At 45.4% G+C, this 1,153,433-nt stretch overlaps 1 protein-coding gene across 1 annotated transcript; it reads left to right on the forward strand.

Annotated features, from left to right (window-relative positions):
- The first annotated feature begins 152,167 nt into the window (after positions 1 to 152,167).
- Positions 152,168 to 761,951, forward strand: HSD17B2 (hydroxysteroid 17-beta dehydrogenase 2). Its single transcript, XM_069638513.1, has 5 exons — positions 152,168 to 152,670; positions 329,024 to 329,236; positions 496,188 to 496,373; positions 629,232 to 629,369; positions 740,826 to 761,951. Exons 1-5 carry the CDS (start codon positions 152,397 to 152,399, stop codon positions 741,191 to 741,193), a joined length of 1,179 nt encoding a protein of 392 aa, XP_069494614.1. The 5' UTR covers positions 152,168 to 152,396; the 3' UTR covers positions 741,194 to 761,951.
- The last annotated feature ends 391,482 nt before the right edge of the window (positions 761,952 to 1,153,433 follow it).

The following is a 1,153,433-nucleotide window of genomic DNA, read 5'->3' on the forward strand; positions in this document are numbered from 1 at the left end:
AGCCCACACCCAATTTACTTGCACTTTCTCGTGGGCCTTAAAAGATTGGGGCCCACAGTAGTATAATCAGACTTATCTGGTTCTACCCCTAATTATTTGTTCCTGTCTTCGTATAGTTCTGCTGTTAGCTGTCCTATTTACATGGGTTCTTCTAAGTTGTTTATGTGACAAAACCTAGCAATGTACCCCTTTGCTCCACATGCGAAGCATAGTGGGGTCGTAGAGAAGGGGAGTTTTCACTTTCCCTATTTCTTCTCTAGCTGATAGGTGAGTCTTCATTATTGGGACTGGAGAACTTCTTTTACGGGCCTCTTCCTTACTTGGATTTTCTCAGGGTGGGATTCTTTCAGCTTTTATCTACTTTTCGAGTGAGACAAATTTGGGGTTTAATTTCACCTCTATCCTCCCTTCTACAGGTTTCCTCCTGTATGTCGGTATTTATTTGCTTCTGAGCATGCTTGAGCTACCTGAATGGCAGCCTCCAGCAAGGGTTTATGTTGTAGAAAAAGGCTTCGATGTAAAGACGGAGGGAGACCATGAATACATTGTTCTAAGGCTAGTGCCTCAAGGACCGCGAGGCTAGGGAGGCGAGACCGCTCTACAATATCCTCCCTAGGGGTGGAGGCAAATGGGGCAAAACCGAATAGATTCCCTCTTAGGGGACAAGGCTAGTAGAACAGCATAGCTTTTTTGTATGGTCCAAGCAAATTTTGAGCTTTCTGCATTGCTGACATCGAGGCATGCAGATTCCTTTTGTCTCTGGATTCAGGAAAAATAACAGAATGCATATTTTCTGATTAATGAAGAAGTCTGATACCACCTTTGAAGTAATAATGTGGTAAGCGTAAAGTAGCACTTTATCCCTGCCAAAAGTAAAAAATGGTTACTCTGACCATAGAAGATGCATCGATCTCACCAACTCTAGAGGATAGGATGACTGCCCCTAAGAATGCTGTTTTTCAGGTGACAAATTTAAGTCTGCACATGCTACTGCCACGAAAGGTATAGGTAAGCAAGTTGCAGTGGGCACACTGGAGGGTGCAGCCTTGATAAGCCACTGTAATGCCTCCTGATCATATGGGTAGATAAGCAAAATGTGGTTGCATAAGAGATTAAGGAGGTCCCTGTTGACCAAAGGTAGGTCCTGTAGGAATCCGTTTTAATGCCAGAACTAGCAAGGCCTGCTACATAGGAGAGATCATTTTCTAGTGTGCTATTTATTGTGTTAATGTCTTCTGCTGCAGCCAGAGACATAATGTAGTCCTATTGCGTGTGTGCTGGAGCCGAGCTGATTGCTTGTTTGTGGTTTTAAAAACATTCATTCATTGTCCTCAGCTGTCATAAGTGAATTTCCAAGCAACCAGCCTGCTCAGGACACAAATTGTAGCTTCAATGTTTAATTTATCACCCATTCTGAGAGATTTTATGAGACAATGGGAAGAAGACTGCGCAGATGGGAAATCTCAAAGCACAGGGTGGAGCAATCAAAATGAAATGACAACATGGGGCAGAACTATGGGGCCATGCATCATGCTGTAAAATACAGATCTCAGAGAATAAATACCTGAAACACCTAACAGGCTCACCCTGCAGAGCATCTTCTGCTCCTCTATCCCTAGATCCAGGCTTAACCGAGATGAAGTATGAAATTTTGCTGAAGCAGTTATTGTTCTGGTTATGAATATGGAACTCAAATGCCCTGATGCCTTTTAGAGGAAAGTCACTTCCCTGGTTTAAATTTGTTAAGCAAATGCTTCTGACTTCAGGCCATGAAGTTGTGTGCAATGAACCTACTAAATTTGGCGTATTATCTAAAAATATTTTAAAGAATTCTTTCAAAGACTGGGTTTTGAAAGATAAGTTTGTCAAGAGGCAGATGAATACGTCATTAATCGCATCTGCCCACCACTGCTCCCATACCGTAGAAACGAGAGGAGTACGTCATTCATGGCGTCAGCCCCCTCCCCGCCTAAATATTGAAAGCACAAGAGACACTACTCACTAAAACAACCCTACCAACCTTATCCTGGAACCACATTGAAGAGATGAATTTGCAAGCTTTAACATGCTGTAACTGAAGATGACGAAAGCAAGTGACCTCGTTGCTAGGCTGACACATGTATATGCATGAGACACGAAGTAAATATGCATTCACCATGAAGACACACAGACACTAGGTCAAACTCGCATTTAGACATGAAGAATGTTATCCGCATTCAATAGACACTAGCAACATAATTAATGTATACACTGAAACACAAGATGCCTAAGAATACATATAAAAGCTTGCTTAACGCCGAGGTTCAATAGTAACAAGTAGCCATTTTGGAGAAAATGGAAGGCACAGCCACTTTGGAGTGAATGGAGAATCCAGAGACGCTTCGAAGCTACAGGGAGATCTGATGTGCTGAATTAGCTGAAACATAGACCGGTGAAGGCCATACTACATGGCCCCTTTCCAAGGTTATTGCAGAAAAGGGGAGGTTTGGTAAACTATAAAGTAGAACAGAAGATAATGATTCCCAAGCGCAAGACATATTTCTCTTAGATTAAGTGAAAGTACAAGAAATCTTGAATTGAATTTAGGTTGCATTGAAGCAAGGATTGAATTTAGGTTGCTTACTATTATGTATAAGTCCCTCAACAGATCCTTCCCCACTTACATTTCAAACAGGTTGAAGTACAATCAGGTGGTGCGCACCCTTCGCTCTAATTGTGAAAAAAATCTACACATTCCAAAAACTTCAATAGAATTGGTTAGAATGGGCGTTTTCTGGGCAGCTGCCCCAGCGAGATGGAATGCTCTACCTTTAGGCCTTAGAAATTGCCAGACACTCGAGCTCTTCAAGAATAAACTTAAGACACACTTATTTCAATAAGGGGTCCATTTGACTCCTACTATCTGACTGCTTGAGATTGACTGTCTTTGGCACCCCGTATGCCTTCGGGCCACTTTGGTTGCGCCTAACAAATAACTAGCTAAATTCATGGTAATAGCTGAGCAGAATAATTAAAACGTGGTCTCCTCACATGTAACCCGTTGTTCTCAGTGGCCATTCATTAATGCCAGATATAGATATGCACCTGCCTCAACTCCCTAAAAATTATCAGAACGAAGATGCCGGACAAGGTCAAGTTCAAAGTTAGAAGCCCTGGCTTGTGGCCGAGGGAATCAGGGATGGTGTAAATGTCCAAGGTTGGAGAATCCAGTACCAACCAATCATTGCTCTCCAATAATGCTGTCTTGCAACTGTGGCAGGAGTCAACAAAAATCTTTTTTTTAAAATGTGTTTATTATAATTTTTTTACACAAACAACCAACCAACAACAACAACAAAACATTACACCGCAACTGGTTCTACTTGTTGATTCTGCACTTCTTCTTCTTCCCTCTCAGCACACTGACTTGGCCTTCGCCTTGTCTGTCCATTGTGTTCCACCTCACATTGATCGTGACCCCCGGGTAAGGGCCCCTCCACTCCACCCTCAGTCCTCAGTCTCGGATTTCTCCCCTCAGGGGATCCTTCTTCCCGGAGTGGTAGGCGCTCATTCTGCCTCCGACCCCCAAGGATCTGCGGTCTGATGCCCTACCGTGCCTTCAAATATATATCCATTACCAAGGAATTCCACACCAGTAGCCTGGCCCCACTTTCTCCCCCACTGCATTGCTCTAGTCCATACTGACGTCTCTGCTATAGTCCATTTCTGCAAATCCGCCAGCACAGTTCCACCGCCGGTCCCGTACTTGTGTTCCATGCCATTGCGATGCAGCGCTTTGCCAGTATGCACGTTAAGTCTTTAATTTTTGCAGTGTGGGTTCTCTGCTTGCCGCCCCGCGGGGAACAGCCCCAACAGGTAGGATTCCGGGGACCAGCCCTGCATTTGCATCCCCCTTTTCTCCGCTTTGTCCTTGACTGTATCCCAGAAGTTGGTTATCCCCGGGCAAGTCCAGAACATGTTAAGCATATCTGCCTTCTCTGCTGTGCAGGGTGGGCAGCTTCGGGCTTGCCTGCTTCCCATCTGAGACAATTTCTTGGGCATGAGATATGCTCTGTGTGTGAGGCAGAGCTGGATTTGCCTGAATCTGGCATTCCTAGAAACCTTTTTTATGTACTTGCGTTTCCTCCCCCATTCCTTGTCCGTGAACTTTTTGTGAGGTTATTCTTTCCATCTGACTCTCGCCTGCAGGTCCCTCTCGTTGTTGTTGTGCAGGAGCTGTTCATAGAGTCTGGGTACCATGTGCCCCCCCTCTGACATATCATCCCATGCGTCCATTCCTCCCTCACTCTCCTCCTCCTCATGCAGCTTCTTCCACCTCCTGTTGATCTTCTGAACCATGCTGTTGTGTGATGGGAATTGTGTATATTCTGCTCATCCATCAGGGTGTGGAAATCCACCCATTGGCCGTCCCTCCGTAGGTCCCCAATATGAGTCACTCCCTTGTCCTCCCATTGTGCACAATATGGCGCCAGGGACTCCGTATGGGTGTCCACTAGTCCCGCAAGGGGGATCTGCCTGGAGCAGGGGTCGGGGGTCCCCTGGATTTTCCACGCTCTCTTCCATAAGGTCAGGCCCAATGGAACCATTTTGGGGAGCGATTTGGTTGCTGCATCATCCAACCATAAGGGTTCCCTCAGGTAGTATTGACGGATTGCCGGTTGAAAAAGCAATGTGTCTATGGATGTGTCATCCCCCAGCCACCGTAACACGAATTGGAGTTGGCTTGCCAGATGGCAACGCTCAAAGTCCGGAAGCCTGATCCCCTCCGCCATCATAGTCCCTTTGTAAGGTGTTCAGTGCTATCTTGTTTCTTCCCCCATCCCACAGGAATTCCCTTGCCAATGTATGAAGACGTTTGAAAAAGGACCCAGGTATGTTGTGTGGGATGTTCGTGAGGTAATATAGCAGGCGGGGAAATACTGTCATCTTTAGTGGGGACGCTCTCCCAATCATCCCCAGTGGGAGCATCTTCCAGAACATCATCGTCTTCTGTACTTTGTCCAAGGCCACATATGTATTTGCTGCGTGTGTCACCTCTGTGTCTTGGTGCATGTTCACTACTAGGTAGTGTAAGGTTACTGGTGTCCAGGAGAGGGGGGGCCCTCCTCAATTCTGCTAAGGGGAATAGTGACGATTTCTCTTTATTAATCGTGATGCCTGACAATCTGGCTTTATTTCTCTCTCCATCTCCACCAGCTCAGCCAAGATTCCCCCCTCGGAGGCCACCCATCTTCCCTATCGCAACCCCCCTAACTACCACTTTAAACGCTTCACAGGCCGTTCCTGTGCTGTCGACGCTCCCCGCATTGTGGTCAAAATAGTAATATATTGTTTCTTTCATGTGCTCTTGGAAGTCCCCGTCCACCAATGCCTCTGCCCTCAGTCGCCATGTAGGTATGGAGGCCCCTCTGTATGTATGTACTCATGTTGCTGTCAATGGGGCGTGGTCTGATAGCGTTCGTGCCTTAATATGTATACCCGTGAACTCCCCCAGGATCTCTCTACCCATGAATAAGTAGTGTATGTAGGTGTGTAATGCCGTGTGGAGCACTATACTGTGTGTATCCCCTTACGCCGACGTGTACCTTCCTCCAGACGTCTTCCAGTTTCAGCTGGTCAAGTGTTTGCTGCAGGGCTCTGGCTGGTGGTGCTGGTGTCCTCCACTTGGCGTCCAACCTGTCGATTTGCGTGTTCAGTGTGCAATTGAAGTCGCCTGCCCAAATGAGTGACGCCCCCTGTATGGGGCCAACCGGGGTGCTGTCGACCTGAAGAATACTGTTCCATCGTGATTGGAGGCATACGTGCTTATCAAGCAGACCTTGCTTTCCAGCATTCCGTGCACTAAGATAATCCTACCCTCTGGGTCTGGTGTCATCAGCGTAGCGTCCCCAGGCTCTCCACCTCTCCTTCCCCCCCGGCATGCTATCCAGGCACCGGGCCCTGCCAACGTGGTGTGCACCCTTCAACTTCCAGGCCTTGGCCCCCCTGTTGTCTTGGTCTTGTCTTCCGCCGCTGGGCCCCCGCTCTGTGGTAACTAGGCTCTTTGTATAGCCCCCGTAGCAGTCCGCGCCCCAGTTTGCGCTCACCGCCTTTCCCATCTGCTCTGCTGGTTTCCACGCTGAGTCGTGCTGTACTCTCACCCACAAGGTCCTTGATGCATCAGGCCCTGGGCTGTGCCCTTCCCTTTTCGTGCCTCTCTTGCGCTGCTTGTCTGGCCTGCTCTGGTCTGGTCCTCTCTCCTGAGATGGCCCTGGGTGGTGCTTCTGCCATCCTTCCGCATCCACGTGTGTCTACTCTCCAGGAGGTTTTGTTGTGCTGTGCTGTCCTTCTGGGTCCACTTCAGCTTCTCTCCCTTGCCTGGCACCGTCTTGCGAGCTGTGAGGTTCTGCCTGCAGGTTGAGCTCCCAGTGGTGGATGCTTGTGCTCTTAGGCTTGCCAGGCGTCATCCTTTCGCCCGCGGCTGCACTGTGTGCCTGCTCCTGCCTGTGGCTGGGTCTGCCGTGTTGCAACAGTGTTGTGGCGTCACCCACTCTGTCACTGTCCACCTTGCCCTTAGCGCCCGCTGCTGTACTTGTGGGGCTCACCCGTAACAGGGGATTAAGTATCGATATTGGTAGCCCAGAACAATGGACTGTGTCCTCCCCCGTATGCCGTACCAGTCTTTCCTTGTGCTCAATATCCTGTGTGGTCCAAGGTCTTGGTGCGGCCACCGGTTCCACTCGGCCCACGCTCCGGGATGTTGCTCTTTGTCCCCATGGCACATTGTCTTGCCGTCCGCTGCTCCCCGCGGCGAGAGAGGTTCCGGCTCTGCTCTCCTCACGGGCGTTCCGGCAGGCCCATTGCCCTATGTAGCGGTCGTCTCCAGGCGCTCTCCTGCTTCAGTACTTGCCGCCTGCTGCCCCCATAGGAGCGCATGGCGTCCTCGCTCGGCATTAGGTTCCTCTCTTCGTCTGCTTCTTTCTGCCTGCATCAGGTCCCAAGTGTCGCTGGGCCACTCGAACACCAACCGGAGGGGTCTCCCGTTCCTCTCTCCTCCTCCGGCGATGTGTGTCTCGATTCTAACGCCTTCCCTGCGTCTCTCCTTATCTTCCTGTTCTCACAGGGTTCCTCTGCCAAGCGGTTTGGTTGCATCCGCCATTTTGTATGATGGTGCCGTGGGCGCTGCAGTCTTCGTTCCGGCCGCTTCCAGGATGGATTCTCGTCAGACTTCTTTGCCAGCTGGGCTCCAGCCCTTCATGCACCTTTCTGTTGCTTCCCTGCAACTTTCAGTGGGTTTACCCACCAGTTTTCCAGATCTGTCGTCGGATCGTGCAGGAGCTTCCGAAGTCAGCTCCTTAGCTGATGGGCGCTAAGTCACGCCCCAGGAGTCAATTAATTATTATCATGATGATGTATTTCTTACCTTATCACTTTAGGAATGGTCCAAGGTGGGACAAATGAAAACACTGACCAGTATATATTCCATATTTAGACAAATCCCTTAACCAATCAAACCTTCCTGCAGGTTTTTGTAAATGCAACGTCAATTATGACATTTTTTTAAAATACAAGTTGTTGTTTTACATGAAAATCGTTGAGCGTGTGGAGACGTTTGATGTTTACTGGTGTCCCTGTTTTATCCTGAGTGTTAATAAAACAGGCCTTTGCCAATTACCTCGACTCTTCCGTTACTGGGCCTGAGATTTCCTGGCCTGTCTCTTCTGCTTAGGATCAGGAATTTCCAGCCCAACCATTACAAGTTAGACACATCTTATTCACGCCAATTGTCATCAAAATATGTTTCAGTAAAAACGCAACTAGGCATGGAACCTCATCTCAACTTCCCTTCCCCTAGGCGAACGAAATCTTTATATATGTAAATCCGACAAGGTATCCTTCCACTTGCTATGTTTATAGCTCACTGGGGTACGGGTACTATAACTAAATGCCCCTCATTTAAAACACGTTTAGACAACATTTATTTTGTATTTATCTGTCTCCTGCATGAAGTCACCAGACGCAAGTGGCTTAAGCCGATTCTTAATTTGTACTGCATTAGAAGCAGAAGCCGTTAAACTAATGGAATCTAACACTGCCCTTAGAGTGTTCTTTGAAGTAACGTTATTTCTAACCAGCGCTTTTCTTATGAGGAAGAAACTTGAGATCAAATGACTGTTGTTTGAGTGTCTTTTAGTCCTTTCCTTAGGAACTTCTGTATGAAATGTGTCCTGCATTAAAACAAGAAGTGTAGCCGTTGTACTACTGAAATCTTCCACAGCCCTTTATTTGTAGAATTACTACTTTTATCAAATGTCTTTCTTAGGAGGAAGAAACTTGACAGCAAATAAATGCTGTGTAACTCTGTTATTTTTATTTCTCCATTTGGAGTCTTTATTTTTAATTGTGTGACTAGTGATAACTTCGTTTTTATCCTTGTGAAATGCTTTTATGGTGGAAACCAAAATAAAGCCTGACTTGACAGCATGGAAAGAGGGCTGTCACCTGCTACTAATACCTGTATTCCTAGCCAGCTGATTGGCTAAAGCCTCTCCCACTAATCCAATATTGCCAAATATACCTACTGCTACACATATTCCATTTGTTGTCGCACCATTTCACACCTACTTCAGAACACTGTTCTTGGAAGAAATTAATTCCGTGTCAGGATAACAGAAATACAGCTGTTGGTTGCTGAAGGATTAAGGAGGCCTTAGTAGAGACGTTGATGTAAATCAATGCCTAATTACAAGAGCATCTACTGACCCCAGTAAACGTAAAGGAATATGTGGATGCCCTTTTTATTATCAACTGGCACAAATATAATTATATCAAAGAACATGACATTATTTCTTTTGATAGTCTCACCATTTTAGGATTAGAGGAGGACTAATGCTCTATATGAACCTTTGGTAAACAAAATTAAAAAAACGTTAGGATATTGCTTTATTCACATTTGACCAAAAAAAAAGAATACTGCATATTTATTGTAAAGAGTGACCAGAAAAAACATAAAAAATAACATAGTCCAACTTCTTCTACTGTGTAGGTTTTAGTATCCAGCATCTAGTTGCTGGCTCTAGCTATTACCGTATTTGGTCACTGATTTTGCACTATTCTGGAAATCCTTTCAGCATATGGGAAAATTGAATTCCGCCAAGTTGGCATTGAAATGTTCAGCTACCTTTCAGTTTTCACAACATAGTTCGGGCAATATAGGAGCAGTTATAGTAGGTGCAGATCTTCGCGGCAACACTTACCATCCTATCTAGTGGCGTGTACAGACCTATGAAGTGGGTCACTATAAGATGGGGGAGATGGGCAAAGCAAAGCACATGCATGGTTTCACATATTCACGGGCAGCTACAATAGATTGTCAGCTACCAGAAGGACCACTTGTAGACTATGAGCAGTGAGCGTAGGTGCCACAATCTCCTTAACTTTCTCCCAGAGATCAACTCCCATGTGTCACGGAATTCCCCCTTTCTCACCTGGGAGCGATCCTTGTAGGATTTCTTGGGTGGTGTCTTCTTACGCACGGACCTGGTCTTGTATAAGCCTGCGCGAGCCTCTTCTGGCTCCAGCGTGCGTTCAGAGCTCCAGGATTCAGACACTCCGGGATCCAGGAACCAAGAGGGTAAGCACACAGCACACAGTCCGGGAAACAAGGAGGAAGGAAGAGGGAAATGGGAATGGAATTAGGAGGTCCAGGAACAAGGACAACAGTGTAGCGAACTACGGAGCACACGTCTAGTCGCTGCTTGCAGCAGCATTGAAACGCGCTGCCCCGCAGGGGTGCGGCCTATTTGTAAATACGCTACATCTGATGTAAGGACAAGGAAGATGTTGCATGTTAGATGGCCATATTGGGAGTATCAAGGAGTGCAAGCCCCGTTGTGACATGGACCATGAGGTCCAAAAGGTGCGTGTGCTGCGGATCATGACAGCATGCCCCCTCCGAAGACTCGTTACACCGGGTTTTCCCCGGGTGTATGAGATGGTATCTTCTGTGCAATCGAGGGGTATTCAGGTTAGAAGCTGATTCCCAGGTTCTTTCACTTGGAGGATATCCTTTCCATTCAACCAGGTATTGAAGCTGACCCCGTTTATACCTGGAATCACATATTCGGGACACTTCATATTCCACTTGGTCGTTCACCACCACCAGAGGGGGTCTGCAAGATTTCCAGGAAGATCGGATGTAGGGTTTTAATAAAGAAGTGTAAAAAACTGGGTGAATCTTCTTCCAGGAGTCGGATAGCTTGAGTCGGTATGGGACAGGATTTATGATTTCCTTGACGGGAAATGGACCATAGTACCGGGGGGACAGTTTGTTTGGCCGTAAGTGTCGGGGTAGTAGCTTTGAGGACAACCAGACTTGATCACCAACTGCATATGAAGGCCCTGGTCTTCTTTTAGAATCAGCATTTTGTTTAGTTTGTAGTCTTGCCTTCTCTAAGTGTTCCTTGGCTTCATTGTGTACATTGATGAGTGTTTCCATCCAGGAGTCAACGGTAGGAACAGGTGTGCGATGTGGAAGAACAGAGGGTAACACTGATGGATGGAATCCTTGACTGCAATAAAAGGGGCTGGTGTTGATTGCCGAATGATCGGAATTGTTGTACGCAAACTCAGCCACTGGTATTAGGAGCAACTAGTCGTCCTGAACCTTAGTGGCGAAACAGCAAAGGTATTGTTCCAGGTTCTGCTTTACACGTTCCGTAGCTCCATTGGTTTGTGGATGATAACCTGATGAGAGAGCGCGTTGGATTCCTAGAATGCGACAGACATGTTTCCAGAATTGTGAGACGTATTGAGCTCCTCGGTCTGATATGATCTTGGAAGGAAGTCCATGTAGGCGGAAAATGTGTTCCAGGAAGATTCCAGCTAGCTCTGATGAGGACGGTAGTTTATGCAGGGGTGCAAAGTGAGCCATGTGAGTGAACAAGTCAATGGTAACCATGATAGTCGTGTATCCCCTGGAAGGTGGCAATTCCACAATGAAGTCTGTAGCGATGAATTCCCATGGCCTTGTTGGTAGAGTAGGTTGTAGTAGGAGACCTGCTGGTCTCTTGTTATCATGTTTGTTCTGACTACAAATAGAACAGGCTTGGATGTACAGTTGTAAGTCTGTCTTCATTCTAGGCCACCAAAATTGTCTTTGTATAAGACGGAGGGTGTTGGTGATGCCACGATGTCCAGAATGAAGGGTATCGTGGCAGACGTTGATTATCCTTCCTTGATTCTTAGATTCCATTGATTCTTCCTTGAAATATCCTTCCAGAGTTCAGAGCATTGGGTTTGTATCCGAATTTCTTCGAGGAGACTGACTGCTTGGGCTACAAAAATCGTGTGGGGAAAAATCTTGGGATAGGTCCGGTCTTCAATTGTTTCGTAGTCAGGACGTCGGGATAATGCATCAGCAATTATGTTCTGTGATCCCCGGGGACATGGTGGATGTGGAACTGGTACTGGGCAAAGAAGAAGGACCAACTGCCCTGACGACTGTTCCTACACTCCAAGGATTGTAGAACTTGAAGATTCCGATGGTCCGTGCAGACCTGGACTGGATGTCTCCCTCCCAGGAGTAGGTGTCGCCATTCGGTGAAGGCTTTACGGATGGCTAACAGTTCCTTTTTCAGGACAGAGTAATGTGTCTCACTGGGAGTCAGAGTTCTTGAAAGATAAGCAATGGGGTGTTCCATCTTGTCCACAAACTCTTGCTTCAGCACTGCTCCTATGGCGTAGTTAGAGGCATCCGTCTCCACTATGAATGGTCGATTTATGTTGGGTAGTGCTAGGATGGGGGCTTGAGTAAACTCTATCTTTAAACGTTGGAATGCCTTGTCTTGAGGTGTAGACCAGAGAAAGGGAGTGTCTTTCTTCAAGAGTGCAATGATCGGCTGAACAATCTCATAAAAGGTCTGTATGAACTTCCGGTAGAAATTGGCTAGCCCCAGGAAGCATTGAACTTGTTTAACAGAAGTGGGAGCCGGCCAGGATAATATGGCTTTTACCTTTGACTGATCCATACCAATACCTTCTGGACTAAGGACAAATCCTAGGTAATGAACAGAGGTCACATTAAACAGGCATTTCTCGGGTTTGGCTAGGAGTCTAGGTTCACGTAGTCATTGTAAGACAGCCTCAACATGTTCTTCATGCCTTAGAAGGTCCTTGGAATAGATCAGGATATCGTCCAGGTAGGCGATGACGAAGATGAACAGCATATCGGAGAACACACTATCCATGAAACGTTGAAAGACGGCAGGGGCATTAGCAAGTCCAAAGGGCATTACCAGATATTCAAAGTGTCCAAAGGGTGTTCGAAAGGCTGTTTTCGATTTGTCTCCTTCCCTGATACGGATCAGATGATAGGCACCCCTCAGACCCAGTTTCGTGAAGATTACAGCTCCTCTCTCCGCTTCCAGGATATCCGACATCAAGGGTAAAGGGTAGCGGTCCTTGAGGGTGCATTGATTTAATCCACGATAATCGAGGCAAGGTCTAAGTTCCTTGGTGTCCTTCTTGGGAACAAAAAACAGTGAGGCTTCAGTTGGGGATTTCGATGGTCTTATGGTGCCATTTTCAAGGTTGGTATCCAAGTATTCTCGTAGGGCTCCCTTTTCAGGTTCGTATAGGAGGAACATTCTCCCAAAGGGAATCACTGCTGAGGGTTCTGTGTTTATGGTGCAGTCTTCAGGTCTGTGATGGGGTAGAGCCTGGACTATGGCAGTTGAGAACACATCAGCATAACTCTGATAGGCCTTTGGAACCAATATGATATTAGAAACCATGAGTGGAACTTGCTGATCTATTGATGGTTCTTTGGAAGGTGTCACGGATGATTCCAGGAATAGACAGTGAGACATACAAAACTCAGATCCAAGAAATAAGGATCCTGCTGCCCAGTTGATATTAGGATTATGCTTCTGTAACTAGGGCATACCCAGGACCATGGGATAATGAGCAGACTTAATGATGTCAAATCTGATCAGCTCTTGGTGATGGTTTATTGAAAGTTGGATCTCTTTAGTCTGCAGGTTTATGGGCCCTGAAGTGAGGGGTCTTCCATCGATCGCTTCCACCGGTTGCATGGTACTTCGTGTCTCGTATGGAATGTGGTGACACGTAACCCTATCTTGAACAATGAATACTCCCATAGCTCCGCAGTCAACCAAGGCCAAAATGGAGTAGGTCTTATTCTTGGATGGCGATAGAAGGGCCTGTACAATCACTAGGCTGTTTTGTCCAGGAGAGTTCAAGGATGGAATAGACGTGGAGCAAACATCTCTCTCCCGAAGGCTTGCTCCACCTAGGACCGGGAGCTGGCGTTTCCCGAATGCCGAAGAGGTTCTAGAGGGCATTCTCAAACCAGTTGTTTATCCGAGGCACAGTACATGCATAGCCCCGTATGAATCCTTCTCATCCTTTCTTGCGGGGATGTGGGTCCACGGAAGGCTCCTATCTGCATAGGTTCTGGTTCAGTAGCTGACCCTGGATTTGTGTCAGTCTTGGAGGTAATCTCGAAGGATGCCTTCAGGGGGGTTACTTTGGATTTCCTTTTTTCTGCCTTTCTTTCCTGGATACGAAAATCTATTTGCATGGCAAGGTCCAAAAGGGCCTGTAACGAGCTTGGGCGAGCCACTCTGGCTAATTCATCTTTGATCTCCTCATTCAGTCCCCTTCTGAAAAGTGTAAAACTTGCTTCAGGAGCCCAGTCAGCTTCCTTGGTCAATTGCTTGAATCGGGTTACATACGTAAGCATATCCTGGGATCCTTCATGAAAGTCTAGCAGGCGCTCCTGGGCACTATAGACCTGCTCAGGGCGGTCAAACATGTTTTTAAGGGCTTGTATGAAACCGTTGTAATCATCCAGGAGATCATCACCAGAATTGACTAAGGCGTAGCCCAAGTTAGAGCATTTCCGGAAAGGTATGAAGCCAACCTTAGCCCTAGGGGTTGAAAAGTAGTAGGGCTTAAAAGTAAAGTGAACCAAACAAGAATCAAGGAATCCACGAAGGGTTTTTGCCGACCCATCATATTTGTCAACAATGCCGCCCAGCAATACGCTTTCCTTTGTGGCAGAATCACGGTATAGAACTAATTGTTTGAGAGCTGCGTTTTCCGCCTTTAAATTTTGTACCTCGGTCGTTAGTTCTTGCATGCCACGCATGAGATCCTGAACAGCCGCTTCCATGTCGGCTTCGACGTCGGTCGTTTGGCGTCTCAAACTGTCACGGAATTCCCCCTTTCTCACCTGGGAGCGATCCTTGTAGGATTTCTTGGGCAGTGTGTTCTTACGCACGGACCTGGTCTTGTATAAGCCCGCGTGAGCCTCTTCTAGCTCCAGCATGCGTTCAGAGTTCCAGGATTCAGACACTCGGGATCCAGGAACCAAGAGGGTAAGCACACAGCACATGAGTCCGGGAAACAAGGAGGAAGGAAGAGGGTAATGGAAATGGAATTAGGAGGTCCAGGAACAAGGACAACAGTGTAGCGAACTACGGAGCACACGTTTAGTCGCTGCTTGCAGCAGCATTGAAAAGCGCAGGCCCGCGGGCCGCGGCCTATTTGTAAATACGCTACGTCTGACGTAAGGACAAGGAAGATGTTGCACGTTAGACGGCCATATTGGGAGTATCAAGGAGTGCAAGCCCCGTTGTGACAAGGACCATGAGGTCCAAAAGGGGCATGTTCTGCGGATCATGACACCATGTGGGACCTACTGCGAAACCCTTCCATATCTAAGGTGGCCTGCTGGCAAAGGTGCTGCTGTCCTGGGCTTTGCGCATGAGAAGTATGGGATAAGTGACCCAATGTCCAATCATGGCCATGAAATCTGTGCCTTGAGCACTGGCCCATATGTCCATAGTTAGGTGGAGTGTCTCAATATCACAGGTGTCCCGTGATATTACCACTGTTTCCACAACATGATCAGAGTGGCGTGATACTGAGGTTCTTGGGATGTACTGCCAACTCAGAATTTCCCAGTGGAGTTCGACAAGGCCATCTGAATGCATCTGAATACATGCTTTTCTGTGAAAGAATAGGGCAGTAAATATATTGCGAACTTTAGACCAAGGCTGTTATTGTTGTCTGCGTGCTGTGGGATCTGCTGGAAAAGATGGTGTTCCGACATGGCTTATGAAAACCTGTGCATCAGCAATAATGGTTGGTGTAGCGGTGCAGGATGGTGGCACAAATGTGCCTACTGCCAATAGCTGATGGGTGGAATCTGTTTCATGTGGGCGAACAGGCAAGAGCTGAACAAAAGGGTACCCAGATTCTCTCATGACACTTTTCTTGCATATATGGAAGGTGGCAGGATGAGTTGGAGGCATTTACTCAATACAATAACTACATACTCCTGATTATTTGGAAAGGTTGAGATAGGCATTTACCTCCCCTTCTGGGGTCTGCTTGGTGTACTTTGCAGTGGATGGTGTGGATGGTGTGGATGCTGTTGACTGAGTAAACTGTGCTGATGATATGGCTTACTGCAAAGTTGTACTAACATTAGCATGTGTTTCGGACCACTTTTGGAAAATACTTTAGACTGGTGCCCAGGGAATGGCTGAAGCTGGCTTCCTATTTACACTGCTGAAATTGACAGTTGCATGGGTTTGTCAATGCCAGAACCCTCTTCTTCTGTCTCTTCATCTCTCTCTCACTATCTGTGGTATCATCAACATAGAGGTGTTTGATCTTTAATCAGAGGATGGATCATAATCACTGTCATGTTCTTCATTGACATCTTTTTCCAAGGAAGTCAGAGGTGGGGAATTTTCCGGAACCATCTCTTTTTCTTCCTCGACTGTGAAGTTTTTTCTTTTTTGCTGAGCTGATGTCATATCATTACCATCTGGCGCCTCGGTCAGTAGGGCCTCAACTTAGCCTGAACTCCATCCTCTAGCACCTTATGTACATGCAATGGTGTTTCATGCACAATTACATTTCTTTTTGATGCACTGTATCATTTTGTGATAGAGACCCGTGTACTTTACAGATGAAGGTTTATGTGGCTACCGATTGACCAACGTAGCTAGCTCAGATACTTACCTGGGCTTCTCAGCACACACAGCTGCTGTTGTAGCAGGTGATAAACACTCAACAGATACATTCCTCTGCAGCCCTCACCCCATCCTCTACCATGCTTGGGGGTCCTGAAGTCAGACATGTTCATTTAATTCACCATTTCCCTTCACCAAATGGACGTGGGGTTCTCAGTGTTTTGGCCTTTCCTTACGCCCCCTAAGCGCATACAGGGTTTTTAGTGCTTTGGCCTTCTTACAAAAGTGCACTTACCTGACACCTAATAATGCATGTCGGGTTCTCAGTGCTTTGGGCTTCTGTGCCTAGTCTCTTCTGCCTACAAAATACACATGGTGTTCTCAGTGCTTTGGCCTTCTTCTATGACTAGAAATTGGACATGAGATTTTCAGCGCTTTAACCTTCTCCTACGTCTACGAATTGCAAATGGGGTTCTCAGTGCCTTTGCTTGCTCTGCCTACTAAATACACGCAGGGTTGTCAGGGCTCTGCCTTCTCCTCGGGCTACAAAATGCACCTGGGGTTCTCAGTGCTTTGACCTACTATGCCTAGTAAATGCACATAGGGTTCTCAGTTTTTCAGCCTTGTTCTCCACCTATTAAAAACACATGAGGTTCTTAGTGGCCTAGTAAATGCAGTTGGGATTGACAATGGTTATCTTCTATGCCTACAAAAATCACATGGGTTTCTTAGTGCATGGCCTTTCCCAATGACTAGAACATGAATGTGGGGTTCACAGTACTTTGACCTTTTACCATTTCTAGTAAATGTACATGGGGTTCTCATTGCTTTGCCCTTCTCCTATTCCTAGTAAATGCAAATGGGGTCCTCAGTGTTTTGGCCTTTTCTTATGCCTATTGAATGCACAATGGGTTCTCAGTGCGTTGGTCTTCTCCTGTGCCTACAAGGTGCACTAGTGATTCTTAGTGCTTTGGGATTCTCCTCTGCCTACAAAATGCACATGGGTTGAACTAACTCCCCACCCACATATCACCCTACTCACCCACCCAAAAATCATGTGTCCTCCCCAAAGTTTCCTTCCCACAAATTCCATCCTAATTTGTTTATTTGGCCTAGGCTTGAACTACCCCTACCTCTTAAATGTCCAACCATTGCCACTCCTGAGTTTCAACTTGTCAATCTTTTCATAGACCTAAGGTTGAACTGAGTAGAACCTCATATCCCATACCCTGGGGAAAAACCACTAAGTTCAACTTGGCCGGACCCCTGGAAATTCTGTATGTTCAAGTTTTATATGAACCCTCCCACCCATTACTATTTGGAAGGTGAAACAGACATTGCAGATCCTTGTAACACCTGGCAGATAGTGAATTCGATATCAGATCAAAAGATGGTGAATTATACCGGGTGGGCGCCATTTTTCAGGAAGGAAAAGAGCCATGAGGTTGCATTAAAAAATATGTAATTTGACAAATCTTTAATGTTGCTTAATTGGCCAAAATAAGCTGCCATGCTGAAATGTAAATCCTTTGCCTAGAAACCTTGTACATGATAAAATGTAAATGGTGATGGAGAAACCTATGGTGGAGGGTATTGCAGAACACAAAAGGTTTGAGGGGTATGATGATTCAGACCTGGCTAATGTCCTGGAGCTTAGTTTCATTCATTTGTGCGGCTAGAATCTGCAAATCAAATCAATAGAGAGGCCATTGTCTTTCAGATACCATGGGCATTGGTTTGTCATAGCCATTTCTAGGACCTTTGCTCCACATGGAAGACCCAACTTTGATCTGCAGTTGGATAGTGCCATATAGTCTCTGTTGCAGGAGGGGTGCTAAAAACAGGCTTGGGACACTAAACCCCTCAGGAGTGTGAAGACCTTTTGCATATGGCAATTGCCATTAGCACCATAGGGAGGAATCTGAGAAGCTTTGCCAAATTAAGAACAATTAGTTGCTCCACTGGTAACATCACATTGTAAATGCAGAAAATCACAAAGCACGAGATGGAATACTGAATGTGGTAAAAGTTCTGGGCCCCCTCCCCTCAGCCTCCTGTGAGGCAAAAACCTTGGTGTCATCCTCAACTCCTCTCTCTCCTTCTCTCCTCACATCACAGACTTTGCCAAGAAGGCCAAATTTCAGCTGCACCTCCTCAGAGGCATTCTCCCTTACCTCACCTTTCCCTAGAACTGAATGGACCTCATTACAACCCAGGCGGTAGAGGGTTAATGCCGCAGATAGAGCTGCCGGTGCCGTTAACCCTCTACCGCCTCATTACGAGGTCTGCTCACGGGTCTTGCTAAGGACATCTGGTAAAACCAGGCGTCCTTAGCGAGACCCGCTAGCATCCTCCCCATTCCCATTGAGCCCTATGAGGGCTTAAATGCGAATGGGGATATACCGGCTTCGGGTCCCGGGAAAGGGAATTACCGGGCCCTCCAAAGTCGGAATGGCCCGGTAATTCCCCATTCCAGGAACCCGGACCCGGTACTCGGTATGGGGGTAGCGATGCCGCTAAAAGCAGCATGGCTACCTCCAAACTCGTAATGAGGCCCATTGAGCCTCATTGCGACCCAGGCGGCCATGGAATGAATGGGGCCGGTAAGGAACCGGCCCTGTTCATAAGGAACCGGCCCTGTTCATTCCGGGCTGCCCTATTACGAGGTCTGCAGTGGGACCCGCTAAGGAACGCCTGGTCAGACCAGGCGTCCTTAGCGGGACCCGCTAGCAGACCAGGATGCTAAAAATTGGCCCGTCATTAACGGGCCCGTTGTTAGCATCCGCCCCATTCCCATTGAGCCCCATAGGGCTCAAAGGGGAATGGGGATACATTTTTACCGGAGCCCAGGAAAGGGCAATAACAGGGTCCGCCAAGGTCGGCATGACCCGGTTATTGCCCTTTTCTGGGCTCCGGTAAAAAATCATTACCGGAGGCAGCCGTGCCCTAATGAGGCCCAATGTCTCCAGAGCTCTGGTCCTCTCCCGGCTGTACCACTGCAACAGCCTCTTCCTCAATCTGCCTACCTCCTCCCTTCGCCCCCTTCAAATAATCCAGAATAGGAGTGCAAGAATTATCCTTGGCCTCAAGCCCAGGGACTGCATCTCTCCAGTCTTAAAATCTCTCCACTGGCTCCCAGTTGCTGCGAGGATCAAGATCCAGAACCTCTGCATCCTCCACAAGGCATTATAGGCTCCAGAGCCCCGCTACATCCAACTCTCTCTCCCTAAATACCTCCCTGCTGGAGCCCTGTGGTCTTCTAGCTCCAACTCTCTGCAGATGAGAGGCTCAGATCAGAGGCTTTTCCAAGCAGAGAGTGCAGGTTAGATCTCTCTTCTCTTCTGGGGCCTCCCTCTGGAATGGACTTCCTGTCCCTCTCAGACGTGAGCCAGATCTCCTTAACTTCTGGAAGCTTCTCAAGACTCTCCTTTTCTCTTCCAACTTCCCTCTCCCCTTGCCCTGCTAATGCCCCCCTTTGTCTCTTTTTGACTGTCTGCCTGGTTCCTCCAGATTCTTACAGGGCACCAGGCCCTCCTCGACCAGTCTACCCCTGCACTTGGTCTCCCCTGACCCCACTCCTAATCTGCACTTGCCCTTCTGTGCTCCCTCCCCCTGCACTAGTCTAGCTGGGCCTGCACCCCTTGAGCCCTTCCAGCCCGTCCCTCGCACTTTGCATGTGGACCTTCTTCCCCTGTGCATTCCCAGGCACTTGTCCATCTGGCATCCCCTTGGCACTCGCATACCCACTGGCCCTTTCCGCCCTGACTGGCACTTTCCCTCTCCCCCGCACTTCTTGTTACTGCACTTGCCCAATCCGAATGCCTAGAGGGCGTTCTTTGTTTTTCTTCATCCCTGTTCCCCCAGACCCCCTCTTTTGTCTTGTTGCGCCTTGAAACACCTTTTGCTGTATAGGTCCATTATAAATATCCAATAAATTAAATGTGTGCAAACAAGCATTGAAACAGCAAATAGTTTGGGCTGTTCTATGGTGAAAGCCTTCTTTGAGTTCATGTAATCAGACACACTTAGACAGATGGGCGATGTGTCGAGGGAAAAGCAGACCATCTAGAGAGGTGGTGCAATATGAGTGAATTAATATGAATATGAATGTGAGGATTTAATAAATGAATGAGTTTGAGGGGATATGTGTATTTGAATGATCATGAAGATAGATGAATGAGTAAGGGTAAGTTCTGCAGGGATGAATGTGTGAGGATGAATGGACGGATACATGCATAAGTGTGTTATTGATTAATTAATTATTGAAAAGGCTTGTAGGGATGGATACACGAGTGTGAGGATCAATGAATCAATTAGAATAGGATGATGTGAGAAAGAGTGAGTGTGAGGACAGCAGTGTGAAGGCCACAGCATGGCTGCATCACGTGACCCCACACTGTTTACCAATTAGCAGCCATTAGGTTACAGCATGTACAACACTTTGTGCAAGGGTTGCATGAGTCACAGCACAAGTGCTAACTTAAAAAAAGTTCCTAATGTGTCAAGAGAATATCCAGGAGCAACCCACTGTCCTGTTTCCAGTTCGAATTTATGGGGAGATTGATGGCTGCCCTTCAGCTTCTCATTCTGCCAGGTCCTCTAGCAGGATGTATGCAGTTGACACTATTATGTCCTACCCACAGAGGGGAGGAGACAGCTTCTGCTGCCAGAATGGGGGGGGGGGGTGGGGGGTTCAGAGGTGCCTCCTGAGGTTTGGGGACGCTTGTGGTCTCGTGCTGAAGGGATGTGACCAAGCAGTTCGGACTGGACTGCCCCTTTTGGGGTGGGACCAAGTCTGATTTGCATATGGTCTTTCCCCTTGTGTAAGGGTTTAGCAGGTGAAGATTAGATTAATTCCAAACCTTCCAGTCATCACCTCTTTTGTTTTCCTGGGGGGGGGCACTGGCATTCTAAATGATTCATTGCCTGTGTTGGCTGATGTACATTTTCAGTAATGGGGCATTCATATTTCCTCCAAATTAGCATGAGCAGCCAAGCATAGTGAGCAACATCTAAGTTATGCAGTGACCATTTTTTTAAATATGGTTTGAAATGATGCATTTTACATCACAATTTCTGTGAAAAATGGGAAAAAAGCCATATAATGCAGAATCCGATAACTGGGCTAACAAATGAAAAATTCAAACGCTGCCAAGTCCCCCTAAGTACACAGGAGCATTTTATACCATTTGCATGATGCTCGTGCCCAGACTTTATTGCAGCATTGCCACTGAAAAACACTTTCATGATTGTGTACCTTTCATGATGCAGTCCCTACAATGTATTCTGCAATATATTCCAGAATTCCCACTGTAAACCTCTTTTATAATTTTGCACCCACAATATATGCCAGCATTCCCACTGTAAACCACTTTCATGTTGCAGGCTCACAGTGTATGCCAGCATTATCAATCTAAACCCTTTTCATGATGTTGCACCTACAATATATGCATGCATTCCCACTGTAAACCATTTCTCAAATGAGGCATATATGCTAGCATTCCCATTCGTAGCTTTCATGAGGTCATACTCACAAAATATGCCAGGATTCACAATGTAAACCACATTTCATTATACTGTATTCACAACATATGCAGAAATGTCCAATGATAATAATAAATAATAATTTGGCATTTATATAGCGCTACGAACCCTCAGGTATCTGCTTATTATTACCCACGGTGTGTGGTGCTCATTTATCAACCTCGAAAGGCTGAGTTTGGCCCAGCCGGGATTCGAACCTTCTTTAGCAGGCTCTCTACTCGCTTTGCCACTTGACCAGCCGCACCACAATGATGCTCAGTTTCATGTGGTGTGGCCTACCTGTCCCACTAAAAACCATTCCAGAGACACACACACAAACACACACACATACAATGAAATAAATAAAAGTATCATGACAAAACCTGCATGTCCGTGTATTTATTGGGGGCAAATATAACAGACAAATATAACAGACAAAGGCCCTCATTACGACCCTGGCGGTAAGGGGTTTGCGCCAGCGTTAGCTGCGCCGACCCCTTACCGCCAACTACGAGTTCCCAAAGCGCCATGGTCATTTTTCCGCCCGCTTTTTGCGGGCGGAGAAATCCATGGCGCTATGGGACCTTGGTGTTAATTACGCCACCGTAATTTACGGTGGCGTAATTAACTCCTTCCCCACTCCCATTATACCCTATGGGGCCGAAATGGGAATGGGGAAGGGTAAATGGGTCAATGGGGACTTACCGCCCCGCCGACCTCGGAATGGGGCGGTAAGTCCACCATCCGCCATGGCGTAAACGGACTTTACGCCATGGCCGGAAAGTCCGTCGATGGCGGAAAAAATCCGCCAGGGTCGTAATGAGGGCCAAACTAATAAACTGTTTATCATCATTGCCTCTTTTACTATACAACACAATTGCTCAGTATAAAGTGCAATTCTTGTTTCAATAAGTGGCTCGGAGGGGACAGAGGAACCAGAGGTTTTTATCAATAGAATGACAGGAGTATTCATCTATTTATGGTGAGCTTGGCACTGATTGGTTAAATGTGTTGCAGTGAGGAAACACCAAAGATAACTATTGCTGTTACACTAATCCGAAAGCCCACACTTCACAGGAATAATTTCACAGTTGGCTTTGCCAAGTTTCAGAGAAATCTAAAAAGGAACCCATTAAAATAGCAATACATTGAAGTCTATAATTCCAACTTCACAGAAATATGCAGTGAATCAATTAGTCATTAGAAAGCGAATGGTCTTTTAGAAGAGAGCAGGAACCAATGAAAGAAGTAGTAGTTTGAACCAAGAGGAACGTGAATGTCAAAGAATGGGGAGAAGAAGAGTAAAGGAATATAAATGGCAGGAAGCATAGGAGGGGTGAGGAGAAATTGAGGGCAGGAGCGGAGGGGGCAGATGTATGTGGAAGGAATCAGCTGCAAAGAAACGGTGGAGGGAGCCATGCCCTGAAAGGATTTGATCATGATAAGAAGTGGAAATTAGCAGGAAAACAGAGCCAGTAAAGAGAAGGGAGGTAATGAGAGATGTGAGCAGTAGCCTGGAGATGAAAGAAAACATGGATAGAATCATTGTACGTTATCTTTTATAGCGCCTGTCTGCCAATTATTGCAGCCTTGCTGGGCGTGTATCTCTAAGAAAAGGGATGGGTCACTAGTTGGACAGAGGGAGAGTCAGATGTAAAACCTGTAGTGTTGATGGGTACTGGTCTAAAGTACCTGGTTCATGTGTGCCAATCTGCTTTTTGGGGATTGGTGGTAAAACATAGGAGAATGCTATCCATTGGGAAAAGCCCAGGACCTTACAAACTGCACTGCATTGAAGGACAATTAAAGAGGTTCCCAGATATGGGCAGAGTGTCCAAAGACGGGAGAAGAGCAATAGTTAAGATGGGAAAAATTAAAGTAAAAATAGTCTTATCTCCACCTCTGTCAGTGTTCATGTAGTACAAAAGTTTGATATCAGGGTGAAAATCAAAATCAAAGATGTTATGAAGGGTCAATGCCACCTGAAACTACCTGGCAACAGGATTCAATGGTATGTAAATAATATAGAAAGATATGTAGCTTTGTTGATGTTTTGTTACAAAATAAATCCTGTAGGGATAAAATAGATTTAAAAGATTTTGAAGAAATCACTGGCTATTCCAAACAATATATACAAAATCAATCAAAAAGCTATTTTACCAAAAGGATGGAGAAGATTAAGACCTTTGACATAGTGATAGATAAGGAGAAATGTAAACTCTATAAAGAAATACAAATTGCGATGGGTAATATTAATGGTGATGAAAGGTTGAGGAAAATCACATGTTTAAAAACAAGATACAAGAATTTTATCAGCAGACATAAATCTTCTGAACACTCTAAGAAATTGATTTTCTTACAAAATATGTTTAATACATATTTATGCACAAAGATTTTGGAAAATGTCTACCTCTTTTAATATGAATACTGATGGCGAGAGGAAAGAAATGAATGGTATAAGAGAGGAGGATTTGAAAGATTATATTGGGCAAATATATTATAGTGATGCTCAAACTACTAAAACCTGTATTAAATTTAGTGGCATAAATAAAAGGGTCTGTCCTGAGTCCAATGCTGAAAATATTTGAGAAATAATTATCAGAACCAAATCTTCCTGGGCCCCTAGCCCCGATGGAATTCCTAATCTGATACATAAAAGTAATCCTCAGATAACGATTCTCTGTTATATCACAGGTCAAAGGACTCAAATTAATTGTCCTGATTTCAGTGGACTGACGGTATTCCATGTGTTATTTACAAGTACAAGTAGTTAGGTAGAAAGGGTAGATAACATCAACCCCTAATTTAATTTATAAGCTCAGTTAATATTAAAAGGGGATACGTGTTAAGAATTTTTCTGAAATCAAAAATAATATTTCTTGAGAGTGTCCATTAGAGGTGGGGAACAGTGGCGTGGGATCCAGATCCCTAAGTAAACAATAGGGCCAAAGACTGAGAGCAATGTTTTCACATGAATGCAATTTGATATGGACAAATGCGATGGGCTACTGCTTTAGGAATCTTAGAACGAAATGTGTTAAGACACATCTCTGGTAGATGTCTCTCTTAACCACTCACTTCCATCTCTCTCTCTCTCTCTCTCTCTCTCTCTCTCTCTCTCTCTTTCCGTTCCAGAATATATTTAATATAAGTTCATGAATGAGTAGGACATACTATTGAGAAATTATGAAGGGGATGGTACAAATAATATTGCTGAGAACTGTACTGGAACTGACTATGAATTAGTGTTACAGAATTAATGTTAAAGAACTTTGCCTGGACAAAGCCCAAAAAATGGGCAAAACAGCACGTTCTCGCTAATCAGTGAATGTTGATTTTTGTGACGTTTTTGTAAATACGGTTCAATATTTGGAGAAATGTATATGTCTTATCAGCTAATATGAGGGTCATTGTTACAAGTGATATATTTTTGATGGAACCTATGTGATTTTAGTAAATATCTGTCTTTGTTACCATTGATTAATTTTTGATATAATTATTGCAAATATATAGCGGTGGTCAGCAAATGAACTAGCTGCAACATGAATTAATCTAACTGCAAGAATAAATTCAGCTGTGCAACAATCAAGCTGGCTGTTCATAAAACGAATCTAGTTGTAACAATCAATCTAGATGAGCATAAATCAATATAGTTGTCGAAGTGTAGTTGCAAAACTCATTAATCAAGCTACCAAATAAATTAATATAGCATCAGAATGAAATCATTTAGATGCAAACGAATTAGTCCAGCTGCAAAAACGGATTCAACGGTACATCAATCTCTGTGTATACAATTAATCTAGCTGTGTTTAGAAAACATTTAGCTGCAATAATCAAAGAGGCCATACCTAGATCAATCTAAATGTGCAAAAAGAAAATTAATCTAGCTGTAACAATCACTCTAGCTAGCCCTAGATCAATCTAGACTATGCTTGAATCAATCTAGCTGGTAACGGAAATGAATCTAACTGTAGCAATCAGTAAAAAAGTGCTTGAAATCTATCTAGTTGTGCACCAAATAAACTGTTTATCAAATGCATGCAACTGTGCATAAATTAATCAAGCTGTGGATACAAATTATTTAGCAGCAAATATAATTTTCACTAGCTGTCAAATTAAATTAATCTACCTCTAAAAGTACTCAATCTATCAGCAAAATGAATAAATCTGGTTTTAATAATTCCCTCAGATGTGCATCAAACAGTCTAGCTGCAAAATAAATCGATTGGGCTGCAAGCTAAAATGAATGTAGCTGAAAGAGGAATTTATAAAGCTACAAAGTGAATTTATCTGGCTGTTCAACACATTAATCTAGCTATGCATAGTGCAAAAAATGCAAGAGTCAGTCTAACAGTGGGTATAAAATGAATCTAATTTGAAAATTAATTAGCCTAGCTTCAAAATATATTAATCTAGCCTACACAATCAATTCAGCTAAAATGGATACCCAGCTGGATTCCGGAATGCTGGCTGAGCAGGCAGCAGGCTGAATCAAGAGCTCCTGCCCCCTGCTATGGATAACTCATTGATAATGAATTCAAAAAAAAAAATGGACTCTTTGGAAACTCCAGTCTCCAAGAAAACTAAAGCATATATGGAAGATAACCCCAGCGTCCAGGATTTTTACAAATTATTGTTGAAGGTCTCCCAGGATGTGGGGGATGTGAATACCTCCTTTGCTGATCTTTCTGGCCAGGTGACTAATCTGGATGGTAGAGTGGAACAGCTGGAAAAGGACTCAGCTGGGTTCGCCTCTGAGATTTCTGGAAGTTACAGAGCTTACAATGATTTGAAGAAAGAAATGGAAAATCTTAAGGTTAAAAATCAGATGTTGAATTTGAAATCACAACCTCGGACTAGTGGGAATTCCAGAAGATCTAACTACTGAAGTTCTGCTGTTTATCAGTGTGACTAAGATCGTTTCTGAAATTTATGGTCAAAATATTATCCTCCCCAGAGATTTGTACTTTGCCTATAGGGTGGGAAAGTTGGAAAAAACAAAGCTAATACAGATTTTGATGGTGTTTAATACTTTTTCTGCAAAGGAGAGAGTGCTTAAAGCAGCCAGGGAAAAAGGGGAAGTAACCTACAACAAATCTAAATTAGCAGTGTTCCCTGACTTCCCAAAGGATCTAGTAGAGAAAAGAACGCTTTTCTTGGAGGTGAAAAAACTGGCAAAGGAAAAAGAGATTAAAGCAATTCTGGTCACCCCAACCCTTTTTAAAATGTTCTTCCCAAGTGGTTTTAGGTCGACTGAAGATCCAGAAGAGGCTAGGAGTTAGATCCTTAATTATAAACTATAAATGCAGCCTAGGTACACTAAATTTGAATTTAGGTATGCATGTTGTAGAGGGTATGGTTGATTAGATTTTAAGATGTTGTTTTCCATTTTTAATTCGATTCTGTACGTTTTTGTTTTTATAATTGAATTGACTTTAATGTACACAAAATGGTGGTCTATAACGTCTGCCTTTGAATGCGAGTTGTTTGAATTTATTGTTCTGAGCGTGCTTTCATTCATTCAAGGCTCGTTAGGTGTCTTTTTCTAATATTGCAGTAGCCTCATCTAGGGTGACGTCTTCCAGGGCGTGCGTCGGAAGTAGCCGTAATGGTGGAGTGGGGGCATGGTGTTTGTGCCAGGATGAGTGTCGGTATGGTAGGCCCAGATGCATCGGATGTGGTGGGGTGGGTGGTTATGGAATCTAGCCACTGCGCTACAGTCCCTTTATTACGCTTCGTTGGGCTCCCGAAAGGACAGAAAAGCTACATACGGAGAGGTTGGGAGATTACACATTATGAGGTAATGAAAGGGGGCAAGGATGAATGTGCATGGAGTGTAATGCATTCATTTTGGTCATCGTATTACAGTGAGAATTTGAGGCACTTGCACCTTGAAATGCTGATTCATGCTTCTGGATGCTGTGGGCTTTATGAGTTTTTCTGCCCACTATGTACACGCCCAGTTAATGAGATAGGAAGGTGCACTTGTGGCTCACTTGTATAAACACATATGTTGAATTTGGACAAATGCTCAGTGTTGGCAGAAATGGGGTACTACGTTATGGTCTGTTTGGCAAAGGTATTAGCAGATGTTTGTTTTGGTGTGCCATTTGCTGCGATTCGTCATTCTCTATGCTAACAGGGACATAACTACAAATGGGTACTGGGAAGTGGAGCCTACATTTTTGAATAATAAATAGGATTTATTGGGCTGTCAATCTGACGACAATATTATTGCAACACGAACATAGCTGGGGTCGACAATGTTACTAGTTTTAGTTAATTTGCAATGTGATAGTGTATCCTGCAGGCACTGCCCGTATTGCACTGATATAGAGGGTTCATTTGGGACTTGCAGCATGTGCATATCCAAGGTGATGGAGCCTTATCCTTTGTTGGCACTCAACTCAGCCACAGCACAGAGCATGGTACTCTTTCATGGACCCAACCATAATTATGTTTGAACATGCAGATTTATCAGGTTGGTTGGGAAGGGTGGCGTACCTATCTGGAAATCGCCTAAATATTGGTTAGTTGGTGTGTAGATTTGGATGGACCTGTCTTTACATTAAACCAGACTGTGTACAAGATGTTTTGAACATTAATCGCTACTTTATTCATTTCAATTTATACGGGGTTTGTAAATAATATTGGGCAAAGTTCTTTAAAAAGAATTTAGTCAGGGGTGTTGGGCAAATAGGTAATTAAAGAGCTATTGGTTTTAGTTCCACAACTTCGGATATATATTATATAATCGAGTTAAGGACACTGGGAACTTGGAGGGGGGTTTCCTTTTTTGAGAAGTTAATTGGATACATTGAGTAGATATATGGGAGGCAAGCTAGGTCAGGGGTAGGTCAGTAAGGTTCTATTTCTTTCTACCTCTCAGTGCGGCTCCGTGTGGTGTTATGGTTTGTTTTGGGGTTTCTTTTTTGAATAATTATTTTTTTAGATTTTTCTAGATTACTTGTTGTTTTTGTAATATCATTTTGTTTGTTTTTTAGAGAAGTTATTGTGGATGGAGAATTGGCCAAGGATTTTGCAATGGATAGATTGAACTAGAGTAGTCCTGTTAGAGATTCTCTGCGAGTGGTCTCGTGGAATGTAAATGGGTTGAAGGACAACATTAAGAGGAAGGAAAAAAGTTATGACACATCTAAAACATTACAAGGCTGATGTTATTTTCTTACAGGAGACTCATTTTACAGAGATTGAGGCAGTTGCATTTGAGAAAAGTTGAGCGGGTTTCATTACATTCCTCATACACATCAAGCTCTAGAGGGGTCTCTATTCTGTTTAAGAAACATTTTCAAGGGAGCGTATTTGATTGCAAGGCAGACAAGCTGGGGCGGAGGTTATTGGTTAAGGTTCAGATACAGGAACAGGAGATGACTTTGTGTAGTATCTATGCACCAAACGTCAATGGGGATGCTTTCTTTAATGATTTAGGATGACAACTTTTGGATTTAGGAAATGGGAACATATTGTTGGGTGGAGATTTAAACCTGGCGGTGGACCCCTATCTGGATAGGAATAGACAGATTGTCAGAGATGGTAGGAAAAAGGATCTAGAAGCTTTGAGATTGTTGAATAATGATTTTGTGCAGTCTGACGTATGGAGGTTGGAGAACCCCACAGGGAGAGAGTACACATTTTATTCAAATGCACACAATATATACTCTTGAATTGACTATGTTTTAACATCTGGGTTGATCACGAGAAGTATTGAGAGTTGTGAAATAGGGAGTTTAATTATTTCTGACCCTGCTCCACTAAGTATAATAGTTTCATTGGAATATTTGTCAGAAAAGGCCAAAGTATGGAAGTTTAACACAGGAATTTTGAATGATGATGAGTCGAAGAAAAAGTTAGTTGATGAACATCAGAGTATTTGATAACCAACTTAAATTGAGAAGTTGAGGTGGAGACCAGCTGGGAAGCGTTCAAGTGTGTGATGCGTGGAGTGGCTATGAAAGTGTCAGGGATCAAGAAAAAGAAAAGAGATGCAGAGCTTAAAGAATTGGGTTCCATAGTGACAGCTTTAGAAAAAGAGCTCATGAGACATTTTGATAATGAGAAACATTTTGAATTAATGAAAATTAAGTATAAGATTAATAAGATCCTTAGTGAGAAGGCAGAATTTACATTATTTAGATTGAAATGCAAGTACTATGAGGTGGGGAAAAATGTGGTAGACTGCTAGCCCATAGATTAAGAAAGAGGGAATCTAATACGGCAATAGGAGCGATAAGGAAAAACGGTGGGGTGACCAGAAATCCAGTTGAAATAAACAAACGGTTTAAAAACTTTTACAAGGAGCTATACAGTGAGAAGCACACATTGGATGTAGAAAAGCCTTCAGAATTCTTTGAGAGAATTATTTTAAAGAAAGTGAATGACGAAGAAAAATTGTTTCTGGATGCAGATATCTCACTTGAGGAAGTTGAGAAAGTTGTATGGTCTCTGAATATTAGGAAATGTCCTAGCCAGACTGGTTACCATCGTAAATTTATCGTGTAATGCCTGATGGGGTCCTGGAGTTAGTGAGGGATATGTTCCTTGGAAACAAAGCAAAAGGTATACTGCCTCCCACTCTACGCCATGCATCGATTTCATTATTGCTCAAACCTGACCATCCAGAGTTGGACCCAGGGAGTTACAGACCCATCAGCCTGATGAATACAGATAGGAAAGTCTTGTCTAAATTTCTGGCAGCCCGACTCCAGAAAATCCTCCCTAAACTGATCCATCTGGACCAAGTCGGCTTTGTTAAAGGGAGAGTGTCAGCTACGAACATGAGGAGGTTGTTGCTGACCATTGAGGAATGTCAAAAGTCACAAATTGAGTCAGTTGCTATCTCCCTTGATGCCGAAAAGCTTTTGACAGGTTGAGCTGGATGTTTTTGCAGTATACAATGGAGAGAATTAATTTTGGTATGGAGTTTTTGAGCTGGGTGAAAGTTTAATATAATAGCCCATCAGCAGTGATCAACACCAACGGCAGGCTATCTAGAGATTTTTAAATAACAGCGGGGGACTCGTCAAGGATGTCCGCTGTCTCCATTGTTGTTTGTGATTTCGATTGAACCCTTGGCAGAGGCAATCAGATCCGCTCCAAGAATCAAAGGGGTTTGCTATGGTAAAACTTGCCAAAAGCTCTGGTTGTATGCAGATGATTTATTAGCGGTGGTGCAAGATCAATCTAACTCAATTGCAGAGGTGATGAGGGTCTTGGATGATTTTGGCACAATTTCAAACGTTAATATCAATTGGCAGAAATCAGAGCCTTTATCATGCTCAAACAACACAACTTGTGAGGTGATCAAATGTTTTGGGTTTAGATGGTGTGCTAATAAAATGAAATATCTAGGTATCAGAATAACTAAGGATTTAAGTGGGTTTATGAAAACTAACATGGATTTATGTATGCAGAAGATAAAGCAGGAGATTGATTGCTGGCCTGCACTTCAGCTGTCCTTACAGGCCAGGGTCAATGCAATAGAAATGACTTTAGCGCGTTACCTACATTTTAGGAATGGTCCCAATGCAAGTACGAAAATCGGATTGGAAAAAATAGACTGTATTCTTCAGACATTTGTTTGAAATGGGAAAATTCTGAGGATAAAACTCTGGAAACTATAGCTCAAAAAAGAGAAAGGGGGCTTGAACATTCTGAATTCTGAGAGATACCACCAGGCATTCACCTTGAGGCACATCCTTCCGTTCCTGACATCAGATGATGAGTGTGTTCCTGCAGAGGTGAAGTGTCGTAACTTGACTCGTTGTGAAGAATATATGGGCCTCTGTCCCCAAGTTCCACACGGAGAGAAGAAAAAATCACTCCCCGTGCGAGCCTTGAGGCCACAGGTGGTTGTTGTTGTTTCGCAGGAACAGACGCCGCCGAGGACCCCAGAGCCAAGGGTTATATTCTAACTGCCAGTAACTCTGAGGCTGTGGTGCAGGGAACCGTCGGTAATCCTTCAAAGCCAAAGCGCCAGAAACTCAGCGCTGGCTACCACCTAATGATTCTTGGAAGTATTCTTAAAACTGTGATAACGTAGCAGTTCGAGGAACTCTGGAGAGCGTAGAATACTAGATAAAGCAGATAAGGATAATCCAATCAATCCATGAAACGTGAGCGAAAGTCAAAAGGCCCGTAAATCCAAGCAGAAACCAAACGCCAAATCCAAAGAATAAGAAAATCCAGTCCGTAATCCATAAGCTTGAGATCTGTAACCAAATGAATCCAACATGAATCGAAAACGCCAAACAGTTTCGCGGAACAGCTGTGAAGCGACGAGTGATTCAAGTGCGTCGCTTTTATACCTGCCGAGTCCTGATCACGTGAGCAGAGCTCAGGGCACGTGACCGAGAGTTCTGCCCGGAACCAGGAAGTAGTTGTTGTCGATTACTCTTGCTCCAGCCCTCTCGCAGTCTCCATGGCAGTTGCCAGCGGAAACGAGGGAACAAATAGTATCGCCCTCTGACAGAGCCTGGAAGTTGGTGACGCTTCCCTCGCACCACAGGTAGCGTGATCATGTGAAGGGCTGACTGTGACTTGGAGATTCTCGCTGTATTATGTGTCAGAGAATCACTGCGGGTATGAGTGTTCTGTAAGGCGGTGTGCCTGACCTTCCTACTGCGCATGACACAGAGAGGGCAGGTCCGTTGGATGTGTGGGCCATTCCATCAACCACCAATTACAAGAGTGTCCACAGCTCAGCTTTGACAGATTTCTTGAGGACAACTTGGCGGACCTATGAACAAGCGGACGGAATAGACTCTGGTACAAATGCAGATTCATCGATATGGCTGAATCCCAAAATTAAAATTGGAAAAAAGTGATTTTCTGGAGAAATTGGTTCACAGCAGGGGTTAAGAAAATTAGACACTTGTTCAAGGGTCAGAGCTGGAAAACATTCAGGGAGCTGAAAGCAGAATACAACGTTGCGGACAATTTATATGGTGATTACAGGAAATTAAGGAGAACGGTGAGTATGCCCTCTGCAAAGGACTTTCAATTGATTTCTAGTATTAAGAGTTTCTCCGGGAAGGCACACTTAGCCTCTAAAATGTATACTATGTTAAGTGACTTCTCAGAGCCAGACCACGGAATCCTGTTGAAATGGTCAACAATTCTGAAAGCGGAAATGACTTAGTTTCCCTTTTCCCTCAGCATTGGGGATCAAGATTGCCAAGTGAAGATAATCAACAGACCATTCTGGACTCCTGTCCGTCTTTTCAAACAGGGTCTACTGAACTCAGACACTTGCTGGCTTTGTGCTCTGGGACAAGGTACTTTAGAGCATTTGTTATGGGATTGTATTAAATTGAAGGATTTCTGGAACAGGATCGTGGAGGTAATGAATGCTGTCCTGGGTGAAGAGATGGAATATAACTTTGCAACACTCATCCTAGGTGAAACGGTCCTGTTGGAAGGCTTGAATAATAACCAATTCACCTGGATTATAAGTGGAGCAGCAGTGGCAAAGAGATTGATTTTAAGTACATGGAAGTCAGCTAACTATCTGAACTGGCACAAATGGCTAGAAGAAATGTACCAAGTTTGCAATATTGAACGAGCAAATGATATGCTGCATAAGAAGTTTTACGTTTCCTGAAGATCTGGGGGACATTTTTGGATTTAAATCTGTCATAGAGGGTGTTTGATTTGCGGGCTGCAAGACAGATACGTACATTTTACAATTACCTTATGTGTTTGGGATGATGTGTAAAAAGACCCTTTTTTTTCTCCTACACTTTTCTTCTTCACATTCCAGTTTGGTAACTATTTATATTCACTGTAGTCATGTTTTTTGGAGGAGCTTGTAGGTGGGGTGAGGGTGGGGGAGTTGGGTTAATATTATGTTTTGTTCATAAATTGTGATGTCATTAATATGCAGGATCCATTGTTTTGGATGCATTGTATCTTATTTTAAGGAAACAGTACATTTGTTAAAAAAATAATTAAAAAAAACAATTAATTCAGCTGTGTCTCGAACAATTTCATCTTGAATTCAATGTACATAGCTGTACATTAATCAATCTAGCTTTGCCTAAATCAATAAAGGTATGGATAAACATGAATCTAGCTGCACATTGAATTAATGTAGCTGAACAATAAATTAATCTAGTTGCAACATTCAATTCAGCTGCACACCAAAAACCTTGCTCTGCATAATATTTCTCTTGCTGCAACAGTCACCATGAATGAGCAAAAACGCAAGTGAACATGGTCAATCCTACCTATTCAAACACCCCAATAGTCTACTTCATATAGTACAAAGGACAAACCTTCATAGTTACTATAAATGTTGATAATCAAAGGTGGAGACCTAATAGTCTAATTACACACAAATTCTCCTATATCCCCATGCGTGAAGTATCCTTTATTTCTCCTGAACTTCAAACGCAGAAGGTGCAAATATCTTGGTCTCTCCTTTTGTTCTATGGAGAGATCAAACTATAGTCTGGCACAGGGTTTTCAATTTTAGTCAATTTTCTGCACAGACACAGTATAAAGATGAGCCGATTGGTTTCAGTGGTATCCGGGCATTTACACCACTTTCAGCGGGGTTAAAACAGTTGATATTGAGTGGTCTGCTGTTTTTGAGATTTTAAATGCAGCTTAATCTGGCTGTTTGTTTTGAGGACCCACCCTCAACAAGTGGTATTCTCCCTTTTCAAGGCGGTCCTTCTCTCAGACTGAGTATCTTCAGTATTCCTGCAGGAGCTGTAGATGTGATCCCCATCTACAGCTCCTGGGCACATTACCGCTTGGTTTACAACTGACCTCCAGGTCTTACGAGCTCAAAAACAGCTAGCAGAAGCCGCTTGGAAAAAGGCACCTACATACACCCCAAAAAGTACTTTCAACAAGATTGTGAGAGAATATAAACTCGCCATCATTCCAGCGAAATTGACTGTCTTCAATACTAGAATGACAAATGCTACCTCCAATGCCCAGGACATTTTCTGTATTCTCAAAGAATTGGAAACCCCTGCTGCCCCCCTTACAACCCTCATGAAAGATGAGTTATGATGCTTGAATATTTAGTCCATGATGAGAACAAAAATTCTATCCCTGCAGGAGAACATATCCCTGAAACAAACCTTATCAAATCTAAAATCCCAACCCCACTAGAGCACACCCCCATTAGCCCACTCGCTGTGTCCTTCCACTTTAGAGAGGTCTCAGAGAAAGAACAGGTTCAGAGACGAAGTAAAGACAGCTCTCCTCCTCCTTGACCGCTTGGCCGCCTTTGACTTGGTTGACCATAAAGGCTTCTGCCACCACTTAACAGTCGCAGCCAGTTTTTCACAAGAAGCTAGGGCCTGGGTAGCCTTGTCCCTAGAAGACAGATCTATGAGAATCTTCTCAGAAGTTGCCAGCGCCCCCAACCCCGCAGCTCCCATCACTTGTGGAGTCCCACAAGGTTCTTTCATGTCCCCGTCCCTTTATAACATATTTACTAAACCCCTCTTTGACATCCTGTATGGCCTCGGCAAAGCCTACACCAACTATGGCGATGACACCCAAATCCTACTTGCTTCAATAGAAAACTATGAAGAGGACACACAAGCGATCAACAGAATCTACCTGACAATCCAGGCTTGGATGGTCATGATTCACCTCTGCTTGAACGATAACAAGACTGAGATCCTCATAGTGGGTTCGCCAGCTATGTGAAAGAAACTATCCTCCCATTACTCCTACTTCATGATTGATGGCCTAATGATCCCGGTTTTGGCGTCTGTGAAAACACTTGGGCTACACTTAAATGCCACACTCTCCCTCACCAAGCAAGTAAACTCAATAGCCTCATCAGCCGCCTACACAGCAAAACTCCTGAATGCCGCCAGACAATTTCTCATACCTGACTATTGAAATGCCCTCTTTGCCGGCACCTCGAAAAAGAACAACAATAAAATGCAGTTAATCCAAAACAATTCTCTGCGCATGGATCTCAAAATCCCTAACAGGGACCACATCTCAGCAGCAATAAAGGAGGCGCATTGGCTGCCAATCCAAAAAGGGATCATCTTTAATATTCTAACCATCACTCACAAGTGACTAACATGTAAAGCACCTGAGTATCTGTCGCAAAGAATCATCAGACCTAACACCTGTAGACCAGCAGGACCAGCCCGCACCCATCGTATTGCAATTCCTAAGTTAAAAAGAGTCAGAGGGGCGGGCTCTAAGCTTCCCATCTGTAGCGACTGCCCACAGGAACTTCCTTCCGCCAAGACTAAGAGCAGAAGAATCCCATATTGCCTTCACAAAAGTGTTAAAAACGTGGCTCTTCATCTAAATACTTTGCCCCCCGGCTCACAAACATTGGCTTTTGTATTGTTACACAACAACGTTTCTTCTGCTGTGAACGTTTTTTTAAAGTAATTGGTTCACAACACTGCCTTGATGCCCCTGTGTTTGGGCGCTTTACAAATGTTAAAAATAAAAGTAAATACATACAAATGTTCAAATCCTTTTTCAGATGCTTCAATATCAACCTCAATTTTCAAAGATAAAAGAAAAGTATCTCAAGGCTTCTTTTCTACCTCTTTTGAAGCTCCAGACTGTAGAGCCTTATCCTAAACCTGTTCTTATCAGTAACTATTTACTACCACTAGCAGAGACAGCCTCTTAGTGACTTCTGCCCATCCTCTGGTTACTAACAGTAGCTCAGATCCTCTTCTGAAACTCTGGTCAGAACGCTTTACCACAGAGGAAACCTTTTCTCCAGAGAGCCCCTGACAGTCGCTGATTTTCATCCAGCCAGCCAACTTGTCTCCATGTAGTACACCAGTCCCTCAGAAGCTTCTCCAAAGTCTTTTGTTAGGATTATCTCTTTTAGAGCCTGGTTTTCAACCTCTACTTCTGTGTTGCAATGTTGTTTATAGAGCCTTTACTCCAGAGGTTTGAAACCTTTGGCTCTCCAGATGGTTTGGACTGCAACTACCATAAATCCAGCCAGCATAGTAAATGGGGAATCATAGTCCAAAACATATGATGAGCTGTAGGTTGCAGGCCCCTGCTTTACTCCTTCTCATCGGTTACAGTCTCATAGAAAATGTTAATCTTGTCCATAGCAAAGAGAATTCTCATCACCCTCTGCTACACCATCCACTGGTCACCTTAAGCACACGAATACCCGTGCAGCCACTAAGCCCTCCATCTCAGGTCCTGATCTGCCTTCCCCTTCTAACCTCATGTCCTCACTCCCTCAAGCAGCACAGCAGCGGCTATACAACAAGAACACATGAGGGCATCCAACGTGCTACGGTCATAATCACCCATTGCAACGTTGGCAGCTACCCTGGCATCTTGGAGACAGTCTACGGAGACGCCGGCCTTTTTCTTTGCTTCATCACGCCCCCAGGAAGACCCGGCAGCGTTTTTCAAAACTTGGGTCATGTGACAAGGAAACGTGCTACATCATCAGTCACGTGATGGGGTCATGTGACACTCTAGGTCCCTTCAAAACCGGAGAGGGAACACTCATTCAGTGCTTCACAGCTGACCCAATCAGGCACTGTTCGGCATCTTCCTGTCTCCACATCTCGATTCTGGACTACAGACTGTTCTTCTTGGATTCCCCTGTCAAGCCCTCGGATACTGTTTTGCTCTGCTGTTTCATGACCTTTTGAACTGTGTCTTGGATTCCTTTGGATTACCCCTGGTTTGGACGAACTTGGCTGGCTTTTGACCTTGGAACTCTTAACAGACTGTTTTCGGATTTCCTCTTCTGTTACCTTTGGAGTACCCTCTCCATACAGGTTTTGCAGTGCCAAATTCTACAGCAATCTTCCAGTACTACGCCTACCCGCTGCCGCTTGCTACACTCTGCAGCCACACGGAACACCTCCATTTCATCTGTGCTCTTCCCGTCCCCAGACTCCACCTTGGTAAGCCCCTTGATATTTGTTACCTCGCTATTCAGTGTATTGTTTGCCATTGTACTGACCCATTGCTTGTTTTACAGCGGTCGAGGGGTCACCGATGTTCCTGGGTCCTGGCGTTCTAATCTTCACGACCATCAAGTCATAACACCCTCAAAACTGGTTGCTTTGCAAAAGAGGAAACATTTTCTTCATAGATCATGTGACATTCTCAGGTTTCTTTCCAGCTGTTCAACTTGCCTCATCTGTAGTACAACAATCTTTCAGAGTCTTCTCTGAGAAGCATACATTCATTCTTAGAGCCTTTTCTTCTCTTTCTGAATCAAAACCAGCTTGTTCTTTAGCCTCTGCCAGGATACATTACCCAGAGGGAAGTCTTTTTCTTTTCAGAGAGTCAGGCCTCACTTGCAGCTGCTGCACTTTAATTTAATTTCATTTCTCTAGCTACTTCTTCTCACAGACCTTTTTAACTTTCTTCCTCATGATGACTGACAGGATCTCTCTGTGTCCCAGGCCTTTGGCAGTCTGTTTTATCAGAACACTTATCATATTGACATGCCTCTGCCTTTTTGCTTCATAGGGAAAGAATACATTTTCAGAGGCTACCCTTGACCCTCTACCGTGCCATAGATCAGCACTAACCCAAGGTTGACCTCAGCGTCAGGCAGCAACACCTCCTCAAAACCATGTCTCAACTCCTTGACTTCCCAGACAGGAGAACTTATGAAAGGTTTGTCTCAGCTCTTGGCCTTATCACATGTAAATATCTTTTTAGTCTAACTCAACATGCTGACTTTCACACAGAGTAATCTTTATTCACAGCTATGTTCATCATCTTGGCTTTATCACAAACAATCTCTTCCCAAAGTCTGTTGCAAGCATGCAAGCCTCTTTTAGAGGCAGTCACTGTTCACCTGGACTTGGCATAATTGGAGCTTCTCTTAAAGTCTCTCTGCAACCTCTTGGCCTTTGGAATGTGCAAAGAGGTCCTCAAAGTCTCTCCGCAACCTCTCCGTGTAGCAGAAAAAAACTTAAAATGGTTGCAGCGTTTTTTTTCTGACAGTCTCTACTCTTAATTGCATCCTTTCACCCTTTATCCTACTGGCTTGGGTCTCTCATTGGTCAGGGTGCTTCCTTCCTTTTCCCAGAGCAACTATTGGTTCTCTAGTTCTGAAACAGTGACTCTGTGGGGCTATATTAGGACCATGGGTCTTGTGATGGGGCTAACCAATCTTATAAAACCTGAACAGAATTTTGAATCTCGCATGGCAGTCCTTTCTCTGCCTTAATGTCTGCACCTAATGTCTCTCTGCAAATCCTGGCCTTTCACATATCCCTCAGTGTTAGCAGATCACATCCTGCTGCCTCCTGACATCTCCTCCGTCCCCTTGCTTCAGTATCTCTTTGTACGGAGAACCTGGTTAGTTTGGAAGGGGAGAGATTGCTAACCTTATTGTAGATATAACTGAGCCAGCAGGTTGGCCGCTGCCTCTCCTACATGTCACCACCTCAATGTTCCTCCTCTAGGATGCCTAGTATGTGGTTTGGATTCACAAAGCATGGGAAGGGTGCTGTGCATAAGTGTTGCCATGATACTGGAGCCTAGGCATTCATAAATCAGTTTGTGAGTTGCTGGAACCTAGTGGTAATTCATCACAAAGAGAATGAGGATGGGAGCGTTAGGGCGCAATGCTCAGGATGGAGCCAAAAGTTCTCCTAAGGAGAGGTGACATCATGGAAATCCTATAGTAGGACAGAAGTCGTTTTCAGATGCATTGCAATGGAGTGGCAAGTTAAATTGTATTTATGGAAGGTTCAGAGTTTGGCATTCTGATAATTATCCCAGGGTCTGTCCTGTCAGACCAAATCCTTGTCCATGGTTGTGTGGCTGCCATAAGAGTGGGAGGATCCACCAAAACTGATTATCTGGCATTACTAATCGGCATCATGAACCGTCGTCTATTCAAAAAGGCGGATGAAGGTCTTTTCTGAATATCTACTTGCTATTTTATGTTTTTGTGCAGACACTAACTTGCATGCATTTTCAGCTTTTAAAAGTTATTAGTGAGTCAATTGTAGGGACTTTACAGGATAACACCAATGTGACCATTGCCATGATATAATACCCTGCACTTCGGCGAACCACTCACCACACATTTTTTTTTTCCATCGCTGGTACAACTACAATCAATCTAATTGCACCTCTCCTCCTGTGCAGCTAGCAAAATCAAATTGCCAAAATGTAAGGTTTAGCCATACCCGCCATGTTGCATTATCTACTGTCTTGCAGGTATAAACCTTCAATTTCTTCATCAGCATATAGTGATTTAGGTTCTATGTGATATTTCCGAATATTTATTGAATGCTGCATGTAAAAAGACAGATTTTTTTCAACCAATCGGGTGCAGCCTTCCATATTCACAATTATCCCTTTTTCGGTGGAGTTTCATCACCCCCCCCCCTCCAAACTGCCCTGGAAACTGATCCCCCTCTCTCCCTCACCCTTTAAATCAGGGGGTTTCACCTTCAGTCCCCCTGTGCTCCACTGCCACCTCCCCAGCATTCCTACCCAACCGCCCCTCCCCTCACAAACACACAAATAGAAACGGAAACTCACACACTTACTCGCCAACCCGCCCCCCACCTTCCATGCAAAAAACACTCCTCTTTGACGCTCACACAAATGCACGTACAAAGATGGTTTCATGTGTCACACAGAGACTCGTGCGTTTGCATAAGCAGAGCCTCCTAAACGCAGGGGTTAATACGATCCTGGGTGCAAAGATTCAAAGCAGGTGTGTGTGTTTGCACATGTACAGGTGCACCAGCAGTGCTGAACAATTTGAGAAGATGCAGCCACAAGGCAGTGTCATGTAATTAGGGGTATGACCTGTCGTCGTTTAAAGGAGTAACTGGGAGATCTAAAAGTGTACAAGACACAGGATGCAAGGCGTATGTCTGATAAAGTTTCAAAAATACATTCATTCTATGATGTCAGAGCATAAACACAGTAGAGGTACCTAAATCCGCCTTGATTTACAGGAAGTGCAGGTGGTTCTGGGTGTTACAACCACATGTAACCTCCAGTACTCTCAATATCTTAGAAAGTTGTATTGAGTGGGAAGTTGCTTCCGCACTATATGTCAGTGCTGACATCAAGTCAGGTGTGCCCAAAGAAAATTATGAGTCTTCTCCAAATAGGTTACACCAGCATTGACACTGTAAAATATTGTCCTACTGCTGGCAGACTTAGATTCACAAAGAGGGTTGAACGATAAAGTGAGAGTGAGTTACAGAGACTGAGTGATGTAAAGTGATAGGTGAGTGGTTGGGGTTCAAATCTCTACCAGTGGCCTACTTTAAAAAATTAATGTTTGGTAAGGTGGACAGTGTAACAATAAACTTGTTATATATGTATGTAAGGTGGTTCTCCCAAGGGAAAAAGCGGAATGGCGAGAGTAGCTACCTGTAGGAGTCCTGAGAGAGGGATACTACACCTTACCACACACATGTGCGAATGCGAACCCGCAGAGGGGGGGTCTAATACTTGCTTTATGGGCTGTCCAGTCCCACTGGGCACTGCCCTATGTTTTGTACCAGGTCAAATAAACAGAACCTGGTCAAATTTGGATGGAGTTCAACTCCTTCTTTATATAACCATCTCAAAGAACAATAAACACAATTCAGGGTTCACAGATTATATAGTGGATATTTTACACAGTATTAAAATGGAGGAACAGTATTATATATTTTTTTTTATTTACATTCTTAATTTGGTCTTCTATTTCAGATTTATACCAGCATGACACTGGAGGATGCAATACCCTTCACAATAGGATAACTAATGACTTAACTACAGTTTCATTTGTATTAAACTCATAATGGGCTCCCTTCAGATGGGAGAACCCCAGCACATTCTGTAGCACATTTGGTCAGTGACCATCTGCTTTGCAACCAATAACAACTTTGGCTAGAACTTAATCGTACACATGCCAGGACCCTAACACTTTACATTACTGGTAGCCTGTTTGGCGAGAGCATACTATGTCAATTCTAATAACCTCAACACTCATTCACATCTGTGTTGCAATGATAACAGGGATCGCTCTAATAAGGTACCTGGCCAACCCCGTTTTACTACTTGTGCGGTACTTGCTGGAAAGACTTGCCACTCAAATAACCCTTCTTTACTTCTTGTACCAGGTCAAATAAACAGTCAGAGCCTGGTCAAATTTGGATGGAGTTCAACTCCTTCTTTAAATAACCATCTCAAAGAACAATAAACACAATTCAGGGTTCACAGATTATATAGTGGATATTTTACACAGTATTACAATGGAGGAACAGTCTTATATTTTTTTACTTACATTCTTAATTTGGTCTTCTATTTCAGATTTATACCAGCATGACACTGGAGGATGCAATACCCTTCACAATAGGATAACTAATGACTTACCTACAGTTTCATTTTGTATTAAACTCATAATGAGCTCCCTTCAGATGGGAGAACCCCAGCACATTCTGTAGCACATTTGGTCAGTGACCATCTGCTTTGCAACCAATAACAACTTGGGCTAGAACTTAATCGTACACATGCCAGGACCCTACACTTTACATTACTGGTAGCCTGCTTGGCGAGAGCATAATATGTCAATGCTAATAACCTCAACACTCTTTCACATCTGTGTTGCAATGATAATAGGGATCACTCTAATAGGTTACCTGGCCAACCCCTTTTTACTACTTGTGCAGTACTTGCTGGAAAGACTTGCCACTCAAATAACCCTTCTTTACTTCTTGGGGAACATGGGTGAGCGTGGTATTACATAATACACCGTTTAGCCCTATTTCACTTCATGGGGTGCTTTGGCACACCTTGGGCCCACCTGTGAGCGTGCCTTGGTCGCAGTTGTTAAATAAACACTTGTTATTTCATAAGTGGGATATGTGGGCGTGATTTGGTCACCTTTGCTAAATAAACACCTTTTTACTTCAGGAGCGGCACCTGCGAGCGTAAATTGGTCACATCTATTAAATAAGTACTTTTTACTTCATGAATGGCATATGCAAGCGTAATTTGGTCACATTTGCTAGATAAACACTTTCTACATCATGAGCGGCACCTGAGGGCATACTTTGGTTTCATTTTAAAAAAAAACACTTGTGACATCACGAATGGCATATGCAAGCGTGATTTGGTCACATTTGCTAGATACACACTTTTTACGTCGTGAGCGGCACCTGTGAGCGTACCTTGGTCACATTTGTTAATAAGCACTTTTACTTCATGAATGGCATATGCGAGCGTGATTAGGTCACATTTGCTAGATAAACTCTTTTTACATCAAGACACCTCCCCTCAAATGCCGGCGAATATCTAGGCCCCTTCCTGAGGTGCCAAGACAGGCGGGATGCCTGGGGCACGCTCTTAGATGACAAGAGCTACCTGTCTAATCTCTCTTTCACTGAACCACAGTAAGACCAAGAGGGCCAACACCTGCGACTCTAGCCCCACCAGTCTATTTTCTAATTTAACCCCCACTCTCTAACTCTGTCTAACCGGGAGCCTGTTGGGACTGAAGTCTGCAAAATACCCTGATATCCTCTATACCCATTACACTCTCTGACGTTTCTCTTCAGTTATGAAGTAAACTAGAAATGTACATAATCCACCAACGCGGCTGCAAGAGCCGGGAGACACACAAGGCTTTTATAGTTCCAGCGGGTGGCTACTAAGCAGCCGGCTCAGTATACTTTTCCTCTCTTACCTCCAGTCACTGCAAGGGGACGGGAACACTACCGTCAGCTACGACAGACCCATAGACTGCACAAACCCACGGGCGCTACCAGCCGGGCTGGCCTGCACACAGCACTCTGGTGCACACTGCCTCGACCCTGATGGAGGGGAGAGCGTGGCCCAGCACGGTGCTGCCCTCTGTGGACCTTGTAGGCACGGAGGTCCTGGATGCTCAGCCTGCTTCTCAGGATGCCTCAGGATGCTTCTTTCTCCCTCCAAACTGCGCTGGGCTGCTGTTTTGTACAACTATGGTCCTGTCCACCTGTTCCCCAGAGCGGAGAGACAGTGACAGAATTTTTGCCAGGATCTCATCATCTACGCTCACAATACCCCTGCGAGCGGCTCATACTAAGTCCTCCTACTAAGGCCAAGGAAGAGTAAGGCAGCAGACATAAAAGCTGGACTGACCTTTCACTTATGAATCCCCTTCTTTCTATATAAAAAAACTCCCACGCTGAAATGGGTGGGGTTTTACATGTATATTAATTGATGAGAGCACTGGTGAATCAAACACTGTTAGAAATGTAATTTGATAATTGTGTACTGTTTTACATTAAGATAAACATGTTTAGGCTGCCGTTAACTGTTAGGGTAAACATGTTATGCAGGTGCAGCTTTTCAAGTGTGCACTTGTTTATCCTGTTGCTATTCATTTGGCCAGTATCAGATCAGCTTGTGGTTGGGTTACCTGGGAAACATGAAACCACCTAGGGTTCCAAGGCAGAGTGTAGATACTGCTTTGTGATGGTTCAGGCTGTGAGATGCAGTCTGAACAGGAGGGCCTCTTTATGTAAATAAATACCTATTATTTCAAGCTTACCTGGACTCCTGTGGATCCTTCATTACTTCAAAACTATTGTAAAGGTGTTTCAAATATCAAATATGTATCCAGGGCTCACATCTACAGCTGGGTTCAAACGTCTCCTTCTCTTCCATAAATATACACTGCTATGATCTAAACTAGCCTGAAGTACTGTAGGATGACATAGAATCAGGACAGGACTCTATGAAACTCAACTACATCATTGCTTCATGTTGCCTGGCATGCCATCAACTTTGCAGGCAAGATTGTGTATAGCACTCTTGGCCTATCGGTGTGACTTACATAGTGACATGGCTTCAGAAGCCAATCCATCAACAATGAACCCCAATAACTGGTCAAATGAATTACACAGGATGGAACAAGCATATGAATTTACCACCACACGTAGACAGGGAGGGCTTCATGACTGAGGGCTTCATGACTGCACGTTACCAAGACTTCACATTTCTGGTCCTGGGACTTCACATCAATACAATCTGGGAATTTTAGGGAGTTTTGGCTTTTGTGAACTGAATGCATTTAACTAAAGCAACTAATACCAATGATTTAAGGAGACAAAGATCAGATTTGGGAATGTGATGTTGAGTTTTTGGAGATATTTGGACAACAAAGCCCAGAAAGGCTCATGGGTTGGCATTAGGAAATACTTGCCCATTTGCAATACAACAACTGCTTAAAAACATGTCGCCAAACATACATACACTAATTATAAGACCCTGGGTCGCCCAGCACACATGGAAATGCTGTGCTATGTTTAACATTTAAATTGCTTGTATGTGCTTCACAGCCAGATCATTGTTAGTGCAGAGGATCTGATACTCAAAAAGAGAAGAGCCTTGAGAACTCAGTTCGAGCCACTATATCAGTGAACTGCTTCTTTTTTTATTGTTCATTTATTTTTTTGTTGGGGGGCAGCATAAAAAAGGACTTTTGTATATAGTTTTCATGAATCAAATGTTTCTCTGGTGGTCACAGTGATTCTGAGGCTGGGTTATCAGGGCTCAACTTTATTTGTTTCTTTATAGGGCCCATGTCATGTGGGACTGGTCATGTGTGATGTGTTGTCTCTACGGCGGGTAACCTCGCATTAATAGCTTTATCACTGGCTATTGTGTTTCATATTGCAGCACAGAGTGGGTCACCATGCTGATATGGAAACGCGAGTTAACCTCCTGCAAAGTGCAAAGTACAGCACCGATGTTGACACAATAGTGCGCCTTGCAGGGTGGGACCACACCTTCCAGATTTAATGTCAGATTACTGGTCAGCTTGTGCAAAGTGCCATTGATTGCAGTGGGTAGTAGCCTAACAGCCGGGCTCAATGAGTGGCAGTGCCTATGATGTGAAGGTGGTTAGGGTCAGTGGTGCTGGAACAATTTTGAGAGTGGGGGTGCTGGCTGGTGTCACCTTACCAAAATCATAGGTGTTGTAAACAATCCTGGTGCTGTTCAACTAGCAAGGATGCCAAGTGAAGTTAACTCCTTCAGTAAAAAACAAGGTTGGGCGTAGGTTCAACTTAAGTCATTTCTAAAACATGGTATCAGGTGAATAATTTCAAAGTAATTATTTCCACCTGTATGAATGAAGGTTGATAGGATAGGGTATTTTTAGAGAGTAACTTCTGTACCATAACTGCCTTATAGTGCTGAGAGATCAAGACAAGCACAGAGTAAGAGTCAACACAGAATGTTACTTTTGGAGAGCCACACTGTAACCACTATTGACTTTGACTCCCCAAAAACAACTGCCCCATTAATAACCCCCAATACCTCGCCAGAACTGTGGAATTCTTTATCCCTACGCATGTGCAACAACACATCAACACAAACAACCGCCTCAAACCATTCCTATATGGGTTTCAACCTGAGAATGCTACACTTCACATCCTCGATGACCTTCACAACATCACTTCTCATACTCCTCAACCACAGCATTGTACTAGACATCATATCCCACAGGTTGAAACTTTCAGTCATCATCCTAGACTGGTTCACTTCCTTCCTCACTGACCCGAGACAGTTTTTCTCTATGCCCCCTTATCAATCACACCCCAATCCAGTCACATATGGAGTCCCACAAAGCTCTTCCCTGTCCCCACTTTTCTTCAACCTATATGTAGGATCCGTTGGAAAGACCCTTCGCAAACACATTGTCAATTTCCAACAAAGTGCAAATGACACACACATATACTCCATATCTCATCCCCTTCACAACTCCACTCACTCAAAAGCGGTCCCTCCACCATTACAACTTGGAAGGCCACCCACTACCTCATGCTTAACCCTTCCAAAGTGGAATTCCTCCTCATCTGCCCCCCACCCCCTGGCACATATCTAAACCTCCCCACCCTGGATTAAAGATCTTATCACAGACAACCGACATTCCTCTCCAGATGTCAAATCTCTTGGCTTCACCATCAACCCTCATCTTTCTTTCACACACCAGATAGCTGCTGTCACCAACACAGGCAATATACAACTACACCTCCTATGAACTATCACACACACTTCCTTTCCCCTGACGACTTCTGCAAGTATTGATCCTTCACCTACCCAAACATTCACACATTTCACCAGCTCTCGCCGAGCTCCACTGGCTCCCCATACCACAAACAATTGCCTTCAATGAACTCTACATTGTATTCAAAGTCATCCATTTTAAAACCCTGCCTTACTTTCACAACATTCTCAAACCCATCATCCACACAAACACGAGACAAGCAAGCCAGTATCTTCTACACATCCAACTCTTTGGACACCCAGAGCATGGAACACGCTACAGCTTCACATATGCACTGCACTCTCCATAACCACTTTCAGAAAGAGCCTGGAGACATACCTTTTTCCTTGCACATAAACCTACTCCTCCCCACCTACCACTTGTGTATCCTAATCTTCCTATCCTATCCTGAAAACATTTTGTAATTTCTGTTTCACCTCTCATTTATTCAAACTTTAACCCTTCATAGGGGCTATGGGACCCCTCTTTATAGAACCAGTGCTGAACAAAACTCCAAATAAACTAAAATATCTGATGAAGTAAAGAAGTTTGTATCATAGAAATGATGACATAAATAACAACAAGTCATCCTTATTAGCCGAAAGGAGTTATACTAGTGTATACACAGACAACTTCCGAGTAGATCTACCAACACACAAAAGTCACAGAGAGCTCTGCTCATGATGACACCCAGCAAGGCATAAATTAGTTTCCAAAAATTTATTAGCAGAGTTTGCTAATTAACATTTTATTGATTAGCAAACAGACCCAATTGATAAGACATTAGTTTGAGGATTCAGGTTGTGCAAATTCTTTAAAATTCAGCTAGACCTGCAGGTGTCCCTATTCAACCTAAGAGAAATGCACTCGACCCATAGCCATTGAGTCCAACAAATTTAAATTTGGATACAATGGAGCATGTCACTACAAACCCGCCTTGTTTGACACACTGCTGCCACCCAGAGGCTGGCCATGCACAGTGAAACTTTTGTTTGATGTTTACTGCACACAAAGTAAATGTTACATAAAAGTTTCAAACATCTCTTCCAAATGCTACTCGCCCTTCATAAAATGTACTCGACTATGCGAGTGGGGAAAAGGCTTTGCGAGCCACAGCTGAGTGTCTATAAAATGTAAAAGATTAGCTGCATGAATGGACACAAATAGATATGATAAAAAGCATCTGAAAACAGTTTGGCCACCTGCAGGTAGTAATATATAATGCAATATGTATCATAAAGCAAAGCCAGCTAACAACAGTGTTTGGTATTGCAATAGATCTGTAGATTTACAGATTGGATGGAATTATTGATCACCATTTTGTGCAAGCATCTAGTTTACTTAGTGTTTTCATTATGTAAGTAGAAAGAAAGACTAAGCAGAGTGGATTGCCTAGCAGGCAGAGAACTGGGTAAACTAGATGGAATATTGTATTTTGTGGTCATCCCAATTGCAGGTACCTGGTATAAATCAACTGGGTAATAATACAGAATGTCAAGGAGTATGGGTTCGCTTATGGGCTGAGCACCAGTTGCAAGATGTATGCAACCTGCAAGTTACAGAACTAGGTTTGCCATCAAAAGCATTTGACATCAAATACTTTTTCAAAAGTGCTCCCCTGTCAATATGATGCATTTTCCTCAACAAAATGAAATATAGTTGACACAATGAAACTTAGGTACACTAACCTAAACTTTACTGTAAAGCATAGCAATGATGCAGTGTTTTACAGTATCAATACTCTAATTGTACATTATGTAACAACCTACATTTTAGAAATGGAATTGCATGACTGTCTTTTTTTAATTTTTATACTGGTCTTTGCCAGACAAGATCTAGAAAGCTTAATAAAAGTAGCATCCCGATTATTTCTGGTTTGCAATTATTTGAAAAAAAAAAAAAATCTTGCCTAGCACTCCCACATATGCCTTTGGCACTTAAGAGTGGAGGAGAGGACTACTGCTGCACTTTCTCTCTATTAGGGTTTAAAGTTAACAGAGAAAAGAGGGGGAAGAGAGCACAGAGGGCAAGAGAGGAATGCAGGCGAGCTGTGCTTTCATTGAAGATGACAACTTAAATAGCTATCTTTGCTACATAACTGTCCATTTGATTAGCAGACTGACAGAATTGCATAGCAAATTGCTATGTGACAACGCTTATTTTATGCCTTGCCCAGATTTGTGAACTCGGTGTTCTAATCCTATTAATAGACCCATTCAAAGCTCTGCTCCTTGTAATACCCAAATTCACTAAGACTTATGCTGTTCATAACTTAAAAAGATGGCATAGTTTGCAGGTATGGCTGAATCATGCTTTATCAGTCTGAGGAAGAGCTACTAGAGTTAGCACAGATGGATATGGGTTAATTTTGGTCCATGAAAGGAATAACACACCACTGATAATGTTAGCAGCAAATGTCATTGGAATTTAATCTTTGCCCTTCAGTTAATTAGTGCTGGTCAGTTGTATGGAATGTCTGTGGGAGGCATATTCCTGGCAGATGGAACCATACATCACTCTGTCTCTGTGCTCTAAGAGTATGGATATGGCATACAAAAGGAGCATCAGATTGTAGAGATTATCCAACATTTCTGGGGAACCATATAGCTCTCCTTCTGTGCACAGATACATGAGATCATAAAGAAAACATCTGCCTTGTGATTTTACACACAAACATTTTTTGAAATACTGGTGATGAAGTGGCAATGTCAGGTAAATATCAAACAGGAGGACACAACATTGTTAAATGTGATGTTTGTGCCCCATAGGTGTGTGCATAATACCATTTTATGAGCTTAAGTGAAATTAAATTCCATGCAGATTCAATTTTTGGTCTCTCTTCTGAGAATAATAAAAAATCGTTAACACGTTGGTACTGAATATACCACTCGCCCTATTAATACGTCCTGGTACATTCAAATGTAAAGTATAACTACAATACTGCAACTGCCAGTACTGTCCATCATACGGAGAGCATACGGATAGCAACAATGTTGATAGGTTTTATGGCCTCATGTGAAGCATATTAGTAGGTACTGTGCAGTCCTATTAAAACAGAATCCTTGTAGAAGTGCAATACTTTGTTATTACATCTATATTAGTCCCACTGAGAAGTGAATTCAATGTAATACAATATGCAATTATGCGAATTAATTAAGTAATGTTTTATAACACGCTTAATACCAGTGACCAGTCTCAAAGCCCAACACCAGAACTCACACCCTTTTTGCTTTGTGTTGTTTTGCTTCCAAGACAAATGTGTTACCCTTGAGCTATCCACCCGGCCCTAGAGTGCAGGTGTTAAAATGAATTGCATTTTCAGCACTCTAGTGCGACATGCTGATGAATCTATAATCAATAAATGCAAGGTTTATTCACATATAAAAGATTGCAGCCCTTCTGAAAGGGATAGCCACATTAAACAATGTACCGTGTTGAGATGATCAGAAGTGCAAGCATAAATCATTGAGGCTGGAATTTTAAATTGATCTATAAAAGGAGTGAAAGAGAAGATGCGTACACATAGGTACACTCAGTGCCAAAGATTAATCCTCCCCCTCCTCCTCCATTAGATACTGTGGTAAGGCTGAGTATTGACACACATAGCACATTTGAATCGAGTTGGTTTTATTCAGTGTTCTGAAAGGGTAGAGGTCTGGATCAAACACCTACAGGAACTAGTGGACTAGCTCTAACAAATAAGGATGTTCCTAGAAAAACAATGTTAAGGATGAGACAACACCAACTAGGGCTTTTCTCCAGGTGTTCCACACCTCCAACAATGAATGACTAAGAAATAAAGTTCTAAACTTAACATCAATAGTCCTTATTCCATAGTGTAGACCCTAGACAACAAAGTAATGTTCAAAAGGTTAGTGAAATGTAAATTCAAAATCCTAATTTTAACAAGTCCTTAGCCTCCCGGCTGTTACAAGAAATGGCCAACAGTGGAGTTGACATATCCTGTTCTCAAATGTCCACCCTAATCTTACACAACAAAACAGAAACGTTCTCCTGGGCAATCTCTTCCAGGAGTTACTCATATTTATTTTTATTTATAAAGCGCCATGAACCCGCAGGGATCTGGGTGCACATGGACACATTGGACATACATACAAAACAGGACTCAGACAACGTTCAATTTTAGGTGAAAATAATCATGTCGGATATCAATAGCTTATCTGAATAGGGTGGTCTTCAACGCACTTCGGAAAAGTTTTGTTGTTCTTCTCCAGTTGTAAACGTAGGATCTAGACACTTCTTCCATCTCCCTGCTCTCACAAAGACTCACAAGATCTCTCCCAGGTGTCTACTTTGCTCTTTCCATTCAATTCGAGTCTCCTGCAGATCTTGGGTCTCACAGCATTCAATTCAGGACTCTCCAACACCTTGCAATTGTTTTGGTTTGTGTGACACACTGCCTGACCAGCCCTGACTGAAACTGAAGTGAATGCAGTGTAGTGTTCAGAAAGGCTGGGTGCTTACTCCAATCCACATTCTGTGCTATGGGTGTCTGGTTTAGGTGAATGGCCTGGATGCCTGTGAGCCTGCACTAGTCTATGGTTTTGTGACCTGAGCCTGGCTCAGCCTGAGTGAATGGGGAACAAGTGTGTGTAACTACGGACATCTCACTCACCAATTTGTTCAGAAGATAAGTTCAGAAGCTGAAGCAAGAAGAAGCTGTTCTCAGGAGCCCAGCTGGAGGAAGACGTCTGTTGGTGAATTTCTTCAAGTAACGTGGAAGATGCTGGGTTCTTCCAAGGACTGATCCAAGAAAGGACCTGTAGGTAACCTCTTCCCGAGCTACGAGGGACCATCATGCACCTGCTACTCTTCATCAGAAGTACACTGATAGCCAGTCCTGTGTGCCTGCCGTCCGGGGAAAAGGTCTTCGTGAGTCCAGAAGAGAAGTGCATGGAAATCTTGATCCAAAGAAGGCCAGTTGGGTCACTCAGGGTCCGGAGGTGTGTTTGGGACCAATGGAAGCAGATTGCTACATATCGCACAGAGGAGGGGGTAAAAGCATAGTGCTGCTTGACACCCAGAGCTGTGAAAGTTCCACCTGATCAAACAATCTTTCAAGGGACATCCCTAACATGACATCTGACCACTTTTTCTCATTGAATAGATCCCAGTTTGCTGTGTGCAGAAGAAAGTCTGCTGGTGGGTTTCCCACCACCAAAGACCAAAGAAAATGTCCTGAGGGTCCAGTCATAGTGAGAGTCCGTAGTCCAGTCCAGTGGTCGAGTCCAGGTTGCCAGAAGCCATCCAGAGGTCTGTGCTGCGGCTGCAGCACCGAAGAACCAAATGTCAGTAAACCGCAAAATCCTGAAACCCGGCACCTACTTCTGCCACTGCACGTGTCACCACCAAAAGGCATTCAAGGTCCCCAACAGTCTTATCCTCTTCAGTCAGGCCATTTCGGGGTCCACATAAAGTTTCACCTTTGTGAGACATCCACAACCATAGTAACTAACTGCTAATGGAGACAACCACGATAACCGACACTGCCTGGTTTCTCTTGTTCTCTTGGCCTCAACATCCCAGTGACTCATTCTTGCAAAGGGGTCCATCCTCAAGGCGTCTCGTCGAGTGAAGCCAAGGCACCAAAGGTACTGTGGCGATGAAGAGCATCTTCCAGCCTCAGGAATCATCCAGGGGTCCCAAATTTGTCTTGGATCCTGTTCTTGTGCGGCCTTTCAGGTACTTTGGGGGTGGTGAACTTGTAGAAGTAAAACAGAACATTATTGAACATTTATGGACTGGCTGTAATAGACAAAATAAGGTTAACCTTACCTTTTCCCTTACAGGTTGCCCAGGTGGGGCGATCCTCACACAGTAACACTATTTAAGTCTAAAGAATGTATACTGCTTATTTTCTGAAACTATTCGGCCTTTCTTCTTTGATCATATGCAGTTACACCTTGCCTATGATAGCTATGCTTTTCCAACTGCCAGCTATGGGTGCATTTTAAATTGAATTTATTTGAAGTATTCTGTGGTACCACACAGTGTGTATATATGTTTGCCATTATTAGAATAGTATTGCCAAAGTACAAAGTGTTATTATTAATGTGTATATATTTTACTGAACCTTATTTTATATAAAGAAGCTGTGTTATTGCCGAACATAGTATGTGGACCTTCCTCTGTGGGCACTCACTTTACTTAAGAACCAGCCCACATCACCGCCTGAGAGCTTAAGTCGTGGTTACTCGTCCATTGCTACCATTAAGAGAACCTTGGCTGCGGTGTTCTGTGCCTCTATCCCAACCATATAAAAGGGCATAAGTACAGATGCCAACATCCAGTCTTCACAGTATGCTTTATAAATATAGTAACTCGCTATTTTGAAAAGTGCACTGCAGTGCTCGTTAGTCAACAATGAGTGCATGTAAAACCAAAAAAACTAATAAAACACTTCAAATGAAAGTAGCTCTGCTGAGCAATTGTGCTGTACCCCTGCACGTAGAGCCACCTGTATGAGAAGAAGGCTAAATTAGCACAGCTGGGATTAATCAGTGATCTTGAGGTTAAATCAGTTTTTTCAGCATGCACAAAGCTCCACCAAGCTATAGTTCCAGTATTGGAACATAGATGACTACACCAGGTACATTATCCAACTGGGCTATATTTCCTAAGTGGCAGTGTCAGTGACATATAGGGTGCACCTGATGCAGGGCTGGCTTTGTCCTAAATGGAAGTAACATAGCTCCAAACAGGCCAATGTATTTGCATATGAAAGGCCGATAAGGCTCAAACAGCAATAGGATAGTGAATAAGGCCAGGAGAGGTGCCTGCTTGGGAGCACTATAACTTGAAGTCTCCAAGAGCAGTAACAGCTTGCTGACATCTATTATGATATGTGTCATACTTCTTCAAGCGTGTACGAAGAGAAATCAAACACTATTCCCATACATTGCTTGGCCTCACTGCTGAGACTGCCTATAAGTGGTGGGAGCCATTCAGTCAGCTCTGTTAAGTGCATGTACTGTTTCTTTGAGAGGTACAGCAATCCAGCTAGGAATTGCTGAGAAATGTTGACACCCAAAACAAATGCAGATATTGTGAACAGGTCTGGCACTGCTCACCTTATTTAGTGTTTAACTCGTTGCAGAGAGAATAGCCCTATTAAGAATTATAGAAGGCTTTTGGCAAATGTGGGTATTGTGCCACACACATTTTACGAGCTTTTACCATACATTTTTTGCCATACATGGCAGGTGTTATCATATAAAATGCAATGTTTCCTTTCTAAGTAGAGATGGTAGACTCACACTGCCATAAAGAAATGCAAGTATAGATTGCATGCTCAGTCAGTCCTTGCCCTCTCGGCTGAGACTCGGAAAGAGTATATTTACCTTTTAAGGCAAGTAACATTTTAAAACTATAGAGAGAGTAAATGTTCATATTAAGAAAAAAAAGGTGTTCAATATAAAAACAGATAGCTGTTTTTGTCAGTGGTTGTACCAGGCAGCATGCATTAAGAACCCGTTGATACAGACTCTAGAGTGCCATAGAATCAAGCTCCCAAATGCCCTAATTTTGCTTCTAAACTATAGAGTGAGCTGAAAGATAAAAACAAAGTGACAGCAATTTGTCAGAAGATTCTGTTCATTAATTCTTGTTACAGTCACTTTGCAGTTCACGGTCCTTAAACAAACAAACGAAATGCGTTTCAAAGGGAGCATTATATTCTACCACAATGTTACCTTTCTCCATCAATCCAGGAGGTTCTGCAGCACCCACAGCGCCCCTAGTTCCAGAGCACCTGGATGGGGTACTAGCTGACTGCTACAGAGGTTGCTGTAAGGCAAACATTGAAAAAACAGGAGGGCATTGATGGGTGCAAAAAGCAGCGCCAAGTGGCAGCGATTATTCAAGATGCCCTTTAAATTGGAAATCTGCTTGGGGGGGTCTGCACCCCAGCAGATAAGTAACAAGTGTTTAATGGATGCCCCACAAACTAAAAGCTGACTTTCACAAAAGTAATGATAAAATGAAAGAACATTGGCCATTATAAATTGTATTTGGTCATTTACAACGCACTTAATACTTAATAATAAGAGGTTTCTAAGCGCGGACCCGGGGATCGAACCTGTGTTGCTCTGTGCCCTCTTGCTTCCAAGGCGAGCATATTTCCCCTGAGCTATCCAAGAACAGAGCTTGGATTTATTGGACACTTGAACATCTTGTGATAACTCCACCAGGCTACCAAAACCATCACCACCACCTCACATTTTACAAACCTCGATTTACGGTGTGGCTCCAACATCTATAGGAAAGAACGAAGACCACCCAAGGAGACTAAGTTTTAAAATCTGCAAACCAAATTTAGCAAAGCAGCTTAAGGGCGTCTCAAATGTAGAATTAATAATGGTCAGAGGAAACATTCTGTTCTGATATTAGTGGCACTGCGAATGTGGGTAGGTTTCAAACAAGCTATTGGGGCTGCTCACTCATTTGACTTTAGATCATAGCCCTCCTTAAAGACTGCAACTAAAGAATATCATGACTTATGCCAGCACCCCCTTTAAAAAATGCACTATGTGTATAGACTATAGCGACGAGACATTGTGAGTCAGTATTGTGATTTCGTACATACTTGTAATTACCACATTTATTATTTTCGTTGATAGGGGACCAATGGTTGTCATTTATGTTGACATTCTGAACGTTAATGAATTGGGAGTGAATACACATGGTTCTGGCACATCTCTGGTACTGGTACAGTTCAGTAATTATCATTTGGTCCCCGCACCTAGGATTCTGAGGAGTGGAGAAGTGCAATCTCTATTGAATTATTGGTCTTTGAATTTGATACGCTCCGTTCCATAATACCATGATACATTTTCAGTACTCTGAGTCAACTTTAATTGCGAGAATACTGGGGTCTGTACCTATAAGGTAGCCCAACTTGACAGGAAACAAAAGACCAATCTCTACCGTGTAAATCTCTTAAAAGAGTGGAAGGAAATTCCTTCTGCCTCCACTGCCACGATACTATCTTGTTTGGTACAAGAAGAAATAGATAACCTTGAATTAATTCCCCAAGAGCTATATAGTCAACAACAAGAAGGCTTAAAAGATTTAGTCACAACATTCCCCAATATATTCGGTGAGAAACCAGAGAGTGCAAGGCACTTATCATTATATCTGAACGCCAAAGGGAAAAGTGGTCCATTTCAAACCGTATAGACTGTGGGAAGCCCATAGACAGATAGCGCCTCATTACGAGTCGGGCGGTAGGGGATATCGGGCACCGGTAAGGAGACAGGTGCTGGTAATCCCCTACCACCTGATTCTGAGGTCCCCTAACGGGAACTGCAAAGGCCGTGTGGTCGGACCACACGTCCCTTACGGGTCCTGCTAAGGGACCAGGGCGCAAATAACGGCCTTGCCATTCGCGAGCCCGTTATTTGCGCCCTCACCATTCCCATTGAGCCCTATCGGGGCTAAAATGGGAATGGGGAATGGTTTGTGCAATGGGGACTTACCGGTCCCGCCAGGGTCGGACTAGACCGGTAAATCCCCATTGCACAACACCGGACACGGTCACGGTACGGGAGGCAGCCCTAGAGCTAATTGCTCCATGGCTGCCGCCATCCTCGTAATGACCCCCATAGTGTTTGAGGAAGGGAACAAAATGCTAAGGGCAAATATTATCAAACCTTCTTCAAGCCCACGGTCCCCCCATATAGTATTGGTCACAAAACCTGACCATTACTGGAGGTTTTGCATTGACAATAGCAAAACAAAAAAGTTGCTGGCTGGAAGGTTTAGAATAAATCTTAACCTCTGGCATTGCTCTGGGCAACCCTCCAGACCATCGTTCTTCGCCTGCCAAGCCATTACAAAAGGGGAAAGACCTTATGCAAATCAGGCTTGGTCCCACCCCCAAAGGGGTAGTCCAGCCCAAACTGCTAGGTCACATCCTTTCTGTACGAGACCACAAGCATCCCCAGACATGTTTCAGCCTTGTTGGGCGTCATATTTCTCCTCTGTGAAAGATAGCGAGCTAAAGACTCTGGGTAAGGCTCTTGTAACCAGGACTCATGTCTGGCAGAGAGTCTCCCAGGACCCCCTTGTTATTTGCATATTTCAAGTAACTTTGGGTCTCACCCTAAATTACTAGGGGAATCCAGACGTGGACCCCTTGCTCACTATTCTTAGAGAGGCACAGCTACAACCTACTGATGAGGTTCAACCAGACCAAAACACGTGTCTGGGGTTGTTGTTGGTACGCTTGTTCAGAGGAGAATTGCCTAGCATTTCGGTGCTGGACTGCCCCAGGGCAGGTCAAAGACTGATATGTTTAGGATATTTCTCCTCTGTGAAAGATAGTGAGCTAAAGACTCTGGGTAAGGATCTTGTAACCAGGACTCATGTCTGGCAGAGAGTCTCCCAGGACCCCCCTTATTATTTGGTTTTGCATTGACTTCTGACAGGTCAACGCCATCTCCGACTTCAATGCCTATCCCATGCCACGCATCGACGAATTGATTGAAAAACCCGGAAATTACACCTTCCTATCAACCCTAGACTTAACAAAGGGGTACTGGCATGTCCCAGTACATGGACCTGATAAGGAAAAGACAGCTTTCTCGATGCCCCTGGGACTATTACAGTTCAGAATCCTCTCTTTCGGCATATATAGGGCTCCACCACTTTCCAACGGCTTATGGTCAGGATATTACAGCCCTACTCCGATTTCTGTGTGGCCTATATTGAAGATATAGTCATTTATATTAAGACTTAGGAATACCATCTTTTCCATCTCTTTACTATTCTGAGAGCCCTCGGAGAAGCTGGCTTAACTGCCAATTCATCCAAATGTAAGCTGGCCCAATCAGCCTTGAAATATCTTGGCTTCTTTATAGGGAATGGCAGTATCCAACCTCAACGAGAAAAAGTGAAAACCGTCCTAGATACCCCCACGCCTAAAACAAAGAGAGACCTCAAAGCATTCTTAGGGTTAATTGGTTATGACCGTAGGTTTATCCCTAATTTCTTAGACAGAACAGCTAGGTTGACAGTTAAATTAAAGAACGCCGAACCCCAGAAGATTTATTGGACTGACGAGAACGAGGTGTGTTACAACAGCTTAAAACAAACCCTGTGCCAGAACTCGATCCTAAAAGTAGTAGAGTTTTCAAGAGTTTTTATTACAAATGGACACCTCCCTTACAGGGTTAGTAGCAGTTTTGTGACAAGTGTCTGATGGATTAGAACACCCTTTCCTATTCACTAATCGAAAACTCTTCCTGCGTGACAAAATGACTCTGTATTAGAATTAGAGGCCCTTACCATCAAATGGGCCATCACCCATCTAAGATACTACCTCCTAGGAAGAAAGTTCAATCTCATAACAGATCACTCTCCATTACTATGGATAAACCAACAAAAGGACTGTGATCCTCGAGTCATGCGATTGTTCCTAGACCTGCAACCCTACGGTTTCACTGTGGAGCACCTAAAAAGTAAAGACTGGGGGAACGTTGATTTCTTTTCAGGATTTCCTGTGAAACAGATGCAGCTACATCGCATAGGGGAAGGGCATGTGTGAAACCAGAAGGTGTCTCACCCACTAGTCCCCGGGGATATGTCATCCAGGTGACCAGGACACGGCAGTGCGGGAGGATCACCCAGGTGAGGTGTCTTTGGGGAGTGGGAAACCGGATGATGAGACACAGTATCCCTTCCCTGTAACACCTTTACCCAATCCTACCATGTAGGATATTTAGGAACTCAACCCTTCCCCTTTTACAACACAAACACTTTCTCCCAGACAGTCTTCTATGAGAGAAAATGGACTAACACCCTAGCCATATACCTGACGTGTCCCAATACAATGGCCAGGCAAGGTCAGGCAATTATTGACCATCACACACCCCTGACTTCCATTGCAGTTCCCCACTCTGATAAAAGACGGAGCACGAGAGCACACTTTGAGCAAGGCAAAGCACATGAGGAAACAGCAGTTCCAAGATGGCAGTTTAACAAGAGGAGAAAGACGGCGAAACAGAAGCGGATCACAAGGAGGGAAGTTCCCTTGACCTTTTCGGCAAGGAACCATAACTTTCACAAAGCCTCGAGAATAGAAAACATAAGACCAGGAAACCAGGCAGATGAATCCTGCATTGTGTGTCGGAGTTACCGGGGCCCTCCCGCGTCGATAATCAAGGCAGATATAATTGTCAGCTGCAATGGTACTGACCTTGGCTCCACCAACAAACCAACGTCAGTGAAATCAAAACAGCCGGCGAGTTGGCAGCAACATTGTATGGTGAGCACTGGAACGAACATTGTATGAAACGCGTGTGATAACCAACAAAAGTAAAGTTGAACTGCAAATGCCTCCATAGAAAGGTTTACAGTTTTCAATTTCTGACTATACATCCTAAATGAGCTGTGGTGGTGGTAATACAATGATTTGCAGCACAATCAGGGATCCACACCAATGGTGAATTTGTTGTAAGGAGAGGGATGCATCCTAAAGTGGAAAGCTATCAAGGTAGCTAAGTAGGTTGGGGCTCCCTTACCAAGGTAGTGTATGCTTCAAGTTGCTTGTAAATCCTATGATATTTTGCAATATCTTCTAAAATGTACTGCTCGACCAGAGGAGGGTTAGGGATGGTTGCTTACTCGTATTCAGAGTGGAGATGAGGGAATTTCTGGCCCCATAATGAAAATCAAACATTGGCACCCATGAAACTACAGCTCAGTCTCCTAATAACAGTTATCAGCACAATAGAAACATTTAATTTCAATTGAGCAGTGTGATGATACAATACCCTGGGATAAAATACTCAAGGGAAGGGGCACACGAATGGCACTGTTTTTGTGGGAGAATGGCCACAAAAAGTAAGCATATATTAAAGAAATTAATTGGTTTCTTGAAGTTTAGGTAAAGTGTTCCACTATGGAAATGTCTTTTTTATTGTTTCACATTAAATTGTATGTAGAGCATTTAGCTAACAACTGTGCGCCCAGTGTGTGGAAATTCTGTTTTAACAGAGACGGCCCCCGCCCCAATGATATTCATGGCCCATCTATTCCCATGGGGCAAACGCGGAAGACGTGACCTGTCTGACCACAGTAAAGACATACATTGTTAGTCATTCGTTCCTCCCTTTTTTCCTGGGTCAAAGGGCCACGGGTAGCCCCTATCTGCAGAGGCCCTGGTTCTCCTGAAGTAGAGGGTGATGTAGTCCCAGCTTTTCCTGAACGAATTTTAGGGGTTCTGCGTTCACCACATCTTTACACGAGACCGGCATCCACCTGCAAAACCAAATATAAGAGACCCGGGAAGCTAGGTGGAAGTGACGGGACCACTGACAGAGCATCTTTGATTTCATTGGAAAGGCTGCGATAGAACACAACAGCCTTTTTCTGTTCCAGCCATGTTGTTTCTGCTGCCAGTTGATTGAAGCGGGCTAGATACAATAGCAAGTGCTGTTTTCCTTGGGTCAAAGCCAGACATTCTAGATCAGAAGCATGAGCTTTATATCTGGCATCAAATTCCAGATTTGTGGCTGTCAAAAGTGTATCAAAATCATAACATGCAGGCTCATCTGCTTTGAAAAGATTATACGCCCAAGCGGCTGCTGTTCCCCCCAAATGTGAGAGCACAAAACCTGCGATAGTAGTTGCATCAGGGAACGCGAGTATGCGACAAAGAAAATATAGCTTACATTGATTGATAAATGTTCTATAGGTTTTTGGATCACCCATAAAACGTTCAGGTGGAGCCAAAAGGAAAGGACCATGTTCAGTTGGTGCGGGGGCAGCAGCGCCATCCCCAAATTCATCATCTGTAGCTAGAGGATGTACAAAACTCTGCACTACATCCATGCATTGATGTAATGATGCCAGGGCAGCCACCACATCCGGGGGAAGAGCAATAATGCAGCCATGTGATCAGCTCGTGGATCCATCACAATATGGCACAAAGGTGGGCTCCTTAATCGTTCAAGGATACGTCTGGATTCAGATAACCACAGCCTCCAAATTACAGTGACTGGGGTCTCCTTTCACAGGGGCACATTTCCCCCAAGAGCACAGCCTGCAGAGAAAATAATAAACTGACAAGCTAGGGGCTCAGTCTAAAAGGCAGGAGCAACCAACAGTGCTAGAGGGAAAAAATAAACATAAGCAATATCAATACTATATGTGCATGATAGTTGACAAAAAAGCACCACCACCCTTCTCCCTTGTACCCAACTCCTAACTGGTTTTCGATGAACACTGCGTGTAATGCTAAGAAGATGCTAAATAATCCTACCAATGATGTTGTAATACTTCAGGCAACTTTGCCACAGGATAGTAGAGCCAGGATGCTAATGTTCCTGAAGGGTATACCTGCCCAGTATGGCAAGAGGGGTGCAATCTAATGGGATACACACGTCAGATAATTCATATCCAGTTCCTGAAGGAGAACACAATATCCAAGATCATTAAGTTCAATCCAGAACAATCCAATAATAATCCAATGTCCGGCAAAGAAACCACAACAAATGAACAATTCCCCAAAGTTCCTTAGATGTCACAAGTCAATGGTTTAAACAGGAAATCCAAGGGCACACACGTTCCAAGAATAGTGGCTGAGTAGAAAACAAAGATAAGAAGTAAAAAACAAAGAAAAGGCAGAAACTTTCCAACCTACATAGCAGGAATGGGCAAAACAAAGGAATCCAAAAGTTATCGAATGTCCAGGTGTCACAGCAGTTAAGGAGAAGCTACGCAATCCGGAATACACAGGAAAAGGTTACAAATGCCAATAATTCAGTCCAAGACCAAGACGAAGCGTCCCAGCAGACAAAGAGTGAGGACGAGCAATCCAGGAAACAGAACGGTTCAGAAAGGCAAAATCGAAGCACCAACACGGACGTATAGAAACAATGCTCGCTTCACCAAAATATGAATATTTGCGGAGTAGAGAGCGTTGGGATGCAGGAACGTAGCTACGTTACGTGCCGTAGCTCCCGAAAACATGGAAATTATAGTCCCGCAGCCTGCCGTGTGCCTTATCTTTCATTGCACAACCCGCTGTGCTCTTTGTTTGAGACGCCATGGTATGCGCCATTGCTGTAGGCGTGCATGATGGTGGTATGTGGATCAGAGCCTTGCTGAAGCATAGCTCTCAACCATTTGTGCTGCGAAGGCGGGTGAAATCACCCGATTTTGTTTTTGGCGGGTGAGACGCCCATTGGAATGAATGGGTGTGCAGGAGGCTTGGTGGGTGATTCAGCCCTTTACAAGGCGGGTGACACCTGCCAAAGGCGTGTGAGTTGAGAGCTATGTTGAAGGTTGTTAAGTCATGACAGATTGTATCTTTGGAAGAGAACGTTTCCTTTTGTCAATATGATCTTTGACTTTTGGAACTTTCCTTTGATGAAGGAGTTTCATGATTACCTTTTAAGAAGAGAATATCCTTGCACTTTAGATTTATGTCATTAGTGCTGGGTCTGAATTAGGGTTTTTGGACACAACTGTGACTAACATTTCATTTGACATCCTGACAGTGTCGCTCGTTTTCTTTGAGGCATGGAAAATCCTCTTACCACTAGGGAAAGGGAGGCATTTTTCCAACCTCTCAATTTACTTTAATAAATGCCTTTGACAACTTGCAAATATCACATGCCATAAGAAAACTTATAGTACTGAAGCTTTCAGCAGAACGGTAACTGCTCAGTTGGTGTAATATATCACATTTGCATGTAGTGCCCCGTGCCAAGTTCCTCATGCTTCTAAGCGCTGTAATATTAGGAGTTACTTTACGTCTGTGGACATACTGAAAGTTTGCATAAGGAATCCTGGTTGCACAGGCTCCACACTAAAGATAAATTGGGCACCTTGCAGCAGTGTGTGGGACTTTTTTTCTCTTGCTGCTGCCTGTGTGGTTCACCAAGTGTTGTGTACCAGCCGCTCTTGCCACAAACCTCCTGGGCGGCAAATCCTTTATTTAATTGTTCATACTTTCTTTGTTTCTAGGGATGCACCTAAAATGATCAACACTTTAATATATGTGATGCACAAGTGGTGTGCACATAATACATACGCAAGATGATGCAGGCTTTTGTCTAACTGTACAAGAAGATCAGTTTATCAACCTAAATATGTCAGGTAGCCACATTCTGCTTTTAGCCTTTCTGTGTCAGGTAGCCATATTCTGCTTTTAGCCTAAATGTGCCAGGCAGCCGTATTCTTTTTAGTGTAACTGTGCCAGGTGGCTGTACTCTGCTGTTATCCCTACCATGTCACATAGCCATGCTCTGCTAAAGCCTTTCTCTGTCTGCTAGCCATATTCTATTCTAAGCCTAATCATGTCAGGTGGCCATGTACAGCGTTGCCCAATAGTCACTGGGTCCGAACACCCAGCCTGCAACCAATGCTCTGCTTCACCCTCAGTCACCAAGTGCTGAACTGTGCTACTCCCCATATCCAGCCCTAGGCCCCTCTACCCCAGTTAGCCTTAGTTAACAGGTGCTGAACTGTCCCACAGCCCAAAGCCAGCCACCAAGGCTGCACCACCCTAGTAAGCCTGAGTTGTAGGGTACAGAGTACCATCAGCTAGCCCCTGAGCAGAACTGTGCTGCACCCTACAATGATTACAGCACTACACACCCAGACCACCCCAATCTCTAAAGGACACCAAGACCGCGTGGCGCCACAAAGAACAATTGTGAAACAACAGAACCACAAGAGCGCACGGCCCTGGTTCCACAACTCACAATTAATCAACTACAAGTGACAACTAACAACAAACTTGCACCCCGACCACAAACCAAACAACAAAAATTGAAGAACCGCTTCCAGAGACCAGGAAGCAACTGAACTAAGAGAACTGCAACTACAAGAAATTTCAACCCACATTACTAAAAACATGACACCATGCCTAGCCACAAGAAAGAAAAGGAACAAGAATGGAAAATAGAAACAGGAAGGAAACCTCATCCCTACAGGAAGGAGTCCATCAACAAGAATTCACAGCACCTAAAAACTCTGTGAAGACAACACCCAACAGACAAAGGATACAGACCAGGAAAATAGCTAACACGGATTAGATCTCTCACTACATCTCCACATATGACTCTTTGGTAAGAGATAGTAGATTATCAGAAACAAACCCAAATGCAAGAAACGAAATAAACGTTGACTCCATCAAGACGCTAAACCCATCACTCCAAAAAACAAGCCATCCCAACCAAAAGAGCTCTCTCGACAAGAATACACCAACAAGAATCGAGGACAAACTTGAGTCCATTACCTTCAACACAACCTACATTAACACAGACTGGAACAAAGGACCAACACCCAAAAAACTCACCAATCATCATGAACCAAAACCATGCAACCCTGCCATCAACCTAATCAGACTACTTGACGAAGATATGGACCACCCAAGAACAAGTTCTCCCAGCAAGCACAACCAGGGGAGAACCACCAACAACAGAAATCTGACCAACAACACACCAACTCAGACCGACACAAGAGCAAACGACAACCCACAAGGGTAAATAGACAAATGACACTGAGCCCTGCTCAACATTAGATCCATTGCAAAACACTCAACATGACTTCAAATCCTCCTAAGCGAGGGAGGCACAGACACACTTTTCCTCACAGAAACATGGATATCTGACAACTACAAAACCATTGCGCACAAAGCCACACCAGACAACTTCAAATTAATACACGCCACCAGAGAACATCAAAGAGGAGGTGGAATTGCAATGGTACATCGCGCCACTCCCCTCACCCGACATCGTACATCGTAAACTGCGATTGCTTCCTTATCAATATTGAACTCAACGACCAAGCCAACATAGTGTTCCTCCTGATTTACAGATCGCCATCTACAACCCAAATTTCACAAAACAAAACTAGCAGACGCCATTGCCATATTATAACCCTACCATGACAACCTAGTCATACTGGGTGATTTCAACATTTGGTTTCAAAACGAAAATGAGCCCTCAGCAAATTCACTCTGTGCACTCCTGAAAACTCTCCACTTCAAGCAAATAGTAAACAGATCCACCCACATGCCGTACATACTCTGGGTGCAATCTTATGCAGAGAAGGATTTTGCGCATCCGCCCCACCAATACCAATGGTATGGAGCGACCACTACCTGATACCATTGTACATTAAACCTGCATACCGAAAGGAAAGGCAATACTAGATGCCACAAGGAAAAGAAAATGGAAATGTCTAGGCCTGGAGTCCTTAACTGATCTTCTAGAATCTACACAACCAAACACCACGCAGCTAAACAAAATGACTGCAGACTCAGCGGAAAACATCCTCAGCACCTGGATCACTGAGGCCATAAATGGTCTAGCACCAGCAAAACCTTTCAAAGTCACACCAAATAAACTTGCTGCGAGATGGTTCACAAAAGAGCTGGGAGAACTAAAGAAAACCAACTGCAAAATGGAAAACATATGGAGAGAACACTACAACAAACCAGACAAAATAAAAAACCAGAGACAACTCAAATCAACAATACTCAAAGCTACAAAACAAATACTACGCTACAAGAATTGAATCAGCAACCAACCCACAAACTCTCAGAATCATGCAAGAGATAAAAAAAAACCTACATCCCGAAACACAGACATCATCCCAACACAAGCACAATGTGAAAACATCACCAACCATCTGAGAGCATCAAAAATAGAAACAATCCAACAGATCACCAACACAAACTGTGCTTATACTAATACAGCCACTGAAACACAGAAAACGGGCGAAACACTGACTAGAGCAAGTCTCACCTGTTTTGAAGCAATAACCGAAGAAACCTCCGCACTTATAAAGGACACCAACCTCACATGATCTCCATGTGACCCATGCCCCTGGACATCTACAAAGAGATCCTCGATCACAAAACCACATCTTCACTTTTCCGACACCTAGTGAACCTTTCACTAATCACAGGAATAGTAGCAAACTCCTTCAAATCAGCGTACATCAAACCACTGATAAAAAAGGAAACAGGAAGTGCAGAAGATCCAAACAACTACTGACCCATATCCAACTTGTCCTACCCCACGAAGATCCTGGAGAACCATGCATATAAAATCCTACTTAAATACGTGAAAACAAACAGAATAGTCGCAAGTTGTCTTCAGACCAATGACAGAAACAGAATCAGCACTCCTATCCATATGGGATGAATTTCAAATAAATGCAGACAAGGGCAGCCAGTCCGCCCTCATAATATTGGACTATCTGTGACATTCAACACAATTAGTCATGCAACACTAATTACGAGACTGTTGGCATAAAAGAATCCGCCCTAGGGTGGCTTACCTCCGTCCTCACAAATCAAACTGAAAGAACCTATCTACCTCCTTTCACCTCAAACACCAAAAACATCTCCTGTGGAATTCCACAAGGATCCAGCCTCTTCCTGCTGCTCTTCAACATCTACATGTACCTCTTGATGAAAATCATGATGAAAATCATTCTAAGCCAAGGACTGACCGCCTACAACTAGGCAGACGATGCACAACTGGAAATCCTGCCATATTATAGAGTCCTTACACAGTCTTTACACAGACAAAGAGCATGTGCTCTAGCACCCTGAAGTATCTTGTGTGCTAGATGGAATTACCAATAGTGATCTCAGACCCAAATAACCAGACAGACTCAAAGAATATGGCAAAATACTGCTTTATTATTAGCATAACATAAAGTAGGGCAATCTGGCGAACAACAAACTGTAGTCCGCACACTCACACTCAAATTTAATTATGCACAGGGTTTATACCTCGATATACTTTTTTTTTTTTTTTTTTTTTTTTTTATTATTTTGGTTGGCTGAAAGCATTCAACCTTTCAAAAATTTCTTCATTACAAAATACATTAATTTTTTCCAATTTTACAAATTTACATGTGTCATTTTTACAAAATTTATATCACTTTACCAATTTTTACGCTTGTTCATACTTTCCATAGCCTATATACATGTTTGATTGATTTGATAAGTTTTACAAATTTGTTTCAGAAATAGTAAACAGTGTTCAATTCACAGGGATAATTGGCAAATAATGTTAAAAGTTGAGACTCAAATAAAAACATAAAAATCACATATATCCTAAAATTTAGAATACATTTGTCAATTGGCTATGGGCGATAAATTGCGTGGTAATATCGTTTTTATAAATTGCGTTAGAGCGATGTTAATAGCAATGCGATTGCTTGTCATTAATATAATCCATATTTCATATGTTGAGCGATCACAGTATAGTTGTAATACATTACAAAAGTAATGTTTTCGTATGTCACTCAGAGCAGGGCAATCCACTACTAGGTGAGCTAAGCACTCTAATTGCATAGCGTTTTTGCAAAAACGGCAAAATGCTTCAGTTTTTGGAATTGCACCTCTTCGCGCTAAAATTTGGTTTGTGGCCTGTAAGTTCAAACGCAATCTTAACATTTCAGAGCGAACATGATGTGATGGAGATTTTAAAAGATAATAGGCCATTTGTTTAAGCTTCTTGTGAGGGAATAAGTTTTGATCGAAATCTGCATATTTTTTACATAGCTCTTGGCTTACATTCCAATCATGCCAATACAATCTTTTTTTTGCTAGCACAGGATTTTTAAGTAACAAGTCAATTGAAACATTTGCACTGGCTAGAGCATTAATGATTTCTCTTGTCCACTTTTTGGGGAATACATCATTGGATTCACAAATATACATTGCAATTGCACCCAACATATTGTTAGTTTGTATACCCAAAAGACATTTTCGATAAAGATTGCAAAATTTCCAAAGAATTAGACCAAACAAGGAAATACTACCAAGTTCATACCTTAACATACACAAGGGAGTACACGCTGGCAAGCACAGAACTGTTTTCCAAAATTTCCCTTCAAGTCGGTCCCAGTAAGTTCTAGATTGAGGTAACAGAGTTTCTGCTCCGTAGGATAAAATCGGAACAGCTTTTTGATTGAAAAAGGTTGCCACATGCATTATAGTGAATTTACCGTACTTGTATAGGATTATTTTGGCTTGTGAAATCAAGGTCATGACTTTGGCTTTTACATAGTCATCATAAATTTGATTTGACATAAGGCCAGAGAAAGGTAATCCTAAGTATTTATAGCTTGGTACCATCTGTAAGGGAACTTCACGCAAAAACCACTGGCTTCTCACCATTTGTGTGTGCCTTTTTCTTTGGCAAATCACTATCTGAGTTTTATCCACATTGATAGTTAGATTATTGGTATGAGTGTAAGTGTCCAATTTATTCAAAAGGTTCTGTAATCCGCTTGGCGTTTGCGAAATTAGGACAAGATCGTCAGCATACAAGAGCCATATGATTTTTTGGGCGCCTAATTTGGGACAATCTGACAAAACTTCTTCAAAGGATGTCCCGATGTCTAGAATGAAAAGGTTGAAAAGGGTGGACGCCAAAATGCACCCCTGTTTCAATCCTCTCATGGTAATAATGTTTGCAGACAACAGCCCATCAAGCAATAGTCTAACTTGCATTGTCGTATTCGAGTGCAATTTCTTGATTATAGTTAGCAATGACGATGGACAGCCATAGTTCTGTAATTTCTGGAATAACAATGATCTATCGACTGAGTCAAACGCTACCCGAAAATCGATAAATGCCATATACAGGGGTTGATTAAGTTCTGCATATTTAGATTTAAGCATATTTAATGTGATTAGATTTACTGAGGTGCCTAGCCCTGCAACAAAACCAGTCTGGAAAGGGTCTCTTTTAAGCTCATTTAGGGTCCAGTTATTCAATTCTTGCAGAATAATGCGACTGTAAAGTTTGCCTGGTGCATCTAATAAGGCGATGGGTCTATAGTTCTGTGGGAGAGACCGATCACCTTTTTTATGAATTGGTACAATCAAAGAGTGAGTCCATGATGCCGGAAGCTCTTGGGATACATTAATATGCTCATATATATGATATAGAATATTTGACCATATTACTGGATGTTCTTTGAAAATTTTGTTTGATAGTCCGTCCGGGCCGGGCGCCCTAGACTGACTTATTTTATTGATAAAATGTAAGATGTCAGTTTTATCAATCTTAATATGAAACCGTTTAAGAGGAGTAGAACTTACAGGAGGTTTACCGTCAGACGGATTGGCATAGATTTTAGAGAAATAACTAATCCATCTTGCTTCTGGAACACTCTGTGTTTGGAACTTTGTTTGCGTCGGAGAGACAGCGCTGGTCAAGGCTTTCCAGATTTGGGCTGTATTGCTATCACGAATATTTCGTAACATCATTTCACCATCTTGTTGAAATAATTTACTTCGATGATTCCTCCGCCAATTCCTATATGATGTTTTGATTTGAGTCAATATTGTAAACCTAATACACAATGGAAGTTTCATGGCTTCTCTTTTTTTAAGGCGAAAATCAGTTTTCTTGCTTTGGATCTCCAGGTCAAATACATGTGATCTTTTAAAGTTGTAGTTTTTCCGTACCCTGTTTTCTGAGAAATGATGTATTATATCATAATAGGGAACTGGGGTAAGCGGTGTATTATTCCGTGAGTAACGGAAGGCAGCTTGCAGCGTAGTGTTGAGGTCATTTAGTTTGTTTTCAGTCCAAATAATACGATTCAGCTGATTAGAGACTGTTAATTGACCCGAATTCACCATTGTACTACGTTTGGTTTTTGTCACTTTTGAAGCCCACTGTAACGTGAGCAATCGATGATCACTATTTGGATTTGTTATAATATTGAAAGAATGAATTTGTGAGAAAAGTCTGTCATCCACATAAATGTAATCAATTGTGGCTTTTGCGTTGCCCTGTTGCCACGTATGAGTCAACTCACTATTGTCAAATTTACTCTCATTCACCATACAAAATCCTCTCCTCAGCATAAGTTGTTCCCACAGTTTACAATTTGAGTCTCCTGATATGCCCATCGAGGGGAGGCAATGGATATTTAAATCACCAGCAACAACTGTATGCTGAATTTCTGGGACAAGCATGATGAAATCCAACAAGGAAGCAACATCACCCAAAAACCTCCAATTATCAATGCTTTTGTGGTTCCAGTAGAGATTAACTATAGCGTACAAGGTTGAGTCGATTGACATAATAGTCAATTGCGTGTAAGAGTTAGGAGTATAGGAGAATATTAAACTGATGTTAGCGCTTAATTTAGTTACTGTGATAAGGCCAGCCATCGGACGGCCTCTATTTCCTTGGAGAGCTGGCAAAAAATGAATTTCGTGGTTGTTCCATAAGGGAACAGTGGTTAGCCATGTCTCTTGTAAGAGAATCACATCGTGATTATTTAAGATGTTTTGTGTATTATTAACCAAATGATTAAAACCACGAGTGTTCCATGAGACCAACGAGACATATCTTTCCTTCTCCACCTTGTGCGCGAGTTAACTCCTGGGATCGCAATTACAGCAGCATTTGGAGGGAGCCTCCGTAGTTACATCGCTATCAATATAAACAGTACCCTTATTAAGTTCCCTTATGGCAGAATCAGTCCACGCTTCAGCACTAAGAGAACCATTAGATGAATTCGTGGGACCCAGAAGTAGTATGAATCCCAGTGACAAAAGTTGGTTTTTAGCTTCCCAGATGAGATTTCTGACGACTCTTGACGTCAACCATAGGCATGCCGTACTTACTGAGTTGTCATTAAAAAACTCCACCTGTGCTATGTCTGCAGAACCAATATCCTGCAGTAGCGGAATATCGGAGAACACCTGTAATATACTTTGTCGATTTAGCACATATTGCGGGTATGGGGCTGGCCGGCATCCCAGTACTAATGCAATATTATTATCCTTTGCTATTTTGGATTTCAAAATTGATTTACTTGGTAGTTTATTAGGAGTATTTTGCGCAACTGTAGGTTTTGGTTTAACTACAGACGAGCGTAAAGTTTTTAACATAGTAACAATTTCATCATTGTGGGTAGCTAAAGGAGGAGGCGACTCTATTACTTCTGTGTTTTTATCAAGTTTAAATGAAACTGAGGGTTTCAATGATGAATAGTGCGTTTGAAAATTGTCAGCTTTCTGTGGTTCAAGTGAGGGGGCTTTGAGTATCGGTGCTGCAGTAATTCTGCTCATGTAAGCATCAACTTCCTTTCTGATTTCAGCGCGACAGCTAATAAGCATGTCTTGTCCATATTCATCTTCATTTACTGAAGATGATTGAGAGGCGCGTGCTACAGTTGTTTTAGTTTTCTTATTACATGGAAGTTTGGCTCTTTTGGCAGAAGATAAATTCGCATTGGGTTCTGACATTGTCAGTGGGTGATGTATTTTCAGGCCAGCTTGTTCTTGTTCATGGTTGTTAACTGCTTTAATCAAATTATCTAAGGGCTCATAGGGCGTTGCAGATGGTTGCTCTTTAATTGCAGAGCCCAATTTATTTTTACGAATTTGGTTCAATTGAGAGTACTTTTTCGTGATAGCACAGGCCGTTTGTTGACTATGTTTGTTTGGAATGGTCAGCCTGTTAAAGAATTGTTTTGAACTTGTTGGCGCCTGAACTTCATTTTTTTTAACATTTTTTGTTTTTTTGACAGTCTCCAGAGTTTTCCTTTTTTGCTGTATTGTTTTCCCAGATGAGTTGGACTTCAAAGTAGGTAGAGTCACTTTTTTGCAAAATATTGTATAGGGCTCTGGCGTTGGTGTGCTGGTAGAGTCACGCTCTATCTCCTTTTCATTAACAACAACAACCTCTCTAATCACCTGTCCTATATACGGCAAAGAACACAATATGCCGGAGTTGTCTATGGTAATAGGAGACAGTTGATTCTCCAATTGAGCAAATGAATTTGGTACTACTGGAGTACTTTCCGATTCATTAGCAGAAATGGTAATTGGAGCTATAGCTGATGTCATAGTGGCAACAGTAACCAATTTAGTTGGCATTAAGGGCACTTCTATCGGACTGTTCGACGGGTGATAAGGCACTTTACTTGTCGAGTGTGCAGGCGCTCGCCATGTATCTTGCTTAGCCTGCCAAGCTGAAAGAGCTAATAACTGGGCACCTTGTACATCCAATTTCGTGTTCAGTGTGTTGAACAGAGTAGTAATAGTTTGTAACGTTAGATTCATTGCTCCTAAGGTTAGTTCAATTATGTTTGGTGCATTTGATGTCGATTGAACCTTTTGCGTAGGTGAGCGCAGCCGCGGTGTGGGAAAAAGAAAGGAGGAGGTAAGATTTGATTTCGTATAGCCTCCGTTTGAGAACAACTTGGGGGAGAAGGAAAGATTCGCAAGTGACTCTTGTATTGTGAAATCCGAACCGGGAGAGGGTAAGTCAATCACTGCTGCATCCCCCAGCGTTTTGGCTGGGGCCGGACTAGACTTTGTATCAGAAAGTTGCGCCAATGATTCTCCTCTTAAAACTGTACTGTCCGATAAAGAGACATGCAGAGTGGTGCCACAGCCCTGGTTGTGGTTTGCTATCTTTGGGTCCTTAGAGTTTTTTAAGGATGCACTCTGCGTGATACAGTCAGGGTAGAATAAGCGTATATCTGTAGTACTTGGATTTTGTTTTCGAGCATTAGCGACCGAAGTCACAGCGCGCTTTTTTACTTTGGAGTTCTTTGGCATTTCTGTTTTACCTGTACAAGGAGTTGATACACATGGCACTGCCCCAGTAGATTTATCAATGCCGTTTAGGGACAGCCCTTGGATTGGAGGCATGCCCGTGCGAAGTGTATACAAATTTCGTTTCATAATGGTAATAATAGGTGATTACCCGTACCTATCAAGGTCTTTGAAGAGAAGATTCCGACAGTTTGTGCTTCCAGCAATTTGGGGATACGCGGACTTTCTCTCTCTAGATTAACAGCAATCACTGTTACTGGCGATAGACCCCCGGGCCTCGCTTTGCTCGCGACGCCGCGGCGAAGCGGCAAAGCGGGACTTCCTCGGGACTTCGCCGGTTTCCCCTTAAATAGGCACGCCCACACAAGGGGTAGCAAAGCCTAAATATAAAGAACACAGTGTAAAAATAAATATATAAATCAAGTTATATTAAGTTAACAACTTAACAACTTAATCACAAAACTCTGCTGATCCTGAAGTCTTCACCTTATGGGAACTGTAGTTGTTGTCTATAGTAGTTGTTCACGGAGGTGGCAGGAAAGTAGCAGAGAGCAGCGGCAAAGCGGGACTTTCTCGGGACTTCGCCGGTGCTATGATGTCATCCTACGTAACAAACTGTAAAACCTATTGAAGGGAGGGATTGGTTAAGGGAGCATATGCACCCATATATCATATAAGTATTAGTAATACTATTGGATGCCCCTTATCTGGTAGGCACTCCTTGAACCACCTCTAAATATGTATAATACAGATTATAGCAGAATAACAGCAGCGGGTTGGCCTGTGCAACACTGAATAGCACGTTGCTACATAGGCCCTCTAATTGGTTGACATTCTCTCCCAACCTTGGACTTTCTGCTCGAAAGCAGCTCGTAAGCAAAATTAAACTTAGGTGCAGAGAGCCACGTCAGACTACTACCCACTTGCCCAATTAGTACATCATCTCTCATCGGTCAGGCCCCAAGCCAGGGGTTCTTCTTCATAGTTGTCTTTGGAGCCTGTTCTGGGATTTTTAAGGGAGTGTAGGTACAGAATTATCTTCGTCTGAAGCTTTAAAGAATAGCCCTTGTTTTTTACTTCTGAATCACGTGTGAGGAGACCACAATTTTTTGTACATTTTCACCTTTTATTTACTGCTATTTTATTTAATTAAGCTAGGTGCCATTACTTCTCTTCACCTCTGGAAACGTGCTCACTCCACCTTGCATTGCTTCGCGCACATTTAACTGTCCAATACCTGGTACTTGCAGATGTTTTCTTCTTAGCTTAATCTAAGAGGCAAATGTCTTACGTACATGTCTTATCCTCTTGACTCCCTTTGTGCTTTGCAATTATTCCTTGATATGGCATCCTTGATCCCAGGCCAATAGACTACTCTTTGTTCTTCAAACAAAATTGTTTATACAGCATCTCCTGATTCTGCAGCCCTGGTCCGTTTCTGAGGTAGTTTGATTGGTTTCAACACAAGTCTGACGTCTGTCTTTTCATCATGGCCACTTTAGCCACATTATGTTTTCTTTTGCAGCAAGCTTCTATATGTCTCAACTACCTTTTGTTTCTGCGCATATACACTCACATCTCTACTCACTTATGTCTTTGATGCATAAGATTTCTTCGTATTCAATTACATGTTTCTCTTAGTACTCCAATGACACTTTTATTCTTTAAGTATTTGCATATCGTTTCAGTGCGTCTTCGTGTCTTTCCTTCATGGTGTTACTCTGCTCTTGTCTGATTTTACTTATAGCTCCATGGTGTCCAATGGTCGTGCAGACATCCTTCCACCCTCTAAGTGTGAGGGTACATTCAATACTGTTGTCTAAGTGCATATCCTCTCTCATACACTCAATGTGGTATTCGGATGATACATGATGTCCCACATAGGGCCCTTCTCCTGCTGTTCCAGTATGACAGAGGTGAGGAGGCAGGAGCTATGGCAGACATATCCACCTGCTTCTCTACATTCTTCCTTCTGGTCAAATCAACACCCACCTTCTCCTCTTCAATCTTCTTCATCTTCTCTTCATACTGTGGTTTCTTTGGGATCCATATCTTTGTCACCCCCCTCAAGTTACCTGCATTCTTTATATGTTCATCCACACTCCAGGTAATATGGCAGCAATCCCCACATGGTGGACAAAATATCCAACGTTCCACATAGTTATTGTGATCCTTGGATGTCTTCTGGCATTGTCTGAAAATGATTCTTATAAGTGAAAATCCTAGTATTAGCAACACCAGTAGTGCTCCAAGTAGCTTGAAAGCATTTGCCAGCCAAGTTGGAATCCACATACACAGAGACGAAATCCAGTCATCTCCTGCTGTCTCATCAACTTCATCCCCCATCTTCGAATGCAGGGTTGTCAGCATAGTTATTGCTTCTGTAGGGGTTCCATTTTCTCCATCATGAGAAGGTATGTATGTACAGCAATCAAGGCCCGACCTTGCTGCACACGCATCATTTCATTACAGTAATTAACTCCAAAACATACCTGTTCTGGAGGGTCATAATCTGATGGCCCTCAGTTCTTCTTTGATTGCATTAAATCCTTTTGTGGTTGCATTAACTGTTTGCAGCAGCTCCCATCTGGTAATTTGTATCCATTTGGCATTCACTTCAGTCTGGAGTCCTGGCATTCATATAGATATCATTATCATTGCCATCTTGCTGAATAATTGATGGTATATCGTTATAGACTTCTATTGATTTTGATGAGAAATAGTTCTGCCTCTTCAGCCTACAGAGGTTGAGCAACCTCTTCATCCTCTGATGTTCATATATTTTTGGGAACTCATCAATATCAATGTCACTTTGAGGAATCACTTATGCAGGAACACATATGATCACAATAGAACATATTCCTCCCCAATTCTTGACTAGCTGCATATAATAAACTCTGGATGCACAGGCCCAATATCGTTCCATCAGCACAACAGTTCCTCCTTTCATTCCTGTTACTTCGATTATGTCCTTACATCCTTTGTTTTCTCCAACCAGAACCAGGCCTTTGTTCCTGAAGCATGTTGTTGCATTATTTAATGGATCTATGGACACTTGTCCTGCTACATTGTCAACCCATGTCAGTAGTTTAGAATACTTGGCCCTTGACTTTAGGCATTTGTAATTTACTATTTGCACTATGCTTACTTATTCCTTCTTCAATAAGTGTGTGGTGCAAGGTAACATTCCTTCTTCCCATCTTTTACTGGTGGCAACTCAACCATATACCAATAACTGAGGTCTCTCCCAGCATCCTGGTACCCCTTCTCTTTCCACTATGTCCGAAAATTCCATGCTCTTCATTTAAACAATCTTTACTTTTTCTCCAGCCATGGATGAATACACAAGCATTTTGCTTGTGCAGCCTATTCCTGTTTCCATCTTTTGTGTTTTCACAAAAGCATCTTGATATGGAAACGCTCTTCTTGATTCAAGGGTTGCCCATTTTCCATCGAATTGCCCTCCGGTTCGGCATGCTGCTAGATGGCTGAGGCACTTCCCATTATGTGCAGGCATTTCTCTTCCAATTAATGTTCTGGCTGCATTCATGACATAGGAGAAGAGAGAACATCCATAGCAGCTTCCATCTGATGTTCTCTCCCACCTCCTTCATCTGCTGGTACCACATGTTATTCTTTAAATGGGGCAAATTATCTAGATGTATATTTATATTTTCATTATCTAATACAGCCTCTCTTTTAAGTCGAACATTTTTTTTTGTAAAATCATGAAAGATTCTGCTTGTGCTTTTGTTGGGGATCATAACAAATGTTTAATTGTCACCCACTGTATCTGTATGTTTAATCATTATGTGTCTAAATGCCATAATAATAAGGAACAACAGCAAATTATAATGCATTATGAAATTAAAATTACTATTACTGAAGAACTAATCGATTTCCTTGATGGTAGTGCATCTCTTATATTTTGGAACCTTCCCATCTTGTTTTAATTCAATATCTAATTTTGTTATTTTTTGTAAATCACACTTTTATATAAAAAAAACTGTGCGATAATTGCAACAATGATTCTGAAAATAATATGATTGTTTTAAGGATTGCCAAGAAATGTTAATCTTGGATATCCTCTCTTTAAATATTCTGATTAAAGGTTCATAAATCCCATTCTCCTGTTGGTGATAGGCAGAAGAGAATTTGAGTTTTATCCATGATAAAAGAGTGACCTATTCAAATAGTTCATTTACAAAATGTGGTCCATTGTCAGACCGTGCAGGACCTCGCAAGCACCCCATCTTGGAAACACCTCACGCAGGTGGACCTTGGCACTTCATGTGGCATCAGGGTGTGTATTGGACCTGCCTCAATCCATATAGAAAAGGGCATACCATGACCTGCATATACCTATAGCCATTCCATGTCTGCAGCATGTCTACATAATATCTATGTAGGTGCTGAAATGGGCCATTGAGTCCAGGGATTGCTCCTCTCACTGTTCGTAAAATGTACCATGCAGTACATTTCTGGCACACGATGCAATTTACAATAAACTGTGCCACATGTTCTAATAAATTTGGTGAAAACCAATCTTCTGCAATTGTAGCAGCAAGGCTCTCTCTCTCAGGTCATATGCGCGGGATAGTGAAGCTGCTACAGCATCACCCTCAATAAGGATAGAGGCATAACTGGCTTTCCAGTGCTATCCTGCCTCCAGATTGCCTCAGTGGGGGATTAAGAACACCCCTGTTTTCTCCATAAGTCTTGCTCCTCCTGTGAGGCTCGAACTTGTATCTCAATTAACTGAACACTAGATAGCATGTTAAAATCCTCCTTTACCAACATACACCGTCCTGTCATCTATTTACCACTCCTCATTTCAAAATCTAAAATATTTGGGAATTATGCTGCACTTTTAGCTTCTAAGTCTGAAGCTTTGTTCCTGTGAGAAATCATGTCTGTTCTTTAGAATGTGCTGCACATTTTACAACTGCAATAGTCAATGGGAGGCTTATTGCCTCTATGTGATTATCCAATAGAGCCTCATGTTGCACTGGTGTGCCGTCTGCACGGAGGAAGCACCTCCTTTTCCAGCGTGACAAACCTTTGTGTACAGTTGACATCACATAGGCAGAGTCAGAGAGCACGGTCACTTCCTAATCCTCGTATCTTTGTAGCACGTTGATAAGCACCACTAATTCTGCAGCCTCTGCTAAGCAATGCAAGGGCAATCTTGTGCTTGTCACTACTTCAAATTCACCCTCTCGGTTCATCAGCTTTACTACTGCTGATCCAGTGTGCCTTTCATCCGTAGTTTAGTCAATTTTCGTAGAACCGTCAATAAAGACTATTCCCCCCTCTGAGAGCATTTTCTCTAACACAGGGAATAGCATCATAGATTTTAGTATACATTGTGCAATCAGGTACATAATCATCCTCCCCTACTGGTTCTGCTATGAATGTTGCTGCGTTCACTATTCTGCATCTAACAATTTTGATCACAGGATTCGAAATAATTATGCTCTCTGTGTAGTCAGTGTACTTTTAAAATAGCAAATAATTTGTGCTAAAAAAATAATGTTATTGAACGCCCTATTGTAATACTTGAAGCCTTTTCGATTGCAAATGCAGAAGCAGCTAAAGCTTGTTTGCAAGAGTAACGTCCTTTCATAACTTGATCTTAAATCCCAATGTAATACGGCAATGGTATGTGTCCATGTCCTAATGACATTTTCTGTGTGAGGACTGCTGTCATGACTTCTCCAATTGAATGGCAAAATAGGTAAAATTCCTCGTGGAATTCCTAACACAGGGGCTATACTGATTGCCTTTTTAATTCCTCAAATCCTTCAGTCATTTCATCCATCCATGTTATCTTACTCTTGTCCACCTATACTTCTCTGGTTGAATATAAGTACTGTAATTGAAATCCCAGGGCCTGAAATAGTTACATAGGCCTCAAAACTGTTGCATTTCCCTCACTGTTTTAGGTTCTGAAGTCTTCATTATTGCTTCTGCTCTTTCAGGTGTCACTTTTCTCCCTTCTTGGGAGATTAACTGTCCTATATAACGGACCTCTTCCTGACAATATTGTAGCTTCTCTTTGCCCACTTTGTATCCTTTCTCTGCTAGTATGGTCATAAGTCAGACAGCATCTTCTCTGCATTTTTCGTCTGTCTTACTGCATACTAAAATCTCATCTACGTACTGAATTATTGCACTATCAAGCTGTACATTACCCAAATCCATCTGAAGGACCAAGTTAAAGATCAAGGAGGACTCACAGTAACCCAGGGGCAAACAAGTATCTTTCAGGTAGGTATTTCTATGTGAAAATGAGGACAAATCTTTTGAGTCGCACAAATGGGAGTTGAGAAGAACACATTTTAAAATCTATAACTGTAAAATATTGTACCTTAGATGGGATATTACATAATATTGTAGAAGGATTTGGAATTGAAGGAAATTCTGCTTCAACAATATTGTTTAGGGGCCAGAGATCCTGAATAAATCTCCACAACCACCCAATTGATTTCTTTACTGGGTACACAGGCCTGTTACATGGGGACTCGGATGGCACCAATATTCCATGATTCAATAAAGTGGAAATAGTCTCAAATATACCTTCATCTGCTTATCTGTACTTAGGATATTGCTTTGATCGGGGCAAAATTGCTCCTGGTTTAAGCTTAATCTTAACTGCTCCTACTCCTTTCAATAGACCCACGTCATATGGACTGGTAGTCCATAAAATATTTGGCACTTTTTAAAAAATCTCTGGGAAAAATAACCGTTTCTTTTTTACCATTGTCATTCTCTGAAGTATATCGCTATTCTCAACTTTAATCCAATAAGTGAGACTTATGAAAAATACAAATTCATCTGAATAGTCATCCCTAAAAAGCTCTTCTTCTGTTAAGTCTGTCAACCTATATCCTTACCTGATGGCTATCACTGCTCTACATCTTCATCCCTCATCATCTGACCAATGGACAACCACCCTTCCTTCTCTGACCACTGCTGCTTCTAATTTTAAGGGGATGACCTGTCTGTCTTCCTCATCCATTCGTATTTCTGGTCTGAAAAAAAAATCTTCAGGTATTCTCAGTATTGTACCTACCAACTTGGGTAACCACGATAATAAAACAGTCACTCCATACAAAAATACTTCTGGATCTAAAGGGAGTCCTCGTAATGCCTGTAAAGGCTAATATAAACTCACATTCATGTAATGTATCCCTGGAGTGCAACACATTATTTCTTCGTCAGTAAAAGATATAGTCATATTAAGTTTTGCCATCAAGTCACGCCCTAATATGTTAACTGCTGTCTGCCTAGAATAATAATGGTATAGACAGAGGTTGGTAATTAATCTGTAAAAGGAACTGAACTCATCGCCCCAGAGAATCCCTGCACATTCATGGCAATGCCTGTCATTGGGTATTGTCCCTCATAGACACCGGAACAAGTTGCTCCAGTGTCTACAGAAACGAAAATGACTTGTCACTGAACACATCAGGTCACTCTGTTGGGCTGTCCTATTGTGGATATAAATTCATCCCTGTAGCTATGAAAGGATTTCATCCTACCACAGTCACACTCCCTATTCTAGGTGCATGTGTTTGCAATACAGTGTTTGGATTCCATTGTGGTACCATGGCCTGTTGTGTCTGAGCTTGCTGATTTTGTATCTGTTGTGTTTGCATAGGCACTTGCTGGGGCTGCCCTTGTAGTAATTGCATTTGTAATGGAGCTTGCTGTGTTTGCTGTGATTGCGGCGCACATATCTGATTCTGTGTGTGATCTTGGACATAATACTCCTGTGGTTCTGTATTATATTGTGGAACAAAGTCCATCCCCCCTCTTGGAGTTTGCTGCATATCTCTTCTACTTCTACATGTTCTGGCTATGTGTCCTATCCTTCCACAATTCCAACATTGTTGTCGCTGTATGCCATTAAATCCTCTTCCTCCCTGATGATTCTGGAATCCACCTCGTACTCCTCCCATAGGTCCATTCCCATTCTCTATTGGAGAAAAATTGTACCACTGTGATCCATAGGGTATACTGCATTGCTTTACGGCGCTGCTCGCATCTCTTGTGTCGCCACACCTTCACCACTTGTCAATACCGTTCCCTCTATGGCTAGCTTTGACAGTTGTTTCTGAACTAACTTGGCTTCCTCCTGCTTTCTATTGTCAGCTTTCTTCTTATTCTTCTCCTGTAACAATCGGCAATGGTGCACTATAGTTAATTGTATTAGCTTCCATCCCTGCCTGTTTCTTCATCTGCCATTGCACTGGCTTGGGCAGTCCCTGACATAAAATGTGTTAAAATATTGCTACCGTTTTATCCCACAGTTCTCTTGTCCCACAGACGCCATTGCTCTTGAATATCTTGAATAGAGGCAACAGAATCCTCATCCTCACCCATTGTCCTAGTCATAATCGCACCCATGTCTCATGTATCAGATTATTGTACTCTGATTGCACACCATACATCTTCTCTGCAATTGTTGAATAGCACTACACTGTGTGTCATGTTTTGTGCAGTTACACCCGCATACCCTGCTCGTTTCCAAATGTCATCAGCAGTCTCTCCTAGAATGGGTGCCAAGAGGCCTTCTATGTCGCCTATTGCTAACATCATTCCTGATGTCATTCTCTTGAGCTCATAAATCCATTTTCCTGCACTTGAAGTTAAACTAGGTAATTTACATTTCAAATTATCCTGATCCATTTCTGGCCACAGAATGTAGTGTGGTCATCCTCCCCCTTTCTCTAATAATGGGAATTGTGAAATCCCTGATCCATAATCATACCCACCTATGCTTTTTGTTTTCCAGGTGGGGCTATTTTTGCCCGTTTGTCTCCTTCCTGGTACTGACCTTAATCTGACCTTAATCTGCTTACATAAAGCAGAGACTAATCCCCTGCAATGCGCAATTGTGCTACTTGTGGTCACTCAGTGTATGGTGTCTGTTCTGGTGTTCTTTGTTTCGGGTCCTCTAGGTCTGACTATTTCACTCCTTTTCTACACTTGAGTCTTTCAAAAAACTGCCTGTGTCCTCTCCTCGTGCTTTCTCGTTTTCTTCCCTTTCTTCATCTAACATCATTATGCCCCAGCTTGTTTGGCTTTTGTCCCTCTCCACATCATAGTGTTCTAGTCTACTTAAAGACAGCATTCTATGCTTGTCTGTTATGAAGTCATCTGACCTACCTCCTGTTTCCAATGATAGAGAACCCTCGACATTCTCTTTCATTGTACACCCTTCTTTATCCCTCATCAGCCTATATAAAGCCCTAATCCATTCCCCTATATTTTCTGATTCATGTTCGTCAGCCCATGTTTGTATTCTCGGTATCCTTTGCAGCTCCCTGCAGGGCTGTTGTGACCCTCTCTCTTCCTCAGCTTGTTCTTCTTGTGGTTCAACAGCACTATACTTCTATTAAACAGATGATCTATCTTGTCATCCTTTAGTCGCCTACTTCTGTTAATTTCCTCTTGCTTTCTCATCTCTTTTTCCTCTTGCCTTCTTTGCAACCAACGTACTTTCAATCTTTGCATTTCCATTTCATCTTTTTTCTTGCCTTCTAGTATCTGCTTTTCTTTCCTTGCCTCGTACCTTCTTCATTTTGCTTCCTCACTTTTTATTTTTTTCTTGAATGCTCTTATGTGCTCTCTTTCTTATCTTGCTCTTCTCTTCCTTCTCTTTCTCAAACCCCATCAATGCCTGTATTACCTAGCTTGAGTAACATCTGTCCTCCCATCCATTTATTCTATACTATCGTTATTCCCTTATCCATGTCTTTCACTTCCCTTTGTCGCCTTGCATTTTCCTATATCTTTGTCTATCCTGCCTGTCCTTTGTCTCATCACCCTGTTTACTTTCATCGTGTATTGACATACATTTGTGTTCCCTACTTTTGCTTTATTCCGCATTATACTCCCTGTTATATGCGGGGTGCTCATTTGTCGGATTAACATACCCCGTTGCTGCTTTCAATTCCTTTAAAGGATAAAATACTTGCTTCTCAGTATCTTCGCTCTTGTTTTCAGAAAGGGAAAGAGGAGCCGAAGGCGCTACATACTCACCTTTATGTTGATTAAACATCCACTCCTTCTCAGCTGGATCTTCTTTCTCACTGTGGTATATTTTCCACACCGTGTTTTATTAGTCATGCCTCTGACCCAATTCGTGTGATACTGCTTTATCTCGGGTGTGTATCTCAGCACTGCCCTGTATTGATGTAAAAGAGGAGTGTCCCCCATGATGACAAGTTGATCTCGAATGTCAATACTTATCAGATCTTTTATTCTTGTATTTATTTTATGAAATATATCACACTGATTAGTTTGAGCAGACACCATCAATCGTCGCTCATTAACAAAAAAACAAGTTTTAACCTCTTTAAAAATCTATGCAATGGTGTTCTTTTTAGTGCTTCGCTTACACTTTCTATCAATTTTTACTATCTCCTTGTTTATTATCAATATTTTAAGAATCTCTATTTATTTATTATTATTCTTTGATTTTTATCCTCCTGATTGACGTCAATCTCCTAATTAAAAATCTGATAATTACCTTTATTTGTTTTATATCTCCTAATTTAGACACAATAAATGTTTTATATTGACATATTTATAACCCCATACACATGTGCGCTTTTTAATTTTCTGCGTTCGCCTTACTTTACTATCTTTAGTAAATGTATCTCGTCTCACTTTTAACCCTATCTTGGAGTATGATACACACTCTTCTTTTTGGTCTTGCCTCAAGAATCCTAAATACCCCTATTTGGAGATTTTATTGCATGCTCTTCCGCCCCTTTTGGAACCAGGAATCAAGGTTTGTTTGTTTAATCATTTGTAACGCGCTCCAGACCCAAGGGTATCAGGGCGCAAAGGGTTACAGGTAGGTTCTCAGCTTGGTTACACAATAGATTAATTAACAATACTGAAACATAAATGCACAGAATAGTCACAGGTTACAGGTATGTTCTCAGCTTAGTACACAATAGATAAATTAACAACACAGATACATGTATGCACAGAATAGTCGCAGGATAGCAGGAGACAATAAAGTTATACATTGCGTTACTGTCCACTAGATGGTGTATTACACCTAGTGGACACACAGCTGGGGTTAGATATCGGAAGATTTGAGCCAGATGGTACATTTGGATCTGAAGTTCTGATATGGCTGATCTTCTCAGATTGCAGGAGGCATGGAGTTCCAAAGCTGGGCCGCTTTTGTAGGGAAGCTATTACCACCTACCTTAGAAAGTTTGAAACTAGGGACAAGGAGGGAGTTGCTATGGGCTAGTCCAGAAGGTCTGATGGAGGTCCTTTTGTTGAATCTCTCAGCGAGATAGCTGGGGGCAGCGTTGTTCAAGGATTTATGGGTGAATGATGCAGTTTTCAGTTTGATTTTGTTGTTTGTAGAGAACCAGTTGTTTTTCTGCCTAATCTTTGAGATATGGTCTCTCCTGGCCACTCCAAAGGCTGCTCTAAGGGCATTGTTTTGGGGTGTTTGGATTTTCCTGACTATTGCTTTGTTAGAGCCAATATAGAGGGCGTTGCAATAATCAAGTCTGGACAGAATGACGGCTCTGGCCAGGATGATACAGGTATTGTTTGAGCGGAAGGATTTACCGGTTCTGATGAGTTTACACGTGTAGCCGGTAGTAGAAGCCAACGTGTTAACTTGTTTGGTGAAGGAGAGGGTTGAATCGAGATATAAGGCGAGAGTTTTCACCTCGCTGGTCACTTTGATGAGGTTGCCATCGATTATAAAAGAGGGGTATTCAGTCCCTAGATTATTGAGGTTGGTTGAGGTGCCTAGGATGATGAGCTCTGTTTTGTCATCACTCAGGCATAGACCATGATTAGCCATCCATGCCTGGATGATGAGATGATACACCCTATTCACCAAAGCCAAATCGTTAGCATAATCCCCTGAAAGTGGGAGGAGAATCTGTGTATCATCTGCATAGTTAGTGTAGGTGATACCAAGACTGTCCAGATCATCGAAAAGGGGCTTAGTGAATATGCTGTATAGCGTGGGAGGACACAAGATTTCTCGGGGACGCAGCAGGCGATAGGGATAGGGTCTGCAGCTGCTGAGGGTGAAAATACCTGCATGGTCCTTTCACTTAGGAAAGACTTGATCTAAACTATGGCCTATCTAGAGAAGTGAGCAGCTGAGTCTAGGTGGCTGCATAGGACTTTGTGATCAACAAGGTTGAATGCAGCCGAGAGGTCAAGGAGGAGGAGGAGGGCAGTTTTCCCTTTGTCCCTTAATTCATCGACTTGGGTCTTTAGGTCCATGAGGGCCGTCTCTGTGCCGTGGTGTGGAAGGAAACCAGATTGGCGTGCTCCTAAGAGGTTGTGCAGTTCCAGGTATTTCTGAATTTGTGTGGAGGCAACATTGTTAAGAATTTTTTATAGAAAGGGCACGGTTGTGATAGGTCTGCAGTTAGTGGGTATTGAAGGGTTAAGTGTTTGTTTTTTTAGTAAGGGGAGCACCCATGATTCTTTAAGGTTAGCGGGGATGGTGCCGGATGCGAATGATGCATTAATGAGCTTGGAAACAAAATGGGCTAGGTCTCTTGCTGCATCCTTAATAAGCTGGGCTGGGCAGGGGTCGCCAAGGCAGTTGGAGCGTTTGAGTAAAAGTATGATTTTTTCGACTTCAAGGATTGATATTTTAGAAAATTCAAAGCTACTAGGGAGTGAGCTGGGTGTGGTGGGTGTCTTAAGTGTGTGTGACAGTGGTAGGAGGGAGGTTGCGTGGCGGTGAGTTGGTGGGCGTGTTCAAGAATTTATTTTTGGGGTTACTTTAGTTTGGAGAGTAGTTATTTTATTGGAGAGCGCATGTTGATTACTGGAGCACCAACCTTTGTCTTTGGTGCAAGTGTCTGGCGTGGAGATAGGGGTTTCTATCTCTTTGAGGATTGTGAATAGCTCCTTCATGCTGGAGTTAGCTTGTGAGATCCGGGTGTTATATGATTCTTTTTTGGCAAGGCAGATTTCTTTTTTGTAGAGGGTGGAGATCTTGGCGAGATTAATTTTGTTGACCTCCGATGGGAGTAGTGGCCAGGCGGCCTCACAAGTTCTTTTTTTTCATCTTAGATCTTTGAGGTACGGGGTGAACCATTTGTTCAGGTGAGTTTTGGGTTTGCTGGGTCTAAGTTTGAGCATTGCAATTATATCTAGTGAAGTTGCCATGATTTTGTTGTATTTGTCGACCAGTGTACCTGGATCGGTACTGTCTGGCAGGGAGTTGATAGTGGGAAGGATGAGTGGGATGAGCCTATCGGCGGTGATGTTTTTTTTGCTTCTGGTTAGGTTGGGGGGTGGTGGGGATCGTGATGGGGAGAGGTCTGGTTGTGGTGAGTGCAAAGGACACGATGGAGTGGTCTGTCCAAGTTAAAGGGAGGAAAAAGGTGATGTTAGCATGACAATTATAGTCAGCTACCCAGTATAATATTCTTCCTTTATTGTGAGTGGATGAGGAGACTTTTTGGAGTAGGCCGAGTTCAGTCAGGATGGTGGCAATGTTCAAGGCAGGTTTATCAAGGGGATCATTGAATCCCAGGTTGAAGTCGCCAAGGAGTAGAACTTGTGAGGAGGTTTTGAGGTTATTGGAGAGTATGGAGGAGATGTCCTCTCGAATGATCCAATGGGTCCTGGTGGTCGGTAGATCAGATGTATAGTTAAGGTTTGGGAATTGGCCAATGGTAGTTTGACTGTAAGCGTTTGACAGGATTGGAGATTTTGAGGAGGGGCAAGTCTCATGGTGAGGCTGGATTTGAAAATGATGGCGATACCTCCTCTTCGGGACTCGTGTCTACCTTGTCTCAGAAAAGTGCACCCATCAGGCACAGCTAACATGAGGATAGGTCTTGCTGCAGCATGCAGCCATGTCTCAGGTAAGTCGAGAAAGTCGAGGTTATTAGTTAAGATCAGATCTGCAATTTCAGTGACATGTGCTACTGTTAGGCCATAAAGACTGCATATGGAAACTAAGGCACAATAACCATATACTATAATGACAGGTCAGACGTCTAAAGCGGACAACTCATGCTCTGAAGGAGGTGGAGTGAATGATGTCACAGGCACAGAGGGAGAGGGAATGCTTACTGCAGGTGCGGATGGAATCACGGGAATAGGAGGCACATAAGTAGGAGGTGCAACTGGGTCAGTACTTTGATGTTCATTTCTTCACTCATATAATATTTTGTTTATTAGTTCATCTGATGTATGCAAATCTTGTGAAGGATATATTTTCTTTATATCTAATTGGAAGGCCCTATCCATGTTCCTAATGGCTTCTGTCTGCTGGTGCTGATCATGCTCTAGTGCTTTTCACTGTATTTGTTTTATGTCTACGTGCATGTTTCTCCCTACTTTTCAAACAGAGATTAGCTTCCTTTCTCCAGTCTCTTACAACGTCGAACGCTGCAGGTCAGGCCTTTTTGCGTAGCAATACTGATTCTAAGTGTTCTATACGTGCTAATTCAAAGCTTCCATTATTAGGCCACTTAAGGTCTGAAACACATCTGGCCTGCCTATGAAGACAATTTCCCAGGCATCATTAAATCTTACCCTTTTCTTACCCTGGGCATTTGAACTTGCAAGAGCAACACTCAACCAATATCAGGACGTTTAAGAATCGTGGCACGACTCACCTGATCAACCAATTCAGTACGCAATTCGCCCGTATACAGGCACAACCAAGAATCGTTGCGACTCCATGTCTGGCTCAATTTGCCTAGTTTCCAGGGCCTTCACCTCGATGCTCTCTGGGCGCAGCTCATCAATCAGGTATCGGCTGTGTACAGCTCTGCAGAGGAGTCTTTCATCACTTCTGCAGGGGTTCCCCAAACACCTTTTGATCCCTGTCCGACGGCTTCGTCCTCCACTAGTTTTTGCCTTCCTTCAACTTCAACGTATGCGATGGAGCACTAATGGGAGGGTCCCTATTTGGGCGCCATATTTGTTATGCCATAAAGACCGCATATGGAAACTAAGGCACAATAGCCATATACTATAATGACACGTCAGACGCGAGGTTCGTTTTCCAAACAAGTCTGGGTTTATTCAGAGTTTCTCAGTCGGCCGACTGGGTCTCAACGCCTCACGACGTGTGTTCCCAGAACCCGTTAGATGCGAGAGAGTGAACATTGCTCAAGCAGCAGTATATATACATAATACATCATCATCTGTTAGAAGCTATTCAATCCGCCCTTATACATGTCATACACGCTAGGGTTCAGTGATTGACAATTTTGACACATTATGACTAATCTTAATTCAGTCTAAACATTAGTTATTCTAGCAAAGGCAGCAGAGACAGTTTTCTGTTATGAGGAACATGGAGCTCTGGCTCGGTAAGGATATCTTGTTCTAAGCAGAGAAACATTCCATACTACGTTATCTGTTTGCTACGGCTCATGAGCTAAGGGTAAGACAGTTCCGAAGCAGAAAATACCATCCTCCGTGAAGGAGCACTGGTAGGAGCATATAATTCATGTTTAACTGCCTTTTACAACAATGCTAGCAAGACAGACCGGCACCTGGACTACTGATTAGGCGCAGCTTCTGCTCGGCTTCAAGGATGTTGAGCAGGGAAACAATGTATTTTTGTACAGCCCTGCATTTTTGTCTGTGTTAGCATTTCAGAGTTCAAGCCATGGCCTCACACCGGGTGCGGATCTAAAGCAAAGAATACGTTTGCAAAGCGTTACATACAAAAAGAAAATGGCCGACGTTACACAAAATGTACTCCCTTTGGTTACATTCAGGTTTCTCGGATTGCGATGTTTGTCACATGATGCGATTGGCTTCTGGCCAACATATCATATGTATCATTCGGCTATGGGGTTATTTTTCATTATAACACTACCAGAGACCTAGTGTTTAATAGGGCTCCCTTGAGCGGTGGTATATGGGAGTCTTTACTTGCAGTCTTGTGTGTGGGTTTAGAGGTCTTGGGATGAGGAGCCGTGCACTGCTCAGCGCTGGCCTTAATAGGGTGGCAGTTATTGTGAAGTTTGTAGTTAGTTGCATTATGGTTCGAGGAGTGGTTAATAATTGCGTTAGAACTGGGTGAGAGTCTGGTCGGGAGTTCAAAAAGTTTGTCCAGTCTTGATCTAAGTCTGGAATTCCTGATATGTGTGTTACAGGTAGAAGAGGTGGCTTGGGTCTGTGTTGAGATGCTGGGCTGGGTTGCGAGCCTGGTGACAGATGTAGACATTATGAGGCAGGTCGGGCTCAGAGGGGGATGAATGTGTGGAGTGGTAAGGCCCAGTAACGTATTGATAATGACTAATGTACCTAGAATGATAAGGTAGACTGAGGAAGGCATGCTAGGGTAATGTTCTAAGTACCAGAGGAGATGCAAGTCGTGGTACGGGCAAGGTAGGTGGAACTAGTGAGGTGTTGGCAAAGGTGGGCTAGGCTAAATAGCAAATCAGAATAGGCTGATTTGAGTTATCGCAGGGCAAAAGCTCAGAGGAGAAGGCTAAATCAAATTATCAAGGGGCTGGATAAGGTAATAGACTGGGCTAGTTCAATTTATCACGAGACTAGTTAACACAGTGGAAAAGGTTTGTTCTGTTTGTCACAGGGCTAGTTAGCACAGTGGTATAGGCTAGTTCAAAATAAGCACATGGCTAGTCAACACGGTGGAATGGGCTAGTTCAGAATAAGCACATGCCTAGTCAACACAGTGGAATCGGCTAGTTCAAAATAAGCACATGGCTAGTCAATACAGTGGAACAGGCTAGATCAGAATAAGGACAGGTCTAGACAATAGAGTGGAATAGGCTAATTCAAAATAAGCACAAGGCTAGTCAATACAGTGGAATAGGCTAGTTCAGAATAAGCACAGGCCTAGTGAATACCCTGGAATAGGCTAGTTCAAAAGTCTGGCGATTAACAGGGGGTCACTGGATAGCCGGTGCTGTACTTGTGGCTCACAGGTGCACAACGGCGAACAGGGGCAAACAGGGCCTTAGATGGCCTTCGATGTGGCCGGCTCTTCTGCCTGCCGGCGGACGTGAGGCTCTATAAACAACGGTTGCTTAGCAACCAAGAGGACGCCCAGCCTCGTTATGGCGCTGCATTGCGCCCGACATTTTGTTTGGATGAAATGTCAGTGCTGATGCAGGCGTAAGGACCCTGGCTGCCAAGGGTGAAATTAGCAGCTGATGTGGGTGATTTCATAAGAAATTGTGGGGCTTTACTGCATGGGCATCAACAGCAGAAGGATTGGGCATCGGCCATAGAGGATCGTCGTTCGGCGTAGCTCGCAGCGCAGATCTGGTCCTTTGGTGTTGTAGGGTAGGTGCGGGCACCTGCCCTCGCGCCAGGCTGGCGAATCTGCAGAGTATCTATGTCTCTTCTTTCTAATCCCCAAAAATCCTGTTACTTCTATACATATATTTACAATACAGTCCCTCCCTCTATATTTACCACTTTCGATGCTCTACTTACATCCGTGGCTCAGCTCGAGTCCCTCTGCATCAACTCTTCCCCAAACAACCAGTTTGCCTTCAGTCCACGGTGCACCTGTAGGGACCGGACAGGAATTTCGTTAAAGGGGTACCTGCCAAACCAAGAAGGGACCTACAATCAAGCAACGACCTACAAATAGAGACAAAACAATATGAAGAAAGGAAATTCAGAGGAACTGCATTCTCACGCTTAATCGCTAGCCTACGGAATAAAATGGCCAAGGAATTAAGAACCACAGAAGACCACCCACCTTCAGGAAACAACTACAAACATGGTTATTTAACAGCCAATGAACAGCACAAATGGATAACAGCAGCAAAAGCATAGAGGACGCCTGTCATGATCCACAGCTAGAGATTTCGGTGAAGAATGGCCTGCCTCACATCAGATCGATTCAGGGAAAGGTAAAAGCCACACCCGTGCACCATTTATGCACCAAGGAAAGACAAGCCATGTATTGCATAACCTTGCAGCATTAGACCAACCATGTGCCAGTTAGATAATTAGGGTATCTCAGTCACGCATCACTTCATCGAAATGCATAGAAATGAAACATGCATCTATTTAGCAGCCAATCTCGTAACGAACCAAAGCAAAATGACTCTGAATAATCCCACCTGAGTAGCTAGAAACATACTAGGTGCAACCAATCCATTGCACTCGGAGGAACCAGTCGGGGAATTTACACTCTATGCCTAGAGAGGCAGTGGGGCCAGCCAACAGACCGCAACCAGGAGGGATTGAGGGTACCAATGAGACAAACCTCTGAGGCACTGTTGAGATTAACCAATGTACTAACCAATCCTCCCCTCTCCTGCTCCTCCAGCAGAACTCACACCAATGCACACTACTGTTAGCTAGCCGCACTACACATAGCATTAATTAACTCCTGCGCTCTACAAACTTTGAGAGAGTCTGGTCATAACTTTAGACGGAACACATCAGGGCACATAATCCATAAATCCAACCATTCCACACACAAATGTACTCCATCACAATTCCTTCAAAATCTTAACATACTACCGCAACACTGTACCCCTTACAGATACAATCTAACCAGTGTGCACAATTGTACTTCACCCTAACTACATGTGACCCACACACACAACATAAACATTATTACACATCCGAGGCACAGAGTGTTAGCCTTATTTTCACAACAAACCAGGCCGCAGAACCAACCCCCAAGCAAGACAACACACACAGACGCCAGTTCCTCCTGGTTCTGAACCTATCCAATCCTCCTATGCCACTAATACACCTCACCCTCTTTTCTTGCAGAGCCACGTGAGCGCCTGGAGACTGCCCCTGGGTGGTAGCAGTGTACGGTATAAATCAACATAACATAAAATAACATCATGTCACCACTGTGTCAGATCTCTTCTTCTGCACCGTTACACTCTTCGGTGTGATGAGCTTTCACTGCTTTTTCCATATGACATGCACATATGGTAGAAGGTTAATGAGCTCTTCTTTTCTAGGATTCGTTGTTACAAGATGTCGTCTTTCCATATGTTTTGCCTCCTCAGCTGATAAGTGTAGCCGTGTTGAATTATTTGTGCCCTTACTTCATCTTCCTCGTCTGCCAGGAATGTCTGGTAACTGCCTAAACCGAGTGTGAAATGTGTCTAGGGATTTGGATGGCCCTTGGCAGGCTTGACACGGTTTGAAACATTTATAATCTTTATCATAGGGCTGAAGTATGCAAGGCGTTCTTGATAGCCCAGTGTAATCCATAATGTCCCAAGAGCGTCTTGAATATCTTGTGAACCTCTGTACCTACATAGAACAAGAGCATTGACTGTCTCGCTGTATTATCCGTCACCTATGAGCCCATGCATCTCCAAACTTTCTATCAATAGGGTCAAGATGGGTCCTTATGTTGCTGGTGATCCAGGGATGTCAAATTCCAGTATCGGACACCTCTGGAACTCATGACGGGGGAGGGAGGTAATCCTTGTGGTTAATGACACCTCCACATCTTATTCTTTGTAATCTTATGTTATGTTATGTTACATTACAGGGTATTTCTAGAGCACTCTATCACCCAAGGGTATCCTGGCGCTGTGGTTTTGGAGCAGGAGAGAAACTGTAAGAAGACCTCAATGCAAAGAAAAAATAACTAAACAACAACAGAAATAGCAGCAAGCCAGAAAAAAACCATTCATCTCCAATTCTCATCAGACAGGAAAAAGGAATGATTTAAGAGCGTTGCTAAACTTAGCATTATCTTCCAACCACCTCGGACCAAGAGGTAAAGTATTCCAGAGGGTAGGGGCTACTACTGAAAAGGCTCCACTGCCCACTGTAACCTTTCAGAAACCCGGGACAAATAAGAGATGAAGATTAGATGACAGTTGGTTTCTACTGGGTCTATAAAGTGTAATAATTTCTTGGAGATACACTGTCCCCTGGCCGTGTAAGGCACAGTGAGTAATACAGAGCGCCTTAAACTTGATTCTGCTCTCAGCCAGTGGAGTCTAGCAAGCACCGGAGAGTCATGGGTATACCTAGGTAGGCCTGCCACCAACCGAGCTGAAGAATTATTCAAGATTTGAAACATATTTAAATTATATTTCAACTGGGCTAGCAAGGTGGCATTGAAATAGTCAGTAATCCCAAGTATTGATGAGGGAACTACAGGTCCTCAGAGAGTATGTGGAATATAGGGAATCATCTTTTTCAACATTATTAGTTTGAAATATCCTGCCTTACACCCAAGCACTGACTTGGAAGTCGAGAGCAAGAGACGCAGAAGTCTTCACTATGCGATTTTTCACAGAGTCCACAGGGATAGGTAGTATACCTAGGGAAGAGAGACAAAACTCGGCCAACCAAAGTGAGCAGGCTATAGGCGATCCCACCACCAAATCTTGTGTTTTGTCTCCGTTTAATTTCCGCCAGTATTCATTCATCCACTTTCCATTGTAAGTCAAATGTAAGGCGTCCGCTGTATGGCCTTGGTTGATTCAGAGAATCAACCGGGTGTCGTCTGCGTAAGAATAAAAACGGCACCCAGGGGAGTGAAAGAGCTTAGTAAAGGGGCGGACATAAATGTTAAAGAGTAAGAGCAAAGCTGATATTGTCAAGCCCTGATAATCACTCATGATGGGACAAGGTGTAATGGGATAAGTCACATGACTGACAGATCTGCATTCTCAGTTATCTTTTAATAAGAGGGAGGGGTGCTGAGTCAGGCAGTGGCCGCATGAGCACCTTGTTTTCTTTGTAGGCCTGGCCAAAGCTGTAATGCCTCCAGACGTGTGGATGAGGGGTTCATCCTCTGGAGACTGGCATGTAATGATGGCACTGGCACTCCCACTTACCTTTTCACCAATTGCTGCAGGATTCATGGAGGGGACCCCATGGTGTAGAAGTATCAGAGTGGGTACTTTTTTTCTGAATCAACAGTCAGACAGGGTAGTGTTGTAGAAAAGACAGGCACATGTCTGTGTGGGTCCATTTATTTCTTCCATCGCATGGCATTGCACCACCATGACGGGGACGTCTCTCAACACTGGAGCCTCCTCTATCACAGCAGGACCCTATGCTGCCATGTGTGCTGCTACAAATGCATAGCAAGTAGTCCCAGACAACCTCACTCAGATCAACCAGCTTGCACTAATTGCCACATACGGTCTATATACTAGAGTCCTCAGCTAGAAGCCATTAGAAACAGCACACACAGAGAGATTAACAGTTGCCACAAAGAGGCACAGATCTGGAGTGATTATTCTTAAGGGACTGGAGATGTGCGAGGACGTGCCTTTTGAGTAATCTGGTGATTGATCAATACTGATGCTCTACCACTGGAAGTCTCACTTTGATATAAAAAGCCATGTACTCCCTTAGAGGGGAGGGAAAGACTCCCCATCCCCCATGAAGCAGGACTGCGAATTTACTACCCAGAGGAGTGCTTTCTCTTCACTGGAACACCTTTTCAGCCGTCATCTTTCAGTTTTTCTAGGGCCTGGGTACTTGGTAAGTGCCTTTACGCCAAAAGCCAGAATGTGCCTTTAGAATGGGGATGGAGCAGATGCTCTTGCAGTAGGCATGGACACGCCCCTGTATCCACTCTCAGATTGTTAAACATTCCAGGCCTGGCACATTCAAATCGGCCTACCTGTTGCTGGGGAAAATGTATCATTTTATGAGCTGAAAAGCAGGAAGCCCTGTTGAACACAAGCTGCATCTCTAATTTCCACATATAAGTGGACCCTTTTTTCTGTTCCATTGCATGCAAGTATACTGAAAGTTACTTCTCTAGTACCATGTTCTACCATACATACTAGTAACTCAATAATAGCAGGTTACACATTCCCTGTGTAACAAATGCCCAACAAGGTCAAATGTGCTCCCAGAAGTTACCTGGGTGCTAGGAACCTACGATGCATTGGAACCTAATTATTTGACTCGATTTGATTTATTTATACCGTGCACCTGACAAACCTAATCGTATTTGGGCCCGATGGAACATCAAATGGCCATCAAAAGAACTGGAGAACAAAAATACAAATACACGGATCCAGAGATGTCGAAGACCACCAACTCATAACAAGATTCATTTAAATAAGTGGGTCTTTTACGCTTTTTTTTGTTAATGATGTTACTGGAGTCTCTAATAGCAACTCTTCTTTCTTCTTTTCTGGCATCGTCACTTCTATTTGACCCCTTTCAGTCAGGGTTTCGTCCAGTTCGGGGCACCGAGTGTGTCCTCGTGTCTGTGGTCGTTGATTTCACCATGCTGGTTAACCAGGGCGGAGTGGGATCCCTGATTTTATTCGACTCGTCAGCGCCATTCGACACGGTTGACCACACCATCCTGTTATCTCGCCTGCAGTCTGCTGGCCTCTCGGGCCCGTCCTGGACTGGTTTGCATCTTTCCTCGCTGATAGGAGCCAATCACTATCTTTGCCTCCTTTTCTTTCTTCTATTCTTTATTTTGTGGTGTCCCTCAGGGATTGGCGTTGTCCCCTATGCATTTTAACATCTATATTTAGCTGCTAATTTGCCTCATCCGTTCTTACGGCTTTCGCTGTTATTCCTATGTCGACGACACTCAGATCCTGGTCCATCTTGATTGGGATCAGGGGAGTGTGACTCTTGAACTACGGGAGTGTCTGTCGGCAGCGGGAAACTGGATGAGTGAGAATTGGCTGAAGCTGATCGGGGAAAAGACCGAAATCTTGGTAGTGGGCTCTTCTCCGGTTTCTGTTGAATGGTCTTACTCTTTTTGGCCTCCGACTCTGAGTGAGTTCCCTATCCCGGTAAAGGTGGTTAAGAATTTAGGGGTCCTTTTGTCATCTGACCTATCAATGGCATCTCCAGTCAGCGCTGGCTGCAAGACTGGTCATTTCTTTCTTTAGAGTGCTGCGCAAAGTTCTGCTTTTTCTGCCTGAACGTTTGCAGCCACTGGTGGTGTCCTTTCTGATAACCAGTAGGATCGACTATTGTAATGCACTCTACTTGGCGGCTCAACCTCTTGGACTGATACATCGTTTGCAATTGTTGCAAAGTTTAGCAGCTAGGGTGGCTACTGCCTGCCCTTATGGAGCCCACATAAGACCTGTGCTTCCGTCACTACACTGGCTACCGGTGCCACAGAGGATTAAGTTGAAAGCCCTATGTTTGGTACACCATACCTTTTTTAGGCAGGGCCTGGAATATTTGCAGGACAAATTTTCCCCCTATGTTCCGGGCAGGCCGCTGCGCTTCGCTGATGCCAATTTAGTTGTTATTCCGAATATCCGCCTAGCCCGTATGGGTGGTCAGGTCTTCTTGTATGCGGCCAATAGATTATGGAATGGGCTTCCACCTAGCCTCAGAGGCCTGGCAAACCATTTTCAATTCAGAAGGGCATTGAAAACGTACTTATTCTAGGGACACTGCTGGGGCTGGTTTTCCTTCTTTTCCTCGTGCCAAGAGGCCTCCGAGTGAAAGTGCACGTTAGAAGTACTCTTAACATAACATAACATAACATATTGCCAGATGCAGCCCAGATTTCTTATCTTGGCAGCATAGGGCAGGTCCGTTCCCAGTAACTGGGGGCAATTGCCAGATTCAAGAAGGTGTTTAGGGCCAACCAACGCCACCTCAGTTTTATTGGCATTGAGCTGCAACCAATTAGAAGGTCAACCTACACTGACAGTAAAGCAGTCTCAGTGCCAAATCTCGGATGAAAACCTGATTGTAAAGGATCTAACACCCACTCCTTTCCCACGTACTACTGTAGTTGTGATGTAACTACTTTCTTGAGAACTTTGCCAGGCCATGGAAGTCCTGCTACTGGCCGGTAATTTAGAAAGTTTTCCAGATCCAGTTAGGATTTCCTCATGAGCGGTGTGACTATAGATTTTTTCAACTCTAGAGGTACTGACCCAGAGAGTCATGATTTATTAACAAACTGCATCACGAAAGGAGCAATCTCAGCAGGTAAGCATTTTGCCACCCGCGCTGGTAGGGGAAAAAGGGGAAAAAAAGAGTATCATTAGTCAGCTTCAACCCTCCCAAAATAGACTGGTCTCCTAAGATACTGGTGAGAATTCTAATTGAGGGCATGATCAGAGTTACTAATTTCCCCTAAATAAGGGTTGTCATGAATGCTCTTCACGTCACTAGGTATCAGTTATCGATTAGCACCAATGTGTTCCTGAATGACTTCTCATTTTAAAGAATAAATTGAAAGTGTTGGCCTGCGCTAAAGACGCCTCGAAGGGAGGAGAGGCACAAGCTGGACGACAAAAGTTAGAAATAATATGGAATAATTCTCTTGGCTGGTTACTTGCACCTAGGATATTTTAATGTCAAAAATCTGCTTTAGCTCTGAACATTGCCACTTTATAGTCTTTCAGGGTGGATCAGACCTTAGCAGTCATGGAAGGAGAACAATGTTTCATCCATTTCTGTTCAAGGGCTCGCGATTGTTTTCGTACGGAAATTAAGCACTTAGAGTACCAGGTTTTAGATGGTTTAGTGAGCCTGCTTGATTTGAAGGGGGCCACACTACAACTAATATTTCCCTTAGCCTCCACTCCCTTCACAAAGAGAGTGTCGCAGTTCGCTGATGAGTAAAAAAGGTCTAGTGCGCTTTTTAGATCAGCTCTGATAGTTTTTCTAGCTCTTTAGTGCTACGATAAGTAAGTAATTAATAATACATTATTATTATTTTGCTCAGGCATGCAAGGCTCTGGCTAGCTCATCATTTGTGCTGGTGTGCGGACATGTAACTTTTGTGAATATGGCAATCTCTGCATGTCTCTAAATCATTCAAGGGAACAAAGATCTCTTGTATTTGTGTAACCTGTGTGCTTTATTCACTTGACTGTTTGGGAATTGTGCCCAAAATATGAACTCTTTGCTAAAGTTCACAAGACAACACTTCAGAGCAATCCCACCTCCTCCTAAGGCTGAGTTCTTCCCGCCACCCGATTGTTTGGAGAGTGCTCTTCCATCCAGCAATCGCAATGCTTATTTAGAGGCGGCTGTATGGGGCACCAGACAGCTCAGAGAATAAAGATCACACAATAAACACAGGTTGAAAGTTCACATCTTAATCCCTGCTCATTCAAACCTGTTGGGTCACATATCTGACAACTCCTTGAGCTTCTTGCTAAATAGTTAGGTTGCTTAGTTCAGAGGAATCCACTAGTGTATAATGGAGTGGTTTGCCTTTGGGACATTATACATTCTTTTATGGAGAACAACACAGAAGCAGGTGTTTTAAACCATGTAGTTTGATAAACTTCATGTTCACTTTTGAGAATTAACCCCTTTTTGCTTACTACAAATTGTATATTTTATATTTTTTTACATTAAACGCAGCACACCATGCCTATGCAGCAGGATCGGCCAATAGTGGGACTAATGCGCAAACTGTTAAGAACAAAATCATACAAGGTGAAAGCACTACAGGAGTTTTCTCTGGCTTGTACAGAATTTCATACCGAAATTGATTTGGAATTTTCAAGAAGGGTCTCCTGGTCTCAAATCCAGGCCTGCTCTTCGCCGACACCTATGTCAACCAACGCTTCTTCCAGGCAGACTGTCACCAACAGCCTCTTTGTTGTTCCCTCTTCAGACCTTTGGATTCTCCATATTGTCTCAGTGTCAGTGCTCTCCCCTTTCTCTTCCTCTCCCATTAATGGTGGCACCCGTTGAGAAGTGCTCTTAGCATACTTCCTTTCCTTAAGGGCATCATTAATGTCTACCTAAATGGCATTGCCATGGTCCAGGGCTCCTAGTCATACCTCCTCCATCTTGATAGGCATCTTCTGTCTCTCATCAACTTCCTCCTTTCTCCTGCCAGTCCTCCTTTTACCACCCCTGTGGCCCCTCTGCCTCCACTGACAGGTGTACCACATTTCGGTACCCCTCCTCAGAAGAACTTCAAAAGTGGCAACCAGCTCCACATAGCTAGCCTCAACTCTCGCTCTGCCGTCAAACACGCCTCTGACATCTGCCACCTCCTTGAAGACCTGGAATTCGATGTCCTCTTTCTCACCGAGGCGCGGGTCACGCCCAACTCTGTCACAAGTTTTGACACTCTCCTCCTGGAGGGTTTACAAGATCCTCTATAATCCCATGCCTAACCGGTCCCTGGGCGGAGTGGCCCTGATATTCCCTGAATGGGACCTTGCTACTATCATACCCACTCAGTCCTACTCCTCCTTCGAATGCCCTGTCTGCAGGCTTGTTGTCTCTCCTATCCTCTCGCTAACTCTGGTCACCATCTGCAGGCCCCTTTGCCCAGTCTCCCTCTTCCTCTCAGGGTGGTCTGGCCTCACCTCTTCTCTCCTGACCTCCCCTACCAATGTTCTGCTCCTCAGAGACTTCAATGTTCACTCCTACTCCCCTGATTCAGCCTCTGGACTCTTCCACAATGTCTGTGACTCTCCCGCTCCATTCTACCCTCCAGTCCAATGCACTCAACCGGACACACCTTGGATGCTCTTATCTCTGCAGACATCCCCATCTCCAACCCTCTCACCACCCCTCTCTCCTGGTCTGATCATGCTCACCTGTCCTCTGACCTGGACATCCTGGGTCCTGCAGATAAGCCCCCTGTCTACAATGCCAGTCTTCTTCTCTGTCATTTGATATTTGAAGCTGGTGTCAGTTGCTGCCTTTGCCGGCATCTTCATTCCCCCTCCAACTCCTGCCACTGACACAGCCCTTACTAACCTTCAACTCTCCATCTCCAACACTCTGGACATCCTTGCCCCTGTCATGAGGATTCGCATGAAGCCTGCCTACAAGCGCAACACCTGGTATGACTCTGACCTGGCCTCTCTGAAACGCAATTGCAGAGCTTCTGAGCGGAAGTGTCAGGCTTCGAGCAAATCCCCTGACAAACTTGCCTGCCACCTGCTCCAAAGGCAATATAGACTTTCCATCTGCTCGAAGAAGAGGGCCTATTTCCAACCCTGCATTTCTGGAGCCACTAACAATACGGCTGACCTTTTCAAAATCTGCAAGTAACTCACCAATCCTACAGCAGTCTCCATTTCTCCTTTGCCTTCTCTGGCACTCTGCACTGGCCTCTCACTTCATTAATAAAATTTAGGACATCCTGTCCTCACTCTCCTCTACAGTACTCCCTTCTACACCACCCACTCTGAGGCCTCCCTCTGCCCTCCTCCTCCCTTAGGTCGTACTCTCCTCTTTCTCTTCTATATCATCTAATGAGGTTTATAGACAAGTCCACTCTATGAAAGCTTCATCCAAACAGGTGCTTCTCTGCTCATACAGAACTATCAAGGACAACATTGTCTCCCTTGCTCCAGCCTTGGACTAGTTCTGCAATCACTCATTTGCCACTGGATCCTTCCCTTTACTCCTCAAGCGCTCCTGTGTGCACCCTTTTCGCAAAAAGCCTTCTGCCAACAAATCATGTCTGGCTAACTACCGCCCTATCTCCATTACCCCCTTCCTGAGCAAACCTTTTGAGAAGCTGGCCATCTCCAAACGTATCCACCACACTGAATCTGTTGGTTGTCTCAACGATCACCAGTCTGGCTACAGAGCTGCCAGAGGCACGGAAACTGCAGTCCTGAACACCCATGAAGACTTACTCTCTAATCTCTATTCCAACTCTACTTCCATTCTCATCCTTCTAGACCTTTCCTCTGCCTTTGATATGGTCAATTATGCCACCCTTATAAATCAGCTCTGTGATACCCTTGACATCACGTACCTGGCTCTGGACTGGTTGACCTCCTTCCTCTCTGATCGACTTTCCCCAGTTCAACTGGGCCCTTTTGTCTCCTCCATCTTACTCTCCACCTGTGGTGTCCCTCAGACATCTATCTACTCGCCTTGCCTTTTCCACATCTACCTTGCCCCTCTAGCCCATTTGATCTCTGCCTTCTCTCGTAACTTTCAGTGTTATGCAGACGATATGCAGCTCTCCTTCAAGATTCCCTCCTCTGACTGTTCCTCTTCCTCTCTCATTCCTGACTGCCTGTCTGCTATATAAGCATGGTGCATTGCTAACAATCCCTGCCTTAATGCCAGTAAGAGTGAGATCTCATTAGGACCCCAGCTCCCTCCTAACCTCCTACACCCTGGCCGCCCTGTATGGTCACCCCGCCCTCTCCTTCCAGTGGGGCAAAAAACCTTGGTGTCATCTTCAACTCCTCTCACTCCTTCTCTCCTCACATCACGGAGCTTGACAAGAAGGTCCACTTTAAGCTTCACCTCCTCAGAGGCATTCTCCCTTTCCTCACCTTCCCCCAGAAACTCAATGTCTCCCGAGCTGTGGTCCTCTCCACGCTGGACTACTGCAAATGCCTCTTCCTTAATCTGCCTAACTCCACCCTTTGCCCCCTTAACTAATCCAGAAAAGGACTGCAAGACTTAGCCTTGACCTCAAGCGCAGGGACCGCATCGCCCCAGCCCTAAAATCTCTCCACTGGCTCCCGGTTGATGGGAGGATCAAGTTCGAGACCCTCTTCATCATCCACAAGGGGCTTGTGACCCTGCTACATCCAACTCTCTCCCTCTAAACACCTCCCTGCTAGAGCCCTTCGGTCTTCTATCTCCACTCACTGCAGATCAGATGTTTTTCCAAGCAGAAAGGAGGCACCTCCTTCTCACGTGCCTCCCTCTGGAATAGCCTCCTTGCCCCTCTCAGATTTGAGCAGGATCTCCTTAAGTTCCGGAAGCTTCTGAAGACCCTCCTTTTCTCTTACTTCTTCCCTCTCCTCTGCTAATGTCCCCATCTGCCTCTTGACTGGGTGCCTGGTTCCTTCAGATTATTACAGGGCACCAGACCCTTCTCTACCAGTCTCCATCTGCACTGTGTCTCCCCTGACACCTCCCCCCGAACCTTCACTTGCCCTTCCAGGCTCCCTCCGCCTGAAATAGCCTGCCTGGGCCTGCACCCTTGAGCCCTTCCAGCCCCATTCCTTGCACTTAGCATGTGGACCGTCCTTCCCCTGCACTGTCTGCATCCCCTGGCACTGTCCTCCAGGACTACCCTGGCACCCGCTTAACCCACGAACCATCCCACCCTGACCGGCACTTCCGCCCTCCCATTTCCCCCGCACTTGTTACTGCACTTGCACGACCCCAATGTCACAAGACCTAGTAGGACCGTTTTGTTTTGTCCCTCCCTTCTTGTCTTGTTGCGCCTTGAAACACATCGTGTATAGACGCATTATAAATATCCAATAAAAAAATAAAATGTGCTTGTCTCTAAAAAAGGAAAGCCTTTTTGTGGGATAGAACTTAAAATATAGCCCACTTAGCAAATAAAACCACTTTGGCTGCAAATGCTGCACAGCGCTTTGAATGTTTAAAACCTCTGAAATATTTAATCACAACATCCCATTAGAAATTGCATAGGTTTATTCTGCAGTTACGCCTGAACTTGTTGCCATCTTTAATGATAATGGGTCCTAGACTTGGAATATCTCGTTCTCAGCGTTTCTGTAGGTTCTGCAAATCAAGAGAGCGTTTGGAGTCCACATCATCAAAGGATCTTACGTCAGACACCCACGATCAGGGGCCAAGAAGAAACGGAGGGACTTCGCAACATGTGCCTCAAGCTCGGTAATCTATGGACTCAGTTGTCCTTGTGGTATTTACTACGTGTGGCAAACCTCACATAAAGCTAAAGAACAATGGAATGAACACAAGAGCAGCATACGCACCAGGACTGCTAAATCACCAGTAGTAAGACACTTTACCACATTAGGACAAACCATCAAACAACTTTAAACTCATTGGGCCTCATTACGAATGTGGCGGAAAGGCAAAAACGGCCCCAGTAGTGCTACCAGTGCCGTTGTTACCATACCACCACAGTACGAGTTCTGCCGGACTGCACGTGTGGTCTGACCAGGCGTGCAGACCGGCACCCGCGAGCAGAACTCGTGATTGAACCGGCACCATTATTAATGGTGCTGGTGCAACCATGCTCCCGACGACCATTCTGCCCTATGGTACAGAATGGGGATCGGGAGGCCGGCCATACCAGCACCCGCGAATGGGCAATTACCGGCCCATTCAACTCGTGATGGGCCGGTAATGGCCCATTCGCGGGTGCCAGGGCCGGTAGCGAGTTTGGCGGTAGCCGTGCCCTTAATTAATAAGGGCACGGCTACCGCCAAACTCGTAATGAGGCCCATTGTCCTGGAGACAGTGAACAGACCACAAAGGGGAGGCAATCTAGGTAAATGGTTGGACCAGATGGAATTATAATGGATTGAGAAATTAGATAGCCTTACCCCCAATGGAATGAACAAGGACTTCCATCTAGGAGCATTCCTATATGTGCTAATTATAAAAGCACAAACTGAGTGGAACTAAATGATGCTGTTACTTGCTTATTTAATTTTAAACCTTCTTTATAAAGAAGGTGAAGACAGGGAGTATGATTGGTATTCTAATCATTCATCTGGAGAGACTGCCTTTGATGTATTGTTATATTTTATATTTTTCATTACAAGATGATTGTCCACCCTAATAAGGGTTCTTCTTTTTGAACCCATACTGTAAGGAAGTATTTCCCTTAGTCATTTCATGGGAGGGATGCCCATGTCTCTTCTTAGAGATATTAAACCATATATCATTGCATTCCATGTTAGAATTATGACTTCCTCGAATGTAGGGTGGTTTGGAATTATTGCAGTAACCTGATGTCATCTTTTCGGGGCATGCACGTTACAAACAAATTGAAGGAATTAGCAACTTTGTACCTTCACTATTAATTCTCAATAGATTTACAAGCTTCACTGTTTTTTTGGTAGACACAGTATGTTACAGTATGGCTGTATGCTTAGTATCCTTTTGAGCATATAATTAGATCTAGTGTTATTGGCATTGATGCCGGACCTCAACACGCGCTCACCACCTAGCGCATGCATTTTGTAAACAAATACTGTAACAGGGTTTAACATGCCTCTTTCTGGCAATATCATTTATACTATATAGGGTGAACAGATTTTCAAAACAAAAAACCGGGACGGCCAACAACATAAAAGGGGGACTACCCCATCGCAGCCCACCAATTACCGCCCCTCCCCCAACACGCCCCCACAACCACCCCCCAAACATATGTTCAGAACTTTTCCTTTCTATAAACTGTATATAATCTCATTTGTACAGTTTTGTCTTTGAATCGTGGCATGTTAATTCAAAACGAGTGTTAGCTCTAATTGATATTACATGGCTTGCTGTACAATAATTTCCAAACCAGTCTCTGTGGCACAGTCAGTAAGTGTTCTGACTTGTACCTGAGAGGTTGGGGGTTCAGCCAAACCTCCAACTTCAAAATTCTGATAGTGTTGTGAAAAATAATTACGGTTTAATTACCATAACCCCCCTCAACAATTAAAAAAAATCCCGGGACCCCAGGACGTAGGGTGATTTCCCGGACTGTCCCGGGAAAACCGGACGTCTGGTCACCCTAATACTATACCTCAGAGGTCTGAGCGCTAACGCTTGTTCTCAGTAAATTAGGATCCACATGCTTGGTATTAATATTCGCACGTGCGTGCCACAAAACTTTCTGGCGTTGATAGTAATGCAGGGACTGTAACTCACACGTGATGACATCATTACGTTGTGCATGCTTACAGTAGAATAAGATTGTGACTGTGTTTTCCGTGCCGTTTAGGATATACAATGTCCTTTGCAAATCATTGAGGCAAAAGTTATTAAAGGATTGAACACTACGTTCCCCCACAGGGTGATGAGAGGTTTGGCTACACACAGGCATTATTTTAGATTCACTCGGTTGAACCCCAAGCACTGAGGTCATAAGGGCGAGGCTGGACCCTGGTGTCACTTGAATTAGGATGTACCAACTGGTCACCATCTCATGGAAGTCCAGGAAGTTGGAGTCAAAGTGGCTGAGCTCTACAGGTGATCTAGTGTGGTGTTTTTAACGGACCAGATGCATACATAGGGACTCCAGATTGCCTTGAACCCATTTTAAGGAGCTGCCTAATTTGGAATACAATTTTCTTTCTTAGAGTACGTCCACTGGAAAAATACAGGACAATGATTTTGAACACAAGTGCACCTTCCTTAGCACAAGGCTTCTAAACTTAAGGCTGTTGATGTAGGAACTCTGGAGCAGGCTTGAGATAAGTCTGACCAGGGTAGGATGACCTAACGTTCTATTCCAGATAGACTGCTAGACCTGTTTTACAGATTCCACTAATATGGATGCATATTTTTTTGACTGGACTGGCCCTGTGATGCCCCCAAGTGTATCCTTTATCTGAGAAGTTGCTTACCTTTAATTAATTGGACTGTCCGGTTACAGATCTTCACCAGGTGAGTGATTATAGAATTAACCATGAGAGATTGAAAATGAGTATTAACATAACGTGTCACAAAATTGTATACTGAATAACTACACTGTACTAAATCGAATCTCTATTTTCAGATTGTAGATTGCTTGATTGAAGACTAGAAATAGAAGGCAAACTCAAGATTAACTGCTCCTGAGGAAGGGAATTATCCCAAAACGCGCAGAGCTCGCTAAAAATATCTTGTCATACTTATGCAAAAGTAAAACATTTGTTCTTCTGCACTGTGTTGTCAGACATTCAAAAAGAAAGCAGAAATATATATTTCTTTCTTTTTTCTAATCTAAAGTGGCGTGGAAGCATTTTTGGCAAAATACCTTTGAAAACTGACTAAAACAAAACTATTGTTTCGAGTAAAGGACCTTACTTGTAAAATTGCCTGAAAACAAAAGATACATGACTGGTGCCCACTAGCAAAAGTTGTGCGGGAGATGTGAGTGTTCCACAGATTGTGGTCACTTTATGTCTGTCCTAGTTACACTCAAACCATTGCCAGGGTTGTAATTCTCTTTCGCACCCTCCAATGACCTAAGTAACGCTTATGTATTTTCTTAAATGCAAGTGTGCTCCTCGCCATTCATCCACATTTCACTGCCACCAGCCTTTCCTAAGCTCATCACAAAGTCACAGAAAATGTTGCCAGACTAAAGGGAGAAGGAACAAAGAGTATCACTGTAATACTACACGTCAGTGGTGTGTGTGTCACAAAATTAAAACACAGGAAAACATCAATGGGAGAAACGGTCTTGGCGGCCTTAAGAAATGACCAGTGCTCCCCAAATAAATGAATTCAGCAGGCAAGTGAATCTAAAAAGACTTTACTCACCTAAAAAGTCAGCCAGTACTCAAGGCCATAGAAAACAATGCTGGGGTCCCATTCAATACAATGGTGGGAAAACTGCAAAATGAAAACTTTCACTAACCGGAGAACTGTTAGACCCAACATCTCTATGGGGAAAGGGAGCTAAGGTCGTCACTGTGCGTGCATGGCACTAAACAACGCCTACTCAGGGGTACCCTTGTTAACAGATAGCCAGTGAGCTGAAACAGACACAAAAGACAAGAGAACATGGATGGAAAAGATTAATTAAGCAAGGGGAGGCTGAAAGGGATTTTATGAGCGAGAGAGAGAGAGAGAATGAGATAGGGAAAAGCTGGGCTGGATCTTGGAGGCAGTGATCTGGGCAAATGAACCCTAATCAGGGGATGCAAATACACGGCGGAAGAAGTCAGTCATGAATTGGAAAGAACAGCATAAGCAGGAAACATGTTTAGGCAGTGGAGCTGTCTCTCAGTCTGGAACTAACATTAATGAAATTGGAGCCATACTTTAGTGATTACCCAGGTACAGGAAATGACATTGAGCAGCTGACTGCAATTTATCATGGAGCAGGGGTATTCGTAACCCCCACAGAATCCTATCACAGTACCCAGACACTGGGGCTTTTCTTAATAGCCACATGGAACAGAATGCGGTCACAATACCTACAAACAGATACATGAAAGATGTGCTGCATGCAAGAATGGGAAACACAGAGGGATAAGCACTTACCCAAGAAATCTGCCAGCAAAAGGTTTCAAGCTTGGGACAAGGAACTTGCAAGTCAGGCGACTGGAGCGCTTGCAAACAAAGCGTAAAACTGGACAATGGGCGACTGCCAATCAAGCTGGAACGGAGTGCAGCTGGTTCGCCTTATCAGGAAGAAAGTGAAACAAGCAAACCAACAGCTAAAGCGTCAGAATGTAGCTGAGAGTGACAAAGATCTGGGATAGATACCAGGTGCTAGAACCAGGGGAGTTGCTAGGTCTGGAAAAGACCCGGGGCTACGCTGATGTCGGAACTTTTGGGACTGGGGGCTAGCTAGTCTTTTGGCTGTAGCTCCTGAGATTCTATCCGGGGCTACAACCAAAAGATCAGGGGCTATAGCCCCCTTAGCCCCCCCCTAGCAACGCCCCTGGCTAGAACACTGAGCTAAACAATCAGAAGGATTTAAAGGCAAGCTCACACGGGGAAGCAACTGGCTGCTGACCCAGGTGCAACCACGTACGTCTCCACCGCCTGATAATGGCCTTTACATGGTTAGAGGGATCCCTGCGAACCTGGTGTCCTGCTGGAATATGCTTTGCATAACAAAGTTACCTGATTAAGGATTCTTGGATTGCACAAACAAATGAACATTAAGATACATCCGAAGGCACTGGACCAAAAGAGATTTATATTTTGGCTAAAACCAAGCAAAGAAATAGAAGCCTGAAATAATCCCTGAAGATGGTCATTATGACCGAAATGCATTGGAGGTACATTTCAACAGGACTTTTCGTTAACTTTTTCTTAAGAATAAAAACCTTTTTGGAACTCTTCAAAACAACCTTTGAATCATAATTTCATTTTTTCAATATTTGTAAAAAATATTACAATACATGGGGGCATTATACCCAGACAAACACTTGGCAAATAGAGGGAAGGCAAGGCTGCAAAAACGGAAAAAAATTATGGTCTGGAGTTTGGCTCCGTAGTTTATCATGAGGCATGCAGAGAAGGGCCCAGAATCCTGCACTGTTATGTTATGTTATTGGGCATTTGTATAGCGCCTTTTACCACTGGTATGATTCCAGACCGCTGTCAGTGGAACGTCCTTAGGGACCGTAGTCCAGGTCAGTGGAGAGATCAGTGTAGCAAATAGTGCTTAGGTGCCCTGAATATGTGTGCAGCCAGGGCAGATTAAGTGGCGTGTAGCTGCATGCTAGTGCTTAGCATGGTGCAGTGGTTGGGTGAGACCAGTAGAATGTGTGCAGCAAGACCAATTGGACTTGGTAAACTGTATTCTGGCTTTGGTGGAGTTTGTGAATGGGATTATGTGTGCAGTTCAGTCAATTTTTGTGGGCTATAGCTGCATTCTAAAGACTGTAGAGGTGATCACGGAGGTGTATATGTATGTGTGCAGCTAGGTCGAATTAATTGAGGGGTATAGCTGCATTCTATTGTTTGTTGGAGACAGCTAGCATTTTGGTGTGTTTGAGTGTCTGTGAAGATTGGAGGGAGGCCCTGTTCCTGAAGACATTCCAGTGCCTGTTGAGCTGACAGTGTATCCCTTAGGGTTGGGGCTTTTAGGCTATGGTCTTCACTGTGTCTCGTTGGGTCTTCAATTGCATATTGGAGTACCGCTGTATCCAGTCCATTTCTATCAGTTCTAGCACTACATCCTAGAGATTGTGGTTGGTGCTTGTGCGCCAGGTCCAGCATCAGCATGTATGGTCATCCCTGTGTCTTGCTGAATTGCTTGTTGGTGGCACCTTCTCAGTGTGCAGTTGCATCAGGTTCTGTACTAACGGGTGTACGAGTACATCCTAGATATGGTTGCTGGTATTCAGTGAGCCCGGAGGTCCAGCGTTTTGCCAGGCCTTGTTATTTGTGCCGTGTCTGACTAACACAGTTACGTACAGCACATTAATGTCCCCTGCAGGCACTTGCCTTTCCAGTTTCATTGCTTGATTTCTGGAGCATATTCCCTTGAAGGTGGTACTAAAGTTAGTGCATAAGTGTTATAGCATCCAAGCAATCCCACCTCCTCCTAAGGCTGAGTTCTTCCCGCCACCCGATTGTTTGGAGAGTGCTCTTCCATCCAGCAATCGCAATGCTTATTTAGAGGCGGCTGTATGGGGCACCAGACAGCTCAGAGAATAAAGATCACACAATAAACACAGGCTGAAAGTTCACATCTTAATCCCTGCTCATTCAAACCTGTTGGGTCACATATCTGACAACTCCTTGAGCTTCTTGCTAAATAGTTAGGTTGCTTAGTTCAGAGGAATCCACTAGTGTATAATGGAGTGGTTTGCCTTTGGGACATTATATATTCTTTTATGGAGAACAACACAGAAGCAGGTGTTTTAAACCATGTAGTTTGATAAACTTCCTGTTCACTTTTGAGAATTAACCCCTTTTTGCTTACTACAAATTGTATATTTTATATTTTTTTACATTAAACGCAGCACACCATGCCTATGCAGCAGGATCGGCCAATAGTGGGACTAATGGGCGAACTGTTAAGAACAAAATCATACAAGGTGAAAGCACTACAGGAGTTTTCTCTGGCTTGTACAGAATTTCATACCGAAATTGATTTGGAATTTTCAAGAAGGGTCTCCTGGTCTCAAATTCAGGCCTGCTCTTCGCCGACACCTATGTCAACCAACGCTTCTTCCAGGCAGACTGTCACCAACAGCCTCTTTGTTGTTCCCTCTTCAGACCTTTGGATTCTCCATATTGTCTCAGTGTCAGTGCTCTCCCCTTTCTCTTCCTCTCCCATTAATGGTGGCACCCGTTGAGAAGTGCTCTTAGCATACTTCCTTTCCTTAAGGGCATCATTAATGTCTACCTAAATGGCATTGCCATGGTTCAGGGCTCCTAGTCATACCTCCTCCATCTTGATAGACATCTTCTGTCTCTCATCAACTTCCTCCTTTCTCCTGCCAGTCCTCCTTTTACCACCCCTGTGGCCCCTCTGCCTCCACCGACAGGTGTACCACATTTCGGTACCCCTCCTCAGAAGAACTTCAAAAGTGGCAACCAGCTCCACATAGCTAGCCTCAACTCTCGCTCTGCCGTCAAACACGCCTCTGACATCTGCCACCTCCTTGAAGACCTGGAATTCGATGTCCTCTTTCTCACCGAGGCGCGGGTCACGGCCAACTCTGTCACAAGTTTTGACACTCTCCTCCTGGAGGGTTTACAAGATCCTCTATTATCCCATGCCTAACCGGTCCCTGGGTGGAGTGGCCCTGATATTCCCTGAATGGGACCTTGCTACTATCATACCCACTCAGTCCTACTCCTCCTTCGAATGCCCTGTCTGCAGGCTTGTTGTCTCTCCTATCCTCTCGCTAACTCTGGTCACCATCTGCAGGCCCCTTTGCCCAGTCTCCCTCTTCCTCTCAGGGTGGTCTGGCCTCACCTCTTCTCTCCTGACCTCCACTTCCAATGTTCTGCTCCTCAGAGACTTCAATGTTCACCCCTAATCCCCTGATTCAGCCTCTGGACTCTTCCACAACGTCTGTGACTTTCCCTCTCCATTCTACCCTCCCGTCCAACGCACTCAACCGGACACACCTTGGATGCTCTTATCTCTGCAGACATCCCCATCTCCAACCCTCTCACCACCCCTCTCTCCTGGTCTGATCATGCTCACCTGTCCTCTGACCTGGACATCCTGGGTCCTGCAGATAAGCCCCCTGTCTACAATGCCAGTCTCCTTCTCTGTCATTTGATATTTGAAGCTGGTGTCAGTTGCTGCCTTTGCCGGCATCTTCATTCCCCCTCCAACTCCTGCCACTGACACAGCCCTTACTAACCTTCAACTCTCCATCTCCAACACTCTGGACATCCTTGCCCCTGTCATGAGGATTCGCATGAAGCCTGCCTACAAGCGCAACACCTGGTATGACTCTTACCTGGCCTCTCTGAAACGCAATTGCAGAGCTTCTGAGCGGAAGTGTCAGGCTTCGAGCAAATCCCCTGACAAACTTGCCTGCCACCTGCTCCAAAGGCAATATAGACTTTCCATCTGCTCGAAGAAGAGGGCCTATTTCCAACCCTGCATTTCTGGGGCCACTAACAATACGGCTGACCTTTTCAAAATCTGCAAGTAACTCACCAATCCTACAGCAGTCTCCATTTCTCCTTTGCCTTCTCTGGCACTCTGCACTGGCCTCTCACTTCATTAATAAAATTTAGGACATCCTGTCCTCACTCTCCTCTACAGTACTCCCTTCTACCTCACCCACTCTGAGGCCTCCCTCTGCCCTCCTCCTCCCTTACGTCGTACTCTCCTCTTTCTCTTCTATATCATCTAATGAGGTTTATAGACAAGTCCACTCTATGGAAGCTTCATCCAAACAGGTGCTTCTCAGCTCATACAGAGCTATCAAGGACAACATTGTCTCCCTTGCTCCAGCCTTGGAATAGTTCTGCAATCACTCATTTGCCACTGGATCCTTCCCTTTACTCCTCAAGCGCTCCTGTGTGCACCCTTTTCGCAAAAAGCCTTCTGCCAACAAATCATGTCTGGCTAACTACCGCCCTATCTCCATTACCCCCTTCCTGAGCAAACCTTTTGAGAAGCTGGCCATCTCCAAACGTATCCACCACACTGAATCTGTTGGTTGTCTCAACGATCACCAGTCTGGCTACAGAGCTGCCAGAGGCATGGAAACTGCAGTCCTGAACACCCATGAAGACTTACTCTCTAATCTCTATTCCAACTCTACTTCCATTCTCATCCTTCTAGACCTTTCCTCTGCCTTTGATATGGTCAATTATGCCACCCTTATAAATCAGCTCTGTGATACCCTTGACATCACGTACCTGGCTCTGGACTGGTTGACCTCCTTCCTCTCTGATCGACTTTCCCCAGTTCAACTGGGCCCTTTTGTCTCCTCCATCTTACTCTCCACCTGTGGTGTCCCTCAGGCATCTATCTACTCGCCTTGCTTTTCCACATCTACCTTGCCCCTCTAGCCCATTTGATCTCTGCCTTCTCTCGTAACTTTCAGTGTTATGCAGACGATATGCAGCTCTCCTTCAAGATTCCCTCCTCTGACTGTTCCTCTTCCTCTCTCATTCCTGACTGCCTGTCTGCTATATAAGCATGGTGCATTGCTAACAATCCCTGCCTTAATGCCAGTAAGAGTGAGATCTCATTAGGACCCCAGCTCCCTCCTAACCTCCTACACCCTGGCCGCCCTGTATGGTCGCCCTGCCCTCTCCTTCCAGTGGGGCAAAAAACCTTGGTGTCATCTTCAACTCCTCTCGCTCCTTCTCTCCTCACATCACGGAGCTTGACAAGAACGTCCACTTTAAGCTTCACTCCTCAGAGGCATTCTCCCTTTCCTCAACTTCCCCCAGAAACTCAATGTCTCCCGAGCTGTGGTCCTCTCCAGGCTGGACTACTGCAAATGCCTCTTCCTTAATCTGCATAACTCCACCCTTCGCCCCCTTAACTAATCCAGAAAAGGACTGCAAGACTTATCCTTGACCTCAAGTGCAGGGACCGCATCGCCCCAGCCCTAAAATCTCTCCACTGGCTCCCGGTTGATGGGAGGATCAAGTTCGAAACCCTCTTCATCATCCACAAGGGGCTTGTGACCCTGCTACATCCAACTCTCTCCCTCTAAACACCTCCCTGCTAGAGCCCTTCGGTCTTCTATCTCCACTCACTGCAGATCAGATGTTTTTCCAAGCAGAAAGGAGGCACCTCCTTCGCAGGTACCTCCTTCTGGAATAGCCTCCTTGCCCCTCTCAGATTTGAGCAGGATCTCCTTAAGTTCCGGAAGCTTCTCAAGACCCTCCTTTTCTCTTACTTCTTCCCTCTCCCCTGCTAATGTCCCCATCTGCCTCTTGACTGGGTGCCTGGTTCCTTCAGATTATTACAGGGCACCAGACCCTTCTCTACCAGTCTCCATCTGCACTGTGTCTCCCCTGACACCTCCCCCCGAACCTTCACTTGCCCTTCCAGGCTCCCTCCGCCTGAAATAGCCTGCCTGGGCCTGCACCCTTGAGCCCTTCCAGCCCCATTCCTTGCACTTAGCATGTGGACCGTCCTTCCCCTGCACTGTCTGCATCCCCTGGCACTGTCCTCCAGGCCTACCCTGGCACCCGCTTAACCCACGAACCATCCCACCCTGACCGGCACTTCCGCCCTCCCATTTCCCCCGCACTTGTTACTGCACTTGCACGACCCCAATGTCACAAGGCCTAGTAGGACCGTTTTGTTTTGTCCCTCCCTTCTTGTCTTGTTGCGCCTTGAAACACATTGTGTATAGACGCATTATAATTATCCAATAAAAAAATAAAATGTGCTTGTCTCTAAAAAAGGAAAGCCTTTTTGTGGGATAGAACTTAAAATATAGCCCACTTAGCAAATAAAACCACTTTGGCTGCAAATGCTGCACAGCGCTTTGAATGTTTAAAACCTCTGAAATATTTAATCACAACATCCCATTAGAAATTGCATAGGTTTATTCTGCATTTGCGCCTGAACTTGTTGCCATCTTTAATGATAATAGGTTCTAGACTTGGAATATCTCGTTCTCAGCGTTTCTGTAGGTTCTGCAAATCAAGAGAGCGTTTGGAGTCCATATCATCAAAGGATCTTACGTCAGACACCCACGATCAGGGGCCAAGAAGAAACGGAGGGACTTCGCAACATGTGCCTCAAGCTCGGTAATCTATGGACTCAGTTGTCCTTGTGGTATTTACTACGTGTGGCAAACCTCACGTAAAGCTAAAGAACAATGGAATGAACACAAGAGCAGCATACGCACCAGGACTGCTAAGTCACCAGTAGTAAGACACTTTACCACATTAGGACAATCCATCAAACAACTTTAAACTCATTGGGCCTCATTACGAATGTGGCGGAAAGGCAAAAACGGCCCCGGTAGTGCTACCAGTGCCGTTGTTACCATACCACCACAGTACGAGTTCTGCCGGACTGCACGTGTGGTCTGACCAGGCATGCAGAACGGCACCAGCGAGCAGAACTCGTGATTGAACCGGCACCATTATTAATGGTGCTGGTGCAACCATGCTCCTGACGACCATTCTGCCCTATGGTGCAGAATGGGGATCGGGAGGCCGGCCATACCAGCACCCGCGAATGGGCAATTACCGGCCCATTCAACTCGTGATGGGCCGGTAATGGCCCATTCGCGGGTGCCAGGGCCGGTAGCGAGTTTGGCGGTAGCCGTGCCCTTAATTAATAAGGGCACGGCTACCGCCAAACTCGTAATGAGGCCCATTGTCCTGGAGACAGTGAACAGACCACAAAGGGGAGGCAATCTAGGTAAATGGTTGGACCAGATGGAATTATAATGGATTGAGAAATTAGATAGCCTTACCCCCAATGGAATGAACAAGGACTTCCATCTAGGAGCATTCCTATATGTGCTAATTATAAAAGCACAAACTGAGTGGAACTAAATGATGCTGTTACTTGCTTATTTAATTTTAAACCTTCTTTTTAAAGAAGGTGAAGACAGGGAGTATGATTGGTATTCTAATCATTCATCTGGAGAGACTGCCTTTGATGTATTGTTATATTTTATATTTTTCATTACAAGATGATTGTCCACCCTAATAAGGGTTCTTCTTTTTGAACCCATACTGTAAGGAAGTATTTCCCTTAGTCATTTCATGGGAGGGATGCCCATGTCTCTTCTTAGAGATATTAAACCATATATCATTGCATTCCATGTTAGAATTATGACTTCCTCGAATGTAGGGTGGTTTGGAATGATTGCAGTAACCTGATGTCATCTTTTCGGGGCATGCACGTTACAAACAAATTGAAGGAATTAGCAACTTTGTACCTTCACTATTAATTCTCAATAGATTTACAAGCTTCACTGTTTTTTTGGTAGACACAGTATGTTACAGTATGGCTGTATGCTTAGTATCCTTTTGAGCATATAATTAGATCTAGTGTTATTGGCATTGATGCCGGACCTCAACACGCGCTCACCACCTAGCGCATGCATTTTGTAAACAAATACTGTAACAGGGTTTAACATGCCTCTTTCTGGCAATATCATTTATACTATATAGGGTGAACAGATTTTCAAAACAAAAAACCGGGACGGCCAACAACATAAAAGGGGGACTACCCCATCGCAGCCCACCAATTACCGCCCCTCCCCCAACACGCCCCCACAACCACCCCCCAACCATATGTTCAGAACTTTTCCTTTCTATAAACTGTATATAATCTCATGTGTACAGTTTTGTCTTTGAATCGTGGCATGTTAATTCAAAACGAGTGTTAGCTCTAATTGATATTACATGGCTTGCTGTACAATAATTTCCAAACCAGTCTCTGTGGCACAGTCAGTAAGTGTTCTGACTTGTACCTGAGAGGTTGGGGGTTCAGCCAAACCTCCAACTTCAAAATTCTGATAGTGTTGTGAAAAATAATTACGGTTTAATTACCATAACCCCCCTCAACAATTAAAAAAAATCCCGGGACCCCAGGACGTAGGGTGATTTCCCGGACTGTCCCGGGAAAACCGGACGTCTGGTCACCCTAATACTATACCTCAGAGGTCTGAGCGCTAACGCTTGTTCTCAGTAAATTAGGATCCACATGCTTGGAATTAATATTCGCACGTGCGTGCCACAAAACTTTCTGGCGTTGATAGTAATGCAGGGACTGTAACTCACACGTGATGACATCATTACGTTGTGCATGCTTACAGTAGAATAAGATTGTGACTGTGTTTTCCGTGCCGTTTAGGATATACAATGTCCTTTGCAAATCATTGAGGCAAAAGTTATTAAAGGATTGAACACTACGTTCCCCCACAGGGTGATGAGAGGTTTGGCTACACACAGGCATTATTTTAGATACACTCGGTTGAACCCCAAGCACTGAGGTCATAAGGGCGCGGCTGGACCCTGGTGTCACTTGAATTAGGATGTACCAACTGGTCACCATCTCATGGAAGTCCAGGAAGTTGGAGTCAAAGTGGCTGAGCTCTACAGGTGATCTAGTGTGGTGTTTTTAACGGACCAGATGCATACATAGGGACTCCAGATTGCCTTGAACCCATTTTAAGGAGCTGCCTAATTTGGAATACAATTTTCTTTCTTAGAGTACGTCCACTGGAAAAATACAGGACAATGATTTTGAACACAAGTGCACCTTCCTTAGCACAAGGCTTCTAAACTTAAGGCTGTTGATGTAGGAACTCTGGAGCAGGCTTGAGATAAGTCTGACCAGGGTAGAATGACCTAACGTTCTATTCCAGATAGACTGTTAGACCTGTTTTACAGATTCCACTAATATGGATGCATATTTTTTTGACTGGACTGTCCCTGTGATGCCCCCAAGTGTATCCTTTATCTGAGAAGTTGCTTACCTTTAATTAATTGGACTGTCCGGTTACAGATCTTCACCAGGTGAGTGATTATAGAATTAACCATGAGAGATTGAAAATGAGTATTAACATAACGTGTCACAAAATTGTATACTGAATAACTACACTGTACTAAATCGAATCTCTATGTTCAGATTGTAGATTGCTTGATTGAAGACTAGAAATAGAAGGCAAACTCAAGATTAACTGCTCCTGAGGAAGGGAATTATCCCAAAACGTGCAGAGCTCGCTAAAAATATCTTGTCATACTTATGCAAAAGTAAAACATTTGTTCTTCTGCACTGTGTTGTCAGACATTCAAAAAGAAAGCAGAAATATATATTTCTTTCTTTTTTCTAATCTAAAGTGGCGTGGAAGCATTTTTGGCAAAATACCTTTGAAAACTGACTAAAACAAAACTATTGTTTCGAGTAAAGGACCTTACTTGTAAAATTGCCTGAAAATAAAAGATACATGACTGGTGCCCACTAGCAAAAGGTGTGCGGGAGATGTGAGTGTTCCACAGATTGTGGTCACTTTATGTCTGTCCTAGTTACACTCAAACCATTGCCAGGGTTGTAATTCTCTTTCGCACCCTCCAATGACCTAAGTAACGCTTATGTATTTTCTTAAATGCAAGTGTGCTCCTCGCCATTCATCCACATTTCACTGCCACCAGCCTGTCCTAAGCTCATCACAAACTCACAGAAAATGTTGCCAGACAAAAGGGAGAAGGAACAAAGAGTATAACTGTAATACTACACGTCAGTGGTGTGTGTGTCACAAAATTAAAACACAGGAAAACATCAATGGGAGAAACGGTCTTGGCGGCCTTAAGAAATGACCAGTGCTCCCCAAATAAATGAATTCAGCAGGCAAGTGAATCTAAAAAGACTTTACTCACCTAAAAAGTCAGCCAGTACTCAAGGCCATAGAAAACAATGCTGGGGTCCCATTCAATACAATGGTGGGAAAACTGCAAAATGAAAACTTTCACTAACCGGAGAACTGCTAGACCCAACATCTCTATGGGGAAAGGGAGCTAAGGTCGTCACTGTGCGTGCATGGCACTACACAACGCCTACTCAGGGGTACCCTTGTTAACAGATAGCCAGTGAGCTGAAACAGACACAAAAGACAAGAGAACATGGATGGAAAAGATTAATTAAGCAAGGGGAGGCTGAAAGGGATTTTATGAGCGAGAGAGAGAGAGAGAGATAGGGAAAAGCTGGGCTGGATCTTGGAGGCAGTGATCTGGGCAAATGAACCCTAATCAGGGGATGCAAATACACGGCGGAAGAAGTCAGTCATGAATTGGAAAGAACAGCATAAGCAGGAAACATGTTTAGGCAGTGGAGCTGTCTCTCAGCCTGGAACTAACATTAATGAAATTGGAGCCATACTTTAGTGATTACCCAGGTACAGGAAATGACATTGAGCAGCTGACTGCAATTTATCATGGAGCAGGGGTATTCGTAAACCCCACAGAATCCTATCACAGTACCCAGACACTGGGGCTTTTCTTAATAGCCACATGGAACAGAATGCGGTCACAATACCTACAAACTGATACATGAAAGATGTGCTGCATGCAAGAATGGGAAACACAGAGGGATAAGCACTTACCCAAGAAATCTGCCAGAAAAAGGTTTCAACCTTGGGACAAGGAACTTGCAAGTCAGGCGACTGGAGCGCTTGCAAACAAAGCGTAAAACTGGACAATGGGCGACTGCCAATCAAGCTGGAACGGAGTGCAGCTGGTTCGCCTTATCAGGAAGAAAGTGAAACAAGCAAACCAACAGCTAAAGCGTCAGAATGTAGCTGAGAGTGACAAAGATCTGGGATAGATACCAGGTGCTAGAACACTGAGCTAAACAATCAGAAGGATTTAAAGGCAAGCTCACACGGGGAAGCAACTGGCTGCTGACCCAGGTGCAACCACGTACGTCTCCACCGCCTGATAATGGCCTTTACATGGTTAGAGGGATCCCTGCGAACCTGGTGTCCTGCTGGAATATGCTTTGCATAACAAAGTTACCTGATTAAGGATTCTTGGATTGCACAAACAAATGAACATTAAGATACATCCGAAGGCACCGGACCAAAAGAGATTTACAAGAGATTAAAGATTTTCTTTAACTTTTTCTTAAGAATAAAAACCTTTTTGGAACTCTTCAAAACAACCTTTGAATCATAATTTCATTTTTTCAATATTTGTAAAAAATATTACAATACATGGGGGCATTATACCCAGACAAACACTTGGCAAATAGAGGGAAGGCAAGGCTGCAAAAACGGAAAAAAATTATGGTCTGGAGTTTGGCTCTGTAGTTTATCATGAGGCATGCAGAGAAGGGCCCAGAATCCTGCACTGTTATGTTATGTTATTGGGCATTTGTATAGCGCCTTTTACCACTGGTATGATTCCAGACCGCTGTCAGTTGAACGTCCTTAGGGACCGTAGTCCAGGTCAGTGGAGAGATCAGTGTAGCAAATAGTGCTTAGGTGCCCTGAATATGTGTGCAGCCAGGGCAGATTAAGTGGCGTGTAGCTGCATGCTAGTGCTTAGCATGGTGCAGTGGTTGGGTGAGACCAGTAGAATGTGTGCAGCAAGACCAATTGGACTTGGTTAGCTGTATTCTGGCTTTGGTGGAGTTTGTGAATGGGATTATGTGTGCAGTTCAGTCAATTTTTGTGGGCTATAGCTGCATTCTAAAGACTGTAGAGGTGATCACGGAGGTGTATAAGTATGTGTGCAGCTAGGTCGAATTAATTGAGGGGTATAGCTGCATTCTATTTTTTGTTGGAGACAGCTAGCATTTTGGTTTGTTCGAGTGTTTGTGAAGATTGGAGGGAGGCCCTGTTCCTGAAGACATTCCAGTGCCTGTAAGCTGACAGTGTATCCCTTAGGGTTGGGGCTTTTAGGCTATGGTCTTCACTGTGTCTCGTTGGGTCTTCAATTGCATATTGGAGTACCGCTGTATCCAGTCCATTTCTATCAGTTCTAGCACTAAATCCTAGAGATTGTGGTTGGTGCTTGTGCGCCAGGTCCAGCATCAGCATGTATGGTCATCCCTGTGTCTTGCTGAATTGCTTGTTGGTGGCACCTTCTCAGTGTGCAGTTGCATCAGGTTCTGTACTAACGGGTGTACGAGTACATCCTAGATGTGGTCGCTGGTATTCAGTGAGCCCGGAGGTCCAGCGTTTTGCCAGGCCTTGTTATTTGTGCCGTGTCTGACTAACACAGTTACGTACAGCACATTAATGTCCCCTGCAGGTACTTGCCTTTCCAGTTTCATTGCTTGATTTCTGGAGCATATTCCCTTGAAGGTGGTACTAAAGTTAGTGCATAAGTGTTATAGCATCCAAGCAATCCCACCTCCTCCTAAGGCTGGGTTCTTCCCGCCACCCGATTGTTTGGAGAGTGCTCTTCCATCCAGCAATCGCAATGCTTATTTAGAGGCGGCTATATGGGGCACCAGACAGCTCAGAGAATAAAGATCACACAATAAACACAGGCTGAAAGTTCACATCTTAATCCCTGCTCATTCAAACCTGTTGGGTCACATATCTGACAACTCCTTGAGCTTCTTGCTAAATAGTTAGTTTGCTTAGTTCAGAGGAATCCACTAGTGTATAATGGAGTGGTTTGCCTTTGGGACATTATATATTCTTTTATGGAGAACAACACAGAAGAGGGTGTTTTAAACCATGTAGTTTGATAAACTTCCTGTTCACTTTTGAGAATTAACCCCTTTTTGCTTACTACAAATTGTATATTTTATATTTTTTTACATTAAACGCAGCACACCATGCCTATGCAGCAGGATCGGCCAATAGTGGGACTAATGGGCGAACTGTTAAGAACAAAATCATACAAGGTGAAAGCACTACAGGAGTTTTCTCTGGCTTATACAGAATTTCATACCGAAATTGATTTGGAATTTTCAAGAAGGGTCTCCTGGTCTCAAATTCAGGCCTGCTCTTCGCCGACACCTATGTCAACCAACGCTTCTTCCAGGCAGACTGTCACCAACAGCCTCTTTGTTGTTCCCTCTTCAGACCTTTGGATTCTCCATATTGTCTCAGTGTCAGTGCTCTCCCCTTTCTCTTCCTCTCCCATTAATGGTGGCACCCGTTGAGAAGTGCTCTTAGCATACTTCCTTTCCTTAAGGGCATCATTAATGTCTACCTAAATGGCATTGCCATGGTTCAGGGCTCCTAGTCATACCTCCTCCATCTTGATAGACATCTTCTGTCTCTCATCAACTTCCTCCTTTCTCCTGCCAGTCCTCCTTTTACCACCCCTGTGGCCCCTCTGCCTCCACCGACAGGTGTACCACATTTCGGTACCCCTCCTCAGAAGAACTTCAAAAGTGGCAACCAGCTCCACATAGCTAGCCTCAACTCTCGCTCTGCCGTCAAACACGCCTCTGACATCTGCCACCTCCTTGAAGACCTGGAATTCGATGTCCTCTTTCTCACCGAGGCGCGGGTCACGCCCAACTCTGTCACAAGTTTTGACACTCTCCTCCTGGAGGGTTTACAAGATCCTCTATTATCCCATGCCTAACCGGTCCCTGGGCGGAGTGGCCCTGATATTCCCTGAATGGGACCTTGCTACTATCATACCCACTCAGTCCTACTCCTCCTTCGAATGCCCTGTCTGCAGGCTTGTCTCTCCTATCCTCTCGCTAACTCTGGTCACCATCTGCAGGCCCCTTTGCCCAGTCTCCCTCTTCCTCTCAGGGTGGTCTGGCCTCACCTCTTCTCTCCTGACCTCCACTTCCAATGTTCTGCTCCTCAGAGACTTCAATGTTCACCCCTACTCCCCTGATTCAGCCTCTGGACTCTTCCACAACGTCTGTGACTCTCCCTCTCCATTCTACCCTCCAGTCCAACGCACTCAACCGGACACACCTTGGATGCTCTTATCTCTGCAGACATCCCCATCTCCAACCCTCTCACCACCCTCTCTCTCCTGGTCTGATCATGCTCACCTGTCCTCTGACCTGGACATCCTGGGTCCTGCAGATAGGCCCCCTGTCTACAATGCCAGTCTCCTTCTCTGTCATTTGATATTTGAAGCTGGTGTCAGTTGCTGCCTTTGCCGGCATCTTCATTCCCCCTCCAACTCCTGCCACTGACACAGCCCTTACTAACCTTCAACTCTCCATCTCCAACTCCATCATTACAAGATGATTGTCCACCCTAATAAGGGTTCTTCTTTTTGAACCCATACTGTAAGGAAGTATTTCCCTTAGTCATTTCATGGGAGGGATGCCCATGTCTCTTCTTAGAGATATTAAACCATATATCATTGCATTCCATGTTAGAATTATGACTTCCTCGAATGTAGGGTGGTTTGGAATGATTGCAGTAACCTGATGTCATCTTTTCGGGGCATGCACGTTACAAACAAATTGAAGGAATTAGCAACTTTGTACCTTCACTATTAATTCTCAATAGATTTACAAGCTTCACTGTTTTTTTGGTAGACACAGTATGTTACAGTATGGCTGTATGCTTAGTATCCTTTTGAGCATATAATTAGATCTAGTGTTATTGGCATTGATGCCGGACCTCAACACGCGCTCACCACCTAGCGCATGCATTTTGTAAACAAATACTGTAACAGGGTTTAACATGCCTCTTTCTGGCAATATCATTTATACTATATAGGGTGAACAGATTTTCAAAACAAAAAACCGGGACGGCCAACAACATAAAAGGGGGACTACCCCATCGCAGCCCACCAATTACCGCCCCTCCCCCAACACGCCCCCACAACCACCCCCCAACCATATGTTCAGAACTTTTCCTTTCTATAAACTGTATATAATCTCATGTGTACAGTTTTGTCTTTGAATCGTGGCATGTTAATTCAAAACGAGTGTTAGCTCTAATTGATATTACATGGCTTGCTGTACAATAATTTCCAAACCAGTCTCTGTGGCACAGTCAGTAAGTGTTCTGACTTGTACCTGAGAGGTTGGGGGTTCAGCCAAACCTCCAACTTCAAAATTCTGATAGTGTTGTGAAAAATAATTACGGTTTAATTACCATAACCCCCCTCAACAATTAAAAAAAATCCCGGGACCCCAGGACGTAGGGTGATTTCCCGGACTGTCCCGGGAAAACCGGACGTCTGGTCACCCTAATACTATACCTCAGAGGTCTGAGCGCTAACGCTTGTTCTCAGTAAATTAGGATCCACATGCTTGGAATTAATATTCGCACGTGCGTGCCACAAAACTTTCTGGCGTTGATAGTAATGCAGGGACTGTAACTCACACGTGATGACATCATTACGTTGTGCATGCTTACAGTAGAATAAGATTGTGACTGTGTTTTCCGTGCCGTTTAGGATATACAATGTCCTTTGCAAATCATTGAGGCAAAAGTTATTAAAGGATTGAACTCTACGTTCCCCCACAGGGTGATGAGAGGTTTGGCTACACACAGGCATTATTTTAGATACACTCGGTTGAACCCCAAGCACTGAGGACATAAGGGCGCGGCTGGACCCTGGTGTCACTTGAATTAGGATGTACCAACTGGTCACCATCTCATGGAAGTCCAGGAAGTTGGAGTCAAAGTGGCTGAGCTCTACAGGTGATCTAGTGTGGTGTTTTTAACGGACCAGATGCATACATAGGGACTCCAGATTGCCTTGAACCCATTTTAAGGAGCTGCCTAATTTGGAATACAATTTTCTTTCTTAGAGTACGTCCACTGGAAAAATACAGGACAATGATTTTGAACACAAGTGCACCTTCCTTAGCACAAGGCTTCTAAACTTAAGGCTGTTGATGTAGGAACTCTGGAGCAGGCTTGAGATAAGTCTGACCAGGGTAGAATGACCTAACGTTCTATTCCAGATAGACTGTTAGACCTGTTTTACAGATTCCACTAATATGGATGCATATTTTTTTGACTGGACTGTCCCTGTGATGCCCCCAAGTGTATCCTTTATCTGAGAAGTTGCTTACCTTTAATTAATTGGACTGTCCGGTTACAGATCTTCACCAGGTGAGTGATTATAGAATTAACCATGAGAGATTGAAAATGAGTATTAACATAACGTGTCACAAAATTGTATACTGAATAACTACACTGTACTAAATCGATTCTCTATGTTCAGATTGTAGATTGCTTGATTGAAGACTGGAAATAGAAGGCAAACTCAAGATTAACTGCTCCTGAGGAAGGGAATTATCCCAAAACGTGCAGAGCTCGCTAAAAATATCTTGTCATACTTATGCAAAAGTAAAACATTTGTTCTTCTGCACTGTGTTGTCAGACATTCAAAAAGAAAGCAGAAATATATATTTCTTTCTTTTTTCTAATCTAAAGTGGCGTGGAAGCATTTTTGGCAAAATACCTTTGAAAACTGACTAAAACAAAACTATTGTTTCGAGTAAAGGACCTTACTTGTAAAATTGCCTGAAAACAAAAGATACATGACTGGTGCCCACTAGCAAAAGGTGTGCGGGAGATGTGAGTGTTCCACAGATTGTGGTCACTTTATGTCTGTCCTAGTTACACTCAAACCATTGCCAGGGTTGTAATTCTCTTTCGCACCCTCCAATGACCTAAGTAACGCTTATGTATTTTCTTAAATGCAAGTGTGCTCCTCGCCATTCATCCACATTTCACTGCCACCAGCCTGTCCTAAGCTCATCACAAAGTCACAGAAAATGTTGCCAGACAAAAGGGAGAAGGAACAAAGAGTATCACTGTAATACTACACGTCAGTGGTGTGTGTGTCACAAAATTAAAACACAGGAAAACATCAATGGGAGAAACGGTCTTGGCGGCCTTAAGAAATGACCAGTGCTCCCCAAATAAATGAATTCAGCAGGCAAGTGAATCTAAAAAGACTTTACTCACCTAAAAAGTCAGCCAGTACTCAAGGCCATAGAAAACAATGCTGGGGTCCCATTCAATACAATGGTGGGAAAACTGCAAAATGAAAACTTTCACTAACCGGAGAACTGTTAGACCCAACATCTCTATGGGGAAAGGGAGCTAAGGTCGTCACTGTGCGTGCATGGCACTACACAACGCCTACTCAGGGGTACCCTTGTTAACAGATAGCCAGTGAGCTGAAACAGACACAAAAGACAAGAGAACATGGATGGAAAAGATTAATTAAGCAAGGGGAGGCTGAAAGGGATTTTATGAGCGAGAGAGAGAGAGAGAGAGAGAGAGAGATAGGGAAAAGCTGGGCTGGATCTTGGAGGCAGTGATCTGGGCAAATGAACCCTAATCAGGGGATGCAAATACACGGCGGAAGAAGTCAGTCATGAATTGGAAAGAACAGCATAAGCAGGAAACATGTTTAGGCAGTGGAGCTGTCTCTCAGTCTGGAACTAACATTAATGAAATTGGAGCCATACCTTAGTGATTACCCAGGTACAGGAAATGACATTGAGCAGCTGACTGCAATTTATCATGGAGCAGGGGTATTCGTAAACCCCACAGAATCCTATCACAGTACCCAGACACTGGGGCTTTTCTTAATAGCCACATGGAACAGAATGCGGTCACAATACCTACAAACTGATACATGAAAGATGTGCTGCATGCAAGAATGGGAAACACAGAGGGATAAGCACTTACCCAAGAAATCTGCCAGAAAAAGGTTTCAACCTTGGGACAAGGAACTTGCAAGTCAGGCGACTGGAGCGCTTGCAAACAAAGCATAAAACTGGACAATGGGCGACTGCCAATCAAGCTGGAACGGAGTGCAGCTGGTTCGCCTTATCAGGAAGAAAGTGAAACAAGCAAACCAACAGCTAAAGCGTCAGAATGTAGCTGAGAGTGACAAAGATCTGGGATAGATACCAGGTGCTAGAACACTGAGCTAAACAATCAGAAGGATTTAAAGGCAAGCTCACACGGGGAAGCAACTGGCTGCTGACCCAGGTGCAACCACGTACGTCTCCACCGCCTGATAATGGCCTTTACATGGTTAGAGGGATCCCTGCGAACCTGGTGTCCTGCTGGAATATGCTTTGCATAACAAAGTTACCTGATTAAGGATTCTTGGATTGCACAAACAAATGAACATTAAGATACATCCGAAGGCACCGGACCAAAAGAGATTTATATTTTGGCTAAAACCAAGCAAAGAAATAGAAGCCTGAAATAATCCCTGAAGATGGTCATTATGACCGAAATGCATTGGAGGTACATTTCAACAGGACTTTTCTTTAACTTTTTCTTAAGAATAAAAACCTTTTTGGAACTCTTAAAAACAACCTTTGAATCATAATTTCATTTTTTCAATATTTGTAAAAAATATTACAATACATGGGGGCATTATACCCAGAGAAACACTTGGCAAATAGAGGGAAGGCAAGGCTGCAAAAACGGAAAAAAATTATGGTCTGGAGTTTGGCTCTGTAGTTTATCATGAGGCATGCAGAGAAGGGCCCAGAATCCTGCACTGTTATGTTATGTTATTGGGCATTTGTATAGCGCCTTTTACCACTGGTATGATTCCAGACCGCTGTCAGTTGAACGTCCTTAGGGACCGTAGTCCAGGTCAGTGGAGAGATCAGTGTAGCAAATAGTGCTTAGGTGCCCTGAATATGTGTGCAGCCAGGGCAGATTAAGTGGCGTGTAGCTGCATGCTAGTGCTTAGCATGGTGCAGTGGTTGGGTGAGACCAGTAGAATGTGTGCAGCAAGACCAATTGGACTTGGTTAGCTGTATTCTGGCTTTGGTGGAGTTTGTGAATGGGATTATGTGTGCAGTTCAGTCAATTTTTGTGGGCTATAGCTGCATTCTAAAGACTGTAGAGGTGATCACGGAGGTGTATAAGTATGTGTGCAGCTAGGTCGAATTAATTGAGGGGTATAGCTGCATTCTATTTTTTGTTGGAGACAGCTAGCATTTTGGTTTGTTCGAGTGTTTGTGAAGATTGGAGGGAGGCCCTGTTCCTGAAGACATTCCAGTGCCTGTTGAGCTGACAGTGTATCCCTTAGGGTTGGGGCTTTTAGGCTATGGTCTTCACTGTGTCTCGTTGGGTCTTCAATTGCATATTGGAGTACCGCTGTATCCAGTCCATTTCTATCAGTTCTAGCACTACATCCTAGAGATTGTGGTTGGTGCTTGTGCGCCAGGTCCAGCATCAGCATGTATGGTCATCCCTGTGTCTTGCTGAATTGCTTGTTGGTGGCACCTTCTCAGTGTGCAGTTGCATCAGGTTCTGTACTAACGGGTGTACGAGTACATCCTAGATATGGTCGCTGGTATTCAGTGAGCCCGGAGGTCCAGAGTTTTGCCAGGCCTTGTTATTTGTGCCGTGTCTGACTAACACAGTTACGTACAGCACATTAATGTCCCCTGCAGGTACTTGCCTTTCCAGTTTCATTGCTTGATTTCTGGAGCATATTCCCTTGAAGGTGGTACTAAAGTTAGTGCATAAGTGTTATAGCATCCAAGCAATCCCACCTCCTCCTAAGGCTGAGTTCTTCCCGCCACCCGATTGTTTGGAGAGTGCTCTTCCATCCAGCAATCGCAATGCTTATTTAGAGGCGGCTATATGGGGCACCAGACAGCTCAGAGAATAAAGATCACACAATAAACACAGGCTGAAAGTTCACATCTTAATCCCTGCTCATTCAAACCTGTTGGGTCACATATCTGACAACTCCTTGAGCTTCTTGCTAAATAGTTAGGTTGCTTAGTTCAGAGGAATCCACTAGTGTATAATGGAGTGGTTTGCCTTTGGGACATTATATATTCTTTTATGGAGAACAACACAGAAGCAGGTGTTTTAAACCATGTAGTTTGATAAACTTCCTGTTCACTTTTGAGAATTAACCCCTTTTTGCTTACTACAAATTGTATATTTTATATTTTTTTACATTAAACGCAGCACACCATGCCTATGCAGCAGGATCGGCCAATAGTGGGACTAATGGGCGAACTGTTAAGAACAAAATCATACAAGGTGAAAGCACTACAGGAGTTTTCTCTGGCTTGTACAGAATTTCATACCGAAATTGATTTGGAATTTTCAAGAAGGGTCTCCTGGTCTCAAATTCAGGCCTGCTCTTCGCCGACACCTATGTCAACCAACGCTTCTTCCAGGCAGACTGTCACCAACAGCCTCTTTGTTGTTCCCTCTTCAGACCTTTGGATTCTCCATATTGTCTCAGTGTCAGTGCTCTCCCCTTTCTCTTCCTCTCCCATTAATGGTGGCACCCGTTGAGAAGTGCTCTTAGCATACTTCCTTTCCTTAAGGGCATCATTAATGTCTACCTAAATGGCATTGCCATGGTTCAGGGCTCCTAGTCATACCTCCTCCATCTTGATAGACATCTTCTGTCTCTCATCAACTTCCTCCTTTCTCCTGCCAGTCCTCCTTTTACCACCCCTGTGGCCCCTCTGCCTCCACCGACAGGTGTACCACATTTCGGTACCCCTCCTCAGAAGAACTTCAAAAGTGGCAACCAGCTCCACATAGCTAGCCTCAACTCTCGCTCTGCCGTCAAACACGCCTCTGACATCTGCCACCTCCTTGAAGACCTGGAATTCGATGTCCTCTTTCTCACCGAGGCGCGGGTCACGCCCAACTCTGTCACAAGTTTTGACACTCTCCTCCTGGAGGGTTTACAAGATCCTCTATAATCCCATGCCTAACCGGTCCCTGGGCGGAGTGGCCCTGATATTCCCTGAATGGGACCTTGCTACTATCATACCCACTCAGTCCTACTCCTCCTTCAAATGCCCTGTCTGCAGGCTTGTTGTCTCTCCTATCCTCTCGCTAACTCTGGTCACCATCTGCAGGCCCCTTTGCCCAGTCTCCCTCTTCCTCTCAGGGTGGTCTGGCCTCACCTCTTCTCTCCTGACCTCCACTTCCAATGTTCTGCTCCTCAGAGACTTCAATGTTCACCCCTACTCCCCTGATTCAGCCTCTGGACTCTTCCACAACGTCTGTGACTCTCCCTCTCCATTCTACCCTCCAGTCCAACGCACTCAACCGGACACACCTTGGATGCTCTTATCTCTGCAGACATCCCCATCTCCAACCCTCTCACCACCCCTCTCTCCTGGTCTGATCATGCTCACCTGTCCTCTGACCTGGACATCCTGGGTCCTGCAGATAGGCCCCCTGTCTACAATGCCAGTCTCCTTCTCTGTCATTTGATATTTGAAGCTGGTGTCAGTTGCTGCCTTTGCCGGCATCTTCATTCCCCCTCCAACTCCTGCCACTGACACAGCCCTTACTAACCTTCAACTCTCCATCTCCAACCCTCTGGACATCCTTGCCCCTGTCATGAGGATTCGCATGAAGCCTGCCTACAAGCGCAACACCTGGTATGACTCTGACCTGGCCTCTCTGAAACGCAATTGCAGAGCTTCTGAGCGGAAGTGTCAGGCTTCGAGCAAATCCCCTGACAAACTTGCCTGCCACCTGCTCCAAAGGCAATATAGACTTTCCATCTGCTCGAAGAAGAGGGCCTATTTCCAACCCTGCATTTCTGGGGCCACTAACAATACGGCTGACCTTTTCAAAATCTGCAAGTAACTCACCAATCCTACAGCAGTCTCCATTTCTCCTTTGCCTTCTCTGGCACTCTGCACTGGCCTCTCACTTCATTAATAAAATTTAGGACATCCTGTCCTCACTCTCCTCTACAGTACTCCCTTCTACCTCACCCACTCTGAGGCCTCCCTCTGCCCTCCTCCTCCCTTACGTCGTACTCTCCTCTTTCTCTTCTATATCATCTAATGAGGTTTATAGACAAGTCCACTCTATGAAAGCTTCATCCAAACAGGTGCTTCTCAGCTCATACAGAACTATCAAGGACAACATTGTCTCCCTTGCTCCAGCCTTGGACTAGTTCTGCAATCACTCATTTGCCACTGGATCCTTCCCTTTACTCCTCAAGCGCTCCTGTGTGCACCCTTTTCGCAAAAAGCCTTCTGCCAACAAATCATGTCTGGCTAACTACCGCCCTATCTCCATTACCCCCTTCCTGAGCAAACCTTTTGAGAAGCTGGCCATCTCCAAACGTATCCACCACACTGAATCTGTTGGTTGTCTCAACGATCACCAGTCTGGCTACAGAGCTGCCAGAGGCACGGAAACTGCAGTCCTGAACACCCATGAAGACTTACTCTCTAATCTCTATTCCAACTCTACTTCCATTCTCATCCTTCTAGACCTTTCCTCTGCCTTTGATATGGTCAATTATGCCACCCTTATAAATCAGCTCTGTGATACCCTTGACATCACGTACCTGGCTCTGGACTGGTTGACCTCCTTCCTCTCTGATCGACTTTCCCCAGTTCAACTGGGCCCTTTTGTCTCCTCCATCTTATTCTCCACCTGTGGTGTCCCTCAGGCATCTATCTACTCGCCTTGCCTTTTCCACATCTACCTTGCCCCTCTAGCCCATTTGATCTCTGCCTTTTCTCGTAACTTTCAGTGTTATGCAGACGATATGCAGCTCTCCTTCAAGATTCCCTCCTCTGACTGTTCCTCTTCCTCTCTGATTCCTGACTGCCTGTCTGCTATATAAGCATGGTGCATTGCTAACAATCCCTGCCTTAATGCCAGTAAGAGTGAGATCTCATTAGGACCCCAGCTCCCTCCTAACCTCCTACACCCTGGCCGCCCTGTATGGTCGCCCTGCCCTCTCCTTCCAGTGGGGCAAAAAACCTTGGTGTCATCTTCAACTCCTCTCGCTCCTTCTCTCCTCACATCACGGAGCTTGACAAGAAGGTCCACTTTAAGCTTCACCTCCTCAGAGGCATTCTCCCTTTCCTCAACTTCCCCCAGAAACTCAATGTCTCCCGAGCTGTGGTCCTCTCCAGGCTGGACTACTGCAAATGCCTCTTCCTTAATCTGCATAACTCCACCCTTCGCCCCCTTAACTAATCCAGAAAAGGACTGCAAGACTTATCCTTGACCTCAAGTGCAGGGACCGCATCGCCCCAGCCCTAAAATCTCTCCACTGGCTCCCGGTTGATGGGAGGATCAAGTTCGAGACCCTCTTCATCATCCACAAGGGGCTTGTGACCCTGCTACATCCAACTCTCTCCCTCTAAACACCTCCCTGCTAGAGCCCTTCGGTCTTCTATCTCCACTCACTGCAGATCAGATGTTTTTCCAAGCAGAAAGGAGGCACCTCCTTCGCAGGTACCTCCTTCTGGAATAGCCTCCTTGCCCCTCTCAGATTTGAGCAGGATCTCCTTAAGTTCCGGAAGCTTCTCAAGACCCTCCTTTTCTCTTACTTCTTCCCTCTCCCCTGCTAATGTCCCCATCTGCCTCTTGACTGGGTGCCTGGTTCCTTCAGATTATTACAGGGCACCAGACCCTTCTCTACCAGTCTCCATCTGCACTGTGTCTCCCCTGACACCTCCCCCCGAACCTTCACTTGCCCTTCCAGGCTCCCTCCGCCTGAAATAGCCTGCCTGGGCCTGAACCCTTGAGCCCTTCCAGCCCCATTCCTTGCACTTAGCATGTGGACCGTCCTTCCCCTGCACTGTCTGCATCCCCTGGCACTGTCCTCCAGGCCTACCCTGGCACCCGCTTAACCCACGAACCATCCCACCCTGACCGGCACTTCCGCCCTCCCATTTCCCCCGCACTTGTTACTGCACTTGCACGACCCCAATGTCACAAGGCCTACTAGGACCGTTTTGTTTTGTCCCTCCCTTCTTGTCTTGTTGTGCCTTGAAACACATCGTGTATAGACGCATTATAATTATCCAATAAAAAAATAAAATGTGCTTGTCTCTAAAAAAGGAAAGCCTTTTTGTGGGATAGAACTTAAAATATAGTCCACTTAGCAAATAAAACCACTTTGGCTGCAAATGCTGCACAGCGCTTTGAATGTTTAAAACCTCTGAAATATTTAATCACAACATCCCATTAGAAATTGCATAGGTTTATTCTGCAGTTGCGCCTGAACTTGTTGCCATCTTTAATGATAATAGATCCTAGACTTGGAATATCTCGTTCTCAGCGTTTCTGTAGGTTCTGCAAATCAAGAGAGCGTTTGGAGTCCATATCATCAAAGGATCTTACGTCAGACACCCACGATCAGGGGCCAAGAAGAAACGGAGGGACTTCGCAACATGTGCCTCAAGCTCGGTAATCTATGGACTCAGTTGTCCTTGTGGGATTTACTACGTGTGGCAAACCTCACGTAAAGCTAAAGAACAATGGAATGAACACAAGAGCAGCATACGCACCAGGACTGCTAAGTCACCAGTAGTAAGACACTTTACCACATTAGGACAAACCATCAAACAACTTTAAACTCATTGGGCCTCATTACGAATGTGGCGGAAAGGCAAAAACGGCCCCGGTAGTGCTACCAGTGCCGTTGTTACCATACCACCACAGTACGAGTTCTGCCGGACTGCACGTGTGGTCTGACCAGGCGTGCAGACCGGCACCCGCGAGCAGAACTCGTGATTGAACCGGCACCATTATTAATGGTGCTGGTGCAACCATGCTCCCGACCCCCATTCTGCCCTATGGTGCAGAATGGGGATCGGGAGGCCGGCCATACCGGCACCCGCGAATGGGCAATTACCGGCCCATTCAACTCGTGATGGGCCGGTAATGGCCCATTCGCGGGTTCCAGGGCCGGTAGCGAGTTTGGCGGTAGCCGTGCCCTTAATTAATAAGGGAACGGCTACCGCCAAACTCGTAATGAGGCCCATTGTCCTGGAGACAGTGAACAGACCACAAGGGGGAGGCAATCTAGGTAAATGGTTGGACCAGATGGAATTATAATGGATTGAGAAATTAGATAGCCTTACCCCCAATGGAATGAACAAGGACTTCCATCTAGGAGCATTCCTATATGTGCTAATTATAAAAGCACAAACTGAGTGGAACTAAATGATGCTGTTACTTGCTTATTTAATTTTAAACCTTCTGTATAAAGAAGATGAAGACAGGGAGTATGATTGGTATTCTAATCATTCATCTGGAGAGACTGCCTTTGATGTATTGTTATATTTTATATTTTACATTACAAGGTGATTGTCCACCCTAATAAGGGTTCTTCTTTTTGAACCCATACTGTAAGGAAGCATTTCCCTTAGTCATTTCATGGGAGGGATGCCCATGTCTCTTCTTAGAGATATTAAACCATATATCATTGCATTCCATGTTAGAATTATGACTTCCTCGAATGTAGGGTGGTTTGGAATGATTGCAGTAACCTGATGTCATCTTTTCGGGGCATGCACGTTACAAACAAATTGAAGGAATTAGCAACTTTGTACCTTCACTATTAATTCTCAATAGATTTACAAGCTTCACTGTTTTTTTGGTAGACACAGTATGTTACAGTATGGCTGTATGCTTAGTATCCTTTTGAGCATATAATTAGATCTAGTGTTATTGGTATTGATGCCGGACCTCAACACGCGCTCACCACCTAGCGCATGCATTTTGTAAACAAATACTGTAACAGGGTTTAACATGCCTCTTTCTGGCAATATCATTTATACTATATAGGGTGAACAGATTTTCAAAACAAAAAACCGGGACGGCCAACAACATAAAAGAGGGACTACCCCATCGCAGCCCACCAATTACCGCCCCTCCCCCAACACGCCCCCATAACTACCCCCCAACCATATGTTCAGAACTTTTCCTTTCTATAAACTGTACATAATCTCATTTGTGCAGTTTTGTCTTTGAATCGTGGCATGTTAATTCAAAACGAGTGTTAGCTCTAATTGATATTACATGGCTTGCTGTACAATAATTTCCAAACCAGTCTCTGTGGCACAGTCAGTAAGTGTTCTGACTTGTACCTGAGAGATTGGGGGTTCAGCCAAACCTCCAACTTCAAAATTCTGAAAGTGATGTGAAAAATAATTACGGTTTAATTACCATAACCCAACTCAACAATTAAAAAAAATCCCGGGACCCCAGCACGTAGGGTGATTTCCCGGACTGTCCCGGGAAAACCGGACATCTGGTTACCCTAATACTATACCTCAGAGGTTTGAGCGCTAACGCTTGTTCTCAGTAAATTAGGATCCACATGCTTGGAATTAATATTCGCACGTGCGTGCCACAAAACTTTCTGGCGTTGATAGTAATGCAGGGACTGTAACTCACACGTGATGACATCATCACGTTGTGCATGCTTACAGTAGAATAAGATTGTGACTGTGTTTTCCGTGCCGTTTAGGATATACAATGTCCTTTGCAAATCATTGAGGCAAAAGTTATTAAAGGATTGAACACTGCGTTCCCCCACAGGGTGATGAGAGGTTTGGCTACACACAAGCATTATTTTAGATTCACTCGGTTGAACCCCAAGCACTGAGGTCATAAGGGCGCGGCTGGACCCTGGTGTCACTTGAATTAGGATGTACCAACTGGTCACCATCTCATGGAAGTCCAGGAAGTTGGAGTCAAAGTGGCTGAGCTCTACAGGTGATCTAGTGTGGTGTTTTTAACGGACCAGATGCATACATAGGGACTCCAGATTGCCTTGAACCCATTTTAAGGAGCTGCCTAATTTGGAATACAATTTTCTTTCTTAGAGTGCGTCCACTGGAAAAATACAGGACAATGATTTTGAACACAAGTGCACCTTCCTTAGCACAAGGCTTCTAAACTTAAGGCTGTTGATGTAGGAACTCTGGAGCAGGCTTGATATAAGTCTGACCAGGGTAGGATGACCTAACATTCTATTCCAGATAGACTGTTAGACCTGTTTTACAGATTCCACTAATATGGATGCATATTTTTTTGACTGGACTCGCCCTGTGATGCCCCCAAGTGTATCCTTTATCTGAGAAGTTGCTTACCTTTAATTAATTGGACTGTCCGGTTACAGATCTTCACCAGGTGAGTGATTATAGAATTAACCATGAGAGATTGAAAATGAGTATTAACATAACGTGTCACAAAATTGTATACTGAATAACTACACTGTACTAAATCGAATCTCTATGTTCAGATTGTAGATTGCTTGATTGAAGACTAGAAATAGAAGGCAAACTCAAGATTAACTGCTCCTGAGGAAGGGAATTATCCCAAAACGCGCAGAGCTCGCTAAAAATATCTTGTCATACTTATGCAAAAGTAAAACATTTGTTCTTCTGCACTGTGTTGTCAGACATTCAAAAAGAAAGCAGAAATATATATTTCTTTCTTTTTTCTAATCTAAAGTGGCGTGGAAGCATTTTTGGCAAAATACCTTTGAAAACTGACTAAAACAAAACTATTGTTTCGAGTAAAGGACCTTACTTGTAAAATTGCCTGAAAACAAAAGATACATGACTGGTGCCCACTAGCAAAAGGTGTGCGGGAGATGTGAGTGTTCCACAGATTGTGGTCACTTTATGTCTGTCCTAGTTACACTCAAACCATTGCCAGGGTTGTAATTCTCTTTCGCACCCTCCAATGACCTAAGTAACGCTTATGTATTTTCTTAAATGCAAGTGTGCTCCTCGCCATTCATCCACATTTCACTGCCACCAGCCTGTCCTAAGCTCATCACAAAGTCACAGAAAATGTTGCCAGACAAAAGGGAGAAGGAACAAAGAGTATCACTGTAATACTACACGTCAGTGGTGTGTGTGTCACAAAATTAAAACACAGGAAAACATCAATGGGAGAAACGGTCTTGGCGGCCTTAAGAAATGACCAGTGCTCCCCAAATAAATGAATTCAGCAGGCAAGTGAATCTAAAAAGACTTTACTCACCTAAAAAGTCAGCCAGTACTCAAGGCCATAGAAAACAATGCTGGGGTCCCATTCAATACAATGGTGGGAAAACTGCAAAATGAAAACTTTCACTAACCGGAGAACTGTTAGACCCAACATCTCTATGGGGAAAGGGAGCTAAGGTCGTCACTGTGCGTGCATGGCACTACACAACGCCTACTCAGGGGTACCCTTGTTAACAGATAGCCAGTGAGCTGAAACAGACACAAAAGACAAGAGAACATGGATGGAAAAGATTAATTAAGCAAGTGGAGGCTGAAAGGGATTTTATGAGCGAGAGAGAGAGAGAGAGAGAGAGAGATAGGGAAAAGCTGGGCTGGATCTTGGAGGCAGTGATCTGGGCAAATGAACCCTAATCAGGGGATGCAAATACACGGCGGAAGAAGTCAGTCATGAATTGGAAAGAACAGCATAAGCAGGAAACATGTTTAGGCAGTGGAGCTGTCTCTCAGTCTGGAACTAACATTAATGAAATTGGAGCCATACTTTAGTGATTACCCAGGTACAGGAAATGACATTGAGCAGCTGACTGCAATTTATCATGGAGCAGGGGTATTCGTAACCCCCACAGAATCCTATCACAGTACCCAGACACTGGGGCTTTTCTTAATAGCCACATGGAACAGAATGCGGTCACAATACCTACAAACTGATACATGAAAGATGTGCTGCATGCAAGAATGGGAAACACAGAGGGATAAGCACTTACCCAAGAAATCTGCCAGCAAAAGGTTTCAAGCTTGGGACAAGGAACTTGCAAGTCAGGCGACTGGAGCGCTTGCAAACAAAGCGTAAAACTGGACAATGGGCGACTGCCAATCAAGCTGGAACGGAGTGCAGCTGGTTCGCCTTATCAGGAAGAAAGTGAAACAAGCAAACCAACAGCTAAAGCGTCAGAATGTAGCTGAGAGTGACAAAGATCTGGGATAGATACCAGGTGCTAGAACACTGAGCTAAACAATCAGAAGGATTTAAAGGCAAGCTCACACGGGGAAGCAACTGGCTGCTGACCCAGGTGCAACCACGTACGTCTCCACCGCCTGATAATGGCCTTTACATGGTTAGAGGGATCCCTGCGAACCTGGTGTCCTGCTGGAATATGCTTTGCATAACAAAGTTACCTGATTAAGGATTCTTGGATTGCACAAACAAATGAACATTAAGATACATCCGAAGGCACCGGACCAAAAGAGATTTACAAGAGATTAAAGATTTTCTTTAACTTTTTCTTAAGAATAAAAACCTTTTTGGAACTCTTCAAAACAACCTTTGAATCATAATTTCATTTTTTCAATATTTGTAAAAAATATTACAATACATGGGGGCATTATACCCAGACAAACACTTGGCAAATAGAGGGAAGGCAAGGCTGCAAAAACGGAAAAAAATTATGGTCTGGAGTTTGGCTCTGTAGTTTATCATGAGGCATGCAGAGAAGGGCCCAGAATCCTGCACTGTTATGTTATGTTATTGGGCATTTGTATAGCGCCTTTTACCACTGGTATGATTCCAGACCGCTGTCAGTTGAACGTCCTTAGGGACCGTAGTCCAGGTCAGTGGAGAGATCAGTGTAGCAAATAGTGCTTAGGTGCCCTGAATATGTGTGCAGCCAGGGCAGATTAAGTGGCGTGTAGCTGCATGCTAGTGCTTAGCATGGTGCAGTGGTTGGGTGAGACCAGTAGAATGTGTGCAGCAAGACCAATTGGACTTGGTTAGCTGTATTCTGGCTTTGGTGGAGTTTGTGAATGGGATTATGTGTGCAGTTCAGTCAATTTTTGTGGGCTATAGCTGCATTCTAAAGACTGTAGAGGTGATCACGGAGGTGTATAAGTATGTGTGCAGCTAGGTCGAATTAATTGAGGGGTATAGCTGCATTCTATTGTTTGTTGGAGACAGCTAGCATTTTGTTGTGTTTGAGTGTCTGTGAAGATTGGAGGGAGGCCCTGTTCCTGAAGACATTCCAGTGCCTGTTGAGCTGACAGTGTATCCCTTAGGGTTGGGGCTTTTAGGCTATGGTCTTCACTGTGTCTCGTTGGGTCTTCAATTGCATATTGGAGTACCGCTGTATCCAGTCCATTTCTATCAGTTCTAGCACTACATCCTAGAGATTGTGGTTGGTGCTTGTGCGCCAGGTCCAGCATCAGCATGTATGGTCATCCCTGTGTCTTGCTGAGTCTGCAATTGTTTGTTGGTGGCACCTTCTCAGTGTGCAGTTGCATCAGGTTCTGTACTAACGGGTGTACGAGTACATCCTAGATATGGTCGCTGGTATTCAGTGAGCCCGGAGGTCCAGCGTCTTGCCAGGCCTTGTTATTTGTGCTGTGTCTGACCTACACAGTTACGTACAGCACATTAATGTCCCCTGCAGGTACTTGCCTTTCCAGTTTCATTGCTTGATTTCTGGAGCATATTCCCTTGAAGGTGGTACTAAAGTTAGTGCATAAGTGTTATAGCATCCAAGTTTTTCCGGTCCCGAGTAATTGTCTGGGTGTTCCCGTTCGAGTTTATCGTTAGAATTTGTGAAATTACACTGCTTCAAAGTCCCTTGTGAGAGCTGGGTGTGCTAGAGCGCTCAAGTGCTTACCTGATAGGAGAGTGTAGTGAATAATAGCAAGAGAAAGAAAGCAAGCCCAATAGACATCAGAATACAGGTGTTACTGCACCCCAAGTGAAAGCAGTTCGGGGATCAATTCCCAGACCGATCAGATTAAGCATCACATAATACGTGGATATTCAAGTCTGTTGGAAGATGTCAACCTGATCTGGCCCAAATCATAATGTTTCAAATTGGTGCTAGAAGGCCCTCGGTAGGTAGTTCTGCTAAATACATTCCCATATAGTAAGATTAGCAGAGATATACATGCTAGTGGGTCCTTGGTATGTAGTTCTGCTCAAAATATTTCCAGATAAGTGTGATTAGCAAGGATAGACATCTCCTGGACAGATAACCTAGTGCATATCTGGAGGAGGCAATGATCAAGATCAGTCATGGCATTGGGCCATATCCCAGTTGTTCTTGTCTGTCCATATTGAAGGGGTTACCAAGTCCTTTCTGGGACAAGCTGGTCGGTCGAGTGGTCAGAGCGGTCTCTTAACTTTTTTTAGGGGATTGAGCCAGGTTTTGAGTGCCTTCCGGAAAGCCATGTAGTCTTGGCTGTCTCTAATGTGGGGAGGAAGTGAGTTCCACAAAGTTGCCGCCAGGGTTGAGTAGGTGGACCCTCCGACCCTGGTCAAATTGGAGACAGGGACCACTAGGAGGAGGGACGTGCTTGAACTTAGGGTGCGTGTTGGTGGGTAAGGCATCTTTTTTTCTAGGTATTTGGGGCTCGCTCTGTACACCGTTTGGTGCGGAATACATAGAATATTGAATGTGCCCTACGTCCAATTGGGAGCCAGTGTAGTGTGAAGAGATCGGGTGAGATATGATCCCTTCTTCCCAGTGAGAGAAGCAGTCGAGTTTTGGACTCTTTGGAGTTTGTTTTGTTGGTAGGCCGGGGTACCCAGGTAGAGGGTGAACAAGTCTGGACATGACAATGGACATAATTGCAGCCAGTCTATTGGAGTAGGTGAGGTAAGGAAAGATGCGCTTCAGAAGCCTACGGTGGAAATGACAGGATTTGGATGCATTATTGATGTGGTGAGACAGAGTTAGGTCATAGTCCATTATGCAGCTGAGGTTTTTGACAGTGGTGGCGTTCAGGAGGAGGGCTGAGTGAGGATTACCAGGGAGTCAGTTGGGGAGATGTTTTGCTGCATACCATGATCTCTGTTTTCCCTGGGTTGAGAAGGCGATTGTCAGTCATCATCCAGCGGTAATGTCAGTGAGACATGCTGCAAGGTCAAGGCAAGGGTCGGAGGTCGATTAAGGAATTCTCTAGATGATTTGTATGTCGTCAGCATGTTTATAGCAGGTGAGGGTGTGTGAGTGGATGATCCCACACAGAGTGGTCATATAATGGTTGAAGAGAAGGGGTGAGAGACAGGCGCCTTGGGGTACACCATTATTCACTGGGCATGCAGTGGAAAGGAAAGGGGGAGATGGGTGATTTGCTGTCTGTTAGTGAGGAATGAAGCGATTCAGTTTGTAAGAGGATTCAATTCAACACTACAGCTAAGTCAATGCCTAGTCTGGGATACTGAATGGAAACCCTTATTGATATATCTTTATGTCCAGTTCATGAGTTCTGGATGACTACCCCTATATAACACCCCTCTCTTAGAATTCCCCTGACCCCACTGAGCCAAGAAGTAGTTCTGTTTTGCAAGTTTAAAAGGTTTATTTGAGAAATATAACGGTATATCTATCACACTCTTATAATAAATTAATATTTAATATCACACTTAAGAATATGAGCAGTAATCAACAATGAATAATGTTCTACTAGTAAACTGATTTGGTTACGCAGGAGTAGTATAGAGGATGAGGTAGCACACTTGTGAATAGGAACAGAAGAATAAAGGGGTAGAGAATGCTTTATACGGTTCAAGGAAATGCAAGGTGGAATAAAGGCAGTACAGAAATAACTTGATATGACTTCAACAAAACAAGCAACCACTTTTCTTTGACAATTCACCCCCCCTTTATGCAATGTAAGGAGATGAAGAGGGGAGCACACAGTTCTTAGAAATGCAATCAAATATAATTCAGTTCAATTCCCCCCCCAGCAATTTAGAGAAATCAGGTATGAGTTTTAAAACACCGGCCCAAGTGCTTTGAATGTCGTGGCAAGGAAGTGAAAAATATGCAGAAAATGGTTTTAATTCCCTTTAGGAAGTTCAGGGTGAGTGAGAGATACTTGGGATGAGGTCGGGCTCACTTTAGCAATGATTCAGAGATGGTGATTAAGAGGCAAACAAATTTTTAGCAAGGAAAGAAATGACTGCTGATGGTTACACGTGGCTGGATTTTTAACCAAATCGCAAATCGCAGTAAAATTTGCGAGTGCGTGAATCGTGATTGCGGAAAAAGTATAAGGAAAGTTAAACCAAGTTCGTAGCCCAAACGGTTCCAGAGATATGAACGATTTTGTAAAGGTTGTTTTTCAGATTTAAAGTAAAATCAAAATGACAGGTGACAACTTTGCAGCTGCAGAATTGACAAGTGACAGTGGTGCAGCTTTACAAAATGACAAGTGACAACTTCTAGGAGGCAGTTCTGGTTAGATTAAAATAGTTTGGATTAGATTATTTTAAACTAAGAGCTTATTTCTGTCACAATCTGACCTAAGTACTCACAATATATTTTGGAAGGACTGGACCTCGTCACGGATCTGATCAATCAGGCTAGCGGCACTTCACAGCGATCTGGTCTCTGGTTCTGCGGTTCTGCACGGTCTGGTCTGGTCTGGTCTGGCACTGGTCTGGTCTGTCCGGATACAGCGGTCTCTGCACGGCTCCTGGATCTCTGCACTGGTCCTGGCAAAAGTTCTTGGCAAGGGATTCAAGCAGCTCGCCCAGCTGTGAGTAGCTTGCAATGATTTGAGGCCTGCTGCAGAGAACTCAGCTTGTGGTTTTAGGCCTCTGATTTAGGTTCTAAAGTATAAGTTCTAGGTTCTGGAGTATGTAGCTGGAGTCAGTCTGGAACTGGTATCTTCTGGATGTTGTGTGGTCCGGCAAAACGCTCTGCAGCAACTGGATTTCAATGTCTCTACCTGTCCCAGCAATCTCTTTTTATGTGTTTTGAAAATGGGTGTGTGCCTGGGCCTAGCTAAGCCTGCCCCTCTCTACTTGTCATTGGTCAAGCTTTTCTCTCTTCCTTGATAGGGGAAAGGAAATGTGAGTCATGGTGATGCTGTTTTATGGCCTGCAGAAAGGACACTCCCCTGTCAAATTCCACACAAATCTATATTTGACCCAAATACATATTGCACAGATACACAGTTGTTTAACATTACATGCACCCATCACATATCACATGAGGTATACTCTGTTCAAACTCTGCTCTTTCTGGGGGCTTGCATTCAGAAATGGCAACATTTTGCGCTTTTTAGTAGCTTTCCCCATATCAGATTTTTCTCCAAATTTATACAATTGTGTGCAAGGCATGTGGGCATTTAGATAAGGAAGTGTCCGATTTTTAACCTGCATACATTTAGAGTAACAACCTCTTTTCCGCTCATAAACCCCCAGATCATACCACCGGGTCCTAAAACCTCTTAAAATGTGGGCAGAAAAATCACAAGAATTATGGTATCATTTAGATAATTTTGACAAGTCCGCACCATGAGTTATACATCTTTCTTAAAATCATATTCTGGCCAACAGGGGTGTGTCTTCCCAGGTCACATGGTTGAAAAACCAGTTTGCCCACTTTCTTTAAGCTCAGCCTGTTCTCAGAGGTGGCTGCCCCTCCCCGTTTCTGCCAAGAGGAAGCCACTTTACAACCTCCCCTATAAACCATCTGCCTGAGTCAAGGAAGGGCTTTGTTCAAAAGGAAGCCATATACGACCCCCCCAAATAAACCATCTGCCTGGGCCCTTTGTTTAGTTTCTTGCAGTCCCCTGGTAATTCAATCAGAGAGTGGGTGACCTCCTTTTGGCAGGGGCAACAGAATGCAGCCAGGCCTGGGAACCTGGCAGGCAGAATTGGAATCTCTTTAAGCCAGTTTTTAGCTACATGTCATTTTTTGTTCCCCAGTTTAAGTCAATACAATTTTTACATATGCAGCTAGAATGCTGATTCTAAGTTCAAAACTATGACATTTAACAGTTACAAACTATGTGACACTCAAAAGTAGGACACTCAGTTAATTTAACATTTCGACTTTGGTGGTTTTAATCCAGTTTCAGTTAGGCTGCTGACATGCATAGCTCAGCCAGTTTTGTTATGAACATTGTTTTGGGCTCTTCATCTTCCCAGATTTTGTATGCACACATACTTCATTCTGCCAGATGTCCACTGGTGTTCAGTGAGATTTTTGGTTGTGTTGCAGTGTTTGAAAATAGGCATTTTGAGCTGGCATTCAGAGAAAACAAAGGTAATTTTAAAGCGTTTTTGAGCTAACAGGCACTGCTGTTTTACCTTTGGCACCCATTCCACTCATGGCACCCTGGCCCATCATGCTCGCACTGGTGGGTGGCAAGTTAGGCATCCATTTTGGTGTGCGCACAAACTGCGTGGTTCTCCTGGATTCTGGCGCACATGTGGGCTTTTTGGCCATATTGGATTTTCTAAGCCCACAGCACCAAATGTTGCAGCATGATAGCTCAAACGTGGGTCGGGACACCCAACAAGGTGAGCGCTGAATCTCATTTTCCAAGGGAGTGCAGTCCATCAAGGAGGATCATGTGGTTAATGGTGTCAAATGTTGCTGAGAGGTCAAGACGAACAAGTGCTGCTCACCCCCAATTGTACTGTTAAAATTGCAGAATTGTTGTCAGGAATATTTGCTATATCCCATACTGTTAAATGTATGTTATGCACTTACTCTGCCTGTACACACTATTATCATCTCAGAATTTCAAGGGCTCTGAGCGACTGTTGTTTTTCTTTCCCGTGTTCCCACACTCCTTGAGTGCTTTGAAACACTTGTCTGTGTTTAGGCGCTATATAAATAAACGATACAATACAATACTATACAATACTTCTTTGCAGTGACTATGAGATCATCCCAGATTAATATCAATGTGGTTTCTCTTCTGTGGAGAGGATGGAACCCAGATTGCACAGGGTCAAGGAGATTGTTCGATTCCAAAATATCGTTGAGCTGTGAGTACTCAGTGCGGTCAATGATTTTTCTTAAGAATAGGGTGTTGGAAATGGGGCTCTAGATAATTGGTAGGAGAGGGTTGAGGGATGCTTTTTAAATAAGAGGTTTGACATGCATGGTTTTGAAGGGTTCTGGGACGTTGCTGGAGGTGAGGGAGTCATTAAGGGTGGACTTTGCCGGTTCTCCTGCACAAGTGGAGGTGAAGATTTCTTTGAGGAGAGAGGCGGGACAAGGGTCAAGAGGAGAGCTGAAGTGTCGGCTGTCAGATAGTAGTTTGACAAACTCCTTGCTCGAGATAGGGTTGAAAGAGCAAAATTAAGGGTTCACGGAGGGCAGGAGTGCTGATTCTTGTAGAGCGGTAGTTGGGCGGGCAGACATGTTGGAGAGGTTGGTATTGAGGGTGTCCGACCTGTCTAGGGCTGTTTTGTGGAAACATTCAGAGAGGTAGTTGCATAGCATTTGCGAGGAGACAGTCAGGGCTGCGGTGTAGGAAGAGTTGAGGAATTCTGTGATGATCCTGTGGAGCTCTTTTCTGCCAATACGTCAGCTCAGGATTCTTTTATTGTATTAGTAGTAGGCTTTTTTGGCCTTTCAGATCTCTGATTTGTAATTTCGATGATGGTGGGCGAACACAGATTTGCTTTGCAGGGTTCTGGAAGCTCGCCATTTGTGCTTGAAGGGCAGTTATGGTTTTTAGAGTCTTCGGGTGGGGGGGACAATTTGGGATAGGTCCTTTGCAGGAGGCAGCATACTTGGAGGGGGTTAGAGGAAGGAGTGAGTCATTGAGCCAGGAGGTGAAGAGTGCTAAGGGTACGGGTCTATCTGTGGCCGGGATTGAGGGAAGGGCGCATAGCAGCACTTTGGCCGGATTAGGTAGTACTTTCACCTTATTCTGGCACTTGAACTGAGATGTATGGATAGAGGAAACCTTGGGAGGTGGCAGCGGTGTGAGGAGAGAGAAAGGTATAAGACAGTGGTCTGTCAAGATTTGGGGTTTTGGGGTGAATGTGGAAATGAGGTTTAAGGAGATGAAAATGGCATTGAGGGTGTGGCCAGCAGTGTGTGTGGGTCCTGTGATGTACAGGGTAATGTTGAATGCCTCTAGGCTGTCGACCAGAGGTAGAGTCAAGGAGTTGTTGGACACGTCGAACCAGATATTGAAGTCCCCCAGTAGGGTGAGTGCAGAGTGGTAAACCAATTTAGCCGCTAGTGAGTCTCATAGGCCATTGGTGAAATGTCTGTCATATCCAGGGGGCCTGTAGATAAGTAGGAAGCTGTGCAAGAGAGTGGGCTGGAGAGAGAGATTGACTAGAAGGGATTCACAGTTAGCTGTGCAGGGTTGTGTTTTGGTGGAGGTGATAGAGATCTGTGGTTTGTGGACAATGGCTAAACCGCCTCCTTTAGAGGGTCTGGTGTGAGTGATGAATGAGTAGTTGGGTGCGAATGCTTTGTGTGCGATTGGTTTGAGGTCGTGCGAGAACCAAGTTTTCATGATGAAGATGAGATTGGGATTGTCAGAGGTTAGGAGATCAAAGATGCTGTGTCTGTTTTTGGCCACAGAGCGTGCATTGAAAAGGAGGCAGGTGACTTTGTGGGAAGCTGTGGTGGCGTTGCTTTTCTGGGTGTCTGGGGTTGGCAGGGATGGGATGGTCCGTGTGGCCGGTGAGATTGTGTTGGTGGAGGCAGGGAAAGGGTGGATTGGGTTAGACAGTGTATCTGACAGACAGAGTTCGTCAGGGGGAGGAATACTGTTGGTGGGTACGTAGAAGGCAGCGGGTTGTTACAGAACGGGAAGAGAGGGCAGGTGGTCACAGGTCTTCGGGAGAGGATTGGCATGGGATGGATGGTTCGGTTGGTAGTTATTGGCTCAGAGGTTTAAGAGGGTTGTGGAAGGAGCTGGGCCATTCGGAGGTGTCTGGCTTGGTGCTGTTACGGATTAGTGCTCGGGGGATAGGTGAGGAGGAGATCATGTGGGTTGAAGGAGAAAGAAGGGGGAAAGGCTGTGCTCAAGGAGGGAAGTGGGAGGCATGGGAGACAGAAGGGGAATGACAGAGGAGCTGGGAAAGGTAGGGCGGGTGGAGCGATGCAGGGCTGGCAAGGCATGTAGAGCTGAGGGCAAGGGGTGGTCTCTAGGGTAAGACTGTGGCTGGGGGTGGTCTTCTTGTATTGGTTGTAGTGTTGGAGAGGATGGGAGGTCAGGAGCCATGTTTGTTGAGGGAGGTATGAAGAGGACAGGGGAGATGGATGTATCACGAGAGGTGGAGAGGTGATGGTGGGGGCATGCATGAGGAGGGGTGGGATTGGCCGTTGGCTGTCCCAGCACTGCCAGGATTTCTCAGAGGTTAGGTTGAAGAGGCTGTGGGATGGGTTGTAAATGTATGTGAGGGAGGGTGTGAGGTTGGAGGCGGCGGGAGGAGAGTTGGGGCACTTGGGCTGAGGGGGGGTTCTGCCAGTATGACAGATATATGGAGTGAGATGTGACGCGGTCCCTAGCTGTGGGGGATAGAGACAGGAGCGGTGCAAAAGAAGTAGAGTGTGTGTTCCCAAAGGTAGGTGCAAGGATTGTGCTGGCGGTGGGGCTATGGTTCTTGAAACACCAGAGGACCCCTCGGGTCTGAGAGTTGGATGATGGATGGTGAGAAGCTGTGGGTGGGAGAAGGTCTTCCACCTGGGAAGGCAAATGGGAAGGTGGGAGATTGAGAGGAGGTGGGTAGGGGTTTTTGAGAGAGCTCCAGGGTTCAGTTGCTTCTGTGTGTGCCAGAGGGCTCCTCTGGTCTGAGATTTGGAGGGTGGTTGCTGAGATCTTGTGGGAGGCTGTGAGTTCTCTGGAAAGGTGCGGGGGAAAGAAGGAGTGGGAATTAGAAGGGGCTGGCTGAGGTAGTTAAGTAGGGGGCAGGAAGTGGGCGGGTCTTGGTGGGCCAGAGAACTCCTCTGGTCTGAGAGTTGGAGGGTGTGTTGTGTGCGGTGGTGGTTTTGGGTCGGAACTTGTGTAGGGTTTGAATGGAAGAGTTGGAGATTAAAGGGTTTTTCAGCTCCTCTTGTATGTGGGTAGGGGAGTGAGTAGTGAGTGGCAGTGTGTGCGTGAGTGTGTCTGGTTGAGTGTGGTTCTGATGGACGGGAAAAGGGTGCGGGTCGTGGTGATTTTGGTTGTCGGTGTGTCCGGCTCGAGTGTGCTTTGATCGCCACGGTCATGTTAAGGTCTTGCTCAGAGGTGGGTGGGATGGGTAGGGCTAGAGCATCTGCAGTGGAGATACTACAATAGCTAGAACACAGCTAGATGTGACAGTACCTCATTAGTTGGTGAAGACGCTCACATTTGAGATAACAACGGAAAGTATACACAGCTAGATTGGACACAACAGCAGTAAGTATAAAGTGTTTGAGTCGGGATACCTGGCTATGGGAAATCTGAGACAGCTTCAGTAAGTATAAACAGCTAAATTGGACACAATGGCAGTGAGTAAAAACTGTTTGAGTCGGGATACCTGGCTATTGAGAAGGTGTGCAAATTTGAGACAGCAGCAGTAAGTATAAACAGCTACATTGGACAGCAGCAGCTAGTATAAACAGCTCATTTAGACACAACAGGAGTAAGTCTAGATTGCTAGATTTGAGATATCTGTCTATTGGGAAAGTGCCTAAATGTGAGACAACAGCAGCAAGTATAAACAAATCGATTTAAGATATTTAGCCACAGGGAAATGCCCAAATATGAATTGGCAGTAGTAAGTATAAACACCAGGTTTTCAGGTAACAGGCTACTGGCAAGAAATGCCCAGATCTGAGACAAAAGCAGCACGTATAAATGGCTGGAATTGGGATACCTAGCTATTGGGAGAGAACGCCCAAATCTGAGATGCTAGCAGCAAGAATGAACAACTAAAATTGGACAACAACAGCAGGAAGTATAAACTGTTTGAGTTGAGATACCTGGCTATTGTGAAAGTGCTGAGGTTTGAGACAGCAGTAGCAAGTATAAACAGCCAGATCTGGAACGCCTGACTACTGGAAGAGAATGCCCAAATCTGAGACGATAGTGGCAAGTATGAACAGCTAAATTGGACAACAGACGCTAGTATAAACAGCTAACTTAGACACAACAGCAATAGGTATGAATTACTAGATCTGAGATATCTGTCTATTGGGAAAACGCCCAAGCCTAAGACAACGGCAGAAAATATTAACAGCCAGACTTGAGACACCTGGGTATAGGGAAAATGCCTAAATAGGAGCCAACAGCAGCACGTATGAACAGCTAGACTGGAATTACTCAGCAATTGCAAAGAAAATGTCCAGATCTGAGACAACAGAAGCAAGTACAAACAGCCAAATCTGGGATACCTGGCTATTGGGAGAGAGGGCTCAAATTTGAGACAACAGCAGTGAGTATAAACAGTACAGTTAGTTACTCCAAAGGTACTCAGATAGAAGACAGCGCCAAGTCAAAGTTTCAATAGCAAGTATTTGTTTTATTTTGATAGCATAGCCCTTGGTGATGACACGTGTTTCGGCTAAACTTACAGCTTTTATCAAATCAGAGCCTTATTACTATATATTATGCAATCTTAAATTGCATGTCTCCATTCAATTATTTAGATGATGCTCGCCAATAGCTGGGTACAATCCCTTCAGTGTTCAGTGATACCATTTTCTGCTGCGTGTCTTGATATATAGCAATATGGCCCTGATTTGATAAAGGCTGTAAGTTTAGCCAAAACATGTGTCATCACCAAGGGCAACTCTATCAAAATAAAAAAAATACTTGCTATTGAAACTTTCACTTGGCGCTGTCTTCTATCTGAGTACCTTTGGAGTAACTAATTTTGTTAGTGGTTTACTTGGCTTTTTCAACCACAACACAGTAAGACGCGACATACAGTTTACTATGTTGAAAGCTTAATAATTCTTGCTGCTCAGCCTATTGCTATCGCCTTGATGGACCAGACCACCAAAGCCAAAAACTTTGTGTAAACAGTACAGTTAGATTGTTGTGTAGGGTAACAAAAGTGGCACGGTTTTAACAGAATTAAGACTGCAGGAAGAAAGGCCTAAAACGGCAACACAACAGGAAATGTAGAAACACCTAGGTTTGGGATACCTGGATAGAAGGAGAAAAGCTAAAATGGGACCTAACAGTAAAGGTAGACACGCCTAGGTTTGTTACACCTGGACAGAGGGAGAAACTCCTCAAATCGGGACACAACAGTAAATGCAGACACACCCAGGTTGGGGATGGCTGGAAAGAGGGAGAAATGAATAAAATGGGGACACAATGGTAAATGTAGACACACCTAGGTTTAGCATACACGGAAAGAGGGAGAAATGCCTAAAATGTGGATGCAACAGTAAATGTAGATACACCTAGGTTTGGAACACCTGGACAGAGGGAGAAACGCCTAAAATGGGACACACTAATAAATGGAGACACGCCTAGGTTTGGGATACCTGAATAGATGGATAAAGGTCTACAACTGGTGATAAAACAGTGCATGCAATGAGATTTAATAGATTGATGTACAGCCGTGATGAGACTGCTGCTTACTAGCTGAATTGCCTTGGTGTGCTAGGTTATGTAGGTGTAGGTGTGAAGAGTGGCAAGGCTTTTGGAATACAGTAATTGCTGCAACTCCCCACCCAGAGCACACTTACCTTGTTAGTCGTTGCTGGTTGACGGTTGCAGGCTTCCCAGGCGAACACGGTCAAACATGTTTTTTTTTCTTTCAAATACAACAGATATAATAGCCAAAATGACTCAAAGCGCTAAGGAGGGTCCGGGCACTCACCAGCTCACAGGGCGGCGGCTCTGAATGCTGCGACGAGCTAAAGGAAGGTGATTACACCTTCTCCGTGTTTCAATGTGGCTGCAGGCCCAGTCAATGGATGGGGGCGGAGAATCGGGGAGGGAAAGCAGGAATAGCTCTGCGCAGAAGCAGTAGCATGATTTACAGAAACCAGAACCAAGTCCAGCCTTTTTATATGTAGATGTTGCACGATTTCACATAGGCAAGCACCACAATGTGGAATTATGGCTCTGCAAGTTCTGGAACTGGACTACAGAATGGAGATGATTCCAGAATGTATACCGCAGATTTATGGATTGGTGTCAAGGCACTTGAAAAGTTTAGGAGCATAACCAACTGATGACTGGACCCCATTCTAGTACATGCCCAGCAGACAAGATAGCGTGCCACTGTAATGTCCTCTCTTCCTCTCCACATCTGACTTCCCAGTCATGAAAACCTTGATGTGGAGCACCTGCGCTCTCCCAGCACATGCTCTCACCCTCCAGTTCGCCCCACATGCAGCTAACCCCCACAATCAATTTGGTCTAGCTGCACACATACATTATATACCACCTTGCGCACCGCAACGACCTTTAGAATGCAGCTATCCCCGAGGATAAATTCGGCCTAGCTGCACACATAATCTCCCATACTAGCACCACCTCCACTAGAATGCAGCTACCCCCACAACAAGTTGGCCTAGATGCACACATACTAGCTTTCTCACATACCCAGCACACTGCTTGCAGCATTAGAATGCAGCTATCCACCACGACAAATCTGGCCTTGCTTCACTCATACAGATTGCACACACGCACTATTTACAGCTCCATTGACCTGGACTCCGGTCCCCGAGGGCCTTCAACCTACAGCGCGTTGAGACCATACCAATGGCGAAAGGCACTATACAAATGCTCATTAACAGAACATGACATGTTGCAGAGTGGCAGAAAGCCCATGGCTGCTTCTCTCCTCTGCAGCAGAATTCCTGGCCCTTTACCTTAATTAAGAAGGTGGCCATACCACACTCTGCACAGTCCAGATAAAACATAGGAGGGCCCTTCTCCCAAATCATTTCCAAGGTCCCACAAAGAGCCATCCCATTGCTTACAAGGGAAGCCCCACTTTTGGTTCCTGGGACAAGATACACACCAAAAGGGGGGCTAGGAGTCAATGTTACCAGACAAGCACCCAAGACTTTAGGTTCCATTTTGCCCTGAGACCAAATCAAAATAGATGTGTTCCAGGGTATGACTGTGATAATGCCTACTTTCCTCACACCTCAAACCTAGGGCTGAGCGAAGATTTTCCAAACCAGACCAAGAGAAGCAAAAGATACGGGGAAAGCCTAAAACGTATGTGGGGTCGGGGGTGTCCCTTTCCTCATAGAGGATGTACAGGAAAGGGACTCGCGACAATCTCTCTCACCCCACAGCAGCACGTGCAGTGAGTTACACACTCTTTCCCTGTGTAGTCAGCCATACAAGTGCAATGGGAACACCCACTCTTCATCCAGCGCTAGGGCTTGTCCCTGAAAACCATTAATTTCCCCTTCAAATCACATTCGAAATTCCCCAGGGAAAATAAATTGCAGGCCCACGCACTTCAAAAGGTCCCACGTTTAAAACATGTTATCTGTAGATAAGGCAGCATACTGCGGAGCTGAGCCTTCTTTCTCCCCAAACGTGCCCAGGCTGTGTGGCAGGCATTCACAATTACCAGCAGCTTTTGTTTAAAGCCATCTCCCCTTCCCCTGAGTTTTGAGCTGGAAAGCCCCACCCCCAATCAGATTGCAACAGGAAAACACCTGACCGCACAAGCCAATCAGGGAGACGGCACTTGGTCTAAGCAGTATAAGAGAGGCTCTGCTTACTCAGTCTGGGTGAGGGGAAACTTGATTTTGAACGTGTCTTGTAGAGCTGGGCTAGCGTAAAACAGAAGGGAAAGAAGTCTTTACAGGCGGGGTAGGTGGTGGATAACTTAAAGAACATGGATGCGTTGGAGAAAGAAAGGATTGCAAGGGATACCTTGGTTCTGGAGGACGGAAAGATCGAGCAGGAGGGGGAAGGAATGAGTACAAGGGTAATGTTGAGGTTGGTGGAAGGAGAAAGGAAAGCCAGCGAGAGAGATGGACAGACAGGGAAAGAAAAGAGTGAAAGCGGGAGAGGGTGAAATACACGAAGCAGAGAAGTGGACTTGTGAGACAGAGCTTGGTGTTGAGTGAGGGGCACAGGGGGAGCAAGGTGAGTTGAAACAGGAGGAGGTTGGAGGACAAAAGGTAAGAGGGGATGGAGGAGGACAACTGAGGCAGAGAGAGGTTGTAGAAGATGGCAGTTCTGAGAGGATGGCATGGACAGGGAGGTCCAAAGGGGGGAAAACAAGCATGTGTGGATATGTGAGGGCCAAAGGACAGATCAGGTACAAAGAAGCCTGGCATGAGCTGGGATGCAGCCAATAAGCAAGCTCTAGAGAAGTGGAGAGCCTGGGCAACTCAGGTCTAGAGATTGGTAGGGCCAAAGAGAGGAAAAGAGAAGGAGGGAACCATGGGTGTAATTTTAGGGGGGGCAGTGGTGTTTGTCCCCCCAACTTTCACAGCACACCATTTTGTCCCCATTCATTTGGCTGGGGCACCTTTTCTTGAGATGCCATGGCCCCCAGCCCCAACATTTTCAGCAAAGTTACTCCATTGGAGGGAACGTAAAGAGGGGGAGCTGGGAGACGCAGTTTCAACTTTTGCAGGACTGGCAAGACTACCAAATAAAGGAAATAACACTTGCTTGCTGAGAATCTGTGCCGGGAAGGCTCATTTAGAATCCAGGCCAGGAAGGCTCCCTGAGAACCTGAGCTTGGAAGGCTCAGTGAGAAGCCAACCAATAGGGTTCACAGAGAATCTGAGGCAGGGCCAACATTGTATTTGTATTCTGTTTATTTATATAGCACGCCGTGCCCAGGGGCATCTGCGCGCATTCGTCAATGCCAAAAGACCACAGCCCAGACCTCAACACAGGTGTGCCGCAGTTCACCATTCGGCTCTGAAATCTCTGCACTGAAAGCTCTGAAATCTCTCCATTGGCTCCCATTAGATGCAAGGATTAAATTCAAAACCCTCTGCATTGTCCACAAGGCTTTCTGGGCCTGGGTCCAAAATACCTTCAGCTATCCCTCCGGCCTTCAGCTATCCCTCCGCAGATACCTCCCCTCACGAGCTCTTCGCTCCTCTACCTCCAACTCCCTCAGGGTCAGTCGTTTTACAAACAAACGCGCTGGGGGTAGATCTCTGTCTTTGGCCTCCCTCTGGAATAGCCTCCCTGCCACTCTAAAACTTGAGGAGAACCATCTCCGGTTCCGGAAGCACCTCAAGACCTTCCTCTTTTCTTCTGCCTTCGTTCCCCCTCTCCCCGGCTGATCTTTTCTCTATTGGCACTGTGCACCTGGCCACCCTCTGTCCTTCTGGCCCAGGTACCTGCTTACCCTGCCACCCTCCCGCATTGCCTCCGGACCACCCCTTGCACTGGGGTCTGTATCTGTACCCATGCAGCCCCCCCCCGTTTCTTCCTGCACTTATCAGACCTACCCTGTCTGCTGCCTTAAACCTAGCACTTGCAAATTGCTGGCTGCACTTCCACTGTTTGTTGCCTTTATTATTGTTATTTATCTGTTTCTCCTCTGCTCCGCACTTTCCACTTCTCCCTCCTTCTATGCACTTTTCACCTCCCCCTCTCCCATGCACTTGCGCGTTCTCAATGTCACTGGGCCTAGTAAGATCGCTGTTTTGTTCTCCCCTGTTCCCCTCCCTTGCCTTGTCGCGCTCTGAAACACTTGTGTACGAGCGCGATAGAAATAAAATATCAATCAAAAATCAATCAAAAACCATTGGCAACAGAACATAGCTCAGGATGGCTGACCTTTACCGGAACACGAGCGAAGGAAACCCTGAGCGACACTGTGTAAACCACTCGGGAATTGTGAATTACATACAGCACCTTACGCAAGAGCATTCTTTCAATACCCCTCTCACTCAACTGTTTTTTTCCTCGGTTTTTTGCATGGCCTTATGTGTGTTATTGTAGAGTCCTCTGTTTAGGCCTACTCACAACCCTCTCTTGTATACAAATAAAAACATGACTTTCAGTGTCTGTCTGCGTTTCTGTGCATCCACCTGGCCTGTGACAGCCAGCAGTATCTCCCATGCAGTCTTCATTGTGCCTGCATAACACTGCAGCAATATGACAACAGTATTACTGCCTCGCTACAGCAGGACACTCCATCTACTGTTTGGGAGCTCACAGCTGGTAGGGTTGTCCCAGCCTTACATTAAGGCGCTTGGTGTTTATTATAAGTATTTTTTTTTTGCTCTTACGCTAGGATTATAGTGCACTGTATCAGGCAAGCTGGCCTGCAGCAATACAGTTTATGGCGCGAGAGGTCTGCACAGTTTCCTGTCCTACGTGACTCAGTGTCAACATGAAGTAAACACGCTGTTGAACTTCGCTCATAGTGGCATTAAGGCAAGGTGTATATGGAAAACTATAAACACTTCCGTGCGAGAGGTTAATCAGTCTAATCCTAGCATGGCCTGTCAGTCGCCCTCAGCCCGGAGATATCTCTGAAGGGTGGAGCTGTTCCTCACAAGGAGGGGGGAGGGGGCTGTGGTATTTATAGCAGGAGCTTCTAACATCACCCATACTGAACTTTGGGGACATTACTCTGTACCTGGACGCTTACAGTGGAGGATCCCTGTAGCTGTGGCCGTGTGTTTTTTGTGGCACCCAGCCCCGCAGCACCTGCTGTGCGCACTCCTGGCCTGTCTGTATTGAACCCAGCCCCCACCTGACGGTGGGATGCTTCTGGTCTGGGAGAAGCCGAGCCTGGGGCTGCTCTGTGTGGGCTTCAGCGCAGCCTGTGGAGCATGGGCGCTGTACAGGCTCAGGGGGAGGCAGGTGCACGTCGAGTGGAAGGTTGCCGGCGTCCTGCTGCTGCTGACAGCGCTCTGTTCCTGCTACCTGCCGGCTTCTGCGGGGCTCCCTCTCTTCTGCGGGATATGCCTCCTCTCAGCCCTGTGCGTGCCCCTGCAGGACATGTTACCCGTGCACGGGAAGGCAGTGCTTATCACAGGTAAGGGCTGCGCTTTACATGCAAAGTCTGTGTGTGTCTTAATGCGCAACTAGACCTCCAAAACCAACTGACAAAGCCCATATGAATGTCTCCACTTGTCCTTACTGGAAATGTTTTTTTACATGTGTTGGTGCTGGGAAAACGTTTTGCTGACACGGCACTTTTCCTTCCCACGAGCAGGTTCGCCCGGTCATTCCTGCTTCGCTCGCACCCTTTAGGGAAGCGCGCGCGTCCCTTCCACGCAGGCGGCGGCTACTCGTGCGCACATGAACGCAGCGGCTCGCGTAATTCCAAAAGCAAGTTTCTTTCGTCGAATCCATGCTGCAAACTTACGGCTGCTGGGCGCGCGCTGTGAAATGTCCCCAGAATACTGGGGTCGCAATGTCCGCAAGATACAGTGCGTCATTCCGCGGCAGGCTCCCCTCCGATCAAAACCGGAGCACTCTTATTTGAAGTGTGAACAATGTTGTCTGCCGTTGCGCCTTGTTTCCATTCCATTCCTGGAATTATGGCGCAGGGCTTAATTGGTGTGAACTGTGAATGCCAGGAGCTGGTTTTATTAAAACCAATAGGTGGGGAGTTTCTGGAATATCGTAGACCATAATTAAAATTGGATTGCCGGGTTTTGAAAGACGTTTTGAGTAACAAGCTCACCTGTGTTCCAATTAATTTTGATTGAGAGGTTGAAGTTAGGTCGACTCCCTTCATTGGCACATGTGTAGCAGAAAACAGACGCTCTTTTGTGAGCGTGAGGGCTTCAGTGTGTCTGCATAAGAGTCTAGAGAAGTGGGAGAGATACGTGTGGTGTTTCTTTTTCTTTTACAGAGAATTAACTTTATTTCACCTTCAAAGAATATTGTATTCTTATTAGGCGAACTCGTATTTTGCATTTTTTAACGGTTGCACACATCCATTAGGCGTCCCCACACACAGCCTGAATCTATAATCACTTCTTACTGCCACGATGGCTGCTCAAATGATGTTCGAGGCCACGTGCTGCAACGTGAGTCCATTTGCACATGTAGGGACATGAAATGGGAAGTGCCACTCCGGGCCTGCCTTAGGGGCAGCAGCGCCCTGGACGAATTGACGCCCCCCCTAGCCCGCGCGCCCCGGGTGCATGGCCACGAAGTGTAAGTTTTTATTTATTTATTTATTTTTTTAAACCCGATTGACATTGAATGCGCCCGTCTGCTGCGCCTTCTCCCGCTACGCCAGCTTGGGGAGCCCTTGAAAGACTCCCTTGAGCTGGCATGGCGGGGGCTGATGGCGCCCTGGGGGCGCGGTGCACCGGACGGTCGCCGGTCTCGCACCCCCCCAAGGCCAGGCCTGGTGCCACTACAGAATGGGTAACTTAGCAGGAGGCCTGGGTAAAAGGATTGGAAATATATGGCAAGGTACCAGTGCATTGAAAGATTAAATAGTGTCGCATTCACAGCAACTGCTTAAAAACTAAGCGTGCAGACACAGTATATGCTTTGTGTGGCTACTGTCCTGCATGTTCACCCAAATGTGGTGATGGTATACATATGTGTACAACATGTGCCATTCCTTTTGGGAGGTGAAAGTTCAGTCCTGGTATTTACTCTGCATTTTGAAACTTCTAGTCCTCAGTTGCCCTCTTTCTAAATCCAGGACTCAAAAATCCAGAGTGCAAAGGGACGAACCAACCCTAGGTATCAGGTAGCGCTATCCCCACCAATAATATCGCCATATATATGGTCGTCAGGTACGACCATAGGTGATATTATTAGTGGGGATGATTTTTGAGGTAAAGGGGAGCGGCGGTTGCAGGGGTGTCCCCCGCTCACTTTAAAATAATATGGGGGTTGTGGCAGTGTCCCCCGCAGCTTTAATGGGTTAATATCGCTGCACAAATTTGGCGCCATTCTAGTTTGGCAATATTTTTGTGGTGATATTAACACATGGAACCCCCTAGAATAACATTTTCTTAATTCGATGGGGCATTTTGACGTTCATGGTTTTTGAGCATCAGAAGGCTAATTGGAAGATCTCAGTAGGCTTAGCTGAGACCAGCAGGTAACTGGTTAATCCTGGCAGCCTGTCATCCACCGTTGACTAATAGGGCAGTGACTATTAATAAGGAGCTAGAGGCAATTCTGCTTGAGGTGTGCACTGAAAAGGGTGCACCCAGTGAATAATGTCCTTGATTTTTCTCCCCACGTGCATACATACCTTCTGGGTACTGGGCCACATTGCTTAGTGGCAGGGGGCCTCCAGCGTTCACACACTGTATAGCCCATCCACTTAGCACCTGGAAGGTGCGTCTAGGCAATCCGATTCTCGGGAAGTTCATCCTTAACTGTTGGTAAATCCCGCTGATTTGAAACATTGTTTGTTTGAGGGCAACTTCAACTGAGACGGGCACTTTGACGGCAGTTAACACCATATAAGGAATAACCCATTAAAAGATAACCACATTGAAACATTACAGATCTTACCGCTGTAGGAAATGTTCTTCCCATACGAAATTCTTACACATGACACTGAAAGCATGGCAGCCTGTTGTCACCAGTGGGTGTCAGTGAAAACATGGCGGCCGTCAGCACCACGTGAGAAATAACTACTGCTCTGCAGTAGTGCAGGGATGAGTGACGTCTAAAACGTGGACTAAACCAGCGATACATCCCATTCATAAAGTTGGCTGGGGCACTGCCCATCAGGTATACCTCCTTTTGCGGCTTTAGGAAATGAGTCGCCGAGGGCAGACCCGAATGCTCAGGCGAGTTATGAGCGGATGCAACTTTAATAGCAGGCGGCACCAACAGGAAAGAAGGCCCAACCAAGGTTCTATAAGAATAGTAACTTTAAGAAAACCTAACCGTGCACAGAACTAATTAAAACCACTAAATACCCACTCATGTAAAGGAATACAGGGAAGGCAGGCTTTAAGAATAAAGGGCACTATGCAGGAGAGTTGCTAGGTCTGGAAAAGACCCGGGGCTAAGCTGATATTGGAACTGTCAGGACTGGGGGCTAGCTAGTCTTTTGGCTGTAGCTCCTGAGATTCTATCCGGGGCTACAACCAAAAGATCAGGGCCTATAGCCCCCTTAGCCCCCCCCTAGCAACGCCCCTGGCACTATGGCTTAAAGGGGGTGCCGAGGCCAAGTTCCTTAGCAGCGAAGTCAGTGTTCAGAGAAATGTCTTTAAAAGGCAAAAAAGGGGGCGTAAATGTCTTTAAGGTTGTTTAACGTGGGACAGGGCCTCTGTAAATACGTTTTGGTTTCTTGTCTTTGGGGCTCAACACTCAGTATCGAGCTAGGCATTGCAATTGTGCAGTGTTCAAGACCATCTTTCCCAATGGCGAGTTGGTTCAATGGGTGGGCTCCCGGTGGATGGGGTTGGTGCACTGTGTCAGATCAGCATCTGAATGGCTCGAAGAGCTTGTAAGTGGTTAGAAGATCGAGGGCCAAAAGCAGTAAATTGAGCCATCTTAAAGAGATTGTGATGTGATAAACCATGTTCTAAGCTGCATCTGGACTTCTGAGTTGCAGGGAGGCCCAATTCATTGTCTCCAGGGAAGCGATGTGCGACGAGTGCCGTTTCAATTTTGCAGTTTGCTCTACAGATTTTGGTTTCCTGAGGGACAGTGGATTACAGTCTTTCCTTACTGTCATCTACCCAAAGGTGTGGGTTGTAGCGGTTTCAGGCACACAAAAACCCTCACAATGCGCAGTATTGTGCAACATATGCAATTGCAGTTTCGTTGGAGTGGCACTGTTGGACTGAGGACACTGGTTGCATTGGATTCTCGTGGGAGTATAAAGTAAGTTGAGAGCATGTCGGCTGCTCTGAATAATTGTGCTTACTATAACTTGCTCTTGTATGTACAGCCTATGAAATGGGGTTAAGTCCACCATGCAGCCGGGGGTGCCCTTGAAAGCCATGCAGCCATGCTACCACTTTCCCCTGGTGAAAGCTTTTTCGGCTTACTGAACATACTCCAGGCTGCCCCTCGGCTGACTGTGGATCCTACACCACGTGAGAAAGTCAAATACTCGCACACAGGAAATAACCACATTCTTTGATTCTGCCACACCAGCAAAGACAGCAAGGTTTCCAATTAGAACATGTAACATTGTTACACAGCTTTTGCCCACTACTCCAATTCCAACTCATGGTTTACTGTTCAGTATACCTGACTATCAAGACGTTTTGTGGGAGCAGGACTCTATTAACAATACACCTGATTTGATGAATGCTTCAACGTATTATTCAGAGTCTTCAATTCCATCATATGTTTCCACTCCAGCTCCAGTACCCCCACAGCGTCTGTCCACGCTGCTTAAATGTGTTGACAAACAAATCAATGAGAATGTTGGTGAGGATCAAGCGGGCTTACTATAGGTGATGAATCAAGTCTTGTGTGCTTTGGTTTCATTGTATGAGGATCTGGAAACAGAATCTCGTATCCATGCTACATTATTGGAATCCCTCTCGTTTAAATTCGTACACATTGTCGTTCAAAGTAAATTGAAGGAATTTCTTGAGGGGGGAAACACCTTGGTGTTGATGATAACATCCTCAATTCTTAAATAGGTAATGCACGTGAGATTTGAAACAAGACTACTCCACCTTCTTCTAGGTCTCCTACTTCCATTATAGCTAATCACACCCAGCCAGTGCAGGTGGTTGATGTCTCTGTTGCAGCAATTGAAAATGCAGTGATTGAGGATTATCAAGGTATGAGCAATGACGACAATGACACAGTTGGTGAAGAGCCTTTGTCCACCAAAGACTATGTGGTGCCACCGCAAAATTCGAGAGCAGTGGTGTGTTCTAATGCTCCTGCAGAGTATACATCGAAAAATACACATAAGACGAAGTTAAAGGTCTTTAACCAGTCATCACGTACATTTGTGCATGCTTTGACAAATTAACCATCAGTAGCCACTACTTTGAAGAATCTGCCCTGGAGAAAAAAAAATGAGCACTGACCGGTGTGGGCAGAATGTGAGCACTGATAATTTTATTTCTTTTGCAAACAAAAACACTGCTGCCTCTAAGCCTACAGACTCACAAGCAATTCAGACAGATGCCTGTTAGCTGACTGAAACCACAGAGCCAATGCCTGAGGTAGTGGTGTCTTCGATCCAAGCTCATTGTATAACCCAGGATCAGTTCTTTCCTCTTAAAGAACTTTCTTGAGTTGCGTATTCCAATTTATTGCCAGTAGCAGAGAACGCTATCACTGAAGTCAGTGGTGAAGTGCCTGTTCAGTCTCAATGTATTACGGGTTTACATCCTGCTGCATGTCCTATGCAATATGTTGGAAAGGTATTTAACCCCTCCTTTCCCAGTTATGAATCTTTTCAACCACTTCATTTTAATCCCCCCTTCCCTGAATAGATCACAAATATCATGGACCAACACGTTCCCCGCGGGCCTTCAAAAACATATGAAGGGTTTAGATCAAGTACTTCACTGAGTTTCTTGAAATTCTCTAAGGGTCCTGATTAGATACATGGATGGGAAGAATCTAGTCTTATGCCAAAACCTAACCAACAACATTTTACTTGCAAGGACTGGAATGTCGAGAATCTGTTTCTAAGGGGCTCATTTAAAATTCTTGTTGAAAGCTTATTGCCAGAAAATCGAGATATTTTGCTTAACAGATCGAACATTATGCAACTCTTGAACGAGGTTCCTAACCTTCGTGCATTCACCTCACACGACATTGAGAGGGTCGATTTTATTGACCTACACCGAACTGACCAAGCACTTAAGTTTATTAGTTCAAAAATTGTTGTCAATATCATTTTGCATGAAATTCATCTTGTGAGGCAATTAGGCTTTGATTTGTCACTGTATTCTGAGATGGACTTTAGACCTATTGTTAGTATTACAAAGCCTGTGCCTTTGCCAAGTGAGATTTTAGTCTCGAATGATTTTAGAGGGAATGCAGGGTGGGCGTTCTCCATTGCGAGGGATACCCCCATATGCACGGGTACCAATACTGACTGGTCCTGGTTGAATGGTGCTTTTTTTATCGGGAAAGTGTAACAACTCGTAACTATAGTAGCAATTAATTACTAAATGAACCTCTTTCATTGGTATCTTGGAAATCCAGAGGTCACAGTAATTTGTTCAAATAATCCTGTTCTGGGGGAATTTGTTAAAATCAAGTCAATTAATCTTCCTGCAAGACGTGTTGATTGAAAAACCAGTGTTGGATCGGTATGTAGCTCATTTCCAAGTGGCCTGGAAGGGTGTCAGTGGTCGACCCTCAGGGGGCTTATTAACGCTAATTAAATCAGATGAGAGAATTGGCGTGTTAAGCTCTTCCGGGGTGTGTTGAGGTATTTTGGCTTCTCATGTTAGTCCAGTTGACTGTGAAAAGACAAGTGATTTTCTGTTAATAAATGTCGATTGGCACAAAGGGATTTTTGACCTTTCGATTGCGTTGGAAAAACATACTGCTTTTGCAAACAGCAGTTGAGACAAGGTGCGACGAGGTGAGAGATGGTCACCCTGCGGCACTGGGAGATCTCAAGTCCAAACACTGGCCAGGGAAATGGGCTAAAATGGAGGAAAGCTTTAAGTGGGTTGGGCTTGAAAATGTTTAATGGCGTGGTCTCCGGTGATATTCCTCCAAAGGACACTTGGAGCATAGCTCCACTATTGATTATATTTTCTCCTGGAACTTGGTTTTTAATCAATGTATTTCCTTAAACATTTGCCCAGCGACAGTGAGTGATCACAGAATGCTGCTCATGGAGTTTGAACTAGGGGTCGTTCGAGGAGGCCTGAATGGCCTGCGTGACCTATCGGTGAACTCAGTAGAATTTCCTGGGATCTGCATAATATTAACCTGCTTAATATTATGCAGATTCCAGGAAATGATGCTGTTTCCCACTGTTTGGAAGTAACCCCCTTAACATGGACATTGAATACTTTTTCGATTGACTCATTTGAGCCTTTTTTAAAAGACTTTCTTGATCCGACTCGTGGCCTTTCTGCCCGTCATGGTAAGATAAAACTCAAACATATTAATTCCTACGATGTTCATGTGGCGAATAAGAAACGTCTCATGAGAGCGCATATCAAAACTTTAAAATGCCAAACTGATTTGAGTTTGACAGTAAGAACAAGCAACATTAAGAAGGTAAGATCCTATTATAAGGAATGGCTGTGGAATCATCAAGCTTTGCTGCTCCAGAAAATATGTTGGAAAGATTGAAAAGCAAAAACTCATCAGAAATTTTGGAAAATCATTAATGATGATGTAATTAGACAAGCCAATGGGCCTCATTCCGACTGTGCCGGTCTGGAAACACTGGTGCTGGTAAAGCTATAGGCAAAGGTGTTTCCTGAGTGGCACAGTACGACTCTGTGGGCGGATGCTATCCCGCCTGCTAGGGTCATACCTGGCGGCGGGAACGACACGCGCCCGCAGAGTTTCTCTTCCGTGTTCCCCATTGAGTCCTATGGGAATGAGGAATTACAAAATTACCGGCGCCTGACTTCCTGGCTACCAAACTCAGAATAGCCCTGTGGCACCGGGAAGTCAGGCGCCGGTAATTCACTACGGGTCAGATGGCAAACTGCTGGTTATACTGGCATGGTTTCCGCCAGACCCGTAAGAGGCCAATCTCTAATTAAACCCAGTTTCGGAAGAAGGCTGGCTATCTCATTTCACAGGTGTTTTTGGTGAGGAAAATCCCGGGGAACATATTACTCTCAAGGGTGAATGCTCATGGAGCTTGTTGGTGAATCAAGAATCTGTTGAAGGAATTTTAGGCAGGATACAGAACCTCGATAGCCCCGGGTCCAAATAAACTGTCCAATATTCTGTTTAAAAATGCTGAAAGGGACTGGTCAATTATTTTGACTTTTCTATATGCCGGGAGTGATGCAGGAAATTATCGACCGATATCCATAATTGATGCAGACTGTAAAGTTTTCGGGACCATGCTGCTTGAACATCTCTAGGTGTGGGCGGCAGAAACTAGCCGTCTTCAAAGGTGACGGACAGGTTTTCATAAACAGATGAGTACATCATTAAATGGCATAGTGATGAATTGTGTCCAATCGTTGGCTTGCACAAAGAAATAACAATTCTCTTTGTATTTCTACTATGGATCTGTCTGCCGTCTTTGATGCGGTAAACAGAAATTTGTTGTGGATAAAATTGAAGAGCTGGGGGCTGCACGAGGGCTTATTACGTCTTATCATTGGTTTACATCAACAAACTGCGATGCAGGTAGATACAATTCAGACGGGGGGTTATCTTCTGAAATTCCTGCACCTAGGGGCGTTAGACAGGGGGTGTACTTGACCCCTGTCTTTTTAATCTGTACATGTCAGACATTGGGGGATTTTTTAACACCAGCTGCACTTGTATTGCCTAAGCTCGGTAATTTGAAAATTACGTGGCTGAGCTACGCAGATGATTTTCTTAAATATTTGACAGCACTGAGATTCGTTTCCAATTCATTTTAAATGCTTTTAATACTTTTGCAATTGACCATTTTTTTAAAGAGTAATATAAAAAAACAAAGTTATGCAGTGTACCCTAAAGAAGCAGCCAAGCTCTTTCAATTGGTCTGTTCAAAATGAAGCTCTGGAAAGAGTAGAAAGCTTTCTATGTGTAGGCTTTCCAATTGTGTTCAAACCACACACATTATTGGCTGGTTCCAAACCCATGCCTCTGCTTTAGCCAACCAGATGATGCAGGTAGCTACCCTTTTGGCAAATATTCATTAATTCCTATTTTAAAATTCTACAAAGGAAGGTCCTCCCTAGGATTCTGTATGGGATCGAGGTACACTACTTTTGGGTACTTGAATCTCTTGCCACACTGGAGGGTAAATATTGACATTTTGCTCTAGCACCTTGAAGTGTCTTCTGTGTGCTGGATGGAATTATCAGTAATTCTCTCAGACCAAATAACTGGACAGACCAAAGCAAGATGTTAAAATACTGCTTTCATCTGAATAAAGAAAGCAGGGCAATATGGGCGATATGACAGCTATCAAAGTAAATGCTCAATGCTCACACAATTTTTCTTGTACAAAGTTTATATACGTTCACGTACGTCATTTATGATGTCATCCTACGTGGCATTCCATAAAACCTATCACTGGGAGCGATTGGATTAGGGGAACATATCTACTTCTCGAATTTTATACAATTTAATATCTCATTGGCTGCCCCTTGTCTGTAGGACATGCCCTGAGCTACTTCTACGTACGTCACATACTGATCATAGCAGAGAATATGGCAGCAGACAAATAACTGCAACATTGTGTATGAAAGTGCATGGAAGGCCTTTTGATTGGTTGGCAACCCTATCCAACCTTGGACTTTCGGCTCCTTCGCAGCACATAAGAAGAACAAAACCTAAGTGTTCAAGCTGCGTCAACTTGTGCTCTTGCTTTCCCAATTAGTCCATTACATTTCATTGACCTGATCCTTAGCCAAGGTCTATGGTTTGCAGTTGACCTCGTGTCTGCTCACTGTTCTAGGACATTCAATGTAAAGTGAGCACACCACTATCTTAACTCTGGCTCTAGTGAATAGTCTTTGTTTTGAGTTCTTCATCACGTGTCGGGAGACCACGATTTTGCCCATTTTACCCTCTCTATTACTGCTATTTAATTTTATTAAACAGGGTGTCATTTCTCCTTCTAGCCTTTAGAGACTTGCTCACTCCACCTCACATAGGCTTTTGCCTTTATATTTGTCCGACACTTGGCACCTGCAAACGTCCTTGTCTCTCTTAATCTTAGCAGAAATATATGTGATGCACATGGTCTGTTTATTCGACTTCCTTTGCTCCTTGCACCCTTCTCTCAAAATAGCCTGCTTGACTTCAGGCCAACGTACTCCCCTATCCTGCACACAAACACAGCTTCTACATTAATTCTTCAATTTGCAGTGCTAGGCTCGTGTTTTGAGGTAGGTGGGTTGATTCTTTTTTTTTAACACTGGAGGCCGTCCATTCTCTTCCAATGGTTGTCCTAAACTTTGTGTAAATACCTCTTTTTAGCAAGCTTCTATATGCTTGTTCTACCTTGCGTTACAGTGTATTTAGTTATTGGTCAGCAAGTTACGTCCTCTTCTTATTTGCACAATTACTTCATTTTTAGGTACGTGTTTCTCTTTGTGCTTCTGTTACATCATCAGTATTTATTTTCACATCTTTTCAACATAGCTTTATATATCTTCTTCATGACATCATTCTGTTGTCATCAAACCTTTACTTAGCATTCATCCATAATTCCCATAACCACATTCTGGCACTTTGGCAGTGGGCATCCTTCTTGGTAACGTCTTTCCACTGTCTCAACGTGAGGGTATCTTCTGAACGGCTGTCTGATTGCATATCGTCTTTCATACAATCAACACTGTATGGACATGCTGCATAAACTCATGCATGGGTTTCCAATTGTAGCTCTTCGACAGCTACTCCAATAAGACAGTGGTGAGGGGGCGGGACAAGAGAAGAGGCATCTACCTGCTCCTAAACAGCGTAGTTTCCTTAACATGCAGCAATTAAGTATGAAATTGGTATCCATTCCTTGTTAGGTAGAGCTAAGTGTAAACTCTTAACCTTATTCAGGAATTTTACTTGTTCGGCTCCTGAGTTACTATATTGTGACTTGCAGGACCTGACTAAGTTAGGAAAACTAGAAAATATGAGTGAAATAGTTACTCTTTGCGCAGGCTTGCTAAATGATTTGGAACTGTTAACAGATGATTTGGTTGGGAATCCAGCGAAAGTAAAATCAACATTATATACTTATGGGTGGGTTGTCATTATGGGGAAAATGCATACGTGCAAATCATTGAATTATCTTGCCTTTGACCACACAAATCGTGGAATTTTAGCTCCTTATTTGTCCATCTACCCAAATCGCTCTGTCAGGAGATCCTTTTTAAAATTCTGTTGGAATCTGGACTACACCAAACAGATAATGCTTAGGTATGCAGATTGTGTGACTGTGGCCCCTGAAGACTTAAAGCATTTGGTGACTGCCTGTCCTGTATTAGCAGGGAAGTGCTCAGTCTACGTTTGTAAATGTGCTAATATGCAGTATTTAGATGGTAGTAAATGTGTGTGGAAGGATTGTTTGGCTGAAAGAACAGCATCAATGGTGCTAGCTGTGACTGGTTTTATTAAAAGTTTGTAGCTAAGTGATTGTGCTGTTGTATGAAATATGAATGTGATCTATAAACCCTGATGTGTTCTGGAATTGAATTGATGGTTGATTAAATTATTTTAGGAATTTTATTAACCATTGGTGAATTGTTAAAAATGATTTTAGTGTAAGGTGTTTTGAGTTATGATGTAATAATGTTCATTGATTTTTGTTTAGATTTTCTTGTTAAAGGCTGACCTTCCAAAGAACAATAAACATACATTTAAAAAATAGTCGTTTGTTCCACACCTCCACCACAGAAAGAATTTCTGGCACCTTCATGGGGTCCTTCACCTCCAGTGAGCAGGATCCTTGTTCCAGTGCACAGGCAGCAGAGTGCTTGGTCCGCAGCAGTGTCTCCTCCAATGATCCATCGGGATGGTTAGAGAGCAGAGATTTCCTCTGTTTTGAAGCTCTCTTTCTTCATCTGTTTGTCAGAGGATTTTGGACTAGACTTACTTTAACAGAGTTACAGTAAATTCTTCATCTTTTGAGATTCCAAAGATCAATCAACTAAGGGATGGATTTCCTACCCTTATAAAGATGAAGGGCTATAGTGGATTGATCCAACTCAAGTCCGATGCCAGGGTGTCATACTCTGAGTGCTTTGTCTGCAGGAGCCCTAGCAAAATCCCAAATGGTAGAACCACTCACTTGGCCTAAACGTGTACTCTGGATAGTCTAACTCCGCATCTTCTTACTTCAACAGGACTCTGGTGATCAGCACCCTGGTGGGAGAGGCTTTAGGACAGGATTGTCTCAGGGGCACCAGTTCTTCGGGGCACCATTCCCTAGGGGACCGTGTGGGGAGGGTTCCTGTGCTGTGATGGAACGAGCGATCAAAGAAGCAACTTCCTCGGCCGGGGTCCCACATAGTTGTTGTGAGATACCCAGGCCAGACAGATGATACACACCAGCCCTGTAATGACATATTCAGGCATGGTTTATATTTGCAGTTCATGCCACAGGAGTGACTAGAGTACACAATATTGTTTTTGAATCTAAGGTGCAGATTATTAAAAAGCCACCTATGTCTGCTGGAACTTTATGTTCCAGGAGCTATGCACAGGTGACATTTGAACCTGCCCTGCTTCCACTGCAGGGAAGTTGCTGGAGATGTCAGTAGTCAGACATTTGAGTGCATTCTGATTTTGACATGAGGCATTATCAAAGAGGGGATCTGATTAGGAGACCTACCTTTCAGAAACACAGTTGCCCACTATCACTGACGGCGTTACAAATTCCACAAACTTAGGAAAAAACAGTTTAAGGGTTTCTGAAGGTTTTTGTTATGGTTGGAAGACTGTTGATTAATCTGACTAAGTTATTTCCCTGACTGATCCTGTGTGTTCCCTCCACCCTAGCTCAGGCTTCCTGACATGGGGGTATAATACAATTCATGACCAGTAATGCCTACTGTCCAAGCTATCCTGATCTGGTGGTGAGGGCCTTAAATTTTCCAGGAATTTCTGAGGGACTCCTTTATGTATACACACAATCTGATCAATGATGTTCAAGATAGTGCCTGTCCCCTCCCTCACCCTCTCTCGCTCCTTTCCCTGATCTTGTCACTCAGTGCTCTCGCCCTTTATCTCCTCCTACCCTCTCTCCTTCTTCTCACCACTCTGTCTTTTCCAACCATTGGTCTTCTTGGGATTGTTGTCTGTCTGACCCTTTTATCCTACCTCCAAACTCGGATACTCTTTCCTTTGTCTCTCTAGTGTTCTCACACTCCTCCTCTCCCTCTACAGTGCGCCTCCTCCTACTACTCCCTTCTCTCTCCTCTGCACATGTTGTGACGAATTGACGTCTGCCCCACAGGAGTAGAAGGTTGAGTAGAGGCAAACAGCCCACTCAGCTGCCATCCTTCTACAACCCATGAGCCAACACAATCCTAAAGGTTAAAACGGCGCAGTTAAGAGATATACCTCGTTCGCCTTTAGTGGAAATGTGGGCCAAGGGAAGGCTACACCCCAAAGCGGGGTGTGAATGTGGTTCAGTAGCAACCCAACCAGCAAAATATAACAGTCCAAAATAATGGAATGTCCAAGGTTCTATCCAAATACATACTTTAATCAAACACAGCATGTACAATAATAACTAACTAGAAAACACTGTAAAAACACATCCCTAATAAAGGAACACAGGATAGGCAAAAATATAAAACATGCAGCACTTTGAGTAACGAGACCGGGAGAAAAGGTATTAAAAGACCACCATGTTCAAAAAGGATATTTCTTGAGGTTGCAAAAAAGAATTTAAATGACCTATCTGTTGAAAAAGGATATTTCTTGAGGTTGCAAAAAGGATTAAAATGACCTATCCAGTTTCTAGGGCCCAAAGATGGACCAGAGGTGCAGATATCGCCCAGTAATATCTTTGCAAATGTCTTGGTGTTTCAACAAGTCAATCAGGCATCTTTGTGTTGTTTGTAGGTTCTATTCAGTTCGAGGATGCAGCAGCTGTGATGGTCTAATGGCAAGCTGGCGTCGAGCCAAGGGTTGAATGGAAGATAGCTTCAGTCTAATGGGCATCTACTCGAGCTGTGCAGATTGGATTGTCACCGATTTGGTTGGCAGTTGAGGTTCTACGGTGGTTGAGAGGGTACCAAAATACACAGGCGAGTCAATTTGATGTAGAGGCTCAGATGTCGTTGTTCTGGGGACTCGAGGGTCGGCACGATCGACTTACAGGAGAAATGATGAAGAAGCTGATGCTCTGCACTGTGACTGTTGTAATACAAGGCAACAATACTTTGTTGGTTCGAGCTGAGGCAGCCACAGAGTTGAACAGCAATTGGTGATTCAGAGAGCAATGAATGCTGAAGCCAGCTTCGAAGAGGCCTGGAGATTCGCACAGCGTAGAACATTCTCGACATCACGGCTTGCAGTGGGTCAACTTCGAAAACACATGGACCTTGGCTGTTCAGGGTTTCAGGAGCTGTGAGTCCCATTCTAGGCTCTCAAGGGCCACGCTTAGTCCTTTTCTGTGGCTGGGGCACACCTTTACGGATCTTGCAACACAGTGAGGTCCTAGGCAAGTTGGTGGCTGGCAGAGATGCAGGTCTTGGTCCAGCAGAAGAGTTCACCCCAAATTGTCCCCAGGGATGGCTAGGGGAAAGAGCACACCGCTGCCTAGGAGCACCTGCCTTTACCTCACAATGGAGGAATTTAAAAAAGACTGCTCTCTCAGCAGGGTCCAGCAAAATCTTCTTCCAGGGTTGGATTCCAGAGAGGATTCAAAGAAGTGGTGTGAGACCACTTCTTTTAAAGGTAAAAGTCGACAAGTCATAGGGATCCACTCCGTGCTCTTGGAAGGTATGGACCTTGCCCTTCTGACATCACACCCAAAGAGGAATTGGGGGGGGGGGACAGGAAGGAGAGCGAGGCAGAGCGAAAAATGAATATTTATCATTATTTATTTATTTATTTATATAGCACCAGTCGCACACCAGCATCAGGGCGCTAATATATAGACAGTTGGTAAAAAACACATATTCACGGGACAATTTGCCCAAGTATGTGGTTGCGGTTTTTGTCTCGTACGTAGTGGTTTATTTGAAGAGTGGGTCTTGAGTTTTTTCCGAAAGCTTGTGTAATTCTTCTTCTTCCACTGTACAGATGCCCCCCCGGGTGACACTAACCCCGCCCCTTCCATTCTCAAAACAATCAAAAGCAGTTAGAAATGCAGCTCGTTGGTGTGAGGCGTAGCCCTTTGTGAATGGGTGTGCCATTTTATTCCTGTTCCCAGGCCAGCTTCCTGTGGAGTTGCTGTCCCTAGGAAAGGGTGTTACCTGCTGTTACAAAGGAACAAAGAGAGGCCAAGCTTATAATTCTGCCTATGGAAAGGGGGAGCCTTGTGTGGAGCACATATAACCCTTCCACAGCTGAACTAGGCCCATAGGGCTGGCATGTGTGATATTAATTTAACGTGGCAGGGATAACTGAGAGAGATGCTGATCACCATACCCTAACTCAGGTGTGGATTATATTTACAGTTTAACGTGTCACCAGAATTCTCAATTATGCAATTTCTGGTATAGAATTGGCTGTCATTGTAGCTGCCAAATAGGCACATGTGCCCTCTGAACGTCCTTTGTGCCGCTGGTAGAACAGGAGCTGCAACTCAGGATATTGATGCAGCAGGGCACAGACACACAGGATGCATTTGGCATGGAGCTTATGAAAGGGGAATATGATCAGCTGATTACCCTTTGAGAGATGGAAGTACCTGCATACTTTCATTTTTCTAATGCAAATTAAAAAGGCCAGGGCTTTCAAACCCTTGCCAGATATTAATTCATCACACATGCCTTCTCTCCCTTTCACTCTCACTTCCACTCTCTCTCTTATACTCTTACAATCTCACTGTTAAATCTGTCTTCACCCTCTACTCTGACTCTCCTATCCCTTCCAACCCTCCTTTCTATTACCCACTCTGTCATATGCTCTCACAACCACAGCTTCAAACTTTCACTCCTGATACCACTCTCTTTCACCTCCAATACCTTACCTGAACTCCTATACAAGAGGTTCATAGACTTCTTAACACTCTCCTCCACCTTCTGCCTCACAACTGGTTTCTCGGTCCACCACCACACCTCCTGACCGCACCTGAACACCTTTATAAATTCAGGCCATTTATACCTGTGACGTTCTGGTTCCTACCGCTTGCCAGTGGTTCTCTGCTTCACCCGACCCTTCAGCACAATCTAATCCTAACACTTTTCCCCAGGGCTGGATTATCAGGGTATGGTTTCAAAAACCCTCCTTCGCCCTAATCCTTTTGGTTTGTGGGTGTTCGTTCATTCTTGGTGGTACGGGCACGTTGGCATTCTGTGGCATATCACCTTTCAACCACCTTGGGAGGCTGAAGTTCATGCCGGCAAGCATTTAGTTGATATGAATGGGAGCTTCCTGGTCACATCTTTCCCCATCTGCTTGTTGTGTTTCTTTAATGCTGTGTTGGATTCTCTATCTTGCGGTCCTGTAAAGGGCAAAAGAAAACTGTGCCCAGAAAAGAGGCTGGAAGGTACTGTGTGAGTGCTACACACTCGGGGGCTGACCCAAATCCCTCATCCCACATCTGGGGTAGGATTGGCTCTTGACCCTGTCGCACTGCATCATTTTATTTTAAAAAATCAAAATGTTCCTGCTATCCCCCCTCCCTAGAAGGCACTCTGTCACACCATCCCTATGAGGATTCCAATTAGTAATCTGGAACATGGCGGCAGCCATGCGTTCACCTTTTTTCTAGTTAAAAGGCCTAGAGTGTAGTCTTGTACACGGTGATGGCCTGTGAAATTGTGCTAAAGGTTCCTGTTTCGCCCAGGCCTTTGACTTAGTCTCCGAACCGTAAGTGCCCAGGAAAGCCCACATTATTGGCCATTAAACCTTTAATTTAGTGTCTGTTAAGCCCAAATCAGTAGATGTAGTCCCACATCTTTCATCTATCCAAGAATGGAGAACAAGGAAAACTAGAGGTCGACTCATTAAGGCAGACTCTGAAGAGAAGTGAATGTGTTTAATTGAATTCAAAAGCATACGTTCTTCTAAAACAAAGATGCCACAGTGATGTTGTTTGCTACAATTTTCAGTCACATAGCCACTATGATTTTCAAGCGGTGTTGCAAAGAGTGAGCCAAGTGACTTTGCAGTATTTAATATAAGAATGGCAATGTAAGATGTACTGTATATTGTGAAACACTAATCTTCCATGAGAGACACTTTTTTAATTGATGCGCACTGTGAACTGAAGGACTTCTAGAACTCCCACATTTGTTAGCAAAGGAAGGGTGAAAATCCATCAACTTTCCCAGGATCAAACACTTTTAAGATCTGCGCCCAGTCTGCATTTAGACACTTGACCACATTTGTTCTCATCCCAGCTCTAATTGTACAATGTTAATTGTAAATTTGACTTTCAGAGGCTCAAGGAAATGCCCTGTTTTATATACATGCAAATTATACAAATCATGTGATAAATCAAAGTGATTTATTCTCAAAAGGGCAATAGCCTAAAAGAGAAATACCTAACAAATGTTTCTAAGGCAGTTTTGAAAACCGTTGTTCATCTGCCTTGTTCCCCATACTATAATGTAAGTAAAACAAGCCACTGTATTTATGAACTAGAGGATTCCTGCGTACAAAGGAATACAACTCTTATGAGAAGGTTCAGAGGGCAAAGTGTGACCCAATAGAATACAATGGACTGGGTATATGGGAAGGGATCAATATGTGGACTGTCAGTGTTTAACATCACTACCTACCAGAGCTTATGGTCTTATCTGACCTGGAAGGGGGAAATTCCATGCTCCATGGCCTACCCACCACCACTCTAGCACCTACGAGAAGGGGGCTCCATGGTGACACCCGCTTCCTGAAAGGTCTGCACAAATATGCATCGACCGCCGGCGCTTATGCATCGACCGCCGGCGCTACTGGCTTCTCTTCGGAGCACGAATCCTCTTTAAAGCCAACTGCATACAGTTCAAAGCTGCCGTGTTCTGTCTCGGTTACAGTGGTAGAAAAGCAAAAAAGTACAGAACCGGGAAACCTGCATTCTTGATCTCTGTTCCCAGATGGTGGAACCGCACTCAGCCCCACCCTCGTGCCATCTAGATCAGCAATCCAGAGCCTCCCTTCAAAGCAGCTCTTTCTTCACACGTCATGAGCAACCCTCTGAACCCACACATGCCATATCCCTCCAGGCAACCCACCTGTTCCACCCTCTCTGCATTGTTGCATAACCCACTATCTGTTAATGATTCCATGCTACCAATAAATGCTATGCCAGTAATAAATGCTGTAATGACTGGCAAACACCCCTCCCCCACCATCCCATCTCAACCAATCAAAAAGCAGATGAGCAAGTGCCACAGCATCCTCAATAACGGCGTCCTCAAAGAGGCGTATCACACATGGGTATATGCCAAAGATCTGGTGTCAGACAACAGAGTACACGTTGTGTTCCATGAGATGCCCTACCTCTGTAAACCTGTCAAGCCTGGGATGATAAACCAGAGCTGTCAAACAATCGTTAATGAAATTGGCAATTCTTGGTCCACAGGAAATTATTCTTCGTTTAATGACGTTGAGAGCAAGGATATCGAAAGTTCCAGGGATACATCCTATCAGATGCTTCTGAATGCAGTGAATCTGCTTCATCTGGAAAATAAATCTGTAAAGGCATATATTCCCTGACATTGAGATTACTTATGCCTTCTAAAACTTGAGTGTGCTCATTGCCTGTTTTAGAGGGTGAACTAGTCTGGGAATTTCTTTTAAACTGGGTATGTCTAGAAATGTGCGTATTGGTAAAACGCATATGCCTCCGATCATTGATAAAACCTTAAGACGGACCTATCACGAACCAACACAACTTTATTATCACTAAAGTTGAGACTGCAGCTGGGCAGGAACCTATGGAAGCCCTTAGAAACAAGGTACTGGCCTTTCTCCGTCAGAAGACTGGACATGGGGTCATAAGAACTGCAGACCTTAAGTTCTTTCTGCGGATAAAAAATGACCACTGGTGCACCCAGGACAGCAGAGACTGTATACTTGTGAGATGTGGCAGTAGTAGCCTCACACTGTTTTATCAATCTGTAATGATTTTCCTAAAACTTCATCTGATGTGAATTTGGTAGTGAATGGCTTGTAAGCCCTTATTTAGTATGAATACTGAATTAGAAGTTTTCTTAATTTGCTGATTTGTTTTTCTTTTGGTGTTTCTTTGCTTCGTTGTTGTGTTTGTGTATTGCTTGTACTGTTTGTTTATGTTGTGCTCTAGGGCTTTGGGGCTTGTGGCACATTATACAAATGAATATAAATAAATTACCAGTACTTTTCATGGACCGGCAAAGTTATAATGACCAACAAAGTGTTTTTCTTGTCTGGATAACTTTAGAAATTAATTAAAAAGGCAACTATTCAGCTCCATATTCGTCTCTTGCTGAATACTTGTCCAACTACTCGGTCCTCAACCGAATACTTAACGCTACTATTCGCCACACCACTACTCTATCAGCACCTGTACAAAAGGAGGCCAACACCTCCTGACTGTCTGTTTATTAGGATGGAGTTCCATAGAGACTAGTGACGGAGAAATAGTATTAGCAAGTGAACGGCTGTGATGGTAAAGCCAAGAAGTCCAACTAGAAACCAGGAGGGAGTGTAGGAGGGGCCTGTCGAAGATAAACCAAAACGTAAGAGAGCCCATGTTCGGTCAGGCTGGATTTGGAGGCATGCGGAAAATTTGGGGCCAGAGGCTTGTAGAATCCATGTCTTAAAGAGAAGCATAGCAGGAGAGCCATCTGGAGGCTGTAGTCAAGATTGACATCAATGTGTAACCCATTGAGATCCCACGTATGAGGGATGACGAAAGCCTACCTTTTATGTACCTTGCAGAGAGTGTCCTCATCCTGTAAAGTCAAGAGAACCCCCTATTGAAAGAGGGATATGCTAGAGGCATTTCTCAGGTAAAACAGGGACATGTCAGAAAATATCGAAAATAAATGATCGAATGGTTTTTTTAATCGAATTTCACCTGTACTAAAATTACGTGTCAGCTTAAATGCTGAGTAAACTTCGTCTTAAATAATGCGAATATGTTGTCATTTCTGCATGTTTTTAAAAATGGCATAGCTCTTTTATTAAGTTCCCGCAGAGGAATACCGTCTCCTCCCCCGTCGTGGGGCAAATTAGGATCGGATGATATGTCCATGAAGATCACACACGTGTGGTGATGTGATGTGTGTTTCACACAGACTCCTGTGCATCACAGGGAAATGATTGAAGCCTGGTTGCTAGTGGCTACAATCTAACAGGATTTTGAAGGCGGAACACAACGCTCTTCCAGCAGTGCCCACTACGGGTTTGTCTAATCCATTTGTTCGCCTTCAGCACTGTGTGTGCATGTTTGTATACAATGCGCGAGCACACTAGTTTTGATTTTTGCGCGTTTATGCAGTAAACTATTGCAAAGCATATGCGAACACGCCTAATACAAAGTTAGTGGTTTAGTTCTGATGCAAACTTAACATTCTCTTCATAACTAAAACATCTTTTTTTTATTTTCGCGCGCTCGATTACTTGCACGAATGTTAATATATTAAGTTAGCCCGTCCTTTACAATTGCTAAGGAAATTTACCATGATCACAATAGTTTGTCGTTTTAATATGTTATTTTTAACTTAATCTTATATTTTAATGTTGCATTCAAAATTTTCGGCGGCACGAAGAATTTTACTTCGTACATTTCCGCCGCGTGATTTTATCACTCTAACTTTTCACATAGATCTGTAAACAGCTGTAAAAGAAACAGTGCTCTATGGGTAGTGTTGGGGGTGGGTCAGAACCCCCAGCATTGCCTGTAAGTCCCCAGCACACAAAGGACTCACTCGCCACGCGTCCTTCTGGCTCGGGCTTCCCGGTCGCTCTGACACGGCCGGTAATGCCCCGTTTATTTATGCTGCACGCGGCAGCGTGCAACGTCACGCCGCCGCGTGCACGTCTCGTCATCGGGCAGCACCACACTCCTCCTTTTTCTGGAGGACAACAACAAATGACTTAATGCTACACACTGCAAACCAAATAACACTACTAATACAAACATCTAATAACAGATCCCAACACTCCCCTTTATTAGCATCCACCCGGGTGCCGTTACTTAGCAGTCCCCGGCCTCATGCAGATCAGACAAGTGTCCCAATACGAAGTCACTGAGGTGAGCGGGTTTCCCTCGCCCAGGTGACCATGGTGGGCAAGGGTGATGACGTCCTTCACCTTGGATTGAGGCACGACAATGCGGTCGCCTTGGAGTAGTAGGCCGGATGCTGAGAACGACAGCTCCTCCCTGACCTTCCACAGCTGCTCCAGTCCGGTCCTGGCATCCTGAGTGCAGCCAGTCAGGGCCTCCAGCACCGACTTCCAGGAGCCCTGCTGCATGGAGTGCATCAGGATTTTGAAGCACTCAACTCCCGCTGTGGCTGCCTCGAGCACCTCCAGGGGCATCGCATTTGGCGTGGCCGCCTCTACCACCACGCGGATATGTTCATCGGCCTCTTCAGTACATGTATCGAGGTCTTCCCCTCCAGGAGCACCCGGGTGTCGAGAGAGATAATCAGCCGCATTGTTCGCCCCCGGCCGATAGAACAGGGTGACCCCATACTCCAGGAGATCGAGCATCCACTGCTCAATCCTCACCAGGGGCTTGGATGACGACCCAGCTAGGATGGGAATCAACGGCTTGTGGTCTGTCACGACTGTCACCGGGCACCCCAGGACATATAGCCTGAAGTGTCGGCAACCCCAGAGCACCGCCAGAGCCTCGCGCTCAATTTGCGAATATCGCTGTTCGGTTTCCGACAGTGCTTTGCTGGCGTAGGCCACAGGGTGGATTCCCCCAGCATGATCAATCTGGGTCAGCACGGCGCCCAGGCCAAACGGGCTGGCATCCACAATGATCTCCGATTGTAACGCCGGGTCAAAAAATGCCATGGTGTCTTCCGCTGCCAGCGCACCTTTAATGTCCTCAAACGCCACCTGCTCAAGCGGGCCCCAGTGCCAGGTGGTGTCTTTCTTCGTCAGTGTCCTGAGCGGTTCTGAACTAGAGGCAAGATTCTGAATAAACCGTCCAAAGTACGTGACCATGCCAAGGAAGCTCCTCACATCGGACACTGATTCCGGCGGCTGTGCCTTTTTAATGTCCTGGACTTTCTTGGGGTCTGGTGACACCCCTCCCTCTTTGAACACAAAGCCAAAGAATTTGATCGATGGTCGCAGGAACTCGCACTTTTCCTTGTGGAGGGTGAGGCCCAGTGATTGCAGCCTCTCAAACGTTTTCCCCAGCCTCCGCAGGTGGTCCACCTCCGTCCTGGCGAACACCAGGATATCATCACTGATATTCAAGACGCCTTCTAGATCTGCGAGGGCGCCTCGGATGATATTTTGAAAGACTTCCACCGCCGAGGACACTCCAAAACTCAGTCTTTTGTAGCGGTACAACCCTCGGTGGGTGGTGAACGTGGTGATGTACCTCTGACGATGCCGAGGGCCTCCGCCGCTGAACAGCTTAGCAAGGTGTTCGTGCTTATCGGCGTGACGTAGAAGCGTGCCCTGATCTGCGAGCCATCGTGCTCCACCTTTGCCACAAAAGCACCGTCCAGTGGGATGGGTTCCAGACCCCCAAAGACAAAGATGCGGGCCTTACGCGCAGCCAGTTTGGGAGGCGTGTCCATAGCGTCGTAATGCCCACGGGCCATCACGTTGACTGACGCACCCGTGTCCACCAGGACTGGGACAGGCGATCGATTGACCTCCACCACACACCTCGGCTGTCTCCTATTCTTGCCTTTTAGGAGCCCCACACTGGAGATGAAAAAAATGTTCTCTTCCTCCTCTTCGTCTGCCTCCTCCACCTGGGCGTCTTCTTCACCCTGTTCCACCTGGGCAACATTCGGCTGGCGACCCTGGCGGAGGAACCCGAACCGGGCCGGGCCTCTAGGCACCATTACAGACATGGCCACCTTACACACCCTCGAGAAGTGATCGGGCAGCCCACACCTTCCACATGTCTTTCCAGCCACTGGGCATTCCGTCGGGTGGGGTAGGTCGTATCCACACTTTTGGCAGGACTCTCCCGATCTTCCGGCTCTATCCCGGGGCCCAACACCAGATCTTCTGACGCCTCTGCCACCCCGCCACAAGGCACACACTTCCTCGGTCTTGACGGAGCGCGATCCAGCCTCCATTCTGGTGGCCCACGCCTCGGACACCTCATGGCACCACCCCAGTTCTAGGATGCGCTGGAGCGTGATGCCGGGCTCCCGTAGGACCTGTCTTCTGAGCTTGCCCGAGGAGCACGCCTGGATGAGCATAGTTCTAATCATGTTGTGCGCATCGCCCCATGCACAGGCCAGTGACAGGTGCCTTAGGCGTCCGTAGAAGGTGTCCAAAGTCTCGTCCTCTTTTTGTTTTGCACACAACATCACGAAGCGTTCGTAGTCCGCGTTGGCAAGGGGCAAAAAGTGTGCCTGAATTGCGGTCTTCGCCTGATCATAGGAGCCATCCCCTGGTGGAAGCGACTCAAAGATTTCCTGGACCGAAGGCCCTGCCGAGTACAACATGGTTGCCAGCCTGCTGTCATCATCTGTCACTTGTGCGGCCCGAAAGTACATATCCAGGCAGTTAACCCACCTCTTCCATCTGGGCCCCAGGCTGGAAGGCGGGCCCGATACATCGAACTCCGGGATGGGCTGCAGGGCCGCATGCGCACATGCCTGTGCTATGGCAGGAATTCCTAGCTGAGCAATCGGTACCACCACCGGCTGCACTGGAGGCAATGGGGCCTGGGCCCCTGCTTGAGCCAGAGGAGGTTGTTGCACCACTGCTGGTTGGCCGCCGTCCTGATCCTCAGAGTCACTCATGAGCTTGAGTGCACAGGCACCCCCAGCGTGAAGTTTGGGGGCCGCAACTCAAACCTCCACCACCACACAGTCCCGCCACGTCCAGGCAAAACGAAAATGTCCAACCTGGGATGAGCGATGGTGATGACACGGTGTCCCCCTTCACAGGCAATCACATGCAGCACAGTCACAGCCACAAGATCTGGTGACTGCCAGGATGCCGGGGATGAAGAAGTATAGCTGCAGCACTCCTCCCTGATGATGAGGAGGACGAAGAACAGCAGGGTCAGCAGCCTGATGATGAAGAGAATGAAGAACAGTAGGGTCAGCAGCCTGATGATGAAGAGGATGAAGAAGACTCCAGTTTTCAGCTGTTCCAAAAATTGAGTGAAGAAGGACCTGTGGGCTATGCAGGCTCAGCCATTGTAGCCCTCCTCCTCGCTTGCACTCGACGTAGAAGACCCAAGATTTGAAAAAAAATCTAAAATTGGTCATTGGCATGCAGGTGTAACTGCCTGCTAGCAGCATATCCAAAAATTAGGCCTGGATGCCGTTCACTGCCCAAATCAGAGCTCAGTGAAGTACCATGGCCTGAAATGTAAAATGGCCGCCAGCCGCGTGGGTGATGCACGGCCTACGCTTCGAAACAAAATTTCAGCATGATTCCGTTTCAGGGATAAAATTGCAGATATATTCACCGCCGGGCCCAGACATCATCTCCCCACTCGTCGCCACTGTTGGGGGTGGGTCAGAACCCCCAGCGTTGCCCGTAAGCCCCCAGCACACAAAGGACTCACTCACCACACGTCCTTCTGGCTCGGGCTTCCCGGTCACTCTGACGCGGCCAGGAACGCCCCGTTTATTTATGCTGCACGCAGCGGCGTGCAACGTCACGCCTCCGTGTGTGCGTCCCGTCATCGGGCAGCACCACAGCTAGGATCGGGGCTTTGTCGGGTAGCAGAGTTAAAAGCTCCGCCCCGCACTTTGTCCAGGAAGTGCTGCAATGCAAGGACAAAAGTAAGACCTCAAAGGAGGCCCATATCAAGAATTTGACAAAGACCAGGTGTACTCTGGCACTATAAACCACTCTAAGGTTAAGTTAAGGATATTGCCCAGGGTATAGATGCCTTGGAGGTTTGACTTATTAACCAGGGACCTGATTGGGGTTCAGCATATTAGATCATCTAAACTAGGGCTACATTGGACTACTTTATATCCCATCCTGACAATTTTTGCTAGAGAAACTCTAATTTTTGTTGTAACTCTGTGTTGTTTAGTAGCACTTCCAGTAAGCCAGGGTTGTCCAACTTCAGGCCAGGAACATGCCATATTAAACTGATTCTAACTGTATGCAAATTGAACTCCTGAATATTAATTAAGGTTAACCTGAAAACCCATCAGGTTTGCAGCCCTCAAGGCCTGGAGTTGGCCACCCCTGCAGTAAGCATTCACCTCAACCGGCCCTTATCCTGAGGTTCCTGAAAAGGAGGTGCAGGTTTCATGAACACTAAACCCACTGAAGCGCAATGGGAACAGAGGTCCTACAGGGAGGGAGAGGGCATGACCTTAATTTTGAACATGTGGTTCCTGATGCTAGACCTCTGGAGTGTGTAGCTATGGTGAACCTTTGATATTAACCTGTTAAGAAGGCCTTCTGTTTTGTTGATCTTCATTATCATCACCCCTTATTTTTGTTCTAAATAAAACTTGAAACAACCGTACACCTGAGTTCGAGCGGTCCATACCTCCCTACACATGACAGTGGATCATAACTAGTCCAGGATTGACTTTCTCCCAGTCTTGCATTGTCGTGTCACTAGCAAAATATCTGCCAAAGTGGGTTTCATTCTACAATCTGATATTGCCTCACAAAGGGTGTATCTGGAATTAAAAAATACACAGGCAGTTCAATAGGAAGCTGATGGCCTCCCATGAAAAGATCATACATTATCTGAATAAATGAGGCATTACATTGAAGCATTTAACAGAGGGTGAAGACTGTTGCCCGCTTGGCTGCCTCAAAGCTTTTCTAAGGGGCAATTTCTTGCATCTGGCCGTAGTGAGAAGAAAAACTTCAAGTAATAAAAAAATGTAATGGAAGACCCAAAGTTTAGCTTTGTAAATAACAGAAAGAAATGTTGACCGGAAGCATACACTTGGGAAGGTCACATATGATTTAGACAAGTTTCACACCATGAGAGCAAAATGTGCTCCCTTTCAGATCAAGAAAAAGTATTGGGGCTGTGATGATAAATGTCAGAAAAACATTGGCATCCAAGATGGTGCACTCTCTACTAAACTAATGGTGGCTTGCTGACATCTGTATAATATACTGGTGAAGGATGCATAATTTGTCCGTGTTGTGCTACAAATTAATTGACCTGACGCTTCTGAATCTTCTTAATTCCTCAAATGGGTTATACCTTTTATAAAATAACCAAAATAAGTAAACTGAAGAGATTGATGAAGATAGGTTTCTAGAATGGGTAAAAAAAAATCCAATGCAATGTTCAGGTACTCGATGGATACCTTGTTCAGTACTATGTGGCTTCTATGCATTCTTCTTTTTTTTGAAGGTTGTATCATAATATCAATACAGGGTTTCTCATGAAAAATGAAACTGTATGATCAGTGGAATCAACAAAAAAAGTTAAAGACCCAAAATAATGAATAAACTACCAACCAATTTCCTTAACTTTGAACTGGGAGTCCGCCAAGCCCTTTAAAGCGAGGTAGCAATACCCCGGAGATGGATGGAGATGCAGAAGTTACTCAATCAATAATTGAAATGACTTAGGTAGTTGGCAAAAAGGTCAACTGTTTTAATATCAATTATCTAAAACAGGGAGTTCAAAGGACACCAAACGGACGTCTCAGCGCATGGTTTCTCAATGCATCATACAAAAAAGCTTTCTTTTATAACAAAAACTCGTCATGGATGACGTCAGCCTACATATCTACTAACGTCATCCTACGTGGCAAACTATAAAAACCTAGTGGCAATTGCGTTAGGGTCGAAGGGAACATCTAAGTATATGTTCAATACTTGTCTAAGAGAGTGATAGGCTTCTTAACATCAGGTGGGGCAACTAAGCCCTCCCCTAAAACAGGTCAACCTGAACATCACTAAATACACAACGTCCGATTGGTTACACAAACTATAAGACCCTTAATCACGTGGCCCCCTACAACTGGTTGGCACTCTAACCTCTGTCAGTACTTTTCCACCTACGTTGGCAGCATGCAGGCTGGGCTTCCAGGTACTGGTGGGCTGGTCATAACCATATCCTACCACCAATTAGCATATCATCTATAATCACCTCAGTGGTCTGCTGTCAATGAAGGCTTTGAACATGTCCTTGGGAGTGTTCTTTGTTCTGTAGAATTTAGGGGAGTGAAGGCAGGCTCTGCATTCATGCGTAGGTGTGGTCATCATGTTTGCCCAACTTCATCCTTCCACATGACTGAAGACCACAAAATTGAGATTCTGGTGCATGTAAAATACTACCTGATGTCTTCCTTGTTTTGTCCATGCCTTCTGAACAGAAGTTTCGTTCTTTCACATGATTTGTATCCAATGTCTGTTCATCCCAGTCTGATGCGACCTTGGCTTCTTGAGGCTCATCCAGCCTTGCCTTTCTGAGTTTCACTCTTGTTAATCCAATTTCTTTTATAACTGCGACACACTGGTAAGGCCTTCCTTTCTTGTCCAGCACTGCTATAATAGGTAGTGGAAACATCAATTTCTTACTCACTACTATATATGTATACGTTGGTGCATGCTGCGATCTATTCACTATAAGCTAGCCTCAAGAGTACTTTATCTGCTTCCGTTTCTTTGCATTTTTACACGTGTAAAATAACTTGATATCCTCATTGTTTCTGTAGCATAAGTTTCTTCATCTTGAGCCCAAGATGTAATTAATCTTTGATACTTTCTTGATGCCTTATAGAATACCTGCCTTCCCTTGTCTCTGCATCTCTTCCATGTAAGCAGCCTTGTTTCAAGTGTGATGTCACCATTCTTCTCTTCCATTCATCTGGCCTGTTTCCTCCTGGATCTCATTCAAATGGCCATCATACTGTCTCATATGCAAGTATGGCTTCCTCAATGGGAACCTTGTGTTAGGCAGAATTATATGCAGTACCCTTTGGGAACACCACGCACAATTAAGACTACCAGTGACAGTACAATTTCACCTTTGGTACAAGCCTGTACTACACAGTTAGAGTGGTAGCAGTAGCGGAGCAGCCAGACTTATCTCAAGAGTAAGTGAGCAGTATCAAATAGTCACACAAAGGACAGCAATTACTATGATTCAAGCAAACACTGACTCACGGTTTTCAAGTACAAGAATATACATTTATTTCGCTCTTCAGTTGTATAACGTTACACTATTACAAGCAGTCTAAAAATCACACTCTTAATACACCACACCACTTCCCTTAAATTCCAGACAAGTTAAGCTCACAAAATGAAGTGGGAGCAAAATGGCACTCCAGCAATTTAAAAGGGAGGGAAAGACAGAAGTTAACAGAAATGAATTCACACCAACAGGTAAGTAATCGGGGCAAGCGAACAAGAGAGACTACAATGATAAAATCAGATAGAAAAGGCTTAGGGTCAAAGTCAATGGTTCAAAAATCATTTGCTCAAGATAATACAGTTCAGTGTAGTTAGTGGCATGGTTTCTGGACGAGGTTGGTTGGTAGAAAAGTTATTTCAAAGAGAAGAGAAGGACAAGCCCTCGGATTGGAGAAAGATTTCAAACAATTTCACCGTGGTTGAACGAAATGAACAACCGGATTTGCCCAGTACCTTAAAACGTAGAGGGAGCTGTAGCTGAGGCAGACGTTCCTGATAGTTCTTGCAGGCTCACGGTTCCTGAAGCGACTGTCAGACTGATCAGAAGTAGGAAGACTGGAGGGTCCTGCACTACCCAGAGAAGAAACCAGCAGCAGAGCAAAGCAACAAATAAAAGGTGCACTCCTTAAAACCCAAGCAGGGTCTGACCTTCCTGGCTATCCGGCCCACTGTAGCTCTGTACAACGAATTCGACCAGAGGAGGTGTCCTGGCTTGCAGTTTGGGTGAACTGATTGGTCCCACCAGCTCAAGGGAAGAAGTTTCCTGGAGGATCTTCTGTCGTCGGATTCTGAAGATTCAGACCTGCAGCAGGGCTTCACCGGGTGGTTCAGTCGTTGTAGGGGTCCTCTTCCGTCAGTTCCTCATAGGTTCTTTCATTCCAGTGGCGACTCTGCTCTTCCAGTCTCATAGACCTGCTTTTTATGCAGTTTTCCCCCATTCATACAGCCTGGCTGTCAATCACACAGCAGAGTGGCTGTCCTGGCAAGGACAGTCACCCAGCCAATCAAACAGGAGTGCGACTTGGGTTACCAAGGGAAACCCGTGGAAGGGGTCCTAACACCCCTGCCTCACATCCTGCCTACCCAGACTCTCAGGCGCCTAAAGGAGGGCTTCTGTATGAAAGCCTGCGAAAAAGAAATGGCGAATAAACCCATCCGGAACCGTAATAAAATATATATGGTCAAGCAGGTTTATGTTTGGCCCTAATATAATAGCCTAAAACAATATCATGTTTATTTAAGATAACCGCGGTATAAAAAAATAGGGTAGATACCACTGCCACCAGCCAAGTCTTAGTGTAAAGGGAGCGAAACAATGCTACAAGAGACACAGACAAAAAGGGATCAGAATGAACCCTTTCCAATAATCCATGGAAGATGGGGTGTACTGGGTCTGTGGTAAAAGTGACTAAATAAAGTTAATGGCAACTTTATCTTTTCTGGGGGACAGTAGTTAGCCCCAGAAAATGTAGTCAGTGGGAAGTCTAAAAGACAACCCTGTGTCACTGCACTGAAGGTGTTGTGTAAAAACACATGGAAGAATATGGTGCCATGGAGTAGGTGAGGCTGCAGAGCCCAAGATCACACAAAAAGTAGAAATACACATAGCAAAACACATGTAAGAGTGGGAAAAAAGGCTCACACTCTTAGCAGGTGAAAAAAAAATCCTAGAAATCCAGCAAAGCTGCTGAGGGACTCAGTAGGTAAAGGAAATCAACCATTTATGAGAATTCTCTCTAACACTCGCCCCCCCAGACTAAGCGACAGGAGGATTGAATCCACTCCTGGATGAATCTCTACCTCTAGTTGGTTAAAAACATCCTCGAGAGACCATCAGCATTTTGGTGGTGACATCCTGCTCTGTTCTCAATGGTAAAATCAAACCCTTGCAGGCAGATTGACCATCTTAGAAGTTCTGGGTTTTCCCCTTTCATTTGCATTAACCATTTCAAGTGTTGGTGGTCAGTTTGAATCACAAAAGTAGATCCATACAAGTATGGTGTAAACTTCTTCAAACTCCACACAATGGCAAAGCATTCACACTCTATGGTTGCCCACCTTGTCTCTGGTTCCTTCAGTTTCCTACTGATGAATCAAATGGGGTGTTCCCTACCTTTCTCATTCAGTTGACTAAGGACTGCACCTATACCTATATTGGAGGCATATGTCTGCACAATGAAGGGTTGGTGGTAATCAGGAGCTCTTAGGACTGGAGCTTGACAAAGGGCTTTCTTCAGGGTTTCAAAGGCTTGAGTGCATGCCTCATTCCATCTAACCTTTTTAGGGAATTTTGGAGAGGAGACTACATTCAAGGGAGAAGCTAAGGTCCCATAGTTCTCTATGAAATTCCTTTAGTACCCAGTGAGACCTAGGAAGGCTCTCACTTGGGTTTGAGTAGTAGGGGTGGCCCAGATTTGCACAGCTTGTACTTTGCTGGGCAACGGCCTTATCTCACCTCCTCCTACCTCATGACCAAGGTAGACCACTTTACTCTGACCAATTTGACATTTGCTTGCCTTTATGGTTAGATGGGCCCGCTCAAGAGCCTGAAAAACATATCCCAGGTGGTCAATATGTTCTTTCCATGTAGGGCTGAACACTGCAATGTCATCCAAGTATGCCATGCAGAAGTCCTCCATCCCATTCAGAACTTTATAAACCATCCTTTGAAATATAGCAGGTGCATTTCCTAGTCCAAAAGACATAACCTTAAACTGATAGAGGCCTGCTGGGGTGGAAAATGCAGTTTTCTCCTTGGCATGGTCTGTCAGGGCTATTTGCCAATAGCCTGAAGTTAGGTCAAATGTACTGAGGTACTTGGCTGAACCAAGTCTATCTACCAGTTCATCTGTCCTTGGCAAAGGATGGGCATCAGTCTTAGTGACTGCATTTAGAGCTCTATAGTCCACACCGAATCTCAACTCCTTGGATCCCGCCTTTGGTACTAGAACAACTGGACTAGAGCATGGACTTGTAGAGGGCTCTATAACCCCGAGCTCAAGCATCTTGTTGACCTCTCCTTTGATGTGGGATCTCACATGTTCATAACAGTTTTATAGGTATGGCTTCTGGGTATCTTGTAGCATGGTCTAATACAACCAGGATAAACCTGTTCCCTGAAGATGTGGGAGGGTCAAGGGGACCGACAATGTCAATGCCCACCCTCTCAAAAGGAACTCCCACCACTGGGAGAGGCACCATGTGTGCCACATTCTTGGCTCCACTCTTGCCAGAGGTTTGGCAAGTGTGACAGCTCATACAGAATGTGTCAACTTCTGAACCCATTTTAGGCCAGTAGAAGTAGAGAGAGAGAGCCTTTCCTTGGTCTTCTTGAAACTCAAGTGACCAACCAAAGGTATCTCGTGGGCTAATTGCAGGAATTGGAGTCTGTTGGCAAAGGGCACTACAAGTCTTTTGCAGTCCGTCCCCAGGGGTAGACTCAGTTGGTTCACTGTAGAAGTGGCGATCTTCCCAGCTGAACCCGTGCTTCCCAACTTCTTGCCCAATAAGTTGGTTAGCAGCCTGTTGTCGAAGACCTTCAAGAGTAGGACACTCTCTCTGTCCTTTACTGAAGTCTGCCGTGTTGGGTCCACCTTCTGCCAGTAAAGACTTAAAGACTGCACCTCAGGATGGTAAACAGGGTCAAGATCCCCAACCAAGACAGTGTCTTCTTCCAGATCTGACTCTTCAGAAACTGGCTCAACCACACAAGGTTGCACCTCACACTCTGCCTCAGCAGTTGGAGGGATCACAGGCGTGATCTTGGACAATCTCGGTGATGTCCCTTGCAGACCTAGTGAGCTCCTGTCTCCTCTTACTGGGAGGCCTGGGGGTGCTTGACACAACTCCAAGAATTTTCAGGTCATTACCCAACAGGACTCTCCCAGGTATTTCACTGTGCACAATAACAGGTATTTTGACAATCCTATCATTACACTGGATGAGAGCTGGTAACTGGGGAAGCATTTGCACAGGGCCTCCAGCTAACTTGGTGAGGTGTTTGGGTGCCTTAGCAACATCCTCCAACTTGAAAAATTATTCATCCACCACAGTTATGTTGGCTCCAGTGTCTGATGGCAGGGGTTTCCTGACCATTCACAAGAACACTATATTTATAATATTCTTTAGTAGTATCTGGGTTGGAATTATAGCCATCTAAATTCTGTTGTTCCCACAAGCCAAGGGACACTAGAGAAACACTAGCTGAGACTCTCATGGGTTCATCAGCCAGTAGGTGAAAGTTTCCACTTGCCATAGGGACTTCTTCCTCTGGGGTGAAGGCTAAGGAGACAGTGTGGACCCCTGAAGGTTTACCCTTGCATGTGGGATCCCCTTTCACGGTATCAGGTAATAAAATCGCAGCAAAAATGTTGCGGTAAAAAAAAATTGCGGCAAAAATGCCGTGGTTTGACTGGTAAAGGTATGCCCCATTATACCATTTAAAGGGAGCGGGGGCTGTGGGGGTGTGCCCCGCTCCCTCTAAATGGTATAATGGGTCCAGGGGTTGCGGGGGTGTCCCCTGCATCCTTTACATGGATTGCGGCGCAAAAACCATGGCATTTTTGCCGCAATATTTTGTAATCACAGCAAATTTTGCCGTGATTTCATCACATGGAACCCCTTTCACATGGTCAGTTGACCCACAAACATAACATTTCACAAATGTCTTAATGAATGGGGGTTTGTTCTGACCTCCATCTGGTTTGGGTCCAGATGGTGCACTAGCCTGATCTGGTTCCCCTTGTGGTTTACCCTTATGTTGTTGTTTGTGGCCCTCTTTTGGATTGGAGGTATTAGAATTCTCTTTGCTGTCTTTCTTTGAATGTTTCCCCTGATCCTTTTTCTGAGTAGCCCCAGAATCTTTGTGAGTAGCCCTGTTGGCAACCCACAAGTCAGCAGCCTTAGCTTGTTTCTTCGGATCCATCTCCTTAGAATCAGCCACGTGCTGTCTGACCTCAGGAGAGCAGACATCAAAAATAGACTCCAACATAACAAGATTTCTCATTCCTTCATAAGTGTTTTCTCTGTCATCCTTAATCCACCCATCTACGTTTTTCAAACAGTCACATGTCCAGGTAGCCTAAGGGGTACCATTATGCTTTTTGAGGGTCCTAAACTTCTTAAGGTACTGGGAAGGGGTCTTCCCAAATCTAGCAATTAAAGCTAGCTTCACACACTCATAATCCATCCTATCCACCTCCCCCAACTCCATCACAACATCAGATGAAACAGTGGATAGCCTAGAGAAGAGCCAGGGAAGCAACTGATTCCCTGAAAGACCTTGAATACTATTGTTATATTCAAACATTGCCAACCAATCTAAAATATCAAGCTTAACCTCATACATACCCACAATTTCTTTAGGCATACAGGGTCTCTTAGGACTGGAAGACCTAGAGGACTCTGGGAGAGAAGCATTTTCAAGAGACAATCTTTACATTTCTAGTTCATGATTCAACTCCATTTCTCTGAGTTTCAGTTCTTGATGTTTTTGTTCAGTTTGAGCATTTAAACGTTTGAATTCCAGTTCAAGCCTCATTTTCTCTAGAGCAATGAATTCAGGACTGAGTTTAGGACCTGTGGGGGTCCCAGTGGACAAGGGTTAAGGTTGCTGAGCAGGTAAGGGAGCAGAGAGACCTACATTACGAGATACATCTACTTCCTCGAATTCATCAGTAATAGATATATTATCATCCTCAATACTTTCCACATTTGCTACGGAGTCAGGCATTTCAGACCCACTCCCTAGACTTGGACTCTTTAACAATGTTTCAATCAATTCAGACTTTTGCCTTTGGCAGAGAGTTTCCTTTCTTTACACATGATTCTTAAATAATCAGCAGTGTAACTCAGGAGGGAATCCTGACTGTGGCTTTCCATATCAGACATGATTAATATTGCTTTTTAGTGATGTTAGCCTTATGGTTAGTTGATCCAAGGTAATAGAAGCACTCTAACTTTGATCCTCACTGCTGTACACATGTCTTAGGCAGAATTATATGCAGTACCCTTTGGGAACACCACGCACAATTAAGACTACACGTGACAGTACAATTTCACCTTTGGTTCAAACCTGTACTACACAGTTAGAGTGGTAGCAGTAGCGGAGCAGCCAGACTTATCTTAAGAGTAAGTGAGCAGTATCAAATAGTTACACAAAGGACAGCAATCACTATGATTCAGGCAAACACTGACTCAAGGTTTTCATGTAAAAGAATATACATTTATTTTACTCTTCAGTTGTATAACGTTACACTATTATAAGCAGTCTAAAAATCACACTCTTAATACACCACACCACTTCTCTTAAATTCCAGACAAGTTAAGCTCACAAAATGAAGGGGGAGCAAAATGGCACTCCAGCAATTTAAAAGGGAGGGAAAGACAGAAGTTAACAGAAATGAATTCACACCAACAGGTAAGTACTCAGGCCAAGCGAACAAGAGCGAGTACAATGATAAAATCAGATAGAAAAGGCTTAGGGCCAAAGTCAATGGTTCAAAAGTCTTTTGCTCAAGATAATACAGTTCAGTGTAGTTCACGGTAAAGTTTGTGGCACGGTTTCCGGACGAGTTTGGTTGGTAGAAAAGTTAGTTCAAAGAGAAGAGAAGGACACGCCCTCGGATCAGAGAAAGATTTCAAACACTTTCACCGCGGTTGAACAAAACGGATAACCAGATTTGCACAGTACCTTAAGACGGAGAGGGAGGTGTAGCTGAGGCAGACGTTCCTGGCAGGGCTCACGGTTCCTGAAGCGACTGTCGGACTGATCAGAAGTAGGAAGATTGGAGGGTCCTGCATTACCCAGGGGAGAAACCAGCAGCATAGCAAATCAACGAATAAAAGGTGCGCTCCTTAAAACATAAGCAGGGTACAACCTTCCTGGCTGTCCAGCCCACTGTAGCTCTGTACAGCGAATTTGACCAGAGGAGGTGTCCTGGCTTTGTGTTTGGGTGAACTGGTTGGTCCCACCAGCTCAAGGGAAGAAGTTTCGTGGAGGATCTTCTCTGTCGTCCGATTCTGAAGATTCGGACCTGCAGCAGGGCTTCACCGGGTGGTTCAGTCATTGTAGGGGTCCTCTTCTGTCAGTTCCTTGTAGGTTCTTTCGTTCCAGTGGCGACTCTGCTCTTCCAGTCCCAGATTCATACAGCCTGGCTGTCAATCACACAGCAGGGCGGCTGTCCTGGTAAGGACAGTCACCCAGCCAATCAAACAGGAGTGCAACTTGGGTTACCAAGGTAACCCATGGCAGGGGTCCTGAAATCCCTCCCTCACATCCTGCCTACCCAGACTCTCAGGCGCCTAAAGGAGGGCTTCTGTGTGGAAGCCTGCGAAAAGGCGATGAACAAAGGGACCAAACCTGGTTTGGCCTGCAGAGTAAAACACAAGAAAGACATTTACAAAAAGAAATTACGAATAAACCCAGCCGGAACTGTAATGAAATATATATGGTCAAGCGGGTTTATGTTTGAGGCTAATATAATAGCCTAAAACAATACCATGGTTATTTAAGATAACCGCGGTATAAAAAATAGGGTAGATACCACTGCCACCAGCCAATTCTTAGTATAAATGGAGCGAATCAATGCTCCAAGAGACAGACAAAAAGGGATAAGAATTAACCCTTTCCAATACTCCATGAAAGATGGGGTGTACTGGGTCTGTGGTAAAAGTGACTAAATAAAGTTAATGGCAACTTTATCTTTTCTGGGGGACAGTAGTCAGCCCCAGAAAATGGAGTCGGTGGGAAGTCTAAAAGACAAGCCTGTGTCACTGCACTAAAGGTGCTGTTTAACACACATGGAAGAATATGGTGCCATGCAGTAGGTGAGGCTCCAGTGCCCAAGATCACACAAAAAGTAGAAATACACATAGCAAAACACATGTAAGAGTGGGAAAAAAGGCTCACACTCTTACCAGGTGAATAAAATAAATCCTAGAAATCCAGCAAAGCTGCTGAGGGACTCAGTAGGCAAGGGGAATCAACCATTTATGAGATTCTCCCTAACACCTTGCTTCCAAGATTCTCCTTGGTATCTGTAGTTTCAATGGTGGTGCACATGTCTCAGACTCTAGTTCCCAACATATAAGCAATATGGGTGAAGTGGTTGAGGTGGGGGTACTTGGCTCCTTCTCTGCACCCCCCACCCGCCCCTGGGCGATTCATCGACCACTCTCCCATCATCCTTCCTATCTAGACATCCTCTTCTGAAGAAATGCTTCTTTGGGATCCATATCTTTATGACTCCTTTCAGGCATCCAGCTGATTTTACATGCGTGTCCTTGTTCCAAGTCATGGGCATACATTGTCCAGTTGGGCTGCAATAGATCCACTTTCCCACAAACATCTTATGGTTCTTTGGATACAGGAACTTCGTTTACTCAGGTGCATGAATACTGGCCTTCACAAAGTCTCTGATTTCTACATCTGTCAAATCTCTTGTCTTACATGCTGATTCAACATCGATCCATTTTTCATCCCTATGGATTTCTTTGCTGTCTTCTTGCACTGTGAGATTATTGATTTGATTACACAGAATCCAAGCAATACCATAATGATCAGGGATCCAAGGAACTTGAATATGTCTGCCATCCACTGTGGAACCCAAGAAAAGAGCGATCCAAACCAGCTGTCATCAGCAATATCTTCTACTTCATCTACCATCTAGACGTGTAGCTTTGTTAGCATCTCTATGGCCTCTGACAAGGTGCCATTCTCGTCGTCATGAGAAGGTATGAACGTGCACCATTATTCTCCGATTTTTGCACAAACACCTCCATCCATAGCTGTAATCATGTCCAGGACATATCTATTCTGAAGAGTTATCAGTTGTATGGCTCTCAGCTCTTCTCTCATAGCATTGAATCCCTTTATGGTAGTGTTGATTGTTTGCAGCAATTCCCATCTGGTAATCTGCAGCCATTTGGTATTTGCTCCAATCTGGATACTCGGTATGAAGATCAACGTGAATATCAACGAAGTCTGGATGAACAATCTGTGCTCATATGGTATGGCATCAAAAGCTTCTATTGACTTGGCAAAAAAATAGTTCTCCCTCTTCACTTGTTTTATCAGCTCCACAGATCTCTTCTTTCTTAGGTGAGCATCTTCTTTCAGGAAACCCGTCAAGGTTTAAGTCACTTTTAGGAATCGCCAGTGGTGGAACATGGACATTCACTAGTGAGCATCATCCCCCCCAGTCTTTGGGTAGCTTCATATAGGCTCTGGATGCACAAGCCCAGTAGTGATCTATGATTACTGCTGTTCTAATGTTCATTCAATGTGCCTCAAAGATTCGACCACAGTTCTGATTCTCTCCAACTTTTCTTGTGGCATTGTTTCTGAAGCACAGCTTTGCACTATCTGCAAGGGTCCTCCTCTATCTTCAGCCCAGGTCAGTAGTTTAGGGAGTTTCGACCACAAAGGCTTTCATAGCATTTGTGCATTCTCAATAGTTGGCTGGTAGTGACCCATTATTACCCAGTCTTTGCGGATCCCCAGACTTTCCCAACCATCTGGTGATAACACAGACCCCAAATCTGAATCTGACCTCTGTTCTTCCATCTACAAATGTCTTCTGCAGATTTTCTTGAACTCTCAAGTCTTCTGTTTACTTCCATCTGATTTCAGCTCCTTTCACTCCAGGCGTTTCATATCTGATCACATGATTCTTGGTGTGCGCCCTTAGCCTTGTCTTTGTATCTTGGACATAGTTGTCTTCATCTGGATCCGTCCATTCAGTTGCCCATTTGAGATAAACTGTTCGACCCATGAACTGGCCTTGTGTGCGACAGAATGCTAGGTGTGATACGCAATGCGGAATCAGGACATCTGTTTCAATAGTTATGAAGTTCTTAGAATTCCCCATACAGGAGTGCACATACAAAAAATTCCTCCTCTGAGGGTCTCCTTCCCACTTCCTTCATATGCTGATACCATATGTTATTCCTCAAGTGTGCTGTACTGTCCAGGTAATTATTCAACTCATGATCATCCTCCCTAGCACTTCACTTAGGTCTCATTCTTTTCTTATGGGTTTCTATAATAATTTCATGAAGGATGTCGGCATAATTCCTTCTTACTGGACCAATCATAGAAACATTTGTCTTTTTCTTTGTCTCTCCTTTTGAGCCTGTTTCTGGTGCTCAAGAACAATCTCAATAACACATTTTTGTAAGGAAAAATGTCTAGTGACATTCGTCATAGGCCCAGGAATTTTTACACCACCTACTGGAATAGGGATGAGTATATAGGGTCTCGGTTGCTTAGTAGTTTCCACATCAGTACCCTCTTTCTGCATTGGAGGATACACAGGAATCTTGGCTCTATTCGGCTCCAAATAGTATGCAGTGTGTACTGTAAGTGAAAGCAGTATCACTATGAATAAAATGCATGTATAAATTAGGTACAAGTACGCCCACTTTTTTACAGCAATTGCTTATTGCACATCGTGGACGTCTCTCTTTTTCTGCCATGATGATGTTGCTATTGATGCTGCCCATTCTTACCCTTTTTTTAAGGAAGGAAAAATAAATTTTAATTGGGCAACACCATGCAATACTCTGGAAGCTGCTGAGTCTGCTCCATGCATTTTTCGATCAGTTTCAGCTGGCTGACTATATGATGATGAACAAAAGTTCCCAAAGAAGCCAATGAATCGTCCTTTCACCCAACAACATGCAAATTCTCCTCCAGCAAAAACAAAGTACTTTAATCAGTAGATTTCTGGATCTCTTCCCTCGAAAATCTCATTGAGTTCTCAGTGTTCTCTCAGAATACAGATTGACTTGTGTTATTATGTCTTGAAGCATCTCATTAAGTGCCGCATTATTTCTTGGGTCTCTCAAAAAGGTGCAGACATCAGTTTGTCTTCCGACAAGATGCAGGCATTCCTCAATCAGGTAATAGAATACCAAGCCGACCAGTCTATGCGCATTATCATCTGATAGGGGTATTTTTGGTTTCCCCACTGTACTCAGGAATCTGAAGAACTTGCACTATGATAGCTGCAAGAACGATTCATGAAATGTTGTCATTAGGCACCACCATGGGCACCTCGAAAAAAAAATTCAGTGAGAAAGGAATCATGGAACTGTTCCCTCTTCCAGTCGATGAAAAGGAACTCCAAATCTGGTATGCTTTTCTTCTTGTTCAAGACTTAAATATGTCTCAGTCCAATGTCAACAAACTCCTGTGGCTCAAGGAGAAAGAGCTTCCCTTAACTCCTTTTTTAGTAGCTGAAAAGAGTGTTTCAAAAACAAGTCACAGTCCAATATACTCTTTATCTGTTTATTCGACAGCTTCTGCGTCCTTCTTCCTCATCATAGAACTAGTCTGCACGTGCTGGGGTTCTTCCCCGATGCTTACTTCCGATGGGGGTGGGGGTGAAAGGCGTTCTCCAGCATAGATCTTCACGTCTCTGCGAAATATCCAAGCGTGTCTGTCTTGCACTTTGACTGCAGACTGTGTCACATCTTCCATGATGAATGGCCCGTTAAAACGTGGTTCATGCCATCTCCTTGTGAAGTTGCGGATCAAGATCGAATCACCGAGGAAAAGTTTGGGAAGACGTAGTTCTTCAATTCGTTTGTTACTTGATACTTGAAGACATGCATGTTAAGTAATCATGTAACTCCCTTCCTTACAGTACTGCTGTTGTCTGGGCATCACTTCTAGTTCTAGACGGATGTGTGAGAGGTGTCCTCATTTTCCTTTCTGTCACTATTTCATGTGGGCTAAGATGGTGGTCGGAACCTGGTTTATTTCTCAATGCATACAATGCCAGTGGTAGGCAATGCAATCATCCTTTCTTCAAGGTAAGCTTCAGTTTCGCTATTCTCTCTGTAAGCAGGCCGTTGAGTCTCTCACAGATCCCATTCGCTTGCGTGTGATAGGCCGATGAAAACTTGTGCTTTGTACTAAGCAACAGGTTTATCCGTTCAAAGACTTCATTAACAAAATGAGGGCCATTATCTGATCTTAATGCCTCACATATTCCCTATCTAGGAAATTCTTCTCATACTAAAAATGTTGCTGCAGAGGTGGAATCTTGGCGTGTACATGGACCAACCTCAATCCACCTTGAAAAGGGACATACCACTACCATCATGTATCTGTATCCATTGCATACTTGCAGCATGTCGACATAGTCGATGTGCAAATGCTGAAAGGGACCATTAGGTCTCAGAATGACTGCCCGAACTGTGCACAGTGTGTTCCCAGCGGTAAACTTTTGACATATGATGCAGTTTACTACATAAAATGCACTTGTTCTACCAAATTTGGAACAAACCAATCCTCCCCAATAGTTGCGGCAAGGCTCTCTCTAGTAACATGCACAGGATAGTGTAGCTGTTATAACACCACCCTTAATAAGGCTACAGGCATTGTTAGGGAGAATTCTCATAAATGTGCTAATTCCCTTCACCTTAGAGACCCCCAGCAACTTTGCTGAATTTGTGAGGACTTGATTTTCTTACCTGGAAAGAGTGTATGCCTTTTTTCCCACTCTTTCATGTATTTTGATGTGTGTTTTATATGTCTGTTCTTTGATTATGGAGTTTTAGATAACTCCATTGATTGATTTATTTATTGAGCGCCTTACACCAAGGCGCTGTACAATGGAACAACAAACACAGAGAAATAATAACAATTAACATTGGCATCATCTTTTCATGTGTTTCACACAGCACCCTCAGTGCAGGTACCCAGGGATGTCTTTTAGACTTCCAACAGGTTTAAATACCTTCTCTGGGGTAAACTGAGAATGTAAAGTGAAATTGACTTTACTAGTCGGCCCAAATTTCTAGAACCAGCACACGCCATTTTACAATGGAGTGCTGGAGGGGTTACATAGTATCCCCTGTGTCTAAATACTCATGTAGCAGTCAAACGCTACCCTTTCATATTGAAAAGGCTGGAGGCAGTGGTTTTACAATGAACCACCATGATTTTTCCCAACCGCGAATACCAGTAGCAGAAAATCACAGGAGCCATGTTTTACAAGATGGCACCTTAAGCCCCTTTGTTTAAACAGGTTGCGGTCTTCTTTTTTCACTGTTTCTTTTTGGAAAGTTCCTTCTAGTGTTTGTCTCTGCGCCAAACCAGGTTTGGTGCCTTTGTTCGTGTGCCTTTGAAGACTGCCTCTGGCGTCTAAGTGTCTGGGGTGGGCAGGAAGTGAGGGAGGTGCCCGAAATTCCCTGTGCTTAGTCTTCTAGGAGACCCAAATGCACTCTGGCATGAATGGCTGGATGACTGTCCGGCAAAGACAGCCAACCTGCTGGGTGAGTGACAGCTAGGCTGGAATGAAAGAGAGAACACTGTTTAAAAGGTGAGTCTCCAGGACTGGAAAGCAGAGTCGACCACTGGAACGAAAGAACCGAGGAGGAGCTGGAAGAGGACGGCTGCTGCAACTCCTGGACCACTGGTTTGCCCAGTGAAGCCCTGCTGCAGGTCTGAATTGGCAAACTCCATTCGACAGCAAAGCTCCTTCAAGGACGGCTTCTTCCTTTGAGTTGGTGGGACCAATCAACTCATAAGGCACCTGGATACCATTTTCAAGGCTGGTTAGGGTTAACCAGGGAGAATGATCCCAGTTTGTGTTCTTGAATCTACAGCTACTGGAACCGAAGTGACTCCATCTTGTTTGCATTCTTCAACGATCCCGTTCAGTGCAGGAGTCCCCCGACGTCCTCCCTCTTGTCCCCACGACTGAGCCTCAGGAACAGCGAGATCTGCAGGACCTGCCAGGAACCACGACTTCAGCAGCATTTGTTTCTTCATACAAAGGTACTGTGCCAACCCGATTGAGAGAACGCCACTCTTGCGCTGAAAGTTGGTGAAACTTTCCCAATTTGCAGGCCTAATCAGCTTGTGACCCGACATATGATTCTTCTAAGAACTTTCGCAAAGACTTTACCGTTTGATAGCAGAACTGCTCTTTCGTATCCAGAACACTAGCCCATTGACTTTGGCTGGGCCTATTGACTTGAATTGAACTCTTCTGGTGAACTGAAGCTATTTGCACTGTCTAAAAAGTATATATGATCTATTTTACTTACCTTGTGCCTTTTGCTCCTTTCTAAGCAACTGAACTGCCATTTGGCTCCTATTTCAGGGGAGCTCAAACTGTCTCAAAACCTTCGAATTTTGTATTGAAGCGTATTGGTTTCTAATATTAAGTTGCCTTCTTCTAGTGAAATGTTTTCTAAATGATTGTGTAATAAATCACTAAGTGTTTTTACCAAGAAACCTTGAGTATAAGTGTTTACTGGAACCACTGTGATTGAAAGTCCTCTGTGTAACTACTTGTACTGGCCACATTCACTCTTGAGATAAGCCTGGCTTCTCAGCATGCTACCAAAAACTGTGTGGGACAGACTTATACCAAAGGTTAGTTTGGCTAACACCTTTAGTCCTAATTGTGTGTAGTGGTCCCAGAGGGTACTGCCTGCAATTTTGCCTAACAGGCATTACCGGTTTACCGGTGCTGTCTTGTCGCCACAATGCTTTGGAAGAGTTCAAAGACCATCCCCTCTGTGTCCACATGTCTTTCTCATCCTGAGGAGTTTCCCCTTGAATCTCTACTAATTGAGTCTTAGACAAATTACTATAACAATCAGACACACTCATCACTACCACCATGATTTCATTCAAATTAGGTGTCTCAAATGTCATAATGTTTTCTGAACATGCAACACATTTTGCTTCCTCATCTGCTTGATTCCCATGTGAGATCAAATCTGTCCTTTTAGTGTGAGCTGCGCATTTAACGACTGCGATGGGTACTGGGAGTTGTAGTGCTTTAATGAATCTAACCAATAAGGCTGCATGCTATACTGGAGTGCTGTCTGCTCTGAGGTAGCCCCTCCTTTTCCAACGTGCTAGTCCTGCGTGCACTGTTGACGTCACACAGGCGAAGTCACTGTACACTATTACTTCCTCGTCTGCATGATTCTCGAGCATGACAATCAGTGCCACTAATTCTGCAGCCTGTGCTGAAAAGTGAGACGGTAGTCGCGCACTTATCAATACTTCAAATTCTCCGTTGGCCATGTGCTTCAGCACAGCAGCACATGTATATCTTTGTCCATCATTTTGATCAATTCAAGAAGAATCTGTCTCAATGAAAATACTCTGTGTGCTTTTTCTCTTTCTTTTGCGTTCACTGTAATTATTCCTATTATGCCTTTCCTTGTGTAACTATATCTTATAATCATCATGCAAGATTGACTGTATGCTTGTGTGACGTCCTATGCAAATGCACCTGTAACTACACCGTGATACCCCAGGATCTGGGCGTGTAGCAAATGTAATAAATAAAATAAAGAAAAATAAAGAACCGTCAAGAAATAGTCTCCCAGCTGCCAACGCATTTTCCTTCACCCCCGAGAGTTCATCATAGAATTTCTCATAATTCGAGCAATCATGTTCATGCTCATCCTCTGGCAGTGGTTCTGCTACAAACATGGCAGGATTCACAATTTTGCATTTGACAATCTCAATCGCTGGATTCAATATGACCACCTCCTAGGCAGAAGCCCTTTGAGATGTCAACGTGCCTTTAGGTTTTTCCAAAATGGCAAATAATGCATGTTCAACAAATAGCGTCATGGAACACTATGCTGGCAGCCTTCTCAATGGCTTATACCCAAAGGTGGTTCCCTGCATGAGCACAGCTGTAATAACAGTGCCATTTGTGTGTGAAAACAAAAATGATTCCTAAATATAATTGGTAATCCCTAAAACTGGAGCTGTGCAAATTGCCTTTTTTAATTCTTCAAACCCTTCTTCCATTTCTTCAGTCCAGACAATGTTTTCATGAGTTGCCTGTGCTTTTTTCAGAGCTTGGAACAAGGCCCTTATGTATGAACTGCAATCAAAGACCCATACTCTCACATAATTACATAGTCCCAAAAATCTCTGCATGTGCTTAATCGTGTGGCTTTGCTGTTTTTTAAATAGCCTCAGCCCTCTCAGAAGTAACCTTTTCTCCTTCATGTGAAATTAGCCTGCCTATATACAGTTCTTCTTCTTGACAATACTGCAATTTGTGTTTGTATACTTTATATCCTTTTTCTGCAAGAATAATCATTAGCTGAACTGAATCATGTCTGCACTCTTCCTCTGAGGTGCTACAGATCATCCACGTATTGCAACACAACACTCTCCAAATCAATATTGCTTAAGTCCATCTGCAGGACTCTTTTAAAAATCGACGGAGACTCACAGTACCCTTGGGGTAGGCGAGTAGTTTTCAGACGAGTTTGTCTGAACGTAAATTACGTCAGTATCTTGTGAGTCTTTATGCAATGGGATTGAGAAAAACGCATTTTTCAAGTCAATCACAGTGAAATATCGTTCCTCAACAGGGATACTACATAAGATTGTCGCAGGATTAGGAACTAGAGGGAACTAAGCGTCTAAAATCTGATTAATTGGCCTCATATCTTGAATTAGATGGCACAACCCCCCCCTTTACCTTTTTTCATAGGATAAATCACAGTATTAAACAGTAACTCTGACGTCATGTAGATACCCTGTTCCATCATGGTCGCTTTTGTCTTAAAAATACCTTCATCTGCCTCTCGAGACATGGGATACTGTTATACTCGAGGTAAAATTGCTCCTGGTTTCAATTTAATATTTACTTCTCCAAACTGGCACTTTTACCATATCTTCATCAAAATACTCAGTGTGCTTCTGTGCTTACACCATTTTCTGTGGTACCTCACGTTTAATTGCTTGTACCCAATAAGTAATACTCATCTCAAATATCACTTTGTCATCTGATGGATGGTCTCTAAACATATCCTCATCAGTGACGTCAGTCAATCTGAAACCGTCCCGAATGGAAATCACTGTGCTCCATTGTCTGCCTTCATTATCATTCCCATCAAGCAAAGTCATTTCTCCTCGGACAATGGCTGCTTGCAATTCTAAAGGAAATATGTGTCCTTCCTCTTCAGCCATAAGTATATTTTGCCTAAATAAAAATTAATTAGGTATTCTCATAGTTCTGCCCACGAAACCTGGCAACCATGTTAACTAAATGTGTACCCCATAGTCAAAAACGTACTCCTCGTGAGGCCACTTGTCCTGAAAATGCCATAATAAATTCACTCCCATTTAAATAATGCATTCCTGGTATTGAACACACTATGCCTTCATCAGTGAATGAAATTTTCATGTTCAACTTAGTCATTAGATCTCGATCTAGTATATTGACAGGTGTCTGCTGTGAATATAATAATGACACAGACATGCGACACTCTCCTATAGAGACTGGTAATTCATCAGTAAAAGAAACTCTACTTGTAGCTCCAGACATCATAAATTTCCCCTCTCATATATCTGAGAGTGTTGCACCTATGTCTACTAAAAAAGAAAAAGGTTATCCTCCTTTATTGACATCAACCCTCGGTTTCCTCTTTAGGATTAGGTGTCACAGATGGTATCGCACACATCAAGTCTCCCAGTGAGCTGTCCTATTCTGGATACATTCTAATCCCTGTACCTAGAAAAAGGCTTTCCCTCCATCGACAGTGACACCCCTTAGGAGTCATTAACTGTCCCGAGCTTGTGCCTTCCTGTATTTGCATGGGTGACTGCTGTGACTGTCCCTGCGGTGGATTCATTGTTACCTGCTGTGTTTGTAAATCTTGCTGTATTCTCGGCGCTTGTGTTTTCTGCACTGCTTGATTTTGAGTAAACCCATTTCCATTCTGTTGCGAATATGCAGGAGGGTTTGTAGTCCCCCCTTTAATTGCCCATTTTGCACAAATCCTTGATTTCTACATGTGCAAGCATAATGCCCTGACATACCACATGTCCAACATATAGGAGGTCTCCTAATCTATCCCTCCTGCATGCCTTGACTATCATTCTTCTTGCATGCCTTGACTATCATTCTGTGTGTTTTGAAACCCACTTTGATTGTTCTGGAAGTTCCCCAGATTATTCTTTAAGCCTCTACCTTGAAAGCCTTCCATTCCCTGTGATACAAATCCATTATTACCTTGATCGAACTGTCTTTGGTTATTCACCTGCAGCATGTTTGCTGTTTACTGTGAACCCGGTCCTTCTCTGCTAGTCAACATTGCCTATTCAATGGCGTACTTTGATAACTTTTTCTGTACTAACTTTGCCTCTTCACCTTTCCTAGTATCGTCTTTCTTTTGATTCTTCTCTTGCAGTAATCTGCAATAATGCGTGATGTCAGCTGCATTTCTGACCATGCCTTTGCTTCTATGCCCACCAATTTCTTGGGCTGCTTTTGTGCCAATTCTGGCATTCCTTGGCACAATATAGGCTAGAATACAGGTATTGAGTTCCCCCAATCCTCGCGTTTATCCAATACCACTGCTTTTGGAAATGTTTAATGTAAACAAGAGGATCATCCCCTTCCTGCATCTTTTTTTTCGCCATTATAGCTCCCATATCTGACGTGTCCGGATACAGTACTCTAAGTGCTTTCCAGACTGCCGCTCTACAATTATTAAATGGTGCTCCATCATGAGCAGTGTTCTACTTAGTAACACGTGAATATCCTGCTTTTGACCAAACGTCATCGGCACTTTCCCCAAGAATAGCAATTAGGAGACCTTTAATGTCCCCTATTATCGCTAATGTGTTTCCCCGGTCATTTTCTATAACTCATGTATCCATTTCCCAGTGTAGGGAGTTTACACCTTGAATTATCCTTATCCATCTGTTGCCAAGGTATATACGGTGGCTTGGCTCCTCCTTTCTCTAACAAGGGAAACTGTGAAACCCCAACTCACACTCATCCCCCATCGTCTGTCTGTTCAAAACCGGGACAATGGCTCTGCACCGTCTTCTTCCTGGCAGTGATCTTAACCTGCTCACATAAATTGGCGAGTCCCCCCTCTCACCATTGGGATCGCCCTTTAGGTGGGTCTAGCTGTGTCAGGGATTATGACAGCCAAGATTTGGGTAGGTCTAGATCCGACCATCTCACTTCCTTGTCCATTGAAGAACACCCTTCAGGGCCACATGCGTCCACTCCCTCCTCCCCATGGAAGGTTTCTCTGTCCTCGGCTGACATATCCTGTCCCCAACTTGTGTGACTCCTCTTCGTCTTTATTCAGAGTTAGTCTATCTAAAGATAGCTCTTTAAGCTCATAACTAAATGAGGCTCCCTCTTTTTTGTATAACTGCATACTCTCAAGTAGGTGATTTCCTTTTCCTGTAGTACTTTCTTAGTCCTCATATCATGATAGACATTATCAATTGCATCCCCAATGCTCCTAGAGTCAAACTCATCCTCTAGATTTGCTCCAGACAGACCTGCTATTGGCTCATGTGCTGGGAAGAATTCTTCTATGTCCTCCCATGCCACTACTGGATTGGGATCCATTAATTCCCTTTCCACATGTTCAACACCACGTGCTCTCTGTCTCCTCTTTTGTTCTACTTCATCATCAAACTCTCTCCTCTTCCTTTCTTCCTCTCGTTCCCTTTCTTCCTCCTTTCTTTTCATCTCTTTTTCCCTTCGTATCTCTTCATTCTTTGCCTTTGCATTCTTTTATGTCTTAATTCCTCCTCTTCCACTCTTTCTAGTCTTTCTCGCTCTTTGATTGCCCTCTGTCTGTTATCATGCTTTCTTTGAGCCTCTGCTCTTTCCTGCATTTTCAGTTGTTTCTCCTGATACAACTCTTCCCATCTTTGTCTATCCTTTCTTTTTTCCCCATCTTCTTTCAATCGTTCCTCTCTTTCTCTATTCTTTTTGTCCTGTCTGTCTCGGTCTTTGCCTCACGTCCTCAATGCTCTTACCATCGAGTTTCAGCAAAATCTGACCACCCATCCCTTCATTCTGTATTTAGTGCTAACTCATCAGCCTTATCTTTTTCTCCTTTATATCTCTTTATTTCTTGTCCTATATGTAAGGATGTCCTTGGTCGATCACTTCTCTCCTTGTCACATCTCTCCTTGTCCCCCGGGACCTTAGAGATTACATCTTTCTCAGGTATTTTCTCTGCACCCTCATTGCACAGGCGACTCATATGTCAGATTGCTGTACCCTTCGCTGCTTTAAATTCTCTTAATGGGTACAACCCGTCATCTTTCTTACTATCGCCATCTGCTTCAGGCACGGTGGGGGGAGCAGAAGGCTCCTCACCTTCCTCTTTGCATATATTCAATATCCAGTCTTCAGGAGGTGGCTCTTCTTTCCTCCTGGTACATTTTCCAGAGCTCAAAACTCGCTATTTGTTTATCTAACTTTTTTCCCATGTATTCTGCATGCAAATATGTAGTCATATGTTGCAAAACTGCCTTCGATACTTATCCCACTTGTGGCCATGGCATGAACATCTTATCCGCTGTGCCTTTAACCCATTCTACACTGTACTGCTTAAGTTTTGGGTACATATTTCGGCAACTGTTTTCAGAAATGTACAAGTGGAGTAATATCCTCCATTTTGACTCGTCACACTTGAATGTCAATACTCACTTTTACTCTTTGCAAATTTCAAAAATACGTTTCAGAAAAATAAAACAATATGAGCATGCACAAATCATCGCAGGCCCCTAACCATCTATACCCCGTTTTCCTACTTCAATCTATTTTTTCATTAAACACCATCAATTCAATTCCAACAAATAATTAATTCTTAAATCTCGTTTTTTCTCTTTCACATTTCTCAACTTCTCTATTGTTTCTTCACCAAATACAGTCACATAAAACAGACAAACCACGACTAGACAAACCAACATACTCGACCGGTCACATATATCTCAGTGTTATCATCAAGACCGACTTTCCTGCCCCTAAAAATACCCTGATTGGGATGTGCACCGTTCTCTTTGGATTGTCTTTAAACAAATCTGTAGCCTACATCACCTGTAAATAGGGCTCTAGAAATGGTTCCTTCTGTTACATATGTACGACGCAGGACACTGGGTGTAATCTTTATTGTGGCCTCTTTCCTCATGATTTCTCTTAAGTGCTTGGCCTCTCCTCAAGTCAATTACTTAATAACTCAATATTTGTCTCAAGTTGCTTTACCCCAACCTCCCTCCATTACTTGTTTTCCTTTTTTCACTTTCTCCACTCATTACCCATTAACAATTTTGCCACCTCACTCAGTTTTTACTCACCATTCGCCTTTTCGAATTCCGACTCTCGGGATCGATGCCTCCTTATCGGCCACTTCAACTTTCCGTTCATTCAGCTTCCTGTAGATGCCAGGAGGGGATTCTGTCTGAAACTATCTCAACTTTGCTTACAAGCCTGATAATTAAAAACTGTACTGCTATCTACTAGGAACTTCACGTCCTTTCAGTTAAATGGCAGAGGATGTGCAATATTTCGGGGAACCAAAAGCCTACTATCTTGATCGATTTCTAACCATTCTCTCCGCTACCATGTGAACTGGGAGTCCGCCCAGCCCTTTAAGATGATGTAGCAATACCCTGGAGATGGATGGAGATGCAGTAGTTACTCAAACATCAATAATTGAAACGACTTAGGTAGTTGGCAAAAAGGTTAACTGTTTTAATATCAATGATCTAAAACAGGGAGTACAACAGACGTCTCAGCGCATGGTTTCTTAATGCATCTTAAAAAACTGCTTTCTTTTATGACAAAAACTTGTCATGTATGACGTCAACCTACATATCTACTAACGTCATCCTACGTGGCAAACTACAAAAACCTAGTGGCAATTGTGATAGGGTATAAGGGAACATCTAAGTATACGTTTCATACTAGTCTAAGAGAGTGATAGGCTTTTTAACATCAGGTGGGGCCACTAAGCCCTCCCCTAAAACCGGTCACCATGAACTTCACTAAATTCACAACATCCCATTGGTTACACAAACTATAGGACCCTTAATCACATGGCCCCCTACAATTGGTTGGCACTCTAACCTCCATCAGTACTTTTCCACCTACGTTAGCGGCTTGCGGGCTGGACTTCCAGGTGCTGGTGGGCTGGTCATAACCATAGCTTCCCACCCATTAGCATATCCTCTATCATCATCTCAGTGGTCTGCTGTCAAGTAAGGCTTTCAACTTGTCCTTGGGAGTGTTCTTTGCTCTGGAGAATTTAGGGGAGTGAAGGCACACTCTGCCTTCATGCGTAGGTGTGGTCGTCATGTTTGCCCAACTTCATCCTTCCACGTGACTGAAGACCACGAAATTGAGCTTCTGGTGCATTTAAAATACTATTTTCCAATAGACCTCTGACGTTTTCCTTGTTTTGTCCATGCCTTCTGAACAGGAGTTTCATTCTTTCACACCACACGATTTGTATCCAATGTCTGTTCTTCCCAGTCTGATATGACCTTGGCTTCTTGGGGCTCGTTTAGCCTCGCCTTTCTGAGTTTCACTCTTGTTAATCCAATTTCTTTTATAACTGCAACAGACTGGAAAGGCCTTCCTTTCTTGTCCAGCCCTGCTATAATAGCCAGTGGAAACATTAATTTCTTACTCCTATGTGGTTTCTAGTCATTGCATCGAATTCCTACCATCGACATATCATTCCATCTAAAAAAATGCATCAAAATAAATTGCATCAAATGCATTTTTTCTTTTATTTATTTTAATGTGGGGGTCCCCTCTCAACCCCCCTTTTTTAATCTTTAAAACCCATTATAATTAAACTAAACCCTTTATCTTTCAAAAAAATGCATTCAATGCTTTTGTCGATGCAATTTTTTGAATGGTAATGCATTTGATGGTATTGCATTCGATGCAATGACCAGATACCCTCCTATATATGTATACGTTGGCGCATGCCTCAATCTATTCACTATAAAGCTAGCCTCAAGAATACTTTGTATGCTTGCGTTTCTTTGCATATTTACACATGTAAAATGACTTGATATCTTCATTGTTTCTGTAGCATAAGGTTCTTCATCTTGAGCCCAAGATGTCACTTATCTTTCATACTTTCTTGATGCCTTATAGAATACCTGCATTCCCTTGTCTCTGCATCTCTTTTATGTACGTCAGCCTCGCTTCATGTGTGATGCCACCATTCTTCTCTTCCATTCATCTGGCCTGTTTCTTACGGGATCTCATTCAAATGGCCTTCCTACTGTTTCATATGCAAGTATGGCTTCCTCAATGGGAACCTTGCTTCTAGGATGCACCTTGGTATTTGTAGTTTCAATGGTGCTGCACGTGTCTCACACTCTGGTTCCCAACATATAGGCAATATGGGTGAAGTGGTTGAGGTGGGGATACTTGGCTCCTTCTCTACAACTTACAAAGGCTTGAACATTTCAATTGAAATACAGACACTACCCATGATAAGAGTGATTGGCCTATTCTGCTCAAAAGAAAAAAATGGCTTTTTCAAGGGCAGGTGCTGATTTGACAACATTAGACCACTACAAGTCCTTTACAAATCTTTGATCAAGAGTTGGATCCAAACTGAGCTGAACAATTTGAATGCACAGAAGGCTTTCAATAAGCTGGAATGCTGTCCCTCTTTGGTCCCCCCACAATTCAAATGTTGGGAACTGGTCAGAAGCTGGATGTTTGACTGCCTTTTACAAAAACTCTACCTGGGTCATTTTCTCTTTCTATCAGTCTTTCCAAATGGCACAGCACTAGAGAGGGATGTCACTTTCCACCTCAGCTTTATAGCTTCACAAACAAAATACAAGCAGTTCCATTATGTTCTTATGGGAAAACACAAAGTGTAAGGGATTTTAATTGAGGAGCAGATGATATGCTGCTTTTAGCGAGTTGATGCCATCACAGTTGATTTCTATCACATTAGAATGAATTGAGCAACAATTAGCTTAGATGATAAAAAGTTAATTGGTGAGACCTCAAAATGCATGGCCCTGGAAAAATTCAGACACAGTCTTGGGTGCTCAGTCGAGTTTTCAGTGTGAAAGCGAAGACCCTTAGTAATTTCCAATAAACAATGATAAGAAACAAGAGTTGTGTGAAAACACAGGTTTATTACAGAGAATTAACTGCCAGGAGAGGTCAATCAGTCGCGTACGACTGAAAAACGGAGAACTCGTCATTAGTATTTAAAGACAACCATAAGATTAGAATAAATTAGCATAGAATCAGAACATTATTTGTAACTACATTCTAAGCATCTTAATTGCTCCTGCCTTTATAAAAACTTAGTCAGTGCAAATTGTCCTATTGTAATAGGTTAGTGCATTTCCATATTCTCATTGTTTAGTGCATTTCTCCACTCTCATTGGTTAGTGCAGAAGCATGTTACATTTCGATTTGCATTCCCCAGCAGGCGTCCTAATTATGTGCAGTCAGCAAGAAAAGCGAAATTTGCCATCCTGTGTCCCTCCCGCAACTGCAGCTCTCCCATGTTAAAGCCTGTCAGCGTTGCATTTGCATTCGTGTCTGCCTACACCAAGGCCAGAACGAAAACCATGATTTCAGAGTGTGCTCAACTCTCTCTGAAGGATGCCATGAGAAAGTGTACCAGAGGCCTAACTCTTTTGGAATAATAGCTAGTAATTCTGCTGCCTGACCATCCTTATTCATATTTTGGTAGCTTGAATGCTGTCTGGAATGTGGTACAAATGAAACTTAACTCCAAATGGCACAAACTAAACTGAAATGGCTGAACGCTGAGAGGCCTACTTCTGGATACAATGGTTGATACATGTGCAGTAGGTTCACTCTGTCACGTAGTTGACAGTCCACTGCCTTGAGTGATGCAGAAACAAAGGTTTATGCAATAGAATGTAAAGATCCTTTTGTTAATAGCAATCATGCAGATGGTATTTTCTCTTACATTGCGGACGATCACCTCCACATTAAAATTCCCTTCTAGTTAATTTATTAACTACACTATCATTATCTTTCATCTTGTCGAATGGAGTCTTTGGTACCCATACGTTAAAAATATTTCTTCGATCTCCTGTATGTTGGAATACATGTTAAGAAAAACACATTCCCCGTCCCCCGATGGATCAACGTATGATTCAAAATAATTTTCAGGATCATCAGGCCACTAAAACAAAGTTTCTGGGGGACCAATTGGGTGACATATTTTAACCATGTGAGGCTTTTCCCTGCAAATCTCAGTGTCAGTTTGGGTATGGGCATTCTTCTGAAGGTGAGTGTAATCAATTGCTTTGAACATGAGACATCATGGGCATTGCTTTAGCCATCGTTGTCTTGCAGCATCCCAAAACTGATTGACGGGTTCAAAAGAGTACCAACAAGAGGATGGTAAAAGAGGGAGCAATATTTTCAGGATCTTACTCAACCATGGGGGCACCCATGAAAAGATCAATTGAAACCAGTCATCTTCCTGCACCCCACCTTCATTTTCCATGGCGGTGCGCAGAATGTGCAGGGCGTTTATTGCTTGTGTAATTCTTCCATTTTTTGCATCATTTGAAGTTATATAAGTGCAGCAAGAAGTGCCTATCTTTGCACAGATGCCACACTCCATCGCAGTCATGAAGTATTGTATTGTATAAATTGTTTATAGAGAGCACAAAAACAAGACCGTAAAGTATCGAGGTGCTAAGGCTGAGAGAGAGACTGATGGAAGTCAAACTAAAACAGGTATGTTTTTAAAGCCTTACAAAATGGGAGGAACTCCTGGAGTTTGCGAAGGTCAAGGGGTAGGGCATTCCAGAGCGCGGCGGCACGAACTGAGAAGGATCTTCCTCCAGCTCTGGCATAAACAAATCTTGGGACGTATACCAAACATTGATTTGCTGAATGCAATGATCGTTTTGGAATGTAGGGCATAATCTTGGAACGCCAAAATTCAGCCCCAACATTGTGAATAGCTTGGTGAACCAGACAAGAGAACCTTAAACTTAACTCGCCTTCTGATGGGAAGCCAGTGTAGTTCGAGATGGGTGAGTCTAGGAGCTCCAAGGGCAAGACATGCTGCAGCATTCTGGAAGGTTTGACGACATTGGAGTAACCTCTCTGGTTGCCCAAGATAGATTGCATTACAGTAGTCTAAGGAACTCCTGATGGATGCTAGAGGTCTAGAACATACTTATTTTGCAACGTTGTTATCCTTATAGCTGTAAGTACTTCCCTGATGGCATTCAGCCTGTTTTTGGTATCATTGGGCAGTTGCATTTGGCAGTTGTATTAACTCCCATCTGGTGATTTGCAGTCATTTGGTGTTAGCTGCTGCTTGCACCCTATGAGTGAGAAGAGGGATGAAAAATGTTTCAGCTTTGTTAAATAGTCAATATTCTTACAGCATCATATTAACCGTATCATTTGCCCTTTAGCACAGCCCTCCCCAGAATGGTGGCAGTTGGGTGTAGCCCAGCCCCACTCACACCCAAAAAATGTCCATGAGTGCTCGAGTGCCCCCTCGGATATCGGGAAGGTGAACAGTCTTGTTGCTATTTGCATATATTGCTCACAAAGATGCTGCCTTTTGGCGTAACTACCTCAGGTAGAAGAACAAGTCGTATTTATTTTTTGCAGCACATCATCGCTTAATCCGAACAGGCCTCCTGCCCTGCAGCCAGTTGTACCTGCTACCGATATGACTTTGTAATAAATAGTGCCCTGCACCTGCAAACCAGGCCTATGTACACAATGAGACTGGTTCAGTCCTTTGCCAATAAAGCATTCGACGTTGGGGCACTTTGTGAGAGAGAACCCTCTCTTCCTGGCAAAACTTTCCCATTCCTCAGTTATCTGCCTCCGCCCCCTCTGTCGCTATATTTGTATACGCCTACTCAGCCTTTTCTTCTGTAATTGTTTCCTCCTGTACATATTTTTATCATATATTGTTGTGTTAACTGAGCACCAGTCAATGTAGACCTTACTTGCCTGGACAGTGCCTCAAACTCTACATAAAACTAGGTGAACTACGCATATTGCCTCACTTATTGGCAACTCTTGGGGTAAAAACAACCTAGGTAAGGTTGTTGCATAGGGGATCAATGAACACACAAAACAGGGTTCACTCGCTTTGTCTTTCCCCACTGCCTTTATGTGGTGAAACTGCAAGCTCTCCTCTGGGAGTGATGCACATAATCAGATTTGTCTGGGTTAACACTTGGATTTGAAATATCCCTCTTAACTCTTGTCAACGAAACATTGATATTTGCAGATGCATTTTCATTGTTAGTAACATTATAAGACCCACCCTTCTGAGTATCTAAACACATAAAATATAACATGGGAAAAAAGAAGATGCAAAAAAGAAAGTCAAAATGAGGAATACACTTCCAGTGTATTTGCGTTTCTTTGGTTTTGTGGTGAAAAGTCTGTTTGGCCCAATGGATGCAAAGGAGGATAGTGTTTAAAAAAGGTTTGGAAAATACTGTCTTTTGCACTCCCCGATCTTATTCCTATTGCTGTTGGAAGGGGGTGATGGAGATCCCATCCTTACGAATGTCCCTGAGATGGATGCATGCACAACTTCCAGATACTTTAATAGTGTTAGGACTAGCGTAGACCACATCGAAAGGTCAGTCAAAGTGCAGTTCTGTCCATTTGCACATGAAGTTGCGCCTGGATACTTTGGCACCAGTAAAAAGATGTTGTAGCTGTGCTCTGCAATGACTGTTCTTGTGTGATGAGGCGTCAGGCAGCGGTGGAGCTGGGCCTTGGTGTGGATGCCAAATCTGGTGATATATAAATCTGACATATTTTGTTAATTCCCTTAAATATTCCCAAAACTCTTCTCCTGAAATCTGTGCAGACTTGTCTGCATCATAGGCTATGCATGCGGGTGTGAGAGGTTGGCTGGTTGCACAGCACGAATAAGGCAACAGACAGTGAAACACACATTTTTTCAACGTGCCACAAATGTTTGCAAACCTTTGTTTGAGGAGCCCGTTCATCCTCTCAGCCACTCAGCTGGCCTGAGTGTGGTACACTAAACACAGTGTGTTTAATTACTAACAAAGGGGACATTGCTTTGAACATGCCTTGAAGAAATGGGTCCCATTGTTGGACCAGAGGATGTCACAAATCCCCCAATGGGGAAATACATTGCGCACCAAAAATGTGGCCGCACATTTGCCATCACAGCGGATACAGGACCAGCCTCAATCCATCGTAAAAGAAAATACAAACCACAACAATAAGGTAACGATAGTTACTGCACCTGTTTACCATGTCGACATTGTTGATATGTAGAGGCCGAAAGGGTCCTGCCGGGTGGGGCAGAGTTGCTTTAGGTGTTGCGAAGGGTGTGACTAGTAGTATACTTTTGACTGGTGTCTTTTACCATGCCCCAAAACACCACAAACATACCCCATCTGCAAGGAGCTCTTAGATGCTTGGAATAAACCAGTCCTGTTGTAATTCTACAGCAATATATTCTTTGAACGTGTGTGCTGGGAAGTGCAATTGTTTGAGTGCTTGGGGCATAACTAACTTCCCTAAAATATTCTGTAAGAAAATAAGATCAGTAAGAGAAAGAGAGAGCCCTTTCTTGGTCCACAAGCCATTTTTCTATTGGGGCACATGCCCCTGCAATTCAATGGACTGGGCCAGGGTATTGTAGGGAACTGCAATTTCTACTAGTTGTAGTGAGAATTCAGTGGATTTCATGTAATCGGGATCTGTTATGTAGGCTTCTTCTTTTGCTGCTATTTCTGCAGAGAATGTTATGTTGATGGGTCACCTAAATCTGCTTCTTTTGCTGCTAAATCTGCTGCATGGTTGCCATAAGCAATTGGGTCTGCGTTGTTCATGTGAGCTGCAAAATGTACTGCTGCCACTATTGCAGGGAGCGTAATGCATCTATCAACTTTGAGAGTAGGCGGCATTCTGCACGGGTGTATCATCTGATTTTTTTTTTAAACTCTCGCCTCTGCCATTGTGAGAGGCAGTGGTGCACCATGGATGTGACATATTCTGAGTAAATGGTAATGGGGCAACCCTCGGACAACTCTAACGCTGTTATGAGGGCTTTGTCAAATAGTGGGAGGTCAATTGCACTGTGTTCTACCACACAGTATTCCCCTGATTCAAGGGTATTTACCACTGCCCCTGCTTGCCAGATACCCATCAGGTATCAATAGTTGATGATCCATCAATGAAGAACACTTCTCCTTCTTCGAGTGCATCCTCCCTAATGCAGACACCCTCGCTTAAGGTGTTAACACTGTGCATGATTGCACTACATATGACATGTGCCTGCACTAGAAAATTTAGCTGGATTAACAGTGTGGATTAGGGGATTGAACAGAATTACCTCGTACCCTGATGCTTGTTGAGTTGTGAGAGTCTATTTTGATTTCTCTAGGATTGCACAAACTGTCATGATGCCTACCTCCAAGGAGCCAGGTCCGACCCAGCAACCCCAGAGGCAGGCATCATTTCCCCCAGGGGAGTGCCAGCGGGCCCAAGCTGGGGCCCTTTGGACGCAGTCCTGGCGCCTTAGGCACCAGGCTCATGTTGGACCTCTGTCCTGGCACCTTAGGCACCAGGCTCATAAAGCTAGACATGTGTTCAAGTGTTTTAATGTGCACTTACCTGATGCAGACCATGCTGCCACATCCAGGCCCTCTTGAGGCCTGAATAGGAACTACTTTACCTGTGGGACTACTTTCCACCCGGGTGTGGTCGGGGAAGGATACATACCTGATCGGAGGAAGGATACACACTTGGAACTTCTACCAAAGCTATTTAAACCACACCCGATCAGCAACTCACGCTTCGCGTTGTTCTGCTCCTCGCAGCTGGACGCTCACCGTGTCAGCTCCTGCATCTGGACTTCAGCCACACCTGTCAGCATCCTGGGTCACCTGCAAAGGGAGACAAGAGACCTACCAGCTAATCTGAACCACGGAGACATCACCGACGATCCTGAAAGGGAAGACATCATTTTTAAAAGCATTTCGTTACGATTGCTGCAGCGCTGCATTTCACTCACCTTTCCTGGGTTCCTCCATCTTCAGCAGCGATCATCCGGATACACAGCCACTTCCCAGAGCCTAGAGAAAAAGACAAGAATAAGAGGTGAGAGAAGGAAGGGAATAGGAAAAGCTCAGTTTCCTTCTAAGACTTACCTGTTGGGTCATTCCCATTTCATTTCAGGTCTTGCTGCTTCCAAGCATTTTCCGGACCCCGGCCCCTATGGGGAAAAAAGACAAAGACATTAGATGAGCGAATGCAAAAACATTACCTGAGCGTTCATCTAGGACTTACCAGATCTTTACTGGAACTGCACGTTTCACTTCGGGTCGGCGCCATATCTCCGGCATTCCGAACCCCGGCCCCTATGGGGAAAAGACATCAACATTAGCGCTTTGTTGCAAGAAGTCTCCAAAGGAATCTTCATTCATCACCTGAAAAAAGACAATGAACATTATTATTTAAAGCTTGAACTTTTGAACTTGCAACAGAACTTTTACAGCGCCTTACCAGTATAATCAAGCTTACCTGAACTCCCATCCAACCTCAATCCAGTGAAGTAACTGTGTTCAACGCGCCCCTGCGTCAGAAGCAGGATGGAGAGCTTGTCCTTTCAGACTCTAAGGTGAGACTTCACGGGGAATCGTGGAAGGGTATCGTGGAGGGTTGGAAGAGAGTGGGAGGCTTGAGCATAACTCAGTCAGTAGGTAATACTCCCTTTTCACGCACAGGGGTATATTCCTACGAGCCGGAGAAGCCAGAGTAGAGGGCCCTTCCTGTCCATCTTCAGAGTCCTGCGCTTCACCATTGAAGAAGCATCAGCACTCGAAGCCAGACCTGCGCCTCCGTGGGAACCAGGTGAGCGTTACAGAACGCGAAGCCTACCCACAATTTCCCACCCGGGCGCTATGGAGACTTCCGAGACTGACCAGCTGGCCCAGCTTTTGGGGGAATTACGGGCAGAGGTGCACTCAGCCCGCCAGGAGACTAACGCTCTCAAAAGAGAACTGATCTTATCTAAAGAAAGAACTGATGACCTAGCCAAAAGGTTATTACAGGCCCAGGCAGGGCACACTCCTTTACCTAATTCTGGAGACATTTCCACATCAATGGGTTTGAGTAACCCGGTACAAATTAATCTACCTGGACACATGCCTTTGGCCCCGCCTGAACGTTTTGCAGGGGATCCCAAGAAATATGCCGTCTTTATGAACCAATGTCGTTTACACTTTCTATGCAGACCCGGAGCCTTCCCTAACGACCAGACCAAGGTAGGCTTTATACTATCTTACCTCAGTGGCAGTGCTGCCGATTGGTCTATTCCATTGGTAAATCAGGATGATCCCATTCTCCAGAATTTTCAGGGCTTCCAGGCCAGCATGGAAAGATTGTTCGCTCGACACTCTCAAGGACAGGCCCTTGATAACAAACTGCTATCCTTACGACAAGGTAATCAGGATCTTCTGTCCTACATAGCCACCTTTAACAGACTGGTTGTGGAAACTGGATGGCCAGAAAGCAAAAGGATCACATTGTTTCATCGAGGCCTGCGCGGAGAGCTTAAGGATGTTCTAGCTCAGATAGTAAACCCACCCCAGGTCTGCGCAGACTACATTGACTTGGTGGTTCAACTTGATCACAGACTTCAAAATAGAAAAGCAGATCAAGTATGAAAACTGAGCACCGATCAAAACCCATGCTACCTCCAAGAGTACCGACGTATCTGAACCTATGCAAAGCGGTGGTGTTAAAGGACCATTAATGCAGAAAGAACGAGAGAGAAGGCGGCAAATGCAACTTTGTCTGTATTGCGGGACTTCCGGTCACTTTCTTCGAAATTGTCCAGTTAAACCACTTAAGAAGGTGGTTGGAGCTACTGATAACGAATTAGTGACACCTGATTCGGGAAACGACCTAGCCCGGCAAGCGTAGGGGTCCGCTTGCCGAGCTTGAAAACTAACTCTTTGACCTCGCATTTCGTCATGCCAATGGTGCTCGTGGACCCAAAACAGCCTCAGCAGTTGCATGCTATAAAAGCATACATCGACAGTGGAGCTATTGGAAATTACATAGACCGTGAATTGGCTTCCAGGATTAAGCTTCTTCTCCGCCCGAAAGTAACCCAAGATGTCATTACTACAGTAGATGGAACCGAAATAGCCTCAGGGCCTGTAACGCAGTCCATGTTGAAGTGACACTGGTGGGTCAGGATGGACATCGGGAAGCAATCGTGTTTGATGTGATCAAGGCCCCACAATTTCAAGTAATTCTTGGAATTCCTTGGTTAGAAACACATAATCCCAGAATTGACTGGCGAGCAAAGAAGATAAGTTTTCCTGATTGTGAACCAACTTGTTATCCAAGAAATCCAGCTATGGGTCTAGCCACAGCAACTTCCACCCCTGTACAGCTACCGTCTGAATACCAAGAATTCCAAGACGTTTTTCAGAAAGAACAGGCTAACATGTTACCTCCCCATCGGTCTTATGATTGCCAGATCGATCTGGTACCCAATGCTCAACTACCTTGTAGTAGGATTTATGCTCTTACGGAACCTGAGAACCTGCATTTGCGTCAGTATTTAGATCAGTACCTAGCCAATGGTTTTATTCGCCCGTCCAAGTCTCCTGTCTCTTCAGCTCTGTTCTTCGTGCCAAAAAAAGAAGGCGACCTTAGAACGTGTATAGACTATCGTGCCCTAAATCAAATAACGATTAAGAATCGTTATCCTCTGCCCTTGATCCCTGAGCTTATCGACCAGGTGAAAGACGCTTGTGTGTACACCAAGTTAGATCTCCGAGGAGCTTATCACCTGGTGCGCATATAAGAAGGCAACGAATGGAAGACTGCATTCCGCACCAAATTTGGGCTCTTCGAATATCAGGTGATGCCCTTCGGTTTGTGCAATGCACTTGCCGCCTTTCAGTACTTTATGAATGATGTTCTTCGGGAACTTATCGATGTCTGTGTCATTGTTTACATTGACGACATCCTGGTGTACTCTTCTTCAGAATCTGACCACAGAAAACATGTTAGGGTAGTTCTTGAGAAACTGCGCCAGCACAGACTATTTGCAAAACTCGAAAAATGCGTTTTTCATACCACAGAAGTTGAGTTTCTCGGATTCATCCTGACACCTCAAGGAGTCCGAATGGACTCGCGAAAGGTGGACGCCATCCTCAAATGGCCATCTCCAAGCTCGGTGAAGGGAGTTCAGAGCATGCTCGGCTTTGCCAATTTCTATCGAAGATTCATCCCGGAATTTTCCCGAACAGTCCAACCCATCACCGCTCTCCTAAAGAAAAACAAACGCTTCGAATGGACTCTTGAGGCCGAACAAGCCTTCCAGGACCTGAAAACCAAATTCACCTCTGCACCTGTATTGAAGCACCTGCACCCAGATCTCCCGTACATAGTGGAAACCGATGCTTCCAGTTCGGCCATGGGAGCTGTCCTGTCGCAAAGAGACCCAAAAACTAACCAACTACACCCAGTGGCCTTTTGGTCCAGAAAATTTTCTCCTCCTGAAATCTACTACGCAATTACCGATAAAGAGTTACTGGCCATCAAATCTGCTTTCAAGGCTTGGCGTCACTACCTTCTCGGGGCAAGACACACCATCACCGTAATTACGGACCACAGAAACTTACAGTATTTAAAGACGGCCAAAGCTCAATCTTCACGACAACTCCGACGGGCTCTATTCTTTGCGGAATTTGATTTTGTAATTACCTATCGCCCTGGCTGCAAGAATAGAAAAGCAGATGCCTTATCCCGGATTGGCATGGAAGAACCTAATTCGAGCTTAGAACCTGTGCCCATCATACCTGAGCAAAGAATCTTAGGCTTAACTTCATTGCAATCTATTGAGGATATCCAAACGCAAGTAAAACAACTTCTAGACTCTTCAACCTTATTGGAATGGAGTCAAAAGGGTCCTCATTACACCATTAAGGATGACTTACCCTACTTCCAGGAGCGGTTGTTTCTGCCAAGTAAAGAATTGCAAGAACTTGTTATTGCCCATCATCATGAATCTTTAATGGAAGGACACCCTGGTATCGCTAAAACGGAGGAAAAAATCAAACGCCACTTCTGGTGGCCTTCTTGGAGAAAAGACATAAAGTCTTTTGTACTGTCTTGTGGAATTTGCGCCCAAAACAAGGCTCAAAAGAAAAGGCCAGCCGGCCTACTTCAACCCTTGGATATTCCACCGGCACCATGGCACACCCTGTCAATGGACTTTATAACAGATCTGCCTCCTTGTGCTGGTTACAACACAATCCTTGTAATTGTGGACCTATTCTCCAAAATGGCCCACTTTATCCTTTAAAGGGTTTGCCTTCAGCTTCCACCTTGGCCAAGGAATTCCTGGAGAATATAGTTTGCATACATGGTTTCCCTTCCATTTTAATCTCGGATCGTGGAAGTCAATTTATCTCACATTTTTGGAAGAAGTGTTGCCAACTAGCACAAATAGATGTGCGGTTATCCACCAGCCACCAGCCCCAGACCGACGGACAAACCGAGAGAACCAATCAGACTCTCGAGCAATATCTTCGGTGCATGTTACACCAATCCGAGTTAAATTGGAAAGACGTCCTTTGGATCGCAGAATATGCATACAACAATTCAGTGCATTCTGGAACCGGACAAACCCCCTTTTATACTGTGTATGGTCACCATCCTCGGACCTCTGACCTAGATCCACCTCTGACCCTGGAAATGCCCGCAGTGAATCATCTGCATTCCACAATAACCGGAGCCTTCAAAGAAGCTACAACTCATTTACAGCAAGCCAAGAAAAAGTATAAAGAAAACGCTGATTTGCACCGAAGTAAAACTCCTCCTTACCAAGTAGGAGACCAGGTATGGCTAGCAACTAAACATTTACCCCTCAAGGGCCCGCGAACCTTCAATCCCAGATTCATAGGACCTTATCCCATCAAAGCTATAATCAACCCAGTGGCCTTTAAACTGGATCTACCGTCCAACATGCATATTCATCCAGTTTTTCATGCATCACTTTTGAAGCCAGTACAACCAGGAACCCGATTGTCCAAGCCTCCAGATCCAGTTCAAATTGAAGGGGAATTAGAATTCGAAGTTAAAGACATTTTAGACTCCAAGGTGGTAAAGTCGAAACTCTTCTATCTTGTTGACTGGAAGGGATATGGACCTCAGGAGAGATCGTGGGAGCCTAGTAACCATGTCCACGCACCTCGATTAGTACAAAGGTTTCACCGGAGATTTCCGAACAAGCCCAAACCCCCGGAGGGAAGAACCTTGGGAGGGGCCTTGAGGGGGGGTACTGTCATGATGCCTACCTCCAAGGAGCCAGGTCCGACCCAGCAACCCCAGAGGCAGGCATCATTTCCCCCAGGGGAGTGCCAGCGGGCCCAAGCTGGGGCCCTTTGGACGCAGTCCTGGCGCCTTAGGCGCCAGGCTCATGTTGGACCTCTGTCCTGGCGCCTTAGGCGCCAGGCTCATAAAGCTAGACATGTGTTCAAGTGTTTTAATGTGCACTTACCTCATGCAGACCATGCTGCCACATCCAGGCCCTCTTGAGGCCTGAATAGGAACTACTTTACCTGTGGGACTACTTTCCACCCGGGTGTGGTCGGGGAAGGATACATACCTGATCGGAGGAAGGATACACACTTGGAACTTCTTCCAAAGCTATTTAAACCACACCCGATCAGCAACTCACGCTTCGCGTTGTTCTGCTCCTCGCAGCTGGATGCTCACCGTGTCAGCTCCTGCATCTGGACTTCAGCCACGCCTGTCAGCATCCTGGGTCACCTGCAAAGGGAGACAAGAGACCTACCAGCTAATCTGAACCACGGAGACATCACCGACGATCCTGAAAGGGAAGACATCATTTTTAAAAGCATTTCGTTACAATCGCTGCAGTGCTGCATTTCACTCACTTTTCCTGGGTTCCTCCATCTTCAGCAGCGATCATCCGGATACACAGCCACTTCCCAGAGCCTAGAGAAAAAGACAAGAATAAGAGGTGAGAGAAGGAAGGGAATAGGAAAAGCTCAGTTTCCTTCTAAGACTTACCTGTTGGGTCATTCCCATTTCATTTCGGGTCTTGCTGCTTCCAAGCATTTTCCGGACCCCGGCCCCTATGGGGAAAAAAGACAAAGACATTAGATGAGCGAATGCAAAAACATTACCTGAGCGTTCATCTAGGACTTACCAGATCTTTACTGGAACTGCACGTTTCACTTCGGGTCGGCGCCATATCTCCGGCATTCCGAACCCCGGCCCCTATGGGGAAAAGACATCAACATTAGCGCTTTGTTGCAAGAAGTCTCCAAAGGAATCTTCATTCATCACCTGAAAAAAAGACAATGAACATTATTATTTAAAGCTTGAACTTTTGAACTTGCAACAGAACCTTTACAGCGCCTTACCAGTATAATCAAGCTTACCTGAACTCCCATCCAACCTCAATCCAGTGAAGTAACTGGGTTCAACGCGCCCCTACGTCTGAAGCAGGATGGAGAGCTCGTCCTTTCAGACCCTAAGGTGAGACTTCACGGGGAATCGTGGAAGGGTATCGTGGAGGGTTGGAAGAGAGTGGGAGGCCTGAGCATAACTCAGTCAGTAGGTAATACTCCCTTTTCACGCACAGGGGTATATTCCTACGAGCCGGAGAAGCCAGAGTAGAGGGCCCTTCCTGTCCATCTTCAGAGTCCTGCGCTTCACCATTGAAGAAGCATCAGCACTCGAAGCCAGACCTGCGCCTCCGTGGGAACCAGGTGAGCGTTACACAAACTGCATGTTCCACAAAAAGGGTTACAGGACATTCCATAGTGATAGTGGATGATCTCTGTACTGCAAAGGCAGCTTCTGCCAGAGCCTGCTTGTATGAGAAATGTCCTTGCATCACTGGCTCCAGAAGACCATTGTAATAAGCCACAGGCGTATGTGCCATTGAGGTCTTCTGTGTGAAGACAGCCATCATCACCTGACTGTTAGAGTGTTCAAACAAAAAGAATTGTTTTTTATAATCTGGGATTCCCAGAACTAGGACACTGCTGATCACTTTTTAAGCTCCTGAAATTATTCTTTCATCTGATCTGTCCAGACAATGGGTCCTTTTGCTTTCTATGTTTCATTGAACTCTTGCAATAGGGCCTTGGTATATGTGGAGGGTTGCCAGTGAATTCGTCGAAAAAAATTGGTCGACCAGACAAATGGTCGAATCAAATTGGTCGAAAACCATTTCGTCTAATTTTTTTTTTTTTCTATTTTAACCCTTTTTTTTTTTTTTTTGGGGGGGTCCCCCCCCAACCTCCTTTTTTTCTCTAAAAACCCATTTTTTTAACAAAACGAAAACCCAAAAATAAATATATAAATAAAAAAAATTTTTCGACGAAATGGTTTTCGACCAAATTGCGTCGACCAAATTGCAGTCGACCAGTTTTTTTTCGACGAGTTGACTGGACACCTATGTGGAGTAGTCAAATATCCATGCTCATCGATAGTTCCATAAACCCAAAAAATGTTGCATCTGTTTGACTGTGGTAGGCTGTGGTATGTTCTGCACTGCTGTGGCCCTCACTGGGGTTATTTTCCTGCCTGCTGGTGATATTATCTGTCCTAGGTATACAACCTCTTGCTGGCAATGCTGCATTTACCCTTGTCCACTTTGTAACCCTTCTTCCGCCAATAAGGTAAACAGTTTCTCCCTGCATAGCTCTTGTGCCATACTGAAGACCAGGAGGGAGATCACCTACATACAGAATTATTCTGCTCTGTGTTTTTAAGATCCCAAATCCATTTGCAATACTCTGTTAAAAATGCCGGGGGATTCACCGTACCCTTGTGGCAAACGAGTCCATTGGAATTTCTGGCCTCTATAGGTGGATGCAGCGAGGTAATGACACTCTAGATGTAATGGGATGGAGGAAAAAAGCATTCTTGAGGTCTATTACTGTAAAATATGTTGCTTCTGTGAGGATGTTAAAAAAGATGGTGTCTGGGCTGGGAACCAGTGGGAATTATACCATAAAGTCTTTATGCTGCCATAAAGTCTTTAAAATGGAAAGATAATTCCTTCCTCCACTTATTTTGATATGGGGTATTGTTTTACTCAGGGCAAGATTGCTCCTTATTTCAGTTTAATGTGAATCGCCCCAGTGCTCTTCAGCAAGCCTACATTTTGTACAACATTGGTCCATGACTTGCTGGGCACCCGATCTAAATCTTCCTGCAAGTATGATAATAGTGTTGACGAGGAGGACTAGGGTGTCTGGTACTTCTGTGTTCTACTACAACCTGCCTAGATATGGAAATTTCAAAAATTATTTCCACCTCTTCTTCAAACAGCTGCTCATCGGACACATCCTTCAATCACTGTGTTGGGTCAATGCATAAAACCAAGTCCCATTCCTGATCCTCCTCATCCAAACCAGGTAAGATTACCGCGTCTTTCTTGGTGATCACTGCTTCCCAATATAGCTGGACAATGGTACCTGGCGTCCAGTCCTGCTGAACAATGGGTGTAAACAGAAACTCTGCAGGCACACATGAAATCTTGTCCTTAATCCCTGGCACACAATTTAGTACAACTGTCACCCTGTAAAGAAACACATTTAGGTGGAGTGGTACACCTTGCAGGGTGCTGCGGCCACAAAGTGCTTGTATTACTGTGGCGGCCTTCATGTGGTAGATGCCTGGTGTGGAACACATTATACCTTCCTCCATAAATGAGATGCTCATATTCAACTTGCTCATCTGGTCTTTACCCAGGAGATTGGCCGGGGAGTCTCATAGATATAACAAAGGTGTTGACAGCTTGTGTGTACCCACAGTGACAGGTAGTTCTTCAGTGAAATAAACTGATACCATAGCCCCAGAGAATCCCTGTGTGTCCATTATTTTGCCTGACAGATTTATTTATTTTTTTGTATTTTTAAAGTGCTCACACAGCCCTGGGGCATCGAGGCGCTGTTACAGAATGTTATTGTTGTTGTTGTCTTAGTTTCATATTTATAACGCGCTTAAATACCCAGAGGTTTCTAAGCGCGGACCCGGGGATCGAACCTGTGTTGCTTCATGTCGTCTTGCTTCCAAGGTGAGCACGTTGCCACTGAGCTATCCTCCTGGGACAGGACATAGGGAACAACCCCACCTTAATGAAGGATGTCGTTGCTCCTGTGTCAACCAAAAAGGAGAATGTTTGTCCCCCCATCCTCACTCCCACCCTGGGCTCCTCATCCAGATCAGTAGTTACTGATGGTACCGGGCACACCAGAGCTCCCTGTGGGCTGTCCTAGTGAGAAAATATGTTCGACCCTGGGAGCAGGAAAGGGTTACCCCACTAACACGCCCATCCCCCCTGTGTAGTGAGTTACTGTGGCAGGGTGTACTTCTCCCATGGCTGGGCAAGTGACTGGGTGGAATTTGGTGCCAGGGTTGCACCTGCTGCTGTACTGGGCCTGGGGCATAGACATTGGCTTTCGTGGTTGTCTGTTATACTGGTGCTGGTATTGAAAAGTGGGGTGATATACTGGGATGTTACATTTAAAGGGCATTGCTGGTCTCTCGTGTAAAGTGACCCATTTTCCTACAGTGCGAACAACACTGCTGCCCCATTTGAGGTCTCATGTCTCCAAATCCTCCCCTTCTGCCCTTCTGAAAACTTCCTCTTCCTTTCTGAAAACCTCCCATGACCCTCCTAACATCTCCAGGTCCCACTGTCCACATCTCTGTGGAGACCAAGGCCCTCCACATTTCTGTGGAGGGCCTTGGTCATGTTGCTCTCCCCCGCCATTCTCATTATCCCTGCACCTTCCACACTCATCTTCGCCAACTTTTCCTGCTCCAATTTTGCCTCTGCCCTCTGTGCTTGCTCTGTCCGATCCTTATTATTTCTCTTTCTGTCTGCAATAATGTACTGTGTGCCTGTATTTCTGGCCATTGTTTTGCTTCTAACCCAACAACTTTGTTCAAATCTGCTTATACATCTGTAGGGAGTCCCGCATGCAGCACGTGATGAAAACAATAATATTTGTGTCCCATGCATCCCCTGGCTCTGTCGGCCACATATACTGTATTTGTTGTATATAAGCTGCACGGTCCTCATCCCCCTTCATTGTGTGGGCCATGATGGAATGCATGCCGGGTATATCAGGGTTCTTACAACACTCTCTGCATGTGCGATCTGCAGTTATTAAACAGGGCACAATCGGGAGCTGCGCCATTTAACACTACTCCTGGATACCCTGCCTTTTTCCACATCTCGTCCACTTGTTCCCCTAACAGGGTGACAAATATACTTCCATGTCTCCCACAGCTAAAATGATGCCTGCGGTTTGTGTCTCGAGGGCATAAATCCCCTTGCCCGCTCATGCTGTAAGGGAGGGCAAAGCGTTCATTATGTTTTGCTGGTCCATATGAGGTCAGGGAACATATTGCGGTCTCCAGAGCCCCTTCTGGAGCAATGGTAATTGTGTTCCCTACTGGTTGGGTTGGTTGACCCGCACCCGTTTCCATGTCTTAGCTAGGGCAAGGCAAACATGCAGCTGTCAGAGCTTTCACCTGTATAACCTTACCCCTCCTCCTTGGATTCCAACCCAGTTCTGTTATCCTTGTTTTGTTCCCCAAAACCCCTGTCCCTGTTCTCATCAACATCCCCATCCTGCGATCCCTTGCCTGTGCTGCACAAACTACCCATATTGTCTTGGAGTGTGTCACCTACTGCTTTTCTTTAGGAGAATTTGCTCTGTCCTCCATTCATCTGCACATATAGGGGTACACAGCTCCTCCCCTTGTCCCTGTTGCCGGTTTGCATTCCCCCTGCTCGTGATAGCTCCCTCTCTGCCTTTTGTATTGTGTCATGTAACTGCCGGCGAGCATGGTCTTCAATTTCTGCAATCTGTGAATCTCTGGTGACTCTGACTGATTTCTCTGACCTTGCTTTTCCACCCTCTACTGGTGGAGGAAATGTGGGGATTGGTGTATACATGTCTGTGGTGGGGGCGCTTGCCTGTTTAACTATGTCAGTTATTTTCTTATTCTACAAACATTTTCCATACATTCAGAATACCTTACCGTTTCTTCAACTGTTTCCCCTTACAGGTTGATAACAAATATGTATGCTTATGTACCAATAAATATTTATCATACATGCCTTCCTGTCATGCATTCACAGCACTTACTGCTGCAGGCATGGCAGCGCCTCACTCTCATCTATGGGAGGTGACCTGTGCACGGCTCACGGCAGCTCCGTGTCCCTCTGTTGTGCTCCGGGGGCAGCACCGTCCATGGGGTTACTGTGGAAGCTGAGGGATGCTGCGGTTCATCAGTGCTAACCCAGGGCCATGAACATTGTGGGAGCAGTCACCTAACCTGTCAATCATGTGACACAGCTAACTAGGAAACTGCTAAGCACTTCCTGTATACAAGTACCTATCACTTACTTAGCAGTGCTTCTCAACCTTCTTGTTAGCGTTTCATTTTTTTGTGCTCAGGTGTACTTGGACTGACTTCTCTGGCTTTTGGATCCTTGTCTCTTTCTTCAGTGGATTGCTTTTGGACTTTTCTTACAGATTTCGGTGGACTGGTGCTTGAAATTGGCTCCACTGGATTGTTCTTGGATTTTCCTGATGCATTGTTGAACTCATTTTTCTTTTTGAAATGTTCCTTTTTGTTCTCTGGATTGCTTTGGATACTCTTGTTCCTTCTGGATTAGGTGACATTGGACTTTGTGTGAACTTTATCACATCCAGGACTGGATTTCACTAGCTCTGGAGTACCATTTTGGAGCATTGGCCTCTGGCAGCATTAGGTAGGTGAGGTGCCACTGTGGATGCAACTATCAGTCTACTGTCAGAGGTGGTTTATGTGATCTTGGTTATAATACTGTTGTTTACCTTTCAGCTACAGAGCACCTGGCGCTGCAGCTTCCTTTGCCACCTTTGGTCCTAGTGACTGGCTAGGGAGTTAATTCTCTCTCTCTGGCTGGTCCTTGGGAACACAGATATAAATTCACTTGGGATTCTGAGTCACAACACCTCCTCAGGCCATGGTTTAGACATTTTCCCTATCGTTCCCTGCACCCACCCTTCGTGGTGTTTCAAAATCTGTTCTTTATACTAAGGGAACACTTTACACATGTGCTACAATGGTGTATTCATCCTGCCATAATAATGCCTGTCAAAACTGGCCCAATGGCCACACCTTCCACCGTACGTCAAATGTTCCTATCTCAACTACATACAATCTGACAATAGAACCGTTTCAATCACAAATCTGCAAACCTCATCAAATATTCAAAACACCTTTGTTAACAGAATGACTACAAATATCTGACTCTAAAACACCTACACAATTGCTACTAATACTGAACCAAAAGAATCCATCTTTATGTACACAGTTATTAACACATTTGAACAATAAAAGACACTTAATGATTTAGATCTTCCTCTATCACCTCACCTCGAGATGAGGGTACCAACACCTCCTAGACTTTCATTGCACCTAGGAACCTAGAGATATCCTGCCCTTTTATAAAAGGACGATCACTTTATATACAACCTTGTCTTTCCACATAAAGAGGAGGTTCCCCAACATTTCTTCAACACATATATAGTAACAAAACCTCCAGCAAAGAAGAGAGCGAGAAAGAAAAACACTCTATTTTATCCAACACATGCTCTCTGCTAAGCGATCTCCAAAACTGCCTGACACAGCATCCTTGTAACAGCCTTGCACAGTCCAGCCCGGCACCCTCAATCCACAAACGAGGCAGCTGTCCATCTCTCCATTGGTGCACCCACAAACTGCTCTCTTGAAGGTGGGACGTGCGGCCTGGGACATGACCCTGGCATCTTCGTGGGGCACTGGAGATCACTTTGGGGTCACCACATGAAAGCAAACACCCTTAGTAATGAACCCTTATGGTCCTTCAATTGAGGTAACACATCGTACGATGGAGGGGATGCAGAATAACTCTTACACCAAATAATAAGACCGTAAGTTGGCAAAATATCTCTCTCAACTGTTTTATTTTCATTTATCTAAAACAGGGGGTTACAACAGACATCAACTGATGTCGCACAGCATAGTCTCACTGCATTTCATAAAAAAGCATTCTTATATAGCAAAAACTCATCATACGTGATGTCATACTACGTGGCAAACAAGAAAAACCTATGTGGGATTGTGGTTGGCTCAAGGGGAACATTTAAGTATACTTTCTATATAGGGACGGGTTGTGATTGGGTCTCTACAGTCAGGTGGACAACTTATGCCCACCCCTAGTTCAAGTCATCTTCAACAATTAAGTACACAGAATACTATTGGCTCTTAAACTATGATGCCCTTCGTTATGTGGCCTTCTACAATTGGTTGGCATGCTTGTACCCTTCTGAAACATTCGATTCACTAGCAGCACATATGCTGGTACCCAAGGTGCTGGTGGGTGGACTTGACAGTGTCTCCCTACACAATTAGCCCCTTATCTTTCATCGCTCATGCCTTCTGCCATGCAATTTGCCTTTGAACTCAGCCTTGTAGTAGTTTCTCTTCTCTGGCAATATAAGGGAGTATAGGCACATCCTTATCATAGATCAGGTCTGGAACAAATGCTGTAACAAGGCTGATTCACGGTATCCTGTCACGTGAGCTGAGGATGAAAATAGGAGTGGATCTATTTCCATCCTCAGCTAACGGAACAGGAGACTGTGAATCAGCCCTGTTAAAGCATTTAATTATCTTGAATAAAGAAACTTGGAACTCATGGTATTCTCTCTTTGCAACTTAACAAGGGACGCCTCGGGGTCTCACGTTCACTGTTCTTCAAAGACTGATAACCAGTTTTGGCTGCTTCAGTCTTTGATACCACGCCAGACAACATTCTTGGTCTTGCTTTGAGCTTCAGCGAATTCTTTGCTGCGACACATGCATAGCTATCAATCCTTCTTTCTCCAAGGATTTGAGCTTCCTAAAATTGTGACAACGAATATCCAGATTCTTTATAATGGTGCCGCCTGCAATCTATTCACTACGTATATCCAGCTTTATGATTACCTAGTCTACTTGCGTTACAGCATCTGTACAGCTATAAAACGGCTTGCATTTTCTTCAGTGATTCTTCACATGTGCAATCTTCAATCCGCATATTAAAGTCTTATGATTCTTTACTTCATCATCAGATTCTATAAGGTCTATGCATCTTCTTCAGCCACTCTTCTCAGTGCGTCATGCTCATTTTTTGTGATGTCACCAGCTTCTCTTTCTCTCATTTTCATATTCCTTCGGGGATCTCCTCCAGGAGATTGTCAATTCTCTGAGGATACATCAGATAGGGTTTTCTTAATGGACACCTTGTCTTGAAGACTCTTCTCAGAATAGTTACAGACACTGGTGTTGTACATGCTGCAACTTCTGGTTTCCAGCATACAGGTAGCATGTGGGCCGGACTTCCTGTAGAGGCATTCGGCTGCTCCTCTGCAGTAATTTCCAGGAAGCCATGATAAGAAGCACAAGTTGCGAGAAAACACAGGTTTATTACAGAGAATTAACAGTCAGGAGAGGTCAGTCAGTCGCGTAAGACCGAAAAACGGAGAACTCGCCACGTCCACATTAGTCACTAGTAATTAAAGACAAAAGCCCCAGCATTAGAATAAATTTGCATATAATCTGAATATTATTGTAACTACATTCAAAGCATCCTATTTTCTCCTGCCTGTATAATACCTAAGTCGGCGCAAATTGTCCTATTCTCATACGTTAGTACATTTCCCTAGTCATATTGGTTAGTGCATTTGCCCATTCTCATTGGTTAGTACAGAAGCAAGTTACATTTTGATGTACATCGCGAAGCAGGTGACCTAATCACGTGCATTCAGCAAGAAGAGCGAAATTTGCTACCCCCAGCAATAAACTAAATGCAAGGCCATTCTCCTCCTTGAGAACAGATAACCTGGCATCTCATGTCACTCCCCTCACCTGCAGCTCTCTCATGTTAAAGCCTGCCAGTGTTGCTCTCGCATTTGTGTCTGCGAACGCCAAGGCCAAAACCATAATTTCGTAGTGTGCTCAACTCCCTCGGAAGGATCCCATGGGTAAGTGTACCGGAGGCCTAACACTTTGGAATATTAGCTAATATTTGTGCTGCCTGCCCATGCTTCTACATATTTAGAAGCTTGAATGCTGCCTGGTATGTGGTAGAAACGAAACTTAACACAAAATGGCAGATACACTACACTGAAAAGGCTGAACGTTGAGAGGCCTACTTCTGGATACAATGGTTAATAAATGTGCAGCTGCTTCACTCTGTGGCATACGTGACAGTCCACAGCCTATCTACAGTGATGCAGAAATTAGGCCTAATTCAACAAAATGGAAAGACCTTTTTGTTAACCGCAATCTCACAGACAGTATTTTCTCTTACGTTGAGGATGTTGCGCCCCCATATTTACAAATGGGCTGAGACATATACCACATAATTTGGACGTGTGTGCACCCCTTAGCAGATCTAACAGCCAATCCACAGGGGCATTCCCTTAAGGCGATATTACTAAAATCCATGTGAATCTGGGGCATCATCTACGTCAACAAAATAAATCTGAAGGCAGTTTTGGCGTCTTATTTTAAATGTTTAGGTTCACCTTTTACAAGTATATAATTCGAGAGGTGCCTTTGTTGAACTATTTACTCGAGCCATTCAAATAAACATTGACGTAAAACTGTCATTTTTCAATGCCTTGCATACTAACTAACAGATGTGGAGTGAAATGGCATTGACAGTTGGAAGCAAAGAAAAGCTGAACAACTGGAATATTAAAATGAGATTTTGTGTACCCTAGTGACTCTGGGCCTCATTAGGACCCTGGCGGAGTGGGTTTCCGCCAGCGCTAATCGCTGCGGACCCGTCCGCCGTACTACGAGTTCCCTTAGCGCCATGGAGGTTTTCTCCGCCTGGTTTTACCGGGCGGAGAAAACCATGGCGCTAAGGGACCTCGTTGTTAATTACGCCGCCGTACTTTACGGCGGCGTAATTAACTCCTTCCCCACTCCCATTATACCCTATGGGGCAAGAATGGGAATGGGGAAGGGTAAAATGGGGATTGGGGATTTACCGCTCCGCCAAGGTCGGCATGGGGTGGTAAATCCGCCAACCCCCATGGCGCTATCGGCGGCTTTCCGCCATGCTCCGCGGTGCATTTAGCACCGCGGATTCCGCCAGGGTCGTAATGAGGGCCTATGACGAGTGTGACTTATTTGTCGAGAGATCATCAACCTTGGCGCCTAGTTTTCTATGCTACATCACACATAATATGTGACATTTTGGAACGGCAAAATAACCAGGTGCAAAGTAGAAAGCGGTCGAGCGCGTGTGTGTACATTTTCTAGAGTTAAACACAGCTCCTTTCTCCTGCTGTAGGCGAGCACTCACTACTTGGTAGACTATCAATGAGATTCCACAGCGCAACCTCCACAGGGTAGCTTACAAGGCTCTGATGTGCATAGTCTTGCTTCCAAGGACAGAACACACAGCCTGCAAAAAAAGATGGCAAATTAAACTCTTGGGAAGTACCACGCTGACACAGAAAACATACACGCAGGTCATTCATTCTGCCGGCCCGCCAAAGCCACCATGAACCAAGCTTCCTGTCATGAATAGCAAAGCTTGGACCCTCTTATAACCATGTTTATTATTGTTTTCATTTCAGGAAGTTCAAGGATTAAATCAGTAGAAGAATGTTTTTATTTGAGTTTCCCCGAGGATTTTATTTCGCAATTACTTTATCACGTTTTGGTGCATTTACCCAGGATTCCAAGTTCCCCCTCACAATGTAAGCAGTCAATACTTAAGCATGCTAGTGAAGAATATTTTGAAAGATCCTGGTGTTTTCAAAAGGTTTCCCAATGTGTGTAATATCCATTCCTCCCAGGCCCACGCTGCTTCAGCTGCAAGTACCTGATTTGACCCTGCTCAGACACTGCAGTAGGCCTCATCCGCAGGATGATGGGGCATGTCGACAAAGTGTATGGTATTATGGGGCGCATGAGGACACAGACTGGTGAGGGTGAAGCAAACAGTGCACAGATACCATGTGGCAGGTATTCTCCCCAGAGACTTGCAACAGGCTTTCTCTGCAGCCCCAGGCATTTGTGTCTAATACGCATGAAAAGCACCATATATTGAGTTTCAGGATAAATTGTGGTTTGTTGCATCACTCGGTGTAAAGCTTGTTCTTTGCATCAAGTCCCTAGTAGTAACACTGACGCTGTCCCAAATACTTCTCCATAGTGGGAGGACTCCTCTGTGGTGATGAGTTGGCAAAAGCGGCAGCATGTACCTGACATTTGCGACTCCAGCAGCTAAAGCACATTTCTCTGAGGCACTGGAAGTTCCTGAAGTTCAGCTATTTACTTGTTGTGCCCCCTCCCCCTTTTTATTTCTTCTGTCACCATAGCTCCACCAGTACTGGGGGACCGAGGGCCTGTTATCTTGGATAGCTATATTGACGCACTTGATGATGAGGACTTCACACCCAAGCAGAAAAAGGTACTCCTCTTCAATGCGTTGGGTATGAAAGGGTAAAGGCTATTTATGCTTATAGCGCCCACTACCTATCCTTATGGCAATGTGATGGCTGATGCTTACTTGGAAAAAATGTGCAAGGGTAGAAGAGATCTGAGAAAAGAGTGAACATTGTTCTGGAACGGCACAACTTCTATACAAGGTTGCAAACCTCACATGAAAGTGTTCAGGATTTCATCACATGACTTCAGGAATTTGATAGTACTTGAGCTTTCGGTTCCACTGATGATAAACTGATCTGGGAACAGATAATTGTACATTGTTGAGAACCTAAAATCCAAGAAGCTGTTTGAGACCCAAAGCACAAAGACCATTACCATAGAACAATCCATGCAATGTCAAAATGTACACACCATACTTAGAGACCATACATCTGCACCGCACTCGCAGCAGTGAAATCCAAAAGACCCCAACAAACTCAAAGCTGGCGCTGCCCATTTCTGGCTCACCAGATGCCTTCAAGAAACCAGTTTGTGCCTTGCATATCGGCAGAGTACAAGCAAATTTGATGACTGATTCAGGTTCAGTCTGTATGTTCTCCCACGTATCATTGAACTCTTTGGGAAGGACTCCCCTCTCCTCCGTGAACCTGACATGAAGCCTGTGGCTTTTGAAGGTAAAAGGATACACTTGCTTGGCTATCGTGGGTGCAAATTGGAATTCAAATGGAGGTAGCCTGTAGAAAAACTCCACATGTCCAAAATCAATACTAGGCTGGCAAGATAAGGGATCGCTTCACATAGGCCCGGATCTGTGCAGACATGACACAGTACCAATTGTAGAGCAACTCTTATGTGATAAGTATGTCTCCAGGCTTCTTCCCTGAAGTAGAGTCACCTGAAGCAGAGTCATTGACTGGATACCTATGCAAAATCAAACTGTCCCTCCCACGTCCATGTGAGAACTGAAACCGCTCCTTTTGATATAGGGAGAGGTAAGATGTAAACCAAGGAGTAGAAACCACCAAGTAGACCAGCCTCTTTGTTACCACGAAAATCTGATGGCAAAGGCCATTGTCTGTGCATAGACTTAAGCTGCATGAACACCATGATCCCTGTCAATTTTCCACTGCCCAAAATTTCTGACACACACACACACACACACACACACACGCACACACCCCCCCCTCCCTGCCCCCCCTCCTGTGTGGGGAAGACAGGGCCTGATTGGCCATGAGAGAGGTCAAGTCTTGTCAGACAAAGAGGGCTATATGCACAGAGTGTGGCTTATATGGTATGAGATCTGAGATGGGGGTTGTGGACAATCAAGAGACCAGTAGGAGGAGTAAAGGAGTGACAGAGTGTGTAGGTGATTTGCGGAACAGGTGAGGTATTGGCCAATGAGTGAAAGTGGTTCTGCAGTTAAAGTATGCATGGTTGTGTGGCAAGTGGGTAGTGTAAGCAGGGCTTGTGAAGTAAATGTTAGTGAGCAAAAGGAGGGTGCTCGAGTAGTGGAGGGAGGAGTAGTGGTTTGGAGGGAGCGTTAGTAGTGTGAAAGAGGGAGTAGAGCAGAGGAGCAGGTGGATGTATTAATGGAAGGAGGACTAACATCAAAGTGTGGAGGGAAGATCTAGGAGAAGTGAAAACATTGAAGGCATAGAAGACTACTGGGATGAGTGAGGCAGAGTGGACAAGAGGAAAGAACAGTAAAGGAAGCTGTAACAGTGAGTATGTTAGACAAACCCTGAATCAAACAGAATATTTGTAAGGGACCACCCTAAATCAATCATTAACAATTGTTTAGTTTAGGGACAGGTAGGAAGTCTCGGGTAAGAGAGGAGGGTCCTAACACGACAAGAGAGGGAGAGAGAGAAATTACCTGAATCTTGGGGTGTCTCTTGTGACATGTGGTGTCATTGTGGGATTTACTAGACCCCGATACAGGTTGCCCAGACCCATCCAAAATGGAGAGTGGTGTGAATGACCAACAAATCTCACAGCGGGAGTCTCTGGATGTGACTTGTATGGAGATAAAGAAGTCATCATCCCTCTCAGGGGTAAGGTCCATCGTTCTAGCCTAGATGAAGCTGGACATACTGGAGGCAACCTGTGGATGAGTTGCCCATTAAATATTCCCTGGATATGGGAGCCTGAGTGGATTGACTGAGACTACTGGTGAGAGGCCAAGATCATTCTGTTGAACTTCTGGAAAACTTTGTTCATACAGAAACAGGGGCAACCAATTGCTTAGTTAATTTGTGACAAATGCTCCATCTGAGCACAGAAGATGTCGAAACCCTAGACATGAGAGAGCAAACAGCGGCAGGATTTAGAGAACTAATCGAAGCCCAAAAAACAAAAAAACCTACCAATGGACCAGCCTTGACCTGCTTTAATAGAATTTGTTGAGGCCCAGAGAACGGATCCACTCCTTGAGCAAGCTCGAAAGAACCTTGTGTCGAAGGATGAGAGCCAGATTCTGAAGAACCCAAATTTCACTTAGAAGAGTGAGTCTACTCTACCGTGTCAGTGGTAATCGAGTGGGGTTGGCATGAACTACCATCCACTGTTGGTTCCGAAACCCTTTAGGAAAGCAGTGCTAAAATGGGCACACTTTTTAAAAAATGCAAAAGACACGACTTTGCTGGTTCTTCTGGCCTGGAGTGTATGCAGAGCCAACAGTTTTACAACTGTGTCCCTGTTTTCCGCGAGACTTCACTAGATGATGCCTCTAGGGCACCACTATAACCCGAATCCATGATGAAGGTACCCTTTAACCAAATTGGCATGGACCTACTCAGACCACAAGACCCCCCCAAATCGGGAAATCGATACAGTCTGGTCATTGGTGACTATGAAACCTGATATCCAGAGCAACACTGTTAAGGTGATATTAAAGGCACTCATCCCATTCTTCGCGAGACTGGGATTCCCTGCAGAGATGCTGACAGACCATGGGATCAGCTTTATGTCAAAACTAAAGACGGAGAAGGAGTTAATGGGGATACAAACCCTAAGAACCTCCATCTATTATCCTTAGATGGATGGTTTAGTTTATCTTTTTAATAAAACCCTGAAGCACACTGTCAGGCAGCTAGTCTCATGCGATGAACAGAACTCTGATGATCTGGTTCCCTGGGCTCTTTTTGCTGTAAGAAAGACACCACAGACCTCAACCAGATTTTCCCCCTTTGAGCTTGTGTATGGACAAAACCCTGCTAGAGACGTTCTAGACATCCTCCATGAAGAGTGGGAAGGCACTAACAGTCGCCAGACCATGGACCATCCAATGATCCAAAACAGCAGAGACTATATTGAGAAGGTGCAGCAGTTGGTAAAGACCCGCTTACAGGAATCCAAATGACCCCAGGAAAAGGCATATAACCAAGAGGGCCACCTACATACTTTCAAAGTGGGAGACCAAGTGATTATCTGGTTGCCAAACACCCAAAACAAATTGTTGGTCAGATGGCAAAGACCCTACACAATCATCACATTTGCATCTCCATGAAGTACAACAGGCAGATCCATGTAAACCCGTTTAATTAAACAACATAAATAAGCTGAAAGCGTGGAGGGAAAATATTAACCCACAATTCTCCTTTTATATGACAACAATACCAGGAAGAGCCCATTGCTGGTTGAAGTAAGGGGCTCGACCACCCCTATAGGTCTAACGATTACCAAGCATGAAGTACTGGTGCAATTGATTGAGGGCTATGTGGATACATCTTCATCAAATTCAGAGCAAGGTTAGAGACATGTCCACAAAATACATACCCACCTGGGAAGAGTGGTGCAACTAAAACCTTATAGGTTGCCAGAAGTGTCGAAGAATATTTTAAAGGCCGAGTTGAAGAAACATTTCGACATGGGTATCATAAAGAAGTCCCATAACAAGTGGTCTTCTCCAAATTATCATCCTCCCAAGCCAGATGACAAATTGCAATATTGTATGGCTCTCTACCGCCTGAATGAATTTAACGCCTACACAATGCCATGGATTGACGATTTGGTTGAGAGACTGGGGTTAGCATGCTTCATTTCCACACTAGACCCGATGAAGAGTTACTAGCAGATGCCTCTGGACAAGGAGGCTAAAGCTAAGATGGCATTCTCAACCCCCGGAGAGCCTGTACAAGAGCATTGTGTTACCCTCTGACTGCATAGAGCACCAGCAACCTTCTAACGATTGATCGACCATGTCCTGGCTCCCTGTCATGCCTTTGACTGATCAAATCTGAATGATATAGTAGTGTATAGATCAAATTGGAAAGAGCATTTGCAACCCTTTACTGCTGTCTGCAACCAACCGTGGAAGGCCCACCTCATTACCAACCCTGTTAAATGCACATGGCCCAGACCTCAGTGAAGTATTTAGGCTTCGATGTGGGGAACAACAACGCACTTCTCCACAGTGTGAAAGTTTAGACTGTTCAACAAGTAAAAAGACCAGTCATGAAAATGGACATACACGCCTTTATGGGCCTGGTTGTTGGCTATTACTTTTTTTAAATGTTTTTTTTTAAATTTGGTTTAGCTGTAAAAACAGCCTTTCAAAATTTACAAAACGAACAAAAAAACAGAGCGACAAAACAACACAGTCATCATATATATACAATCACCTTCTTAAAAAGAGAAAAAAGGAGAAAGAGAAGAGTTATCACAAAAGGTATCACGTATTAAAATATTAACTAACACATATTTTTAAACCAAAATCCTTTTGCACAAATCTTTTGATTATTGCACTTATTATTGCACTTAAATTCAAGTTGGTATCAATATAGTTCAGTACAATATTTCATTCATTGCACATTTTCCAAAATACAGTTGTCTTTACAGTCTTTTAGGTTTAATGTCTCAACAAACATAAGTATGGCTATGTTCATTTTAGCCTGTTGAGTATGGTACAATTTGTCCCAGAGGACCTCATGATCCTTAATATGCTGTTCCTCAAACAAATGTTTGAAGAATTTGCATCTCATCTCAATTAGTGCAGGACATACAGCAATTTAGTGTTTTAAAGTCTCCAACTGTAATGACTCTTTGCAAAATCTACAATCCCCATTCATAGTCGCTCTACGCATAAAGCGAACGTCATTTGCGAAACAGATGTTCAACCTTATTCTCAGATAGCCAAATAGTTTTTTTTTGGATTCGGAAATTTCACCAAGTATTGCTCTATTTTGTATAGTTCCTTGATAGCATAAGATTGCGATTTAAATATTCTTAATTTTGCACATGCATTTCTGGTCTTTATCCAGTCAAGCATCCATAGTTTCTTTTTGGCTCTTTCAGTGTTATTTCTTAGAAGCTCCTCATCAATAGCAACTTCAACCATTAATGACTGTATCCACTTTCGCCACTTTATGATTGTGTTGTTATCTGTGTTTAACATACATTTTCCCATCATGAACATTACACCATTCCTTTCCATGAATATTAGATACGTGCGAAACAGGCACAACACTTTCCATAGACAGACCCCATACAGAGATACTAGCCCCAATTCAAGGCATAGCAAGCATATTGATACTGTCACAGGTAATCCACAAATGGATTTCCAAAATTCACCTTCCATTTTAACCCATGTGGTCTTTCTCATGATATCTCTTGTTTCCGTAGCATAAGTCAGAATGGGGACAACCTTCTGTTTATAAAAAATCACCGCTGGCATCAAAAAGAACTTACCATATTTAGCCTGTATGATTTTCGTTTGGTGTATCCCAGTTGACAATTTTTGTTTCAGAACTCTGAGGAATGGTTTATCACCTAAGTCATTATTAAATTGCAGGCCTAGATATTTGTACTCAGAGACTAATTCAATTTCAACATCCTGGATGTTCCATCTAGCCTTTTGTTGAGGACCATTTTTCTTCTGGCCTAATACCGGAACTTTACATTAACTTGATTTATTGTCAAGAAATTCACCTTTGCATATTTGCTTAAGGCTGCCAATAGGTTATTCAAACCCCCTGGGGTCTTAGCCAACAACACCAGGTCGTCGGCATAAAACAACCAAGGGATAGGATGACCCCCTATTCGAGGGGCATCTGCTCTACAATTCATAAACTCATGACGCACCACGGCCATAAAAAAGTTGAAAAGAGTACTAGTTAGGATGCACCGCTGCATGAGACCTCTAAATGTTGAAATTGGATCTGACAGTATTCCATCGGAGGCTAGTCTCATTTGAACAGTTGTTTTCGAGTGCAGTTCCTTTATCCAGTATATTAGATACTCTGGACAATTTGCCTCCCACAATTTCTTTATCAACAATTTCCTGCACACTGAATCAAACGCAGCCTGGAAATCAATAAAGGCCAGGTAAATTGTTTGATTTTTCTGTTGTTCCTGGCCTTTAATGATTTCCAGTATGTGTAAATTAATGGGCGTTCCCATTCCTGGCATAAGACCGGTTTGATTTGGGTCCCTCATTTCCGCGTCATTCAGCCATTGATTCAAGCCTCTTAGCAATAATCTAGCAAAAAAATTTACTTGGTATATCTAGCAATGATATTGGTCTATAATTGGCCGGATTTTCATTATCCCCTTTTTTGTAGATGGGTATTGTAATAGATTTCCTCCAAGAAGATAGCATACAACGAGTACTCACTATTTTCCTAAAAATGCATAAGAAAATTTAGGACCAAGCCATTGGATGTTGTTTAACTATAAAATTAGATAAACCATCTGGACCTGGCACATGAGAGGTTGATAATTTGGATATTTGAAACCGTATATCATCCAGGTCAAAAATCAAATCTTTTGCTTGTCTGCTCTTAATCGGTGTATAGACCTCTTCTAGATTGATATCCGCATACAGGGACTTGTAGAATGAGGTCCATACTTCTTGAGGTATTGGATTCAACTGATGGACTGTTTGTATATTTGAGTGTGTGAAATTCAACAGAGTCCATATCTTGGCTGAATTCTTGGATTTTAATTTGTCTAACATATTTTCTGCATCTTGTTGGTATAACAGAGCATGTTTAGATTTCAACCATTTTTTATACTTACATTTCAAAGATTTAAGTATAGCTCCTCTATCAATGTGGTTCAAAAGCATTACCTGCCTTCTGTCTTTGCGATATTGCGCTTTGCGCAGTGAGACATCAGAATCATAAGAATGCAGGGTCTTATTGCTATTTATCTTCAAATTATTTCTTTCAACAGCAAAGATCTGCATTTCTTCCACATATGAACGCACATTTAAGTTACTCGCATTCACTCTGTCATTCTCACTCCTTTCCAGATTAGATTTTAACATATGTAGTAATTTAGGAGACCACTTGAATCTATTTAACGCAGTATTCAGAGTCAGATTTGTTGCCAAAGATTTTCCATGTTGTTTTTCATGGGAAGACCAAGACCAATGCATGGTTTGTATGTCATGGTCGCTTATTTGTTGAGGAATAATTGAAAACTCTGAGATGTTATTAAACAGGTTCCTATCCACAAATGTATAGTCAATCATGGCAGTTTGTACACCACGATGCCGGGTGTTTTGTTTTGGCATATCTCCAGCTATAGCACCATTCAGTTTGACTAGTTGGCCCTCGTCCATTATAAAATTCCATCTCAGCGCTGCAGCAGATAGGCATTTACCACTTTGAGCATGGCAAGTTATATTCAGATCGCCACTGATGATTGTATAATCACAGGTCAGATCTAAGAAAGTCATATTCCTAAAGTAGCAAAAAATTCATCATCTGATATTGCTGCATGGTTCCAATATATGTTTAACAATCCTATGGTTTTACAGTAGATTTTTATCCTCACCAATAGAAAAAGACTATTGGGGGAGGACCAAGGTTCTAAGTGAATGTTTGGAGATATTTTTATGGCTACCATCAGGCCCGCCATAGGTCTACCCTTGACTGGCACAGTAGCCAGAACTAAAGCTATAATATGATTATCCCAAACCGGGGCGACAGCCAGCCATCTCTCCTGGAAAGCCAAAATGTCAAATTTCCCCAAAATGCAATCTTTAGATTTTGTCAAATGTTTAAACCCTCTCGTATTCCATGAGGCTAAAGAGAGGGAGACTGACTGCTGCACTAGTTAATTTTGACATGATCTCATTTCTCTGTCATCGTGTCGACTTTCACTTTCATTTGGTTGTCGGTTCAAGGATTGGTGCTTCAGGTTTATGTTAGATTTAGACTGATATTGATTTCTCATCATGGATATTTGTGGGGGATCCGGAACAGAGTTATTTAACAGTTGAAACCCCAGTTCATACAGATCCATTCTTGCCTGCCCGAATGCATTTTTCACAAACCCAGATTTCATCCACAATTTTACCACTGATAGGTCAGTTTGATGCAAAAACTCTATCTGATCAATATCTGTCGAACATATTCCTTCCAAAGCTGGTACAGCCGAGAAAATATTCATAACTGATTGTCTATTAATGTCAAAGGAATGGAACGGATGCAAGCGGCACTGCAAAATTAGATGATGTGTTAGCACAGGTTTCAGCAGAGTTCATTTTCAAATCTCTTGGCTGAAGCGACTTATTTGTGTAGGCCACTAAGGGACGTTGGCCAGAATCATTACTCTCAAAAGAGTCCACTATATTAGGTTTGTTTACCATAAAAACAATTCTCTGTACTGATTTCTCAATTTCCTCTTTCCATTCCTTCATTATTAATGTGTCCACACCTGGCAATTTTGCAGGTAGCGCAAGCAGCTGTTCAGTAGAGGCTTTCAGTTCTTGAGAGCTCACTATATTTCAAGACAAGGAACCGACTGACTCAGTGTCATTCTCTGAGGAAGCAGCAAGAGACGGCCCCTGATTGGTATCAACAGCTTTATTCTGATTACTCAATGATACTAGGGTGTCTAGAGGTTCATAAACCAAAGACGCTATTTTAGCCAATTTAGATTGATTTGCTTTAAACAACAACACATCGCGATATTTATTGGCAATAGCTTTCCGCGCCAATGATGTTACCGATGTGGGTTTTGATAGCGCCTGTATGAACTGTCTAGTACCAGAGATATTAGAGTTGGGAATAGATTTAACATTTTTTGATTTTTTTAAAGCCTTCCTTGTAGGTATTTGTGCACCCTTGTTTTTCTTGTCGAATATAAGGTAGGTTGCACCTTTGTTACACTGCACCATTTCCTCTACAATTTCAACATCTTGACTTTGTTGTCCATTTCCACTAGAGGAAGTGGACGGAGTTTCTATGTTTTTTGTTTTTACTTTCTTTTTTTTGGAACACTGCTGGTCGGCTACACACTTTTCCACCAAATTTTTTTCCGCCTCATCTCCTGTTATAATTTCACCCTTTGTGATCTCCATCACTTTCTCAGATTCCTTCTCAGCACACCTATTGTTGTTTGTTGGTATTTCTTTCTTACTTGCAACCTGCTGTAAAACCAATTGTTAGTTCTGTGAGCAATCGATTAATAATACATGAGATTCAAGATTTTGCATTTTCTCCTGATTATTTGTGATACTTTTCTTTACGTTTACATCATCATCCCTTTGATTGTTGCAGCAAATGCATGGAGAGTTAACAATCTTCTGATTCTGTAGCAATTTAACTAATAGCATATGTTGCTCATCCATTTTAGTGTCTAAGGAATCATATAGTCTGGTTAGTGAAAATAATGCTGCATTCATTGTTTGAAGAGAGGTCTCAACACCTATGACAAAAGTTCCCTGGGAAGGCAAATTTTGTTTACTCGGCGTATATTGAGTGCGACGTGGAGTTGGATGAGTGAAAGAGAAAGACAGAACCGATGACTCATTTGCCGATGGGGAAAACATCATGGGAGATTTAGATAGATCATGAGTACTCGGACCATTTTCCCCCTCTTGATTAGCCAGCTTGCAGGTGCTATGGCTACTCACATCACCACTATCACTCTTGGTAGGGGACTTATCCATAATGATGTTACCTTTGCCAAGTCTAAGTCAGGAGATTCACTTTCTACCTCACTCTCCACCTGTTTATTTGAGACTGAGTTCAACGTTGGTTTTGGTCATTTTGCCATATGTGCTACTTCATTTATTCTGCCTCTTATTCCCAATTGCTCTTTGAGTTCCAGAGCACCAGCAGCAATTAAAGAGTCGGGTGGGGTATTTTTTAAATCAACCACCACCCCTTCCTTCCGTTTGGAAGAAGGGTCTAATTGAAGCTTCTCCACGCCACACCTCATTTTAGCACCAAACTCGCAAAATTTTCGTATGTCAGCAATGGTGGTGCAGAAGCGTATATTAGAGGCAGATTTACCTGCGCGAACCAACTGAATGGAGGGCGAGGAAGATTTTGGAGTGTGATTTGCTGTTGCCGCACAAGCCTTTATTTTGTCTTGGGCAGGCATTCCTGTTTTTAATGTTAGCACCATTTTACAAAACACTGGAGATTGATGTTTTTAATTCGCAAGATCACTAATCAGCCACAAACAACAGCTCGACTCATTTATCAACGAATCTAAGAAACTCTTCTTGCAAAACACAGTTAGATAACCAAAATAACAGCACTGTCACGTGCGTATTCAGGAGTCGAACTTTGACCCCTAAATTGACTTCAATATCCCCTTATTTAAAGGAACAGAAATTAAAAAAGGGTACACACAAGTGAACAAATGCTTAAAAATTCTAAAAAATTGAAATAACTCACGAAACGATTTTCCACAGTAGTTTCCTCAGTTAGAACCACGAGACAAGTTAAACATGCAGGTAAACCAGCAAATTACATCAGAACACCAAACACAGAGACAGCGAACAGCAAACAGTACTTGCATGTACTTCCGTGTGCGCGCGCCGGTGTGCTGCACACGCTGTTTATGAAGTTGAAGGGGAGGAGTCAAGGGAGGGCGTTAGGACAGTGGGCCAATGAAACAGACGCTAGAAACAAATGAGAAGTGGAAAGTTTTAGGGCGGGCACAAAGCGGCAGGTTTAACAAAAAATAGCCATAAACATTTGAGCTCCAATAAATGGAGCTAATGTCAAGTTCACTATTTACTTCAGTAAGCAGAGTCAGGCAGCTTCTGTGTAGCAGTAAGGACCTCTGCTCCGCAAGTTTCCAGCTGCTCAGCAGATCGCGGTAGAGCAGGTCCTTGAAACTGACAATCCGTAGTTGCAAGGGAGATCAAAGAAAGTGTTTCCACCAGCGTTTCCAACAGCAAACAGTACTTGCATGTACTTCGTGTGCGCGCGCGGGTGCGCTGCACACGCTGTTTATGAAGTTGAAGGGTAGGAGTCAAGGGAGGGCGTTAGGAAAGTGGGCCAATGAAACAGACGTTCAGTAAGCAGAGTCAGGCAGCTTCTGTGTATCAGTAAAGGACCTCCGCTCCGCGAGTTTCCAGCCGCTCAGCAGATCGCGGTAGAGCGGGTCCTTGAAACTGACAATCCGTAGTTACAAGGGAGATCAAAGAAAGTGTTTCCACCAGCGTTTCCAACAGCAAACAGTACTTGCATGTACTTCCGTGTGGCTATTACTGTCACTTCATACCAAAGTTTTCCGACACTGCAGGCCCCCTTATTGACAAGTTAAAAGGGGAATATCCCAACATCCACAAATGGGATGACATGGCACAGAGAGCTTTCGATCAGCTTAAGAAGGCCTTCTGTAAATGTTGAGTCATCGTCATGCCAAACTTCTCTAAAGAGTTCATCCTACAAACCAATGACTTGACCATTGGGTTGGGAGTGGTGCTATTGCAGGTGGAAAACAGGCAGGAGAAACTTATCATTTACATTTGCTGCAAACTACACCAAAGCCAGATGAACTATCCTATAATTGAACTTGAAGTCCTTGCCAGCAAAAGAGTGGTGTATAGCCTTCGATATTATCTAACAGGACAAATATTTAAGTTGGCGACAGACCATGCTCCATTAGACTGGATGGCCACGAACAAAGACACTAATCTCCTAGTGTTGATGTGGTTCTTGGCCTTGCTGCCATTATCATACACCGTTGAACACCGGGCACAAACAAAACAAGCTAATGTTGAGTTCCGTTCTTTATATCTAAAGTGAGGCAGAGGGTGAAGAGGATGAGAAAGAGGACATAGGAGAAAGGGTTGAGGTATGTGGCCAGGCCTGTAACTTGGCCATGTCAAAAAGCAACAAGAACCCCTCTCAGCCGGTGGTGGGAGGGCCATCAGAGGGAATAATACAGAGCCAGTCCTACCTCTTAGGTGGACGGTGGCAGTGGAGAGTGCCCCAATTCTAGTCCCCTTATGTGAGGAACTGTTTCTGTGCAGACCACTGTTAACTCATGCCATGTCTCAACAAATTGTTGCTCTCACTTTTGTTTTAGGAATCCCGTTTCTAAACCAAAGGAAAGAAAGCCCAACAGGACACGCAGCCAGAGGAGGGAGCTTCACAACTATTTGACCTCAAAAGGGTTCAACCTCACAGAGGGAGAAATTCACCCTGAAGGGGCTCTAGGACATCTCCACATAGAAACGCCATGAACTGCAGTAGAGATAGAGAGGGAGCCTGTTACCATACTAAGTAACATCACAGAACTTGCAGAGCTTCTGAAAATAACAGAGAAGTCTATGAAAGGGTGCCAAGACCACTAGGGACCAAAAGGGGTGGAAGGACCTATCCTCCCCTAAGAGACTTACCTGAAACGCCACGGAATGGGGTCCCAGAACACAAACATTGACCTTTAAGATTGGCTAGCTTCATAATGTGGCGAGCCTGTGTGGAAAAGTTTGGTGGGCTTCTCTCCTTATTACTTTTTGCTACACACACATGCACACAACACACACGCAAGCACAGGCACACACACGCCTCAGCTGTGGAAGACGGGCCTGAATGGCCAGGGAGAAATGCACAATCCTGGAAGACAAATAAGGATATAAAAAGGGAGCAGGAAGTGTGGATTTTTTGGGTGAGGTGAAAGACGACCAAGAGACCGGCAGGAGGAAGAGGGAGCAGCGAGTGTATAGACAATTTGTGGAACAGATGAGTCATTGGCTAACAAGTGACAGTGGTTCTGCACTGTTTAGTGTGTTCAAGGTTGTGTGGTGAGTGGGTAGACAAGGAAGCAAGTGGTTGTAAAGCATATGTTACTGAGTGAAAGGAGGGTGCTCACGTAGTGGTTTGGAGGAAGGATTAATGATGTGGATGGACGAGTAGTGGTTTGGGAAGACGAGTAGCGGTTAGGAGGGAGGAGCATTAGTTTGGAGAGTGGAACAGAGGAGAGAAGAGGGTGGTAGTAGTGAAAGGAAAAGTAACATCAAAGGGTGGAAGTAAGACCTACAAAGAATGAGAACATCAAAGAGACATAAGAGTGGTGGGAGGAGTAAGGTTACAGTATTTACTAGGGACAGTTAGGAAGTAACTGAGGGAGTTTAGATAGCCAGACTTTAGATCCCCATCTCTATTACGAGCCAGCACAGTAGGGGGGTCAACATTACATAGCACTAACCGAGGGTTGCAGATGCCTGGGTTAGGGAGGAGAGTCATAACCAGAGAGAGAGAGAGGAATGGCTATAAGCCCCACAAAGAGGAAAATAAAAACCCCTGAACCATCTCTGTGACTTGGAATGATTCTTGCGCCATCTTTGACACCTACCAAACTTGCATATTACTTAATATGTTTTCACCCTGATTCTAAATCTCTCATGACCTTTGTCACGCCAGAAGGCACATAGCAATTTACTCCCATGGCATTTGGAATGTTTTTTGCAGGATCTGCCCATCTGCATATGTCACACCTCTGCCAGATCCCCAGAGTAATATACTTCCAAGATGACATGACTTTACTTTGAGCAAAGTGCTCAGAAGATTCAGTAGGAGTAGACTTGCCATACACACAGACAAGCCTGCTTTCCTCCATCAGCTGGAGGACCTAAGGTACACTATATCATAGGAAAGGTTTACTCCCAAAATGAGACTAGTTAAAGCTATGCAAGAACCACCCCTCTACACCCCCACAACAATCAAACAGAGACCAGGACCACTAGTTCATTGGCATGGCAGAATAATGACACAAAATTTGTGAAATACTGAAAACCCCCTTGGGCCCCTCTAAGAAAAGGTATTTTTCTCACAAGTTCATCAGTGCAAGTACACCTTCAACAAAGTAGAGTGACATGGCCACATTCCTGGCACGGCATAACTTTGACATGCAGAAAAACACCATAATAATGATAGATGCCAGTGCTAGGTGCTGTACTTCTTCAAAAAGCCATGGCCTCTGAAGCTATCTTAGCCTTTGCATACAGGGCCCTCTTGAAGTCCGAGTCGAGTAAATGTTTTCGAATGTGATATGCTGGCATGTGCATGTGTGACTGACCACTTACACACATACATCAAGGGCTGAAGTTTCAGCCTCCTCACTGACCAAAACCGCAGAGCCACATGTTCACACCAGAAGGCACAGACAAGGCAACCTCTCACCTGTCGGGGCATGCAACAAAACTCCAGGGGTTTTCTTTTGACATGGATTTTTTTTTCCCCTGGGACATGGACAAAGTAGATGTAAAGTCTTCTGATAGCCTGCAGAGGTCTCGCAGACTAGGGTGTAGGTAAGTGTGTGCAGTGGCATGCATACAAGATGCCAATGAAGTGACCATAAGTGATACCTCGTTATCGCATGGGACACACAATCTTAAATCAAACAACATTGTTCAAGCAGTTATTATGATATGATAGGTTATTTATAACGCACTTAATACCCAGAGGTTTCTAAGCACGGACCCGGGGATCGAACCTGTGTTGCTCCACGTCGTCTTGCTTCCAAGGCAAGCACGTTGCTGCTGAGCTATCCTCCCGAGACAAGCTATTGGCAGATGGCCGCCGGAGAAACGACCTGAACTGTTATGGAAGCCGTTTTGGAAAATAGCAGCAGAACTATCCACTCCATTCCTCCCTCCACTTTATGCAGCACTCTGATTGATCTAGCAAGTTAGATATGATACTCACCAAACGTAGGTTGTGAGAAAAATATTGGTTGCCAGCAATGGACTGTTAAGTGCGTCATCTGACTTGACAGAAGAAAATGTTTGAGTACTAGAACTCAGCCCCGGACCTCCCCACTCAATACAGCCCCCCGCGTGTGTCATGTGTTCAGTGGACTGGCACAATCTGGTAAATGGTCGATTTTTTTTTATCTTTCCTCCTACATGGGCTCCCAGTTCAGAAATAATCAGACAACACATCAAAATAGTTGGTGTTCCTTCTACACACAGTTACCACAGCCTTCATATTTGCTATGTTCAGGAAAGTTTTGCAATGGGATTTCCCAAGCACCTTTTCTCAGACAGTGGTACAATTCACCTCCAAAGCCATGGCTTTTAATATCAATTACACGGGATAATGCACCGAATCTCCTCTCTCTAGCACCGAATAAGGAACACAGTGGCGAGAACAGTGTTATGAAGGACTGAACAATAAAAGCAGTAGCATTAGGGAGAAGTCAGCAAAATCCAAGATGCCATCACAGCACATACCACCACAGCTGCTGGCACATTTCATCTCATGACAGGAGAGGACATGTTCCCAATGCAAAATGAAAGACTGCTTGGACCTTAGTGGTTTTCTACCAAAATAAATTATAAGATCTACAGTGCAGAAAGTGCAGAATCTACGAGAAGGCTGCTACAACAAGCGACATGTCACTGCAGCCCATTCTATAGACTGGGTGTAAATGAAACTCCCCACCAAGACAGCATTCACAGCCTCAACACACAGTGCATTGTGGAAAGACAAAGAAGTGACCGGCAAAAGCTTAGCATAAGTAGTCAAGGTAAATGGAGCATAAATCGCGCAGCTCTTTTCGAGAAAAAGACCAAGAATATCACAAGATCCACACAACCTAACCTAAAGGTTGCATTAATGACGTCCAACTATGACAGAAGTCCCTCCCTTCTCCACTCAAAGAGATCCTCTGAGTGAATCAGATGATCACGCATGGAGCATTCACATGGACCGTGAACATCATGGATGCAAGAATCGACCTGAACTCAACTGACCCCTATCTCAAAAGGAGAGATCACAAGCAAACCTTACATCATGAGGATGCAAAAAACTCCTCACCATTAAGTCTTTGGGGCTCCTTATGAGTTTGTTTGGTACATTTTTGGGAGTAATTCTATTAATGACACTTTTTTTGCCACTAACGGAATTGCCCCCAACTTTACTGCATCCTTGAATCCCCGGTTTGGAGGTGAAGTGGGGCATTTACCTCCATCAGGGGTGTTGCTAGGTCTGGAAAAGATCCAGGGCTAAACTAATTTTGGGACTGTCGGGACTGGGGGCTAGCTAGCCTTTTTGGTTGTATCCCCTCAGCTTCTATCCGGGTTCTACAACCAAAAGACCTGTGGCTATAGCGCCCTTAGCCCCCCCCCCCCTTGCAACGCCTCTGACCTCCATCATAGAGCTAGAGGTAAATCCCCACTTCACCTTAAGAAAAACCTACAAAACACAGTCAATTCTCAAAAATCCCTATTTGGCTATTAACACTGCCTTACCACCATGTGTAACCTGGCTGTTACGATGTACTACGATATTTGTAATGACTTTCCCTTACAAAAGGCATTGTTGTAATATACTTTATTCCCAAGCGTGCACTGCTTCAGCTGCAGGTGCCTATTTCACCCAGCCACCATAGGCAGAATGCAGGAGATTATGGGGTGTGCTTCATTAGCAGGGCTGGCCTTAGCCGCAGTAGCGTCCCAGGTAGTTATACCATTTTTTAACTGCCCGCTCCCGCGCCACAGCAGGGAGCTAATCACCGGAATAGGGTGCTGAAGCTAATGCATCAGCTCTCTATCCTTTTGAAAACCGGTATATAATTGAGGGGTATAAACGCTGATGGGTGCGCACTGGCTCTGTTTTGTAAATAAATAGATTAATGTGTATAAGGGCCGCTGCTTCACTCATGCCCGGAGGCCATCCCCTAAGGCTTCCAAAAATGGAAATACTTGGTTAACTGGGGAATGGTGAGTTGCACTGAGCAAAACCGGTGTCACGCTCCTGTTCAGAGTAGAAATGATCAAAAGATCCAAGCAAATGTCATCACTATGCAATAGTTTAATGAGACCATATGTTAGGCTTTAGAATGCAGCCGACACGTGTTTCGACCAATGGTCGTCCTGAAGGCGTTACTTGAAACGCTTCGTTAATCGCGCTGCTTATGCGCCTCGAACCCTCCATTTAAAGGTGGGCCAGGGAATATTCCAAACCTTTTTTCAATTGTTAATATATTGACCTTAATTGTAATGGCTTCTATATTACTGGCCAATGGTACCTCGCTCAGTTTGCCATGCCGCAGCAGGGAGCTAATCACTGGAATAGAGTGCCAAAGCTAAAGAATCAGCGCCCTATGCTAATAAAAAAAAACACCTGGCTCCCACTACCGCAGAGGGGAGGTAATCACTTCAATAGGGCGCTGATGCAAAAGCATAACTGCTGAACCCATATGCATGCATTAGTAATGGCCGAACCCCAAACCCTCACCCATAATGATAGGCTCACAACTTGTTTCAAGTGTTGGCAATAAAAGGCCGTAGGATTTTTATTGTACAGATATGGGTTATGACAATAACAATATCACATATCATGATGGTATCATACTTTTGGGCACCGGGTCTTGAGGTTACCCCCTCGGACCCGTGCCGCCTTCTTGTGTCCCACGACTTGTTGTGGGCACCGTACAGTGCCTTGTAATTCTTTTTGTTCTTCTCCCCTTTTTGTAGGGTGGGTGGGCTCTGTGGTAAAGAAGCAAGAAGATTTGGAAGACACTGAGTAAACAGTGAACCTCCTGTTTGCTTGGGTCCCCGTTCAGGGTCCACAAACAGATTGTGTTTACTCTGAGCATGCTGCTCTCATTTATAGGACCCAGGGAGGCCCTGGGTCTTTGTTGTGTATGTGGTGGGGGCTGTTGTTGTCGCAGCCCCCGGCCGGATAGCCGACTGTCTGACCCCCTGGTGGGGGCAGATCTTTGAACCTGGGCCCTGCCTGATGGTTGTTTTCCTTATGGCGCTTAGCACCTTGCTGTTTGGAGGAAGGGTGCAATGACTGTGCGCACCTTACCCTTCCGTGGCTTTTGTGCTGCCGAGACTGCGTGTCTCCGTAGCTGGGGGGAAGGAGAGGAGCAGGCGCGGGGAGGTTGGGGCTGCCCCTCTCCCAGCTGCCGATGGTAACAGCAGTTACCCTGCCTCGCTTGTGGGATGCCCATGCAGCATTGCCCATAACTGCTGAACCCATATGCATGCATTAGTAATGGCCGAACCCCAAACCCTCACCCATAATGATAGGCTCACAACTTGTTTCAAGTGTTGGCAATAAAAGGCCGTAGGATTTTTATTGTACAGATGTGGGTTATGACAATAACAATATCACATATCATGATGATATCATACTTTTGGGCACTGGGTCCTGAGGTTTCCCCTCGGACCCGTGCCGCCACACTCAGGCAGGTTGCCGGCTCACCGTGTTCCCCCAAGATTATGCCCTAGAGACAGCCCCTGTGAGCAAGTGTTGTATTGATTTCCCGAAAGAAATGCTCCATGCCTGGCTAGACAGATGGGTGCTGACGTTGAGAAAAAGGTCTGGGTTGCCTAGTGTAATGGCTGGGTGTTTTATGAAACCCAGTCCTCTTGTCATACAGAATCTCTCTATAGTCCTGTTCAGTTTTCTTCTGGATATGTCTATAGATTTGTAGCAGTTGGCCCCTAGCCATTTCTTTCTTGGTAAGATGGCTGAGAAGTATATTTCGGTACCCCTCCAGTTGTGCGAAATGCCTGCTAGGGAGGACCAAATTTCTTCGCATAGGGTGCGTCTAGCTGTGTTGACTAGGTTGTTGCCCCCTAGATGTATGACCAGGAATTCTGGTGGGTCCCTGTATGCCACCAGTTCCGCTATGTTTCGTGGATGTCCGCCCATCGTAGACCTCTGTTTCTGAAAGGTGGCCCTTCTTTAGTCTCCTCTGCCCATCTGCCTGTCCTGAAAACGAATGAGTAGCCAACTATCCATGCTGATTGGAGTGTGGTCCTCAATTCGCCTGTTGGTTCTGTGGTGTTGGGAGGGAGGGAAAAGCAAGAAAAATTATCAGGACGTATGGCTATATCGATAGCGGTCTGATATATCTTTTATAACGGTCTGACTTCCATCCCCCTATGTTTTTTAGTAGTTGCGGTGCTAAACCTCCTTGCCATGCTGCGGAGGCGGCACCTATCCTGAAGGAATGAATGCCAAAATGTTTGGGATCCCACCCTGCTCTGCTGATTGCTTTCATCAGCACTCCTTTAAATTGGTAGCAGCTTAGAGCCGATGCATCCTTGTGGATTAAAAAACTCCCCCCCCACTTTGGGTCATTGTGCCTAATAGAGGTTGGTGATGCACATCGGGCAGTTTGTTGCTTCATCGATGCAACAAATATTGATGGTTCTTTTTGCACCCGTTTTCGACTGTTGCATTTCTATATTAACACTCTCCTGTCTCACCCTGATTTCCATGACGCCCAGGCCGTTTGTGGCATTGGTGCTGGAAGCGATGAGTTCTCCTACCCGGAAAGCCCCGAAGTAGGCTAGGAAAAAGGCTGTTTTAAATAACATTCTCTCGTATGGGTGCCAACCTATGGCTTCCAAATGGCTTGCTATCTGTACCAGTTTGGTGAAATCAAGGGGTCGGCGGGTGCCCACTTGCGGACCTTCTAATCTGCCCCATCCCTTCATTGCATAAGAGATGAGGGCGTTCTGGGTGGAGTCTGAATGGCCCGTATTTTCGTAAAGTATGAGATTGCCACCAGGTGTCTTTTAGCCCAATCCCTTTTGAAACCTTGTTCCCGGGCCCATTTTAAAAATACTTGTATGTCTTTAATCGTTATTAGTTCTACGTGGTTTAAAACTGTGGCTTTGAATACTCTTTGCAAACACTTTCTGTACTGTGTTGCTGTGGTGCTTGCCACCCCCCTCTCTGCCATCTCTGTTAGGAAGCCTGTGAGGTTGTTGGCACCCGTTGTTGTTGTGTCTGATTCTTGTTGGGCATCCCGGCCTGGGCTCTCTGGCGCCCGCGTTGATGCCAATGTGTTGCTGGCACCCCTTTTAGAGGTGCCTGCTTTGTATTGGTCATCCCGGCCTGCACTCTCTGTTGCTGGCGTTGATGCCAATGTGTTGTTGGCACCCGTTTTAGAGGTGCCTGCTTTGTATTGGTTATCCCGGCCTGCACTCTCTGGTGCTGGCATTGATGCAAATGTGGTGTTGGTACCCGTTTTAGAGGTGCCTGCTTTGTATTGGTCATCCCGGGCCTGCACTCTATGGTGCTGGCGTTGATGCCGATGTGTTGTTGGCACCCGTTTTAGAGGTGCCTGGTTTTCGTTGGGCATCCCGGCCTGTGCTCTCTGCCGTTGGCGTTGATGCCGTTATTCTTGTCTTCCCATTATTGCCCAGCATTCTGCTGGTATTGGCGTCATCTGTTCTTGGGTGTGCGGCGCTAGCTCTCGGAATCTTGTCCACTGGAAGCGAGATAAGCCATCAGCAATGTTATTATCTGCCCCTGAAATGTGTTTCGCATTGAGTACAACGTTTACTTGTAATGTGACTGTTGTAATGGCTCGTAATACTTTTAGTACTAAAGGGCATTTGGTAGACCTTCTGTTTATGGAGCCCACTACAGCCACGTTGTCGCACCAAATCAAAAGTTCTGTATTCGCTAGTCGCTTGCCCCAGATGTGTAATGTTAGCCAGATGGGGAATATTTCTAGTAAGGTGATGTTTCTTGTCTACCCTGCTGCTTGCCATGAATTGGGCCAGTGTCCTGCCACCCATTCGGAGTCTAGTATGGCTCCAAACCCCTTGCTCCCAGCTGCGTCGGTGTATAGGACCCCGTTTGACCGGGTATTTAAAGGCGTTCGCCAAAGTAAAGACCCGTTGAAATCTCTGAGGAATTTTCCCCATGTTTCCAGGTCCTGTTTCACCTCTCTGCCTAGCCGGATATGCAAGTGTGGTTTGGTGAGTGATTTGATTTTGAACTCCAGGCTTTTAGAAAATATCCTCCCTTGCGTAATTATTTTGGATGCGAAATTGAGGCTGTCTGCTAAGGATTGTATTTCCTTTGCAGTCCCCTTTTCTCTCATTATCAGGTTTTGTATTTTAGCCCGGAGATCTGATATTTTTGTTTTGGGGATTCTGCAGAGCCCCTTTGCTGAGTCTATTTTGATACCCAGAAAGATTATGTTTGTGTCTGGTTTGGTGGTTGTTTTCCCCCGTTAGGGGAATTCCCCACTGGGTGGCCATGTGGTCCAGTTTTGTTAAAGCCTGGTCGCATTCCTCAGAGTTTGGTGGCCCTATGACCATGAAATCGTCTAGGTAATGCATTATTTTTGTCCCTGGTCTCTGCTTTAGGAAATCCCATTGAAAAAAGGAACTGAATTGCTCAAATAGTGCACAGGATACTGCGCACCCCATGGGAAGGCATCTATCTACGTAGAATTTGTTGTTAAAAGTGAAACCTATCCACTGCTGTGACTCTGGGTGGACTGGCAAGAGTCTGAAAGCAGATTCGATGTCCAGTTTAGCCATCAAGGCGTTTCTGCCGCACTCTTGTATGAGCCTTACCGCTTCTTGGAAATGCGTGTAAGTTACAGCGGATTCTGTGTGTGGGATGCCATTGTTTAAAGACTGGCCTTTAGGGTAGGATAGGTGATGGATTAGTCTAATTTTTCCGGGTTTTTTTTTGGGGACCAGGCCTAGTGGAGATATTAAATAGTCCTTTAGAGGCATGGCGTCCCAAGGACCTGCTACCCTGCCCAGTTGCAGTTCTTTCTTGATTTTGGTTTCTACTATCTGTGGGTTGTCCCTGGCTGACTTTAGATTCATCGGGATGTATTGTGACCCAGTGCCATTAAATGGGGTGAACAACCCTTTGGTGAAACCCCGCGATATTATCCTGCTGGTTTCTTTGTCTGGGTAGCTGTTTAGGGCGTCCCTAAAATTGCCCGGGTTGATGGACGTTCCTCCTGGTTCTAAAATTGGGATATCATTCTTTCTTGGCTGGTAGTCTGGTGCAATTGCTTGTTGCATGGTCGCCGTTGCAGTTTGTGCAGGCGTGTTTGTACCAGCATTCTTTGCCCCATGTACACTGGTTTTTCCCAAAATTTCTGCATGGGATGTTGGATTTGACAGCCTGCTGTTTATTCTGTCTGTGAGCATTATTTTTAGCCGCCCCAGGCTGGTTCCTCCGAAAGGGCTGCTCCCCTTTTTTGGCTTTATCATTGTCATGGGATTTGCTTACTTGCAAATTTTTGGAAGAAGAATGCATGGTATCTTCTTCCTGTGGAGGTTCGGCGTTGAGGGTGTATAAATCGTTCTGGACTTCATCCGACTAAATGGCCGGCCTTTCTGACATGCTCCTCCTAAATCTGATGTTGTATGCAAGCCATGTCTTCCCCCTCTGTGTTACTTTTACTTCCCTTATTTTATCAACGTATGCCCAGATCTTCCTACCATCCATGGGGAATTTTTCTTCATATATAGCTGCTATGATGACAAAGGCCTGTAACCAGTTGTCCCAGTTTTGTTCGACCTGGGCGTTCCTGGCAATGGCTTTTTCTTCTATTTTTTTGGGATCTCTAAAAGCGTCTTTCCCTTTGCGCTGTGCTTCTATTAGGGAAAAGAATTCTATAAATTCTTTGGCCCATATGGCTTCTTTGATTGTGGTATCAAGGTTCTATGCCAGGCATCTTTTGTATCTATTTAATATCTCTCTTTGGAAATATTTCATTTTTTGTTCTAATTGCGCATTACAGATTGATATAACGTCAGTTGTATTGCTGTCGGGTGTCCCTGTCGCGGCCGTGTTGTCTGTGCCTGGCGTTTTCCATGCTTTTAGGGCACCTGTTGGATCAGTTGCTGGAGTTGTGGAGGCTGTTTTATTTATAGCTGTGGGCGCTATTGGCAACTGCTGTACTTGTTGTGGCGGAATTTCTATAGGTAGTGTTACGGGTGGGTTGACAACCGTTATAGTAGGTTCTATTGCGATGGAGGGGTTTGAGGCCCCAGGTTCCCTTGTGGGCGGCGTCTGTTTCCCACTTATTTCTACCACTAGTTGCTGTAATTCCGCTATAGTCTCGCATCATTTTGACAATTTTTTGGTACCTTTTCTGGCGTCTTCGGATATTTTTCTCCTTTTTAATGGTGCAGAAACCTCCTCCTGGCTGGGTGGGCTGGTAATTCCTTCCCTGGGTAGGCCGTACATGTTTTCTCTAACCCATGCCCATCTGTAGTGCTCTGCCTCTTCAATGGGTGCTAGCAATTGTGGTGATTTGGGCTTCTGCGCCGGTGTTGGGGGTGCCCGCATTTTACGTTTGGGCCCCATGTTTTTCTATGCCTGCTATAGGAAAAAGAAAACAGGGTTATATCACAGAGTTAAACCGTTGTTATCGGCGGGTTCTTTGCGCCTGTTCTATTTGTTGCCCGTGCTGGGTAACTGTTGACTGGTGCCTTCTTGCCCGGGTTTTCAGAAAATTGGGGAGCCCCCAGGCTTGATTTACTGATTTAAATAATTGGTTTCGCTGTGAGGTCGCCCTGCAATATTACAGAAATTATTTTAAATCTGCACTCTTTGGGCCCGCCGAGCTTGGAACTGTGTTCGCCAGCTCTGTGTGGCTGTCAAGCAGAGACGACCTCCCAAGCTGGTTTGTGACTCTGCCCAGTTTAAAATTGGCCTCTGTTATCCTGCCCCGTCTGCCTTATAACGCGGGGGTTCCGGTCCACTGTAATAAAATGTATCTCTTCTGGGCATAAATGTCTATTTTTCCTCCCTCGTAGCCCCAGCGCAGTGGATCACCTGTAAAGTGTTGAATCGGAAGCCGTCCGCGCCGTGCTGTTACAACACCACTTCTCCTTCGTTCGCACTGGTTTTGCGGATGATTCCGCACCACGCGTCTTTGTTTGCTGTGGTTTGGACACGCTCGCTGCTCGCTTTTCGGCCTATGCCGAAAATGTTGAAGCTGACAGCGTCCATGCTGGCCGTTCAGTTGCCGCTTCTTCCTTCGTTAAAACTGCATTGCAATTGGTTTGAACAGTACAATGTTCAGGAAGGAAAAAGCCACTGCGATGTACAGCAAACTTCAAGAATTGCTAAAGAAGCAAGAAGATTTGGAAGACACTGAGTAAACAGTGAACCTCCTGTTTGCTCAGGTCCCCGTTCAGGGTCCACAAACAGATTGTGTTTACTCTGAGCATGCTGCTCTCATTTATAGGACCCAGGGAGGCCCAGAGTCTTTGTTGTGTATGTGGTGGGGGCTGCTGTTGTCGCAGCCCCCGGCCGGATAACCGACTGTCTGACCCCCTGGTGGGGGCAGATCTTTGAACCTGGGCTCTGCCTGATGGTTGTTTTCCTTATGGGCTTAGCACCTTGCTGTTTGGAGGAAGGGAGCAATGACTGTTCGCACCTTACCCTTCCGTGGCTTTTGTGCTGCTGAGACTGCGTGTCTCTGTAGCTGGGGGGAAGGAGAGGAGCAGGCGCGGGGAGGCTGGGGGTGCCCCTCTCCCAGCTGCCGATGGTAACAGCAGTTACCCTGCCTCGCTTGTGGGATGCCCATGCAGCATTGCCCATCAGCGGCCTATTGTTATTAAATGTGCCCCACTCCAAAGCTGGAAAAACCCCACCAGAACAAGAGTAGGGAACATTTAATTTCAATAGGGTGTCTGCCATGCCTTCTCCCACCACGCTGACTCCCTCGAGCGGGCGTGGCGGTGGGCTAATGCTGCCCCGGGGGGTCACCCGGGTGCCCCTGCCCTAAGGCCAGCCCTGCCCCTTAGCATACAGCATTATGGGGCACATGAGCACACTCAGCTGTCAACCACGAAGCGAACCGCACGCAGTGGCTTCGATGTAGATCTTCTTCCCATAACGTCGGCAATATTTTAGTTTTCTCCGCAGCCCCCTATTCTACTCATAACAAGCAAGATACATTGGGCCTCATTACGACCCTGGCATTAACCATGGCGCTATAAGCGCCATGGTTGACGCCAGTATTTTACCAACTCCGCCATGGTGAATGGCGGAATTACCGCCCCATTCCAAGGTTGGCGGGGCGGTAATTCCCCATTCACCATTGGCCCTTCCCCATTCCCATTTTTGCCCCATAGGGCTCAATGGGAATGGGGAAGGCGGTAATTACGGTACTGCAAATTGCGGTACCGTAATTAGCTCGAAAGTCCCTTTGTGGGTTCCTTCCTTAACAGCTGGTAAAACCAGCCGTTAAGGTCAGGACCCGCAAAGGGACCTCGTAATTAGGCGGTAAGGGTTTAACAGCGCCGACACCTTTTACGGCGCCGTTAACCCCTTACCGCCTGGGTCGTAATGAGGCTCATTAAGTTGCAAAATAAATGGTGGCTTGTTGCATTAGTGGACATCTAGCTTCCAGCTTCTTCGTTTCCTAACATCTTTTGAGGTAACACGGACGCAGTCGCAGCTGCTTATCCTTGGAGGAAGGACTCGACAATGTGGTAAAACGAACTCAAGAGTCACCCGCAGAACACTCAATGATTCAGGACATTTTACACTTTGAGAGGAATGCCAGCTGCGTGCTACAGTGGCGTGAGCATCCGGAAACATCCTTGATTGGCAGCTTGCCAACATTCCGTTCCTTTGTAGGGATCCTCTTCTAATCTGATTTTAAATCGCACGTAATCTCGAAGAGACTAAAAACAAATGATTACCCGTGGGAGGCTACGCATTATATACTCATACTTGGATTAAACACAATGTTTTGCATTGTGCTTCATTTCTCCTTTGCAACCTGATTCGACTGGAATGTGTAAATCACCCGTCCCGCGAGATCCCTGCAAGGCAGACATATGCTACATATGCTGAAACCACCTTTAGAAAACCGACAATGTCATTCTACTGCAGATGTACACAAAAAGAAAAACATGTTTGCACTATTAATAACCCAAGTGCTGCTAAAGTAGTGTCACAGCAAATGTACTGTGTGCGCTGCTAAAGAGCACGTGTGCTCTACACCATTACAGAAAGAAACAGGGTTTGAAATTGGGTGACCTAACGAACCCCAACTACTATTTGGAATATACAACCCTTCCTTTGCTGGTCGGAGCTCTCAGAGATAAAAGCTAAAGGGTTGTAGTAATTTCTCTCTGAAATAACTGGTTTGCCTGTCCCCTTTGCTGGGGAGATCATGGTTTGTTTGTTTTGTTTTATTCATATTTATATAGCGCACAACAATCCGAGGACATCTTGGCACTTGTGCAAGGCTTAGTTACATAGTCATTAGCAATATATATACAGGGTACAAAATAGTTATATAATCATTGGTAATATATGTACAGGTTACAATAAAGATAAACATTTGTATTATATTACAATTAGAATGCCAGGGCAAGGCTAGTTGAGGAACGTGGCCTTGAGGTTGTTGCGGAAGACATGGATGGAGGTTTCAGCTCGAAGGGTGGCCGGGAGCGAGCTCCAAAGTTTTGGTGCAATGTAGGAGAAGCCTAAGCCTCCAGCTGTAGCTCTCTTTATGTGTGGTGGTTGTAGCTGGTTGGTGTACTGGGCTCCGGTGGGGTGAGTGGATGCGGTCCTCGATAATGCTTCATTTAGGTAAGTTGGGGCGCTTTTGTAGATACATCTGTGTGTGATGGTGAGGATTTTCAGAGTGATACGGTCTTTGACCTGGAGCCAACGTGCTTCACATCTGGCGTGGGATATATGGTCTCTTTTAGGGATGCTCAGGGCGGCTCTGAGTGCATTGTTTTGTGTTGTTTGCAGTATTTTAATGTTCTTGGAGGAGGTGCCAGCTAGGAGGGCGTTGCAGTAGTCGAGTTTGGCACCTATAGTTGCTCTAGCTATGGCCAGGCGGTTGGGGGTAGATAGGTATGGTTTAATGGCATTGATTAGTTTGGTGATGAATGCAGATGCAGAGGCTATGGAGCTCACTTGTTTGTTCATCGATAGACTTGCGTCAATGTGAACACCTAGTGTCTTGACGATGGATGATACAGGGATGGAAGTGTTGTCTATATTGAAGTTGGCGTATTGGGGGCTTAGTTTCGTTATTGTGTTTGTTAGGCCAAGGATGAGGATTTCAGTCTTCTCCCTGTTAAGACAGAGGCCATTGATTGCCATCCAGGCTATGGTAACAGCCAGGGTTGAGAATGTTGGTGTTTATGTGACACAAAAGAGTAGTCAGCAGTCGAGGCTGTGAAAGGTTTAGAATTGCTCAACAATTCAGTTCCTGTCATGCTTTTATAAACCTGTCCCAGCCCTTCAGCAAGGGATTCTTTGGAGACATGTCCACGTGTTAACAGTAGTCTGCCCTGATCTGTGTGACTAGTGCCTCAGTGCTGCCGCAAATGCAGTGTGCCCATTACTTCAGGGCGCAGTGCTGCAGCCAAGCTGCCCTCCCATGGAAGCTAGGCCTCCCTGTCGGGAGCCTTCACTCCTCTTCAGATGTGGTGTCTGCGGACCTCTTTCGGTTCTGTGCCTTGGCACTCTTCAAGAAGAGCTGCTTTGGACTGCTCTGCTTGTCTGAGGCTGAGAAATCTAGTCTATGCTGCTCAGTTCAACCTTCCGGCTCAGCCCTTGCTGCCAAGAGACCAGTTTACGTTCTGGGTCTGCCAAGGTGGGTAGCATCCTTCATGCATACAATGTGGTTTTGTAAATTGTGACCCAGAGTTTAATGCAAGGCATTGGAATTGAGAAGAACCTTTTCTAAGGGCCAATACTCATACAGTACAGAAGCACCACCCCTTCGACCGAAAGATAAAAGATTGGAAAAAATAATTTAGGCAAAATATGAAGAATTTAGGGGGGTATATCATATTTTATGTGTACTGGAGGGAAGTGAAAACTAAAAATGCAATTTAAAAAACGGACACAATTTCACCTGGTGCAAACAAACCAAACAATCACGGTGCAAAAAATGGTTCAAACATTGATTGTCAAGGACATCAACAATTTTTGGTTGATGGTTGATAAACTAGGTCACCCTCAAACAGAATTCCAATTAAACTCGATTCCGGAAGGAACTTGGTGTCTGTTCTATCAAGAAACAAATCAACAGAATAGTAGTGATAAATAATGATTTTGATAAAGTGAACATGGGTAGGTGGGGGACACATTTTAAACTGGAGCTAAAGCTGCGAAGCAAAGGGACCAGATGGGGTGATTATGTTAACTTTAAAATAGAACCAAAAATGATGGTCCTTTGTTCTACGCCATATGGGCCTTTATTCCTTTGTAAATGCCATCTCATATCATATCATACGCAACTTATTTAGTGAGGTAGTAGTGAGACGAGTGTTGCCTAGAACCTGGCGACAAAGCTTTATAGATCCCATTTATAAAAAAAGGTCCACGTGAGATTACCCAAAGCTATAGACCTATAGCTTATCTTTATTCAACGAGCAAGGTTTCTGCATGATTAGTTTTGCAGGACCTCGATGGCTGGATTGAGAAAATGAATGTAATACCCACATTTCAAATGGGCTTTAAATCTGGATTGGGATGTTCACTAAATGGGATACTAGTGAACATATTGCAACAACAATCGTACGTGGTGAACACTCTCTGCATGGCATGCTTCATCCGTACGTCAGCATTTGACTACGTAGACCATAGGAGGTTGTGCGGCAAGCTCAATGATTGGGCATTCCTGATGGCCTGATTGGTATTTTAATAGCCCTTCACAGTGATACAACTGTACAAATAAGGTTCAACATGTCGGGAAATGTTACCAGGGAGGTCCCTTCTACCTTCGGTTTGAGGCAGGGCTGTGTATTAACCCCACCGGTCTTTAACCTATATTTGGCCAACATGTTTGAAGCATTGGAATACACTCGATCATTTTCTCCAAAAGTTGTGAACTTAAATATGGGAGCTTGTGCTTTTTCTGATAATGGTTTTTGACCTGACGTTTATTGGACTTTCTTGCACAATTAAATTGGACTTTCTCGCACAATTAAACCACTGGAATTATATTTAGGTAAAAATTGATTATTAATGAATGCAGGTAAATCCTGCATTATGATTAACAAGAAAGGTAGAAACACAAGAAGATGGAAGTGGTTTTTAAACAACTTGCCAATTAGTATATTGGATCAGCGGAACTGTGAAAAATCCACTGGACCCTCTTATACGTTTTTCTAAAGGGAAAATGATCCCTATGTGTTTATATGGGATGGAGATTTGAAATCTGCCAAGTGATACGTCATTGGATATGTTGGAGGGGATATTATGGAAGAGAGCCATACGACTTCCAAATTGTTTACCTATTTCATTCATTAGAGTCGAGTTAGGGATACCATTTCTCGACTCTATTGTTCTGTATAAAAAGTTAATGGTTTTTGATAAAACTTTAAACCCCAAGGCAAAATCCTTATACGTCGATCTTAATCGTATCTGCGCAGATGGTAGTTCTGTTATCTTGATATGAAATTTCAAGAACTGTCCAAAGTTTCTAGTGGAAATAGGTTGAAACTGTGGTGACCTAACCCATAACCCATACAGGTTAAAATTGGAAGTATGATTATGGGATTGGTCAAGACAGGATGGAAAATAATATGGAATTACACAATGTATGACCATTGCGAATATAAAGCAAGGAAAATACATACGCTACTTGAGTAGTTAAATATGTTTCCAGATAGACAAATAGGATTACATTATTTTAAATTTAGGATTAATTTGCTATGTTGCTTAGATATAATGGGACCACGTAGAGGGCTGGCAAAGAAAGATAGGGAATGTCATCTATGTGAGCAAACCAAAGAAACATGAAAGCATATTATCCCTGAGTGGCCAGCCACTACATTACCTAGGAACAGTGGTTGGTCCAATTTGTTCAAGACCAATGAACTGACCAAACTGATAGGTTGTGGCAACTGTTGTTTACGGACAATCAAAGGTCTATTATAATTGCATTATTTTATTTTATCAAGGCACTCTGTTATGCTGGGGGAATTGTTTATGTATGGGTATTAATGGATGCCAATGTTGTGAGGCCCTAAGTGTTGTGCAATTAGTTCTTGTGATTATTGATGCTATTTGGTTATTAAGGGTTGTGCAAATGGTACACGATGTGCAAATGGCATATGAGCAAATGTCGGCTACCCATACTCTGTGCAGCGCTCCGCTGCTCTCGAGCTAGGTCTGCACTTAAAACAATAAAATGAAATATAAAATATAAAAACTAAATAAATGATTAACTACTTTTTGTAACAGATTACTTGTATTGTATGAATAGTAATCAATTGTGTACTTAATTGTTTTTTAATGTTATAACGTTTTAACAACTGTATTAATAATAGTATGACTGTTTTAGAGCAGTGGTGAAAATGGAAACAATGGGAAGGGGAATCCCGCTGGGGGCGGAGTTAGGAGGGGGCAGAGTTAAAATGGGGCGGAGTTTGCAGTTGAACTCTGCTCAAAGGAAATGTTCAAAATAAAAATGTTTAAATGGTGCAATTTAGTTCATGCTGTTTCTTTCCATACTTCACGATGTACAGCGATTCCACTTTAAATCATCACTTTCATGGCGTGGGTGCAGCCAAAATAATCAGTACCATATTCACGCCTCACTTGCACTCTCACCATCTCCCCTTCTCACCCGCCTGTTTGGCTTTTAACAGTGCTCTGCTTTATAAAAGAAGGCTTGAAAAGTACTCAAACCATAATAAGGTACACACACCAGGGCTCAAGTCGAGGGTACACGCGGGGGGGACAGAGTCCACCCACTTTATTCAGAGGGTGGGCTCAGTCCCCCCTAGCTAAAAGAGAAACATTGGATGTCCTCTTTGAATTTATGGATTAAAGCCGATCTCAGGAATCAAACTACAGTCATCAGGTTTGTAGGCCAGACACTTCACCACTGCACTATATAACCTGATGAAAAACAACAAACAACTAAAGGTGAAAGATCCCATATCGCTACTGCAAGTCCCAGGGAAAACATTTGTATTGGTTCTTGGAGTATAAAAAAAGCACTCCTTTTAATGTTTTCCAAAACACTGTTAGAAGAAAATATCCTGCCTTGGTTTTGTGTGTGTGCTCATTTTATGAAAGGCAAATGCCATTCGTCCTGTTCAATTTGGGTGGTTATGCAAAGCCAATTTAATGAAAATTGCATATTTCACCTTGACATGCTAATTTCTGGTGGCGGCACATACCATTGCATTTGTTGGTGAGTCCCACCACTTTAATTTGTAGGACTTGACCCCTGACACACACAAATATACTTACGTTTTTATATTTATGTGCATACCTTGCTATGGTTTGGGTATTGTTCAAGCCCTCTTTTATAAACATAAGGTTACATATGGTAGGCAACAGGTATCCAATTATGACATGACATTCCATCAGAGTAGGTAGAGACTACAGAATTCAATTCAGCAAAGCCCCCAGATTCCCGTGTTAAACTTCCCTCAGTGAACCTTTGGGCTGGGCAACTGCCAGATTAGATCACAGAGCCCGACTGTCCCGTTTCTATTTGCAGTTACCGCCATCATGCTGCCTCTGCAGCAGCATCGCGCGGACAAAGATGCCTCGGGCAGTCGGGCTCGGTGATCAGTGAAGACAAGCCCTTTCAGGTGGCTTCTATTCAAATATTGCCGTTCTTGCCATGCCCGAACTTCAGAGCCAGTGGTCAAAGGGAGCGGGAGCGGTCGGGAGCGGTGCTCCTATACTTTTTTAAATTACCTTGTACAGCTCCTATACTTTTATTTAAAAAGAAACCGTTCCGGAATGGTTTTGTTTTAAAATAAAAGCGTAAGAAGAAGTTGAAACCTTAACTTTCAGTGCACTGCGCTGAACGTTCCCTTAAACAGCAGGCAAAGGTGTTTGGGTGCGTGTATTGTGTGTGGGAGGGGTTGTGGCAATGGGGTTTGTGGGGAGCAGGGGCAGGCCAGCAGGGAACATAGCTCCACTACTTCTTTTCGTACACTTCGACCACTGTTCAGAGCCCAATATCAAGGAGGAACTTCGGGCACTGCGTAGCGCTGCTTGATGATGCTACACACTTTTGGAGGTTAGGGGGGCGATGCCAGAAGAGCATTTCGCTCATGGCGCGAATCTGCTGTGCGCCGTTCCGCCCCCCACTCCATAACGCAAGACTTGTCTTTCCAGTGCCGTTTCAGGTGCCCATCGGCAGGTGACAGGCTGTGGCTGAGGCAAGCCGGGTCCCGAGATCCGGCCAGACATCTGATGTTTGAGTGATAATGTGTATGGTTTTGTAAACCGTATCACATTTAAAACATGCTCATTCAAAGGAGGACGATTTTTGATGAGCTGGCCAACACCTCCAGGGGATCAGTTTTTCGCAGATTGCAGCTGCCTGTTTTATTAGTGTTTCTTAGAAGTAGGTTATGCCTGTTTTTTAGTGTTTTTTTAGAAGTAGGTTATTTATGGTGACCTTGGAACACCTACTTTTTTAGTGCACTTCCTTTTACTTAGAGCCTCTCAAGGAAGTAGGCAAGGTGTTGTTGCCACAGGACGTAACTGATGTGTGAGCGGGAGGTAGTTATGTAAACGCTGTAATGTATACCCTCTTATGCATTTCCGTTCAATCCTACAGTGTGTTTTAAATCTCATTTTGATCCTAATTTTAATAAAATCTCTCACCTATAGAATAACTTAAATCCTTATACATGTATGTATGCAGGCAAAAACATCTGATTTATAGGCTATGTATCCCCCAGTTACCTTAGGCGGATGGACAGCCAGTTACACCCATGTAAAGACTACATGTGTTTAGGGCTATGAGGCCATCCCTCTTAGGTCAGCCCTCATTTTCTCAAGGAAAGATTAGCAGGATCCAAGAAGCCCATCTCCTGGCAGTCAAACTGGGTTCATCATCCTATTACTAGCTAGGTCCCAGTATGAGGCAGCACATATAGTCGGTGTCCACTTAAAAACACTTAGCTTGTTTGGCTTTTTACCTATAACAACAATACATATAAAATGAATTGCCCAGGTTCCTTGTATAGACCACTGCCCGACCCTGAAATAGGATGGCTGCATCCTATAAAACATGTTTTGACTGCTGGTACTTCAATAGAAAAGGTGATCAGCCCAGCATTGTTTCAGTGTGAGGATGGAAGTACACCAGGTATTTACATTTCTTAGATGGTGAAAGGGTGCCATCTATGTTTCTGCTGGGGGAGGAAGGGGACTACACCAGGGACAGATTATCGCAATGTTTCCCTTTTGCAAAGAGGATGAGCAAGTTAATTTAACACACGTTTTTCTGCTCGCATATAAGGGAGTGGGGCAAACAGGCTTTGCCTCAATCTGCATTATCTTTGAATGTTTTTGCTTAGACACCCCAACCTCTCAGGAGGGCGACACAACAGCAGAAGTCACAGCATAGTTCGATGTAATTCGACTTGAAATTGGGAATTGCAGGAAGAACAGAAGGGAAGAAACGTTCCCATCTGCTCCCCCGGTCTGCCTCACACAACCCACTGCAATACTCTTTCGAAAGGGAAATGAAGACCTAGCTCTCCACACGGCTACCTTGGGAACAGGCGGATGCTGTGCAAAATAAGTATGACCCTGGTCTACTTCTTAGAATTTGGAGGAGTCTGGCATAAACCACAATATAAATTCACCACTGTTGAGTGGCTTCCCAGCCTCCTCCTCCTCATCTACCCTCCTCACAAGCAAGATTTTAAGAAATGCTGACACTTACACAGCACTCGGTTTCTCTCAATGTGCACACTATATAGGTTCATACACACAAGGCGGCAGTGAACCACTTATTATGAGGAAGAAAGTCCCACCAATCTTACACATAAGCATATGGCAATTTACTATGGCATTATTTGACCTCATACAAGTACTTCGCCTATTGCCTAGTCCTCCAAACGGTGACAGAGCTTCTAGGTGACTTACAATGTACTGATTATAGTGGATGGTAGGTAGTAGAATGCCATACGAATGTTGACACCTAATCTGAAAAACATGGTTTTGGTGGTTTAATGAGAGTGCTTGTAGATGACCCTTCTTTTTAGTTTCACACTATTAGGTGATGCTTGCGCCACATATAAGCTAAAACTATTGCATTAGCATACAGATAGGGCATTAGCCATTCCACCCACTTTCTGCCACTCCTCTCCCAAATCGCCTCCTCATGGGATGTCTTTGAGATCGCTTTAATCAAGCCTCTGCATCAAAGTTTGCCTGCCTCAAAGACTGCAAGTGTTTTTTCAAAGCAGTCTTCTGAGAGTTAATTACTTCATTGGAACTGTAAAAGTGCTACTGGTGTAATAAACATGTCTTAACCAGGTCTGCCTTCAGTCACTCAATTTATAAGCACTATCTGTGTCCTTCACTCAAATCCTGTTAAAAAACAATCATTGGCAAAGCTAACAGTTTTGGCTCCTGTATAAGTATTCAGCATTTGCCAGGCAGTGCTGTCAGATGCCCAGGAAATCCCACCGTTTTGCGCCTGGTACGATAAATGGCCAGTAAATACCACTACGGCAGTTCCTGGCACATGCCCTTCCCATGCCTATAGAAAAGCCCGAACTGTTGGTACTGTCAAAGCTTGTTTCATTATGCTATCACTCAGACGCCAAGCAGGGCCCTTAAATACGAACTGGCTTTGCACCATAGTGTACATTATTACACCAGGATGTTTTATTTTGGTCAAGAAACATTGATTTCGTATTGCTCTGCAGTGGCAGTACGTGCACCTTTAAGACCTTCATTTAAGACCTTCATTTCAGTGTTTGTCGTAGCTCCTCTGAGATTGGGTTGTCAAGCTCCTACCGTTTCTATTTCTAATGATATCTTATAAAGTAGTCCACATATTGATGACGTGTCTAGGTTTTTGTTGCCTCACACCAGTTGTTTCACTCCAGCAACTCCAAAAAGGTTGATCACAATTTTCAAATTCCTTTAAAACAGTGATTCACAAACATGCCCATGGATTGCATTGCCAAGTTAAGGATGCATTGATAAGCCAGCTTTTATGTTTCATGAAATTAAGAATTGTGCTGCCTGTTTCAGGCAGAGCAGTTGTCAACGGTGCAAACATCACTCTCACTCACTGATCAGGTACAGAACAGGCAGCAACATCAGGCACTTAATTCACAGAACAGGTCCAACACATATACTACAGTACAATCTTCCCTCAGGCGATAGGTCCAGGACAAGAAGCTGTTGTGCAGGCTTCCCTTCCACAGAACAGGTATAGCACAGGTTGGCACGCACAGACTTCCCTCCTATACGAAGTCCAGCACAGGCGTTAGCAGTGAATGTTGCCCTCTGCCATCATAGGTATAGTGCAGTCTGCAGCGGCGCATGCGCCCACAGAGCACATGCCTCACAGGCAGCAGCAGAAGGTTCTGGCATCCAAGGTAGCATGTGCAACACGGATACCAGCACTCCATGTTGCCCTTGCACAGGAAGCACTGCAAAGGCAGCAATATTTGCAAGGCTTTTACTCACCGGCAGGCTTACACTCAGGCCGTAGTCGAAATGTTCCTTTGCTGACTAGCAGGTGAAGACGGAGCATGGTCTTAAATACTTCCAGTCCTTTGATGTCAGGGGGGAGAACATTCCAGTGGTGAGGGGTTAGTAGAGAAAAGGAGCAGAAGTGCAGGGTGAAGCAGGTGGGGTGGTGGGACACCGAGGTTATTGACGATGTAGAGGGGAGGGCCTGATATGGAAATGCAATTATCTATGCAGTGGTGGTCGAGGTCCTTGATCAATTTAAAAATCCAGAAAAGAACCTTGACGATGGAGTGATTGTGCAGAGAGCCACTCAGTGTGGTGACAGTATATAATGGAAGGGGAAGATGTGGATAGTTTATAGATGGCATGTTGCAAAGCTGAGGATTCTGTTGAGGGGACAGAGGGTGAGCTGCTGGAGCAATAGCAAAGTGTATTGAGGACCAGGTTGCAGATTAAAGCTTTGGCAGAGTGGAGGAGTGGCTGGTTGATCCTGACCACCATGGCATTAACTAAGTTATTTACCCTAAGTTCGCTGTTGTAGATGACCCCAATGTTGCAGGCCTTGGTCATATTCAGAGGAAAGGAGATTGGGGGATATCGGGCAGTGGGGTTGGCATTGGAGGCTGGGAACAAAAGGGCATCTATTTTTAGAGGTGTTTAGCATCATCCAGCGTATTTCCGTTCAGTGGAGGATGTCAGAGGAACTGGTCATTTGCTCTGATGTCAGGATAGAAGGATCAAAGGAGAAGATCTAGAACAGGGTGTGGCAAGTGCTCTGATTCAAGTAGCTTACTTTTTGTATGGTTTAAAGCACAGACCTAGCTCGAGAGCAGCGGAGCGCTGCACAGAGTGTGGCTATCCAGCATTCGGGCTGGCATCTTTTAACAGTAGCACAGTACTGTGAGTTGAGGTCAGTGCGTGCATCTATTGGAATGAGTCCTTGGTCAGGTGTTGTAGAAAACGCCATTTACCTGACCCCCCTACCCTCAGTAGTGTGACAAGCCTTCATTGAAAAGGGTCTGAAAACTTGAAGATGCTCTGCAGGCAATTTAGCTAAGTTTTCTGCTCGGCTGAGGCCCTCCCCCATTGTCACCAGCAAGTACTGCATGTGTCATTGGAGCACACACAGCTCACCTGTATGACCCACGAACAGTTGCTGCCACTTTAGAGTCAACCACCATGCTTGGCTAATGTATGTGCAGATTCATTAAGAACCCCTATTTCTTTCTGAGATTGATTTGGTGGCATAGAGCCTCAGTACTCCTAATGAACAAGCAATGAATTCCGCTATTCAGCATTGAGAAAAACCTGTGGCTGGAAACCCATGAACTTGCAACACTGTATCACGCACAGATCCCTGCAGCTCTTTTGGAACGTCACCTGTGGATCTCTAATTATTTCTCTGATGCAGCTTGTTAAAATCTAAAACATCTGAACAAACGCTGCCCGCATAGGGTACATGAAATTGATTCTGATTCGGATTGAAGGATTGAAGAAATTGCCTTTCCTAGAACTGGCCTGCATGCCCTGAGCTGCATAGGACAACAATATCCAGTAGAGAATTACTTGAAAGTCCATAGGAATAAGACACAAAAGAGGTGAGGACAGATAAAACAATAAGAGTGGAAAGAGCTTTCTATGGTTTTATTCATAGATCTTTTGTTATAGTATACATTTTACTAAGAAATTCCTCTTCAATTTAAAATTTCCATCGTTACTTTTTTAAAGGAAAATTCTAATAGTTAATACATTTTCCTCAGATACATAATGATTTAAAACCTCATAATACAAACAATTGGTAATACAAACAATTGGTAAGCCTAGTATCATAATTGGCATTATAAACAAAGTTCAGTTGCACAATATGGACTTGCATTTGTACATTTGCACATGTTGTCACATACTTTATCATCCATTTGTGAGAACTGCTCCATGGGTTCAAGGAAGGACAACATGCTGTCTTTCCCAATGCATATCAGAAACTGTAATCGTTTAATTACATTATACATTCCAGAGGGAGACATGCACCTTCATGAATTATCCCATCTGCCGTCATCCACATGCTGCTCATTTTCTACATGGCTGAGGGTGGTGCTCATATCACTAATGTGTAATGATGGCCTAGAGTAGTAACCGTGTGGTCATGAGTAACACAATAAGTACCAGCTGGGAACAAGCATTTGTTTAAAACTGTCAATCATTGCAGATTGTGCAAGATGTCACAAAATGTAATTCAGAGAATTTTCATGTTTGTAAAGTTGGGATAATTGGGTGATGTTTTGATCCTCAGGATTATATACAGCAGTGCACATGGGGCTTTAAAGGTGCACACTGATACTTCAATTTGGTTTGGTGTAAGATGGGATGTGTCAGTAGCAAATCTCTTCGCTTTCAAACATTTCCCCCAGAATTCTAGTGTCTCCTATGCTCCTTCTTTGGGGCCATCATTGCTAGAGTCCCTAGGACGAATGTGTACAGGAACACGAGTAGATAAGCAGTTTAATTTTGTGTTCTATGATACACATATCGGTAGTAAGCATTGCATGTGCAGATGCACCTGCAAACCATGACAGATGTGTGACTAGTAACAAATGGAACAAGATGTCTGTGTATGTGTGTGTTAATAAATATTAAGATGGAAATATATGTGCATGCTTTTCACAGTCCGTTTATATGCAGCAAACCAAAGAGGACATACATTCACAACTGGTCAATTAAGGAAAACTGCAACTGGGTGGGTACAAAGACTTATGCCACACAAGGTGTCATAAATTGCATTATATGGCTATGATATGAGCAGCTCTAAGCCTCGACCAGGCCACAGAGCCTATAGCCACAAATTAAACATTTCTGTCAAATTTTCAAAGATGTATTTCACAAATTTCCATTTAGAGCTGTTCACTTTTCCAGCTTTCCTTTCTCAAGCACAATTGGAAATATACTGATTATTACTGAAACTTTCCAGAATGTATTATGGGGTTAAAGTGTTCACTTGAAGTCACAAAAGATTGGTGCATTTAGAAAATCAATTTCTTTCTTTCTAGCGCAAGATTAGAGATAGACTTGATGCATAGGTACTCTGCAACCCTTGTCCAGTTTGATGCATTGTTTTTCAAAACAAATCATCTCCTTGCTTTGCTTTTGAGTGTGTGGTCACATTATCAGTACTGTTATTAAAACATAGAAGCAGAAACACACAATAATTAAAAACATATGCAAAAGTTTGTTAAATAAGACATTTATTTTGAAAAGATTTAATTGCAAATTTGATAGCAGGACATGTTACAGATAAAGCACTGATATCCTTAATCATTTGGCCAAGGCCAACAGCGTTCAAACATGACAGTTATTAAATAAACAGATAATGGCAAGATTGTTTTAATTTCAAATGTAATCAAACAAGATGTTCTGATCTACTCTTCCTACTGATCACATGAATGACATCATTATTTGTTAGAATTTGTCAGAATTGTTAGACTTTGATTGGCTGTGACACTGAATCTTGAGGGGCAAGAGCCTGAAGGTCACTGCTGACCCAAAGGATCTTGACTTGCCTGGGTAAGCCATCAGGACTTTTGATGACTAGGCCAAAGCTGTAAGTCTTTGGGCCTACAAATTGTCACTTTGCCAAGTTTTCCAAATTCTGATTTTTGAATGATTGTGTCAGTATTTTGGAGCCGGAGCTTAATTACAAAGCTGAAATACTTTGGAAACAAGCATCAAACAGCTTTCCCAAGATCATTTTTTTTAATGGTTCACTATTTGTGGTCTGCAATAATCTATGGACAAATGATGGGCCTTGGCAAAATGATAAAAGTACTTTAACCATAACATGTTCTGCTATTGCATACTACTCCTATACTCTAAGTGTGTGTGGCTGTTCCAACAGTATTGCACAATGGCATTGTATGTAGGTTACAATGGTGGCACACACACTTGCATCAGGCATTCCCATCTCTCAAAATATTTGACATTGTTTAGGCATGGATTATTTGCAGAATAATAAGAATACACATATTTGCAGCAAATAGGTGGCACGTGTAGTCTCAAGCAGTTCCTACGACCAATATCTAACAACTCTAGCCTCAAAAAAACACATTCGCCATAGCTTTCACTAAATGTCTAGTTCTATGCACTCACAACCAGTTTTACTTATTTTCAGTTTGCATGCTTCTACTCTGGGTTGACCGTCTCCCCCTCTTTTACTTTATCAGCTTTTCTAGTTTGGGTTGGTGGGTGGAAATGGTTACTTTTTTTTGGTCCCAAACATATTTCTCAGTGTTTATCCATGCATCATGAACAACTCTCTTTCCTTTACAAATAATATGTAGAATAAGTACAAATGCAGCACTTAAATGTAACAAACTCAATGCACTATCAAATCCTGTGATTATTGTTTGTGTAATTCCTGTGATTATTAAAGAAGCACAGATGTATAAGCTCTATGGTTCACACAGACAAAAGTGGCCCATGGGTAGTGTTCTTACAGGTAAATTACTTGTGTGAGACTAGACAGTGCTACCTATTAGCAATGTGTCATACAGTACTGCTGTAAGCATGTGTCCTTGCTAGATTGTATATCAACACCAACTGATGGCCTATGTTATTGAAACTTTCTACATTCAATGGACCATGCTGCATATTGAAGCCAGCGATGGTGCACTCATATACACCAAGTGCTGGTGCATGACTACACAGTACTGCATAAAGCTATGCTAAGTACATCAAAACTGTGTTGTACCCACTCCCATCTGACTGGCCGCCTCACCAAATATTTGCCTGTGTTTAGCCATGTGCTGTGAAGCTGCCTGCTCTTTTTTGCAAAAAGAAAACAAATACATCTGAACTGGCTTGCAGAATCAAGCCTAGCTAAACAATGGGGGTTTGAATAACTTGAACGATTCACACCATTTGGATATAAATCTTGGAATGCAGCTTTATTTGATGGTTTGACTTGTCTCGAATAACAATCTGTGGCAAGAGTGAATTCTTTGGATCGGGTGGCTTAGGAAAATAATGCAATAGGGCCATAATTTCCTGCCTGGAGCCATTATGTTCCAGGGTGATACGAGCAACAGACCACATGCCTCGTGTGCTCTCTTCCAAAGCTACTAACTCTATCAGCTCCTTTGTCTGAAATAATACACTTAAGTTCAGAACACTGCTCATAGTAGGCATTTTTTTATAATGTATTTTTCATCTCATCTGAAACTAAATAGATTTTGTTTAATTATCTCCTTTACGATTATTTAACTGTTTTCTACAAATACATTATTTTGCATTTAATATGTTCTGATTGTTTCTTTTGTTAATGTTTTCATTTATTTTATTTTCTGCTGAAAAGGTGAACATTTGTGCAAGCGATTATTTTTTAATTGATACCATCTAATGGTAGAATACAACTTTTCCTTTTTTTGTAATACATTTTCTTCTTCTTCCAGACATGTTTTGTAGTTTTGTAATCAATAATGTTCTTTTTTCAGTAAAAAGAAAAAAGTTGAATTTGTTTCTTTTGCAGACAGCAGATTTTTGTATACCATGTATTATTTAATTTCAAGGCGCAGTCCTGCAATCTGTATGGAAGTAAAGGTCTGTAAGACCCCCCTCCCCTGCATTGCCCGCCTACATGAGGCTCATGACTTGTCAGCAGCCCCCCATGCACCTGGGCCCGGGAGGCAGGGTGGCTGCGGATCGACACATGAGGCTGCACGGCCAGTAGCCTGCCGTAACATAGACACCATTTTGTAATAAGCAAGACTCCATTTTAAGTGTACTGAACCCAGGCCCATGCAGAATAGCTAGCGTATAAAACTGCAGCTCGGCCCCCACTTGACCGCACACGGAGAGGCATGCACTTCCCCCAGCCTCCACCCCATGGCAGATCCGCTGAAAGCCCGTTCTCACGAGCAACTAGACACGAACAAGTAACAGAACAAACACTGTATCATTTACCTTCCGCAGTACATCATTGCCCTAGGAATGACCGAACTCGTAGTGGAGTCTTGAAAAGAACAAAAAACCATCCCCCTCAAACACACCCGGACCCCGCACCTAACCCCTGCACGAGTAATATATGGTGTCCATGACCCCCCTGCCCAGTTCCCCAGATGAAGTGTTAACCATACACACTAAACCCTCAAGTCTCTCAGCCTTATTCCTGTTGCTCAAGGATGTGTAGTAATTAATGGTAAACGTATAATACAGACTACTTATATTAAAGAAAAGTGACCCTGTACACCCTCAAGATGCCTTCATGTTCCAAGGCCCAGAGTATAACTACTCGATAAATTCACTCTGTGCCAACCAATGTTTGCTGCTATTGTGAAAAGGATAATTGAAAAGGCAATATATAAAATGCTTGTGTATGATGTAACGAAATATGACGTTTTACATGTAAGCCACGTAGGTAGGGTATTGAATCAGTTTGTAGTATAATTAAAACGTTACATTAACATGCTGCTTTCATGCTCCTGAGGGTATGACCCAACCTGATACTACCTCATGTTTTATTTGTCTGCCTTTCTCATGAATTCCAAGTATTAAGACCGACTAATGTTATGTACTGTATGTGATATTGACAAATCTCTATTGTTATGAACTTAGTAATGTAGACAATGTAAACGACAGAAATGTGTAATTTCCCTAATGCTCCCAGCTTTAGCATTCGTCCCCTCCAATGGTATAGTGTGCCGCCCCGTGAATAGAAAGTTGCTCAGAGTTAAAGGCCATCTCCACCTCCTCCACTTCAAGCCCCGCAGGGGCTCGCTGGTGTGCGAGCAGCACAGCCTCACCTCCCCGCATTCCTGCTGGACCCGCTTCAAGTATTTACCTCCCACCTGGCAGAGACCGCCATGGCCAGGCCAAATGAATTATGAGCTACCTGGTCCTAAATCCCACCACCTTTGAGGTGCCAGTTAGGTGCCCCCACTGACCCAATGGTATCCCAGTTCGCCCCAAATCCAACAGACCACAAAGGCAGTTATCCGTCCCTGTGCAAACATCCCCCAGAGTCACCATGTACTGCATCAAACAGAGTAAAATTGTGAAGATAGCCTGACCCATGCCCCCTGATAAGATACCTGGACCCACGAGACTGGACCCCTTGCTACTGACAACTTTATGATGATGTATGGAAACAGCCTTGCATTGCTTATTGTTTTCTTGTATCCCCACCTAGGTATTAGGTTAACGTATTAGAAGTTTTAAATAACAACTTGGTATAGATGAGTGTGATGAATGGGTATGAAAGGCCACAAGGGCAAGTTTCTAGAACCACCGTGGTGAATCTCCATTGACAGCCAGCGCCCAAGAGCTCCACCCCGATGAGCCCAGCTGACCCAAGCACGTCGTGATGCCACCACGTGGATCGCTGCCAATCATGGAGCACCAAACCTATATTCTACATAATAGCTAGGCATCGCCATCCAATCCCGAAGCTTGTGTGGCCCCTATAGCTAACCTCATGCATGACGTGTATTTGGGTTATAGGTCAAAGTTTCGAATTCAAAGGATCGAACGACCAAAGGGTCTAATCAAAAGGACTGAAAACCAAAAGGGTCGCATTTTTTTTTCTTCTTTTTTTGGGGCGGTTTGGGGGGACTCCCCCAACCCCCTTTTTTGTGGTTAAAAACCATTTTTTTTCCATAAGGGAACCCAAAAAATATATTTTAAAAAAAATAAAAATTTGACCCTTTTGTTTTAGGTCAAATTGACTCTCACCTTTGGCATTCGATCCTTTTGAATTCGGTACTTTAACTGGACACTGTGTATTTGTTATATAACTGACTGTCTTTGCTATTGTCAGACAGAGCGCTCTCGGAGTCTGCAGAGTCCTTTGCATGCCCTATTTGATTTAGATAAAAACCTTTTAACTTCTCCCGCACTTGGTCGTGGTCTCATTCCTTCCTTGGGTGTGTCCGTTATGGCCTCTCATTAAGGGGTTTTTCTACCTCATTGGGGGACGCTTAGTTTCAAATCCTTAAAAATATATATATCCAAATAAAACATTCTCCATAGGTTGGTACTGACTAGCAAAGTGTAAAAGGAAGGAAAGGGAATGGAGCATTTGTATTTTTGAGAGTGCAGCTTTTCTGTAAGGGATAGCCAGTCTAAATTTAATAGATGTGTTTTTCTGTGAAGGCGAGCCTTTATAGTTTTTTGGGAAGTAACTGTTCCATGAGGGAGAGCAAGAACACATAGTGTAAGAGATTGGGAGTCGGGGGTAGAGTCACTGCAGTCTGCGCAGTGTGAGCAACATCCAGTCTGTTACCTAGCTTAATTAAGGAGGCGGGACGCTCTTCACAAAAACCTGTCCATAAGTTGGGAGCAGAGTCACTGCAGTCTGCGCAGTGTGAGCAACATCCAGTCTGTTACCTAGCTTCATTAAGGAGGCGGGACGCTCTTCACAAAAACCCTGTCCATAGAGGAGCATTGGCAGAGTCTGGGGCAGAGTCACTGCAGTATGTGCAGTCCGCGTGGTATGCAGTGGCGCCCTCATTCTAACCATTAGCTCACAACGCTATTCTACTATTCCGGATTGCTGCGGGAGGCTTGCTTGTGCAAAGGTGTCCAAAGGTGTCCTGAAACAGTTTGAAATCGCTCTAGCGTAGCAGAACTAGGGAAAATAATCACTAATCACATGACTGGTGGTGGATCCAAGGAGCCGCGCAGCAGTCTGTGAGAGGCAGCGGTTGAAGTTCCCAGCGGTGGCTAGTGAGTGTTTTAACTTTCGCCTGGCTTTGTTTGGTCTCCAAACTTTAAACCTTGGCTTAGCCCCCCTGCCAACCCGTGACTCACTGCTAAAACTGTGCGAACTGTGCACAGTGAACTGTGCAAAGGTAACCCAGCTCAGCCTGATTTAGTGCTTGCATTTGCATCTGCTTTGCATTTCTTCACATGTTGCTGCCCACACTCACAGCTCCCTGTGAAACCCGAGTGACAGGGGGGGGAGAGACGGACTAAGGCAGCTCCCCAAGCCGTGTGGGCGTGACCTGCCTCGGAGCTAGTTTCATTATTTTATATGACACTTCAGACATCCTCTGAATGATGTTTCTGTTCCTATAACTTCTAATAGCAACGCTAACGTTGTTACTTAACGCCCGCCTGCTGCACACACTATTATTGGATTGTTTTTTATTTTGTTAGCCGCCCTGAGAAGACTGTTTGCTCGTCCTCTAACCAGGCTGAAGGGCTGCGAAGTTTCTCTCCCATGACCACCTGGTCTGGGGGCAGATTGCAATGTGTAGTGACTATTTATTTGCTGCGCCTTTGGTTGCTTTTTTCCGCATTGCCATTGGGAAACATATCCTTGTCTCTAATAACTCCAAGACAACCCTTTCTATGTATTTATGTTGGTTTTTTAATGATTTTTAATATGCATGTACTTTTTATCCTTCTGCTGTCTTAGTGTTCTTAGCCAAGCAAAGTTTGATAGTGTGTGTTATTTACTGGTTGCACTTTGCACTTGCACTTTGGGCACTGTATCGTACTTTACCCTAGCACTTGGTCAATAGACACGGCGCAATATGTCCAAGCGCAAATCTAAGGACCCACCTTTGGTGGCAAACAAAACAAAAAGAAGCAAGCTCAGCCAAGTAGATGGCCTATGCGGCAGCAAAGCTGCAGCCAAACTGAAGAAGGGGAAAATACCCAGTTGCCCCTAAACCAACCATCCTTAAACGATTACCTAAAACAAATGGCTGGGAAACTAGAAGAACGCATCCAGCATACTGAAAGGGCAATTGAGGTTGCCACTCTCCGTTCCAGTGACCGCAAAAATATAATGCCCCCCTTCCCTCTCCAAATATTATGCCCCCCAGAGTATATCTCAGTGCCTCAATGATAGTTTGACTGCTAGTGATGTGGTAAGGGATTGTACTGTGGGGTATGGCTCTCTGGGTTTGGAAACCCAAATGGAGGGAGGGAGCCCACTCCCAGTGGATGCGAGGCGAATAGAGTTGACCCCACTAGATTTCACCTCTGTAAATGATTCACTGGACTCTGCTTCCAGTGATTTTAAAATACTCAATGAGGTATTGAACAAATAGTTGGCACCTATCCTCTCTAGAATCACGTCCCTCAAACCATCTCTAAGCACGTCACTTTGCATTATAGACAATTTAATTAGAGGGTTAAAAAAGATATTATGCAACTCAAAGGTTTGGTGTAATTAAGAAATAGCCCAGTGGAATCATGGCCAGTGTTAATGAAACCAGTAACCCTGCTGCCAAACACTGGCGAGCTGAACCGAAGCTACTGGCGCCCCCCGCCTCTGTCCCCGTTCATATTCACCAGATTGGGTCTCCCACAGAAGGCTGTGGTTGGATGGGAACTGATGGCCTGAGAGTGGTGTCTGCAGTGGGGTCCCACTCAATCAGTAAAAGCACTGGCCAGCTCACACAACAAGCAGCCTTTAATTTACCCCGGAAGCAGCACCTTTGGTGGGAGTGATTACAGGTTTGCCCAGGGCATCACAGAATCCACAATTTCCCTTATAAATAAAACATCACAATGGATTAACACCCGACTGCCATGGATGAGGATCAACCCGAGAGGTATCCTAAAGGCAAGAAGGATATCTTAGGTAGGGAAGGAAACCAAATGGTTGGAGGGAGATTGTGTGGTAGTCTCTATGACTTCCCCGGTCATGTTGGAATATCTGGTTTCTTCTCTAAACCCTGAGTGGTGGTCTCGTAAATCCTGTGTCAAAAATAATGCATTTTTCCCCCTACTTGCTTTTTATCCACCTCAACCAGTCCCTCTCATGCCACAGCCTGAGTTTGAATCCCATCGCATGGGGGAGGGCTTAAGGTTTCACCAGGAAGAGGAGAGGTTTAAACAAGTGAAATAAGGGGTGTCACAGGTATGACAAACCGATTTGAGCCCTTATCGGATATTGAGGAGTTGGATTGACCCTCTACCCCAAAGGAGGGGGGGTCAGGGCGTGGTAGGATCTTCCAAGGGTTGCACAGCATAGCATAACACTAGCGTATGCCTGGTTCATCACAGGCACAGCTTTGTCATTCCTGTGCTGGAACATTGCTGGTGCAGTGAACAAACTGTCGAAGAACGAAGTAGTGTCATTTTTGAGGCACTACGACATAATGTTCCTGCAGGAAACATGGGCTTTCTCTCCATTGTCCCTGGATGGTTATGCCTCAGAGTGTATTGCAGCCAAGAAGGGTGGGAGAGGCTGCTGCTATGAGGGCATGGCAATTTTGTTTAAGTCCTCTTTAAACCTTGTACTAACAGTTCGGGAAACTAAAAATGTGACCCTACAGTGTATCCGGTCTGGCCTGAGCAGGGACGAGAACTGATCTTAATGAATTTTTATAATAGTCCCCACATCCTTAATAAAGGATGCCCAGGGGCGTTGAAGGATCTAATTGAACTACAGTGTATACCTACAGGGAACCAAAATTCGATCCTGATACTGGGTGGGGAATTTAATGCCTAATTGGGCAGGGGGATCACCAGTGAATTGGTGGACCCGGCCGAAGACTTAGCTTATGGGATAGTACTGCCCCAACTGCTAGACGAAAGAATGTGCGCTGGGTGCCTCCAGCTTAACATCTGTTTTTTGTACAGGGGAATTCAGTCTTTAAATGGCCGAGTTGGCGTGGATCGACCTGAGAAGCCCACATTTCAATGTAGCCAAGGAACCTCAATTATAGATTAATTTTGTATTTATGCAAAGGATTGGCCTCTAATTCTGGAATTCCAGGTGCTAGAAAAACTGCATAGTGATCATTACCCTCTGAGGTTGGTACTGAGGGCTGGTCACTCTGTGGTGTCACACTTTAACCTTCCGCACCTGGATTACTCCAAAATTAACCCTCTGTGTAAGCATAGAGTTAAATGGGCTAAAATGGATTCAAGGGCCACTCTAAGGTTGCAGAACCCATGGAAATCATCTTGGCCTCACAAAAAATCTGGAAATCTTTATCAGATTCATTCCAGCAGGATTTTAAAAACAGGTAGAACCAATATCCAAGGTTGGTTTGATATACTGCCGCACAGCCCAGAATAACCTAAAGGGGATTTTATGCGCAAGGGCTAGCACCAGAGGAGAGACAATTGGCGCAGTGAACATTACAAAACTGTATTGGCTAATAGGAAAATCTGGTTAGAAGAACAAGCATGGGAAGAACTCCTCCGGGCTGTTGCTGCAGGGGATTCTAATAGATTATGGGAATTTTTGGTGGATGGGCCATCCATTAAAGAGCCAGAACTCACAGAGAGAACAATGTGAGTGCGAAGGAAGTTCAAATGGCAGTGAATAGGCAATTACACAACTGAGCACTGGGTCCGTACGCAATTCCAGCAGACCTATTCAGGGAAGAAGTAGATCTGTGGGCCCCCTTGTTGACCAAATGCTTCAATGCTTACCTCAAACTTGATGAATACCCACACTCATGGCGCCAAGCAATACATTACCCTAATTTAAAAAAATCGATCCTGCAGCCCGTTATCTTATAGGCCAATTTCTTTATTGGACACTTCATGTAAGATCTTTGGTCGGGCAGTCCTGGAGCACCTGGAACGGTGGATCTCTGACAGTGAGGTGCTTGTAAACATGCAGTACGGTTTTCGTGCAGGTTTGGGGACCCGAGATCAAGTCCTTAATTTGTACCTGGGGGGAGCAACGTCTATTTTTGTTAGGGGTGAACCACTCTATCTGGCGTTCATGGACCTGAGTACAGCATTTGACAAGGTGGATAGAGCCTTGTTGTGGGGTGTGCTCAGGTCCATGGGTTGTCCAGGGAAACTTCTAAAAGTGTTGCAGATCATTCATGAAAATACTTCTGCTTGTGTGAGATTTGGTGAACAGGGACAATGCATAGGGCCTCATTACCCGGTAGGCGGTAAGCCATGGCGTTATTAGAGCCATGGCTCATGCCGGTAAAATACCGGCACCGCCTTGGCGGAAAGGGGATTTACCGCCCCATTCCAAGGTTGGAGGGGCGGTAAATCCCCCTTCCGCCATTGCCCTTCCCCATTCCCATTTCTGCCCCATAGGGCTCTATGGGAATGGGGAAGGCGCTAATTACGGCACCGCAATTTTGCGGTGCCGTAATTAGCTCCGAGATCCCTTAGCGGGTTGGATTTTAACGCAAAAGCAGGCGTTAAATCACACAACTCGCAAAGGGACCTCGTAGTAAGGCGGTAGGGATTTACCGGTACCGGTACCGGTAAATCCCTAACGCCATCCGTGTAATGAGGCCCATAGACTTTTTGAAGTGGCATTGGGTGTGCTTCAGGGATGCGTGGTTGCCCCAGTATTATTCACTCTCTATATGAATGCACTCTCTAGGGCATTGGTGGAAACTAATGCTGACTTTGTTAGGTTGGGGAGATTCCTGCTCCGAGTGTTCGGCTATGTGGATTATATGGTTCTGATTGCCCGGACCCCTATAGCTCTTCAACATCTACTTGATGCCCACACTCTGTTTATGTCAAATCTCAAGCTAAGAGTGAACTCTAAAAAATCTGCAGTAAAGGCTTGTTCGGCCGGAAGTAGTAGTCCGCTAAAGATGCAAAAAATGTGGAGTTGTGGTGAACTAATCCCCAGGGTAGACAGATTTGTCTATCTCGGAGTCACCTTCAGTGAACACTGGTCAGGTTCTTGTCACATTGAGAAGCAGTGTCTGAAAATGAGGCAAGCTCTTGGGGGCTTGTCTCGCTTCCAGAATATGTGCTCAGGACAACCAATTAAGTTGATTCTGGGTGTATATAGAGCCCAAACGAAGGCTGCTACCAATAATGGGGCAGCTTTGTGGGGCATGGAGAAAGTCATGCTTATTGAAGTTATAGAAAACACCTTTCTAAATAAACTGCTTGGTCTACCAAACTCGGCACCTAATTATGCTACACATAGTTAACTTGGAATCCCCCACAATGGGGATGAATGACAGATGGCCCCTCTGTCACACTGGTTGGCAGTGTGGTCGAATCCAAAAGCCACCCTAACACATATGATCAACAGAACTCTGACCACTAGCCTGTTAAGATCTAAAGTACCTTGGCTGTCTTACATTTATAAATGTATTTCGCAGTTGAATGCTCAGAACCTGCAATGTCCTTCTACTCTCCTGTCACCACCAGCAGTAAACAAATATAAGCAATCATTTCATTTAATAACTGTTTCAAACAGATAAACATCTGGACTCAAGGTTGGGTCTAACAGAAAGCATATGCTTATTTCTGCTGTAGAGGGCATCCAGCCATGTCTTCCCCATAGACATAAGCCTTCTGATCATTGGGCATTGACCGGGGCACATTTTAATTCTTTATGGCTTAGGACGAGAACAAAGAATTGGTCGAGTATGGAACAGTCTACAGCTTTTCCGAGCTACGATTGGCCATAGGAAGACTTCTTACATTTTGTAATGTTTTGTCCTGATTATCAGGACATAAGAAAGAGGACCATCGTACCTTTGCTCAAAAAGGCAAGTTTTAGTCAGGTTAGACCTGCTTTGATTTTTCTGTTGCGTGCTGAAACTACCTCAGTGGCATGGGGCTATTTGTAATTTTTCATAAAATCCTGGTATCGGCAGAACACATTGTTTGCAAGATGAGATAGTACATGCATTTTTTTAAATCATGGCTTTTTAATCCTTCTTATATTTCTTGTATGAATTATGTTTCAAATGGACTGTTGCTAAACATTGTTGTAACTTTGTGCATTGTTGTTTATATACTCGGTTTATGGATTTATTTCCGTATAAACTTTATTGATGATGAAAATAGTGTAAGAGATTGGCTTTTCTGTGAGCCTGTGGAAGAGCCAAGTCTGTGGAAGAGCCAAGCCAAAACGAACATTTCTAGGGAGCTACATTTCTGCGAGAGGTATAGCTGTATCATAAAATACATTTATAGAATGCCTGGACACAGAAAATCATCCTCTTAGCAAGTGGAAGAGTGAAACAATGTTGCAGAAGACAAAAACGGGTACCTAAAAAGTGTTTGTGAAAATGTGTGGCAAATGCACTTCTGCTGGAAGTGTCGTAGGTGACCAGGACATTTCTGCAACAATTGATACAGCTGTAAATGAAAGGTCTTGCCTAATAATGCTGCAAGCCAATTGACAACCAAAGAAGGCAATCCTACTGATAAATTAAAAATGTGAACATTTCTGAGGCCGGATCAGAGAGCTGGAGATCAATGGTCTTGAGGTACAAAGCTTTACCGAGCTTATCCAAGAGATCCTCAATCCAGGGCATCGGATAAGCATCGAACTTTGAGACCTCATTACATGTTTGGAAGTCCATACAATATTGATGCTTCCATCCGGTTTTTGCATCACCACGATTGCTGAACACCACTGGATGTGAGAGGGCTCTATCATTCCCATTTCCAGCATGGACTGGATCTTCTAGTTGACTGCTTGAACTCTGGCTTCTGCAATCCTATATGGACATAATCTCACTGTGGTTCCAGGAGCTGTGTTTATTTTGTGTTAGGCATTCATAGTATGACCAGATAATGACGAGAAGTTCTTCTGGAGCTCTTGTGAAGCTGGTCCAGTTGTTCTCTTTCCCCTTTTCCCAGGTCAGGGTTGATACCTTATTGTTTCCCACCCGAGACTGTCCCAGCCAAAATGCATCTCTGAGGAGTTTTGTGGCTCTGTAATGATCTGCACTATCGTAGCAGCAGCCTCCATCCACTTCTTGAGGAGTTTGAAGTGATAGTTTTGTACCGGGAATCGTCTATTCTCTTGCCACACTTTATATGTAACATGTCCTAGAACTTGCTCTATCGTATACGGGCCACACCAAGCCACGAACATTTTGTTCTCAGATATTGGAATTAGGACCAATACCTTCTCTCCCACCTGGAAGCTCCACATTTGCACCTCTCTGTTATACTGGGAGTCTTGTAGCCATTGGGCTTGCTGCAGTTCAATGTGGGCAATAGCTTGAAGCTTCTTGATCCTTTCTGTCAACTTGGTTGCATAGTCTGTCAGAGCTACCTCGTGCTGTGGTTGTTCTTCCCACTCCTCTTTCAGAATAACAAGTAAGGTCCTCACTTGTATGCCAAATAATAGTTCAAAGGGTGCAAACCAAATGGAGGATTGCAGAGTATTCTGTAAGGTCATGAGGATCCAGGGAACTAACCAATCCCAATTGTTATCAGTTGATGTCATGGTTTTCCTCAAAATCTGTTTGATGGTCCGGTTACATCTCTCCACCAGACTATAGGTTTGGTAATGGTAGACAGAGGTTTGTATATGGTCTATGTGTAGCATTTGGCAAACCTGTTTGAGAATGGCTGGGTCTTAGTGAAAAGATATTTTTTTTAAATCGATTAATAAAAAGATTGATTTAGAAAGACCGCTCGGTGACCGCACAGCACAGTCTTTCTAAATCAAACTGTCATGCCCCTGCCGCACACACGTGCACGCAGGGGCTGACAGGCACACCAGGATCAGGAAGAGGGGAACGGGAGAACAGGTAAGCATTTATGTGTGTGTGTGAGTGTGAGTTTATGTGTGCCTGTGTGTTGCATATTTGTTTGTTTAGGGGATGGTGGTATGCTTGGGTGGGGAGGGATCTGGGGGCAGCTGAGGGGATCAGGGGTTGAAACTCCCTGTTTATATGGAATTCCAACAAGTGAGGAGGCAAAGGGCTGTCTTATTTTCATTTTTTGCAGGCCGCTTAAAATCGGGCGAACAAAATCAGTCTTTTTGTTAGGCGACCTCAAAAAAGTTAAAATATAACATAGAACCGATGGCTGACATAAAGGAAGTTACACGATCCGTGATGATCTCCTTGGGGATCCCCACTAGAGCAATACAGGGCATTAGTGCACCTTAGACTTGTTGCGTTGTGATGCTCCATAAAGGAAATGCTTCCAGGTACCTGGTGGCATAATCCACCATCACTAACAAATATTTATGACCTCGGCTAGTGGGATCCAGAGGCCCCACAATGTCCATCCAAATCTGATGAAACGATTCTAGTATTAGCTGCATCGTTCGCAGAGGTGCTTTCGCAATGTTAGCGTTGTTTTTTTTTTTTTATATTCGCCACACTATTGGCAGAATCATCGATTGGTCTGTCCATATACCCCTGACCAAAAGAAACGGGCCATGTTTTTCTGGAGCAGATTCTCTGATCCTAAATGATCTCTCCCACTTGTACATATGATACCTGTAGAACGGTAGGCCAGAATTTGTCGGGTACCAGCTGTTTAGCAGACTCTTCATCCATTTGTGGAACCACCCGGTAGTACAGCCCCTTTTTCCTAGATAAAGTAAGGTCCTTGCCCTTTTCTCTATTCCTGTGCAGCCATCCTTGCATTCTGTAATGTGGGATCCAACTCTTGGGATAGTTGGTAACTGTCCCCTTTCTCATCTATCTTCCCATCGACTGTGACTGGCGTCATGACTTTCTTATGCCACTGCTTCTGCATTTACCTTCTTTCAGTACGACTCTTGCTGGTCCATCCTGGCTGGGTTTTCAATATCTTCTCCTTGGAAGGGGCACTGTTCAGCCAACTTCCCTCTAAGTGTTATATAGTTTTAGGCATCACGGTCCCATCTGACCCTACCACCAGAGGTTCAGGTAGCACAGGTAGCATGGCTGCTCTTACTTTTAATTGTTTCCCTGCCAATTTAACCCTGATATTTTTGGTAGGATAATTTTTCACATCCCCATGCACACACCATATTGGATCCTTTCTCCCTGTGCTTTCATTCCACCTAACAATTGGGTCCTGACTGCAGTCTACAAACTTCTGGAGTCCAGCAGAGCCCTTGTGGGGATTCCATCTACTTCAGCCTCACAGGTGTAGGGATACTGGGATCTTGGGGTGGGCCGATGATCCTCTGGGTAATTGCCAACCCGGGGTACATTAAACAATCCTATCTCCATAGGCTCTGTCTTACTCTTCTTGGGACATAGTCTGGTAATGGTCCTATTTTCTTTCATCAACGGTAATTTCAATGCCTGGCATTTAAACGTGGAAAGAATCAAGAAAATGGTCATCGATTTTTATTTATTTTTTTTGTAAATTTTCTTTCTTATTTATTTATTTTTTCTGGGAGGGTTCACCTCGAGCCCCCATCTATTTTTTATTATTCCTACCCCCAATCCCTTATCTGCCCTTTCCCACCCCCTAAAAATGTTGTTTAGCATTTTTGTAATTCTTTCATGTTTAAATGCCAGGCATTGAAATTACTGGAGATAAAAGGACGTCATACCCTGGCAATATGGCCCCATTCTCCACATTCGTAGCATTGCAGATTACTCTGGAGTAACACATTGGCCCGGCTTGGGATTCCCCCTCGCCCTCAGGTTTTCGAGGTAATGTATTAAACTCCCTTCCGATTCCAGGGCTGTTGGGGCCAGTGGAGGTCACTCCATGGACCTGATTAGGAAGACCGTATGCCACCATCCTTTCCTGTGCAGCCTTCTGATATGCTGAGGCGATATTGATGGCTTCTGCCAAGCTAGGCTGATGATGTTGTTTCACCCACCTCTGAACTGGAATTGGTAAAGCTTCTACAAATTGTTACAGGACAATTCTCTCAGCCATTTCATTGGTACTAGTGGATGCTGTCTGGAGACATTTATCTGCCAATTCCTTCACCCTGTAGAACAATTGGTGGGGTGTCTCATTTGGTAAAGATTTGGTCTCTCTAAACTTCATCTGGTAGGTTTCTTCATCATGACTGAGTCTTTCCAGGACTATTTTCTTCATGTTGTCATAATTAGTGTCCCCAGTGGGATTAGTAGTATGATAGGCATTCTGCATCTCCCCTGTCATCAAGGGGGCAATATAGTGGCTCTTGAGACCAATGGGCGTTCCTTGCCACTGGCTCAAAATTTACAAAGAAGTGTGCCGGGTCCTCCCCGGTACATATTTCGGCAGAACTGTGGAGGTACTTGGGCCTGTTTTACGCTAGTGGAATCAAATAGCTGCACCTGTTGCACCTGCATTGACTGTTAAAAGGTTTGCCTATCTACCTGTGCATGTTGGCTCTGTATCTGCCGCATCTGCTGCTGTTGTCATTACATCAGTGCTTTCAGGATGGCTTCCATGGCGTTTGCTCCTCTACCCCGCCGCTGCCACCACTTGTCACCACTTGGGGTACTGGACAAAGTTCACGGATGGAGAAGTGCATCTTACGGGTGGTTTTTATTCTTATGACATACAATGACATTATATGAATCTTGCAGCTCTGTTTCCTCTGGGAGTTGTTACCTCCGACAACCCTGTATTTTCAATTCCCGCCTCCCTCCTCCAGCCCCTAGCCTGGTTAGCCCAAGTTAAATCTCTGTTTACCTCTGTAGACACCTGAGTCAGCGGCATTCCGCTGGGCCTGTGAATGCCTGTTTACAGATGTCCAATGTCCCTTCAGACCCAAGTTGCACCCTATGTGCACATGCCAAGAAATCTCTAGCAGCTACTTATCCTACGGTGGCAGCGATCCCCTTTAGAACCCAAACCAAAGATGGGTGAAGTAGGAAGCAGTCTCCTCCCCAGCTTCCCTTTATCTCTCTCAGAGAATACACAAAAACTATTCAGCAGGTTCACCTGCTCCCTCCGTGGTGGCATTCTGCATTCTTGTTCTTTCCCTCTGTCTAGTCTCCATCGGGTCCCTAATGCACAGGCAGCTGAGCAATGGAGTCCTGCCTGTGGCACCTGCGGGCCCCCTCTTTCCGACCTGCTCACTTGTTAGGATTTCCTACAGCACATGTGAGTTATACCTTTTATTTAACATTTTATCAGAGGAAATCTTAAAACATGTCCTAATTTACAATCTCGAGACTGTAGATTCTGTAAAAATACCAACCAAGTTGAATCCTGGAAACTGACTATCTGTCGGTCATCAAATCTCACTTACAATAACAGTAGTTGGAGTAATTAACTTCATTTTACTTCATACTTTAGATCACTCATAGTTTTTTATTTTAATAATCCTTTCTTGTCTTCTACATTTTAACTTTCTCAATTGTACAAATTGTTTCTCCTTGTATTTTAACTATTTGAATGATGAATTTGTTTTAATTAGGAAAGGTTTGTTCTAAACCAGAACACAAATGAAATAATATATATTTTTTAAATCCAGTTTTCGACCAAATCATGGCACTGAGACTGCTTTAATTTCAGATATTGATCAATTTGCTGTTGCCTATTTGCCTTTTTTTTTTTTAGACCTACCTTGAATATATAAGTTGATTTGTCCCGTATTTTACGTGGCTCAACTTTTACTTTTAACTGGTTGCAATAAGTTGCACTTTAAAGCATAATATTATATATATGTGGTAAGTTATAATCTAAGTGTTTCACAATGGACTGGATATCTTGTTTTAAGTATCACTGGTTTATATTTATTTTGAATGATCCATGTGTAATTAACAGTAGGCTAAAACGGCACTCATGTCTGCTGTTAATGTACTGGATGTTATTCTTAGCAGTGCACAGTGGTGGCGTGAGGTATGGTTGCTCAGCTTAGAATAACTGGCGAACCTCTGGGGTTTTTTGGTTTTTCTTGTAACCATAAAGTCCCTTTAACAAACTTTTTTCATTGCATTTCATCGTTTTTTTTAGTGCAACTTAACTACAACATCCCCTTAACAACGTTTTTTCAGTGAATTTGATAGGTTTTTAATGGTTCAACTTAACCATAACGTCTCTAAAACAAAGTTTTTTTCAGAGAATTCCATGGATTTTACCAGTGCATGCTATTTTCCTACAACTTACTAATATCATACTCACCCCACTATAGCAATGTTTCTGTCCAATTTACAATGTTTCACCTTAAAACTTTGGCATTTCCCACCTTCCAGCATCATTTTAAACACTTCTATACTTTTCCCACTGTTTTTGCTTCCGTCAATGTCCGCAAACGTCGGACAGTGCCACGTGACCATGCGCTGGTGCGTGGCATGATGACGTGTCCATGAACGCGTTTGCACTTGGCGTTTGGGTCCTTGCTTCGAGGACAGGTCAGAACTGCATTTTCTACTGATCTAGGAACTTTCAAGTGCAAAATGTACCCTTCCACAACTCCTATACCTATTCTTACTCTACCTATTTTTACTCATTATCCATTAACAATCTAGTACAAAGCACATACTTGAATATATTACCAAAACTGCAATTTATTTAAAAAATGGCATCAGCTATTGCCATCCCTCCTCCCCAAGAGCCACCACCAGCTGGAGGACCCACACAACAAAAAAAGTGCAGTATTTCCAAAGACAATGAAGAGGACCAAGAAGATGAGGTAGAGGAAGTGCCTACCTCTAGCACCCGGAGAGAAGCATGGGTGTGGCAGTTCTTTATCATAGCAATAAAAGAGGCTGTTTATCCATATCTTTGCAAGACAACAGTCCTCTGTATATACTGCAACACACCACTCCACAGGGGGAAGCAATTTCAACGTAAGTTTGAAGCTGTAATCAAGGAGCATGAGAAACACTGCCCACTACCTTAGAAGTAACACACGCGCAAAATCTTCCCCTGTCCACCTGCCCCTACATATTAGTGCTTGGAGCCTCTTCCCTCATTTCTCTCCTCACCTTGCGTTCTAACCTCTCCTGCAAACATTTCTTTTTTAAACAACAAAAGAAAGGTTCCTTTAGGAACCACCTTTCACAGTTAAAAAATAGAACCAAAAATAATCTTATAAACTCCATCTGTCACACTCCGCCTCTAATCTCACCTTTTTATCCTTTGAAGTCTTCTTCTTTGGAGGTCTTTTCTTCTTTCTGATGGTTCGGGACTTGCACATATATGGGCGAGTGTCCTCTGTCGCCAGTGTGCAGGTAGGGTTCCAGCCTCGGAGAAATGCAGGGGTTCATTATTCCAGGGAGGATCAGGTGAGTATAGATCTGAGTCCAGGAAGGGTCTGGGAACCAGGAAGGAATCGGGAAGCTCGTACTGTGCCGAAGGCAGAATACGAGTGCAGAACGGATCCAGGCCAAGGCCCGAGAAGAAGCGGTATGGACAATTCCAGAAGCAGTAATCCGGGAAGTACTGAATATTACCAGGAAGGAATTGGGAAACCACTGAAAAAGGGGCATTATCGCCACCTGGAATTTACAAATGTGTAAACCTCTCACCATGTATTGACAAGTATGCTTTTTCTAGATGCTACCATCTGTTTACTGTATCATTAATTAATGTATTGTGAAGTGTACCCAAGCCAATCAAGATGTCTGTAACTACGCCATGATACCCCAGGGTTTGGCCGTATAATAAATGCAATAAAATAAAATAAAGTTATAAGCCATCTAAAAATGTTGAGACCCCCCTCTAATTTAGCCCCCTCTTGAGAAAATCCAACCAAACTTTACAAAAACATTGATATCTAGATTTCAAATTGCTTTGCAAACTTTTGTGCAGATTCGTCAAATGGCACCACATTTATAAGCCTTTAGAATATTTTAGCCCCCCCCTTCTAAATGTGTTCCCTCTTGACAAAACAGCGCCACACTTTCCAAAACCATTCAGAATCAAGTCTCAAGAAAAAAATTCCAGAATTTCATGCAGTTTCATTGCGTGGTGCCAGAGTTATAAGCTATCCAAGAACTGCTTTTCACCAACCCTGCAATGCAGAAATAAGCATAGGTGTTCCCGAACATCTGAAGTGTTTGCGAACATCACAGGACTGTCCCTGAACATCCGGACTGTTCACGGACATCGGGGGGGGCGAAAAACACAAGTTTTTTGGCTTCTTATGGCCATATCCCATCCTCATCACCCCTCACCTCCCCAGAGATTGTTTGATAAGTTTGAAAAGTGCAATTTTGTGTTTTTCTTATATGTTTCTACCGCGGTGTCCAACATGGCGGACGTGTCAAGAAATCTGATGCACTTCACGCTTTTCACCATTCAATCAGTGGGCGCGTCCGATGTACGCGGACATCACAGTACCCTCTAGGCCAATTGGATGCCTGTCCGGGGACCAAACAGGGAAATGGGTCCGCAGACTGAACCCAGATATCACACATTTTTTGGGACCTACTTTTTGGTGGTTTTAAAAATAAAATACTGGACGGATTTCCAACAAATTTACAAAAGCACGCTTTCGGGACCATGCTGCCACTCCTGGCACACATTTGGTGAAAATCTGTCCAGTGGTTTGGGCTGTAGGTGTGAGCAAATACTTGTTCCATTATGTCTGTGGAAAAACAAAATTGGGACCCACCCTATAACTTTGACCCCCCTTGACAAAACCTCACCAAACTTGTAATATATATTCAGCCAATTTTTAAGATCTATATGAAGTAAAAGCGTAACCACCAATCCTATGCAGACGACACATATCAGAAAGAAACAGGATTTACCAACAATCTGACAAAAAGGACTTACAGCTAAATCCTGGAAAAACAGAGGCTATCCTATTTGGACCAAAATTCAAGCCAAATTTATATACTCTCCACTGTTCTTGTTTGATGTCCAAATTACTTGGTCATCAAAAATAAAATATTTGGGCATCATCTGGCAGCACGCATTGGATTTGAGTGCCCAAATAAAGAAACTGGTTTGAACTTCTTTTTAAAAAATTCAAAATGCTCCATAGAATATCTCCATGCATATAGAAACCATGCCTCCCAATGGTGATTGGATCTTTAATCAACTCTAGAATTGACTATTGCAATTCCAGATACTTGGGGATAGCAAATGTTCAAATATAAACAAGTGCAGACGTAGCCTGTTTACTTTTTTTTATACAATCCCTCCATTGGTTAGCAGTGAGATGCCACTTTGTTTTTAAAACACTGTGCCTGTTATTTTAAATGAATTCATGATGAAGAGCCTATTTACCTTCAGAATACATCCATCCATATAAGCCAAAGCGATTCTAAGGTCAGAATCAAGTAATCTTTTCTTGGTGCTAAGATCAAGATTTAAATATAAAGTATACTGCAGATTCGCAGTTGCGGCCCCTCACCTTAATGTCCTATACCACTAAGAATCATGAATAAATGCCTATGTTTTGTAAATCATTGAAAACCAGGCTTTTATGTTCTAATCTGCTGACTTGGTTAAATGAATGCCTTACTTTCTTAGCACCTTGTCACAGTTAAATCTGTATGCATCGCCCTATCAATCTCCATTCAAATCAAATCATACAACTTTGCATCAGTTACATATTGAATAATGTCATCCAATGGCTCTTTCTGACTGTCAGACTGACAGCATAAAGTGCTATGGCCAATTGAGATTTAAAATGAGAAGAATAGTGACCGTACTGTCAGAAGGGCTGCATATTCAGAATGCACTAGAATATCACTTCACCAGAAAACTATAAACAACATGTTAGAAAAGCGAAAAAGGCCTATGTCAAAACTAGAGTAACTCTAGAAACCAACCAGGTGAATGGAGAGTTTATAAACAAAGCCGTGCAGCCATTCATTGGTGTGGAAGACAGTGTTTTTCAAAGCCCTTATTAAGTACTTTTCACCACACTACAATATGGCATTTCATACATTATTTCCAACTGTTGAAGTTCCATGACATATGACAACCTGCGAAAAACTGTACATTCTGCTCAGGTCTGTGAAAGCCATTCGTCGGTTTAACAATCAATATGTACAACCTCCCAAACTGAAGATTAAATGTGCATCACTGCACATTGGGAGTCATTTTAACCTACAGACCAAGACATATAAACTTCTAAGGCCTTCCTACCAAAATGCTCCTCAATGAACGGAAAAACCAACGGCAAAGAATATTTGAGAAGATCTGCATTATGTTATCACTGAGTGGAATTTATATGACAGTTTCATGATATATGATAATTTGGAAAATATAGTGTTCGTATTGCAAAAGGGCAGATTCCACCATATTATTCTTATTATTATTGCAACAAATTGTTGAAGACATCAGGCTCCTCGGGCTGTGTCAATCTGGGTATCGCTCTGGGCACGGTACGGAAACGGCCCTACTCGATTTGAAAAACCAAATGGATGATGTAAGGGACTCTGGTAAACCTGCCCTACTTCTACTCTTAGACCTATCTGCAGTGTTTGATCTTGTTGATCACAGTGTCCTCTGCCACCACCTCACATCTACAGCCTACGCGGCCCCATGGATCGCATCATTTCTTCTCCGACCTAGCCTCTGCCTCCCCCACCATCATCCTATGCGGAGTCCATCAAGGTTCCTGCATCTCACCCACCCTGTACAACATATTCACCAGGCCCCTTTTTCACATCTTGGACTCACTAGCCATCTCTTACATCAACTATGCAGATGACACACAAGTCCTCCCCCCACTAACGGGTGACTATGAGTCCGACTCCAGAGCCCTCATCACCGTATACACAACCATCCAAGCTTGGATGGCCATGAACGGGCTATGCCTCAACAGTGACAAGACTGAGCTCCTCCTTATTGGCTCCACCAAATCACTAAAGAAACTCAATAACCAATTTAGCCATTTCACTATTGATAACATCAAATTCTCAGTCTTGGAAACAGTAAAAACGCTTGGAGTCTACCTAGACTCAAACAAGTCGATGTCCAGGCATGTTAACGTCATTGCGTCAGCTGCAGCATACCATGCCAAACTGCTAAATGCAGCCAGACCATTCCTATCCAAGGAAAATTGCCATATCATTGGCAGAGCTATAACAGGGTCAAGTATCGACTAAGGCAATGCCCTTTTTGCGGGCACGTCAGTAAAAAATATTGAGAAGCTACAAATAATCCAAAACGGCGCCCTCCGCGCAGCCATAGGTATCCCTAGAAGGGAACACATATCTGCCGCCAGGAAACAGGCACACTGGCTACTCATCAAAGAGCGCGTCCTCTTCAAAAACCGTGGCTCTTACTCACAAATGTGGCAACCAAACAGCCCCCCTCTACCTTACCCAAAGAATACATAGAGCTGCATCCTCCAGACCAGCTAGAACACCATATTCAAACATGCTCACAGTACCCAAAATCAAGCGAGTCAGAGCAGGTGGCGACAGTTTCCTGTACTTAGCGGCCCTGTAATGGAATGCCCTTGCACCGCCCCTAAGAGCTGAAACATCCCACATAGCCTTCCGCAAAGCTATCAATACACTGCTCTTCACCAAATCCTGACCATGTGCTATCTGTATACACCGTTACCAAAATGCCCGTCTGCAATATTTGTATTATGATTGCTCTGCAATATTCGTATTATGATTGCATTGATGTAAAATGTCCTGCACATGCCTCATTTAACTAAACTCATCATATGTAACAGCGCCTCGATGCCTATGGGCTGTTTGCGCACTTTATAAATAAAAAAAATAAAAAAAATACATTATTATTATTGTTGTATTTATACCATATACCTGGCTTTGCCCATTGTTTGAATCTTCTGGTACATGCCATTTCGGAGAACAGCAGTATGGTTACCATAGTGGGAGCAGAAAATAAAATATGTGGCAATTTTTGACATTCTTTGAAGGCATCGCAGCATGGAGAAATAGTCAGTCAAAACACCACCTTGGCATGTCATCAACTTGTGCAAGATATGCCCACAAGGAGGAACTCCACTTTTTACATGTTCGAAACCAAGTACAACTAAAAGAAGGCAGCACAGGAGTAGAGATTGCAGCGTGTAGTGGCACATGGGGTTATGCTTACTTCATTGCTTATTCTGACAGCCACTGCCGCTTTTGCATGAACTGTGATCAGATTGAGCCACCGAGACACCTGCTAGTGGAGTGTCCAGGTTTGATGGACAAACGGCTTAAATACTTTAAAAAGCAATGGAGGACTATAGAGAGTGTTCCCCAGACTACATTTGGAAGTGTATTCATTCTGGGTTCCTTGCACACATACGAATTAGTGCCATTGGATTTTTAAATGAACTGATCTTGAAAGAGATGCAGATGTAGGAATTCCAAGAGGTGTACATGTACTTAATTAAGTGGACACTTATTGGACTTATCAGATTGTACTCCATTTGATTTCATATTGTTTTAGTTGATTTCTTCTGACACTCTTTGCTGGTTATTTTTTTTTGTGGTTATTTCGGTTTACCACTGTTTTGTTTCTTTTACTTATGTGAATTTTGGTTCAGTGTTGAGGGTCGTAATGTTTATTCAACATAAAACAACTTTTAATTGTAAATTTACATGATCTGGTTTATTTTATAATGATTATTTGAAATGCTTTTTCTCTTCTTTTGTAAATATTTTAAAGTTGACTTATGCCAGCTAAGCCAATAAATTTTTTTTTTTAAAAAAAATATGCTTACTTCATCACAGTGGTTCATTTTCGAGTGCCTGATACCTTCTTAAAGCTGTTGAAGATACCACTTGTCGTGGTTGTTGGGCGCACGCCACTCTAAGTGAAGTAATGCCACTAATAACTCTTGAAAGCAACATGTTGAGACACAGCATAGTGCCTCTGCAAGCAAAAGCGGTTTCCAAATTGTTTCATAAAAATAACCTGAAAGTACTCAATGGTAACTGTGAAGGTGATGCCAGTAGAAATCCCACTCGAGTCAGTGGAAAGAGTATGTCAACGACTGATTACATAGTGAATAACAAAAGTGCGAGCGATCTCCTGTTAGACATGTTGGTGGGGACAAGCGAAGAAAGCGATCATTTGATACAATCGAGCATGTTAGAAAGTGCTCCACCAGATGCAAAACATGGTATCTGTTAAGAAACCCTTTTGGGACAATCAACTCCTGTCAACAGGAAAACATTGTGGTTGTGCTTTATACAGTACTCAGACAGCCATTTCAGGAACACACCATGTGACACTGATCCATTTAACTACTGGAGAAAAAATAAGATGATCTGGCGTGATCTTCCATAGTAGCTATAAAAATATGGCGAGTTTTCTGTTAACCAGTGTTTTCAGTGAGCAGGTTATTAGCACAACTAGAAACATCGGGCCTCATTACACGTTGTGCGGTAATGGAATACCGGTACCGGTAAAGTTTTACCGGTACCGTTAATTCCCTAAGCCAATCACGACCCGGACCCACCGCTATCTGCGCACCCGTTAATTACGGTGCCACTAATAGCGGCAAGGGCGCGGGCGCGCAACCCCCAGGCCGGAATTAGCGCCATGGCGCTAATACCAGGCCATCACAAGCCATGCGGACATGGTATTAGCGGCATGTAAAACACCCAAAAACCCCTTACCGGCATGGCGCTAATAACGGCATCGAAAAGCCTTGACTACATGATAGCAGTGCAGCACCAACAACACCAGGCCACACCAGAGGTGACCCGTAACAGGTACCCATTCCTCACACCATACAGGCAATGGCAGCGATCCACTGAGGAGGTGGCTCCCAACCCCTGTACGGAACCCACAGAACCAGCAGGAAGAGGACAACAATATTGCACATCCCTGTACCTGCGTCGTGATAGAGATGGCAGTCAGACTTCCAATGACAGTGCTCCGCTGCCTAAGCAGCCTGTGTGAGGCACTCCTGTACAGCCGTGTCAAAGTGGCAAAGATAACCAAGCCATGTGTAGAGCACCAAAAATGTGCAAATGACGGAATGTGCCAATGCCACCTGAAATTGACATGCAACCACCAGAAGAGCATGATGGGGATGTGGATGAGTACGGGTGGAATGCCCCGGCAGGACATGCAAGAGGCAATGCCAAGAGGGCACAACGATGTGCGTCAGCATCTGATTCTGAAATCCCATCAGGCACAAAGGTGAAAAAGCATGGACGGAGATGGATATTGTTGCCCTGGTGCATGTTTGGAGTACCATAAAGGACCCTGTCCGAGATAAATGACACAAACGCAATGATGGAGACCACGCTTGGGTTTCAACTTCAGAACAACTGTGTATTGAACGGAATGTGATAATAAATGCAACACCCCAAAACACCCAAATGCACCCTTACCCCCCTCCCCCCCAAACACCCAAATGCACCCTTACCCCCCTCCCCCCAAACACCCAAATGCACCCTTACCCCCCTCCCCCCCAAACACCCAAATGCACCCTTACCCCCCTCCCCCCCAAACACCCAAATGCACCCTTACCCCCCTCCCCCCCAAACACCCAAATGCACCCTTACCCCCTTCCCCCCCAAAACACCCAGGTGAGTCTCATGGTGTCTATAATGTTTCCTGCACCACATGTGCCACCTGGTCCTTGGTGGAGCTAAGCATCAGGGCCCCCACCGACATCGGGTTGCTGTGATGCGGGGCGCCTCAGGTTGCGCAGTGAGCGGCGCAGGGGGCTGGTCTGCTGGGAACTTGCTGAGGAGGAGGTTCCCGGTCGATCCTCTGTTGGGGGTTGGTGATGCTGCTCCATGATGTCCCCAATACGTAGAATGGCCTGGCGGAGTTGGCCTTTCTCCTGGCATATCCTGTCAGTGCAGGCCTCCATGGCCTCCTTTGTTTGTCCAGCATATTTTTGGAGGTCATCCCTTAGATGTTCTGTCTCGGCCACATGCTGGGCGACAGCGCAGCCATGTCTTCCTGCCTCCGGCTGATGGTTGCAAGGTCTTCCAGGGTGGTAGATGCAGCTGGGCTGGACGGCGCGCCCTGGTCCATGCACCCGGCATCCGGTGAGGACAGCTGAGGGCTCCATGCACCTTCTACAGTGAGGGTGTCATGTGCTCCCTGTGTAGCAGATCCGGACGTTGCCCTCGGACTCCCCTCAATGGACCATGTTGGGCCGGGGTCATGGATGAGTTGTAGGACGTTCATTGTGTCCTCCTCATCACTGGCCGGTGCGGTGGCTGCTGCCTCCCCAGTGGAGCTGGTGGCTGCGGAGTGCGTGCCCTCCGTGCTCATCTCAGCAGTGATGGGGCACACTTGCGTGGGTTCGGCTACAACAGGAGCCGTGCCCTCAGGCTGTGATGCAATGGTGCTCCTGCTGCCCTTGGCCCTCTGCAGATGGACTGTCGTCCCACTTCCACTGGAGGTGGTGGCGGTGTCACCCCTCTCATGCATTATGGCTTTTTTGGCTGCTGGGGGAGTAAGTGCTGCGGTGCTTGTCTCTCCAGTGTCCGTCGGTGATCCTGTGGAGGACATGAATAGGGTACATCATTGTTAATGGGTCTAGGTGCCTCATGCAGAATGTTCACGTCATGCTGCTCTATGCATTGGGGCCTATTCATCAGTGATTCTTGTCATGGGGATGTCGGGTTGGTCATGCATAGATGGGTCAGTATTGCACGTGTATATGGTGATGCATGCATGTATGTGTGTGGCAGGACCAATGGCCTGGTCATCGACACGTGTTTGGGGTACCCCCTCACCCTTCACTGTGCATTGTTTGACGTATTCACTCACCTCCATCAGATGAGATGGCCACACCATGCTCCATGTCTCCGACCACCTCTATGGCTTCGACTCCGATGGTGGAGGCACATGTCTCCTCCCACTCCTTCATCTTCAGAGGTGATTCTGCGCCTCCTCCTGTGGCCATTGCAAGGTTGCGGTTGACTGAAAGGATATTCCGCACACGTAGCCGGAGGTCGTCCCACCTCTTGCGGCAGTCCTTCACGCTGCGGGTGGTAGTGCCCACTGCACTTACTTTGCGGGCTACTTCGTCCCAGATGTCCTTTTTCTTGATGATCGCCGCCCGGCGCATATCATTGGCGAATACTACCTCTGCATTGGCTGCAAGTGTGCTAGTCAGCATAATGAGCTCCTCTGGTGTGAATTTCTCTTTCCGCTGTCGGTCAGAGGATTTTTTCGGGGCCTTTGACATCTTCAGGCAGTCCTGGATGGTTTTTGGTCAGAGTTCTCCGGTAAGATGTCCTGGATGCAGAGGATGGCACTGGATTGTGTTTTTAAAGATGGCTGCCGTTCTCTTTCCCGTTCCTGTGCGATGACGCTATTTCCGGTTCCGCTTTTTGACGGTGTCCGCTAATAGCGGTGACCGCTATTAGCATGTTGCGTGAGGGAGGAGGTGCTATCAGCACTGTGGTCGAGGCCGGTAATGGGCATTTTGTGGACTTTTGCGGCATGGCGGTAATGACATTTACGGCATGGCGCTATGCTCGTGTCCGCGAACTCGTAATGGGCCGCTATTAGCGGTCTTTAGCGAGGGCGGACATGCTAATAGCGCCATGCCGTAAAATTCCGATTTTTACCGCACAACGTGTAATGAGGCCCGATCATGTCTGAAAAATGTACTCGACTCAGTGCAGAAAAATCGTCCTCTCCTTTCTTTCCTGAAAAGCAATATAAAGTGTTTCGCCCAATCATGGATGTCCAAGGAAATGGATGACAGGGGCTCAGGGAGTCAGACAGTGTGGGTCCTGATATGCACATACTGCCTGCATTTGAGAAGGATCATGATCAATATTAGCAATGGTGATAGCTATGGAAACAAAGAAAATATTTTTAAGTCTGAGAAAGATTAATAGTGGTCAACCAAACACATAATGGTTTGGAACTTTGGAAACATGGCCTTACATTTATCACATGCCAGCTTTTCTGGAGCCAGGGCATCTTTTTCAGGTAGTTGCTATTCTGCGATAGACTGAGCTACAACAATTTCTTTAGAGCAGCTTTTCTGTATAGGAGAGCCAGATACATTTTTCAGAGAGTGGCCTTTTCTGTGAGGCGGGACAAAAATTCTGAAGTGTAATTCCAATCCAGCCAGAGATTGAATATTCAGTCCACACAGAAAAACGCACACTCGTGTTTCTCATTTCATCCAGTCAATTGTACCTTATGACCACCTTGAATAACTTCATTGTTTGTCTGTCACTATATTTTGACATATTAGGGATCTATGTGAAGTTGTCAGAAGCATTTTGTGACAAGGTATCACACCCGCATGCACTCGCCCAGCTCCACTTAACAGTCCGCGCCAGGACCCACACGTCATCTCCCGCTCGGCTACAACTGTTAGACTTCACTTGACCACACACTCCCACACTTACCAGCCTGGCGGCGCCCCTGGTGCATATATCCTGCTTTATGGCTTATATCACACATGCGGGAGAGACCAGCATTAGCTATGCCCGCATGCGTGATGTAAAGGATGCCTGTGGGGAGCCATGGCAACCACGCAGGATGCAGCACTCGGCTTCTCTGGTATTTTCAGTATTTAAAAATCCCAGGAACCTTGGTCCTTGCATTGTAACATTCCCGTGCTTGTAGTGTACTTTTACTTGTGCTCCAGTGTCATATTCCTTGTCTATCTGTACCTGCCCCTGCCCTGCCTGTCTGCTTTTTTGTTTCCTTGCGTGACATTTCCTGCTTCTGTCTTCCCCGTCAGTCCCTTCATTCCACTCTTGCCTGCTCCTGTTTGCCTGTGAGTTCTTTTATGGCCAGTCTGCTAGTTTTTGTCCCTTTTCCTGCTTGTCCCTCACCTGCCTGCTCCAGTTGTTCCCCGCCTAGTCTCCTGGCCTTCTCTCCCTTTGTTGGCCACTCACTACCTACAAGCTTTCCCAGAATACCTGCTGTCTTTATTTGGAACATCTCTCAGCCTTCTATCCAACTTGTCGAAAGAACCAGCTTCCATTTCCAGTGCATGCTCTGTCATAGTACCACGCAAATCAAGGGAAAGCTTCACCATGGTACAGGGAGTCAGTTCAGCTTGCCTATGTCACCACCCCCCAGGTCAGTTGGGTTGGTTTCCTGTGTCCGCATAGCAGCTCAACTGTTTTTTCCAAAACGTTGCAACAACGCAGCCTTGAGAAGAGTCTGGTGCACAATGCAGGCGTAGTGCAGCGTTTGACACAGGGGACATCAACGAGGGCCACAAGATTCCTTGGATCCCTTCAAGGAGAAACTTTTCTACAAAGGATGCCCATATATTTTTCAAGGAGCGACTACTGAAAGAGGTGATTTAATTTTTCACAGAGAGGCTTTCGTACACGGAATTACCCTTAACAGTTTTTTCTCAGAGTGTCTGCGCTACCAGGGATCAGCCCAACTGGGATCTAATCTTTGGATCCCTAGAGTACATGAATAGCCTATCCAAATGATGTATTTCTTTCTGGGCCTCAGTGAATAAGTCTTATGTGTTTCTCACCGAAGGCAGACATAGCAATTTCTATGTCTCTCAAGAAAAATTGATAACCGTTAGCATGGCTAGAAATAATACCAACTGCTTAGAGGTGGGAGGAATCCAGTTTAAAGTGCTCTAAAAACTGGGATTTTATTTTTGAAGGAAATGGGTAAAAACTAAGGCATGAAAACGTGGACAAAAAAGAAATGGGAAGTTGGGCTTTCAATATGGCAGCATAAAAGTGGTTCAGATATGCTATGCTGGCATTACCCTCTATCGCTTACTGTTTGTTGCGTATTACTACGCTGTTGGGCGCATGCGTGAGCCATAACGAGGCTCACGCATGCACAGTGTTAATAAACACGGCTCGTGCGGCAGTTCACGCCGGGGACCGCAACCATCCACACGTCTCCGGCGTGGCTCCTTGAATGCATGCAGAGCGAGTGTGTGTGTGCTTGCGTGGGCCTCCCATCGCCCCCACAATACATAACACTGGCGACGAGGATGGGATGGGAGCCCTCCTCCGCTCCGGCAACGTTCCAGGAGCAGAACGTTGACTCGCGCTTACACGAGTCCACGCGTATGGCCGGCGGCCATCTTGGTCAACACGTGAAAGGCAGTGGTAGCGGCCCGTGAGGGTGCTCGTGTGCCATTTGCACTTTTGCTTTGCCCAGCAGAAATTTTTGGAGCTCCCACAGCCCTCACTTCTACAGGGCTGTGGCACAAGTCACCAGGAGGAGAGAAGGGAGCAAGAGAAATACCACATCGCGAAGGGGACTCAGCACACCAGCCCAGCAGCCACAGAAGGTGTCCAGCAAGTACTTGTGAGTGCTAATCGCCAAAATGGGGGAAGAAGATGACCATGATGGTGCAATTGCCCCATCCCACGCAGGATGAACAGCACGCTAAGCCCCATGCCTGAATTTGACACTACTGGCCCTCCATCTAAGCTGGGTCCGAAATGGCTCCTGTGGGTGAAACGGCTAGAAATGTTTTTCACGGCCGCGGGGGTCACGGAAGATGCAGAGAAAATCGCCATCATGGTATACTCGGCAGGGGCGGAGATACACAAGATCTATGACTCGCTGACTATCCCTGTGGCCACCTACGTTGCGGTGAAACAAGCATTCAGAGATTATTTCCTCCCCATGGCAAATGTAGACTTTGACAGGTTTGTCATGGGCGCGGAGAAGCAGCGAGACGATGAATCGTTGGACAAGTTCTGTGCGTGACTCCGATACCTAGCAAGCTCCTGCAGATGGGGTAACGAAGAGGAGATGGTTCGTAACCAGTTGCTGCAGGGGTGCAGCTCTGGAAAACTGCGGAGGCAGGTTTTCAGAGAACCTGGGCTAAACCTACAACAAATCCTAGACATGGGGAGAGCGTATGAACTGGCTGATGCCAGGGGGGCGAAAATGGACACCGCCACCAATGCAAAAAAGGAGGGAGAAGCTTTTGCAGTCGGTCGCTATGCACCTGGGAAGACAAGATGGGCGCCAAGAGGTGGTGACCCACCCACCGGTCACAGCAATGCTCCATCATGCCAATACTGCGGATATGACCTGCCACATGTAGGCGAGTGCCCCGCCAAATCTAGAACCTGCGGCAGGTGTGGCACTCCAGGACACTATGCAAGAGTGTGCAGGGCAACAACACCAGTTGCAGCGTCAAGGGGTCCGGAGAGAGTTGGCAGAGACACCTCTAGGAGAATTAGGGGTGTGTCGTCCATTGAACAGGGCATGCAAGACTTAAACATCGCAGAAGAAGAGGAAGAAGAGGACAAAATCTTCTTCATCTCCAGTATCGCCAAAGGCCCAGGGAAGCGGCGTCAGCCCAAGTGCACAGTGCACATTGGGGGAACACCCATGCCAGTCCTGATAGACACTGGAGCATCCGTCTGCGTGCTAGCAACTGAGCACTACAATGCGTTGCCTGGCCCACCAGGGTTGGCAGAGTCCACGGCACGCATATATGCTTTTGGTGGACACACTCCGCGCCCCATTCAGGGGGTATTCGTAGCACCGGTGACTCACGGACAGACCAAAATCAAGGCAAGATTCTTCGTCACAAGTGTGAGCCCACACTCACACCTAAGTTGCGCTGCCGCGGAAGCGCTAAACCTTGTCCACTTCTCATATGCGGTCTACTGCACTGATCTGGAGAACCTACTGCAACGGTTCGAGACAATCTTCAATGGCATAGGAAAGCTGAAAGCGGATCCAATACGCCTCCACATAGACGAGTCAGTGAGACCAACAGCTCTCAAACACTGTCGCATCCCGTTCCATCTGAGAGCACAGGTGGAGAAGGAGTTGCAATCCCTGGATGACCGAGACATCATCGAAAGGGTGGAAGGCCCCACCCCGTGGGTCTCCCCTATCATAGTAGCCCCGAAGCCTAAACAACCCGGCGCGGTGCGCATCTGCGTCGACATGAGGCTACCCAACGTAGCCATCAAGAGGGAACGCCACATCACGGCCACCTTGGATGACATCGTCGGGGAACTCCAAGGAGCAAAAATATTCTCAAAACTGGACCTACGATCTGGATATCACCAGTTAGAGTTACACCCCGAGTCCAGATACATTACGACCATCACAACTCACGAGGGGTTGTATCAATATAAGCGGCTCAGTTTTGGTGTCTCGTCCGCGGCAGAAGTCTTCCAAAACACCATCAGGGGGGCTCTGTCAGGACTCAAGGGAGTGATCAACATGTCGGACGACATCCTGGTCTTTGCCCGGTCGGAAGCAGAACATCTGAAGCGCCTAGAGAACACCCTGGAAAGACTGCGCACTCTAGGTCTAACTTTGCACAAAGAAAAGTGTGAGTTTCTGAAAGACAGGTTGGAGTTCTTTGGCTTCGTTTTCCATGCTGGAGGGATTTCCCCTCATCCAGAAAAAGTGAAGGACATCTGTGAAGCCGCGCCACCAACATCTCCAGCGGAGATCAGGAGCTTCCTGGGGATGGTGAACTATTGCGGTCGCTTCATCCGCGACCTAGCCTTGCTATCGGAGCCCTTGAGAGCGCTCACCAGGAATGAGGTCGCATGGAACTGGAGTGGAAAAGAACAGCGGGCGTTCGATGACATTAAGAACGCCCTATCCGGGCAAGAGACCATGGCTTACTTCAACTCGGAACGAGAGTCAGAAATTGTGGTCGACGCCAGCCCCGTGGGCCTAGGAGCAGTGCTTATGCAGACGGACAATCAAGGAACCATGAGGCCCGGCGCTTATGCCAGCAAAGCCCTCACCGAGACGGAGAGGAGATCCTCTCAGATCGAGCGGGAGGCCTTGGCCATACTGTGGGGGTGTAAACACTTCCGCATTTACAATTTGGGGAAACCAGTCATCGTGGTGACGGATCACAAGCCCTTAATCCCAATTCTATCAGGGACCTCGTCCAAGCCACCACCTCGCATTGAACGATGAATGCTCTCACTAATGGAGTATGGGGTCAAATTACTGTACCGCCCAGGAACACTCAACCCGGCAGACTATCTGTCCCGCCACCCGGGCTCGGGGAGGCTCCGAGATTCCATTGAAGTGGCTGACTGCGTCGAGGCCGTACACCTGGCTGTCGAATCTGCGCTCCCCATTGCCCTGGCCCGCCAGGTGATTGCGGAGGAGTCAAACAAGGACAAAACATTCACCAAAATCAGGCAGGTGATAGCGAGCGGGGAGTGGCGTGAGGTCCTGGAAGACAACTCCAGGAGGATCATCGGGGCTCAAAAAGACCTGCAAGCCCTCTGGAAGGCGCGGCACGAGCTGACGGTGGCGGATGACTGCCTCCTGCTGAGGGGTCACCAGATTGTGATCCCGAGAACATTGGTTGACAAAGTCCTACATCTGGCCCATAATGGCCACCAGGGGATGGCCAAAATGAAAGCTCGTTTAAGACTAACGGTCTGGTTCCCAGAGCTGGAAAGCAGAGTGGAGGAGTTTGTGAAGAACTGTATTCTCTGCCAAGCTGCAAGCCCAGTGGAAAGGGGGCCCCCGATCCAAGCCATGCCAAGGAGCGACCAACCGTGGGGGACGGTACATGCCGACTTTGGGTCCACAGGCCGGGGAATGTACTTTCTGGTGGTAACCAATCAGTGGTCGCGTTACCCCGAGGTTGAGCAGGTCGAGTCCACTGCCAGCGAACACACCATCATGGCGTTGGAGAAAATGTTTGCCACACATGGGTTCCCAAGGGAGCTGTGCTCAGACAACGGGGCCCCGTTCAAGGGGCAGGAGTTTGCAACCTACTGTGAAGAAAGAGGGATAAAACATCGGAAGGTCACACCCCTCTGGCCAAGAGCAAATGGGGTGGTAGAGCGGTTTATATGCGAACGCTCAACAAGGTGTTCCGCATATCCATGAATGGAGGAGAAGATCTAAGACGCAACCTGTTCAAATTTCTCCGAGAGTACCGCTCGACCCCGCATCAGTCCACTGGGGTCGCCCCGGCAGAGGCGCTCTTCAAACGGGTGCCAAGAGGATTGTTACCAGAAATCGGAGGTCGACATCCGGGAGAGATCAACAACGAGCAGGTGCAAGCGGAGAGAGTCACTCAGAATGAAAGAGAGACCACCAGGAGGAGGCTCCCCGAGAAAGACATTGCCGTGGGTGACACCGTGCTAGTGCGAAACAGAAGGCCGGAAGGAAAGTTGTCACTACCATATGAGACGCAGCCACTCGGGGTGACACACGTCAAGGGGTCCATGGTCACCGCTGCCAATGCACGAGGGACGGTCACCAGGAACGTGTCCTTCTTTAAACGCATAGGAACTGCAAGTCCGGAGGAGATAGTCACACCCGACCCGGAGCAGAATGCCGAATCAACGTTGAGACACAATGAACCGCCCGAACCTCCAGGGACGCCCGGCGCACCTCCGTATGAAGCACGCAGGTACCCGAGCCGGGCGGGCCGCAGGCCGCCGCAGAGGTTCCAGGACTTTCTCATGGACCCTGCTCCGTAATCAGTGGTACACTGACAGTTTAAGTTGTATTTGAGCGCTGTTAACTTTATATTTGTTCATGTTCTTTGTTTTGGGGGAAAAGGAGGGATGTTGCATATTACTACGCTGTTGGCGCATGCGTGAGCCATAACGAGGCTCACGCATGCGCAGTGTTAATAAATACGGCCCATGCGGCAGATCGTGCCGGGGACCGCAACCATCCACACGTCTCCGTCGTGGCTCCTTGAATGCATGCAGAGCGAGTGTGTGTGTGCTTGCGTGGGCCTCCCATCGACCCCCACAATACATAACACTGTTGACCATGACACTAACACATGGGAAATGCATAAGGCTCAAGAAAGCAAGCAAGCGCTACTCAAACTAGCATTGGTACCCGATACAAGTGAAGGAGGTTGCAACACAAGGACCGCTGGTATCTGATGGCTAAAATACTGTCGGCCATCTTGGAAATGAACTAGAACGATGCAGACGCTTGAAGCAGAAGCGTAAAAGCACCGCCACGTGTAGCCATGTCTACTTCCTCCATATAGAATAGCGCAGTGCTGTCAGCACCTGTACTTGGGCTCACCTGTGGAGGCTTGGAATGTCTCTTCTTTGTGGGTTCAGGCTTCCCGCATTTCTTAGAAGTGCAGGTCTTGTGGAGGCAAGGACAGGTTTCCTCCGACGCCACTCTGTCGAGCAGAGACGTTTTTATGGGAGGGCAAAAGGGGCACTTGCCCAGGGCCCCCACCTTGGAGGGGCCCCACAGGGCTGCCTGATTTAAAGAAGTGAGATTCCATTGTTCACCAGTCTTAAATAGCACACGTCAGGATAATTTATGGGGTGCTGCTGAGGCTCTAAACCCATTGCATTTCTGTTTTGACAAGTACATTTTGCCTTGATCAATTCATTATGTATTGCCTTCTGTGTTCACTGTGGTATACATAGTTTGTGTGTTCATTATGGCACAACTCTGCAGCATTCTTTCCTTCCTGTGGGAATTATGTTGATCATGTGCAATAGGCAATGGTGAAATGCATGTTGATAAATTGAATGCCACAATGGTTCAGAAGTTAGCTCAGTGTGTGAAGCACCCATTGTAGAGATGTGTTCATATGCAAATTAGAATATCACATTCCATCAAGTCTGGCTGAGCCTTTCCTATGTCTGAAGTTTATAAACCTGCCTGCATATGTACTTGGTATTGCAGAACAACATCTGCTATTATCAGCAATGTACCTGCACCAGATAGTGGTTGCTATAAAAACAAACATATCATCCATATGGTGAAGGTCTAGAAATTGGTTTGTTCAGATGGGGTGTTGTAAAACCTAGGCAATCGCCTCCAACAATGGCATAAACGGTTAGTCAAAGAGATGAATAAGTATCCAAATTCAAGACTATGGAACAAAAGCGTTCATGCTTGTATCCTGGATTTGCCAGCAGACAATACAGTGATCCTGGTCAAATCATCTAATATATCTTACATTACTGTGCTGTCTTCTGTGAGGTGTGCCGTCTTGCAAGCTGCTGATTTGATTTGTTTATTTATATAGCACACACAGCCCAGAGGCATCTAGGCGCTTAAGCGCTGGTATCGTGTAGCCCATTACTTGATCTTTCTTCTTATGTAGGCCATTTGGGTGGAAGGGTTGGTAGACAGAAGATACCAGACCAAATGTTGCAGGCTTCAGGCAAGCATATTATAAGGTCTGCTTGGTTGACACACAAAAACGGTTTGCTTTTTGGTAAAAGTGAAAGGTTTTTATGCATTTATAAATGAAAATGTTACAAGCCATAGTTTTGGAAGTATTTAAAGCTTTAAAATACAAATGACAAACCCAGATTAAATTTGTTAAATCACATCGATTGATATGCTGGTACTTATATACTTCCCTTGATGATGGAGAGAATGAAGCTAGAATCATTTCAATTTTGCATAACACCCTCCTATAATATTTTGTTTAAATATGTTCATGTTTGGTAATGTGATTTGTGTACTTTCTAAGTCTGCTTTTATAAAATGAGATTGTTTTAGTTCATGGTAAGAACTGGAAAAGTAAGTGTTCAAATGCAGAAATTCCAGAGTTGACATGAATCACAGCTTCACCCATTCACCCTTTAACCAATGTGTGATCCTGGGCATCTCATTTAATCTTGTATTGCGTAACCTCTCAATATTGCCAGTCCCTAAACCTTTCAAAATTGTCAGCCATTCAGAGTGATTTCCTTCTCAGGGTATGATCTTCATAAACGCCGTATTCATGGTTTCACTGGCTATGGGGTTGCTTCCACTATAATAGTGACCATATTTATATCGCACACCACAGGCATTTCGTCCTTTGATATCTAATGGCAACACTATTTGAAAACCATATCCCACTTCTAATCTGTCTGTCTCGATAAAAAAACACCTTCCTGGTAGCTTCTAATCTGCATCCACTATCCATGCTACCGTATGTGTGTTGCTTTCTCCTTCCTTCCAATTGGTCTCCTCTATCCATGCATGAGCACTTTTGCATTCTGTGAGGCAGCTAATGTGAGTTCTCTATTATAGGTTACATACGGTCCTGCATTAATACTACAGGCTGCATACCTTCCTGGATGCTATTGATAAAAAGTATCCTGTATGTACTAGAACAGTAACCCCTTTGTAGACTGCTAATGTTGGTCTTCAAATGCTACTTGTTTATCATTCTGATTAGAGCAAGAATGAAAAGGGTAAGGGACTTAAATGGAGTGTAAACGTGCTCATTATGCTGTGAGACATCATATCAACCTATAGGTTGGGAGCGCGACAGGTGGGGTGCAGGGGTATTCTTCATCCCTTAATTCCTTTGGTTTGGTGGAGGGGGCACCAAAGATGTGCATGCCCAGGGCCGCAAAAGTGCTTAAAATGGCCCTGCTGTCGAGTAGTCAGTTGGGGGCTCCAGCCCCGGGTGGAGTGGTAACTCAGGAAGCACTAATCCCAAGGATGACTCTGAGTGACTGTAGTTCAACAAATCCAGGGAGAAGACAGGATCCTCAGGAAGGATAGGAGTGGTCTGAAGGCAACCGTGGTAAGTTCAAAGGATCCGAAAACCCAAGGAGGAGTGAGAGCGTTCTGAAGGCAACCGCGGCAAGTGTGAAGGATTCGGAAGCCCAGGAAGGAGTAGAAGTGGTCCAAAGGCAACGGTGGCAGGACTGCAAGGAATCGGCGGAGGCCTAACACTCCAGGAAGGGTGGAGAGAAGGAAGGAACCGCAGGACAACAGTTCCAAGGTTAAGCGAACAGGAACACAGGGCATTGCAGTGTCCGAAGAACTCAGAAACTACGGAGTGTTGAGATACGCCGTACTTCAGGGGTGGGGCGCTTATCAAGCTGGTGAGGAAGTCCCAGGAGCTAGACCGCAGATCTGACATGGCGTCCACCATGTTGGATAGCTTGGAAGGCTGTCGTGGTACAGTGCCGGAGAGACCAAGAAGACCAGAGGGGACAGTACCGGGGTTTAATTACAGTATACCCCCTCCGAAACCTCAAACCCCCAGGCTTGCCAGGGTGTATCCGATGGAACCGTTGTATCAGTCTAGATTCTAGGGGCATTAATGTTGGAGACAGGCTCCCAGGTACGATCACTAGGTGGGTATCCCTTCCACTCCACCAAATACTGTAAACGTCCTCTCCTGTGTCTAAAATCACAGATCCAGGAGACCTCGTATTCGACCTGGCCTTGGACGAGAAGAGGAGGAGGTCGAGCAGTGCTCTTCGTGGTTTGGTGGTAGGGTTTCAATAAGGATGTATGGAAGACGGGATGAATCTTGTTCCAAGCGGTGGGTAGACGTATTTGGTAGGCCACAGGATTGATAATCTTGGATATTGTGAAAGGTTCGTAGTATCGGGGCTGCCAGTTTGTTCAGTCTTAGGTGCCTGGGTAAATATCAGGAGGATAACCAAACCTTATCCCCCATGGCATATGAAGGGGCAGGACGTCTTTTGGCATCTGCATGTTTCTTCACATCTCTCCTGGCAATGGTCAGGTGATTTTTGACGTCCTGATGTGTTGACACTAGTTGCTCGGTCTGAGAATCTACAGACGGAACTGGACTTGTTGAAGGTAACACCAAGGGAAGCACAGATGGGTGGAAACCCTGGTTACAGAAGAAGGAGCTGGTCTTTATCGCTGCATGCTCAGAATTGTTGTAAGAAAATTCAGCAACTGGGATGAAAACAGACCAATCGTCCTGCACCCGGGAGGCAAAGCATCGCAGATATTGTTCAATGGTTTGGTTAACCCTTTCGGTGATGCCATTCGTCTGAGGATGGTATCCATATGATAAGGCACGTTGGATTCCTAGTGCCTTACAAAGATGTTTCCAAAATCTCGAGATATACTGAGGCCCACGGTCTGAAATAATCTTAGAGGGAAGTCCATGCAATCGAAAAATGTGGGTCAGAAAGATGCCAGCTATCTCTGGCGCAGAAGGCAATTTCACCAACGGAGTAAAGTGGGCCATATGAGAGAAGAGGTCTATGGTGACCATTATGGCAGTGTATCCCCTGGAGGGAGGCAGGTCTCCTATAAAGTCTGTGGCTATGGTTTCCCAGGGCCGGGATGGTGGGTCTGGCTGGAGGAGCAATGCTGCTGGTTTTCTGCTGTTGGTCTTGTTTTGATTACAGGTAGTACATGCCTGGATATATGTTTGACGTCCTTGATCATTTTTGGCCACCAGAAGTTCCTCTGAATAGAGAGAAGGGTGCACCTGACTCTGCGGTGTCCGGAATGGAAGGTGTCATGACATAGGTGTATTATTCAATACCTCAATGGCTATGTTGGAACAACTAGTTGTAAGCCTCGAAAAAGGTACCCGTCCCTGGTGTTTTGGGCCCATGGGTTGTTTTCCTGGAATTCCTTCCAGAGGTCTGAGGTTGCAGTCTCAGTCTTAATTGTGTCCAAGAGGCTATTAGCTTGGGCAATGAATACAGTGTTAGGGAACATCCTGGGAAGAGCGTGTGTTTCTTCTGGTGGACAATCTGGACGTCTGGATAGAGCATCTGCTATACCATTTGAAGTTCCTGGAATATGCTGGATATGGAATTGATATTGAGCAAAGAAGAAGGCCCATCGTGCCTGTCAGCTGTTTCGGCATTCCATGGACTGACGGACCTGTAGGTTTCTATGGTCTGTTCGTACCAACACAGGGTGAGTGGCACCCAGGAGGAGATGGCGCCATTCCTTGAAGGCTTGGTGAATGGCAAGTAGTTCTTTCTCCAGGACTGAATAATGAGTCTCACAGGGAAGCAAGGTCCGGGACAGATAAGCTATGGCATGTTACTGGCAATCATCGGCTTCCTGTTTTAGAACCGCCCCAATAGCATATTCCAAAGCATCTGTTTCCACTAGGAAGGGTCTTTAGTATCCGGTTGGATCAAAATGGGTCCCTGTGTGAACTTCTCCTTCAGAGTTTGGAAGGCAGCTTCTTGTAATGAGGTCCACTGAAAGAAGGCGTTTTTCTTGAGTAAGGACACAATTGGTTGAACGATAGAGGAGAATGAGGGTATGAACTTTCTGCAGAAATTTGCAAGACCCAGGAAGGATTGAATCTGTTTTATTGGGCACGAGACTGGCCAGGAAGTGATGGCTTCAAACCTGGCTGGATCCGTTGCCACCCCTTGGGGGTTCAAGATGAAACACAGGGAATGTACTGTGGAGACATGAAATATGCACTTTTCTGGTTTGGCTAACAATCGATGCTCCCTTAGTCTCTGTAAAACCGATGAGACATGTTCTTGATGCAGGGCTGGATTGTTTGAATACACCAGTATGTCATCCAAATACACAATGACTAAAAGAAACAGCATGTCAGAAAAAACCCTATCCATAAAGTGCTGGAAGATGGCAGGGCCATTGGCGAGGCCGGAAGGGCATAACCAAGTATTCAAAATGTCCAAAGGGTGTTCCAAAGGCAGTTTTCCATTCATCGCCTTCTCTTATTCGGACTAGATGAGAGGCTCCTCATAGGTCTAATTTTGTGAATATCACAGCACCCTGAAGTGCCTCCAGTATGTCTGATATAAGTGGCAAGGGTTACCTGTCTTTCCGGGTACATTGATTCAGCCCTCTGTAGTCGAGACAGGGTCATAGTTCCTTAGTGTCTTTTTTGGGCACAAAGAACAAGGAAGCTGCTGCTGGGGACATAGCTGGACGGATGGTTCCGTTAGCAAGGTTGGTGTCCAAGTAGTCTCGTAGGGCCCTCTTTTCCGGCTCAGATACAATGAACATCCTGCCAAAGGGAATGATTGCGTTCTCTTCAATATCCATGGCACAGTCTTCAGGTCTATGAGGAGGCAAAGATTGTACTATTGCCAATGAAAAGATGTCTGGGAACTGATGATAGGCTTCTGGTACCTGGTTGATGTTGGATATGGTAAGGGGGTGGTTAGATCTTCCGTTTTCCATGGATTCAGCTGGCCGTGCTTTTTGAGAGAGGCAATGTGACAAACAGAAATCAGATCCTATAAACAATGATCCGGCAGCCCAGTTGATGTAGGGGTTATGTTTTAGTAGCCATGGCATGCCCAGGACCACTGGGTAGTGAGCTGTCTTTATAATATCGAATCATAGACTTTCCTGATGGTTGTGGATTGAGAGCAGGATTTCCATGGTTTGTTGGGTAATAGGTCTAGAGGATAGAGGGGAGCGCATCGATTCCTTTGACTGCCTGTATGATATCCTTGGGTTCTCTTGGGAATTTGTGCTTAAGGGCCCACTCATCGTCAATAAACATACCCATAGCTGCACAATCCACCAATGCCAGGACTGAATGTGATTCTCCAGTGGTGAGAGTCAGGGTTACCTGAAGAACCACCAAAGTACATCTCGAAGAAGGATCCAGGGAATGAGGGGCGGAGCGGTTTTTGGCCTCCCAAACCTGGGCTCTGTTCAGGATTGGGAGCTGGCGTTTCCCGAACACCTAGGTGGAGCTATAGGGCAATTCCTCACTAAGTGCTTGTCTGAGGCACAATACATGCATAGGCCGCTGTCAAATCTGTGATTTCTTTCTTGAGAGGTTAAGGGGCCTCTCATAGCACCCAATTGCATTGGTTCTGGCTCGGCAGAAGGGGGATCCCTGGAAACAGGAGCGAATGGTGGTGGTTTTGGAGGAGAGCTTCGTGATTTCTTTCTTTCAGCCATTCTCTCCTGTATTCGGAAATCAATCTGTAGAGATAAATCCAAAAGAGCCTGGAAGGATCCTGGGCGGGCTAACCTGGCTAGCTCATCCTTTACCTCTGCATTCAAGTCGCAACGGAACGTTTGGAGACCAGTCAGCTTCTTTGGCGAGCTGCTTAAATCAGATGACATAAGACAGCATGTCCTGGGTACCTTGTTGGAACTCCAGCAACCTCTCTTGAGCGGAATATACCTAGTCTGGGCCGTCAAACATGTCCTTGAAGGCTGAAATGAAGCCATCGTAATTGTCCAATAATACATCCTCTGTGGACACCGGAGGAGTAGCCCAGGCTAGGGCATTTCCGGTGAGATGGGGACATGGCAAAACCCACCTTAGTCCTGGGAGTAGAGAAATAATATGGTTTGAATGTGAAATGCGACAGGCAAGAATCCAGGAAGGAGTGGTGTGTCTTAGGGGTGCCATCATATTTGTCCACAATGCCACCCACTGAGGCACTTTCCTGATAGGCTGAGTCCCGGGATAAAACCAGTTGTTTAAGGGCTGCATTTTCCACCTTAAGGTTCTGGACCTCTGTGGATAATTCCTGCATTCCTCGTAAAAGATCTTGTAAAGTAGGATCCATCTCGGGCGTTATGTTATGTAGTTGGCGTCTCAAACTTTCAATACCTGTACTTGGGCTCACCTGTACAGGCTTGGAATGTCTCTTCTTTGTGGGTTCAGGCTTCCTGTGTTTCTTAGAAGTGGAAGTCTCGTAGAGGTAAGGACGGGTTTCCTCCGATGCCACTTTGTCGAGTAGTCAGTTGGGGGCTACAGCCCCGGCTGGAGTAGTAACTCGGGAAGTAGTAATCCCAAGGATGACTCCGAGTGACTTTAGTTCAACAAATCCAGGGAGAAAACAGGATCCTCAGGAAGGCTAGGAGCGGTCTGAAGGCAACCACGGTAAGTTCAATGGATCCGTAAACCCAGGGAGGAGTGAGAGCGGTCCGCAGGCAACCACAGCAAGTTTGAAGGATCCGGAAGCCCAGGATGGAGTAGAAGCGGTCCGAAGGCAACCGCGACAGGACTGCAAGGAATCGGCGGAGGTCGAACACTCCAAGAAGGGTGGAGAGAAGGAAGGAACCGCAGGACAACGGTTCCGAGGGTAAGCGAACAGGAGCACAGGGTGTTGCAGCGTCCGTAGAACTCAGAAACCATGGAGCGTTGAGACATGCCGTACCGCATGGGCAGGACGCTTATCAAGCTAATGAGGAAGTCCCAGGGGCTAGACCGCAGATCTGACATGGAGTCCGCCATGTTGGAGGGCTTGGAAGGCCACCGTGGTACGGTGCCAGAGAGACCAAGAAGACCAGAGGGGACAGTACCAGGGTTTCATGACAAGTGCCGTGACAACTATCACTGATGTTAGGGGTCTATATGGGTCCCCATGTTTCAATACAGGTATGGTTGGTGGAGGCTGTTGCCCTCGCTGTTGTAATGCATGAGCCACTGCTGCCACTCGTGAACTGGGTTCTACTGGATGGGGCAGTGGAGGACGCTTCATGTCCTGCACCTTACATTTTCTCTTTGGTACTTCTACTGTTCTCCCAACCTCTTCCCCTGTCTGCATTTTGCCTACAAAACTTGCACACAGCCTAACTCTTTACCTCTTTGTCTGCCTCTCCCTCTCCCAAAAGGCAGCTAGAAAAAGAAAACACATTTTTTCTTTCTCTTACAAGGCGAAGACTGAATATGGTCTTTAGAAATAGTTTTCTATGGTTTGAAAAATATGAAGCTTATTCAAGTCTATTGTTCGTAAAAGCTCCAATCCAATTTCAAATCTAGTGATCTAATGGCTTAAAGTGGATTCAGACGATGTGTTCTGTGTACCAATGCAATCAGACATTTAATCGATCAATTCCACTCAAGTTTCATCGCTTGGAGGCTTGACTAGCTCCTGGCAAGTCCATTCATTGTTTTCATTGGTTAAACCAGCAGTAGATTAGAGCACTTTAAGGCTAAACCATTCCTTATGAAATGCAGCATGTAGGTGGGAAAAATATCAATGTGCTAGGCAGGGTAAACAAGCTCTGAAAGGCAACATTCCACAACTGAAGCCCCAATGTAACCAATAATCCTGCCTTCTAGAACATGTTAGAGCCTATGCATGCGAAAACCATTACTCTCCCTTTCCAGGAAGATGTTCTGCTTCTAATCTGTTGCAGGCCTCCCTCTTTAACTTTAATGGGTGTTCCAGTTTGGGGTAGAGGAAGAGTAATGGTGCATTGCTTTTTTGGTTATAAACATATGCGTTATTGTTCAGCCAGAGATCACTGTGCTGCCCGCTCCTTTTACAAAAAACATAAGTGGAAGAAATGTGATTGCACCACATGCGTGGAAAAATGTCAATTCCCCACAAAAGCCCGCAAAAAAGAGAGCACAGATTCATAGCTTTATGTTTCACTGTAGAAAGGGGACACAGGTGTAGCCAGGCTGCAGTCACATTACTGGTGCCAGACTGCACAAAGAGAAAAATTAAACTCGCGTGGTACTAGACTGTCCAAGAAGCATGGAACATAAACATGAACTTAAAACCATCACTCAACAAATCTCTTCCCAATGTAGACATTTCAACCTGCAGCAAACGTGTGAAACCAAACCCTCAATGTACACACAGAATGGAAAAAAAGTCCTTTAAGCTGGCGAGGGATTTGCTGAATGTTGCTTTAAACATCTCCATTGGCCTTACAAAGAGGCAGCTGCTGTAAGAGAGCTCTGAACAGGATGCACTAAGTAAGTGTGACCTAAGAGCTGGCTGACTGACCACACAGCCCCTCTCCTGTATGTATCTTCATTAGCTTTTCGCTGCCAGTGAGAAGAGCTTCCTCTTGCCAGACCTAAAAATGAAGGGCACGGGGAAGACTCCTTGAGAGAAAATAATAGATACGAAGAGCTTCAGAGTAAGGAGTGTGGAGGAGCCTTTGTTGGTAATTGATGACCGTGATATTATCTTGTTGCAGGAAATCCGATCACTAGTCACTTTTAATAGAGAAGGATACATGAAAGTGTGTGGACCAGCTCAGCACAGTTCTCAAACTAAACCAAATGCAGGCAGTCTATGCATGCTGATTTTCTTTTTTTTTTTTTTTAAATCTGCGTCGAAACAAACACATTTAAAGAAATCAACATGCATAAACACACTACTTTTTTAAATACTGATTTTATGCAAATGAGTACCGTTAACGTGTGTGATGGTTATTTGTTATGCCTACTGAAATGTTATAATGCACCTCGGAAAAACATCAACCTTGATTTCATGGAAAAGTTTCAGTATTATTTTCACAAAGCTATTACACATAACATCAAGTCAAAAAATGTATTTATTTCGGAGGGCGATTTTAATTTAATGTTAGGTAATGCACATGTATAGCCCTGTTTGATAGAAAAGATTTACTAAACATCCCTAAAATCTGCATAACTGATTCGCGTATGGACAACACTGGTCTAAACCCTTATAAGATATTACATGAGCAGAATCGAAGATCTGATAATGGTAGGGTCACCGGTAAAGGTCTGGGCCAAATAACCTACAAGGGACCCAGAAGAATTCCATAATGGATGGATTAATTCTGCCTGGTCATTAATTACAGATTTCAAGGTGGCAATGTGTGATTTAAGTGACCATAGTCCTTTGAGCTTATCACTAAGCACCTGATTCACAGAGTGTTTTCCAATGGGATTGCACCATTATAAAATGCTTCTGTGAATGAGGCCAGTAAATGCCCATCCATACCAGGACATTTCATGACCAGACAATTTTGGTGAGCGATACCTCTGGCAATAGAGTGAGATTAAGATCAAATAAAAGTAGGTGTCTGCTTTTATGCCACACCGTGGCAAGAAACACAGGAGCCGTTATGGGGAGATACCATCTTTATTCCCCGCCGCAGTGAACTGCCTGCCGCGCTGGCTTTCGAATGCGCATGCGCACACTTCCCTGAATCCCATTGCGTGTTGGAGCTTCCTGGCTCCATTAACCGTGTCCTCTCTGGGACGCAACAGTAGGGTTGCCGACATTTGTAACTAGATACATTGGCTGTTTGCAATACACTTTCTACAACCCAACTGATTAAAAATCACAGCTTCAACTGCCTCTTGGTTTGATAGGGAATGTAAGAAGACCAGAGCTGTATTATTTGATGCCTTAAAATCTGCAAAGATAGCAAGCAAAGTGATGCCTTTGCTTAAGAAGGAATCTAAGGACTCAATTAAGCAGCATAAAAGGGATCACCAAGATCAAGTGTGGGATGACCCGACTGATGCAGTGAGAGAGACTCAAACTCCAGCACATTTTGGGAAATGGTGGTAAAAGGCCCTACTTACAAACGGGCCCATAAGAATGACAGATTTTTGCTCATTTTTGTAGGGCTCCATATAAAGGGCCCAATGTATGGTATACATGCATTTCGCATTTTATTTTTAGGGTGGGGGGGTGTTTGTGCGGTTTGGGGAAAGATTATTTAAGTAAGTGAAGGTTTGGGGGGGCACAGCCCCCATAAATAAAAAATAAAACAAAATAAAAATGTTGCCGATGAAAGGGTCGGCGATGAAAAGTCCCACGATGAAAAAGTGGTTGACGAAATAACGTAGAACCATACTACCTAGACGGGAAACATCTGTCCTTTGGCAAGCGCAGTGCTTTTAAGTAATCCTCCTTGTTTTAATTACATGGACGTACGAGCGCTATCATGTCCTTTAAGCTGGTCAAGCGTGTGGAGTTCCTTCCGTCAGATTTTTTCTATGCCGGTTTGAGATATGGGCTGTATTGCTTCTGAGAAACACCATGCTAATCAAAGGCAAGTTTCTGGCGATTTAGCAGCAAGCAATTATTCGTCCATTTCTAAGAAAGGAGATAAAGATAGTGTAAGCTGTTATAGGCCAATTTCCTTATTAGAAAATTAATTTAAGCTATTTGTTAAAATTGTTCTTGATCTGCTTTAATCTTGGGTCGACAGTAATAATGTTGTCTCGTCCATCAAGCTCTGTTTTAGAGCAGATTTAGGCAAGAGTTGCAGGTTCTCAATATATAGGTAACTGTAGGACATTCATTGCCAATCAAGAAATTACCTATCCACTGACTTTATAGATCTTTCAGTGTCTTTTGACTCTGGCCTAGACTCCATTCCTTGGGTATTCCTACAGACGTGCTAGACAACATATAATCAGAATATTGGCAAATTGGCAAGTTCAGATATAGCAGGGGTAGTAAGGTGACCTCTTCATTCCCGATAAAGAGAGGAGCTGTGGTTGTGTGCTGACTCCGCTCTGGCTTAATTTCTTTACAAACTTCCTCCAACTATATTTTTGCAAAGCAGGGAACACCAGTTCCTTGTGGTGCTGATTTTAGAATACCTGCGTTATCTTATTCAGATGACAGCGTCCTCATTGCAAGGACACCAAATTCTCTGCAAAAAATGTTAGATGTGTTTGCATTCTTTCTGAATGATTTCGGAGTATCTATCAATGCTACCGATTCTGCCACAATATCATTTGGTATTAAAAAGAAATTACGGGGTAGATGTTTTACTGTAGGGAAGTTACATATTGCAACCGTCAACCATTTAAACTATTCTCGCTTATGGACAGACAATCAATTCGTATGGGCCAACCGTTGGCATTGGCAGAATGTTTACCGTTGCTACTAATTTTAAGGCCCGACCCTTTACATACATAATAGTAAGGGCATATAGGCTATAACGGCGCAGCAAAGCTTCGTTAGTTAAAATATATGTTTGCTGATGCTTATTAGAACTCCCCAATTTGGCCCCAACATTCGAAACACATTCAGAGATTAGTGTAGATAGAAGCTGAAGTCCCCCTGGCTCCAATCTTTATTTCTGAATGATATTCCTAACAAGGAGGCATGCTTATCAAACCTGCTGGTGAGAAATTTACAATACATCACCCACTCCTCAAACATCCCATGGCTAAACTATGTACTAGTCTCTCTAGAAAAAGGAGTGGTAACAGGCCAGTTACTGACCTTAAAGGCTTGCAGGTGGAACCCTGGAGGTAAATCTTGCCACTCAATGCCAAATAATTGACAGAATTGGTGGAATTACAGCAGCAGTAATTCTGCAGCGGTAATTCTGCAAAAAAGCCCCATTGGGTCCAATAGACCCACAATAAATGGGTTATTACACCACTACCACCACTATTAATCAAGCAGACATACCACCTGACCAAGTGGCGGTGACAGTAATTTATTTTCCACGGATTTAGCATGGAATTACCACCTAACTTGTAATGAGGCTCTTTGTCTGGGAGTTGGATGATGATCTCTTCTGTAAAGTCTAATTGCTTCAGAGAAGAGCACCAGGGACAGTTGTCAGTGGGAGCTATTGTATGGCGTTCTCATTACAGGTCACTGTGAACGTTCTGAAAAGATTTGGTGCTGCAGTGATTCACTGCAGTGGATCGATTGGACAGTCACCTTGCAGAGTACACAGGTGCCAACCGCCAGTTCTGAGGTTGCTTACAACAATGAATCAGATTATTTCCCTTAGTGACCCACCTTAGTGCCCCTTGTTCCTTTGAACAGAGCCTAGTTTACAATATATCACTACTTTAGTGTTTTGTAGTAGATGTCATGAGGCATTATCATGAGCGGAGCTTTGAGCTGAGGTTTGAGCAGTCTGCGGCAGTCTTTCTACCATCTCGTTTGAGGGAGGACCCACTTATACTCAGCAGACACCGCAGAGCGGTGGGCGGAGCTTTGAGCTGAGGTTTGAGCAGTCTGAGGCAGTCTTTCTACCATCTCGTTTGTGGGAGGACCCACTTATACTCAGCAGACACCGCAGAGCGGTGAGCGGAGCTTTGAGCTGAGGTTTGAGCAGTCTGCGGCAGTCTTTCTACCATCTCATTTGTGGGAGGACCCACTTATACTCAGCAGACACCGTGGAGCGGTGAGTGGAGCTTTGAGCTGAGGTTTGAGCAGTCTGCGGCAGTCTTTCTACCATCTCGTTTGTGGGAGGACCCACTTATACTCAGCAGACACCGCAGAGCGGTGAGCGGAGCTTTGAGCTGAGGTTTGAGCAGTCTGCGGCAGTCCGCGGCTGCTCCCGGATGAAGCCCGCCATCGGAGCCTCGATCAGGGCGCCTACCCTTCCCCAAACACCGTCGGAATCACCATCACCATCGGAATCGCTGTCACCGTCGGAATCAGCCTTGGAAGTGCGAAGGCTTAGAAGTAACTACAAGGCTCCTGAAGTTCATCTTCAGAAGCCTCCAACCAAAAAAGTAAAGGAGACAAAGACTAGTGTAATCACACCCTTTACCGCAACCAATTCTGCAACCAAATCGTCAAAAACGCGGTTTGATTTTGAAAACCCGTTTGACATTTCTCAGCGCTCACCTTTTCTGTCCCCGACAAATCTACATGCGGGGCATGCGGAGACTAGGATCTCCTCAAACCACTTTAATTTCCAAGCTACCAACAAATCTGCATTCGCACCGCCATCGCTAACCAAGGACCAGACTATGCCTCCCAACTTGCCCGTCTCACCTGTGCTGCGGATCGATGAGCTGGAGGAATGCCTCTCCCCCACGGGTGCTTCTGCGCCTCGTTCGCCGGGACGGCATACTGCGGTGGCGATCCTCTCCTCCTCCCCCTGCTCTGCGATTTCCATACAGCCTCACCGCCGTACCCCTGGGTCGGCGAGAGGAGCAGCAGCCGCGACTGTCGGAGGACGGCCGGCCCCTGTCCAAGTGCTGTCCGAGCCAGCTGAGGCCCGAGGAGACACTCCTTTGACAGGTGGACTCTCGCAGGTCGGAGGACTGGTTCCGACCCATGAACTAGCTGAGGGGTGTGGTGGGCGTGTTTCGCAGGGGAAGGAAGATCTCCCCCCCCTGACCAAACCCAACCCCTCACACCAGCTACAAGCAGCAGAGGACAAGAAAGCAAGCTCTCCGGATCACCACAAAGGCGAGTCTGCCGTGAACGCAATAAACGTGACCCCAGCAATCACGTTGGTACTGGCACAAATCCACGCAGCAATGAGCCCCACCACGGACTTACCACAACAGAACAACGATGGTTGGCAGACCGTAAACGAAACAACGCACTCCAACCTACAAATAGGGAAGTCTCAAATCTTTGAGTTAGACCGCGCAGGAAACACTGAAACAAATGTTCCAAGTCTGCAATCCCCCATAGATCATTCCTCTGTTACCACAAACAACCCTTTTGCACCCTCTTCTAAACAACAATATGCGGGAAAAGACCTATTTGACTCTACAGTATCAGAGCTCTCTATATTACAGAATACCCAAACACAGAAAAACCAAAAGTAAAAAAAAACGACTCCTCTGGATAAAGCCCTCAAACCTTCATGCCAAAAATCATTGAAGGAATCTAGGTCTTGCTTACAAAACTCTCAAACGTCAAAATACAAAAAAAAAGGTGCAACAAAAAAACTCCTCCCGCATCCGCTTCTATCAGTCGCTCTTAAAGACTTTTTCAAAAAACAATGTAAAAGAGAGTTGGACCAGGACCAAGAACTATCGGACGCGGAAATTCTGGAGGCTATCCAAGACCTACCTACCCCCAGTGCCCAAAGCAAGGAAAGTGACTGAAAATGCAAAAAAGACCCCCGGCTACCAATTTATGGCAAATCTACACCGGAAAGAAGCGCTAACCCCAATAGCGCCTCACCCCCTATGGACGACTAAAATCCGCCCACGGCAAACCCGCCTGGTGAGACTATGGAAAATCAGTCCCCAGTTAAAATCACCGCACCAGGGCTGTCTAAAACAAACCCAAAACAAACAGAAACGCAAATACAAGCTGAGATCATCAATAAACCCATTTCACCCACAGAACAAGAAATAAACGGGCGCGCACAACCACGAGCCACTGAGTGCACACCAAAAGAAAACTCACCTACCAAAACAAAGTCGGCACTGCCATCACTCCCTAGACAGTATAGCGTTCCTGGCCACCCACCGAAGAGTCAACAGGAATCTGCCCAACCTTCAATCCAACCAAAAAACCTGAACAGATCGATCCAGACAGATGAAAGCTATGTATTTACATCACCACCATCGCCATGTACAATAAGAGATCGATCACCACCTAAAAATAGGAGGTTAAGTGAAATATCTACACCAAGCGCCAAGGAATCACTTTCAAAAAAACCTGACCTAACAACTATTATGTCGGCTATAACAATAGCATTAGCACCCTTTGGGAAACTCTATGAGAACATCAGTGACTCCCTAAAAGATCATATCACAATTACAGCAATGATGCATACCAAGCTGATCTTTGTCGAAGGCTTCATTACAGCCCTGGAACAAAGGAACAAGACAGACAGAGACACTTGGGACCAGAAACTTGCTTCACTCGATGAACAACTAAACTCCTTAAAATCTACTACTCTAGCAAAAACAACTATGGCTGACAAAGAAACCCGGTCAATGCCACCATCTACACCTATAGAATTGGCTCCGGTGTTCTTAAAAACAACTGACAAACATTCTCGCCCGCCGACTAAAGGACCGAAACCTATGCCACCAAGTGACACTTCTCCAAAATCGGTGGCCGCCACGAGAAACCATCCTGTGCTGAAACTCGCTATAGGCACCCAAGAAGATTCTTCCAACTCGGAAACAGTGTCAGCGCTTGATCTAGTGCTGGCTTCAAGGAAAACCACTAAAAAAAGAAAACAACAAAAAACGACGGATGAAAACCAAGATTTTAGATACCAGAGCGAAAATAACGACAACGCAGAGCCACACGATACCCCCTCTCCCAGGACCACGGAGGACTTCTTGATTCGAAGCTCCATGATTGACCTAACACAGCACTGGGACACAATCAAAAGCTCAGAACCACAAGTTGAAAATGCTACCAATTCCAAAATTGAAGCACCAAAGGTCCCTCCCAGTTCTAAGAACGTCAAAACCAAGGAACTATCCCTAAATCATAAAACTGAGAATAAGGATAGAACAACGACATCGCAGCTCTCGGGAAGTATTCAACCACATCTGAAAGAGATACCAGGTCGCCTGGCAACTCCTCCCGAGCAGATCGACTCTAGGCAACGAAAATCGTCGCCAACAAACCAGAAAGAGACTCTCTTAAGACCAAAAGTTACTACAACAAGAGCTACCCGCCTATTCAAAATAGAAGAACAGTGCTTAAGATTTTAAAACAAGTACCCACGCTAAAGGCCTTAAATTCAAATGATTTCACCTTAATCGAGCCGTACCACAGGTCCAAGCAAGCAAAAGCGTATCTTCATATCAGGAGCTCGGCACTTCGTGAAATTCCTCAGGGCGTCTACAAAGAGTGAGAACAGTTGGGCTTTATACTCAACGAGATCCCAATTCAGAACACAACTAGCAACCACGAAGAAAACCGTAAGACCTCAGACATCAAAAAATATAGATTCAAATCACGAACGGAGGACTTATATGGATCTTCGAGAAGGAGGAAAACTTCATCTCAATCGAGAGAAACCATCCAAAACTACACCAGATCAGCCTGGGAACGAACAAACGTACCAGATAAACCAAAAAATGGTCCTTCCAGAAATGGGAGAACCCCAACAAGAAGAGAGCATAGAAATCACAACGACAAAGGGAAACACCAAACTCCCCGACACCCCTCGAGAGTTCGATATCAAGACCATCGATCCTCCCCGGAATACGCTGTTGAAAGCAGAAAAAAAACATTAGACCTGCCCACTACTACCTCAGACGTGGTGCCAAAAAAGGGCAGCTGGTCATTGATACGGGATGCCCTAACACCGGGTATCAAAAGATAGCAGCAAACAGGGGGTGCCAGTCCACCGACCCCCCCGTCGCGTCCAAAACGAGAAGCACAGGAAAAACCTCTTCTCTCCATCGCCTCATGGAACAACAGAGGCCATATGCACCTAACTGAACTTGACAGCTACAACCTGGGAGTACACGACATCCTCTGCCTCCAGGAAACCTGGCTGTTGGACAAACCGGCACTGGATGGTTACAACATAGAGATCTCTCCGGCCTACAAAGGCCCACTGGGTCGCCCGTCATCCGGCCTATTAACAGCTACCCGCATAGGCTCAGGCATCCATATCATCAAGAAAATAGAAGCAACCTATGGATTCTTGGCTGTCCTTGCCACATGGACGGACGAAACCGCAGTGGAAAGAAAACCTTCTCGAGAACCCCTCGCTATCATCAATGCCTATTGGAACCCTCAAAAAACAACACCAGAAAATTTCTGCGATGAAGCCGCCAACATCATTGATGAAATCAGAATTAAACATCAAACCCCAAACATTCTTATATGTGGGGACCTAAATGCAAACTGTGTAGCCCAAGCCGTGCCAAAGGCAAAAGCTTCTCCCTACACTCTGGCGGAGTCAAGGGGAAAACTATGGCTAGCATTAATGACCTCCAGGAACCTCCACAACGCAGCCAACGTTATGAGCGACCAAATGCTGATATCTACGTGGGAACGTGATAGCTCATCAGCCACCCTCGATTACTTTTTTGTCTCTGAAAAGGTCTACCAGCGCATAACCTCTTTCAAAATAATTAGAACAAAGGCTAGCGAACACAACTTACTGAACCTCAAATGTAACACCAGTGTGCGCGACCATCTATTCTACAAACCATCGATCAGGACAAATTCCCAGCTACATTCCTCTGCTCCTTCCTTTCAAAAAACCACAGAAGCTCACCAATGATCTATGGTCTAACCATAACCATGTGTATAATGCTACCCTGGTAACCAAACGCAGATCCTTAAGGAAACTAAAGAAAGAAGCAGCGGCGTCGAACACAGCAACCCTGTGGGAATCTTACCATACTGAGAGGAGAAAATACCAACAATGGCTGAGAAAGGTAAGATGTGACATCTACCAATCAGATGCAGAGAGTATGCTCAAGGCTTTAGCCACCAAAAAATCTCGGGACTTCTGGTCTATGGTCAACCAAACAAACTGCCATCCCAAAACCCAAATGATTAACTCTGTCACCGAAGAAAACTGGGTCAAACACTTCTCAGAACTCTTTGACTCACCTCTAACGTCTATCGACCCTCCAACGAGACCGCTAGAGGGAAAATGGGTGGACCTCTCAGATGAAGACGAGATAAAAAAAGTCATCAAAAGGCTGAAACTATCAAGAGCCCCTGGACCGGACGGGTTAGCAAACTCTGATTTAAAAGAATACCCCGACGACTGGTCAGCGGTATTGAGTCTGATCTTTAAAGACTGCAAAAACCGAAGGACACTACCTGATTCCTGGACTCAGGCAGTTATCGTCCCCATTTTCAAGAAGGGAATCAGAGAGGACCCCTCCAACTATCGACCTATAGCCCTGCTGGATGTCATAGGTAAGTTCTTCGCCACAATACTCCTGAGCTACTTTCAGAAATGGGCACGTCTTTCTCCCTCTACTGACCCACTACAAACTGGATTCCAGAAAAATGCTAGCACTGCAGCCAATATAATGATCTTGAGTATCATTAAAGACAAAGTCTTGTCGGGCGCACCAAGAGTTTTCCTCGCATTCGTCGACCTATCTCAGGCGTTCGACAGAGTTAACAGGCCTAAACTATGGAATAAACTAAAGACATGGAACTGCCCTGATGAAATCCTGGCTCCCATAATTGCCCTCCACTCGAACACCAGCGTGTCTGTCCGTCTGAACAACCAAGGTCTACTATCTAATCATATACCTTCCCACCGTGGAGTGAAACAGGGCTGCCCGCTGGCGCCCGCTCTTTTCATATCGTTCCTAGGTGACTTTAAAGATTCTCAAGATACGATCAGGTCATTTCCTCCCAAAGTCGGCAACGTAAGGGTCAATCGACTTCTATATGCCGACGACCTGATAATCCTCGACCATACACAGGTCGGACTCCAGCGCCAACTGGACAACCTCGCACAGTACACCAAGGACAATAATTTGGAGATAAACAAATCAAAAACTAAAATCTTGATCATGCAGAAAAAGAGAAATAGGAAGAAAGAGAGCCTGTAGTGGTTCCTCTTCAAGCCAAAAATTGAAGTCGTCTCGGCGTTTAAATATCTTGGGGTCGAAATTGACAGCTCTAAGAACGCATCTAGTATGCAACAATCTTTATCGACAAAGACTAAACACCTAACAGCCCAGCTCAGAGCAGTTGATAGGAAATATGGCAAATTTAGCCTGTTACCTGCAATCCAGTTCTATAAGGCAAAAGTAATTCCGTCCCTGGTATACGGCATGGATGCAACCCCTTCAATCCCGTCCACTCTCTGGCCTAAATTGGAAGGCTTTATCTGGCGAACAGTACTTGGTCTTCCAAAATCCACATTGTCTGCTGCAATAAGGCGAGAACTTGGCCTGCTCTCCTTGACTGCAATAGTGGCCCAAAGTACAATGCAACTATTTAGAAAGATTCGACACCCGGAGAGCCTCCAAATATACCGCATGATTAACGAAGAAATCAAGAAAGGAAACAACAAGATGCTAAAACACTGGGATGAAATTCAACAACAAACATTGCAGGAGATCGCGTGTTCAGAAGAAGATCTACTCCAAAATCCTTTAAGAATCAAATCAAAAATGGAATGGCTAGATTGGATAAACACAAACGAAAAAGCAGTATCAAACAAACTGCTAAGCCATCTGCCACCTGCTCCTAACAAGCTTAGAGAACCTATGGAGTACTGCACAAAATACCCTAGTAAATTGTTAATGAAAACTCTACTAAAAGCTTGTCTCAACCTACTACCCACCCAGGAAATTTTAGCTATCAGAGCAGCATCTAAGGACAAAACTTGTCGACTCTGCAAAAATTCAGAAACAATAGAAACTACAAGACATCTACTGATGGCCTGCCCGGCGATTGCACAAGAAAGGGACGCCTTCTTTGGCCCTCTACGCATAAACTCTTTCGTAGACGATGAAGATACGTGGTGGAACCGTCTAATCACAGGAGCTCGTACTAGATGGTTAATTCCGACGGCTAAACTTCTAATCATCGCCATGGAAAAGACCAACCTCCATTGATGCCAACGCGAATTTGTATCCATTAGCTAGAAGGTGTCCCAGATCTCCCCGCACAGTCTAGACGACCAAAGAGTCCATCTACCTCTTAATGACGAAAAAAAACGCTTTGTAAAAATCTAAAAAGATTATACACAAATAAAAAATAAATAAATAAAAAAAAAATTATCATGAGATTTTGCTTGATGCCTTCTTAATGGAAGTATAGTGGGTACTTCTACTGACGGAAGGCTTTGATGGGTGCCCCCTGGGATGTGACTCTTTCAAAACTACATTGAGGGGCAGGATGGCTTTGATTGACATGACATAGAATAGGAGCTGCTGGGTAAAACAAGGCAGCTGTGGATGAATTGAGAGCAAGGAACATTGAACAGAAAGGAGACCGACAGAAAGAGTAGCAGGAGCAGATTGATAAGGGGGAGGGGATGAAAAAGAGAATGATGCATAGCAAACAGCAGCCACACGGGCAGGGGCATGAAATAATGACAATTACCAAAAACGTCAGTCCATGGCAGGAGCTGATTAGGAGAAAGAACTCTAGATGCGGAAGGGCAGCAGAAAAGCAATTCTAATAGTTTTTATATTTTCTTGCATCCTCATTGGTGTCTCTGGGGGATGATACCACAGACCATATAGGGAGACAGCTGCAAGCATGCACACAATATACTTCTAATACCTTTACTGAATAATTGACTGGCCTCTTACCTGTCTCCTTCCTTGTTTACCTGGGTCCAAGTTCACCCCGGGGAGCCCCGCTGTGACACGGGAAAGGGAAAAAAAAAAAGAAAAAGGGCAGGATTTTCCCAAAATACCCTAATGGAAAAAGACACTTGGTTGAAGTAACTGGCACACCAAAAGAAAGGCAGACAAAGGAATGTTGAAGTGTGGTTCTTTTAGTCGTTATATGCTTTTCTCTTCCTGTACATCAGCAGGGTTTTTTGAGAGTTTTGTAAAAAAGGGGACTCACAAGACACTATGTACACATACTTTAACCTAAGCAGCTGCGTATTTAAACCTTAAAAACAAAACATTTAAACAAGTCCTTTTAAATCTTAAAACAATGTAAAAACATCCTTTAAAATATATACAAAGCCCATGCAGTGCATTGTACAAACACTATATAAAAACCCTTAATTGGGAGACATCCTGGCCAGGGCTGTCTCAAAGTCCTTGCTGCTGCTCTTTCCCGATGTTCTTCTGCCTTGAGCTTTCTTGTGATAGTTCCATGGCAGGCAGACAGCAGAAGGCAACAGCAGCAGCAAAGTGTGGGGGCCCCAAATTCTTTTCTCTGGCTGGGCTGCATATGCTAGTAGCAGCTCAGAAAGCAGATGCAGCAGGGGATGACCCACAACTGTCTCAGAACTGGTTCCAATAGCGATGGCCGTGTCCTGGCCACCTGGATGACAGCTCTAGTAAGCGAGACACCTTCAGGTTTCTCACATACCCTTCCCCTATGCGAGGTGGATATGCCTATACTCTGTCCAGGTTCCCCGTTGTTAAGACCTGAAGAGAATAGGGATGAGAGATGTCCAGGAACTCCCGCATATTCGACTGAATGGTTTGATCAATGTAGGTAGAGGTGGAGTGATTGGACCGGTCTCTCTAGAATAACCTATGAATTGGGTTTCAAGGGCTGTTTTGGGTTTCATAGACGCAACGCGTTCCCAGTCCCATATTGGAAAGTTTTGGGAGTAGTAGTTTGCCTGCCAGGATCTCTGGGGTAGAAAATCTCCAAAGGGATGTGGAGATTCTTGTAAGAGAGTAGAGAAGAAGGGGGAAGTCCTGCCCCAGAATAACTTCTTCAATGAGCCCGGGAATTATGGGTGATATTTCACAGGATTCTTCCCGGATTTCAATATGTACTGGTATTTTGGGGTATACTTCATTGTCTCCATGTACACATGTCACTTTAACTAGGGCCGCATTATCTAGGGCTTTAGATTTAACTAAATTGGCCTGCATAGCGGCTTGCTTACTATCTGAGTCGATCAAGGCCCTTACTTGCCTCCCATTCACCCGAGCATTTTCATATGTGAAATCGGTGGGAGTTTGACATAAACAGATGCTAAAGGTCTCTAGCTCTTCCTTGGGTCCTTCCCAATCCTCGCCCTACAAACAGCCTATTTCCATAGGTTCGTCCTTTATGTTCTTTGGACAGTACCTAGCTAAATGTCCTGTTTCTATACAGGAAAAACAGACCAGAGGAGGTGGTCTGCTTCCTTTTAATTCCTCCCTTTTGCTTTCCTCCTTGGCCTTCGGATCAGTTTTCCTAATTTTTACTATCTCTCATGGCGTCCCTTCCTTGATCCTATGCGACCACCCTTGTTTATCTATTCCCTGAGGTCGAGGTTCAGGTTGATGGACGGGTTTATGATCTTTCCATTCATCCCATTGATTGGACAACTGGAAGTGTTTAGCTGCATCCAAGTGTTTTTTTGCAGTCTCAATGGCCATGGCTAGGGTAGGTCGTTTTAACTGAAGAAGGGACTTTTGCAAAAAATGGGGTAAGGAATTAGTAAATTGTTATAGGGTAATCCTCTCCGTCAGTTCCTCTAGGAATTTGTTATTAGTCCATGGGGCCACCGTATTTTTGAAACGTTCACCCAGCTCTAAAGGAGTTTCTCCCGGGTTTAACCTAATGGCTCGTAATTTCTGCCAATATAAATTGCAGATCTGCCCCACGGCTCTCTGTGCAAGGTAAAGTAGTTTTATAGAAGTTTGTAGTTCGCCTTTCAACAAGGGACCCAAATAGCATATTTTAAGGATCTCTTCCCATCCCAGTTTTTTGCCCAGGTGTTTGAAGTTTAGGAAACAATTTTCTAAATCTTCCCCTTCAAGATATGGTTGAAGTACGCCCTGCGGTAGTAAGGGTCTCGTTTGCAATTCTATTAATCTATTTACATTTTCCTGGAGTCTATTTTTCGGCCTGTATCTGATGGGCCACCAGTTGGGCGATGTCATTGGCTAGGTCGGCCATTTCTTCCGGGGGTGTAAGGGTTCCTTCTGTGGTGTCCGAATCATAAAAGAAACAACTCTCGAGTCCCTCAGATAAGGTTTCAAAATCCTCAGAGTCTTTTGATTCTGAGTCTGTCCAAGGAGTGGACTTTGGTAAAACAATCTTTAACCCTGATGGTCCCGCGACAAATGATGACTGGCTACCAAAAAAAAAAGGGCTCAGAGGGAGGGGGATTCAGAGCACTAGGTCTGATAAAAGAAAAGACAGGCCGAACTTTTAGGATTATTCGGTCCCAAGGTTGTATGTTGTAATGGGAGAGCGGAAGGGTGTCTAGCAACACTACCAGGTTACCAGGTGGGACAAGCAGTTGAGAGGACAACACCTCTTTCAGTGTGGACACGCGGTCAGAGTCTAGGAGATCAACTATTTTATTTTCCCCTTCTGGTGGTACCACAATTATTAGCATGGGTCTCAATTTCTATCAGTTGAAACACATCACACGTTTGACACCATGTGTAAGGAACTCATGGTGGCAACAGTAAAGACAGACACAAGCAATCACAGTTCAAGGGTGTTTATTAAACTGTATAAATGGGTGAGAAAAACACCTAATCTAAACCTAAATCTAAGATGGGAGGAAGCTACAAACGTCAAATAATAATAAGGCAGTACTAGTGGGGTCTTGTCAAAATAAAAGGGCCTGTACTAAAAAAAAAAAAAAAAAACTATTGCCAATCCTTACCCCTATTTTACAAAATAGTGTGGGATAATGTTCACAAGAAAAGAAAGAAGTGCTCACCAAGTGATAAGTCTGGATGGTATGATTGGGGTCTCCCTTTCCCACGTTTTTAGCAGGACTCTTGAGCACAGCACACTCCTGGGCCTAGCCAACATGAGGTTACAGTTCCCTTCAATGATGCCAGGACCTTCTGGGACCAGGTCTCTTTGTGCAAAGTCTCTTGCCTTCGAAGGCCTGCTGAACCATAAACAATAAACAAACAAAATTTCCTTTGGTAATGTTTCATGTTGGGCGATTGCTCTTCACCCCTTAGATCCCTCTCAACCAGGCTCTGATCCTGGTAATCTTTCACTTTGGGTCATTGCTCTTCTCCCCTTGGATCCCCCTCAGCCGCGCTCTGATCCTTTTTTCAATGTTATCCTCCCTCAGTAGGGTTCACTACGGCCTTTCACTCAAAACGTAACATTCAAAAGTCTCAATGTCCTTTTATACAGCTATTCACTGTGGACATCCCTCAGCCGGGTTCACACTTGTCGCCACAATGTTCACAGGTATATCATGTTTACCCTAAATTCACAGGCATCGCTCCATCGGGTTCACATTTGTCAATTTCACAGTTAACTCTCTTTTCTTCAATGTGTCAAAGACTTTCGAGTGTACGAGGTGTTTTGCTCAATCTTCGTAGGACCACTTTGACACTTCACGCAAGCCTCTCCTAAGGCCACTTGGTTCTCATAGTTTCAATAAAGCAGCACAACACAAAAAGGCTCCAGTCAGAGTACTTGGAATGAGCGCCCCCGCGGCACTGGTCCACTCTGCTTCTGGACCTTTTACTGCAGTTTCTTTAAAGTTCAATTATACAAGCTCTTTATTCAACAATGTTGCCGCCTGCAACCTTGGGCTCAGCACATTTCTGTTTATTATCAGTCTTCTCTGACACACCAGCTGTGCTGAACTGTTGGAGCTTCTTGTCTCGGGAGTCAAGGACGGCACCACAGCAGCAAGTGCTTCTCCCTGCTTTGGCTATCAGCGTGGGAAGGCCCTGTATGCCGTTGAAACCTGTCACACCACACGCCAGCTGGACTTCACAGCCTTATGATTCCTCTTTCGGAGGCCTTGCGGGTCGGAGTTGAAAAGGGAAAGGGCAATTTCCTCCTTGTTGTCCCTCCAGGTCTCACCGCCTTTCTCCTCCGTTTGGACTGCCGGTCTGGTATAGCAGTTTCCTTGTGTGTTCGGCCTTGCTCAAAGTGTGCTCTCGTGCTCTGCCTTTGTAGTTATTATCAATTGGCTGACTCTGCCTGACACTTGTGTTGGGACATGTTAGGTAAATGGCTGTGGTGATAGTCCATTGTCTTTCACAGTATAAGAAAGTGTTTGTGTTGGAAAAGGGGAGGGTAGAACCTTGGAATATCCTACATGGGTAGGATGGGGAAAACATGTTATAGGGAAGGGGGTACCATGTCTCACCTGTCGATGTCCCACTTCCACTCCCTGAGGCCCACCCATTCAGGTGATCCTCCTGCATTGGTCCACCACCACGAACTGGATCCAATAGCGATGGCCATCTGGATGACAGATCCCCGGGCACTAGTAAGTGAGACACCTTCAGGTTTCTTACAGCTCCCCAAAACCCCCCAAGAGAAAAGTTGCAGGTTAAAAAAATACTCTCAATCTGGGGTCTCTTTCAATAGGTATTTGGCAATTTTCAGTCACTCAGTCTGACGGTTTAAGTAGACTTGCATATCTTGTCCTGGTTCCTAGTTCCTTCAGGTTGAGGTACTCTTCTTGTCCTGGTTACTCTTGCTCTCACAAGACACTTCCTCTTGCATTTCAGCACATTAGGACTAGGTGGCAGAAAGAGGGAGGTTCATGGCCGAGGTTCATGGCCGAGGCTTTCCACCAAGGTCTGGGCTTAGGCTACTCTCTATGCTGGGTTCAATATTGTACCTTTTCCTCTGGCTTGTGGGACCTGGCTCTGTTCCCCAACATCCCACCTTTCTCTGCCCCATTGACAAGAAGGGATGATCTTCTACCAAAAGGGGTCTACTCCTCTTCTCCCTGTACTTCCCTCGTATCAGCTCTACCATCTCCTTGACACTCAACCACCTTCTTGTTCCTACTCACCCTTACTTCCCTTCTCTAGTGTGCCTGCTTCTCTTCTGGGTCTGCTTCTGTCCCGCCTGGTTCATGTCTCTCTATTTATCCTCTTATTTTTTCCAACCGTCACTCCTCTCTCTCCTTCTCACATTCTGTTCTTCTCCACTCCCTGATTTTTCTCTTCCTCCTGTTCTTTCTCCATCTTTTGACTTTCCTCCATCTTGGTTGTCACATCCTTTTCACTCCCCCCCTGCTTCTTGCTCTCACCTTTGTCTCTATGTTCCAGAATTCCTCACTCACAACCTCCATGTTAGTTATCAACTCTCCTCTTGTTTTTCCCCTTAACCTCTCTCCAGTCTCCTTCTCTCCGCTCCATCTTCACTTCCTCCATCTTCTTCCCCCTGCATGCTCCTGAACTACATCTCCACTTCCCATACCTTTCTGACAACCATCTGCCTTATTTAGTGGTTTGACCTGTCCTTCTGGGATGATTGAGGGGTGCTATCCCTCACCAACTGGAATGGCTACCTAACCCTTACTCAAAGAGTGAAGCAGGGAATTTTGTCACATTCAACTTCATTGGTGACCCTTAGTGGGAACTGAGCCCTGTTTCTTCACTGAATGGGAACTAAATAGACAGGTCTAAACCCCAGCAAAGATGTGGGAAGGATGTTGAAACAATATTGCATTTCCAGTCATGGGACATAGACAAAAACTATGACAGTTTGTGCCGAGCTGGAGATGAAGCATGTTCTATTACTGTCGGCAATATTTGGGGCAGCATTATTGGGTGTGTGTTAAGACTATGTAAGCTGTCTGTATTCATTGGTGTCTTCTCTCCTTCATCCCTTAGGGTGCGACTCTGGTTTTGGTCATGCATTGGCTAAGTACCTTGATGATCTAGGATTCCGAGTGTTTGCTGGGGTTCTCAATAAAAAAGGAGCTGGTGCAGAAGAATTAAGAAGTGCCTGTTCCCCAAGACTTTCCCTCCTTCAGTTGGATATAACCAACTCCGAACAAACCAACAAAGCATATACTGAGGTTCAGTCATCTTTGCAAAATTCAGGTAGAGTCGCATGTCTGCCATTTCAAGAGTAGGATGTGAGTCCATTTTAATGTTTATACTAATTTCATGCAAATGCTATATATTAAGCAAGAATGTTTCATTTCTGTGTTTTAAGGGTCTGAGGTATGCATTTGTCAACATGGTGCTAGGTTTTATACGTTATATACCCTTTGTTCTCTGGCATTGGCCAAGTGAGTGACCAGGTTGCTTCTAAGGTCCACCGGTTTGCAGTTGTTTAAGTTTGTTTTTGCAAAGTCCTCTGTCACTGCACTGCCACGGGTGACCCCTAAGTTGTGACCACAGACCAAGGACTGCACTGTCTGACATGAGCTATTTGGAGCAGTCTCACTGTCTAGTGTTGATGCTCTTAGAAATTAGACTCTAAGGAGCAATTTCCTGAAAAGGAGTAATTTGGCAGCAGACAACGACTCCCTGCCGCCAAATTTGTCATTTTTGCACTGCGGGGTGAAAATATAAATAGCAAAAGGTGGCATACAAGCGTGTACGCTGCCTTTGCCCTTCACATTTGCACTCTGCAGTGCAAACTGAGTAAATGCTGCTATGCCAGGCAGCGTTTACTTTTCATTCTGAGCCCTGCTTGCCATTGCCATTGTGAGCGTTGCTTACATTGCTACAATTACAATTAAACCCTGCCCGACATGCTTGCTTGTCAGGGAGGACTTAAATGCAATTGCACATGCCCATGGCAGGGTGCATGAACAATGGAACCCTGTGGGGCCCGCCTGATTTATGCTGGTGCATAAAGCAGGCCAAACTCATAGGGATCGCAAGCATTTGTGGCAGCATGAACATCCAGCCAGTGCAGATGCTGAAACATTTATATGGTGGAGAGGAAGGGAGCGGCAGAGATGCAAGTTGTGTCCCGCCCCTCCTTTCTGCCATGCAAATCCTAGAAAATTAGCAGGGGCTTGAATGCAAAGCATTCAAGCCTTACTAAGGCTTTAACGCCTTTCATTCACGTTACGGCTCTATTGAACATGAGTTTAGCTCCTAGTTTTTCACATGGAGGCTTTATATATTTGTTAAAAAGGGCTGGGGAAATACAAGCACCCTGAGGCACTCCATAGTTAATGGCAGCTGGGTCAGAACATGCTGTGCGACAGCATATTCTGGAACTTCTTTCAGTTAGGAATGAGTTTATCCATTAATTGGTAATGGTTTCTGCAGTTTCCTGTATTGGCTAATGTTTTTAGCAGGCGTGAATGATCCAGCAGATCAAATGCTGCAGAGGGGTCTAAGAGAATCAACAGCCCAGTCTTGCCTTCATCTAGTCTCTCTAACATTTGGGTCTGCAAGTCGAGCAGGGTGCTTTCTGTTCCATGGTTACTTCGAAACCCAGATTGTTTAGGATGAAAGGCTGATGATGTTTCAAAGTGTGACTGTAATTGTAGTGTTGCTGCTTTATCCAACATTTTTAGTAAAAAAGGGGTGTTGGTAATTAATTGGCCTTAGGTTTGCTGGATCTTTTATACTAATTCCAGGTTTCTTAACAATGGGGGTTACTGCTACTTCCTTGATGGTTGTAGGCACATTTCTATGTGAAAAGGAGGCATTGATGAACCTGATAAGGAAAGGGGCGAAGATGTCAGTGTTCTTTAGTATAATTTTTGCAGGGAGAAGATCATGGTGATGGAGTTGTATGAAAAACCTGAAGACGCATTCTTTTCTTTTTGGTCAGTACCTGAATCTTGTTTGCAAGATGTTTTTATGATATTTTGCCTGTTTTGAATTTTATCACGAGCCAATAGGACTTTGTTCTGAAAAGCCTTTTGTACTTTGTTGGAGGCATCCTTATTAGGGACAAAAGAATGGGTGAGGGCTGTAGGTTTTTACCATGTTCTGTATAGTTCAAAACGTTTCTTGGTGTTATTTCCTGCGTATTTGATTTGATCATCACAGTAGAGTTTGTTGGCATCAAAGATCTTGGTTTTATATATCTTTTCCATTGATATCCATTTGTCTCTGTTTTCCACATTTAGATATTTGCCCATGCTCGCTCAGCCTGTCATTTAGCCTTTGTTAATGTACTTAATTCTGGGGTAAACCAGTTTTGCTGGTTGGGGCAGTCAAGTGCTATCTTGGTTCTTAAGGGTGCATTTTTGTTGAGTAGGCTATTGAGCTTTGATTTGTAGATTTCTACCAGCCTACATTGGGGTTCTACATCTAAGGAAACATTCATGATAGATTTCATATAGGTTTTTAGGTCTGCAGCATGAAGTTTACTGTAGTTTTGGTTAATGATTTTTTTGGAAGGGGCACTGGAAGCTATCACGTGTACAGGCAAATGGAGGATGCAATCAACCATATGGTGGTCCTTACCTTGTCAGCAGTGTTCTCTCGTCGATCTGAAATGGTTGCTCCACCTGCTTGGGTCAGGGGCATGTTAGTATAGGGTACAGCAGTAGCATTAACAACAATATATAATTGCCGGAATACGAATCCCATTAACCCACTCGAAAGTAATAGACATGACAAAATGATAATGTTCTTTACTGTTTCCCTCATTTCCACTTACGCTACTTAATCCTGGCAGCTTGGTGCTACAGTTGCCTGCCTGAAATGCGCTAAGTGTATACACTTGTGTATAGGTGCGTAATAAATGCCATATCATATCATAACATATCATATCATAAGAAAGGCTTTATTGTGTTAGTATTGTAAAACACTCTTAAACCCTGCGCACCAAATAGTCACTGATGGCAAAGGCAAACAGCTCTTCCCACAGCCTTCTTACTGATGGGTCTCTTAGCGTGGCCAGTACTGGGGGATCACTGTGCTGAGGGTATGTTTGGGCCAAATACTCGATAATATACTCCAGGGGATCAGGCTCTGAATCTGCTATGTTTCCTTACAGTATGGACAAACTGGTTGGAGAATGTTTCTAGGTAACAGGTAGAAGGCACCATGGATTTGCACAAACAGTACAATCTCCTTGGCTTTCATGTAGACCCTGTGTGTGCTCAAGAGAAAAATAACAAATGGACATTGTGTTCTTAATTGACGTCTTCAAGTGTTCCGGTCATCACTTCTGCTGCTTGGGATCATGTGACCATGGGATGTCCGGGTCTTCCTAGTCGTGAAAGTTCAGAACGCACTTGTAGCTCTTCTAGTTCCTAAATGTTGGCCCTGTCGGTCACAGGGACTTTGTTGCCAGGTGAGGCCACTACTTTGTAGTGCTTGACTTCTTGCAGGTGGTTTCAGACAGTTTTACCTACTAACTTGACAGCACAGTCTGCCACCTGTTCGACCATGTGTGGGCCGGTACACTGTGGCACATTCCAGTGCCTTTTTAAGCTTCGCAAGAGGATGCTGTCTGCAACCTTCAGAGTGTTTTTCAGTGCACAGTCTTGTGATGCGTTGTCGCAGTTGATCTCTTTGCTGTCTTCTGGGCCCTGCTGGATCCACTATATCTGGTGAGAGATAACAGAAGCTCTAGCCACCAGAGAAGTGATGTATACATACATTTCCTGTCCTAATACATCTGCACTACTTTCACAGTGCTTCAATGCTCTTGTTGGAGGAGCCAGGGAAGATGCATGCACCATCCTGTCACCACTTCATGGGGTGTTAAATGGTGGTCGGACCCTAGCTTATTGGGCAATGCAAACAGTGCAAGAGGCAAACAGTGCAACCAATTTTTCTTGGTGCTTTGGTGTATCTTGGCTATGCACTCCTTTAGGAGTCCATTCAGGCATTCGCACATTCCATTTGCTTGCGGGCTGTATGTGCAGGTCAACTTATGCTGAATTCCTAACAGTGCTGTAATGTGCTGAAAAATTTAGTTGTCGAAGTAAGGGCCATTGCCAGACCGCAGGAACTCACACATGCCCCATTTCGGGAACACTTCCCTAACCAAGAATTTAGCCACTCTAAGGGCATCAGCATGTGAACAGGGACCTGCCTCATTCCACCAGGAGAATGGGCAGACAACCACTATCATGTAGCGGTATCCTTGGCAGACTTGGATCCTATCCACATAATCCACATGTAAATGCTAAAATGGGCCTACTGGTCTTGGTTTTTTTCCTCTGACAGAAAGTATGACCTGCTGTAAACTACTGGCAAGTCCAGCAATTACTTACAAATTCAGCCACGTGTTCCATCAAGCCAGGGCAGAACCATGTTTCTCCAATGCATGTAGAAATCACCTCCTTCCCCGTGTGTGTGGGGGTAGTGCATTTGTGCTAATGTCTTCAATAGTGCTAGTGACATTACCACCTTTCCTGTGTTGTTTTGTCGCCATAAGGCGTCTGTCAGAGACATTGAGCACCCCCTCCTCACCCATAGCTCCTTCTCCTCTTTTGGTGCAGTTCCTTGCAACTCCATGATCTGCATCTCTGGTAATACATTGTAACCCTCCTTTAGTACCATGGTTCTCGCTCCACCTTGTGTACTGTGTCTCTCTCTTCGCTCCCATAGTTCTCCCAACTATGCTGCACATTTTGCCTCAAATATGCTGCTTTATTCTCGCTTTAGATAGGGTCTTCCCCTTTTGTGTGTGTTTGGCACTTCACTATTGCTACCTTTGTTGGATAAGCAGTTACCTCAATCAATCTGTCCAGTAATGGCGCGTGCTGCACTGGGGTCTGTCTGCTCTCCTGAACCCTCTCCTGAGCCATCGTGCCAGTACTGAGTGTACTGTTGATATCACTTAGGCGGAGTCAGATTAGATCATCACTTCCTTCTCTACGCTGTTTTCCAGTGCTAGTCGGAGAGTCACTAGTTCTGCTGCTTGTGTTGAATAATGGGATGTTAGTCACGCACTTGCAATCACCTCACTTTTCCCATCTGCCTTCAGTCTTAGCACTGCAGTCCCAGTATGTCTGACCCCATCAGTTTGATCCATTATTGAAGAACCGTCAATATAGACCACATCCCCTCTAAAGTGCATCCTCCTCTACCTTACGTGTCTCACTGAACATCTTTATGATGTTTGTGCAGTTGTGTGCATAGTCTCCTACCCGGAGGAGATTTGCCAAAAATGTTGCTGGGTTTACAGTCCTGCATCTCACTAACTGCACTCCTACATTTGATAATATCACCTCATACCCTGATGCTCTCTGTGTAGTCAGTGTAGTCTTTGGCTTCTGCAGTATCTCAAAGAGGGCATGATCCATGTAAAGAGTGGTGTTGCACCCCATCATTATTGCTGCTGACTTTTCCACTGACAAGGCGGCATCTGCCAAAGCTTGTTTGCATGGATAATGTACTCTCATTACTAGGTCAAGTTGTCCACTGTAGTAAGCTATTGGTTTATGGCCCATGTTTGTCTTCTGTGTCAGTACTACCTTCATCACTGTACCGTCAGTGTGTGAGAACAAGAAGAATGTATTTTTGTAGTCTGGGATGCCTAACGGTGGGGCTGTGCATATTGCCTCTTTCAGATTGTCGAATGCTTCAGTCATCTCAGTGGTCCACGTCAGTGTCTTGTTCCCCTTCTGTGCTTTTATCAGGGTGCCCAGTTGTGGACTTGTGTATGTACTATAGTCAAAGACCCATGCTCTGCAGTAGTTGCATAGCCCTAAGAACTGTTACATTTCCCTCACTTTAATGGGCTTAGGTGTTTTGTGTATTGTCTCTGCTCTCTCTGGGGTGATCTGTTGGCCATTTGGGGATATCGTCCTTCTTCTCGCACCTTCTTCTGACAGTACTTTAACTTGGCCTGGTCCACTTTGTACCCTTTGTCTGCTAGCACAGTTAGCATGTGTACTGAGTCCTGCCTACATTGGCCTTCTGTCTCGCTGCAAATCAAAATGTCATCTACATACTGTAAAAACTGTTCTTTCCGTCTGCATGTTGCTCAGGTCCATCTGTATCACTCTGTTAAAGACAGATGGTGACTCGCAGTACCCTTGTGGCAAACAAGTGTGTTTCCACTTCTGATTTCTATACATAAGGCTGGTCAAGTCTTGTGAGTCTGGGTGTAGTGGCACTGGGAAGAACGCATTCTTCAAATCAATGAATGTGAAGAAGGCAGCTTCTGCCGGAATTCTGAACAAAATTATCACTGCATTTGCAACTAAAGGATAATCTGCTTCTACAATGTGGTTAAGAGGTCTTAAATCATATATAAAATGCCATGACACTCCCTTTTCCTTGAGCACAGGATACGCTGCTGTATCACAGGGGGACTCTGGTGGTACAAGAATGCCTCTCTCAATTAGGGCTGTGACTGTCTCATGAATGCCCTCATCTGCTTCCTTGGTTCGGGGGTACTGTTTTACTCTTGGAAAAATTGTTCCTGGCTTCAGTTTGATCTTCACTCCCACTATGCTCTTTATGCAACCCATGTTATAGGGACTTGTGGTCCATAGGCTGTTAGGTACCTTAGCCATGTACTCCTCCCAAAATGCTGATTGTACCTCTAGTGCCAGTGCCATTCTCTCTGGCACCTCTCTGTAGTGTATCTGTAACCAGTAGGTTATACTCACTTTGAACGCCATCTCTAGTTCCTGTCTCTCTTCCTTGAATAGTTTGTCGTCTGTCACTGTGGTCACCCTGAACCCCTCTGCTACTGCGATCACTGCTCTTCATGCCCGCCCGGTGTCATCCATCCCGTGCACTGCAATCCCATCCTCTCTTGCCACTTCTGCCTCTATTTCTATTGGCACTATTGTTCCCTCTGGCCCGTCCATTGGTGTTTCTTGCCTGAATAGGTACTCATTTGGAACTCGACACATTTTCCCTGCAATGCCTGGAAGCCATGCAATGGCAATGTCAGTTCCATATTGGAACAGCTCTGGGTCCACCGGCAACCCCCTCTGTACTGTGTATCCACAGTGTGCTTGTACAATCTGTCTTACATTTAACATGTGAATTCCTGATGTGGAGCATATTATTCCCATGTCTGTGAATGAAATTGTCATGTTCAGTCTGCTCATAATGTCTCTTCCTAGAATGTTTACAGGTGTAGTGTACACTAGGACCCCAACCGGCCCATAAAGCTGGCGGTTGGCCAATAGCACTTTAAGATGAGTAGCAGCACCCATGAGATGGATGGGGTTGCAAATTAATACTCTAGCATCAAATCAGTAATGACAACTCAATGGTTTGGCAAAGGGAGTCCGTTTAATGACAAGAAGAAAAAAAACGGGGAGTTCATGAACATCAGCTATTGCTTGATATTCCGTCTCGCTTCAACAACTCCAACGAACTTCATGAAAAACACATCATTTATACTAAAAACTCATCATCACTAACGAGTAATGCTTAAAATGTTGCATGCAATTCTATTGGTTATAGGAAGGTAACTTTAATATAGATGCTATATGTGTATATGGTAACGGAGTGAGGGGATTGGATAAACAGTGTCAGGTGGGGCATCTAAGCCCTTCCTTCAAAATGGCTACTGTGGACGTCACTAAAAGTACGATGTCTCATTGGTTCTACTAACTATAGGACCCTAGATTACTTGGTCCACTATGATTGGGTTGGCAAGAACCCCACTCATACTTTTCCACTAGCTTAGCAGCGTGCAGAATAGCCGGCCAGGTGCAGGGTACTCCTCTGCTCCCCCAGCCTTCCTCCAATTATTGCTACAATCAATCATCACCTCAGTGGTCGTGTGTCAATTATTCCTTTGTGGTTGGCCTCGAGACTGCATCTCTGTCTGGAAAAGTTCAGATATCTGTGCATGGAACAAGGCCACGTGTAGGTGTGAAAGTTTCATCTCTTCTCGCTTGGCTGGTCACGTGATTCAGACACCATGAAATCGTCTCATTCGCCATGCAATTTGTGTATTTGATTTAGTTTTGCCCACTACCTGCCTTCTGCGGCTTATCTCGACCTCTCGGAATAGGATACTCTGTTCTTTGCTTCATTAATTGTATCTACTGTTGGTCTATTTCAGCCGATACGACCTTGGCTTCTTGGCATGATTTACATGCGTCTGAGTTTCTCTCTGTTTTTAGTTTTTGATTTACGTGCTGAGGGGCTCCTCTCCTGAGACCATTAGTAACCTTTGGTTGATTCTGCTCTTGTGCATAGTGGAAGTATACTTATATAAAATGCTCCTTTTTGAGGTAGATATGTATAGGTGGTGCTTGCCTCAATCTATCTTACTACTAAGCATAGCAAGCTGCATGATTTTCTTAGCTTTCTTGCAGTTCCAAGCATATGTACACGTGTACACAGGCTGCAGGTCTTCATCACGCTTATGGCATACACTTCTTACATTTGACATCACTCATTTCACATTAATCTCACGATGTCACTTATCCATGGTTTTTCGTCTCTTTTTGACATTCGCAGGTTATCATATCTTCTATATGTGAGTCAGTCCAGGTTCTTGTGACGTCACCATTCGCCTTCCTTCAGTATCTTTTTAGCTTCTTCAGTGACTGTGCTCTGACATTCTTCATTTTGTTTTATTTGTCGATATGGCCTTCTCAATGGATACCTTACTGTCCAGGTTTTCTTAGGCGTCAGTAGGTGCTGTTCTTTTGATAGGTACTGGACAGAGCCCCACTGCGGCTCTCTGCTGGTTTATTTGCTCATCATATGTCACATATTTTGGTGTGAAAGTTCCTGGTACTTCAAAATGAACGATTTGAGTGCGGGTCGTGCTTGGGACCTCTTCTACAGTATGTTGAAAGTAAAGCAAAGGTAGTGATAGATCGTGATCTCAGAAAGCGAGACATTGGGCCTCATTAGGAGGCTGGCTGTAATACAGGCACGGCTTCCACCAGTATTTTGTTTTTTCTGCCGCCCAGAAATGGGGAAATTACCGGGAGATTACGGCCTTGAACAATTCTTCCCCATTCCCATTTGAGCCTCAAAGAGCTCAATGGGAATGGGGAAGCCAGAAAGGCACCCGCAAGCACAACTCGTACTTTGCTGGTCCAGGAACTACGGTACCGGCAAGCTTACTGGTACCGTAGTTCCCAAATGGCAAACTTATAATGAGGCCCATTGTCTGTGAAAGGAACCACTTCCCAAGCCCCAGAGAATCCTTGAGTGTTCATGGCATCGCCTGATAATGTGAATGTTCCTTCCCTAATGCAGGACCTAGTCGCTGGGTTTGTGTGATCTACTGGATGGGACACATCAAGTTTGTCTGTGGGCTGTCCTATCGAGGGAACAAGGACATCCCATTTCCTGTAAAGGGGTTGTTCCCCACCAATGTCACTCCCCCCAGTTGTCTGATGGATAATGTCGCCACTGCGTGCTGGTGCATCCTCATTCTGCATCTGTGCTAGTTGCTGTGTGTTCCCTCAAATCTGTGGTGCTTGTAGATACTGTGGTACTGGCATCTGTGGTACCTGCATCTGTGCTGGTGGTGCTTGTGTTTGTGCCTCTGCCATCTGTTGATATGTGTCCTGCATCTGTCATTGTTGTTTATGGTCCTGAGCATAATAATCATCCTGGTCTCCCAGTTAGGGATGCTGGCCCTGCCCTCCCCAATTCTGCTGCATCCCCCTGTATCTGCACACTCTTGAAATGTGTCCTGTCTGTCCACATGTCCAACACAGTGGTGGCTCCCTCCCTTGCACTTGGAAACTGCCGAGGTTCTGCTGCTTCTGTTGCCCATATCCCTGAAAAATCCCTGGGGAAATATCTTGGTTATGATGCATCTGTGATCCATAGCCACGCCCTATCTGTTGCCTCCCTTTCCTTGGAACCCTTACAGTGAGCCGCCCATGCACCCTCCTCCCATGGGTGGTGCAATCTACTGTGGTTGGGGCTGTTGTTGTGGCTCTTGTGGGGTGGGGCTGCTTTTGACCAGCCCTTCCATCACACAATTCAATTGTTTTTTCTGCACTCATTTCGTCATCTTCCTTGCTGTTCTCTTCCGTTTTCGTCACCTTCTCCTGCCACAGCCTACAATGGTGAACTATCATGAGCTGTATTTCCGGCCACCCCTTCGCTTCCATCCCTACTAGGTTCCTTAAGCTCTTCTGCACTAGTTCTGGTAGCCCTTGCACTAGTATATGATAGAATATTGCTACTGTTTTGTCCCAAGGCTCTCAGGTTTCAAGGCGCCAAAGCTCTTGAACCTCCTTGATGTACTAGACAGGGTCTTCATCTTCTCTCATTTTGCGTGACGTAATGGCCCCAATATCTGACGTGTCTGGGAATTGTGTCCTCAGTGCTTGCCATACTGCTGCCCTGCAGTTTGCAAATGGCGACCCGTTGTGTTTTGTGTCGTCACCCCTGGCAACACCGCCCTCTTCCATACTTCATCAGTGGTGTCTCCTAAAATCGATAGTAATTTTACGTCACCCACTGCTAGCCTATGGCCAGCTATCATCTTCTTCATTTCATAGATCCATTTCCCAGCTCCCACACTCAACGATGGTAACCTACACTTCACATTCTCCTTGTCTGTGTGTTTCCATGGCACATACTGAGGTCGTGCTCCTCCTCTCTCCAATAAGGGCATCTGTGTGTATGCTGCCTTCTCCTCGTGTGTCCTTCTGGTCAGTCTCACTTGATGGTCCCCCCTCTCGCTCTCGATGCCTGTGCATGCATCTATTGGTTCTAATATAGGCACTCTCCTATTGTCATCATACGCTCTAGTCAATTGTCCCCTTGAACAAGCTATGGCTTTCTCCCATCCCCTTCATCTTGGGAGATTCCTTAGTCAATTGATATAGGTGCTGTGTGAGGTGCAAAATTAATTCGCCTGCTGTACCTGCTCCTCTGAGCAGCCCCCTTCTCCCTGCACTTGCATCCTAAACTCCCATGACACCTGTTGGTCTGTCCCCATTCCCAATGACTGGGATTGAAACTGCTCCCCCCTCTCGCCCCCATTGTACTTGTCCACATTTTCAGATCCGCTATCCATGTTGCTACAGAAATCATCTGCAAAACTCAGTCTCCTTGACATCAAGTTGGTTTTGGGCCTCATGCTAAGATAGATGTCTCTCAATTCGTACATACTTCCTTCCGCCCAGGGCCCTAGGCCTACTCCTCCTCTTCCTTCTGTTGTGCTCCTGCCCCAAGAGTTGTGCTGTTTTGCTCTGTCCATCTGTCCTCCTCAAGTCTATCTTTTCCCCGATCTAGTGCTACATGTGTCTTTACCGCCCTTATTGCTCGCTCGTCCTCCCTGCGTGCTCGTTCCCTTGACAGTCTGTTCAACTGTAACTTCCTCTGCTCTCTCTCAGCTAACTTAAGTGTTTCTTGCCCTGCTGTCTCTCTCCATCTTCTACCTTTTCCAGCTCCCTCTTACTTTTCTCCCTCATCTCCCTTTCTGCTCTCTTCCTTTCCTTGAGATCTCTCTCGATCCTTTCTTACTGTTCCCTTTCCATGTGTTCCTTCTCCTCCTCCCTTCTTCGCTCCCTGTCTTCCCTTTCCAGTTTCTCTTCTCTCCTTCTCTCTCTGTCCTTGCGCTCTAACCTCACCTCCCTATCCTTTTATCTCCTATATTCCTCGTCCATTATTTCTGCCCAATCGGTTACTTTGCTGCTCCTCTTCAGCCCTTCTATTGGTGTTCCCTTGAAGTTTCAGGAGTACCTGTGCTGCTATCCATTCATTTGTAGTTATGCCCTTGAGTCCCTCCTTCGCGCCCTGCTGCGCCTCAATGCTTGCCTCTGAATCAGTGGATGGCTGCCCTGCGCCTTTCGGTTTCTCCTCCTTTGTATATGGCAGTGGCTTATGTCGGATTTGAATACCCCTCTGCTGCCCTTAATTTCTGCATTGGATACATCCGCTGCTCATCGTCTGTATTGTCAGATACTACACTCAGAGGGGCAGAGGGAGGTGCAGAGGGATGATACCCGGCTCCATCACCTCCTGCTGGCTCAGCATCCACTGACGCCTCCCAGTATCTCCCTTGCCCTCCTGAAACATGCGTCACAGTTCAAATATGGCCATGTGTTTTGTCAGTTTCTTCCCCTTATAGGCACCCTGTATGTGTGTCAATAGTGATTGCTGCACGTCTTTGGAGAAACTTCCACAAGGTGGCCATGGTTTTGTTAACTACCCCTCCTGACCTATGGACCAGTCTATGCTATATTTGCAAATGTTCTCTCTATAAGGCGGTAATGTCTTACACAAGTGTCCTCCCTGCACTTTCCGTGATACATTCTGAATACCTGCTGTTTTGGGAGAAAGGCATGATATAATAATAATACTTTTCAGTTTCTACGAGCCTCGCCGGCCCCACGACTTATCTGCCGTGTTCCGCGCACCGGTCCTCCTTCACAATCACTGCCTCCTCAGGCACACCCACAATCATGCACATGCCAACAAGCACTCCACTCCTGCGGAATGGGATTCGTTCCAGCAGGAGATGTTGGCGATTTTTCAGTCGCATGGCTCCGGTCCGTCCGCGCCGTCGAAAGACGCCAGCCGTGACAGTGCTAGAGATGCCACTCGCATGCCTTTGGGCTCGAGCGGTGTTTGCGATCACCGGGCACTTTCGAGGTCCCGGTCGGACAAGGATGGTCGCTCTAGACATGCCCGATCCAGGTCCTGGTCCTCGACGCCCTCGAGACCGTCGGAGCCTGTGAAGTCTTCGAAGAAGACTTCGACACCTTTGGTGCTGAGGTTGTTGAGGGACTCTCTCGAGGTTCCGCATCCGAGGAAGTTGTCGACGCCTTCGGCGCCCAGGCTGTCGGAGGACACGCTCAGGGCTTTGTCCTCGAGGACTGTGTCGAAGCCGTTGGCGCCACGCTCAATGTCGACGCCGATTCCATCGACGCCCTCAACGCCTTTCGAGGCTGCTTTGTCGGAGGTACCCCGTGGCACGGTGGAACCCCTAGAAAGGTTCTGGTCCAGGCTAGAAATGTCTTTGTCCCTTTTTCTGTGCCCTCATTCCAGCCTCTGGATTATATTTCTGAGGTGGATGAAGGGTCTGAGGAAGGTATGGTTCCTGAGGAGGTACCTGGTGAGATTTTGTCTGGTCATAGTCAGACTGAAGACCTGCGGCAGTCATTGCACGATGCCAGTGGGCTGGACACCTCTCTGGAGATGGAGTTCTGTAGGCCTGAGTCTGGCACCCGTGCCGAGTCCTCGTACCGGCGCCTTATGTCGAGGGTCACGGAATACTTGGGGTGGTCTGCACCACCAGTGGATTTTCTGCAGGATGACCTGATGGATAGCCCCGACCAAGGTCCACCAACTGGCCCAGTACTGCCATTCCATATGGCCTTGCAGAGAAGGGTGGCAGCAGCTTGGACTGCTCCGGAGAGTCTCCCGGCTGTGAGCAAGTCTTTGCCATGAAAATACCACCCAGCCAGTAGCGACCCCTGCAACTTGACCACGCACCCCACTCCGGGGAGTTTGGTGGTGCAGGCAGCTACAGCCCCAGCAAAGCAGGAGTTGTACCCTACCATCCCTCCTGATAGGGACGACAATCGTTTTGATGGCTGGGCGAAGAAAGTGTTTTCTTCAGGGGGTATGGCTTTACAGGCAGCCAACTCCGTGTGTGCGCATTGCCACGTTTCACGCACACTTTGTGGAACTGTATTTCATTAGCGGCTGAACATATTCCCGAAGGGGAGGTACGGGAATGTTTTCTTGCTATTGTGCAGGATGACAAGGACGCCATGTGTGAGTCTGTTCAGTCAGGTCTGGACATGGCAGATTGTGTCAGCCGGTCCATGGCGGCGAGCACTGTAATACACAGGTTTGCATGGGTGCGGAAGTCGGGGTTTGCTCCGGATGTGCAAGTCCGGCTCCTCAACATGCCCTTTGATGGTGAACATCTTCTTGGCAGCAAGGCTGACGAGAGCCTTGAGAGGTTGCAGACCTCCAAAGCTGCAGCAAAGTCGTTGAGCGCTGTGGTTCGCCAACCTCTGCCTTTTTGTCCTAGGGGACAGCAATGGAGGGGAGGTTCCTTTCGATATTACTCATCCTTTGGTAAATCAAGAGGAGCTGCAAGTCAAAGGGGCCACGGTAGGAGTACCAGAGGTGGAAAACAGGGTACTTGAGGTGCCAAAGCCGCTCGGGCAGTTGCCTCTTTGCCCTCAGGCACTGCCGCAGCCGCTTCAGCTCAGTCATGAGGCCATGTCCCATGGTTCGCCGGTTGGGGGAAGGCTGGCGCAGAATCTTGTAGAGTGGCGTGCCATTACTTCAGATGTGTGGGTTCTGGAGATCATAGCCCACGGCTACTGTCTTCCTTTCCGGCAGATGCCTCACAACAATCCATGAGGGAATCTCTCTTTGAAGAGTCTGGATCCTCTCCTTGCGCAGGAAATACAATCCCTGCTGGAGAAAGGCGCCATAGAACTGGTGCCTGTAGCGGAGAGGAACAAGGGATGGTATTCCACTTATTTTTTGATTTCGAAGAAAGATGGGGGATTGAGACCCATCATGGACTTACGCGATTTGAACAAGCTCCTCAGGAAGGACAAGTTCAAGATGGTTACTCTTTCTCAAGTCCTCCAGGCCCTTCAACTTCAGGACTGGTTGGTGTCTCTGGACCTCAAGGATGCTTACTTTCATGTGCCGATCCATCCTGAGCACAAGAAGTACCTGAGGTTCTCTTTTGGCGACTCGCACTTTCAGTTTCGGGTCCTGCCGTTCGGATTGACCTCCGCCCAAGGGTCTTCACCAAGCTCATGGTGGTGGTGGCAGCGTATCTCAGGAAAGGGGGGATTCATGTCTACCCCTACCTAGACGATTGATTGATCAGGGCGTGCTCTCCCGAGCAAGTCCTGGATCATCTGCCCATCAGCTGCCACTCCTTTCACAAGCTGGGCTTCTCCCTCAACTTAAAGAAGTCCCACTTGACGCTGACTCAGCGGCTCCAGTACATCGGAGCAGTACTCGACACGTCCCTGGGGCAGTGTTTTCCTCCCCAGGTGAGGGCTCATCACCTTCAGCAGATGGTGCACAGGTTGCAACATGCCCAGTCTCTCCCTGCGTTCGAGTTCTTGAGGTTGCTCAGCCTCATGGCATCCTGCATTCTTCTGGTGCCAGAGGCCAGGTTGCAGATGAGATCTCTGTAATGTGCCCTCAAGATGCAGTAGTCACAGTCCTCCGGCAGCATATCGGACCCCGTTCAGGTGTCGCCCTCGGTCGCCCAGGACCTCCTGTGGTGGGCGGTCAAAGGCAATCTGATGAAGGGGGCTCCATTTAGGCTACCCTGGCCGGAGGTGACGATCGTGACGGACGCATCCCTCACGGGATGGGGAGCTCATGCCAATGAGTTGACAGTCAGCGGTCGTTAGTCTCCGTCGGAGTCCAGACTCCATATCAATCTGTTGGAGCTGAGGGCCGTCAGGCTTGCCCTGGAAGGGTTTTCTGCTGACTGTGCGAGGGAAAGATGTCCTGATTCTGACAGAAAACACAGTGGCCATGCACTACCTCAACATAAAGGGGGGGCAGGGTCACTTCCTCTGTGCAGGGAGGTGATGCAGCTCTGGTTCTGGGCCATCCAGCAGGAAATTTTGATCTCGGCAGTTCATCTGGCCGGAGACGAGAACAAGACGGCAGACGCTCTGAGCAGGCAGAGCGCTATCACTCGCAAGTGGGAGCTGGCTCAGGAGATTCTCCTGGAGATCTTCGCCCTTTGGGGAACCCCTCAAGTGGATCTCTTCGCCTCCAGTGTCAACCGGAAGTGCAAAAGGTTCTGCTTGCGGGAATTTCCTCCAAGAGGAGCCTAAGGGGATGCGTTTGTGGTGGAGTGGTCCTTGCCACTGCTGTACCCGTTTTCTCCAGTTCCCATCATCCCGCAAGTGCTGCAGAGGTTACGGAGGTTCGGTTTTCGGATGATCCTCATTGCTCCGGCATGGGCCCGGAGAACGTTGTACCCAGACCTTCTCGACTTGTCCATCTGCCCTCCACGTCGTCTTCCCTACTGAGACGATCTGCTCTCCCGGGAGGGGGGTCAGGTTCTCCATCCAGAGGTCAGATCCCTCAACCTTCACGCCTGATTTCTGAAAGGTTGAGGTATAAGGATTGGGACCTCCCTGAAGACATAATTGAGGTGTTGCTTTCGGCCAGACGGCCTGCAACCAAGTCCCTGTACCGTTGCCATTGGAGAAAGTTCTGCGACTGGTGCAGGGTTAAGAATGTGGATCCTTTTTCATGTGACATTCTTGTGGTTCTGTCTTTTTTGCTTTCGTTAGCCCGCAAGGGCCTGCAAGTGGTTACCATTAAAGGTTACCTGGCGACGCTGTTCATATTTAAGCGCTCGTCTGAGGAGTGTTCTTATTTCAAAATTCCTTTAATTTCTCAGTTTCTCAAAGGGCTCACTAATGTGTTTCCGCCGTCAACTTTCCAGGTGCCTGGTTGGGATTTGAACCTTGTTCTAAAATTCCTAATGGGTGCTCCATTGAGCCTTTACATTCTTGTCCTTTGAGACTGTTAACCCTTCAAACTGCATTTTTAGTTGCGGTCACTTTCGCTCGCAGAGTGAGTGAGTTGCAGGCCCTTTCAGTTAAGCAACCCTTCACTGTGTTTCATAAGGACAGGGGTGTCCTTAGAGTTCGTCCTTCCTTTCTTCCGAAAGTTGTCTCCGAATTTCATTTAAGCCAGAAGGTCGTTCTTCCAGCATTTTATCCTCCTCCGCATCCTGGTAAGGAAGAGGAGAGGCTCCATAGGTTGGATCCTAGGAGAGCTTTAAGTTTCTACATTTCAGGCATGTCCCGGGTTAGAGTGGACGATCAGCTCTTTATAGGTTATGCCGGAAGGCGTTTGGGACAAGCTGTTACTAAGCAGACTTTGTGTAGATGGATTATCTTGGCAATTTCTTCTGAATGTTACCGCTTGGCGGGTAAGGACCCTCTGGTTGTCTTACGGGCCTATTCTACTAGGGGTACGGCTGCCTCCACTGCCCTACAGTGGGGTGTTCCTATTTGAAACATCTGTGAAGCAGCCACTTGGGCTTCGGTTTATACTTTTGTAGGACACTACTCCCTAGATTCTATCCATGGGCAGGATCTGGCCTTTGGCAAGGCAGTCCTTTACTCTGCAATTTGATTGGGCATTCTAAATTTCTATATTCTAAATTCTTTTCCCTCCTCCATACGTTGGTACTGCTTTGGGAGTCTGTCATAGATATGGAATACGTCGGAGGACCCAATCCCCTCGAAGAACAAGTTACTCTCTTACCTGGTAACGTTCTTTCGATGGGATGATCCGACGATGTATTCCGTATTTCTTATGCGATTGGAGCTTACATTTCCGCAAGGTTTTCTGTGGTCATACTGGCAGTAGTTTGGTGCCACACGTTCTGGGGAAAAAACTACAACTGAGGCTACGGATGCCGTGCGTCCTACTTATAACATCCGGTGACGTCGGCTCGACGGAGGCCCTCGAGGACAGCGTATCGACGTCATCGACGCAGGAGGCAGAAAGATTTTCCGAAGCAGCACAGCTGTGGTGATTTCTGTCATAGATATGGAATACGTCATTGAAACATCCCATCGAAAGAGCGTTACCAGGTAAGAGAGTAACCTGTTCTTCTCTTCTGATCAGACTGCACCAGCTGCATCACTAGTGTGCAAACGTCTCACTCCAGAAGACTTAACCAGTCGACTCACCTTCCACAATCTAGGCCAGCTCTCTTGCTAACCCTTACGGGGATACTGTCATCTAAGGCCTGAGCTAAAACGCCCAACCCACAGGAATACCATTATTTACATATCTTCTGTCATCCGAGCCCTCGAGTCAATAGTCTAGGTTATTCACCAGAACCTTTTACCTCTAAGACCAAATGTGCCCTAAACATAGAAAGGGGACTTCTACCTCCTCTCCTGTACCTACTACTTTAACAATGCTAAACAATACTTTGACAATACTCAAAACTACTAAACTATACTTCACAACACTCAGTACCCTCCCACACCCACAGTTGCATTAGACTGGATCAATACTTACACTCTGTGACCTGCTGGCGCTGCTAGGCTGCTAACTCCTCCTCAAGCCACTCGCCTCCCTGTCCTGGTCTGCCTGGACAACTTGCTGACTTCGGGCAGGATGATTCACAAGGGGCTCCTGACGGCCTTCACACGGGCACGCATTTTCCCATCTTCTCAGGTTCGGCAGCAAAGGAGACGACCTGGTGCCGGGCTGGTGCAGCCAACCATCACCTCTGCTACCAACCTGTTATAATACGGTTTCTACAATGTCTATACTATACTACATTCTCCATAGGTTAGTCACACTGGGTTCTGTCAGGTTCCATAGGTGATCTTGCAGTTCCATGGGGTTATTCGCATATAAGCTTCTGCAAGCTTTTGTTCAGGGTCTCTTGCTTCTTGCGGTTCCTGCATGCTGCGTTTGGCTAATAGTAAAAATAATAAAATAACAACAGTATGTGCCTGTATTCGTCCGCTAACTATAGAACTGTACGCTCGTGTTCTTCATGTATTCAAGTGCGTGTTTGTGTCCCGCAGTGCGGATGGCACATGTGCTTCATGTCTAATGCTGCTGTCGTGGTATTTCTAACATGGCTTGTTTGTGCTTAGTCCAGGCTTTCAATGGAGGTGTCTTTGATCATGGCATCTTCATCCACACATGGATAGATCTGTATGTCAATCAATCGATATGGCTGGCTGACGGGATACCTTTCGACATATTTATCAATCATGGGTCCATTGGGAATTTGTCCGAAATAGAATGGGTGATTGCAGTGTTTCCTGGTCTTCTTCCTTGTCATGAATTTGGTGGGAGGGGGTGGCAGACTTCCCCATCCCTCTTCAAGGACTTCATGCAAGCCCTTTATACATTGGGGTGAAAACACTGGAAGAAAAGCTTTTGATATCCGAGGCTGAGCATAGGAGTGGGAGCAAATAAAAGAAGGTTCCGGAACACAGGGTATGAAGTACATGGAAGATGATATCTGAGCAATGGGAACGGGGATGAGTGCAGGTTGCTAAGGGAACATGTGAAAGGGTGCCACACAGAGGAATGAAATGTGGCCTAAACACAGTAGAAAGGACTGTTTGATAGAGGGATAGAGGAAGGGTGTTTGAGCACAGAGGAAAGGGGTCTGAGCAAGGAGATGGGCTGGAATGTACAAGAATAAAAAGGGGGTGAGTGCCTTTGGAAAGTAAATGCTCCAGGGAAAAGGGGTTCTTGTTTTACTATAAATGTTAAAGAAAATATTTTTTGAAAATCAATCTCATTAAAATATACCTAAATTAGTTTTGATTAAAATAAAACATTTTGGGGTTCATGCAGTTCTCTCTTTTCGACCATGTAGAAAAAACAAATGGCAGAGTCGTGGTGCGTAGCAGGAGAAGCCCAGTTTTATTTCTGGTTCTTTCCTTCTTACAGCTGTTATATTCTATTCTGATGATTTATTTTATTCTTTGTGCATTTGTAAGGCACTTATACAGCAAGAAATTGTGTTTCAAAGCGCCCACGGCAGGGGAAGGAACTTTGGGACAAAGGCAACAGAGAACAATAATGAACAGGATAGAGGTGATCCTACTAGGCCTTGTGAGCATTCACATCATGCAAGTGCAGAGAGAGAGGGACAGGGGAGAGGGATGGGGTAAGTGCTGGGAAATTCCCCAGAGGGAACTGGTAAGTGTTTGGCAGAGGTCACAAAGTGAGGAGCGCTCATCTGTCAATGAAATAAGTGCGGTCCTGTGAGGGAACACAGGCCAGTGGGTGCCCATGGGCAAGTGCTGGGAGCAGAAGGGGCTGAAGGCGATTTGTAAGATGGACAGGACCCAGAAGGACACATAAAGGCCAATGCCACTGTCAGGACTGATTTTCTATAATCTGGCCTGGTGGACAGATGTATAGAAGGGCAACCTATATTGTGACAGGGACAACTCTGGGGAGCTGTAGCCAAACCAGTTCAGGTAGCAGTGACAGGCAGTCTAGGCTAAAATCTTCAGAGGTGGGGAGCTTGTAAATGATCCACAATAAGGTCACTCAATGGGAACCACAGATTACACTTAGACCAGATGTATACACATATCAATATTTATTCATGGCCAAAACACACTATGAAAAATGACTACTAGCAAGTAGCGTTATCACATAAGACTAATAAACAATAGATACATATATACAGTCACTTATTATAGAGCATAATACATATTATCAGAAACTCATGCAAAGGTTAGATTAGTATTATGCATTCAAGGTCCACAGAGATGATCCCTAACTAAAATTGCCCAGCCCTAAATTGTCTGGGGCCTTTTGTCCAATAGTTCAGGACTAACTAACAAAAGTAGCCCCAACGTTCAGAGGTCTTGCGCAAGCAAGCAATGGCAAAGCCAAAGGTGTTAGAATAAAGGTTTATTATAAGCCCATTGATTTATAATGATAGTATAGGGGTAGGTAAGAAGCTCTGTAACTTACCCCCTGTACTCTGATTCTTCCCCAGACTTGGCAGGACAAAGGAAGAGGCTCAGAGGTTGCTTTGTCAGCTGAAGGTCACAGTCCTCGATTCGCAGGGCTTGCAGGTTCGACCTGATCTCTGGTTTGTGTCTTTCACTGTTGCAAGGACTCTTGATTGAAGAATGCAGCACAACTTGATGCAGGGCCCCTCTCAGTACTGGACTCTGGTCAGGTAAGCGATTTCGGACTGTGGTCACTACAGCATGGTGATGCAAATGGACTCAGCAGCCACAGTCAGACTTTCCCTCCTATCTCGGGTCCCCTCAATGCTAGGAGGACGCCAACATTTTGCAGACATTAGTCTAGTTTCAAAGGGCCAGCTGAGGATCCCCCAAGGTTCAGGCCAAAATTCGGAACGGTGACGCAGCACTGTAGCCCAAAACCATTTCCAGGGCACTTCTGAAGGCTTCCTTTGGCAAGGCCGCCAAGCAGATGTCAGGAATGGATGGTCCCTCCACTTCAAGGGTCATAGCTCTTTCGCAGGACTGCTAAAGATCACAGGTAAGACAAGGCTCCTCCAGGAAAGCAGCATGAATTGGTTGCCAGTCCTCCTTCAGTCGGGTCTCAGTTTCTTCGCGGATCTCACAGCTGGACAGGATACTTGGCTGCTTCAGGTTTCTCCAGGATCTCTGAAGAATGGGTGCAGTGGTCCTCTTCTTATCCTAAAAGCCAGATAAGAGCTGCTGCCCTCACTAGCCAATAGCAGGACTAGCCCACACACACACACACACCCCAGCAGTGGTCCAATCAGGACCAGTGGCGGGAACATTCATGCATACCACTCAGACACACTGAAACCAGTTTGTGGATTGGGACCAGATAGTCCCAGCCCACATCCTGCCAGCAAACACACAGCCCTCCAGTAGCCTGCCAAAAGCATCTGCTTTCCTGGGCACTGGAAGTCCTTATAAGGATTTTCCTGGCCTCTCAGGCCATGAAGAAGGCTAAAGAACAAGCCGGCAAAAGGACAGACGAAAAACCAAGTGGCAGGGCCATGTTTGGACACTAGTCATAGTTAGTAGCCAAACACGATAAATGCAGTAAGGCTAAAACGAAAAGTCCCAAAAAGTGGGGAAAAGTCACTGCTGCCACCTGCTTAACCTTTTAGCACACCTAGAGTAACCAAAAATCCTCAGAGTGTTACTCTAGGGCAAAAAAATGTACTCCATTATACTGCAGTGTAAGCTGTATTGTACAATCATAAAAAGTTACCACAGGTGATACAAAATTAACCAAATGTAGTAACACAGTAACACGACTAAGGGAAACAATGTACCCCAGCACTGACACCCTGAAGGACATGTCAGTTTCCCCGTGATATATGAGCAAAAGCCAGTGCAGTGAAGCTTTAGGCTTCACTGCACTGTAAGAAGTACAGGTCAGATTAAAAAATAAAAGCAAAATGTTTGGGGGTTCCATAAAGATGGAAGGAAATGTGCAGTAAAGAGTAATCCTTCCAAACAGCCACCATCTCATTGACTTGAGGGTCTTGGCATGGGAGAGGGAGGGAGAAGGAGGAGGTGAAGAGGAAAGTCTTAAGGCGCTTCTGGAATATGAGGAGATCTGCCTCAAGGCGGAGAGGGAGGGGGAGTCTGTTCCAGAGAAAGGAGCCAGCCAAGGAATTAGATCACCTCCAGCTCGCTTCTTAGAGAAGTGGTTGATGCACTGAGAGTTGGAGCCGAAGGAGCGTAAAGATCTAGAGGGAGAGTATTTGGTGAGAGCAGGTTGGAGATAGCGTGGTCCCTGGCCCGAGACAGCCTTGTGGGTGATGCAGAGGGATTTGAATTTGATCCTTGCAGCAACCGGGAGCCAGTGGAGAGATTATAGGGCTGGAGAGATACGGTCCATAGGCTTGAGGCCAAGGATAAGTCTTGCAACCCTGTTCTGGGTAGGTTGGAGAGGGCGGAGACGATGTTGCAGCTTGTGCTGATTTGCCAGCTGCGAGAGTGAGTGAGTTTTTTCAGCCAGGTAGGTTGAAACTGTTTATCTCTGGCTTTAATGTAACAGAGGCTATTTTGAGAATGATGTGGGCTTGCAGGACGAACCAGTGTAGTTCTGAGGGTTGGGGTAGGTGTTCATATTTATTCAGTGTTGTAATGAGACTGGCTGTGACATGCTAGACAGCATTCAGGGGGGTCAGGACTTGGTGAGGAGCGAGTTCCCAAGTCAAAGCAAGTAAAGAACATGGCCCGGAGGACAATTATGAAGTGTGTGGAGAGTATAGATGGCTAGGTTTTGCGATGAAGAAAAGCTGGTGCCATGCTTCATGTTGTTCTTTTTTTTCAGTGTGCATCTTGAAGGAAAAGTTACTCCTAATGAAGCCAAGGGATGTAGCACTTGATGTGGATTGAGAAGATAATCCCTGACATTTCATTTTCAACAGCTTGTATTGGATTTGAGAATGTTTGGAAGAGTCCCAGAGGATGATGGTATACAGTGCCATGAGAATGTATGCCTCAGAATTCCCTCAAATGCCATAAGCCAAGTATGCATCACTAAGCAGGAAATGCCATCATATTATCAGGTTCTTTGGTACTGGATTGCTAGCAGTGCCATCATATGCCCAGGAAACCCTATTATATATCAGGCATGATCAAATGTGCTCAAATGCTCTTACTACCCTTTCATGTGAAAGCTACCGTGATGATATGCCCATGTATTGTTATATGCTGCTTGTACCTGACCATACAACAAGTACTTTCATTATAAACTTGGAACACCCCTATGTCAGGCATTGGCATAATATGCTCTGGTTTTACCACCAAATGCCAGGCTTTGCAAACAGGAATAGCTTCCTGGCAATACTTATCCAGATCTGGGCCCCATTCATGTTGTCTTTTTAAAGCTTCTATAAGCTTGTTTATTTTGTCCTCATGTAGATAAGTTAAGAGTACACCGGACTCATTGAAGTGGGCCAGGCCTAGCTATAAACACAAGCACGTTTTTCACTCTGTGATTCAATTTAAGAAGAGGGAGTTGCGGGCAGCCATAAGAAAAAACAAGAGATAGAACACCTGGTATAGGGCAGGACACCAGAGTCCTGAAGCAAACTTTTCAAAATTGGCATTGATTGTGTAATGTGCAAATGATCCAAAAAAGATGCAGAACCTATGCCAAGGGCTCTGGATAATAAGAACATATCTAACATCTGGAGAAAAACCTAGATAATTTGCAGATTCCCTTTGTAGTTAACCCTATCACAGAGGAGACTTGGAAGTCCCATTTCCAAAAGAGTGGGAAGATTCAGATTCTAGGCATGAGAAGTGGATGCACAAGGGTGTTAGGACCTTAGTTTTTGGTAAGGAGGACATTAGTAGCTTGATACGGAAATCTAATGAGTCTGGAGTGCCATGGTTAGATGGCTTGTAGAACGCAATTTGAAAGCTATCTCTGCATGTTTGTGGCGATATATTAGAAAAACATTTTGCCATTATTATAAAAGTAAAATCTATGCCAATGATATGGAAGGTAGGGGTGGTCATACTTATTTATAAGAAGGGTGTTAGAACTAACCCAACAAACTACCCATAGTTTTTGTCTCATTAGTCGAGAGACCTACGAAAGTGGGCGACAAACAGAAACCATTTTGATAAGAACCAAGCTGGTTTTGTTTGAGGAGTTGGTACAACTCTAAATGGGTTTTTCTTAAATGGGTTTTTATGAAATCTGCTGAAACAGAAAGCACTAATTGGTGGCGCCCCGCTATGTTTAGCCTTTATTGATTTTGCTGCTACTTTTAATAGCATAGTAAGATCAAAGATATGGGCAATTTAAAGATGTGGGAACACACTTCTAGTTTGCTGGACATTATTGTCCAGTTATAGAGTGACGCCTCTAAATATGTTCACCTAAACCAACAAGGAAAATTAACAAAGTACATTTCTACTGCTGGACGTATCAAGCAGGGGTGTATCTTGCCCTGCTTTGTTCAATCTATATGTATCAGACCTAAGTAATTAAATGTTTACGGCTAGAGCTTTTACGCTTCGAATAGGAGGGTAACAAATTCAGTGGCTATTCTACGCAGACGATCTGGTGATATTAGACCAAACCCTGATCGGTCTGTAAAAGGTCACTAAAAGCCCTGGAAGATTATGCAAGGTGCAATAATTTCAAAGTTTACATATCTAAATCTAACATCATGGTGATTGACTTAAAAGCCGTTAAATCTAAAACCGGATCCTTGAAATGGTGTATAGCAGGGGCCTCATTGACCAGGGTAAATGTATATTGATACTTGGGTGTGGAGTTTACTAATGTAGGGAGTGAAGTTGTTTGGGCAGGGACTTTGAGAGCTAGGATGGGGTCATAGGCATCACAAGGATTACACATACTAAACAAATATGGAAAATACACAATACTTCCGGTAATTCAATTTTACAAACTGAACGTTATCCCCATAATCACATATGGAGTAGATATGCAATTGAGCACAAACATCATAAACTAGAATAGACTCATAGCCATTTGGAAAAAGGTGCTGGGTTTACCCAATAGTATACCGATACAATTAGTAAGGTATGAGTTAGGATTGTATTCCCTGCAGGCTCTGGTGAGTTGAAAGAACATTTCCTTCTACAATAAATGCTTGCTGGCCAAATACTTTACACTACTCTATATTTTGACAGACACTCTCAAAATTGCAGATGTTGCTCACTTGGCTAGATGCAAAGAGGCATGTCCGGAGAGCTTGAGAGAAGCAGAATGTGAGGAGGCAGGGCTAATTACAAAGCCCCAAGAGATCAAGAAGAAAATGTGGAGGTGGTACTGGATTAAGGCCATTGACAAGTGCACGGCCTATAATGTGTATACAAACCACTGCGGAGAAAATAAGCTGATGAACCACTCCTCATGGTACCTGCTGAAATGCCTGGATAAGTCTTTTAGGAGGATTTTCATACAAATCCGTTTTAATTCATTGCCCACACGAGAAGTTCTGGATACAAGAGCCAGGTGGCCCTTAAACCAGAGATGTTGTTGATTCTAACATAATGTAACATTCTGGAAAATCTAGAGACAACTCAACTCCTGCTGGTGGGCTGTAGAAAAGTGGCCAAAATCAGAAGTACTAGGTTGGAAAAATATATAGGGCACCACATCGGCTTGCCACCAGATGATTGGTGGGCGATCATGCTAAGCAGGACACATTTGGGCCTTTCATTAACAATAATTGTTTTTTTAATAGGTTAGGTAGGAAGAGTATGAATTTTTAAAGGGGGATAGCCTGAAGATTGTGTCTCTTCTTTTAGTGTATTAGCATGTACAAACTGAAGATTGTATTTAAGTGGTTTTAGTTGGTTTTGAACAGCAACCTGCAGTGTAACGTGGGAATGTTAAATGTTGCATTAATTTGATTGATGTGCTGCTTGCCTTTCCATGACCTGTGAAACAGACAAATTGTGTCTGCACTGAGCAGTGTGACGGAAAGTGTCAAGAGGTCACTTGCGGGTCATACAGTTGAAGGAAACATGTAACTGCAGGTGGGACAGTTTTAGTGAGTCTGCAAAATGGAAAAGCTGGTGCGCCTTGGTCACGCACATACTAGTGCATGTAAAGGCAAGTAAGCAAACAGCAAATGTGCAGAGCGCAAACAGTGTTAGTGGTGGTTAGAAAAGTACTGTAGCTGCATGGGTTGCACAGAATAAATGGCTTCCTGCTCCATGTAATGAAGCTGTGTTTCGCGCTGTTGTAAAAATACTTGTATTTCAGAATGTATGCATCTCCGTAAATGCTACTCCTAAGAATAATGGCGTAGCATGAAGTGTTTGTACTGCATGTGACGACAACTGAAATGAAAGCACAAGGAACCAGTGAAGAGTCTACTGCCCTTTCAACATTTACGAACGATAATTTCATGTACAGCATTTGCCACATCTGCTGCCGGCAACAAGAGGAGCACTCCCAGATGCCCAATACCTAGATGCTAGTATATAGCAGGCTCCTGGCTTAGACAGAAAATACCCCCTGTCTGCTCCACTAAAATCGTTCAGACCCCAATACATACCTTCGCTATACCCATTATGATGGGTCGTACTACTAAAACTAGCCCTCCCAAGGATAGAAACCTGAGACTCGGTTCTAGACTGCCTAGCATTTGCGAACCTATAAGAAACCACCGTAATAATGCCAACAGACGCACTATTACCGAGTCTAAGAACTCTCCTCTAATAGTAAAGCAGTCTACCCATACCTGGTCCAAACCCCTACCTAAACTCACACAACTGAAGATACCTTATCACCTAAAACTTCTCTAACAGCCAAACCTAACAATTCTTTAACGCTAACAGGATCCCTCATCAATGCTAGATCAGTGGTAGCCCATGCTACGGAAATTGCAGACATCCTAAATAATAACTTGGACCTATTGGCCATAACGGAGACCTGGCTACACAAGGCTGCAGGACCGACTCTAATGCTAGCAGTGTCTGATACCTACCAAATCCTCAGAGCTGACCGGCCTAATGCCGGAGGCGGTGCCCTAGCCATCAACTTCAAATCTACCCATCCTATTAGACTTGCAGCATCAGCCTCCCACTCATCCTGTGAAATACTCACAGCTAAACTGCCCCTCTGTAATAACCGTACGCTATCAATCCACCTGATATACAGACCCCCGGGGCCATTAGATACATTTGAAGACGATCTAACTAGCCTTATAGCCAACAACACCAAAGACCACTCCCAAACCCCACTGATGGGAGACTTTAATCTCGACTTCAATGATACTGATGACAAACATGCAGAGTGAGTTGCAGCCCTGCTAAATGACCACCTGCCAAACTGCACAAAGCTAAACAGGAAGCCCACCTAAATGCCTGGTTTACGCCCCATCTCAAATCTCTTAAGATTACAAAAAAGAAAGCTCCAATCTATTTGGCGTCACTCCCCTTCTGAAAACAACAAAAACAACCTAACTGAATTTGTCAAACTCTACAAAAAAGAAATAATCAAAACTAAAATAATACCTTCAACGACAGAATTGCGAAAGCTAACTCTAATACTAAAGAGCTATTCTCCATCCTCTGCGAATTGGAATCCCAATTCAACCGATAGACAACATCCCTAAAAACAAAGTATGGTGCACCAACATACAAAATGCCCCATCAAACAAAATCTCCTGTCTCCAATGCAAAATTGCAAAGAAAAGGCCACACTGTCATCCCTGGACCAACAAACACCTCAACCGCAGGAGAACAGAACAACTACACCCTTCAGATTCAAGACTATCTCCATAATTGACACAGAAAAAATAATACTCTCCCTCAAACCCTCAAGTTGCAAGGGCGACACATGCCCAGCACAAATAATAAAGGACGCAGCTAGGGACTTATCTCCTTATCTCCTTTAAATCAAACATGGTACCTGCCAATCTCAAAGAATCCTGGGTCCTCCCATTACTTAAAAAACAAACTCTGGACTCCACCATCCCTGCCAACTATAGACCGATTACCAGCGTGCCATTTTTACTTAAAATCCTAGATAAAGCTGCCTACATACAAATCCTGGACCACCTGGAAGCTAACCACCTGCTTGGCTCACGGCAATCTGGCTTCCGCCCACTCCATGGCACGGAAACAGCTTTGCTTGACCTCAAGACACAAATTGAGGAACTAAAAGACAATGGGAAAACAGCTTTGCTCCTCCTGCTGGATTTGTCGGCAGCTTTCGACTTGGTGGACCATGCAGTCTTATGCAACCACCTCAGATCTGCCGCCAACTTCACCGGAGATGCTATAACCTGGGTCCAATCCTTCTTAGCTAATCGTACTATGCGAGTCTTCTCCACCTCCGCTGACCCCATCAAAATAACCTGCGGTGTCTCCCCTACCATGTACAACATCTTCACCAAGCCTCTGTTTGACAAGTTGGACAGACTGGGTGTCACCTACACTAACTATGTAGATGACACCCAGATCCTCATACCCCTTTCGGGGAACTTCGAGGCAGACTCAGCCTTGGTGAACAAGATCTACACCCTCATTCAGGCATGGATTGCATCCCATGGCCTCTGCCTGAATGACAATAAAACGGAGATACTAATCTTAGGCTCTGAAATCAACATCAAAATACTAAGCCCAAACTACACATCCTTCAACATTGATAACAATCCTATCAAGGTGATGCCTGTGGTTAAAACACTTGGATTCTACTTGGACTCCTCTCGCACACTTAAAAAGCAAGTCAACTTCCTTGCCTCCTCTACCAATTATACTTGAAAACTCATCCGTGCATCCAGACCGTACCTCTCTAGTGCTAGCTGCATCACTCTAATGCTCTTATCATGTCAAAATTAGACTATTGCAATGCCCTGTACTCAGGAGCCAATAAATACATCACAGATAAAATTCAAAGACTGCAGAATAACGCCTTGAGAGCAGCATTGGATATCCCCTATAGAGAGCATATTACCAAATTCAGAAAAGAAGTTAACTGGCTAAAGATAACGGATAGCATCCTCCTCAAACCTGCTTCCCTTACATCCACATGCCTGAACAACCTAGCTCCCCCGTATCTAGTGGAAAAAATCACTAGGAAAACAACCTCCCGCCATACGAGATCTGCTAACACTTTCAAGCTAGAGACTCCTAGGTTCAAACGCTTGACAGCGGGAGGAACCAGCTTTCCTGTTAAAGCCGCACAATGTTGGAATAAATTACCACTCAACCTCAGACTTGAACAACCCTACCCTAAATTTAGACATAAGATACTTAAATGGCTGCGCACAAACGACACATAACCTGACTTACACCACGCCTACCACACCTGGCCCATACCGAACCTTTGCATCCGCGAACTACATTGTACTCTAGGTAACAGAGCATGCTTACCTACAAGGCTCTATGTGCAACAGAGAAATATGAGATTGATTTACAAATTTGATTATATATTGGTCTATATAGATAAACATGCTAGTGTTCCCTGGACATCCTATGATATGCCCTGTACTCTTATATATATTTTTGCCTATGTGTTGTATATATTTGTGCCAAGTACTGTAACTAAGCTTAAGATTTCTATTGTATACTGTTGCGCCCGGCTACCTAAGAGTTTGGTGCACATTACTAAATAAATAAACAAACAAACTCCTGTAGGGCAGCAGAGCTCTAAAAATCCTTGCAGATTATATGCAGCGCTGCAAACCCTTACCCGGCAAAGGGCATTTTATTGGGCATGTACTGCAACACGCTACTCTACAGAGGGAAGGTACTTGGAAGTGCATGGGAAGGGTCAGTGCGGGAGCATGACAATAACTGGTGCCTATGTAGGTGAGGGCCACCCAATAATTCAGTATCTCGGTGTGTCCCCTATGGTATCCATGCAGGTGCTGCCCTGTCTGTACCGGGCCTTTCCTGCCGTTCCTTCTGTGGCGTGTGTCAGAAGACCATAATAAATGGAAATGAACTGGGAAAGGAAAAAGGGGAAATAAAGAAAGCACCTTTCAGAGAGGAACAATGGAATTGCCAACGAACGGATGCAGGGCGGGAGGCGTGGCACTGTGCAAAACACTGTAGTTCAATCGGTTAGAAAGGGGGTCGCTGTAGAAAGAGGTTTCTTTACGTGTTGCACAGCGGTTTGAAGAGTGTCAGTGCGCAACACTTACTACAAAAAATGTTCCACTACTTTCAAGAAGGGCACCAAGGCAATTTGGATGGGGTGTGCAGAAATCAGGATGCAGGCATAGTAAGATGAATGTTATAGCTGGGGAAAACTGTTTGTGCTGTGAAACGTCATATTCCCATGTGTGAATTATGCCATTTGGACATGCCGTACAAAGGCACAAATACACTTCTTCGCAATGTACCACGCTTTCTCCATTTGTGGACCAAATAAAAAATGACGCAGCCACACCAGTGTCAGCATAATGCGTAATTCTAAGTTATGCAAGAGATCAGAAACAATCGCATGACCTGGCCAGGTGCCTCCTTCATCACAAACGGCACTGAAACTCGTCTAACATGCTGTGCAGTTTTTCCTCCACAATGAACAACAATAATATCGGCATGATTGCGTGTCACCAAAGTGTCATACAGACAAACCATATTCAGTCACTTCATTGTAGGTACTCCATAGCACTACACATCCACATGATAGATTCCAAAATGAGCAGCCACTGCACAGTGTTTTTCATTCACTTTCAATCAATGTATTTCGAACTCCCCTAAAACCTGCACGCTGTGGCTTGTGAAACACACAGCCATAACTGCACCCTCTGCATTTCTGTCGACAAATACACTGTGTACCACAGTCTGTGCCTACCCACCACACCCAGAAACCATATTGACCAATCACGTAGCCTCTACAGGCCCATTTATTTGGCCGTCATCTGCAAAAGCGGCATATCTAACACGTGCCGCCCTGCAACTATCGCGATATCTGTGGAATTGTCTTGCTGTGAAACAAAATGTCATCGCCACTGGTCGACAAAGACATGCCATTTCCTTTGAAAAGGTTTATATCTTGAGTACCAATGTTCTCATTCTCACAGGAGAACATCCGAGCAGCACTCAAGAAGTCACATATGCTTCTGTTGATGAGACCGCTTCCGACCTCTGGCTGGTGACAGGAATCATTGGAATAGTTCCACACTATTGTCAGGGGTGTACATGAGAAAAGCACCTTGGCAGTGGGAAAAATGCGCTGCACTGCTTTTATCATCTTCTTCAGTTGATGGTACACACGGGAACAAGGCAGGGAACCCAAAAAGAAGGCTCCAAAGTGCACAACCACAACATGTACAGTTCCGGAAGTGGCCATGCATCGGCAATTTACAAGCACTCCGCCAAAACAGCACGCTTCGACACTGCACCACAAAGTGTCCACTCCCGCCAAACCGAAATTGCCACAAAAGCCTTCTTGGAGGGCATACACAACCAGATCTTCCACGAAGGCATCACCCATGACGAAAACTGTGCGTCTTGCCATTTTTGCCAGCCGCACTACAAAAACTAATGGAAAAAAATTATTTCCACCCTTTCCTGTGACGCACACCATGAGCATCTGAATGGACATTCCCCACAGTCCCATTTCTATTAGCCACCATGGTGAGAAGTGCAGAATTTGGTTTGTGCCTTTGCTCAACTACCGTGAGGGCCGCGCCCCAGTGAAGCAGGAGGAGTCCTTCTCCCTATTGGTGCTCTTGTCTGTGACGCACACCTTGAACACCTGATTGGCCAAAGGCCATAGTCCCATTTCCATTGGCCAGCATGGTGAGAAGCGCAGAATGTGGTGCGTGCCTTTCCCCAAGTAACGCGAGGGCCGCGCCTCAGTGAAGCAGAAGGAGTCCTTCTCCCTATTAGTGCTCTTGTCTGTGATGCACACCCTGAGCACCAGATTGGTCAAAGGCCATAGTCCCATTTCCATTGGCCAGCATGGTGAGTAACGCAGAATGTGGCATGTACACTTCCCCAAGTACCGGGAGGGCCGCGCCCCAGTGAAGCAGGAGGACTCATTTTTTTGCTTTCCACTCTACCCATGCATTCAAGGAGCTAGGCCTTCCCCTCAGAGAACACACCATAGCACAGGCTATGGTTAAATGCTCATGTCATGTGCACTGCACTCCCCATCTGCAATTCAGCCTGCCAGCTTTCAACCTGCACACATATTTGCATGCATGGCTTCATAACGTTGTGTTGGGTGGGCAATAGTTTACATGTGTGCTGCTGAGCGTGGCCTTTCATTCTGCAATATTTTACAGCACTCCCAAAAGCAGGGGGATTATAAGGACCAAACCATAGGAAATGCACATGGTGGCATGTGGCTCCCTACTGTTCAACAGGGGCAACGATGTACACTGTATGCTAATGTACGCATACCAGCTCACTTCTGCTTCTCTACCAAGTCTACAATGTCCTCCACAACCATTGTGTAAAAGTCACCAACTTCAAATGCATGCAGACACCATCGTACACGCAATGGGCTTATAAGGTGCAGACCATATGAAATGTGCATGGTGGCATGTGGTGCCCTATTGTGCAACAGGGGCAATGATGTACACCATATGCTAATTTATGCATAGCAGCTCTCTTCAGCTGGTACACCAAGTGTACAATTTCCTCCACAACCATTGTGTAAAAGTCACCAACTTCAAATGCATGCAGAGTGCCAACTGCATGGTTGCAATAGTTTGTGGTGGCTGTTATAAAGACCTAGGCTGTTGAGTGCAGGTGTGGTGAATGGTATGTAGGAGACTGTGTCCATTGGCCATGTTTTACATGTGTGTTGCTGAGCACGGCCTTTTATGCTGCCATATCTTACAGCACTTCCTAAAGCAAGGGTCTTCTAAGAGCCTAACCATAGCAAAAGCAAATGGTGACATGTGGCTCCCTATTGTGCAAAAGGGGCAATGGTGTGCACTGTATCCTAATGTACGCATAGCATCTCACTTCTGCTGCTCTACCAAGTCTACAATGTCCTCCACAACCATTGCGTACAAATCACCAACCTGACATGCATGCAGACTGACAAGTGCATGACTGAATTGCATTGTGGTGGCTGTCATGAAGGCCTAGCCGGTAGGGTGCATGGCCTTTGGCCATGCACCCACCAGTCTAGGCCTTGCCCAAACCCACCACAACATAACAAAGCCATGCAGGCGAACATGTAGGCATGTGCCACAAATCAGAAAGGCAACATAGACACCAGCACTTCAACCCAACCTCTGCACCCTAAAGCAGGAATGCATGCACACATGTTCCACTTACCGTAATGCACAAACATACCACAGGGTTTGGCAGCGCCACCCACTTCCATTCAGAAACCATTGTAATAATGCCAACCAAACAACAAAATCGTTGCAACATTGGTCCGGCTCTCCACACTGTACTACATGCACACCAACAGTAGTGCATAGTGCACTGCAACACTTACTAATCCGCGGCATGCACACTATGCAAGCACATGTAAGAACCAGTTGCACCGTAACCTCTTCCATATTTACACTATTCCTTTAGTGCACCCAGTGGACACAGTACACGACTGGTCACTGCAGCATCTCCACCCATACACCGACAACTGTACGATGTTCTAAAAACCACCACACCCATGCAACCAACAATGTGTGCAATGCAGCCAAACCACACACGCAAAGCAACAATGTAGCACAGACTTTCAACCAGTGGACATTCATTTTTGTGCAAGTGCTGCAGCCATGCATTAAAGGGGCTATGGATTTACCACACACAGCACACCCTAGTACACCCTATCTGTAAATGTGCATGTCTTGTGCAATGCACTCCCCTTCTGCAAATCTGCCTGCCACCACTCATCACAGAAAGACATTGCCGCTGCAGCTGGCATGCCATAACGAAGGCTGCCTGCAATGACCACACAAGATTATTGCCTGTTAAGGTAACCGCAAATTGGCATAGTATGCACAGAGCCAACACCACACCACCATCTTCTTCTAATGAGATGTATCACTTGCAGACCTTCTCACTTCCCCACCCTTCCCATCCCTTCTTCCCACCACCAGATGCCATAAACTATGTTTCCCAAGCCCTTTCACCGCTGCACTGCCCTCGGAAACAACATGCCGGCATTATCAAACTCTTCACGCACAACACGTCACCGTACACTGCAGTGCAATCACATTTTTCACTGCGCAGCGAACAGGGAAAAGGGATGTTGGAGCGTAGGCAGATATGACTACTTTTAGTAGCCACGTAGTTAGATACAAGAGGCCCAGCCATGAACACAATGCATTAGGGGATTGGCACACACACCACAACACTGTCCTCCAATACAAGATGGCAGCGTTTCCCAAAACCTTTGATGCACAGCACGCTTCCCTCCGGCCTACCACCAGCCACAGCCAATGTTTCGCCGACAGCACGGCGTACCACAGGCCAATGAGACTTCGGTCCGCAGAGCGAACAGGGAAATGGGTCCGTGGAGCATACCCAGATATCACTAATTTTTTGGGACGTACATTTCAGTTCTTTGCAACAAAAGTACTGGTCTGATTTCCTCCAAACACACAAAAGCATGCTTTCTAACCCAAGCCCCCGCTCCTGCCGCAAATTTGGTGCTAATCCGTCCAGATGTTCGGGCTGTAGCCATGCGCAAAGTTTTTGCCCATTCAGTCTATGGAGAAAAAAAAAATGTTTTGGGCCCGCCCTATAACTTTGCCCCCCCCTGCACGAAACCTCACCCAACTTGGTGCCATATACTTTTTTTCTGAAGTTTCGTGAGGATTCCTGCAAGGGCAGCAAAGTTATAATCCACCGAAAAAGTGGTTTTCTATTAGTTTAGCAACTTCACCATAACTACACGGCCGTATATGCAGGCCGGGCTTTTCTGCAGAAGTTGCATTGGAACTACGCAGAATATTAAAACAAATGAAAATGCTACTAATAGATGAAGTGAGCATGGTATCCAACCTAATGTTGGCTTTGATTCACCTCAGATTGCAAGAAGTACTTAAAACAAACTACGAAGAACTCTTTGCAGGGAAACACATTATCGTTTTCGGAGATCTTCTACAATTGACACCAGTGAAAGGTGAACCTATATTTAAAACCTTAGGACACAAACTCTGCCGTAAAACTGTTGGCAGCATAGGAAATGTCAACCTTTGGCAACATTTCCAATACAGAGAATTAACAGAAAACATGCGAGTTTGTAATAGTCTAATTTGTTTTGGTGTTCTACTGGAAGGAGTAGTAATCTGTGTAAAGTGACACTGCCCATGTTGTAGGCAGCTAAACCTGTGGGGGCAGTTACAACAGCTGACAGTTTGTTGTTTGTCATTTGTTGAAGGAACTTGCTGATGATTTTGATTATAAATGTTTTTCCTCACCCAGCTTCACCACTGACGTACAGCAGTATAGGTTTGTAATTTTGGCATTTACATTCTTTATTTTCGTGTTGTACAAATGTGCAATTTGTTTTGTTACGTCTTCAAAAATGGTGCGCTGAAAGTTTTGCTTGTTGTACAGTTAAGTCTTCTATATCTTCTTGATAGTGACACATGGTGTTTTCACTTCTGTCATAGCTAATTCTGCTTCATTTGCTATTAGTGGCTGTCCTAGTGGTTCTTGGCTTCCTGTTACAGAAGGCTGACTACTGTCGGAAGTGTCCTTATCTAGTTGGGCCTGAAGATCTTTTTCGTGTTGCTGATCATTGTGCAACATTGTTTTGTACTGCGTGAAGTTCACATCGGTGATAGCGCTTTCATTTGCTTTGAATGCATCTTCATAGCAGTCATAGTTATCTAGTATCTCTTCCTCTTTTCTCCATGGTTTAAAAAGTTGTAGCAGATACATGTACTATAGTTGTTTCTGTTGAGGAGTTTTTAATGACAATTTGACATGATTAATTAAGCTTCGTTTGGTAAGTTTCACTAAGCTGCCTTCACAATCTGTCACTCTATATCTACCTGCTTTCATCGGGTTTTATATTATTTTTGTATGCAAAGTTTTGAGCTATGTAGTATAGACACATGCTTTCCAAAGTGCTACCCCTGTTCGGATAGTATGTGTCCAGTAAATTGTTTTTTAAAATGTCTTGGCTGTTGGGATCATTTCTGGCAATTGTTTCTATGTCCTCATATGATTTCAGAACTCCTTTTCTAGATTTAGCAGGACCATGACTTAGTCATACTATGTTGTCTGATTTTCCATACAAAGCAGTACCGGTTAAACGATCTGCCGCTTCATAGGTGCCACATTCTCTATGTGAGAGCATGTTTATGCCTAGGCTGTACAATTTCTGAGATAGTGTTTTGTCTGATGATAGGTCATCCCAGAGGTCTTGAAGCTCTGTTGTTTCTGCTTTTGTTAAGTAGGCTGTAACATATCGTTAAACAGCAGTGGAATTGTCTGCAATGTACTGCACATCTATGTTTACATTCCATAAGAGGGCAATGATTGCATTGTAATCATTGAAATATTTTGATTCTTCTATTCTTTTTATGTAATACGTGTTCTTAGGTGATTTACCTTTAACACTATGTCGAACTGAAGACATGAAGTTGTTCACTTCACCTGTTTCTGTAACTGGTCTAGGGAAACCAAGGCTGCATCTGGTGTAGTATTTCCCTTTGCTTTTATATTTGTGACAACAATATTTGCCACATATGTGTCTTTCAAATTGTAAAATCTGGCCATGCAGGTCACTATGTGTCCGCTGTGAAGGGATTTCACAAGTGACATATTTTTGGATGAACTGCAAAACAGTGGCATCACTGTTGTGACCAAATTTAGGTACACCTTTCATCCATAAATCATGTGAATATGGGGTGCTCCTCTCTTTGGTATTCTTTTCTCCAAAAGAAGTGTTGCACTTCTCTGAGGGGAGGAACAGTTTTATTGCAAATAAAGTGTAGCATAGCAATGAAACAATGATGGAAATATCTTAACACATTAACTGGATCTAGAGAGCAAAGTTCTCCAGGTGTTAATATATGTATGTTGGTTTGTTGTTGTTTGATATGCGTAGGAACTCATGTAAATCTTCCCATGCATATTCTGCATAACTTAGTGTAACAAACCAAGTCGGTGGTCCAAGGTTTCTGATCATACAACGTACGTCTCCGTGCCGTCGGAACCAGTATTCTTTTGTACCACGCATGTTTGCAAACAGATTTGTTATACTTGATTGTAAAACCTCATCTTTTTCTTGTACTTTTTGTATTAATTGCGTAGCTGACATATTTTGAAAGTGGGCTCCAGATTTCAAAATGTGTGCAACTCTGTAACTTAGGGTTGCTAGTTCACTTTCAAAGAGTAGGTGGAATATGTATTCCACATTTTTTCTAAATCTGGGATCTTGCGAATACATTCGTAATGAGCGGTATTCTGATGCCGTAATCTGAGTGGGTCTACCATTGTATCTTCCGCCTTTGCCAGTAGGAAATAGCAGTGGAAAAGCATGTGCTTCTATACTTTTTTTCCCATATGTTCATTGTTGACCCTCTGGTTTGTCGCATTTGGTAAGTTTCTAGTGCATCATCATGCTTTCATTGGAATGCAATGGATTAATTGTGTAATGGTCCAAAAGAGTGGATACTGCAGCAGGATCCAGAAGTTCAAATTGTCCAGTTTCTGATGACTCCTGAATTATTTCAGTTGTTTCCCTTAAGCTTTCTTCAATAATTATTTAATTGTAGTATTCGTTATTGTCTTTTAGATATTGCAAGGCTTGTCTAACTTTATGTAAATCCACCAGTTGTTGCCAAATTGTTTTGTCTTTTGTTGGTACACCATTTACCAAGACAATTAAAGAATGCTCTATTGAACTTTGCACTCCTAGAGTGTGCACATTTTCTGTTAGATCTAATGGCAAATAAACTACTTTGCCACGAATGCCTTTCACCAATCCAGAGGGAGGTAATTTTGCTGTTTTTGGTTGAAGGCATATAATTGCTTGAAATGGGTGAACTGTTTGAATTATGATGTTCTCATACAAATTGAGTTGTTGCAGGGGTTTTGGTAGTGGGAGCAATTCCAAATTATTTGTGATAGCACGTGAAGGAGTTTGGTTGTTGTCCAGTTTTGTAGTGCAGTACCGGCAACATATTAGGGGTTCACTTATTTGGTATTTGTTTTCTGCTAAAAGGTAGAAAGCTAATTCAAACCAGTTGGAATCTTCATTGTCTTTTATTTTGTATGCTATGTCTATATTTTGTGAACCTTTTGTAAAGCGTTCTGCGGCAACACACACACACATGGTTTGGTACTTCAGCTGATGCAATTTTAATTTTAGTATTTCTTTTTTGTATGTGTGTAATAGAAGGTTGCTATGTGCCGAATTGTTGCTAGTCTGTTCTTAAACTATTGCATTTTGTAAGTGGCTTTCACTTCCAAAATATTTTCTCTGGATACGGTTGATTTCTTCTTGTAGGTATTTGGGTGTACCATGCAGAAGAGTGTTATTTAAATTGGCTAATTCTAAAGCTGGACTTTTAGCATAGTATATTTTATACACTAGATGTCTTACATTTGAATGATGTATTGATATCCTTTTGATATCATGGAAGGTGCTTTTGCAAATAGGTCCTGAAATGCAGGGTAATGAATGTCCTTGTAGTCCTGTTTATTTGCGCACTGGACAGATATCCATATTTTGCAGCACTTTCATTTTAATTTTGTCTTTACCTTTCACATACTGATTGAGGAACTGACGTAAAGATTTGAAAGATTTGTTAGGAATGGCACACATTAACATGCACGGCCATTTGTATACTGGATGGTCTGGTTCAGTTGAATTGAGAGGTAATTCTGAGTTTTCAGGGGATACTTTTCTAAGCAGTGTTTCTTGTTCCATGATGGTATTATTGATTTTTTTTCATACCCTCATCCAATGCTATGGATGGCAATTGTGTTAGTTTGATTTTGTTTGTATGCTTCTTCATTAAACTATGGTTCTGTGGTTGTTGTGTGACTCCACTCAACTCCACAAATATTTAAGAAGTTATTTTTGTTGACGTTCCGTTTATTGATATGTTTCTTTTATAGTTTAGTACTTAGTTTTGTTAGTGGTTTCATCCTATTTAACACTAATATAAACTTCCTTTTGAGAAGGATTGCACTGTCTACGAGGACTTGTAGGATTACTTTTCTACGGTAGGTTTTAAGGGTTGAGGATGATTTCGGTCCCCTTTTTATTAGATTCTGAAGGACTCTGTGGCAAAACATTTTTGCTAAAATACTTTTTTTAATATGGGTTCTAGTTACTATATCAGGATTAATAGGAGCATTGTTAGCAGTACTGGTAGCTGATTTTTTGTGAAGCGTTTTGTGTTTCGTGCCACATTTTGATAGAGGAGATAAAGTTTCGGTAGTTGAAGGTTCCTTTGTTTCGCTAAATGACTGTATTAGCTGTTTTGTTACAACGTTCTCTACAAACTCTGCTACAGACGGATGCTTAATTTGGGCACTTTTATTTTCATTTGCTCTATTTCTGCGTTCCTTTCTACGGACTTGCTTTTTGGTAGACATTCTTTGGGGTCTGTTGAAAAAAAAGAAGGCATGGTTTGGTCTGTTGTACAATGTATGTGTACTGTGTGCATGCGTGCATGAGTTTGATGGGGAAGCTCTTTGTGGTGGTGTGTGAATGTGCGTTGGGCTGTAACAATGAGTTGGGAAGGCTATTTTTCTGTTTCTATACTACTACACTGTGCTTCAGATGACAGTACAAAGTGTACTAGTGGGGAGGAGAAGCAGTAATAGTAAACGTAATGGTATAAAATTGAAACAGCTCTTTGTTTTCTAGTACTAACATTTAAGGCTTCTGTATGTTATTTGACTTCCAAAAACACAGGGATTTGTGAGCCATTCTGCCTGTTATTCTTTGTTTAATAAATGGGGATTTGTGGGTAGAATGGTTCAGAAATCAATGTTTTTTTGGTGCGCAAATTAAATAAGTAAACCACACAGTCTCTTTGAGGAACAGTAACAATATAAAGGTAGTACTGTACTTACTTTTTTTTGCGGAATGACCAGGTTTCTTCGGATATGTCGTTTGCAGTAGATGCTGTTGATTTTCAGGAGAGTAGTCTTCACTGCGATTGTAAAAAGAAGTTAGTGACTTTGTGTGTTTAAAGCAGGGATGTTACTGTACACGTTCATTTTGCATCTTTCGTCAGAGTATTCTACTTTCATATCTCAACACAGTGTATGTGTGCATTTCACTTCACTATGTGCTGTCTTTGTATGTTGTTTACAGTATGTTAGTTGCACGTGATTCAGAAATGAGTACAATTTTTAGTTTATGAAAATGCCTTGTTTTTTTTAAGCTGTGTTATCCATAGCAGAGAGGTTTGTAAGTGATAGGTCATTATAGTAGATGTGAAAAATGTCACTACTTTCATATTATAAGTAAGAATCCGAAAAATCGGGAGACCCTCAGAGGGAGATGTCACCACAGCAATTGGGAGCGTTTATTTTTCACATACGATCGCATTGGAAGTAGCATTAATGTATGCGGTACACAGTAAAACATTGTGACATTTTCTAATGGAAAATCGAGTTTCGCGCTAAATAGGGAGGGTTGTAACGTATGTATAGGTAATGCGGGAGACAGTAAGAAGTAGTGCGGTTTGTCAATGAAAAATCGGACATCTTGGACTTAAAGGCGGAGCGTTGGTATGTATTGACTATGCAGTATGTATTGACTATGCAGATCTAGTGGCATTAATTAGTTTAAATGAAATCATAAAGGTTGCACATGTTCTCTGATTAAAATAAGCATACCTGTACTTTATACTCATGCATGTGCGTATGCATGGAGCTGTACGTAGAAATCCGCGACACTTGCACAGTAGTTTTTGAAGTAGGTGCTTTGCAATGATATGTGAGTTGCATTCAGAGTGATCAATAGTACATTTGAAGTGCAAAATTTTGATGACGGAGTTAGATGTAGAAATGTTCAATGTGATTGGTGGATGGCTGTGTGACTGCTTAGTTCTGGCCAATGAGGGAATGGATGCGCGAGTGATGTGGAAAGGGTAGAAGGACTGACTAAGAGTTACGTTCCGCACATAGACAGCGCTTGTCTACAGCAAATCCAGCATGGAAAGGGGACTGTAGGCATCAGCCAATCAGATGTTCACATTGCTCTTTTATGTCGAAAGACGGTGCGTATAGATGGCAGAGGTGGAGAGGGTCAGGGTTTTGGTGGTTGGAGATATTTTTGTCCATGGTTTACAGCACTATTCCGAAAGTAGGCATGTGGCACATAATTTCGATGTGAGAGGAGTGGAGGTGGTGTGGAGCGCTGAGACTGATCGCAATGTTGCAGCAATTTTCCAAGTCTGCAGAGACATGCGTAGGATGACCAGTCCCCATGTGGTACTTTTGTACTACGGTGCTTGCCATTTGGGCTACGTGAGTTCACATACTTTGTTTGAAGATTTGGAACAGTTCGTGCAAGCAGTCATTATCATCTTTCCAACTGCAAAAGTAATTTTTTCTGGGTTACTCCCTAGAGGAAAATGGGACAACAGTTCCGTTTTCTGTGCTGATCAAAGTATTGGGAGGTGTATCATCAATTGCGGCATGCGTGCTTTCATGTTACGAGCTGGTATGTTTTTCTGCAGTCACGAGAACATTGTTCCCAGTAATGCGGCTTATTTTGAAGCAGATGGTGTTGCGTTATCTTCTTTTGGAATGTAAGGTTTGCTTTGGAGAAGGTTCTGTAATGGTTGTAGGAGTCAAGTAAGAAGAAAAAATAAAAAAAATAAAACAAAATTACAGGTGTCTGTAAGGCATCTGCCCAAAAAAAAAAGAAACAGCTCTTTTCAGAGCCCACCTTAAAGGGGAAAAGGGGAATAATATTTAAATGTACAGTCGTCACGCTCTGGTCCTCTACCTGTCCACGGACATGGCGGTAGTTTGCAGGCACCGCGTATTACCAACAGGGATTCTGGGGTAGAGACGCATGCAAATGAGAATGTGCGAAGGTAGGGATTGGTCAGTAAAGTTCAGTGGATGTGTTCTGAACGGAGAAATTTAGTGAGAAAGTCTTTTCCCTGACAGGAGACCAGACAGCCATGGCTCTGTGTGCTCGAAAACAGATTATATGGATTTTGGGAGACTCATGGCTACATTGGTTGAAGGTGCATGCAGAAAGTTGTGGTCTATCTGCAGATATTGGATTTCCTCATGTGGAAGTGCACTAGCATGGAGTGCGTGGAATGAGGTGGCTGGACTTGGTACCTCTCTGTGCTACTTTACAGACAGAGCGGCATCCGGATATACTTATCATTCATTGCGGAGGAAACAGTTTAGGCCATATCGCTGAAATTTCTTTGCAATTTGCAATGAAGGAAGGTCTTGCGAAGGTCATGGGCATGTTTCCAAATTGGCAAATAGTGTTTTCACGTATTGCACAAAGACAAATATGGCTGCGTTCTTCTGCATTTGGTCCACAAATGGAGAAAGCGAGGCACAATGTCAATGAGGCTGTTTGTGCCTTTCTAAGAGATGTAAATATTTTGTTTCGCAGCACTTTCATTTTTCGCAGAAATGGAGTCCATCTCACATATGCTGGCAATCAGATTTTTCTTCACAATGTACAAAATGTATTGCAACCTCTTTTGGATTCATAGTCACCTATTTGGCAATCCGTTTTTTCGAATCCACAGTTTTTGAAACACACAAAACACCACTCAAAGGCTCTTTTCAGAGACACCACTTACTCCCAGCGAAAAGTGCACTGGTTTTGCCCCACTTGCACCCTCCATTTTTGTGCATCCTACGACTGTCCGTGGGCTTTTTGAAAAATGCGCGGGGGCCTACAACGGTCACTTGATAATTCTATTGTTAAACTGAGAAAGGCGGCTCTGAAAAGAGCCTTTTTTGTAATTTTGTTGTTTTCAAGTTTATTGCTTTTCAGCACACGACACACTAGGAGAGGAGGCCAAAAGAGGGTAAGGAAGGGACACCAGCCACGGGGATAAGAAAGGGCAGGTGGAGAAAGAAAGATGTAGGGTGCCTTTTACTTAGGTAGGGGCAGTTCTTCTAGTGCTCCGTGACCGTAGCTTCAAAAGCACTCCGAAGACTCTCCCCCCTGCAGAGTACTGCGTCGCAGTACATACACAATATTGTGACCCTTGAAAGGTAAGGGTCAACAGCATCGCAAATGGCTTGTGAGGCAGCTGGAGGGATGTGCTCCCCCACAGGAATGTCTCTTGTGGTGAGAGGTTCGGACACAGAGGATGATGTGGAGGAACTCAATCTACTACGTTCTTCACATGGCACCACCTTGCGAATGTCCGCACTGTGGAACGAAGTTAGGTGTCGTTTCATGGTTGTCGTACCAAAGCTGTATGCACCAGGTCTCCCGCGACTCAGCACCAGGTTCGCACGTGCTTTTGGTTGTTCCCAAAAACGGAAAACAACCGCCACACCCACGACTCCCGGCGAGTGCTTGTAGTGCGGAGTTCCTCTACCTCATTCTCTTCCTCCTCGATCTCTACATCCTCACTCGTATTTCCCTCTGCAGGCCCTTGAGGAGGTGGTGGTGGTGGTGGGGGTATTGGGGGTGGTGCTGATGACATTTGTGATGTCATCTTTGATGTCCTGGGTGTTAGTCTTAGCAATGCACATAGGTGGCGTGAGTTATGGTTGCTTAGCTTACCATAATTAGCGAATGTCAAGTGTTTTTCGGTTTTACTGTGAACTATAACGTCCCTTTAACAAAGTTTTTTTACTGAATATACATATATATATACATATATATATATATATATATATATATATATGTATGGCAGTGAACAAAAACATAGGGCCTACGCCTACACATGTGATATCATCAGTAATGTCATCAATGACATTTGTGATGCCATCTTTTATGTCCTGGGTGTAAGTGTTAGCAGTGCACAGTGGTGCAGGCAGGTATATTTGCTTAGCCTACCATAACTGCCGAATTTCAGGGGTTTTTCGTTTTTACTTTGAACCATAATGTCACGTTTGTAAGTTTTTTTAGTGAATTGCACAGGTTTTTAGTAGGGCAACTTAACCATATTAGTGTGTATATATATATATATATATATATATATATATATATATATATATATATATATATATATATTATATGAGTTTATAGGCTAAGGTTTGCCTCTTCTAGCATATTTGGGTTTCTCCATTGCTAGAAAGGACAACATTGCCCATCACAATTTCTAGGGACATGCATGCTTACACCCATCTATTTGTACCATATTCCAGGTAGGTCTATCTTACAGTCTAAAACACATTTCAGATATCAGATAAGGTAAAAATATGCCCATGCACTAGCACTATCAAGCACAAGCACTCTCAGCATACCATATACTTAACATGTGTGGTTGCACACCATAAAATAGGCACTCTCCCACACATACTCTCCCACACATACAGAAATACACAGTGATGCACACGTATGCAGGCACCAATGCAGAAAAGCTTTCTCAGGCATGCATGCACATATCCACCTGGACAGTAAGATGCATACACTCATGCCCTGACCTTCACAGAGATGCACATACCCCCACAGAGGCAATGACGTGCACAGCTATGTACCCATGTATTGGCATGTTCAGGCACACACATGCACAAATGCACAGAGAGCTCCCGGCTCCCACACAAACACACAGCAAAGCAAACAAGGCTAGTGAATAGTTCATTACTGCTGATGCCATGCAACATCTGTTCAGCCTCCAGGCATCCTCCATGGCCAGGCTGCAGGGTGTTTTGGGGGAGGAGAGCAGGGAGGGCAGGGATGGAAGTAGGAAACAACCATCATGCCGTGGGTTAGGTGGGTCTTTCCATACTGCTTCAGGCTATCACAAGAAGAGTTAGTCATGCTTTATTTCAAGGAAGCATTGCTTGTCCCCGAGTCGGAAAGATGCTGGGACTGTTTGCATTGGTGGCTTTTTGTGTCACACATAAGAACATTAAGCGAATGGGCTGTTTTGTTGGTAGATTGAGAGAAAAGGATTGAGCAAGCAGTACTCCAAAAATGAACACTGATCCTATATGGGCACTGATTAGATTTTGATGGAGTTAAATGTAACTGGTCATTTTTTGGACTTTATTAGCCAACAAAGTGAACATAAAAAACTCTGCCAGTGAGGGTGAACCTGATGTAGGGACAGAGCAATGATAAAAATCCATAGTGTCCCTATGGGAATTATTCCCTACAACACTCCTTATATTAATACCAGCCAAAAAATGGGGAAGGTGTTAATCTTTATTATTCATGATTCAGTACACAATATACAGAGTAAAGGACATTCCTAAAAGTGGCACACCTAAATACAACCTATACACACCTATTATATACGGGTCATTGTTCTAATGTTGGAAAAACATCACAATTTACTTATTGACATGAAATACTGAGTTTGCATGGGTACTGCAAAACATTAGGTCATAATGCAGACAACAAAATGTATTGCCAGTCATATTCAAACTGTTACGTCCAACCCAGCACGACATGACATGTCTCAATCGCATTCAAAGTGTGGAGATATTCTTCAGGTGCAAACACAAATTGCTTGGTGTAAATATGGTGGTAAGATACCTAAAAAAATAATTAAAAAAATATACAGGAATGTGTGACACATTACAATATCAGAAAACCCAGCACCAACAGATTGCTAAATGAATAGCAGAGACAATTACTGTCACATACCATGCTCTGTATTAGAGGGAACTCAATCAAATAGTACTGATTTGGTCCTATTGTAACAATGAACATACCACCTTCTATGTATGAAACCCACCTAAAAGAATAAAGAAGTGCTCAATGAGAAAGATGGGCAACTAAGAAAAAAGAATTTGTGCACTGTGAAGTAACGCCAGACAAAGACCTGTGTGACACTTGCCTAACACATGGATGAATGAACCTGTGCAGCCCAAATTAATGGTTTCTAGGCTTTAGCGAATATATATATACAACTATGTGTTATAAAAGCAATGCACACAAGAAATCCGCAACAGTTCTGCTGGCTACATACTCGATCTGTTGTTAACTTAATTAGCCAACAACATCAACAGTGGAAGGGATATTATGGTAAAATGTAATTCAATTGTCGTTCCTGTTTTATGATGTATATGCAGGACACCTGTATTACCTGGATGGTGTTGAAACGTTCCCCATGTTTCCTTACGACTTGTGTATTCATTTCTTTCTTTTGGTGCTATTTTTAGCTTATTACAAACTTTTTAGCAAAAAAGGGGGAAAAAAACGATTAATTATAATCATTCGCAAAGTCATCCAAAAACAGAATAGATACAATAAAAATATATCCAACTGAGAGTCCAAACTCGACAGTTACGAGCTATCACAGAGGATCATTCCGGAAGACAGTTTCAAGGAACTGCACTGCTGCCAAAATAAAGGAAGTGCTGTTTCCAGATAGTAGCAGGTTCCATCATTCTTCCGATGGGATTTATGGAAATTTACAAAGGTAGTCCCCAAAATGTTTTGACCGTAAATTAGTAAAGGCTGTACAAAATAACATCAGATGTTGAACATTTTCTCTAGCTTCCAATTATTTGCCAAATCTGCATTGTGCAACTCGAATTCCAAAGCCAGATCTTTGCCAGAGGACTTCTAAATTAGGGGACAAATTGTGTCAAATCCTCAGAAATTGGGCTCTGAAGTAAATGTTCGGGCACTTCCCCAGGTAATTAGGGATTGAGTTTAGGCCCTCACTTTGTTCTTCAGATGACGGTACAGTTTGTATCTATTTGATTACTGTGTGGTGGCTATCCAATTCGCTCTCCACTAGCTGGTTTTCACTTTGTTTGGGTTTGTACATAGGTCCTCCTCCGAGACTGCAAGATTTTCCAACAGTGAATTACATTTAAGAACCCAGTTTTGTGACATTTTGTCATACCCCCCAGACATTTCCTTTCCTACCAATTCTAGGAGTGAAGGAGATAATGCCTGGATGAGTTTCCCATATAGGGCCACATTTTTCCACTCAACGATGGCTTTGAGTGAGATCAGCCCAAGTTCCGGGAATCCCAGTGATTTGACCGAAGGGGAAATTATCGAGGCTGAAATATCCGAAAATGAAATGTTCGAATTACCAAAAGTTTGAACACTTTGTTTTTGGACATTTCAGCCCCGATAATTTGCCAAAACACACTTTCTCAAACACACACACACACACGCACACACGCACGCACGCACACGCACACGCACACACGCACGCACACACACACACTCAGCACACCCCACCCACACCCACACCACCAACATACACAAACCCCACTTACCTTCACCTTCACGCTTGTTCCTGCAGCACCAGTTCCCTTTCACTTCACTTCTGTGATTGGGAACTGTCGCTGCAGGGTCCTTTTCTTTTCTTTTTTTTTTGTTTTTTTAAACGGACGGCTGCAGGGGTGTTCCCCACAACCCCCGCTCACTATACCATAAAGTATGGTGAGTGGGGCAATGCGGGGGACACCCCCGCAGCCCCCATTTTTTTTTTAATTCTACCACCAGAGGATCGAACTTTTGGTGTTCGATCCTTTGGTGGTAGCATTTTTAGAACTTTTGGTCGTTTCGACCTTTTTTTCAGTCAATTCGACCTAAACCAGTTCCGGCCGGACCTCCTGTATTGGTATGGATGTTGCTTGCCCCAATACTTTCTTCCAGAACAAACCCTCTACCTTAGGCCACAAGGAGCAGCGGACGGAAAACATTCCCTCCATTCCATAGGTTAAGACAGACGTCACTTTCATTTTTATAAAAATACAACAAAGGTATCAAGGAAAACCAACAGAGTTTTTTGCAAAGCAGCTTTGCTTGATTCACCAGTGCCTTTGATGGCTATTTCTGTGTTTGTTTCAACCCTGCTCATGTTTATTCACTGTTCCCAGATACTTAAACGAGTCAACAAGTTTGACCTGTAAGCCCCCCAGGTGCCATTTCGGCTGCCGTTTTTGCTTTTGATTGGGGCAAAGACTGTGATTTTAGTCTTAGATATGTTAACAGCTAATTCATTCTTTTGCACGTATTCCTCCAATTTCTCAAGCTTTCGCTGGAGGCCAATTATGGTCGGGTCCATTGGGACTAAGTCGTCAGCGTATAATAAGTGGCACATAGGGGATCCACCTATCTTCAGGGTAAAAGATATTGCCAGTATTAATGTTTCCACTATGTCCGAGATGTATAAGTTGAACAGTGTAAGAGCTAGGGGGCAGCCTGTTTAAGCGCTCTCGAGGTGTGGATTTCGTCTGAGAGTTGACCGGCTCCATTCAGCCTTACTCTTAGGCTAGTTCCAGAATGCAGTTCCACCAGGTGTTCTGGGAGGTCCTTTGGGCATTCCCACATTGACAGTTGTCTCCTATAGCCTAGGGTAGCTTTCACTGTCAAAGGCTTATACAAGATCCACAAATGCCACAAACGTTTTTCCTTTCCCAGCCAAAGGTCTGCTTTTCAACAAGTTGATTATGACAATATTTGGTCCAGTTCACAATCCCTTGACGAAGCCGGACTGGAAGAGGTCCATACAGCCTGCCATTATGGCCTATGAATTAAGACATTTCAGTAGGCATATATTTTCCCTGTGACATCCAGTAGGCAATAGTTCTTTGGGTCGTCCCTATTGCCCTTCTTAAATATCGAAACAATAGTCTGATATGCTTCGTTCTATCTCGATACTTTTGAACAATGCGGATATGAAACTTGCTCACAGCTGCGGTTCCTCTTCAAGCATGGCGTTAGTCATCCCATCTGTGCCAGGGGCCCGTGATGGACTGGCTTTCTTAATTAGGGCCAAAATGTCTTGCATTCTGTTTCAACCAGCCATCTTCCTCTCGACATATTGTCTTTGTCCGTTTCCCTAGTAATGACTGAGCAATAGAGGGACTTGAAGTGGGTCACCCAAGTTTGTTCGGCATCCCCATTTACTTGGTAAGCGCTTTGCAGGTTGTCCATGCTCTTTATAAGGGCACAGACTGCTTCCGGTCTTTTCTTACAAACAGCCCAGAGCATGTCTTCAGCGTCTTTCTGGAGCATGGCCGCCTTAAATCCCCTCAACCAGCATTTGTATTTGCTTTTTAACGCCTTACTAACTATAATCTGTTGTTTTAACTCCACATCCTTTAGCCTTCATAATCCTTTTCTGACTGACCTTTTTTTTGCAACCAATACCCCGTTGTATGTGTGACAATGTTTGTCTGTGCTGAGTTCTAAGCATTTTTTGGTGACCATAAAAGGCTGCAAGTTTAGAGGAAAGTTCAATGGGCTGGCTGAATTATTTAATTCGGTTTAGTAGGGTTTGTCAGAGTATTGGTCTACCAAACTCTTTATATTATTCCTACTCATCTTCAATGTGCAGCCTCTGTTGATGACTTCCACCTCTGTGTTCATACGGACTTCGTTATGGTTACTCGCTGTAGTTCATAGAACCTCAAATGACTTAATATCCTGAAGTAAGTCTCTAGAGACAAAAATATAGTCAAGTATAGCCATTTGGGTAACTCTTGACCAGGTGGGATTTCAGGGAGTGTCATTCTTAAAGCAACCGCTTAGGATGTGTAAGTCCCTTTGGTCCATTGCTGTTATCCAAGCCAAGCCTCTCTTTCCAGACGTCAGATTTATGTTTGATGATCAATTTACAAATCCATCCTTTTTTAGACCAGTGATGTTTAAGTTTCCACAGATTATTAGGGGAGACAAATCCCCATTCACGTAAATATCATCAATAAAGTCACATGTTTTTTCTATAAAATCGATCCGGATTCCAATAGAGATTTATTATTGTGAGTTTACTATATCCTCTCTGCTTGACGTCCATGCCAGCATGCTACTAATGGAGAGTTAGTCTCTGCATGAATGGATTTGGATTCTCAGCTTTTAGCAGTTCCAGGCCCATCCCATTTCATACAGCAAGCCTGCTGATGGTCTTCCCTTGGCAGCTTGTTTGACCTGGATGATATGAATAGTGTAGATGTCCAAAATGGGTTTGTCTTTCATCCAGGTTTCTTGTAAACAGATTAGGTCGTAGTCAGCCATCTTTACTTCTCTGCTTTTAAGTTAAGTGGAAGAAAACTTGGTGTTCTAAAGATGCCAGGTTCAATAACTCGGGGTTAATCCCTCCTAGATGCTACTTTGTAAGTGGCCTTGTAAGTACACCCGGCAGCCAAGACCATGAATCATTTGGTAAGGCAGCAGAGATACTTTTCTTCTGAAAGGCCACTTGTCTTTCTGAAGTTGAGTCTTTGCTCAATGTAATAGACATCTTCAGGGGGATCTTGCCTGAAGCAAGAGTTATCCAGGTCCATTTTATTTAGGCCAGCGGGCAGCCTCTCTGAACCATGGCTACCACCTTGTCCTTATCCAAGGGTGTCAGTACTCACCACAGAAACGTCTGAGGGTATTTGGGTTGGGTACTGTCGTGTAGCATAAACTGGGCCAAGATTGGTCCAAGTCTCCTCAAACAAGGATGATATTTCCAATGATGCAACCCTCTAGCCATATATGATGGAGGGATAGAGGGGTAAAACAATTGAAAGAGCAGGAGAGACAAACACCGTCAGTGCGCCAAACTGCACCAATGAGAGGAACAGGAAAGAACATCAAATCAAGAAAGAGCAACAATAAACCAACTGCTAGACCAGTGAACTAACCTCCTAACTGGCCACTGAACTCACCTAGTTTGGGGTGTTATAACATGTATTTGCAGCCTTGATTCTTCCACTAGGAAACAGAAGTAAGGCTAATTACTTAACACCCAAGAACTGCTTCAAAAGATGTGGATAAAGCAAACCAGAATCTTACCAAGAAAATGCAGCACGAGCAGTCCAGAAGAAGGGGAGCATTAGTGGATATCCAAAGTCAAAGGACCAAACGAAGGAGAGGAAGGGTTAGTAAGGAGCTAAACCCGGACGGCACGAGGGACACACTAGTGACTGGTAGATGCACAGATATATTCAGCAAGGCGTCCAGAGTCCTGTGCATAAGAAAGTTTGTGCTTGATGTTTCCAGTAACAGGAAGAAAGTAAACGAGCTTGTGGAATCGATGAGGCAATCCAGGGACATGCAGGTTTTCAACTGGTGCAGGCAGCAAACAAAGTCAATTCCAGCAGGCAAGTCAGTTTGTGCGGGTGATAAACACAGACAATTCCGGCAGGCAAAACAGTCAGAGGGACAGAATAGGGATCGGTAACAAGTAGACATTCAAAAACACAGAATCCAATACAATTTCCGTAACAACGGGCAGCAGACTGAGAATCAAAAACGCTTCAGTAAGGTAGTTACTACAATCAGAAGCACCTAGCCTGGTGGCAGCAATTCTTTTAAGAAAATCAGGGGAGGCGGTGCCTGCATTGCAAGACGGAGCGCAGAGTAATGTGACTGATGCGAGCTACAGGACGTGCAGCAGTGGAACGCAGCAGAGTCGGGCAGCGAAAGCGTGTCTTCTGAATGGCGCGAGGCCATGGCAACCTCCAACGCTGATAGAGGGGGAAAGTCAGAGGACGGAAAACACAGGACACATCACATTCTTCTGCTGCGGTGGAAATGGAGCATGGGAATGAGCATGGGCGGATGGATCCATATACAGACACAGCAAGCTCTACATAAATAAGAGAACACTAAGACGGCTCTTTTGGAAATGTGATTCGCCCCATAGGCCCTTCATGGCCAAACCCAATGCCTAATGTCCGCAGTGGGCAAAACACCCTGATGAGGAGGCAAAATTGTCTAGGGGATGCTGTCTTCCTAGATTGGAAGGGGAAATCCCCTTGCACACGTCCTTCCCCTCTGCTCATTAATCTAATTTGAGATTTCTCAATTCTATAGTGAGTGTGATAGCTCTGTCGTGGCCTCTCAGATCTCAGTTTCCAAAGGTTTCTTTTGCTGCCTCAGACAGCAGATCTCAGTCATCATACAGGTTGCTGATGCTTTCTCAGGTAGCAAATCTGTTAGTCCTGTGGGACAGTTCAGTTCTTCACACCTCTACATTGCTTAGCTTGAAGGTTTATAATCTGAAAAGCCAGTCTACGCACACATGGGCCTCTCTAAAAAGAACTCTGCCATTATGTCCAGGGCCAGGAAACGCGTACAAGAGAAAATGAATGAGCACTTGCCATTTAACTTTTTTTTAGAAACAAAACGATCCTTTAAAAGAATCCTTGGTTGATATTTTATCATTAATTACTTTAAAGTACAGGTATCACGGTGTACTCCTATGAATGCTACTTTATTGCAACTTCAGCTAACTTGAGTAGCCCAGTTAAATTATATTTTGGTGGCTTTTTTCACCTTTTCTTTTTCTTCCAATTAAGTTTCCAGTTTCTCGATATGACTTAAATGTGGTTCTTGTGATTATAAAGCACAAACAATTTGAGACTATAGTGTATTGTAACTTTGTCCTTGTAACCTGAATTTCTGGCAGCTATTACCTCAAATCAAATGCACTGGAGAAATGCAACCCTTTACTTTTTTGCTTTATTTTTATTTTATTTTATTTTCTCTTCCCTACATAATTTTACATGGAGAAAATGAATCCTCAGAACAGTTCCTTCATTTAATTTGCACATTTCCATGGATTTGGACCTCAATCTGGTAATCTTTCTCCCTGTTTCCAGACAGGCACCTTGTTTCCGTGGCTGAAGAGACACTCCATGATCTGGATATTTCTAGAGGTTTCAAATCGATTTAGAAATACCCATCCTTTGAGAAAATCTGATCAGCCTTTTGATATGCATGGGGATCTTTCCCCTGGCAATAAAGTGACTAAGACTAAGGCATTCATATTGCCAGGTGGGTAGTCTCTTGTATTACAAAATTGCAAAGCAACTTCACACCCTTTCCACTTAGGCTAAGGCATCATTGATGGCCTTTAAAATGTGTGTACCTATTGGATACGCAGGGAGTCTAGTCTGTGAGCAAATACTCATGCTTTTTGTAAACATTACTCCTAGGATGCTTTTCTGGATGGCCTGCAACATTTCACCAGGAGGTCACGTGTAACCCCTTTGCTTGCCCTTTGATTATGACCTATGCTGTCGTCCTCTACCTAACCTTTTGGTCCGTAAAATCGGATTTCAATCCGGTTGAGAAGAAGTGAGGGAATCACCATGCAAAAGGAAAGATTACCTTCACAGTGATTCCATGACTCTTCTTCCTTGCTCTCCCTCCTTCCAATGCCCTAACCACCATCCACTTGCAGCATATGATGTGCTACGCCTTGCATTCCAGAGAAATATGGTGAAAAAACAGGTAATGCTTGGTATATCACAGTTAAGCGATGGGGCCTTGGTGCAGATATAGACTCCTGTGCTGGGAGCCCAGCAACAAAAGTCTTAAATGACTGCATCTTTTGGGAAAGCTTTCTGTTTTTGCCTTCAGTGAAAGCTTGCAGTTGTGAGGGAGCAGAGCAAAAATTGATTTACTGGAATTACTTTCGATGTAATTTGTCCTTATTCCTCGCTTTTTGGCTGATACCATCTCCATTAAACAAATCCCCTTTGGTCTCTTTATGAGATCTGGCATGATTTCTCTCTAGTCTCAAAGCTATTATCATTACAAAAATATTGCATTTGGTTTTGATGATGACAATTGCGCTAGTTTCTTGGGATCGAGGGATCGCTGCTTGCCTGAGAGAGGATGGTGATATTTCCTTCGGAGTTCTCTTTGGAATTAAAGGCTTATACAGACTCATGCGATTGGCAGTAATTCGGCAGCATTTCAGTGAAATTGTCACCAAATTCGTTTGCTGTTACACTACCCTGCCACATGGATTTACTGCAGGATTGAATGGTTGTAAGGTGCAATCAATCCTCTTTTTTTTGTAGTTCACATGGCTTCATTGGTATTTTTTCAGATTTACTGTGAGTGGCAAATCACCCGATTTTCTAAAGCCTCCACTTGACCTCAAAATTCTGATTTTGGTGGTTCCAGTAAAGTTGGCAGTGATTCTGCACTGCCGAACTTGTAATGAGGCGTCTTTAGAGTGTAAACGCAAAAAAAAGAGAAAAAGAAAAGTTGACAAAGAGACATTCTGGCCCTCAAGCTTTATCCCTTCTTGAAGATGCTCAATGCCATGATCATTTTTCTCACTGCCACTGTTTTTTCTATGTCCTTTGGGAGGGGATTACCAGGGGTTGCCCATTTTGCTTAATTTAAAGTAAATGAGCCTGAACGTCTTGATTGAGTGTGTGAAATGGTGGTGCATTGATTTAAAAAATCAAATCAAATCAGAAGACATCAACCATTTCATCCTCTTTGGTGGTAGTCTTTGACCCATTAATAAGGGCCACTATTTCAACCATATATATTTTACTGTAAATGTAGTTGAATAGAATCCTTTTTTTTACCTCCATCAAATTTAGATTTCACTTTTAATAAGGTGCTACCTACCTTGAATGTGCAATCTATGTTGAACTAGATTTTTTTTCAATGAGATTTTGGATTTCACCTAACAAAGATGAGTTAAAAATAATTCACCTAAAATGTTTAAATCTCAGATATTCAAAGACGTTTGCCTGGTTTGTGACCTTTCACTGAAAATTGCCACAACATTTTTGTGTCCTTCAGTCAAAGTACTCCTCTGTGAAAATTGAGATGGGCATCAAAATGATATTGTCATTAAGCAGGCTGGACTGTTTCCACCTACCGAATGTTTATCTAATTTCATTGTAAGCAATGGAGATAGAGAAAGGGACATTGTCCAAAATATCTAGAGCAGCAATATCGTCCGCGATTAAAGCATAAGCAAGTCTTTTACTGAGGCATATATGAATAATTCTGGACAAAGTGTCTGCTAGAAATTTTGAGCATGATTTGTAAATGTTATTGGGTATGAAATGGCAGTGTTTTTTCCAAGCTAGAAGGTGATCGAGAGTCTGATTGAGAGCACCACCAGGTATTATGCTAGTGAAGTTGCTCTCCCATAGCTGATTCTGCCCAGTCTCCGACAAATCTCCGCCACATTTTGGTCAACCATAAATGTTAAGAAAATAAACAGGCAAACTCCAATACAAAGTCCAGAGCACTTTCCTTTGTCATCTGATTTGTGAATGTAAAACATTAACATCTGGACCTTTACAAAGTAAGGTCAACACTCCCTACTTCTAAGCATCTGCTTTTGAGAAGGACACCCCGCCACCACTTTGTCTTTCGTTTCGTGGGTTCAGGCCTGAGAAGTATGTTTCTTGGGTCCAGGCCAAGTTGGCATTCAAATTCCAAAGGCGAGCAAGTAACTTCTTACCAAATTATTTCGACTTTTTAAGTTCCATGAAATTATTTCTGACATCTTTATTGACATAGTCGAGACAGATCATGATATGCACTGGCCCCATTGAACAAAAAGAGAGGGTCTTCAAATGGAGACTGTGGGTCATCACCAAATGTAGGAGCCAATAATGTTGTCGGTTTAACTCAAACATAGCCATGATCAATACTACTACTACGTGTTGATGGCCATTTAGGGGGATTCACCTCACTTCTAAGTGCTGGAATAGCCTGTGTTTTCTTAGCCTCGGATTGGGTTTGCACATTGCAAGCTTACCCTAGGCCAGAGGTGAGGCTTGAGCACATGTAAAACAAGAGAGAACATCCCCAATACATAACACAAAAATTATAGTTTGAGTACTCAGCTTGGAAATAAACCGGGGTGAAATAATAAGGCATAAAACACAAAATCATTGAAGGGGTATCAAGTCAACTGAAAAGACTCACTTCGTACCCCAAGGCCATTAGACAACAGAGAAAGTGTTGCAGAAAATATCAATGGAAATGAATAGTGTCAGCTCCATATTGTAACATGCATATAGAATGTATTGCCCTAACAAGAGTAATACAAACTTAGAAAGCATAAACTATTAGGCGTTCAAAGGCCTCATAAGCAGAGGAGAGCATTTGCTAAAAATGTTGGGGAATGTGATAGCTGAAAGAAGGTTGCGAGGCAGTTGAAAAAAGGGGCAACAAGGGCTGGGTGACGGAAGGTGGTAGGGTTGAAGGCGGGGTGCACCTAGTGTATTTTCAGGTCATGGTCTCTCTGGTACCAGTGGTTCAGTCAGACCTCTAATGATCTTTGGCATACTCCAAAGTGTTCTCCCACCACCTCCCACACCTTTCCTCTTCTCTCCTCTCCCTTCCAATTCTATGGTGCTCTCTGTCTCTCCTATCTTTTCTAACTGCTTCTCTATCGACTATCCTGCTCTCCTCACTATATCTGGTAGGAAGAAGTTTAAAAAGGACATCCTGGTCTCCAACCCAGGCCTCCCTATCGCTGATACCTATACCAATGCCTCCTCCAGGTAAACCCTCACCGACATCCTCTTTGTCGTTCCCTCGCCAGACCTATGGACTCTACATATGGTCTCTGTGCTCTCCCCTTTCTCTTCTTCTAATGGTGGCACCCGGTGGGAGGCCCTCCTGGCCCCCTTCCACTCCTCTAAGGTCATCAATAATGTTTACCTGAATAGCTTCATCTTGGTCCAAGGCCTCAGGCCAACCTTCTCCTCTTTGATAGATGCATCCCGCACCTCATCAATTTCCTTTCTTCTCCTGCTGTCCCCTCTCTCCCTTCCTTGGCTTCCTTGCCTCCCACTGCTGTCTCTTCCTTGGCTACCTTGCCCTCTCCTCCTTCGTCTTCTGCCTCCCTCTAGGGCTCCTTCTACACCTCTGCAGGGCGTACCACAGATTTGTACCCCACACTTCGGAAGTCTTTCAAGTGCAGCAACCTTCTCCATATCACCACTCTAAATTCTCACTCAGCTGTCAAACACTCCTCTGACATCTGCCGCTTCCTGGAGGAACTTGACCTCGGTCTTACCGAGAAAAGGTTGACAACAAGCTTTGTCACAAGCTTTGAGACTCATGGCTACAAGATCCTCTCCGCTCCCAGACCCAACCATTCCGGAGGGGATGTAGCACTGATCTTCCCGGAGTGGTTTCCTGCCTCTGTCTTTCCTACGCAGGCATATCTTTCGAATGCCGCATCTGAAGGCTCTCTCTCTCTCTCTATCTCCTGGCCATTCCCTTACTATGGCTACCATCTATTGGCCACCTGGTCAGATCTCCTCCTTCCTCTTTGAGTGGGCGGACCTCTACTCTTCCCTCCTGGCCTCAACCAATCAACTCCTCCTCTTCTTGGAGACATGCACCTGGATGCTTCCTGTCCTTCCTCTGGACTCTTTCGCAACCTCTGTGAATCTCTCTCACTCTCTATTCTCCCCTTTGGCCCAACTCACTCTGCAGGGCACACCCTGGATGTTATGATCTCTTCAGACCTTCCCTTTTCGATCCCTCTTACCACGCCTCTCTCCTGGAGTGATCATTTTCTCCTTTCCTTCAGCTCACCCACTCCACCCCTCAGGCCAAGCCAACTCCAGCACTGCCACCTACCTTCTCGGTTATCCGACCCATAAAGGGTGTGTCAGTTGAGGCTTTTGCTGCCACTTTCTCCCCCCTCCTCCCACCTAGGCTGACTCACACCCTGACACAGCCCTCTCCATGCTCCACTCTGCTATATCTGATACTCTCCATGTTCTTGCCCCTGCATGAGGATCCGCTTGAAGCCCAAAGCCAAATGCAACTCTTGGTATGACTCTGACCTCGTCACCCTTAATCGCAAGTGCAGGTTGGAAGAGGAAATGGCGGACTTCCGCTACATCCTCTGACAAACTGGCCTAACACCTGCTCCAAAGGCAATTCCAGCTCTGTCCGCACCAAGAGAGCCCACATCCAAGCCTGCGTCTCTGTGGCTTCTAACAACTCGGCTGAACTCTTTAAGATCTGCAAGGAGCTGGCCAATCCTGCTGCCTTCTCTACTTTTCCTGTTCCCTCCCAGGCCCTCTGCACGGCAATGGCTTCTCATATCATCTCTAAAAGTCAGGACATCCTGTCCTATCTCTCTTCCACTCCCCCTCCTCCCTCTACTCCCTGCTCTTCCTCTGGCCCTTCTTTGCCCACATCTCATCCCTCCTTCTCTGTCTTTCCCCTGTTCTTTCCAGACAAGGTTTCCAGACAAGTCTGATGAAAGTCTCGTCAAAACAGGTTCACCACTGTTCCTCCAAAACCATCAAGGACCACATTGACACCCTGGCTCCAGCTCTGGTTGACTTCTGCAACCACTCCTTCACCACTGGAGTCTTCCCTTCCCCCCCAAAGCACTCCCGTGTGCACCCTCTTCTTAAGAAACCCTCTGCTGACCCTTCCCGCCCTGCTCACTATTGCCCAATCTCCATCACTCCTTTCCTGAGCAAACTCCTGGTAAAGCTGGCCATCTCCCAGCTTAATCTTCACACTGAATCTGTTGATTGTCTCCATGACCATCAGTCTGGCTTCAGAGCTGCCAGAAGCACGGAAACTGCTAGCCTGAAGATCCATGAGACATGTTCTCCAACCTTGATTGCAACACCCCCTGTGTCCTCATCTTACTCGATCTCTCCTCTGCCTTTGACACGGTAAACCATGCCATCCTGCTCAACCATCTCCATGATAACCTGGGTATCACTGATCAGGCCCTGGCTTGGCTGACTTCTTTCTTCTCCGATCAACCCTCCATGGTCCAACTTGGGTCCTTCCTCTCCTCTATCTCTGTCTCTACCTGTGGTGTTCCCCAGGGGTCTAACATCTTTCCCTGGCTGTTGAACCAATACTGGGCACTTCTTGCCCATGGCATCGCCGCTCCCTGCCCCAACTTTCAGTGTTATGCGGATGACACTCAACTGATTTTCAGGCTCCCTTCCGCCGCCTCATCTCCTTCTCTCATCTCTGACTGTCTGTCTGCTATCCAGGAGTGGTGTGCCGCCAATGATCTCAGCCTTAATACCAGTAAGACTGAGATTCTCATCATCGGCATATCTGCTCCCTCTTTTCCTGTCTCACTCTGGCCGGCCTCTCTTGGCCCTCTTCCTGCTCCCACCTGTGAAGCTAAAAACCTCAGGGCCATCTTCGACTCCACACTCTCCTTCTCTCCTCACATCTCTGATGTCTCTAAGAAATCACACTACCAGCTGCACCTCACCAGAGGTATTCTTCCTTTCCTCTCCTTCCCCCAGAAACTCACTGTCTCCAGAGCTCTGGTTCTCTCTAGGCTGGACTACTGCAACAGCCTCTTTCTAAATCTGCCTGGCTCTACTCTTCACCCTCTGCCACTCATCCAAAACAGGACTACGAGACTTGTCCTTGGCCTCAAGCCCAGGTATCGTATCTCTCCAGGACTGAAATCTCGGCACTGGCTCCCGGTGTCAGCGAGCATTAAGTTCAAAACCCTCTGCCTTGTCCAGAAGGCCTTCTGGGGCCTGGGGCTGCAACACCTTTAGCTCTCTCTTCCTTTCTGGGGCCTGGGGCTGCAACACCTTTAACTCTCTCTTCCTAAATATCTTCCTTCTCGAGCTCTTCGCTCATCCGCCTCCAACTCCCTCAGGGTCAGTTGCTTCTCCAAGCAACGAGTTGGTGGTAGACCTCTTTCTTCCGCTGGGGCCCCCCTCTGGAACAGCCTCCCTACCTCTCTAAAACTTGAGGGGAACCATCTCCGGTTCCGGAAGCACCTCAAGACCTTCTTCTTTGCTTCTGCTTTCTCTCTTCTGCTCCCCTGCTGATCTCCTGGTTGAAACTGAAACTGCACTGGTTTACCTGGCTACCCTCTGACCTCAGGCCCTGGTCTCCTCCCCACCAGTGGCACTCCTGTACTGCCCCCCAGGCAATCCTTGCACTCGGGGTCCGTTTCTGTATCCCTACAACCCCCTACCAGCACTTGACACCTGATGTCTGCCCTTACCCTTGCATTTGCAACCAGCTGGCTGCAATTTTCATTCATTGTCTCTATTTATTTTATATATTTATTTATCTTTATTTATTTTTTACGATTATATTATGTACTGCACTGCCCCCTCCTCATTCCCCCGCACGTCTCCCCTTGCCCCCTCCCCTGCACTTGCACAATCTCAATGTCACCTGGCCTAGTAAGTTTGCTGTCTCTGTCTTCCCTATGTTGCCCCTCCCTTGCCTGGTCACGCCTTTAAACACTTGTGTATAGGCGTTATAAATGCCATATCAAATCATATCATAAGGAAGTTCAGTGGATAGAGCGCCTGTGATTGGCATGCAGGTACAGTAATGGGATTCCGTCCCAGACAGTGTGAGGTCCTGCCATGGGTGGACAGTTTGAGGAGCTAGCACTGGTGCATGGGTGCTCTAAGTGGATATCACTGGTGGACAGCGTGTGGATCAGATGGTGTGAGGAGCTTCAGTGCAGCGTGAGGAGCAGATACTGGAATTGGCACTTCCTCATACAGCACACAGAAACAAACATGCCCATTACAAACAGTTAAAATGATCAAAGCACGGACAAAAAATATATAATTTTGTCGCACTCTTATATTGTTAGAAAGCTAAAATTATACAGAATATGTAAATAGCATCTGTCAAGAGCAGTGACTTTGTTAATTGCATAGATTGGCCACTAATATATATGGAGTTATGATCTATTAATCAGTGAATGAGGCTTTTTCTAGACGTGTAGACTATGAAGTGAATCACTTCAATGAACTAACAATTTTGGCAGATAAGGTGCAGTAAGAGAAAAGGCCCAAGGACATACACTTTCATTACATGGAGAAGCTAGGATGTAGGCTGAGTCTGCAATTCAGGCCCTCATCTCTTTTTCGCCCTGGTTGATAAAACAAATAAAATAAACCAATCTGACAGATCTATAAATCCTTATTGAAATACATTAAGCAATACGATTGTAGCTATATATTCCCCCATTCAGAACGGAAGTATACAAGTAAAGGGATTTAATGTAAGACTAATCATTACCCTCTTGGATTTGCAAATTAATATGAAGCCTTAAGAAACACAACCTGCTGCTTGTGATTATACACTTTGTGGGATAATAATGTGTTCTGTTTTTTCAGTGCTCGGAGACCTATGCGTGTGTAGCGCTATATACGAAATGTATTATTATTATTATGTAAAATAAGTAAAGTTCCAAAAAAGGAAAAGAAAACCCTATTTTGTTCAATGACATCATGTAAACAAATTAGCTTAAAATGGGGCAGGCAGTGACTTTGTGGTTGTATGACTCCATGAGAGAAGATGCAGATTTCCGGGAGGAAGATGTGCGCGTTTGAATCCGAAGGTCCCCACACATCAGCTCTTATCACCCAAACGCTGACAAAGGGCTGCCCTTTGGGGAGTGTGCCGATAGGGACACAGAGGCCTCCAGATAAGCTGCGTAATAGGCCTTTTCACGCATGAAAATCTTGTAAATACGACAGCTTTATTATTTTCTTGTGTACATTTACAAAAAGGTTTAGAGCAGAGGGCAGTGCAAAGGTCAGGTTACTTGACAGAAACCAGAAGGCTTCTTTTGATTTTTATCTACGTGGATGTAATTGCAAGCGACCAATTGCATGCAACTGCTGAAACGGAATGTATTTCTCTGATGCCTTTTAAAAAAAGAAACTGCACAATGTGATAAAAGGAATGGTTAATTTCCATTCAGCTTCTGCTGTGTTGTGTGTAGATGCCCATGGAGCAATCAGAATTGTGCATTGTGCATATTTATTTTCCTAGAATTTTAGGATTGTACAATTAATAAGATGGAAAACTAAGTTGCAATTGAGAATTAATATTTTGTAACAAATTATGCTTTTTTTCCAGTGAAAGCAAACCAGTATTGCAGAATTGTATTTTTCAGAGTTCCTGTGCTGTGTGCATAATCATGCAGAGGTGGATCATTTGTACACTTATACTTTGATTTACATTCTAATTATAAAGACAGTGTGTAAAATGATGACTATGCACAGTCTACTTTACATCCATTCAACCTTGCAGTCAATGGGGTACATTACTATAAATGGTCAGTGGCAGCAGTCTTTGCTCAAGTGGGAGTGATTGGCATTACACCAATCACAGGTGTACTGCTCTCTCAGATCTTCAGGACTACAATTAAAATATCCAAAACCTGACTCTCCAGGAAGTGCAATCACTGTTCAAAATCAAATGGGTTACATTGGCAATTGAAATAGAAACTCAGAAAAACCTGTCCCTGTGATAATCCATATAGGTATTTAACTTTATGTAGCGCTTCATAAATGGTTCGTCCAATATCTAGCTACTGTGATTATTATTCCTCAGTTGATACTCAGTTAACCGACCTCTGGAGGATGTTAGCAAATAAGATAGCTCAGCTGGTTGAGCACTCGTTGCTGCAATCTGTGTGTGATCTGTAGGTTGCAGGTTCGGATCCCAGCAATGCCAACTCAGCCTTTCATCCTTTTGAGGTTGATAAAGGAGTACCGGCTTTAGTTTGTTGATAATTGTGATAAATATGTTCTATGTACAGCGCTTTGCCAAAATCGCTATATAAATAACCATTAGATTAAATATAAAATTTAGCATGGAGTCCTTGCCTCTCTGCACTGTTGTATCATAACATTGTCATACCATTAGGTAGTAATAGCTCCAGGAAATGAGGACTTTTGTTAAACATCAAAAGAAAATTCTGCTATCGAACCTCAAAACACACATTACAATTCATGTTTGCTTTACTATGTAATTGACTAGGATTTTGTGACTTCAACATTTAAATATATACAGGAGAGATCAAATGGCCAGACCTTAGGGAAATAATGAAAGGTCTATTCTGTTAATGTTGACGATGCTGAGCAACACAGGTTTGAATCCCAGTCTCGTGCTTAGAGGCTGATCTCCGGAATGAAGGATGATATAGGAAGCTCATTTAAAAGGGAAAGAGAAGGAGAATAAAGAAAGAACACAGGGCGCCGATAGCCTGCAATACTCAGTGTCTCCAGTTCCCCACCCCGAGTGCTGCCAATATTCCAAGATGCGCCCATAGTGCATGACGTCCCAAACCCCAGATGCCCGCCGAGCTTCAAATGGCACTTGTTAGGCAGAATCCAGTGCAGTTCCCTTGGGGAACACTGCAAAAAGATTAAGACTACAGGAGCAGCAGTAAACCCAATTGGTAGCAGTCTGCACCACCCAGATTTGCCTGGTAGCTGTGGCTGAGCAGTCAGACCTCCCTCAAGAAGAGTAGGGCAGTATGCAGAGTATACACAATAGGGTCAAGACACAGTAGAGCAAACAAACACTGACCAGAGCTTTGTATAAAAAGTATATAATTATTTATTTAAAACACTTTAGGCAATACACTAGCACTCCAAATGAAAAGTAATCTAAAACACAGTCAAGTAAGTATACACACCTCCCTTGATAACTATCAGACAAGTCAGGGTTAAAGCACAACTATTTGAGAAGTGAGCGCTTAACCTAGATGGCACTTCAATAGTTTAGGTTAAAAAGGGAGAGAAAGGGCAGAGCATAAAATAAAACAGTTCCCAACACTTTTAAGAGTTCAGAGCAAGGGGAGAAAGGCAGGTTATACTGTAGAGCCAAGGTTCATAGGCCAGGCCCACTTGAAATGGAGCCAAGCGAAATGTGCCCAGGATAACACGTTTTAAAGTGCACTGAAAGTCTTTGCAGAGTGTTCAAAAGAGGTTGGGATGAGTCAAAAGATATAATTAGCAGGCCTGGAGCCAACCCAGTTTAGAAGCCAAGGATTTAAGGGTCACCTTTAGCAATCTGTAGAAAGGGAGGCCAGGCAGGACACAGTACCTTAAAGAGAATAGAAGCTCCAGCGGGGGCAGTTGTTCCTGGCAATGGTTGAGGTTCATGGTTCTGACCAGGGGAAGAGAAGATCTCGTCGAGGAGGAAACATGGAGTCGTTACACTGCACAAGGATGAAACCAGCCGCGGAGTTCCCGATTAAAAGGTGCAGTCCTTTTATTCGCGGTCAAAAGTGGTGAGCTTGGCTATCCGTCCGCCGGGGTGCTTGGCATGGGCGATTCGACCAAGTGACGTCTTTGGAAGCGAATAAGGGCGAACTGGTTGGTCCTACCAGCTCAAAGGGAGAAGACTCTCCAGCAGAAGATCTTCTCTTGTCATTGGAAAAGTGGTGAGTTGGTTGCAGCAGGGCTTCACCGGTGGTGTCATCGGTTGCAGGTGGCTCAGCTTCTTCCCTCTTTGGATTCTTAGGTCCTGTGGCGACTTCTGAAGTTCCAGTCCCAAAGGCCCTACTTTTATGCAGAAAAACCCCCATTCATCAGCCTAGCTGTCAATCACACATGGTAAGTGGTGAGCTGGGCGGCTCACCACTGGGCCAATCAGAGTAGAGCGCGACTTGGGTTGCTAAGGCAATGCAGTCCAGGGTGCCAATTCCCCCCCTCCACCCTTCCTGTGGAACCCAGACACAGTGGCACCATTTGGAGGGCTTCTGTGGAGAAGCCCACCAAAATAGTGGAACAAAGGGCTCAACCTTGGTCAGAGTTACAGAGACGGCCACAAACGCCATTTTAGGATCAAGTTCTGGCAAAAAGACCCAACCGGTGATTTAATATTAAATACATAAACCAGCGGTATCTTTAACATTGCACCAAAAAGTGGTGCGTTTAAAATCAATGGGAAAATCCCATAGAGAATATTCTGAGTGGTAACCACTGCCACCAGCCAGAAACTCGACTAGGGGGGACGGGACAGTGCACAGACCCAGGGGCAATCGAATTACCCCTTACCAGTACTTCCACAATATGATGGTTTGTACTAGTTCTGTTCACAATTTTGGAATAGTAAAGCCAATGGTGACTTTACATGCCCTGGGAGACAGTAGTCAGTCCCAGGGTATGGAGTCTATGTTTGGGGGTCACTGTGACACTCCTGTGGTACTGCACTGAGGGTGCTGTGTACCACACATACAGAAAAACAGATGATACCCTATGGAGTGAAAAAGAAACCCCATAGCCCATAAGCACATAACAAGTCAAGGACATACCTCAAATCATGTCTAAGAGTGGGAGTAAAAGAGTCTCACTCTTAGCAGGAGAAAAAACAAACCCCAAAAATCCAGCAAAGCTGCTCCGGGACTCACTAGGTTTGGGAAATTAGCCTTACAAGAGAATTCTCCCTAACACTCGCCCCCCCCTGCCCCCCAGACTAAGGGACAGGAGGATTGAATCCACTCCTGGATGAATCTCATACCTCTACTCGGTTATAAACATCCTAGAGAGACCATCAGCATTTTGGTGGTGACACCTTTACCTGTGTTCAATGGATAAATCAAAGGTTTTCCTTTGTAACCTATATGACCTACAAACACTTTGAGGAACATCTTCCTTGTTAAATCTATAGGGGATCTGGTTGACCAGTCCCTCAGAAGTTGGTACAACTTCTGAACCTGTGTTAGGCTTTTTTAAGGGGTCCTTATAAAGGATTCCCTTAGATCTAGAGGGGCCTCCAAGGTTCCTCACCACCTCTCTGTTGGGAGCAGGTTGGATCTCAGGCCTCTTGGTTGGAGGGGTTGGGGTTAGGCAATCTACCTGCTTCCCATTCTTCTTAGATCTTACCTCACCTACTTTAGGAGTTTCACTCCCAATACTAGGATTTGAGTTGGAGTCTTCAGTAGAAGGTCCAACAGTCTGAAGGTTTTTGGCCTTAGACTTTTCTTTTCTGGTTTTCCACCAGCATTGAGAATTACCAGTTCTCTTAGGCCTAGAGAGGGGTCCAGTTGGTCTATCCACCTCTTCCTCAGAAGCAGGGGGAGTCAAAGACTCTAAAACTGGGGGAACAATGATGGAGCTTGGTTCGGGTTCCCATTTCCCTAACATTTTAGCCTGAAATGTGCCTGTGTTAGAGGTCAACTTACTAACACCAGGGCTTGTAGTGGGGTTCTCAGTAGAGGTTCCCACAGGCTTAGAGTGGTCCCTTAAGGTGGCCTCTCTAGCCAATTTGGTTAGGTTCTGTGTCTCCATACTGGGAGGCCTGGGGGCACTGGATACTACTCCTAGAGTTTTTAGATCATTCCCCAACAGGACTCTCCCAGGCACCTCAGTCTTAACACAGACAGGAATCCCCACTGTCATGTTATAACACTGAATGAGGGCTGGTAGAATAGGAACCATCTGGACACGGCCTCCAGAATTTCTAGTGGGACCTTTGGGTGCCTTAGCCACATCCTCAGGTTTGAAAAAGCTTTCATCCACTACTTTTCTGCTAGCCCCATTGTCTCTCCTGGCAGGAGTATCCTGGCCATTGACAAGAACACTGTCCATATAATAAATCTTAGAGTTTGCTGGTAGGGAGTCATATATTTCCCTATTCTGGCTGCTAACCAGACCCACAGGCTCTAAGGTAACACTTGCTTGAAGACCCAGGGGTTCTTCAGCAAAGACTTCAAAGTGAGAACTAGCCACTTGTACTTCCTCCTTAGGAGTGAAGGCTAAGGAGACTGTGCTGATCCCTGCAGGTTTACCCTTACATCTGGGATCTCCTTTGATGTGGTCAGTTGCCCCACAGAGATAGCATGTTCCAAATGCTCTCTGAAATGGTGGCTTGTTCTGACCTCCTTCTGGTTTGTGACCAGAGGGTACACTAGCCTGATGGGGTTTCCGTAGTGGTTTACCCTGGTTATTTTGTTGTTTGTGGCCCTCTTTGGTATGGGAAGTATTGGAATTCTCTGGATTCACTTTTGGTGGCTGCTTTCCCTCATCCTTTTTCTGAGTGACCCCTCAACCCTTGTGAGTAGCCCTGTTGGCAACCCACAAGTCAGCAGCCTTAGCTAGCTTTCTATGATCTATTTCCTTTGAATCAGCTAAGTGCTGTCTGAGCTCAGGGGAGCAGGCATCATAAATTGACTCCAACACCACAAGATTTCTCATTCCCTCATCAGTGTTCACACTGTAACCCTTAATCCATCCCTCTAAGTCTTCAAACTTTCATTCACCCAGGTAGCCCAAGGGGTACCATCATTCTTTTTGAGGGTCCTAAACCTCTTAAGGTACTGGCAAGGGGTCTTCCCAAATCTAGCTATTAAAGCTAGCTTCACACATTCATAGTCCATCCTATCCACCTCCCCCAACTCCATTACCACATCAGATGCAACAGGGAGGAGCCTATAGAACAACCAAGGAAGTAACCGATTCCCTGTGATGATCTGGAGCCCATGATTATACTCAAACATAGCCAACCAATCCAACACATCCAACTTAGGTTCATACATACCCACAATCTCTTTAGGCATCCAGGGTCTTTTGGGACTGGAACTCCTAGAGGATCCAGGGAGAGAATCAGTTTCAACAGATAATTTCTTCATCTCCAGCTCATGCTTGAGCTCCATTTCTCTGAGCCTTAGTTCTTGGTGCTTTTGTTCAGATTGGGCACTAATTCCTTTGAACTTTAATTCAAGCCTCATTGTTTCTCGTTCAATGAATTCAGGACTTAATGTGGGACCTGACACAGGTCCAGTAGACATATCTTGAGGTGCTAGAGCAGGCAGAGGGGCAGTGGGGACAGTTACATTAGCCTCACTTTCCTCTTCTGAATCTACAACAACATTATCAATATTTTGATCCATATTACCTTCATCGCTGTTGTCTACATTTGCTGGGGAGGTAGGTTCCTCTGAACCACTACCCAGACTTTGGTTTTCTAACAATCTTTCTATTAGTTCAATTTTCTTGCCTTTAACAGGAAGATCCTTATGTCTAAAAAGAACTCTTAAACAATCAGCAGTTTTTGCAGAAAGGGACTCCTGGCTGTAACTTTCCATAGTTTGACTTGTTAAAAAATAACTTTTACAGTGCTAAGCTTTGCGGTTAGTTGCACTAAGGTATCTAGACACTCTTAAAATGTATACTCAATCCAAATCCCACCGCTGTACACCAGTGTTATGCAGAATCCTGTGCAGTTCCCTTGGGGAACACTGCAAAAAGATTAAGACTACAGGAGCAGCAGTAAACCCAATTAGTAGCAGTCTGCACCACCCAGATTTACCTGGTAGCTGTGGCTGAGCAGTCAGACCTCCCTCAAGAAGAGTAGCGCAGTATGCAGAGTAAACACAATAGGGTCAAGACACAGTAGAGCAAACAAACACTGACCAGTGTTTTGTATAACAAGTATATAATTATTTATTTAAAACACACTTTAGGCAATACACTAGCACTCTCAATGAAAAGTAATCTAAAACACAGTCAGGTAAGTATACACACCTCCCTTGATAATTATCAGACAAGTCAGGGTTAAAGCACAACTATTTGTTCAGACAGAAGTGAGCGCTTAACCTAGATGGCACTCCAATAGTTTAGGTTAAAAAGGGAGAGAAAGGGCAGAGCATAAAATAAAACAGTTCCCAACACTTTTAAGAGTTCAGAGCAAGGGGAGAAAGGCAGGTTATACTGTAGAGCCAAAGTTCATAGGCCAGGCCCACTTTAAATGGAACCAAGCGAAATGTGCCCAGGATCACACGGTTTAAAGTGCATTGAAAGTCTTTGCAGAGTGTTCAAAAGAGGTTGGGGTGAGTCAAAAGATATAGTTAGAAGGCCTGGAGCCAACCCAGTTTAGAAGCCAAGGATTTAAGGGTCACCTTTAGCAATCTGTAGAACGGGAGGCCAGGCAGGACAAAGTGACTTAAAGAGAAATCAGAGTAGAGTGCGACTTGGGTTGCTAAGGCAACTCAGTCCAGGGTGCCAATTCCCCCCTCCACCCTTCCTGTGGAACCCAGAGAGAGTGGCACCATTTGGAGGGCTTCTGTGGAGAAGCCCGCCAAAATAGTGGAACAAAGGGCTCGACCTTGGTCCAAGTTACAGAGACGGACACAAATGCCATTTTAGGATCAAGTTCTGGCAAAAAGACCCAACCAGTGATTTAATATTACATAAATAAACCAGCGGTATCTTTAACATTGCACCAAAAAGTGGTGCGTTTAAAATCAATGGGAAAATCCCATAGAGAATATTCCGGAGGAATATTTCGCGTGGTAACCACTGCCACCAGCCAGAAACTCAACGAGGGGAGACGGGACAGTGCACCCTCGAAAACCGACCCAGAGGCAATCGAATTACCCCTTACCAGTACTTCCACAATATGATGGTTTGTACTGGTTCTGTTCACAATTTTGGACTAGTAAAGCCAATGGTGACTTTACATGCCCTGGGAGACAGTAGTCAGTCCCAGGGTATGGAGTCTATGTTTGGGGGTCACTGTGACACCCATGTGGTACTGCACTGAGGGTGCTGTGTACCACACATACAGCAAACAGATGATACCCTATGGAGTAAAAAAGAAACCCCGTAGCCCATAAACACATAACAAGTCAAGGACATACCTCAAATAATGTCTAAGAGTGGGAGTAAAAGAGTCTCACTCTTAGCAGGAGAAAAAACAAACCCCAAAAATCCAGCAAAGCTGCCGGGGGACTCACTAGGTTTGGGAAATTAGCCTTATAAGAGAATTCTCCCTAACAGCAATTCACCATGAAGGTCCAGCCACCCTGCATGACCCACTTGCCCTGCATGTCTCACCCAGGGTGGCAGGCCCCCAATATTCAGCTACACATTACTGAGTCCCTGTCCCCAATCATGAATGGCTCTAATCCTCAGATAGACCCCAAGACCAACATGCCCTCTCCAGGCTCGTACTCCCCCAGCTTTAATTCCTGCCATCCTCAGAGCACTGCAAGCCTGCATGCCCCCTGAATGCTGCACCCGCCTCCCCAGCCATGCATGCCTCCAGAACATAGGGTTAATATTGACCAAGCATTTGGGGCCGGACAGAATGACAACCCAGTTTTAGAATAATGAGCTGTGGGGCAGAATGGGGGGTGAGCCCCACAGCAAATGTGGCAATATGTAAAGCAGTGCATTTTGAAGTCTACTTTTACAAAGGCCACTTGCTTCTGCTAAATCCATTTGCACACAATAAAAATGAAATGCACAATTAACATGCATTGTAAATAGCCACTGTCATTGCTTAAGACCTCAAATCTGATTAGATAGCAGACATTGCAATTGAAGTGTTGTGCACGTTATTCCACACTTAATGAAACACAGTCATAACATATCCCCTTGTTCTATAATGCCCAACACAGTATGCTCCAGTCCAGTATGCACACTTAGCAAGTTTTTACTCGGACCATGGCCCAGAGCAGGATTTTAGCACATTATTTCCACGTTTCCACCTGATATGGCTACTGGTGGTCCAATATGGGCACGGGTTGGTTCTGTAGCATTTGGACACTGCTTATAATAGGCCACACTGCCTTTCTGCATCAGCTAGGCAAAGTGAAGAAAACAAGAGACACACAGACACACGGTGCTTGTAGGCAAAGTGGAGAAAACAAAAGGGACACACAGCCACACACAGTGCTTGCAGGCACTGTTCACTCATTCAGTTCACTCCACCGTATATTCACAAAGCTTCTGCTGTCCATTTCATCAAAGTACAGAGGTCCCTGTAGATGATCCATTTCATGTTGTATGACAAAACAAAAGAGCCACACAGCCACACACAGTGCTTGTAGGCAAAGAGAAGAAAACAAAAGGGACACACAGCCACACACAGTGCTTGTAGGCAAAGAGAAGAAAACAAAAGGGACACACAGCCACACACGGCGCTTGCAGGCAAAGTGGAGAAAACACAATAATACCAATTACACGGACCAGGCTATCTGCAATACTTACCAACAGGAACCGTGATAAATAGGGAGAAGAAGCCACTGAGGGGCTGCAAGCCTGCTGATGGTCTCCTTGCTCGCTGTTCTGCTCTGGTTCTTGTCTTGCAGTGGACTGGTGGTGGTGCAGGCAGGCAGCCCTCCCCTGCCCCAACTACACCTTCCTTGCAATCCTCCTGTCCCAACTACGCCTTCCTTACAATCCTCCTTCCCCAACTACCCCTTCCTTGCAATCCTCCTGTCCCAACTACGCCTTCCTTGCAATCCTCCCTCCCCAACTACCCCTTCCTTGCAATCCTCCTGTCCCAACTACCCCTTCCTTGCAATCCTCCTGTCCCAACTACACCTTCCTTGCAATCCTCCTTCTCCAACTACACCTTCCTTGCAATCCTCCTTCCCCAACTACCCCTTCCTTGCAATCCTCCTGTCCCAACTACGCCTTCCTTGCAATCCTCCCTCCCCAACTACCCTTTCCTTGCAATCCTCCTGTCCCAACTACGCCTTCCTTGCAATCCTCCCTCCCCAACTACCCCTTCCTTGCAATCCTCCTGTCCCAACTACGCCTTCCTTGCAATCCTCCTTCCCCAACTACACCTTCCTTGCAATTCTCGCAGTGTGATGAGCTCTCGACTCGCTTTTCAACTCCGCTCCGACTCCAATCTCTTCTACCCAGGGCAGGGCCAGTTGCGTGACCTGGGCGGGCTTGGCAGTGCTGGTGTGTAGCCTGTGCCTCGCAATTTTTAATCTTCTCGGGCCCTATGGCGAGGCTGCTGATCAATACTCGGTCTTAGTCCACCAACTTGCAGGCAGCTCAGCCCAATAACCCCAATCCTTCGCAGCGCAGGCACTGGGAGGACTCTCTCAAGAGGCACTTGCAGTAAGCAGGGCCCTGGCTCCAGGAAAAGCACAACAAGCAACAAATGTTGCTTTCAGTTAGTTGCCAGGTGCCAGACTTCGCCCACACTGCTTCTAAGAGCAGCACTGCAGCGGCACCTTGCAATATGCTTCACAGATAGAAATGCATGTTCAGTCCTTTTGTACATTTACAAATAATTCATGATGGGGGTGTTGCATTGGCGCCCCCATGACCAGGCAGCTGTCTTATTAGTCTGCTGCAAAAACCAGCAGTGCCTGTCTATTTTCACTTACTCTCCTTCATTCCCCGTTCCAAGTTAGAGTTCGGTGAGTAGCAGTTTCTTTTATATGAGGCTGGCCAGAGCCGCAATACATGTGGGTTGGTCCTACTAACTCCATTCAACAATCTTACCTTTCACCAGCGAGTTGTGGAAGTTAATAATACAACAACTAGCGACAAGTGCCTCTGGCTGTGTCAGGACGGCCCTCCACCCTAATCCATGCAGACCCTAATACAGAGGCCAGACCCTGCCACCCGCGATTACACATTACACATTAAGGGAAACTATCCCTGCTGGCTGCAGCGCCTCAACCGGAGCATCTCCAGATAAACTTAGGGAGGCAAATCCCACCCGAAAACGATCGCTTCTACCTCTTTCTCGCCAGCCCCTGCGGCTCACCTATAAGGGGAAGTGGCAGCAAGGGGAGGTGGAGCAGTGCTCATAGAGCCTTGATGAGACGCACGCAGGAGGGTGTGCAGCCAGAACCCACCAACCGTCAAGCCAGAGTAGAAAAGTAAAAGCAGACTCTATATAAACAATAGATCAGGGTCACAAAAAAACACACAATTATTCAATGATTCAAACAACACATTCTTATTGTGTTTTACAAGATGAGTGAAAAAAAGGTGAAAAAACAGTCGCCACGGGGGATTGAACCCAATACAATCCCTATGACAGAAACAGATACATTACTTTATATATAAATGGACAAATTATATCACTGTTAAGTGACTGGCAATATACATCCCCTTGTGCATTAAGTAGGGGTTTAGCATTGGTGTAGAGCTAAACAGTAAACATATCCGGTGTCTGTAGCGGACACAACATACATAAACAGTCAACACGTCTGTGTTTCGGCCTCTACCAGTTCAACAAGCTATTGCTAACAGCCTTCATCAGGACTGGGAATTGTTTTCCAGGTTCTCTCAGTCCTGATGAAGGCTGTTGTTAGCAATAGCTTGTTATATTGTATTGTCAGTCACTTAACAGTGATAGTCATTTGTCAATTTATATGTAAAGTGATGTATCTGTTTGTGTGATAGGGAATGTATTGGGTTCAATCACCTGTGATGACTGTTTTTTAGACTATCTTGTAAAATACAATAATCATTTTGTGTCTAAATTATTGTATAATTTTCTGTGTTTTTGTATAACCGGGCTTGCCCTGATCTATTTATATAGAGTCTGACTTACCTGGAGAGTGCCAGGAGCCCCTCTTTTTTTCTACACGAAAAGCAAAAGCAGCCAGTTCCCTGCACACCCACCAGGTGCCCAAAAAGAGGGCATTACCAGCAGGGCATAACAGCAGAAGCAGGAAACGTGCAGCTCAACCATCAGGTGTCTTCTAAGCCACTCCAAGTGCAGATCAAGAATCTAGGCTCTTACCAGCAGGGCCCAGCAGTCTGTTAATAACATGGCTGGTGAGGTGCAAGTAGTTACCAACACTAACAATCGGAGAGGAGACAGCCCCATCAACCTGGGTGCCAGTAATAGGCTCAGCATATTCCATATAAGGGAAATGAAGCACAGCTGGCAGTAACCATGAAAGAAACCTGAGGCCCAGAATCAGTGTCCAGCACATGGATCCACCCCTGAAATGTTTACCAAACCCAAGAATCCCTGCCATGCTATGGCAAAGGTGAGAAGATGAGTTCCTAACGTACCTGGAAGCAACAGACTGATCACATGTACCCAGACAGAACAACTCATCATGATATTGATGCATTGCTCGGGGTCCGAGGCCAAACAACAATGTAGTCACCTACCACCAAACAAAGACATCTTCCAAGAAACAATAGTGAAACTCGACAAGTATTGCCTAGCAAAGGTCAACATGGTGATTGAGAGACACCTCCTTTTACAAAAGGTATCAACAACTGGGAGAAACAATAAAAAATATGTAGCAGCCATTTGAACCGTCGCAGCAACCTGCAACTTCGGGAACTTCTTGAAGAAGTAATGAAAGGTCAACTGATGGTGCACAAGAGTTGTGACAGAACCTGACTGACAGAGACTCTGGCAATCAGCCGACCACCAGACTGGATCAAGCAATAGAACTTGTGAAGAATGTGGAACAATCCATAGCATGGCGTTAGCTCACAAATAAAAGAAACAGAAGCTGAAGATGAGCAGTGAAGCTGTACCAGAACCGATCTGTGCACTAACAAGGGTGGCGCCTAGGAAATCAGGAAATTCGGCACTGGAATATACCTCATCAGAAACAGCGACACAGAGCGAGTGCTACATGAATTTGGATGAACACAACAATGTGCTACCATTGTGGGAGAAGGTTGCATGCGTCACACGCTAGAAATTGTCCTTCTTGGGGCAAAGGCTGCTACGCTTATGGAATAGATAACCTTTTTGCATACAATATCCAGCAAGTGAAGAGGAATGCCCAATCGCCTGGTGCAGTCACCCTCCTAGACTACCAAAAGGAAGATTCTTGCAGCATAGTTGACCTCACCGAAAACCTACAAGTTGCAGCCCTCATGGTTCAAGGAATCGAGGTGCAAGAGTGACCTCGCAGACCTAGTGCCCTCATCACGACCCCCAGTGTCAAAGTATCTCTACTAGTGGGTTCCGGTTCCCTATACACTGTAATCCTTCAATGAGAAGCTCAAGGGAGCCGTGTTCAATCTGGTTCCCTGAACATTTTCCCAGGAGGGTGTTCAGGACTTGAAATCTACCTTCAAGTGTGCTTCCAAGCTAAAATGAGATGCAAACACAGAAGTATAACCGGAAGGATATTTGTGGCAGACATTGGAGTGCCATAAGGGTAACCCCCACTCCCCAAAAAACGATTCAGAAAACGAGGCTGAAAAGATCAAGTTTTTTTGGTTGAATTTTGTTGGGATTTTTTAACTCTTTTTTTTTTTAAATAAATAGATGGGGCTGGGTACGGGTGAAATTAAGTTAGGGGCAAGGGGAGCGAAGCGGTCACTTCTCGCATTATTAAAAATAAAATGCGAAAACCCCAAAAATTAGACCCACAAAAACGGAGTCTTTTGGGCCTCGTTTTTTAACCAGTATTTTAACATATAAGCGCCATTCCTAGACTGAAAGCACCAAGCCGATTTCAAAATGACACTCAAACTAGGCCGCAGATAACGACTTCTCTCCTTAAGCAATCCCCCAAAGGAAACCATCATCCCTTTTGGGATAATGACCGGGTTCAAACTTTAAATAGCCCTGAAACCCAACGCAGTCCCTGTCAATCACAGCATGAAGCAGGTCCCCTTGTGCCTTGAACCAAAACTTTAGGAACATCTGATGAAACTAGAGAGTGAAGGAATCATAGAACCAAGTGAGGCGCCGGAATAGATGACACCCATTGTGTGAGACAAAGTTCATCTATACATGGACCTCAGATTTTTGAATAAAGCATTGTCATCGACAGCTAGCCATTGCCTTACATGAAGGAGATGGTCAACCGCACCAATGAAGCGTGCGTGTACACATCCCTTGACTTCAGATCAGCTTCCCATCAAATCGAGATTACGCCTGTCTCATGACACGAGACCGCTTTCGTCACCCCTTTCAGCACCTTCAGACTTCTGCGTACGCTATTCGGACTGGCACGCGCAGCAGCTATATTCCAGTGCCTTGTGGCCATGACTAAGTCAGGTCAAGCATGTGCTCTGTTTCCAAGATGACATACTAATATAGTTAAAAACAGATGAAGACCAAAAAGCACTCTTAAGACAGAATAGAGGCCTCACTTGCAAGCTAGCAAAATGCAAATTATTCTGCAAAGAAGGTGACTACCTAGGTCACACCATCTTAGAAGACTGTGTGAAGACGAAATCAGACTTGGTGGAAGCAGACAAGAAGGCCAGCGCACCGTCGACAAAATATTCATTTTGAGTATTATGCGAATTTCATTCAGAATGTGTACAAATATTCTCTGCAATGGCCCAATCACCTAAAGAGGGGTGTCACATTCTATAGCAGTCCTTCCCAACACAACACCTCCATGGACATCAAGGAGGCAATTACAAAAGCTGTCCCCCTCAAACAATTTGACAAAAATTTACCAAACAACAGTCACTGGTCACGCCAGCAAAATGCTTTGGAGCATGGTTGTTGCTAGGTCTGGAAAATATCCGGGGCTATGCTAATGTTGAGACTGTCAGGATTCGGGGTTAGCTAGCCTTTTGGTTGTAGCCCCTGAACTTCTATCTGGGGCACAACCAAAAGACCCAGGGCTATAGCCCCCTTAGCTCGAGTGCCAGCAACGCCTCTGGTTGGGAGCAGTGATGTCCCAGAGGGCAAGAGGGAGCACAGTCACCTTTTCATTATGGGCGCTGAAAAAGCACTGAAAAAAACGATTCCATAATTGAAAAGAAGGCCCTGGCGTGCCTTTGGCCCGTACAGCACTTTAGTTTGTTTTCATGGGGCAATCCCGCGACATTTCAAACAGATCACTGCCCCCTAGTAAGAATGCTGACAGCTGGAGGGGACAGTAAGGTGACCCATAGACTATCCTGATTATCAGCTGGACTAGGAGACAATACGTTCGAGATAGTACACAAACCTGGAAAGCCCAACATAGCTGCAGACTGCCTTTCATGACTCCCTCAACCGCTGGAAGACACAGCCAGTAAATGAAACAGACACAGCAACAGCAATGAACATCTTGGAATCAGAATAGGCTGGTCACAGGACCCAGATCAAGTGATGGCAAATCTCAGACAACAAGCAACTGAGGGGTGGCCTTCAGCAAAGGCACTCAGTGAGGCACTTAAGCCATATTTCAGAGTAGCAGATGTACTCAGCGTAGTGAACAAACTGGTGCTAAAAGGGCACCAACTAATTCTCCCTGTGGCAGTGCAACATAGGATCATACAAAGTGCCCACAAGGGCCATCCTGGCATTACATTAACAAAGAGGTTGATCCGCGAGGATTCTAGTGGCCCGTGATGGATGCAGCGATGCACCCTTACATCAGGTCCTGCCAAGAATGCTATGGAAACAACAAGGACCTGGTCACTTATGGCCCCATTGATCCCAGTTGAAGTCCCGCGGGGCTCATTGCAACAGGTTACTCTAGAACTCACAGGTCTGTTTCCCAGACTGCCCAGGTACAAAACATTTGCCATTGCCCTGGCAGACTATTTTTCGAGAGGGCCAGAGGTGGAATTTGTTGAACAGATTGCTATGTCATCTGTGATCACTTTTCTCAAAAAGGTATTCACCCTTGACAGGCAACCTGAAACTATAGTGACCAGAATGCTGTTGGTTTCCCATGAGATGAGACATTCCTGAAAAAAGGGGGCATTAAGAATCAAACGGTAGCAATTTACTACCTACAATACATCAGCCTTGCACAGGGGCTCTAACGAATTGTGAAAGGTGGCCTCAAGGCCGCCTTACTCAATGGGTACCTGGTAGAGGAGGTAATTTATGACATCACGGAAATGCATAGACTACGTGGCCCAGTAATTTATTGCTGCATACAGCCTAGAGGCCAATCTGGGCCGAGTCACCGGGCTTATCAGTCCGTGCAGAACCGGTGCAATAGAGGGTTCCCTGGGAAAATCTGCAAACTTATCTTTCAAACCCACCCGCAGCCTAAAATAGACAAAAACATCTAGTGCCAATACCACCCCCATGGCCTTAAATTCTTATTCTTCCAGCGCAAGGAACTGCCCCTTCGGGAAGAGATCCTGCCATTATACGAAACACAATCTATTCATACACTGTGTAAAAACCTTCTCTCCCGTAAGTGAGATTCACGGGACACATCCCTCTATGAAACGTTTCCGTGATGCCTGCACTGTGTTGGAAAAATCCAGAAAGAGCTGAATCTGGTCACAGCAATAGCTGAGGGCACCCAATTCTGTGGAACGGTGAAGTGCAAAGTCCCTGTCGCAGTATTTGAGAAGTCTAGCAATGATGGCCCTGGGGGTCACTCCCAGTATAGACAGATTCCCGTCAGGGATACGTTGCACCCTCTCCACCACAAACTGGGATGAGAAGCCCGTCTTCCCCAAGCATCTTGAGAAGCATCGACTCAACCCACTGCTCCATGTGCCCCCTATCCGAGGCCTCTGGCATTCCGACTATTCTACGGTTGTTTTGCTGGGACCTGGATTCCAGGTCATCCTGTTTCTCTAACAGCTCCTTGACCACCTTCTTCAGCTGGACCACCTCCCGTGATGTCCTTGCCAATTCATCCTCCAGCGTGGACAGGCACTGCTCTGCTTTGTCCAGCCTGTCGCAGTGCCCATTAAGCCTAACCTGCATGTGGTCAACCTTGCAGATGAGGTTGTACAATTTACTGTCCAAAGAATTGTTACCAGATTGTAGTTGTGTCAGGATTCCCTTAATATCTCCCAAAGTGTATGATGAAGGTTTGGCCTTGGGTTCCATCACATCCTCCATGTCTTGTGATCCTTTTGCTACCTGCTTTGACTGAGCGGCTGTGCCATAAGGGAGCTTGGACTGTATCTTTTTGTTTTTCTCCATTCTGCCTGCAGCCCAGGAAGACAATCAGGGTCTCGAAGAGGTGCCTGACCTTGATAAACCAGGTTCAGCCCGCAGTAGCAGCCCACCACTAGCTGAGCTGCAGAGACCACTCCTCAGTGCCCAAAATCTCTAATAGACCAGGCTCCAAAACCAGGTCCGCAGCCTGGGCTGTTGAATAAACTCCAAGTTTCTTCCTTCCAGCCCCAAATGCTGTGCGCAGGGCTCTGCCCTGACTGGTGCTGGGGCAATACACACAAACACCCACGAGGTCAAGGCAGCGCACAGCACCGACTGCACCTGTCCTTCTCTGGGTAGACTGACGGTGGCTGCTCACCCCTCAAGACTGTAGTTCCCAGTCCCCAGGGAAGGCCTCCCCAGCCACCCGGGCCCAGTATACACGGTGGTTGCATCACAGATGAAGGCCACTGCATTCACCCCAAACCAGTGGCCTCCCTTCCAGGGTCCTCCTATCCACTGCCCAAAGAGATGCAGGCATGGGCCAAGCTGCTTCCCCCGGGGCCTGCCTGATAAAGGTTCCAATGTTGCTGGGCTACCAGACTGCCACCGGACTCACAATGGCCTCTCCCCCATGTTGTCTGCCCACCAGGCCTCAGATGAAACAAGCACATGCCTGCCGCACCAGTTGGTAACCCGGGTGCTCACCTCCGCTCTTTGGCTCCTCCATGTTCACCGCAGCATCGCGGCTGGATAAGGATGCTCAGCCCGGGGCAAGGGAATGGCAGGCAGCAGCCCCCAGCAAGTCGCAGCACCTCAACAAGGCTCCCTCCACTCCGCAGGGGTACAGCAGTAAAGCCCAAGGTGGAGCACCCTTCCACCCAATATGACTGCCATCCAAGCACAGAACTGCTCCCAGTTGCCTCGCCTTATTGATGTTGGCAGACTGCTCCGGAGCTCACCACAGGATTCTCTGCCGGGCTTCGCCACAGACTTGCGCCAATGCAGCTCTTGAAGCTGCAACCCCGCTGCAAGGCTTCACTATGTGTGCGGTTGTCTCCGGACAAATAAGCACCCGCTATGAGGAGCGCAGTAGGGTGTTCTGCTCCTGAGGCTGCCGCCTGGTCCTCCACGGTCCCCTCCTCAATTTTCACTTGCAGCCGAAGTTGCTGCAAGCAACCTGCAAGTTGGACCCGGGCTGCTGACAGTCTGTGCCAGAGGCCCTTCATGCTGTGCCAGGATCTCGATCGCAAGGGCCAGGCCAATGCAGACCACAGTGCAGGCAGCCCCAAAGTGTCACCTACAGGGCCCAGTGGACAGCTCTACCTCCACCGCTGCAGTCCCTCTGTGCCTTGCGACAGTACAGCTTAACATTACCACTTCCCAGATAGTCAGAGTCTGGCAAAACTCAGCAGGTAGCCCTATATCACGCCAGCAATGCCCATACAGGTAATACAGGGGCAACCAAGCATCGATGGTCAGGATTATGACACGATATCCGGCAGGTGAACGGGAGCTCACATTAGAGCAACCATCTGGGCTCGGCTCTCGAGTGTCTCCGTCATCTGCGTATTGTTGAACGCAGATGCTGTGTGAAGAGAGGAGGGTTCTGAACGGTCCCATGCATTTGAAGATCAGGATGGATCCTTGTGGAACTCCACAGGCAATGGGTAGAGTTGGTGATCTGGAAGAATCTATTTGTACAAACCGTTGGCAATTTGCAAGGGAGGCTTTGAACCAGTTGAGGACGATCTTGCTAATTCCCATGCAGCAATATAGGTGGTCAGTGAATGTCTGGTGGTCTACTGTGTTAAATGCTACTGAGGGGACAAGGAGAACTAGGAGTCAAGGATGGCCATCATTGAGGATTTTAAGGGCATCGTCGATCACCTTAATGGTTGCAGTTTCTGTGCTGCATCTTGGTCTGAAGCCAGATTGGTAGGACTGAAGGAGGTTATTAGCATTGATGTGTTGGAGGAGTTGTGTGGCTTCTCCTTTTTCAAGGATCTTACCTAGGAAAGGAATGGGGCAGTAGTTGCTGAGATTGTCATAGTCCAGTAGTGGTTTGTTAAGAATAGGGAGGATTTGTCCAGTCTTGAGGGTCGAGGGGAAGATGCCGTGAGTTAGGGAGCTGTTGATGATTGTCAGGTAAGGGAGGATTGCTTCCGTCGGAAGGGTCTTGAGTACGAAGGCAGGGAGGATGTTGTCCTACACAATGTGGCCTTGAGGGATGTTAAGGTGGCAGTGAGGTCTTCCATAGTTAGTGTTAGGGTTAGAAAGTTAAGATCTGTTACATTGTGTTGAATTTTATTAACCAGTAGCTATGGTCATATTTAACCTTACATGAGTTAAGAATGTTAAGATGTGTTACAATTATGAAAGAGTAGGATGCGTTGTATTCTATCACTTCTTACTATGAAGCTTGATCAGTTGTCCCTCTTTCCTTTCTCTCTGCTTCCTTACACGATCCAAATTAGAGTTTGGTAAGTGGCAGTGTGCTTCATATAAGCCTAGGCGTGTAGGCCTATCCTACTAATACAAATAAATAATCTTCGGTTTCTCCAGCCAGTTGTGCAAGTTAATAATATAACCAGGTTTTGTTGTTGTTCAGAGTGACAATCATGCATGTAGAACAGGCCATATGTGGCTCTTAACTGTTTCCTGCTTCTAGGTATTTGCAGAGGTTCTCTCTTAGGCTCCTTTAGGCTGACCATAGAGTCTAAGATTATTTCATAATGCTCTATTCTCCAGGCACTCACTCTAAACCTTAAGTTAGTGGATCTGTTTATCTACTATAGTGACCTTTTATGCTCACCCTATGCTCCAACTCCTCTATTGTTTTTTTATAGTTGCTCAGTTTTCCTCAATGACCTGTGTTTCTTAAAAGGTTTCACTTCTCTATTTTCAAGGTAAAGAGTATCTAATACTGTACCTGGCAGGTATTTGCAGAGGGATTGGGCAGTCAATTTTGAGGCACTTCATTGTTGTCACCAGTGCTGCCATTATGTCCACTTTCCCTATAGCTGTGGTGAAATCTGGGTTCATAATGTATTAATTTAAGTATCTGCACAGTGAAGAGCAAGGGAAGGCCTGTATAGAGATCAATGAGGCTTACAGTGGTGGAGGAATAAGTTCAAACACTGTATTGCACTTCAGTGCTTAAGACATTAATATGAGCAGGACCCACTACACTGATTTTCTGTGCGATAGAAGATAGCCAGGCTTAAAGAGTCTGAGGAATGACTACTGGTTGATTGGAAGATCTGTGATATTTGGAAGGGAAAGTGGTTGCTGAATGCCGAATTGACTACTGCCAAAAAATTGTTTAGTTTGTGCATACGCACTGAATCAGAATATGTGCAAAAGCTATGTGTGTAGGCATGAATGTATGAGGTGATACACATTTCTATCTGCAGGAAAATCAGCTGCCATCTCCACCTTAGTGATGAACTGACTCCCAGTGATTGGTCTAGCCCATTGCCACCATGCAGAAGCCCCACACAAGCTCAGTAGAGCACTGCTAATCTCACCCAGCCTATGGCTAGAGGGCTCAGGTTTAGACAGGAGAGTTCTTATACATGTATCGGTCATGTACAGTGGCTCTCTCTCTTCAGTGAGAATCAGACCATCAAGACCCATGAAACAGCATAAAACGCCATGAAACGCTTTGGTTCTTGGATCAGGCAGTACTATGTCATTCCATCGACACCCGTTTTTACAACAGGTGTTTTTCCATGCAATTTTTGCCGAAAAAACGTGTCTACATTTAAAAAATATATATTTTTAGGGGGGTCCCCGGATCAAGCTCCCCGTCATTTAGCTATTTGTTTTTTATTCCTGACCCCTCCTAAACCTTTATATGCCCTTCCCCACCCCCCAAAACAGTTGCGAAAATTCTTTTCGACAAAAATTCAGCAGAAAAACAGCCATCATAAAACCGGTGTCGATGAAAGGACGTCGTACCGATCAGGCCAAGTACCATGGATTCATTCAGGAATGCTCACCGATCAGGGATAAGAATCCACAGGCTTGGTGAAGCGAGGGCTTCAGGAATCTTCTGCTCAACAGCCACCATCTATCTAGGGCTCTGCAGCACACTTGTCATATTTTTAAAAGTTTTAATACACTTTTTTTCAGGATCTGCCTGGACCACCTGGGTAGACAATATACTTTTCAAGGGGTTCCATGTGAGTCCTTGGAAAAACAACTATGTTATTTCCTGCAACAGAGGGTGGGCCCCCTCAGCGTTTGTAGCTTGTTTCTACTTTGCAAGAGGTAAACAGTCTAATTCTTTCTTATCAAATGGACTATAGGCTGCAGCACTACAATTACATTTCAACATCTATAACACATGCTCCCAAATGCATATCATATAGAGCTTCTGGCTGTATGATGTACAAACATGAATGTTCCCTCTAAAATCAGTGGGGCCACATTACAGTACATATTGGAAGAAATGTGTGCCATTATTGCTTACATATGCAAAATAAGACTGACTATTGAGGTGTGTCGAGTTTGAGAGCCTTGCTGCCGAATACTGTTCCAAGAAGACAGATGCGCACAACCGTTTTTTTCTCTTCGCAGTATAAATAAATGTTGTGTTAGAGAGGATTTCGACTTTTGGCATTTCACCAGCATTGACAGAGAAGATCTGGAAAGTTATCAACTTCTCTGAAGTTACTGATTGATCTGTCATAAGCCTATTATGTTTATAGCAGCCATTATGTGGTATTTCCTGTAACCTTTCACGTAATGAGAAACGGTGCTGTACAATCTTATGAGTTTCAAGCTTGGCATGGTGCAACCACAGGACATTTGGGTGGCTTCTGTAGTCTCATGCCATAGTGAAAAGGGTGAACATAGGCCCGTTTAGTAGCTGATTTAACGTCTGTGCAGTTGTTTGGTTTCAAGCAAATATTGTGTTTCTTATTGAAGCACCAGATATACAAGGGAGGGATTGGGAAAATGAGCAAGCCAGCTGCAATGCTGGAAAACCATGCCGGCATGCAGGCCATGCATGGGATTGGTTAGTAGGAGATTGTCAAATATAACTGACCAGGTCACACACCATTCATTGTGAGATTGGGAAGACTTGGATCTGAATATCTGAACTAGCGTTCTAATTCCCGGCAGTCCTAAAGTAATACCTTTTTAATACGGTCAGAAAGCAGTCTGGTGGAAAATTCTCACCCCTTCACCACCCCCTTTCGATTCTTCCACTGACTATCATGCCGCTTTTCCCATCGTCTTCTACCTACTTTACTCCCCGACACTGACCATATTGCTAAGCATTTGTGTTTCGTCTTACAGAGCATCCTCAGGACTTCACACCTCCAGGCCAATGTATTTGAGCGGCCATTGAACCTCTGCAGAACTTTAACCAATGGTTATTACTGTGTCTGCCTCCTCTTTTAATAAGTCTGGAAAAAAGAGAATGAGGTGGTGATCAATCATGGGTTTATCCCAAATGAGATCCCACTAACTGGATGAGGGTTTATCAGTTTATGGAAGGATGAATGTTCAGATATGTAGACCGAATGCGCGCAGCTGGATGAATGCAGTGACGTGCTACTGCTGTCTTCTAACTGGCACTGACATGGGTGTACTCCCTTGCTTCACCACTAGACCATTGTAAACTGAGTTCATCTGGTGTGGCAGCTTTTCGAGACAACTGGGATAAAAATCGAACAAGCGATTTATTATCCTACTCCAGTCCTTTTAAAATCTTAAATGAACAGTGTAATATGGGACGATAGGCCCTGGGATGATACTTCAGTCTTTACAACTCGAACATACGTTAATCAAAGTGGCAATGCCACTATAAAGCGCCAAGTACTTTGATGAATGCGTCTTATTCCTGCTGGTTTTCGATGTAGATATATTTTAACCTAGTTTGAACATTGCTAGTTTACATTATGTCCAGTTATTAAATGACTTTATCCCGATTTGCTCATGTACATTAGGACCAGTTGGCACACAATGTCCCATTCTCAGAATACCCACTTCATGCAACATGCTAGTTCACATTCTGCATGTTTTGCATAATATCAAGTTTCTATTAGGCCCATATTTAGTGTAATATAATGTAAACTAGTCTTATATAGAACCTTTCCTCCAATAATGGCTGCATCGCAGCACATATCATGATTGCTTTCCAATATGTTTATTTAACCCATCACTGCCCAGGCTTGCCTGCTCTCACCGAGCAGGTTTTACATTCTGTTCTGTATTGAGGTCTAGCAATGATTCAAATGACACACAAAGATCTGTGGTTCAATGTGCAGTTTTAGTACTGTGCCAGGCAAGGGATTGGACCATTCACATATTGGGCCTATGGGCATCTCCCCAAATGATAAGGAAGATCCCAATAATAGTGCCAGAGATGGGTCAGCACAACGTGCAGTGTCCAATAACTTTAATGGTTTTCATCAAAAGCATAAAGTTCACTCCTAATCTCACAAGTCCTTCTCCGCTCATGATCACCTAATGTATAAAGCAATGTTCAAAGATGTGGGCAAACAAGTTCCAAACCAATGCTAAGACTCTTCCAGGTTTTTCTCAGTGTGTCGCCTCCTTTGTTATTCCTGCTTTCAATCTCTTCCTCTAGAGCTTTCTTCTTCTCGGATATCTCTTTGGCTTCACCGCAGCCTCTCTGTCTTCCACCCTATATGAGTTGCCATCCCTTGCTGCACTTTTGGGTTCCTCCCACCCTCTTTTGATCCATTTTACCTGCCAGCTCGCTCCCAGAAAATAGCCTTCAGGACTGGACATTCACCAACCTCTAGTTCATTCCACAACTTGTGCTTACTCTGGTCAGGTCTGTCTCTAGATCTTGGGTTTATCCAAAGTTTAATGTTAATTTGATCAGGTCTGATTCTGGACCTTCAGTTCCTTTATAACTTGGTATCCATTTGGCCCAGTCTCTCGAGACCTCTGAACTGGAGGCTTCCAGCCCTTCAAGATGAGTAGCGGTACCTTGGAGATAGATGGGGATGCAGATTTTATTCATACATCAATAATCAAGATGACACAAATAGTTAGGCAAAATGTGTCGGTTTTAATGTAAAGTATCTTAAAACAGGGAGTACAACGAACTTCAGCAATCGCTCGATACTCTGACTCTTGCTTCATAAAAAAGTTGGGTTCTTATACCCATAATTGGTCATAGCTGACGTGTTGACCTGCGTCATTACCAACGTCATCCTACGTGGCAAACTACTAAAACCCATCGGGAAGCGGGATTAGATCTAAGTGAATAGCTAAATATAGGTTCTATATCTGTATGGACTAACGGAGAGTAGTAATAGGATATTTAACATCAGGTGGGGCAACTAAGCCCTCCCTTCAAAATGGCCACTATGATCGTCACTAAATGTACGACGTCCCATTGGCTACACATACTACTACACAACCCCCAACTATGTGGTCCCCTACAATTGGTTGGCTCTAACCCCCGTCAGTAATTTTCCCACCTAAGTTAGCAGCATGCAGACTGAACAACCAGGTGCAGATAAGCTTGTTGAAATACCAGATTCCCACCAATTAAAATATCATCCATCATCACCTCAATGGTCCAGTGTCAATTAGTGCTTTAAAGTTGGCCTTGAGTTTGTACTGTGTTCTCTGAGAATTGTTAAGGAGTATGTGCCATGAACCACCGATTTCAGCCCTTCTTGCCTTCATGGTCCATGATGCACCGTAACATCAGGTCGGCAATCCTCCCAAAATGGCCGACAGAACGGGAACGCTGCTCTCTAGTGTCTACGCGCGGCTTCCTAGAAATTAGGCACGCACCCGCGGCTCTGCGCCTCTCAACGCTACTGAACCGAGTTGTTTCGGCGTGTGCATCGTTTCCGTCTATCTTCCAGTTCCCTTTTCTTGCTCATTCGAGGAATCCCTTCTCTTTCCCACCTCACTTCAGCAAGGCCATTCCCCCTTCTTCCCGGAATCTGTCTCGTGCTCGGTGCCGTGGGCCCCCCCGGGCCCCGTTGAGTACTGGACTTCAGTTTCCTTTCCTTCCTGGATTTCTCAGTGACACCTTCCTGGATACTGAACGCAACCCTGCCTAGGCAGTCGGTACTCCTCACACTGGAACCCGAAGACTCGCGTCCTTCCCTGTACAAATCGTGATCGATGAGGAAGAAGGAAGGAGTACCCAAGAAGACCTCAATAAAGGACAAACAGGTGAGAAGGAGGGAAGGGTGTGACAGTATGGGCACTATCCGGCTTCCGTACGTAGGTGTGATCATCTTGCTCGGCCAACTTTCTTCCATCACGTGACTGGACACCATGAATTGAGCCTTTTCGTGTAGTTGATTTTATTCTTCAATAGTCCTCTGACATCTTTTGTTTTTGCTTGACCTCTTTGAACAGGAGCTTCTGTTCGTTTACGTTAATTGTGTCTAATGTCAGCCAACTCCAGGTTGATAAGACCCTGGCATTCTCGGCTCAGTGAACTCATTCTTTTATTCTGTTTAATTCAAATGGCTTTTCTCAACTGCGACACTAGACTGAGGCCTTCCTCGTTTGTTCAGAACTGCTTATACGTAGTGGAAATATTCATCCTTTACTTGTCCATATGCTATCTATGAGGTATATATGTGATCTAACTTTTTAAAACGCAGGTTTACTAGCCTCATGATTACTTTGCTGTTTGCATTCCATTGCATCTATACACATTTAAACTAAGTTTCTTCATCAGGTTTGTGGCATACGTTTCTTCATCTTGATCCCAAGATATCACTTATCCTTGGTGTTTCTTTGTTCTTTATAAATCGTCTGCCTCTCTGGTCTGGTTATCTTTTTGTATGGGTGTCTATTCAACTTTGTATGATGTCACCATTCATCCTGGTCATTCAGTTTATTTGATTCCTCAGGAATCTCGTTCAAATGGCCAACATATTGTCTTGGGTGCAAGTATGGTTTCTTCAATGGGTACTTTACCTCCCATATTCTCTTAGGTATAGGTTCACCTGTTCAGTATATGTCACATATTTTGGTTCATACGCTTCAGGTGATGTAGGCGGGGCAGGTGGAGTGGGGGTACTTGGCTCCTCCTCTATACTCCCCCCTCTGGGCAATTTATCGACCACTCTCACATCATCTTCTGTATCTAGACATCCACGTCTGAAGAAATGCTTCTTGGGAATCCATATTTTTATTACTCCCTTCAAGCATCCATCTGATTTCACATGCTCATCCTTGTTCCATGTCATGAGCATGTACTGTCCACTTGGATTGCATTTGATCCATCTTCCCACATATTTCTTATGGTCCTTTGGATACAGGAACTTTGTTCCCTCTGGTGCATGGATACTGGCCTTCACAAAGTCTCTGATTTCTTCATCCGTCAGATCTTTAGGCTTCCATCCTGGTTCAACATCAATCATGATTTTCATCCCTATGGCTTTCTAATAATAACAAATTTCCTAAAATCTTGAACATATCTGCCATCCATTGTGGAACCCATGAGAAGAGTGATCCAAACCAGCTGTCATCAGCAATGTCTTTGACCTCTTCTATCATCTGGCCATGGAGCTTCGTCAACTTGCCTCTGTCAATGTTCAATTCTCGTCATCATGAGAAAATAAACGTGCAACAAGATTCTCCAATCTTGGCACAAACACATCCATCAATTGCTGTGATCATGTTTAGGATGTATCTGTTCTGGAGGGTCATCAATCTTACAGCTCTCAGTTCTTCTCTGATTGCATTGAATATTTCCTTTTATTGCAGTGTTAATTGTCTGCAGCAATTCCCATCTGGTGATCTGAAGCCGCTTGGTATTTGCTCCAACCTGGATCCTTGGCATGAAGACCAACATGAACACTGAAGAAGTCATGCTTCATATGGTATAGCATCAAAGGCTTCCATTGATTTGGCTGAAAAGTAGTTCTCTCTCTTCATTCGATTTATCAGTTCCACAGATCTCTTCCTCCTTAAATGAGCATCTGCTTTCGGGAAACTATCAATGTTCAGGTCACCTTTAGGAATCACCAATGAAGGAACATGGACATTCACCAATGTGCATATTCCTCCCCAATCTTTAGGCCCTCTGATGTAGGCCTTGCATCCACAAGCCCAATAATGATCCATGATTTCTGCTATTCCAATATTCATTCCTGGTGCAGCGAAGATTCGTCCACAGTTCTGATTCTCCCCCATTTTTCTTGTACCACTGTTTCTGAAGCATAATTTGGAACTTTCCATTGGTACTCTCTGCAGGGGTCCTCCCCTGTCTTCGACCCATGTTAGTAGTTTAGCAAGTTTTGGCCATAATGGTTTACACAACATTTGTGCATTCTCGCTTTGTTGGTAGGTGGTGAGCCATTATATGCAGTCTCTGCAGATCACTACTCCTTCTTCCCAACCTTCTGGTGATAAGACAGTTCCCCAAATCTGCATCTGACCTCTGTTTTTCCATCTGCGAATGTCATCTGAAGAGCGTCCTGGAACTTTCTGTTTTTCTATTCAATTCTCTTCTTATTCCGGTTCCTTTTATTCTGGGCTTTTCGTATCTTATCACAATGTTCTCTGTCTTAGCATTGTTTCTTGTCTTTATGTCTTGAACATAGTCCTCTTCATTTGGATCTGTTCCTTCAGTTTCCCATTTGAGAGAGGCTGTTCGACTCATGAACTGGCCTCTGGTACTACAGAAAGCTCGGTTCACTATGCAGTGTGCAGTCAGGATATATATTTCAATAGATATGAAGATATTTGACTTCCCCATGCTGTATGGCAGGAGTGCACATACAAAGCATTCTTCATCTGACGTCCTTCTTCCAACTTCTTTCATGTGTTGGTACCATATGTTATTTCCCAAGTGTGCTGTGCTGTCCAGATATCATTCAGTTCATAATTATCTTCTTGAGTGCTTCTTTTGGTTCTCAAAGTCTTCATGTAGTTTTCTCTGACTATTTCTTTAAATGCATCACCATAGCTTTTTCTGGCTGGTCGAGTTGCAGGAACAGCCTTCCGGGTTTCCTGCATAGCAGAAAGTTCAGCAAGTCTTTCTTTATCCATCTGTCTTTTTCTAGCAACAGCTAAAAACGGACATAAAGATTCTACTGTAATCTCTGCACGTAATTTCTCAGTGGGACTTGTGCTTGGGCCTCTTGTCACTGGACCAGGTGTGTCTGCATGCATTATTTGTGTAGGCTCAACCTTTGCAAGCCCCTTACTTCATCTGATTCGCTGACCCTGTTTCCAGCGTTTAAAAGCAGTTTCTGAACCAAGTGCAATGTGTGATCTATCACTGACAATATCAATTTCAAGCTCAGGTATCTTCCCATTTTTTCTTGGGACAGGAATAACTATTTAGGGTCTAGGCTGCCTTGTAGTTGCCATGCTTACCTTTTCCTTCTGCTCAGAAACATATACAGGAATCTTAGCATCATGTACATATAGAATGTAGTTCTCACTGTCAGTGAAAGCAATATGAGTATGAATATGATGCATGTGTAGATGATGCAGTGGTAAATTAGTTGACAGCATCTACTTCTTGAACAATGTGTACATCTATCCTCATGGGGCAACACAATATTGCTACTTTGATTCCCCATCTCGAACATTTGATGCTAAGGAAGGAAAAACAAACTTTAATAGCTCTGCATTTTTAGATTGCTTTCTGGCAACTGTTGTCTTCATTCAGAATTTGTCCTCAATCAACTATCTGTTTTTCTGGATGCCTTAAGAAGTGACTTCATCATCTTTCTCTCTGGAACCAGTTTTTTCACCAGTCGGGATATAAATGTTCCTTTACCGTGAAGAAAAATGTCCTTGGTGAGCCTCTATGAAATCTGCTTCATTTATTAGTTCCCAATCGATGCCTCGAATCTGCTTCAGTCCAGATGACATGTTGCTTCCCTGTCAGCATAAACAAACAGCTTTGTCCTTCATTCAATTCCTCTATCTGTCCCTCGAAGGAATGTTTCTACACAGCTCTGTGATTTCTCCCAGAATAGATTGCCACCTGGATGATTATTCCTTTCAGGATCACTTTCAAGTTCAGTGTTTCTTGGATTTCTCAGGAAAGTTACCACATCTGTGTGTCTTTCAACGAGATGCGTGTATTCTTCAGGGATTGGGCAGTCAATTTTGAGGCACTTCATTGTTGTCACCAGTGCTGCCATTATGTCCACTTTCCCTATAGCTGTGGTGAAATCTGGGTTCATAATGTATTAATTTAAGTATCTGCACAGTGAAGAGCAAGGGAAGGCCTGTGTAGAGATCAATGAGGCTTACAGTGGTGGAGGAATACGTTCAAACACTGTATTGCACTTCAGTGCTTAAGACATTAATATGTGCAGGACCCACTATACTGATTTTCTGTGCAATAGAAGATAGCCAGGCTTAAGGAGTCTGAGGAATGACTACTGGTTGATTGGAAGATCTTTGATATTTGGAAGGGAAAGTGGTTGCTGATGGCCGAATTGACTACTGCCAAAAAATTGTTTAGGTTGTGCATGCGCACTGAATCAGAATATGTGCAAAAGGTATGTGTGTAGGCATGAATGTATGAGGTGATACACATTTCTATCTGCAGGAAAATCAGCTGCCATCTCCACCTTAGTGATGAACTGACTCCCAGTGATTGGTCTAGCCCATTGCCACCATGCAGAAGCCCCACACAAGCTCAGTAGAGCACTGCTAATCTCACCCAGCCTATGGCTAGAGGGCTCAGGTTTAGACAGGAGAGTTCTTATACATGTATTGGTCATGTACAGTGGCTCTCTCTCTTCAGTGAGAATCAGACCATCAAGACCCATGAAACAGCATAAAACGCCATTAAACGCTTTGGTTCTTGGATCAGGCAGTACTATGTCATTCCATCGACACCCGTTTTTACGACAGGTGTTTTTCCATGCAATTTTTGCTGAAAAAACGTGTCTACATTTAAAAAATATATATTTTTAGGAGGGTCCCCCGGATCAAGCTCCCCGTCATTTAGCTATTTGTTTTTTATTCCTGACCCCTCCTAAACCTTTATATGCCCTTCCCCAGCCCCCAAAACAGTTGCGAAAATTCTTTTCGACAAAAATTCAGCAGAAAAACAGCCATCATAAAACCGGTGTCAATGAAAGGACGTCGTACCGATCAGGCCAAGTACCATGGATTCATTCAGGAATGCTCACCGGTCAGGGATAAGAATCCACAGGCTTGGTGAAGCGAGGGCTTCAGGAATCTTCTGCTCAACAGCCACCATCTATCTAGGGCTCTGCAGCACACTTGTCATATTTTTAAAAGTTTGAATACACTTTTTTTCAGGATCTGCCTGGACCACCTGGGTAGAAAATATACTTTTCAAGGGGTTCCATGTGAGTCCTTGGAAAAACAACTATGTTATTTCCTGCAACAGAGGGCAGGCCTCCGCAGCGTTTGTAGCTTGTTTCTACTTTGCCAGAGGTAAACAGTCTAATTCTTTCTTATCAAATGGACTATGGGCTGCAGCACTACAATTACATTTGAACATCTATAACACATGCTGCCAAATGCATATCATTTAGAGCTTCTGGCTGTATGCTGTATCACAGCAGACCATCTCTAGAAACATGAATGTTCCCTCTAAAATCAGTGGGGCCACATTACAGTACATATTGGAAGAAATGTGTGCCATTATTGCTTACATATGCAAAATAAGACTGACTATTGAGGTGTGTCGAGTTTGAGAGCCTTGCTGCCGAATACTGTTCTAAGAAGACAGATGCGCACAACTGATTTTTTCTCTTCGCAGTATAAATGTTGTGTTAGAGAGGATTTCGACTTTTGGCATTTCACCAGCATTGTCAGAGAAGATCTGGAAAGTTATCAACTTCTCTGAAGTTACTGATTGATCTGTCATAAGCCTATTATGTTTATAGCAGCCATTATGTGATATTTCCTGTAACCTTTCACGTAATGAGAAATGGTGCTGTACAATCTTATGAGTTTCAAGCTTGGCATGGTGCAACCATAGGACATTTAGGTGGCTTCTGTAGTCTCATGCCAGAGTGGAAAGGGTGAACATAGGCCCGTTTAGTAGCTGATTTCAGGTCTGTGCAGTTGTTTGGCTTCAAGCAAATATTGTGTTTCTTATTGAAGCACCAGATATACAAGGGAGGGATTGGGAAAATGAGCAAGCCACCTGCAATGCTGGAAAACCATGCCGGCATGCAGGCCATGCATGGGATTGGTTAGTAGGAGATTGTCAAATATAACTGACCAGGTCACACACCATTCATTGTGTGATTGGGAAGACTTGGATCTGAATATCTGAACTAGCGTTCTAATTCCCGGCAGTCCTAAAGTAATACCTTTTTAATACGGTCAGAAAACAGTATGGTGGAAAATTCCCACCCCTTCACCACCCCCTTTCGATTCTTCCACTGACTATCATGCCGCTTTTCCCATCGTCTTCTACCTACTTTACTCCCCGACACTGACCATATTGCTAAGCATTTGTGTTTCGTCTTACAGAGCATCCTCAGGACTTCACACCTCCAGGCCAATGTATTTGAGCGGCCATTGAACCTCTGCAGAACTTTAACCAATGGTTATTACTGTGTCTGCCTCCTCTTTTAATAAGTCTGGAAAAAAGAGAATGAGGTGGTGATCAATCATGGGTTTATCCCAAATGAGATCCCAGTAACTGGACGAGGGTTTATCAGTTTATGGAAGGATGAATGTTCAGATATGTAGACCGAATGCGTGCAGCTGGATGAATGCAGTGACGTGCTACTGCTGTCTTCTAACTGGCACTGACATGGGTGTACACCCTTGCTTCACCACTAGACCATTGTAAACTGAGTTCATCTGGTGTGGTAGTTTTTCGAGACAATTCGGATAAAAATCGAACAAGCGATTTATTATCCTACTCCAGTCCTTTTAAAAGCTTAAATGAACAGTGTAATATGGGACGATAGGCCCTGGGATGATACTTCAGTCTTTACAACTCGAACATACGTTAATCAAAGTGGCAATGCCACTATAAAGCGCCAAGTACTTTGATGAATGCGTCTTATTCCTGCTGGTTTTCGATGTAGATATATTTTAACCTAGTTTGAACATTGCTAGTTTACATTATGTCCAGTTATTAAATGACTTTATCCCGATTTGCTCATGTACATTAGGACCAGTTGGCACACCATGTCCCATTCCCAGAATACCCACTTCATACAACATGCTAGTTCACATTCTGCATGTTTTGCATAATATCAAGTTTCTATTAGGCCCATATTTAGTGTAATGTAATGTAAAGTAGTCTTATATAGAACCTTTCCTCCAATAATGGCTGCATCGCTGCACATATCATGATTGCTTTCCAATATGTTTATTTAACCCATCACTGCCCAGGCTTGCCTGCTCTCACCGAGCAGGTTTTACATTCTGTTGTGTATTGAGGTCTAGCAATGATTCAAATGACACACAAAGATCTGTGGTTCAATGTGCAGTTTTAGTACTGTGCCAGGCAAGGGATTGGACCATTCACATATTGGGCCTATGGGCATCTCCCCAAATGATAAGGAAGATCCCAATAATAGTGCCAGAGATGGGTCAGCACAACGTGCAGTGTCCAATATCTTTAGTGGTTTTCATCAAAAGCATAAAGTTCACTCCTAATCTCACAAGTCCTTCTCCGCTCATGATCACCTAATGTATAAAGCAATGTTCAAAGATGTGGGCAAACAAGTTCCAAACCAATGCTAAGACTCTTCCAGGTTTTTCTCAGTGTGTGGCCTCCTTTGTTATTCCTGCTTTCAATCTCTTCCTCTAGAGCTTTCTTCTTCTCGGATATCTCTTTGGCTTCACCGCAGCCTCTCTGTCTTCCACCCTGTATGAGTTGCCATCCCTTGCTGCACTTTTGGGTTCCTCCCACCCTCTTTTGATCCATTTTACCTGCCAGCCCGCTCCCAGAAAATAGCCTTCAGGACTGGACATTCACCAACCTCTAGTTCATTCCACAACTTGTGCTTACTCTGGTCAGGTCTGTCTCTAGATCTTGGGTTTATCCAAAGTTTAATGTTAATTTGATCAGGTCTGATTCTGGACCTTCAGTTCCTTTATAACTTAGTATCCATTTGGCCCAGTCTCTCAAGACCTCTGAAATGGAGGCTTCCAGCCCTTCGAGATGAGTAGCGGTACCTTGGAGATAGATGGGGATGCAGATTTTATTCATACATCAATAATCAAGATGACACAAATAGTTAGGCAAAATGTGTCGGTTTTAATGTAAAGTATCTTAAAACAGGGAGTACAACGAACTTCAGCAATCGCTCGATACTCTGACTCTTGCTTCATAAAAAAGTTGGGTTCTTATACCCATAATTGGTCATAGCTGACGTGTTGACCTGCGTCATTACCAACGTCATCCTACGTGGCAAACTACTAAAACCCATCGGGAAGCGGGATTGGATCTAAGTGAATAACTAAATATAGGTTCTATATCTGTATGGACTAACGGAGAGTAGTAATACGATATTTAACATCAGGTGGGGCAACTAAGCCCTCCCTTCAAAGTGGCCACTATGAACGTCACTAAATGTACGACGTCCCATTGGCTACACATACTACTACACAACCCCCAACTATGTGGTCCCCTACAATTGGTTGGCTCTAACCCCCGTCAGTAATTTTCACACCTAAGTTAGCAGCATGCAGACTGAACAACCAGGTGCAGATAAGCTTGTTGAAATACCAGATTCCCACCAATTAAAATATCATCCATCATCACCTCAATGGTCCAGTGTCAATTAGTGCTTTAAAGTTGGCCTTGAGTTTGTACTGTGTTCTCTGAGAATTGTTAAGGAGTATGTGCCATGAACCACCGATTTCAGCCCTTCTTGCCTTCATGGTCCATGATGCACCGTAACATCAGGTCGGCAATCCTCCCAAAATGGCCGACAGAACGGGAACGCTGCTCTCTAGTGTCTACGCGCGGCTTCCTAGAAATTAGGCACGCACCCGCGGCTCTGCGCCTCTCAACGCTACTGAACCGAGTTGTTTCGGCGTGTGCATCGTTTCCGTCTATCTTCCAGTTCCCTTTTCTTGCTCATTCCAGGAATCCCTTCTCTTTCCCACCTCACTTCAGCAAGGCCATTCCCCCTTCTTCCCGGAATCTGTCTCGTGCTCGGTGCCGTGGGCCCCCCCGGGCCCCGTTGAGTACTGGACTTCAGTTTCCTTTCCTTCCTGGATTTCTCAGTGACACCTTCCTGGATACTGAACGCAACCCTGCCTAGGCAGTCGGCACTCCTTCACTGGAACCCGAAGACTCGCGTCCTTCCCTGTACAAGTCGTGATCGATGAGGAAGAAGGAAGGAGTACCCAAGAAGACCTCAATAAAGGACAAACAGGTGAGAAGGAGGGAAGGGTGTGACACTATGGGCACTATCCGGCTTCCGTACGTAGGTGTGATCATCTTGCGCGGCCAACTTTCTTCCATCACGTGACTGGACACCATGAATTAAGCCTTTTCGTGTAGTTGATTTTATTCTTCAATAGTCCTCTGACATCTTTTGTTTTTGCTTGACCTCTTTGAACAGGAGCTTCTGTTCTTTTACGTTAATTGTGTCTAATGTCAGCCAACTCCAGGTTGATAAGACCCTGGCATTCTCGGCTCAGTGAACTCATTCTTTTATTCTGTTTAATGCAAATGGCTTTTCTCAACTGCGACACTAGACTGAGGCCTTCCTCGTTTGTTCAGTACTGCTTATACGTAGTGGAAATATCCATCCTTTACTTGTCCATATGTTATCTATGAGGTATATATGTGATCTAACTTTTTAAAACGCAGGTTTACTAGCTTCATGATTACTTTGCTGTTTGCATTCCATTGCATCTATACACATTTAAACTAAGTTTCTTCATCAGGTTTGTTTGGCATATGTTTCTTCATCTTGATCCCAAGATATCACTTATCCTTGGTGTTTCTTTGTTCTTTATAAATCATCTGCCTCTCTGGTCTGGTTATCTTTTTGTATGGGTGTCTATTCAACTTTGTATGATGTCACCATTCATCCTGGTCATTCAGTTTCTTTGATTCCTCAGGAATCTCGTTCAAATGGCCAACATATTGTCTTGGGTGCAAGTATGGTTTCTTCAATGGGTACTTTACCTCCCATATTCTCTTAGGTATAGGTTCACCTGTTCAGTATATGTCACATATTTTGGTTCATACGCTTCAGGTGATGTAGGCGGGGCAGGTGGAGTGGGGGAACTTGGTTCCTCCTCTATACTCCCCCCTCTAGGCAATTTATCGACCACTCTCACATCATCTTCTGTATCTAGACATCCACGTCTGAAGAAATGCTTCTTGGGAATCCATATTTTTATTACTCCCTTCAAGCATCCATCTGATTTCACATGCTCATCCTTGTTCCATGTCATGAGCATGTACTGTCCACTTGGATTGCATTTGATCCATCTTCCCACATATTTCTTATGGTCCTTTGGATACAGGAACTTTGTTCCCTCTGGTGCATGGATACTGGCCTTCACAAAGTCTCTGATTTCTTCATCCGTCAGATCTTTAGGCTTCCATCCTGGTTCAACATCAATCATGATTTTCATCCCTATGGCTTTCTAATAATAACAAATTTCCTAAAATCTTGAACATATCTGCCATCCATTGTGGAACCCATGAGAAGAGTGATCCAAACCAGCTGTCATCAGCAATGTCTTTGACCTCTTCTATCATCTGGCCATGGAGCTTCGTCAACTTGCCTCTGTCAATGTTCAATTCTCGTCATCATGAGAAAATAAATGTGCAACAAGATTCTCCAATCTTGGCACAAACACATCCATCAATTGCTGTGATCATGTTTAGGATGTATCTGTTCTGGAGGGTCATCAATCTTACAGCTCTCAGTTCTTCTCTGATTGCATTGAATATTTCCTTTTATTGCAGTGTTAATTGTCTGCAGCAATTCCCATCTGGTGATCTGAAGCCTCTTGGTATTTGCTCCAACCTGGATCCTTGGCATGAAGACCAACATGAACACTGAAGAAGTCATGCTTCATATGGTATAGCATCAAAGGCTTCTATGGATTTGGCTGAAAAGTAGTTCTCTCTCTTCATTCGATTTATCAGTTCCACAGATCTCTTCCTCCTTAAATGAGCATCTGCTTTCGGGAAACTATCAATGTTCAGGTCACCTTTAGGAATCACTAATGAAGGAACATGGACATTCACCAATGTGCATATTCCTCCCCAATCTTTAGGCACTCTGATGTAGGCCTTGCATCCAAAAGCCCAATAATGATCCATGATTTCTGTTATTCCAATATTCATTCCTGGTGCAGTGAAGATTCGTCCACAGTTCTGATTCTCCCCCATTTTTCTTGTACCACTGTTTCTGAAGCATAATTTGGAACTTTCCATTGGTACTCTCTGCAGGGGTCCTCCCCTCTCTTCGACCCATGTTAGTAGTTTAGCAAGTTTTGGCCATAATGGTTTACGTAACATTTGTGCATTCTCGCTTTGTTGGTAGGTGGTGAGCCATTATATGCAGTTTCTGCAGATCACTACTCCTTCTTCCCAACCTTCTGGTGATAAGACAGTTTGCCAAATCTGCATCTGACCTCTGTTTTTCCATCTGCGAATGTCATCTGAAGAGCGTCCTGGAACTTTCTGTTTTTCTATTCAATTCTCTTCTTATTCCGGTTCCTTTTATTCTGGGTTTTTCGTATCTTATCACAATGTTCTCTGTCTTAGCATTGTTTCTTGTCTTTATGTCTTGAACATAGTCCTCTTCATTTGGATCTGTTCCTTCAGTTGCCCATTTGAGAGAGGCTGTTTGACTCATGAATTGGCCTCTGGTACTACAGAAAGCTCGGTTCACTATGCAGTGTGCAGTCAGGATATCTATTTCAATAGATATGATGATCTTTGACTTCCCCATGCTGTATGGCAGGAGTGCACATACAAAGCATTCTTCATCTGACGTCCTTCTTCCAACTTCTTTCATGTGTTGGTACCATATGTTATTTCCCAAGTGTGCTGTGCTGTCCAGATATCATTCAGTTCATAATTATCTTCTTGAGTGCTTCTTTTGGTTCTCAAAGTCTTCATGTAGTTTTCTCTGACTATTTCTTTAAATGTATCACCATAGCTTTTTCTGGCTGGTCGAGTTGCAGGAACAGCCTTCCGGGTTTCCTGCATAGCAGAAAGTTCAGCAAGTCTTTCTTTATCCATCTGTCTTTTTCTAGCAACAGCTAAAAACGGACATAAAGATTCTACTGTAATCTCTGCACGTAATTTCTCAGTGGGACTTGTGCTTGGGCCTCTTGTCACTGGACCAGGTGTGTCTGCATGCATTATTTGTGTAGGCTCAACCTTTGCAAGCCCCTTACTTCATCTGATTCGCTGACCCTGTTTCCAGCGTTTAAAAGCAGTTTCTGAACCAAGTGCAATGTGTGATCTATCACTGACAATATCAATTTCAAGCTCAGGTATCTTCCCATTTTTTCTTGGGACAGGAATAACTATTTAGGGTCTAGGCTGCCTTGTAGTTGCCATGCTTACCTTTTCCTTCTGCTCAGAAACATATACAGGAATCTTAGCATCATGTACATATAGAATGTAGTTCTCACTGTCAGTGAAAGCAATATGAGTATGAATATGATGCATGTGTAGATGATGCAGCGGTAAATTAGTTGACAGCATCTACTTCTTGAACAATGTGTACATCTATCCTCATGGGGCAACACAATATTGCTACTTTGATTCCCCATCTCGAACATTTGATGCTAAGGAAGGAAAAACAAACTTTAATAGCTCTGCATTTTTAGATTGCTTTCTGGCAACTGTTGTCTTCATTCAGCATTTGTCCTCGATCAACTATCTGTTTTTCTGGATGCCTTAAGAAGTGACTTCATCATCTTTCTCTCTGGAACCAGTTTTTTCACCAGTCGGGATATAAATGTTCCTTTACCGTGAAGAAAAATGTCCTTGGTGAGCCTCTATGAAATCTGCTTCATTTATTAGTTCCTAATCGATGCCTCGAATCTGCTTCAGTCCAGATGACATGTTGCTTCCCAGTCAGCATAAACAAACAGCTTTGTCCTTCATTCAATTCCTCTGTCTGTCCCTCGAAGGAATGTTTCTACACAGCTCTGTGATTTCTCCCAGAATAGATTGCCACCTGGATGATTATTCCTTTCAGGATCACTTTCAAGTTCAGTGTTTCTTGGATTTCTCAGGAAAGTTACCACATCTGTGTGTCTTTCAACGAGATGCGTGTATTCTTCAGGGATTGGGCAGTCAATTTTGAGGCACTTCATTGTTTTCACCAGTGCTGCCATTATGTCCACTTTCCCTATAGCTGTGGTGAAATCTGGGTTCATAATGTATTAATTTAAGTATCTGCACAGTGAAGAGCAAGGGAAGGCCTGTGTAGAGATCAATGAGGCTTACAGTGGTGGAGGAATAAGTTCAAACACTGTATTGCACTTCAGTGCTTAAGACATTAATATGTGCAGGACCCACTACACTGATTTTCTGTGCGATAGAAGATAGCCAGGCTTAAGGAGTCTGAGGAATGACTACTGGTTGATTGGAAGATCTTTGATATTTGGAAGGGAAAGTGGTTGCTGATGGCCGAATTGACTACTGCCAAAAAATTGTTTAGGTTGTGCATGCGCACTGAATCAGAATATGTCCAAAAGGTATGTGTGTAGGCATGAATGTATGAGGTGATACACATTTCTATCTGCAGGAAAATCAGCTGCCATCTCCACCTTAGTGATGAACTGACTCCCAGTGATTGGTCTAGCCCATTGCCACCATGCAGAACCCCCACACAAGCTCAGTAGAGCACTGCTAATCTCACCCAGCCTATGGCTAGAGGGCTCAGGTTTAGACAGGAGAGTTCTTATACATGTATTGGTCATGTACAGTGGCTCTCTCTCTTCAGTGAGAATCAGACCATCAAGACCCATGAAACAGCATAAAACGCCATTAAACGCTTTGGTTCTTGGATCAGGCAGTACTATGTCATTCCATCGACACCCGTTTTTACGACAGGTGTTTTTCCATGCAATTTTTGCCGAAAAAACGTGTCTACATTTAAAAAATATATATTTTTAGGAGGGTCCCTGGATCAAGCTCCCCGTCATTTAGCTATTTGTTTTTTATTCCTGACCCCTCCTAAACCTTTATATGCCCTTCCCCACCCCCCAAAACAGTTGCGAAAATTCTTTTCGACAAAAATTCAGCAGAAAAACAGCCATCATAAAACCGGTGTCAATGAAAGGACGTCGTACCGATCAGGCCAAGTACCATGGATTCATTCAGGAATGCTCACCGGTCAGGGATAAGAATCCACAGGTTTGGTGAAGCGAGGGATTCAGGAATCTTCTGCTCAACAGCCACCATCTATCTAGGGCTATGCAGCACACTTGTCATATTTTTAAAAGTTTGAATACACTTTTTTTCAGGATCTGCCTGGACCACCTGGGTAGAAAATATACTTTTCAAAGGGTTCCATGTGAGTCCTTGGAAAAACAACTATGTTATTTCCTGCAACAGAGGGCAGGCCTCCACAGCGTTTGTAGCTTGTTTCTACTTTGCCAGAGGTAAACAGTCTAATTCTTTCTTATCAAATGGACTATGGGCTGCAGCACTACAATTACATTTGAACATCTATAACACATGCTGCCAAATGCATATCATTTAGAGCTTCTGGCTGTATGATGTATCACAGCAGACCATCTCTAGAAACATGAATGTTCCCTCTAAAATCAGTGGGGCCACATTACAGTACATATTGGAAGAAATGTGTGCCATTATTGCTTACATATGCAAAATAAGACTGACTATTGAGGTGTGTCGAGTTTGAGAGCCTTGCTGCCGAATACTGTTCTAAGAAGACAGATGCGCACAACCGATTTTTTCTCTTCGCAGTATAAATGTTGTGTTAGAGAGGATTTCGACTTTTGGCATTTCACCAGCATTGTCAGAGAAGATCTGGAAAGTTATCAACTTCTCTGAAGTTACTGATTGATCTGTCATAAGCCTATTATGTTTATAGCAGCCATTATGTGGTATTTCCTGTAACCTTTCACGTAATGAGAAACGGTGCTGTACAATCTTATGAGTTTCAAGCTTGGCATGGTGCAACCATAGGACATTTAGGTGGCTTCTGTAGTCTCATGCCAGAGTGGAAAGGGTGAACATAGGCCCGTTTAGTAGCTGATTTAAGGTCTGTGCAGTTGTTTGGCTTCAAGCAAATATTGTGTTTCTTATTGAAGCACCAGATATACAAGGGAGGGATTGGGAAAATGAGCAAGCCACCTGCAATGCTGGAAAACCATGCCGGCATGCAGGCCATGCATGGGATTGGTTAGTAGGAGATTGTCAAATATAACTGACCAGGTCACACACCATTCATTGTGTGATTGGGAAGACTTGGATCTGAATATCTGAACTAGCGTTCTAATTCCCGGCAGTCCTAAAGTAATACCTTTTTAATACGGTCAGAAAGCAGTATGGTGGAAAATTCCCACCCCTTCACCACCCCCTTTCGATTCTTCCACTGACTATCATGCCGCTTTTCCCATCGTCTTCTACCTACTTTACTCCCCGACACTGACCATATTGCTAAGCATTTGTGTTTCGTCTTACAGAGCATCCTCAGGACTTCACACCTCCAGGCCAATGTATTTGAGCGGCCATTGAACCTCTGCAGAACTTTAACCAATGGTTATTACTGTGTCTGCCTCCTCTTTTAATAAGTCTGGAAAAAAGAGAATGAGGTGGTGATCAATCATGGGTTTATCCCAAATGAGATCCCAGTAACTGGACGAGGGTTTATCAGTTTATGGAAGGATGAATGTTCAGATATGTAGACCGAATGCGTGCAGCTGGATGAATGCAGTGACGTGCTACTGCTGTCTTCTAACTGGCACTGACATGGGTGTACACCCTTGCTTCACCACTAGACCATTGTAAACTGAGTTCATCTGGTGTGGTAGTTTTTCGAGACAATTCGGATAAAAATCGAACAAGCGATTTATTATCCTACTCCAGTCCTTTTAAAAGCTTAAATGAACAGTGTAATATGGGACGATAGGCCCTGGGATGATACTTCAGTCTTTACAACTCGAACATACGTTAATCAAAGTGGCAATGCCACTATAAAGCGCCAAGTACTTTGATGAATGCGTCTTATTCCTGCTGGTTTTCGATGTAGATATATTTTAACCTAGTTTGAACATTGCTAGTTTACATTATGTCCAGTTATTAAATGACTTTATCCCGATTCGCTCATGTACATTAGGACCAGTTGGCACACCACGTCCCATTCCCAGAATACCCACTTCATACAACATGCTAGTTCACATTCTGCATGTTTTGCATAATATCAAGTTTCTATTAGGCCCATATTTAGTGTAATGTAATGTAAAGTAGTCTTATATAGAACCTTTCCTCCAATAATGGCTGCATCGCTGCACATATCATGATTGCTTTCCAATATGTTTATTTAACCCATCACTGCCCAGGCTTGCCTGCTCTCACCGAGCAGGTTTTACATTCTGTTCTGTATTGAGGTCTAGCAATGATTCAAATGACACACAAAGATCTGTGGTTCAATGTGCAGTTTTAGTACTGTGCCAGGCAAGGGATTGGACCATTCACATATTGGGCCTATGGGCATCTCCCCAAATGATAAAGAAGATCCCAATAATAGTGCCAGAGATGGGTCAGCACAACGTGCAGTGTCCAAAACCTTTAGTGGTTTTCATCAAAAGCATAAAGTTCACTCCTAATCTCACAAGTCCTTCTCCGCTCATGATCACCTAATGTATAAAGCAATGTTCAAAGATGTGGGCAAACAAGTTCCAAACCAATGCTAAGACTCTTCCAGGTTTTTCTCAGTGTGTGGCCTCCTTTGTTATTCCTGCTTTCAATCTCTTCCTCTAGAGCTTTCTTCTTCTCGGATATCTCTTTGGCTTCACCGCAGCCTCTCTGTCTTCCACCCTGTATGAGTTGCCATCCCTTGCTGCACTTTTGGGTTCCTCCCACCCTCTTTTGATCCATTTTACCTGCCAGCCCGCTCCCAGAAAATAGCCTTCAGGACTGGACATTCACCAACCTCTAGTTCATTCCACAACTTGTGCTTACTCTGGTCAGGTCTGTCTCTAGATCTTGGGTTTATCCAAAGTTTAATGTTAATTTGATCAGGTCTGATTCTGGACCTTCAGTTCCTTTATAACTTGGTATCCATTTGGCCCAGTCTCTCAAGACCTCTGAAATGGAGGCTTCCAGCCCTTCAAGATGAGTAGCGGTACCTTGGAGATAGATGGGGATGCAGATTTTATTCATACATCAATAATCAAGATGACACAAATAGTTAGGCAAAATGTGTCGGTTTTAATGTAAAGTATCTTAAAACAGGGAGTACAACGAACTTCAGCAATCGCTCGATACTCTGACTCTTGCTTCATAGAAAAGTTGGGTTCTTATACCCATAATTGGTCATAGCTGACGTGTTGACCTGCGTCATTACCAACGTCATCCTACGTGCCAAACTACTAAAACCCATCAGGAAGCGGGATTGGATCTAAGTGTCACGACTCGCTCCCCTCGCTCCCGTTCCCACCATTTGGGGGCATGATTTGGGGTTTATTCCCTACTGGACTTTTCCTCCGAACTTTATGCTACAGTGCTGTGATGATTTGGGAGCGCTAAATCCCTATTTTCCCAGCTACTTCCCTTCCGGATCCATTCCAGGTTTTTGGCAGCCAGCATGCTTCTTTAACCAAATGACTATGCTTCCCAGAATGCCTGGCCCACTGCTCCACCTCCACCCTTGCAACACAAGGTTGGGTGGAGGATAGGTAACAGCTGTGGCGGCAGGTGCAGCAATCAGCACACCCGAGGCGTGTGCTCGTTAAGCAGCTTTAAAAGCCTCAGTCTTACTTCAGTCCAGCGCTGGTCATCGTTTGCAGTGTTCCTGTTTTTGACTAGTCCCTGGTTCCTGGTTCCTTGCCTTTGTACCTACTTCCTTGTTCCTGTTTTCTTGTTTCCTCCGCCCTGAATTTCGGATTCATGCGCTAATTGATTTCTGCTCCCTTGATTTCCCTTTTTGTCTTCCTCTGTTTGCAGGCAGCAATTCTCAGTGCTTTCCCCTTTTAGATGCAGCCCAGTTTGTCTGTGTTCTATATTTCTTTGACTCTGTCCTTTGCTGCTGTTACCCATTTGCCTTAGCCTTCCTCTTAGTTTAGTTTCCTATCTTTTCCTTGGAGGGGTAGGGAGAAGTTTGCATAGGTTATTTCGTTTTTCCCTGCTCCTGATCCTTACTTTCTAGAGGATCCATTCCATGTTTTCCACTGCACTTCTGCAATTATTTTTCCTTTGATTATTAGGTGTGGTGTGCGGTAGTAGCTAGCTCCTGTGTGAATGCTTATGTTTTCCTCACTATTTTGTAAACACTATTCCCACTTAGGTATTTCGTTTTCCTTCCATTGCTGTACTAGCCTTTCGGGGTCCCAGTTTCTTCAACAGGATTTGTGGGCTAGCTGACATTCAAGAGGTTTATCTCGTCCTCGTGAGTACAGTTCTTAAGTTCCCTTATGTAATACCATCAAGAGTGTTAGTACACAGATCCTGTCATTGCTTGCCCTCCACGTGGGTTTAGCGCTGTCAGTACCTGTAACAGCAATTGGGGGTAAGGGCTTGCCGACTTTCCTCGCGGTCAGGTGCTTACCCCACATCCCTTTTCATATATTGGTTTTGATGTCACACTCTATTTGCACTCCTGGGTTCTAGCATACCTGAGTCGTAGTTCCTGGGTGCACATTTCCCTTGCCATATTCACTGCCTTTGTACTCGCCTGACTAATCCTGACACTAAGTGAATAACTAAATATAGGTTCTATAATCTGTATGGACTAACGGAGAGTAGTAATAGGATATTTAACATCAGGTGGGGCAACTAAGCCCTCCCTTCAAAATGGCCACTATGAACGTCACTAAATGTACGACGTCCCATTGGCTACACATACTACTACACAACCCCCAACTATGTGGTCCCCTACAATTGGTTGGCTCTAACCCCCGTCAGTAATTTTCCCACCTAAGTTAGCAGCATGCAGACTGAACAACCAGGTGCAGATAAGCTTGTTGAAATACCAGATCCCCACCAATTAAAATATCATCCATCATCACCTCAATGGTCCAGTGTCAATTAGTGCTTTAAAGTTGGCCTTGAGTTTGTACTGTGTTCTCTGAGAATTGTTAAGGAGTATGTGCCATGAACCACCGATTTCAGCCCTTCTTGCCTTCATGGTCCATGATGCACCGTAACATCAGGTCGGCAATCCTCCCAAAATGGCCGACAGAACGGGAACGCTGCTCTCTAGTGTCTATGCGCGGCTTCCTAGAAATTAGGCACGCACCCGCGGCTCTGCGCCTCTCAACGCTACTGAACCGAGTTGTTTCGGCGTGTGCATCGTTTCCGTCTATCTTCCAGTTCCCTTTTCTTGCTCATTCCAGGAATCCCTTCTCTTTCCCACCTCACTTCAGCAAGGCCATTCCCCCTTCTTCCCGGAATCTGTCTCGTGCTCGGTGCCGTGGGCCCCCCGGGCCCCGTTGAGTACTGGACTTCAGTTTCCTTTCCTTCCTGGATTTCTCAGTGACACCTTCCTGGATACTGAACGCAACCCTGCCTAGGCAGTCGGCACTCCTCACACTGGAACCCGAAGACTCGCGTCCTTCCCTGTACAAGTCGTGATCGATGAGGAAGAAGGAAGGAGTACCCAAGAAGACCTCAATAAAGGACAAACAGGTGAGAAGGAGGGAAGGGTGTGACACTATGGGCACTATCCGGCTTCCGTACGTAGGTGTGATCATCTTGCTCGGCCAACTTTCTTCCATCACGTGACTGGACACCATGAATTGAGCCTTTTCGTGTAGTTGATTTTATTCTTCAATAGTCCTCTGACATCTTTTGTTTTTGCTTGACCTCTTTGAACAGGAGCTTCTGTTCTTTTACGTTAATTGTGTCTAATGTCAGCCAACTCCAGGTTGATAAGACCCTGGCATTCTCGGCTCAGTGAACTCATTCTTTTATTCTGTTTAATGCAAATGGCTTTTCTCAACTGCGACACTAGACTGAGGCCTTCCTCGTTTGTTCAGTACTGCTTATACGTAGTGGAAATATCCATCCTTTACTTGTCCATATGTTATCTATGAGGTATATATGTGATCTAACTTTTTAAAACGCAGGTTTACTAGCTTCATGATTACTTTGCTGTTTGCATTCCATTGCATCTATACACATTTAAACTAAGTTTCTTCATCAGGTTTGTTTGGCATACGTTTCTTCATCTTGATCCCAAGATATCACTTATCCGTGGTGTTTCTTTGTTCTTTATAAATCATCTGCCTCTCTGGTCTGGTTATCTTTTTGTATGGGTGTCTATTCAACTTTGTATGATGTCACCATTCATCCTGGTCATTCAGTTTCTTTGATTCCTCAGGTATCTCGTTCAAATGGCCAACATATTGTCTTGGGTGCAAGTATGGTTTCTTCAATGGGTACTTTACCTCCCATATTCTCTTAGGTATAGGTTCACCTGTTCAGTATATTTCACATATTTTGGTTCAGGTGATGTAGGCGGGGCAGGCGGGGCAGGTGGAGTGGGGGAACTTGGCTCCTCCTCTATACTCCCCCCTCTAGGCAATTTATCGACCACTCTCACATCATCTTCTGTATCTAGACATCCACGTCTGAAGAAATGCTTCTTGGGAATCCATATTTTTATTACTCCCTTCAAGCATCCATCTGATTTCACATGCTCATCCTTGTTCCATGTCATGAGCATGTACTGTCCACTTGGATTGCATTTGATCCATCTTCCCACATATTTCTTATGGTCCTTTGGATACAGGAACTTTGTTCCCTCTGGTGCATGGATACTGGCCTTCACAAAGTCTCTGATTTCTTCATCCGTCAGATCTTTAGGCTTCCATCCTGGTTCAACATCAATCATGATTTTCATCCCTATGGCTTTCTAATAATAACAAATTTCCTAAAATCTTGAACATATCTGCCATCCATTGTGGAACCCATGAAAAGAGTGATCCAAACCAGCTGTCATCAGCAATGTCTTTGACCTCTTCTATCATCTGGCCATGGAGCTTCGTCAACTTGCCTCTGTCAATGTTCAATTCTCGTCATCATGAGAAAATAAATGTGCAACAAGATTCTCCAATCTTGGCACAAACACATCCATCAATTGCTGTGATCATGTTTAGGATGTATCTGTTCTGGAGGGTCATCAATCTTACAGCTCTCAGTTCTTCTCTGATTGCATTGAATATTTCCTTTTATTGCAGTGTTAATTGTCTGCAGCAATTCCCATCTGGTGATCTGAAGCCGCTTGGTATTTGCTCCAACCTGGATCCTTGGCATGAAGACCAACATGAACACTGAAGAAGTCATGCTTCATATGGTATAGCATCAAAGGCTTCTATGGATTTGGCTGAAAAGTAGTTCTCTCTCTTCATTCGATTTATCAGTTCCACAGATCTCTTCCTCCTTAAATGAGCATCTGCTTTCGGGAAACTATCAATGTTCAGGTCACCTTTAGGAATCACTAATGAAGGAACATGGACATTCACCAATGTGCATATTCCTCCCCAATCTTTAGGCACTCTGATGTAGGCCTTGCATCCAAAAGCCCAATAATGATCCATGTTTTCTGTTATTCCAATATTCATTCCTGGTGCAGCGAAGATTCGTCCACAGTTCTGATTCTCCCCCATTTATCTTGTACCACTGTTTCTGAAGCATAATTTGGAACTTTCCATTGGTACTCTCTGCAGGGGTCCTCCCCTCTCTTCGACCCATGTTAGTAGTTTAGCAAGTTTTGGCCATAATGGTTTACACAACATTTGTGCATTCTCGCTTTGTTGGTAGGTGGTGAGCCATTATATGCAGTCTCTGCAGATCACTACTCCTTCTTCCCAACCTTCTGGTGATAAGACAGTTTGCCAAATCTGCATCTGATCTCTGTTTTTCCATCTGCGAATGTCATCTGAAGAGCGTCCTGGAACTTTCTGTTTTTCTATTCAATTCTCTTATTATTCCGGTTCCTTTTATTCTGGGTTTTTCATATCTTATCACAATGTTCTCTGTCTTAGCATTGTTTCTTGTCTTTATGTCTTGAACATAGTCCTCTTCATTTGGATCTGTTCCTTCAGTTGCCCATTTGAGAGAGGCTGTTTGACTCATGAATTGGCCTCTGGTACTACAGAAAGCTCGGTTCACTATGCAGTGTGCAGTCAGGATATCTATTTCAATAGATATGAAGATCTTTGACTTCCCCATGCTGTATGGCAGGAGTGCACATACAAAGCATTCTTCATCTGACGTCCTTCTTCCAACTTCTTTCATGTGTTGGTACCATATGTCATTTCCCAAGTGTGCTGTGCTGTCCAGATATCATTCAGTTCATAATTATCTTCTTGAGTGCTTCTTTTGGTTCTCAAAGTCTTCATGTAGTTTTCTCTGACTATTTCTTTAAATGCATCACCATAGCTTTTTCTGGCTGGTCGAGTTGCAGGAACAGCCTTCCGGGTTTCCTGCATAGCAGAAAGTTCAGCAAGTCTTTCTTTATCCATCTGTCTTTTTCTAGCAGCAGCTAAAAACGGCCATAAAGATTCTGCTGTAATCTCTGCACGTAATTTCTCAGTGGGACTTGTTGTAACGCTCACCTGATTCCCGTAGAGGCGCCAGTCTTGACTGGGCGTATACCGTATCTTCAAAGGTGATGTGTAACACACGGCTGGCTCTTTGGGCTGGACCTCTGGGCACTGTATGTCTGGCTTGAAGGGTAAGATGTCTGCAGATAGAAAATGTGGGATTAATGAACTGGGTTATTGAATGTCTCTCTCTTCTCCCCTTTCTCTTCTCCTGTAGAACCCCAAAGGTTAACGCTCTCACCTTAGGTAAGTGAACGCCGTGCTCTCCATCTGCCTCGAGGCAGGGTACTGTAACCAGTTTCTTCACTGGATAAGGGGAGCAGGCCTCTTGACTTCAGAGGACTGCTGTCCGTCGTTTACTGCACGAACGGTAAGTTTCGAGTAATTCTAATGTCTTTAAAGTCTTTAGTAATGATGTCTCTTGTTTTGCAGGGTTCCGGCGATGGCAGATGACGGGCTGAAGTGAGTTGAAGATGGAGCCCGTGTGATGAATAGAAGCGCCTGGAAGCACGTAAGTAAGCGCTTGTTGCCTGCTTCACGATGCGCTCTAACTGTCTTTTTATTTTGCAGGTACAAGTTCGGGGCGGCTGCAGGGTGCCGGAATACCCACTGGGTTAGATGTGGAAAGGAGTAATGGCACGTGAGTATTAAAGTTCCCCAATGTCTTTAAACGCACCTTGTTTTGACTTTCAGATGCGGGATGCAGCGCCGAAGGCCTCCGGAGCGTGCGAAGAGTTGGTAAGCTTTTGTCTTTCAGATGCCGGAATGCAGTGTGAAGACCTCCGGAGTGCACGAAGAGTAGGTAAGCCTTTGTCTTTCAGATGCCGGAATGCAGCGCGAGGCGTTGGTGACAGCCGATGGACCAGGTAAGTGAAGAGCTGTCACTGAAGACCGTATTGCTAACCTGTTCTTTCTTGTCTTTATAGGTGTTGCTGAAGACTGGATTCAGGATGGTAAGCCTTTTTCCTTAGGCCCAGGATCAGATGCAGAAGACACGATGAGCGTTCTGCTGCTGAGGATGCAGAATAACGCAAAGCAAGATTCATCCATCGAGTGTGGTTTAAATAGCCTCCTGTAGTGCTTAGGTGTCTCCTTCCACAGCCACGCCTAGGTAAGAAAAGAGTTCCTGCTTTCCAGAAGAGTTCCAGTGTTCTGAATCTAGGGAGTGGCTCCTGCCCCACCCAACAGGAAAAGTAGTTCCAAACAGAAGAGGATCAGAGACTCAACTGGCAGGCAAGTAAGCAGCATGGTCTGCTGCAGGTAAGTCCACCCAAGCATTATGAGCCCGGCGCTTCCAGCGCTGGGACTGGGCATATTTATGAGCCTGGTGCCACTGGCGCCAGGACTGGGTCCAAAAGGTCCCAATTGGGACTGGTTGGCACTCGGAACCTGGGTTATGGATCTGCTTCCAAGGGAGTTGGGAAAACCCTGACCTTTTGGAAGCAGAGATCATGACAGTACCCCCCCTCAAGGCCCCTCCCAAACCGGGCTTCTCCGGGGTTTTGGCTTGTCAGGAAATGTTCGGTGAAATCTTTTGATTAGGTGAGGAGCGTGGACATATTCAGCAGGTTCCCAGGATCTCTCTTGGGGGCCGTAGCCTTTCCAGTCAATTAGGTAGAATAGTTTAGATTTGGAGATCTTGGAGTCCAGAATGCTTTTGACTTCAAACTCGAGTTCTCCATCAACTAGGATAGGTTTTGGAGATTTGGTTAGTCGGGTTTGAGGTTGCACGGGTTTTAATAGAGAGACGTGGAAGACCGGATGTATCTTCATGTGGGGGGGCAAGTCCAACTTGACCGCTACTGGGTTTACTATGGTAGTGATGGAATAGGGACCAAGGTATCTTGGGTTGAATGTGCGTGGCCCTTTTAGAGGTAGATATTTGGTGGATAACCAGACTTGATCCCCTACTTGATATTGAGGGGCTTCCTTCCGATGTTGATCTGCTCCTTTCTTGTATTGTTCTTTAGCCCTTTGAAGGTGAGAAACAGCTTCCTAAAAGGCTTGGGTGATTGTAGAATGCAGTTAGTCTACTGCTGGTGTTTCAAGATCTTGGAGGTGATCCAACTCCGAGGTTCGAGGGTGACTGCCGTACAAAAGAAAAAACGGGGTTTTCCCAGTTCCCGAATGGACAGAGTTATTGTAGGCATATTCGGCTATCCAAAGGATGTCTTTCCAAGTTTTTTCAGTTTGTTGCAGCATGCAGGGTAAATACTGTTCCAGAGTTTGATTGGTCCTCTCGGTTTGTCCGTCGGTCTGAGGGTGGTGACTGGTCGATAGTCTCACATCAATTTGAGCCGACCGACAGCAACTTCGCCAAAAATGAGAAATAAATTGACTACCTCGATCCGAAATTAGAACCGAAGGAAAACCTTGCAGTCGGGCGATGTTTTCGAGAAATTCTCGGGCCAGAGTTGCTGCTGTTGGCAAGCCTTTGAGCGGAATGAAATGCGCCATCTTGGAGAATAAGTCCACGATTACTAGAATCGTATTGTATCCGGAGCATGGAGGTGGATCGGTGATGAAGTCCATAGAAAGCGTATGCCAAGGGCGAGGTGGGATGTCAATAGGGCGTAAGAGGCCTGCTGGCCTTTCCTTTTGACTCTTGTTTTGGGCGCATACTCCACAGGACATTATAAAGTCTCTGATATCTTTTTTCCAAGACGGCCACCAGAAGTAGCGCTTGATCTTTTCTGAGGTCTTGGCCATACCGGGATGTCCTTCCATTAAAGAATCGTGATTACAAGAGATTACTTTTTTCTGTAAATCTGTGCTGGGTAGGTATAATCGTTCTTGGAAATACAATAAGTTGTCCTTTACTGCAAAGTCCTTTCCCTGCAGATGCCAATTCTGTATGTCTGCTGGAGTTACAAGTTGCCTGGCTTTATCCTTAACTTCCTCTATGGATTCTGTGGCGATTACACCCAGAATTCTTTGTTCGGGAATGATTGGTACAGGTTTAGGGTTGATCAAGTGTTCATCCACTCCCATCCGAGAAAGGACATCAGCTTTACCGTTTTTTGTACCAGGTCGATAGGTAATTATGAAGTCAAACTCGGCAAAGAATAATGCCCAACGGAGTTGTCTAGAGGATTGGGCTTTTGCGGTTTTCAAATATTGCAGGTTTCGGTGATCCGTAATCACAGTAACGGTGTGTCGGGCCCCCAGCAGATAATGCCGCCAAGCATTAAAGGCAGACTTGATAGCCAGAAGTTCCTTGTCAGTAATCCTGTAATTGATTTCAGGAGGCGAGAATTTGCGGGACCAAAATGCCACGGGATGCAACTGATTGGTTACCGGGTCCTTTTGTGATAGAACTGCCCCCATGGCAAGGCTTGAAGCATCAGTTTCCACGATGTAGGGGAGTTCGGGGCGAGGGTGTTTTAAGATTGGTGCAGAGATAAATTTAGTCTTCAAATCCTGGAAAGCTTGTTCCGCCTCGGTAGACCATTCAAAACGTTTGTTTTTCTTTAACAAGGCAGTGATGGGCTGGACTATTCGAGAGAATTCGGGGATAAACCTGCGGTAAAAGTTAGCGAAGCCTAACATGCTTTGCACACCTTTTACGGAGGATGGTGATGGCCATTTGAGAACTGCATCGACCTTCTTTGAATCCATACGCACTCCGCCAGGTGATAATATGAATCCCAAGAATTCAACTTCAGTCACGTTGAAAAAACATTTTTCCAACTTAGCGAAAAGTTTGTGTTGACGCAATATTTCGAGGACCATTTTCACGTGTTTCCGATGTTCAGATTCCGATGAAGAATAAACGAGGATGTCGTCAATGTAAACAACAATACACACATCTATGAGCTCTCTGAGGACATCGTTCATAAAATATTGAAAGGCGGCCGGGGCATTACAAAGTCCGAAGGGCATGACCTGATATTCAAATAGCCCATACTTGGTGCGGAAGGCCGTCTTCCATTCATCGCCCTCTTTTACTCGTACCAAGTGGTAAGCTCCTCTAAGATCCAGCTTTGTATATATGCATGCTTTTCTGACTTGGTCCAGGAGTTCAGGGATCAAAGGTAACGGATATCTATTCTTAACGGTGATCTGGTTCAGGGAGCGATAATCTATACAAGTTCTAAGGTCTCCTTCCTTTTTTGGAACGAAGAACAAAGCTGAAGAAGCAGGGGACTTGGAAGGACGAATAAACCCATTTGCCAGGTATTGATCCAGGTATTGTCGAAGGTGAAGGTTCTCAGGCTCGGTGAGGGCATAAATTCTACTACAAGGAGGAGTAGATCCAGGTATCAGGTCGATCTGGCAGTCATAAGACCTATGAGGAGGTAGAGAGTTAGCCTGATCCTTCCGGAAAACATCTTGGTATTCTAGGTATTCGGCAGGTAACTGGGGAGTCTCTGAAGAAATTGCTACCAGTGCAACACCAGGTGGAGGGTGACAAGTAGAGACACATTCTGGAAACTGGACCGTTCTTGCTCGCCAATCGATCAGAGGATTGTGTTTCTCTAACCAAGGTATTCCTAGAATAATCTGAAACTGAGGGGCCTTGATCACATCGAACACGATCTTCTCATGGTGTCCATCTTGACTTACTAGCGTCACTTCTTGAGTGGTATGTGTTACTGCCCTGGAGGCTATCTCCGTACCATCCACCGTAGTAATGACGTCCTTTACAGCCTTGGGACAAAGAGTTAGATTCATCCTCAAAACCATTTCATGATCCACATAATTGCTGATGGCACCGCTGTCGACGTAAGCTTCAATTGCATGTAATCGATCCGGATTATCAGGGCTAATGAGGACCATAGGTATCACGAAATGCGAGGTCACGGAACTGGTTTTCACGCTCGGCAAGAGGACCTCTATTCTTGTCGGGCGAGGTCGTTTCCCTGCTCAGAGTTTGTAACTTTGGTAACTGCAGCTCCTACTGCCTTCTTGGCAGGTTTCACCGGACAGTTTCGAAGAAAGTGCCCTGAGTTTCCGCAATAGAGGCATAATTGCAACTGTTTTTTCCTTTCCCGCTCCTTTTGTGTTAGAGGACCTTTCAGACCCCCTATTTGCATGGGTTTCCCGGAGTCTACTCCTTTGGAAGGAGTTGGTGGTTTGGAAAATACTCGAGCATCAAACTTGGAACGATCGGCCTTCCTGTTCTGCAGTCTGTGATCTATTTGAACGACTAAGTCTATATAGTCCGAACAATCTTGTGGGGGATTCACTACTTGGGCTAACACATCTTTGAGCTCTCCGCGTAGACCTCTAGAAAACAGCGTAATCCTTTTGTCCTCAGGCCAGTGAGTTTCCACTATCAGTCTGTTGAAAGACGCAATATAAGCCAAAAGGTCTTGATTACCTTGTCGCAACGAAAGAAGCTCATTGTCCAAGGCCTGCCCCTGTGAATGTCTTGCGAACAGTTTTTCCATACTGAGCTGAAAAGCTTGAAAATCCTGGAGGACCGGATCATCTTGATTTACTAGAGGGATCGACCAGTCTGCCGCATTGCCACTAAGGTACGAAAGCACGAAAGCTACTTTAGCTTGATCAGTTGGAAAGGCTGCTGGCCGGCATAAGAAATGCAACCGGCACTGATTGATAAATACTGCAAACCTCTTTCGGTCACCAGAAAATCGTTCGGGCGGAGCCAGAGGTACATTCCCAGGTAGGTTGATCTGCACTGGATTCATAGAGGATGTAGAAGGAAGATTTCCCCCAGATGCGGGTAACGGGGTCTGTCCGGCTTGTGACTGTAGCAATTGTCTAGCGAGATCATCTGTTCGCTCCTTGGAAATAATCAGTTCCCTTCTTAGAGCGTTCGTTTCCTGACAGGCTGCATGCACTTCTGCCCTTAGTCCCCCAAGTAACTGGGCTAGCTGGTCGGTATCCGAGGTTTCCATAGCGCCTGGACGGGAGTTTTGTGGTAGGCTTTGCGTTCTGTAACGCTCACCTGATTCCCGTAGAGGCGCCGGTCTTGACTGGGCGTATACCGTATCTTCAAAGGTGATGTGTAACACACGGCTGGCTCTTTGGGCTGGACCTCTGGGCACTGTATGTCTGGCTTGAAGGGTAAGATGTCTGCAGATAGAAAATGTGGGATTAATGAACTGGGTTATTGAATGTCTCTCTCTTCTTCCCTTTCTCTTCTCCTGTAGAACCCCAAAGGTTAACGCTCTCACCTTAGGTAAGTGAACGCCGTGCTCTCCATCTGCCTCGAGGCAGGGTGCTGTAACCAGTTTCTTCACTGGATAAGGGGAGCAGGCCTCTTGACTTCAGAGGACTGCTGTCCGTCGTTTACTTCACGAACGGTAAATTTCGAGTAATTCTAATGTCTTTAAAGTCTTTAGTAATGATGTCTCTTGTTTTGCAGGGTTCCGGCGATGGCGGATGACGGGCTGAAGTGAGTTGAAGATGGAGCCCGTGTGATGAATAGAAGCGCCTCGAAGCACGTAAGTAAGCGCTTGTTGCCTGCTTCACGATGCGCTCTAACTGTCTTTTTATTTTGCAGGTACAAGTTCGGGGCGGCTGCAGGGTGCCGGAATACCCACTGGGTTAGATGTGGAAAGGAGTAATGGCACGTGAGTATTAAAGTTCCCCAATGTCTTTAAACGCACCTTGTTTTGTCTTTCAGATGCGGGATGCAGCGCCGAAGGCCTCCGGAGTGTGCGAAGAGTTGGTAAGCTTTTGTCTTTCAGATGCCGGAATGCAGTGTGAAGACCTCCGGAGCGCACGAAGAGTAGGTAAGCCTTTGTCTTTCAGATGCCGGAATGCAGCGCGAGGCGTTGGTGACAGCCGATGGACCAGGTAAGTGAAGAGCTGTCACTGAAGACCGTAATGCTAACCTGTTCTTTCTTGTCTTTATAGGTGTTGCTGAAGACTGGATTCAGGATGGTAAGCCTTTTTCCTTAGGCCCAGGATCAGATGCAGAAGACACGATGAGCGTTCTGCTGCTGAGGATGCAGAATAACGCAAAGCAAGATTCATCCATCGGGTGTGGTTTAAATAGCCTCCTGTAGTGCTTAGGTGTCTCATTCCACAGCCACGCCTAGGTAAGAAAAGAGTTCCTGCTTTCCAGAAGAGTTCCAGTGTTCTGAATCTAGGGAGTGGCTCCTGCCCCACCCAACAGGAAAAGTAGTTCCAAACAGAAGAGGATCAGAGACTCAACTGGCAGGCAAGTAAGCAGCATGGTCTGCTGCAGGTAAGTCCACCAAGCATTATGAGCCCGGCGCTTCCAGCGCTGGGACTGGGCATATTTATGAGCCTGGTGCCACTGGCGCCAGGACTGGGTCCAAAAGGTCCCAATTGGGACTGGTTGGCACTCGGAACCTGGGTTATGGATCTGCTTCCAAGGGAGTTGGGAAAACCCTGACCTTTTGGAAGCAGAGATCATGACACTTGTGCTTGGGCCTCTTGTCACTGGACCAGGTGTGTCTGCATGCATTATTTGTGTAGGCTCAACCTTTGCAAGCCCCTTACTTCGTCTGATTCGCCGACCCTGTTTCCAGCGTTTAAAAGCAGTTTCTGAACCAAGTGCAATGTGTGATCTATCACTGACAATATCAATTTCAAGCTCAGGTATCTTCCCATTTTTTCTTGGGACAGGAATAACTATTTAGGGTCTAGGCTGCCTTGTAGTTGCCATGCTTACCTTTTCCTTCTGCTCAGAAACATATACAGGAATCTTAGCATCATGTACATATAGAATGTAGTTCTCACTGTCAGTGAAAGCAATATGAGTATGAATATGATGCATGTGTAGATGACGCAGTGGTAAATTAGTTGACAGCATCTACTTCTTGAACAATGTGTACATCTATCCTCATGGGGCAACACAATATTGCTACTTTGATTCCCCATCTCGAACATTTGATGCTAAGGAAGGAAAAACAAACTTTAATAGCTCTGCATTTTTAGATTGCTTTCTGGCAACTGTTGTCTTCATTCAGCATTTGTCCTCGATCAACTATCTGTTTTTCTGGATGCCTTAAGAAGTGACTTCATCATCTTTCTCTCTGGAACCAGTTTTTTCACCAGTCGGGATATAAATGTTCCTTTACCATGAAGAAAAATGTCCTTGGTGAGCCTCTATGAAATCTGCTTCATTTATTAGTTCCCAATCGATGCCTCGAATCTGCTTCAGTCCAGATGACATGTTGCTTCCCTGTCAGCATAAACAAACAGCTTTGTCCTTCATTCAATTCCTCTATCTGTCCCTCGAAGGAATGTTTCTACACAGCTCTGTGATTTCTCCCAGAATAGATTGCCACCTGGATGATTATTCCTTTCAGGATCACTTTCAAGTTCAGTGTTTCTTGGATTTCTCAGGAAAGTTACCACATCTGTGTGTCTTTCAACGAGATGCGTGTATTCTTCAATTAGACGAAAGAACACCACACTGACTAGTCTATGTAATGTGTCGGTTGACAAGGGCATTTGTGTTTTCATCACTGAACTCAGGCAACTTCAAAAACTCTTCAGTGATGATTATGAGAAATCTTCTTATGAGCTTTTCATTGTCAGGATTTTGAATATAAGCGGGAATGCGACATGTTCTCCCCACCAACGTAGGATTAGAACGTAACACCCACTCAAGATAAGTATAAACCTAGAAAGGTCATCACTGGGTAACACCATGAGTAGAACCAAACAAGAACTCTGTGAAAAAAGAAGCAGGGTACTGAACCCTCTTCCAATTGCTGTGTCCATGATCACAATTTATCAAGGCTTAAGTATGCCTCAGTCCAAAGTCAATAAACTACTGTGGCTTTTTAAGAATGCAGATCTTCTTTTTCTCTGCAACTAGGATGCACAGAGTGTTCAAATGTGTCCTTTTACCCTTTTATTTATAGCTCAAGAGGGAGTGTCCAAAATCAAGCCACAGTCCAACTAAAGAGTTCTTCACGCTTTCCACTTGTCAGGTTATGCGTCCTTCTTCCTCGTCATGAATCTCGTCAGCACGTGCTGAGGTTCTTCCACGATGATTGTAGCTTCTTCGTGGTGGGGTGCAGGCAGAGGGGTCTCTCTAGAGTAGATTTTGATGTCTCCCAGGAAGATCCAAGCTCGCCTACCCTGCAATTTGACAGCAGATGGCATCTCATCCTCCATGACAAAAGGACCATTGAATCTGGGCTCGTCCCACTTTTTCCGTGTGTGGTTACAGATTAGGACTGTATCTCCTGGGTAAATTCTTGCACATAGCAATTCAGGAGTTTGGGTTGTTGAAGCATCTCCTTCTGTGTTCTGTACTGCCCTACACCCTCGTCTCTGCAACTGTCCTGAAATCACAGAAAAACTAGATGTTAAACAGTTCAAATAGTTTTGCAATTCAAGTCCTAAAATTTCTGACGGTGGATGAGAATCACTTCTAACTCAGGATGGAGGCATTGAAGGTGTTCTAATTTGACTTCCTGTCACAATTTTGTGTGGCGTAAGATGGTGGTCAGAGCCTAGTTGGTTCCTTAATGCATACAATGCCAGTGGTAGGCAGTGCAACCACCCTTTTTTCAAAGTAAGCTTCAATTTTGCTATTCTTTATTTTAACAGGCCATTGAGCTTTTCACAGATACTGTTTCTTTGTGGATGATAAGCCGAAGAAAACTTGTGTTTTATATCAAGCAACGAGGTGATCTGCTCGAGAACTATATTAACAAAGTCAGGTCCATTTCCTGGTCTCATTACTTCACACACTCCCCATCTAGGAAACACTTTGCGCACTAAGAACTTAACTGCACAGGTAGAGTCTGGGTGTGTGCATGGACCCACCTCTATCCATCTAAAGAAAGGACATGCTACAAAAAGTAGGTATCTATATCCATTGCAAACTTGTATCATGTCGACATAGTCGATATGCAAGTGCTGAAAAGGGCCATTTGATCTTGGGATGACTCCCCTCAATATGCGCAGTGTATGCTCAGCCGTGAATTGTTGGCAAACAATACAATTTACCATAAAAAATGCAACATGCTTCATTAGGTTTGGTACGAACCAATCCTCAGCCATTGTTACAGCAAGATTCTCCCTAGTTGTATGCGCTGGGTAGTGTAGCTGTTCTAGCGTCACCCTTAATAAGGCTATAGGCATCACTGGTTTACCAGTGCTGTCTTGTCGCCACAATGCTTCAGAGGGGATTAAAGAACACCCTCTTCGCTTCCACAAGTTCTTTTCCTCTTGTGCTGCTTCTCCTTTAAGCTCCACTATCTGTGTTTTAGACAAATGATTATATCCCTCATCCACAATCCTCACCACTGTCATTCTTTCATTCACATTAATTGTTTCAATATTCATCATCCCTGTATCTGTATTTGCTATGCGCTTGGCTTCAGCGTCTGCTGCTCGATTTCCACGCAAGATAAAATCTGTCCCTTTCATGTGAGCTGCGCATTTAACGACTGCTATGCCCACTGGGAGTTGTAGTGCCTTAATGAGCCTGTCCAATAAGGCTGCGTGCTGCACTGGCGTGCCATCCGCTCGGAGGTAGCCCCTCCTTTTCCAGCACACTAATTCTGCATGTACCATCAACATCACATAAGCGGAGTCACTGTACACTGTTACTTCCTGGTCTGCTTGATTCTCAATTGCGAGTATCAATGCCAATTACTCTGCAGCTTGTGCTGAATAATGAGATGGCAATCAGGTACACACAAGCACTCGAATTCTCCATTTGCCAGATGTTTCACTGCCGTGGCGCCTGTATATCGTTGCCCATCATTTTGATCGATCCTTGAAGACCTGTCAATGAAGACAACCTCTCCTCCTGCAAGCGCATTCTCGTTTACTCTAGGGAGCTCATCACAGAACTCTTCATAGTCTGTACAATCGTGTATAGGCTCTCCTTCGGTGATTGGCTCAACTATAAACATAGCTGGATTCACTATTTTACATCAAACTATTTTAATCGCTAGAGTTGATATAATTACCTCATAGGCAGAAGCCCTTTGAGTAGTCAGCATGCCTTTTGGTTTTTCTAAAATGGCAAATAATGCGTATTCAACAAATAATGTCATGGAGCATCCCATCACTATGCTTGTAGCCTTTTCTATGGCGAACGCGTTGGCTGCCAAACTTTGTTCGCATGGAAACTGACCTATCATTACTGGGTCTGAAATTCCACTGTAATATGCAAGGGGCTTGTACCCCAACATTGTTCTCTGTGTAACTACAACTGTCATAAAAGTACCATCTGTATGTGAGAATAAAAAGAATTAATCTGCATGATTGGGGATCCCTAGACCTGGGACTGTGCAGATTGCTTTTTTCAATTCGTCAAACCCTTCTTCCATTGCTTCAGTCCACACAATTTTTTCTTTCGTTGCCTGTGCTTTTTTTCAAGGCCTGTAAAAGGGGCCGTGTATACGAGCTATAGTCAAAGACCAATGCCCTGACATAACTACATAGTCCTAGAAAGCTCTGCATCTGTTTTATTGTGTGTAGTTTAGCTGTTTTTAAAATGGCCTCAGCTCTTTCAGGGGTGACCTTCTTTCCCTCATGTGAAATCAATTGGCCTATGTACAACACTTCTTGTTGACAATATTTTAAGTTTTCCTTGTCAACTTTGTAACCTTTGTCAGCAAGTATAATCATCATCTGAACAGAATCGCGTCTGCACTCTTCCTCTGTGGTACTGCAAACTAAAACATGTACGTATTGCAGCACAATGCTTTCTAAAGCAATATTGCTCAAGTCCATCTGAAGGACTCTGTTAAAAATTGATGGGGACTCACAGTACCCCTGGGGCATCCTTGTGCTTTTTAATCGCACTTGTCTAAAAGTAAATTATGTCAAATCTTGTGAGTCTTTATGCAATGGGATTGAGAAAAATGAATTTTTCAAGTCGATCACTGTGAAATATCGTGCATCAACAGGTATATTACATCAAATTGTAGACGGGTTCAGGACTAGAGGGAACTCGGCCTCTACAATTTGATTTATGCGGCGAAGGTCTTGCGCTAGTCTCCAAGACCCCCCTTTCCCTTTTTTCACTGGTAAATTGATGTATTACATGGTGACTCTGACGTCACTAAGATACCTTGGTCCATCATGGCGGAAATCGTCTTAAAAATGCCTTCATCTGCCTCTCGAGACATGGGATATTGTCATGCTCGAGCTAAAATTGCTCCTGGTTTCAATTTAATCTTCACTTCCCCAACTCCTTTCTGTAAGCCTACGTCATAGGGGCCAGTAGTCCACAGTGAAGTTGGCACTTTCCTCATATCTTCATCAAAATATTCAGGACGCTTCTTTGCTAGCATCATTCTCTGCGAAACTTCTCTCTGATTGCCTTGACCCAATAAGTAATGCACATTTCAAATATCACAAAATCGTCAGATATGTCATCTCCACACAAGTCCTCATCAGTGATGTCAGTCACTCTGCAGCCTTCCTCAATGGCAATTATTGTGCTCCATCGTCTACCTTTATCATCAGTTGCATCAAGCAAAGCCATATTTCCTCTGACTATAGCTGCTTATATGTCTAAGGGGAAAATTCGCCCCTCCTCTTCGTCCATGGGTATCTGAGTTTTAAATAGAAACTCATATGGTATTCTCATGGTTCTGCCTACTAGACCTGGCAGCCATGTTAACTAAACACATATCCCATAATGGAACACTTTAGGTTCCAATGGTATAGCTCTAGGCGCTATTTGCCCTGCGTATGCCCTGATCATTTCGCACACGTTTAAATAATGCATTCCCGGTGTTGAGCATACTATGCCATCATCGGTAAACAAAATGGTCATATTCATTTTTGTCATTAAATCTCGTCCTAATATGTTGACAGGCGTTTGACTTGAATAAAGCAGTGGCACTTTCACATCGCATTCTCCTTTGGAGACTGGTAATTCTTCTGCAAAAGGAACTCAACTCCCTGAGTATTAATCGTATCGCCAGACAAATTTGCCCTCACGTGTACAGAAGTGCATTGCACCCGTGTCCACTAAGAGGGAAAATGCTTTGCCGCCTATAATTACGTCTACCCTTGGCTCCTCATGAGGATTCAGCATAATAGATAGGACTGAACACATCAGGTCTCCCAGTGAGCTGTCCTATTTTGGGTACACTTTCACTCCATCACCCGTAAATGGATTTCCTCCAACAGTATCACCTCTTATTCTACGGTTCTGTGTGTGTGTTCTGCTGAAGTTGCAAAGGAGATTGCTGTGATTGTCCTTGCATTTGATTACCTGTTACTTGATTTGATTGCAAGCCTTGCTCCTCTCAGCACTCGCTGCTGCACTGTTTGATCTCGCGCAAATCGATTTCCACCTCTTGGCTTCTACACATACGGGCTATAAGCCCTGTCAGTCCAAATGTCCAACATACAAGCAACTGTCTCCCCATCTGTCCATATTGCATGTTTTGAAAACCATTTTACATATTCTGGAACCCTCCCTGATTATTTTGCCAATACCCTTGATTACCTTGCCAACCTCTCCCTCGATATCCCCTTCCTCGTGGAGCATATCCATTATTTGTCTGATCATACTGTCTTTGGTTATTTACCTATGGCATGTTCACTGCCTGCTGCAAATTTGATCCACCTACGTTAGTTAACATTGCCCCTTCAATGGCATACTTGGATCGTTTTTTCGGAACTAATTTTGCTTCTTCTCCTTTTCGTGCATCGTCCCTTTTGCGATTCTTTTGCTGCAGGGGTCTGCAATAATGTGCAATGGTTAACTGGATTTCCGACCACAGTTTGGCTTCAATCCCCACTAATTTCTTGACCTGTTTCTGTACTTGCACTGGCAGCCATTGGCATGATATATGATAAAATGCATCAGCTCTTTCACCAAGTATGGCGATTAGAAGACCTTTAATATCCCCTATAGCTATTGTGTTTCCTCCCATCATTTTTTCTAACTCATGTATCCATTTTCCAGTGGCGGATGTTAAATTCGGGAGTTTACATTTGAAATGTTCTCTGTCCATCTGGGGCCATGGTATATATTGTGGCCTGGCCCCTCCCTTTTCCAACAAGGGGAATTGTGACGATCCAAACTCATTCTCATCTTGCATCATTTGTCTATCTACTGCCGAGTAATATTGCCACATTGCTGTCTGCCTGGCAAAGATCTTAGTCTGCTTACATAAGGCAGGGACTCGCCCCTCTGACCATTGGTTTGCCCCTTATGTCGGTCTGACTGTGTAAGTTGCTCTGGCGCCCTAAACATAGGTATTTTTAAATCCAACCATCTTACTCCCTTATCCACAGGCGAACATCCTTCTGGACCACATATATCACTTCCCTCTTCCCTCTGGAAGGTTTCCCTTTCTTCGTCTGATACTTCTTGTGCCCAACTCTTGCAACTTCTCTCATCATCATCTCTGTTTAATGTTCGTCTGTCTAAAGACAGTTCTTTATGTCTCGCACTACAGGAGGCTTCCTCCTTGTCATACAACTGAGTGTTCTCGAGACGATCATTTTTTCCCTTCCCTTGTGATTCTTTCTGGGCTTGCATTTCATGGTACACCTTATCAATTGTGTCCCCAATGTTTTGTGAGTCAAACTCGTCTTCTAGATTTGCTCTAGACATGCCTGGTAATGACTCAGACTCGGGAAATAATTCTTCTGTCTTCCCATGCTACCCATGGATTGGGATTTCTTACTTCTCTTTCCAAATATTCGAGATTGCGTGCTCTGTCTTCTTTTACGTTCCATGTCTTCATCGACTTCGCTGCACTTTCTCACTTCTTCTCTTACTCTATCTTCCTCTTTCTTTTTCATATCCCTTCGTTCATATGCCCTTCGTATTTCCTCATCCCTTCGCCTCTGTATTCTTTTCTCTCTTATCCTTTCCTGTCCATCATCTTCTATTCTTTTTTCTCTTAGCCTTTCCTGTTCATCGGCTGTTCTCTTTTTGTTGTCACGTTTTCTTCGCTCCTCTGTTTTCTCTTGTTTTTTAGCCTGCTCATCTTGATATAACTGTTCTCGTCTTTGTCTGTCTTTTCTTTTCGGTCCTTCATCTTTCAATCGTTCCTCCCTCTCTTTATCTTTTCTGTCTTGTTCGTCTTGATCTCCTCTTTGTCTTACATCTTCAATACTTTTTCCGTCAAATTTAAGTAAAATCTGACCTCCCAACCATTCGTTCTGTAAGAGCGCTATCTCATAAGTTTTATCCTTATCTCCTTTCCAACTCTTTATTTCTCTCCTTATATCTGGAGATATGCTTGGTCGATCATTTCTCTCCTTATCGCGTCCTTCCTTGTCCCTTGGGACTTTGGAGGTTATATCTTTCTTGGTGTCTTTCTTTGGGCCCTCGTCAATACTTTGCGTAGGTGACTCATACAACGGATTACTATATCCAGTCGCTGCTTTAAGTTCTCTTAATGGGTATAACCCTTCATCTTTTTTAATTTCGTCTTTCATTTCAGATGGGGCGGGCAGAGCAGAAGGCTCTTCGCCTCTCTCTTTGCATATATTTAGTATTCAATCCTTTTCGTGTTCATACATTTTCCAAAGCTCTAGACTCACTTGGCGCTTTTTTAACTTTTTTCCTGTGTACGCAGCATGCAAATATGTCATCATGTGCTACAGAACTGCGCTTGAGAATGACCCGCATTGTGGCCATGGCATGAACATTTTGTCTGCGTTCCCTTTAACCCATTCTGCACTGTATTGTTTAAGTTTAAGCATGTGCTTTGGTAGCTGTTTGCAAAGATGCACTAATGGTGTAACTTCTTCCATTTCTAAACTTCACTTTTCTCTTTGCTACCATTTGCTTATACTTTAATTACAGTTTCCAGTTTACGTCTCAATCAAAATACACTTATGAGCAAGCACCAACCGTCGCAAGCTCCAATCCTGACACAATGCAATTTTATTTTTTTACTTTAATCTTGCTAAAAAAACAAAACAACCATCAAAGTTCAATCTTAAAACAATCAATTTTCGCATCTCAACTTCATGTTTTTCTATTACTACATTTTTCTGTTCAACTCTGATGTCATCGCACCTTTTTTTTTTAACCGCATAAAACAAAACAGACAGACTTGACCGGTCACATGTACGTACTACTCATGATCTTTTCTTAAGACTCGCCTTAACCTCTACATCTGCTCCGATTTGTAATTTAAGCTAATTCCTTTAAGATTGTCTTTAATCAATCTTGTTGTCTATATGTCCCACATAAAGGGGCTCTAAATGAAAGCTTCTGATAGCACTCTTTAAATCCTAGGAACAGGGCGTATCCTCATAGCGTGGCTACACTCACAACTATTTTTCCTCATATATAACTTGGCCACAATCAAGTCAATAAATATCTTGTTTCCCATATACATATATATATTACACTTTTACTCTTGCATTATATTTTATGCCGCTTCCCTCCGTTACTCTCCGTTATTTACTACGCATGCATCCCTTTGCCACACTCTTTGGTCTATTCACTCATCGTTCACATATTTTTTGTCATTGGACCCTCGGGATCACCGCCTTTGTTACCGCCTCTTCGAGCCGCTTTCCGATCCACTTCTCGTAGATGTGGGAGGGGTTTCTATCTTAAAATAGGGGTCCCGTAAAACCTTTCCTTGCAAGGATTTACCCATTCTAACCACTATCTACGGGGAGCTTGACATCCCAACAGCCGAATGGCAAAGGTCATGCAATATTGCAGAGACTCTAATCTTATCTAACCATCAAAACTCTGCTACCAAGTGAACTGGAGGCTTGTAGCCCTTTAAGATGCGTAGATGGGGATGCAGATTTTATTCATACATCAATAATCAAGATGACACAAATAGGCAAAGTTTGTCTGTTTTAATGTCAAGTATCTTAAAACAGGGAGTACAATGAACATCAGCAATCGCTCCATACTCTGACTCTAACTACTTCATAAAAAAGTTGGGTTCTTATACCCATAATTGGTCATAGCTGAAATGTTGACCTGCGTCATTACCAATGTCATCCTACGTGGCAAACTACTAAAACCTCTAACACTCTAACCCTCGTCAGTAATTTTCCTAACTTTTAGCATGCAGACTAAACAACCAGGTGCAGATAAGCTCGTCTTGATACCAGCTTCCCACCAATTAAAATATCATCCATCATCACCTCAATGGTCCAGTGTCAATTAGTGCTTTGAAGTTTGCTTTGAAGTTAGCCTTGAGTTTGTGCTTTGTTCTCTGAGAATTTTTAAGGAGTATGGGCACTATCCGGCTTCTGTGCGTAGGTGTGATCATCTTGCTCGTCCAACTTTCTTCCATCACGTGACTGGACACCATGAATTGAGCCTTTTTGTGTATTTAATTTTATTCTTCAATAGTCCTCTGCTGTCTTTTGTTTTGCTTGACCTCTTTGAAGTTCATTGTATCTAATGTCAGCCAACTCCAGTTTGATAAGACCTTGGCCTTCTTGGCTCAGTGAACTCATTAGCTGCACTTTTATTCTGTTTAATTCAAATGGCTTTTCTCAACTGCAAAACTAGAATGAGGCCTTCCTCGTTTGTTCAGTACTGCTTATACGTAGAGGAAACATCCATCCTTTACTTGTCCGTATGTTATCTATGAGGTATATATGTATATGTTGGCGCTTGCCGCGATCTAGCTATTTAAAAAGCAGGTTTCTAGCTTCATGATTACTTTGATGCTTGGGGTACATTGCATCTGTACACGTTTAAACTAACTAAGTTTCTTCATCAGGTTTGTGGCATAAGTTTCTTCATCTTGATCCCAAGATGTCACTTATCCTTGGTATTTCTTTGTTCTTTATAAATCGTCTGCCTCCCAGGTCTGGTTATCTTTTTATATGGGTGTCGATTCAACTTTGTATGACATCAGCATTCATCCTGGTCATTCAGTTTCTTTGCTTTGTTCAAATGGCCATCATAGTGTCTTGGATGCAAGTATGGTTTCCTCAATGGCTACTTTACCTCCCATATTCTCTTAGGAATAGGTATTCTTATAGGTACTGAAGAGCCCACGCTCTTCTCTTTGTTGGTTCACATGTTCAGTATACGTCACATATTTTGGTTCATACGCTTCAGGTAATGTAGGCAGGGCAGGTGGAGTGGGGGTACTTGGCTCCTCCCCTGCACCTCCATCTTCACATAGTCCTGTCTCTGTCCAATATTTGGATTCCTGACACACTGGTTGCAGCTTCTTCATGGCCTGGTTGCTCTCTCCCTACTGGGCCTGGCCTTTCGAGGTCCTGCTTTTCAGTTGTCACTTCATTAGGTCTCAAAGAATTTGCTTGATTAAGACTCCCCACACCTTTAATTCTCAGGTATCAATTGGGCAGTTCACTCCATGACTGGGTAATCATCATTCACTTGACTAGGTCTTTCCGTGACCTAGTTCTCAGCATTCACTTCGATAGGTCTCTTCACAACTTGGTTTTACTGCATTCACTTGGATCGTTCTGTCCATAACCTGGTTTCCCAGTATTCAGGTCATTCCTAGCCCTTTGTCAGGCTTCACACCTTTGTATCAGGGTGTAGGTCACCAGTTGTTACTACCACAAAGTAGCCATCTTCTTTCCCAGTGGTGCTCTATCTGCTATGTCAAGAAGCAGCATGGAACAGATCCTACTGCACATGGACTGCTGCCGCTACTGGACTGAGCCAAGCTTGTGTACAGGGCATACATGTTCTCCTTAATTATAATGCCCTTAGTGATTGGATCTGATTGCTACGGTTGTGCCTCGGGGTCTTTGATTAGGCTCTTTAGTCCCTTTCACTAATGGTTCTTTAAATTCAAAGTAATGAGCCTCTCCGCACTGGTCAATTATTTGATTTAGCTCACCTGTGATCTCTGCGGCCTTAAAGCTACTACACAACATCAATGCTATCTTGGATGCTCTTTTGCAGCAGCTCTTAGGTACACAGCATTCCATATGCTCCAGAACCTGACAGACCGTCTCCTGCAGGATCTCTGTCTGACTGCGTAACTCAGTCACTCCATTTCCTCAAAATGCAGCAGGTATGATAGGGAACGGTCAGTTTAGAAATTCCCGAACTCTGCTTGTTTGCTATTTGCGTCCTGACCATTTCCTGGCCTGACACATGCTCTGTTTGTGCTACACTCAACCGAGTCTTTGCCTGATAGTCCTGTTTGGGAATTGGGGGTTTTAGACAACTGTGATGGTGGGGTTTTGGGAAGCCCTGATGGAATGATGCCATGCCTTGGTGAGAGTGAAAATCCTGTGGGATTTCACCCCTTCCACCTTCTCGAAGCAAATTGGGTAGTGGCCGGACCCACTGAGTCCCTTACTGCTTACTTCGCCCTGTAAAATACGAATGGAGAGTCCTGCAAACTCATAGCAAAGACTGCAATAAGTACCTAAAGTAATTGTAATATTCAATTATGCAAACATATCAAGAGAACACACATAAATTAGACAGATTCCTTTGAGAAGTTTAATGAAACTGCATCCTTGCATTAGATAGTACGGAAAAGGATAAATAAGTGCAATTCAGACCAGACACCTTCATAAGGGTGGTGGTGTTTCACTTCCAAACTGAGTATCCTAGTTACTTTGTAAACTTACTGTGTATTTATTTTACCCATTGGGGTGCACCCTGTACCTAGAGAGGGTTCACCTTGGTGTTTGCTTGTAATTGGTCCACTTTGTGAAATAGTGGACCCTTGTTGGCACGTAGCTCTTGACTGAAGCTATTTTTATGTTGAAAAAGAGACTCAAATATTAAGTGGTGACCTCTGGTCTACTGGTTTAAGTTCTACCACCTCACCACAGTTGCCACTAAGAACGTATGCCAATGTTTCCCATGCTGATATAAGACCTTGACTGGCAGTAAAGCTGCAGTCAATGGTGGCCACAGCAAACTGACTAAGGTGGGGTAAACTGACAGCCCAGTCTGTACCTGGCAGTAAGTGGACCGTTCTGGGTGTGGCCACTGATCACTCTTCCCTCTAGGAACTTAGTAATGACACATGCACATTATTCATACTGGGACTGAAGCCCACATTACACAGTTTATAGTGCTGGAGCAGTGAATGGATTTTTACTGGTTGTAATGTCTAGTGAAATGGCTGATTATGGCTGGGTTGCACATCGTGAAATGCCAGGATTTGCAACAGTGAATGCACCACCACAGTGACCAGATTTATGTTGCCAATAACACAATTTCTAACATCCACAATTAGGTGGTCGCCGTGCTTCCCCTAGCATCCCCACAATTCCTGTCTTTCAGATAGCACAGTGGCATCACCAATTGGGCCATTGCATCTGCATTGCATGTTGTTAACCAGCATAATATTAAAATAAATCTGGTATTCATCTTGGTGCAATGCCAACATTTGCACCAGTATTGGCATTATAACTAACGTCAGAGCAACTGTGGTCAAGGTGTCAGCCCTAATCCTCATCCAAATTGTAGAGGAGCAGGTGGATATGTTATCCCCAGCACCTGGCCCCTCACCTCCGTCATACTGGAACAGTAGGAGAAGAGCCCTATGTGGGACACCAGGTATCTACCCAATACTGAATTGAGTGTATGAGAGACGATATGCACTCAGACAATCGTATCGAATGTACCCACGCAATGAGAGGGTAGAAGGATGTCTGCACACACCAATTGACATCATAGAGTTATAAGTGAAATATGACATGGACAGAGTGATGTCATAGAGGAAGGATACTGAGAATTACTGAAACGATATCCAAATACTCATATAATAACTCTTTAACTGAAGTAGCAAGAGAAACATGTAATTGAATATGAATTAATCCTATATGCAAAGAAGATAAAGTAACCTGCTGATTAATAAATGTATATACGCAGACATTCAAGGTAGATGCAGGATATAGAAGTTTGCTGCAGAGGAAAACATAACATGGCTAAAGTGGCCATGATGGAAAGATGGACGTTCTACTCGTATTTTTAACAAGCTACCTTGGAGACAGACCAGGGCTACAGAGTTGGGAGATGCTGGAAAAACCGCTTTGTGTGAGGCATAAAGAGGAGTCTATTATTCTGGGAGCAAGGATGCTACTTTGAGGAATAATTGCAAGGCACAACATGAGTCAAAAGGATAAGCCATGCACGTAAGACATATTTCTCTTAGATTAAACAAAGAAGAAAACATCTGCAACAGCCAAGTATTACACAATTAAAGATGCGGAAAACCCATGTAAGATGGAGTGAGACAATCTCTAGAGGCCAAGAAGGGTAATGACAGCCAATTCAATTGAATCAAATAGCAGTAAATCGATGGTCGAGATGGACAAATTTGTGGTCTCCCCAGACATGATTCAGAAGTTAAATACAAAGGCTATTCATTCAGCCCAAATGAAGATAATAGTGTGCCTACACTCCCTTGAATATCCCAAAACAGAGAGCAGGCTTCGAGGTCAACTACAAAGGAGAAGTCTTGACTTAGGGCCTGACCGCAGGGAGAAGATATGGACTAATTTGGAAAGTGGTGAGTAGTCTGACGTTTCGTGCGGTACCTGAGTTTTGTTTTGTTTATATGCTGCTAACGAGCTGAAAGTCCAAGGTTGAGAAAGCATGCCAACCAATCCGAGGGTGTATGTATCAACATGATATGCAATGTTGCAAAGACCAACCGGCTGCCATTTTATCCGCTATAATCAGTATTATACATATTTACAGGTGGTTCGAGCCGTGCCCACTAGATAAGGGTCAGCCAATGAAGTTATTAACACTTATATATACTATAGGTACATATGTTCCCGTAACCAATCCCTCCCTTCAAAAAGTTTTAGTTTGCAACATCGGATGACGGTACAGGTGATGCATATTGAGGTATAAAACCTTTGTTTAAACACATGTGTGTGTTCAGTGCGTGAATTGCTGCCTGGTATTCACCAGATTGCCCTGCTTTATTTCTATGCTGATAGTAAAGTAGTACTTTGCCATTTTCTTTGAGTCTGTCCGGTTATTTGGGTTTGAGATCATTATTGGTAGTTCCATCTAGCACATGAGACGCTTCAAGGTGCTACAGCACAATATCCTTTCCACCATTACACGCTTCTGACAGACTCCCAGTTTGCCCAAGACATGATGACATATCACCAGCATATTCATTTAATTCATTTATTGACCAACATGATAGCCATTACGATAATACAGACATTTTTAAAACATTCAAACACCTAAAAAGCAATGAATCAAAAATAGATAAGTAATAATTCTAATATGTGTAGTCCCCCCACCTTCATCTCCTTCTCACATTGAAGGCCCTCCAGGTATACTGCGCTACTGAGAACACCACTAGAGAGCTATCTAGCTGTAATTTGTGCCCAAAGTATGGCATTGCTTTCAACCAAGTAGATCTGATGGAATTCTTCAAGGCACACAAAAACAAAATGAGCATTGGTCTCCACTGCACCTCCACAATCATGTGTACACTTCAAGGGGGCCAGATACTTCCACCCTACCACCACTGCATTAAGTGGAAGAATGCCAATGCGGAACTCAGTATATATGAGTGCATATTTTCATTTTGCATAATGTCTTTGTACTTCCCACAGCTTCTGTCCACCTTCAGCTCTAAATAATGGGTTTGTCTCACATGTAAAACAGCCCTCTTCAGAAAATCTGCACTTTTAAATTCCCAGTACCTAGTCTTAAAATGCCTTAGATCGGTCTTGGAGATGTCTTCCAGGTTTGCCCAGAAATGTGCTAAAACAAACAGCTGCATAACCTGCCTAATATTCATAAACCAGCACAGATGTCCATTCCCCCTTTGGTTAAGCTTAGATCTTATGTGGCACGGCGGGGCTCTCAGCTGTGCATAATCAAACCCAAAATGTCAAGGGCCTTAAGGCAATGTCATCAGAGATATATTACTCCCAATTCTTCATGAGTTAGAACATACGAACATGCAAGGTGGATTGGGTGATGTTGGTCATGTTAAATAAAAATACATTCTCAGCTCTCTGTATCTGGAGAAGGAATGAAATCCCCACAATTCAGCTCCATAAAGCACTTTTGTGACACCTTTTGTTCTACTGACCTAGATTGAAATCTTTAAGCTCCTTGAAAACCACATAACTTTTGTCTTACCTATCTACCTGACAGATCAGGACTGTAATGATGTTCAGCAGGTCTTTGCCGATGAACTAGCCTTGGCCCATAACAAAAACAAGAATGATCTGAACGGCAACACATCATGTGCTTCTGTGGCTCAGATAACATCCCTTCCAAACAACAACATCAAGCTATTGATGAATAAGGATCAACCTGAATTACTTTTCAAGCCCATCACAAACCTAGATAAGGAACAGACCCTGGCCTTAATGCACCCTACGTCGTGTCTGGAAAATATGATTTCAGATAAACTTATTTTGGACAACAAAAGCATCTTTGTCCCTTTTCTCACCAGATTTGTAAATTCTTTGTTTCATCATAATCATGTCCCGAATATCATTAAGGTGGTAACTATTACCCCACTGGTCAGGAAAACAGGGTTGGACCCAAAAGATGCCAAAAAATCTGAGACCCATCATGAATTCCAACTTCTTATTGAAAATCTTAGACAAAATGGCAACCCTAAAACTCCAGACCTACCTTGATGCCACCTCCAAATTACTTACCAGACAGTCGGGTTTTAGAACAGAGCACAGCATAGAGACAGCCCTGCTCAATCCTCAGTCCCATATGTGTGAGCTTTGGGTAAAGGGAAAACAGGACTACTGGTCCTAGTAGACCTATCGGCTGCGTTCAACCTACTTGACCATGAATGCTTGATCCACACACTGGCAGACCTGGGGAATTGTGCCCAGCAATCAATCAATTGGATCCAATATTTCCTATCACATAGAAAATCCACTTTATGCTGGGGAAATGCCTCATCAAAACCAGCCCGATCCTATGTGGTGTGCCCCAGGGTGCTGGCATATCCCCCACTCTTTTCAACCTGTATATTAGACCACTTTGCAACCTCCCAGAGGGACTCGGAGTCTTTTTTACAAACTACGCGGCTGATAACCAGCTCATCCTGAAAATCAGTGGGGAGTATGATATCGACACCACAAATGATATGATATGATATGATAGGTTATTTATAACTTGCTTAATACCCAGAGGTTTCTAAGCGCGGACCCGGGGATCGAACCTGTGTTGCTCTGTGTCATCTTGCTTCCAAGACAAGCACTTTGCCCCTGAGCTATTCTCCCGAGACAAATCTTCATTTCATTTATAATACGATCAAATGCTGGATGACCGAGAATTGGATGTGCTTGAATGGAGGAAAGACGCAGCTGCTGATTTTTGGATCCCCTTTGGCCTGCGCCAAATTAGATATCAACTATTCCTGCTTCAACATCAAGGATTGCATTGTCCCGATTGTAGGGAAAGTTAAGACCCAGGCATTTTTCTAGAATCCTCACTCAGAGCAGAGACTCCGGTGAATCAGATTTCCAGAAATTGTCAACATTACCTCAGACTGCTAAAAAACATAAAACCCCACATCTCGGAGACAAATTGTTTAACGATTTCACAGGCTATCTTTCTCTCTCGTGTAGACTACTACAATGCCCTTGTAATAGGCACTAACAAAAGGTGCCTGCAAAAACTCCAAACCCTCCAAAATGATACAATCCGCATCATCAAGGGGATCTCCCGGCGAGGGCGCATCTCGACCCGCTGACGGGCCTTGCATTGGCTTACTGTCTCAGCACGGATACAGTTTACACAAGCGTTTGTATGGGAATGCACCAGCTTACCTGAACGCTTGCTTGACGATACATGAGCCCAAAAGAACTCTATGCTCTTCTAACCTGGCCCTGGTTAGCTGTCATAGGGTTAAACGTACAAATGGTCTTGGCAAGGCCTTTCCTAGGTTAGCAGCCCAATTGTGGAACTCCTCACCACCCAATCTTCTATTGGACACAAGCATAAGGACCTTGTGCAAATCACACAAAAAAAAACGTTCAGTTAAGGCTGACGTTCCTTAGACCACTCAAACTTTTAGCTGCTTCCTCCTGTCCCGTTCCTATTCATGTTTGTCCTATTGTGTACCTGTGCGCCCTGTTACCTGCGGGTTTTCGGTGCTATACAAATGAATAAATAAAATAAAACTGGGGAGAAATTGATTGATTCACAAAATGCCATGGGAAATGCAATATCACAACCTTAATTTGTTTTAGAATTAAAACATTTTTTATACCTGGGCCTGAAGCAAACCATTACTAGAAAAAAGAAATTGTCCAGATAGTCAAAGTATTGGACTTGATTGAGAGTTGTCCTCTGACATGACATCATTACTTCATGATATGACTTCATGGCCATTTAACATGAACCAAAATAACAATTGTGCAATGTCCGTACACTCCAATGTTGACATTCTCTGTATGCTCCCAGTTTGACAGTTTTAATGGATTGCCATATGTTGGGTAACACCTGCTGGGTGTTTTCAAATGAAAGGAGCTCATGCTAAATGGATTCCTCATAGGTTAGATCTAAGAAACAGACTCACGTTAATGACACGCTTTTTGCCCGAACAATAGTACCAATGGTTTCTATTGGTTGAGCCGTCTGGCCCATGGGATGGTTACCTCAGTTGGCATCTATGTAGTACACACATGTTAAAATCAAGCATTGACAATGCAAATAGTTTGGGCATTTACTGCTGTTCTTTGCAAGTTGCATTTGTGGGAACCAGGGTCTTTGGAGGAGAGTGCACAGTTTCAAAGGAGGATGCAAAAGAAGTGCCTGTGTGCAATAGAATGAGAAGGCAGGATGACATTGATAGAGGTTGCCATCGATGATGAGCAAGAGGAAATATGAGTGGAAAAGGGTGAGAGTGAGACGGTAAGAAATAAACCAGTGTGAGAAGAAGGATGAGAGGGCATAGGGAGAGGGGATAAGGTGGGTGGGTGAGAATAGAGGGGTAGGGTGGGTGGGGGGAACTGGGGGTTTAGGGTGGGTGTAGCTAGAGAGAGAGAGGGTGTAGGTTGTGTGGTGGTTGGGGTAGAGAGAGTTGGTAGGGTGGGTGGGGGTAGAGAGAGTTGGTAGGCTGGGTGGGTGGGGGCAGAGAGAGCTGGAAGGCTAAGTGGGTGGGGGCAGAGAGTTAGGAGGCTGCGTTAGTGGGGTTCGATAGAGTGGGATTGGGCAGGAGGGGGTAGAGCGAGTTGGGCTTTTAGAGAGGGTTGGGTGGGGTAGGGTGGGTGGGAGTAGAGCGAGTGGGGCTCATTGGGTGGCAGAGAGAGTGGGGGTAGGGTGGGTAAGTGTGGGTAGAATAGGTGGGGGTAGAGAGAGTGGGGGTCGGGTGGTTGAGGGCAGAAACAGTGGGGGTAGGGTGGGTGGGGTTGGAAAGCATGGGTGTAGGGTGGGTGGGGATAGAGAGAGGTGGGCGGTTGGGGGTAGAGAGATAGGGGGCATGGTGGTCGGGGGGTAGAGAGGGTGAGGGCAGGGTGGGTGGGGGTATAGAGAGGGGTATGCCAAGAGAGTGGGGGGTGGGTGAGAGTAGAGAAACTGGTGGTAGTGAGAGTGGGTGTTGTTGGGTTTAAAGAGAGTGGAGGGAGGGTAGGCAGGTTGAGGTCAGAAAGAATGGAGGTAAGGCAGGTGATTGGGGGTAGATACAGTGGGGGTAGGGTGGGTGTGTGGGAGTAGAAAGAGTGGAAATAGAGAGAATGGGGGCAGGGTAAGTGAGTGCTGGTAGGGTGGGTGCAGGTACAAAGAATGAGGATATGGTGGGTGGGCATAGAGAGTCGGGCAGTAGGTGGTTGATTGAGAGAACGGGGGTAAGGTGGATGGGTATGATATGATAAGTTATTTATAACACGCTTGTACACATGTGTTTCTAGGCACAACAAGAAAGGGGAGGGAAGACAGAGGGAGGACAAAACAAACGATCTTGCTAGGCCTTGTGTCATTCAGATTGCGCAAGTGTGATAACGCAAAGTGCAGAGGGGGGTGGAGAGGGGAAGTGCCATGGGGAGTGAAGGGGAAGTGCAATCAGGGCAGCCTTGCTCTGAGTAAGTGCAGCCAGGGCTGCACGGCTCTGGTTGAGTGCATTGAGGCAGTTACAGTCTCTAAGTGCGTGGTAGGCCCGGAGGCAGTGCAGGGGCTACTGATCATGGAGGAGCCTGGTACCCAGTGAGACTTTGAGGGTAGCCAGGCAACCAGTCAGCACAGCAGACAAGTAAGTCAGCAGGGGAGAGAGAAAGCAGAGGCGAAGACGAAGGTCTTGAGCGGCTTCCGGAAATGTAGGTGGTCTGACTCAAGTTTGAGATGGGCAGGCAGGCCATTCCAGAGGGAGGCATCTGCAGAGGAGAGAGATCTACCCCCACTCTCTGCCTGGAGAAACTTCTGACCCTCAGAGAGTTTGAGGTGGCTGAGCGAAGGGCTCGAAAGGGAAGGTGTTTTGGAAGAGAGAGTTGGATGTAGTGCAGGCTCCAGCCCCAGAAAGGCTTGTGGACCATGCAGAGGGTCTTGAAATTGATCCTTGCATTCGCCGGGAGCCAATGGAGAAATTTCAGGTCTGGAGAAATATGGTCCTGGGCTTGAGGCCAAGGACAAGTCTCACAGTCCTATTCTGGATTAGTTGCAGAGGGCGGAGAGTAGAAGAATGCAGTTTTAGAAAGAGGATGTTGCAGTAGTCCAGCCTAGAGAGAACCAGGGATCTGGAGACAGCAAGCCTCTGGGAGAAAGTGAGAAAAGGAAGAATACCTCTGAGGATGTGCAGCTGGTAGTGGGCCATCTTGGCAAGGTCTGTGATGTGAGGAGAGAAGGAGAGAGTGGAGTTCAAGATGACACCAAGGTTTTTTGCCTAACAGGAAGGTGAAGGAAGAAGTCCCAAGGAGGGAGGCCAGAGTGAGAAAGGGAAAGCTGGAGCAGGAGTCCCAATGAGAAGGATCTCAGTCTTATGGATTTAAGGCAGAGATTACTGGAGGCACACCACTCCTGAATCGCGGATAGACAGTCAGGAATGAGTGCTAGAGGAGGGGAGTATGAGGGGAGCCTGAAAGAGAGCTGAGTGTCAACCGCATAACCCTGAAAGTTAGAGAAGAAGGTAGAGATAAGGTGGGCCAAAGGGGCCAAGTAGGCGTTGAAGCCAAGGGGAGAGGTTAGAGCCCCGGGGAATACCAAATGTGGAGAGAGAGGTGGTGGAGAGAAAGGACCCAAGTTGGACCTGGGAGGGTCCGTCAAGGAGGAAGGAGGTCAACCATGACAGGGCCTGATCTGTGATGCCCAGGTTATCACAGAGACGATTGATCAGGATGACGTGATTGACCATGTCAAAAGCAGAGTTAAGGTCAAGGAAGATGAGAACAGAAGGAAGGTTAGAATTGAGATTAGTGAGCACATCTTCACGGGTATTCGGGAGAGCAGTTTCCATTCCTCTGCCTGCTCTGAAGCCAGGCTGATGGTCATGGAGACAACTAACAGATTCAGGTTTTAGAGTATGCTGGGAGATGGCCAGCTTTTCCAGGTGTTTTCCCAAGAAAGGAGTGTTCGAGATCACCGGGAGTTTGCTGGAGAGGTAGGATCGGCAGAAGACTTTTTTAGGAGGGGGTGCACAAGGGAGTGCTTGAGGGGAGAGGGGAAAGTTACAGTGGCAAAAGAGTGTTTGCAGAAATCAGCCAAGGCTGGAGCAAGGGTGTCAATGTAATCCTTGATGGTTCTGGAGGAGCAGGGGAGCACCTGTTTGGACAACACTTTCATAGATCCGACTTGTCTAGAAACATTGGCAGGTGTGGTCAAAGAGAAAGAGGAGAAAGGAGGAGGAGAGGGAGAGGCGGCCAGAGGGGGGCTTAGAGAGATAGAGGGAGAGGAAGAGGAGAGAGAGGACAGGATGTCCTGAGATGTAGTGCTAAAGTCAGAAGCCAGATCCATTCAGAGGGCCTGGGAGGGAACAGGAGAGAAGGAGACTGCAGATGGATTGGCCAGCACCTTGTAGATTTCAAAGAGTTTGGCCATGGTGTTAGAGGTGCAGAGATGCGGTCTTGGATGTGGGCTCTCTTCTTGGACAGGACAAAGTCTGCATTGCCTTTGGAGCCAGTTTGTCTGAGGATGCACCCAATGCCCTGCACTTCCTCTCAGCCACCCTACACTTGCGTTTCAGGGTGGCGAGGTCAGAGTCTTACCAAGAGTTGCACTTGGAGGTAGGCTTCAGATGGATTCTCATGACAGAGGCAAGGACATACAGAGTGTTGGGGATAGAAAGATGCAGGTTTGAGAGGGCTGTGTCAGAGTGTGAGTCAGCCGCAGGCGTAGGAGAAGCAGAGAAAGTAGCGGCATAGGCTTCCTGGGCCGAATGACCGGGAAGGTGGGTGGAAGCGCTGGGGTGGGCTTTGCCTGGGGGACTTCAGGTGAGAGGAGAGCAGAAAGTGGTCATTCTAAGAGAGAGGAGTAATGTGAGGGTTCGAGAGGGGGATGTCTGAGGAAATAAGAACATCCAAGTTGTGACCGTCAAAATGTTCTGGACCAGAGGGTAAAATGAAAAGAGTGTTACAGAGGTTGCAGAAAAGCCCAGAGGAGGGATTAGAAGCATCCAGGTGGATGTTGAGGTCTCCCAGGAGGAAGGGTTGAGCTGTAGATACAAGGAGAGAAGAGGAGAGGTCAGCCAACTCTGAGAGGAAGAGGGTGACCTGGCCAAGTGGCCTCAAAATGGTGGCAACAGTCAGAGAGAGGCCAGGAGAGATTGAGAGACTGCAGACCTGGCATTGATGGCTGGGGGAGAGAGTAGGGATAGGGTGGATGGGTGAGGGTAGAGTGTGGGTAGGTTGGGTGGGTGGGGGTGGGGTAGGGTGGTTGGGTGTAGAGAGAGTAGGGGTAGGTTGGGTGGGGTAGAAAGAGTGGGTAGAGGGTAGATGAGTGTGGGTAGGGTGGGTGGGCTGCAGAGAGTGGGGGTAGGGTTGGTGGGGGAAAGAATGAGGTTAGGGTGGATGGGTGGAGAGAGAGTAGGGGTAGGGTGGTTGGGTGGGGTTGAGAGAGTGGGGGTAGGGTGGTGGGTGTAGGTAGAGAGAGTGTGGGCGGGGTGGCTGGTGGCAGAATGAGTGGGGGTTGTATGGGTGTGGGTAGAGAGGGGTAGGGTGGCTGGGTGAGGTATGATGAGTGAGTAGGGGTAGGGTGGCAGAGAGTGAAGGTAGGGTGGGTGAGTGTGGTAGGATATGTGGTGTAGAAAAAAGTGAGGGGTGGGTGATGTTAGAGAGGGTGTCGATAGGGTGGGTGGTTGGGCTAGAGGAAGTGGTGGTAGGATGAATGGGGTAGAGTGGTGGTTGGGCGGGTGAGAGTAGAGAGAGTGATTTGGTAGAAAAAAGTGGGGGTAGGGTGGGTGGTGATTGAAATAGTGGGGTTCAGAGGGTGGGGATGGAGAGAGTGGGGTGTGGGTGGATGTTAGAGAGAGTGGCTATAGGGTGGGTGCTTAGGCTAGCGAAAGTGACAGCAGGGTGGATGGGGTAGAGTGAGGATAGCGTGGATGGGAGTAGAGAGAGTGGGGATTGGTGGGAGTAGAGAGAATGGGGTAGAGAGAGTAGGGGTAGGGTAGGTGGATTGGGGTTAGAAAGAGTGGGGGTTGGGTGGTTGAGTGGGGGAAGAGAGTGTGGGGGCAGGGTGAGTGTGGGGGATTGGGTGGTTAAGAGAGATAGGGTAGGTGGGGGAAGGGTGGATGAATGGGTGTAGGTTGGCTGGGTGGGGGTAGAGAGTGGGGTAGGTTAGGTGTGTGGGGGTAGAGAAAGTGGGGATAGAGAGAGTGAGGGCAGGGTGGGTGTGGGGGATTGGGTAGGTGAGAGAGATAGGGTGCGTGGGGTAAGGTGGCTGAATGGGTGTAGGTTGGCTGGGTGGGGTAGAGAGTGGGGGTAGGTTAAGTGTGTGGGGGTAGAGAAAGTGGGATAGAGGGAGAGGGGTAGGTGGGGGTAGAGAGTGGGGACAAGGTGGACGTGTGGGGGGGAGATATGGGGTATGGTGGATGGGTGGGGATATAGAGTGGGGTTTAGGATGGATGGTTGGGGTAGAGAGAATGGGGGTATGTTGGGTGAGTGTGGAGAGAGTGTGAGTAGGTTTGGTGGTGGCAGTAGAGAGGTTGGGAGTATGGTGGGAAGGGGTAAACATAGTGGGGTTAGGGTGTGTGGGGGTGGAGAGATTAGGTTAGTGTGGGTGGGTGTAGAGAGAGTGTGGGTGGGGATAGCGAGAGTGGGGGTAGAGAAAGTGTGGGTAGGGTGGGTGGGTAGGGGTAGAAATAGTGTGGGGTGGCTGGGGGTAGAGAGAGTGGGGGTACTGGCGAAAGAGAGTGGGGTTAGGGGTATTGGGGGTATTGAGTGTGGGTGGGTAGGTGTTTGGGGGTCGGGGGAGCGAATGGGGGTAGAGATTGCAGGGGATGGGGTTGAGAGAGTGGGGTATGGCAGTGGGGGTTGAGAGAATGGGGCTAGGGTTGGTGAAGGTACAGAGAGTGGGGGTAAGGTGGGTGGGGGTAGAGAGAGTGGGGGTTGGGATGGGGTGGAGAGAGTGGGATGGGGCGACTCAGTGGTGGTAGCTGGTTGGGACAGAAAACATGAAAAACAAGCAGCCTTGGGATGACTTGTTAAATGTAGCCCAAAATAATCACTCATAACCTAACCAGCACATGTATGTGGTCGAGTCTGTGGGGGTAGAGAGAGGTCGTATGGGGTGGATGAGGGTAGAAAGAGTGGGGTTGGGGGTAGAGAGAGTGGACATGGGGTGGGTGGCAGAGTGCCAGCCTCAGGAGGAATACAAAACAATTTGTATGTGAAATAGCCTAATGAGGCCAATCATTGTGCAGCTGGGAAATGCAAAGCCTGACTGACTTGCTTCTTACGAAGTGGCTGATTCGAGAAAATCATGTTAGGGAGCTCCTCATTGGGTAGTACAGCGGAGGAGTTTGGAGAACTTTTATTGAGATTGCCATTTCATGAAGTGGCATTGCTGGTTGTTATGGCAACCAGATCATTTGAGTTCAGAACCCCATTTCCCTCTCTCTCTTTTGTAACAATGTTTTCGTCAATTATCTGGCTTCCGCCACAAAAATTCACCAAAACAAAAAATCGCATGTATCATTTGTCTAATGATAAATGAGTGGCTGTTGGGCAAGACAGCCACATCACAGAAATAAAGGTAGGTGCAACAGGACAAATGTGCACATTTGCAATATTGTCATTATTGGCACCAAGGGCATTAGGTCAATGAGTTATTATTATTCAGTTGTCTATTGGCACCCCTGAAAGTATTGCCACTAAAGCTATTGGTCAGAAAATGTATAGTATTGATCCAGACAATTGCTAGCCCCAAAACCTTATCTAGGCAGAATAGGATTTATTTTGTTATTGAAAACCCAAATTAAAACTCCATAGGCATTACTGGCAAAGCAATATGATGTGGTGTGGAGACAATGCAAGTCTAAAAGTACTAACACTTGCCTGTCTGTGATTGCAGATATGGTAGTGTATGCTTTGGTAATGGTTTATCCTACAGTCCCCCTCACAGAAGTGAAAACTGGCTTACGCCCAACCGAGGACGGGTCTTTTGTTCTAACAAGTGACCCAGTGACCTCATTTCGGTTTGAAGAAAGGGCCAAAGCTTAGCGTGAATCTTTAACAGACTAATGGAGCCAATGGGGCAGGGAATTAAAAATTGCACCTGGGACCTTTTTCTTCAAAAAAAGGCGGGACAAGGACAGAGCAGAGACCAACAGGGAGTTCAGTAAAGTAACAGTGAGGATCACTTCAGCCATTCTTAACCGCCAAGCATGCTCAACCTCTGCCACCCAGCATACAAAGAGAGACATTGATTCAAAGGATGGAGTGCATTCCATGAGGGATTTATCCCCACTGGACCCTACTGGGGGCATTGGATCTGACAAAACCCCCATTGGGATTTGGATTAACCAGTGTGGAAAGGATCACATCTATGTTCAGTGTGGTTTAAGGATTTAGAGCCTCCATCCATTGGAGTAAAGACAGGAGAATCAATAAGGGGGAAAGACCATTTCCTGAATGAGGCAATATGCCCTGAGGTGGCGGGCCGACCCTCTAAGTAACGGCCTACTGCCGAAGTTAAGGGCCCAACTGCACGAGGGTCCCATAACGAAGGTGGCGGCGCTGTTATGAAAGGGTTGGCATACTACTGTGGGGCATATCGCCATTGGCACCTGTGTAGTTCCCTAAACGGATGCTAATGGTGTCTTTTAAAAAGACAAAAAATATAATAAAAATACCTTTCTTGCGCGGCCCAAAAGATGACTATGACATCATCAACATGAAAACGGACACCCGAGAGCAGCACTGCGCAACGCCGGGCGCACAATAAGGGTATCAGGAAACCACACTGGTGCTAATTGCTGATGGGGGAACGGGAAAGGAAGGGGGTGCTCCAATGCTCGCTCCCCAGGCAGCTCGGAACGCGGGCACATACCATACAGTACAGCCCATGTTCCGAGCATTCGAATAGTGATTATCCCATAGATTTAAGAATACAAGTCATGAGGCTTTTAATCATGAATGCCGCCAACATTGTATTGCCATCCCATCAATTGTAATGAAGCAGCAGTCCATCCGACATACTTCAGGCATGTCCCTTTTGCGATCATCAAGAGAAAAGGACATGAACTAGTTGCAAGTGCTCATCCAGCCATTTTCAATGCAATCCAGCACTCAAAGTTGAAAACCGAGAAAGTTCACTGCAAACCTTCAAAGCCGCAGAACTAGGCTGCAAGTAAAATCTTGGCAACTCAATCCGCCAGGGCTTACTGCACACGAAAAAGCAAGCGACGAATACACGTGGAGCTCTCTTTCCACATTTGAACTCGGGCGCCGCGGACTCAACATGATAACGAAGCTCCACTTTCAGGCCTTTCACTAAAAAATCCACGAAACGAAACAAAAATGTCCTCTAATGATAGAGAGACTGTGAAGTAGTGCCTGTGATTCATGGAGGAAGCCCCACCACAATGACCCAGGCAGGGAGCTTCTGAGTTTCAATAAACATAAACGAATGGAATGGGGGAAAGGCTTCCCCTGTAGGAAGTGTGTTATGAAACATTGTTTTAAAGAGTTCATTTTTGTTATCCTGGAAAAAAACAACAAAACAAGTAAAATGATAAACACCGTTTTTGAGAGCAAAAAATACGTAGCATTTTATTAGGACACAGCATTCTCTCTTGAAATCTTATCTATAGCTCAAAGATGGGTAATCAGAAAACACTTCTTACCACGGCAGAGAGCCCAATAATTGAAATCTGTATCTAACAGTTAAAAACATTAAATACATTCTGTATTTAATGGGAACAAAGAACGATTACATACAAAATTGAAAAATCAAAACAAGAAATTGACCCAAAACTATAAAAATGTTTTTCAAATGATGGTTATGTAAAACGAACTGAAATAATGGAGAAAAAAAAGAATTTGTGTGAAAATCTATTTAAATGTCCCTCTCATTCCCTCGCTCATGCGGAAGGGTTGACAAGTTTGAAATGCGCACATTTACTATGTTTACATGATCCAACAAACCACTAAGTGGAGTGATGCCTTTTTACAGCCATATGCAAAGTGTGCGGTTTGCACCTCTCTTCAGTGTGCCTGTGTGTTTTCATTAGTGAGACTCTATATCATCTTCCACGTAAGAAATGCCTCTAGTGAGGATCATTCATTCATATCAGTGAGAGATAGATCGCTCTGGTCTATCCACCAGAGCGAACCCCTACCCCCACCACCCTTGCTCACCTCTACAATTATCATGCTTACGTACCGACTTGCAAACATGCCTGCAAGTTCGTTTTTGCTGACATGTAACATTAGTAAAACACATAGTAAAAAGTCTTCTATAGAAGGCAGGGAAAGGGATTCTTTCTTCTAGATCTATTACTAAATGTTATTAATCGGAAAGCACTAACTTGCAGACATAACTAGAATTACTGGGTAAGCAGAGCCCATGTATCAGCAATACTTGTAAAATTCAATAAACCACTGGAAATTCGAAAACTATTGGCTATGGCAGGGTTTGCTTTGGATCTTTGGGGCATTTGATACATTGAATCACAATTTGCTTGACTCTTCCAGCTCGTTGGAGTCAACGGGCGTGTGTTGGGCTGGTGTTGTCCCTTCTTCGCTAATCCAGTGCAAATAGTTCATTTTTGCCCTTTGAACCCCTGCTTGTCCAAGACCGGTGGGGTTCCCCAAGGTTCTCCCCTGTCACAGCTCCCGTTTCATGTCTATTTGATTCATTTATTGAAACTGATTTATTCTCTGTGCTTTCAGTGTCACTTTATGGCAGATAATATACCAAGATCCTGCTGGAAGTTGCCTCTGGAGGATTTCACTGGGCTGGAGCTTAATTCAGCCAAGAATTAGGTTATTTAATTTGGACCACATCACTTAATGAACTATCTTGCGGTCCTCTCCCTGCTTCACTTATTCTTTTGCACCACCAAGTTACTTTTTGTAGCAAAGTTATACATTTTGGGGTGCTTTTGGAGGCTAATCTGAGTCTTATCTCTCAGGTTAGATTGTTGAGAAAGTGTCTTTCTTCGCTTTTCACCATAATAAAACACATTTTCTATTTCATTCCCAGTAAAAGCCATCTAATGGTGGGAGGGGTGTTGATCAACTCTAGGTTGGACTATGTCACACGATGTATGGAGTGCTACCTGGTGTTCAATTGCACTATGTTCAAAATGCTTCAGAATTATCCAGTCAAGCTAACTTTAAGATTGGAAAAATTGGATTTTAGTTTCTGCTCTCCGGAGGGAGTTGTGATGGTTGCTGGTTCACAGGGTATGTTGGTTGGCCTATATATTTCTTCATGGTCTTGCTCCGTCTTATCATTCCAAAAAGATTTCTTCCTGTGTTGCTTGCAGGATCTTCCATTCTCTTACATTTTATTTCTGGGTGGTTCCTCGCTCTAAATGCAAAACTACGGGATAAAGGAGTTTCTCTGTTCAGGGCCCTCTGCTTTGGAATCCTCTCCCTTTTAAGATCAGTTGCCTTAGCTGTTGGGCCTGACTACGTGCCCCTCTCGTATTCTTTCACCTAGAGGCAATTTGGATTGCTTGGCTATTGACTTCAATAGCACAATATTGATTATTAAGTCAAGTCAATCACCAGATGAAATCCTTTCTAGAGAAGGGGTGCAATGCTTGGCTTAGGGGAGTTCTCTGGCAGCAGCTCCTAGCCATGGATATCATTTGGGGGTCGGCAGGGGTTCGCAGATGTGACTGCTGGTGACTTCACTGCCACCTCTGGCCATGGGTGTTGCTAGCTCTGGAAAAGACCCGGGGCTAGACTAATGTCGGAACTGTCGGGACTGGGGGCTAGCTAGCATTTTGTTTGTAGCTCCTGAGATTCTATCCGGGGCTACGACCAAAAGACCAGGGGCTATAGCTCCCTTAGCCCCCCCTAGCAACGCCTCTGCCTCTGGCCCTGCCTCTGCGACCTCTGGTTTAAGAATGTAGGAGCAAAGTGAAAAAGAAAATAACACAGATTCTTAGAGTCCTCTTTAAATTTAGAATTCACAGAGTGAAGTTTGACTTTCTCATGTGCTTTATTTGAAAAGGTGTAGCTCTAGGTTAGTGTTAGTCTATTTGACCAGGTAGAGTCAATGCCCAAAATGCAGAGGTTCTTATTTGGAGTCAACTTGATGGTTTTATGTTTCTGAGGCCTATAATCTTGTCGAAAAAAGTTCCATGCTATGATGTTACTGCAGTTTAGAATTTCCAGTATCCAAGTAAAATAGTTGGCATATCCTATTTTTATGTATAACACTTCATATCTGATTCGGATTCCTCCTGTTTCTAAGCACTGTAAACATAGGTATTACTATGAAATGCAATAGTATATAATCTATCAACCTCTTATGGATGAAGGGCTAATTCAGCCCTGCTGAAATATGAACTTGGAAAGTGTAGGCTAGAATGTGTCACTGTTTAATCAGTTGTGCAGTTAAAATGAAACATTTATTAGGTTCTCTACCCAAAACCCTCTCCTGTCCCCTCGAGTCCTTTTTGAAACAAAATATGCCACTGTGTTAGGTTTACTAGTGGGCAATGAGATACTCTTCCTGCTTAGAAGCACCGTAATAATAAGTGGTATGTTAATAAGAAATGGAACCCTCAGAGCCAATGTATTAGCAAATGCTGTGGTATGCACATTTAAGGAGACATAGCTGGCAAGATAGCTTAGTGGCTTAAGTGTTCACTAATGGGATTTATCTGCGTTCTTCAAGTCACAAGTTCTACTCCTAGCAAAGTCTACTCAACCATTTGCACCACTGACCAAATAGCTCCGACATGTATGGTCAAAGGCATGCATGGTTAACAGCATATATCAGCACAATGCTTTGGGGTGAGCCTCTTGATCCTTCCCATTATGATCCATTTACGGATCCAAAACCGTTGAGCAGGCAGAGGTTCCTTTCAGTTTGTTTGTTTTGAACTTTTCGGTTCAAATTTCATGGATATTTCCTCTAAAAACGTGACATTATGATGAAAGTCTTTCTCTGGTAAAAAATAAATAAAGGGTTCTTTGTTACTTATTAAAGTGTGTGGGGTGTTTGGAGTCAGTTGGCTATTTCTCTGACTTTATCCAGTACTGGTGTATCAGGAATTGTTTTTGCATGGCATCACTGCACCTTCATTGATGCACTTGGCATATGAAAGAAAGAACTGGATTTCTAAAGCTGCAACTTACATATTTTGACCATACCTGGGCTGTAAGGCTGTAACAGACATGAGATGACACTATCCTAAAATAGAGGCTACATTTGGCATACTGTACTTGTCATACAATCACTAGAACTGACCTGTGCAGCTATAATTGGTATAAGGTAAGTCTGCAGTGCCATATGTGTAGTAGTCTTGCTCTGAAGGTGCAAGTACTATGCATGGGGATTGCAGTGAGGTGCCCTGGAATGTGGTGAGGTCATGATAGACTGTGGTGTGTGTGTGTGTGGGTGGGCGTTCTATACGGGGCAGCTACATCAGGGAGCTGGAAGGTGTGGATGTGCCAGTGTCTTACTTTCTGGATACCTACTTATGTCACTTACCTGATGTGTACCTGTGGACGAATGAACATACCTTAAGTAGCCTGGGTCACTGTCATCATGGCTAACGAACCTACACCATTTTGGTGAAGAGGATGGTCTTAAAAAGAGCTGCTTAAAAAGAGCTGGACCAGGAGCCAGGTACCAGAGCTGGGGCGGAGGGAGCAACAAGGGGACAGCCACTGCCCTTCACAAGTCATCATCTATAGTGAGAGGCCAGCAGGAGGCAGAGACCATGCCGTGTGGTGGTCCCTGGGGGAGTCTAGCAGGCCGGGTGGTGCCAGCACCAAAAGGCCAGCAGGAATCTGGCTGAACACTGTAATACAGGGCAATGGGTGGCGCAGGAGATTATTTCTTGAGCTGGGGTACAAGTGCCTGTGGTCCGGGCAGAGCAGGTGAGAATTGCCAGACTGTTGGTGTCCTGTTTGTCTGGGTGGGAGCAGCAAGGTGACAGTCACTGCCCTCCTCAACTCTGGCGGAGGTCCAGACTAGATGTGTCTGCGGACAGGTGCCGGCTAAAGGGGGAGCTGGGGAGTTTCAAGTCTAGTGGAGTTTTCCGTGTCTGTGAGCTGGGCAGCTCGGTAGAGGCAGCCAGGAGTGCTAGGGGCATGTCGTTGGGCAATCGTATGTTGGTGGCTGGTGAAGAGGTCAGACAGGATGGCGATGTGCCTGTGTCTGTTGCCGGCAGCCAACTGGTGATGTCATTAATGTCTGAAGGAGAGACGCAGTTGCGTCTCATGGAATGCAGCATCATGCTGGAACGCAGTATGTTTGGCGCAGAGTATTCCATTCCTGTTTGGCGTGATCATGTGAGTGAGGTGAAGATTGCGGAAGGTCCCTCAGCCGAATGACGGTTTGTCATGGTGATATTCAGCAGTAAGTTAGGAGGTGTATGAAGAGGCAGCAGTCGGTTGTTTAGGATCTTGGCCCGGAAATGAGAGCAGAAGAAGTGGTGTGTCTCCATTGTGTCTCTGGATGAGGGGAACTGTGCCATTTGTACGGTGGGTCAACTTTGGAGTCAGGAGTATTGCGTACGATTTTGCGGTTTTATTGAGAATTTAAAAGAATGTATTCCTACATTGTGGAACTTGTACATGCAGCTTAAATGTCTTTTTTTCACAGATGAGGAATAGGTTAGGGTGCTTTCTTGGGGGAGGTTGGTTGTTTTGTTTGTGATTGTATGTTGTGACCTCAGGAGTAGTTAGTACTTGGTCAGATGTTGGCATGGGGGGATGTTTAGGCTCTAAGGCCTGTGATTTATTACTGTTGTGTTCATGTTGTGGCCTTTGAGGTAGGTCAAGGCACCTTTGTGGTTCCTCATTGGACGTGAGGATGGTGTTGGGACACTAAATGATTGGCATTTATTTTGTTCACACTCCTCATGTTGCTTAACATGCTTTCCTTTTTAGGGGTAAATGGACATGCAGGTGCAGGGATGTACGAGATTTCTGGTGGACAGGAGGGTGCAGGGTGCACAGGACTGTTTTTGGGACTCATATGGACATGTGGGGGCAGGGAATCACGGGTTCTGCGCTGGACCTTTTGTGTTTTCACCATTGTGAACATGCAGGTGTAGGGCATGCACTGGAACTCTAGTTTTGGATTTTAGGACCCATGTTTTTAGGCAAAGCATATTAAATGTGTTTACATGTCTCTGTGTATTGTGTATTGTTCGTAGGGGGTTTCCCCCTGGTGGTTTTGTGATTTCCTCAGAATGGCTGGGCGGGTTCTGTGTGTTTTCTGTGTTGTTGCAGTGAGGTGCTTCCGGGGTCCGGAATGGCTGGGCGGGTTCTGTGTGTTTTCTGTGTTTTTGCAGTGAGGTGCTTCCGGGGTCCAGAATGGCTGGGTGGGTTCTGAGTGTTTTGCAGTGAGGTGCTGCCGGTTGGGTATTTTTGTGTCTTGTGTCACGCAATTTGTCCCTTAATCTTCTTTGCTAGACGTCAGGCTATGGTCATGGACTTGTTTGGGATGTGGTGTGTGCGTGACATTTTTTTCATAATCCATTGCCTGCTTACTGGGAGTCGCATTGTGGGGTTTGCTTTGTGTGTTGGAGTTTTGGTTTCAATTTATTTTTTGTTTCGGAATGCAGTGAGATACTGAGTTTACTGGCATCAGAGGGCGTTTTGCCTGTCAGTAGTTGGTTCGGGGTAATGGTTGCAGTGGGGTGCTGTGCCGTTTACCAGTTCTGCAGTGAGGTTCTGCAGGGGTTGGTCAATAGTCGTGATCAATGTTCCCTCTAATTATTGTTCTCTATGTGCGGAAATGGTTTGCTGTTGTGCGCACATTATTTTCCATGTGCGCAACTGACTAATGAGCTAAGCCACTTTGTGAGCATGTTTATTTAGTGAACTACCGTCACCGAAGAGAGTTCGGAAAGGAATTTCCCTTTGCCAACCACTGCAATTCTTGACAAATCTTACAACACTTTATAAAACACATAGGCTAAAACAGAATATGTCATATGTGATTAAACAGAAACTCATCAACCAGTCCAAGACTTGAACATCTGCCATAGTACCTTGCAACCATTTTACGCCACTGGAAAATCACTTGTGTACTACAAAATACAAATCTCTCTTGTCATAAACTGATGTGGCCGTCAAGAAATTCAGACAGAATACCACATTTGTTGATGGATTAATGGCAATTAAAAGCAATGTGTCAAAAAACATGCTGATAGGAGTTCAAGTGACACTTTTATTTATTTATTTAGTCATTTCTAGGGCCAGGAGAACATGCTTCTAATACTTTGTGTGAGGATGATAATTGCATCAGAATAACTGCACTTCAGAATATGATGATCAAATATTCCTGTGCCTCTTCTTACTATCCACATTACGTTGTCCTTTGGGTAGTGATAACACCAGCCCTACAGCTGAAAGGCATATACACCATCAATGTTTACTCCCTAAAAATGAAAATGTGCCCAATAAAAACGAGAAACACCATTTTGTTGCTTCAACCCACAAATCTCCACTGATATTTCTTTGAATTAGTGACCTGTAGAGAGCAGTGGCATAGGAAGGAACTATAATAATATTAATGCCTGATCTCAACAGGAATTCTAAGGGGAAGAACATATTTTAATAAGCTGACAGTATCCCTATTGGCAAAGCTAATTACTTTTTTACTCCCTGAAAAATCATTGGACTCCAAGTAAGGAGAAAAATCTGATTATAGCCATGCTTGTAACCCTGACATAGAAAGTGAAATGACAGGGAACATAATGTAGTCTATAGTTTTGCCCACCCTAGACAAATTGAACAAAAGCTTTATTGATGTTTATTATGGATCCCTGTGTAAGACAATCACATATATATGCCTTTTAAGTTAATGGCATAACATCTCAAGAGATACAACAGATTGAGTCCCTTCTTCTGTAACTATGGATCCCTCTCTGTAATTCTTTGCTATGAGTTAAGGAGATGCAAGAGACGATACAGAGCACATGTTTATATTGAAAAGCCCTCAGCAGTTGAGCATAGAAAGAAAAAGAAGGTGCTGTTGTCTAGACGAGTACTAGAATTTCCTATCCTTTAGCAAACGAGCAATACATTTCCTTCAATGTACTGTAGAAACGTCTGACTTGCTTTTTGAAATGTGCTGCTTTGTTCATCACCCGCAAGGAGTTATGACCTATGATCTTCCACCGATACCCTTCCCCGGCCTCTACGCTAGCCTTCAATACTAGTTGATAGAATACTGTAAAAAGTGAGGGATTTTAGCAGTAAACACTCACTGTGATATTTGCAGACCCACAATACTTTGCAAGCAATGTATTTTTAATCCCTCAACATATGGACATTTTAAGAATGTCATGACTCTGCATGTATGCAATTCTTTTACAGTGCATACAAGACTGTTTGCAACATACCACACCCTTATATCATTGTGTAGGATTACACAGTGCCCAGTGAAACTGTTTTTGCATATTAGCGAGTTACCATATAATGTGTGAAGGTCTATGCCCAAAGGAACTCTGAACACTTGGAAATGAGGCAGACTGTGTGAAAAGCATTCTCCTGTCTGAATATCCGGTGCCCTGATACTATGGACACGTAATCTCAGGCATATTCCATTCCCATTATCCCTTGTAGGCAAAGAAAAGGATATTGCAATGTTGCTCTCCACATATAGGGTAATGAAACACTTGTGTATAGGTGCGTTACAAATGCCATATCATATCATATAATATCATGTAAGTAATGCAAAGTAGGAGATACAAATGAATATTTGAGTTTTATAATGCGTTACCTTGGAAGGGGACGTCTTCAAAGCACTTGCGTGACATATGTACAAAGAAGAGGAAGTATGGGATAAGGTTACATATCGAGGTAGCCTGCTTACAGTCAGTATCCAGTATTTTAGCTGGTAGTTCGATTGTATCGTGTGAGTGACGCTTTAGGTAAGGCACAATGCGTAACAGAAATTCTGGCATGTGGACGTTATTAATATTACAACAAACATAAAACAAATGAATGTAGGGTTCACGTCTGCTAACCTTTTGCAGAGCCAAGAGAGGAGGAGTCAAGATTGTCCAGTATTATCTTAATGTGTTCTGGGGCAGAAGTTAGAGTGATACGGTCAAAGTGTGGTAGAATCAAATTTAGTTGTCATGGGTGGGGAGGGAACATTATTTGGTTAATGTGTGAAGGTGTATCTTGGTTAGATTCTTCTGTTCATGGAGTCAGTTTTTCATATTAGTTTTTAACCTCTTATGTGTGTATTTTGCTGTCAGGAATTTCAGTGTTTATGGTCATTCCTTGCATAGTAGTGTAATGCAAATTAGCAGAATACCAAGACTAGCAAATTTCAATTAATTGCTATGGCTTGTGCATTATTAAATATTTTTGAATAGATAATAATTGTCTGTGTGCGCTGCTAAACATCCTCTGGGTGGCACCCAGAAGGAAGCTGGGCAAGCGCACATGTGCACAGCTTAGAGGGAACACTGGTCGTGATGCATTTTATGTTATCCTAGGGGTTTTCTGCAGCTGCTTTTTGCCCTTTTGCTGCACTGTAGGGTTGGTCCATTTTGTGTTGTGTATTCTATGCTGCACAGTTGGTTTTTATTTTTTTGCACTGTGGGTTTAGTGGGGTACCTTCTGGTTGCAGTTGTGGGTCGGCCCATTCGTTTTTTACCTATAGTTGGTTCTCTCATTTGGTTTGCGTTGTGGCCACATGTTAGACTAGCAGAGCAGGGTGCTCAATTGTGTCAGAGGAGGAAGAGGAGTGCAGGAGAAAGAGGAGTGGGTGGCCCTGGAGCTCTGTGGAAAGGGAGTTAGGGAGCTCAGAGTTGTTGTTCTGAGTTGAGAGAAGACAATTGACTTGTGGTTCTAGGTGGTTGAATGGGGTGTAGGTAGAGGATGGGTCACATGAAAATTAGTCATTGTAGGGTCTTCTGAGGGGGAGAGAGGGATGTAGTTGTAGGGTATTGTGTTGCCAATGGTTACGTTTGTCATACATGTCTCAGAAGGCGAAAATCAGGAGAAAATGGGAGGTTGTCTCCTTGAGACTCCTCATAAATCGATCACATTAGTTTCAGGGCAGTAAAGATTTCAAACAGCTATTGGGGAGCATCTGATGGGATATGTAATCAGCATACCAAAAGGTTTGAGGATTAGCAAATGTCCTCTGTGATGTAGGCCCAATCAAGCACTCAGTGGATTTCACCACATAACCCATTGGCATAGACAGCCACATTGTTGAAAGAAAAAATAGCCACATATTGGTTGGAGACCTTCTGACCTATTGCGCATTGCTATGACAAAAATGAATTATCAGGAACGAATGGACTGTGCAGTTCCCAGTTCATGGATTACTTGCCTTACCTTTTTGTTGTTGGTGAGCTGCGGCCTGACACGCTCCTTCATATAAACAGCACAGCACCCAAAGCATCAGACTGGTCAGAGAGAAGGAAGGACCATCTGAAAAATGACATACACACAATTCATTATGGTTTATCCTGGTAGGCCTCGCCCCTTCTGCTGGACTCGGGCATGCGAAAGGCAAAGCAAAGGCTCTATCAGGCTAAGACCGTTTGAAGGCAAACTACTTTGTCGATGCAATATTTCATGGCAATTCCCACATATTACCTGAGTTGGTAATATGGAACTGTTGCTCATCACATTAATGGCAGTGCAAACGCATACAGAAAAAAGGCAGGGGGCAGATGTGGCGGCCTAGGCTTTCCTTTGTTAAAATGGTACCTTCACATATTCAGAATCAAAATGGAAAGGTATTTAGGGCATGTTGCAGAGTTACTCTAACATTCAAACTGAACCTCAACAGTATCTGCCCCCAACGAATGTGGCATAGACTGGTGTTCTCCAGATAACCTCACAGTCTGGTAGACTATCGGGTTTTCAAGTCAAGATTCTATAGTAAACTGAAGCTGTATGCCCTGCAACAAGGAGGCATTCCAGTGGCTCTCTAGATGGGTCTCTAACAACAGTAGACATGTGTGGGGGTCTATGTGCTGTGACGTTGTGTTGTCTTCCTCTTGGGGAGAGAAGTGTCGGCATCGTCCTGTTGTAGGAGTGCCTGAGAATTGTGGTTTCCTTAGTGCATACTTGCCAACCCTACAGATCTAGACAGTAGGCTACTGTTTTTGAAGCAGTCCTACCGCCTACAGACTTGGGTGACAGATCCTACTGCTTTTTACAGTGGCAGGTAATGTATGTGACTCTAAGGCAGGCTGCAGGACAAAGCATGCAACACAGAAATTAGTCTTTATGTACAGTGGGCTGGTAGGTGATTACTTTGATTGGGCTCAGACCAATCCACTGACCTGACAGCTATGTGACTCTGTCCTGCACTCTTGCCTGTACAACCCTTAGGTGAACCACCAGTGAACGCAAGTTGCAGAGCATAAAACCATCGCACAGAATCTGCCTATCAGACTGAGGGGGGTATCAGTCTCCATGTCATTCAATGAGTTGCCTGCGTGATGGAGCACCAGTGGGTTGGTCCAAGTACTGAAAGACTCTTCGCCACTGATTAGGCTGATTTCACTGGGGTAGCATTTCACCCCATTATTGCAAGAGACCTTACAAGAATATATGGCAGACTTACAATTTTTAGACTCCTTATAAGAATAATAACTACATAGCATGATGATATACAGTATACTAAAATACTAATTAAGCTAAGAGACGAATTTTGATTGAATCAGTACCTGGCACCAAACCGGTCGGGACAGCATATGCCTAGACCCATTCTGTTTATACATGGAATTCATGTTTATTTAGATGATTTGCCTTGACAAAGACCCTTTGGTTGGACACGAGTTGGCAAGGACAAAAGTTGTGCGACTGCATGGTCTATTCATTACAGTACCATTGGGATCACTATGCAATGGCCAAAGATTATTAAAGAAACTGAATAATTTCTAAAATCTCGAATATAATTGTGGATATTTATACATTTTAGATGAATTATTGCACTAGTCTAATGAGGCGATATGCCCAGAGGTGCTGGGTCGACTCTGTAGGTAATGGCCTGCCGCCCAAGTTGAGGGCCCGAGTGCAGTTCCCTACATGCACGCAAAGGTTTAAAAAAAACAAAAAAAATACCTTTCCTGCGCAACTCCATCTGGGCCGTGCAGTGCTGCTGAAAGCCCCAGTCTGTTTTTCATGTTGATGACTTTGATGCCATCAGCATGGAAAACGGACTAAAGGGACAGCTGCACTGCCAGCGCCAGGCCGGGCAAGAAAGATAAGTTTTGTTTTCTTTTTTTGAAGAGTCCATTAGCACCCATGTAGGAGACTACATGGGTGCTATGGTGAAGGGGAAGGAGAAACGGGAAGGGAAGGGGGCACTGGCTGCTCAGGCAGCTCGGAACGAGTGCTTGCACCATGCAGTACAGGCCACGTTCCGAGTCTCATTATTGTCTGGCGTCCCCCTTCATGGTGCTAATGCGCAATAGTACACACCCCCAACTTGATGTTATGCAATATATAATATAATTTTGCAGTTGGCCATTGTGATGTGTACAAATGCAGCTTTGAAAATGTGTTTTACAAATGTAAAAATCTTTGCTAGTAGGACTGGAGTGTCTCTGACGACGAGAAAGCCCAGAAGAAAATGGAGGAGGCAGCATTTTAACCGCTGCAGGGTCCTGTCCTCCTACAACGGGGTACGCTCCCCCCCTGGGAAAGGGGAGGGCAGGGGGCGGAACGGCGCCAAAATCAACCCAAAGCCCGCAAAGGGTAAAACAAAGGAAATGGGCGGGGCGAGCCGCCTTATAAGCAGCAGGGTCCGACTGCAGAAACATCTCACTCCTGCAGTGGGACCCTGCTGACTCGCCGTGCCAGAGGAAGGATTTCGTTCGAAGGTGTCGTGAGGTTTTCGTGCTGAAGGGACTTCGCTGGACAAGGGACTGCTCATCTTGGAGGAGCTCAACAGCTGGAGAAGAAGACCAGCGCGAGCAGCGAGGATCGGCAGGAAGTCATCGAGGGCCAGGAGCCGCGTCACGGAACCGCGCAAAGCAGAGGCAGCGACCGGGGAGCTGGCAGACGAAAGCACCGGCGAAGAAAGGAGGCGCAGGGCAGCGTGGAAGCTTCAGCGGCGGATAGAGGGGCGGAAGGCCTGAGTAAGCATCACACCGGCGGAGCAGTGGGAGGCACCAGGCTGCAAGGGCTGGCACAGTCGGAGGCCGCAGCCACATATGGAGACCCGGACGGCATGAGCAGACTCCCGCAGGCGGGCCGCTGAGGGATCCCGGCCGCAGGTACCGGCGCACTCGTCTGCCACCTCAAACAACAGAGCGGACCTTCGCAGGCAGACGAACTGGTCTCATACCGGAGCCAACGGCGACACACAATTTCAACAGGCCACAAGGGAAGCAGCAGCGGGGGGAGTGAGCAGGCAGGCGGTCACTGCACACCCCGCATAGCTGGCCTGACAGACACGCTCTCTGGAGCAGGGGGCAAGGGGCTAAGAATAAGGCCCGTGGCAAGCAGGCTGCCAGCACAGGCGCCACAGAGGGGAAAAAGAAAGGGCGGTTGGCCCAGTGGTGGATACTCAATCAATGGAGCTGACAGCATTTTTGGAGATGGCCAGGGTGGCAGCAGCTACTCATGGGCCAGATTGGATGACAACAATGGTGGCCCGACCAGGCCAGGAACGGCGCGGACACAGCCAGGAGGTAGAGAACTCACCGCTCTTGTTTCAGGATAGTGCCAGTGAGGCAACGGTGGTGGAGTTCGAGATTCACAGTGTGGAAGAGGGCGTTGAAGAAGTCCAGGAGAAGAAAAGAAAGAGGACATTGACGGCAAAGGCCAGTGATGGAATGCATGCAAGCATGGGGAAAAAATGGGCAAGTGCCAAATGTATTTAATAATGCCAGTATAACGGATAGGATGGTTTATAGCAGGGGAACATCAACTCAGCAAGGGTCAGCCCAGGGCATTGGGGGGCCAATGGGCGGAAACGGGGGTCAGGTATGGTCCCAAGTAGGGGGGATTAGTCAGTTGCCTCAGAGAAGTGGGATCCCACCCGGGGGGTTTCTATCAGTCGGCCTGCCTAACGTGGGTCCACCCGGGGGGGACAGTCAACCATTGCAGATGGCCAGTGCAGCAGGGGCGCAAAGGGGACAGGAATGGTGGAATCAAGGGCCAGGGGTGACTAACATCAGTGGGACGACTCAAATACTGGTGCCAGTGGCCGCAGCAAGTGCGCAAGCGGGCCAGAGTGGATGGGGCCTGGGGCCTTGGGCAGTCTTGGCAGGGGCGCAGAGCGCAGCACAACCGCCAGCAGCAGGCCCGTGCAGCTTTGGTGCAGGGGGAGTTTGGGGGCAGGCGACTCAGTATGGCAGACCAATGCCAGGGTTTGCTCCTATGCGGGCAACAGCAAATTCCTTGGTATGGATATCCCATGGGCGGTCAAAGAGAAGTTGTGGTGGAAAGAATTTATAGAAATCTTCGACTTATTAGGGATTGTGCCGGTGGGAGGAGGGCTGAAAGAGCTGTCTGAGAAGGAAAAGGAGAAGAGGGACAGGGAGAGCACCAAGGTGGAGCACTCCATTAACAATTGGTTCAAAGCGTATAGGATGTACATGTCAGTAATGTTGGAGAGGTATCCACAGGATGCGCTAGCAATGATGGCTTATGAGCATTATGTGCTTGACCTGTATCAGAAATATGGCGGCGAGGGGTGGTTGGACTATGACCGGGGGTTCAGGCTAAAGATGCAAATAGGGCCAGCAATGTCTTGGGACGAGTTGGATGTTGGGGGATACATCGACAAAGTGGTACCCTCCCGGGAGCCAGAGGACAAGCCACAAGGGGAGAGGTCCGGGCAGGGAGGGGCAGAGGGGGGTACATGCAGCAGGGGAGGGGGTCCTTTCGCCGGCCCTCCTCCTGGGTGTATCGGGCGGCAGCCCACCATGGGGAGCAAGAGAACTGCTGGAGGTTTGCAGAGGGGTAATGTTCATATGGCAAAGCCTACAGGTACAGGCACCAAAGGGGAGGCGGTGCCGGTCCTCGTAGATCCGCCAGAGGCGATGCCAAACACAAAGACAGTAAGTAGCAAACCGAAAGAGAAAGCAAATAGTGAGTTAAGTACCAGCAAAGCAATGCAATGTGGGGGAAACTGTGATTGACTAGATTGTGATTAAATGGAACGTACCCACGCCGGTTAACCTCCTTGCCATGACTCCTTTTCTGAATATATATAACAATAAGGCTGATGCGAAGTTGTTGTGGCAAGGGTTCAGGTGGGGTTTTCAGATCCCTGGGGCAGGTAGCCAGGGGGGGAAAGAGGCGGCCAACCTACGGTCAGCTTTAGAGAAACCAGAGGTGGTGCAGAGGAAGGTGGAAAAGGAAGTGAGTTTAGGAAGAGTGGCAGGCACATTCCCTGCTCCACCCATGGACAACTTGGTGGTATCCCCACTGGGGTTGGTACCAAAGAAAGAAGAGGGCCAGTTCCGCCTGATCCACCATCTCTCTTTTCCTGAGGGCCAGTCAGTGAATGATGGCATGCCAGAAGAATTGTGCAGGGTACAGTACGCGTCCCTAGAGGATGCGGTGCAAATGGTAAAAGCGGCTGGAGAGGGGGCCCTGTTGGGGAAAGCAGACATAGAGTCAGCATTTCGGTTATTACATATCCACAAGGACAGTTACCATTTGTTGGGTTTCAAGGTGGGCAGCAAGTACTATTATGACAGGTGTCTGTCAATGGGCTGCGCTATCTCATGCGCTTATTTTGAGGCGTTCAGCACCTTCTTGGAATTCTCAGTAAGGATAAAAACGAAGGAGGGGGAAATGTTGCATTACCTGGATGATTTCCTCTTCATTGGTAGGAAGGGGACAGAGGAATGCAGCGCCCTGATGGAGGGGTTTCAGGAGATGATGGGACAGTTGGGGGTGCCGCTGGCGCCAGGGAAGACTATGGGTCCAGCCACTACATTGACATTTCTGGGGATTGAGATTAATTCAATAAAGGGCGAGTGCAGGCTCCCTCAGGACAAAGTACAGAAACTACAGGTCATAATATGGGGCCTGTTGGGAAAAAACAAAGCAACCCTGCGGGAATTGCAGTCGCTGGCGGGAAACCTCAATTTTGTGGGTAGAGTAATACTATTGGGCAGGGCATTTGCCAGAAGTGTGGAGCTGAAAACAGTAGGGTTGCAACACCCCTCTCAGCACGTCCGGTTGGGAACGGAGGTGAAGGAGGATCTCAGGATGTGGGACACCTTCCTAATAGAGTCCAATGGGGTGGCAATCTGGAGGGAGGACTGGGCGAGCAGTCAGTGGCTCAAACTTTTTACCGATTCCTCTGGGTCCCTGGGTTTTGGTGCAATCTTGAGGGACAGGTGGTGTGGCAAAGCATGGCCACTGGAATGGCACAGGGGAGGGATCACAAAGGACATTACGCTGTTGGAGCTATTTCCCATAGAAGTGGCATTCAAGTTGTGGGGGGAACTCCTGGAGAACAAAAAAGTTGCCTTATGATCGGATAATTTGGCGGCGGTCCAAATTATCAACACGGGGCCATCCAGCAATCTAAGGGTGCTAAGGCTACTCAGGGAACTCATCAGAAGTCTGTTAAGTTTGAACATTGAAGCCAGGGCATGGCACATTCCCGGTATAAAAAACACGGCCGCTGATTCTCTGTCTCGTTTACAGTGGGACAGGTTCCAGGAAAGCTGCCCCGAAGCAAGGAAGGAAATGGCCACGTTCCAGGATCAGTGGTGGGGGATGATTGGGGCGATTTGAGCTCCTTGGTAGAGACAGCACTGGCGCCAGGTACAGGTAAGAGGTACAGGGTATGTTGGGAACGCTTTACGCAATTCCGAGAAGAGGTGCTGCCAGGCGACCAGGGGGAGAACCCGGTACGGGCCTTTGTGGGCTGGTGCTGGAAGACAGGGAAGACCCGGGCATGGGTATGGTACCACCTAGCGGCCATAGCACATTACGCCAAGCTGAGGGGAGAGAAGGATCCCACCAAGGAACACTACATCACACTGGCCATGAGACGCTGGGCAAAGCAAACGGTAACAAAACCAGATGAGAGGCGGCCAATTGATATTTTAAAACTACATGGGTTAATTAAATGTCTGGACACTGTGTGTAACGACAAGGCTGAGAGGGTACTGTTGACGCCTGCCTTTACGGTGGCATTCTTTGGGGCTCTCAGGGTCAGCGAGCTGGTGCCGGAGAATAAAGAGGGCAAGGGGAACAGGTTTTTACGGTTAAGGGATGTTCAGGTGAACAGCGCCCAGGTGGTCATCTATGTGAGAAGGTCAAAAACCGATCAGAAGGGGAAGGGGGCAGCATTAACACTGCAAGCCATCCAAACGAGCAGAGTATGCCCAGTGGCGGTGGTGGCCAACTTCCGCCAGCAGCGGCAGCCGTCAGAGGCAGATGCACCATGGCTCTTGCAGAGGGACGGGTCCGCACCAAGCCGCTTCCAGTTTAAAAAAGTGATGGGCCAGGGCTTGGCAAAGATAGGGTTGACGGAGGGTCGGTTTGGGACACACTCATTTCGAATAGGGGCCGCCACCTCCGCGGCAGCCGGGGGCTTGGGGGCGGAAGACATCATGAGATTGGGGAGATGGTCTTCAGGGTGCTACAAAAGATATATCAGGCCGGAAAAAATATGAGTTAACCATGCCGCTCCCTCCAATTCCCATTTTCCAGCAGTACAAGGAAGGAGGAAGCGCACCGTGTGGGAAGTGGGGCACTCGTTTGTCTCAAGGGCCAAGGCGAGCTGGACTCAGCAGCAGGAGGAGCTGACAGCCGGTGAGTTCAGGATTGAGTGGCACGGGGTGCCAGTGATGAAGTGGGCGCAGCTAAGGGGGCTGTTGCGGAAATTGCTGAGTAGGCGACAGAAGCCGGAGGTGTTGGTGAAACACTTGGGAGGGAACGACCTGACCAGCCTAGGGAGGGGGGTTTTGTTGATGGACATTACGAGCTCATTGCAGGAGATCTCGGCACAATTGGGTGAAACTGAGATCGTGTGATCAGAAGTAATTCCCAGGGCAGAATGGAGGGGGGCCGAGAACCATTCGGCAGTTGAAAAATCGAGGAGGAAGCTGAATGGGGCCATTGCCAAGTTCTGCAGGGGCAGAGGCTTCCATCAAATCAGGCATGGCCTGATCAACGGAAAAACTCCCGAGTACTTTCTGAAGGATGGGGTACACCTCTCCGCAAAAGGGATGGAGCTCTTTTTCTGGAACATTTGTACCAAATTGCTGGAGTTGTGAAAGGAAGACAGGAAGAGGGGGAGCCACAGTGGGCGGGAACCCACTTAGTGACATGGCGGTGTTTGGGCAACCAAGCACAAATGATAGACTCCGGATGAGCCAGAAGGAAACCGGAATGGGTCTTCGCTCTTCCGGACCAGCGCCTCTTGGGGGCCTAAACGGCGGGGGCGTCTGGTGGTAACGACTAAGGCTCAGCTTCCCCCAAAAAGAAACGGCGCTCTCCCCAGCCACAGATGCCTGCACGGGCAGGATAGGCTCAGGTACAAAGGGTCGGGGGAGTTGGGGGCCTACTATACAAAAGTATAGGGGGAAGCAAGGGAAATCCGACACGGAGCAAGCGCCACACTTGCAGACTGGAGTTCACAAATGTGTACAATAATTCTGTTGTTATGGAAATAAAACTGCGGCCAAGTTTGCCATATGAAATACTGTGTCATGCCAATTTATTGTTGGGAAGTAATAAAGCGCAGCCGGGAGCATGCGCAAAGGAATAATTGGCAATAAAAACAAATGGACAAATGCAGGGGTTATGAGCGACGCATACACGGCACCGCAATATCACGCAATTATAAATCCATTCATATGTACGTGTTCAATAAAGTAACTTACCTTGATACAGACACGTGTGCGGCTGGTCTTTGGACCTACAGCTTCACTTCTTTTGCAACAGCATGCGCTGCAGTAAAGTGGTCAGCATTCACACACCAAGCAAACATTCCATCCCCACAGCCATTATGTTGTAAGAACGGCTTGGTCTTCACCATCACTGATACAAAGTTAGATGCTAAAGGCTTCATCAGTTCGGACAATAGGGAGTGCTCTCAGATACATGAGGTCAGTGCTACTGTTGCCATACAAAACATATTCTGCCATGATCTACAATCACCCATGTATTGCGCCACCCTCTTATTTGTTTTGGCACCCCATCTCAGAATCGCCCCTTTACTATCAGCACGGGTGTGTCCCTTTTTGACTTTTAGCAAAGCTCAGTAATTGGAGGAGCTAGGGCAGACTGAACATTGCTGCTTCCTTTAATGGGATCCCACTTAGTGTGGATGGCTGTGAACTGGGAAGTCTGGAGGCTGAGGTGAAGAGTAGAGCTTGCATGGCTGAACGCAGATTGACTTATCGAGTTCTTTTCTCTGCACCCAGGGGAATGTCAATGTATTTTCAACTGTTTGCAAACACTCTCATTGGTGGGCGTGCTTGTTAGCAAACATTGATGCTGTGTGCGGTTTACAGCCCAGACCACGTTCCTTACTCGTGCATGAGGGCAAGCCCTACACATTATAAAGGTGCTTTTTGTGGTTCAAGCTAATAAATCTATGCAAACTTCACATATCCCACATATATATATATTATCACACATTCAGTTTGGCAGGATGTTGTATCTGCTCATTTATGATCACTTGCTGACTTAATTATCATTGGCGACAAAGCCAATTGTTTATGGCGCTGTCAGGTCAAGTCACAGGCGCCCCAATAATGCCATCATATGTCAGGCTTAGTCACCGCTGGCTAAGATAAAGCCCTACATGTGCAGGGCCTGTCATCATATGCAAATTAAAGCTGTGCATGCCCCAGCGATGCCATCATAAGCCTTGCATAACCAATGCATGTATGTATGGTAAAGCCTCACATAGAATTGCGCTGCCAACGTATGTCAAGTGCACCCTCAGATGCCCTGAAACCAACATCAGCAGATAGAGTCACCATAAGTTCGGTGAAGTTTCCAATTAAGCTTTTTATTGATGAAGTTCCTTCTGCTTCTAATGAAAGGATCACCAATAAAATCATTCCAACAACAGCCACTGCACTTTGTGCTGAGCTAACTGATAGGCTATTCTCAGATAACATTCAGTTAAAAATTACTGAAGAACAGCAATAAAGATCATGCGCTTACACCTGATACTTAACACAAAACCAGGACATACTTCAAGCACACAAATATTATATTGTCAAGGCTGTCCTATGTGAGGCGACTGTTACATTGACAACTTGGAACCAAGGCCTACACAATATTTTCACCTTTCAACAAATACCAGTCCTAGAAAACTACAAGTAGAGGCCATGATGGGCAATCTGGAAGGTGCATGTGTGTCGCCTTCCAGTGCTAATCACAACAGTCATTTGCTTGCTCCGATTGGTGTCGCAAAAGTGGAACACATGAGCCAAAACCGAACAATGGGCATTCAAAGAGAAATAATGTAAAATGTCATCTAAGTCAGCTATGTTCATTGCTTTCGTGTTTTGGGGATTTCTTAGGCACCACATGCTGCAGCGCACCTGTTGCAGTAGCAGCAACCAATGCGTCCAAGCTAGATATTGCATCCAGTAGTTGGTCCTACCTTCGGTATGCAACAGGAGGTAGGTTAATAAATCAAAATGAGCATGTGAGTTTCTCTGGTATTACCTTGAACCACACATATTGTTTTGAAGACTCTCTAGTTCAGGAAGCTTTGCCTTATGTCTGAAATGTGTATTTGTATTTATTGTTTTATATAGCGCCTTAATCCAAGGCGCTTTACAATGAACAACAAAATATACAATAAACATGGAACAGTAGAAGCAATAACGGTAAACATGAGTTAAACCAGAAAATCAGCTTGAAGAACAATTAACATATGAGAAAGAAGAGGAGAGGAGGGGGGTGGAGAAAGAAGGAGAGGGAGAAAGAATAGTGAGTTGGTGAGTAGTAGGAAGAAGGGAGAAATGTGGACACTATTTCAATATCAATCTTTAAACTACCTTTAGTGCACGCAGCGCAATGCACTGGATCGGAGACTTGATCTAGTGCAGATTGTGGATACTTTTGTGACTCTCACATATGTGCTGCATTTGCGATCTAAGATGAGGAAAAACGTATTTGCGAGTTTACCGCCCATTCGAAAAGCAGGTCATTTTCTTAAACACTCTATTTCTCCTATAGGAAATGTATCCCTACTCCATAACTTAGACACATTAAAATAATTGTCCCAAGATTTTCACTTGTGTGTGAACACGGCGCTCCATACTGTAGATTAGGTTCTGTGGGAAGATTTGTTTGACACCTTTTTGACCACCAGGAGTTAGGCAGAATGAGCCGTCCCATCTGCAGGCTCGAGATCCCCCCCTTCACCACCTCGATGCTACGGTGAGTTGAGGCTGGCACCTTGCAGCACGCTGCCCCACCCGAGCTGCGAGGCTTGTGGTGTGCACATTCAGTCACCCAGAATTAGCGCACTGCTATCCCTGCAAAGCACTCTCGTCTTTTGTGCCAAAATTGATGCATGTGCTTTTGTTTGTCGGGCAAAATTATTTTCAATCTTCATTTGCCTGAATTGCCACTTTGACCAATACAAAGATGGCCGCCATGGTAGTGTGCAGCCCTTTGTTTTAAGGGAGGCAGCACCAGGCCGCCTGATTGGCTGTCTGCCAGTACTTTCCAACCAACAGCGGACCGGCAGGTGAAGCCGGCACACCACCAAAGGACTTCTCCAAGGGCGCTGTATGTGCCTGTCTGGTTCAAGGAGGGCACTGGTGGGCCTCTGATTCCCTGCTCAAACTATAATCCGTCCTCCTGACTTATTACTGGACTGCTTTCTATGTCACTGGATCCTAGTCTATCCACAATGCCTGCAGACATGAAAGTGTGTTTGGCTGATCTCCAAAACTAGCTCTCCTGAAGCGTCCACTGTGCCTTTCACCTCTTTGATTTCCGCCTCAACTAAATTCATTTCTCTCACTGCACTTGCAAATCCCATTTGTGTTTAGCATTAGCATTATGTTTAGCATTAGATATGTCCACCATCTGCTTGCATTGTTTTGTTGCCTCTGTTTTCAAAATCGAATTTAGGTGTGTTTAGTTCATACATTTATGTACCACTTATCTGATGTAATTCTATTCCTTCTGGTTTGCACTTATTCATTTTCGACTTCATCTACAAGCCTCCTAGTGAGTTTAGCTAGAACTGTGCTGTGCAGCCACTCATCCTTCATTCCTTGTCTAAACCTCTGGTGACCTATGGCTCTCTCCATTTCTCCTATATTCTCGAACTGCTACACTATCACTTATCCCCCTCTCTCTCAAAGTCTGGTAGGATACAGCATGAAAAAGACATCTTGAGTGCAAACCCTGGACTTCCCATTGCCGACACCTATGTCAGCGCTACCTCTAGAGAGGTTTTCACTGATATCCTCTTCTCTGTCCCCTCTCCAGATCTATGCCTCCCATCTCATCTCTACTCTCTCTCCTTCCACATGCTCTTCCATTAACAGTGGCACCAAGTGGGAAGTCTTCTTGGCCGGTTTCCCATCCTCACGTTGCTTCATTAATGTCTATCTCACTGGCACCATCCTGGTTCAGGGTCCACAACCCATTCTCCTTCTCTTTGACCAGATCCTGCCTTCTCTCATTAACTTGCGTCCTTCTCCTGCATCTCTCCCATCTACTCTCTCTCTCCTTCCTCTGACTGGTTTACCACGCTCCTGTACTCCACCTCAGAAAACATTCAAAGGCACAGACCTCCTCCACCTGGCAACTCTTAACGCCCGCTCAGCCAACACTCAGTTGACATCTGTCTCCTTGAAGTCTATGGTTGGGTAGATAAAGTCGAGGTCAACCTCTCTGGCCTTGCGCCCCTGTAAATATCACCAATGAGTGTGTTGCTTCTGTGTAAAAAAGGGTTTTCGGAGGAACCACTACCACTCCTCCTAGGCTTTTGACAAGTTGTTGAGGATTTCACACTGTGCCACATCTATTGTTGAACTGATTTGAACCACTGAAATAATGTACTGACTACAATTCCAGGTCACATGTCTCCCGGAGGAGACATGTGACATGGAGACATGTCCCGTAGGAGACATGTGACATGGAATTGTAGTCAGTACATTATTTCAGTGGTTCAAATCAATTCAACAATAGATGTGGCGCAGTCACAGTGTGAAATCCTCAGCAACAAATCCTTAAAGACATTGACATCGACATTCTCGCTCTTACCGAGACTTGGTTGAATGCCAGCTCAGTCACTGCATTTGACTTCCTCCTCCCTGATGGCTTCAAGATCATCTCCAAGCCTCGACCTCACCACACTGGCAGGGGGGTTGCCTTAATCTTCCCCGAGTGGGTTCCAGCTTCCATTTTACCTACCCAGTTCTATTCTTCCTTTGAAAGCCTGGTTTGCAAGTTGGTCATCTCGCCCATCTCCTCCCTGACCTTGCTACCATTTACTGGCCTCCAGGCACCACCACCCTGTTCGTCTCTGAATGGGCTGACTTCTGTTCTTCCTTACTTTCATCCACCTCTAAACTCCTCCTATTGGGTGACTTCAACATTCAACTAGACTCCCCTGGCTCTGCATCCATTCTTTTCACTGACCTCTGCACCTCACTTTCCCTCTCCATTCTCCCTTCTAGGCCAACCCACTCAGCTGGACACACTCTGGATTCCCTCATACGCTCTGACCTCTCTCTCCCCCCCACTAGTCACCCCTCTCTCCTGGACAGACCATTCTCTCCTCTCTGCCCACCTGGGTCCCTTTGCCCCCCCCCCCGACTGCCACCCCTAAAGTCCTACCAACCTCATTTGCTAACATCTGCCCAATGAAACGAGTGACTGCGGCTATCTTCACCTCCACCTTCAATCCCCCTCAACCCCCCCTACCTCTGACTTTACTTCTGACTCTGCACTCAGCAACCTCCACCTGTCCATCACCAACACTCTTGACATATTTGCCCCAGTCATGAGGATCCACCTGACACCTGCCTCTAAGCGCAACACCTAATACGACACCGAACTTGCGGCCCTGAAACGAAAGTGCAGGGCGACAGAATGGAAGAGGCTAACCTCAGGCTCATCCTCTGACAAACTGGCCTGCCATCTGCTCCATAGGCAATACAGACTTGCCATGTGTGCAAAGAAAAGAGCCCACATACATGCAGGGGTCTCCGTTGCATCTAACAACACGGCTGAACTTTTCAAGATCTGCAGGGAACTAGCCAAACCTTCTGCAGTCTCCTCCTCCACTTCTCCTTCCCAGGCTCTCTGCAATGCACTGCCTCACACTTTGCCACCAAAACTCAAAACATCCTGACCAACCTTTCTACTCTCCCTCACAACCCATTCCACACCCCCTCTCCTCCATCTCCCCTCCCTCCTCCTTCCTCCTTCTCCTCCTTCACCCCTGTCACACCTGAACAAGTTGCCAGAGTTGTCCGCTCCATGAAGGTCTCTTCTATACAGGTCTCCCCTTGCTCATCCAGGACCAACAAGGCCGAGGGAGGTAAAGAATGTTTGTAATAGCAACAAATCACATTGCATGTGTAGTTCATGGCAAGTGGAATTGTCAACCTTCTGTCATCTCAAAGGGCCTTTGTTAGGATGGTTTTTTTTGTTGCTATAATCATGTGACTCTTCGCTTTTTACTTCATGGTTAGCAAACGCCAGCAAAGTAATGGTGTGTTTGAAAAGGCTTGTAAAACCTCTTCCAATTGAAATGTGAAAGTAGAATTAGCCATTTGAGCCAAGTCACACAGTCCACAGTCCCATCCACTAGCCATCACTAGAAGTTCACCTCCAGGTCAGAGCAAAGCATTGTGGGAATGCAAATGAACCCAAATGCAAGCAGCACCAGAAAAATGCCTGTCTTCTTGGACAGTGGTATTTTGAGTCCACGTTCTATTTTATGACATGCTACACATGTCCTTTCTGCTCAAACCACTGGGCTGCCAGACTATATGTCACTGATTGTCCCTAATAAGGGTAAAACCGCTATTCAGTTATCTTCAGCCCTGAGAACTGCTTGTCTTGTGTTGAAAACTATGTATATACTTTTTCCTTCACAAAAGAATTCTGAAATGGAAGTAATGTTTGCCATCCTGCATGCTTATCTCAACATCTCTGTGGAAAGCTGAGCTGCACTTATTTGACAATGATACTTGTTTGATTACAGGACTCTGGGGAATAATCCACAATGCTGGGGTGCTTGGATATGTGGGAGATGGAGAACTGTTACCCCTCAGCGTTTACAAGAAGTGTATGGATGTCAACTTCTTTGGAGCTGTTCAGATTTCCAAAACCTTCTTCCCTTTACTCCGGAGGGCCAAGGGAAGGCTGGTCACCATTTCCAGTATGGCAGGTGAGAGCTCTTCTTACATGGGTAACCAGTCAAAATGGAAGACGGCCTTCCATGCTCTATGTTCACTTACACAATTGATTAAGAGCCCATGCTTGCATTATGAATGTAATGCCATGTTTTTCAACCTGTAGACCATAATATGAAGCACTGCGTGACACGTTGTCCAAGGAAATGTTACATGGGGACAAATATTGAATATCATCGCCACATATTCTAGGAGGGCTCCCCCCACTCCCAAATAAATGAAATATCTGAAAAGCAGCAGGAACTGTTGGTGTATTGAAAAAAACAAACAACACGCTTTTTCTCTGGTTTTGAGGGGCCACTATGGTCATAATTCAGCATTTACAGCGCAAAAAAATATATAGACAAATATATAAATGATATAATGAAGTATATATATCTCACATTACATTGCCCATCACATAGGTAGAAATTAAAAAAAAAAAAAAATATATAAGGAAAGAAGGATATTGCTTAGCGAAATAACGATATCACAGACTGAAAATTCCTATGGTATAAAATGAAAAGACATATACTAGTAATTGAGTCCATTAGTTCATATTGTGAGTTTTGTATACTCACTGGTAAAAACAATGTGATTTATGTTGAAAATTATATAGTATGTGGTGAATATCATTTCTACATATTGAAATCTTTCTGCGCCATTGTACAATTTGCATGTATCCTTACTGAAATGCACTTAGTGACAACTACAAATAAAAGCAACTTTTTACTGCTTGAATTCTATACAATATAGAATGGAAGCACGCGCATTCGGCTGACTGGAACCAAATACATGTGTTACGGACTGAGTTTCAGGCAGGATAATGACTCCATTGTTGAATGAAAAAATCGATTTTCAAGACGTGAGCAGTCCTCAGTCACATGACCCTGTCACGTCTGTGACCCTGCCACGTTCACGCTGCTTCCTGCAGCTCAATGTAACTTTGGAGCAGCAGAGATCACTTTAGTTTCACGGTGTAAGGTGCTGTGCAAGCAGGACGCATTACTCGAACACACCACAATTTACGTTAAAAGATAAAAGAATTCCTCCTAAAGAGACCCAGAACCGAGCATTGCAATGCTGTAAAACATGCCTCTGTTCTCTTTTTTTTTAGGCATGCATTTTAACTTTTGAGTTTCAGAGAAGCAGATTCATTATTTTCTTGCTGAACTCTGCAGACATCTTATAAGTCTTGGTGCGGTAAAATAAGTGTTAAAAACAAGGTGTAAAGACTTATGGCAGCATTTAACCTTGTGTTACCACTCAGGTATTTTAGAAATAATTTATAAGTGGAGTGGTAGACAGGAGGGGAAATAAGTTTCTGCCTCCACATTGCCGTTCCACCTACCAATGTCCTGGAGGGGTGCAGGAAAAATGCTGGTAAACGTGGCATGAATACCACCACCAACACTTTACCTGCACCGGGAAACTACAGGTTTGTCGATGGCGGTGACTGATTTACCTCTAGCCAAGAGCTGGACCTAAATCAGGCCCCCACTGGCAAAAAAATGCCAGAACTACCCGTTGAGATAACTCCCCCCATGAAGTCCCATGGGACTCAATGGAATGGGGAACTACCGACATTTTCGTCACCTGTAATATCTTGGAAATCCCGGGATATCAGGAAGTGGGAATGCTAATTCCAATACTAGCAGGAAACCACCAAACTCGTAATGCAGGCCTTTTCATGCAGGCATAAAACAAAAGGATGCCTATGTAATCCACCTGAATTTACCACCTGCGAAAAGCAAGTAGAGCACATAGGAATCCATTGTAAATGCTGTCTGCAAAGCAAACTTTACAGTTGGCTTTTACATCCTTTGCAAAACTGAGCGTACAATTAAAGAGTAAAGGTGATGTTGCCTTCCTGTAGTCTTTCATTTTCCACTATATTTTATTAATGTGGAAAATGACATGCAGGTGGCCCAACAGTACGTAAGTGCTGACATTGGCGGTTCCATGCATGCTTCTAATAATTTATTTATTTTTGTATTGTGATTTTTATTAACATTTTCAAAAAGCCAAAACAAGTGATAACAGTTCATCATTCATTAACATTTCATAATCAAATCGTACAGCATTCCATACTTTCTTTCGTAGAAGTTCGAGAGCATTCAAAATAATTACAGGGTAGTGCAGACCCGCCCCCGAAGCCACCACCGCAAGGGCTTCAGCATGTAAAGCGTACCAGTCTGGCCATAGGGGAGGGCGCCATATCCAACCCTAGGTTGGAAATTCAGGCACTCTATATAAAGGTAAGGAGCCATCGCATCACCCCCCAGATCCGCCCCCCCCCAAACCCTCTATTCTGCTGGCCCCCTCACATGACAGCCTTTCCTATTTGCCGCCAGTTCTAAACAAAGACGCTCCCATATTATCCTTTATTTCTCAATCTGGATAATATAAATGCACTGCACCCTATCTGTGCAGTGTGCAGTTCATTGTCAGTGTGGTGCAGCGGACCCCCTGGGTGTGAGGTGAGGGAAATGGAAAACATGAAAAACAACCTTGTAACCTAGAAGCAACAATCGCTACTGTTAGTGCCCAAATGTGGCAGCACATTATATTAAATGCCCCTGGAATTGACGCGTGGGGAGGGAGTTGGGACCCTCTATTAATGCGTCATGTTCTGTTTGGCGCATCTGTTGTGTTTTCCCTCTGCGGGGGCTTGCGCCTGCGCAAATCGCAAGAAAAGGCCCCAGTTTAGCTTGGAGTCTGCCTCTTTGACTAGGGACCATTAGATAATGCGTTCGTAAGTTGCAGCCTTAACCATCTCTTCCTCCCAGGTCTGGACTAATGGATGCATGTTGCCTCTTCCACAATCACAGCACAATTTGCTTCGCTACTAGCAGGGCAGTATTTAGCCATTTTCTATCCGGATCAGTGAGAAGACAGGTCTCGGATGTATCATGCAATATAGACAGTTTTGGGTTGGCTGAAATGATTTTGCCTAGGGTATCCTGAAATTTCTCTAAAATCCCGACCCACAATACCCTTAGCTTGGGCCAAGCTCACAGAGTATGTAGCATGTCCCCACCTGTGCAGAAACACCTCCATCATTCAGTGCTAGCCCGGGGGCTGCGAGTTTACGGGGTGCTCAATACCAACCCTGGAGAATCTTGAAGTGTGTGAACCTGCGCCTAGCTTCCCGGATTCCCAGTTTGAAGTTGTTTAAGATGTGGTGAGCAGACCCATCTGAGAACTGCTCTCCCAGCATCCTCTACCTCCTAACTATTATGCCTGCTTTACTTTGGTCTGCAAAAGCTGACTCAATCAGAGTGGCATAAACTGCCCTAACTAGCTCTCTACGCCCCTCTAGTTGCTGAGCATCTTGTTGATGGGTGAGCTTTTAATGAGGACCTGGTGCACGCCTGCATCACCCTCATAAAATGCGTTGTCTGTGCTTCCAGGGCTCTTTATTCTGCAGTCCCAATTTCACCATGGCTTCATTAAAGTGTGTAAGGCGCTTGCCCTCCCACATATCTCTAACTTCTGATATATCACGATTGGCCCAGCTTCCCCAGGAAACCTCCCTATTCTCAATCCTCATTGCCGGGTTATTCCCTATGGGGGCCTCCAGATGCCAATGATTACCTATCTTAATCAATGAGTGTGCTCTCACCCAACAACGCAAAATAGTCCCCACTATGGCGTGTTTCCTCATCCACTCATCTGCACTTAACAGTAATGCCGGCCCAAGTTTCTGACTCATCTCTTGTACCCAAAGTGCAGAGGCGGCCAGTCCCCTGGATCCTTAAAGAGTACCACCACTTGAGAAGGTTGTTGGGGGAGATAGTATAGTTCTATGTTAGGCTGCCTCAGCCCCCTGTTATTCTGGGGGCATACAGCTTTTCAATTTTTAATCTCGGTCATAAACTGCCCCAGATGAATGATTTAATCCCACTGATCATTTTTTCCATAAGGGTGTGCGGTACCTGCAGAGGGAGGAGCCCAAAGACATAGTTCAGGCATGCTATTACCACCATTTTGATTGTCTGGTCCCTACCCCATACAGATAGATTCAGTGCTGACGGTTTGGTGAAGTCAACTTGTGTCTTGGACCACACTTTTTCCAGCGTGTCCTTAATAAATTAAAATCATATCCCTGTCCAAATCAATTCTCAGATACTTAAGGCGTGTGTCTACCCATCGCTGCTTTGTTTCTTTTTTGCAATGCCTGTACGATCTGTCATTTAGGGGCATGTTTTTCACTTTTTCCAATTTATTTTATAGCCTGAGAAGGTGGAAAAATTGTGGATTACCTCCATCAATTCTGGCACAGAGGTGTCAAGTCTGGCCACTGTCAGCATGATGTTGTCTGTGTACAAAAAATCAACTGGCATCTCAATCACCTTTATCTTTCTGTTCTATCTTTATGGTTAGAGAAAGGGGTTCTAGCGCCAGAACAAAGAGGAGGGGGAACAATGGGCAGCCCTGCCTATTCCCTCTAGTGATGTTAAAATAGTCCAACATATAACCCTCTCATCCTACTTTGGCACTTGGCTTGTTGTATAAGAGTCTTACTTAATGTATAAAGTCCCATCCGAGACCAAACCTTTCCAAGATTTGAAACAGGAACCCCAATCCACCCTGTTGAATGCTTTTTTGGCATATAGGGAAAGCGCAATGGCGGGCTCCTGATCATCTCTCTCCTGACAAATCACATGCAACAAGAGGTGCATGTTGACCCTCGCTGATCTGCCTGGCATAAAGCCCACCTGTGTCCCATGTACAATCTGTGCAATCACCTTCTTAAGTCTGGAGGCCAACATCTTAGCCAATATTTTAATGTCTATATTTATTAAGGAGATCAGTCGATTGCTGCTGCATAGTGAAGGGTCCCTGCCCCCTTTATGAATGACAGTGAGAATCGCTGTGTTGAATTCCATTCACAGTGCCCCCTTGTCAAGGACCTTACTAAACATTTCCAAAAGGATTTCTGCTACCTTAGCGCATCCCGTCTTATAAAATTCAATGGGAAGACCGTCTTCCCCAGTGCCTTCCCAATGGTCATATTCACTATGCTTTAACACACCTCTTTAACTGAGATGTGCCCCCCTAACATATGCTGGTCGTTTTGGTCTAGGCCGGGTAGTGGTAAAGCTTCCATGAAGGCTTCTTCTGCTGAGCCTTCTGTTGGTCCCTCTGCTGTATAGAGATTTTCGTAGAAGCTATGGAATTCATGAATTATGCCATTAAGGTTGGTTATGCATTTACCAGAGGTTTGAGATTTAATCATGGAGACCCTGTTCTGTTCCTTCCTTTGCTTTAGTTGGGAAGCAACTGTCGTCCCGCTTTTTCTCCCTGTTCGTATTGGGCAGCTTTTAACCTGAAGAGGGAGAATTTCACTTTTTTCGTGAAAAAATTATTCAAGTCGAATTTTGCGCTGCGCAGTGTCAGCAGAGAAGTCTATCTGGGGTGTCGTTCATATTGTCGGGTCAGGTCATCTATGTCACTTTCCAGGGCTGCTGCTCTCTCTCTATCGTCCTTCTTTTTTTTTCACACTCTTCTGGCCGCCAGGACTCATCTGCCGGTAGTCCAGGCCCCTACCGGCAGACAATTGCAGCAATCACCTCACTGGCAGCGGTACTACCTGTGCTGGTGATTGCGGCATCCCCAACCCATGGAGTCCTATGGGAATTCTTGCGAATGGGGATTTACTGGTGTCTCGGGCAGCGGAGATGGTATGGTAGTCCCCCGGTATCCCGCCGGAATTGTCAGTGGGATACCATGGGACTTGTGATGAGCCCCAAATGCTTCATTGGAGCTGTAAAACTGCTACTCGCGTAATAGAAATGCCTTAACCAGTTCTGCCTTTAGACAGTCGATGTATAAGCATTATGCGTGCCCTTTAGTGAAGTGCTGTTAAAACCAAGCATTGGAAAAGCCAACAGTTTTGGCTTGCGTATAGGTATTAGGTAATTGCCAGGCACTGCTATTAGATGCCCAGGTACTGGCACCATTTTCCATCTGCTACTATCAATGACAAGGTAGTACCACTACGGCAGTGCATGGCAAGTGCCTTTCCATGCCTACACAAAAGCCCAAACTGTTGGCATTGCCAATGCTTGTTTTTTTGTGAACTCCTGTCAAAGTCAATTGGTGTCATTTTATTAAAAGTATTAGTAGCAGGGGCATGGCTAGCTGCCCGTAAGATGGCCACATATCCCTGAGGCTCCCTGCATCGCCCCCTCTCCCTCCGTATTAACTCCTCATCAGGAACATCGGAAATAACCGCTAAAATGTTTACACTTCCCTTGAAGCGCATAAGACTCGTCGGAAGACACTGCTGGTGCGGATGGATGAGCTGTGGGATATTTTACTCTGGGCCGAGTCGCCACCGCCACAGTCAACATGGCAGGCGGAGCGCAATAAAGTCTGCTGGAAGCAGGCCGTGGTGGGCCATGAGTCATTGGAGCTCAGTTTCCTGGTGGCGGCTGAGGGAGTCCAACAGTCAAGATGGCAGGTGGCAGAAGGTGACATGCAGGGTCCCACCGCTCGGGGACCAGGAGGATCTCGATCACGCTACTCTGAGCATACAACGCATCAGGTCCAGCGCCCAGATCAGCGTCAGCGCGAGACACTCCGGTGTAATTGACACGGGGGAGATCGAACTGGCCCGGCGTTTGGGAGGTATAGCCACAGGCAGTAGCCCAGACTGGACTGCCTCTCTCAGGAACAAAACGACGACCCTACATTGCTGCCATATTGGAGAGGCTGCACCACGGTCCACACACATGCACTATCAGTCAGCATATGAATAAATAGATGACGAATACTTAAGAAATGCAGATATAAAGTAAACAAACAAACAGAAAGAAGGCGGAAAGCAGGAAGGACTACACAGGGGCAATCAGCATCTGAAGGCAGATACATGAAGGCTGGTTCAATGGGGCTTGAGCACAATTGAGGGCCCGCTACTGATCCATTGTGTGCTCGTAGGCATGCTCTTAGGTTTTGGAGGCAGTGTCAGCAGCGATATCACAGGGGGATGTGATCCACAGACATCAGCAACAACACACAAGCAGCGGAAAGGGGGAACGCCCCCGCCCGTCCAGCTAGCTAGCATGAGCGGATGCCATGCTCGCCTCCCAACTTTCACCACTGGCAGTCGACAGAAACATGGAGGAACAGAAGCAGTTGGCAGATGCATTGAGGATAGATCTTCTATTCCAACAATTCTCCAAGTTTAGAGAAACAATCATGTGCATTGACAACTGGGTGGAGGACACGCACGTGGAGGAGCTGACGTTAAAGTCAGATATGTACAAGTACAATGACAGGCTGTTGTAGGTGGAAGAGAGAGTTGGATGAGTAGAAGAAATAGCAGATAAGTTCTTCTCCCTCCAGTTGCAACTGAAGGAATTAAAAGCAGGAAGACTGAGCCTGAGGACCACAGCAAGAGATACAATGTTCATTGCTTTGGCTTTACAGAAAAGGTAGAAGGTGGTGAGCCGACTGTCTTCCTAGAAAAATTGATCATCTCTACACTTAAATTGGATCTGGTACGACCACTGGAGATACAGAGAGCACACAGAGTTATGATGCATGATTCATCTACACAAAATCTCCGAGGCCCCTTATAGCCTGCCTCTTGAGACACCAACATATATGGCAAATGTTTACAGCGGCCAAGAAGAGAAATCTGATCTTCTGGGAGGGTCATAACATATATGGCAGATGACTTTTCCAGGGATAGGATGGCGGTGAGAAGGAGATTTCTAGCCTGGAGGCAACAACTGAAAAAACTTGAGATGAGGTATGGGCTGCTGAACCCTGCAACGATTTTGGTCAAGAAAGACCAAAAAACAAGGGAATTCACCGACCTGGAGGCACTGTGGGACTTTCGTCAACAGTATGACACGCATCCTTTGGACACATCTCAGGCCAGACAAGGCAGTGCTGAGAGAAGAGAGGAGAACCTGCACAGCATTAGAGGAGAATGGAGGCCGCAGGCAGACACCAAATATGCCTGCGGTAATGCATGCCAGACAAACCCACACAGCAGGATGACGCAGGTGGAGATAGACTCAGTGAGAACTCCAGATCCCCGATGAAACCCCACACATGACCAGGTGAGAGCCATAGAAATAACAAGGGGGCGGGGACTGAGGGGAGATGCTCCTGAGGGCACACGCCAAGTGGTAACTTGACCTGCAGACTTAATAATCTATATGATGTAGGGGCATTTTGAAGGCTCTGTGCCAGGGTCAGGAGGTGGGGTAGGAGGAGGTAGGGAGGTGTGGGGAATGTCTTTACAGGGAGATACAAAACAGGTAGGTACTTGGGTCCACGTTTATGAGCTTACTTTGTGAGAGGGCGGGGTTTAGTGGGGTGGCATGTGGCTGTGAGGTGGCTGGTCGGTGGGCTTGATGGGACCCCTGGTTAAAGCTAAAAGGGTTCAGGTGGGGGAGGAGAACTACTTGGACTCGTTCTCACTGCCATATATAGGGCTTGCAAGCTGTGGAATTAAGGGACTGCCTAAGGTGAGATCGGAGCCAATAAGGGCGTGGAAGGTTGACCTTTTCACTGTTATGTCATCAGTTGAGTTGTGACTTGGGACGCAACTGTGGTGTGTTTAATGTTTATATGATTTAGAGGACGAGGCAAAAAGGAGCAAATTACTACAGGTCAAACGGAGGAGGTGGGGGTGTGGGGGGATATACTCTGGAGCAATCTTTCAGCAGAAAAAAAGTCACCCAATATTTAAATGCTCAACAGGTGGATATCACAGTGGTGCAGTAAAGGTACCTCAAAAAAGCAGAAGCGGATAAACTGCATAGGAGTTGGCTGGGTAGAGTGTATCATAGCTGTCTGGAGGGGGGAGGGGGAGATGCTGCCATACTGCTCCCAAAATCCCTACCGACCAGAGTCACTAAGACTTGGTCGGACAGCGAGGGGGTTAAAGCTCATATTGGAGGGAAAAAGATGGTGATCGGTTCAATCTACGCGCCAACCAATGACAAGCAGGCTGTCCTTTCGTTCTTGCATAGGTCCCTGACAGAGATAAGAAGACAACTTGTGGTGTTGGGCGGGGACTGGAATCTGCCCCTTGACCCCTTTATCGACAAATCTGAAAGACACATTGACGGGAACAAAAGGGATAGGGGAATCCTGAAACAGGTGCTCATAGACCACGTTTAGAAGAGCCATGGAGGTTAGCAAATCCCACAGCTCGAGAATACGCATTCACTTCATGCGTTCACAGCACTCAGACGTGAACTGATTACTTCATGCTGTTGTGTCAACTGCTCTTCAAGGTGTCTCTGTGTGACATTCTACCCATGGGGATATTGGACCACTGTGCCATCTGTCTAAGCTTAGTCACGCTTCTAAAGAGACAGGGAGCTAATAGATGGCGAATGAACACCAACCTTATTAAGGACCCCAAGGATAAAACGGAACTCCTAGGTATTGTCAATGAGTACTTTACTCTGAATGAGGGCTTGGTGATCTCCATGGCTATGCTTTCTTTGCCGGTCCAGAAAGGTGCCGGTAGACATTACTTATAATGAGCCCCTTAAACTCCCAGAAGACTGCTTTGAAAAAACACTGGTAGGCACTTTGAGTGCACATTTGGATGGTAAGGCTTGATTAAAGCGAGCTCAGAGTTCCCAGAAGGTGGTATTTTGGGCAGGGAGGTGCAGGAACTAAGTCGGACTTTCCATAGGGATTAGCATAGCTATGGGAGGTGAATGGGTGCACAAATACCCCAACAAGACCTACAAGCTACGTATCCTTCCTCGTATGCCATTGCTCCGTACCTGTGCTCTAGAGCAATATTTTCAGCCGATAGATGCCGCAATAAACACCTATTAGCCCAAACTAAAAATGAGACGGCTGTGAGTGTGTTTGTGTGTGTGCACTCATTAGGAAGTTCAGTAACATACTTATGCCTCTCAATCACTGGAGGCGCTGGGAAAGAGTCCCTCCTATGTCAGGTGAATGGCTATTGTGCAGCCCTACCGGCCCTTCTGATGCACAACCTATTGGAAAGCTACTCTGTGCCTGTCTGTGTTCCTCTGGAGGTAAACAACCTTATTTCTGCCCCTCCAAATACCCCTGATTAGACGTCTACATGTTGGCAAGCTTGCTTCAGCTGTGCTGCGATATATTGCTTTTCTATGAATGGTAAACATACCTGGGAACATTAGGATTTTGGTTTCCCTGAATTTCTTTTCTTGGAGCAGTTCGACATTTTCTTTATAAAATAAGCTGTACAATGTGCTCTGCTCAAGGATAGACATTAACCTATAGGCGTGAATATGAAGCCTGGTGTGGGCCAGTGATGGCTACTGGGCTGTACTGTGTGTGACTTGGCTGGAATGGCTAACTCTGCTTTCACATCTCATATGGAAGGTTTTGTTCAAGCCTTTGTAAATGCAGCGCAAGAAAACCCAAAGTACCGGCACTTATTGGCTTGTGTGAACAACACAAAAACCAACATATTTATTTGATTTGATTTGTTTATTTGTATAACGCACAAAGCCCTCAGGCATTTAGGCGCTTTAACTTAAGAATATGGTTACAGTAAGTGCTAGAAGAATACAGGTTACAAAAGATACAAACAGGCATACATTAGGCCTGGATAGTGCAGAGGGAATACATACTAGGGAGAGCATGCCTCTTCTTGCAGGGATCTACATCAAGATATATATAAAGGACATGATAGGTGCATAGAATAAATACTTGGGAAAGCTCACCTCTTGTTACGGGGAACTACATCCAGGTACATATGTGGGGCATAATAGGTGCATAGAATACATACTTGGGAAAGCTCACCTCTTGTTACGGGGAACTACATCCAGGTACATATGTGGGGCATAATAGGTGCATAGAATACATACTTGGGAAAGCTCGCCTCTTGTTACGGGGAACTACATCAAAGTATATATAAGGGACGTAATAGGTCACAGAATACATACTTGGGAAAACTTGCCTCTTGTTACGGGGAAAATGGACATAGAATACATACTTGGGAGAACTCACCTCTTGTTACACGGAACTACATCAAGGTACATATATGGGACATAATAGGTGCATAGAATACCTCCTTGAGAAAGCTCACCTCTTGTTACGAGGAACTACATCAAGGTACATATGAGGGACATAGTAGGTTTACAGTCTTCCTGCCAGGGGAGGCTTGTCACATGTTCCAGGGAGTTAGGATATGCATGTAATCGTGAGGTGTGTAACATTAAGAGTGGTAAAGGTACATATATAGGGGGGGCACAATCTAGGATAAGAATGCCCGTATGCCAATAGAGATTGCAAGTAGACAGCATCAGTATGCTATTATTTGAGTAAAATATGGTACAGTAAAAACGTGTTGAATTGGTTTTTGCAGAGGCAAATATTGTGCACAAATATTGTGATATGCAGAACAGCTGACCTTACAAAGGAAAGTTGCAACGATATTGAAAAAAGAGTTCTTGACACGGGATGCAGAGTTATTGAAGGAGTGGTGTACGCCGGTTGACCCGGTGGGAGGTGGCGCGTCTGGTGGACCCGGTGTGATGTGATTACGTTGTGCATTCCTAACGATGAACATCAGATCAGCAAGCCTAAATAGAACATTGTCAAGAAAGTCGATGTGAGTTGTAAGTTGGCTCAGTGTTTGTAGAATAGGGGAGCAGAGTGCTGTACTCCAATGGGTTCAGTAGTGTTCCAAGCGAGAACGGAAAGGGGGCAGGGAAGCAGGCAACTACGAAGACACATACCACGGCGGGCAGAGTGTTAGTTTCGCACTAGAGGGAGCGTCAGGAGTACAGGAAGAGAGCTCTTGCCACAAAGTAGTCAGGACAGCAGTACAGGATATGTAAGAGGGCCAAATAGAACCTATGGAAACAGCAAGGACGCCCCAGGCGTACACCAGTCGTGGAGTCTAGATGATCTCATGGCAGGCAATTCCCGGGCAATGACAGGGTAAAGACAGTGTGGCCTTAAAAACGGACCTTTAACACCGAGCACGGCTTCACCTCACGGCTCAGCCGGGCCTCTGTATTTGCTGGGTACTAGGGCCAATCAGGCAGCTGCCTGCAATCATGTGCTTCTCTCTCACCAGGCACGTCAGGCATCCAGAAATCCATGAGTAAAATGGTGGCCATCTTCAAAACTACAAAGTCTGCTTGAGATGAATGGTAAAATGCAGACGTGCACCATGATGTTCGGGCACCTCTTCCTGGTTTAGAAACCATGATGGTGTTTTTTTTTTTAATGTTATGCTGCAACCACATGCTTTAAGCCTGCAGGTTAAGCTTTAAATTCACTGGAATCATTTAATGTCCATCCCATATTGTACAGCTTAATTTGTTTGGAGTAAGTGACCATCTGGCTCACAAGATGAATCTCAATGTAACCCACATCTAAATGCTGGTGATATTGGATCATCAGAAGATGACAAGCCAGCCATGTTATCATCAAAACACAACAACTTTGGGAAATTTGAGTTTTAAGGAGCCACTCAACCATGCGTCCCGTCAATGATTTGCTGGTGCTGTCTTGCATGTTGTGCCATGTAAAGGGCTCACCTGGCTCAGTGCCATCTCAGCGACTTATGCATCAGGGTTGATCAAGTGTTAGTGATTCATCCTTCTTAGGTCATACAAAGCCTCCTAATCCATGTGTGGTGTTTTCTACTCATTTTATGGATGGTTGTAATCAGTATTACCACTGGCGGTAATCTGATGCATTCCTCTTGATTACAGAAATACAGTAGTAATGGATGCAGGTGCTCGGAAATACGGCTTGCAATATGTCAGTAGCTCTTCAAGCTCTTTAATAAACGTTTTTTATGCAACCTACATCATCATAATACGCATGAAAATGAATTATGCAATCTAGCGAATAATACCGCTGTCCATTTTTGATAATGCAAAGAAAGGTCCTTAATGACTATTCTCTACACCAATGGCAAAGAGGATGATAAAGTGGGCATTAGAGATGCACATCTTCACCCTATTTGGAGGTCCTCCTTCCAAAATGTTTTTCTTTTCGGTGAAGGCAAGTGCCTCACTTCCCTTTCCTACTGTAAAAAAAAAAAAAAAAACAGGAACAAATGTCACTGGTCATTCAACATTTATATTGCAAGTGTTTTACAGTGTATTCTACTTCATGATAAGATACCATTTACTGTCAGGGGTTGTCCCTTTGAAAACCACCGGCAGGAAATACCTCTAACCTTTCAATATGGTGGCCAATAGAAAAGGCATATTTGCAGTTATCACTTATCTTCAGTTACTGGCACACTTCCAATGAGGGCCAAAAGGTACTAATAATTTGGATACAAATCCCTTTTATTAACGTGCATTGAGTAATTGTTTGTGGTGTGCTATACTAGAATAATCATTTCATCAATACATGGTCTCTGAAATTAATTGTCCTTGTAAGCATCAGAGAAACCAAATTCACAACATCATTCTTGGTCAGCAGAAGAGTCAGAGACAACTTTTTTATCTTGCATGGCAGTCAACAGAGCAATGTGTTTACCCTTCCCGAACAAGACCTTGGCAATCTGTCCCACCCACCAGACCTTCACCTGTATAGATCCAAACCTTGTGACCTGATCAAAACCATCCAAGAATCGTCCACAAATTACACTCAACTACCACAATTAGGGGAGAAGCCTGATTTGGCCAATGTCCAGTTAGATGAATTGGTCTCTCATCGACGCAGGAGTCTTACACAGGAATCACATAACCGAGTAATTCTAGAAAGTTGCTGCCGAATGGCAATCACCATCTTTCCTTTTTTCACTTGGCTTCACATTTCCATTATTCCACCCTCAAGTTCACAGTCCAAGCCGTTCCACATCATGGAATTTTCACAAGGCTCTTTTCAATAACTCTGAAGTTGCAGTCACAGAATATGGATGAACACAAGAGAAATAGATAAGCACAGAAACTATGATTGTATGCAAAGGAATCAGTTCACACGATAGAAGTCCAGGTATATTGTGCAAAGAAATGGTTAGCGTGTCATATGCACTGAAATATTTCATGGGTTGAAACAGAATAGGTTTCCCAAGGTGCTTGCAATATAAAGGTGAGCTGGTGGATCACACAGAGAAATTCATTCTGTATGTCCACCACTGTATTGACTTCTGGGTTAGAATAAGGATCTTGAACTTGATTATCTGTTAATGAGAATCGCTGATGTCTGCTAGGAAGGGGGTTGATAAGTGGGTATTGATTAGTGTAAGTGTTAATCTTAATTGCACACTCAACATCTGTAGTCCATCCAATTCTAAAATCTAAATCCAACTGTAATCTTTAGCTCTAAAGTTACAAGTCTGTCAGTAGTTATTCACAGATTATTCAAGTCGCATAAGGTGTAAAAGACATATTGCAGTGCAGTAAAGAAAGTGTTCTAAACGTAATTGTTTGATGCCCATACAAGTATGTCAATCCTAATCTTGTAGACACTAGTGGATCATCTGATCCTGGACAATCTATGATAGAATAAGCAAATAGAGTACACCCGATATTGGGTGGCCATTAGCAGTAGTGTGGGTGCTGTCTACATAGGTGTGATATTTCTCACGTAGCCAAGAAGGCAAGTGGGGAATGGGCTTAAACCTTCTAATGAAATTTAATGATTAGAAATGATGATTCCTGCAGCATACTACACTTCACCAGTATTCGCTAAGATCTAAGTCTGTCAATCGCACTGGCTCCCGGCGGCCGCTAACTATATCCTGATATATCTTCCCCTTTCACTGAATAAAGGCACCCCAGTGGCGCGTGGGTGGTGGCGGACGTGGTAGGCAAGCAGTCGCCACACCCCCGAAGTGAATCAGAGCCGGGGAAACGAGGATCGGCCTGAACCTGCAGGCGGGTGATCCGCGGCCATTGTGGAGTATGCGGTGCGACCGGCCACCCCTCCGCGGCACGGTGAACGCTGGGGATCTGAAAAAAAAGGAGACGAGCTGCAAACACACTGCCGAGCTGACTGCAAGATCCGGCAGTGACTTGCTGACGCAGCCGGACAACCAATTGCGGTCTCCTGCACTCGCCCGACACTGGAGAAATCTGCAGAGGGCGAGACTGGGGGCAGCCGCAACCGCCGCCATCTGCAACACCACCCTTCTCGGCCCCAACAGTGCTGCAAATAAGCGGGGCCCTGAAGCAATGAAAGGTGGAGGGTGAAACAACACATCATACCCCCTCTATGAACTCGGACGCCAACCTGCATATTTTCCCGTGGCCCTGGCCCACATTATCTGCCTCCCCCCTGGAAATCTCCCCCCACATCTGCGAGACTGCAATGCTCGGGGTTGAGCAGCAGCACGACAAGGAGAACCGCGTACAGCGCTCTCCTGCTGGTGGATGATATGCCGCAAACGGACCTTACAATACAAGGTATGGGTGTGTGTGAGGTGGGGGACTCTCGCCCTATACCCCCCCATGGCACCTTATACAACTGGACGACAGCAAAGCCCACGGAGCCCGCGAAGGCCACTGTATACACAGGGGATGGACATAGAACAGTAATACGGTCCTCCCCACGTGGCATACGCGCAGTGGAGCGGAACTGGAAGCGGGGTGGCGGGAGGCACCTCTCCTCACAAGCAACTGAACCACCCCCTGTCCACGGTGGACCCCCAGACTCACTTCTCCCCTGTGGGCAGCGACCCCCATGGGGCACAACTACCACAGAGGCGTGTTCTTCCCTGCCCGCACTGCACCCTCCCCCCACGCGTCCGGCAGCCCTCAAGGAGAGGCCCATACCCATAGAGTCTACGCTTCTCTGCCTTTGGCACAGCCCCCGCACGGACACACGACGGGCACCCTGTGCTGCTTCTACACAGTCATCCGACCTACACAAGATTTCACCCAATCCCACATTCACCCACCTGGGGTGACTACGTGAAGCACTCAGACCTCCTGCCATACCTAGCGGATCATTCGCGACATGGGAAAAGAAAAATCCAAACGGCAAACTCTACAAAGTAAAATGGACCTCTACACAATGGGGGCTCCTCCCCGTTGAGGGACCCAATCTCCAGAAGAGGAAGGGGCCAGAGAAGAGCACCACGACCCCCCAGTCTCTTTAACAGAGCTCATGAAAGCGATTGGGGACTCAAGGACATCATTGGAACTTAAAATAGGAGGCCTATCCACTGAGGTGTCCCTCATACGCCAGGATCTACGCAACCTCTCGGCTACGGTTGGTGAGGCAGAACAGAGGGTGTCCGCCACAGAAGACACTGTCCATCGTCTGGAACAACAACTCACCACAATCTCCCAAAAAGTCACCCAATTCGGAATATCGCGCTGAGGATAGCGAGGGGAGAGCATGACGCAACAACCTTAGGATCCTTGGGATACCGGAGAAAGAGGAAGGCCCCAGCGCTGAACTCTTCCTTGAAGATTGGCTTGCTCATGTCTTTGCTCCCAAAAAACTTTCCAAAGTCTTCTCCATAGAAAGGGCACATAGGGTACCCACAGGCCAACCCACCCCAGGTGCCCCGCCTAGAACAATAATTGCACGACTATTGAACTATCGCGACCGCGATGCGATCCTACAAATGGCGAGGGCCTCTGGCCCTATCACATACAATGGATACAGGATCGGGTTGTATCCTGATTACATCAAGGACGTCCAAAAGGCCAGCCAGTCGTTTGACTCTGTCAAGAGGAAGCTCCAATCGTTATCTGTCAAATATGCCCTGTTCTTCCCAGCACTGCTTAAAGTCCACTACGAGGGCACCACGCACCTATTCTACAACCCCAAAGATGCATGGGTCGGGCTCGAAACACAAGTCCTCATGCACCCTAGAGCACGGTGCACATCGCCAGACCCTCCTACACAGAAACCCTGGTCCGGGCAGCCCTCGCCTCCTCGATCTCCGACCAACACAGATGGTGACACTACGCAACACCTGGCAACGAGCCCCACGGAAAAGGGATAGGACTCCCGCAAAGTGAGGGTCGATTTCCAGTACAGGAACACGGGAACGTCCACTTAGCGGCTGCCGCCCCTCATGCGGCACAGGCATTACCCCAGTCTGGGTCATCCCGAGGGAGTTTACCAAGTTATAAGTTTAAGGAAGTTTACTAAATTCCCCTGCGTAAAAGGGATAAGGCCCACGCAATATGGAGACTAATCTGCAACACAATAACATGGGAGCGCTCACCTAGCGGCCGCCACCCCAATGCGGCGCGGGCGCTATCACAGTCCGGGTTATCCAGAGTAAGTTTACCAAGTTATAAGTTTAATGTTTGGGCGACAGGTGCTCCCAGTTGGGGGGGGAAGTACAGGGTGAGGGGAGTTTTAGGAATGTAAGGAAACAGAATCACGGGACAAGAAGGCACGATACGGACAACCGCTGGCAAGGAAATCAAACACTGTCTAGGGGCAAGACCGTTGACACAATTATCATCCATTCAGCAGGCACACACCTACGAGGCGACCCCTGGACATCCCCCCCGAAAGAACATCGCTGCACACCTCCGGAAAATACGCAACTCCCACTGATCCTTGCAGATGCCCTGACAAGAGACTCACGCATGTAGAATGAACTCCAACAAGGTAACCATACTGTCCTGGAACGTTAACGGCCTTGGCTCCAGCATAAAGCAAAGATTGGTGCTACAGTATCTTAACCGGTACTCGTCAGACATTGCTCTCCTAAATGAAACACATTTGATAGGCACGAGCACCAACTTTTTCAAAAGATCCAACTACTCGCACACTTACCATGCCGGATTAACGAAAGGTGCCAGGGGCACGATGATACTCGTCCACAAGCGAGTCCCCCTGCAGCTTAGGAAGGTCAAAACGGACCCCGGGGCCGTTACGTGATGATACTTGCTGACATCTGGGGCGAGAAATGGGGCCTCGCAGCAATCTTTGGCCCCCCTCACGCTTACTTAAGAACTGCTCTCCGAACTCCAGAGCTTGCTCCTGGAAGAAGAGGCCGATATATGGGTGATTGGTGGGGTCTTCAACGAAGTGATGGATATCGCAGTCGATAGGTCTCATAGGAGATCTGGAAACTGCCCCACCTCCACACCACTTGCCATGTTCGCCAAAGCCCTGGGATTGACGGACACATGGTGCTCACTTCATAACGGCGAGGCTGGCTTTTCCTTTTTTTCTGGCGTCCTCAAGTCGCTCTCCAGGATCGATTATGCCTTCATCCCCCGCAGCATAAATCACAGACTCCTTGACGCTGAATTCCTTGCAAGGGGAATTTCAGACCACTCTCCGCTCCTTCTAACTATGAAGAATTCCTGCCGATGTCCGGATCGTAACTGGTGCCTGAATACATACCATCTACGTCTCCCTGAAATTGCGGAGGAACTGGAAAAAAAGACAACGGAATATTTTGAAATCAACGAAGGCTCAGTGGGCTGCCCAATCTCAATCTGGGAGGCGTACAAGACTGTCCTCTGGGGGGGAAGAAATCTCGCGGTTTCCGCCCACCAACAACGACAAGTACAAAGGATCAGAGAAGCAGAAGCACAAGTCTTGGAGTGTGAACGGCAAATCCTAGAACACAGCAACCAAGAGGCAAAAGAGGCTCTGTTCATGGCACAAGACGCCCTTAGCAACCTGTCTCTAGATAATGCATGAACAGCCCATCAACTAGTCCGGAGCCAAATTTATGAACGGGGCGACAAAGCAAATAAGACCCTGGCCTGGTTGGAGAGACGCGAACAAAGCAGGGGACATGTCCGGGCCATTAAATCTCCGGATGGAACATTGCTGACATATGGCTCTGATATTGTTGAAACATTTTCCGCCTACTACAAGAACCTTTATAACCCACCCACCAGGAGCTCACCATCCGAACTCTCATGCTACCTTGACCGGATTGAGATCCCGAAACTCTCACAGCGCCAATCAGAGCTCCTGAATGCTGAAATCACTGACACTGAGGTGCAAGAGGCGCTTGCACAGCTCCAACCCGGGAAAACTCCGGGTCCCAACGGGTTCCCTACAGAGACATGGAAATGCCTCTGAGGTACACTATCTACCCACATGCACTGCATGTTCCTACGCAGCAAAGAACTAGGAGCACTGCCCCCGGACCTCAGGAAGGCATGCATAGTAGTCATACATAAGCCTGGGAAACCCCCAGAGGAATGTGCCTCCTATCGTCCCATATCCCTGATCAACGGCGAAGCCAAGGTCCTCACCAGAACACTTGCTAACAGACTACTGCAGGTGATAGAGACCCTCGTCCACCCAGACCAATGTGGATTCATGCCCAATAAATCCACTCACATGAACCTACGCAGAGTCCAACTGGCGCTGAGTAGAGCCAAAGAAATACCAGCCCCACTAGCCCTCCTGGCGGTGGAATTTGAAAAGGCATTCAACTCTGTGGGGTGGGATGCTCTGTGGGCAATCATGGCTCGGATGAACCTGGGGCAAACGACTGTACCGTTCTTATTAAAAATACTGGACAGAGCGGCTTATCTACAAATACAGGCCTACTTAGAATCAAATAATCTCCTAGGGCTTAGGCAATCAGGCTTCTGACCGAGACACGGTACGGAAACTGCACTAATTGACCTTACTACACAGATCCAAAACCTGAAAGACAATGGCAAACTCGCACTCCTCTTGCTGCTTGACCTGTCAGCAGCGTTTGACTTGGTCAACCATCAAACACTCTGTCACCACCTGAAATCGGCAGCACACTTTTCAGACGCAGCCTCGGCTTGGATTAGCTGCTTCCTGGCAAACAGAACCATGAGGGTCTTCTCTCCCACGGATTCTGCTGAGCCTTCACCAGTACCTTGCAGAGTCCCACAAGGCTCTTGGGTGTCTCCGACACTTTATAATGTCTTCACGAAACCCCTCTTCGATATCCTTGACTATCTGGGTGTCACATATACCAACTATGCGGACGACAACCAGATACTCATTCCTATCACGGGTGATTACGAAACTGACAGCACCACCCTCAATGAAATCTACTCTGTTATACAAGCATGAATGGCACACCATGGCTTGTGTCTCAATGACGAAAAAACCGAGTTGATCATCCTGGGCACTCATGCCAAACTCAAAAATCTTAATCCCTCATTCAAAGCCTTTACCATAGATGGCAATCTCATCTCCGTATCAAATAACACTAAAACTCTTGGTATTTACATCGATGCTACCTTATCCTTTTCCAAACAAACCAATGCAGTAGCATCATCAGCTGCATACACCTGTAAGCTGATCACTGCATGCAGACCATTCATTTCCGCACCTAATTGCATTACTCTCGCCAGAGCATTAGTCCTTTCCAAAATAGACTACTGTAATGCCCTTTACTTGGGCACTATTCACAAAAATATCAATAAACTACAAGTAGTCCAAAACAATGCCATCAGGACTGCCCTCAACATTCCCAAAAAGGCACACATATCTGAGACCAGACGCAATCTTCGCTGGCTCCCTGTCAAGCATAGAATATCCCTTAAAACGCTAGCCCTTACACACAAAGTCAGAGCTAACCTTGCTCCAGAATACCTCACTAACCAACTTACACCTCACACTTCTTCGAGACCACTTAGAGCAGCACAAACTAACACCATGACCATACCGAGATTCAAACTTCATAACTCGGGTGGAGTTAGCTTCCCTGTACAAGCCTCCAAACTATGGAACACCATCCCCGCGCCTTTACGAGCAGAACCCTCATTTAACCGGTTCAAACACAACACGAAGTGCTGGCTCCACAACTTGGACTCCATAACAGCCTAACGTATCGATCCCAGCATGATGGACTGCTGCCAGCTCACTTTGCAATTTAATGTATCTTTGCATGTACCTGCTTCTATTTTGTTTGTTCCTACCTGTAACTGCAACAGAACTTTTGTTGACTGCTCTGTTTGTATCCTCCTGTAACTGCAACGTAACACCTGATTACTGCTCTTATTTGTAACCAGACCTAACTTATGCGCCCATATGCCCCTGGACCTGGCTGCACTTTATAAATAAAATAAATACAAATACAAATACAAATATCATGGGTTAAACTTCTCTATGCATCCCCGGATGCTACCGTAAGGGTGAACGGCAGGTCCTCTAAATCATTTCCCATGGGTCGAGGTATGAGACAGGGATGCCCGCTGTCCCCACTTCTCTTCCTCCTGGCCATTGAACCACTCGCAATTGAGCTTAGAGCTATCACCAACTGGACCGGTTTCGTTTGGCCGGGAGGGGGAGAGGACCGCCTATCACTCTACGCGGATGACCTCCTCATATACCTCAGTAACCCGAGCACTTCATGCCCGGCTGTCTCCCTCATTCTTAGGGAGTATCAGAACTTTTCAGGCCTAAAGGTCAATGAAGCCAAAACCATTTACTTCCCGATCCAGGGTGGCGAGTCTGCGATCCCTGAGACCTGCCCATACCATGTCTCTATTAGGAAATTTAAATACCTGGGCATACGGCTCGATCCGACACTCGAAGGGTTCCTCCAACTTAACCTACAACCAATAATTGAGCGGTTCAATAGAGATACCTCCCACTGGCAATCACTCCCCCTATCGCTAATGGGTAGAGCCGCGCTATTCAAGATGATGACCCTCCCCAGACTGTTGTATGTTCTCCAAAATGCCCCATTTCTCATCCCCCGAGAAACCTTTGCACTTATTGACAGAAACCTTTGCACGCTGTTATGGGGTGGGAAACAATTCAGGATTGCCCTTGACACGCTCCAGAGATCAATATGGGAGGGTGGCATCGATTTACCCTGCATACGCACCTATTACCTTGCGACACAGGTCGGGGTAGTAAACGACTGGATACACGCAGACACCACACTACCACACATCCGTATTGAACTAGAGAGCATAGCCCTGTTAACCCCGCTGCAGATCCTGTATGCCACCCACAACCAGCTCCCGACGTTGCCCAAAATGACGCACCATATCTGTCGTGCCTGGCGGGATGCACACAAACTATTTGGCTGGAAAGGAAAGCCAACACTATCCCAACCCATATGGCACAACGCGCTCCTCCCAGAAATAGTAAAAATTGGCTCTTTTGGTCACTGGCGCAAAAAGGGATACATACACTAGCAAATGTGATACAAGGGGGTTACCTCCTGGACTTTGAGACCATACAAGAGCAATTTGACCTGGCACCCATGTGTTAAGGAGAATTCTCTCTTTAGGCTGAATTTCCTAACCTAGTGAGTCCCTCAGCAGCTTTGCTGGATTTCTGGAGTTTGTTTTTTCCTCCTGCCAAGAATGAGACTCTTTTTCTCCCACTCTTGGACATGATTTATGGTGTTCCTTTGACTGTTAATGTGTTTTATGGGCTATGCGGTCCTTTACTCTATAGGGTCTCATGTGTTTTTACTATGTGTGTTACACAGCACCCTCCGTGCAGTAACACAGGGGTGTCATAGTGACAGCTCACCATAGACTCCATACCCTGGCACTGACTACTGTCTCCCAGGGCATGTAAAGTCACCATTGGCTTTACTAGTACCAAATTATTAACAGAAACCAGTACAAACCATCATATTGTGGACGTACTGGTCGGGGCAATTCGATTGCCCCGGGGTCTGTTAGTCGAGGGGGCACGTCTCTGTCCCCCCTGATCGAGTTTTGGCTGGTGGCAGTGAATACTACTTTTTATATTCGACCTCGAATATATCCCTATGGGATTTTCCCATTGTTCGAGGCTACCAACTTTAATTATTTAATTCTCATATCCTCGAACATACCGCCGGTTTATTTATTTAATATTAATTCGCCGGTTGGTATTTTTTGCCAGGACTCAATTCTAAAATGGCGTTTGTGTTCTCTTCTGTGACTCCAACCCAAGTCGAGCCATTGTTCCACTTTTTGGCGGGCTTCTCCACAGAAGCCTCCAAAAGTGTTGCCACTCTGTCTGGGTACCACTGAGGGGGTTTAGGCAACCTGGACTGAGTTACCTTGGTAACTCAAGTCGCACTCTTGTGTGATTGGCCCAAGTGGTGAGCCGGCTGGCTCATCACTTAGCATGTTTGATTGACAGCTAGGCTGAGTGAATGGGGGTGTGCTGCATAAAAGCAGGGCTTTGGGGACTGGAACTTCAGAAGTCGCCACAGGACCTGAGAATCCGATGAGGGAGAAGCTGAGCCAACCTACCACGACGACACCACCGGTGGAGCCCTGCGGAACCAACTCACCACTTCCCGACAACAGAGAAGATCTCCCAGCTGGAGAGGCTTCTTCCCCTGACTGATGGGCACAACCAGTTTACCTTCTTCTCTTCGCATCCCAGGCCGTCTTGTGGTCGAATTGCCCGTGCCAAGCACCCTGGCAACCGGATAGCCACTTACCACTGGACTGCGAATAAAAGGACCGCTCCTTTTACCTGAGAACTCTGCGGCTGGTTTCTTCCGTGGCAGTGCAACAGACTCCTGTCTTCCTCCCCGACGAGATCCTCTCTTCCCCCGGAACAAAGAACCGACTTGCATCCGCTGCCAGGAACAACTGCCCCCGCTGGAGTATTCTCACCACTTTAAGGTACCGTGTCCGCCAGGCCTCCCTTTCTAAAGATTGCTACAAGGTAATAATAACAACCCCTTAACCTTCTGGACTGGGCTGGCCGCCTTGACCCTCTAACTGGTCCCTTTCTTTTGGTCCAACTCTTTTTGAACCTTTGCAAGACTCTTGTGCACTGCAACCGTGCGACCTTGGACACATTTCGTTTTGATCCTCTTAAAGTGGATCCAGCCTACTGAACTCTAAACTCACGGTTTTACTTTGCCTTCCTCTCTTGTTGTGTTCTTAAAAAAAGTGTTGGGATCCGTTTCAATTTATACTGTTTTTTTCTCCCTTTTAAAACAAATTATTAGAGTACCATCTGCGTTAAGCGCTCACCACTGTCTGAAAATAAGTGGGGCTTTACTAAAGAATTGTCTAATATTCTTTTAAGGGAGTGTATATCTTTTAGTGACCGTGTTTTTGAATTGCTTACTATTAGTGACTGTGTGTTTTTCTAGATGTGGTTTTAAATAAATAATTATATCTCTTTTACACCAAGCTCTGGTCAGTGTTTACTTGTTCTACTGTGTTCTTTTGACCTATTTTGAATACTCTGTATACTGCCTAACTCTTCTTGAGGGAAGTCTGACTGCTCAGCCACAGCTACCAAGTGAATCTGTGTGGCACAGACTGCTACCAAATGGGTTTACTGCCAAACACCTGTAGTCTTAAATCTTTTGCAGTGGTCCCAGAGGGAACTGCACAGGTTTCTGCCTAACACCATGGACCGGTTTTGACATGCACAGCTGGCCCACACCATCCGCATCCAATTCCCTGACACAACAAACATACCCCCCTGCTCTCCCATTGAGACCAATATCCTCCCGCAACGCATCTCCTCTAAGGTAACCTCCACTCTCTATCAGGCCCTTAACTCCTTCGAGGCTACACAGCTTGATGGGCTCAAAGCAATGTGGGAAAGAGATGTAGGTCAACTGGAACCAGAAGACTGGGTTGATGCATTAATGTCTCGTATAGAAATTGGTATAGAATCTAAACTCAGACTCATACAATTGAGAATCCTTCACCGCTCATACCACTCACGTACTGCAATGGCCAGATGGGGGGGATTAGAAGACGGGACATGCATTAGATGCAAAACAGAGCCTGCCACCTTCTACCATATGATATGGGACTGCTAGGTGTTACAGGTCTTCTGGGAGAATTGTATTAACATGATCTCTGCTGCCCTGGTGACGCCAATCCCTAGGGATCCCAAAATGGTACTCTTAGGCATCTGGGGTGAAGTAGTCCTGTCAAAATAAGAATAAATGTTTCTGGCGATCGCGTTGGGGGCAGGCAAAAGACTTATTGCGGCTAAATGGGGCTCTGCCGACCCACTGTGCCTGAACCGCTGGAGTAATGAGCTGGACCGATGCGCAGCCTCAGAACGCCGGATCTATAACGCACGGGGCTGCCCCTGCAAATTCGAAAAAATATGGGGCCAATGGCTTGATGCTCACTGAAATCTGCTGGTGGAAGTAGATCAGTACCACTGCTAGTATTGGTCACCTGCCCTGTCTCGTAACTGTTACGTTCCTCTGCCCCGCGGGGCCCCTCTCGCTTTTGATACTGCCATGCTGTCTTCATCTGATGTATGCCTATGATTCATGTTTGTTTTTACGTTGTGTTGTTTAAACTCAATAAACAGAGTTATAAAAAAAAAAAGATCCAAGTCTGTCCTGATGGACTTGACAAGCCTTCAACTGTCACAAGTCTCTCCCCTTCTCACCTGCTTTTGTTGTTTGTTTGCAACCTTCTGTGGCGTCTTCTTTCTCACGGTCCGGGATTTGTATAAACCCGTGTACTGGTCCTCGGATTCCAGCGTGATGTTCACAATCAAACTCCAGGATACGTTCAGATGACCAGGACGGAGACCAGGAAGAAATGATGCTCGCACTCGGAGGCACGGAACGCCGTGACCCGAGTGTGGGTGAAAATCCGGGAAGATTGGAGGTAGGGCAGAGGAAAGGGCAGAAGGAAGGGGAATTCAAGGAACCGGGAACCAAGAATCAGAAGAAAGCTCAGAGCGAACTCCGGCAACACACGTCCAACTACAGCAAGCAGTAGCGTTGAGACGCTCAGAGCTGCAGGGGCATGTCTGCTTTGTAGAATGTAGAGCGTGGAGCGCAGAGACTGGCAAGCAGCATTCTGTATCAAGCGGCCATGTTGGAAGAATTACTGTATTCAATCCCCTATGGGTCAGGGACCACGAAGTCCAGAAGGGACGCAGACGAGAGTTCATGACATCAACTCTGTAATCAACAGAACAATCAATGTCTGCATCTGAGGCCATCTAATCCTCTGCTGATCTGCTTTAACGTGGTGTGATCCAGACTGATGATAGTTGTCAGGTCCATGTTTGTGCTGGCTTAATCCTGACTACGTTCTTGCAGATTTACAAGGGTCCTATCAGTCTCTGCCTCTGGCTAATTATCATTTGCTCCAGATCTCAGTTAATTGTTATAGAGTTCACATTTGGCCTTGTATTTGCTCAAGGTATTTACAATGAAATGTCTGCTAAAGATTAATATTCAATTAAATGCGACCAATGAATTCTGGGTTGGCCTTTTCACCTGAAGAAGCAAAAAGTTTGTTTAATAATTTTGGTTGATTGCTCTTGCGATGGGAATAAGCAAGTTGGCAGAGAGTATTAAATTCCCTGCTAGTTATGGAATCATCTCTGTACATTCCTTTTTGTAATAAATGGTTCAAGTTGAGATTGATTGAAAATTCACCATATTGGATGGATGTTAAATATTTTTGGCACGCTCATCAATTAGAATTTGTGATTCTCACTGGTGCAGCACGTTTGGCATGTTGGTTCTGTTTAGTGTATATAACCTTTGTTGCTCACTGTGTCCATCATTGGATGCAAGCATAGCAGATGATGTTGATGTGCAAGAATGGAAATGTGCTTTTTCTATGACCATTTTGATCAATTTGGCAAAGGTAAAAAATATGTTATAATAAGTTATGTTTGTAGCTCCAGTGTTCTAAAAATCAATCGTTGTTCCTGATACTCTTTTTTTAGAATTAGAAGTACACATTGTTTATTGTGGCCAAGGAAACTTTGTTACAGGTGTTTACCAATACTGATGGGAAAGGTTCGAGTGTTTTGAGAAGATAGTAGGTCATGATCAAGTAGAAGCCCTCCATGTCACCAAGGTTGGTCAAGAACACTGCCTTTTCCTGTCATAACACAAACACTTTATGTGGCCAGGTACCCACAGACTTGCAACGGGAGGTTGTTTCAACTCTTCCTTGATTTGTCCTGTGGTGGGGGGGAGACCACACTGATAGGTAGGCTGCTTATACGGAGCAACCTACGCCATGAGGTTGATAAACACTATTGCCTGCTTTGGTACCTCATTGACTAGTACCTGGATTTCTTTACTCAGTGACTCTTACTTTATGCTGCCTCCTTCTCGTTCCGCGATGCGGCTGCCATTTGTAATGATTAATTATTGGGAATGGAGGATTCAAAATCGTTTGAGGTTTGCATTTTTAAAATGGCCTAAGTCACATTTCCTGTATTGTGCAGGTGCGAAAATATAATTACTGCCTGCAATAATTGTCACCCAAGTAGTCCTGATTTAGGCTTGCACTAATTCCCCCACAATCCCCTGAAGTCCTATGGACTCCAAAAATGGGTATGTACACTGCCCTTCTACTACTTGTAATCCTGTGGTAAGTCCACAGGACAGAGTGGCGATAACCGTAAAGGTGTTTGGTGGTAATTTGGCAGATTTAGAGCCTAATTACAAACAGGCTTGTAATGAGGCTCAAAGTCTACCGCAGTGCACCATGCAAAGAAATGTGCTTTTTACAGTTAAGCTGCCTTTGACAATCAGATGAAACTTCTTTGGATGCCACATGCTTTTCTTATCTGAAATGCAAAATTTGGGATCAGAATTGAAGAAAGAGTGTCGAAATATATGGTTAAAAGTGGTCAGAAATGGCTATTTTTAGTTTTGTCTGAGAGGCGAGCAAATCAACTTGTTGGTGAGGTTTCTGCATTTGTGGAAAGGATACATCAATTTGGCATGCTGCTCTCCTCCTGTTGGACATCTGTTTAAACAGGTTTTTCTCAGTGGTAGCAGTGTGGCAAAAACAGTTAGTGGAACTATGTCACCGGTGGGGGACTGGGTAGGAGGGATGGAGCAAGGTGCAACAAATGTTTTGAGGGGTTATCGATGGGCCAGGTTAACAGCTGAGTATGTGCAACATGCAGAAGGAGGCCTCCTGTATTGTTTTTCATTTATTTCCCTCAGTTGGTCAGTCAGATCGAACATTCAGATATGGCAGTTGCAAAATCATTTGCCTCTGTGCGCTTTACCTCTGCTGGAACCCTTACTTAATACCCACCTGAGCAGCAGCTGCTTCAATAGGGGCATGCCACTAGAATCTGTGCCATCATGAATAACAAAGACTTGATGCCAAGATTGACCATTTTGTATCTCCTCTGGTCTGATGAAGTATGAGGGGTGAATTGTCTGTGGCTCTGAAGTCTCCCATAGGAGTGCATTACAGTAGTACAAGTGACTAGTCACTAGGCAGCTACTATAACTGTACACTTGTCCAGTGGCGTGAAGGGGCAAATACCAAGTAGTCACCTATTGTTAAAATAACATCTGCGCAAGTGGCCTGGACCTTTATGAACTGTAACATCTGAGCATTTAACCTGAGATGACAATTTGATAAATTAGGGGTAGATGGGGTGGTGTGAGAGAATGTCTTAGTGTTAGCAGAACCTCCTCTAAGTCAGATCGAGTTCACCAGGGTCTGATGTCATGAAGGCTTTGTAAATGTACAGTGAAACAGATTTCCGTTTAGCTGTAACTGCTATGGGGTGGGAAAATGAAGCAGTGTTCTTTGACTTCCAAAAGGAACAGTTCTGGAATGGTGACAATGGTTGTAAAAAGTAGGGAAACGCTTAAAAGTAAAAAAAATAAGTGTACTGCTACTCCACTCCCATTAGCTCCTGTGCACTTCGCACTCTGGTTTTACTTGACCTTGACTAGGAACAACCTGATTGAAGGAAAGCTGCTGCCACCATAAACGAAGGAGCGGTGCAATTGTCCACGTCCTTACTGACAGTCTAACTTTAATCCCTACTTGCTCCCATTTGAAGCACAGTGGAAGACATTGGCCATGCAGCGCCTCACACCTCCCTAATCCTTTACTAATCCCCTTCTTGTAAAAATAAATGGGTCCCCTGATGATGCACTCCAGCACCAAATAACATGGGTAAAATTACAGCCCAACCCAACTCTAGCTGTAGGAGCGAACCCCAACTGAGCTACTTCTGTAAAAGCGGCACTCTCCGACTGAAGCACGTGTGCAAAAGCCTTGCTATCCTATGTTGTTGCTACTACTATCTTCCTTTCTCTTTCCTCCATGACTGTTTTTAAATGTTTAATCTTTGCTTGTGGCTATGGAAGCTGTGCATGCAGGCTCACGGCCTCAAGGCTAATCTGCTCTGCCTGATTGTGGCTTTTTCACATCTGATTGCCTAGGCTTTTTTTATCCTAAGAGCCAGTCGAAACTATCTGATGGAAGTGGAGTGGAAATGCGGAAGTTGCATGCTGCCCATTACCTAGCTTGCACGTGACGGATATTGAAAATCCCCTTCGGATTTCCTCTTCCCCACGTGAGCAGGGCTGAGCGTGCCAGCGCGTTAGAAGACAGGATAGATAGTTCAGTTGTTGGATGGAGAGGAGCTAGCCGAGCTGCATTGTGAAGCTGCCGACTGAAAAGCTAACTTCAGGTTTGTGAGCTGCAGCCAAGATAGTGAGTCAAGCTCTGTTTCTACTTTCATTGTCCTGTTGCTGGGACTAGCCATTTTTCTGGTGCCGCACGTGGCACCTGATTGGAAAGGAATGTAAGGAAGGCAGAAACACTAGGACACGTGCAATTAAAGTCGCGTGCAAGCTCAGAAAGGGCAAACTGCAGGCTCTAAAAGGTACTATTACAGAAGTTCATGATTGCTGGTAGTAGCAGTAGTCCACCCTTCACTCATTTCTTTGTTTTATTTGGATAAACAGAATGTGTTACAGTAGGTTTGCTTAGTTTTTTTTTTTTTATAACTACTGGTGGCGCTTTGCCGTGCAGTGCAGGCCTTTACTCTGGCAATGTGCAAAAAACACTGGCAAACTGTGCGGAGGCAGTGCAGGGAGAGCATGTGCATGGAAGTACTGTATTTGCCCCAATGGATCGGATTTTCCAAACAGGTCATGTGCAGCCTCCTCCCCCAAAAGGCAAATTCACTCTCTTCATGCAGATTTCCAAACGCAGATAGAATCCACTCTATTGGAGGCTGAACTGTCTTCTTTAATGTGAAATTATCCTTTCAGCGGTCTGGTGATTTTCTTTTTTTTTTGTTTTTTGTTTTACAACGGTGCAATCCAAAAACAAGTTTTACAAAACTTAAGAATTCACATTTTGATCCCACAATAAACATGCAGATTGCCATGGACATGACGTTCTTTACACAAGGCTGCCTCAAGAGAAGACTTTGAGTAAACGATCCCCTTTTGACACGAGGGAGGCTCATTACTTGAGGTACCAGGTGAATTCTCTCCCTGGTGCACATAAGATTATCTCACAAAGAGGGGACCCCCTAGAAAGGAACAGAAACCAAGCTCAATGATCCATTCCCAACCCGGACTCACTACATAAAGCCAACTACAAAATGGCCTGGATCATTACTCCGCTGTACAGTGTCAGGATACCACCACCTCTTACAATTTTCATAAATCACATGAAATATATTGATACTCCAGTACACAAATGCAACACATGACAAACAACAAAGTAAAGTAAGTTGACGACTAAAAAACCATTTTCATATACCAAATGGAAACGCACGTCTACACCCCAAACCATAAATGAATACAAACATAACCACCAATGTATAACACTTTCTCATTACAACCATGCACCCAACAAATTATGTATTCTACAAGGATTTAAACAAAAAAAGTCTTGAAACACTTGTCAGCTCAGCTCCAAAAGGGAAACTTTCAAGTCTGGTAATAAGATTTGTTTCATAAAAGTACACTTAATTGTATGTACATGAGCCCACAATTGGGTTTCTTTCTTGAATGCACACTTAATAATATGCACATGAACCCGACATAACATGTTATGTTTCTGTTCCCACTGCCAACAGGGCTGAACATTCATCAGGGGTTGTTTGCAGTATTGTCACAACTGAATAAAAGCAAACACAACCATCGTGATGGATAACCCAATCTTATGAGTTTAGCTGGGGAAGGTGTCGCCCAAGGCATGTGCACCCAATACATAAATAAATCCTGTATCTTGGATGGCTCTCAGCAAGGATCACCTGTTCACAACGTTCCTTTAAGCTTCTTCATATGGCCCTGCACAGCACGAAAATCTCACCATCTGATATCATGGCATATGCTATCTACAGGTCAAACAAATCGATTCAACTGTGAACCACAATGAGCCATACCTATATAAACCCTGATTAGGAATTATTTTTAATCTCAGGGGACATTTTACAAACAGAAGGGATTGCCATAGGGGACACTGTGACCCCTAATTCTGCAAACCATTAGCTTCCAACCTTTGAGAAGACCATGTTAATGGCAACTCTAATCCAAACCTTAATAGTATTGTCAAGTAGAAGATATACATTATTGATGTTAACGTAATTTCACAAGAACGGAAGAGAAAGCCATGCAGCTCCATCAATGGATTGAAACGCACAATGATCACCTTAAATTAACATGCACAACTAGTAAGCATACTATTAATTTATTTGTCTTAACTATAGACCATAAGCATGTAAAACTATATACATGTGTCTTTTATTAGCAGCCGGGGCAGGGGGAGCAGTCAATTAGGTTCCTTAGATCACGGGCTGAAATTTCCAATCGCAGCCCATGTTCCATGGAACCAGGAGGCTGCTTCGCCTGCTCTGCAGTGTCATTTTCACCCCAAACTCCCTCATCTTTTTGTTTACGGTTCCTTCCACCGCACCTGCCCCACTTACCTCTTCATCTGCAGTGGCCGCCCCTCTGCCTCCGTGCTTCTGCTGTCGCTCCGTGGCCACTATGGAAATGGAAGGTAGGGCTTTGTACGGAGCCCCACCTTCCATATCCATGGAGGCCATCTTTTGACAGTATTTTCATTCAATGAACAGAGTGCTACATGCGTCCAATTCGTTGAATGAAAATTCAGTTTTCTTAGCACCCGTTCCAATGGCTGGAACAGGTGTTCATGTTTTACTACTGGAGTGATCCCTATCCCTTTAAAGTATTGTTAAGGATTTCAATCAGGCACACACCCAGGTCTCGCCAAGCATGTAGTGCACAATAAAACCCTTATTTATTTCTGTCTATAAGTTCAATATTCTGAATGATATACCACTCATATCACACCATCTCAAAATACCCCCCAGGTCACAGTGTACCAGGAATCAGGCTAGTTTGTAAAGGTAAATATTTATTTAATTATTTTAATATTCAAATCAGACATACTTTAATATAGATATATATGGGGCAGCAATCACCAAGCGGTGACAATACAATAAAAAAAATAAGTAAAGCAATTGATTTCACTTATAATAATGCAGAATAGAAAACACAGGAAAAAGAACAGTTTTGGTTTGTGAACAGATAGCGTTTAGGTTCATATTTCCGCCTGCAAGGTTCTTAAGGTACAAATGAGCAATCCTACACAAATGGAAGTTAATTAGCAGGTATTCAGGAATGAAAGATGATGTCTAGAGTTGAATGCAATCTCCCCTCCCCAAACAAGAGAGAAAACCGTTTTTGGAAATTTACACTTTTAAAAATGACAGGTGAAAAGGGCTTTGTAAAATACTGCAATAATGGTCAAAATTCTTAAATGGGGAAGAATTCTTAGGAAAGCAACTCTAAACAAGTCCTAACACACATGAGCTACAAGATAAACAACAGTACACACTTTAGATCAGGATGGGATTGAAAAACACTTTGAAGGGGAAAAAGACACATGTAAACTTTTACAAAAATGTTAAATCGCTGCAAAATTTCACTATGCGATATTGGGAGAAAATGTCTCAAATACACTGTTCTGCGATGGTTGTGGGTGTAGGTAAGGGTCTTATGTATCAGTGAGAATTGAAATTTCATTTCTATCTTTAAAATTGAAGAAGTTATAGAGGCTTTAGTGAGAGGTGTTTTTGCAAAATAGGTGCGAAAATGAAAACCGGAATGTGGTTTTAAAAATGACAGATTGGGTTGATTACACTATATTATGACTATGAAAAAGAGAATGCCACACATGAATCTTCAGTTACGTGGCCAGCGTAACCCTTCACGTGGTTTATACTCGATTTCTGGGATTTACTTAAGTTACTCAGAATCTCTAATGACTTAGGGTTTGGAACACAGATGAGAGAAAATCAGCACAAGAAATGGTTATGAAATTAAAGATGGGATGGGTTTGATATGGGATAAGACAAGCAAATATACTATGGGTCCCAGTTCTTCCTATTAATACTTACCGTCCCTTGTAATTAAAATTGGACCGTCAAAGTTCTGGACATCGGATCGCGTCAGGTCTACCGGCAGCAGGGCACTTCTGGAGGGATTGGATCAGCGGCGCGGTTTTTGGACTGCACCTCAGACTGGATTTGGATGGGCCCTTCTGGTCACGGCAGATTAGCAGGATGCGAGTTTCAGCGGGCAAGCTTTTATGGCAACAAGCCAAACTGGATCAGTATTAAATCCCTTCAAGTTTGGGATGTTTGAAATTGGGACTAGCTAGAAAGAGTTCAGCAATGCTAAAGTCTGGATTCTGTAGCGAAATCTGGATCCTCAAAGGAGTCTGGAGTCATCTACAAGATGAAGAGTTCTGGAACAAAATGAAGAAGTCAGGAACAAGACGCTGCACGGAAATCTGGAGGTGTTCTGGAAGCAGTGTGTCCTATGTGTTGTGAATTTCCTATATTTATACTGTCAAATGACATCAACCAGTTTATGGTGTGAGCAGAATTTCAAAAACACACCCCCACGGCTGTGAGTGGCCACATGCACTTGCCTTGTCCTGGTTGGTGGTCTAAACAGCGCTGTCATCTTTATGATGCGATTTAGGAACTCCCCCATTGATTTTGACCAAAGCTTAACTTTTGCACTAATGTACGTTTCTAAAATTATGTTCCCTAATAAAATCGGACATATACATTTCATATTTGATGGGCTATATTCACCTTCAATCCCCTCTCTGCGAGCTGTCTTTCTCATTCTATAGAATTTTCTAAATTTTAATCATAACAGTTTGGATTAATCATTTCTAATTTGGTACATCTCTGGACACTTCTCAGTGGATCATGTACATACAATCATAGACTTGCAACATTAATAGTTCTGCTACAATGAGAGTTTTTTTCGTAACTTTGGTCCCTTAAGTGGTACAGGTGTCATCAATGTCTTCAAAGCAAAAGCCTGAAATTAGGTTAACATCTACTAATTTTCAGATGTATCCTTCTTTCGGTTGCACAGTTAAAGAGTTTTAAACTTAACCACAAATAAAGATTTAAACATCAAAGTTCTCCTTTGCAACTTCCCTTTCACAGGGAACAGCTGTCACAGTCCTTTGATCAGGGAGGCGTGTCCTCTTCCTGAAGAGGGAAACATCCTGCCCCTCACAGCAGAGGTCAATGCTCAGACTGTCCTTTGTTCTTGGCTCAGCCAGAGATGAATGTCTGATGCTCTCTTTGTTGTCAATATGCAGGAACGATTAAGGCCTCCAGTAGCCATTGCATGTCAAGCTGAGATGTGAGATGTGAATCTTTCCCAGGCTAGTACTGTCAGGCCACTGTCCAATCAGAATTAAGCAGTTACTTAACTCCAATACTGGGTTGCTTTAAATTAAAGTCTTTTCATTTCACACATATAAAATATAAGCACAGTTTATAAGGGATTTAGACATTTAAAAGAATTAGCCCTCCACAAACTTGCTTTAAAGAGGTGAATTTTGCAATTTTAATCAGGAAACAGAAACACATTTAAACTGGGTTTGACATATCATTTTCTTATGCAGCTGTCAGTCAGTGAGGCACACCTTTCTCTGAGCCACGTGTAGAATCTGTGATTTCAGCAACTTTTCATTGCAATAGCTCACTGGGGAAATGACTGAAATTAGCGCCAAAACAGCACTTTGAAGGTTGCAATGGATTAGTAAAACAGGATTTTAAGGGCATTTTCAAATGTTAGCCCTTCTGTGTTCTTGCTTCATGTGACTGGTAACAGCACTCACTGGCATTCTCCTGCAGGGAGTTCTGTTTTGACATCAACTTTGCATGCAGATTTAGCACGCACAGGGGTTAGCGCCTCCATTTTTGGCAGTTTTCTTTCCCTCATTGGCAAAGGGATGTAGTGTGGCACATTGGCATGAGTTGAAATATCCCACAGAATGCTGTGGTCTCTCTGCTTTTGAACAAGACTCCTTTCAATAATGCTCTAGCAGTTCATTTTTGGCCTATTTCTCTTTTACCAGTCCTTATGAAGCTGATGGAAGCTATTGTTACTCCACAATTTACTAACTTTTTGGAATCTCAGCATCTTCTTCATCCATTTCAATCCAGCTTTAGACCACTCATTGGGACTGAATCAGTGATGATTTCTCTTCTTGATGATATTGCTCTGTTTCAGGACTGCACTGAGGTTGGAGTCTTAATTCTCCTGGGCCTCTCTGTGGCCTTTGATACCATTGACCATGGGACCCTATTGCGCTGTTTGGAAAGGGTCGGTATCATTGGCTGTCTGCTGATGTGGTTTTCCTCCGTTCTTTCTGACCACTTTCAGACAGTGTCTCTCCCTCCTATTAAATGTTGTTCGGTGGCATTTACGTGTGGTGTTCCTCAGGGCTCTGCCCTGTTTCCCCTTCTTTTTAATCTGTGCCTGCGCCCATTAACTGATCTTATAGCACAGCTGGAGTGCATTTCTACACCTATGCAGATGACACGCAGGTCTTTTTCCATCTTAATTCCCTGGTGACGGACCCTCCTACCAAACTACGTAACTTTCTTCTATTGGGGGTTTGATGGCTACAAATTGGTTAACATTGAATGGGGACAAAACAGAGGTTCTTGTGGTGGGCTCCTCTAGCCCCAGTTCCTCCTGGAGTGCTGACTACTGGCCAGATTCTTTGGGAGATATGGTGTTATGTTTCATTTGGTGGCTGGTTCACCATTAGCTTCATCTTATGTACTAGGCGGCTTTTAAAAAAGCCAATAAGGCCCAACTTGATCTAGGGGTGTTAGCCCAGAGCAAATAGATCAATGCTGGGTGACATTTCGTGAAGTACAGATCCCGCAGTACTGGCTGCAGAGTCCTGGCTCTAATTGAAGTGTTGGCCGGGCAAAAAAGAATAACATGTAGGAAGCCTTCAGTTGGGGCTTGGCATAGCATACAATGGATCGTGTTAGGGTCACCATTACATGAGGCATAAATCACTCTAAGCGGGAGGCAAGGTCAAATTATATATACCAGTTTGGATATAACTTATAAGGAATAAACAATTATTGAATGTTCATATTGCATCTGCATGCAGTACTTGCCATAGACATTAGTAATATCACCCAATATGCAATGTACCAGTTTACGCAATACGATACACTTTAATTTATTAATTTGTACCATGCAGCCAAAAGACCCGGAGGCATACGAGCGCTAGGAAAAGGACAACCTTTTTGCTGTAAGATCACAAACGCAAAACAATACAAGCAAATGTACATAACAGAGAGGGGAGGCCTAATCTAATATGGGGATCCCTAACAGTATCTCCAACATATCCAAATGGAAAGGTTTTCAGTTTCTTTTTGAAGATGCCTAATGATTAACTGACATCTGGTTGTATAGAGTTCCAGATTCTTGGAGCAGCCATAAAGAATGCACTTTTGCTCACTTGAGATAACTTTGCCCTGACAAGCGCAGTTGTGGAGCAGTTGCTACAGCCGTTTTTGCAAACTGGAACTTTGCTGCAGTGTTTTTTCACTGTCTACGCTAAGGAGGAGGGGCATCTACACCAAAACCCCCCAGCAAGCTAGCACTAGTGAAGCTCTGACAAGCGCAGTTGTGGAGCAGTTGCTATGGTTGTTTTTGCAGACTGGCACTTTGCTGCAGGGTTATTTCGCTTTCTACACTAAGGAGGAGGGGCGTCTACAACAAAAACCCCTAGCAAGCTAGTGCTAGCAAAGCGCTGACAAGCGCAGTTGTGGAGTAGTTGGAGCCTAGTGACCGGCCAGTAACCACAGACTTGCTCCTACGAACAATGAGACTTCAGCAGCATAGGAGCTCGGACGATAAGCTCTGGTGGGAGGAGGTCTGAGGATGAAATCCGAGTGAGCTATCTTCCATTATATCCAAATAGGCAGTGTACCGGCAACTATTACGCCCCAGGACTGAGAGTAACTGCGTAAAATTGGAGGACTAGACAACCCCTGAGTCTCCCTCACTCCACTTTCCTCCTATCCCCCCAGGAGAACTTTGAAATAACAAAATGCAGACCATATCAACGTGATGTTCCACCAAACCCACAAACTCAGCATGATATTCCCCCATGACTCTAGCCTCCGCCACCTGCTGACTAGCGGATTCCTAGTGCCTTTGGTGGACCTCTGGGCATATTTGCGATGACTTTTTGCCAGCTTACCCCACCCCCCCTAGCCAAGACATCACACAGCAAGATCTTTAAATAAGCTGGAGGGGGGGAGGGGCGAGCAAATCAGGTATTTGCATGGTGAAAACAGCTCATAGAAATGGGAAAATCTACAATCACTCAGCGGGGGACCCTCAGAAGTGACAGCTGCATTTCAGAAAAGCGCCCATGAGCCCTCAAAGTAAAATTGATCTCACCCCCCTGTCGGAAAACAGACAAAACGAGAGAGAGGGGGGGTTCCTCCGATCCCATGGAAGCAAAAATAGAGGCTTTTTTGGATCTAGTGTATCTAGACAAACTAATGGGCTAGTGGAGCAGCCGCAAGAGACCCAAGAGTCATTGGAGGTGGAGGCTTCCATGGAGAACATATCAATCGACAAAAATGGCTCTTTGCTGATACTATGCAAAGTTATACAAAGAAAATTCCATGGGTCCAAAAGACTTCGCATATGACAATCATTTGGCCTCAAACTTATCACAGACCCCAGATCTGGCAAAATGACTAACTACTTATGGCTCATCCTCTAGCGAAAGTGATATGGAGGAAGAATCGAGGCTTGAGGTATCAACGCTTTCTCAGGCCACTCAAGAAGTTTTCTCTGCCGCTGGGCCATCTCTGGAAACTTTAGAGGCAAAAATAGAAGCAGTCCTAAGTCTCTGCTCTAAAATTGCTGAAGACCAGCGGGGGATCCAAAAAACTTTGGCAAGAGTGGTAGATGTGATACTGAGGACTGGCCAAGAACCGGAAGTGACCAGAACTATACACCAGCCCGATGCCATGCCAAAACACACTGAAAGTGGCAATGGACAGCTCGTGGACCAAACACAACATCGCAAGATTAGAAATGACGTATTGATAGGAGAAGAGAAGTCTAATCCTGAAGAGGAAAATACCTACCACCCCTTGTCCCTCTAACCTTTGTGGGAAGGCTATGTGGTGGCGGCCTCAGAGAATGACTCCCTCGAGGCACTTTGTGCCGGAATCTCTCTATTGGCAAATACCCTGCCGCCTTCTAGTAGATCCCAAAACAAACAGCAGCTATTAACAAGAAAAAAACAGCAAATCCACCCACCCAGAACAAATACAGAAACTAAGAAAAACAAGGGAGTAGAGAAGGCCCTTAAAAAGACAAAGTGAAAAAGTAGGCGGATGAGGGATGGCACAATTAGGAGGGTACAATTACAGGGCCCACTGGATAATTGGGTGGCCTCCATCAAGAGGACTGGAAAATTGCCTCTCTCCTGCAAATACATCTGACCACTCACATCAGAGCAGAAGCCTCCAGTAGGTGGAGCGGGCCGTCCTGCTCATGTACTGCATACCAAATGCAGTGGAGAGCTACACTCCGAGCCAATCCCTGGTGCCACATCCATAGAGCGGGAAGAGAATAATGGAGCCCGGGGAGATGGAAAGCAAAACTCGCTGATACCACTGCAGTCACCATTTTCAGCGAATGCTAATATGGGGGCCCCCAGCACACGAAACCTCACAGATGCATGGAAGCGAAGAGTGGAGGAACTCCACCCACCACTTCAATCTAGAATGGCAAACAGAGATAGAGTTGAATACTATATAGCCACACACTATGTGAAACTGATTGAGACAAATCCCACTACCTCTAGTCCATTTCTTAATTGTTCATGGCTCTTAGAAATATTACATCTGGTACCAGACTTTAAAACCATTACGTCAATGGACATAGGAAAGCTGGAGCTCCCACATTTTGACAGTCTAACCAACTGGTTACTTGTTAACTTTGTATCCTCTTTTGTGGTGGAAAATGTCTGGAAAAACACCTCAGCATTTAAATTTGTGGTTTGAGATTTTGGTGTTTCGCCCGCTTACCCAAAGCATCCTGCCCGTAGCACCACCTTCAGAAACAAGAAGTCCCCATCATCGGAAATGACTAGAGACAGCCAGGGAAAGGAGAGTCAGAGGGGGTATTGGTCCCCAATTAAAACATCAAATGTGTGACCATTGGAAAGGGTAGAGGACTGGCAGCTCATTTCCTGGAACAACAGGGGGTTTTGTTCCTTCCTTAACTACCAGCCACTGCTGGAAATGATCATGAGGGTCGAACTATTCTGTTTCCAGGAGATCTGGCTGATGACCCGTTTTGAGCTTGATGATTATACTATTCTATTTAATCTATTAAAACACCCTGAAAGAGGTCACCCGAGGGGAGGTTTGTGCATTGGGGCAAAAACATACCTGAATCTAACAGAATTCCAAACTGTGATCACCCACAAAAACTTAACATGTGGTCAAGTAAACAATCTGTGGCCATAAGTGCGACCAACATTGGTGGCAACGTTATATGAACTCCTGGGTGGGGAGCTCACAAAGGGCCTTAGAGTGGTTCTGCTAAACACTCTCAGAAACTGGAGTCACATCTCCCCAAGGGGGTATCATTTTGACAGGAGATTTCAATGTGGACTGTATGCACAATCACCTAGGCCATATTAGCTTGGGGAGAAAGGATGGCCTAGGAATCAGAGCATGCCATTAGAGAGTGGCTTTAGATTAGTTTGAACTCTCTCCCTTGGTAGTTGAGGATGGAGAAATGCAAACAACATGGTCCAAGGTTATGTATAAGAGTAGCATTGATTTCGTAAACACGACCATATGGAGAGGTTCCCTTAAGTTTGAAATATTTCCTGCCTCGAGGGGTGACCATGCTACAATCAGCATGAAGTGCAAAGGAAAAACAGAGAGACCAACCATTGCAGGGTCAGCTAATCCCATGGTAAACCAGCAAGGAAATAGATTATTCTGATCAGGGGCTAGGATATCCCAAATGAGCCAAGCAGTTAGAGCACTGGGTCAGAGTGAAGAAGAAATCATGTGTGACTGTAATTGGGATTTAAAGAGACTGGTGTCTACACTGGCCATAGATCCCCCACACCAGACATCCAGTGGTCGCCGATCACTTGGGAGAAGTAAGACCCATTTTTGACATAGGATTATACAAGGGAAAAATGGAAGTCAACTCCCTAATACGGAAAATCAAAAGATCTCTGAGCACATCACAGGTAGGTAGACAAGAGAGAACTGCAGACAAGGGTAAGTACCAAGCGTGGCTACGGAATTACAAACATGGGGAAAACTCAGCCACTTGGAAATACATAGATAAACTGATAAGGACAAATGACACAAAGAAGTTCTGGCATCTCATCCGCAGCAGTGGGGTGGGTAGTGTGGCGCTGGAGGTGTGTGGTGTAACAGGGAAACAATGGGGTGTCTTTATTGGGAAAACCTTTAGACGGGATAGGGAGCTTGGGGGCCTGAGAGAGGCTAGTTCAATGAGGGACACAGTGGTGGAAAATCACAAAAGAGAAGCCAGCATCGAGCGGTTGCTAGTTAAGATGAAACCCTCGATGGCAATGGGGCCTGATGGTCTTTGTAATATAGTTATGAAGAGTGGTCTTGCATTGTGGGGCCCACTATTGAAATTCCTCTTCCTCCATATTTGAGAGATAGGAATCCTACCCATGAGCTGGAGATGTTCCATACTCATACCAGTGCACAAGAACGGCCCCCACAACAAACACACTTTAGATTAGTGGCGATGTTGTACCCTAGCGCCAAGATCTTCGCCACCTCACTGTTAGAACTCCTGGCTGAGTGGGTAAGGAGAGAAGGCCTGCTTCCCTACCACCAGACTGGTTTACAGGAGGGATGCAGAACTACCCACTGTAACATGTATCATGCACTCGGGAGTTACCTTTCTGCTTTAGAGCTGTGATGTGCAATACATTTGTTATTTCATGTGTGTAACACATCAAGCTATTCATAGAAATTATACTAAAAGAAACAAAACACGACATGGCCATGCCTATCTCTTACCTGTCACATCATAATCACAAAAGGTTACTATCTGTCATCTGTCGGCTTCTTCTTCCATGTCGTTCCTGTGTCGGTATGACAGTGTTTCATGTTCCCTAAATCCCTATGCCTTACAGTGAAGGCAGTGTTCTTCTCCCCCCTTCATATTCTCAAACATCTTTAGTTCCATCTTGATGCATCTCTTTCTAATCTTTAGCAGGTCTTTCTCCACAAACCTTCATCTCCATTTAAGACATCTTATTAGAGATGTACACTGCAGTTTTTTTTTAAAGTCTGCTCTTAATATTAGAGCCGTCTCCCTTCATTACCTTTACTAGTTAATGGGGTTTTGTTGCAATACTTAATGAAACCAAAAACAAATTAAATGCGTAGGTCAAAGGAAAGGGTGGCTTTCCCAGATGCAACTTTGGCTGAGTTCCCACTCTCGCCACACTCGTGTTGTGCAGGCATTGCTGGCTTACGGCTTTTATTATTGTTTGCTATCTTTCAAAATTAAAGGCTTTTGAAGAGCATTTGCTTCGTGGAATGCAACTTGTTTACCTAACAGACCTGCCTAGTCTTGATGTATGTCTCACTAACGAGCTACAGAATTGTTAGAAGTCGACCATAAGGGAACCGAAACAACATTTTAAAATGTTAATTGTTAAACTGAATTCTCCTGTACCACCTCAGTGTTTAGTAAAAAATAACATATGAAAAAATAACATGCTTACTGAGAGACAGCCTCACCGGTTACTTTCAGCGTGTTCACTTTTTTAGTTGAATAATCATTCCACAGGCCATCTGCCATGTGTCCTGCGTTGTTATTGAAATAAAGGTGCTGAAACCTACCTGTTGTCTGTGGTTTCTCTGGACGCCAGCCTTCACAGTTCCTATGATGAAGAGTTGCCCCTTTCTGTAGATGTGGCCCCTTGTAGCCTTCCCCTGTAATCATTCATAGGATTAAGCTCACAGCTGTCTTTATGTATTTGGATAGTGGCTGTGATTTAGAGGAAAGTATTCCTTCCGTGTTTGCGAATGTCCTGCCGTATGTTGGCTATTGCTGTGAAATCATTTCAATGTCACAGTTCCTCTTCATCAAGCACTAACGGATCTCCATTGCACTCAAGTGTCGAGATTCCGCAGTTTCTTTCAGATATTTTTGTGTGCTGTTGCTTTGTTGCTACATTGTGTGTGTTGTGGTTATGCTGCATTTTTGCATGTTTTAGTTATTCTATAGTTATTCTGCCATGTCAGGGGCACTTCTTGATCGTGTGGCAGCAAAAAGAGGATATTGTGACATCCCACCATACGCTTTGAAGGGCCTTTTGGGATCAGTACCGTGGCTGATAATAGGGTGGCGATCGCTGACCTATAGTTAAGCTGAGTCAGAGACACATAGGAACCCCTCAAAATTCTATTGTTAATAACTTTTGATTCGAGTAACAGATTTGGCGGAAATTTCAAAAGTGATTAAATGTCTGCGGGCACCCCCACAGACTGCAAAGTTGCATAAAGCTTAGTTAAAAAATAAAGACGTTATTAAGCATAAAAAAACAAAATCCAAAAGTGAGGGCTATTTCCCATTCATTTTCCCATAGACAAAAAGGTCAATTTTTGCCAAGTGCTCAGCCCAAACCACTGGACGAATTTGGACCAGGTCTGAAACAACTTGGGCACGAAGCGATTACTTGCGATCCATGCATGGCTTGGGGTTATTCCATGCCAAAGTTTTTTAAAAATTTGACAGACAAGGGGGTGCCCATTCCCCAAAAATTATAGTTATATCTCCCCTGGTGCATTTGTGCCTCAGGGTTATCTTTGACTCCAGACTTTCATTTCTCCTTCCTTTCCCCTCACTCTCTGGCTGGCCTCCCTTGGCCCTCCTCCTACACCCACCTGCGATGCTAAGAACCTCTGGGTTATCTTTGACTCCACACTTTCCTTCTCCGCACACATCTCTGATATCTTCAAAAAGTCAAACTTTTCATTGCACCTCCTTAGAGGTACTCTGCCTTTCCTCTCCTTCCCTCAAACGCTCACCGTCTCCCAAGCTCTGGTTCTCTCTAGTATGGATTACTGTAACAACCTAATTCGAAATCTACCTGCCTCCACTCTCTGCCCTTTACAACTAATCCAGAACAGGACTGCAAAACTTGTGCTTGGCCTCAAGCCCTGGGATCGTATGTCTCCAGCTCTGAAATCCCTTCATTGGCTCCCAGTGGATGCAAGGATTACATATAAAACCCTCTGCATTGTCCACAAGGCTTTCTGGGACCTGGATCCAAAATACCTTCAACTTTCCCTCCGTAAATACCTCCCCTCTCTAGCCTTTCGCTCCTCTACTTCTAACTCCCTTTTACAAAGAAACAAGCTGGGGTAAATCTCTGCCTTTGGCTGGGGCCTCCCTTTGGAACAGCCTCCCGGCCACCTTGAATCTTGAGGAGAACCATCTCCAGTTCCGGAAGCACCTCAAGGCCTTCCTCTTTGCCTCTGCTTTTGCCCCCCTTCTCTCCTGTTGATCAGTTTTCTCTCTTGGAATCGTGCACCTGCTCACCCTCTGTTATTCAGGCCCAGGTACCTGCTCACCCTGCCACCCTCCTGCACTGCCTTTGGGCTACCCCTTGCACTGGGGTTCTGTATCTGTACCCATACAGTCTCCCTCCCACTTTTCTTCTGCACTTATCAGATATACCCTATATGACTAACCTATCACATGCCACTTGCTGGTTGCACTACCATGGTTTATCACATTTATTTATTAATTTTATTCAGTATTTATTCTGTTCTCTCCTCTGTACCGCACTTTCCACTTCTCCCCTTTCCATGCACTTTCTCCCTCTTCCCTTTTCCATGCACTTGTGCTTTCTTAATGTCACTGGGTCTAGTAAGATTGCTGTTTTTTGTTTGTTCTCCCTTGCTCCCTTTCCTTTGCCTGGTCGCGCTCTGAAACACTTGTGTACGAGCGCAATATAAATAAAATATCCATTTAATTTAATTTGCATTGCAGGATCATGGTTTTCCGAAATAAAACGACTGCCATCTTGGTTTTCTCTCGATGCGAGAGATATTTGCGTCTATAGCCGCGGTTATAGGAAAATGAAAAGCAGTAAAAAGCTATTTGAGGGTCAAAAAACATACAAATGCCACCAGGGTAGAGTTGGGGGATGGCTAGAGGGCACTGAGTGAAATTTGGGAGTTGGAAGGGGTACAGGGACAGAGTTTGCAACACACAGATTTCCATAGCCTCTGCTATATCCGCGAATAGCTGACATCTCATAGCAAACTGTATCACAGAAGCAGCGTGTGTTGTGGGGGTAGGGAGAGGGCAGGGGAGGTGAGAAAGCCATCTGGGGATTGGGGAAGCTGGCACAGATGAGGGGGGCCCTTGGTGAGGTGCGGGGGGCAGGAAAGCATTTCTTTTGCCCTTTTTGCCAATATTCGTTGTTATATCCAAGGCTACAAAGGACTACAGATAGCCAAGGATATGTGTAGTTCGGTATCTGAGGCTATATAGTTTGGGGTGTCAGTGTTTTATATATTTTTTAAAGTACTTTGTAACCTCGTAGGTATTAGAGAGTCTTTTTTATTTTGGATGTGTGTTTTCAGACTTATGAGCATGTGAGACTTTGGAGAAAGATCGAAGGAAATAGTTTAACAAAATGAATACAAAAAGGAGTAATTGTAGTCTAGTTTTAGATGTGCCATCCAATGTATTTTAGGTTGTGTTTTCTCACTCATGGTATTATGTTGTGTGGGTGTGCAATGTTTGCCTATCTAGTTTACTGTTATGTATTTTTCTATGGTTTCTTATTTTTCATTTACTGAGTAGTGTTGTTCTGTATTGATCATTTAAGTTGGATTGTAGTATAACGCTTGAAGTCAGTCCCTTGTCAACTAACTTTTTGTAACCACGGTTATGATAAAAGTCAATGAACTGTAGACGTGGTTATAAAAAAACATGTTTGTATTTATTGTATTTGTGTATTTTTATATGATAAGTAGTCCTTAAAAGGACTGTTTTGGGGTACACTGAGTGTACAACCTTAGCACATTAGAAGTACTGTTTGATGTTATGAAGGAACACTGCATTTCCTTCATCAGTAAGGTGTACTACATCTATAGAAATTGGCCATGTAGAACTGTATGTTGTTGTTTGCAATCCATAATTGGTATTTTTATATGAAACCATGAATGCTGTCATTAATGCTGAAACTGCTTTATTAACATTTCTCCGGGATTTCTCAATTTTACCCTTAAATCTGGTGGTCCATCTCCATCTTTGCCTCCGAGTGGGATAGGAAAAGATAAAGATTGTGTGAGGAAATAGTTCCATTTGTTTTCCCATGTCTTGTTTCATCATTAAAGTAAGGGACACCCCTCGTACATTCCCCAAATCATTGCCTCCGCAATGAATTAGTATGACGTCTGGGTGCTCTGTACTTCTCAGACTTAATAATTTTGGAAAAACCTGGAAAAAAACGCATTCCCCACAATCCAAACCATGAAATGGTTCCCACATATGTTCCACATATGTCCCACACTGATTACAAAAATGTGCTCTTCCATTCTTATTAGCACACTGTGCAAATTTGTGAATACCTTGTTTAGTGAATGCAACGTTCCTGTATCTACCAAGAAAACTTGTATTTCGCCTCTATTGAAAAAGCCAGGTCTCTGTCCACTCGATCCCTTGAATTATAGGCTTATTTCCAATTTTTTGTTGAAAATACTCGATCGAGTAGCCCATACTCAAGTTTTGTCACACTTAAAGAATAACATTTATAACAAGTGGCAATTTTAGGGAAAACCATGGTATGGAGACTGCTCTTCTGGACTTGAAGTTCAAACTTCTCTATATTATGGATAAGCGACAATCATCCATCTTGATGCTGCTTGATCTCTCTGCCGCCTTTGACCTGGTAGATCATACCTTACTGTTTGATTGACTAGGGAAGGTGGCAGGGTTTTCGGATCCAGCGATACGCTGTGTCCAATCATTTCTGTCTAAATGTTGGTATAGAGTGAGCAGCACCCTGGCGGAGGCAACACCAATTTTAATTATGCATGGGGTACCACAAGGGTCGTGTTGGTATCCCACATCTTATAACATTTTTATTGGCCAATTTCTTTACCTTTTTGAAGAACATAAAATCAACTTTACGAATTATGCTGATGACACGCAATGTGTCATCAATCTCTCAAGTAATCAGGCAGAGGGCCAAAGAGTCATTAATCAGACATATGGAGTGATCCAACGCTGGGTGTGGGAAAGTGGACAGGCACTGAATAGTGGCAAAACAGAACTTATGGTGGTGGGCACCTTGACAAAAACTAGGAAAATGGGCTCAGAATAAGCAAAATTTTGTATTGATGACTGTGTCATAGACACCAAAAGTTAAGTTAAACCCTTGGGTTTCTATCTTGACTGCAATCTTAAGATGAAGGCTCAGTTTGGTAGCATGGTGTCACCTGCCTCATATTACATCAAACCTCTGTCGCAAACTCACCCATTTATATCTAAAGAAAATTGTGAGATACTTGTCAGAGCCTTAATTGGCTTTCGGCTACATTATTGAAGCATCTTGCTTATTGGTTTGGCTAAAAACCGAGATAGGACACCTTCAGGTAATCGGAAATAATGTGGTCAGGATTGTGATGGGCATTAGGAAAAAGGAACATGTGTCGGATGCCAGAAGGAGCCTGCACAGGCTTCCAATAGAGGCCAGAATTGTTTTTCGGCTCTTGGTTATAACTCAGAAATGCCTGACAGGTGCCTCACCACTGTATCTTAGTGAAGTGTTGGAGATGAAAGTCAATATTTGTAATCTCAGATCCAATGATACATACCAACTGAAAATCCTGGCACACAGACTGTCTCAGGTGAAAACAGGAGCGTTCTTTGCAGGAGCCCCTATGGTATGGACTACTATCCCACCAGACCTGCGGAATGAAAAATCCACAGCAGCATTTAGAAAGACTCAAGACTTACCTTTTTAGACAGTGAGCTTGGAATGTTCCCTCTTAGTATCTGATTTCTGGTACATGCCTACTTTCTGTGCTGTTTATACAATGCACCCTTAAGCCTCCGGGTCAGTGGTGCGCAATATAAATGATAAATTAAATGATATTAAATTAATTGTGAAATCTGTCAAACCTAGGTCCATGTTAATATTTAGTTTCTCACAAAAAGCCAGCAACCAAAATAGCTAACTGTCTCCAACCAGCCACACAGTTTTCAAACCAGCCATGATATCTGCAGTATTTCGCTGTTTCCAGGAAAATGATTCCTATTTTGAATTTCTAGTAGTTTGTATAAGCAGGGTATGTATGATGTGTATATCTTGTACTTACTAATTGGTCGATGGTTCTGTTGTTATAATTTGTGGCTATCCAACAACTGCCCAGCATGCAGCATTGCAATTCACAGGTAGATCCTCACCCCACCCCGCATTGCAGCCATGGATATATTTGAGAAAGTGACATGTCGTCTGTTTGTGGACTATCTGAAATTTATGGTGGGGTGGCATCTTATCAGTATTGAGTGTTTTGGGGGATTGTAAGAGACTAGGGGAGTGGAGGAGGACTATGAGGAGTGGAGGGGAGCTTGTATGCATGTTGGGGACAGTTTTTGGAGTTTGGTGGAGTGGAAATGCAATTTTGAGTTTGTAGTTTTTGCGAATAGCCGTGGTTATCAGCAAACGTCGCGGATGGGCTCTTGTGTAGCCGCGTTCATAAAAAGCATGTGCGTAGGCGCGTCAATACTATTCGGTGTTTCATTTGTTGCGTCTGGAACCGTGACTGTATTTAAAGTTGCATCTATAAATATACATTTTCTGTGCAATAATCATATGTTCATGTGGATGATACAGTAAGGAATTTTATTTGTGTGTTTTTTTTATATACTTAGTTCTTCACTTATTTGATTTGAAAAATTGAAGTCCAAGTTAGTTTGATTTTGGGCTTGAAGAAAAATGTTCATGTAGCTGCGGATACACATCAAGTAGCCGCATCGAATAGCAGCGGCTATGAAAGAGGCTAGGTGGGGTAAAAATAGGTTTGTGTCCGTTTCATTGTTTGTTATTGGTTGTTGTTACTTTTGCATTTTGTTAGGGCTCTCTTTTTTTGGTGTTGTTTTGAAAAGTATAAAAGCCACAATTGTTTGCAGTTTTGTCCTTTTGATTCCTGAACTCTGACTGTGCACATGGCAGAAGTGTGGCTTATGTGAAAGTAAGTGTTAATCTTTATTTACACATTTGAAGGTTTATTTGCAGTGTTGTGTGTGTTAGTTGTAGTGACCATTGCTATCAGATAGTGTTCATTATTATTTTCTTCATTTTCTGTATTTGAGTGGCAAGTACTTGTATTTTTTAATGTGGACATGTAGCTTTTGTATTATTTGTTATTAAAGTTGAAGATCATTTGATTGTGTTTCTTGTACTTTTAATGAATTTTGAGGTATGCAGTACGTGTAGTTGTTTGGAGTGTTTTGTGAGGTAGTTCAATTGCTGGTGTTGTGCAAGTTCATTTTTGTAATGTGCTTATTTTTGTATTTTCTTGTAGCTGCATTGTTATCATCATCCCAGTGGATTTGCACTAGATGTACATTTAACTCCCGTGAAAGGTCAACCTATATTCAAAAGATAGTGGTTCTGCTGGAGATGGAAGCAGGAGATGTATTGAAAGCTTTTTAGTGAGTGACCTTTCTAGTATTTATAATCTCTCCCATTGCTTAACTGTGGCATCTCCCTTGGCTACCCATTCGAGGCATCGTCCACACATGACTTTCATCAGCGAATCTGGGACGTGTTCTGAGGCAGTGCACCTGGTGAATGCGAACTTGGTTATGATACTGCTGTTGAAGTTTATAAAAAAGGGGGGATAAATTAAATACATTGTCTCTTAAAAAAGAAAACTAACAATGGCAGGTAATCTGGTGGTGTGCGATAAAATTCTGCCTTTCACTAAATGTGGCATATTCCGTAAATACCCAGTCACAGCATTTTGTACACATGACTTTCATTATGGTTAGATTGGGTGTTGGTAAGAGGAGTTTCTGTTCTGGATACCACTGCTGATGTAGAGGCTTCATTGAATTTAATTGATATTTTATTTCTATTGTGCTCGTACACAAGTGTTTCAGAGCTTGACAAGGCAAGGGAGAGGAACAGGGGAGAACAAAACAATGATCATACTAGGCCCCGTGACATTGAGAAGGCACAAGTGCATGGGAAAGGGGGATGGGAAAAGTGCATGGAAGGGGGAGAAGTGGAAAGTGCGGAGCAAAGGAGAAACAGATAAATAATAATAAATAAATAAATAAATAAATAAATAAATAATAAAGGCAACAAACCGTGGTAGTGCAGGCAGCAAGTGGCAAGTGCTGGGTTTAAGGCAGCAGAAAGAGTTGGTCTTGATAAGTGCAGGAAGAAAAAGGGGAGACTGTATGGGTACAGATGCAGACCCCAGTGCAAGGGGTTCCCTGGAGGCAGTGCGGGAGGGTGGCAGGGTGAGCAGGTACCTGGGCACGGAGGACAGAGGGTGGCCAGGTGCACGGTGCCAAGAGAGAACAGATTATCGGGGGGGAGCGAAGGCAGAAGCAAAGAGGAAGGTCTTGAGGTGCTTATGGAACCAGAGATGGTTCTCCTCAAGTCTTACAGAGGGAGGCAGGCTGTTTCAGAGGGAGGCCTCAGCCAAAGACAGAGATCTATCCCCAGCTCGTTTCTTTGAAAAAGACTGACCCTGAGGGAGTTAGAGGTAGAGGATCGAAGAGCTCGAGAGGGGAGGTATTTGTGGAGGGATAGCTGAAGGTATTTTGGACCCAGGCCCATTTGCAGTTGGAGTTGGTGATGCACTGGCGGATGGAGGTTATGTAGGTGGTGCTGGTCGCCTTCTATGCAAGGAATGGGCCCCATGCATTTTTCTTTTGTGATGTTAATGTGCTTTACGATAGTCATCATCAACCTCATTCCAATGGATTCGCACTAGATGGTTAATCATAATAGATTTTCCCAGGCTTTGAGATGGAACATCTGAAGGCCCATGGCATACAGTTTTACTGAAAAAGGTTCGCAGTATCTACTCTGCCTCTTTTCTGGAGCATTGTTCCTTCCCTTTGAAGAAGCGCCATCTGTCAGCTGTTTTTCTCATTTTTGTGTGCTTCTTCCTTGGTGGTGAAGGATTGTCGACCCAAATGATGAGGTTGTCACTACTTGAGCTCTCATGTCCAGACATGTTGGAATGTCTTGGTAGGAAGGAAAAAGTAAAACTTTCAAAAAGACAACACAACAAAGACAATGCTACAAAAAAAGAAAAAGTAAAAAAAAAAGGCAAAAGTAGTTTGATAAACTAGATCTGTTTGGTGACTTCTTCTCCAAGTTTACTTATTCTACCTTATTCTCTATTGTTCTGCAAGTTTAATTAACCTTCCCATCTTTTGTCCTGCATGCAACTAGTATAATGTTCTTTGTTTATTTTCACCCAGTTTATATATCCTATTTTCACCCAGTTTATGTATCCCTGTTTGTTTTTTGTAGTGGTATTTTCTTATAATTGTTTATATTGTATGTTTCTTTTTATCCAAGTTGGATTTTGTTTCCCAATGACCCAATGATTGGTATATGCAAAGTGAACAACAGTATACTATGCACTAATGTTGTATCTTTTATATAGTGCATGTGATGCACTGAATATAAAATATGATGGTCATAAAAACGTGTGTAGTACATTTTGTTTATTAAAGTGTGTGTGTCATTGAACTGATTCTGTTTTCTATTTTTTCAGATAGAAGGATATTATTATTTTTTTAAACACGGTTTAAAAAATGTGCCAATGTACCATTGGCATTTGTAGATGTAGGTAATCGCAGCAACGACTGGGGGGGGGGGTGTCCTAGGCACGAATTTTGGTTACACATACCCACGGCTATATGTGTGAAAAGTGCATTCTTTGCGTACTCCTTTTTTACTGTGTCTTTCATTATTAATATTTTGCATTAAATTTATGAAAAGAAAGCCATGCAGTCACTTAGCCGTGGTTATAAGATTTGGGTTGTAATTGGATTTCTTGGTAACCACAGCTATACATAATTTTTGAAAACAAAATTAAATGTGGAGCATTTTTTTAATATGTATGAGTATAGTGTTTGTAAACAGTTATTGTAACATTTGAAATACTTTGTAATCATTAATAATTCATTTAAGTGTGCATACCAAATGGTATGTTGGGACAAACTCCCAGATATGCCAGAGGGCCACTAGAAGTTCACAGACTTTCTGAAGGCCCAACAACTTCCACAGGACAAACAGAGGACTCAGTCAACAGCAAATTCAAACTGAGGTTTTTTACAAACAAAACCAGCAGGGATCAGCATAGAGACAGAAAAAATCCATGGACATCTCAACCTCTCCTGGCTCGCAGGCCAGTTTTGATGTGGAATTACATCACTGCTCTGTCACTACCTGGGCCTTTCTTCAAAAACCTATCGACGTCTGGGATTGGCCGGCAGGAGCCTAATAACCTATATGGTCGCCTATATATGTTATTCTACTGGTTCTCCAATGTCAGGTGGCTGGCCTGGTACATCCCCAAGTAACTATCTATAACAATGTTGCAGTATGAGAGTCTTACCATTGGTTCTTTCCCATTGCTACCCACCCCTAGGATACTAAACTGTGATTGGCTAGAGCTGACGTCCCCAGGCCTGGGATACGCAAGGGTTCTCAGCTCTCTGTGTATCTTTTCAAGGTAACAAAGTTGACTATGTGTCTGCATTGTAACTTGTGTGTACCACCTTAGTCTATGAGAGTGCTCTTTTTCTCATTGCAACACTTGTCTCACATTGTAACATCTTTGTTGAGATCGACCCCCTTTCCCAGCGACGGTCATAGTCCATTGTCTGCGTCGGTCTGGTCACGTGTTCGGAGACCCTGATTTGGGGCTGTGCAGCTCTGAATTATGAAGAGTAATTTTATTTACTGCAGCTGGTGCTTTTGTTGTTCAGGGGATGGAATGTCATCCAAATCTTGTGGCCTTGACAGCACGTCCTTTCTCACACGTTTTGCTCTTTGTCCAGCCTGAATTCAGCTCAGCTCCACTGTGGCTGAGAGGCCTTTGGCCTTCTGTAACTTTCCTAAACCATTATAATGTGGTTTTTACAGTGTTTGTTCTATACTACATTCTCCATAGGTTAGTCACACTTGGTTCTGACAGGTTTCATAGGTGCTGCTGCAGTTCCTTAAGGTTATTCGCATGTAAGCATCTGCAAGCTTTGCTCAGGATCTCTTGCTTCTTGCGGTTTCTGCGTTGCTGCATTTGGTTAATGATAAAAATAATAAAAGCGATGACATTATGTATATGTGTCTGTCCTCTAACTATAGAACTGTACGCTCGTGTTCTTCATGTATTCGAGTGTGTCTTTATGTCCCGGAGTGCGGATGGCACGTGTGCTTCATGTCTAACGCTGCTGAGTCGTGGTGCTTTTTACCGACCTCAGCAACATGGCTTCTTGGCGCTTTAATCAATATTGTCAATTGAGGTGTCTTTAGTGCAGCCTGGGGCTTCTCGTTCACTCTAGGGTAAATTTTAGCACACCTGGCCTGCAGGGCTGGCTGAGTGGGTACCTTTCGACATACATTTTAATTTTTTGTTTTATTTATTTGTTTATATCGCGCCAAAGCCCGCAGGCATCAGGGCACGTAAATACAGACAAGGACTACAATTAATAAACAGGTCAGCAGGGTTACTTAGTACCACAGGGTTAAAGCTCTTACTTAAATAAACTTGTTTTCAAATTCTTTCTGAATGTCAACCATAGCTCCGTTGGGGTTTCGTCCAAGTAGAATGGGTGATTGCGGTTTTTCCTGGTCTTCTTCAATGTCATGCATTTTATGAGAGGGAGAGAAGGGGGGTAGGCTTCCCCATCCCTCTTCAGGTAAATAAATATTCAAACACAGTTTGTTGAAAACAGGTTTATTTGGGGTTTGGGGTGGCTGTGTGTTTTCTTTTTCTTTTCGTTGGAGCATGTGATACATCCGAGTTTAAAAAAGTAATGAAAACAAATAAGTAAAACAAAAAATAGACAAACTAAAAAATCAAAAGAAAAAGGAAAAATGGATTTTGGGAAAACTGGGTAAAAAGGATAAAGAGTTTAAGGGGTAAAGTGACATAGGTGCTTGCAGTTACGCATAAACCCTTTCACTAGCAAGAACAGAAATCAATGATTAATGTAAAGTCATTTTTTGTGGGTGTGTGATTATTCACGGCTACAGACGGCTGCGCCGTCTGATTGAACAGTCTTGTATGCGCAGATATCATCAAACGATACAGCGCAATGTGTGATTGGAAAGTTTGTTGATGCGTATAAAAATGTAGGTGCGGAGCTGCACCGTGTGTTATGGTTTGCTGATGCATTATGCGCAAAGAGGCATATTCACGTTACAGGAGTTTGACGTCCCATTGGCTTATTTCATACGCAGGGGTTACATCAAACGGCATGGGCATACTCGCATCAATACTTTGCAATGTGTGATTGACTTGTTTGTTGACGCGTATAAAGTGTAGGCTTGAAACCACAGCGTGTGATACCATTGGCTGGCATATTAGATGCAAAGATGCATAGCCACGTTGAAGGATGTTGACATTCTGTTGGCTCATTTCACACGCGGGTTACCCCCTTCCTCAGTCGTTGCTGTATGTAGCCGCACATGTATCATTGGTAGACGCAGCTATCAAACCTTTTTGTTAAAAAATATATATATATATCTACATACATATGGCCAATAGTCTTGAAAATATTTATTTTAAAATATATTGACAGTTACTGTAACACTTAAATAACTATTCATGAACAGTAAATATACATGTAAATACTTTAGAAAGTTAAGTACATATGCAAACTCATTCTAGACATTATACAGTGTTTTTATTGGCTGAATTGTATGCATTATTAATGTTAATAATGTATGGAATAATAAAACACTTGAAATTCAAGGAAAAAAAAACTTTAGTTGCAGGAACATTACGGTGAAAACAAATGCAACAAATGCAAAAAAACCAGGAAATTCAGGTTAAATCCACTGTAACTCAGTTATATACAATGCAATTACTGTTGCCACCAGTGATGTGATTTGTAATGTCATCATTGTTCTCATACAAGATGTAATTTGTGATGTCATCAGTGATGTGATCTGTGATGTCATCATTGTGGTCATGGTCTGCGCAACAGGGGGCGTGAAGTTACAGTGGCTTTAGCTTAATTTCTAGGGATTTGCTCACTTTTACGTCCCTGCAACTAAAGCTTTTTCCTTAAATATATATAAACACACACCAAGTTCCATTTTTGGTGTCTTCCTTGTGCTCTACTTGTTGAATGCAAGCCCCAAATAGTCTTCTTACCGTAGGTTTCTATCTTTGATTTCAACTGCAGCAGTGTGCTTGGTGAATGTCAATCTCTGCCTGGCCTGGTGTTAGGCAGCTGGTATGCAGAAACCCAGTTGTAAGGCTACAAAGTGGCTGCAAGAGAAAAGTGTCAAGCCTTTTAGGAGGTCTCTCTGCCTGCAGAGACTCAAAGCTCGGGTCCCTCTTTTGCCCATCAGTAGTACTGTTGCACTGTCTCTTAAGCATGTCTCTGAGCCTACTATCACCGTAGCAGGGCGGCAGCCTTGCCCTATCTCAGGTGGAGAGTTTGTCCATTCTGTTGTCACTCTGCTTTACGTTGGTGCCAGTCCATTTCTTGATAGTGCGAGGCAGACCACCAAAGACCATACACTGTTCGTGTAACATGTTTTTTTCTTAATTTCAATTCTATAATGCTTTATTGCCCTGAATTTTGCACTGAAAAGGGCATGGAGTAAGAGGGTGCATGTTTCAAGGAGAATTTGAATATTTGTTTATGTCCCAATCAGCCTAGCTGACCCTCAGTTTCCCCCAGGTTTCGCCGGCCACCCTCTATTTTCATCTCTCATCAGGTGAATGGCATCCAAGCAGGTTCAGCTAAGCTGACATTAGATGGTTGTGTACTGCTGAGAGACATTGCTGCTGTCCGTTCAAGACTGAGGGCCATAGCAGCAAGCAGGTAGAGTGCACCAGTGAGTCAGACTTAGTGTAGAGGTGCAGGTCCCACTATGCCTTCTACTCCTCTGGCGACGCCTCACAGTGACACCCACTCTCCAGTGGCAGCTGAGTAGTTTGACAATTTGGGCCAGACCGGAGCTGACAGGAGAGAGCAGACTTACTTACTTACTCCTGCTCGCCCCTTCTCTGCGACATCACATAGAAAGCCACCACAAGCCTTTCCTGGCCTCTGCTGATCACTGACAAGTTCAAAGTCTTGTTGCATGGTTATACTAGAATCATATGTGGGTAGTAAGGGCTAAAGGAAGTGACATGGCACAATAAGGGTGACATGACGAGATATAAGAAAGAGGTGGGAAGGGAGGTGAGTGTTCGTTTGGGGATGGGTTTGCATAGAGGGTGTAGGGTAAGGGTGGCGTGGAGGACAAGGGCGGTGTGGTGTGTGTGTGGTGTATGGAAAGGTAGGAAGGGAAGGCTGAAGTGGGGATAGGTGCTAGATGGTGTTGAATTGGGACATTGATCTATTTAGCCGTTGAACTTAAGCGCTGTACAGAATTTCACAATGATAGGAACAATCAATTTCATGAATAAACGAAAAGAAATCAACACTTTATAACTTTCTAAATGTTTTGAATAAGTGAGGAGATGAGCTGTAATAGATGAGAGGGGCGCCTGCTACCTTTTTGAGATGTAATAGAAGAGTGTAACAAAGCAAGAGTAGAGACAGTACCTCATTACAAGTTTGCTGGTATCTTGGTGGTAAATCTGCTGAGATACCAGCAAATGAAAGCAACGTACTGCCACTTGGTCTGGCACCATAAAGTGCTAGTCCACATTTATTGGAGTCCATAGAACTCCAAGGGGGATTTAAGCAGAATTGCTGCCTTTTGCTAGAAAGGTGGCGGATTTACCTCCAACTCTTCGCTGGAGCTGAATCCTCCACCTCTCTGCCAAACTTGTAGTTGAGCAGTGCGGTAATGTGGTTGTAACCGTGTTAGTGCCACATTTTTACCACACCGCCCAATTTAGAAGTGTTTTTTAATTGGACCAGGTGTTCCAGAGCTAAGGACCAAGGGGAGAAAAAAGAATGGAAAAGGGACTGGGCATGTGGAGCGCAGGTAATGGTTACTGTAGTGGACAGTAGAAAAAGGTGACTAGGATATAAAACACGAATACAATTTATAAAGAATACAAAGAAACAAACCTGAAGATGAGCAGCAAAAGAAAGGAGCGGTTGAGGGGTAGGGAAGAAACTGAACTAGAAGATGAATTGAACAATAGTACATAGACCAACAAGAAGCATAGAACAGTAGATGGGAGTGAAAAAGCGGGAGGGGAAAGTAAGAGTCTTGTTGGCAGAAAAAGTAAGAAAAGAACAAGCGTTGCAGATTATAAAGTTGAAAATGGCATAAGCATGCAAGATAAGAACTGTACGAAGACAAGGCAAGTATGGGGTAAACATGATGCTGAGGTTGCACGCAGAAGGAAAGGAGGAAAGTGAATTAAAGTATAGCCAAAAGGAGATGAGGTGGAAATGAAACAAATCCCAGTCTTGGACGAGTTAAGATGAAGAGAGTGAGTAAGCATACAGGACTTGACATCAGAAAAGTAGTCAGAAATGGAAGAGTAGAGGTGATCAGTGAAGGAAGCAAAGGAAACACAGACTTGAGTCATCAACATAGGCATGGCAGCTTATTTATTTATTTGCATTTTTAAAGTGTGCAGCTGCCCACGGGCATCGTGGCGCTGTTACAAGAAGGTGTACTTGGAAAGGTGAGTATCATGAAGGCAGTGGACATGGTTACAAACATGGTTGAAGATACGAGGTTACATGGGCACAGTGAACTTTGGTACAGTAGTATAATACAGACATTGTTTGCATTGCAGTAGAGTTATAAGAGGGATTCACTTAAATAAGGTGGTTTTCAGTGTTTTTCTGAAGGCAATGAGGGATGTTTCCGCTCTGTTTGGGCGGTAGGGAGGTCCAGGCTTTTGGCGCTAGGACTTCGAAGCTCGAGCCGCCAGCTTTAACTCTATTGAAGTTGGGGACTGAGGGTTGGTTCGCGTACAGGTCCCTTTTGGGTCTGATTGTCTGGACTAGTATCCGATCAGTAAGGTAGCTAGGGGCAGATTGGTATATGCATCTGTGGGTAATGGTTAGAGTCTTGAACTGGATGTGCTCTTTGACTGGGAGCCAGTGGGCATTTTGTCTTGCTAGGGAGATGTGTTCCCTCTTGGGAATATTAAGGGCAGCTCTCAGGGTGTTGTTCTGTGTGATTTGGAGTCTATTCATGTTTTTGGCAGAGGTGCCTAATAGGAGGACGTTGCAGTAATCCAATTTGGCACCTATGGTGGCCCTGGCTATGTTGAGGCAGTTTGTAGTGGATAAGTGATGTTTTACTGCATTCATTATTTTGGTTGTTAAGGCTGCTGAGGAGGAGATGTAACTTGCATGTCTATCCATGGACAGGGTGGAATCTAGATAGACTCCCAAGGTTTTTACAGCAGATGAGACTGAGATGACTGAGTTCTCAATTAAGAAGGTGCTATATTTGCTGTCTAGTTTGCAAATGGATTCTTTGGGGCCCACCAGTAAGATCTCTGTCTTGTCTCCATTGAGACAGAGGCCATTGGCTGCCATCCAAGCTTGGACGATGGCATATGTGTGTTGTAGGGCTTTTAGGTCTTGGTTGTAATCAGCAGTTAATGTGAGTAGAATGTGTGTATCGTCGGCATAATTGGTGAACGTTATGCCGAATTCTTCTAAGTCATTGAATAGGGGAGTGTGAATAGGTTGTATAGTTAGGGGAGGTGCAGGAACCTTGTGGTACACCGCAGTTGATGGGGCAGGGGGTGGCTGATGCTTGGTCTGAGTAGACTCGCACAGCTCTGCCCTCCAAGAAGGACCAAGAATGAATGATAGTAGAAAGAGATATGGTGTAGAGAGAGAAGGAAACGGGTCCATGTATGGAACCTTAAGAGATAGCAAAACAGAGGGAAAGAGGCACACTATACACCAGCCAAGACACAGAGTAATGGAGAAGTAGGAACAGAGCCAAGAAAGAACAGCACCAGAAATGCAGAGATGAACAGAGGAAAGAATGACCCACTGAGTCAAAAGATGCAGATGCGTGCAGTAGAATAATAGATGATTGTTTGGAATGGTGTGAAGATTTAAGGAAGTTAGTAAAATGGAATGAGCATGGTGGAAACCAGATTAAAGTGGGCGGAGGAGACACGCTCAATGTTTTGTTTGTTTGTTTATTCACTTTTTATGCGCACCAGACCCAGGGGTAGCAGGGCGCAGAGGCAAGAAAATGCAAAGCTTACAGGTTACATCAGAGCATAGCGTGCAATATAAAGTACAGTAATTACAAAGTATACAAATTCGAGAAAGGTCAATCACGTGACAGGTTACATCATGGCAGAATGTACAGTAGAAAATACCGTGAGGTCTTAGGACACAGATAATTACAAATATACATGGGACACAGTTAGTTACAAATATACAAGGTTCAACTGAGGGCAATCAGGGTTGTAGGTGACATAGGTCATGTGAGGTCAGCTGAGGTCAGTCGAGGTGAGGAGTTTGATGACATTTTTTCTAAAGCGAGGGTAGAGTGAGTCCACTCTCAAGTCTTCTGGTAGTGAGTTCCAGGTCTTTGCAGCCTTTACCTGAAAACGATTACCTCTGATCGTCTTAAGTCTAAAGTTCGGAATTGTCAGGCAGTTCGAATTGACAGCTATAGTCGGTCTGAGGGATGTTCTCCCGTGGAATTTGTCAATCAGGTATTTGGGGGCGGAGTTATTAAGGGCTTTGTGGGTCAGGGATAACATCTTAAGTGTTATTTTGTTCTCAGTGGTCAACCAGTTGTGATAGCGTCTGACGGCAGAGATGTGGGATCTTTTGTTTATGCCTAATGCTGCTCTCAGGGCATTATTTTGTAATATTTGTAGTCTTTGAGTTATAGTTTTATCCGGTCTGGTGTAGAGAGCGTTGCAGTAGTCAATCCTAGAGAGTATTAAGGCTCTAGCCAAGATTAAGCAGCTCGTATTGGAAAGGAAAGGTTTACCGGCTCTTATTAATTTGCACGTGTAAGCCGTGGAAGAGGCAAAGGATTTTAGCTGTTTGTCAAGAGATAGGGTAGAATCAAAATAGAATCCCAGAGTTTTTACGTCCTTGGACACTTGGATATTCCCGTCTATGTTAAATGAGGAGAATTCCTGACCTCGTTTTTTGATATTAGTTTGAGTGCCCAGGATAATCAACTCTGTCTTATCATCATTCAGACAGAGGCCATGAGTGGCCATCCAAGCCTGGATGATAAGATATACCTTGTTCACCAATTCTGTGTCCTTCGCATGATCCCCAGAAAGCGGGAGGAGGATCTGTGTATCATCTGCGTAATTAGTGTAGGGGATACCGAGATGGTCCAAATCATCAAACAAGGGCTTGGTGAAGATGTTGTATAGAGTTGGGGAAACGCAGGAGCGTTTGCAGATAATTGTGCAAGAGCAACAGCTTCAAGAAATTTTGGTGTGAGGGTGTGGAGTTATGGGCGTCTGAGCCAGTGGGGAAGAATGAGGTGTGTTGGAAAGCGGTCTTGGTAGTGGGGGCGGGGGGTGTTTTGCAGATGTGTTGTTACTGGAGTGTAGAAGAGACCCATTTCCAGAGATTTCTTAAATGAAATGTCCTGAATCTGGGCTCTGTGTGCACACCCAGTGGGGGAGAGTACCACAGTTGAGGTTCCAGGACAGAGAAGGTGGGTTCTCCTAGTTTAGTCTTAATGGAACAATGGGTTTGCAGCAGAAGTGTAAAGTCTACTGGAAGACCTAAGGCTGTACTTAAGAATGTATGGCACCTACTTGGTTTGTAGGAAGTTGGGCACTTCTGTATGGGCTATCCTTTGAGTGATGCAAAGTGCTTGTAAAGGTGACACAATAGTTCACTGCAAACCAGTGCAGACCATGCAGTTTTAGGTTAGTGTAATCCATAGGGCCAAGGTGAAAAAGGGGACTGGAGGCTTTCTACTGTACACATTGTAGCTTGAAAAGGATGTAGGCTGGCAAGCCTAAGTAGAGATCATACCTGTAAACCAGGCGCCATGATGATTGCCATCACTGCGGTCACTCTCTGGGCAAAACAATCCTCTGACCTAGTTAGTGCCAGTGTTTAACATGCAGTCAGTTTCATGATCATACATGGCTCTATGATTATCTTCATGGAGTAATATGCAGAAACAATATGGAGCTGCTGGGGGCAACTGGACTTTTAGAGGGGCAACAGGTATGCGTCTCACCAGGCGAAACCTGTGCCTGTATACCCACAATTGAACACATCTGCCTCTATCATATATTCTGACTGTGTCAACCAAACAACATTGTTCACATGGGGAAAAGTAGATCTGGTTTAAACTTGTGGTGTAAACTTTGTCGTGGGAGGATAGCTCTGGGGCAACACTCTCACCTTGGAAGCAAGACGAAGCGGAGCAACACAGGTTTAATTCCCCAGGTCCGCGCTTAGGAACCTCTGGATATTAAACGTATTATAAATAGCCAATTATAATTATATAAATTATAAACCTGATCCACAGAAGCCCAAACCATTTGTAGAATCACATCATAAATTGTCACCCACTATGGCTCTGAATATCGCAACCCTGGTGCCATAAATAGGTTAACATGGATTCAGCACAATAGAAAGCAATATACTGTCGGCCACATCACAGTTTGACTTTTGGTCTCACAGTGGCATTGCTGATTTTCTGGATTTACCAAAAGGTGCACTGTGTCTTCTGGAGTAAGTGCTTCATGATGCAACCCACGTTATTGTGGGGGCTAGGAAGTGTAATCATATTACTTTCATCCTGGCACACTTGCATTATCTAGATTTAGAATACAGAATCCTATTCAAACTAAACTGTTTTAAGATCCAGGCTTGTGTTCGAAAGTAATTGGACCCTGTTAGGCAGAAACCTGTGCAGCTCCCTTAGGGACCACTGCAAAAGATTTAAGACTACAGGTGTTGGCAGTAAACCCACTTGGTAGCAGTCTGCACCACCCACATTTACCTGGTATCTGTGGCTGAGCAGTCAGACTTCCCTCAAGAAGAGTTAGGCAGTATGCAAAGTATACACAATAGGCACTCAGATACAATAATACAAGCAAACACTGACCAGAGCTTTGGTATCAAAGTATATAATTATTTATTTAAAAACACACAGTTTGAAACACTCCAGCACTCTTATTGTAAAATATTCTAGGCACAGTTACTATTGTAATATATACACCCCTTTTCCCTTATCGGATAAGTCACAGTAAAACACCACTTATTTTCATACAGAAGTCAGCGCTTAACTAGATTGCACTCCAATAAGTTTGTGAGAAAGGGGGGGAGAAAGACAGAATATGGAAAGGTACACCACTCTAAGATTCAGGAACTCTATAAGCAAGGCAGAAGAGCAAAAGTCACTGGTGAGCCAAAGTCCAAAGGCTGGGCCCACTCTTAGAGAGAGCAGAGCACAAATGCGCCCAAGATCACACAGTTACACTAGGCTTAGAAAGTCTTGCATAGTGTTCAAAAAGAGTTTAGAGAGGCTTTAGGAAAGTTTAGCTAGGGTGTCCCAGGCTAACCCAGGTTCGAAAGTCGGGGGCTAAATCTACCCCGTACAGTCGGTAGCAAGGGAAGCCAGGCGGGACAAGGTAGCTTAAGTGGGAAGGATCCTCCAGCGGTGGCAGTTGTTCCTAGTAGTGGGTGCAAGTTGCATTGTCGTCCAGGGGAAGAGAAGATCTCGACTTGGAGGAAAGATGAAGGTCGTTGCACTACCAGGGCAGAAACCAGCCGCGGAGTTTTCCGGGTAAAGGTGGTACCTTGGTTTCGCGGTTGTGGTAAAACGTGGTATCCCGGTTGCCGGGGTGCTTGGCACAGGCAAGGCGGCCACGAGGTATGTCGGGAAGGTGAAAAGACGGTGAAACTGGTTATCCCCACCAGTCAAAGGAAGAAGACTCTCCGGCGGGAGATCTCCTCTGTCGTTGGGAAAAGTGGTGAGGCAGTCCAGCAGGGCTCCACCGCTGGTGGTGTCGTGGCAGGTCAGTTCAGCTTCTCCCTCGTCGGATTCTTAGGTCCTGTGGCGACTTCTTAAGTTCCAGTCCCCAAAGCCCTGCTTTTATGCAGCAAACCCCCATTCACTCAGCCTAGCTGTCACTCAAACATGCTAAGTGGTGAGCCAGCCGGCTCACCACTTGGGCCAATGAGGATGGAGTGCGACTTGAGTTGCCTAGGCAACTCAGTCCAGGGTGCCTAAATTCCCCTCAACCCCTCCTAAGTACCCCAGACAGAGTGGCACCACTTTGGAGGGCTTCTGTGGAGAAGCCCGCCAAAAAATGGAACAAAGGGCTCGACTTGGGTTGGAGTCACAGAAGAGAACACAAACGCCATTTTAGAATCAAGTTTTGGCAAAAAATACCAACCGGAGAATTAATATTAATTAAATAAACCGGCGGTATGTTCGAGGCTACCGTAAATAATTAAATAAATATAGTAGCCTAAAACAATGGGAAATCCCATAGGAAAATATTCGCGGTTGAATATAAAAAGTAGTATCCACTGCCACCAGCCAAAACTCGATCAGGGGGGACGGAGACGTGCCCCCTCGACTAACAGACCCCGGGGCAATTGAATTGGCCCAGCCAGTACGTCCACAATATGATGGTTTGTACTGGTTCTGTTCAGAATTTAAGACTAGTAAAGTCAATGGTGACTTTACATGCCCTGGGAGACAGTAGTCAGTCCCAGGGTATGGAGTCTATACTGGGGGGTCACTATGACACCCCTGTGTTACTGCACGGAGGGTGCTGTGTAACACACATCACAGAAACACATGAAGCCCTATGGAGTAAAAGACCCCATAGCCCATTAAACACATCTAGATTCAAAGAAACACACTCAAATCATGCCCAAAAGTGAGGGTGAAAGAGTCTCACTCTTGGCAGGAGAAAAAAATAAACCCCAAAAATCCAGCAAAACTGCTGGGGGAGTCACTAGGTTAGGAAATTCAGCCTAAACAGAGAATTCTCCCTAACAGACCCACTTTTGGGTATTCCACAACCTTTACATTTTATGCTTATGCTCCCCTTGCATATCCCCAGATTCAAGATAGTCGAATCCCTGAAACAAATGTACAGAAAATTCTGCCAGAAATATGGAGCTACCTTAATCACTGACTGAGGCTACCTCCTGCTCAGTGTTTTTTTTCAAATGTTCGGGGTCAGCAACTTTTGGCTCTCTAGATGTTTTGGATTATGATTTCCATCATCCCTCTCCATTGGCTAAACTGTCTTGGGCTGATGGAAAGTGTAGTCAAAAACATCTGGAGAGGAAAAGGTTTGACATGTCTTGGGCTTTGTTCCTAAATGTACATTTGTTGTGATGGCTGGTAGGGGAGTTTCAAGGGTTGTCAGTAATGTAACCTATTTTAATGGCATATTGTCCATAATGGGTGATGGGGCACCGACCGACCACCTTTTCTGCACAAGCCAATCCAGCCCAGCCAAAGCACTGAGCACATCCTCAGCTGGATATATCAGCTAAGGGGCCACTCATTGGCTGGCTTTCACTGTCAAAGGGAAACAAAATGTCCCTTTGGAAATAACTGATCCCAGGCACACATGCCCAATGAAGCAGGTCGTTTTGCTTCCCCAGCCTTCCATGGGCCATTGGGGATGCACGCTAGGGACTGCAGGTCTGCATGTTCATTGAGGGTGCTCCTGCACCTCCCCATGCATTCAGACTGATTGGGGTATTAGGTATGGAGCACTCAGGTACTGACACGCATGTGTAGGAACCAGAAAGCTCACCCCGCTTCCTGTTTCGTGCTGCATGAGAACTGGAAGGATTCCATGGCAGGAGGCTCAAAGGGCGATGAGCAGAGTCCAGACTGGGGCTGAAGGTAAGAAAAGAAAAAGTATGAATAAATGTCTATATGCATGGACTTGTGTCTGAAAGTGCGTGTTTGAAACAATGAACGGTGTATGGGTTGCTGCATGTGTGAATGAACAAGTAAATTCTGTATGTATTTGCGTGAGTGAATGTTGAATGGGTGCGCATGTGAATGAGCGAATGAATGTTGTATGTATGTGCTGCTGTTTGTGCCAGCCCAAGGGATGCTGGTTTGGGGGGGTGGTCATTTGCAGCCGACCTGGCTCTGTTTTCCTAATATTGAAAGGCATTTTTACTGGGAATCCATGGTAAAGCAAACATGGTAAGTATTAATAGATGGCTGGACTGACCTACTTTGGTGCAGCAAGTGTGGCTATATTTTCCTACTGTGGCATGGCATTTTCTACGGGGCAACAATAAGTCAAACATAAATGTTGTTACATGGTTGGACTGCCTTTCTTAGTGTGACAGGACATTTTATACTGGGCATCAAGTTTAAAGCAAATATTACAAGTGTTTTTGCGTGGCCCTCTTGGTGCACCCAGCCAGGGCATGTTTTCTTATTGTGGCATAGCAATTTTCTTGCATAAAGCATGAACATGTTTTCTTATAGTATCATTACTGGCATTATGAGTAAAGAAAATAGGAGTATATTTTTATATGGAAATACTGGCATATATTGGTGCAGCCAGAATGGAGATGTTTGGGCGCAGCCAGATTGAAAATATTTTTATACTCGCATATGTTGAGGAAAAAGGCATAATGAAACTACCTTAGTAAATGTGACTATGCATGATTTGTGGCTTGTATCTGTGGGATTTTCTTTCTGGGTTACCCTACAAAACTGATTGCAAAATCTCTGGCTTTTTACCAATTTTTTCACATAAAATGTGCTGTAAAATGCACCATTTTAAACCATTATTATTTTCAACATTTGCTTGTGGGCACAATTCCCTGTATCCTTTTGATTGGTTCAGGCTCCCTCGCTCGGCTTGGTTGCTCCCGCATATTTTCGGGAAACATTTACGGCCCTCCAATTAAATAATTCAACTGCCACCACTGATTCTTAAGCATGTCATGTGCCTAATTTGAGGCTTCCAAATATTTTATTATTGTGCTGTGTGTGCCTTTTAGGTGGGACTTTAGGATAGCCAAGTCTGTTGCGTGTAGCAATACGACACCTTTTGACAACTATTTTATTGGATTCCTCCTGGGATTTGAATTGCTAAAATATTGTTTTCGTCATGTTGTACAGCACTCAGTTTGCCAGTTTGGATTCCTGTATTAAATGTATATATATATCACGTGATCCTACATCTAGCAGATGTCAGAACTCCTCACAGTAGAAAGGTGTCCGTCACAGCCCAATTCTTAACTACCTTAATTTGCTATTTCCCTTTTTTAGACTCTTTTGTATGCTTATTGGACAACAGTTTGGATTTGACCCCAAGCTTACAGGTACACAAAAGTGGCTATGCACACTATTAAAGTAACACTTAATTTAAAACAACCAGTACAGCACCTTCAATATTGCATTTAGAAATGCATATTTATTTCACAGGGCATTAGCACAGTTCATTGTTACGGTAAGGGGAAAAAAACTGTGACTGTCGCACAAGAGGGAAATGTGGGCACCATGTGTATCCTGGTTTAGTGTGTCCAGCAACATCCGTGGGGCCTCCAGGGACCTGCGATTGTGGGCATTTGTGAGATGGGCATTCTATACTTGTTCCACAACCAGGTGCTGGATATGTGACGGGGACATGTGCTGTGGTATTGGCACACCCTGAGTTGCAGCATTGCCATAGTAGTTGCACAAGGTCTCTGAACAAAGGAAACCAATCATGAGTATTTGCTCTATGGTTGTGTGTGTGTGTGTTGATGCGGTTATCTCCATCTTTTAGAAACATCTGTTATGCTTTTATAGAGAGAACATTTTGCTTTAAGCTCTCCTAGCCACACACAACATCCACATCCACCAATACACCAATGACACACAGCTATACCTCAAGATCGACTCCATCAAGGACATCCACAGGATCAAAACCTGCCTCTCGCTGATACAGTCTTGGATGTCCAGTGCATACCTGAAGCTGAACCCCTCAAAGACCTAATTCCTACTCCTCACCAACAACACTGAACACCCAGACATGCAGACCTGGCTATCAACCATGAACATTGAGGGCTTCAAACCCGAGCTCACCTCCTGCGTCAAGTCCCTCCCAAGACTATGGAACCTCCTCCCTGTCAGCATCAGAATCGCCCCCTCACACGCATACAATTCAGAAAAGAATGCAAGTCCCACTTTTTCAAAGAGTCTCTCCTCCTCAACACCTAGGCAATCACATCGTCCCCCACGCCACCTGACTCACTCGAAGCTACCCACCCCTCTGCTCCCCACCACCCTGCACAGCTGCACCCCTCCTACGTTCTCCACTGTGTACCTTTGCATCCTACCCCGCTGTATATATGTTCTGTTGTTACTGCTGAAAAGCGCTCCTTTATCAATCTGTACTGTTGTATACATCTGTAAAGTGCTCTGTTGTGTTTCTGTATTGTTGTAAACCCTTGTAAAGTGCTCCATTGCTTCTCAAAGTTACCTGCTCAAAAGAGGCCATAATAATGTATTTTTCTGTTTTTTTGTTTGTTTGTGGCCTACCTGTGGTCCATAGTTGGCTCCCTGGTTCGGTGTGTGATGAAACCATGGTGAGCCAGTGCACTTGTGTGCTGTGCTTTCGTGTGGAGTGAAGAAATCGTTTGTTAAAAATTAATTTAAAAAAAAGATCGCCCAGAGTGGTCTTTCTAAATCAACCAGTCACGCCCCTCACTGCACATGAGTTGTGGGTGTTTAAGGTAAGTGTGTGTTGGGCGGGTGTCTGTGTAGGGGGTTGATGGTGAATGTGTGCAGTGTGGAAGGGAGGGGGTGGGGGAATGTCTGTAACATGGAAGTGAGGGGAAGGGTAGCGAGTGCTTATGCGGTGCAGGTAAGTGTAATTGTGAGTGTCTGTGGAAGATTGAAAGGGACATTTATTTGCAGTAAAGGGATGGGGCTCGAGGAGTAAAGGGTGATTTTTGATGTTGAAACCCCCGATTTAAAGCAATCCCTACCAGCCCAGGAGTGGGTTGGGGCAGGTGGGGGTCGTCTGGCTGGGGATCTCAAGGGGGGTGAAACCCCCTGAAATAGTAATAATACTTCATTTTGAAGGCCACACAAAATCGCAGTGTGTGCAGCCTTCAAAATAAGGACATTTCCCATGGAATCCGTGTTCATGGTTCAGATGGAACCTTGACTTACCATGTTGGTGTGAGGCGCGGGATATGTCTCCATGGGGACCAGAAGCCTGGAAGCATGGGGAGCATGGGGATGAGGCTGCATGGCTGCTTCCAGGCTAGGGCATGGATTGTGTTTTCATTTTCTTTTGCCAAACGGGCACAATATCTGAATAACACTGGAAAGGCCCTTGTTGATGAGCTTGGAGACCTTTTCTTCTACCAGTGGTTTCTATTGTAGCAAGCCAAACCTTACCTCCCAAACTCCAACTTCTATTCTATGGGCCTCATCAGACCACACATCGCTATTGCCCATTTTCGCTGCCGTCCTGCCTCCAGTGTCAACCCTCTTGCATCTTTTTTCAATGTAACTCCTTGTCTGGGGGTGGGTATCAAGAAATGCAATCCCCTCCTCTCCCCTCCATCTTTGTCTCTTTACACCAGATGCCTCCTCGCTTTAGATTTCTATTCAAGCCAACATACATTTCTTTCAAAGCACGTGCCCACAGGTGAACCTTTATCTCACTCTCAAACTCTACCTTCGGGTGTGAGTATCTCCGCCAATTTAAATTTTTGATGTTATTTCTGGTTCTTGTAGCTTTGCATTTATTAGAGTCCAAGGACATGAGGAATACGCAGCCAGGATATCGCAAGGACCCAGCTGGACTTGTTGAGAGCGAGGTATGGCATGGCATGACATTATAGAGTGTATGGAGAGCACAAAAGAGGCAACTGGCTCACTGCACAGACAAGTAAGATTGCTTGGTGATAACCTTCCCTCCTCATTGTCTATAGTGCTGAGACCTCAGCGTATATGTGTGCACAATAAAATCTCTTTCGAAACAAACCAAATGCATAACAAAAAGAAAATGCAGCCTACAAATGTCAAAATCCAACAGCATCTTTCAAAACCGTTTCAGTTGGCAGAATACAGCATCCAGAGGTTTTGCGAAAAGAATAATAAAATACTGAATGCTAGAGTTGCTTTGGTCAGTAATCAAAAGTCACCATGAACCTCTGTAAGAAGGCTGAAATAGTCCTGCTGTGGGAGGTCACCTTGGTCAATACATTAATAAGCAGAGATAACTCTGCAGGAGTCCCCACCTCTTTAGCACAATGATTTAATTGAGTGCATTTTCAGCCTCCTTCTGGAAACCTTTAGAAGTGCAGGAATAATGTCCTTACATCGCATGAGCTCAATAGATGGCAACTTGGAAGATCTTCCTCTTTCTGGCTGCGTGGTCGCCATTGTGACCTGACCCTGTAGCTCAGGTCACAGGCCTTCCAGTAGATCCGAACAGTGCAACGTTGGAGGAGCAGTTTTTGGATGCATGATTTACAAGAGACTCATGCCTACATATTTGAGGTCAAACTCTTCAAGAAGTCCCGCATTATGGATCATGCAACGTGTGATGTTGAAAAGTTAATTTGCCTTTTCTACGTCTCCGAATAAACTGGTACAGTGCAGAGCTCCACAGCCACAGGTGTGGAGCCAGCACATCAATCAGACTCTAGATAGCCCAAGATTAAGAAATTCAGAAAACAATGTTGAGTTTCCTACACTGCAGTGTGTCACCTTTTGTGCCTGAACTGGGTGTAGAAGGGGGTCTCTATCCCCTAATGATCCTATGCACGATTGAAACATTTAGAAGCAGGGCAATAAGGGCTGTTTTTCACATACACACGCTCATGACATTTACCTGGCCAAAACAGGGGTTGGGGGGATTACAGAGGAATACTGCACATCCTACCCCCAGGTAAACACAGGCACGCCCACAATTGCCTTCTGTAAATCCTTGGACAGAGCTCATATCATGAAGATCACACACACACCTCAGCCACACACACACACACATCTGCCATGTTAGGGCTATGCCAGGGAGCAAGAAAGTATCCTAGTGTGGAAAAAGTACCAACCATGGTGCAGCCATGGGATAAGGTATCACTGCCACCAGCCAGAACCTGTCACATTGGAGAAACACTGCAGAAGCTCCCAGTTTAGGGGCCTCAAGACTCCCCAAGGAGCAGAAAGCTTTTCAGGCTTGTGTCACCACCGAGACCTGGATTGGGTGCACTGGTGAAAAAATGGTCAGAAGCACCAAAAAATCACCCACAAGTCTAGGGGTTTACCAAAATAGGTGAAAAATGATGTTATGCCTAGCACAGATATGGTTGGCTGGAAACAAGTGTGAACTCAAGGGGACTTCTCATAAACAGTAGAAACATTGTGAATGCATGTGACAGTCACTTGTGAGTATTTTAAAAGGGATGTTTGGTGACTATGAGGGCTGACAGAAGCAGCCAGATAGGCTATGCAATTTCTGGAGGTGGTATTTGGAGAGATCATAGAGCCTGGTCAGCCTCCCCCCATCACCACCCATGCAGTATTGCCCCAGACATCGAATAAGGGAGAGTTGCCCAATGTAACCCATGATAAGATGTGTTATATGGGTGTGGAGGAAATCCCTGCCAGGGTATACCGGGTGAGGGCAATTCTGAAGTAGGGAGACTGATAGCAGCCAAGCACAAGTGAAAAGCTAGGAGAGATGCAAGCAGAGATTCAAGAGATGCAAAGCAAAAAGAGTGCCTAGCACTTCCTTGAAGCCCCGGAGTGGAATACAGATTGGAGTCCAAATGAAGGGGAGCACTCACAAATCCAGGGAGATGGGGGGTGAACACATATGATATGATATGATATAATATGATAGTTTATTTACATAGCGCCTATACAAAATGTGTTTCAAAGCGCTTCAAGGCAAGGGAGGGAACAAGGGAAAATACAATCACATTCTTACAGGCCATGAACAGTAAGGATCTGAAATTAACTATCATACTCGGCCTGACGACATTTCAGATAGTGCTGGAGGGGCTGTGGGGGGGAAAAAACAGTAACGGGAGGGGGGAGGAGACAGACGAGGTTGCTATCATACTAGGTCCAGGGACAATTCTGATAGAGTAAGTGCATAGAAGAAAGTAATGCGAGGAGATAGGAAAAGGGAGAAGGGAAAGGAGGAGCGAACAGAGAGTTAGCAGTGCTCTGTAAATCGAGTAAATGGGGAATACAGTCACCAGCAGTACCAGGAGTTGGAACACAGGGCTGCCAGTCCCCTATATCTGGTATGCTTGAGTTAAAGGTGGTGGACACTATTTTTAAACCCCCAGTCCGCGTGAACATATTTAGTCAGTCACTTAATTTTAAAGTGTCTGACTGCACTAACTAAAGAGTTTGAGCTGGCTTAATTAAATCTGGCAGCACTTAAAACCTAAGTATTTCTCCATGCTCATAAACCAATTTCAAGCAGTACCTTGCCCCTGTGCCTAAACAAAAATAATTGGGCTCCCGATTCCGCTGTTCAATTGAAGTGTAAAACCAACTCTGTAGAATTGAACATTAATTTTTAGTTAGGGCTATTAGGTGTCACTTGCGACACCTATAATAGCCCAAACTATTGCATTCAAATTCTCATTCATGTGTACATAGGGAGAAGGGCTTGTGAGACGGGGCATACACGAATGACATTTGTGAAGGGGCACACAGTGTATTTTGGTGTTGCTTGGTTACTGATCCCTCCGATTCCCTGCCCCTAGCCATGCTAATCCCTATGGCTAAACCCACCCATTCCTGCCCATCTCTGGAACTCTTTGAGCTCTCAGCTCTTCCATGGTTGCAGCCATTTTGAATGACCGTCTCTAAGGAAGCTCTCTGGAAACAAGCCAAAACTAGTGGGTAGCTTTGAATGGGAAATATACCATGCATCTTCCAAATAAAATTACACATTTTCAGGCGATAACTGCATTTTTTCCATTTATATTTTTTGATAGGTACAGTGAATTTCTTCATAAAATGTTTGTGAAAGGATTAACTTTATAAAACCATATCACAACAAAGAAATATACATATATTTGATACGATTTCACAATACCACTAATGTTTACTAGGGCTTGTCTTGGCTGAAAAAAGGCAGCTTAATTAAGTTGCCGCAGAACTACAATATAGCCTTTGCTTCAGGCTGGAGCGTCAGTGTATTTCATTGTCACAGCAGCTTCTTTAACCGCAGCCAGCCCTGCACTGATATCAGCAGGCGGAAGCATCCCCGGTGTCTGCGGAAGTGCAGCGTGTTCTGCGAGAGGCACAGTTGGTGGGAATTTTCTCCGCTTATTTTTGCTTGCATTCGTTCGTCGAGGACCCAGACTGAACCCATAGTGAAGATTTCCTGACTTTGCTCTCTCATGTGCCCAGAAACAAGAAGCTCGTTGCTTTTGTGGTATTTGGATAACCTCCTAGATGGCAGAGCAGTTATTCAAATGTTAAGCAGCTTCTACGGGCTACCACATACGCAATTTTAACATAAAGTATGGCTGTGTGATGGTAAGAGATACGTGAAAGCAGTGTCTTGCTTTTTGGATTGCATTAAAGGCAGATGCAGATAGAGTAATGGAAAGAGACAGACAACAAAAAGGCATCTCTAGAGCTTTTGCCCACCTTGTTACCTCTATTATGCCATATTGAGATGGAGGTGCTATCACCCAGCATGCTTCCCATGTAACTTCTTGCACATTGAGCACATTGTCACCCAACCCCTGCTGATGAATTAGGATTGGCAGAGCTTTTAAAGGTATACAAACCAGTTTCTCTCTCTCTCTTTCCTTAAAGATAGGCCACTTGGCGCGTGATGGTATGCACGCTGCAAAGTTCTTCTGCAGTTCATCAACGCGTGTTTGTGTGTTGCTTTAAAACACGAATGCAAAGCAGATGCCTCATTTCAGGGTTTAACCCAGCGCTGTGATCGTTTGTCAACGTGCGCATCTGATGACGGGTTGCATATGCACGAGTAATAAGAAAAGGGGTTTCCCCGGAAAGCGCAGGCATGTCGCACGCACTGTCCCAGGCGTTATAATTCACTCTTTCTCTCTGCCGGTTCTTTTCTTCCTGCTTTTTTACGTTCATGGAAAACAACGGAACACTGTGGGTTCGTTCACCCGCAAAGCGGGTACAGAGTGAACAGCCCCAGCCTGACGAAATTGTTTTGTTACTTGTATGTATTGCTTTACCTTGTCTAGGCGAACTTTTTCCACACGTAATTGCTCTATGTCGGTTGGAGGTTACCACCAAATAATGACAGTAAAGCGGTGCGCGTTGCAATCTAAAAAACCTCAGTCTTATTTAGAAGAGGGGAGTTATGTTTTACTCTGAAATGTGATGTTTCCTGCGTAGAAAGGCTACTTTGTGCGCGTGTCGGTTTGAATGAACTCTGCATTAAGGCATTTTCTCTCTGTAGAGTGCGGCTGCAGCCAGCAGCTGAAAGTAAACCTTGGTAATTTACTTCAGAATTGAAAACGAAGATTGTGTGCCTGATATCTAGATTAAGGACCTGTGGTTTTTTGAGTACCTTGAACGTGGCTGGGTGGGCAGTGGTTGTAATGTTTTATTGGTGCGCAATGGAAAGTTGCAACTTAACAAGATATATGGAAGTGCTGTTATTTTGCCTGCGCTGACCAAGTCAACACACACGTAAGCTAACAAGGTGGGACTGTGTTAATCTGTGACCACAGGTTAATTTGATATGTATTGCAAAAAACGACAGAATGCACACAAACACATAAGCAGCCACACAGCAAATATGTCAAGTCTAGTTTCGTGGAGGACCCAGACTGAACCCGGTAGTAGCAGAGTTCTGAATGATGCGTAGGTCGTGTTCAGAGGCGATACTGCTCAGATGTGCCCTCCTGGCATGCATGGCACACCTTGGTTGGCACTGCGTAGTCAGTCTTTCAGGGAGTCGTAAACCGTGACACCGCTCACTGAAGTATCAACTGCAGAAATGTCCCTTCTTCCACGTTGTTCCTTTCTCGTACTTGACCAGGGGACTTTTTTTTTTTAAAAAACATGGAGGTATTAGTCACCAGACAAATTCAAGTAATCTGCACAGGCTCTCTGAATAAAAAAAAAAAAAGTATTTCCCAAACGTTGCGCTAGCAACACACATACACTCACACGCTCTCACTCTTTCTCATCCTCTCTCACTGTCTCTGTCTTTCTCGAGATGTGCGAGAACAAGGCATCTCTCTTTCTGACTCATTTCCCTGCATAAAGACACATTCCTTGATATTAAATTTCCTCTGGGTATTGAATGTTCTCTGACCGGCTGAAAATGCTAACATTTGAAGATATACAGACATACAGATGCATTAATATCAGTCTGGTGCTCAGATGTACTGGGGCGGGTATAGCCTCTTTTTCGGATTTTAATTGTCATCCGTTGCGTTAAAGGACTCGCGAGAACATGGAGCTAGGAGAATTCTTCCACTGTAAGCAATGGAAGAATTGCTTACAGTGGAGTCCCTCGAACCTGTAAAGTCTTCCAACAATGCCTCGCCTTAAGCGCCCACACGGTCTCACTCAACCAGTCACTCAAGGGAGGAGACGGACACGAGAGAGTAAGACGACACATCTTTATTGTATCAACTCTCAAACGGAACTCCCATTTCCTCCCATCTCCCACCCCCCTCCCGCAACTCCCTGTTCCCTGACATGTGACAAGGGAGAGCTTGCAGTGTGTAAACGTCAACACGCCTGGTATTAAACAGAATGATGTCTCTAGTTCATTTCCTCAATCAATCGTTGAGGTCAATTACGAGCTCGACGAGGTCTGTTCGTAAGTCTCACGGGCTCAGGGTCTTCATTGTCTTCTGGGTATGAAAGGGTTTGCTCCTCGCCAGAGTCTTCCCCGTCTCCTTCATAGGATGAGTCCCACCCTGCAGTGACACCATCTAAACTGAGGGCGACGTCCGGAATGATGCCTAGCATGCGTCGAAAGTGCAATGAGTTTCGGGTGAAGCTTTTTGTCGCACCCTCAGCTGTGATGAGGGAACCTTTTACTTGCATCACAGTATAGGCTCTTTATCAAATACAGCCATCGCTTTCCTTCCTTGTGGTCGACGCACTATGACGACATTTCCAGTTTCCATGGTGCTTGGACGAGTTCTCCTGTCTCCATCTGCCTGCTTCTTCATTTGTTCCTTACGTTTTGAATCTTGCTCCTGCATTTCGGCATCTCCTTTGTAGCGTTCCTCAGGGCTGGTTGTGTGGGGCAGTCGGGTCCTTATGTTCCGGCCGAACATTACTTCAGAGGGTTTCTTCCCCGTGGTGCTGTGTGGGGTATTTTGATAATCTCGTAGTAACTGGTAGAGTAGTTTCTCCACCGGTTCCCCAGTCAGTCTGGCGATTTGTATGCTCCTCTTCACATTACTGATGAAGCACTCCACTGTGACGTTCGCTTGCGGCCACAGGGGTGTGATGCATTGATGGACGAAACCCATATACTCAGAAAATGCTTTGAAGTCCTGTCCCGTAAATGGAGGACCATTGTCTGATTTTAGGTGGCGTGGTATGGCATCTGCAGTGAACATCCTGTCAAGAGTGGGGATGGTGTGGTATGCAGAGGTTGATGACACTATTTGTAGATCAGGGAAGCGAGAGTATTAATCTACGGCTACGAGGATGTGCACACACCCTTCCAGTGGTCCGAAGAAGTCAACTTCGGCTTCATCCCATGCTTTCTCCGGTAGTTCCATCATGCACAGGGGTTCTGACCGTGTGTGTGGGTTGAGGACTGCACAGGTCAGGCAGTTCTGGAGGAGATCTTCTACCTGAGTTTCTAGACGGGGAAACCTTACCTTTTGCCTGAGCATCCTTTTTGTTGATACTATGCCTCTGTGGCCTTCATGGGCTAAGTCTAACACTCTTCGGCATAGTGCTCAGGGAATTACTAGTTTGGTTCTTTTTAACAGGAGTCCTTCAGTTGTCTTGCTTAGTTCGTCCTTGACGGCCATCAGGCAGGTGATGTCTTGCTTTGCTTCTTCGGATGTGTTCTCCCCCACCTGTTTAGTCTGTTTCCAGTGTCCTGTTTCGATGCAATGAAAGACAACCTACAAACCCTGATCGTTCTGTGTCCTGCGCATTTTGATGAGGGTACAAACCTTTTGGCGTGGTGCCTTGCACTAAGTAGTGGATGTATTGATCTGCTATGGACCAAGAGCTTTGTCTACACAGGGTTGTGTTCCTTTCCTGGTCTGTGCACAATGTTGAAACTGTAGTCCTGCAGTCTTAGCGCTCATCTGGCTATTCTTGGAGGCATCTTGGCCTGCCGATTCCCATAGAGGAACAGCAGTGCCTGATGGTCCGTCACTACTGTAAATGGTTTTCCATACAAGAAAAGGTGGAAGAGCTCACTGGCCCACACCACTGCTAGTCCCTCCTTTTCCGCCTGCGAGTAGGCCTGTTCCGTCTTCGAGAGGCTCCTGCTTGCGTAGTATACAATGTGCCTTGCAGTGCTTTCCTTGGTGTCAATCTGCATCAGGATGTGCCTAGGCCAGCCGGGCTAGCGTCCACCACTAGCTGCGTATCCCTTTTCGAATTGAAGAAGGCCATGTTTTTGCCATCCGATATGCGTTGCTTGTTCGCCTGAAACACTCGCTGACACTCCTCCGTCCATGTGAACTCAGTGTTCTGTTTTGTGAGAGCTCTGAGTGGCTCGCTGATGGAAGCAAAATCTTGTATGTAACGAGTGCAGTAGCTGGCAAGCTCACTCAAGGAATGAGCGAAGGTCCGACACATTTTTGGGCAGCTCAGCCTCATTCAGCACGACACTTTGTCAGGGTCAGGTATCATGCCCTGAGAAGAGACTATGTGTTCAAAGAATCAGAGGGTTTGCTTCCTGAACTCACATTTGTTCTTGTTTAAAGTGAGGTGGGCTTCCTCTAAGGCCATGCAGACCCACACAAGTGTGTTATTGTGCTGCTTCTGGTCTTGTCTGAACACTAGTATGTTGTCACTATAATTCAAGCCGTTTGGTATATGTTTTATTACATTGTGAATTTTGCTTGGAAAATCTCTGCTGCCGATGAGACTCATTAACGAGCCTTTTATACCTATATAACCCCAGATGAGTGGCAAATGTGATGTATCTGGAGTTTTTTACTAAGTTCCAGTTGGTGATATCCCTTGTTGAGATCTAGTTTTGAGAATGTAGTGGCACCATTTAACAAATGCTGCATGTCAGTGATGCGTGGTGGTTGGTGTCTTTCCCGCAGAATGGCTTCATTTGGCCTGCGCACGTCCACACATATGTGTATGTTTGTTGAGTCCCACTTCGGCATAGGGACGATGGGGGATATCCACGTGGTGGGTCCCTCTGCTAGTTCAATAAGGTCTGCTTCGAGGAGTTTTAGGATTTCCTCTTCAACTTGTTTCTGTATGTTGATCGGGATTCCCTGATAGTGCTGAGCCACTGGGGGAACTCTTGGGTCGATGTGCAGGTCTATCTGGCATCCTTTTAGTTTTCCAAGGCCCTTGAACGGATCTGGGAAAAGTTGTTAAATTTTCGTTGTTGGGTCCAGATATTTGTGGACCATCAGTCTGTATAGTACATGGATCAGGCCCATGTCAATGGATGCCTTGCAGCTTAGGATGCAACCACTCTCTGTGGCGGCCTCAAATACACGCATGGCGATTTTCTTTGACTGTCCTTTGTATGTGCATGATGACATAAAGTAACCGTTTGCAAGGTAGCAGTGTCCTTGATCCGTTTGGGTAGATGTGACATTTTGCTGGTTTGAGCTGCGGAGCTTGTGGTATGCTGTTGTACACTTCTTCGCTAATGTTGTTGACAGTTGCTCCCGTGTCAACTAGGAACTCAGCAGGTGTCTGGTTTACTTGAAGAATGAGGGTTGGGCTGTGTCGGGTTGCCTAGTGCGTACAAGTATCCTTTTCTCCTAGGTTCTCTCAGTGCCCTTCTGTCCTTTGTGTTTCTTCTCCAGGTGATGCGCTTGACCTGCTGTCCGATTGGAGGTGCTCAACTAGGTACCGTACATATCTCCTGGGTCATGCCCTCTATCTTGTCGGTGTTAGTTTGCTATCCCGCCATTCACTTGATGCTCTGTCATGTGACCTTCTCTCTGATTTCTCTTTTTCGGGTCTACGTGGGGGGGCTTGAACGTTCGGTTAGATGTCCTGGGGGGGCTTTGCATCAGTCTGTCCTTCTCAGGGGCTTGTTTTGCTTCACCTCGTATCTGGCTTTGGTACATGTGGCATACCGGTCCTGTACTTAATTGAATGCTCACTTTGTTACCGGAACAGACTTGCTTTCTCTTTCTGGCAGTGCCACCGCTACCACTCGCTGCAGCGCCACATGTACCGGCGGTTTGCTGGGATGCTTGTGGGTGGGGCCGTGCTCCATGCCCTGGTGTTAAGATGAGGGAGCTCCGCGCAGCCTCCACTTCCTGCAGGCTCCTCGCTCACCTTGACTGGAGATGGGCCGATGAAACCGCCCTCCGGCAGAGAGTGCAGCATTCCTCTCCACTCGGGCCGCTGCGAGGAGGGACCGCCGAGGAAACTAAACCCCTCATCGCCAGTGTGAAGTCTTCCAACAATGCCTCTCTTGAGGTGCCCACACAGTCTCACTCAACCAGTCACTCAAGGGAGGAGATGGACACGAGAGGATAAGATGACACGTCTTTTATTTATTTTATTTATTTATTTTATTGCATTTGTCATACGCCCAGACGCAGGGGTAACACGGCGTAGTTACAGACAATGGGAGAATGCAATCTTAGAAAGTACACAAAGGCACACAGGAAAAGCAGTCAATAATATACAATAATATGCAAGGCAGTCAATAATATACAACAATATGTGAAGCAGTCAGATATGTACAGTTAATTAGAGTAGATTAGTGCTCTAGTTCAGTTAGAACTTATTGAAGAGCCAAGTCTTCAGGAAGCTTTTGAATTTAGGGAAGGAGGTTTCGTTCATAATGTGGGTAGGTAGCGCATTCCAGTGTCTAGGTGCCAGTGTTTTGAAGCTACTGCCCCCTGCTTTCTCTCTTTTGTATCTGGGGGTTTCAAGGTATGCGTTTTTGTTGGACCTAAGAAGTCTAGTCTGGGACTTCATTGTGACTGTGTTGTTGAGGTATGTGGGAGCTTTGTTAGCCCTGCATTTGAGTGTGATGCTCAGGGTTTTAAATAGAATTCTGGCTTGGATGGGGAGCCAGTGGTGGTCTCTTCTGGTGTTAGAGATATGTTCAGATTTGTTGATGCCTAAAGCTGCTCTGAGGGCTTTGTTCTGCATGAGTTGGAGTTTGGCTATGTTGGCTTTGGCGGTGCCCAGGAAGAGGATATTACAATAGTCTAGCTTAGACAGTATGAGTGCTCTGGCTAGAGTAACACAGTTTTTGGCTGAGAGGAATTTACGGCTGAGGGAGATGAGTTTATTTTATCAACTCTCAACCTGAACTCCCACTTCCTCCCACCTCCCGCCTCCAGCCCCGCCCTTCCCCTTCCCGCAACTCCCTGTCCCCTAACACGAGACAAGGGAGCGCTTGCCGTGTGTAAATGTCACAGAACCTTAAAATACTGGAGGTTTGCTACACAGAGAGCCAGAGAACCGGTTTATTGTACCCAAGTAAGCAGGTATGTAGCAGGGTGTAAAAAAACAGATCTAGGTAGTCACAAAGCCCCCAATTCGGAGTAACTGCAACTGCAAGTGTGAAGGAGCCTCATGCTGCACGAACATGCCACACTGATTGAAGGGAGTGCGCCGTATCCGTCCCCTGGGCGAAACAACACATTTCACAGCATTTTTTCATCAGGGATTTGAAAGGAAGTCATAGATTTACAGGAGGTTCGAAATATCACATCTTGGTAAGAGTCCCATAACCTGCTGAGCTGTCTTTGCAGCATTCTGCTTTAGGACTTCTCCCTGCCGAACTGTTGTTACAGAATTCTGTTGTAAGAGGCATCCCTAAACCTTCAAAGACTAGTGCACCTGAATTGTGTCCATGCAACTCTGTTCAAATCCTCTCATTGTAATATACAGAACTTAAAAGCCAATAGTGTTTCATTTACAGCATTTACGAAATCGACATGCAGTTTTCCAAAAATTGTTTATGTTCAATATCGCTCAAGGAGGACTGAGGTTAAAAGTAGGGATGTCACAAAAGTCGATCTTTGCTTTAAAATCTCAATGGCGTTTGATTGGGTAAAGAGAGGAGAAACGTTCACAGTCATGCTCTTCTTGCGACACCTAAAATCTGAAACGGTTCCATTGGCGAGCAGATAGGGAGGAGTGACATAAGAGGAGGGGCACAGTTTGCACACACAAGCACAAACTATTGGCATTGCCAATGCTTGTTTATTATGCTGCCCTCGTGTATGACAATCCATGAGGATGTTGTCTGTTACCACTTCTTCATCTTTTAAGCCTTAGACACCATGAGCCTGCCGGCTTGGATCCCAGGGTGTCGTGGCCCCAGGAGAGATTAGTGTTGGCTGTGTTATATATCAGGAACAGGAAGATAGTAGAGTTGGTTATGTTTTTGATGCATTTTGTTATATTATTGTGATTATTGATTGTATGTATGCGTTTTTATAATTATGTATATATTTAATGTGTGTCCGAATTAAACATAAATTAACTGACAGACTGCAAAACAATCAAGAAAAGCAGAAACACATGAGGAAGGTGTCCCCTTAGAGGGAAAACCAATACCATGACTCTGAAGTAAGGGTGGAAGGGCCAGGCTGTTGGTATTGAGACAACTGAATCATCTATCGAAAAATAAAATACGTCTAAAGGAGCCACTGGTGTGGGAGTTAAGATGGTGTCCTAGAGTTTGCAGTTACAGGAGCAGGCTAGAACACGATGTGGCTACAGCAAATAGCTCAAACCTTAAAGGAGATTGGAGACCAAGAGGGGCACAGAGCCTGGTGGGGGTTCTAACCGAGAAGTTGGCAAAGGACAGAGATGACTGAGAAGTCATAGCTTGAGTAGACTGGTGGAGGCTATAACCCAGATACTGGTGAGAACTGTGGTCTACTATGTACCCTTCTGTATCCTCTGTCTCCCCTTCCTAAATCTACCAACGCTGTGATACTTACGGGTTTGGGCGCTGCGTACAAATGCAATAAATAATTAAAGGTGGAGATATGGAGTGACTTGAGCATTGAAATATTGCTGAGGCTGGGGTTTGGCTGGCACTAGAGATTTCTAGTACCTGGAGTAGGGTCGCAAAGGAGAGCGCCTCTTGGCTATACATATGCAAACACAACTTGCCAAATGCCTGAAAAGAGCATGCTGGGGCACTTTCTCTTAGACATTGAGAGAACTTAAGGGTGCTTCCATGGGTTAAGCCTAGTTTTCCTGTTCGTGTATCTTACACAATACCCCTTAGGCCCTTTGCATAATTTTGTAAAACACTACCCGTTCTCTTAGCCTCTGACAGAGATATTTTGTAAACCTCCCCTTTGAAAACTTCAGATCTCACAGCTTATCTTACAAATAATTTGATATTTGAATGTTGAGCGGTAACAGACGACAGAAAAAAACATGTGGGTACCTTTGGAAAAACCAGTCTGCTGATGCCAGGACAAGACTGTAATAATAATGCCACTGTACAGTGAGAGGGGATCATGTACAGGGAGAGGAGGTTACTGAATGTAGAGAAAATACATCCCAAATGAAATCTGAGAAGAGCATACATTTGTGTACATGTATTTAAATGGCTCTATCGGGTAAGAAGGAACACATGGGTTAGAACTTTGAAGATGTCACTGTTGAAGCTATGTTATGTCACCAGTCTCCAGGGACATGAAGACTTGGAGTGTGCACAGGGGTGGCCTCTACTGATGCAGAGGAAAAGGAGGGCATTGCTGAAACAGGATCTCATAAAGCAGACAGCCTTCTTTTCAGGTTCAATGATGGCCTAATAATATTCTGCATATTCTGTGGATTTAGAAAAGAGATAATCTAATGGTTCCTTATTTCCCCCCCTACAGCCAAGAGGCACCTGGTATCACCCGCACCATTGTGGTGTCATAATGGCACATGATGCATTTTCTATTGTGTCAAGTCAGTGGTATAAAAGGCTGGCTAACAGGCACCTGCAGCATTGGAGGCTAGAAGCTCGAGTAGGGAGCCAGGAGCACTCACTAACTGGCCAAAATCTGCAGATGGGGGGGATCCGGTGCAGAAACTGAGGAGCGTGAGAGGTAGGGAGGAGAAAACAGTTGAGTACATTTATTTTTATTTAGCATTTCTCCCAGCGCACAAAGCCCTGAGGCCCAGGAGCTAGTTACAGAAAGTGCAGCATACATATCATAAAGTGCAAGGACACGCATGGGTAATATCACAGTGGTAGGTATTGAAAGCACACTTCTGCAGAGCCTTACCTCCTGGTGCGAGGGGCTACTTCAGGTGTGAAAGCAAGCATGATGGACAAAATCAGTGACTGTACACAGTCTGGAGAAGCCTCACCGCATGGTGCAGGGGGCTACAATATAGTTACTGGTGAACACATAATGCAGGTTACAATATAGTTACTGGTTACCAGTTCACAATGACCTAGTAGACTACATGTTAGGTGGAAAGATAATGAGGAGTAGATACATTAGATGTATACATGAAAGGCAAGAGCAGGATCACAGTAAACGTGTGTGGATGAAGGACGAGCACACATGATAAAGTTGCAAGACAGTAACAGCGAAGTGACTTTAGAATTCAATGAATTAAAAATCGGCAGGAAAGTAATTGAGGCAAACTCCTTCTAGCTGGGCCGTATTGAAGCACAATGGGAGTGCAGGATCTCAGCGAGGCATACAGTGGAACATGAATTTACTTAACTATTTAAGAATGTTTATAAAGAAGAATTAGGACACATCTGGTACACATTGAAACATAATGGATCGTGCATAATGTGCAAACAGTTAAAGTTTGCCTATGCTATAGGATTAAGATCTGTGGTGCGCAGTGTACTCGCTCCTGGTTACCCACTGGTAACTCCTGCCTACTGGATGATGCCTGATACTCAGGAGCTGGTTTTAGCTCCTGCTCACAGAATCTTAATTTCATATCCTGGTCTCATAGTGACTACTCACAATATGCACAAATCACATTTATAGATGTTCATGGAAACATGGTAAGGCACATCAATATCATTGTGGCTTCATTTACACATGCTGAATCGTAAAGTATAAGCCCCAGAATACAACATAATGCAAGTTCAAACATTTCCCGTTTCACATTTCTATCATTTTATACTTTAAGGCACACACTCAAATAACCCAAAAGTAAAAACGTAACATTGAATTGAATACCAAATTATATACAACCATAACCTTCCAACTTTAAATTTCACCCTGAAATCCTGCTCTTCACCCACCTCTCGGGATATTCTCAACTGCTCAGCATCTCTCCCCTCCAACCCTCACCACATTCCAAACCTTGCTCACCCATTGCCATTCCCCATCTGCCTCACTCAAATGCCCCTGAAGTGCAACACATTCCCACTAGCCTCTCCCACCCTACCATAATGCTCTCTCCGCATCTACCCATTTCTAATACCCTGACACCCATTACACCTCTCTCCCCAGCCACTTTGCTCTCCAATATCAACCCACACACTGTCCTGACCCACCCGTGTAGGCAGAGAATTCTCTCTGCCCCACTGGACACTGTCCTCACACCAAACTCCTCTCCCTCTAACACACAATTCAGTCATTATTCTACATGTATGCCTCTACCATTTCCCCCACCCATTCCATCCTAATTTTGCCAACCTTCTATATTCACCACCACTACACACACCACATTGGTTCCCTCCTGACCGACCCTTTCTACTCCCCAACCACTGTGTCCCTCCCTTCTGACCTTGAGCAAAACTACATTGTCCCACTTCCCACCCATACAGAACTTTATTTCCTCTCCCCTCCCCAACATACCTACACTCCTGCACAGCTCTTTTCCTCCCCACTACACACTCTCCCATCTACACCTGCACTTTCCTGAACCACCACACCCATCCCATGGCCCCTTCTCCGCCTGCTACTCATTCCCTTCCGTCTCCAAGTCCTACTGATTGGTCTCCTCCCCTCCCCTTCTTCTCCCAGACAAATTCTTCTCCGCTCTCGCGCTCACCAGATTATGCTCTCCCACTCTAGATTTTCTCTGCCATCCCATTTGTCCTTTACCTGCCATCTCTCTCTTTACCCACTCTCCTACCCCTCTCCTCTCCTAACTCTCCCCTCCATCTCTTTTTCATCCTTTCTTACCCATAAATCTCCTCTACCTGTCATGATCCCAGCACATGAATACAGATCCCATTCAGAAACACTAGGGAGGCAAGGAACTTCATATCCATCAGTGGGTCAACAGTGGCTTCAAGCTTGGCGCAAGAGACATTTACCTCACTCTTAGCATTGTACCCAAAGGCTCATTACACTTACATTGCCTTCCCTACCCTCAACATGGCCTCCGCTAAATCCATAGATAACTCACAGTGCATTCTACACTTGTTGCAGAGGGAGCTTTGTAAGCCCCGCCTCCGCCGAAGCTCTCACTTCGCATCTTCTCCGCTGACGGCGGGTAACACTTCCAGCGATCTCCTGACAGAACCTGTCAATAGCAGAAATCGAGTCAAAAATCTTACTTTCCACAGCAAAATCAACAGAATAGCAGTAGAATTGTAAAGACTTACCTAACCAAGGTTTTTTCAAAGTATTTTCCTCAGTCCGCTGTTATATTCGTAGTCTCCGCATCTTCTGTCAGAAGCTTCGTTGCAGCCGCAGGATTTCTTCTCTCAGCAGCTTTCGTTCGCGGTCGCAGTGTATTCTTCCTAAAGACTATATCAGCAGTCTCCACATCGTCCGAAGGTATTTTCTTCAACAGTCTCTCCGAAGACCTGCAAAACAAAGGTATTTAGTGAATGAATGAACTTGTAAAAAGGAAAGAAAGAAGAAGTTACATATGTGCTTACCCGAAGTCTCAGCAAGGCTTTTCTTTGCTTATTTCTTACCACACTTGTTTCTGAAGGCAGCTATTACTCTGTTTTTTTCGACAAACTGAAGTAAATTAATGTTTGCTCAAAACGAGTATAGCTGCAGCCATACCACAGCATCAGCCCTTGTTAGGGACCACAAACCTGCAAGAATTAAAGGAAATTCTAGTAAGAGAGATCTCTCCAACCTAGGGACCATTCAGTACCTGATGAACTGTATATCATTATTTTCACCAAAAGACTTGCCCAAGATACCTTTAGAAGAAGTTTTGGACATTGTTCAGTTAAGAATCTTTTGACACCACGGTCCCTTCAGATTAAGAGTCACCTACCCAACGCACCCATGTAGAATACTGGATGGAGAGCTCCACATAACAAAAGAAGGGAGGGTTGTTTCAAGGTACACTGTGTGTCAGTTTCAGTTTGTGAATGGGGATTACAATAGTGGTTTTCTTATAATTGTTGTTTCCACAGAATTATTGCCCAGACAACAGGTCCTCAGCTGAAAAGGCATTACGCTCCCGCCCTCCCGGCGTTACACTACCTACCCTCTCCCTACCTCCCTGTTCCCTCCCACAACTCTCCTGACCACTCTCACTTTGAAACCCAACCCTTTTTCCAACTAGCACTCAACTTCCTCCTACCTGCATATTTCTTCCCCACCTAACATTCCTCCCATGCCCACATTGCTCTATGTTCCTCTTCTCCCCACCCATTTCTTCTCCACACTCTTCCGTGCTCCTTTTCACCAGAACCCATCTTTAATCCTCCACTGCCTCACCCGTCCACCAGCCACAACACATCTCCTCCCTCACCCCCTTCATCCATTTCTCATTCTGCCTTCCTGTACCCTCTTCTGTTATGCTCATCCCTCACAATCCTTTTTCCCACCAACGTGTTGCTATAAGGGCCTATAACTGAGGTAATGTAAATCAGCACTTTCGCAGATAGCATTTATTTGGGATCAATCCTTCAAGGTTAAATCTATTGCTGATCCCTTTTGTGCATATCAGCATAGCCACTTGAAGAGGAAGCAATCCACCACAATGGGTGCCAATATGTAAAGTTATCCAGCTACTCTAAGAATTGAAGATTGAAGAGAGTAGGTTTGTTAGGTTCCCCTGAGCTTGCAACCAGAATTCCTGTTGTGTGGCATCCCACTATGTTTCTTTTGTGTCAGTGGTGTGGTAAACAAAATCATGCAGAATATTTAACAATTAAAAAACAAGAACATGTATGACCCTAATGATGTCATAAATCTTTGTATGTAAAACATAGGGCTGTAATAAAGTTCTATTTTTTGATGCAAGTGTGTTAACACTAACAAGGACATTCAGTTGAAAATATTGTGTTCATTTTTATTCCAGTTAGGTACCTTAAGGCATCTTTATATAATAATACTGCTTGATATTTTACATTTTATGACAAAAAAATTGTGGTAAATAACACAATTGGATGAGAGTCCTTTCCTTGCAAGAAAGGTTTCTAAGACACTAGGTCTTAGGAATGTCTGGGGTTTTCGGTTAGTCAAGTAACGTGGTCCCAGTGTTTTAAATGATAGGTGGAAAAGAGGTAGAGTGTCAAGAAGAAGCTGTGACTGGGAGATCAAGTCCTGATCTCTGACAGGGATACATGATTTGATTGAGATGGCTTGTTTGAGGACCACTATTTTATCTTGGTTCTCCACATTTATTATAATCTTTTTCCCCAAATGGTGGTAACACTGTTAATAACATGTGAGTTCCTCAATCTATTTTGGTTGAGCTGCATCCCACGACTGACACCATTTTCTAGACAGGCATGGTATCAAGAGAGACGACACAGACAACAGAACGCAAGTTTCAACAAGCTCTATTAAAATGTTAAAATGTCAGGATGGTGTAAGGCCTAACTTGCCCTATGGATCTATGTGATCCGACCTTAGCTGTTTTTCCCGTGATGGAAAAGTTTGCATGTGAAATGTACGAACCACAAAAGGTTTGTACATTTCCCATGTGAACACACATTCAAAATCCCTACACAAGCAAACCCCCACCCACACCCAAAACACACCCACCCAAACCCCCACCCACACCCACCCAAACCCCCACCCACACCCACCCAAACCCCCACCAACACCCCCAACATAAACAAACCCTACTTACCTTTTCTTCACGCTGAGTCCATGCGGTGCCAGTTCCCTTTCACTTCTGTGTTCGTGAACCGGCGCAGAAGGGTCCTTTTTCTTTTTCCTTTTTTACGGAAGGCTGCCTGGGTTTCCCCCGCAACCCCTGCTCACTATACTGTAAAGCACCCCGTTTTTATTATTATTTTTTTTTCTCGGGTGTGCTGCGAAGGTGTCCACTCACCACCCCGCTCACTATACCACACAGTATAGTGAGCAGGGTGTTGCGGGGGGACACCCCTGCAACCCACAGTCTCTTTTTTTTTACTTGCCTTCAATTCATGCTACCACCAAAGGTTCAAACTTTTGTTGTTTGAACCTTTGGTGGTAGCATTTTTTGGATTTTTTGTGCGCTCAGACTTTTTTTTTTTTTTAGTCCGTTCGTACAATTCCTTGCCCTATAACTAAAGTGTGGATGTCTATAGCCTAAAGAAAACAAACTAGGGACATTCTGAGTCTCCAAGTCCAAATCAAAGTTCTGTCTGTGCCCCAAAACCTATGCTTGCCCTCACATCTATAAATAAAGTGTGGGATTTCTCTTAACTAAATTTGTGTTAACAAATAAAGTCTTAGCTGCTTTCATCTTAAGTTCTTCTTGGGCCTTATACTTCAGACTTAATATAGTTCAAATGGCTGTTGGTTTAACAAAACGGGGGGTCTTGAGGTTCCCTTCCCCAAGACAGAGTTTGTCAGTTCTTTAAGTTCTCAGGATTCCCTTCCCAAAGACTGCACTGTAGCACTCAGTTGACTTAGGCTTCTCACCAGCTAGGGCCCACTGATCTTGGCACAGTTATCAGACCACTTGGTCCACCCATCGAGGTCACACAACCAGGAGCCCTGTGATTCTCCTTGACTTGATTTGCACTGTAGTTGAACTTCACAATGGGGAACTCCCAGGTCCAGGCCCAGTTGTCAGACCACATGGTCCACCCATCACAGGTCACGCAACCAGGAGTTCCTCCCCTTTTGTCTCTGGTGTTACACTTTTGTATATCAGCCTTTTGCTAGTCTTCTCCACATTAACTAGTTAACCTCCTGGCTTTAGTTCTGTGTGCAATACTGCTTTCACTGTACTTCTCATTCAGTTCTGTATTTATGTCTGTGTAATTGCATTCAAACAGTATTGTTCGTTCAGTTTGGTTTCAAGATAAAGCAATTGCATTAAAGTAGTGCTTTTCGTTCAGTTCAGTATTCAAAATCGAGCAATTGCATTCAAATAGTGCTTTTCATTCAATTCAGTATTCATGATTGAATAATTGTTTTCAAACAGTGCCTTTTGTTCGATTCAATCTTTTCATTCAGTTCGGTATTCAGAATTGAGTAATTATCTTCAAGTAGTGCTTTTTGTTCAATTCGATATTCAAGACTGAGTAATGGCATTCAATTCTGTGAACCGCTACTTGCCTGCAGTTCCTTGGGAGCGCTCTGGCACTACCGAGTCCTCAGACCCTCACCCACTCATCTTTCTCAACTGCGGCAGTCCCTGTTGCTCCTTCTCATCTCCTGGCCAGCTGGGAGGTGGATCACTCTCACTTCTCCTCCTCACCAGGCATTTCTCAGCACACGCCGGCGACCGAAGTGGCTGCAGTTTTCAGCAATTCTGCTTTCCTTTAGTTTGACAGCTCCCACTGTTCTCTTTCACTGCAGTAGGTTCTCAGTACTGCACAAACAATGCAACTCGCTAGTTTCTGGTCTTGTGGGTCCTCTGGATAAGTGACAAGTTTCCCAACCTCTGGATATCTTGCCACCAAGGTCTGCTGTCAGGCAGCTCTCTCTTCCTACACCCAGGCAGCTATCTCTTCATGCACCTAGGCAGCTCCCTCCTCCTGCACCACGGCAGCGCTCTCTTCCTTTTATACTGAATTGGGCTCCATGTTTTATACACCTGATCCTTGTTAATAGGTCTCGGGTGTATGATTTCAATTGGCATTGCCTGACCATAATAGATCCTATTATTGGGACATGCCTGACCTTCAGTAGTGGATGGCTGCATACTCCTCTTCTTCGTCCCAGGACTATAGTGGTGTTTCACATAGTAAGTGTGCATTACTCCTAGTTCCTTCTTCATTTCAGTACTATAGTGGTGTTCCCCATAGCAAGTGTGTATTACTTCTAGTCCTGTCTTATTTGTCTCTGTACCAGATAGGGTTGAATGGGGAGTTATGGGTTGAACTTGCATATAACCCATAAAGGCTGAGGAGGGGTCAGCTTGGTCAGTGTTAGGAAAGGGGGGATATCATGTCTCACCCTCTGTCACTTTCTCCCCAATCCCAAAGGATTCTCAAACCAGGTGATCCTCCCTCACTTGTCCCCCTCCAGGGTCAGGATCCAAAAGTGATTGCTCTTCCCAGGCCACCTTAACAGAAGATCCCTGGGGGGTAGACGTGCAAATATTCTCAGGTTTCACACACAGTTCAAATATCCTCATTTGGATCCCACAAATATTTCTATATTTCGTGGTCAAAGAAACTTGGCTATTATTCCTTATAAATCTGAACATTGTTTAGATTCATGTTTTAGTAACCTTAAAAACAATGAATGAGTGCTATATATGTATAACTCGACAAATAAACGGACTGAGGTTGAGTACATTGTGTGCAAATTTAGTACACCATCTCCAGTAGAAGATAAGCACAAAACAAATCTAATTTCTAATTAATATGGAATTTCGGTATCAAACTTCAGTGGACATTGAAAATATAATTGCAACATTTTATGTTAAATCAGTACCTCTGCTCATTGGGTCAAAAGAAAAAACTCCACTTTGCTTCCTGCTGATTTATTTTTAATGCTCTGTAGCCATCTCTCAGCAATTGTGATACATCTTTCAGGCTGATGAACTTAATATTTGAATAATTTTCTTGCTCATGTTCATTTAGCAGTAATTGGCTGATGGGTATCTTTTATCTTTTGGCTGATGTGCCACATGTGTTCTGCAATACTTTACTGAATGGATCTTATTCTGTATCAAATACATGTAGGTTTTTTGCACATACAGAAATAAAATCAGATTCAAAATTTGTTTTCACAATAATGAAAGGTTTGATTTTGTATTTTCAGCTAGGAACTTCTAAGATTCATTTTGTTTAATGTACGTTTGCACACAGGACAACTTCCACATTTGAAGAAACCATTTGGTTTCATTGCTTTGAGAAAGATCAGGCTTAAATCTTTGTTTTAAAGTTGATCAAATAAATGCCATGGTTTGTTTATCCTTATACTCTCCTATATAAAGTACTTTAAATATGATGTGACTAATATTGTGTAATGAATGTCCAGCGATTTCTCAGTCAACCACCTTTTCGCCAATATTAAATTACTTCTGATTTGCATGCTGGCAAATCGCTGTGCATCTTCACTAATAATGTTCTTGGTATTGCCACATTGTGGAAGCCTTTGCGGACATAATTTGGATTGGATCATATATTCCTGTTCCTCAATACTTTTATGTTTCATTCTTATAAATGTACCTTTTGTTGTTGCTAATAACACCTTTTTTGTCGAAGGCCCTAGCATGCAGCACCAAGTTGACCTCTGTGGGCATTCTAAATGTTCTACTTTTTAGAATTTACCTTTAATATATAGTTTGATATCTAAGAACGTGGTTTGGGTATAGCTTGTTAGTTTAATGTTGAACACATTTTCATTCGGGACATCCACACATTGCCCTCATTACTCATTGGTCTCTTCTCAGATGATGAGTTATCATCACTTTATCTGGAGTATAAAATAACGTGTTACAGATGGAAATCAGGAGTTTTGTCCCATGCCGGTTCTGGCTCAGACTTTGACAAAAATAAATTTGCCAAAGAAGGTCCATACTTAAAAAACATGATGAATCTGCTATATTTTCTATAGATCTTGTTTTTAATGCAAATGTGATGTCATCAATAGATAATTTTGTTTCCAAGCAATCTTCTGTAAAATATTTGATGCCTTTATAGAATTGTAGATATGTTTTTTTTTCGTTTTAATGGCATTGTGCACCTACATATTGTAATATGGGTTTAACCAAAGAGCCTGTTACATTTATTCCAAGTTTAATTGTACATTAGAGTCATTATTGCAAATGTTACTTTTAGAAAGTGTTTCTCATGAAAGGATTATAGCCATGCCTGACAGCATTCATTAACTTTGTTGTGGACTATATTTTGAATCACTTTTTAGAGAGAGATACAATGTTTTTCATATTGTTGTTGATTTGATATGTAGTCCCTTGCCTGTTTTAGTCTTGGCAACTCCTAATCACAATGATACCACCTTTTTCTGCAGACATAATCAGACTTGTACCGTGGCTAAGCTGTGGAAAACAGCAATACTTCGGTTCCTTGTTTCTTCTTTTTGATAGATATTGAATTAAAGGCTTTTTACACCACAGCTGCCGCCCATGGACTCTCTTTTTCTGCTGTGCATTGCACTTTCTAGCAAGCTACCCTTGCTTAAACTGTTGATGCTAATAATCAGAATTGTGTCATCATTTTCTATGGGGCCAATATATCCATTTAATCTTTACTATGGTTTTGCTACTTTTTCATACTTCTTATCCATTGATTGTAAATCTGTGCATGCCAGGTCGGAAAATAGGTCAATATAATTCTTTTTTCAGAAATGAAGTTTAAATGTTTATTACAATTTTAGTTGAATGTTCTAACTTAAATGGGAGCTTATTACAATGTCAAATAAGATGTCATGTTAAGGTATTAGATTTCTGATTCTGTTTCCAGTGACGTTCTGTGATTGTTGATGTCTCCTATGCATGATTTATTTGTTCTCTTAAGTTTACAAGTATATCTGAACATGTGTAGGGGTCTCACAACAAATAATGGGGTACAGTAAAGAATTGGCAGTGATGGAAATACCACCACTTTACCATACCACCTTACCCAGAGTGTGCAGGTGTGGAGGAAAAACCTCACACAGTAGGCTGCGGGCGAGGGGGTTCTTCCACATTTCCACCAAAAGTGGAGGATTTACCATAAGCGGAGTTACCACCTGCAGTAAATTCTCCAAATCTGAAATGAATACCTATATACTTCTTGAAAGGGGATTAACATCGCACATCACCCACTCCTTGACACTTTCTGCTATTACAAATGTCAGTAACTTTATTTGAAATTGGTGGTTTCTCCACAGAAAATACTGACAATAATGGCCCTATACATGTATTAAAAATGTTAATCTGAGGGAATGGTGCAAAGGATTTTCCTTTGTCTATGGAGTTGCTTTCGTTTTTTGTCAAGTCTTTATAAGGGAGGCGTGAAGAGAAATGTTTGATTTGACCCTTGGTTTAGTGCCATTTATTGGTAATTTATGTACCTATATACTCTTACAGTTGGAAAGACATGAAGTGTTAGAATTTACCTTCATATTTCAGTCTGTACAATAGCTCCTTTTGACACATTAAGTACCTCGTGCATATAATATTTTTGTCAAACTACAAAACCTTTCTCACTCTCTAAAAATGTTTGAGGGCTCTTAGTACACAAATGTAGTACATCACATGCAAAAACAAAGAACGTTATTCAGTTATAATACCAATTGGTTATGAAGTATGATGTTACTTATTACAAATTCTGTTACTTCTCCAATTGATGCTGTCATCTGAATGTATTTAAAAACTGCAAGCTAGTTTCAAAGAGAGTCTTTAATAATAAGTTTGACTTGACACATTCTAGTATCTGAATGTAGCAAGATACTGAAACACAAAATGCAATCTTTTCCTGATTTTTGGTCAGCCCCAGAGCACACGATTCTGAACAAATGTAAGATTGTTTGAATGTGGAAGAATAGTAATGCTGTTGCTTTTTGGGGTGTCTCCTCCAGCTATTCCCCTATCAGCTACTTTATTGCTTTGTATCTTTTTCAAACAAAATCAAGTAGAAATGGCACAAGTTTAAATGGATTTACAGGCATTGATGAAGTAAACTCTGCAAAACAATTATTTGCCTAGGAATTTTGATTATTACTTTTTTTGAAGACCTCAAGACATTGGAACAAAATCAGACATCTGAATTTTTCGGATCTTTACACCTCAAATCATCTGTTTGAGGCTCAGTCTATACGTATGCAGTGTAATATGTTTACCTAAAGTGATTGACAAATCTCTCATAATGATTTAAATAGAATTGGGCAAATGCAACATTCGTATCTTGTTCCGTCATATTGTGTAAAGGGGTTAGGCCTGCCTGTCCTTTTATGCTGGTTTCTGCTTTCTTGTGATTTGGTGAAGGGTTTGCTGACGATGCAAGCGTACCCTAAGCTGGCACAGTGTCTATGATGCACCTGGCTTTAACCTCAGAGCATATTGTGTTCATTTTCAGGGAACAAAATTGGGGTGACCGCATTATCGGGCACAAGTGGCAGCGTCCTCCTACTCACAAAGAGAGGACCCAATATTCTGTCTGCCTGTGGTGAAGAGCTTTCTGTACGATGACATTGTGAAGCTAATTGGATTGGCCAAGAAAGGCGTTCATATCTCTGCAACTAAAAGTGTTGGTGCTGACCTGCCTTCTGTAGAGGTTTGCTAGCATACTTAGACTGAGTGGGGTTGTGCACTGTTCTGTATGTTGGTGTGACTGCCCATGCCCCGTGGAGCGCAGCTGGTGTGTGACAGTCTGGCTGTAGTACAACATCTGTTGGTTTGGAGCTTGAGAGCTAGAGCATGAACAGAGCAGTGTGAGTGTGGGACAAATGTCTCCAGCCTACTGAGAAGATGGCTATCTCAGAACGCAGAATGCAATGTGCTCCAGGCAGCAGTTGCAATCATGATGGCCATCCTATTAGCAGAACTCACAGAGGCATGTGTGCTGAGCCGATGAGAGAGGCACAGGACCTTAGATCCCTGCATGAAAACAACTTTTGGAGAGCATCTGGTGAGTGTATCTGGCGAGGGTCAAGCTAGAGTAGGGGTCTTCAACCTTTGGCTCTGCAGATGTTTTGAACTACAACTCCCATAAATCCTGGTCAGCATAGTCAATGGTGAGGGATGATGGGAGTCGTAATTCAAAACATTTGGAGAGCCAAGGGTTGTAGAACCATGAGTTAGAGGGGTAGGATTCATGCACGAAGATTACCTTTAATCCCTTTTTGTGTCCTAGTACAACTGTCTCTCAAAGACCATGGTCTCAGGAAATGTATTTGCTGCTGGAAAACAGCATTCTCGGAGCAGTTCATAATGACATTAATTTATGGACATCCTCATTTGCATAGTTGACATTCTGGTGTGTTTGTTTAGTCATGTGTTTCATTTAGGGGCATCATGCAGGACCCCTATCCTATATTGCAAGATGAGTATGACAGGTCGAGGGGGCCATTTAAAAAAGGGTAATTGCATTCAGTGGAAGGCCTATTATTTTCTCACTCTCAAAGTGGAGGGTAAAATGAGTTGAATTCCAATGGCATACAACAAAATGTAGGGGACCCCCTGAGAGCCATAGCCCCCAACCCCCAGCTTGACAACTAAGCATATACTGTGCCACACTCCGGGTGGCCTGGACCACAATGCATATGATGATCATGTTGCTGCAGAGGCATGTTGCGCACTGCACTAGGTGAAAGATTTAAGTATGTGTTTTAATCACATCTTAAATCTTTCACCTAGTATAGAAACAAGGGGGCTGTGCCTGGCTCCGGGTACCCAAATGTACCAGCCAACCGTAATTATACCATAAGAAAACACTTCATGCTGGCTCTGCCAGGATATGCCAGTATCCCCATGTATGAGCATTCTCTTGTTGGCTTCTCACATAATGCCAGTAAAAATCTCCTGCCCCAGGAAGGAGGAAAATATGTTGTTGATGGCTTCACAAATGCTTGCCCAACTCCTGCACCACCATTTAAGACAACTCTTCATGTTGATTCCTCCCTCAACACCAGTTACACATGCAATTCTCCAATTAGAAAACCTTTCCTTGTGTTTGGCAGTACAAATGGCTCCATCCACCATGTAAGAACACTCATCATGTTGACTTTGCCCTTAACACTAGTAAAGCATGCAGAGCCACAGAAAGTAAACATTTACTTTCTGACTGCACAAGTGCCCCCGTCCTCCACATGTAAGAATGCACATCAGATTGCTCTTGCCCCTCATGTGAGTAAAAAATGCAATGCCATAGAAAATGTCCATTCTGCCTGCCCCCTTGCACTATAACCCTCCGCCCCACGTCTTCCACCGTGTAATAACATTCATCAAGCTGGCTTTGCCCAAAAATGCCAGTATAACAACCATGTTCCAATGTGCCATCCTTTTCATCATTTTGGGCTATGATTGTGCAACTGAGTTGTGAAATATGCTGCACAAAGTCGTATGTTTATATTGGTTTTACAATGAACAACATTGTTTTGAAAAATATGTGTCAGATTTGGACAAACTTTGTATACATATTTTAGTGTTTGGTGTTTCTGAATACGTGTTTCGAATTGTTTTCAGTAAATCTGTTAGAGTGAATTCAAATTATATTTAGTGAATCATCACTGTTTAAGACACGCACAGGGGATAGGTTCTTGTAGACATATGCATAATATATATGCTATTTCCAGGATCAATCCTCCTACCTGTGGCAGGACAATTTCTGTGGCCTGGCATCGCGGATCCCTCTTTTTATTGAATAAAAGCCCAGGGAAATATATCATGCCACAGTAAGAAATGGCTAGACTTGCTGCCCCGAAATGCCAATCTAACCAGCAGATAAACACTTGTCATACTTGCTTTTTCAGAGATACTCATTAACTGTGATGTTTTAGCGTAGCCCCCCGACACACACCCTTTTTCAGCCACTCACCTCCACAATCACCAAAATCAACTCTTCCGCCCAGCAATAAAACAAACACAAACACCTTCACACAACATTCACTTGCTCATTTGCACACACCATTCATTCACTCATTCTCACTCACACACACACACTCACCATAACTCGCTCATTCAGATGCACACCCAGTCACCCACACATCATACACTGACTCACTCACACACATTACATAATAGATATACACACCCATGCATGCATAAATGCATCATAAACATGAAACGCCCTCGCACACACACACATTTGCAAACAATACATTTGTTTTTATACATTTTTTCCTGGATCTGTCACCCGAGGGAGTCCTCTCCAGGCAGACATCCAGCTCTCATGCTCCATGCAGATAATCAGTCTCATTACAAGTATGGCGGTGCAGGAAAAAATTGGCGGTAATGGAATTACTGCCTCTTTTCCCACACCACCATACTATGAGTATGGCCCTGGAGTGTGGGATTTACATCCAGCATTATGCTGGAGGAAAGTCCTCCCACGTTCCACTGAAAATTGGCAGAATTGGTGGAATTACTGCAGCAGTAATTCTGCTGGCAGAAGTTCTGCCAAACATGCCCCATAGAGTCTAATGGAAAAATGGGGATTAACTCTGCCACCACCACTTGTAATCTGGCAGTAATTCCGTCAAGACAAATGGCGGTAACGGTAATTCAGTTGGGTGGTATTTCAGCAGATTTACCACCGGAATACCACTAAACGTGTAATGCAGCCCAATAACCAGGAATCGGGAGAGCTTCCCGGTTCCGGTCATGGTCAGGGAAGCTGTTGGGCCTCCATCTTGTGCAAATTGGAACAGAAATTACTTCTTTCTGAAGTCACTTTGATTCAGAAAGGAATTAATTCTTTCTGAAGTCCGAGGGGGACCACACCTGTGACATGGAGCGGCGGAGTCCCCCGCTCCATGTGGGCAGCAGTCGTCCCCACTACGTAAACGCTGAAATCGAGTTTACTCTTCAGTTTTTTACTCTCTGCCTTGAGAGATAAAAAACACTTCCTCCAAATACGCTTTGCAGGCAGTGTTTAATAATTGATTCCAATGGAATCCACCTTCTCGTTAGCAGGTGTTAATTAGTTGCATATTCCATTGCAATCCATTCCTTGTATACCTGCATGAAAATCTCATGCAGGCGTGAAAGAGAGTGCTCTCTTGGGTCGGTGAAGGAAAGCATAGCAGAGACACTATCTCCACTTTGTGACCCCCCCCCCATGCCTCAGGAGCGCAGGAAAATGAGGTTTAGTGGAAATTAAAGCAACATTACGCTTTAAAATCACCCCCACAGTCAGTGTGGCTGAGCGATGTGGTGACCCTCTTCTGAGCTCTATTATGGTATGGTATGGTAATGTTTATTTATATAGCGCCTATACACAGGCAAGTGTTTCAAGGTGCTCAAGGAGGGAAGGAACACAGGGAAAAACAACAGTTGCTCATAGCCCTTGAATTTCTGAGAAGATAATGGTCTGCACAGGCAGATTAAGTAAATATGATACATTTAACTTTTTAGATACAGCAAATAGGCCGGCCGACGGTTCTGTGGTTTTTTTCAAGTGCACATTAAGGGGTGAAGACAAGGGAGAACAGACAGAACGATCTTCAGGTAGGGCTGTATACGGACCGTGCAAGTGCGGGAGGGAAAGGGAGGGCCAGGGGACCAAGTGCGTCCAGTCAGTAGAGACTGCCGCCAAAAGTAAAGATCCTTACGTTTGCCTGGGCTAGGGGCAGTGGGGAAAGAGGGAGAGATTGAAGGGGGTGAGGAATACAGGGAGCAGAGGGAAAGGGGAATAGAATGGGTGGGGAGAAAGAGGACGACCATAAGCAAGCATTGGCAATGACAATAGTTTGGGCTTTTGTGTAGGCATGGAAAAGGGCACTTAACAGGCAAAGCCGTAGTGGTGTTAACTGGCCATTAATGATAGCTGCTGCACAATGGTGTGAGTACCTGGGAATATAATAGCACTGCCTGGCAATGCCAAATACTTCTACACAAGCCAAAACTGTTGGCTTTACCAATGCTTGTTGTTAACAGGACTTCAGTGAAGGATGGGCATAGTGCTTATAAAGGCAGTCCTGGAACTCTCAGAAGACTGCTAACCGTTAACCCCGTACCGTTAACCCCGTACCATTAACCCCGTCCCGCCCTATTATGAGGTCCCCTTTGCTGGTCCCGCGAGGGGACAAGCATGCTAACAACGGGCCCGTCATTAATGGGCCCGTTGTTAGAATGCTTCCCATTGAGCCCTATAAATGGGAATGGGGATTAATTTTTACTGGGTCCAAGAAAAGGGCAATTACCGGGTCCGCCCAGGTCGACATGACCCGGTAATTGCCCATTTCGTGGGAGGTCATTACGACCAGGCGGTAAGTACACCAACTTTACCACCTACGTTTACACCATGGTGGATGGCGGATTTACCGCCCCATTCCAAGGTGAGTGGGGCGGTAAATCCCCATTTCCCATTTACCCTTCCCCATTCCCATTTTTGCCCCATAGGGCATAATGGGAGTGGGGAAGGCGCTAATTACGGCACCGTAAATTACGGTGCCGTAATTAGCACCAAGGCGGTTTAGCGCCATGGATTTTAACGCCTGCTAAAAGCAGGCGTTAAAATTGGAATCAGGCGTTAAGGGTTAACGACGGCGTTAACCCTTAACGCCTGGGTCGTAATGACCTCCATGGGCCCGGTAAAAATTAATTTCCAGCGCCAGCAGGGCACGGCTACCACCAGGGTCCTAATGAGGGCTAATGGATGGGTAAATACAAACAACACCTAAAAGTTCTGTGTCCCTCATCCACCTAATAGCAAAACCAAAAAAGAACTGGTCAGGAAGTAAAGAAAGATTGAAATGAGATTGAGGGACAAACTGAGGTGGTGAGAAGGTGTTGGAGAGAATGAGAACGGTTTGGGGAAGTGGAAGAGAAGGTGACAGGTAGCACGCTTTTAGGCACAACATCCATGTGTGGGACACATAATTCTTGAATGAGCAGCAAAATAGTATGTGTGCTGCCTCCAAAGTGACAACAGATCTCAAGCAGTGCATCCTGCGAGCCCTTTCTCTTCTTTGTGGCTATTATAGACAGTAACGTCTTTAAGGGAGGGCAACATGCCCAGGGCACCCACTTTGGGATGGCCCCACACTGCTGCTTGATACAAAGTTTTCAGTGCCCAGTTTAGAAAACAAAAGGAACACATGTCAGAGCGCATTCACTGGCGGCGCAGGTGTCCCACGGGGCCTGGGATTAGGCCAATAAGAGACCACAGTGACCAGCTGCTTTCTCAACACATCTTCACCAAATACGTTTTGGAATGCGACAAAACAAGCAGTGACTTTTTTCAGTGCAAGCCTCAAGCAAAAAACAAAAACATGTCCAGATTGGTATATACGAATCCTATTTTGCTGGCATTGTATTGTGGGCGTGAGTGTTGCCACAGACGAAATCAAAACTCACTATACATTGTGTGCTCCAAATAGTTGCATGCTACATCCTTAGCACAGATATGTGATAAATATATTTCATCTATGTCAATTTTTAGGTTCCCAAAATGTTCTCTAATTTAATGCAAAGCAGCCAGGAACTATTGTGCAATTTATCCCCATACGGTTTGCAACCGGAAATGTATTTACAGAATGAGGGTGATTTATTAACTTATTGAATTGTTTATATACTGAATGAGAGCATATTTTATTTATAAACAGTAATCTATTTACAAAGTGAGCCACAGAAATGTATTCACAATATGCACATTGGATCCAAACAAGCCCACTCAATAGTGACCCAAAATGCATGTTTGTAGTCAGATTGGTATAATTATCACTATAATTCTTAAGGTTGCTATTATTGTTGGGTAGTTATTGAGCATGAACCAAGGTCTGGGAAGCAACAGAGTGCTTTACAAGTCATAGGGGAAAGTACACGGTAGTGGAAACATTTTGCATGGGATCAATACAAGGGAGTGTGGAGTTAACAGAGGGGGGAGTGTGGCACCAAGGAATCTACAAGTAACTTGGGAAGGGAAGAGCAGAACATCCAGTCTCAGGTTAGGTGGAGAGGCGTGTGGACTTAGGCATTAGGGAGAAGCCTTTTCGTTGAAGATGAGGGTCTTGAGCACCATCCTGAAATATGATAGCAATGGGGCATGTTTGGTGTTGATGGGGAGGAGGTCCCAGCATCTGGGGGTGTAGGCACAGAAGGCCAGTTTTCTGGTCATTTCCTTCCTGCACCAGCAGAGTTCGAGTCTGCACATGTCCTTGCCTCTTGGTTCTAATTTATTTTTGGAGTGGTTTTTTTTTTGTGCGGGTTGTGTGTGTGGTGGGGTGATGTGTGGGTTTGCATACAGAATCCATATGTTTGGCAGCAGGGACCTGCATCATGGAAGTTATTGATCGTGACTGCTGGCTTATAGTGCTTGTGAAACATCATCCAATTGGCTATACTGAGAATGTTTGATTAGATTGTGGCTGCAGCTTCATCCACATGATTTGCAGTAGCCATACTGGCATAGATGGTGGTAGCAGCTTTACTAATGTGATTTACTGTGACCATGTTGGCAGCCACAAAGCCAGTGCCCCAGAGCTGCTGATCCCCTGGCACCCAAAGTTGTAGTGCTGCTGCCATGTGCATTATAGTGTTAATGGCCGAACACAATGGCCGCTGGAAAATTTGGGTGCTACCAGCCAAGTGCCATCCAGCTTGTTTCTATATAAAATGTAAGATTTGATTCAAAGCCTTGCATCTTTCACTGGGTATGCGAGGTGGCCCAGGCTGGCCTCGGAGTCTGTGGTGCAGAATATGCCTCTCTGAAGGGAGCTTGTGGAGGGTGCTGACAACAGGGTTTACAGCGGGGCCTTCTCATTATGTGTTGCACCGCTGAGTTCATTGCAAAGGCCCTGAGCCTGCTGTCTGGCTGTTGTTGACAACCAATATCTGATTTGATCAAATCATCTTGTAATGTGTTCTGTATTTACTGTAGAACATAATGTTTTTGTGTTCATTATTGCATAACTTGTGTAGCATGTTCAGCTTTGTGAGGGAAATATATTGACGATTTTCAATAACCAAAGCTGAAATTCGTATTGTAAAGATTGAGTGACATGATAGGTCTGTGTGTTAAGCACCTACTCCAGAGATGTGTGTTCATAGGGACAGATCATAGTAACAAATTGCAACAGGGCCAACTTAGCTTTTTGTATGGAGCTTGTGAGATGCAACATGGCCGAAGTCTTGCGCGACCTTCCCCAGAAGTGCGCACAGCCATGGAAAGTGGCAAAGGAGCATTTTACGACGCCAACATCACAGAGCGGGTCACGCTACTGGTGCTCCTGATTAGGGATACAAGACTGCCAGAGAACCATCAGGGCAGCCAAGGACAGCTAGGTCCTCCACCACCCTCACCCAACAGCCCATGGATATTATATGGACTTGATTTAATGTCACTCACCTGTTCTTATGCTGCAGATAATCACTTTAAGCTGGAGACCCATTTATTACACTTTTCCTCTCTGAAGTAATCTTGACTGCATATATACTTTGACGATACGGTTTACTCGGCTACAAAACAAAGTAAGATAGTGCTTGTTATAAATTCTAACATAACATCAGTAAGATGCAGGCCTAGAGCTTGGTGTCCCCAAAGAAGGATTGTAAAACTGGACAACCACCCCAAATTGTAAGCGACTGTGTAAGCAAAGAGTTGAAGCCCATATCCTGGACAATTCCTCTTATCAAACCATATCTTTGTGTGCTGTCTTCTGGGAAAAATACTACCAATTGCATGCCACTGGTAAACGTATTTATTTTCAGGTCAGCACACATTTGCTTTTTGTACAGTTTTTCTCTTGCACGTCATGCAATTCTGGGTGTTGGCTGTATGTAATGCTTCTAAGGAAAGCAGTAAAACCCACATACGATTGTTTCACACTCACGCCAATTAGTACTCAGTATTCTTCCCTTGATGATGTAGAACATGAATAGAGAAGCATTCTCCTTTTGAATGACACGTGTCTGTTGTGTTTTGTAAAATATTGTAATGCTCGGTTGTGTGATTTGTTTTTTTTCCACGTCAGGACTACAAAACAAGGTATTTTTAAATGTTTTATTTAGTTTATTGTGCAATTGGTTAATTAAAACCTTAAACACTTTTAACAAATTAATCAATTTTAAAAAGGAGAAAAATACAAAGCATTCCATTACATATTATTACACCCAAAATAAACATTTCATCCATAAAAAGGCCATCATTACTCACATCATCTATAACTTTAAATTTAATTCATACAATCTTTTAAAATGTGTTCAAATAATATATATACAAACTTGTTTAAACCACAGTCTGCTTGGGTCAGTTTACACACTCAAATCAATTGATGTTATCCTTTTCCAAAGCAGAAAGGGTGGGGGGAGGGGGTAGGAAAGGAGGTAGGGGAGCAGGAGAGTATCATCCAATAAAAGAATTACTATGAAATAGATACAGTCAAATACTAGTGGTCTGAGGGTGGGGTGGGAGTCACCCTTCAACCAAATTCTTTCAAGGGAGGAATATTTTTTTTCTCCATATATAATAGACAGCTCCCACATAAATCAAGGTTTCTGCCATAAAAATGGCTGACCAAAATTTGTCTGCAGTTATAATTCTGAGATCACATTCCAAATCCCTATATCTGTTATAATAACATCCCTGCAAACAGTTACACTCTGTTAAGAGGTGTTTTATTGTTTCTACCTTTTGTTTACATAGTTGACACACTCTTTCATCATGAGGAACAGAGGTCCAGGCCCCCACATACTCCTAACATGGCATGTTATTAAAACGAAGGAAGATGATAAATCTAGAAAAATCTTGATTATTCATTTTTAATAAGTCATTTCGGGGTTTAGATGTCTGTAACCCCTGCATGGAATACTGGACATAGCGTTTCTTTGTATTCAGGGTTGCCAATTTCTTGGCGGCATCCCATTCCACAGTCTTAATTTTTTGTTGCTTATATATGATTAGCTTCAAAGTTGTCCCTTGGCATGCATAACCCAATATCGTACAGGAAGGAGGTAACCGCTATCTGTAGATTTCTCTTTATGCTGTTGTGCTCCTTCTTTCTAACCATAATCATGACAATCGTGCTCAATAAACTATTTTGATTTATTTCTGATAGCATAATCTTAATATATAATTTGCTGCACCATATCTTCTACAATGCCGTTAGTGAGTTAAGGCCCAGTTCGCATCTTATAGCTTCAATAGGTACAGCCTTTGGCAATCTAAGAACAGGTCTCCAATGTTTGCCCTCCAATTTGTCAAGGAAAGTTATATATTTAGCCTCCAGGGTTTCTAATGCGTATAGTAACCCAGGCACAATGATGCTCTTGTAAATTTCGAGGAATCCTACCAAATAATAACCCCCTTTTTTGCCATATATCTCCTAACGCCATTCCATTTTTGTGCCACCTTTGCTTCAATTATATTGGTGTACAATGTTTTTAGAAGGTTGTTCATAATAGGGATTCCTAGGTATGGGTAAATGTCTACTACCTCTAATGTAACTATGTCAATCTTCCACTTGAAGCCATGCCATTTATTCTTGGACCCTCTGCCTCCAAATACCATGATCTTCATCTTGTTTGCATTTATGCACAGATTAGTGTCTTTTGCAAATATATACAAGGCACTGAGCATTCGCTGCAGACCTATCAGTGTTTTGTCCAAAAGGATAGTATCGTCTGCATATGTCAACCAGCTAATTGTTGAATCCCCCACATTCGGACTGTGGTTTTTCACTGTTTCCAGGGCTTCTCTCATGTCAGCCACATATAGATTGTAAAGAACTGGTGATGAAATGCAGCCTTGTTTCAATCCCATATTAGTCTTGACAGGGGGTAGTTACAGCCCCCTTATCCAGACAAATGGTTACTGTAGTGTCAGAATACATGACCTTAAGAAAATACAAAACTATGGTGCAAACTCCCCACTTCGAAATAAAGCACAGATACAGACTAGTCCCCTTCTTGCTGATTGTCGCAATGACAATATGGTCCAGGGTAACCATATTATCTAGGGTGCTGTAACCTTGTCTGAAACCAATTTGTTGTGGGCACAGTAGGTTTTTTGCAGGAGGGCGCAGGCAGTGATATTTTGCTATACAATTATATAATCACGATTACCATATCACAGTGGCTGATGGTATATTAGTATATGTTACGAGGCACAGAATTACATGGCCGCCGCGTATTTATGTAGCACTGGAGGAGGTCCCGGGTGTGGGCGACTCTGACCCACTATCATTAAGCCCGACAAGGTAGCTACAGAACACGGTCCACACATTATCGCAGCGATTTTGTATCGGAACAGAGTTGATATACTCCTCATCACAGGTCTGAGTCCAGGTGAGTGCACTCAGCCACATTTTAAAAGCAGGGGGGAAGGGGATTTCCAACATTGAAGAATACATTTCTTGGCCACCATGCAGCTTACATTCAGAAACTTCGACATTTTCTTGGCACCATCATCACACCACACCCCAAAAAGTACACCGGCTGGGTCCGGGCCTAATGTTGTACCCACAATCTCAGAAAGGGCCCTCAGGACCTCATCCCAAAACCCATGGAGACCACTGCATGACCAGAACATGTGCATATGGTCCGCTTCCTCAGACCGAAATCTCAGACAGGTATGAATTTGGTTCCGGGTGAACTTAGCATGTTTATGCAGGGTGCAGCACAATCTATTCAGTAGTTTGTATTGCATGCAGCAGAACCTGAATTTAAGGGAGCGTATACCTTCAATAGAAGCAATCCACGTGTAAAATGCTGCATGTTGGTTCCAAATGTCCAATAATCCAGTAAGAAAAGCGGGACAGCTAACGGCATTCGTCGGTGCACTTAGCTGGATGTGCGCATGCAGATGGGCATTCCTGCTATTGCTGTAGTCAATTCAGGTTAGGGGGAGCGTGGGCTTGCTCGTGCTTAAATGGTAGCAATCCATGTGTAAAACGATGTACGTTGGATCCAAACGTCCAATAATCCAGTAAGAAAAGTGGGACAGCTAACGGCATTCGTCGGTGCACTTAGCTGGATGTGCGCGTGCAGATGGGCATTCCCGCTATTGCTGTAGTCAATTCTGGTTAGGGGGAGCGTGGGCTTGCTCGTGCTTAAATGGTAGCAATCCATGTGTAAAACGATGTACGTTGGATCCAAACGTCCAATAATCCAGTAAGAAAAGTGGGACAGCTAACGGCATTCGTCGGTGCACTTAGCTGGATGTGCGCGTGCAGATGGGCATTCCCGCTATTGCTGTAGTCAATTCTGGTTAGGGGGAGCATGGGCTTGCTCATGCTTAAATGGTAGCAATCCATGTGAAAAAAAAAAACGATGTACATTGGATCCAAACGTCCAATAATCCAGTAAGAAAAGTGGGACAGCTAACAGCACTCGCCGGTGCACTCAGCTGGATGTGCTTTGACTTTCTTATTTTTGTTTAAGAAAGTCAAACCATCACAAATGATTGCACCTTGCTGTACAGGAACTGGGAAACAATGTGGTGAAGTGTGGGAAATTGCAGACTGCGCTCAAATCTCAACTTCACATCTTAACCAAAGTGTGTAATGCTGGGTAGCTCAATCATACAGCGCCTGACCTGTCAGAATTGTCATTTTCTATGTATTTCAAAATTGTCAGCTCCTAAGAGACATTTAGTTCAGATGGAGCACTTTAAAAAGAATCTGTATTCATTGTTTAACTGCCTGTAGTGTTCCCTCATATGCAATAATAGTGATCATTGATACATTGCACAACACATTCATTTGTTGCCTCGCTCACTAATGGCAACGCTACCTAAAAAAACAATGGCCTCTTCTAATCTCAGTCTTTGGTTGCATACGTGCACCACCTGGTAGCTCTTTATCGGTATCCTCTATCTATGCTATAATATGTTAACTATCCTCATTGCTTCCCATGTCTTTCCTTGAGTGCAGGAATGAACACTTTTACATTCCGTGAGGCTGGTAATCTTCTATGTCCGTGATGGGGATTATGCATCTTTTTTTTATGGTTACTGTAATGTGTTCTCCCTCTAAAATGCATCCCATGGACCTTCCTCATGGTTGCTATTGTTAAAACGTGCCTGTTCTGTAGCTTGAACACAGGTACCCTCACTGTGGACTACTAATATTGATCTGCAAATGTCACCTGTTCATTATTTAGATTCCAGAAAGGATGGGCTAAGGGTAAGGGTACTTGAAGGGAATACTCATGCTTAATGTGATCGCTGATGAGAGCAGCATAACAAGATATGGAGGTTGATCATGTATGGAGATCGGGGGAGGGGCCACTAGACATTCTTGATCCCTTACTTTTTTGTTTAAGGGGCCACCAAGATGTATGTGCCCTGGGCCCCAAAATCCTTTAAGATTACCGTGGCAGCTGGCGGTGGTGTATTTGGGTGTTAATGTATCTCTTTTTGTGGCTGTTGTGTGGATGCGCTGGCTGAAGTGTTTTCCTGAGGTTTGGGAGTTGAGAAGTTGATGATTAGAAGAGCCACTGGTGTAGTGGGGTCCCCAGATCCCATTTCGTGTGGGGTCCCGCCACACAAGGACTATGGAGTGGGGTGCCTCGGTCCAGCCCTCACCCATCATGATGAAGGCTGGGTTGCGGGCAAACAAGGCATGCGGTGCAGGATTGAGGGACTCTGCCTCCTGCTTCCTCGTGCTGTGTCATACAGGAACCAGGAAGCACTCCCAGCTTCCTGGTTCCTGTCTGCGTGCAGTCCTGAGGAACCAGAGGTCAGCAGTGGCATCATAGACTGCCTCAGTGAGAAACAGCTAAGAAAACTGTTTTTTGTGTGTGTGTGTCAATGTGTAATACATGTATTTTGCTTGTGTGAGGTGTGTGAGGGATGTATGTATATGGTATGGGTCAGTGACTGGTGGGCGAATGTGTATGGATGTGATTATTTGGATGCGTTAATGTTCTGGGTAGGTGGGTGCCTGTGTGGAGAATGCAGTGTGAGTGGATGTAAGAGAAGGTGAATGGGTGAGTGACTGGTGGGTGAATTGTATGAATGTGATTGTGTGAGTGTGTTTTGTTCTGAATGGCTGTAAGAAAGGGAATTTGGTATGCCCAGTGTGCCTGCCAGTAGAATGTTGCAAGAAACCCCTGGTCAGCTGAGCGGAATGGTGAGTGCCTGCTGTGAATGAGTGTGCTATGCGAGAGGCAGGCCTGGAGCTGTCAAGAGTGGGGGTAGCCAGTGGGTGTATCTATCCTGAAGAGTAACTGGAAATTGAACCTGTACATAAAGAAGATGATTATACTTTTGGACACGTGGGTCGTGCTTGGTCTTTTACAATGGCCAACTTGAGGTAGAAAGTATCCATGTAGACGTGAATGGGTGTGGGCTAATAAAACATTAATTTCTTCTCCATGCTGGTGTTTGAAGGGGTCGGCATACTTCAGGGGTCGACATACTTCTGCCCATGTATATTTTTCCACCATAACTACTTCTGAAGGTTTTGGGAAAAGCCCTGTGTGCTATATTTAATGTAAAGCGTTTGGTATGCCAATGAAGCATGCACATATTTGTGAATGTTAGTTTGTGTCCAGGGCCTCTATAGGAACTGTTGTCCTGGGGCCTGCAAGGAATTGCATGTTGCTCCTGTGCATGATATTGTTTCCAAGCATACTTCTGGGCGTTCATGAGCACATGAGATGGATTCTCATGTGGATGGCGCAGAAAGGTATTTCTAGGTTTCTGCTCATGCAGGTACCCCTACAGTTACCAGCATCTGGTCGGCCACTGTTTTTGTATGTAAGAGTTATCGGTGCATGTGACCATATTTTGGTGCTCTACTGTGAGTGCTAAACCGAACAGCTTCACTATTGCTGAAAGGAATTTGGTGCTCTTGTATTTGATCATTTCATTGATATTGTATTGTCATGACAAGTCAAAAACAAGTATTGTCAAATTGAATATGTAATTGGGTACAATTTTGTGTTTATTTTGTCTCCGTGCAATGCAAAATATGTATCGCTGTCAGATTTATACTAGTGCAGTTCCCAAATGATGACGCAGAGCTTTGCTTCATCAGTTTTCTTCATGAGGTCTTCCTTTCCTTCACAGAATGTGTGAAAGTGACCGCCTTTTTATGGTGAGCATTGATGTAGGAGGTATTGCTCAGTTTCGAGCTCTCCATGGTCACACTGGAACTGGAACTCGACTTTCTGCCTTAAACCTTAAACCTGAAATCGGGTGCTTTTGGGAGCCTCTGTTCACCTGGTGTATTTGTGTGGCCTTATTGGCTGTTTAAAGCCCTTTGTACACCTGTCTCCTGAAGAACATATACTTTGAGAGACAGTGTTACAATTCTTGCCTTCAGGGGTGGACTGAGAACTAAAAGAGGCCCTGGAAATAAGTTCTGGGGACCAAAAGAGGCCCTGGAAATAAAGTTCAATGTGGCCCCACATGACACATTTTCAGCAAGCCCAATGCTTTTCCTATGAGAAAATTTGGAAATACCACACAAAAGAAGCCCAGGGGGCAGAGGCCCACCGGGAAATCTCCAGAGTTCCCTATAGGCCAGTCCAGCCCTGCTTGCCTTTTTCACTGCTAAAGTATCCACAATGGTTACACATACTTGTTTTACATTGTCTCTCTTCTTTTACTGGGGTCGGGTTTTATAGTCTTTTTAATAGTTAAATGTTAAATGTTAAAGGTATTTGTACTGTGCACCGTCACCAACGAAGTTGGTCCCCAGGCGCTCTGGTGGATCGGCAAATGAGAAAGTGGGGTGGGTTAGTAGGGTGATGAGTGCGAGTATCGGAGCGATGTCAGACCTCATGTGCTGTTGGTGCGGCTTATGTGGTGTTGCGGTGTGGTGAAGTGCATGCAGCTTGCAGTGCGAGAGGTGGTTGTGTGAGTAGTTTTTTGAGTGATTTAAGTATGCAGAGAGTTTGATCTTTTTTTTTGTTAGTGGGATGTTTTGCAGCTAATCTTGACAGTATGTTTGAATGTCTAGATTTTGGGACTCCTGCATGGTGCGACAACAGGTAGATTTGAGAGTCGTGCATAGTGGAGCGAGAGGCCCCGCCTAACAGAACAATTGAATATAGTGCTATACGCAGCTGGATTTGAGAAACGATTGAATAATTCAGTACAGTCCTAAAACACAGCTGCAGAGTGGGAGAGAGGCCTACACCCAACAAAGCAAATATCAAAGCAATGGTTGTTCTCCGCAATATCCTCCCTGATAAGGCAAATGTTTCTCTCACAAAATTCAATTTCATAAACCAAGTCAATTGTTTTCCTCAGGATGCAAAGCAACTGTTAGCATATCACACTAATCATTCTAATGAAATATTCTTGTCAGGATAGCACAGCCACTACCTTCGGTGATGCAGCAGTTTGTAAACATGATAGTAGAATTAACATGCTCTATCCACCACACCTTCTTTCCATAACCTCTCTTCTTCAAAACATCTTCTTTCCTGGTATACTCACCTGCCAGGACTAACTTCTACTGATCCCTTTCCTGATATATGATATAATATGATGGGTTATTTATAACGCACTTAATACCCAGAGGTTTCTAAGCATGGACCCGGGGATTGAACCTGTGTTGTTGTGTCGTCTTGCTTTCAAGCCGAGCACGTTGCCGCTGAGCTATCCTCCCGAGACACTCACCTGCCAGGAAGAAAACTCTACAATTGGTTTTAATGGCAATATTTGTTCAGGGCTTCTCTACACATGTATCCCATGTGAGGAGGGATGAACAATGGCTGCGTCTTTTTATAGTCTCTTTAACTCTTGGCAATGTGGGTTACAGGTTTCCCCACACTGAAAACTGAAGAAAGCAGAATTGCGCCCAATTTGCCTCTTGACTGCTTATTGATAGCCCTTTGCCTGTTGGCAATGTAAGTTACAGATTTCCCCAAGTTGGTATCCCATAGAAGGGGAATTGTACCCTTGTTGCCCTTGTGCTGCTTTTTTACAGCCTCTTAGCTGTTGGCACTGTGGGTTACAGGTTTCCCCAAGTTGGTGTCCCATAAAAGGGGAATTACACCCATGTCGCCTTTGTCGATTCGTTACTTTATTAGTTCAGTATTCAAAAGTATTTCTTACTGCCAAGTGTCCTGCTCTGAGCGCCCCATGGTCACCTTTAACTTCAGGCCAACACACCGGTCTCCTATTGTGTCTTTGCTTCACTCTCTGTTGCTGCAGCAGTGGGCCTTCTCTGTTCAACTCGCTCTGTTGACAGCTCCCACGTAACTTCAGTGGTCTGCATGGCTCTTCTCTGCAGTCTCTGCCAGCTCCGTTGGGCCTTTGTGTCTCCCTGCACACCGAAGCAGCTCAATTCGGGTTGGCAGCACGTCTCCCACATGGCTGGGCTTCTCTTAGCCGTCCACAGTGCTGCTTTCTGCTGCACACACTCTGCAATACTGCGAGCCTTATTTTCCTGCATCGCTTCCGCTGGTGCTCTCCTTTCTTCTTCGGCGACAATCACACAACTCTGGGCTGCTTCTGCTTCTACTATTCCTTCCACATCTCTCTCCAGCTGTAGCTCATTCTTGAGTTTAAATCTCCAGCTCAGGTGCCTTGCTCTACAACATCTAGACCGCACATTCTGTTTAATGGCATCTCTGCATCCCTCGTCCTTGTCCCAGTACCACAGGCATAATGGGTCCTGAAGTGCACAGTGGTTTTGATTCCTTGATCTTTAATTTGTTCCGATTGCTTTGTGAACTGAGAGTTGTCAGAGTTAGGGGGCATTGTGATTTAACATTGGGTTTAGGATCTCTACCTAAGATAGATTATGATAATTAGAAGTTGCCATATTTAATTCCCGACCTCCCAAGGTACAAACTTTATTCTGTTTAGATTACTTTTCAGTCTGTTCTTTGGGTAGTGTCATGGGAGGGGCTTTAACAATGACAGCACGCCATTAGGTATTTGGGAATTATAGGACTGTCATCCTCACAAGAAGGTGAACACTGCACCCTTCCCAAAGGAGTCACCACTTCCCCCAGACAGCCATCTCCTCCCATGTGATCCTCCCTCATGATACCACTCCCAGGATTAGGATCAGGTAGAGGCTGCCTTCCCCTGGCCACATGGCAGGAGACTTTATCCTCGGGTTCAGTGAAATAACACTTGTGTGAATCAGTGCTTTAATTTCTTACCCAGAATGCAAAGTTGCAAATGTGACCAGAAATAGACTATTTGTACACATTTGCCACTCGGAAACCACTAAAACACCTGGGCAACAACGCATGTCCTACTGTCAGGAATCACAGGTGGAAGCTGTGGCATAGCTGGAAGAATTAGCCTTAGGAACATTTTTCCCGCTCTAGTCCTCATCCAAGATGGCAGACTTCATTATTTAGGCAGACTCCGCCCGCCACTCTGTGTGTTGTATCTGTTTTTCACCCTACAGTGCTCCGCTACTTAATTGGTATTCTTACCAGTGACTTCCAACCTTTTTTGTGCTTTTTCGCTTTTTCTTTAGGGATTCCGCTTCTGTGCCTTTGCAGGTGTTCTGCTACTTTTTCCCTGCTTCAGTTAGTTTTCCTTGTTCGAGCTTACTTATCGTCTGCGAGCCATTAGTCGCTCACCTTCGCCCCTGCTTCTTTTTGAATCTTCTGCGGCGCTTACGCAGTTTTATCGAGTAAGTGTCTGCGCCTACGGTTCTGGCGCGGCTTATTTTGTCTATCACTTAGCATTCTACATCCATTCATTCTTACCTGACACCTCCCTTGGTTTCGGGTTTCTTCTGCGGCTCTCTGCGGCTCCATCTGTGGAAGGTGTTGTGTATCTGTGATAAATGGAATTTATCCAAGAGTGCAACACGAGGATAACACAGAAACTCCTTCCTACAACATGGAGGAGGCTCAGTCTGACCTCAGCAGTCCAGTGTTCCCGACGTCCAGTGACGTGCCGGGAGCCCCGCCCCCCGTCACGCACAACGCTTATCTGGATACACAGAACATCCTTCAATGCGTTGCTGCTCTCCAGCCACGCTCCGTGAATCTCTATTCTTCCTGAATCACTTTTCAGAGCTACTTGGGGAATAGGCAGGGATTCTGAATTTCCAGCCCTCATCTATTGTGAATTCTATTCTCTCCTTAGCACGAGCCCGGGGAAACGAAGGATCAATCACAACTGTTTTCCCTTTCATTTTCTCCACGTCACGGAGACACTGCGTTTGGCAATCAGCACACAGTGATCGGGTAGGTGCCTCTCGGAGTTCAGGAGCCAAGCTCTCTCTCTTAGTATTCAGGGCAGTTGGGATATTTCGTTCTGATTCTCATTTCCCTTATGCTTCCAGCTGTCAGAGCTACGTCCAGTCTATGAGAATAGTGCCCTCTTCATTTCAAGTTCCGGCAGACTTCTGGAACAACATTACCTTATCTCCTTCTCTCTCTAAGGGTAACGAGTGTTTCTAACTAATCCCGATAGATTTTCATCTCTGTGCCTTTCTTTTATTCTGTATCTATAAGCTATCGGTTCATTATTTCTTATTGCAGTCTGGTGCCATATTTCTTCTTGCATCCTTTTCCCTGACCACCTCCTCCGTCGTTTGGAGCATTTTGAGTAGAATTTTAGGGTAAGCTACGAGTCTTAGTTTAAACCACTCCTATTCCTTCTTCGTCTGGGAACAGCACTCTTTAGTGATTTCTATTACTCACTTATAATCTTGTTCTTTGACTCCTACGTAGCACATACCAACCAGTCCTCCTGGAGAACAGAGCATTTCAGATCAGAAGAAGAGGGAGATTGACTGGATTCCTTGAACTCTAGCAGCTCTTCCCTGCACAAGGTTTTTCCCCTTTTGGGGGGTTTTCTCTGGAGGTCTCACCGTGGGCTGAATCCTTTGGTTCGGGTCAGCTGAGGGATTTTCAGGTATTTCCCCATTTTCTTCTGGCTTCGAAGAGATCTGCGCAGGAGAAGAATACAGGTGGGTGAATCTGGATTGTGGTTTGAACCTTGTCAAGACGAAGATATTACTAGTTATGACAGTGTCTTACAACCTTTCAGATCACTGTTCTGCCGTTTCGGTTTCTTCCTAGTTTTTTTTACAATAAGCCTTAGCCATCTTTCCCTCCTAAGCCTTATATTATTTTTTCTTCTTGTATTTTCACCCATGAAGTTTCTGCTCCTCTTCCCTGGAGGAGCAGACTTTCTACAGCACACTATCATTCGTCTTTCTTATTGACTCCTACTTTCCTCTCACCTCTGTGCTTTCTTTACTTTCATTCATTCTTTCCTATTTAGTATTTAGTATTCAGTATTGCTACTTGAGATTCTTTACCTTCGAAGTGTTCCCCTGCTGTAATTCCGGAAATTTGCCTTTACCACAAATCCGTTATAACCAAGACTACAGACATCTTTCCAGTGATCTTGGATATCAGGGTTTTTTCCGCCCATTTGCTTTTTCCCTGACTGGGGGCTTGGCTCCTCGGGGTCCCCCAAGGGCAGGTGCCAATCCCTGCCAAGGTGGCCTCCGAGGGAGTCAGACCCTACTTGAACGACCGAAAGTCTAAGGAGAAACAGTCCGCAGACAAGAGGAAGTCCCGTAAGAAGACGACCTCCACCACCAAGGACAAGTCCTCCGAAGGTTCAGGTGAGGAGGAGGTTTGGGAAGGTGGACAGAGGTCTGACACCTACCTTCCCAGATTCCCACATGTGTTCGATGAGAAAGATACCTCACATGTGTGCAGTTACCAGGCCGCAATGGGGAAAGGCTAAAACACTGGTACACCAAACGCCCTGAGAAGACCAAATCCATACTGTATTTGGCCTTGTAGACAACCCACAGACTTTGCCTGAGGTGTAACAGTCACCAAGGAAAACAGGGAACCCCATGCACTTCTGAAAAGAAGATAGCCATGGGAATCCAATCAGGCATCACTTGCGTGTATCGCACTACAATTTCTTACCAAGAATGTACTGCAAATTTCACCAAAAAATACACTATTTTCCCACATTTGCCACTGGGAAACCACAGAAATACACTGGCAACAACGCATGTCCTACCTTGCCAGGTTTCTACATATGTCCCGACAAAAACCAGACCTCACATGCGCGGGTGTGCTAATCTGGGCGGAAAAGGGTAAATCATTTGTATGCCAAGTGCTCTGGAAATACAAGAATCACTGTGCATTAGCCGCCACCGCCCAATTTTCCCTCTTCAAACACTCTCACATGCCCCTTTGCTCACTCTCTTCATACATACAGTATGCAACAGGACGCACATGGTTGGTTTTAGCACAAGAAAAAAAATACTTGTGAGCAGTAAAGCCGCGTCAAGGCACCAACCGTTGTATGATTGATTTATTTTATTAATGTATATATTTCTATAGAACCTTGATTGGACATTCTTTTTTATTTCGGAACTGTTGTACAATTACTGTTTGGGTTGCTGGCACCTCACATTCAAAGCCTCTCTAAGAATATAGACTTCCCTCCGCCCACGTTACCACAAAAGGTGAAGTAGGCATATCTCTTAACTGTGCCTGTTTCACCTTCATGATTGGGATCAGGGTTGTTTTGTAGAAGTGTGGGAGTTGAGTAGGCGGTTCAACCACTACACATCCTTGTACCCCATCAGGGCAGTAGTCATTTTGTCACATTTGTAATACTTTGTAAAGATATTCGTCAAATGTCCCATGTCAAGTAGTATTAATTGTACACCCCACCAAAAACATGAGCTGTCATAGCATGATATACTGTGGAAATACTGTTGGACATGGATGTGATGATACATGACAATCTATTCCAATAAAATACTGCATCAGTTTGATGCCTCAAGACATTTTGATTTTTGATTCTGGAATTATCATTTTAAAAAGACTATTTTTAGAGATGTTTGTTGCAGTGCTGGACTGGCCTACAGGTCACGGTAGAGATTTCCCAGTGTGGCCTTGCAAGCTCTGCCTTTTTGTGTGCTGTACCTGTTTATTTTGCTCCTCTTGCCCTCTCTTCCAACCACAGAGCCCTCCCTTTCACCGCTTCTCCCTCACATCCATTTGAAGTAAAGAATTTACCTTGCAGTGTTCTATTCCTCACACTTACCAAATCTTATATGCCAATTCTTTGTTATGTTTAACCTCTTTTTCATATTTATATAGGGACAAATTTGCTTTACAATTCACTACATGAACCTGTTTTTTCTAAACATTGTGGTGGGAGATACCCCTTGCTGTGTCCTGTTTGGTTCCCAGTCCACCCATGACTGATTGATTTACAAAAAAAATAAAAAACAATGTTTCACTTATGTGCCACAAGATGGCATTCGCGTTCCCGCCACATTCAGATTTGCCAATGCAACTCATTTGCACTTTTCATAAACTCTAACCTGTAGGAAGGGGGGCTACATTATTTTACATTGAAGAGCTTGGTAGGCTTGTAGCGAGTTACAAAATCCTAAAGAAATCCATGCGCTGTGTGAGACATTTAGATAACTCGCTCCATTTACTCTGTCCTGAACGGAGCCAAATGTGTCTCTACTTTCAAGTTACAAAATCGCCCCGGCTTCCAACCAGAAAATCCAACCCAGATCAGCAGGATAAAGCTTTAAGAAGCTGTCGGTTGTCCTCAAATTATTACTGTCTGTCTGTACACAACAACCGTAGAAAGAAAAGAATACACCGAGAGGCACCATTATTGCTGAGTCTCCTGATGAACTCTGAAACGGGCACCTGGGCTGTAGACGCCTAGTTCTATGCAGCGCCACTGTGCTTGACCTAAACCTAGTCAATATTTTAGGTATTCAGCTAACCTGAAGCCGTGTGCTGGTGTTTTAGCCCAGTGCATCCTGTATGCAGCTTCCATTTTGTTGTGTAGCGAATCTCTTTGACCTGTACGTTTTCCGACGGGTGCCTTTTCCACAATAGGATTTCCCATAGTGTTTTTCTTGCAGGTGTTGCTGATGGGTCGTGTCACGGCTTTTGACATGGTTCACTCACGAATCTTTATCCCGAAATTAAGCCTGTTTTTTTTTTTTTTATATTGAGCAGTGCAGGTAATCTTCCCTTTTTTCGCTCTGCAACATTGGTTTGAACACTTTCTGTACATTACACACATTACGACCCTGGCGGTAAGGGGTTAACGCCAGCGTTAGCTGCGCCGACCCCTTACCGCCAACTACGAGGTCCCTTAGCGCCATGGCGCTTTTAACACCTGCTTTTAGCAGGTGTTAAAATCCATGGCGCTAAGGTACCATGGAGTTAATTACGCCACCGTAATTTACGGTGGCGTAATTAACGCCTTCCCCACTCCCATTATGCCCTATGGGGCAAAAATGGGAATGGGGAAGGGTAAATGGGGATTGGGGACTTACCGCCCCGCCGACCTCGGAATGGGGCGGTAAGTCCGCCAACCACCATGGCGTAAACGTAGTTTACGCCATGGTGGTAAAGTCACGGCCCAGGCGGTAACTTACCGCCTGGGTCGTAATGAGGCCCAGTGAGTAGCTTTTTCCAGAAATGTAGACGCTTGATTGAAATTGTGGTTATATGCTATTCTGCACGCTCTTTGCTCAGTGTCGTCTGTTGAAGCTCATGCTGCTGACGAACATCAGCGTTAGTTTTACAGGTGCTTTCACATCTGCCTGATCTTTCTAGATAATGCACACGTGTTGCCAGTATAACACTTTCAGGTGCACTCATTCTGACATGTGGGTAAGCTGGAATCACAACAGCTGAGAGCTGTTTGCCTCCCTCTTGAACCCTAGAGCAGCCTGGTTGACTTGACACCAACTACCAGGAGCTACGTTTCACCCTAGCAAGCTAGCCTCTGCCACATGCACATGGCATAGTAAACCTAGGTGGTGTATAAATGTGAATTATGGAACCTTCAGAAGGCATTTCAAGCATAACGGGTCATATGTAATAGACACAAAGACATAGGTTGCATTCCATGGCGAGGTCGTATTTGTGGTGTACAGTGTTGCACACTGCCTTCCTATTTCTTATCGGTAGCTCCTGCTTACTTGCCCAGGAGGATATCTGGTGTGATTGGTTCTGGGGCATTACATGCCCACAAAGCCATGATTTGCAGGCTCACCTACCACACAAATTAACACATTTGCCCTGATATCCAAGAATTGTGGTACCCTGGAAAGCTTGAGAAACTCAACCAAGATGCCATGCCCATTGGCCTGACTAACAAACTTGCACAAACACTGACATCCAGGTGTCCCAGAAGGCCTATTATTATTAATAGGCTGTTTATTAAGTGCAGACCTAGCTGTGAGAAACAATGGCACGCTGTTCAATAATAAGGGGAAGAACACCTGTGAAACAAAGGAGCAGGGAGCGAAAAGGCAAGGGGAGGGTGACCAATTTGGCAGCAAGGGATCTGCAGGCAACAAGGGAAGGAAACAGTGCCGGGTTTATAACCTAGTCTCAGGTAGGGGGGACTGGAGGGTGTGTGGACATAGGTGGTAGGGTGGAGTCATTCCTAGAAGAGGCAAATCGTGAGCTCCTTCCTGAACTGTAGGAGCGAGGGGGCGAGTCAGAGGTTGATGGGGATGAGGATCCAGAGTCTTGGGGCATAGACCGAGAAGGGCTGTCTTTTGTTTCTTTTCTTCACGGATCGGCAGAGTTCAAGTCTATAAATGGGGATTCCTCTGGTGAATCACAGACCACTGGAGATGCTGAGTTTCTCAGCGAGATGGCTTGGGGACTTCAGAGTGCCAGCCTTGTAGCTGATGCAGCAGGATTTTAAGATCATACATGCTTGCAGCAGGAACCAGTGCAGTTCATTGACGGTCATGTTGATGTGGTCGAATTTGCAGACTCCTTTGATCAGTCATGCTGCAGAATGCAGGGCACATCTCATGGGTGGCAGGGCAGTCGCTGGAAGGCCTTCAAAAGGGCATTGCTGCCATCCAGGTGGGAGAAGAGCCGACAAGCCATTTCATTGCCAGTTCTAGGGTGTTAAAGTGGCTGCCCCTGCTCCCCCATTCAGGAACCACCAGAAGGGAAGTCTTGCTCGGGCCTGTGTGAGTAGGTGGGCTGTCAGCCGTGGGACCCCTGTGCAGTCCCATGCAGATCCTCCGCGGCAGCCAAGTAGCGGCCTTTTGGGCCCAGCTTTTTCGGAAAGCTCTATGTTCAAATGATTCCATCTCGCGAGCTAAAGCGAGCAATCAGAATACGGCAAATGGCGGCCCCCGCCAAGGAGGCTCCAAGATGGAGAGGAAGTCAAACTGAGTACTGAGCCTTATTAAATATGCGTTCTAAGAATCAGCATTTCAATGGTGCCAGAATACTGAATTTGGCTAAACTTGGACAGAAGGACTGTTTGATAAAAATAACAAAAAACTCCCTCATCGCTTCTCTCCGTTCCATATCTTGAAGGAATCGCAACTGCATCTTTACAGATAATAAAATTGTATTTCTTATTTCCACTCAGGTGCTTTAGGACCATTTTCATGGCTTATTCCCTTTATATTATTTGGCAAGTTGTCATGTGCAACACTTATAAATAGCCCAAGAGCGCTTTGCATAATGGACTCTGTATATTTATGTATGCTCATTTGTTCTTGCAGGGCGCTTGATGACGGACCCCTTCCACTTCTAAGCGCTGCCATGACAAGTGTTGCCAAATGTAATGGCACTCAATTTATCGATCTTGTTTGAATGAAGGGCTGAGTCGGGACTGCCAGGGGATTCAAACTTTGAAAAACCGCAGGCTGGGCCTATGTCTTAAACCTTGACCTCTCCACCAGAACAATAAGCATGGGTCTACATAGCCCAGCAGTGCAGCACTTCAGGCTGTCAGGTTGCTCTTCTGCCTGCTAGATGCGTAGACGCTATTGATGGCGGAGTCCTCGGGAGCGAAACGCAGGCCCTGCCAGACCTTAGCGCGCGCTCTAGGATTCCAGGCAATAGCAGCAGCGCCCGCCTTTGATTATCAGTGCCATGGCAGCTTTCATTAACTGCCGCCTCCCCACAGACCCATTTATACAGCATCCTTTTGATTTCCAGTGAACTATGTCACCTGACCTGCCAGGCCTGAAATGTATTGCTCTGTAAGGCGAGATAAGGAACTCCGCGGGCGTTTGATCTACCTTGTAACGCTGCGCACATGTTACCCTCTCCTGCGCACCCAGCTCCGTTTATTCATTCCTCCCCACCCGGGGGGAAGTTGGGAGTCGTTCACTTAGCTCTTATCTACCCTGCAGAGAAAGTTCAGCGCCGCAGCATTTTTCCCTTTAAGATATCCTATACATTCCTTCCGTTTTTTTCTTTGTCTCCCATCAAAGCCGCGTATGTTCATATTTTATTTATCACACTCGCTAGGAACCGCCCGGGTAATTTAGAGAGAGAGTTGAGGTTGCGTTGACCTGGGAGAGGGAAGTCTGAAGGCTATTTTTAATTGAAGGGGTATAATGCTGGAGGTTTCGGCGTCAACATGTAATTGCAGCCAGCAGTATGAATGGCTGCGTTTGATTGGCGATAACGCACCTGCTGCTTGACTTGACCCGTGTGCAGTTACTACAGAGCGAAAACATGTGCATGTCCCTTTAAACACAGGCGACAGGTGGGCGGGGCCGCACCTACCTCGCTGTCACAGGGTGAGTGGGGGATGTCATGATAGGGACAGCATGTTTTTGAGACCAAGGCTTTCATTTGAAAAAGTAAGCCATTCCCAAAGCTGTGGCCTTGTCAACCACGAGCTTCAACAATAAACTGATTGGTAACGTTGCAGCCCGCGGCTGGAAAAAGCAGAACCCAAACAACACGCACTTTCCAGCAATGCACATATCCCACCAAAACATTTGAAACAAGTGCATGGAAAGCTACGTTGATTTTTTTTTTTTTTTTTAGTTCCCACTAACTAGTCCTACATAGCATTTAGAAGATTGAAATGCAGTACATAATGTGCTCCCAAATGCGCTTAAATCTACATTACGTGAGGTGAGACTCAACAATCATAGCAGGGCAGTGTACAAGATAACGGCACCGTTAGTTACATTACCCCGCTACCCCTGATCCTACACTCCATCTACACACTAGAATACTTCAAATTGCACCTGTCATTTGGGCCATAACATCAACAAACATTCTGCACACACAGCCTTTACAATCAACGGCCTAAAGTACAATGCGCTGAAGCTAAATGAAAAAAAAAAAAACCTTGCTGAACTTATCTGGATCCAGTAGAAAGAAAAGCAATATGATTTGCCGACATAATGTAATAGCTAATTGAAGAGGGTCAAGCACTGCACTAAACTCTCAGCAGCCCAACACCACCTCCCCAACGCCATTTAAACTGCAGGTTTAAAACCGCTCTTGTCTCGACAATTGTCTGCTACAAGCAATATGCAAGTTCAGCGCGGTAAAAAGGCACAAACTTCCTGTGGGAGGAGCGCTGTAAACAGGGAGGGGGCTTCCTTGATAGCCACAAAGGAACGTGAACTAGGCTGGAGAATGCCCTAAATAATAAAGTCTCACGTTAAAGAATCATAGATAATAAAGGTGGATCACAGGTAAGTATATAACATTTGCCATTAGGCTGAGGCGTGGCAAATGGGCCTCCAAGCATGCTTTCTCAGAAATGTGTGCTCTTTTCAGTAACCTGCTAGAAGGATATAGTGCTCAGCATGCAGTGCCAGTTTCAAGGGTTCGCTACCTGAGCCCTGGTTTTCCTTCTGGGCGAGGCTTTTTCAGTCACATTCCTCTCCAGATGTTCTAGGCCCCTCCAGCTCTGAACCTCATCCATGTCCGTTGGGTACATCTTGGCCCTCATCTCTCGGGTCCCCTCAGATCTCTCTTGGTTCCCCAAGATCTCTATTGGTCCCCCACCAGGCAGCCCTCTTCATCCCCAGCTCTCTCCTGGTCTTCTCAGCTCTCTCTTGCTCCCTGCCCCCATTGCTCTTTTGATACTCTTCGCCCTCTCGGTCCTCTCGCCCTCTCAGCTCTCTATTGGTCCTTTCTGCTCTCTTGGACCTCTCCACTCTCGCGTGGTCCTCTCAGCTCTCCGTTGTCCTCTCCAGTGTCTTGGTAATCCCAGCACTCGTGTCATCCTCGGATCTTCTTGGCCCCTCGGACATTTTGGCTGTAACAATCATTGCAAACTTCAAAAATCATCTTTGATATAATATGCATCTGTTTCTCTTTTTTGATCATCTCCTTTTCTCCAATTTGTGCTGTCTCTTGGGTTTCGTCAACTGCCACCTTGCATGTTTCAGCCTTCTATATCTAGCTTGGTGATTGTTTTACTAGCCAAGCTTGATATTGAAGATGTACTCCTTTCCTTTTCTTAGTAGGGGTTGGTTTGTAATGTTAAGTAGGTGATCTCGTTCACCTATAGGTTCTTCAGCCATCAAAGAGGCTTTAAATGGCCCAGCAGCCATTTTGGGATCAGGCAAACACCCTACTTCCTGCCTGCCATTCCGAGGCTATTTCAATGCATGCTCCCGCAGCTTTAGCTTCCCCAGTGACGGCAACTTTTCCAGTGCTGTCTTCCTCAACATTCTCAGACTCCAACCTGTAAGTGGGCTTGCTTGGGGAAGTACTGCACACTATTCCGGTATTTGTATGGTGAATTTCTTTCTTCAAACGCAGGGCTAGGGCTCCATTGTAGTACAACTCGGCAATTGGTATTACTGTATCTTGCTGATATTATCGCGGCTCTATTCTGGCTCTCTGTAGGAGTCAAGGAGGGCCTCATTTAAAACTGGGAAACCGAACATGGGAGAAAAAGGACAGAATTCTTACTTTTCTCAGTAAAAGTCTGGACCCTAATCCCTTGATCAGGGCGGGGCATTTACTGGCAAGAGGGTTCTGAGAAGGCAGCCCCTGTCTTCTTCCACATAACTGATGGCACTCGGCCAGTGGCCCTACAGCCTGATGTTGCCAGTCCATACAGCCTTTGGCAGCTCTGGGGCAGGGTCAGGACACTGACTTTGTCACCTACTCCTTCCCTTTTTTTGGGAGGCTTTCCCTCATGGCTTTTATGGGGATGCAGAGACCTATACTGTAGGGCTAAGAGCATGGGGCCTACTCTTTCCAAAGTCCAAATACATTGCTGTTCCTTTAGAGTTTTGGTGTCACCTTCCTTTCAACATCTGTTGTTATGTAGTACCTGAAATGTGTTTGGTCTTAAGTCATAAAATGTATTGAGCACTTCAGGCACTATTAACTCTGACCCTTCCCGTTTTCTAAAAGGTAGGAAGGCTCTGGGTCACTGACAATCTCCATTGGGATCAATACCCTCCCATTGAACAACCAGTTGCTAAAACAATTTCCTTTGTTGGTCGTCCTATTTAACTGCCTTGAACTACAAGTTTATTTCCCTTTATGTTCTGTCTCTTTCACACTAGTCGTTGAAGAAGGGACTGTCTGTTCCCAGTAGGACCAGATCCTTTACAAATGGTTTTAGCTTTTAAAGTACAGATGTTTGTTTCATGTGTAACGGGGTGGGGGATGGTCTGATCAGCACCTCCAAGCTCTTTTGGCTTGTGACTAGTGGCATAGAGTGTGTCATGAGGGATAAGGCCCACCTTCGTTGCCGCAGGGCCTATCCTTCCGGTCTATCTAGCCAAAGCACAGCTCTGTGCAGAGCTTCTACTGGCAGCTGATCAGGGTGCATATTTTCTTGCTTGGTGTGCAAACAATGTGTGAAACCTATCTGTTGAACTGCAAATGCGACTCATCCTCCCAAAAAAGCTGAAAAAACTGTAAAAAATGCTACAAACTTATGAAAACACACAGTCTCGTGTGTGTGTGTGTGTGTGTGTGTGTGTTCCTGCGCGCGCGCATGCGCGCTCATGCACATCTTCAGAGTAGAACAACTAATGAGGGTCAGAGTCTACAGTGCCTGAAACGCTCAATACATTTGATGAATTAAAACCAAACACCTGCACCAGGAGTGGGAAGTGGGAAACATGTACAAATGAGTTAACATAATTGATAGTAAAAGAAGACTCTTTGCAAATGTAACCACATTTAGAATATTCATTTGCAAGTGTAAATGGAGGCCAAGCTGGAGCCCGCAATATGTAGCTAAAGTAACTAGGGTGTAAGTAGTAACAAGTCATGCGACCAGGATTTAGTTAATAGTGTAAAATGAACCTCAGACATGAGGGCGCTTCCCCTTTTCAGTCTGTGAATAGCTAGCTTGTTTGTTTTAAACACAGATGCACTGAATTGGCGAGGATCTTGAATCTCACACTTTCGTTTATCCTGGAAGCTGTTTCCGATCTCTCACCCAGAAATCCGGTCTTACTGATCTCGGGCTTCTAACTCTTGTTATCTTTCCCGTTTGAGATCCTTGGTGAACTGATCGTTCAATAGGAGGGTATAGATTCCAATGGAGAATTTCAGTGACCCAGAGCCTTACTACCATTTAGAAAACGGGGAGAGTCCAGTGGAGTAACTTTGTTGAAAATGTTGGGGGGGGACATCATGACCACTGCAAGAAAGGGGTGGAGTGGAGAAGGCAGACTTTTGCGCTGAGGGATAAGACAAAACTACTACACAAGCATCCATTGTCAACGCGCTCTGTTATACCTTTCATAAGACTGGTGGGTAACTTTAAAATTCAATTCTAAAGACATGCCAGTCTTCTGAAACGTATAACACCACAGTTGATCTTTAGAGTCCAGTGACTTGACAACAGTAAAAAAAAGCCTGAGCCCCCTCTACCTACATCATGCAAAAACAGGAGGTGCAAATCAAAGTATTTACGAACTATACATTGTAACATGACATGAACTATCAGCATGCTAAAAGTGACAGGTCACCCCTGGCCTCAAAATGTGGCTCACTAGTTATTGGCAAGTGATATCGGAGTCTTGGCGAGTACGAAATGGTGTGCTGTGTGCATGTTGCAAATTGGGGGGTCAGTGACTATGCCTGGCTATTAACTTGAAATGTTTACCCTTGGGACACTGGATGGATACAGAGGAAGCAGGCTATCCACTCCTGCGCCCACTGACTGCTCCATTGCCTAAACCCATGAAGAGAGGAGAAACAATACCGCACGCATACACAAAAGAGCCATCCCTGAGAAAGCCATTCTAGCATGTTGAAAGCTTTTGTGTAGGCATGGGAACAGGGCAGGCATTTCCCACTCACTGCCGTAATGGTATTAACTGGCCATCAATGGTAACCGGTGCAAAATCGTGCGAGCACCTGGGCATATAATAGCAGTCCCTGGCAAATGGAATACTTATTTGCAAGCTGAAACTGTTGGCTTTCGCAATACCTCTTTTTACAGGACTTTAACTTCAATGAAGACCATGCATGGTGCTTATAAATCGAGTGGCTGATGGCAGACCTGGTTTATCATGTGCTAAAACTACAGTTGTTTGGGTCGAGTTGACACAGTTAAGTACCTGGGGCAGACAGATTCTGGAGCGCGATGAATCACAGCAGATGAACCACAGGAGGAGGACACCGCCAGTCTCATAAGGTTGATGGGTTGGGGGTAGATAACCTCAAGAAACATGGGACAGGTGGCCGTGTGAGTACGAGGCACTGAGCGAATTGGGTAAAGTACAGGTAAGGGTGTAAGCGTTCAGGATATTTAATTTAGCAGAAACCGCCCAAGGAGCAACTGCTCCTAGGGCAACAAGGAGGGAGGCATCGAGTCGGAGAACAAGGCGGAGTGGAGGACATGGTGGGGGGCAACAAGGCCGGCTTGTGGGAATGCAGCAAGGGAGGGAGGGCAGCGAGGCGGGATGCATGTGTGGAGAGGTCTGGGGCAACAGCGAGGTCCAGAAGACAAAGAATGGCAGCAAGACATGTGGATTGAAAAGCCGGTGTGTGCACACGCCCCATGGCGGTCAGTGCGGGCAGGTGTGAGAGCCAAAAAGGGCAGTAGAGAACATGCATCTTGGAGCAACGGGGGGCACTTGTCAAAGGGAGTGGTCTAGAATAACTATCTAAGAGCAGTGACGGACTCCAACCAAAATCTAAGGATTTACTGTTAAACCTTTATTTGCTTCTAACAGGTTAAAATGAGTACTATTCACGTTCACGGCCTCATTGTAACCTGGGCAGTTTTTCTTTTAAGGCTTGATGCGCGGGATTATTACAGGGGTCACCAGTAGCAAAAAGAGGCTCCCACTCCCTCATCAAAGCGTCACCACTTTACAGCAGTAGCAGATGTATTTAATAAAATACAACGGGCGATATTTCTTGAAACTGACTGTATTTTTGTGCATGTCAGTCCCCATCCCGAGGATAACATTGGAGTATACACAGAGGCCGCTCATGCAGCTGCTAGGGCACAAGTTTTATAATGCAGGGAAGGGTCAAGGAATCCTTTTCACACCCATGTGGTGGATATAAAAACTGTAAAATGTCCACACATTTCATAAAATGCTTTTTCCCTTAGAGGGAAACACGTGTCTGAAAAAGTTGTGGTCCGATTTGATACATACTGCAATGCTGTCACTCTCAGGATGGGGATTGAATTGCACAACATTTCACCTTGTAATACTGAGTGTGTCACTTCCAGTGGTAGACCTCCATAATACCACAGGCACACGCTCCCAGGGCTGCAATGAGGTAGGTGCTTTAGCGCTACCACTGCGACTGTAAGGATGTCCTTACTTTGTATTAGTACCCAGCGAGGGGCAAGGTATTCATTAATTGAGCTTTCGTACTGGACCGAGTCACAAAGTACATATACCAGTGCTCACAAAGTGGTGGATTGTTTCCAGATCTTCCTCTGCTAGAAGAAAGGACGGGAGGACGGAGAGAAGGGACAGGAATTGCAAGAAGAATACGAGCAGTGAAAGGCATCTTGAGATGAGGGTCATCGTGACTGGAAAATGTACAGAAAGAGTTGAAGATGTATTGTTTGGACGCATGAGGGGCTATATCAAGTATAGTCAAGGCATGATTGACCGTGTGGCCATTTGGGTCGAGTAGAATGTCTCCACTAAAAGGTCGAGAGAAACAGGATGCCAGGACCAAGGAAAGCCTAGCCCAGGGTGTGTGTGTGTTGTGTATCTATACAAGCCTTGTGGAAAGGGCCCATGAAGATGTAGCCGATGGAAGAGGCCAATGAGGAAGTGCCGGCTACAGACCGATATCTGTTTTGTAGCCGTATATTCTGCTGTGTGGGTCCACAACATGTTTGCAGATATGGAGGGGACGATATTGATTTGATCGAAGTGAGCCCGGCTCATTTGTGGATAATGGGAAATCCCAGATTGTGAAAGCAAAATTGCACAAGTAGTGGTTGAAAACAATCCACAAACCTTATAATCGAAACAAATTTATATATTTAAGCAGGAGTATACTGTGTTCGACTCAAACAAAAAAGGGTTGGTATTTACATAGTATAGACTTCCGATTAGTTTGGAAGATGGCAATGCTCTGGACCCCTCACGAGAGATCTTCTGCGTGATGGCCATAGTGGTCTGAGAGCATTAGCGTGCCAGGCTTGTAGAAACCTCAGCTCTCAATGTGGCGCTCTGTAAAGCCCTCAAGCATTACTCAAGCCGTCCCAAACAAAGAAAAGGCACCGGGCATGATGTCGCAAGACCTCAGCAGAACCCTGCCCTCGCCCTCTCCCCAACTAATACAACACCGTTTTTATAAATAAACTTATTAGGAAATTATGTTATATTACATTGTTTAGGGAGCCCTTAAAAAATGCTAAATAAAATATAAGGTTAATTTGCCCCAATAACATTTGAAATGAGCACAATTTGAAGGGTCTCAAACCTAAAAAGAAGGGGCAACCTGTAGAAGAAAGTTGTCAGGTGAGGACAAAGGCAGTGAATATGGCAAGGGAAATGTGCACAAGATCACACAGTGAATAGCTTTGTGTCAAAGAACATGCACACAGCAACCAAGACTCATGTATACTAAACCCCAGGAGTGCAAACAGAGTGTGACAATAATACAAATATATGAGAAGGGATGTGGGGTAAGCACTTAGAAGCTCCTTAAGATTGGCAAATCAAATTTGACAGGCATAAATGGGCTCACAATGGAAAAACAATGAATAGGGTGGCACAAATCAAATTAGGCAGGCAAAGAGGGGCACACAGTGACAGGGCAATATGTATGATGATATGAGTCAAAATCGGGACAGTGTCATGTTAGTCTTGCCACAAAGGTGGTAAACGGCAAAGCGTGCAGGCCCTAAAACAGGTGTTAATGGCAAGTACTAAGTTACACTACATTTAGACAGTATTTGTACATATTAGCAGCAAAATAGTGCAGCGTTAGGGTTGACTACAGTCTACTTCAGAGGTAGCAGTTAAGGTGATACATTGTCTTAAGCATCTTTCAATATATACAAATACTCGGATTAGAGCAGGCGAAAATCCTGTCACAACGAATACAGTGATTATCTAGATATAAGCGCTTGATTGCATAACTGGAACAAGGCTTGTATCTTGTTAAGGTAAAGGTTGGTGATATTCAGAAATCGAAAATGCCAAGAGCAACTGCACTATAAATTTTAGAATGTAATACTGCCTCCTTCCGGTGACGCCGGTATGAGAGAGCAAGAGTTAAAACAATTGTACAATGTATTCAATATGTTAGAAGCGTTGCGGACGAGAAAAAATGAAAGTTACAAATATTTAATTGCAGACAGCTTATAGTTGGCAGGTATAAAATGTCGCAACGTAAGCAAATACCGAAATGGCAGGGACTATAAAGGTAGGGCTTGTTCAAATTACATACAGTACAACAAAGACTCCGCCAAATCGTGGGTGCTGTAGATCAGGAGGGAAATCGGGTGCATAAATGCAGTCTCACCGTCAGAGCGGTATATTTCAATTGACTTCTGCCCTCAGACTCTTTTTGCTCGCAGTGCTATTGTTCAAGATATCACATGTAAATATAGCACATTTTTGTTTGATTTACTTATTATGTTAGCCATAAGAACAATTAAATCCAACTGGAAAAACTTAGAGAAACTTCATCGTAAAAAATATGGTGGAATGTTATTTGTAATACCCATAGACTAGAAATTTGGACAGAACACATGTCCATATAGAACACATGTCCATATTAAGGAGGACAGCAGAGGAAAATGCTCAAGCAGTATCTGGGAGATAATATGCATCTGACTATAGATGACAAGCCTTTGCTTGATTGAAAAAAGTCAAATAGAGCAGTATATTGTGCCTTGCTACCAGCGTCATCTCCAAATGTTTTTAGCGTACAAGGATAGCCATCAAAGATGGATCTACAAGCCCCACAGCCAAATTTGTGGACCTCCTAATGAGGCTTATGATGAATCAGTATTTTCTACCCTCTGTATCCTGCTCCAGATAATGATTTGGAGATGCACATCTGTAAGACTTGACATATGTATCTGATGGTGACCAGATGATGATGTTGCAGAAGACAACACCATCATCTACTACCACTGCTGAGGTCTGCTACAGCGCTCTGCCCCAGAGAGGCCAGGGGAGGGCAAACATGGTGGTCATGTTTAACATGTGCGTTCAACTCAGATTTGTTATTCCATCTGCAAATATGATAGTTACATAAAGGACAGTTTCATCGTGGGAAACGGTTGATTCGCCCATTAAAAGACCCCCCTCAAATTGACTGCACACATCCCAGACACAACAAAGCAATAATAAAAGAATGCCAACTAGCTGAGGTGGAGTGTATGTCTTCCTTCACCTCGGATTCTCCCACATCTCTCATTCTCTTCTCTTAGAATGGAAATATTGTACATAGTTGCCCTGCCTCATTTATTTTATCACATATATCTTTTTAATGCACACTTCACTTTACCCCAATGTAAGTATAATCTTTAACTAAATGTAATTAGTGACATACTGTAGAAATTGAAAATGTAACTTATCATAGAAATGGAATATCAGCTGTAGAGGAGCAGGTGGACACATCACCCCTAGCTTTCGCCCCCTCACCTCCATCATATTGGAAAAGCAGGAGAAGAGCCCTATGTGGGACACCAGGTATTGTCCCACTACCACATGGAGTGTATGAGAGATGATATGCACTCAGATAACAATATTGAATGTGCCCTCGCACTGAAAGGGTGGAACAATGTGTGCACACGCCATCGGACACTGAAGAGCTATTAGTGAAATCGGACAAGGGCAGAGTGACGTCATGAAGGAAAGACACAAAGACACACTGAAACAATAGGCTTTTACTTAAAGAATTAAGGTTTATCTGGAGTAATAAGAGAAACATACAATCAAATACAAAGAAATCATGCGCTAAAGAATGAGTGAGTAGAGATGAAGTGAATGCAAGTTTGTTGAGACATACAGAAGCTTGCTGCAGAAGAAAACATAGCGTGTCTAAGGCGGCCATGATGAAAAGATTGACGCCGGAGTCGGGTTGAATGAAACCAATCAAGCTACCTCAGAGACAGACCAGGGCTGCAGAGTCAGGAGATCCTGGAAAAACAACTTTGTGTGAGGAACACAAATGAGTCTATTGTCCTGGGATCAAAGATGCTATAGCAAGGCACAAAAGGAGTTAAGAGGATAAGCCATGGTATGCAAGAAATATTTCTTTTAGATTAAGCAAAGAAGAACACATCTGCAAGTTCCAAGTATTGGACAATTAAAGATGTGAAAAGCTTCTGTGAGGAAGAGCAACCAAATCTCCAGAGGCCAAGAGGAGTAATAACATCTAGCTTAAATAAATGAAATAGGAGTAAATAAAAGGCTGAAATTGACAAAATCATGGTCTCGTCACACGTAATTCAGAAGTCGAAAACAAGGGCTATTCATTAAGCTCCAGATGAAGATAATGGTGTACGCACACTTCCTTGAACATCCCAGAACAGAGAGCAGGCTGCAAGGTCAACTATAATGAAGAAGCCTTGGCTTGGGGCCTGACTGATGAAAGATGATGGACTAATTGGGCAAGTGGGTAGTAGTCTGACGTTACTCTCTGCACCTGAGTTTAATTTTTTCTGCAGAAGGAATGTACAGTCAGCCCTGAAAGAACACCAGTGCATTAGGTTCACATACGTGGGGCTGGCATAATAGCCCTGGTCTAGCAGGATCTGACACGGTGTCCCGCAAGATTGACTGTAGATGAGGAGTGTGAGTGAGTACGAAATATTTAGGAGCGATCAGCAGAGCACCCACATTGGTTCTTTCAGCATCTTTCGCCAAAGAGCAAGACAGTGTGTCGGTTTTCAGGTTTTGAGCACTGGGAATATAGGTCTCTACAAAGTCGTAATGGGAAAATAAGAAGGTCCAACGAGCCTGTCGGGAGGTGCGACACTGTAAAGAATGTAGATACTGCAAGTTCCTGTGATCAGTGCATACCTCCAAAGAAAACCTTCCCCCCAATAGGTGATGTCTCCATTCTTCAAATGCAGCTTTTATGGGCAGTAGTTCTTTTTCGATTACTGCATAATTTTGTTCAATCTGGGATAGCTTGCGTGAATAGTAAGCAATAGGATGTTTGGTCCCGGAACCTGGATCATTGCAACACTGCCCCAATGGCGAAATCGGGTGCGTCCGCCTTGACTATAAATGGCATCTCATCATTAGGAAGCCAAAGGATAGGTGCTGACATAAAGGCATCCTTTAGTTTCCTGAAAGCTGCATCTCTCTGGATATCCCGGTGAAAGGGTACCTTGCGAGACAAAACCACTGCCAAATGTGAGAAATCAGGTATAAACCGTCAGTAAAAATTGGCAAAACCAAATAACCGTTGAAGAGATTTCAGATCGTGTGGTTATTTCCAGTCGTGAATGGCTTGTAACTTGGCTGCATCCATAAGAGCCCAGTATTGCTAACCACATACCCCAGGAACTCCATTCTTTCATGATACTTTTCTGCCTTGGCAAACAGGTGGTTACGAGACAATCTTTGCAGCTCCTCTTTGACATGGCAAACGTGTTCCTCCAGGTTCATGGAAGAAATGAGGATGTCGTCTAGGTACACCCAAACTGTCACCCCAATCAAATCGGAGAATATTTCATCCATGAAACATTGGAAGATGGCCGGAGCATTGCACAGGCTGAATTGCATTACCCGGTATTCACAATGCCCATATGGAGTCTTGAAGGCCATCTTCCACTCATCCCCTTCCTTGATCCACACCCAGTGATAGGCCCTCCTGAGATTCAACTTAGTGCAAACCAGGGTGGCATGAAGGGATTCCACGATATTGCAAATCAAGGGTAAAGGATACCCGTGGCGATTTGGAAGGTGTGATATATATCCTTTCTTGAGCCAGTCTTCGAGGTAACTTTGTAGGACCTCTTTATTGGATGGGGATAGAGAATACACCTTCCCATTGGAAATGACAGCATTGGGCAACAAATTGATGGCATAGGTGAAATGCCTGTGAGGTGGTAGAGGGATATCCCCAGGTCCTGCAAATACACTGGGAAAATCAGAATAATCCTGGGGTACTGTTAGTAAGGAACAGGGACAAGTCATCTTGTCTCCCAAAGAAGGAGTAGCAGTTGAGCTAGTCTGATATATATCAGAGGGACAGCAGTCTTGGGTACAGCGCGTGGATGCAAACACCAGAGTCATGCTTTTCTCACTTGATTTGGGGATTGTGGTACAACAGCCAGTGTAAACCCATCACTACCAGGTATGAGGGTGAATTGATAACATCCAAGGAAGTACTCTCTTGTTGTTCATTGATTCACATGAGCAGGGTCCCAGTATGCTGATGAATAAGACCGGAAGATAACTGGGTCCCATCAATAACTAACAGCACTGTAGTGCATTCTTTGTGATTTAGTGGGATGCTGCTGTTTGCCACAAAAGAAGAATTTATATAGTTGCCAGAAGCTCCAGAAACAAGAAGGGCCAAGGTGTCTATACACCTGTTCCGCCAAGCAATCCATGTCTTCAAAACCAACAAGACTACTAGCTGCGTATGTTTGAAGGACCAAAACGGGACTCAGAAGGACTGGAACAGAAGAAGGGCCTGCCGTTGCCTTCCCTATACAGAACAGGCCTGTTAGCTCTTGGAAATCTCCTCCGTGTCCAAGTAGGAAGGGAGGCGTCTCAATCTGTTAAAGGAAGCATCACATGGGCACTGCATACCTGATCTTCCTGGTGATTGATGTGAAGAGGTAGCCAGACTATCAATAAAATTCTGATTTGAACAACTACTAATGCGCAGCACCAACCCAACCCCCTCCTGGTGATTAAACAGGTAGGGTCTGGACCGGGCAGCACTTCCCTGATTAGCATGGCATCAGGACTGTGCAAGCACTGTCAGGGAAGCCCACAATGTACAGTAGAATTGATCCAGCAGAATAATAAGGTTCCACAAAGGTGCAATGCGCAGGTCTCGGGAGGCAAGGCGCTGGTCACAGGAGGCAAGACGCTGGTCAGAGGAGGCCGGGCGCTGGTCATAGGAGGCAGGGTACCAAACGGAGATGCTAGGCAGGGCAGTACAAAGAGGCAGAGGCCCCAGTAACAAGAAACCGGGTAACAGGGGCTACAAGACTGGAGGACTGGAAGGAAGGGAACCTGGGTAGGTGATCCGGAAGGTGGAAGCCCAACCAGAAGAGAATGCCAAGGAGAACCCAAAACAAGGAACAGGGACACAGGAACCAACCATGAGACTGGGGCTGAACCCAGACAGAGAAAAGAGACCCAGGAACAGACCAGGAGATCAGGCAGGTAAAAGGAAGGCAGCACCACAGGCGTACAAGGCAGGAACAGGAGCACTGAAGAACAAGGAACAGGAAGAGTTCTGAGCGAACCGCAATCGAGATTCAGTATGCTCAGGGAAGCGGGCCCCTAATAAGGGTCTGGGACCCAAACAAGGCTTGTTAACACAAGCCCACTCTGTCCCAAGTCCAGATGGACTGTGCATCTGTGGAAGGTAGGACACGGACGGCCACGCATGCGCAGACCCGTGAACATTGCTGCGCCCAGGAAGCCAGCAATTGGGACCAAGCACGGCCACAACAAGTGTCACCGAGGGTAGATTCTTTATGCTGGAGCCCGCTGGGCCCAATGACCCCACCCCCCCTAGTAAGTGGCCTGACAGTATCTCTTGGTCACATTTCAAGATCCTTTACACAGTGGTATTTAAATGTAAATCTGGGACTTCAAAGTCGTTGGTTATTAAAATGTTCTCTGAATTATATCTTGGTGAATAAAGTAATTCACAGGTGGGACTTGCAAGGATATCCACCAAACTCCCCTTGGCCATTTCTCCTCATTTGATGAACAGCTATTTGTATTGATTATTAAGGTAGTGGGGGATGGAAGAGGGGGGGCGGGTGAGGGGGGCGGGAATAGTCTGCCACCTCCTCTTCTACCGCCCATTATGATGGAGCAGAAAGAAACCAGCACCTACTCTACCATCTGTGGATGTCTGGGGAACCATTGTCTCACAATGCTTGGTCCTGGACGACCAGAGTGAACTCGAGGCACCACTGTTTATTAGTATTAATATTTTTTAAAAGTAGTTCTCACAAAAGAATCCATAATTCCTGAATTGCACACACGAATCCTTATTGGGTGATTTTTGGACCCATGTTTTTCACTTTGCTCTTAAAACTACATCAGACGGCTACTTCATTTTATGAAAGTGTCTAGTATTTTTGTAATGTGACAACTTGGTGCCTCACGACAATGACAATATGTTTCTTATAAAGTTTTTTCTTAATATAGGAATTTCATATTGTCCTGTTAAACTGAAATTATTAAGAATTGTGAAATAATGTGTATAACAACAGTGTTGTCTAGCAAATTGTTATTAAATAGATGTTTAAGACTAGAAATATTTTGAGGAAAACTTCAGGTCATAGAATTGTGGCATAGCTTGTGTATTCTTTTCATTTTCTTACTAATACCAGCGTTTGTTTTTTCCACGCAGGACACGCCCCACTGCCTGGGTTTGCAGCATATGGTGCCTCAAAGGCAGCTTTGTCTATGTTTTCTGGAGTAATGAGACAAGAGCTTTCAAAGTGGGGTGTTAAAGTGGCTACAATTCAACCTGGTGCCTTCAGAACAAGTAGGTGCTAAATGATGCCTCTATTTTCATGTCATTGGTCTTTTTTCCAGGGCAACAGATGATTCCAGATGGGCCTTTAATAATTGTTAATAGTGCTACTCACCTTTAACCGTTTACTATTCTATCCAGGGATTGGCCTACTAAATCCCCCTCAACCATACCAAAAGTGTGATCAAGGTCTTACAAGCAGTTTCTGCTTAGGCTCCAGCTCTGTATTTCTTCTCCCACAATGCTAACGCCCTCTCTGCCCAATGCTTTCTTAATTTTTCAGCCTGTTACGTTCTACTGCGGAATGGTAGTTTGGTGATTATACCTTCCTATATAAAGCCATATATTATTCAATAGTCCTAATATGACATCCTCCTTTCCTATCGCCATCAGGTAAGTCAGTAACTATTGTTGGTTTCATATCTCCATCATCTCATTTAAACTATGTTGTTTGGTATTTGCATAGCGCCTACTGCTATTGTAATGGCTTCCAAGTGCTGTGGGGGTGGAAGGTCCTTCAGAAGACTGTAGTCTGTGCGGATATGGAAATAAAAGAGCATTTACATTGCATGCAAATAGTAATTAGACTTAGATGACTATTCCATTACTAGCAAATATGACTAGTTTAAAACATTATAGCAATTATGCAGTGCATTGTGTTCAGGCGTAGAGATTGAAGGTGGTCATTCCCCAAATGCAGATCCCAAATTCAGAATAAATGTACACACCCAAGTAGGGAATGAGACCAGGAGATAGATTGCAAGTTGAACAGATTTTATATCAGGTAAAAGAGGTGTGCAGAGGACTCTGCTGCTCTGAGAGCGCTCTGGCAAACAATACATGAACAGTACATTATAAAGAAAAACGCGTCATGACTGAGGTCATTACATACAGCGAAAAATAACAACATTCATTGGTGGACTCATATGGCCCAGTATGTAATAATAAACAATGCCAGACTCCGATTGGTTGCTGTGGCTGGGGCGGTCTGTGGGCACGTGGGTCAGCTGGGCTCATCTTCGCAGGGTGAAGGTCAGGCTGTGTCCATAAGATGTAACTGTTCTAGCTAATCTAAACTACACATTAATTATTGGCATGCAAAGAGTAGTGCTGGGCCTAGCACTTGTACCTGAATGAGGGGTCACCTATAAATCATAGACAAACATATACACATTCTAACCCAGCCTTTATGGGGACAGGGCTGCAGTGGCCGTTTTCCCAGGTGCCTTATCTGGGGGGTTTTGATCTGGGATTCATTCAGACTGTAACGAATAACCTTGGCTATTAGTGCAAATACGCTCTTCTGCCTCAATTATTGCTTCATCCCAGGCCGGAGTTCCCTTTATTGGCATCCAAGCTCTACACACAGATCCCAAACTTTGACCCCTTCCTGCATATTCATCAGGGGTGCAGGTCATATATATACTTTCACCATCCCCAGCTAGGGCCACCCACACCTCCTCATACCACTCTAGTTCATGGGGTTCTTTGATGGTTGTGTGCCACAAGTTATCCACTATATCCCCTGTGTTGTACACTGCTGCCATGCAGTATTTGGGCTCCTGATTATCCCCGGTTTATACTTGTGCATCTTTCACATCATGAGGTACCTTTGTTGGGTTGACCACTGTCACCATCATCATTGCACTACTAGGCATAGATTTTGCACAGCATCAAACCCCTACCTGGCACACACAAAAAATCAGCAGCTAAAATACTATGATGAGGACCAGTAGCTTCATTGCAGTCCTGAACCAGGATGGTACCCAATCAAAAAATTGTTTCGAACCAATCGCTTGACTGTACACCGCCCTCCTTTTTCATTCTTTCTCCGAGGTTGTGTACTGCAGCTATCACATGTGATGATGTCCCGTTGCCGGCATTGATTTTTTGGCAAACACTGCCTTCCATTGCTGTGGGGAGGTCCAAGACATAAAAGGTTTTGCATGGTCATCAACCACAGGGCTCTGAGTTCCACTTTGATGACATAGAACCCTTCTTCAGTGTCATTTTCTAGCTGGATCAACTCCCATCTCACGATCTGTAACCATTTGGCCTTTGCTCATGCCTGGATGCTTGGTATGAGTGATGCAAAACATGTCTCTGCTGAGTTGAACAGCTTAAACTTGTCCGGTATCTGTGCCAAAATATCGGAAGAGTCTGTAGAAATGTAGTTTGATGCCCTTCTTTTGCGTGACACTCTGTCTTGTAGTTTATCCTCTGACAGGATATCATATGTGGGGGGTTCTTCGGTTGTTGACTGGGGTGCCAGGGACATTCTGGTGGGCACCCTCTCCCCCTGGACAACGCTCTCCGGAATCACCATCAGGGCCAAATACAGCTTAGCCAGGGCACAGGTACCTCTCCATGACGGTGGGAGGTGCAGGTACGCCTGTTTGCTGCATACCCAATAATTGTCCATCAAGGCAGCTGTTCCTTTTATTATGTCAGGGAGGATAAGCGTTTTGTTGCAATGTTTGTTCGAGACCATGGGCACCTTTCCTTATCTGTGGAAACAAAGTTTGTATTGCACTTCACGTTGGATCTTGATCGGCTTTTCGAGAGCTGTTAGCCATGTTAGCTTGGCAATGTGCTGGGACCATGTTTGAGTGCATGTTTTTTTGACCCATTGAAATTTTTCTTCTGACAGTCCTCGTAGTGCTTCTGCCTTACACATCACTGTTTCCTCTTGCCATTTATTTTCTGTGAACATTGTCCACTTTATGATGAAAAACGGTTCCTTTATGCAAAGTACTCCTTGACGCTTGCTGTGACAGATCTTCTCATTCTGGAGCAGTTGTACCGTTGCTGTGTGTGTCTGTAAGGTACTTCGAATTCTACAAAGTGCAAGATAAATGAGACACTCGGTGTGATGCTGGAAATGCATCGGAGGGACAGAGCCTCCGTATCCTTGTCCTTTACTGCTTTTTATCGTGTGTTCTGTCGTGTTTTCCACGCAGGAGTTCATGTGGGACTCCTGGCGGTGCAGCTCTCTCTCTTTTGGTTTGGTGAACGGACCCTTGGGATACCCTTATGGCACCCATGGGTGGGGGTACAACCCTGTACCCCTAGTGTATGTTTTTGGGCACCTCTGGGTGGCCCACAGAGCAGGGTATGGGCTGGTGGCAGCTCCATGCTGAAATTGACAGGTGCGCGGAGTATCCTCCATTTTGGGATACCCCGGCCCTGCCATAGGGATCAGTTGATTCCTGATGGAAAACAAAAAGGCCCCTGTGGCCTCTTGCTTTCTATTACCCATTACCTTGTTTTCCCAAAATCCTGGGAAGCCCTGACTCTGTCCCTTCCCCCTGACTGGCTGTTGGGTGGAAATGCCATATATGGTGTTGTTGTGAAGGCCCGGCCAGACTAGCTGGAGCCTTCCCGGTGATGTATGTTGTGGGTAACTCCTGTGGGTGGGACCCGGGTGAATAGAGTGTGTGACGAATGTGCATTCTGTGTTTTGGATGTCTAGTATCTGGTGGTTGACACAATGACTGAGACAGCCCTGCCCAAAACCGGTATGAATGCAGCTTGGAGTGTTGAATGGCTCAGTACTTGTCCCAATACACATAACTTGTTGTGAGTGTCTGGAGAGAAGTGAATGGACTGAATACCTCGTGTGCCTGATTGGCTTCCTGCCTGCATGAATGCCCTTAGTCATGATTGGATGCTTGAGTGTGACCCAGCGGAATGAATGGGAGATCAACAGTATATCTGGGGACCTCTCACTGCTAGGAATCGTGTTCAGAAGCTGAAGTCCACTACGACGAGTAACTGGAGTAACTGAAGCTTGACCTTGAAGCCCCGCTGGACGAGAAGAAGTGCTGTTGCTCTGAATCTGAAAGCTGCTGTGTCTCCAAGGACTGACCCAGAGAGGACCTGGTAAAGCGCCCTCTTCCCGAGCTACGAGGGACCATCGTGCACAGCTGATCTTTGCCAACGCTCCCTGGTAGACAGACCTTCGACAGGCTGCCGACCCGATACGGGGACTGCTGCAGAACTCCAAAGAGAAGCGCCCCGACTGTTGTCCGCCGCTGTCGACGACTGCCGTTGCCGACCGGAGCCACCGTGCTCCCGTTTGCCTAAGAACTTCAATTGATCATCGGACGCTCTCGTCTGCATCGTCACCCGCTTGTCTCCTGCAGAAGGCCCGACCGTCGACGCGCCGAGGAGCATCCGCCGGTGGGTTTCCCGCCACCTCAAGACCACAGAGATGCCGACGAATCGACGCCCTTGCTGGGCCACAGTTCTTCATCATCTCTTTGCGGTCCAGAACTATCTTCACCGAGGTGCCCTGCATGCCTCTTCCTTGCAGGACGCCAACGCTCTGTCGTCGACGAGCACCACTAGGAATGAAGCTCCCACTTCACTGCCGTAGTTCAACCTGTTCTCCGTCGGACGTTCGACGACCCATGACTCCTGCCTTAAAGGGAGGGCACTCAAGAAGGGCCATCTATTCCCTGACACAGAACGCCGAGTTCCTCGACACCTCTCGACGATCCGTGGCACCTGCCTTAAAGGGAGTGACTCAAGAAGGTACCAGGTACATTGGGGGGGTAAAACCTTAATAGGAGGAAGTAAGACTATCGAACAATATATGGACTGGGCTTGTGCTATATATCTTTATTTACAGGTTGCCCAGGTGGGGGGATCTCCACACAGAACTGTGCCTAGTGGTAGGGGTCAGCATTCTGCCTATTGTTTCAACCATCTTGCATTCCTTCCTATCTCTATTGCTGGTTTCCTCGTTATTGATCTGTGTGATATTTTAACCGTACAGTTGATGCACTTTAATGAGATTCGATAACATTGGTGGTACCACTGTAGAATTGTATATATTTATCATTATTGACTTCCGAGTACAAAGTGCGTTATTGTGATCGTGTACATACCTTTGAATATTAATTATATAAAGACTGTGTTTTCGGTAATACAGTGTGTGGACATTCCTTTGTGGGGGTTCGGGGACTACACTGTACTTAAGAACAACCCTGCATCACCTCCTGAGAAGCTAGGCCTTGATTGCTCATCCATTGCTACCTTATAGAGAATCTTGGCTGGGGTCTTCTGTGCCTCTCCTCTACCATGTAGAGAGCGGAAGTACAGACACCCCCTACCAGTCTTTACATTGGGCATCTGCCATGGAGGTTTCCTGGGGTAGTTGAACCTTAGGTGTTCCTGATGCGTGAGGTATCAGGGAACACACATAGCAACTTTCATTTGTTGCTTGTTTACCCATGGTGCTCATATCAGAGTACCATTTGTTAGACTGATCTGGGTGACGAGGGTCTTCTACTGCATCCAACCCTAGACCATGGTATGCGTCATATCTTTTACGTCCGCTTCCCTTTTCCTTCTGTTACTCCCCCCTAGACCATTGTATAGCTTCATAATTCTTTTATAACGGATAGGAAAAATGCCTAAATTCATCTTTTCATTTTTATCATAATCATGTTGCCAATACTCTATGGTAGGATGGGTGCGTGTGTTGCGTGTTTGAGAACTAAAGTGCACATATTCGTTATTTGAGGTAGGTTCAAAGGTCATCTGTGGGTGAGCATATGACAGCATAAATACATCAGAAATTGGTTGGTCTCCACTATAAAAATATAATACATTCTCCTCACTGTTCATTGTTGAGGACTCAGACTGAGTGGCTTTCATTGTGCAATTTCTGTGCAGTGAGGTTAGATTTGTGGAGATATTGTGGGCCCACATCAATGTCATCCCATACTATATTAACTGTGTTCTTTCCTGTACCATTTTTACCCCACCGCCCTCTCTTTATTCCCTCTAAAAAAAAACACACGCTCCAGTAAACTCAAAAACATAAAAATATTGTTGAAAATACAATGGCCGTAAAAATAAAGGCCACATTCGTATAAACAAGCTCTAGTGGCGCTAACCTTGCCCCTATTGCTAACTATCTCTGTTGCGTTGTCTTTGAGGGCCCTCGTTTCTGCCATGTTTGTACCTACAGAGTAGAATACAATGGGCTAAGTACATTTTCATTTGTAAAAAATATGATTTCATATAGAGAAAGACAGAGCGAGAGAGACAGAGAGAGACAGAGAGAGAGAGAGAGAGAGAGAGAGAGAGAGCATAACCCAACCATTATTCAATTCTATGTACATATTAATCAATCACTCATTCTTTCATTTACATGGTATCCCATTTTATGTAACTTTCAAATGTCCTCTCTCTACCTTTTTATTCTCTTTAGGGAACTGCTACTTCCTGGGCATTGGGCTGTTCTCCTTCTGGTGTCACTGCCGTGAGCTTAGCTATGCTCCACACTGCCCGTGTAAGCTGTGTTAAGTACTCCTTAAATTCTTCCCCTAAGATTGTGGCAGTCCGATTAGCATCTGATGCTCTTCTCATTGGGGATAGCAAGGTTTGTATGCGCCTTCCTGTTACTATTTCATGCGGGGACAAGTGGTGGTCCTTGCTTGGCTCTGTGCATAATTGAAATAATGCCAAGGGCAGGCAATACACCCAATTTGTTTTGATGGTGTGACATAACTTTGACAATCTGCTTTTAAGGCGGTGTTGATTTTCTTACCACTACTAACTATGAGAGACCAACGGAGTAATTTAACGACACCTGTTCCAAACTCCTATTAAAGCCCATGGACCAAATAGGGACCGAGTCAAAGGTTTTGAAAAACAAGTATAACAAAGTACAATTTCATTCAAGAAAAAAAACACAATATACAAATTATCTTAAAATGAAATCTAAACATCGTTTAAAAAAAGTGTAAAACCTAGTGCACTTTTACTAAAACATCAAATACAAAACCACAGTACAAGTTCTAAAGCAGTTTTAAATGAAATATAAAACAAATGATAAAAAACAGCACCAACCTGCCTAGGTATCACCTATACACCTATAAAACTCCTGCCTATACAAATCTTAACAAAGCAACACAGAAATCCCTGGTGTATAGTTATGCTTTGGTAGGTAGCACCTCCAAACAACCCCAATTCTTTGTTTGTTAGAGGTATGTTGTTAATCATCTGTCAGTTAATTGTCTACCCTTCAAAACTGCTACTAGGGTGACTATAACCACTAAATTGGTTAATTAACCGCGCCTTACAACTTAAGGTACTCATATCCCCGACATGTTTCATTTATATACATTTGAAAAAATTGTATGAACTTCTTCAGGGGATCCAAAACAATGCCCACTATACACAATAAACAAACATTGCACAGGACACGCTGTTAAAAAGGTGAGGTATATTCCAGCGTTGAGGTTACTTCCAAGTGAGTGAAGACCTTTTGTATGCACAACCCGCTAAAAAAAGGAAGGGGAACGGAGATAGAACCAGAGAACAGAAAAGGAGAAAAAGAGAAAAGAGATCCGAGTTAATAATATATCTCAAATCAACCTACAAGGTTACAATTAACCTCAGTAAGACTCACTGATATCAGTTATGTCAGTATATGGTCAATACTACTAAGTTTCGGTAATGAGGGGAACGTCTCAGTTGTAGATGTTAAAACACATTCTGTATTTCCAAGAGAAGAAGACAAAAGGACTGGTGTGAGCAAACAAAACAGATCACTGTTCATCTAACGCTGCAGGTTTTTTTTTACAGTGACTACCTAATTCTGTGACCTCAAAAGATTCTGGTTGTACGTTATGCAAACACTACGTGACTCTCTAAGACCCCGTCACCAATAGCTGAGGATCGGTGCTGCTTGTTTTAATATGGGGGACCAATGTGAATCCAAAGTGAAATGGGTGAAAGCTCACACTTGCGCACTCAATCACCAGTGTGTTGCCCCAAGGGTCCCCAAGCTACAACATGCATGTGATGAGTTGATTTTCTTGACCACCCCATTCGCTTGCAGGTGGTAAATGGAACATCGTTTGTGTTTAATTTGTTACTTCTTTAAAGAGATCGTTAACAAAGTGCGTCCCATTATCGGAGCATATGACATCACAAATGCCCCAATGTGGGAACACTTCTCTCACCAAATGTTTTGCCGCGCATTTCACATCTGGGTAGGCATATGGCCCTGCTTCCACCTGGTGTGAAAAGGGGCAGACTACCACTATCAAGTATCTAGCTCCATTGCACCTTTCCCCCATATCCGCATAGTCAATATGCAGCTCACGGAAAAAAAATGATGAGGTCGGTCATGTCCCTCGCAGTGTTCTGGGGGTCATCCCAGAGTTGTATGTTTACCAAGTTACACATTCAATTGTCATTTGGGCAAGGTTCTCTTGGATATTTGGGACAAACCAGTCTTCCTGGATGTCAGCAGCTATGTGTTGTTTTGTTGTGTGCGCTGGAAAATGTAGTTGTTGGTATGCAAGCTGTAATAATTCCAGAGGCATTACTACCCTTCGTGTTGTTTCTTGTCACCAAAAGAGATCAGTTGGTAACTGTGTTCGTTCAAATCTCTTGTTCCTCAATGGGGGCCCTTTTCTGTAGCTCAATTATTTGGGTGATGGGCAGCAAATTGTATCCAATTTCTTTTTCCTTGTGTGTCCCTTTATCAAATATTCAATTGTTTGGGGCTTTTGGAAGTATGCTGCCTGCTTTGCAGTGGCATCTGCTGCCGCGTTTCCCGGTGATATTACATCACTGTTATTGGTAGGGGCTTGGCATTTTACCAAAGCCACTACTGATGGTTCTGCTAGAGCTTCTATCAGTTCATTTTAAAGTTCTGCATGTTGTACTGGGGACCCGTCTGCCCTTCTGAAACCTCTTCTTCTCCACCTGGACAATCCAGCATGTACCATTGTCTTTACATATGCTGAATCTGAATACATTGTTACGGCGCATCCTTTTGCTACATGCAATTCTTCAATTAGTGCTACGAGTTCTACTGCTTATGCTGAATAATGCATTGGCAGACATTTTGTACTTCCTCCAATCTTACTAGTGCTGCCCCCACATGTTTTTCACCTGTTTCTGGGCAAATGGATGCTGACCCATCCACAAAGTACATTTCGCCCTCCTCTAAGGCATTCTCACTTGCTTTGGAATGTCGTCTCCTTCCCCCTGGTATGTGGCACAATCATGATTTTACATGTCTTCTACCGTGCATGGCTCAGTGATGAATGTGGCTGGATTTACAGTTTTGCAGCGCACTATGTGAATGTAAGAGCTAGAAAGTATTATTTCGTAAACTGTTGCTCTTTGTGTCGTAAGTGTAGATTTAGATTGTTCTAGAATTGCAAACAAGGAGTGTTCAACAAACAGTGTGACCGAGCACCCCATAACTATGGTGACGCTTTTCTCAATTGCAAAGGCTGCTGCTGTGAGAGCTTGTTCGCACGCAAAGTGCCCTTGCCTCACAGAGTCAAGGGTGCCGCTGTAATAGGCCAGTGGCTTGTGTCCTAAAGATGTCTTCTATGTTAAGACAGCTGTTATGAGTGTCCCATTGCAGTATGAAAACACAAATAATTCCTGTTCATAATCTGGGGTCGCTAGAACAGGAGCTGTAGAGATAAGTCTCTTTAGTGTTGTAAAGGCTGTGTGCATCTCTGATGTCCATGGGCCTCATTAGGACCCAGGTGGTAAGGGGTTTATAGCGGCGTAAACAGCGCCGACCCTTACCGCCTGATTCCGAGGTCCCTTAGCGCCATGGAGGATTTAACACCTGCTTTTAGCAGGTGTTAAAATCCATGGCGCTAAGGGACCTTGTTGTTAATTACGCCACCGTAATTTATGGTGGCGTAATTAACGCCTTCCCCACTCCCATTATGCCCTATGGGGCAAAAATGGGAATGGGGAAGGGTAAATGGGTTAATGGGGACTTACCGCCCCGCCAACCTCGGAATGGGGCGGTAAGTCCGCCAACCACCATGGCGTAAACATAGTTTACGCCATGGTGGTAAAGGTACGACCCAGGCGGTAACTTACCGCCTGGGTCGTAATGAGGCCCCATGTGATGTCCATGTGATAGCTGTGCTAACTTTCTGTGCCTCCCTCTGCTTGTAGTAGGGGCCTGCTATATGCTACATAATCGAGTATCCATGCTCGGCAATAATTACATATGCCGAGAAATGTTTGCATGTCTTTCACTGTGTGAGGCCTAGATGCTGCACGTACTGCTGCTGCCCTGTTGGGGATTATTCTTTTGCCATCTTTTGATATCAGTTGTCCTAGATATAGTACCTCTGCTAGGCAGTACTGCAACTTCCATCTGTCCACCTTCTACCCTTTGCGCGCCAACAAATTTAGTAATGTTATCGAGACAGCTCTGCACTGTTCCTCCTTCTCACTGCATATCAAAAGGTCTATGCATGATATCACTGTGTTTTTAACATCAATATTGCCAAGATCCTCATGCAATATTCTGTTGAAAATGCTTGGGCTTTTACAGTATCCCTCCATCTGCAATGTTCATATCTTTTCCCTCCCAGGGTAAATGCAGTTAGATACTGTGAACTTGGATCGAGTGGTACCAAGAAAAAAGCATTCAAGTCTACCACTGTGAAATGTGTGGCTTTCTTTGGGATGCTGCGCAAAATGGATGCAGGATTTGGGACAAGGGTAAACTCCTTCTGTATGATGTCATTAAGTGTGTGTTAATCCTGCACCATCCTTCAAGCCCCTCCCTTTGCTTTCTTTATCGAATAAATCGCCATATTGCAAGGGGAATTTGATGGCACAATGATACCCTGCTGTAACAGTGCATGTATTGTTTCTTTTATTCCCTCCTCTGCTTCTCTTGACCGGGGTAGCACCGCACCTGGTTTAAGTTTAATTTTTACTGGTGTCACCTCTTGCAAGAGCCCCTCATGGGGGTTGGTGGTCCATCAATATTGGCTACCTGTTGCATGTCCTCATCAAAAAATGACGGAGGTGCACTGACAATGGCCATGAAGAGGTTCGTTACTCACCTGTTTTGGATCATTATATAACATGGCATGCATATTTCCATTATTATCTCCCCATCATTGTCATAGTCAGTGAACAGCTCTTCCTCTGTCAGATCGTGCAGCGCTATGTTTGGGTCTATGCACAGTACTGTTTGCCATTCTCATCCGTGCGTGTCCAGCCCTATTGCCACAATACGTCCAGCTGATACTTGTACTCCTTGCAGATCTAATGAGAGGATGGTACCTGGCAGTATTTCAGGGGCAGTTACATGGCAGAAAACAAAGTCAGAGGGTACTCTCCATTCCTTTTGTGTTATTTCGGGAACCACTCTGGCTAGGACCTGTATCCCATACACAAACATCTCTGCATTAGGGGGCATCCCTCGGATAACTACTTCATTTGTTATTGTGTTAATCAACCATTGCCTGGAGTGGGCATATTCCTGGGGTGGAGCAATCTATACCCCTTTCAGTAAAGGAAATTGTCATGTTAAACTTACTAAGGAGATCTCGCATCTCGCACTGTTTTCCCCCCATCCTTACATCCAAATCTTTAGTATAAAGACCCTTGACCACAGCCCCAGAAAATCCCAGTGTTTCCAAATTCTTGCCCGACAGTGGAAATCTGCCTTTCATTAGGCACGATTTTTCCACTCCTGAGTCAACCATGAAGATGAACTGTCTGTCTCCTATCTCCGCCCCCACCAGTGGTTCCTCGTCTGGATGTAGGGTAGTTGATAGTACTGAACATGCAAGTGCTCTCTGTGGGCTGTCCTAATCTGCGTTTGTGTTCGTTCTTGGAAAAGAAAATATGTTTTCCCCAACCATAGCTTTTCCCTTAAATGGCGCTGTTTCACCATTTGCGGTAGTGCCGAAAGGATTATTGTTCATGTTCCCCATTTGATTTTGACGTGTTAATCATTGTTGTGTCCCCTGTGGTGGCGCTTTGGGCCCTTGTGTGAACCAGTTGTCAGTCTGTTCCTCTTGTCCATAACCTCCCATAGGCAGCCCATAGGGACTCCCTGGGTGGGGATGGCCAAATGCTGTTCATTATTAAACCTTTGGGGTTTCTGGTAATACTGCATAGGACAGGCACAACATTCCCTAGCAAAATGGCCCCACTTCCCACATGACCGGCATACTCTTTGTCCTCCTCCTCTGGGTCCTTGTCTTCCGTTCCCCCCCTTCATGTCCCCTCTTCCCACCTCTTCCTCTTCCAGGCCTTCCTTGCCACTGGGGCCCTCTGTACTGCTCTTCTCTAGCCCATTGTTCCTGACCGTTTACTGCCCATGTGGCTGCCTTCCTAGCCTGCAGTGCTGTCAGCCCCTCCTCCTCGTTTCCCTGCCTTTCTGGGGGTAGTGCGGTTGTTACTTCCGCGACCTTCACCAGCTTATTTTGTACAAGTTTGGCTTTGTCTGCCAATCTCCTCTGTGCAATTTCTTTCTCCCTTTCTTTGTTCCTCCTACAATGATGTACTATAATGCTTTGTATTTCTGGCGATGCTTTGGCTTCTATCCCAGCAATGTTATCAAGGGCCTTCTGTACCTCCTTCGGGAGGCTTCTCTTGATAATGAAGTAAAAAAGGGATGTTGACTGGTGCCAAGCCCTCCACATATCCTGCACCCAAAGAATGTACTGCGCAGCATCTTCTTCATCCCCGATTGTGCATTGCATCACTTAGTGTAAATCGGGGTATCATGGAAGGTTCTCTGCAGTGCATCCCACACCTGAGCTCTCATATTATTAAATGACGCTCCATCATGCCAGTCACAGGGGGTCATTACGACTCTGGCGTTAAGGGTTTAACGGCGCCGTAAAAGGTGTTGGTGCCATTAAACCCTTGACGCCTGATTACGAGGTCCCTTTGCGGGACCCGACCTTAACGGCTGGTCTACACCAACCTTGGAATGGGGTGGTAATTCCCCATTGAACCATGGCGGACCCGTTACAACAACGGCACCAAACATGGTGCTAATAGCGCCATGGTTTAGCGCCGGTGTTGTAATGAGGGCCACAGTCTATTGTTACTCCCGGGAACCCTGCCTTCACCCACACCCATCAGCTTCATCACCCACTGCAGATACAAGTAAGCTCTTGACATCCCCTATTACTAGTGGGACCCCCGCAGTGTTTTTCTCAAAGGCATATATCCACTTTCCTGCATCCCCAGACAGTGGCCCTCATTACGACCCTGGCGGAGGACCATGGTGCAATTTGCACCATGGTCCATGGCGCTAAGCTGCCAACTCCGCCAAGGTGGTTGGCGGACTTACCGCCCCATGCCGACCTTGGCGGGGCGGTAAGTCCCCAATCCCCATTTTACCCTTCCCCATTCCCATTCTTGCCCCATAGGGCATAATGGGGATGGGGAAGGCGTTAATTACGCCACCGTAAATTACGGTGGCGTAATTAACATCAAGGTCCCGTAGCGCCATGGATTTTTCCGCCTGCAAAAAGCAGGCGTAAAAATCATCCATGGCGCTACGGGAACTCGTAGTCTGGCGGAGAGGTACGCCATGCACTACGCCGGCGTAAAAGCCTCTCCGCCAGGGTCCTAATGAGGGCCAGTGTGTTTAGCGTTTTCAACAAATTGGTCTTATCCATCAGCACCCAAGGCACATAGTGAGGCCTTCCCGTCCCCTTATGGATGGGAGGCATCTGTAGATTTGTTCTCCCCCTGCCCTTACTTACATGCGTTCCTTTTTTCTTTACCAGCACCATTTTCCCTATTCTGTTCCTGAGCCTTCCCTGCCAACCTTCTTCTTGCCCTCTCACTTGTGGTGTCAGATACTGTACTTGCAGATCCCCTCCTGTTGCTTCTTCCTCGTATTCAACAATATCACTCCAACATTCTTCTTCCCTGTCTGATGTCACGCTACCTTGTCCCGCACTTAACTGCTCACCTTCCTGCTCTACTCATATTATCTTCATCGGGGCACTTTCAATACGAAAGAGAAAGTCCCCGGACTTCCATTCATCCTCTGCTATAATAGAGTAGTTTTTCGATGGTGGCGGTGGCATTGTCTGCCCTCCCCCTGGCTGCGGTAGTGTACTTTCACACAGTGATCTTAGTCGGGACAACTCTACTTGGGTATTGGCCATTTGATCTTCTAAATTTTGAGTGATTCGTCCTATGTGAGTTGGGGATGTGCTTGCTGGACCATATGGACCCTTAGGCTCATAAGGGGAAGGGGCCGCTACTGCTGGCGTAGTTGGTGCACTTGGTTGGGGTAAATACAGCGGGTCACAATAACCTTCAGCAGGTTTTGTTAGAAATGGGTACAGCTTTTTTGGTTCCTCTCCTTCTTTCTTTCCTCCTCCCCCCTCCTGGTTTGTGGCCACTACAGGTTGTGACTCTTTTTCCTTATTGTTTGCAGGAGGTGTTTCTTCAAACATCCTCCAGAAATCCAGCACTTCCCTCCCTTTTTGGAGCTGCTTCCCTCCTATTTTGGAGCTGCTTCCCTTTATATTTGGCCATTAAGTATGTTGCAACAAGGTCCAACACCGTCTTATCGAAAGACCCTCCTTCTGGCCATATTTGAGACGACCCTTCGCCCTTAATCTCTGTTAGCCACTGCCATGGTACTTTTTTATTTTCTCGCTATACAAGGGAAGGTGTTGGCAGATGTGTAGGAGTGGTGTATCCTCTTCCATGATTTGTTCCCACTGTCTGGGTGTGTGTGTGTGTGTGTGTGTGTCAATCACCACCATGAATACTTCAATAATTTGTATCTCTAGCATCAAGCTTTCAAATTGCATTTCAAAACATTTTGCTCACACCTTATATTGCCTGTATCACTTCACAGATTGAAGAGAAACATAGAACATGAACCAATTGACAAGTTAACCTGACGAGCTGATGCACCTTTAGTGACAACTAAAAATATAAAACATGCATTTATGATAAACTTTTATACCCTCTGACCTTTTACAGAAATACCATATTTTCCCCTTCATTCACACTTTGCATGCGCCTCACCTTGGCCCCCTGTGGGCCAACCTCTAAAGAATATTTACCACTACCTAAAGAAAGAATTGCTGCTATTTTCCGAGTTAACTCCATGTACAAGACTCCTACTTATTCCTTTTTCCTCACTTATATTCCTGCATTGATCGAGACAGTACTTTGCGGTGCCGCCTTCCAGCCCCTTTTGGAGCCAAGTTACTGTATCTCCACTTAAATTCATCACCTTATATAAAAAACCTAATGGCCATATAGAAAATTAAAAGATACCTTAATCAACAATCACTCAATCTCATTCACACCCAATCCACCCCATAATATGTTCCCCTACTGTTTTAATCTGACCCTTCTCCTATCAATCTTCCCTACTTTAATTCTTCTTGCAATCGATACTCACATGTCTGTGTTGGTCCGAGAGCCTCCGAGAGCATTCTATCCACATTTGGGGTGCCTCCCCCAACGAAGCCTTCGCCCGCTCCGGCGAGCAGTTGGGTATTTGCAAAGCCGGGACCCACAGAACCTGCTCTGGAGCGTATGCGTTTTAAATACCGGTCGGCCGTAGGTGGTGCTGGTCTTGATGGGGGTGCCCTGGATCTGGCTGCAGAGTACAGGAGTCTTCCCGGATCAATCACATCCAAGGGGTCACCAAGTGAAGGTGGTCATTCCCCAAACGCAGATCCCAAATTCAGAATAAATGGACCCACCCCAGCAGGGAATGAGACCAGGAGATAGATTGCAAGTTGAACAAAGTTTATATCAGGTAAAAGATGCACGCAGAGGACTCTGTTGCTATGAGAGCGCTCTGCCAAACAATACATGAACGGTACATTATAAAGCAAAAACGTGTCATGACTGAGGTCATTACATACAGTGAAAAATAACAACGTTCGTTGGTGGACGCCTGGGCCAGTATGTAAAAATAATCAGTTCCAGACTCTGATTGGTTGCTGTGGCTGGGGCGGTCTATGGGCATGTGGGCCAGCTGGACTCATCTTTGCAGGGTGAAGGTCAGGCTGGGTCCATAAGATGTAACTGTACTAGCTAAACTAAACTACACAATAATTATTGGCATGCAAAGAGTAGTGCTGGGGCAAAAACCTGTACCAGAATGAGGGGTCACCTATAAATCGTAGGCAAATACATACACATTCTAACCCGGCCTTTGTGGGGGCAGGGGTGCAGTGGCCCTTTTTCCCAGGTGCCTTATCTGGGGGTTTTTGATCTGTAATGTATACAGCCTGGTGCCTCATGGTTCAAACGAATGGATTGATTGGTATTGGTCTGAAGGAGAATTTATGATCACACAGGTTTATGTATATGGGAGCAATTTAGGCTAGTCCATGGGGAAAGGTCTTTCAAACCTGTTACATGAAAGAAGAGCAGTGGGGCAAAAGGTTGTGCAGCCAATAATTTCAATAGGTGGGGGTCGAAGGAGCAGGAGCAGGTTTGTGTAGACGGATGAGTACACAAGTCAAGATTCGCCCGTCACACACAGGGCAATGAGCTCAGAGGAAGAGAAAGAATACTGTTTCTGTTTGCAACAATTCGCGCCTAGGCTTCCGTGAGAAAAGGGCTGGCGCAGACAGGGGAGGGGGTGGTGGGGCTGTCAGGGCTGGCTGTGCATGGCGCTGGACGATGGGAGAGAAGGATTTTTAGAAATCATTGTGCGGTCTAGTAAAAAGATGGAGTCTAGGGTGGCACAAAATGGAGTCAATGTGTGTCATCCAATGGCTTCCTTCCACTGTCATCAGAAGAAAGACCAGGGGGAAGTCTCCCCGCGATGGGGGATGAGCAATAGATTCCTTTCATGCAGAATGTACAAGGGCGGGCAAAAAGACCCTTCCTCCCTTACAAGATGACTGCTATGTCAGTGACTATGTGACAGCTGGACAGAATTTTTCGTGGGACTCCTCTGTTTTCTATGGGTTGCAGTGCAAGAGGGCGAATGTGTATTTTAAAAGTCTATCAATTCCTAAGGCAACTATCTACAGTTGAGGGCTCTGCTATACTTTACACACAGAACACATGCACACTGAATAACAAGCAGCCAAGGTCAAACAACCTGCAACCCTGCACTACCACCACTGGCTTCTTGCCTACAGGTGCCATTTCACTATCTCACACTGCCTCTGCTCTCTCTCTCTCACTCTGTCTCTCTTATCGATACATTGTATCCCATCTGCAGCAAAATCAGCATCTGTGAGTTGGCAGATGAGGGGGAAAAGTTAGGCAGTCTGTAAACTCCAGTCAGTTACCATGAACAACAGCTAAGTATTATGGCAAGAAACTTTGGTTCAGAGAAAAGGTGTTATATTCTGCTTCTGCTACCAGAATGCTATGATGTAGAAAGAGCTAAGGGTTCTGTAATGGTGTGGTAGAAGAAAGCGGTCAAGGCTGGAGTAGAACTGTAGCTGCATTTGCTTATAACTGAACTTTACCATTGATGTGGAATAAACCTTGGAAACTATAATACCAGTGGGGACTTTGTTCATCATGTCCTACATGGGAATACAACAAAAGGCTTATTGAAATGTGGCGCAGCAGTCACCGATTGGAAAATCTGCCCATAAGGGCAGGGTCCATCTTGGGCAGGGCAATAAAGAGTGTGCATTTACATCCCCGCCACTGTCCACAGATACATATTTTTTCCCAGGGAACATTATGTGTTATTTATGAATTGATGTTAACACAGACAAGATAATGTTCTATTAATTATAATCTATAAACCAAATTCCTTTAGAATTTACAGTTCATCCCTGCGGTACACCAGGGACACATTTTAGGGATTTCCCAAGACTATCTTCATGCACGACAACATAGAAACTGGTCCCACACAATTTTAACATGCCCCTGAGCTGCACCCAGGCATATTTAGATTTGTTCTCTCTCAACAGATCTCAACAGCTACTTGCCCATGCATGTTTTCCTCAAACCCAGATTTGTGGCTATGTAGTGACTTCTAATGGGCAAGTGCGGAATGCAACTCCTGGGAATCCAAGCTAAGCAATGAGCAGGAGCTACTTCAGGGGTGGGAGGAAGGAGGAGCTAGTACATAGTGTGCAGCAAATCCAACCACTACATGATTTGCAAAGTGTGTTATGTGTATATATGCCCTACTTTGCCTTAAATGTTTTCTAGATGTACCCCTTTTCACTTATATACACATTTCCAAACAGTTGACACCACAGGGATTTTTTAACAGAACCAGTTAGCCCTCGGGGGTCCAAAGTAATTCATAGCAGTTTTGGGTTGAAGCTAACGTGGTGTCTCTTCTAACCTACACGCAGGTAAATTGTGAGCAATGTTCAAAGCAAATCTAGAAAGCCATTTCGAGGAAGTAGGCAGTGGACTACATTTTCCCTTCCCCCAAAATAGCCTGGCAGTATATAATCTTGAATGTTAATGTTAATGGGTCTTTACCGTGCACTGTCGCCACTTGCGTGCTCTCTTGCTGCTCTGGCAGATCGCAATGAGAAGGCGTTAGAGGTTTGTTAGTGGGGTTGTGAGCTAGAAGAGCAAGAGAGTTTTGCTGTGCTGTTGGCAGCTTCAGTTCAGAGAAACCGGTCACTGAGCGCTGGTGCGTTTTCAGTCGGTAGTCGTACTGTGGTGTTGAGGGGTGATTGTGTATGGTTTGGTTTCATGCTGTGAAGTGTGTGTTGTTTGTGGTGCGGTAGAGGTATGGTTGTGTTTAGTTCGGAGTTTGAGGGTGATTATGCAGAATTGTGATTTTTAGTATGGTTTGTAGCAATAAATGTCTTACCCCCAACCATCCATCTAAGTATGTTTTATATAATTTGGTATAGGAGCGCTGTGGTCCTATTTGTCTGCGGCCTCAAACACCATCTCCCTATTGGCACCAAATAGGGGGAAATTTAGTGTCCCAAGGTGAACACTGTCCTGTTGTTTTTCATCCATCCATTAATATGGACTAGAGCAGCTATCAAGGGCTACTAAAGCTAAAGGGATCACTCGAGTACCTGGACCTTGAGTATAGAGACACAGCGGTTAGCGCACTATCCTGTTTTTGCGCAACATCCAACCTTGATGTAAGTAAAGTCCTTGGGCCTCATTAAGAGTGTTGCGGTAATGCAACAACGGCACCGGTAGTGCTACTGGCGCCGTTGTTACCTCGCTGCAATATTCAGAGTATGCTTGCGGGTGCCGCTCTGGAACGCCTGGTCCCCCAACCCGTGATGAGGCCCTATGAAGCAGTCCTCACGCCATCTTGTTAACATTTCTCTAATTTGTCTACTTATATTAGGGGTGTGGTCTTCAGAAATGAACACACTACTGTAGATGAGCCCTAAAGTTGTAATGTCGAGTTGTAATGTACAATTACATTAGTTTCAGCTACTCCTTTCCCATGTACCTTAACATTTCTGAGATGTGCCACTACTATATTGTAAACTTTATGTTTAATTATTTGTTTTATTAAAACGATTTAAGAGCACGTACCTATCAACAAATAGGTTCCAGAGCACTTTACAAAAATGTGTGTAACTCATTACAAATAGAAGGTACAATCCACAAACTTAGATACAAATAACGCACAATAAAAATAAAGAACCTGTCTCTTAAAATCAAACAGCACGGAAACAAACAAAATTCCAATCATCAACAACTATTTAGGAAAACAATAAAATGTTTCAATTATTTTCGAAAGACCATCAGTCTGTGGTCTGTGGATAGGTTCCACCCACACATCTCTCCTGTATGTAATAGCCTGCAATTGTTGTTGCACCTCAAATGCATCTCTTTGCTCATGGCTCCATTACATTTAATTGCTTGCCTCTTTCATCCCTCCCGAAGTGTTCCTGAGTTATTCTTATTTATAGCACCCCTTGAAATGATTTATTCACTTACATTTTTCCTATAACGTAATATATCCACGTCGGTGGCGTGTGCTTAGCAGGATAGCTTTACATTGGAAGCACATTACATTCGAAAGAATACATGTTTCTGATTAGATGCATTGGGTTTGCCAAACAAAGATGTTGGTCTAGAAAAATTAGGTCAGTAGGAAAACTCAGTGATAGATATCTTGAGTATGTCCAACAGATAACAGGTACTTTTCACGTTTTGACCTCTTTTTGTAGTGATTCACGCAAGCATTGCTTCTGACAGGTCGCTGCTCTCTGTCCATTAGGCTAGAAGGCGGAACACTTCTCATTTAAACACTGGGCTATCAACGGCGCCAACTGTTTACAAGAGGCAGGTGCTCCTCCTCCCACATGTTGTAATGGGAGGTCAGGGGGTGGTCCTACACGGTCCGAATTACCCTCCACACCAGCGGTTTTGTGAAGGTAATTCAGCAGCACTGGGTTGGTACAGAAGCCATGTGCTAAATAAAATTCCTCCACCAAAATGGCTAGTGAATGTAGGAAAGTAAGTGTTCTTATTGTAGAACATACGTCCAGTCAGCCCTACAGATAAGGGGAGTATTGGGCACTTTTACTCCATACAATTTGGAAAATAGTGAGTACAAATGGTGAGTACAAATACTCCCAACAGACAATGGGAAAAAGGCATGTACAATATTGCGCTCTTGCTTTCACCCTCACAGTTCTATTCATTTGTCGGGACCAGTAGTGCACATAGTACCAGAGGAAGAAACTACTATTTTAACTCCTTGATTGGAATAGGTAAACGTGTATCTTTTAATGTGCATGAATAACTAGGTGCAAAGAAATAAATATTACAAAAACATTTCCGTGTTTCAGTTAAAACATTTTTATTTCCTTAGAAAACACTCTCATTGGTAACTGGACTTAGACTTTACTCTCAACTTTAAAAAAAAATAGGGAGTAAAATACTCCCACTTCTAAATCCTATCTGGAGCACTGGATCCAGTGCTTGCAGGTAACACACCACAAACTCACTGGCCACTCCAAGAACCATGGCCTTTCAGCAGAAGAGTTTCAATGGTTGAAGAGGTACTCAAAAGCCTTGAAGGTGGGAATCCTGAGAGAGACTTATCGAGAAGGAACAACACTGGATGTCCCTTCTAATTACTGTGTACATGGTCCTTAGGAGCATATCCAAACACACACATTGGGCCTCATTATAATGTTGGCGGATACGGTATGAACGGTGCCGGTAAGGCACCGGCACCATTCATACCGTACCACCGAATTACAAGTTCTGCTCGCGGGTGCCTGAATTACAAGTTCTTATCAAATTCTTAAAAGTTTGCCTCAATTTTCTATTTATTTTATTTATCTGCACTCCTCGGCTTCTGCCCTTTCCACTCTCCCCCTTCCATGCACTTTTTCCCTTTTCCCTTTCCCATGTACTTGCACGTTCTCAATGTCACTGGGCCTAGTAAGATCGTTTTTATGTTGTACTGTGTTCTCCCTTGTTCCCCTCCCTTGCCTAGTCACGCTCTGAAACACTTGTGTACGAGCGCGATACAAATAAAATATCATATCATATCATAACGGTGCCGTTGCAACCATGCTCCCCACCCCCATTCTGCCCTATGGGGCAGAATGGGGATCGGGAGCCCGGCAATAACGCCACCCGTGAATGGGCAATTACCGGCCACTTCAACTCGTAATGGGCCGGTTATTGCCCAATCACGGGTGGCGGTGCCGGTAGTGAGTTTGACGGTAGCCGTGCCTGACTCGTAATGAGGCCCATTGATTTTAAACACAACAATAATATTACTGCATCCTCATGTCAAGATGACCACCGCTCTCTATAATTTCCCATTCCCCTTTCCAAGATGGTGCCCATTGTGCGTTCTTGTTGATCTAATTGTCATTAGCAGGACTAGCTTCCAATAACACAGCGAAGATCTCCTCTCTTGTTTGAACTTTAAAGGCGGAGAAGATGATGGTATGACGCAAAGGAGCCCAATGGGTGAAGCCGCAGCACACAATCAAATTACAAGGGATATTAGTCTACTTGCATCCCTCTATCTTGCCCTTGAAATAGGGCTTGCCTCTCCTGGCGCATCCTAACAGCAGTGCAGCATATTTCTTGTTGCGGGTTTCCATTTGCTATTTGAGTCCTACCAAACCTAGCATCAGTCAATGTGTTCAGGTGCTTGGAAACTATGTGAGCAATCTCTTCTTCACGTGTATATTTACACATAACAACCATTGTCCTTAACCCGGGTTAGAGCTTCTGAATATATTTCTTTATAGGCTCTTTGCCGTGCCTGGATCTTTATCAGATTACATGCGTTTTTTTCAGATTAATACACAAAGATAGAATATGATAGGATATGGTATTTATAACACACCTGTACACAAGTGTTTCTAGGCGCGACAAGACAAGGAGGGGGAAACCTATGGAGGACAAAACAACAATCTTACTAGGCCTCATATCATTCCGATAGTGGAGGTGTGGGGAAGTGGCAGGGGAGAACAGCTGAGCGGAGGGTAGCGCAGATAACTCAAAAGTGCAGCCAGCGGCTGGCTAAGTGCAGGTAACTCAAGGAAAAGCCAACGGGTGGTTCATAAGTGCAGAGAGAAGAAACTGTAGGGTTGCAGATACAGACCACAAGTGTTGGGTGAGCTGGGAGGCAGTGCGGGGTGCAAAAGGACATGCCTGGGCCCAAGTTCAGAGGGTAGCCAGGTGATCAGTGCGTGGAGCAGTCGGGACATCATCAGGGTAGAGGAAGAGAGAAAGTGGAAGAAAAGAGGAAGGTCTTCATTTGCTTCCGGAACCGGAGGGGGTTCTGCTCAAGCTTGAGAGAGGCAGGGAGACTCTTCCAGAGGGAGGCCCCACTACTAGTGAACATGCATTAGTGCTGTAGCGTGATGATCAAAGCTGACCCTTACAGTAAAACTACCTTGCAATTTTATTTTTTTATTTCAGAGAAAAGACTTGAGAGGTAGCCCATGGGTCCTCACTTCAGTGTGCCAAGTAGGCTGACCTGAGTGGCGCTACATTCAATGGCCGAAGTGAGAAAAAGGTTTCACCATTACACAGTCAATTGCTTACTCCCATTGAGACCATTATTGCATGCATCCATTGCTCTTCTTGCATTCTATAATTGTTGCTATAAGTCTACATCAGAATACAACACAAGACCTGCTTCAAACCAGTGCCAGTGATCCTTAACTAGCAGAAGGTGTTTGGTCCTCATGAAGACTCTTGCCAATGACACAATAACAACATTAAAGATGTGCATGCTTGCATGTCGTTCTTTTCAACAATCCCCAATATATCATCATGTAATCTGAGCCTCCACTTTGCATCTTGGTAGTTAAATACAAAAGCATAGATCTTGATGCCTTATCTAGCATGTCCTCTGTAAACCTACACAATTTGTGTTGCCAAGCTTAAATTACTCTACATAATTACAGAGCTGATGATTGTGGACTATTGAGTACCTTCGACCAGTGACCAGAAGATCCCAGACCAGAGCTTTCTTTAGAGGTCTAAGACATTTATTGGAGATGCCATTGATTAAATCATCCAATGAGGCAGATATTGTCACAGTACTCTCCAACCAGCTGATATTTTTGCACGCACAAGCCCCGGTTGATCTCATTCCTAAAAGACCCCTATGTGTCTTAGAAATCTACTTCTAAAAATAATTCCCATCGCCAGTTATCACATGAGGAATGTTTATCGGAAAGCGATATTTCGGTTATTACTGATTGCAAAGAGTCCCAGTCTGTGTATCCTGAGTCCTAAAGAGAACCCCCCCTTATAAAGCCATTCAAAATTGCCAAACGATATAAGAGTATGATGAGCTTTGTCAAGGGTCTTAAGGGACATCTTCAAGAGGATTGTGGGACAATATGAAATGCGTTTAAAGAATTTGTCTCTGCTCCAATAACCAAAAGGCCTTTTTGCTCCTCTCAATCCAGAATAAATTGGTGTGGTTGTTACACAAACTGATTTGGGATGCCCATGAGACAGCCCATATAGGATCCCATTAGATGTCCAATGGGCTTGCCATCAAAGTTCCATCCATTCTTACAGGGTCTCAACTATATAGTGCCTGTACTTGATAATATCTGAGCAACAGGTTCCCTAATCATCCTTTCTTTGTTAGAATTCCCTCTAAGCATCCACATTTGATATGAATGGTATTGAACATTTGTTTATTAGAAGATTGAATTGTCTGCTGGTTGTTGTCTTTCTACGATGCTGAAAACAGCACTTTAGCTGGGTACATGAATAGGATGTTTAGGTTTGGCCTTCAAGTTGCCTTAAATAGTGGATATGAATCCATGAAGCCAACAATGGGTTTAGCGGAACACTCCCTGGAGTTTGGCAAGCAAAACCCCATTTCATAAAACAACAGAAAACATTAATCAATCTAGACTATCCAGGTGGAAGACGAGAGAAGAGCTTGTCAAGATGGAGAGCTATTAGGGAGATGTGTCCAGGCTAATCAGTGTCTATAACGTGAGGTGTAGTGTTTATTTAAATTATTTTTATGGCTGAAAATTACTTCTATTGTACTTTGATATTCAATGTATAGAATGGTGAGTCAATGATATAAGAAAAAGGTTTAAAAACCTAGAATTAGCAATATCTTTTGCAATGCTGTCCGTTGTACTTTTATTACATTTAGAGCAGGGCAACAAGGTCATATTCCAGAGTAGAATTGCGGTATGGCATTTTAGGTAAATATTTTTCTGGGAATTATAGTTTTGGGGACAGGAAGATGACCATCTAGTGTGTGTGTGTGTGTGTGTGTGTGTCTCCATGGGATGTAATTTTGAAGTTTTACGCATACACTACTAAGGAGAGCTTCCCACGAGAGCCTAGATTATTCTCACTCTGCAAAAGAGACCATCCTTCCGACCAATTACAGACAAGCTACATAGGTCAGACATCAAGTACAAATGGACGCGTTTCCGTTTGGCCTCCAATTTAGTTGGGAAGGCAAACAAACTTGCTGTATCACAACAGAAGAGGCAAACAGATCATATGACTAACATTAAGTTCTGACTCAGATGAAGGAAGGGTGAGAAGATGGAAGAAGGTACACACACGAAGCTGCAAGCAGAATGTCTAAGTGAAGCAAAAACTACAATCTACCTAAATGGACTCCCAATGGGGGATAAGAAGTTGGTTGCATCCGAGCTCTGCGGCCACCACGAGTAAGATCTCCTGCTCTACCAGGATCCCTTAGATGTCGGGGGGACGGACGGCCCGGCCCACCAGTGGAAATGAGAGGCAGGTTATGTCCTGGTCACTCTGGGAATGATATCCTCTGAGGTTCCTTCTGGGAAAACCGGTTACACCGTGCCCTGATACATCTATTTGTCATTCTCTTATTAGTTTTCTTAGTTGTGAAATGGGGTTGTCTTTATTTTGGGCAAGGGGAGCTGTTGCTTTACCTATGTCATCTACTTATCTGTCACTCAATTCTACCCGTATTTTCAGGGCATTCGGATGAAGATAATCCAATCACACAATGTCCAACAAATCACTAACCTTTTAATCAGCGGGGGCGTGGCTTGCGAGCCATGGAGTAGGACGCAGTATCCAGTGGAGCTCCTGCCGATCCGAAATCGATCCGTGCAAAAGCATGATTAATATCACCGAAAAACGTGTGTCGGAAGACAGGCGGCATAACAGCTGAAGCTCACTGGAAGATTAGGAAACAAATTCGGGAGATACGGCCCCTTTGTGGAGGCGGCTGCACACAGACAAAGGAAAAAAAAAAGATGGCAGACCCGAACAACAAAGGGACCGAATAAAGTAACAGCTGATGCAGAGGATTTCCATGAGGAGCTGAGAGGCAGAAGAGCCGAGGTGGCATGCCACACAGAGGCACCCAGATAGCGAGTGCAGGCCTGCGCAACAGCAAGGAAGCGGAGCCAGCTGCTGAGGCAGGGAACGTGCCTGAGGCTCTCAGAATGGAAACTGAGGGAGACCCGATCCCAGCTGGAGATCGGCTCGGATGAGAGCAGGAACCCACGACCCACGTTGGAGAAGTGGATCCGGCGGAGGTTAGAGGAGAAAGGCAAATGTGGAGCCGGCCGCTGGAGAGGAGGCGCATCTGGAAGACCGGAAACGAGGCCCTGGGCAATCGCACTGCCCCTACAGCACTTCATACAGAAGAGGCCAGATAGAGAGCCATCAGGGGAGCCCTGCAGTGGCTAGCGGATGGTCTGTGAGTGCGCAGGACGGTGCAGATGCGCCCACGAGCACCCCGAGGAGGCTGACAACACCGGAGGAGCCCACTTGGAGGGTCCCGGTGGCGCAGCACCAGTGCAAGGAACACAGCACCGGGTGGAGCTGTTTTGAGGACTCCAGCAACAGGGGAACAGTGGGAAGCAGCAAGGGAAAGGCGTGCCGTAAGGACTGACAAAATAGGGACATTGGCACAAGTATGGCGCAACACACAGGATGTGCTTGATGGGGCCGTGAATATTATAGGGGGCACAGGGTCTCCTGCTCGCATGCAGGGCCTGGACATTGAGACCACCAGAAAACGCAGTGAGTTAGCGCGGCAGTGGGATTGGATGGTGCCGCAGGCAACCCCACAAAAGGGGATAGGTAGTAAACCAGGTGGCTGACGCCCGTTATTACTCTGAGATGTGGTAGGGGAGGCACACTCCAGTTCGCCCACAATAAAGAACCGGCGGCCACCTCCCCTCCTAAGATAAAGCAGCCACAGCATTCTAATTCCCACGGGCCCGTGGCCCAGAAGCGTGGAAGGCATCCACAAATCCATGATGCGACAAAAGGAAGGTGCGCGCAGCACACCCTGCGCTAAGGACCACTGAGGACCCCATAAACAGGCAGCACCAGCGACCAGACGACGCCACACGGGCAGGATTTGCCAAGAGGAGAGACAAACCCAACGCAGACTGGCCCAAGCCACAAGCTGGTACCGGGTGGTAGGCTCACATTAACTAGGTTTCGCTGCACGGAGCATCTTATAAGCCTCACACCAAGCAGAAGAAGAGTGAGGTGGGCAATCAAACACTCCAAGAGACACGTGGGGTGGCCACCGGAAATCACGGTGGCAGAGACCCCGCGCGAAGAGGTAAACCAGACCACGGTCGGTGACTATAGGGTCTACAGTAACATGAACACAGGCCCCCAAGCCCCTGGATGTACAGACGGCAAGAGACCCCACTAAGAGACAGAGTGCAAAGATTGAAAGAAACAGCAGCGACCGAGGACGTGGGAGGACATAACCCATTCGCAACACGAAACAAACAGTACACGAGAACTCTCACCACAGCTCCCTGCAAGCATCACAGTCAAGTACGGACCAATCCTGAGGCGCCAAAGACCATATTTCTGAGCTCCTGTAGAGAACCATATGGCAACGTCAAGATGGCAAGTAAACAGACCAAGGGAAAGGGCAAACAACCCATGTTGGAAGAATATGCTAGAACACCGCAAATGTCAGAAGGGGCTAGAAGTAAGGAGAGGACCCCCGCCACAGATACCGCATGGGGAGCAAGGACCAGCAGATCCTGGAAGCAATTGCGGACCTGAAACTAACATGGGAAACTAAACTGGAATCGGTCATGGTCGAACTGAAGTGGGCGCAGTACAGGAAGAGGTGAACCTCCTTAGGCAAGACGTCAGAACGCTGGCAGAACGCGAATTGGAAAAAGAGATGGCCCCGAACACAGCTGCATGTGCATCTCACAAATCAGATTTTCACATTCTAGAAGAACGCGTGAGTAATCTGGAAAATAGGGCAGAAGAAGCAGAGGGACGCGCCTGGAGGAACAACGCACGTATTGTGGGATTGCCGGAAGGAGCAGAGGGATCAAACCACACGGACTTCATTGAAACAATGCTGCTGCAGGAAATAACGGGAGGGGTGTTGGCCCAAGGATTTGCGGTGGAACGGGTGCATAGGGCCTTAACGAGGAGGCCACCACCAGGGGCCCCACCGAGGCCAAGTATTGCCAAAATCCTGAACTATCGAGACAGGGAAAGAATCTTGGAATTCTTTCGGAAAGGAGGAACGATACAAAGGGCATCGGCGAATATCACGGCATGCCCGGATTACACACTCATGGTACAAAGACGGCGCATGAACTGTGGTACAGTGAAAAGCGGGAAGCAGGTTATAAGTACATGCTGATATACCCGGCGAAATTGAAGGTGTACCACAAAAACAGAGCATTGTTCTTCGACACTCCAGAAGAGGCGTCAGATTGGCTTGACATGCAGAACTGCCCATCGGAGACCGGTATCCAAAAGGAAGACGGTGCAGATAAGTAACATAGAGGCTGCAGTACCTAGGTGCTGCGGACTCAGACATTGGGACTTGAATATAAAACAGGGCGTAGGTAGTTGTGACATGTGCCACATGGGCCGCATCGATAAGGATACTTATGCACGGTGATATAGTGCAAATTGCAGGAGTCTCATGGAACTCGCTCCTATACCCCCGCAAATAGATTAGTTAAGATACCAATAGATCGGTAGCACCCTGCTGGGTTCCTGATCTCTGCAACCCGAGATAGCACCAAATGCGGGAGATCCTGAGATCCAGGGATGGAGCTGGGCACCAGTTGGGAATGGGTAGGGAGGGGGGAGGGACGGGAATGTGTGCAGTGAACATAGTTGGGGGAAATAGGTTGGGGGGTGCAGGGGAGGACTGGTCCAAGAGACCCCCCTTGCCTACATCCTCTCCCCAGGTGAGGGCTATGACTCATTGGGCGTCCCCTCATGCCACCAGGGCCCAGGTGGTGGAGGGTTCACCTGCTGAACACATTGCCCACACGTATTGAATTTAACTAGGCCTCAGAAACCATTTTGTCTGACAAAGACGGTGTGAGCTCAGCGCACTGTAGCGCGGCCCCCACCGTTGGAGAGTTTCAATTATCCCTGTTGCCGCAGCACCCTGGCAGATCCGCTGTGAGCCCGTTCCCACGAACAAGACAGACATGAGCTAGCATAAAATACTAACACTGTAACATTTCACCTTCCGCAGTACATCGCTGCGCCCAGCATGACCCGGTCAGCGAGGCCTGGGTGATGGGAAGAACTGTAAAATGGTCATCCGATGAAAGCAGAAAAATACCCACATACGAATGCCAAAAACTACTCGTAATACGCGTAGTCTCTCCACAATTACTTCTACTAAAGAAATATGTAAAGATGTGTAATTATTGTAGAAACGCATGTTTATATGACACTAGCAATGAAGGATCCACACTCCTGCAGGTGTGCACAAATGATGAAAAGCATTACGGGGGATAAATCTTTATATGTATCATTGAAAAACGTACACCCCGCAGCCCCGCGCCATAACTGAACTAATGCTGCTAGAGTGCAGGGGAGAATGAATGCAACTATACATAAGGCTCGTGTGAAAGACGCGTGCAAATGCGCCAGTCATGTGTGTATATCTAAGCCCTTATATGCCATTACCGCCACGCACGGTGGCGGGTCTCGATCTTTATGCTCCCCGAACCACACTACTACCTCACTTAATGCAAATGTATATGCATATAACTAAATGCTGTAGTTGTCAAAATATAATGTACTAGTAAGGTGCTCAGACTGGCTATATTCGAGAGACATGTAGTTAAGTTGAAATTTATGCTTTCAAGTGATCCAAATGAGTATTATAAGAATGTTTAAATGTTTATGATGTTCTCACCTAAAGTCGGCAACACACGAGAAAAATACCTTTGTGAATATGTGCAAGGCTATTTCCCCTCCCACCCTGTGAAGTCTGCCAAACCAGAGAGCTGAGGCCTGCGCCGCGCTGCTCCACCTCCCCCAACTAGGCTGGAGCCGCTTCAAAGATTTGTAGTCCCCTCTGCAGCACCCAAGGCCACGGCCTGCCACCTGCATCATTTACAACCCAGCAGTAAACCTCCGCTTGAATACAAAGATCCAAAGGCGCCCCTCTTAAACCCCACAACCCACCGGATCACCTTAGACTTATGACCCTGTGCAATGAAGACACCCAATACTGTGGCAACATACAGCGGCCCATTCATAATGACTTCTAACGAGACAGAAAGACATGTACCGCCCGTCCCATGCACGAAGACTTAGCCCCTCGACCTATGGTACCGGTCAACAGGACACTGGTAACCATGCACATTATGAATCACCATCAAACCCCTCACAAGGTGCATTCCTCCTGTGTTGCATTAACCTGTAGAATAACCTATTGATAGATTTACTAAAGAAGATAATATTGCAATGACTGAATGACTGCGGTGTGCATGGCATAGGGCAAATAAGTCAGGAAAAGACATTCATCTCTGACACTGGCCACAATGGCACAACAACACCGCCCGGATGAACTCAGCCGACCTGCCAGGCCCAGCCCAACCCACGAGGCTGACCAGTGACGTCCTCCAGCCAAGGCCAACCACATCGCAGCAACACCTATAGCCAGTCATCGCCACCCAATCCCATTGAACGTGTGCCCCTTATAGTATGTAGGTACTGATGACGTTTTTTGTAAATATATACGCCTGTCTTTGCTATTGTCAGACAGAGCGCTCTCGGAGTTTGCAGAGTTCTTTGCATGCCCTATTCTGATTGATAAACTCCCATTTACGCTCACCCGCACTCTCTCTTGGCCTTATTCCCATCCTGGGAGAGTCCTTCATTGTCTCTCGTTGCGGGGAGGAGCGTGCTGGTTGGGGACGCTTGCCTTCAGTGGTGACCCCGAAAGCGTGATTTTTATTATTATTTCCTAACCTATAGCTACCGTCCCCTTTTGGCACGAGAATCTCCGGTCGAAAAGGGATACGCACGGTGGGCCGGCTCCAGAAGGCTGCCCGCCAACGGCGACCGGTACGCTTAGAAGTGCGCACTCAACAGACAGAGGGTACGGGATCCCGGTTGAAAAATCCCCTTTGAGTACCGCTCGCCGGAGCCGGGGCTGACTGTTGAGCAGACGGCGACACTGCCTGGACGGACCCAGTTTCGGAGACTATCGGTTCAAGACGGGCACGTGAGTATTGAGTGCGAGCGATCATAAAGGGAGTGGAGGAGAAAATTTAGGACAGGGAACGAGGAGGGGTAGACAAAAGAGGGGGGGCGCGCAGGTCTACTAAGGACTATCTTAGACTTTCTTTGCTCTTTTTCTTTGCATATTGCCATTAGGATTAAGAAGTGAATAAGAGATAAAAGTGACGGGAACCTAGCTCCGAAAGGGGGTGGAAGGCGGCGCCGCATAGTGCTATCTTGACTAGTACTGGGAATATATGAAGAAGTGATAAAAGTGTCTGGCAAAGGGGGACACGGAGAATATATTAGTGACTGCTACTCTTTCCATTCTTTTCTTTAGGGTTGGGGGGGAAAAAACAAAAGTGAGATTAGTCCGAAACCATAGAGATAAAATAAGAGACAGAGAGTCCTACTGTAAGAGTGAAGATCAAACCTGTAAATATATATATATATCTGAATAAGATGACAGGGACAGCCGGCCAGGGAGGAAAGGGAGGGCAAATTGAATTGTGCATAGAGTGTTACAGAGAAGTTTGTGCACATTGTATGCGTCAGGAGATAATTTGGTGTTGCGGGTGTGTAAAAATTGTCATAAATGTATAGCCATTGAGTGGTCATGGTAAGTGTGGCCGGATAAAGTTTCTTGAAGACAAAAAAGACAAGGTGAAGTGAGCGTGTACATTTTTGATTTCCGGGTTAATATTGTCAAAATCACTGATGGTTTGCTCTTGTATGTGCCCCCCAAGGAGAATAGAATAGAGACTGTGTACAGCCATTTTTGTATTGTGCAGGCAGGGGGAAGAGCACAAAGGAGCCCATTATTGAATGTGAAGTAGAAGATGAAAACTCATATTGGTAATACGTTTACATTGTAATTGTGGACGCACAGAGACACACAAGGACTAGGAAGGCACAAAGATGGGGGCCGAAACACCCTTATCACATATTTGTAAGAACCTACCAGGGTACGCGGAGCGAATTAAGAAATATCATGACCAATGGATAACAGAGATGAAGGGAGAGGGGTAACCCCAGATATGGCATGAGGGGGGGTCATTTGACAAAAGTGTCCTAGATATGGTAGCCACATGCATTTGTTTGAAATACAAGGGGAAGCAGTTGCATAATAGGAGAGAAATATTAGATCTCTGGAGGTTATTTGAAGAGATACCACCGCCTAAAGCACCAGAAGTAAATCCTAACCTACCATCTACCACTAATGACCCACTAATGATACAGAAAGATGCTAAAGAGTTGCCAAATGCAGAGCCACCAATAGAGGTAATAAGTTTGTACCCGATATTGAACAAGCCTGTGCCCGCAGAAGGGTACAGTGACCCCACTTATGTGCCTCCCCCGACAACTACTACACCCCACCGGCCAACGGCACCCCCGCCATATGAAAGTACAAGGGAGCGAGCCCAGGCAAGTACACAAAGGGTGGACATAGAAAAGCTAACAGATGATTTACAATCAAGACTCTCAATAGCGAAAGATGAGCTCTCAAGGATAAAAGACATATGTGAACAAACAGCACTTAATGCAGCAAGATCAGGGCGCACGTCTAGAGCGCCAAGTGAGAATAGAACACTTGAAGACGGGTGGAAAAAAGGTGAGATACTGTTCAGAATTGAGGAAGAACCGACACGAATAATCGAAGTAGGGACACGAGAGGGAGGTATTGATAATGAAGAAAGGCCTATAGGAGACAGAGAGGAACTGCTATGTGATATAAGGGACGATTTAGAAGAAAGCGACAGGTTGAGCATGGCAATGGGAGGGGGAAGTGAGGGGGTGGATGGTACATGTTCAATGAGAACACTGGATGATGAGTGGACGGGGCGATTAAGAAACAGGGTGGGGAAAATGGCATCATTGGGAACAACAGGAGCGAAGACGGGAACAGATACAGCGGTGAAAGGAAAATTACAGCTCCCGCTGACACATAGGGGAGGAGGGAGACCGAATTACATCCCATGGGCTCAGATGGACAAGGCTAATTTATTAAAGTTATTGCCCCCGTTGTCGGGAGGGGCGAGCAAGTGGATATATGCCTTTGAGAAACACACTGCCGGGGTACCCCTAGCAATAGGAGATGTGAAGAGCTTACTTGTATCAGCAGTGGGGGATCAGGCTGATAGAGTATGGGTCAAGGCTGGTTTCCCGGGAGTAACATTAGACTGCGATCGCCATGATGGGGCCTCCTTTAACACAGTGCGTGCAAGGGTGTGGGATGCCTTGCGGGAAACGTTTCCAGACACACCAGACCTACAGTCAGTAATGCAGTGTACAATGAATGACGGGGAAGATGCTATGGATTACATTTTTCGGGTCCAAGAGATGTGGAGAGCAGAAACGGGCACGCCATGGTATCAATCGACATCTTTATTTTACTTCATAATAAAAAGGGGGCTCCCAAAAGAGGTACAAAAAGCGCTCGACAAGATAGCAGGTATTGAAGCAAAAGGATGGCCAGAAATTCAGAGCATAATAGTACACCACTGTAAGAGGATCAAAGAAAGGGAGAAAGAGGTGGCGCAGAAAAGATTGGCAGACGAAGCGAAACTAGTGCAGACAAAGTTGGTGAAGGTCGCAGCAGCAGTAGCCGCGCTCCCACACAGCAGGGAGGGAGATGAAGAGGAGGAGGGGCTGGTAGCAATACAAGGAAGGATGGCAACTAATTGGGCTGGAGCAGGACAGCGGCAGTGGAACGAGCAGGAGCAAGGTGGAGGACTGCAGTGGCAAGAGTGGACCCCTCGAGGGGGACGAGGTGGGTACAGGGGCCGAAGAGGAGGTGGACCAGGGTACGGAGGAATGGGAGGAAATGGATGGCAGGGACCTAGAGGTGCGCAAGGGAGTTGTTGGAACTGTGGAAGATGGGGGAATTACTCTAGGGAATGCAGAAGTAGACCCAACAACGGGTTCCAAGAGGCAGAACATTATGGCCATCCCCATCCGGGGAGCCCATATGGTCTCCCAATGGGACAACAACAACAAAGAAACCCAGGCCAGGGGCACAATGAGCAACAACAGGGGCATCAGTATAGAACACAGAACCACCCACAAAACAATGACAATATGCAGTACACGCCAGGCAACCCTTTTGCGACAACAGCAAACGGGGCCCCCGCACCAGCCCCCTGCAGTGGCGTGTCAGTGGTTTCAGGGAGCGTTTTTAATCAGGGGGGAAATGAGACACCCCGCATAGGACAGCCCACAGAGAACACTTGCGTGTCCAGTTCTATCTACCACCTACAATGCATCAGATGAACCATTGGTGGGGGCTCAGATAGGAGACAAGCAGTTCATATTCATGGTGGATTCGGGAGCGGAGAAATCATGCATTAGAGAGGGCCGGTTCCCGTTATCTAACCGGAAGTTAGAGACGCAGGGGTTCTCTGGGGCTGTAATTGAAGTTCCTTACACAGAAGCATTGGATGTAACAGTGGGGGGCAAAACGGTAAAGACACCCTTACTGTATTATGAACACTCACCAATAAATTTACTAGGGAGGGATCTCCTGAGCAAACTCAACATGACCATATCCTTCACTGAGAGAGGTATAGTGTGTTCAACACCCAGAATATGCCCATTACGCGTAATGTTGGTAGTACAGGCGCACACAACCACACAAGAAATACGAGGTTTGCCGGAAAACGAGGAAATGTTTATTGAGGGACTAAAGACATTGGCCCTCATAGTTCCAGAGCTGAGAAGGATGGATTGGAGGATTCCAGCAGAGTTCCTCTTCCGCCCAATAGTGTGCCCTGACACAGCACCAGGATCAGTGGTATCATTAGATTTGCATGCTGTACAGATATCAGCAAAAAGAATTTCTGTGATTGGAATAGATATGGAAGGGTGTGAGTGGCGTACAGTATTGTGTACAAATGCCAATGTCGCCCTAAGAGACTTAACAAATGAGGATCTCTTCTCAGATGCAGAGGGGGATGGTGAAATAGTAATGGAAATAGCGATGCCCTGTGACATTTTGATTCAGGCCAGGGAAATCCCCGTTCAGCTGATGGCAGTGGTAGGAGCACCGCCGTCATTCATCGATGATGACATGAGGCTTGTACCAAATAATTTGTGGACAACAGGGCCCCATGATGTAGGGCTGTTGCATGGAGTACAACCTGTGATAATTAAACTAAAACAGGGAGCAATTCTACCCCGAGTGAAACAGTATCCATTGTCCCGTGAAGCTGAAGAAGGGATAAAAGAGACAATAAATGCACTACTAGCACAAGGGATCATAGTGCCTTCAAATTCACCATGTAACACATGCATTTACCCAATCAAGAAAGCAAAGGGAGGGTCTTGGAGGATGATACAAGATTTACGCCCCTTAAATGATGTAATTCAGAAAGAGTTCCCCTTGGTCCCGAACCCTGCATCAATACTATGTAGCATCCCAAAACAGGCATCACATTTCACAGTGGTTGACTTGAAAAACGCATTTTACTCGTCTGTGCACAAGACGAAGAGAGATGCAGAAAAGATTCAATGACACTCCTGACTCTATTGGCCTATAAGGGGTACAAAGTGGACAAGGGAAAGCTACAGTACTGTCTGACAGAGGTTCTATACCTGGGACAGCTAATCTAAAAAGATGGGAAAAGAATAATCCCCGACAGGGTAGAAGCAATAAGATCAGTAGGAGAACCCACAACAGTAAAAGACATGCAAAAATTCCTGGGGATGTGCAACTACTGCCGAGCATGGATATTAGATTATGCAGCATACACCAGACCCCTACTACAAGCACTCAAGGAGGCCCAACAGGAGAACAAAAAACTAGAATGGACGAAAGAGATGAGCGCCTCCTTTAAAGCATTAAAAGATTTAATTTCAAGCGCTCCAGTACTCGCAAATCATGATTATGGACAAGAATTTTACCTGTTCTCACACTGCAAGGGAACACTAATGACAGCTATATTGACATAGAAGACGTCCTTAGGACACAAGCCTTTGGCTTACTATAGCGGCACTTTAGATGCTGTGATGCAAGGACATTTCGCGTGCGAGCAATCACTCGCTGCAGCCACGTTCGCAATTGAGAAAAGTGCCACAATAGTAATGGGATGCCCCGTGACATTGTTTGTGGAACATTCTTTATTTGCAATACTTGAGAGGTCAAAAAGCACACTGACAACACAGCGGGCAACCGCTTATGAGATAATATTGTCCAGCGCCAATATCCATGTGGTGAGATGCAAGGCAGTAAACCCAGCAACCTTCATTACAGAAGCATGCACACTAGAGGACATGCAGGAACACGATTGTGCAACGCACAGAGGAGAAAGAGGGGAGGACACAGTGGTGTGTGAGAATGCTCTGAGCGAGGGGGAAGTGTACTTCGTAGACGGGTCAGCATCAATTGACATGGACACGGGAGAGAAACATGTGGGTATGGCAGTGGTGAGATTAGAAGACGGTGAGTATGAGACACTAGTGCAATAGCGCCTCCCATCACATTACTCCGCACAAGCAGCAGAACTGATTGCACTCATAGAAGCACTACATGCAGCTAAAGGTTGTGCAGTGACAATATACACAGACTCGGCCTACATGACGACAACAGTGCATGGGGGTTTGGCAAGATGGGGGCGGAGGGGGTTTCGACGAGCAGATGGAACTCCAGTGCAGCATGCAGAATTGCTAAAGGAGTTGATTGAGGCCCTGCAAAACCCCACAGCGGTAGCAATAGTGAAGTGCCAAGCACATACATCCAACACAGATGTTGTGTCTTTGGGAAACGCGGCAGCGGACGCTGCCGCCAAGGAAGCCTCCTACTTTCAGAAATATGAAGCAGGTGAGTACATGCTGCAGCACAAGATAACCGAAGGGCTCCCAGAAGGCTACAATATGATGCCTATATCGCAAATACTAGAATTACAGGAAGGAGCTAGTGTAGAGGAAAAATTGATGTGGACCAAACGAGGGTGCAGCAAATCGGCAACAGATTTACTGTGGCGACAAAATAACTCAGGAAAAGTGGTAATGCCAGTAAAATTATTGGAAATTGCGTTTCAACAACTACACTTCCCTGCACACAATACGAAACAACACATCGCAGCAGAGATACAGGAAGAATGGTTCGTGCCCTGTCTTCAGGAGCACATATCTCGGTTAGCACTGGAATGCACAACATGTCAGATATACAATTCAGGAATGACGTTACGTACACTCCGAGGAACAATTCCAAAACCAGTTGGGCCATTCAGAGAGTTACATATCGATTACGCGGACATGGGAGAAAGGTGTAATGGGGCACGTTACATGATCGTGGTTGTATGCCCATTTTCACGGTGGGTAGAAGCAGGCCCATGTGCATGACCTGATGCTAAAAGCGCTGCAAAGTTCTTAGTGAGGGAAGTGTTCCCGCGCTGGGGAATTCGTGACGTGATTCGCTCGGACAACGGCACTCACTTTGTAAACGAGCTCTTCAAGGAAGTAACTACATTGTTGGGGATAAAGCATAAATTGTGCTCTATTTATCATCCTCAAAGTAATGGCGTAGTGGAAAAGATGAACGGACTGTTAAAAGGGAGGTTATCAAAACTATGCTTTTCATTAAAAAAGAACTGGATTTACTGTTTGCCCCTTGCGCTATTTGAGCTGAGAAATCAGCCAAGCAAAGACCACCATTTGTCCCCCCATGAAATCGTGACTGGGAGACGAATGCACACAGCACACTCCCCACTGCGCGAACACTCAGATGCACACAGAAGCGCCGCGATACTGGGAGACGAATTCACAGACTATTTGAAGAAATTGACAAGGGCAGCACGCGCAATATCAAAGCAGCTCTCTCCACCATTCACGCGAGAGGAAGGAAACACAACAGGATCAGTTCCTAAACCTGAACAACAGTTACAGCTGATGCCGGGTGAATTTATATATGTCAGGAGTTTTGTGCGTCGGTGGAATGCACCACGGTTCCATGGCCCATACGAAGTAGTGTTTTGCACGCCCACAGCAGTGAAAGTAAAGGGCCTGAAGTATTGGGTGCATTTGACCGACGTACGAAGGGCATATAGTAATGTGCAGGAAGAGGTGGATGAGGAGGCACAGACAACAGCAAACAGTACAACTGAGCAGAATGTCTGAATGTGAACTTATGTGTGTATGACAGTAATACAGATGAATCAAAAAAAAAAAAGGGTGTGTGTGTTTTTTTCCACGTATGAACGTATATATAAGTAATGATATGATAAAATTGTGGAATGTTGTTTCCCCTGTCTGTGAATACCCTTCCCTGCAACCCTACCCGCTTCCATTCCCCGTCAATATATGATTGGCACTGGTAGTGCCAACAAAATGTTTACATTCATGCACTTAATGCACTTTTATATCTCGAACAGGAACTACCATGGCATCTAACGGGCAGCCTGCAACGGATAGATTTACTAGAGTTAGAGAGTGGTTAACTGAGAAATGCAGATATTCGTATGAATGTGGACTATCAGTGTGTATTACGTTGTTTTTTACACTAATGTTTGGCTTGGTTACATACTGGGTCATAGCGTTCATCTCTATTGAGATGAACGAGGGGGGAGGGACTAACAGCACTACTGTAATTAATGCAACCACGAGTGTAAATACTAAGGAAGGTGACTTCTTGGTATGGGACGGGACTAAACTTGTATGCGGTTACTATACAACACCATCCAATGCTGTCATCTCAAAAAATGAAGAGCTACAGGGTGAAATGCAAAATAACACAGTGTCTCCGCCTAAGATATCTAATTACAATGCTCACAGTTTAAACGACCAAAACCCCTCCGCCATATCCTGGTTGTATAACACCCCTACCAGCCAACCTGCCCCCATAGCCATAGACACATTGTCGGATAACAAAATGTAGGAAAATGAAAGAATGAAAGCAACACATGAAATATTATATGATGATTGGGTAAAGGGAGGCGGGAAGGAGAAAGGGGGGTCTACTGTGTCTATCGCCCATGAAACCGGGAAGTATATTAGGAAAAGAAATAACAGGAGAAAAAGGGGAGCGGACAGGAGGAAGTATGATGAGTATTATGGGTTAGGAATAGATAGAATGGAAGACCCACGACACCCCCACCAGATGAATAAATGGTATGCGGATATGAGTGCAACAGCTAAACAAACAACAAACGAGAGCTGCTATGTCTGCTCCCTCATCCCCCATGCTTCAGGCACACCTAAGGTATTGTTGCCCAAAGAGTTGCCTATTGTAGATGCCCAATGTCTCCTTCATCTCACGTTATGCAGGATTAAGAACACCTTCCAGGCACATGATGTTACTTTTAGAATGCTGCAGAACGAGAAGACTTGTTACCCAAAAACCGTAGGAGTGATATGTCTGGAAGAACCATTTTTTGTGATACAAGGAACACTTTTTTCGGACAACAAGTGGAAGGATGAAGAAGTACTGTGCAAAGGTGAAGCGCTGAGGGGTGTGGCACCAGAGAAATTGCAATGGATAGAAGTAACGTGCACACCAGTATGGAAGGAACACATTTCAAAACTAACTTGGGTAACAGCCATTGAAAAACCCTTCACACTGCAGAACGAAATAGACCATGAACTATGTTTTAGAGGAGAGGGAAAAACCCCTATGGGGACAAACAAGAACTGTAACAAGACCCTCACCATCCCAGATCTGAGAAAAGGAACAGCGGCCCTGATGGATACGTATTGGGTATGCGGCAACCAGGCATACCTGCACCTCCCCCAGTCATGGAGTGGCAGCTGCTCAATGGCCACTCTGCACTCGGCCCTAATGGTGATACCAGAAAGCCACATTGATGGAAGCAAAAGAAAACGAGAAAGCACCCAACAAAGCGAGCCCCAGCTGACTGCAGAGTCACAAATCTATGTCTTATCTTCCGGGAGCAAGGAAGAGGTGCTATCCCGAAACAGACGAGCATCAAACTACATATCAAAGGCATCATCGGAGTTGCTGGCGCAGATCCCAGACAGATACCGATTATTCAGCTCGGCAGAGACATTCTTCGCCTCACTCATCCCAAGTATCCAGGCCAGAGCAAATGCAAAATGGCTCCAGATAACACGCTGGGAGCTGATCCAGTTGGCAAATGACACTGAAGAAGGGTTTAACGTAATAAAAGTGGAACTAAGAGCTTTACGATTGATGACAATGCAAAACAGGTATGTCTTGGACCTGTTGACTGCGATGGATGGAGGTGTTTGCCGAAAAATCGGAAGTACCTGCTGCACTTTCGTAACTTCTGAAGACGCAGAAAACGGCTCGCTGTCCCATGTGATTGAAGCAGTACACAATCTAGGAGAAAGGATGAAAATGGAAGGTGGAGCAGAAGACAGCACATGGTTCGACAATATCTTCTCCTGGGTTCCCTCATGGCTGGGAATGACTGTGAAATTTTTAATGCCAACTGTGGTGTTCCTCCTCTTTATTTTTTGCCTGTGCCAGGTGGGTCTTCGATGTTGTTCTAACGCAGTACCTAATGGTGCAATGATGATGGTGACAATGGGCAACACCCGTGGTACAATACAAACTATGCAGGAAGTGCAGGTACAAACCGGAACCGATGACACACCAAGGTATCAACTAGTGCCTAGGTATCATGACAAGGATATCATAGACAAATTGTGGCACACCACCATCAGAGAGCCCGTATACTAGAATGGTACCAGGAGGTTTGGGTAGACTTGGAAGGAGAGAGCGGATGTATATACCTGACCTGTACCCCATATGAATATGCTAGGAGGGGAGAGAGCTTAAGGGGGGTGTGCAGAGCCTGGATGCCCATAAAAGGCACACCAGCATGGGATGAGGCAATTATGGACGAAGAAGAGTGTAGGAGATTGAATGAGTTAAAGAATTTGTTACTTAAGTAACGAAAGGGGGGAAATGTAGGGGAGGACTGGTCCAAGAGACCCCCCTTGCCTACATCCTCTCCCCAGGTGAGGGCTATGACTCATTGGGCGTCCCCTCATGCCACCCAGGCCCAGGTGGTGGAGGGTTCACCTGCTGAACACATTGCCCACACGTATTGAATTTAGCTAGGCCTCAGAAACCATTTTGTCTGACAAAGACGGTGTGAGCTCAGCGCACTGTAGCGCGGCCCCCACCCTTGGAGAGTTTCAATTATCCCTGTTGCCGCAGCACCCTGGCAGATCCGCTGTGGGCCCGTTCCCACGAACAAGACGGACATGAGCTAGCATAAGATACTAACACTGTAACATTTCACCTTACGCAGTACATCGCTGCGCCCAGCATGACCCGGTCAGCGAGGCCTGGGTGATGGGAAGAACTGTAAAATGGTCATCCGATGAAAGCAGAAAAATACCCACATACGAATGCCAAAAACTACTCATAATACGCGTAGTCTCTCCACAATTACTTCTACTAAAGAAATATGTAAAGATGTGTAATTATTGTAGAAACTGATGTTTATATGACACTAGCAATGAAGGATCCACACTCCTGCAGGTGTGCACAAATGATGAAAAGCATTACGGGGGATAAATCTTTATATGTATCATTGAAAAACGTACACCCCGCAGCCCCGCGCCATAACTGAACTAATGCTGCTAGAGTGCAGGGGAGAATGAATGCAACTATACATAAGGCTCGTGTGAAAGACGCGTGCAAATGTGCCAGTCATGTGTGTATATCTAAGCCCTTATATGCCATTACCGCCACGCACGGTGGCGGGTCTCGATCTTTATGCTCCCCGAACCACACTACTACCTCACTTAATGCAAATGTATATGCATATAACTAAATGCTGTAGTTGTTAAAATATAATGTACTAGTAAGGTGCTCAGACTGGCTATATTCGAGAGACATGTAGTTAAGTTGAAATTTATGCTTTCAAGTGATCCAAATGAGTATTATAAGAATGTTTAAATGTTTATGATGTTCTCACCTAAAGTCGGCAACACACGAGAAAAATACCTTTGTGAATATGTGCAAGGCCATTTCCCCTCCCACCCTGTGAAGTCTGCCAAACCAGAGAGCTGAGGCCTGCACCGCGCTGCTCCACCTCCCCCAACTAGGCTGGAGCCGCTTCAAAGATTTGTAGTCCCCTCTGCAGCACCCAAGGCCATGGCCTGTCACCTGCATTATTTACAACCCAGCAGTAAACCTCCGCTTGAATACACAGATCCAAAGGCGCCCCTCTTAAACCCCACAACCCACCGGATCACCTTAGACTTATGACCCTGTGCAATGAAGACACCCAATACTGTGGCAACATACAGCGGCCCATTCATAATGACTTCTAACGAGACAGAAAGACATGTACCGCCCGTCCCATGCACGAAGACTTAGCCCCTCGACCTATGGTACCGGTCAACAGGACACTGGTAACAATGCACTGATGAATCACCATCAAACCCCTCACAAGGTGCATTCCTCCTGTGTTGCATTAACCTGTAGAGTAACCTATTGATAGATTTACTAAAGAAGATAATATTGCAATGACTGAATGACTGCGGTGTGCATGGCATAGGGCAAATAAGTCAGGAAAAGACATTCATCTCTGACACTGGCCACAATCGCACAACAACACCGCCCGGATGAACTCAGCCGACCTGCCAGGCCCAGCCCAACCCACGAGGCTGACCAGTGACGTCCTCCAGCCAAGGCCAACCACATCGCAGCAGCACCTATAGCCAGTCATCGCCACCCAATCCCATTGAACGTGTGCCCCTTATAGTATGTAGGTACTGATGACGTTTTTTGTAAATATATACGCCTGTCTTTGCTATTGTCAGACAGAGCGCTCTCGGAGTTTGCAGAGTTCTTTGCATGCCCTATTCTGATTGATAAACTCCCATTTACGCTCACCCGCACTCTGTCTTGGCCTTATTCCCATCCTGGGAGAGTCCTTCATTGTCTCTCGTTGCGGGGAGGATCGTGCTGGTTGGGGACGCTTGCCTTCAGGGGTTAGTTGGGGGTTAATGTTGAATTTAGATGGGGAACGAGCCCACACTCATGCCAAATTAAGTTGGGGATCAGAAAGGGAGGAAGGGGAACAAAATATGGATGGCAATGGGAGGTCTTAGAATCGTAACTTGGAACGTGAGGGGCCTTAATACCTATTTGAAGAGGAACAAGGTAATGATGTATTTGCAGAGGCAGAAAGTGGACATAGCATTAATACAGGAAACCCACCTTACCAAAGAGAATCTTGAGATGGTCAAGAAAAAGTGGAGAGGGACCACCGTGGGAGTGACATATTCAACTTATGCCGGGGGGGTGGTTACCTGGGTAGCACCTCATGTGCCATTCCAGATGCTCCAAGCCACGGTGGAGCCAGACGGGAGGGGAGGATGATAGTAATACGTGGGCTCCTGGAGAATAGAGAATTGAGCATCATAAATACTTATGCCCCCAACCAAGACACAGCATCCTACTTTAGGAACCTATATGGAAAAAATAGCCCCCCTCTTGGGGGGTGCGATTATATGGGGAGGGATTTCAACTGCACGCTATATCCCAAAATGGACAGGTCCGACACGAAATTAGATAAACCCACCCCTGCCGCAAAAGCATTAGAGTCCTTGCTGAGAGACTTTGGGCTAGAGGATATCTGGAGACACCAACACCCGAATGATAGGCACTACTCACACTATGCCGCCCCACAAAACCTATATACGAGACTGGACTACATGTTCGTTGCCTCTGAACGCGCAGGTGAAATGATGGGCTCGGAATATAAGGCAAGAATGCTATCAGACCGCTCCCCCTTGGTATTGGAGTGGATACACCAGCCCCCCAGAGCAAGAATCCCAACATGGAGGCTTAGTGCCGAGGCCCTACGGGACTCGGCATTTTGAGAGGATTTAAGGGAGGAGATTATTGAGTACTTTGACACTAATACAGGGAGTGTGAAGTCAGAAGGAACTCTATGGGAAGCGTTTAAAGTGGTAATAAGAGGTGCAGCCATATCCAAATCCAGAGGGCTCCAAGGGGGCATAGAGCAAGAGCTACAAGAGACAAAGAAGAAATTGGAAGCAATGATGCGGAAGGGGGGTACCTCACAGGAGGATACCGACAGGTGAACCAATTACAGCACGCTAATAGGGAGCTCTGGGAACGACTATGCAAATTGAATTATAAGAAATACATTGAAAGGCAACACGCAGGGGGGACAAAACAGGGAGGCTGTTGGCATGGCTATACAAAAATGAGACACTGAGAACGGTAATCAGGGAGATAACGGGAGAAGAAGGGCAGATCTGGAACACCCAGGAGGAAGTGAATGAGGGGTTCCTTAGATTCTACAAGCGCCTCTATGAAGATGCAGGGGAGGAAGCAGGGCGGGAGACGCAGGAAACACTGGAAGACATAGGATTACCCAAATTAAATGAGGAGGAAAGGGAGAACCTGGAGGCCCCAATTACAATAGAGGAACTCGAGATAGTGGTCTTGCACTTACCTACCTGTAACGCCCCAGAGCCAGATGGGCTCTCCAGCGAATTTTACAAAACTTATAGGCAAGAAGTACCCCCTCAGCCCCTGCTGGCCATGCTAAATGAGGCGTTTGAAAGGGGACGGCTGCCGGAATCTCTAAGAGAAGCAGTGATTGTTCCGCTTCTGAAACCCGGTAAGCCAAGCACAGAATGCTGGTCATACAGACCCCTATCCATGTTAAACCAGGATAGGAAAATCCTTACGGCAGTGCTGGCAAATAGAGTAAAAAGTGTAATTAATAAACTCATACACCCCGATCAAACCGGCTATGTCCCGGGAAGGAACATAACCGACAACCACAGGAGACTCCACCATATAACAGAACAGACAGAGAGCAAGCTTGGCGAAATGGCAATAGTCTCACTGGATGCAATAAAAGCCTTTGACTCCGTGAGGTGGCCATGGATGATGGCGGCCTTAAAAGAATATGTGATAGGACCTGGGTATCTGAGATGGGTTAAGATGGTATACAGCTCCCCAATAGCTAGGGTCAAAACGAGCGCGATAATCTCAGATAAATGGCAGCTCAGCAGGGGCACAAGGCAGGGCTGCCCCTGCTCCCCCATGCTATACATACTGGCACTAGAACCACTAGCAATCAGCCTCAGACAACAATATGGGGAGATAGGAATCCACACGAAGGGGGGACCGCACTTGATATCATTGTACGCCGATGATATGTTGCTATACCTGCGCTCAACAGAGGAAAACCTGCAGTATGTCCTGGAAGTGATGAAACACTACGCGACCCTTTCGGGCATAGCAGTAACCCCTAATAAATCAAGCATGTTTCCCCTGGGAAGATATAGGGGGTCCCCACTGGGAGACCTGCCTGTCTTGCAGATACCCTGGCAGATTAGAACATTCAGATACTTGGGGATCGATATACACCATAAGGCCACAGATGAATATAAATACAACACAGAGAAGGCCGTCGAAGGCATCGAGAATAGAATGGGGTTCTGGGCGAAGCTCCCCCTGGCCATGGTGGGCAGGGCGGCCTTGCTCAAGATGGTATTTCTGCCCAGGCTGTTACACTTTTTCACGAACATTCCATACAGGCTCCCCAAACACTTTTTCATGAAACTCCGGAGCCTATGCAGGGGCTTCATATGGCATAATTCCAGAAACAGGGTGGCCCTATGGAAGCTGCAGAACCCGTATGATAGAGGGGGCATAAATCTGCTAACTTTTGAGATATACCACCTGGCAGGGCAGCTGCAGTATGTGGCCAGATGGCTGTTGGAAGAAGAGACAGCAGAAGCAAGATTGCTAAGTAGGGACTGCATCCCATTCTTTCTAAGGGAATTAATATGGCTGCCTAAATCAGAGATGCCAGGACGTGCAAGATTGCTGGAACTAGGCTGGAAAACATGGCACAAAGCATGCCAAGTGGTGGGAAACCCGATCCCGTGCTCCCCGCAGGTGCCTTTGGTAGTGCTATGCAGTGAGGACACGCAAATGATAAGAGGGATCCGTAAATTATAGGAACCGATGGGCATGGTGACCCTCGGAGACATATGGAAGGAAGGGGAGGTATTAGACTTTCTAGAGCTAATGGAAGACGCCGGGGTGCACACAGGACAATACATTACATACACCATTCTTGTCAAATGAGTGGGAGAAAAGTGGTACGTTGCAGTATTAACAGAACAACCCGGCGCAGTCATTGAAATGATGGATGATATCTCGGAGGGCGGGCACGAAATATCCCAAATCTACGAATTACTGATATCCAGAGTGGGCAAGGAGCTGCTCCAGCTGAGGCAGGAGTGGGAGGAGGAGGTGGGAGAACCTCTGCACGATGGGCAATGGGAAAGAGCCCTGAGGTACCACAAGAAGGTGTCCCGGAATGTGCGGCTGCAGCAGATCAGCTATATATCACCCACAGGGCATACATGACCCCTTGTAAAATCGCTAGGTTTGGAAACACAGTGATACAGAAATGCCCCAAGTGCGGGGAGGTGGATGCTGGGATGACTCACATGTTCTGGGCGTGCCCGGAGGTGGGTCGGTTCTGGGAGGAGGTTAAACAATGCCTGTCCCAAAAGGCTTCGCTAGACCATGCAATTTAAAACACTTTAGTAAACTGAAAGACCTGGCCTACATCCTGGCCAAACGGAGAATAGCTATGGGCTGGAAAGCAGCCCAAAGACCCAGATTAGAGGTGTGGCGGAACGACCTCCTGAAGTGGGCAGAGGCTGAGATGATGGCATGGTACGAAGCAGTCAGCAGGGGAGATGAGGAGGAAACCGGGCCCCTGGTAGCATGGAGGCAAATGGTGGCTGTGATGTCGGGACTTCCCCAGGTCGAATCCAGTGAAGATGATACGTCTGAAAACAATAAAGGAGATAAACCCTAAGTAACAAACCTTAAGGCATTGAAGTAGGAGCTTGAGTTAAGGGGGCGGGAGGGGGGAGGACTGTGAAGCATAACATGTAAATGTAAGACAAGATGTGTATTTATGGAAATGTCCTATATGTTGGTTAAGTTTGATGTGTTGTTTAAAATGATAAAACAATCAAAAATAAAAAAACCTTTTAATCATCGTATTACATTTATTACCTTAAATGTGAGAGGTCTGAATTCTCCCAAGAAGACAATCCAACTTCTGCAACGAATGAGGGATGAACAGGTTGATGTGGCTTGCCTCCTGGAGGATGCACACTTATAAATGAATGATAATATTTGAATCCATTCTAAAATCTTCAATCTCCAATGTGTTGCTTCTTTTAAACATAAGTTTCACGCATACAGTTGAGGGGAAGAGATATTGATGAGCTGCAATGTTCAATTTAAACTAGAGCTGAGTGAGCTGTACAAGAAGGGCATTTTTGTAAGGGGATCACGTAATGGGACCATAGCTACTATAGCCTTTGTATATAATCTGAACAGAGGGCAAAATGATTTCTGGTGCACAACACTGAAAAAGCTGATCTCTTTTTCAAAGAGCCACCTCATAATGGCAGGGGATGTTAATTTGGCTTTTGATACCAAGTGGGATATCTCCAAGAGCTCATTGGGGGTGTTCCTTGGATTTTAAGAGTTTTATCCATGGAGGCACATTTGGTGGAAACCTGGAGGCATGCCCAGCCTTGCGAAAAGGACTGTACCTTCTATTAATATTCCCACCAAATGTCCTCAAGGATCGACTACATATTTGTGAGCAGTGATCTTCCCCTCTATCTCCAATTCTAATATAGATAATATTGAATTCTTGGACCATGCCCCTGTGCAGATTGCTTAGAAGCTAAAACAATAAATGAGACCAAAACTATGGAAATTTAACTCCAGCTTTTTAAGAGACACGATCATACCAGGGGAAATTGAAATCGACATAACCAATTATTTTAAGGATAACGGGCAGGGATCTACAAAAGAAAAAATTGGATGGGATGCTTCTAATTGTACTTAAAGCGATGTTGATTTCAAAGGCTGTAAAACTGAATAAGATAAGGTGGGAGGAATTGGGCACCCTATCCAAAAACCTCCACTCGACCTACAGGTAGTTGCAGAATATCCAGTCTCAGATAAATATCCCAAATGGTGCAGGCAAAATATGGCATTTTAAGGACTAAACAAAAATACTTCAAACATGGCAATATGGCTGGGAGACTTTTAGCATGGTAGCTGAAAGCTAAATCCTGCTGTTGGTGCATCTTGGCGATCCAGGGAGTGGATGGTAGAGTATGGAGCTCAGTGAATGATAAACTTTAAGAAATATTATAAGAGATTATATTCCTCCGAAAACCCAAGGGATGAAGACATAGTAACACTTTTAACACCTGCCCACTACCAAGTTGTTCAGAAGACCATCAGCAAATCCTTAATGGTGACATTACTAACAAAGAGATCCTACGCACCATCTCATCATTGAAAGTAAATGAGGCTCTAGCGCTAGATGGATTTCCATCTTCCTTTTATGAAACTTTCTCTGCCACATTTCTAAAACCACTACATGATCTATATAATCAGATGTGGCATCAAGGGATATCCTCTGAAATCATGGCTGAAGCAAAAATAACACTGATTCACAAGTTGCGACGTGAGCTCTGCCTCTGCACCACTTACCGCCCTATTGCCGTACTAAATACCTATGTAAAAATCTTTCTGAAACTTTTAGTCAGCTGTCTTGATAAGATCCTACCAGATCTTGTGGGTTGCAACACTCCTGCTTTGTGGAAGGGAGTGTGGGAAGGGATTATGCCAGTAAGTTAATCAACCTGAACGATATTGCACATAACAAACATATCCAGTCAATGATCCTAAAGGTGGACACAGAGAAGACCATTGATCGTGTCAAGTGGCATTTACGGTATCAGTCCTGAAAAGAATGGGACTGAATGGGAGAATATTTCATTTGATGAGTCTTCTTCCTGTGTTCTAATTCAGCGGCAAGAGTATCAGCTAACAGGTTTCTCTCTAAGGGATTTCATTTGACCAAAGGAACTAGGCTGGGCTGCCTGCTTTCTTCCTGGTAATTTGCCCTAGCTATTGAACCTTCAGAAAGTAAGATATGTTTATATGACACTATCCAAAACAACCCCTAGGCAAGCACTTCTCATCCGGTTGTATTATTTGAGGATGATCCAGTTCTATCCCCTTCAGAGGTAGAGAACAAACTCCCTTCACTACTACATCTGCTTCAGAAATTCTGAGAAGTCTCAGGATTCAAAATCAATATAAGTACAACGCATACAATGTGCATAGGCAGGCTTAAAAAGTACAGGCCTAATAGGGATCACCCTAATCTTTGGGCCAAGGAAAACATTTAATATTTGGGAGTTTGTGTCATTCCCATCATTCATACGTGTAATAAGCCAACTATTCTGAGCTATTCCAGACAATTAGCTCAGACCTAAGATTATGGAGCACACAGGCTGCCTCCTAGTTTGGTAGAATAGCAGCCATAAAGATGAACATTCTACATAGACGTTCAGGCATTGACTAGAAGCATAACCAAATCATTAAGAGGCTTCCGCAAGACATTACAGCATTTGTCTGGCAAAAGGTTGTATCGAGGAGTCAATGCTATATAGATCTAGGAATAATGCTGGGCTTGCATTTCCGAATATTATGAGAGACTCTCATACCGCTCAATTGCGGATTATTCTGGACTGAATTGACCCCCATTTTACCAAGAGCTAGAAAGTGTTAGAAGAGGATATCATAGGGAGGCCTCTAAGATATATGGGCTGGCGACTCAGAATAATGTACCATGCCAAGGCCATTTTACAAGTTAGGGACAGCATACATCTTAGAATGGGACTGACTTTCTTCCCGGGACCCTCTACCTATATTTATTCTAATACAAACTTCCACCCAGCATATGAGCGATCCTCAAACAAGCCTTGCAGGTAGGGGACATAACATCTTTTCAATCTAGTAAAGACACGTTTGGGATGGATGAGAGAGTGGTTTTGTTACTATCTATTAAGGTATTGGGCTTTACATTGGGTTGATAGAGGGGCAGCTATTCGACCCCTCACGGAATTCGGGAAAATGAATGATATTCTCCCTGTATACTTGTCTGTCCTGATTTCCCACCTATACAGATGCCTGAATGCTCAACTTAACTAAGGCCTGCCCTAGGTACAGGTCTGGCACAGGGACCTAGGGACCACACTGCCAAATGATAGCTGGTGCGTCATTTGCAAGAGGGCACATTGTCCTGATTAGCATACAATATGCTGATAGGGGCTTTAAACTCCAGAGCACACAGCAACATGAAATGATTATTATGGACATTGATAAGTATGTAGTATTGAATGTGTGTGAAGTTATTGTAGAATAAACACGTATTCTGAGTCTGTCCTTGCACGTGACATTTGTACATCTGACTGAAACGGCATTTTACCAACCCATCCCTGCATTTTGTTTGCCACCTTTTAGCTCTGATAGCCATCTGATGCAGACTCCCGAATCTGACTAGCATTTTGCCACTAGTTGTCTCCTGGTCCTTCAAAGGGGATTAAAGGGCCTGCTCTGTCCACAACACACTGTAAGGAGGGTGTGATGTAAACGTCCTTTCTAGCATAAAGGTGTTCAGATGTGTGAAGATTGGCCGCTTGTACCCTCAATCACATTGAAAGCAAGCTTCAATCTTCCACCAAGGATATTTTAATTTGTCTTAGTATACAGTAGACTCTACTAAGCATCTTCTGTATTTATTTATGGGCTGTTTTTTGTTGTCCCATCAGGTTTCTGGTTCTGCCCAAAAAAACAGTTCTTCCCTGTTTTTTTTTGTTTGTTTTTCTCAGACTTATTTTATGGTGCACGCTACTCTTGCCACCTAACATGATATAAGCACCGTCTGAGTGCACCCCGGTGAAGCAGTGGAGTATTTTACCTGTCATCATTTTTATGGAGTCCCGCTTAAAGATATGGCAGATATGCCTGTGTGTGTGTTCATATTTACTCTAAATGTTTTTCAGACAAATATAATTAGGGTTTCATTTCTGTGAATACATAGAAAATATCCATGGCACTGAGTTGGGTAGGGTGTGTCCATCGAATAAGCAACCTCCAATAGCAGGGTTTATTTGCATACTGCTGTGACAAAAATGAATGGGGAAACTGACTTAGTATTCCCCCTCCCAAAAATGTTGCTGTGAACAAGTAATGTGGAATTTACACAGTGATCCTTCTACCCAAGAGTCTGTCTGATACATTTAATATGTTAAATTAACAAAGCACTTCCTAATTGACCATCATCCGACATTGGAGGACATAGCTATACAGCCCCATGTAAGACCTTTACAATTCTTCTCAGGCCACTAACATGGTAAAAGAGCACTCATTCTAGTACATCGTTCCATGCCATGTAATAAGACCTTATCTAGTGTCCATCACCCACGTGAACCTCGTTCTCCTTCTCAGGTAGTTGAGCAGGCCTTTATTAGAATACATTGTGTGCTAAGACTTGTACCTGTACCTTGGATAGAAATTAATTTCATGTGTGCATGCCTTTATTGGTTTTTATGTGCGAGCCGACCAATCCGATCTTCCACTGCACTCACCGCTCTAAACATGGCTGTGGTCACCCCACCATCTTCTAGTTAAGGCATCGGTTCTGCTCTGTCCATGACTCATGTATACATGCTGCTCATTAGAAATGAAATGGTGCTGGCTTTGAGATCAACTGACATCAACAGGACAACTTCCAGGTTAGAATCGGTGAAACAGTGCTCCTGGTTCATTCACAAGCTCCTCCCGAACATTCCAATAAATGCATTTGACACCGTTGACCTGTTCTTGACAGTACTTCAGAAGAGGGTCACGCATCAGCTAGACATTGCCTCAGCTCAAATGCAACGGAAAAGCTTCAGTTAAATGCATATGTCTGCCAGTGAGAATCTCATGGGGTCGCCATCATGCATCTTGGTTTGCTGTCCTTTGCATACTTATCAGAGCAAGCGGCAGGTGCATCTGACCACTTTCTGTATATTTGTCCGTTTATTTGTCAGGATCCCATTTTATCTTTTCACTGCCCCCACTGATTTTGGTTGATAAGGGGAATAGAGCTTTTGGAGAAAATTCGGTAGCTTACAGAGCTCCTGTACCACTTTTCCCGTGAAGTGTGTTCCCTGGTCACGACTAATACTAGAACCCCAAAGCATAGGATATAATTGTGTATCAGAGCCTTTAACACCGTCTGAGAATCAGCTATTCAGGTCTGATTGGCCTCTATCCATGCATGTCACCTTTGACAGCTGAATGAAATCGCACTTCAATTGGGCAAAGGGAGTGCACGGGTTGATTGTGTTCCCCGCTCCACATTTAGAGTTTTGCCCACATTCTGGCATGGACAGATTAAACACTGGCGACATAAATGCTCTGCCACTTGCAAAACCCCTGGGGCATATCATTCTTTCTATAGCTAGGCTACCGTCCCCCCTTTTGTAATGTGTGCTACATGGTGCAGCACACATGCAAAATTATGCAAACATGCTTTGGGAATGATTAAATCACCTTCATGTGATCACCAGAGTTAGGAAAACACCCTTCTGTGCTCCAAGCATTTTTCTTAATATTTGGAGCAAATTGTTGAATTTGTGATAAATCATCTGTTGTGGAATAAGGTGGAACAATAGACTGGACATGTCTTTGTGGCATTATTTTCTCTGTCAAGGGTCCACTGGAAAGGGGAGTTTTCCTTGCCACTTCATTTCGTCAGATGTCATCTATCTATTACACGGCCACGGTAATATGAATTGTGTGGCAGGTATAGGGGCTTTGTCCAGAAAGCGTGCTTTTGTAAATTTGGTGAAAATCCATGCAGTATTTTTCTTTAAAACGACCTAAAAGTATGTCTCAAAAAATTTGTGACATCTATGCCCGCTCTGCGGTCACACTTCCCTGTTCGCTCTGCGGACAAGATACCGATTGGCTAATGGGCTCGCGTCATGATCGCGGACACGTGACGTCTCTGCCGATTGGCTGCTGCGAGACCAGTTCTGCGTCAGATTGTTTGGCAGCGCCCGACATCTTGGATCCGCCGATAGCAGAGCAACACCCAGTATACACATGCTATATTAATAAAACTCTTTTGCTGTGTCACAGAGCGTTGGGACAGGTTCAGACAGGAAGACATGTGTGATCAATGCATTTGTTCTGGGGGTCGGTCTTCACAATGTATTTTCTATGGCCACCTTGAACGCACAGAAAATGAAGGGTGTAATAACGGTAGCATTTCAGTCCATGCAGTGCACAGGAAACTTGTTACTGTTGTAATGAGACGCGTAGGGGTAGCGAACATTGAAATTGACAACATGTCATAATTGCAATACTTTTTCCTATGGGTATTATTATATTCATTAGTACGCTGCCATGGGTGTGACATGCTACAATGGTTGTGGCCAGGGCCTACAGTCTTGGATGCATGGCAGTCGGCCGAAGTCCGAAGGCCTTACTTCCAAGACTGTAGGCCATGGCCACAACCACCGCAGCATGTCACACCCATGGATACACCCGTAGTATTGTGTATTGATTGCTAAGTTGTGGGGAGTGTGTGCAGTCTTGGGTGCATGGCCAAAGGCCATGCACCTGAAGGCACGCGTCCCCAAACAGCACGATCCTCCCCGCAATGAGAGACAATGAAGGACTCTCCCAAAATGGGAATAAGGCCAAGACAGAGTGCGGGTGAGCGTAAATGGGAGTTTATCAATCAGAATAGGGCATGCAAAGAACTCTGCAAACTCCGAGAGCGCTCTGTCTGACAATAGCAAAGACAGGCGTATATATTTACAAAAAACGTCATAAGAACCTACACACTATAGGGGCACAAGTTCGCGGGGATTGGGTGTCGACGACTAACTATAGGTGCTGCTGCGATGTGGTTGGCCTTGGCTGGAAGACGTCGCTGGTCAGCCTCGTGGGTTGGGCTGGGCCTGGCAGGGTGGCAGAGTTCATCGCGGCCAGTGTCAGAGATGAATGTCTTTTCCTGACTTATTTGCCCTAGGCCATGCACACCGCAATCATTCAGTCATTTCAATATTATCTTCTTTAGTAAATCTTCCAATAGGTTATACTACAGGTTAATGCAACACAGGAGGAATGTACCTTGTGAGGGGTCTGGAGGTAATACGTCAGGACATGGTTACCAGTGTCCTGTTGACCGGGGCCTTAGGTCGAGGGGCTAAGCTTCGGGGCCTGGGACGGGCGGTACAGGTCTTTCTGCCTTGTTAGAAGTTGTTATGGATGTTCCGCTGTGTGTTGTCAAAGTGTTGGGTGTCCAGATTGCACAGGGCCATAAGTCTGAGATGGTCCGGTGGGTTGTGAGGTTTACGAGGGGGCGCGTGTGTTCAGGCAGAGGTTTTACTGCTGTGCTGTAAATAATGCAGGTGGCGGGCGGCGGCCTTGGGTGCTACAGAGGGGGTTACAAATCTTTGAAGCGGCTCCAGTCTGGTTGGGGGAGGTAAAGCAGCGCGGCGCGCCCTCTGCTCTCATGCCTTGGCAGCCTTTGCAGGGTAGGAGGGGGAATGGCCTTGCACATATTTCACAAAGGTATCTCCCTCGTGTGTTGCCGATTTAGGTAAAAACATCACAAACATTTGAACACTCTATAATACTTATTCAAATCAATACAAAACATGCATTTAAACCTTGCTGGATGTGTCTCGATTATACCCAGTCTGAGCACCTTATTCATACATTATGTTTTAACAAGTACAGTATTTGGTTATATGGATATATGTTTGCAGTAAGTGAGGTAGAATTAGGTTTGGTGGAGTACATAGAAGGTAACCCGCCACTGTTCATGACGGTGGTGGCACAGGTGGGGCCTAGACATGCACACATGACAAGCGCCTTCTCGTGCATCCTTCACATAGGCCCTCTGTATGGTTACATTCGTCTTCTCGTGTCCTCTAGCAGCATTAGTTCAGTTATGGCGCAAGCCCATGGCGTGTAAGTTTCCCAGTGATACACGTAACAAATAGATCCCTGGTGCGTTCCTTTATTATTAGCACCCAACTGCAATGCTGTGGGCTCGCCATTGCTTATATCATGGAAGCATGCTTTCTTATATTTATACATTTTACAGGCTTTTGTAATATAAGGGATTCGGTGGAAGAAAGCATACTTTGCGAGTGGTCTTAACATTAATATATAAAGACTGTCTGCCATCTGATGACTATTTTATTGTTCTCTTCATTGCCCAGGCCTGCTGGCCGGGTCATGCTGGGAGCGATGATACACTGCAGGAGGTGAACTGTTACAATGTTAGTGTATTACGCTAGCTCATGTCCGTCTTGTTCGTGGGAACGTGCTCGCAGCGGATCTGCCAGGGTGCTGCGGCGACAGGGATGACTGAAACTCTCCAAGGGTGGGGGCCGCGCTACAGTGCGCTGAGCTCACACCATCTTTACCACACAAAATGGTTTCTGGGCCTAGCTAAATTTTAATACATGTGGGCAATCAATACGTGTGGGCAATGTCTCCAGCGGGTTAACCCTCCGTCACCTGGGCCCGGGTGGCATGAGGGAACGCCCAATGAGCCATAGCCCTCACCTGGGGAGAAAACGTAGGCGAGGGGGGTCTCCTGGACCAGTCCTCCCCTACATTTCCCCCCTTTCGTTACTTAAGTAACACATTTTTTAAATCTTCTATCCTCCTACATTCTGCTTCGTCCATCACCGCCTCATCCCATGCAGGAGTTCCTTTGATGGGCATCCATGCTCTGCACACCCCCCTTAAGCTCTCCCCTCTCCTGGCATATTCATCTGGGGTACACGTTAGATATATACATCCACCATCTCCTTCCAAATCTACCCAAACTTCCTCGTACCATTCTAGTATACGGGGCTCTTTGATGGTGGTGTGCCACAACTTGTCTACAATATCCTTATCGTGGTACATAGGCACCAGTTGGTACCTGGGTGTGTTATCTATCCCTGTTTGTACTTGTGCTTCTTGCATCGTTTTTATTGTACCGTGTGAGTTGCCCATTGTCACCATCATCATTGCACCATTTGGTACTGCTTTAGCACAAACTCGAAGACCCACCTGGCACAGGCAAAAAATTAAAAGGAGGAACACCACAGCTGGTATCAAAAATTTCACAGTTGTCCCAAGCCATGAGGGGACCCAGGAGAAGATGTTATCGAACCATGTACTGTCTTCTGCTCCACCTTCCATTTTCATTTTTTCTCCTAGGTTGTGGACTGCTTCGATCACATGGGACAGGGAGCCGTTCTCTGCGTCTTCAGAAGGTACGAAAGTGCAGCAGGCACTTCCTATTTTTCGGCAAACACCGCCGTCTATCGCCGTCAACAGGTCCAGGACATACCTGTTTTGCATGGTCATCAGTCGTAAAGCTCTTAGTTCCACCTTTATTATGTTGAACCCTTCTTCAGTGTCGTTTGCCAGCTGAATCAATTCCCAGCGGGTTATCTGGAGCCATTTTGCGTTCGCCCTTGCTTGGACACTTGAGACGAGCGAGGCAAAAAATGTTTCTGCTGAGCTGAATAATCGATATTTGTCTGGGATCTGAGCCAATAGTTCTGATGATGCCTTTGAAATGTAATTTGATGCTCGTCTGTTACGGGTCAATTACCTCTCCCTTGCTTCCGGAAGACAGGACATACATTTGTGACTCTGCAGTTGGTTGAGCCACACTCTGTTGCATGCGTTCCTGTGTCCTTTTGCTCCCATCGATGTGGCTTTCTGGTATCACCATTAGGGCTGAGTGCAGAGTGGCAATTGAGCAGCTGCCACTCCATGACGGGGGGAGGTGTAGGTATGCCTGGTTGCCGCATACCCAGTACGTGTCCATGAGGGCTGCAGTCCCTTTTCTTAGATCTGGGATGGTGAGGGTCTTGTTACAGTTCTTGTTTGTTCCCATGGGGGTCCTCCCTTCTCCTTTAAAACACAGTTCATAGTCCATTTCGCTCTGTAGTTTGAAAGGTTTTTCGATGGCCGTTACCCAAGTTAGTTTTGAAATGTGTTCTTTCCATACTGGTGTACATGTTTCTTCTATCCACTGCAATTTCTCCGGTGCCACACCTCTCAGTGCTTCCGCTTTGCACACTACTTCTTCATCCTTCCGCTTGTTGTCAGAAAAAAGTGTCCCTTCTATTACAAAAAATGGTTCTTTCAAACATACCACCCCTGCCGGTTTTGGGTAACACGTTTTCTCGTTCTGCAGCATTTGAAAAGTCACTTCGTGTGCCTGGAAGGTGTTCTTAATCCTGCATAACGTGAGATGAAGGAGACATTGGGCATCTACAATTGGCAACTCTTTGGGTAACAATACCTTGGGTGTACCTGATGCGTGAGGGATGAGGGAGCAGACATAACAGCTCTCGTTTGTTGTTTGTTTAGCTGTGGCACTCATATCTGCATACCACTCATTTGTTTGATGGGGGTGTTGTGGGTCTTCCATCTTATCTAGACCTAGCCCATAGTACTCATCATACTTCCTCCTCCCTGCTTCCCTCTTCCGTCTGTTGTTCTTGTTCCTCATGTACTTCCCAACTCCCTGGTCAAGGGACAAGCTAGACCCCCCTTTCTCACTCCCGCCCCCCTTGGCCCACTCATCATATAATATTTCGTGTATTGCTAGTAGCTTTTCCTCTTCTTTCCTGACGTTATCTGGCAGGTTGTTTTTTAGTATGGGGGCAGGCTGGCTGGTGGGGGTGTTATACAACCATGATATGGCAGACGGGTTTCGGTCATTTAAACTGTGGGCATTGTAATTAGTTACCCCTGGTGGAGACACTGTGTTGTTCTGCATTCCACCTTGTGGCTTTTTTCTTTGTAAGATGACAGCACTGGATGGTGTGGTATGATACCCCCATACAAGTTTAGTTCCGTCCCATATCAAAAAATCACCTTCCCTAGTATTGACACTTGTAGTTGTATTGGGCCCAGTAGTGCTGTTAATCCCTCCCCCCTCGTTCATCTCGATAGAGATGAACGCTATAAACCAATATGTAACCAGGCCAAACATCATCATAAAAAACAATGTGATGCATACAGATAATCCACACTCATACGAATATCTGCATCTCTCATGTACTAATTCTCTCATTCTACTAATTCTATCCGTTGCAGGCTGCCCGTTAGATGCCATGGAAGCTCCTGTTTGAGATATAAAAGTGCATTAAGTGCATGCATGTAAACATTTTGCTAGCACCATCAGTGCCAATATATATTTGACGGGGAATGGAAGCGGGTGGGCATGCGGGGAGGAGTATTCACAGACAAGGGTGTATACAGGCCATAATTTGGTCATTCCATTAATTACATACAATTCAACAAGATAAAAAAGAAAACATTTTTTATTTTTTTTATTTTTTAAGTATCCTTATCAGTCATTCTCCTATTCAAGTCCAGTGCTAACACACACACACAAGTTCATATTCAGACATTCTGCTCAGTTGTATCGTTTGCTGTTGTCTGTGCCTCCTCATCTACCTCCTCTTGTACACTGCTATATGCCTTCCGTACATCGGTCAAGTGCACCCAGTACCTCAAGCCCTTCACCTTTACTGCCGTGGGCGTGCAAAATATTACCTCGTATGGGCCATGGAATCGTGGTGCATTCCACCGACGCACAAAGCTTCTGACATAAATTGAGTCGCCTGGCATCAGCTGTAGCTGTTGCTCTGGCTCCGTGACAGATCCTGTTACGTTTCCCTCTTCTCTAGTGAAGGGTGGGGAGAGCTGCTTTGATATCGCGCGCTGCCCTTGTCAATTTCCTTAAATAGTCTGTGAACTCATCTCCCAATATTGCGGCGCTTCTGTGAGCATCTGAGTGTTCGCGCAGTGGAGAGTGTGCTGTGTTCATTCGTCTCCCAGTCACGATCTCGTGCGGGGACAAATGGTGGTCTTTGCTTGGCTGATTTCTCAATTCAAATAGCGCACGGGGTAGACAGTAAATCCAATTTTTCTTAAATGAAAAGCATAGTTTTGATAACCTGCCCTTTAACAGTCCGTTCATCTTTTCCACTACGCCATTACTTTGGGGATGATAAATCGAACACAATTTATGTTTTATTCCCAATAATGTAGTAACTTCCTTGAAAAGCTCATTCACAAAATGAGTGCCGTTGTCTGAGCGAATCACGTCACAAATTCCCCAGCGCGGGAACACTTCCCTTACTAGGAACTTGGCGGCGCTTTTGGCGTCAGGTCGCGCACAGGGTCCTGCTTCCACCCACCTTGAAAATGGGCACACAACCACGATCATGTACCGCGCGCCATTACACCTTTTCCCCATGTCTGCGTAATCTATATGCAGTTCTCTGAATGGACCAATGGTTTTAGGAATTGTTCCCCGGAGCGTGCGTAATGTCATTCCTGAATTGTATATTTGGCATGTTGTACATTCCATTGCCAATCGAGACACCTGCTCCTGGAGACAGGGCACGAACCAATCTTCCTGTATTTCTGCTGCGATGTGCTGTTTGGTATTATGTGCAGGGAAGTGTAGCTGTTGAAATGCAACTTCTAGTAACTGTAGTGGCATTACCACTTTCCCTGAGTTATTTTGTCGCCACAGCAGGTCTGTCCCCGACTGGCTGCACCCCCGTTTTGTCCACGTCATTTTTCCTCTGCACTAGCTCCTTCCTGCAATTCTAGTATTTGTGATATGGGCATCATGTTGTACCCTTCTGGGGGCTCTTCGTTTCTCTTGTGCTTAAGCATGTACTCACCTGTGTCATATTTCTGGAAATAGGAAGCCTCCTTGGCGGCAGCGTCCGCTGCCGCGTTCCCCAAAGACACAACGTCTGTGTTGGATGTATGGGCTTGGCACTTCACTATTGCTACTGCAGTAGGGTTTTGTAGGGCCTCAATTAACTCTTTCAACAATTCTGCATGCTGTACTGGTGTTCCGTCTGCCCGTCTAAATCCCCTACGCCCCCATCTTGCTAGACCTCCATGTACTGTCGTCGTCATGTAAGCTGAGTCTGTGTATATTGTCACTGCACAACCCTTTGCTGCATGTAGTGCTTCTATGAGCGCAATCAGTTCTGCTGCCTGTGCAGAGTAATGTGATGGGAGGCGGTACTGTACTAGTGTTTCATACTCACCGTCTTCTAACCTCACTACTGCCATGCCAACGTGTTTTTCTCCCGTGTCCACATCAATTGATGCAGACCCATCCACAAAATACACTTCCCCCTCGCTTAGAGCGTTCTCACACACCACTGTGTCCTCCCCTCTTTCTCCTGTGTAGGTTGCGCAATCGTGGTTCTGCATGTCCTCTAATGTGCACGCTTCTGTAATGAATGTGGCGGGGTTCACTGTCTTGCATCTCACTATATGGATGTTGGCGCTGGACAATATAATCTCGTAGGCTGTCGCCCGCTGTGTGGTCAGTGTGCTTTTTGATCTCTCAAGTATTGCAAATAATGAATGTTCCACAAACAATGTCACAGGGCATCCCATTACTATTGTGGCACTTTTCTCAATCGCGAACGCGGCTGCAGCGAGTGATTGTTCGCACGCGAAATGGCCCTGCATCACGGCATCCAAAGTACCACTATAGTAAGCCAATGGCTTGTGTCCTAAGGACGTTTTTTGTGTCAGTACTGCTGTCATGAGTTTTCCCTTGCAGTGTGATAATAGGTAAAATTCGCGTCCATAATCAGGGTTTGCTAGTACTGGAGCGCTTGAAATTAGCTCTTTCAATGATTGAAATGATATGCTCATTTCTTCTGACCATGTTATTTTTTCATTCTCCTGTTGTGCTTCCTTGAGTGCTTGTAGGAGGGGCCTCGTGTATGCTGCATAATCTAGTATCCATGCTCGGCAATAGTTGCACATCCCTAAAAATTTCTGCATATCTTTCACTGTTGTGGGTTCTCCTACTGATCTTATTGCTTCTACCCTGTCGGGAATTATTCTTTTTCCATCTTTTGATATGAGCTGTCCCAGGTATAGGACCTCAGTCAGGCAGTACTGTAGCTTCTCCTTGTCTACCTTGTATCCCTTGTTGGCCAGTAAAGTCAGGAGCGTTGTTGAATCTTTTCTACATGTTGCTTCGTCTTGTGCACACACTAATAAATCGTCTACATACTGAATAATCGTACTCTCAACTGATAGGTTTCCCAAGTCTTCATGCAATATGCGGTTGAATATGCTCGGGCTCTCACAGTATCCCTGTGGTAGTCTGCAGTGTTCATATCTCTTACCCCCCAGTGTGAAGGCTGTAAGGTATCTACTCTCTTCAGCCAGGGGTATTGAGAAAAATGCGTTTTTCAAATCTACTACTGTGAAACGTGATGCCACTTTCGGGATGCTGCATAGTATTGATGCAGGGTTCGGGACTAGAGGGAACTCCTTCTGAATTACATCATTGAGGGGGCGTAAGTCCTGTATCATCCTCCAAGACCCCCCCTTTCGCTTTTTTGATTGGATAAATACATGTGTTACATGGGGAGTTTGAAGGCACTATTATTCCTTGTGCTAGTAGTGCATTTATTGTTTCTTTTATCCCTTCTTCAGCTTCACGGGACAATGGATACTGTTTAACTCGGGGTAAAATTGCTCCTTGCTTTAGTTTTATTATCACAGGTTGTACTCCGTGCAACAGCCCTACATCATGGGGGCCTGTTGTCCATAAATTGTTTGGTACGAGCCTCATGTCGTCATCAAAAAATGACGGTGGTGTTCCTACCACTGCCATCAATTGGACGGGGGTCTCCCTGGCTTGGATCAAAATGTCACAGGGCATCGCTATTTCCATTACTATCTCACCATCCCCTTCTGTGTCTGAAAAGAGATCCTCATCTGTTACCTCTCGTAGGGCGAGGTTGGCGTTTGTACACAGCACTGTGCGCCACTCACATCCTTCCCTGTCCACTCCAATCACAGCGATCCTTTTCGCTGATACCTGTACAGCGTGCAAGTCCAACGATACCACTGATCCTGGTGCTGCGTTGGGACACACTATGGGGCGGAAGAGGAACTCCGCTGGAATCCTCCAGTCCATGCTTCTTAGCTCTGGAATTACGAGGGCCAAGGTCTTTAGCCCTTCAATAAACATCTCCTCATTTTGTGGCAGCCCTCGTATTTCCTGTGTGGTTGTGTAGGCTTGCACTACCAACATCGCATGCAAGGGGCATATCCCGGGTGTAGAACACACTATTCCTCTTTCAGTAAATGATATGGTCATGTTAAGTTTACTCAGAAGATCCCTCCCTAACAAATTTATTGGGGACTGTTCGTAATACAGTAAGGGTGCCTTCACAGTCTTACCCCCCACTGTTACATCCAAAGCTTCTGTGTAAGGAACTTCAATTACAGCCCCAGAGAACCCCTGCGTCTCTAACTTCCTGTTAGATAACGGGAACCGGCCCTCTCTGACACATGATTTCTCCGCTCCCGAATCAACCATGAATATAAACTGCTTGTCTCCTATCTGCGCCCCTACCAATGGTTCCTCTGCTGCATTGTAGGTGGTAGATAGAACTGGACACGCAAGTGTTCTCTGTGGGCTGTCCTATGCGGGGTGTCTCATCATCCCCCCCTCATTAAAGACATTTCCTGAAACTACTGACATGCCGTTGTAAGGGGCCGGTGCGGGGGCCCCGTTTGCTGTTGTCGCGAAAGGGTTACGTGGCGTATATTGCAAACTGTCATTGTTTTGTGGGTGGTTCTGTGTTCTATACTGGGGTCCCTGTTGCTGGCCAGCATTACCTTGGCCTGGGTTTCTTAGTTGCTGTTGTCCCATTGGGAGACCATATGGGCTTCCCGGGTGGGGATGGCCATATTGTTCTACCTCTTGGAACCCATTGTTGGGTCTACTTCTGCACTCTCTAGATTAATGCCCCCATCGCCCGCAGTTCCAGCAACTTCCTTGTGCACCTCTAGGACCCTGCCATCCATTTCCTCCCATTCCCCCGTACCCCGTTCCACCTCCTCTTCGGCCCCTGTACCCACCTCGTCCCCCTCGAGGGGTCCACTCTTGCCACTGCTGACCTCCACCTTGCTCCTGCTCATTCCACTGCCGCTGTCCTGTTCCCGCCCAATTAGTTGCCACCCTTCCTTGTAGTGCTATCCGCCCCTCCTCCTCATCGTCTCCCTCCCTGCTGTGTGGGAGCGCGGCTACTGCTGCTGCGACCTTCACCAACTTTGTCTGTACTAACTTCGCCTCGTCTGCCAATCTTTTCTGCGCCACCTCCTTCTCCCTCTCCTTTATTCGTTTACAATGGTGTACTATTATGCTCTGAATTTCTGGCCATCCCTTTGCTTCAATACCTGCTATCTTGTCGAGCGCCTTCTGCACTTCCTTTGGGAGCCCTCTTTTTATAATGAAGTAAAATAAAGATGTCGATTGATACCAGGGCATGCCCGTTTCTGCTCTCCACATCTCTTGGACCCGGAAAATGTAATCCATAGCCTCCTCCCCGTCATTCATTGTACACTGCATCACTGACTGTAAGTCCGGTGTGTCTGGGAATGTTTCGCGTAAGGCATCCGACACCCTAGCACGCACTGTGTTAAAGGAGGCCCCATCATGGCGGTCACAGTCTAACGTTACTCCCGGGAAACCGGCTTTAACCCATACTCTTTCAGCCTGATTGCCCACTGCTGATACGAGCAAACTTTTCACATCTCCTATAGCTAGGGGTACCCCAGCAGTATGTTTCTCAAAGGCGTATATCCACTTACTTGCCCCTCCTGATAACGGGGGCAATAGCTTTAATAAATTGGCTTTATCCATCTGTGCCCAGGGGATATAGTTAGGCCTCCCTCCTCCCCTGTGTATCAACGGGAGCTGTAGCCTTCCTTTCGTCGTGGCATCCGGGCCCGTTTTGGCTACTGATGTTCCCAGTGATGCCATTTTCCCCACTCTGTTCCTTAGTCGCCCCGTCCACTCATCGTCCAGGGTTCTCACTGAACATGTACCATCCTCCCCTTCGCTTCCCCCTCCCATTGCCATGCTCAACCTGTCACTTTCTTCTAACTCATCCCTTATGTCACATAGTAATTCCTCTCTATCCCCCATAGGCCTTTCATCATTGTCAGTATCTCCCTCGCGTGTCTCTATTTCAATTATTCGTGTCGGTTCTTCTTCAATTCTGAACAGTATCTCACCTTTCTTCCACCCCTCTTCAGGTTTTCTATTCTCACCTGGCGCTCTAGACGTGCGCCCTGATCTAGCCGCGGTAAGTGCTGTTTGTCCGCACATGTCTTTTATCCTCGAGAGCTCATCTTTTGCTATTGAGAGTCTTGACTGTAAATCATCTGTGAGTTTCTCTATGTCCACCCTTTGTGTATTCGCCTGGCCTCGCTCTCTCGTACTTTCATATGGTGGGGGTGCAGTGGGCCGGTGGGGTGTAGTAGTTGTCGGGGGAGGCACATACGTCGGATCACTGTATCCTTCTGCGGGTACAGGCTTTTTTAATATCGGGTACAAACTTATTACCTCTACTGGTGGCGCTACACTTGACAAATCTTTGACATCTTTCTGTATCATCAGTGGATTGTCTGTGGTGGATGGGAGATCAGGATTTAATGCTGGTGTTTTAGGTGGTGGTATCTCTTCAAATAACCTCCAAAGATCTAATATTTCCCTTCTATTTTGCAACTGCTTTCCTTTGTACTTCAAATAAATGCATGTGGCCACCATATCCAGAACACTTTTATCAAATGACCCTCCCTCTGGCCATATCTGGGGTAACCCCTCTCCCTTCAACTCAGTTATCCATTGATCGTGATATTTCTTAATCCGCTCCGCGTACCCTGGGAGATTCTTACAAATATGTGATAAGGGTGTTTCAGCCCCGATCTCTGTGCTCTCCTAGTGCTTGTGTGTCTCTGTGTGTCTGCAACTACAATGTAAATGTAGTATCAATATTATTATTTTTTTTTTTTTATGCTACTTCACATTCAATGTTGGGCTCGTTTGGGCTCTCCCCCCTTCCCCTGATTGCACAACACAAAACTGGCTATACACAGTGTCCACTCTGTTTTCTTGGGGGGGCACATACAAGGGCAACCCATCATTTATTTCGACAATATCAATCCAGAAATCAAAAAGGTACACACTCACTTCACTGTATCAGCTTTGCCTTCAAAAAAGTTTTATCCGGTCACACTTACCATGACCATTTAACTACTATACATTTATAACCGTTATGTACATTCACAACATCAAATTGTCTCCTTACACATACGAGGTGCACACACCTCTTGGTGACACTCAATTCACCATTCAAGCTGCCCTCCCTTTCCTCCCTAGCCGGCTGTCCCTGTCCGTCTTATTTGAATAGATGGATGCGCATATGCATATATGTATATGTTTTAACCTGCTCTCCCCCTTCTAGTAGGACCCTTTTTTCTCTTACTTTCTTCCCACGTTCGTGCTAATCTCGCTTTTTATTCTCCCCCTACCCCTAAAGAAAAAGAAAAGAAAGAAGTAATAGCGGTTACTAATATGTTCTCAGTGCCCCCTTTTGCTGAACACTTTTATCTTGTATTTCACTTCGTCATATATTCCCAGTACTAGTCAATATAGCACTATGCGGCGCCGCCTTCCACCCCCTTTCGGAGCTAGGTTCCCGTCACTTTTATCTCTTATTCACCTCTTAATCCTAATGGCCATATGCAAAGAAAAAGCAAGGAAATTTTAGGATGATCTTTAGTATATCTTCGTACCCCCTCTTCGTTCCCTGTCCTACACTTCTCTCCCCGCTCCCTTTACAATCGCTCACACTCAGTACTCACGTGCCCGTCTTGAACCGATAGTCTCCGAAACTGGGTCCGTCCAGGCAGTGTCGCTGTCAGCTCAACAGTCAGCCCCGGCTCCGGCGAGCGGTACTCAAAGGGGATTTTTCAACCGGGATCCCGTACCCTATCTCTATTGAGTGCGCACTTCTTAGTGTACCAGTCGCCGTTGGCGGGCAGCCTCCCGGAGCCGGCTCACCGTGCGTATCCCTTTTCGACCTGAGATTCTCGTGCCAAAAGGGGACGGTTATAATGAGTTAGGAAGAAATAAAAATCACGCTATCGGGGCCACCACTGAAGGCACGCGTCCCCAAACAGCACGATCCTCCCCGCAATGAGAGACAATGAAGGACTCTCCCAAAATGGGAATAAGGCCAAGACAGAGTGGGGGTGAGCGTAAATGGGAGTTTATCAATCAGAATAGGGCATGCAAAGAACTCTGCAAACTCCGAGAGCGCTCTGTCTGACAATAGCAAAGACAGGCGTATATATTTACAAAAAACGTCATAAGAACCTACACACTATAGGGGGCACAAGTTTGCGGGGATTGGGTGTCGACGACTAACTATAGGTGCTGCTGCGATGTGGTTGGCCTTGGCTGGAAGACGTCACTGGTCAGCCTCGTGGGTTGGGCTGGGCCTGGCAGGGTGGCAGAGTTCATCCGGGCGGTGTTGTTGTGCCATCGCGGCCAGTGTCAGAGATGAATGTCTTTTCCTGACTTATTTGCCCTAGGCCATGCACACCGCAATCATTCAGTCATTTCAATATTATCTTCTTTAGTAAATCTTCCAATAGGTTATACTACAGGTTAATGCAACACAGGAGGAATGTACCTTGTGAGGGGTCTGGAGGTAATACGTCAGGACATGGTTACCAGTGTCCTGTTGACCGGGGCCTTAGGTCGAGGGGCTAAGCTTCGGGGCCTGGGACGGGCGGTACAGGTCTTTCTGCCTTGTTAGAAGTTGTTATGGATGTTCCGCTGTGTGTTGTCAAAGTGTTGGGTGTCCAGATTGCACAGGGCCATAAGTCTGAGATGGTCCGGTGGGTTGTGAGGTTTACGAGGGGGCGCGTGTGTTCAGGCAGAGGTTTTACTGCTGTGCTGTAAATAATGCAGGTGGCGGGCGGCGGCCTTGGGTGCTACAGAGGGGGTTACAAATCTTTGAAGCGGCTCCAGTCTGGTTGGGGGAGGTAAAGCAGCGCGGCGCGGCCTCTGCTCTCATGCCTTGGCAGCCTTTGCAGGGTGGGAGGGGGAATGGCCTTGCACATATTTCACAAAGGTATCTCCCTCGTGTGTTGCCGATTTAGGTAAAAACATCACAAACATTTGAACACTCTATAATACTTATTCAAATCAATACAAAACATGCATTTAAACCTTGCTGGATGTGTCTCGATTATACCCAGTCTGAGCACCTTATTCATACATTATGTTTTAACAAGTACAGTATTTGGTTATATGCATATATGTTTGCAGTAAGTGAGGTAGAATTAGGTTTGGTGGAGTACATAGAAGGTAACCCGCCACTGTTCGTGACGGTGGTGGCACAGGTGGGGCCTAGACATGCACACATGACAAGCGCCTTCTTGTGCATCCTTCACATAGGCCCTCTGTATGGTTACATTCGTCTTCTCGTGTCCTCTAGCAGCATTAGTTCAGTTATGGCGCAAGCCCATGGCGTGTAAGTTTCCCAGTGATACACGTAACAAATAGATCCCTGGTGCGTTCCTTTATTATTAGCACCCAACTGCAATGGTGTGGGCTCGCCATTGCTTATATCATGGAAGCATGCTTTCTTATATTTATACATTTTACAGGCTTTTGTAATATAAGGGATTCGGTGGAAGAAAGCATACTTTGCGAGTGGTCTTAACATTAATATATAAAGACTGTCTGCCATTTGATGACTATTTTATTGTTCTCTTCATTGCCCAGGCCTGCTGGCCGGGTCATGCTGGGAGCGATGATACACTGCAGGAGGTGAACTGTTACAATGTTAGTGTATTACGCTAGCTCATGTCCGTCTTGTTCGTGGGAACGTGCTCGCAGCGGATCTGCCAGGGTGCTGCGGCGACAGGGATGACTGAAACTCTCCAAGGGTGGGGGCCGCGCTACAGTGCGCTGAGCTCACACCATCTTTACCACACAAAATGGTTTCTGGGCCTAGCTAAATTTTAATACATGTGGGCAATCAATACGTGTGGGCAATGTCTCCAGCGGGTGAACCCTCCGTCACCTGGGCCCGGGTGGCATGAGGGAACGCCCAATGAGCCATAGCCCTCACCTGGGGAGAAAACGTAGGCGAGGGGGGTCTCCTGGACCAGTCCTCCCCTACACACCCAACAACAAAGTTGTAAGTACTGGACGTGGAAGCCACTGCATACCCATCCCATGTAATATCTATGGACATACAGCTAGGAGTGAAGCCTCTGGCCAGAAGCAGTGAAGGATACCACACTTATAGAAAAAACCCCACTAACACACATAACTGAGGTGGTTGTGGGGCGACCCTGCACTCTTGGGTGCATGACCGAAGGCCATGGAACCAATAACAAAGTTAGAACCTCTTCATGATGAATTTTCTGAGGCCACCTTGTACGCACATCACAGCTATTGGTACACTTGTACTATGGAACATCATTAAGATGGTTGTGGGGAGGGCGTAGTATTTTGGGAGCATGACCAAAGGCCATTCTCCCAAAACCAACTCTGTATATAGTGAAATGAGAAGGCACAATGGTTCTGATATGCTGTGGTGTTTCTGCCCAGGACCCAGAGTCTTGACTGCATGCCCAAAGGCCATGCACTCAAGACTGAAGTCATAAGCAGAGGAGTTATAAGTGAATATGGGAGTGGTGTAATGCGCTAGTTGTGTGCTTGCCCTAATGTCTTGGCTGCATGGCTGCAGACGATGGTCCCAACAGTAAATTTATAAGTAGCTAATTTACAAGGACCATGGTTTCCATATGCAGCAATGGTTGTGGCAGGGAAGTATACTCTTTGTACTTTGGTCGTAAGGCGTAGGTTGTAGATTAAACACTGAAGATGCAAGGGGCAGCCTCCAGCCACTGCAGCATATTACTACCATAGATTAGACGTGTAGATTTGCATGTGTAGAAAATGACTGCCAATATACTTACTCCTTACTTTGTTCAGATTCCACATATATTTTTGAAATGCTTTTCATACTACACGGAAGTATCCCTTTTTTAATTTCTGTGATAAAAGAAAAAGGTATGTTCGTCTTTGCATTTTATGAAAACTTACTACATTGCATAATAGACAGTTTACCTTTTTTTATTTACCCTCATATTTAGTTTTCAAACCAGTGTACTGTGTATTGTGCTCAGTTTCTGTGTTTGGTTTTCTAATCCTTGGGTCTGGGGAAATAAAATCCTTGTCGGATTTAAAAAAAAACCTTCTATTGCGATGGTACTAACTACTTCCTTGTTTCCTTTGAGTGTTTCCTTCATCTTTCTGATTAATGTTATGTTTGTTGCCTTCCTGCAGATTTTTAACAACAGTTACATACCTGTAGGCGTATTGTAACTGTGCATTTGTTCCTACAGATCTGTGATATTCATTTATTTGTGTCGTTGTTATATACTGTTTCCTTCATGTTTCAGATTAATGTTATGTTTGTTGCCTTCCTTCCGAGTTTTAACAACAGTTAGATACTTGTAGGCGTATTCTAACTGTGCATTTGTTCCTACAAATCTGTGATATCCATTTATTTGTGTCATTGTTATATCCTCTTGGGCAGTTAGATACCTATTGGAGTATTCTAACTGTTTGTAGTCTTTCACATACTTTTTTGGCAATCTTGAAGTACACACTATTTAATAAATTTAGGCTTTAAGAAGATTAAATGCGCATTTGTAAGATTAGCTGGCAATCTTTGCTGTAGAGTAATGGTGCTATCATTACATTTGAACCATCCACATTTCTTTTTAATGTATGCAGTGTAGTGACCTGCATTGGTTGTAGTTCCTGCATGGTAGATTATACCTTTTGTTGTAAAGGTTTTCCTTCCAAGTGACACCTGACCGTGTGTAAATCCAGTCAGTTTGCAGTTGTTTTTGGTACTATCTGCATTATAACGTAGAAGCATAAGTATTATGTAGGCACTATGTGATTGTATAAGTAAGGTGGAGCGATTGTCTAAATTGCAAATAGTACATATCTGCCATGGTTTGCATTCTGTACAAGTTGCTGAAATGGAATGCTTTCACAGTTTGGTATGGAAACATACACAAATCGCTCATTTGGGATTTCTTCCTGTATCACATCGCTACAGAGAGTGCATGTATGTTTCCACATGTACGAAATCTGGAAGATTTCATTTACAGGTATGCTTTTGTTTTCCAATACTAATAGTAAGTACTTTAGAAATTCTTGTGGATCTTGTTGTGAGTTCACAGTGAATCTCACCATTCCAGCACAGTCGTCCAATTCTTGCTGTATTCCATGATCACTGTATGTGTTGTCAGGATTGCTTGTTGCATTTCTATGAAGCACTAACATTTGCAAACACAATTGGTCTGTACTGTGCAAGTAAATATTGCTTACAATTGGTGGCATTTGATATAGAATATTCATTGCTACATTTGCATAGCAACTTACCCCACTTTAATTTGCAAATTTGAATGGACCAGTTAGTTCTGTATCTGAGTGCATTTTTCGGAATTTCTGTTCCTTCTTTGCCGATTGCCCTGGTTTACATTCCCTAATAGGTTCTTCTTTGTTTGTGGTAATTGCTGAAACTTTAGCTTCTTTTCTTTGAGGAATTTGCTGTTGGATTCTGTTGCATTTCTGTTTCATTTAGTTTTCTTTTACCACGTTTTACTTTATCTGGAACAGGATATTGTTTCAGATGAGGGGTGTACAGTGAACGCAGTCTATTGTATTCTAGAATGCAAGGAATATCAGCTTTCACTTTACTTGCATCAAAGTTCATTAGCAATAGACTGTCAAGTGTACGTAAGCGTGATAATACTACGTAGCTCATGCCTTCTTTAAAGAATGTGTTTCCTATATCTATCAATGCTTTGTCTAGGGTAAGACCTTGGGATTTATGAATGGTAACTGCATATGCAAGAGTTAGAGAAAATTGCTCTCTACGTACATACATGTCTTTGAAGAGAAGGAATCGAGCAATTGAGCACCCTATCCTTTTCACTTCTGAAAGTTTATCAAAGCAAATATTGACAAACTGAATGTTGCTGTCATGTGGGTATGATTGAAAGCCAACAACTGTACCTAGTGCTCCATTAACTAGACCTTGCTCGATGTCAAGGTTACGTTTAAGCATTACTCTACAATTTAAGCATCATTTTAATATTTTTTCCAACCCAGCTGTGTTGGAGATTGACTTTTCTAAATTATTTAGTCTTGTTGTGGCTTGCTCACACATGGGTACTGTCATACCATGTATGTCTTGTTTGTCTGTGGCGCTAATTGCCATTATTGGTTGCATTTCTTTATTTAACATTGTTTCATTGAATTTGAAACAGCTTGCAAGAGTTGGCATTAAGGCCATACAATTGACATTTTTGTGCCCTATTTGTTCCATAACATCAGTTGCATATGCATTATCACCATAAAGTGCATGAATGTGCTGTTTTTTCAATACAACTTGTGCTTCTTGCGATAGTACACCAACTCTAATACTTTTTAAGATGTTGGCATAAGTGTGATCTGCAGATTGCCGCATGTTCTCAATTAATTCTCTGTATTGGAAATTTTGCCAAAGGTTGACATTACCTATGCTACCAACAGTTCTCCGGCAAAGTTTGTGGCCTAAGGTTTTAAAAATAGGTTCACCTTTCACTGGTGTCAATTGTAGAAGATCTCCGAAAACTATAATGTGTTTCCCTGCAAAGACTTCTTCGTTGTTAAGTACTTCTTGTAATCTGAGGTGAATCAAAGTCAACATTAAGTTGGAGACCATGCTCACTTCATCTATTAGTAGCATTTTCATTTGTTTTAATACTCTGCATAATTCCATTGCAGCTTCTGCAGAAAGTTTGTAATAGTCTAATTTATTTTGATGCTCTAGTGGTAGCAGTAGTAATCGGTGTAAAGTGACACCGCCTATGATGTAGGCAGCTGAACCTGTGGGGGCCGTTACAACAGCTGACAGTATGTTGTTTGTCAATTGTTGAAGGAACTTGCTGATGATTTTAATTAAGAATGTTTTTCCTGATCCAGCTTCACCACTCACGTACAGCAGTATAGGTTTGTAATTTTGGCAGGTACATTCTTTATTTTCGTGTTGTACACCATGTATAATTTGTTTTGTTACGTCTTCAAACATGGTGCGCTGATCTTTGTTAAGTTTTGCTTGTTGTACATTTAAGTCTTCTGTATCTTCTTGATACTGATACATGGTGTTTTCTACTTCTGCCATAGCTACTTCAGCTTCATTTGCTATTAGTGGTTGTCCTAGTGGTTCTTGACTTCCTGTTACAGAAGGTTGACTACTGTCGGAAGAGTCCTCATCTAGTTGGGCCTGAAGTTCTTCTTCCTGTTGGTGCTCATTGTGTAACATTGTTTTGTACTGCGTAAAGTTCACATCAGTGATAGCGCTTTCATTTGCTTTGAAAGCATCTTCATAGCAGTCATAGTTTTCTAGTATGTCTTCCCCTTTTCTCCATGGTTTGAAAAGTTGTAACAGAGTCATGTAATATAGTTCTTTCTGTTGAGGAGTTTTTAATTACAATTTTACATGATTAATTAAGCTTTGTTTGGTAAGTTTCACTAAGCTCCCTTCACAATCGGTCACTCTATATCTAAATTTGCTTTCATCGGGTTTTACATTATTTTTGTATGCAATGTTTTGAGGTATGTGGTATAGACATATGCTTTCCAAAGTGCTACTCCTGTTAGGATAGTATGTGTCGAGTAAATTGTTTTTTAGAATGTCTTGGCTGTTGGGATAATTTCTGGCAATTGTTTCTATGTCCTCATATGATTTCAGCACTCTTTTTGTAGATTTTGCAGGACCAAGACTTAGCCATACTATGTTGTCTGATTTTCCCATACAAAGCAGTACCGGTTAAACGATCTGCTGCTTCATAGGCGCCACATTCTCTATGAGAGAGCATTTTTATGCCTAGGCTGTGCAATTTCTGTGATAATGTTTTGACTGATGCTAGGTCATCCCAGAGGTCTTGAAGCTCTGTTTTTTCGACTTTTGTTAAGTAGGCTGTAACATACCGTGCAACAGCAGTTGAATTGTCTGCAATGTACTGCACATCTATGTTTGCATTCCATAAGAGGGCAATGATTGCATTGTAATCATTGATATATTTTGATTCTTCCCTTCTTTTTATGTAATATGTGTTCTTAGGTGATTTACCTTCAACACTATGTCGAACTGAAGACATGAAGTTGTTTACTTCACCTGTTTCTGTAACTGATCTAGGGAAACCAAAGCGGCATTTGGTGTAGTATTTACCATTATTTTTGTATTTGCGGTGACAATATTTGCCACATTTGTGTCTTTGAAATTGTAAAATCTGCCCATGCAGCTCACTATGTGTCTGTTGTGAAGGGATTTCACAAGTGACATATTTTTGGATAAACTGAAAAACCGTGCTATCACTGTTGTGACCAAATTTCGGTGCACCTTTGATCCATAACAGCATGTGAATATGTGGTGCTCCGCTTGATATTCTTTTCTCCAAAAGAAGTGTTGCACTTCTCCAAGGGGAGGAACATTTTTATTGCAAATAAAGTCTAGCATAGCAATGAAATGATGATGAAATATCTTGACACATTAACTGGATCTAGCGAGAAAAGTTCTCCAGGTGTTAATATATCTATGTTGTTTTTGTTGCTGTTTGCTATGCGTAGGAACTCATGTAAATCTTCCCAGGCATATTCTGCACAACTTAGCGTAACAAACCAAGTCGGTGGTCCTAGGTTTCTGATCATACAACGCACGTCTCTGTGCCGTCGGAACCAGTATTCGTTTGTACCATGCATGTTTGCAAACAAATTTGTTATACTTGCTTGTAAAACCTCATCTTTTTCATGTACTTTTTGTATTAATTGCATAGCTGACATATTTTGAAAGTGGGTTCCAGATTTCAAAATGTGTGCAACTCCGTAACATAGTGTTGCTAATTCACTTTCATAGAGTAGGTGGAATATATATTCCACATTTTGTCTAAATCTGGGATCTTGCGAATACATTCGTAAGGAGCGGTATTTGGATGCCCCAATCTGAGTGGGTCTATCATCATATCTTCCACCTTTGCCAGTAGGAAATAGCAGTGGAAAAGCACGTGCTTCTATACTTGTTTCCCATATACTCATTGGTGACCCTTTTGTCTCATTTGGTAAGTTTCTAGTGCATCATCTATGCTTTCATTGGAATGCAATGGATGAATTGTGTAATGGTCCAAAAGAGTGGACACTGTAGCAGGATCCAGAAGTTCCAATTGTCCAGTTGTTTCCCTTAAGCTTTCATCAATATTTATTTCCTTGTAGTACTCATTATTGTATTTTAGATATTGCAATGCTTGTCTAACTTTATGTAAGTCCACCAGTTGTTGCCAAATTATTTTGTCCTTTGTTGGTACACCATTTACCAAGACTATTAAAGAATGCTCTATTGAACGTTGCACTCCTAGAGTGTGTACATTTTCCGTTAGATCTAATGGCAAATAAACTACTTTGCCACGAATGCCTTTCACTAATTCAGAGGAAGGTAATTTTGCTGTTCTTGGATGAAGGCGTATAATTGCTTGAAATGGTTGAACTGTTTGAATTATTATGCTCTCATACAAATTGAGTTGTTGCAGGATTTTTGGTAGTGGGAACAATTCCAAATGATTTGTTATAGCACGTGAAGGAGTGTGGTTGTTGTCTAATTTTGTAGTACAGTAACTGCAACATATTAGGCGTTCAGTTAGTTCATATTTGTTTTCTGCTAAAAGGTAGAGAGCTAATTCAAACCATTTAGAGTCTTGATTGTCTTCTATTTTGTATGCTATGTCTACATTTTTTGTGTTCCTTTTGTAAAAGGTTCTGCGGCAACACACACACACACACATGGTTTGGTACTTCAGCCGATGACCTTTTAAATGTTACTATTTCTTTTCTGTATGTGTGTAATAGAAGGTTGCTATGTGCAGAATTGTTGCTACTATGTTCTAAAACTATTGCATTGTGTAAGTGGCTTTCACTTCCAAAATACTTTCTCTGAATACAGTCAATTTCTTCTTGTAAGTATTTGGGTGTACCATGCAGAAGAGTGTTATTTAAATTGCCTAATTCTGAAGCTGGAGTTTTTGCATAGTATATTTTATACACCAGATTTCTTACACTTGAATGATGTATTGATATCCTTTTGATATCATGGAAGGTGCTTTTACAAATATGCCCAGAAATGCAGGCTAATGAATGTCCTTGTTGTCCTGTGTATTTTGCGCACTGGACACATATCCATATTTTGCAGCACTTTCATTTTACTTTTGTCTTTACCTTTTACATACTGATTGAGGAACTGATGTAAAGATTTGAAAGCTTTGTTTGGAATGGCACACATTGATGTGTATGGCCATTTGTATACTGGACGGTGTAGTTCTGCTGAATCGAGAGGTAATTCTGAGTTTACAGAGGACACTTTTGTAAGCAGTGTTTCTTGTTCCATGATGGTAGTATTGATTTTCTCATACCCTCGTCCACTACTGTGGATGGCAATTGTGTTTGTTTGATTTTGTTTGTATGCTTCTTCATTAAAATATGGTTCTGGATGCTGTTGATTCTCAGGAGAGTAGTCTTCACTGCGATTCAAAAAAACAAAATTGATTACTTTGTGTGTTTACAGCAGTGCTGATACTGCACACATTAATTGTGCATCGTTCGTCAGAGCATTCTCCTTTCATATTTGAACCCAGTGCATGTGCGCATTTCACTTCACTCTGTGCAGGCTTTGCATGGTATTTGCAATATGTTACTTGCAAGTCCTTCAAAATTGCTAACATTTTTAAGGTTATGAAAATGCCTTGTTTTTTACAAGGTGTAGTATCAATAGGAGAGAGGTTTGTAAGCGATAGGGCACAGTAGTAGATGGGGAAACATTTTTCCATTTGCAATTTAAAAGCATGATGCCGAAAAATCGGGAGACCCTCAGAGGGAGATGTCACCACAGCAATCGGGAGTGCTTACTTTTGTCATACGATTACATTGTAAGTAGCATTACTGTAGGACGTACACAGTATACAACTCCGACATTTTCTAATACAAAATCAAGTTTCACCCTAAATAGGTATCCTTGCAACGCTTGTATAGGTTATTCGGAAGACATTAAGAAGTCGTGCGGTTTGTCAATGATAAATCAGACATCTTGCACTTAAAAGGGGGAGCGTTGGTATGTATTGCCCATGCACATTTAGCAGCATTAATTTGTTTTACATTAAATCATAAAGGTTGCACATGTTCTCCGATTGAAATATAAATACCTGTACTCTATACTCATGCACATGGAGTTGTACGTAGAAATTCGCAACACTTGCACAGTAGCTTCTGAAGTAGGTGCCTTGCAATGATATGCGACTTCCATTCAGAATTATCAACAGTAATTTTGAAGTGTGCAATGTTGATGACAGAGTTACATTTAGCGATTTTCAATGTGATTGGTGGATGGTTGTGTGACTGCTTAGTTGTGTCCAATGAGGGAATCGCTTTGCTACTGCTGTGGAAAGGGTGAAAGGACTGGGTAAGAGTTGCGTGCCGCACGTAGGCAATGCTTGTCCGCGGGTAGGGCGTGTCACATACGGGTTTCTACAGCAAATCCTGCATGGAAAGGGTACTATAGGCATCAGCCAATCAGATGTTCACATTACTCTTTTGTAACGACGGTGCGTACATTGAAGATGGCCGAGGTGGAGAGGGTCAGGGTTTTGGTGCTTGGTGACATTTTTGTCCATGGCTTACAACATTATGCAGAGAGTAGGCATGTGGCACACTATTTCGATGTGAGAGGAGTGGATGGAGTGTGGAACGCTGAGACTGATGCCAATGTTGAGGCAATTCTGCAAGTTTGCAGACACATAGGTACGATGACCTCTCCTCATGTGGTAATTTTGCACTACAGTGCTTGCCATTTGGGCTACGTGACTGCACATACTTTGTTGGCAGATTTGGGACAGTTGGTTGACGCACTCATGAACATCTTTCCAACTGCAAAAGTATTTTTTTCTGGTTTCCTCCCTAGAGTACAATGGAACAACAATTATTTTTTCTATCCAGATCAAAGTATTGGGAGATGTATCATTTATCGCGGCATTCGTGTGTTTATGTTACGCGCTGGTATGTTTTTCTGCAGCCACGAAAACATTGTTCCAAGTAATGTGGATTACTTTGAAGCAGATGGTGTTGCGCTATCTTCTTTGGGAAATGCAATAATCTTTTGGAACGTAAGGCTTGCTTTAGAGAACGTTCTGTAATGGCTGTAGGAGTAAAGTAAGGACAAAAAATACAAAAAATAAACAAAATAACAGATGACTGTAAGGTATCTGCCCAAAAATTTAAAAAACGGCTCTTTTCAGAGCCCACCGTAAAAGGGGAAAAAGGGGAATAATACTTTAATGTACCGTCGTCACGCTATGATCCTATACATGCCTGCGGACATGGCGGTAGTTTGCAGCCAGCGCATATCACCAAGGGGAATTCTGGGGTGGAGACGCATGCAAATGAAAATGAGCGGACCTAGGGATTGGTCAATAAAGTTTAGTAAGTGTGTTCTGAACGGCGACATTTAGTAAGACCGTCTTCTCCCTGACAGGAGACCACGCAGCCATGGCTTTGCATGCTCGCAAACAGATTATCTGGATTCTGGGGGACTCATGGATACATTGGTTGAAGGTGCATGCAGAAAGCTGCAGTTTATCTGCAGATCTTGGATTTCCTCATGTGGAAGTGCACTGGCATGGCGTGCGTGGCATGAGGTGGCTGGACTTGGTACCTCTCTGTGTTACTTTACTGACAGAGCGTCCTCCAGATATACTTATCATTCATTGCGGAGGAAACAGTTTAGGTCATGTCTCCGGAATTTCTTTGCAATTTGCAATGAAGGAAGGACTTGCGAAGCTCATGGACATGTTTCCAAATTGTCAAATACTTTTTTCCCGTATTGTACAAAGACAAATATGGCTGCATTCGTCTGCTTTTGGTCCACAAATGGAGAAAGCGAGACACAATGTGAATAAGGCTGTTTGTGCCTTTTTAAGAGATGTTGGCATGTCCTCATTCCACAATGAAAACATTTTGTTTCGCAGCTCTTACATTTTCTGCAGAGATGGAGTCCATCTCACATATGCTGGCAATAAGATTTTTCTTCGCAATTTACAAAATGCATTGCAACCTCTTTTGGATTCACAATAACCTACGTGACAATCCGTTTTCTCCAATCCACAGTTTTTGACCCACACAATACACCACCGAAAGGCTCTTTTCAGAGCCACCACTTACTCCCAGTGTACACTTCATCGTGTTTGCTCCCCTTGCTCCCTCCTTTTTTTTTTCCTACGACTGTCTGCGAACTTTTCGCAACTTCGTGGGGGTCTACAACGGTCACTTCATAGTTCTATTGTTAAACTGAGAAAGGCGGCTCTGAAAAGAGCCTTTTGTGTAATTTTTGTTGTTTTCTCGTTTATTGGTTCTCAGCACACGACACACTAGGAGAGGAGGTAAAAGGAGGGTAAGGAAGGGACAGCAGCCACGGGGATAAGAAAGGGCAAGTGGACAGAGAAAGATATAGGGTGAGTGTCACTTAGGTAACAAGCATATCTTCTGGTGCTCTGTGACTGTGGCCTCAAAAGCACTTTGAAAATTCTCAACCCCTGCAGAGTATTATGTCACAATACATACACACTATTGTCACCTTTGAAAGGTAAGGGTCAACAGTATTGCGAATGGCTTGTGAGGCAGCTGGGGGGAGGCGCTCCCCCACAGGAGTGTCTCTTGTGGTAGGAGGATCGGACTCGGAGAATGCTGTGGAGGAACTCAATCGACTACGCTCTTCACATGGCACCACCTTGCGAATGTCCGCAGTGTGGAACGAAGTGAGGTGTCGCTTCAAGGTTGTCATGCCAAAGCTGTACGCACCAGGTCTCCCGTGACTCAGCACCACCTCGCACTGGTTACACCTCACCAGGTTCGCACATGCTTTTGGTACGTTCCCATAAACGGAAAACAACTGCCACACCCACGACTCCCGGCGAGTGCTCCTAGTGCGGAGTTCCTCCACTTCATTCTCTCGTCCTCCTCTTCTTCCTCGCTCTCTACATCCTCACCCGTATATCTCTCTGCAGGCCCTTGGGTAGGTGGTGGTGGTGCCGGGTTTGTGGGTGGTGCAGAGACTAATGAACCAACAGCAGCCATGAAAGCCATGCCGATTACTTTCCTTTTGGTCACTACAGCAGTAAAGGCAATACACCTCAATCTGCTATATCTAGAAGGATAATGAAGATGCGCTCGGGGGTATAGCCATTTATAGGGGTGGAGGGGTGTGCCTCGTGACCGTATTTCATCCCTGCAAAGTGGTACGATAATTTGACACAAGTCCTCAGGTAAGATATTGTCTGGGATATGTGAAATGATATTTTTACACTCTACAACATTTTACCTTGTGTCTACACTTTATTTTGTACTGCTGCGGAAGCACACAAACTGCGCAAATTAGTCCACATGCTCAGCGTGGGTGCGCTCACATGATGACGTCCTGAACTCATCCGCGACAGAAATGGGAGTCCGCTGTACAGCGAATGTAGAGTAACAAACGTGCGGATGCGCGCAAATGTCCTACGGACAGTGTTCGGGTTCTCAAACTATTTCAAAGTGCGACACAAGTGAGACGGACAGTTAGGGACAGGCGCGATGTTCGCTATACTTACGGTTGTACTGCGCATGTGCATACATGATATGCTCACTGTACAGACAGGTCCAGTGTCCTTAGGACAACTCCATTTTGTTTGACTTAGAACTTGCCGGCCACCTCGCCTGTTTACAGACGCCACCATTTTGGCTGCGGACGATACGGACAGGTATACTGTCCTTAACACACTCCCATTTTGCTCATTTACAACCATCCCGGACACCTGGTGTCTTCTACGAACATGTTTCATTTCGTTTGTAAGCAACACAGCGAGGTATAATGTCCTTAGGACGCCCCTTTCTGTTTATGTGCGCACACTTTGAACAGATGTTGCGGTCAAACATCAACTCCATCTTACATGACATTACTAAGGGTAGGTGTACTGCCTTTACAACACCCACATTCCATTCCTTGTGGATAGGTCGAACAGGCGCGCCGTTCGCGAACATTTTAAGTCTTTTAAAAAAAAAAAAATGTCCAAAAAACTCAATAACTACAACTACTATACAAAAACATTTGAAACACACACACACACACTTCAATCCAAAGAAATAGCGGGGAAGCAGATACTGACACAAATATAGGGGAATTAGGATTCAACACAGGCTGGTTATGAGGAGAAGATTTCTGAGGGGAAGAAGGGATGGATATTTCATCAAAACGTCTATTTTCTTCTTGAAGGTTTGGGGATGGTTCACTAGGGAATGGAGAAGCGGGGCAGGTACAGGTGGGACAATGGTAACGTACTTTTCCTCTCACACAGTCCTCCACAAACTCCCTTAAACTTTACTGATATTTTGCCTATGCAGAGCAGTGTGTACCATTATTGTCGCTGTCTTCACACATTTCCTAATGCGGAAAATTCTCCTCCAGCCACTCCAAAGTACTAGCCATTTCTGTGTCAAAACAACAGAAAGAAATTATTATTTCTGCACCACGTACTAAAAAAATGACACACACATACAAAAAAAATGACCTTCACTCACTATTTTGATGTAATTTTCCTTCGTCCTACTGCGTCAGTCCACTGTAGGTCCAGGCTGCAGAGTTTCTGTGAAGTGCTTACGATGGAGGCATCCTTTTTTATTTATGGTACCATCCATTTCATTCTAAGTGGTTATTAAATGTGTCGTTTTCATTTTACACCTTTAGGTTTCCATATTTACTTATTACTACTTATAATGTCTTTATGGCCTTCTTCTATGTTGCAGATTTCTTGTGTAAGACAATAGTACATTTTTAGATACCCCCTGCATCTTTGGGTAATGTTCATCCCGTCTGCCCCCTGTCCGCAAACAGGCGCTCAGTCTGTCCCTTTCTAATATCAATAGGGAGGGGGTTCTGTATGTTCTATGTTAAATGTATATCAAGTATGTACATTATACTACATATCTCCCACAATCACATGATGACAGTGTATATTCAGCAGAGCAACTTCATTGACACAATGTTTTGATTAAGTTCCCCTTCCAGAAACCTGTGTACTTCATTAAAAAAAAAGAAAAATTCTACCTCTCCATTATGGTTCAAATTAAAACCGAAAAACCCATGAAATTCGCCAGTTATGGTAAACTAAGCCCCCATACCTGCCATCACCACTGTGCACTGCTAACACTAACACCCAGAACATGAAAGATGGCATCACAAATGTTATTGATGACATCACTGACGACATCACATGTTTAGCTCCTTTGTTTTTGTTCCCTGCCACATATATATGTACATTAAGTAAAAAAAACTTTGTTAAAGGGATGTTATACTTCACAGTGAAACCAAAAAACACTACACATTCCCCCATTATGGTAATCTCAGCAACCATAACTCGCAGCATCTATGTGCATTGCTAAGAGTAACACCCAGGACATCAAATATGACATCACAAATATCATTGATGACATCACTTAGTTTACCATAACTGGCGAATTTCAGGGGTTTTAATTTGAACCATAATGAGGAGGTAGAATTTTTTTTTTAAATGAAGTACACAGGTATGGCAAATTAACCATAACGTCCCCTCAACAAAGTTTTTTTTTGTAGTGAATCTATATATATATATATATCTATTATGTTCTCATATAGCGTCATTCACCGATAGGCCTCAGTGCGCTCACATGACAGAGATCAATGTCGGAACGGGAGAGTCAGTACCAAGGAATGAGATGGTTACATTAGCCCAGTTTAAATAGATGTGTTTTTAGCAATTTCATCTCTCAGGGCTTGGTGCGCTAAGCACTTTATTTAGCTAATTCTTTGGGTTAAATTAATGATTCTAGAATGGCATTTACATACTGTGCATATTTAATCAGTTTGTTTGCGGCCATCAAGAAATCTCTTTCCTTCCATAGCATACTGTAGTCCTGAAATATCCCAAATGCATAGCAGGAGTCAGTAAAAAGATTCCCTGCTTTTCCTTTGCTATACTACATTGAGTTAAGGCAACATGTTCTGCTATTTGCATTAGAAATGCACCCTGGAGTTGAGCATTATGGAGGTAAAGATAAAATAAAGAGGCCTGGTATACAATGGACAAATTTGGCTCCATATATTCTGGTATGCAAGTCAGCAAATGGACAGCCTCCCACCATGCCCAACCACCCGAACCAACCCAACCCACCATCCAACTCACCTGGCCTTATATCAACCCTATGGTCAGACCCCCTCTGGAACAAATTACTTCTGTTTACCTACCCAGCCCCATGATACAACAATAGACATCTTTGTATCTAGTTTAAGCATTTCCACAATCCTTAGTTTATTACAGTCACATGACCTCTCCTTCCGGATCAATAGCCTCGAGCTGATGAGATCCAGTTTCCAACCCTCAGGTGAGGGGCATCGAGCCACCTCCTCCCAACGAAGTTCCGCTGGGGAATAAAGCTCCATTGTCTTAACCAGTACGGATAGCCTGGATCCAAACATGGTGTCAGTTTGGCCCTCACCCAGTGCACTCAAGAGGCTCCTAAAGTGCTGCCTCAGCAGTCCTACAATGCATGCTCATCATTGAGCTCTCAAGTGCAGGTATTGTTCAAAGTCCATAGGTGGGCATTACCCTATCAATGTGCACTAGATTTAAAAGAAAAATAATAAACACTTGGGTATATATAATGCTTACATATAATTCAGGGATCTCATGTTTGGAGTAACAGAGCACAAATGAACACAAATGTTCCCACCCAACATCATGATTTACACACTTAACAAGCTGCACACCATATGGTGCCTTTATGGCACTGCTGTGTCACTGATCCTCCCTCAGAGCTGCAAACCTTAACAGCACTTTCGATCACTGCATGTGTGGTACACACTGCATGTTCTGATTTTAATCCTCCCATTTAATTTTTTAAAGAAGACCATCCACAAAGTACTCCTCTGAATTTTGTAAGGGGAATTCTAGTGCATCCTGGGATGCTCTAGTGAGTGATGTTGTAATTCAGGGACAATCATGGGGCTCACCATCCACTCGACATGACACTTGTGGAACTGGATTTGACCCAAGACATCATGTAAGGGTTATATTGACTGAATGTAACACAATGAGCTCATATTTTGAGAGTCTGGATGCAGGTAAAGGTTTTTGTTTTAAGCAATAATGAAGTCACTGCATGAGGCATTGCCACACAAAAGCATGATACTAACGCTATATTTCCAGAGCTGTGCACCACCAGCGCAACAAGATCTAACACATTACTGAAATAGGCAATTGGTTGATGCCTGTCACTGTGTTTTTGTGTTAATACTGCCTGTGCTTATCCTCTTTTTATTATAATCAAGCAACACAAGTGCATATGCACTTGTGAGGGGATGCATTATTTCTACAAAGGATTTTTCTGGGGCCTCTGATCACCGTAGTGATGTGGGTGTTTACAAATGAGTCATTTCTTCTAATGATCCCACTACATTAGCATATATGAATAGCCATTATCGATAGTATCCAGTTGCCCCCAACAAGGATATCATCTGACAAACTCTAGTTGATTTCAGAAATTTCAAAATAGCTTCCATTCGGGAGTCTGCAATGTTCCTAATGATATGTCATCCTCTAAATATTAGACCTTTCCTCTGAATAATTGTAATTTCTGTTTGAACACTTTATGACCTTTCTTATAAGAAGGTGATGTGATCAGTGGATCATCCACCTCATGTATTAGAAGTGAATACGTGGAGTCAAGGAGCGGAGTCGCAGTCTGCCCCAGTCTCCCTGTTACTGCTGACCTGAGAGGAGCTGCACGACTGCTAAGTCCTGTTTCTGTTTTCACAGAACCTGCATTGTCACTCATAACTACCGCTGATATCTCCTTTACCATCACATCCTCGGCTTGTGTTAGGTGTGAGTGTTTACGCGGCGCCCTCATCAACCCCAACCTCCGCTTCTTCCTCGCTCACACTACCAAACTTACTCGTGTTTTCATTGACCCCCCTTCCATCACATACTTCGGTCGCTGCTCTGTTTATTCCGACAACTCCTCCATTCTCCCAACTATTTGTTTCTGTACCAACAGGGGTTATAGATGAAGATTGCGGTACTGAGGGTGGGAAAGGTGAAACAGGCGGGGCTGAGTCTCTAATTTCCACTTGCGGGATCCTCGCTGCAGCGGCGTGCAGGATAGGTACATTTGTATTAGCATTTACAGATGCCACGCTACGCTTCGCTTGAGCGCGGGTGTTTGCCGTTGTCACTGTCCTCATTCTGCGGACTCCCGGCCTCACATGCACCCATAGCTATTTTTAATTGGAGCAGCGCACGCTCCAGTCTGCGCTAATCCGCTCTTACCAGCTCGCCAATTTCCGAGGTGATGTGTGATGTTACTCCTCACTGTCCTCACTGTCCAAGCCCCCACAGACCACCAGGGAACACAGGCAACACACTCGATACACTCGATACACTCCGCTACGCTCCGCTCCGGCGGGGTCGGGTATTTTATGGCAAAGCTCCTCCTTTTCCTCTCCTTGCAGTGGCAATGGCAGAAAGACTCGCCAGACACAGGCGATACACTCGATACACTCCGCTACGCTCCGCTCCGGCGGGGTCGTGTGTTTTATGGCTAAGCTCCTCCCTTTCCTCTCCTTGCAGTGGCAATGGCAGAAAGACTCGCCAGACACAGGCAACACACTCGATACACTCCGCTCCGGCGGGGTGAGGTGTTTTATGGCAAAGCTCCTCCTTTTCCTCTCCTTGCAGTGGCAATGACAGAAAGACTTGCCAGACACAGGCAACACACTCGATACACTCCGCTCCGCTCCGGCGGGGTCGGGTGTTTTATGGCAAAGCTCCTCCTTTTCCTCTCCTTGCAGTGGCAATGGCAGAAAGACTCGCCAGACACAGGCAACACACTCGATACACTCCGCTACGCTACGCTCCGGCAGGGTCGGGTGTTTTATGGCAAAGCTCCTCCTTTTCCTCTCCTTGCAGTGGCAATGGCAGAAAGACTCGCCAGACACAGGCAACACCCTCGATACACTCCGTTACTGTTTCTGTTTTTACCACCAAGGAGTTTAAAAACACCAATCTCGCGCGGAGCGCGGCGCGGAGTCAAGGAGCAGAGTCCCAGTCTGCCCCAGTCCACCACGGTCTGCAATGACTGCAAACACCGGCCATGAGGGCCCTGCGTCCGCTACACGTAAAAGAACGCTCCAACAACGACGCATGCAGAATCCTTGGACTGCACTGAAAACCGACACAGCTACAGTCACCAAAAGCCCAAAGGTATGTGCCTTAAAGCAAGTCTCACAAACAACTTTTGACATTTCTGCCCCCTTGCATGCCCCTTTACTTGAGCTTGCTTCTGTTTCTGCCATGCCTACGGTCTCCCCTGTGCAGATGGATGGCGCCGCTGTAACTGATTCCACGGCTTTCAATGAACCGCACTGCGAGACGTCTCCGGTTCTGCATCAGTCACACACTGTCGTGGCCAGTCCGACGCTTGCAAATGAGCCACTCTGTGCCGACGCCGCCTCGCCTACAAGTGAGGCGATCTCTCGATACATTGCCTCATCCATTTCAATCAATGCAGTCTGTGAACTGCGCCTCGCGTTCAAACAGATTCATTTCATACCTCTTATTTTGACCGATTCATCACTCATTTTTCTTCGGTCCTCTGCACCCCCTCCCACGCCATCTACGTCGAGTGAGAGAGAGAGTGTGAGAGAGAAACAAACTCTTATTCCTGAACCTGCTGACATGTTTTTTTCTCCATTTGAATGCACTGATGCCGAGCTAATGGAGGCTTCCCAAGTTGAGGATGAAACCACACCTAACTTTAATACAACCCCTGGAATTGAACAAACAATTGAACAAACTAATATCGCCTTGAGGGAGCTTTTGAGCTTTTGCCAAAAATGGCTATCACCATTGACATTGAATCCAGACACAAGAAAACATTGGCTCCCAATAATCACATTTCATGCCCTAGCATTGAACCCACAATGTTCAAAAAGTCCAACGTGATTCTAAACACACCGCCAGCAGCCGAGACACTGGCCCATTGCTCCCTCCACATGACCAGCGACAATGTACAGGGGAGGCAGTCAAGTATATACAGGTCCCGTTCACCCGCACACGCTCCATTTAAAAACATGCCATCAAGCCGCTGATACCCGGCTCAACGACGTCTGGAAATCAAACGCAGAGTGCGTGTCTACATTTGACTCGACAACCATAAACCCTGCGGCAACAGCTGTATGTACAATTGACAAGGCCTTACAACCTGAAATCAGTCGGAAATCTAAAACTCTGCTAAACAGTAAGGTGTCTGCTAGTACCCTGCGTCAAGCAGGCGTTCGTTCTATGCCCCCAACCCCAAGGAATGATTCTTGTGCCATACCTTTTCCAAACACTTCAGCAATAGCTGATCCACAGTGTGAAGCAGGCATTAGCCTGCACTCGTCTACCAACGAGAACTCTGGCACAAGCGCCAAACCGAGTTTATCTTCAGCAGCTGCTATGCAAATTTATAACAACGTCCTTGCAGCATCATCAACTGCGCTGCTACCATTTCTGAAGATGTACGAATCACTTTTAGATGCCGTAAAAGACCAGACGTCACTTATTTCCAATTTAAAAGAAAAAATGGAAAGCTGTGAAAATGTGAACAAGTTTTTGCAGTCCCAAATCTTACGCGAAGCAGATCAAACTATTCGCTGGCAAGTACGGCTAAGTGACCTAGCAGCACGTCATCACTGTCAAAATGCCACCTTGACAGATGGTCTGCTTGAGGCCGTTAAATGGATGCGGCACTCATTTGCGGGGATGCATCATAAAGTGCCATCGTCTCCGGCTTATGATTTAACATCTCCGGCGTCAAGTGAAACGACAAAACCCACCCATAAACCACACGCGTCTGGATTGAACATGAAAAATGCGAAGTCAATGGTCACTTCAGACTTTATAAACAAAACAACCCATCCAAGCGACGTGACCAATGGACCAATACCAAAGGCTGCTGCACACCAGGCCCCTACCCAAATAACCTTTGAGTCTCAGCAAAGTAATTCTGTTAATTCTATCACGACAGGAAATAACCAACCAGATGAGACTCTTGTCCACCTCAGCCTGGCTAAATCACAGTCGCTGTGCAACAACACGTCGAATAATCTCGAGTCTCAACCTGTGTCCTTTGGGATCTTTGAAGGCGCTGCTAAATCAATCATGCCACTCACGTCTCTTGCTCCAAAAACAATTGTAAAGACAAAATCTCTTTTGAAGCAACCGCCAATCAAAGTCATCTAATCCTCAAAAAGAGCTCAAAGACCAATGCAACAAAAAAAATTCATCAGAAATATGGGTCCCTTGACTAAACCTGAGCTGGTCCGCAGGGAAGGAATACTGCCCTCTGTGGCCCCAATATCAATTGACCTTGCTGCTTTTACGTCCCTCGAATGACGTAGACCAACTGCTCCCTCAAACAAACGTTGCAGACTTGACTCCGACATTGTTGGTTCCATCAAAGGGTCAACTGGATTTGTCACTGACCTTTGTAACTTATCAACTTATTCTGATGATCATCTCGAGTACGCCACAGGCCATGAACTTATGACTAACAGTCCTACAAACGATATCCAAAATCAACCAAAAACGACAAAACTGGTTGACCGTGGCAACAAGCAAGTCGCGAGTCAGAGCAAATTGCTGACGCATAAATCGTCAGTGACCTCATGCCTGAACCCAAAACAAACCAGTGTTCAGAAAAATAACTCAACTCATTACATCTCACGTGCCTCGCAAGCAGCAAAGCCTGGCTCATCGCACAGTAAATTGCGGTTACAGAACCTCCAGTCGGAAGATGAAGAACTAAATTTAAACCAGAGAAATGTGATGAAACTCTTTAGTTGCATCCCTTCTCTTCGCACCATCATGTCGGACGATATCAAAATAGTGGAATATGCGTCGGAGAAATGTAGTGACCAAATATTACTTCATATTGAATCCTCATCAGTATGCAAAACAATCTTGAAGGCCGTTGAAGAACTGCTTGTATTCAGATTTGATCTTACTCTTGAACCACCTAATACCTCTTCAAACACGAGAATCTCGGGATCAAGCCCCGAGTCGACCAACACTCAATTCGATAGATGTAGCGAACTACGAAAAGCCTTGAAAGTCACTGCTGCTCACGGCCATAACATCACCGAGCCCCAACGGCGCTCTTTCCACACTCACAACATGGCTAACTTGAAGTAGCCATCAGAAGCCGTATGTGACCAGACATGCAAATTTCTATCGTGGAACAAAAGAGGATTCATCTCACTCAACAGGTTCGAGGTTTCAGTGTCTCCAGGAAACTTGGCTTGGCGTAGCTCCTTCAAGGGATGGATATGTCACCCTAATGAATCCCGCAATCAAAAGTACACAAGGGCGACCGTCATCGGGCCTGTTGACACTAATAAAAATCAATCCTTGGTGGTCAATAGTGAATCACTGCTGCCCAAACCCTTATGTACAAATAGTTCTGATGCGGACTGGCGATGACAACAAATCCACAGGGAAACATCTGTTAATCATAAATTGATATTGGAATCCCAGAAAAATCAGCAACAAGGTCTTCCTAAATTCCATTACATGTTATATGGACGAGTTTATAAAATCTTATCGAACATTTCAGTCATATGCTGCGGGGACCTAAATTGTACTTGGTTTAAATTTGACAGTGTGCTACAGCTCTCCCCATTATCGATTGAAGAGGTGAACATCAGAGGCCAGATGTGGACGTCGGCTCTACAAAATCGAAACTGCCAAATGGTTAATGGCAATGTCAAGGGCGACCAACCACCGTGCGCAACCTGCTCGAACTCAAATTTGAGCTCGATCATCGATTATTTTTGGGTATCTCAAACCTTTTTTGCTCAAGATTTGAAGCTAGAGGTATGCGATCACGACCTGTTGCACTTTTCTTGCCTTATGGAATGGTCACAATGCGCCAAGATACATGACATCCCCTTATCAGTGAACGTTGGAGGAAACCGACTGAGGATGAACAACTCTCAAATCTTTCTTTTAAGTCAACAACTTTTCACACAAAATGAGGCACAGTCGATAGACTATGCACCGCTACTGGCCAATTTCATGACTGTCAAAACATCTGACAAGGTCATGGGCACTTCTCATAGACACCTCATCTTCACTAATAACAACTGCAAAAAAGTCAATGCATTGAGACCTAAGAGCTTTGAAAAAGTCTTTTCTCACAGGCTCATTTGATACTAATCTTGAAAGCGCAATTCGAGCTCGACGCCAATCTTATAGGAACTGTTTAAAATCTCAAAAAATGATTATTGAACAGGACAGAGCAGAACAAATGATGAAACAGCTACTTACTAAGAACTCTCGTGAAATTTGGGCAATCCTGAATGCAGGTAATTTGCGTACTCTATCAATATTGTCAAATGAAATTGCTGCATCTACATGGGAGACCCACTTTGTGAATATTTTTAAGTCATCGGTGAATGAACAAATGAGTGACTTACCTGACACCGCGACTTCGTGGGACCTGCAAATTTCTCAAGATGACATCGGCACAGCAATACGTGCTTTGAAGAATTCGCACGCCGCGGGTCCCGATATGATTTGCAACATGATGCTGAAACAAAACGCGGTGCAATGGTCTGCTTTTATAGCAGTTTGTTCAGTTCTCTGTCTTCCTCAAAAACCATTCCGGAGTCTTGTCGTGAAGCTATCATCGTGCCCATACACAAGAAAGGCAATCGGGCGGACCCTACCAACTATCGCCCGATTGCCTTGTTGAACACGATAGGCAAGTTATTTGCCTCATTTCTACGACAACTCTAACAGTGGTGTACGATTGAAGGGATCTACGACATCTACCAAACTGGCTTCACCAAAGGAGTGGGAGTTGAAGTCAACTTATTGATCCTAAATATATTGAAATTGGAAACCATAAAAGCAAAACGAAAACTTCACCTGACCTTCATTGATCTGCGAGGCACTTTTGACAGTGTCAATCGCGCAAAGCTATGGCAAAAGCTGCTAAATTGGAACTGCCCGCAAAATCTGCTTCAACCAATCAAAGCGTTGCACTGCAGTACCTCTATCCGGATTCGCTTAAACAACCAAGGCGACCTATCGAGAAAAATATCAACCGATCAAGGGGTGAAACAGGGATGTCCCTGGCAGCTGAACTTTTCAAACTGTTTATATCCGACCTCCCGACCCATTTGGAATCTGTTCAATGTTTTCCACCCAAGATAAACGACACCGAAATCCGCTGCATAACCTATGCTGATGATCTTGTTTTATTAGATCTCACCCAGATTGGTTTACAACGGCTTCTCACAAGTCTATATGAGTACCTCAATAAGAACGAGTTAGTACTAAATACAGAAAAAACTAAGATTGTGATCATTGGAGCAGGCGGCTCCAATAAACAAAAGGCTTTTCTGTGGAAGATCAACGGCATCCCTTTGAGCTTTGTAAATTCCATCCACTATCTTGGTATCACATTTAACACTTCTATCAACGAACATCATTGGAAGTTGGATCTTGAAAACCGAATGACCCAATTTAGCATCCAAGCCTCAAAAATAAACAAGCAATATGGCAAATTCTCGCTTGAACCAGTACTAATGTTTTATGCACAAAAGGTCCTACCAGCTATTACCTTTGGGTCTGAATCGGGCTGGAATATCGACGCCCACTTCTGGCAGAAACTTGAAGGTTTATTTTGGCGTTGGGTACTACATCTACCATCCTATATCTCAATGGTGTCTTTCCGATATGAACTCTCCATAAATTCAATGTACAGCTGTGTCATGTGGAAATCGCTGATGGTTCTGCGCAAGATGAAGTTGACTCCCCCGACTCCAGCATACAAAATATTCGAACCTCCTCCGAGATGCTTGCAACCGGGCCTTCTTAAAGCCTGGCGACAACTCCTGGAAGCAGCTTTATCCAATGCTGACTTAAATCTAGTCGATCTACTTAGCCAACCCCAATGTGTCAAAAAGAAATTTGATTGGTGGCGTTGGATCCAGAATCGTGATCTGCTGCTAACGAAGCCCACGTTCCTGAGATCTGGAATTGGAGAACACAAACTTAATGTTCAATGTCAATACTTAGTAGCCTGTCCATCACGACACCACCGCGATCAATTTCTGAGGTTGCGTTTGAATGCACTGAACACCAGAGAAATGCAGTTTCTACGACACATTGATTAAGTAAACGGCAATCTCTGCTGCTTCTGACTCTTCAAATTGAATCCATCGAACATTTAATCACAAGTTGCCCTGCGATAACTAAAAGGCGAACACGTCACTTAGGGGACTGTACACCAGCTGATCCAGATACCCAGAACTGGTGGTCTTATGCGGTCTCTGGGCAGAACATCAGGTTGACTTGTGCCATTGTGAACTTCTTAGATTCTTTACATCTAAATAAGAAATGATCTAAAAAAGACTTGTGAATCGAAGTCAAAACTGACGATAACGTCATATAGTGTCTCTCATGGGAAAGAAGACACTTTATAAAATGGATGTGAATATCATGGGAACGATGATGTCTTGCTGTAACAAAAGTTTGGCGTCTTGTTAGTTTACTATCAGGTTTGCTAAACTGAAGTTTCAATTAAAAAAAAATTATAAGTGAATGTAGTTGAAGTCCTTTTTCTCATGGGAAAAAAAGGTTAGGCTGTTGCTGTACCCTTGAGTATGGTGACACCACATATACTGTTGCACGGAATGGGTTAAGGCAAACACATCTTGACTACTAGGACGCATGGGAAAATAGGAGAATTGAGAGCACAAATAGTTACTAAAGATTCCTTCAATTTCTTTGGACCCCCACACCTTTTGCTTTTATTTTTGTATCTCACCTGTACATTTTACTGTGCAGTGAAACCTTATGCTTCACTACACTGTCTTTTGCTCATACCTTATGGGGAACCTGACATGTCCTTCAGACATTGTTTCCCTTAGTCTTGTTACTTTTTTACTACTTTTAGTAACTTGGTATCACTTGTGGTAACCTTTTATCATTGTACAATGCATCTTTCAATGCAGTACACTTTTTTTTTTGCACTAGACTAACACTTTTTGCTTACTCTAGGTGTGCTATATGGACAAGCTGGTGGCAGCAGTGACCTTTGACCATCTTTTGGTGCATTTCGTTTCAGCCTTATCACATTCACAGTGTTTGTCTACTAACTTTGGTTAGTGGTCAAACATGGGCAGGCCACGAGATTTTCCGCATGTCCGTTAGCCATCTTGTCTTTTAGCCTTCTTTCTGGCCTCTGAGACCAGGAATATCCTTACATGGACTTCCAGTGTCTGGGAAAGCAGAGGCTTTTGGCAGATTACTGGGGGGCTATGTGTGTTTGCTGCAAGGAGGTGGGCTGGGATTTTCTGGTACCAATTCACAAACTGCTGCCAGTGTGTCTGAGTGGTATGCATGAGTTCTGCCACCAGTGGTCCTGGTTGGACCACTGCTGGGGTGTGTGTGTGTGTGGGGCAGATATGTCATTAGCTAGTGGGACCTGCTGCTCCCTGGCTTTTAGGATAAGAAGAGGACCCCTGCACCCACTCTGGAGAGATCCTGGAAGAAACTGAAGAATCCAAGACTCCTGTCCAGCTACAAGACTTGCAAGAAGACCTTGGACGCATTGGAAGAAGGGTTCGCGACCAACTTCTGCTGCTGCCTTGGTAGAGCCATGTCCTGTGGAAGATCTGCAGCAGTCCTGCAAAGGAGCTGTGACCCTTGGAGCGGAGGGAACATCCATTCTCAACGTCAACTTGGAGTCCTAAGAAGAAGAGCCTTTGGAAGTGCCCCAGGACCGTCCTGTGGCTGGCCAAGTCTGGCTTTGGGATACCATGCTGCAGAGGTAACCATTCTGAATTGAGGCCTGGAACTTGGGGGGTCACCAGATTGTGCAACAAGATTTATCTCTGCGACACAACATAGGAGGGAAAGTCTGACCATGGCAAGTGAACGTGAATCCCTTTTTGGAGCCGTGCATCAGTGGCCATCATCTGAGATTGCTTACCTGCGTCCATTCCTGTCCTTAGAGGGGCCCTGCATCAAGTTTGTTGCATTATTCCACTGAGAGTCCTTGTACCAGCATCAGACACCGACCGGAGATCTGCGCGAACCCGCAACAACTGGTGATCAAGCGTTGACAATGATGGTGTGAAAAGCAACCTCAGACCTTCTTCAACCGACCTGCCAAGATCCTGCGAAGAATCATAGTATGGGGGGTGAGTTGTAGCAATACTTACATGACCACTAAACTCCCTTTTAAAGGTTTTCTAAGACAAGTACTCTGAAAGTTGGGAGCACAGTTGTTAGATGGTTTACCTCATCCCCTGACACTTGGAACTGTTCACTGGACCCCAGAGATCCTACCTTCATTTTTTCCAGCCTCACAAACTATGTGGAACTTTGCTAAACTTTTGGGCACAAGGCCCCATACATTTTAGGGATGGACTTCTGAAGTTAGGATTGAATCTCTGTGGACTTTTAGTGCAAATACTAATCTGTACCTTTCTTTTCAGGGGTATGATATGTATTATGCCCTACACCAGTAATTGTATATATGTATCTAATGTTTAGTATTGAGTGATAATATTACCGGTTTTCATTTTTCACTGTGTTATTTGGCCATCCTTAAATGTATGTTTATACCTGTTTGTCGACATTTGTTGTGGTAATTCTTTGGCATTTAGTATTTCTTGATTTATGTGGGGTCGGCCGAGGCAGAAGGGTCGGCACTCTAGGTAATGTGTATATAACACTGTGCTTGGTACAGTAGTGGCAGACACAAGCCCGGAGGAGGGGCGTGGTCTGGCGTTTGCACAATAACATAGGGAAAGGTGGACCTGTGGAGAGGGCATATGGTATACTAACACAGAGACAGTGGGTCGGCTTGAGGAGAAGGCCGGTGTGTATGGTAGGCATGAGTGGGGATGCCTGCAGAGAGGGCCAGTGTCTATGAACAGGGTGTAAGGAGACGAAAAGATAATTATGCATGTTTGAGAAGTGAATGAGAGTGAAGGTGTGAGTGCGGAGGTAAGTGATTTGAAAAGTAGGGAAGGGGCCACAGGGACACAGAGGGGGAGAGAAAGTTTCAGCAAATACAGGAGGTGACGCATAAATAGGGGAGGGGAATGGCTTTTCGGGATAGTCCACTGGATCATGTGTAATAAGCTGTCCCAATATCAGGATAAAATATTAAAATATAATTTTCAGTTGGCCCCAGGACACTGCAGGACAGTGTTTCAATGCATGACCATGAGAGGGAATGTTCAACAGTAAGACTATAGGACAAGTGTTCTCATATCTGTTAACTAAGTGCAAAGGGTCTAAAATTAAGAGCAGACAAAATATTTTAGGGCTTTTGAAGCTCTACGAAGAGAAATATGAAGAGCCTGTGAAGCAGGGTGGCACGGAAGACAATGTGACCAACCACCCAGGGCCCTGCCTCCTCTGTACCGAGCGTACCCAGCATTAAAACCTGCCGCAGGCTATACCAATCTACAGCATGTGTCCTCAGATAGAGATGGGGGAAAAGGGGAAAAGGAACAGAAGGGGGAGCGGACAGGGGGAAATGCAGGACAAGAGAAACAGAAAGTACTTGGCGCAAATAGAAAAGAGCATACAGCAACACATTGATGCTTTGTTTAATGAGACAGAGAGGGTCATACAGAAGGAGGTGAGGAGGATGAATGGGGGACACTGAAGATGGACGAGGGTGGACATCAGGGATGATAACATTTAAATTGGATAATGAGGAGAACAACAAGGGGGAGAAAGAGATGTAAATGTGGGACAATTACATATTTGTCTCCGACGACGAAGAAGAGGAGAGGGAGATGTGAGACAGGCATGGTATCAAGAGAGACACAGACTCAAAGATAATAATTTCAAAACCTTTATTTACTAAAGTTCCTGGGTTGGTGTAATGCTTAGCTGGCCCTAACAATAAAGGGATGGTTCCCTTAACTGATGTTTCTAAGGGCCGTCGAAGTCTAGTAGTCTAAAATGAAAATCTCTGTCTAAACCTATGCTTGCCTTCAATCTTTGACAAAAATGTGTTAGTAAGTTTTATAAAAGCAAAAACCAAAAAGTGGTGGTTCAACAAAAATAGGAAACCAGGTGGTCTTCTCACCATCTGTGGGTTGGTCAACTTTAAAAGAACAAGCTCAATCAAAAAGGGACTGTCCATAGGACCTTCATAGTTCAAACAATGTCAATGTTCTTAATGCATTGGGGTTCCCTTCCCCAAGTTTCAATTCCTTCATTACCACCAAATAATCAAGATTCCACTTTAATAGGCCTCGCAGGGTTCCCTTCCCCAAGTTTAGGCCTCTTCCAAGTTCAAATACAAGATCAGCTCTTAGGCTTCTCAGGGTTCCCTTCCTCAACCTCAGGCCCCTCTTGCATTTCAAACGGTAGTTCAGTTTGTCAGGATGTACCTTTCTTTCAGATACAGTTCTTTCCAGGGGAAACGCCAGGTTCTGTGCTCCTCCTAAGTGCAACCACCTCGAGCTTTAACCCTTCTCTTGTATTTTATGCTCTTAACTCTTTACCTTCAGGGGCTTTCTGCACTCCTTCTTGTTCCCCTCTGTTTTCTCAACTTCTTTCTCATTCCCACTGGCACCTTCCTTTCTTTCTCCTGCACACTTGTACCTTCCTCTCCTTCCTGTGACCACTGACACCTTCATTAACTTCCTTTTTTGAGCCACCATTGGTACTCTCTCCAGCTTCCTTGTGCACACTTGTACTCTCTTTACCTTTCCATGCCCACTGGCACCCTTTTCCAGCTTTCCTGTGCACACTTGCACACTTTCCACTTTGCCGGGTCACTTGCACCCTTCTCTCTCATTTTGGGTCCCATGAGCCCTCTTTATTACAGTTCTTTCACTTCACACCCCTTGCACACTCAGCTTTTCTTGCTTTCTCTAACTTACTCTTGATCTTGTTACTCCTTTTTCAATCTATATTGCTTTGCTAGTTTCCTTCCATGTCTTTCCTCTTATCTGCTCTGTGCCACTTTATGCATTCCTTTCGCCCGCTCTGCTTCAGTCAGCTGCATGCTCTAGTTTCTCTCTCTTTTTTTTTATTTTCACAAGAATAACCCGGGCAGCAGCAGAGTGACTGGTTGTGTGGCCCTGAGGTCAGGGTCTCACCACCTGCCCCTCAGACACCTTTGGGGTCGGCACAGGTCTCAAGGGAACAAGCAATGTTCCGACTGCCAATAGCAGACTGCAGGGTACATCGCTCCAGCTCTCTGGAAACACGGGACATAGCCACTCTGCAGCCCCTCACAAACACCGGACCAGTGTCTCAGCATGCATTTCTCCTCTGGGCCGTTGATCCTGCTGCTCTCTGCTCCTTGGCTTCTCTGGTGCAAATAACATCCTCAGTCCACTTTCTCACCTGTTTAGAGCCACACCTTTTATAGTTGGAAAAATAGTCAAGTGTAGTCAAGTGTGAGTGATATTTAGTAAATGCCTGACTCTATCAATTGGACAACTTAAGTTCTTTCTACAGCCAGCTTCCCTTACACTCCCCATGTTATTTCTATGGGAAATCTTCACTACTCCCAGTTGCCTCTTCCTCGCCCCAGTATTTGTTGGAAATGGGGAGTGGGTGATGGAATGGGTTGTAAATACCCCATGAAAGCTGAGGGAAAAGGTTTTGAGGTGGAATGGAAGAAGGGGGTATACCATATCTCGCCCTCCGATTTCCTCCTTCCAATCCCCTGTGACCCTCCACTCAGGTGATTCTCCCTCGCTTGTTCACCCCCAGGGTTGGGATCCAAAAGCGATGGCCCTTCCCTGGCCACCTGACTAGAGGATCCTGGGGGATAGGTGGGAGAACACCATCAGGTTTCTCACAGAGGCCAACAGGGAGGTTGCTCAGTAGGGAACATGCCCCAGAAAGGGGATACATGCAGCCACAGTAGATGTAATCCTCTCCCGTCTTTGCTGCATGACTGATAGTGTGTCTCTTTCGGTTTGCTTCTGATTCCAAGATGGTGTCAGTACGTTCATGCCGCATAGTGGGAGCATCACGCGTTCATGTGCCCCCAAACATCCAGCTGACCGGAAATAAACAGCGCTCTGAATTGAAGCACTTTGCGTTGCAAATGTTTTTTCATTTCAGAACGCTAGTGCTTGTCTTTTCTTCGACCGGCTGTCCTTGCCTGTCTGGCTTTGCCTTTCTCTCCCCCCCTTGGTTTTCTGACTTCCCTGGGTCTTATCTGCTACCCCTGCGCGGTTAGCGGTGCTGTGTTTCCTTACCTGTCCTTTGCGGGCTCGCCTGCGGCTTCTCTGGTTATCCACTGCTCCGTCTCTCTCTCCCCTCGGAGCTTGTGGTTTGCTGCCTTCTTCCTTGCTGTCTCCCTGCTGGTCTCAGTCTGGCTAAATTTGCCTTGTTACCTCGCTCAGCATTATTGCTGTGGACTTCTTCGGGCTGCACCCGCTCTCTGTGCTTTCTTGGAATTGTAGTCTTCAGCCTACCGCTGCTATTCCTGAGATGTGGAACTACCACAACTCATCTTCAGGACCCTCTCCAGACCTTCCTCATCCCTGGACAGATTCTCTTATCAGGGTTTTTTTTTCCGTCCTCAAGGTTTTATTTTCCATGGAACCTGGCTATCTGGGTGGCCACGGTGCCCTCCTGTTTCTGGTAATCGTGTTGCACAGTGGCTACCTGGGGGGACAGGCCGTACCTCTTCACTGCCAAGGAAACAAAGACTAAAGAGGTGTGGGCTGATCCTGACAGTACGCCTCACAATGGCGAGTACGGCAGCCAGAGAATTATTTACAAGGTGGGATCTACCAGCCAATGGGATATGATTAACAACGGAAATGGTACTGTTAGAAGTCAGAAATGTGAGGCGGACAACTTTGTGAAGGGATTTCAAAGGATGCCATTTTATTAACTCAAAAGGTTGGATACATGCCTCGCTATCCCTACCCTGATGAAGATTTCCTTGCCTAAAATAAACTAAAGGAAACAAAGGGTTTCTGTATCTCACACTTACACATACACAAGATAATGTATGGCAGTTCAAAAAGCAAAAATTATAACAGTTAAGTTCACAAGATGATAACTGTCGCTCTTTATAATCTGGGTGAATTCCCCTTACCCAGAACAGGATTCTGTTCAGTACCACATGAGTAAGGAAATCCTGTCTTGTAAAAAAGTTTGTGATTCCGACGTGATAGCAAAAGTTCCAACACTTCAGAATTGTTCAACAAAGGTTCTTTCTCTTCCGCTTGCAACAGTATGAACCTTCTTAGCATGAACCAAGAGCACTTCCTTAGTTCATCAGCATCAAAATAAATTGTCTTTGACAGGGTTGTTTTATAACAAAACATATGTTTAGAAACACATATACTTCTGCAGCAGTTTATATAACACTTTCTTCAACAATTAAAGTTTGTTAGGGTGATTCTTTAACACCGCATCCTAGCAACTCACCAACTTCCACCTGGTTTACTCCCATGCCCGGCCTATTCCTACTACTTCAATTGCACCTGATTTACTCCCATGCCAGGCCTACTCCTTACAACTTCTCTGTTCGGGCAGACTCCCCTGCCCATGCAGCATAACGTGTTATTGTGACTTCTGACCTAGTATACTCCCCTGCCAGGTCAGTAAATGACAAACAAGGGCCTCTGTGGTTGAGATCAGCTTTCAACAACTTTGCAATGTATCTTGTTTCACAATACCACATTTTAAGCAATTCAGGAAAAACAACATTCACATTGGTGTTCTTTGTTACACTTTTGTGACTTCCAAAACAACTGTAGGTTATGCTCCTCTGCTTCTGAATAGCAGTCAGGCAATATGCTGCTTCAAGTCTGCTGCTGCCCACTGCTCCAAAGGCTCTCCGGTGCTCACTTGCCACCGAAGACAGCCCTTGTTAAGAGGGAAACTTCTTAATCTTTCTCTTTCCACCACGCAGCCTCTGCAGTCCAGGTCCCCAGGAGGCAAGCTTCTTTCTCAATGCTTCCCACTGCGTGACCTCTGCAATCAAGGCTTCTGGAGGTGAAGACCCTCTCAGGACCAGCTAATGCTCGAGACTCGACAGTGGTTGCGGCATCTTCGTCCTACTCCAGTTTCTGCTTCTGCTACAATGTGGAGAGTTCACAACTCCTCCAGCTACAAGTACTGCTCCACTCCTTCTGCTTATCCATGGCCTTTTGTTCCTCTGCAGCCCTCTTTGTTCGTCCCAGTACCTTTGGGATTATGAGACTTGGAGTCCATAATGCAAAACTCAGTTTGTCTAATGGGAATGTTATTTTCCTGCTCAATTTCTTTCCTAATTATATTCCTTAAGGGAATATCACAAGGACAATTGGACAGATTTGGCTTTACAGAAAAATAAATATTTTTACAGTCGAAATTGCTATTGTTTTCAGACTTTTCTTTACTAGTCCTATGGGGCACTCAATGTTATGAGTCTCCCTGTTTTTAAAAGGGTTTTCATTTCTTCCCATGCCTAAGAGTCTATGAAGGTTTTCACCCACATTAAGATGTTCAAGTAGTAGTAAAAAGCTCTCTCTGACAACAAGCCATTACAGACTTTGGTATCATTGACATTTGAAAGAAGATAAATACTGCGTCCCACCCAACTGAGTCCTCTTACTCCCCTGGGCCCTTTCTCCTCATGGTGATCCTCCTGCAGAATGCCACCCCCAATGCCAGGATCAGAAGGCGTCTGCCTTTCTCTGGCCACCTGGGAGACGAATATAGATAGGGTCTGTGGGAGGAGGCCACAGAATTTATCACAGCATTCACAAAGGGGCGAGGGGACGGGTAGAGAGGTGCAGGAATTTGTTTTATTGGACTGTGCTTCATATGCAGTAACCAGGGACATTTTGTGTGTATGTGCCCTTTTGGACAGCAAGCAAAAGCATATCAACTAGCACAACAGGATGGTCCAGTCACGCAGCAGGCACAACCCCAGAAGTTCTAGCAACTGCAGGCACATCCCCAACAACTACAAACACAGCAGGAGCAACCATAGCTCCTACTGGTATAGCTGGTACTACAAGCACCTTTACAGGCACCAGGGGATGTTACGAGCTGGGCCAGAATGTAGTACCCCACTACACAAGATTAATGGTCCTGGGAGGGAATCCGTTGCCTTTCCCTCAAAACATAACCTCCCAATAAGAGAGCCCACAGGAAGTGTGTGTGTGTCCAGTGCTAGCAGTAACTGAAGACCCTGAAGACGAACCCGGAGGTAGCAGTGAAGATAGGATAGAAAGAGTTCTCTTTCCTAATATACACAGGGGCCACCAAGTCTTGTATAAAGAAGATTGGGTTCCCAATGTCAAACAAAGTTATGGACATACAGGGCTTCTCTGAGGCAATTGTCACGGTTCCAATAACCAAAGATTTCTATCTGTTTTGCCTCACTACTGCTCCCTGGAGTGCAAGCAGCCACTAACGCCAAGCAGCTACAAATAACAAGATAAGAAGTGCTGCAGATTGCCAATTCAACTGAAAAGGGACTGAATGCAGTATGGGAAGAGCTTTGTGCAGAACAACTAGTAGCACTTCAGTTCCATTTTGTTTTGGATATGCTTACAGCAATGGCAGGTGGTGTCTGTCATAACAAAGGGAACAGCTGCTGTACAGTGATCCCCACCAACAATGTAGCCAATGGGATACTGACTGATGCTGTCGAAGAAATGTGCACTCTCCACAAAAAGATGACCAAAGAGACACATGACATCACACCTGACAGTTGGTTAGATTCACTGCTCGCTTCGGTGCCCACGTGGTTGACGGCGATATTTAAAGTGACTGTCCCCATGCTCATCCTGGTGCTCATCGAATTCTGTGCAGGACAGTTAATTATAAAAAACTGTAATTGCAGTAAGGGAAGAACACGCTATAAAATGTCTATAACTGATGGTGGGAAGGAGCGTCGAGGAAATGATAACAAGACAGAGGTCCCTTCGCTTGAAATGCATGATTGCAAGATGCAGGTGGTTTTTGCAGTGGCACCAGCTAATGCGCAGCATTATGATGCATTTTGGGTAGCATGCCCATTGAATGGGCAAGAGTGCATGGTTATAGGATCCACCTTGGATGGGTATGAAGAAGAGAAAGGGGACATGGACAGAGTGACAAAGTTATGAATGCTCAAAAAGGTAAGCAAAGAAATGGTAGGAAAAAGTGTGATGATCGATAGATCAATTGAAGGAGGCAATGCAGTGAAGGTGCTGATTCAGCGCTGTCAAGGGGGATGCATTTACCAGTTGCGAGAATGATGGGAGCAGGGATGGGGTATGCCGAGATGAGAAAGGGACATCATTGACTGCTGCGATGGGTGATATATGTGCTGAGTGTGCACCTGCAGCTCTAGAAGTGTGGTTGCCCTGGGATCTAGGGGATTCAGGGTAGGAGCATGAGGTAGAAGTGGTAGTAAAATACAAGATGAACCACATAGCAGCCTTTATGGGGCAAAAGCCACAGGAAAGTAAACCATAGAGGGCAGACATGTTTTTCATGAGCACCCTGTAACAGAGGGCTGGAAACATTTTGCAAAGTGGCTGTTCCCAGGACAGCAGTCGCTGCACTTGGAAAGGAGACCACCAGATACATACAAGGTCAGAGAGCCAGGCTCATGGGCTTTCACTGGGAAAGGAGAATATTGAACACATGGACTCATGCTCTGGGAGGCACAGCCACAGTGGTGCCAGCAGTTTCAAATTGCCCCTTGGCAGATGGGCCAGGGAAGAAGGATGTGGGACGCGGTGACGAGATGGGATGGAGCAAATCAGCAGATGAGTTTTGGTGTCCCAGAAGATGCAACAGTGTTTTGTGTCCTCACTGATGTCCGTGAGGTACCTTATTGGTTGGATGCTGTGTGAGTGCCTCCCTTCCCACAAGCTCAGGGTGTCTTGTGTTTCCTAAGCGTGCTAGCCAACGGCAGGATAATAAAGTTGCAGAGGTCAGCATGATTATGTGTTGCTCATATATTGGCAGAAGCTCATGTCATGTGCACATGGTCTTATGGGTCTTTATATGCATGTCAACCAATCCGATCTCTCTGCATGCCACATCCCTAAACATGGCTGTGGTCAAAGTGTTATCTTTCTGTTTTAATCCGTCCGTGGCTCATATACATCAAGGGCCCATCAGAAATAAAATGCTGTCCGCTTCAACAGGTATCAGTAGAAAATAATTGAGCTTTTATATCATTCTTAATGACAGGGACCAGCCTCTAAGGGCGGGACTGGGCTTCGTATGTACTGTATTAGCAGAGGTCTAAGTATATTCTATCCACATGTACAGAGTTTGTATGGCTGGCAAGTAATACGTTTGATTTGATATATAGGGTTCAATAATATGTTGAAAGAAACTTTAAAAGACTGTGTAATAAAATCAGGCTTTGGAGAAGATAGTGCTTATTGTAAATTAGGTATGATGTTAGAGGGCTTAGTACATACCTAAATTCAAATGTTTGAGCTTATTGCCCCATTAGGTGTGCCAATTTTATTTGCACTTTTTAATAGGACTCGTTCCACTTAGAGCTTGTGAAGGTGCTTGGAAAGACATCCCATAGACTGTTGGAATCTGTCCGCTCTGTAGATCTGATATTCATGTGCCCTGATGTTGTTTATTTATGTATTTTACTGTTGGAAATGACATTTCAAACTGATATTTATTGAATGCATGGCTCGTTTTTTTCAAGAAGCAATCTTTATATACAATGCCATGTAAAAGGCTGCCTTTCTCAATGGTTTGATAGCATTTGCAACATGCAAATCACAAATGAACAACATCTGTGTGCAGAGTGCTCAAAGTGAGGCAAACAGCCAGGGTGGAAGAAAAAGAGCAGGAAAGTAAAGACCTCAGTGCTTTACAAATAAGGATGGGCTTGAGTATTGGAAGAGAGGGTAATCCATAAGTGTGGGCCACCGTACCAAAACACCTATATCTCCCTTGCAATTCATCTTATTAGGAACTGTAGGCAGGAGGGCATTTGAGAAAGCATTGAAGAGTGAACGGATGATAGCATAGCGCAAACGTGCTGGTCTCGGAAGCAAGACCATGCAGAGCAGCAGAGGTTCGATTCCCGGATCGACGCTTAGTAACTGAACTGTACTGTTGTTAAAAAAAAAAAAACATAAAGAAATAAATGGAGGAGCATGAGAGATATGGTATTAGTGCGGTATGGAAATATGTAGACATTCGATTGCCGGGATTACTATTTTAATATAAACTCTCTAACAGGTGGAGAGTTGTGCATGCCTTGGACACGTAATTAAACATGGCATTATGGCATTATGATTATCAAAGTTTGATTTAAAGCACAAATGACAGGGGCGAAGGCACTGCAGTTGCTGCAACCTAGAGCAAGAGGCATTGTCATTCTCAGAAATGTTCCTTTTGAGGCTCACATGCACTTCCCCAGTAGACCCCCAGATTCTTCACTAATTTGGCAAAGGCAGGAAGGCAGGCAGAGGGTAGCCTCTGGCTGGATCTGTGAGAAGGTCTATAGGGCTGAAAAAGATAACTTCAGCTTGAAGGGCCTGTAAGGGCCTTGATGGTGGTCCAGCATCTGACATTGAGGGCCTGATTCACAGAAGCATTTTGTAATTACACAAGCCCATTGGAAAGCGCTCTATGAATCAGGCCCTGAATGTGAAGAACATGTGTCAGAGGTGAAAGATCTTCCAAGGTGAGCAGATGTTTACATGCATTTAGGTGTCAAAGTATAAGAGTGAAACTGAATTCCCCATTATGAAACCTAACCTAGATATGAAAAAGAAGTGAGAAAATAAGAGAGTCCTACGGGACCCCAGATGGAACCGAACATACATCAGAAAAGAAATGGCCATAGTGACTAGCTGAATTCTGTTACATGGAAAAGATCCGAATGAGGTATGCCATTATCAGAAACTCAAGCCACCTCAGAGAGGCAAGAAAGAAGGGTGCTCTAATCATTACTATGCCAACGGGGAGTGACGCGGAACTCCCCAATTGGCCAATTTCCGGGCTGTATGAACATATATGGCTCTGATAATCTGTATAGCCTGGAGATTAGCTAATGAGGGAAGACCTTGCCATTCTCCCAGGCTCAGTGCACTGACAGGATGGTGCTCAGCACAGTGCTCCCCCCTCATGGGAATGCTGCACTGACAGCCATGCTGCCAGCACTGCAGGACTCTCAGTGCAACACTGAACAACACTAAAAGGGGAGCTACCCCCATTGGGCCTAGGGAGATGAGCCTGCTATGTTTAACACCCTATAGGGGACAGGGCAAGCAGGATCCTGCCGGTCGTGACCCCACCTTAGGGGATAAGGAATCCCCAAGCATGGGTTTTACTCCACCTTTCTTTAACACAGAATCCTATGTGTTTGTTGGCTATAGGGGAATTGAGCAGGGCAGTAATGTACAGGTCACTTTAAAAGTGGATGGGTTTGTTTCTGACCTATTGTTGCTGTCCTTACATGAATAGCGGAACCAGGGGTGTTTCTACATCGGGAAAAGATCTGGGGCTATGCTAATGTCGGGACTGTCGGGACTCGGGGCTAGCTGACCTTTTGGTTGTAGCCCCTGAGGTTCTATCCGGTGCTGCAACCAAAAGACCCGGGGCTATAGCTTCCCCAGGCCCCACCTAGTGACGCCTCTGAGCAGAACAAATGGATTTTCCCATCTCGTCACAGGGAGAAATATGAAGGTTCCGGGACCCCGAAGGAGGGCAAGAGAATCAAGCCTGTATAACAGCACAGAGGAGGGAACATCTCCCTCTCTGGAGGATCTGGGAGTCAGCACCATGCAGACGGCACAGTGGGCGGAAGAACACAGAAGCCTGTGGAACACTGCAACTTTCAGGAAGACCGAGGAGTGGGTGGAGGGCAGTAAGGCCATGAGCTACCTGACACGAGGTGCAAGAACTGAGAATTCCAGAAGGGCTAAGAAGCTACATAGCCAATGCCAGACTGATGACCAAGATACCCCACAAGGGGATGCAAGTGCTAATACTTCCAGAAGGACTGAGAAGCCACGTAGCGTACTATGGGCTGAGAATCAAGACATCCCGAGAGGAGGCGAGAGAACTGATAATTACAGGAGGGCTTGGAAGCCCAATAGCCCATTCCAGGGTTGAAAGCTGAAATACCCCATGAGAGGTTGAGAAAATCCATAGCCAAAGAAGGGCTGAAGACCCAGGTACAGCAAGCCTGGCTACGATACAAGATACCCCATGAGGGGGTGAGAACCAAGAAACCCCAAGCCGGGGTGAGAGAGCCCTTCCACATATGTCCATACAAGTGCCATTGACATAACATAACCAGGCAGATTTTTGGCCTGGACTTTCTACAGGGATGGTACTGTTGAGCATCCTCAGTGACTTTAGACCAGAGGTCTTCAAACAACTGTGGGGCATGGGGTGTGTGGCCGCATCCAAGGGGGGTACGGGAGCCCAGCATTAAATGTGAGAGAGAACAAATACATTTTTATTATTATTTTTTTAGATTGGAGTAGATGGGCAGGGCGGCTCACATGGTCGGACTGGACCATAAAACTGTCTCAGGCACCAATGAAAAAGTGGCCCGCAGTTGCAAGTGGATATTCATTCCTTTAGTCACAGACTGTTTGAATAGTACCCAAGGGGGTGTTTCTTGTTAAAATGTAAGCAAATTGTGATATTTAAAGAATATGTATTCAGCAACATTGGTCCAGCTGCATAGTGAAGTAACTCATCAAACTGGCCCACATTGGCCAAAAAGGTGGCCCATTCTAACTGGCCTACACTAGCATTTTGCATTTTTTGTACGGCATTGCCATATTGCCCTAGGCCAGTCTGATCCTTCCTGCTCTTCCATAATGGGCGAGGGGGCGTCCACCCAGTGGTCCCCTCACCCAATATGGAGGAGCCGAGGAGCCAGTGCAATGAAACACTGAGCATGCCCTCAGCTGCTTTTTCCAGCTGAGGGAGTGCTCCTGGGATGGCTGAATTGTCAAAGGGAAACATTGTTTCCCTTTGACAATTAAGGTTTCCAGCCGCACATGTTCACTGAGCCATGCAACGGACGGGCGTTTTGCCTCATCAGCCTTGCATAGCTCATTGGAAATGCTGGCTGGGGCACTGCATGTCTGTATGTGCGAGGGGGAGCTCCTGCGCCTCCTGGCACATACGGACAGAGCAAACAGGAGCTGGGCATGTCAGCACCCACATGCAGGCCCCTGCAGAAGGTATGTATATGTTCATTTCTTTTTTATTTAAATATGTGTTTGGGTGTGTGTATGCTTGTGTTATGAGTGAGTGATGGTGATGGGTGCTTGTATGAATGATAGAGTGATTACTGTGTGTGTTTGTGTGTATGTGTGTGTGTTTGTTTTGGTCCGTTGAGCTGATTTTGGCGAGTGGGGGATAGAGGGGGCAAGAAGGGTTGTACAACCAAGGCATTTTAGAAATGCCTTTGTTGCACAATCCCCCTACCCACCTGTCATAATAAGCTCTCCTTCTGAGGCGCTGTGGAGCCCAGAGGACAGGGATGGTATTTATTTTACTGGATATCTTTCATAGATGTCCAGTCAAAAATACCATGCTTTTGCCCTTGGCCCCCCAGCGCCAATTGCAAACTGTTTGGCTGTTTGCCCATTTTTTTTAAAGTATGCTCTAAAATGCAACATTTTAACCCATTATTTTTTTTTAAATCACAGGCGGAAAACCCCCCACGAAGCCCCATTGATTAGTTTGGACTCCCTCGCTGCGCTCGTTTGCTAGGGCATTTCTGAGGGAAAAATGATTGCCCCTCCACTTAAAAAATTCACCAGCTCCCACTGACCATCGCACTGTGTTGGCAACGGGATAGGGGGAGCCCAGGGACTGTGGTGGGAACAGGGTGGGAGAGCCCAGGGTCTGTGATGGGGTGGGGAGAGCCCAAGGACTGGGTAGGAGTGGGATGAGGGAGCCCAGCGACTGCGATGGGAGCAGGTGGGGGAGCACAGGGACTATACTGGGAGTAGGGTGAGGTGACGGCGCACAATAGTTCATAGCCATTTGTACATACTGTCCATTTGGCCTTTTTGGGGGGTCCCGGCCTGCCCAAATTTTACTGGGGGGGGTCAGGCCAAAAAAGTTTGAAGACCACTGTCTTAGTCTCACGGATTGATAGAAGCAGTGACATAGCTGTTATATTGTTGACACTCTCCTAGCTGACTGTGGTATTGCAGGGGGGGGGGTGTTAGGTGGTTCCATTCCTTTCTCAATGGGCGGTTTCAGTCCGTGTCCTTATCCCCCTAGGTTTCAGAGTTGTGTCCTTTTGTTTGTGCCACCCCCTGAAGATCAGGGCTATACCCAATACTGTTTAATTTATATGTGATGCCCCTGACCAATTAGTTCTCATTTTTGCATTTTAATGTGCACGCCAGTGATACTCTGATATTGCTGCATGTTGATGGTGAATAATCTAGTACTACACCCAATTTATATGTGTGCATGCGGATATTGACATATGGATGCGTGTGAAACGACTCAAACGGAATGGTACCAAGAATGAGTTTGTGGCCCCTTTCTCTCACCCTGATCTCTGGTCTACCACCCTGCAACCGGTTGGCACGGGCAAATGCCCTGCCTCGGTCCCAGTTGTCAGGGATGTTAGGGTAAAACTTGACTTTTCCCCTCAGGTTATCAGTACACATTTCAAATGTGCTGCAATCCTGCTCCTTTCAGCTTTCTATCTTGCGTAGGATTCCTTGTTGTTTACCTTTCCATCCAAGGTGATCATTGTTCAACCTTTGAACTCAAGCAGATTGGAGTTTTGTAGCCCACTATTGCTTGGATGACAAAGCTATTTGATTATCAGACTTGCGTTTGTAGGGTAGGGAGTCTATCTCTTCTGCTACCCGTGTGTACACTGGCTGCCATTTCATAAACAAATGAGGTTCAAGGCTCTTAGCCTTATTTTCAGCATTATTTATACTCAACGACCCGCATTTTTGGGCTTCTAGAATTGTTCGTTCCCAGCCCGCTGGGCCGCTGAGAGCTCAGGTTTTTACCATTTAATCCGCCGCTGCCTTCATTCTCCCCTTTGGGAGGTTGGGCCTTTTCGGTGCAGGCTAAGCAGCTCTGGAATAACCTTCCTTTGAAGATTATGTCTGGGCCGCACTTTCTCCCTTTTTGATTATAGGTTGAAAGATGGCTTTTCTCAGATTTATTTTCTCTTTGAGGATCACTATTTCTCTCAACCAGTTACCCTCAGTGCTGTAAGACCAATGCATTGGCAGTTGCACTTAGTGAAATGTATTTATATTAATTTTTGCATTTTTCATTTCATTTGTATGGTGCGCCAAACCCAGAGGCATGAAATAGAAATAAAGAGAATAGATGCACCCAAATCAAGGCAATAATGCTCCTGCATTTTCTATCTCAAGCCATTGATTTTATCGTTGTATATGGTAAATGATTTTACACCCTAAAGGAAGTATTATTTCATATAAGACAATATTTCCACGCAATAAGAACACATTTAACAAAAAGACAGTCCTGATAAAATATGCACTCACAATGTTGTGATGATTTATATTTGAAAATCGTCCGGGAGAGTTCAGTGATGGCATACAAAGTCACAGACAATTATTGCGCTATATTTCAGAAAGCTTGAGATGGGGCAACAATGCAGTGTATAATGTACGAGTCTTGGAATTTAGGGAAAAGTCATGCATAAATGATTCCAAAACATGTGAAAATAGCATTTTTAAATAAAGTTACCTTTTTGTAAATGCACATTTGTCATTTGAAGAAGTCGTTGAAATTAATAATGAAGAAATAGTACACCATTTAAAAGATGTGAGAAGTAAGCTGGGTTTGTACTTTGTAGGGTCAAAACTGCAATTTCCATTCTCTAAATGGGCTCGGAGTTGATATAACCTCTGATATGAGACGGTGAGATATGACTGAGGGATGGATGATATTTGATCCCCTTAAAGTGCCTCTCCATCAGGCTAATGACATTAACTGGACTTCGTAGAATTTTGATGTACAAGTAAACTACAGATGCTAGAACTAAGCGCATATAGAACCCTTTTCAAATGACAACAACGAAAAAGAGAATAGACTGCTGCATTTTCTATAATATAGCTCGCAGGGCCAGGGTGGAAAATACCTTCTGAACTGATATATACCCTGCTGCAATGTTACATTCTGCATCCCTTCCTAACACTATTTATTCCCCATAGAGCAGTAGAGCAGTGGGCCAGAGGAGGGAAGAGGGGCAGTTGTCACAGGGGATCCATAGAAAAAATCTGAAGTAAACAAACGCATTTTTCTTTCCTCCCCAATCCCAAATTGGTCTTTTCTCCTTCTACCAAAATAACAGAAAGATATGTCCCACCCCCACCCACCCCCCCATCATCCTCTACCACTCCCCTCATGAATCCCTTTCCCTCCTCAAAACACACAAAATATCTGGGCTCCGGCCACTATCCCTCCCTGGCCTTAGCTTCACCGTTCCTCTCCCTCCCAGAGCAGCAATGCTCCCAGACAGAGCGGTATCATACAACAACTTACACCCAGGGCATATTTGCCTCTCCTGATCCATCAAAGTAGCATCCTGCTCAGCTGTGTGGTTATCATGTAACTAGAGCTGTGACTTGTGGCAGGCCCACTGTTGATTACAGAACACACGGATCAGGAGCAGAGAAACTGGCCTTTCTTCGCTTCCACTGTGTCTGTGGCGAGGCAGAGGAAACTTATTTACACGAATGAATAATCATATTGCTCTATAGATAGAGGGAGGAGTCATTTTCAGGGGATAATGACCTTCCCGGAGGTTATGTCCCAAGGCATTGGGCATCATTACGAGTTTGCCGGTATCCCCCCGGTAACTCAGGCGTGATACCAGCAAATGGACCTACCGCTACCGGCACCTGACATCCCAGTATTACTGGGATATTACAGGTGCCGACAACAGCAGTCATTCCCCATTCGATGGAGTCCTATGGGAATTGCTAGTATTACCGGCACCAGTATTACTGGTGCCGGTAATACCAGCCTTTTTTTACCTTTTCCGGTTGACTGATTTACCTCCAGTCTGGAGCTGAAGGTAAACTTGTAATTTGGCGGTGCGGGATAAGTGGCAGTAACGGAAGTACTGCCACTTTACTATCACTTCTCCTGCACCGCTAAACTTATAATGATGCCCCTTGACTTGAACCATACATTGGGAAGGGTCATTATCCCAAGTGATAATACCTCCCATGGTCTATAGGGCTATTACCTCACAGTGGTAGTAGTAATACAACTTTACAAGTATTTCTGATGAAGTAAAGTTAATCACAATACATTTTAAGGAGTTTTGCTGATGAAGTAAACAAAATAGTTTTTAATAGTGAGTAAAGTGAATAGACAAACGTAGTTACTCAATTTAAATGCTGATTTATTTTGTAGTCTTTAATTATCAAGATTGTCTTTACAAGGCAACCATTTTAATTGGAAACTTGTTTCGACTGGAATGGTTTCAATATCAGCAACGTTTTAGCATGTTATAGCTTTAGATTCAGTGTTTTAAATTAAATGCTGCAATAAAAAAAGATCATCACCAACAGGGGGTGTATTGTGGAAAGAAATCATGAAAGAAATTGAATCGCTGTTTCTTGAATGCAGAGGAACGCTTTCTGGTGTTTTCCTGTCTGCTTCTGAAGTCTGAATGATTGAAGTGCACTCAATTCCAGTAGTTATTGACTGCATTCCAGGCATTCTGATTGGCTGAGAGTACTACTTTTGGTTATAAAACTGCTGTGACTTCACAGCAGGAGGGATTACAACATTGCAGCGTGCATCCCCCATTCCAGGGGCTGGAACAGGAATGAAGGCCAGTAGCACCCCAGATTGCCAAAGCTGTAACATGGGGTGCTAAAAAAAAGGATTTTCCTTACTACAATGTATGCAGTGTCCCGCTGTAGGAAGTAAACTCCTTTTCCAAGATGGCCACCATGGAAAGGGAAGAGGGGTTCCATACTGAGCCCCTCTTGCCTTTCCATGACGGCCTGTGGGAGGCAAAGGGAAGTAGCGGATGCGGCGGTGGCACCAGCCGTTGCCGAAATAAGGTAAGTAGGGGTGGAAAGATGGCAACGGGGTGAGCCGGCCATTAGCCTGCTTGGAATGCGGGCTTGCACCGGCGGTCCAAGCTTGTGTTCCTAGCCATCTGATTTGCTGGCTGCCCCTTCCCGAGTGCTAATGTTCCTAATGGCCTCCAATGACAGCGATAAAGAACATCACGTTCTTTCAGCTCAGCTATGATGCCATTTCCATTCGTGGGGCAGTTGTCCTGCTGCATCTATGGCTCAGAGAAGGATTCAGCACTTTGAAACTACTATGGTGGTGTTCTGTACAGTATAAAAGCAAAGTAACATATCATTTAATATGCAAAGCATTTTTGTTTTTTTAAATAGCTATGGTTGAATTCATGAATTCTTTCATCTCCTGTTTTCCTGCTTGATTCACATCCTTTTGCTTGCTCTCTACAATATGCTTCCAGTTTGCATATATCGCTCCTAGCCATCTTTTTTTTTCTGCCCTAATAGTTTTCACTTCTATCAAGAAAACAAATGTTTCTGTAAGGTGTAGAAAAACATATCACTCTCGTATCTATATTTCATAAAATCTGTGTATCTTCTTCCCTCATGCAGGGTTGTTGAGTCGGATGTGAGCAGTTAATAATGTATATTTCGATGGATTGAGTTCCCTGTATGCTGTGATTGGAAGTGAATAAATGGGAAGTGCCCTGTCATCTTCTCATTGTTCCCAAACTCTGACTCACACATTATTTGTTCATATTTCAGGCATTTACGGACCACAGGAGAAATGGTCGGACCAAGACGAGCACATCCTGGGGGATCTTGCAGCTGACGCGAAAGAGGACTATGGCGAGGACTATGTCAAGACCATGAAGGACTGCTACCAGGAGATGATAAGCATGTCCTCCGCCGACCTCAGCCCTGTCCTGTCCGATGTTTATCATGCACTTCTAGCCAAGAGGCCCCGCTATTTATACTCCCCCGGCAGGTCCGCTTATATAATCCCATGTATTTTTCACTATTTTCCTCTTTGGATTTACGATGTTATTACCAATAAGATGTTTGAGGGCACAAAGAAGCTTCCCCCCAGAGCACTACAGACACATCAGACTCATAATGAGAAGCATGAATAGGACCAACTTGCTTTCTTAACTTCACCACAGAACCTTAACTTTTTGAAGACCAGCAGACCCGCAGATGATGCCGGGCAATTTTTTTTACAATTCTTATAATTATGGAATTTAGTAACACATTCATGTGGAATCCGAAAAAAGAGGTGCTAAGACAGTCAAGGAAATGATTGGCTACTATTCCATATAAGACTGTTGTGCTTGCAGCGTCCATTCAGGCAGTGAACATTTTTTAGGTGGCAGAGTGACCTCTAATTCTCCTGGCATCTTACTTTGGTGTTTTCCTTTCTCCTGCCTCTCAGCAATGCCAGCATGCCAGATCTACTGGGTTTTGCTTTTCTTTCTATGAGTGGGGTGGTAGGAAACAGCAAATATAGACTGGGTCCTCGGAACACCAGCAATCAATGGGACACTCCTCCTTCAAGATCCCTGACAGTATCAGTAAAGAGGTGTATACCCTCAATGTCAAAGCCCAGGGTATCAATTGGATTGTCGACCTATTATATTGGGGTTCAAAATGAACAGCTTCTACCACTGAACAGCCACACGCTTGAAATGTGAATGTTGCCAAAATGCAGTCCCATGCCGAACCGGCAAATTGGAACTTGAGCACTGCACAGGTTGTGGGAGTATACACTACATTACTCTTCTTATACATACCTCTTCTCATGAAGCATGTGAACATCCAAGAGGACTGCCCATAGCAAGTATCTCAATGTTTCGGACTCATGGAATTTTAACAGAAGCACACAATGGGCCTCATTACGAGGTTGGCAGTAAAAAACGCCAGTAGGCGACGGTCTACCACCGACCCCATAACACCGTTTCCACCTCCCGATATCCCAATATCATAAGCGGTGGCAGAATGGTAAATCTCAATTCCCGTGGAGTCCCATAGAACATAATGGAAATGGGGAGAGTGAAACACCGGCATTGTTGCTAATGGTGCTGGTGCTTCAGTGAAGACACTGCTGGTAGGGGCCTGAACTACTGGCAGGTCAGGCCTTCCGGGAGTACTGTGACCCTGCCGGCAGACTCGTAGTTTGGCAGTCTGGAAAGGGTACCAGTACATTGGTTCCGGCACCCTTATTTCCAGACCAACAAACTTATAATAAACTCCAATGTGCTGTAGTTGAAGGATTGATATTTATGTTGCCATACAATGTCTTCCCTTGATTGCTAAATTCTGCGGTTGTTGTTGAGGGAGGGTGTGTCACAAACTATTCATATTAACAAATGATTGAGCCATGGCCTATTTGAAAAGGGTACTTCAGGAGCATGGCTCAAACACATAGTTTAAATTGCAGGCATCTGCAGATGTGACACTGAAAACTTGTGCATGTTAACTCGACCGGCATCAGTTAACTTTGCCTAATCTAAGCATTCATGACATTCATTGGGTCCAAACATATAACTAATGTTTATTTAATGGTAGTCACAGATAAAGAGAGCTGTCCAGGAGTCTATCACCCCACTCTTACTCTGTATAGTAGCTAAAACCTCCCTCCTCATGCCCTGTTCTATACAAACCCATAACACACATGCATAAGGGTTACGCCTGCGTGGGAGAATTGCAAATGGCATGGCCCATGTAGACAGTTTTCCCTTTCCTAACTATAACTTTTGCACTTTACAAAAGGAGGTCCACAGTGGAACTTAATGGACCAGATTGGGGAACCATGACCATTATGACCCATGAGCCTCTAGGCCACCAACATCTCTCCTAATAGCCTAGCGATGTTAAAAAGCACTGAAGCAAACTCTCTACATGCATTTGCACATCCAGGCCATTTAGATTAGGAATTCCTGGATTGATGCATGCTGAGTTAAGGTTGTTCCTGTAAAATAGAAGACATAAGGATACAATATGGTGCATGCTACTCTTACACTTAGCTACTTGACAGGCCAGACTCACTGGGAACTCTTAAAAGACAATAAAACTGGGAATTCAGTCAAACGGTATTGGGCTAAGCACATGCACATATGTACGCCCCCCCACATAGCCGACGACTACTCTCACTGAAACAGCTGCTTAGCCACTCAGGAATTGTTCATCCTTTTCCATGACCTGAAAGGACTGATCCCTGATACAGAGTCACCTTTGTTAGCTTTTCAGATTCTGGTGACTATCTAGTCAGACATTCTCTAACTACGGAAGATGGATTTTCACTTGAGTAAGTTACTCATTCATAAAGTGCTTCATTGTGCACACGGGTTTTATTCGGCACACAATGAGATTGCTCGGGTCCTCTAATAGATGATGGATTTGAGAAAGGAAATTCTCAATTGTACACTCTCACCTTGACTGTTTTTGTTTTAGATTGCTGAACTGTTGCTCAGTCCCCTGCAACTTGCGTAGCAAAGACAACCCATCATGTTTGCCCATCCAGGGTCTGATAAGACAATGCTTTCCCAACGTCAACCGGGAAGATACAGTACATTTTTATGAGGTGAATTGTTTGGCCAAACGTTTTGATTTTGAGTTAGCTTCGATGTGATCCGAGACTTACTGAAGCATTTTATTCGGATATGGGATGTTTGACCTAAAAAACTTGACCTACTGCCCATTTGACCTAATTGTTTTGACCTAATTCTTTTTGACCTACTGCAGAGGGAGATCCCCCGCAGCCCCCTAATGTGGAGGGAGACCCCCACGCTCCCGCCTTACTGCCCCCCTCCAACTCCCCCCCACCTCATCCTATTCCCACAACTATTTTTTAATTAAAGTGTACCATTTGACCCACCGAATTAGGTCAAAAAGATTGGGACAAATGGGAGTAGGTCAAATTGGCATAGGTCAAATTGGACAATACTGTTTATTCCACTGATATTTAATCACCTTTTGATAATTGGTACTTCTGGGTCAGAGTTGGCCCCTTCCGCCCTGCTTCTGGATGCTGCCAATGAGGTAGCTCCTCTTCGCTACTTCTAACCTCGTAGACTTCCGTCCCAACCCTGGTTTTCAGATCAGCTGAGGTCTGTTCGATTGGGGGTTAGGCAGCTAGAGCGGAAATGGCGACGTGGCTATGATGCTGCTAATAGACTTTTGTACAACACTGGTCTCTTAGCCTATTCAGGGTCCTTCCTCGCACCAAAAAAAACTGTACTTTACTGAGAAGATCTAAACTGCATTAAATTAGCCTAAGACCCTCTTCTCGGTGATTAAGTCTCTGTCCACTTCCACCAAATGTACCCCAAATATAAGAACTGCACAGGAGCTAAGTGACTCCCTATCAAAACTTTTCATCACCAAAGTTGAGACTATCTGTGCTAACATTGTAGGGAGTCTCGTCCCTTTGGCTCAGACTTCTCTACCTGACAATCTGCCCATCTATGATGTGACTGTCCCACGTGGTCCCTTTTCCCTCTTTGGATATGGTGTCTAAGGCACTGCAAAAGATCAAGTCTTGCACTCCTTCAGATCCACTGCCTTTCTGAGTTGTGAAAGAGCTATCAGCCAATCCTTTGGGTGAGATTACAACCGCCATTAACGCCTCTTGTAAGTCTGGCTCAATCCCCTCTGAGTTGAAGGCCACTCTTGTTATTCCCCTTTTGAAGAAGCCGTCTCTGGATCCTTCTCTTCCATCTAATTTCCATCCTATTTCTCTTCTTCCTTGCCTTTTGAAACTTCTTGAATCACTGGTTTCCCTTTTACTGTCTTCTTTTGTGGAATCGTCCAGGATGCTTGACCCAGCCCAGTCGTCTGCAGGACGACATGGCAAAGCTAGGCTAGTTGATCAGGGAGGTGTCGGCGCCCTGATCCTTTCACATCTTTCAGCAGAGTTAGACACAGTGGATCATGCTACCTTGCTCTCCCGCCTAGGCCAGATTGGTGTTTCGGGTCGGGTACTGGCCTGGTTCGGCTCCTTTCTGGCTGATAGATCCCAAACTCTTTCTCTCTCTCTGTTTCTTTCTAAACCTTCTCACCTCAGATGTGGTGTCCCTCAGGGTTCTGCTTTGTCCCCCATTCTTTTTAATATCTATATTTTTCTGCTGGCCCGTCTCATCCGCTACTTTGGCGTCAGCTGCTATTTGTACATTGACGATACCTAGTTACTGATCCGCTTAGGTCTGGATCAGGCTGAGGTGTCGGCATGCCTACATAAGTGCCTGACTGTCGTAGTTGAGTGGATGGGACATAACTGGCTGAAAGTGAATGGGGACAAAACGGAGGTGCTGGTGGTGGGCTCCCCTTCTGACCCGTCACTGTGGATCTCTTCTCTTTGGCCTTCTTCTTTGGGTCCGCTCCCGGTACCTTCTTCGAAGGTAAAAAATCTTGGAGTCATTATTTCCACCAATTTATCTATGTCAGCCCAAGTATCAGCGGTATGTCAGATGGGGCACTTTCAATTGAAAATCCTAAGAAAGGTGCTCCATCTGATTCCAGAAATGCTACGTCCTTCTGTAGTAGCAGCTATGATTCTGAGTAGGCTGGATTATTGTAATTTCCTGTTCTTGGCGCAGCCCAGGGGGTTGGTAGGCCGGTTACAGCGCCTCCAGAATCTGGCAGCTAGAATGGCAACGGGTACAAACATGGATGCTTGCTAATGTCCCGAATGTTTATCTATCCAATTAATCATGGCACCATGTTGGTTCAGGCGTACTCTGGCTCTAGTGTTAGAGTGTCATTTTATGATCATGTTCAGTAATCCCATCGGGATATTCCAGTTTTTCATGTTAGCCCAAATTCTATGCCTATCCACTGTATGAAAGGCTGTGCTAAAATCAACAAAGGCCACATAAACAGATTGTTTGCATATCATCCGGGCCTGCTGAACGAGTGTAATAAGTGCAAGCCCATTGATCGTGGTTTTATAGCCCTTTCTGAAGCCAGTTTGATTTAGCAGTATAATGTTATTATTCTTGATCCACAAATTTAGCTGATTGAGCAGATCCCTAGCAAAAAAATGTTGACGTGACATCCAAATGGCTAATAGTCGATAACTACAAGGATCTTTATGGGGGCCTCTCTTATACACAGGGACTATATGACTTTCCTTCCAAGAGGAAGGTAGACGCTGGGTAATTCAGATCCACCAGAATAACCAATATAATGCACCAGCCCATACAGTTTGATCTGCCTTGATAGGAACATTGCAAAGGCCATCAGGGCCCGGTGTTCTTGAGGATTGTATGGTACAAACAATTTTGAAGATGTCTGGTAGTCCCCCAGTGTAGGACCAATGCACAGTCGAGATCACCTCAACATTACCAACTTGTGGATTGAAAACACCAAAAGTCACCTCCATGTGCTTGATCCAGTCACATTCAGAGACACCACAAACATCTCTACTACGATTATCAGCACCATTGGCCATCATTCCAAAATATCTTGTGATTATTAGTTAGTGCACTATATAGCAAACTCCACCAGTTCACACATTCCAGAGTGGTCCAATGCCTGTTCAGTCAGTGTTGATAGTCTCCCCTAAGTCTCTTTGTAGTTAGTGCATGCTTAACCGGCTGCAGATGTAACAAAGCCATTTTATGCATGGCGGCCCTCAGTTCCGTTTTGTTATCCCTAAGAGCTTTGTCAAACATATACTGGTCAATACTTTTAAGCAATCCCACCCCTTTTCAGGAATAACTTCTAGCATTTGGGTGTATGAAAAGTCTGATCCTCTGAACATGGCCCTCATACTTCTGAATACCTAATATGGCAGTCTCCTTCTTCTGAGAGGTTCTCAGTGAAGTTCTCACACTCAGCAATATATAGTTTAAAAAAGGTTGTAGGCCACTTCATTAGCTAACTTAATGTTATTGGGGTTCCACAAGATACAATTTAGCTGATTGTTAACACCTAGTGTCCCTTGTGTTTCCTGCCTAATGGATGGACCATTCAGGGCAAGGGTAGCTATAAGGGGGAAGTGATCACTTTCATGCCAAGGTGCAATGCAGATTGATGACATCCTCAATCAGTGAAGTGGGCTGGAAAAACAAAAACATAGTCAATAATGCTAGCATTAGTGTTAGAGGTCCAAGTGCACTTTGGGGGATTGTCAGAAAGGCAGTACTCATTAGCCATCATTAAGTCAACTCATACCACATCTACAGGTGAGATGTAACCTACTAGTGGTACATGGGGGCAAACGCTGTTTAAAGTCGCAATCCCTACAAAAAGCTGTCTCTAGGCAATCTAGCATTAAAATCCCCACACAGGATGATCGATGCACAGTATGCAAAATTATTGAGCAGTAGTTCCAATTCCTTAAGTATGACACAGTGCAATACATGGTAAAGAGCGTTGTACACATTAATTATGATAAGTTCTTACCCAACACCTCCCATAACATCTTCGCCAGGTCTAGTAATTTCACCTACCAAGATGTAATTAGAATCACATCCCAAGGTGCTTGTATTGCCAATTTGGAGGTGGTAGGCCAACCATTAATAATAAGCGGCGTAGTGAGCCAAGTATCTTGAAGAGCTATAATTGAGAACCTGTCTATCGCCTAAACCCACCCGCCCTGTTCAAATAAATGTGTGTGCCCCCTGGTGTACCAAGACAGCAACAAGCAGGGCTGACTAGGAACAAGTGGAAATTGTCTGCTGTATCATATTAAGTAACCACTTCCAACGACCGTCATCTTCTGTTGGGTGTTCACGTACTACACCTATTCCTTTAGCTTTCCCCTCACCATCCTGCGCATGTAAAGGTGAAGTGGGCACCGGCAAAGCAGAAGAAACAAACTTGCCAGAAGGAATCTTTTCCTCTTGGAAATCGTGTCTATAACCAATGTCTCTTTCTTGATGTTGTATCTGATTAGTAGACAATGAGCGGATGTCATCGTCTATGGGGAGCAGTAAGGTCTTGACCAATGATTTTGCTTCATGCATCCAACTCTATCCCAGAACAATCATAACCAAGTTTAATCTGTGCTTCCTCATACTGCAAGATGTAGTCAATAATGTTTTGCATCTTAAAATAAATAAACTACTTAGCATAATTGGTATCTTCTCAAATATCCACAGTATATTATCACTCCTAATACAACACAGTGAAATTATACCATGCAACAAGTCCAATAGCCTAGTTCTTTTAATAAAAAATGTATTAACAGTGCAGAAGAGAATACAAATCTTAAGGGTCTTGTTTTTTTGCACGATCGCCCTGTTCTTAATAGCGTTCACAGTTTGTATTATTAGTAAACCTGATGGTATCAGTTTGCACAGAGGGATCATTGGGTTCATGTGCGACCTCCACAGTAGGGGTGCAGAACAAGTCCTCGAGGTTATTCAAAGCTTCATCACCACTATCCTTATCGCTCTGCTGCTTGTCTTTCCGCCTTCTCGGCTGCTTTCCGCTCAGCAGTAAGTGGATGGTTGACTCAACCAGTAGTTACGTCAATGTCAGTGTGATTATCACATTTTTGTTTCTAATTGAAGATGGAACAGAGTCGCCCCCATCTCCCTCCTCAATGTAAAATTATGTATTTATCACACAATTCGCATTAGGATGGATGCCACAATCCTTCAACTTTTTACCTTTCTTTAAATTTGCCCTTGAAAAATCTGATGGCATGACCACGTCACCGCCGGTGTCAGCTGAACCACTAGTCAGAGGTCAGTACTATATTCCGAGCAGATATATTACTGGCAACCCCTATAGCTGGCCTATTTCTTTCTCTTTTGTTGTTCCCATACATAAAAGCCTGTTTTAATACCCTTTTAGTCTTCCTCTTGTGCCAAACTTCTGGTAAATCATTTACCATACGGATATTTAAATTAGCAGGAGTAATTTCCAGAATGTCACCATTACCCACGGTTACGGCCTTATTTCCCTGAACCAACATCATGTGCTTATTAAGCAGGTCAATAAGGACATCAGTGTTAGCTAGCCTCTTGTGCGTAGACTGTGCGTAAGCATCAGTTTTATTACCTATAGTGCCAAGAATACCTGCAATGTGATCAAGTGCACATGCAGCTTTTTCTCCAGGTTGCCACACTTCCATACTAGTAAGAAAAGAACATTCTCTAAACTGCTAAAGATTTCAGCCAAAGAACAACTGACATTACTTCTGTGAGAAATCTCATTATTTCCGCCTTCAACAACCTCCAAGGAATCAAGCATATTCACATCGGTAAGCAAGGGAGTGCAGTTCGCATGCATGTCTGTTAAGTTAACTGTTATCCTACAGGGTGGTTTACCACCAGGGAAGAGTTCCTCCGACAACCCCAATGGGGACACAGAAACCTCTTGACAAGATTTAGTAATCAGGAAGTTTGAAGAAGTTCTTGTCTCTGCCGACAAGTCCCAACTTTGAGTTGATGGTTGTATTGCATTCACAATCATTTCAATCGTTCTTTTTAACAAAGGCAAGGCAGCACGGCCGTAAATTCTGACCCCAGCTAAGTTCTTAAAGCATCAGCCTTCCGGTCAGGGTCCTCACAGAGAGGGAAAAAGTTAGTGATTTTTATCGTATTCTTGGGACCTTCATCTGTACCTGTGACCCTTACTGTTTTCTCGAGGGCAGGTTCTCGTGATCCTGCACATGAGAACCGCTTGGGTCACTTCAACTAATCTGCTGCGCACAGCAGATCTACATTCTCAAGTTCTGGACCTACAGCAACAGTTGACACCTCATTTCCCTGGATAGTATCCATATCAATCATCCGATCCACCAGAATGCCTGACGGCGTGACGACGACACGCTGCACGTGTCGCTGGCGCAGCGCTTCAGCGTCCCGGCTTGATTAATATGGGTAATGAGCGGTTCAAAGGCCAAGGGTGAGCCCAACAGTTGCCGCACAGCCCGCTGGTCGATGTAGTCTGTAAGAGATAAGTCCAATCCACAGAAGTTAGGTAACAAGGCTCTCTCGCTCCGAGGGAATAGATTTGAGCAGCTTCAGCGTCCTGGCTCTGTTAATATGGGCAATGCGCGGTTCAAGGAGCAAGGACAAGCCCAACATGTGCCGCTCAGCCTACTGGTCGATGGAGTCCATGAGAGGTAAGTCAAATTAACAGAAGTCAGGTAATAGGGCTCTCTTGCTCTCGGAAAATGATATGGATATCCTAAAACACATTTCTCTTTGATTTCTGACTCCCCTAGGTCCCATTGAGTCTTATTCAGTTATGGACAGGGCCTTTTCTGCTCATCATGCATAACCATCAATATATGAAGATAATGGAAAGCATGTGACTCATAGAATCCGGTAACCCACATGCAGAACTCTAAATGGGTCACCCAATGCAGACATTTGGGTCCAATATAGAGGTACTGCTGAAACCTCATTGCTTTCCAAAATGCAGGAGGTAAGGGTTGGATAGAATTTCGAAATGGTTATTCTCATTTTTGATTGGGTAGATCCCAGATCAGAAGACAAATGCCACCTTCCAGACCCACTCTCTGCCGACTCCTTAATTTCAATGACACAGTGGGGTGCCCAAGGGATTGATTGTGTACACCGTATTGCTCAATCTTTACATGGAGACACTCTGAAGTCTGTCAGTCGTTGGGGGCATCTGTATCAATGGCTAGTACAAGGAATTTGTCTATCCAGGGCCGAAATAATTTGCCTCTCTGCCAACCCCAGAACTTTGCTGCTTGTAGCTGTCATCTGATGTCTTGCTAGTGGTGGTGCCCTTGACGGTTGCGTAGTCTTGTTACATTAAAACTACCGTTGGATTTCCATTCATCATTGTTATAGCAATTGCTGAAAATACTTAAAGGTGTCAGTAGAGAACATCTGAAAATCAAATGACTTCATGTAATGCTACCCACAGCCAGAACAAGGTTTCTTGTCTTCTTTTCATTCCCATTCCCCCTCTGCCAGTTCTATAGCAGCTCAGATAGTTGCCCATAACCGGCATATCTCCTAAAAACTGAATTGTAATCCCTTCTTTCATGTACACATTCTCAAACCGATCAAAACCACTTGCCTCAATGGCACAGTTCATGCAAAGTCCCATCATTCACCCCTCCTCTTGTAGGATAGCTCACAAGGTAAGCGCTCACCTCTGACATGGGGAAAGTCGGCATTTTGCAAGTTAACTTAGCTCTTCATACGTCTAAGGTTGATAATGAGAACAAATACATTGGGTAGTATTAAAATCTAAGATGACAGCTCAGAATCCGGACATGAAGTGAAATTATTATCTTTTACCACATCTCAGGACGGGCGTCCAGCCGTGGACATTACAATACATTGATGGTGTAAAGTTCTTCTTTATGACATGCCTGATATATCTCTAAGATAATTTTAAATCTCACTCTTTTGAATCCTTTCTTATATGTCACCTTATAAGCCGCAAGGTTTATCCCTCAGCTTACCGACAAATGTCCACCCTTCCCTGACTGTCATACCACAGACCTGATTCACAGACGTTACTAGACTTGGTGTGTGGTGCTAATGAATGCTCTTTTTAGTGTTAGCAACTTTTGGAGCAAAAGCAAAATATTTCACTGACTTGGGCTGAGATTCCAGCTTAATCTCACTTTAGGTCAGTTTAGGGCCATCCCTCTGTTCCTTCCCATATAATTCCTCAGTCATTTTTTTCAGAAAAGATTAGCAGTTCAAACAAAAGATATCTTCTTCGGAAGGGTTAAGGTGGTGGTCGGTCAAAAGGCTGAAAAAAAAATCTCGAATAACAAAAATCCCGAAAAAAAGGCTGAAAAAAAAAATATGTATTTTTTGGGTCAGGTAAGTAAAAAAAAGGGTTAAAATAAAAAAAAAATAGAAAAAAAGAGGGGTTGGGGGCGGAACCCCCCCATTTCGAAAAAAAAACGTCATAAAAAAAAATTCGATATTTTTTTTCGCCCTTTTTCGAGATTTTTTTTTTCGAGATTTATTAATTCGGTATTATTATCATAAACCGGTTAAGGTGGCTTCTCGATTCCCTAGTCAGTTAGAATCGAACCAACTATGGGACTTCGAAGAGCACCACAAGATCTAGTTTAATAAGATGTTCACACTCGCAAAGTCTCTTTATAAAGTTCACAAGATTTTGGTGCACTTGTGTCTCTATGGTTCTTTCTCCGAAAGTCTTCCAGTTTATCTCCTGTTGATGGTGGAATATGATGACCTCCAATCTCCTTCGAGTTTTTGTAGACTCTGCAGTGTCGCCGACACAAGATTCAGATAAATGTGGAGTATCTTTTCCCATTCATGACCGAGCCAGGTGTGGCTGTCTGCCCAGTTTCTGCAGAGGAGCTTAAGAGGGCCTTCCCACCTTCCTTTCCTATAGTCTCAATTTCCCTCCAACTGTACAAACTCGCTCCTCTATTGGTCCTCACCCTCCTTGATGCAACACCACATGCTTGTTCCTCGTCCCACCCTGGGTTTCACACCTTCTGATCAGGTTTAGCCCTAACCTCTGCCTTGGGTAAGGATGCCCTCTCATTCCTTTCTGCTTTCGCTAACTACCACCTCACCTGTCCTTGGTGTTTCATCCTGGTGCAGAACCTCCTCCTGATGGCTTACTCTTACCACCTCCTGATGCCTTTCTCTTAACGCCAAATGCCTTTATTCTCCTACTACCTCCTGATTTCTCTCTCCTCATTCTGCCTCCTCATGCCTTTCTCCTCCTACCCCCTTCTGATGTATTCCTCCTCCAACCACCTCCTGATGTCTTCCTCCTCATTTCACCTCTCGATGTCTTTATTCTCATTACACCTCCTGACGTCTTTCTCCCCTACCACTGCTTCATGTATTTCACCTCGTTGCACCTTCTGATGCCTTCCTCTTGCCTCCTCCTCATGCCTTTATCCTCCTGCCGCCACCTGATGTCTCTCTCCTCCTTCCATCTCCTGATGCCTTTGTCCTCCTACCCCCTCCTGATGCCTTTCTCCACATTGCACCTCCTGATGCCTTTCTCCTGCCACCACCTATTGATGTCTCTTCTCCCACTCTAGTCTCCCGCCTCCTTCAACTCTTCACTGTCTCTCTCAAAACTCCTCCCACACTATTTTACCTGAATGGCCAACTCACCCCACACTCCTTCTCCAAATCACTATACCTCCCCTTAATGGGACATCACTCTTATACTCTAGCTACTCCTCTCAGGGGTGAGTCTAGGTGTAAGTGCTTGCATGTGTGTACCATTATTGTGGTGGCTGTGTGGTTGGTTACTGTGGAACTGCTTTTGCCCATCAGCAATAGTGCATGTCTTAGCACATGATCTGTGCAGTGAGCGGGCCGCTGCTTTTAAAAGTTGGTCCATCATCTTGCATTCCCTCGCTGTGCGAGTTGGGCATTCATGCTAGCATCTGGAACCCACATTTGATCCTACTCACCAGTGGGACTCACAGTGAGCTGTGTGAGTTCCTCAGAGCTGTTTCTGTGGATACCGTCTCTTGCTGAGCATGGATTTGGGTTGTGCTCATTAGTGTAAGGTTGCAGGTCTCTCAAAGATCTAACAGCCTTCTTGCCCAGCATGTGACTGGGCATAAGCAAGGGTGACAGTGGATCCTTCCCATCCCATCCCCAGTGCCACCAACTATTAGCTCAGGGAGGTCCCCACTTAGTCACCCCACCACAAATTCTCAGAATAAGCCAAGGGGCTTCTTCCCATTACCCAATACAGAACTCTGCTGTATATAGCAACCTGCACTGGCTTGTAACTTGTCTAGTCTCTGGTCCCGGTACTATGACATCCACTCAGACATCTAGTCAGTTCCACACCATCCTTTCCTTGAATGTACAGCACCAGTTCAGGAATGCTCGTGTTAATGTATCTTTGCTCTGTGAGCCTTTCTGTGTAAAAAACATATTCTCTCTCCATATTAGTAGCCTTAGCAGTATGATGCCACTTTCAGTAAGCTAACTCCATTTGGCATTGTATTTCATTCCTCGTCTCTGACCGTCAGGTTTACATTCTGTTCAACCATTCTTAAGTCGGATGTTGCCATCAGAGATGTCTCTGGTCAGAACCTGACATTTCTTAAGCTAGCCTTTCGGCTCAGCTGCAATGTTTAATATTCTATAGCTGCAGTCATTCTTATATGACAACATTGTTATGTAAAAACAACACAAACATCTATTTTTAATATCGCTACCATTGTTTTATTATCTTTATTTCTTTGCTAATTAATTTGTCTTGAACATTTTATAGTTTTATATGTAGTTCTCCACTGCATCCCTACCTACGTCCATGCTCTTATTTCCATGTCGATGAGTAAAATTAGAGATCATATTCTCGGGTCACATAGCTGCCCTTGTATGATTGGCAGACTTGCTTGCTGCTCTGCATGGAATTATCAGTTTTGATCACACTCCTTTATTTGCCATCTGAGTACATGAGTAACAATGATGTGCATTTGCTCTTGATTGCAGTGGACACCCATGCAGACAGTTCTTCTGAGACCTCATATCAAAGGATTGTTTAGACTATGGATTGAGGGGGCTCGTGGCAGACACGGACACATAGGCTATTTCAAAAGGTACCTAAACATTTAGTTATTTAGTTGTACAATAATCAAGGCACTCACATCATTTCAGATGACTTTTGAAGAATGAAGGGCCAAATTCATGTGATTTACAAAAAAGCTAACATAATTAGCTTCCAAAGTAACAAACTTGGCCAGGACCACTGGCTACATAAGGACTTCAGGCCAGCTCCAGACAGGCAGCATTGAGAAGGAGAACTTCCATCTGCAATCGCCTTCAAATTAGTCGCTTCACTACTCGCCAAATGATATCACCATGTGCCTCCTCCCTCCACAGCTCATTCCTACCCTCACTTGGTTTCAAGCAAGCAAGTGCCCTGGAAGCCCTAGCAAGCAACCATAGCAAAGCTCATCAATATCCCTCTTCCCTCATCCTACACCCATGGACCAAGTGCACACACAGCCTCGTGCTGCCAATGCTTACTCAGCAGTCGCTCGCACCACCTGGATTGTCACCCTAAAGAACTTGATGCCCTCTTCATCACTGAAACATGGTTTACCCTGTCCTCTACTCATGTTTTTGATTTTCACCGTCCCCTGGCAACTGCATCCAATATGGCCACTGGCCAAGAAGGGTAAGAGGTGAAGTGGCCATTATCCATGCTCAATCATCCCCTCTGCCAGACAATCATGTTGGAATCACTTGCTTGTTGGTTCCCTTTGTAACACAAGGAACCATCACCTTCCACCTCCTCTACAGACCTCCTCAGAGGAGTGGCTTGTTCATTGATGACATCTACTCCTTACTCTACCCAGCCAAATTAGCACACACGAATGATGTCTTTCTCTGAGATTTTACCGTCTCCTAGTCTCATACAAACAACCACACTCAAAGACAGCTGGTTGCACTGACCGGATCCATGCACCTTAAGCAAATTGTGCTCTCCTGCATGCACAGCAAACCTCAGTCTTAACCCCCTCATCACCTGTGCAGGCCCTATCCCACATGACTGGTCTGACATAGCTCCATTCATACCTCCATTCAACTGCTGATCACCCACTTGATCACAGCCCAAAAAGGTGAGGCTGAATGCCACTGCATTCATTGCCGCTCATTGAAAACTTTCCCAGTCAACAAGCTAAAAGTTAAATTTACAGACTTTTCCACTAAAGGGAATGCGCAGTCCTCCTAGAGTTATTTAACAACTCTGTCATAAAACTGGCGGACACTCATGGCCCCCTAAAAACCAGTTCTGATAAGACCAAACCATCTGCCCCTTGGTACACTCCTGAGCTTGCCTCCAAAAAAGCTCAATCAATGCCGGAGAGCTCACCAACCCCAAATCTCTCCAGGCCAACTGTAGGATTCTTATCACTGAGGCCAACGCTGTTCCTACTCCACCACCATTGCAACAGCCTCTAAATGGAGCAACTCAGGGAAAATTCAACAGAATCAACTACTTTTTCATTGAACAAATAGACAAAATCTAACACATCGAGTCAACCTCCCACAGCATTAGACCTTCCTGCACCCCAGCATACAGCAAACCCTTCTGGACCAAATAGTCTCCTCTCATTCCCCCCAGACTGCCTAAAAGGCTGATCTCCATCAAACCTTGCTTCTTCCCCGACGATATCATCTCATCCTCCATCATTAAACAATTGACCGGCCCAACGCTCCATGCACTCCTAAGCATCATTGATGCAACCCTCACTGAAAGGTCTTTCCTGGATACCCTCATACAACTTATACAACCACTTTTGAAAAACCTATCCCAGAACCAGATGACCTGGCCAACTACCAGTCCATTACAACGTCACATTGATCAGTAACATTTTGGTAAAAATTCCACATGACATCAGTCTTCCATACGATTATCTAGCCATCATCTTGTCCTGGGTGTCAAATAGCTTCCTCAAACCTAATCCCCCCAAGACTGAATTCATCTTCATTGGTAGCAAAGCTAAACAACAACTCGTCTAACAATGGCTCAATGATATGTGCCTAGTAGCATTTCAGCCGCAATTCTCAAATTAAGCAACATCCTTATGCTTCACCATTGACAGCAACACATAGCCAAGGAGGCCCAAAGGGCCTGGCTCGAAATCTCCACCCTTCGAAAAACGAACCCTTAATCCTAATGCAGGACATCTGCACTGTAGTGCAGGCCCTTGTGGTCTGACACATTGATGCAGGAAAACGCCTTCCTGACGGGGATCCAAGCAGCTCACAAGGCTCCACTAAAAGTAGTCCACCACACTTCAGCACTCCACATTAATGTGTGTGAAAAGTTTACCAAATCACCCCGCCTCCACGCAACTACACTGGCTTCCCCTCCAGAAAAAGATACTGTTCAAGACTGCATGTATCAGCAACAAATCAGTCATGTGTTGCATAAAAGTGCATCTGGCAGCTAAGTAAAAGGGATCAGTTGGCACACATTCCTCGCACAGCCAATCAACTAAACGGCTCAAATAACAACTCGCACGCAAAGAGATGATTCACAACCAATTCTTCTCTTGCTATGCACCCACCGTCTGGAACTCGATCCCTGTATCAGCCCGGAATACCCACACAATTCTCCAATTCCACAAAGCTCACAAAACCTGGCTTTTTCAACGTCAAAGAACTAATACTGATGGATGCTCAGACCACAACTCACTGTACTGTGCCACTGTTAAGTCATCCACACACAATAAAGCGCTGTACTGATGTTCAGCTATGTCCGGGCTTTGAACAGTACACTAACATAAATAGAAGACTCTCCATTTCAAAGGACACACTTACCTGATTAGGTAGTTGCTCTTTCAGGGTGACTGACCCTCGCCTCTGGAACTGTATGCCAGTCCACATTAGGGACCCCATTTTTGTTCCATTTTGTAAACACTTAAAAACCCATTCTTCCTTAATATAAACAATGCAATTCCGACGCTAACAGTCCTGTACTGTGTCCTGGTGCCTGCTCGTTCATCACACCAGTACAAGTATAATGTGTTTAGATAATCATAGGAAAATATTTTTTGCAAAAGTTATTTTGGGAATTTTACATCCATGAGGACATACCTATTCTGCTATTCTTTCTTAGACCTAATTTGTGTCCTTCCAAACGTTGCCATAGAGAAGCTTTAAGGAGTTTAATTTATCTTACATACAAGGTGTGTTTTGCAGATTGCTTCCACCTTTACAGGAGTTACACTAAAGACTGTAATGTCACCTGACTAGCGTTCATACCTCTATTTCAGAGTGATCCAAGAGTACCACTGGATAAAACTCTCAGGCAACCACCGGGGGACACTTTTCCCAAATCCTACCAGTTATGATATCACTTCTAGATGTGAGCCTGATTGTTGCTGAGCTGCTCTTAGTTCCAGTTACTCTGGATTCTGGCTACAACCCACACTGTAACAAAGAGGAAATGTCAGTCGTCCAGTTTCATGTGTGAAAGGCCAGTTTTCTTTTTTAGTAACTCCAAAATAGCTTCTGTCTTGTCTGCTTCAAATTCCCAAAACCCATTTGCCGCACCAGACTTAAGTGCAGCCATTTGATTTGAATTATTTATAATGTCCACCAAGTATTACTTAGTAGCGCTCTATGAAAGTCTCCTCCAAACAGGTGCTCTCCTGCACTTCCAGAACCATCAAGGACAACATCTTCTGTTGTCCTTGATGGTTGATGGAAGGCAGCCTCTGCCCTGCCTTGGCTGCCTTCTGCAATCACGCTTTCTCCACATGCTTTTTTGCTCTACCCCTCAAGTACTCCCTTGTGCACCCTCTCTTAAAAAAGCCATCTGCTGACCCTTCCTGCCGTGCCAACTATCGCCCTATCTCCATCACTCCTTTCTTGGGCAAACTCCTGGAGAAGTTGGTCATCCCCAAACTGACCCTCCACACTGAATCTGTTGGTTGTCTCCATGACCACCTGTCTGGCTTCAGAGCATCCAGAGGCATGGAAACTGCTCTCCAGAACACAAGTGAAGACCTGCTCTCTAAAGTTGATTCCAACTCTCCCTGTGCTCTCATCCTGCTCCATATTTCCTCTGCCTTTGACACGCTTAATCATGTCACCCTCATAAATTGTCTCTGTGATACACTGGCTTGGCTAACCTCCTTCCTATGAAACTGACCTTCCCAAGTGCAACTGGGCCCTTTCCTCTCGAGCACCTCTCTATCTACTTGAGGAATCCCTCAGGACTCTATCCTATCGCCCTGGCTTTTCAACATCTACATTGCCCCTTTGCCCACTTGATCTCCACCTTCTCCCCTCACATCCAGGACTATGCTGTCGACACACAGCTCTCCTTCAAGCTCCGCCCCTCTTCATCCTCTTTTTCCTCTCTCATTGGGACACCTGGTCCCTCTTTCCCGCCCACTCTCTGCCCTCCTTGGGTCCCCTCTCCTAACCCTCTTATGAGGCCGAAAAACCTTGTGGTCATCTTTTCACTCTTTCTCCACTCACATCACAGCCCTTGCCAAGAAGGCCAACGTTCAGCTCCACTTCCTCAGAGGCATTCTCCCTTTCCTCACCTTCCCCCAGAATCTCAATGTCTCCAGAGCCATGGTCCCCTCAAGGCTGGACAACTGCAACAACCTCTTCCTCAATCGGCCTCTTTTGTCACTCCGCCTCCTCCAACTAATCCAGAATAGGACTGCAGAACTTATCCGTGGACACAAGCCCAGGACTGCATCTGTCCAGACCTAATATTTCTCCACTGGCTCCTGGTGGGTGCAAGGATCATATTCAAGAACCTCTATGTAATCCACAAGGCTTTCTGGGGCCTGGGACCCCCCTACATCCATCTCTCTCTCCCTAAATACCCCCTAGCTAGAGCACTTTGATCCTCTAGCTCCAACTCTCTGCATATCTGTTTCTCCAAGCATAGAGTGCGGGGTAGATCCAATCTTTGGCAGGAGCCTCCGTCTGGAATGGCCTCCCTGTCTCTCTCAGACTTGAGCTGGATCTCCTTAACTTCCACAAGTGGCTCAAGACTCTGCTCTTCTCTTCCTCCTTCCCTCTCTCCCTCCCGTGCTAATCCCCTCGTCTGTCTGCTATGACTAGCGGCCTGGTCCCTTATGAGTCTTACAGGGCATCAGACCCATCTCGTCCAGTCTGCCTCAGCACCCGCCCAAACTAGCACTGCCCTTACGGGCCTCTTCCCTGACCAGCCTCGAGGTTTGGCACGCCCCTGAGTCTGGTACACCTCACCTTCCTCCCTGCACTATGTCGGTGATCACTGTCTTCCCCTGGTACTGCCCTCTTGGGGTCCCCACAGCACTTGAGTAACCCCGGTCCCTCCTTTCCCTCCCCTCCCACCGATGTGCACTTCTTGCCCTGTACTTGCACAATCCAAATGTCACCTGGATCGTTGTCTTTGTCCTACCTCTGTTCCCCCTCCCCTCCCTTGCCTCGTCGCGCCTTGAAACACTTGTGTAGAGGCGCGTTATAAATGCCTTATCATACCCTAACTAAGAATTGAGCTTATTCCAAGAAATCACAAAGCTGGGCCGTTACTACTTTTCCAGTAATTTGGCTCTCCAGGGTAGACCAGCAATTGGACTGTAGTTTAACAAAACTGCTGGATGCTGGTTGGGTACTTTAGCAGTGTAGTCACAATAGCCTATTTAACTGCACCCTGTCAGAGTGACAAGGCAGTCTTTTTGGAGAAATGCAGTGCTACAATATGGCGGCTACCACAAAGGCAGGCAAAGAGTCTTTGCCTTTAGAAGGGGGTTTTATAGTGCGTATTGGAGAGGAATCTCCCTCCCTATAAATGGACTAAAACTGGAACAACGACTTTAGAGAATTAACTAAAAGCTCTGATGTTTCCTTCCATCTTTTCATACGGTTAGCATGTAGGGGGAGGGAGTTGGCAACTGTGTGTTGAGGAGTATTCAGGAGAGTAATGGTGCATGTTTTTAAAGCTGCACGTTCTCTCTTTCTTTGTCCTCTTTTGCCTTTCGACACTCGAAATGATTGCCACAGAAGTTCCACGTTGAGGGAGCCTACACTCACAAATTACTGGATATGAAATCAATATTAATGTTGAAACTTTGCATACGAACTCTTTTTTTGTGGGAGGACGGTACGTTTCCACATGAGAATTCGAATTTCTCTATTGTGGCATACGAATCATGTCTGGTTAGAAAATGCGAAGAACACAATCTGATCATGTTAAAAACTCACCGGATGGTCTCCTTTCAAATATATATGAACATTTAAATGGAATGCACTTAAACAAAATATTCATACTAACAATCTCAACAACTAAAAGGTTGCGGGTTCCAGATGACATTTTTGTACTTCGTTAGTTTTTTATAAATCTCATATTAGTGATAGTTTATAAATGTATTGAGATAGAACAAAACCTTTAACCCTGATCTCCCCTTTAAAGGTGCTTCTGGAAGTGGAGCATTGAGGGGTGTAAGATTGTCTGTTTGGAGCTTTTAACGAACGCCCCTGACGGGTGGAGCTGGAGCAACATTGCATTAGTGAGTAATAAGTTCTTCCCTGAGAGGTGGCTTTCCGCCCTTGGATTTCACTTGAATGTTCTACATTTATTGTTTTGCTAACGCATGTCTGTGTGATACTTCCAATATTGTGTGAAGTAAACATTTACTGGCATGAATAAACTCTGAAAAAGGTAAAGAAAATGGCACGGAAGAAGCGGAATATAACGATTTGCAACGCAAATAGTATAGTATGCACATTCCTAAATGATCCTGTTTGTCAGGGCATAAACCATTCTCAGTTACACGGAGGGCCACATACCCATGGTTTATTATTCTCTTGATTTGCAGGCCCTCCTTGTCTTTTCAATCCATTAGTGCAATCGTTTGGTGAGATCACAATGTACCAGGGTGAACATTCAAGATGACTAAGGGCAGTGCTTTCCTCTTCATATGCCTTTTTAACACGCTGAAGATCTATTGCTGTCTTACAACATATAACATGTGGTCGATGGTAAATGTTTTAAGTACATTTGTAAATAAGTATAGCAAAGTAAAACAAAAAAAAGAAATTCTTTCTAAGATACATGTGTATGCATACAGGGATTTTTTTGTACATTTTTAATTTTAAATTTTCTATGTTTCTGAATGGGTCTTTTTGAATATTCTTTCTGCATATTTGTGTTCATATGCAAATGCTGGGCCATTCTACCTCATATATTGTCTTGCAGCCGGTTCACCTCACCATGGTACCAAGTGAGGTTTGCCGATGATGGAAAGTGCAGGGTATACCCTGCATAGTGGATGGTCCAGGTGAGCCAGGCACAGTATTACAAGTTGGACATTAAATCTATCCATGGTGATGGCATGACTTAATAGAACAGGAGACTCCTTCATTAATCATACAACGTATGTTCATTGATGCTGAAGAGACGAATGAAGAAGTTGATTGTATGCAATAAAATTTATGGGCCTGATTGAACAAGGTAAAAGTGTCGTTTTGTTTGATTTTTTTGGGACATAATATGCCAACCAACTAATTTATTTTCTATTTGCTTGAGTTTTCTTTCCATTTAAGGAGTTTGTAGGTCTTACACAGTAAGTTCCCAATACTTGACCAATTTTGGTGAGTTTCGATTCCATTAAAGACATATAGAAACCTATTATGTTTAGCTTCCTTTACTGAAACTCTCATCAGCAAATTTACCAAGAAATATAAAAGACTAGGGCCTCATTAAGGGTTTTGCGGTATTGTGGTGGTAAATTCACTGATATACCACAAAACAGAATTACAGTTACTGCCTCTTTGTCCTGCGGTTTTACTTGGACGTTACAAGTGGTGGTAGTGCCGTGTAAATCCACATTTTTGGAGTTCATAGCACTCCATGGGGATTTTGGCAGAATTACCATTGGTGATAAAGCTGCTGGTGGTAATTCTGCCGATTTTGCCAATTTTTTGCTCTAGCCTTTTGCTGGAGGTTTATCCTCCACCTTATAAAAAAAACTCATTTTACGGTGGTGCGGTAACAAGATGGTAATGGAATTACTGCTGCATTACCACCATTTTGACCAAACCACCATACTTATAATGAGGCCCATATTTCCATTAAACTGCCAGGAAACGTGGGGGTTTATTTGTACCATAATTAATTTAGCAATTCATCTTGTAATTGCAGTCTGTGACCTCCATTCCTTTTCCTGGACTCCTCTTCTTTTGACATAAACCACAAAGTCAACTTTAACCAGTCAGGCAACTAATCAAACCATTCTAAGTTCAAGAACAAATGAAAGTCCAGCCATAAATACTCAACCAATTGGCCAACAATAAACCAACACAACTGCTCCACTCATGTCGGTCAAGCCTCTTCAAGGCTCCTGGCTCTTTGTTCCTATAGGAAGAAAAACACTTGAATATGAGGAAGGGAACATAAATGTCTGACACACTGGTCCAGAAGTGCATGAATACATCAGGCCAAGCCAACTCGAGCACTGCCACCTACCTTCTCGGTTATCCGACCCATGAAGCGTGCATCCGTTGAGGCTTTCGCTGCCACCTTCTCACCCCCTCCTCCTCCTCTGGCTGACTCACATCCTGACACAACCCTTTCCATACTCCACTCTGCTAAATCTGATACTCTCAATGTTCTTGCCCCTGTCATGAGGGTCTGCTTGAAACCCAAAGCCAAGTGCAATTCTTGGTATGACTCAGACTTTGTCACCCTTAAACGCAAGTGCAGGGGGGCCAAGAGGAAATGGCGTGCTTCCGGTACATCCTCTGACAAACTGGCCTGCCGCCTGCTCCAAAGGCAATACCAGCTCCCTGTCTGTACCAAGAAGAGAGCCCAAATCCAAGCCTGTGTCTCCGCTGCATCTAACAACTCGGCCGAACTCTTTAAAATCCCCAAGGAGCTGGCCAATCCTGCTGCAGTCTCTACCTCTCCTGTCACCTGCCAGGCCCTCTGCACAGCCCTGGCTTCTCATTTCATCTCTAAAACTCAGGACATCCTGTCCTCTCTCTCTTCCTATCCCCCTCTTCCCTCTACTCCCTGCTCTTCTTTTGGCCCTTCTTCAGCCACCTCTCCTCCCTCCTTCTCTGCCTTTCTCCTGTTCTCCTCGGACAAGGTTTCTAGACAAGTCTGATCTATGAAAGTCTCATCAAAACAGGTTCACCCGTGTTTCTCCAAAACCATTGAGGACCAAATTGACACCCTGGCTCCTGCTCTGGCTGATTTCTGCAACCACTCCTTCACCATCGGAGTCTTCCCCTCCCCCCTGAAGCACTCCCGTGTGCACCCTCTTCTTAAGAAACCCTCTGCCGACCTTTCCTGACTGGCTAACTATCGTCCAATCTCCATCACTCCTTTCCATGGCAGGCTTCTGGAAAATCTGGCTATCTCTCAGCTTAATCTTCACACTGAATCTGTTGGTTGTCTCCATGACCATCAGTCTGGCTTCAGAGCTGCCAGAAGCACGGAAACTGCTCTCCTGAACATTCATGAAGACCTGCCCTCCAACCTTGATTTCAACACCCCCTGTGTCCTCATCTTACTTGATCTCTCTTTTGCCTTTGACACGGTCAACCATGCCGTCCTGCTCAACCGTCTCCGTGATAACCTGGGTAATACCGATCAGGCCCTGGCTTCGCTGACCTCCTTCCTCTCTGATCAATCCTCCCACGTCCAACTTGGGTCCTTCCTCTCCCCTACCTCTATCTGTACCTGTGGTGTTTTCCAGGGGTCTAACCTCGCTCCCTGGCTGTTAAACCAATACCTGGCACTTCTTACCCACCGCATTGCTGCTCTCTGCCCCAACTTTCAGTGCTATGCGGATGACAGTCAACTCATTTTCAGGCTCCCTTCCGCCACCTCTTCTCCTTCTCGCATCTGTGATTGTCTGTCCGCCATCCAGGAGTGGTGTGCCGCCAATGATCTCTGCTTTAATGCCAGTAAGACCGGGATTCGCCTCATCGGCACACCTGCTCCCTCCTTTCCTGCCACTCTCTGGCCGGCCTCTCTTGGCCCCCTTCCTACTCCCACCTGTGATGCTAAAAACCTTGGGGCCGTCTTTGACTTCACACTTTCCTTCTCTCCTCACATCTCTGATGTCTCTAAGAAGTCACACTACCAGCTGCACCTCCTCACAGGTATTCTTCCTTTCCTCTCCTTCCCCCAGAAGCTCACTGTCTCCAGAGCTCTGGTTCTCTTAGGCTGGACTACTGCAACAGCCTCTTTCTAAATCAGCATGCCTCTAGTCTCCGCCCGCTGCCACTCATCCAAAACAGGACTGTAAGAATTGTCCTTGGCATCTCTCCAGGACTGAAATCTCTTCACAGGCTCTCAGTGGCGGCGAGGATTACGTTCAAAACCCTCGGCATTGTCCACAAGGCCTTCTGGGGCCTGCGACCTCAATACCTTCAACTCTTGCGTCCTAAATATTTCCCTCTCGAGGTCTTCGCTCATCCGCCTCCAACTCCCTCAGAGTCAGTCGTTTCTCCAAGCAGCGAGTTGGTGATAGATCTCTTTCTACTGCTGGGGCCTCCCTCTGGAACAGCCTCCCTGCCTCTCTGAAACTTGAGATGAACCATCTCTGGTTCCGGAAGCACCTCAAGACCTTCCTCTTTGCTTCTGCTTTCTCTCCTCTCCCTTGCTGATCTCCTGGCTGAATCTGAAACTGCACTGGTTTACCTGGTTACCCTCTGATCTCGGACCCAGGTCCCCAACCCTTGCACTTGGGGACTGTTTCTGTAACCCTCCAGCCCCTACTCGCACTAGACCCCTGATGTCTGTTCTTACCCTTGCACTTGCCAACAGATGGCCACACTTTTAATTTTTGTCTTTATTTTTTTTACTGTTATCCTATGTACTGCACTGCCCCCTCCCCTTTCCCCCTGCACTTGCGCGATCTCAATGTCACCTGGCCTAGTGGAATCGCTGTCTGTTGAATATAAGCATCCCCAAAAACGCACCCCCCTTAGTGAGAGGCAATAAAGGACGCACCCCAGGAGGGGAATGAGACCAGGACCAAGTGCGGGTGAGATCAAAAGGGCTTTATATAAATCAATATAGGGCATGCAAAGGACTCTGGAAACTCTGAGAGCGCTCTGTCTGACAATAGCAAAGACAGGCCTACTTATTTACAGAACACGTCATGGGTGACACAAGCTATAGGGGGCACATAATCGTGGGGATTGGGTGGTGATGTCTAGGGGGTATACACAGTAGAGTGTTGCTCCTCCAGGATTGGCGGACGTTGGTGCTGAGCCACGTGGGGTTGGAAGGTCAGCTGGGCTCATCGGGGTGGAGTGCCGGGCCGGACATGCCTTGTAGCGATGATTGGTAACTAAACTGACATTTGCCCTTTTGGCCACACATTCATAACCATTCGTCACACTTTATGCTTCCGTTGGCTTGTAGCTCTTGTAAGCACTGACCTTAGTTCAATACGCAGACAGGAACATTGATATGCAATCTGAAGTGTCCCAATACATCAGTTGTGAGGATACCTTAGGTTCAAACAATCTGTTCCCATGTGCATAGTCAGGGGCATGGGAGGGGTCACTTGACCACCCTGTCTTGGTAGATTTGGTGAGGGATGGTATTACGATCTGTTGGTACAAGGGTGGGCGCCCCCCTTTTGAGGGCCATTAACTTGGGGACGGGGGAGATACCACTGTCCCGTGGGGGGCATGTGAGTAGTGCCTGAAAGACGGTGGGATTTAGGACCAGGTAGCTCATAAATCATGGTGTCAGGCTGTGGCGGCCTCTGACATGGGGGAGGCGGATGCATGAAATGGGTCCAGCCGGGTCGGGACGGGAGACGAGGCTGTGCTGTTTGAACACCAGCTATCCCTGGAGGGCCTGGGCGTGAGGAGGGGGAGATGGCCTAGCAGCTCTGTGCACAGCATCCTGCAGAAGGCGGTGTACTGTCCTGTGGGTGAGGGGCGAATAACAACACGTGGGGTCTCTAAGATGACTCGTATGCATTTGCATTAGAGGGGATACTAACTGGGGGCCATACCTTTTAGTACAACAATTCACATCTATAGTTGACATACAAACATGAGGTAGTGTTAGGCAGGTGTATGTGTAAAGAGAACAACACATATTATTGCATATTGTCATCAGTTATCCAGTCTTCGTACATCTTCACATTATAAAAAATATCTGTTGCATATTACTCTTTACCCATTCTTCTTCACGTTAGCAGCGAACGTTAGTCAACACGACATATATCACATAAATGGTTTCTACACATTACAAGAGTCCTCGGGGTAGTCGGGGTGTAGGGCGCCACACAGTCTAACGCTGGGGGCTTGGTACAGGGTCAGGGCATGCAGGTTTTGGTCTGGTTTCAGTTACTTCCTAATGTTCCCATTCATGGGTGGGGCAATGATGTACTGTGGAAGGTTAACAGCTACAGTGTTTTATTTTGTTGTTTGTTCGTGTCTGGTGGCTCGTGAGAACGAGTCCTCAGCGGATCTGCCATGCGGCGGGGTCTGGGGACGTGTGGGGCTCTGTGAGCACAGCCGAGTGGGGGTCAAGCTGCAGCTTTCTGTGTGCACGTTGGTTCTGCCTGGGTTATGTCTAAACGTTTCTAACAAAATGGAGTTAGCTTAGTACAAGATGGCGTCTGTGCTCTGCCACATAATGTCGTGGTGCAGCATCACATGTCGATCTGCAGCCGCCCCGCCGCCTGGGCCCGGGGGCCGGTGGGCTGCCGACGAGTCATGAGTCTTCACCAGGGTAGGAGATGTAGTGGAGAGGGGGGTCCTATTGACCTGTCCTCCCCTACATTTTCTTCCCTCTGTTTCCCCTCCCATGCCTCGTCATGCCTTGAAACACTTGTGTATAGGCGCGTTATAAATGCCATATCATATCATATCATACAATATGTACAATGCACAATAGTAAACCAGATTGCACCAGCCAACACTGAAACCAGAGTCTGATAGTCACTTCAACACCAAAGAAGGGTGGAATAGTAATTTTTGTATAGCTTTAATCATTTCAGAACTCTGCTGTACTAAGTAAGTAGTGGGAATGTGCGTTCTATGACAAGACCAGTCATCATCGTGATGCACTTCATTCCGGGTTAACACCCATAAAATCAAACATAAAATTAGCACATTTACACAATGCACACTAAGTTCATGAAAACATTTCCAACCATAAAAACAAATTACATTCCGGCCAAGCCATTAAGAACCGTGAAAGTATATCACATCCTCAATTATCCTACCAACCTAAACCATGTGTCATCTAATTATTAACATACATATGAATACAATGCCACACATTTCACGTGCCTCTTTGTTTCTTATGAAAGACTCAACAATTCAATTGACTCTATGGAAGGCCATTTAATATATTCACAATACTGAACGTATTTTAAAATGCCAAATAATCACACATCTTATGTCTACAAATCTAAAATAAATTGACATTATCTAACCCCACAAATAAAGTGGTATGTGCATTTCCAATTTCACCTCAAACAGTTCATCAAGGTCACTCATATATCATCCAATAGCATCCAAATAATTATTATATCTAATCTGCAAAATACTCACAAACTTGTTATAAAACCATAGCAAGTCTAAGGTGGCTAATATTATTCACAAATTCTAAGCTGAAATGATTTGGCAACACATCATATTTGCTTCTGTGTAGGCAAGCCTTCATGACACAATTAGCCACAGCGAACACAGAATGCAACTGGTCAGTTGACACACAGACCAAAAGTTCCCTCTTAATATTCTTCCATCACTATTCTTTAGGATGGGCTTAAGTCACCCTTTCCACATTATTTCATACAGTGGGAAAAAGAAAAGGTTCTGGAGGCCATCATGCTTGTTTAACCAATAGAGGAATACATGGGAGAATCTTTCTCTCTGTTTTTCAGTAGTTTCTGCCTGGTAATACACATAGGTAAAACTTCAAGAAAAGAGCCTTCATAAACAACAGTTCACCCATATTTAAATATGGCTCTAATCTGAATCTGAAATGTATGCAAAGTTACCCCTCATGCAAAACCTTGTTTAAGGGGTAACTTTGCATCAGGGAACTGTCCCCACATTTTTTGACATGTCATGCTGCACGCCCAGTCAAAAAAGGTCAATCTAACAATAATAGCCTTATCCCCACCTTGATTCTACCTGGGTTTTCTCAAAAGTCGTTTAGGCCAGGATTTCTCATGTATTGCTTAATTTGCTTCAATCAAGACCAGGTACTTCAGGTGTGTTCATGCAATAAATGAAAGCCTTCCTAAACGCCCGAAGACCGGGGGCGCTCCACAACCTCACCCAATAGAAGGCTTTCAAACTAGCATTATAGCTGATTCCCAGATGATGCAGCTCTAGGGACAGTAAAAGGATATGTGCTGTTCAGTAGTGCAAATTATTTTTTGAGGACTAAAGACACATTCACCCTAAGGCAATCAATATATGTGGACTCCATTACCCTTTAGTATTACATCAAAACCATAGGTAGTTAAAACATTGAACTGTGGTACTCTTTCCCTCCCCTAATTAACATTAAGCCTTCATATCCCATTAAGATGGCATGCCATTGCCCATGTTATTTTTTAAGATCATTGTTAACCCTTTAACCCGCTCCGAGTCTCCACACGGCTGGAGGCTTCCCTCGTCCCCCGCCGGGGACGCAGGACCAAGAAGGTAAGTTGGGGGGGCGGGTGGGAGGGAGGGAAGGGAATTAAAAAAAAAAGACTTACCCGAGTCCCCGGCGGGGGGCGAAGGCAGCCTCTCAGCCGCGGGGAGGGCCCCGCTTCGAGCCTCCTCATTGGCTGAGGGGTTGCCACACCCCCCGCCGGGGACAAAGGCCGTGGAATCCCAAAGGAGGGATTCCCGGCCGGGTAGGGACCTGGCGAGAGCCAATCAGAATGCTTGTTGCATTCAGATTGTCTCTTGCCGGGTTACTAATCTTTAATAGATATGGGTTTGCCCATATCCTCTCTGGACACAGGTTGGTTGGTGATAATGGGTGATCATTTGTGTAATCTATTACTTGTGGACAACTGGGACCGGATATCAAAGGCAGATAGGACTCCAAAACAGTTGGTATATGTTTGGAGAAATATGCAAGGTTAAAGGGTTAACAATGATCTTAAAAAATAACATGGGCAATGGCATGCCATCTTAATGGGATATGAAGGCTTAATGTTAATTAGGGGAGGGAAAGAGTACCAGAGTTCAATGTTTTAACTACCTAGGTTTTGATGTAATACTAAAGGGTGATGGAGTCCACATATATTGATTGCCTTAGGGTGAATGTGTCTTTAGTCCTCAAAAAATCATTTACACTACTGAACAGCACACATATTCTTTTACTGTCCCTAGAGCTGCATCATCTGGGAATAAGCTATAATGCTAGTTTGAAAGCCTTGTATTGGGTGAGGTTGTGGAGCGCCCCCGGTCTTCAGGCGTTCAGGAAAGCTTTCATTTATTGCATGAACACACCTAAAGTACCTGGTCTTGATTGAAGCAAATTCAGATTCGCTCAGGTCCTTCCGTATGGGCCGCGGGGCATTACCTGAGTCGGTAATGCCCCCGACGCTCGGGTTCTATTGCTTAAATAGATGTGTTACAAACCAACAGATAGCCCTGGCAAATGCCTGTCTATAGGAAAATATTGAGCAGTTTCCCACCCCAGCATACATCTAATAGCTGCATAATGATTACTATTTAGATCTTTCATTAATGTAATTAGAGGCATTTTGATGTTCAACAGTGATAACTTCCATAACAGAGGCCTGGGATGTCATATTTCCCTATGTAATCATGCTAAGTGAATCCGATATGGCCAAATTCAATTTGGGACCATGCCCTCTATTGGTTTGATATAATTTACTAAAAATCTTGTACCAATGGACTTCAGGAGTATTAATGTCTACAAAAGGATTACTTTCAAGGGCCTCTTTGATTACCAAATGCCAGAAATCCTTTTGGTGTCACAATTTAAGAGCACATCATATTTTCTTTCATGTTCAAAAAATCTCGGCCTCTCCTTTGCATCTGTCAATCATTTGTATTCCTTTCCCATGCCACCAATCATCTCCTGTTTTTTCAAACCTCTCAAATCTTTTTTTGCCCTTCTACAGTCAATATCAAACCATGATTGTATTTGCTTATTCAGTTTCTGGTTTGCTAAACTAGGGTGACTAACAAAGATGGGTTACTACATTAACATTTCACAGATGTCAATAGTTTTATATTGGTAGTTCTTTGATACCGGTAGGACATCTCTCAGAAATGTATGCATCACAAAATATAGGGTAGGAATTACAAATCCTTTTTCTACTGTTTGTCACTTTATCTTTCTGTAGTTGTTTGTCACTGAAAGTGGCATGTTTCTTTTTCCCTCCTGTGCTAAAGTAACAAAGAGGGGAACAGTGATAGGTAATAGAAGTTGATCATAGTCATTTTCAACTTGAGTGACTACCATTAGATCTTCAACCAGTCTCATACTAATGTTTCTAACAAAATATAGTCAATATGACTCTGTGTTGAAGAGGTCAGGTGGGCTGATATAACACTGGAAGTCTCCCATTACGAGCTTCACAATCCATTTTAGCTACAAAACTAGCAAATTACTGTACTATGATGTCATTTAAGAGGTGCCACACACGTCTGGAAACCCCAGAACATATCTTCACTATTAGTGCCTAACCAATTTGTCAATGGCTCCAAATGGAGGTTTAGATAACGCAAGACAACCCTTAAAATACAACCATCCATCATATTGTTTTCTTGTACCCCATCCATCCAATTCTGTAGTCAAAAAAGAAAAAGAAAAAACGCAAAGGAGCGTTTTTTAACTCTACCGTTTTGGCTCTGCGACCCTACAATCACAGTCTTGAGTAATCCGGTTGTCAATCCGGTTGCCGCGTCTTGTTGGAGTATGGCGGTAAAAAAAGCACCAAAAACTGCTTAAACTAGTAAATGTCATAATACTCCATTAAAGACAAGCGCCAAATTGTCTTTAATTATCACTATTTATTCTCCATATTTGAGTGCCCTTTATGATGACACGCGTTTCGGCCTTTGGCCTTTCTCAAATCAGGGCATAGTCAAATAGTAATTTTGCTATTGATAAATTGCCATTGGTCCTGTGAGGTTCGCTTCACTATGATATGATAAGGGGTTAAATCCCTGTTTTCTCGAAATTCTCTGTCTTTCGTGTCGGCTCTGAGCCGATGATGTAGACAGAGCATTTCGAGCAAACGGGGATTTAACCCCTTATAATATCAGAGTGAAGCGAACCTCACAGGACCAATGGCAATTTATCAATAACAAAATGGCTATTTGACTATGCCCTGATTTGAGAAAGGCCAATGGCCGAAACACATGTCATCATAAAGGCACTGAACTATGGACAATTCTGTAGTCGGTCAATCATATGAGAGCATTCATTGGGACAGTAGGACCTCAGATGCACATGATACAGAAGAATCGGATAACCATTAGGTATGCAAATTTAGTGGATCTGGAAATCATGTGATCTAAGTCAACACCTGTCAACTTGAGTGCCAATCCAGATTACGAGCCCCTCTACACCCCCCACTGGTTGACCCGTATCACCTTTAATAACAGGAATATGAAAAGTGCAGTACCCTTTGTTGAAGCAGAGGGGAACTAAACCCATGTTTCTTGCAAGATGATGTTGGCTTATTCACTGCATGCCTGATAGGTCAAAGTTTTTATTTTGAAGGGCAGATTTAGGCCATGATAGTATATTGATCTTTGTTCTTTTATGTTTAACAGAAAACCTACCCTCTCCTTCAATGGCTTGGTTGATGAACGGCTCGATATATTCTCTATTCATACAAATCTCATTGGTACATGTGGCTGAAATGGTATTAGCATACTTGATTGAATATGTTTGTCCGCATTTACCATTTGTTGGTTTTTTGCATGTGTGATTTGACCTGTGATGCAGTTTGCCCGCATGCTTTCTGAAATACCGAACATGAAAAGCGCGGGTTTCCTCCGCTCACCATGTTCGGTATTTTAGGGTTTCAGAGGTGTAGGTGTCCCCCCCATTTCCTTAGCATTGGCGGCGGGGGACAAAAAAAAGACCTGAATGTTGAAAATGGGGGTCCATGCAGTTAAACTCTGGGCAGTTTGCCGCGATAAAAAAAAATGACCATACAACCCTAAGCTGCTGGGACTGTGACAAAAAAGTATTCTTCAAGTGGTAGATAATGGAAAGTCAGTGTAACTTCAGTCAGACATATTTGGTGACACAACTGAATCATGAAATGTAATTGGGAGGGGTCTACATTTAGTCTTAAACTAGGTCTCTGTTTCATAGAACCAAGTTTATCATAATGTCTTGAGGGTCAGGCCTCTAAGGGTGTCCACAGTATCCTTCCTTATCTCAGATAGATAGCCCTTTACATCTCTTAGCCAGTGAATAAACATATCAACAAGAGTAGCCCGTGAATCAACTTATCAACAAAAGAATCACCCTTTGCCATTTGGTTTGGTAATAGTTTGGGCCCTGCTGACCACATATACAACACATTTATTATCTATAGATCAAGTGATTGTAATATCAGGAACCTCTCTATCAATGGGAGGATTGTGGTCAGTTCTAAGCAGCTGATGATGTATTGGTACTTCATTTTGCCTTGATAGTAGATGTCAAACCCTATCATTTGCATTAGCAACAAGGTATGTGAGCTATCACACCTATTAAAACATTGCAATTAATTCCTTAGTTGTCTGGTGTTCTTGCTTTTTATATTAGTAAAAGGCATTGAGACATTTTGCATCCTCGGTTTTGATTGACTGTTGCCATTGCTAAACTGAATGGCACTTAATGATGATTCCAGCTGCAGGGAATGCTCAATAATCTTAATCAAAGAACTGGGGATAAATGTATTGCCTGTTCCTGCTTTGCTCTGTCTGTTCTCTTCAGGGTACAGAGCAGATGGTGTGGTTGGTGGACAGGAAGGCAAGCAGATCAGTCGTCCTAACATGCAGCGTGGGCCGGAATGTGAATAAACTTATTCCTCCTCCTCTGAAGCCTCCATGAGAACTCTGCCACTGTGGCGGCTTGCAGACTACAGCCACTCTTTGCCATTTTTTGCTACCTCTAAAGCTGGTCAAGGCATAGAGTATAAGACCCACTTGGCCGGCAGTGGGCAATCAGATCATCAGACCAATGACATGCAGGGCATGTAGGTGAATAGACTTACAGAGGGAAATATTGTGCTTGTTTGCAGCTTTCCCATCTCCGACAAAGCAATATTGCCAATTGGCTTAAAGAGAAATCTTAAAACTGTTGCTGGACCAATGTCCTACTTTCATGGCAGCTTTCAGGTGAGTGTGGGGGGCATTTAAGGCTCTAAGCAGAAATACCCTTCACCTAAAACCGCATTTAAACAGTGCCACCAAAACGGCTGTGCTTTTGTCTTTCTTGTTTTCATCTGCATAACTAGAAGTTATGCAGCGCCATCAGAACGGCGCTGCGTCTGTTTTTCTTGCAGCAAAAGTATGCACGACATCCAAAACATCTTTGTTTTAGTGATAAATCACATGAGGGGCAACGGTTTGTACATTACAACCCGACACTGCTTTTCTTTCCCTTTGATGTGAACCATCGCGCTCAAATTACTGCAAATGAAAGAAATAGCGTGGCTTTTTCTCTTTTCTCTGTCCAAATCAAAGAAATCCTTTGCAGTATCTCTCTGTGTCCATGAACCAACAGTACATGCAAGACCCCTCCAAAGGACTAATTGAAAGACAATCATGTGACCAGCAGAACCACAGTTTGAAACTTTAAATGAAAGGCCTGCACGCGTGTGAATCTGCGCTTTGGAAAATAAGGAAAAATGTTGTTTAAAAGTCAACATTGAATGACAGCTGTTGCTTGCACAGAAATATCTGAATATGTGTGAGTGGGGGTTTGGCTACACAATGTACATTATATTTGTCCCCACAAGATTTAGTTACATTGGAAAAGGCTCAAAAACCAGTAAAACTGTTTTGTGGCTCAGGCACAGAATTCAATAGCACAGAAAATTTGCACCAATAAGTTAACCGGCCCACAATGGCATGTGTGGTGGCCGAGAGTGTGAGGATTCTCTGCTCTACCAGGCATTACTGGAAGAGGGGACAAAAGAAGCCAGTTTGGCTGGTGCGTGACCAAAAAGTGCGATTTCCTCCAGCACCCACTTTGAAAGAGCAACTGTCAAACTTCAAAGGGCATCATAAACGTCATTTGTTGCAAGCCGAGCCAGGAGGAGACAGTTTGCTGTGGGGGTCTGCAGCACCATCCCATATGTGACAAATCCTCCCCATTGACATTAAAAGACTTCTTCATTTTTAGACATTTTTCTCAGCACCATGAATAAGAGTAATATTGTATTAAGCTAGTTTTACATGTGATTTTTAGACAAATGTAAAGAGACCAAGGGCATGTTTCTAGCACTTTTTGAACTGAAATGGCGAGGAAATACGTGTTTCTAGCTGAATTATAAATGGGACAAATAGTAAACGTGGGGGAAAGATGCAGAATGTAATTATGAATATGTGTAATCATTGGCAGAATTTTACCTAGTATGCATTTCATGAAAAGGGCCAAAATGTGCCAAAGGGTGATGCTACCTTGCACAGAGGCAGCGATCGGTTTGTCCAATTCCCTGTGACCCATTGAATCTGCATATCTACTTCTTACGGTGGTGGCGAATATGAGTTTGAAGTTTTGATCCACAACTCAGTTTTGTTAAAAAGTAGACTTGAGAGACAAAGGGCCTCATTCCGAGGCCGGCGGTGAGGGGTTAATGGTGCTGGTAATGGTGCCGTTAACCCCCTACCGCCGCATTACAAGGTCCTTTAGCGGGTCCCGCTTAGGGCGGCTCGTTTTACCAGGCGCCCTTAGTGGGAGCCGCTAAAGGACCAGCATGCTAATAACGGGGCGTTATTAATGGGCCCGTTATTAGCATGCCTCCCATTCCCATTGAGCCCTATGGGGGCTCGAATGGGAATGGGGAGGTAACGGGTCCAGGTTCCTTGAATGAGGAATTACCGGGTCCTCCAAGGTTGGAATGGCCCGGTAATTCCTCATTCGAGGAACCCGGACCCGGTATGCGGTAAGGGGGTAGCCATGGTGCTAATAGCACCATGACTACCTCCAACCTCGGAATTAGGCCCAAAGAAAGGTCATACATGCAAATAGAAAAATTATGCCCTTTCCCCTGAACCAATAGGGCCAGGGGGAGGAGAGAGGAATGGTAGGCTGTCCTATCCCCGGATAGGAGTAATTCCAGAGTACTTCCCCCAGATTGTAAAATAGATGATGTAATTTGAGCAATATAAGAGGGACACAGAGAGACACAAAGGATCCATCCCATCTACAGCAAGATACCCAGATTCCAGATCCAGACACACACAAGAATCCAGGGAGAAAGGAGAAGGGGCAGCTGATCCCATCCAAGAGAGTGAGGAGATCAGACCTTGCCTAGCTGACCCCATCCAGGAGAGCGCAGTGACCAGATCCCTTGGCCTTGCTGTCAAGAGTGACCAGATCCCTTGGCCTAGCTGTCCAGAGTGACCAAATCGCTTGGCCTAGCTGTCCAGAGTGACCAAAGACCTCGCTGGTTTTCCAGAATCCCAAACTCATGCTTACATGGTAAGTAGCAAATAACCTCAGTCCCAAATAGCATACCCCTCTCTTTTGAATCTTGCATCCCATAGAAAATCCCATTCAAAATCCCAAATTGACAGTATAATCCATTCACCTTTTCATAGACAAATCTGTACTAGCCTGTGTATGTTAGTGTATTCCTTTTATAAATCTTTCAGTTGCCTGTATAAATCCTTAGCATTATTTTCAAGTAAATTAATTAATTCCCCTATAAAGAGATTCACGATGTGAGTTGGTTGAAATTCTAAATTAACCACCTCATGCCAAGTGCCTTTCTTTAATAATTATAGTCATTAAAATATGCCTCAATAGAATTTGTCTCTGAGTAACAAAAAACGAATTTGCCTGTGTACTGTGTGTATTCCCATGATTCCAACTTGGCATCTGTCCCATAGAAAAACCCAAACCCTAGTCCCATTGAGAACTATGCCTTTCTGTCAGAATCCTATCCGTTATGTGCCTTTGTCCTTCTCATTGAAACCGATCTCCGATTTTGACAGAAAAGCCCTTTCCGTGGCTGCCTGTCATCACAAGTCCTGTGTAAAAATGAATTTCCATTCTGCCGCGTGTGTTTTTGTTTTGCATTTCTTTTCTGTTCCAAAATCGATTTTCTTACCTTGTGTTCATGTTACCTTAGTGCCCTGCTTAAGTAGTCTGCAAGCTTCCTTATCTCTCGAGTGTAGCAACACGAATTTCTCCTCTAGCTGTTCCACTGCGGTTGTAAGCTGCTGTGCGAGTACCAAGTACAATCCAATTGTGCCATTTTGCTCATAAATCAAGTTTTCATTTTCTTTTCTGGCCTCCCATCTTGGGCTGGTGGGCTGAATTCTATATTCATTTTTTTTCTATTTATCCTGACTCCTTGCCACTGCTTTCCATCCAAAAAGAATTAAGTGAGCAGATGTTTGGGGGTGAGTGTTGCAGGGGCAGTGCTTAACCTTAGTACCATTACATGCTTTAAAATCATTTTTCCTGTTTTGCCATTAAAGATTCATGTGAATTGTGGGGATTTTGAACTAACTGTGTTGTAAGAATCTTTACATTTGTATTGCCACACCATTGGTGGCTGCTGTCCAATTGTTTGATTTTGCTTTTATTTTCATTGAACCATAAAATTAATAAATATCATATTGATACACACTGGCCTGGTTCCTCGTCCACTGTGACATGGGGTGACACAAGGTTCAGTGCGATACGGGTTGGGGGCCTACTTAAATCAAACAACCTGTGGTTGATTAAAGATAGAAAGCATTTTTATTGTGCACCACATTCATTGTCAGGGGAAGGCGTCCCTGGCTGAAGTGTGCCGTGTTATAAAACTGTTACAAGCGTGCACCCCCGGAAAGCATTGGTGTCAGAAAATTTATATGTCCAGCTGGTCCTCATTCATAATCTACTTGAATCATCTCTCAAGAATAAGAGAGAATACCATTTTAAAATGGCTCCTCAAGGAAATAGGGGCTGTTAAGTGCATACATCAGAAAAGGATACAACAAAGATACAACGAAGATTAGTCACAGTCTTGTTATACCTGTGAATTGTGAAAACACCATCCTAGCTTGACATATCTCATGTTTGAGACCTTCTTGCAAGAGTGCAAAACTGCACTGTTATTTGACATTGAACGACCTTTAGGTTGAGTGCCCCCTTTTTTTGGCCATGACTTCATGATTTCTGGGGATGATTCCATCAATTGCAAACTCTCTTAAGGTTGTCAGAGCAAATGAAACCCCTTACATCTGACACACTGGAACTCATTTTGAAAAAATGTGTAATTTGGCGGTGGCGACCCGTTCTGTTTACCCTTTAATGTAAGCGTGTCCTCGCCACCAAATTTTGGTAATTTGTACTGCAGGGTGCAAATGTAAAGGGCAAAAGGTAGCGCACAAGACTGTACACTGCCTTTTGCCCTTCACATTTGCACACCACATTGCAAAGTGAGTATATTCTGCCTGGCATGGTGGCATGCCAGACAGCGCTAACTTTTGATTGTGAGCACTGCTTGCAATGCTTTCATGGCAAGCAGCCCTCACAATTACAATTAAACGCTCTGTGACATGCTTGCATGTCAGAGAGCATTTAATATTTCATGGTGAGCAGTGTTCACAATGAAAAATAAACACTGTCCGACATGCAAATATGTCTGGCAGTGTTTATTTGTAATTGTAAACATTGCCTTCCATGTGAGCATGGCAGGTAACATTAACAGTGGATATCTATGCGGTCTGCATGCTTTTTGATGGTGCATAAAGCTGGCAGACCCCCATAGGGATCTCCAGCATTTGCGTCAGCATGAAAATCCATGCTGGTGCAAATGCTGAAGCATTAGTATGCAGAGGCATAGACAGGGTAGGGCCTGAGCGGGCAAGGCACAGCGGCCAGAATCTGTAAATGCCCACTTTGCAGCGCTGTGTGGACATTTACAGATGTTAACGTCACCACTGTGGGCCCAACTACATTAGCTTCAGGTCCCAATTGTTAGACAATCCTGGCTATGCTTCTGTTTGTATGGCAGAGAGGATGGAGGTGGTGGAAACAAAAGTTGTGTTCCGGCCCTCCTCTCCCCCATACAAATGATTGAAAATGGGGGGAAACGTTGATGGAAGGCGTAAAAACGTTACACAAGGCTTTTACGATTTCCATTAACAACACGCACCCATTGAACATTAGACCCACTGAAGGGTGTTTTCCACAGCACGAGGCTGTACTGCTACTTAAGCCTAACTGAAATAGGCAGCCTTCAAAATCTAATGTTTCAAAAGATTTTATCTTATGAGGAGACCACAGTAATCCTTTTCACTTTCTGCTAAGAGCATGAATTCCGCATGTCTGCCAGCAAGACCTAATAGTCATCCTCACACGCCTGCCATGAGCTGCACAAGCATATTCTTTGTCCTTTTCGATACCAAGATGGTAATCTGTCTGGCCAAGTGGCAACGTTTGGTATGAGGGAGATCCTTTTCTCCTGGCACTGTCTCTTTTCTATGGAAGATGTTTCAGCCATTTAAATGCAAAGTTGACCTCCGGCAACACAATCTCCACCATCTTATTTATACCTTAAAGTGTAGAAGACAGTTGTCATTTCAACACTACTTGTCTTCCTCCCAGATTTCTATGCCAGGTGAAGTTATGGTGTGCATCACTGGTGCAACTCTGCTCTCTGACTCATCAGGCTAGGTTCTGGGCAAGTGGGCTTTCGAAGAGTCAAGCTAGTCCTGCATGGATTTGACTTTGTTAGACACTGCACTCAACACAAAGTTTCCATCTACTGAGGATCATTAGAGCCTCTTAAAACTCAAAACCAAGACCCCATTGGCATTATCTTGCAACAAACCTTCAATTTGGCCAAATAAAAATCATTATTTTCCTGTCTACCCAAGTCACTAAGATTTTTCCACAACCCACATGCATGTGTAAGTATGTTCACATTTCACCCAGCTAGCACATGTGTGTGCTGAGTTGGTACCATTGACAACTGCATTGCAGGTCTACTAACTTGAAGGGAAGGTCAGTGTGATTTGTAGTGCACTCCAGTTATGAGCCATAGAACTGAATGAAGAATGCCGCTGATCTCTGAATTTCATTCCTCTCAATGGCCATCAAATATCCACGATATGGTTTGATTGAATGAGAGACTGGTCCTCTCATTGCTATGGAGCTCCACCTGGCATGAAGCACTCCACTAAAAGTAAACTGCTTAGGGTGAGGCAACAGCTCCTTCAAATTGACTGTGTGAACTAACCCCGGTGATCGCTCAGTGGTGCATATGCAAAAGCATGCCAGTGCGTGTGGTTGATCCACCAATGCATGTCAATACCTTGGGCTGTCGGCCAGTTGCTGCCTAAAGAGCATTGATATTCCATGCCCAGGGCCCAGTTTGCATCTCCCACGGCAGTTGTCTGGACTGCACTCAGAGCCAGGAAACACATAGGCGAGGGGCAGGGAGGAGCAAATGGATGAAAAACGGTTTGCTGGTTGCAGAACATTCAATGTCACCTGTGGCATGAATCAAAACGACAACCGGTTCAGGGCACAAAATATAGCAAGTTGCTGCACACAAGTGTGGAATGCACCCTAGTAAACAAAGGCGTAGACAGGGTAGGGCATGAGCGGGCGAGGACCTCCCAAAATCTGTAAATGCCCACTCAGCAGCACTTTGTCGGCATTTACAGATGTTAATGTCACTGCGGTCAGCCCATCTACATTAGCTTCAGGCCCCACTTGTTTGACAATCCTGACTAGGCCTCTTCTAGTAAGCTGCACATAATGTAGTGAAATCGTATGGAGTGAACACTTCTTTTTCTATTCATTGAATAGAAAAAAGACTGATTTAGAAAGACCACTCTGTGACCACAAAGAGCAGTCTTTCTAAATCAAACTGTCATGCCCCTGCCGCACACAAGAGCGTGCAGGGGCTGACAGGCATGTCAGGACCTGGAAGACCCATTGCGGGAGAACGGGTTAGTGTTTGTGTGTGTGTTTATGTATGTGTGTTCGCATTTGTGTGTTTGCGGGGTCCGGGAAATTCTGGGTTGCGGAGGGAGGCAGCGTCGGCTGAGGAAGAGTGGTAAGGGGTGTGAAACCCCCAATTTCAAAGACATCCCACCAGTGAGGGTGGGGGCAAAGGAATGTGATATTTTCACTATCAGTGGGACGCTGAAAATCGGCTGAAAAAAATCAGTCTTTTGGTAGGCGATCTGCAAAAAGTGGAAATATCACATAGAACCAGTGAAATTTCCTTTACTGTAGAGCAACAAATAATACCCTCGATGCCCAACAAAGAGGTGATAAGTGTACTCAAAGAGCGGTCAGGGTGCCCCTCTGCAAGAAAGAACACAGCATGATAACCTGTTCTGTGGGAATGTACCCATTCAAAGTCCACAGCCACACGTTTTAAATCACTGTACCTTTCACACAGGAGGAATATCCATTTGCATATCAGTCTTTGTCCCACCCACTTGAGCAGTCGAGCACTGAAATGCTAGACAATCCTCCTTTGAACAAGAGTACCAACAGCAACTCCAGACACATGTTTCGGCCTAGTCGGGCTTCATCAGTGTGGTGGAGCTGTGCCTCTCTGAGAACAGTGAGCAAGGGGTCCACATCTGGATAACCCTAGGTAACCTAGGGTGACCAACCCCAAGTTCCTTTTACATACAAAAAGAGGTCAGGGTGCCCCTCTGCAAGCAAAAACAGGGCATGATAACGTGTTCTGTGGGAATGTACCCACTCAGAGTCCTCAGCCACATGTTTTAGCTCACTGTACCTTTCACAAAGAAGGAATATCCATTTGCATATCAGTCTTTGTCCCGTCCACTTGAGCAGTCCAGCACCGAAATGCTAGACAATCCTCCTTTGAACAAGAGTACCAACAGCAACTCCAGACACATGTTTCGGCCCAGTTCAGCCTCATCAGTGAGATGGAGCTGTGCCTCTGAGTACAGTGAGCAAGAGGTCCACGTCTTGATAACCCTAGATAACTTAAGGTGACCAACGCCAAGTTCCTTTTACATACAAAAAGAGGTCAGGGCGCCCCTCTGTAAAAAATAACCCGGCATGATAACCTGTTCTGTGGGAATGTACCCACTCAGAGTCTGCAGCCACATGTTTTAGTTCACTGCAAAGAAGGACAAGTACTAAAAAGGTAACTCAGATCATGAGCCAGGATTATGCAGAGAGCTTGTTCAGTTAAAATGTTGCCAAACTCTTAACACTACCTATTTCATGGATGTTCATTGGATATGAACTTGTAAATGTGATGTTGAGACTTTCAGTATAAGAAAGTGAATAATAGTAATAGCCTGCGGTCTTGTTGTCTGATAACACATTATGAATGCTGCACACGTTCTCTGATATGTATAATGTGCATTACAACTACATCTACTGACCAGTTAGTCTCACAGCACGCACCTCACCGAGCTCTTTTTCTTTTGCATGCAACATTTAGCATGTTAGAAGTTGCATGCATGATTAGCGGTTACTTGTGAAACCTCTGCTGCATCGTACAACCTTTCATTTTCAGCTCTAATCTTGCTTTGATCTGATATAAACATACCTGCCTTTTTGCAACACCTCTTTCCCTCTCCAATGCAGCACTTTCATTTACTTTTTTGTGTAAATTAAGTTTTTATTGCTGTAGAAATCCTATGCAATAACATAAAAGCGCCAGCATATGAGAAATGTGAAAACCTGCAAAGGTGCAAAAGAAACTGTAAACAAAAGATTTCAGGCCCACCTAGACGTGCAGCTGCCAAACCTGAAAACATACGAAGTCCGAAAGAATATACTAAAGTGCTTGAACTACGTCCCATTAGCAAGGGGGGGAGATTAACAGTGTAGTACATTTTCATAGCATATCCCTTCTCAAGAATGTAAACAATTTTTGTTAGAGAATGTGTGCAAAAAGAAAAGAAAACTTTGATGGACTATAATTTGATCATTTGATAAAATATGCCTCATAACAGCATGCCAGAAAAGAAAGCAAGGTCATCCAAACAACTAAAAAATCTGATTATCTCGGAAAGAATGATTTAGCTTCTTAGGTCGTGACCCTTAAGAAGCCACTCTGGTGTCTTCCAACATAGCAAGCACCCGAAGTTCACACTGAATAGTTTGTAATGCACTGTCATATCACAAAGATGCCTTTAAATAGTAATTGACACTTCGGTATGCTGACTCGCATCCATGCAGAGTTAGCTGGATATTGACAGATCCTAATAGATTGTCTTAGTTCTCAACAAAAGGGAGAAGAATAAACAGTTTTATATGAATTTCTTTTTTAAATTGCGATGCACTACTCTTGGGGATTTTTATTCTGCCTCTTCCAGATTACTAAAATATCCTTCATACACCCCAAAGGTCTGGTTGGTTATTACAGCCTAATAGGTCAGATATGAGAAACTTCACCCAGCAGGACTTTCTGATTCTGGATATAGTTTTCAATGCCTTATAGCCAGGTCGTAAGGTTGTTGATGGCACTGTGAAAAATACATAGCGTTGAGATATTTATTGATATGTTGCTCTTTCCACTAAGTAGCAATCTTTAATCTAACAGTCCCTGGTTTACACTCTCACCCCGCAATTCTAGGACAAGAAGCAAGTTGTTTGTATTGTTGAAACTCAAATATACTTAAATAAAATAAAAACAAAGGTGGTCCCCTTACTTTATGCTGGGGAAGCAACCAAACTAAGACACATTAACTTTGGTGATTTGTTTACACAATAGGAATTGATCGGCCTGTGAAACTCTCGTAAGTAGGTGGCACGCACAAACACTCAATCACCATAATGTCAAATTAATATATTTCTAACATTTCTAATCCTAAATAATACGAAGCCACACGTAAGCAACAGTCTGCATTTTATGACAGTCATACCACTTATCGATCAGTATACTAAAGCACAATTCAGTTATCATTGATACAAAATTACTTTCTGTTGATCAATAGAAGATTAAAACTTGCATTTTCTCCAAAATCAAAAACAAGTACTAGAGTTTGAAATTGCTTATAAAATGACATTTAATGCACATATTGACATCAATTTGCCAGTCTCACCCTGTCTGAATGTGGTGTTGTGGATTTCTAGCATAGACATGCAGATTTAAGTGGACTATAATGAGGTTCTTTAATTCTGCAGATCTGGATTAGAAAAACACTGCTATTAATTTAGAATACATGATCTTGGTTCAACCACCTAGTAATTATAGTAACATGTTTTTTTGATTTCCTAATGGAAGGATGAGTAATCTTGACACTTAGCAAATCGTACCCTCCATACTTCGCAAATTGGGTCCCATAAGAGCAGAACCCTTCCCATACTTTGCAATGTTAAGAGATGAGGCTGCATTTAAATTGATATCATTTTCCATGGGTGAGTTCTGAAATTGGCTAAACTCCTTTTCACTTCCCTATTCACTTTTTAAATATCTATAGCTTTCACAGGCCACAAATAATCAAGCAATTCTCTATTTAGGCTGTGAAGCATGTCCGTCGATTCACAAGCGAAAGTGCCAGACTATAACTGTGAATGCTATTGGATTCAGTTTATTTTAAGTATCATTTACAAAAATGCTGCACCGTCACTGTTTTACACAGTACACACACCAAATAGAGAGCTCTCTGGTTCTTATTTAAATGTAATCCCCCACCAACCATCTAAGTCAGAAATTGTATCCACAATATGTTCAGTTTCTTTTCTTTATAGTGGCAGGGCTAGTTAAGTAGCTTAGGTTTGTCACAGAGGACAGTTTTATGTTGTGTAAAATGTCCCGAGGAGCACAATTTACTTTCTAAGACAGGGACAGGTCTTTGCAATGATAGGGCTAGTTGAGGGATTTTCTTTCTTTTTGTTAATAAAGATCTTGTGTGAAACCGGTCCAGTTGTCTGAATTCTACATTTGGCCGATAATGGTGTCGGAAGTGAGACGCGAAATAGGGCCAGACCCAATCCAAATGTTATATGTTGAGTTCCATAGATATTATACCTCGCATAGACCAGTGGGGCCTCAAACTCTCCTTGTGGGCTGTACTGAAACATGATCAGCCAGATGATGAAAAGATGGCAGCTAGCCCACAAGATACTCCTCTTACAAGTAAACTCCCCAGAGCATGTGAGGACAAGGGAGAGCTGGAATCAGTGAGCTGATTCATCAGCATAAATATTAAGCCCCCTGTCTTTGAAATTGTAGAGCTAAAGCTGGCCTCCCCACCATCCCTCAAAACTCTCCCGGAGAGAATGGTAGAAAACCAGGCTAGGGCCAACTAATGTCACTAAGATAGCCTCAATAGAATAGGGAATAGTCCAATTAATTGAACCCTACCACATGGAGTGTTACAACGTTACCAGGAAATGGAAGACTTAAACACCCTCTATGAATTTCAAAAAACTAGCTACACAATTTCAATGGGATAAGTCCTTTAAAATTTAAAATCTGGTATTTAGCCCCATTATTGAAAGTAGAATTACAACTATCATATCACCTGATCAACTCTAATGAGAGAACCACTTTCTCTGCCAATCCCAACTTGTTTTTCCTGGGGAGGGAACAGTCACTTTGCCCATGTCTGCCCTAAGAATGTCCCAGAAGAACCTATGGAGTAGGTTTGGTAGGAGCAGACAAATGATGAGATGAGGTAGAAACCAGGAAAATATGGAGGTTTGGGGCCAAGTTTTCTATTGTACGAGTCATCCATTTCAAGCCTTTGAGATCATCCAGGTTAATATCACATGAGCCATAGCCCTTGTTGACTCTGGGAGTAAACAAACAGAAATTCAATCAGACCTGACCTGGTTTATCCTGAAAGCTTAACAATGGGGGAAGGACGACAAAAAATCCCCTATTTCCATGGCGATGCAGCAAGGTCTACCCCACTTTAGAAATTAGAGGAGTTTCAACTAACCTGAAGGTAGCAGTGGTCCCCGGACTGCCAAGGAAGTTTCAATAGGGACAGACATCCCCTAGTTTTCTAACCTCTTGCACGATGGCCCTATAGAAGGTCCTTACATGAAATATTCCCCTTTATCATCTTGGGGAGAGTTCTTGGAAGAGACAGAAAACCCTTCATGTAAAATGGAAAAAAATGTTTCCCGTGAGTAGCAACCCCAGTAGAAAGGAACTCTGATTTAAAAGTGAGGGTATGTTATAAATCCATGGTGTTCATCCATTGCCTCCAACTGGAAAACACCTCCATTGAGACTAAGGAGGTTAACATGCTACGTAAAAACCTCCCCAGGGATTTGGACAAGCGGGATCTCACTGAGAATGACCCCAATCAAGTAAAACTGTAATATCGCCCTTAGTTCCCATGACCCTAATATGTTCAGCATATATGGGAAGATGGGGAAATGCTGACTTAATGGGGCCTTTACAGATTGGTGTGGTTGCTGACCCCTCCTTTAAACCACAATCTCAGACTAAAGGGACTATGTCTCTCACCTAAAGACATTTCTTATAAAGAATCATTCCCTTACCTGGAGGAGAAGGAGTGCTGAGGTGCAGCCAATCAGGTGGAAGGATGACACACAGAATGGACACCACCACTTCCAAACAGAACCAACACTGCCTGGAGACAGGACCACAGCAAGTAGGGGCTGGGCGGAGAGCAATGCCCCAGGCTCTCGATGCAAGAGCCAACCCTCCACGAGCCAGATGGAAGATCAGAGTGCCCGGGAGCAGGTCGCTTGCGGTCGAAGCACAGACTGAAAGTTGGAAGAATGAGGAGATGGATGCAGATGGATATCCCTCCCATCTAGGGGGGCCCTAGGAGAACCAAGTTTAATAGAGTGATCCTAAAGGGAGAGCCAGAAAGATATACCAAAGAAGTTATTGTTAGTTGCCCTAGCAGATGAGAAGACCCATGGAAGAAGAACTCAGATCCCTTGATACCAAAAGATACAGAAAGAAAACAGATTCCAGGAGAAAAACCCCAAACGGGAGAACCAGAAAAATATATAATAATGCAGGGTGTGTTTCAGCCCAAGCAAGCGAGAAGACCACGGAAGGAGAAACCTGCTCCCCTGTACTGAAAGGAACCAATAAAAAACAGATTCCAAGAGAAAAGCCCCAAAGCATGTAACCAGAAAAATATACACCAGAGCTGCGTGCAAGTTGCCCTGAGCCGGTGCGAATACCAGAGGAACAGGGACCCAGATCCGCTATGCCAAAAGGGACCAAAAGAAAACAGATTCCAAGAGAAAAACCACAAGGGAAAACCATGACAATATACACCAAAACTGGCTGTGAGTCACCGGAGCAGGGGAGAAGACCCACGGAAGAAGAATCCATAATCCCTCTGCCGAATTGGGAATCTGATAGAAAACAAACCGAAGAGAAAACCGCCTAGGGGTGAGCCAGTAAAATATATATACAAGAGTTGGTCTGAATACACCAGGACAGAGGATACGAAGGGAAGAACCTAAAGGGCAATCAAAACTAGCCACAAACATACACCAGCTGTTAAAACAAGCAAGAAGTACACTTTTTTATTTTAACCTTTTTATTTATTAGGTGTTTGGCTTAATTTAAACCTTTCACCTTGTATCAAAATACATCAAAAAGATCAACAAATTAATCAAACTCATCATTACATATTTCGGATTAAAACACAAATGTTAAAAAACCATTTATATACAACTAGCTGATATACCTGGTGTTTCCCAGGCTTATATTCCCTCATAGGTACAGGTAACAATTCAAAATTTGGTGCAGATTTGTGAAACAGTGTGAAATTGTATAAAGAACAACGGTTCACCAAGTCACAAACCCACAAACAACTGTTGACTTTTTCTGAAATCTGGGGAAAGAGGTCGGGTGTCCGAATTTCATGTACCCAGTAATGTCCAGAGGGTCCTAACAGGTGACTGCAAAATGTGGTGCATATTGGTGAAAGGGTGCGGAATTGTGAAGCAACAAACCCAGACACACATTTTCACTTTTGCTGAACTCCAGGGAAAAGGGTGGGGTGTACAAATGTCATGTAGCCAGTAATGTCCAGAGGGTCCTAACAGGTGACTCTGCAAATGGTGGTGCAGATTGGTGAAACAGTGTACAATTGTACAATTGTAACATACCTGAAGCCACAAACCCACACATTTTCACTTTTATATATACAGATTAATAATATATTATAAGATAATAATACAAAACTAAAATGGAAAAACATTGCATATACAGTAGTCTTGAATAATGCTACTTTCGTAAAACATAATCTGCTGATGCTCTGATAATTCAATAGAATGGCTCTATGCCTCCAAAGACGTCTACTAGAAACCTAAGGGATGTAACCATTGACACTCTTTACCCACACATAAAGAACATCCACCGTTAATCAGGTGTAACAGAGGCCATTTCTCCAACAATGTTCCCCAAATGGAGTACAAAAGAGCTCCGGATGGTACAATGTTTCCCTACTTTTTACATGGTTACAAAATCTGCATGACAAGTTGTTTCCCTTCCATTGTCTCATGGAGAGTAAAATGTCCTTAGTGAGGTAAAGGTTGAGATGAAAACTTAAGAATTCAGATCTAGAGAATTTCACAGGGCATTTTGGCAACATGTTTTACATGCGACATTCACCACAAGGTTTTTGGCATAATTTGAATAGGCTTATTTGCTCCGAAGTTTCAGACCAATCTTTTCTCCACAACCTGGTTTTAAGCCCCACTGGGGTTTGCAGGAGCATCTCTTCGGTTGTGTCTAGTTTGCCTAATAAATGACGCACGCTGAGCTCCAAATGGCAAGAAGTAGTTGGCTGTTTTTGAATAAGGCATCCTTTATTAAATCGAAGCTACCCATTGATTTCTCTATTATACATTTTCTGTATAATGAGAACCATTTCCACTTCACAATGGAATTCAGGGAAATAAGTCCCAGCTTGTGACTCGCCATCTGTATAGGAACCCCTTGAGGGAGTTTAAGGACTTTTCACCAGAGCAGGCCCTTTAAAAGTGGCCATAAATTATACAATGTAAAAAAAAAATCTGCCCCATAAAACAAGAACGACACAACCTTTAAACAGTAAACGGACACCACTGGTATCATGGAAAATCCCCCAAACTTCTCAATAGAAGTTAACCTTGCACAGGCATGGTTTAAACCTTTTGCTTCAGTTGCACCAGTCTTGGTTCATCATTCACACTGATATTTAACAACATACCTAAGTAAGTGAAGGTCTCCACATTTTTAAGTGGCTCACGATTTGCATGCCTCCCAGTAACCTGTTGAAGTATTAATATTCTTGATTTTAATACATTTATTCTTAACGTATTGTGGACAACATATAACTGCAAGGTATCCAGTTGGCATTGTAATCCGATCAGGGTCTGGTCTAGGAGGACAAAGTCCTCTGTATACAGATGACCCACCCCCTCCATTTTATCCTTAGCAGGAAGCCACTTACCCCACGCAAGGTTTCGTCGATGTCCGATATGAATAGATTAAAGAGGGCCGGAGAGAGCAGGCAACGCTGCTTCAGGCCATCCTAGTCTCTATGGGTGGAGACAATTGGCCCGCCCCATTGAGTCGAACACTCAAAAAGGTGTTTGAGTAGAGAGCAATTATTGCCTGCACCAGATCCAGAGGACAGCCCCATCTCATTATCTTGGTGCCTAAAAGGTCCACGTCCACTGAATCAAAAGCTTTTTGCAGATTGATGAATGTAAAATAAGTTTTATCCTTGTTCGTCATGGCTCGGGACTTTAACATGTTTATTTTTTTAAATTTATTTTTTTGGGTCAAAAACTGACCTTTACAAAAGCTTACAACATTAAAATAAACAGTTAAAAGATTTTTGTTTTTAACATTTCTTTATTAGTTTTCCAGTTGTATAATAATTAACACATCAAACGGTGCAATACACCCACTCAAACAGAAAGACAGAAAGGAAAAACAACAACTTCCTGAATAGGGGCAAAACCCACCCCTCACCCAACCCCTAACTTCCCACCAGGTTAACAGTGCATGCTACAGAACACATCCAAATAGCTAGAACTCCATAGTTTCAAAAGTCTTCCACCCCGCTCAGGGGTACTTTCCTCATTGTGCTGTGGAGAGAGGGTGCTCTCAGAGTCCGACTCGCGAGCCATATAGCTCCTGAAAGAGTACCAAAAGTCCCCGGATCTACAGTTAAGAGGGAGCGTTTGGTTGTATTGCGACTCTACGCTCATACACCGACATACCATTTTTCCATTGATGTATTGAAGGTGCCTGAGATGACCCCCATGCACGTGCCACCAAGGACTTGGCGACCGCCGAAGCCATCCCAAACAGCTTTCTATCGTTGCTTACAAGCAATTCTACCCACGACAGCACCCACGTTTCTGGAGTGAAAGGGATCGAGGTCTCCAACACCTGCTCCATCATCGCAGCCACCGCACCCCAGAATGTCCGGACATGGGAACAAGACCATGCTACATGGTAAAAATCAGCAGGGGATTGATGGCATCTCCTGCACTCTGGTGACCGGAGGAGGAACAGTTTATGTAAAGACAGAGGGGAGTAGTACAGTTGGTGTAAACATTTAAAATGTATCAGGCGAAATCTGTTATTACTGGCAATCAATTTAGTCTGAGCAAGAATGCCCCTCCATTGATCGTCAGATAAAGAGCGAGCCATACTAACCTCCCATTTAGCCCTGTAGGTAGAAGAAGGCGAAACCCCAAGCCCCCGTGTCAGACAATACAAGGAAGAGATCACTTTCCTAGAGGAGGGTGTAGCTACAATATGTTTTAAAATCGGGGAGGTTACTGGGGCCTCAGGAAAGTCAGGCCATTTTGACTTCAATACCTCGCAGAGGCGGAAATATAACAATTGGGTGAGTGGAGTGCACTCCCCCCTTGCCTTGAGAGTTTCCCAAGATATACATTTCCACTGTGGTGCCACATCGCCCAGGGTATGAATGTGCAGACTCTGGAAATGTTGAATGAAAATGCATTCAAATGTAAAGGGGATCCCATGGACCCTATATATGGCCAACCTGGGTGAATACCATGGGCCATTTCCTGCCCACCTTGCCGGACGGTCCCAGGCCCTGAGCGTGACCTCCAAAGGCTGAACTTCCGACTTCATATGGCACTCCCGAACAGCCCAGAGGTAGCCCCTAAGGTCTTCCATTTGAGCAATAGCCCTCTCAAGCTGCGAGTGCGGCAAATCATTCGTCGGGGACCACCAGCATACCGAGTACTGAATCTGTGCCAACAAAAAAGTAAAGAAAGAAGTTGGGAACCTCAAAACCCCCCTGGGCATAAGAACTGTACATTATGCGCAAGTAAACGCGGGAACGCTTCCCCGCCCAGATTAGCCTAGTCAACATAGATTCTATACGAGTCCAGAATGATACCGGGGGCCATACCGGAACGTTATTAAAAACATACAAAAGTTTTGGTAGGACAACCATTTTGACAAGGGAGATACGGGCCGCCTGAGAGATAGGAAGCCGGATCCAAGAATCCACCCGATGTTCCAATTGCTGCAAAGCCGAAACATAGTTTTCCTGATACAAAAGAGCGGGCGAAGTGGACAGCATAACACCCAAATACCGGATTCCCTGTGGGCACCAAGCAAAGGCCTCACCCACATCCTGCAGGGTTACTCCTGGCGTAAGCGGAAGCACCTCAGACTTGGCCCAGCTTATCTGCAACCCAGACAAAGCGCCAAATGCAACTATCTCCCCCATCACAGGTTGCAGGTTCATTCGAGGATATTTTATGTATAAAAGAATATCATCTGCATAGAGTGAAATGATAGATGCAAAAGTCTGAATTATCACGGCACGATGTGAGTGGAATTCTCGCAATACACAGGCCACCGGCTCAATAGCCAGAGCAAATAAGAGAGGGGAAAATGGACAGCCATGCCTAGTGCCTCTAGTAGGAAAGATAGGAGTAGACTGGACCCCATTCGTATACACCCTCGCCTGTGGAGCTGTATATAAAAGGCGTATCCAGGCAAGATACGTGGAGCCAATACCCGAGTGGTGTAAGACCTCAAACAGGGAAGGCCATTCCACAGAATCAAACACCTTTTCCGCGTCCAAGGCTACCACCGCAATCGGGACCTCTGGATTCACATTATGCATCATAGTAAATAATCTGCGCAAATTATTCTGAGTGGACCGCCCCAGAATGAAACCCGCCTGGTCGGGAAGGATTAGTGCTGGCATATGCGGGGGAAGCCGGTCTGCAAGCAATTTAGCAATGATTTTGTTATCAGTATTTATCAATGAAAGGGGGCGATAAGAGGAGCAAGATTTAGGGTCCTTGTTGGGCTTGAGTAAAACCGTAACCAGTGCGGTACGCGTGGACTCCGGGAGTACCCTGGAGGACACCGCTTGCTCAAACATTTTACCCAGGTGGGGAATAAGTAAGCCGGGTTATGCCTTGTATAATTCCGCTGATATGCCGTCCAATCCTGGGGCTTTCCTATTCGGCAGTGACATAATCACCCTGCGGAATTCCTCTATCGTGGGGGGTTCATTAAGCAGCCCACCCACCTCCGGTTCAAGCCAACGCAAGCCAACCCTATCAAGAAAGTTGGTAATATCATCATGCCCAGCGACCCAGTGGCAGTGTACAACCGTTCATAATAATGGCGAAATACCTCATTTATCCCCAGCGCATCCCTGACAAGCGCACCGCTTTGAGATTCCACCTCCAAGATAGGTTCCAAGTGGTTCTCCTGCCCAATGGCCCAGGCAAGGGTCCTACTCGGACGATCTCCTTCCCCATATCTCGCTGCAGCTACTGGGTCACCCAAGAACCGCTCCTCATCATCCATCAGAGCCCGGACCTCCCGCCTCCTCGCAGCAAGAGTAATTTGCAGATCTGGAGAATCTGCGTTTCCCTGAAGGAGTTTGAGATTTCCGATTTCCCTTTCCTCACGCACAATTGCCCTGCGAATGCTCTTAAGTACCCCCCCTTCCTTTGACATGCACCAGCCTCGCATGAACACTTTAAAGGTTTCCCAAACCACCCCTGAACTGGGAACCGACTCTGCATTAAACTGAAAGAACTCTGCAATGGCCTGGCGAAGCTCCTCCCCAAACACCAAGTCTTCTAACGCACGGCGGCAGAACCACCAACGAAGCTGTCTAGGATAAGATGGGGGTCCCTTAAATTCCACCAGAACTGGGGAATGGTCCGAAAGAGTACGTGAAAGAATATCTGCCCTGACCACCCCCCGGGTCAAGCCCGGGGACATAAACACATCTATTCTGGACGAACTTCCGTGTACACTAGAGTGGAACGTAAATTCCCTGGCATCAGGATGACATCGCCGCCACACATCAAACAAGGGGTAATCGACTATAATGGATTGCCATTTTTGCACTGCATGAGGGACTGGACGTTGTGTCGATGCCGATCTATCCCACATAGAAGAAAGGGCTACATTAAAATCCCCCGCCCACACAATCTCATAACCCGGGAACAATCGCAGCTGCTCCGAGCATGTTTGAAAGAATTCAGGAGAATCATAATTAGGGCCATAGATGTTAATAAACAGAACAGATTGAGTCGCAATCTCCCCGGCCACCAATAGAAAGTGTCCCTCCTCGTCCGCCACCTGCTTGTGAAGTTTAAATTCTAAGGAGCGATGGATATAAGTTGCAACACCTCGGGAATGTGTGGAATAACATACCTATATATTCCCCAGCTAGAAAGGGCAGGGAGCCTCTATCCAGGTGCGTCTCCTGTAAACATAATACATTAACCTGATGATTCCTTGCATAATTAGATATGAGTCGCACCTTTTTTGCGTTAGTAAGTCCCCGAATATTCCACGTGAGCTAAGTTATGTCTAAAGGGAGAGAAGAGCCTGGCCCCGTAGGAGAACTCATGGCGCCGCTCTGCGAGTACATGATGGAGGAGCTGTAGTCGCCAAAATATCAACTGGAGCCCCGCCACAGAGGGGCCCAGTCTGTTCGGGAGAACCCAAGACATTGTCTCCGCCAATAAGAGAGCTCATCCCTCCCATGGTCATAATTATATCGGGATGACCACACCTAAGATTGAGAGAGAACCCTAGCAAGTGCAAAGTCAGGGCTAAGCCATGTACAAGGTAAGTAATTCCAACAAGTATAATCTTACACAGCACTCCGTGTGTGCATACAGTAACCTGGAACCCTCCCCCCACCCAACAGCACCCAAACAATACCAACCCAATAAGAAACCTAGCCTCAGACCCCTCCCTCCACCCACGCCAGAAACCCCAATCTACTGGCCCCCTCATCCCACCCACCATCCTAAACCCCACCAACAGGTCAACAATCCAAGCTAAATAGCCACTGGGATTGGGGGGAAGCTGACGGCATCTGCAGCTCATAAAGCTTGGAGACTCAATACCATGGTTACACATCACAGTTCGATCACCCACCAGATACATAGAATCGTTCGGTACAGTCCCATCACTAGCCAACATCTAACATGGCCCTCACACGGGCCCCATCGTGCACCAGTAAACAGTCCCATGACCACACCAGTCCAGTCCGGTCATTGGGACATCGGGACAGGAGGTCCAGGGTCCGGAATGCTTGAGGCAAACCTCTCAGCCAATTCAGGGCTTGTGAAGAAGGACACCCTACCATCATGGGCCACCCTAAGTTTCGCAGGATACATCATTGCATAGCGAATCCCCTTCTTCCGCAACATGGCCTTGACGCTTACAAATGTTTTCCTCTGATCCTGGACCCGCTGACTAAAATCAGGAAATTAGCATATAGTTGATGAGCCCCATTGCAAGTTCTTCTTTTTTCTCGCCACTCGCTACAGGGTGTCACGATCCCTGTAATTGAAGATTCGGGCAATGATAGCTCTTTCCGGGGCGCCCGGGGGTGGTCTAACCGCCAATGAACGATGGGCCCTTTCGACCATAAACATAACCGAAACTGGCAGATCGTCCAAAACCTCCTTCAGCAACTTTTCAACAAAGAGTTCCATGTTATCAATATGAGTGGACTCAGACACCCCAGTAATCCTTATATTGTTCCTCCTTGATCTCCCTTCCAAATCATCATTCTTTGCCGTTACTCTCTTCACTGCCTGTTGTAATGATGACACCTCTCTTTGAAGAGCTGAGATCTTGTCCTCCCCATCCCCAATCCTCTGCTCCGCCTCCGCCAATCGTCCACACAGCTTCTCAATTTGTATTGCCGATACATCTACCTTACAGGTGAGCACATCAATCTTCGCTCCCAAACTATCGGTACTCCCCTTGAGGGCTAGTAGAGTCTGATTTAGAGCAGATATGTCAATATGAGCGACCCCGGACTCCTCTACCTGGCAGGCCGTCGCTTTATCCGCCTTCGCAAATTGCTCCATCTTAGATTGCTTCTTTGGGTTACCCATTCCAGGGGGACACCGTAAACCACAGACGGCGGCCGCACTCAGGTCAGTCCGACCTCCAAAATAGGGTAAAGAAAGTCTGTAATTTCAGATTTCACAGGGCTAGGATGACGTATGGGTACAAAATGAGGGCAAAGAGTCTAGGTCCCCCACACGACCACAAGGACAACACCAGCAGCGCCCCACCCCACCTCTATTTTAAAGGGGAGCAGGTGGGGGGTCCCTACGACCAAACCACAGGCCGACCCTACAGGGGTCCAACTCAAAGCTGCTCCAAGGAGTGTGTAAGGTTGCCCAGGAAGTAAAAGGGGGCACCTCACCACACTTCCAGGGAAGGGTAATTCTCCAAGTCCTCCACAGTGTCACTGTTCCTTATACAAATGCTCCTTGCCTCAGATCTCAAATGCCCCCACCCTCCAGCACAGTCCTAGGAGGGTACAACCAAATGGGAAGAAGAAAAAAAAAATAACTGTCCAAGAAGAGGAAGAGGGGTATACCTCACTGCACTTCCAGGGGAGGGCGCCTTTCCAGGTCTCCACTGAGCACTGATCCGCACATAAATGCCCCTTGCCTCCGGTCTCGAATGGCCCCACCCTCCACCGCAGTCCTCTGGAGGGTACAACCAAATGGGCAGAGGTGAGCACAATCCATCGCCGCAAAGAAGAGGTCCATGTAGCGCTGCTCTACACACTCAAGAAAGGGCTGGTGCACTCACCCTTACGGGAGCCGAGACCCCGACTCCACCGTCTCCAAGGCTCCAAACAAGATGTGCAAGAGCACAGCCGCCTTCCGCCGAGGGGGGGGCCTGCAGTGTCCAGCCAGAACTTCGGCGCCGCAAAGAGTAGACCAAGGCCGTCCCCCGGTTCGGGGGAGACCTACACAGGCACCGCGGGGCGCACACACTAGTCCCCTGCACCACCCGCTCAGCACCGCGGGCACTGCACATTTGACGATCGCCGAAACAGCGCCGATGATCACTAAGGATGGCCGGCACACAGGACTCCACAGGACGTGAGGGGAAGGGCCCACCAGCTCCGTGCGGCTGAGGCTGCTCAAGGCCCAGGGGGAAAACTCCACAATCTGCCGCTCACGGCCCCCAGGGCAGCACCCAGCCGCTCTCCAAGTGTTCCGCCACAGGTACAAACTAAGTCCAGGCTTCCATGACACGGCATGCAACTCCGGTGAACAAAGGATTTACGGCCTCCAGCAGAGCGCTTTCAGGCTGCGCCCATTACCAATGCCACACAACAGCGCCCCCCAGTTAAAGGAATTTGTATTTGTATTCTGCACTCAATTTTTTGATCATAGATGGTTATTACATGGAATTCATAGCTCAAAAAAAGAGAAAAGAGAATGAATTTCATTTGACAAAGGAAGCAAAAGGTGGACAGTGTAATTAATCAAGAAAAAAAGAGGGATATATTGACCAACCAGGCCAGAATGCTGTACTTGAGATAAAACAGCCTCTTACTGTCCTCTGTGTTGTCAAACATTCAAGCAGAGTGTCTTCTGAATAAAATCCATGATCGACCAGCGACCATAGCCACTTCTTTGTTGTGACAACTTAAATTTAAAGACAATATCAACACTCTATAAGTCGACCTTTTGAGTTAGTCCAGCCCTCGAAAGAACCTGGCCGACTGCTATTGTAAGGGCTGTATTATACCCTGAATAAGCAAGTTCCATACATTTTCTGAAAGCAACCAGTCCTCTTTGTCCACAAATTTGGAGAAGTGATTTACTCTTATGTCCCATGTGCCATCACAGTACCGAAGTAGATGACTCAGATTTTGATTGATTGGATCTTCACATACGTTACACAATTTAATTGCGTTTTGATTTTGTCCTATAATGTTCAGTATTTCTCCTGTGTGGATTATATTGAGACGGGTCCTTAAGAATGTGTTTCTCGATTCCCAATATGGGTGTTTCATTAGGTCATTTGGCAACTGTCCCAGATTTGTATCCACTACTAGGAAGCTGTTCCTGGGTTTGATTTGTTGTATTTTCTCTCCGGTTTTGATCTAGTCCCTCGTTTTGATGTCTTTTTTTTTCTTTCAAGGGGTTGGTAAGCAACATTTCAATGGATGAATCAGCTTCAATCAAAGCTCTTAAAACTTTTGGTTCCAGGTGATTTAGAATCTTCGATTTGTGACTTTGTATATGTTGATTAATATCCTCATATAGAGAGTTTTTTTTGCGGCTCTACTATCAGCCTGTAAAGGGAAGGAAGTCTCCATTCTGCTAGCGATTCCAAAGATTTTAGGCCCAGTTCGAACCTGAGAACTGGCATGGGGAGGCTCATTGGCAGACCTAAGGAACTCTTCCAGATCTGGCCTTCCACTTTTTGCCAATACAGTTCCCAAAGTGCTGATTTGGACTCCAAGCCGTGCAGAATTATTGGGACTATTTTTGCAACATAGAACTTCAAAAGGGGTATGATGGAGAATTTACAGAGTTCGTGGAGGATCTTCTTCATCTGTGGCACTGCTTTCTCCACTTTCACCCTTATTTCCTGTTCCATTTTACCAATTTCTGGAGAGGCATGGACTACATAGCCCAGATATACTGTCTCTTCTACTCTTGGAACGGCTTCGTCTTCTAGGAACCAGTCTGCAAAGTTGATGTGCTTGTTCAGGTGTTTAAACACTAAGATTTTTGACTTCTTGGGCTTAATTAGAAGTCCATTTATTTTGGCGTATTCGCTCAGTTTGTTTAATAGATGTTGCAGCCCCACTGCATTCCTGTTGATCAAGACGATATCGTCAGCATAGGCGAGCCAATGCACCTTGGTTGTGTTAAGCATTGGACTCACCATTGTCCAGGACTGCAGAAAAGGTCCTAAATCTGCCAGATATAAATTAAAGAAAAAGGGCACACCCAAGCAGCCTTGTCTAACCCATTTTTCAACCTTGATTGAATCAGTCAGGTGGCCTCGTCGAGCCGAACCATCAGTTAGGTATCTTTGTGTAATTCTATCAATATAGATAGCAGGCAGCATGGTACGCCCCAATCCCTCATTTTGGCCCATAGACGTTCCTTTATCACCAGATCAAAAGGCCTAGAGAAGTCTATCCAGGCTCCATATATAGGACCCTCTCCCGCCTCTCTCATGACCTACAGAACGCGCCCCTTTTGGACTTCCTGGTCCTTGTCTCAATGGGGCTTGCACTCCCTGGTACTCCCAACATGGCCGTCCAGCGTGAAACACCTTCCTCGCTCTACACGTTGGACGTAGCTTGTTCTATTAATAGACCATGCCCCCGCGGCTCCGCGCATCTCAATGCTATTGCGAAGTAGCGACCAGACGTGTGCTCCGTAGCTCGCGGTATTGCTTCCCTGATTCTGTCCCTACTAACTCCATTCCCAGTCCCTCTCCTTTCTTTCTTACTTCCTGGACATGTGTGCTGAGTAGTGCACTTTCGTAATTTCCCAGATTCCTGGATAGTTGAATCCCGGAACTCTGAACCCACGCTGGAGTCGGAAAAGACTTGTGCAGCCTTATTCAAGACCCGATCCGTCCGCAAGAAGGCATCGACCAAGGAATCCAGCAAAGATCGGACTCAGGTGAGAAGGGGGAACTCCTTGACAGCCTCTTTTGAATGTTCAGCCAGTAAGTTCAATGTCAAGCTATTTAGTGCTGTGGAACTCCCGCTTCCAAAGCCTGTTTGAAATTTTGATAGTATATTTGATTTTTTGGCCCAGTCTTCCAAATCCATCAGCAGAATCCTCATGAAAATCTTGCTTTCGATATCAAGGAGGGTGATTGGTCTGTAATTCTCCGGTTGTGACCGATCCCCACCCTTGTAGAATGGAATTATGATTGCTTGTTTCCATGAGGAAGGAAATGAATGGCTTTCTAAGATTTCATTATATAGATGAAATAATAAATTTGCCTAGGTTTTAGGGTTGTATTTTAGGACCAGTTAAGTTAGGCCATTAGGGCCAGCCGCCTTTGAGGATGAAGCTTTTGAAATTAGATCTTCTATCGACTGAATGTCGAAGGTAAGCTCCCACTTTGTGTTTTCCATCTCACTTCCCTGAGCCTCCAGATTGTTTTTGAAGTTTTTGGTAAGGTGATCTGTCCAACTTTTTTCTGTGACCAGGTTGCATTTTATGTTATTGCTGGGTGATTTTTTATACAAATTATTTATAATGGTCCAAAAGTTGTGACTATTGTCCTTGCAAAGCGCTGCAAGCATCTGTTCATTGTCTTGTTGATGGCGTATGATTCTTCTCGAATGAGACCAGTGCTTATAAGCCCTTGTATGTTTTTGAAGCTCTCCTCGTAATGTGGTCTGATCAGTGTTGAGATTTCTCAGCCGTCTACTTTCCCTCCTGAAATTTTTTTTATGGGCCCATGTTTCTTCATCAAATGAGTGCTGATTGTCATGCCACTCACCCGACGGTCTGGCCCTTCCGCTCCTGTCCGATCGGCTCCCTCTTGGCGGATTTATTCTCGCTTCCGCACTTGGGGTTTGGCTCCCCGGGGAATTCCGGGAGTCCGGAGTTATGTTCCACTGCGCATGCGCGGTCGCTCGTGTCCTCGCGCCCGCGCATGCGCAGTATATTGGGCACTCGGAGCGACGAGAGCTTGCTTCTCAAGCCTCGTTCTGGGCTCGCCAGCACCTGGGAACGAGGCGGCTTGCGGTCCAAGCCTCTCAGGTGCTGGCGGCCCTATAAGATGAGCCAAGACTAAATTCAATCGCGTCTCAACGCGGTTTTGTTTTGACCGTGTCTTCGCTTCGTTCTTCTGCCCGTTGGTTCCCTTCAGTTTCCCTGGCCTTTGCCTTCTACCAGTCTGCTCCCTCCTGGTTCCATTCAGTTTCCCTGGCCATTGCCTTCTACCAGTCTGCTCCCTCCAGGTTCCATTCAGTTTCCCTGGCCATTGCCTTCTACCAGTCTGCTCCCTCCTGGTTCCATTCAGTTTCCCTGGCCATTGCCTTCTACCAGTCTGCTTCCTCCTGGTTCCATTCAGTTTCCCTGGCCATTGCCTTCTACCAGTCTGCTCCCTCGTGGTTCCCTTCAGTTACCCTGGCCATTATCATTACCTGCCAGTACCTTTCAGGTCCCTACCTGTTCTTTTGACCACTATCTACTTGATTCTCTCTGGGTCCTTCTGCGCTCCTGTTTTGCCTGCCTCTCCCTTGGTGCTTGTCTACGTCAGCCTCTTTGCCTGCCTGGTATTCATCCGCCGTGGACAAGATCCGCCAGCTACCTGATTTTTCATCTACTGCTGCGGAAGGACAGACCACTCTCTGCTCCCCCTGCCAGTGCTCGCACTGTCCTGACGTCACGAAAATCAGGGGTGAGCACACCGTGACGTTGGGAGTCGGTTCATCCTCCGCCCAGTTGTTAAGTTTGGGTTTAGGTCTGGACTGGCTACCCGCGTTACACTTGCTTCGGAGAAGAACAGACAGTCTGGCTGCCAACCCAAGACCTTCGGCAAGACAAACAGGTACTCATCGATCTCGTGATATCCACTTTAACAGATTGAGACGCCTGCCTTCGAGTTCCAAGATGGAGGAGGATCAGGATCTTCGTGATGAGTTACGAGCTCTCAGAGCAGAAATGACGGCATTACGGCAAGAGAACCAAACATTGCGACAATTGGTGATGCAGGAAGCCGTAGGAAGCTCTTCGGCAGAAAACACTTTAGCCCACACTGCACCAATCAAGTTTGATGGGGATCCACGACGTGTCGCCGAATTTTGCAATCATTGCCGGATCCATTTCCTTTTCAGAGCAACCCACTTCAACAATGACAAGGCCAAGATCGGGTACATTCTGGGAAACCTGGCTGGAAATGCTTTGGCTTGGGCGACACCTCTGGTTGCCACTAATAGTCCTGTTTTAAACGATTTTGTGGGTTTTGAAAAGGCCTTTTTTGGAGGTCTTTCAGACTCCCAATTTGGCTTCAGTCGCTCAAAACCAACTGATGGACATCAAGCAGGGGAACGCAGATATAATATCATATATAAGTCGTTTCCGACAACTGGCAACTGATTCACAATGGCCAGAAATAACTCAGAAAACCTTGTTTCGCCGGGGTCTGAGAGAAGAATACAAGGATGAGCTTTTACACATTCCAGAGCCAGAGACCTTCCAACGCCTCATCGAACAAGTGCTTCGGATAGACCAAAGATTGGCAGAACGGAAGGTTGAGAGACGTCGGTTCGAGAGAGCCAATACCAGAATGCCTAGTATTCCTGCTGGTACATTTGGTCCTTCGGATTCCGGACCCGAACCTATGCAGTTGGGGGCCATTAGAGGTCCTTTGCCTGAGAAAGAGAAGAAACGCAGGAGAAATTTACGTCTATGCCTCTACTGTGGGGCTGCTGGCCACTTTTTGGGTACTTGCCCTCTTCGACCACAAAAGAAGGCGGGAAACTAGTGGACCTGTCGTGTAATGGAAAGGCTACGACGGGTCCAACTTCTTTATCTGTCCTTTCCCTCTCCTGTTCGGTGCTCCAGCCCATGCAACCTGCCATCTTGATGACCATGAAGATCAATATACAATGGATGGACCGGTCTTTGGAAGTCCAGGGATTGTTGGATAGCGGAGCCTCGGGAAACTATATCGATGAGGTATTCGCTACCACAAATCGGATACCACTTTTGTCTAGAGGAACAGTCTTACCAGTTGAAGTCATTGACGGAACACCCTTGTCCTCGGGACCCATCCGCTTACATACCATGGAACTATCTCTTTTTGTCTCAGAACACAAGGAACAAATAGCTTTGGACGTGATCAAGTCTCCCACATACAAGGTGGTCTTGGGATTATCTTGGCTTCAACATCACAATCCGGTGATTAACTGGGAAACCCGTACTCTGACTTTTGCCTCCGCCTTCTGTCTTCAGCATTGCACTCCGTCAGCCTTATCCCAAGACTCGGATCTCACTACCACACTGGAATCAAGTGGAAATGGGGCTGGTGTAAATTCGGTTTCTCAGATTCCACAGGCATACATCGACTTCGAACATGTGTTTTCTGAGCCTATTGACATCCCCTTGCCGCCTCATCGGCCGTTTGACTGTGCTATTGACCTGCTTCCTGGCACCAAGATTCCTCATGGTAAGGTGTACGCTTTAACTCAGGCTGAGAGACAGGTATTGCAGAATTACTTGGCCGACTGTATGAAGAAAGGATACATCGTTCCTTCTAAATCACCCGCAGGATTTCCTCTGTTTTTTGTCAAAAAGAAAGAGGGAACATTACGTCCGTGCATAGATTATCGGCAGCTGAACGAAATCACCATAAAGGATCGCTATCCATTACCTTTGATCCGAAACATTCTAGAAACTCTACATTCGGCCGGATTTTTACCAAACTGGATCTACGGGGTGCTTATCACCTGGTCCGGATCAAGGACGGGGACGAGTGGAAGACGGCTTTTAAAACACCTTACGGGCATTATGAGTATAGGGTAATGCCTTTCGGCCTGTGTAATGCCCCAGCCATCTTCCAGCGTCTAATGGACAACATCTTTGGTGACTTGACAGGCATATCTGTTTGGATTTATCTGGATGACATACTGATTTTTTCCTGTTCCTTGAAGGAACACGTTGGACACGTCCGAGAGGTCCTCCATCGTTTGTCACTGAATCATCTGTTCGTTAAGGCAGAGAAGTGTTCCTTCCACCAAGACAAGATGGAATTCTTGGGCTACGTGATTAGCAGTGCAGGTATCCAGATGGATCCCGGAAAAGTCCAAGCGATTCAAGAATGGAGACCGCCTCATGATGTTAAGTCTCTCCAGCGGTTTTTGGGATTCGCCAATTTTTATCGGTGTTTTATCCCGTCTTTTTCTCGAATTACGGCTCCCCTTACTAGACTGACCAGCAATAAGGTTCTATATCAGTGGGATTCTCACGCCGCGTTGGCATTCGATTCCTTGAAGACGGCTTTCTGTTCCGCTCCAGTTTTACGTCATCCACAAGACGAGCTGCCTTATATTGTGGAGGCTGATGCTTCGGATTTTGCTGTAGGGGCCGTTCTTCTCCAAAAGGATGGACTTACTTCCTTCGAACACCCTGTGGCCTACTACTCTTGTAAGTTAACTCCCAGTGAAAGAAATTATGCAGTCATAGAAAGGGAGCTTTTGGCCATCAAGACTGCCTTCGAGGAATGGAGACATCATCTGCTTGGGGGTCGCTTTCCGGTGGAAGTACGCACCGATCATCGAAACCTACAATATCTTCGTTCTTTGCAGTGTCGTACGCCACGTCAGGCCCGATGGGCTTTTTTCTTTTCTCCTTATGTCTTCAACATAACATACATACCATGCACTTCCAATCTGAAAGCTGACGCTTTGTCTCGTTCTTTGGATAAGGGAGAGGAGAATCTCAGTCTCGATATGCCCTTAATCTCACCTAGTCATTTTCTGTTGACTTTATCTCCCTATCTTCAGACCATTCAAAAGGAGACCTTGATGGATCCCGAGAGAACAACTCTTTGGAAGAGAACATTGGTCACGGAACGTGATGGGCTGCTTTTTTAACAAGGAAGACTGTACGTCCCAAGGGGTACTGTCCGCAAGACTATACTACATGGCTTTCATGACTCGTGCATCGGTGGACATCGTGGTGTCCGAGCCACTCAAGACCTTGTATCCAGACAGTTTTGGTGGCCCGGCTGGGCTCGAGAAGTCAATAGTTACGTGAAGAGTTGTCCAGTCTGCGCCCAGATCAAGGCTCCCAGGAGGCGTCCATTGGGGTTATTACGACCCTCTGAAATACCACCATATCCTTGGCACACCATTGCAACTGACTTTATAGTCGAGTTACCGCCCTCTGACGGATGTACTTGTATTATGGTGGTAGTGGATTGCTTCACCAAGCGCGCCCATTTCATTCCGTTCCGTGCGATACCTACGGCCGCTCAAATGGCGTCTGCCTTTTTGCACAAAATATATCGACTACATGGTTTGCCTGAAAAGATCATCTCGGATAGAGGGCCTCAGTTCCTTTCTTCTTTTTGGACCAAACTGTGTGATCATCTCGGCATTCGCAGGGCGTTGAGTTCCGGTTACCACCCTCAGACCAACGGTCAAACAGAGAGAACAAACCAAACCCTGGAGGACTATCTTCGGTGTTACGCTAACGCCACGCAATCCAACTGGGGATCGCTTCTAGACCTGGCGGAGGTCTCCTACAACAACACCATACATGCCTCTATCGGTGTGAGTCCATTTTATTGTTCTACGGGCCAACACCCCAAATTGATGCCTTTTCGTCCAGTGTTACCCAGTACCGTTCCTTCTGCTGATCAATTGGTATCCACCATACAGAGGCATCACGAGTTGGCGCGTGGGGCCCTGGCGGAGGCACGGGAGGGCATGAAGAGGCAGGCAGACATGGGTCGAACCCTGGAACCCGACTTCCAGGTGGGGGATCGGGTTTGGTTATCATCAAAAAACCTGCCAATACGTAACTTACCTGTCAAGCTGGCCCCTCGTTATTTTGGTCCATTCAAGGTCATCCGGCGTCTGTCCTCTGTGGCCTTTCGACTTCAGCTACCCCCTTCCTGGCGAATACATCCCGTTTTTCATGTTTCCCACCTAAAGCCTTATGTGGTTGACGGGTATGGGCGTGCATGTCCTCGTCCTGCCTCTATCCAGGTGCGGGGGTTTCCTGAATTTGAGGTTCAGGAGATTTGTGACTCGCGTTTACGTCGGGGTGTGCTTCACTATTTGGTGGACTGGAAGGGGTATCCAGCTTGCGATCGCACCTGGGAACCGCATGTTCATGTGCACGCTCCCCGTCTTATCCACAAGTTCTATCAGCGGTTTCCCTGGAAACCAGGGGCTCCGGGTCTTTCTGGGAGGGGTCATAGTGTCATGCCACTCACCCGACGGTCTGGCCCTTCCGCTCCTGTCCGATCGGCTCCCTCTTGGCGGATTTATTCTCGCTTCCGCACTTGGGGTTTGGCTCCCCGGGGAATTCCGGGAGTCCGGAGTTATGTTCCACTGCGCATGCGCGGTCGCTCGTGTCCTCGCGCCCGCGCATGCGCAGTATATTGGGCACTCGGAGCGACGAGAGCTTGCTTCTCAAGCCTCGTTCTGGGCTCGCCAGCACCTGGGAACGAGGCGGCTTGCAGTCCAAGCCTCTCAGGTGCTGGCGGCCCTATAAGATGAGCCAAGACTAAATTCAATCGCGTCTCAACGCGGTTTTGTTTTGACCGTTTCTTCGCTTCGTTCTTCTGCCCGTTGGTTCCCTTCAGTTTCCCTGGCCTTTGCCTTCTACCAGTCTGCTCCCTCCTGGTTCCATTCAGTTTCCCTGGCCATTGCCTTCTACCAGTCTGCTCCCTCCAGGTTCCATTCAGTTTCCCTGGCCATTGCCTTCTACCAGTCTGCTCCCTCCTGGTTCCATTCAGTTTCCCTGGCCATTGCCTTCTACCAGTCTGCTCCCTCCTGGTTCCATTCAGTTTCCCTGGCCATTGCCTTCTACCAGTCTGCTCCCTCCTGGTTCCCTTCAGTTCCCCTGGCCATTATCATTACCTGCCAGTACCTTTCAGGTCCCTACCTGTTCTTTTGACCACTATCTACTTGATTCTCTCTGGGTCCTTCTGCGCTCCTGTTTTGCCTGCCTCTCCCTTGGTGCTTGTCTACGTCAGCCTCTTTGCCTGCCTGGTATTCATCCGCTGTGGACAAGATCCGCCAGCTACCTGATATTTCATCTACTGCTGCGGAAGGACAGACCACTCTCTGCTCCCCCTGCCAGTGCTCGCACTGTCCTGACGTCACGAAAATCAGGGGTGAGCACACCGTGACGTTGGGAGTCGGTTCATCCTCCGCCCAGTTGTTAAGTTTGGGTTTAGGTCTGGACTGGCTACCCGCGTTACACTTGCTTCGGAGAAGAACAGACAGTCTGGCTGCCAACCCAAGACCTTCGGCAAGACAAACAGGTACTCATCGATCTCGTGATATCCACTTTAACACTGATGGTGGGTGATACTCCCTAGTCCACTTGAACTTGGAGGGTGTACAGACCAGATGAATTTATTAAAGGTTTCAGGGTGGCAGTTTTCCTTTTGTTCTCTCAAGGAAATGGCGGCGAGATTGTCATTGAGTTTCTTCCCCTCTCTTTTATACTTCACCAATGTTGCTTTGCCTTTTCTCAAAACTAGGTCATGAGCATACTTTTCGGCTTGGGTGATGTTGAAGTCTGATATTACTATTTTTAGATGGGCGTGGTCAATCCCTTCCCCCCAGATGGTTTCCATGTGTATGTTTTTGCCAAAATACCTTTGGAGACGAAAATATAGTCGAGAATAGAGAAGGAGTTGCCTCGTGACCAAGTTGGACGTGGAGGGCTGTCGCCTAGCACAGCCCCATTCAGCATACTGAGGCCCCATGAGTTCAAGTAATTTACCCATTGTGCCCCGATCTTTGACTTTTTTGCCCATCTTGGGTTATTCCTGTGATTTTGAGACGGAATGCATTGAGCATTAAAGTCCCCTGCCAGAATTATATTGGCCTCGCCGTAGTCCAGGACTATCTTCTCCATTACTGTTGATAGTAAGGAGTGAAAATCCTGAAGGTTGATCTGGGCAGGGTTCCAGTAGAAATTCACTGCTATACGCTGCACCTGTCCCACTGAGGATTGGACAACAATTTTACATACAAGGATGCCATCCTTGTTACTGTGTATTAGTGTGACAGCTTTACTTAATGAATTACTGATTCCCAACAGGAGCCCCCCGATGGACGACCCTTTGCGTTCTGGGTTTCTGATGTTGTGAAGATTGTAAAACCTATTAGTATAGGATGTTTTAGCCAGGTCTCGTGAAGGAGTACAATGTCGGTGTTACAGAAGAGGGTATTTCTCAGTTTATTAGTTGTGAAGGTTTTTGGGCCACAGGTGTTCCAACTTGTGATATTTACTTTGTCCTGCCTGAAGATTCTGTGGCCCCAAGCCTAGTTTTTGAAGTACTTGTGTGATAATCTCTGCTAATGTGGCCAAAATATTGACCTATGATTCCCTAGGGGTCCCGGGAGATTTTATGGATACAGTGTGCGTTAATGTTCCCACATGCCCGGGGATCTTCCCAGTATTTGAGATGTTGTTTTCATCTCTTTCTTTTTTTGCTTCCTCCGGTATATTAAGGAGGAACTGTAAATAATTTTTTTTCAGTTCTTTTTTATTATTCTGTATTGCTTTCCATGCTTTTGTTGATGTGAGTCCCACCTCTGCGAGTTTCGGGTTGCTTCTGTTCGGGAACTTCACGTATTCTATGTCTATGAGGTTTGGAATTTTGTTGAGGTAACCCAAAATCGCCCCTCTGCAGGGGGAATTGTACTGCAGAATCTTATTTGTTGCTTCAAGCCACAGTTTTGGTATTGCATACTCTAGGCCTTCTGAGGATTCCACGAGCAGTTGGGGTTCAGGATCTCTAGCCAGTGATCCCTAGGTGGACAACTTAGGACCAGGTCTTTTTGCTCATCCCCAATTACCGTAGTTTTGCCCAGCCCACTTTTACTTCCATCAAACATGGAGGGGGCTGGGTGTCCCAGCGAAGATCGTTTCAGAAAGATTGGTGCAATTTTTCTGCTTGTTTCTTCTGCTGGGGCATTGGTTGTCTTTGATGTAGACTTACTCCCCTTCTTCGTGAACATTGGTGCCCACGGAGGACCCTTTATTGAGGGGCAGCTCTTTATGACATTATTCCTTCCCTTCTCATCTCTTTTATTTAAAAGACTGGGGAGGTTATTAATGTCTGACCCCCGATGCTGCGGATCTTCAATTTGGATTTTTAGCGTATCTGTTTGTTGACCCACACTTGTGCTGGTTTTTCAGTCTGCTCCGGGGCCTGTCGATTTTGTCTAGAGTCCACAGCTCTTTTCCTTTTTTTTTTTCCTGCCGAGATTATGGAGGCCATTTTATCACTTAAGTCTCTTTTTGCCCCCTTAATGGCTGAGTAAGACTCATTTTCTTCCTGACCAGATTCCTGTGATTCTTCTTCTATTATAATTGGTCCTTCTGTATTTATTGGCGGCTCTTCAGGAATCATACATTTTCCTTTCTGTTTGTTTGCTAGATTTTTTTGATTTTTTCTGAGTGCAATCGGGAAGTCAGTAGTACTTTTCCTTTTGACTTCTCTTTTCTTTTGCTTTTCTTCTACCCTTAGAAAGGTGCTAGCCAGCCTCTGTCCATTCTGGTGTACAAACCTTCTGGTTCTGGGACAGGGTGTCTGGGCCTGTTTGCTGGAGCTCAGCTGTTCCTTCTTCTATTTCTTCTACTACATGTGCCAGTCTTCTGAATTCCTCTAGGACCGATTCGGAGAGATGGGTATCATCAAAGAGATTGCTGTTATTTGCTTCTTGATCTTTCTTGTCTCCCATCTTTTCCAAGTTATGAGATTTCAGTAGAGATAGGGTTTCTATAAGCAGATTGTTTTGCTTAACCTCATCTTTTCCTTTGTCCTGCAGGGTCCTTTGGATTGCAGAGAGATCTAGACCTTGCTTTGCTGTTTATTAAAAACACGTTTAAGCTTATCCCTGCCTCTTTCACAAAGCCTGTTTGAAACACATCATAGAGTCCTGGCTCCAATACTCAGCTTGACAATCTCTCCAGAGGTATGGAAGCAAACATTTTCCTCACCACGTCAAGAAGGGCGATATGACGATAGTTCTGTGGGTCCTCCGAATCACCTTTCTTGAATATAGGAACCATAATTGACATTCTCCATAGGATGGAATTTCTTTCAGTTTCATAATCTGACCATACAAGACAAGGAGGAAGTCTGCCCATAGAGCGGCGTCCTCTTTCAACATCACATTTGTGATCCCATCCATGCCTGGAGCTCTCAAATTAATTGGCCTATGCATTTGGGTGATAATGTCCTCCTTATCCAGCTACATAAGCCATTCGCTCATCACATACAGACTCTTACCGCCCTGGCTTCCATCAAGAGTTTCAAACAGAGTCATAAAATGTTTAACCCAACACGTCTCAGAAACTTCAATGAGCTGTGAAGCACTTTGTGAGGTTGCTGTTGAATTAGTTGCCAGATCTCACCAATATTCTTTTTACACAGGTTTGACAAAATATTCTCAGCATCTCTCTGAAGCATTGTCCATTTTTGAACTCTAACCCAGTTTTTACATGTTAGTTTCCACCTTTTTAATTGGCCAAGCGTATCTGGACCAGCTTCAATCTTTATTTTTTCAGTTCAGCTGTCAGCTTTCTCTTTGATACTACAAGGGCAGTATCATCATTATGTTTGTGGGAAAATTACTTCTCCTTGCTTGCATTAGTGGAAACCATAAATTCTGATAGGAATGATGCATTTCAATAGAGGTATACACATCATGGCCTCTTGCTTGCTTAATTCCACTCAAGAGTTTCCTCTTTAGCTGAAGTAAATATGAGGAGTTCATCCTTAGTTTATTACGACCCTGGGTAATTTCAACCTCTGTGTCATACACCTATCTTTGGATTGAACTTTCAGCCAACCACAGCATCTTTAACATGTTGTGGTCACTGCTAGACGAGGCGATAACTTCAAATTTAGTGACAGTTGGGAGAAAATTACCCGACACAAAGCTATAATCAATGGTCACAGACTAATCCCCGCTCTTCCAGGTTGGGTGGCACGCGATATCTCCTCTCATTTGCACGTTTAAGCAGTGAAAACTTCTATGTTCTAATTCCATCAACTATAGGGCTCCCCTTTGTTCTGCTAAAGTGTATGTTGCATCTTCCACCGTTCCCATCTCATTTTTCCTTGTCACACATGACATGTTTAAATCACCACATATAATGGTTCTAGGGTCAGACACCAATTTACCACGTGTCCAAAGCATGAACAATCATAGCCATAAAGCATTGATCTTTTATCCCCACAGGGTTCCAGTATAAATTACATATTATGAAATATACCTTCCCCTTGGGGTTTTAGCATTCCACCTGATCACCAATACCTGAACATATGGTTTGGGACAATGAACCTTGATCACCTCTAATCCCAGGCCACTCCTCAAGGCTATCAATAACCCAAGGAAGGTCTCCCCCTCGTACCTTTGATAGCTTGATTAAGATAAATTGAATAACCATCTAGCACTGATATCTCCTCTCATTTTCACGTTTAAGCAGTGAAAACTTCTATGTTCTAATTCCATCAACTATAGGGCTCCCCTTTGTTCTGCTAAAGTGTATGTTGCATCTTCCACCGTTCCCATCTCATTTTTCCTTGTCACACATGACATGTTTAAATCACCACATATAATGGTTCTAGGGTCAGACACCAATTTACCACATGTCCAAAGCATGAACAATCATAGCCATAAAGCATTGATCTTTTATCCCCACAGGGTTCCAGTATAAATTACATATTATGAAATATACCTTCCCCTTGGGGTTTTAGCATTCCACCTGATCACCAATACCTGAACATATGGTTTGGGACAATGAACCTTGATCACCTCTAATCCCAGGCCACTCCTCAAGGCTATCAATAACCCAAGGAAGGTCTCCCCCTCGTACCTTTGATAGCTTGATTAAGATAAATTGAATAACCATCTGGCACTGGTGCCACACATAACCAAGCCTCTCAGAGACATAATATATCAGAGTAATGAAATTCGATTTCTTCTCTCACAAACAGGTTTCCAAAACCTTGTGTATTCCACAAGGTCAAGCCGAACACTTTAGATTCTCCATTGGCCTTGTGGTAGACTTTACTTTTAACCCAAAACTAATGCCTGCACAAGCCATGACTGACCACGACTCAACACTGGCAATCCTTTATCGATCTTCTATCTGGTTGACCACTTTTCTTTTTGCAACTTTGTTCACACCGACAGTGATTGTGAAAGGCTGTCTTGAATTTAATGGACTCATGCTCTCGCTCTTTGGGTGCTCTTGACTTTCTTTTGGAACCACTAACTTCGGGTTTTCCTTAATAGAAATATTTGGAAAATGAAACTATTTTATTACCCAGGATTTTCTTGTTCTCAATACTACTTACCCTGAGTGAACAAAAAGTTGCAGGCATAGCTGAAATCTATGGCGAAAGGAATCTGATTGTTAAGTTTTTCTGAATTAGTACTGTCACTAGTTTGCCCCTAATATTGTGTCTGCCCAATATCCTTTACAAAGTAAAAAATATAAAGAATGAAATCACTGTGCCAGCTTATCATTTTTTTAATACAATTATCTAAGTGGGGTAATGGCTCACTTCATGAAACAGGAAACTCCGAATTTCTGTGTATTGTATCGATTTGAGCTTTATTAGTCTTTTACATGTAGTTAATCAAGTTAGTACAAAGTCCTCTACACATGTTTCACCATTGTATTAAGGTGGCTCATCTGGACAGGATCATGCACAAATCTCAAATGATCTGTGGCTCACAATTTCAGAATTGTTAAACATCAATTGTCAACAAACCATTGTTGTGTCTGAAATAAATGACAAAAGAATACAAGACCAAAAAGTGAATGTGTACATAATGTTACATGGGGTTTCTAAGTTGTGTATTGATAAAAGAAATGCCAACTCACCCACAAGGGTTCTGAAACAAGTTTATGTTGAAAATTGATGGGATTCTCCTTGTCAGGTGGAATGCTCTGTGTGGGAAATGATGATACATATCAGACCAAAGGTAGAATTAAGTAGTCTCCTTGAGAAAGGATGTAGTTTATGGGCTTATTTAACTATAAATAAGAGATAGTGATTTTGGCCAGAATGAAAAGTTAAGGAGTAAGCATTGTAGCTCACCAGCGAAGCACTGTTTCACTGGATTGGATTCTCCAGTTTCAAGTTTTCCGAACGCTGATACTGGTGGAGTCGGCGTTTTAAAATGGCCACCAAACATAATCGTGTGTTAAGTCATCGCACATGCATCGCAAGTGCGATGACATTCCTGTTTTTACGCCTGCGGCTGATTTTTGCTCGTTGATCTCTGTTGTTGTTTTAAATCTGGAATAGGGTTGAATGTTAATTTCTTGTAGCAATGTTTGTCATTAAGATGGTGTTGGAATTCTTTGATATAATCTGTCTTGTTCATGATGACTATCTTGCCCCCTTTGTCAGCTGCTTTGACTATATAGTTCAAGTTTTTTTAATAGATCTTTTGATTCCATTCTCTTTTAGGGTAAGGTTGTGATGGATTTTAGGTTTGTGGTTAGAGAGATACATTTTTCTTAAATCCTCCATGACTGCTCTATTAAATTATAATTATGTTATTGTATTGCATTGTCTGATGCTAAGGTTGGAACAAAAGTGGGACAAGGTTTAAAAATTAGTTTCTTCTGTTAAGTTCAAGAACATGTTTTGCTCTCTCGTACATTTTTCCCCAAGTGTTATCTTCTTCTATACCTTCTAAATTGAGTAGATTTACTGTGTTTTCTGAACGTTCCACTGTCAGATTTGATGGAATAGGTGAGGGCTCTTCCTCTATCGATCTTTTGGGTGCCAAAACTTCTTTAGTTTACGTTTTCTACAAAATGTGTAAATGTCAAGGTTGGCTTGGAAGTAATCATACTGATTGGTAGGGATACATGATAGTCCTTTGTTAAGTGCTGACTTAAGATCTTCACTCATAATTAAATTAGAGAGGTTCAAAACCATCTATTTGTTGTGTCACATGTTTTTCTGCTGGGATCTTGTTAGCATTCTTGTTAGTCTACTTACAACACTAGACATTTCCATAGGTGCCTCCCTTAGATCAAATCCCAATGTCAATGAGCCAGAGGCCTCCTCCAAGATCATGTCTTTCACACGATTAGAGCTCAACTGACGCAATACTCTATCTAAGTTCACGTCACTCATAAATTCCACTAGTTCAACATCGGGTGAAAATATCTCAGTTTAGGTATGTGCTGAAATGAACATAATATGTTTCCTCAGTTCATTATCGGGGCATCTGCCGACTTCCCACACCAGGGATCGAGGTAAGTGTTGTTCCTCTTCCCTCCCTTTCCCTCCTCCCCCAATCCAAAGAATTCTCTCCCCGCCCTCCCAACCCCACTTACCTTCTTTTCTGTCCATTTCGGGAGCAGACACGCTGGGACCACTTCTGTTCCCAGCGCATCTACTCCCGATCCATGACAGGGCGTCATGGAAAGGAAGAAGGGACTGCATGAGTCCCTTCTTCCTTTCCATGACGGACATTATTTTGTTTACATTTTTCCATATTTTTTGAATGGATGATATGGAAACAGAGAAGGGACTACTTTTAGTTCCTTTTCATTTCCATTGTAGTCATTTGATTTGTTTACTTTTTGGCATTCATTTTTAATGGCCGTCATGGATAGGGAAAGCAGACTTAATTTTTCCATCCCCGGCTGCCTTTTAAAAAAAAATAAATTCTGTTCCTAAACACCAGAGCCTTTCGGAACAAAAAAAAAATGCCCATTCTTATGAGCCGGGGTACTAATATCAATAGGCCCCTCGAAGGGGGGCCATTACCACTTCAGGTAATGCCTCAGGGCTTTCGTTAAGGCCCTCCCTTCGCTCGGGCCTGTAACAATGGGCCCCGGGGCATTACCTGAAGTGGTAAAGCCCCTTACTCAGGGCCTATTGCTTAAATAAAACTTTAGGGCTGGTCCGTAAGTCTAGATTCCTTAAGTATTTTCTGGAATCATTTGATTTTAATTTCATTTTACCCGAGCCCTCATTCTTTGATTTTTTTCTCTTGATGTTGAGGTAGCTTTGACACTTATTTCCTTTTCTTTGTCCTCGAAACCACTGGGTAACCCTGGTTTAAAGATGTTTCATTAACTGAAATAATCTCAGACTCTTGGTCTATTGCCTGAACCAATACATCATGGAAAGGAAGTGTTTGCAAGGTTTGCATTTCTTGATTGAGTAATTCTTTGCTTGTTTCATCATTTACAACATTTACAATATGCTTCCCTCCCCTTATAATTGCGTAGTATTGGGGAAAACCCATGTGCCTAGCCCCTACATCTTACCACTATCGGCTCTACTGAGAACTCCTTCCTTTGCAATTGACTGTTTCTGTTCTTTAAAACAGGCATATAGTGGAAACCATCCTCAAATGCTCTAAACTGTGCAGCCAGCTGGTAGCAAAAAAGTGTTTTTATTTAATTTAATGTGTTACATTAAATATTAAATCTAAGCCTTTTTTGGTTTATTCATTTTAGCTTAGTTATTGTAAAAAATATTTCTACTTGTTTATCATTTATATTCATAATGAGCAGCATGCAGAGAGAGAGAGGGGGGGGATTGTGTTCTGTGTAACACAATCAGTGTTTCAGGTTTTCAGAAGTAATACATTTGCACGCAGAATACGTTGCTCCGATGATTACTTCTGGAGAAAAAACAGTGTTAAGCATTTCCAAAATTCATTGGAAATTAACCCAGCGTAGCCAGATTACAATAAATCAAAAACATTCAAACAGATCTAATTTGATTAATACGTATCTAAAGAGGATTGTGATTGCATACAAATCTGGAAACCCCAAAAAAGCTGAGCGGTTGCAACTTGTGGAGCTGTTTATTCCACAGCAGTGTCCGGTCACTTTATTCTGTACGTGACTTGTGAATTTCATGGCGGATAGACTGAACGGGCCTTTAGCATACCTTAATGTAGACTTGCCTCCAGCACAAAACATCGAAAGAGCCCCTTCTGTAATTACACATTCCCCTACACCAGTTCTAAACAGGCACAAAAATGTGGCTTTTCCTCACGAGACAATTATGTTGGCAAGTATAGATGGACTTCTTGCAAAGAATAACCTTCCTCTGTGCCCAGAGTGGGCAATTGCACAACAATATTGTAACAATTTATAAAAAAGCAGGAACTTGGTGCTCACATTCTCTGCCATTTTGTGCATTACTCCCATCCCTTGAGAAGTGGCCCCTGTAAAGCAACGCATTTATGTTAATGTTAAAGGTATTTATATAGCCACTGTCACCAATGGAGTTACTCTCCAGGCGCTCAGGCGGATCTGTAACGGGGGTGGGTTAGTGGGTGAAGAGGGCCTAGGAAAGTGAGAAGGTGGTGTCCTGTTGGCAGCTTCAGTTCGGTTTTTACCATGCACTGAGCTTGGGTGTGAATATAGGATCGAAACAAGTCCTTGTGTGCTGTTGTTGCGGTCTATGTGTTGATTGTTGTTGCGGTGTGGTGAAGTCCGTGCTGTTTGCTTTGAGAAAGGTGGTTGTGTGGGTTTTGTGTGAATTAAGTATGCAGAAGTTTGGTTTTGGTTAGTGGGTTATATGTCTCTTAATCCTTGTAGTTGGTTTTATGTATCAGGTTGTCATACTGGGTAGGTATATTCTTTCTCTTGCTTGGTTCCTAGCAAATTTATTTGGGTTTATAACTCCTGGATGGCGAGCCTTATCTCTAGTTCGATAGGGCTGTTATATTATCATTCACCTGATCCTTTCTATTTCCTGTCTGTGATCCATTGGATAGGTTTATTCCTTCTCTTCCCTTTCCTGACAGTCTAGTTTCAGGGGCAGTGGTGAGGCTGGCCCCTAGCTAAGCTATTGAGCCTAGTACACCCGGGAGAGAGAACATTATCCCTCCCTGCTTAGGTAGTGGTGTTATAGTATCATTCCTCGCCTCTTCCTATCTATTTACTGTTGGTGGTTCATTGCTGCCAGTGTTTACTAGGTGGGCCAGGTGTTACTGCTAGGTCATACCTTGACTGCCTTCCCGAATGATCTGTGGATGTTCTTTGGTGTGATTCAATGAGGTCTGTCTTTTAATTGATAAGTGGATATGTTGTAGATCCATATATCCTTACTTCTTTTAAGGGTCGATGGCTTAGGGAATTGGGATAGATTCCTCTCTCAGCCTTGTTCCGCTGTATATGTCCTTATGGGCATTCTTTCTGGTTATGGGGTGAAGAGCCATGATTTGAGGAGTTTCCTGAATTGTAGGTGATATCTTGTGTTCCATATGTTCTTTGTTAGTTCGTTCTAGGTTTTTAGGGCGAGGTGAGAGAAAGAGGATCCTGTGATTGTTGTATGTTGTATGATTTGGGTTCCAAGTGGATGTCGCTGCTGGATCTGTGTGGCCTTGCAGTTTGATGTACATTAATTTTTCTTCTAAGGAACTCTGCACCTTGGTTGTGGATTGCTCTGTGTGCTATGCACATTGATTTGAACTTGATCTGCTGTTTGATGGGTAGCCAGTGTAGTGTTTTAGCGCTGGTGTGATGTGTTCTCTTCGAGGTAGTTTAAGGAGCAGTCTGGCCGGCACATTTTGTATGCGTTGGAGTTTAGTTAGGAGTCGTTCCGGCATGCCTAGATATAAGCTGTTGACGTAGTCTAATCTGCACATAATGAGAGTGATAATGGTAGTTGTTTTGTTGGTGAAAGAAATGAATGGTGGGTTCCTTTTGCCACTCGCAGGAGAAAGAAGCATTTCTTGATTAGGGTGTTTACTTGTGGTTCTAGAGTGAGTTTGTTGTCCATCAGGACTCTCAGATTTTTACAATCGATGATGCCGCTCTGTTGACCATGGGATGTAGAGGTTGTCTTCTCTGTTATTTGTGATGATCATTATTTCTGTTTTTCCTGAGTTGAGTTTGAGCTAGTTTAAGTTCATCCAGTTTTATATTTCACGAAGGCAGTTCTCTAGTGTTGAGTTGTTTTCTTGTGAGTGTTGTATTTTATAGATTATTTGTGTGTCATCAGCATAGTTGTAACAGGTGAGGCCATGCCTTTCGATGATTTTAATTAGTTGTGACAGGTAGATGTTGAACAGTAGTGGCGAGAAGGATGATCCTCGTGGGACTCCGCGTGGCGATTCTCGTGGGCTTGATTTGTAGGGTTTTATCCTTATTGTTTCTGTTCTGTTTGTTAGGAAGGATCTGATCCAAAGTAAGGCATTGTCAGTGATTCCGATTTCTTCCAATTTCATGATGAGGATGTCGTGGTTAATGTGTCGAATTCCGCGGAGAGGTCTAAAAGTATCAGAGCAGTGCTGTTGTTTGAGTCTGCATTTGCCTTTAGATCATCCCAGATTGAAATAAGTGCTGTTTCCATTCCTCTCATCGGTCTGAAGCCTACTTTTGCCTGGTTTAATAGGCGGTGTTCTTCTATGAATTCTTGGGTTCTATATATGTGTGTTTCCAGGAGTTTAGCTGGGTATGGGATGTTGGAGATGGGTCTGTATTTAGAGAGGTCCTCTATGTTTCCTGTTGTATCCTTGAGGAGTGGTTTGATGTATGCAGATTTGAAGGCTTGAGGTACTGTCTCTGTTGAGATTGATTGGTTGAGGACGTTCCTGTAGTATTCCATTGGTGTTCCTTGTGAGAGGATTGATTTGTAGATGTCAGGAGGGAGTGATCCACGGGGGAACCTAATTTGTTGCTTTGATTTACCAGTTTGATGAAAGTTTCCACTGATACGTATGGGAAGTTTCTGAGTTTGTTCTGGCGTTCCTTGCATCAGTGGCTGACTTCAGTGTTGTGGTTGCATGGTCTGTTTTGTATGGTCTGTTGGATGGTCATGATTTTATTTTTGAAGTGGTCTGCAAGGTCACGGCATAATTTCTTCGTTGGTATTGGAGCATTGTTGCAGTCGGGTGGGTTTTTTATTTTTTTTATGATTTGAAATAGTTCTTTTTAGGTGTTTGGTGTTTTGAGGATTCTGTTGTTGTAGTATTTCCTTTTTGCTTTTCCTATTTCCTTTTTGTATGAATGGGTATGTTGTTGAAGTTTCCATTTTTTTCCGCAGTCTTTATTTATCCCCCATTCTAGTTCTAGTTGCAATGTTTTCCTTTTCATGGTGCCTAGTAGTGGGGTGAACCATTTTGCCGTTGCTCTTTTGCGGGATGGATTGAAAGGTTTTTCTTTGCCGATCTCGTAGATTCCTTTTTATTATCCAGTTGTCAAGTATATCTATTTTAGTGTCTAGGTCAGCTTCGCCCATAGTTGTTGTTTCTGGTTTGGTGATCTCCAGTCATTCCGTTAAGTTGGAGTTTTGAACGGTTCTCCAGTTTAATTTCATGATGATCGGTAGCTTTTCTTGAATGTTGGTTATTGGGGAGAGCAGTGTGATTACAAAGGGGATAATGAGGTGGTCGCTCCAGAGGATCTGAATCGGTGGCGCTGTGGTAATTAGTTTTCTGTTGGCGAAGATTGTGTCCAGTGTATGGTCTGCCGTGTGGGTTGCTCCTTTGACCAGCTGATGTAGTTTCATTGTTGTTAGTTGGCTGGTAAGAGATTTTTGTGAGGTTGTGGTTTCTTCATCGAACCAGTCTCAGAGGACAATCAGGTGGTTATGCTCGATATGTTAGTGATTGCTTCTATGAAGTTGTCTACGAAGGCGGCATCGTACATTGGTGTTCTGTATACCAGTATGAATTTCAGGTTTGTCTTGGGATTTGTTGATAGACGTACGATTAGGGATTCACATTTGTTGATGTTTAATGGGTCTTCCGCTTTAATTTCCAAGTGTTCCTTGTGGATGATTGCCAGTCCACCACCTCTTTTGGTTTTCCTGTTTACTTGGATGCACTTGAAGGTAGCGGGCAGGCAGTTATTGAGGGTGACCCTGTAGTTGTTATCTAGCCATGTTTCAGTTACAGAAAGGGTGTTGATGCCTCCGTCACTTAGGAGTTCTTAGATTTCGGCAGCGTGTTTGGACATTGATCTTGCGTTAATTAGATTGCAGTGGATCTTTGTCATGCCCCGGCCCCATGTGCGGTGGCGACAGCGTCTGGGTACCCCGTATGGCACCTGGAAAGTACCCTGGCGTCTTGGCCAACGCAGCAGGTTTAGCGGTCCTGTTCAGACTACAACTTCCAGCATTCCTTGTCAGTAACGTTTTTGGACACTATGGTCACATGAGAAGCACGTAACGGGTTTCTGCGTCCGCATGTTAGTAGACTATTAATAGTCAACTTAACCGCGGCTCGGGTGCTCCTTCACTGTGCACCTGGTGCTAGTTTTGAAGTATTTTGAACTCCGTTACTTGAACTGCGTTACTTACGTCTTGATTCCTGTTTCCGATCCCTGGCCTGTTATCACATACTATTCTCTTGGATTACCCCTTAGTTTTCGGTGCCTGGCTCCTTCGGATTGATTGTCTGGTTCCCCGACGCTGCATTGCTTACCTGGATTGTCTTTCTGCTTCACGCTTTGTTACGTTGATACATGAGATCCAGTTTCCTGTTGTTTAAACTGCTAGGGCTTGTCAAGCAGTTTCCGACTCCCGTCTCAGCTAAGACCTTAACCTTTCCACTTACCTATGTTCCACTTTCTTCAGCCTTTTCTACTTCCACAAACTTCTTAGCTTTGCTTTCTCTTTTATCTCTTGCGAATTCCCATTTTATTTTCATTCAATTTACTCCTTGCCATATCTTTGGGACGCTCTACTGAATTTCATGGACCTTTTTTCCTGGAAATCCTGGTGACCACTTTGGACAGTCTCCTGATTTCACCTCTAGTCACCCATCCGTCACTTACCTTTGGGACGCTTTGCAGAATATTGGAGGACTGCCTTGGAAACCTATTTAGATTGCGCCCTCGTGCCGTCCGTGTTAGGTGCTTCAACACTGACTATTTTGGGATTTTGAACTTACCCTGTGGATTTTGCTATACCTCTTCTCACCTTGCTGAATTCTGTGGTACCAAGTAGGTTTCGGGTCTTTTCTTCACGGAGAAGGTAAGAGTGGGAAGCAGAGGGTGGTGGTTGCCAAGGTTGGTATCCTTGACTACTGTACTGAACTATTGTTATTGTTCTTTCCTCTAGCTCTGTTGCTGCTGTTCCTGCCTTTTCACTCAAGCCCCTGGTCTGTCAGGTGTACTATATTCCTGCAGACTGCGCTCTTGTGGGGAAAGTCTGTTTGCAAATTAGCTCCAGACTAGAGTGAACTGTGTAATATATATAACTGTCTAGGTTTTGACAATCTTTTTGGTGTTATTTGGTTTATTTGTTGTTCGCGTTTTTGATTTGTGGGTGTTCTATCGTTTCTTCATCTCTTGTCATTTGATGTGGGTATAGATAGTGCCTTTCTGTTCTTGTGATGTAGGGATTAAGGGGGTTGGCGCCATCCCATTTTCTTCTTGGGTCCACTCTTCCTTTGCTCCGTTGTTCAGATTTTTTTAAATTATTCTGGAAATGTCGGTGTCGCTGAGGTATCTAGGTTCTTTGGTTGGTGCGAGGTATGGTGTAAGGTATAAGGATTTTTCTCTTGTGATGTTTGTTCAGTCGATAGTATTATTTTGCGGAATGTGTTCTGTATTGAAGACGTCTTCTGCTGGGGCGATTAAGCTTCTGTATTCTTATTATTTGTAACGTCTTCATTTTCTCTTTGTGTACAATTCTGCATCGGGGCATTTTTGGTCTTTGGTGGGAGGAGTTGGTCTGAGTGTTAGGTTTATGGGGGCAGTTTCCAACTGTGGTGCCTCGTGCCAGGCTAGTGTTGATTTTAATCCTCTTAGGTTGTTCCTTCTGGATGTTTTCGAGGGTGCGTCTTTGTTCAGTCAGTTGGATTTTTGGGTCAGTGGGTCTTTGTTCTGTCAGTTGGTTTTAATCCTCTTAAATTGTTCCGTCTGGATGTTTTTCGAAGGGTTCAGTAGGGGTGTTCCTCTTAAACAGGGGGCTGTCCTGGGGGGTATTGTACATTGGTGGGTGGGGCGTCTGGATATGGGCTATGGGTGCAGGTAACTGGGGTGGGAATTATGTAAATAGTTATTGGCTTTAGTGCTTGCTGGATATCCTTGGTGTCAGGTTTCTAGGATTCAATTGTAGCAGGTACTGATACTACCCAGACCATACGAAGCAAGAGCCGGAGAGCTTAGAATTTTACAGGTGGTTTACAATGAGATTGTATTCTTGGGTGTAGGGTATAAGATGTCCGAAGCGATTTCCATGGGAGCCAAAGATGATTGAACAGCTTGATTTCTAATCCTTGAACAGCAGCGGGTATGTAGGCAGTGATCAAGAATGGGACATCCAGCACTTGGGGGAGGTTATTGGCTTTGCTGATGGCAGGAGGTGATCAAGTATCAGGTTGGGGACCCCTGAGGTTTGAGGGAGATAGGTGGTAATTAACTCACCATTTTTTAAAGATGCCTAGATATCGGGAGGAAGGTTCAGGCTCTCAGAGTGGTCGGCAGCAATTGAACACCTAGACTCGGAACACATAGGCAGCAATTTATGAAACAAAGGAGATAATGTTCAGAACATAGAACACAGTATGGTTTCCTGGGTAGATGCAATACTGCCATGCATGAAATAAGGAGTGATTTTAGGAACAATGATGGGGAATTGGTTGTTAATAATTACAAAGGGTGGTTTATGGAAGTGTCATGATCCTGCTGGAGAATTGAGTGTCTGGGTTTGAAGATCCCAATAGGTGTAGCAGGAAACTTTGGGGAGACCAGGAAAGAAGATCCAGTGATTTGAAAATGTTGTGGTGTGGATAGTGGTCCCTGGAGACAACCACTGTTTCGTGGGTAACCTGTACAACGGTGACTGAAAGAGGAGCTGAAAAATACTGACGGTTGGAGGTTCAACGTATGTAGCACGATTTTGGGAAAAGGGTAAATGGAATGAAACTCTACTACCTTAACCATAACATCCCTTTTACAATGTTGTTTTCACTGAATAAATAAATATATATATTTATTACCGTGGTAGCGGGCGTGTAGTTATGGTTAAGTTGCTAAACTCATAGGAAGAGCACTTTTTCAGCAGTTTATAACTTCGCTCCCTCTGGACGAATCCTTACCATACTCTGCAAAAAAAGTATATGGGTTGCTCTGAATGTTTTCGCCAAGTTCAGCGAGGTTTCGTGCGGAGGGGAAGTTATGGGGGAGGTCCCAATAATTTCTAGACTGAATGGGGAAAATCTTTGCGCACGGCTACAGGTCGAACGGTTGGATGGATTTTCACCAGATTTGCGCCAGAAGCGGGGCCTTGGGCCAGAAAACGTGCTTTGTGTGTTCAGTCGAAATCGGACCAGTAAATTTGTTATGAAACACTGAAATGTACGTCCAAAAAAATGTGTGATATATGGGTCCGCTCTGCGGACCCATTTCCCTGTTCACTCCGCTGACAGAAGTGTCATTGGATCGCGGTACGGCGTGGTGTCAAGTTTGGATGCGGCCGGTGGTTGGCTGGAGGGAAGCATGCTGTGCATCAACATTTTTTGGGAAAGCCGCCATGGTGTATAGGAGGACATTGAGACGGCGGCAGGGTCGGCAGGGTCTGCAAAATGTACCGTATGCATTGTGTCGATGTCCATAAAAGAAGGAATGACTGGGGGAGTGAGAAGTGGTTCAAGTGACATACGTAGGCTCGTATTTTCTGTGGTGATTGGAGGCAGCTGTAATAACGGCACTTAGTTTCTGCCACAACCTGTTTGCATGGAACTGTTTTCATGGTGAGTGGTGGCAACTCATTTGCAGATGAGGAGTGAATTGCACATGAGATAGGTTGAGTGGGTGCGCAGGTGGTGGTGCACTGCAGATGGAAAGCGGCAGTTGAGCACATGGAGGCATTCATGGGTGAATGAAAGTGCAATGGGTTTGTGGAAGGATTATACTATTGGGTGCATGGGCGAAGGCTGTAGGCCGTAGGCTGTAGGGCATGCACTGAGGAGCGTAGGGCTGCATCATACACACCGCAGGAAGGCATGTTTCAGTCTGCATCCGGTACAGGGTGGTGCTTGCAAAGTGCAGTGTACGCCGATTGGTTGCAGTAGCGTTAGTGCTGCAAATTGATTGTGGGTAGGTTGGCAGTGACATAGTACTTTGGGAATGGCTGTGGTAGTGGTAGTGGAGGATGTGGTATGTTTGTGCATTCTGGTAAGTGTGACCTATGTTTGTGATTGCGTGTTTTATGGTGTGGGACAGTTGGGGTGAAATGCTGCTACCTATGTGTGGTACGTTTGTACAAAATGGTAGGTGCCTACGTGGCCATTATGTTAACTGTTGGCATTTGCTGGTGCATAGTGCCATGGCGATGTACAGGTTGGGTAGGAGGGTTGGTGGCAGTGGTCTCTATGTGCATTGTCGCAGAAGCTGACATGGAGACATGCATGGTGGCATTACGTTGCTGTGAGTGTGTTCAAGGCCTAAACCATTGGATGAAGAGCCAAAGGCCGTAGGTCGCAGGCCATGCATTCAAGAGCCTAGGCCTTGAGGACATGCACGCCAGTAATGCATTTTTCAATGTGCATGAGTAAGAGGGTGGTGGCATGTAAGGAATGGGTGTGGAGCCCATTTCAGCCATTATAGGCCCCTGTAGCAAGTAGAATGTGGGTAGGTTGGGAGTAGTACACTACTTTGTGAAAGGTAGTGAGTATGCCCATAGTATGTGATTGAAAGTGCACAAGGATGCAGGAGAGAGTGTCGTGTTTGTACATTTATGGTCACTGTTGTAATTTGTTACTGCATACCTCCATGGCGGTGCTCTGTGGTTGGTGTTGCTGCAGAGAAAAGTCACGCTGTGTGGGCACTGGGTGCAGTACTTGTGCCAGTGGTGCATATGTGCATAGTGTAGTTGGCGATATGCTGATATGTATTGTTAAATTACGGTAGTGGCAATGTCTGCAAGGAGCAGCCCCACTGCAGCAATGAAGGTTTGGCAGTGCATGCAGCACAGGATGGTGATATTTGGGAAATGCGTGTGAAGCACATTGTTGATGTGCTACAACAGACCAAGTGAGTTGCAAAGCGTGAATTGTGAATACCATGGATGTGGTGATAGTTGGAACATGCCACAACATTTGGTGTGCAGCAGGAGATGGTGCAGTGAGAAGTTGAGTAGTGTGGCCACAGGGTGCAGTGCATACGTAATGTGACTATGGAAGTTGGTATGGTTGAAGGGCAGTTTATCTGTGGCTGGTTACTCTGCTGTGTGCACATTTATTGAAGTAGGCCCAATGTTGTGAAGGTGGTCTGCATAGTTTGGCAGTGACACAATAGTGTGTGATCGATAGTGGGTAGGGGTGGTGCAGGCTGCACTATAGTTGTGGCTTCTGCTTAGTGCAACACATTTTCGTGCATGGGTGTTTTATGGCTTGAGGGAGATGGGTAGAACTGGAGCTACGTATGTAACATTTGTGCACAATGTTGGGTGCCCACATGGTCACTTGCTTGGATGTGCAGTGTTGGCAAGGGTTTCAATGTTGTCTGCATACCTAAAGGTGTGCTGGGGGCGTGTTAGGATGTTTGTGGATGCTGCAATACTGCCTTCTTTAGCAGGCATTTCTGGTGGAGGGGCTTTGCAAACAAACCGAACGTGTACTGAGAGTGTTGAACGGTAAAAAAGGAGTGGTGTACAGAAATGACAGTATGCAATTTAGAGGTTTTGTATGCGATTGGTCCATGCACGTTTTGAAATGTGACAGCACCCAATTTGGGGAGTGCTGCAAAAAGTGACAGTGCAAAGGGAAGAAGTATTGGCACAGCTTTATTGGGCCGTGGCCCTCACTGTAGATGGGAAAGCGCACAAGCACATCCTTCCATTATGAACAGGGTGAAATGGAAATGGAATTGTGGGAACTAGACAATTAGGAGTTTAAGGAGTGGTTCATAGAGAGGGGCGTTACCATTTTGTCACAATACTGTGTCATGAGGGTGGTTAACATGGAGAGACGCACCGTGCTTATCGTCGAAGATATCTTTGTGCGCCATCTGCACAGGTGCTGCGTGCAAAGAGGCCTTGCTGGTAATTTCGGGTTGGAAGAAGTGAACTCTTTCTGGGTCTGTCAGGGTGACTGCAGTTTCGGTGGGATGGTTCGCCTTTGCAGATATGTGACATCCGTCACGAACGTGGACTGTGTCGTGGTGCACTATGGAAGTGCACATTTGGGTTACATGTCGTGTGGATGATTAATCCGTCTACTGATGAGGTTATTGACCGCAGTGATGCATATATTCCCTACTGCAAAGGTGGTTTTCTCATGGATCACACCAAGAGCAGTGTCGGTCCATGACGGTGTAATTTGTCCCCAGCCAGTGGGCGGAAGGTGTGTTATAAACAGATTTATGCATCGGTTTATGCAGACTGCTGCCATGTTCTCCACCCACTATGAGTTCACTATGAGATCATGAGATCGCAAAATATGCAGTGGTTCCGTAGAAATGGAATTTATTTGATCGCCATTGGCAATGCCGTTTTCTTTCGCACAGATGCTTGTGTGCCTGTTTACCAGTAACCTAATGAGGTACAGCTGCAGAGAAGATAGCGCGAAGGGAAGGAGGACTATACCAGTTTTACAGGGGTGCAGCCCACGCGCTACGTGGCAAAATATGCCCTTTACACCACCTTGCCCAATTGCCATGGCAGTGTGGGGATTGGCCAATCAAGTAGAGTGCGTGTAGTTAACAGGAAGGGGAGGTGACACGGTTGCACATTATACTCTGCGTACTGAGGGTGGCTGACATGGCAAAACATATTTTGTAGGTGCTCCCTTTGTAATAGATGTGCACAACTGTGCTCTGCAAAGATCCTTTTATGGCAATTTTGGTTTGGAAGGAGTGAACGCATTGTGGAACGCTGTGTATGTGTGCCATTTCGTCCATATGCATGCACTTTGCAAAGACCTCAACATGTTTCCAGTAGTAGATGTTATCGTAATTTCTTACGGCGGCATGCATATGGGTTACCTGCCTTGCTTACATTTGTCCCGTAGACTGAGCAGGTTGCTGTGTGTCGTGAGGATGCTATTTCCCACCGCCAAGGTGCTTCTCTCTACTACAATACCGCGAAGAACATGGCCTACTGCTCATGGATGTTGTGCCGAGCTAGACGAAGAAAGGTGTCACATCAACAGAAGCATGTACATTTTTTTGTCTGCTCGTGGAATGTTCATTTGCAACACTGACCTTATTACTTGTGGACATGTAGAGTGTTTCCAAGAAAATTGCATTTTGTTGTCCTCCATTAGCACAGCAGTTTCGTTTGCTCGTCTACAGGATGCAGTGAAGAGTTTACTGAACTAATGTGCGTGGAAGAAAACTCAAAAGCTACTCAAAACCGACAAAAAAGGATCTAATAAAAAAGAAAAAAACAGACTCTTTTAAGAGTCGCCCCTTACTACGAACTCCCCTTGCCCTGAAAGCAAGTTATTCCCCAAGGCCACACGCAGCATGAAAGTCACATGCAGGGATTTTGCGGGTGGCAGCCACGAAAATGGAACTGTGGGGATTGTCCAATGAGTTACTTAGGATGTGTGGCAATAGTAAGAGGGACTCCTGCTGCACTGGGGACCGGCCCTCAACGTACTTGGGGACTTGCATGTGCCATATTCAACTCTCCTCACCATGTTGGACTATGGAAATGGGACTGTAGTGATTGCCCTATCATGTGCTGCTCAGAGTGTGCGTCAGAGGAACACACGCCAATAGGAAGGACACTGCCGGCTTTACTGGGGCACGGCCCTGGCAGTACTTGAAGAAAGGCACGTGCCACATTCTGCGTTTGTGAGCATGCTGGCCAATAGAAATGGGACTATGCCCTGTGGCCAATGAGGTGGTCAGGGTCCATATTACAGAAAAGAGCACCAATAGGGAGAAGAAGTCCTCCTGCTTCTCCGGGGTGCCTCTCTCATGGTGATTGGGGAAAGGCACGTGCCACATTTTGCCCTTCTCACCATGTTGGCCAATGGAAATGGGACTATGGCCTTTGGACAATCAGGTGCTGTGGGTGTGCATCTCAGGAAAGGGAGGCATTCACTTTTCTAGAACTTTGTGTACTGCGGCTGGCAAACATGGCAAGGTGCAGAGTTTTCATCGTGGGTGATTACTTTGTGCAAGATCTGTGCGTGTATGCCCTCCAAGAAGACTTGTATAGCAATTTAGGTTTGGAGGTAGTGGACATTTTGTGGAGTGGTATGGAATTGTGCTGTGTCGGAAGACTGCTTCTAGAAGGCAGCATGGCCTCTTCGGCAACTGTATATGTTGTGATCGTGCACTTTGGAGGCTTCTTTTTAGGTTCCATGCATTGTTTTTCGTGTGTTCAGTCAACTAAAGATTTTGATGAAAGCAGTGCAGCGCATCTTTACTACTGCCAAGGTGCTTTTCTCACGTATACTGCTGAGAATCGCCTGCCATTATTCCAATGCTTCCTGTCCGCAGCCAGAGGTCGGAAGAGGTCACAGAAGCATGTGTGACTTCTTGAGTGCTGCTGGGAAGTTCTCTTGTGAGAATGAAAACATTGGTTCCCGACACATACACCTTTTCAAGGGAAATGGCATGTCTTTGTCGGCCAGTGGCAATTAAATGTTCGTGCACAATCTACAGACTGCACTGCAGACCCTACTGTAAGATTGTGAGCTGCAGTTCAAAACACACATTCACGTATGAAAACTGCAAAGAAAGTGTTTCTAGGGAAGCACCATTAAAAAAACACAAAAAAACAAATGTTCTTTTAAGAGCCACCACACTCCCACTCACGTGCAGCATGAAAAGTCAGCAAATATCACGATAGTTGCAGGGTGGCACGTGGTACATATGCCCCTTTTGCAGATGAAGCCCATAGAATTGCGCCTGCAGAGGCTATGGGATTGGGCAATGAAGTTTGTGGGTATGGTGTGTACAGCCCGACGGAGCTACAGTGTGTATTTGTTCACAGAACTGCAGAGGGTGCCATTATGGGTGTGTGTTTTACGAGGCACAGCGTGCGGATTTCAGGGTATGCCGACCTACATTCAGTGAAAGTGAATGCAAAACACTGTGCACTCCTTACTCATTTACCAATCTATGATGTACATGTCTACTGCTATGGGCTAGGTACAATGAAGTGCCTGATTTTGGTTTGTGTGTGTGATACGCAAACATGCCGACATTATTGTTGTTCATTGTGCAGGGAACATTGCACAGCATGTTACAGGAGTTCCAGTGCCGTTTGCGATGAAGGAAGCACCTGCCCAGTTCATGTGTTTCTTTCTGATCTCTTGCATAATTTTCTATTGCAATATGCAGCTACCGATGTGACAGCGTCATTTTCTATTTGGTCGATCAATGGGAACAGCGCGGTACATTGCAAAGAAGTGTATTTGTGCATTTCTTTGTGATGTGCCAATGGCATACTTCGCCCATGCCATTATGACGTTGCACAGCACGAATACCTTTCCCTACCTACAACGTTCAACTTACTGTGCCAGCTATCTCGATTTCTGCACACACCTTCTGAATTGGCTTGGTGCCTTTCTTGCAAGTAGTGATATTTTTTGCAGTAAGTGTTGCGCTGTGACTATCTTAAAAACACTCAGCAACACGTAAAGAAACAACTTTGTACAGTGCACTCCTTTCTAACCGACTGCACTACAGTATTCTCCACAATGCCACGCCTCCCGCCTTCTGCATGCGTGCATTGACAATTCTGTTGTTTATCTGTGAAAGGTGCTTTCTTCGTTTACCTTTTTCCGTTCCCCAGTGCATCTTTATTTATTATTGTGTTCTCATACACCCCAAAGAAGGAAAGCCAGGAAAAGTCCAGTACAGAAGGGGCAGCACATGCATAGATATTGTAGGCGGCGTGCTGGGAGACAGAATTATTGGGTGGCCATCACCTATATAGGCGGTACTCCTTATAATGCTCCAAATACCTTCCCTGTGCACAGTAGTGCATTGCACTACATGTACAATACAATGCCCTTTGCCAGGTAAGGGTCTATAGCGCAGCATATGCTTTGGAAAGGTTGCTTCGCTGTCCCACAGGAGTGCCCCTCTTGTTGTCCACAGCAGATGTGGCAAATGCTGTACATGAAAGTACCCAACGACATTATTTGAAAGGCAGTAGCCGGCTTCTTTGTCCTTCAATATGAGTTGTTGTCCCATGCAGTACAAACACCGTATGCTACGCAATTACGGTTAGCGGTACCATTCGTGGATATACATACATTGTGGAATACAAGAATGATTACAACAACACCAACCACAGCTTCTTTACCTATGCCACAAAGCCATTTATTCTGTGCAACCCATGCATATACACCGCTTTTACAACCACCAGTAAGCTTGTTTGCGCTCTGCATATTCTGCTGTTTCCTTACTTGCCTTTACATGCACTAGTATGTGCATGTGGAAGGTGCACCAGCGCTTTGCAATTTTGCAGCCTTATTACAAACTCTCCCACTTGCAGTTACATCTTTTCTTCAACTGTCTAACTGGCAGGTGACCTGTTCGTACTTTCCATCTCACTGCTCAGTGCACACACAATGTATCAGTTTCACGGATCATGGAAAGGGAAGCAGCAGATAAATCTAAGTAATGCCACATTTAACACGCCCACATCACATGGCAGGTTGCAGTTCTATGTTTATCAGTGGCCGTTATACAATTAAGAGTACTTTAGCCACACATTGCTAAGTTTGCAGAGCCTCGCACGAAGTGGACAGCATTACTTTAAATGCGGGAGCCTACTGCATGAATATGTAGGGCTGGCAACAGGGGCGGTGTTATCAGCATACACTGCATGACCTATGCATGGGTCTATGTGTGGAATATAAACATGTGTGCTTCCACAACTACTTAAAAGTGCATTTCAAGATGCGTACATGCAGACACTAATGGAGTCCTATGAAAACTTGCCGTGTAATTGCACATACGCCAACCAGTTGAAGTCTATATATGTTACTAAAACCCTTTTCTCTTTACTGAACAAACTACCGTAAAGCAACATTATGCTTAAAGTGACCTACTAAAAAACTATGAAATTCACTAACACACAACCTTGTTAAAGGGACGTTATGGTTAAGTTGCACTAGCAAAAACCTATGAAATTCAATGGAAAAAGTTGTTACAGGGACGTTATGGTTACTGTTATGCATATCTGGTCTCTGCGGGGACGTTGGAGCACAGTTGGAGCCCTCCCTCGGCTTGGCTCCCTTGTGTAGACTCTCTCCCCCAGCTCCTGCTGAGCCTTTGAGACCGTAAAACAATTCCTGCCTTTGGCCTACCCGGTGTGGGCGAACATGCATCAGTCTTAGACAATCTTAGACAATCTCCTAGGGGGTGTGGATCACTATGCCCCCCCTGCTTCCGTATCTCAGGGCCTATGGGCACTGTGTTACTCCTAGATTACTTACTCCTATGCTATGCAACATACGCCTATCTTACTCCTATGGATACAATAACATAAGACACAAAGAAAACGCATGAATTGATTTAATTATAACAATAGAATACATTTATTCATACATAACAATGCATGATGCAAAAACGACCAAAACTATGCAAATCTCGAATTTGCACCTTTATACTTTTGGTGCAAATCTACCATGCAGTGAATAACTATACGCCTTACAGGCTTCTAATGCAAGCCTGTGATTAGCTGGATCTATCAGTGTCTAATGCAATATACATATGGCAAGTGCCACCATTCAGCATTCCTCTCCATTCCACACTCTCTCTCTCTAAGACAATCCCTGTCTGATTTCCCCTTTCTCCCAAACCCAAAGTTCTTTGTGTGAGTCTGTTCTAATTCCCCGATGCACACATGTCTTTTTCAGCAATACTCCCCTCTTCCAATCTAGCCAAGTCTGGTCACACGAACTGCCTCAAGCCTTTGCCAAGCTCATCGATCTCTCCTTTCGTCAGAATGCTTCCCCAAGCTCCCGAACTCCCAAAGTCTCTCCTATGCCACCGCCAAACATCTCTCTTCTATCATCAAGGAGCAGCTCCCTCGATCTCAGAACTGTATCTCCAACAACATCCCATAGAGCAGACCAGCAGAGCAGCAACTACCCCAAAGCCTCATCTCCAACAACTAGCAAACTCCCCTTCTCCATTCTCTCCATTATACTGTCCAATGACGTATACAAATCCCTATGGTTACATTTGTTCTGTAAACTAAGAATGTCTCTTTCTGTCTGTCAGCGTTTCTAAATATGAGCAATGCCTAAAAGTCTGTGTTTGCATGTACTTTCACTCCATGTTCTGGTTGTGTTCTTTGTCAATGTGACATTAGCCATCATATCTACTAGCATAGCCTTCTGTCTGCCTGCCTGCAATCCTACCATCTTCATATTTCTCCATTCATAAACCATGGAATCCATCTCGTACATGTCTCCCCCTTTCTCCTCCTGCATGCAAAGCTCTGCCTGCTGCTCATGGCACTGCCTCCCACCTTTTCTGTCTCTTCGAAGCTCAGAGCCATGCTGGTAAGGCCTCCTTTGCCTTCCACTCGGACAAGGTTCATCTGTGCCTGCCAAGAAACTGATTACATTCCTTTCTTTCACAGTGTACCATAACATCTTCGCAGTGCCGCAGAGCAAACAACTTCTGTGTGTCTCCATTCAGTGGAATGGCTTTATAATGCCAGCTACATGCTTTCTAGCGTTTACGCTTTCTCTCACAAATCCAAGCACTACATAATGCTCAAAGCATATTCTAAGTGAAATGCCTATGTGTCTCTCTTCATGCATACATAATACATAACAGTCTCTACATGTGAAACATGTCTCTAAATGGCTCTACATGCCTCTGCGAATATACCAGGCCTCATTCTATAAGCAAATGCAAATGCTACCTATATGTGGCAGAATATTGTGGATAGTGTAATGTTACTATTCAGTACTAATCAGAAAGTATGATGGATAACTAAACAGGATACAATCATTCCTAAATGGGGTAATACTGAGTAATGGTTCTGTAATGATGACAAATCAGGCATCTTCATTCTATCAGGTTCTACAATCTCTCCTCTTATCGTTACATAATCATTCTAACTATTTGTCATAAAATGACATAGCAATGTGGCATGCTAAAACCAAGCAAAATTGCAAAGGGAAAAAACATTCTATTCATGATGCAAAAAACCCTTAAAAATGCAAGCATTTTACTCTATCAGTGGCAAGCTAAAATTCAAATGAACATCCCCAAGACAGACAAAACATAAAACATAAAAATATCCATTCCCACGATGAACTAACAAAAAACAAAACACAGCTGCACACGATCTTCAAACTTCGACTGCTGCAAAATCGATAAGTGGAACCCTCTGTTCCATGTTATCAGTCAGCATTAGTGAAGCCCCGCGTTACGGACGCCATTTTGTGAGACCGTAAAACAAATCCTACCATGGTCTAGCCCCCGCATGGCCATCATGTCTCAGTCTTCAATCAGATTCAGATGTAATCAAAGCCAAAAACAAAACAGCATTTCTCTTTGTGCACTGCTGCACATAGCTAGTTCTAAACTCACCATGTCTCTCAAAAGACATCAATGCTAGTTTCTCTCAGTGTCTGTAATATCAGTTCTGGTGTATCAGTCTATCAGTGCATCTGTCTAACCATGCCTGTCTAATCATGCCTCATCCTGCTTAATGCATGACTCCTGCCTCCATTTCTATTCTTCGCAAAACAAAACAAAACAGCCAATTTCACATACTCCAAAAATTGCACATTCAAAAATGTTACATTCAAATGCTGTACCACTGCATTCCTCTCATTCAATTGCACTCCATGTCCTGCAAAACAATTGCTTTCTCTGTCATTTCCATGTGTTCTAGCCACACATTCCCCTTTCAATATTGAGTATTCCAGACGATGCTGAATCACTCCATGTTGAAAAAACAAATTGATTTCATTCAAATGAACACTGCTTCCCAAATGTGCAATACAATTCAGATTCAAACAACATTCCTTCACTTCACTTCTTACTCCTACTTGAAATAAACAGTCTGCGCGATGCTTCTGTCTGATGTCAACAAACTTTCTCTCCATGCACTCATGTAAACTCAAAAAATTCAAACAATCCAAGGTCTCAAAACATCCAATTTTTGCACGATTCACTTTATCTACCTTCTCCTTCAATGCTATCCAAGTTTCAATGTCATTAGAAAAAATATAAATTTCACTCGGTAAAATAGGCAAAATACTGGTGTTATCATTCCTGCAAACAATGCCATTAAAAGTGCTATTTCTATTAAAATCAAAGATTTTAACATAAGTGCCTCCATGCACATATCTGTTTTCATGCAAAGGTGTCTCCAATAATACAGTTTCCCAATGCAAATCTTCATAGGCAAACCCTCTATACAGTCTCTTCATGTCTGTCAGAAATGCACTATCTCTCATATTATTCTGCAGTAACTCTTTCTTCCAACGAACAATATTAATTTCTCTAGGAACTCTGTTCCTGCCCATCACTGCTGTTGAAAAGGATTTCAATGGGTCTGCTACTGGGACATCTTCCCAATCTCTAATTACATGTCTGAGACAATATATTATTGCTCGCAAGTCACCAATATATGGACTCATGTCTGTTCCTGCTACTTCACTATTCACTTTCAATATGGTTGGAGCCGGTGAAACTAATTCTTCCCAGGCCTCAAGCATATTTCTAAGGCGATTTCTTATTGCTTTCAAATCATTAAAAAATGAGCTCATGCTGCAGTTTTAATTACAAACCTCATGACTCTCAAGTGAGTTTCAAAAAACAAGTTCCAAGGCTTCTCTAAACATGCAGATACAGTTGTCGACTTGCCAAAAATTTGCAAACAAATTTCAACCAATAGGAATCCAAAACAAAGGTCATATTTCTGTAACGCTCACCTGACTCCCACGGAGGCGCTGGCCTGGTTCGCGCTGTTGTGACCTCGTCTAAGGTGATGCGCAGGGGTGGAAGACGGACTGGACCGGGCCCCAAATATGGCTTGTCTGACTCGCAGAAGTATCCTTCTGTAGGTGAAAATAGGGGGTTAACTGTCTGCGGGGTAATGCAATCGGCCTCCCACTTACCCCTCTCACCCTCCTCAAAACCCTTCTGTGCTTCCCCGTAGCGTCTCACCTTAGGGTCTGGAAGGACGAGCTCTCCATCCTGCTTCTGATGCAGGGGCGCGTTGGTATCCAGTTACTTCACTGGATTTTCGGATTGGTGGTTTCTGATGCGGGGGCGCGTTGGTATCCAGTTACTTCACTGGATTTTCGGATTGGTGAGAACCAAACTTGCTTGGCTTCCAGGTAAGTTTTTGATAAGTGGTTCCCCTTGTGTCCATGCATTAATTTTCTAATGCTAGTGTCTTTTTCCCCATAGGGGCCGGGGTACGGAATGCCGGGGAACAGGCACCGACCCGAGATGAGAGGAGAAATCCTTGTGGAAATCAGGTAAGTCTTTAATGAGCGTCTTGGTAATGTCTTTTCATTCGCTCATTAACGCTGATGTCTTTTTCCCCTTAGGGGCCGGGGTCCGAAAATGCCTGGATGCGGCGCGGACCCGAAATGAAAAGGGAATGACCCAGCAGGTAAGTCTTAACATGGAGATTTAGCTTCCCTTTTCCCTTCTTTCTCTCACCTTCGTTATTGTCTTTTTCTCCTAGGCGCTGGGGCGCGACTGCGGATCCGGATGGTCGCTGCAGAACATGGAAGCGCCCTGTAAGGTGAGTAGAATGAGGAGCTGCAGCGATCGATGCGATGTGCTTTTAAAAATAAATGTCTTCCTTTTCAGGATCGTCGGCGAAATGTCTCTGGGATGCAGATTTAGCAGGTAAGGCCTTTTCCTTCTTCTGTTCTCTTGTTCCCTTCCTTTGCAGGTGATTCAGGATGCTGGCAGGCGTGGCAGAAGTCAGGATGCAGGAGCAGACACGGTGAGCGTCCAGCTGCTAGATGCAGAACAACGCGAAGCACGTGTGGCTGATCGGGTGTGGTTTAAATAGCCTTGGAAGAAGTTCCTAGAATGTGTCCTTCCTCCAATCAGGTATGTATCCTTCCCCGACCACGCCCGGGTGGTAAATGAGTCCCACAGGTAAAGTAGTTCCTTTCAGGCCTCAAGGAGGCCGGGGTTCTGCAGCAGGGTCTGCATCAGGTAAGTGCACCCAAACACTTTCATAATGAGCCTGGCGCCTATGGCGCCAGGACTGACGTTTTCTATGAGCCTGGTGCCATAGGCGCCAGGACGCTGTCCAAAGGGCCCCTATAAGGGGTTGCTGGGACCTTCCCCGGGGACTTGATGTCCGCTTTCGGGGACGCAGGGCCTGAGCCGGCTCCCCGGGAGCGGGCATCGTGACAGCACTCCCCCCCAAGGCCCCTCCCAAGGTTGTTCCCTCCGGGGGTTTTGGTTTGTCTGGGAAGAGTCGTGGAATTTCCTGACTAATCGAGGTGCATGCACATGGTCACTGGGTTCCCACGACCTCTCCTGAGGTCCGTACCCCTTCCAATCAATTAGGTAGAAAAGCTTTGACCTAAACATTTTTGAATCTAAAATGTTCCTCACTTCGAATTCGGGTTCCCCATCTATTTGAATAGGTTCTGGAGGTTTGAGTAGTCGGGTTCTGGGTACCACTGGTTTCAGAAGTGACACATGAAAAACAGGGTGAATTCGCATATTAGCTGGTAAATCAAGTTTAACCGCTACTGGGTTAATTATTGCCGTAATAGAATAAGGTCCCAGATATTTTGGGTTAAACGTTCGGGCCCTTTGAGCGGTAAATGTCTGGTAGCTAACCACACTTGATCCCCAATCTGATACGGAGGTGCTTCACTCCGATGTAGGTCAGCATTCTCCTTGTATTTTCTCTTGGCTTGTTGTAAATGCGTGGTTGCCTCTTTGAAGGCTCGGGTAATGGTAGAATGCAGATGTTCTACTGCGGGCACTCCGAGGTTCTGAGGTGAGTCGAGGTTTGAGGTTCGAGGGTGATGTCCAAACAAGGTGTAAAAAGGACTATGGCCAGTTCCAGAGTGTACCGAATTATTATATGCGTATTCGGCTATCCAAAGAATGTCTTTCCAGTTGCTTTCAGATTGCTGTAACATACACCGTAAGTACTGCTCAAGGGTCTGATTTGTCCTCTCAGTCTGACCATCGGTCTGAGGGTGGTGACTGGTCGATAACCTTACGTCGATTTGTGCCATTTGACAACATTTGCGCCAGAAGTGGGAAATGAATTGGCTTCCCCGGTCAGAGATTAGTATAGATGGGAATCCATGTAGCCGAACAATATTTTCAAGGAATTCTTTGGCTAGGACAGAAGCTGAAGGTAAACCTTTCAAAGGAATGAAGTGGGCCATTTTGGAAAACAAATCCACAATTACCAGAATGGTATTATATCCCGAACAAGGAGGCAGGTCCGTAATAAAATCCATTGATAGGGTGTGCCAGGGTGCTAGCGGTATGTCTAGAGGTTGGAGGAGACCGGCTGGTCTTTTCTTTTGACCTTTATTTTGGGCGCAAACACCACAGGACATCACAAAAGATTTAACATTTTTCGCCAAGAGGGCCACCAGAATTGTTGTTTCACCTTTTCCATTGTCTTGGCAATACCGGGGTGTCCCTCTATTAATGTATCATGATAACCGGAAATAACTAGTTCGTGTAAATCCTTGTGTGGCAGGAATAAGCATCCTTGGTAATAAGGTAAACCATTATCTATGGTAAAGTCTGATCCCTTTTGTATCCAATCCTGTAGGACTATAGGGTCCAGGAGTTGTTTCACTCTGACTTGAATGTCTTCAAGCGTCTGTAACGAAGTCATGCCTAGAATTCTCTGTTCGGGAATTATTGGTACTGGTTCTGAGTTTGTATCAGGTTCTCCCATTCCAATTCGGGATAAGGCGTCTGCTTTGCCATTCTTGCAGCCAGGTCGATAGGTAATCACGAAATCAAATTCAGCGAAAAACAAAGCCCATCGGAGCTGCCGTAATGACTGAGCCTTGGCGGTTTTCAAATACTGTAAATTCCGGTGATCAGTGATCACTGTGATGGTATGTCGAGCGCCAAGCAGGTAATGCCGCCAGGCTTTAAAAGCGGACTTTATGGCTAACAGTTCTTTGTCAGTGATTGCATAATTAATCTCTGGTGCCGAGAATTTTCTGGACCAAAATGCTACGGGATGCAGTTGGTTGGTTTCGGGATCTCTTTGAGACAGAACTGCTCCCATGGCTAGAGTGGATGCGTCAGTTTCGACGACATACGGGAGATCTGGACGTGGATGTTTTAATATAGGTGCGGAGGTAAACTTAGCTTTTAAATCCTGGAAGGCCTGCTCGGCTTCTTCAGACCATTCAAAACGTTTATTTTTCCTCAAGAGTGCAGTAATGGGTTGTACTATGCGTGAAAATTCCGGGATAAACCTGCGATAGAAATTGGCAAAGCCGAGCATGCTTTGAACCCCTTTTACAGAGCTAGGTGATGGCCATTTGAGGATGGCATCCACTTTTCTTGAGTCCATTCGGACTCCTTTGGGTGTCAGGATTAAACCGAGAAACTCAACTTCTGTGGTATGGAAAACACATTTCTCCAGTTTAGCAAATAGTTTGTGTTGGCGCAGTTTTTCCAGAACTGCCCTAACGTGTTTTCTGTGATCAGATTCCGAAGAGGAGTACACTAGAATGTCATCGATATAGACGACAACACAAACATCGATGAGTTCCCGAAGGACATCATTCATGAAGAATTGGAAGGCAGCCGGCGCATTGCACAACCCGAAGGGCATTACCTGGTATTCGAATAATCCATACTTAGTACGGAAGGCCGTTTTCCATTCGTCGCCTTCTTTTACTCGCACCAGATGATATGCCCCCCGGAGGTCTAACTTGGTGTATATGCAAGCGTCCTTTACCTGGTCAAGGAGTTCAGGGATCATAGGCAGACGATAACGGTTTTTAACCGTTATCTGATTCAATGCGCGGTAATCGATACAAGTTCTAAGGTCGCCTTCCTTTTTAGGCACGAAGAACAAAGCCGAGGATGCCGGGGACTTTGACGGGCGAATAAAACCATTGGCGAGGTATTGATCCAAATATTGTCTCAGATGCAGGTTCTCAGGTTCGGTAAGGGCATAAATCCTGCTACAAGGGGGTTGTGCACCGGGTACCAGATCGATTTGGCAATCGTACGATCGATGAGGAGGTAACGTGTTGGCCTGTTCCTTTTGGAAGACGTCCTGAAAGTCTTGGTATTCCGGAGGCAATTGCATGGAGGCAGAGGTTACAGATGCTAGATTAATCTTCAGGTTTTCTGGATAACAGGTTTGTGCACAATCCGGGAAGGTTATTCTCTTAGCTCGCCAATCAATTTGAGGATTATGTGTCTCTAACCAAGGAATTCCAAGAATAACCTGAAACTGTGGGGCCTTGATTACATCAAACACAACTGCCTCCCGATGGCCGTCGGGACCAATAAGAGTCACCTCAGTAGTGGAATGCGTTACCGGTCCAGAGGCAATTTCAGTTCCATCTACTGTGGTGATGACGTCTTTGCTGGTTTTAGGACGGAGAGGGAGGTTAATCCTGGAGACCAAATCACGGTCCACATAATTTCCAATAGCCCCGCTATCGAAGTATGCCTATATTGCATGCAACTGCTTAGGCTGTTCTGGATCTACGAGAACCATTGGCACTATGAAATGCGAGGTCTGAGAGTTAGTTTTCAAGCTCGGCAAGCTTGTCGGGCTGAGCTTGTCGGGCTGAGTCGTTTCCCGAAAAAGAGTCTTCAAGGTTTTTATCAGCGGCCCCTACCGCCTTTCGGGGCGGTGTTGCCGGGCAATCTCGTAGAAAGTGTCCAGAGTTTCCACAATAAAGACATAACTTTAATTGCCGCCTCCTTTCACGTTCCTTTTGAGTTAAAGGTCCTTTAACCCCACCAATTTGCATAGGCTCTGAGACATCAACTCCCTTGGGGTTAGCGTGGGTCTTGACCAACACCCGGGTCTCAAACCTGGACTGATCAGCTTTTCTTTTCTGGAGTCTGTGATCCAATTGGACCACTAAGTCTATATATTCTGTGCATTCTCGGGGTGGATTTCCAACTTGGGCCAGGACATCTTTAAGTTCTCCACGTAAACCTCAATAAAATAAAGTGATTCTCTTATCCTCTGGCCACCCAGTTTCTACAATTAGTCTATTAAAGGTTGCAATGTAGGATAGGAGATCCTGATTGCCCTGTCGCAGGGATAGAAGTTCATCATCCAGAGCCTGCCCCTGAGAGTGTCGAGCAAATAACCTTTCCATGTTTGCTTGAAATCCTTGAAAATCACGGAGAATCAGGTCATCCTGAGTAACCAGTGGAACTGACCAATCGGCAGCGCAGCCGCTGAGATATGACAATACAAAGGCTACTTTGGTCTGATCATTAGGGAAGGCCCCAGGCCTGCATAGGAAGGGCAAACGACACTGATTCATGAATACGGCGAATCGTTTGGGGTCCCCAGCAAAGCGTTCGGGTGGGGCCAGCGGCATGTTTCCAGGTAGATTAATATGCACAGGGTTACTGGGAACCACAGGAGCGGGGTTCCCTCCGGAACTGGGTAGAGGAGTTTGCCCAGCTTGACTTTGCAAAAGCTGTCTGGCCAGGTCATCAGTTCTTTCCTTTGATATTATTAATTCCCTCTTGAGGGCATTAGTCTCTTGATGAGCGGCATGTACTTTGGCCCGTAATTCCCCCAATAATTGGGCCAACTGATCAGTCTCAGAAGTTTCCATAGCGCCTGGGTGGGAATTTGTAGGAAGGCTTCAAGTTCTGTAACGCTCACCTGACTCCCACGGAGGCGCTGGCCTGGTTCGCGCTGTTGTGACCTCGTCTAAGGTGATGCGCAGGGGTCGGAAGACGGACTGGACCGGGCCCCAAATATGGCTTGTCTGACTCGCAGAAGTATCCTTCTGTAGGTGAAAATAGGGGGTTAACTGTCTGCGGGGTAATGCAATCGGCCTCCCACTTACCCCTCTCACCCTCCTCAAAACCCTTCTGTGCTTCCCCGTAGCGTCTCACCTTAGGGTCTGGAAGGACGAGCTCTCCATCCTGCTTCTGATGCAGGGGCGCGTTGGTATCCAGTTACTTCACTGGATTTTCGGATTGGTGGTTTCTGATGCGGGGGCGCGTTGGTATCCAGTTACTTCACTGGATTTTCGGATTGGTGAGAACCAAACTTGCTTGGCTTCCAGGTAAGTTTTTGATAAGTGGTTCCCCTTGTGTCCATGCATTAATGTTCTAATGCTAGTGTCTTTTTCCCCATAGGGGCCGGGGTACGGAATGCCGGGGAACAGGCACCGACCCGAGATGAGAGGTGAAATCCTTGTGGAAATCAGGTAAGTCTTTAATGAGCGTCTTGGTAATGTCTTTCATTCGCTCATTAACGCTGATGTCTTTTTCCCCTTAGGGGCCGGGGTCCGAAAATGCCTGGATGCGGGCCGGACCCGAAATGAAAAGGGAATGACCCAGCAGGTAAGTCTTAACATGGAGATTTAGCTTCCCTTTTCCCTTCTTTCTCTCACCTTCGTTATTGTCTTTTTCTCCTAGGCGCTGGGGCGCGACTGCGGATCCGGATGGTCGCTGCAGAACATGGAAGCGCCCTGTAAGGTGAGTAGAATGAGGTGCTGCAGCGATCGATGCGATGTGCTTTTAAAAATAAATGTCTTCCTTTTCAGGATCGTCGGCGAAATGTCTCTGGGATGCAGATTTCGCAGGTAAGGCCTTTTCCTTCTTCTGTTCTCTTGTTCCCTTCCTTTGCAGGTGATTCAGGATGCTGGCAGGCGTGGCAGAAGTCAGGATGCAGGAGCAGACACGGTGAGCGTCCAGCTGCTAGATGCAGAACAACGCGAAGCACGTGTGGCTGATCGGGTGTGGTTTAAATAGCCTTGGAAGAAGTTCCTAGAATGTGTCCTTCCTCCAATCAGGTATGTATCCTTCCCCGACCACGCCCGGGTGGTAAATGAGTCCCACAGGTAAAGTAGTTCCTTTCAGGCCTCAAGGAGGCCGGGGTTCTGCAGCAGGGTCTGCATCAGGTAAGTGCACCCAAACACTTTCATAATGAGCCTGGCGCCTATGGTGCCAGGACTGACGTTTTCTATGAGCCTGGTGCCATAGGCGCCAGGACGCTGTCCAAAGGGCCCCTATAAGGGGTTGCTGGGACCTTCCCCGGGGACTTGATGTCCGCTTTCGGGGACGCAGGGCCTGAGCCGGCTCCCCGGGAGCGGGCATCATGACAATTTCCCCAAAAAGTGTCAGTCTATGCAGATTTCCAAACAAACAAAATATCACAAGCGTCTTCAAGAAAAAACTGTTTCTCTAGCTCGGCTAAATAAATGTACATATATTCCTAAAAATTGCCAGTCATGAAATACTGCTCTGGATCAATTCCAAATTCAATTCTGGATTCAAAGTCATTCAGACAATTGCCTCCCCCTTCCTACGGTGAACAACGTTGTGGACAAAGCATGCTCTAATTCATAACATTCCTTTCTTTCACACTAATTCATAACAATTTCGCAAATAACCAAATGGCGCTTCTGTGTCTCCATTCAGTGGAATGGCTTTATAATGCCAGCTACATGCTTTCTAGCATTTACACTTTCTCTCGCAAATCCAAGCGCTACAAAATGCTCAAAGCATATTCTAAGTGCAATGCATATGTGTCTCTCTACATGCATACATAATTGTCACGCTCCCGTCAGTTACACACCTCACTCCCACACATGTCCACACAACATCTAGGTGTCCTGTAATGCCCCCAGGCCCCGTATTCCCCTCCTCTGCTACTCACATAGGGCAGGGGACATGTGAGCGGCTGGCTCCCCGTTTTCCTCAGGGCCGTGTCACCCATATGGGACGCAGCGGGCGCAGGGTTTGGCCCCGATTGTCTGGGTGGCGGTGGATTCCTTTACAAAAATGGCACGGTTCATTCCGTGTGTGGGCATTCCTTCCGCTCTTGTCCTGGCTGGGTTGTTTTTGAAGTCTGTGCTCTGCTTGTTTGGGTTACCTTCTGTTTTGGATTCCGATAGGGGTTCCCAATTCACGTCACGCTTCTGGCGAGCCCTGACTAAATTGATGGGTATTGACTCTTGTTACTCCTCGGCCTACATCCGGAGACGGACAGGCAGACCGAGCGAATCAACCAGACCATGGAACAATACCTGCGTTGTTTGACACTTCACCATCAACAGTCTTGGTTTCGTGTCCTGCATCTGGCTGAGTTCGCGTACAACAACGCTGTGCATTCTTCCACTGGCTTCTCCTCGTTCTACACCCTCTATGATCAGCATCCTCGGGTCCTACCTATCCACGATTTCTCACTCTCTGGTAATCCAGCCGCTACCACCTGTGTCCGGGATTTGTCCGCCGTCCACTCGCAGACCCTGGTTCATCTCAGGGAGGCTCAAGCTTCTTTGAAATCCGTGGCGGACCGGAAGCGGTCGGCGGCCCCAGTCCATTCTCTGGGGGATAGGGTCTGGCTGTCTACTCGCCATCTCAGGTTGCCGGGATGCCGCAAGTTGTTGCTCCGGTTTGTTGGTCCTTATGTGGTCTCCCGTGTGATCAATCCCGTGGCTTATCGGCTCCTGGTCCCTAGTTCTTGGCGGCTTCACCCGGTGTTTCACTCCTCCTTGCTCAAGCCCTGTCCCGGTCCTACCCACCTCCGTTCCCCAGCTGCTCCGGTTTCGCCGGAATCCCCTGAAGTGTTCCTGGTGTCTGGCATACTAGGATCTCGTGTTTTCAGGGGTTGCTTGCAGTACTTGGTGGATTGGGAGGGTTAAGGTCCCTAGGGATGCTCCTGGGTTCCTGCTAGGGATGTCCATGCTCCCCATCTGATCTCTCGATCCATAGGGATCATCCTTCCTGCCCACGGGGTTGTGGGCCTTTGGGGGGGCTCTATCACGCTCCCATCAGTTACACACCACACTCCCACACATGTCCCCACAACATCTAGGTGTCCCGTAGCGCCACCAGGCCCCGTATTCCCCTCCTCTGCTACTCACGTAGGGCGGGGGGCACGTGAGCGGCTGGCTCCCCGTTTTCCTCTGGGCCGTGTCACCCATATGGGATGCAGCAGGCGCAGGGTTCGGCCCTGATTGTCTCTCTTCCTTCATTGGTGCTTGCCATGGCGCATGGTGAAAGACATCAGTGGGCGATCGCGTCCGCTTCACGTGACGCTATGACTGTGCGTCACATGATACGGAAGCGTTCATTATTTAAACAGTGATTCGCCTGCGGCTCCTTGCTTCACAGCTGTTCCTTGGAGCTCTGTACGGCGATTACGGATTATTCCTGCATCACGGACCTCACGACTTCAGAACACTCTCACGGACTCGATTTGGATTTGCGCTTCTGTTGTGACTTTGTGCTCGGATTTCACGGACTACCTGATCTCGGACACAGACTTCTTTTGGATTACCCTCTTGTCTTGGCGCCCTGCTCCAGTCCTTTCTTTTGATACTTTGGCAACTCCAGGATAGCTATCACAGACCCTCTGGTTTTCTCCACGCCTCAGCTACAGGTGGGCCAGTCTATGTTTGTTACACACCACTGTGATTCATCACTACTCACCCTCCTTCCATCTGTGTTCCTGCTCACGTGTCCCCCACAGAATCACACCCTAGGCCCTCTTGGGTTAGGAACTACATCACTACCCCTGCTAGGTAATCCTGTTACAGCCCTTTGTGTACTATTATGCTCACTGTGATCGTTTGGTGCTAACTGGCATTTTGCGGTTCCCGGCTTCGAGCGTCTCCCACCTGTGGCCTCAAGGATTGCACAGAGAGTGGTATTGTGTTCTCTCTGTGTGGTACTTGGGGACAGAGGTCTCTCTAATCTTCACGACAATCAAGACTTGACAATAATACATAACAGTCTCTACATGTGTAATGTGTCTCTAAATGGATCTACATGTCTCTGTGAATATACCAGGCCTCATTCTATAAGCAAATGCAAATGCTACCTATATGTGGCAAAATATTGTGGATAGTGTAATGTTACTATTCAGTACTAATCAGAATGTATGATGGATAACTAAACAGGATACAATGATTCCTAAATGGGGTAATACTGAGTAATGGGTCTGTAATGATAACAAATCAGGCCTCTCCATTCTATCAGGCTCTACAAGCCTGTTGTTCTGGACGCTGGTATTGCCCCTGAGAGAAGATGAGAGGCAATGAAAATGGCGTGGTGGTGTCGTGAATTCCCTCGACCCTCTCGTGCCAAAATGAAGTGCGCAAGCGTTTTCCCATGCAAGCTCACCTGTGGTTTTGTAACGCTGAGCTCTCTGTCCTGCTTTTTGTAGCAGGGGCGCGTAGAGTGGACCTAGTTGCTTCACTAGTCCGTGGAAGTGGTAATCCAGACCGGCTGCGACCAATCCACTTAGAAGGTAAGTCTTGTGATTATGCTTAATGTTCGTTTTCTTATAATGTCTTTTTCCTTGATTATTAATAGTAATTCTTGCAATGTCTTATCTCTTTCCCAATAGGTGTGAAGATGGCCAATCGGAATCGTGGAGCGAGTCCGGGGGTTCCCTTGAGGATGATGGAGTTCCCGATTTAGCTAGTAAATTGGCCTTTATAATGGAACTCAGCCAAGTGTTCGTTATTTATATGGTTTCTAACCTGTTGTGTTCTTTTTCCCTTGCAGGAGAAGACTGGCGGCGTAGAGCAGAGTTTGGAGGCTCAGGAGCAGCTCCGCAGCTGCAGGATGAAGGTACCACGAAGATGAAGAAAAGAAGTGGAGCCCTGCATTGCTGGAAGCCCGTATCAGGTGAGGAAAGACTCTGACTTTGATAGCGATGGGATGCAGGTAAGATGCGCGCCCAGCGATGGAGCGGCTGGAATCAGGTAAGGAGCGCCTTCAATGGTGGAGTAGCTGGAATCAGGTAAGATATGCCTTCAGCGATGGAGTAGCTGGATTCAGGTAAGAGGCGCCTTCAGCGATGGAGTAGCTGGAATCTGGTAAGATACGCCTTCAGCGATGGAGTAGCTGGATTCGGGTAAGAGGAGCCTTCAGTGATGGAGTAGCTGGAATCAGGTAAGATACGCTTTCAGCAATGGAGTAGTTGGATTCAGGTAAGAGGCACCGTCAGCGATGGAGTAGCTGGAATCAGGTAAGATGGTCTTCAGCGGTGGAGCAGCTGGAATCAAGTGGATGCACGACGAGATGAAGAACAGGTAAGGACATTGGTAAGCGTTACGCTGCTGAAAGCAGAATAACGTGAAGCAGAGGCATGTGGGTGGGTTGGCCTTAAATAGGCTGGCCCTGGCCCCTCTCTTTGGCCCTGCCTTGTGGCTCCACCTTACCCCTCCCAGGGACTCTTGCACGTGCCTTCAAATGATAGTCTATGGCCACGCCCAGCCCAGCTGCACGTGCCCTAGGCACAGAGTGTGCAAAGCACACTTTTCCATGAGCCGGGCGCCAAAGGCACCAGGACTGGGTCCATTTGGGCCCTGAGGGTGATGAAGGTCTGAACCCTTGTCCAATGGCCATGACAGCACTCCCCCGCAAGGCCCCTCTCACGGGCGTTCCTCTCCCCCGTCGAGGTTTGGTGGGGTTGTTATGGTGAAATCGCCTGATTATTCGAGGTGCATGAACAAATTCCACAAGTTCCCAAGTGTGATCTTGAGGTCCATAAACCTCCCATTCGATTAAATAGTACAGTTTTGATTGTACTATTTTAGAATCCAGGGTGTCTTTAACCTTGTACTCTGGTTCTCCTTCGATAACTTCAGGCTCCGGTGGTTTTTTAATCCTAGTCCCAGGCTTCACAGGCTTCAAGAGGGAGACGTGAAACACTGGATGAATTTGGAAATTGGCGGGTAGATCTAGTTTTACTACGGCCAGGTTAATGATGGCATTGATGGGATAAGGTCCGAGATATCTGGGACGAAAGACTCAACGTCCTTTTAATGGTATATTTCTGGCAGCCAACCATACTTTGTCCCCAATTTGATAATGTGGAGCTTCCCTTCTATGCCTGTCAGCAAACCTTTTTTGTTGTTCCTTGGCTTTAGTTAAATTCTTGCTTGCTTCCTTAAGAGTTTGAGTAATTGTCTTATGTAGTGAGGTGATTGCTGACATTTCTAGTTCATCAAGCGGGCCAAAGGAGAACGTCCGGGGATGCCAACCATTCATGATTTAGAATGGGGTTTGTCCAGTACTGGTGTGGATAGAGTTATTATATGCAAATTCGGTTAACCAAAAACATTCTTCCAGGACCCTTCCGTCTGCTGCAACATGCATCTCAGGTATTGCTCTAACATCTGATTTGATTAGTCCTCTCAGTCTGACCATCGGTTATGGGATGGTGACTGGTGGACAGGCAGAGATCGATCTGCGCTATCTTGCAACAACTCCTCCAGAAGGCTGAGACAAATTGCGTTCCTCGATCAGAAATCAGTACTGAAGGGGAACCATGTAGTTTGATCACTTGTTCTAGGAATACAGTAGGTAGAGTTCCAGCAGTAGGAAGTCCTTTTAGTGGAATAAAGCGTGCCATCGTGGAGAATAAATCTACCACCATTAAAATGATATTGAAGCCATTGCAGGGAGGTAAGTCTGATGTAGTCCATGGATAACGTATGCCAAGGAACTGGTCGTATAGCCACATGACGCAATAATCCTGCGGGACTTGACTTTTGGGATTTCTGTTGTGCACAAACTCCGCAGGTTGCAATGAATTGGGCCACGTCCTTTCTCCAGGTGGGCCGCCAATAATTCTTCCTGATTTTGGCTCGTGTTTTAGTAATCCCGGGATGTCCCTCCACTAATGACTCTTGGTAATTAGCTATAATCTTATTCTGAGTTTCTTTATCTTTAATATATAGTCTCCCCTGGAAATAGGGTAAATTATCTGTGATGGAGTACTGGTCTCCCTTATCTAACCATTCTTGTTGGGCGGTTTGGTTCATTTGAGACTGGAGGTTGAACTTCAAGTGTTCCCAGTAGGCGGTTACTGCGATCTGATTTTGGATTCGCTCTTCCGGAATGATGGGTACTGGTTCTGATGGTATAAAAGCGTATTTGTCTTCTCCCAATCGCGACAGAGTGTCTGCTTTTCCGTTACGCACTCGTGGTCGGTATGTGATCACAAAATCATAGTCCACAAAGAAAAGAGCCCACCGAAGCCGACGAGAAGATTGGGCCTTGGCAGTTTTTAAATATTGCAAATTACGGTGATCCATGATAATGTTAACAGTATGTCTAGCTGCCAGGAGGTAGTGTCTTCAGGTTTTAAGGGATCCTTTGATTGCCAATAATTCTTTGTCGGTTATGGCATAGTTCATTTCTGGTGCTGTAAACTTACGGGACCAAAATGATATGGGATGTAACTGACCCATGTCCGGGTCCCTTTGTGATAACACCGCCGACATGGCCACACTGGAGGCATTGGTCTCAACTACATAGGGCAGATCGGGACGAGGATGCCGAAGAACGGGTGCTGATGTGAAAGCCAATTACAATTCCTGGAAGGCTTTTTTGGCATCGGGAGTGCAAGAAAATGTTTTATTCTTTCTTAGTAAAGAAGTGATAGGATGAACAATTTGAGAAAATCCTGAGATTAATCGCCGGTAGAAATTGGCAAACCGAGTACACTCTGCACTCCATTGGTTGATGTTGAGGATGGCCATTGAAGAATAGCTTCCACCTTACATGTGTCCATATGCACCCCTCGTGGAGTAACCATGAAGCCCAGGAACTCGACTTCCGTGACGTGGGAAAAACATTTTTCCAATTTGGCAAACCGCCGATGCTTACGCAGTTTTTCCAGAACTGCCCTTACATGGTCCACGTGATCTTCCTTGGATGCTGAATAGATGAGGATGTCGTTGATGTAGACAAGGACACAGACGTCCAGCAGTTCAAGGAGTACATCGTTCATAAAGAACTGGAATGCTGCTGGTGCGTTGCATAACCCAAAGGGCATGACCTGGTACACGAAAAGTCTGTATTTGGTTCGGAATATCGTCTTCCATTTGTCGCCTTTCTTTACCCATACCAAATGATAAGCTCCTCGTAGGTCCAATCTTGTATAGATTTGAGCATTCTTTACTTGGTCAAGTAGTTTGGGAATGAGTGGCAGAGGGTATCTATTTCTCACAGTAATCTGGTTTAACGCCCTATAATCTATACAAGTTCTGAGGTCCCCTTCCTTCTTTGGCATGAAGAAGAGAGCTGAGGAGGCTGGTTACTTGGACGGGCAGATGAACCCATTAGCTAGGTACTGATCTAGATATGTCCTTAGGTGCTGATTTTCTTGCTCAGTCAGAGCGTAGATTCTGCTGCAGGGAATTTGTGCCCTTGGACGAGATCGATTTGGCAGTCGTAAATTCTGTGTGGAGGCAGGGTGTCAGCTTGTTGCTTTTGGAACACGTCCAGAAAATCTTGATATTCGGAACGTAATGAGCCAGAAATTCCTAGGATGGGTTTCCCCTTGAGTTGTAGATTCCTCACGTCCCCATGGTAGCAGCTCTTTGAAAATTCTTGAGGGAAAGTCAACTTTCTTGTGTGCCAGTCAATCCTTGGGTTATGGGTTTCAAGCCACGGCATTCCTAGGATCATTTGGAACTTGGGGGCCCCTATAAGATCAAACGAGATGCTTTCCAGGTGACCATCCTGACATGTCAGCATTACCTTATCGGCGTGTTGAGTTACTGGCCCCGAAGACAGCTGAGAGCCATCCATGGCAGTAACGTTTTCCGAGTGTGATTTTTGCTGAAGTGGAAGGCCTATCCATGTGGCCAAATCCTGATCGATGTAATTTCCCACCGCACCACTATCGATATAGGCTTTTAGAGCATGTCCAGCCTTTCCACAATATAAAGAAGGTTGTTGTTGTCTCCCTTTTTCCCTGTCAGCGTTGGGAATTGGAGTTCGTAATCCTCCAATTTGCATAGGTTCGGTAGTTTCATGAGCCCTGGTTTGATTGTCCCGGGGTTGCATGTAAACTGATTTCCCTTCCACCCTCGTGCAGTCCATTTTTCGGTCTTGCAACCGGTGGTCCAATTGCACAGTTAGATTGATGTATTCCGCACAACACTCGGGCGGATTGACCACTTGAGCTAGTACGTCTTTTAACTCACCATGTAGTCCCCGGTAAAAAAGTGTGGTCCTTTTCTTCTCAGGCCAATTAGTCTGTGCAATGAGACGGTTGAAGGTGGCAACGTAAATCAATAAGTCATGGTTTCCTTGTCTAAGAGATAGTAGTTCATTGTCTAATGCCTGTCCTTGGGTGTGCCTAGCAAACAATTTTTCCAATTCCTGTGGAATTCCCCAAAATTCCGAAGTATTGGATCATCCTGGGTTACTAATTCTATGGACCAGTCAGCTGCACAGCCTCCCAAATAGGAAAGTACAAAGGCCACCCTTGCACTGTCGTTAGGGAAGGCTCCTGGTCGGTACAAAAAGTGGAGACGGTACTGGTTCATGAACACAGCATATTTGTTCGGGTCACCGAAGAAGCGTTCTGGTGGAGCCAGTGGAACTGCCCCTGGAAGTACAACTTGCACTGGTGGTGATGGTTGAGGCAAAGGAGTTGGTGCCATCCCGGGTAACGGAACTTGTCCTACGTGTGCCTGGAGTATTTGCCTTACCAAATCATCCGTCCATTCTAGGGCTACAGTAAGGTCTCTCCTCAAGGAACTAGTCTCTTGTCAAGATGCATGCACTTCAGCCCGCAGCTCCCGCAGTAATTGGGCTAACTGGTCAGTTTCAGAGGTTTCCATAATGCCCAGGCAGAGATTCGGAGAGGCTTTGCATTCTGTTACGCTCACCTGGTCTCTGCGGGGACATTGGGGCACGGTTGGAGCCCTCCCTCGGCTTGGCTCCCTTGGGTAGACTCTCTCCCCCAGCCGCTGCTGAGCCTGTTGTTCTGGACGCTGGTATTGCACCTGAGAGAAGATGAGAGGCAATGAAAATGGCGTGGTGGTGTTGTGAATTCCCTCGACCCTCTCGTGCCAAAATGAAGAGCGCAAGCATTTTCCCATGCAAGCTCACCTGTGGTTTTGTAACGCTGACCTCTCCGTCTTGCTTCTTGTAGCAGGGGCAGATAGAGTGGACCTAATTGCTTCACTAGTCCGTGGAAGTGGTGATCCAGACCGGCTGCGACCAATCCACTTAGAAGGTAAGTCTTTTATTATGATTAATGTTTGTTTTCTTATAATGTCTTTTTCCTTGATTATTAATAGTAATTCTTGCAATGTCTTATCTCTTTGCCAATAGGTGTGAAGATGGCCAATCAGAGTCGTGGAGCGAGTCTGGGGGTTCCCTTGAGGATGATGGAGTTCCTGAATTAGCTGGTAAGTTGGCCTTTATAATGGAACTCTAGATTCAGATTCCAAGCGTTCATTATTTATATGGTTTCTAACTTCTTGTGTTCTTTTTTCCTTGCAGGAGAAGACTGGCGGCGTAGAGCGGAGTTTGGAGGCTCGGGAGCAGCTCTGTGGCTGCAGGAAGAAGGTATCACGAAGATGAAGAAAAGAAGTGGAGCCCTGCGTTGCTGGACACCCTTATCAGGTGAGGAAAGACCCCGACTCCAATAGCGATGAGATGCAGGTAAGATGCGCACCCAGCGATGGAGTGGCTGGAATCAGGTAAGGAGCGCCTTCAGTGGTGGATTAGCTGGAATCAGGTAAGATATACCTTCAGCGATGGAGTAGCTGGATTCAGGTAAGAGGCGCCTTCAGCGATGGAGTAGCTGGAATCAGGTAAAATGGTCTTCAGCGATGGAGCAGCTGGAATCAAGTGGATGCCCGACGAAATGTAGAACAGGTAAGGACTGCGCTAAGAGTTACGCTGCTGAAAGCAGAATAACGTGAAGCGGAGGCATGTGGGTGGGTTGGCCTTAAAAAGGCTGGCGCTGGCCCCTCTCTTTGGCCCTGCCTTGTGGCTCCACCTTGCCCCTCCCAAGGACTCTTGCATGTGCCTTCCAATGATAGTCTATGGCTACGCCCGACCCAGCTGCACGTGCCCTAGGCACAGAGTGTGCAAAGCACACTTTTCCATGAGCCTGGTGCCAAAGGTGCCAGGACTGGGTCCATTTGGGCCCTAGGGGTGATGAAGGCCTGGACCCTTGTCCAATGGCCTTGACAGTTACAGGTAAAACCGAAAACCCCCCGAAATTCAACAATTATAGTAAGCTTAGCAACCATAACTCGTGCCACCAGTGTGCACTGCAATGACTAACACCTATGACATCAAAGATGCCACCACAAATATCATTCATGACATCACTGATGACATATCACATGTGCATTTTCTTTTAATAGGAAGCCTCCACAAGGGATTGTTATTGTAATGGTGGCAGAAAACTATCAAAGATTATTGGAAGTACTATCACGAGATAAGTAGGTAATGGAGGAATGCATTGCTATACACACCATTGTATTACATACTTCCCTGTACATGAAGGAACTCATGTGCACACATCTCCATTGTCTGCATCATGCCTGATTGAAGTGTAACCTTCAAAATCTTTCCATGTTACATAGTGAAATCATGAATGCATTTGTTTTAGAGTGTCTGGTACTGTGAAACATGTAAGAAGTAGCTACCATTGCCTTTATAACTACATAATTGCACTACTGCGCAGAAACCATAGAGACACCACAATGAATACAAACATGACCATAAACAAGGGAATTCAAGTAAGCTAAAAAGAAGTGTTACCAGAAACTGTTCATAACATAGTTTATTATCTTCATGCACAGAAACCAGTGCTGTGTTTTATGCTTTCCTCTTCCCCTATATGTATATGGATCACATGATGTGAGTGAACCGCAAGGAAAGTAGTGTAACAGCATATGAGAAGGGTGCCGTACACAAAAATAGAACCTTTTGAATTGTTTGTTTGTGACTGTTAGTGAAGAAACGCACCTGGCCTACTAATGGTAGTGAACAAAACAGAGGGAGCCACACATGTGACGTGATCAGTGATGTTATGAATGATATTTGTGATGGCATCTTTGATGTCATGGGTGTTAGTCTATGCAGTGCACACTAGTAGCACGGGTTATGGTTGCTTAGCTTAGCATAACTGTCGAATTTGTTTTTTTTTTGGTTTTACATGTAACCATAACGTCCCTGTAACAACGTTTTTCCATTAAATTTCATAGGTTTACTAGTGCAACTTAACCATAACGTCCCTGTAACAACGTTTTTCCATTAAATTTCATAGGTTTACTAGTGCAACTTAACCATAACGTCCCTTTAACAAGGGTTTGTGTTAGTGAAAATATATATATATATATATATATATATATATATATATATATATATGCAACAAGTTATTTCAACATCAATTTCATTACTTCTCTTCACTAACAATGTATTTAATAGTCACAATCTATCTGACAATCTTAATCTCCCCCTTATAATATGTAAGAGTCCACGAACAATCACTCATGCTAATGGACATCTTTTAGGGCAGGTCACATCAATTGTCTCCAAATACACAGGTGGATACACTATTGCATATTCTTTATACAATATTTTCACTAAGACGAACCTAATATAAATTACACATTTTTACATTTTTAAACAACACGTTTTACTTATGTTCCAAGTTTATTTAAAAAATAATGGGGCGGGAACACACCACCCCTTCTTCTCTTTTTACCCTTATCACTCTAACACACTCAGATAGGCTGTATTCCAACAGTAACAGAGGCATCCACCACTCACATCCACAAACCCTTCATCTGACCTTTTCACCTCAGCTCAACAGTTCAGATTTTCCGTTCAACTCTGAGAGAACATGTGTGCTGTGATTCACATCCTCTTCACATTTATCCTTCCAGGATCTACAGCCACCACCATAGAAGAAGACATCTGACAAGTATGTTTTAATTTTCAAAAGTAGTCAGGTATGCATTTAAAATAAATAATATAATACAAATGTACATTTTTGCTGTGTACACAATTATTCTCTTCCAAAATATAAAATGTGATATCAAAACAACCTTGTCATGAAAATGCAAATAAAAGTCAATTAGTGAAATAATAATATGCAACGGTGCATTTAAAAGATCTCCTGCTGATACTGTGATTGTTACACGTTCTACAATAAATGGCAGTGCATAAATCCCAAATTTCCAAATAGCTCAATTCGCAAGCTATGACAGAAAAATAAAGCTATCTTTTCACAACTGCCCTCTCAGCAAACTATAAAAAAATAAAAGACCCCCATACTACAATATGCTGGCTGCTGGCTTTCACCATGAGTTAAATAAACTGTATTCAGCACTCCAAAACATGATTGACTGCAGCACCCACCCCAGCTATAAAAATAAAAAAACACATGCATGTCTTATACATGCCTTAACATTTTTCAAACTTAGACCCAGAGGTCTCATTTTCGAGTTCCCTGGAACATAAATGGAAGCGATGAAGACAGGCATAACGGTATTATGCCTGTCTTCATGCCTCCATTCATGCTCTGGGTGGATTTTCTTGTTTTTGAAGGCGGAGGACAGGGGCAGAACAGGAGCTACGTTTCTGCCTCCCGTTTGCCCTCCACCTTCAAAAACAACTCGGTTTTATGCCAGTATGACATTGTCATGCTGGCGTAAAACCTATGATTTCCGATGACACATGCCTGCTTTTTGTACCGGCAAAAAATAAAACATCTCAGATAATACATTTCTTTTTTAAATGATTCTTACCTAGAAATTGCATTGTTTCTTCGCTATGCTCTTTTAATCACTAAATTATCCAAATATACAGATTATGATTACTTATTGACTATACAACAAACATTCAAATTAACTCAATGTCAAAAATAATCTCCATTTGATAATAGTTTGTCATTTCCAACATAATAATTGAAAGCTTCCATAACTTCTAATAAGTCCTGAGGAGAGCACTCTCTGATAACTAAGACCTCAGTATTCATTGCTCTGGAATGTGCTCACAAAGTAACCAATACCATAAACTGGAATCCTCCCTTAAAACTCCATCATAACAAATTAACCATCTCGTCCCAGTACTAACAAACCATAACAACATTAGAACACACGTACACTTCATTGTAGCTCGATGTAAATATTATTTCTTTTCTCCAACAGATAAATAAATGGCAACTAAAACCCAACTGAGAAGAAAATAAAGAAAACATTGAGCAGGTAAAAGCATACACTCACCCTCCACTAAAGCAATTCATAGACAACGTACAAGCAAGAAAAAAGAACTCTATTTGGCAAAGAAGAGCCACACCAGCCACCAAAATGAGTATCATTCCTCTACCTCCAGCAAAAGAAAAATGCAAACAATGACTTCCGAAATTAATTGCAGCAGAAGATTATCACCCAACAAACACAGTGGACATGGAAACCATATCTTCCAATGTCAATGTAGCCGAAAAAGAAAATTCCAAAAAATCAATTTGGCAAAACTATTCTATTGTAGAGCCCTCGCCAATCTCATGAAAAAATCGGAAAGCGCACATTCCTCACCTGTCTACTACCAATGAAAATGAATTGCAGAAGCAATAATTGACACTGCATACAAACTAAAAAGAAAACTATTCATAGTAGTTTTAAACAAAATGAAACCATCCGCAAAATTAATTTTCAAGCTACACACAAAACTAAGAAGCATGTGCAATGTCAATGTAGATAACTTTTGTCGCAGTGAACGATGTCACACTACTAGCACAGAACTATACTTTAATGAAGAAGTGTACATCGAAGCGCAAACAAATCAAACTGCCATAGATACATATGGTACAGGCTATGAAAAGTAGAACATATTATGAAAAACAAAATTTAATTAAAAAATGTTCCCAAACAAATACTCAACTAAATCTTTCCTTTGCCCAGACAGTTAATCCACTCTACAAATGGTTGTGCAGCTCATTATGCAATCTACCCCAACAGTAATTCAATTGTTTGACATTTTCCTAAGCAGTATTATAAAGTAAAAGACAAAGTTAGAATCAAAACTTAATTTTCAGAGCCATCTAGCTACCCCCGGCATGCTGCTGCAGTCTCTGCCTTACATCCAGATCCTCCATCCTCGGCTACACGGGGAAAGGTTGAGGAACCCATTCTGCTCTGGGGCCTTCTGTATTGCCCAGTGACTCAGCAGTGTGTGGTTTCCCGCACTGTAGCAGGAGAACAGAAGAACCAAAAACAGAACCACAGAAACCATTGTTCACTGTCAGTGCTCCAAGAGCCTGTTGATAACAAAGGATGACAGAGGAACCCGCCCTCGCGACCTTAACACCGCATGTTGGCTATCTTATGAAGTGAACTGCAGCTCTTGTCTATTCAGCTAGGAAATCTGCCCCTGTCCTAAGGTTTCCTTTGATCCATTTACTATCTAAGAAGCAACTTTCCAATTGTGCTGACTTTCATGAATGGTGATCCTGCACTCATGTGTAGAATTAAGGCACTACAGGCCTTGAGCGTATCACACAGGAGCCCCTCAAAACAGCAGTCAGTGCTCCAACACTATCACAAAGAACCCTCGCCCACTGTTCTAGTCCTGCCCTGAATTGGGGTGGAAAACAATAACCAATAAATATCAAGCCTTCCATGACTCTGCTGCTCCCGCCCTATTTGGAAGTGAGTTCAACTTCAATATTGTTCTTTGCACTGGGTTTACTGTAAAAGCAAGTGTTACGGCTGTTTATCCCATGCAACCCTTGTGGCACAGCAGAGGTGGTGAGCCAGGACTCTGAGTGAGGAGGCAGAACAAACAATAATCCAATCGCTACCAACCGGCCCTCGCTCGTCTCATGCTGCTGTGGATGAGTTAAGATAAGTAAGAAAACATAAAGAGGTTGTCTGTTAGTGATGGGACCCACTTCTCTCGCGGCTGTGGGATAAAGGAGTCCTTGTGGCATTTCGGCCCACGCAGAGTAAGTCATGAATGTGCAAACTAAGGCGGTAATTGGACTATGCAGACTGCTGCTCCTTCCTCTTTTTCAGTCTGCATACGGGACATTCGTAAAACAGCCATCCACTCAAGCCTTTTCTGAGCCAGTATCTCCGCGCAGAGAAACACATTTCAAGCATGAAGGCAACATTACACTGACGCCGGAGCTCCATTCATAAAGGGAAGCTCCCTGTTTCGAGCCCAGGTAAGTCAGCAGTACAGTCGGCTCGACCACTCCCACTAAAGAAACCCGCTGGAAGAAGGAGGATTCCCGGCTACCTGGCCGCAGCCCCGCCAGCAAGTGTGTATCTGCTGGCAGTGGTCACTTTATGGGGACTTTATAAAGGCGGATAAAGTGGTATCCCTTTTTTTTTTAGGGCAAATACCTTTGTATAATAAGACTGATGGGGTGGTATTTAAAGACTTACAGGCCGATTCATGGAATAATTAGCGCGGCGCAAGTGGCCAAAAACGTGCGATTCGCAGTGGAATAGCGAAAATCGCAGTGGAATAGCGAAAATCGCACGAAAAGCAGCGCACATCGATTCATGGAAGGCCGTGCGCGAGAAAACCATCGGACGTGCGATAAGAAAGTGCGCGGCGCACGTTGGTGCACAGGCCATCTAACGGCATGCGCCAGGTCACAGCGAAAATCGCACAGTCCACAGCGAAAATCGCACATAGCGCGGCGCACGCAACAAAAGTAGGCGGAACACGGGGCGTAACACTCGGAATGGGGAACAACTTGCCAAAATGTGGGCGTCACGGGGGAAGCACAGGGTAAAAGTGCGCAGAACGCCCACACGCTCGCCTACAACACGTATTCATGGAATAGAATAGGTCAAAAAAGCGCACGCTCAAACCAGCGCACAGGCACAAACACGACCGCCACAAGAAAGCAGGCGGTAGCGTCTCAGCGGCTGTAAGAAATGTGCGCCAAAAGGAGCGCCAACAAATAGCACCCATATACTGCCATGATGAATGTCCTATACTGTGGCCCTCCAGGACAAATGAGGTGCAAAGGGGTACCCACAAACACGGACACGCTGACAAAAAATACGTGTGCGCGGGAAGTCTCACACGCGATTTGGCCGGGTACGTGGATTTCAGGGGTGCGCGGGAAGGTCCACACGCGATTACAGCAGGGTACGTGCATTTCAGGGGTGCGCGGGAATTTCCACACGCGAATAGTCTGGCCGCGTGTATTTCAGGGGTGCGCAGGAAGTTCCACACGCGATTACAGCAGGGTACGTGTATTTCAGGGGTGCGCGGGAATTTCCACACGCGAATAGCCTGGCCGCGTGTATTTCAGGGGTGCGCGGGAAGTCCCACACGCGATTACAGCAGGGAATGTGTATTTCAGGGGTGCGCGGGAAGTTCCACACGCGAATAGCCTGGCCGCGTGTATTTCAGGGGTGTGCGGGAATTATCACACGCGATTTGGCTTGGTACGTGTATTACAGGGGTGCGTGCGAAGTTACACACGCGATTAGGCTGGGTGGGTCCTGTCACCCTCACGGCCCCTGCAGGCAGCCCACAAAACAGGGGACTACCCTGCACACCTGCTCATGTCTCCCACCACCCCCACCCCCCACCATCCAGGGGCAGCCTCCACCAGGCCCCCACCCATGTCCCCTATCACCCCCACCCCCCAGCAGTGCAGGGGCAGCCTCCACCAGGCCCCCACTCATGTCTCCCACCACCCCCAGCCCCCACCATCCAGGGGCACCCTCCACCAGGCCCCCACCCATGTCTCCCACCACCCCCAGCCCCCACCATCCAGGGGCAGCCTCCACCAGGCCCCCACCCATGTCCCCTATCACCCCCACCCCCCAGCAGTGCAGGGGCAGCCTCCACCAGGCCCCCACCCATGTCTCCCACCACCCCCACCCCCCAGCAATGCAGGGGCAGCCTCCACCAGGCCCCCACCCATGTCTCCCACCACCCCCACCCCCCAGCAGTGCAGGGGCAGCCTCCACCAGGCCCCCACCCATGTCTCCCACCACCCCCACCCCCCAGCAGTGCAGGGGCAGCCTCCACCAGGCCCCCACCCATGTCTCCCACCACCCCCACCCTCCCGCCACCAGGGGCAGCCTCCACAAGGCCCCCACTCATGTCACCCACCACCCCCACCCCCCAGTCACCAGGGGCAGCCTCCACCAGGCCCCACCCATGTCTCCCACCCCCCCACCCCCCAGCAGTGCAGGGGCACCCTCCACCAGGCCCCCACTCATGTCTCCCACCACCCCCACCCCCCAGCAGTGCAGGGGCAGCCTCCACCAGGCCCCCACTCATGTCCCTTATCACCCCCACCCCCCAGCAGTGCAGGGGCAGCCTCCACCAGGCCCCCACCCATGTCTCCCACCACCCCCACCCCCCAGCAGTGCAGGGGCAGCCTCCACCAGGCCCCCACCCATGTCTCCCACCACCCCCACCCCCCAGCAGTGCAGGGGCAGCCTCCACCAGGCCCCCACTCATGTCACCCACCACCCCCACCCCCCCAGTCACCAGGGGCACCCTCCACCAGGCCCCCACTCATGTCTCCCACCACCCCCACCCCTCCGCCACCAGGGGCAGCCTCCACCAGGCCCCCACCCATGTCTCCCACCACCCCCACCCCCCAGCAGTGCAGGGGCAGCCTCCACCAGGCCCCCACTCATGTCACCCACCACCCCCACCCCCCCAGTCACCAGGGGCACCCTCCACCAGGCCCCCACTCATGTCTCCCACCACCCCCACCCCCCAGCAGTGCAGGGGCAGCCTCCACCAGGCCCCCACCCATGTCTCCCACCACCCCACCCCCCAGCAGTGCAGGGGCAGCCTCCACCAGGCCCCCACTCATGTCTCCCACCACCCCCACCCCCCACCATCCAGGGGCACCCTCCACCAGGCCCCCACTCATGTCACCCACCACCCCCACCCCCCCAGTCACCAGGGGCACCCTCCACCAGGCCCCCACTCATGTCCCCTATCACCCCCACCCCCCAGCAGTGCAGGGGCAGCCTCCACCAGGCCCCCACCCATGTCTCCCACCACCCCCACCCTCCCGCCACCAGGGGCAGCCTCCACCAGGCCCCCACCCATGCCTCCCACCACCCCCACCCCCCAGCAGTGCAGGGGCACCCTCCACCAGGCCCCCACTCATGTCACCCACCACCCCCACCCCCCCAGTCACCAGGGGCACCCTCCACCAGGCCCCCACTCATGTCACCCACCACCCCCACCCCCCACCATCCAGGGGCACCCTCCACCAGGCCCCCACCCATGTCACCCACCACCCCCACCCCCCCAGTCACCAGGGGCACCCTCCACCAGGCCCCCACTCATGTCCCCTATCACCCCCACCCCCCAGCAGTGCAGGGGCAGCCTCCACCAGGCCCCCACCCATGTCTCCCACCACCCCCACCCTCCCGCCACCAGGGGCAGCCTCCACCAGGCCCCCACCCATGCCTCCCACCACCCCCACCCCCCAGCAGTGCAGGGGTACCCTCCACCAGGCCCCCACTCATGTTCTCACCACCCCCACCCCCCAGCAGTGCAGGGGCAGCCTCCACCAGGCCCCCACCCATGTCCCCTATCACCCCCACCCCCCATCAGTGCAGGGGCACCCTCCACCAGGCCCCCACTCATGTCTCCCACCACCCCCACCCCCCACCATCCAGGGGCACCCTCCACCAGGCCCCCACTCATGTCACCCACCACCCCCACCCCCCAGCAGTGCAGGGGCAGCCTCCACCAGGCCCCCACCCATGTCTCCCACCACCCCCACCCCCCAGCAGTGCAGGAGCACCCTCCACCAGGCCCCCACTCATGTTCTCACAACCCCCACCCCCCAGCAGTGCAGGGGCAGCCTCCACCAGGCCCCCACCCATGTCCCCTATCACCCCCACCCCCCAGCAGTGCAGGGGCAGCCTCCACCAGGCCCCCACTCATGTCTCCCACCACCCCCACCCCCCACCATCCAGGGGCACCCTCTACCAGGCCCCCACTCATGTCACCCACCACCCCCACCCCCCCAGTCACCAGGGGCACCCTCCACCAGGCCCCCACTCATGTCCCCTATCACCCCCACCCCCCAGCAGTGCAGGGGCAGCCTCCACCAGGCCCCCACCCATGTCTCCCACCACCCCCACCCTCCCGCCACCAGGGGCAGCCTCCACCAGGCCCCCACCCATGCCTCCCACCACCCCCACCCCCCCGCCACCAGGGGCACCCTCCAACAGGCCCCCACTCATGTCACCCACCACCCCCACCCCCCGCCACCAGGGGCACCCTCCACCAGGCCCCCACTCATGTCACCCACCACCCCCACCCCCCCAGTCACCAGGGGCAGCCTCCACCAGGCCCCCACTCATGTCTCCCACCACCCCCACCCCCCAGCAGTGCAGGGGCAGCCTCCACCAGGCCCCCACCCATGTCCCCTATCACCCCCACCCCCCAGCAGTGCAGGGGCAGCCTCCACCAGGCCCCCACCCATGTCTCCCACCACCCCCACCCCCCAGCAGTGCAGGGGCAGCCTCCACCAGGCCCCCACTCATGTCTCCCACCACCCCCACCCCCCACCATCCAGGGGCACCCTCCACCATGCCCCCACTCATGTCACCCACCACCCCCACCGCCCAGTCACCAGGGGCACCCTCCACCAGGCCCCCACTCATGTCCCCTATCACCCCCACCCCCCAGCAGTGCAGGGGCAGCCTCCACCAGGCCCCCACCCATGTCTCCCACCACCCCCACCCTCCCGCCACCAGGGGCAGCCTCCACCAGGCCCCCACCCATGCCTCCCACCACCCCCACCCCCCAGCAGTGCAGGGGCACCCTCCACCAGGCCCCCACTCATGTCACCCACCACCCCCACCCCCCCAGTCACCAGGGGCACCCTCCACCAGGCCCCCACTCATGTCACCCACCACCCCCACCCCCCAGCAGTGCAGGGGCAGCCTCCACCAGGCCCCCACTCATGTCTCCCACCACCCCCACCCCCCACCATCCAGGGGCACCCTCCACCAGGCCCCCACTCATGTCACCCACCAACCCCACCCCCCCCAGTCACCAGGGGCACCCTCCACCAGGCCCCCACTCATGTCACCCACCACCCCCACCCCCCCAGTCACCAGGGGCACCCTCCACCAGGCCCCCACTCATGTCTCCCACCACCCCCACCCCCCAGCACTGTGGGGAACCTGCCAGCAGGCCCCCACACATGTCCCCCTGGCCCCAGGTCCTGACGATACACAATCATGGCAGTAATGGCCAGCATACCCAGCACAAACACCCAGGCAAGGATTGCATCCACCCACATAGTGAATGCAATCACATGACACAACCCCAATTCCAAGTATGCAAAAGAACACATGTCCGTCACACACACATACACAATGGGTGCAAGTGAATGTCAAAACCCATATCATGACATGTAACAAACCAATGAGAAAATAACACAAGTGTAAGAAAATATAAAAAATGTATTAAATACAAAAAATAAGTGAACTTTTCAAACATACAACGATGTGGCTAAGTAAATAAATGGTCCATGTCCGAGAACAAAAGTGATAAACAAAAAAACAAAGGAATAAAAAATTAAAATGAATTTGTCCAAAGCAATATCATGTCATAGGAAATTAATGAAAAACCATTACGTCATGGTGAAAACAATAAGAAATCAAAAAAATGTATCTCCCAAAAAAACAAACTATATACAGGAATGTTCCCCGGGTCCATGAGCCCAACACCAAAAATGAAACCTACCACTAACTAATGAAAAATATATGTACAAAAAAGTGGCCATTGTCCGAGCGGTCCAAAATAATAAAAATAAATAAAGGAAACCTAGCACTAACTAACTAAATAACTATATACAAAGGCAGCGGGCAAGTCCTGCGGCTCACTTGGTGATGTTGCTGGCCAGGGCATCATCGAACTCCATGTCGATGTCCTGGAGGCGGGACTCTGTCCTGGCCCCGAGGTCTCGCAGGGACAACCCCATGTCCACCTCAAACTCCCTGCGAGCTTCCTCGAGGCACTCAGCCCGCCTCAATGCCCGACGCACTGAGAACTCCGCCCTGACCATGGCGAGCCGCTCCTCTTCCGCCCGCTGCCGCTCCGCACCTATCCGCTGGCCAAACTCCTCCCACACGGAACACACCACCATCCCAGGGTTGCCCTGCCCTCCGGCCGATGCCTGCCCCTCTGATCTTGATGGCCCCGAGCCATGATGCCTCCCACGTCGAGCCCGCTGCTGCCTCCGACGCCACTGCCTCTGCCAGCACGACGGCATCCAGGCTGATGGAAACCACCGACGCCGTCGTGCACGTGCCCTGCCCGATGATGCCGTCACATCTTCCATCTGCTGGGGTCCACTTGCTGTGTTGTCCACCCCTGCTGGACCTCCGACTCCCAACTGTGGCAGGGATGGGATCCCCACCGAGCTGGCTGCATTGGTCGGGGCACGTCCACAGGGGGCCCTGGTGGCATCTGGGCCGGAAGACGGCAAGGAGAACGACCGGTGGATAGCCTGCACAGAGGAGGAGAGGGCCGTCAGATTGGCCAACACATGCAGGAAACCCCCGAACATGGCCGATCCCAATTGGGCCACGTCGGCACGGTGCACTTCGTGATGACGTGCGGGCTCCTCCCGGGAAGCACGCACGTCATCACGAATCACAGCCGTGCGCATCGCGACCCCAATCAGGACCTTCTCCACGCGGCCAGGGGTTACCACGTCCGCAGGTGGAGGGGAGTCAGGTGACATGGACATCCCCTCTACCTGCGGACGGGCCTGGGACGGGGCATCCCTGCTGGTGCATGGTGGTGCACTCACAGGGTCAGGGACAGTGACATGCACAGGCCCCTCCACGGTGACCTGTGCTGCCTCCTGCCCCTGGCCCTGGACTGCACCACTTGCACCAGCAGGGATGCTCCCACCAGGCCCCATGTGTGCACCAGTGTCGGCCTCCTCCTCCTCCTCTGTGCAAACCACCAACCTGGATGGCTCCTCACCGTCTCCCGCCGTAGCAGGCCCCTGTGGGGGCTCACCCACCCCTTCCGCTGCAGCCGTGGGGGCATCCCCGCCGCCTTGCTCCACAGCGCCGTCTCCGCCCTCTTCTTCACTAGCCGCTGCGTAGAGGGAGACAAAGGACACAAGCATCAGGCTACTGTACAATGGTCCCCTAGACAGGAAGCAATAGCAGATGAGCACCACTGTCAAAGTACACTTCCATCATGTCCCTCCACAACACATGGGTCAGTCCAGGCAAAACACACACAGTAATAGGCATGGTGCATGCCATGGACATTTCCATGCATGTCCAATGGACTCTAGAAACATTCAATGATATGTAACTCACATGCATCATGGCTCATGCATATCACATGCACACACTTCACCTCAGTCACATCCATCTGGCCCCAAACACACCGAACACAGGCGAAACAAGGGTAAGTTGGGTGCGTCACTGAATCTGTGCATTGTCACACACATGTGTCATGCATCCATGGCATGCACAAGTCACAGACACGCAGGTCAGGCACACAGACATGGCTACCATATATGTACCTGGCATCAGCACCCATCCTTCACCCCCATCCATGTCCAGGTACAGAGACTGGCATGCTCTCATGTCCAAAATCTGCATAGGGCTCCCCATGCCGCATTTCAACACATGCAACAACCATGTGGGTCACACATCACTGGTCGCACATGCATTACCATGATGTCCCTGCACACATACATGCATACATGGCCCATGGCACACATACAGGCAAGTATCATAGAACCAGCACACCGCAACATGCCCTGTCTCACACAGTAATGCTTGGACACATACCGCTCAACTCCAGACGGGCCTCCCTCTCAAGGATCTGGGCGTGGAGCGCTGGGCGTACGCATTCCAGGACCCTCTTCTGGATGGAACTCATGCGGCCCCGGCCCCCCTCCACGAGGCGCCGGGCCTTCACAAGGGTCCTGGACCTCAAGTCCTCCCAGCGCTTCTTGATCTTCTGGACGTTGCGGGTTGCCACCCCCTCCGCGTTGATGGCAACCACACAGTCGGCCCAGATCCTCTCCCGTCCTTCCTTGCTGGCGCGGGACGATCCAAAGAGGGCATCATACTGCCCCAGGACATGCTCCACCAGGACACCAACTTTGGTGGCAGTGAAGCTGGTGCCCCTCTGCCCCTCTGGCCTGGGGTTGCCACTGGTGCCAGATGTGGAAGTGCCCGACATGGCAACCCCAGAGGCAGGTGTGGGTGGGCAACTGGGTCCTGGGGCTGGGCTGTGGAGCGATGTAATCCCAGTTGGGAGTCTTCAGTTCCAGCAGGGGTGGACACAGCAACTGGACCCCTGCAGATGGCTGATGTGCAGGCACCAAATGGCAGGGCACGGTGGCAGCAGGCAGGCAGGCAGGCAGGCAGCAGCAGATAGCACGTGGGAGGCTGCTCGGGGCACTGGGGGGCAGTAACTCGGCCTTCTGGGCAGGAGCGTGGTGTTCCGTGTGTTTTCGGGTGGCCAGCTTGATACGGAGTGATTTGGCACGTGAAAATCCTGCACGTCAGCGTGAAATCCGAGGAAAGGCCCTTAGCGCGTAAGCGCGTCAGCACGCATACGCGATTCTATTGGACCAGAGTCCCTCAGCGCGTAAGCGCGTCTGACGTGACCCGCACGGGCGTTCCCCACTCAGCACGTGATGACGGAACACACGTGGAAATACTGCACGTCAGAGTGTCATCGCGTGATTGGCCTATGTACGTGTATTTCATTGCGTGTAATTGGACAAAAGTGCGCGTACACGCGATTGGCCTATGTACGTGTATTTCAGGGGTGCGCGGGCACTTACACACGCAAGTACGTCAGCGCACCTGTATGGCTGCTGCGTGGGAATTTCCACACGCTATTGGAGTGGGAACTAGATTCCAGGGGTGCGCGGGTCACACGCTGTATCCCGTGGTGCGTGTGAATTTCCACACGCTATTGGACTGGGAACTGGATTCCAGGGGTGCGCGGGTCACACGCTGTATCCCGTGGTGCGTGTGAATTTCCACACGCTATTGGACTGGGAACTGGATTCCAGGGGTGCGCGGGTCACACGCTGTATCCCGTGGTGCGTGTGAATTTCCACACGCTATTGGACTGGGAACTGGATTCCAGGGGTGCGCGGGTCACACGCTGTATCCCGTGGTGCGTGTGAATTTCCACACGCTATTGGACTGGGAACTGGATTCCAGGGGTGCGCGGGTCACACGCTCGCCTAGAACACGCGCAAAGCATAAAATTGCGGACTTTAACAATAACAAGCTCAGACGCCAGGATGAACATACCGTTCCTAGCAGCAGTGGCAGTGGGCTACCAAAGGAGGAGGAGGAGGATAGTCAGGGCCAGAATATTCACACCCAGAACCAGCCTTTTCGGGATGCCTGATGACCAGGTGTATGGGAGGTACAGGTTTCCACCACACATCATACTGGACCTGGTGACTGAGTGGGAGGATGACCTCACATCACCCACCCTGTGCTCCCAAGCACTCAGCCCCCTGGAGAAGGTCCTCAATGTACTGCACTTCTTAGCCACTGGATCATTTCAGCGGACAAGTGCCATAGTGGGTGGGGTGTCACAGGCCACCCAGTCACGCTGCCTACACCAGGTCTTGAACATCATGACTGCACGCCCATCAGTCCGCAGGCACATATACCTGCCCAGAACACCTGCAGAAAGGCATGCTGCCGCCCTGGATTTTTACGCTGTGGCACGATTCCCCAAAGTGCTAGGTGCCATCGACTGCACCCATGTGGCTCTACGTCCCCCCAGGGCATCTGAGCACATCTGTAGGAACCGCAAGCACTGGCATTCCATCAACGTGCAGGTAGCATGTAATGCCAAGGGAATCATCACCTCAGTATATGCCAACTATCCCGGCTCCACCCACGACAGCTTCATTTACCAAATGTCCACCCTAAGCCGGGACCTAGAAGCTGGGCGGCATGGCGATACATGGCTGCTTGGTGAGTATGTATGCCACTGCACATGCATGCATGTTGGATACTGAGCAAGGTCACAACCCCACCAATGATACCAATCACCACCTCCACAGGGGACAGTGCCTACCCTCTCAGCCCCCACATGATGACGCCAATTCGGAACCCCACCACGCCACCCCAGGTAAGATATAACACAGCCCACATTACAACCAGGGGCATAGTGGAGTGCACATTCGGAGTGCTAAAGTCACGCTTTCGCTCCCTTGACCGTTCTGGCGGGCAGCTGTTATACGCTCCCCCAGTAGTGTGCAGGATCATAGTGGCAGCATGTGTCCTGCACAACGTTGCAACACGCCGGGGCCTGGCCGTGGACATGGTGGTGGCCCCACATCCCCAACCACATGCACAGCCGCTGCGCATGGGAGGGGAAAGGGCACGGGGGGAGGCAGCCCGTACACAGCTAGTGGCTAATTACTTCACATAGAAATCACACCCCTGTGGAGTGCACACTGCCCTGGCACATTCCATCTGACAATCAATGATGACTCAACCTGACACTGATCCTGAATGTCTGGAGAATGAACCGGGAATACCATGTCAGCCTGAGATTGTTCACCTGGAAGTGTCACAATGTGTGCATCCCTACCCACACAGACACCACCAATGCAGTTTTGTGAAGTTACACATTGAAGCAGCTAAAATGAATACCCACTTGCAAAATGCAACAAGAGGACAGTGCCATGTCAGCCAACCCAACCCCAGCACCGCCACACGACACACCGTGCCATGTCATGCTAATTGCAGGTAAACAAAGTAATCCCCACAACATGACATCAGTCTCACTATGTACAGTGGCACTATTAGAAACCTGCAACACCTGAAATGCTCACAGCAATGCCGGACCAACAACATACTTGAGCACGTAGTACCATTAACATGACATCACAAATGTTACATATTAGTAGTCTCACCACCTGGAAATGCCTGCACTCCCACCACTACCAACTGTGCAGTGTTGTCGCCATGTAGAGTTGTAGGTGCACTGCTGCCAACATGGTCCCCATCTCCAGACTAGAGGTCCTTGTGTGGACATGAGGAAGGGACCTGCAAATTGGGAGGTAGACACAGAAGAAGAGTTACACATCAATGCAACATGCAGTGTACAACACAACAGCAATATGCACTATGAATGTATACACAGTATTGACTACAGACTGGCCACACAGCTCATGGGAGTCCAACGTCACTGTGTAATTCACTGTCACTTGGGCACACCCTTTGCAAGCCCATGGAAACGGGAAGCAGGAGGGGTGTGTGTGACTCAAACCCAAGCATCTGAACCAAATACATTACAAGCCTGCATGTGCCCAGCCACAATGCAGCGTATGCCCACAGGAACCACGGAAGCCAACAGATCGAAGCCAACAGATCGAAGCCAACAGATCGTCCCAAAAAAATTGGGAATAAAAGAAATCAAAATAAAAATAAAAATAAGAAACAATCAAAAATGGCCATTGATGGGCCCGGGGGGGTTGGGGAGGCCACCCAGGAGGTCCGAGGACAGGATGCACACCAGAACCCACCTGCGTGGATCCTGGGAAGATAAAACACCTCCATGGGCTCATGGCCCACACGGCTACCCTATTGTGGGAGTATCACTGCTGTCGCTATTATCACCCTGTGCAGCTGCATCCGGAGGTGGTTGCACTATGGGAGGCAGCCCACGCAAGGCCCTAGTCTGCTCCTCCATGGCTGCAAGCATGCGGGTGTGGTAGGTCTGGTTCTGGAGGATGAGTGTGCGGAGGTCCCCATGCAACAACTCACGGGATGCCCGGACCTCCGCCCTCGTTGCCTGCATCTCAGCTGAGAGCGTACGGGTGAGACGCTCCAGCTGCTGTTCTGTCCTTTGGTGTGTTGAAGCCTCAAGCTCAACAAGAGTCGTCCTGAGGTGAAGGAGCTCCTGCCTCAGGGCTTCCCTGTGGCCCTGGGACTCAATGGAGATGGCCTCCTGCAGAGTCGCCAGTGCCGCCCGCCTGTCCCTGTTGGACCCCAACATGTCCTCCCTGTGTGACTGGCAGATGGAGTCGGTTGCCTGCTCTAGTCGCTCCATCAGCCTTTCTGGGGGGACAATGGAAGTGGCCACCCTATCCATGGCCTGAGCCATCATCTCGGATGATGCAGCCTGTTGGGTTGCCATACCGTAAATGGATTGCTCCCATGCGGTATTGCCGGGTGACGTACGGCCACCACGTCGGCGGGCACCACACCTGTCTGGGGCAAGGCGGACTGCGCCTTGCTGTGCGGGCACTGCCTGAGGCTGCAGGACTGCATTCCCCCTCTGATCTGCTGGCCCAGGAACAGGATCAGATGTCGCGGAGTGTGACCCTGCATCCGTAACCACCAAAGGCCTAGCTGCCAACACTGACATCCCCATTGAGGGTTCTGACCCTGGTGCAGGTGGGTGGGACAGAACAGATTCCCTCCCTGGAACACTCACCTGCGACGGCACGTAGGTCTCATCATCCGAGTCAACAGCTGAGTACAGCTCGGGGGAGGTGCAGCCAGAGACACCCCTTGAGAGCACGACCTGCAGCACTTGTGGGTTTTCACCCACCAGCACACCACGTCCCTCACTGGTGGTTGGTCGGCCCTCGGACCCCTCCTGGCTCTGCACCATCTCCACAACCCCAGCAGTATCAGGTGCGTCTTCCCCTGCAATGACATAATGACAAAGAAATGGAAACCCGCATTAGCACCATGGCACACAATGAGGGCTGTGAAACAAGAGAACCAGTACTTGATTGACACATGTCCCACATGACTAAGACCCTCCCATGCATGCACCCTCACTGCGTATGAAGGGCAGGCAAATGGCACACACTCATTACACAAAGATGGAAGATGAACACATTTCATGCATGCTGCCTGGCAGTGGCATCACACATTGCCCTGTGATTGCCAGGTGACACACACATGCCATCACACAGATGGCATGTGCCATTGCTATTGAGTGTAGATGGAGAGGAGGGCAGCACTTATTCATTCTGTCCAGTTCCCACATGCAATAGCTTTTCTAATTCTGACAGGTCTGCTTTATCACCTGGAGCTGCCAGTCCAATATGGTCCAATTGCACAGGGACATGTGTGAACATATGATATCCAGGTAACAAAGTAACTCCACTTTACCATGGCCATGCCATACATGTGACTAGAGGACTGAGGAATGCCTAGTATAAGTGGTGGAATGCATACAATCTGTCTGATTGAACATAGGAAAATAATCAACAATGTAGTGGCAAGGTGACAATTCAAGGCCAACTTGAGTGCTGTTGGGCTAGATGTCTACTGTTGGCAGAAGGGATACTGCAATGGCGAAATGCAGCTGCCCAGGATGTCTTGCATGAAGCACATGGCTGACCCATTCGACTCAGGCGCACACACTCTCACCTGGCACACAAACACATGCCCTCACACACACACCATGCACATGGATGACACACACATGCATGTGCACTCACCGGACAATGCCTCGTAATCAGGCAGATCTCCCACGCCTTGGATCTGTTCCTCCGTGACGTAGGTCCCAGCGACTGACTCATGTGGAGTGAGTTCCATGTCTTCTACTGGAGACCCACCTCCAGTCACTAGAGTTGCGGCATGACTTGAGGCCAGCTTCTTCTTTGCCCTGCGCTTTAGGTAATTCCAGCGCTTGTAGCAATCATTGGCTGTGCGCCTCACGATTCCAAGGGCACTTACGATGTCCGCAATGGTCTGCCAGTGTGCCTGGCGTTGTGCAGGTGTGGTCTTGGATCCTGCAACAATGACCATCTCGTTATCATGTCCGGACACATACTCGACAAGTGCATTCAGTTCCACATCCGTGAAGCTGGGCTTCCTCGACGGACCGGACTGTGTAGCCGTGTCGGGGGCATCAGCCTGTGCCGGACGAGCACTCTTCCTCTTCTGCTTGGAAGGTGGTGGTGATCCTGAGTGTCCTGCGCCGCTCTGGACACTAGGGGCAGGAGCCCTGGTGGGCTCTGTATCAGGTGTGTGGGATTGCACACTCAGCATGGGAGTTGGTGCAGGCATTGGCTCAAGTGTAATGGTGTCATGGGGAATGTCAGCAGAATAGACTAGGACGGACACTGTCCTGGCTGGGTGTGTGAGAGCTGGGGTGGATGGAGCTGCAGCTGCCCCTGCAGCCTCTCCGCCCTGCCTACTTGGGGCAGCAGATGACCTTGCTGCCCCAGAGCCACGTGGCATGATAGCATCAACGTGCACCAGCGCACGTGTCGTAGCCCTGCTGACCTGGAAGTCAGCCATGGAGTCAGCCAGGTCTGGTGCCACAATGGGCTGGTCCAACAAGGGCTGAGCATGGATGGTGTCAGCCACTTCAGCCTCAACGGGACGGGGGGAGGAGGAGGAGGGGGGGGGGTGATGGGTGCCCTTGACTGGTCCTCCACACATGGGGGGACAGGCTCACCCTGCAAGTTACGACCACGTCCCCTACCGGATCCACCACGGCCACCACTTGTGGCTCTTCCACCTTTGCCACCCTTACGGAATCCTCGCCTCCCAGCCATGGCACTGATATTAATGTGCGTATGGGAGTGGCTGTAGACAATTGTCCTGGGCAATTGGGGGTCAAAGGGGTTGGGTACCAGATGGTAATTGTACCCTAGTGCTCTAGCACGGCTGATTGTAACCACTGGGGAAAGATGACGGGTCACGCAACGCACAGGAGGCCCAAAAAAGGGAGATGACGTGCACGCAACCCCTCCTAGACCACGTGTGCAGAAAGAAAAACCTGCACTACGCTGTGGCACCCAGTAACACAAGAATGAACGTATGCGTGTCACACGCAGCCTAGAATGACCTCTGAAGGGGTAGGCTACACACGGGGCAAGCACAGAAGTTGGATACGTGCGTGACTCACCGTCTGCCAGGTAAAAGAGCGTGAAAAATGAGCGCGTTTGGCTGGCTAAACCCCCGCCAAAAGAAGATGTGTACGCTGTCTGAGAAGACAGGACAACAGTAGAAGGGGACACTGTTTGAGGGAACAGGCCCAGGTAAACCAGTACAAGAGGAAAAATAGAGAAAAAGCTGTCAGAGGTAACAGGGAGTACGAACTGGAAACGCCGTGAAGTAAATCGCGTGTGAAACGACAAGAAGTACAGAATTCACCCACTCGCTCTCCACGAAGAGCACGTACAAGGAAATGGTGTTCTACATGTACCTTATATACAGGCCCACACGTACAGCGTCACTTACGCGGCGTGTACGTTCACCAATCACACGCTTTGTCACTCCTGCGTGTAGATCCATTTTCACCAATCACACGCTTTGTCACTTCTGCGTGTAGATCCATTTTCACCAATCACACGCTTTGTCACTTCTGCGTGTAGATCCATTTTCACCAGTCACACGCTTTGACACTGGGACGTGTCACGCAACAATTTCCTGCACGTGCAGGTGACTATAGGCGCGCATATGCTGTTGACGGGTTTACGCGCTAAGGGCCTTTCCTCGATTCACACGCTGACGTGTGGGATTTCACTCCCTATCAGGCTGTCCACGCGTTCACACATGAGAGACCACGCTCCTGGCCAGGAGGCAAAATTACTGCCCCCCAGAGCCCTGAGCACGCTCCCACCTGCCATCTGCTGCTGCATGACTGCCTGCTGGCCACGTGCCCCACAGTGCTGGTGGGTGGGGGTGTTGGGAGACATGGGTGGGGGCCTGGTGGAGGCTGCCCCTGGTGGCGGGGGGGGTGGGGGTGGTGGGAGACATGGGTGGGGGCCTGGTGGAGGCTGCCCCTGCACTGCTGGGGGTTGGGGGTGGTGGGAGGCATGGGTGGGGGCCTGGTGGAGGCTGCCCCTGGTGGCGGGGGGTGGGGGTGGTGGGAGACATGAGTGGGGGCCTGGTGGAGGGTGCCCCTGCACTGCTGGGGGGTGGGGGTGGTGGGAGACATGGGTGGGGGCCTGGTGGAGGCTGCCCCTGCACTGCTGGGGGTTGGGGGTGGTGGAGGCATGGGTGGGGGCCTGGTGGAGGCTGCCCCTGCACTGCTGGGGGTTGGGGGTGGTGGGAGGCATGGGTGGGGGCCTGGTGGAGGCTGCCCCTGCACTGCTGGGGGTTGGGGGTGGTGGGAGGCATGGGTGGGGGCCTGGTGGAGGCTGCCCCTGCACTGCTGGGGGTTGGGGGTGGTGGGAGACATGGGTGGGGGCCTGGTGGAGGGTGCCCCTGGTGGCGGGGGGGTGGGGGTGGTGGGAGGCATGGGTGGGGGCCTGGTGGAGGCTGCCCCTGCACTGCTGGGGGTTGGGGGTGGTGGGAGGCATGGGTGGGGGCCTGGTGGAGGCTGCCCCTGCACTGCTGGGGGTTGGGGGTGGTGGGAGGCATGGGTGGGGGCCTGGTGGAGGCTGCCCCTGCACTGCTGGGGGTTGGGGGTGGTGGGAGGCATGGGTGGGGGCCTGGTGGAGGCTGCCCCTGGTGGCGGGGGGGTGGGGGTAGTGGGAGACATGGGTGGGGGCCTGGTGGAGGCTGCCCCTGCACTGCTGGGGGTTGGGGGTGGTGGGAGGCATGGGTGGGGGCCTGGTGGAGGCTGCCCCTGGTGGCGGGGGGGTGGGGGTGGTGGGAGACATGGGTGGGGGCCTGGTGGAGGCTGCCCCTGCACTGCTGGGGGTTGGGGGTGGTGGGAGGCATGGGTGGGGGCCTGGTGGAGGCTGCCCCTGGTGGCGGGGGGGTGGGGGTGGTGGGAGACATGGGTGGGGGCCTGGTGGAGGCTGCCCCTGCACTGCTGGGGGTTGGGGGTGGTGGGAGGCATGGGTGGGGGCCTGGTGGAGGCTGCCCCTGGTGGCGGGGGGGTGGGGGTGGTGGGAGACATGGGTGGGGGCCTGGTGGAGGATGCCCCTGCACTGCTGGGGGTTGGGGGTGGTGGGAGGCATGGGTGGGGGCCTGGTGGAGGCTGCCCCTGCACTGCTGGGGGTTGGGGGTGGTGGGAGGCATGGGTGGGGGCCTGGTGGAGGCTGCCCCTGCACTGCTGGGGGTTGGGGGTGGTGGGAGGCATGGGTGGGGGCCTGGTGGAGGCTGCCCCTGGTGGCGGGGGGGTGGGGGTGGTGGGAGACATGGATGGGGGCCTGGTGGAGGCTGCCCCTGCACTGCTGGGGGGTGGGGGTGCAGGGGGACATGAGCAGGTGTGCAGGGTAGTCCCCTGTTTTGTAGGCTGCCTGCAGGGGCCGTGGAGGGTGTACAGGGAACACCTGTGAGGACCCACCCAGCCTAATCGCGTGTGACTTCCCACGCACCCCTGTAATACACGTACCCAGCCAAATCGCGTGTGATGATTCCCACGCACCCCTGTAATACACGTACCCAGCCAAATCGCGTGTGATAATTCCTGCGCACCCCTGTAATACACGTACCTGGCCAAATCGCATCCCTGTAATACACGTACCCAGCCGAATCGCGTGTAAAACTTCCCGTGTACCCCTGTAATACACGTACACAGCCAAATCGCATGTGATAATTCCCGCGTACCCCTGTGATACACGTGCCCTGGCTAATCGCGTGTAAAACTTCCCGCCTACCCCTGTAATACACGTACCCTGGCCAATCGCGTGTTAAACTTCCCGCGTACCCCTGTAATACACGTACCCTGGCTAATCGCATGTAAAACTTCCCGCATACCCCTGTAATACACGTACCCTGGCCAATCGCGTGTTAAACTTCCCGCGTACACCTGTAATACACGTACCCTGGCTAATCGCGTGTATAACTTCCCGCCTACCCCTGTAATACACGTACCCTGGCCAATCGCGTGTTACACTTCCCGCGTACCCCTGTAATACACGTACCCTGGCTAATCGCGTGTATAACTTCACGCGTACCCCTGATATGCACGTTACCCGCTTTGCGTTCCTTGTTTGGCAGCCCTGTAAACTGGTCCAGGGTTAGCGCAGCCCTTTGCGATGATTTTGCGATTTTGATGGCTTTTCCTTGGTGTTCTTGGGGGCGTTACTGGCGCTGCTGCAGGGTCGCTGCGATACTCTGCGCCACGGCTGGTTTGGGAGCCTAAAATCCATGAATACGCTGTGCGCGGAAATCGGTTTTAGCGCACGTGCCTGGCGCAGTCAATCGCACGCGGACACTCTGCGCCAGCTGCTTGCGACACTTTTCTGCGAAATTCTATGAATTACCCTGTTAATATATATGCAAACTGTTTTGACCCACTTCTTTGTTTTTTGTCTTTGAAAAGGGCAACAATGTGATGGAACATTGGTTATAGTTAAGAAACTTACCCGTTTTCTTTTTGGCCAAGTATTCATTAGTCTATTATTTAAGTGTATTGTTTGAGAACTGCACTTTCTTGTATGTTACGGCCTGTAACTTGTGGGTACTTATTGTCATGGATTTCACCATTATAAACCCAGGTCTACAAGTCCCAGAATGCAAAGTTAAAAACAGAATTGGACTAGTGTCTCCCATAATGCTGGCATGTAGGGTTTTAGACTAGCATCATACTGATCTGAGAGTAATGTAGACACGGCTACATTACCCTCAGAAAATGGTGGTTCCAGTAAAACACATGCCATGCCTGTGTTTCTGCCAGCAAAACAAATCATTATGCTGGGGGGGTCTATGCCTGTGTCTCTGCCAGCACAACAAATCATAGTCATGCGGGGTTGGGGGGTCTACATGTCTCAGAGCTTCTCAGAGAAACCAGAATCACCAGCCTTCGAGCACAATTACTACGAGGAACCAGAAAGGTGAACAATCCAGCCCTCTGGCCTGAGATCGGCTGGCGCTCCACTGGAAACTCGAACACGGTCACTGAACCTGAATTCTACCATCTGCCATGAGGGAGTGAAAGAAAGGTCATGTGTACGATCATGATTTAAGAAGAAACGTTGACACCATATTAACCGTGCCCCTTGCTTGTGGTACAGGGCTGGGAGGATAGTCAGGGGCAAATGTGTTTGTCTTGGAAGCAAGACAATGCGGAGCAACACAGGTTTGAATACCTGCCCCGCGCTCAGAGACTGGTCTTTGTTATTAAGCATGTTCAGAACTAAAATATGCTCCAAGTATATGTCATGTATATTGCATGTATTTTGAGTTGCATGTGTAGTGAATGAGGTTTATCATCTCTTCTGGCCAGAAATACCTGCATGTTTGCAATTCTCTTTACCCACTTTGTGGGTCACCTAAACTTTATGCTTTGGATTGTTGGCTTCTATGGTATTTTTGTGACCGTAGAGAGTCATATTGATGTGCCCCTGTCACTACTATTCTGTCCTGGTGCGCTGCTCAGTAGTCAAAGTTGCTGCCAAGGTGGCGTTGCCTTTTTAGAGCTCCTTTTTAGTGTGAGGGTGACTCTGCAGTGGAGTAACTTTGCTGAAAATGTTGGGGGGGGGACATGAAATCTGAAGAAAAGGTGCCCCAGCCAAATGAATGGGGACAAAATGGTGTGCCATGAAAGTTGGTGGGGGAGGACAATCACCCCTGTCCCCCCCTAAACTTACGCCCATGGTGCTCTGGTCTAAGCTGGGGGAAGATGGTTTTGGCTGTACTATGCTTTACCCGTTCTACTGCATTGGTAGCGCACTGCCCATATCTGATGGCCACACGGGTACCAAGGCATTTTTCAAAGACCTGCATGGGGTCATTTTATTTTTGGTAGCCCTATGTCTGTGAGTACTGCGAGAGCAGGACTAACATGGGCCAGTTGCTGATGCGGGTTAGTCTGTTTTCCAGCCCTGGAGACCCTCAATACACAAGCTGATGCGTGGGAACTCTGTTTGGAAGTGTTTGAGGAAAGCCTGAATGGCATGCCGCCAAACCATTTGTGTGACCGCCTGATCTGTGATTGTTGGGCTGGCTTACGCCTGCCACTTAGTGAATATGTTATTCCTGGTAGACCCTGTTCTCACCTCAGATTTGTTCTGGACCTTGTGGAAAGCTGCCGGTGAAGCTGGGCTTCAGCAGGATTCCATGCTAAGCATATTGGTGGGGTCCTGTCTACTTGATGCACAGCATCCCCCTTCTGCTTTGCTAAATGCAAGTCCTTGGCTGGGCTGTCCTTAATTCCTCCCAATCTACCATAATGGTGGGGGCTGGAAGTCCTTAGTTGAACATCTTCCTAGCCTGCAGTTGGGATATATGGAAGCATTCTTCTAGACCAGGATCTAGGGTTGGGAGACTTCTGGCCCTGGGAGCGGGGAAGCTGGCTGCCGTTCCTCCACAGTTCTGTTTTTGGCCATTTTGAGTTTCCCCCACTTTACTTCTGTTGAAGGTTACGTTATATAGCACTTGCACAGCCCCTACTGCCATTGGTATGGCCTCATAATGTTGTGAGGTTGGCTGTGGGGTTGAACAGCCTTAGGAAGGCCGTAGTCAGAGATGTAAGAGGGGAGAAAAGGATTTCTAAAATGCATGTGTGCATTTTTAGCGGGCACAAAGGTGGCTAGGCCCCTGACAGAAACCCATAGTTATATGCTGAGTGTATGGGTGCTGTGACAAATGTCAGTGGGCTGCAATAGTCAGAAGGGTCAGATTATGTGAACGGTCAAACCAAATTTTGCATGGGTTTCAGCTGTATTTTATAGGATGAGATGATGCATATTTTGGTTGTGTGTAATCGAGTAGCGTTTATTCATTGGTTTGCGGGTGAGTGGGCCGAGCCTGTGTGGGTATAGATATATTTTTGTGGAGGCATGCTTAAATTTCCATAGAACAGAGACTGATAACTGTATGGAGAAGATTTTGCCGAGCTTATCATCAAGGCTTCATTGGATGCCTTCCGAGGGCCCACTGATGTGTCCCCCTTGTTGACTCCTCCGGTGCCCCGGCATTCCCTCAAGGGGTGTGAAATAGTTCCTTCAGGAGATGGGCTGAGTTTGTCTGGCTTGGACACTGCGGTCCAAGGAATAGTCATTGTCCTATGGGTGGCTGTCCCCGCTCTCTGTCCCTGAGCTAACGTTTGATACTGCTGGAGTCCTCAGAAGTGCTCCACTGCAGCTGTTCTGCTTGTGTGTCCTGTGGTCATGTAGATCGTCCGTATTGGGGATGCTGTTCATTGTGCTCATCCTTCCTGGGCTTTGGGTGGTTTATGGGTTTGAGGGATTTCATCTAGAGCCTCCCTCCATTTACTAGCTACACAAAACCTGAGCTAGAAACTCCCCTATGCAGGTGACGATTCTGGGCTGTATGCACAGCTACCAAACACGTGAGTACTTGCCCCTAGGGTATATGACCTTGATCTGGTCATTGGATCTGCTTTCTAGCCTGTCTTAGGCTCAAGGGCATAGGGGTTTTGCATTCCACCTCTGACCATGTATTAGTGTTGGCTTGCATTGGTCGTAATTCTGCTCTCCATCCATCCTTCTCTGGCTGGCTGGGTCTTGAACTTGGAGCTGGATCTCTTCAAGTGGTTCGCCTTTGAGTCTGCTTTGAGTTGGTTGCTTCTTTGACCACACCTGTGGCTTAGAATGGTACCTACCCGAATGTATCTTATAACCGCAGTTTTGCTATTGCCTTTGTCCCATTGTTCTCTGTCGTAAAACATTTTACAAACTTTTGGACTCCTGATAACAGGCACTTAGCTGAACGTAGCAATTTCTTGTGGGTCCCTTGAGCTGTACATCAGAGACTAGAATTTCATCATGTGTCCATGGTTTATCAGGGATGTTAAAGTAAAAAGAAATCTCCACAATGCATTCATGTCCATATGAAGCAACAGTGCTACATTAACTTTGTCTCTTTTGTTTTGGCCTGTGCTAGATCCATTAAGGTCCGGTATTGCGAGTCTGATTCACATGTCATTTCTGGTGGCTGTCTGGGCATTTTGTTTTGAGGGTTTTTATTCCCTTCACTCCCTGTAGATATAGCTTTACTTGTATACGATTAACCTATGTTGTCAGTCTCTTTTTCTGCATAATAGAGATTATGTAGATCCCTGTTCTAATATGTTTTGTACGTTGTTCATGCAATTTTACCTTTGTTTAGGATCCTATTTTGCTCCCGTCTCCTTTAGCTTGCAAAGGTATAGGACTTGGAACTGGGATTTACTCCTGACACTGTCTTTTATTTATGTATGTATTGATTTAATGTGTGACATAGTTCATAATAAACGTTACACACATAATTACAACTTTAAAATATCACTACATAAATGACCACACAAACTAAAACATGAACACAAAACCTTTCATAAAATATTCTTAAAAAATGTGATTACTGCATTAAACAATGCATTTCATTCGCTCTTAAAATCCTATGCTAAAACCACTTAGTAGAAACAAATTCTGGGCAGTAGTAGAATCTTGTAAACATTTCACACCGGATCTGCAGTAACGGCATGCAATCTATACATAGATGCTTAAATGTTTCCACCGTCTCATTGCAGTAACGGCATAGCCTCTTTGTTTTAATAATATGAGATCTGGCACCAGATACATCTCTTGTTAAATACAAATTCAATTTCAATCTCAAAATACTGTTCCTAAAAACACCAGAGGGGTGTTTAGCCAAATTAGGTGCAATTTCATCATAAGCTTTGGTGTCCCAAGTAAAATTATCATAAAACCATTTATGATTCACCAATAGCTCTCTATGTATCTAAATGACTAACATTTCAACACACACAGCACATCTGAGAATACAATTGAAACTCCTGGGTATCGATCACTTTAGCTTTGAGCATTACTTCACCCCAGTTTTATTGTGGCAATAAGCCACGAGACTGCGGGCCAATACCGCCCCAGGTAATGCCCCTGGAGCCGTAGTTACAGGCCAGAGCGTAGCGAGGGCCTTAACGAAGCCCCGAGGGCATTACCGCGGGTGGTATTGGCCGCAGGTGAGGGGCTTATTGCCATTAGTACCCCGGCCCGTTAGACTGGGGTACTAATTGATTTTTTTTCTAATCCGAAACACGTTTCGGAACAGAAAAAAAAAACAAAAAAAAAAGTTTAAAAAATAGCCGCCGGGAAAGGGAAAAAGTAGTCCGTTTTCCCTTTCCATGGCGGCCATTGGGAGCGGGCGTGCTGGAAACAGCCTGTTCCCAGCGCGTCCGCTCCCGAGAAAAGAAGAAAAAAGAAGGTAAGTGGGGTGGGGGAAGGAAGAAAAAAAAATAAACGTACCGTGGTCTCCGGCGGGGGACGATGGAAGCCTGCAGCCGTGTGGAGGCTTGGAGCGGGGATGGGCCTGCTCCGAGTCTCCACACAGCTGGAGGTTTCCATCACCCCCCGCCAGAGACTGTGGGATAGATGGTAAGTTTGGTGGGGTGGGAGTTGGTAAGCAGAAAGGGGAAACAAAACAAAAAAAGTCTTACCTGAGTCCCCCGCGGGGGACGAGGGAAGCCTCCAGCCATGGGGAGGCTCGGAGTGGGGATTGCCCCGTTTCGAGCCTCCTCATTGGCTGAGGGGCTACCACACCCCTCGCTGGGAACAGAGTACTCGGCACGCACGGCGTAAAATGGAATACCGTGTGGTATGGCTCTCAAATGAGCCAATCACCACGCTGTATTCCAGTTGCGCCGCGCGTGCCAAGTACTAATGCTGGTTAAAACAAATGGTCGGGTCCTTCTGCAAAACTTCAAAGTGTCAGGAACTGGAGATTGTGGAAGCACTGGAGGCTATGATCAGCGCGCGCTCCAGTCCTCACCCAAGATGGCCGCCGTACCTTTAAGAGGCTGGCTCCTCCCACAAGCCGGTGCGTTGTATCTGTTTGTCAACGCTCGGTTCGTTTGTTGGAGTTTCCTCTTGGATCCTTCTGTGCCTTCAGCGAATCTACTTACCGCCTTGTTTCCTGCTCTAGTCACCCCCCTCCTACCTGCCGTGCCTCTTTTGTTTGTTTGCTCTATTTTCTCTCCCGCCTTATAATTCTTCATCTTTCCACTCCTGGTGTCTCGGCACCGCCTGTTTTTGTGCTTTTGCTTTTAGTTAGTCCCATTTGCTCCTGTTCCTTTCGCCACTCTGCTTATCCTTTTTTTTTACTTTTATTTAGAACTGTGGGTGCCGGTATCCTTACTTCTATCAGCGTTGCCTAGCCCTTCAAAGGTCTGGGTCCCTGTTGCTCTGACCTCACCCTGGGAAGCTTTGCCTTTACTCAAACTGACGAAATCCGTATACTTTTCTATTTTTCTTTTCGGTCTGCCTTGCCTAAACTGTTTAGGATATTCTTTTTGTCATAATTTCTTCTTATCACATGGTGTTGCCTTTTTACCCTTCTATCCTTTACTCTTATCTGCATTTAATTAGGAGAACTTCGGGAGTTCTATGCAGTTTATACTCCCAGCAGTCTGAACTATTGAGGAATCTGTCTACTATTCTACAAGCATTCCTCTTTTGGTGTGGAGAAGTTCCGCCTTCCTTTTCGATTGAGAGGAACCAACTACCCCCCATCTGAACCCATCCGGAAACAGGGTTTTTTCTGCATGTGTGCTTTTTCCCTGGAAATTAGGACTGGCCCTCTGGGGATCCCCGAGGTCAGAGTTACATCTCTGCCAAGGTGGCCTCCGGAGGGGCCAGACCCTACCTACACGATAAGAAGTTCCGAACTCCAAAGGACAAGACTCCCTCAAGGAGAAAGGATCAGAAGAAGCCCGAGGCCAACCCTAAAGAATCCTTCCCAGAAGATCCAGGTGAGGAGTTGGGGGAGGAAGCCTCGGTTCATGACAGCATACAACGCCCAATAACCATCATGGCCTCACTAGAGCAGTATCAGGAATTGGTGGCTGCCTTACAGAACCTTACTTTAGAGGTGCAGGCTTTACGGACAGAGAATGTAGCCCTCAGGCAGCAGGTAGTGTTACATCGGGATGATCGTGGAGACCTGCCTACGATGCCCCTTTCCTTTGGTAAATATGATGGTCACCCGGGGGGTCTGAAAGAATTTCTGGATGCCTGCAGAGTGTATTTCGCCTTCCGACCTCACGCCTATGAAACTGCCAGATCTAAGGTGGGGTTAATCATAGCCAATCTAATTGGAAACGCCCTTGCATGGGCCACACCCTTGGTTACCAGAGATGATCCCGTTTTGAGCGACTATGATCGTTTTACAGAGGTTTTTGGTGAAAGATTTGATAGACCAGAAGTATTCTATTCTTCTCTGGAAGCAATACTTGATGTCCAACAGGGAAACACGGACATACAGACCTATCTCTCCCGTTTCCAGAGGCTGGCAGCCAAGGCAGATTGGCCTGATTCTGCTCAGCAAACAATCTTCAGACGGGGTCTTCGTGAAGAAATCAAGGACGAGCTAGCCAGAGTGGCTCGTCCGGCATCCTTTCAGGAATTGGTGACTTTGTCACTTCAGATCGAGTTCCGTCTTCAAGAGAGAAGGTCCGAAAGAAGAAGAACCAGAGGCTTCCCACAACAGTCCAGTCAACCATCCCCTGCTCCTCCTCCTCGAACTACCTCTAGGATGGATGAACCTATGCAGATTGGGGCGGCTCGCGGTCCCTTGACGCAAGAAGAAAGAAGAAGAAGGAGAGAGACAGGTTTATGTATGTACTGCGGCTCCTCGAAGCATTTTTTGAGAGACTGTCCTGAAGTCCCACCTAGACGACAGGGAAACTTCCACCCCCGATCCACAGCAAGGGAGGTTTCGGGGGAAGTAACAAGCACCCTTGCTACTACACAAGAGCAGTAAGCACCCCGGAGGATAACAGCCTAATGGTGTTTCGGGTCAACCTGTGGTTGACCGAGGATTCCCCTACTGAGGTGTTCGCTATGCTAGACTGCGGAGCTGCTGGAAATTTCATTGACTCTAAGTGGGCAGCTGAGCATCTAATCTCCACCATACCCAAGGCCACCCCGATTCCAGTAGAAGGTGTCGATGGTAGACCCCTGTCCTCCGGACCTATAACGCTGGAGACCATTCCATTAAGGATGAGACTCGGCCAACATGAAGAGTTTTTGGTGTTTGACCAGATCCGTGCTGCTCATTTTCCGTTAGTTATAGGAATTCCTTGGCTAAGGAGACACAACCCTCACATTGATTGGACTACCAACAGGGTCTCTTTCAATTCAACCTTCTGTGAGTCCCACTGTATCAACAGGTCTGCTTCTCCTAACACCCTAGAACACAGCCAGCGTGGGGTTCAGGGACATGTCACTGTGGCCTCAGTTCCCGTACATTATCAAGACTTCTCAGAGGTGTTTATGGACACCATACCATACCCAGACAACTACCACCACATAGACCTGAGGATTATAATCCTCTGACCTGAGGATTGCTGCATTGACTTAATTCCGGAGGCTGTGGTTCCCTTTGGTAGAATGTACCCCTTGTCGTTACCAGAGAGGAAGGCTTTAAGAGAGTACCTCGACGCTAATTTGCAGAACGGATTAATCCAAGAGTCCAAGTCCGCCTGTGGGGCCTCCTTATTCTTCATTCCCAAGAAGGATTGGACAGAGCTCCGCCCTTGTATAGATTACAGGGGTCTAAACAAGATTACCATCCGGGACAGATATCCCAGGCCCCTAATTCGGGATATATTGGAGGCAGTACAGGGGGCGGTGTACTTTACTAAGCTTGATCTAAGAGGTGCTTATCACCTCTTAAGAATCAGGCAGGGTGACGAGTGGAAGACGGCGTTCCGCACCCCCTTCGGACTCTTTGAATACTGTGTGATGCCCTTCGGTCTCGTAAACGCACCAGCCATCTTCCAGAGGTACATGGACAAGATATTCGCCGACATGTTGTTTTTGTCGGTAGTAGTGTACCTGGACGACATCCTAATCTTTTCCAAGTCTTTATCAGAGCACCGATCATTGGTCAGATTAGTTCTACAGCGTCTGCAGTTCCATCAGTTACTGGTAAAGCCAGAGAAGTGTTCATTTGAATCCACAACAGTGTCCTACTTGGGTTTCATACTATCCAAGGATGGTATTGAGATGGATGCTAATAAAGTAAAGGCCATTAGAGATTGGAAGGAACCTACCAATGTCAAGGAACTACAAAGGTTTCTAGGACTGGCTAACTTTTACAGGAGGTTTATTCCCAACTTCTCCAAGAAGGTACTCCCTTTGACCTCCTTATTGAAAAAGGGTGTGAGGTTCATATTCGGAGTCGAACCTCAAAGAGCTTTCAGTTTTTTAAAGGAATGTTTTTCTACAGCACCCATCCTGGTCCAACCGGATCAGGCCAAGCCTTTCATTCTTGAAACAGATGCTTCTGGAGGGGCGGTAGGGGCAGTCTTACTCCAAAAGACGGAAGACGGCTATGAGCATCCGGTTGCTTACTACTCCAAGACACTTACTAGTAGTGAGTGCAACTACTCTGTAATCGAAAAGGAGCTGTTGGCCATAAAGTTAGCCTGCCAAGAATGGAGACATCTCCTACAAGGAGCCACACATCAATTCACCATTAGAACTGACCACCGTAACCTTCGGGTTTTGCAACAGTTAGAATGTTCTAACGCCAGACACGCCAGATGGGCGTATTTTTTCTTACAATACGACTTTATGATTACTTACATACCTGGCACAGAGAACAGGAAGGCCGACGCTTTGTCCAGAAGCCTAGGAGAGTCATCTAGTTCCTATAAGGAACATGAACTGGTTTTTCCACATCTCACTGTCCTAGCTTCTACAGTTTTGTTCCTTCAAGACCTAATCCCACTGTATAAGAGGTGTTCCGAAGTTCCGTTATCTGTTAACCAGGATAAGGACGGATTGTTCTATCATGAAGGAGCTCTCTACATTCCTACGAAGGAGTTGCAAAGGCTAATACTTTCTTGGTGTCATGACACCCCTCTATCCGGTCATTCCGGTATTAGGAAGACCTTTGATCTTATCCAGAGAGGATTCTGGTGGCCTACCTTAAGAAGAGATGTAGGCCAGTATGTGTCTGCTTGTTCGGTATGTGCTTCCAACAAGAACCGAACAGGAAGGCCGTTGGGGTTGTTACAACAAGACTCCCTACCAGACCGTCCTTGGGAACATATATCTACCGATTTTATCGTAGATCTCCCTCCATCATATGGCATGACTACAATCATGGTGACCCTTGACTCCTTTAGCAAACTAGCGTATTTCTCTGCCTTCAAGCAAGTCCCTTCTGCCTCTGAGATGGCCGCAACTTTTCTCCAGGACATTGTTCGTCTTCATGGTGTACCTAAGACCATTGTGTCTGACAGGGGACCCCAATTCACCTCAAAGTTTTGGTCCTCCCTTTGCCAAGCACTCGGAATTCACAAGGCTCTTTCCTCAGGATATCATCCACAGAGCAACGGCCAAACAGAAAGACTTAATGCCAATTTAGAACAATATCTTAAGTGTTTTTGCAGTCCACAACAAGAAGAGTGGTATTGCTTTCTCCCACAAGCGGAATTCGCTTATAACAATTCCCTTCATACCTCGATCCAGATGAGCCCTTTCTATTGTACTTACGGATACCATCCTCAACACCTACCCTGGCTCAGTCCTCCTTCTACCAAGATTCCGGCTCTAGATTCGATTCTACTAGACCTACAGAAGGTGCACAAGCTCGCTAAGGAAGCTCACCAAGCAAGTCAACTAGCACAGAAGAAGTGGGCTGACAAGGGTCGTCGCGCCCATCCAAGCTGGAAGGTCGGACAATTGGTCTGGTTATCCACCAGGTATCTACCTAGATGGGTTCATAGGGGGAAGTTCTCCTCTCGTTTTCTTGGGCCTTTCCCCATTTTGCAACAGATCAACCCGGTTGCATATAAGCTCCAGCTACCAGACTATTTTAGGAAGGTGCATCCGGTCTTTCATGTATCCCTTCTCAAAGAATACAAGGATGATCCCTTCAAGAGACCTGTGAAACGCTCACGTGCCCGAGTGATCTCGACGCCTGAAGAATATGAAGTATCTCATTTGGTGGATTCCCGTTACCGCAGAGGGCGGTTATACTACTTGGTTCATTGGAAGAATTATCCAGTAGAAGAGAGGACATGGGAACCTGTGAACCATGTACATGCCCCACGTCTGGTGCAGAGGTTCCATCGACTTCATCCGGGCAAACCTGGGGGTGCCCCGAGGAAGAAGGGGTATACTGTCAGGAACTGGAGATTGTGGAAGCACTGGAGGCTATGATCAGCGCGCGCTCCAGTCCTCACCCAAGATGGCCGCCGTACCTTTAAGAGGCTGGCTCCTCCCACAAGCCGGTGCGTTGTATCTGTTTGTCAACGCTCGGTTCGTGTGTTGGAGTTTCCTCTTGGATCCTTCTGTGCCTTCAGCAAATCTACTTACTGCCTTGTTTCCTGCTATAGTCACCCCCCTCCTACCTGCCGTGCCTCTTTTGTTTGTTTGCTCTATTTTCTCTCCCGCCTTATAATTCTTCATCTTTCCACTCCTGGTGTCTCGGCACCGCCTGTTTTTGTGCTTTTGCTTTTAGTTAGTCCCATTTGCTCCTGTTCCTTTTGCCACTCTGCTTATCCTTTTTTTTAACTTTTATTTAGAACTGTGGGTGCCGGTATCCTTACTTCTATCAGCGTTGCCTAGCCCTTCAAAGGTCTGGGTCCCTGTTGCTCTGACCTCACCCTGGGAAGCTTTGCCTTTACTCAAACTGACGAAATCCGTATACTTTTCTATTTTTCTTTTCGGTCTGCCTTGCCTAAACTGTTTAGGATATTCTTTTTGTCATAATTTCTTCTTATCACGTGGTGTTGCCTTTTTACCCTTCTATCCTTTACTCTTATCTGCATTTAATTAGGAGAACTTCGGGAGTTCTATGCAGTTTATACTCCCAGCAGTCTGAACTATTGAGGAATCTGTCTACTATTCTACAAGTATTCCTCTTTTGGTGTGGAGAAGCTCCGCCTTCCTTTTCGATTGAGAGGAACCAACTACCCCCCATCTGAACCCATCCGGAAACAGGGTTTTTTCTGCATTTGTGCTTTTTCCCTGGAAATTAGGACTGGCCCTCTGGGGATCCCCGAGGTCAGAGTTACATCTCTGCCAAGGTGGCCTCCGGAGGGGCCAGACCCTACCTACACGATAAGAAGTTCCGAACTCCAAAGGACAAGACTCCCTCAAGGAGAAAGGATCAGAAGAAGCCCGAGGCCAACCCTAAAGAATCCTTCCCAGAAGATCCAGGTGAGGAGTTGGGGGAGGAAGCCTCGGTTCATGACACAAAGCACTTAAAGAGATTACATCTGCCTCCTGCGAAACTACCAAGCCATAAACATTGTGTCCTGTTCAATTGCTGACCATCTACTTGGTTGATCATTGTTCGTCCCTCATCCCTCAATCCTGCAGAACTAGATTTTTCCAGCTACCTTAAAGTCACTGCACAAACTGCTGACTGCAGGGTCTACATTAATTAATAAAAGCTCAATACATACATACTGTTGTTGGATGCAACTGCCTTGATTTTCAGAGTTCTGTAGAGGAGCAACTGAATACCTCTGCAGGAAGTCCTCTCCCATCTTGCCCATATGTTCGAAACCGGAAATTGTGACATTCATGACAGCAGTGATTGTGCCTATTCCACAGAGAGTCTTCAAGAAAAGGTATCCATTAAGAAAACCCTATGTGATGTACCCTTGTAGAGATGATAACTTCTTGGAGGAGATCCCCGAAGGAATATGAAGATGAGAGGAAAAGAGGCTGGTGACGTCACAAGAAATGAGTGTGGTGCACTGAGAAGAATACTCAAAGAAGAAGATGCATAGACCTAATAGAATCTGATGATGAAGTAAAGAATCAAGCAAACTTTCACATGCGGAATGAAGATTGCACTTGTGAAGAGCACTGTAGAAAATACAAGCAATTTTATAACTGTACAGATGCAGTAATTTAAGTAGGCTAAGTGATCATAAAGGCTTGCAATACGTAGTGACTAGACTGCAGGCGGTGCCACCATTATATAGAATTCTGGACATCAGTGTCACATATGGCTCAGACCCATGAAGAAAGGAGGATCGGAGAGCTGTGTCACATTAAGAAAACAGCTGAATATTGAGGAAAGACCTGGAATAGCTGTCTGGCCTGGTGTCAAAGGATGGAGCCACCAAGAACCGGTTACCTATCCTTGAAGAACAGTGAACGGGAGACGCTGAATTAAGGTTCAAGAAAGAACAGCATGCGTGCCAAGTTTATTAATTCAAGACACTTAAATGCTGTGAAATAGGCCGAAATACGGTCTCCTGTCACGTGAGTCCAGGATGGAAATAGGAGATGGGAGTACAGACCAGAACTGTGAAAAGAGTGTGCCTATACTCCCTTTTATTCTGAGGAGCAGTGATACTTTGCAAGGACAAGTTCAAAGACAATCTGAATGGCAGAAGGCATGAGCGATGAGAGATGTTGGGCTAATTGGGTGGGGAGACACGGTCAAGTACACCCACTGGCATCTGGGCTACCAGCTTACATGCTGCTAGTGAGCCGAATGTTCCAGAAGGGTACAAGCGTGCCAACCAATAGACGAGGGCCATACAAAGAAGGGCCTTATAGTTTGATAACCAATGTTGTATCGTGTATCTAGTAACTAATGAAGATGACTTGTACTAGGGGTGGGCTTAAGTTGTCCACCTGACTATAGAGACCCAATCACAACCGGATCCCTTAAAGAAAGTATACTTAGATGTTCCCCTTGAGCCAATCACAATCCCCCGTAGGCTTTCTTAGTTTGCCACGTAGTATGACCCCCATGTATGATGAATTTTTAGTACTTAAGTATGTTTTTATGCAAAATGATTGAGAGCATGATCGAACATCCATTGATTTCCATTATTGACATGGGTCGTTAGCAGGTCCTTCCCTCTAATTTGCAAATCCAGCACTCTAACAAGGAGCTATAGGAGGAACAGTAACGAGCCGCGGTGGGCAGCTAAATAGAAGCCTCACGAGTTTGTATGGGATCATGGCCACGCCCGACCAGTGACTTAGCTCTAGAAAACATTTTCTATGCTGGTGTTAGTGCTGTGCCCATGTCAGCGAGGCTGTGCCATGGTTGATTGAATACAGCTTGTGGGGTCGCCTGGAGTTTTTAATCCTATATTGCTCGCTGTTGAAGTGAATGTAACAGTGACTTTTCTAATTGCACAAGAAGCATGGCATTAAGTACAGATTCCGGTAGACTGCAGAGGATGCAGGACGCTTCTTAAAACGGGTTCTGGTCATTCAATTAGTAAGGTTACATATATTAAATACTAGCTGTACCACCCCGCAGTACACGGGTCTGTAGCTGACATGCATGTAGGGGTCTGCTATAGCCTTGTGTATGTTTTATTGTGTCATAACGTGTCATGATCTCTGCTTCCAAAAGGTCAGGGTTTTCCCAACTCCCTTGGAAGCAGATCCATAACCCAGGTTCCGAGTGCCAACCAGTCCCAATTGGGACCTTTTGGACCCAGCCCTGGCGCCAGTGGCACCAGGCTCATAAATATGCCCAGTCCCAGCGCTGGAAGCGCCGGGCTCATAATGCTTGGGTGGACTTACCTGCAGCAGACCATGCTGCTTACTTGCCTGCCAGTTGAGCCTCTGATCCTCTTCTGTTTGGAACTACTTTTCCTGTTGGGTGGGGCAGGAGCCACTCCCTAGATTCAGAACACTGGAACTCTTCTGGAAAGCAGGAACTCTTTTCTTACCTAGGCGTGGCTGTGGAAGGAGACACCTAAGCACTACAGGAGGCTATTTAAACCACACCCGATGGATGAATCTTGCTTTGCGTTATTCTGCATCCTCTGCAGCAGAACGCTCATTGTGTCTTCTGCATCTGATCCTGGGCCTAAGGAAAAAGGCTTACCATCCTGAATCCAGTCTTCAGCAACACCTATAAAGACAAGAAAGAACAGGTTAGCATTACGGTCTTCAGTGACAGCTCTTCACTTACCTGGTCCATCGGCTGTCACCAACGCCTCGCGCTGCATTCCGGCATCTGAAAGACAAAGGCTTACCTACTCCTCGTGCGCTCCAGAGGTCTTCACACTGCATTCCGGCATCTGAAAGACAAAAGCTTACCAACTCTTCGCACGCTCCGGAGGCCTTCGGCGCTGCATCCCGCATTTGAAAGACAAAACAAGGTGCGTTTAAAGACATTGGGGAACTTTAATACTCACGTGCCATTACTCCTTTCCACATCTAACCCAGTGGGTATTCCGGCACCCTGCAGCCGCTCCGAACTTGTACCTGCAAAATAAAAAGACAGTTAGAGCGCATCGTGAAGCAGGCAACAAGCGCTTACTTACGTGCTTCCAGGCGCTTCTATTCATCACACGGGCTCCATCTTCAACTCACTTCAGCCCGTCATCCGCCATCGCCAGAACCCTGCAAAACAAGAAACATCATTACTAAAGACTTTAAAGACATTAGAATTACTCGAAACTTACCGTTCGTGCAGTAAACGACAGACAGCAGTCCTCTGAAGTCAAGAGGCCTGCTCCCCTTATCCAGTGAAGAAACTGGTTACAGCACCCTGCCCCGAGGCAGATGGAGAGCACGGCGTTCAGTTACCTAAGGTGAGAGCGTTAACCTTTGGGGTTCTACAGGAGAAGAGAAAGGGAAGAAGAGAGAGACATTCAATAACCCAGTTCCTTAATCCCATATTTTCTATCTGCAGACATCTTACCCTTCGAGTCAGACATACAGTGCACAGAGGTCCAGCCCAAAGAGCCAGCCGTGTGTTACACATCACCTTTGAAGATACGGTATACGCCCAGTCAAGACCGGCGCCTCTACGGGAATCAGGTGAGCGTTACAGAACGCAAAGCCTACCACAAAACTCCCGTCCAGGCGCCATGGAAACCTCGGATACCGACCAGCTAGCCCAGTTACTTGGGGAACTAAGGGCAGAAGTGCATGCAGCCCGTCAGGAAATGAACGCTCTAAGAAGGGAACTGATTATTTCCAAGGAGCGAACAGATGATCTCGCTAGACAATTGCTACAGTCACAAGTCGGACAGACCCCGTTACCCGCATCTGGGGGAAATCTTCCTTCTACATCCTCTATGAATCCAGTGCAGATCAACCTACCTGGGAATGTACCTCTGGCTCCGCCCGAACGATTTTCTGGTGACCCAAAGAGGTTTGCAGTATTTATCAATCAGTGCCGGTTGCATTTCTTATGCCGGCCAGCAGCCTTTCCAACTGATCAAGCTAAAGTAGCTTTCGTGCTTTCGTACCTTAGTGGCAATGCGGCAGACTGGCCGATCCCTCTAGTAAATCAAGATGATCCGGTCCTCCATGATTTTCAAGCTTTTCAGCTCAGTATGGAAAAACTGTTCGCAAGACATTCACAGGGGCAGGCCTTGGACAATGAGCTTCTTTCGTTGCGACAAGGTAATCAAGACCTTTTGGCTTATATTGCGTCTTTCAACAGACTGATAGTGGAAACTCAATGGCCTGAGGACAAAAGGATTACGCTGTTTTATAGAGGTCTACGTGGAGAGCTCAAAGATGTGTTAGCCCAAGTAGTGAATCCCCCACAAGATTGTTCGGACTATATAGACTTAGTCATTCAAATAGATCACAGACTGCAGAACAGGAAGGCCGATCGTTCCAAGTTTGATGCTCGAGTATTTTCAAAACCGCCAACTCCTTCCAAAGGAGTAGACTCCGGGGAACCCATGCAAATAGGGGGTCTGAAAGGTCCTCTAACACAAAAGGAGCGGGAAAGGAGAAAACAGTTGCAATTATGCCTCTATTGCGGAAACTCAGGGCACTTTCTTCGAGACTGTCCGGTGAAACCTGCCAAGAAGGCAGTAGGAGCTGCAGTTACCAAAGTTACAAACTCTGAGCAGGGAAACGACCTCGCCCGACAAGAATAGAGGTCCTCTTGCCGAGCGTGAAAACCAGTTCCGTGACCTCGCATTTCGTGATACCTATGGTCCTCATTAGTCCTGATAATCCGGATCGATTACATGCAATTGAAGCTTACGTCGACAGCGGTGCCATCGGCAATTATGTGGATCATGAAATGGTTTTGAGGATGAATCTAACTCTTTGTCCCAAGGCTGTAAAGGACGTCATTACTACGGTGGATGGTACGGAGATAGCCTCCGGGCCAGTAACGCATACCACTCAAGAGGTGACGCTAGTAAGTCAAGATGGACACCATGAGAAGATAATGTTCGATGTGATCAAGGCCCCTCAGTTTCAGATTATTCTAGGAATACCTTGGTTAGAGAAACACAATCCTCTGATCGATTGGCGAGCAAGAACGGTCCAGTTTCCAGAATGTGTCTCTACTTGTCACCCTCCACATGGTGTTGCACTGGCAGCAATTTCTTCAGAGACTCCCCAGTTACCTCCCGAATACCTAGAATACCAAGATGTTTTCCGGAAGGATCAGGCTAACTCTCTACCTCCTCATAGGTCTTATGACTGCCAGATAGACCTGATACCTGGATCTACTCCTCCTTGTAGTAGAATTTATGCCCTCACCGAGCCTGAGAACCTTCACCTTCGACAATACCTGGATCAATACCTGGCAAATGGGTTTATTCGTCCTTCCAAGTCCCCTGCTTCTTCAGCTTTGTTCTTCGTTCCAAAAAAGGAAGGAGACCTTAGAACTTGTATAGATTATCGCTCCCTGAACCAGATCACCGTTAAGAATAGATATCCGTTACCTTTGATCCCTGAACTCCTGGACCAAGTCAGAAAAGCATGCATATATACAAAGCTGGATCTTAGAGGAGCTTACCACTTGGTACGAGTAAAAGAGGGCGATGAATGGAAGACGGCCTTCCGCACCAAGTATGGACTATTTGAATATCAGGTCATGCCCTTCGGACTTTGCAATGCCCCGGCCGCCTTTCAATATTTTATGAATGATGTCCTCAGAGAGCTCATAGATGTGTGTGTTGTTGTTTACATTGACGACATCCTCGTTTATTCTTCATCGGAATCTGAACGTGAAAATGGTCCTCGAAAGATTGCGTCAACACAAACTTTTCGCTAAGTTGGAAAAATGTGTTTTCAACGTGACTGAAGTTGAATTCTTGGGATTCATATTATCACCTGGCGGAGTGCGTATGGATTCAAAGAAGGTCGATGCAGTTCTCAAATGGCCATCACCATCCTCCGTAAAAGGTGTGCAAAGCATGTTAGGCTTCGCTAACTTTTACCACAGGTTTATCCCCGAATTCTCTCGAATAGTCCAGCCCATCACTGCCTTGTTAAAGAAAAACAAACGTTTTTAATGGTCTACCGAGGCGGAACAAGCTTTCCAGGATTTGAAGACTAAATTTATCTCTGCACCAATCTTAAAACAGCCTCGCCCCGAACTCCCCTACATCGTGGAAACTGATGCTTCAAGCCTTGCCATGGGGGCAGTTCTATCACAAAAGGACCCGGTAACCAATCAGTTGCATCCCGTGGCATTTTGGTCCCGCAAATTCTCGCCTCCTGAAATCAATTACACGATTACTGACAAGGAACTTCTGGCTATCAAGTCTGCCTTTAAGGCTTGGCGGCATTATCTGCTGGGGGCCCGACACACCGTTACTGTGATTACGGATCACCGAAACCTGCAATATTTGAAAACCGCAAAAGCCCAATCCTCTAGACAACTCCGTTGGGCATTATTCTTTGCCGAGTTTGACTTCATAATTACCTATCGACCTGGTACAAAGAACGGTAAAGCTGATGCCCTTTCTTGGATGGGAGTGGAAGAACACTTGATCAACCCTAAACCTGTACCAATCATTCCCGAACAAAGAATTCTGGGTGTAATCGCCACAGAATCCATAGAGGAAGTTAAGGATAAAGCCAGGCAACTTGTAACTCCAGCAGACATACAGAATTGGCATCTGCAGGGAAAGGACTTTGCAGTAAAGGACAACTTATTGTATTTCCAAGAACGATTATACCTACCCAGCACAGATTTACAGAAAAAAGTAATCTCTTGTTATCACGATTCTTTAATGGAAGGACATCCCGGTATGGCCAAGACCTCAGAAAAGATCAAGCGCTACTTCTGGTGGCCGTCTTGGAAAAAAGATATCAGAGACTTTATAATGTCCTGTGGAGTATGCGCCCAAAACAAGAGTCAAAAGGAAAGACCAGCAGGCCTCTTACGCCCTATTGACATCCCACCTCGCCCTTGGCATACGCTTTCTATGGACTTCATCACCGATCTACCTCCATGCTCCGGATACAATACGATTCTAGTAATCGTGGACTTATTCTCCAAGATGGCGCATTTCATTCCGCTCAAAGGCTTGCCAACAGCAGCAACTCTGGCCCGAGAATTTCTCGAAAACATCGTCCGACTGCACGGTTTTCCTTCGGTTCTAATTTCGGATCGAGGTAGTCAATTTATTTCTCATTTTTGGCGAAGTTGCTGTCGGTCGGCTCAAATTGATGTGAGACTATCGACCATTCACCACCCTCAGACCGACGGACAAACCGAGAGGACCAATCAAACTCTGGAACAGTATTTACGCTGCATGCTGCAACAAACTGAAAAAACTTGGAAAGACATCCTTTGGATAGCCGAATATGCCTACAATAACTCTGTCCATTCGGGAACTGGGAAAACGCCGTTTTTTCTTTTGTACGGCAGTCACCCTCGAACCTCGGAGTTAGATCCCCTCCAAGATCTTGAAACACCAGCAGTAGACTACCTGCATTCTACAATCACCCAAGCCTTTAAGGAAGCTGTTTCTCACCTTCAAAGGGCTAAAGAACAATACAAGAAAGGAGCAGATCAACATCGGAAGGAAGCCCCTCAATATCAAGTAGGGGATCAAGTCTGGTTATCCACCAAATATCTACCTCTAAAAGGGCCACGCACATTCAACCCAAGATACCTTGGTCCCTATTCCATCACTACCATAGTAAACCCAGTAGCGGTCAAGTTGGACTTGCCCCCGCACATGAAGATACATCCGGTCTTCCACGTCTCTCTATTAAAACCCGTGCAACCTCGAACCCGACTAACTAAATCTCCAAAACCTATCCTAGTTGATGGAGAACTCGAGTTTGAAGTCAAAAGCATTCTGGACTCCAAGATCTCCAAATCTAAACTATTTTACCTAATTGACTGGAAAGGCTACGGCCCCCAAGAGAGATCCTGGGAACCTGCTGAATATGTCCATGCTCCTCGCCTAATCAAAAGATTTCACCAAACATTTCCTGACAAGCCAAAACCCCCGGAGAAGCCCGGTTTGGGAGGGGCCTTGAGGGGGGGTACTGTCATGATCTCTACTTCCAAAAGGTCAGGGTTTTCCCAACTCCCTTGGAAGCAGATCCATAACCCAGGTTCCGAGTGCCAACCAGTCCCAATTGGGACCTTTTGGACCCAGTCCTGGCGCCAGTGGCACCAGGCTCATAAATATGCCCAGTCCCAGCGCTGGAAGCGCCGGGCTCATAATGCTTGGGTGGACTTACCTGCAGCAGACCATGCTGCTTACTTGCCTGCCAGTTGAGCCTCTGATCCTCTTCTGTTTGGAACTACTTTTCCTGTTGGGTGGGGCAGGAGCCACTCCCTAGATTCAGAACACTGGAACTCTTCTGGAAAGCAGGAACTCTTTTCTTACCTAGGCGTGGCTGTGGAAGGAGACACCTAAGCACTACAGGAGGCTATTTAAACCACACCCGATGGATGAATCTTGCTTTGCGTTATTCTGCATCCTCTGCAGCAGAACGCTCATCGTGTCTTCTGCATCTGATCCTGGGCCTAAGGAAAAAGGCTTACCATCCTGAATCCAGTCTTCAGCAACACCTATAAAGACAAGAAAGAACAGGTTAGCATTACGGTCTTCAGTGACAGCTCTTCACTTACCTGGTCCATCGGCTGTCACCAACGCCTTGCACTGCATTCCGGCATCTGAAAGACAAAGGCTTACCTACTCCTCGTGCGCTCCGGAGGTCTTCACACTGCATTCCGGCATCTGAAAGACAAAAGCTTACCAACTCTTCGCACGCTCCGGAGGCCTTCGGCGCTGCATCCCGCATCTGAAAGACAAAACAAGGTGCGTTTAAAGACATTGGGGAACTTTAATACTCACGTGCCATTACTCCTTTCCACATCTAACCCAGTGGGTATTCCGGCACCCTGCAGCCGCTCCGAACTTGTACCTGCAAAATAAAAAGACAGTTAGAGCGCATCGTGAAGCAGGCAACAAGCGCTTACTTACGTGCTTCCAGGTGCTTCTATTCATCACACGGGCTCCATCTTCAACTCACTTCAGCCCGTCATCCGCCATCGCCGGAACCCTGCAAAACAAGAAACATCATTACTAAAGACTTTAAAGACATTAGAATTACTCGAAACTTACCGTTCGTGCAGTAAACGACAGACAGCAGTCCTCTGAAGTCAAGAGGCCTGCTCCCCTTATCCAGTGAAGAAACTGGTTACAGCACCCTGCCCCGAGGCAGATGGAGAGCACGGCGTTCACTTACCTAAGGTGAGAGCGTTAACCTTTGGGGTTCTACAGGAGAAGAGAAAGGGAAGAAGAGAGAGACATTCAATAACCCAGTTCCTTAATCCCATATTTTCTATCTGCAGACATCTTACCCTTCGAGTTAGACATACAGTGCACAGAGGTCCAGCCCAAAGAGCCAGCCGTGTGTTACACATCACCTTTGAAGATACGGTATACGCCCAGTCAAGACCGGCGCCTCTACGGGAATCAGGTGAGCGTTACATAACGTCCTATTTTTGAAAAATCGTAAAATCGTCAACCTTCCAAAATCGCCTATACTGATAGCACAGAGCCGGACCACGCTCCACCCCTTTGCAGTGAGAATGGGTGGGGTTGGCCAAATTTCACTATCACCAGTTACCCTCAGACTGATGTTCCAACCTTGTTTCCTCACTTCCCATTTTTGAAAAATTCACAAAATCGTCAATCTCACAAAGTCGCCTATACTGATTTCACAGAGCAAATGGGTGGGTTTGGTCAAATTTCACTATCGCCAGTACATCCCAGACTGGAATTCCGACCTTGGGCCATATTTTCAGCCCACCAGCTGTTGTGGGGCTGGAGCCAACAATCGCAAAATCGGCAATCTCCTGAAATCGCCAAAATACTGCTAGCACAGGGCCGGACCCCTCTCCACCCCTGTGCAGGGCGAATGGGTGGGCTTGGTCAAATTTCACTATTGCCAGTACACCCCAGACTTGTATGCCAACCTTGTGTCCTAACTTCCCATTTTTGGAAAAGTCACAAAATCGTCAATCTCCCGAAATCGCCTATACTTATAGCACAGGACCGGAACCCGCCCTGCGAATGGGTGGGGTTGATCAGATTTCACCATCGCCATTACACCCCAGACTGGTATGCCGACCTTGCGCCAACATTTCAGCCCACCAACTGTTGTTGGTCTGGAGCCAACAATTGCAAAATCATCAATCTCCCAAAACCGCCTATACTGATAGCACAGGGCCTAGCCCCGCCCTGGTCAAGGCAAATGGATGTGGTGGGTCAAATTTCACTATCGCCAATACACCCCAGACTGGTATGCCAACCGTGGGCCAAAATTTCAGCCCACCACCTAACATAGGGCTGGATCCAACTCCAAACATACAAATACACTTTCACAAATATATATATATATATATATGGATACATACTAGCGGTACCACACGACATTGCATGGGTCTGTAGCTGACATGCACTTGGGGGTCTGCTAATCTCCTGAAATGGCCTATACTGATAGCAGAGGACCGGACCCGGCTCAACCCCTGTGCAGGGCAAATGGGTGGGGTTCATCAAATTTCATTATCGCTAGTACACACCAGACTGGTATGGCGACCTTGTGACCTAACTTCCTATTTTTGGAAAAGTTGCAAAATCAGCAGTCTCCCGAAATTGCATTTACTGATAGCACAGGGCCAGACCCAGCCCTGTGCAGGGCGAATGGATGGGGTTGGTCAGATTTCACCATCCCCAGTACACCCCAGACTAGTATGCCAACCGTGGGCTAAAATATCAGCCCACCAACTGTTATGGGGCTGGAGCCAACCCCAAACATACAAACACAATTATATATTGATCGAAAACATCCGGTTGAATACCCTGCTGTAGAATCGAACTTGCAGCTAGAATGAATCTAAGTGAAATTAAACTATCTGGTAAGGTACTGGGGTAACCGTTAAGCTTTGTGCTCTTTGAGCCACAGTACTCTGAGATCAAATTGAGTGAAGAGTGCAAATTTAATTAAGACCTTCAAACCGCTGACCTCCATGCTGGTCTGTCTATTATTTTGGAAAGTGGAGAGGTGGTAACAGACTGGCTCTGAATGTGCCAGAAAGAGTCAGAGGTGATTGAAAGGCTTGCATCTCGAGTGCTTTGGAAAACTGTTTTCTGGGAATTGACTGCCCATCCAGGAAAGCACAGCAGCGGCATGCAACTGGAGCGACTGCTGTGCCAGCTGCTAAGTGTGTCGCTATCATAAGACAAGGACTCATGGAGGACCGGGCGTCAATGTCAAACTCTGTTTGCGAAGAGGACGAAGGCTCAATTGTATTGGTCAGCCCTACATGTTTGTCATTAGAAGACGGTGCCTTGCAACTGGAGGCAGTTGACATCACTAACCCTGAAGCCAATGATTGCCTACAACGCTCATCAAGAACTTGTCGACAAAAAAAGTTTTAGATTTGGAGATACTTCGAGGGAAACAAGAATAAGAACACTGTAGAAATGACCAACTACTTCTCAGCCCGAGAAGCCTCATCTACAAACTATACCATCAAAGAGAATGACTTCTGTACTGAACTGGCGGTGGAGAATACAGTTTCTTTACCCTGCCTTGACTCTAAAAACCATTGAATCTGTGGTTAATGCTTTTGTGCTGAGTCACATAGATCAGAGTCTGGGGCCCCTAAAAGTATCTCCAGGGTTAGAATTGCCATATACTCCCATGCACCCAACTTGCTCGAGTTCCGAAATGGTGGAACCAGAGATTGATGATGTGGTAGACCAGGCATTGGGTAATGAACTGAGCAAGGTGCTAGCCACCACTAATACTAATGAGACAGGGGTGGATGCCCACACTTTGCGTTGGCCTGTTTGTAATGCATTATCTCTGCACTCAGACAGAGGCCATGGCGACATAACTGGTCAGTGGAGAGCTTAATAACTCAATTCAAGACAGCTTGGCTATCTGTGAGACAGTGGCTATGTTTAGCATTTTGGAAAATGTACAGCTCACTGCAAAATGTGGTGTTATGGTGAAAAGGTTTGAGAGACAAGACCCCCCTCTTGAGAATGTTATGGGGACTTGTGAAAGCATCATGAATAAGACACAGACAACTCACTGAAAGAAGGTTGCAAAAAGGCCTATCCTGGCCTAAGTTAAGGTGGAAGTTCCCTACCTAAATAAACCTAAGCATAGTCTGTGCCAGGAAGTCAAAAGCAAATATCTGTGTCCAAAACCTAAAATTGCCCTCATATCTCTTTGTATACAATGTGTAGGGATGCCAGCCTCAACATGATAAGTGTTCAAATAAAAGTTCAGAGCCTTGTCCAGCTCTTTGTCAAAAGGTTTCCCTTCCCAAAGGTTCAAATATTCCACAGTACAAAAGGGGATTCTTTCAACAGTTTCAATACAACACAATTGCTGGGGATGGTTCCCCGCTCTTCTGTCTTGGATATGTTTCACCAATCTCATAGAATTCAACTCCTTAGTTCCAAATCACACAAGGTTTCTTTAGAACAAATCGCAAGCTTCTTTGTGGTGCCTTAAATGTCTTTTCCATAGAGGGGTGTACTCTGTCTAGGCGCAGCTGTTGGACCACACGGTCCACTCATTACAGGTCACGCAACCAACACACCATACTTGCTCCTTCTTCATAGGCATGTTAGCACTGTATCATCTCTACAGTGGAGTATGAGCGCCTGGAGACCAACTCTGTTGGTGACGGTGCGATATATATAAACACCTTTAACATTAACATTAACATTAACCATTCTCTTGCACTTTCACATTCTCTCATGGCACTTGCCAATGCTTGCACAGTTCGCTTATGGCTCTTGCCAATGTTTCTTCTCTTAATCTGCACAGTTAACAATGAAATCCTTGTGGCTCTTGCCAATGTGTGTTCTCTTAATCTGTGCAGTTCCTTGAACTCGTGTGATTCCACAAAACAACTTTCATTCATAGCAGTATTCAACCGTGCTTGTTTTAATTCAAATGGGTATTCAAAGTTCAAAGTATTTGCTTTAATGTAAATCGGTATTCAGTATACTTGTTTTCATCAAAATGCTGCCTTTCCTTTAAAGCGCTATTCAAGATACTTGTTTTCATCAAAATGCCAGCTTTCTTTTAAAGCGGTATTCAAGACACTTGTTTTCATTAAAATGCTTGCTTTCATTTAAATTAGTGCTTTCATTCAATCTCTTATAAGTCTTATGTGCTCGTCTGCCATCCCATTGTCCCCTTCTTTAGGCTGACTCACCACTCAGTGCTTACGGCGTCCCATGAGGCTTCCGGCTGTCACAACCTCTCTCTCGTGCAGCTCCTCGCGTAGTCTCCACAGCAGCTCTCTGTGGCTCCGCTCCATCAATGATGCATATCTCGCAGCACAGGCCTCACTCGGCAGCTTCTCCTGCTCACGTCGGTTCTTCTTCCGTACTCTGTCACCGGCATCCAGCTTTCCTTAGCCACACTTCCCGCTATATACACTCTGTTCTCGCACAGCAGCCCTGCAACCTGCTTCCACAGCTGACTCCATGTTCTTCAATATTCCTGCTTTTAAACCTCCCGCCAGGCTGATTGGTCAGAAAAAGACTAGACCACTCATTGCTAGTTTGAGATTTCTGTGTTACTCATGGTTGCCTCCTCCTCCTCCCAGTGCCTAACTGGTGTTTGTATGTGTGCATATCAATAAAGAGAGGCTGTGTGTGTCTAGTTGGTCTCTTCATTTACCCAGTATATAACGGGTGTGTTTTAAGGAATTATTTACTAGAAAAGTAGGGACGGGATTGACAAGAGCCTATAAAGGCTTGGGGGACATTGAACTCATGGTGAAAGGGAAATGGGGGATACCATGTCTCACCTAAGGGGGCCTCATCCCCACTCCCTAAGTATCTTCCACGCGGATGATCCTCCCTCACATTCCACCCCAGGGTCAGGATCTGATGTCAACGGCCTTTCCCTGACCACCTGAGAGGAGGTTATTTGGGGAAAAGTAGTGAGGATGCTCTCAGATTCCTCACAGACCCTAAATGAACTAATTATAATCACTAATTAGCATCCTATCAGCTGGGAAAAATCCAAGATAATATTGTCACATTAATGAACCTTCTCCAAGTGCACGTTAATAGAGCCAAGGAATCTCTAAATACTATCCATAACGGGTCGGGGGGGCAAATCGAGCAGACGGGTATAAACGCAAGAAACTAAAAGTTACTAAACACGCAATAATGGTTGAAGATCTCATGCTTAAGAGGAAAAGGAAGGGGCATAATATTAATACTAAGATTATCAACTTAATCCCAAATAATACTAAATTAACATTAGCATCTATAAGTAATACTGGTAGCATTTCCCTGAAGGGGAATGCTGTCAAGAACAAGGGACCCAGCGGAGAGGCACTGCACTTGTCACAATGTGTGTTTGACACCTCTTTCTTTGTTGAAGAAGGGAACAATATTGAATTGAATGATACAAATATGTTACCTAAAAACCAAAGAGACACCAAACAACAGAAGGAAACCACCATACATGTTAGTTCTCCAGTTGTCTGCAAGGTCAAGAGGGAGCCAAGGAAATGGATGGATGTGCAGAGGAAAAATAATAAGGTTGTGGGTGCCCCAATGGAGGTGATGGTGTACAACCTTGGAGGACTATTTGTAACTCTCCAATTTCACTTTGGGCACTGAGGCGGGGCATTCAGTGAACAGTGTCTTGTTTCAGACGGACCCTTGTATCATTGAGCCAGGAGTGCAACACTTACCTCTTGACATCGAGCGTTATAGTAAAGTTAGGCTGCTCAGAATAAGCAGCCTTTTCTGTAATGGGAATAGGTATTACCTGACAAGATCTAGGTTATTGGAGTTGTTTCAAACAACTATTCCTCTGCGCTTCATTAGAAGGGATGATATAAGAATCGTGGATATCTGCTAAAACGTAATGCATGCCACTACTAATGTTCATTTCCATGCGAAAAACACCATTGAATACTTCATTGAACATTGTTCTTATTTTTTTAAAAGATTGGCTATGAATGCATGGTTATGGAGGTTGATGGCAAGCATGAAGGTAGGCCCTGTGCTAAAACCTGTGAGAACTCTCAACACATTGTGCGGCATGTCTTACCACAGGGGGGGCATATTGCCATTATGGCATGGCGGTGAACAGGACAATGCTTGTAATACTAACCCAAAGAGAAGTAGGGGGGGGGGCAGCGGCACAGACTAATCTGTCCCAGAGGTCTGCTGTAGCACCACACATGGGACACATAGAAGACATCTATCTCAGGGGGTTATTGCAAGGGGTGAAGGGGGACGACTGTCACTGGAAATGGCTTGCCAGTATGGTAGAACAGTGCAGGCAGCAGTGCTCCTAGTCCGCCCTTCTTGTTAGTATGTTGGAACACATGGGGACAGCTGCCCTTATTTGAGCAGGATGGCTTACTGGAGCATATTGCAACTTTAGTGTCTTGAAGTTGCAGGAAACCTGGCACTTGGAATCCACTGTGATAGATGGATGGAACACTCTCACCAAATTGGCAACACAGGGACCAAGGGGTTGCCCAACAGGTGGCTTGATCTTGGGAGTCAAACAACCCCTGCTTGGGGAGAAAGTCACCTTAGAGAGTACTATCAGGTAGGGAGGGGTGACGGAAATCATCATTATAAAAGTATATGTCCCGCCTTACCTGGGCTTTCATGTAAATGTACTTAAGGAAATGGAAGAATATATTAACACATGGGTGGGTTCTGCTTTATTTATTTTCAAATTTGTTTATTGGCATTTATTATCATACATCTACACATGTCAAATTGAATGTGTCATTAGAAGCAGGATTAACAGCATTACATAATAAACTTTACTTTTATGAAAAATTAACTTAACATTTAACTGGCTCCTAGTCTCGGTGTCATTACTCAGTCTCTTGGTGAGCAGCAGGGTGGGGCATTGGGGGAGGGGGGATCCCGGGATTCCAGGGGCCTAATCAAGTCCATGCGTGCCTCCACTGTGGGTGTCGTGTTCACGCAATTCAATGTGATCCAGTCTGTATTCGTTCATGGGGGTTTATCGTCTGAGGGGTAAAGTATGTTTCTGGTTATTTCTTTCCATGCCTCTAGGGTTGCGCTCGACTTGTCAGTTGACCTGGTAATGCTATCTTCCCATGCTCTTGTTTCTGCATTTACCCATCTTTCTAGTTCATTGCGGCATGCGTTGTAGTTCGGCCCCGTAGGTTTTTTCCAGGACATGGCAATGTGTAGTTTGGCCAATATGCACTTTAGTTCCGTAAGTTTCACCCTGTGTTTAAGTTTGGCTGGTCTGGGGTATGTTCCCAGGAGGCACTCCTCGGGGGACCACCTGTAGTTGGAGGTGCCCGCATTTCGTATGTCTGCTTTATTTTCATCCATATACATTGCACCTTGTTGCATTCCCAGAACATGTGAAGAAGGTCTGCTTTATCCGCCTTACACCATGGGCAGTGGGGTCTCGTTTGTTTGTTGATTGTCACTAGCCTGCAGGGAGTCAGATACGTTCGGTGCAGCATTTTTAATTGTATGAACCGGAATCTATGGTTTCTGGACACAGCTTTAGGATGTGTTAACGCTCTGTTCCATTCGCCTTCCGACATTTCCCACCCCATGTCTGTCCCCCATTTTTTTTCATTGTCTCGCTTTTTGGGTTGGGAGTGTCACTGAGGTGGCTATATATCTGGGAGGCCGCTTTTTGTCCCTCTCCTAGGTTGTATAGTAGCGTTGTGAGGGGGTTTGACTCTGGTTCTTCAGGCCAAGTGTCCCATTTTTTCTTTGCTGTTTCTCGTATCCTGCGATACCAGAGGAATTGGCCAGTGTGTATGTCGTTCTCCCTTTGCAGTGATTCAAACTCCCTGAAGGAGCCCTCGTCATATAGGTCCCCCGAAGTGTAGACACTTTTTTTCCCAGTGCCTGAGGTGTAGCAGGTCTGCAGCTGTTTTGCACATGTCCTGGATCATAGGTATGTCCGGGGAGTATGGTTGTTTAAGATGATTTATTGACTTCACCCTTTGCCATATTTGTCTTCCCAGGGGGCTATGAAGGGTATGTCTCCCAGTAGGTGTTGTGGTGCCCAGATGAGTTCCCTTAGTTGTATTGGAGAGAGCATAGATTGCAGTAGGGAGGTCTCGGATGTGGTTTCGTCGGCCAGCCATTTGGACACGGTCATGGTATTTAGTGCAGTTGTGGCTACTGACGGGCCTCTAGGCAGAGGTAGGGATCTGTACAGTTCTGGGTTATGCACACAATTGAAATCTCCTCCCAATATGAATAAGCCATTTCTATGTTGTGTGATTTTAGCATACATTGAGTCCAGATGGGCCGAAATGTTATTATTGAGTGGGTAGGAGTTCACTATGCACAATTCCTGTTGTTCAATGTGTCCCCATAGTATCACATATCTGCCCTCTGGGTCACTTACAGATTTGGTTAATTGAAATGGGAGTTGGGGGTGAATCCATGTGTATACATCTCTCGCATATTTAGAGTAGGCGGTTCCACACACCTGCCCGCCCCAATGTTCCCGGAGTTTGGCCATAGACTCCTCAGTACAGTGCTTTTTCTGCAATAGCGCTATCATTACCCCTTTCCTATGTAAGTAGGACTTGATTCTGTTTCTTCGGAGTTAAGTGCCAAGGCCCCTTACGTTCCATGTCATTATTTTGATTCTTATTGCCATGATGCTTTATGGGGGGCGTTTCAGTCTTCGTAGTATCCCGGGTGGGGTACCCGAGGTTGGGATTTCGTAGTAAGGGGCTTCTTTTGTTTGCCCGGGTTCTAAGGATATGTCCCTAGCCCCCACCCCTCCTTCTGCTTCCATCGTAATGCAAATCAGAGACTTACCAACTTTTTTAACTGTCATTCTAGCGAATGAATAGTCCAAACTGTTTAACTGCAAACTGCCCCCAGCAGTTGCATTCAATGTGCAGTGCTCAGGGGCTCCTGAGCCTTCTGGGCCTCTCCAGGCTTTCCGACGTGGGCAGTGTGCGGGTGTTCGACCTGCACGTTTCTTGCAGGGGTGGGCCATTGACGTGTTCACTTGTGGTTTCCGGTGCTCCTATCGGATATTGCTATCTTCGTGTTGTGGTCCCAGGTGCAGTTTAATTGTCTAGCTTGTGCTTTAGTGTGGGACCTGCCGCTGGTGTTTGTAGATTTAGATTCTTATTCATCTTTTGTCTGCTTTTGGTGGTTCCTCATCATCATCTGCTAGGTTGTTATGTTCAAGCCACATTTTTGCTGCGGCCGGGGTCTCTAAGAAGACTACTTTTCCTTCATAGAGGACTTTAAGGTGAGATGGGTAGAGCAACATATATTTGAGATTAAGTTTTTGCAGCCTCGCCTTCACTGGTATGAAAGAGTTTCTGGCACGTTGCACTGCAGGTGTATAATGAGGATACATAACTATTGTTGAGTCTTGCCTTCTAATCTCTCCTCCTTCACTGGAATATTGCAATATTGTTTCTCTATCGAGAAAATGTAGGATTTTGGCTATAATTGGGCGCGGGTGCGAGCCTGGTGGAGGGTGCTTTTGAAGGGATCTGTGGGCACGTTCTACTGAAAATCCTTGTGAGAGTTTTCCTGCTCCTATTTCTTGTTGTAGCATTGTCTCTATGAATTCTGTTGGGTCCGGGCCTTCCATATCTTCAGGAACACCTAGGATCCTGATGTTGTTGCGCCATGCGCGTCCTTCTGCGTCCTCGGAACGTGCTTCAAGTCTCGCCACTTTTTGTTCCAGGTCTAGGACCCGTGCTTTCAGGTCTGTGGTATTTTCCACATTTCCTGTAGGATGGCTTCATTGGCATTCACTCTTTCCGTTAGGTTGCGTGCATCTTGGCGCATAAGCTGCATGTCTGCTTTAACTTCATCTATCTTGTTTTTGATGGAGGTGCGGAGCGCTGCTATGGCCTGGAGAACTTGTGTATTTTCAGTTGCTGCTTCTAAGTGCGACGGTTCGTCGTCCACCATGGGTTCAGACTGCGGCAATTGTTTGGGCCTGACCGTCATGAAAGAGTCCATTGTTGTTTGTTTTGATTTGGTCCTGGGTGGTGACATCACTTTCCTTAGGGTTGGCGTATTGCTTCCTCTATCCGGTGGGCACTCATGCGATTTCTGTCTCTCGGTGTTGCCCCTTGAGTGGATCTCTAATCCGTCAATCGTTTGACCACGTCTGGTTAGGCTCCACTGTTCGGAACTCTGCTGGTGTTAGCACTGGTGTATTCCTGGTTGTATTGAACTTTGTACTCAGCAGCAGTTCGGCTCCGGAGCGGCTGTTGTAGTATGATAGTTCCAATGTTCTATCAGGCCAGGAGAATGCCCAGTTGAGGGTGCATGTGTTAGTAGTACTCTCCCGAGGTTGGGTATGGAGGAAGCCCCACAACTCTTGCGTCTGCGTTCAGTCTCCCAGGTCGTGTTTTAGGCAGGTTGCCGTCTAGGGTTCACTGGCCCCAGCCAGTCTCGTGTGGTGTGAAGGGTCCTTTAGGCGCTTATTGACGTGCCAGTGTGGTGAGTGGGTACCGTCCGGGGTCTCGAATCGTGCCTCCCTGTATCCCCGTGTTGGTTCAATGTCTATTCAGCTTGCTTTTGTGTGCCTGTTTTGCTGTTCTTCAAACTATGTTGGGGTGTTTGCTTTTTATATCGTGGTTGGGCAGCTATGCGCGTCTTGGGGTTCTAATCTGGCTGTTAGTCCAAATTACTTCATCCGTATTACGCGGTGGTTGGGCCGCCGTGCATTGGTGTGACCGTTCTCCCCCTCCTATGTTTTGATCGGCAGCTGAACGTAGCTAGCAGGGGGGGAGGATTCGGCGCGCCCACTCACTGTTTTGGTTTCGGGGTCCAACTCCAGCTGTCGCTCATGTCCTCTGTATGCCGTGGTCTGGTCAATGTGTCCCGGTTGCGGGTCTCGCGGAGTAGCACCGCTCCATTGTGCTCCCAGCCCTTCGCGGGTGGCCGATGTTAGTTCCTCTGTGCTTCGTGCTCCACCACCACTTGCAGTCAGAGGGAAGCACCTGCACGTATGGGTCCAGGCGGCAGAGGGAGGCCTGCGTCTTCGGCTCCTCCGATGTCAGTCGCGTGTTTCCCGTCTCTCCTTCAGCTGCTGGTAGCCGCTGGTCTGCCGGACTCGGCGCTACTCAATCCTGTGGCGTCTCCGCCGACCTCTGTATGACCGAGGTCGGGTCAAGTGCTGTTGGTTGGGTCCTTGTTGTGTGAGCAGGTGGGGACAGTTTCCCCCCGGCTTCACTGCGGTCTCACTGTTCACTCGGTGGTGCCGGGAGTCGCATTGGTCTCCGCCATCTACGGTGCCTAGGGGCGCTTTTTCGCCTAGCTCGATTCTGGTGTTGCCGACTCCGTTTTCGGATCCTCATGACAGGGGCAAGAACATCAAGAGTATCAGAAATAGAAGAATAAAGAGAAGACAGGGCTGTGTCATGGTGTGAGTCAGCCAGAGGAAGAGGGGGGGGAGAAGGTGGAAGCAAAGCCTTGACTGACACACGCTTCATGGGCCTGATGTCCAGGAAGGTAGGTGGCAGTGTTGGGGTAGGCTTGGCTTGGGGTAAAAGAAAGAGAGATGAGAGGAGAGGAGGTAGTGGTCACTCCAGGAGAGGGGAGTGGAGAGAGGGATAGATAGGGGGAGGCTAGAGGAGATCAAGACATCAAGTGTGTGCCCTGCAGAGTGCGTTGGGCCAGAGGGGAGGATAGAGAGGGAGAGGGAATCGCAGAGGTCGTGAAAGAGCAATGTTGAGGGACAGGGAGAATCAAGGTGAATGTTGAGGTCACCAAGGAGGAGGAGTTGAGTGGTTGAGGCCAGGAGAGAGGAGGAGAGGCAGCCCACTCAGAGAGAAAAGAGGTGATTTGACCATGGGGCCGGTAGAGAGGGGCAACAGTAAGAGAGTGGCTAGGATGGATTGAGAGCCTGCAGACGAGGCATTCGAAAGAGGAGCGGATCTGAGTGGGAATTATAGTGGCAGGAATCCACTCAGGAAAGATCAAGGCTACACCCCCTCCAGGGCGAGTGGATCTGGGTGCGGAGAGGATCTTGTAGCCATCAGGGAGGAGAGTGTCCAAACTTGTGACAGAGCTGGTGGTGAACCATGTCTCTGTAAGACCAAGAACGTCAAGGTCAAGTTCTTCAAGGAGGTGGCAGATGTCAGAGGAGTTTTTTGACAGCAGAGCGAGAGTTGAGAGTGGCAAGATGAAGAAGGTTGCCGGCCTTAAAGACCTTCCAGGGAGGGGTACAAATCAGAGGTATGGCCTGTGGAGATTTGGAGGTAGCCAGAAGATGGGTTGAGGAGGGAAGAGTGGGCATGGTAGCCAAGGAATGAGAGGAGGGGACAGCCGGTGAAGAAAGGAAGTTGATGAGGCGAGTGAAACGCCTATCGAAGAGGAGGAGATTTGATGGGGACCTTAGACCATGACAGTGCCATTTAGGTAGACATTAAGGATGACTCTGGAGGAGTCAAAAGAAGCCATGAGGATTTCCCAGCGAGTGCCACCATTTATGGGAGAGGAGGAGACAGGACAGAGCACAGAGATCATATGGGGGGTCCATAGATCAGGCGAGGGAACAACAAAGAGGATGTCGGTGAGGGTCTGTGGTAACCCATCAAGGGACATCATATGGGAGGAGACACAGGACAAGGTGACAAATAAACTCTAAATCATAAAGAAAAGAAAAGGGCTAAGTACAATGTTTCTTAAAATGTAACTCAATTAAAGTTTGAAGTGGTCTGGGCAGACACACTATACTGGCTATTTCGATGGATCAGAGCTACTCCGACCATTCTGTCTTCGTGGCGAGACAGCATCATTATTCTAGTCTATAAAAAAGGCTGTTGCGCTGATCCATAAAACTACCGGTTACTGGCGATGTTAGATGCACCAGCCAAAATCTTTGCTAGAGTGCTACTTGAGGAGCTGGGCACCTGGGCAAAGGCTAAAAACATAATCCATTCAACCAAACAGGTTTTAGAAACGGCTACAACACTGCTATTGATGGCCTAGCCTTAGTTACCTCTGTGCAGCAGGCCTGGGCGATACTTAAAACATCAGTGTGTGTGGCCTTTATAGACGTTAGCACACCCTTCAACACCGTAGACAATGGAAGGTTGTGGAGGAAGGTGCGCAATTGGAATATCCTGCTAGGTTTGTTAATAAGATCACCTATCTTCATGAAAGAACTAGGGTTAAGGTCCGACATGGTGGGATGACTAGCTGGATAACAACCCAGAAGGGATTCAAGCAGGACTGCATCCTAGCACCAATGTTATTCAACCTGTATTTGTCAGATCTGGGAGGGACAATCATAAACTCGAATACCAACCCCCCTAAATTGGGTGATACCCTGTTACAGTAGTTGGCTTACATGGATGACCTTTCCCTACTTGACCTAATGCCAGGTGATCTCCAGCTAACTCTGAGTTCCTTGAAATCATACTGAACATTAAACTCCCTAAAAATAAACATCTCCAAAACTAAAATCATGATTTTCAGTACATTGAAAAAGAAAGCAAAAATGCCGAAATAGAACATGGATGGGGAGGATATCGAGGTAGTCTCTGAATACAAATATTTGGGGATCATCCTAGAATCCAAATTCAGGCGTGTGTTACATCTAGACCAGTTAAAAATTAAGACCGTCCGGATTACTGGTGCAATCAGTTCTTTTGCCCATAAGGGAGGGGGATACTCGGTAGCAGTCTTGATCAAGCTCTACCAAGCGAACATCCTACAGACCATATTGTATGGGTCAGAGTCTTGGGTCTTTGGGAATATGCCAGAGGAAACTACTAAGATTACCTTCCCATTCAGCCATGTAAATGGTTTATCTAGAATTTTACACAATACCGTTATTGGTGAAATTTACTTTGAGTTGCTTGGTCACATATTGGCAGCTTGTTAATGGACCGGAAGACTCTCTGAATAAGCTAATGTATGGAACTTTACTGAACAGAGAATGCCTTATGCCAAACAGCTATATTGTACAGATTAAGCTTATGTCTGATTTAGCTCCAGGGAACCTTCTCTCCATGACTCTTCCTCACTATAGGAAAACTATGAAAGCTCTGTTATTTTAGCTGGGCAAAGAGAAGCTGCCTTAACCACCAAAACTAACACTGTTCTGTACATCAAATACTTCCAGTACCGGGAAGTAAGCCCCAGCTACATCCAGCACTTTCTGGTTGATTTTTGTGTTTGGGACTATATAAAACTAAAATTCAATTCTGTGAAGTCCCTGGAAATTACTGGTGCATGGTTAAACATCCTGAGGAATTAAAGAATCTATCGACTGTGTGGGGAGGCACTGTTGGAGACTGTTAAACATCTTTTGATTGATTGTACCTCATTACGGAAGTTAAGAACATTAGCATTGAGATCTGCAGGAATGGAGGGGGAATAGACGGCTGATGCTCTCTGGAAAATCTTCATGAGTGGCAACCACAAAGCTTTATTTATATATTTATTTTTACATTTGTAAAGCGCCCTAACCCTGAGGCACCAGGGCACTGTTGTGTAAACCAGTTACATTATACATACTTTAAAAATTACAAAAGATTACAATATCACAGTGGGGGGCATTCTTTATGGGCGAGCAAGTGTATATAACCCTAAGTGGGTTAATCAGATTAGGTGAACAGCCAGGTTTTCAGAGCTTTGCAGAATGTCCAGTAGGAGCTCTCCGCCCTTAGTTCCGAGGAGAGTGAGATCCAGTGGTTGACTGCAACCATTGGGAAGCTGGACCCTCTTCCTTTCGCTCTTTTGGTTTTGGGTACGGAGAGGCGGTTGGTGTAGATGGCTCTAACAGGTCTATTGGAGTTGGCTCTTTCAATTTTCTGGGCTCGCTATTACGGGGCAGAATTTTCTGTAGCATTGTAGGTGGGCCTGCCAATACGATCTCGGTTTTGTCATCGTTTAGACAGACGTAATTTGACTCCATCCAGGATTGTATTGTTGAATACGTTTTGTTGAGCAGATGTGAGTCTTTTTCGTAGTAGCCTGACAGGGGAAGGAGAATTTGAATGATGTCGCATAGTTATGTTGTTATGTTATGTTAATTGTTTTTGTAGAGCACACGCACGCCGAAGCATCTTGGCACTAAGATGAACCGGAAGGATTAGGAACTGACTGGCAGCGAAAAGAGTGTTTAGAACAAGTAGGTTTTTAACAGGTGATGAAAAGCCAGAAGATTATTTGTCGCCCTGAATGAGACCAGCAGGGAGTTTCACAAGTTGGCGGCCGCCACTGAAAAAGAGCGGCCTCCACCCGCTCAAACTGGTAGCGGGCAATCACGAGAAGACAAGAGCCCTTAGACCGCAATTCACTGGAGCACTATCACCAGTGATTTTAATTAAACCCGTTGGAGGACCGGGAGCCAATGCAGGGTTCGAAGAATGGGGGAGATATGGGCACCATATGGGGTACCAGTGCAAATACGTGCAGCATAGTTTTGGAGAAGCTGCAAACGATGGAGGAGATACAAAGGTTGGGCCAGAAAAAGAGTGTTGCAGTAATCCATCTGGCTTAGAACTAAGGAAGCCGTAACTAACGGCATCAGTCGGACAGGAAGGAACGTCACAACCTTGCGAAGTACTCAAAGTTGGAAAAATCCTGTCTTACAAATGGCCCCAACTTGGCCATCCATCGGCAGAGAGGCAGAAAAAATGACTCTGAAGTGTTTTATCGCCGAAAACTGGGGAGTGGCATTGACCAAGTCGGAGCAGACGCAGAGGGCCGTGTGGGGGGTACACCACCAGGATCGCTGTCTTGTCTCCATTCAATTTCAGCCAGCTGCTGCCCATTCACTTACTCACGGCCAGCAGGCAACTCCTAAGCTGAGATGCGAGGCCCGGTGGGGTAGAATCCAACCGGACAATGATTTGCATGTCTTCAGCGTAGGAGTAACACCTGAAGCCAAAAGAGCGGATGAGCAAAACAAGAGGCTGAATATAGATGCTTAACAAAGCCAGCGACAAGGTTCATCCTTGGAGGACCCCACACAGCGAGACCGCGGCGGCTGAGAAAAAGGAAGTGAGTGTCAATGTTTGACTGCTGTCGGCCAAGATGGAGGCAAACCAAGCCAAGACCTGGCCAGAGAGGCCGGCTACTGCCATATGATCCAGTAGTACCTGATAGTCCACTGTATCGAACGCAGCCGACAAGTCTAGAAAAATAAGGGCTCCTGTTCCATCTACATCAGCCAACAGGCGGAAGTCACCATACACTGGGACCAGGACACTTTCTGTCCCTCGTCCTGGCTGAAACCCAAACTGGAACGAGTGCAGGAAAGAAGAATGCTCCAGAAAAGAGGCGAGCAGAGGAGAGACAAGAGATTCCATCCATTTCATAAAAAAAGGAAGCAAAGAAATGGGCCGTAAATTGGCTGGAGAAGAGGGATCTAATGAAGGCTTCTTCATAAGTGGGATGACAACAGCTTGTTTTAGCTCTGATGAAATAAAGCCAGTTTGACAGGAGTCGTTAACTGCTTCTGTCAACCATTGAGAAATATGGGAAGACTTTCAAAATTGTCAGAGGGATGGCATCCGAAGGTGAGGCAGATTTAAGTTTACCAATCGCCAGCTCCACATACTGAACTGAGAAGGTTGGAAATACTGACCAACTATGGTCTGATGAACAGGGCTGCTGCTCAGGAGCAGGAAATGCAGCTAAGAGAATTTGGTCCTGTATCAAATTAACTTTTTTTTAATAAGAAATGCTGCTAGGCCATCACAAAAAGCTTGTGCGCGACTAGCCTGCACAGTAGTATCCGAAGGAGAAGAAAGTGACCGGACAACAGAGAATAATTTGCAAGGTTTATTCCGAGCATTTTGAACCTTACCCGTATAAAAAACACTTTTAGCCATCTGGATGGCAAGATGATAAGTAATACAATTCAAGGCAAAGGCTGATTTATCACTGGCGGAATAGGTTCTCCACCATTTCTGCTCAGCATGCCGTTTATGGTTTATATAGATTGGAGTAATCCCGTTATTGGCTATAGAAACGTGAGCACCACGGTTCCAGCATCGTAACACATTAGCCCCATTTATCATTCTAAAATGTGTTCTGCCACTTAGCATGAGCCATCAAACATTGAGTGGTGATAGAGGTAACCCATGAACAGTTTGATACAATGAAAATGATCATATGGTTTTTTGTAAACAGAAAAAAAGTGTTGAGAGAGAGCTTCCACTTTCAAAACAACCCCCTCAATGATGGTCAATTACTAATGATGAATAACAATCTGACAACGAAAAGACCTTATAATAAGGTTTGTAATGGAATGTTTTGTGTCTCACAGAAAAATACTTTGGAAAACATCCAATCCTTTTTCACATAATCCGGAAATAAAGATCTATCTGGATTTATTACGAAATGAATTTGGAAGAAAGAGAAAGACAGGTTAGTAAAACATTTCTAACAATAAATATGCTCAAGAATAAGAGATAAAATATCATATTTCATTATTAATAATCTATAGATGGGGAAATAAGAAAAGCCAGACTGCTATTCGGAAAAGAGAAGATCAGACACAATAGGAGGATACACTCCTGTTGAACAAATAAGGGAAATTCTGATCTGACCCTTTCATTTGGAAGCTACAGGTGGGTAGACATCACACTGGTTTTTAACCGATAAGACATGGTAGTTCTGTTGTTCTAAAATTTTAATATGGCACTGTTTGTTTTTATTTGTAGTTAATGTGAGACGACAGTTTGAAAGCCAAATCAATCCCTGTCCTGAAGATGGCCAAAAAACCTCAAACAACGATGCCAGCGATGGCATCTAAACTATTTTTGAAAAAGGCCGAAACATATGACCATATGAACAGTTGTATCTGTCACATACTAACCTCACACTCAAGCACTTGTTTGCTTATATGGAATGAAATTGAAATGCCAAATTTATTGTAGGCTTTTCATTTGTGTTCTTAATATTTTAGATTTATGATTTAAATACAAATGTTGTATCGAGTATTACTACTACCATGCCTGTCATGTCGATTTCTGTGATCCACAAGAAATAGACTTAATATCACACCTGCACTTCCATAGTGGTCTGATCGAGAAAGGGGTTGTTGATCTGAACCCTTCTAGTTTATACTATACTGTCCCTATATTAGATCAACCCCAGAAAACAAAAAAGAGGGCTCATCCCATATAGGGTTACCACTATTGCCACTATCATAGACCTTATTGAACAACGTTAGATGGTCACTGCTGCCGTCCAAAGCATGGTAGGCTGAAATTGCAGGCATTGTTTTATTTGCCTGATGATTGAAGTTTTCTGTAAGTTGTTTATCATTGTGAAGTATTAAAAAAGTTGACAATGTTAACTATATAATACGATAAATAATAGTATTTTTAAAAAATATTTTCTTTGCATGTTCCTCAGTATGCATGCATGTTTAATACAAATGATCTCTCCTTTGTAGTCGGTTCTTCAGGACCCCTTTTCTCGCATGCACATTATGAAGCTCCTCGTTAGCTGCTTCTAGGCTCTCCCTGGCACATCATGTTTGAATCACATTTATATTTCATTTGGAGGTTTTTGCATTTTATTTTTCTATACACGTACAAATCTAATATATATCAACTTAAACAAAAAGTAACACTAAAGTAACATATCTCATTCACAATTAACTACACTGGATACATATGAAATTGCAACATTGCACCCAGTTTGCCACACCCCCAGTCACAAATATGACACGCGCAACATGAAACCTTCTTCATCATGGGGACCTTTCCTGACTACCACAAAAACAACAATGCTTCCAATCTTGACCAGGCAACTCCAAAGTCCTGCATCTCAGACCCAAGTGATAATTTTGGTACCAATTTTTGTTGTTAATATCTTAGTACTGGACTAATCTTGAAGCAACCAAATGTATGAACAATTTGTCACAATTGAAAAGCCGCCAATACGAAGGAAGCTTTAACAGATTTATAATTGTCTTGCTTTGACTTATTTGCATATATCATTATGTATTCTATGTAGGATGGATTTTTTATTTTTTTATTTTATTGGACATTTGTATGGCGCCTATACACAAGTGTTTCCAGGCATCACAAGAAAATAAATGGGAGGGAGGGCATGATTATGATTGGTTGTGAATGGTTATTTATAACACGCTTAATACCCATGCGTTGCTAAGTGCAGACCCGGGGATCGAACCTGTGTTGCTCTGCATCGTCTTGCTTCCAAGGAGAGCGCGTTGCCACTGAGCTATCCTCCTAAGACTTGGGAAAAGGGAAACAACAATAACGGCTTTAGTGGCTTTGTAGCAATCCTACTGTGCAAGTGCAAGATAAAGGTGATAAGTGCAAGGTGGAGGGGTGAGAGTAGGGGTCGAGGATGGGATGGGGAATAGTGCAGGGGGTCCAAAGGGGAGTGAGAAAGTGCTACTGGGGGGGCAGTGAGGGCAAGTGCCAGGGGAAAGGAGAGGAAGGGACAATAAGTGCAAAGGGCAGGGTGAACCAGGTTAGGGCTAGTCAGAGGAAGGGTGCCCACGGGCAAGTGCTGGATAGGGTTGCTGTGGGAGACTGGTTAGGGTGTTATGGCCCTTGTATGACTCAGAAGGGACCTGGCCCCAGTCGCAGCTGCAGAGGGACATTAGCACAGGAAGGGGAGAGGGAAAGAAGAGGAGAAAGGGAACGTCTTGAGAAGTTTCCAGGACTTAAGAAAATCTGGCTCAAGTCTAAGGGGGGACAGAGAGACCGTACCAGAGGGAGGAACCCGCTGAGGAAAGGGATCTACCTCCCACTCTCTGCTTGGAAACACATTTGCCCTGCAGAGAGTTTGAGGTAGAGGACCAAATAACTCTAGCAATGAGGTATTTAGAGAGAGAACACTGGATGTAGAGAGGACCCAAGACTCAGGCAGCCTTTTGGATGATGCAAAGGGTCTTGAATTTTATCCTTGCGGTCACTGGGAGCCAGTGGAGAGATGTTAGGGCTGGAGAGATGCAGTCCCTGTTCTTGAGGCCAAAGAAAAGTCTTGCAGCCCTATTCTGGATTAGTTGAAGTGGCAGATTGAGGAAGAGGCTGTTGCAGTAGTCCAGCCTAGAGAGAACCAGAGCTCTGGAGACTTTGAGCTTCTGGTGGAAGGTGATGAAAGGGAGAATGCCTTTGGGGAGGTAGAGCTGAAAGTTGGACTTCTTTGCAAGGTCCATGATGTGTGGAGTGAAGGAGAGAGAGGAGTCAAAGATGACCCTGAGATGTTTTGCCACACAAGAGGGAGAGGGGAGGGACCCCAAGGAGGGTGACCAGAGAGTGGTGGGGAAGCAGGGAGCAGGCATCCCAATGAGAGGGATCTCTGTCTTACTGGCAGTAAGGCAGAGATCATTGGCACAGCACCACTCCTGAATAACAGTCAGGCAGTCAGGTATGAGAGAGGAAGGAGAGGAGGCAGCTTAATGGAGAACTGTGTGTCATCAGCATAACACTAGAAATGAGGGGAGAAGGTGGAGATTAAGTGGGCCAGAGTGGCTAGGTAGATGTTGAAGAGCCATGGCGATAGGATAGAGCCCTGAGGGATGCCACAGGTGGAGGGTGAGGTGGAGGAGAGGAAATGACCCATTTGAACTTGGTAGGGTCCGTCCAAAAGGAAGGAGGTCAACCAAGCCAGTGCCATGGGTATCATGGAGATGTTTTATGAGGATGGAGTGGTTGACTGTGTCAAAGGCAGAAGAAGGATGAAGGAGGATCAGAACAGAGGGAGAGTTAGAGTCAAGGTTTGAGAGCAGATCTTCACAGGTGTTCAGGTGAGCAGTTTTCGTGCCTCTTGATGCTCTGAAGCTAGACTGGTGGTCATGGAGACTGCCACCCTATTTGGTGTGGATGGTCAGTTGGTTGGATGACCAGCATCTCCATTTGTTTGCCACAAAAAGAGAGGATAGAGATAGGGTGATAGCTGGGCAAGAAGGGTCAGCAAGCAGGCAGCCTTTTTAGAAGGGGCTGCATCAGAAAGTGCTTGAGGGGTTGCGGGAAGGAGCCAGTGGCAAAGGAATGATTGCAGAGGTCAGCCAAAGCAAGGGCGAGAGAAGCAAGGGTGAGAGAAGCAATGTTGTCCTTGATGGTTCTGGAAGAACAGGGAAGCACCTGTTTAGAGGTGACTTTTGGAGAGTGGATGTCTCTAGAGACCTTGTCAGGTGTAATGGGGGAGAAGGAGTAGACAATGCAGGCAAGAGATGTGGAGGGGAGTAGATGACAGTGAGGACAGGATGTCCTGAGTTTTAGAGGAAAAGTGGGAGGTCAGTGCAGTGTAGAGGACCTGGGAGGGAGGAAGAGAGGAGGAGACTGCAGTAGGATTGCCAAGTTCAGCTTTGTTGTTGGTTGCCCCAATGATGTGGGCTTGAACATGAGCCCTCTTCTTGGCACAGATGGTGAGACAATATTGCCTTTGGAGCAGGTGGCAGGCCAGTTTGTCAGAGGATGAACTACAGGCTTGGCAGCTTTGCTCTTGAGTTTCAAAGCTGCAAAGTGGGAGTCATACCAAGAGTTGCATTTAGAGGCAGGCTTCATGCAGATCCTCATGACAGGGGCAAGGATATCCAAGGTGTTTGAGATAGAGAGGTGGAGGTTAGCCAGAGCAGATTTGGGGGAGAGTCAAAGGCAGGAGGAGACTGAAGGTGGAGTCAAATGCAGCGACTGACAGACGCTTCATCAGTCGAATGACAGAGAAGGAGACTGGCTGCGCTGGAATAGGCAGCATCTGGGGGCCAGGGAGCTCAAGATGGGAGGAGAGTAGGGAGTGGTCGGACCAGGAGAGAGGAGTAGTTAAAGGGTTGGAGGGAGAGATATCAGAAGATATGAGAGCATCCAGAGTGTGCCCGGCAGAGTGGGTGAGACCAGAAGGAAGAATTGTGATGGAAAGAAAGTCACAGAGGTCACGAAAGAGTACAGTGGCCAAATCTGGTTTATCAAGATGGATATTTAAGTCCCCAAGTAAGAGTAGTTTAGTGGAGGAGGCCAGGAGAGAGGAAGCGAGGTCCGCCCATTCCGAGAGGAAAAGAGGTGTAGGTCCAGGGGTTCTGTAGATTGTGGCTAGAGTGAGGGAGAGGGTAGGAGAGACAGGCAGCCTGCAGACCAGGTATTCAAAGGAAGAGTATGATTGAGTTGGAATGATGGTGGCTGGAAGCCACTCAGGAAAAATCAGTACTACACCTCCCCCAAACAGAGTGGTCCTGGCATTGGGTAGGATCTTGTAGCCATCAGGGAGAAGGGTGTCAACACAGTGACATAGCTGGCCTTGAACCATCTCTCAGTGAGAGCTAAAAAGTCAAGGTCAAGATCTTCAAGGAGGGGACAGATATCAGAAGAGTGTTTGTCAGCTGAGCGAGAGTTGAGTGTGTTGGCCCTATTTGAATGTTTTGTTCTGAGGAGGGGTACAGGGACAGAGTACCACCACCGGATAGAGGGCAGGAGGCGTGAAGGAAGTCAGTGGGGAGGTAGTAGGAGGAGTGGGGAAGTTGAAAAGAGACAGTAGGCATCTGTCCAGAAGGAGGAGGATGGGCTGAGAGTCCTGGGCCATTATAGTGCCATTCTGATAGACATTGATGATGCACCTGGATGATGCGAAGTGAGCCAAGCATCTGGTACCAGCATTAATGGGAGAGAAAGAGAAAGGGGAGATAACAGATACCATATGGAGAGTCCATATGTCAGGACAAGGAACGACAAAGAGAATGTCAGTGACAGTCTGTCTGGAGGTAACAATGACTTAGGTGTCTGCTATGGGAAGCCCTGGGTTAGATACCAGCAGAGCCTTCTTAGGTTTCTTCCTTCCAGACTTTGAGAGAGAAGCAGAATAGGTGATGGAGAAGCAGTTGGAGTAGATAGGAGAGATGGAGAGCACCATAGGGATGAGGGTCGGCAAAGATGGTATTTCTAACCATCCTGTAATGGCACCTTATTTTCACCAGGTCAACACAATTCTCAATAATAAATTAATCTTGAGCCACATCATGCAAAGACATTGCGTTCTGCTCCATTCATTCTATTGAGCAGATTACGCTATTCGTAGTGCTCATTACTGGCTCATTACTGGCTCACTCTATGCAATCAAGTTGTAATTGTGCCGGTATGCATTGATAGTTGAACACGTATGAGGAAATTGTATTGCTTTATTTTAGTAGTGAATTTTACTGCAGATTGGCTATTTAGATTTATTTTCACTCTGAGGTTTGAAAATCTAAATTTACTTGCTACACATTTTATACGTTCTTAGCATTATCTGTTTCTATATTACGTGAGCTTTTCACTAGTTTGGATTCTGCCAAATGTACTTGTTTAATTGCTATTGGCTTCAGCCGATGTTTTACTGTGGACAATTGAAGTTTTGAACTTCATTGCCCAGCACTACCCACGCCCGCGAGCCCTTTGTTGATGCGCTTCACACGCAACACAGGCCATCACTGGCCCCGTCAGCGCAAAGCCTGTTTGGCTTGTTTGCAGCGGTCCGCGTGCACCGCTGTTTCTTTCCTTCCTTGTGCCATTAATCCTAAAGGTATTCTGTTAGCCTGCACTTTTTGTTGACCCTATTGAGATTAAGAGTAAACATGACACAAATTCACTATGAAAGGGAGGCTAAGCATGAATACCAACAAATGGGCTTTCTCCCTTTGCACACTGTCAAAAATTCGTGGATCAGGAATAGAATTTTAAAAAGCTGGTAGTACCTTTTCTGAGCACATTTAGATCTCTATACTCTAGTTAAAGCTGCATTGCTAAATACTAGATCAGCGGTAGCCCATGCCACAGAGATTAACTTATTGAGCTTCCAAATTGGATGTTTTATATATGACTGAAACTTGTCTTACGGACACTTCACATGCCATGTTTCACTGCTTAATTCCCGAGGTCTATGTGATTCAAAACATCAATAGACAGGGTAAGGTGGGGGGAAGAATTTCAGTCATCTACCGATCTCATTTAAAAATCAACCACTTTAAATCTATTCAGTGGGATGGTGTTTCTGAGATCGGTGTAATGACTCTTCCTGTCACCCGAAAATACTCGGTAAGGATCCTGCTGACTTATAGGCCCCAGGGCCAGCAGCATCTTTATTCCAGGGCCTGGATGATTTCCTTGCCTCAACAGGTATTAAATATAAGGAATTATTGTGTATTGGTGACCTAAATATTTGGCTGGAAGATTTTACTAAGACAGATTCGAAACAACTTCAGGAACTACTAACTCAACATGAGGTGTTATTATTAACTCAAACACCCGCTCACAAACTGGGTCACTGCCTGGATGCAGTTCTGGCTAGAGGGAAGGGGATTGGTATTATTGACACAGTCCCCATGTTGTGGACAGACCACTATCTTAGGCTGTTCTTTATTAAGGCAGCTAAACATGAAACTCGTGGCCTTGTATCTAATGGGGCCAAACTTGATTGTAAAAGAAAGGAACTGGACAGTATACCAGGTATTGAATTAGGGAATGCAGTCAGTCAGTGTGCCCTATCTCAAGGATGCGACACCTTAAATCAACAGGGGATTCAAATAATGAGTAATATTTGCACTAAATAGGCCCCTTTGAGAGCAAGTACTTCTAAAAGTCCCTCAAAGGTTTGGTATACTGCACAATTCTCTGAGCTTAAAATGGAACATAAATACCATGAGAATAGATGGTATTCCTCTAAATTACCAGATCATGCCCTATCAGCAAAAATAGCATTGACTAATTATAAAAAGGCTATTTTCAGAGCATAATCCAATTTCCAAGCAGGAAAAATCACAGCTGCAGCAAATCATTCCCAAGAGTTATTTAGAACAATCGCAAATTTTGTTAATCCTAACATGAATACCCCAGGGAAGATTTCATCTGAAAATCATGCAAATGGGCTGAACATGTTCTTCAGAGAAAACATTTTGAACATTCAGAACAAGATCAGGCTCCAAATAGAGCCAAATAGTATACCACCCTTGAATGTGACTAACACAATTAACAAAACTACTAAGGTAAATGAAAGTGTATCTACTGGGACTGCCCAGTTTAGTTTTAAGCAGTTATCAGAGGAGGACATTTGTAGAGTTTTGTCACAACTAAAACCTATGAATGACTCCCTTTTTATAATCCCTGCACTCGTAGCTAAGCGATTATCATCTGAATTAACTCCTTTTGTGACTGAGTTCGTAAATGCATCACTTGCGCAGGGTGTGGTGCCAGACCCTCTGAAATTGTCAGTTGTCTCTGCACTGTTAAAAAAAGGCCAGCCTTGATATGGAGGATTATAATAATTATCGCCTTATTGCAGGCCTTCCTTGGCTGGGAATATTCTTGGAAAAAGTAGCAACAAGCAAGCTACAGACCTGCATTGAAGACAAGGGTCTTTTCCACCTTCTACAATCTGGTTTTTGCCCCACATGTGGGATGGAAACCTCTCTGGTGGCGGTATGGAACGAGCTTCTGCAGGCAGAGGATGTAGGTAAACGCTCCCTGCTTGTAATGCACGACCTATCCGCTGCACTTGATACAGTGGACCATGGCATCTTGTGAGATCGTACTAAGAACCTAGTGAATGTGGAAGCCTGTGCCTTGGAATGGTTTGCCTAATTTCTTACAGGGCATAAACAATGTGTACATGTGGGAGGATTTAGATCTGAAATCCTCTCTCAATGCTGTGGTGTGCCACAGGGATCTGCACTTTCCCCTCTCTTATTTAATATCTATTTATGACCATTAATGGATAGTTTTGAGAAGTACCATTTTAGGTTCCACTCTTACGCTGATGATACGCAGCTGTACATCAGACTTGATGATGTGGAAGATGCTCTTGCTATGTATGTTTGGCAGATGTTTGGAGGAAATAGGAGTCTGCATGGCACAAAATTGGCTACAACTCAATCCCAAAAAACAGAGGTTATTCTGTTTGGACCAAAACATCTATTGGCAGGGAAAAGTAGTCCGCCCCACCCCACTTAAAGTTTTGGCAGAGTGACCTGGGCTGCAGTGGTCCAGTCTCAGCCAAAGTACAATCAGTTTTTTTTATAACATTTGTTTGCAAAGATAAGCACTTCCTTGTATACCAGACACTTACCGTGCCTTGTTTGTAGGAGCATTAGCCAATTCTAAACTAGACTAGTGCAATGGACTCCTAGTTGGAGTCCCGACCAAACAGATCTATTGCCTACAAAAAGAACAAAATGCAGGAGTAAGATTGGTATTTGGCGTATCAAAAAACACCTGAACCTCAGGCCTCCGCCGCTCCCTTAACTGGTTAGCGGTAGAGGACGGCATACAATTCAAGATTGGTTGTTTGGTGTATAAATGTATTAATGGCTTGGCACTAAGTTACTTAACAAACAAACTGAATCTGTAATATCCGGCTTGGGTCTTAAGGTCGGAAGACAAATATCTGCTCTCCATCCCAAGGACAAACTGTGTCTCAAGGTGAGACTGCAGATTTTCAGTTGCTGGGCCTAGACTGTGCAACAGTCTCCCGCTGAATTTAAAGAGGGCTAATTCCCTCTTGACCTTTCATGAAGGTCTAAAGACTCATCTTTTCAAAGAGGAGCTGTCTTTTTCCTTGTTCTGTGAATTTGAATGACATTTATCTCTGTATGATTATGTTATCATCTTGTCTATTGTTCCACCTACGCCAGGATTCGATTTAGTTTGTTGTGGGCGCGTTTATAAATGACTCAAAATCAAAAAATCAAAATCACATTTGCCTTAGGCTTGGAACCTCAAAAAACAATGACAATATATGCTGTCAAAATATGTGCATCAGGAGGTGACAAATAACCTTGTGGTCTCATTGATACAGCCTTTTGTTGGAGACACTTAGCAGCAACAAAGGGAGTCTGCTCTTTGTTCGTTATCACATGTGAAGCTTGGAATTTCTTCCCTGAATCTTGTTTCATTTCTGATAATAATAGTTTTTTCCTCTTTTGTTCCTATGTCAGAAAAATTGGAAACAGTAGCAGATATATAATTCCCTCTTGCTTTTTGGAAAATGGGATTGCTAACTGATTGAGAAGATGAAGCCCCCATCTCAACCAATGCAAAAGCAAACTTTTTTGGAGGTAGGATCCTTTCAACTACAACTAAGCTTTTTTCAGCCAAATTTTTATGGACTATCAACTTCAACCTGACAATCTTCTGGCACAGAATACATAGATAAATTATTCAAATTCCCACAGATTCCACTTCTTGGGCCGGTTTAAAAAAATGTGTAATAGCATTTTGCCCCTGTGTAATAGCATTTTTCCCCAAAGCAGGAGCAACTTCTTCTTAGATTTAGCCTTCCTTGCCTTCCCTTGTGATATGTTGCTAATGGAGGTATCAACCATCTCACTAGTAGCTACTCCATCTTTCTAAAGTGCTCCTAGAGTTGTTTTAGGTACTTTCACAAACCGGATGAAGAGCCATCCTGATTCGGATTTTGCAGTTGAAGTTTCAATCTCCTCAGGAATGTTTGTGACCCTTTATTTTGCTGCTTAGGGATAGATATACACTTCTTAAGCTTCTTATTACTATTACGATTGCAACTTTTCTGTATGTGATGGTATTTGCCCTTATTTTGATCATTTGCAAAAACAGCGCTGACCTATAATATAGTGGGAACAGACCTGTCCCATGCTTCTGATTGGATCGACGTACCTTCTGGCAAGGGTGCTGCCTCCCAGCATTCTTACATTGCTACCAGAGAGATATTCAGATATTGTCCAGCAGTGTTCGGGGAACACTTTTTGTTCACCTGTTGGTCCACAAATATGTCTACAGCACGTTTTTTGTTTATTTCCTTCTGCTGTTATGAACCCTTCCAGTGAACTCATTTTTGAAGAAAGATCTTTCAAAATGAAACAAACTTCCCTCATCTCAGAATTCAAAATGTCGTAGCCTCTATCCATCGAATTCAAGATTCGAGGGTACCACGGGGAAGGAAAAGGCATTGACTTGCTGCGTCATGGTATTATTTGAAGGAATGTTTGAATAGGCATTACCAGCATCTCCCTGACTTGGGAAAGAGCCTCTGCGGGAGGCATACTCCTGGGGAATTGGGGAGCTGGAAGAGTCTACTTTGGCACATTGCGATCGACTGCCACCTCATTCAATAGGAACAATATTTCTTTCCATGGTGTTTGGAAACAAGCAGCACCACCTCCACATTATCATCTAGGGCAGTGGCTATGCACAACCAAAAATCCAAAGGGAGACGCACCCGCTTGGCTGCTAACTCATGTGACATGACACGGGCCACAACAGATACATCAGAAACCAAATACACAAGAGGGCCATGAGTTGGGTCACCCACATCAATGTGATCTAAGGCGCAAGAAAACAGATGCATCTGTCCACTTGGTAACTGTTGTTTCTCCACTTTAGTTTTGGAAGGGGACCATTTTCCACCACACTGGTCCCCAGCAGTGTACTCGGGCCAGGGGCCCATGGACTAAACTCACTCAGCTGCCCACCTACACTATATGATGTTGGCTTTAGGAGTGCAAATTTGACCTATGGCCATTCAATATTTTATACTATACACTATAGCGCCTGTGTGTCTTCGTATTTCCTTTATATCTAAATCTCTAAGGTTGTTTGTGAAGTGAGAACCAACCATGTGCACGGCCATCCCTAACCTGAAAGAAATCTGAGAAAAGAAAGGAAACATTATCATCCCTCGTATCAGTCATTCTACTCTCACATAGGCTGCCCAAATCAATATATGGTTCAATATTAAACATATTTAATATTAGGGCGAGTAGTGATTCGAGCATATAACTATTTCATTACATAGGTATTTGTCAACTGTGAAGATCTGTGTAAATTCTTATATTCCCAAAATGCTCTTTGATTTTATGCAAAGCAGGCTGGAATCCTCTCAGATGTTGTTTCTCCTCTCTCCCTTTCTTTTAAGGGTATTAAGAAAGAGTACAGTAGGAGTTTACCAGATAGTCCACTATGGAATGATACCTTTCTGTCAGAAAATAATGCAAATGGTCATTGTGGGTTTCGAAAGCATGATTTACTCAGTGCGACAAGTGCATCCTTCTTAGATTAGACTACATGGTGTTCCTAACATCTTCCCACAGACCCAGCGCAAGAAAACGCCAAAAACATCAAAAGCACTGCATCATGGTTGGCACAGGGAAAGCTATGTTTCTTACTTCTAAATCACATGTCTGTGAGAGTTGGGCCTTGGAGGGAAGCATGCAGGTGGCGTTGATGATCCTAATATTATGCTTATCAAAGCCTGGCAGCCCTGAGTGATTAAAGCTCGTGACAATTACACTTTGACCCGGATATTCAAATGACTGCTTCACCTGTGAAGGAATAGCTGCGGTTCGCAGGCACGCCACGTAACCCGGGTTTATGATGCATCGTCCAGTGCTCTATGTGACAGGTTTCCATCAATCGCGCCCATTCATTACCGAAGGAACGTTCTCTGGACCTGCCTTCACCATCAGCGCTGATCTAATCGATGCCTTGCACCCAGGTCACAAAAGTGCATGTACGGAAAACAGCCCACGCTGCCTGCGCCCTTTCATATTACCAATTCAAGTCTTCCCGCGTTTTTGCCTATTTTTTCCATGCAGCGACGTTTCATTAATTTTCCTCAGTCTGATGTTGAATTGTAGTTTCACAGTCTAGGCCTTCCCTCCTTCTGCCGTTGTACATTTCCCACACTGGCTTTCAGATTCTACAAACTTTGCACCGGTGCAAGTGCAATTTTGCACATTATCGGCAACAGTGCAAATATTGTTCTAATGCAAAAACACATGCTTTCAATGCATATTTGCACCAGGGCAGAGTTTGCCCTAGTGCTAACACATTCCGTATATTAGAACTTGGACAAACTTTGTCCTGGGGTAAAAACGCAATGAAATAATAGGTTTATAACTAATACTGTGCACGTTTCTGAAATCTGTGCCCAGATGTACTAGCATGACCATGTAGCGTAAAGACTACATAATGACAACTAAACCATCTCAAGGTAAGGTCCCAGTCTCTGCATTTGGTTCAACTGTCCCCTCAGTGCAGCGTGGAGACTATGGGCATCATTACGAGTAGGGGGGTAAGGGGTTAACAGCGCCAGTAAAGGTGCCAGAGCCGTTAACTCCTTACTGCCCCCATTACGCGGTCCGCTTGCGGCACCCGCACAGGACGCCTGGTTTTACCGGACGTCCTTAGCGGGTCCCACGAGTGGCCCGTTGTTAGCATGCTCCCCATTCCCATTGAGCCCTACTGGGGCTCAAATGGGAATGGTGATGGATTGGGTCTGGGTTCCCTGAATGGGGAAATACCGGGCCCTCCAAGGTTGAAATGGACCGATATTTCCCCATTCGGGAAACCCGGACCCAGACCCTGGTTTGGAGGTAGCCATGCCCTTATTAAGGGGCACCCAAGTGCCATGCCCCTATTAAGCCCTTATTAAGGGCATGGCTACCTCCAAACTGGTAATGAGGCCCTATGCGTCACTTCAATGTTCTACGCTGGTCAGTAAATATAGCAAAAAACTACTATTTGCGTAACATTGCCAGTAACATGGCAACTAAAGAATCCAAATATAAAGTATTAAGAAGATGTTTTACTTGCTAATGCAACACACACAGTAGTTGGAAGGAAATACAACAAAAACTATAAAGGATTCTCTGTCATATGCGTCAATAGAAGCATTATCTATCTTCAGTGGGGTATTAACCCCAAGGACTGAAGCCACAGGACTACGCTTTGTTTTCAACAATTGCCACTTGCTGCTAAATTGATGAAGTGGGCAAAGATAGTGTTGTGCTTGCGATGTACTTTCAGTAGACTCGAATATGCAGTTTCTGCTTTTTTGTCCAGGTTACATTGAGCCTAGGAAATGCTGTTTGTGTGCCCTTTTGCACTCTCTGGGCCCGATTCTCACGAGGCGCAGTGAGCGTGCTAAACTGCATGCTTCACTGCGCCTTTTCCTGATGCCCAGGCACCACCCTTATTCTGAAGCGGGCCCGGAGCGTCAGTGCAGTGCATGCCAGTGCACTGCCTGCAGTTCGCCTGTTTTCGGAGATTATGGGCGGATTGCAAGTCGCGGCAGCATTTTCGTTAAATTACATGGTAATCGCAATTTAACTAAAGTACTGCTGGGAACACCTCCTGAGGCTGGTAAGGAAATGCTTTGGGCAGGGAGTGGTGGAGTGGTAGGAACTGGGTGGGAATGGCCATAGGGATTAACATGGGCATGGGCTGTCAATTAGTGGCAGTATGTAAGCAGAGAATTGATGTTTGCTGATCTCAGTAGTATTTTTTGTCACGTTTCTGATGCACTGTGTGAAGAGTAAAGATGAGAGCTGCTTACCTGCTCTGTCAGGAGCCCTTGAAATGACAGTGCGTTCCAGAGCTTACAAAATAAATCAACCTTTCTGACAGACTCTCTGGTGTCATCCCCCACAACAGATACAGACCGCCACAAAAGAGGTACTGTATACCTGCGCCAATTTCAGCCTGTCGCTATTGTGGAGGAGTGCCACCAGTATGGGAAGCCGTTCAAGTCAAAATTACACCTTTGTGAATGTGACATATTGAAAGGAATACAACATGCAGTGAAATGAGTAAGGCATACACTGAGATGACTATAATATGTATTGAAATTAGTATAACATGTATTGAAATATAGCATGTATTGAAATGAGTATGACATACACTGAAATTCAATGAATAAGACATGCATTGAAATGAATAGGACACGCATTGAAATGAATATGATACCCAAATGAGTAAGACATACATTGAGATGACTATAATATGTATCGAAATGAGTATAACATGTATTGAAATGAGTATGACATGTATTGAAATGAGTATAGCATACACTGAAATCCAATGAATAAGACATGCATTGAAATGAATATGACATGTTGAAGTGAATACGATATAAAATGGGAGGAACATGACACCCATTGAAATGAATATGAGACACGTTGAAGTAAATATGACACCCATTGAAATGAATATGACACACATTGAAATAAATATTACACCCATTGAAATTAATATGACACACGTTGAAGTGAATATGACATGCAAAGGAATGAATATGACACCCACTGAAATGAATATGACACGTGTTGAAGTGAATAGGACATGCCATGGAATGAATATGAAACCCATTGAAATGAATATGACACACCTTAAAGTGAATATAACATGCATATGAATGATTAAGACATGCATTGAAATGAGAAGGACATGCATTGAAATAAATATGACATCCATTGAAATGAATATGACACACGTTTAGTGAATAGGATATGCAATGGAATGAATATGACACCCATTGAAATGAATATGACACACGTTGAAGGGAATATGACACACTTTGAAGTGAATAGGGCATGCAATGGAATGAATATGACACCGATTGAAATGAATATGACTCACATTGAAGTGAATGTAACATGCATTGAAATTAATATACCATGCATTAGAATGAATAGGACATGCATTGAAATAAATATGACACTGATTGAAATGAATATGACACACATTGAAGTGTATTGGACATGCAATTGAATGAATATGACACCAATTGAAATGAATATGACACACGTTGAAGTGAATATAACATGCATTGGAATGAATATGGCACCCATTGGAATGAATATGACACTATGTCATGTGCTGGCGAGGGTGCCCGGGACCTGTGAGACTCTGAGGTACACCTGGCGGCCAGTCAGCAAACTGTGCGGAAAAGGAGGGATAGAAGGATAGAGCAGAGAAATAAGTTAGCAGGGTAGAGGGATAGAGAAGGAAGAGGAGAAGAGGAATGTCTTAAAGAGTTTGCGGAACTTAAGGAGATCAGGCTCAAGACGGAGGGCAGCAGGGAGGCTATTCCATAGGGAGGCCGCTGCTGAGGATAAAGATCTCCCTCCAAATCTCTGCTTGGAGAACTGGCTCACTCGCCGAAGGTTGGAGGTAGATGAGCGGAGGGCTTGGGAAGGACATGCAATGGAATGCATATGAAACCCATTGAAATGAATATGACACACCTTAAAGTGAATATAACATGCACTGGAAGGAATAAGACATGCATTGAAATGAGAAGGACATGCATTGTAAAAAATATGACATCCATTGAAATGAATATGACACACGTTGAAGTGAATTTGACACACGTTGAAGTGAATAGGACATGCAATGGAATGAATAAGACAAGCATTGAAATGAATATACCATGCATTGGAATGAATAAGTCATGCATTGAAATAAATATGACACCCATTGAAATGAATATGACGCATGTTGAAGTGAATAGGACATGCAATGAAATGAATATGAAACCCATTGAAATGAATATGACACATTGAGTGAATAGGACATATGATGGAATGAATATGAAACCCATTGAAATAAATATGACACATATTGAAGTGAATGTAATATATATTAAAATTAATATAAGATTCATTTGAATGAATAAGAGATTACCTCCATGTCCCTCTTCCTCTTCCCAGTACCTACCTTTGTGTACCTTCCGTGCTCACTGGAACTCTTTTCGTTTCAAGCTGGCCTCCTCCAATTGGAAAGAATTGACAGGTGTTATAAGGACTTTGGTGGTCTTCAGGTCTTCAATCCAGGGGAAGTATCTTCTGGAACAGACAGACAACCCCTCAGCTATGGCTTACATCAACCATCAGGGGGTACAAGGTCCCGCTCTCTGGAGGATCTGGCATTGTCCATTTGGACCTGGGCCGCGGCACAACTGGTCTCCTTGAGAGCGGTCCATATCCAGGGGTTGGACAATGTAACTACGGACCAGTTGAGCAGGGTGTTTCCTGTCTCATGGGAGATTTCTCTTCATCCCAAGGTTTTTCAGGAGGTGTGTCGTTTGTTCGGGCATCCCTCAATGGACCTACTTGCATCCCCCTGCAAATCTCAACTTCCCTGGTTTTGCTTGAGGACTCTGCCCCCCAGAGCTTAGGGGGTGGGGGTCGCTCTTCCTTTGACTTGGCCCCCAGAGCTTCTTTATGCCTTTCATCCAAATCTCCTGATTCTGCAGGTCATCAGCACAATCAGATAATCTCTTTGCGTGTTCATCCTGGTGGTCCCTTACTGGCCTCAGAGGGGGTGGTTCCCGGGCCTTCTGGAGATGCAGTTAGCTTCTCCTTGGGTGTTGCTCAGGTGGCCGTGTCCATTGCGGGTGGTCAATGACCCCCTTCTCCTCTCTCATCCGTTGTGGGTTCTGGAAACAAAGAGGAGGGATCTCAGCCTTTCAGCTGCAATGGCTGGGATGGTTCAGAGGGCGCGTCAGTCCTCTACACTTAAGTCCTCTGACTGTCATTGGGCTAATTTTCTAGCTTGGTGTTACCTGAAGTGTGTCCTGGCACTGGAGTGTGGCCTCCCAGACATTTTGCAATTTCTTCATGAAGGGGCAGAGAAGGGGTTGGTGGTCTCTACTTTCTGATCTCAGTGTTCTGCCATTCGGGCTTTCCAAGTTTCCTGGTCCTCTCCGGTAGGGGGTGAGGCTCTGGTCTCAACGCTCTTGAAAGGGGTATCAGGTACTCATCCTTTGAGCCCAGTTGGGGTTCCCCGTGGGACCTTCCTTTGGTCCTGTCCATATTGCAGAAGCCTCCATTTTAGCCCTAGGAGGAGGTGGAGATGAAATAGTTGATGCTGAAGACTATTTTCCTGATTGCTCTTACTTTGATTCAGCATTTGGGGGAAATCAGGGCCCTCTTGCGTAGGCCACTGTTTCTGGTGGTCCAGGAGGAGGCTTTGATGCTGGGCTGTGACCCCTCGTTTGTGCCCAAGGTCGCCTCTTGGTTCCATCGGTCTCAGGAAGTGGTTATCTCGGCTTTCTTTCTTGCTCCGTCCTCTCCTAAGGCGGAGGCTTGGCATTGTCTGGATGCCAAGCAGGCGGTCTTACATTATCTGTTGAAAGGAAGCGCCCCCAATTCAGCACGATCCTCCCCGCAATGAGAGACAATAAGGGACTCTCCCGTAGTGGGAATAAGGCCAAGACAGAGTGCGGGTGAGCGTAAGTGGGAGTTTATCCAAAAATAAGGCCTGCAAAGAACTCTGCAACCTACGAGAGCGCTCTGCCTGACAATAGCAAAGACAGGCGTATTTCTAATACAAAAAACGTCATCAACACCTAAACACTATAGGGGGCACAAGTCAATTGGGATTGGGTGGCGTCGACTAACTATAGGTGTTGCTGCAGCGGGGTTGGTCTTGGCGTGACGACGTCACTGGTCAGCCTCGTGGGTTGGGTTGGGCCTGGCAGGCCGGCTTGAGGTCATCCGTGCGGTGTTGATGTGCTGGGGCAGCCTGTGACAATGACGAATACCTTTCCTGTCTCATTTGCCCTAGGCCATGCACACTGCAGTTATTCAGAAAATGACATTTAAGTTCATTAATAAATCGCTTCAGCAGCTTATCTTATAAAATAAACACAACACATGAGGAATGCACCTCGTGAGAGGTCTGGTGGTTGTCGGTTGGGGTGAGATTTACCTGTGTCCTATTGACCGGTATTTTAGGTCGCGGGACGGGGCTCTGGGGCCTGGGCCGAATGATACATATCTGTCTGCTGCGTTAGAAGTTATTATATAGATGGGTCTCTGTGTCTTGTCCCAATGATGGGGGTCGTCCTTGCACGGGGTCAAAATTCTTGGGGGGTTCGTGGGATTTACGAGAGGGTGCTGGTAGATCAGTGGGTTCAACCGTGGGTTTATTACCGTGCTGTAAATAACACAGGTGGCGGGCTGTGGCCTTGGTTGCGGCGCCGGGGCCTCTGACTCTCTGAAGTAACGCCAGCTTGGTTGGGGGAGGTGAGGGAGCGCGGCACAAGTCTTAGCTTTTTTATCTGGCAGGCTTGGTGGGGTGGGAGAGGGAATGGCCTTGCATATATCCACAAAGGTATTTTCCTCGTGCGTTGCTGATCAGTGAATGCAGAAGTTCTATACTGTTCTGCCTTATTTTGACGTTATTTAGACACACATATATATATTTCAATTTCGTTACACATTTCTTTAATACAGTCGGTTCCAGTACCTTTTCATTACCTAACATTATATTCACTACATCGTGTGCGTATTGTATGTACATTAGACGTTATACGAGGGATATCTAGGTTATGGCCTACAGAGATTGATGCTCGCCGCTTTGGGTGATTCAAAAACATATATGAGTTCAAGTTTCTACATACTATTGAAAAACACTTTTACAGATAGAGGTTACACGTTTGGTCAACATCTTTCTCCGTGGTTATAGCAGCATTAGTCCAGACCTGGAGGGATATCATATAACGTTACATTTTTATGGTTTATTCACATTTTAAACAGAGGTAGTTCATTAATACCAATACTTGAATTGTTTTCTACCTTCTTCAGATAGTGATGCTTCAGCTTTTTTCCTCGCTACCCCGGCCTTGAGGTCCGGGTCATACGGGGTGCAATATCACATTGTTACTAATATAATGTTGCCGTGTTGGCATCTCGGGTTTAGCTCATCTCCGACTTTCTCATGGGAACGCACTCGCAGCGGATCTGTCAGGGCTGCTGAGGCGACAGAGATGCATGAAAGGCCCTCCAAAGGTGGGGGCCTCGTTACAGTGTGCTGAACTCACACCATGTTTGCTAGGCAAGATGGCGTCTAGGCCTAACTTAATTTTTGGTAAATGCAAAGACAGGGTACGTGTGGGCAATGTCGTCGGCGGGTGAATCCTCCTCCACCTGGGCCCGGGTGGCATGAGGGGGCGCCCACCGAGTCATGGTCCTCACCTGGGGAGGGAGCTGTGGGTGAGGAGGGCCTCGTGGCCATTCCTCCCCTACATTTCCCCCCTTTCGTTACTTAAAGTAACGAATTCTTTAGCTCTTCCAATCTTCTACATTCTTGTTCCTCTATCACTGCGTCATCCCATGCAGGGGTTCCTTTTATAGGCATCCATGCTCTGCACACCCCCCTTAAACTCTCACCTCTCCTAGCATACTCGTCTGGTGTACATGTTAAATATATACAGTCGCCAGTTTCTTCCAGATCTACCCAGACCTCCTCATACCATTCCAGTTCTACGTCTCGTGGTTCTTTGATAGTGGTGTGCCATAGTTTATCTACTATGTACTTATCGCGGCACATAGGCACTAACTGGTACCTGGGGGTGTTATCTGCTCCTGTCTGCACATGTACTTCTTGTGTTGCTTTAATTGTACCACCGGAGTTGCCCATTGTCACCATCATCATTGCACCGTTAGGAACTGCATTAGCACAACATCGGAGGCCCACCTGGCACAGGCAGAACATTACAAGGATGATCACCACTATTGGTATCAAGAACTTCATTGTCACTCCAAGCCATGAGGGAACCCAAGAGAAGATATTGTCGAACCACGAGCTATCCTCAGCTCCACCTTCCATTTTCATCTTTTCGCCCAGGTTATGTACTGCTTCAATAACGTGGGACAGGGACCCATTTTCTGCGTCTTCGGAAGGTACGAACGTGCAGCACGCACTTCCTATTTTTCGGCAAACACCTCCATCGATTGCTGTTAACAGGTCTAGAACATACCTGTTCTGCATGGTCATTAATCGCAGAGCTCGTAGTTCCACCTTTATTATGTTGAACCCTTCTTCAGTGTCATTGGCCAACTGGATCAGTTCCCACCGTGTGATCTGGAGCCATTTTGCATTTGCTCTTGCTTGGACACTTGATACTAGCGAAGCAAAGAATGTTTCCACGGAGCTGAACAGGCGATACCTGTCTGGGATCTGTGCCAATAAATCAGATGATGCTTGCGATATGTAGTTCGAGGCTCGCTTGTTCCTTGAGAGCTCTTCTCCTTTCCCTCCGGAGGACAGGACATAAAGGTGCGCTTGTGTAGTTGGAGAAGCTGCATCCTGGTTCAAGCCTCCTTTCATCATGTTACTTCTGTCAATGTGGCTTTCTGGAATCACCATTAGTGTTGAATGCAAAGTGGCCATTGAGCAGCTACCACTCCATGATTGGGGAAGGTGCAGGTACGCCTTGTTTCCGCATACCCAGTAGGTGTCCATTAGTGCTGCTGTTCCTTTTTTCATATCTGGGATGGTGAGAGTTTTGTTACAGTTCTTGTTCGTTCCCATTGCCATTTTTCCTTCTCCCTTGAAACATAGTTCGTTTTGTATTTCACTTTGTAGCTTGAAGGGTTTCTCCATCGCTGTTACCCATGTTAGTTTAGGGATGTGTTCTTTCCATATTGGCAAGCACGTTCTTTCCATCCACCGCAACTTGTCCGGTTGGACACCTTTCAGTGCTTCTGCCTTGCACAGCACTTCTTCGTCTTTCCATTTGTTTTCGGAAAACAGTGTCCCTTGTATTGCAAAGAAAGGTTCTTTAAGACAGATCACTCCAGACGCTTGCGAATAGCACGTTTTGTTGTTCTGTAGCATTCTGAAAGAGACATCGTGTGCTTGGAAAGTGTTCTTTATTCTACACAGCGTGAGATGAAGGAGACATTGGGCATCCACAATGGGCAATTCTCGTGGCAACAATACTTTAGGTGTGCCTGATGCATGGGGGATAAGTGAGCAGACATAGCAGCTCTCATTGGTTGTCTGTTTTGCTGTTGTGCTCATATCTGCATACCATTTATTTGCTTGGTGAGGGTGTCGTGGGTCTTCCATTTTGTCTAACCCTAGCCCATAATACTCATCATACCCCTGTCCCCCAGTCTCTCTTCTCCGTCTACTTTTCTCCCTTCTTCTGTACCTTTTCGTTATAGTGGGTGAAGAACCAGGCCCCCCTTTCTCCCTCCCCCCCCCCTTTTCTAATTCTTCATATAGGGACTTGTGTTCTGTCATCATAATCACTTTTCCATCCTCCTTAATAAACAAGAGATCGTTGTTTGAAATTGGGGCGGGAGGGATTGTGCGGTTGTTGTATGTTCCAGGTTGGGACATTGTGTCATTATTTACATTTTTGGTTCTTGATTGTGACAGGACAGCAGTGGGTGGTGTAGTATAGTATCCCCACACAAAGTGTGATCCATTCCAGATCAAGAAATCACCTTCTTTGATACCTACAGTCGGAATTGTTTTCGTTCCAGGGGCAAGGGTGGTGTTGTTCCCCCCTCCCCCCTCGTTCATCTCGGTAGAGATGAACGCTATAACCCAGTGTAATACTAGACAAAACATTGAGATGAAGAACACAATAGCACACATTGATAAACCACATTCAAATGAATATGTCAATCTAGCCACTAACATTTCTCTAAATCTAACATGTCTATTAGTTGCAGGCTGCCCATTCGATGCCATGATAAATCCTGTTTGAGACACAAGAGTTCATTAAATACAAACATGTAAACATTTCCACGTTGTAACGTTTCGGTGATAAAATATAGGGTTGGGTGAGGGAGGGGGTGTGTTGACAGACAAGGTAGCTTTTCAATCATCATTATTCGTACCTTTTTTTTTATATATATATATATATAAATAATAAAAAAAAACATGACAGTTTAGAAACAACAAATAAAAAAAAACATCTTAAAGAGCACAGGAGAGGAAAAAAGAACCCCACGCAAAACTTTCAAAAATTGTAATAAAAAGAAAATTTGCATATGCATATGTACATGTTTTAGTCCAGGACATTTGTTGCGCGCTAATTGTGTTCACTGTTCATCTCATAATGCACACAAAATTCCAATCATTCATTCCGCACAACTTCATCGTCCGCTGTTGCCTGTGCCTCGTCCTGTACCTCACTCTCCGCAGCGCTGTAAGCTTTACGTACGTCTGTCAAATGCACCCAATATCGCAGGCCCTTCACCTTTACTGCTGTGGGCGTGCAAAACACTACCTCATAGGGGCCATGGAAACGTGGTGCATTCCACCTCCGCACAAAACTTCTGACATATATAAGGTCACCAGGCATTAGCTGTAGTGGTTTTTCAGGCAACCTGTTTGGTTCAGTCGCGTTCCCCTCCTCTCTTGTCGAGGGGGGGGCTAGTTGCTTTGCAATTACGCGCGCTGCCCGTGTCAGTTTTCGCAGATATTCTGTGAACTCCTCCCCCAATATAGCTGCGCTTCTGTGTGCATCAGAACGCTCACGGAGAGGCGAATGCGCTGTGTGCATTCTTCTTCCCGTGACGATCTCGTGCGGGGACAAATGGTGGTCCTTACTTGGCTGGTTTCGTAGTTCAAACAAGGCCAAAGGCAGGCAGTACATCCAAGTCTTTTTAAGGGAAAAACAAAGTTTTGATAATCTGCTTTTTAACAGGCCATTTATCTTTTCCACGACGCCATTACTTTGAGGATGATAAATCGAGCATAATTTGTGCTTTATTCCCAATAATGTAGTCACTTCTTTAAATAATTCATTAACAAAATGCGTCCCGTTATCTGAGCGAATAACGTCGCAAATTCCCCAGCGCGGAAACACTTCCCGCACTAGGAACTTCGCGGCGCCCTTCGCGTCAGGGCGGGCACATGGGCCTGCCTCCACCCACCTCGAAAATGGACATACAACCACAATCATGTATCGAGCCCCGTTACACCTTTCTCCCATGTCTACATAATCAATGTGGAGCTCTCTGAATGGGCCACTTGGTTTTGGTATCGTACCTCTTAGTGTACGCAATGTCATACCTGAGTTGTAAATTTGACATGTCGTGCATTCTAGAGCTAACCTTGTGACGTGTTCCTGGAGGCAAGGTGCAAACCAATCTTCTTGTATCTCTGCCATTATGTGTTTCTTTGTGTTGTGTGCGGGAAAGTGTAGTTGTTGAAATGCTGTTTCTAGCAGCGTAATTGGCATTACCACTTTTCCTGAACTCTCTTGTCGCCACAATAAATCAGTCGGTGATTTGCTGCATCCTCTCTTAGTCCACAGCAATTTTTCCTCTGCACTAGCTCCATCTTGCAGCTCTATTATCTCCTGCGTGGACATCATGTTATATCCTGTGGGGACCTCTTGGCTTGTTGTGTGGTGCAACATGTACTCTCCTATTTCACCTTTTTGTAAATATGAAGCTGCTTTGGCAGCGGCGTCTGCTGCCGCGTTCCCCAAAGATATAAAATCTGTATTTGTGGTATGAGCTTGACATTTTACGATGGCCACTGCCGTGGGGTCCTGCAGGGCCTCAATCAGTTCTTTCAATAATTCTGCATGCTGGACTGGCGTTCCGTCTGCTCGCCGAAACCCTCTCCGCCCCCACCGGGCCAACCCACCGTGAACTGTTGTTGTCATGTATGCTGAGTCTGTATATATGGTCACTGCGCACCCCTTGGCGGCATGCAATGCTTCTATTAGCGCTATTAGTTCTGCTGCTTGCGCTGAATAGTGTGATGGGAGGCGGTGTTGTACTAGTATCTCATATTCATCTTCCTCTAATCGTACCACTGCCATACCCACATGCTTTTCTCCTGTCTCCATGTCTATTGATGCTGACCCGTCCACAAAAAACACCTCACCCTCGGTCAGGGCATTTTCAAAAATCACTGGATCCTTACTTTCGTCACCTGTGTACGTGGCGCAGTTGTGGTTTTGCATGTCCTCTACGGTGCATGCCTCTGTGATGAATGTGGCTGGGTTCACTGTTTTACATCTTACTATATGGATGTTAGCGCTGGACAGTATTATCTCATATGCTGTGGCGCGTTGTGTTGTCAATGTGCTCTTTGTTCGCTCTAATATTGCAAAAAGTGAGTGTTCCACAAACAGTGTCACCGGGCAGCCCATCACTATCGTGGCACTTTTTTCAATTGCGAACGCGGCTGCAGCTAGGGATTGCTCGCACGCGAAATGACCTTGCATTACTGCGTCTAGGGTGCCGCTATAGTAAGCGAGTGGTTTGTGCCCTAAAGATGTTTTCTGTGTCAGTACTGCTGTCATCAGTGTTCCTTTGCAGTGTGAAAATAAGAAGAATTCGCGCCCATAATCTGGATTTGCTAGTACTGGAGCGCTTGATATCAGCTCTTTTAGTGAGTTAAATGCTGTGTTCATCACCTCTGTCCATTCTATGTATTTGTGTTCTTGTTGTGCTTCTTTCAGTGCCTGTAGCAAGGGCCTTGTGTACGCCGCATAGTCCAATATCCATGCTCGGCAATAGTTACACATACCCAGAAATTTCTGCATCTCTTTTACTGTTTTGGGCTCCCCAATTGTTCTAATCGCCTGTGCCCTGTCTGGTATAATTCGCTTGCCATCCTTTGATATCAGCTGACCCAAGTATAGGACCTCTGTCAGACAGTATTGTAACTTCCCCTTGTCCACCTTGTACCCCTTATTGGCCAATAATGTCAAGAGTGTTATCGAATCCTGTCTGCACTCTTCCTCAGCCTGTGCACAAACCAATAAATCATCAACGTACTGAATCACTGTGCTTTCTACAGACAAATTCCCCAGATCTTCATGTAGTACCCTGTTAAATATGCTTGGGCTCTCGCAATATCCTTGTGGTAGTCTGCAGTGTTCGAACCTCCTTCCTCCCAATGTAAATGCTGTCAAGTACCTGCTCTCTTCTGCTAAGGGAATCGAAAAAAATGCATTTTTTAAGTCAATTACTGTGAAGTGTGATGCTACTTTTGGAATGTTGCACAGTATTGTCGCCGGGTTCGGGACTAAAGGGAACTCCTTCATTACCACATCGTTCAGTGGGCGTAAATCTTGTATCATCCTCCATGAACCCCCCTTCGCTTTTTTGATTGGGTAAATGCATGTGTTGCATGGGGAGTTTGAGGGCACTATTATACCCTGTGCTAGCAGTGCTTCTATTGTCTCTCTGATCCCTTCTTCTGCTTCCCGCGACAGTGGATATTGTTTCACCCGGGGTAGTATTGCTCCCTGTTTTAATTTTATCACCACAGGCTGAACTTCATGCAGCAACCCTACATCGTGGGGGCCATTAGTCCATAAGTTAGTGGGTACTGAACTCATGTCTTCATCAAAAAATGTGTGCGGTGCTCCTACTACCGCCATTAGTTCAACCTTAGTTTGTCTGGCTGTAACTACAATGTCGCAGGGCATTGCCAGTTCCATCACTATTTCACCATCTCCCTCAGTGTCAGAAAATAGCTCCTCGTCCGAGAGCTCTCTCAGCGGGATATTTGCATTTGTACACAATACTGTCCGCCATTCACATCCTTCCATGTCAATACCAATCACACATATTCTGTTTGTTGATACATGTATTGCATGCAAATCCAACGATAGTACTGCCCCAAGAGCAGTGTCAGGGCTTGCTATGGGACGAAAAAGGAATTCTGCTGGGATCCTCCACTCCACCCTTTTTAGTTCTGGTACTATGAGAGCCAATGTTCTCATACCTTCAACAAACATCTCCTCATTTCTTGGTACCCCTCTGATCTCTTTCATGATTGTGTGGCCGTGTATTACTGCTAATATACGGAGGGGGCATATGCCTGGCGTTGAACATACGATGCCGCTCCCTGTGAATGATATTGTCATGTTTAGTTTGCTCAAGAGATCTCTCCCCAGTAAGTTGATGGGAGAGTTTTCATAGTACAGTAAGGGTGCTTTCACTGTTTTACCCCCCACTGTCACATCCAATACCTCTGTGTAAGGAACTTCAATTACAGCCCCAGAGAACCCCTGCGTCTCTAACGTTCTATTAGATAACGGGAACCGGCCCTCTCTAATGCATGATTTCTCCGCTCCCGAATCCACCATGAATATGAATTGCTTGTCTCCTATCTGCGCTCCTATCAATGGTTCCTCTGATGCATTGTGGGTCGTAGACAGTACTGGACACGCAAGTGCTCTCTGTGGGCTGTCCTATGCGGGGTGTCTCATTGCCCCCCCTTGATCGAAAATGTTCCCCGAAACTACTGACACTCCACTGTAAGGTGCGGGGGCGGGTGCCCCATTAGCTACTGTGGCGAAAGTGTTACCAGGCGTGTAGTGCACATTGTCATTATTCTGTGGGCTGGTTTGTGTTCGGTACTGATGTCCGTGTAGTTGTGCGTTACTCCTTTGTACTACATTGTCTGGTTGCTGGTATTGTCCCATGGGGAGGCCGTAGGGGCTTCCTGGATGGGGGTGTCCGTACTGTTCTATCTCTTGGAAACCGTTGTTTTGTCTGCTCCTGCATTCTCTTGAGTAATGCCCCCATCTCCCACAATTCCAACAGCTCCCCTGTGGACCTCTGGGACCCTGCCACCCATTTCCTCCCATTCCTCCATACCCTTGTCCTCCTCTTCGACCCCTGTACCCACCTCTTCCTCCTCTTGGGGCCCACTCTTGCCACGTTGGACCTCCGTTCTGCTCCTGCTCTGTCCACTGTCGTTGCCCTTGTCCTGCCCAATTCGCTGCTATTCTTCCTTGTATTGCTATTTGCCCCTCCTCTCCTTCCTCTCCCTCCCGTATGAGTGGGAGTCCCGCTACCGCTGCTGCGACCTTCACCAATTTTGATTGCACCAACTTCGCCTCATCCGCCAACCTTTTCTGTGCTACTTCCCTCTCTCTTTCTTTGATCCGTTTACAATGGTGTACTATTATGCTTTGGATCTCCGGCCAGCCTTTTGCCTCAACGCCTGCTATTTTATCTAGTGCCTTTTGCACTTCCTTTGGGAGCCCTCTCTTAATGATGAAGTAAAATAGAGACGTGGATTGGTGCCAGGGCGTACCCGTTTCCGCTCTCCACATCTCCTGCACCCGGAGAATGTAATCCATAGCGTCCTCCCCGTCATCCATGGTACATTGCATTACTGACTGCAAATCAGGGGTATCTGGGAAGGTTTCCCGCAGTGCGTCCCACACCCTTGCTCGCACGGTGTTAAAAGAAGCCCCATCATGGCGATCACACTCTAAAGTTACAGCTGGAAAACCCGCTTTAGCCCATACTCTGTCTGCCTGATCCCCTACTGCGGACACTAGTAGGCTTTTCACATCGCCTACTGCCAGCGGTATACCAGCGGTATGTTTCTCAAATGCATATATCCACTTGCTTGCCCCTCCTGACAGCTGTGGTAGTAATTTCATTAAATTAGCCTTGTCCATCTGAGCCCACGGTATATAGTTTGGCCTCCCGCCCCCCCTGTGGAGTAATGGGAGTTGTAATTTCCCTTTTGCCGTTGCAGCTTCCTTTTCCTTAGTCGCTGCTGACTCCAATGACGCCATCTTCCCCACCCTATTTCTTAGTCGTCCCATCCATTCATCTTCTATAGTCCCCAGTGAACATGCACCATCTAGCTCCTCGCCTTCTCCTCCTACTGCCATGCTCAATCTATCACTCTCATCCCCCCCTCCTCTGACATCACATAACAAATCCTCTCTGATCCCTCTCTCTCGCGAGACGTCACCAATGCTTCCTTCTGCTGTCCCTACTTCTATTATCCTGGTCGGTTCTTCCTCAATTCTGAACAGTATTTCCCCCTTTTTCCATCCCTCCTCAATTTGTCTACTTTCGCTCGACGCTCTAGACGTGCGTCCAGATTGTGTGGGGGCGCATGCTGTGCGTTCACATATGTCTTTTATTCTTGAGAGTTCATCTCTTGCCACTGTAAGCCTCGACTCTAAGTCACTCGTTAACTTCTCTATGTCCACCCTCTGTGTGCCTCCCTGGGCGCGCTCTCTGGTGTTTTCGTATGGTGGGGGTGCAGTTGGTCTTTGTGGCGTGCTGGTCGAAGGGGGAGGCACATAAATCGGGTCGCTATATCCTGCTGCAGGGGCTGGTTTAGGTAATATTGGGTACAACATAACCACTTCCGCAGGTTGTTCTGTACTTAACTGTTCCTTTTCCTCTCGCGGGATCATTAGTGGATTGTCTGTGGTGGAAGGTAAATCAATATTTGGGGCTGGAGCTTTGGGTGGGGGTACTTCCTCAAACAATCTCCAAAGATCTAATATCTCCTTCCTATTCTGCCATTGTTTTCCCTTATACTTGAGGCGAATACATGTACATACCATATCAAGAACGCTTTTGTCAAAAGACCCTCCTTCTGGCCAAATCTGGGGCAACCCCTCCCCTTTCAATTCTGTTAACCATTGATCATGATATTTATTTATGCGTTCAGCATATCCCGGCAAGCTCTTACAAATGTGTGACAAGGGAGTTTCAGCCCCCATCCTCTAAATCGCTAGCGCTACCGCGTTCGCCTTCGTTACTTTTGATTAGGTGTAAATATGCGTATGTATACCTTTATGGCACAGACAAGAGCGGACCTCTCAAAATTATCACCCACTGTTATTCACTGCACAAATCTCTTCTCACTCACCATATCTCATCTCCTTCCCATTCCCAGGCACTCTTATGTGATCTCACTTGTAATTGATCAAGTACTGGTTATGGCCACACTCTCTGGCACCACCTCGCGGCCACCCGTTCGTCTCCAACACTCGTACGGTGCGCGCACCCTTCACAATGCTTTCCACTCACACTTTTGTCTTTCTCCTCCCTTTCCTCCCTAGCCAGCTATCCCTGTTTTCCTGCTAAGGTTACTGTGTTCACGTCTGTACGTGCCACTACTGAGTCCCCACTTTTTAAGATGTTCTAACTTCTTTATACCCTTCTCATTTTCACCCCCTACCCCGTGGAAATGGAAAAAAAAGAAATAGAGAGAGAGAGCACAATCACTAAAAAATATTCCCGGTGTCTCCTTTTGCTAGACACCAATAACTTATTTCTCACTTCTTCATATATTCCCAGTACTAGTCTAGATAGCACTATGCGGCGCCGCCTTCCACCCCCTCTCGGAGCTAGGTTTCCGTCACTTCTACCACGTCACTTATTTCTTACTCCTAATGGCCATATGCAAAGAAAGAATAAAGAAAGTTTCAAGACCCGTCTGTAGTAGACCCCCGATATTCTTCTCCTCTACCTGTCCCCGTTCTTTTATTCCCAATTCCCCTTCTTTTCCCCTTGACGATCACTCGCACTCGGTACTCACGTGCCCGTCTTGAACCGATACTCTCCGAAACTGGGTCCGTCCAGGCGGCGTCACCGGTAACTCAACGGTCAGCCCCTGGCTCCGGCGAGCGGCACTCAAAGGGGATTTTTTTCCAATCGGGATCCCGTACCCTTTCTCATTGAGTGCGCACTTCTTATTGTGCCGGTCGCCGTTGGCGGGCGGCCTCCCGGAGACGGCTCACCGTGCGTATCCCTTCTCGACCGGAGATTCTCGTGCCACAAGGGGGTCGTTAAGAAGGAGTTAGGAAAAATAGTTTGGAGATATCACGCTATCGGGGTCACCACTGAAAGGAAGCGCCCCCAATTCAGCACGATCCTCCCCGCAATGAGAGACAATAAGGGACTCTCCCGTAGTGGGAATAAGGCCAAGACAGAGTGCGGGTGAGCGTAAGTGGGAGTTTATCCAAAAATAAGGCCTGCAAAGAACTCTGCAACCTACGAGAGCGCTCTGCCTGACAATAGCAAAGACAGGCGTATTTCTAATACAAAAAACGTCATCAACACCTAAACACTATAGGGGGCACAAGTCAATTGGGATTGGGTGGCGTCGACTAACTATAGGTGTTGCTGCAGCGGGGTTGGTCTTGGCGTGACGACGTCACTGGTCAGCCTCGTGGGTTGGGTTGGGCCTGGCAGGCCGGCTTGAGGTCATCCGTGCGGTGTTGATGTGCTGGGGCAGCCTGTGACAATGACGAATACCTTTCCTGTCTCATTTGCCCTAGGCCATGCACACTGCAGTTATTCAGAAAATGACATTTAAGTTCATTAATAAATCGCTTCAGCAGCTTATCTTATAAAATAAACACAACACATGAGGAATGCACCTCGTGAGAGGTCTGGTGGTTGTCGGTTGGGGTGAGATTTACCTGTGTCCTATTGACCGGTATTTTAGGTCGCGGGACGGGGCTCTGGGGCCTGGGCCGAATGATACATATCTGTCTGCTGCGTTAGAAGTTAATATATAGATGGGTCTCTGTGTCTTGTCCCAATGATGGGGGTCGTCCTTGCACGGGGTCAAAATTCTTGGGGGGTTCGTGGGATTTACGAGAGGGTGCTGGTAGATCAGTGGGTTCAACCGTGGGTTTATTACCGTGCTGTAAATAACACAGGTGGCGGGCTGTGGCCTTGGTTGCGGCGCCGGGGCCTCTGACTCTCTGAAGTAACGCCAGCTTGGTTGGGGGAGGTGAGGGAGCGCGGCACAAGTCTTAGCTTTTTTATCTGGCAGGCTTGGTGGGGTGGGAGAGGGAATGGCCTTGCATATATCCACAAAGGTATTTTCCTCGTGCGTTGCTGATCAGTGAATGCAGAAGTTCTATACTGTTCTGCCTTATTTTGACGTTATTTAGACACACATATATATATTTCAATTTCGTTACACATTTCTTTAATACAGTCGGTTCCAGTACCTTTTCATTACCTAACATTATATTCACTACATCGTGTGCGTATTGTATGTACATTAGACGTTATACGAGGGATATCTAGGTTATGGCCTACAGAGATTGATGCTCGCCGCTTTGGGTGATTCAAAAACATATATGAGTTCAAGTTTCTACATACTATTGAAAAACACTTTTACAGATAGAGGTTACACGTTTGGTCAACATCTTTCTCCGTGGTTATAGCAGCATTAGTCCAGACCTGGAGGGATATCATATAACGTTACATTTTTATGGTTTATTCACATTTTAAACAGAGGTAGTTCATTAATACCAATACTTGAATTGTTTTCTACCTTCTTCAGATAGTGATGCTTCAGCTTTTTTCCTCGCTACCCCGGCCTTGAGGTCCGGGTCATACGGGGTGCAATATCACATTGTTACTAATATAATGTTGCCGTGTTGGCATCTCGGGTTTAGCTCATCTCCGACTTTCTCATGGGAACGCACTCGCAGCGGATCTGTCAGGGCTGCTGAGGCGACAGAGATGCATGAAAGGCCCTCCAAAGGTGGGGGCCTCGTTACAGTGTGCTGAACTCACACCATGTTTGCTAGGCAAGATGGCGTCTAGGCCTAACTTAATTTTTGGTAAATGCAAAGACAGGGTACGTGTGGGCAATGTCGTCGGCGGGTGAATCCTCCTCCACCTGGGCCCGGGTGGCATGAGGGGGCGCCCACCGAGTCATGGTCCTCACCTGGGGAGGGAGCTGTGGGTGAGGAGGGCCTCGTGGCCATTCCTCCCCTACACTGTCACAGAGAGAGTGCTTTTGTCTCACTGATCAGGGGGCAGGGGGCTGTGGTCGGCAGGCTTCCATTCCAACGATTAGCCGGTGGATTAAATCTTTGATTCTATGAGTCTGTGGGACTCTGTACTGCAGTTTGGGTCCAGGGTCGGTCCACAAGAGGGGTGACCGTCTCCTGGGCATGCCTGCAGGGGCTACCTTTGTTGGATATTTGTTGAGCTGCCACATGGGCTACACCTAATACATTCATTCTGCATTACCAACTCAATGTGGAGGGGCTCCAGTCTACTTCCTTTGGTGTGGGTGTTGTGGAGGCTGTGTCTGGTTGAGGTGTTTATAGGAGTCATGGTCAGCATGCCTTTGGCTTTTTGCTGTATCTTGACTAAATTGGTGTTGGGTGGGTTTCTCATTACCCTTGGTGTTTGTGTCTTTTGTGGTGGCCATGGACATCCTTCCTGTGTCTGCTTTGGTACAACTCAAAGGTAAGTACCTGGATGAGAAAGAGGGACGTGGAGGTAATACTCAGATTACTTACTGGTAATATTCAATATTCCCCCTCCTCCTCTGTCACACCCACCCAGGACCTTTGCTTGGCCCTGGCTGCACACTTCACTGAAAAAACCCAAGACATCCTTTTCTCTCTCACTTCCACACCACATCATACACCAACACTTCTGCAGCCTCCCTTTGCCACTCTACCACTTCTCCTCTCTTCTCTCAATCCCATTACACCTGACGGGGTCACCAGACAAGTCCGATCTATGAAGGCCTCATCCAAACAGGTGGAGCCCTGCCCCTCCAAAACTATTAAGTACAACATTGACTCTCTTGCTCCAGCCTTGGCTGATCTCTGCAATCTCTCGTTTGCCATTGGAGTTTTCCCATCTTCTCTTAAGCACTCCATTGTGCACCCTCTGCTTAAATAACCCTCTGCCGACCCCTCCATTCCAGCACACTACCGCCCTATCTCTATCACCCCCTTCTTGGACAAATTCTTAGAGAAGCTGGCTATCTCTCAGCTCACCCTCAACACTGAATCTGCTGGTTGCCTCCACGAAAATCAGGCTGGCTTTAGAACATTCAGAGGCACGGAAACTGCTCTTCTGAATACCTGTGAAGACCTGCTCTTTAATCTCGACACTAACACACCTCTGACCTCATTCTTCTTGACCTCTTCTCTGCCTTTGACATGGTAAACCACAACAGCACGTCTTTGTGGCACCCTGGGAATCACAGGTCAGGCTCTGGCGTGGGTAACCTCATTGCTTTCTGACCGTCCATCCCAGGTGGAACTTGGCTCCTTTCTTTCTACTATCACTCTTTCAACCTGTGGTGTTTCCCAGGGTTTTAACTTAGCCCCCTGGTTCTTCAACATCTACATGGCTGCCCTGGCATGTGTGATTGTCACTTTCACCTCTAACTTCCAGTTTTACGCTGATGACATGCAACTCTCCTTCAGGCTACCCTGAGAAACCTCTTGTACCTTGCTCATATCTGATTGTCTGTCTGCAGTTCAGCCATGGTGTGCTGCAAACTACCTCTGCCTCAGAGCCAGTAAGACTGAGAGCGTTCTCATCGCGACTCCTGCTCCCACGTTCCCACTCTCTTTCTGGTCAACCTCTATTGGCCCTGCACCTGCACCCACCTGTGAGGCAAAAAACCCTGGGGTCATCTTCGACTGCACTCTCTCCTTCTTCACTCACATTTCGGACATCTCTAAAAAGTCCAACTACCAGCTGCACCTCCTCAGAGATACCTTTCTTTTTCTCACCTTCCCCCAGCGACTTACTGTCTCCAGAGCCCTGGTTCTCTCAAGGCTGTACTACTGCAATAGCCTCTTTCTCAACCTCCCTGTCTCTGCTCTGCGCCCTCTGCAACTCATCCAGAACATAAACGCAAGACTTATCTTTGGCCTCAAGCCCACGGACCGCATCTCTCCAGTGCTGAAATTCCTCCACTGGCTCCCTGTGTCTGCAAGGATCAAGTCCAAGAACCTCTGCATTGTCCACAAGGCATTCTGGGGCATGGGACCTACCTATCAGCAACAATGCCTACCTAAATACTGTCCTTCCCGAGCCCTCCGCTCATCTACCTCCAACCTTCTGCGAGTGAGCCGGTTCTCCAAGCAGAGATTTGGAGGGAGATCTTTATCCTCAGCAGCGGCCTCCCTATGGAATAACCTCCCTGCTGCCCTCAATCTTGAGCCTGATCTCCTTAAGTTCCGGAAACTCCTTAAGACATTCCTCTTCTCCTCTTCCTTCTCTATCCCTCTACCCTGCTAACCTCTTTCTCCGCTCTATCTCTCTCTCCCTCCTTTTCCACACAGATTGCTGACTAGCCACCAGGTGCATATTATATGTACTTACTCTGCACAGGCAGAGTAAGTACATATAATACAATTAACCGTGAAGATGACAGCAAATAGGTCTGGCGACGATTCTGCAGTTTTTCCAAGTGCATCGAGGCGCCACCATGCAAGGAGGGGACAAGGGAAGACAGATAGACGAATCTTCAAGGCATGGTACGTTCAGATCATGCAAGTGCAAGACAGTACAGGAGAGGGGAGGTGGGTGGGGGAGGACAAGTGCAGGGGGGAGGGGGAGTCCAAGTGCACCCAGTCAGTAAGAAGCAGAGGTAAGTGCTGAGAGATGGCACTCTCATGGGTCATTGATCAAGTGCAGTAACGATGAGGCAAGTGTAAGGCCCAGAGGCAAGTGCGAGAGGACTGGCGAGGGTGCCCGGGACCTGTGAGACTCTGAGGTACACTTGGCGGCCAGTCAGCAAACTGTGCGGAAAAGGAGGGATAGAGGGATAGAACAGAGAAATAAGTTAGCAGGGTAGAGGGATAGAGAAGGAAGAGGAGAAGAGGAATGTCTTAAGGAGTTTGCGGAACTTAAGGAGATCAGGCTCAAGACGGAGGGCAGCAGGGAGGCTATTCCATAGGGAGGCCGCTTCTGAGGAAAAAGATCTCCCTCCAAATCTCTGCTTGGAGAACTGGCTCACTCGCCGAAGGTTGGAGGTAGATGAGCGGAGGGCTTGGGAAGGACAGTATTTAGGTAGGCATTGTTGCAGATAGGTAGGTCCCATGCCCCAGAAAGACTTGTGGATAATGCAGAGGGTCTTGAACTTGATCCTTGCAGACACAGGGAGCCAGTGGAGGAATTTCAGCACTGGAGAGATGCGGTCCGTGGGCTTGAGGCCAAGGATAAGTCTTGCGTTCATGTTCTGGATGAGTTGCAGAGGGCGCAGAGCAGAGGCAGCGAGGTTCAGAAAGAGGCTATTGCAGTAGTCCAGCCTTGAGAGAGCCAGGGCTCTGGAGACAGTGAGTCACTGGAGGAAGGTGAGAAAAGGAAAAGTATCTCTGAGGAGGTGCAGCTGGTAGTTGGACTTTTTAGAGATGTCCGAAATGTGATTGAAGAAGGAGAGAGTGCAGTCGAAGATGACCCCAAGGTTTTTTGCCTCACATGTGGGTGCAGCTGCAGGGCCAATGGAGGCTGACCAGAAAGAGAGTGGGAACGTGGGAGCAGGAGTCCCGATGAGAATGATCTCAGTCTTACTGGCACTGAGGCAGAGGTAGTTTGCAGCACACCATGGATGAATTGCGGATAGACAATCAGATATGAGCAAGGTATAAGAGGTTGCTCAGGGTAGCCTGAAGGAGAGTTGCATGTCATCAGCGTAAAACTGGAAGTTAGAGGTGAAAGTGACAATCACACATGCCAGGGCAGCCATGTAGATGTTGAAGAACCAGGGGGCTAAGTTAAAACCTTGGGAAACACCACAGGTTGAAAGAGTGATAGTAGAAAGAAAGGAGCCAAGTTCCACCTGGGATGGACGGTCAGAAAGGAATGAGGTTACGCACGCCAGAGCCTGACCTGTGATTCCCAGGGTGCCACAAAGACGTGCAATCACAATGTTGTGGTTTACCATGTCAAAGGCAGAGAAGAGGTCAAGAAGAATGAGGTCAGAGGTGTGTTAGTGTCGAGATTAAAGAGCAGGTCTTCACAGGTATTCAGAAGAGCAGTTTCCGTGCCTCTGAATGTTCTAAAGCCAGACTGATTTTCGTGGAGGCAACCAGCAGATTCAGTGTTGAGGGTGAGCTGAGAGATAGCCATCTTCTCTAAGAGTTTGTCCAGGAAGGGGGTGATAGAGTTAGGGCAGTAGTTTGCTGGAATGGAGGGGTCGGCAGAGGGTTTCTTAAGCAGAGGGTGCACAATGGAGTGCTTAAGAGAAGATGGGAAAACTCCAGTGGCAAAAGAGAGATTGCAGAGATCAGCCAAGGCCGGAGCAAGAGAGTCAATGTTGTACTTAATGGTTTTGGAGGGGCAGGGGTCCACCTGTTTGGATGAGGCCTTCATAGATCAGACTTGTCTGGCAACCTCATCGGGTGTAATGGGATTGAGAGAAGAGCGGAGAAGTGGTAGAGTGGCACAGGGAGGCTCCACAAGTGTTGGTGTATGATGTGGTGTGGAAGTGAGAGGGAAATGGATGTCTTGGTTTTTTTCAGTGAAGTGTGCAGCCAGGGCCGAGCAAAGGTCCTGAGTGGATGTAACAGAGGAGGAGGAGGTGGGGGAATATTGAAGATTACCAGTAAGTAGTTTGAGTATTACCTCCATGCCCCTCTTTCTCCTCCAGGTACTTACCTTTGAGTTGTACTAAAGCAGAAACAGGAAGGACGCCCATGCCCACCACAAAAGACATAGACACCAACGGTAATACGAAACCCACCCAACACCAATTTATTCAAGATACAGCAAAAAGCCAAAGGCATGCTGACCATGACTCCTATCACCACCTCAACCAGACACAGCCTCCAGGTAACCCATACCAAAGGAAGTAGACTGGAGCCCCTCCACGTTGAGTTGATAATGCAGAATGAATGTATTAGGTGTAGTCCATGTGGCAGCTTGGCAAATATCGAACAAAGGTAGCCCCCGCAGGCGTGCCCAGGGGATGGTCATCCCTCTTGTGGACTGGCCCTGAACCCACCGTGCAGTACAGAGGCCCACACACTCATAGAATCAAAGATTGAATCCACCGGCTAATCGTTGGAATGGAAGCCTGGTGACCACAGCCCCCTGCCCCCTGATCAGTGAGACAAAAGCACTCTCTCTGTGACAGATAATGTAAGACCGCCTGCTTGGCATCCAGACAATGCCAAGCCTCCTCCTTAGGAGAGGACGGAGCAAGAAAGAAAGCAGAGAGAACCACCTCCTCAGACTGATGGAACCAAGAGGCGACCTTGGGCACACATGAGGGGTCACAGCCCAGAACCAAAGCCTCCTCCTGGACCACCAGACACAGTGGCTTATGCAAGAGGGCCCTGATTTCCCCCAAATGCTGAGCCAAAGTAATGGCAATCAGGAAGGTAGTCTTCACCGTCAACTATTTCATCTCCACCTCCTCCTGTGGCTAAAATGGAGGCTTCTGCAATATGGACAGTACCAAAGGAAGGTCCCACGGGGAACCCCAACTGGGCCCAAAGGATGGTTACCTGCTACCCCTTTCAGGAGCGTTGAGACCAGAGCCTCACCTCCTACCGGAGATGACCAGGAAACCTGGAAAGCCCGAATGGCAGACCACTGAGAACAGAAAGTAGAGACCACCAACCCCTTCCCCGCCCCTTCATGAAGAAATTGCAAAATGTCTGGGAGGCCACACTCCAGTGCCAGGACACACTTCAGTTAACACTAAGCCAGAAAAGTAGCCCAATGACGGTCACAGGACTTAAGTGTAGAGGACTGACGTGCCCTCTGAAACATCCCAACCATTGCAGCTGAACGGCCTAATGCCAGGAGATCACTCCATTCTGTTTCCAGAACCCACAACGGATGAGAGAGGAGAAGGGGGATATTGACCACCCACAATGGAGACGGCCACCTGAGCAACACCAAAGGAGAAGCTAACTGCATCTCCAGAAGGCCCGGGAACCACCCCCTCTGAGGCCAGTAAGGGACCATCAGGATGAACATGCACAGAGATGATCTGATTGTGCTGATGACCTGCAGATTCAGGGGATTTGGAGGAAAGGCATAAAGAAGCTCTAGGGGCCAAATCAAAGGACGAGCATCCCTCCCCAAATCCCTGGGGGCAGAGTCCTCAAGCAAAACCAGGAAACTTGAGATTTCCGGCGGGATGCAAATAGGTCCATCCAGGGATGCCCGAACAACCGACACACCTCCTGAAAAACCTTGGGATGAAAAGAAATCTCCCATGAGACTGGAAACACCCTGCTGAGCTGGTCCGCAGTCACATTGTCCACCCCATGGATATGGACCGCTCTCAAGGAGACCAGTTGTGCCGCGGCCCAGGTCCAAATGGACAATGCCAGATCCTCCAGAGAGCGGGACCCTGTACCGCCTGATGATTGTAGTAAGCCAAAGCTGAGGGGTTGTCTGTCTTTTCCAGAACATCCTTCCTCTGGATCGAAGACCTGAAGACCACCAAAGTCCTTATAACACCTGCCAACTCCTTCCAATTGGAGGAGGCCAGCTTGAAAAGAAAAGAGTTACAGTGATCACAGAAGGTACTCAAAGGTAAGTACTGCGAAGAGGAAGAGGGACATGGAGGTAATCTCTTATTCATTCAAATGGATGTTATATTAATGTTAATATATATTACATTCACTTCAATATGTGTCATATTCATTTCAATGTGTTTCATATTCATTCCATTTCATGTCCTATTTACTTCAACGTGTGTCATATTCATTTCAATGGGTGTCATATTTATTTCAATGCATGTCTTATTCATTCCAATGCATGGTATATTCATTCCAATGCATGTCTTATTCATTCCATTGCATGTCCTATTCACTTCAACGTGTGTCATATTCATTTCAATGGCTGTCATATTCATTCCATTGCATGTCCTAATCACTTCAACGTTTATCATATTCATTTCAATAGGTGTCATATTTATTTCAATGCATGTCCTATTAATTTCACTGCATGTCTTATCAATTCCAATGCATGTTATATTCACTTCAATGTGTGTCATATTCATTTCAATGGGTATCATATTCATTCCAATGCATGTTATATTCACTTCAACGTGTGTCATATTCATTTCAATCGTTGTCATATTAATTCCATTGCATGTCCAATACACTTCAATGTGTGTCATACTGTGGAATTACTAGGCTGGAGACAGGAGGAGGCTGAAATAATATTTATTTCGGTGTTTTAAAGTGATTGTCAAATTAATTAACTTAAGAGTTCTGGCGGTTTCTTCAACGTGGGGTCTTCCTTCCCCAATGGTTTACTGAAGAAAGGTGTAGTCTTCTATCTCGTGGTATCCGGATAGGCCCACCACTCTGGGATGACTGTGTTCCCCTCCTCAGCGTCCTGCGAATATAATAGACAGCGTTTGTTAAAACAGGCAGGCTTTTATCATTCTCCCTAGATTCAAACCCCCACCAATCAGCAGAGTCCCTGCCTAGCTGTCCAGTCATTGGTTGGGAAGGCGTTGTCCCGCCTCCCTTAAAGCTGGGTTTCCCCACCGTCAATTCCGCCTGCCCCCGCAGGCAGGGAAAAGTTCCATGGCGCTCGCCTCAGCGCGGGTTGCCCGGCCCTGGGATCTGGATGCATATGGGCGGACCCTGACGTCAGGATTCCTTCCCGACTTCAGCCGTGCCTGGCGGCTGTTGTGCGCTGACTCCTGCCAGCTCTCCCGCTGTCACAGTCCGGGCTGCCTATTCCAGGACGGCTGCCTTCCCGGGTTGGGATCACATGACGGTGAGTAACTGGCCATGTCGAAGCGCTCCCCTGCGGCGCTTTTCTTCCAGGGTTGTTTCTCGTCTTGGGGGGCTCCCTGTTTGTGCGACTCCTTCTGCCCGCCCATCCGCTGTGGGTCATCGGTCTTCCCTGCATCCGTCGCTGTTAACTCCTCACACATATTCATTTCAATCAGTGTCATATTTATTTCAATGCATGTCCTATTCATTCTAATGCATGGTATATTAATTTCAATGCATGTTACATTCATTTCAATGTGAGTCATATTCATTTCAATGGGTGTCATATTCATTCCATTGCATGTCCTACTCACTAAATGTGTGTCATATTCATTTCAATGGATGTCATATTTTTTCAATGCATGTCCTTCTCATTTCAATGCATGTTTTATTCCTTCCAGTGCATGTCATATTCACTTTAAGGTGTGTCATATTCATTTCAATGGCTTTCATATGCATTCCATTGCATGTCCTATTCACTTCAACGTGTGTCACATTTATTTCAACGTGTGTCATTGCCATTCCAAGGGGTGTCATATTTATTCCATTGCATGTCATATTCACTTCAATGTGTGTCATATTCATTTCAATGGGTATCATATTTACTTCGTGTGTCATATTCATTTCAATGGGTGTCATATTCATTACATTTCATATCGTATTCACTTCAACATGTTTCATATTCATTTCAATGCATGTCTTATTCACTGAATTTCAGTGTATGTCATACTCATTTCAATACATGTCATACTCATTTCGATACATATTATAGTCATCTCAATGTATGCCTTACTCATTTCAATGCATGTTGTATTCATTTCAGTATGTCACATTCTCAAAGGTGTAATTTTGACTTGAACGGCTTCCTATACCACGAGAATATGCAAAGAAACATTTTGCGAAGATGCCAGTTGCAAGTTGGTTTCCATCCACTCCTAGCGAACGTGACGCACATGTGTCAAAACTCGAACTTTCAGTGCACCCTCGGTAAAATGCGTATACTTCAGAATAGTTGTTAATTATCGAAAATGTCGGAAAGCCTTTATACGAGTTTTTCAGTATTTTACACCTTGTTGAGAATCAGGCCCTCTGGGTTTAGGCAATGTTGTAGCACATCTTATGTTGGCTGACAGCAGAAGAATTATTTCTGCTTTTTAAAAATACCCCTTTGCTTCCTTCAGGATGAAATCACATATATGTTCCCTATCTAGGTACGCAGACATGTTTTATTTTCTCTTACGTACCTTTTATTGAGTAATTAAAAAAACACATTTACAAAAGCATTTGTATGCATAAGAATAAACAAAAAAATTATCAAAACCAATTTGCTATGAATTCATATTCATAAACGGTTTCATTAAGCTAACAGAGCACCAGTGAAGAAAAGATATCGGACTAGCAGGGAGTGCCTACAAGACAAACACAAAAAGAAACAAAATGGGAAAAGCGGGGCGGGGGGGGCAAGGTCCGAAATTAGAAGAAACATGAACAGCAATAGTAATAATAATTTGATTATCTGCTGTTTAAGAATATAGTGAACATTTCCCACTTTTCAGTGAGAATAAGCATGGCCTTTTTCAATTCTATGAATAGAGCAAATGTAATTCCACCATAATATGAAAGTCAATTTATCATAACATTTCCAGTTAGAAGAAATCTGGTGAAATCCAGTAGAAATAAAGAGATTGAGTAGAGAAGGTTATGCTGAAATATTCTCATGAAATAAACAAACTGTCGCCAAGTTGCTTAATGATCATTACCATCCTGCCCCCACCTACATTTTGCTGCATTTATGCTTAAAGGATAGTTCCGGGACTTTTTTTTTATTGTCCCTACGGTTCGGCCATGTGTTTTTAAGCATAACTCGGTAGATCGTAGAAAACTTTCCTATGGACCTTACCCGACTTTTCGTCCATTAACGCACTCAAAATCAGCCGCCATTTTCTGATAATCCTCTCACTTGCCGCATCGCCTTGGCTCACCTGCTTTTGCGGCACTAAATCAAATCCCCCGCCCCTGAAACAGACTTTATCAAAACATTCATATTCCCCGCCTCTATCCGTGACGTGACTGTGCTGCGTAGGCAAACGCGCCCAGGCGTCTTCTACGCGACTCCACACAGAACCCGGAAACCAACACAGATTAGCTCACAACACAGCGCGCCACAATTCGCAATATGAAACTGTACTTTTAAATCAAACCGCAAGATTGTAAATTTGGTAAAGTACATTTATTTGACATCAAATGTTTAGAGAATATTCAGCGATTTGCATTTTTATTTGCTCAGGTTCCAAAAAGTTCGTTTTGAGGCACGCGATGTTCCTTTGCTGTACACAGGGTCTTAGATCATCTCACAATACAGCGCCACAATTCGGAATATGAAACTGTGGTTTAAAAGCAAACTGCAAGATTGTACATTTGGCAAAGTACATTTATTGGACATCAAATGTTTAGAGAATATTCAGCGATTTTCATTTTTATTTGCTCTCGATCCAAAATAGTTCGTCTTGAGGCAAGCGATGTTCGTGTGCAGTAAACAGGGTGTTGGTTAACGGTAAAATAAGCTCTTCGGTCGCACTGATAATCGCATGGCTGTTCCAACAACGAGGCACAAGGCCACCACAACGGTCTGTATGTTGCATCTAGCCGTTAGTACCGCGTAAGGGCATACTTGTACTTGGCGATCGTCCCATAAAATGGTCAGGGTGGTAACGTTGTTCACGCGGAGAAGCAACTGGCGGTTAAAAAAGCCGTCCGCCGGTGTCTGGTACTCGTGACACATGCAGTAATGCATGATGTACCTGTTTGAAAAACATAAACAATGAAATTAGTCTCACCATCAGATCTTTATTAAAATTATTCATTTTATATATTCGGTCGGGAAATTATTTCATAGCTAGGACAGTGCAACTGGGTTTTAAACGTCAAGGGGGGGCTGTAGGATACTGAGACAGTCCATCAGTGCAGGGGTTGACAGGGAGTGCAGGTGGAGAGTGGAAGGGCCCAGGACCGAGATCGCAGACAGTGGACCAGTTGTAGCAGGGGAGAGGGAGAGAGAAAGCAGAAGCAAAGGTTTTGAGGTGCTTCCGTAAAAGTAGACGGTTCTCCCCAAGATAGTGCGCGGTACAAAACAATATGCCACATAGAACGAACAAGTACAACTTAACCCGTCTTTAAAGCTACTGTATAGTAATTAAATTGCGGTATAAACTCATCTAAAGAGTTACTTACATTATATTTGCATTTTCCATTGTGTCTGTGCGTAGGGCAGCCCCGAAATACCACTCCTTCTATGCCGACGTTATTTCTTCTAATGAACGAACATGAAATGGCTTTCGTTTCTGAAATTATATTCATTATCGTTTCTTACGTGGTCCCGGCCTGTCAAGGTCAAAATACAATAGAACCTTATACTGAGTCGTGGGCCATTCTGGCACCCGAGAAAAAATCAAAGCAGCTGACCTTCACTTTGAACGAGCACACATTCCTAGTTAGCTACATTCAGTGTAAGGCATTCTCACAGGACTTGAAATTTACACTCCATCTTTGCATTTTGTCTGCGTGCTTTGCAGCCCCACAGAACCATAAATACGGAAACATTCTATATTTTTTGAAAAATGATTTATATTACTGTTTGGTTTAATTTAATGCGCAAATGAACAAGGTTGGATAGATACACATATTCAATGGGCCTGCGACATGAGGAGACTCGAGAGAACAGACAATCAAATTACAATCATTTAAACCGTGATGTGTATTTCTCAATGAGTTCTTCTTTAGGTGGACATGGAACAGAGGCAATGTTGGGTGGCAATGCAGTTGTCCCCTGCACAGGTTCGTTCACAACTCCATTTATGTGCCTATCTAGGACGTCAACAATAAGTTTCTCAATAAACTCATATTGCATATCCTCAAACACTGGTTTGATCACCCATTGTTTACTTCTTTTAGTGAAGGCCTTATTGTAGCGAAGCGTCCCTAAAGTTCCGGTCGTCCTACTTTGTTGACGGCCAACATTATGGTTATGTGCCAAGACCGCTAAAAGAGTCCGATTTATCATGCCCTCCATGCCAAAATGCAATCGTTTTGGCCTGTACTTTAGGCACATATTGTGAAACACCTCCAAATCTCCTGTGTGGCAGAATTCCGTGAGTCCCCTCAAAGCTTTTGTTATAGTTTTATCAAATACAATCTTTTCAATGGCTTTGTGAGTGGGTGATGAAGGAATCAACCACTTCTTCTTCCGTGCCTCCTCTGTGGACAAATGGCCATGTTCACAATTGTGGAAATGTTGGTTCGTGTTCCATCGGTGAACGTTCGTACAGTGTGGCATTACTGACCGCCATTTTTCCAGTAGAATTTCCAACGACCCTCCACATGTTTTTGAGCTCCACCAAAGATGGTTGCTGATTGACTTGGACCACTGTGAAATACCTTGCAATTCTTTTTTTTTACCTGCAGCCGACAATTTTTTATTGATTGATTTTGCAAGATGCCAAACGTCAAATTGGTGATTTATATTTTTGTACTGTTCTCTCATTGTCTTGGCAATTGAAACGTGTCTGTCCGTGGCTATCAGGTCGATCACCATTCCCCGCGATTGTAGTTCTTGCAATGATGCTACAAAGCCAACTTTCTCCATGGCCACTGAGGATGTACTTTGTGACACCTGCACGACCACCGAACTCACAATTTTCTTACTTTCCATGTCCTGAAAGTGGTAGGTGCAGTACTTGGCTGAAAATCCTGGGCTGTCGCACTGTCCATCACCGGCTAGCCTGAACCGTTTGCCCGCGAATGTACTATCAATAGACATTTTTTCCATTCTCCAAGCTTCGCTAATGGCTGGAAATAGATAATCGGTTTGGTATTTGTAGAACTGAGTTTTCGCAATGAAATGGATTCCCACAAACTGAAAGAAAGACTCTAATTTTTTAAAACGTGAACCACTAAAAAGTGCAGCCGCTGCACAAAGTAGATTGCCTGCTGGCAGTTGTCCCAGCATAGGTTGTGCAGACCATGAGAAAGGATGATATTTTGTACAGGTGGCATGTATTTTAAGGTTAGTGCCTCGAATTGCACGAGTCACATTAATGAATGGCTCCCCACATACTTCCCCACCAACCGAATGCCCACATTTCATCCGAATAATAATATCAATCAAACAACTATCGAATACAATGAATTTGGCCTCTTTCCTTATACTGTCACTCTGCATCCCAGCTGGTTCGGCCTGTAACGTTGAGGACATGTCACGCACATGAAAGGTAGAATCTCTGATATCGTCTTTCGCTATGTTCAGTGATATTGATGCTGTTTCATTGTCGTCCACTTCATTCTCTTCCATTGCAACATCTGTTCCTTCTCCGGAGATGGGTGAATAAAACAATTTCTTCAACTTTCTCGCGGTCTTAGTTTTTGCGGGTGTGGATTCTGTGAATTGATCTCCGACTGCATCCGAACTACCAGGAGGACATTCACTATCAATGGCTGGTGGTGGTATAGCTCCGTTGTCAATCACTTCATATTCTTCCCATTGGCACGATGCATCTCCAGTCTCAAGTCCCTGCCAAAAGGTTTGACAAGCAACATCTCTCGTTCGCTTCACTGTCTGTGTAGATCTAGTTCGTACACCCACTCGCAACTAGAGGACAGATTGGAAAAGGGATGTTCAGTTTAAACACAACTTACAGTATTGAACTATTAACAGTGAAAAACAACATAATATAGTGACCAGGACACTAACCTTCTTTTGCTTTCTTTTCTTTGAAACTTTCTTGCCTCGAAGTTCAACATCAGGACGCTGTTGCTCCGACTCGTGTGTGCATGTCTCCACTTCCTCTTGCGCTGCAACGACTATATTTTCATGATAAGCACATCCATCACGCACTGACGCTCCATCGACTCCCTGAAACATAGAAATTTCATTAGTATGTATAATAATATCGAAAACACAAAATGTACTTGGGGACCAATACCCACGTACATCTCAATAGCAAAACACGAATGAACGCTTTGTGTAGAACATTCAAACGACAATTATTCACGCATTGTTGATCTAGTTAGATGGAACTGTCAAGATCCATACCTCGGGCTCCTCATAGACTTCCGTTGATGATATTATTGAAGATGATGCTTCAGTGACTCCCTGAAACACAGTAATTGCATTAGTATGGTTTTCTATTTTGATAAAAAGAACAGAAACTTTGTGCAGGCGTGAACGGCTCATCTAAATAGACCTGCACAAATGATCAGTTGTCTAAAATAAATAATGGATATGTAAATATGATTCGATTTGCTCGATCGTTGGAAGTGTCACCACCCAGAGATCTGCATCAACTACTAGGGGTGATGTTCTTGTAGAAGAAGCTCCGTCATCTCCCTGAAACATAGTACTTGCGTTAATAAAGAAGGAAGTATAGCGGATGAAATCACGTCATATGATTTCGCTTGATCGAACTGTCAGTATCCATACCTCGAAATGCATAAGAACATCAAGGGACGATGTAACTGCGGTGCACACTTCTGCAAGCTGTTGCGCCGACCCGTAACTGCACGCTCCCCCTTCTTCTTGGACTAATGCTCCATCGACTCCCTGAAACATAGGACTTTCATTAGTAATGAACACAATATTGAAAAAAGAAGACACATAGGAGGGCGACGACAGAAGGACATATCAATGGCTAAAAACGAAAGAAACATTGTGTGTAACAATCACGCTACAAGAATGCAAGATCTGATGATCTCCATCGATGGAACTGTCCTGAAACGTACCTCGAGCATCTGAGTGACATCAACGGTAGTCGTCAATACGTTGGACTCCTCAGCATCTCCCTGAAAGACAGTACTTGCATTATTTTGGATAACAATAATTATAACTGAAAACAAAGACTAGAGGACGAGTACAAGGGTGTACCATTAGGTAAAATAATTACACGATAAATTAAAACTATTGATTTACATGCCTAAAACAAGTCAGTGGCAGAATAGCCAAGTAAGATTACCCGATAGGCGCTTGAAGTGGCTGATGACTGCAATAACGACACGGATGGAGAATCTTCCGCCTTCATATTGAGTGGATACATAAATGGGGAAATTATTGTTAGCTAATGCTACACACTACCGCAAGGCCGAGAGATAAATACGTAAACTTGACTCACCAGTGGAGGGATGTGGACGAATAGAGTGGGAATAGCGGTTGAGAGCAATTTTCGCCTCGCTCGCGGTGTGTTCTTCTTTATTAGCAATGATGTGGAGTACATGTCAGAGCTAAAGTGCCTGCTGCAGATGCGGTATCGATCACCCCTCTTGTCCGCAAAGACTTCTAGGACTCTACTTTCAAGCTCAGACGGTGGATATCCGCAATATCGGACCCATTCTCTTATCTGATCTATTGTCTTAGGGAAAACATGCATTATAGTACCTTCAGATTTATTATGGGTCTTCGAAGGGCAACCGCCAATGGAACAGGCAGGCATTGTGGAAAGTTCTGAAAAGTAAAGATCAACAATTCTCTATGAATACCAATGTGTTAAAAAATTAAATGACACATAAAAGGCTCAATGCAAGGTTCGTTTTGGTTCTTGGAACTATACACGTTATTCACATGCAGATAAGTATTTGAATAACTTTAAAAAAAATAGAAAAATAATTTGACTAAACTCAGAACATGTGACTAGTTCCTTGCATGTACTGTCTTGAACGAAAAGAAATTGGACGCAAAATGATTATGGTACATGGCCTTACCTTGACGAACAAACAGTTAGATTCCGGGATCAGAGTAGTTTCTTGTCGTAGAACAGGGAGCAGTTCACAGGTTGCAAACTGACGAGTTTCCTCGAAGTGGTCACGGAAGTTCACAGAGACGAAGAGCAGATAACCAGCACCTTCACGGGTTGACTAGCAAAGCGCAAAGAAGTTCTCATTAGAAATATGAAGTGGGTTATAAAGAATTCGAAACAGGGGTGTGTTTGTGAATGAATGACGTGTATATGTCGTGGCATTATGCGGTTTGCAGGGGGCCGTCCAGCGTGAGGGGGGATGCTTGGCAGGAGACACGGGGTCTGGAGGTAGACATGGGAACAACAACCCATGCTCTATAGACCACTTTGAAGTGTACATGGTCTTTGGCACCTCTTGGCCTTTATCGCTCCCTGACAGCTCCACTTGCCAGCACAAGTACCCCGGTGCGAACTGCCTTTGATAGGGCGGGGGGTGGATTGGGGCGGTGGTCGTGCAGACAAGACACAGGAAGACTCGTGAATGGAGACACACTTATGTGGATTGCAGGGGGCCGTCCAGCGTGAGGGGGATGCTTGGCAGGAGACACGGGGTCTGGAGGTAGACATGGGAACAACAACCCATGCTCTATAGACCACTTTGAAGTGTACATGGTCTTTGGGACCTCTTGGCCTTTATCGCTCCCTGACAGCTCCACTTGCCAGCACAAGTACCCCCGTGCGAACTGCCTTTGATAGGGCGGGGGGTGGATTGGGGCGGTGGTCGTGCAGACAAGACACAGGAAGACTCGTGAATGGAGACACACTTATGTGGATTGCAGGGGGCCGTCCAGCGTGAGGGGGATGCTTGGCAGGAGACACGGGGTCTGGAGGTAGACATGGGAACAACAACCCATGCTCTATAGACCACTTTGAAGTGTACATGGTCTTTGGCACCTCTTGGCCTTTATCGCTCCCTGACAGCTCCACTTGCCAGCACAAGTACCCCCGTGCGAACTGCCTTTGATAGGGCGGGGGGTGGATTGGGGCGGTGGTCGTGCAGACAAGACACAGGAAGACTCGTGAATGGAGACACACTTATGTGGATTGCAGGGGGCCGTCCAGCGTGAGGGGGATGCTTGGCAGGAGACACGGGGTCTGGAGGTAGACATGGGAACAACAACCCATGCTCTATAGACCACTTTGAAGTGTACATGGTCTTTGGCACCTCTTGGCCTTTATCGCTCCCTGACAGCTCCACTTGCCAGCACAAGTACCCCCGTGCGAACTGCCTTTGATAGGGCGGGGGGTGGATTGGGGCGGTGGTCGTGCAGACAAGACACAGGAAGACTCGTGAATGGAGACACACTTATGTGGATTCCAGGGGGCCGTCCAGCGTGAGGGGGATGCTTGGCAGGAGACACGGGGTCTGGAGGTAGACATGGGAACAACAACCCATGCTCTATAGACCACTTTGAAGTGTACATGGTCTTTGGCACCTCTTGGCCTTTATCGCTCCCTGACAGCTCCACTTGCCAGCACAAGTACCCCCGTGCGAACTGCCTTTGATAGGGCGGGGGTTGGATTGGGGCGGTGGTCGTGCAGACAAGACTCGTTTGCCGCAGGGCCTCACCAAGGAGAGGCCATCTAACTGCATGTAAGAGGCAGGCTGCAGGATCTAGTGCATGAAAGGCAGGGGGGTGAGTTTATAAATACCTCACCCTCCCAGGAGAATATATGGGTGCAGTTCACCCTGGAGACCCTGGATGCCTAGGCAGTTAGTCAGCAGCAGGCAGGAAGACTATTCAATGGAGACACACTAGATTCATTTAAAAAATCAAAACAACCATTGTTAAAATATATGTTGGGTTTTATTTTAGATCTTAATTTCAATTGAACATAAATAATAAACATTACACATTGTAAAGTTGCGGTTGCAGCACATCCAATGAAAATCCGCGGTATTGTCCACTGTCGCTGGAGAAATGTTGTCTAATGGCAAGTACCGCAAAGGCAGGTATTACTCTCCGAACGCGGTGTCCGAGCCTCCCGTGAAGCCACCAAGTGAAGCAACGATAGGCCACCAGCCTGTACCACCTGTGAAAATGAAAGATGCAAACTGTATTAAAATGACAACTTTCTTATCACTGTCGATTCAGGTAAAAAATGTCATTCTGCTTTGAAAAAAATTCTATCTAGAAAATGCACAACATGGAACCAATTTACATGCATTCGAATGATGAGACGACCATGAAATAGTAGTGGCATCACTGACATCACAACCAGAGTATACTTACTCGTTACTCGGATTACGCGGACGAACAGTGCCGCAAAGTTCGTGCATAAGCACCATCATCATCCTCAACACGGTCCGTGAGAGGCAGGCTTCCCTGAACTCTGGCAGCTCGGTGATGCATTGCGGACTTGGCTCGCCTTCCGAAATGTAGGCCAGGCATCCCGAGTTTTCTCGGCAGCAGCAGTTCTCCTCCTCAGTTGGCATTAGCTCGCACCGATTGCACGTGCACCAGGTGGAGACGCCGTCCATGCGACATGGTCCAGGCTCTTCATCCGTTGACTGGTCCTCCCAACTGCCGTCCGAATCCCCATCGTTTTCGCGTGCTTGCCTTTCCAGTAGTTCTTCCTCGGTGTACTCGGGCTCGTACATATACGGCATTATTGTAGCCATTGTGTGGTAAAGAAAGTAAAATAATTTACAGAGATGGTACAGGTGTTCACAAGGCCGAGAAGCGGCGAAGGTAGCTGACCAGAGCACAGAAACGAGTCACAGAATACTCAAAGTAACACAGAGAGAGTAATGGAATCGAAAATCTGCTGCTGTGTGTTGTGAAACGGTGTGTTTATACTTATTGAGGAAAGAGGCGTCCTGCCATTTCCATGGCGACACGTCATTAGCTGAGGCGCAGCGATTGTTGACACGAAACGTGCTTTGGCGTTGGGAAATGGGCGGTACGCGTCTGCTGATGTCAGGCTCAGGGGCGGGGGATTTGATTTAGTGCCGCAAAAGCAGGTGAGCCAGGGCGATGGGGGGAAATGATAGGATTATCAGAAAATGGCGGCTGATTTCGAGTGCGTTAATGGACGAAAAGTCGGGTAAGGTCCATAGGAAAGTTTTCTACGATCTACCGAGTTATGCTTAAAAACACATGGCCGAACCGTAGGGACAATAAAAAAAAAGTCCCGGAACTATCCTTTAATTAAATCAGTGATCAGTAGCTCCTAAATGTACAGAATTCCATTAGTAATTTCCTCATTCTGCTGAGGACTGAATCACTCGATCGCAAAGGGATTGTCTTCGTGTAGCTTATGTGCAGGGCTTGGGTGCCTCTGGCTCTGTGGGCACCAGAGATCAGAAGTTGACATGAAAATGTCCATCAGGCTCATTCCCTTAATTGGCAGATGGGTAAAATACTATATTTTGCGTCTTCTTAGCAGCATTTTGGCAGCATTTCTGAAATTTTGCAGGACATGAAAAAATGACATACTGTGCACTTTTTTTGTTGCAAGCACACAATCGCTATAAGCTGGATGTTCTGACGAATACTCAGGGGCTTTGGCATGTTGTTATATGATACATTGATTTTCTATCTGCACCCCTTGTAGAATGCTATTCTAGGTCAAGCCTTCTACCTATTTGTTGTTTAGTACCTGTACTCCTGTTGATTAAACACAACTCTGGCAATATCTACGATCATCATAAGGTCTATTTTAGCAATCTGTTTACATGATGAATTGCTCTGACATTTGTGCATGCGATGAAGGATGCAGATCTAGGTCAGTCTGCCAAAGGGTTTTACCTAACAGCACTTGCACTTTATGCATTGAGCACAACCAGGAAAGCAGCCCTAGTGAATGGGAGGTCTGTTTTGATGTATGACATTGTGCGGGTTGGTATTGACCTGGAGTATTCATGTGAGGCTTTTGACTAATTTGCTGGTTGTTATTCTTTATTATCTTATTTTCTCCATCTCTATATATTGTAGAAACACACTCTGATTAATTGTATGACGAGTAACGTTAGTTGGCTTGCGTACTTAAACTGCCTCTTAGATCATCCCTCTAAGGTGACAATCATTTTTTATGAATGTGTTCCAATAAATGATGACTTATTAAATTGTTGTTTGTATGGAAATGCTATTCTTTTTTCACTTTTTACCTATATTAGTATGATTGATTGAATTTATTTTTAAAATAAAACTAAATTGAAGGATTTATTGATTATAGATAAGGCTCCCTGTTTTATGGTATTTTTTTAATATAATTTGTGGCTGTTTTCCTCCATATTTATTTTAGTTGTTTTTCTGTATTTATCCACATTTATTTTTTATATATATATTTTATATATTGAAATTAATTTGCAACCAGTATTTTTCTATATTTATTCAAAATAAAAAAATGCATTTATTACAACACACATGCAGCCTGCAAATGGGTTATTCCACATTAATGTATGCTTCATTTTACCATAACAACAACTTTTTGCTTGAGAACAACCATGTGATCTAAGATATAAATTGCTGACCTAAGATATAAATTGCCAGCAACTTTTGGAACTTTAATAGTATTTGTCATACAACTTCGAACTTCTCCATGCTGCCAATCTGAAAAGCAATTTGCCTGCAATGCATGATTGACAGTATAGGGAACCAAGCAGAGGGACCTGCTTTTCTGTTTATATTTTTATAAATAAATACAGAAAGAAAGCAGATTGATTTTCGTCTGTGTTTATGTTTAAAAATCAGTAAAAACGAAAACAGGGAGCCTTAATTATAGACGCTGAAATTGGTGACCAGGGCCCTCATGTATCCTTCTGGGTCCTGCCCCCCCAGTCGCTCCAGCCCTCCCCCACTCCCTGCACTTGCCTTTGGGTGCCCACTGGCCTGTGCAGTTTCACAGGCATGCACTTAGTATTGACAGTTGACCACTCTCACCAAATGATCTCTGGCAGGCACTTAACAACTGCTTGCAACTTAATTCCTAGCACTTCATCAGTGAAACACCTAGCACTTACCACCTTCCATCGTCCCTTCTCCCACCTTGTACTTGCACGTTCTGACTGCTCACAAGGCCTAGTAGGACTGCCACTTTCGTTCTCTTCATTGTTAGTATATTTGTCTTTTGTTCCCATGTTCCCTCCCTTGCGCCCTTGTGGGTGCTTTGAAACACAATTTACATGATGTATAAGTGCCTTAAAAATGCACAATAAATAAATAAATACATTGATAAAAAAACATGAAAATCATGATCGGTCACACAGAAAGATGCAACCAAGCACAACTGCTTCTTGGGTGGAGACCATGGGGGTAATTATAGGGGGGGCAGGGGGGTTTGTCCCCTCCAACTTCTGTATAATTACACATTAGAATACGCTTCTGCCAGGTACTTGTAGAGGCGTTATGACACAACACGACTCAGTTTAGGCAGCCCGTTCTTTTTCCGCATTAGTTTTATGAACATCACGCATAATGTTCTATGACTATAATTAACTATAAGTGTTAGTGAGTTATCAAGCAGAGTGTCCGCTTGGATTAGCAGGACTCGTGAGCTTTTGTCAACATCTGCCAACGAGTTCTTTGCTGACTATATTTAACCTTCCTGGCTTACACTGTATTTGGTTGCTATTGAGTTATTAATTAATGAACTTGTGCTAGCCAGGAATACCTGTGAACTTCAGCTCATGCTAACCTTACCCAACTATATAGGCTCATGATTCACTGTGTTGATGTTTCCTCGCTCTTTTTTGCTCAGAAGAATACAAGCTGTACGAATACATAGGACGTCCCGTGCAGATGAATGGGACTAAATCTAATTGCGACATTGCAGTTTTCGAGCACAGTGTTTCCTTTTTCCATTGTTGAATCAGGGAGCAGTTGGTCTCTTCTAATTACGAAGGCTTGGATTTTAATCTTGTGCTTTCTGCTGATTAAGTACTGTGCCTATGCTTTTTATGTAATTGCCACAGGGATTGCAGTGAGATTTTAATTGATTTATGTTCTCCGCTCCCACAAACATGTCTCCTCGGATTGATTTAGATGAATATCTGTGGCTTGTACATTGGGGTAGAGTAGAGTTTTCCATCCCCCAGCCAGTTGTGGATTTGACAAGATGACTTTTTTTGAGCATCTGGTGTGTGATTTGGATTTCTTTGGGAACCATAATGTGATAATCTGAATTGGGTTACTGTGGGGTTGCTAGGCTAGGTGAAGGATTTTAATTAAATGTGTTTTTAACATTTGCTTCTTTATTTGTTTTTCCCTTCTTTTTTGATTCTTTGGTGTGTTTTAGTGATGAACCGGATAAAGATGGAGCATAAGGATCACTTACACGTACAGAAGAAGGTTTATGATATGGAAGGACACATGGAAGAAAATCAAGATGTTCATCCATTTATTTTATAAACATTTTTTTACTGATCCATTGGTTTATAACCATTTCTTTCTAGTCCTGAGGAAGTCGACAGTCAATTCGCCCCTCTCTTTCTAGAGAGGCATGACTTAGACATTTTTGGGGTCGTCGAAACTACTGTTTATTATCTTTCAGTGATACCAGTGTAATACATAAGAATGCTGGAGATTACACTAGGTACCGGTGGTTGGCTATTAAGTTTGAAATGGTGAGGAACGTTGCAAGCAGTATTCTAACTACTATCGCATCGCAAGCTTGACAGACAATTCTTAATTTACTATCAATGAATTGTGTTACTCCAGATTATTAGGCAGGATAGAATTTATAATATTGCACGTAGCACTTTTACATTTCTAATGTTTGTCAATAATGTTTATTTAGAACTCATTGAATTACTTTATCTATACTAAGATCTGAATCTTGGATTGTGTATGTATTAATATATTAGGGTGATTAATGGTATTCACTTAGGGACTTATCTATGATATAGTCCTTCCCCGTTTTTTCTCCTTTTTGAACAGCAGCAGACTTTGTCTATGCTGTTCTTACCCCTAACTGCAGTGGGGGTGATTGGTTGTCATGCACTTTATTCTTGTATATTCAATATGAGCAGTGAATTTATATGTAGTTTTATTATGTACTTTGCACTATTTGTTATGTGGTTTGATATGTGATTAATAAAGATATGCTATTTTTATACAGTGCTTGACCTGGCATATCCCCTTCTTGGTTTTACTAATTGATGTCTAATTACCTCGCTTGATTGTTCTAGTGGGTTGTGCCGTGTGACCCACCCTTTCCTCCGGGATTTTTGGCCCCTCCGACTTCTGTGCCATGCATTTTTGTCCCCCCCATCTTTTGGACGGAGGGCAGGGGGGGGCGCAATCATCAATTGTGTAATTGGGCAGCACGGCTGGGGTGCCCAGCAAGGCTTGCACAGTCTCATTACATAATCCTGAGATACCTGGTAGCCACCCTGGAATACATTCAGGGCCGAGATGCCCCGCATGGCTCAGTCCATCCCCCTGGCTGGCCTGACTCAAAGTCAGCAGCCAGGGTGCTGAACTGGGTGTTGTAGGGCCCGGCGCCTATGCTGGGATGCTAGCAGCAGCACTTCCAGGGGCAGCAGCGCAGAGAATCGCTTTCCGGCTTTGTGTTTGTTCGACACACAGGGGGTCATTACGACCCAGGCAGTAAGTACACCAACTTTACCACCATGGTGTAAACTACGTTTACACCATGGTGGATGGCGGATTTACCGCCCCATTCCAAGGTGAGTGGGGTGGTAAATCCCCATTTCCCATTTACCCTTCCCCATTCCCATTTTTGCCCCATAGGGCATAATGGGAGTGGGGAAGGCGCTAATTACGGCACCGTAAATTACGGTGCCGTAATTAGCACCAAGGCGGTTTAGCGCCATGGATTTTAACGGCTGCTAAAAGCAGCCGTTAAAATTGGAATCAGGCGTTAAGGGTTAATCACGGCGTTAACCCTTAACGCCTGAGTTGTAATGAGGGCCACAGACAGAAACTAGGAAACTCATTCAGCTTGCAGGTTTCTGTCTGGAGGTGCGTGAGTGCAAAGAGGTTAGGTCGGTGTAAGATGAGACATGGCCCTGGCGGCATTTGAAAGCAGAGTAGAGGGGAATTTAAAAAAAAAAAACTGTGTATGTTTGTTGGGCGGCTGGGCTGCGCGTTGACCCTAGTGAGGGCACGTGTCACATTTGGACAATGTGAGCAGAGCTCACAGTACACATTAAGGCCACATGTATGAAGACACACTAAAAATAACAAATGGTGCATTCTCTGTGGCAAGCCACAGCTCTCCAACGCCTCTAAAATTAGTCTTGCCACTTTTCAGATGCTACTAAAACACCACCATCCTAATTTCAAAATGAAGTTGGCGGATGGTGCGCCCTCCCCAAGTAGAGTGGAAAGAGTCAAGATGAGAAAACCTGCGACCCAAAACTGTCCTACGCTGCAAATTCTGTGAAATGAATTTGAGTGCTATATGCCTTCCAGACATGGTGAACTTTTGTTAAGCAGTTTTTGCTCTAGGTGCGCAGAATGAACCGTATGGGATTTTGAGTTAAAAGCACACTTTTAGGAGCCCTGTATAACTTTTCCCCCTGCCGCCAAAAATAATCTTCACCAAACTTGCAAAAAGTATTTCTAGTTTTCCAGACACTTTTTCAGGATGGTTTGGCACAAATTAGTAAATGGGTGTCATGGTTCAAGTTACAGGCCACCAAAAACTGCTTCACTTACCAAACTAAGCAGGGGAGTATCCAGCATTGTAAGAGTGTGGGGGGGGGGCAATGGTTGGGGGGGAGTGAGCAACAAAATGCAGTGTGTAGAATTCCACATGGTCTCATTGGAGCCCCCAAACCGCCCACCCCTGCCCCCATCAACCTTTTTGGTAACATTAGTGGAAGATAGCATTTTAACACACAACAAAAAAAAATAAAACTGCAGGATCACTCCAGATGCAGGAAACCCATCTATTAGAGCTCTGTCCAAGCCCTCTCAGGCAAAATATATGCAAACTTTCTAATTATTATATGGATTGCACCAACAGAAGTGACTTCACAGAAAAGGGGCCTCATTACGACCCCGTTGCTAAACCATGGTGCTATTAGCACCATGGTCCATGCCGGGGTCCGCCATGGTGAATGGCGGAATTACCGCCCCATTCAAAGGTTGGAGGGCGGTAATTCCCCATTCACCATGGGCCCTTCCCCATTCCCATTTTTGCCCTATAGGGCTCAATGGGAATGGGGAAGGCGCTAAGTACGGTGCCCCAAATTGCGGCACCATAGTTAGCACCAAGGTCCCTTTGCGGCACCCTACTTCAACGCCTGCTGAAAGCAGGCGTTAAGGTCGGGTCCCGCAAAGGGAACTCGTAATGAGGCGTTAAGGGTTTAACGGCGCCGACACCTTTTACGGTGCCGTTAAACCCTTAACGCCAGGGTCGTAATGAGGTCCAAGGACATTGCAAGGCGCATCATCAGTCTTTGGTACTTGCAGGCACCATGCAAGTGACTTTAGAATAAGTTGCCATAAATAAGCCAAGTGACAAATAATTTTGTGGTGCAAAATACCTAAATTGCACTATTGTTATGTGTGGAGCAACTCTATAGTCATTAGGCTTTTCCATTATAATACCATGATATATTAACATGAGCTTTGAAGTGAATCAGAGTCACTTGCAGAGCTGCAGATAAGGCACAATGTGATTAAATGATTTGCTCAGGATCACACACTTGGTTAAATGGTGAAACTGGGATGTGGACAATTTAAGCGACGGTGCACATCTTTCCAGGTTTAGTTGATATAGATATTCATTAAGGGGTTGCTTTACATTTCATGTGCTTAAATAAATATTTATAGCAATGCCTTGGAATCAAACCACATTACATAATAAACTAGCCTTTCATAATAAACTAACCATACACTATATACATTGTCATGGAAATATGTTGAGCAATGGAAGTATGGCTTTACATTCATTCTCCACAATCTGCATGCAAAGTCACAATAGCATCATGTATATTAATGTGAGCATAACAAATCCTGCTTGGGTTTTAAAGCCATAGTCATTATTTCATAAAGCATGCAACATTATTGACCCTTCTCACTTCAGATCACTCCCTCCCATTCCCATTTCTAAAAGAACAAAAGTCCCTGCTAATAGAACCCCCCCACCCTCCCATGGCTTACATTGTAATGCTCTGTGCATACAGAGCAACGTAAGGACCCTCTGCTGCCCGGAGCTCCTTGGGACATTGGCCTGGCAGCGGGACACCTCCACCATTCGGAACGGGTAAGGTGTCCTGCTGCCAGAACAATGAGCGTGTTGAGGTCCCCTGCCACCAATGCTGAGGAAGAAGGGGATACCCCCGCAACCACTGAAGCCAAAAATACCAAACATGGGGAGCAGGGGACACCCCCACAACTCCAGCTCTTCATGTTCGGTATCTTTGGCTTCGAACTAATGGTGGTGACCGAATTCAGTCACATCTACCATTCAACCAAATTGTTTCGATCAATTTGGCCGAAACGATCCCTAAGAGCCACCATCTGCCCTCCATCCACCCACCCCTTACCCCCCAACATTTTCAGCAAAGTTACTCCACTTGTGGAGACGGATCTGAGGCTGCCTTCAATTTCACATTTCTTTTGGATATCTCCCTCATCCTGGGAGGTGTGTTAGCGTAGAATACTATGCAAGTGGCTCTTCAGAAAGGGAGAGGTTGGATTTAAATAGTGATATAGTGGGAATACTGAGGAGAGAGAGAGAGAGAGGAAGTGCATTCCTTAGTAAGGAATTGAGAAGAGGAAAATGATTGAGAGGGAGCGCAAGGGGTCTCAGAGGTGCAAGGAGGAGAGACGAGGATGATCGTGGCGAGTGAGTAGGAGAATAGGGAGTGAGATGGGCTGATAGATAGGGTGGGGCCAGTCTGTGTATCATTTTGAAGATGATGAGAAAGAGCCTATACTTTGCACTCTATCTCATAAATAGCCAACCTAACTGATGATGGGCTCTGGAGGTGAAAGTGAAGTGGAGAAGGTTGAAGAGTATATGGACAGCAAAGTTGAGGACTTTTTTGAGAGGTGAAAAAGCATAGTTGGGAAGGCCATAGAGAAGACTGGCACAGACGTCAGATCGAGAGCGAACAAAAGAGGAGATAAGGTGCTTAGCAGTGTTGAAAGGAAGATGTCTTATTTTATTGATGTTCAGGAGATTAAGTCTGACTGCAGTGGTATTTTTGGAGATGAAGCACGTGAAGTTGTGAGATGGGTCGAAGACTGCACCAAAGTTGTGAGCAGAAGCAGAGTAGGGAAGATAGTCAGGAGAGAGGAATAGAAGAGGGGGAGAGTAAGAGCCTGTTTGGATGGGGAGTAGCGAACGTCAGTGTCAGTGGAGTTGATCATGAGTGAGTAACATGCCCTCCAGCATTTGATGGCGGAGAGACAGTTAGAATGTTTTGACCGTAGCTCGTCAGATAAAGAGGGAAAAAAGATGAAGATACGAGTGTCATCAGCCAAGAGTTGAAAAGAGAATCCATAGGTGGAGATCAAGGTGCCAAGAGCAGAGGTATAGAGAATGAAGAGAAGTAGACCCAGGACTGACCTGTGGGCATCAACAACAGTGAAGGGGCTGAGTGGGGAGAAAATGCAGTACCGGGACACCTGGAGGTGTCTAGGGGCAAGATGTGAGGCCAACCAAGTGATGGTCTTCTCCCTGATGCTAAGGAGTGATCGTCTTTGGAGAAGGTCAGAATGGGTGATGGTATTGCAGGCAGGAGAGAGGTCAAGAAGAAAAAGAATAGATGAATGGTTAGCATGATGAGAGGAAGAGATGTAGTTGCTGACATTGAGGAGAGCTGACTCAGTAGAGTGCAGAGATTGGTAGCCACACTGAAGTGGATCACAGAGGTTGTGTGTATCAAGGGATTCTGTGAGTCAGTTGAAAACTACACGCTCTAAAATTTTGGAATAGTCAGGTAGAAGAGAGACAGAACAAATTTTAGCAGGACGGTTAGGATCTAGGCCAGGTTTCCTAAGGATAGGGATGACAGTAGCTGACTTGTAGGATGATGGAAAAATGGCACTGTCAAGAGAGCAGTTGTAGAGGGGCGCTGCTGTACTGCGCGCAAGGTAGCAGCTTCTCTTTGAGGCTCCTGTGATGGGAAGCAGCACCCCGATTAATCCAGGTGGATCCGTTTACTGTAGCTGAGAGCTAGGGATAGCACTGAGATCTTCTGCCATTGAGGATCACTCTGAACCAATGTTGTGAGCTGGGCTGGCTGGAAGATCGGGTACGTGCTTGCACCAGAAGAACACACAGGAGTGGGATGATGAAGCTAGGACCTGGAGACTGCTGCTGAACGAGGCCGGGTTCAGCTAGGCTGCTGTGCTGCGGCCAACTATTGTGAGATTCCGGGGGCTCCACGGCACCATAGGGGAAGAAAGGTGGAGACGGCTGAGTGCAGCAGACCGTACCCAGCTTAAGAACACTGAGACCAGCCACAGGCTCAGTGTTGCGGCCGTTAAAGGAATGCCTTTGCCTCATGAGGGGTAAGCAAAAACAACAGGCTGCCCTTTAGCCAGGAGACCCTTTTGTTGTGGGGGTATTACATGGGGCCTATGCCTGCTGCTTGGTGCAGGAGGGAGAACATAGATAGGGTACCTAGAACTCCCCCGTTAAGAATCCTTTGGACTCCATTGGTGGTGAGTGCCAGAGGCGAATGTGGTAGAGCAGGTGGAGAGTAGAACACTGCTGTGGGGTACATTTAAGGCCCACAACAAACATTTCTTTAGCTCAAAACCGCATGGAAATATTTCAGAAAAACAACAGCACTTTTCTTCCCATGACACAGATATGTGGCGAGCATTGAATACAAGAATGCCACCTAAAGAAGTACTCTGCATTATTTTACCTCCATTTTAACCATCTGAAATGAACTACATGCAGAACGGCGCCACATTTGCTGTTCTGTTTTCTGAATATGAAGCTGCACACATGACATCCGAGACGGCTTTGTAATTTGCTCATGATTTTATTTTTAAAATATCACAAAGTTGTGCTCTTCATGAAAACTCACGCTGGCATGCTTTACGTCTGCTGAGTACCAAGAAGTGAGGCAATACACTGTTGAGAGAATCGCAGCCTAGATCGATTACACACTTTTGACAGCGAATATTTAACATCCTAGCTGGGATTAATCTTCCTGCCGAAGACTTAGAGATCAAATTAAATATTGCCTATAAACGGCTTTTCAATAACGATTGGGCAGCAACTTGTCTACAAATATCTCAACATGTATCATATATGGAATATGCATCCTATAGACACGCACAGGTTCCACGCCTATCCTATCTTATGCTGTGTCCTAGTGCTGAGACCCGGGAAATCTACATGCGATTTCGATTTGGTCTTATTCACACTAAATCAAGAACTCAATTTTGGTCCCACAACGAACACATCTCTGTTGATACTACTTGCAGATTTTGTAAACTTGGAGAATATAATGAAACTTTAAAACATCTCTTTATGATTTGTCCATTTTTTGAAGCAGATAGACAGAGAATCATTTCTGCCTTTAATCCCTGTAATACCCAACTTGGAAGAGATTTAATTTGGATGCGCTGTATGTGGGGCACTTCAACAGCAATAATTTTGGCAACGGTACGCCTGATAAAAATCATTGATGCAGCAATCTCTCAACAGATAGAGACCGCACACTCATAAAAACTGATACATTGCATTGAAATTTTTGCTAATGTATATATCTTTTAGACTGCGGAACGGCTTGTCCATGAATAACTGCTCGTCTAATTGAATGTTTTTACTAGCTCGTTGTTATGAACTATGTAGTCTGTATAACTGTGGAAACTCCAGTCGGAGAAGCTGTTTGTGCAGTATGAATATCTTCCAAAAGTGAACGCGTACATATTTGTTATGTTTCTAATGTCTTGCTGTCTAGTAACTATGTTTTATTTATTTATCTTAAAATAGAAGTAAATTTGCTGTAAAAAGTTTTATTTTAAATCTGAATGTGATCTAAATTTGTAACGATGCGTAAGCATCAAAAACAAAAAATTTAAAAAATAAATAAATAAATAAATAAAAAAAAGTGAGGCAATACATTTCCAGACAGCTGATGTACAGGGAAATCACTTTAAAGGCAAAGAATTCGGATTTCCTCTTAAACACGGCTTGTGTTTTCTTTTTGCTATAACCATCGCGCACAAGAGGCACTAAATGAAAGGAATAACGCAGTGTTTCTTTCTCATGTCAATTTCAAAGAGATGTTTGGCAGTATATCTTTATTTGTCCAGAAACTGACCATATCTGTAAAAGTCCTCCAGAAGGCAAATTGAAGTGAACCTCTGTGTGGCAGAAGCCGCATTTCTGAAAGTGACATAAAAGAAAAATTAACCCATGTGTAAAACAGTGTTTTTTCCAAGCAGGAAAATGCCTTTTGAAAGTGAAATGTTAAATGATGCCCTGTGCTTGCACAGAAATGTGATTGAATATGGGGGTTTGCTCTAAAATGTACATGATATTTATTCCCAAAAAGACTTGGTTTCAGTTGAAAGAAAGAAAAAAAACCTTGGAAAACCCACGTAACAGGCTTGACTAGGGCACTTACTTCAAAGGTGCCCTGCCTCCCATGGGAACAGAATTACCTCCCCAAGTGGACCAGCCCATGTGGGCACATGAACGGGGCCAAGGTGGAAGTGTGGAAGTTCGCAGCCTCGTCAGACTGGCCGGCATCCCTACAGAACGGAACAAAAGAACCAATGGGAACAAGCATTTCACTAGGAGGTGTGATTTCCTTTGACATCCCTCTCCAGCCCCACCTCCCTGGTTTAAAAGGGCGTCATGGAAACCCTTTGTTCACACTGACAATTTGGCTTTGAGGATTTGAAGGGCCGCCCATGCATGTGACAAATCCAGCCCATTTGATTTTAAAGAACCTTTCATATAAAGACATTTCTCCCAATGCCCTGAATAAGCAGTAATGTTATATTATGCCAGCATTTTATGTGAGTTATGGACAAACCCAAAGAGACTAAGCACTTGTTCCTATCACCTGGGGAACTTTAATGGCAGGAAAAATGTATTTCTGGGTGACCCTATTTGCCATCTATGATTGTGAAGAAAAGTGATTTGGTTGCCATTTCACTTAAAGGTGTATGTATATTGTGTAAAAGTTGAATTAAATGTGTTATAAGGTGTTGCATTTGTACTGCCACACTACAATGGCTGCTGCCCTAATTTTGATTTGCTTGATTTTATTTGAATTCTAAAAATTAATAAATATTTCATTGTTACACACCAGTCTGGTTCATAGTCCATTGCTACAGGGGGTGTTTGTTAAGGTGGGTGTGAGACAGGTTGAGTGCCTTCTCAAAGTAGAATCCGAAATCAATAAAGATAGAAAGCTTTTTTATTGTGCGCCACATTCCTTGCCAGTGGAAAGAGTCCTTGTCTGGAGTGTGCCGTGTCATAAATCCATTACACATTGGGAGCTCGTTTGCCGGGATTGAGCTAAGTGTTTCCACCCGTGACAGCTTAACAAACCAGGCTATCTCAGCGAAGGTAGTGATATTTTTACTGGTTGGAAAACTGTGTTACACTGTAAAAGCGCCATCCCAAAACGTATACCGTAGGTATCAGGACTGTGTGTTCAAATAAAGTAAACTTAACTCGAAACTTTCAAAGGCTGTCCAAGTTTTAAAATTAATGAACATATAAACTGTAGAACCAAGTATGTGATTTATGCACTTATATGCATATGTGAGAAAATATACATAGGAAGTACCATCCGGCAAGTACGTGTAAGAATGAGGGAACACCTAAACAGCATCCACTCTCAGGGCCCGAAACTTCCCTTGGCGAACCACTGGCAACAACATCACCAAATGGAAGACAAGAGCTAGATACGGTTCATTGGTCTACAAACTGTCAAAAATGGACCAAGAGGAGGAAACAGAATGCTTAAACTGCACCTACAAGAATCAAGATTGATTTGCCATTTCAGAGCTGTAAAGAATGACCGCAACACTGAACATGATTTTAATGTATTGTGATATAACACCAATCTAACATCTCATTCTCCCTCTCCAAAGACCAAACACCACAGGTCTTCTCACATGGCTGTACGTTAGCGCCCCCCAGTAGCATCTACTACATGCCATGGTTAGCAGATCACATAAGTCCCTGATCGACACCATCTTCCAGTAGCCCTGATGCACAATAGAGACAGGACCCGAATGAGCACCACTCAAAGGACAGAACACCTTCCTTAAGTTTCAAATGCTACCAACATACTGGAACCAGGTAGGACCATCCGACCCCACAGTTGGCCTCCCCTGCTCTCTCCAAACCCACCCGGGAGCCCAATTACCTCTCATTGGCCCTAAGGCCCAACACACGCAGACTCAATTGAGTATCAAACTCACAGGATGGAACCTTCAACTAAGGGCTCCAATGCAACCAACATTCCAAAACTAAGTAGGGCCACCTGACACACAGATGAGCTCCCCTGCCCAACCTCGTAAACCCAACAGGGACCAGGACATATCACCTACTGCCATCCAGACATCCAGGCATATCTCACCGACACCCTGCAAAGAGATGGTTTATAGTGATAATGTCGAATTACAAAATGTCAAAGTCAAAATGGCAAAATAAAATGTCAAAAAGAAAAATTTCGAAGGTCCTTTTTTTAAATTTTCTGTTCGAAATGGGGGGGTTCCCCCCCAACCCCCTTCCCCCAACCCCCTTTTTATATTAAACCCATTTTTTAAACGCATGTAAGCAAAAAAAACAAGTAAAATAAAAAATGACATATTTGAGAAAAAAAAATTCGGCCATTATTTTTCAACATTTTTGTCATTTGACTTTTTGCAGTCGACATTATAACTGCACACCCACAGAGATATGATCCCACTGACAATTTAACCAACGGTTTTTGTATACGGACATGGAACGTGGATAAACACTACTGGCAAACTACATGAGTGCCAATATACACATGGCACACACACCGACTAACACATGCCCAACATGACTCCCTTCGGTATAATTGACGAGGCTCTTGCATCCACCACGCATGCGCAGATCGGAATTGTGTCTCACTGGACGTATGCGCCACCCCTACAGTCAGGCATATTTTACAGACGCCCTGCAGAGACATGTGATCCCACCGACAATTCAACCTATGCTTTTCATATACTGACATGGAACGTGCTTTAACACTACCGGCCAATTACATGAGGGCTAGTATACACAAGGTACACACACCAACTACTACATGCCCAACATGACTCCCTTCATCCTTACTGATGAGGCTCTTGCATTTACCACGCATTAACAGAGCGAGAACCGCGTCCCACTTGGACACATGCGCAACAGCTGCTACCCCAACCCAATAAACAGCAAACCCACGCGGTCTGCCCATTACGCCCGTCGGACCGAGGATGCAACAGCTCAGCGCGTATACATTGCAGGTAAGCCAGAAAGACCCAAGCAGCCCAATCAGTAGGGCTGCCCTTCCCTACCCCGCAAAGCGGGACACCATAAACCGAAAAAATGCAGGATAGCCCGCACACACTTAGCACAGCGACTCCCTCTCTCCCGCCCCCCCTCCACCTCAATTCACTCCCACAACCATGGGACCATTGCATGCCACCAGGACCTGGGGAACGCCACCCTGAACCACGGGCACTACACCAGCCTCGCAGCAAGGGCCAAACCCCCTCGCAGTACACGGGTGCCCCCTCAGGGCACCATGCAATAACATGGAGATATACCGCACTGATAATCCTCAAACTATGCACAGAGAACTCTCCACGTTAGCACACAGCAACGTCAAAATCACGCTCTAAGAAAGCAATGATCATCTGTACCGAGTTTGTCACGCACAGGGCGCATTCTGCCATATTGCACTAACTATCCTTGATCAGTGCACGCAGTATGTTACCAACCACTTAGCACCTCTAAAATCATGTATCACCAGGTCTCAGCCCTGAACAATACCTTACACAGGACAAGATGCAGCAGTGCACCTTGCCAACAGTAGACTTCTCCAACAAGTCAACCCAGAGACAACCCGGCCACGTCTGCCTCACATTACTGCACACCCATCCAGCCACAACACCAGCAATCTTTTCTTTCCAAATCTATAGCTTCCAAACACATGGGAACAGCACCCACAACTGAACATATCTACCAGTGTCACCCACCACCATTCAAATTGCTAGAGGCCATACCAAGTAACATGCCCCACCATTTATTTTCAGGGCCCATGACAATCCGAGCTCTGAACTCAAAAGACCCAGGTAGCATCCACACAGGGCGCTAACAGGGGCCTTGACAACCACCAATAGGTAAGATGATAACTCAACCCAACCAACCTCAAAATGCCAATGTCCAACTGTACCAAACTAACACTGAACTCTCCCTCTTCTCCCTCTCTCCTCTTCTCTTCCCCCCATGTTTACCAACCAATGAATTGTGATACCATAACTATATGTACCAATTGCCATATATATCAATTAAAAATGTAACCATGCTCACTCATGTGAATCACAACCACCAAACCTCACCACACCTCGCACTCTGCACTTGCTCACACATATCCATGTCACAATGTCACTAACTGAACATCTGCTGGATATGTGTGTGTAATTTAAAAAAAATTTCATTAGCCTTGATAAAGACCCACAAGGTCGAAACAAGTGTCAGCTGACCACATTTGGGCTAAAAGCCCACACTCTTATTTATGAATAAAATCTGCACTTATCACAGAAACGCACAAAGCATGGAAAATCTACATTTTCAACAAACTAAAATTGCGAGGTACCCAGGACAATCTCCCCTATTGAACTGAACAAGGAGTTGTGGGTTTCACCTCAAAAACAACCTGTGACCTTGCATCACTATCAAGAACACCACAACAAATAAACAGAGTTTAGCGAAGGACGGTTCAAAACCAAGGGCCCAATCTCATTTTCTTTTAACCCGAAACTAGACAAAAGCAGAGTACAGATTTGTCCTTGCATAGATAATTAAATAAAGGAAGAACACTCTCCATAATGAGCACTGTAGAGATTAATATAGCTAGGCAGCAACTTCTGTCCAAACTATTCATTAGAGGGGTTATGGGTGGAGCTTCTGGGGAATGGGCTTCCACCTGGATAGCCAGGCACAAGCCTGGCTATCCAGCATGATGCAACAGGTCACCTCCACGAACATGGATGTGTAGCAAGACAGTGTCCTGTTACATCAAACCTTGACTGAGTTGTATATGACTCTGAATATTAAAGAGGAGCAGCTTAAAATGGATCCGACTCACTACCTACATATACCTCCACCTGATGGTTATGGAGGAAAAATCCCAAGAAAGTATAACTATTGCACAAAACCAGTATTAGATCTTAAACCAAACCCAGAGTGTATTAAAACAGGTAGAAGAAAAATTGCAAAAGAGCCAAAATTCTGAGGTAGAATTTGAAAACAACATGAAACAGTTAAAAGAGGAGTTGGCAGTACAGCGACAAACCAATTCAGGAAGCCAAATTAGCTACATTAAAAGAGGAGTGTCAGGATAAAGTTCATTATGTGAAAGAGAGTCAACTAAAATTAAAACAACAAGTGACATATAATAGCGCCTGCTCACAGCAGATAACCACTTTATTGAATCAGATCAAGAAATTGGAAGAGGAGAGTAATAAATTAATTATTAAGGAACTCCATTCCCAAACATATTTTGACCAAGAGCACCAGAACAATAAAGAGATGAACTGACTGAACAGGTTGGCACCCTGGATCAGGGAAAAGGAAAAGATGCCCTACACCAGGAAGTGTGCACATTAAAAACAGACCTACAGAAAAGAGAGTCAGACCTTCTGGAAATGACTGACCTAAAAACTGAATGTGAAAATTAAATGGGGCGCATGAGATAAGTAGAAGGTGCTCTAGAAGAGACCACCCAAGCAAAAATGTGCAGAGTCAGGAGATGTATCTCCTGCACGAAAAATGGTCTCAGTATTCCCAGGCCATACTAGAAGCACAAAAAGACAATGAGGCCCTCTGTGATGAGAACAGGGGACTCAAGAGACAGGTAGCAGCCCAAGGGAAGGTAATAGAGGTACGTCTATCACTGATAGCACAGCAAAAGGATCAGGCCTTTGCTTACTATCAAGAGGTAGGGGCTAAGAAGGAGAAACTTGGGAAGTTAGAAAAAGAGTGTGCTAGGTTGAATTAAAACTTGAGGGACCCCGAACAAGTAGAGAGTGGCAGGGCAACCCCTGATCACAGTGTGATGCACTCTGTACCAAGGGCCTCAAACCCATTTACCACCTCGTATGCAAAAGGCACTGCTGACTTCATGTCTACAGGTTCACATGAAGCAGAAACCATGAGGCAGCTAGACTTAAACAGTCCTAGCCTGATTGAGCTGCAAGTCAGCGTCCATCAGAGACTGATGGGCGGGCATCCATGTTCCGATTAAAAAATGTCATGGCTGATGGATCTGACCAGGAAAGTTCCTATGAGGAGAATATCAGGGAGCTGGGCCTGCAGAAACATCACCTACAAAAGAACCACTTAATTCACTTTTCAGAGAAAAAGGAATCTGAATTGAGGCCCTGAAAGAGTATTCTGAAAACCTTCACCCAATTAGGGAAGTGGGGAGGGTTCTCCACCAACCCTGGAAGCAGGGAGGCGTCAGATGACTACTCTCCTGTGTGAAAGAGGGAGACCCATGGGAGTGACCCATAGAGCCCAAGGCACAACAGGAGAGATGAGACTAGGCCCCATCATTCTGGGAGAAACCCACAAGCTCAAAGAATTAGGGAATGCCTAGAGGATAAGGAGGGGGCCTCAAATAGCAGCAGCTCTGAGTCTGAAGGCAAATGGACTCAGGTGCAGCGGCACAAGAAGGCTAACAAGCAAAAGAGAGATCAGGTGAAAGACCCCATTAAACAGATCAAAGCTATTAGGAGTTTCATTACCTTGTACCACAAGAATGCCAAATATTCCGTCTGGGAGCATCTGGAGCTATATGAACAAATGATGACCTCTTTTGACATAAAAAATAACCAGAGTTCTATAGAATTTGCAAAATGGACGTTCTCTCCAGAGTACTCCAGCCTCTTTGTTGGGCTCGAAGACCAGCACCATTCAAAGTGGTCCACCTACAAGGCAGCCATCTTGAAGCACTTCTCCACACACAGAAACCCCCAGGAGGCCCACAAGGTGGCCTACAATCTGCATTGTGGAGAGGATTAGGCCCCAAGAGAATTTTCAGGAGCTAACGCGGGCATTTGCGCAATCTACTAGGCGGGTGCGCAAGAATAGTAGGACATTTATAAATACCTATTTTAATGCACTCCCAAAACATGGATCCATGTAATAATGTCGCCACAAAAATATCGCCATACAAAAATATCGCCGAAAAATGGCCGTTTTTTGTGGCGACATTATTGCATGGAACATCTTTTTAAAAAAAAAATTTTTTTTGCCCCTGTCCCCATATATATGGTCACCCAAATAATATTGCCACAACCTTTTCCCAGCGATATTATTTACGGCGACCATATATATGGGGATAATATTACCTGATACCCAAAACATATCATGACACAGCTAATAAGTGATTTCCATGGTGGCAGGACCCTGGACTGGGTAATAGAGCAAGCCACCCAGATCTACGAGGTCCAAAAGCCTGTAGAAAAAAAAAATCCAACCAAAACCCCAAACCAACCGACACCCCCGCTGCTTGCAAGGTGGCCGAGGTGAAGGTTGCCCCCATTTTGGACCTAGAAATGGGGGGCCTAAAAATACACCTTCCCAAAACTAACCAAATCAGAGGCAAAGAAGACCTTCTGATCAATCACAGGCAGATGGTAGTCAGGTAGGGTACCCCACAAATGTGCCCCCTAACTCTGCCAGTTACATCAACCCCAGGTATAAGGGCAACAGACCCATCTTGGGGTACGTATGGACTCCCCTGGCCCAAGTGGCGTGGGGGAAACCAAACAGGTGAGTACGGCCCCGGGGAACTTCCCTCCTAACTTCCCTCAGGAGGGCAGTAATCTCCCAAATCCTAGTTTAAGCTTCTTCACCTGGTACCCTCAAAACGCCAACATCCAAGACAACCCTCCTTACTCTCCCCGTTTTCAGGAGTCCAGACCACCAAATCCGGGAATGGGGAGCTCAAGGGTGGAGGGCTACGAGGGGAATCCTCACTATCCAGGTTACTCTGGGAGAAGGGATAGTTACCCTTCCCGAGAGCAACCCAGAGTTGATCTAAGACCCCTGTACCAGCCAGAGCGGCTGTCCCAACTGGAGCAACAGGTCCAGATCTAACTCAAGTTCTGGGTCGCATATTGAGGGCTCAGCAGAACCATCAGATGAACATGGTGGCTCAGAATAACTCAAACCCAGGATCTAGCAACCCGGAATAATGATGGCGAGAGAACCCCGATAACCAACCAGTTCCAGAGCAGGAGGCACGGGAGGAGGGGGGATGCAAAGCCGTAGAGGAAGCTTCCTTGCTCACCCTTGAAAAGCCCCTAGACACCCCGGAACCAGAACTTAAAAAATCTCCTGCCCCCGAAAATCTGCAACCCAGGGAACAGAGGGTGGTTAGGAGAAACAAAGAGACCAAGAAAAGCCATTTTGTGGAGGAAGTCAGTGTCCTCCAGTTTGAAGGGGAAGAATCCTTGGAGGATTCTGGGAATAAAGTCTTCTCCTTCAAGGATGAGGGAATTCCTCCAATAGAAAAGTGGGTGCCCAGAAGACCATAACCCAGACTGGGAGGTGTGGGGACTGATTCAGAATTGCCCATCCCTGAACCTGAGAATTGTCCTCCAGAGAACATGACGATAACTGAGGGATTCTCCCCACAAATCAATTCTGGTGACTGTCTCCAACAAGGGGGGGACAGCCCAGAATCAGAAGATTAAAAGTGGATTCCCAAATCCCCCAAATCAATCCGAGTGACTGTCCCCAGGGCAAGGGGACAGCAAAGTATCAGACGAAAAAGGGGATTCCCAAATCCCCCAAATCAATCCGAGTGACTGTGCCTAGGACAAGGGGGACAGCACAGAATAAAGAGAGAAAGGGGAGCCTGAAACTCCCCAAATATCAGAATGCCAAATTGTGTTTCCAGATTCCCAAACTCCGACACAGAAAACTGTCCAAAATCCCACAGGGTCAGAGTCCAAAATAAAGAAACTCACCACCCAGCTTGCTCATTTCCTTTGCCCCTTGGAGGAGAAAGATGGTAGGTTCTATGCCCCCGTCCGAGTGCAAGGGCAATGTGAACTTTTAGCACTGGTGGACACTGGATGCCAAGCCACTCTTCTGTCCAAAAGGGCCTTTGAGCAGCTAAATTCAGGAAGGGGGAGAGACACCAGATACCTCTCACGCCTCTTCCTGGACAACTCCAGAACTTCGACAGGAATGAAATTCACATCAAGGGGACTGCATCTGGAAATTAAAATTGGGGGACAAGTAGAACCAAGTTGAGTTCCATTTCCAAAACAATCAAATACCTGACATTACAGTAATTGCTGGAGGACAAAAAACTGGTGATGGGAACTCCTCTCCATTCCTGAAACTCAACCTTCCTTCCAGTTCCAAGTGGCATTCCACACTGGAAAGAAATACCTTGAAATTTTATACCGATCCCCAATCTGAAAACCCAAGTCCTGTAGTCAAAAGTGATGAAAAACCAGCACAAAGCCTGGCTGAGATTCAGAAAAAGGGTGAACAGCTGTTCCTCCCCATTCAGTAAAATGAGGGGAGGGAGCCTGTTCTCGCCAGAGTTGGCCTGAATAGTGAAGAAAGTTTCATCAGCGAAGTGTTATTCAGGAAACTCCCAAAAGATCAGACCCTTCCCACTGGTGAGTAGGTTTATTAGTGGGAATGGGGCCTGGAAATTCACTATTCCAAACATCTTCTGCTTAGCAGTTGTATGCTAAAAATGTCAATCTCTGGTAAAAGCATAGAGCATAATTGTTGGATCGTGTGAGGTGTTCCCTCTGCCTTTTACTTAGGCAGTAACACTCTCAGCCGACTCGCAATTAATTTGGATCTCATTAATTGCCAAGCCCGGACCCACCTGGAGGGTAACCGCAAGGGCCTTAGCAATCCTAAAGAAAGCCTTCCGGTCAGCCCCATTGCTACCATAGGCAGTTGAAGAGGAGGTCACCATCTCAGGCAAAGGAGAGCTGTCAGAAGAGAAATGGGTCCACATCAATCAGTTAAAAAGTTGTCACCCCAGAGACACTTTGCAGCTGATTGATGAGCCAAAGGAAATTCAAACAGAGGGACCATCTGAAGAATGAGAACAAATGAAAAGAAAAGGCAGAGGGAGGTATGTAGGTGCATAGGTATATTTATATAACAGGGAGTATTTTTGTTTAGTGTTACTGTGTAAAATGGAAAAAATGTGCTTTAAAATTCAATTTGTTGTTCTTGTCCGGTTGAGTAATCTACTTGGTGTGATGGTAAAGATGAGAAATGTTTATGTCCTAGAAAGCGTCAGTTGTAATTATTGTCCCACTGTTGTAATTCTTCCAGGAACAATGTCAGTAAAATATGCTAAAACTTGTTTTTATCTATCTTCTACTAGATAATTAACTCCATTACCTCCTAGCTTGATGTGGACCCTACCATGGACCTGGAAGCAAAGGGGGTGCCTCTCCATACCCTCCAACATAAAGACGGAAGAGGATCCCGGAGTGCCGTTCCCAGATGCAGAAGGACTCCACCAAATTAACCCCACTCTGCCCTTCTCTTCCTCAACAAGAAGTCACAGAAGAGCAGGGGGATGGGAGATTCTGTGGGGTACATTTAAGGCCCACAACAAAAATCCCTTGACCTCAAAACCACATGGAAATATTGCAGAAAAACAGCTGCACTTTGCTTTCCATGGCGCAGATGTGTGTCAAGCACTGATTACAAGAATGCCACCAAAAGAAGTGCTCTGCATTATTTTACCTCCATTTTAACCATCTGAAAATGACCTACGTGCAGAATGGTGCCACATTTGCGGTTCGGTTTTCTGAATACTGTAGCTGCACACATGACATCCGAGACGGCTTTGCAATTTGCTCATGATTTCATTTTTAAAACATCACAAAGTTGTGCTCTTCATGAAAACCCACCCTGGCATGCTTTACTTCTGCTGAGTAGCAAGAAGTGAGGCAATACATTTCCAGACAGCTGATGTAATGGGAAATCACTTTAAAGACAAAGAATTCGGATTTCCTCTTAAGCACAGCTTGTGTTTTTGTTTTGCTAGAAACCATTGCGCACAAGCTGCAGTAAATAAAAGGAATAACGTAGTGTTTCTTTCTCATGTCAATTTCAAAGAGATGTTTGACAGTATATCTTTATTTGTCCAGAAACTGACCGTATCTGTAAAAGTCCTCCAGAAGGCAAATTGAAGTGAAGCCGCATTTCTGAAGGTGACATAAAAGAAAAATTAACCTATGTGTAAAACAATGTTTTTGCCAACCAGGAAAATACTTTTTGAAAGTGAAATGTTAAATGATGCCCTTTGCTTGAATATGGGGGTTTGCTCTAAAATGTACATGATATTTATTCCCAAAAAGACTTGGTTTCTGTTGAAAGAAAGAAAAAAAAAACCTTGAAAACCTATGTAACAGGCTTGACTAGGACACTTACTTCAAAGGTGCCCTGCCTCCCATGGGAACAGAATTACCTCCCCAAGTGGACCAGCCCATGTGGGCACATGAAAGGGGCCACGGTGGAAGTGTGGAAGTTCGCAGCCTCGTCAGACTGGCCGGCATCCCTACAGAATGGAACAAAAGAACGAATGGGAACTAGTATTTCACTTTCCTTTGACATCCCTCTCCAGCCCCAACTGCCTGGTTTCAAAGGGCCTCTTGGAAACCCTTTGTTCAGACTGACAATTTGGCTGTGAGGATTTGAAGGAGCGCCCATGCATGTGACAAATCTAGCCCATTTGATTTCAAATAACTTTTCATATTAAGACATTTCTCCCAATGCCCTGAATAAGCAGTAATGTTATATTATGCCAGCATTTTATGTGAATTAAGGACAAACCCAAAGAGACTAAGCACTTGTTCCTATCACCCGGGGAACTGGAATGGCTGGAAAAACCTGGTGAAAATAAGTGAAATATGAGGGGGCATATGTGTAGCCATTTGCAGAATTTTAGATATTATGGTTCTCCTAAAAATGGCGAAATTGTGTCCAAAAGCGATGCTACCTCGCACAGAGTTGGCGATCGGATTGTCTGATTCCTTGTGAAATATGCAATAGGCATATCTGTTTCTCATGGGGGTGATTAGTATAGATGTGAAGTTGTGCTCCATAACTTATTTTTGGTAAAAAATAACTGCGATGAGACAAAGGAAGTCATCAATGTACACCATTAAATGATGTCACTTCCCCTGAACCAATCAGCCTGAAGGGAGGAGGTGACACCTGCAGCCTGGCCTATCCCATTCGAGGGGTAAGTCCAGAGTATTTCTGCCCAGATTGTAAAATTCTCTGATGTCACGTTGCCTATATAAGGGGGAGACAGGGAAACACTAGGGACAAGCAACTGAAAACCGACCCCAAGATCCAGGAAAGCAGAGATACATCCCACTATACAGATCCACGCAGAGTGTTAGGGCGCTTACCATGCAAAACTCCTTAACGCAATCAGACCTTATCTGTCAAAAGACACTTGCACTAACATAGCCAGGGCCATAACCGGCTCGCGACTTGATTACTGCAATATTCTTTTCCTTGGGACCTCCAACAAAAATCTTGAGAAGCTCCAAGTAATACAGAATAATGCCCTACGCGCTGCACAAGGCATTGCCAAGAGAGAGCACATCACCGCTGCCAGAAAAGCATCCCACTGGCTCCCCATAAAGGAGAGGATCCTATTCAAGGCTCTAAGCATCACCCACAAATGTGTCCATCTTGCCGCCCCAATGTACCTTTCCCAGAGGATCCACCTGGTCTCCTCCACAAGACCCACTAGATCACCCTATGCCAGCATGCTCTCAGTACCTAGGGTAAAAAGGACCAGAGCAGGGGGCTCCAGTTTCCCGTACCTCGCTGCCGTACACTGGAACACCCTCCCTAGCTCCCTGCGCTCTGAACCCTCACTGACCGCCTTTCGGAAAACCCTGAAAACGACCCTGTTCATCTAACAATTACATGGCCTAGCCCTCATAATTGTATTGTATGATGTATTATGTGGTATATCTGATCACAGGTCACTGCCTCACTGTAACCCAAGGCACAACCTACACACATTGTAACTAAGTCTTCCTTGCAAGTAACAGTGCCACAATGCCCCTGGGCTGCCTGCGCGCTATATAAATTTAATAAATAAATAAATAAATAGGGAGAATTCTCTGTAAGGCTAATTTCCCAAACCTAGTGAGTCCCCCAGCAGCTTTGCTGGATTTTTGGGGTTTATTTTTTTCTCCCCTGCTAAGAGTGAGATTCTTTTGCTCCCACTCTTAGACATGATTTGAGGTGTTCCTTTCACTTTCCATGTGTTTTATGGGCTAAGAGGTCTTTTACTCCATAGGGTCTCATGTGTTTTTATGTGGGTTACACAGCACCCTCCGTGCCGTAACCCAGGGGTGTCGTAGCGACCCACCAACATAGACTCCATACCCTGGGACTGACTACTGTCTCCCAGGGCATGTAAAGTCACCATTGGCTTTACTAGTCCCAAATTATGAACAGAAACCAGTGCAAACCATCATATTGTGGACGTACTGGTTGGGGCAATTTGATTGCCCCGGGGTCTGTTGTTCGAGGGGGCACGTATCCGTTCCCCCTGATCGAGTTTTGGCTGGTGGCAGTGATACTACTTTTTATATTCGACCGCGAATATATCTCTATGGGATTTTCCCATTGTTCGAGGCTACCACCAACTTTAATTATTTAATTCTTATAGCCTCGAACATACCGCTGGTTTATTTATTTGATATTAATTCACCGGTTGGTATTTTTTGCCAGAACTCGATTCTAAAATGGCGTTTGTGTTCTCTTCTGTGACTCCCACCCAAGTCGAGCCCTTTGTTCCACTTTTTGGCAGGCTTCTCCACAGAAGCCTCCAAAAGTGGTGCCACTCTGTCTGGGTACCACAGGGGGTGTGGGAGGGGGTTTAGGCACCCTGGACGGAGTTACCTTGGTAACTCAAGTCACACTCTTGTGTGATTGGCCCAAGTGGTGAGCCGGCCGGCTCACCACTTAGCATGTTTGATTGACAGCTAGGCTGAGTGAATGGGGGTGTGCTGCATAAAAGCAGGGCTTTGGGGACTGGAACTTCAGAAGTCGCCACAGGAGGGAAAAGCTGAGCCGACCTGCAACGATGACACCACCGGTGGAGCCCTGCTGAACCGTCTCACCACTTTTCCCGACGACAGAGGAGATCTCCAGTCCGGAGAGTCTTCTTCCTTTGACTGGTGTGGATAACCAGTTTCGCCTTCTTTTCACCTTCCTGGAGCATCTCGTGGCCGCCTTGCCCGTGCCAAGCACTCCGGCAACCGGAATACCACGGTTTACCACTACCGCGAAGAGAAGGGTAGTGCCTTTTAACCGGAGAACTCTGCGGCTGGTTTCATCCCTGGCAGTGCAACGACCTTCATCTTTGAAGTACAGACTGCTACCAAGTGGCACCTTTAGTGCCTCTCAGTAGTGAGAGTCCCATTTGAGAGGGTAGGGATTGACATTGTTGTTCCCCTTGATCCCCCAACCTCCTCAGGCAACAGGTTTATCCTTGTTGTAGTAGACCATGCTACTAGGTACCCTGAGAAAATTCCTATGAGGACTGTTACAGCTCAGGCTGTGGCTAAGGCCCTCCTTGGTATTTTTACCAGGGTTGGGTTTCCTAAGGATGTAATCTCTGACAGGGGGTCAAATTTTATGTCCTACTACATGAAAGCCATGTGGAAAACCTGTGGAGTTACTTACATGTTATCTACCGCCTACCACCGTCAGACAAATGGGTTGGTAGAAAGGTTCAACAGAACCATGAAGAGCATGATAGGTGCTTTAGAGGATCCCCTTAAAAGAAAGTGGGACCTTCTATTGCCATGTCTTCTCTTTGCTTATAGAGAAGTCCCTCAGGAGGGAGCAGGTTATTCTCCCTTTGAACTTCTCTATGGTGTTCCGGTCAGAGGTCCATTGGCCCTGATCAAGGAGGGGTTGGAGGGTGCTCCTTCCCCCAAGCCAGTCAGAGTAACTGACTATGTGATAGGTCTCTGCAGGAGAATGTCACAAATGATGGCAGAAGCTAGTGATAACCTGAAAGCTGGACAAGCCCTGGTCAAGCATTGGCATGACCAGAAGGCTAACATGGTTTAGTTCACTCAAGACCAGCTTGTTCTAGTTATGATCCCAACAAGGCAGAGGGCCTTGCAAGATAAATGGATGGGACCCTTCAAGGTTGTGGGTAAACTTGGAGAGGTGAACTATCTGGTGGACTTGGGCAATCCCAAGGAGGTTCCTAGTGTCTTTCACACCAACCGACTAAAGGCGTATGTCTCCAGACCTGAATTAGGAGCCTTGCTTCTAGCTTCAACAGAAGAGGAAGAAGAGAGCAAAGCTCTACTGGATCTCCTCAGAGGCTTACCCTTGGACGAAAAGATTGAAGGAGTAAATCTCTCTTCAAATCTGACACCTGAGCAACAAGAAGAGTGCAAAGCCATGGTAAATCAGTTTGCCTCTCTGTTCTCACTTTCACCAGGCTTGACCCCTTGGGTACAACATGATATACTCACTGGTGACTGTCTGCCAGTCAAAAGCAGAGGATATAGAATGTCAGAAAACTTAAGGTCCCACATTAAAGGGGAGGTCAAGAAGATGCTTGATCTCGGGTAATAGAGCCCTCTACTAGCCCATGGTCTAGCCCAGTTGTGTTAGTACCAAAGGCAGGATCCAAAGAATTGAGATTCTGTGTGGACTATAGAGCTCTTAATGCAGTCACCAAGACTGATGCCCACCCTTTGCCAAGGACAGATGAGTTGGTGGATAGACTTGGTTCAGCCAAGTTCCTCAACACATTTGACCTTACGTCAGGCTATTGGCAAATAGCCCTGACAGACCATGCCAAGGAGAAGACTGCATTTTCTACCCCAGTTGGCTTATACCAATTTAAGGTTATGCCTTTTGGATTGAAAAATGTACCTGCTACATTCCAAAGAATGGTGCACCAGGTTCTGAATGGGATGGAGGACTTCTGCATGGCATACTTGGATGACATTGCAGTATTCAGCCAGACCTGGGAAGAACATGTGAACCACTTAGGATATGTTTTGCAGTTCTCTTGGACAGGCCAATCGGACCATAAAGGCAAGTAAATGCCAAATTGGTCAGAGTAAGGTGGTCTACCTTGGGCATGAGGTAGGAGGTGGAGAAATAAGGCCTTTGCTCAGTAAGATTGAAGCTGTGCAAAATTGGACAACACCTACTACTCAAACCCAGGTGAGAGCCTTCCTAGGTCTCACTGGGTATTACAGGAACTTAATTGGGAACTATGGGACCATAGCTTCTCCACTGAATGTGATCTCCTCTCAAAAATTCCCTAAGAAGGTCAAATGGAATGAGGAATGCAATCAGCATTTGAAAACCTGAAGAAAGCTGTTTGCCAAGCACCAGTACTGAGAGCTCCTGACTATCACCAAACTTTCATTTTGCAGACAGATGCTTCTAATGTAGGTATAGGTGCAGTCTTTAGCCAACTGGATGAGAAGGGTAGGGAGCACCCCATTTGCTAAATCAATAGAAAACTGAAGGATCCTGAGACAAGGTGGGCAACAATCGAAAGAGAATGCTTTGCTATTGGTGGGCACTGAAGAAGTTTAGGCCCTACTTGTATGGTTCTACTTTTGTCATTCAGACTGACCACCAACCCTTGAGATGGTTAATGCAAATGAAGGGAGAAAATCCAAAACTATTGAGGTATTTTTTGCCAGAACTCGATTCTAAAATAGCGTTTGTGTTCTCTTCTGTGACTCCCACCCAAGTCGAGCCCTTTGTTCCACTTTTTGGCAGGCTTCTCCACAGAAGCCTCCAAAAGTGGTGCCACTCTGGGTACCACAGGGGGTGTGGGAGGGGGTTTAGGCACCCTGGACGGAGTTACCTTGGTAACTCAAGTCACACTCTTGTGTGATTGGCCCAAGTGGTGAGCCGGCCGGCTCACCACTTAGCATGTTTGATTGACAGCTAGGCTGAGTGAATGGGGGTGTGCTGCATAAAAGCAGGGCTTTGGGGACTGGAACTTCAGAAGTCGCCACAGGAGGGAAAAGCTGAGCCGACCTGCAACGATGACACCACCGGTGGAGCCCTGCTGAACCGTCTCACCACTTTTCCCGACGACAGAGGAGATCTCCAGTCCGGAGAGTCTTCTTCCTTTGACTGGTGTGGATAACCAGTTTCGCCTTCTTTTCACCTTCCTGGAGCATCTCGTGGCCGCCTTGCCCGTGCCAAGCACTCCGGCAACCGGAATACCACGGTTTACCACTACCGCGAAGAGAAGGGTAGTGCCTTTTAACCGGAGAACTCTGCGGCTGGTTTCATCCCTGGCAGTGCAACGACCTTCATCTTTCCTCCATGGCGAGACCTCTTCTTCCTCTGGACGAAACACCGACTCGCACCTGCTGCCAGGAACAACTGCCCCCGCTGGAGCTTCCTTCACACTTAAGGTACTGTATCCCGCCTGGCTTCCCTTGCGACAGATCGTTCGGGGTGACAGTAAAGCCTCGACTTTCTAACCTGAGCTGGCCTGGGACAACCTAGCTAACTTTTCCTGACTTTAATTTAATCCTTTTTGTGCGAACTATCTACAAGACTCTTTGGGCATAACCCCACTGTGTGAACCTGGACCCCTTCTGCTTGCTCTCTCCAAGAGTGAGCCTTGCAATTGACTTCCTTGCTCTCCAGTAGAACTCTGCCTACCCTGCCTTACTGTGGTTCTTTGTAAAAGTATTGAAACTTGTGTGCTTCTTTAACTCTGCCTTTTTCCCTCCCTTTCTTTAAAACTTATTAGAGTGTCATCTTATGTTAAGCGCTCACCTCTGTCTGAAAATAAGTGGTGTTTCTCACTAAGACCTGTCTAATAAGTGAATAGGGTTGATAGGTATGATAGTGACTGTGGGCTGAATTTCATTACCTCTTTTTTGCTAGTGTGAATTACAAGTGTGTTTTTAAATAAATAATTATATACTTTTACACCAAAGCTATGGTCAGTGTTTGTTTGTACTACTGTGTCTCTGTACCTATTGTGTATACTCAGCATACTACCTAACTCTTCTTGAGGGAAGTCTGACTGCTCAGCCACAGCTACCAAGTGAATCTGTGTGGTACAGACTGCTACCAAGTGGGTTTACTGCCAAACACCTGTAGTCTTAAATCTTTTGCAGTGGTCCCTAAGGGAACTGCACATGTTTCTGCCTAACACTGGTGGCAGCGGTGGGATTTGCATCGAGTATACATTTTAGTGTGCTTAAAGATACCTTAGTGCAACTAACCACAAAGCTTAGCACTAAGAGAGGTATTTTCTAAAAACATGTCAACTATGGAAAGTTATAGCCAAGAGTCCCTTGCTACAAAAACTGCACATTGTTTAAGAGTTCTCTGTAAGCATAAGAATCTCCTGACTAAAGGCAAGAAAATGGAGCTAATAGAAAGGTTTTTAGCAAACCAAAGTCTGGATGTGGTTCAGAGGAACCTACCACTCCAGCAACTGTAGAGCACAGCAATGATATTGATATGAATGTTAGTATTGATAACTGAGTCAGAAGCATTAGAGGAAGTGGAAGATGATAGAGTTGTCTCCCCTGGGCCTCTACCTGCCCTGCCAGCTGTACCTACTGGACCCTTACCAGGTCCCACACTTAATCCTCAATATATGGAACTAGAAAAAATGAAGCTTGAATTAGAATTCAAAAGAATAAATGCTCAAACAGAACAACGACACCAAGAACTAAGGCTCAGAGAAATGGAGCTCAACCATGAGCTAGAAATGAAAAAATTGTCTGTGGAAAGTGCTTCTCTCTCCGAATCCTCTAGGAGTTCCAGTCCCAAAAGACCCCGGATGCCTAAGGAGTTGGTGGGTATGTATGAACCTAAGTTGGATATGTTGGACTGGTTGAGTTTGTTTGAATATCATTATGGGCTCCAGAACATTACAGGAAATGAGTTACTTTCCTGGTTGTTCTCTAGGCTCCCCCCAGTTGCAACTGATGTGGTAATGGAGTTGGGGGAGGAGGATAAGAAGGATTATGAATGTGTGAAACTAGCTTTGATAGCTAGATTTGTGAAGACCTCTTCCCAGTACCTTAAGAGGATTAGGACCCACAAAAAGCATGATGGTACCCCTTGGGCTACCTGGGTGAGTGAAAGTTTGAAGAACTTAGAGGGATGGATTAAGGGTTACAAGAAGAACACTTATGAAGAAATGAAGAATCTTGTAATGTTGGAGTCAATTTATGATGCCTGCTCTCCTGAGCTCAGACAGCACTTGGCTGATTCAAAGGAATTAGATTCCAGGAAACTAGCTAAGGCTGCTGACTTGTGGGTTGCCAACAGGGCTACTCACAAGGACTCTGGGGTAACTCAGAAAAAGGATGAGGGGAAGCAGCCAAAAAAGGACTCCAAAGAGAATTCAAATAATTCCAATCCCCAAGAGGGCCCCAAACAGAACAATAAGGGTAAACCACAAGGGAAACCAAATCAGAGTAGTGTACCCTCTGGTGGTAAACCAGAAGGAGGTCAGAGCAAGCCACCATTCCAGAAAGCATTTGGTAAATGCTTTGTTTGTGGCTCGCCTGACCATGTGAAAGGAGATCCCAGATGTAAGGGTAAACCTTCAGGGGTCCAGCTTGTCTCCTTAGCCTTCGCTCCAGAGGAGGAAGCACAAATGGCAAGTGGAAACTTTCTACTGCTGGCTGATGAACCCATTGGAGTCTCAGCCAGTGTTTCTTTAGTGTCTCTGGGTCTGTGGGAACAACAGAATGTAGATGTCTATAACTCTATCCCAGATAACACTAAAGACTATTATAAGGACAGTGTCCAGGTGAATGGTCAGGAGACCCCTGCCATTAGGGACACTGGGGCCAGCATAACTGTGATGGATAAATCATTTTTTCAGGCTGAGGATGTTGCTAAGGCACCCAAACGCCTCCCCAAGTTAGCTGGAGGGCCTGTGCAGATGCTTCCCCAATTACCAGTTCTCATCCAGTGTAATGACATGACTGTGAAGATACCTGTCAGCATACAAAGTGAGGTGCCAGGAAGGGTTCTGTTGGGTAATGACATGAAAACTCTTGGAGTAGTGTCACATACCCCCAGACCTCCTAGTAAAAGGTTACAGGAGCTCACCAGACCTGCAAGGAAGAGAACCATGAGAGGTACTCCCCAGAAGATGATGAAGAAAGATATCACTCCTACTCCACTGGAGTTACAACTTGCTATCACTGAACAAAAAGAAGCAAAGGGGAAACCCAAGACTTCAAAGAAACAGCCAACAGCAAGCACTCCAGTGCTTCCAACAAGGACTTCCCCTAGGTTGTCCAAAGTTACACCTGTAACTCCACCTCCAGCTGAGGCTGAGAGGGAGGTACAACCCTGTATGGTAGAACTAGACTCTGAAGAAGAGCTAGTGGAAGGCCAGGAACTCATTGGAGATCTGGATCCTGTTGACCATCCTGAGCTGCAGTCTTTACCGGCAGAAGGTGGACCCAACAGGGCAGACTTCAGTAAGGGACAGAGAGAATGTCCAACTCTGGAAGGTCTTCGCCAACAGGCAGCTTCTCAGGCTGATGGGCAAGAGCCTGGGAAGTATAGGTTGCACTGGGAAGATGGCCTCTTCTACAGTGAACCAACTGAGTCTGCACCTGGAGACTACAAGCGGCTTGTAGTACCTCAAGAAAACAAACAACAGTTCTTGCAACTAGCCCACGAGATTCCTTTGGCTGGTCACTTGAGTTTCAAGAAGACCAAGGAAAGGCTCTCACTCTACTTTTATTGGCCAAAAATGGGGGCTGAGGTAGATAAGTTTTGCAAGAGCTGCCATACCTGCCAGACTTCTGGTAAGGTTGGGTCCAAGAATGTGGCACCTTTAGTGCCTCTCAGTAGTGAGAGTCCCATTTGAGAGGGTAGGGATTGACATTGTTGTTCCCCTTGATCCCCCAACCTCCTCAGGCAACAGGTTTATCCTTGTTGTAGTAGACCATGCTACTAGGTACCCTGAGAAAATTCCTATGAGGACTGTTACAGCTCAGGCTGTGGCTAAGGCCCTCCTTGGTATTTTTACCAGGGTTGGGTTTCCTAAGGATGTAATCTCTGACAGGGGGTCAAATTTTATGTCCTACTACATGAAAGCCATGTGGAAAACCTGTGGAGTTACTTACATGTTATCTACCGCCTACCACCGTCAGACAAATGGGTTGGTAGAAAGGTTCAACAGAACCATGAAGAGCATGATAGGTGCTTTAGAGGATCCCCTTAAAAGAAAGTGGGACCTTCTATTGCCATGTCTTCTCTTTGCTTATAGAGAAGTCCCTCAGGAGGGAGCAGGTTATTCTCCCTTTGAACTTCTCTATGGTGTTCCGGTCAGAGGTCCATTGGCCCTGATCAAGGAGGGGTTGGAGGGTGCTCCTTCCCCCAAGCCAGTCAGAGTAACTGACTATGTGATAGGTCTCTGCAGGAGAATGTCACAAATGATGGCAGAAGCTAGTGATAACCTGAAAGCTGGACAAGCCCTGGTCAAGCATTGGCATGACCAGAAGGCTAACATGGTTTAGTTCACTCAAGACCAGCTTGTTCTAGTTATGATCCCAACAAGGCAGAGGGCCTTGCAAGATAAATGGATGGGACCCTTCAAGGTTGTGGGTAAACTTGGAGAGGTGAACTATCTGGTGGACTTGGGCAATCCCAAGGAGGTTCCTAGTGTCTTTCACACCAACCGACTAAAGGCGTATGTCTCCAGACCTGAAGTAGGAGCCTTGCTTCTAGCTTCAACAGAAGAGGAAGAAGAGAGCAAAGCTCTACTGGATCTCCTCAGAGGCTTACCCTTGGACGAAAAGATTGAAGGAGTAAATCTCTCTTCAAATCTGACACCTGAGCAACAAGAAGAGTGCAAAGCCATGGTAAATCAGTTTGCCTCTCTGTTCTCACTTTCACCAGGCTTGACCCCTTGGGTACAACATGATATACTCACTGGTGACTGTCTGCCAGTCAAAAGCAGAGGATATAGAATGTCAGAAAACTTAAGGTCCCACATTAAAGGGGAGGTCAAGAAGATGCTTGATCTCGGGTAATAGAGCCCTCTACTAGCCCATGGTCTAGCCCAGTTGTGTTAGTACCAAAGGCAGGATCCAAAGAATTGAGATTCTGTGTGGACTATAGAGCTCTTAATGCAGTCACCAAGACTGATGCCCACCCTTTGCCAAGGACAGATGAGTTGGTGGATAGACTTGGTTCAGCCAAGTTCCTCAACACATTTGACCTTACGTCAGGCTATTGGCAAATAGCCCTGACAGACCATGCCAAGGAGAAGACTGCATTTTCTACCCCAGTTGGCTTATACCAATTTAAGGTTATGCCTTTTGGATTGAAAAATGTACCTGCTACATTCCAAAGAATGGTGCACCAGGTTCTGAATGGGATGGAGGACTTCTGCATGGCATACTTGGATGACATTGCAGTATTCAGCCAGACCTGGGAAGAACATGTGAACCACTTAGGATATGTTTTGCAGTTCTCTTGGACAGGCCAATCGGACCATAAAGGCAAGTAAATGCCAAATTGGTCAGAGTAAGGTGGTCTACCTTGGGCATGAGGTAGGAGGTGGAGAAATAAGGCCTTTGCTCAGTAAGATTGAAGCTGTGCAAAATTGGACAACACCTACTACTCAAACCCAGGTGAGAGCCTTCCTAGGTCTCACTGGGTATTACAGGAACTTAATTGGGAACTATGGGACCATAGCTTCTCCACTGAATGTGATCTCCTCTCAAAAATTCCCTAAGAAGGTCAAATGGAATGAGGAATGCAATCAGCATTTGAAAACCTGAAGAAAGCTGTTTGCCAAGCACCAGTACTGAGAGCTCCTGACTATCACCAAACTTTCATTTTGCAGACAGATGCTTCTAATGTAGGTATAGGTGCAGTCTTTAGCCAACTGGATGAGAAGGGTAGGGAGCACCCCATTTGCTAAATCAATAGAAAACTGAAGGATCCTGAGACAAGGTGGGCAACAATCGAAAGAGAATGCTTTGCTATTGGTGGGCACTGAAGAAGTTTAGGCCCTACTTGTATGGTTCTACTTTTGTCATTCAGACTGACCACCAACCCTTGAGATGGTTAATGCAAATGAAGGGAGAAAATCCAAAACTATTGAGATGGTCTATCTGCCTGCAAGATTTTGATTTTACCATTGAGCACAGGTCAGGGTGTCACCATCAAAATGCTGATGGACTCTCTAGGATGTATGTCATCGACTAGAGGTATGAGGTTCATCCAGGAGTGGATTAAATCCTCCGGTCCCTTAGTCTGGGGGGGCGAGTGTTAGGGAGAATTCTCTGTAAGGCTAATTTCCCAAACCTAGTGAGTCCCCCAGCAGCTTTGCTGGATTTTTGGGGTTTATTTTTTTCTCTCCTGCTAAGAGTGAGATTCTTTTGCTCCCACTCTTAGACATGATTTGAGGTGTTCCTATCACTTTCCATGTGTTTTATGGGCTATGGGGTCTTTTACTCCATAGGGTCTCATGTGTTTCTTATGTGGGTTACACAGCACCCTCCGTGCCGTAACCCAGGGGTGTCGTAGCGACCCCCCAACATAAACTCCATACCCTGACTACTGTCTCCCAGGGCATGTAAAGTCACCATTGGCTTTACTAGTCCCAAATTATGAACAGAAGCCAGTACAAACCATCATATTGTGGACGTACTGGTCGGGGCAATTCGATTGCCCCGGGGTCTGTTGTTTGAGGGTGCATGTCTCCGTCCCCCCTGATCGAGTTTTGGCTGGTGGCAGTGGATACTACTTTTTATATTCGACCGCGAATATATCTCTATGGGATTTTCCCATTGTTCGAGGCTACCAACTTTAATTATTTAATACTTATAGCCTCGAACATACCGCCGGTTTATTTATTTAATATTAATTCACAGGTTGGTATTTTTTGCCAGAACTCGATTCTAAAATAGCGTTTGTGTTCTCTTCTGTGACTCCAACCCAAGTCGAGCTCTTTGTTCCACTTTTTGGCGGGCTTCTCCACAGAAGCCTCCAAAAGTGGTGCCACTCTGTCTGGGTACCACAGGGGGTTTGGGAGGGGGTTTAGGCACCCTGGACTGAGTTACCTTGGTAACTCAAGTCGCACTCTTGTGTGATTGGCCCAAGTGGTGAGCCGGCCGGCTGACCACTTAGCATGTTTGATTGACAGCTAGGCTGAGTGAATGGGGGTGTGCTGCATAAAAGCAGGGCTTTGGGGACTGGAACTTCAGAAGTCGTCACAGGACCTAAGAATCTGAGGAGGGAGAAGCTGAGCCGACCTGCAACGACAACACCACCGGTGGAGCCCTGCTGAACCGTCTCACCACTTTTCCTGACGACAGAGGAGATCTCCAGTCAGGAGAGTCTTCTTCCTTTGACTGGTGGGGATAACCAGTTTTGCCTTCTTTTCACATTCCTGGAGCATCTCGTGGCCGCCTTGCCCGTGCCAAGCACACCGGCAACTGGAATACCACGGTTTACCACTACCGCGAAGAGAAGGGTAGTGCCTTTTAACTGGAGAACTCCACGGCTGGTTTCTTCCATGGCAGTGCAACGACCTTCATCTTTCCTCCACGGTGAGACCTCTTCTTCATGTGGATGAAACACCGACTTGCACCTGCTGCCAGGAACAACTGCCCCCGCTGGAGCTTCCTTCACACTTAAGGTACTCTGTCCCACCTGGCTTCCCTTGCGACAGATCGTTCGGGGTGGCAGTAAAGCCTCGACTTTCTAACCTGGGCTGGCCTGGGACAACCTAGCTAACTTTTCCTGACTTTAATTTCATCCTTTTTGTGCAAACTATCTACAAAACTCTTTGGGCATAACCCCACTGTGTGAACCTGGGCCCCTTCTGCTTGCTGTCTCCAAGAGTGGGCCTTGAAATTGACTTCCTTGCTTTCCAGTAGAACTCTGCCTACCCTGCCTTACTGTGGTTCTTTGTAAATGTATTGAAACTTGTGTGCTTCTTTAACTCTGCCTTTTTCCCTCCCTTTCTTTACAACTTATTAGAGTGTCATCTTATGTTAAGCGCTCACCTCTGTCTGAAAATAAGTGGTGTTTCTCACTAAGACCTGTCTAATAAGTGAATAGGGTTGTATATATATGATAGTGACTGTGGGCTGAATTTCATTACCTCTTTTTTGCTAGTGTGAATTACAAGTGTGTTTTTAAATAAATAATTATATACTTTTACACCAAAGCTCTGGTCAGTGTTTGTTTGTACTACTGTGTCTCTGTACCTATTGTGTATACTCTGCATACTGTCTAACTCTTCTTGAGGGAAGTCTGACTGCTCAGCCACAGCTACCAAGTGAATCTGTGTGGTACATACTGCTACCAAGTGGGTTTACTGCCAAACACCTGTAGTCTTAAATCTTTTGCAGTGGTCCCTAAGGGAACTGCACAGGTTTCTGCCTAACACAGACCACCTATCCAGATTGAGCAGAACCCACCTATTCAGAACCAGGGATACCCCTAATCCAGGGAGAAAGGAGGAAAGGCCCCTGATCCCCTTTAGGAGAATCCAGTGATCAGGCCTTTTGCCCAGCTGACCCATCCCACTGTCCGCAGTGAAAAGACCTTGCCCAGCTGTTCTCATCCAGGAGAGCCCGCTGTCCAGAGACCTTGCTGGCTGTCCAAATTACCAAACTCAAGTGTATCTTGTAAGTATCACATCACCCAGTATAAAAAAATGGCATATCCCTTCTCTTTCACCTTGCATCCTGTTAAAATCCTATTAAAATCCAATAAAACCCCCAGTCATTTCTCAAATTGCCAGTATCCTCTGTTCACCCTTCCCTTAGGAGAATCTGTGTTAGCCTACATCTGTTAGCATATTTATTTGCTAATATCTTCCAATTATCTGTGTAAGTCCCCACTATCATTTGAAATAAATAAATGAATTCCCCTATAAAGAGATTTACGGTGAGCTGGTTGCAATTTGAATCCAACAACTTCATCACAAGTGCCTTTCTTTAACAATTATATTCCTTACAATATAGTCTCAGTAGAACTAATCATTGTGCTAACAAAACCGATTTTGCCTGTGTATTTTGCTTTTCTTTAATAATCTGGCTTGCAGTTCCCATAAAAAAAATACTATCATCCTACACAGAGTCATCCTTTCCTCTCATTATCCTATCTGTTCTGTGCCTTTGTTTCAATCCCAAAACCGATTTCCGATTTTGACTGCTAAGCCCATTTTCTGAGCTGTTTGCTAGTTTAAAGCCTGTGTGAAATAAGAAATTGGCATTTTGCCGCGTGTGATTTCTGTTGCATTGTTTTCCTCCCAAAATCGATTTTCTCACCTCTGTTCACGTTGCTTTAGTGCCCTCCTCAGTAGCCTTTAAGCTGCCTTGTCTCTGTAGTGCAGCCACAGGAATTTCTGTCCTAGCTATCCCACCGCAAGTGTAAACTGACCTAGAAGTAACAAGTGAAATCCGTTATGCCATTTTGCTCATTTTGAAGGTTTTAATTTTTCGTTTCTGACCTCCCATTCTGGGGTGGTGGGCTGAATTTTCAATGATATGATATGGCATTTGTAACGCGCCTATACACAAGTGTTTCAAGGCGTGACGAGGCAGGGAGGGGGGAACAAGGGGAGACAGAAAACGATCCTACTAGGCCAGGTGTCATTCAGATCGCGCAAGTGCATGGGTAGAAGGGAAGGGAAAAGTGCATGGGGGAAAGGGAGAGGGGAAGTGCAGTACAGGGTTAGTAGAATACAAGATAACATAATAAGGGCTAGCTGGTGGCAAGTGCAAGGTAATTGCAGACAAGTGCTGAGAAGGGGGGGCTGTAGGGATACAGAGACAGTCCCGCAGTGCAGGGGTTGCCAGGGAGGCAGTGCAGGGGAGAGTGGCTGGGCCAAGGACTAAGAAAGGTGAGTGGCCCAGTTGCGGATTTAGTGCAGTTTCAGTAAATTAGCAGGGGAGAGGGGGAGAGAAAGCAGAAGCAAAGAGGAAGGTTTTGTGGTGCTTCCGGAACCGGAGATGGTTCTCTTCAAGTTTCAGGGAGGCAGGAAGGCTGTTCCAGAGGGAGGCTCCTGCTGCAGACACAGATCTACCCCCAACTCGTTGCTTGGAGGAGCAGCTGACCCTGAGGGAGTTGGAGGCGGATGAGTGAAGAGCTCGAAAAGGAAGATATTTAGGAAGAGAGAGTTGAAGGTATTTTGGCCCCAGGCCCCAGAAGGCCTTGTGGACAATACAGAGGGTTTTGAACTTAATCCTCGCAGTCACTGGGAGCCAGTGTAGCGATTTCAGTCCTGGAGAGATACGGTCCCTGGGCTTGAGGCCAAGGACAAGTCTCGCAGTCCTGTTCTGGATGAGTTGCAGAGGGCGGAGAGTTGAGGCAGGCAGATTTAGATAGAGGCTGTTACAGTAGTCCAGCTTCGAGAGAACCAGGGCTCTGGAGACAGTGAGCTTCTGGGGGAAGGAGAGGAAAGGAAGGATACCTCTGAGGAGGTGCAGCTGGTAGTGTGACTTCTTAGAGACATCGGATATGTGAGGAGAGAAGGAGAGAGTGGAGTCGAAGATGACCCCGAGGTTTTTTGCCTTGCAGGCTGGAGCAGGAAGAGGGCAATTTTTCCCTCTTCTTTCTGACTTCTTGCCACTGCTTTCCATCCACTCAGAATTTAGTCAGCAGGTGTGTGTGGGAAGTGTTGCAGTGGGAGTGCATAACCTATTTGCCATCTACGATTGTGAAGAAAGGTGATTTGTTTGCCATTTCTCTTAAAGGTGTATGTATATTGTGTAAAAGCTGAATTAACTGTGTTATAAGGTTTTGCATTTGTACTGCCACACAGCAGTGGATGCTGCCCTAATTTTGATTTGCTTGATTTTATTTGAATTCTAAAAATTAATAAATATTTCATTGTTACACACCAGTCTGGTTCATAGTCCATTGCGACACAGGTGTTTGTTAAGGTAGGTGTGAGGTGGGTTGGGTGCCTTCTTCAAGTAGAATCCAAAATCAATAAAGATAGAAAGCGTTTTTATTGTGTGCCACATTCCTTGCCAGTGGAAAGAGTCCTTGTCTGGAGTGTGCCGTGTCGTAAATCCGTTACACTTGTAAGAAGATTCAATTCAACACTACAGCTAAGTCAATGCCTAGTCTGGGATACTAAATGGAAACCCTTATTGATATATCTTTATGTCCAGTTCATGAGTTCTGGATGACTACCCCTATATAACACCCCTCTCTTAAAATCCCCCTGAGCCCACTGAGCCAAGAAGTAGTTCTGTTTTGCAAGTTTAAAAGGTTTATTTGAGAAATAAGACAAAATATAGATACCACGCTTTTATAATAAATTAATAATCGATATCGCCCTTTTAAATATCATGTTAATCAACAATGGGTAATCTGACACTAGCACACTTCTTTATAATCAATGAGGAGTTAGTATAGGATGGATCAAGTAGCAAAAATACTTTTATGATTTCAAGGGAAAAGCAAGGAGGAATAAAATGCAGTACAGAAATACTTGAGATGATTTTAGCAAAAGATAATATAATCACTTTTTCTCTGGCAATTCACCCACCTCCCCTATGCAATGTAAGACATGGAAGTAGATGGAAAGAGGAGCACACAGTTCTCAGGAATGCAATCAAATACAATACGAAATTCAGTTCCCCCCCAGCAAGCTTAGAGAAAACCGGTATGAGTTTTAAAACACAGGCCCAAGTGCTTTGAATGTGGTGGCAATGAAGTGAGAAATATGCTGAAAAATGCTTTTAACTCCCTTTAGGAGGTTCAGGGTGAGTGAGAGATACTTGGGATGAGCTCAGGCTCACTTTAGCAATGATTCAGGGATGGTTATCAAGAGACAAACAAATTTTTAGCACAGGAAAGCAAAAAGCTGCTATCTTTTTACAGGTAAAGAAATCAGGCCAAATAGCAAATCGCGGCACAATTCGCAAGTCGGTTCTAGGTTCGTTGGAAATCTGAGATTCTAAGCTTTCAGAGGAAAGTTAAACCAAGTTCCTAGCCCAAACGGTTCCAGAGATATGAACGATTTTGTAAAGGTCATTTTTCGGATTTAAAGTAAACTCAAAATGACAGGTGACAGCTTGCAGCTGCAGAATTGACAGGTGACAGTTGTGCAGCTTTAAAAATGACAGATGACACGATTTCTAGGAGGCAGTTCTACTTAGGTTAAAATAGTTTGGATTAGATTATTTTAACTAAGAGATTGGTTCTGCTAGGTACTCACAATATAAATTTCGAATAGGCCTCGCCACGGATCTGGTCAGGTTTTGGACTGGACTCCGGTTCTGGTCTCGGAACTTCACAGTGATCTGGGTCAGCTCTCTGGTTCTGCTCACAGCGGTCTGGGTCACTCTGGATCTCTGGTCTGGTTTCTGGGTCTCTCTGCTTTCTCTGGGTACAGCACTGCTTCTGGATCTTTCTGGCGCAGGGTTTCAGGCCAGAATCAACAGCTCAGCCTGGCTGTGAATAGTCTGCAAATGATTTTGAGGCCTGCTGACAAATACTTTTGCTTGCAGTGGGCCTTCTTGGTTCAAAGTTCTGTAGTCTCTGTTTAGCTTGGAAGTCTAAGTGTTGGATCTCTGGATGGGAAGTCGTCGGTCAGCATGCTCCGCAGCAAATGGAATTGAATGTCTCTACCTGTCCCAGCAGTCTCTTTTTATGTGTTTTGAAAGTGGGTGTGTGCGCAGCATCACTAAGCCAGCCCCTCTCTCAACTGATCATTGGTCAAGCTTTTCTCTCTTCCTTGATAGGGGAAAGGAAATGTGAGTCAGAGTGATGCTGTAGGTTTTATGGTCAGAGGAACCGCCCCTTGTCAGTTTGCCCACAAATCTATATTTGATTCAAATACATCCTTCCCAGATATACAATTTGTTGAAATTACATGTGCACATTATATATTCCTTATGGTCCATGCTTGTCCGCCTCTGATCTTCCTGGGGGCTTGCATTCAAAAATGACAACATTTTGCGCTTTTTAACTGGTTTTGCAATGTCGGACATTTACCCAAATTTACACACATGTGCGCAAGGAGCATGGACATTAATTGATGAAGTGTCAGATTTTTAACATGCATACATTTGGAGTGAGACCCTATTTTCCGCTATCAACCCCCCAGAATACACCACAGGGTCCTAACGCATCTCAAAATGTTCACAGAAAAATCACAAAAATAATGATATTACTTATATAATTCTGACAAGTCCGCACTTTGAGTTATCTATCTTTTTAAAATTATGCCCTGGTCAAAAAGGGGTGTGGCTTCCCACATCACAGGGTGAAATAACTAGTTTATCCACTTCCCCCAAGCTCAGCTGCTAGCAGAGGCACTGCCCCTCCCAGTTTCCCCTAAGAGGAAGCCACTTTACGGCCCCCCAATATAACATTTGCCTGAGTCCAGGACAGGCCTTTGTTCAACTCCCTGTAGTCCCCAGCTGCTCCACCCCTAATCTAATCAACAGGGCCATGTGACCTCAGGATGCAGCCAGGCCTGGCAGCCATGCCTGGGAACACAGCTGTTGATCCAGTATCAACTCCTGTCGGGGGTAGTTGTCAGGCAGAATTCAGTTTCATTAAGCCAGGTTTCAGCTAAATGTCACTTTTTGTTCCCAGTTTTCTACATTCAAAACAAACTGACAATTTTTACATATACATTAAATAATTACTTCCTTCAAGTCATTTCAGAATATAGTTTTACATTGTATCCACCTCTTAGCAAGTCTTTCCTTGGTCTGGTTTTGTTTCATTTGTTCAGTTTCACACCGAAGTCTGATGGTTTTAAAACGCCGGCTTTCTGATAGTGGTGAGTACTGGTAATGCAACCATTTTTGGGATTAAGAAAATGAATTCCCCACAAGAAGGTTGTATCTTTGGAGTGGTCTCGTGCCAACTGCGCAGTTCTCCTATTCTGGCGTGAATGTGGGCGGCGATAGCTCATCCCCACATCCACCCAGTCTATTGATTTAGTTTGTTCTGGGATAGAATAATGGGCAGCGACAGCTCATCCCCACATCTACCCAGTCTATTGATTCAACATGGGTCAAAATCCATGACACACTGCATGGGGGTAGCAAAATAACTCAGCTGGGGTGGCCACTAGATATGCTGTGGCATTGGCTCCATAGTGCCTGTGCCTTGCAAGGAGTGACTGTAGGGATGACTGAACACATGGAGAAAGGTGGGAAGTGCCAGTCGCAGCTGGCTATCCTGCAGAGACTCCACTCTGGCTGGCGGCAAGAAATCAGCAAGGATAGGTGCTAGCATGGAAAGGATGGAGAGCACTGTGGTATCCTTGGGCCCTCCTGCCTCATGAACACCAACTGAAGAATCAATGCAGCAAGCTCTCCCACCGGAACACGCTGTGATCCTATAGCAAATGAAGAGTTGCTTTGACTTGGTAAACCGGAAGCTGGATAATCTGGTGTTCAACATTGACACAATACAGCAAAGAATCGAAGGAGAGTGGTCGGATAATAGAGTCTGAAAAATGCTAGAAGATGACGTATCGGCTCTCACAGCCAAGGTCCACACTCTACAATCAGACAAGAAAATGGTACAAACTAAAAATCAGGATTTCGAGGCAAGATCCCAGAGGAATAACGTACGAATGGTGGGCCTCCTGGAACAATCTGGTACAGCAAACCATGGAACAATTAATGGAATCTTTCATCCTAACTGTTTTATAGGAACCCCCCTTGTCCTCTCAATTCCTGGTGGAGCGAGTGCACAGGACCCTTGGACCGCCCCCACCCATGCCAAAACCTGAGACCATTCAATTGCTCAACTATAGGGACATGGACACAATACTTTATAGCGCAAGTGAGTTGGGCGAGCTCCGATACCAGGAAGCAAGAGTGTCCATCTACCTGGTTTTTATGGCGAGCACGCAAAGATCTCAACATTCCTTTGTGTCGGTTAAGCAGAGGCTGAGGGAGAGAGGACTGAAGTACGCTATGATCTTCCCATCAAAGCTTCGGTTCCTACATGGCAAAAAAACACATTTTTTTCCTGACCCCAGAGGATAACCCCATTTTTGGATAACCTTGCATCGGCCTATACCTCTGGGACTGGTGAAGGATAGGTGACCTATGTCATGTCATCATAACTATGCTCTAAGGTGATATGTTTATATATTCAAGAATGTATCGATTTAGCCAATGTTTGTAACTCCTTCATGGTATATTGGTCTTGGTGCTGTGACCCAGGCAGAACGCGCTCGTGGTGCAACACTGCGGCCCGGGCAGTAGCCCACAAGAGTTCAAATTCTTCTGTTGTAAGGGTGGAGTTTCTGAGTTTGGGTTCACCCAAGTGATGTTGATAAGATCATCTCAGCTTAAGGGGTATCTAAGACTGCTAGCGGGCGAAGTGCAATGAAGGAGGGGGTTAGGGGTGACAATGATGTTGGTTTGGGAATATATTGGGGGGGAATGAATCACAACTCAGCAATTTAACCTGCAAGTGTTCTATGTCTGCAACCAATGGTAGTACTAAATGGCATAACAAAGACGGGGACCGCTGTAATAAGAGAGCCATTACATGGATTGGCTGGAATGTTAGCGGTCTCAATAATGTCATCAATGCCAGTAAGATCCAGGCGTATTGTGCGTGCCAGGGTGCTCCAATTCTGATTCTGATACTGCAGGAGTCGCATACACGTGGCTCTTACAATGAATCTTTTGCTGAAATATGGAGCCCTCTTTGTTTTTATATGGCATTCTCATCGAGCTCTATTGGGTTTATCACCCATATTCATAAGTCACAGGTGGATGCAGTGGAGATCGACCAGAAAGGGAGGTTTGTTATTGTATCGGGTTCTCTGGCAAATAGCAAAGTAACGCTTGTTAATGTCTATGCTCCCAACACTGATGATCCGCTCTTTTTTTCTAATCTAGCCGATCAGTACCTAAAATATGTGGACTCCCAAGTGATTTAGGTACAGGACTTTAATACTATTTTTGATAAATCTCAGGAGAGGTGAAGTAGCAAGGTGAGGGATCCCATGATTAAGGAGGTTATATCCTTCCTTGGTACCGATCTCTGGAGTATGCTTCATGGTGAATCAGTCAGCTTTTCCATTTTTTTAATGAAACATTTTTTTTCAGTATACATGGTACTTTTTACATTATATTACATGTGACTTTCATTGACAAATCCTGGTACCAAAGAAAATAGAAAAAGAGAGAGAGAAAAAAAAAAGCAAAAACACAGCACAAACTAAAATACACAGAACTTGAGCCCTCTAAAATAAGTATACTAAACTAAATTGAATAAAATGTAATCCATTTTCCCCCCTCCTAGTTGAGATGAGTCATTTGTCGATCCAATCACAGATTACACCAATTACCCTAATCCTTTTCCACTTTCTATCCATGTGGTTTTAGATAGACCCTAACAACCGCACCCCCCCAAAGTTAGACCACCCACCTTTTCGCGGCTTATACTTTTGCTTCTTCTTTTGCTGTCATCATCACCTTGTCAATGCTTTCAAAACTCTGACTGATATAATGACTGCTGGTGAATTGGCAAAGGGACCCAACATGTGAATCCTTCTGTCCATTAGCCTTTGGCGATCCATTGCTAGATATTTTAATGTTTCTGTTTCCTGCCCACACAATCAATGGGCTCTCATCTCCAGAGGGATCCCCACTTGGGGCCCATCACTTTGAGCATCGGTAGGCAATTAAACCTATTCTTTAAGTGCCTATTTCAAAGCTTAGCTGAAGGAAATCTTTTAACATATAATCTCGGTTCCTTCTTTGGAAGGAACATAGCTTCGTAACCCCTGTACCTTTTCAAATGGCTTATATCGTGTTGTCCTCTATATTGTCCCATCTTTCTATCCTTGCCTTTAGAAGCACATCCGAAACTGGACTCCAAAGATCTAACTCATCCATTAACTTTTCACACTTTCTTTACATTTGGAAAGGAAGGGATTTGTTCCTTTCCCCATTGTGGGATTTAAGAAGTAATTTATCTGGGACGTTCTACTTTTATCATCTTAAAAACACAGTGAGGATGCGCTTCATCAGTTGTGCCCACCATGAAATCAGCCCCAACTCAAGTCTGATCAGACTCACAGGGACTAATGTTGACAACCCCAAGACTCTCTTCGGAATCCTCCCTTCCATGACATCATAGAACTTTCTACACCTGCTGGTGGTTAGCTCACAGCCATACAGAACCACCACAGATATCTTGGCCATAGAATTGTATGAGAGGCAGAAGTGAGAATTCACATAGAGTACCCTTAACTTTCTTGGCCAGAGACAGACATGCCCAAACCCTTTCTTCCATCTTGCTTCCTCAGTTCTCCTTTTCTCTTAAAACACACAGAGAATCCCAGGCATTGCAGACATTCCACCTTCCTTATCAGTAACTCATTGATCCTCCATGTGTAACTAGTTTGCTTCCTCCTCCTGCTACATGTCATTACGAGGGATTTGGCAGGGTTCACCATGAGGTGGTTCTTTTGCAGGTAGTTTCTAAGCCAGTTAAGCAGCGCTGTAGTCCTTCCGGGGTGTAGTCCACAAGGACTACATCTATGCATAGGCAATGCATCCCACCCGCAAATCCCCCCATCTTGGTGCATAGCCCCCCAGGTCTTGACTTCCTTCCATAAGTCGGCCAAATACAGGTTGAAGAGGGTCAGAGCGACTACGCAACCTTGTTGAAGACCCATTGAGACCTTAATGTCTCTGGAGAGATGACCCCTACGATTGAGCCTGATTTTCGTGTTGCTGCCGGAGTATAGCATCTGAATCCTGGCCAACAAGCCTGGGTTGATGTCCCTTTCTGATAGCTTCGTTCAAAGGCATCAGAGGTCGACGTTATCAAAGGCTGATGAGAGGTTGAAGGTGGCTACATACAAATTTGCATACATTCCACCTCTGACCTCTCAGAGACAGGCGTGGAGAGTAATTTCACTTTGTAAGGTGCCCACCACTCTCCTAAAGCCTGTCTTTAGCAGGTGTAATCGTTGTACCTTCTCTTCCCAAGTTTTCAATTCTCTAAGAACCATTGTCGGAAACACCTTAGAGGTGGTGTCTAATAGCGAGATAATCCTATAGCTGCCGGGGGACCCACTATCACCCATTTTAAAAATGGGAATCAGAATATAATTGTGCCATGAGTCAGGGATCTACCCTTTTTGGGCTATCTGCCTAAATAAATTCCCCAAGATATCAGCCGATAACTGCAGATTGTTTTTGATTACTTGATTTGTTACGCCATCTGGGCCACTTGCCCTGGAATTATTAAGATTCATAATAATGAATTCCCGGTCGTCCTTCTCAAACTTAACATCCCATGCTTGCAGCTGTTCGTCATCCACAGTCCCCTGGGTATATTGGACGGAATCGTCACTAAACATTGACTGAAAGAAATATACCCAATCTTTCTCAGCCAAGCCAGACATCTGTAGTGCTGATTGCAATCTGCTCTTTTGATTTAGTATCCACCATATTCCCTGAGTGTCTTTCTTAACCAACTTTAGTAGGGTAACCTGATTATTGTGGATATGGTTCCGTATCTTATGATGTTTACTCCACAACCTGTATTTCTGCTTTAGGGATGTTACGGCCCTTGTCTCCTCTAGCCTATTCTGCCCCTTGGACTTTTTCACTAACCTGATTTCTTTGGCTAACATGCGCTTCTTCTCACTCACTTTCTTATCAAACGTGTGGCAGTGGCCTTCATTGTTTAACCTAATGGGGCACCCCTGCACCAATTTGCACACTTTCCCTAGCTTCACCAGCAGGTTCGGGAAGGATGTCAGCGAGCACATTCCCCATCTATCCTCGTGATTTAGTCCATCCCACCATGCTGCCAGCCTTTTGTTTGCTACACCCACAGTGGAGCTGCGCTGGATCAATCTTCCCCTTTCTACCCCAATTAGAATATTTGTGTCCACCATTTTCCACCTGTGGGGGTTTTCAGACCATAAGCATAAGAAGGAAGTGATCCCTCTGTTTATTTGGGACTATTTGCAAGTCTTGGAGCCTGCAGGTTCTATATTCTTCGTGAATATATAGTCGATGGTTGCAGAAGTAAATGCAATGGCCCAGGTGTCCTTTGGTTTCTCATCCCCTATTACATTTGTTTGGGTGAAATCCCATCTGGAGAGGAAGAGAGACCATTCCCGCCCTATATTATCCCTTCAAGTGGAACCAGAGCTTATACTTTTAGTCACCTTCTCATCCAACTCCAAAACCTCTCCTGTTGTGACCATACAATTACAGCTCAAGTCTCCTCCTAAGACAATTGGCCTTCCTTCGCCCTCTTTCTCCCAGTCAAGCAGGACATTTTCAATCTCATTGGTGAAACTATCAAACACGCTCAACCTAGGATTAAAATAGATATTGATTAGGAGGGACTGTTCCTTATGACCATCCCGCATTTCGATTATTTTTGTGATTAGCAGGCTTTGAGTGTTCGTTTTCACTAAGAGTAGGGACCTCCTCCTCTCCATTTTAACAGCCACCAAAAGCCGGCCACCGGCCTTCCTTTATGCACCTTGTTAGCAATGCTGCCGAAAGGTGTGTAGCCGTCCAAAGAGGGGGTCTTGCTTAGCCATGTTTCCTGCAAAATAATAACATCTGCCCACTTAAATAGTACATTGAGGTCAACATTTATAAAGGAATTATGGCACAGGCAGTGTCATTAGAATCCCAGGTGTTTTCTTGGGCAGATTGGTAGGGAGCAAGATAGCCAACCCCATCTTGCTGTGTCCTCATTCTGTTCAACCTGCCTCCACTGATCTTGATCAAAGTGGCATTGGATAGTCAACTGTTCCTTCCCTCTAAGTGGTGGGGCTTCTTCATTCACTTTATGGTAGTAGGTTTCGAACCCGTTTAACAGTAGCTCTTCTTGAAGGTCACTTACCAACTTTTCAATCAGCCTTGAGTGTAAGAAGACAGCACATTTGCCAAGTCGACAGCAGTCAAACAGGTGGACAAATTGAATATCTGCAGAGGAAATGTGTTTTAGTGCTGGGATTGTGGATAATAGGGTCAGAATACAACGTCTATTAAGTGGAATGTTTTTTCCTCCTCAAAGACAGATTCAAAGATAATGGGGCGAGTTATCGATTTCTGTGATGCAGAGCCCCAATTTCTAGAGACTTCATCCTCCCTCCTACCCACACCGTGGGCTGTCAGTGGCACCAGAGTCCCTGAGGTTGTCGCAGCCGGTATTTCTGGCAAGTTCTGATCCTGGGTTACTGGGCAGCTCTCTTTGGCTTGGGATGCAACTCAGGACTCATTTCATGATTATTCTGGATCTTCTTTTCCTGCCAATTTTTTTGATTGATCTTTTGTTACCGTGCCTTTAGCCCATATCTGGTTGCAGGGGTTGAAGCACCCTTACTGGCTCTGCTGTGTGGCTTGGTCGGTGCCTCTGCTCTCCTCGGGGAGGCACAATTATTTCTGCCCTTACCCTTCAATTGTGCAGCCTTCTCTTCTGTCTTGTGCATTGCCATATTCTCTGCTCCCCTTCTCCCTTTCTGTTGGTAAGTCACCAAATAGACCTCAGAAAGTTTCCAGACCCCTGCAGAGGTCTTTTGTATTCATCATGGTCTTGGCCTAGAGTGAGACAGGGTGCTTTTTCTGAGTTGCTTTGGTTCCACAATCAGCCCCTGTCAGAGAGCTCCTGCACTCTGAGTTTGAGGCGTTAGACACAGTTGGTACGTTATCACAGGTGTCTAGTTAGCCCACCTGTTTCGATCCCTTCTCCCGGTTACAAGGGTGGCAGCATAACCCCTCCCCAGGTTGTTTGTTGATGTGAGTCAGGGAGATAGTGTTTGCTATGACTTCCAGGGCAATCGTGTCATAAAGTCTAATAAAGGCTTGTAGTACAATGATCAGAGCTGCCAGTGAGCTCGTCCCCGCATCTTTGGGGTCTGGGTGCCCTGTCACATTCGTCTTACAAGCTGGGGATGCTTGATCCATAGCCTCAAAGGAGAGGTCATCATGGACTGATGGCATCCCAGGAGTACTCAGAGTGCCAATCACTTCCACCTCTTTTGTTTTAAATAATCCAGGTGACATGCTAAAGCGCTTGTACGCACTTTCTGCCATTCTTATTTCCTTTTTGAGTCTGTCGCACACTTGCATCGGGGGCAGACTAGCCTCTAGTTCCACTTGGGACAGAGCCGCCCCTGAAATATAAGTTGATTCTTTTGCACTCTAAGTCCCTCAGATTACTCTAGACCTTAGGAACAGGATTGGCCCTCAGGACTTAAATGTATGGTGTATTCCCGTTCTGTGGGAAGAACTTTGTGAACTTCTGTTGGACAAGGTTTCCCCCTCTTGAGCCTACCGCCGGTAAAACTGATTCAGCTGTCGGTTCCTTGGAGTGTTCTGGAGTGTTCCGTATGTTGGTCGAAACTGCTTAGATGGTATCGTTTAGTGCACGTTTTAATCTTTCCTTTCATGTCACAGTTATCTTGTTGTTGACATCCCTTGGTTTCTAGCAGGTCAAAGGGTTACAACCCCGCAGTCCTTGCTACCAGCACTGTCTAAGGGACCCTTGAACCGGGGCCCCTGTTGTGAAATGTTCCCCAATATGCACTCCAGAGCAATACAAGGGTGTGGCAAGTGTCTGCTCCTTCCCCCACTCACTGCTCTTTCTTACGCCGTTGATGACCCAGCTGTGGTTCAAATCTCAGAGTTGCTTGACCGAAGAGCCATGGAACACAAAACACTTAGCACTCTCTGCTGTGCTCCGCTTGGAGGTGGTGTTGATGTAGTGATCGTACGTAGCGTGAACCTTAGGGAAACAGCAAGAACAGACTCCACAGGCAGCACAAAGAAAACAGCCTCCTCTCACTGCTCAGTACACGAAACACTCAGCACTCTCTGCTTTTCCTTTTATTCCTCGGCTCATGACATGTATTCTAGCATTGATATGATACTAACGTCCCCTCAATGTTGCATGCCACCTCTAGCTCTCAATTACTCCAGAAAACCTTTTCTGACCTCTCCTCCCTGAAGTGGTCCTCTGCAATCCCTGATGTGCTTCTGCATCCACCTCCCTGGAAGTTCAAATCTGAAGCACTGGTGAATGTCGTTTTTGAGGCAGAGCTGGAAGCCGCCATTTCATCGTACTTTGCCCGGAATACAGGGTCAGTTGCACTAATGGCAACATTGTGGGAGTTCCTTTAAGGTTTACACTCGAGGGATATGTATGGGGTTAGAAGGCAGGATACTTAAAACTATCAGATGGGAGCTAATGGCCCTGCAAACAGAAATAAAGCAATTACAGCACAAGCTGGAATGTACAACTGATGGGGCCCTGCAGCACCCTTTGCACATTGCACTCGCAAAGATGTGGGCGTTGGCTGACAGAGAAATAAGATTCCTAACTAGACCTGCTATGGCACGTAGATTTGGGGAAAGCGATAGGCTGGGTAGATCTTTAGCCTGGCTATTAAGGGGGGAAAGGGGCAGGTTGAATATTACTACTGTGAGAAATAATGCAGGTCATTTGGTCACCATGTCTGAGGATATCCTGGGTGTATTCCATGCGTATTTTGCTAATTTGTACAAGAATAAAGATGGCAGATCCCTGGGAGAGGCCACATGTTATCTCGCAGGTGTCTGCCCTTGAAGGATTGATAGCAATAAACTCCCTACCCATGGCAAAGTTGCCGGGGGTGACGTCATTGCTGCAGAATCTGATAAGGAATATGCAGTGAAACTAGCACTGCAGCTTCAGAATCTATGAGAACTATCGCTAAAGCTGGGTCACCTGCCTGCGACCATAGACAAGGCTTGTATTACAACCCCGTTAAAACTCATCAAAGACCCAGGGAACTGCTCCTCTTATAGACCGATCTCTCTGCTAAACATTGACATAATTTTTTTCCCAAAGTGTTGGAGAAACGCATGTTGAAATCAGTATCATCAGCTATACACCTGGAACAAGTGGGGTTCGTACACTGGAGGTCAACAACTCACAATCAAATGCAGTTATTTGCGTCACTGTCGCAAACAGGGTCTCTGCAGGGGACACCGTTTTTTAGACACTCAAAAGGCCTTGGATTCCTTATTATGGCAGTGGCTGTTCACATTTTCACATTGCTGGAGAAAATGGGCATGGATGGTTACTTAATGCTATATTCGGCTCCCACTGCCAAAGTGTACACCATGGGCGAGAGCTCTCCATCATTTCCATTATTGAGGGGAGAGCCACTAGCGATCAGGATTAGAGTCTCCTATCGGGTAGAGGTCTCACTCTGGGGGGACGCAGAGAGATCATTTGCCTCTATGCAGATGATATTAAGAACCTCGGCCAGAACGGGCACCTGCTTACGCGGAGGATAGTCAAATTTGGGGCACAGTCCGGGCTGCACATTAACTGATCGAAATCAAAAATCTTTCCAATGACTGAAGCCAAACAATAATGGGGAACAAAGATGGGGAACAAAGATGGGGAACAACAGTCAGCGAAACATCTTGGGATAACAATCAGTAGAGACAATTCTCGTCTACTCAATAAAAACCATATCCGGTTCTTAGAATCACTGACACCTTAAATTGACAGGTGGAAGGCCTTCCGCTCTCACTATACGGTAGAATATTGCTAGCTAAAATGATAATCGTAACAAAATGTCTGTATTTCTTCGAGAATATCCAGGTCTAGCCTGGCAGGGTGTTTTTTAAGAAGCTACAATCCGTATTGGTGTCTCTGGCCTGGTCACTGAAGCTCCCGCGGATCATATGGGAAATATTATTTAAACTATGTGGGCAGGGTGGATTAAGAGCACTGGAGGTGAAATGGAAGATGTACCTCCCGATGGTAAATCCTACACTTAAACCCGAACAATCAATGTATTTACTGAGGCTAAATTACCTCTCGCTATAAGGCCATTAACTGAGCTACCACTGCATTACCGCTACATTAACGCACCACCGAAGTACAGGTTTGGAAGTAAGGTTGAGGAAAAACCTCCAGCACAATGCTGGAGGTAATTCCTCCACCTTATTGCCAAAAAATTGCCAAATCAGCAAAATTAACACCAGCGGTAATTCCACCAAAATCACTGCCAGCAGTAATTCTGCCAAAGTCCCCATGAAGTCTTATGCACTCTGAAAAATGGACAATAACACCACCAACAACCATTCATTATATGGTGGTAACTCCGCCAGACCAAGGGGTGGCAATGGTAAATCCATTTGGTGGTATTTCAGGAGATTTACCACCGAAATAACACCAAACTTGAAATTAGGCCCAATGTCCTGCACTCGTGCTAGGTGACATATACCTTTCTTGTGACTTCTAAACTCATAACCCAAATCATATGCAGAAGTGCAGACGCTAGTGTGGTCTAACGCGGCTGGGTTTGGTTTCCCAGAGGACTGTGTTTCATGCAACATGCTGTTGTGAGGAGAACGAAGAATGCCTTTAAAATCAGGCTTGCCGTGCGGAGCAAAAGCAAGGATTCATGTGTATTCTGTCGTGGCTTGGTTTGTTTCCCGGAGAACTGTCCTTGATGCAACACCCTGCTATGAGGAGAAAGCAGAAAGCTTTTAAAATCAGTCTTGCTGTGCACTTGGCGCAGAAGTACAGAAACAAGTGTCGTCTGTCTTCTGTCGTGGCTTGGTTTGGTTTCCCGGAGAACTGTGTTTGAGGCAACATGCTGCTGTGAGGACAAAGGAGAAAGCCTTGAAAACCAGGCTTGCAATGCAGACTGCGGCACAGAAGTGAGAATTTAAATGTGGTCTCCCATGGAATGCTGTGGATCGCGAGATCCAACACATCCTCATCCCTTGGAGCTGCTGTTTAGAGATCTTCCAGACAAGTAAGCGTCCCTCTATCCTCTCTCTTTTGAACTGTGATTGCAGTCTGTTATGAGCTCCCCTTCGTGCTCCAAGTATAATCTAAGAAGCAACGCTAATATTCCTCAAGTTATTGGTCTGCAGCCCAATGATATGTCAGTGGAAATAATAGAAATAGATACTCCTTTCATTGAATTTATTGAAAGTGAACAATTAGCGGGGCTTTCCGGCCAGTTTCCAGCAAACCATTTGCCAAAAATCTTACAATCTATCACAGGGCTATGTGGCAATATAAAGGAGTCAGTTCAATTCTTCTCAGCTCTAATATCTTCTATTGCAAATAAACTGAAAATAACCTTCAAAGAGCTCTTATGAAGGGGGTTTGCCAATTGATGATTTTCATTTGATTTTCCCGATGGAAGCAGGGGGTGGGGCTCACCCTCTAGGGTGTCTAATGGAGCTAAAGCACATTATAAAAATCAAGAGAGGATGAGTATTACTCCTGATCTTTTTAAATCTGCGGAAACGTTGAACCAGATTACTGAAGTAGAAGAATGCGTACAACCAGTCCAAGTAGACTAGTTGGAGATTTAACATGCACAGCCTGTGAGGCGAGGACAGAATAAACTGTGAGCAATAAAAAAAAATAGAAACGAATCAAACCAAACCTGAATAAAAATCGCTCTTCTAGGAAATGTCTACGTGCTTTATCCATGACTGAGGAAGTAATTGATTTGAACCTCCAATCTCAATCCAATGCCACAAATAAGCCCCAAGATTTTAACAAGAAGATTCCAAAAGCTTCAAAAAGCACACAGAAATTTAAAGGCAACTTTCAAAATAAGATTACAAAATTCTTTCTTCCAGGTAATCAAACCAGGCCATCCTCGTACGCCTCTCCACTGGTGCATGTCCAAGGTGTAGTTGGAGAGGCTTCCACAACCCTACCAAATAACTCTCTGTGCGATTTGCAAGATTTAAAAACAGTAGGCGTGTGCTCTTTTAAGACCACCAGCTTGGATGATTCTATGATAGATTTGTCATGTTGCCAAGAGCAGTCCCTTAGGAGGCTTCCATCAGGAGCACCGGTCGATCCCATGGGCACAGTCTTTTGATTTGAGAACATTAGGCGAGCCAATCAACGTATGTTACTTAAATGGTCTTGAATACTCCAGATGTTTTCCTAGATACCTGCTCTTTGTTCGATACATTCTGTTGATATTGATTATGTTGACATACCTAAGGAGGGAGGGAACAAAATTGTGGTCCACTTCTTTTCCCCAATTGTTGCGTGTCTCGTGTGGGAACAAGCTGTCCACTTTAGATCTGTGGATTTAGATATACATAATCTCAATAATCTCCTGAATTCAGGAAACGTTATTTCGAACAATGTTTGCATTCCCGATGCTTTTAAGGTCGATTTTCCGTCTTTGGCAATCAAACTAGACTTTTGAAGAAATGGAACTTGATAAGTGTTCAGAACCAAGAATAAGAAAAATCGACTAAAAGAACTTGAAGATTGGTCTTGGTTATCCTCTGCCCTTTTTAAAGACAGTAGGAAAGCTACCATTAATTCTCACCTTTAGCCTAGACCTTTTGAAGGTGCTTTCCAGGAATACCTGTGGTATTTTAAATACTGTAAATCTTGGAAATGTTCCTTATTTCCTTGCAGGTTTGGATATTCTTATATTACAAAAGATTATGCTACTAAACTCATTGTTCTTTGAGGGCTAAAATGTATTCTCTATGATGGCAAGGAAGGGCACTAGGGGACAGCCATGTGGAGGATTAGCAACTACTATCGATGTAAAATTGGGGATTTCCTTGACTCTTATTGATAACCCAAATGATGGCTTAAAGTCAGGAGCAGAAGATCTTAAGAATGCAATTCTAATTCTAAATGATTGGTTTGGAAAAGGGAATCAGAACAAAATATTGATATCAGGAGATTGTGCATATACCTAGGATTTTATTAAAGAGGTTTCACATTGCTCTTTGGATCATTACATATCTATTAGTAAGAAAATAGGTGCTTTATAGATTCTTGGGGTTTGAAACTGTTGTTACCCACAATATGCTCCACCCACGGAAAACTTATATCTTGGAAAAGAGGCAAGTCTATCTCTTAGATTCACCATGATTTTCTTAACACACCTTTACATATAAGAGCACCCCTTTAAGTATAGACTACAATGGCGATCACGCTATTATTACTTTTAAGATTGAGTACAAACTTCCTGTGTTCCTCTCTTGCTTTTATTTCACCATGAAGAGTGGGACTTAATGTACAGTGGAATTTTTCATTCCTAAAGAAATTCACGAGAGCACTTACAGGACTCACTGAGGCTACAATATCTGATACTTGTGATTATCTCTTTAATGTAAATAAGATCAATAGGATCATGTATACTTGTTTGTCCAAAATAACGTGCAAAGCATTGGTCTCATTCCGTAAACCTGACACCCATGTTTTTAATGCTTTGGTTGCGGAAGCAGAAAGAGAAAAAAGGGCCAAACGTAGATGTCTGAGGCAGGAATTTACCCCAGACATGCAGACATTTAAAGGAATAGTTCACTCTAAAATGTTATTGTCTCAAAAGATGGGCAATAATCAAAAACATACATAAAACATTGTTTTAAAGAAAGCTCTGATGTAAACTTTTGAGCAAACGAGGCTCAAAGCGTGTACATGGGAGCATCCATTTTGTCATTTCAGGCAGCCTCCTCTGTTCATGTTAAGCTCTAAGTTAGGCACTAAACAAGCAGCAAAAGCCCCCTTCTGGGAGCTTTTGCTGCCTGCAGCCAGAGCAGAGCTGAACATGGAGGAGGCTGCCTTCACTTTCATTTTACATTTTCGGTGCTCCCCAAGCCCGGGGAAGCACAGAAAATGTAAAATGAAAGGCAAAAAGCAAAGATGAAGCAATTATAAATGCAACGTTGTTGTATTTGTGATTGCTGTGGTTAGAAAACCACGGAAATCATAAATACAACAACGCTGTATTCATGATTGCGGTGGCTTCAGCTTTGAGTCTCCTGGGCTCCCCCTATTTTTTTACCTTACCCCTCTCGGTCTGCAGTGAAAGTTCAAGTCTTTTAAAATGTATGCTGATCATAACAACCGACTGGTCAATGGGAATAAATGAAAAATCATAATATATTCCAACAAGGGGGCATCCAAAACTATGTATTGGTCAGCTGGGAATACTAAATTAGGGAAGATTGGTACGCTTCCTTATTTAGGATTTACCATCTCAATTCTCATTATATTAGTCAAACATTCTTTGCAAGCCAAAATTAAACCCGTGTCTGCACAACTCAAACGTATTTACGTGAACATGTGTAAATACACTTTGCTGCCAATATTAAAATCTTACTGTTAAAAAAAATTGTCCTGGTCCTGTTGTATGGCTTCGATATCATTCTGTTTGACTTAGGTTCTTTTCTTAATTATTTAGAAGGTACTAGCTGGAGAAAACCTTGCGACTCCTTTTCAGTGCTGATTTGTCTAAGGTGTCATTAGCTTGCTATAAAGATTTGAAAATGCTTCCTTTTTCCTTGTTTGTTGTTTTGTCTACATTGTTTATTAATTATGTTTTATGGAATTGTTTTAATGGAGTACAATATGTAGATAAATGTTCCATACTTATTTGTACTTCATGGACTTTTTCTATTCAACCAGACATATTGAAATTGGTTTAAAAATAATTGCTTTGAACAAACAGGAACTCTCCCATTTGTCTATTTGTGTATGATATGGATCCGACTTGTGTGTCCGTGATACCAAATAACTTGATCTGGGTTACCTGTTTTGTGTGTGTTTTAATGACCAGAACAAACAAAAGATTATCAAGAAATACACTAATATCTTGATGATGAGCCTAGTGAAAAACAAAATGGTACAAAGTTCAATAGCTGCATAATATGCGTGCTGAAGCATGTCAGAGGGGAAATGACCTATTTTGATGTACCACATTTGACATTGTTCAACTTATTTCTACAACTGTCTTGGATCGGTTCCATTGGCAGTGGTTTGAGTTAAATTGCTTTCAAATGCATCTGATACATGTTATTGTAACACATGGGATAAATATACGATATAGGGATATTGCAAGCCACTGAGGTGTTCCATGACCAAATCGAGAAATGAGGCCCAGGTGGCACTCAAATATTCACAGATCATCCGAGGGTAAGATGATCCTTTACAAACTCCACAGATTCCCAGGGCATCCATGAGGTCCCACAATGCCCTTACCTTCTCCCCACTCCTACTTCCGTTATTTCTCTGTGTCGTCGGCTCACCATTGCATTGAAAATGCATAGTTTACATTTATAATGGGAGCAGACATGCTTGGTCTCACCCACACTGGAAATGGTTGGTTGGAGTGGTGAGACGACATTGTTATTCTATTTCCATATTGAAAACATTTTTTTTGTTTTTCTATTTCTAGCATGCTTGCTCTGTAAATAGAAATGCTTTTTCTTTCTGCATTCAGCGAAAGTGTGCTGGGAAAAGGAAATGTTTCACATTCCGAAATGAACTAGGTTGCTAATGAGGGCCCTACAATGCAATGAGGCATGTTTTAGTGCACTGCTGGGAATGGGGGCAAGCCTTCCTTTGTGGGGTCCGTTCGTTGATGGGTGAATATCTTGGTTTTTTCGACAGAAGCATCAATCTTCTTTAAGAGACCTCAAACCACACAAAGTGTGAATACTTCTGTATTCCCTCGAACTCGTTGTCCAGGGCTACTATAGAGAAGCAACCAAGACTGCTCAGAGAAAATTAGTCACAAGATGATATGCTGGCACTGCCAACTCATAGGTAAATAGATAAATTGCTACCTCTGCTCAAAAATAAAAATGTACCAAAATATTTATGAAATCCCTTTTACAATACAAAGAAAACAGTTTTGAACAATATATAGGCCATAGCAAGGGCACTTTTTGGGTGGCTTATAACTTCGCCCTTCTGGGTGAATCCCCACGGAACTCTGTGAAAATAGTATATGCCCGTCACATTGATTCTGCGATGTTTGGTAAGGGTTCGTCAGGAAGAGGGGGCATATTTATAGGGGCAGGTCCCAAAATGTGTTGTATTCCTGATTGACACAATGGAAAAAAAATGTGCTCACACCTACAGCCCAAACTGCTGGACTGATTTTCACCAAATTTGCGGCAAGAACTGCAGCTTGGTCCCAAAAGCGTGCTTTTGTAAATTTGATATAAAATCATCCAGTCATTTTTTTTTAAACAGCCAAAAAGTAGGTAAAAATAAATTAGTGATATCTGGGTTTGGTCTGTGGACTCACTTCCCTGTTCAGTCCGCGGATGGCTCTGATTGGCCCAGAGGGCAGCGTGAGGTCCGGGGACATCGGACGCACCCGCTGATTGGACAGAGAAAAGCATGAGGTGCTTCATATTTTTGGAAACGCCCACCATGTTGGATTCGCAGACAGTTGCCGTTGTCAGCGAACATCATGGTGAAAACATGTTAAAAAACACAACATTGTACTTGTCGAACTAATGAAACAATGGGCCTCATTATAACTCAGGCGGTCCGGAAATAACGGTGGCGGTAAACCCGCCGCCACCATTGTTTCCGGACTGCCTGATCCCGACTCCTGCAGGCGGGAGGTGATGTTCCCGCCAGGTCTGACCTGGCGGGTTTAACACCGCCCGCCTGCAGGCGGACGAGGAAACACCGGCAGCATTACGAGATGCTGCCGGTGTTTCCATGATCCCCATTCCCATTGAGTCCCATAGGACTCAATGGGAATGGGGATTAACACCATTCCGCCTCTGTGATTCCCGGAAAACCGGGGTTGTAATGCCCCGGTATTTCCGGTAATCACGGAGGCGGAATGGTAATACAAGTCCGGCGGTAACCAGGCAGTTTTACCGCCTCGGTTACCGCCGGACTCGTAATGAGGCCCAATGTCTGGGGAGGTGAGGGGTGATGAGGATGGGATGGGATATGGCCTTGAATAGCCCAAAAACTGGTGGTTTTTCAACTCTGATGTCTGCAAACTGTCCTGATATCCAGGGCAGTCCTGTGATGTTTGCGAACATCTCAGATGTTCGGGGACATCTATGCCTATTTCTGCATCACAGGGTTGGATGACTTATAACTTTGGTGCCACTCAATGAAACTGCATGACATTTTGGAATTATATTCTAGACCTGACTCTGAATGGTTCCACAAAGTGTGGTGCTGTTTTGACAACAGGGAACAACATATTTATAGGATTATAAATGGAGTGCCATTTGACGAATTTGCACAAAGGTTTGCAAACAGGTTTTAGACCTAGATATGAATCTTTCTGCAAACTTTGGTGGCAAAATTAGAGGGGGGTCTCAACATTTCTAGATGGTTTATAACTTTGTTGCCATTTGACCAATGTGGACAAACGTTTTTACAACGATTATAGACACAACCTTGAATGTTTTTGCAAAGTCTGAATGGATTTTGTCAAGTGGGAGCTACTGTTTTATGTACATACATTTTGACACTTTTAAAGAAATAAAACATGCGCCGATTTGCAGCAAACTCGTGTAAGGGGCATTGACAAGGACCTGAAAGCATGGTTTTGCAAATGTGTCTGTGTTTCATTTTATGAAAAGTGTCATAATGTAGGTACAAAAGATAGTGATATACCTTTGCTGCCTGAGGTATAGCCTATGGCCCTGGGCAGTGGCCAGATTGTCCGGGTCATGGCTTAGTGCCATGACCCGGACAATCTGGCTACTCGCCCTGACCAGTTTTTTAAAATTGGGATAGGGTTGAATGGGAAAATAAATCTGCTTGTGGTATAGTTTGAAGTGCTAGATGGGATTGCAGGAAATATGCACAAGGAGGGTCAGCAAGAACTTCAAAGCATGGTTTTGCAAATATGTCTTGTGTTTTATTTTTTTGAAAGTCTGAAAATGTAAGTACACAAAACAGTGATATAACACTGGTGTATGGGAAATGGGCCTGGCAGTCAGCAAGGGGAAATGTGTATTGTAATTTTCTTATTGGGGCAGGTGGCATGGCCGAAGCGGTAGGTTTGAATGGGAACAAATATATAGAACCTGAAGGCATATTTTGGGAAATTGTGTTGTGTTTTATTTTTCCAAAGTGTAAGAATGTAAGTAGAAAAACTAGTGATATACATTTGGCGTCTGGGTAGTGGGTTTGGCCCTCGGCAAATGCAAATATGTACTCTGATTTGCTTATTGGGGAATATGGCATGGGCTATGCCCATGCCCTATAGATTTGGAGACTGGCCATGGCTGCAAGCCATGACCACTGGCCATTGGTTACATTTTTACGGTATAGTGGACACTGCGCTAGGATTCAGGCTAGGTGCAGTGAATAATAGGGGTGGTTTGGTTTGGCTGGGTTCATGGTCTAGTCTTATGCCATAGGCAATTTACCAATGATTTGCATCCCTAGCATGCGCTGCTGATAAGGACAGACATAAGTATGTTTTGCAAAAAATACCTTTCTTAAAGGAGGTTTATAGTTCTTTCATGCATATGAAAAGAGGAATTATTAATAACTTATATACAGTGATGTAACACCATGAAACATTTTCTCTTATAAAAACTATGAAATTGACAGAAAAATCTGTGATATGCTGGGTGTTAGTCTTAGCAGTGCATGGTGGTGGCACAAGTTATGGTTGCTTAGCTTACCATACAATCTGGCTACTTGCCATGATCATGAGGGGCTGGCAATGGGGTTAAAGCGGGCATGGCCAACATGGACCAGCTACGTGGTAAGGTTTTTCAAAGTCGGTATAGGTTTGAATGGGAAAACAAATTCCGCTCATGGCTACAGCCCGAAGTGCTGGACAAGATTGCATCAACAGATCGCAGTGACTACCGCTGCATACACTGCAAGCCCCAACGGGCTCTGAGACAATACCAATCAGCAGATAATTACTGTGCATGCCGAACCAGGCGCCCACGTGGTCACCTGGCCACCCCTCCAAATCATCATGCACCCTTATTTGCGACCTTAATGGGAAAAGATATTGGGATTGCATCCCGGACTCATTTCAACAACATTACAGCAACGACTGGCCCACAATCCGCACGCCTTAAGACAGACCCTGGAGGGTCGAAACACATGTTGGCTGACTTCTAACAATAAATGTAGCACCAACAATGGCTTTCAAGACTGCTTTATTATGACAACAGTTACTTATTGAATAACCCAGCGCTCAGGTGAGCAGAGCTCACTCTCCTATTTGAAAACAAACACTTGAAGAAAGAAGGGCACCTTCACAAAAGAACCCCATCACCAGCAGCAGGGTAATCCAATTAAAGTAATAGATCAAGCGCAATGATCTACCCATTCTACCACCCTGCAGATACTTCATAATCATGTACTCTGATTTGCTTATTGGGGCATGCGGCATGTCTGAAGCCCTAGGTTTGAATGGGAAAAATGTTTCTGCTTGCAGCTACAGCCTGAAATGCTGGATTGGATTACAACAAACCTCTCCGAGGAGCATCAGCAGGGACCTGAAAGCATGCTTTTGCAAATCTGCCTTGTGAGATATTTTTTCCAAAGTGTCGAAATGTAAGTAAAAAAAATAGTGATATAACTTTGGTGCATGGACAGGAGGCCTGGCCCTCGGCAAGGACGAATGGTTACCCTGATTTACTTACTGGGGCATGCGGCATGGGCAAAGCCCTAGGTTTGAATGGGAACACATATTCTGCTTGTGGCTATTGCCTGAAGTGCTGGACTGGATTACTATAAACCTGCATGAGAATCATCAGCAAGATGTGACTTTTACTCCTACTTTCACAATGGTAAAAGTGGAACTACAAGTGCCATAATGCAAACAAAAAATCTCGAACTACATAAACACCTACAGATTAGAATGCATCATGTTGGTAAACATGCATACATTCCTAACACATTAAACGTCTGCACACCAACTGCCATTTAACAGTGTACTACAAATATTTTCCATCAACTTCTCTCCCTTTACAAAATGTTACAGAGCTTCTGCAAATGCACATACGCATTTCTACACTTTCATGAAAATACTCCTAAAAGCAACCATTTTTAACCGTCCACCAATTTTCTTAACTTTTTCCCCACCACCCCCCTTCCATTGTAAATATGAACCTTGCTTCGTAAAAGTACTTCACCATTACCACATATCCCCATTAACTTTCTTTTACAATTACAGGAAAGAAGCACATCACTGCAATCAACAACCGAAAAATGAATACCCTTCGCAATCCGACAAAGTACATTAATGTACCAGGTATATGTATGTACTTATAGCAGCACAGTTCCACTATATATATTACCGCAGACTACTCTTTTCAAACCAACATTTCTTTTACTCTAACCCATTATATTCCACCATTCACACACCTACTATTCCCATCTACACACCACCATTGCAACACCCACTCTGTTCCTCAAAACAGCACAATCACCATACAGATTCCATCATATCACCACAGCCTTCTTCACTAACCCAACACCGGTTTATGGTCATAATCTCAAAAAAAGAAATCTCGAAATAAAAAGTCGAAAAAAAAGGCCAAAAAAAAGAAAAGTCAATTTTTTTTAATGACGTTTTTTATTCGAAATGGGGGGGTTCCTCCCCAACCCCCTTTTTTTTACCAGTTTTTTTTAATCCCGGACCCCAAAATAAATATATAATTAAAAAAAGAGAAATTCGACTTTTTTTTCGGTCTTTTTTTTTCGAGATTATTGTTAGTCGAGATTTGTTTTTCGATATTTTGACTGACCACCCCCAACACTATCACATGTCTGTACACTCATCTTCTCACAACCTTCCCACCCACATCTAATATACCACTTCACAATCAAACAGCACTGTATTCATCTCCACAATCACACCCAGACATCCATGACCCATACATGCACATACATTGCACAACTTTCCCAACAGACACACCAAAATGCCTACTAAACAGCATCTCAGTAGAAAAGAAGGAAAAAGTATATCAGATAAGACTAAAAGTACAAAAAAGGTAGCAGGCGCCCCTCTCTCGAAAGAACAAGGCATGATAACCTGTTCAGTGGTTATTAACCACATTGAGAGTTCGCAGCCATTGCTTTTTGCTCACTGTACCTTCACAGATGGGAAATATCCATTTGCATATCAGTTTTTTTTGTCCCGCCCACAAGGGCAGTCCAGCACCGAAATGCTATGGCAATTCCTCTCTGAACAAGAGTACCATCAGCAACCCCATACACGTGTTTCAGCCTTGTTGGGCATCATCAGTGAGGTGAAGCTGAGCCTCTCTAAGCACAGTGAGCAGAGAGTCCACGTCTGGTTGCCCCCAGGTAACCTAGGGTGACCAACCCCAAGTTCCTTTCATAAATACAAAAAAGGTAGCAGGCGCCCCTCTCTCGAAAGAACAAGGCATGATAACCTGTTCAGTGGTTATTAACCACATTGAGAGTTCGCAGCCATTGCTTTTTGCTCACTGTACCTTCACAGATGGGAAATATCCATTTGCATATCAGTCTTTGTCCCGCCCACAAGGGCAGTCCAGCACCGAAATGCTATGGCAATTCCTCTCTGAACAAGAGTACCATCAGCAACCCCATACACGTGTTTCAGCCTTGTTGGGCATCATCAGTGAGGTGAAGCTGAGCCTCTCTAAGCACAGTGAGCAGGGAGTCCACGTCTGGTTGCCCCCAGGTAACCTAGGGTGACCAACCCCAAGTTCCTTTCATAAATACAAAAAAGGTAGCAGGCGCCCCTCTCTCGAAAGAACAAGGCATGATAACCTGTTCAGTAGTTATTAACCACATTGAGAGTTCGCAGCCATTGCTTTTTGCTCACTGTACCTTCACAGATGGGAAATATCCATTTGCATATCAGTCTTTGGCCCTCATTACGACCCAGGCGGTAAGGGGTTTACGTCGGCGTAAACTTCGCCGACCCTTACCGCCTGAGTACGAGTTCCCGTAGCGCCATGGTGATTTTTACGCCTGCTTTTTGCAGGCGGTAAAATCCATGGCGCTACGGGACCTTGTTGTTAATTACGCCACCGTAATTTACGGTGGCGTAATTAACGCCTTCCCCACTCCCATTATGCCCTATGGGGCAAAAATGGGAATGGGGAAGGGTAAATGGGGATTGGGGACTTACCGCCCCGCCAAGGTCGGAATGGGGCGGTAAGTCCGCCAACCACCATGGCGGAGTTGGCAACTTAGCGCCATGGACCATGGTGCTAATAGCACCATGGTTCTCCGCCAAGGTCGTAATGAGGGCCTTTGTCCCTGATGATCCCCAACAAGGGTGAAACACGTGTATGGGGTTGCTGGTGGTACTCTCGTTCAGGTTGGAATTGCCATTGCATTTCGGTGCTGGACTGCCCCTGGGCAGGACAAAGACTGATATGCAAATGGATATTTCCCATCTGTGAAAGGCACAGTGAGTAAAAGCAGTGGCTGCGAACTCTCAAGTGGTTAATAACCACTGAACAGGTTATCAGGCCTTGTTCTGTCGAGAGAGGGGCGCCCGCTACCTTTGCAAACTAAATTTCAAGGAACCTGGGATTGGTAACCCTAGGTCTCCTGGGGGCAACCAGACGTGGTCTCCCTCTCACTGTGCTTAGAGAGGCATCAGCTTCACCTCACTGATGATCCCCAACAAGGGTGAAACACGTGTATGGGGTTGCTGGTGGTACTCTCGTTCAGGTTGGAATTGCCATTGCATTTCGGTGCTGGACTGCCCCTGGGCAGGACAAAGACTGATATGCAAATGGATATTTCCCATCTGTGAAAGGCACAGTGAGTAAAAGCAGTGGCTGCGAACTCTCAAGTGGTTAATAACCACTGAACAGGTTATCAGGCCTTGTTCTGTCGAGAGAGGGGCGCCCGCTACCTTTGCAAACTAAATTTCAAGGAACCTGGGATTGGTAACCCTAGGTCTCCTGGGGGCAACCAGACGTGGTCTCCCTCTCACTGTGCTTAGAGAGGCATCAGCTTCACCTCACTGATGATCCCCAACAAGGGTGAAACACGTGTATGGGGTTGCTGGTGGTACTCTCGTTGAGGTTGGAATTGCCATTGCATTTCGGTGCTGGACTGCCCCTGGGCAGGACAAAGACTGATATGCAAATGGATATTTCCCATCTGTGAAAGGCACAGTGAGTAAAAGCAGTGGCTGCGAACTCTCAAGTGGTTAATAACCACTGAACAGGTTATCAGGCCTTGTTCTGTCGAGAGAGGGGCGCCCGCTACCTTTGCAAACTAAGACTAAAAGTACACCCCATAGTGATCCACCTCTAAAGAAATGTACAGAAAACATTAAAACAAGAGCTAGTAACCTCACTAAAGAAAACTAAACTAGCCACACCTAAAGCAACTAACGCCCCTCTTGCAAAAAACAATTATGTACAAAGAAAAGCAGACTTACTAACGGACACAATCCTCTATCAACCAGTGTTAACGTAGTCACAGTAAAATATTTCCACCGTAGAGTACTTCACAATCTTAAAAAAACATCTGAAAAGTCACAATCTTCCCTTAAAACCTACTGCAGGAGAGTAATCCTGCAAGCTCTAATAGACAGCACTTTTCTACTCAAGAGAACATTTTTATATTGATTTTAAACAGAATTAAACCACTGACTAAATTAATCAATACATAAAAACAAGTACTTATAAGCATGCACTGTGTCAATATACAGACCTTTTCAAACTTAAGTGATGGTGCATGGATTCAGACAAGCAGCACAGAACCATACCTCAACGAAGAAGCTTATAAACAAGAACAACAAAAAACAATCGCCATAGACGATAGTAGTCAAGGGGATGAAATGGTGAAACCAACCATTATGGCAAAAGAAACCCTTATAGAAAAAAGTCCCCAACAAACAAATCATCCAGTGTACAAATGAACATGCAGCTCAATGTTTAATGTACGCCAACAATCCTTTAAATATTTGCGACAATTCCTCAATCACTATCTGAAACTAAAAGAGAAAGGTTAAATGAAAACTTTACAAACCATAGACACCTGTCCAGTGCGCAGCCACACTGGTCTGCGAGGACATTCATTTACCTGCATATTAGCGACACGCCATTCTACTATACGGAATCTTGTGCATCGACTATACTAGTCCTGCTCTAGAACTGAAAATTGAAATAACATTCTCCTACATGGAACAGCCAAAGAAATCCTTCAAGAAATAGAGCACATAAAACGTAAATACTTTGGAACTGAAGGTGACTCCAAAAATTCTGTACCTTTAGAAAACATGACCGGAAACCTTGTATGTAAACACCAACGTCCTAATGACATACAAAAAGAAATATCCACATTTTAAAACACATCTGCTGAAATACCAGACCAAATATGTGTCTACTGCCGCAGAACGTGTTATAAAAAGAGCACAAAAATAGTATTTTATTTATTGGTCACTTGTTAGGCGCTTATCCAATTAACAAAACAGTTTCAAATTGCCCAGAGGACAAACAGGGTGGGGACAGGAGAGGTAGACAATGAATTACGGGAAAGGATAAATAGTTGAATTAATAGTACAAACAAATAATGAGAATAAAGGGAAGGGGAGACAAAGCTACCATGCTTTGGGAGTGTTCAGAACGTGCAAGTGCAGAGTGGGGAAGTTAGAGGGATAGGTGCTTTGTTGCTTATTTAGATGTGCTCAGGGAAAGTACTAATAGGAGAAGAGTGTTAAGTGCAACCACCCATGGGTTGGGTGAGCCAAGTAAGTGCAGCAGCAGGACAGCGGCTGGGATGAGTGATGTGGGGGGGGTCAAGGCCCCAAGGACACATGAGGGCCCTGCTCATCAGTCATGCTGCTGTAAGATTAGCAGGGAAGAGAGGAGGAGAAGAACCAGGTAAAGAGAACATTCTTGAGGCTTTTTCGGAACTTAAGGAGGCCATGCTCAAGATGCAGGGGGAGAGGGAGGCTGTTCCACAGGAAGGAGCCAGCCGAGGCAAGTGATCACCCACCAGCTCTCTGTTTAGCAAAGCGCTTCACACGCAGGGAGTTGGTGTCAGAGGAACGTTGGGGCCTAGAAGGGAAGTATTTGCTCAGGAGGCTTTGAAGATGGAGTGGTCCCCGGCCCTAGATAGCCTTGTGGATGATACAGAGGGATTTGAATTAATCTGTGCTGAGACCAGTGAAGGCTTTGAAGTGCAGGAGAGATTTGGTCCCTGGGCTTGAGGCCAAGGATAAGTCTTGCTGCCCTATTCTGGGTTAGCTGGAGGTTTGTAGATCTCGCTTACAACATAGAAGACAATGAAGAATCCCAATGTTTCCAATTAGCTTTATGTCTAACAACAGAAGGTAAATACAAAATAACTAACCCCCTAAGAGTGTGCACGTACTGCAACACAAAGCTCGACAATAACCACATGCAATCACGTGCTATCACTAATAGCTCTCCAACAGCTTAACTTGTATGAGAGCATTATAATACAAACAGTGCACCCATTTCAAGCTATAATACGCCTTCAACCAAAATCAGCCAAATGACCTCCATCTGAGCTACTAAAGAGCATCCATGGCAAAGTAGTATATTTACCATTGGATATAAAAGAAAATGTTCAAACTCCTGGACTGCAATGGCCAATAGATCAATCTTTGATTGAAATAGCTAATGGAGGCCAACAAAAGACACAATGATTTGGAAACAACTAGTTGACTTAAACAAAGTTAGACAAGCCCTACAATACAAAAGAAAACAATGAATACTACTGAAGAGGGAAAATCGAGATCAAACCCATGCCCCCTCACCCCAGGCGCATATACAGAAGAACAGCAGGAAGAACAAGGAGCGCACTTATCATTTGAACCAGGCCCCAGCGCACCCATGGGTGACAAATATGCTGAAACACACCCACTTCACCAACAGTGCAACTTCCATGCTACATTAGAATCAATGCTGCAATATCAGAATCTACAAACACAAAAATCCCTGTTTAAAGGCTTGCAAATGCCTATATGAATTAACATGGTCTAATTGCACAGTGTAAAGCCATGTTTCAGGAAAATTACAACCAAGTTCATTTCTCTCACTGAACACTGGCTGCAGAAGCCTTCAGCAATGCTCCTCGCAAAACCCACAAGCAGCCAAGGTCGCGCATTCAAGATAAGATTGCTTTCTGCAGATAAACATTTTTAATTCTCCACAAATGCGAGTAAGCCACGGCAACCCAGTGTGTTTTTTTTCTTTTCTTTCTGGGAAAGAAAGACATTTTCGCAAAGACTCGCACAACATTTGAAAAATAATTGTAACAAGAATGGCTCAGCCCAGCCAATGAGCGCTCAGAGCTCAGGTGCGAACTGCTTGCTTCAGCTAAAATGTTATGGGAACAAAGTCATAATGCAACAAGTTAGAATTAGGTAATGGGGGGCTGGCACAGCTAAACCAACCCACTGACGCAAAAGGCTAACATCCAATTGTCAGGCTCTCTATAAGGGCTACATAGGTAACCTATCACTTAGCAGCCAATAGCAGGAGGAGATAGGCTTCTGGGAGCTGATCCAATTCTGTGAGGTCAGCCTGCAGTGTGATTACAAAGCTGGCTTGCAAGCCAGCCCCGGGGGAGACGGCGCCTGAACTCTCGATGTGCACGATGCTCTGCGTGTTGTTTTCTTTTTTTGCTGCCCAGAAATAAACGCAGTTTGCAACATGTGGCTGCCTGCTGGGGTCTCTGTTGCATTTCTGTGGGCCATATGGGAGGTGTTGGGGTCTCCCATAGCTGGTGAGGGTATGGCTGCTGGCCCCCCACAGCCCTGGTGGGGGTCCAGCTTCTCCCCAACACTACAAAGATATAAAAATAGAGGACAACTTAAGAGAAACCACCAACATTATTCAAGAGTCAACAGGCACTGGCCAATTTCAACATATAGGGCCTCATTACAACTCAGGCGGTAAGGGGTTTACGGCGCCGTAAACAGCGCCGACCCTTACCGCCTGAGTACGAAGTCCCTTAGCGCCATGGCGGATTTAACAACTGCTTTTAGCAGGTGTTAAAATCCATGGCGCTAAGGGACCATGGAGTTAATTACGCCACCGTAATTAACGCCACCGTAATTAAAGGCATAATTAACGCCTTCACCCCCCTCCCATTATGCCCTATGGGGCAAAAATGGGAATGGGGAAGGGTAAATGGGTATTGGGGATTTACCGCCCCGCCAAACTCGGAATGGGGCGGTAAGTCCGCCAACCACCATGGCGTAAACATAGTTTACGCCATGGTGGTAAAGTCACGGCCCAGGCGGTAACTTACCGCCTGGGTCGTAATGAGGCCCATAGTCCTGTTAAAGCAGCCAACATTTTAGACCAGTATACCATTCACCCACTGCACTCCAAAGACACAATTGACGATGCATTAGAAACATATCATATGTATCAAGCCAAAAGATCCCCAATGAGCATATGGGAAAAAAGGTGTAGAAGCACATTCTTTTCCTCTACTCATTCCAACAGGAAAAGGAGGGAGATATGATGAGAGGTCCACACAAATGTGTGCATCAGAATACCCCAGATTAAGACAAAATGTTGAATACATTTTCCACCTCCACTTCGAAAGTGAACTAGCAACCCTATGTTATGGTGTTGCACACACATTAAAAACAAGCTCTAACTTTTTAAACATATCCGCTACCCAACTGCTTAAAAAAATAAGAGACAAAGATGAGGTTTTGCAGTCAAGTATCACACATTTCTTGGCAAACATGCATGATACAAAAGAATGCTGGTTTCAATGTTGCGCCCGATGTACGTTGTATGCTAAGGAACTTATGTCCACCCACATGGTTTGTTACTTTAAGTTGTGCAGAGCGCATGGGATGACTTGCACGACTTCTTATCAGTGCAAACCAAAATAAAGATGGAATAGACATAAAAACACCAGGAGAACTCGTTTCTCTTGACCCTGTAAATGTATCTAGGTACTTTCACTATTGCTTCATTGCCATGCTTTTTTTTTATCTGCAATAAAACTACCCCTCCGCTCAGAGAAGTGCAACACTTCGTTTGGAGAAAGGAATATCAATCCAGAGGAGCACCACACATCCACATGCTTTTGTGGATAAAAAATGCTCCATAATTTGGCCATGATAGTGACGCTAATGTTTTACAGTTTATTGAAAAATGCATTACCTGCGACATCCCTTCAGAAACCACAGATAGTGATTTACATACACAAGTGTTACACTTCCAAAAACGTAAATGTTATGTTATTTTATGTTATCAACATTTCTAACGCACACGGTCGCCCAGAGGCATCATGGCACGAGGAAAACACACAGACAGACTAATGTGTAGTACCAACCTAAAAGAGACGTGTTTTTGAAAGATGAAGAAATTGTAGATGTTTCTCAATGCGTCTAAGGGCAGCAGGTAGATCGTTCCACAATTTTGCTGCAGCAATGAAAAAGCACAACCACCTATTCTAGAAAGGTGGAACTTTGGAACCGTCACCAGTAGAGCATTACTGGAGCGAAGAAGGCGGCCTGCAACATAAGGTTGGAATTTTCCGCTGAGATACTCAGCGCCCTGTCCATATACTGCTCTGTGTACCAAACAGAGGGCCTTGTAATCAATCCTCCTGGCCAAAGGAAGTCAGTGAAGGGAGCAAATCACTGGGGTGATGTGAGCATGGTAGGAGGTAGATGTAGCTACCCTAGCCGCAAGATTCGCCAGAAGCTACAGCCTATGAACCAGCCCGATAGATTGGGCCAAAAACAGGGCATTACAGTAGTCAACGCGGGTCAGTACGGCTGAGGCTACCACTAACGGGCACAGATGGACCAGAAGGAAAGACAAAATCTTTCGGAGAATCCGTAGAAAATAGTGACCAGTTTTACACACAGCACTGATTTGAGCCGGCATAGAGAGTGAAGCAGCAAGATATAGCCCAATATTTTTTTACCACAGACACCGGGGTAGGAACAGCACCCAGGACAGTGGGCCACAGTGAGACAGACCAAAGAGCAGTATCAAGTGAAGATCCCACCACCAGACCCTCCGTCTTGTCCCCATTAAGTTTCAGACAATTGCTACCCATCCACACCCTCACGGCCGCCAGGCAGGCACACAGCCGTTTCGACACTTCAGCATGTGCAAGATCTAAATGAATCAAGATCTGGGTGTTGTCAGCATAGGCATAGCACCAGCGACCATTGGAGTGGATGAGGTGTATCAATGGCTGAACAAAAATGTTAAACAAGAATCGGGGACAGGGCGGAGTCTTGAGGAACGCCACAGAAAAGTGACTGGGAGGAAGATTGAAAAGGGGGGAGTGAAAGAATTTGGGACCTATACGCAAGAAAGGAAGAAAAACAGGCCAAGACGGGGCCAGAGAGGGCAGCTAATTCCATATGGTGGAACAGGGTGGTGTGGTCTACAGTCTAGAGGATCAAAAGCTCATAAAGTAAGCATGGTGTCCAACCTCATGTTGGCTTTAATTCATCTCAGAATGCAAGAAGTCTTAAAAACGAACTACACGGAACTGTTTGGAGGAAAACACGTTATTGTTTTCAGAGATCTGTGTAGTCAGTTTTTAGGACTTCTTGCATTCTGAGATTAAAGCCAACATGAGGTTGGAAACCATGCTTACTTCATCTATCAGGAGCTCTTTCATTTGTATCAGAATTCTGCATACTTCAGTAGCAGCTTCTGATAATAATTTGTATTATTCTAATTTATTTTGGTGTTCTACTGGGAGGAGCAGTAGTCGTTGTAAAGTTACACATATTATGTTGTAGGCAGCTAAACCTGTAAGGGCTGTTAAAACAGATGAAAGGTTGTTGTTTGTTAAGTTTTGTAGAAATTTGCTGATTATTTTAATTAAGAGCGTTTTACCAAAACCAGCTTCACCACTTACATACAGGAGCAGAGGTTTATCATTTCTGCAACTACAAGTTTCAGTTTCAATTTCTTCAGTGACTTCTAGATAAATGGTGAGTTGTTGATCATTAGATGCGATTCATTTAGCTGTGATATGTGTTAGGGAGAATTCTCATAAATGGTTGATTTCCCTTACCTACTGAGTCCCTCAGCAGGTTTGCTGGATTTCTAGGATTTTTTTTTCACCTGGTAAGCGTGTGAGCCTTTTTTCCCCACTCTTACATATGTTTTGCTATGTGTATTTCCACTTTCTGTGTGATCTTGGGCACTGGAGCCTCACCTACTCCAGGGCACTATATTTTTCATGTGTGTTACACAGCACCGTCAGTGCAGTGACACAGGATTGTCTTTTAGACTTCCCACCGACTCCAATTTCTGGGGCTGACTATAGTCCCCCAGAAAAGGGTAAAGTTGCCATTAACTTTACCTTAGTCACTTTAAACCACAGATCCAGTACACCCCATCTTTCATGAAGCATTGGAAAGGGTTAATTCTTATCCCTTTTTTGTCTTGGTCTCTTGGGGCATTGTTTCGCTCCCTTTACATTAAGACTTGGCTGGTGGCAATGGTATCTACCCTAACTTTTCTACCGCGATTATCTTATATAAACGTGGTAATGTTTTAGGCTATTATATTAGCCTCAAACATAAACCTGCTTGACCAAATACATTTTATTTTGACTCCGGACGGATTTATTCCCCATTTCTTTTTGTTAAAGTCTTTCTCGTGTTCTAAATGCACGCCAAACCAGGTTTGGTCCCTTTGTTCATCGCCTTTTCACGGGCACAAAGAAGCATGAGAGTCTGGGTAGGCAGAATGTGAGGGAGGGGTTTTGGGACCCCTGCCATGGGTTCCCTTGATAATCCAAGTCGCACTCTTGTCTGATTGGCTAAGGTGACTAGCCTTACCAGGCCAACCACCCTGCTATGTGATTGAAAGCCCGGCTGTATGAATGGGGGAAAACTGCATAAAAAGCCGATCTCTGGAACTGGAAGAGCAGAGTCGCCACTGGAACGAAAGAACCAACGAGGAACTGGAACAAGAGGACCCCTATCACTTCTGAACCGCCCGGTGAAGCCCTGCTGCAGGTGCGAATCTCCAGAAATGAACAGCAGAGAAGATCCTCCAGGAATCTTCTTCCCTTGAGCTGGTGGGACCAACCAGTTCACCCAAATTACAAGCCAGGACCCCTCATCTGGTCGAATTTGCTGAACAGAGCTACAGTGGGCCAGATACCCAGGAAGGTCGGACCCTGCTTGGGTTTTAAGGACCCTCCAGTCTTCCTACTTCTGATCAGTCCGACAGTCGCTTCAGGAACCGTGAGCCTGCAGGAACTACCAGGAACGTCTGCTTCAGCTACAACTCCCTCTCCGTTTTAAGGTACTGTGCAAATCCGGTTGTGCGTTTCATTTAGCCGCAGTGAAAGTGTTTGAAATCTTTCTCCAATCCTAGGGATTGTCCTTCTCTTTGAACTAACTTTTCTACCAACCAATCTCGTCCAGAAACCGTGCCACAAACTTTACCGCAAACTACCCTGAACTGTATTATTTTGAGCAAAAGACTTTTGAAACATTGGGCCTCATTACGACCCAGGCGTTAAGGGTTAACGCCGTCGTTAACCCTTAACGCCTGATTCCAATTTTAACGGCTGCTTTTAGCAGCCGTTAAAATCCATGGCGCTAACCCGCCATGATGCTAATTATGCCACCGTAATTTACGGTGGCGTAATTAGCGCCTTCCCCACTCCCATTATGCCCTATGGGGCAAAAATGGGAATGGGAAAGGGAAAATGGGAAATGGGGATTTACCGCCCCACTCACCTTGGAATGGGGCGGTAAATCCGCCATCCACCATGGTGTAAACATAGTTTACACCATGGTGGTAAAGTTGGCGTAATTACCGCCTGGGTCGTAATGACCCCCATTGACTTTGGCCCTAAGATTTTTCTATCAGATTTTATCATTGTAGTCCCTCTTGTTCGCTTTCCCTGAGTACTTACCTGTTGGTGTGGATCAATTTCTGTTAACTCTTATCTTTCCCTCCCTTTTAAAATTGTTGGAGTGCCATTTCCGATAGCACAGCGAGTAGAGAGCTCGCTTTGACATCTGTGCAGAGGTTGCTGATACAGGTTCGAATCCCGGCAGGGCCAAACTCGGCCTTTCATCCTTCCGATGTCGATAAATGAGCACCACACACCATGGGTAATAATAAGCAGCGCTCAGATACCTGAGGGTTTGTAGCGCTATATAAATGCTAAATTATTATTACTTCATTTTGCGAGCTTAACTTGTCTGGAATTTAAGGGAAGTGGTGTGGTGTATTAAGAAAGTGATTTTTAGACTGCTTATAATAGTGTAATGTTATACAACTGAAGTGTGAAATAAATGTGTATTCTTTTACTTGAAAACTTTGAGTCAGTGTTTGCCTGAATCACAGTAATTGCTGTCCTCTGTGTAACTATTTGATACTGCTCACTTACTCTTGAGATAAGGCTGGCTGCTCTGCTACTGCTACCACTTTAACTGTGTTGTACAGGCTTGTACCAAAGGTGAAATTGTGCTGTCACTTGTAGTCTTAATTGTGTGTGGTGTTCCCAAAGGGTACGGCATATAATTCTGCCTAACAATGTGAGCACTGACAAGTCTTCTTCAGATTGTTTAGTTTGATGCATGGCATTTTTACCTCGGTCATGGCTATTTCTGCTTCATTTGTAATCAGTGGTTCTCCAAGTCATTATGGCTTCCTGTAAGGGAAGGTTGACTGCCCTCCGCAGTGTCTTTATCTAGTAGAGCTTCAATTTCTTCCTCTTGTTCAGCATTTATTAGCTAACATTTGTTTGTATTGTCTGAAATTGACATTTGTTATACTGCTTTCATTTTTTTCGAAGGCAGCTTCAAATGAGTCATGGTCACCTATTAATTCTTCTTCTTTTCTCCAAGTTTAAAAAGTTGCAGTAGGGCCATGTAACAAAGGTCTCTATGTTGCGGAGATTCAATTGATAACTTTGATTAATTAGGCTGGGTTTCATAGGTTTTACTAAACGTCCTTCAAAAGTTGAGACTAAATATTTGGCAGTTGTCTCATCTGGTGTGACATTGTTTTTGTAGGAGTAGTTTTGGGCTATGTCGTACAGGCACATGTTTTCCAAAACTGTTTGGATAGTATCTGTCAATTACATTGTTTTTTAAAAATTCCTGGCTGTTGGGATGATTTTTGGCTATTGTTTCTATCTCTTGGTAGGATTTTAGAAGTCTTTTCCGGGACAAAGCTGGACCAAGGTTTAGCCAGACAATGGGCCTCATTCCGAGATTCGAGGTAGTCATGGCGCTATTTGCGCCATGACTGCCTCCAATAATGGTACCGGCCTCGTTCAATGGGGACTTACCGGTGTAGTCCAACCTTTGCGGGACCGGTAAATCCCCATTGAAAAAACCATTCCCCATTCCCATTTGAGCCCCCATAGGGCTCAATGGGAATGGGGAAGTAGCTAATAACGGTACCGCAATTTGCGGTACCATTATTGGCTCTGATTTCCCTTAACGGGTCCCATCCTTAACGCCTGGTCAGACCAGGCGTTAAAGGAGGAACCTGCTAAGGGAACTCGTAGTAGGGCGGTAAGGGATTACCGGCACCGGTCTCCTTACCGGTGCCCGGTATCCCTTACCAGCCTACTCGTAATGAGGCCCAATGTGTTAAGATTTGCCTTACAAGGCTGTACCTGTTAAACAGTCTGCAGCTTCAAAGCACCCACATTCTCTATGGGAGAGCATTTTTATACCGAATCTGTTTAATTTTCGTGATAGTTTTTTGTCATGATATGTCATCCAGAGGTCTTTTAGTTCTATTTTCTCAGCTTTGGTGAGATAGGCTGTGAGAGTGGAATTGTATGTCTATATTTGCATTTCACAAGAGGGCAATTATTTAATTTTAATCATTGATGTACTTGGCTGCTTTGCCCCTTTAAATGTTGTATATGTTCTTCGGGGATTTGCCTTTTACACTGTGTATAACAGAAGACATCAAGCTATTTGCTTGTCCTTTTGCGCCAACTGGTGTAGGGAAGCCAGAGCGCCATTTGGTATAGCATTTACCTTTGTTTTTATATATACATCAGCAGTATTTGCCACACTTATGTTTTTGGAAGTGTAAGATTTGTGTACGTAGGTCACTATGTGTGCTTTTTGAAGGGATGTTGCAGGTAACGTATTTTTCAATAAACTGTAAAACAGTGGCATTACTGTCATGCCCAATTTTGGGAGCATCATTTATCCACAAAATCATGTGGATGGGTGGTGCTCCTCTGGATTGATATTCCTTTCTCCAAAAAAGTGTTCCACTTCTCTGAGTGGAGGGGTATTTTTATTGCAGATGAAGTGCAGCATAGCAATGAAACGATGGTGAATGTACCTTGATAAATTCACAGGGTCAAGAGAACAGAGTTATCCTGCTTTTTAAAATATCTATTCCATCTTCATTTTGGTTTGCAGGGTGTAGGAAGTCATGCAAGTCATCCCATGTGGTGGGCCTAGGTTCCTTATCATAGAACATACATCAGCGTGATGTCAGAACCAGTATTCATTTGCAGCAAGCGTGTTTGCCAAAAGATTTGTGATACTTGACTGCAAAACTTCACCTGTGTCTTTTATATTTTGAAGCAGTTGGGTAGCGGACATGTTAAAAAAATTAGAGCCTGTTTTTAATGTGTGTGCAACTCCATAACAGTTGCTAATTCACTTCTGAACAGGAGGTGGAAAATGTATTCAATATTTGGTCTGAATCTGGGGTCTTCAGAATTCATTCGTAAAGAGTGATATTCTTATCCAGTAATTGGTGTAGCTCTTTCATCCAATCTTCCTCCTTTTCCTGTAGGAAAGAGTTGAATAAAAGAAGGTACTTCTACACTTTTCTCCCATATACTCATTGGGGATCCTTTGGCTTGACAAATTTGTTATGTTTCTTATGCATCTTCTTTGGAGTTTGATGGGTGAATTGTATACTGGTCTAAAATGTTGGCTGCAGGAACAGGATCTACACATTGAAATTGGCCATTTAGTGGTGATACTTGAATTATGTGGGTGGCTTCTCTTATGTTTTCCTCTATGTTTATATCGTTGTAGTATTTATTGTTTTCTTTGAGATATTATAGGGCTTGATGGCCTTTGTTCAAGTCGACTAGCTGTTGCCAAATTCTTTTGTCTTTTGTTGATACACCATTAACTAGTACAATCTATTGGCCGCTGTACTCCTAGAGTTTCTGCATATTCTTTAAGATCTAATGGCAAAAATTCTACTTTGCCACAAATGCCTTTTAGTAACTCAGATTGAGGCGTCTGGGCTGTTTTCGGTTTTCGGTGTATTATAGCTTGAAATGGGTGTACTGTTTGGATCATAATGCTTGCATACAAGTTAAGTTGCTGGAGAGTCTTTGGAAGTGAGAATATTTCTCAGTTATTAGTGATAGCATGTCATGGCATGTGGTTATTGTCAAGCATTGTATTGCAGTTTGTGCAAACTATTGAAGGGTCAGTGTATTTATTTTCTGTTGTTAGATATAAAGCTAATTTGAACCATTCGGATTCTCATTCTCCTCTATTGGGCCTCATCAGGAGTCTGGCGGTATCCCAGCGGTAATACCACCCGAATACTGCAAGCGCAAATAGCATTACCGCTACTCAGTCCGGCACTATTAGCGCTGGATCACAAGTAGTGGTACAGCGGTAAGGTCCCACTCCCCATTGGGTCCTTTGGACCCAATGGGTTTGGGGATGCTATTACTGCTGGTGGTAATTGCACCGGTGGTAATAGTGCCAAAAAAAGCCGGAAACAGGTGGTAAGGGGACATTTTTACCTCCAGCTAAATTCTGGGGGTAAAACTCACACTTCCCACCTGACCCATGATAGAGTCAACCCTTAAATGCAGCAGTAATAGCGTTGCCGCCATATTTAAGGGCTAATGCCCAACTCATGATGAGGTCCCATATCTACTATTTTTGTGCCCTTTTTATAAAAAGTTCTGCGACAACAGACACATACTTGGTCTGGCTTCAGCAGATGTGTTTTGAAAAGTTGCTATTTCTTTCTTGTATGAGTTTGTTACAAGGTTTGTGTGTGTGAGACTTTCGCTAATGCTTTGTGAAGTTACTGAATTTTCCATATTTTCTTTGGATGTGCTCTATTTCTCAAAGTAGTTCTTTGGCTGTTCCATGTAGGAGAATGTTATTCACATTTTGGCGTTCTAGAGCAGGACTTTTTGCATAGTATGGTCTATTCACAAGATTTTGTATAGCGGAATGGTGTGTTGCTAACATTTTGATGTGGTGAAAGGTGCTTTTGCCAGCAGTTCCTGAAATGCAGGCTAATGCATGTCCTTGCAGTCCAGTGTGGCTGTGCACTGGGCAGGAGTTTATGGATTGTAAAGTTTTAATTCTACTATTGTCTTTTAGTTTCACATAGTGATTGAGGAATTGTCGTAAAGATTTGAAGGATTGTTGGCGTACATTACATATTGAGCTGCATGGCCATTTGTACACTGGACTGTTTGTTTGGGTGAAAGGAACATTTAGTAGAAAGTTTGTTGGGGAAGTTTTTTCTATAAGGGTTCCTTTTGCCATAGTGGTGTCTCCTACCATTTCAGACCCTGGGTCATTACTGTCTATGGCAATTGTTGTTTTGTTTTTGTTTATAAGCCTCTTCATTGAAATATGATTTTGTGCTGCTTGTGTGAATCCATTCACCTTAACAGAAGTTTGAAAAGGTATCTATATTGACATTGCACATGCTTAGAAGTACTTTTTGTAATGTAGTGATTAATTTAGTTAGTGGTTTTATTCCGTTTAAAATTAATATAAACAATGTTCTCTTTAGTAGAAATGTGTTGTCAATTAGAGCTATGAGGATCAGTCTTCTGCAGTAGTTTTTAAGGGTAGATTGTGGATTTTTAGCTGTCTTTATAAGATTGTGAAGAACTATATGGTGGAAAATTGTAAAATTATTTTTTGAATGCTTTATGTTTGCTACGTTAACATGGCTATATATAGTGTTGGGTTCATTAGTAGGTCTCCTTTGGTTTGTTCATCTTGTTCTACTTTTAGGTTTTGTTTACTAGCTGTTTTGCTTTAATGTTTTCTATACATTGTTTTAGAGGTGTATTACTATATGGCTTGCTTTTCTTCTTATCTGCTCTATGTTTTCTTTGTTTTCTACTGAGTTGGTTTTTAGTAGGCATTCTATTTTGTCCGTTGGTAAAAAATAAAGTTTGGGTTTGAACGTTGTGGAATCTATATGCATTTATTGTGTATGGGCGTGTGGCTGTGATTGTAGAGATTAATGCTGTGTTATTGTGTAGTGGGATGATAGGTGTGGTTGGGAAGGTTGTTAGAGTAAGAGTCTGTACAGGTGTAATGGGCTTGAGCTAGTGAGTAATGGAGTGGTGGTGTGATTGAATAAGTAGGGACATTATGATATTTTGAGGAAAACAGTGGTTGTTATAATGGTGTGATTTAGTGCATAGGTATGAGGGTTGTGTGTGTGTAATGGAAAATGGGGTTAAGGAAGTGTGTGTATGCGTGGTAACGTGTGATGTTGATTTGGAATGCAATGAGTGTGAAACTTGTTGGGTTGGAATCAGGACCTCATGTGGATAGGGGTATGGAATAGTAAGGAAGTAAAAATGTGGTATAGAAGTTGATGAGAGATGGATGAGTTTTTAGCTAGTAAGGAATGGGTGGTGTATTGAATAAAGAGCAATGTTTCAATGGGAATAGAATGAATAAGAATGAAATAAATGTTGTTGACCTGAAAAGAATACTTTAGGCTAATATATAGTGAGAGTGCATTGTTACAATTAGAGAAGTATACATGCTATATTATTGTACTTACTTTGTAGGATGTGAGGAGGGTTCTTTTTTTGGTAGCTGTACTCTGCAATCTTCTTTTATCCTGTAATTGCAAAAGAAAGTCGGTGGGTATATGTGGTAATGGTGAAGTACTTTTAGTGAGAGAGGTTGTTATCTATGGAGGTAGGAGGCGTTGTTGGGGGAAAAAGTGAATCAAATTGTGTTATGGGTGGTGTAGTAAAGTATGTTCACTATGTTGTTAGAACAATTGGAGTATGAGTGGTGCTGTTTGGGACATTACAAGAACAGGGCAAAAATGGGTGTGAAAAAAAGATGCATATCTTGGTTATCTAGGTTACGTTTGTGCTGTTGATTTTTAAATAAAGAAGGACTGTATTTGTGCTGCAATGTATTTGTAATGTGTTGCAGTGTTTTTAAGGAATGTGTGGAAGTTTAATATGTTGACGGTACATGCATACTTGCCAACATGATCCATTCCAATCTGTAGGTGCTCATCAAGTTTTTTCTTTGCATTCTTGGACTTGTAGTGCCGCTTTCCCCATTATAAGACTTGGACTACAAGTCCCAGAATGCAGCGGAAAAACAAGGTCTGGATAAGCACCTACAGGTTGAAATGTGTCATGTTACAAAGTATGCATGAAATGCCAATATATGAAACTTCCACAAACCAAGTGGCACTTAAACATTTTCTACAAATCTTTAGAATCTGATTTTCCTTTCTTTTAGAAAAAAAGTTACACACAGTGCTGCTATAAATGCACATATACATGTTTAACTTTCATGAAAATGCTCCTAAAAAGAAACATTTTTTAAATGCACAGCAGTTTCCATTTTTCATTCCATAAAACTGTCACACTTTCAAATCTTCCAGCCCAGTGCTGTTTTTGTTGTTGTTGCATTCTGGGATTTGTAGTCTGTGTTTTGTAATGGGAGTAGTGGAATTACAAGTCCCAGAATGTAAAGAAAAAAAACAAAACTTGATAAGAATCTACAGATTGGAATGGGTCATATTGGCAAGTATGCATGCACTGCAAACATATTTAACTTCCACACGCCAAGTGCCACTTAGAAATGTTCTACAAATCTTTTCCATCTGATTTTCCTTTCTTTTAGAAAAACGTTACACATATTGTTGCTATAAATGCACATATGCACATTTTTCTTTTATCAAAAAGCTCCTAAAAAAGAAACATTTTTAAATGCACAGCATTGTAAGTACCTTCCACCTGATGTGAGCAGGTGCTGAATGCTGCAATACATGGCATTTGGTAGAGTGGTTAAAAAAGAGAGTATGCTTATTGAGAAGTGTATAACAGGGTAGCAGCAACCCTGTATACATATTTATATTTATGAAGGTTTTTGAAAAAAATTACTTTTCAAAATATAAGCATATCTGTACTATGTCTTGTTAGGTGTGGATACTTGTTAGGTGTGGATATTGTTGAATATGCAAATATAAATCTTGCAGAGTTTCACAGTAGTTTTTGATGCAGGTGGCTCTGAGTAACAGGAGACATGTAGTTCAAGAGTACATCTGAAGTGTTGAACTGAGATGACAGGGTTACATGTAGAGTTTTTGGATGTGATTGGTGTATGGATGTGTGACTGTTTGAAAGCAGCCAATAAGGGGGTGTTACAAACATAAAAGTAAAAAGGGTAGAAGGGCTGTCCTGTGCTACTGCGTCCACGGACACCGCATAAGGTGGCTCCTAAAGGAGCCTTTTTTTGGTTTTCTTTTATTTTGTATTTATTTGGCTTTTTGTTTTTTTACAGGAGAGGCAAGGTAAGGTAGGGAGGGAAGGGGCACCAACCAATGATACAGAGGGGCAGGTGGACAGGGGAAGATGTTGGGAGTGTCTAAAATGTAAGGTAGATGGCAGTGTTTCTTGTGCTCCTTGGCCGTGGCCTCGAAAGAACTACAAGACTGCTAACCCCTGCAGATCGGTGTGTCGCAGTACAAACATAGTACTGTGCCCCTCGAGGTCAAGAGCATTCTAAATGGCCTGCAAGGCGGCCAACGGGATCCTCTGCCCCACAGGAGTAGTCTGTGTGGTGGCAGGAGTGGTTGAAAGATGGGGTAGAGCTTGTAAACCTGCTTTTCCCTGAGAAAGGAACATCCTTTCTCAGAGAACCCGGTGGCTGGATATGGTGTGGCAGCGCATGGAGGTGGTCCCGTAGGAGTACAGCCCAGGTTTTCTGTGACTGGGTACGATATGGCACTCATTGCATCTCAGCTTGGGTGCCTGAGCATTTGGTACACCCACAAATGTGGTAGAAATACTGCCACACCCATGACTCACTTCCTCTACCTCATCTTGCTTTTCCTCTTCATCCTCTTCTGTATCTCTGCGCCTGTTCACCTGTCCAGGCCCTTTAGTTGGTTGTTGTGGTGGTAGTGGTGTTGACTGGAGAGGAGGGATGGCCATGGCAAATGAAATTGTAGGTCTCCTGCAGAAAGTAGTTATGAAAAGATGCTCTCTCCTGGTCTGCCAGATTGAGAATGACAAAAAGTAATGGGTGGGTCTCTTCAGAGGAGCCATCTGCAGACCGCATGACTATCAGCGGACTACCGAATCAAAAGTAGGAAAGTTGTAAGAAGTTGACAGATCAACTAAGAATGCGTCTAGGAGCTCTGGAAGTATACACTTTCAACTTGAAATACCCTTGATTGGTCAAAAAAGCAATTACAAACTATGCATGGTCACAGACGCTGTCCGGGGACATGCCGTCATGCTGCACAGGTGCGGTCCCATGATGACGTGTGGGGACGTTCGCAGGGGTGTCTGCGGACACCCATTGAGGGGGAGACGCAGGCCACATGCGCATGGATGTCTGCAAACAGGCACTCTGATCGCAGACTAATCAAATGTGTGTCATGCGAGAACTGACATGTCTGGACAGGGCGCGATGTCCGCGGATTCCCTATTTCATAATCGGACACCCTGAACAGTCATAGAATCCATGGACTATTAATTGAAGTTTTTAAAAAAATGTATATATTTCACTGAATAATACACAAGATACTTATAGTATAAAAAAGTATTTATTTATGAAAGGGATGGGGTATCGGAATGGGATGCATAAATGGGAGAATTTGGAATTTCTATGCAATGATAATCAGGGGAGGGAGTTGAGTTTCATCAAAGCATCTTTCATTTATATTTTGGGAAATTGATGGGGGTGATTGCTGGGGGCAAGGAGGACAGGTACAAGAAGGACAGTGATAACATGATTTACAACATAATTTGAAATTTTCTTAAAGTCATTAATAAGTTTATCCAATGTTGCAGACAAGATCATGATTTCATTGTGTGCAGTTGGGGATAAAGATTGTCTTTGTGAGCCTTGGGATTCTCCCTAATTAAATTGGGGTGTTGTTTCTTCATATAAAAAATGTTCTATGAGAAAAGAAGAAATATTTTTTCACTGAGCTCTGTATAAATTACATTATTTGTTTATATTGGAAAATGTATTGTTTACCATTGGAGATGTCATCATCACTAATTTCTTCTTTTGTAAAGTGTTCTTTCAACCACTTAAGTGTGTTTGCCATTTCTGTTAAAATAAAAAATGGTGATTTTCGCTTATAAGAAATGTTTACATAATGAATGGTAATAATAGAGAAATAAATACAGTGTACTTACGATTTGGTAAGAGGTTGTTTTGGAATGAGCACCTGGTGTATGTGAGTCTGTATGAAGAGTTGTACTGAAGTGATAATATGTGATGTACAGTTATGGCTTGTGCTTGGTGCATACCATTATATTGTGTACAAAATGAAAAAATAATGTGTACATTTTCAAATTATGATTTGTACCAAAAGGTATATTTTGGTGTAGTAAATATAAGTGATGTTGTTTTATGTATATGTGTTTGTTGGTTGATACAACATTTTCTTTTGTCCACTGTGCTTCTAGGTTTTGTGAATGCTCCCTGATTTCCGCGGACAGTCGACCTGTCCGCAACTCTGGAGCAGCTACATTGCGGGTGAGTGTGATTTTTAGGTGTAATCAGTACAAATAGGTATAAGAAACCTGTAGCAAATTAAGGAGGATCTTGTAAAAATCTATAGAATTCAGTGAAACATTTTTATTGTTAAGTTGCACTAATAAAAACCTATGAAATTCAATGAAAAAACTTTGTTAAAGGGACGTTATGGTCACAAGTAAAACCGAAAAACCTTTAAAACTTTCCAGTTATAGTAAGCTAACCAACTTTGACTCATGCCACCACCATGCACTGCTAAGACTAACACCCATGGCATCAAAGATGACATTACGGTCAGTTTCTCATGCTTTCGAGGCTGTAATCAAAGGGCATGAGAAACACTGACGCCTACCTTAGCTTTAAAGTATGCCCAACATCTTCCCCTGTCCACCTGCCCCTCCGAGTCTGTGGTTGGTGCCCCTTCCCTCATTTCTCTCTCCCACATGACTTCCTGGCCTCTCCTGCAACAACAAAAAAAAAATATATATATACATATATATTTATATTTATATACAAAATCAAAAAACACCAATGCCTTTCGGATCCACCTTTCACAGTTAAAAAATAGAACTAAAAATATGTATCTTATAGATTCCATCTGCTTTACATTTTTCAATTAAGTAGTTAGACTCAATAAGATTCTCCAACATTTCCATTAGTATTCTGTATTAAGCTAATCGAAGTAATGGAAAACTGTATACTAGAGAAAAAGAAAAAGGACATAAACAATGTTCTGTCACAAATACTTTTCTATAGCATACAATAGCTATCATGGACCTTCATGACTATTCACGGTCTCTGCAGCCCCCATTCCAGACCAGGCATCACTAAAAGACCCGGATGGCACGTGCACACCATCGCACAGGAAAACCTCTACCCTTTTAACTTTTGTGTTTGTAACACTCCATTATTGCCTTCGTTCAAACAGTCACACATCGATCCACCAATCACTTCCAAAAACTCTACATGTAACCCTATCAACATATTAAACTTCCACACACCAATTGCCACTTAACAACATTCTAGAAATCTTTTGTATCTGCATTCCCCTACTTATACAAATAAGTTTACAGAGTGCTGCTATAAATGCAAATAAGTATTGAGCAGTGAGAGAAGTGCACATATGGAAGCGGGAGTAGGGATGGGCAAGTTCTGATGGGAGCCCAGGAGGGAAGTGCCAAGGATGCCAAGGTGTGAGGCCACTGGCTAAGTGCTGGGATGGAGGAGTCGCAAGGTGGGGTGCACAGCCGCCAGGTGATAGTCCCGCAAGTGCAGTGCAGAAGGGTGGGAGGTACTGGTGTCGACTAGATATAGGGCATTGAACCTGTGAGATTCATGAGGGACCAGGCCACCAGTCTCAGTGGAAGTGGTATGAGTTAACAGGGAAGGAACAGAGAGAAAGAGAAAGAGAAAAGCTGAGTTTTGAGAAATGTCCACAACTTAAGGAAATCTGGCTCAAGTCTCAAAGGGAGCAAGGCAGGATGATGCAAAAAGAGGCAACACCCGAAGAGAGAGACCTGCTTCCCGCTCTCTATTTGGAGACACCTTTGACAAGCAGAGAATTGGAATAAGAGGAGCGGAGGGCTCTAGCCCTAGCAGTGGAGTATTTAGGGAAAGTGTGAGAGAGCGTGGTCCCAGGCCTCAGAAATCCTTGTCGATGATACAGAGGGTCTTGAATTTCATCCTCGTGGCCAAAAGGAGCCAGTATAGCGATATTAGGGCTCCAGAGATATGATCACTGGGCTTCAGACCAAGGATGAGTCTTGCAGCCCTATTATGGTATTATGGATAAGCTGAAGGGGGCGTAGAGAACAAAGGTGGAGGTTGAGAAAGAGACTTTTGCAGTAGTTCAGCCTAGACAGGACCAGAGCTCTACAGACCTTGAGTTTCTGGGGGAAGATGAGGAAATATAGAATGCCTGTAACAAGGTGAAGCTAAAAGTGGGACTTCTTGACAAGCTCCAAGATGTAAGGAGTGAAGGAGAGAAAGGAGTCAAAGATAACTCCAAGGTTTTTGGCATCACAGGATGGTGAGGGTAGAGGGCCCAAAGAGGGCAGCCAGAGGGTACGATGGAAACAGCGCACAGGTATCCCAATAAGAAGGCTTGCCATCTTACTTGCATTGAGACAGTGATCGTTAGCTGCACACAATGCCTGGATGGCAGTCAGACAATCAGGGTTGAAAGACCGGGGGTAGAAAGTAGTACAGGGAAGTTCCAAGGAAAGCTGTGTGCCATCAGCATAACACTGGAAATGGGGAGAATTGGAGGAAATCAAATGAGCCAGAAGGACGAGGTAGATATTGAAGACCCACAGCAATAGGATAGAACCCTGGGGGGGGGCACAGATTGTAGAGAGTGAGGTAGTGGAGGAGCAATCGCTGAGTTGCAGCTTGGAAGGGAAGTTAATGTGGAAACAGGTCACCCAGTCCAGTTCCCAGGCTGTGATGCTGAATATATTATGCAGCTGTTTTTGATGAGGATAGAATGGTTGACCGTGTCAAAGGTGGAGGAGAGATCGAGAAGCACTATCCCCAGTTGTACTACGATCATAAATACAATATACACTTCAATGATATCATTCCACCATATTAAAAATACAATCTACTCCCCGTCTAGTACCTATAATTACTATACACATATTAGTATAGTGTATGTGGCCAGTGGCCAGATTCTTGGGGGCATGGCCATATTGAACCATATAACAAATATGTGCAATAAACCTTCAAATAACAAGACTCACCCAGACTCCCCCTCATGCCCCAATCCCCATAACATCCATGGACAGAAGAATTAACAGCAGACACGTCAGCACCTGCACAGCTTTTTTTCGCATGTAAAAATAGCTCTATATCAACTTTTTTCTACTCCCCCATGCTTTTCAAGCCCTCTCTCGTCCACAAAATAACCCCAAATATATTTTTAAGACTTCTTTTCCTCGCTGCACTGTCTGTGGACAAAGGTCTTGATCCGCCCATCCAATATGGTGACAGTTTCTAAAATGATGACGCACCTCATGTTTTCAAACATCCAATCAGCATGTGCCTCTCTGTAAAGTTTGGTGATCATTCGTCGAACATCACCAAATTTATAAGCTGCCCAAAAAGTACTCTTTCTATAAGTTAAGCAACTCAACCAATGATATTATTACCATTCATTATATAAACATTTCTCATCAGCAAATATCGCCATTACTTATTTTGACAGAAATGGCAAACACTTGAGTGGCTAGAAGAAAACTTTCCCAAATAAGAAATGAGTGAATAGGAAATCTCCAATGTTAAACAATACATCTTTCAATATAAACAAATAATGTAATTTATGGAGAGCTCATTCAAATAATAATTTCTTCTTTTCTTATAGTACATAGTTTACATGATGAAACTACAACACATATTAATTATGCAGAATCCCAACAATCAGAAATACAATTCCAAACCCAAAATGTACAGAATGAAATAATGATCTCGCCTTCAAAATTGGATGAACTTACCAAGGACTTTCAAGAACGTTTACATTATGTTAAAAATCATGTTATTAGAAATGTTAATTATCACTGTCCTATGTATACCTGCCCCCGCCCCCAGCAATCACCCCAATCAAATTCACAAAACATAAATCAAAAAGATGCTTTGATGAAACATCTCTCCCTCCCTCCCCAGAAGATGACTTTATTGAAATTCCCAACTCTCCCATTTATGTTTCCCTTCTAATACCCCATCCCATTCATAAATAAATGTATTTGTTCTACTATTAATATCTTGTATATTATTGTGTAATAAATTTGTATTGTTTTCTTTAAAACCCCAATTAATAGTCTGCAGACATTACGACTGTTCGGAGGGTCCACTTAAACAATGGGGCATCCGCAGAACTCTGGCCCTGTACATGCATTTGCTGTCTCACATGACGCACTTGTAATTACTCTGAGGACAATGCACCGGTTTGCGGACATCCGTGCACACGCGCCCTGCATTTCCCGGTAAATGGGGGATGGCCACATACGCCATCAAGTGACCGCGCCCGTGCAGCATGATGGCGTGTCCGAGGATGTGTCTGTCACTGTAGACAGCTTGAAATTGCATTTTTGGACAATCTAGGGTGTTTCAAGGTGAATGTTTACCCTTCCAAGGCTCATAGACTCATTCTTTGTTGATCTGTCAACTTTCTACAATTTTACAGGGCATATTTTCATCACTGTATGTGTCCTCTGAAGGGACCCACCCATTATTTGATTTATTTATTTATTGTTCATTTCTATAGCACCTATACATAGAGAGGTGTTTCAAAGTGCACAAGGGGGGAAGGGGGTGAGTGGGAAAAAACAACAGTCAATAAGAACCCTTGACTTTCTGAGTGATGCACGCCTGCGCAGAGCAATATAAGTGCGTAAAAAAGAGAAAATTGTACATATAACAGGGAAGATAACTCTTTCATGTCTGACAACAGTCCTTAGTTTTTCCAAGTGCCTTACAAAAACGGGTAAATGTAGGGTGGGGGGTAGGGTAGGACAGACATGCTACTATACAATGAGTAAAGGTGGGAGATAGCACATATAGCAGTGAAGATAACTGTCATGTCTGATTACAGTCCTTAGTTTTTCCAAGTGCCTTACACAAAAGGATAAAAGTGGGTGGGGTGGGGGGTAGGACAGACATGCTACTATACAACGAGTAGAGGTTGGACGTCCAATTATGTAACAGTAGAATAAGTACAATGGAGGGGGGTAGGATGGTGAAAGGGGAGGGAAGAGAGGTGTAGGAAGGGTGTCAGTTTAAGGATAAGGGAATGGGAAGTGGGGTGGAGGAAGATGTTTGGGAGGGGGAAGTGGTAGGGAACAAAAGGGGGGACAATATACCAACAATACGTGGAGGATAGGAAAAGGGGAAGTGCAAGCAGAGAGGGTGGGGTAAGGTAGGAAGAGGAGAAGTAGGCGGCAAGGAATAGGGGCCGCAGATGATGCAACAAAATCTATTTTGGCTGGACAGGTGAAACACATGCGGCAACAGGGCACAACTAAATACGATTTTGCTGGACAAGGTGCAACACAAGTGGCAACAGGGCAGACACAACTAAATATGATTTTGCTGGACAAGGTGTAACACAAGTAGCAACAGGGCAAAGCTATTTCATGGTAGTCCAGATGAATAAGGGGTGCGAGGTAAAGAGGGTCATTGATGTTGGCTGAGGGAACTAACCTTTCGAGGGGTGGTAGCTGCTCCATAGGTTTCAGGAGACCAGTGAGAGGAGTCTGAGCCTCACGAGTAACGTTGGGAGCGTATGGAAGGACCCCATGAAATGGCCAGCCAACAGACAGGGAACAGACAGGGGCCTTACATCACAGGCCTTGGAGGCAGGTCTGCATTGACCATCCGGCTCGCCTGATTCATCCAGATGTATCCTGAGGGGACCAATCCCAAGCGAGCAAGTGAAGAGCAGATGAGCCAGCTATGCTGAACAAAAAGGAATCAGCCCTGCTGGAAGAGGCCTGCTGTAGTGGACAAAACATGGTGCAATGCACATCATATGCAGAATGAGATGGTCGCTGAAGCACGAATGATAAGAATAACAGTTTTAATTTTTTCTAAAGGAAGATACATTCACCAAACGAAATTCCATGCACATGCTCAATGCAGAATGTGAATTATCCCCACAAAAGCCCAGAGGGCTTACTTTCAAGTTAGTGCAGAGGGGAAGGGATCTCAAGACCTCCAGGCTACGGGATGCAGAGGAGCCCATCCGGCATCAGGAGAGAGAGAAAGTGAGGGGGAAAGGCAGGCACAGAGAGTCTACATTGTGGGCCTTGGAGGCGGGCCAGCATTTGCCTGCCAGCTCTCCTGATTGTTCCAGATGTATCCTGAGGGGACCAATCCCAGGCAAGCAGGCGAAGAGCAAATGAGCCAGCTCTGCTGAACAAAAAGATATCGGCCATGTTGGAAGAAGGCCTGCTGCAGTGGACAAAACATGGTGCAATGTACATCATATGCACAATGAGACGGTCACCGAAGCATGAAAGATGATAAAAACATAGTTTCAATTTGTAAAGGAAGATCCATTCACAAAATGAAACATTACTTTTAGTCATTTTCAATCTGGCACACTATGAGAAAGGATTGTTTGACAGCTACTTCCAGGAGACTTCCATGAGTTTAAGAATGGCATCTGTCATGTGCATCCCACCTTCCCAGGGGTCACCCCCACCACCATCACCACATGGAAGGCCTGGACAGGGGAACAGGTGTGATGATGCAGAGGAGGATGATGAGGAACAGGAAGAGGAGGTAGAGGAAGTTCCTACCTCCAGCACCCAGAGAGTCATGGTTGTGGTGGTTCTTTAAGACCGTTAGGGTGTGCCAAAAGCTTATGCTGCCAAGGTTGAATGCATTGAATGCGGGGTCATACTCAGTCATGGACAACCTGGGAAATACTCTTTTAGGACCACCTCCACGTGACGGCAAACTCCCTCCAACCACCTGGGTGCTCTGAGAAAGGCTGTACCTTTCTCTGAGAGTAGTAGCGTATCTTCCTCTACCCCATCTTCCTCAACTGCTCCTGCAACCACACAGGATACTCCTGTGGGGCAGAGGATCCCACCAGCTGCCTCACAGGCCATACAGAACGCTGTTGACCCTTGCCTTTTGAGGGTCACAATACTCTGTACTGTGACACACTGCTCTGCAGGGGGGAGCAGCATCAGAGTGCTTTCGAGGCCGCTACCGACCTTGGATTCAAGGCATCTTCCCCTATCCACCTGCCCCTTCGTAACTGTGGCTGATGACCCTTCCATCCCTCCTCTCCACCACCTTTCCTCCTCGCCTCTCCTAAAAAAAAGAAAATCCCCCAAAAATATAAAAGCCAGCAAGAAAAAAAAAAGGTTCCTTTAGGACCCACCTTTCTCAGTTAAAAAATAGAAATCAAAATCAAAGTCAAAGGACCTTTTGCAGTCATCATAGTCCGCAGACAGAACAAAAGTCTGCGGACACCAGGAAAATTCGAGGTGTGGGGTGTGAGAATTAAAATCAATTAACTTGTTTTTTGTTAAAAAATTGTGGCTCTTAAAATAACCTTTTTTAAAAAAATGTTTGGGTGTTTTATATACTGAACAAACAAATGTTCTTCTAAATTTAATAATTTTCTTTAACTTTCACAAAAACAGCTTCTAATTTTCTTTCTGTTTTTGTTTTTTATTTACAACAACTACTAAAAAATACTTCACAACAGTGTGCAGTTATAATGTCGAATGCAAAAAGTCCAATGCAAAAATGTCAAAAAAAAAATCGAACGTGTTTTTATTTATTTGTCTTTTTTTGGGGTTCAGCTAGTAAAACCCCCCATTAAAAAAAAAACTAAAAAAAACATTCGACATTTTTTTTTCAAACATTTTTTTTGTTGACATTTTTGGAGTCGACATATTCACTATAAACCCTTCACAACATATTTCACGATTTCACAAAAATTGTTTCAGGGCATTTAGGACATTCAAAATAAAAATCTGATTTCCGACATCATTCAAATGCACTCCAGCTTACCCAAAATATATTTACACCATCCAACTTGATATTTTCGTTGTCAAAAGATGTAATTCCTAAAGCATATATAAAAGCCCATACACCTTTATTGACATGCTGTCTATCTTCTTCCGTTTGAGGACAAAAAATGTTTGGGCATCTCCAAGTTTATAATCTTCGCAGCTGGAAACAGTTCCATTAGGCTTCGGAACATATCCTTCATGGCAAACTGCAAAGATCCTGCAGTGACATAGCCCAAACTGTTGCCTACCCAATGCACAATAATAATATCTGGATGTTTAAAGGGAGCCATACTCTCACAGAATGATAATAAAGTTGCCCAGTTTAAGCCACAATCTACATACCACGAAACTTCCACTTTGCCCAATCCAGTAGTAGCAGAGTTGCCACAAGATTCAGTATAAACCTTTAAGGAATGGATCCAAGAATCTCCCAACATCCACACACTCTGCCTCTTCATAGCCATAGCCATCTTCACTACACACAACAAAGAAAACACTTCCTACCCTGTACTCCTGTATACTTCAACTCCTCCTCCAGACCCACAAAAACTGATAGGCTAGTCATCCAATTTCTTCCTTCCATGTCAGACATCCTCAAAAGACCCAGGTGGCATATGCGGGTCCGCGGACTACCGTGGTGTCCATGGACTCAGCAGCACCTGCAAATGTGTTTTGCAGACCTTTTGCTCACTGCACTGTCCATGGACAGCGGCGTCTGTCTGTGAAATTCACATGGCGACCGTTCAAAAAAAAAAGGGATGCACCTCACGTTTTTCTTTTCAACATCCAATCAGCACGCGGACATCGAGCCCCCTCTGATTGGCCCAGAGGCATCCGCGGACTCCAAATCAGGAAATTAGTCTGCAGATCGGACCCAAATATCACTAATGTATTTGTACCTACCTTATGGCAATTTTATTTAAAACGGCTGGAAGGATTTACACCAAATATGCAAAAACATACTTTCAGGACCAAGCCCCCGTTCCTCATGCATATTTGGTGAAAATTGTGGAGCGGTTTGGGCTGTAAGCGCAAGCAAACCTTTTTTTTTACATTGGGTCTATGAGGATTTCAAATATTTTGGCACCCCTGATAACTTTGCCCCCCTGGATGGAACCACACCAAACCACATAATCATTTTGAGGTGGCCATATACGTCTTTTGCAAAGTTTGGTGAGGATTCATCCAGGGGAGGCAAAGTTATAAAAAGTGCTCCTTCTATGTGTTGAGCAACTTAACCATAACTACGCAGCCACTACTGCAGGCCTTCCTACCTCAAAGACACCAAGGACTTTCTGTTACGCATCAACAATATCCCTTGGGAATCAAATTTTATGATGGCAACAATGGATGTCGTGTCCTTGTACACGTCAATTGAGCATGACTATGGGAAAAAAGCTTGTGAGAGATATCTGAACACGAGGTCTCTCAATTATCTGGAACACACGCAAATGATCTTAGAGATGATTGATCTCTGCTTAACCCACAATATTTTTGTCTTTAATGAAGAATACTTCAGGCAAATACAGGGCACAGCCATGGGCACTACATTCGCCCCGGCTTATGCAAATCTAACTATGGGTGCCTGGGAAGCCTCAGAGGTATGGACGGAACAAAACCACGAATCAACTGAAAATGTGGTCATCTGGCTCAGGTACATAGACGATCTGTTTATAATCTGGAAGGGGACTGAATATGGATGGGTCGAATTTGTGAAGCTATTGAATCAAAATGAGCACAACTTAAGGTTCACTGAAACCCACAGCTTTTCATTTATCACCTTCTTGGATGTTAACTTACGGATAGTGGAGCAATTGCTTACGTGTGAATTACACAGAAAACCAACAGGGTCAAACACGCCACTTCATGCCAAAAGTGGACATCCAAAGAGTCTAATTTGGAGTGTACCCTATGGCGAATTCGTAAGGATTAGAAGAAACAGCTCTACTCTGGACACATATGATGCAGAGAGTAAAATTACAGCTAGAGGATTCTTACAACAATGTTATCCGAAGAAAGTCATCGAAAGAGCGTACCTAAGAGCTAGAAGTCACAACAGACAAATTCTCCTGGCGGATAAAGAAAAGACAACGCTGAAAGAGAATGAAGAAATACGTCTCATCCTAACGTATGATAGCCGAACAGCAGACCTGTGTTGCAGAGACATTGGAAAGTGCTCACTATAGACAAGGACATCGGAAAGTCGCTAAAAAAACACCCAGATATTAGTTTCAGAAGGAACATTTCGATTAAAGACAGGTTAGTTCACAGTTTTATGGACAAAGAAGTACTCGATGATGCGAGCACCTGGCTGAAGAATCGGAAGAAAGGTTTCCACAAATGCACAAGGTGCAATATGTGCAAGTTTGCAAAAAACTGTGCTACTTTCGAGCACCCAGTAACAGGGGCAACTGTGCACATCAATGAAAAAATCACATGCAACACTGAATACGTGGTATACATTTTGTCATGTAAGTGCAATAAGTGGTACATGGGAAGCACCAAGTGCAAATTGAAAACAAGGGTGCAACAACATGTCAGGGCTATATACAATAAAGATGCTAACTATCCAATGGCTAAACACTTTACTGAATGCCACGAGAATAATATGGACAGTTTTGCATTCTTCGGAATCCATGCCATTGAAAATGGCCCGAGAGGAGGAGACCGAGAAAAAAAGCTCCGACAACAAGAAACTCGTATTCTAGATTTCGAAACAAAACAGCCAAGGGGCCACAACATGGACGAAGAACTTTATACCTTTCTAGGGCATTGACAGTGAAGACCAATGGCCCTTATGTCTGATATATGACTGATTAAAAGTTATTTCATTAACTAGATTCCAATAAGTGTGAATCCAGATTTGTTGCATATTTTTAACTATATGTTTTTCACATGTGTTTTGGTGTTGGGTATTTGTGTGCTTTTTTTGAGAGCCACTACTGTGGGTTGTTGTATATTTTTTTAAACATTTGGATTAGTATGAACTAACATATACTGTAGGCTGGAGACATGTGAGCAATAATAATTGGGGTAATTTCTAACAATTAATTTGATCCGAGGTTGCAAATAGACCTTTTGTTACTGATGAAAATCTGAAGCACTAAGCACTTTATGGATAATGATAGTTTTTATGTACTGAAGCACTCGCCACCTTAATAAGCTGCAGGCACTATGCACTTTATTTGGCAAATGTCTAATGCACTACGCACTTTATATTAAGGCATAAGACACTTTAAATAAAGGGAATTAGGTACTTCATGGAAACTACATAGTACCACATTACTCGGATAATGTGGAAGATTACTCGTAATAAGCTGCAGGCACTATGCACTTTATTTGAAAAATGTCTAATGCAGTACGCACTTTACATTAAAGCATAGGACATTTTAAATAAAGGGAATTAGGTACTATATGGAAACTACATAGTACCATATTATTCGAATCATGTGGAAACCAAATTATAAATCTGAAATTTGCAGGACTAGTGTAAAGCGTGCCACGGATGCGACCACACCAGTAAGAAGCCACTAGTAGTTTATGTGTGATACCACTGGGTATGATGAAAGTCCGTTATGATTATTTAATCACAGACTTCACACTAACCATACTAAGAGTAAACACACCACAGGAATCAAGCCTGTTTTAAGATGGCCGCCGGCACAGACCAACTAATCACTAACAAATTAAACCCTTGTTTGTACACTTTATGTCGATCCTCATGTCCTGTTTCTATGCCTATAGTCATGTTTCTTTGTATTTAAACACTATGGTGGCAGTATATTGGTGTTGTGAGCAAGCGGCGAATAATGCCGTGAAACGCGTCGACTTTTTGTTGGGAAGGCCGAGATGCAAGACGGCTGATACATGTTTATGCCAACTTTTAACCAATAAAGAGGTTACAAAGATATGCTGAAATCGATTGAATTTCTGAAGCATCATTTGAAGGCGAGTGCTCCTCGAATGACTGACGACAAGTCAGTTTCATGGATAACATATATATATATATATATATACATATATATATATATGAAATGAAGCTTTTCAAAGGAAAGGCAGCGAGTGGAATGCACTCCAGAGAGCAGCTGCAACAGGGGAAAAATATCCTTGCGGCAATTAAGTGGAGAAAACACCTCGGTATTTCCTGGCAGCACGTTTTCTGTATTAATATCAATGCATCAGGAAAGGAAACCAAAAAAGAACGACGCGTTTCGCGGTACGCAGACCGCTTGATCACGTAGGTTTACAAACAACACAGATGATGGACTGCAATTTATCCCCTAACAACTCTCTGATTGCGCATAGAGAGTGTCTACCTGCTAGAAGCCACTAATTCAACATGTTTTGCAAGGCAGCCATCTTGGAACAATTGGGTGGTATATGTTACTCATAGGAGAATACAGACAACTTCCTCTAACATATACGTCATGGATGACAGTATTAACATGATTTAAAATGCATTCATAATTTCAAAATCCATGCCGAAAGGGCAAAAAATAACGCCACTTAAAATAAAGCAGTTACACAAAGAAACCATTTGTTTCTCAAATTCCGTCTTTTTGTGTGCTCATAATCCGTTGACATTGCATAAAAGGAGTAAGTAATCAAATATTGCTCCTGGCTGCCTAGTGACAATCAAAAGCAATAGTAGCCTTTACAGGGTGCAGATCGGCTGATATGCCTTTTGACCTGCTCAAACATGGATGTGCTTCGCTATATGTATGATGCTGTGATTGCGTATAACATACAGCAAGCTTGGATAATACTTAAACGGAATGCATGTAGGCAATCATACCTATTTGTTGGGGTTTGTGCAAAAATACAAAAGATAAAGATTTTGGATTTATGTGCAAATAGCATTTTAGCAGCAAAAATATGTATTTACATAGCAGCGATTGAATAAAGTGCATAGTGCTCTCCGTCCATGCATGTACCTCGCCTATGAATATAGGGCTCTGTAATCAGTAATTTAGTATATGGATTTTAGTATCCTATTTATATAAAGTAAAGAATATCTCTATTAATTTCTCACAGAGTCTGAGGTAAATGCATGGACTACTTATGTGTTTTTTATAAGAAAACTAGTGTGGAAAAGTGTTCCTTTTGTAAAGTGCAAAGTGCGTACAAATATTGCATGATTATAAAGTGCTAAGTGCATAAAACTTCCAAATTCATAAAATGACCTATAAGTCATATTAATAAGAAGTTGACCCATATACATGCATCCTAATGTTTTAAAGGAAGGGAAGTATTCCAAATGTAGTATAAAAACCTTTGGTGTTCCGTCCATATAGAATTATCACCGATTTAACACAGTAAAGCAGGTAAAATCCAGTCCAAAAGTCTCTGTGTTGTATAAACCACTTAAAATAAGTATCATATATATATATATATATCCAAAACTGAACGGCGAAGAAAAACACTGTTCCGGTGAGTGGCATTCCGGTATTATTGTTGCCAGAGTCAAGAAATGGCATGAACAAAAAGGAGGCTGCCAAGATTGGAAGATATAACAACCTTTATTTCACTCGATGCATTGGCAGTTTTAAAATCTTAATTCCCCAGAGTCAGTCATGCCGGCAGGCAGCCGGATGCGTTTCGCCACAAGTTAGTGGCTTGTTCACAGTAACTCCCCCTCCACAATAGCAACATTTAAAAACACCTTTGTCGTAAACACTGAAAAGGTGACTGGCACTGCAGACTGATCACTATGCAGCCATGTTGGATAAGGCTGGCTACATGCATTCTATGTTTTTTAACAATCACAATTTAGCTTTCCCATTTTGCATTTGTCATTGTTGTATTTTTTATGTATTTATTGTATTTTCCGTTCCAGTTGCATTAGTGGTATATCCTGGAGCCTTTGTTAGTGGAATACTGCTTGTGTCGCATTCTGTTGGTGCCTATGGGCGTGCTTTCTATATTTGTGTCCTTACAAGGACGTACATGCTGCCCCATCACATTGTGGATTACAGAGGTTCACCTGTTGGTTATCAGACATGAATCTGTACGCCGTGGACTGTTCGCGCCTTCAATGACTTCAGTCTATAACGTGCATAATGCAGTGGTAAAAGACCTTGTCCACTGTTCATTCTTTAAATCCAGGTGTAAACAATGGAATCCAATCTGTAAAGGTGCATGATGTTTTACTCCCTATCCTGGAATAGTAAAGTGCATAATGCATTTACCCTTTAACATATAGACATTTCAATGACATGATTATCTGCTCAGATACTAAAGTGCATAATGCATCGATATATAAACAAGTCAATATTTCAACAAATCAGTTGTTGATTCACTAAGTGCATAATGCATTCATGAAAAAATCTAAAGTGCGTAGTGCATTTCTACTTAAGCATGTAAACATTTCAATGACACGATTATCAGTCAACTCGAATGCAAATTTCGTAGATCTAAAAATAGTAAAGTGTGTGGTGCATCGATCTATAAACATGTAGACATTTCTGCAACTCCATTATTAAGCCACTAAAGTGCAAGGTACAGGCATGTATTGTGCTCAGTCTTAGACCTTAAGGGCCTGATTCATGGAACATTTTCCTATGGGATGGTGTCATTATAAAGCACTTCCATGAATCAGGCACTAAATGCCAAGGACTGATAAATCTATCAAGTCGAGTGCATAATGGGTCATACATGGGTCAAGCAATAAAGTGCATAGTGCATTTAACCTGGGCGTATAGACATCTCCACGCCTGAATTATTGATTAACTAAAATTTAGATTATGTTGCTTCCATGTGATGGGGCATGGCATCACGTAGGCTTGCATATGGCAAATGACAGGGCCATCTATTATTCAGATCACAAGAGGGGACAAAACAAATAAAGTCAATGTAATCACTGTGCATTACATATACAAATGTTGCCAACTTGTCGCCCTGCTGACCAGGACTCATAGAATTTTTGGATATAGGCTACAGACAGGTTCAGTGATATGATTACAATACACAAACAACAATATGTGCAATCACCAAATCCCTTCCCATAAGAGGATGGGGAAGAAGACAATTTAAACAAGGAAAGGTCAAACAAACTGTAAGACCATGGTCTACAAAAGTACCAATCTAAAACAGATCATAGCTATATGCCTATATTAGATATAAAATAGAGAAAAAGAGAAAAGAAAAAAAAGAAAATATACACAGAGGAAATTTCAAAGAAGACATAAAGATTCTGCGATGAACACAATGTAAGTGCTGTAGATAATCTGAAACCATACCCGATACAAATAAAGAGCATAGTATTCAGAAGCAAATATTTCTCAAAAATAATGGTATACTCTCAAAAATGTCCTCCAAAAAAATGTTGTGGTCCGTGGGTATACAATTTCGATATCTTATTAATGAGATTCCATTTGCTATTCTCACTATACCCCTAGAAACGTATAAAGTTCTTTATCCCAGTTGTGGCCGACAGGATTTTTACTTTCAAAATCTATAATGAATCTTGTTTCTTCCTGTCTAAGTTGACGTTCAGTATCTCCTCCTCTAGGTCCAACAGCTACCTTGTATATACCAAAGAATGTCAGACCTTTGGGATCACTGTCATGAAATTCCGAGAAATGTTTGGCCATTGGATAAGCACAGTCCTTGTTTTTAATTGCTCTTACATTTTGTAAAATGCAGACTTTGAGTTTGCATTTGGTGCCTCCTACATACAATTTGAGGCACGGACAGGTTAGTACATAAACAACAAATTCCAATTTGCATGTGATTTTGCCCTTGATATATACGGGATGCCTCAGAATAGGATGAATGTATGTGTTGCAGTTGTGGGCATATTTGCAGATCTTGCATCTTGTGCATTTGAAAAAACCATCACCACTTTTGGACAGCCAATTGGAGCATTCTCCTCTGTTTTCCGGGACCATATAACTATTAACTAGTGTGTCCTTAATAGAGAAGGTGATGTCTGCCATCAGTGCTTTTCAATATATATTCACAATTCGTTTTATGGTTTGCGAATGGCTTCCAGATGTTAAGATAAGCCTGGTGGAATTTTCTTCTTGTTCACACGCTGAGTTAGATATTTGTTTCATCAATAACATATGTCTGTCCATGTCTCATGCTTTTAGATATGATCTTTCAATCCCTTCCTTTGGATACTGTCGTTGCAGGAAATTTTCTGCCATAATTTGACTGCCTGGATCAAAACCTGAGATATTACTGCAATTCCTATGTATTCTGATGAATTCCCCATATGGGATACTCCACAGGAGATTTTTCAGATGTCCACTTCTTGCTTGTAAGCGGACACTTGCCCCTAGAGATTTTGTGTGTAGTTCACATACGACTTTTTGGGCAATGATTTTTACTTGTACATCCAAGAATACTATGGAATGCAGACTATGATGTTCCGTAAATTTTAGATTGGAGTGATTGATGTTGAGAGATTTGACAAATGTAAGCCATTTCTTTTCACTGCCATCCCAGATGACAAACAGGTCATCTATATAGCGTAGCCACAATACAATGTTATTGGTGTATATCTCGTTTTCTTCTGACCAAACTGTAAACTTTTCCCAGTGTCCCATTGTTAAATTTGCGTATGATGGCACAAATGTGGTCCCCATGGTGGTGCCTTGGGTTTTATAGAACAACTTTGTTGTGGAAGAGGAAGATATTATTTTGTAGACAGAGGTCTATCGTTTCAAGAATCATTTTAGAGTGTTGCAAATGATTGAGAGAGCGAATATTGAGGAAGAATTCACATGCCTTCATGCCATCTGTGTGTTGGATGGACATATATAAAGATACCAAATCAATGGTTGCCAATATATATGTTGGTTCCCACGGAAGGTCATCTATTTTAGACAAGAAGTCTGTAGTATCTCTCACATATGATATGGACTTTTGGGAGGAAGTAGATGGTTGGCATGGTTGAATGCTTGGTGACAAAAACTTAACCATATCTTCTTCCAGGATTCCAGTTTGCTGCCATTTCATCAAGAAAGCCCATACCTTAATTTCCAATTCCTTGATTAGGATTGGTTACAAGCCTTTAATAACATGTAATGTCGTCAAGATGTCTATTTGCCTCTTTAATGTATTCCCTTTTATTCGTTATGGCGATATTGCAGCCTCTATCGACTTGTTTAATGATGTACTTTGACAGTTTGCCCAAATCCGCCAATATTTTTTTCTGTTTATTGGACAGATTACTTCTAAATTGGAAACTTGTCTTTCTTCTCATACTTTTCAAATCGTCAATGACCATATTTTGGAAGGCATCGATGTGATAGTTCTGAATACCATGGGGGTTAAACTTTGAATTGCATTTCAATCGACTAGTAGAGGACCAGTCTGTGCTTATTCCTAGCCCTTTTAAGTCAACTGGGTCTTCGCAATCTTCAATATGACTTCCCTTTTCAAGATTCACAAGGGTGGTTAGGGTATCCATTTCAGCAATAGTAATTTCAGTATGACCTTCTGATGTTGATTTTGATTTTTTCTTATACGGGTTAGTGGCAAAGAATTTGTTGAGATGTAATTTACGAACAAAGCTATCCAGGTCAATCCTAGTCTGAACATAATCGAAGCTTGCCAGAGGGCAAAAATTAAGTCCCAATTTTTATATTTTGGTTTGTTCTTTCATTGATTAATTCATGATCATACAGGTGGATAATTTGTTGTTTGTTCATTGCTTGCGTTACAGTGCTATTTATTTGCCAGAGCGCAGCAATCCGTCCGTAGGGTTGCTGTTTGTATTTGTTGCCCTTCTGCACCCTCCTTGTTTTTTTCTTCCTCCTCTCCCCGTGTCCTCTTGTATTGAAGTTGTTTCCCTGTGTTTTTTTGCTTGTTCTTCCATCTTGGCATAGCAGCCTAATTTCTTCTAAAAAATGTAGGCATACTGTTGGTTGCTCGCCTTCACTCTCAGTTATATCTGATTCCGAATTTGGAGCTGTCAAATCTGAATTCTCTTCCATTTCATTCGTAGATGGTATTGATGTCACTTGTACTTTCAGTCTCATGTTGTCAAACGTGTGTGCAAGTGTATATGCACAACCTTGTTCATAGTCTCCTTTATCTCTTAGAAACTTGTGTTGCTTTCTAAGCTTTGTCTCTTCTTCATATGTTTGCAAGCTTGCCTCAATGCTGGCATGGAGTTTCTTTCCCTCTTCACTTTCTTTTACCAATTTAATGTTCTGTTCCAGCTCGGGTATCTGTCTCAGAGTTTTAGCTTGATCACTGCCAGTATATCTGATGAGTAATTTTAAAAATGTATTAGAACAATTGTCTGTGGCATCCCCCCCCCCCCCATTCTCTCAACAGGGCCAGGTCCTGTTCATCAAAGGAGTGTATTGTAAGTATTATTAACCCCTGAGGATTCCTTCCCAACATTAGATAATTCTGTAGGGAGTGTTCCACCATTTACTGATTTCCTTTTTTCGTGCTTTTTCAAGTTCTTTCAAGTGTAATTTCACTGTTTTCCTTGAGTCTTACCATTTTTTCCCCTTCCTTGTTTTTTGCCAAAGGTAAAGTCTCATTGAACAGGCTGGTTGCCTGTTCCTTTCTTGCTGCCTCTCTGCTGGCCTGGGAAGCCATTCTATAAAGGTATTGTATTAATAGTTCTGAATTGTTCTTGGCTGTGATTTGTGCACAGGGCACAATATAGGCGTGGCAAATTATTGTGCTCAATGGCTTACGGTTGTGTAAATGCACTGTTCCAATACTTGTGCTGCAAGGTGATATCAACGGAGTGCAATTTTAAACCACCCCAGAAAAATAATTCTGATAGCAGGCCTACGTCACCCAAACGAGTACTTACTCCACCAGTGTCAACTGTGCACAACCTCTGACACATCCAGGTCACTCTGTCATGGGGTTTTCCTCCTTTGTTGCGTCTACATTGGGTGGATATGAGTACTCTCTCATTGCATTCCAAGCTGCTTCAGCGAGCATTCATTGGCGAGGATGGGAAACGCTGAAGAATGCTCCAGTGCGCTATTCCAAAGTATTAATACACCGGTGCCACCCCTTGCTGCAATGTTTCAGTGTGTTCATATCCAAAACTGAACAGCGAAGAAAAACGCGGTTCCGGCGAGTGGCGCTCCCGTATTATTGTTGCCAGTTCAAGAAATGGCAAGAACAAAAAAGGAGGCTGCCAAAGTTGGAAAATATAACACCTCTATTTTACTAGATCCATTGGCAGTTTTAAAATCTTCATTCCCCAGAGTCAGTCATGCCGGCAGGCAGCCTGACACATTTCGACACAAGCCAGTGGCTTGTTCACAGTAACTCCACCTCCACAATAGCAACATTTAAAAACACCTTTGTCATAAAACTGAAAAGGTGACTGTCACTGCAGCCTAAGCCCTATGCAGCCATGTTGGATAAGGCTGGCTACATACATTCTATGTTTTTTACAGTCACAATTTAGCTTTCCCCTTTGCATTTTTTGATTGATGCATTTTTTATGTATTTATGGCATTTTCCGTTCCAGTGGCATTAGTGGTATATCCTGGAGCTTAAGGTTTTAAGGTGAGAACTTAACACAACAAGACCTCTGAAATTCAGCTAAAGCCAACTTAACTTCGCACCCCCTGTTGCGCAGCCTATGACCACAATGATGACATCACAGATCATATTATCGATGACATCACTAATTAAATATTGTAGAAGAACACTGATATCATAAATTGCATGACTTATGACATCACTGGTAACAGCATTAATTACATTTTATATAATAGATTATATCACTAATGGCATTAGACATAGCATAATTAACACCATACCTGGTGGTCAGTTAGTGTTGCAAAATACTATTGTGCCTGGCGAAAAGCAAAGCCTAGTGGCCCGTCACTGTTTTAAAATATACAGTTTGCAACGTTGAAAGCTGTAGTCAGTGGCCATAGCTAAAGCCATAGCTAGTGCCCATTAATATACAGTTGGCACGGTCAAAATTCGTAGACACTGGCAAGTATTGTGTTGAGGACCATGGCTAGTGTCTCGTTAGTGTATCAAATATACATATGACTGAAGGTCATAGATAGTGGGTGGCCAGTTTTGTATAATACACAGTGGGCATGTCCGAAGTCCATCGCTTATGGAATGTTAGTATTTTAAAATATACAGCGGACATAGCCAAAATATATACAAACTGTTCATGGTCTAAGGCTAGGGCTAGTGAGGCCCATTTATATATTAGAATATATAGTGGGCACAGCCAAAGATTGTGGCCACTGTCCAGTATTGTGCTAAAGCCCATGGCTAGTAGCTGATTAGTGTATATAATATACAGAGGGCACAACTGAAAGCTGTAGCGATTGGTGAACACCAAAGTCTTTGGTTGGTGGCCTGTTAGTGTTTTAAAATATACAGTGCATAAGTAAGGGGGGTTCTGGGAGTTTCTCTCTACCGGCCTATATCCCAGGTTTGAGTCTCAACCAGAGTCTTTAGCTCACCATCCTTTCACAGAAGAGAAATGTCCACTACATATCAGTCTTTGCCCTGCCCAAAGGCAGTCCAGAACCGAAATGCCAGGCAATTCTCTTCTGAAGAACATAAGTACCAACAGCAATGCCAGACACGTGTTTTGGACTGGTTGGGCCTTGTCGGTGAGGTGGAGCTGTGTGTCTCTAAGAACAGTGAGCCCGGGTTCAACGTCTGGAATACCCTAGTAACTTAGGGTGAAATCCCAAAGCTACTTAATGTGCTTAAGTAAGGGGGGTTCTGGGAGTTTCTCTCTACCGGCCTATATCCCGGGTTTCAGTCTCAACCAGAGTCTTTAGCTCACCATCCTTTCACAGAAGAGAAAGTTCCACTACATATCAGTCTTTGTCCTGCCCATGGGAAGTCCAGCACCAAAATGCCAGGCAATTCTCTTCTGAACAAGAGTACCAACAGCAATGCCAGACACGTGTATTGGCATGGCTGGGCCTCATCAGTGAGGTCGAGCTGTGCTTCTCTAAGAACAGTGAGCAAGGGTTCCACGTCTGGAATACCCTTGTATCCTAGGGTGAAAACCCAAAGCTGCTTAATATTCATAAGTAAGGGGGGTCTGGGAGTTTCTCTCTACCAGCCTATATCCTGTGAAAGATAATGAGCTAAAGACTCTGGGTAAGGCTCTCGTAACCGGGACTAATGTCGAGCAGAGGGACTCCCAGGACCCCCCTTGCCAAACATAGTGGCAGTGCACCATTAAATTCCATGTCTGCCACCACTGTCACTTTCTCCCAAGCTTATCCCATCTTGTCTACACCCGATCTAAAGACCCATTCAGTTATTGGGGTAAAAAACCTAGTGGATCGAAACAAGGGAGGGAACACCTACGGACATAAAATGACAAACAGAAATGAAATTCTGTGCTATATCATCCACATAACAATGTGATTATTACACAGAAAATGTAGGGTTCAATAGATACGGACATAACCATAGCCGTGTTTACAAGAACAGCCAATAAAATAACATCCGGCCGGTTTCCATGGCTGCCATATGTCCACAAACACACAACGTTCTATTTGCTAGCCTATACCTGCAGCTGCACAGCATGCCTTTGCACCCGTGGGTAGGAATGCCACGCATCGAGCGGATGCTGGGTGGCCACAGGTTAACACTCCAGTCGTTACTGTTGCTAGAGGTGATCCTCAATACACCAATCGTTACCCTTTTTGTATAGCCGCGTCTATAACTTTTTTTTTCTAAAAGATTTGAGTATGGAATATGAATGATGAAAGAGACATTAATAATGCATTGGAAGTTAAACAATCAATACAGTAAATGACTGCTCCTGGAGTTATGTAAGGTAGATAGATAGAGAGCAGAGTATGCATGACAGTAAACTAGGTGGGGATACAATTACACAAGATATAATAGCATGGGTGAGAATACACAGGCTAAAATACAGTGGATGGGGCTCCTTTTAGTATTGATTTTTTAAAAACAATGTTCTTCTTTTTTCCTCCACAGTCTCACATGTAAGAAAGTCTGAAAACACACAGCCAAAATACCCACTGTGTCACTGACCATGTCCTTTGATTTTTAACCCCAACATCACGATACCTATAAAAATAAATGTTAAAAAGAAAAAAACACGAACACGCCAAAATCTATAGCTGCAGGCACAGAACTACTCATACCCGCAGCTATCTTTAGTCCTATAAAGCCTCCAATATAGCCACGATTATTGGAAAAACTGCCGAAAACAAAATGCTTTCAAGCCCCCCCAGATTCTCACCAAGTGCCCCCACATCTGTGCCAGCTCCCCCCACCCCCTAGATGGCCTCCTCAACTCCCCTGCCATCTCGGTTTCCCCAACAACACACGCTGTTTCTGTGACGCAGTTTGCTTTGAGATGTTGGCTATTCGAGGCTATAGCTGCGACTCCATAGACCTTCATTTTGTAAACTCAGTCCATCGACCTCCTATAACTCCCACATTTCACTTGGTGTCCTCCAGCACGCCCCCACCTCTAGACTAAAGTCATTTGCAATAATTGATCCTGCAAATAGTTTATTAACTTGTTATCCTCGGCTATAGACGTGGTCATCTCTCGCATCGAGAGAAAAACAAGACCGTGGTTGTTTCATTTCTAAAAAAAACACGTTTGGGTAAATCCCAAAGATATAGCTATCTAGTTTTGAGAAGGGGACACCCCCTTCTCCGTCAAATATTTAAATAACTATTTACAGTCTTTCCTTTTTTTGGCGCCACTTCCTTCAAAACCAGAAGGCAGCAGCGAAGCAGAGCGGAGTGGTGTGAGAGTGGGCAGTCTGTGGCAGTCTAATGGCGGCTAGGGCAGATGACGGAGACGCCCTGGACCTGAGACATAATACCTCTGGAGGCGAAGACGAACCACGAAGGTTGCGGAGTGCCAACAGCCCTCAGCCCTCTTGCTGGCTTCCTCACTACTCACCGAAGCTCTCCCAACCTTACATCTCAGCACCTTATCCTGTGCAGGCTCTGTAAAGCGGCCAGGAGGTAAATTACATAACATTCCATCAAGAAAATTGCCTAAACTAACAACTCAACATCAGCACACTACAAAAAGCAATCAGCTTTCCCAGAAGCACAAACAAAAACTTTTACAAGAAGGGTGGTTTGAACAGACGTCCGGATCCTCTTCGTCTGGGTACGCTGCCAACAAGGCAAAACAAACAGAGGAGCTTGCCGCCTCCGATCTAGAGGCGAACCGCAACAGCAGAGAAACCACAGTGTTTAGGCCACAGTCTCCGTCGGGGGACCGCGCGGGGGGACCCCCCCTCGTAGGAGGAGAGGCCTCCCGTGGCAGAAGCCGGGAGGAGCGGGTCCCGGGTTCCATGTGTGGAGAGGCGGCAAGTGGGGATGGCTGCGGCTCCACGGGTCAACGGAGCCATAGCGAAGCCTCTCCGCAATACCATCTGGATTCTGAAGCCAGCCGCGGGGGAATCCCAACGAAGCCGCGCAGCTCGCGGCCCGATCTCTGCACCTGGCTGACGACGCGGAGGAGCCGTCCCTCGAAGGAGGGGGGGCCACCCGGGTCGAAAACCAGGGAGAGCCGCGAGCGGGCAGCGCAGGTCCGGCTGCACTCCTGGAACCTCAGGGTCCTGGTGTCGAAACCGGAGTCTCTGGGATAGAGAGGTCTTTGTCCTCGACTGCTCTTGGCACAGCTATGCCACAGCGTCACCAAGTGGCCAAAGACACTGTTACAGTGATTCCTTCGGCAAAACCTATAAAGGTTGGAATTCATAATAGCTCGACCTCAACACCTACTGTTTGTGACGAAATAGATCATCATGAAAGAAACAGCCCACAGTCTTTAGAGGAGGAGCTCAAGATTGTGGGCCATTCTGTCGGGACAATTGTAATCTCGCCCACATTGCCATCTTCTTCTGCGGCCCCCTTACATTCTGAGACCACCGAACCGGAGATCGCCAAACTCAGGGATCTGAGAGAAGGCAGCAAACAAGGGGCTCCAATTAAACAACCACACGGAATTCCATTTAGGCTGCTATCAAAAAACATTTTCGATCTCCCCACGATTTCTAAGAGAACAACAGTAAAAAAGCCTTCGAAATCTACCAACTCGACAGCTCCATTGGCGAGTCTCCGCCTGGAAAATTCGTTGAAAACGCTTTTCCAAAGACAAGCCAAAAAGAAACTTCATCACTCAGGGCTTGGGGAAATCTCGGACGCAGACTTGCTAGAAGTGCTTCTTGAACCTTTGCTTATAGCCTCAGCCGGCTCTCAGAAGAACATCCTTAGCAGTGGGACCCTTGCATCCCCATCACATCAAAAAGAGCAACTTAAAGACACTCCCATCCCGGGGCTACCGGTATTACTAAACATCTTGGAACCTCAAGAATTTCACCCAGAGGAACCACTAATAGTACCATCTTCACTACCTCATATTGAGCTTGTCAGTGAAACCCCAGAGCCCTACACTGAAGCCCTAATTTCTATGGAGCATGATGAGCCAACCCAACCTTTACAGGGAAGTATGAACTCTATTCCCCAGACAGATCGCACAGCCCAGACAACCGCCATTCCAGGGCCATTGGAAGAGAACTTTGATAGAAGGAACCTGGCGACTAAGCCCATTCCCCTGACAGTCCCTTTGGACATGGAAGCACACGAGGGAAATGGAAGTAAAGAGGCCTCGATAGACCCCCGGGGGGGCTATATGCCGAGGTTATCGACCCCTCAACACAAAGCAAAGGAAGTACCGCGGCTATGGCCACCTCCCACACCGGTGAGCTCTTCAATTAACAGAAGAGCAAGTGAATTTTCCTATACTATCCCAAAGGCGTCTTCCTATACTATCCCAAAGGAGACTCCGTCAAAAAAAGCAGACTTTATGTACATCATGTCGGCTGTAACAATCGCACTAGCGCCATTTTGCAAGCTATATGAGACAATTGATGACTCCTTGAAAGATCACACGTCTATTTCTGCGATGATGAACTCAAAGCTCATCTACCTAGAGGGCTACATTAATGCTCTGGAGAGGAGAAAAAATGACTTACCTGGCACTTCCTACCAAGCGGAGCTTAAAGAACCTTTACCAGGCTTAAGAAATAACAACAAAGATAGGCCGAGGAAGGATGCAAGCTCTCAAACAACATCATTTGACACCCTGTGGCGCGAGCCTTCCAACTTGGACTGTGGGACAAGGTCCAAATTGGGTGCAAGTACTTCGCAAGGCCTTAACTGCTTATTACCAGTCGGGCCGAATCTGATTTGCACCAAGTCGGGAGAAAACAAAGTGATGTGTCTGGACGATACTCCCCCACTTAAAGACCAGTCAAGAATGAAATCTACTCAAGGCCTAAGCCAAAAATCATTGGGCTTAGGCCCGTCTTTTGGGGAGAACTCAGGCACGAGAACTAAACAACAGACTCTCACCTCCCATCCATGTCTAAAAACGGCAACTCTGTTTAAGCCAACCCCCGTGACTCAGCAACCTGAGCTCTGTCAGAAGGAACCTCTACCAAAGAAGATCCAACTTCAGGCTGCGACGAAATCAGCACTAGTGACCATTTTAGACACTGGCATATCTGCCGAAGTGCTGCCACAGCCACTAAAAGCATTAGAAGACTCTCCCCCACATAAAGAATTAATGGATTTAAGTCAATACCTCGACGAATCCATTGATAGCCAACAGAATGGTGCGACTTCCCATCTGCCTAAGCTGTCTCCCAGCCATCAGACAGTAACCAGGGATCTTTCAGGCTTCATCTCATTAGATGATCGCTTCAAATCTTTAAGAAGCAATCACGGGGGTCTTGCCAGTAAGCCCACTGAAAAGAGAATGGAACAAAACCTTGACTCAGCCACACCTTCTCGTCGGCCCCACACGGAATACAGATCGAGAGTCCACATTCAAACAAAAGATGACACAGTGGACAAATTTAAGGAACCTAAGCATTCTTATCAGAGGAAAGGACCCCACGACCATAAACATCAGGAGAGTGGGGATTACAGTTTTCATCAGAAGAAGAAGTCGTACCAAGAGGCAAATAGCCACAAGTCGTATCCATCGATCAAAATACGGCAACGGTCTGGTAACCAAAAATATCTAGTATTAAACAGACGCACAGTGCTGAGACTGCTACATAGCATCTCCTCCTTACGAAATTTAAAATCAGAAGACCTTAAAATGGTGGAACCTTCCCACGAGGGACACAAGGCCTACTGCCTGTTATACATATCATCAGAAAACGTGACCACTTTGCTGGCAGCTGCAGCGGAGTCATTATACAAACAAGGGTTTGAGCTAACTCTACTTACACCTCCTAAAGTAGGCCACGAGAAGCCAAAGGACCCCGTCATCGAACACAGACCAACAAATGAAGAACGTCGGCACCTTAGCCCAAGGGACGATCTGTCAAGTAAACAACCACCAACCCCCCAGGCGGATCAGGCCCAATCGTCACCTAACGGGCAAGACATCCACCCCTGCAATCTACTAACTAGAAAGTTAGAGGAGAATCAAAGGGTGACGCAGGCAAGATCGAACTTCAACTCCTCCACATGGGCCTGGTTACCTAAAGCTTTGTCTACACGTCTTCACAAATAGCCACCAGATGATACAAAAACTGTCCAAGAGCAACTTTCACTCTCCCTTGCGACCTGGAACACAAGAGGGTTTTTACACTTAACAACTCCCGGTGACATCAACCTAGGAGAATATGATATCCTTTGTCTTCAGGAAGTTTGGTTACAATCTAAACCATCACTGGATGGTTTTGAGATCGCCTTTGTAGAAGCATTAGCAGGAAATAAAGGAAGGCCCTCCTCAGGCCTAATTGTTGCAGTCCGGATGGGCGTGGTACTAGAAATAATAAAAATCATACTGAAGTCCCCTTACGTCATCGTGGTACTAATTTCTTGTCTGCGAAGAGAGTCCGCAGATGACCAGTACATGCATACTTTCTTGCTGGTGATGTCTATTTACTGGAATCACAAAACGATTCAACAGACTTCACTATTCGACATAGTGACTTCTACACTGGACTCAGTATATCTAGAGTTCGGGGCTTGTGACGTCATAGTATGCGGAGACTTAAACATCAAATGTCCAACCCCCAGTTCGATCGCCTCAGGTCCCGCACAGATCATTCCTTGCAGACAAGGTTTAGCTTGGCACAAGTTGATGTTGGCCAGGAAACTGTTTAACACTGCATTTGTTCTGCCAGACTCTACTGCTTTACCATCATGGAAACGAGGCATGGCCCATTCAACAATAGATTACATCTTCGCCTATGAATTTTTGCTAGCAAGGTTGACAGATTTCAGCATTCGCCAGACTAATCAAAGTGACCACAATGTCCTGGCCATCAAATGGGCGTTTACAAAACCAGCATCAGCCCATTACTCAGGAAGAATTGAACCAGAAGGAAAAGGCAACCGGGTAAGGGTTACAAAGGCAAATATTCAAGCATTTACTTCCTCATATGGAAGTATGCAGGAGGCAGAGAAGGTTGACTACAGACCATTTTTGGAACCTCATAGAACCACGACAAAAAGCTTGAAGGGGATAAACACAAAACAAATCCACGCACATAATTTCGATGCCCTCGTGGTGGCCCAGCGAAATCTTCTTCGTAAAGCAAAAAGGACGGCCTTGAGAAACAACACGCCCTTTAATAGGGCGTATGCAAAAGAGGCTTCAAGAGCCTATAAAAGCTGGCTACGGGGACACTGTTTAACATTACACCAACAAGACTCTGAAAACATGTTGGAACAAATCCAAAAAGCCAACTCTAGAGAGTTTTGGAGTTTGGTTAATCCACAAGCTAAAGAGACAGCCACAATTATGCTGAACAGCATTTCGGAAGCATCATGGATTGAGTTCTATTCGAAACTCTTTTGCTCTCCAGACATGGCCGAGGTCCCTTTAACACCCCGGATAAGAGCACCATGGGTTGATCTTTCAGATAGATCTGAAATCTTGGACAAAATATCCAAACTGAAGAAATCAAGGGCCCCAGGCCCTGATGGTCTGTCAAATAAGAACGTGAAATCTGCACCAGAAGAATGGTCACACTTGCTGAGCCTAATTTTCTATAAATGTACAACCTTTTGCACAATCCCGCCTACCTGGACCTCAGCGATTATTATCCCTATATTTAAAAAAGGTAGGAAAGATGATCCCAGGAACTTTCGCCCAGTGGCCCTGCTCGACGTTATAGGGAAGATCTATGGCTCCCTTTTACTGGATCATTTCAACCAATGGGCAAAAAGCGCACCCTGTAACAACCATTTTCAATCTGGGTTTAAAAAGGGTGTAGGTACCAGCATAAACATTTTTATTCTCAGCCTTTTAAAAGCCAAAACCGGTCAAACCAATAGGAACCTTTATCTGGCATTTATAGACCTCTCCCAGGCCTTTGACCTTGTCAATCGCAGGAAACTTTGGGAGAAACTCACTTGATGGGACTGCCCACAGGAAATTCTAAATCCTATTAAGGCTCTCCACGCTTCCACATCGGTGCAGGTACGATTGAACACTAGAGGCCTGCTTTCGTCAGCTATAACTACTGACAGAGGAGTCAAACAGGGCTGCCCATTAGCACCAGCCCTCTTCCTCTCATATTTTGGGGACTACAAAGAAACCACAATCGGTTTACGAGCATTTCCTCCAGAACTAGGCAAAGAGAAGATTCCAAGACTCTTGTACGCGGATGATCTCATCCAACTGGATCAGACCCCAATCGGCTTACAACGCCAGCTGTCTGCATTGAACACTTACACAGTCACTAATGACTTAGAGATAAACAAGCAGAAAACAAAGATCATGGTGTTTGAAAAAAACCTCCAAAGGAAAAAGAAGAACTCGTGGTTTCTGACCGGAAACAAAATTGAACAAGTGACAGAATTTAAATACCCGGGAGTCCTTATTGACTCCACAGCGAAAGATTCAGCGATGCAACACCACCTCCTGGCAAAAATGAAAATACTAGTTTCTCAAGCGAAAATACTCGACAAAAAATATGGTCGCTTCTCACTGATGCCCCTACTTAAATTCTGCCGGGGCAAAGTCATTCCAGCTATCACTTATGGAGCCGATGCAATGCCATCTTTACCTTATTCCCTATGGGCTAGATTGGAGAGTCTCTTCTGGCGCTCAGTCCTGAACTTACCATCCTCGACTCCGATCGCCTTGATAAGACGTGAACTCTCCCTCTCGTCTCTAGACTCAATAGTCAAAAGGGCGTCAGTCATGCTGTACAGGAAGATCAAAGATCCTACTTCTGCGGCAATTTTTTTGATGGTTCAGGCTGAGATGAACATACACAATTCAACGTTACTCTCTAAATGGGAGCTTATGTGCCTAAATCAACTTGAAAACTGCGGCAGCTCGATGGAAGAACTGATGGGTAATCTAACAAAAACTAAAGTACGAATCAAAGAAATGGATTGGATAAGTACATTGGACAAGGCATCTGAGTACAAACGTACTACCCATCTCCCTCCAACATGTAGAAAATTGAACGTAATTCAACCTTTTCTGATAAAACACCCAAGCAGAAAAACTCGGAATACACTCCTTCGTGTGAGGTTAAACTTATTACCCACAATCGAAATCCTAAATTCAAGAGGTCTTTCACCATCTTATACCTGCCGCTTTTGTAACGACCCCGACCAATCTGAAACACTACTTCATCTCTTGCTATTGTGTCCAGGTACAGACAAATTCAGATCCCCATATATATCGCATCACCTAAAGAATGCCTACCTGAGGGAAGAAGATCTTTGGTGGGAGTGCTTAATAGGAGGCTTGAGACCTTCCTGGACCATAGCAGCCACAAACATTTTGGATCAGATCTTTGTACAAGCAGCTCTGCAGCCTTCCCAGAGTGGGTCAACACAAACAGTTTGTGGGGAGTGATCTTACTCTGTTCTTTTGACCTCGTCCTTACCTTTACCATCTGTGTTTCCACCCTGGCCTTCATTGTTTATCAGTTTATCAGTTTTATCTTCTATCTTCACTTTTACTCCTACTTTTTCTTTTATCTTTGCTTTTACTTTTGAAATCTTACGTTGCCTTCTTTTTTCTCGTTATTCACAACTTTCTGTTCTGTTCATCTTCTTGTAAAAATCACTTTGGTGATTATACACTCGTAAATAAAAAAATAAAAAAAAAATAACTATTGCACAGAATAGCCTAAAGCCACAAAAAGGCTGCTCTTAAACATTTCATGCCCAAGTTGATTTAGACCTGGTCCATATCCGTTCAGAGGTTTGGGCTGTGCGCTTTGACAAAAATTGACCTTGTTTGTCCATTGGAAAATGAGTGGGAAGTAGACCGCAACTTTGAGGAAAAAAAAGTTTTTGTCCTCTTAATAACTTTCTTATTTTTTAAAGTATCTTTATGAATCTTTGCAGTCTGGGGACACCCCCAGGTCCCTAATCACTTCTGAAATTTCAGTCAAATCCATTACTTGAGTCAAAAGCTATTAACAATAGAATTATAAGGGGATCCTATGGAAGTCCAACTCACCTTAACTATAGGGTGGGGGTCGCCGCCCTATAGTTAAGGTGAGTCGGAGACACATAGGAACCCCTCAAAATTCTATTGTTAATAATTTTTGATTCAAATAACAGATGTGGACAAAAGTTCAAAAGTGATTAAAGGTCTGCATACCCCCCAAGACTGCAAAGTTTTGTAAAGATTTCTTTAAAAATAAATAGATTATTAAGAGTGAAAAAATGTTTTTGTCTCCAAAAGTGTGGCCACTTTCCATTCATTTTCCCATACAAAAAAAGGTCAATTTTTGCCAAACCGCAAAGCCCAAACCGCAGGACGGATTTGGACCAGGTCCAAAACAAGTTGGACACGAAAGGTTGACTCGCAATCCATGTGTGTTTTGGGGTTATTCTGTGCGGTAGTTATTTAAAAATTTGACGGAGAAAGGGGAGACCCCTTCTGCAGAAATTACAGTTAAGTCTCCCATGGTGCATTGCAGAATCATGGTTTTCAGGAATGAAACAACCGCCATCTTGTTTTCTCTCGATGTGAGAGATATTTGCATCTAAAGGGAAGGTTATGGGAAAATGAAACGCAGTAAAAAGCTATTTGCAGTTGAAAAACATACAAATGCTGCCAGGGTAGAAGTGGGTGGGGGTGGCTAGAGGGTACTGAGTGAAATTTGGGAGTTGGAGGGAGTAGAGGGACCGAGTTTGCAACACAAAGCTTTCCGTAGCCTCGGCTATACCCGTGAATCGCTGACATCTCATAGCAAACTGCGTCACAGAAGCAGCGTGGGTTGTGAGGGGAAAGGGAGAGAGCAGGGGAGGTGAGGAGGCCATCTGGGGAGTGTGAGGAGCTGGCACAGATGAGGGGGAACTTGGTGAGGTGCGGGGGGTAGGAAAGCATATTATTTCACTGTTTTGCCGATATTCGTGGCTATATTCGAGACTACAAAGGACTACAGATAGCTGAGGGTATGTGTGGTTCGGTATCCGCGGCTATATAGTTTGGGGTGTCAGTGTTTTATATTTTTTTTAAAGTACTTTGTTTAGGTATAGTGATGTTAGAGGTGAAAAATCACTGACCTGGTAGGTATTAGAGAGTCTTTTTTTATTTTGTGTGTTTTCAGACTTTTGAGCATGTGAGACGTTGGAGAAAGATAGAAGAAAATTGTTTAAAAAATGAATATTAAAAGAGCAACTGTAGTCTAGTTTTAGATGCGCAATACAATGTCTTTTAGGTTGTGCATTCTCACCATTGGTATTATGTTTTGTGGGTGTGCAATGTTTGCCTATCTAGTTTACTGTTATGTATTTTTCTATGGTTTCTTATTATTCAGTTACTTTACATAAATAAGTACATGAGTAGGGTTGTTCTGTATTGATCATTTAAGTTGGATTGTAGTATAAAACTTGTAGTCGGTCCCTTGTCAACTGACTTTTTGTAATCACAGTTATGATAAAAGTCAATGTACTGTGGATGCGGTTATGATAAAACATGTTTTTGTTAATATTTATTGTATTTGTGTATTTTTATATAAGTAGTCATTAAAAGGACTGTTTTGGGGTACACTTAGTGTAGAACATTAGCACATTAGGAGTACTGTTTTGATGTTATGAAGGAACACTGCATTTCCTTCATCGGTTAGGCGTACTCCGTCATGTCTATAGAAATTGGCCATGTAGAACTGTATGTTGTTGTTCGCAATCCATAATTGGTTGTGGTCTGTCATGAATGCTGAAACTACTTTATTAACATTCCTCTGGGATTTCTCAAATTTACCATTAAATCTGGTGGTCCATCTCCATTTTTGCCTCTGAGTGAGTTTGGAAAAGATAAAGATTGTGTGAGGAAATAGTTCCATTAGTTTTCCCATGTCTTGTTTCATCACTAAAGTAAGGGACACCCCTCGTACATTCCCCAAATCATTGCCTCCACAATTAATTAGTATGACGTCTGGGTGCCCTGTACTTCTCAGACTTAACAATTTTTGAAAAATCTGAAACCAACGCATTCTCCGCAATCCAAACCATTTAATTCTAAACTCTCTTGATCCTAGGTCCATGTTAATATTTAGTTTCTCACTTTCTAATTGTCCCAGCGTGCGGCATTGCTATTCGCGGGTAGATCCCCACCCCATCCCCTAGTTGCAGCCATGGCTATATTCGAGCAAGTGACACATCAATTGTTTGTGGTTATCTGGTAGCCGCAGCGATCTGAAATTTTGAGTAGGGTGGCATCGTACACGCATTGAAGGCTTTGGGGGATTGTGAGAGACTAAGGGAGTGGTGTAGGACTATGAGGAGTGGAGGGGGACTGGTAGGCATGCTGGGGACAGTTTTTGGAGTTTGGTGGAGTGGAAATGCAATTCAGAATCTATAGTTTTTGTGAATAGCTGCAGTTATCAACAAACATCTAGGAGGGGCTCTTGTATAGCCGCGTCTATAAAAAGCACGTGCGTAGGCACGTCAATACTATTCTGCATTTAATTCATTGTGGCTGGAACTACAGGTTTATTTAAAGTCACGTGAATAAATAAACATTTTCTGTGCAATACTCAAATGTTCATGTGGATGATACAGTACAGAATTTTATTTGTGTGTGTTATTGTATATACTTACAGGCCGATTCATGGAATAATTAGCACGGCGCAAGTGGCTAAAAACGTGCGAATCGCAGTGGAATAGCGAAAATCGCAGTGCAAGTGCGAAAATCGCACGAAAAGCAGCGCACATCGATTCATGGAAGGCCGTGCGCGAGAAAACCATCGGATGTGCGATAAAAAAGTGCGCGGCGCACGTTGGCGCTCAGGCCATCTAACTGCGTGCGCCAGGTCACAGCGAAAATCGCACAGGCCACAGCGAAAATCGCACATAGCGCGGCGCACGCAACAAAAGTAGGCGGAACACGGGGCGTAACACTCGGAATGGGGAACAACTTGCCAAAATGTGGGCGTCAAGGGGGAAGTACAGGGTACAAGTGCGCGGAACGCCCACACGCTCGCCTACAACACGTATTCATGGAATAGAATAGGGCAAAAAAGCGCACGCTCAACCCAGCGCACAGGCACAAACACGACCGCCACAAGAAAGCAGGCGGTGGCGTCTCTGCGCCTGTAAGAAATGTGCGCCAAAAGGTGAGCCAACAAATAGCACCTATATACAGCCATGATGAATGTCCTATACTGTGGCCCTCCAGGACAAATGACGTGCAAAGGGGTACCCACAAACACGGACACCCGCTGACAAAAAATATGTGTGCGTGTATACCGGGGTGCATGGGAAGTCTCACACGCGATTTGTCAGGGTACGTGGATTTCAGGGGTGCGCGGGAAGTCTCACACGCGATTTGTCAGGGTACGTGGATTTCAGGGGTGCGCGGGAAGTTCCACACGCGATTTGTCAGGATACGTGGATTGCAGGGGTGCGTGGGAAGTCTCACACGCGATTTGTCAGGGTACGTGGATTGCAGGGGTGCGCGGGAAGTCCCACACGCGATTTGTCAGGGTACGTGGATTGCAGGGGTGTGCGGGAAGTCTCACACGTGATTTGTCAGGGTACGTGGATTGCAGGGGTGCGCGGGAAGTTCCACACGCGATTTGTCAGGGTACGTGGATTTCAGGAATGCGCGGGAAGTTCCACATGCGATTTGGCCGTGTACGTGGATTTCAGGGGTGCGCGGGAAGTACCACACGCGATTTGTCAGGGTACGTGGATTGCAGGGGTGCGCGGGAAGTTCCACACGCGATTTGTCAGGGTACGTGGATTGCAGGGGTGCGCGGGAAGTACCACACGTGATTTGTCAGGGTACGTGGATTGCAGGGGTGCGCGGAAAGTTCCACACGCGATTTGGCTGGGTACGTGGATTTCAGGGGTGCGTGGGAAGTTCCACACGCGATTTGGCCGGGTACGTGGATTTCAGGGGTGCGCGGGAAGTTCCACACGCGATTTGTCAGGGTACGTGGATTTCAGGGGTGCGCGGGAAGTTCCACACGCGATTTGGCCGGGTACGTGGATTTCAGGGGTGCGCGGGAAGTTCCACACGCGATTTGGCCGGGTACGTGGATTTCAGGGGTGCGTGGGAAGTTCCACACACGATTTGGCTGGGCACGTGTATGACAGGGGTACGCGGGAAATTCTACACGCGATTTGGCTGTGTGCTCCCAGGTATTCCCTGTACACCCTCCACGGCCCCTGCAGGCAGCACACACCACAGGGGACTACCCTGCACACCTGCTCATGTCACCCAGCACCCCCACCCCCCAGCATCCAGGGGCACCCTCCACCAGGCCCCCACTCATGTCTCCCACCACCCCCACCCCCCAGCATCCAGCGGCAGCCTCCACCAGGCCCCCACTCATGTCTCCCACCACCCCCACCCCCCAGCCACCAGGGGCAGCCTCCACCAGGCCCCCACCCATGTCTCCCACCACCCCCACCCCCCAGCCACCAGGGGCACCCTCCACCAGGCCCCCACTCATGTCTCCCACCACCCCCACCCCCCAGCCACCAGGGGCAGCCTCCTCCAGGCCCCCACCCATGTCTCCCACCACCCCCACCCCCCAGCAGTGCAGGGGCAGCCTCCACCAGGCCCCCACTCATGTCCCCTATCACCCCCACCCCCCAGCAGTGCAGGGGCACCCTCCACCAGGCCCCCACCCATGTCTCCCACCACCCCCACCCCCCAGCAGTGCAGGGGCAGCCTCCACCAGGCCCCCACTCATGTCCCCTATCACCCCCACCCACCAGCAGTGCAGGGGCACCCTCCACCAGGCCCCCACCCATGTCTCCTATCACCCCCACCCCCAGCAGTGCAGGGGCAGCCTCCACCAGACCCCCACCCATGTCTCCCACCACCCCCACCCCCCAGCCACCAGGGGCACCCTCCACCAGGCCCCCACTCATGTCTCCCACCACCCCCACCCCCCAGCAGTGCAGGGGCAGCCTCCACCAGCCCCCCACTCATGTCTCCCACCACCCCCACCCCCCAGCCACCAGGGGCACCCTCCACCAGGCCCCCACTCATGTCTCCCACCACCCCCACCCCCCCAGCCACCAGGGGCAGCCTCCACCAGGCCCCCACCCATGTCTCCCACCACCCCCACCCCCCAGCCACCAGGTGCAGCCTCCACCAGGCCCCCACTCATGTCTCCCACCACCCCCACCCCCCAGCCACCAGGGGCAGCCTCCACCAGGCCCCCACCCATGTCTCCCACCACCCCCACCCCCCAGCAGTGCAGGGGCAGCCTAAACCAGGCCCCCACTCATGTCCCCTATCACCCCACCCCCCAGCAGTGCAGGGGCACCCTCCACCAGGCCCCCACCCATGTCTCCCACCACCCCCACCCCCCAGCCACCAGGGGCCGCCTCCACCAGGCCCCCACTCATGTCTCCCACCACCCCCACCCCCCAGTCACCAGGGGCAGCCTCCACCAGACCCCCACCCATGTCTCCCACCACCCCCACCCCCCAGCAGTGCAGGGGCAGCCTCCACCAGGCCCCCACTCATGTCCCCTATCACCCCCACCCCCCAGCAGTGCAGGGGCACCCTCCACAAGGCCCCCACCCATGTCTCCCACCACCCCCACCCCCCAGCACCAGGGCAGCCTCCACCAGGCCCCCACCCATGTCTCCCACCACCCCCACCCCCCAGCCACCAGGGGCAGCCTCAACCAGGCCCCCACCCATGTCTCCCACCACCCCCACCCCCCAGCAGTGCAGGGGCAGCCTCCACCAGGCCCCCACTCATGTCCCCTATCACCCCCACCCCCCAGCAGTGCAGGGGCACCCTCCACCAGGCCCCCACCCATGTCTCCCACCACCCCCACCCCCCAGCCACCAGGGGCACCCTCCACCAGGCCCCCACCCATGTCTCCCACCACCCCCACCCCCCAGCAGTGCAGGGGCAGCCTCCACCAGGCCCCCACTCATGTCCCCTATCACCCCCACCCCCCAGCAGTGCAGGGGTGCCCTCCACCAGGCCCCCACCCATGTCTCCCACCACCCACACCCCCCAGCCACCAGGGGCAGCCTCCACCAGGCCCCCACCCATGTCTCCCACCACCCCCACCCCCCAGCCACCAGGGGCAGCCTCCACCAGGCCCCAACTCATGTCTCCCACCACCCCCACCCCCCTGCCACCAGGGGCAGCCTCCACCAGGCCCCCACCCATGTCTCCCACCACCCCCACCCCCCAGCAGTGCAGGGGCAGCCTCCACCAGGCCCCCACTCATGTCCCCTATCACCCCCACCCCCCAGCAGTGCAGGGGCACCCTCCACCAGGCCCCCACCCATGTCTCCCACCACCCCCACCCCCCAGCCACCAGGGGCAGCCTCCACCAGGCCCCCACTCATGTCTCCCACCACCCCCACCCCCCAGCCACCAGGGTAGCCTCCACCAGGCCCCCACCCATGTCTCCCACCACCCCCACCCCCCAGCAGTGCAGGGGCAGCCTCCACCAGGCCCCCACTCATGTCCCCTATCACCCCCACCCCCCAGCAGTGCAGGGGCACCCTCCACCAGGCCCCCACCCATGTCTCCCACCACCCCCACCCCCCAGTCACCAGGGGCAGCCTCCACCAGGCCCCCACTCATGTCTCCCACCACCCCCACCCCCCAGCAGTGCAGGGGCACCCTCCACCAGGCCCCCACCCATGTCCCCTATCACCCCCACCCCCCAGCAGTGCAGGGGTGCCCTCCACCAGGCCCCCACCCATGTCTCCCACCACCCACACCCCCCAGCCACCAGGGGCAGCCTCCACCAGGCCCCCACCCATGTCTCCCACCACCCCCACCCCCCAGCCACCAGGGGCAGCCTCCACCAGGCCCCAACTCATGTCTCCCACCACCCCCACCCCCCTGCCACCAGGGGCAGCCTCCACCAGGCCCCCACCCATGTCTCCCACCACCCCCACCCCCCAGCCACCAGGGGCAGCCTCCACCAGGCCCCCACTCATGTCTCCCACCACCCCCACCCCCCAGCCACCAGGGTAGCCTCCACCAGGCCCCCACCCATGTCTCCCACCACCCCCACCCCCCAGCCACCAGGGGCACCCTCCACCAGGCCCCCACTCATGTCTCCCACCACCCCCACCCCCCAGCCACCAGGGGCAGCCTCCTCCAGGCCCCCACCCATGTCTCCCACCACCCCCACCCCCCAGCAGTGCAGGGGCAGCCTCCACCAGGCCCCCACTCATGTCCCCTATCACCCCCACCCCCCAGCAGTGCAGGGGCACCCTCCACCAGGCCCCCACCCATGTCTCCCACCACCCCCACCCCCCAGCAGTGCAGGGGCAGCCTCCACCAGGCCCCCACTCATGTCCCCTATCACCCCCACCCACCAGCAGTGCAGGGGCACCCTCCACCAGGCCCCCACCCATGTCTCCTATCACCCCCACCCCCAGCAGTGCAGGGGCAGCCTCCACCAGACCCCCACCCATGTCTCCAACCACCCCCACCCCCCAGCCACCAGGGGCACCCTCCACCAGGCCCCCACTCATGTCTCCCACCACCCCCACCCCCCAGCAGTGCAGGGGCAGCCTCCACCAGCCCCCCACTCATGTCTCCCACCACCCCCACCCCCCAGCCACCAGGGGCACCCTCCACCAGGCCCCCACTCATGTCTCCCACCACCCCCACCCCCCCAGCCACCAGGGGCAGCCTCCACCAGGCCCCCACCCATGTCTCCCACCACCCCCACCCCCCAGCCACCAGGTGCAGCCTCCACCAGGCCCCCACTCATGTCTCCCACCACCCCCACCCCCCAGCCACCAGGGGCAGCCTCCACCAGGCCCCCACCCATGACTCCCACCACCCCCACCCCCCAGCAGTGCAGGGGCAGCCTAAACTAGGCCCCCACTCATGTCCCCTATCACCCCACCCCCCAGCAGTGCAGGGGCACCCTCCACCAGGCCCCCACCCATGTCTCCCACCACCCCCACCCCCCAGCCACCAGGGGCCGCCTCCACCAGGCCCCCACTCATGTCTCCCACCACCCCCACCCCCCAGTCACCAGGGGCAGCCTCCACCAGACCCCCACCCATGTCTCCCACCACCCCCACCCCCCAGCAGTGCAGGGGCAGCCTCCACCAGGCCCCCACTCATGTCCCCTATCACCCCCACCCCCCAGCAGTGCAGGGGCACCCTCCACAAGGCCCCCACCCATGTCTCCCACCACCCCCACCCCCCAGCACCAGGGGCAGCCTCCACCAGGCCCCCACCCATGTCTCCCACCACCCCCACCCCCCAGCCACCAGGGGCAGCCTCAACCAGGCCCCCACCCATGTCTCCCACCACCCCCACCCCCCAGCAGTGCAGGGGCAGCCTCCACCAGGCCCCCACTCATGTCCCCTATCACCCCCACCCCCCAGCAGTGCAGGGGCACCCTCCACCAGGCCCCCACCCATGTCTCCCACCACCCCCACCCCCCAGCCACCAGGGGCACCCTCCACCAGGCCCCCACCCATGTCTCCCACCACCCCCACCCCCCAGCAGTGCATGGGCAGCCTCCACCAGGCCCCCACTCATGTCCCCTATCACCCCCACCCCCCAGCAGTGCAGGGGTGCCCTCCACCAGGCCCCCACCCATGTCTCCCACCACCCACACCCCCCAGCCACCAGGGGCAGCCTCCACCAGGCCCCCACCCATGTCTCCCACCACCCCCACCCCCCAGCCACCAGGGGCAGCCTCCACCAGGCCCCAACTCATGTCTCCCACCACCCCCACCCCCCTGCCACCAGGGGCAGCCTCCACCAGGCCCCCACCCATGTCTCCCACCACCCCCACCCCCCAGCAGTGCAGGGGCAGCCTCCACCAGGCCCCCACTCATGTCCCCTATCACCCCCACCCCCCAGCAGTGCAGGGGCACCCTCCACCAGGCCCCCACCCATGTCTCCCACCACCCCCACCCCCCAGCCACCAGGGCCAGCCTCCACCAGGCCCCCACTCATGTCTCCCACCACCCCCACCCCCCAGCCACCAGGGTAGCCTCCACCAGGCCCCCACCCATGTCTCCCACCACCCCCACCCCCCAGCAGTGCAGGGGCAGCCTCCACCAGGCCCCCACTCATGTCCCCTATCACCCCCACCCCCCAGCAGTGCAGGGGCACCCTCCACCAGGCCCCCACCCATGTCTCCCACCACCCCCACCCCCCAGTCACCAGGGGCAGCCTCCACCAGGCCCCCACTCATGTCTCCCACCACCCCCACCCCCCAGCAGTGCAGGGGCACCCTCCACCAGGCCCCCACCCATGTCTCCCTGCACCCAGGTCCTCACAATCACCAACCATGTGCGTAATGGTCAGCCTCCACAGCCAAAAGGCCCTACCAAGTAACCCATTCACCCACATGGAAATGGAAATTACACGTTACACCCCCAACGTACATAAAGCAAATGAACCCATGTCTGTCACACACAATGGTTGCAAATGAATTTGAAAACACCCAACATGACATGCATGAAACCAATGAGATGATACCACACAGTGAAGTATGAAAACAAAATTGTATTAAAAAAATATGAATGCAAATAACATGAAACAAACTACAATGCCAATGAAAAAAAGAAAAGGTGCATGTCCGTCCAAAAAAATTAAAAACACCAAATCCAAAAAAAATGTACTTCAAAGTCACATTAAAAATGAAATCAATCTGACAGAAAAAAAAAAAATCCAAACACCATTGCTCCATGGAGAAGAAATAAAAAATTAAACAATAAAACAATCCAATGAAGAACTATGTACAAAATATCCAAGGGTCCATGAGCCCAACTGAACAAAGGAAACCTACAAAAAACCCTAACAAAAATGCAACTATATACAAAAAGTGGAGCTGTGTCCGTCGACTCCAAATCATAAGAACAAACAAATGAAACCTAAAACTAAAGAACTATATACAAAGGCGGCGGGCAAGTCCAGCGGCTCACTCCGTAGTGTTCCGGGCCAGGGCATCATCAAACTCCTCGTCTATGTCCCGGAGGCGGTCCTGTTCCATGGCCCAGAGGGTCAGCAGGGACGACGCCATCTGCTCCTCCAACCCCCTGCGGATTGCCTCGAGGCACTCGGCCCGCCTCAGGGCCCTCCGCATGGAGTTCTCCGCCCTGACCATCGTGAGCCGCTCCTCTTCCGCCCGCCGCCGCTCCGCACCTATCTGATGGCCCAACCGCAGCCACACGGAAGACACTTCCTGTCCTGGGTCCTCCTGCCCTCCGGCCGATGCCTGCCCCTCCGATGTTGATGGCCCCGAGCCATGATGCCTCCCAAGTTGACTTGGCTGCTGCCTCCGACACAACTGCCTCTGCCAGCACGACGGCATCCAGGCTGATGGAATCCACCGACGCCGTTGTGCACGTGCCCTGCCTGATGATGCCGGCACATCCTCCATCTGCTGGGGTACAGTTGCTGTGGTGTCCACCCCTGCTTGACCTCCGACTCCCGACTGTGGCAGGGATGGGATCCCCACCGAGCTGGCTGCATAGGTCAGGGCAGGTCCACAGGGGGCCCTGGTGGCATCTGGGCCGGAAGACGGCAAGGAGAACAACTGGCGTATAGCCTCCACAGAGGAGGAGAGGGCCGCCAGATTGGCCGACACATGCAGGAAACCCCCGAACATGGAAGATCCCAATTGGGCCACGTCGGCACGGTGCTCTTCGTGATGATGTGCGTGCTCCTCCCGGGAAGCACACACGTCATCACGAATTGCACTCGCGCGCATCGCAACCCCAATCAGGACCTTCTCCATACGGACACGGGTCCCCTCGTCCGCAGGTGGAGGGGAGTCAGGTGACATGGACATCCCCTCTACCTGCGGACGGGCCTGGGACGGGGCATCCCTGCTGGTGCATGGTGGTGCACTCACAGGGTCAGGGACAGCGACATGCACAGCCGGCCCCTCCACGGTGACCTGTGCTGCCTCCTGCCCCTGGCCCTGGACTGCACCACTTGCACCAGCAGGGATGCCCCCACCAGGCCCCATGTGTGCCCCTGTGGCGGCCTCCACCTCCTCTGTGGAAACCACCAACCTGGATGGCTCCTCACCGTCTTCCACCGTAGCAGGCCCCTGTGGGGGCTCACCCACCCCTTCCGCTGCAGCCGTGGGGGCATCCCCGCCGCCTTGCTCCACAGCGCCGTGTCCGCCCTCTTCTTCACTAGCCGCTGCGTAGAGGGAGACAAAGAACACAAGCATCAGGGTACTGTACAATGGTCCCCTAGACAGGAAGCAATAGCAGATGAGTACCACTGTCAAAGTACACTTCCATCATGTCCCTCCACAACACATGGGTCAGTCCAGGCAAAACAAACACAGTAACAGGCATGGTGCATGCCATGGACATTTCCATACATGTCCAATGGACTCTTGAAACATATAATGATATGGAACTCACATGCATCATGGGTCATGCCTATCACATGCACACACTTCACCTCAGTCACATCCATCTGGCCCCATACACCCCAAACACAGCGGATACAAGGGTAACTAGGCTGCATCAGTGAATCTGTGCATTGTCACACACATGTGTCATGCATCCATGGCATGCACAAGTCACAGACACGCAGGTCAGGCACACAGACATGGCTACCATATATGTACCTGGCATCAGCACCCATCCCTCACCCCCACCCATGTCCAGGAACAGAGACTGGCATGCTCTCATGTTTAAAATCTGCATAGGGCTCCCCATGTGGCATTTAAACACATGCAACAACCATGTGGTTCACACATCACTGGTCGCACATGCATTACCATGATGTCCCTGCACACATACATGCATACATGGCCTATGTCACACATAAAGGCAAGTATCAGAGAACCAGCACACCACAACATGCCCTGTCTCACACAGCAATGCTTGGACACTTACCGCTCAACTCCAGACGGGTCTCCCTCTCAAGGATCTGGGCGTGGAGCGCTGGGCGTACGCGTTCCAGGACCCTCATCTGGATGGAACTCATGCGGCCCCGGCCCCCCTCCACGAGGCGCCGGGCCTTCACGAAGGTCCTGGACCTCAAGTCCTCCCAGCGCTTCTTGATCTTCTGGACGTCGCGGGTTGCCACCCCCTCCGCGTTGATGGCAACCACACAGTCGGCCCAGATTCTCTCCCGTCCTTCCTTGCTGGCGCGGGACGATCCAAAGAGGGCATCATACTGCCCCAGGACATGCTCCACCAGGACACCAACTTCGGTGGCAGTGAAGCCGGTGCCCCTCTCCCCCTCTGGCCTGGGGTTGCCACTGGTGCCAGATGTGGAAGTGCCCGACATGGCAACCCCAGAGGCAGGTGTGGGTGGGCAACTGGGTCCTGGGGCTGGGCTGTGGAGCGATGTAATCCCAGTCGGGAGTCTTCAGTTCCAGCAGGGGTGGACACAGCAACTGGACCCCTGCAGATGGCTGATGTGCAGGCACCAAATGGCAGGGCACGGTGGCAGCAGGCAGGCAGGCAGCAGCAGATGGCACGTGGGAGGCTGCTCGGGGCACTGGGGGGCAGTAATTCGGCCTTCTGGGCAGGAGCGTGGTCTTCCGTGTGTTTTCGCGTGGCCAGCTTGATACGGAGTGATTTGGCACGTGAAAATCATGCACGTCAGCGTGAAATTCGAGGAAAGGCCCTTAGCGCGTAAGCGCGTCAGCACGCATACGCGATTCTATTGGAACAAAGGCCCTCAGCGCGTAAGCGCGTCTGTGACGTGACCCGCACAGGTGTTTCCAACACAGCACGTGATGACGGACACGTGGAAAGACTGCACGTCAGAGTGTCATCACGTGTAATTGGACAAAAGTGCGCATACACGCGATTGGCCTATGTACGTGTATTTCAGGGGTGCGCGGGCACTTACACACGCAAGTACGTCAGCGCACCTGTATCCCAGGGTGCGCGGGAATTTCCACACGCTATTGGACTGGGTACTGGATTTCAGGGGTGCGCGGGTCACACACTCACCTACAACATGCGCAACGCATAAATTTGCGCGCTAACAAAATAACAAGCTCAGACCCAGGATGAACATACCGTTCCTAGCAGCAGTGGCCGTGGGCTACCAAAGGGGGAGGAGGAGGATAGTCAGGGCCAGAATATTCACACCCAGAACCAGCCTTTTCGGGATGCCTGATGACCAGGTGTATGGGAGGTACAGGTTTCCACCACACATAATACTGGACCTGGTGAGTGAGTGGGAGGATGACCTCACATCACCCACCCTGTGCTCCCAAGCACTCAGCCCCCTGGAGAAGGTCCTCAATGTACTGCACTTCTTAGCCACTGGATCATTTCAGCGGACAAGTGCCATAGTGGGTGGGGTATCACAGGCCACCCAGTCACGCTGCCTACACCAGGTCTTGAACATCATCACTGCACGCCCATCAGTCCGCAGGCACATATACCTGCCCAGAACACCTGCATAAAGGCATGCTGCCGCCCTGGATTTTTACGGTGTGGCACGATTCCCCAAAGTGCTAGGCGCCATCGACTGCACCCATGTGGCTCTACGTCCCCCCAGGGCATCAGAGCACATCTATAGGAACCGCAAGCACTGGCATTCCATCAACGTGCAGGTACTATGTAATGCCAAGGGAATCATCACCTCAGTATATGCCAACTATCCCGGGTCCACCCACGACAGCTTCATTTACCGAATGTCCACCCTAAGCCGGGACCTAGAAGCTGGGCGGCATGGCGATACATGGCTGCTTGGTGAGTATGAATGCCACTGCACATGCATGCATGTCAGATACTGAGCAAGGTCACAACCCCACCAATGATACCAATCACCACCTCCACAGGGGACAGTGCCTACCCTCTCAGCCCCCACATGATGACGCCAATTCGGAACCCCACCACGCCACCCGAGGTAAGATATAACACAGCCCACATTACAACCCGGGGCATAGTGGAGCGCACATTCGGAGTGCTAAAGTCACGCTTTCGCTCCCTTGACCGTTCTGGCGGGCAGCTGTTATACGCTCCCCCAGTAGTGTGCAGGATCATAGTGGCAGCATGTGTCCTGCACAACGTTGCAACACGCCGGGGCCTGGCCGTGGACATGGTGGTGGCCCCACATCCCCAACCACATGCACAGCCGCTGCGCATGGGAGGGGAAAGGGCACGGGGGGAGGCAGCCCGTACACAGCTAGTGGCTAATTACTTCACATAGAAATCACACCCCTGTGGAGTGCACACTGCCCTGGCACATTACATCTGACAATCAATGATGACTCAACCTGACACTGATCCTGAATGTCTGGAGAATCAACCGTGGAAACCATATCAGCCTGAGATTGTTCACCTGGAAGTGTTACAATGTGTGCATCCCTACCCACACAGACACCACCAAGGCAGTTTCGTGAATAAACACATTCAAGCAGCTAAAATGAATACCCACTTGCTAAATGCAACAAGAGGACAGTGCCATGTCAGCCAACCCATCCCCAGCACCGCCACACGACACACCGTGCCATGTCATGCTATTTGCAGGTAAGCAAAGTAATCCCCACAACATGACACAAGTGTCACAATGTACAGTGTCCCTAATTGAAACTTGCAACACCTGAAATGCTCACAGTAATGCAGGACCAACAACAAACTTGAGCAGGTACTACCATTAACATGACATCACAAATGTAATAAATTAGTAGTCTCACCACCTGGAAATGCCTGCACTCCCACCACTTCCAACTGTACAGTGTTGGCGCCATGTAGAGTTGTAGGTGCACTGCTGCCAACATGGACCCCATCTCCATACTAGAGGGCCTTGTGTAGACATGAGTAAGGGACCTGCAAATTGGGAGGTAGACACAGATGATGAGTTACACATCAATGCAACATGCAGTGTACAACACAACAGCAATATGCACTGGGAATGTATACACAGTATTGACTAGACTACCCACACATGTAGTGGGAGTCCAATGTCACCATGTACGTCAATGTCACTTGGGCACACCCTTTGCAAGCCCATGGAAACGGGAAGCAGGAGGGGTGTGTGTGACTCAAACCCAAGCATCTGAACCAAATACATGACAAGCCTGCATGTGCCCAGCCACAATGCAGCGTATGCCCACAGGAACCACGGAAGGCAACAAATTGTCCCAAAAAAATTGGGAAAAATAAAAATAAAAATAAAAATAAAAATAAATAAAAATCAAAAATGGCCATTGATGGGCCCGGGGGAGTTGGGGAGGCCACCCAGGAGGTCTGAGGACAGGGTGCACACCAAAACCCACCTGTGTGGATCCTGGGGAAAAAAAACACCTCCATGGGCTCATGGCCCACACGGCTACCCTATTGTGGGAGTATCACTGCTGTCGCTATTATCACCCTGTGCAGCTGCATCCGGAGGTGGTTGCACTATGGGAGGCAGCCCACGCAAGGCCCTAGTCTGCTCCTCCATGGCTGCAAGCATGCGGGTGTGGTAGGTCTCGTTCTGGAGGATGAGTGTGCGGAGGTCCCCATGCAACAACTCACGGGATGCCCGGACCTCCCCCCTCGTTGCCTGCATCTCAGCTGAGAGCGTACGGGTGAGACGCTCCAGCTGCTGTTCTGTCCTTTGGTGTGTTGAAGCCTCAAGCTCAACAAGAGTTGTCCTGAGGTGAAGGAGCTCCTGCCTCAGGGCTTCCCTGTGGCCCTGGGACTCTATGGAGATGGCCTCCTGCAGAGTCGCCAGTGCCGCCCACCTGTCCCTGTTGGACGCCAACATGTCCTCCCTGTGTGACTGGCAGATGGAGTCGGTTGCCTGCTGTAGTCGCTCCATCAGCCTTTCAGGGGGGACAATGGAAGTGGCCACCCTATCCATGGCCTGAGCCATCATCTCGGATGATGCTGCCTGTTGGGTTGCCATACCGTAAATGGATTGCTCCCATGCGGTATTGCCAGGTGGCGTACGGCCACCACGTCGGAGGCACCACACCTGTCTGGGGCAAGGCGAACTATGCCTTGCTGTGCCGGCACTGCCTGAGGCTGCAGGACTGCATTCCCCCTCTGATCTGCGTGCCCAGGAACAGGATCAGATGTCGCAGAGTGTGACCCTGCATCCATAACCACCAAAGGCGTAGCTGCCAACACTGACATCCACATTGAGGATTCTGACCCTGGTGCAGGTGGGTGGGAAAGAACAGAATCCCTCCCTGGAACACTCACCTGCGACGGCACGTAGGTCTCATCATCCGAATCAACACCTGAGTACAGCTCGGGGGAGGTGCAGCCAGAGACACCCCTTGAGAGCACGACCTGCAGCACTTGTGGGTTCTCACCCACCACCACACCACGTCCCTCACTGGTGGTTGGTCGGCCCTCGGACCCCTCCTGGGTCTGCACCATCTCCACAACCCCAGCAGTATCAGGTGCGTCTTCCCCTGCAAAGACATAAAAACAAAGAAATGGAAACAGGCATTAGCACCATGGCACACAATGAGGGCTGAGAAGCAAGAGAACCAGTACTTGATTGACACATGTCCCACATGACTAAAACCCTCCCATGCATGCACCCTCACTGCATATGAAGGGCAGGCAAATGGCACACACTGATGACACCAAGATGGAAGATGAACACATTTTCTGCATGCTGCCTGGCAGTGGCATCACACATTGGCCTGTGATTGCCAGGTGAAACACACATGCCATCACACAGATGGCATGTACCATTGCTATTGAGTGAAGATGGAGAGGAGGGCAGCACCTATTCATTCAGTCCAGTTCCCGCATGTAATAGCTTTTCTAATTCAAACAGGTCAGATTTTTCACCTGGAGCTACCAGTCCAAAATGGTCCAATTGCACAGGGACATGTGTGAACAAATGATATCCAGGTAACAAAGTCACTCCACTTTACCATAGCCATGTCAGACATGTGACTAGAGGACTGAGAAATGCCTAGTAAAAGTGGTGGAATGCAAACAATCTGCCTGAATGAACAGAGAAAAATAAGCAACAATGTTGTGGCAAGGTGACACTTCAAGGACAACTGGCGTGCTGTTGGGCTAGATGTCTACTGTTGGCAGAAGGGATATTGCTATGGCCAAATGCAGCTGCGCAGGATGTATTGCATGAAGCACATGGCTGACCCATACGACTCAGGCGCACACACTCTCACCTGGCACACAAACAGAAGCCCTCACACACACACCATGCACAGGGATGACACACACATGCATGTGCACTCACCGGACAATGCCTCGTAATCAGGCAGATCTCCCACGCCTTGGATCTGTTCCTCCGTGACGTAGGTCCCAGCGACTGACTCATGTGGAGTGAGTTCCATGTCCACTACTGGAGACCCACCTCCAGTCACTAGAGTTGCGGCATGACTTGAGGCCAGCTTATTCTTTGCCCTGCGCTTTAGGTCATTCCAGCGCTTATAGCAATCATTGGCTGTGCGCCTCACGATTCCAAGGGCACTTACGATGTCCGCAACGGTCTGCCAGTGTGCCTGGCGTTGTGCAGGTGTGGTCTTGGATCCTGCAACAATGACCATCTCGTTATCATGTCCGGACACATACTCGACAAGTGCATTCAGTTCGTCATCCGTGAAGCTGGGCTTCCTCGACGGGCCGGACTGTGTAGCCGTGTCTGGGGCATCAGCCTGTGAGCACTCTTCCTCTTCCGCTTGGAAGGTGGTGGTGATCCTGAGTGTCCTGCGCCGCTCTGGACACTAGGGGCAGGAGCCCTGGTGGACTCTGTATCAGGAGTGTGGGACTGCACACTCAGCATGGGAGTTGGTGCAGGCATTGGCTCAAGTGTAATGGTGTCAGGGGGAATGTCAGCAGGATGGACTAGGACCGACACTGTCCTGGCTGGGTGTGTGAGAGCTGGGGTGGATGGAGCCGCAGCTGCCCCTGCAGCCTCTCCGCCCTGCCTACTTGGGGCAGCAGATGACCTTGCTGCCCCAGATCCACGTGGCATGATGACATCAACGTGCACCAGCGCACGTGTCCTAGGCTGCTGACCTGGAAGTCAGCCATGGAGTCAGCCAGGTCTGGTGCCACAATGGGCTGGTCCAACAAGGGCTGAGCATGTATGGTGTCAGCCACATCAGCCTCAACGGGAGGGGGGGGGATTATGGGTGCCCTTGACTGGTCCTCCACACATGGGGGGACAGGTTCACCCTGCAAGTAACGACCACGTCCCCTACCGGATCCACCACGGCCACCACTTGTGGCTCTTGCACCTTTGCCACCTTTACGGAATCCTCGCCTCCCAGCCATGGCACTGATGTTAATGTGCGTATGGGAGTGGCTGTAAACTATTGTCCTGGGCAATTGGGGGTCAAAGGGGTTGGGTACCAGATGGTAATTGTACCCTAGTGCTCTAGCAAGGCTGAATGTAACCCCTGGGGAAAGATGACGGGTCACGCTATGCACAGGAGGCCCAAAAAAGGGAGATGACGTGCACGCAACCCCTCCTAGACCACGTGTGCAGAAAGAAAAACCTGCACTACGCTGTGGCACCCAGTAACACAAGAATGAACGTATGCGTGTCACACGCAGCCTAGAATGACCTCTGAAGGGGTAGGCTACACACGGAGCAAGCACAGATGTTAGATACGTGCGTGCTCACCGTCTTCCAGGTAAAAGAGCGTGAAAAAGGAGCGCGTTTGGTTGGCAACACCCCCGCCAAAAGAAGATTTGTACGCTGTCTGAGGAGACAGGACAACAGTAGAAGGGAACACTGTTTGAGGGAACAGACCCAGTAAACCAGTAAAAGAGAAAAAAGAGAAAAAGCTGTCAGAGGTAACAGGGAGTACGAACTTGAAACGCCGTGAAGTAAATCGCGTGTGAAATGACAAGAAGTACAGAATTCACCCACTCGCTCTCCACGAAAAGCACGTACAAGGAAATGGTGTTCTACACGTACCTTTTATACCGGCCCACACGTCCAGCGTCACTTACGCGGCGTGTACGCGCTAGGGCCATTTCCACCAATTACACGCTTTGTCACTTCTGCGTGTAGGGCCATTTCCACCAATTACACGCTTTGTCACTTCTGCGTGTTGGGCCATTTTCACCAATTACACGCGTTGTCACTGCCGCGTGTACGCGCTAGGCCCATTCCCACCAATTACACGCTTTGACACTCGGACGTGTCTTTCATTTTTTTCACACGCAACATTTTCCAACGTGTGCCCAATTCAACGTGCACATGACTTCATAGACGCGCATACGCTGGCGACGCGTTTACGCACTAAGGGCCTTTCCTCGAATTACACGCAGACGTGTTGGATTTTCACGTGCCAAATCACTCCGTATCAAGCTGGCCACGCGTTCACACACGGAAGACCACGATCCTGCCCAGAAGGCCAAATTACTGCCCCCCAGAGCCCTGAGCACGCTCCCACCTGCCATCTGCTGCTGCCTGACTGCCTGCTGTCCACGTGCCCTGCCATTTGCTGCCTGCACATCAGCCAGGGGTGCTGTTGCTGTGACCACCCCTGCTGGAACCAAAGACTCCCGACTGATTTTCCATCACCCCACAGCCCAGCCCCAGGACCCAGTTGCCCACCCACTCCTGCCTCTGGGGTTGCCATGTCGGGCACTGCAACATCTGGCACCAGTGGCAACCCCCGGCCAAGGAGGCAGAGGGACACCAGCTTCACTGCCACCGAAGTTGGTGTCCTGGTGGAGCATGTCCTGGGGCAGTATGATGCCCTCTTCGCAAGGTTGCGCGCGGACAAGGAAGGACGGACTCGGATCTGGATGGACATCGTGACTGCCATCAACGCGGAGGAGGTGGCAGTCCGCAACTACGAAAGTGTCAGGAAGCGCTGGGAGGACTTTAGGTCCAGGACCCTCAACAAGGCCCGGCGCCTCCTGAAGGCAGCGGATGCTAAGGGGCGCCGGGGCCACTTGTCGGAAGATCAGATGAGGGACCTGGAACGCATATCCCCAGCGCTCCACATCCAGGTCCTTGAAAAGCAGACCGGTCTGGAGTCGAGCGGTAAGTGTACATGCATACTGATTGTAAGCTGTGCGTGTGGTGGTGTGCCAGGAGTGTGCAGGTTGAACATGTATTTTTATGTGGCCAAGTAGGGGGGGTGTACAGGGCCGTGAGGGTGACACATGCGAGGGGTCTCATGTGTGACACATGGATGGTGCTTGTGTGTGTGGGCTTGCATGGCACAGGATGTGGAGGAATGATTGTCAGGTGTGAAATGGATGTCGATCATAACACTGCGACAGTTGGCGGAGGTGTACACATGCATGCAAGTTTGGTGTTGTGTGTGCATGTGTAGTGTACTCCCCATGTTGCATGTGATGTGTGGATGACCTTTGGCTGCTCATGCTGTTGTATGTGAATGGATGGTGCTGGCTGTTGCATTATGGCTGTGGTATGGCTCATGTGTGCAAGTTGAAATGACATGTGTGTTGGGGATTGTGATGCCATGTCTGAGGTTTACCAATGCCACTCAAGTATAACTGTCATGTGTGTATGAGTCCATTTTACAGTGCCCTGATGCCTGTGTTTTCTTTCTCCCTGTCTGCAGCGTCAACTGATGAAGAGGGCGGAGAAGGTGCTGTGGAGCACAGCGGCAGGGGTCGCACCACCAGCTGGAGACGCAAGGCCCGGATCCCCTCCCAGGTTGTGATCTCGTCGGGGAGTGAGGAGTCCGGTGCCGCGTCCCAGGCCGCAGCTGCCGAGGGGAGGTCCAAGAGGCGGAGGTTGGAGTTGGACTCCTCGGCAGCAGAAGGGGCAGCTGGGACCCCACAGGGCCCAACGGGGGAAGATGGCACAGAGTCATCCAGGTTGGTGGGGGGTTTGGTGGAGGAGGAGGCCGTGCAAGCGACAGTGGCGGGGTCTGGAGGTGGGGATTCCACTGGTGCTAGTGGTGCAGTGCAGGATCAGGGACAGGAGGCAGCACAGGCCGCCGCGGAGGTGCCTGTGTGAAATCCTGTCCCTGCTCCTGTCACTGCATCATCTTGCACCAGCGGGGATGCCTACCTCCAGACCCGTTCTCAGGGAGAGGATTGGCTTACGACACCTGGCCTTCCACTCCCTGCGGATGAGGCTATCCTGCACCAGGTTGTGCCAGTCTAGGGTGGGGTGGCGTTGCGTCAACGGGCCATGCGAGCTGACCTGCAGTCTTTTCATGATGAGTCTGCACGTCTTCTCGCATGGCTCGTTGACCGCGTTGACCCACTGGGACAGCTCACCAGGGCTGAATTCCTCCGTTTCCTGGACCTTGTTCCGACCACCTTCTCCACAGGACCCCCTATGCCCCAGTCGTCCTCCATGCCATCTTCCCACCCATGTGTCACCTGGGTGCCCTGTGGAGCTGCCTCCGACCGTGCGGCCAGGCTGGTGGACAACAGATCCCTGCCACAGTCGGGAGTCGGACGTCCAGCAGGGGTGGCCACGTCAACGACTGCACCCCAGCTGGAGGAGGAATTGCAGGCACCATCGGACAGGGCACATGGACAGCAGCAGCTGCAGCAGCAGGAGGCTGTAGGTGGGAGCCACGATAGCTCGGGGCCTTCAACATCGGAGGGGCAGGCATCGGCCGGAGGGCAGGAGGACCCTGGACGGGAAGTGTCTTCCGTGTGGCAGCGGTTGGGCCACGCCATAGATGCGGAGCGGCGGCATCAGAAGAGGCGCGGCTCACGATGGTCAGGGTGGAGAACTCCATGCGGAGGGCCCTGAGGCGGGCCGAGTGCCTCGAGGCAATCCGCAGGGAGTTGGAGGTGAACATGTCGGCGTCCCTGCGGACCCTCGGGGCCATGGAACAGGACCGCCTCCGGGACATAGACGAGGAGTTCGATGATGCCCTGGCCCGGAACACCACTAAGTGAGCCGCTGGACTGGCCCGCCGCCATTGTATATAGTTATTTAGTGATAGGTTTCCTTTGCAGTTTATTTTTCTTTGGAGTCGACGGACACTGCTCCACCTTTTGTATATAGTTCCATTTTAGATAGGTTTTTTGGTAGGTTTCATTTCTTCTCTTGGGATGATGGACCCTGAATACTTTGTACATAGTTGGACTTTGGATTTGGATATTTTTTTAACTATGAATATTTTTTCCCATGGAGCAATGGTTTTCTATTTCTTTTTTACCTTCATTTACTTTTCATGGACTTGAACTTTGGAAGATATTTTTTCATATTGTCATTTATTGATTTCATTTTGAAAAGAGACAGCCTGCTTGATTTTTTAATTATTTTACTTGTGTATTTTGGTTGATTTTGATAGCCATTGCTGTTGTTTTTAATACATTATTTTGATTTTTTCATTCTTCAATGTGTGGTTTCATCTCATTGTTTTCATGCATGTCATGATATGGGTTTTCATGTTCCCTTGCAATCATTGTGTGTGTGTGAGACACATGTGTTGATTTACATTGTTTCCATTGGAGTAGTATCATGGGCACATGTAATACTTGGTTGTGTCTTTGGGCTGTGGTGGCTGGCCATGAGGCACATGCTTGAGGATTGTCAGGGCCTGTGGGCAGGGGGACATGAGTGGGGGCCTGGTGGAGGGTGCCCCTGGTGGCTGGGGGGTGGGGGTGGTGGGAGACATGAGTGGGGGCCTGGTGGAGGCTGCCCCTGCACTGCTGGGGGGTGGGGGTGGTGGGAGACATGAGTGGGGGCCTGGTGGAGGGTGCCCCTGGTGGCTGGGGGTGGGGGTGGTGGGGAACATGAGTTGGACATGGGTGGGTGCCTGGTGGAGGGTGCCCCTGGTGGCTGGGGGGTGGGGGTGGTGGGAGACATGAGTGGGGGCCTGGTGGAGGGTGCCCCTGCACTGCTGGGGGGTGGGGGTGGTGGGAGACATGAGTGGGGGCCTGGTGGAGGATGCCCCTGCACTGCTGGGGGGTGGGGGTGGTGGGAGACATGGGTGGGGGCCTGGTGGAGGGTGCCCCTGGTGGCTGGGGGGTGGGGGTGGTGGGATACATGAGTGGGGGCCTGGTGGAGGGTGCCCCTGGTGACTGGGGGGTGGGGGTGGTGGTAGACATGAGTGGGGGCCTGGTGGAGGGTGTCCCTGGTGGCTGGGGGGTGGGGGTGGTGGGAGACATGAGTGGGGGCCTGGTGGAGGCTGCCCCTGCACTGCTGGGGGGTGGGGGTGGTGGAAGACATGAGTGGGGGCCTGGTGGAGGGTGCCCCTGGTGGCTGGGGGGTGGGGGTGGTGGGAGACATGAGTGGGGGCCTGGTGGAGGCTGCCCCTGCACTGCTGGGAGGTGGGGGTGGTGGGAGACATGAGTGGGGGCCTGGTGGGGGGTGCCCCTGGTGGCTGGGGGGTGGGGGTGGTGGGGAACATGAGTTGGACATGGGTGGGTGCCTGGTGGAGGGTGCCCGTGGTGGCTGGGGGGTGGGGGTGGTGGGAGACATGAGTGGGGGCCTGGTGGAGGGTGCCCCTGCACTGCTGGGGGGTGGGGGTGGTGGGAGACATGAGTGGGGGCCTGGTGGAGGGTGCCCCTGCACTGCTGGGGGGTGGGGGTGGTGGGAGACATGAGTGGGGGCCTGGTGGAGGGTGCCCCTGGTGGCTGGGGGGTGGGGGTGGTGGGGAACATGAGTTGGACATGGGTGGGTGCCTGGTGGAGGGTACCCCTGGTGGCTGGGGGGTGGGGGTGGTGGGAGACATGAGTGGGGGCCTGGTGGAGGGTGCCCCTGCACTGCTGGGGGGTGGGGTGGTGGGAGACATGAGTGGGGGCCTGGTGGAGGATGCCCCTGCACTGCTGGGGGATGGGGGTGGTGGGAGACATGAGTGGGGGCCTGGTGGAGGCTGCCCCTGCACTGCTGGGGGGTGGGGGTGGTGGGAGACATGGGTGGGGGCCTGGTGGAGGGTGCCCCTGGTGGCTGGGGGGTGGGGGTGGTGGGATACATGAGTGGGGGCCTGGTGGAGGGTGTCCCTGGTGACTGGGGGGTGGGGGTGGTGGTAGACATGAGTGGGGGCCTGGTGGAGGGTGTCCCTGGTGGCTGGGGGGTGGGGGTGGTGGGAGACATGAGTGGGGGCCTGGTGGAGGCTGCCCCTGCACTGCTGGGGGGTGGGGGTGGTGGAAGACATGAGTGGGGGCCTGGTGGAGGGTGCCCCTGGTGGCTGGGGGGTGGGGGTGGTGGGAGACATGAGTGGGGGCCTGGTAGAGGCTGCCCCTGCACTGCTGGGGGATGGGGGTGGTGGGAGACATGAGTGGGGGCCTGGTGGAGGGTGCCCCTGGTGGCTGCGGGGTGGGGGTGGTGGGGAACATGAGTTGGACATGGGTGGGTGCCTGGTGGAGGGTGCCCGTGGTGGCTGGGGGGTGGGGGTGGTGGGAGACATGAGTGGGGGCCTGGTGGAGGGTGCCCCTGCACTGCTGGGGGGTGGGGGTGGTGGGAGACATGAGTGGGGGCCTGGTGGAAGGTGCCCCTGCACTGCTGGGGGGTGGGGGTGGTGGGAGACATGAGTGGGGGCCTGGTGGAGGGTGCCCCTGCACTGCTGGGGGGTGGGGGTGGTGGGAGACATGAGTGGGGGCCTGGTGGAGGCTGCCCCTGCACTGCTGGGGGGTGGGGGTGGTGGGAGACATGAGTATGGGCCTGGTGGAGGGTGCCCCTGGTGGCTGGGGGGTGGGGGTGGTGGGATACATGGGTGGGGGCCTGGTGGAGGGTGCCCCTGGTGGCTGTAGACATGAGTGGGGGCCTGGTGGAGGCTGCCCCTGCACTGCTGGGGGTGGGGGTGGTGGGAGACATGGGTGGGGGCCTGGTGGAGGCTGCCCCTGCACTGCTGGGGGGTGGGGGTGCAGGGGGACATGAGCAGGTGTGCAGGGTAGTCCCCTGTTTTGTGGGCTGCCTGCAGGGGCCGTGGAGGGTGTACAGGGAACACCTGTGAGGACCCACCCAGCCTAATCGCGTGTGTAACTTCCCACGCACCCCTGTAATACACGTATCAAGCCAAATCGTGTGTGATAATTCCTGCGCACCCCTGTAATACACGTACCTGGCCAAATCGAATGTGAGAATTCCCGCGCACCCCTGTAATACACGTACCCAGCCGAATCACGTGTACAACTTCCCGTGTACCCCTGTAATACACGTACCCAGCCAAACCGCGTGTGATAATTCCGTGTAAAACTTCACGCATACCCCTGTAATACACGTACCCTGGCCAATCGCGTGTTTAACTTCCCGCGTACCCCTGTAATACACATACCCTGGCTAATCGCGTGTATTACTTCACGCGTACCCCTGATATGCACGTTACCCGCTGTGCGTTCCTTGTTTGGCAGCCCTGTAAACTGGTCCAGGGTTAGCGCAGCCCTTTGCGATGATTTTGCGATTTTGATGGCTTTTCCTTGCGCGAGGGCGTTCTTGGGGGCGTTACTGGCGCTGCTGCAGGGTCGCTGCGATACTCTGCGCCACGGCTGGTTTGGGAGCCTAAAATCCATGAATACGCTGTGCGCGGAAATCGGTTTTAGCGCACGTGCCTGGCGCAGACAATCGCACGCGGACACTCTGCGTCAGCCGCTTGCGACACTTTTCTGTGAAATTCTATGAATTACCCTGTTAGTTGTTAACTTATTTGATTTGAAGGTTTGAATGCCAATTTAGTTTGATTTTGGTCCTGCAGAAAATGTGGGTGTAGCCGGGGATACAAATCAAGATCTGTAGGCCATGTCGAATAGCCGCAGCTATGAAAGATGCCAGGTGGGGTAAAAGTAGGTTTGTGTCAGTTTCATTGTTTGTTATTGTTTGTTGTTACTTTTGCATTTGTGTAGGGCTTAGTGATAGGTTGTGCTGAAAATGTGTTAGCCATCTTAGTAGTTTTATTGGTATATAGTCACCTTTTTTTGGTGTTTGTTTTGGAAAGTATAAAAACCACCATTTTTGTCAGCATTGTCCTTTTGACTGCTGACTGTTGACATTGCAGGAGTGTGGCTGATGTGAAAGTAAGTGTTAATCTGTATTTAAACATTTGAAGGTGTATTTGCAGTGTTGTGTGTGTTAGGTGTAGTGACCATTTCTGTCAGATAGTGTTCATTATTATTTTCTTCATTTGCTGTGTTTGAGTGGCAAGTGTTTTCTAATGTATTTTTTAAGTTAAAAAAATGTGGACATGTAGTTTTTGTATTTGTTATTAAGATTGAAGGTTAGTTGATTGTACTTCTTTTACTTTTAATGTATTATGAGGTATGCAGTACTTGTAGGTGTTTGCAGTGTTTTGTGAGGTAGTTCGATTGCTGGTGTTGTACAAGTTCATTTTTGTAATGTGCCTATTTTTGTATTTTCTTGTAGCTGCATTGTTATCATCATCCCAGTGGATTTTGCCTAGATGTTGTACAGTTAAATCACGTAAAAGGTCAACCTATAAAAGATAGTGGTACTGCTGGAGATGGAAGCAGGAGATCTATGGAAAGCTTTTAAAGTGATCTTTCTAGTATTTATAATGATTTTTCACATGGAGTGGAATCTCCCCCATTGCTTATCTGTGGCATCTCCCTTGGCTACCCATTCGAGGCCTCGTCCACACAAGACTATCATCACTGAACCTGTAAAACGTTATCAGGCAGTACACCTGGTGAATGCAAACTTGGTTATGATACCGATGTTGAAGTTTAGAAAGAAAAGGGGGGGGGGTAAATTGCCACTTCAAAATAACTAACGATGGCAGGTGATCTGGTGTTCTACCCAGTTGCAGCATTTTGTATACATGACTTTCATCATGGTTAAATTGGATGTCATTAAGAGAGGAGTTGGTGTACTGGATACCACTGCTGATGTAGAGGCTTTATTTGCAGTTGTAGTTGTTGATGCACTGGTGGATGGAGGTTATGCAGGTGGTGCTGGTCGCCTTCAATGCAAGGAATGGGCCCAGGTATTTTTCTTTTGTGATGTTTATGTGCTTTATGATAGTCATCATCGACCTCATTCCAATCGATTTGCACTGGATGGTTAATCATAATAGATGTTCCAAGGCTTTGAGATGGAACATCTGAAGGCCCACAGCGTAGAGTTTTATTGCAGAAGCTGCACAGTACCTAATCTGCCTCTTTTCTGGAGCCGTGTTCCTTCACTTGGTTGAAACACCAACTGTCTGCTGTTTTTTTCATTTTTGTGTGCTTCTTCCTTGGTGGTGAAGGATTGTCGACCCAAATGATGATGTTGTCACTACTTAAGCTCTCATGTCCAGACATGTTCGATGTCTTAGTAGGAAAGAAAAGGTAAAACTTTCAAAAAGGCAAGACATAAAAGACAATTCTGCAAAAAATTCTAATGTTAATAAAAGGAGACCACCAGGGGGTGCAGATGTGATGGCTGCTTGAGCCTTCATCTCCCTCTCCAGGCAAGAAGAAACAGCAAGACTCCTACGAAAATCGAATAACCTGAACACTCAGACTAAACGTTACTCATTGGGAACCTGCTGGACACCTCCCAACAAAGTTAGGAGAAGAATCACGGCCGTCCTTCCAGTGAACGAGACCCCACAAGAAGTGTCCTCCTCACGGTGATGTGAAAACCAAGATGGCATGTCACACCTGAGCCCCGCGGCAACAAGGAGCGAGTGTGCCCGAGACAGCAGCAGAAACGCCGGGAAGGCACTGAGCGTGGAATTCCCATCTGAAGAGCGAGCCCCAGCACATCCACACAGGCAACTGCGGTAAGGAGAGCAGAGGGGCGTCACTGCGCTGTGGAATGCTACAAGGACTGTATCCAGGGCTCAACTGTACCCATGACTCCTCCCCCTGTATAGCACACCTTGGCAGTCCAATTCCTACACAACTGCGACTCTGGCCAGACACGTTGGGGAGGAGGGGCTCCACATTGATTCTACCGGAGAACACTGCCATTAACAGCAGACCTGTGTGCAGGTGAACAACAACAACTGTACCCATTTGCCCACTGCGAGCAGCAGACAGCGCCCCAGCACAGATACATCAAGGTCAGTGAGGAAAGCATTCAGAGTGTAAATGATAACCGACCTCAAAGCAATATAAGGGAACATTCCCAGTGCACACTCCTCCAGGCTACGGCTCCGCAGCTCTGGAACATCTCAACAACAAATGGGAGTGGTAGCAGAGAAAAGAGGAAAGCCCTCTAGGTGTGCCAGACACTGCCCCATCTCAAAATAAGATTGCACCCAAAAGAGACACGAGGACTCAGCCACTGTGGACTCTCGCTCCCTGGCAGTCAAGCTGGACCCGCGCACCGCTGCTAAACTGAGGACATTTGGCCGCAACCAGAACAGCATAGACATGGAAGAAGTCCAGAGCTTCTCCGAAATTCCGGGGAACGACCTCGACAGCGCTACCAAGGCCGATATCTGCCTCTTGCTCGGCGAGATTTGCTCTATGAAAAACAGCCTAACAGAGATAGTCTCCGACCTACAGTCAAGAATGACTAAGGTTGAGGACCGGATGGAAGCAGTCAAAAATAATCAGCAATCTGGGGACATAACAGCAATGCAATACAGGATTTTGAACAGAAATAACAGGACATAAAGCTAAAACTGGACGACCTCGAGAACCGGGAACGCAGAACGAATATCCGTATTTTGGGCTTTGCCGAAAAGCAGGGAGAAACTCTGACTGGCCTAGAAAGCAGGGTCAAGGCCCTGATATCCTCCTTATTTGACGGCACACATCCCCCTAACCTGGAATTCAATAGGGTCCACAGAGCAGGAGGACGCCCAAGAGGCCTGAGATCAGTCCTTATAAAATGCCACTACTATAGACAGTGGCATAACATTTTACAAAAAACAAGGGAAAAAGTGCCGATAGAATTCGAGGAGTCCACTGTAAAAATTATTCCAGGACCTTTCCACTGCTTCCCTGGCCAAAGGGAGAGGTTGCCGCCCCCTCACTACCTGGCTTCAAGGACGGGGGACTCACCAGCGCTGGGGCCATCCCTTCTCCCTAACCTTTGAATATGGAGGGGAGAACTATAGACTTACCTCAGAGCAGGAGGCCAAACAGGCCCTGGATCACCTGCTGTCATGATTCCTGCCCGTCATGTCTCCAACCCTCCAAAATGTCAGGCTGGAACCAGACCACGATCATCTACATGGCCCTTAAGGGCCTCTCCATCCCTCCAAAGACCCACTTGGAGTCAGACTTGGCGCCTGTGGCACCAGACTCACACACTCCCATAGGATGGCAGTGAGCAGTGGACTTGTAGTGCATAGGTGGGACAAGATGGATGCCCCCACATATTCTGGTTCCTAGAACTGCATATGCAGTCTAGCCTTTTGGGTGTGGTTCAGCCCAGAGACACCTGGGATACCCAGAGACTATTTAAGCCATGCCCATGCCGAGAAACACGGTTTGCGTTTCTCTGCACCTGCAGCGTGACACTCACTGTGTTCGGATCGGTCTCCAGAAGCCCTGCATCTTTCATCTGCGCTCAACACCTGCAAGAACAACAACACCATTAGGAATAGCCTTATCTTGCGGAGCCTCTGCCCATCATCCATCGCTCCTTCAGTTCTGCGGGCACCTTCGGCGGTGTCATTTTCTTCTCGGCACGCTGCTTCCTAAGAAAAAGGGAAAAGAGCAGAAAGAAGACATTAGTAAGCATTCTGCAAATCTTCGCTTATTTTAAAGACTGTACTAGATTCAAACGCTTTCCTGAATCCAAACCGCTCTGGAGGAACTTCATCTCTGGAGCTTCTCATCCATCTGCAAGTGGGAAAAGACACACCAGGTTAGCGTGGGAAAATATTCAGAGGCGCCACATATCGCGCTTAGTCACCGCGTTTCTTCTTCTTAACTGGCATCCACGCTGAAAACATTGCGGCACCTAAAAGACAAAGAAAAACCCTGTTCAATACAAGTACGAAAAGGTCACATAGCGCATTGCGATCTCACTCACCTTCAGTGTTACTCACCTCAAGCAGCACGCCGTCATCCCCAGATGCCGGCCATCACCTAAGGAAGGAAAGGAACAAGAGGTAGAGAACTGTTCATAGAGACTCTTTATACTTACCCGTCGGACTCTTGCCAGTGAAGTAACTAGGCAGAAACGAGCCTGAATCAATCAATGCACCCCTGCACTGAAAGCAGGACGGAGAGCACACTACACAAGAAAACAAGGTGAGGTGTGGACCAAGCGTAAGGGGTGGACCCCGGGAAAGAAGGGGTTCGAGCATGCAGAGACAATAGAGAGTTAAACCCTGCCAATCCTGTGTTTCATGCCCAGTCTCCGGTTGAGTAGACTCCAGGGAAGGGTTCGAGGTCGCAGGAGGTCAGAACTGGCTGAGTGACGTCCCCATGGATACCAGGTGAGCGTTACACCTGCAAGCTACAATGTCAGGCTCGCATGCAGACCCACTAATAAGATCCACGGGCCCCCTACAGGATGCAATGCCCAAATCACTGAGAAGAGGCCACGCGGCCACAAAATGGAAATTTAAAAGGCTAAACACGCCCTTAAACAAGCAGCCACCCGAGACATACTTCTCTTGTTTACTTCTGTTATTATTCACACCCGCACATCGGGGGAAATGTGCAGCGAAGGGTTCACAGGCGTGGTCGGCTAACAGCCTCCCAGCTCTATGTAGGGGACGGAAAGAAGATCCCAGCACCCAGCCGTGTACAGGACACTGTGGCCTACCTGAAGAAAATACAAAAAATTGTTATGGGAAATGAATGTTCAGGCTTTGAAATCTCCTCTAAAGTAGTTCTTGCTGTTCGACTCTCTTGAGATGTTATCAGTTTGTATTATTCGCCTGGAGAGGGGCCTCATCTGAGTTTTTCAACGGCGTCTCCACCTTCTTGAGATGCAGTTCGCAATGTCTCCGAATGGGGGTTTGGGGGAAGGGATACACTCATCCAGAGATGAGGCATTCTCACTTTCACAACGTCATCTCACCACAACTACACCTATCCATATTATGCAATCAACAGCATTCTGAATACACATTTACTACTCACTCTCGAATGATGCACAGGGCCAAGGGTTGACTTCTGTTACACACACACCGATATGGCAACACATGACAGGATCATTTTCGGGTCCCTCAACGTCAAGGGCCTCAATTTGTGCAGAAACGCTCAAAGCTGGCACGCCAATTCAAGCTCTCTAAACTGGACATCCTGTTTATACAGGAGACGAAATGTACTCAGGGAGGGGAGCGCAAGATATTTAGCAGGGAAATCGGGGACACGATCTGGGCATCAGGGACCGGTAAAAAGCAGGGGTAGGTATTTTATGGAGGAGGTCAATAGTCCTCCAAATAGAGCATGTGAAAAAAGACACCCTCGGCAGATACGTTGCCTTAAAGGAAAAATTGAAGGCACGCACAATATCGTTCTGCTCCACCTATGCACAATTCTCAGAATCTCTGTTTGAATTCCTAGGAGGATAGAGAGAAGGCACACTTGTGTGCGGGGGGGACTTTAATGTGGTGGCAGACCCCAGCTGGGACTGGGACTCAATGAGACAGATTGCCCGCCTGCCAAATAGCCTACTAGGAGAGAGGCTTTTGAGTCAACACCATCTGATAGACTCTTGGCACACACTACACCCGAAAGAGAGAGAATTCACTTTTTACTCCTCTCCTTACCACACATACTCCAGCATTTTGTGAGAGCGGAATGTGAGGGTTCCATGCAGGGCGCATCCATAGAAATAGTCGCTTGGTCCGAGCATGAGCTATGTCTCCTTGACCTAGATCTGGGACTGTCCCAGGAGATGGGTCTGTACAAATTTCCTCTGCTGAGACCCAGTGTTTAAGGAAACCCTCACAGACTCCATAAAATAATACTTTGCGGCGAAAGACACTGATGAGATGGGATATGGCCCATACGATGCTGGCCAACCGTCTGCGCAATCAAAGAGCGGTGTACAAAATAAATAACGAACAGCGGCTAGCACTCATCGGCCCACAGGACATTTCGTAGAGCTTTTAGAGATTTTACACCAAGCTGTACACCGCGGAGGGTGAATGCCCGATCCCAGAAATTGAAAGCTACCTAGCCCAGCTGCCACGTCCCCGATAGCACAAGATCAATAAGAAATGTTAAACAGCCCGATTACTACTATGGAAGTCCAGAATGATATCTCCAATCTAAAAGCGGGGTCTGCTATAGGGCAAGATGGCTATACGCCGGCCTTCTACAAAGCAAACAGTAACTCCCTTAGCCCCTTCCTAACCAAACTTTTGAACTCAATATTAGCAACAGGACATGCCCCCAATCATTTACATAATCTATAATAATAGTTATCCCCAAAGAAGGGAAAGATCCCTCAGAATGCTTGTCATATTGCCCAAAATCCCTTATTAGCGTGGATGTAAAAATCTACTCCAGCATTTTAGCTGCTCGCTTGGCCCTGATCCTTCCCCAACAAGTCCACACTGACCAAGTCGGATATGCAAGAAGCAGACAGGATGCAGATAATATCGGAAAGACACTCGACCTCATGGCCAATCTCGATGACGCAGAAGTCTAGCCCATCCTGCTCTCAGTTGACGCCGAAAAGGCATTTGACTGCGTTGAATGGCCCTTCTTAAAGGCAGTGATGAAGTTGTCCGGCCTAGGGGAAACATGGACTCAGGGCACCAAAGCACTGCACCGTAACTCCACAGCAAGGGTCCTAGTTAACAGAGTAGCCTCACACCCCTTCGTGCTCACTCGCGGTACAAGACAAGGCTGCCCGCTATTGCTCTTATTATATTTCCTAGTGGTCAAACCCTTTGCCCAGGTGATTCGGTCCAACCCTTCAATCCATGGGATGACGCAGGGGGGAAAGGAATACAAACTAGCAATGTTTGCAGATGATATTTTGATGTACCTCATGCACCCAAAAGGCTCGATCCCCACTCTCTTCAAAGAATTGTGAGCGTACAGAGCTCTCTAGGGTTAACAACCTAACCTGCAGAAAACAATAGCAGTCCCCTTAAAACCAAATACCGAAATACCCTCACACCTGATAGCAAAATGGGGCTTTCAAGTGCAAACGCGAGCTATTAGATACCCATGGGTGAAGTCACGGTTGACCGAGCGGACCTCTTCGAAGCAAATTACACCCCCCTATGGAACACTATTGAGAATGATCTTAGTAGATGGCCCAAATTGCCCCTCTCCTGGGCGGCGCCATATACCTCAATAAAAATGAACCTTCTCCCCAGGCTCCTATTCCTCTTCCAGTCCCTGCCAGTGATAGTGCCTGATGCCTTTGTAACGGAAACCAAACACACATTACTAGCATTTCTCTGGGCAAATGCCAAATCGAGAATCCTGTACACGTCCCTCATTTTGCCAAAGGAATTGGGAGGTATGGGATACCCCGATCTGTCAGAATACTACAGGGCCTCACAACTTAGGGTCCTCCCAGACCACCTGTGGAAAAACTCCGAAAAGCAATGGGTTGCCCTAGAAAACTCTTTATTCGCACCTGTAACGGTAGGGTAATGGTTATGGGTTCCCCTCACCGCCATGCCCCGAAGAATATGTAAACACCCAGTCCTGTCCGTATTGTGGTTGCTGTGGCGGCCCTCCCGCCCCATGAAAGGTGTTACCACATAGCCGTCCCTCCTCAGCTGAATCTGGTCTCCCCCATATGCAATCACCTGAGCAGTGTATCCCACTTCCAGCCCTGGTACGAGGCAGGTCTAGTTAGAGCTGGACAAATGTGTAGGTTTGGAAAGTATTTTTCTAAGGAGGGACTGGAGGAGGCCCTGCACGGTACGACGTGCCCCCTCTGCTTTATCTCCAGCAGAGAAGCGTCCTTTGAGATCCTCGCGGGGGCCTCTCTCTTCAGCACCCGCTCACGCCATTCAAACAAATTCTCAGCAAGCCCCGATCCTCTTGGGGGCTGATTGCCCAGTTATTCAAGGCTTACATCGGAAACTAGGTGGGAAGCAGATTTAGACTTGAAAAATCTACCAGATGCATGGAGAGCTATACACAAAGCGATGTGGAGTTCGTCGATATCCACATAGTACAAAATGCACAATGCGCGCCTTCTGATGAGATGGCATTACACCTGCATGCGACTATCTCGGATGTACCCAGGTACTTCCCCTTACTGCTAGAGGGATTGTGGAGAGGTCTGCGACTATTGGCACCAATGGTGAAAATGCGGGAAAGTCCAAATATATTGGAGGGAGGTCCTATGGTGGATCCGAGGGATAGACGGGATCACTAGGCCACACACTCCTTTGTTGATATTGTTCGGGGTTCAATCAGATGGAGAGGACTCCTACACAACGCTCTCACACATGCCTCGAAACCTCCTCCTTGCAGCTAGAGTGTGTCTAACGATCAAATGGAAAAGAGATATCCTGCCCACAAAAAGGAAATGGCTCACAACAGCTCACTCATTCTACGAGATAGAAAGCTTAAAATCCACCCTGCAGTAATCCCGCACACAAATAGATTTGATTTGGCTACCCTTCAAAGAATATTACTCAGCATTTTGGGATTTGATGAAACCATCTGACTAGAAAAGGATTGTGTTGCCCCCGATGGTATAGGCTAAAATACCCAGGCATTCTGAAGACATTGTCACTGCACACTTATTGTGAGAGTTTAAGTGACCACCAAATATTACACTGTTATTCTGCTGCCATGGGGGGGGAGGAATGGGAGGGGGTTCTTTCTGGGAAGGGGGGGAGTTAACCAGGTTCAGGTCGTACCAAGGGAATTGTTACTCCGGCTTTAATCATTTCTGCGACCGCTACTGTGTAATCAGCATGTACTGATGTCACCCTTGTTGCAAAAACAATAAAACTTATGTTTTAAAAAAAAGTTAAAGAAAAAGTAGTTTGATAAACTAGATCTGTTTGGTGACTTGTTCTCCAAGTTAACTTATCCTACCCTATGGTCTCCAAGTTTACTTATTCTACCCTATTTTCTCTTGTTCTCCAAGTTCACTTAACCTTCCCATCCTTTGTCCTCCATGCGACTAGTACAATGCTCTTTATTTTCACCCAGTTTATATATCCCAGTCTGTTTTTGTACTGGTATTTCCTTATAGTTTTTTATATTGTTGTATGGGTTGTTTTAATCCAAATGGGATTTTTTTTCCCGATGTCCCAATTATTAGTACAAAGAGAACAGTATAGTATGCACTAATGTTGTATCTTTTATATAGTGCATGTGATGCACTGCATATAAAATATGAGCATCATAAAAACGTGTGTATTAAATTGTGTTTATTAAAGTGTGTGTGTCATTGAACTGATTCTGTTTTCTTTTTTTTCAGATAGAAGAATTTTTTCTTTTTTTTTAAACATAGATGTATAATGGCTGCTAAGGTTTAGCCCAATGTGTCACTGGCATTTGGAGACGCGAGTAACCGTAGCAACGACTGGAGGGTGTCCTAGGCGTGATCTTGATGACACTTACCCGCAGCTATAGCTGTAATGTGTGAAAAGTGCATTCTTTATGTACTCCTTTTTTACTGTGTCTTTTGTTATTAATATTTTGCATTAAATTCATGAAAAGAAAGACACGCAATCACATAGCCACGATTATAATATTTGGGGCGTAGTTGGATTTTTTGGTAAGCACGGCTATACATAATTTTTGGGAAAGAAATTTAAATGTGGAACAATTTTTTATATGTATTGAGTGCAGTGATTGTAAACAGTTATTGTAACATTTGAAATACGTTTTAATCGTTAATAATGCACATAAGTGTACATACTTGAGAAGGGTAAATAAATATTCAAACAGTTTGTTGAAAACAGGTTTATTTGGGAGGGGATGTGGTTGTGGTTTTTCTTTTTCTTTTAGTTAGAAAAGATGATATATCTTCTTCTTTAGCTCAATTTTCTGGATTTTTACTGTCCATGATTAGTCTTAAATGTTCAATGTTCTTTTTCATTGATTGCATGTCTTTTTAAATATTCATTAATAGTTATTTTAATTATTTCAAGGAATCCATAATTAGATTTGTGGGACCTTGCTGTTGTGCTTCCTTTTTTAATCTTCTTGAGACTTGAATCACTTGAAATATTTTTAAACAATTGAAGATATAATACACTTTTAAAACATGTGTGTTGGTTGTATAAACATTTGAAAGTTTGATAATAGGTAGACAAATTATATGTGTTTGGTGACTGATATTTGTTTCTTTAAATTTACAGGGTAATTCATAGAATTTCGCAGAAAAGTGTCGCAAGCGGCTGGCGCAGAGTGTCCGCGTGCGATTGTCTGCGCCCGGCACGTGCGCTAAAACTGATTTCCGCGCACAGCGTATTCATGGATTTTAGGCTCCCAAACCAGCCGTGGCGCAGAGTATCGCAGCGACCCTGCAGCAGCGCCAGTAACGCCCCCAAGAACGCCCTCGCGCAAGGAAAAGCCATCAAAATCGCTAAATCATCGCAAAGGGCTGCGCTAACCCTGGACCAGTTTACAGGGCTGCCAAACAAGGAACGCAAAGCGGGTAACGTGCATATCAGGGGTACGCGTGAAGTTATACACGCGATTAGCCAGGGTACGTGTATTACAGGGGTATGCGGGAAGTTCTACACGCGATTGGCCAGGGTACGTGTATTACAGGGGTACGCGTGAAGTTCTACACGCGATTAGCCAGGGCACGTGTATCACAGGGGTACGCGGGAATTATCGCACGCGGTTTGGCTGGGTACGTGTATTACAGGGGTACACGGGAAGTTTTACACGCGATTCGGCTGGGTACGTGTATTACAGGGGTGCGTGGGAATTCTCACATGCGATTTGGCCAGGTACGTGTATTACAGGGGTGCGCGGGAATTATCACACGCGATTTGGCTTGGTACGTGTATAACAGGGGTGCGTGGGAAGTTACACACGCGATTAGGCTGGGTGGGTCCTCACAGGTGTTCCCTGTACACCCTCGACGGCCCCTGCAGGCAGCCCACAAAACAGGGGACTACCCTGCACACCTGCTCATGTCCCCCTGCACCCCCACCTCCCAGCAGTGCAGGGGCAGCCTCCACCAGGCCCCCACTCATGTCCACTATAACCCCACCCCCCCGCCACCAGGGGCAGCCTCCACCAGGCCCCCACCCATGTCTCCCACCACCCCCACCCCCCAGCCACCAGGGGCACCCTCCACCAGGCCCCCAGCCATGTCTCCCACCACCCCCACCCCCCAGCAGTGCAGGGGCAGCCTCCACCAGGCCCCCACTCATGTCCCCTATCACCCCCACCCCCCCGCCACCAGGGGCAGCCTCCACCAGGCCCCAACCCATGTCTCCCACCACCCCCACCCCCCAGCCACCAGGGGCACCCTCCACCAGGCCCCCACTCATGTCTACCACCACCCCCACCCCCCAGCAGTGCAGGGGCACCCTCCACCAGGCCCCCACCCATGTCTACCACCACCCCACCCCCCAGCCACCAGGGGCACCCTCCACCAGGCCCCCACCCATGTCTCCCACCACCCCCACCCCCCAGCCACCAGGGGCAGCCTCCACCAGGCCCCCACTCATGTCTCCCACCACCCCCACCCCCCAGCCACCAGGGGCACCCTCCACCAGGCCCCCACCCATGTCTCCCACCACCCCCACCCCCCAGCCACCAGGGGCACCCTCCACCAGGCCCCCACTCATGTCTCCCACCACCCCCACCCCCCAGCAGTGCAGGGGCAGCCTCCACCAGGCCCCCACTCATGTCTCCCACCACCCCCACCCCCCAGCAGTGCAGGGGCACCCTCCACCAGGCCCCCACTCATGTCTCCCACCACCCCCACCCCCCAGCAGTGCAGGGGCACCCTCCACCAGGCCCCCACTCATGTCTACCACCACCCCCACCCCCCAGCAGTGCAGGGGCAGCCTCCACCAGGCCCCCACCATTGTCCCCTATCACCCCCACCCCCCCGCCACCAGGGGCAGCCTCCACCAGGCCCCCACCCATGTCTCCCACCACCCCCACCCCCCAGCCACCAGGGGCACCCTCCACCAGGCCCCCAGCCATGTCTCCCACCACCCCCACCCCCCAGCCACCAGGGGCACCCTCCACCAGGCCCCCAGCCATGTCTCCCACCACCCCCACCCCCCAGCCACCAGGGGCACCCTCCACCAGGCCCCCACTCATGTCTCCCACCACCCCCACCCCCCAGCAGTGCAGGGGCAGCCTCCACAGGCCCCCACTCATGTCTCCCAGCGTGCTACGTGTATTTCAGGGGTTCGCATGAAGTTTCTCACGCGATCGGGCCTGGGGGAGCGGGCTACGTGTATTACAGGGGTTCGCGTGAAGTTTTTCACGCGATCGGGCCTGGGGGAGCGGGCTACGTGTATCACAGGGGTTCGCGTGAAGTTTTTCACGCGATCGGGCCTGGGGGAGCGGGCTACGTGTATTTCAGGGGTTCGCGTGAAGTTTTTCACGCGATCGGGCCTGGGGGAGCGTGCTACGTGTATTTCAGGGGTTCGCGTGAAGTTTTTCACGCGATCGGGCCTGGGGGAGCGGGGTACCACTCACCGTCTGCCTTGCGTGTAGAAGAACGCGTAGCCAACACCCGCTGTGAAGTAATAGCGTGTGAACCCCAACGGATGGAAAACACACGCACCGCATGAAAAGCACGTACAGAACATAAAGGCACGCGGGATCACCAAGCCCTGCCAGGGCAACGCTCGTGCGCAAAATGTCACAGACGCGCTTACGCTGTAAGGGCCTCTGGTCCAATGAAATCGCGTACGCGTGCTGACGCGCTTACGCGCTAAGGGCCTTTCCTCGATTTTCACGCTGACGTGCAGGATTTTCACGTGCCAAATCACTCCGTATCAAGCTGGCCACGCGAAAACACACGGAAGACCACGCTCCTGCCCAGAAGGCCGAATTACTGCCCCCCAGTGCCCCAAGCTGCCTCCAACGTGCCATCTGCTGCTGCCTGCCTGCCTGCCTGCCTGCTGCCACCGTGCCCTGCCATTTGGTGCCTGCACATCAGCCATCTGCAGGTGTCCAGTTGCTGTGTCCACCCCTGCTGGAACAGAAGACTCCCGACTCGGATAACATCGCTCCACAGCCCAGCCCCAGGACCCAGTTGGCCACCCACTCCTGCCCCTGGGGTTGCCATGTCGGGCACATCAACATCTGGCACCAGTGGCAACCCCCAGCCAGAGGGGCAGAGGGGCACCAGCTTCACTGCCACCGAAGTTGGTGTCCTGGTGGAGCAAGTCCTGGGGCAGTATGATGCCCTCTTCGGATCGTCCCGCGCCAACAAGGAAGGACGGGACAGGATCTGGGCCGACTGGGCCGACTGTGTGATTGCCATCAACGCGGAGGGGGTGGCAACCCGCACCATCCAGAAGGTCAAGAAGCGCTGGGAAGACTTGAGGTCCAGGACCCTCATGAAGGCCCGGCGCCTCGTGGAGGGGGGCCAGGGCCGCATGAGTTCCATCCAGTTGAGGGTCCTGGAACGCGCACACCCAGCGCTCCACGCCCAGGTCCTTGAGAGGGAGACCCGTCTGGAGTTGAGCGGTAAGTGGCCAAGCATTGCTGTGTGAGACAGGGCATGTTGCAGTGTGCTGGTTGTCTGATACTTGCCTGCATGTGTGACATAGGCCATGTACGCATGTATGTGTGCAGGGACATCATGGGAATGCATGTGCGACCTGTAATGTGTGAACCGCACGGTTGTTGCATGTGTTTGAATGCGACATGGGGAGCCCTGTGCAGATTGCACACATGAGAGCATGGCAGTCTCTGTTCCTGGACATGGGTGGGGGCGAGGGATGGGTGCTGATGCCAGATACGTATGTGGTATCCATGTCTGTGTGCCTGACCTGCGTGTCTGTGACTTGTGAGTGCCATGGATGCATGACACATGTCTGTGACAATGTACAGATTCACTGTGTGCATGTGATAGGCATGACCCATGATGCATGTGAGTCCCATTACATTGTATGATTCGAGAGTCCATTGGACATGCATTGAAATGTCCATGGCACGCACCATGACTGTCACTGTGTGTGTTTTGCCTGGACCGACACATGTGTTGTGGTGTGACATGATGGAAGTGTACTTTGACAGTGGCACTCATCTGCTATTGCTTCCTGTCTAGGGGACCATTGTACAGTACCCTGATGCTTGTGTTCTATGTCTCCCTCTACGCAGCGGCTAGTGAAGGAGAGGGCGGAGACGGCGCTGTGGAGCAAGGCGGCGGGGATGCCCCCACGGCTGCAGCGGAAGGGGTGGGTGAGCCCCCACAGGGGCCTGCTACGGCGGTAGACGGCGAGGAGCCATCCAGGTTGGTGGTTTCCACAGAGGAGGAGGAGGCCGCCACTGAGGCGCACATGGGGCCTGGTGGGGGCATCCCTGCTGGTGCAAGTGGTGCAGTCCAGGGGCAGGGGCAGGAGGCAGCACAGGTCACCGTGGAGGGGCCTGTGCATGTCGCTGTCCCTGAACCTGTGGGTGCACCACCTTGCACCAGCAGGGATGCCCTGTCCCAGGCCCGTCCGCAGGTAGAGGGGATGTCCATGTCATCTGACTCCCCTCCACCTGCGGACGAGGGGACCCCTGGCCGTGTGGAGAAGGTCCTGATTGGGGTCGCGATGCGCACGGCTGTGATTCGTGATGCCGTGCGTGCTTCCCAGGAGGAGCACGCACGTCATCACGAAGAGCACCGTGCCGACGTGGCCCAATTGGGATCGGCCATGTTCGGGGGTTTCCTGCATGTGTCGGCCAATCTGGCGGCCCTCTCCTCCTCTGTGGAGACTATACGCCAGTCGTTCTCCTTGCCGTCTTCCGGCCCAGATGCCACCAGGACCCCCTGTGGACCTGCCCTGACCAATGCAGCCAGCTCGGTGGGGATCCCATCCCTGCCACAGTCGGGAGTCAGAGGTCCAGCAGGGGTGGACAACACAGCAACTGGACCCCAGCAGATGGAGGATGTGACGGCATCATCGGGCAGGGCACGTGCACGACGGCGTCGGTGGTTTCCATCATCCTGGATGCCGTCGTGCTGGCAGAGGCAGTGGCGTCGGAGGCAGCAGCAGGCTCGACGTGGGAGGCATCATGGCTCGGGGCCATCAAGATCAGAGGGGCAGGCATCGGCCGGAGGGCAGAAGAACCCTGGGATGGTAGTGTCTTCCGTGTGGGAGCAGTTGGTCCAGCGGATAGGTGCGGAGCGGCAGCGGGCGGAAGAGGAGCGGCTCACCATGGTCAGGGCGGAGTTCTCCATGCGTCGGGCGTTGAGGCGGGCTGAGTGCCTCGAGGAAGCTCGCAGGGAGTTTGAGGTGAACATGGGGTTATCCCTGCGAGACCTCGGGGCCAGGACAGAGTCCCGCCTCCAGGACATCGACATGGAGTTCGATGATGCCCTGGCCGGCAACATCACAGAGTGAGCCGCAGGACTTGCCCGCTGCCATTGTATATAGTTATATAGTTAGTGGTAGGTTTCCTTTAAATTATTTTTTTTTATTTGGTTGCGATTGGACAATGCGCCAATTTTTTGTATATAGTTCAGTTTTTAGTTAGTTGACATAGTTAGGTTTCATTTGGTTGGGCTCATGGATCCGGGATTGTCTTGTAAATAGTTCTTCTATGGATTTTTTGATTTCTTGGATTTTTTTCATGGACATTAATCTTCTTTTTGTTGTTTTGATTTGTGGTTTTTCTAATTTCATTTCCATTCAAGTTGATTTTTAATACATTTTTATTTTCATCCTTCAATGTGTCGTATCATCTCATTGCTTTCATGCATGTCATGTTGGGTGTTTTAACATTCACTTGCAGCCATTGTGTGTGACAGACATGTGTTCATTTGCATTATTTACATTGGGTGTGTAACATGTAATTGCCTTTGATATGTGGGTGGATGTGATAGTTGGTTGGGCCTTTTGGCAGGGGAGGATGGCCATTACGGACATGATTGGGGATTGTTGGGACCCAGGTGCAGGGGGGCATGGATGGGACATGGGCGAGGGCCTGCTGGCAGGTGCCCCACAGTGCTAGGGGGTGGGGGTGGTGGGGGACATGAGTTGGACATGGGCGGGGGCCTGCTGGCAGGTGCCCCACAGTGCTGGGGGGTGGGGGTGGTGGGGGACATGAGTTGGACATGGGTGGGGGCCTGCTGGCAGGTGCCCCACAGTGCTGGGTGGTGGGGGACATGAGTTGGACATGGGTGGGGGCCTGCTGGCAGGTGCCCCACAGTGCTGGGGGGTGGGGGTGGTGGGGGACATGAGTTGGACATGGGTGGGGGCCTGCTGGCAGGTGCCCCACAGTGCTGGGGGTGGTGGGGGACATGAGTTGGACATGGGTGGGGGCCTGCTGGCAGGTGCCCCACAGTGCTGGGGGGTGGGGGTGGTGGGGGACATGAGTTGGACATGGGTGGGGGCCTGCTGGCAGGTGCCCCACAGTGCTGGGGGTGGTGGGGGACATGAGTTGGACATGGGTGGGGGCCTGCTGGCAGGTGCCCCACAGTGCTGGGGGGTGGGGGTGGTGGGGGACATGAGTTGGACATGGGTGGGGGCCTGCTGGCAGGTGCCCCACAGTGCTGGGGGTGGTGGGGGACATGAGTTGGACATGGGTGGGGGCCTGCTGGCAGGTGCCCCACAGTGCTGGGGGGTGGGGGTGGTGGGGGACATGAGTTGGACATGGGTGGGGGCCTGCTGGCAGGTGCCCCACAGTGCTGGGGGGTGGGGGTGGTGGGAGACATGAGTGGGGGCCTGGTGGAGGGTGCCCCTGCACTGCTGGGTGGTGGGGGTGGTGGGAGACATGGATGGGGGCCTGGTGGAGGGTGCCCCTGGTGGTGGGGGAGTGGGGGTGATAGGGGACATGAGTGGGGGCCTGGTGGAGGCTGCCCCTGCACTGCTGGGGGGTAGGGGTGGTGGGAGACATGGGTGGGGGCCTGGTGGAGGGTGCCCCTGGTGGCTGGGGGGTGGGGGTGGTGGGAGACATGGGTGGGGGCCTGGTGGAGGGTGCCCCTGCACTGCTGGGGGGTGGGGGTGGTGGTAGACATGAGTGGGGGCCTGGTGGAGGCTGCCCCTGCACTGCTGGGGGGTTGGGGTGGTGGGAGACATGAGTGGGGGCCTGGTGGAGGCTGCCCCTGCACTGCTGGGGGGTGGGGGTGGTGGGAGACATGGGTGGGGACCTGGTGGAGGGTGCCCCTGGTGGCTGGGGGGTGGGGGTGGTGGGAAACATGGGTGGGGGCCTGGTGGAGGGTGCCCCTGCACTGCTGGGGGTGGGGGTGGTGGGAGACATGAGTGGGGGCCTGGTGGAGGGTGCCCCTGCACTGCTGGGGGGTGGGGGTGGTGGTAGACATGAGTGGGGGCCTGGTGGAGGCTGCCCCTGCACTGCTGGGGGGTGGGGGTGGTGGGAGACATGGATGGGGGCCTGGTGGAGGGTGCCCCTGGTGGCTGGGGGGTGGGGGTGGTGGGAGACATGAGTGGGGGCCTGGTGGAGGGTGCCCCTGGTGACTGGGGGGGTGGGGGTGGTGGGAGACATGAGTGGGGGCCTGGTGGAGGGTGCCCCTGGATGGTGGGGGGTGGGGGTGGTGGGGGACATGAGTGGGGGCCTGGTGGAGGGTGCCCCTGGATGGTGGGGGGTGGGGGTGGTGGGGGACATGAGTTGGACATGATGGGGGCCTGCTGGCAGGTGCCCCACAGTGCTGGGGGGTGGGGGTGGTGGGAGACATGAGTGGGGGCCTGGTGGAGGGTGCCCCTGCACTGCTGGGGGGTGGGGGTGGTGGGAGACATGGATGGGGGCCTGGTGGAGGGTGCCCCTGGTGGCAGGGGGGTGGGGGTGATAGGGGACATGAGTGGGGGCCTGGTGGAGGCTGCCCCTGCACTGCTGGGGGGTGGGGGTGGTGGGAGACATGGGTGGGGGCCTGGTGGAGGGTGCCCCTGGTGGCTGGGGGGTGGGGGTGGTGGGAGACATGGGTGGGGGCCTGGTGGAGGGTGCCCCTGCACTGCTGGGGGGTGGGGGGGTGGTAGACATGAGTGGGGGCCTGGTGGAGGCTGCCCCTGCACTGCTGGGGGGTGGGGGTGGTGGGAGACATGAGTGGGGGCCTGGTGGAGGGTGCCCCTGCACTGCTGGGGGGTGGGGGTGGTGGGAGACATGGGTGGGGGCCTGGTGGAGGCTGCCCCTGCACTGCTGGGGGGTGGGGGTGGTGGGAGACATGGGTGGGGGCCTGGTGGAGGGTGCCCCTGCACTGCTGGGGGGTGGGGGTGGTGGGAGACATGGATGGGGGCCTGGTGGAGGGTGCCCCTGCACTGCTGGGGGGTGGGGGTGGTGGTAGACATGAGTGGGGGCCTGGTGGAGGCTGCCCCTGCACTGCTGGGGGGTGGGGGTGGTGGGAGACATGAGTGGGGGCCTGGTGGAGGGTGCCCCTGCACTGCTGGGGGGTGGGGGTGGTGGTAGACATGAGTGGGGGCCTGGTGGAGGCTGCCCCTGCACTGCTGGGGGGTGGGGGTGGTGGGAGACATGGGTGGGGGCCTGGTGGAGGGTGCCCCTGGGGGGTGGGGGTGGTGGGAGACATGAGTGGGGGCCTGGTGGAGGGTGCCCCTGCACTGCTGGGGGGTGGGGGTGGTGGGAGACATGAGTGGGGGCCTGGTGGAGGGTGCCCCTGGTGGCTGGGGGGTGGGGGTGGTGGGAGACAAGGGTGGGGGCCTGGTGGAGGGTGCCCCTGGTGGCTGGGGGGTGGGGGTGGTGGGAGACATGGGTGGGGGCCTGGTGGAGGGTGCCCCTGGTGGCTGGGGGGTGGGGGTGGTGGGAGACATGGGTGGGGGCCTGGTGGAGGCTGCCCCTGGTGGCGGGGGGGTGGGGGTGATAGGGGACATGAGTGGGGGCCTGGTGGAGGGTGCCCCTGCACTGCTGGGGGGTGGGGGTGGTGGGAGACATGAGTGGGGGCCTGTTGGAGGGTGCCCCTGGTGGCTGGGGGGTGGGGGTGGTGGGAGACATGGGTGGGGGCCTGGTGGAGGCTGCCCCTGCACTGCTGCGGGGTGGGGGTGCAGGGGGACATGAGCAGGTGTGCAGGGTAGTCCCCTGTTTTGTGGGCTGCCTGCAGGGGCCGTCGAGGGTGTACAGGGAACACCTGTGAGGACCCACCCAGCCTAATCGCGTGTGTAACTTCCCACGCACCCCTGTAATACACGTACCTGGCCAAATCGCATGTGAGAATTCCCCCACACCCCTGTAATACACGTACCCAGCCAAATCGCGTGTGATAATTCCCGCGTACCCCTGTGATACACGTGCCCTGGCTAATCGCGTGTAAAACTTCACGCGTACCCCTGTAATACACGTACCCTGGCCAATCGCGTGTAGAACTTCCCGCGTACCCCTGTAATACACGTAGCCCCCTCCCCCAGGCCCGATCGCGTGAAAAACTTCACGCGAACCCCTGTAATACACGTAGCCCGCTCCCCCAGGCCCGATCGCGTGAGAAACTTCACGCGAACCCCTGAAATACACGCGCCCAGGCTATTTGCGTGTGGAACTTCCCGCGCACCCCTGAAATACACGCGCGCAGGCTATTTGCGTGTGGAACTTCCCGCGCACCCCTGAAATACACGCGCCCAGGCTATTCGCGTGTGGAACTTCCCACGCACCCCTGAAATACACGCGCCCAGGCTATTCGCTTGTGGAACTTCCCGCGCACCCCTGAAATACACGCGCCCAGGCTATTCGCGTGTGGAACTTCCCGCGCACCCCTGAAATACACGCGCCCAGGCTATTCGCGTGTGGAACTTCTCACGCACCCCTGGAATACACGTAGCCCGCTCCCCCAGGCCCGATCGCGTGAGAAACTTCACGCGAACCCCTGAAATACACGTAGCCCGCTCCCCCAGGCCCGATCGCGTGAGATACTTCACGCGAACCCCTGTAATACACGTAGCCCGCTCCCCCAGGCCCGATCGCGTGAAAAACTTCACGCGAACCCCTGTAATACACGTAGCCCGCTCCCCCAGGCCCGATCGCGTGAAAAACTTCACGCGAACCCCTGTAATACACGTAGCCCGCTCCCCCAGGCCCGATCGCGTGAAAAACTTCAAGCCGACCCCTGTAATACACGTAGCCCGCTCCCCCAGGCCCGATCGCGTGAGAAACTTCACGCGAACCCCTGAAATACACGTAGCCCGCTCCCCCAGGCCCGATCGCGTGAAAAACTTCACGCGAACCCCTGTAATACAAGTACCCTGCTGAAATCGCGTGTGAGACTTCCCGCGCACCCCAGTATACACGCACACGTATTTTTTGTGAGCGGGTGTCCGTGTTTGTGGGTACCCCTTTGCACGTCATTTGTCCTGGAGGGCCACAGTATAGGACATTCATCATGGCAGTATATAGGTGCTATTTGTTGGCGCACCTTTTGGCGCACATTTCTTACAGCCGCAGAGACGCTACCGCCTGCTTTCTTGTGGCGGTCGTGTTTGTGCCTGTGCGCTGGTTTGAGCGTGTGCTTTTTTGCCCTATTCTATTCCATGAATACGTGTTGTAGGCGAGCGTGTGGGCGTTCTGCGCACTTGTGCCCTGTACTTTCCCCCGTGACGCCCACGTTTTGGCAAGTTGTTCCCCATTCCGAGTGTTACGCCCGTGTTCCGCCTACTTTTGTTGCGTGCGCCGCGCTATGTGCGAATTTCGCTGTGGCCTGTGCGATTTTCGCTGTGACCTGGCGCACGGTGTTACATGGCCTGTGCGCCAACGTGCGCCGCGCACTTTTTTATCGCACATCCGCTGGTTTTCTCGCGCACGGACTTCCATGAATCGACGTGCGCTGCTTTTCGTGCGATTTTCGCACTTGCACTGCGATTTTCGCTATTCCACTGCGATTCGCACGTTTTTGCCCACTTGCGCCGCGCTAATTATTCCATGAATCGGCCTGTTAATTGTTAGTCTCATTTTACATGAATATATAGAATGTACTTACAAAATCCTGATTGTGGTGTTTTTTTCATGAGGCATTGTTTTCAGCGTCTTCTTTTTTAATTTCTTCCTCTGTAGGGTAATTTCCCTCCAGCCATTCTATGTACTGTTCCATTTTAGTAGTGGTACAGAGAATCACTGCTTGTGAGTTCTGAGTTAGAATTTGGAATGGAGGAAAATTAATGAGGAGAGAAGGTGGAATGTGTGTGTTTGCTTTCTGATTGGTTGTTCATTGTTTGTGTGGTGTGTGGCTGCCAATAGGACATCAAGTACCTCAGATGTTATTGAATTGTATAGAGCCTTTGAGAGAATGTATTTTTTTGTGATGTTTATGTATGCCAATAAAATTGTAGATAATATTGTATTGTTATATTAAGTGTTTTTCTTTTTAGTACATTGTTATTGTTTGAGGGTGAGGTGTACCTTTAGAAGATAGTGCTGTTTTTGGGGTATATTTATTGTTTCATTTGATATTTGAAACATGCAGCCAATTTCAGAAAGAGAGGAATCTCTTTATTCAGTAGACTGCTGAAAATGTTTTGAGAATGGGGTTAATAGTGATGTTGAGGAGATTGTTTATGAGTTGTGAAAGTTTTAGCTTAAAACGTTTTTTTGGTTTTATAATAGTTTCTTAGATGGAGTGTTTGAAATGAGAGGCATATGCTGTGATTGTGGAAACATATTTTTGACAGGGAGCACAGGTTTTTTTCTCTTCAGGAAAAGTAATTAATGAATCATCTAAAAAAAAGAGCTCAGGCAAGTTATTCGAAATTTTTTGAATGATCATAGAGGTGAAGAGTATTTTTCGGATTGAAAATATATTTATGGGTGATATGTTGGTAAAAGAACCCAAAGGCTATTTCTAGAGCCACCTAGAGAACTTTTTAAGTGTACTGGAAAAGGAAAATACCTTTGATGCCTTTAAAAAAAAAAAAAACCTGCCGTTACGATAGTAACTGATGGCATATCGTGTTCTGTCAGATGAATTATAGCCACGGGTACCAATCGTAAAATGGGTTATAGCCATGGGTATAAGAAAGCTGTAATACTCACAGGGCGGATGCCTCAGGGACGTCAAAAGGTCTGTTTGGAAATATTGTCGAGTAGCCTACTGTGGGCCTCCTCCAAGAGGGTGACCTTCCTATGAAATACCACCCCATCCAAGCTAACAAGATACGGATGGGATGGAAGTTCAGCTGAAAGAGCAAAATACCATTAGATAGTCGCCAGGCTGAAAAGTAATGTAGGAGAGTTTTAATACCAGAGCAGCGTGGAATAAATGATAACATACAATTGTAGAAAGACTAACCTGAATTGACTGGGAATCCACTTAGAATGAAGATCAGAAAGAAGTGGCAAAAACTCTATGTTTTGATGTTTTCCAATGGAACTCCGGGATAGCATTAGCAACACATGAACTAGGGGGTTTGGAAGAGGTAGGGTAAAAGGGAAGGATAGCTAATTTGGTTAGTGGGAACCTTTTCCCATACAGCACAAGGGCACCCTAATGGGGCCAGAGTTCAATGGAAAACACAGCAAAGTTCAAAGCACTCTGTGTAAGAGAGATCAATTCACCTAAATGAAGGACAATCCAGTATCAATCCATTATGAATCAAGTGTCAAGTGTCAAGTGTCAAGAACCAGGTAAGCAATCCAGTAGAAACCTGTTGAAAGTGAACAAGTCAACGAATCAGATAAGCGTGAGTAGACAGTACAAGAACGAAATCCAAGAGACAGAGCAGTTTACCATAGCCGAGCTCGGGAACAGGGGGTTAACATCAATCTGAAGGAGCGTCCGATGCAAAAATGGAAGTCAGTTACCAGGAAGCAAAAGAAATGGACAAGAGCGATAGATCAGAGCAGCAACATAATATCTTTAATCAGAAGCATTTGCCTAATGCATTGGGAGTTCTTTTGTGCTTCTGGGTGGAACATGTGCCTTGTGATATGCATGTGCGCAACGCTGGCATGCGTTGTGCAGTCATGGCAACAGATGCTGAGAGTGGAGGAGAAGGGGGTGGAGCCGTCTGCGGCTGCTTCGCTCCAGGAGGCGCCAAGTCAACCGCCAGGAGTGGAACATCAGGCCTCCCACGCCTCCGAAAAGGATGGGGATGAAGGATCGAAGCCGGAGCTGTGACAGTAAAAGAATGTGCACCCCGTGGCATAGTGAAAATGAGCCAATAATACCAGAGTATGTATGTTATCAGAGGGCTCCCATGTATGCTCTTCTGGAACGTAACCCTTCCAGTCCACTAAATAGAACCATGTACCGTTCCGCACCCTCATGTCCAGAATCGCATTAACCTCATATTCCTCACCATCAACCAGGACTGGGAGTGGGCGAGGGAACAATCGGGTAGCGGGCAGGCATGGTTTCAGCAGGGAAAGGTGGAACACAGGATGAACCCACCACCTCCTGCGCATACGTAAACGTAAAGCAACAGGGTTGATGACTTGGAGTACATCATAAGGACCAACAAAACCCGGCATGAATTTATATGTACCACTCAATTTTAGGTTCTTGGTAGACAACCAGACCTTCATCCCTGGATGACAGACAGGAGCAGGGATGCGGTGTAGATCCGCATATTTCTTGGCACGGGCCTGCACCTGTAGTAACTGGTCCCTGATGGCCCAATGCACAGTCACTAGATCTCAGACTGAAGTAATAGCAGCAGGATTTTCAGCAGACAGAGATGCTTCAAGAGGGATCGAATGGGGGTGTTGCCCATATAGAACGTAAAAAGGAGAGGAACCAGTAGAAGAATGAACAGAGTTGTTGTAGGCAAACTCAGCTGAGAAAAGGACTGTCAACCAAGTCTCCTGGTACTGTAGACAAAGACAGTGCAAGTACTGCTCCAATGTGCCATTAAGCCTCTTCATCTGTCCATCGGTTTGAGGATGATAGGCGCTGGAATATCTATCCTCAATACCAAAGGAGGAGGTCAGGGCTCTCCAGAAACGCAAAGTGAATTGAGGCCCCCTGTCGGAAACAATAACAGAAGGCAGCCCGAAGAAACGGAACACATGTTTAAGGAAGAAATCCACTAGAGCAGGAGCAGTCGGTACTCCTATACAGGGTACAAAAATGGCCAATTTGGTAAAGTAATTGATTACCACCCATAGGATATCATAATCACATGGATTGGTGGAAGTTTCACTGTGAAATCCATAGACCCCATTAAACCAAGGTTTGTGAGTAACAGGAAGTGGGTGCAAGAAACCAACCGGTTTCTGTCTCTGTGTCTTGCACTGGGCACAAAGAGATCATGTTGCGATGTAATTGATAGTGTCTCTTGACGTGGCGGGCCACCATGACCACCTGAATCAAAATTCCAATGTCTTAGTCTTGCCCGGGTGAACTGCCACTAGAGAGTTATGGCATCAACGCATTGCTCAGAGACGGGTTGGAGTATCAGGGATGTATGTTTTATCCCAAATGTATGGTAAACCATTGATGACATGTGCATTGATATCCTTCACTTCAGTAGAATAAGAAAGCACCCAGGTGCAAATAGTGTCCTTGAGTGAACCGTGTGGTGTACAGCCGCAAGCCACCTGGTGAGGTAACATGAAGGGTTGTGTCAGTTTCAATGAGGCACATGAGGAACCATCTACCCGCAAGCGAAAGAGAGCATCAGCCTTGGCATGAAGAACCTCAGGCCTGTGGGTAACCATGAAAACAAAAAGGGAAAAAAAGAAATGCCATTGTGCTTGACTTGCAGATAAGCACCGCACTGATTTCAAGGGCAGTAGATTTTGGTGGTCCGTGAGGACAGTAACTTTATGTTGAGCGCCCAATAATTGGTGACGCCATTACTTGAAAGCATCATTGATGGCCAGGAGTTCACGTTTGGTGACAGAATAATTATGTTCAGGGTCCGTGAGTTTACATAAATAAAAGGCCACAGGATGGACAGCGCCAGGATCAGGACATGTCTGTGACAGGACAGCTCAAATAGCCATGGCGGAAGCATCTGCTTCAACTATGAAAGGCAACACAGGACCAGGATATTGCAGTACGGGAGCAGATGTAAACGCTGAATTGAGATGCCCGAAAGCTTCCTGACCGGCTGGTTTCCACCTAAAAGGTGACTTAGGGCTTGTCAGACTGGTCAAGGGAGCTACAATGGAGGAACACAAATGAATAAACCTCCTATAAAAGTTTGCAAAATTAAGGAAAGACTGTAAGGCTTTTAATGAGGAAGGAACCGGCCAGTCCAACACTGTCTTCACTTTAGAATGGCACATCTTGACCCCTTTGTCAGTGATGTTGCAACCCAAGAATTCAACATCGTTGGCATGAAAGACACACTTCTCTGCATTGGCATATAGGTGATATAATATGATATGGGATGATATGATATGGCATTTATAACGCGCCTATACACAAGTGTTTCAAGGCGCGGTGAGGCAAGGGAGGGGGAACAGAGGGAAGACAGACAATGATCCTGCAAGCCCGGTGTCATTCAAATCATGCAAGTGCATGGGAAGGGGGAAAGGAGAGAGTGTGGGGGAAACGGAGGGGGACAATGCAGTACATGGGATACAATAATAAATAACAATAAGTAAAAGTACAGCTGACAGGTGGCAAGTGCAAGGGTAAGTGCAGACAACCGGTGTCAAGTGCTGGTAGTGGGACTGTATGAATACAGAATACAGTCCCCAAGTGCAGTGGTTGCAAGGGAGGTAGAGCAGGTGTGCGACTGGCGGGGAGGGGACCTGGGCCAGAGATCTGAGGGTGACCAGGTAACCAGTGCAGTATCGGTTTCAGCCAGAAAGTCAGCAGGGGAGAGGAGGGGAAAATGCAGAAGTAAAGAGAAAGGATTTGAGGTGCTTCTGGAACCGGAGATGATTCTCCTCAAGGTGATGTTCCCTTAGTCGTTGGAGAACCAAACTGACATGTTTGATGTGTTTTTTGACAGAGTCCGAAAAGATAAGAATATCATCTAAATAGATGACCACATATTGGTCTGCCATGTCACGGAAGATGTCATTCATGAAGAACTGGAAAGTGGCAGGGGCGTTACATAGTCCGAAGGGCATAACTAGGTACTCAAACAGGCCATGACGAGTTTTAAATGCAGTTTTCTACTCATTCTCTTGTCAGATGCGTACCAGAATATATGTGCCTCTCAAGTCCATCTTAGTAAAGATAACAGAGCAACCTAGCTGATCCAACAAGATGGAGATAAGAGGAAGCAGATAATGGTTCTTTACCGTTATGGCGTGCAGGACTCTGTAATCAATATAGGCCCTGAGGTAGCCTTCCTTTTTTGGTACAAAGAATAAAGGGGGGCTGCCGGGGACCCAGAAGGACAGATAAAACTGTTAGACAAAGCCGAGTCAAGGTATTCCTTAAGTATCTTGTACTCCTTTTACAGTAAGTGAATACACCCAGCCAGAAGGAATCTTAGAATCAGGAAACATATATATAGGACGGTCATAAGGCCTGTGAGGGAGCAAGTGCTTGGCCTTGCCTTTGTCAAAGATATCTAGATAATCACTGTAGTGGGCAGGGACGGAAATTTCGGCAATCCTAAATATGGCACAGATAGATGAAACTGCCTCAAGAAAAGCCACACAGTGAGAACCAGGAAAAACACCTTTAGTGCTGAAAGAAGTGTCCTGACGATGCACAGACATGAATGAGACCTCTCGAGTAACACAGTCTATGTGAAGGTTATGTCGCTGTAACCCAGTGATCCCCAAAATAACCTTATATTGAGAGGCCGCAATGAAGTCAAAAGACAGTTGCTCCCGGTGTCCAAGTTTGGTAGTCATAATGAGAACAGGAGTTGGTTCAACCACCAACCTGGAAATTAGGGCAGTACTATCAACAGCGTTAACTATTTCAGGCTGTGCTTTTCTTACTGCCGTTATATCAATCTGCTGGGTATAGGTGATAAGCATATAATTGCCTGCGACCCCAGAATCTAGGACCGCTCGAGTCTGGATATCTAGATCGTCTGTCAACTGTAAGGAAACAGATAAACAAACAGGCAACAAGGTTGCCGAAGACAGAGTCCAAAGGATCAGCAACCGGCAGAGGGACTCCTACTGCAGCTGGGTTTTGGAGTTTCCTGGTTTCCGTACAGGCTTCTTTGGGCAATTCTGCAAGAAATGTTCCGAGCCACAATACATGCATAGGTTAGAGGAACGCCTACGTTCCCTTTCTGCTGATGATATAGGGCCACGTACGGCACCGATTAGCATGGGCTCCCCCTGTGACGGTGCAGTGGCAAGGGTTTCCGACCTAAGAGAAGGAACAGGAGGAGCCTTCGAGTCACTTTTGCATTCAGCTCTTCGAGCGTCTATTTGAAGGACCAAATCGAGCAGGTCAGGGTAATCCACAGGTACCACAGGAACTGGAACTATTCCATCTTTTAATTCGTCTGAGAGCCCTCTACAAAAGACCCCTGCTTTCTTTTCCTCAGGCCACTTGGTTTCCACAGCAAACTGATAGAATCTGGCCAAATAGTAAAGCAGAGGGGCGCTGCCCTGTTTTAGTTCAAGAGCTCTCGGGCGGTAGCTTGAGACTTGTATCGGGTATGAAACACCCAGTTGATGCGATTAATAAGAGCATCACAATCATACAACATGTATTTGTTAGATTCCAGTAATAGATTGGTCCAGGCTGCTGTGGTGCCGCCCAATTAGCAGAGCACAAAGGCTGCTTTAGTGGTTGAATTCGGAAACGAGGCAGGGCGGCAGAGAAAATGAAGTTTGCACTGGTTGATAAAAGTGTGATAAGCTTTTTGATCACCCTGGAATCTTTCTGGAGGGGCTAATGGAAACTGGGAAGACATTAACACAGGAACCAGAGTCTGCTGCGGGGTGGGATAGACTGGCTGAAGCTGCAGCAGCAGAGTAATCTGAATCGCGAGAGGGGGCACTCGCCAGCTCTTGTAGAGCATCCATTCTACGATGGATATCCGACTGTGCAGTGGTCATCTCGGTCCGCAAATCTGCAACTAACTGTAATAGACTGGCCACATCCATGATGATAAAGGATTCTGAATATGTAATACTCACAGGGCGGGAAGCACCCAGAAGTCCTCAGGGACGTCAAAAGGTCAGTTTGGAAATATTATTGAGTAGTCCAGTGTGGGCCTCCTCCAAGAGGGTGACCTTCCCTATGAAATACCACCCCGTCCGAGATAACAAGATACGGATGGGATGGAAGTTCAGCTGGAAGAGCAAAATACCACAAGGTATTCACCAGGCTGAAAAGAAATTAAGGAGAATTTTAATACCAGAGCAGCATGGAATAAATGATAATATAAATTTGGATAGAGACTAACCTGAATTGGCTGGGAATCAATTTAGAATGAAGATCAGAAAGAGGTGGCAAAAACTCTATGTTTTGATGTTTTCCTATTGCACTCCGGAATAGGAGGAGCAGCACATGAATTAGGGGGTTTCGAATAGCTAGGGTAAAAGGGAAGGGCAGTTAATTTGGTTAGTGGGAACCTTTTCCCATACGGCATGAGGACAGTTTAATGGGGACAGAGTTCAATGGAAAACACAGCAAAGCATCCAAAGTTCAAAGCAATCTGTGTAAGAGAGATCAATTCACCTAAATGAAGAACAATCCATTATCAATTCGTTGATAATCAAGTGTCAAGAACCAGGTAAGCAATCCAGTAGTAATCCGTTGAGAGTAAACAAGTCAAAGAATCAGATAAGCATGAGTAACAGTACAAGATCGAAATCCAAGAGACAGAGTAGTTTACCATAGCTGAGGTTGGGAGCAGGGGGTTCACATCAGTCCAAAGGAGTGTCCGATGCAGAAACAGAAGTCAGTTACCAGGCAGCAAAAGATATGCACAAGAGCGAAGGCTCAAAGCTGCAATGTACTAACTTTAATCAGAAGCACTTACGTAATGCATTGTGAGTTCTTTTGTGCTTCCAGGTGTAACGTGTGCCGTGCGCTGTGCGTGTGCTTGACGCTGGTGAGCGCTGCGCAGTCATGGCAACAGACGCAGAGAGTGGAGAAGTGGGCAGAACCGTCTGTGGCTGCTACGTTCCTGGAGGCGCCATGGCAATTGCCAGGAACACCGGAGCGGAACAGCAGGCCTCCTGCGCCTCCAAAAAGGACGGTGATGAAGGCTAGAAGCCGGAGCCGTGACACAAGCCAATGACACGTCGTGTATTTTTTTGGCAGTTGTAGCCGCGTCCATGACTATCGCATTAGCAGCGGGTATAGCAATTCCAATTTCTGTGCATTGATCATGTTGTTGCATTGATTTGACACCACACAATTTCACATGTGTTTGTGAATATATGCCCGCATGTGTACCTTTGTGTTGTTTCAATTGATACACATTGTGAATATGTCTTTTTGAATCTCTCAAAATGTAACAGCTAGCCGCGATTACTAGCGGTTGACTTGACTCGTGGCTATGAATTCTCCAATTGTACGTCATACTTTGTGGCAGGCTTTGGGGCCTTTGGTAGACGTGGGAATAAACACATTGGTTGTACCCGCGGTTATACCTGTCTATATTCTGGTGCAGTGATCATATTATATTATGGATGTTTTAGCACAGATTTCCACATGTGTTTCTGTTTGGATGTTCTTATGTGAAGGCTAGTGTGAGTTGATTTTGAAAACCTTTGTAACATGTGTTTTTCAGGACATTTGATAGATTTACGTGTAGCCATGTCTATAGGTGAGTTTTTGGCGTGTAGCCAGGCTTATAGCTGCGGTTATGTTATTTGGAAAAATTAGGAAAAAATAAAAGATTTTTTTGTAATATAGTGTGCAAATATTGTATAAAATATTCTTTGGAGAATTGTGTTCAGGTGTATAGATTGATATAGCTTGTAATCAAAATGTGTTTGCCATTTTACTTGTTTGCTTTCTACAGTCTTCTTTTTGTGTTATTGAATTGTAAAAGCTATAAAGTGACATTTTTGTGAACTTTTGACAGTCTGAATCTAGAGCTCAGAGTGTGCACATCTTCTGTGTTTGGCTATGGTGAAGATCTATTCATTATTTGGAGCAACTGAAGGTGAGTGATAGTGTGATCTTATATATTTTATGTACAGTTTGAATTACTGTATTTGTAAGATAAGTGAAGTATGTTCAGGTGTCTCATTTGGTCAAATGTATAAGTACTTTTTGCAAAATAGGGTTTTCTATATTTTACTTCAGTGTTTTTAGGAGAGTGATGAAGCAGTATGACATGTTATGCTATGCTTATGTTTGACAGAAAATATATTTGCTAATAAAGGTTGTTTCTCAGTGACATTGGAAGATGTGATATGAATAAGGGTGCATAAGAAACCGTAGTGTGAACCAAGAGTATAACTCTACCCTTGACAAATAGTATGGCTCTGTGTGTGCTTTGTAGTTGGATATTAAGCTGTTTTTTGTGACCTTATATTGGTGGTTTTCTACTGTGTTAGAATTGTGGAAGTGTGAAATTATGAAGTGAAGGAGATGAATGTATAGTGGCTAAGTGGGTATGGGTTGATTGTTACGCTCACTTGGTTCCCACAGGGGCGTCGATCTGACCCGGACAGCTGCGGTCTCCACCAACATGATGCATAGCATAGCTCTCAACTCACACGCTTTTGGAGGGTGTCACCCGCCTTGTAAAGGGCTGAATCAACCGCCAAGCCTCCAGCACGCCCATTCATTTCAATGGGTGTCTCACCCGCCAAAAACAAAATCGGGTGATTTCACCCGCCTTTGCAACAGAAATGGTTGAGAGCTATGTGCATAGTGAAGAGATGACAGTCTGGACTGGCCCGCCTAATCTTGTCTGCTGGACTCGTAGAAGTATTCTCCTGCAAGTGGAGAAACGGATTTAGCTACCCGTGGACTTTAGTGATGCCCCCCCCCAACTGTTCTCGTTCTCCCCACTAATCACCTCTGATATCCCCTCTTGGTAACCTCACCTTATGTTTTTAAATGATGAGCTCTCCATCCTTCATGGCATGCAGGGGCGCGTAGATACCAGTTACTTCACTGGTTTGAAGGTACTGGAGGAGTTCCGGAGGAATATTGACTCCAGTGTCTATAAAGTTCAAAGAGTTCAATATGTCCGATGTTCACTCTTGTTCCATTCCCTCATTAGGTTGCAGCTGGGTCCAAAAGAATATTGCCTGGAGGCAGCTGATGGCGCTCAGGTAAGAGTCTGTATTACCAAACACTGTCCGGTAAAAGTTGCATGAGTTTAACTTGCTGTTTTCTCTCCCTTTATAGGTGCGGCATAGAAAGATGCAGCGAATTAAAGGATAATACCTCCGGTGGTAAAGCAGGTAAGCCTATGGTGGCAAAGAGATTGTCTTTGTCGGTTTTCTCGGCTCACCTTGTTATTCCTTTTGTTTTCCCCCAAGGTGCTGGGTTTCGACGAAGAAAATAATGGAGGCAGCGCCGAGTTGAAAGATGCGGTGGACTGGTGAGTATAACTCGGCGCTGCTGCTGGCGAAGCGACGCGTGGTGAAATAATGTCCTTTCCAGGCTCGGAGATGTGCTGGGTCCGGAATCAGGTAAGGAATCAAATAATGCCCGTGATCTAACCTCTTCTCCTTTCTTTTCCTTTTGTCTAGGAGCTTCGGATTCGAGGCGGGCGTGGCAGAAGACTGGATGCTGACTTGCAGACATGGTGAGTGTTACGCTGCTGGATGCAGAATAACACGAAGCATGAGCTGCTGTTCGGGCGTGGTTTAAATAGCCTGCAAAGTAGTCCCAGGTAAGAAGTTCCCCAGAACCACACCCGAGTAAAAAATAGTCCCTGTAATAAAATAGTCCCATCCAGGCCTCACGTTGGCTTGGACTCATTTGCAGCATGGACTGCATATGGTAAGTAAAGTCTATGAGCCTGGCGCCTATGGCGCCAGGACTGATTTCTATGATGAGCCTGGCGCCTAAGGCACCAGGACTGAATCCAAACTGCCCCCAGCCGGGGCTGTCAGGGTTTTAATGAGTATCTGGATGCCTGCTCCCGGGGCTGATGGACTCGATCCGGATGCCCGGGGGTAGGCATCATGACATTGATAGGATATTGCATATGTTTTTATACTGCAGGATTTCCACTGTCATGTAATTGTTGGAAGTAATTTAGAAATAATAATGAACAATCATATAGGGCATTTTTCCAATTTGCTTGCAAACGGTGTGCTTTGGTTTTACAGTAATCTATTTGTGCTCCATGCCTTGTAATGGTATATGTTGTTGAGCAATGCACTGACATAGAGATGTAAAATGAATGGGGGTGCATAGAGGGTTGGGGGAACAGTACTATGGTGAGGTTTGCTAACATGGTTTTCTGGGTCTGCATAGGTCACATGGCCATTGCAGGTTTAGGGGAGCGGGGATGGGCAGTGAAGGGAGGACATACATGTTGACATGTTTTGTTGATTGGTAGTAGTTGTGATTCGTTTGTAGGTGAAATGTAGGACAGTGGGTCTGGCTGTTGGCCCAATGATAGTTGAATAGATAGAAACAGGTGAGGCATTTGACTTTACATGTTATTAGATGAGGATGACTAAGAAGGACTGATTAAATGGGAGTTAGGAGGATGAAGACAGTGACAGAGCACAGTTATGTGAGTAGCAGTAGACTGAATGGTGTTTATATGGAGCTGATCTACAGTCCTTACGGAGAGGGTTGTGAGGTGTGAAAACTGGTGTGGAGTAACTCAGTGCCAGTTCATTATTTTGCAGCTTTTTTCTCTTGATACCTTAGTCATTAATGGTTTATGTATATATTACTTGCATTATGTGTATGCTTTAATAAGAATTGTTATGTTATGCAAGAAATGGGTAGTGTGGTGTATAAGGGTATCTACTCATAGCAACAAATGCCAAAGCATTGAATGCCTTATTACCATCTAAAAAAAAGCGTCGAAAAAAAAGAATCTAATGCAGTGTTTTAAGGTAAAGGGTTTATTTTAATTGTATTGGGTTTTTAAAGGTTAAAAAAGGAGGGTTCGGGGGTACCCCCCTATTAAAGAAAAAAAAGAAAAAAATGAATTGGATTTTTTTCCAACGCTTTTTTTTAGATGGTAAGGCATTTAATGCTTTGGCATTCGATGCAATGACTATAAACCATTTATAAGATTAGCTCACTTTTCATTTAGGTTTATCATTGAAAAATGTATGGTCCCAAGCACATATATATTAGAACTTGGCAAGCTTAATGGTCAGTTACTGGCAGTCTACTTTTTGTAAGTTATGTATGGTATATGAGCTGTTCAGTTGTATTCCAGATTAGTTAAGCAGTTAAAGGGGAGGTGTAGATGGGGCATTTCTATATACTGCAGGATTGTTGGTAGGAGTGATGGCTGGTGACTTTGTAAAGGCGTGGGATGTAAATGGGGGATCTCTGAATTTGCGAGCACGTACAATCTCCACAATGGGGTCAGGAAGGTTCTCCCCAGGAAAACAGTGTGGAAAAATGAGGTCTAATATGTGTAATTTTCAGCATCGTTTCACAAAAGCAGTAGCCTCAGAGCATTTGGTTTTTGATGCAATAGAGTATTTTAAAGCAAGTTGTACTGCTTATAGTTTTTACTAATATGGTGTACAAACAAAACTTCTTTATACTGTATTTGTCAATGTGGAACATAGGTGAGTATGATGGGCATAGAGGCGTTAACCATAAATGTCATCCTAAAGAGTTCTTGTTTAATATACACTTGCTAATCACAGGCGTTAAAGCAAAGCATCCACCTGAAAAATTGATGTCTTTCCCTGGCTGTTATTATTGAAGGATTGAACTCCTATGATGGCTGCCCTCTGAGGTGTTTACTTCAGCATATGTGATGTTTCTGCTTCTGGTACGAGTATTACTGGAAGCAATGATACATTTCTGGTTTTCCCAGATGCAATTTTGTTGTGTTTTTACATCCAGTAATTACAGTCACTGTATGTGTTGCGGCAAAGTTCTAATCATCCAGTACAACTCTCTTTACCACATATGGCATCAGTATTTACCTGACTGATTTCCTACAGACATTTCGTCATCAACATCATTGAATAAAGCAGTGAGTAAACTATTTTCGCCTCTCTTCATGAACAGGTGACAAAGTTCCTGAGAATAATACCACCATGGTTGAAAGAGGATAAGCAGTCAGTAGTCAGGGGACCTTACAAGTGGTCAAGGACCTTATGGGAGTCAATGGAAACAAAGGTTTTCTGTATAGGAGCAACCCATACTAGCTGAGGAAGGGGCCAATGAGACATCCTGGGGTTGTTGGCTACCTGATGTCTAAAACAGACCCTAGCCAAGCATACACAGATTTCGGGCAGGGTGTGGGACAAAGTAATGGCTGTGTCAGCATATCCTTGCATAGCGAGATATATTACAAAGCAAAAGGATGACCTGAACAGGCGGGCACTCAAAATAATAACTGAACACATATATGTCTGCATGGTCTCTGGTAGAGGAACTATCAAAGTCCCTTTCATGCACTCGCCAGAAGAAAAAGAAGCAATAGTAGTTGACATCACTGGCATTACAGGAAGTGGTGATGCTAAGGTCAGGAAAGGTACACCATTTGATGCCGGTGTGGATATATATGCCATGAATTCAAAAGTGTGCCCAGCAACTAACCAACCATGTAATTCATTTGTATCCACAGAGGAGATGAGGAGGGCCTGTCATTCTTAGGATCAGGTGGGCCCACAACTATGTCAGCAAGTATGAGTGCCCTAAGTATAGCAAGCACTACTGCAACCTCTGTACCCACCAGCTAAATGGCCACTCAAAATGATGCACTTACCCGAGAAAGAAGGGTAACCCATGGATCCATGGGCCCCCTGCACAGATCACTCCACCTGCCTGGTCAGTGCAAATCCTCTTTCCAGAATGTGAAGTCAAGCCCTTCAAGCCATCAAGCCCTCCAAGCCTGCCCAGGTCGGCCCAGTTGAAGAACCAGTCAGGTAACACCATCCAGTGGTGACAGGGCATGTGCATGTGGTTGTTGGCCAGGATGCCGTTCAGCACATTATTTCCTCTGAACTGATTACAATTCACCCATGTGATGACATGACTGAGGATTTCATAGACATCTTATATGGCACTGATGGAGGCATAGGTGTTACGGGTGAGTGGTCCCCAGAATCCTGGTCCATGATGACATCTGTATTCACAAATGTGAGACACAGTTATCAGCTGGCCTAGGGCATCATACAGTTCATCCAGAAGCAGAGCCAACATTTATTGATGTCAGAGTGTGTGAACACATGTATATTATCATCTATATCCATGAACCAGAGACAAGACTCTGTAATCAGGAGGACCTAGCCAACTATCAATGACAAAGGTTATGCCATCACAGGGCATACAAGAAATTTTGGCCAGCTTTTGTCCCTGCTTTGTGGAAGAGTTGACAGCGTGTTGAGTACAATTGTACTGTAGAGTGAGAGAATTAAGCATGGTACAAACAGCATTACACAGGGATTCAAACTCCCATATGGGTTGGGGGAAAGTTTTCTGGGGCTGCTTATGGCAAATGGCCATTGAAACTTTAGTAGAGTGGGGATGCACTGTGAAGGGAGGACATACATGCTGATATCTTTTTATTGATTAGCAGTTGTAGTTATTAGTTTGTAGATCAAAGGCAGGCTAGCGGATTAGGCTATTGTGTTATTATTATGAAATGGGTGGAATCAGGTGAGGTAATTAAGCGTGCATGTTTTTTGTTGAGGATAGCTAAGTAGGAGTAATTAAATGGGTGCTGGGAGAAGCAATGGTGTGGTAGGGCCTAGTTATGTGAACACTAATATACTTAATGCTGTGTGCTTGGATTTGTCGTTTAGCTGTTAAGTAGAGGCTTGTGAGGTGTGAAAACTGGAGCCGTGTGGACCAACTAAGTGGCAGAGCATTATGTTAAATGTTAAATGGTAATGGTATTTATATTGCGCACTGTCACCAACGGAGTTGGTCCGGAGGTGCTCTGGCGGATCTGTAAAAAATAAGGTGGGCGGGGTTGGGTTAGTCAGGAGAAGGCGGAGTAGGACAGTGAGAGAGGTGGTGTGCTGTTGGTGACTTCAGCTCGGTATACACTGTGCACTGCGCTTTGGTATAAGTATTGGACCGAGGCGAGACCACGTGTGCTGTTGGTGCTGTTTATGTATTGTTAGTTTGTTGATGCAGTGTGGTGAAATATGTGCGGTTTGCTGGGCGAGAGAAGGTTGTGTGAATTTTCAGGTGAGTTAGGTGTGCAGAGATTTTAAGGTAGGGTTAGTAGGGTGAGAATCCTGGTTGTGGCACATCTTGTTTGATATAAATTATATTACTACTGGTGGGATTAGGTGCTACTATCCTTTCTTGACCGTCTGACTGTGAGGGTTTTAGCGCGGTGCACTCCCTGTTGTATTCTAATGAACTATGAATAATGTGTTTGGTGTGTCAATTTTCCTCTTTAGATATCAGAGCAGGGGTCGGGTAGTCCCGTTCCCTTGCTAGGTGTGTGAAGTTGGTCTGCTGGATCTACGGGTGTGGTACAGGGCTAGGATGCTAAGGAGGAGTCGTCTAAGTGCTTACATCTTCGTCTGCCTATGTATTCAGTTTTTAGTGTCCTCCTCTCTCATTATGTCATATGGTATGTCGTGGAGTGCGTTCCTTAGATTCTGTTTGTATTCGATTGCTTGGTGGGAGCCGGGATCAGTATCTTCATTCATCGTTGTTTTAGCAGTGTGTGTTCTTGTGGGTGGTCATTTAGTTACACAGTGAAGAGACAGGATTTGAGCAGTTCCTGAATAGTAGGTGGTTTCTTGTGTTGCAAATATTCTTTGGTAAGTCATTCCAAGTTTTTGGTGCCTGGTGAGAGAAAGAGGATACTCCGAGTTTTCTTCTGTTGTAGGGTTTCGGTTCCAGGTGGATGTCAAAGCTTGATCTGAGCGTTCTTGTTGGCTGATGTAGGAGTAATTAATTAATCTCTCAGGAATTCTGTGCCTTGATTTTGTATTGTTCTGTGCGTGATGCACATTTATTTGAATTATCTTGGTGCTATGTTCCCTTATCACGTTATTTCGGATTTGAGAACATAACATAGATGAATGAATAAGTTGGTTGGTAGATGAAAGCCAAGATGTGTTTCATATTATTTTGGAAAACCTTTATGAATGTGAATGAAGAAATGTCATGTTGTTTCTAGTGAAGGTTTCTTCTATTTAGAATGTGTTTGGGAATTGTATTTTGAAATTATGTGTAGAGTATTTGAGGTATTATTTAAGAAGTATATAGTGGTATGGGGATTACGGTGTTATTGATTAGGTGTGGTAGGGTAGTTTGATGGCACTGCTAGGGTACTTAGCCATTCAAACTGTAGTGATAGTGGGGATGGATAGTGGAGGGAGGATGGACATGCTGATATGTTTCGTTGAGTAGTAGTAATCATTTTAGTTTAAAGGGTCCTTTTTGAATTTCGGTGGCCAATTTGGAACAGTTTTTTTATGTTTGCTGTCATCTGAAAAGGGGAAAATGTCTCTTTTTGATTTAAATCGTGGGGTGGTATATTTCTTTATCTGATGGGAGGTATACTCCACTTCAGTATATATCTTGTCAGGAATTTAAAAAAAAAAGAAAATATCTGCACCCAGTAAAATTCCAGGGTGCGAATAATTATTGCACTTGGGCTGACGGGCAGACACAGGCTTTTATGTGCTGCAGCTTTGAGTAAGTGTCTTGTTTCGCTTGGCCCTACAAATCCTGGGTTGGCGGGCCATTAAACTCCATCTCCACCTCTCAGCCTGGGCTTGAAAGCTATATTTTATATTGAAAATATAAAGAAACACAATGTGTGAACTTAATCATTTCAATTTCTTTCATACAGCTTTTTTTGTAAGATGCCATCAAGAAAACAACAACAATGCACTATAATAAAGGGTTGTATGCAGGGAAGTAGACTTAAACAGTATCATTTTGTTAAAAGTAGTGTTTTAAAATCTGTAGATACAAATCCTGTATATAATGCAACAATTTCTAGGGTTGAGGATAGTTTTAAAAATGTTGAAGTTGAAATAAGAGATGTCTTAATAAAATTAGATGTAAGAGTTGGGTTCATCATATACAGATGCTGGCTGCATATCATACTAAAATGAGATACCTTCTTGTTAAACTGTATGAGTGCAAAACACCAAGTATGTCTCTTAGTTTTAAATGAAATACTTTTGACCGGAATTGTAGAAAGTTTAATTTCTACAATGCATATGATAAATATGATGCATTTAAAAGCGTATGGGCCTCATTACAAGTTTGCCAGTCCAGTAGCAATGGTGCCTGTAAACTACCAGCACCGTTGTTACCAGACCGACAAACTACGAGTTGTGTGAGCAGGTGCCTTTCAGCCCGACGGATGCACCAGCACCATTCATTCATGAATGGTGCCAGTGTATCCATCCTCCCCATTCCCAGATGGGAATGGGGAGTAATGATTACCGGCACCCGGCAATGGGGATTTACCAGGTCCATCGGGCTGTAATTCCCCAGTAAGTCCCCATTGCTGGGTGCCAGTTAATTCATGACTCCGGCAGCAGACGTGCCAGTATTTACCGGCATGGCTACCGCCAGGGTCGAAATGACCATGTGTACGTAGATGAAACACTTAAAGGAAGTGGAAATTATGATTCTATGCTTTCAAAGTATCATATTTTTTAACAGTATAAAAGAATTATTGCAATGTTTGAGTTGTTTTCTAGTGAAAGATGTGACATTGTTTGTGTATCATGTCGACGCACATTTTATGAGTCTCAAGTGCAAATAGTGTATGTTGAGAACAAAATTAAAAGATGTTTGGAAAGAACGGTATCTGTATTTGTTTTAGAAGAACGATTTGACGCAAGTGAGGCCCTTTATTTTTGTAAACACTTTGTAGGATTTTATACTCAAACACGTATTCCGCTAAGAAGTGTCTTAAACGATATGGTAGTGCCTGATATCTCTGTTGTGCTTCAAAGATTGAAGATGTTTGAAGTGATTGCATTGCAAAATGTTCATCCTTTCCAAGTTATTGTTAGATTGTAAACAAAGATGTCAGATATGCCTAAGAAGTCCTTAGTGCAAGGTATGTGAGGCAAAGTTATTTACCCCTGAATTTGGAAGAAAATGTTAATACTCTAGGAGTGAAGCGTGACATTGCAGATTCTTTGTTTGTTTTAGTAAATGGTGTTGGCACTAAAGATAAGAGCATTTGGCAACAGCTTATCGATATTGGAAAAGTGAAAAACGCATTGGTGTTTCTATTGGAGAACAATGGTTTATACAAAGCTAGTCTGCCTGTACCAGACTTGTCTATGCTTGATGTTGAGTCAACACACAAAAGCAATGAAGTTCAGTTTCAGCATCTATCTGTTGAAGAAGGGAATAGTTTGTATGGACATTACACTATTCATTCTCTAAACTCACTTGAAGTCATGGGAGACAGTTTAGAATTGTATCAAATGAATGAAACGAAAGGTGCACCAATTAGTATCAGGGAAAAGATATTAGAAGCCTGTTGTTTCCCTATACTTTTTCTAACTGGTACTGGAGGTAGATTGGATGATCGGAAGGTGCAAATCCCTGCTTCAGAACATCGTTGTACACAAATGTATTCAGAAGATTCACGATTCTGCACCAATGTTGAATATATTTTTTCACTTATTTATGAAAGTGAATTTTCAACATTATGTTATGCTGTTGCTCAGACACTTCAGCCCAGTACTAGATTTCAAAATATTTGTGCATGTGATATGCTGCAACAGGTGAAAGAAAAAAATGAAGTTTTAGAGGGCAAACCTACGAATATTCTTGCTACAATGAAAGGAACTAAAGAATATTGGTATAGGAGACACTCTGAGGTTAGATGCATGATCAGAAACTTGGAATCTCCAACCTGGTTTGTGACTTTAAGTGGTGCTGAGTATGGTTGGGATGATCTTGCAGAGTGGATTCAGGAAATGAATGCAGAGAAAGACAACATAGAACACATGGCACCAGGAGAATTGTGTTCTATGGATCCTGTAAGTGTACTGCAGTTTTTCCATCACAGATTTTTAGCCATGTTACACTTTATATGTAATAAAGAACTTGATCCACTAGGCCCTGTGGAACATTTCTTTTGGCAGAAAGAGTACCAGGCATGTGTCATGATCTCTGCTTCCAAAAGGTCAGGGTTTTCCCAACTCCCTTGGAAGCAGATCCATAACCCAGGTTCCGAGTGCCAACCAGTCCCAATTGGGACCTTTTGGACCCAGTCCTGGCGCCAGTGGCACCAGGCTCATAAATATGCCCAGTCCCAGCGCTGGAAGCTGCTTACTTGCCTGCCAGTTGAGCCTCTGATCCTCTTCTGTTTGGAACTACTTTTCCTGTTGGGTGGGGCAGGAGCCACTCCCTAGGTTCAGAACACTGGAACTCTTCTGGAAAGCAGGAACTCTTTTCTTACCTAGGCGTGGCTGTGGAAGGAGACACCTAAGCACTACAGGAGGCTATTTAAACCACACCCGATGGATGAATCTTGCTTTGCGTTATTCTGCATCCTCTGCAGCAGAACGCTCATCGTGTCTTCTGCATCTGATCCTGGGCCTAAGGAAAAAGGCTTACCATCCTGAATCCAGTCTTCAGCAACACCTATAAAGACAAGAAAGAACAGGTTAGCATTACGGTCTTCAGTGACAGCTCTTCACTTACCTGGTCCATCGGCTGTCACCAACGCCTCGCGCTGCATCCCGCATCTGAAAGACAAAACAAGGTGCGTTTAAAGACATTGGGGAACTTTAATACTCACGTGCCATTACTCCTTTCCACATCTAACCCAGTGGGTATTCCGGCACCCTGCAGCCGCTCCGAACTTATACCTGCAAAATAAAAAGACAGTTAGAGCGCATCGTGAAGCAGGCAACAAGCGCTTACTTACGTGCTTCCAGGCGCTTCTATTCATCACACGGGCTCCATCTTCAACTCACTTCAGCCCGTCATCCACCATCGCCGGAACCCTGCAAAACAAGAGACATCATTACTAAAGACTTTAAAGACATTAGAATTACTCGAAACTTACCGTTCGTGCAGTAAACGACGGACAGCAGTCCTCTGAAGTCAAGAGGCCTGCTCCCCTTATCCAGTGAAGAAACTGGTTACAGCACCCTGCCCCGAGGCAGATGGAGAGCACGGCGTTCACTTACCTAAGGTGAGAGCGTTAACCTTCGGGGTTCTACAGGAGAAGAGAAAGGGAAGAAGAGAGAGACATTCAATAACCCAGTTCACTAATCCCATATTTTCTATCTGCAGACATCTTACCCTTCGAATCAGACATACAGTGCACAGAGGTCCAGCCCAAAGAGCCAGCCGTGTGTTACACATCACCTTTGAAGATACGGTATACGCCCAGTCAAGACCGGCGCCTCTACGGGAATCAGGTGAGCGTTACAGAACGCAAAGCCAACCACAAAACTCCCGTCCAGGCGCTATGGAAACCTTGGATACCGACCAACTAGCCCAGTTACTTGGGGAACTAAGGGCAGAAGTGCATGCAGCCCGTCAGGAAACGAACGCTCTAAGAAGGGAACTGATTATTTCCAAGGAGCGAACAGATGATCTCGCTAGACAATTGCTACAGTCACAAGCCGGACAGACCCCGTTACCCGCATCTGGGGGAAATCTTCCTTCTACATCCTCCATGAATCCAGTGCAGATCAACCTACCTGGGAATGTACCTCTGGCTCCGCCCGAACGATTTTCTGGTGACCCAAAGAGGTTTGCAGTATTTATCAATCAGTGCCGGTTGCATTTCTTATGCCGGCCAGCAGCCTTTCCAACTGATCAAGCTAAAGTAGCTTTCGTGCTTTCGTACCTTAGTGGCAATGCGGCAGACTGGTCGATCCCTCTAGTAAATCAAGATGATCCGGTCCTCCATGATTTTCAAGCTTTTCAGCTCAGTATGGAAAAACTGTTCGCAAGACATTCACAGGGGCAGGCCTTGGACAATGAGCTTCTTTCGTTGCGACAAGGTAATCAAGACCTTTTGGCTTATATTGCATCTTTCAACAGACTGATAGTGGAAACTCAATGGCCTGAGGACAAAAGGATTACGCTGTTTTATAGAGGTCTACGTGGAGAGCTCAAAGATGTGTTAGCCCAAGTAGTGAATCCCCCACAAGATTGTTCGGACTATATAGACTTAGTCGTTCAAATAGATCACAGACTGCAGAACAGGAAGGCCGATCGTTCCAAGTTTGATGCTCGAGTATTTTCCAAACCGCCAACTCCTTCCAAAGGAGTAGACTCCGGGGAACTCCGGGGAACCTGAAAGGTCCTCTAACACAAAAGGAGCGGGAAAGGAGAAAACAGTTGCAATTATGCCTCTATTGCGGAAACTCAGGGCACTTTCTTCAAGACTGTCCGGTGAAACCTGCCAAGAAGGCAGTAGGAGCTGCAGTTACCAAAGTTACAAACTCTGAGCAGGGAAACGACCTCGCCCGACAAGAATAGAGGTCCTCTTGCCGAGCGTGAAAACCAGTTCCGTGACCTCGCATTTCGTGATACCTATGGTCCTCATTAGCCCTGATAATCCGGATCGATTACATGCAATCAAAGCTTACGTCGACAGCGGTGCCATCGGCAATTATGTGGATCATGAAATGGTTTTGAGGATGAATCTAACTCTTTGTCCCAAGGCTGTAAAGGACGTCATTACTACGGTGGATGGTACGGAGATAGCCTCCGGGCCAGTAACGCATACCACTCAAGAAGTGACGCTAGTAAGTCAAGATGGACACCATGAGAAGATCGTGTTCGATGTGATCAAGGCCCCTCAGTTTCAGATTATTCTAGGAATACCTTGGTTAGAGAAACACAATCCTCTGATCGATTGGCGAGCAAGAACGGTCCAGTTTCCAGAATGTGTCTCTACTTGTCACCCTCCACCTGGTGTTGCACTTGCAGCAATTTCTTCAGAGACTCCCCAGTTACCTCCCGAATACCTAGAATACCAAGATGTTTTCCGGAAGGATCAGGCTAACTCTCTACCTCCTCATAGGTCTTATGACTGCCAGATAGACCTGATACCTGGATCTACTCCTCCTTGTAGTAGAATTTATGCCCTCACCGAGCCTGAGAACCTTCACCTTCGACAATACCTGGATCAATACCTGGCAAATGGGTTTATTCGTCCTTCCAAGTCCCCTGCTTCTTCAGCTTTGTTCTTCGTTCCAAAAAAGGAAGGAGACCTTAGAACTTGTATAGATTATCGCTCCCTGAACCAGATCACCGTTAAGAATAAATATCCATTACCTTTGATCCCTGAACTCCTGGACCAAGTCAGAAAAGCATGCATATATACAAAGCTGGATCTTAGAGGAGCTTACCACTTGGTACGAGTAAAAGAGGGTGATGAATGGAAGACGGCCTTCCGCACCAAGTATGGGCTATTTGAATATCAGGTCATGCCCTTCGGACTTTGCAATGCCCCGGCCGCCTTTCAATATTTTATGAACGATGTCCTCAGAGAGCTCATAGATGTGTGTGTTGTTGTTTACATTGACGACATCCTTGTGTATTCTTCATCGGAATCTGAACATCGGAAACACGTGAAAATGGTCCTCGAAAGATTGCGTCAACACAAACTTTTCGCTAAGTTGGAAAAATGTGTTTTCAACGTGACTGAAGTTGAATTCTTTGGATTCATATTATCACCTGGCGGAGTGCGTATGGATTCAAAGAAGGTCGATGCAGTTCTCAAATGGCCATCACCATCCTCCGTAAAAGGTGTGCAAAGCATGTTAGGCTTCGCTAACTTTTACCGCAGGTTTATCCCCGAATTCTCCCGAATAGTCCAGCCCATCACTGCCTTGTTAAAGAAAAACAAACGTTTTGAATGGTCTACCGAGGCGGAACAAGCTTTCCAGGATTTGAAGACTAAATTTATCTCTGCACCAATCTTAAAACACCCTCGCCCCGAACTCCCCTACATCGTGGAAACTGATGCTTCAAGCCTTGCCATGGGGGCAGTTCTATCACAAAAGGACCCGGTAACCAATCAGTTGCATCCCGTGGCATTTTGGTCCCGCAAATTCTCGCCTCCTGAAATCAATTACACGGTTACTGACAAGGAACTTCTGGCTATCAAGTCTGCCTTTAAGGCTTGGCGGCATTATCTGCTGGGGGCCCGACACACCGTTACTGTGATTACGGATCACCGAAACCTGCAATATTTGAAAACCGCAAAAGCCCAATCCTCTAGACAACTCCGTTGGGCATTATTCTTTGCCGAGTTTGACTTCATAATTACCTATCGACCTGGTACAAAAAACGGTAAAGCTCATGCCCTTTCTCGGATGGGAGTGGAAGAACACTTGATCAACCCTAAACCTGTACCAATCATTCCCGAACAAAGAATTCTGGGTGTAATCGCCACACAATCCATAGAGGAAGTTAAGGATAAAGCCAGGCAACTTGTAACTCCAGCAGACATACAGAATTGGCATCTGCAGGGAAAGGACTTTGCAGTAAAGGACAACTTATTGTATTTCCAAGAACGATTATACCTACCCAGCACAGATTTACAGAAAAAAGTAATCTCTTGTTATCACGATTCTTTAATGGAAGGACATCCCGGTATAGCCAAGACCTCAGAAAAGATCAAGCGCTACTTCTGGTGGCCGTCTTGGAAAAAAGATATCAGAGACTTTATAATGTCCTGTGGAGTATGCGCCCAAAACAAGAGTCAAAAGGAAAGACCAGCAGGCCTCTTACGCCCTATTGACATCCCACCTCGCCCTTGGCATACGCTTTCTATGGACTTTATCACCGATCTACCTCCATGCTCCGGATACAATACGATTCTAGTAATCGTGGACTTATTCTCCAAGATGGCGCATTTCATTCCACTCAAAGGCTTGCCAACAGCAGCAACTCTGGCCCGAGAATTTCTCGAAAACATCGTCCGACTGCACGGTTTTCCTTCGGTTCTAATTTCGGATCGAGGTAGTCAATTTATTTCTCATTTTTGGCGAAGTTGCTGTCGGTCGGCTCAAATTGATGTGAGACTATCGACCAGTCACCACCCTCAGACCGACGGACAAACCGAGAGGACCAATCAAACTCTGGAACAGTATTTACGCTGCATGCTGCAACAAACTGAAAAAACTTGGAAAGACATCCTTTGGATAACCGAATATGCCTACAATAACTCTGTCCATTCGGGAACTGGGAAAACCCCGTTTTTTCTTTTGTACGGCAGTCACCCTCGAACCTCGGAGTTGGATCCCCTCCAAGATCTTGAAACACCAGCAGTAGACTACCTGCATTCTACAATCACCCAAGCCTTTAAGGAAGCTGTTTCTCACCTTCAAAGGGCTAAAGAACAATACAAGAAAGGAGCAGATCAACATCGGAAGGAAGCCCCTCAATATCAAGTAGGGGACCAAGTCTGGTTATCCACCAAATATCTACCTCTAAAAGGGCCACGCACATTCAACCCAAGATACCTTGGTCCCTATTCCATCACTACCATAGTAAACCCAGTAGCGGTCAAGTTGGACTTGCCCCCGCACATGAAGATACATCCGGTCTTCCACATCTCTCTATTAAAACCCGTGCAACCTCAAACCCGACTAACTAAATCTCCAAAACCTATCATAGTTGATGGAGAACTCGAGTTTGAAGTCAAAAGCATTCTGGACTCCAAGATCTCCAAATCTAAACTATTTTACCTAATTGACTGGAAAGGCTACGGCCCCCAAGAGAGATCCTGGGAACCTGCTGAATATGTCCACGCTCCTCGCCTAATCAAAAGATTTCACCGAACATTTCCTGACAAGCCAAAACCCCCGGAGAAGCCCGGTTTGGGAGGGGCCTTGAGGGGGGGTACTGTCATGATCTCTGCTTCCAAAAGGTCAGGGTTTTCCCAACTCCCTTGGAAGCAGATCCATAACCCAGGTTCCGAGTGCCAACCAGTCCCAATTGGGACCTTTTGGACCCAGTCCTGGCGCCAGTGGCACCAGGCTCATAAATATGCCCAGTCCCAGCGCTGGAAGCGCCGGGCTCATAATGCTTGGGTGGACTTACCTGCAGCAGACCATGCTGCTTACTTGCCTGCCAGTTGAGCCTCTGATCCTCTTCTGTTTGGAACTACTTTTCCTGTTGGGTGGGGCAGGAGCCACTCCCTAGGTTCAGAACACTGGAACTCTTCTGGAAAGCAGGAACTCTTTTCTTACCTAGGCGTGGCTGTGGAAGGAGACACCTAAGCACTACAGGAGGCTATTTAAACCACACCCGATGGATGAATCTTGCTTTGCGTTATTCTGCATCCTCTGCAGCAGAACGCTCATCGTGTCTTCTGCATCTGATCCTGGGTCTAAGGAAAAAGGCTTACCATCCTGAATCCAGTCTTCAGCAACACCTATAAAGACAAGAAAGAACAGGTTAGCATTACGGTCTTCAGTGACAGCTCTTCACTTACCTGGTCCATCGGCTGTCACCAACGCCTCGCGCTGCATCCCGCATCTGAAAGACAAAACAAGGTGCGTTTAAAGACATTGGGGAACTTTAATACTCACGTGCCATTACTCCTTTCCACATCTAACCCAGTGGGTATTCCGGCACCCTGCAGCCGCTCCGAACTTATACCTGCAAAATAAAAAGACAGTTAGAGCGCATCGTGAAGCAGGCAACAAGCGCTTACTTACGTGCTTACAGGCGCTTCTATTCATCACACGGGCTCCATCTTCAACTCACTTCAGCCCGTCATCCACCATCGCCGGAACCCTGCAAAACAAGAGACATCATTACTAAAGACTTTAAAGACATTAGAATTACTCGAAACTTACCGTTCGTGCAGTAAACGACGGACAGCAGTCCTCTGAAGTCAAGAGGCCTGCTCCCCTTATCCATTGAAGAAACTGGTTACAGCACCCTGCCCCAAGGCAGATGGAGAGCACGGCGTTCACTTACCTAAGGTGAGAGCGTTAACCTTCGGGGTTCTACAGGAGAAGAGAAAGGGAAGAAGAGAGAGACATTCAATAACCCAGTTCACTAATCCCATATTTTCTATCTGCAGACATCTTACCCTTCGAATCAGACATACAGTGCACAGAGGTCCAGCCCAAAGAGCCAGCCGTGTGTTACACATCACCTTTGAAGATACGGTATACGCCCAGTCAAGACCGGCGCCTCTACGGGAATCAGGTGAGCGTTACAGCATGTGGGGCTCCACATATACATATGCTGTTGTGGATTAAAGATGCTCCTCAGTTTGGTAATGAAAGTGATGGCTGTGTGATGGAGCTTATTGAAAAATATGTTACTTGTTCTATTCCAGCTCAGCACATGAATGCTGATCTATGGAACAAGGTGGAAAGGTTACAAAAGTATTCATCTGGAAACAACTTTCAAAGAAAATACAAAAGTAAAGACAAGTACTACACTCGGTGCAGATTTGTCTTTCCAAGGCCTGTGACACCAGTTGGTCGTGTGAATAGTTTAATGTCATCTTTTCAACACCATGTTACTGGTAAGTCACTGAGAAATACCTATTATTTCAAAAGAAATAAGCAATGCCAATTTATTCATGATTACAACCCTGTCATTGCCCAGCTATGGAATGCAAATACTGATGTACAGTTTATTGCTGGTGATTTAACAGCTGTTGCTCATTATGTTACAGCATACATGACAAAAGCAGAAAAGAGCAATGCAGCTGAAGTATGGGCAGACTTATCAAATCAAAGTCTCAGTCAGAAACTTGTAAGCTTTGGTTTGAAGATGTTCTCACATACAGAGTGTGGTAGCTATGAAGCTGCAGATCGGCTAACTAGTTTGCCTCTGTAGGTATGTAGCGTAAATGTAGTTTGGTTAAGTCTTGGACCAATTATTTCTAGAAATCGGCTATTGAAGCTTTTGACTGAAATTGAGCAGTTAGCTGACAGTACATAGATTTTGAAAACCGATTTCATTGATACATATTATCCAAATCAATCTGAAATGGTGGATGATATTTGTTTATGTGAAGTAGCACAACGTTACTCATATCGAAATATTGAAGCAAACAGTAACAGAGAACGGTTTAAAGTACACAGATAATCACATAAAACTATCTTGCCAAACTGCAGGAAAAAAGGAATTATTTCATTTTTGTCTTTTGCAGTAGTTCTTCACGTGGTGTGCAGAGAGTGATTTACTTGGAAGTTTTGACATTTTTTGAAAATCACTTTTTGCTAAGAAAATGCTTAATTGCTTGTTCAGAATCTGAGCAGTACTTGGAGTTACTGGAGAAAGACCTACGTCAAAAAGAACTTTTGGCAGCTCAGTTGGCAAAAGAGACTCCTGAGGGCAGTCAAGATACTGCAGCAGGAAGTCAAAATGTTCTTGGTGAGCCAATTATTCAAACTGATGTTGAGCTTGCTATGGAGGAAGTAGAAATTGCAATGCAACAAAGTGAAGTTGCAGATGTGAATTGCGATGAAATTATTAGTAAACTTAATATAGAGCAAAAAGAAGTTTATTATAAAATTAAAGATAGGTTCTTACATGGCTTACTGCATGACAAGCGTGAATGCTCTTGTGTGCAATACAAACCTGTATTGTTGTATATTAGTGGACAAGTAGGAACAGGTAAATCTTTTTTAATTAATGCAAGTGCAGCACAAGAAGTAGGAAAAGTTCTTAGAACATTAAATACCTTGATTGTAGATGAAGTAAGTAGGGTGTCTAACTTGATGCTAGCTTTCATTCACTTACAAATGCAAAAGGTTTTGAAGACTGACTACACTATTTTGTTTGGAGGTAAACATGTACTTGTTTTTGGAGACTTCTTACAATTAACTCCTGTGAAAGGTCAACCAGTTTTCAGAATGCTGCAATCTAAGGATGCTCAACAAGTATTAGTCATTTTACCTTTGGAATTGTTTTGAATTCCAGGAATTTACCATTAATATGAGGCAATCTGGAGACTTAGAGTATGCAGAAATGCTTAATAAGATTTGTAGGGGTGTTCTTGAGGAAAATGTGAAAGCGGTCTTAAAGGGAAGACTGATTTCTAACATGTTTCATGCAGGTTGCAGTCCATCTGATGTCATGTTGACTCTTAAGGAAATAAACATTTCTTGTGTTGCTTTGATGTGCACACTTGCAGAGTGTGAGAAGTTTAACTCTACAATGCTACTGTCAGAGAAGCAAAATATAGAGTTGGATGAGAGAGCAAAAACTTGATTAGGTCTGGAAGAAGTATTAACACTGTGCATCAATGCACGTGTAATGTTAAAAGTGCATTAATGCACTTGAATGTAGAAATTGGTCTAGTCAATGGAGCGATGGGAAGAGTGATTTCATTTCACACTTTTCCTCAAAATACAAATATCGAACATTTTGAAGTTAAGTTTGATCGTGTAGAAGGAACTCACTTGATTTCTCGGAGGTCTGCATGTTTCATGCTTTTTATGGATACCTTTGTGAAAAGAGCCCAGTTTCCATTGTGCTCTGCTTATGCAATAACTATTCATAAATCACAAGGAGTGACTTCAGAAGCAGCACTTATTGACATTGGTCATACAGTGTTTAAAGAAGGAATGTCATATGTAGGTTTGTCACATATGAAAAGTATAGAGGTTTATTTTTCATAAACTTTGATGAAAGGAAAGTGACAGCTGACATTTCTTGCAATGAAGAATATAATAGATTGTGTGTACTGTATGCTCCTCACCTGAACCTTATACCTTTACATGAGATGCACTCATCCAGGAAACGTAAAGAGTGTGTGAAAGTACATTCAAATGAAATCAGTCTGTGTAAGACTAAAAAACAACAGAATTTAACAGGGTTGGAGAGTCATTCAACTATAGCATACTCTCATTGCAGCTTTAGTAAAGAAAGAGGAGTTGAATGCTATTGTAATGCAGCTTTTTGTATTTTATTTCAAATGAGTGCATTGATGCAAGAAATAGCTTCTACAGCAGAGAAGCAGCTATGTGTTCAACTTTCATTTCTCAAAATATCTGTAGATGAAAATCCACACAGTTTATATTTGGCAATGCGATTGTTTTGTCATCATTGTGGTCATAGTCTGTGCAACATGGTGAGCGAAGTTAATGTGGCTTTAGCTGAATTTCCAGGGTTTTGTTGCATTAGGTTCTCACCTTAACGTCCCTACAACTAAAGTGTTTTCCTTGAATATATTATCTGCTGGCAAATACAAATTGGGACAATGAAAAAAGATTTTTAAATCTTTTTGTTTTTCTTTCAATAAAGGTTTGAATTTTAAAAATTGTTTCAGAATGTGGCGGTGAATCACTGGATCAATTACAGGAGTGCTACTCACAAAACAGTGGAACGGCACCGAAAGAGTAGAGATATACATATATATTATATATTACACAGCCACTGTAGTGGCTGTGTAGTTATGGTTAAGTTGCTGTTTCCATAGGAAGAGCCCTTTTTGGCCGGCTTATAACTTTGCTCTCCCTCACCAAACTTTGCAAAAAAAGTATATGGGTCACTCTGAATTTTTTTGCAAAGATTGGTGAGGTTTGGACGGGGGGGGCAAAGTTATAGGGTGGGGTCCCAAAACTTCTTTTTTCCCATAGACTGAATGGGGAAAAAACTTTGCTCACACCTACAGCCCAAACCGCTGGACGGATTTTCACCAAATTTGGACCAGGAGCAACGGCTTGGTCCCAAAAGTGTGCTTTTGCAAATTTGGTGAAAATCCGTCCAGTAAGTTTTTTTTAAAATGACCAAAAAGTAGGTCACAATAAATTAGTGATATCTATGTTCGGTCCGTGGACACACTTCCCTGTTCGCTTCGCGGACAGTGTCCTTATTGGCTGACCGACTTGCGTCATGTCTGCAGACATGCAACATGTTTGCTGATTGGACGGCGAAGAGCATGAAGCGTGTCAGATTTTTGGGAACGCCCGCCATCTTGAGTTCGTGGACGTCCGTGGACAGTGCGGTGAAACTTGGTGGAGAAATGCTATTTAGTAGAGTGTGTTGGTGAGTAAGACTGTTTGGGGAGTGTGGGGGGGTAAGAGATGGGTTAAATGTTGTATTAATTTAGGTGGTAGATCTCCTTGTTGTGTTCGATTTGTCTGTGGACAAAACGGATGTCCTGAAATGTTCTAAATAAATGAAATGGGGGTGTTCTGAGGACAGTACGTCCGTACGTATGGTTCGTAGGCAAGTTGAAACTGTTCTAAGAGCACACGCGGTGTACTGATATGTTCGAAAATAAATGAAATGGGTGTGTCTTGAGGATGGTATGTCTGTCCGTACTGTTCACAAGCAAGTTGAAACTGTTCTAAGAACACATGAAGTGTCCTGGGATGTATGTCAATAAACAAAATGGGAGTGTTCTGAGGACGGTATGTCTGTTCGGTTCGCTGGCAAGTTGAAATTGGTCTAATAACAGATGATGTGTCCTAGAATGTTCGTAAATAAATAAAATGGGGGTGTCCTGAGGACGGTATGTCTGTGGTTCGTAAGCAAGTTTAAACTGTTCTAAGAACACACGCGGTGTACTGATATGTTCGAAAATAAACTAAATGGGTGTGTCTTGAGGACGGTATGTCTGTCCGTACTGTTCGCAAGCAAGTTGAAACTGTTCTAAGAACAAATGAAGTGTCCTGGGATGTTCGTTAATAAACAAAATGGGGGTGTCCTGAGGACAGTATGACTGTCCGTACTGTTCGCAAGCAAGTTGAAACTGTTCTAAGAACACATAAAGTGTCCTGGGATGTTCGTCAATGAACAAAATGGGAGTGTTCTGAGGACGGTATGTCTGTTCGGTTCACTGGCAAGTTGAAATTGTTCTAATAACAGATGATGTGTTCTAGGATGTTCATAAATAAATAAAATGGGAGTGTTCTGAGGACGCTACATCTGTCCGTATTGTTCGCAAGCAAGCTGAAACTGTTCTAAGAACACTCGCGGTGTCCTCAAATGTTCCTAAATAAAGGAAATGGGAGTGTCCTAAGGACACGGTCCGTATTGTTCGCTGGCAAGTTCAAATTGTTCTAATAACAGATGATGTGTCCTAGGATGTCCGTAAATAAATAAAATGGGGGTGTTCTTAGGACGGTATGTCTGTTTGTTTCATTCGCAGGCAAGTTGAAACTGTTCTAAGAATACATCATGTGTCCTGGGATGTTCTTCAATAAAGAAAACGAGGTGTCCTGAGGACGGTGGATGTTCGTCAATAAACAAAAATGGGGGTGTCCTGAGGACGGTATGACTGTTCGTACTGTTCGCAAG

This window comes from Ambystoma mexicanum, chromosome 1q, assembly GCF_040938575.1.
Source record: "Ambystoma mexicanum isolate Mex_15411 chromosome 1q, UKY_AmexF1_1, whole genome shotgun sequence".
NCBI lineage: Eukaryota > Metazoa > Chordata > Amphibia > Caudata > Ambystomatidae > Ambystoma > Ambystoma mexicanum.

Coding starts and splice junctions, on each gene's coding strand:
- HSD17B2 (XM_069638513.1), top strand. CDS start 152,397: ATGCTTCTGGTCTGGGAGAAGCCGAGCCTGGGGCTGCTCTGTGTGGGC. Junction 329,237..496,187: donor GTCATCTTTGCAAAATTCAG/GTAGAGTCGCAT, acceptor GTTTGATTACAG/GACTCTGGGGAATAATCCAC. Junction 496,374..629,231: donor CACCATTTCCAGTATGGCAG/GTGAGAGCTCTT, acceptor TTTTCCACGCAG/GACACGCCCCACTGCCTGGG.